Below are 1,153,433 nucleotides of genomic sequence, written 5' to 3'. Positions count from 1 at the left end.
TCCATGTAATACTTGTGTCTGCAAAAACAAGGTAATTAGAAACAAAGATTTTCACATACTAAAGCTGAAGTGGGAGCTAGAAATAATTTTCCTTTTATTTTCTTGCTGATAGAGAAAGTGACATAAAGGGTTGAACATATCACTGTGATGTGCTGCAATGGGTGGGGGAGGGAAATGCTGCTGTAATGCTGGCTGCCTGATAGGATCCTGTAGAAATTACTCAGACTTGTCATCCTTCCCACACCTCCTTCAGAAACTGCAGAAAGATTTAAGCAAGTTTCTGTCCTCAGTTTTGTGGGACCTAATTTTTTACTCGTTTGGCATAAATGTGCATGCTTGTTAAGGAGGGTATCACAATATGTTTTACACAGAAAACAGTATATTTACGGTTAAAAAGAAAAATATTTCCAGTTATTTCCAAAATTTTGTAAAAATGCTAATAGTTCCAAAGTTTTCCTGACAGTGTTAGGAATTAAATTCACCTTCCATGTATTCTTCAAAACCTGCTAGATTTAGTCAGGATCTTTTGTCAGAAGATACAACATTAACTTTTTTCCTGTCCTCATTATTCTTTTTTGCTTTTTTTCTGAATATTACTCAATCCTACAGATTGAGATATTTGTAAATCCATCCACTATAGAGAAAACATGTCTTCTCCAGTATCTTCTTTGCCTCCCTTCAATTTTCCAAAGTGAATTTTAATGAATTCCTATTGTTCATTTTCCTTCTAACTTTCCATATTGTTGTGGTTTAGACTTGCAGTGATGTAGTCCAGAATAATTATTTCTGAAAACTGATTATAGTCCTTTCTCATAATATTTAAATAAGGAATCCTTTAATTTCTTTTCTTTATATTTTCTAATTGGCTGGACATGTAAAGATAGCTGCTAATACCAGTAGTCTTTCATGCTTGACATGAACTTACTACCCTTTTTCTTTAAGAGGAGAGAGGATCACAACTATTCTTACTTTAAAGAATAGCTACAATTTGAAAGAATGAGGATATCTTCTGGTAACAAAACTGTTGCTATCTGCTTTGCATGAGTTGCACTGTGGTAACACCGCATCAGTAGTTAAAACCAGAATGATCCTTGGAAGTTGTTGCTGGTTTAATGTTTGGTATTGGACTTTCCTACTCCACTGTAGAAATAAATATCATGCTGATGAAACAACCTTGCTTTAAATTTAATTTGAAATAACAGTCTTATAAATGCAGCTTCACAGGATACTGCACAGTGTGTATTCCTAGAACATGGTATTGCCATAATGGGTCATAAGCTCTATCCTGATTTTGCCAGGCTTTGGGACCAAGGCTTAACTGTTATGCTCTGTTATGCTGCAATCTACTTACAGTCATGTTTTACTTGTTCCTGCTGGGAACCTCCTCCTGTGGGCTTTCCACAGGGAACATCTTCCTTCAGGACATGTCTACCTGCTGTGGTGTGGGGTCCTCTGCAGGCTGCAGTGTGGCTGTCTGCATTGATGTTGGTCCTTCTATCCTTTTCTCAGACACCACTCCTGCAGGCTCCCAGCTACCTAAAACTTGCCCCTTAAACCCAATACAAATTCACTGCATGATTTTAATAGGAGCAACCCTGCTCTGTCTTTTTGAGTGAATTTGGCATCTTTTGTTTTATCTTGTTTTGTTGTTTTAGGATTATTTTTTTCCTAATGACAGTTTTCCTAATTTCCATCACAGTGGCATGAATTACTCAGCTAAAGTTTTCATAAGCAAGCAGTGTTTTTTTACCTTTTCTTATATATTTTATCATGGAGTCACCACCAACATCACTTATGGGCTCAGCTTCAGCCATCAGTGGAAGCTGATTTTGGAGTCAGTTGAAACTGTCTCTGACACAGCGACAGCTCCTGATTTCTTCTCACACAAGTCGACCTTGAAGCCCCTGCTGCTACCAAAACTTTACAACATATATCCAATACACTGTAACATGTTTTTTCTCCATAAATAAAGGTTTGATCATAATAAATGCAAAATAAAGAATAATAGATATGTACCTTGAATTTCCCACAAACTATAAATTCAGTGTGACTGTGTTTGATTTAAGTGATATCTTTGCATGATTGATTTACAGATATCTGAGGAGAGGTTAATACAAAAGTATAAAACACAAGGGACTCTTCATCATATGGCATTATGATGTCAAAATTAAAAGCTAGAACTGTATAATATATAATTTCATATCTGCTTTATTTCAAATTCTTAGGATTTTTCTCAAAACCTAAAGAAATAAAATATTTCTGAGGGGTGAGTGGAATGAATATTGGATTATCTTCCAATTGTTTCTTTATTCATAATTACATCATTTTTTCATGTCTTTCCCTTTTCACAGTTCAGATTCATAACTGATGCTACATTATGGCCAAACACACTTATTTAGTTTCAGGATACTTGCTTAGTTTTAGGATTCATATTGTGGCTAATACAGAAAACCTACCTGATTTAGAGAATTCTGTTTTAATTTATATTTTCAATGAGATCTTGACTGCCTGGACTATAAAAAAAAAAAACAACAAAACCCCCACAAACCTAATGACAAAAACATTTAGAAGGTAAATACGAAAGTTTTAAGATTAGGTTTTTCATTAGACTTTGTAATTTAATGTGTCCTCTTCAGTTTGTTACAACAATTAGTTGGTGGTCATAGAATGATTTGATTTGGAAGGGACCTTTAAAGATCATGTAGTGCAATCCAGCCTGGCTTTAAACACTTACACGGGTGCAACACCCACAACTTCCCTTGTCAACCTGGTCCTATGCCTCACCTCCCTCTTCGTAATAAATTTCTTCCTTATAAACAGTCTAAATCCACATTCTTTCAGTTTAAACCTGTTACCCTTTGTTCTGTCACTAGAGGCCTTGGTAAAAGTCTCTCTCCATCTTCCTTCTAAGCCCTGCTGCCTTGTAAGGCTGTTATAAGGGCTTTTCAGAGCATTCTCTATGCTGAACAACCCCAGCTCTCTCATCCTTTTATCACAGGAGAGGTGTTTCCTGGACATACTCCAACAGGTCTTTCTTGTGCTGGGAACCCCAAACACGAATGAAGCACTTTGGGTGGGGTCTCACAAAAGCAGAATGGATGGGGAGAATCACCTCCCTTGACCTATTGGCCATGCTACTTTCAATGCAGCCCAGAATACAATCAGTTTTCTGGGCTCCAAGTGTACATTACCGGTCCACATCCGATTTTATGTCCAATGTCCATTGTTCAATGATGAAGGATGTTGATAGCATAATGCTTGTGCTAGTGTCTTTCTCTATCATAAAGTTATCTTGTTTTGACAGAAACAAATAAACAACCAACTTTATCTCTTATATTCTACAATTGGTGCTTTCCTGATGTTCTACAGTAATATATAATCAATTCACTGGTCCACTGGTAATGTATGAAAGCTAATGTGTAACCATGATTTTGATGATAACTTACTATAATGAATTACCAGGGCAATGCCAGCAGGTGCATACCGATGACTGACCATATCACTGCAGTGTGAATTGCTTTGCTGTTTTTATAAGCAAGGAACTTGCTGAGGGTGGTCTGACTGTTTACTTCTGGTAGAAGGGTAGCACCTTAGAAGGCAAAATGTAATCCTAAAACCCTACTGTTACTGCACTTGCACTTTCAAAATCTTGTTGTTTGAATAGTGAGCCACAAGCAATTCCACCTTACAGTTATAAAAAAATTGTATGCAACAAAAAAGGTTAATTCTTCTTTTATGTTTGCCCATTCAAGTGTTATGTGTGCATTTCAGAACTGAAATTCATTCTCAGTGCAGATTTTCATAAGAACTTGTGGTAGGTGATATAATAAGGGCAAGCAGCCGTAGACTGGGCCTTGGGAAGTTCAGACTCTATATTTAAAAAACAAAATCAAACAGAAAGAAAACTTGGAGAGTAATATAGCACTGGAACAGGCTGGCCAGAGATTATGCAGTTTCCATCACTAGAGGTTTTTTAGAAGATACATAGACAAAGCCAAGGCTGAATAACCTAGCACTTAGATCAGCTCCTCCAGTGTACAGTCAACTTTTCTATTATTCTGAACTATTATGAATAAATATATTGCAAAGCCCTTATTTCATGTTTGTATATTTTCTCCAATGGTGACAGAATTTCATCTTCTACAACCACTTAGCATTTACTATGAATACGCTGTAAAAATATCAGTAAGATTATTAGTTGCGTATTCACTCATGAGCTGTAATTCATTATTAAAGATAATTAGAGAATTAGATAAAATATTTCTTGTCTTGAAATGGAATATGAATTGTCTCTGCCTTCATTAAATCCTCATATAAATATTATTGTTTAACAAGTATAAAACTAAAATTGCTGAGGTGACATAAGGAACCGAATAAACCAGCAAGCCTCTGAAGCTAGTAAATAATTAAGTTGGAAAGAGCTTTTCAAATAATTTAAAAAAAAATAAACAACCCCCCCCCCCAAAAAACAGAACAAAACATCAAAAGATATTTCAAAACTGTACATTCCATAACAGGATATAAAGAGAATACTAAGAGACAGTAATTACAACTAAATGATAATGACAACTTCATACAATAGTAAGAGCTGGATTCTTAGATATGGGGAGCACAATCTTAAGAAATGCATTACTTAAAGAAATACAGATTTCTCTCCCAGGCCTTCTATACATACTAAGCCCAAGTATTTCTTGCAAATTAAGATAAGAATCTACCTTACTGAAGAACATTCTGTCAATAATAATTAGAACTCAGTAGTAGCAAAACGAGACCTCCCACTTTGTTGTAACCAGTAAGGAAGCTTACATAAGATGATTAACTGCAATAAATATGAGAAGAGTGATCACAAGCAATACCTCTGTCCAACCTGAAAACTAAAACCACACAGGAATATAAAGTAAGTCAAAATAATTTTTTGGTTCTGGTTTTATAAATTCATGATATTTTCTTAAACAAAAAAATATTTTTCAGTTGTTTGACTCCCAAGGACACTTACAAAGAGCCTTATGTGATCTGTAGATAATATGGAATTATAAAGCCCCTAAACCTATGGAATATTCTAGTTTGTTCCTGCATGGAAAGTGGTTTTGACTACAAATGAAGCAATCAGGTACTTGCTACAGACTTGGTAACAGCAAATATAAAAGTCTCTAATTGACACAAATAAGACAATTAGTCTTCCCACAAAAGAAGAGAGAAAACCTTCCATCAGTGGCGTTTTGCTTGGATAAATACAGGTACACCAGCACAGAAAGGCAAGAAAGTCAAATTTCTCTGTTTAGGCCACTCATTTCTGCATAAATCTGTTCTGGTTTTGTCTGGGGTAGGGTTAATTTTCTTCTTAGTAGCCAGTATAGGGCTACATTTTAGATTTGTGCTGAAGAGAGTGTTGATAACCACAGAACCATAGAATAGTTCGGGTTGGAAAGGACCTTAAAATTCCAGTTCCAACCCTTCTGCCACAGGCGGGGGGAACACCTACTAGATCAGGTTGCTTCTTCCAACCTAGCCTTTAACACTTCCAGGGATATTTTCATGGGTAGAACGTGATAGAACCCTGCTTTTCTGGAGATGGCATAACCTGTCTGCTGATGGGAAGCAGTGAATGAATTCTTTCATCTGTTTTGCTTGTGTGCACAGCTTTTGCTTTACCTATTAAACTGTGTTTACCTCAAACCACATGTTTTCTCACTTTTACTCTTCCAATATTCTCTCCCATCCCAACATAGGTGAAATGAGTGAGTGTGGTGCTTAGATGCTGCCTAGGGTTAAACCAGGAGGAAATCTTTAATTCAGTATTGAGGTTACTGGATACCAGTTTTTATCTATGACTTTACAGTTATTAGGGGCTAACTTAGTGCATAGAAAAATTTTGTACAGGCAGAGAAATAGACTTCATTTGCTTGTGAACAAAGAGAAAGGACTTTATTAGCTTAGGTATAAAGCTATACTCACTCTCTGGTCAGAACTGGTTCTCACCTAGTTTGCATGGAGTTTGGAGATGAAAACTTGCTTTTCTTTACAGTCATCCCCACAGATATATTATAAATCTTGGAGGGGGAAAAAAAAAAGAAAAAACCTCACAAACAAAACAACCCAAAAATCTTTATTTTTCATTCTCTTAGATAACCGATGATTCTGAATACCATTTCAGGTGCCAAGATATTCTCACAGAGAAAGTACTATAGGAAATACTATAATATAACTAGATTATGGATTCCACTATTCAAGTCACATCCTGGTTCCATTCTGTAAGTGTTCTTTTGAACACTGCCCTCTCCCCACCCCACCAACCTTTTGTGACTATTCTATCAGTTCTCTAACAAGTCAGTACTAACAGGAACTGAGCAAATTTAGCAAAGGGTAAATTATATTCCAGCTCTTGAATTGAAGTGAAATACAGAAAAACAACAATTAAGTTATTCATCTGCCATCACTAGTCCCTTAGATGGCCACCAAATCTTTATTTTGCATTAAAATCTTATATTCTATTTTCCTCAGTTTTGTCTTTTTTTTTAATTAAGACCTCACTCACATCTCAGAATCACATTTTATTTTATCATGAATTTTTTATGTAATGAAAAGCAGGATCTTTGATTCTTTTTTAAGAATTTTGCTTTTCCACTGTGCCTATAAATAGTAATTAAGGATAGCAGGTCATATAAGGAAAGCAGGTGTATAAGGCAAACAAATCTGGCATCTGAAGAAACATTCATTAGGGACAAGCGCTCCCTCTTAAGAAATTCTGCCTCATTAAGGGATAATCATGAATGCATCAATAAAGTGACATAACTGATTACTTGTGCATCTGTCTCAATAATTTTTGTGCTGCTTAGTTCTGCCAGCAGTGGCAAGCAGGAACAAATTGCTGCTGCATTACAGTGTTAGACTGATACTAGTGGAGTTACAGTTGATGATTTTATTTTCATTTAAATGGTAAGATCTTATAAAGTTGCCTTATGCAGATGTGTTTGAACTTGATACACAGACGATTGTTGCTGACACAAAAATGTCTGTAAAGGTCATTAATAGGATAAAATCTGATTTCTATTGAAGAACATAATTATAATTTGCATGATTAATATTAAAGAGGTGCTGTCGTATAAGCAGAAGTTTCTAAAAACAGCATCTGCTAAGCGTTGCTTAGCAATACCTATGTATATTTTAGATGCAAGAATAAGTGTTGGGACAAAACTAAAGCCTCTAGAGTTTTAAAAAATAAAAAAATTCACACTCGTGGAACTTGAATTTAAAATACATATGTTTGATGTAAATGTAAGACATTATGTCTGATGTAAAAAAAAAAGGTTTGGGTTGTTTGTTAGTGAGACAAGTGGTTTCAAGTGGCATGTAAGTGAGAGAGAAGGGAAGAAAAGGTAGAAAGAGCCTATTTTCTTCAAATTATATATGAGTGGAAGGAAGAACAGTGAAAATTCCTTCAAAAATATTAGTTTTACTCTTGCTTTCAATAGATCCAAGAAATACGAAAGTCTGTCTGAGACCTCTTAGGCATCCATAAGTCACCAGAATTTTATATGAAGAAAACTAGGTGCCAGGATGATCAGAATCCAGTCTCATTTCTCAGACAGGACTGATATTTTGAGTATGACTTTCCTAGTTATTTTTCTTATTGTCTTCCATTGCAGAATTGTTGGTCCAATTCCATCAGTGCAAATCTAGTGCCTGTGCATGCAAAAGCAGAAATCCACAAACTCACTTGATTTTTTTTTCTCAGCTTACATGTCAGAAGCAGCAAAAGACATATTAACTTCCTGTAATAGGTTTTTTTGTTTTTCTGCTTTGTACTCGAGGAGACAACTCCAAAAATTCTGTGCTACAGACTTTCTGCAAATCTTTGGGCAGAATAGATAGACTCAAAGCCTCAAAGAGAGGTAGGCATTTAAATCCAGCCAAATTTAAATCTTAGAAAGGATGTTATTCTTTGAAGAAACCATTGCAACTTACTTCATTGTATGCAAAATTCTCTTTTTTAAGCAGACAAAAACAACAACATTTGAAAAGAACAGATATAGGGCTGAGTTATTTGGTTTTGCCTCATTAATTTCTTATTATCATAAATATTATGAATAAGATTAAGCATAATTAGGGGTTAATACATATTTTTAAAAACAGAATCCAGATTTCACATGACCTCAAAGTGGGGCCTTTCTGTTTGGGGCCATTGCATTTCACTTTATTTGTGATAGTACTTTCAGAGATAACTGTCTTTATAGTATGAGAACAGACCTCTGTACAATAATCTTGGATTGCTAAAAGATTTGACAGAGGTTACAGATTGCATTCATTTTAGTAATCAGTGTTGTTTTATGTAACGATAAAAATATATATTAAAATACATTTCGTAATTCGAAGGACACCACAATCTGTGGTGGGAATTGATAGGAAAACTTGAAAAAACCTGAATAAGTCTTGAAGTTTTACCACAAAGGATCTGGGTTCCCTGATTTTTCCTAAACTCTTCTCTAATTTGAATACTGTATTCCCATGGTTTTACATAGATTATTAAATTTTTTTTAAGAAAACTTACTATTTCTTTTGCCTGAAATGAACTATCCTTCATAATTGTCACATTCTTTCATTGTATTATTGAACCACCTATCAAAAGGTTTGATCATAATCTAGATTCTATACTTATCAGAGATTCACCATAAAAGACTCCTTAGATCTGCCGTGTGGTACAGAGCATAAGCAAGTGAAAGGGGTTATTACACAATACAGACAGCTCAATGAAGGATTGGGAAATATCTAGCTGCTAATGTGTTTTAAATTATATACCCTTATACTATGTGCTTTCTAATATTAGGAAAATTGGTACCCTCACACTCATACTCAGACAAAAGGAATTCATTTAATCTCACATAGGGCATTTTAGCTGTTCAGAACATAATCAGGAATATCAATTTTCTAATCAAACAAAGAAAAAAAGAAAAAATAAAGGGTTTCATTTTGTAGTATAGCAAAAGCAGAAAATCCAGATATAGCTGGCTTAGACAATAAAGACAAAGACACTTCTGTGAAATTATACTGATTTCCTTCAGTGTCATAACTCCTGATGAGCTCCCCTCTTAAGTGTACCAACAGAGTACTGCCTCAAGTCCTATTTCCAGAAGCATTGATAGGCTGTAGCATAATTTTTTCTCCATGGATCTCTCTGGCACAACATTGAGCCCTTCTGTGTGCCTCTTCCCTTTCCATAGTTTCATATTACTAATATGGACTTTCATACTACTAAATTCTCCAAGACTCTAGCTTATGTATCCCATTCTAAGAAAAAAAATCAGCAGGATGAAAAGTCTAAGGTGTAAGAAGCCAAAAGCAGATGAGGTCTTTCATAAAATCATAGAATACAGAGTTGGAAGGGGAAAAAATTTTCCCTGATATCTAACCTAAACCTCTCTTGCCCCTTTTGCATGGAAGGCAAGTAAAGGGATAAGTAAGAGTGGTCTCATCTCATCTGCACATGGGGTTGAGGTGTTTGAGCATGCACCTGATCCCAGATGCTACGGCACATTCATTGGTGTCATGGGTAAATACATACCTACATAATTCCAGTGATATCTTTGTAATGAATTAGAACACAGAAGAGGAAACATGACGCTTTCACATGAAAATGAGTAAGTGGAAATTTAGCAAGAATTAGATGAAATAGTAAGGGACAAAAATAAGAAGGTAGGTGCTAAAGCATACTCTCCACTCCAGGTAGGCTGCAGCAGAGTCTCGAACTTTAAATCCAATAAGGTAATTTATTTGAGTGATACAGCAGTAGTAAAGCCTCAAGCTCAGTGCCTCCACAAATAGACTCTGAACAAAGAAATCCCTGCGCAGTTACACCTTTACAATCTGAGTTCCTCACCTCTCTGTTGACAGTTCCAACCAGTAGTAATATTTGTGCCTGGGGTCTTCCCATACCTCATGAGATCCCTTTATTGTCTCTAGGCAGGTCATTTCTTTTCTTACCTCTAAGGTTGTAGCTTCTGCTGATGAGTGAAGCAGCCTTCCTTGTTTCCTTATTTTCCAGTTTGAACCAGCTCAGGGGTCTTGTTTTACTTAACCAGATGAAAGTACAGCTTGCAGAGTAAGGCTTCAGCAGACCCACATACTAATGCCAAGTGAGTTATACTAAGTGATTAATACCCTTTATTTTGCTACAGTAGGACTGAGGCAAATAGGGAGATTGGAAGGTGGTTAGACTCCTACAAGTAGGACTCTAACCTTGCATGATACCTGTAAAAATAGCCACACAGTTACAGAACTGTTGCTACCTCTCACACCACCTACAAATCACTTAAAGTCACCACGGTGATATCTATACTTAGTGACATTATATACTATGTGCTGAGAATATAAGAATATGTAATTGTACAGGAAAGAAAAATGACAAAATACATAAGAAGACATAGGGGGTGTCTGTGTGCAAACATAATTTACAGCTTTAATTGGTTCTCCATCCTTGCACTTTTAAATACCTACGGATATTCTTTAATTATTGTCATGTGTATTACCAAATGGTACTTTTCATACTGTTAATATTTTGGATGTTATCTACTGACAAGCAGGTTACAAATTACTTGCTAAATATGGACATTACTTGACAAATACAAGATTTTGTATCGCGTTTTACAGATGGTTCAATTAGGCTCTGAGTAAACAAATCAAAGAAGTTCAACCTATTCAGTAAATCTAAGAGAAAGCTAAGGGGTAAAGTCATGATCATAACCCATCAGAGCCTACAGAAGGATTAAAAATAATAATAGAAAGCTCTTCATGCTGGACCACAAACATATAACATGATCCTACCTCTTCAAATTAAGCGAGATAAATTCAGATTTGTATATGCTGGTCTAAGTCTCCCATTGACATGTATATTCACATATGATGAAAAAAACCATCAAACCTGTTTTTCTCATGCCTGTTCCTGCTGTTCAGTACAAGAGATCTTCCACAGGTGATTTGACTTTCTATACTGACAGAAAAATTTTCACTAGTTAACATTTATTCAACATTAGTGCTTACCTATTAACATTTATTAATGCATTGTATTGGTTTTAAACAATAGGCTAGGTATAACACTTTTAATTGTATCTTTCCTATATTTACTTTAAATATAGGCAAAATATAAGGGAGAAATGTCTGTCTCTGCAGAATAATTATTCCTTGGTAATTCTTTAATTAATACTAATTCATAATTTACATAATTAAATAAATTTAATTTCCAACACAAAAGGATTGTGAGGATAATTTCATAAACTACACACTTGTAGATTAATCTTTTGACTGTAACTCTGCATCTGACCTGAGGAACCTCTATCTTACTTCTCAATTCAAAGGTCTTGAGATAGGAGATGTTCTGAACCATAGAAGTACAACTTTGTTTCCTATCTGAATGCCATATAATTAGATATTGCCAAGGAACCAAAGTGACTACTTCCAGCATGAAGATTAATCAGCTACAATAATCATATGAACTATTTCTTCTTCTTTCATTCGCAAGTAAATTACTGTGTGTCAAGAAGGCATTTATGGCATCAGTCCCAGTTCTGATATGTTGCTCTGCTCTGGAAGAAATCCAGGGGTAATTCAGGAAAATTAGTCAATATTCAATCTGTAGGAAAATAATGCCATCATTCAACAGAGGCTAACCTCACTTCTTAATTAAGTAAGAAGTTAGTGGTCTTCAAGAGAGTGGTAGCCCGTATTTTTCAAAACTAACATTAATTGTACAACAGCTCACTAATGGAAGAGCACAGAGCAGAAACATAGTTCCATATCCCCTCTCCTCTTGACTATGTTCTACCACCTTTTTATTTTGTATCCTCCTCCAGCAAAAGCTTTTTATGTCAAAATATTTAATAATATATCCTGTACATTCTATGATATGAAAAATTATCTCAGGTCAGTCTTTGAAACCTGAAGATTTTTTAGACTCAACATCATAATTTATTTTTGAACATGTGCTTATGCCTGCAAGAACCACATAATGTGTGACATAGGCATCATACTGAATATACACTACAGTCATCTTTAATTAAAGTGCATAAAAGGTATAATTTTGCTTAAAAGAATACTAAGAAGATTCTTTATTATCAATGTATTTCTTGTGATTTAAATGCTCAAAATATAATCTGTAAAAACTTGGACTATTTTTGATTTTTACAAATGTGACTGCACCATTAGATCTTTATTACAAAGCTGGGCTTCATGTTTCTTGAGTAAAATACAAACCACAACCAACAAAGAAATCCACAGTTTTCCACAGATTAAATTCAGTTTTTATAAGAAAGATTGTTTACTTGCATTCTCTGTGAATTGGACTTGCTGCAAGAACCAATGTAATGCAAAAGACTTCGTGGTTAGGAACTATATTCCTAGTTCCTAAAATTCTAACAGCAAGAACAGCTGAGCAATAGATTAGACTGCCTTTGTAATCTGTTTCAGGGGAGGTTATTGTTAATAACAGTACTTGGGCAGGGTTTTGGTTTTGTACTAGGTGGAATGAATTTAAGTTATAAATATATACATATATAAATAAAACAAATTTAAATTTAAAAAAATGTAACAAATCAGGTTTGCAATGAATGAGCTAATGCTGCACCCACATCAGCAAAAATCATATATTGTTAACAATTGATCCAATATTTAGGAACTGAAGCTCCACTGTAACTCAGAGGTAATACTGTGACCAATCCAAATTCTTTTTTGTTCTGTTTTCTCTTACACTGTTTGGTTTTTAACATTAACAAAGATTGTGACATAGTCAACAACTGTAAGAATTAAGAGAAAATTAATGTTGCATATTAAAATTCCATCATAGTCATCAAAACTGAATTTTCTATTGCTGTCTAGACAAAGTGTAAGAATTAGAACTTAAAAAGAGAAAGAACAGTTATTTACCACAATCTGAGAAAACAGCAAGGTGTTTTTTAAGTGCACTGATGGAAGAGGAAACTATAGTAGCTAGCTGAAATGCTTCACAACCATGACAATAAATCATTAAGAAGAAGAAATAAGTGAAGCAATTTCTGACGTCATTTTCAAATGGCAGCAACGAAGTGGAAAATTGTTATACTGTGGAGAAGAACATTTACTAGTACTATAATAAATCATTTACTGAATACTATCACAGTTTAAATTAAAATAATTTATAATTAAGTTTAAAGACTGTTTGAATATATTATTTTTTTATTTGACTCCTAGTAAATGTTATTCCACTTGCCTGTTAGCTTAAAAGAAAAAGCTAAATATCTCATTCAAAATGATCCTATATAGTAGGCTTCTGGAGTAGCTTTCAATAACTGCTTCCATTCCTTATCCTGAGAAGAGTTCAGATATGACACTTATTACAGAAATGGGTAATTGTGAAAATTATTTTCTTAACGTTTACTCAAACGAAGAATAGCTTAGATAAAAATACATACAAATTTAAATTAGGATGAAATAGCATTTGAAATATTATCACATTGGTCAACTCCAATATGCTAGTAACAGTACATAGACAGTGCAATAATGTGACAAAAATTGTGTTTTGTAGCAAAAGTAGAATCAATTGACATAACTTGCCCACTTGACCTTCAACCAGTAATTAGGGATTGATTGCATAGAGAATAAGGCAAAAGAATAAAACTTTAGTGCCAGCACTGAATAAGAAGCCCAATCTGGAATACAATTTGAAAATTCTTTATACATATTTAGAATTTTGTACAGTGTCTTTGACAGAAGTAATATTGTTGAGAGTATTTAAGAACTTTCCAATTCTGCTAAAATCAAAATAGGTAATTAATTGGTATTCTTCATGGATAAACAGAATAACCATCAGTGTAATTCTTCATAAAGATATTTCATAGTTTGAATCCACGCTAATGTGAAGCTATGATTTTGAGTGAAATTTGTTTTACTCAATGACAATTTAAAAAAAAATATTTTTGTCGTTTTTTTAAAATGTACCGTAACATTTTAATTCCATTAACATTGTTTATAACAGTTATAGTCAGAATATGTATATAATGGATAGAATGTAGAAAATGCTTCATTTCAAGAACGAACACTACATTTTTGCTTACACATAAAGATAATAAATACTAAAAAACAGTAACCATAGCTTTTCAGTACTGATTATTTTTCTTGAAGAGTAAGAAATTCCTGAACATTTATATTTTTATATTAGCTTTTCATATTTTAATTCGATGCATCTTCAACTAATGAAAATTGAACAATGTTTCTTAACAACTCTCAAAATAAAACAGAGCATATTTCTTATTTCTCATTCTAAAATACTTACAATAACCTTTTTGTATATTTTGATGTTGAGTTCAATGTCAGCATGTTTGGAAGTTTAGTAGTTGACATGTTTAGCATGTATGATAAATTAGCAATTTTGTAGATTTAAACACTGTTTCATTAGATAAAATAAAATCCAAGAAACAAACAACATTTTTTTTCTGTATGTCAATTTTCTTAGACTAAAACATTGTATATACTAATTATTTTGCTATCTCCCTTATCAAGGAATATATCAGACCTGCCTTAAACCACTGGCAGCCCATGGATTTGTAACTTAGTACATGCTGAATATTAAAATTCCCAGAGGGGAAAAAAAGTGTAATACTTAAAATTAGAAGCAATTAACCAGAATGAACTCAACTTTAGGACCACTCCTGTTTAATATTTTTATCAATGATCTAGATGAAGGGTTCAAGCACATCCTCAGTAAGTCTGCAGACAGCTGGGCATGAATGTTGATATACTTGCACCTAGGAAAGCTCTACAGAGGGATCTGGACAGGCTGGATCAGTGGGCTGAGGCCAACTGCATCAGGTTTAACAAAGGCCGAGTGCCAGGTCCTGCACTTGGGTCAAAATAGCCCCATGCAGTGCTACAGGCTGGGGGAAGGAATAGTGGCTGGAAACTGCCCACTGGAAAAAGACCTGGGTGTGACAGTCGACAGCAACCAAACATAGGCCAGCAGTGTGCCCTGATGGCCTACATCAGAAATAGTGTGGCCAGGTCTAACAGGGAGCAGCTGAGGGAGCTGGGATTGTTTAGTCTAGGGAAAAGGATGTTCAGGGAAGACATTATTACTTCCTACAACCACCTGAAAGGAGCGTGGTGGGAATTGATCTCTTCTCCCAAGTAGCAAGTGACAGGACAAGAGGAAATGGCCTCAAGTTGCACCAGGGCAGATTTAGATAGATATTAGGAGTAATTTCCTCACCAAAAATTTGTCAAGCATTGCAAGAGGCTGCCCAGGAAAGTGGTGATGTCACCATCCCTGGAGGTATTTAAAAGACACATGGACATGGCACTTAGGGACATGGTTCAGTGGTGGATGTGGCAGTGCTGGGTTAATGGTTGGACTTGATGATCTTAAAGGTCTCTTCAAACCTAAATGATGTTATGATTCGGACTTTTTATGACAACAAACAGTAACTAATTTCTGCTTATTTAAAAAAATATTTCAATTTTAATCTGTTTCTAAGGTCCATAACTCTGAAATATTTAGGCCATTTACATTGTGTGAAATCAGCCGTCTCTGTGCAGTTGGAATATAGGTTACTGTGATTTTGGATATTACGATAGCTTCTTTGGAAGCTCAAGGGAAGACAGGAATGTATGTGCAATGAAAAAAGAAGCTTGCCTTATCCGTGTTTCATAGCAGCTCAAATGTGAGCCACCTATAGTCTAGAAGCCACAGAGACATTTTGAGATGTATCTGCACAATCAGCTAACATAGTTACATGACTCCTGGGTAAATACTATTTTGTAGCTGGCTGTCTAGGTCAGAGCCCACTTCATCTGCTTTCACACCCACCTGTGAGGAATCAGCCAGTCTTTGGCCTCTTCTGTGTCCGTGTTTCTTACCTCCACCTGTCCTGACAGTTTAGACTGTCAGTTTAGGCAATCAAATACCATTTTGTACTATGTATATGTAAAACACTCAGCATAATGGATCTCAATTTAGTCTACAGTCTCTGGGCACTCCTGTAATGATGCTGCTGGTACTAACAGTATCTGGCAGGATGGCAGTTATTTTGCATCTACTCTGAATTCTGCTGCTAAAAGCTTTCATGGTATTATTAAAGTATGTATTGGATCAGAATAGTTCTCAAAAAGTCACATTCTACAGCCTTTTTTTTCTTGTCTGATCCAATTATCAAGCTCTATCAGAGTTAGACTTCAATCATTATGATTTCATTCAAATCTTATTTACTCTGTTTCTTGCCTCAGATAATGATTGGTATGTGAAGAATTGCAGCAAAGACACTGCCTACAAGTCATCCAATCATTCACTGGATGCTGGGTAGGCTTTTCATTGCCCAGATGAGCCAGAAATATTCCAATGTAAATTTTTTATTTTGGATAGTTCTGATCTGTAGTCATTGCATTTATTACAAACTGTTCTTCAGCTTTTCTTTACATTTAATCAAGTCTTGTCACTTTTAGTTTTGTTGACTAGGACATCAAGAGTAAATATAAATATTTTCCTTTTGTTTATTTCCCACAAAAAGAAAAATAAAACCAGAACCATTAAGGATAGTGATAATAATGGAAGCAAGCCCAAATACATCAATACCTTTCAAGCATGTGTTTTAATTCTGGAATAATTTTTATTTATTTTTTTAGGAAAAATAACTTCCAGCAATTGCTAATATTCTTTTGTAGGTGAATCTCATGCAAATCCTGATATATATGAATAGCTTTATGAAGTTTTGTTTATTGAATTCTTTCCAGTAACTAGGGAGCAGATTTGCCCCCTCCTACCTACAAGAATGAATTGAAGAAAATAGTTGCATATTTAAAGTAGCTTCCCGCTTCTAAGGCAAAATCTAGATGATTCAACTCTCTGCCAAGAAAACAGCAACAGTATTAAATATTTACAGAATATAGATACAGCAGTTACAAGGATGGGTTCCAAATCACAAAAAGGGCAGAAAAGATATCTCAGAAGATTCAATGTGAACTTAAAGAAAGACATAAACCCCCAGAACAAAATGTGAGCCACTGACTAGTGAATAGGCAAAGATAAATGAGGCAGTGAAGGAAACCCAGAGAACTTCAAACACTTCAATCTCTTTCCTTCTCTTGTGCTTTAGCTTTCTTTTTTATTATTATTTTTTTAATTACCTATTTGGATACATTTATAAATTAATACATCTATATTTGCATATATATTTGCATATATATGTCTGTGTGTTTATATACATAGACACAAACATATAAACATATGTATATAGAGATATATTTTCCATAAGGTTGCATACACTTACTTATTTACTTTGTTTCTCAGGCCTTTATATGTCCTCAAATACTTCTTTGCATGTTGTATTTGCTAGATTTATAATGTGGTTGCACATTAATTGAAACCAGCCTTTCCACTTGTTTTAAACATGAAATAAGAAATTATTATGAAAGAAATTAATGTACTTATAAAATTTAGAATTAATTTTAATAATTATCCATTTATTTTAAACACCAGCATAGAAAAGAGGTATTGAGAAACATCTGCCTGGAATGACACATAGATGATTGATTGCAAACTGGGGCTTCATACATGTGTGCAGACATTACCTCTATTTTTATTCTGTGATGCAACTGAGCTGAATGTTGCCTGGTGAAAATATTCTGGACATGTTCAGTCCTGCCCAGCTGTAGAATGGTGAGAAAATGGAAGTGGGGGCATGGTGCACATCTGTTGTGTTGTCTGCATTTTCTGTGCATCTTTTGTTCTTTTTACTGTAAATGGTCCTTTTTGGATAATGAGCTTCAAAGGTAATCCAGAATACTCAGAAGACTTATATTGCATGAAAGCTGTATTTTGTTGTCCTCAATATTTATAGAGATGCCATCACAGATGATCTAATGAAGATTTTCTATGACATTCCATTATTATGAAAGGAGGTAACAGAAAAAACATGAGATACATTAAGTGTATGACGCAGGACAAGGACTAGAAAAAGATGTTTTAACCTCTGATCTTGCAGTTTAGTACAGAAACTTGCTAAATGTCTAAGAAGAGGTAAAACAGCTCTTCACAAAGGGCAGTGGAAGTCTCAGAGATGTTTTTATGTGTGATGTGTTAAAGGCAGTGGTTTACATAGTCTTGTAAAATGACAAAGCATGAAAGATGAACTTGTTAATGTAATATTAATCAGAAGAAATTTTCTGCTTCCCATCTGTCATCCTACAACATTAAATGAAAGGCACTTTTCAGGAAAGATAACTATTTTTGTTGTCTGCAGCAGAAAACAAGCTATAAGCATATTTAATTAGTTATTGTTTACAAAGCACTTTAGATCCTTGGATGAAAGGTGCTAGATAAATGCTAAGCATGATCATAATTATGCTTTTTTGCTATAGTCTGACAATGTAATTATGATGTCTGCTCTGTGTTTTCAATGAGCAGACTGTAAAGTATTAAAGTTTGAGATTTTTTTTCTTACTAGTGTTAGATAACAATAAGGCTGAATTTTCATTTGAGGTTTATGCCATTGACAATTTCATTTATCAATATGTCCTTGACATTCATCTACTTGACTAACTTATGCTGAATTTTCATGCCGTATATATTTTCAGTAATTCAGATGCATTTTATTATTTCGACTTTTTCTACAAAAATGCATATTCGTATGCATTCGTATATGTTGTTCAGGACCCAAAACTTTCTCAGAGGAAAATTTGGTCTTGATTATAACTTAACTGTTGACTGAGGCTTCTTATAAAATAAAAAGAGGAAAACAAATGCATTATACTATGCATTACCTTTTTTTTTCCTTTTTTTTTTTCCTTTTCCTTTGGTGTCAATATGTAAACATTTTATTTCAGATATGTATCAAATTATCCCAATTATGAGCTGGATTCTGGGACACTTGGAACTCTACACAGCTCATTGCAAATGCATAATGACAAATATAGGATCTAATGCTGAAATTTAGGGTTCTCAAGGTCTGATCCTAGTAGGTTATCTGTATCTCTCCTACAGGTAATTGGAGTGTTTTTATAGGTATTTGATCCTACTCACCCTGGGTGCGCCCCGACTTTTTTCCACAAGACTTATCAAAGGAGGGTGATAATTCTTTGAAAGAACTTTTATTTTTAAAGTACACCAGAATAGCACATACATTTTTTTCATAAAGCATTATTTTAAAGTTCAGCCTCGGGAAAGCAGCTGAAGGAGTTTCCACCAGTACTCTTCCTCCTCTATAAGATGCCATCACCTTTATATATATGCTTGTCTGATTCATAAAGGAAGCACTATCCATCTCCTCAAAGAAAGCTTTGGCACTATGAAGAAAATAAATCATGTTCAATAAAGAAACTAAAGTCAGATTTGGAGAAAGGATGAAGGAAATATTGCATAGAGAACAAAATGGAGCATGCTGGCTAGAAAGTAGGACACAGTTGCAGGAAGGTTAAGGAAACTAGGGTTCAAGTTTCTACTCAAACTCTTTTTGTATTTTATCCAGTGACAGTTTAATGACAAAACTGGGACATGTGTGACGTGAACAGTAATAAATCTCTAGGCACCTGTAGACATGCAATGTGAAAAAGTTCAAAGAAGTTAGTCAGGACCTTTTAAGTTTCAGTAATACAGCTAGGAACATAGATCTAAATTAATAATGTAAGAAAAAAAATTTTAGAACATTTCAATAATATCATAGAGCTGGCATGTCAAAATGCAATTAATTTATTTCCAAGGGGAATTTCTAGTTTTGATTTTGTATTGAGTGCTACTAAATGAGATTGAAAAGCCACTCTTCCACAAAATAAAAAATCTGGTGAAACAAGAGAGAGGCCATCTATACAACATATTTTTGAAATGTTGAACTCTTTCATTTATATGTCAAGGTTCTTCATTCTCCCAGTCACTTCCTTTGAATTTTGTGACTGGGGCTGTGTGACTGCAGCACTTGCTGATGAAGATTGAGGCAAAAAAGTCATTGATTACCTCAGCCTTTTCCATATCTCAGGTAATCAGTTTTCTGAAAGGGGCCCGTTTTTTCCCTTGTCTTCCTTGTATCACCAACATACCTATAGAAGCTTTTCTTGTTGTCCTTGATATCTGCAGCAGGACAGCCCACCCTGAACAGACCTAAAATCCAATAATGCATACTATGCAAGTCATCATGCAGGCCTTCATGCGAGCTATCATGCAAGGTCAGCTGCTGGCACCAGGGTGCTGTCTTGGTGTTAAATTATGCTAAGACCCTCCTGGTTCCCCAGACTTCAAATACATATCCTGTTTTTTGAAACAGGGTGTGACAGATAAGCTAGTCTGAGAGCTTGTAAATCTGTGACTACCAGTCCATCACCTCATAACTAGAAAAACCCAGTCAAACTTCCATAGGGCAGATCTTCTACATAATTCCTTGAAGTGTGGATCTTCTCCCACGAAGAAGGGACGCCTCTTCATGATTGCTCCCCAGGGTTTGAGAGAAAGAGAGGAATCTGTCCACTATCCCATATGGTGAGTTATATCAATCTCTACTTAAAGATTGTTTCTTTTGCTAGCTTCTATACAATTGCTTTAATATAGTTGTTTTTTTACAGTCCACGATATTACTTTTTTATATAGTAAACTACTGGTAGATGTTTAGCTTTTACACTGTGTAGTAAATAATTCTGATTAAGATCTTTTCATTTGTTCACCTTTTTGTTAATTTGTCATAATAAATAAATAAATCATTTTATATAAATATATATCTCCATTTTGCCATCTTTAAAACCTGTGGGACAAAGTGGTTTAATCACATCTCTATAATTCCTTTGAATTTAAACCTTTCTCTGAGAAGGAGGTTAGAAAGCAAGGCAGTCCTTTCTGCACCTTGTGACTCACCGGCAAAGCTTTTTAATAACTTTGTCTAAGCCTTCCACTCACCCATGACAATGTCCCCTACAAGATTTAATTATTTAGTTTTCCCAACATGATCCCTGACCACTTGGACAATTTCTCTGTATTCTTCACAGGCTACCTTTCCTTGCTTTCACCTTCTGTAGGCTTCTTTTTTTGTGTGTGTGTTTGAACATGTCCAGGAGCTCTTTGATTAAAAGCATTTGGGTTGAGCACCTTTTGTTGCCCTTCAGATGTTTTCCTGCTGATATGCAACCCCTCCCCAGGATCTTGGCATCTTGTTCTGGAACTGACATCAAACTGGTAGGATTGGGATGGATTGAGGTTGCCATCCTCCAGGAATTTTAATTTAAAGCCCTCTTCACCAGCTCAGCAAGTCTATGACAAAAGATTTTCTTCCCCTTCTCCAACAGATGGACCCCACCTGCCGCCAGTAGAACAGGTTTCTCAAAGCAAGACTCATGGTTTAGGTAGCTGAACCTCTCACTGTGGCAACAGTCCTGTAACCATTTTTTTAACCAAATTTGACTGGTCCTTTCAAACACTTTTCCTTTGCCCTGGAAGATGATTAAAAACCTGTCTTTTCTCCAGTGTCCCTTACTGCCGCTCCCAGGGTTCTGTAATCCTTAATGGCTCTCCTCAGGCTGTTCCTGGCTGTATTACTTGTGCTCACATAAAACAACAGCAGCAGATCAGTGGGCTCGGTGAGGCTTGATAACCTCTGGGTAACCTCTCTGATATGAGCCCCTGGTAAGCAGTACACCCTTTTAGAGCATACATTGAGTAAGGCTGGACCTTCAGAGGTCCAGTTACTGCTTCATGAACTCATGGCCATGTGATGTGTTGAATGTTTCTGCAACATACCAGATGCCTTCAGTGGCAACACTTATCAGCAAGAATTAAAGCAGCTACATATCATATTGAGCTGAATCACAAAATCAAACGTGTACAACCCATCATTTACAGTATGAGAGTTTTCTCTGCATTCAGTGGTATTGGCTATTTATAATCTTTGTTATTATAATGACATACTTATTCCGTTCTCATTATTGCTATTTCAGTTTACCTTCCTATCTTTGTAGTAGAAGAATGTAGTTCCTTGACTTTCAATTCTGTCCTCCCCTTATCACTTTTCATTATAAAACTATTTCTCTATAATATATGCAGTTTATAGCTTTCAAAAATGCTGTTGAGTTCATTTGTTAAAATGTTTTTCTTTGTTTCTGAAAAAGAAAATTGGTAAATTGCTATGTTTTAGTGTGAAATACAATGGAAAGCAATTTTAAAGTTCATATCAGCCAAACATCTGCACAAAAGCAGAAAATGAAAAAGCAAATACTTTAGCTAGCATAAGATGAACTTTTAGCTATTATTCCAGTTAATTATTTCTGAATATATTCTAAATATTTCTCAATAGAATGTTTCTCTTCTGCTTGGTAAGAATTAACTCTGCTGTATTTGCTTTATATATCTGCTTTAAAGAGAAAACTAGTAAGCATATGCAAAATTCCATTTTGTAGCAGTATTTCAAATTGATACATGCTGATTAAAAATTAAAGATTCTATAGATACACATTTGGTATGTGTGAAAAGAAATCAGTATTTGTACTATTCCTACTTACTATACAATACTTTTAATCCTTTCTGAAAATCAATTAGGTAGCAAGACTTCATTTCCTATCATATTTTCTCAGACTTTAACTTCATGTCATTGTTATGAATAAGAAGATTAACTATATCCAATAAGATGCTAGCATATGATTATCAGAATATCAGACATAAATTGCTATATGGTCCAATTTAACACCTATGGCTTGGAAGAAATTTGAAAATTAAGGACAAAGGGATCTTGGGAGAACAGTTTTTTTCTTATTTTCCAGTTACTGTTGAAAAAGCCCTTATGATTCCTTAGAGTATTCTTCATTCACAGGAAGTTCTGATCAGCTCTTTTAAGATTCAAGGTTATACGTCTGTTGATTTCATACAGCAGCATTATTAAAACTGAGATGAAAGAAAAATAGGAGCTTGGTAGAGCAAGACTTGTGGGTCATGGTCAAATTCTTTTAAGTTAGTGTGTCCCACTAATACGTCCTAGTAATCCAAAGCAGGACAGAGAGTAAACTGAAGACTGAAATAGTTTATCATGATGGCTATAGTGAAGTGTCCTGAAAATAAGAGTAAAGATTCAATGTATTTAAGTGAAGAAATTTGAAGAAATTTGTTTTTAGCCTGAGCTAGTTTTCACACTCAGGTAATACTCAGAAAAGACAAATGAGTCATCTTCAGCTTTGGAATTCCCAAATGTTAAAACAATAAAAGAAATACTGAATTGTTGCTTTGGGGTAGAAACTCTAACTTCAAAACTGTCTGCCATTGTAGAACTGAACTTTAACATGAAGTATATGAAAAATAAAGTGAAATTCATATGTTGAGATAATAGACACTTAGAAGATTACTGAAAGTGCCCTATAAATGATTGTATTTTCTGTGTCTATGAATTATTTTAACAGTGAAGGAAGAAAAAGGTAGCAATTTCTCTGAAAAAAAGCAAAAATGCAGACACTTTGAAATTAAGTAAAAATACACAGAGGAAATAATAACTTTGTGACAATTATTTTTTAACCAGTGGAAAGGCATTCCTGAAGATTCAGATTCATAACCTGTACTTTTTAAAAAGTGTTGAGGGGTAGACACAACAAAACAGACCAAAAGATATATCACCAGATTCTTCAAGGAAGAAAACAACATTTCTATCAGCAGAAAAATAAGTAGTTTTTATTTGAAAGGGTGATTGGCTGAATGGAAAAATCACTATGTGGAATCTTTTGCCTTTGCTGAGAAAGGGTTAAATCCAGTTTTCCATGTTTTAACCCCAAGTGGCTACTGAACCCCACACAGCCACTTTCTCACTCACCTGCTGGTGAAATGGGGGAAAGAATTGGAAGAATAAAAGTGAGAAAACTCAACAGTCGAGATAAAGATGTTCTAATAAGTAGAGCAAGAGCTATGCACACAAGCAAAGAAAAATAAGGAATTCAAGCAAGACAAGGAATTCATTCACCACTTCCCATGGGCAGGCAGGTGTTCAGCCATCCCCAGGAAATCAGGGTTCCATCATGCACAGCAGCTACTTGGGAGTACAAACACCATCACTCCAAATGTCCCTCTCTTCTTTTTCCCCAGTTTTATATGCTGAGCATGATGCCATATGATATTAAATATCCCTTGGGTTTGAGTCAGCTGTCCTGGCTGTGTCCCCTCCTGACTGCTTGTGCACCCCAAGCTCCTCACTGATGGGGCAACGGGAGAGGCAGAGAAGACCTTGATGTTACATAGGCACTGCTCAGCAATAACAAAACATCAGTATGTTATCCAGACTATTTCAGCACAAATCCAAAACATAGCCTCCTGCTAGCTACTATGAAAATTAACTCTATACCAGCCAAATCCAGCATGCAGATGGACAAATAGCACATCTTTCTGGTTTTAAAAGCTATGAACTCAAAACAGCTTTGTGTTTCAGCTGCTATGCAGGCATGTCTCTCTTCATTTCCCTCAGCATAAACTTACATGCTTTATTTCTAGACCAAAACATCTCTAGTATTGAGTAAACTGCATTTACACTACAATTTCAGGGATAATGGAGTTCCTCTTTTAGCTCCTGACTTTGGGGATTTCTACAGAAGGGTGGGCAGATGTGAGAGGTCATAGGTTTCTGTGTTAGAGCTTCTGAACTGAACTTCAAGCTACATGAAACAGAAATATACAGAAGGTAAGTTAAAAATATAACTGTAAGAGCAAATAAGTGAGCTGAAAGTGGTGCCATGTATCCATTTTGGGAAGAAGTACTCCAGTTTCAATTCACCATGCAGTTAAGCAGTCTTAAAACTGCTGGTGGCCTTCTGATCTACTTAACCGTCTAGAGGCTGCTTCTCACCTCTTCACTTCTTGTTTAAAAATTGCTACTTATACATAATCATGAACTGAACAGAGTGGAGTACAGAGTAAGCAGGGCAGTGCATTCCTAGCAACAAGGCAATCTGGAAATAATTTGCCAGCGTTTCTACAATCTGTGCCTTCTTTTAGTTTGTCATCTTTGCTTAGTGCTACAAGAATATCCTTGAAACTACTCTCAGCCTCACAAGTCCACATAATTGCACCTAAGATAGGCTTTTAGTTATTCTCTTCATATGAACATGCTCACAGATTGTGTCAATACACTCAGTGCTTTCATCCACAGGGCTGAAATCTACCTTTTCTCCTCATTATATGAAAGTCTAAAATACAGATATGGGTATACCCTTGCACACACACAGTTTTGCATCGGAGAATATGGTTGCTTCAGTAAAGGCAGATAATTATTTGTTAAATTAGAAATGGCAATTACTTTGACAGAAGCAAAATAATTTTCAGTAAAACAACTGTTCAGATTAGCAGATGTCCCAATTCTTTTTTCCTTTCATTTAGGTAGTGATAATTTACTTCTGGAAATACCACTGCTAAACACTGGAATTGATTGGGGAGTAAAATACAATTTAGTATGAGTAAGCTACAGGTCTGAATTGCTTCTGGATAAGTAAGTACTGGATTGTGAGGATGTAGCAAGCTTTCTAAGTCAATATGAGACTTAGCTATTTTTTTCTGGTAAAGGCTATCACATGTAGCCTGAAGAGTCCTTCAACTTAATACAGAAGAAAATACCCAAGAAAAAGATAGCTACCTATTGAAAAATCTGCATTTTGAGAAAAAATGTGTATGTTTGATTTCCAGTTCCAGTTTAACTAGACACTGAAGAGGCCAAATGCCAACATTAACACTTCATTATTACTATTGTTATTTTCTGGTACCTAGGAGCCAGTCTCCATATATTATTTATAATGTATGAACCCAGAAATTACATTTACCAGAATAAATGGAACAGGGATCACACTGCTCTGTATTTGCAGTAAAAGAGAAACTTTCGAAACTTCCACCTTTCTGTATTAAAGATGTTAGTTGTCCATTCCTATTAGGTTTTGTGAACAATTAATGCTAACCAAATTGAGTCACTGGTATCAAGAATTAGAGGTCTCATCTGATGCTTATTTTCCAAAAATAAAAATGCAGTTTCTTTATATTTTATCCTCCTTCTGTTCATTCCCACCACAAAGTTCACCAGTTTCACAGAGGCTGTCATATAACTAAGAGTTTGTCCACAGTTTGCAGAGGAGACTAAACCACACTATAGTACGATGTGGAACCTGTGAATATTGTGATCAACTTCTCTGTCTTCCAGAATTTAAATAGTTCAGCAGGAACCCTTGAAGGCAACTTCTATCCTTATTAGGAGGGGTGCTAGGGAGGATCAGAAACAATTAAAAGATTGAGAAGCTGTGATCAATAGCTCTATGTCAAGGTGGAGGCCAGAGATGAGTGATGCCCTCCAGGGCTCTGTCTAGGAACTGATACTCTTCAATATCTTCAGTGATAGCAACATGTAATGACATAGACGGTGAGATTGAGTGCACCCTCAGCAGGTTTGCAGATGACACAAAGCTGAGAAGTACAGTTGACACAACAGAAGGGTGGGATGCCATCAAGGGCAACCTGGACAAACTTGAGAAGTGGGCCCACAAGAACCTCATGAAGTTCAACAATTCCAAGTACAAAGTGCTGCACCTAGGCAATCCCATTCATGAGTGCAGACTAGGAGAAGAACTCACTGTGAGCAGTCCTACAAAGAAGGACTTGGGGATACTGGTGGAGGAAAGGCTGGACATGAGCCGTCAGCATGTGCTCACAGTCAAGAAGGTCAAACACATCCTGAGCTGCATCAAAAGAGGGGTGGCTAGCAGGTTGAAGGAGGTGATTTTCCCCCTCTACTGTGCCCTTCAGAGGCCCCAGCTGGAGTAATGTGTCCAGCTCTGGAGTCCTCAGCACGAGAAAGATGTAGACCTGTTATAGTGGGTCCGGGGGGGGGGACACAAACATGATCAGAGGACCAGAGCACCTCTCCTGTGAGAACAGGCTGAGTGAGCTGGGGTTGTTCAGCTGGGGGAAGAAAGGTTATGAGGAGACCTTATAGCAACCTTCCACTACCTGAAGGGGCCTACAAGTGAGCTGGAGAGGGACTGTTTCCAAGGACATGTAGTGATAGGACGAGGGGGAATGGTTTTAAACTAAGAGAAGAGAGATTTAGATTAAACTTGAGGAATATATTCTTTCTTGTGAAAGAAGTCAGGTACTGAAACAGGTTTCCTAGAGAAGCTGTGGCTGCCTCAAGCCTGGAAGTGTTCGAGGCCGGTTTGGATGGGACCCTGAGCAACCTGATCTCATGGGTGGCATCCCTACCCATGACAGAAGGGTTGGAACTAGGTGATTTTGAAGGTCCCTTACAACCCAAGGCATTCCATAATTCTGTGATTCTTCAATTAGTAGCCCTTGTTGAACTTTAGAAGATTCCACAATGCCCAATTCCACAGCCTCTCAGTGTCTCTCTGAATGGCAGCACCATCACTAGTGAATTACTTTCCAGTTTTGTATCATTGCAGTATTTCTCAGAAGGCATTCTGTCACATCACACTGTCATACATGACTTGATATTTTTTGTAGCAAAATTCACTAGCTGGCAATGTGTTCTCTTTATTGACACATCAGCAGGAAACAAACTCAAAAAAATAAAAAAGTAAAAGGTGATCTGCCATATGGTTTGACAAGCCTGTCATTTTGATGACTAAATGCATCTTACGAAGAAAATAATAATTTCTGTAGTTATTGGCTTTCCTAGAGGGAAAATAAAACTGTCCACCTTACATCTTTTAATCAGATGTTACTTAGTGAACTTTGCTAAGCAAGCTACTCAGAGTCTGGCATTCTCTTTCTAATTAAAAATGGTATCCCCATGAGTTCAGTGGAAGTCTTGATAAGATTAAATTTTCAATGGTTGTCTGTTTCTGTTGCTGGCTGTATTTTAGAGAGTGTCAGAATGCTTACCATCCCGGAGAAGGTATTTGTAGACAGATTTACAGGGAACAGATGCAGGTAACAATCAATCATATTTGGTTCAGTGACAGAATTTAATTAGCTGACAACACAGTGAAATATGCTATAAAATAAATTAATTGTTATTCATGTACAAATACATTTCCTTTTCAGGTCTTAATATAACACATAAGAGACAAACAAAAGATCAGCATATAATGATGATCCATGACTGACTTCAAAATCAGAGATAGAAGTATTACTCCCCCCTCTGCCTGTTGCCAGGATGCTTGCCTTGCAATTAGTAATATGCAGCTTCTTTCATCAATAAAATTAGTTTTGTTTTTTTATGCTCAGTGCTTTGTCTGACGTATCTGCTTTTTCTATTGATTTTTAATGTAAGATGGGTCAACTACTTACAGATATATTAATTCTTGAGGAATGCAAGACTTGTCTCTGCATGAATGAAAAGTGAGGTCAGATACCCTCCCACAGCTGGAAAAGTGACTTATGAAAGTCAATGAAAATAATGAAGTATCCATTTCTAGGCATTTTACTATCTAGATGAGTTTACACCCCAGCTGAGTACTTCAAAGAAAAAATAGCTATGGTGGGAAAAATTTATATCCACTGTAGGAAAGAACAAAAAAAATGTAAAAATTGACTTTTACATTTTTCCCAGAAGACATCAAGTTGAATTAGACTTCTCTTGGAACGGTGGCATGGGACATAGAAAGAATCCCTTCTTATATCCGATAGTGCAGTACTGAATTGAATTTAGATATGGCAAAGTGTCTTTATGTTCTTCCTTTTCACATCTTATAACAGTATTTTAAACAGTTATTGAGTGTTTTGAAAGTGGACTTTCTAAATGACTCTTTACAAAGTTAGTACACTCCGTTGAACAAGAAATTAAATGTTACAGGAGGCATCACTTGATTCAAAAAACAAATGTTCAGACACTGGCCTAATGGACTATTATGCTGTGATTCCCACCAAAGCATATAAGAAAACACGCAGTGGTTCCGCATCATCACACTTTTGGTAAGTTGTTTTTTTTTTGTTAACTCGCTGACTAGAGGTAGCATATTTCTGTCTAGAATTCCCTTTACTGAAATACGTGCACTGTGCCATCCTTCCCTTGTGTACAAACCCATTTCCCAGATGTGTTAATCTTCCTTTTCACTTCTGTGATACAGTAAAATGCACAATAGCTCTGATCATATAGGGAAGGTCTAGATGTGACCAGAGTGCATATGCCCCAGGAACAATCCTTTCCCAAGTGTAGGAAATATCAATCGAAGATCCAACATGGATCTTAGAAAGTATATAAAGTTTCACTGGTTCAATGAGTACACATACATTTTTTATGGAAGGAGAGGATGTGTGGGAAGTCTTATATATATACGGACAATATTAAAAATATACTGGTTATTCTGTACTTTATTAAAATGTATGTTGCTTAACTGCCCAAAATTTTACGTATTTCATTTGATGTAGTAGCATGGAGATGACACATGGCTCATGTTTAATTCACTCTCTCAGCATTTCAGATGAAGAAAAAGGAGCATATTTTGCTTTAATTTACCCTATCCTGTTCCTGAACAATGTTTATACTCCTCAGCAGCCTCTGCATCCTAGCGTTAAGAGGAAGAGCCTCCAAGTTATTTAAAGACAGTAGGAAAGAGGACTTTTCAGAGGAGAAGGCTAAAAGTGAGCTAAAAGTCACATTTTCACATTCCTTCTGACTTGCCTCCAGTGATCTGATCAGCCACTAGCACACAGTAAAGAGCAAAGCATCTAAAGGAAATGTGCTTTTGTGGAGAAGCAGTATCAGACTGCATTACTCTTTCTTTCTGAAGAACATTTTTTTTTTAAAAAGGAAATGTTTATTAACCTGAGATGTCTTGGACAAACTCTTTTTCTACTGACAATACTCCTTTAGCTATTGGCAATACACTGAAAATGAAATTTTGCACTCTTTTTTTTAAATCAATGGTAGCAGTAATAAGAATAGTTTGCAAGTTTTTAACACATATATTTAAAACTTCTTTTGCTGTGAAGTAATATGTGAAGGTGAAAATGTAAATGTAGTACCTTTTTGTGTGAATTTTACCACCATAAACTTCAGCAATAAAGGTTGAAAAATTGGTTAAGCAAATAAGATAAAGCAGTTCAGTCAAAAGAAATTCCTGATTTTACTTGTGTTTTGCTATCAATCTTAGGGTAGGTCTGATTTCTTTTGTGGAGCTGAAGGGAAGAAATTTTAGCCTGTTCTTACAAGATTATGCAGAAAATGCAGCTCAGATATTCTATTTTTGTCAGCTCGTTACTTGAGAAAAGGGTCAGGATGCTTCCAACATCAAAAGATTATTGAGAATTAACTGATTTTTATTGACCTGCATTATAGATATATTAGACATGCAGTTGCAAGATCAGTTACCCTGATTGCACATGCCAATCAGGCAACTGTAGGCTTAAGTGCCTATTTATATGCAAGAGCAGTTTATCCAATCTACATAGATAATTACAGATAAAACATATGTAAATGAAGTTCACAGTTATTCCTGCAAAAAGCACATGAGTTTGTGTACTGACTGTGTTTAAAACATAAGGATTTTGTTGTAAACCCCTCCTGCTTTATTTTATATTTCTTTTTAGCTGTGGAATTATGGAAGTAGATAAAATAATCCAAAATGTAAAATATCACAGAACTTCACTGATGCTAAAAATGAAAAATAATATTGAAAATAGCTAAAGTGCTGAGGAATGCTCAAAATAAGATGTACTAATAACTTTATGAACTCTTTTTGGAAATAAGCATCACTGTATTTTCTTAACCAAACTATTATTTATTTCTGTATTCTTAAAACCACAGACAGATAGATATGAGAAAAATTACACTGGATAATAGTGCAAGAATAAGAACAGAAAGATTAACAACTTTATAACAAACACAAATTTAAGAACATCACTCATTTGTCATTGCTGCATGCATATTTCTGTGCATTAAGAATGTATTGTTTCTTAGAAGTTTTTGTTAGCTTCATTAAATCTGATCTATTTCTAGGATTAAATCTTTTTTGAAGAATGTATGAACACAAAAGTTTGCATACCAACTTAAAATGTCAGATAAGGAAAAAGTGAATTAGTATATTGATATATACTGAAAAGGGAGTGCACAACTTCGGCTGCAGCATCCACGAGGTTCAGACTTTCCTAATAATGGAAGCCATGATATTATGTCCTTTCAGCACTTAACCATATGTGGTTCAAGGCCAAAGATTCATGTTGTCATCTCTATTTGTCTCCAGTTGAAATAGAACTTCTGAAACAAAAATTGTCAATTGATATTCACCTATAGGGACAGTTGTCTAGATATTGAACATATTAATGTTAACAGGCTAATTCTAAGTCAATACAAAGAGAACAGTTATAAATGGAGTACACAGTAGCTACATAATCTTTTTTTTTTCATTAAAGAGCTGAAAAATGTTACAGGAGACAGCCAGAGATGGACCAATATGTGTCTTGGGAGCTGACATACATTATCGCTATGTCCAGAAGAAACTGAAAACAACTGGTAGAAAAGTGTACTTCTTCCCATATGTATCCAGGAATCAGTAACAAGTTTCTTCTAATATTCTCCACCTATTTAGACAGATTTAAAATGTCTCTTCCTTTTAATTATGTGTTTTCTTGGGTTTAGTCATCATATAGACAGCGAATTTTCTCTCTATTATTGAGATTAAATGTAATGTTCAAACTTTCCAGCTAGGGATGAAAGTACCTAGCTCCCCACTTAATCAGTGTGGAAATTCTCTTTTACTTCAGCAGCAGCTGGATCAAGCTCATGCACAAGTCTTTCTCTCTGTGCCCATTTTCATTAAGGGTCCTTGGTGTTTCTGTCCTTGAAAATTCAATAATTTCATACGACTGAAGAGTGCTGGAGCTGCTGGGTAGTTTGACAAAGTGTGATCAGCAAGGGTGAAAAGACCTGGCTACCACTGCGAGCAGTGAGCAGAGACAGAGAATTTTGACTACACTGCTTGGAGGACGCTGCCCAGCACAGGCAGGACTGGTAGTGTCTGGTGTGAGGGCAGCCACCCCTAACAACTCTTGACCTGGCAGCCCCCAGCTTCCATCAGGTCCCTGGCATGGCAGTCTGAAAAATAAAGAAGTCCAAGGACAGGCACAACTGTAAGATCTGACTGCCTGGTTAAGGAACCCCAGAGCTCCTGAGGACTCTATCCCAGCCTGCTCACTGCACAGGATCAGGGCGAGCAGGACTGTGTCTGTCTGTGTTCTCTCAATGAATTCTGCACTTTCTTCATTTCTGCTTTAGTAGGCTACTCTCACTGAAAATGAAGTGGAGAGCAACTTGTATCTGTTTATTCCTTGGGCAACAGTGGTAAAGGTATAGAATAAATAAAGTTAGGCATCTAAAAAATAAAAAAAGTTAGGCATCTCTAAAAAATGGAGGGCAGTCTTTTTGGGTTGCTAGAGTCAATGGAAATGGAAAAGCTGCTTACCTGGAGACTCAAGAAAGAATTAACCAATGCTTCCTGAATTAGTGCCCACACTGATCTTTATCTTTCCTTCTCTTTATTGCCCTCTAACCTTAGCATCTAGTAATATGATTATTCCAAAATTCCAATTGTCAATTTGAGTAACGTACCAGATTTTCTTTCCTCCATCATAACTGAGGGATGGTTTGGAAATATCACTTGAAGGCCAGCAAGGTCAGAAGGGGAACAGATAATTTTTCAACAGCTCATTGCTTTGCATTTCGAAACTCAGAAGATTCCCTAATGGCCTAGTTAAAAGAAACTGAAGAAACGAGTGGTTGAATTGGAGAATTAAACTGTAAGGCTGACATGATGTCTCTCTTGCAGTTCTCTGTTTGGATGAAATAATTAGTTCATTATTGCTTAACAGCTTGTTTTCTATAGGACTGAAAATTAATGAAATTTTAGAACTCTCCCTCAAACTGCTACAAAAAGCTCTTTTGTTTTACAAAAGTTCCCAGTATTTAATGGTTTGCAGTTTTAATCCTGCAGGAAACCCAGATAGAGAAAAGTGGTTAGAAAATGAGATATTAGAAAATGATCTTGTGTCTTACAGTAGGCTGAGTTAATTATATTCCAAATCATCACATTCTTTCATAAGCATGCATTTGATCCATTCTAGGGAAAAATATTTTTTGAAGGTTTTCAGGAAGAAGAAATCTATATTTGATTGATTTCAATGTAATTGTGTAACTCCCAAAGGAGCAAACTTAGAAATATGTATTGATATCTGTATATATGAAAGTGAGAAGACCTTTGATGCCAGAGACAATATGGATTTCGGAAGACTTCTGGTGCAGCCACAGATTTCCATGAAGACTTTTTTTTTTTTAAGTAGCCTTCAAGAATTGATATTATATATTTATTCAAGAAATATTTTCCTTTGGAATTTTATGAATGAATGTTTGTATTAATAAAACACATCAAAAGTAAACTTACTGTAAGATTGTCTGTGATATTTTTAGAGGTAGTATTAACAACAGTTGGCAAATTTAAACTTCATAGGAAATGATTGCTATTTATCTTGTATATCCATGACTGTACAATGGTCAAGTGTAAAATTCATCTTTTGAATGTTTTTTTGATATTAGTTGAACTGGCATTCACCTAGGAAAGAGTTTGGAGACTTTGAGATAAATTTCAATAACTTGACAGGTAATTTTAGTTAGTTTCGTATTATATTTGAAAAAAAAATCAGACATAAAGACATTTTAATTAATCATCCATTTTTATTGATTAGAAGAAAAAAGGAAGGGATAGAATGTGCTTGATTTTTAGCAAGTGAATCTTGAAAAGGAGGATCACATAAAAAAACCCCAAACAACCTCAACGAAATGACTGTCTATACTGAATAGATCAGGAGTAATTACCAATACTCTTTCTGTTCGCCTCTTTGTGAATAATAATACAAATAAAATTATGTAATAGTCTGTAATAACAGATAGATACTACCTCAAGTAGCACATGGGGCAACTCAATAGTTTACATGTCAGTTTGTAGGATGTCAGAGTTATGGATTAGGCATTTAATTATTTGGTATTCTAGGCATGCAGAGGATTGTAATGCAGTGTTTAATCTGTATATGAAATTATTCAGTAGCTGTTAATGTCACATGAAGCAGGAATGACTTTTGTCCCTGGTTGCATGAAAAGAGCAAAGTATGAGATTCTAGAGTTCAGAGAAAATTAAAACAGGTTCCACCCATTGTTAACAATCAAACACTTACAAAACACACTCTGTAAATAACAAGGCCATGGGCAATATTGCAGAATTGAGGCTGTTTGCTTACATTTCAGAAGCCACATGACTGATACAAGGAAAACAGTCTAGACACAAATCAGACAATTCTGGTAAACTCTCTAAGCCATATTTTCCGAGGTACTCAAAAAGAAGTCATAAATCCAGTTTTCAAAGATAATTTTGACCCTCCTTCTCATAAAAAAATGACCTCAAGTTGCACTAGGGGAGGTTTGCATTGGATTTAGGAAAACATTTTTCACTGAAAGAGTTGTTAAGCGTTGGAGCAGGCTGCCCAGGGCAGTGGCTGAGTCACACTCCCTGGAAGTAATTAAAAGACACGCAGCTCTGGCACTTAGGGACATGAGTTAGTGGTGGACTTCGCACTGCTACACTAATGTTTGGACTCAATGATTCTAAATGTCTTTTCCAAGCTAAATGATCCTATGATTCTATGTTTCTATATGACTATAAATATGGAATTACAGCAGCTCTATGGTAAACATACGCAGGTATTCTTCCCAAGAATGCCAAGGTAGTGGAAGGATTAAAAAAAAAGGTTTATTTCAGAAGAACCACTTTTTTACAATGTTGGACACATCGGGCCTCAGGGACAAAGGCAATGCCCCAGCTCCTCCAAGGTTTTTTGTATTTTCTCCCTCTCCTCCCCCACTCTCTGTGGCCCAGGGAGGCCTTGTACAAGTCTGCAGACATGTTATCTCTCTGTATACCACACAGAGAGATAGCTTGCTCACGGCTTCTCCTTGCAAGTTTCTCTGAAACGCAGAAGGAAAGAAAAGAAAAAAAAAAGAAATCTAACCCCTTTGAAAAGGCATTTTGCAGTTTTCCTAAGCTAAACAAGTTCTAGCTTTCTGTTACAAATTCTTGTGCAATTGCACCTATCCCTACAGCAGCTAAATAACATGGCCCCAAAATAACATTGAAGTGCCTATATATTTTGGAGGATCTTGATTTGGGATCTAGTAATTTTATTATCAGAATATTAAATGAATTCCTTAAGAAACAAAGCTTTTAGAGGACTTTTAAATGGTATGCCCTGCCACTCATAGTTTTAAGTGGTGATACTCAGCACAGAATCTAATTTTTGCATTATCTATATATCAAGAACAGGTTAAAAGAAGAACAATATGGCTGGAAGAGAATGTTCAGAGTTTGTGGCATCTCCATCCTTGGAGCTAGTCAAAAGCCATCTGTACACCATTCTGTAAAACCTGCTCTAGATGACTCTGCTCAATGTGGGAGCTGGAACAGATGACTTCCGCAGTTCTCTTCCAACCTCAGTCATTGTGCAATTCTGAGATTCTCTAAGCAAAAAGTTCAAAGAGCTGGGAATAGGAAACCCTGAAGGCAGGATTTTTGAGCATTACTAACACGTGGGAGATTTATATTTGTGTGCGCTTTCTTTGGATATCCAATTTCAAGACTGTGTTATGTGTGAGTAACTAGCATCTGCCTGGTGTGGTAGGTGTACTATGGGATCCAGTGCACTGAGAGAACTAGGGAAAAATGTCTTAACTTTTGTATCAGTCAGGATTAGTATAAGTTACTCTCAGTTTCTCCTGCCTGTCAAGCAAGGGACAGTCTAAGCACCTGTGACCAATAAGACCTACTTGCTATCTATCTGTTGTATATAGTTTTATATTATTTTTTTTTCAATCAAATAATAAGCTGAACAGTAGAGAAGGTGGAGGCCATTCTCTTGTGGATGAGGATGACATTACTTCCCTCCTGAGAGATTTATGTATACTTGCCTGGGAAAAACCTCTGGACTTGATATGGAACCAGCATCTCCTGGTGCTATAGAGAGACCAGAGGCATGAGGCACGTCAGGGTTGGGGAGCATTACTATGGGATCAGAAAGTTAAAAGAAAGACTTTAAAAGTGGTTCTGTGGTTGTGGTTTGACCCCAGTGAGCAATGCTACCCCACACAGCCATTAGTTCTCTCATCCCCAGTAGGGTGGGATTGAATATCAGAAGCGTAAAATTGAGAAAAGTCATGTGTTGAGACAAAGACAATACAATATGTAAAGCAATAGCTGTGTACAAAAGCAAGGCAAAACAAAGAATTAATTCACAACTATCTCTAGGAAAGCAGAACTCCTTCATGCAAAATGATGACTTGGGAAGATGAACTCTTCAACTCTGCTTTTCCTTCTTCCCCACAACTACGTACCCCCCCAGCTTCTAGTGGATCCACGGTCTACTCGTTGGTGGAGTAATGTGAGAAGCAGAAAAGGCCTTGATGCTCTTTTAGCACTGTTAATCAATAATTAAAATATAGGTGTGTTATCAACACTGTTTTCATCACATTTCAAAGAAATAACCACATACTAGCTATCATGAAGAAATTTAACTCTATAGCAGTGAAAACCCATACTTAACATAAACACAATTTATTTCTACCTAGAAAGTTGCTGAAATTCACTGGTTTGAGTAAAGTCTTGAAAGATGCAGTAGGAAAGGGAAGAGGAAAAATTTGGTTTTAAGGTTCTTTTTTCTTTTTAATTTTTTTATCTGAATGCTTTATCTGACTACTAGACACACCTTTCTTTCTGTATCTCTGTTTAAAACCCAGATTTTTCTAGCTCATGGTTTAATTAAGAACCTGTGCTAAAAGATGTCAAATAGTTTTTACTTTTTAAAATATATTCACTTCAGGAAAATTATATAGTTATTCTTCAGTCAGATCACTGACACACAGAGTCCTATCCCATTGTTCAGGGATACTCAACCATAAGAACCAGAGGATCATTAACTGAAAAGGGATTGCCTGAGTTAGACAAAGGTTAAAATATGTGGGAGTGTTACAGGGTAACTTTTTATGCTTTTAGTTGTAAATCCAGAACTCAAGGCAGACAAACAGGAAGCATTAAATATCATAAGCACCTTAGAAACAAGCAAGAAAACAAACAAACAAACAAAACAAAAAAAAATTCCCCAGAGATAAAAGGAAGCCTCCCTTTTTAAAACTGGGACTTGATGCTTTTGCTTCAGTTAAGCTTTTGCACACATTTTTTTTTTTTTCCCCACCAAAATACTACATCCTTCTATTTTAAAATAATTCTATTGTACCCTCAAGATTGAGGTTATTTTTTGATGGTTTCTTTTGGGTTTTTTTTTGAGGGGACATATTGCTCATTCTTCTGCATCTAACTTACAAGTTCCAGTAGGATGAAACCCAAGTATGTTTTGGAATATTTACTGAAGTTGAAATAGTATTATCATTAAAATAGTGATACTGCTTCTTTGTTGCTGCAAAACATTAGGGTAAGAGAACAGATCAGAATGTTACTTTAGATCTTAGTGTTTGCTCTAACAATTGACTTCTACTTTAAAAGAGAGTGGTGGCGTATGACTTCTCTGCTGCAAATAAAATCGATTTTGCCTGAGTTTGACATTACATTTAATTTGAAGTTCTGTTGTATATTTTGGCTTATTATTTCTGTTAAAAAAAATTGAGGAAGTAAAACATAAGAAAGGAACTCTAATTTTTTTTTGTCTTTTTCTTTCTTCTTAAGATATTGATAGTGAGAGTAGTAACTTATGTGAAAATAATAGAACTAATTAAAATCCATCATAAATTCCAGAAAAAAATTTAAAAACAAATAATGAAAATAAACCCTTTGGGAGAATTTTAATGTTTGGAACTCCTCGAAAAAAATTGAAAAATATACTTAAAATACTATTTAAAGTACTATTTAAAACTTTGACAGTTTGAGGTGTTCGTAAGTTCTCCATAAACAGCTACATATATTTCTTCTTATACAGTTTCAGTTATTTGTATGTATATTTCTTCTTTAATATAAGAGATAATTTCACTCTTTAATGTACTTTTTTTACATATTGGGTTTACTAATCACCTCTAATATGTGTACCTTGGCTTATATTTCTTGTTTGCTTTTCTTGTTTTTCTAACCAATGGACAAAGAGATTTCCTCTCTCTCCACTCAACCTTTATGCATTTGACTGATAGTTTTGGGCACATTTCAATCTGTTTGCTGATCTTAAAATCTAGGTAAGCTGTGATTTTCCTGCACCCAAAAGGTCAGAAACAAAAGCAAGTAAACTCTGAAGAGTATCTACATGTCACTTGCTTTCCTTCTCCTTTTGAGCATTGCAGCATATTTGGCTTCAATTCACTGGGCAAGGGGAGAGTTTATGAGTATTGAGCAACTAAAATACTGAAAATGCTTTTTGGTACTAACGTGGGGGTTTTTGTCTGTGTCACTCTTCTGCCTTTCTGATAAGCCTTAGAGCAAGATCATGTCTGTCTCCTGCTCCCTGGCTATCTCTAAAATTACTTGGCAGCTTGTGATCACCTGACTGTGAAGTAATATTGTACCAGTGTAGGCCTCTGTCAGATGCGTGTTCAACATATTGTTCTCATCTGGAAAAGCTTTAGGCAATCAGTATATGATAGTACATCATGGGTTGGTTAGAACATTTCCATTTAATGCCACTTTGAGCTATTGCTTCAACTGTTCCTTTAGGTTTATTTTGTGGCCTGTTCTCACAAATTTCTTATTGCAGCTATTCTGCCATGCTTCTTACTATAATCTTACATAGTATAAGTCTCTAAGCAAAAAAAAATACATTGGATAAAGCTCTTTGATAAATTTTAAGAGAAAAAAAGCTTGAAATAATTATTGTGTAAGCAGTTTCGTTTTTAAGTTAATGGTTAGGAATTTTAAAGCAGATCAATAAAAAATAGGCTAATGCTGGAGAATACTGCAGCAGAGTAGCTTATGCTGTAATATAAACAAAGAGTTGGTCTTACTGCTTAACAGAGATTATATACACAAGATAAATATTCAACTAAATTCTCTCATAATAGGTCTGTCCTGGAAATAATAAGTTGTCTGAAAAAGTAAACAGGGATTTTTAATTTTCTTTTTAATTTAATTGCTTTGAGGTTAATGCTTTCATATATTTCTTTTAAAAGAAAGGATTTGGAAGGGGTAGGGAAGAAAGTGTACAAGGATGAAGATAAACACAAAGGCAGAAACTAAAATTGCCATTAGACATCAGGAAATAGACTTAGTGTTGTCATGCTTTGCCATATGGTGGGAATTAATATATCAGTCTTTATTCTACTGTCTATATACATCAAATTAAGAAGGATCAATTTTATATATCCAACCAAAATTAAAAAGAGGTATTATTTTCTGTATTAAAATACATATTTTATATTTTATTATCAGAAAGAAAATAGTGAAGCAGAACATTAGAAAGGTCTTTTAGACAAATTATGTTTTTCATTTTTATGTACGGAATAAATTTTTATATTTTTTACTTATTTTTTAAGATATTTCTACTGTTTGCGAGTTATACATCCCATACTTGACCTTTCTTCACTGAAATTTAGAAAAATTTGCTTATAATTAATCCAGTTTATGGCATACAAGAAAATAGGTATGTTTTTTAGTTATTATTTACATACTTATTTTTATTTAGTTAATTGTTTAAATTTCAGCATTAAACTTGGATAGAAATCAAAGGCTTCATATTGAGCTGAGATTAGGTTCTTATTTTAATGAATATCTTCAAAAGACTGTCTGTGGCAGCAGCAAACCCAGAATAAGTCAAAGACAAAACCAATTAGCTAAAATAATCTAATTAGCTAAAATAACGTCAGGTCTTGTTTTGGTTATGTTACCAAAAGAGAAATTCTAACACACGTCCTAATGAGCATCACTGGAGCAAGCAAATATTTTATTCTAAGCTAATTGCAGGTTTTAAAGTTGGAATATGTTATAATGAGTGTCTAAGAAGACAGTACAACATCCATTTTCAAAGCATTTAATACATTTCCTTACAATTATATGTAGAGCTTTAAAATCCAAAGTAGAAAATTTGCTGTGGTGCAGGTTTTCCAGTGATCCACACTTAAAACAACAATTATCAGAAAACATCTGTAAATGAGCTGTTTAATTTAGGCTGTGTTCATTTATTGAGTCCTGAGCAACCTATGGAACTGCATTATTATAGCACTGTACAGAGCAATATACTTTCAAACTTGTGTTCCTGCAAAGACAAATTCTGCATTCTTTTCTTTGCCTCATATGCTAGATTTTAGGTCGATGGGTAAAAGATTCTTAGAATTCGAAAGACAGAGAAGTCCTTATCATCAGAGTGGCTGGAACTTCAACTCAGACATTGTATAAGTTTTCTGAAAATATTCAAATCAGTAGCCTTTACAGAAAACAGGCCTATGTTTACTAATAAAGGTTGTGTGTTTGTTATAGACATATCTGACTTCAGTTACTGCTGTTTTGGATCCAGTGAGTGCAGGTGCACTCTGTAAATGCTAAGATCAGCCTCTTTCAGAGTCATGTGTTGGTATTAGATCCAGTGCCTACACTTACAGTTAATTCTTAATCAGTTCTGTTTGTGGATAGATACCAGCTTTCAACTGAAATCAGCAGAGGAGAACTCAGCTCCAGACGGAATGAAATCCTAAGGATGGAATTGAATGCAAAGCACTGATATTCAGAACGCTCTTATCAAGTATTGGATAAAAGAAAGTCACCACTACCATCTTCTCTGAAAGACACTTTTCCTGTTCATCAAGAGCATAAAGTTACATAAGAAGTTGATTCCTGGAAGTGAGAAAAGCAGCTGAATGTCTGATACAAGAAGGAACCTTATCAGCAGAAAATGTGATGCTAGGGCCAAATAAGAAGGAGGAGTGAGAGCAGTTACACTGTATGCCTAATTGATTGAACTTTGTAGCTCTGATTCTGTTTGGAGACATCTAAAAAACCCAGTCACCTTCTGGTGAAATAATTAATACCCGAGACCACAGAATATGACTGAAATAAAGAAAATGACATCCAGCTCTGGAGTGAAGCTTTTCAGGTAGTTTCATATCCACATTTCTTGGAGGAGGATGTAAACCACCAAGTCACAGGATGTTCTGGACAGAGATGCTCTGGATATTCTGTGAAGTAGCTGCTCTTTTTTGCAATGATCTAATAATGGAGATGAGGAAAAAAATTATTGGGCAGCCTCATTTCAGAATTTTTTTGAACTATAGACTTGAATGATTATCTAATGTCAAACATATACAGAACAGAATAAAATTAAGAGCAATTTCTTTTAGACAAGTTGTTGTAGTTTAGGAATTATATTCTCCAATTTAATACTCCCACTAAAACCATGCACCACTCCCTTCTCCCTCCTCCAACCGCAGGCACAAAAAGCAAAGATCATGGGTTGAGATAAGAACAATTTACTTGAAACAGCAATGAGATAAGAAAATGAACAGTAACAACAACAATATTAATTATAAAAGTTATAAGACAAGAAATAATTCACATGGGAAAAAATATAATAGACAATATTAGATGGCTCCCTCTGCCATATTTTTTTTACCAGATGGAACCCATGTGAGACATTGGATTATTATATTAGTTATTGGATTGAAAGCAACTCAAGTGTGTGTGTGAATGGTGGGGGAATAGGTAAATTGAATCTCACAGAGGTGAGGTAATGCCTTATCCCATATGCCAGCCCCTACGAGACTCCTGGGGTGACCTTGGAGAAGCTGTCAGTCACTGGACAATAGAAGCACACTTATGACCCAGCTCTTTGGAGGCTGCTTGGGCAACCCCAGGGCAGCTGTGAGTCAAAGGCAGCCTTGGGAGTGCTTCAACATACCACCCCCCCTGGTGGCCCTAACCCAGCCTTATATTGACTGGCATAGAGAGAACAATACCCCTCACCCTGCCCCGGAGGCCCAGAGTAGCCAGTGGGCTGGAAGTCCTGCCTGGAAGGGGTGGCCATAGAGGGCCGAAACACATAAAACCAGCAACATTTGGCTCCATCTATGCTCAAGACCTACCACCTGGCCTGGTGGAAGCTGGACTTACACAGGACTCTCTGGTAGTAGCTATTTTTCTCTTATTCTTCTCTCTTTCTTTACTCCTTCTTCTTCTGACGCTCTTAATATCCTTTCTTAATATTTTGGGTAACATGGGACCAAATGGGTTGGATTTTGCCAAATATGGGTTAGCATGTGCTAAGTCATAGCTTTGTGGAATGCTTTGTTTTGGTTGCATATTGTCCTTTAAACTTTTGCCAAGTTCCCTTATTGTCTGCCTTATTTTCTAAAATTTACCAGTAAAAGTACCCTCTGAGAAAATGTGTGCAGCTTTTCTCCTATTCACAACCTCAAGATATCAAAAGAATCGACAACTTTTCTAAAGATTCAGTGGGTAAATTTTTAAAGTCTTCTATATTTTTAAAGTAAAACTCCTGGTTGAGCTTGTAGCTCTGGTCCTGGGGCCTTACCAGCCCTTTTTGCCGAGAAGAGTCCCTTATACCCACCTCCGGCAATGATGTGAGGTGGTATAGAATAATCTCTGGATCCTAGCTGTGCCCCCTCCCAGCTACTGCAAAAAATTAACTCTGTCCTGCTGAAACTAGGACATTAGTCAAAGTTTTAAGAATAGTCTTCTTGGGAAATCTAAATTGCTAATTATTATTAAGTAACTTTTATTAAAGTATCATAGTTTTGTTGAAAAATAAGATTAGATGCTGGTTTAAAATTCTGTGCAGTTATAAAAGCTGCATTGCCATATAGAAAAATATCATCGTCTCTGAAAAGTGTTTTCCCTTTAACATTTATTTCTGTGATAAACATTTTTTTTCATATTCTGAAAGAAAAATTTTTGTTATCCTGACATTTTAAAAGTATAAAGACTGAACACTGAAATCATCAGATTCTTAGTGCTGCAGAATCTGCCTATTTTCAAGTCAGAGCTACATCTATTTTCCTGCTAAACAGATTCATAAATCTGTTTCTGCTAACTGTAAGGATTATTTCACAGGTAACATTCTGCAACTGCTGTCTTGATACTCACTTTTATATTGCTGTAGCCCATCAACACCTAATATTACTATGCTACTTTTATGTTTTTTTCTGTAATAATTCAAAATGACATAATGGAAAAAGTAATTATAAGCATGAGAGCTATTTTACTCTACTTTTTCTAGTACAGACAACTTCCCCTGTGTGCACAACTGTAGTAATTAGTTCTGGTTTGTTTTCTCCCTCATCTGGGAGTCAGCAGGAATTTGGCCATAACTAATAAGTACATGATTAGTTTAGAATGTTTTAAACCGTACACTTCTTTCTACTGACAATCCTAATAATATTTCTAGAGGCTCCACTGGGATTCTGAGTGCTGTAATCATGTTAATATGATCACAAATTACATTCTAGTAATCTGGCATTTATTAAAGAGGATTCCCATTAGAAGAATAAATGCAGCTAGTCCCATACTTGGCAGATTTCAAGAAAAAGTAAGTGACTTTCTTGAAGTCTCCAACTCTTTCTAGTGCCTCATTAGTAGTTTCATACAAATATGAAATTAATTCAACATGTCAACACACACAGAACTCAAATGTAATTCCTATTTTCATGAGCATATCTAACACTTATTGGTAAAGATGTATTGATTTAGGGGAATAATTAAATAAAGATTGGATTTGATGAGGTCATTCTCAGATTCATTTCAAGTCAGAATGAAAGATTTCATGTATCATTGCTGCCATATGTCAGATTTCAGAATATGTAGCTAAGACCAGGAACCTCCACGCTCTTAGATGTAGAAAAGTACAATGAACTAATGTCCTTGCACTAAAAGGAGTGTAGAATGAAAAAGTGAATACTGGTCACTTTACGGACTGGACATGAAGAAAAGAGAGGCTCAGTGACTTATGTAATGTCAAGCAACAACGCTAGAGCAGGAGTAGAAGCCCTCTTAACCAAAAAATCATTTAATCAGTGTTTTCTGAGAACAATACCAATTTTAATGTAAGGTATATCGTTATATATTCCTTCTGTGCAAATATAATAATACCACTTCAGTATTATTATTAGCTTGATGACTAGTAACTTCTGTTATATAGCTCATACCAGGTAGAAAATTGATGATTTTGATTAATCGATAAATCAACAAAAAATATTTTGAATAAATATTAAAAAAAAAAAATCTAGGTTGGATTTAATGTAAAAAATGAGATGCAGTGACCAGGCTAACAGGTCCAGTCAGGATGGGTTTATGAAAGGAAGGTGAAAGGTCTGGAGCCCAAGAGGGAACTAGAATTGTTTTGCCTTAGAAAAGGAAACCTTATGGCTCTCTACAGCTACCTGAAAGGAGGTATAATGAGGTGCATGTCGGAGGTGTATGTTGGTCTTCTATTGCAAGTAACAAGTGATAAGACAAAAGGAAATGATCTCAAGTTGTACCAGGTGAGGTTTGGATTGGATATTAGGGAAAATCTATCCACCAAAATTTTTATCAAGCATTGCAACAGGCTGCTCAGGGAAGTGGTTGAATCACCATTTCTGGAGGTACTAAAAGACATGTAGACGTGGTAGTCTCAGATTTTTGGACTCAATGGTCTTAGAGGTCTCTTCCAAATTATATGAAAATTATTCTAAATTAAAATTAAATGAGGATTTTGTCAAGTAAAAAGTTGGATATTGTGAAAGTAAGAGTAATATTTTTACAGAAAATATTTTCAGTCTACATGTAGAAATATTTTGAAATTACATGGGCAAAGTAACACTGAATTCTTCTTGTACTACCATAGTTCATTGCTATTACACTGCACACTACGCTTAATGAGCTATTTGATCACTCTTATTGAAGAGAGGAATCTCATCATACTTGGTCTTTAATGTTACTATGTCTTATGTTACTATGTCTCTTTTGGCACATGATCTAAGAAAGATTGATTTTAATCCAGAATATATTGGTTTTTTGTTCTAGGAATCCTTTCAACCCTTTCTTCTTTTTCTTTTACTCCTCCAACCCTGTGGAAGGGCAAATAATCAAGAATATGACAGCCGAGGAAGTTGTATTCCATGAACTAGGCCTACTTGGCAGCTAGTGAAAAGGGGACGTGTTCTCCAGAGTTCAAGCAGAACCAAGACATTCCTGAGTCCTGCCCTGGCAGATGCTTTTACTGTGGGAGAGCACTGTGCCTTTAGATAATAGGGTACTGGGGAATAATTCTGATTAAAATGAAATTACCTTTTCCTTCTCTTTCCTCATAATTGATCCAATTACTGGGTTTAGAGTGTTGAAAAGAACTCTGAATATTTGAGGCAGACATGGACTCATTCTTCAGAAAATGTGCTTATCTGGAAGGAACTTGTATTGCCTCATCAGTTCAGAATGTCAGTATCATCACTTCAACTATTATGCCACAGAGGGAAAGAAAATCATATAAACATTCCTCCTTAAGCTGCTGAAATTCATCACCTTATTACCATATCTTCTAAGACAACAGAAGGATACTGACATAAAAGACATGAAAACAACTTTTTTCTTTTATTTTAGGAAACATAAGCTAAGTCAGTGCCACAAAACAGTGAATTAGTTATAGAATTACTCAAATATTCATATGAAGATAATTCCTCTAATGATTCCCGAGATGAAACTGTCACCAGAGCAAGAAAGGCAATCATGGTATTGCACAGAACAAACAACAGGTAAATACAATTCCTGTTCTTCACTCCCCATCATGTTTATTTATACACAGAGTATTCCTGCTGTCTCCAACTAGAGGAAAAAACCCCACAACACTTCCATCATTTTTGTAACTTTGGTAAGCAGTGACCTGGTGAGATTTTCCTGCTAGTTATTTCTCAGCTACTTGTGAAATTACTTCTTAGATGAGAGAATATAATGTACTGTTCCAGCACTGGAATGTGCCTATCTGATGTAATTAAATCCCATTTATCCATTTAGACTATGATTTAGCTTTAGGCTTTGCCACTTCTCTGAGAGTGAATTTTCATTTATCTTTTAAAAGACTTGCAGTTTAGCTGCAGGTGTGATTTCCATTCTTCACTAATATTTCTAGATTTCATAGATCTATTTGATACATATAAACTGTAACATTTCACTGAGTAATCTGCAAGACTGTTTCATACGCATTTCCTCCAGAAATTAGATTTCTCAATATTAGTATTATCCGTCCTTTATACACAAAGACCTCAGGAAATTAGAAACAAAATATAGATGAACAAAACCCAATGTTTCTGAATTGAAACTAGATTTTTTTAAGAGAAATTCTTGAACAACCTTGTTTGTTTTAAGTAATCACAGTAATGCTGCTACAAAACATTGATCACAAATATTAATTTCTTACCTTTTCCCCAGCAGGTATTTCTCACTTCTGAGTTTCCAGTCTTTTGTGATGCCTTTAGAATTACAGAGTAGATAGGTACCTACTCTGCACCAGCAATTTAAAATAGCGCTGCTATCATTAACTTCCTAAAAAATTAGAAATTTGTGGAAGGAGAAAATATTGATGAATATTGATGAAAATTTTTTTTCATGTAATACTTATATTCTAAAATACTCCAAATATGTGAGGAACTGAGTAACTATTTCCCTTGTTCACTACTGTGGACTCATTTCAGAGCATCTAGCCTCCAAATTCTCCTCAGAAACTTTTTTCCTGAATGTTTCTTCTTTGCCTCGTACATATTCCCCGTATTTTTACAAACTGTTTGAGAACAATGGGAAATATAACAACTTATACATGTATTTGTTTTGAACTAATTTGTATTGAAGCTAACAGCTGCTTTTAGACAGAGGAAAATCCTTCCTCTGAATGGCATGAAAAATTTTGGTTCATTGTAAATGAAAAAGGAAAACCTTCATTCTAGGAATCCTAGAAACACCTCAAAACTTGCCCATAGACAACCAAACAAACCGAAAAAACCCACAACCCATTGACAAACTCCTCTAAGGAACAATTATTACAGCTGAAAACCGAAGTAAAAGCTACATTGAAGTGCTATTTGCACCTTTATGTCAATCCATTAGATACAAGAGGATGGCATTAAAAAAATCTAATCCTGTACATCTGATTCCGAAATAAACATTTTTCTTAAAATAAAATAATTTTCTTCATGTCCACTAACTTCACTTGCTCATTTTGCTCCAATATATACCAGGTTTTCCAGTCCAGATGTATAGACAACAAATATGTACCAAACATTCTACAGAACCGTAGCAATGAGTGTGCTTTCTCATTGTTATACAGTGGTACACTAAAGAAACACTTAAAAAAAAAAAAAACAAAAAAAAACAACAAAAACAACTAAAAAATCTAAACCCCTAAACAATAAATGCTGGGATCTTTTTCTTTCACAGTAAATGATTTCTGGTCTGTATACATCACTTGTAGTTTCTCATGTTTTTGGTGTATATAGTGAAGCATTTATTTCTCAAGTGGCCGTGTAGCAAAGGCAGACAGAATGCACAAAGCTAATCCAGTAGCTACCAATAGCTTCAGCTGCATTTCCTTTGTTTACAATGTTTTGCTATGTGGAGTGTTTTTCTAATAAATGATAGTGCCAGCAAAAACCAGCAGAATGAGTTCCAGCATTCTGCCAATGTATGCCAAAGATGGTCTGTAAGATCTCTCCCTATATTTTAAATATGGGATACTTTGGGGTGAACTACATATTGTGATAGATGATGCTGTATGCTTATGACAGTGACAAATTTGCATCTCTTCTGAGAGGCTAAGATAATGCTACACACTAGAATAAGATAAAAAAAATTGTATTTCAAACATCTCATCTGATTGATGTTCAAGTCTGCATGAAGCAACGAAGACAGCACTAAATCTTGTATGCTAAGGTTTTAAAATGAATAGAATCATATCTGGTTTTTAGAAATATAGACATATTTGAGAAGGCAATAATTCAGTCTTCAGATTTGGCACTTTATTTAAAAAGAAAATATGTAAAAGAAAATATGCAAAATCACACTTCAATGTTTCACTTTTTTTTTTTCTCATGGAGTAGAATCAATCTCAAAACACAACTTTTTTTCTGGGTAATTGGAACTATCACTGGGCAGTGTCTGTAATTTGACATGTCTAAGTAGAATGCTGACAAACTTGTGAATGTTTAGAAGGAAGTCAAGCCATCCATATTCTAAAATAAATGGAATTATTTAAATGTTTAATAATATGCTCAGGAAGAGCTGAACATATTATTAAACTTAAGTAAACAAAATTTACTTAATTGGGATCTAATTCTTGTAATATTGTACGAATCTTAAAAATCTGATATAATGAAGTAAATATCTGATTCTCCCTTATGGCAATGAAAGTAAAGCTGACCAAATAGTCTCCTCTCTGTCCTGTAGTAATTGAAAATCTAGCAAGTACAGACATTAGTTGATGCCATTGCTCAGACACAGCAGACACAAACACAAAGACCCATTGCACTTTAATTAAATTGAAATCTTAGAATTAGTACCTCAAGAATGTGATGCAGAGTTACAATGTGAAAAAAGTTTCACAGATTACAGCTCTGATTCACCTCTGAATATAAATGATGATAATTAGTTCCTGTGGCAACCACTTCTGCAAGTATTGTTTTCTGTGATGATAAACACAAATGCTTGATGAATTATTCATCATAAAGACCTTATAGACTGTTCTGTGCCTGCTTCTGTGGGTGAAATTACAACACTAAAGGCCTTGTGATATATAAGCAAGGAAGGAACTTCTACTTGACTGAAGAAGTGATAGAGAAGTCTCTTAAATGAAGTCTGCTAGCTTCTCATGTGAGCATTCCCAACCTTGAAAAAGGTACAAAAAGATTTACTTAATCCATGCTTAAGTATGTCACCATCCCTGGAGGTTTTTAAAAAGAGATTGGACGTGGCCCTTAGTGCCATGATATAGTAATTGGAGTTGGATCAGGGGTTGGACTTGATGATCTTGGAGGTCTTTTCCAACCCAATCTATTCTATGATTCTATGATTCTATGTCTCTAGGTTGGAGAGATACAACAGAACTGTATTTTAATAGCCTTCAGTACAAGCCCATGAAGTTTCAATAACCCTAGTAGTTTGGATAATTTTAATATCAGGAAGTAGAGCAGATGCTCACGGTGATATAACTCTATATATTGTTTTACCAATAAACTAGCTATTCTGGATACCCTATTCTAGGTGTCATTTATCTCAGCATTTGAATTACACTGATCCACTGTGGAAGCCACATACATTTAAAATATTAATCTATTTCAAGGACAAACTGTCAAAGTTGAGCACGTTGCTACTGCTTTCAGATTTTTAATCATCTTTATACACATGCAAAATTTAGGTTTTGGAGCAGTATGAAAAAAGACAAAACATTAATAGATGAAGATAAAAGTTCTTCACAATACCTGATTTTTCCCAAGTTCCCCTCAAATGTCCTCTAGACAGCCAGCATGGCTTAACCAAGGGCAAATCTTGCCTCACCAACCTAGAGGCCTTCTGTGATAGCGACTAAATCAGTAGACAAGGTAAGAACTACAAGTGTCATCCATACAAACTTCTGAAAAGCCTTTGGCATGGTCCCCTACAACATTCTTTACCCTAAATTTGAGAGAGATGGATTCGTTGGAAGGATCAGTTCAATGTTCAGGTGGAGATCAGTGACAACAAGCGTTGGCAGACCAGAGGGGTCTGTACTGGGACCAATGCTGTTTAATATCTTCATCAATGACATAGACAGTGAGATCAAGGTCAGTTCTAGAGGAACACACCGTAATTCCTCTGAGGCATTTCACCAGGGTTTCCCTGTTGGATCCTAACACGTCAGCAATACCAATCTCTTCTCTGCTATACAAATCGTCACCCCACTCCCCTGACAAATTTATTTGAAAGCTCCCTATCCAAGTCTGCCTGGCTCCTTGGTGAAGACCCTTTTGCCCCACTGGGTCAGATGAATCTTACCTGCTCACAACAGACCCACATTCTCTCACATAGATCCATGAACATATGAGCTAAAAACTTGAGTATGGCAACCATCACACTGCCAGGCATTCTGCTGTTCAATTCGTCCCCTTCCTAAGTCTCTTCCTATGACTGGGAGGATAAAGGATAGAACATCACCAATGCTCCAGACACTTTTAACATTGTTCCAAGAGACATATAGTCTCTTTTGAAAGTTCTGAGTTGCCTCATCCCAGTATCATTGGACTGAACATGGAATAGTAGGAGTCGATGATAACCTGTAGGGTTCATCAACCTCAGTAGCCTATCAGTGGTGTCACAAATGTGAGATCCTGGGAGGCAGAAGTGTTCCCAAGAGAAATTGTCTGTATGGCAAATGGGTGCTTCAATGCCTCTCAGTAAGGAATCTCTTATTACTAATACTTTATGCGCTTCTCTGTTGGCACTGGTCCTAATGCAGATTGAAAGATGGACCAACTTTGCATAACTGGCTTCTCCTGGATCCTGTCTGTTACTCACATTCTCAACTATCATTATCCACATTCCCTTTTAGTGACTTTTCTCACCAATGGATCAGTATTGTGAAATCTTTCTGGAAGTTATTATAGGCAGCTTTAGATCTGAAAATGGAGTTGTCATTTATGTGTCTTCTAATTTAGTTTCTTTTTCTAGGACTATGAGATAGTTTCAAGTGGAAATTGTGGGTCTATAATTCTCCAGCAAACACCAGGAGATCTTTATGAAACCTCTTTTTTTTTTTTTTTTTTTTTGCCACATACTGTTCTTCTAATTTTGAAGCTAATTAAAAGGTATTTTGTACATCATAATTTGTAGTTTGATGGGTTCACATTCCCCTAGTATTTTTTCAGTGAATATATTCAAGTGGTGGCACGTTACTATTATTTGAGTTAGTAGCTTTGAATACCTTCTATTGACACTTCTATCTGAAGCAATTCTTCAGATTTCTTCTCTTTTCTTTGCTATAGAAACTCCTTAAATTTTCCTGCAGTAAACACTGAAATTATCTTCCTTGAGGATGGGTTTTCTTATTCATGCTACTTTTTCATCTTAACTATATACTGGGTTAGAGTTAGCTTGTAGAAAGCTGTTTGCTTATTATAAGTTGAAACATTTTATTATTAGTTTTAATGCCTTGAGCATTTGCCTCTCAAAAACTCTAAAAGGTTCTTTTCTATTCTACTCATTTTGATATGGTTTCTACTTTTGAAGGGTGCTTTCAATCCACTAATGGCCTCTTTTAGGTTGCTCTCTAATCATGGTGAGGAATTATTTCCTTCTTTCTGTGGTCTTTTCATAGTCCATTTTGAATGGCAATCTACGTTTAGCCTAAGCTTCTAATATTGCATCCTTCTGCAAGTATGCAATGAATAAGCATTTTATTCTTTCAGGTGAGCGATTTAATTTCTTTCTAATGCACCTCTTCATCTCCAAAGCTCAAAAGTAGAATTTTTTGCCTTCCAAGTGAGAGAAAGCCAGTTTTATGTACTTTTTTTTTTTCTAATGTGAAGTGGCTTTTATATTCTAACATCTTGAACTAGCACTTATCAGGATTAAATTAGGTATTTTTTCATATGTGAGTTTTCCAAATAATTACTCCTAGAAACAACGAACCATAGCTTTAAAATATTTAATCTTCATTGTGTCCTGATGTGTAATTTTTCTGACCTCTATAGTGCCAGTCTACAGTTATTACTTTGTTTTTAGCATTGGCAGATTATCTGATCTCCTGTAGTATTTCATGGTCCTTGTCCTAATCATTTTACCATGCCAGGGAAGCCATGCCAAGTCCCTCCATATATTGGAAATATGTCAGGCATATACAGAGTGAAACACTGGACCTACTGTCCTGCTCCAAACTGCTGTATTCAGATGCAGAGCTGCCTGAAATGGACCATCAAACAGCATAGATTGCCTGACCTCTCTTTATAGTCCCCATTTCCTCCCTTTCTTTTCCCTGGTTCTCCCCCCCTTACCACTCTCATCCCCTGTCGAATAAATTCTTTCAATTAGTTTTTATTTTTTCCATTGTTCCAGCTTTGCTACATGCGTACCAAAATTCGGTGTTTCTGGTAATGCTAAATCAGTGACCTTGGCAATGCACTGCAATATTGGCATGGTTATCCTGGTGCTGCTGACCTTGAGCAATAACTCTGAGATTAGCTTGGTTGGTTAGAGCCTGGCGCTAATAATGCCAAGGTTGTGGGCTGAATCCCTGGAGGGGCCATCGACTGAAGAGTTGGACTTGAAGATCTTTGTGGGTCCCTTCCAACTCAGAATAGTCTGTGAATCTGTGAATTGCACTCCCTGAGAGATTTCAGCAACCGCTGCAAGGGTTTCAGAGGCTTACCCCTTTCTCATGTAGCTCCTCTTGCTCACTTGTGAGATCCAGATGTCCTTCACAGAGTTGTTTGTATCTGTTGTCAGCTTTTCACAGTCGTCTGTTTTATCTAGTGGTTTTCTCATGTCATGTACAGTAGTTTCTCATGACCAGTTCAATTAGCTTAACCTCAGTCGAGGGCCAAATAAGCAGCACAGACATCTGTCTGCAGCCTTAATACTCCAGTAAAGCTCAGAGATATCGATGCTCTCCAAAGCTTAAAGGAAGGGCTTGAACTGCTCTCAGAAACAGATCTGTCACTACCTTGCATTGGTATATATTCATTACTAACAAGATTTTCGGGGATTGGAGAGCTTGTTTATTTGTATTTCTAGTTCCTTTATTTTCTCTGAAAGACTACAGAAAATATAGACAGCCACAACAAGGTGAAAGTCCTAACACTGTATGATTGTATCAGCTCATATCTAGTAGCACTTAAGGAAAAAAGATAAATAACAGAGAAAGAAATGAGGGAATCCTTGGCTGACACATAGAAACAATAATAAACTCAACCATCTGGACTTGAAGAAGAGACCAAACAAATATTGGATACTGGAATACAGGATTTCAAAGGGTGGATCAGATGGATCCTGAAAAGTAGCATGAGATATCATTGAAAACTGGAAATAGAGTTAATCAGATATGTCGAAAATGTAAGAACTCTCTTTGTCAAGAGCACTAATCAAGTGGAAAAACAAACAAGATAACTGGAACTAACTTGATCTTGTTCTCCATTTCAGACAAACAAAATATAGGAGTATTAATGCTTCACTGATACGTTCTAGAACCTTTCGGGGTTATTCCATATTAATATAGTTTTGACTTAATTTGATTTCTAGCAACTAAAAGGTATTTATACCCTCTCATACCACAAAAACCAGAAATATCACTGGAAGCCTGTTGTGCAAAGCCAAACCCACACATCCAGGAGTCATAAGCTTCCCATGGGCTTAAAATTAAATTTTGGAAATGATCAAGTAGACGCTGATCATTTCAGGATTCCCTCCGCTGGCAGGAGGGAATGCAAAAGATAGTTTGTATAAGATCACGGGTGTCATCAGACGGTTTTTTACAGCATTCTGTCTCAAGGACTAATGAGATATTTTGCTTATTATTTTTATTTTTCCTTCCAGTTTTCTAATTCAGCTAATCCCTCACCATCTCCTTTCAGAGAATTTTTAAAGAGGATAAACATAACTTCTTGGATGTGTTTGACATGTACATTTGGTTCACTTCTGTTATATATTTTGTTGTATTCCCTTTGATTGTTTAAGCAACGATGTGCAAAAAGATAAACATTTCACTTGTAAGTGAAGAAAGACAAAGAAATGATGACTCTTGATAACAGAAGAAGCCAAACTCCACACCGTATGGCCTTTTGGAATATTGTCACAAAGAAATTACAAAGAATCTCAGGGAAGAACTTATTATCCTACTTTACTACATACACCCCAGTCCATGATATAGCAGAGAACATAATGAAAAATTAGAGCACATTAGCCAAGAATTCAACATGAAATCTCTAATATAGCAAGAAGTAAACAACAATAAAAAGATCTAAAGGAAATAGTTTGTTATGAAGATTGAACAATGTTAATGACACACAATCAATCTATTCATCAGTGAGTTTTGAGCAGAATGAGCAGGTAAGTTTTGAGCAGGAGCTGTTTCATTTCATATGTGGCTTCTTAAACTTTCAGATGCCAGTTATTTCTCCTAAAAATAAAGTATTAAAAATACAAGCTTCAGAAAACATCATATACTGCAATCAATACTTCGATATATGTACTAGAATTCATTTCAGGTTTAAATTTGTCCTCTTCATAACTGCATAGTATTATCGATTTATGGTCATATTGTGATCAACCAATATGTTCACATATTTCTTCTCCTACTTACATTTTAGAACATGGAATTTCAGTTTGACTGAGAAATTCTTAGTAGTCTGTAACAGTGAGAGACAGGCATTTAATATATTTATTCTATTTCTTTTGTCTCTTCAAATGCAGCCCGTTTTTAAATACAATCTTTTTGTAAATTTTTTTTAAGATATTGATTATATGTCCTTTGTGTAAGGTCACCATTGGAAATATTAAACTAAATCAGTGTCAAAAAAATATTTGAGCGATACTATCTTCCTCTGTGTTCCATATCCAAGTTTTGTGATCAAACTGCAAAAGAGGCATATAATGTACACCTATCAGTAGATTATGCAATCAGTTCTTTGATTTTCCTTTGTCAGGCTACAGCATTTTAAATTCTTTCTTTATTCATTTTTAATTTCTGATTTTCTTTTCAGTAAACTACTATGTGTCATTGCTCTTACAGTATTTTGGAATGTTGGTTATACTTTCAGTGGCTACAGTAGCTCTGCAAACTAAGATTATAATCAAGGGAGAAACAGTCTCTCGTATCTAACATCAAGAAAAGCTAAAAAAAATATGAGCATCATGTGGTTTGTAAATCTGTCTTCAAGTGTGTTGTAAAACTGTGTTCCTGATATGTAAACACACTGAGCAAATAAATATCTGTCATGTTTGCCATCTGTGCTAAACCCATCAATACCCCTTTTTAAGAAAACAAAATCATCTTCTCTCCAAAGAAATTTTACCAGGGCAGAATGTTCATTCCCTGAAATATTTATCTGAAAAGAAAAAGACAATATTTCTACAAGGATTTGTTTTGTTGTTTTGTTGAGAGTTTTGTGGGGTTGGAGTTTTGAGGTTTTTTTCCTGTTTGTTTGTACTGGGGTTTGGGGTTTTTTTAGAACTGAATTTTTCATTCAGGTCATGAAGCAGAATATTTCAGTCGTGTGGGTAGGAAATCTACTTTTTTTTTTTTTATTGTATGACTTACTTTCATCAAGTCTGTCATGTGCTTTTTTAAATTCTACACATTAAAGCACATTGTTTTCAAAGTTGTGGTATATAGAAGTTTCTTGGCTGTCACCAAAATGCTGCCCAGCATCTTTCCTTGGTGCTCTTCATGGGCAATGTTGTAATATTTACTTGGTCTAGCATGCCCAATGAGTAAAAATGGATGTGACAGTGGAGAAATAGTTGGAAGAGTGATCTCATAGGATTGAAAAAATGGGTAAGGATTTAGAATAGAAAACCATGCCTCTAATGATCTGATGCACACTGATTTCATGAGGGAAAAGCAAGTGTATGTGGTAACAAGCCAGATAGTAGGTAATGGAGAGGAAAGAACTCCTGACAAAAGTGGAGGTGAAATATCTAGATTACATCAGGTAATAAATGGACTGAAAACAGAACTCTATCAATGGAGTGCACAAAATGTCTCCCATAAAAACAAATAGACTTTGAAATAATGAACTCTGAACACTTTTTAGCTTTATAGTGAAATCAAAACATAAAAATATCTGTAATATCCTTCTGATCTATTTATGAAAAACCTGTATTTTTTGTAACACAGTTGCCTACAAAGATCACTGTAGTAAACCTTGTAGTATTCCTTGAGGGTTTGGTTAGGTGGAGCTTTTGTTCATGTATTTGTTTTTTTCTTCTCTTTTGTGGTTGGAAGCAATAATAGAGTGGAACAACGTGAATATTTTCATAGAAGATGGATTGAAGAGATGAGGCACAATTGTGCTTCGATAGCCTTCCAAAAAAAATACAACCCTCTTTTGATATAGAAACCATTAGTTCCCTAGTTATAAGTCTTCCACAAAAGTCTAGCCATGACTCCAGCAAAAGAGCTGTCCTTCCAGATGAGCCCATCCATCAACTTTCTTAAGAAAGGCCATTTAATATATTCATCCTTTTCTCCACCTAACTGCACTCACGGATCTACTACCACAGCTCTTTGAAAACTGAACCATCAATCAATGCCTTAAATGATCTCTCTTTTCTTTACTCACTGCTTAACCCTATTTCTCCATTGTTTGCACTATTCCTGCAGATGGGATGCTGAACAGCTGAACAAGTCACTACAAAAAGATGAAATAGGGAAACAAACAAACAAAACTAAAAAAACCCTCTTCAGAGTAGTGCAACCATTGCATCCAAATTAGAACCAGGTCTCCGGAGTGCCAGACCAAAACACATGACACTTACGTGGGATAAAGAAACATATTTCACTTATCAATTCATAAATTTACTAATAGTCTTATTAGATTATTCATAGTATATTAAAAATTTATTACTATTCAAAGTACAATTATGAGTACAATATTCAGTACATTTTTTAATCTGAAGTTCTTGTAAATATTCTCTCTCCAAGAAAGGATATGTTGGTCATCATTCCTTCACCAGAACTCCTTTTCACAGATTATATAAAAAATCAGAATAGTATATTTGTCATTGTCACTTATTACAAGAGAATGTAGTTACTATAAAGCAATTATGTGTAAATTACATATGACTTGAAAATCAATAAAAGCAGTAATATTGAATGAAGTATTATGGGAACAAGCAGGGCTTCTTATATTTACCAAGAAATTATGATGGCAGCTGTAGTTATACATTCTTCTCAGCTTATGGTTAATACTTCATCCTGAAAATGTCAAGTTGGTTTTGAATCTTGCAGTGTTCTCATATAGTAGGATTGTGCCCAGTTTACTCTTTCACCATCTGTTAAAACATGAACAGGCTCCCCAGAGAAGTGGTCACAGCACCAAGAGTCCAAGTGTTTGGACGATACTCTCGGACACTTGATACGACTCTTGGGGTTGATTCTGTGCAGGGCCAGGAGTTGGACTCAATGATCCTTGTGGGTCCCTGCGAAGTTGACATATTCTTTGAGTCTGTGATTCTGTGGTTCTGTGATGAAATTTGCTTCAAACTTTGTGACAGCCACCATAAGTAGAAACACTTGTTAGACTAAACACTAATCTAATAGATTTGTTCATCAAGCCTATTATTAGCTTCCAGTATAACACCAACTCAGAGCCTTATCTTGATTTTAAGTCCAAATTCCTCTCTATTTGTTTATGACAAAACTCCAAATGGTGTTCTTTCCTACCCCTAATGGAATGGAATAAATCCAAAAATAATTATTTCCTTTTAGGATTTTGTACAGCTGCAAGAGCAATATCAAAAAGAAACCTAAGGCAAGAAAGCTGTTGAAAGCTGACCATAATGAGTCCTACTCATAGAATATTATCATGTATTTATCTTCAACAATATTCTCTTTGAGCAGGGTATAGGCTAGGAAAAACACTTACAGTGAGGGTCTCTTCCAGAGTCAGCAGCGTTTTTTATCGATATGCATATGTTCAGTTTACAATATTTTGAAGTTCTGATTTTCATAAAGTGTTTAAGGAAGACTTCAGAAAAGTAGACCTCTCACAGAAGTCTCTAATTGCTGAGAGTAATCACTTCTATAAGACTGAAGTGCTCCTTAATTGAGAGTCAAGGTGTCTGCATTGACTAAACAAGTCCCTATTAACCCAAGCCCTCCCTAGTCTTTGGGAACTTCAGTTTTGTTTTCTTCTCTTTACCTTACATTCTGACCAAGGAGAGAAAATTCCTTCTTGTTTCTGAAGAAAATACAAAAAATTTTCTATATGTATGTATGCTTCTTTAAAAGCATAGGACATAGTACTCTACATTTAGACTTTCAGTGTTTACAGACCTTTGTCTGGTACTTTACATCTTCAGGCAAGTGCACAGCTTGTTTTATGGACACTGTCAACTCCAGTTTGTTTCATAGCACTTTTTTCTGTCACAGTTTGCTTGCAAACAGACTGCCTTAGGAATGTATATTTGCGTCACTTTTGTTTAAATATCATAAGTGGTCTTTATATTAAATTTTGCTGAGGGGAAATCATAAGTGACCAACAAACTTATCTCCTTCCTTCGCTCATTTTCAAATATCTGTTGTTTATAATTAAGATAAAATGTCTGCTCACTACTTCTTTTAACCTGACATGCGATATATATTGCGACAGCAAACTTACAATGCTAATACTATTTATGTGTCACATTTATCATAGAAAAAAAATTATTTTTCCCCTCAACAAATATATTTAGAATAATTACAAGTTCTCTTTCAGATCTTCTTATACAAAAACAAAGTTGTCAAGACTATTTATTTGTTATATATTCTTCCCTTCATCACAAAGCATCCTCTTTCATATTTTGCAAAAGTTTTTCTAAGAATAAAAACAGTGCTCAATGGCTGGCTTGTGATGCTGTACTTAACATTTCCAGTAAAATTTAGCACTGTAAGCAGTATCTACTTGACTCAGTAGCATAGCACTCAGTAGACAATCCTTGGAAAAGAAGCTATGCAAGCAGGCTTAGGTTGTTTGTAGTGAAAAGAGACGTGAATAAACCAGATTGCACTTCATCACCTCAATGTGTGTATTTATTATTAAAGTCACAAGGTGCCATTCCTACTGTGAGAACTGTGATTACCTATATTACAAATAGTTTACATATGTCTCAGAAAATTTCTGTTTGAAGTTCATAATAAAATCAGTTCATTATAAACATGTTACAGTAAATACATGCTGAAAAAAATTGTTATCTAATGTAGCAATTTTTTTTGTAGGTTGTTGTTGACACTATACTCCATCGCAATGTGGTGTCTATAGTGATTTCTACAGTATTGGCTGTGTGCAGCTGACAACTGTTTTTATTCTAAGAAAAACAAGACTATCAAAGAAATAAAACTTGAATTTCTTCGTCAACTTCTCACAGCTTCAATACTAGGAATATATAGAGGAATGAAATGTAATCCACTGAGGCAAACACAATAAAAAACCAAAAGCAGACGTGGTAATGTGGCATGTATCTTAATGTGTATCACAACTTCTGTAACCTGCCAAAAGAACCAAAGGAACCTCAGAGTATCTTGGAATACAAAAGTCTGTGACCTTTCCATTTCTCATCCCACATCTTGCCTGAAGCCTTTGTGAATGGGAGAGATAAACAGAATATTCATCAGAAGTCATGAACTCTCTTTTAACCGTTTTAGTGTCAGATACCAGAAAATATGAACTCTATATGAATGTTCTTTTACTGATACTCAGAGAAAGAACAACAGTTTTCTGATGTTCAGAGGGAATTTCTGTTTCAGTTTTTGCCCATTGCTTCTGGTCTTGTCATTACCCACCACTGAAAACAGGCTTGCCTTGCCTTGCCTTCCCCTTCCCTTTCCTTTCCCCTTTCTCTTCCCCTTTCCTTTCCCCTTCCCCTTCCCCTTCCCCTTCACCTTCCCCTTCCCCTTCCCCTTTCCCTTTCTGTGACTGTACTTCAGTCATAAATCTGGAACCAGTTCTTCAATACCTGTCTCTCCTCTGACAACTATCTGAAGTATCTTCAGAGTCTCTGTTTTATTTCTTGGAATTTTAGTTGAGTAATTTACTTCTAGATTGAGGCTTTTAATCTGTAAATTTCCAGATTAAACTGTGCTTGCCTCAGTAAACGTAAAATTACTCAGTAGCTAGCCTGTTCTCTTCTTATGAAAATACAATTATTTAATGTGATCCTTGTTCAATGTAACTTTACAATTATAAACTGCTTCTATATCTGTCTTGCGTACCAATACTCATCTAATTGTGGTCGTTTTAGTTTCTTATGCAATCTTGAGTAGTTCTAAGGAATTTTTTATTAGTCCAGGATCAGATAGTGTTGGTCAGTGTTGGTCAGTACTGGCTGAACTGTAAATTCAGGATACTTGAATTAGATAACATTGAGTTTTGTTCCTTCTCTTAAAAAAGGGAAGGGAATGCAACTTTAAAAATGTGTTATTTAATAATATTGAAGTATTGGATTTTTTAATCGGATTGTCTCCAACTGATTTTAATCTGTTGAAGAAAGTTGGTTGTTCTGAGTCCAGTAATTAACAGGTTCTTAAAAGTGTTTATAAGATCAGTATGATAGTCTGCATATTCTGTGATGTCTTACTGTCTGTCAAACCATTCCTTTTAAGATTTCATTGTGATTTTAACCACAAACTAGAAAGTCTGACATATATGTGATGTAACTGAATTTTCAAAAGTTTTACATCAGGCCTCAAAATATAAAATGTGTATTTTCAAATCAGAATAAATATATTAATCCTATTTATAAAATGTCTGAAGATTTCCTCATGAAAAATGTTCTACATGAACTAAATTACTGTACTCATGAGGAATCTTGCACCCTATTTAATTAATCTCTCTGTTTCCTGATCTTTAAAACCTTTAAAATTACTACTAAAAATCTGATGATTCTAGGTCATGGTCTCTATGACATATTTCTTATGCAACATAGAATAAAAAATTGTCAAGGTTGGAAAAGACCTTTAAGATCATGAAATCCAACTATCAACCCAGCATTACCATTGTAACACCTAAACCACTAAACCATATCATCCAGGACCAGATCCAGATGCCTCTTAAACACCTCCCGGAATGGTGACTCCATCACCTCCCTTGGCAACTATTCCGATGCCTTACCACTCTAATACATGAGTTATCATCATGCCTGTAAATATTTCTTACAGAAAAAAAATTAAAAAAAAATCACCGCCCCCACCAAATACAGAACAAATCTAAGCCACAGCAATATCCTTCAGCTCAAGTCAAAATTAACGAGTCTTATACATACATGCACTCATTGAGTCTTGTTCTTCATTAACATTTAGCATTTCCCAGATGATCATACAGAAGTTTAGTAGGTAATCTTTTATCACCAGGTGACTTGCCAGCAGGGATCTGTGCAATCTCTCTGCTATCAGACTTTTTGATTTTTTTTGCAGAAAAAATAAAATATTTTGAAAATTTTTTTCATGGTTTAACTTATCTCAATTTCAATCTTTGCAATGGAGGTAGAATAAAAGTCAGGTCAATATGCAAGAACTATGTTTCTGTAAGGTCTGAAATGTGAGCTGTTAAAATTCATTGAGTGAGGACAGGACAAAGAAGGAAATTATCACTGTGGATACAAGAATGAAACTATTCCTCCTGCCTCTTCTCTACTCTGCTTTATTGGAACATGCGCTCTTTACTTAAAAGATTTCATTTTATGATGTACAAAAGTGAATTCTCTCCAGTAAATGATGAAAAGTTTGGTCTGAGAAATGTACTGAGTAATGCACATCAGCCAAGAGGAAGCAAAATAAAACAATTCAATAATGGAGATGGAATGGTCCCCTGAAAAGAAGGCATAAACTAGTTCACTTAGTTTTATGTGTCATGTTGGTGATATTCATCTGTACTCCAGAAATAAGTGTCTTAATCTTCCTTCTCAAAACTAAATAAAAAATTATTAGATTTATCAAATGAATTTAGGTAACTTGATTCTCAGCTCTGCAGTGCCTAAAGCTCAGCTGACATAAGACTTTGCATTAAAAGAACAGCAAAGAAAAAAATGTTTTGGTTGTGATTTCCAGCATCTATCAGCTACTAAAAAGCCTATAAGAAACAACAGATTCTCACTATTTTGCTGTGTGCCTCTTTGAAAAACTGGGTGAATCTCAAACATTGTGATTGACTTAGGCACATAGTTTGCTATTTTAATCTAAAAGAGTGTTTTGCATAATGGCCTAAATGGTCTGTTATTGCTGCTTGTCAGGCCTCTGGCGCTTTGTTGCTTTATGCAACTGACTGCCCTATGTGTGCTTTGAAGCTGACCTTGTAATCAGAGTGAAAAGTATTTTAAATCTTTCCCACTGAAGCTGTGTCATTACAAAACCAGGTGGCAAATTTCATGGATACCAAAAAGGTGAGTAGAAAATAGCACTACTTACCAAGGAGTGAGTTTAGTGTTATTTGTTTAATGTAAAATATATAAGGAGCAGGTTGCAACAGTGAATATTTTGGCTAGATATAAGGAAAATTAAATCACAGAGACAGCAATGCAACAGAGTATGTGGAATTTCTATTCTTGTAAATATTGACAATTCAGCTAGACAGCTGAGAAACCTTATCTAACTTCAAGCTAGCCTTAGTCTAAGAATACAGACTAGATAATTTCCAGCTGTCTCTTTCACCCTATATTATCCCATGAGTCAGAACAGGCTTTTCACAAAGAGGTTTCAAACCTTAAAATATTTGGGTTTTGGATCCCAAATGGCTTTGTTAGGATTTAGATGCATGGTCAGGAAGAGCTTTGACCTTAGGTGTCTAACACAGCTTTAAATCCTTAAGTTTTAGACAGGGCTTTTCTAACCTGTTCTACTGAACAGCAGAAGCCATACTATAACTAAATTGCAGCTCAGGTAGTCTAAGAGTCAATCTAAACTCTGGGCTTGTCTTTAAGGTCTATAGTCACTAAAATAAAACAAAAAAAAACCAACCAACCAACCAACCAAAAAAAACCCAAACCCAAAAACCAATACATACACATATACACACACCAAATCAAAATTTAAATGAAAACAGATCTCCACAAAATGCATTAGGAAAACTTAGTAGTGTTTGCTATAGCCATACAGTTGTATAGAAATACACCCAAGATAACCAACCAGAAACAGAAAAGAAATATGTCTGTCATCCTTCCTCAGATATATTCTCCAATTCTGGATTGGGAAAGGGTACCCATATCAGCTATTTCTTGTCACATAAAAGTAAGCTTAAAAAGAGAAGTGACTATCACTTTTAAAACACAGCAAAGGAGGACATGTTAGAGAAATTTTTAGGATGTGGAAAATTTAAAGCTGATGTTCTCTTTCCTTAGAGGATTGAAATACATTTTTCATTTCTTAGACTATTTCTCTTATCAATGGCTTTATGATTTATTATGCAGAGAGAAAATAAATATGACTGTGTAGCCATATGGATACTCTGTTTATGCCTGCTTATGCTTCTGGTTCCCCAGATGTGGTAGACATGTGGCCTGTGAGTTCTTCTAAGACAAGTATGTATATATACATATACATAAAATACAAACTTAAAGGAAGGTTACTTTGGAAAAGCAAATTATATTGTTACAGCATATTATTTACTCAACACTATTTTCCCCGGGCTTGAAAATTTGTGAATTACCGGTTTACTCACATCTTACTCTAACTAGATAAAACGAAAAGGAGAGTTCTTCATTAGGCAAGAAGTTATAGCAATGCTTTTATTCAATTATCAGAAAGAAATAGAAAATATCCTAAGAATTGTGTTAAAAAATCATTGTTTTTGAAAAGTCACATTATGACATGAAATTCTCTCTTGCATATGAAATGTTTTTCTAATACAGAAGGTTATTAGATGATGTCTGTTTGAATAAACATTTTGCAGTCAGAAAGACTGGATGTCTTGAATCTATGAGTCTTAAAAGTCGCATAGATTTTAGCAGATCTCTGGCATACATTATGTGGAGAATCACACAGCAAAACCCAACAAAACCAATAAAGATAACATTTGTAGGATATTTTTGTTATATCACCCTGCCAATTTTCAAATGTGTCCAGGAACTGTGGGTCACATCCCAAGCTTATTTTTCCACCCATTTCAATATTCTGTGTATCACAACGCAGTTACTCAAGAGGCTACTAAAGAAATTCAACAGATAAAAAATCTAGCAGCTGTTTATCAGTTTATGTCTGTCAGATCCATATTCCGATCTGATTGATATCAAGTACATACCAAAATCCAGCAGGAATCCACAAGCTAAAATTTATTTCACCTTCTTTAATTTCTGAATAATAAAACTCATGCAGTTTTAACTCTCAAAGGACATTTACAGTTTATTTTAAAAGGTTAGTATTAGAAAATGAGCCTTCATGTTAGATAATATTAGTTAGTACTTTTCAAAGTATACTAATCATCTGCAAAATTGAGTAAAAACACTATTCAATGTCATAATGATACTTTTTGTGTTTTTTTAACTTTTGTAGATTTTATAAGTATTTGTGTAGTGAATGTAGATTTTAATGCAGCTGTATTATATCCCTTACCCTTAACATAGTAGTTACACGTTTACCCAACCCCTTTCCCCATTTCATATCGAACTTTCTAAATTCCTTAGCTTGTTTAGACTTCCCTCAAGGTAGGCCTTCTTTCTATTTAAGAACATTTGCACATTGGCTTGAACAACAAGATACATCATAGTCAAAGCATCCTTCAAAACCCATAACTTTGGAGCAGCTTCAAGGACTGGATGTGCTGTGACAAAGAGGAAGATGGGGAAGAGGGGTCCCAGACCCCCCTGCCTCAATTTCCCGAAGAGGGAGAACTGGGGGTGGACAAATCTGGGATTGGATGGACCTTATTTTAAAATCATAGAACCGCTGTCTAGAGGCACATGTCGTGGATATTCCCTGGGCCTCAGGCCTGTGATTAAAGGACCTGCTCTCTTTATCTTATCTCCTACACTAACCTGGCCTGGAGTCTTTTTTCTCTGCGGTCTCTAAAGGCAACAATAATAACTATGAGTTTTCAGACAAAAATGCTAGTCTTAGCCTTTCATCTAGTTGTCTAGAGCTAGTATGATCTTCCATTATCAATAGATAATATCCAATATAAACAGATTCATTAGCTTGAAATGAACACTTTGTAGATCAGAACAAAGTATACTAACCGATTTAAACAATGTATACTATACTATCTGAACAACACCCACAAATATGTATTAAAATAAAACCCCCAAAATCGCCAAATCCCAAGGTATTTGAAGATTTAGAAATGCTAATTCTACAGGCTGGTTATGTCCCAAAGCTAAGCACATTAGTCTTCCACAGTTCTCTGTCAGACTAGTCAGGACAAAGAGGACAGGAGATGCTTATGTCTTAAAACACGACAAGTTCTGGAGTAAATTAATAGATGTTAGGAATTCACTGTCTATGTCTCCACACATCTTTTGCCTACTCAGTTTGCATACAGGAGACATAGTGACTTAGTGTCAAGTAGGTAGCAGGAGGTCTGTGTCTAGCTGTCATTGTCAATAAATCCTTAGTAAATGTAACATTGTTTTGTCTTGGGAACAGAGGAAGGAGAATTCTGTGTAGTGGCACCTCTGATCATAACTCCCAATGCTTTCTTTTGCAAGATAGGAGCATCACATGAACAAGAGGTTATTTTAATGATCATTTTATCATTATTATTGCCCAGCCTTAGTTTCATGTGTTTGTCACCTTGATATCTTGCATCATGATGCAATGGTGCATCAATACCAGTGCTTCACACTTTAAGACTTTTTTACGAGACTATTACTAAGGAAAAAGCTAGTATAAAAATAGAGTTACTTAGTGCAAAATACCAGTTGATTTAGAATTGTCATCTTTCTTATGAAGAGTGGTAAAAGCTCATTTATTTGCACCTGATGAAGGACTTGGGACAAATAAGGTCACCTGACACTTTGATTGCAAATATAATATACTATCCTATGCTGAGTTAATATATATTCACAGCAAAACATGTGTCTACAGTCATTTTTTTAATCTTCACTCAAATAGCCTGCAGCTGTTGAGCACCTTTTTCAAAGACATACTTTACAGCATCTCTTTAAATTTTAAAGAGTTCTTTACTTATCACATTTTTATTCCTGAAACTTGAAATTCAAGCAGTCCATTTTTCCTCATACTGAATTACTACCTACTCATACATGCTGTGCTGTTGATTTAGAAATTAATAGTATGCAGTAATTATCTTCTAGTTGAAACTATGAAATGGTAACACACCACATAAAATACATACAAAATGAATTAATTTTCCTTTGGAAAACTGTAACTCCCCTTGGAAAATTTCAATTGCTAGCAAATTAGTTTTGATAATTTTCCTTTTCACTGATCTTTTCTTATTATTCTTTGCTGCTTTACGCCCTAACACAATATTTTTCTTAATTTTTTGCCTGACATACAGGCATCTTATACCTATTCCTTGGAACTGCTTTGTTGCAATAACCTTTTGAAATATTGGGCCCATTTGTTTCTATAAAACTCAGACTATTTATCTGGAGTTGGAATTGGAAAAAATCGCCTCTTTAAATAAAAATTTTCATCTGCTACTCCAAAAACAATGGAAATGGTATTAGTGGGAAAGAGGTCTGATGGAAGAGAGTCGGGGACTGCTACATTGCCTCCTACTGCTATCTTTGTGTGCTAGTTTTATGTGGGGCTCCCAAAAGAAAATGCTCAGGCTGAAACTTCACAAGAAAGCATCAAGAAAAGCAAGACAGGAGTTTACATAATCACAGAGTCCTGTGACTCATTATGACAGCCATAATGAGGGAACTTCCTTCTTTACCTCTGCAAGAAGCTGTGGGAAGTCAGAGAATGTGGTTTACACTTGGATGGGGAACAACAACTACAATAATAATAACAATATTAATAACAATAAAAATCTATTAAAAATACGTATCTGACACTGTGAGAAACTTATGGACTTTGCCTTAACTGACAGGAAATTTTCTTATTGAATATGCTTGACTAAGTTTTTAAATTTAAACTTGATAAACTCCAACTTCCAGTTGGAGTAATCATGGCCATTTCAAAATGAAAGATACTTGTGGCAGTATAGATAGCACTCTATTGATTAACACAACCATCAGAAATGATGAAAACTGATCTTTCAGGCTGTTGCTAATGACAAACAAAGAAGAGTTTAAAACTGGCTTCCTTTATATGTGGTGAACCCCTTGGTATGATTTAGGTTGAGTCATTTTTTTCTTTTTCTTATGTCATCAAGCTATGAGCAAAAGAGCATATCGGCATGAGCTCAAGAGAAGTCAGCCTAACTCTGGTCACAAATTAATAGTTTCCTGACAGGATCTGAATATTTGGGGTAGGAAACTGTCTAAAGGCCTCAGTGAGGAACTGCTCGGTTATTTTAGTTCTCATTTCTACCTACCTCTTTCCCCTATTATTTCTGTTTTCATTTTATTTTTTTATCAAGTTACTCAGCGTATAATAAAACACTTTTTGTTTTTCTTCTGCTGCTGAATAATTTACCCCATACCATATACAAAACTGTTCTACAAGGAAGCAGTTGGAAAAAGAGAGAGACTGGCATGTATCGCTATATTTTCAGGACAATTAATTTGAACTTCATGATGTTCTAACTCTATATCTGTTACATTACCCTTATAAATCTATAGCAATTATATTACCCTTGGCTTCCAGAAAAGACAGCAGATGATCATGGGAATTTAGGCAAAGAAATATGTCAAGATCAGAACGTAGAACTATACCTCACTGTAACTACAGACAGTTGTGGAGCAACTGCAGGAAGTGTCCTTGCAAATTTAATATGTGCTGAATTTTTCTCATTCTAAATTGTGACTTCGAACGAGACTACTTTATGTTTTCATTAGAAAGTGTTTTACTTTACATTCCTGTAACTGATGTTCTTTTATTGTGCATTTTACTGCCTTTTCAATAACTATGGTCTTTAAAATATAGAATGTTGAACTAAATGCTCATAAATACATCTATGGAATATACTGGTAAATTCCATGTTGTCTTTAGTGACAGTATTAGAGTGTCAAGTTCCCTGCAAAAGTTGTTGTCAAAAATACAGTAAAATAGATTCATAAAACACTTGCATATTTTTCACATCATAATTATAGTTGAAAGACTGAACATTTTAAACTCTGTGAAGGGGGAATACATGTAGTTATTTGATACCTGGCCAAACTGAATATTCTTTTCTGAAACTAGATTTCCCTTTACTATCCTCAATATTAAAATATAATTTTAGAACTGCACAGATGCTAGAAAGTTAAGACAAATGGTTATAAATGACATGTGAATTCAAAATTTTTGACAGGTATTTAAATAAGGAATTTTAGATAATGAATTAATAGTGGTGGCATTTCTTGTTAATCATAAATGTGATGATAATGAGCATAAATCCTGTGAGAATTTTGAAAAGGTGGTTTTGTTATGCTTCTGAATAATTGCAGCATTAATTTTTTATTTAGAGCTATGTGAAGTTCACTCCTGTCATTGCTAGCAATTATTGAAGATTTTCACCTATATAATTGAAGTGAAATACTAACCCATCAGTAACTATACAGTCTCAGCATGAAAACAACCTGGCATTTTATGATTTACTTAATAATACCGTAATACCAGCATAGCATTGCAAACTATGTTCTCAAAGTTCTTGAATTATTAGCATTTGAAATAACTTCTATTGCTCATTGCTGATCTTGTCTGATACCTTCCTTTTTTTTTGAAACAACGCCATAAAGATATCACAATTTTTCTTTCCATATATCATAACCTTTTCTTTAAAAATCTGTTTGGATTTAATTCTTCACTGTATTTCTATGCTGGGGTAAATTATATTTATTTGTAAAAATTCAAAACCAATCTGTGAATATATAACATTATTTTAGGAGGATTATAGGGAGGTTGGGGTTTGTTGTATTGTTTAGTTTTGTGTTTGTTTGTTTTTTCTGTGAGTCTTTTTAATAAATTGTAACAATGCTGTATTTCAAAGTAGCAATTTGACATTTGAAAGAAGGGATTTCTCCCTGTTGACTCTCCTATAAAAATCTTCTTAACTGTAAATGGGTCATTGCAAGAACACCAAGTCCAATTCAAATGTATACCAGCAAAAATCCAAAACAGAGATAACTTCCATACAAAAAGTATTTGCTTTCAGTCCAACTCATGGTTGAATACGTGGCTACTTTCTTGGAGATATTGATATACAAAGATAGGATCCTTACTTTATTTCTGATCCAAATCCAGTGAACCAATGACAGAAACAAAATGGTGAGGACTTTATAACTTTTTCTTATCAAAAGAAATCTTTGAAAACACAGACTGCCATTTTTGAACCAATCATTTGAAAGTACTTGCTACACTCTCAAAAAAGGTTACAAGCATAGAGAATAACATCAGAATGAAAGTTGGTTTTCTCCTTTTTGTTTTCTGGTTTTGAGGAAATATGGCTCAGTGCATATGCTTTGCTGTAGTGCAGTATATTGTTACTAATTTTATGGTTTGAGGGATTTTATTGCATCAGAAATGTGTACTCATTACCCACAGAGATGCTATCCACTTCAGCATTCATGTTATAGCGAACAAGAAGAGCTAAATCTGTTTCCCATCCATCTAGGCTTCATTTATTGGAGGTTGGACTAGATGACTATTAGAGGTCCCTTTCAGCCCAAAACATCCTATGACTTAGTTTCATCACAATTTTTTACAGAAACTTTATTTTCTGGTAAGGATAGAAATATTTAAATAATGTGGTGCATTTTTTTAAAATAATCAACATTCCATGGGTCTATAGATGATTCTTTTCTAAAGGAAAGCAGAAACTTAGTAAGTTTGCATGTGAACATCTAACATACAGCACCTATTGGAGGGAGAAGCAGCACCTATTTTTACAAAATGTGTGTTATGTACAAAAACTCAGAGTCTGACTTATCCCCCAGAGTAAGGTGATACATGAGGAAAAATGGCTATTGGTGACTACACTGAGGAGGACAAAAAGGTCAGCCATGACAAATGTTGCATTTAATACAGAAAAAAACCATATTCTTTCCTTCTTCCTTCTTAAATGTGATCTGGTTTGCATTAATGAACATGGATTTAATGAATTTTCACACCATACTCTGTGACATTTAGACACTTGGAGTGAGAAATCCTGCATAAAAACTTTCTCCTGTGGAAGTTTTGATTTGTAAATATTAGGAAAATGATCACTTGCAATTATTGTAACAAAAGTTACAAATCTACTTTGCAAGAATCTTCAGTAGATGGTGTTCATAGTAAAGGAATATTTGTGGGAAACTGCATATTTTTCTGCAGATAGGTTTCATTCTGATAATACCTACAAGAAGACGTGATAATATATCTTACCCCATGCTTTAGAAGTTAGGTTGCACAGTTAATTAAATTTTTTTAATCAAATTTTGAGAAAGGAAATTTCAAAGCAGGCTATCCAGTAAAAAAAAAAAATATTCAGTGACAAATAAATGAAGACCAAGATACTTAGGAGTGATGAATAGAGAAAGTATGGAGCATATTCTCAGAATATTAGTCCCTTGTTAAGTTGTTTCAGGAATGATGCCTATAGATTGAGACACTCAAGAATCCTAGATATTTTGAATCATTATTAGTTATTCTAACATGTTCATCTAGGAATCTGAGCAGACACATGGGGAAAGACTGATGCATAAGATTCACTTAGTATGCATGATGTGGTCTCAAAGCTGATATATTATGGCTATTTGATGTGATAGGCTTAAGGGCTTTGTTGGAAGGATATGTTATACTTTAGTAAAAAAAAAATGCATCATAGAAATTCCTTACTATATTCAATACCTACCAACAGAATGAAGAATCAAGCAGGTAACTTTACCCAAGTGAATCTGTTTGCATATATCTTTATTTTTAGTTTGCCATTATGAAAACATCCTGTCCTATTCAGGCCAATTGTCACATTTTTAACTAAAGGCATTTAATAAAATAGACAACATTACCATGAAAAATAAGTCTCTTTGAGTTTCACTAACAATGTAAGTTTAATTAAGCATGAAAATATTTATGCGTAGCAATAATTAACAAAAATAAAATCATTAAACTACAATATTTATGCCTGAATTACTGCTAGTTGTTTTTACCAATGCATCAGTTTTATTTTATTGCCATCCACAGCATTCCTACTTTGCATGTGTCCCATTCCCAAATGCTAATAATATAATTTGTCAAGCTCAGAAAAAGCAATTTATGCCCTTTTTAAGACATGTTTAATTAAGTTATTGTAGTAGACAGTGGAGCAATAATAATAAGTATTTGTGTGCAATTGATTTCAGTAGAATAATTTTGTAAATACTGAAATTACCTTGATCTTTACACTCTCAAGGTTACTGCAACAGTTTCAAATATAAGATATATTTTAAAGAATTCACAGTTTCAGATACAGAAGCAAGATAAGCAACCACATCTAGGTAGTATCTGGAACTAATGAGCTTCACTTCTAACTCCTCTAACTCAGCTAATACTGCTGCACATAGTTCTTTGAGTTCTTAACTGTATAACCTTCATATTATGAAAGAAACTAATGGTCTTCAGTTTCCTTCCTTCCTTCCATTCTTCTTTCCTTCCTTCCTTCCTGCCTTCCTGTCTTTCTGCCTTCTGTCTTTTCTCTCTTTTCTCTCTTTCTCTTCTAGTAATGTGAGTGAGAAAACAAAAAAGGGTGAATATCTTACTTTAAGAATGAGGAGTAAAAAAACATCTAAATCCAGTAGCTACTACCTTGTTCACTTATCATGTTCCAAATAGTTAGAACTGGTGAATAAGTACTGACTTCTCTATCTGTTCTAGATTTTATGTAAAGCTAAATATCAAAATTCTCGACAAAAATTGTTCTCATTTTAGTTCCTTTTCCCCACAGTTTTAAAAACCTGGACAGAATTTTCCATTTTATGTTCTTATAACAATTATAAAGTGAATTTTCAATTTTTTGATCCAAAGGTATAGTGTAGGATTAAGCTTTCTAGATTCCCCTAAAATACTGGTATTGCACTTATTCAAATTTGATTAGAAAGAATAACGTTGTCTATTAAATGTTTTATTTCCCTATTACCACAGTTGCTTCTATTTACATATTAGACTCTAGTATAATAACAGCAGTGCTAAATTTAGCAGTTTATATCTTCTCATCACAGAAAAAATTAAACCCTAAACATTAAAAACTTAATTATTTCTATTTGAGACATAGTAAAACTAACTTTATTAGGGTTGGGATTTTTAGTGGGTAAATGACTAAAGGAATTGTGCTTAACCACAGAGAGCAGTTATGGAAATTCATTTCATGACTGAGACACCTTATTAATTATACTATTTATTTTTAAATGGAATAGCACACATGAATTAAACTTCATAATGCTTTTAGTCTGGACCTTTACCACCAAATGAGACACAGAATATTATAAACAAACAAACAAAAAAGAAAACTATTTGTGTACTGTTTGTAAAAGAATGTAAATATTAAAATTTATTATACTTACATCAGACTAACAGTTTAATAGAAATAACACCCCAATTCAAAATGCCTGAAGGCATCTGCTAACTTAATTGTAAAATTTCATTACATAAAACAAAAGAGCCGTACCTTGCCATGATACATTTTAAATGTTGGTATACTTTTTTTCCTTAGGTACCAGGATAATGATTTTCCAGTTATGGAGAATGTTTCTGTGTAAATAGACTTCCTTCAGGAAAATAAGAAATGGCTAATAAACAAGCTTGGCATTTTCAAAGGCAACTAGCACAGCTTGAAATTAGATATGCAAATTAGCAATGCTCCAATAAATTGGTGGTTGGTGCACAGATTTTTCTCTCTAGAAATACAAAAAGCCCAATCCAAACCACAAAAGGGATGAATTTATGCTTCATTTTGCTTTGAATCAGTCTAAAGATTTTAGCATTCTACTCATGGTAAGTGGCACAGTTGATTATGGTAATTTGAGGGTATTTTTTGTTTACGAGGCAATAACCATATTCTAGAGCAATAAATTATGAGGCCAAAGGTGCTTATTAGTCTCTATACAACTTTTACTGTACCAACTACTCCTCTCAAATTATCTTCACACTATAATGCTGGTGAATATATATACTGTTGTTATTGTTGTTATTATTGTTATTATAATTTTTATTACGGTTTTTATTGTTATTAACGTGTATATCACCTTTTATGTATGCTAATAATTGAATATAGAATGACATTTCTGAATAGGAGGAAAAGCTGAGGGACTCCTTCTCTTACATTTTACTTGAAAAAAGTTGGGTCAATCAGGCCTCATACCTGAATTAGGCATTTGTTAGTTGGTCAGAGAGCAAGAAGTTTTAAGCAAGATTATTACTGAAAATTAGGGCTAGAGAAAATGTCTTAAAATTATCTGTTTTCCTCCACCCCTATAACAGAAAATACCATTACAAAAAATAGATTTCTGAACCGAGTTATTAAAAAGTTAAGTGGGCAACTCTGACCCACATTATTTTAGTCTAAAATTTATACCTAAATTCTACAATAACTTATTCATTTTAGTAAGGAATTATTGGATACTCACAGATGGTCATGAAACTTTGGAGGAGAAAGAACTGATCAGGAATAACTGGATAGCTTTGGTGGAATAAAGGAACAACTGTTGCAGTGGAACATGGAGAGGAACAAGTAATTTTGTGGCAAGCTTATGTCTACAACATCTGGAGAATTTAAGTAACTGTAGAGTGGCACTGTTATATTTTTCCAAGAGTTCATCCAAGATACTTCAATGTTTTGTTGGCAATTTCCTTAAGTGTAATTTAAAACAATTAAAATGATGAAATTTACTTTGAAAAGTTCTATTATGATCATATAATCCAGTCATATAATCCATTTTTATATATAACATAGGTCAAAAATTCACATTGAGTAGTTTCTTCATCAAATACATTCAGAGAGGACATTCCACACCTGCATGATCATCTCTTAAAGGTCGTAGTGATCAGGAGAAGTGCCTGAGGACTGGAAGAAAACAAATATCACTTTGGTCTTCAAAAAGAGAAAGAAGGAGGACCCAGAAAACTACCCATCAGTCAGCCTCACCTCAACCCCTGGAAAAGTGATGAAGCACCTTATTTTGGAGGCCATGCCTATCTGCATGGATGACAACAAGGTGATCAGGAGTAGTCAGCTTGGATTCACTAAAGGTAAATCATGCTTGACAAACATGATTGCCTCCTGTGATGAAACAACTACCTGGGTGGGTGAGAGGAGAGCAGTGAATATTGTCTACCTCAACTTAAGCAAGGCTTTCAACACTGTCCCCCTCACGAAATCCTCATAGACAAACTTAGAAAGTATGGACTGGACAAGTGGTCAGTGAGGTGGGTTGAGAACTGGCTGAACAGCAGATCCCAGAGGGTCATAATCAGTGGCACAGAGTCTAGTTGGAGGCCTGTCACTAGTGGCGTCCCCCAAGGTTCAATACAGGGCCCAGTATTGTTTAACTTATTCATGACCTGGATGAAGGAACAGATGCCTCCTCATCAAGTTGCTGATGACACAAATCTGGGAGGAGTGACCAATACCCCAGAGGGCTATGCAGACCTTCAGAAGGACCTCAACAGATTGGAGAGATGGACACAGAAGAATAGTCTGAAACTTAACAAAGGCAAGTGCAGCGTCCTGCACCTAGGCGGGAATAACCCCATGCGGTACTGGCTGGGGGCTGACCTGCTGGAAAGCAGCTCTACAGAGAAGGATCTGGGGGCCTGATGGACAACAAACTGTCCATTATCCAGCAGTGTGCCCTTGTGGCCAAGAAGGCCAATGGTATCCTATAGGACATTACCAGCAGGCTGAGGGAGATAGCCCTGCCCCTCTGGTGAGGCCACATCTGGATTGTTGTGTCCAACTCTGGGCTTCTCACTACAAGAGGGACATGGAGCTCCTGGACTGGGTCCACCAGAATGCTACAAAGATGATTAAGGGACTGGAGCATCTCTCTTACGAGGTCAGGCTGGGAGAGCTGGGCCTGTTCAGCCTTGAGAAGAGATGACTGAGGGGAGTATCTGAAGGAAGGTGTCAAGAGGATGGAAACAGGCTCCTCTTCCTGTTGTAGAACAAGAAACAACAGACAGAAATAGGTGGACAGAAAGTTCCACCTGAACATGAGGAAGAACTTCTTTAATGTGTGGGTGGTTGAGCACCAGAGTCAGAGATGTTGTGGAGTCTCCCTCACTGGAGATACTCAAGAACGGCTTGAATGCAATTCTGTGCTGTGTGCTCTAGGATGACTCTGCTCGAGCAGGGAGGTTGGACCAAATGACCCATTGTGGTGCCTTCTAACCTTACACATTCTGTGGTTCTGTGATTCTGTAAAATGCTCCAAGTGACAGAAAACACACCAAATTTTTCAAGAAGTTGTCTTAATAGGTAATGGCTTACTATTAAGACTTGCAACGTGTCCAATCTTAATGCATAGATTGTTTACATAGGATATAAAAAAACTGATCTTTCCCATTTAGAATTATCAGAGAACTTGGGGACTGCTTTAATTTATGTTGATCTGCTTCATTTGCCACAACAAGAGTTTCCTTTAATATTAATATGAAACTGTGGTTATAATGTTAGAAGCATCTGGAGCAGAGTATAAGGTTTTTTTCCAGTCCTGGAATGTATTGATATTCTCTGGCTCTTTTTAATGTCTTTTCTTTATTTGATGTTTTGAATGCAATGTGGAGGTAGTATATTTATATGGCCAGTCTTCGCGAACGAAGATTTGGGAAGGTCATTACCCTTCAAGCCTGCACAGTGGATTTTTTAGGTGAGACACAGTGTGCGCTGAACTGAGCCCACCCTTTAATCCTAAGGTTCAACTGCCAGGGCCGAGCGAGCTTGGACAGTGGCAGCGAGGTCCTCAGGACGTAGGTTTGTTTAGAGTGACCTTCTCTTAGATGGATGGCATCCTAACCACTAGACCACCAGGGGGCCCCAATGTGGAGGTAGTGAAATTTAACAAAATATCATTCTTATCTTCAAGACATCCAATGGTGGGGGGCAGTGGGGACAGTCAGCAAACTACAGGTTGGTCAGCCTCACACCAGTGTCAGGTAAGGTGCTAGCAAATATTCCTGGAGACAATTTCTAAATACATTAAACACAAGAAGGAGATCAAAATTTACAAAGGTGAAATTGTGGTTAACCAACCATTTACCTCACTACAATGAGATGACTGTCTTGGTGGATGAGGGGAAAACAGTAGATGGTTTTTGGATGGCTCAAGTTAAATAACAGGAAATTTAGCTGTTGCATGCTAGATGAATGTGAATAACACATGAAAGGAATTCCTTAATAAAGCTTCCATTCTGCCAGAACAGAAGTAGCTTTATATTGATAATGAATCAGCAGAGCTGAGCCTATTGGTCTAGAAATATTTTAAAATAATGAACAGAAAAAATGAGTATTTTACCTGCAAATTACTTAAATCCAAATAACTGACTACCACTATGAAATATATGTATTGAGACTCGTTTAAAAACCAATTGCAATTTCTGTTACTTACACATTATCCATATGTGCTAAACAGAGAAAAAAATTATGTGCCCAGCTCTGCAATCTACCGTGTAGCCACTGCAGTTGATCCTTTATCTAATTGCCATACAGAATTTGGTGATCAAGTAGAGTACCAATATATATTTGAGTCAATTAAGAAAGATATAAACCAGATTCTTGTCATATTTCTTTGAGTAAGGTTTTGCCCAGCATTTGTTTAGAGATTCTAGCTTCATGTACCTTAGCTAACTGGACGTTACTGCTCCTCATGAGGCAGGTTCTCAGACACATCTTCTTAGCTGGAATTCTATTAGCAGGTTCCGTTTTCCATTTCATAATTGTATGTCTTTACTTCTTTTGCTTACATAAATATCACGGTATTAATATCACATCACTCTTTGCTTTCCTTGACTGATGCAAATAGTATCCACGTGTTCAGTAAAAAAACATTTTTAAGTCAATTACTCTTTTATATCAGAAATATAGTCAGGCTTAGTTAATTGAGTTAAAATCCCAGGATTAATTGGTCATATTTAATTTCCCAGTGCTCTTTTCTATTTTACTAACATGCAGTTTTAGCCATTCAATGACGTAGCTGAAAAGCCTTCCTTATCTTTAGGATTTCATAGTGAAATGTTGATACAAATACCGAGAAACTAACACTGTTAGAGGAAAAAACTGAAATGGAGGTTTGCTGGTGATAAAGGAAATAAGGGGAGGAAACAGTCATTTGTGCTCAAAATGACACAGACAAAATGCAGCTCTGTTGTAGGTGTAAACTTACATCCTTTAGGTACCAAAAAAAGAAAGGAAAGTAGCACTGAAAGAGGGTCTTTTTTTCCTTTTGAAAGAATCTGGTGAAGATCATTTTAGCATGGGACATATGAAAAGAGGTTTCATACATGGTCTGTAAGAGATGACTGCAAAATCAACAGCTTCAAGATTAAAAAATTGGTCAGAAGGGTTTCATCAGCTTCTACTATGACAGTATCAAAATACTGGAATTCGAATGACTGAATTCTCCTCATTATGGGCATACACACTACAAATTGCAGGCTTTGTTGTGCAGTTGATACAAAGGTATCCCTGTGTAAACTAAAATAAAAGATCAAGTCTGAGCAGAAATAATCACAAAAGGACTCTACCCCCCAGGCAAATTAACTGAGTGTAAAATATTTAAAGTATTTATACAATCATGAACTTGTGATAATTTGAAGTGCAGGTGGGTTTTTTGTGGTTTTGTGGTCTTTTTTTTTTAATAGGTGTAGATTGATGTATAATGGAATATTCTAAAGTGGTTTGTTGTTTGTTTTTTTTTTATTAGCACTTCTAGAATAAGCATAATAAGTGAGCTAGAAAAGATAGATTTTGAGACATGATCAGAATACGTGAGGATGAGTGTGACTTCTCTCTGCTTCTTCATGTGATTAGTTTCTCAACTGGTTGTTTGCTGGTGTTTTTGGGTGTTTGTTTGTTTGGGGTTTTTTATCTGTAGGCATCTGTGTCTGTATTCCTGTCTAGGTGAAAATGAATAATGCATTACTTCATTAACTGTCTACCAGGATTGAAGGCTGGACAGAGCCCAAGATGGGCTGGGACTCTGGGCAGATACAATTGGTACAGGCTTGTCAGGGTTTGGAACAGCAGCAAAAAGACTGAGAATGAGAGCTCCCCTTAGTCCCCTACTATTTGGCTGACATTAACAATATTAATAAATACTGGTATAGTACTCATTAAAAAAAAATCCTTTAATTTAAATGAAAACTGTAATCTAAGAATTGGCAAGAAAATAGTAAAATATTTGTGAAATAAGACTTTCCATTCCTGAAAACATAAACAAATTTAATCCCAGTTTTTAGAGTTAGCAAAAATTTTAAGTCAGTGCTATGCTACTAATTAGACGGTAATGTCTAGTGAAAAAATTGACTTGTAACAACTGGCTGCCGTTGGTTTGGACTGTGATATTCCTAACTCTGCCTACCATTAAAAAAGTATTATTTCATTGCATGTCTTTGAAACAAAGGACAATGAAACTTCAAAGCTTGAAAAAAAGCTTGTACCTAAATAGTTTTGATGTGTTGAAGCAGATAGAGGAAATGTAGCGCTTTTAATTAAGTTAAGGGTTTTTTTCATAATACTGGTCTTTGATCATCAGTTACAGCAAAACATAAATAATATCCTCGGGCTTAGATTCAGGCATTTTTACCTTTTCTTGTATTTTCTACACAGGATTGTAAAAAGGGCTTAAGAGACAGATAGTATCTAGACACAGTATATTTTAACAATATTGTTACCATGTACGACATTTTAACCTAATATATGGTATAGAAAAAAAAAGTAGATCCAAGTTCCTATGACAGGCAGATGACGTTTGAAAAGAGCATTTTATAAAGACCCCCCCTAAGGTTTCTAATGTAGTTTTTAAGTAATAAGATTTGTTACTACCTTACTAAAGTAATGAATAATTATATCTAGCATATATTCTGTGCCTTCTTAGACTTCTTTTTTTTTTGCTAGTGTCATCTTATAAGACAGATGTTTCATTTTCCTGCCTGTCTTTCCATTTGTTCCAGTTCAGTTCATCTTCATGACCACAGAGAACCAGAGCTGTACACAGAATTTCAAATGAGTTCTCAGCGGTCTCATTTATTAAAAACGTAGTACTTCTCAATTCCTGGTAAGTATCTCTCTTGGAGTATTCTGGCCATATGAACTGTTTTCATGCACACCCTCTATTAAACTATTTCCAGTTAATGAGCACAATGGCTTATAGCATTTTTAATAGAATTTAAGACTGTAATTTTTCATTTCTTATGCAAATATATTTTGTAATTTTCATCCTTTTTTCTGCAGTTGTTTCTCTTCTGTGATATCTTGTTTCTCTGTACTGATAGTGTCTCAGCTTAGTGCCTTCAGCAGATTTCATTACTATACTACCAACTTTTGTGCCATGGTGACTAATTGGGATACTAATAAAAAACTAGGTGAAAAGCCAACTTTTGGCCTGAAGGAAGGGATATGGAAGAATGGGCATGTTAATCTTACACTACTTTTCAGAGATATTGTCAGTGTCCCTGACTGTCAGTTCTCTTACATTCTAAGCAGTAAATGTACAAGTAGACTGTCCAAATCACCTTTAAAAGAAAAGGGCAGTAATTCTGTGACAGACAAAGCTATCATATGGTCAATTTGCACAGAAAAAAGCTTTTGTGGGTAAGAACATTGTGCATTTGTTTGCCTTGTTACCTAAATGTCTGAGTCTCTTATTCTTTTCCATACAAGAATCATAATGTCCTCATCTAAAAACATAAATGACTATTGTATTTCTAAATGTTATTTATATAACAATATTAGTATTTGGAATTAAACAAAGCATGGAATGGTGTCACATGTTATTTTTTCCTATAAGACTCATAGTAACTGTCAGATGGTTTTCTGGAATTAATATTTTTAATTAAATAAGTATCAATTTCAAGTAAATACATTTGAATTTTAAACTAGTAAGATTAAAATTGTTTAAAATTTAAATGTAAAAATGAGAGTGACCTATTTTCTTAACTTCATGCTTAGAGAAGTCTACAATGAACCTTAAAGTTAATAAATCTTCAGGATAATTCCATGGGAAGTCTGAGACTACAGGTATCTCCTTCAGTCTTTATATGTAGTGAAAGTTAACCAGCTCTGAACTGATGACTCTTTCACAGAAGTACACCAGTTTTGTTTGTTAGGCAAGAGAATTGTGCTGAAGATTATCCTAAAATCAGAAAACCCTGAAAACATATTTCAATTTTTAAAATAAAGCTGCTCAAAATTAAGTTAAGCAAGCTGGAATTATGTAAATATATAGCAAAATCTCAAAAAAAAAATTCAACAGAGCATAGAAAACCTGCTAACAGAAATGAGAATAAAAAATCAAATTTGGTAAGACTGTAATTTTTTATGAAAAAAATACAAGCTGCATGACTGATTAGAATTGAATGCCTGTTTTATTTTCACAATCTGCATTATTGTTTCAAAAATAATGCAACCATACATTTTATAAGTGATTACAATGCATATGCCACTCTTAGGAGGAATGCATATTAGGAAGCATAATAGTAATAAGAGTAAGCCACATCAATGCCATTTTAATTCTAAACTACATCATTGATGAAATCTTATTTTGCCCATGTTCAGGGTATTAATGCTTGTAAGTTGTCTTGATATCCAGTGCTGAAAAACAATGTGCTGAAAAACAATGTCCATATATAGAACCAGTATTTTACAAAATTATTTGACTGTACCTTCTTTCTTCCTCATGTGGCTTGATGTTATAGGCATACTCTATCGATACATAAGTTTAGGGGTTTTATAAGTTGATGGAGAAAAATCTGGAAAAATAGCTTTTCATTTCCATACTCACACGCTTGTTTCTGCTTACTCGCAACTATACCAAGAAGTGGCTATGCAAAATGAGGAGACTAAGGAGTGCAGGATAGACAGGGAGGAGTCAGTGATTAGGATAGCAACAAGATAGACGTGAAATCTTGGTTTCTTTCATCTGATGCACAGGGAATAGACTTTCCTGTTCCACAATTCAGTATCAATGGCTGGTATGCTTCCATAAGATGATTAGCAGCCATATGCAAATCTCCAGTGTGAAGCAGACTTATCACACTTCCCCCATAAATGTCTTCATCACTTATAGGTCATACTCAACTGGCTTCTGGACTATTTCTTAGTCTCTTTCTGACTTATTTTCTGGATGGAGAAAAATAAATCTCAAAAAACTTAAGGAGGATAGAAAAAAGTCTGGCTCAACTCACTTTGGTAGCAATGAAAATAAAACCTTATTATAAGGTTTCAAAATAGGCATAAGATGTTGTCATGGTTTGAAATTGGCCTCTCCCCTGAGAGGCTGGGGGGGCTCAGAGGTGATTGGTGCCAGGGCAGTGTTCCCTGGAGAACCAGTCACTGTCCATGTTGTTCGCTTCTGCTCAAAATCATATATCACAGCCCCGGAATCTGTTGGCAGTCTTGGTGTGGTGTTGCTGTTGGTGTCTGCTGTGTGTAGGTGGAGAAGGTCAGGGGGTGGCTGGGTTCCCCTCTTCCCCTCTGGGGGGGAGAGGGGAGCCCTGCAGCCCCCCTAACTCTGCCTACGCCAGAGTTAGAGACAGCACTGGAATGAGTGCATGTTTGTGAGGGATGCGACTCACAAACAACTGGTAAGTGGGAGAGACAGAGAGAGGCAGGCCCTGCAGCCAGGCCCTCTTCTTCTTTCCGGCCCACCTTTGCAGCCAAGCTGCAGAGGAGGGCTGGTTTTCCCTCTCACTATTTAGTGAGAGTAGATGCGAGGCTCAGCATTGGAGCAGAGCCAAGTAGACGGGCCGGAGGAGGCTCAGTTGCTAGGGAGAAAAATCCCAGGCAAGAATTGGAGACGGACCCCCAATAGAGAGGGGCCCGGAGGATGTCTCTGCCGTGATCTAAACGCAGGACAGACGAAAACCCAAAGGAGGAATCAACATTCCAGGACGCAGATACTTGACAGGCTAAACTACATTGCAGCAGCCTACGAACCGAGGTATGACACCGAGAGGGAGAAATCACACAGCAGCAGAAGAGCAAGGACTCAAAGCTATCTTCTTGGACTTCGTGAGGAGGAGAGACTGCAACAAACAACTGGAACTTGGTGAGGGGGGAGCGTTCAGGCCCAGAACACTCCCACTAGAGGGACTGGTTACTTTCCAGCCTTGAAAGGCTTCTTTCTGGACTAAAGTTAAAGGAAGGGGCTAAAAGGACTGACAGAAATGTATATATATATATATAGTTGCTTTTAGTTTGTACAGTATATTTATTTGTATAAATAAATGTATATACTTCCCCCCTTCCCCTATAAAAGCCTCTGGCCTGAAAGTTTCTCTCCGGTGTTAGGATAAATTGTTGGGAAGGGGATTGGAATATTGGATTTTTGGATTTCTAATGTGGCTCAAACTGCCAGAGATGTATGTGACAAAATATGAATAAGAATCTACAGTATAATCTGAACTAGAAAAACATTACTGCTTGCAAAACATGTGTCCTAGTTACAGGGACTGATAAAAAAAAGCAACATGACATCCCCTTCTTCATTTACCATTGATATATTTGCAAAAAGGGCATTGCTCAAGTTGTTTTACCCTATTCCAGGCAGAGCATCCTGCTACACCATATCAGTCTAATCTTCTTTGAGAAGCCAATCCAGCTTCATTGAAACTTCAAAATTAAAGACAATGAAGCATTTTAAATGAATACCAACATGTTCAGTATACTGAATCTTAGAAAATAATTACTTGTCTTGTTGAGAAGACAGCTGCAGGCAATGCAGTAATTCCGTGTTATAAGATACCGTCTTTCACAGAACATATAAAAATACAAATGCCAGTTTCTTTCTCTATAATAGATAATATCCAGTTTTACTTCATAACTTCTGTCTTCAAATTATAAACTAATATCTGTGGGAATAACATACACTACATCATCATACTGCTTGAAGACTATTCATTGTCCTATTCAGTAGTACTGGAAAAGTAAAATGATATAATGTGCATGCAAACAGATAGTTAGATGCCTATCTAACCTTATTACAAAACATGTATTGTGTTTGCATGAATGTAAATATTATAGAGTATTATAATAAAATAATATCATATCTGACCTTTTAGCACTAGAGATTTTTATTCAATTACTATTAAGGGAGTAACCTATGATTGTGATTTCTAGGTATACTAGCAAAACTTATTCTGCAATTTGTTAAACCACATAAATCCAAAGTTATTTGAGTACATATTGAAAACCACCAGAATAGTTAAAAAGATTGCAGGAAAAAAAATTGTAACAGACTTCATAATTTTTTGTTGAGTTAATCATTTATTGCCAAGAATCATAAATAAGTAATAACTTATTATTAATTTTTACAACTATTATAACAAAGTCACTAGTTCCAGAGATTTGTTCTCAGACAACTGCAAGAGAAGTGTAGGGAACAGAACAAAGGTCTCTATGTAACCTTTGTTGATCTCACCAAGGCTTTCGATACTGTGAGCAGAAAAGGTCTATGGCAGATTTTGGAACGTTTAGGATGTCCCCCCAAGTTCCTTAAAATGATCATCTCACTCCATGAGGATCAGCACGGCCAAGTCAGATATGGCAGTGCACTTTCTGAGCCCTTTCTAATAACTAATGGTGGGAAACAAGGCTGCTTTCTTGCACCAACCCTATTCACAGTCTTTTTCAGCATGATGCTCCAAAGGACCATGGCAGACCTCGAGGATCAGGACGGTATCTACATTCGATACCGTACTGATGGAAGCCTATTCAACCTAAGGTGACTGAAGGCCCACACCAAGACCTTAAACCATCTTGTCCGGGAGCTGCTTTATGCTGATGATGCTGCCCTTGTTGCACACACAGAAGCAGCTCTGCAGCGTTTAACATCCTGTTTTGCAGACACTGCTGAGCTCTTTGGGTTGGAAGTCAGCTTAAAGAAGACTGAAGTTCTCCATCAACCGGCACCTCAGGAAGTCTTCCATCATCCCCATATCACCATTGGCCAATCAGAGTTCAAATCAGTTCAGCAGTTTAATTACCTAGGTAGCCTCATCTCCTCGGATGTAAGGTCCGTTGTGTTTTTTAGCAAGTCAGTTTGATATCTTCTATTATCAGAGCTGAGTTCTTCCTTGGCTTTGCTACATGTTGCAAGATAGATACATCTACCCTTGAAACACAATGGTAGAGGTCATACATAGGGGTGAGAAAGATGATGATGGGAGGAAGATTATGTGGGCAGGGGTTGCTCGCCCCTTGCCCTACAAGTAGGGCATGCACAGACTGTTGCCATTAGGTAATGATTAGGTGGTGTTTGGCTGCCATTCAGGCATCACCTTATACTGCGTACTGGCCCTACGTAGTGTAATGTGGAACTGATAAAAATGGGGTGTCAGGACTGCTGAGTCGAGCGATACTCATCCTACCACCGAGGCTGTGTTGCTCCGCGGGGACGCCCGCTAAGCATGGGTACCGACCAGCTGCTGCAGATCCTGACAGCCCTGGCCTGTGTGGGTAAGCACAGTTTTTTGATAGGAAGCAACTGAGAGAACAAACTTTTTTATATCCTTTTGGTGTTCCTTTAATTTCCCTTTTATGTTTATAGTATTTTTCCTTTAGTTTCCCTTTTTACTAACCAATATCGTCTTATTCATAATATTGTGTTAAGATCCTTTTTTGGTATCCCTTTTCACTAGTTAATACTGTATTAAATGCTGTTCATAGTATTTGTTTTAATGCCACCCGATAAGGTAGTTATTTTGTATCCTTTTTTAGTTTTTAATTCCTCTTGCTAAATTTATTAATATTATTATTATTCTCACTGTAATAAAAGATATTTTGTGTGTTTGAATATTTCTGGCACTTGTCTTTATTCTGGACATGTATCCAAACGAACTGTTACAAGGAGAAGGAGAAGGAGAAGGAGAAGGAGGAGGAGGAGGAGGAGGAGGAGGAGGAGAAGAAGAAGAGTAATGTAAAGGAAGATAAAAAAACCCAAGAAAAACAAGTGATACACAATACAATTGGTCACCACTCACAGACCAATGTGAAGCTTGTCCCCAAGCAACAATTGAACCATCCTGACCAGCTTCCACAAATTTATATAGTTGTCATATGGTGTCATATGGTGAGCATAGTGTCAAATGGTATGGAATATCCCTTTGGCCAGTTTGGGTCAGCTGTCCTGACCATTGTAAGAACTTAGAGAACACAATTACCTGCCTCAAACACTGCCAAGACCACAGAAGGAACCTGTTGTAAGACAAGCCACCACAGTGGGAACTTAAGCACAGAAGGGAGGAATTTGAGACCGGAAGGTACTAATTCCAGGCATGGTGGAGGTGAGATCTACTTAGCATCTGGACAAAAATGCCCACTGTGGCAAACTTTGGGAAAGGAAACAACTGCTCATGCATTTATCACCCTAAGTTATGGTAATGGCATCTGCACCCTGTGGATACCTGGAACTTGTACTGTGTAAAGCTGGTACCCTCCGAAGAATGACTCTGGGATACCTCAAGAAGCCCAGGGTGAAGATGAACCAACAGGACGTCTCTTCATCCACAGATGGTGACTATATTCTGCTTGGTCTCTTGCTCTCTCTCTCTCTCCCCTCTTTTCTATTTCTTTCTGTCTCTCTACCTCATATTTATTCTTAAATAAAATCTGTATTATTGACTTTAGCATATGGTCTTGTTTGCACTTTAAGTCAGGTACTAATTGGACCTTAATAACTATGCTCCTTCCCAGCTTCTGGTGCAATTCCTCACTGGCAGAGCACGTGAAACCGAAAAGTCTTTGACTTAGTGCAAACACTGCTCAACAACAGCTGACGCATAAACGTGTTAGCAGCATCATTCTCTTACTAAATCTGAGAGAAAGCACTGCAGCACTGTCACTTGAAAAGGGGAGATTTGTCTGTCAGTGCCCCAGGAAAGCCGAGACCCTTGTGGCTGACCAGTCTATCAGTGTCCTGTTACAGGGCCCCTTCACTGATCTGTCCTAATGGATTAGAGGGTGATTCAACTAACCTTTTCAGGGAGCTATGCCAACAGCATAGGGGAGACCCCTCAGCGGGCATTCCCACTGTATTCAAGTGTGTTACCTGCTGCTGGTGACTGCCAGTGCCTGGGAAGGACTCACACTAACAGTTTACAGAATAACAGTCTTTATTAATAGAAAACTGTGACAGGTAAAGGTTCAAAGATTTCCAGTGACAGTATCTGACTGTAAAAATGTATTTAAAGCAACATATAGGCAAGCTGTATCCCCAATAAAAGTATTCAGTGTGCATAGAGTACAGTTTTTACCCAATAGACATCCCCACTGGGGAGAAGATAGGTTTAGCCCTTTGATTGATCCCAGTAGTCACAACGAAGTCTTCCCTAACTTTTTCCCCGTTCTTGACTTGATTTTATACTATTTCTTTATGTTTAGGTGGAGCTTGAGTGACTTTAGTCATAAATACCCTTCTTACTGATCGGTGTAAAATTCTCTTGTTTCAATTTTAAATATGCAGTCAAAAAATTCAGGGCAAATGCCTAGTGGGGGGATTGTACCTTGGAGGTGGATAACTTTGGGATGCAGGTGTGCATTACTATCATAATTATGCTTTAAGGAACCAAATTCATCTGAGGAGAGAGACTTTGCCACAGCTGTTGTCTCAGCAGCAGGACATCTTCTCCCATCTCCCTCGTTTGACAGGTGCTAGGCAGTTTTATCGGTTACAACGTACCACCAAGTTCCCCTCCCTGCAAGGATTTCTACAGAGCCTGGCCACAGTGTCTCCATTATGCTCCACCCTCCATTCCATCTCTCTTAGCAGGTACTGACTGTCATATGGGAAACAATTGTGGAGCTGCCAACTGCATTCCATCCAGGACTAACAGCTGCAATTCACCCTAAAATTTCTGTAGCGTTATAACTTCTGTTAGGATGTAAATGTAACTTCTTAGTTTCCTCTAATTTTTACCCCCAGCCATCTTCCCCCAGACATCTACTATGAAAAAAACTTTCACAGAAAAACCCAGGATATCAATCTACAAGTTTTTAACTTTTACTCTTCCAATTGTCTCTCCCATCCTACCCAGGGGAAATGAATGAGTAGCTGTTTTGTGTTTAGGTGCGACCTGGAATTAAACTCCTAAACCACCCTCAAATAGTAGTATATAATTAAAGCTATTGGACTAAACTTTTGTCTGTTATAAACTCATCATTAACTTTATTTAGGGAATTTTTAAACATTACTTTGTGTTGCTTAAACTAAAAAAAGTCAGGAATAAATACATTTCTTTTCCAAAATATTCGTCACTGCAGGCTGGTTTAAAATGTTACTTACATCTAGGAAAAGATAAGTACAACAAAACTTTTTCAAATATTGTGTTTTCGTGTGAACAATTGAGTTAGCATTGAGAAAGGAAAGAGTGGATGATTGTGGGTCACAGGAAAGAGATTAACATCTTGGACAATAAAATAATTTATTAAAACACAGTCGGGAAAATGAAATTAGTAGAGAGTCCAATGTTCTGAATTATAGTCTCCTAAGCAGAATGCCAGTAAACAGTCAAGTTCTATATTGTCACTGTATTTAAAATTTGAAAATGGTTTAAAATGTTTCAGTCATTTGTTCATTGAGTGAAGAGTGTGTAGAGTATAACCCTCTGAGCAATCCTGGCTCCTAACTCCAGGCAACCAGAAATTAATGTGTATAGTGTGATAGCGATTATGAGATAAGCTTATAATCAGATCCTTGAACATACAGCAACACTACAAAACACAAAAATACCCATTAATAACCCAAATAGTAAAAAAAATACTTGGGAAGTTCTTAGGTATGATGCTTTAGGCATTTTATATGGCTGCATTCCTGCATTAGATTTAATAATAGAGCAGACACTTGTCAGACTTTGTGTTTAAGGGGAATGGGGGAATCTTGAAAAAATCAGGAATTGAATATATTGCTGAGACACTTATCTTGCAGAATCCATGACCACAGTTTTCCTGTTTTGTCAACCACTGTGAAATATGTTACACAAGGTTCTTGTGACACCTCGAAGGCACATGTTCTGATCTTCTCCTAATAAAGTTGCATGTAAAATTTCAATTTTCCTAGTGAAGTTGACTTTGAATCCTATTCTTGCATGGTCAGTCACTTTTGCAGGCTATTTTTAACCTTAAAATAAGGCATTCAGCGTAATTTTCCTGAAACTATGATTTGAATGCTTCTAGGATAATCTACAAAAGGACACTGAAGTGGCACAACTTAGATTGCTAAAGTTTATAAAAGACCTTTCCAATGCAGAAAGGGACAAGATAAAGGTGGCACAGTTCATTCATATATGTTTAGCAGGCTCCAAAGTGTTCTAAGTTACTGCTCATGAGTCCTGGAGAAGGTGAATTAGATTTGTGAATCACTTAAGGGAGACAGTGATCTCTCTGATCACTTCTCAGGTAGGTGGATAGTAGTGGATGAAAAATTGAGTAAGACCTGGAAATGTGTGCTTACTACCCAGAAAGCCAACTGTATCCTGGGCTGCATCAAAAGCAACATGGCCAGTAGGTCAAGGATAGGGATTATTCCCCTCTGCTCCTCTCTAATTAGAGTTCACCAGGTGTAATGAGTCCAGAAAAGGGACCTATAAAAAAGGTCCCTTCCAATCCAAACTGTTTTATGCTATGATGCAATGATTCTATGTTCATGAGTGGACTTATCAGTGCATGTGTTTAAATGATGTGATCATTAATAACCAGAAGAGAAACCTTGGAGATATAATACCTATCTATTTTTACATTATTCATGTAAACATCAGTTTTCAGTGTCAATTAATAAAGCAAATAATAAGTTATTTGAAAAAAAGCAGGGTATATAATTATTATAAACACGCAATTTCCCTCCGAATGAATACATTCTGCAGCACTATTGAAAGTAAGGGGAAGGTCAACAAACATAATTGAAAGTATGGCATCAGATTTTCTAATGTCCATTCTAATTTAACTATCCTATTATCCTGTGAGTGTTATAGTTCTTTAGAAATTACCTGTAGGACAGGTGACAGTGAAAATATAACAGAAAATATAACCCAAGCATGGGAATCTATTACCTATTAACTGTTCAATTTCCTTTAGCTGAGCAAAGCATTGCTGAAGTCTTCAATTCAGCCTAATAACGAACAGTGTTCAATAACAGAGTTATCTACAGAAAAATAAGACAGGAGACAATGTAGGCAAGGAAATCAAAGTCTTGGATTTAAAGTCCTGGTAAGCAACAGTAGAAAACTAGACTTAAATAAGTTATTTCAAAAGCTGCAAGGAAGGGAGATATTATAAGTTAAGTAGATATTCACTGGCACCAGAGCTAGACTAAACCTATGTCATTTGGGGAACTCTGAATGAATCACCATTAATTGGAAACTGATAAGGCCACTCTGAATAGGGCCTTTAGGCAAATGCTTTATTTGTCAAGATATTTATGATCAGGTCTATTGTCTAGATTTTAGAGTCTGACTGTAGGGCAGAGGGACTGTGCCCTACAGATATAAATGTTCCATGCTGGATGACTGGGAAGTGAGTGTTATGTGTTTATACTTTCCATCTTGTGCAATAAGGTTTAGAGAGGAACAAAAACTGAAGGGAATAATAGAAACACTTAAATTACTGTCAGGGAAAAGAACAATGAAGTAATGATTTTTCAAGGAGCTTAGTCTTTGAGTTATAATATGGCTACAGAATAAAAGAGCAACATACAACTGCAGAGACCCACTGGCATCCACATATTCATCTTGTGAAAGGGCACTGGGGTTAAACCATCTAGAAGCTGTCTCTTCAATTGCTTAAAAAAGCTAAAAGAATAGTGATCTTTTTCTAAGGCCTTGTTACACTGGATAGTCCCTGCAGGTGAAAAAAGATAATCAGACTGACAAAATTCAGTGAATGGACAGTTAGTGCTTTGTACTGCACAAGCCAACAGCCTGGAGACAAGGGAGGAATGTCAAGTCCCAGCTTATTATTGCTTCACTGGGCTTTTTAACTGTTGCTTTTTCCAGCTACATAACATTGTTGATATTTTGGATGTCACTTGAATCTATTCCTGCATGCTTAGCTCCTTTTAAATGTTTGCTTTAAGCACTGGAGCAAACTGTAATCTCAGTTAGTGTAAAACAAGAGTAACTCCAGTCCACACACTGGAGTGACGTGGTATAAAGCTAAACTCAGTTCAGAAAGAAACTCACTGAATATATGCTGTGAACTTTATTAAAGAGTCTTTTCTGGCACAGAGGTACATGTGAAATTATCACTGAAAAACCTTTATATAGCTATCCAATATCTCTACAGCATGTGTGTTGGTTCATCCTTCTGCAAACAACAAAGCTATTCTTCCCTGTGTTCCTGATTCATCCAGACATTCTCCTGACTCCCACATTTTCTTCTATGTTTACGTGCCTTGTAAGGAACAGACATTCTAAAAAAGCTCTCTAAAAATATGCCCAAGAATTTCAATGCCAGAATGAGAAATTTGTAGGTTGTTACACTCAAAGTCTTGTTTATGGGCAAGGACAATGATCACTTTATATCCATATAAAGCAAATACCTTATTGTTATAATTGAAATCTAATAATTGTTAGCCAAATAATTATTACAGAAAAATAAAAAATACTAATACACTTAAAATTGTAAAACACACATTTCTCAGCTGTTACTGCTTCTTCTGGTGTTATGCTTACCCTTCCCCTGCTCCTCTACCCTAAGTTTTTTCCTGGTGTTGGTGTGTGGGATGGAGTGTTACTGGGAATTATTAGCCTCTGAGGTACTTTGTGAAGACAGAAAGATATGTTTATAGTTGCTTCATCCTCTCTCTATAGTCTCCTAGGAGTCATTTTCATGTTTGGTATGATCTTTCTTTAGTAGCCTGCAGCTCCAAGTTACTTTTAAATTAGCTATATATTCTGTTTTTTATATATGTTGATACGTGCTGTCTGTTCTCTTTGTTACCCTCAGAATCAGTTTTGTCCAGCTCCAAGGCTGCATTTCTTCAACTGCTCATGTATAAGTTTTTTACAGCCAAGGGGTGTCTAGTGAAAAGCCTATGTCTCATGCCTATACTCCTCTATGCTGCATCCTGGTTTTGCATTTTTCAAGGACTGTGCTTTCATACCAAGCCTGTGTTTCTCCACCCTACATCACTTCTACAATGGAGTGAACAGCATCAGTAGACAAGGGAAGAGTAACTGATGTCATTTAGTTTGATAACAGTTGTCCACAACATTCTTACCTCTATAATGGAGAGATATGGGTTTGAAGGATAAAATATTCTGTGGAGAAGGCATTGGCTGAATGGATGCATCCAAGTTACGGTCAATGGCTCAAATGGAATGTCCAAATGGAAATGCTCAAAATGGCACTGATCTTCCCTAAGGGTCCATATTGAGACCAATATCTTAATTCATTACACAAATGTGATTGAGTCCATTCTCAACAAGTTTGCAGATGACACTGAATGGTGCAGTCAGTATGCCCGAGGGAAGTGATACCATCCAGCTGGAACTGGACAAGCCTGAGGAATGGGCAAATGTGAACCTCATGAAGTTCAACAAGGCCAAGTGCAAGATCCTATACCTGGATCAGGGCAATCAATCCAAAGTATCAATCAGACTGAGCAATGAATGTGTTGAGAGCAGCCCTGTGAAGAAAGACTTTGGGAATATTTGTGGGTTCGCATAGAACAAACCTGACCAACCCCAGTCCTGAGCCTTGCAATCTTGTTCAAAGACTGCTACTAGCAATGACAATACTGTATGATTAGGCTATAAACTAAGAGATACAGCTTCCAGTTCCTGCTGTGGCTTATGCTTTGGGGTCTTTTGGAAGCAGCTGATATGTGTAATTAAATGTGTTTATATCACCTAACAGAACAAACTACTCATCTCTTTTTCCACTATTTACTTTTCACTAAGGGTTTCTGGGGGTTTTTTTGGGTTTTTTTTTGTTTTTTTTTTTTAACTGGGAAGGGATAATGTAGTGTCACTACTTTTCAAATAGACAGAGAAATATAGAATTCATCTGTCATTGTCTACAAATGTTCTCATGTAAATAGCACAAAAACATTAAAAAAAAAAAGAAAGATAAGATTATTGGCCCCAGCACAAAACATATAAGAAGAGCTACAACATGTTGAAAGAATTGTAGAATATCGGCTTCTAAAATATCTGTAGGCAGTGAAAATTCTTTATATAGGGCTAAGTCATGACATGTACTTTCCTACTGTACTCTTTTCTTGTAGTTGATGCCATTTCTCCTACTGTGCTCTTTGCTGTCTGGCTACTGCATCATGAGAAAATATTAGCTGAGACAAAGTAAGGTTAAAAACACTGTGAAAATCATCTAACAGATTTGGCTTCTTAAATTGGTCATAGTATAAATTGCAGCAATATTAATGAAACTTCACTCTTTTTGGTCCTGAAAAAAACTGCACTGTATCATGCTATGAAATGTGAGTATCAGCAAAAATTATAAATCAGCATTATCAACACTTGATCATATCATTACATATTTGTGCTGATTAATTGAACAGTTTTGCAAGTATGATAGTAAGTAACTAAAAGTTTCTGCCTCATGGAGAAAGAAATGAATTTTTAACTTGATATTTTCAACAGTTTGATAGCAGATAAATTCCTGTGGATCTTTTGGGTGTGCTATAGGAACACAGCAATACATACATAATGATTTTGATTTTTTCTAATAGTTTCTATAAAAAATTCTTAGGAAGATAATTTTAAAAAGTAAAAGAAAATAAAGCTAAAATTCTAAAAATTTCCCTAGAAACCAATGTCCTTAGTTGACTATAAAAGCATGAGTTAGATACCTAAACAATATGAAGAGGCGTTAAACACATCAGCATCCGTCCTAGTCATAAACCTCCATATTCATATTTCGGTCTTTCTCCTAATTACATACACCTGCACCACATTTTGAAATAATTATTAATCCTTTTTCTTTAAGGTGCTGCTAGACGGGTTTTACAGAACAGTTAGACCCTGAAAAAATATTTTGTTCTCTTCTGCCTCTGCAGGAACTCTGAACCAGTTTTTATATCTCCTCATAGGTTCTTTATTCATTATAATGTTATAAAGAATTCTTCTATCATCTCATTAGCATGGAAGCAGACACATGCCATAATTAAAGACACAGAGGCAGAGAATATCTGGTACTCCAGCAGGCTGTCCAGAGAGTCACATGGGAGTAAGAGGCAGAGGCTTCATCTTGCTTCAGGTATAGTTTATCGTCTCACATTCCTTTAAAATGACTCTACAGTGTTAAAATTTATAGGTTGACTTTCATGCACAGAAATACACCTTAAACAAGGGAAAAGGCCTGTGATGGGTTTCAAGCAATCCTAAAATGGGATTTTGCTTGCCCAGTTTTGAAAGTGTTTTGAACCAATTGTATCCACTGTAGGTACCTGTCAAAGGTGTAGAGCAACCACAGTCACATTTTCTGAAGCATCCAGAACCATCAAGATCCTCAAAAGGGTTGGGCAGAGGACCACCTAAGTTGTTCATACCAATACGCCTTATTTAATATCAAAGCATGATATTGCTTAAAATTGCATGGTGTTGCTTAAAACTGCCAATAAATAGATCTTTATGTCTCAACCTAATTTAAACAAATAATATTTTAGATGATATTGCATTCTAGTTGCTTCTTTAGTTTATATCTTTAGTTTAGATCTGAACCTTTCTTAAAGGCAACTTTCTTAAACATACAGATACAGCCAAGTAAACTGGTCCAACCTTATGTGCCTAGGTTTGTATTTGGTTCTCTTTCATAGTAGCTAACTTGATGAGAGGGTGTAAATATGAACAAATAACTGGCAAGTCCTTAACCATAGATTAGTTAATAATAAATTAAAAAGAAAATTACAAAACCTGAATGTATATAGGAAACCATGAAACTTTTATGTCTGTCTGTTTATGTTTTTATTATGAGAAATAGATAGATATTCTATTGTTTTTAGTATTCTCCTAGTCAAATACAATACTAGAGACAGAGGACCCCTGGAATGACTGCTAGCAGGTAGAAACTGAGTGAATAAATAGAGACTTACAATTTGAAAAGGTTAATATCCCTTCACATTTGGACTAACTTTTAAAATCTCTTTTGATATAGATATATACATATATACACATATATGTATAATTATAAATAAACCTCAACAGTATGTGTTCTACAGATATTTACCAGAAGACATAAATTGGAATATGCTTATTGTAGTGAACTAAACTGGGTCTGGCTAATTCTACAATGTGGTTGCAGTGTTGGTGTATAATGAAAGAACAACTGATGTCATCTACCTGGACTTGTGCAAAGCATTTGACCCTGTCCCACACAACACCCTTGTCTCTAAAATGGAGAGAGAGGTGTGGATTTGGCAGATGGACAACTTGGTGTATAAGGAATTGTCTGGATGGTAACACTCAAAGAATTGTGGCCAATGGCTTGATGTCCAAGTGGAGACCAATGATGATAGATGTTCCTGAGAGGACAGCATTGGGACTGGAGCTGCTTAAGGTCTTCGTTAGTGACACGGACAGTGAGATTGCATGCACCCACAGCCAATCTGATGGCAACACCAAGCTGTGTCGTGCAGCCAAGGCACTGAAGTGAAGGGAGTCTATGCAGAGGGACCTGGACAAGCCTGAGAGGTGGATCTGTGTGAAGCTCATGAATCACTGAATGTTAAGGGTTGGTCCCATTAGACCAGGTTGCTCAGAACCCCATCCAACCTGACCTTGAACATTTCAAGGGATGGGGCATCCACAACTTTGCCAGACAACCCATTTCAGTGCCTCACCACTCTCACAGTAAAGAATTTCTTACTAACATCTAATTTAAACCTACTGTCTTTCAGTTTATAGCCATAATCCCTTATCTTGTCACTACATGCCCCCGTAAAATGTCCTTTTCCAGTTCTATTGTAGGTCCTCTTTACACAATTATAAGTTGATCCTGGAGCCTTCTCTTCACCAGGCTGAATAATCTCAGCTCTCTCAGCCTGTCTTCATAGGAAAGGAGCTCCATCCCTCTAATCATCTTTGTTGCCCTCCTCTGTACTTGCTTGAGCAGGTCAATGCCTTTCTTGTGTCAGTGGCCCCAGAGCAGAATACAGTACTTCAGGTGAGGTCTCACAAAAGAAGTACAGATGGGGTCAATCACCTCCCTCAACCTGCTGGTCACAGTTCTGGTGTAAATAGTGTTGGCCAATGAAGCACGAATACAGATTCCAATCCTTCAGGTATGAATGGTCCCTGAACATGCTTTCCCAATATCCAGAGAGGTCTACAACCTGTGGTCCATAATTAGCACTACTAAAAGATGCAGTGATTAATTTTTCACTATTTACTATATGAAAAATATTCAATCATTTAAATTAAATGTTTAAATATCTGCTTTCAAAGACCTCTTAATTCTTCAACTCAGTTTTCAAATCTACTCAGATGCCTAAGATCAATACTTGTAAAATTTTACTTACTGTTCACTATCTTTTTAGGAATTTCACCATTGTGTTCCTTCCAAAATCCTGCTGAAGTACTTATAGAGAACTTAGGATGACCTTGTAGTCTACTAAAAAACCCAGGCTCAAGTCAGTGTCCTGGAAAATCTAAACAAATATGTTGAAAATGTTTCAACAATGAGGATAATCCCAGTAGACTCACTAAGCCAAGAAGGTAATTATAAAGGAAAGAAAATAGAAATGAATAGTCAAACCAATGTTTAAAATCTCTGTCACTAAGTTTTCTGATGGATTTGAAACAGACATCTGAAATAACATCCTTGGATAAACGTTCATCTCTACTGTTGATGCTGTTGGGTAGATAGATTTGACCCTCTGCTGCTGGAGGAACACTAGAGCATGAACCACTATAATGTGGAAAGTGGAGCAGATCTGAATTGAAAAGTAAAAACCTTATGATGAAGTTTATCATGGAGTGAAATTACCACATTATAAACAAATGAAGCTATATGATGTTCTCTTGTTGTCTGACTGTGGGTCAAATTCTAACAAAATAAAAATAAATATTTCTAGTAGAGAAAACTAATGTATATTCATCAGTCAACATCAGTGACTAGGCACAGAAAAACTGCTGAACACAATAGATTGGGACTGAACAGTGGAATTAAATCTCAGGAATATCATGAGGACTTGAGACTAATCTGCATAAAAAGTAGATATTTAATGAAATTTATGTAATCATAATTTCACAGTACTTAAAAAACATAAATTCTCATTGATTTAAACAGGATCTAAGAGTGTAAATATCTTTAACAACTGAATAATAGGCATATATGCTTATTTTTTGGTTGCCAAAGAGATTTAAAGATCCTCAGAAAACATTTCTAGAAGCAAAAATTAATTAGGTTTAGAGAAGTTTAATTTTTCAAGTCTGTAATTTTTCAGGACTCAGCAATGTGTTCCATTTCAACTTTAGGAATCAGCTGAGCTCACCACGTGCTGTCTCTTAGTCCCTTTTATAATTATTTAAAACTTTTTCGACGTGGCCCAAGATAAGAGGTTGTGGGATTTTCTTTTTCTTTTTTCTTTTTTTCCTTATGAATAAGAGACAGACAGTTTTGCATGAAAGGCAATGTATGATAGTTTAAATTTTAGTCACTGGATCATATATGTCTGAGCACTTACCTTCTTGTCTCCCACACACTACTATGTGATTTTTTCATCCTCATTGAAAATTATTAAGTTCTATCTCAAACTCCACAATTGCCAGAGTTCCTTATGCACTATGCATGGCACTGTGCATAATAAACGAGACAGAAAATTAATAGAATTCTGATTTTGATAAAAAGAGAAAACCAAAACAGGAATTATAATTTTTGTTTATGAAATCAAAAACCACACTGTGACCACATTACATTAAAATGCATCTGGTGAGAGAATGAATTAAAGTACTCAGATTTAGGAATGTAAAGTTAACTATTGTAAGAAACCTGAGGTTTCTGAAAGGGAAGGACGAGAAATATTTTATGCATATGAGAAAGGCCTTTAACAGAACCTGAAACATTAATCACTATGAATTTCTATTACTGTGCTATTGAGTACTCTGGAATGATGTGTATTCCTACATGTACAATATGCTTTCATAGATTCATGAGAAATATTCAAAAGCAGAAGCTTTTAGTGACAAGAGTTTAAAAAATGAACTCTTCTGTATGAACAATTAGAATATAATTTTACTAGATAGAATAATAATTTTATTAATCATTTTGATATACCTATCAACTTTAAAAAAAAATTCTGACATCCATTAAAGTATCCTGACAGTTTACAGAAAGGTACATTTCAGAAATAAGGAAATGGAAAGAATGATGTTTAAAATGATTGGTTGGAATAGAACGACCTACCTGTTGAATGATCAGATACCTCAATGACTAGTCTCATAAACCTTTATTAATTTAGAAGAAAATGAAAGTTTGAAAATAGAACAATGAAAGTTTGGAAATATTTGTGGAAATATTTGTAGGAATATAGTCAAACCAATATAAAAATTAAATAAAATTTCTAAGTGCAGAAAAATTTAACAGAAAAGGGGAAAGATATCTGGTACAAGAATGAGCATAATTGAAGTACAAAGGGCATTAATGGATGTTGGATTGCAAATGTAAAATAATATTTATGGGATAGTTTGATTTAAGTTCACATCCCCTTGAGCTGTTTTGTAGGATAACCCAATAGAAGGAAGAGGGAAACTGTTTGCTTACACATATTTTATGAATAATTTATCCATTCTACAAAAACATTATAAATATTATGCAAGGTTTGTTACTTCTTTCCTACAAGTTTTAGTCTTTCCCTTGCATGAATTCAGAAGCTAATGGCTGGACATCTGAATAAAGAGGACTTTTCTTTAGCCATAATATTTTGAAATTTTCTTATTCAGAGTTATGACAGTTCAATGTTATTTGCATTACCTGAATTATATAAAGAATATTGCTTTTGTCAAAAAAAAACTAAAAAAGGAAAAATCAAAGAAAATATATGTATGAAAACTGACAAATTTTCTTTAAAAATCTTTATCTGGGTCTTTACAGAGTCTTCTTTCATAAAGAAAAGTAATCAGTGTTGTATCTGGGAAGTGTGGCTTCTATCATTAATGGAAGTGAATATTCAACACTGAACATAACTAATGACACCAGCACTAACCCAGAGAACACTAGTTGGAGCTATGAAAAGCCAGTACAGACTTTGCAACTCTGGCTTTTTAAGGTATGCATATCACAGCCTCTTGACTTCTGAAGGTTTGAGTTGGTGACTTATAATATCCAGAGGTTTTAATATTAAATCCTGAGAGATGTAGCCATGAATCTTGCCTTTTGCCTAACTTGTGACCTATTTTTTTAAAGACTGTTTCTTGGTGTATGCTATGAATCGTATAGCAAAAGTAGCATCTACTCTCTTTTTGCTCTCCACAAAATACTCCACCTGTGCTGCATTATCTAGAAAGTGTTTGGCAGCCCTGACAGTACTGCTGTCCTAAGATAAGCATCCAAACTGCTTTTCTCCCTGCCTATCTTTCTGCGTCATTTTCTATCTCTTTATTCACATCAGAGTTGTAAGGACATTGCAAAGACTCATGTTCTGATTTCATGTTTATCATGGCTGGGCTTCGCAAACGAAGATTTGGGAAGGGCTCTATCCACACTTGTTACAAGCGCGCTGGTGGCTAAAAAGGCCAATATGAGACAGACAAGTCCGGTTGCAAAAGGCACAGCAGAAGGACTCGTCAGGTGGTATATTCATGTTTATACAGCACAGTAATTAACATGTGTTTGTGGGGAAGTCTCCAAGGTAATAAAAATGCAAACGTGAAATTATAGTTTATTGGTTCAATACAGCCTGAAACAAGTGCTCTAAGCAGTTTAGCTGGCAAAATTGTAGTGCAATACTATAAGTAACTTATGTTCTTGTTTTCTGTTCTTTAATGAACAGATTTAGTTTTCATTTTTGATTGCCAGTTCAGAAAAAATGTACAATTTCTTGTTCATTTTTTTAGATTAAATACTTCAAAACAAATGAAAAAGTATTATCTAACCAGTTCCCTTAATCAAAGGAGTGGGTATATCTATTTTTACTCAATTATTTATTTCAATGTGTATGTGCAATATTCATTATGTCAATATTTATGAGTGCACTTTTCACTATCAAATTATGTGTAGAATCCCACATGTTGAGTGTGGTGTTAGCGGCATCACATAACACTGAGGGACACACAAATTTTCTATTGAAAGATCTCATTTTCAGTTGGTTCCTACGTTTTCAGATGTTAACTTTTCAAATTGAGATGTTATGTGATGCATAATAATATCAAACCATTGGTTTTCAATTTTTTTGGGGGGGGGGCGTTGGTGTGTTGTTGTTTTGTTTTGATTTGATTTCTTTTCTTTAGAAGACAGCCTTTAAGGCTTTTCAACTGCATTCCATTCAAAAGCTAAATCAGAAGAAGACAGATGAATAGACTAAGTTTAAGGTTCTTTAAGACAGGGACTACCTTTCATGTAATCCTAAGTGTTCTCACAACCTTAAGGAAACTTAAGTAATCTTGGGGTTCAGCCCAGTAAATTTTAAAACAGTTCATTAACTGCAAAAATACTCCGTTGGTTTAGTTGTTTAAAATAACACAGATGCAGGTGCTATGGATGGATCCTGTCTCATATCCAACAACCTAGGAGTTATACATGATAAAATGTTTTTAAAACATTGGCTAGATGAGGTAAAGTTAATTAGGCAGTTACCAGGAGACACATTTTAAATATTAGCCCATTTTTGTTTGGGACCACCTGATTCTTTCTTCTGTATCTTTCTAAAGTTGTGCCATTACACAGGAACAAAATAAAATAATAAAAGAATAAAAGGAGTGGTTCACGGGGTGAAACGTTGAACAAGCAAAAGGCAACATGACTTTAATGTAGTAGTACTCATCAGACTATTCATGTGTTCAGACTATTCATATGTTCTTAGAGTTTCCAGTCCCTAGGTTGCCTTTGACTTTGGATTAAAAACCTTTACTTTTAGAAATACAAAAATAAAACAAAGCACTCTCAAGGAAGTGCTTTAAAAGATGTTTTAAGAGGCTGGACAGGTCTGAAGCCAGGAAGGGCACTGAATTTTCTGCTCTCCTACTTCTTGAATGAAAGAGCTAAACATATGGTCATTATGAAAAGGGTGCCTTTCCTCCTCTACAATGAGCTTCATTTACAAGCAAATACAGTACTGGATTCATTTTGGTAATGTTCTGAATCTTCTGGCACACTGTACATATCATCTAATCACATCTTAATAAACAGGGCATATGAGAGAATGTAATTTTACTCTGCTTAGCTGTTTATTATTTTTTCTGTAACTCAGGCAGGATGCAGATAGCCATCTGCTGAGATATATATGCTTTAAAGAAGATAAGATGGCTAGAAGTAGAGAACAGCTGTGTGCTCAGGTAATTTCAGGTCATGGACCTTCTGAGCAGAGGGACTGCTCAGCTTTTATTTTATTTAAGGCCTGAACAAGTCCTTTTCTAGATCTGTGTGCTTAGTGATTAAGACTAAAAGTATCCTTTATTTTATGATCTGAAGGCTTGACAAGCCAATTTTGCATTAGTAGGCAGCAATTATCTATGTTTGTATTGATAAATTCAATATAACTGGCACTATTTTCTGACTTTGAGGCTGACTACTACGGAGTGGTTTTCTTTTCCATTGTAGTGTTGTATTCTTACCTTTGCTATGAACAGCTAACCTCTTTATTCTTGGACATAAGGGAGATAAAAAGAGCCAGACAATATTGATATGGATAATGAACATCCTGTCAAGCTACTGGGCCAGACCAGGAAAACTGAATCTTTTTTACGAGGTCTTTCATTAGAGGATTATATTTTCTTCTTATCATATCCAGAAGAAAGTAAAGAAAGTAATGCCAGTCTAGATGAAAAAATTAGTATGCTGTGACTATTAGTATTCATTTTCTTTCATGGTCAAAAATGTCTGCCTTTCAGCTTGAAGTGTTCTTTGGATCCATTCTTAAATAACAGGAAATGGTAAATGTATCCTGTATCTACAACAGGAAAATTGTACACACCTTGGATTAGTCTTTGTCACTGAGAGCATCCATTGTCCAAACTACCTCATCCTATTTCTCTGAATAGCGTTTTATCACATCAAAACTACCTATTGAAAATTATTTCTAACCAATAGTAACCTCTGAGCCTCACTTGGGATTTGCCTGAGGAAGGTTTTGCAAATACAAATCAAAGATAAAGTGTGAGTTTTAAGTCCGTACTCTAACTGGTGAAATTCTCCCATCATATAGACATAAAGCTCCAGTGTCTGTAAATATTCCCTGTCTTTTATCACCTTTAGAAGGAAGGGCAGGCAACTCAGAAGGACTAGCATGAGTCAGAACTCAAACGGACATCATGAGGTTATGCAGGAAGAAAATTCATAGGGCCAAAACCCAACTAGAATTTAATCTGGCTAATGCTGTGAAAAGCAAGAAAAAATGTTTTTATAAATACATCAGCAACAAAATGAGTGCTAAGATGAATCCCCAACCTTTACATGATATGGAGATAATCATAGTAGCACAGGATGAGGAAAAGGCTAAGGTACTTAATCTTTCTTTCCCTCAGTCTTAATAGCACAACCAGTCATCCTCAGGGTACCTAGTCCCCTAAGCTGGAAGATAGGGAGCAGAATGAAATCCCTATAACACAGCAAGGAAACCTGCTATGCTACTTAGACGCACGGAACTCTATGGGGCAGGATGGGATTCACCCAAGGGTACTGAGACAGCTGGTGGAAGTGCTAACTGGGTCACTGTCAATCATTTATCAGCAGTCCTGGCTGATTGAGGAGGTCCCAGTTGACTGGAAATTAGCAAATGTGATACCCATCTACCAGGCAGTCTGGCAGGAGGATCTGGTGAACTACAGACCTGTCAGTCTGACTTCAGTGACAAGAAAGGTCATCTTGAGTGCCATCCCATGGCACATACAGGACAACCGGCGGATCAGGCCCAGACAGTATGGATTTATGAAAGGCAGGTCCTGCCTGATCTTCTTCTTTTACAAGGTGATCCACTTGATGGATGAGGGAAAGGCTGTGGATGTTGTCTACCTAGACTTTAGCAAAATCTTTGACGTTGTCTCCCATAGCATTCTCCTGGAGAGTCTGGCTGCTTATGGCTTGGAAAGGTGCACTGTTCACTGGGTAAGATCTGGCTTACCCAGGGCCTGGAGTGTGACAGTGAATGGAATTAAATCCAGTTGGTGGCTGGTCACAAGTGGTGCTCCCCAGGGCTCGGTATTGGAGCCTGTCTAGTATCTTTATTCCTGGATGAGGTATTGAGTGCACCTTTAGTAAGTTTGCAAATGACACCAAGTTGAGTGGGAGTGTTGATCTGCTGGAGAGTAAGAAGGCTCTGCAGAGGGATCTGGAGAGGCTGGCTGGATGGGCTGAGGCCAACTGCATGAGGTTCAACAAGGCAAATGCTGAGTCCTGCACTTGGGTCACAACAACCCCATGTAGTGCTACAGGCCGGGGGAAAAGTGGCTAGAAAGCTACCTGGTACAGAAGGTGCTGGTTAACAGCTGTCTGAGTATGAGCCAGCAGTCTGCCCAGGAACACCAATGGCATCCTGGCTTGTATCAGAAATACTGTGGCCAGCAGGACCAGGGCACTGATCACCTGCCTATACTGGGCACTTCTGAGGCCTCACCTTGAATCCTATGTCCAGTTCTGGGCCCCTCACTGCAAGAAAGCCATTGAGGTGGTGGAGCTTGTCCAGAGAAGGGCAATGAACATGGTGAAAGCTCTGGAGACAAATCTTATAAAGACCAGCTGAGGGAGCTGGGGTTGTTTAGCGAAGGTTGTTTAGAGAAGGAGGGCTGGGAGGACCTTATCTCTTTCTCTACAACTACCCGAAAGGTGGATAAAGACCAGTGGGTGTCAGTCTCTTCTCCCAAGTAAGAAGCAGTAGGATGAGAAACAACAGCCTCAAGTGATTTCAGGGGAAGTTTAGATTGGATATTAGGAAAAATTTCTTCACCAAAAGGGTAGTCAAGATGTCAGGGGATGTGGTGGAATCATCAGCACTGGAAGTGTTCAAAATATATCTAGATATGGCACTTGAGGACATGTTTTATTGGTAAGCAGTGACACTTAGCTGGTGGGACTTAATGATCTTCGAGGTCTTTTCCAACTTTAACAATAATATGATTCTATGCTTAATTTAGCATACTCTTGGAAGTGTGGGCTGTTCTCCAGCCAGCTCAAATTCACTTCAGAGGAAGCAGTGAATATAACATTTCAATAAATATCTTAGCTGTCTTTTTTTTAGTAGGTTTTAAAAAAAATTATTCACAAAATTCCAAACACAAATATCAAGTCTTCTATAGTTGTTTTTTCCAGCATCATGGGCAAACTCTGCAGCAAATTCAAGCTTAATATATAGTTCCAAAAATAATATTCAACTAACTATAAATGTTAATTTATAGTACTATAATGTCCCAGTTCTGACCACTCAATTTAAGGCTCAGTAACAAAGGGACTCTTTGTTCTTTCAGATAACAGGTACTATCAAGGTTCACGCACTGAACAATTCTATTTCTGCAGGTAAAAAGACAGAGATATTGTAGAAAATATGAAATTTATGATGTCAGTAAAATGGTATTGTAAAGAATATATGTAGGCAAATTAAGGAATTGAAAAATACATAAATGAAATTTGAGGGCTTAATTTTTAAAGGTAAAAACTTGAAAAATAGAATTTTGGTGTTTAAAGTCATCACAGGTATATGTGCATGCATCAGAGGTATATTGGCTGATGTTATGTTTTCAGATTAAAGTGTATAATAGATTTTGATCAAGGGAAAATTGTGTATATTCAGATGAACAATTCGCTTACATTATAAAACCCAAATATCGAGGTATACAGTAAAGAAATTCTGGTTTAGTATAGTATTCTCTGCTAAAAATTCTCAGCTTAAATGTCAGGAACTAACAAATGAGGTCAGAAAATGATAATTGAGGTGATTAATGTCCTGTGACCTGTTGGGGCAAATGAAGCACTTTGATGCTATATGGATGAAAGTGCTACCTCTTTTAATGCTGTTAACAGAGCATTTGTAGAACATGCTAATATGAAGCTTTTGTCGTGTGCATCATATACATTCTGAATGCAATGCATGAGAGAAGCAGCTCCTCTGAATTCTGTTTAATGTTTTCTTTTTCTATGTCAGTTTGTTCAGATGCCTGTGACAAGGAATTACTACATAGACTTAATTGACAGAATACATTTTTTCTTCAGGAAAAAGACGGCTACAGAAACCTATTAGCTGAAAAAGAATAGTAAAAACAATAGTTACCCTAAAATTTGGGAAAGTTCCTGTATTTCAGAAAAGTAGCATTCCATAATGACGTTAGTTTAGAAAATATTGTTATAGATGAATTAGTACTTGTAAACGACAACACTTAATTTTGTTTTCTTTTGTGAGTAATTTATGAAAATGTATTCAAAATGTCTAATTTTTTATTAGAAAATGAGATCTTCAGAGGATATCTAGTAAGCTTTTGTCAAAAACTTCTTGGGATCACAGCATTAAGTCAGGAATGATCTAAGATAGCACTAACAGCTTCAGTTTTACCTTGAAAATAAAAGAATTATATTTAAGGTAGGAAAAATTCTCATCTCCTTTACTTTTCCATTTAAATTAACACCTCTGATAACCTCTAAACAATGATATATATTAATGTCGTGAGTGGAATCACACCAAAGACCTTCAATTTTTAGCATGAGTTGAAGAATTACCCCAGGATGTAGGCTTGTTTCTGAATTGTGCTTTCATTGCCTGAAATCAGCCTATGTTTTCCTTCAAAGGTGCATGAAAATATTTAATTAATAAACTAGCTCTTCACTTAGAGTACTAACAGGTTTATGGAAAAAGGAATCTGAATCTCTAACTCATCCTTACTATTTTCAGTGTCTAAAAGGGGCATAAAATGGCTTGTTCATGAAATCCAAATTTTAAGATGTGAAAGACTGAATATGACATGAAATTTTTAAAAACAGGGAAAAAAGCTGGAAAAAGTAAAAGTAAGGCAAAACTCATCTGTGTATGTATGCATGGAAATATATATATACACATAGGAAAATTATAATATACCATGATATATACTATATGACAGGATAAAATACTTTAAGCTTTATATATTTATGCATATATATTAAGCACAAAATAAGAGATGTAGCCAGATACTGAAGCATTCGGGCATTAAATTTTTATACCTTTTACCTTTAGGACAGCTAAGCAAGCTAGAAGAAGAAATCTGTCATCATGAAAGTGAGATGAAAAGGAGTCTTGAATGAGGAAATATAATACAGTAGAAATGAAGTTATGGAGATGATGACAGACATGTTTGTAATCATTGATATGAGAGGAGAAGCAAGTGACAGACCAGCATTCATATGAAATACTGATTGAAGGACAGAGAACAATTATTTTTTTCCTTTTATATAGTTAGCAATATAAGATTAACAAAAACATAATGAAATATAAAGAAAAGTTCACCAAAAATAGTGGAGATGAAAGTCTATTACTGGGTCACTCAAGGACCTTGATGACTTCATAAATAACTAGTGTTTGCCTCATATGTCGAGGTCAAATACAAGTCCTCTTGAATCTAAAATAGAGAGTGATAGATATTTGAGAAGAAAATTAATAAATCACTGTATAACAAGAATTTCTGGCAATTTTAGATGGTCAGGAAAATACAGCTTTGCTTGAGAAACTGTCAGAATCATGTGAAGGGTTGGCATTACCAGTGTTGGGATAATTTAGCTACCTGGTATGGTACGTGAGAGATAGGAGAGCATGACATATAGGGTAGGACTTTGCCTCACCTACTTCTGGGTAGCTACATGACCTAAACTGGTTCTGGAGGAATAAAACACTAGCTTAGATCACATCACTCATGACATTAAAATTGTTATTTCTTTACAGGCTATAAGGAGAATCTAGGTGACCGACACTTTACATTATTTAATTTCAATATGCTTGAAATTCTCTTTATCTTGATTCCTTGGCTTCAGAAATCATAAACCCTCTTGAGGCATCTCAAATAGAATTTATCATTTTGCTAGAAATTTCATATAATCGACAAACAACTTTTATTACTTTGGTACAAGTTCAGAGAACAACTTTGCGTTAATTATACTAAAACGATGTCTCACTAACCACTTGTTTTTAGCACAGAGTTTTCACTCCATTTGTGCCTTTTCAATTTTTCACTAATATATTCCTATTGCTTAAGCAGAAAGGAGAAACAGCGAACAAGCAAGTCACAGACTCATTGAATTAAATACCAGAAAGAATCATTGGGTTGTGCGGCTGAACTACTTTTTTTTTCCCCAAGTTAATCTGCATGAAGCCCAATCAGTTGTAAAGTCTTAGAGTTTTTTTCTCTTTTGTTTTTTCCTGTGAGAAGTCATATAAGGAAACTTCAAATATGCTGGCTTTATCTGGTGAAAGTCAATCTCTCAGTCTCCTTGCATGAAAGGAAATCAAACTCTCAAAAGGTGCTCTGAGGGAGTACAGGGACATTAGATTTCCTGCATTAAAGATGACATTTGTCAATGCAATGAACAGTTTTCATTGAAGAAGGGAGGAGGACAAGGAGGACAATGAGACCTTGCTAGTTTCTTTCCTCAGTGACAACCATATATGTACAACACCCACTTGTGGGCTCATGGGTGTGAACTATATGAAACCTGAAAATGTTGGGCATTAGAGTTACAATGCAGCGGTGAGAGAACATTTATATTCTTGGCCTCACAGATAAGTCATAGAAATTGGAAACTATCCAGAAACTACTGGAAGAGAATGTAAAACTGTCACCGATGTACAGAACAAGGTTGGAATAGTTCAAGGAGACTATGTTTTAAAAAGTAAATAAAACTGGGAAGGAATTTAGAAAAAAAGATCTCCTTGTTTGCAGAGAAATAACCTAAGGAATTTTCCACTTTTCTTGCAAAGGAACAACACAAGAGGGAGGATATTGATGTAGAATAAACCAAGCACTCAAGTAATAAAAAGGCTACAGGCCTCCTATGAAGAAAGTTATTTTAAATTAGCTTAGTTTTGAAATGTCTTAAGGAGCTGATGATATTGCCTATCTATAGCTTTGTCTCCTAGTGACTGCTTCCTATCTCTTCCTCTATTAATACTTGGTCTTTGTATTATTTATTTTATTCTTCTAAGCTTTTGTACTATTTCTTATATTTTCATTTCTTCATTCTGTGTCACTCTGCATCAGATATCTAAAGGTATATTCCACTTCATGTCACTTTTATGTTGTGATCTTTCAATTTCGATGTGATCAGGATATTTCAAATTTATTTGATGTGATTTTACTTGATTATATTATCTGTAATTGATTTATTTTTCTTGTTCCTATTGTTACATGCATTTCTTAAAATATTGTGTAGTATAGATTTCTTAAAGTATGGATTAATCCTTTTTTTTTCTCCCATGTTTACATAGTACCTGTCATAATAACAGATTTCTGAGTCATGGCATACGTAGTATACTAGAAAAGAGTATTATAAATATGTTATTATTAAATAATATATTTAAATTCTAGAGAGTATATGATTACCTAATTAACAATAGATTTTTAATAAAATGCTTATGCACACCTGAATATATGGAAAGAGACAGAGAGATTTATAGCAGCATCTTCATTTTTCAGCTAATATAAGAGCAGATTGGGAAAGGCCTTTGAATATGCCTTTTTCCTTCTACCACAAGAAATATACAAAAAACAAATTGTGAAATCTATTATTTACACCTATGCACCAAAAATGAACAGGTCTAACTAATACAATTAAATTCCAGCATTTATAATGTTAGCATTTTATCCAAAAAATATGAGAGTGACATTAGTTCCAGTTCCACCAATTTATTTAATAATTCCAAAATCATATTAACAGAAAATTGCTGGCATGACTCTCATAGATCAGATCTCATTTGTGGAATTCTTCTTACATTACATCCACAAAGATCCCCTTTCCTAAATCTACTTATTTTCACAGGGTTTTAAGTAGCTTTATGGCACATCCCAAAACTAATCTTCACAACAGTCTTTTATTCTGTTACATGAGTTTTCAAGTTAGGTTTATATTATAGGTTTAGTGGACTGTTTCTTAAGGATGTGCACAGACACACAGAGTCCATTCTGAAGATCAGTTAATTTCCTAGAAAATATATTTCTTAAGAAGTAGAGAAGCTCACTCTTCACTCATAATATTGCAATCATTTGTGTTTTCCAGATGCACCAGAAAAGACAACTAGCCTCAATGAGGGACAGAATATTTCCCAGTCTTTGTATTTTGGCATGTTGGAACAGATCTGTGGATCTGATTCATATGGAATCAAGTCCACTGGGGGAAATTACAGCATTAACTACTTTTGCCTTGGACTTTTAACAAATTCACTGCTATCTAAAAAAAATGCAATTATTTGTAATCACACGTGTTATATATGCAAACACATATAGATATGTGTAAAGTATATCTGGTTTATATTGTGTGCATGTGATCATACATGTGTAATTTACAATAAATCGGTCTTAAAACTCATAAATCAAGTGCTCCCTGTGACTTTCTTTATAGTTAATTCAAATGCTGCCATGCTGAAGCCTAAGGAGAAGGTTCATCTATACTTTTCCTTTTGTCAGCTTTTAATAGATCTAATTGCCTAATTATCTGCTTCAGTGCAGTGGTGGAGTGCTGTAACATTTCTCCTCTCCCTCGGGGAATGTGCACAGTCTCTGGGAAGTTGCCATCTGCTTCCATTTAGAATACTGGTGAAACACTCATTTAAGCACTGAGGGTTGCTAACTTCCTCTGTCACTAAGCTTCGTTCAGAAAGGATTGACTGTTTTATTATTCTGATTCCTGTTAAAGTTGTAAAGAAGACTCTGGTGGGAAGAACAGTTTATCATCAGAAATTAAAAGATGTATTTCTAACTGAGAATGACCACAATACCAACAACTCACTACACACAGAAATCAGCTAAGTTAGACATTTCAATAGTATCATTTTCACTTTGCTGGTCCTGATTTGATCAGTTTATGAAACACATGTTCTGAAATGTTTGTGACCACGTACAGCAGAAGCTAAAACCAAACCAAAGGACCACCACCTGGAAAGTAAGCATCTCTGGTTTATTTCCAAAGCACATTGCAACTCCATTCACCTCAGTTACTGCCTGTAAAAAGTAGAGAAACTTGAGTGCTCTAAGAGATCATGCATTCTGATGGTTATTACATGCTGCAGCTGAAACCAGTGCTACTATAAGCTGCTTGTGCTTCTTTCAGATTTTACCATCTTCTTGGTCTTGGTAACTTGCAGACATGGAATATATAATGTATTTTCTAAAAGATTGACAATAGAAATAACGAAAAGTATTTTCTCTGAAGACCTGTCTGTCCATGTAGTCAGTTAATCTGAATAACTGTAGGTACTGGTTGAAATTTTTCCAGTGTTCTGCATAGTAGGGTTGGAAACTGGTCAGCTATCAGGTTTTACACCCTCTATCATTTTTGTAACAAAGAGACATAGCAGCTAGTAATATTTAGAGAAAAATCAATTCCAGTCTTTGACTGGGTAGGTAGTTCTAGTTAAGAAAAGTTTGACAGAATTGAGATCATGTTTATAAGCTAAAGATCTGTAAGGTCAGTCTTTGACTTTGTAGTCAAGATTTTGGGTTGTATAAGCAGCTTTTCCAAAATAAATTCTTACTGACAGTTTTCTGTGTCATTTTTAGTGAGCTGAAGAAGTTCTAATCCTGACCTTTGCATATCACTGTGACACTTCTCCATCCAATGTCAAGTCAGAATCCCAAACTTTGATTTTTTTTAGACATGCACTCTCTGGTACACATTCTGCATGGCAAAACCACCTACCCATGGCCTCTGTGGAAGAGCTGAAGCAAATTTAAGAAGTGCCGTACTACTTTGTTAAGCTAGGGCTGTGTTTTTTAAGCTGCAAAATGTTGGGGGAAATAATGTATTTTATGTATGTTAATTTTATGTATGTTAAGATAGGAAGGTAATGGATATAATAGAGCTTACATTTATGAAAGTTGACCATCCTACTGTATCATATGTTCTTTCACACAGCTTTGCTGAAGGTGAAAACAAAAACTGCTACAAGTAAACAAATTCAATGGCTAGAGGGCATTGTTTTATACTAGCTTACCTTATAAATTACATGACAGCAGATTAATTTTTTTTTCCAAAACATATGTGGAAGTGATTAATTGTATAACCATGTTACTGCAGCACCAAACTCCTCTAATATGAAGTAATTTTAAGTTGTTAATTTTTCACCAGAACACACACTAACATAATTGTTGAAACCATGTAGTCTATATCACACCACAGTGTGTCTCTCTTTGTTAGACTAAAAGCGTAAAATTATGGCTAATTTTAATCACTTTGGTGTTCTACTGCTATTATACAGTGCTCACATAATGGAAGTCAAATAGTGAGTTAAGATATCTGTTTTTAAACTTGTATTCAGAAAGCAATAAAGAATCTTCATTAAAGGTTGAGGAGCTTCCATCATGAAGCAGCAGTTGATGCTGTGATCACATTCTGATCTTTCTGCAAATCCCAATCATGACTTTTTGCATAATTAAAGACTGTTGGGATAGAAAGATGACTTGGGAAACCAAACCAATTAATTAAAGATAGTTATCAATTAAAAGAAACATTTTTTCCCTAAATGCTTTGAAACCAAACTCCATTGTGACATGATTACATCCTCTTCTCATCTTCCATTCCCAAAACAACTGAACCAAAACTAACAACATATAAAGCAAATCTAATTTAATTTTTCCTTTAAAAACAACATTTATACATTTTTCTAGGATCTTTTTCTTAGATGCTTGTCTTCCATAATTACAAATGAACACACCCAAAGAAAGAAGAGTATAGTAAATCTTTGTCCTACCCTGAAATAAAACTGTGATTATACTCATATAGTTCTGTAGACATCCCCATCCATGTGTCCTTTTTCATATCTTTATTTCACTGCAGAACAATTATTTATATTCTGCATTTTCTGCCTCAGTTCTGTCTTGTAGTTTGCACTCAGGGCTTTACCACAGCAACAATTGGTCTGTGTGACTCCATCCCTCACAGCTGCATCTACCTCAGCTCTATACATACTAACATACTTTATGAGATTAACTGCAATAATTTAACCTTTTCAATTTTTAGAAGATCATGCCTATTATTTACCATTAAATTATTGATTGGTTGTCATTGTTTCCTTGTAGCAAACTTCTGGTAAAAACACAGGTAATGTCCAGAATCTGCATATTTCATTCTATTCTCAGTGTTTTGATGGAGAATATTGCTACTTTATGTCACATCTCACTTCTTCTCTCTACATTGTGTACTTTTTGTAGAAGAACCATGGTTTCAAAAGCTGTATTAGTATGTCAATAAAGTTTAAACAAAAAAGTCTGCTGACACCTAGTCATAATATTTCAAAGCCTCAAAGGCATCTTTCAGTTTGACTTAGAAATCCTCAATGGTTGTACCTCTACATTATCAACCACTTCCACAGTCTGAGGAACTTGATACTTAACCTCTATCAAATTCACTTAGGCTCCAGAAAGTTGGCACAGAGGCACTTGAGAACCCTCAGGACCCAAATTCAGTAGTGTATCACTAAATTATTTACCATATCTAGAGAGAATCAGCTCTTTCCACAGTGAATCTTGACATCTTCATTTTGAATTCATGACTTTTTTCAGTAAGAGTGAATGGATAAAATTCAGAAATAGCTTTCAGGCTAGGGTCGAGCCACTCACCTTTCCAAACAAGTTTCTTTACCAAGAGTCAATAAAATCATTCTCTATCGCTTCCAGAATCCACGAATAACTATTTCTTCCTAAATAATGTCAGAACGTAAACAAGAGGGGTTTAGAGTTTCTTCTGTCTTCCTTTACTGTTTCCAGTCCAGTCTCTGCTATGACCTGATGTTTAAAGTAGCTCTCCTGGGAGAGAGGAAATATTGTTTGCATCCAAGTGTCCTATTTTCAGGGTAAGCGTGCTATCTGCTGAGAGTTTGGAGTTCCTCAAAGGGATTAGTGTCATCTTACAGTAGTATGGCTAAAGTGATAACTGCTGCAGCAGGGTGAGAATGGAGTAAATTTTAATGACTTCATAGCTGAATGCACGAGTCTATGTGTGGTTATCTTTAGTTACAAACTTGATGACACCACTCATTTAATGAAATACTCTGGTGTATTTCATCCTTCATCCTTCACCCTTCACTTTTTGTCTTTCTTTTACAAATACGTCATGTTTTTCCCTCAGTTTGAAATTCTGCTACTACCAATTTTTTTTTAAGAGCTTGAAAGAATTGGTCAGCTAACTGAAATTAAATAACTATTCTTGAAGTGCTTTCTTTAGTAACAGCACTTTTCTGTATTTAACTTTCTGATATGTTTTTCAGAATTGCCATATAATCAGTACTCATGAAGGATATTTGCTGGTCAGTATTTCATACCATCATATTTTTTGGCAGAGTACACACGTCTGAGGGTTTGCCTTTCTTTAGATGCTGGGTGTCCAAGATATATTCATTTAGCATCAAGCTTTTTGTGACAAATTTGCCTGTTTTTCATTTTATGGTGAGATTTGATGCCATGTAGAGTCTGTATCACATCAGGGTTACAGTTGCCATTTAGCTCACTCACTGAGTTCAAACAAGATAAACAGCAACCAAGTCAGATAAATCATTAAACAGTTCATCTCTTCCATGAGAGTGCTGTACTTGTCTGGTAACAGCAGTTCATAGCCATGACACACAAAATTGTTTTGCACTTTAATGGATCTCCTAATATTTGCATTTGGAGGGCATAACATTGTATAAGATTTATTTCAATTATTTGCAATGTGGAAAAAAATATTTTTTTCTTGGGTAGCTGTTATATAATACGTAAAAATGTCTTATTAAGAAACAGTTTCTGAAGGTGGTGTTAAGGATCCTGATTGACATTATATTTTCTAAAAGGTTGTAGTAATTTTAAAAAGCACCTAACATGACAAAAAAACCCCCCACACCAATATTTAGCAGTAAGCATGCATATTTCAGTTCAAATGTCTATTGAAATTTAACACTGAATCAAATTATTGCCTAATAACTTGTGCTGTCCTTCAGCATGCCTTGTGGGAAGGACTCTAGTTTTTTGCCACTTTTTTCAGGTTTTATGATGAAACCAGTCATCTACTCTGTAAAAACACAAGATTCTTTATTTGACTTTCTCTAGAATTCCAAAGTCTCATTTATCAATATGCCTTACTTTTGTAGCTACCTGGTTCTAGTGTTTTCACCCTGTGAAAGCAGTAACCTGCTCAGAGTGTAAAGAGGGAATTCAATTATTCTCTTATGCCTCTATTTTACTGTGCTTTTCCCTCTTCAAATCAACTAAATCATCTTTTCATGCTTTTGGATACTCCTGTAAACATCCAGTAAGTCCTGTGGGATTTCAAAATGTTCTTCCTCTGCATCCCAGATGTCCCACTGAAACCCCACCCTTAGTCTGAGAAGTAGAGCCAGGATTCTAAACCTCAGAAAGTCAAACTTTCAACTATTTAGGGGCCTAGTGTTTGGGATCCCTTGGGAACCTGCCCTCAGAGGCAAAGGAGCAAACCAGAGATGGGAGATATTTAAATATCTCTCTTAGCACACAATAGCTCTCAATCTTGATGTAGGGTTTCAGGAGGTGTTACAACCCACCTCTGATGAAGGGTTACTAAGGTTCTTGTAAACAGAGCCCTTGGGGTGGATTAGAGTGAAACAACACTGAGTGACCAATGTATATGTGAGGCAGGTTTATTTTAAAATAATTTGGTTTGTAGCAGAAAGGAATTACATAGCTGTTTTGGTTCTTTTCTATAAAAATATAAAAATATCATGAAGAAAATATATTAGCAAAAGAAAGAGAAGGAAAATACAAGAGAAGAGAGTGGAAAGATCACCCCCTGTGGATTCATCAACAAGACTTGATCATTGAAATTTTAACGTCTGTCGTCAGAGTGACGGTCGCAGCCTTGATCCATAGGTGCGGAGTCCAAAGCAACAAAGAGTTTGATGGGCTATATACATTCAGACCTACATAAGAATGCCCTGATACCTCCCCTCGGGAGGGGTTTTACATTGTCCAGTGCAACACTGTGGAAGATTAGCGGTATATGGCTCTGGAGTGCAAGGAGAGGAATCTGGAAAGCCAAGGCACAGCAGGAGCTCAACTTATCTAGGGGTGTGTAAAATAACAAGTGTTTCTTTAGGTGCAAAGGACAACAAAGAAAGATGAGAGAAACTGTACCCTACCTCATCAGGGAAACAGGAGACCTGGTTACAGCTGACATGGAGAAGGTTGAGGTACTCAAGGACTTTTTACCTCAGTCTTCACCAGCAAGTGTTCCAGCCATGCTGCCCAACTCACGGAATTAAAAGGCAGGGATTGGAAGAATAAAGTATTCCCCACTGTAGAAGACCAGATTTGAGAACATCTAAGGAACTGGAAGATGCACAAGTCCATGGGATCTGATAAGATGTATCCAAGGGTCCTGAGGGAACTGGCAGATGACTTTGCTAAGCCACTGTCCTTCATGTTTGAAAAGTTATGACAGACTGGTGAAGTTCCTACTGACTGGAAAAGGGGATGACACCAAGTTGTGTGCTGTGATTGATACTCTAGGGGGAAGGGATGTCATCCACAGGGACCTTGACAGGCTTGAGAGGTGGGCCTGTGTGAACCTCAGGAAGATCCAGAAGGCCAAGTCCTGTATCTGACTCAGGGCAATCCCAAACATGAATACAGGCTGGGCAAAGAGAGGATTGAAAGGAGCCTTGAGCAGAAGGACTTGGGAATATTGGTGAAGGAAAAACTCAATATGAGCCTCCAATGTACACCTGTAGTGCAGAAAGCCAAATGAATCCTGGACTGCATCAAAAGTAGCATGGTCAGCAGGTTGGGGAACGTGATTCTCCACCTCTACTCCTTTAGTGAGACCCCACCTGGATTTCTCCATCCAGTTCTGGAGCCTCCAGCATAAGAAACATATCGACCTGTTGGATTGTGTCCAGAGGAAGGCCGTGAAGATGACCAGAGGGCTGGAGAACCTTTCCTATGAAAGCAGGCTCAGGGAGTTGCAGCTGTTCAGCCTGGAGAAGAGAAGGTTCCAGAGAGACCTTAGAGCACCTTATAATATCTAAAAGGGGCTTAGAGGAAAGATGACAAGGGACTCTTTATCATGGACTGTGGTGATAGGACAAGGGGGAATGGCTTTAAATGGAAAGAAGATAAGTTTAGATTAGATATTGGGAAGAAATTCTTTACTGAGAAGGTGGTGAGACACCGGTTGCCCAGGAAAGCTGTGGATGCCCCATTCCTGGAGGTGTTCAAGGCCAGGTTGGATGGGTCTTATGGAAGGTGTCCCTTCTAACCATCCTATGATTCTACGATGATGCCTTTCCCTGGGAATTGACCTTATATAGCCATTACTGGAAACAAGATGCAAGGTTAGGTATAAAATTTAGATACAAAACTCAACACATATGTTATATTTTTTATCCTTCTCTAAATGTGAACTGTCTGTAGACAGTCTTACAAATGCACTGTTCATAAATGCCGTATTGGGAGACTATTGCAGAATGGGATTCCCTGTAATCAAGAAGTGTTTATACAGTATGTCCAAGAAATTTGAATTTCTCCTTTTATTTTTTTCCTTTTATATTTTTTTTATTCAGTTCCCTTTAATTATATTTTTATCAATTTTTTTTGGTTTTTTGTTGATTTAGTTTAAGGAATAACACATAGAGAAGCATCACATGAATCTCCCAAAATGTGTCCTTTTCATTCACTAAAATATTATTATGACTAATGAGAATGGCTTTATCAGATAAAGTATCTTGAAACTGATTCCAAACTTGAAATATTCAAGTCATTAGGCATGCTACAGGATTTTTTTTTCTCTTTTAGAAAAAAAATAAAAATCACACAAACTTTATCAGGTTCAATGAATTGAGTTTGAAACATGCAAATTATTTAGTCCTTCCCATTTATTTGAGCCAATTCTATGTTTTGCTGATCAATACACAGTGCTGGTAAAATGGTGTCACACAGCCTGCAGAGAGGTCTGGTTGTTTCACACCTCTGATAGAGCTACAGAGTCACCAATCTGTTCACACTCCATGGGGTCTACAGCCAGATCCACAGGAGACTCTCAGTCCTCTCATTTCAGATTGCAATCCAGTATTACTCCATGTCTAGAAATAAGCAATACTGCAGACACGAACCAAAACTGAATATTGCAGATAGCTAGTATGATCTGGGGGAAAATTTTAATTGATTCACATCCTGTAATTAGAAGCCCTGACACCTCTGAGTGTTTTTGGACTCTGATCTGCCTTAAAGAAAACTAAGCAGCATACTCTGGGCGTTTAAAAGTTTAAAGCAAAGATTTGCAGATGGCAGACCTACCCGTGTAAAGTCATAATTTGAGTGAAAGCATGAAGGACCTTAAAAATACATAAATAAAAAAAGAAGTTAAGTGACAATTATGATTTGATTGAGAAATCAGATTTCTGCATTTCAGGAAAAGCTATTTACTGTCTTGGTTATTAAACCACCACTCTAAAACAAAAACAGTCACCTACACATCTTTAGATTTTAGACCAATTCAATTTTAGTAAAGTTTTAAACTGAATTTTTTTTTTTACTCATAATACTGGGCAACAGTAACCTATTAATTCTATTTTTGCTGCAAAAATACAAGATAAATAAGTAGTTCAAAATGTCTTCTAAACATACAATTACAAAATTATAATAAAGCTCTCTACATATAATCCCCTCAACTGACAGATTTACTAGACAGAAAGCGTATATTTACACCAGATTCTGAGCTGTTTTTAATGAGTCCCACTGAAACAACTTAATATAAGACCTCAATTTTTTTAAAGACTGTTATGAAAAGCTTAGTATTTAGCCCTAAATTGATGTTTTTCCACTTTACTTTTCATAGAAAACTTTGCAACTTTTCCTACAGCACTGAACAATCTGTCTTCACTTGTGTCTCTATGGAAATCCTTCCAATAGTTATCTTCTCTACTTAATCTAAATTTTTCCAGTTTACCAGTGTCCTTCTTGTAATTTAATGCCAGACTTGCATGCCCCCAGGAGTGATCTAGTCATGGTCACACAGAAACGATTATCTTGTTTGATCCAGAGCATGATGCCCCCGGATATCCACTTGCATGCATCAATCAATATCAGTTTTTCCTCCTTTAAACATGTTTCAGCTTCACTTTGGGAATTGCAAAAAAAAAAAAAAAAAAACCAAACCAAAAAAGGACAGAGGATATTCTTATTATAAAGGATATAGTCATTAAGTCCTAGACACAAAATTCTGCCAGAAGATTCTAGATCCTAAAGTCAGCATAGTGTTTGGAAAACAGAGAAAAAAGATAGTTATCATCTTTGTGTTTATAAGAAAATATACCAGTTCGTAAGAGATTGAGTTATTCCCTTGGCATCACTGTAAGTTGAAGACATCTCTTTGCAGGACTTGGTTTATTATAAGCAACAGCAAATATAATTTTAAAATTAACTCTCACTCAGATCAGAAAATGTGACATGAAAGAAACATCAGCTAGGATGTCACATCCACAGTGTCTCATGAAGTTTTCATGATCTATTGTGAATCTTTTTGGATTGAGCATGGATATTTCCCTGACTTTCATTAGAATAAAAGACAAGTAAAAATTGTTCCAATATTATATGTCTTGCCCAATGCTTATGAGACACTGATATGAGACACTCACAGTTGAATTACCATTCATATACTAATGCTAAATGTGGATTTGCCTAAAATTGAAACAAATTTCATACCCTAATAATGCAAATAATTTGCAATGTTACAGAAGTCACTAGTGTGACTGCTTGTGTGGCATATTTTACAGATTCAAAGAACTGGACTGAGACTTAACCATTCTCATAAGACAATACAGAAGTATCTCCTGTCTGCATATTTTCAGAATGAGTTAATTTCCAGCAGATGCCCTTCTGATAGTAATGAGCTAGCAGATATTAATAGCAAAGCCTAAAAAAGAGATAATAGTACCTTATCTGTGTGCCTGTTTGTATGCATCTTTACTCCTCTGAATTTTGTTCTGTGTTTTTAAAGACCAATAAGAAGAAATGCTGCTTTGTCAAGAAATAAAAACCAAAGGAAAAAAGTCTCTTAAAAATGTAGTTTATAGCAAAGCATAGTTTTCTTTTTTTTCTCTTCTGGTAACCAGTTTACTGATACCACTACAGTATCAACTATTTTTTTTTTCATTCTTTTTTTAATAGTAGCATTTCTGACTGTAGTCCAAACATTCAAGGTTTTGATTTTAAAACTGAGTTTTGATAGAAAAAGGATGTATTTTTATGAAAGTTTTTTCACTGGAAAAGTGATGACTTATTTTGCTTTAAATGCTATGGTATTCCTATTGTTAAATCATTTCCTTTACATTTATCACAATGCAGGCTATTATAATCTGATTTATAGAACATTTCTCAAAAAATATTTTATTTCAGAAAAACCCCCAAAACTGCAAGAGATTGGCAGTAGTACACACATTCAGATGTGTCTCTTTCAGTGATAATTAAATAGAGAGAGCTATTTATTCTGTTCTTCAAAAACTCCTGGACTTCACCAAGCCAACAGAAGGTTGTAGTGAGTGGGGTCTGGCCTCTTCTGCTGTGCCTGCAGTGAGAGGACCAGAGGAAATGGCCTTAAGCTGAAACTAGGGAGATTCAGATCAGATTAGAAAAAAAAAATTCACTATTAGGGTGGCTAGGGATTGAAGTAGGTTGCCCAGGGAGGTGGTGGAGTCACCGTTCCTGGAGGTGTTTAAGAGGTGTCTGGATCTGGTGCTGAGTGGTATGGTTCAGTGGTTTAGAGGTTACAGTGATGTCGCTGGGTTGACATTTAGACTTGATCTTAAAGCTGTCTTCCAGCCTTGATAATTCTGTGATTCTATGTTAGTACACGTTGCCAGGCTAAAGGAGGCTTCACTTCATAAAAGCCGTGTTATGAAGTGCCCTTGTTTCTGACACTGGGCATATGCACCATGGGGAATGTTTCAGAGGGATTATTTATATTGTAGCTATTTCAAGAATAAATTGAGATTTCATTTATTATTATTTCTCTGACTTGAAGTTTGAGCACTAAGTTCACTGTAAAACAAGCATTAATAATCATGATAGTATAAAATTATGGTATAGATAAATATAATGTTTAGATACTTGTCTGAAAATCCTAATAGAAGCATGAGTTAATTAATAACAATAAAAAATATTAAAAGAAATAATGTAGTCACATCCATAATTACAGATATTGGAGGAAGATGAGAAGAGAGCAGGAGAGCCATTATGCAGGCTTTCATATTCTCCTACATTTCTAAGGGTGTTTTGATCTGGATTTATTTCCATTTTGTTTCTGAACCTGCTAAAAAAATGACTTGCTAAGACTAAGAAGTCAGCTTATGTTTGAGATAAGGGAACTGATGGACAGCTAATCTGAATACCTTGCTGTAAGAGAAAATCAGTCAGCTGAGGCCACAGAAAACAAATTTGTCTGATAATTAGCTGTGTACCTAGCAACTATAAAAGAAATTTAAGATCTTACAGAGAATAATGTTCTCTTCTGCTTATGAACACCCTTCAGGATGCATCTTCTTTTCAGTACTTTCATCAGTATGAAACTTATTTTGCATTTTTTGACTGTATGAAAATTGTGGAAAATGGTTCATTCAGTCTCCTGAAATGTTGCAATAACATATTCATAGTGCTCTACTTAGTGCTCTATAATCATGGATTTCCATTCTAACCTGTGAGCATCTGCAAACCAACAGGACCTCTTCTATGTAAGAACAAAGAGAAAATTTCTGTCTAGTTCTATAAAATACAATGAAATGGGCAGTTTTTTCTCACCCACTATCCCCAAAGCATGAATTCATGATGTAGAGGCCCAAAAAAGTTGACTTTAGTTGGTAGATGGATTGTGGTGGTGCATTCCTCTTCTGACAGGCCTCTGGGTCAAGCTCCTCTTAACAGAAACACTGTCTGTTCCCAGGAACTAGTGATGTCTAATGAGCACCTGTTTTTAATGAACAACCCAGGAAATTTTTTTTCTTACCTGAATATCAATCCAAGTGGAATAAAGTTTTTGTTATTTAACCAGCAAGGAATTGTGGTCAGGATGGAAAATTACTAAGACTAAATCCCACTCTCTTATGACCCTATAAACAGCAATCCAGAATGAGACTCTGAGCTCTCAATTCCCAGAAGACAAGGGGCTAATGTCTATATATCAAACACTGATAACCAGATGGCCTACTGAGGATTTTTGGTATTAACATTCCATGAGAAAGAACAAGATTTGGCTGGAGAAGGGAGGCCATGAAGAGATAGGGTAACATTCCTCGAAAGCAGTGGGTTTTAGTTTGGCGGTTCACATTGACTTATAAAAGGAAGTTCAGCTATACAGATATTCTGCCAACCTGTGCAAAATTTCTCTCACTTCTGCATCTGACAGAACACTGTCTTGGAAATTACCGAATTTCTAAAAAATGAGCATGCTGGGTTGCTGGACACATAGCAACCACTGCAGCAGTGAAAGGATTGTCTTCTCCCAGTCAACTGGCCACTGCTTCCTGAGGCTGTTAGGACCATTCACATGGTCCTATGCAATCAAAGATGCAGATCACATTTTCTAATAAATAAGTGCTGGTGTGGGTGTAGGATAACTAAGCACCCTTTTATTTAATTAATTGTAAAAACACATCAGATTTTTTTATATACCAGGCAACCTAAACCAGCACATAATATGTTGATAATAAAGTAGGTTATGTATGAAACAGCATGAGGGACTCTTCAAGCACAGTTTGACTCAATAAACGAAGTTAATTTATAAACCATACTTAGTAATGGATATTTTATTGACTATTTTTTGTTGAAATTTTCATATATGTAAAAGAATCAGCAGACTAAGTTGTAAAGGAAAAATAAGAAGCAAAGGCTGTAAAGACAAAAAATAAATAAGGGAAATGTAACTACAACAACTTGAGACATTTTTGGAGCTCTCTTTCTTGACTGGAACAGGAGCTGTGTACATAGACATTAACACTATCTCCTTCTGAAGTTCCAGAAAAAAATTCTAAATTCCTCTTTAAATAAAGGAAAATGGATTTTAAAATAACAAAAGTGATGGCATTATAAATTTATCTCTTACCTCAGTTGAATACAAATGTCTAATATTCTGGATCAGCTCAAAGTGGCAGGTCAAAGGGTAGTCCATGAACCTGATTTACGTCTTAAGTTCAATATAAAAAGGTGTGACATTCCCAGCCTCATGTGTAAATTATTTCCAAATTTCTACATCCTCATTTCAGCCAAAGGACTATGATTAATCCTCTATATAACTAAAAAGAAATATTTCTATTTAAATATTAAATTTAATAATAATTTTACTTACCTTCGTAGAATATAAGAATATATTACTGTAAAAATAAGGTAATAAATCCCAAATAATTATTTAATGAAAAATTAGATTAAGGATAAGCATTAGTCAAGCTGTTTGCTTAAAAAGTCTGTGGAGATCTTATTTAACATTTTCTTTCAGTAAAAGTACAAGCTAATTAACATATCAATATCCTATTGCAGACTGGGATTTTCTGTAATATTTAATACAAATCTCATACTTGAACTTTTTAATTATTTTAATTAGCTTTGCCTTTTGTCCTACTTCATCTGACAGAGAGTAGAGGATGTTAAAAAGAGCCTAACATCTGTACTTTGTACTATGAATGTAAATCACAGAGAAAAAGCTGATTTACTATCATGACTATTAGCAATAGCAGTTTTGAGACTGAAACGAAATAGGGGATGAATAATCGCAGAACTACGGAAAGGTTTTCTTCGGAACTTGCATTTGTGCTCAATAGTAATAGGAACAATTCAGGGACTGCAAGATTCAAGTTCTTCGGGATTCCAGACATGATTTAGAAATGTAGGAAGAGCTCTCACACTATTCCACCAAGTCATGGCCATTAAAGTATTGGACTTGTGGGCCAATTGTGATGGACTGTAATGTTGGTAATGTCTTAAACATTGTCAAAATCATAGAAAGACTTTTTGTCAAACTGCAAGGAAGCAACAGTCTGTCTGTAGCCACCAAAGTACCCTCCCCTCCCAATGCCTCCCAACTGAAATTTGGACTGTGACTGGGGACTTGAGATAAGACTATTGTGTAATCATCTCAAGTCTGAGGAGAAGTAAACAAGGCTCAGGAAAGAAGAATGCGTCTGTGTTAAGAATCAGCCCTAGCTGGGCTCAGGGGGTGGTGGGGGAGAAGGGTTTCCGGTGTGATGATGAAATCTATCCACACCAAACCAAAGCAGTAACCTACTTCCCCCCAGAGAAGACCACATACACATGGGACATTCATGTGAGAGGCAGTTGAGAAGGGGTCATAAACCACCAAAGACTCCCAAAGTGCCCCCTAAGTTCACTCCTGAGGACTTCCACCACCAGAAGACTGCATGAGGTCCAAGTGAGGTAACAAATCTGTTACAAGAGACTGAAAATTTCCCCCCCAAGGGGAGATTCCAGGTTTCTCCTGACCATATATTAATCCACTGGATTCTATGTTTTTTGGGAAACTGTCATCACCAAGAAGACCAGAAGAATTGAACCAATGGGATGCTGCTGGGTTACACTGAGTGGTGATACTTTTTCTATTTTAATCTCTCTCTGTCACTTTCTTCTAACTCCTCCCCCTGCTCCTTTTACCTATTTCTATGTCTCTTTCTCTCTCTCTCCTTTACCATTAAATAAAACCCATACTATTGACTTTGGCATTTGGTCTCCTTTGTACCTTAATTCAGGCAGAGGCATTTCTAATAGTTTAATAACCGGATCATAACACCAATATCCCAAGCAACGAAAACATTCCAGAAAGCAGTCAACAAATAAAAAGTCAATGAAATGGATAGTCTGTGGAAAGAAGGATGGAAGGGCAATGCAAATCAATTGTCCATTATGAAAATTAGAAAAAGTATAAAACCAAGCATTCTTACAAATATTCTTTTTGCACAGATGCTGAATCAGTGTGCTAGTTCAGATAAATAACTGAGGCTATATGAAACTACCAGCATGAAGTCTAAGCTGCCCTTTTCGTAAGGAGAGAATTTTCTTCCTTCCTTCAAAAGTCTCTCGATCTAGTTTAAGATGACCCTGTTCATTGCAGGGGGTTTGGACTAGACGATGTTGAAAGATGCCTTCCAACTCAAACTATTCTATGATTCTAAGAAGGTAAATAAACAAGAAAGGAATATTAAAGACAGACAAGAGACTGATGAAACTTTGTACATTTTGAGAATGCATCTGTTGGTCATCCTGTCTTCTGATACAATCTCAGATAAAATAAAATCAAGAAGGAGGCAGGAACTAAATTTTGCCCTGATCTTTTTAATTTAAATTTTATAAATGTTTATTAATTATAACAGTCCTTCTTCAATAGTATTTTGCATTTAGTCTGACTTTTTTGGCCCTTCACATATTGAGGGATGCAAGATGAGGACATCACCCTATCTATGTAGAGACGAAAGGTTATGACAACCCTGTTATCATCATAAATGGTTATTTTCCGTACTTCACACTTGAACTATAGTCTTCTCAGCCCTGCCCTGATACTATTTGTTCTACTGCAGAACAATTTTTTCTCCTGTATAATTTTCCATAGACATTAAGAAATCTACAGAGTAAAAATAACTGAAAACAGAGAAAAGGAGGGTATTCCAGGTCACCTTTTAGTACTTAAAGTAAGTGTTCAAAGGAATTTTAGTACACGGAAATGGTAAGTGGAATTTAGAATATTAAGCTATCTATAAGATAAAAAGTTTATTTTTGAGAATATGATTTCAACAAAAATATTAAAAAAGTTATTATGAAAAGAACTCAGTAAAAAACTATAAAAGAACGTAAGAATAAAGAAACAATCTAAATTCTAAAGAATGCAATATTTTTTCTTGAAAATCACTACCACATGTGGCAAAACTACCTGTCCTTCTTTATAATGAGAAGAATCAGTTCCGAAGATGGCTCTTCTGTTAGTCTTTAAATTGGTTAATCTCTTTCTAATTAACAGAGCGGGGCCCCCTGGTGGTCTAGTGGTTAGGATGCAGCACTCTCACCGCCACGGCCCGGGTTTGATTCCTGGTCAGGGAACTCCTCCGGGCAGATGGAGCTCATCAGCCCTGTAAGGCCATCCATCTAAGAGAAGGTCACTCTAAACAAACCTACGTCCTGAGGACCTCGCTGCCACTGTCCAAACTCGCTCGGCCCTGGCAGATGAACCTTAGGATTAAAGGGTGGGCTCGGTTCAGCGCACACTGTGTCTCACCTAAAAAATCCACTGCGCAGGCTCGAAGGTAATGACCTTTCCCAAATCTTCGTTCGTGAAGACTGGCCATGATAACAGAGCATTTCTAAGATGGAACTTTAACCTACTTATTCCTAAACTGATGAATACTATATCAAGTATATCTTTACATCAAATTTCTAACTGATTGTTCTTGCTGTATCTGAATTAAGGACTATTATGCATCTTATGAAGCTCATGTGAGAAAACTTTTGCTAAACAAGTGACAATATAGAATATTTTTGACTGAAAAACGAAAGACCAGTTTTATGCTCATCATGGTCATGTGCTATCATGTGCTATATTCAACATTTGAGTATATTACTCTCTCCCAGAAGGGTAGATATTCAGTGAAAATTCAGTTTAGTTTTGCACAATAGGAATTTTCTACACTCCTGACAAATGACTGCATCATGCTGCTCCCTGAAATGCATTTTTACAAAGATAAAATCACTAATTAAAATATACATACATTTGTATGTAAGTTTCTGTGTTCTTTTTTAAAGGAACAAAACATGTCCATAGTTGACAACAATCTTGGAAAACAAAGAGGAAAAAAGAGAAACATTTTGACATATGCTGAGATGAAAATTAAGATTTATTGACCCAAGATGTAAATATTGTTCAAGATTTACATCTTGGTGAATAGCCATTTCAGAAATGTGTTCTTCAGACTTGAGATTAATACTTTGTGTGTGCATATTTCTACATGCCTACAGCTGTTCAATCTGCTTTGGTTTTAATTTTTAAAAAATGAAAGATCAAAATATAGTTTTTTAATAAACAGAAAACAAAGTCTTTATTTTTTCCATCAGAATAAATTTTAACAGATAGCATCACAGAACCATAGAATATCCTGAGCTGGAAAGGATCCACAAGGATCATCAAAGGCCAGCTACTGGTCAGCACAGGACCATCCCCAAGAATCACACCATGTGCATGGGAGCATTATCCAAGTGCTTCTTGAAATTTGATAGGTTTGGTGCCGTGATCACTTCCTGCGAAGACAGTTCCAGCACCCAATCATCCTCTGGGTTAAGAACCTTTTCTCAATATCTAATCTAAATCTCCCCTGACATTGTCTTGCAATTCCCTTGTGTCCTATCACTAGTTATCAGACAGAAAAGACCAGTTCCTGGCCCTGCACTCTGTTGTGAGGAAACTGTAGGCTGCAATGAGATCTCTCTCCCCTCAGACTCTTCTTCTTCAGGTTGAACAAGCCAAGTGACCTCAGCAAATCCTCATATGGCTTCTCTTCATCCTATCACCATGGTTGGCTCAGAACAGAAAAGTGTGGAGGCAGTATTGTTGGTGTTCTGCAGTGTTCCACTTGGCGTGCCTTCTCTGGCCCCAGTGTCCCTGGAGCTTTGGACTTTCTGGATCCCTGAACCCTAATTATAAATGTAATAGAAGCTTGGCATTGGAGCTGAAGTTCCCTACATGATTGGGTGGCCCAGAAAAGAAAGATAGAAATGTTCATGCCCTGCTGTGGTCCCCTTGGCATGATTCTTCCAGCCTCAGTGTTCCTAAAGCTGTAGGCTTTCTGGGTCTCTGAATCCTAACCCTAACTGTAATGGTGGCTTGGTTTTGAGGCTGAGGTCCCCATAACCATGAGTAGCCCCAATGAGAAAGGTGTGAAGGTAGCAATGTTTTTGCTGTGCTGTGCTTCCCTTAGAATGACTTTTCCAGCCCTAGTGTCTCTGGAGCTGTAGTCTTTCTGACTCCTCAAACCCTAACCCTAGCCCTACTGGCAGCTTGGCATTGAGTTCCCTATCGCCATGAGTGGCTCAAAGTAGATAAGTGTGGAGGCAGCAATGTTGGTGCCCTTCCATGTTCCACTTGGCATGACTTTTCCACCTGCAGTGTCTGCTTTCCTGGAGGCTTATTGACCCTCTGAACCCTACCCCAAACTTATTGTTAGCTTGGTGTTGAGTCTGAGGTCCACTTTGCGAAGGAATCACAAAACTGTGGAGGCAGGAATATTGGGGCCCTACAGAGATCTCCTTGGTATGTCTATTCCATCTCCAAGGTCCCTAGAACTATTTAGCTCTGTGGCTTTCAGAACCCTAACCCTAATGGGAGCTTGGCACTATGGCTGAGGTCCAATCACTAGGGGTGGTCGAGATTAAAAAGGTGTGGAGCCAGCAATATTAGTGTCCTACCATGCTCTGCATAGGTGTTTTCTCCAGCCCTGTGGTCCCTGAAGCTGTAGGCTTTCTGGCTTTCTGAGCCTTAACCCTACTTCTAACAAATCTTGGAGTCCCCATCACTATGGGTAGCCCAGACTAGAAAGGTGTGAAGACAGCAATTTTCGGACCCTGCTGTGGTCCCTTTGGCATGCCTTTTTCAGCACTAGTGTCCCCTGAGTGTAGGCTCTGTGGTTCTTTGAATCCTAACCATAACCATAACCATGACCATACTGGAAGATGGCACTGAGGTCATAGAGTCATAGAATATTATAGTCACAAAATCATAGATTTTCCTGAGTTGGAAAGGCCCTGTAAGGTCCAGTCTCCATTTATCTTGACATAATAATTTTAATGATGTTTTCTTATAAATAAGTAATATATTGTTTTCCCTGGATATATTTTTATATTTGTCATTTTAATTATTTTTGTCAATACTGAAAAAAGGAAAGCACATAACCATGTACAGATCTCATCATAAGGATGGTCAGCTTTAACAGAATAAGAAACACAACATAATTGAATTAATGAAACTTCTTCTCCATAGACATTCTGAACCCATCTAGAACCTTAATCATATCTGGGGGCAGAGTAGAATCTGCCAAGCAGAGAACAAGGTGTGCAGTTACAGCAACTTCCAGAGCAGCAGGAGTTAACAGGCATCTCAGGCATGGACATCTCATTGCAAAACAGCTTAGAGAAAATGGGAACTAATTGAACTTTGCTCTTCTTTATGGTTGGTTGGTCAGGCTAATCAAAGCTCCTCACACTTGAGTAAAGTCTAGGAAACTGCTCAGGACCCACACTTCTCTGCTAAGCATCCAACCATGGAAGTAAAATAGCTCTGGTATAAGCTAAAGGGAAAGGACAGTAGGTCATAAATTTCTTCCCTCGTTCCTCCTAACAACACCCACATCAGTTTTCTAGCAATATTCAAATCATCAGTCCATTTTTTCTTCAGATGTTGACTTGTTTTAGCTACAAAGTGAGCTTTAAAAACAGGCTGAGAAATGCTCTGTAAATTCCTTTGAGTTCATCCTTGACTGGATTTACCCCAATTTATATCCTGTAAGATTTTGTTTGAAATAGCCAGAAATACAACTTTATCTGGTTTTGGTTTTTTTCTGTATCTGCTACCAGTTCTATATAACTGTTATGCACATAATGTATAGTGTCCCACAAAGGACTACCAGAACGTTCTGAGAAACTAAACATTGTAGATGTTTGTGCTTACGTCCTTCAGACTCACAGCTAAGTGCCACAGTCTGAGCTTCTGGAGACTTGAGGAGCAGAACAAGTAGACAGATAGAGAAAAATACGTAGTTCTGACAGGAAGCTACATGAAATGAAAGTAGAGCATGTTGGCAAAAATTTGTTTGATTTTAGTAAATCTGAACATTACAACAAAAGTAATACAAGCAAATGGTGGACAGCGATACATAATACTGCACATTTTCTACCTATGTCCAAGGAACATTTTTCTATCTCTCTCCTTCCTCTTCCCACTATTCAAAGTTTTTTTGAAGGTCTATGAGAAAATAAAATTGATTTCAGCTTCCAAAACTCGAAGTTCATTTAAGAGACAAAACATTCAAAGTTAATAGATATGCAAATATGCAACACTGCATCAAATTAACAAAGTTCAGAGCAATACCTTGCAACCACACTCCTGAGCAAAACTAGCTTGATGAAGAATGCAGTATCTTCCTACTCAAAAGCAAATAAGTATGTCAGTCCTTTAATTTTTATGAACATCTGATCTCTCCATTTTTTGTTTAAAGGGGAGAAGAAGGATAGGAAGCAAAATTTAAGGACCTTTTCTGGTATAAATCTGGGTAATGAAGTACTGTTACCTAATTTAAAAGAAAAAAACACCATAACAAGTCAATACAGGGAGACCTTTGAGTGCACAATTAGACTCTTTGACCTCTTGTACCTAGAAGAAAAAAAAATGCTGAGGTGTTTTCTGCATCAAAGTAAAATATACTGTGGTTATAAATATGTTTTTTCACATGATGTCTGATTTTTGCTTCACCATGTTCTCTGGAATATTATATTTTTAACTAAAGGGATACCAAATTACTAGACCCACAAGCTGCAAATATTAAACATGCCTGGGCCATCCTCTAGCACTGAAGTGGATGGCAAAGAATTACCTGTGTTCATACTGGATAATTCATTTACCCACCAATACTGCCTACTGGGAATCTTTTCGTCCCTGTACTAATTCTCAAAAATTTGCGTGGTCCAGACCTGTGCCATAGACCAGTCTGATCATTTTAATATAATAATTTAATACTATAGATGACTGAGTTCTTTAAAGAACTCAGATTTAAGAGTTGATAGTGAAGTTGTAATATGCATGGTATTGGTATTGTATTTTAAAAGCAGGTACTTAAAGGAGTAGATTTTTTTTAAGCAACATATTGAGACAAAGTCAAAGAATTTTTTTCCTGCTCAGTTTATACAGTAATGCCTGAACATAGACCAAAAAAAAAAAAACAAAAAAACAAGTCCACTTTATAGTTCACTAGGGGAAATAATGAATTTGTCCAGATATGAAATATAATAGAGTTATTTACTAAATGACAAACCTATTCAAAGGACAAAAAACTAACATAAGAACTTGTACTAATCTAAGGACCTATGCATTTTGTGTCCAAGCTACACAGAGTATTGGTTCTAGTTCCTGTGATCCACATAAATGGATTAAGCTAATGAGTGTAAGTGGAAACAAGAGTTGTTCAGACAAGATGTTCATTTAAGGGGAAACTTTTTTTACCATGAGGAGAGTCAAGCATTGAAAATCGGTTTTCTAGAGACAATGTTCAATCTCCATCCTTGGAGATGATTAAGACTCAAATGGCAACTGGTTTGACCTCATGCCTGATTCTACCTTTACTAGAGACCCTCTGAATTTGAATCATCATATGAGCCTATGATTTTAGTAGTGGAAAAGACTGTTTAAATTTTAGAAAAGAGCAGTGAAGTATTATAGTTTATTTATTTAAGTGATTTAACTTGTTTTCACTCTCTTATCTGCTCACTCATAAGCATCAAGAAACATACGCCTAAGTAGTTTGTTCAGTACTCAGACTCCAAGGTATGTATAACCAAGTGATCTGTCTGGCCTTCAGGCCCTGAGATATATGTATTCATGCTGTCTACACACATAGCCTTGTAATGAAATGAAAGGCAGATGATGGCATCGATCAAGTTCTGATCATATCTTCTTGGTTCTTCTTAAATTGATGATAATGCACTGGGTTTGGATGTATCTTTTTTGTAATCTTTGATACATGACAGTGCTGAGCCTTTCCATCCTGCATCAGCAACCACAGTCCTTTCTTTCCCAGGTTGTGTGTCCTAAGAAGCTGCACAAATACGTTTTGCAATCTTGTTGACCTATTAGTCTCTTTGGCATCAATATATATTATTGTAGGCTTCTGTAATTTCTTCTGGTGCTCCTACATCCAGATATTCACATTAATTTTCCATTCATAGGATTTTAATGACCCATTACAATTCTCTACAAAGTAATTAATGATAACATTATAAAACCAGTATTTCTTACTTTTGAAATTCATCAGGTATATCACTGTTTGATCAGATCTAACAATGAGAATTGCCAGACTGGAAAAGAGTGGAAGGATAGTTCAAGAGCAGTTTGTAATAAAAGGCTTAGAAAGGTATTCAGAAAAGAAAGAGAAGCAGAACTTAGAAAATAAAACTGAGTTTGAAAGAATCAGATGGAAGAACGATACATCTATAACCCAAGCCATTTTCACAGCAATGTAAGTTCACTTATTCATATACAACAAAATTTATTAAAATAATGGATGGAAGTGGGAATGTTCCTAATTTGGAACTAGAATTTGAAGGGAAAACAAGTTTTAGTTTGTTCTATGTTCTATCATATAATTCTTATCAGTAACAATCAAATATGGAAGTGTACATGAATATGAAAAGTTTTCTGAAAGCAAAATTAAACTGTGATTAATAAGAATGGAATTCCCCCGAAGAGTAGAAAGCCTGGTTAAATTATGCACTGAATAGAAGAATTCTGATATACTTACAACAAACATACAAACTATACAAATTTCTACTGGGAATAACAGAAGAAAATTGGGGGGGAAGCAGCAGGCCTGTTAAGCCCCTAGAAGTTGAACCCATAGAACGAGCATAATATATTGGATGGCGTAAGACCGTTCCCCTGAGAGTAGAGAAGCTAATTGACCATTCCCATGAACAGTGCAGCCTTGAGAAGTTGGGAGTTAATTGGAAAGTTGATAAGTAGGTTTAGGGAGGATAAAACATACAAGGACAAAAATGTTGGCTATGTTCATGGTGCAGGTGTATGGTGGTGGTGTTTTGTAGAAATTATATTATTTACAGAAAGTGTGTGAAAAAATGTGGGCTAGCTGTCCTAATAAAGGATGCTGCTGCGCTGAGGAGACAGACAGCACTTGTCTCAACTTCTTGTGCGGTGTGTGCTTTTCTATATCGGCCAAACCTAACTACTACGATAGCTACCCTGCGACAGAAAATCTTTTCAAAGCAATTATAACAGGTTTCCTGCCAATTTATTGCAAAGGATAGCAAGAGTTACTCATGTCTTTGACTAATGAACTCACTTGACATCAGTGAAGGACTCCAGCTATTTGGATTAGGTCAATTTTGCTGAAATGTTCTTTAGATTTAATAGCTAATAAAAGTCTGAAGGAGCGTCAATTCAGTAATGTACTTAATGTATAAAATTATATGAAATAAGATTATAAATTCTTATTTTAAAATAGAATGACTCTACAACTTAGAGACCTAGGTTAGGCTTCTTTAAAATCTGTTAAACTAAGAGTTCTATTTAAGCAACAAAATAAAATGAAAATATGAAATAGAAAAAGAAAAAAAATGCCATTATATCTACTAAGAAAAGACAGCTCTACAAACAAACTTCATCCAAAGTTCAGCCAAGTTCAGAGAGACTTACATTTAGAAAAACTGTAGATAATCTCCAATGACCTTTGAAATGTCAAAATTTTGCTGTCTTGGCTTTTTGTTTCCCGTGTGGTCAGTTTCTGAATTACGATGAATTAAATTTTACATCCCTATAGGCAAATTGTTCAGATAATAGGGATCTGGTTTTTGTTTGTTCGTTTGGTTTTGTGGGTTTGTTTCAGTTTGGTTTTTTACTCATAAGTATCCTATGAACATTCTTCGTGATGGAGCCCTGCTTTCCTGGAGATGGCCAAACACCTGCTGTTGCACTCAGGATTAAGATATAAGCTTAATTTAGTAAGAAAAACAGGATATTTTTGCAAAAGGTTTTTACAGGAGTAAAATACGACCAAGAAAAAAGCAATTCAGCGAAACATTCAGCACAAAGACCCATTCCACAGGAAACACCCACTAAAACAACCCAAGCTTTAGTAAAACACAGTTCATTGGTTTTAAGTTACCCACAAGAGAAGGAAAAGAAGTCGAAGAAAACAGATTAAAAGGGGTAAAGAAAGAGAGAAGAAAGGGAGAAGGAGAGAAAGGAGACCAGTCACTGACAAGATTCCATGACTCATATGGTACTGGCTGGAGAGGTAAAAAAGAGAGAGAGAGAGAGAGAGAGAGAGAGAGAGAGAGAGAGAGAGAGAGAGAGAGAGAGAGAGAGAGACTATATGGAGTCTTGAGTATTTGTAGAGTTCAGTTTTCACTCCCAGGCAGGATATCCCGTCAGTGCTTTGCTTGTGTCTTCAGCTTTTGCTTTATGTACCCAACTGCTTTTATTTCAATCCATAAATTTTCCACTTTTACTCTTGTGATTCTCTGACTCATGATTCTCTCCACTGTTCCATCTCATGAGTCTGCGGGAGGGTAGTAAGCAAGCAGTTGTGCGGGGCATAGTTGATAGCTGGGGTTAAACCATGACACTGTCCTAAATCACCTACACATATTTAGCACATTTTAACACCATTGTAGTACTTCGTTATATTCAGGAGGGAGGGGAGAATTGTCGCTTTTTGGTGTTTGTATGGGGTTTTTACAAAAAAAACATTAAAAAGCAAAGCCTAATAAAGCAAAACAGCAGATAACTCTGGGGTAAATTATTAATACCTATGTAACCATCATACCAAGGGGGAAAAAAATTCTTTCTTTTTTTTTTTCTGTCAAAGGAATATATTTTTGCTACCTCTTTATTTTGTACATGAAAGAAATATGGCAAAATGGTGAAGTTCAAATTTCAAAATTAGTACTTTATTCTGCACTTCAGTATATTATTCTTGAAGATCATTGTTTTAAATTATAAAAAATATAACATGGTACAGTTGTAGTGAAATCAACATTTTTAATGGATAAATTCTGTTTCACAAATACCTATATAAGCAGGGTATTTGTTCTTGGTGAAGTTAATAATATGAAGTAATGGTATGTAGAACTAGTATCTTTAACTTAATGATATGGATATGGCCTATATTTTCACACTGCCTCCTTGCCTTGCTCCCTGTTTCTTTGTAGTGTCCTGTTCCCTTAATTATCCTCATGTATACATACTCCCCCTAGGAGTGACCCAGATATTTTCTTGCAAAACAAAGTCATGTAAGAATTGGAAGAATAGCTTTTCCTTAGTCTGTCCCAAACACATAGTATGAATGTGTTTTGCATGAATTTTTCCCCTGGCATAGTCCTTTACCACTATCTGAACTGGGCTTGCACCTTACAGTATGTCAAAATGTCCTTACACTGTGCCCTGAGGCAACACATGATGCCCTCTGATTAAAGGCATCACTCTTTCATTATGTTAAATGCTTTGAACTGTAAAAAGTACATAAAAAGCACGTCTCAAGAAAACTCGTTTCAAATGCCACTGACTCTATATTAGCCATCAGTCCAGTTCTGACAGGGCTGGAAGGGTAATGCCTCTGTGGCTGGATGCATAGCCAGCTCCTTCACCCAGACTGTTTTCCCTGTGCTGGAAAACAGCCACAGGAATACAGTCATATGTTTAGGCTATTCATAACAAAAACTTTAGTACTGTCCCTTCCTTCAAAAAAGGAATTGTGACTTTATTATTCCTAAAAATTTCTAAAGAGAGAAAAGAGTCTTGTCAACCTAGTTGTGAAAGACTTTGTTTTGTACTAAATTCTCTCTTCTGTATGAGCTGGTGCTCTTGAATCTCTTCTAGCTTCCAGGAGAGGATCCTATCACCAAGATATATGTATAAAATTAGTCTAGGTGATGTCATCTTTTACTGCCCATACTTACTCTAGATTGCAGCCCAGAAAAAAGTGCCTGTTCTGAAAAATACTCACCTTATCTAATATCTCATAGCTGATGTCATTATGACATATATTGTAAAAGGGAAGATGGAACACTTACTTCAGATTTGGATGCTGATCAAAATCACTGTCATGCATATATAATTAAAATTAAAATTTAAAAATTATTTTGTCTACTTGTTTAAAAATCTGATTCTAACTGCTCATTTTCCCTGTCAAAGATTTCCAAGCAAATTATATGGAGTATTCTAGATGTAGGTAGAACAATCTCTCAAAAAATTAAATACTTTTAATAGTTCAGCATTTCTTTGTAGCAGAGATGTAAGCACAGTGTGGGTATGAGAGAGAAAAAAGAAGAAAAATGCCTGCTTAATTGTGAGAGGTTTTTTTTCCACAAGTTTTCTTAGTACACGAGACAGAAAAGGGGGGCTGTTTCTTCCAAGCCTCCTAGTAACTCTATGCCTCAAAAAGATAGGCATCAAAAGTACTGAAAGTTTTTTCACTAGAGATGCTGTTGCTGCAAGCTCTTCTGTATCACTTCTATGGCGTGACTGCTGTTTACATGTAGCAGCACACTATTAAGATATCTGATATCCAACAGGTTGTTCTGAGATGTAGGTGTAAGAGAACATTCACATACAAGAGTTAAACTACTCACTCTGTAACTAATACTGCTGTGGTTTCATATTTTCATGACTTGACTGCAGATGAATGTTATGGCAGGGTTATAATTGGGTGCAGTCTATCTTTTCCAGAAGATGAAAATATACAACCAACACTGTAACCACATCATCTTTTTCATGCTGAACAAACAATGTTTGAAAGCACCTGAAGGCTCACTACTGCTTTTCCTCTGTGACAGCACACAGCACTAATTTATGCAGAATACTGAGTCATTGTACACCTAGCACAAAGTGCATTTAATTCTGTAATACCTCATAATAAAACAGATGAATCATGTACAAAAACTTCCTCAACTGTATTATTTCATTTGATGAATGCTTTTAAAATACTGCCAGGTATCTTCACAGTTTATTAACTTAATACAAAGGATCTACCACTATAGGGTTTTCATGGTTGTAGTTGTGTGAAGATACTTTTTTTATACACCTGAAGGAAGTATGAATAAACTGCTGAGAGCAGTCTTCTCCTATTGCCAGAAAAATCATATATATATAAAAGCCACACCGCTTCACAAATATGAACTTTGGAAAAAAGATTTCTAAGTGTTCCAAATGAACAAAATGTTGTCCAGAAGGAATAAAAGAAAAAATGCAGTTTGTTAGTTAAGATCCAGTTATTAAAATGATTAGAGAGATGACTCTGCCCGAAATAAGGTGCAGGACCATGTGCCAAAGTCAATAGTATGGATTTTATTTAACAGTAAATGTGAGACAGACAGAGATAGAAAGAAATAAGAAAAAGGAGTGGGCAGGGAAGAAAGAGAGTGACAGAGAGAACTGTGGAACCTGGTGGCATCCCTTGAGTTCTGTTTTTCTAGTCTTCTCAGTGGTGAGGGTCCCGTAAAACACAGAAGGGGGGATAGGCTTCCATGGTTGCAGATGGATGTTGCTTCTTTGTAGTTTGACAAAAAGTCTTTCTGTGATTTTTACAATGTTTAAGACATTAACATTTCAGTCTCTTACACAGTTTTTATGCTTATAACAACTGATGCTCAATGGTATCTTAACAATTCTAACAAATATGAAGTTGGGCAAGAATAGTGTGTGGCTTGTGTGGCTGAACAAGGAGCTCCTCATCGACCTCAAACGGGAAGAGGGAATCCTACAGGGATGGGGAGTGACAATCTGTGAGGAATGCAGAAACATTGCCTGAGCATCCAGGGATGGAGTTAGGAACTCTAAATCCCAAATGGAACTGTATCTGGACAAGGATGTCAAAGAAAGGAAAAAGGGCTTCCATAAGCACAGAGGTAACTAAAGAAAGACTAGAGGAAATGTGAGCCCATTGCTCAACGTGACAGGGGACCTGGAAAAGGCTCAGGTACTGAAGGTCTTCTTTCCCTCAGTCTTTACTAGCAAGACTGTTGTTCAGAACACCAAGATCCCAGGGAGCAAGGAAAAAGGCTGGAGCAAGGAAGTTATACAGTGGGTGGAAGAGTATCAGATCAGGCAATACTTGTGCAAAATGGATATACATTAAGTTCATTGGCCCTGATGGGGTGCACCCATTAGCTGAGGGAGCTGATCATGGTGATTAGAAGAAGTGCTAGAAAACTGAAGGAAAGTAAGATTGAGGAGGACTCAGGGAACTACAGACCGGTAAGTCTCACCTCATTCCCTGGGAAGCTGACGAAGCAGCTAATCCTGAAAAGCATTTCCAAGCCAATTAAGGATAAGAAAATACTCAGGATGGATAAGCACAACTTCAGCAAGCAGAAATCTGTTTGATGATCTTGATAAAATTCTATGCTGAAGTGGTAGATGAGGGAAGATGGCCTGGTAAACGAGGGAAGAGAAGTATATGTTTAATACCTGGACTTCAGCAAGCCTTTTGACGCTGTCTTCCATAGTAGAGTCATATAGAAGCTGTTAAAGTATAGACTAGATGAGCAGACAGTAAAGTGAATTGAAAACTGACAGATTGGTCGAGGCCAGAGTGTGGTGATCAGTGATGCAAAGTCTAATTGGAAGCTTGTAGCTAGTGATGTAATCCAAGTGATGTAACAGCTGATTGGATACCTTTAAGGGCTGGCTTATTTGCAGTTTTTCTGCATGCTTTTGTTGGCACAAAAATTAAGCTTGAATCACAGGTAGTATTTGTGTCTGTTTAGAAACTGACAAAGGATAGCTGGATTGTTCACTGACCTTCCTGTCATTCAAGCTGTTAAACACGTACAAATGTATCAACAAAATAGATATAAAACCTGTCTGCTACATTAGTGATTAGAAGACACTACAGAAAACAGATTGCTAAGTCAGAAATGAGTTGTTCAGGTTGCTTGTCATTGTTCAATGCCAGTTGATAGAGCGATTGAGCCACATAGGTACGTGCCACATGCAGGCTGACTGGCTATGCAAGAAGAACGTTTTGAACCATAGCAGGCCTTAACCTAAAAACATTGCTTTTGAATCTTAAAAAAAACCCAAAACCAAAAAATAACAATGACAACAACAAAACAAACAAACAAAACCAAACTCCAAAATGGTGATATCTACTATCTGCTGCTTTAGAGATGTGACATGCAACCAAATGATGGTGTCAGCACAAGTGTGGACCTTATTTTCTTTTCTTATTTTTTCTCAGTATTATAGGGGGAATGCTAGCAAATGGATTCTCATGAGGTCAAAAGTACTAAAATTCCCTTTGTTGATCAGACTTTTTTTTTTTGACATGAGTACTGGAAGGGTGAAACCTTGGTATATTCCTCCTAAATCTAAACTTCCAGATTACTTCTTTTCCTGCTGATTTCTCTTGGTGTTTATGTGACATCCTGGAAATCTTGACATTGTCAGGGAAAAACCTGAAAAAAATACATTGGAGTAGCTGTCTCAATTCTGAAGTTAAAATATAATTTTTTGAATGTTTACAATATGCAACTATATAATAAAATCATTATCTAATTACAATACATTTTTAAATAGTAAATTCAATTTTGGGGAATTATTTTTATCTGAAATGTATCCATGTTCAAAAGATGAAATAACAATCCATGATCTTTATAGGTCAGATATTGAAAAGAACAAGACCTCTAGTTCTCATTAAAAATTTCACTGTGTACATTTCATTAGATAATACTTACTTTTTTTTTTTTTTAGATTCTTCTTCAGTGATCTCTTAAACTTATAACTTCAAACCTTAAATTTCCTTTTTCAGCTACCACTTAACCTGGAGGTGTCTAAACCAGCCAGAAAGCTTTTATTTTCCTAAGTTCTGCACTAGTCTGGTTTCATTCACGTATGGTTTAATTTTCTCAAATTATCAGAAAAGGAAAGAATTTTATTTTTTAGTCTCGTGGAATATACATGGACCAGAAATAGAAATCAAAATTGCTATTTTAGCTTAAAACTTCTGCATGTTATCCATTCTCTTTCTTAAAATGTCAATGATTAAAAAAATCCCTCCAAACCTGAAACTGGAGTTAAGGTCCTAACTTTTTTTACTCTTCCAAAGCCAATTACTCTCAGATAGTTTATAGCACATCTTATTAGGTGTGGCTGAGCATCATCCCCACATTCAGGACAACACATCCTGTGGGCAGGTTCTCAGGGCACACTGTAAAACAACAAAAAATATGGAGTTGAGTCCTTGGAGATAAAAAAGAAATTTAGTAGTTGTTTTCTATTTCTTGAAAAAATATTTTTAACCCTTCCTTATCCTGGAAAACAGACAAACAAACCCCTCAAAATTGCTGTAATTCCTGTGAAATTAAAGTACCTCCTATTTGCCATTGTTTAAAATAGGGTAGAAACTTTGAGTGCCAGAATTGTTGTTTCTGACTGCAGACATCACACAAATAGTCTCTCTTGTGCTTTCTCATTCACAGGGTAAAAAAGCAATTTCAGTCAAATCTTTGTCACAATCATTTCATATTTCTTGATGTCAGCACCTGACTGTTCAATGTAATGCCTCTTTTGTGGGCTACTCCAAGATTCTTATTTCTTATCACATGCCAGAAGTTAAACCGGGACATCTCATTTTAGGCTTCAAGGGTCTATCACCAAGGGTTAGTCACTGCAGCATCTGAATGAATAGTAATAGAAAAGGTGAATATATACAGGACCTGTCTGGATAGGAAGCAGTATCCCTAATATCTAAAATTCTAAGAACTTCCATGATGACCTTGGGATTTAACCCTATTCATTTTTTCAGAACTTTTGACAATTTAAACAGTGTTCTCAATGTTATTTTATTAACATCAGCAGCTATTCTCTTGTAGTCGGTTGTAGCCTCATAGCTCTCAAGTGCCATCACAGGTCTGTTTACTATTCTTGTGAATTTTCCCTGCTGACATGTCTTGTGCATTTCCCGACTCTCCTGCGTCTTCTTTTCTCTTTGTTTTGTGTTTGACTGTTCTTCACCTGTCAGGTGTCTCCTAGTGGATGATCTAGCATCCACCTTTTTAAATTCTGAAATCTAGTTCAAGTTCATTACTGGAATGTATTGCCCTGAGACATTTGTTTATTTAAACTAAACCTCATCTTTTGCTCTTTTGATATGTTTTTTTATCCCTTCTATTTTTTGTTTATTTTATTTCATGCCAGCCTGGCATTATGACTGTTGTACTGATTGCATGTCTACCGCTCTTCAAAATTTTTGTCTCATCTATTCAGCATAGTTACAGTTGGGTTTTCTATTTTCCTTCACAGTTCATAAATTGAGCACTTTCAAAATACGATGTAATTGAACTTATACTTCCCAATTAATTTAAAAGAAAAAAAACCTTAAATATGAAAAAAGCAACAAAAATTATGGTATTCGTTTTTGCAAAAATAAAGTGAAACTAACATTTGTGGCTAGAAGCTTTCTATTTAACAGTAAACAATGCTAATATAGTTATCTATATTTTTACTAACAAATATATATATAAATATATTTACAATTGAAACACTATCACCTTTAAAGAATTTATAAGAATTATTTAAAATTTTCTAAAACTTTTATTTAAAATTTTCTAGGAAAATAATATATTTTTTGTCTCTTTAGAATTATTGTTTTTAAATCTCAGAAATACATTGACTAGAAAATCTAATTCTACAGAATCTGTTTGGGAGTTCATTAATCTGAGTGAAAGTGCCCTTATTTTCTGAGTTGTCAGCATCTTGACATTGCCTTTGACTGTTCTGATGTTCATTGTCCTAGTTTTGACTAGTTCCACTGTCCTAGTTTTGACTAGTTCCACTGATTTTATAGTTGGATGGGTATTGAAACTTTCCTAAGTCTACAAGGAAAGCAAATACCTTCTTATCTTCACATGTGGCCCACCAAATACTCACTAATCAAATTTGTCTCCATGTTCTCACATTCTTACAGTGATTCTTAAGATTTTCACTTTTCAAATATTTTTTTGTGAAAAAATTGCTCTCTTGTCGTGAAAAATCAATAAACACTATAATGGAAATTAATTTACTTCCAAAAATACTTTTTTGCAAGTTTCATTATATAGCACCAGATGTCCCTGATAAATTTACCTTACCATTTCCTTCAGTAAGAATTTCAATGAGCACCACCAGATAAATCATAATTTACCAGTTTCCTACACCTGTATAACCTTTCATTACAGCTGAACCCAAATGAGTGGATCATGCATATATGTAACTATAGTCAGTGGAACCGTAACCATAGCTGCTCAAATAATTCATAAGTTATTTCTGGTACCTACTGAATTTATCGAAATTTTTTGCAAGACTTCCTGAAAGCTAGGACAGATTAGTTAAAAAATATTTTGTCACTGTATCATTTGTATATTCCTTATTGTTATATGTATGTGATTCCCTGGCATTGAAGCTATAATATGTTAAAAATTAAGCAAATGTGAAAGATGTGTCAGGTTTTGAGTGTATGAATATGTATTGCTTGTATTGTAAATGTAGCAATTTTTAAATGTACCATTGCACTTAAGACAATTTATATTGACTTAAAAGAAAGAAAAGAACGGAAACCACAGGTCAGAGGCTGGATCTACACATGTGTACTATATCTAATGCATAAACATAGACCTATTAGGATGACACATTAGAAAGGAATTTATTGAAATTCCCTTATTATCCTAAAAGAAGAAAAAGGTTAATTTAAAACTTATTCTGAGTGAAAGTAAGAGACATGAAAAGCATCAGCCTTCCTATAACTGCTAAAAACTCTAATATAGGCTATTACTTTCTGTTGTTAAAAAAAAAGATACTCAAGCCCACTAATCATTTCAACCAGAAAATGTTTTAAGCTTATCCTTATTAATAGTTTAGTTAACAGTCCTATGGCATAAACTAAAATAAAGCTCTTTTCTTCAAACACCTGGCAACATTACATTTGCTAAGAAATTTTTGGAAGCAACTTATTTTAGCCAGCTAAGTCATGAAAGTACATGAAAGTTCTCTAGCTACATGCTGCTTCTGCCATCTTTGAAGTTTTGACTTTTTATTCTGTTATAAATGAAAAAGGCAGCAACCTTGTGGAAAATCTGATTTTGAGCTGAAATGGAGCTTGTGTTTCACATGGGACCTGCTAGGAGCTTGGGAATTGAACTGCTAGCAGTATCTTGGGAGTTTCAATTAGAAAGAACCGAAAAGAAAAAACTTTTCCTAAACCCATCTTCTAGGTGGCTCATAGTCTGCAATGATATTGATGCTGAAACACATTAAATTTTCATTTATCTACTTTAGGGAGTGAAATTCCACAGGGGTCTAAGACTTGTGCTGAATCAGTTGGCTTTTCTCCAGATCAGAAGCATTTTGGAACTACTGAATTCAGAAATGAAAGATTTTTCTGGCTAGATTGACCCCCATGTGAGATACTGAAGTCAGCGAGAAAATGCTTACTCAATGATTTCTCTAATGAAAAGCTGTAGGTCTTATATTGCTGTATTAAACTTCCTTTGCAGTTGAGTTCTGTGAAAACCAAAGACTTATTTTTCTCTTTTCTTCTAGTTAATTTTTTTAATATATTAATGTATCTAAGTGATTAAATGTAGAAAAAATATGTATGAATCCTATCAGTTAAGAGGTATAGCAGACAAAGAAGGGTAAAAGATAATTTCATCTTCATGTTTACTCAGAATACCATGACTGCAGTTTCCTCTTTAACATGAAGCAGATTTTCTGAAAAAGAAAGTGCGTACAAGAGTTGTCAATTCCTTGGAAAAAAAATATCTTCATTAATATTTTTGAAGTAGATTTTTGTTAGTATGGGAAAGAAAGTTCATATTGTACCAACAGTTGACTGTCTTTGTTTTGCATCTACTCTTTTCTTTTTTTAAAAAATAACTATTTTTCCCACCTTTTTTAAAGTGAACTGTTATTTGTTTCAGTATGTTATAGCCACTTGAGACATTTACATGACTCCTGTAGAATAATATTCATGTTTGTGATTATTTCCTATAGTAGAAAGAGTCAGTGCAGACCTTTTGGAATTGGTAGAGTACAAGTAATCAAGACTGTTAATCTGCAAGACTGCAAAAGGTCATGGAACTAGAAAAAACTCTTTGATCGTAAGAGATTAGAGTGAGCTTCTGCACTTCCTCTCCATGTGATGGTAATGACAGTAAAGTCCTGTCTATAGGATTAAATTTATGCATAGTTTCATCTCCTACTGACACCTAAAACATGTCAGATAAGGGAAGAGTTGACCCCTAAAAAAAATCTTTTTTTTTTTTTTTTTTTTTTTTTTTTAATTTTAGCCAAGATATTTTGATCCCCTTTCAGAAGGTGATATAAATGCCAGTTTAACTGAGGTTAACTTTTAAGAAAAGGAAGCTTTGCCATAATATTTGTTCCTTCTTGGTATGCCTGTTTCAAGTTTACTGGTGAAGGTTTATATTCTAGTTATTTCTTCTGATCAGACCCTTCCAAAAATAATATCCCAATATATCTCTATTGAAACTTTACAGATGATATCACATTATTTTTTTCTCTGTACTTCCTTATAAATATCTTCATGTCCCTAAACTAATCTGCTTTCTTGACAGATTGCTTTGAATAGACACTAAATTCCAAGCCAAAATTGGTTATATTTCAGCAGGTGATCCCTGTACATCTGTACATTATGATGCAAACAAGGTAGTAAATAAATCATTGCGGTATATTTAGTTGACAACCGGTAAGCAGCTTAAACTGCAAATGAAAGCTGGATGTTAACATTATTAATAGGAAATTGATTATTTTTTCAATAATTGGAATTATTGAAACACAGAGAGAGTGAAACAGTATTTCCATTGTCTTGGAAATTACTGGCATTTCCATTATTTGAAGTAGGACGGCAGAGCACATTTTGTACTTCCAAGTGCTGGCACAGACAATCAATTCAAAAGGACAAAGTGTTGTGAAGGTGAGATACTTAATTTTGTGATTTAGTGTGAAACATGCTGCATTTCATGGCAAGCAATGCTTTTTTTTTTACTTTATTCATGAAAAAAACCAACAAGAAAAACTATAAAAAATTGTGTCTGTTTTTCTCTCCAAATGATTAGAAGAAACATAAAAAAAAATTTTTATGGGACAAAATCAAAGTGTGTCAAAATCAAATATGACTTGTACAATTGTGATCTTAAAGAAAAAAGGGTAATCTTCTAAAAGTTTCTGAGTTTCTCTTGTTCTCAAGAAATATCAGAATATATTCAGCCATTAAATAGGATAGTAAATTACTTTAAAAGAAAATTATGTTCATTTTGCTGAGAGCAGCATTCAGAATCTTAACAAGGATAAAAAGGCATACATTAGGAAGAGAAATATAAAACATTAGCACTTTTTTCTTGAGTATGTAGGACAGAAAAATCTCTGCTTTTCTTATTTTAATTATCTCAAGATGGCAGTGTTTCAGAATACTTCCAGTTTCTCTGTTCTACATATTCTTAAAACTTGTTTGATTAGTGTGTTCATCTTAATGACTGCATCTCAAGGTTTAAACTAGGCATGGGCAATATGTCAGGTTCTGGAGAGATCAACATCTTCTTATGAAGTTATAGAAAGTCTATTACAGGAAAGTTATGTAAAATGTGGAACTTGCTTTCAAAGGCCACTGGTATGCACTTCCTTACACCGAGTCTATACATTTTGGGGTGGAAACAATTTTTGCTGGCAACAACTGACTCATGATTACTTTTGTTGAGGAGTGCTCCCTGCTTGTGCCCAGGTGATCCACCGACTCACAGAGACAGTGGCTGAAGCAGAAGTTCAGAACTGAATCTGCAAGTGTTGAACAGTAATGTCAGTCCACTCATGCCTAAGGATGAGTTGGATGGGAGTTAGTGATAAAGAACAAATGAGTTTAATCAGTAATCAATTTCAAACGCTTCTGAATCAACAGGACACTCTCCTCTGCTAGTTCAAGGTGCTCAGTAGCTGTGATGGACACAGGATGGGAATGCATGATCAAGCAGTTTTCCGTTCAGGCATGATAATACAGTTTACTTACGTGGACAACTCCCAGTGCCTAGACAGAGCTAGGAAGAACTGTTAGCTCTTAAAGAGCTGCTGGCTTCTGGTAATCCTTATCTGGATGAGGCTTCCACAGGAGTGGTTCTGTGGAACCTCTTCTTTTCTGTTCCCGGGAAAAGAAACCACCTACCACTTCCTTGACTCAGCTCAGGATTATCACTAACTTTTAGTTCTCTCTTAATAACACCCAAAATAGAGCTTCTAAATTAAGAGTGCCTTTTGGTCAACATGTGTAAATATAAAGTTTTTCATATAAGTATGGTATTGGCACATAGAAAAGTGGGGGAGGGAAGAGAGTGAAAGAGAGAGGAAGAGAGAAAGAAGGGAACTTTTCAAATTCAACATAACACTGAAGGACTGATATAATTCTCCTCATTTTATGCAAATTAGAAAGTTAATTGTTCTTATCTTCTCTTTTCCTAATCCTTTCAGAGACTTTTATTCAATCACCTTTGCTGCAAATTTCTTAGAGTTGTAATTGGATAATCTTCCAGACTCTAACAGACCAATTTGTCAGTGAAATTTTGGGATTATAGTCTCTTTGATGAAATTAAGAGTTGCCAAATTTACAAACAACTAACAAAATAAATGGTTTCTTTTTTTATCAGTTGAAGCACCAGCTTATCAGCAAGTATATTCAAAGAACCCTGACCAAGGTGAGCCCAGACAAATCCCAGCAGACAGCGAAACACTTGTGATATTCTACTGGTGATGGCAAAATCATATTTAGTGAGATACATCTATAAGTTTGGTCAGCATGTCACAAGGGCCGTCTTGAAAGTCCAAAGTCCATTGCTTGTCTCAGAAGCTCCACTCTATATGACGTGCATTGAACAAGCAGACCATATACTCTGCAAATATAGAGTAAATGGAAAAACATAGGATCCAATGCAAATGTTGATGAACATGTGGGCTGATTTTGGCAGTCATTTTAGACTTGGGGCAAAGATGGGATGAGTCAATGACCATACTATTCACTTTATATCAAGTCCTCATATTTATATGGGGTAGAATTTCAACCTTCACATTTGCAGTGTTCTCAGAAAAGCAGTGGCAGCCACTGATATCTCCATTATTGAAAATCAGGTTATTAATCTACGTTCCAAACTTTCCTCTTAGGAACTTGATTTTACTACCCTTGGTTCGAAGATTCAGAGAGCTTTTCCCTGCTTAGAAAATGTTATTATCTTCTACCTTTGTTCTTGATTCTGAATTCTAAATGCAAGATGCAAAGATATGTTCTTTGACACTAACAGATTTTACAATATTTCTGTACTCACCACAGAATAGCTGAAAACATTAAATATTAAAGAAAATTTATAGCTTAATTTCATTAAACATTCCAGGGATAACCGCTTAAGTACTGGAATACTTTAAGAACATACAGAAGTAGCAGTTTCTCTGCATCTCAGCCCACCACAAAGTTGATTATTATTTTAGGTGATTTTTATTATATCTACAGAAAAGAGTGAAGCACAAGTTGTTTTTTTTTTAAAAAAAAGGAAAGTATTGCATATGCAGACAAGAAAAAAATTTAGCAGAATTCAATTACTGTGGTAGAGAATTTGAAAAAAAAATTGAAGCGTTTATTTTTTGAGAAAGAATGAAAAAGATGACTGACGTTGATCTAATTAAACTCTGTAGGTGGAAGAACTATGTTATTGTGGAAGTAATAAATATTAGAAAATCCTTTCTTCATACAGAAAATTGGGAGAAAAAGTTGGTGATTCTAAACTGTGGTGGATATGTTTGGTATTAATGCAGAGAAAATAAAAATACACATAACAGACAGAAATAAAGGAAGGATGCTTTTAGGATTATATTTCACAAGACATATTCCTTAATTTCTCCTTTCTGCAGACTTCTTGCATTTTTTTAAAGACAGTTTCCTGTCATGATATATATATATATCTTCTATTTTCCTATTTCCAGTTAAATTATATAATTTTTTCCCTTTGTATGTACACCATGTTCAGATAGTGTTGAGTGCTATAGTCTCTCTAGGATACAACTGCCATATTAAAAGTGTGTTGGGTCAGTTTTAAAAAACTTCTTGTTAACTTGCATTACAGCCAAAATGGTTTTGACTAAACTGGACAGGCATGACATAGAAAGTAGTGAAACAGTTACAGTGTGTGGTGTTTTGTTTTGTGCAGGTTTTTTTAATGTTTTAATTCCCTATTATTTGAACAAGATCAGACAAAATAGGTAAGAGAGAATTAAATTGTCCTGTATTGTATTCTGTTGCAAACCCCTCAGGTCAAAAAGGGTATTAATAAACCTTCATTTCTTTCAGCTGGCTGTACTGAGAAGTTAATTTTGCCAATGCATTTGGTGAAAAAAACATTAGTTTTGTGGTTGATGGGAAAAGAGAAAAATAAGAGATAACTGTAAAAGGTCAAGAATTGCAACAAGGGCTCGAGCCTGCATTCCCCCAGCCTGTAGTGCTGCATGGGGTTGTTGTGACCCAAGTGCAGGACCCGGCATTTGGCCTTGTTGAACCTCTTAAAATTGTCCTCAGCCCATAAATTCAACCTGTCCTTATTCCTCTGTAGAGCCTTCTTACCATCCAGCACATCAACACTTGCAGCCAACTTCTTGTGATCTGTGAACTTGGTGAGAGTGTACTTGATTCCCTCATCCAGGTCATTGATAAAGATATTAAACAGGACTGGCCATACTAAGTAGCCCCTGGGAACTCGTCATTCACGATCAGTCACCAGCTGGATTTAAGTCCGTTCTCCTCTCTGGGCTTGGTCATTCAGCCAGCTGTTTACCCAGCAAAAAATACACCTGTGTAAACAGGGGTAGCCAGTTTCTCCAGAAGAATGTTATGGGAAACTGTCAAAGGTTTTACTGAAGTCCTTAGCATTTTCCCTCTCCTCTGCACACATCATGATGCATGTAAAGGAGTACAAGACTGTGGTGAAAAGTGATCTTGAAGCTAATGGGCCAGATGATACTAGAGATGAAAAAAGGCCCCAGAATTACCAAGAGCTCATGCATGGTAAGTTAGTGATAACAATGTAATTTTAGGAGGTGGGAAAAACTGATTTTTAGGGACCAAAAAAAAAAAAAAAAAAAAGAGATAAGTGTGTAACATATTAAAAAGCCACACATTAGTAAAGTTGAAAATAACAGAGACCTGCAGACTAATGGAGAAAGAGCTATGTGTGTGAAGAGTGGTTAACAATGGACTTAAGTGAGCAAGGATGAAATAATCACTATTGACATCATGATCTCCTCACAAAGAATCAGAAGAAATTCTCACCATGACAGTGATTGCCTTCCTGGAAAAGACAGTGAAGAGGGCGTAGCGTGTTTCCTCTTTTGGTAGTTTATCGAATTATGGGGCTTCTTCAGCCCGTACCACCTGCTCTTCTGCTTCTTCATCTGCTAGACCAAAACTCTCACCTTTCAACCAGTTTGTGATGACTTCTAGGATCCCAGGGCGATTCAGATTTCCAATAGGCACGCTGTGTGAGCAGAGCGATCCACTTACTCCATGTAGCATCAGTGGCATGATGTGTAGAGGGTGCCTTTCCCTTAAACATCCAGTTCAGCACTGGTAGTCGAGGTGCCAGGAGGAGCTGTTCTTCTGTGCCAATCACCTTGAGGCAGCTTGTACTCCTTCATAAGCCGCTAGGATCTCCTTCTCTGTTGGGGTGTAGTTGACTTCAGATCCTCTGTAGCTTTGGCTCCAGAACCCAAGTGGGCGGCCTCGGGTCTCACCAGGCACCTTTTGCCAGAGGCTTCAGGAGAGACCTTTATTCCCAGCTGCAGAACAGAGTACATTTTTCACATCTGTCCCCGTCCTGACTGTCCCAAGGGCTACAGCTTGTGCAATCTCTCGTTTAATCTGTTCGAATGTTTGTTGCTGTTCAGGGCCCCACTGGAAAATATTCTTTTTGCGGGTTACCAGATAGAGAGGACTTACGATTTGACTGTACCCCGGGATATGCATCCTCCAGAAACCTATGGCACCCAGAAAAGCTTGCGTTTCCTTCTTGTTGGTCGGTGGAGCCATTGCTGTGATCTTATCGATGACTTCTGTCGGGATCTGACGACGCCCATCTTGCCATTTCACCCCCAGGAACTGGATCTCTCTGGCAGGTCCCTTAACCTTACTTTTCTTCATGGCAAACCCAGCTCCCAGGAGGATCTGCATGATTTTCTTTCCTTTCTCGGAAACCTCCTCTGCTGTGTCCCCCCATATGATGATGTCATCAATGTACTGCAGGTGTTCTGGAGCCTCACCCTTCTCTAGTGTGACCTGGATCAGTCCGTGGCAGATGGTGGGACTGTGTTTCCACCTCTGGGGCAGTCGGTTCCAGGTGTACTGTACGCCCCTCCAGGTGAAAGCGAACTGTGACCTATACTCTGCTGCTAAGGGAATGGAGAAGAATGCATTTGCCATGTCAATGGTGGCATACCACTTCACTGTCTTGGACTCCAGTTCATACTGGATCTCCAACATGTCTGGAACAGCAGCACTCAGCGGTGGGGTGGCTTCATTCAGGCCTCGATAGTCCACAGTCAGTCTCCATTCTCCGTTAGACTTATGCACAGGCCAGATGTGACTGTTAAAGGGTGAATGGGTCTTGCTGATCACCCCTTGGGTCTCCAGCTCACGGATCATCTTATGGATGGGGATCACAGAGTCTTGGTTCGTCCAGTACTGCCGGTGATGCACTATTGTGGTGGTGATTGGCACTTGCTGTTCCTCAACTTTCAGCAACCCCATGGCCAAAGGGCTCTCTGAGAGACCAGGAAATGAGTTCAACTGTTTAGCCGCCTCTATCTCCACAGCAGCTATTCCAAAAGCCCATCTATGTCCTTTGGGGTCCTTGAAGTACCAGTTCTTGAGATAGTCAATGCCCAGAATACATGGGGCATCTGGACCAGTCACAATGGGGTGTTTCTGCCAGTCTTTCCCAGTCAAGCTCACCTCAGCTTCCACCATGGTCAACTCTTGAGATCCTCCAGTCACCCCAGAAATGGAAATAGTCTCTGGTCCCGCATGTCCTGAGGGCATTAACGTACACTGAGCGCCAGTATCAACCAAAGCCTGATATTTTTGTGGGTCTGACGTGCCAGGCCATCTGATCCACACAGTCCAATAGACACGGTTGTCCCGTACCTCTACCTGGCAAGAGGCAGCGCCCCTCTAACATTGGTCTTCATCCTGCCAGTCACCGTTTTCCTCTTGTGAATGTCGACAGGAGGTGCCCTCTAGCGAGTCAGATCCCTGCCCGCAGGATACTGGTACGGCACTCACTTTCGCAGACTTCCCCTTTTCTTTCTCTTTCAACTCTTGTACTCGGGCTGCTAGGGCCCAGGTAGGTTTCCTGTCCCACTGTCTCATGTCTTCTCCATGGTCAGTTAGGAAGTACCACAACTCAATTCGTGAGGTCTGTCCACTCTCTCTAGCTGGGGGGCGTCTGGTTCTCACTGGGGCCATATGGAAATTGTTTCCCTCAATCCTCTCTTTCAACCCTGTAGTTAATTCCTTGAGCTCATTAATCATTGTCTCTACAGTGGAGATGCGGGCCTGTAGTGGTCCTTCGATCATACTGTTGTACAACGAAAGTTTATTTATTACAGACATCACTGGCTCCCGCTTCTCCCCAGCCTGCAATGATGTCAGGTAACCTTTATATGTGGATAGCCCCATAAGTGTGAAGCTCCACCACATCTGTGGTGTACACTTAACCTTGTCAGGATCATTGGTGGGTTGCCCATCCCCTCCAAACAATACTTCCAGCAATGCCATTTCCCTCAGCCATAGGATGCCTTCTTCTATGGTCTTCCAGCCTGTGGTATAATGATCTGCCTGCAAGGAATCTCTGTAAATGAACCTCTCCCTCACACCGTCCAAAAGCCATGCCCAGAGAGACAGGGACTTCGATTCCCTCACAAACGCCTCCTCAATACCCACATCCTGGGCAATAGACCTCAAGAACCTCGCTTCACTGCCATCAAAGTTTACGGCATCACCAGTAGAGTCCCAAACTTGGATCATCCAGACCAGAACGGGTTCATTCAGACGATGAACAACGTTTGTCCATAAGTTCCGGAGGTTATTATACGATAAAGACTCAGTGATGATTTCTGGCTCTGGAGCAGCCACCTGTGAGGATCCTGCCTCCCTGTCATCGTCAACTGGGCGAGCTGATTTGGCTTTATATTTCTTCCTTTGGATAGGGGCAACCTCCGTTGGCTTGGTCTGCCCCTTTGATTTGGCCTTATCCTGAGTCACCTTGGTATTAGGAATTTTGTTTTCATCTTTTCCTTTCCCCTGGAAGTGCTGCACCATACCGAGCAACTTCCTGTAGGCAATGGCCAAAGCCCCACATGCAGTTGCCAACTGCCTCTCCATGGATCCATCATGACCTCTCTCCCTCACAGCTTTCATTATTTTTGTAGGGTTCAAGAGTTGTTCAAGGGTGAGCTTCTCTGTTATGGGAGCTGAGCAACTTTCTAAGAATTTACCCATGTCCTCCCATAACCCATGCCACTCGAGGTTTTCCACCCCTGGGGCAGGCTCCTGGATGCCTTCTCGGTAATTCTTGGCCTTGGCTTCATATAGTCGGTATACTATAATGGCACAAACTAGGATGAAAAGCCCAACAATTGAAACGTCTCTGACATCTAAAGAGGATTTAAACTTCCCAGAGGCCATTGTATTGTGTCCAAAAGGAAACTGAATAAAGGATTGGGCGAATACATTCCCCTGTGTTTCTCCATAGGAATGGGTGCTATTATCCTTAAAACCCCAGAGGAAACAGCTTAGGTTAGAACAGTAGTGCATTCTTGAGGACATATTCTGGATGAAAATCACAGGGGCTGAGTTTGCCGTATCATAAACCCAATGCACAAACTCAAAGGTACTTATTGCAATGAGAGTATTAGTATCTGAACTGAAACACATTGACAGGTGGGACAGATATCTTGGCATGGTTATATGTCAGAGGAAAGTAACAACCCCTAACACCATGGTGCCTACAGGTGTCAAAAACACCTGTCAATCACACAAGGGGTTCAAAAGTGCGTAACTCACACAAAAGGGTAGTTATTCTTTTTCCACCTTTCCTCTTTTCAGGCCCCACATTGGGTGCCAAGAATGTCTCAGTCTGAGGAGACTGGAATGTTTGCTAAAGAGGATGAGTTGTAAGACAGATCAAACTCCTCTCTCTCAGTAATTCTAAATTCAAAATTACGGGGGCTTTAATCAAGGAAGTGTGGAAAAACCAGAAGAAATAGCAACCCTTTATTAAAATATATCTGTATGTTGGCAAAAACAGTAACAAAACACAAAAAACTAGACAGTAATCCTAGAAAAAAAAAAGGGTCTGAATGAATACTTCTCTGTCCTTTAGCGCAGTCCTAATCGTGGCCTGCAGGGGGCGCCGTTGGGCTCTGGAGGTCACCACGCGGGGAGAGGGGTCTGGGGGGTTGGTCTCGGGTTGTGGGAGGAGCCAAAAAGAAGGTGGGAGACCCTCCCCTCAATGGAAGGAAGGGGTAAGGAAAAAGCAGTTCACCCCCCAACAGGACTCACTGTTCCCAGATGATGGTGTTCCAAGGCTCTCCCCTCTTCTCCCAGCAAGCACAAACCTCTCTGATGAAAAGGAGAAAAAACAACCAGTAGGTCCTGGAGGGAGTCATGAGGCAGTGGTGGCGCAGGGCCGGTGGTCAGGCCTCACCAGGACGAAAGAACCAGAAAAAAAAAAACAAAACAAAAAAACTGGCTCCCAGGCTTTTCCTCCAGAAAATGCCTGGATACAGTCCCTGTCTCCGTCTCTGCGAGAGAACTCATCCGTCTGCCCCTCTCCCCTCTGAACTGAGCCAGAAACCCCCTCCCCCCAAAACTCCTCCCCTCTCCCCCCAGTCCCTGATGGGCCATTCACAAGGAATTTGGCCAGATCCTTTGTAAAGCTAATTGGCTCCCTTCCCCCTTTTCCACTCAAATTCTGTCTTTCCTACAGTGGGGGGGCAGGGGAAAGAAAAATTTTCCCGAATTTCTAACCTATAACAAGTGTTTTGATTAAACAGTTGAAATATTACATAGCTTAAGAATAAATTGTAAATATTTATTATGTAATAATAGGTTGTGTTGTGTTTTAAGAAAACAAAATAACATATTCAGTTTCTTATCTCAGAATTAATTTTCTTCTTGGCCTTCTGAAGCCTTTCAGTTACTGCCACTTAACACTGAAGAAATTACAGTAAAGACTGATGAATTACAGCATGTTCCAAATATAACCAAAGAAAAGAGGTAGAACAAGTAGTTTAATTTTTGAAAAGAACCCTAAATTTTTAAATCAATGGCTTTGGAATTTTATATTGCAAATAATTATTGTCAGGATAAAAGATAGTATTATTCAGAAGATAATCAGAATACAATTTTCCTTAAAATGTCAAGAACAACCCAGTAGTTGTTCTTGTGAATATGAAAGGACCTAACATGAATGATTCTTTTCAAATGTCTCTGATGTTTGAGAAAGATTACAGCTCGTACATTAAATGTTTAACAAGTTAGATTATTTAGATACAAATTAGTGTAGAATCACTAGAAATAAGTAGACACTGCATATTACAATTTTCGTAGAAACTCTTTCCATTTACATGCAGTATGAACAATGATAAAAACTACTTTAAAAAGAAAAAGAAATTTTTCACTGGAGGTAACACTATTTCTGAGCACCTGTATGACTATAGGAAACTTCTGGCTTTTAATATGTTGAGAGCTATGGAATTTTCTGGTAGTTAACTTGTAAAAATCTTTGAAGTTTTTCATCCCCCATGACACTAGCATTTATATTAATCATCTAGTAATTGAAAGCATATAATGAGGCAAGAATATACTGAACATTTTGCTCCCACATGTTTTAATTTTTTTTTAATTTTTTTTTTTAGTTGAAGAATGCAAAATCTATTAGCTCAAATTAAATGGTGTTGTGGTTTAACCCTGGCCAGCAAGCAGACACCACACAGCCACTTGCTCACTCCTTCCCCAGTGGAATGGGGGAGAAAATAAGAGAGGTAAAAGTGAGAAAACTTATGGACTGAGATAAAGCTGTGCAAAACAAAGCAAGGAATTAATTCACTTCTTCCCATGAGAAGGCAAGTGTTCAGCCATTTCCAGGAAAGCTCTGGAAAAGGTCTCCATCACACATAATGGTTCCTTGGGAAGATAAAGGCCTCTACTCCAAATGGCCCTACTATTCTGCCTTCTTTCCCTCGACTTTATATACTGAGCATGACACCATATGTTATAGAATATCCCTTGGGTCAGTTGACATCAGTGATCTGAGCTGTGTCCCCTCACAACTTCTTGTGTGCCCCCGGCTTCCTCGCTGGTGGAGGGTGGAGGTGAGAAATAGAAAATTCCTTGGTGCTGTGTAAGTGCTGCTCAGTGATACTTAAAACATCCCTGTGTTATCAACAATATTTTTAGCCCAAGTCCAAACCTGTAGCCCCATACTAGATACTATGATGGACATGAGACATCAACAGTTCTATTTTTACTGTCTCAGATTAATAGAAGATATTTCTTTTGCAACTCAAATTACAAACACACAGACATAAATAAACTGAACTACTAATAATCAAATTAGAATTCAGTAACTTTGTGTTTTGGCTTCTTAAAGAAGCATTTGATTTTAAACTTGTTGGCCTACTTGTTCTATGTGTGGCCTGAATAAAGAGTTGTTTGTCCCTATTGTTGATAGCTTTATTAAGCATAAAAATAGTATACATCAAATATTTACTCCTGTTCTAGTAAACAATTTAAGACTTGCTCAGGCTTAGCCCTAGAAATATATGTCTTAGGAAATACAGGGAAGAACAATCCTCTGTCTGCTTTGAGTAGATATTAATTTTTAAATTACGAGTTTACTTCTCTGTTTCAATTCCAATAACTTTTTGTTATTAGCAGACCTATTGTCACCTGTCTGTGCTGTAAAGACTGAATAACTTTGTTACATTCATAGGGCAGGGGAAGGATCTTGCTCATGTTTCACAGCACTTTTATTAGGAGCAGAAAAACAGCAATAAAAATACTGATGATAGTATCACAAAGTGAATGAGGTAGCTGTGGATCAACCTAGTCAACTACAGCAGGGTGCTCAGGGCTGTGTTCAGGGAGGTTTTCAATGTGTCTGAGGCTGAACACTCCACAGCCTCTCTGGGCAACTTTCTTCCAGGATTTGACCACCTACACAGTAAAAATCATCCAAACTTTATAAAGTTTTAGTGAAATTCCTTGCATTTCCATTTGAGCCCATTGCCTCTTGTCCTTGGAAATGGTGTCAACAAGGATTTGCTCCATCATCTTTTCAGTGACTGAGGTAAGGCTTACTAGTCTGAAGTTCCTTGGGTACTTCTCCTTACTCTTTTTGTAGATGGGAGTGTTGTTTGCTTTCTTCTGGTGTTAGTTCTATTCCATCCTATATTGTTACTCATTTAAGGGTCTCCTTTCCAGATTGGATGGCCTATTAGAAAAGATGCTTTTACCTAGGTTTATCAGGTGGATTCTGTCTCTTCCTAGCAGTTCCTCAAAGTTCAAAGCCTGTTCCACAGCTGTAAAAACTAAATCCCTCTGTTAGAGATGGTGTGGGAACCATTGAGTCCAGTGGACTCCAAGGACAGAAGAATGCTCCTTCCTGGCTTCTGAAGCCCAGGCAGCTGCAGGCTGTGTCCCCAGTGTTCTTTCCATCTCAGTCCCAAGGATGTGTCTGAAACTGTTCCTGCTTGCGCATCCAGTCAGCGCAAAGGCTGCACTGACATCTCAGAGAGGTACATACACACACATATGTATACACACAAGTGCATAGGTGACATTAACATAACTGGCCACACAGACTCATACAGGGCACTGCCTTTAGCAGCATCCATGTACAATAATACCAGAAATCATATAAAACTTAGGTACAGACAACAAAGTTCTGTTCCTCTCACTGATTGAAATGAGGTTTGCAAGTGAAAAGTCACGTATCCTCTCTTTCTTGATTCACTTATACAAACACCTTCACAGATCCCTCAAATATCATCACAGCCTCTAATTTCATCTAATACTCATGCCCAGAGGCTGGGCTGCCTTACTGACCATGCAGGTCTTCTCAGAAGCACTTCTGCAATCACATGTTAGTACAGTCTCTCAGTCTGCCTAATATCCATTCTCAGAGACAGAGTTCTCACCCAGTCACTGTTTCAGACATTGCATCTTTCTGGGTACAGGTCTTTTCTCACTCTTCAGTTAGTCCATTTTGAAGTTTGGTAGTGAATTAAACACACACTGACATGCATGCAGGATCAAATGCACTGGGGAAATATACATACTTTCAGGTAATCCTAGCTCTTGGCATTTAGACCTCTCATACTTGCACATACATCCTGGCCTGTCCAGTGTTGGGACACAAGCCTATGAGTTCTGTGGCCCATGGTGTCCTCAGTTGCCTGCACTTGTAGCTTTCAACATCTATATATTGACACCCCAGTCTCTCCATTTGTTATCACCCAGGCTGTTTTGCACTGGGGAAGGTCTGTTTCTTTTTGAATGTCAATAAGAAAGGCATAAAAACTTCCAGTGCAGATAACTATTTATCAATAACCCAGAAAAGGTGACAGGTAGCTGTAAAATCTTACATCACTTCTGATCCTGGGAACCCCAGGATGATAAAGCTTTGAGTGTAGACCCTGACACTGGGAACCCAAAGATGAAAAAGTCTTAACTTCTGACAATGGGAACTGCAAGATGCTAAAACATTGAGTGTACCTCTGAACAGAGCACAGCATGCTGCACAGGTTCCATCTGTGATGTGATTTGTTCATTAAATTCACTAGTATACTGATGGGTCCTTGCTCACAATACAGATCCATCAATCACAGACATCAGTCAATATGGATTATGGGCACAATTTTGAAGAGTCCCCCGGACTTTAACATTCCTATAAAAACGTTTGAGGTGACGAACAAGTTCTTACTTGTTCAAGAGGACAACACAATACACTATGTATATCATCACCATGGTTGGGCTTCACGAACGAAGATTTGGGAAGCGCTCTACCCACATTTGTTGCAGGCAAGTTGATGGCTAAAAAGGCCAATACGAGATAGACACGTCCAGTTGCAAAAGGCACAGTAGAAAGGCTCCTTAGGAGGTATATTCTGCAAGGCATGATTCTTTCTGCGTTGTCTTTTCTCCTCAAGAGTGAACACTATGCATATAATTATGATTAAATGTGCGTTGACTGTATGTACATTGACTGTGCATACAACAATTAATTATACTACTGAATAAATATACCTCGATTAGGTAGTGGTCAGATGCTATCATATAGAGATATGACCCTGGATTAGCCATTATGTGGATCACTAATTGCTGTCTTCTAAGCTGGATAGTATACAGATCAACAAGACATGTAATGTGAGGCCTCTCTTCCACTTCCTACCACTCACACACTTTGCAGCTCTCACTGAAGGGGTCGAATGAGATTACACAGAAAAAAAAGTTAAGAAATGGTTAATAATAGATCATAAGGTAGAATAGACTGTGGGCCGCAGGTGTAGAGCTCGTCAAACAGGTTTATTGACTGACCTAAATGCTTTAAAACCACTAACTCTTTTAGGTCCTTTGTCCTCCTTTTACCACACCTGTACTTCATCTGAATATCCAACAAATGCCCTCAAATATCCATCAGAAAGTTTGATACGGTTCCAGTATAAAACAGCAAATATCCCAAAATACCCATGTCACCCTTTTTATCAGTCACAAATCCAGACCAACCCTCTTCAAGGCAGTGCCTGAGCTTCTCCTCTATTGCCTATCCCTCAGTGAGATCTTTATGGACATATAGCTTCTTAATTGCAAGTTAAGAAGCATAACAGCATTGTAAAAGTCACAAAGCAGACTGCACTCTTGATCCCACTGGTAGGAAAGTGGAGTTGGTATAGATCTGTAGCAATATTGCTGTCTCTAGAAGGTTGAGCTTATACTTAACATTTTTACCACCTGGACAAGTTTTGTAGGAGATATGAAATTTTACTGAAGATACACAACACCACATTTTAATTCTTTAAATTGCTCTATTTGAAGTCTTATGAAATAGCAAACAATTAACTGCATGAAAAAGGGACAATGTTAATGACATGAGGTCAAAGTACTGAAATATTAGACAAGAAGGGTAAGAGAGAGAAATATCCTTGAGAATTTGTGATGAACAGTCATGAGAAGCAGATCCAATCCTACTCTTATTTATTAGAATGAAATAATATCTTAGGACTTGATGCCATATTTCATATATAACCATTGCAAAAGTATCCTTCTTGTACCACCACAACTAATTTTCTGCAGTACTTTGATCTCAATATACAGCAAATATATTGAGAAATATTTCACTCATTTCATACATTAAATTACTTGTTATGTTTCCTGACATTTCAGTAATTCCACTGCTTATGGTATCATTTGAAGACTTTGGGATTTTTTTTGAGAAAGAATGCCCAAACAGATCTTCGCATGTGGTTATGTCCTGAGGCCAAATTAACACTGCAGAAGTATGTGAACCTCTTTGCCCTTTTCAGTATGTTACACAACAAGATGAGATGCTCCTTGTGGCAGAAAGGGTTAACACTGTATAGGAAGGGTGTTGCAAGGAACTATGGGAGATGTAGTCTCCACATCAAGCCCCCTGGAGAGAGAACTCAATGGGGCACGCCCACTGAAAGGACTGACTAAGAACTGTGGGAAATATGTGATGTCACAGTAGGTATATAAGGACTTGTTAGCACGCGAATAGTTGCTTTAACAGCTGCACGTGCATCTGTTTAGTCCGTGCCCATACAAATTCTACAGCTCCTGGGGCAATCTTAATTAGGTTTGTGCTCTTTTCTGTCTTATTTTTCTCCTCTTAAGTTTCTGCCACTTTTTTACAGCACCTAGAAATTTCAATAGTTTAAATCCTTCCTTTCAATTTTTTAAGATGCTGATTTGTTTTCTCCAGGTGATTTCTTTAGTCACCATTTCTATCTTTTGAGAGTTTTCTTTACTTCTTTCTTTGTTTATTTATTTACTACAGGAAATGTTGGAATTTTAGAAATTGTGGAAATCTCCCACTGAAGTCCATAGACAATATTAACTGCTCTCCAAACAGCCTGACCGATTGCTTCCCTAGTAAGGTTTACTTCAAAAGTCTTGCAGGCTGATGGCAGAAGCTGCTTGTCCAGTGGTATCCACTGTCAGCAACATATGGGTGGAAGAAAGGAGGAATCATTATTATTTTCCATATTTCCCAGATGAGGCATCACGAATTGCAGTAAAGAGTACAGTGCTTCATGAAATAGATTAAATTGTCTATATTCACCAGAGTGGATTCAACCTATGACCTGTTTAAACATCACTGTTAATTTCATGTTCATTTGTTTGTTTTTCATAAAACAAGATACAGTATCATCTGATTCCCTGCTTTCTCACCACTGTTGAAAATTTCATCTTTGTGTCTCTTTCTTTGATATTTATTTCCATTTTTTCTTTTGTTATTTTTTTCATTGTCTTGTAGATTTAAATCACCTCTTCCTAGCCAGGATCAACCCACTAAACTTCAGATAAAGTACCAGAAATCCAGATATCAGCAACATTAATCATGACTAGTGAAAAAATGGAAGAAATTAAAGAAATGTTATTTATTCTAGGACATTGAAAATTTTAAGAATGTGTATTAACAAGAGTGTATCAAGTGAGAACACTTCTTCAGTTTCCAGTGAGAGTTTATGTTTCCTCTAATATCTGTAATTCCCCAAATGGTATCCAGAAAGTAAAATTTTCTATCATGATTAAATAAAGTAGAATTAAAACAAAATAGTGCACTCTGACTGCATAATGCCCATCTTGAACACTCAAATTGTCTTATCTCACATTATAGGTCTCTTGAGTTCATTACTTTGTCTCTGATAACAGATGGTGTTTTCATAGAGTCATTTCCATAAGGATTATGTAAGACAACAGAAATAATATCATGAAGGTAAAGTGACTAATATTGCAGTTCCAATAAAATGATGTGAAATTTCAGCTCTCACATTAAAGGCATCAAAAACACTTATTCAGCACTCAATTTGCTAAAATTTGTATAGGCTAAAGAGTTACTGGAAAACTGGTAAAGGTGATTAAGCAGATAATTAACAAAGCCTTTGCTTGTGCTTAACCAATGGCATAAAAGGCATGGATGCTATGAATAAACTATTAATTCTGAGTTTTCCCTTAAGTCTTAGTAAAGAGTTTGTAACTTGGCTAATAAAACATTAGACAATGTTTCAGTAAAAGACCTAGAGAGAAGTAGAATCATCTTTATTTGGTATATATTCTAGTCTAGTCCAAATAGAGGGTACTATCAAAGTGGCGATATTCTGTGAGATTATTTAAAAGACAAAAATGCTGTTTAGGATATGATGAGGTGAAGGAAAATTATTAGTTGTTATATATAGTTCATTATAAATAACTCTATTAATTTTATATTGCAGATCTATCACAGGAAAATGCTATTATCTACTTAATTATTTCAAGATCAGAGAAGTGACAGCACATCAAAATTTAAAATTGAGTGAAAGTAGGAAGGGCAATTTTGATCAGAAGCCCAAATCATGAATACTGCCTGGCAGAACTAAAGATGACTTCTTAGTGACTGACACAGCAGAAAGAAAATACCCAAATGAATATTGAAGGAACAGTGTTCAGGCAAATATATCTGGCCTTGATAATGAAAGAACATATAGGGCCAAATCCAGCTGTCTTTCTTATATGGTTAATTCTGCTGTAGTTAATTTGTCTTCCATGTAAGTTTTTTTTGTCAATATCCCTATTTAATTACTGGGTAAGAATATTTCTCGCAAAGGTCTGAAAAATCCTAGATCCCTTTGGACACTGAAACAACTATGCTCTCTATAAGTAGGGACAATAATATTGAGGTATGTCATTAATGGCTTATGACTAAGGTCGTAACTATTATCTCTTAATAGTAAAAATACCTAGTTTCTGTTCACCTGAATTCAGTATAAAGACTCTTGCTTTACTGCAATCATTTAAAGAAAGAAAAGGTTTTATGTCCTCATGAATAAAATAAGTAGTCTGGTAAATCAAACACTAGACAGTGAATCTTTTGATTATAATAAAGTATAAAAGAAACATATGGATACCCTGACCATCAAATGAAAAAGTATGAATTTCCAGAATTACGGATAAAGACCTACTTGAGGCCAAAGAATATAAACCCTTGGGCAGAAGTCAGACACTATCAGTCACTGTTTTAATGTTTGTGGTTCTTCCTTCTGTCCTGGCAGGGTTGCCATTTCTCATAACTAAGTCATAGGATTAAATCACAAGGAAAGCAAAGTAAGATGATCTGAACAGGTATTGATAAAAGTTGTTGAGCAGAGGTCATGAGGAGGTAAACTAAGTTGGTTATGTTGTTGGTGAAAATAATGATGAGCCTACAACACCCGGAGACTGTAAAATTTTAAGTGACATCCAAAAACCTTCAGCCGCAGTACTATTCCATTTTCAGACAGGAACTGTAAAATAAATAGGAAAAATTATCCTTTTGATATAGTTCCACTTAAAGAGGAAAATCTGGTCTCTACATTAAACAAATTGACCTGATGTCTGGTGTACCAAAATATTTCAAAAGTTCTCCTGGGAAGTTCATTGAAACACAAATATACTATAGCCAGTAGGAATTTCTACTTTTCAAATTGATTCAAAAACCCACCAGTTGTAGCCCAGTGTTTTTTGTTAGTAGAGGGCATGAGGTTGTTGTGGCCTGAATTGGTCTGAACTTGACTTATCTGTGTTAAAAAATTGTGTGGCAGTTAGGAAATTTCTGCCTTAATTGTTTTCAGTTTGGTTCAGTTTGTAAGAAGTTTATAGGAAGGGTAATTAATCTCTGTAGAATGAACTACCTGTTACCCTAGAACAAAACTGCAGAGAAATGAGATTTTACCGTAGCTCTTAGATGGTCCCACGTATTATTATGATCAATCTTGTTACTTTAGCAGTGCAATTTTGTGAATCAGGTAAAAACAGTTTTCTTGATAACAGACAGAACTCAGTATTTAGAAAGCAAAGAAAAGACAGACAACATAAACAGACTGCATTAAGCAAGCATGAAAATGGACCTAAGTGGCCCAAGACCAATGAGCAAGAAAGTCTCAACATGAACTCTTAATGATTCAGGACTCATGACTTTGATGACTTTGAACAGGTTACAGCTGTGTTTTGAAAAAAATTATTGTCTCTAGGACCTCTCTCTTTTTTTTTTTTTCATTGTGGAATAGTCAAGCATAAAAAACAACACATACATCAATAAGAAAGGACTTTTACTTCAAGTATTTGACAGGGTTTCAGAAAGTAGCAGCTGGAGTAAAGTAGCAGCTGGACTGCAAAGCAGTACTTCTGGGTAATTAGTAGTATAGAGGACATAGAAATTTCAGTAAGATGGACTTAAAAGTTACTATTTTCTTTACATATCTGATATCTATGAGTGTCATGGGTTTTAAGCATTTGAGACTGTTAAAAAACGATTCATAATATATTAAATTCTTCAAATTTCGACTACTATATAATCCGTAAGAACATAAAAAAAAAAAAATAGATAGTCCTGGGTTTTCCTTTTTTCCTGAGGAATTTAATTTTGGTCAATCATCTGTATTTATTTAACCTGCAGGAAGAAATTTTCTCATTTCAAGTTTAAATCACATACTTGATGTATTGGGTTCAGTTGTTTGTTTACATAGGTTGCTATTTAGTAACATTTTAGGTAAGTTAGATTTACTATTTTAGGTAAGTTACAGTTACTAACTTTTTAGGCAAGTAAATTAGGCCAATGACAGCCTAATTTATAAATCCTTATTCTGTTTGGCTCTGTGCTAAAAATCAAATGAACATCAGGGTTTTTTTCAGAGCAGTAAAAAAATACCTGTGTATAGTATTAAAATATTCTGATATATCTTGTGTCACTGCTTGTAGAATCATGCTGCTGGCTTATTTAAAATGAGCCATCAGTTACACATGGAGACAATAACAAGCACTTCACTGACAGCTTTCTGACCCAGATAACCTTAAAATGAAATATTGGAATACAGAATGGAAAAAGTTAGTATAGTCTGATTATTTTATGCATTACCTACTTTATTGACTAATGTTTAATAATAGCATATGTATGAGCTTTTTTTTATTCTTTATATAACTAATGACATTCTGGAGGTTTTGATTTTGTTGTGTGTTTGATCGTTTTCCAAAAAGATTTATTTCATTTTACTTACTTATAGATTTAGACTCATTTTTAAAATATATAGTCAGAGATGATCTAACTGATGGAGATTAAGAGTAGTGGTTACATAGTTAACCTCTTCTGTGAGTAGATAGCTCACAAACAGGGTGTATGCCACTGAAGAGGACAGGGCAGTTTTTGGTGGCCGTGGTTGCAGCATTGTTTCAACATCTTTATTAGGCAGTAATTGCATGGAATAAATATTTGGGAATCAATTGAAAGAGGTCTAACTTTTTTCAGATGTGTTTTGAATATGCCTGGTGAATTAGCCACATCTCAGAAATAAGAAAAAAAAAAGAGATTAGACATACAGAAAACTGAGTTCATGTCATAACTCAGCATATCAACAACTATGTATACATATTTTTAGGTATTTCTGCAGACTTACTTACTTTCAAGTGCTTAGAAAACTCTCAGATTAAATAAGAAAGCGATCAGTATGTATTTTACTCCTGAGGTAAGTAAAAACTTAACTTTCTGTTCTTTCTACTAAGCTTCTAAGAGAACACAATAAATCTAAATCTCAGACAATCAGATAAAAAAACCCCAAAACCAAAAAAAAAACCAATTACTTTGAAACCTAAGTACATGTTACATCAATTAATTTCTTTGGGTCACATTTTGGACCTGCCCCAAAGCAAAACCCTAAAGCAAAAAAATCCAAAAAGTTTTCAAATTCTGAGATGTGCTAAATTTATGATCCCTAAGTCAGGTCTGTAATAAAAAACTATATCCAACAGAGTTCAACATATCTGCTCTACCATCAAGGCTTTTATCAACTTTGGATCTTTAGCCAAGGAAAGGTCTATCTGCAGTCGGAATGTTCTTACATGCAATAATATGCTCTATTATCTTGTCAAAGGTAGTTTTTCAAATATAAAGGGCATCTTCCTCTGGCTCTTAATGCAATACATTCTTTTTTTCAGATTTCAAAAAGTTACAAGGAGTTTCTTAAACTTCTAGATCTCTGGCTACTTCTAAGCCTGAATATCTGTAACCTAAGCTGTTTCCCTTGATGTTTGGCATCTGAAAGTTCTGACAATTCATCTTCTATTTGGAGCTTGGTTCATCTCTAGGTCTCTGAGGAAAAGCTATCTGGAGCTACCACTGCCATAATTACTAAGCCTCTCACCTCAGATCAAACTCTGTAGCTTTCTTTAAATTAACAGAATTAGCCATAAATGTGGGAATGTTCTTTAAAGCTACATGAAAACAACATTCTCTTCAGATCCACTAATGCTTCTAGCAGCAACAACATTCTAGCAGCAACAATGAGATCAGTTTTACTAACCAGCTACTAGGAAATGTCTTGCCCACAGAACTGTTTTTAATGAATTTTATCTTATTTTGATCAAAGACATACTGTGAAAAATGAAATTTTACATAAATTTAATATTTTATGAGTCTCTACAATCCTAAATACTGAAGACCTCGTGATATGATCTTTAACTTTTGACATGAAAATTTCCCCCCATCCCTTACATGTCACATACAAATGCACATATATGCACACATTTGATGAAAAAAAGAAAGCTTAATAAAAAGTTTCCAATCATCTGTTTAGCATGATGTTTAATATAATGCCAAAGTAATAAAATGGAGCACAACAACTCATTAAACAGAGAAAACTACACACACTGAAACAGATGGATATGATGAATTTTATACAATCCTTTTGCTTCTTACTCAGAGATGTCTTTTCCTTCATTCTGTCTTCATCAGCTTTCAATGTCCTTTTAAATCTCATTGCAAATCCCAGGGAAACTCCTCTGTTCTTCCCAAGCTAGGCTGTGAGGATGCCTTTTACTGCACGATCTTCCTCTGTTTATACTGATATATTGTTATCGCAGACTACTTAACTATCCTTGATTAACTACACTTAGACAATAAGCTGTTTTGTGACAGGCATTGTCATTAGTGGACTTTTGCTTTTGCTTAGTGTTTTGAGTCCTCAAGGTGAATAAGGCAATCACAGATATAAAAAGTTCCTCAATTTTTTAAAGTTTTATAATAATTATTTTATAGTCTGCACTGTAATATATTTGAGAAGGAGTTGTTACTCCTCAGGGAACTCCATATATATATATATATATATATATATATATATACATATTAAGGTAAAGTCTGTGAAATGACAGCTTTACACCACAACATAAAACCATGACTCAAAAAACCCCACATCTTGACAGAGTCAGAAATACTGTATGTAATGCTGGCAGCAATTTTCATTTGGCAATAACAAGTACAGTGTATTCAGGAACTTGATTAGAGATAACATATTGTCATTCATAAAACCAATATCCTCAGGGTGAACAGTGAGGGTCTGGCAAGATTCTCCTACATTTAGTAAACCTACAGTACACTCATAGTTCATCTTTTGTCTATCTACACTCTTGTGTTTGTGCCTTATTCACCACCTCACTTGTCCATCATTCCAGTGGCATGGTGACTGTAACAGATTTTTTTTTTTATTTCAGTGCAAGATATCTGCCAAGACAATGTGCATTTAGATGTTTAGCGTGCAAATTGTTTGAAAACCTTCCCTCTGTTCTGCAGAAGCTCTCTCCTTTGAGACTTCATTGCCTCATTATTTCAAGTGCATCTCTTCTGGACAAAATTTGATTTGCATGAGCCAGAAAAAAATAAAATTACCTGAATAGATCAGAGTCAAAAAGATAGATTTTACATATGCATGCAGCTACCTGTGAGGCAGAATATATTCTACTGGGCACATGGAAAACCCATTAAGAATAGTTGTGAAGTCAAAATACACATGGTTCAAGACTGCAGCCGTCTGGGGTTTGCAACTGGCAAACAGTGGTATCAATGCAAATTTCCATATCAAGAACCAGAACACACATATGCATACACACACATTTACTTGACATGTATGATGTGGGGTTTAAATCAGGGATTATAGTTTACAAAAGCGTGAAAGATGCAGATCTTGAGACTTTAAGAGAAAATATGCATGAATTAAAGATTGGGGCTTAGGGTAAGGATGTGCATTTGACCAGTTCTGAATAAAATTGTGTGAGAAGATCAAATTAAACCTTCATCAAGACTAAGTTTATATTTAAATTTTAACTGAATCGTGAAAAAACTACTGGTATGCCACATCCCTACCCACAGACTATTACAATTCCCTGATCCTTCCTTGAATCTCACCTGAAGTGTCTCTTTATCATCAGTTTAGTTTGTTACTTGGGAAGAAAAGACTCCACAGATTTTTCCAGCATAGACAACTAATTGTGATTTTTTGTCCCATCCCTAAGAAAATGCCGCAGGCATTGTGCTAACCCAGCTATACTGGGTTACATGAACTTTCTTGATTTGTCTTGCCCTAAGATGTTATAACCTGGTTTTAACCTGGTTTTAACCCCTCCTCTTTCTCTTTAAAACATAATGTTAACATGAGGATTCAGAAGAACATTGGATATGCAAAAATAACACAAGAGAAAAGTGGGTTAAACTAAAAAGATTTTTTTTTCATTTGTTTTGGGTGTTTGTTTGATTTTTTTTTAATTTTTGTACAGTTTTAACTGTGTTATTGAAGATGTTTTTCCTGAACTCATTTGAATGGAGTGTTGCAACTGAAAATCACCTGCATTTTTAGTATTATTAGCTTTTTTGTTTTGATTAGACTCTTAACACTTTAAGTAGACCAATAATGTTTTATTTTCTCCACAGATAAGCTGTTATTCCTTTTATCCAGAACTTGTTTGACACTTTGAATATTCCTTATGATAGCTTGGTCAAATAACATACAGAAGGTTTCCCATCTTTGCCCTAATTAGACATGATAACCTGGATTTCCACAGTAAAAGGACTGTATCCCCATACATGAGTTGTGTGTAGGAAAATTCTCCAAAATTATATTAGGCATAAATGCAGTAGCATGTAGAAAACTCAGTATAACAGCAAAGCAAAATACTGAAGTAACTGAGTTCAATTACAGACTCATTGTATCTTCTTCTAGAAGTTGACCCAATTACTGCAACTCATAAAGGCCAGTATTTTAGATGCTGAATTTGTCTTCTTGCACAGCATTCTCCTCTGACAGAGAAACTATGCTTATTAATTCAGGTTTATCACATGGAATCATTAATATACACCCACCTTTCAAACATCCATTCATTTTAAGACAGGCTGATATGATACTTTATCCTAAAGCATCGTTGCATTTATGCTTTGGCTAGTTATCTCACTCTGGAAACAATAACCCAATATAGAATCATTTTCATATCCCATTTTGGTAATTCAGCACTACTGTAGACTGTTTACATCCCTAATTCTAAGCATATTTTCTTTTGCTGATTGTATAGTAGCTCTGCGACTCTGCCAGTTTATCCATGACAGATTAACCACAGGCCTCATTAGATCAGCTATTAGTTTCATTTTTCAGCTGTATATGACCTGCAGGTATAGTCAAAATTACTTGAGTCTATGCCAGATTCAAATAACTCGAAGAAACCAAGGTGATACAAAAACACTCAGAAATATATGTTTAATTATATTTTTAATAACAAAGCCTGTCCTCCTTTAGTCACTGAACTGGTCAGGCAGGAAAACCTCTGTTAAGTGCTAACTTCAATATCTAAGAATTAGGAGAAAAAGTAAATTTCCCATTCTATTATGCAAGTAGAAATTTCCAGCAGTCACTATTTAAAGTGAGAAGGTGCAAGGTGGAAAGATTATTTTGAATCACATTTCATCTTCCATTGAAAATTGCATAGTCTGCATAACCAAAGTCACAGAACTCACTTTTGCTGATTATGTGCTCAGTTATTCAGAAGACTCAGAGTTAGCTTTCTGTAATTTCTAGGGAATTCTAACCTAGGAAGGGTGGAGGTGAAAAAATAAAAAGTTATGCACATCTACATAATCTTAAAATATAATTAGCAGGAAAAAAACCCCAGTGCTATGTTGGCTTTTTAAGTGTGAAAAAATGTGTAAGTAGTGCAAACGTTTTGCAATGGGAGGGACAGAATGAGTTTACAATTAACTCCTAGAATATTAAAAAGTAATTACCGAATTTTGACCCAACCAAACTACCAGAATTTTAAGATTATCATTCCTTTTCATGGATCCACATTTCTTATAAAACTGTGCATCTGGTCATGAAGGCAAATTTTGTTTGCAGCCAGTACACTACAAATGCAAATCTTATTTCTCCCAGTATTCACTGTTCAGACCTCAGAAAAACAAGCGAAACAAGAACTTGACTCAAGGTGATTTACATCCTATGTCATAGAAGAGGACTCTTTGGTTTAATAGCATGAATATGCAAAGCCAAACAAAATTATGTCAAAATGGCATGTCATCAACTGTTGAGAACAACATTGTTAATTTGATTTTGTTGTAATTAAAAGCATATTTGCTTTATTTATTTAATTATAGTGCTTAATGCTATTAAATTCCTCATTTACATCTAAAGTCTCCTATTAAAATCTATCAGTAAATCAGATAAAGTGAAAATGTTGCCACCAGATAGAGGCATGAAGGCAATTAATCTTAAAAAGACTTTTGTATTTTTAAATTTCATAAAGTGAAGATCCTGAACTAAAGTGAGAAATTACTAAAGTCATATCTCAAATATCATCTTCCATTAAAAATACAAATAACTTAATGGAAAATTCTATACTGAGGTATGTTTACTCTTCTTGTTATTGTTGTCGTTATTGTTAACAGCAAAGAAAAGTAGTGATAATGTGTTTATTTTCACAGAATACCTCTCTTACAAAACATTTGGAGGCTTATATATTTTTGCTGTTTGACTAGAAAACTGTCAGGAAAATTTTGTTTAATCTAGTCCAAAAGTTTATTTCTTGTGTTTCAAAATTAAATGATAACTTATGATATCCTTCTACTCTGGAAAATGCATTTTTCAAGTTAGCATTTTAGAGCTTGCTAGTTTCTCTTCTGCATCAAACGTGACAATATCTTCAAAACAGTTTTTAGCTTCTATCTTGTAGGTTTCTATCTATAAAATACATGATGTTGACATTATTACATGCAGACTCTAATAACTGAACTGCTCTAGATGGTTTCATCAGCAACTGAGAGCAGTTAGTTGTTGACAAGAGAGCTGGAGTGCTGACAGTAATGGTTTCCAGAGTGGTCTTGCACAGGATGTGAAGACAAGTCAGTTACTATGAAGTTATTTTTAACATCTGAATATGCAAGCAATGTTTCTGGGAGGAGAAATAACAGATTGAGAAATCAGTCCTGGGGCAAAAAAACCCAAACAAATCAAACCATAAAAACTATATTTTATATGTTTTCAAATTTAAACTTTTTACTGAAATCATAGATTATGATATACATCAGAAGAAGGTTGGGTAGTGTATAAGAGGAATGTTGGCATGCTATCAAATAATTTTTATTTTAAGAGTTATCCACCTTATTCTCTATAATACAAAACATCTTTAAAAGTACTAAAAATATTTTCTATGTAGGTTATTTTTTTTTTTTTTTTGACAGGGAAAAATTATACTTTGAAAGGCAGCAGGGAACTATTGTTGCATGCTTATAATTGCCCTGAGGTTTGATTCCCTTTTAATACATTCTGAAAAGTCAGAATGTGGATCTGTGCTTCAGTAAACTGATCCCATCCAAGTGTATGTCTTGTCAAGGGAGCAGCGAAGGTTCTTTCGCTGCATTCAGTCTTCTGATCACCTTGGAGTCTGCAAACTTTAGGTTTCTTCATTTATAAAGACTTACTGAACAGAAGCCTTAAGCAGACTGCCTATTTGAAAATGACCATAAATAATAATCCAAAGAATAGCTAAAATTATGATAATTGATGAATGGAATTTGTCTTACCAGCTTAAATGTAAAAAACCAGGAACTCTTGTTCACAACAAAATGCCAGCCATTTCCGTACACTGAGAAACTAGAGTCAGAATAGACCTTTTTCTACCAATGTTAACATTAACTGCTCAGTACCATCACAAGCTGGTGCCACGCTACCGAATAGAGGAATGGCTCACACCATTCTTGTTTATGATTGAAGGTAACTGGATACTGCTTGCATGCATTGAGGAGTGCTAAGCAGAAGCACAATGTTTTGCAAGTGAATAGCAGATGGCAAATGCAGTCATTCAAAGGGCTCATATAGAATCACCCCATGCTGCTACAGCTAACTTGGTAAGAAGATAATTATGTGTCCTGATTTTGGCATCTGTTTTCCTCAGCTTTTTCTGTTAGGTCACTCTAATCACAGCATGACCAGGTGTGGGCAATGCCTCAGACATTAAAAAAACCATTTAGTACTTGTTTAGCAAAGCCTTTGAAAATGGAAGACACTTGTCACTAGCCTGGTTGCAGTAGGTGGAGGTCTTTGCTTTCTATAGTATATATCCTGCCAGGGTCCTGGACATGGTTCCCTTGAGATATGGCTCCTGCCGTGTTGCAGCCTGACCCTGCCCAGCCATGGGACTGTCTGATCCTGATCCTCACCTGCACTCTGACACCCTGGCCTGGTTTCAGCCCATCCCCACAGCTCTGCCCAGTGGTCCAAGGGCTCTGTTTGACCCTCATTCCTATCTTACTGGGCCTGATCAGGACGCCAGCACTGGCTTCAGCCTGCCCTATCCCTGATGCCTGGGCTGCAGCTGCCTCCAGCCTGTCCTGCTCCCTGTCTGGGGTGGTAGGACTGACTGTGATATCCCGTCTTGCTGGTATCCAAGGAGACCTCTGAGCAGTCATACCACTCAGTATACTCATTTTTATTTTCAATTCCGTGGTTCTACCTCTCTATTGGCTGACCAACAATCTTTGAAAGGTACGGACTCTATCAAAACACCCTTGCTGGTCACACAAATTAATGACTGTAGTTTTGCTTTCTGTCTTGATCAAGCCATAAAATATAATCCTGTTACCTCTGTACAGGATCCCACAATAAAACATTACTGAAAATGGTCTCATGATGAAAGAATGTTTAAGAATCCATTTGTCTGCTAATTTGTTCTAATGACTAATACCCTCTTGCATGGAAAATGTATTCTTTATTTCTCGCTTAAATTTGACTGGTTTAGTTCAGCTCTCCAATCTATGGCAGATACTTTTCTCATGTACTGCAATGCATTTGGCATCCATTTGATCTCTCTCATGATCAGTGACTGGATATCATTTAATAAAAGCAAAATTGCATGTAGCAAGTACATTTCTCACATGAGACAGTTCTAAACCATTTAACTACTTCACATTAACAAAGAACAAATATTTTTGTCACAAATCACTTTAGGTATGGTGAACGAAGAAGAAGAAGACAGCCATTTATAGATCAGGAAGCAAATAAAACACACAGCCAAGCTGAGTCCAGTCTGATGCAAAGCATAACAAAGGTGACAAAGACTCTTACTATGCCTACTGAGATTATGTTTCACCACACAGACTGGCAAAATCCATAGATGTTGATTTCTGAGCAAAAAGAAATCTGGTAAACAGAATAGTGGGAGCAGTGAATCTTATTCTCAGTTCTTTTTTAAGAAGTACGTCTCTCTCATGCTATAAACAATTCTGTCCCCATTAATCCTGCTTCCAACATAGCAATTTATGTATATCTGTTTTTTCAGAAATTAAGAACATTTCTTTTTCAAAATAAGGACATAAAAAATCCCCTGATCTGCTTTTGAAAATCTAATTTATTTTAATATGCTTGTTTTGTGGGAATAAATATGGTGTGAATGATCATGTGGAATTAAACAAGCAAAAAGTACCAGAAAATTCCAGGCAAAACTGTCTGAATATTCTGATTTTATTATTTATGCTTTAGAAAATCTAAAAATAAAATAAAAATTAAAATTTAATCTGTAGTATTTTCCTTTATTTTTCAGGACAGGCAAGAGACAAAATATAGCACTGTTTAAAAACAGATATTTAGAATTAAACAAAATGGTAGAAATAGAAAGGCATTTATTAATGAAGAGCAAGACTATCTGTGAGTACCAGGCTAATGAGTGCTAAGTCACAGCTGTATAAGAAAAAATACAGTTTTTAGAAAGCAGTAATTCTACAATTTCAGTCACTTTTTTTTTTTTTTTAACGTTCTGCAAGCTTCCAAAAACAACAGCCTGGAGGAACATGTTTCACATTTTTCTGATGACCTAGTAAAAGTTGGATTTGTTTGGGTTTTTTTCACTGTCGTATAGCCCATCCTGATATGTAGGAAATTTTAAATCTGAAAAGCAAGAGTAGAATTTTTCAAGAAGCAGTGAGAAGCTTGGAACTGAAACTCAGAACAAACTGTTTATTTCTTGTGCCCAGAGACAGTATTATGTTACAATTGTGGTTATATCTGGATTTTATAAGGAGTATGAGATAACAAACAAAACACCACATCATATAATGCTGAGACATAGGATGTACATTAATGCCTAGAAACACAGAAGTATCATACACATGAAGCTCTTGTACAACTCCTTATTTCACAGAAATGGTTTTTTTATGGGTTTTGTGGGGGCTCCAATCTCTTCAGACATAATTACATTTTATTTTCTGACTCTTCAACATAGGAAAAAGCCAATCACACAAACAAAAAACCCAACCCAAACCACAACATGTAATTAATTCTAAATGATGCAATGTGACAACGAAATTACATTGCTGATGCCTATAAATTCTATGGTTACATCTGAGCATCTTCTGGATGGTAATGTGTCTTTGTTCATCATATAATTTAAATAGCATGTGACATCTTTACACTTTGCCAAAGATGCCCATTCTCTCATTTCTCATTGAAACACACACACATCTTAGAGGTGCCTTACAGGCTTATTCCCTGTGTAGAAAGAAATCAGCAGTTCTTTTGGACATATTTTTATTCCTTATTTAATTCTGTGCTAAATATCTGTAGTTTCTAAGTCATACTGAAAGTACTGCACCAGACCCTCATAGAGAAAAGGCTTCTGCCTTGTACATTACAGCAGAGAAGCACGAACTGAAATTTTCAGGGTACATGACTAAGCCTTTTGTGCTGGTGGTCAAAGACAGAAGACATTCTAAGAAATTTTTAGATTCCTTTGGAAAGAAGCAAATGAAAATCATTTTGCATAAATGTGGCAAACCAACACTTCAGAAAATAATTTTAAGTACTATTATTTAAATAAGAATGTTAAAAATATTCTTAAGTTAAATATACCATATACAAAACTGTGGCAGGGTAGATAATTCATTAATGGTAAAAAAGGACAGCAACAGTGTTAGCAGGAACTCTTTTGATTTGAAAGTGCAGCCCAGGCAGTACCGAAAATAACTGCAAGTATCATCAGGATAAAGATTGTTTACACATTTGGAAAAAGGCATCTCAACTGTATTAGAACTGATTTACTGAGCTTTTGAAGATCCAAGAACCAGTCTGTGCTCAACTCTGTTCTGCCTCCTGAAATTTTAATTGTGCCAACTGTGTTATGGTTAAATATTCTGATGCTGATTATTGATTATGACATAAAGGACATTCCAAATTTGGGAATGAATTTATAAAGCAGTGCCATGGAAAGAGACCTGGGGGGTCATGGTTCCTGGCAAGTTGAATATGAGTCAGCAGTGCCCTGGCAGCCAGAAGGGCCAACCACATCCTGGGGGACATCAGGCAAAGACTTGCCAGCCAGTTGGGGGTAGTGATTGTCCTGCTGTGCTCTTCACTGGTTAGGCCTCACCTTGAATATTGTGATAGTTTTGGACACCACAGTATAAAAATATATTAAACTCTTTTAAAAAGTCTATTAAACTTTGTTGCCCCAAAGGAGAGCAACAAAGATGGTGAAGGGCCTTGAAGGGAAGCTGTATGAGGAGTGGCTTTTTTCTAACCAGTGACAGGATCCAAGGGAACAGCCTGAAGTTGTGTCAGGGGAGACTTAGGTTGGATATTAGAAAAAGGCTCTTCACCCAGAACGTGGTTGGATACTGGAACAGGCTCCCCAGGACAGTGGTCAGAACACCAAACCTGACAGAGTTTAAGAAACATTTGGACAATCCTCTCAGGCACATGGCTTGACTCTTGGGGATAATCCTCTGCAAGGTCAGGAGTTAGACCCGATGATCCTTGTGGGTCCCCGCCAACTTGGCAAATTCTGTGATTCTGTGAAACTATCTACAAGCTGTAATTCATTAGCTGAGTGAAAATGTCCATTGAAAATGTATACATTGGACTTCTTTCATAGTTTTTAAAAGCTATAGGGTTTTTTTAAAAAACAAGTACAAATTTAATCCAGGCTAATTTAATCCTTCAGGCTAACTGAAGGAGCCATGTCACAATTAGCTGTTGTTTCTGTGCTGTTGCTGTACGCTCTGAGTCACACTGACGTGACTGGATTTTGAGCTTTACTCTTTCAAAACTGTCTCAGTTTTATCCATTGCCTTTGTCTCTGTGTCTCAGTTTGAGACAATTTGGAGGGGCAGAGACCTTGAACAGAAGTCTCCTCCCTTGGATTCAATACCCCTGCTTTCTCCAATACAGAGAGAGAGAGACCAAATATGCCTGGATGTGAGTGAAAAAAATAACTCTTTACTAAGAAGAATGCTAATAACAATACTGATGAAACTGGGTTAAACCAGCCGATGAGGAGAAATTTCCCAAGCCCCGCCCACCAGACCAAATTCAGATGGCAGCTGGCCTCCCACACCTGGAAAAAACACGTGGCCACAGGACAGAGACAAAATGGCCTCCCTTCCACCCTAACCCTCCCCCACACCTGGAAAACCTGACAGGAATGGTTGGAGAGTTAGCACTGGCAGGAAAAGGCAGAAAGCTGGGGTTCAATACTGGCAGACACTTTTGTGGCACTGAAATGGGGCTGCAGCACTGGTACAGGCTGGTACAGAGGAGGGCTGTGGACCCCCCCAAGTGACCAGAAGGACCCGCAAGATACACCTTGGATCCAGCGACAAGACTTGGTAGTTGCAATTTCGGTGTTCGTTGGTTAAAGTGGTGCTTGTAGTCCTGTTGATGTTGTGGTCACAGTCTGGATCTGTAGAGTATTTTCTCTTGCTGCCATATTACTGCTGGGGAAATTGGCTTCAACTGATAAAAGTTTCTCCCTTTGTCTGCAACAAGCAGCTATCCCCAAACAACAGAAACCCTCTTGCTTCTCGAAAGTATCCCGCTACAACTACACCAGAAAATGTAAGAGCCCAGGTTTGAGCCACGAGCTCAGTGAAGGGTTTTTACTTTAAAAACATACAAGAATGTGAAAGTCCCCCACTGGATCTATTGAAAGGCCCTTAAGTTCTTTTATACCTAGAGGGAATGCGTGGGAGAACGCATGGGAGAAGACTCTGCACGTGTTTCTCAGGAGGTCAAATAAAACACTTTTACTGGTGAACTTTAGAAAATAAGGGAACTTGGAAAAAGTGTAAAGGGCAACATTCAACCAAAATAAAGCATTTCACAAAGCAATGACCTAGCACGTATTAACCCATACAACTTAGCAAGACCCAACCCATGCAAATTTAAGTTACCCAAATTTCAAGAAAGGGGATGAGGAAAAGAAGTAAAGGAAGAGAGATAAAAAGAGACAATTGTAGCTACCACCCTAGGTCCAGCATAGATCCAGCTACATAGAGTCCAGGAAATGGCAGTGACCACACAACGGCCACGTGGTGCTGCTTTTATCTACTCCGGCCCCCTGTGGCCAACCCCCCCAGGGGGGGCTTCCAGTGTGCCACCCATTCTGGGGCTGGGTTAGGGGCTCCAGGGGAGAGTGATCCTGGTGCGCCTGTGACTGACAGCTGCTCCAGGGCTGCCTAAGGAGCAGGGCCCGGGTATGAAACAGGGCACTAAACTATCTTTGTTGAATTCAACTTGTCTCTTCCCCACCATGCACACACTTGAGTTGGTTTCAGCCAATAATTAATATAATAATGGAGTGTCTCATCCATATTGAGTAAGTTTGTCTTCCAGAGACTGCAGCAAGAACCGAAGGATATTCATTCCAGAAATGTAGAAAAATCCTCAAAAAAATGAGTGGAGAATGAATTTTAATATTGAATTGTCCAGGAACATAAACTCAGAAATACTTCCTAGGGTAGTCTGTAATTAATCTGTAGTCCATAAAATCTGGTTAAGACAAAAAGGTTATATATCTTAAGATAATCAGACTTCATCCAGTGATTAACAAAATTTTCAGAAAAGATTAGTCTTCATCTTTTTTTATTATTATTTATTTATTTTAAGTTTCAGTTTTTAAATACCTTGGAAAAAACTTTTACTTGAACTTCAAGACCTTGTCTTCATTTTATGCTTATTGAAGTTATAACATTAGCAAGACTAATGTGCTGACTCCTGAGATCTTACATCATAAGATTTTAATGGCAGCTTGGTGTATAAATCCTACTGCCAAACATAGTAAATCATAGTTATATCCTAATCAGCCATGGTGAAGGACAGTTCTTGTCCATGCTTAATTCAGATTTCTTCTTTCAATATTTTCAGACTGAGACTCATTATGTTATAATTGAGTGTTATGCTTATACTGTTTCAGGGAAAAACACTTCAGCAAAGTATCTCAATTAACCAATGATTTTTGTCAGTTAAAAGAAAAATAAAACGAAATGGAACGGAAGGCAAGCAGAATCCACCATGGAATACACGGTATGTCACCTTTCCAGTATTTTAAAGGAAAGTGCTCAGGGAACAACCTTCCCTTATTACGATAAGGAAAGTTCTGTTCTTGATGATATGGAGTATTTGTCATATCATTTTTTGCAGAGAGTGAAAGCACATGGCACTGAGAGAAACAAAATTTTTGTCAGTCATCCAATGTTTTTAGTCTTACCCCATTGTTCAATGCAGTACTGTTATAGCAGTTTCAGATTAGTATCTGTGCTAGTGCTCCAAAATCTCTTAGACCTGTTTTAGCCAAACACTGATTTTTGTTTATTTGGTATTGCCAGATCCCCAACTGATGCTCACTTCCATTAGCTTAACCTCTTAGTATTGAATCTTCCCAAACCCAAGAGTCAAAGCATACCTTGTGATATGATTTCAAAAGAATTTACCAGGCATGAAAGAGCCCCACTATGTGTACAAGTTTTGGATCCCTCCATTGTTTTCTCTCTGGTACTCTATTTTCTACCTTCTCTCAAGTCTTGGAGTTCTAGCAAAACTTCCTCTTCCTGAGAGACTGGAGTTCATTAGAAAAGTTATTGATGGATTGGAAAATGGATTGGTGAGAGGAAGGGGACCTGTCAGCAAGTTTAGGGTCAGGAGAACATATATTTTCCAGCATAATTTGTTTCATTTGTCTACCTTAAGTGGAAACTGGAATTTCAATATTCCATTTTATACAATGGAAAACCAAAGCCAGTGAAATTATGAGAGAAATTGCTTAAATCTTATTTTCTTAATTTTTATCACCATTGTAGGAATCCAATTTCTGACTCCTTGGTGTCTCTGAGTATCTTATCTTACAGGGTGAAAGTGCTTCTTGGGATTTGAGAAGGTTGTTGATTTTTCTTGTGTTTAGTTAGTTTTAGTTTTTCTTTTTTTGTGTGTGTATGCCCCTGTACACCCCTATACACACACAGAGGGACATATTACTTTTTTCCTATCCAATTTTTAACCTTCTTGATGCTCTTTCTGTTGGCGTATTTTTGGGTTTTTTTCTCTGAGATAATCAGTGATTTTCAATTACAGACTGTTTACTCCCTCTTTCCAGATCATTATTCTGTGAAGCACAACAGTAGCTATTATTGATCACTACATTCTTGATTGTTATTTCCCTTCCCTTCGTTAGTGTCTGATTCTTCACCAGACCAAATAAACAATTGTTTGCAGTATTCAGAAGGGTTTTTTCTCACATATCTTCTAGTGTTATCGTAAATATTATTAAAATTTAAACATATTACCCATATGCAATCTCTTATGCTGCTTCTTTTAAAACCTGGGGGGAAAGAGTTGGATTTCTAAAAAAAACATTTGCTGTAAATTTACACAGCATGTCCCTGCTGTTTTAACACTCAAGCATTCTTTTCCCTCCTAATACTTTGTTTTACTAGAGTCAGAATGTATGCAACGATGGGCTGGAAACTGAGCTCTTCATGAGTTCCTGACACCTCAAGTTTCATTTTCTATTGTAGTGAAAGTTAAGTACCACGTTTCTTTATTTCATGCCAAGAGTTTTCTCAAGAGCTCCAGTGCTTTCTTATGAACATGGCTTGTTACTTGGTTTCCTCTTTGTAGCTAGGCACTTTATTCGTGTAAATACTTGTGAACTCTTTTTTGCAACTTTTATTCTAGTTCTTTATAGTACTTATAGATAAATTTTCATTCTTATTTATGTTTACTTTTTCATTTTCAATATTATTAAACGATATTAAAAGGAGTTTTTAGGAAAAAACAAGTAAGTGTGAATATAATAGTGAAATTATATAAAAGTATATAGAACAGAGGACCTCTCGAGTTGGAAGGGACCTTTAAGGATCATTTAGTCCAACATTTTTCAGAGTAAATTGTTACAAATATTTCCCCCCACCTTTGATATTGTTTCCTGTGTATCCCCCCGAACTATTTTCAATGATACTGTTTGTTAATTTCTTTTTGTCTTTTCCTTGTTTTCTGTTCATGACTTTAACAAGAAATGTGCAGCAAATGTGGCATTCTGCATAATAATATTTAATGAAGATTTGTGTCCCTTGTAAACCCATACTAATTACTTCTTTTCCTTTGTGTTTTCTTTTATGTTCTTTTTCTAATGTTAATTTTGTTCTGCTGCATCCTTTGTGCCTCTGGCACCCTAATTTAATTTTTCTTTTGACCTGTAGCCTTCCATTGATGAATGTTAACACTTTCTGTTATCATACATTCTTTAGTAAATGCCTGTGTTTCTGGCAGAATTCCCTGTGAAAGTTAGTGTCATGATTTTCAACTTGGATTCAAATATTTCTGAAATTGCTTATTTGCTTCCAGAATTATGACATGAACTGAATCCTCTTGTGAATCAGTCATAAGACAAGGCTTTGACTTCGTTAAGAAGAGCAATAAGGCGGGTGCTGCTGATCTCCTCTCTCTGGTGACCAGCAATAGGACATGAGGAAATGGGATGAAGCTGCATCAGGGCAAGTTCAGACTGAACATTACAAAAAGGTTCTTCACTGAGAGGGTAGTTAGTTACTAGAACAGGGTCCCCAGCAAAGTGGTCACAGCACTACACTTGACAGAGTTCCAGGAACATCTTGATGCACTTAGTCATATGGTTTAGTTTTAGGAAGTCCTGCCAGGAGCAGGTGATTGACCTTGATGGTCCTTATGGGTCCCTTCCAACTTGAGAATTTCTATGGTTCTATGATAACTGCTTCAAATCCTCCTTAGACCAGACAGAAGACTATAGGAGATGTGCATACATGCAACTGTGAACTACATTTGTTACGTAATGACTTAAAATTCAAATCCTGGGTATGTTAATTTCCTTAAATCTAATATCTAGTAATAAGCAAAAAAACAAAAATGTTTTGGTAAATATAAGATTATGCCTTTACTACTTCTTTTTTTCCCTAATTTTTTATTTTTCTTTTTTTTTTTCTCTTTCCTTCCTGTAACAGGGAAGGGACTAAACCAAGGGAAAAACACAGGTTTGAGAGATTCTGGAACGTGAATAAACCAAACACCGTTGCTAGTTGGCAAAAATAATAGCTATTTATTAGGAAAAGGTGGCAAACAAGGAAAAAGGGAGAAAACAAAACAGGCGCCTGGGGGAAAAGGATTGGGGCAGAGGAAAAAGTGCATAAAAGACCCTAGGAAGAAGGTTTTCCCCCCCCATACTCACCCAGGTGTCACCTGTAAACAAGTCTTACCCATCCTAACCAATAATGAAGTCTCTCTGCAGCAGCTGCAGGTTCATGGGGGGTGGCAGGCTCCCACTTCAAGCAGGCGTCCCCGCTGAAAGCAACTTGGTCCATCGTGAAGAGCCGGCAACCCCCCAAGAAGCATCTCTGCTTTTTATAAAGTTTTTTGAGAGCACCTGCCCCGGAGAGGTGTGGCCAGCACCGCCCTGTCAGGGCTCTGAATCCCACCCCCTTGGTTATGTAAGTGCACCCCTCCTGCGCGTGCGTGAGCACTTTGGAAAGTCCCCCACGCAGGCGCAGTGAATTAAGGGGGGTCTTTCCAATTGAGGCTGTGGGTTTACTTCCTCACCTTCCTCATCACTTTGTCCTCCAACTGCCCCTGACGAGCAATTGACCAATCACAACAGACCAATTAAAACAGTTTACACAGAAGCTCTCCCTCCAAGGCCAAGTTCACTGCTTTATCAGAAGACTTGGCAGGAGAAAACATAAACTAACTGCAGGTGGCTAGGGCCAAACACAGACCAAAAAATAACATCCCAACTTCATCCCGATACACTTCCTTAAATTTTAAATTTATCGACAGCTGTGTTAGCTGTGTCCCCACCCTGTAACTTTAGTTTTAGGCCAGCATAACTCCAAGAGTATATAGCAATGTAGTACTGGAATTGTGGTAGTCTGGCTAGCCAGAAGTTTGAATGCAGTGAAGGTGATCTGGATGTAGAAGTGAACTGCAAACAGCTAAGAAAATAGGAAGCATTTAATTTTTAAAAGGTTGTTGTGGTGGACTTGACCTTGTCTGGACACCAATTGTCCACAAGACTGCTCAATCACGTTCTCTCCTCATCTGGACAGGAGAATTAAAATGCAATGAAAGGCTCATGGGTCAAGATAAGGACAGGGAGAGATCATTCACCAATTACCATCATGGGCAAAACAGACTCGAGGCAATTAAATTAATATATTAACAATCAAATTGGAGTAGGGTAATGAAAAATAAAAAGAAATCATAAAACATCTTCCCCACATCTCTCCCTTCTTCCTGGGATCAACTTCACTCTCAATTTGCTCTATCTCCTCCCCCACAGCAGCTCACGAGGACAGGAAATGTAAGTGGTTGTCAGTTCCTCACATGTTGTTTCTGCTGCTCCTTCCGAGAAGGAGGGCTCCTCACATTCTCTCCCTGCTCCAGTGTGGGGTCCCTCCCATGGGAGACAGTTCTCCATGAATTTCTCCAGTGTGAGTCCTTCCTATGTACTGCAGTTCTTCATGAAGTGCTGATGTGCAGCTCTTCAGGAATAGACTGCTCTAACATGCATTCCTTCCACAGGGTCACAAATCCTGCCAGCAAACCTACTCTAGCATGGACTCCTCTCTCTATGGGTCCACAAGTCCTGCCAGTACTCTGCTCCAGCACAGGCTTCCCATGCATTCACAGCCATGTTTGGGTGCATCCACCAGCTTTGGCGAGGGCTCCTCCAGGGTGTACCTCTGCTCCACTGTGTACTTCCATGGGCTGGTGGGCACAGCTGCCTCCCCATCATCTTCACCACAGGCTGTAGGGGAGTCTCTGCTCCTGTACCTGTAGCACTTTCTACCCCTCCTTCCACATTGACCTTTGTGTCTGCGGAGCTGCTTCCCTCACATAATCCCACTCCTCTCTCCAGCTGCATTTGCTGTTGCACATGTTTTTTTCCCCTTCTTAAATAAGTCATCCCAGAGGCTCTACCACCATCGCTGATGGGCTCATCATTGGCAAGTGGAGAGCCCATCTCAGTCATCTGGCATTGGCCCTGTCAGACTCAGGGGAAGCTTCCAGAAGCTTCTCACAGAAGCCACTCCTACATCCGTCCCACTACCAAAAACTTACCATGAAAACCAGATACAGCCATATACACAGGCCTGTGCCTTTCATCATACCGAAAATTAAAGTCAGATTTTTCTCTATTCTTCCTGGGCTGAAATGACAGCTTACCATTGTGTTATTCTACTTACCTGAGGAATGAAAAGCAGAAGGATGAGAATCTCATGCAAAAAATAAAGAAAATATAAAGTAGGTTGAAACAGAGCATAAGGGTTTCAGAGAGGTGTAGCAAGGAATAACGACAGAAATACAAACAAAGAAATGTAGCTATGCCTGTAGCTATGCTTGAGAATATAAAACATCCAAAACATTCATTGGTGAGTGAAGGAGTAAATGGCCTACCAGAATCTGATATTTTTTTCCTCATCACTGATTTATACTCTTATTGAAGCTGTTAGCCTTGTCATTAAGGGAATGAATTTTGTAACTAAATATGTACGCTAGGTAAAGAAAACTATTTTAATTCACATTAAATAATTCAGATAACCCTAAACATAAATAAATCCATCCTAGGTTTTGTGTAATTTTCTGGATGAGAAAATTGTTAATTAAAAAAAGCAGAATTTAAATATTAAAGTACCTTTTAATATATTTCACTGTCAAAATATGATTACATTACTCACATTCAATGAAAGTCAAATGTGTAAAAAAGAGTTTCAAGGCATAATAAAATCTGCTCTATGTTTAAGAGGAATACAAATTATTCAACCTAAACTCTATATATGACTACTTTTTTTTTCCCCGTATGTGTGTAAAGGAAGGTTGTGCTTTTTTTTCTTCTGAGTTTCAGAGATATAAATACAGAACAAGATGAAATGCAGTACACCTGAGGACCTTTCTACCTATGGGGAAGGGAAAAAAGGAAAAACAATATTGGCTAGTTAGGCTAATCCAGCAAGGAAATAAAAGAGTTTAGCGTATCTGAGAAGGGAGTATTAAATATCCTTTCAATTTTCTCCCTTCGAAGAATATTCCCAGATTAAAGCTTGATTGCAAGACTTTAAAGCCTGGAAAAGGGCTTATTTCTATCAGAGACTTTTTTGGACTGATGATCTGAGTTATGCTATAGTATTTTTATTTCCTTTATAGAAATCCCATAAAATCAGACTTCCCTTTGAACTCAGCTGAGAAAAATTTTGTTCCTATTTCTCTGTTATTTGGCCAAAACACATGAGAGTAATGCTTAGAAAGAAATTTCAGAGGATCAGAAATCAAAGGACACTTTCCAAAATCCTTTATTCTCATTTCTCCTGACTTTTCAGCTACCATTTGGCACAAAACTGGAAAAGAAGTGATAAGTTGCTGTGTTACTACAGCAGAAGTTATAGGCTGAAAATTTTGGTGGGAAGAGGCATCATTGTATACTTGACTCTAGGACTGTATCTTTCTATACGAAAATGAGATTTTTAAAAAGTAAAAAAATTGGACAATATTAAGTGATGAAGGTAATATCTACCTACATGACATTGACAAGTACTTGAAAAGTGGATGCAGTTAGGCATTCAAAAACATAATGAACTACCAGGGTCACTGAGGCAAGATTTTTGCAATTCAATTTGCTGTGTAACTGAAATTTAGTCCTGAAGACAGAATATCAGTTTGCATATATTCACATAATATAAAAAATAAAATGTTCTCCAGCCCTTTATCAGAAAGTTAGGACCTTTTCTACTTGTGACACTGTTAAGCACAGGAGAGAGGAAGCAGGAGAGATCAAAAGCAATGTTACAAAAGGGTTAAGAAAACGTTTAATAAGTATCCGAAAACTGTCTCTAGAGTATTTTGTGGTCTGATTAGCTCACTTCTTAATGAGAATATAAGGAAATCACTGTGTAGTTTGTTGCAAAGAAGATTTAGAAGCAACTCCATCACAGTCCCATGGGATCCTATTCTATAATTGAGCTATTTAATTTGGTATACAAAAGCATAACAAAAACCAATTACTAGGAATTAGAAAATTCTAACTTGAAATAAGTTTCAGATTTTTAATGCTGTGTTAGTCATGAATAGCTAAATAAAAAGCTAAGTTCCCTCCCCCCAAAAACCCCAGAATCCTAATGTAATCCACATTTCTTCTTACTGAAATTCCAAATATAACTATACAACAGTGTTAATATAACATCTCAGTAAGAGGACCAGTATGATTCTGACCTTAAAAGCCTGAGGCGACCACAACCCCAGTGCACAATGACCTACTCACTTCTAATCACTAGTGGCTAATCTGTTCTCTCTGAATTTACCACTGTCCCTGCTGTACTTCCAATACATTTCATATACTGACTTACAAATGTAAATATCCCCATCTGAAGTCATAACTCTAACAGGTCTGCCCAATGCTGTGGTAATTCAATAGATTAAGTTAGGCAACCAGGGACCTTTATGCATTTAGACTGAATACTTTTCCTAAGTACGTATGCAAACATTTTCTTAACAAAAAATAAGCTATGAAATAATGAGAACAGAGGACATACAATATCTTTGGAGTGAAAAAAACAGTGATAATAGTTATTTTTTGGGAGGAAAAAAAAGAAAGCATTCACATCAGTTTAATATATGATAAGAAAATAATCATTTAAACTTCACTTCTTTCTTCCTTTTATCTGAATATAATTTAAGCCCTAAGGAAGATGCAGCACACATAACCCAAGGTATTTTCATATCAAAGCAAATGAGGGAGGATAATTTTAGGATGAAGCCATACAGATAATGCATTTCTATTGTCTGCCAGATTCCCGAAGATAGTGATATTTATTAATTTGCTAAATTTCTACATATGAAGGTAGCCATTTTAGAATGTTTTGAAAGCTTAACAGTAACTACTGAGATAAAAATGCACTTTCAATAAAAACATACAATTAACTAGCCCATAAACTGCCTGTCTGATAAGGCTGGTTCGTCCAAATCACTCATAGTCATAGCTATGTGGTCATGCACCACAGCTGAGCTCAGCCTGACTGAGTTCTAAGTTGGTAAAACATGAACTAGCTCTGATCCAAATGCCCAGTAGCCTTCTGAGCATGGTAGTGTGTCTAGGTAATATTCCCTCCTGGAAACTCCATTTCAGTTGTCCATAAACTGATGAAAATAACCAACCTGATAATAGGGACATGCTCTAAAAAGCACATCTGTCATGTCTATTTTATAACCATTCTTTTTGGTGTCTCTCTGTTCATCTCATTCTCTTCTTTTGCTTCAACCCCTATCAAGATAAAAACCCTGTTCAAGATAAAAATCTTACTTTTTTTAAAATGATTTTTACAGTGGCCATGTTGATGATGCTACCCTTTCTCAACCAAAGCATTCCCCATACCAGTTCTTTAATTGTTGAGGTTTCAGGACATGCTATTATGTGTAACTGTCGTGCAAACAAACAAACAAACAAATGTTTGCTTGGAGTTTCATTCTTTTTGAATTGTATCTTGAAAGATGAAGTACTTTAACTGTTATCAATGGAAAAAGAGCTACCTAAGGAGTATAGTGTGCAGAGCCCACTCAAAGTGTGCCAGATATTTTTGTGATGTTTTTCAAACAAATGTAGAACTTAGACCATGTAACTCAGATCAGTCTTTATATACACAATGTATTACAAACCTGTTGTCCTGATGACTTTTTTTAAATAAGAAAAACTTATGAGAACTGAAGACTTCCACAGGAAGTAAAAAAACCCAAACTAAACCAAAACCCCAAAGCAGGGACCTTTTGGAAGATAGATGTGGTTTTAATATGATCCAATATATGGTCCACCATAAAAGTATCTGGACATACACTTCAATGGCAGACTAGCAGAGAAATGTCAGCCTCATGCTGTAATCCCAGCTCACTACTGGACGACGGGTGGAACCTTATTCCATGCTGAGTCAAAGGGAAATGAACTGTGAACATGAGAGCGCAGCAGAGCAGTTCAAGATAAAAAGCAGAGATGACAGGGATAACAGGGGAATGAAATGAAATAATTTGGAGCAGAGAGATAGAACAGAATAGCGATTAAAATTGGAATGGAGACACACTGAGTCTTTTTTTGTGAATAGTGAGGGAGGAGAGTTGTTACCAGAGGGCAGAATAGGCAGTACTGGATAGCAGAATATCTTTTACAATGTATTCAGGAGAACAGCACTGTTAGCAGGGTAGAAGAATAACACAATGGATTCCCACTGAGTGTGGACAGTCACCTAACAGCCCAGATGAAGCTTGGCTAAAGAACAGTAGGAATGAGGATAGCCATCAACCCTCAAAGGATAATATTCAAGGAGAAAAAGACCTTAAGTTTCATGACAGTGGAGAGCTGTGTAAGACTTCAAAAGTTAATATCTTGAAGGAAGTTAAAACAAGGGGTTACAAAAAAAGACATATTCTGCTTTGTCAAATTGCAAATATTTCAGATGTGCTACTAAAATATATCAGCAGACTGTGGTTTGGTATTTCAGTGCTCACTGAAAGTTTTATGTCCCCACAAAACAAATTCCCAATTAAGTAATTTGTCCCAGAAGAAGAAATGTCATACCTTTCTCAGAACTTTTAATTTTTTTTCTTTTTTTTTTTTTCATTTGTCCTTTACCTCAAAAGAGCTAAATTTTTCTACCCTAGTTGGGAAATTGTTAATGAGGAAATATATATTAAATGAGTTTTAAAGTAATTTTACAATATGTTATTGATGTGCGTTGCTCATCTCCTTTTTTATTGTCCCTCTTCTACTTGGGTTCTAAATATTAAGAAAAAAGTAAGTTTTTAGCCATATATTTTTGTAGTTTTTAAAAAAAAAATAAGAATAGGTGGCATTCCTGGCCACTGCAGTCACTCTACAAGTGTTTATAAATGTCCTTTACAGGAATAACTAATTTACAACTATTTAAATATTTATAGCTCCTTATTTTCCTAGATACCGGAATATGCCTATAATTTGCCAGTAGAGTTTACATCAAATTTATTTGGGAGAGTAGAGTATTTTTTTCCACTCTTTCTAAACTACAATTTTCTATTGTTCCAGTTCTTGAAAAACTAAAAGGTACAGTATTATCAACTAATATTTAGTTCAACATTTAGGAATCTAAATACTTATATTAATTGACCAAATATTTAAATTGAAGTACAACCATTTTCAAAATTTATTCATCTTCTTAGTATTATTATATTTTTTAAAGCAAGAGATACATTCACTGAGTAAAAAGTAAAAATGAAATTTTAAATGAATTTTTAAAATCAGCATGAAACAAAAGTTTTGGAAGGACTATGATATAAATATCATGATTTTATACTACTCTTTGCAAGGCCTTTGTTCTTCCATAAGATAATGTTTGTTTTTTTCTGCAGAAGTAAATATATAATATTGTAGAAAAATAGAGAAAATATTCTGAACTGTGAACCTATGAACCAACATCCTTGCACTATTACCAAAAAATGCTGATTTATAGTTTGACTCCCTTACTTTTTTTTGTGAAGTCTCACTTTAAACAGATTATGTCTGTTTCATTACTCTATGTTACTGCAATATTATGTTTACAGATTGGCCTAAATATTTTTTTATAAAATACTTATTCAGCAAAAAAAGAAGTCTTTATGCAATGTCATACACAAACCAAGGAACAGACGTCATGAATTTCTGTCCTTCCCCCCTCCCCTCCAAAAAGAAGAAATAATTGTAATGCTATAATGGTTTATCTGCATCCTTTTAATAATTTAAAGTTTCTCCAGATAACTCACAACAGTAATTTAATCACTGTTTGCAAAATTCAGAAAGTTGTAGCACTGTCAACCTTCATTGCACTAAGCTATGGCTTAAGACATTAATGTAGTATCAAATTTCCTGGTTTATAAGGCTAACTTGAACTTTGATTTATTATTTCTCTAGTAATTACCCTGTATAGTAAGTTATACTAAACATTTATCTGCCTTTTTTTTTCCTTCTCCAAATAAATTTTGACAATTTATTCAGTTTAGTATTCTTCAAGTATGACAAAAAGTAAAGAAACATACACTAGTGTATATTTTACAACTTCTTGTACTCGATTTCTTTCACACAAGAGGAAAATTGCCAGTAGATTTTGACCTCCTGAATAAGTGCTATGGCACTTTGTCTTAGAAGAAACAAAGCCCATGGCCTTGTAGAATTGTGGGGCTTTACCTTCTCATTCCAGGAGGATGCTTCTTTTAAGTTCAGAGGCGTGCACTGTAATAACAGAGTCTGATTAGCCACAGTACCCTTTTCCTTAGTGTTTCCTCTTGGCTAGGAATGCTCAATTAAGCAGCGCTCAATTTACTGTCTGGCTTTTATGGTTCCATTCTCAGCATACGTTCTATAAAATATCTATTTCTATTTTAATAAAGCAGACAGGGATGAGCGTTTTAAACACCATTTCAAAATGCTTCCAGAAATGTTTTTGGCCTTTATCAACTAACACTCTTCCAGATGATGTTCAGGGACTTTGGGGGACTTTGCGCTCCAGTCCTTGTTCCTCTCAGGCAGCACGAATGACAGATCCCTGGCTGAAGCAGGGTGAGAGTTTAGTTAAATGACTACAAGGCTTCTGCCCTCAAGTTCAGTGAATGATCCAAAGCCCATTTTGTTTTCTAGCAGACAGCATTGTATCTGTCTAAGGATTTTGTATTCCAGCATGCTATGTACTTGCGTACCGTGTACTTTGCCTTTTTTCCCAATGTTATTCCTTGGTGACTTTCAAGATGTGAATATTTTTCAGGCCAAATACATGCCCTTTGAAGATTTCTGGGCTAGACTCCAGGAACAGTATAGAAAAGAAAGCAAAGCTTACTCTGATGTCCTCAGACTTCATATCAACATTTGAAATTTTAAAGTCATCAAAATCACCTGATGGCATAGTTCGCTATCTATATCTATATATCTATAATCAACAATGCACAATAAACAATTTCTTCCTGCCCAAATAGAGAAAATTGAAGTAAAGGAGTGTTGAAATAAGCAAGATTTTGAGCAGAGATGTTCCTCTTCGTGAGACCATTCAGAAAAACACTTAATAACATGCTTAACATGAACCACATATTTCAGTTTCATAGGAATCAATTGGACTTACGCATATGTCAAAATTAAATAAATAAATATGTGTCTATAGATTGATTCAGGCCGTGGTGTTCAAGTATTATCTTCCCAGGTGACATGAAATAGATGCATCATATCTATGAAATCCTGACAAAAACCCAAAGTTCTGTGTATTTAGTGAAAGTGTTAAATATTGTGTTCCAGAAAAATAAAACAAAAATATATTTCCTTGGGAAGCAAAATAAAGGAAAAAAGTAACCTAGCTAGTTAGTGTAGCTGATACTTAAACTGGATTTTAAAGAACAATATATATTTTTATACATACATATACTTAGTATTTCTAAAATGAACTCATTAGCTAATCCTTCACTATATTCATGCAATTTTTTTAAAATACAATGCCATTTTTGTCTCCTTTGTATTTTCTTGAGAGCACTCTTTTTAAAAGCCTGTTTACTTTTTTCCACTTTCAGTATACATTAGAAATATTTTAAAAATATTTACTAAATAAATTAGTTGTACCTTTTTTACTGTTTTGAAAATATGACGTTGTTTGTCTATCTTGACAGCTTAGAAACAGAAAGATAAAACACAAACAAGTAAATACCAAAAAACTCCATATTTTAAAAATAATGAAAAGTTATTTTGTGTTCCATTACCTTCAAAGCTCAAGATTTTGACAGGCAGAGTTTATTAATTCATTGTTAGCCCTTCGGAATGACAACTGCAATATTTGTCTCAAAATTACTCTCATTACTGTAAAATTACTTTTTGGTACATCAAATTAATACAGAAGATTTAGAAGAAGTTTTTACTATGACTGAGAGAAAAAATAACAATAAATAGAGATGGAAATTGCACATTTATAAAGCATGAGTTCTCTATTTTAATTGCAAAATTTTGTAATCTAGTAATTGATTCTACCCTTTCAACAATAGTTGCAGAAGCAGGATTAGAAATAAATTATTGTTTCCCTGTCCAGCATCTTTCTGAACCATAGGGCCATAAGGCTTTCCTTAAGGTCAGATACTGTTTCTGTTGTAATCTGTTCAATCACTCTTGAGTGATTCTGGTAGCTCTAGAAGGGGAGTTTGACTCTAAGATTTTAATAAAATTCTAATTCACTTTAGGTCAAGGAACATATATCTTTCATTCATTTAATACAAAAAAACAAACACCCACATTTGGAGCACTGGTGTGTGCATTATATTGTGTCAGATTACCCTGTGTTGGTTTGTTTATATCACTGAAGTATTCATTTTAATAGAAGGTTTACCTAGACGCTGCATTATTTTATCAATCAGAGTGGAGATTAACACCAAATGGTGTTTCGCTACTCCTGTCAAGCCGGGGAAAAGAAAAACAAAACAAAACAAAACAAATAAATAAATAAACACACAAAACCAAACCAGGACAACAACAAAAAAACCAACACAAAGCCATAATGCATTTTGTGGGTGTGAATATATGTGATTTCTTGTTTCAAAGGTAGAGGAGCATACAATGATACTGACATTATACACCAGCAATGCAAGAGTAGAGCTATGACTATCTGAAGATTGTGAGAGATATCTGAAACCTTTGGATGATGAGAGGAAATGTACTGCAGCTTCATTCATTCACTGCTATGACCTCCTCTTCCACGTACTTTACTCAGACATTAATCTCCTTTCATCAGGTTGAAACTGAAGATGACAAATCCTTGAGGACATTTCAAAGAGTAAAGTCCAAAATACCATAACACTGTATTTCAAATACTTTTGGCAAATGAAATCAGTCCATGTTACTAATAGGAAACATTTCTCTCTTACGATCTGTTTAAAAGATTATTACATATTTTATTACTTTATTTTGCCTTGAGGTAGATGACATATAGCTTAGTAAAGGTAGGATATCGTATTTAATTTCAATGTCATTGTCATAGATAGAAACAAATATGTCCTCACCGCTTGTTTCATTATTCTCTTTTTTCATAGAATTGTGTCATTATGTAGTAATTCATGTCAGTATAATTATACTTTTTGAAAATTGACATTTTAAAGATGTATTTCCAAAGCTTTGGGAGTTCAGTGGGACCCATTCACTAGCTTCAGAAATTGTGTATAATTCACATAATTGTTCTTCAGAACACTATCCATTAAAAAAAAAAAGCCTTCTGAGGAGGTGAGTATTGAGATGCTTGAAGACAGAAAAGCGGAACTTAAGCTCTCAAAGTATATAAAAACTAAATATAAGCAGAAGAAAGTTGGCATTGTCTCATAAGAAGCCCACAATATTTTTCAAAAATGTATCATTTTACCATTCAAATGACTTGATGTCAGAGATGTTGAGTTTCACATGCAAAAGGAATAGCATTTGCTTTTATTTTTCTTCATCTGATGTATACCTTGGTAGGCACTGTCTCCGACTGTCTGTATAATGAAAGTGTATTTTTGTCCTCTGTATCTTCATTTACCTCACGTACTTCACCTGAATTCACTAAACCTAAGTGTAGTTGCATGTTAGGTGTATAGAGTTATGTCAGATCAAAACCTTTGAAAAGTTCAGGCCCAGCCAATCAACCTATTAAGGCTATTTCTACATTATTAAATTAAATAGTACCAGAAAACACCCTGTGGAACTGCTCAATTTACATATATAGTATTTTCCTAAATTTTGCTATAGGCTTTAGGGTGCTCTCCTCAAATAACATTCACATTTGATTTTCTCAGAAATACTTGAATCTTCAAAACTTGTTATCATAAACATTATAGACAACCTATAATGACCTCCATTTTGCTCAGACATGTAAAAAGCTTCTGAATACATAACTGCATGCATACTTAAACTGCTGATAGTAGTGTTCTTACATTTCCCTGCCCTTGCTGTCATGGAGTGATCTTCATCCTAAAACTGAAAGAGAGTTATGTCTGACTCTAGCAAAATTTAGTGCTTTCAGGGGCTTCATCACATTATTAGAACTGAAATATTAGATGTAGTAAATTATAGACAAGTACCAAAAATTACATGCACAATGGAAAAAAAATTCACTTGTAGATAAAATAAACTCTTAGATTCCCAGTTAGTTGACCTAAGGAAGTATTTAATTTGTAAATGTGATTAATTCTAAACTACATGTAATGATTCCTTGACTAGTAGTTAAGGCAGAAACCTAAGGTTGATCAAAGAGACTTCAGGGCCTTGCAACAGCTGATTAAGGAATTGGAAGCACAAGTAGTGGGTTTTTTTCTATCAGTTGCAGAGAATGGATAGGCAAGAGACAAGAAGACACAGCTTATCTGGCTATTTGACTGTTCTCATTGGCAGAATTTGGGAAAGTTATCAGCCTCTGGGAATACTGGAATGTTTAATGTTAAATCAAATCCCTGATAATGGACCAGTTCCATAATTTGCAAAATGTAATACCTTTCCTAAAGACATGCTGATGCTGCTGTCAGTGGCTACATGGTACATGCTATAGGTTACATCAGAAAGTTAAAGTCCTGCCAAAGATGGTGTTTTTTCAATACAGAGCAGATACTGTGATGTGTTCAAAAAGGTGAAGAAAACATCAACACAGTTAAGTTTATGATGAAAAAGGTTATATCCCTCAGATACACATACCTTATTCCATCTGAAGAATAAACTTCATCTCACGTTTATTCTTGTCAACTGCAATGGGTTCAGATATTCACTACATAAAACTTGGCTATATGCAGGCACAAAACTGAAGTTGGGAGGATTTAGGTGACAGTCATCTTTTTAGGCTGCAGATAAGACATTTACCACCTATTCAATATTTGTTAACACACAGTATACAGCAATTCGACATTCATGAAGGAGTATCAGCTTCCTAAACATTCAAGTTATACAACATGATTAGAAATCCTCCTGCTTCCCAAGCACACTGTCCTGGTTTCAGCTGAGATAGAGTTAGTTTTCTTCTTAAGAGCTGGCAAAGTGCTGTGTTTTGGATTCAGTATGAGAATAATGTGTGTAATTTACTAATAAAACTCTGCAAGTTTTTGTGGACCCTCCAACCTGTTGTTCCTTCCAATCACAAGCATTTACGAATCTTGGGTGCTCCCTTCCCCTTAAGGATGAGACACTACATCATTCAGGGAACTGTTGTATTTAAAGCACCTTAATGGTTTTTAACAGGCAAAAATGTATTTAACTTGTAATTGAGTAACTACTCTTTTTTTTTATTTCAGTATCTTAATAAATTTTAATTTCAAATAGCTGATTACATTTTTAGAACTCTGGAACTAATTAAAATATTAAGTAGAATTTTTCAAGAGGTTTTCATTCTTTGAATTTCTAAAAAAGGATTAAACATCCATGTGCTATTGCAAACATAAAGAAGATATAGGTTACACTATATTTTCTGACCTCTCCACCGAATTATACTAAAATTGTATCTGTCTTTACCTCACGATACCAGAAGACCTACTGAACATGTTATTCCATCTCACATACTCTAAACAAACTAGGTTAAATGTTTAAATCTAGATTAACAACCATAGCAGAGAACATATGATAAGGATGAAACACAATGTGTCATTCCTTTGGTGTGGCTTTTAGCTCTACTTTTTATGTATTTTTAATGAAAATGGTGCAGAAAAAGTTAGAAGTCATGGTTTATTACTACATCCTTTTGTCTTTTACTTGACTGTTCATTGCAGCAGGCTTTCTCTCTGCACAGAAAGAGTAATTGTGTCATGGAAAAGATGACATTGACTTCATGCCAGTTAATACACATTAAAAAGGAAAAGTGCTGAGTACATAATTAACAACTGGAAGCTGATATTGGAATAAGCAGAAAAAACCTGACCAGTGTTTCAGAATATTGCTTTTAACTTACACAGCAGCTAAAGATAGCATATCTAGGATCATTTAGACTGGAAGGGAAATCAGGAAATCTTTTTTCCAGCAATGTTAGATGTGAGATCTGTCCCGGTTGCCCAGGGCTTTATCCAGTTGGCTTAACCAGATCTGGAAAAAACTCCAGGAATGGGATCTACACAGGTTCTCTGGGAAGCTCCTTCCAGTTGTTGACCATTGTTCATCTACCCACCATGAACTGTTCTTATCAGGTATGTCATAGGTTTACTTGTCCTAAAAATCCAAGCAGAAATTTTCCTTTCCCCTGTCCTACTGTAAAAGAAAGATGTTGAACGAGGGAGCGGGAAAGGGTAATTGACTATACAAAAGAACTAGCTGGCAGACCTGCATTCCAGGTTGATGGTCCTTCCAAAACAGTAGTGAGGGGAGAGGAGTTTTTCTCCTCCTCTCCTTGCAAACGGTGGACACTTCACTTTTTGCCTTAACAGGGGCAAGGTGTATGCTGGAAGAGCTCTGAGGCCATTTTGCTCTCGACCTGGTCATCTGGCTGTTCTCCGGCCTCAGCTTGCCTACACTCTGCTCTGTTGCCAGCCGGATGCGCTCAGATTTCATCGGAGAGTTCGTGCTCGGTGAGGAAAGGGGGGAGTCCTGACCACAGCCAGCTGCAGACATTGTGAGTTTCATGGGAAAGAAACTGCCTTCTTTTTATTTTTCCACTTCCCCTCCTCGGCTGGGGGGGAAATCTCCATTGTCGGCTTCTCTCGTGCACCTGGGGCCTCACGCAGCGACCACCAGAGCCCAACAGCACCCCCTCCTGACCATCACAGAGCACTGCAGACTCTGCACCTCTAGGGATCCAACAGCGCTCCTGCCAACCGTGATTAGAACCGCGCTAGAGGACAGAGAAGAATCAAACTGCTTCCTTTTTGAAGGGGACGTTTGGGTACAGGATTATTGTTTGGTTGTTTTTGTGTTCTTTTACTGGTTTTGCCAATATACATATATCCTTTAAGAAAGGGTTGTTATTTCTTCCTTTTTCTGTACTTCCTTGATTGGAGCCTCTTAATTTCTGATTAACAATTGCTGGGAGAGAGGAGTTTGGTCCACCTCATAACTCATCCTTCTTAGCAAAACACTTTAGCTTCTTCAAGCTGAGACAAAGTTCCATCCTTAATCAGTCCTCCACCTCCTCAGAGCTGTCCCTTCTGCAGACTGATCAAGTCCGTCAGCCTCTGCTCACAAGGCAGGTGCTGCAGTCTCAGCCAGCTTAGTGGCCCCACAATGAACCCACTCTAGTTTCTTAATGTCTTCTATATCGGGAGTCTAAAACTGAATGAGTATTCTAGATTTAGTCTAATAAGTGCTGAGTAATGAAGGATAATCACTTTTGTCAGTCTATGGGCTATACGTCAATCTTTATTTCTCTGTGAAACCTGGCTATGTGCCACGTTGCTTTGATGGGGTTTAATAGCTTTCAGGATTGTAATAGCTAATGTAAATGGAAGACATAAAATATAATATTAAAAAAAAAAATTGAATTTTCACACTGAAAATATCTAGAGTTCACTGTTGTTATTTCATTTATCCCTATAACAATGCATGAGGTTTTCCAATATATTACTGATTTGCTTTAATAATTTAAATTGCTCCGTACCTTCAACTATTATTTTCTTTTTCTATTTTTTTTTTCCTCCTGGGAATTTCCTGTTTCCTGTTTTTCACACCACATCTTTACTTTTATTTATCTCTAGATGGTGATTTTCTTGGAATGTGAGTATTCCACCTGTGAATATTTGGGGAGAAAAACTAGTATGCATATTGAAATGAATATTTAATGTAGCGTTTACCAGCATTTATTACTTTTCTTGTAATAGGAATGCAAAGAGATGCGGAAACAAATATTAATTAAAGCAACAAGCAAGAAAAAAAATCCTGCCAAAGCAGAAATAAATAGAAGTTTTATTTTGATTAAATGAGAGTGGTTACTTGCTGATTTTCAGATGCTAACCTCTGTTAACTGAGTTTTGTAATAAATGCTGGCTGGGGAAGCTCTTCTGTAAGCAGCTGTACAGGTGGAGCCTCTTCCAGACCTGACTTTCCCACCATCAGGGAACAGATGGATCTCTGAGGAAGAGGGCACTTCAAACATGTTACATTTTTTTAATCCTGACCCATCATAATTGCTTGCCCAGAGGGTGTTGCTTGGAATGTTGCCAGCTCCCAGTATACAACTGTCAATTTTTTTCAGATATTTTGAATTTTCTAGTGTTTTTTTCTCAAAATAGTCCAGTCTCTGGAAGCAAGCTATTACTAAAGAGAGAAAGCCTTCATCCTTATATTTACAAGGTTTAATTTTTTTTTTTTGTCGATAAATCTTTTGAAAAAAGCCCGTTTTTTCCCACAAGCATGTAAAATGTGTAGGTAGAAGAAAAGGATTGTGACTAATAGTCATGTTCTAACACAAATTTTGCTTATTAATTTTCAAAATTTCCACATGAGCTTTTAAAATATTTATTTGTGTGGGAAATGTATACTTTTAAATGAAGATGGGAAAAGTAATTTGTAAAATAATTAAGCCTTTAAATAGGAATTGAAAAAAACCCAACAAAACAAAACCCTGCAAGCATGGGAAAACATAGGAGGGAGGAGAAAAGTGTAGGTGTTTTTCTTGTCGATGTAAGAGTGCTCCATTTCTGTTTCATGAAAGGATGCAAGAGTCAGTAGATACCTGACATAGCCATTTTATATCATCCTTGTATCCTTATTCAGCTGGGCATTACACTCAACATTAGTGTTATTCGGCTTAAAATATGTAGTTATCATCCAAGTATCAGTACAGGTGCTCAAGTATTGACAATAAAGTTGAAACAAATTTCATCAGCTTGTGAACCAAAAGCAAGCAGATAACGTGATGTAAATACACAGTAAGCCATGATAAGAAACATAGATGGTCCTCCCAAAATGGCTATAATTTGGAATTTGAATAGCAGAAATGAAACTGAGTTGTATGATCTCATTGCACAGGTGGATAACGCTAAAAAGGTTGCACACTTTTTTGTTTATATCAAATCATATTCATATGAAACCAGATTGAAAATATGAGAAAAACTATTTTAGGAGGAACAAGGAGAGCAATGAAGTAACAATCAGCACAGGTAAAAGGCACTATATTTAGTAAATTTGAATGAGATATAGAAATACAGATCAACAAAAAAAGAGTGAAGGTGTAAAATTGTGTTAGGAAACAAACAGAAGAATTTTTTTAAGTGGATCCTAAAGTGAGGAAAAAGAAACCATCAACTTGCACACTATATTCCACTTGGTGCTGAAGGTCTCCAGGAGCTGACAACTTACTGTAACACCCCATCACCAACATGATCAAAATGAAACCACCAACCTTAGAACTCAAAGAAGGTCAAGGGTGAGAATAATAAAAGGAAAGGGATAGATACTAAGCGTCTTTGTAATAATTTGAACCATGTTATTCTTTCTTTTTCTATAACAATTTGGTATGAACTAGTTAACTGGTTAAACTCTTAAGATTTCAATTATAAGAATTATAGCAATCATTGCTTGGCTTTATCTAAACTACTGTGCATATACAGATTACATGTTCATGTGTCTGAGGATGCCTTTATGCACAAATGCTTCTGAGGTACCCACCATAAATTAATACAGCCAAGGGTAACAAACAGGGAAAAGTCTAATTTTTTTTTTTTTTTTTTAGAGTTAAAATGCCTTAACTTCACCTTGCTCACCTCCATCAGTCATCCAAACTGCATCTCCTGAGAAGTCTCTACTTCTTTCTGGGAAGAAAAACTCATATCCCCCAAGGTCAGGTCACAGGGATCTTCTTTTTTTGGGACAACATTTAGATAGGAGAGACATGTGCAAGTTTTTTAGTATCTAGTGAAAGAAGTGAGACAAAGAGCCATAACCAGGTCATGTTCCCTGCTATCACTTTCTCATTTTTGACTCTGGTAGGGTTACAGGAACTCCCACAGTTGCCTTTAGCTGAGTGTTCAGCTTCCATGTTTGTTCACTGTCCCTGCGTCTTTGCACATTCTTAGTGGACCTACGCTTTTGAAGGAGCTGTGTGATGCTGGAGTAGGGAATGACATTTATAGAGCTTTGGGGAACAGAAGAGTTCTGAGAATGCTTAGAAACTGCAGTGAAACCCTCAGCTATTCTGCTGAGGAAAAGTAATTGTGTTTCTAAGCTGCTTGTGAGTCCCATCAGACGATGGCAGATTCCAGGAAGACCTCAAAAGGCATATATCAGATAAAGGCCTTCTAAATTTGTATCTCAAATATGCAGCTATGCTGCAGCAATCCAAACATAAAAAGGGCAAAACTTTCTGAAACTAGAAGCAGTAACTGAATTACTTCACGTGAAAGTTTAATGATTTTTAAGGCATAGATCTAGGATGAAAAATGTTTAAGTACAGATAATAAAATCTTTAAAACAAGAAATCAGCTGTATGAAAAATATATCCATTTAATTAAAAGCAGAGGAAAAATATTTTAGGAGTATAAAATTGCAAATTACAAAACCATTTCAACTACATCTAAAATATCTAAATCAACACTGCGGTTAGTAGGTGGTTTGTGTTTCTCACTGAAGTGACAAAAATTACCATACAAAAGAATGTGTAGCAAAGTCAACTATAAAATGATCTTTTGAATTTCAAGTGTAATTTAAATTATAATCCGTCTTCCTATCTAACTATAAAGGCACAACTATTTCTAATACATATCTAGAAGAACTGGAATAATCTTATATAGTTTAGGCTGTCTGAATTCAATGGATAAGACTGACGCTTATAAAGAATTCCAGATGAGATTCAGCTGCCTTAACTATCTTCTCTCCAATGTCTGTATAAAGAATACAGAAATTTACTTGGGCTGACTATTTCACTAGCTTTTATAAAATTCAATCACAAGTTTAGTAGAAACCCACCATACTCGATTAAAAAATGCATATATATATCTCCAAAGATGACTAAATCCTTCTTCAATTTAGCATTGAAGAGTTTCCCAAACGGCTGTTACAATCATTCCTTCATTCTCCACAGAAAACTGACACTAGTTAACATTATATGACTAATGTTAAAAAGTTCATAGCATACTTTCAAGCAACAGGACAACTAGAAATTCAGTCCAGGTGCTCCTGATAATTTCTGGAATGTTCAGGGGTTTTTTTAACCTCCTATAGAATCGTAGAATGGTTTGCATACCACATTAATATTTGTATTATCCATTTGTATAACATATTTTTGCGATATATTGGATTATGCCATCATTTGTGAAAAAACGGTGTTAAGAATCTGGATCAAGTATTTCTATTGAGATTGTCTGAACCTCAGTTTATTAAAAAAAATAAGGGATCCAGGACCTCAGACAAATGTTTCCTATAATTTTTTACTAGATTGTAAAATTATCTGTTTGCTTACTTTGTCTTATTCAAATACTGAGTTATTTGAATTTCAGATTAGTGGACATACTAAAGCTAGTTATTCAGCTGGCAGATTGGCATATGAAAGTCTACTTTGCATATGAATAAATGTAATTACCAATTTTCGTCCAAATCTAAATTTATTATCTCAATTCTAACCAGCCTTTATAAATATGCATTACTTTTTAATTTCTGTTATCATTATAATTTAATTTTTCCTCCTCCCCATCTAAAAATAGTCTATAGTCATTCTAAGAGTTGGAAATAATGTAAGTCTTTCAGAGTTGAAATAAACGTGCACCAGTACAGACTGGAGGTTGACCTGCTGGGAAGCAATTCTGTGGAGAAGGACCTGGGAGTCCTGGTAGACAACAAGCTGTTTAGGACCCAGCAGTGCTCTTGGTATTCTGAGGTAGAATAAAAAGAGCATTTCCAGCAGGTCAAGGGAGGTGGTCCTGTTACTGTACTCAGCCCTAGTGAGGGCTGGAATGCTGTGTCCAGTTCTGGGCTCCTCAGTGAAAGAGAGACATGGAGATCCTGGAGTGGGTCCAGTGGAGGGTGACAAAGATGATGAAAGGACTGGAGAATCTCTCTTACAAAGACAGGCTGAGTGAGCTGAGCCTGTTCTGTCTCGAGAGGAGATGATTGGGAAGGGACTTCATCAATGTCTATCAGTATCTGAAGGGAGGGTGTCAAGAGGATGGTTCCAGGCTCTTCTCAGTGGAGTCAAGTAACAGGACAAGAGGCATCAGGCAGAAACGGATGCACAGGAAGTTCCATCTGAGCAAGAGGAATAACTTTGCTATGTGAGTGACTGTGCACTGGAACAGATGCCCAGACAGGTTGAGGAATCTCCCCCACTGGAGTTATTGAGGAATCATCAGGATGCTATTCTGTGCCAAGTGCTTCAGGATGACCATGTAGGAGCAGACAGGTTGAACCAGATGATCCACTGTGGTCCCTTCCAACCTTACGCATTCTATGATTCTGTGATTCTGTGATATGACCACATTACAATAGTCCCACAAAGTAAAAACCATCAGTTTGAGATATAATGCTAGTTTAGGTCTGACTGTCTCTGAGATACTTAACAGCTCAAAGCAGATAGAATGCTGTTGAATGGAATTGTGAAATTTTTTCCTTGTGAATGGGATATAGTCAGGTGTCTTCTGCCTTCAGGCTCTCGTACTGCCTGACTGATACAATATGTCCATGATGCAAATTGATCAAGGTTTTAGAAGATCAGAAAAGTTTATTGGCAAATGTGGGCCACAGTGCTAAATGCATCTTTGCTTCGTCCTTGCCTTTTTGTAATCCTAGACCAAGAATGATTTGGCTCCACCGGTAAAAATGACCAATTGCAATTTTGATAAAAATGAATTATTATTATTAATAAAACATATACACATCTAATGTATAGGGTTTTTTTCAAGATGTTGGTATAATCCCTTCCAGGAACTGGTTATCTGGAGGTTTTTTTTTTGTTTTGACTGTTTGTTTGTTCTTTTGTTTGTGGTTTTGTCAGTTTTTTGTTTTGTGTTTTTGTTTGTTTGTTTTTGAATAAATACGATTCTTCAATATTTTGACTGAAAAACCAAGGAAAGAGTAGTATATCTGTTTTTATTTGATTCTAAGTCCCTAAATAATACAACAAGTGATAAATGGGACAATATGCATTCATTGTGGGGAGCAGGCTGACATGTAGAATACATTATTATACCTAGGAGAGATGGTTTCTGTGTGCTAGAGATATTTCAGTTTCTTTGATATAAGATAGACTCAGTTTAAGTTGCACTCCTGAAACTGTACTTCCCTTGAGACTCATTTTAAATTACAAACTTCTTTGCCATCAATATGTGAAAAATGAGGACAGGATTCAAGATCTTATGGCACATTATTTTTGGACTTGTCCTACTCTCGAGCTGTCCCTGTCACAAATACTTGTATGTAACTTCTAAAAATATTTAGTGTTCATTGCTTTTGGAGACCTCATATTTCTGCTTGGAAGTATGATATAATTACATATTTTATACCTTACAGTCACAAGGTAATTTTGTTACCCTAATAAATATTTTACTATTGATGCATTCTTAGGAAAGGAACATGCAAACCCAAATACTCTCAATTTATTGCTATGCAAAAATATTACACTATTTCTAGTTCTACCCAGTTGGGTCCTACTCTAGCTACTGGTTCTCAAAAGCCTTGTACTGTATATTCTACCGCTTCAGAAGCTGTTCATAGTTACCTCTTTCCCTTCTTTTCAACTCTTTCATATTAAGTAATTTGAATATTGCTGTCCTTAAGATGTTGTTACAAGGTAATAAGAAGATACCAGACAACATAAAATAGTACAAGAATTGGACTTTTTCCCACTGCTATATGGGACATACAGAGGAACATAGAAAAGTCATATTACCTTTCCATGACATCAGTAATATCAACATGGTGGAGAACTTTTACTGTATTCCTTGAGGTGAGTTAAACATACATTTCTGCTTAAATAAATACAGATTTCAAGAAATAACAATGCATTGAACAGAGTCCTACCAGCATAGGCAGTAAAGATCCATCATGACCTGATTCCTTATATACACTTGCATCAGCACCGACTCTGTGAACATTGACGTGAGGCACCTCAGCCCAGCTCTCAGTCCAAATCCCAGCTCAGCTCTGCTGCCCAGAGGTAGGTCCTGAATGCTCACATTCCAGGATGGCTACAGGATATGTAAATGCTGGCTGTTCCTTGTCTCATCAACTGAATCTCTCTGTCTCTGGCAATCCTGCTTCTAGGCCCTTCTGCAGGTGGATCTTCTTGACCTCCAACCCAGATCACTTCTTGATCACAAATTACTGCTGCTGAGAAGCTAAGATTTGAATTTTCCCATCAATCACTAAGCAATCAGTCTAGTTTAGATAAATCATAAATCAGTAGATCTGTTGTCAGAGGGTGTCCTATTGCCAATTTTGTCTATAACTAGAGACAAAATTGTCAGCCCATTTAAAGAATAAACTTTGCCAAATTTAAAACATTTAACTGCTGTTTGCAACATCTAAATTCCAAGAAGATAGCTCTGTTATACCACCACACTGAGGCTTAGTTGACTACTGGAGATCAGAAAATTAACCACACACAGAGATTTTCTGATTCCACAATTTATGCATGGACCAGAAAGGGAGAAGTGACAAATTGCTTAACGCTAAGACACCACTGAACAAAAAGGAAGAAATTGTCATCCTAAGACTCCCAGAACTCCAGCTCTGACAGAGTTTTTGTTATATTCTGATCCTTTAAACATAATTTTAAAGTCCAGACCACACTGTTGTGGCTAATTAATATTATGACTAAAATAAAGGAAAAATATTATGAGATTCTAGTATGTCAACAAAATAGCTTGGATTTTTCCCTTAAGAGGCCAAGAGGTGTCTTTAGTCTTGACCTTGATTTGATATTTCCTTGACTGTTTAACAGTCATTCCTTATTCTTTCTGCCTATTCTATATTCAGACTGAAAACACTATGTCATTGCTAACTTTGCAACACTTCTTTCTGAGATCATCTTGATTCCCTGTGATATTATTCCTGTCCTCTAGCCCTGTTCTCATTCCCTGGCAGCTCACCCAAACTGCAGGTCTTCAAAATTAAAAAGGATTCTTGGTGAAATAGCAGAGGAACTGTGACATTAAGCACAATATCATCATGTCACTGTACATAGATAATAATACAATACATAAATTGTAGGCATATGAAATCTTGGTAATATTTTAGTATGTATTTCTGGTAAAAGAATACTAGTTCTGGAAATGAGTAATTTATTTTTTGATCCAGTGACAAGCACATATTTCTAAATGTTCAGGAATTTTTTCTTCCAGTCCTCTGGGAAGAAATTTTGGTATTCCACATTGTAATTTTTTATGTTAGTTTCCCATCATATTTGCCATCATATCACTCAGCAGAATGGTGGAATTTCTTCTAGAATACCAAACCCCCCAACAGACAAAAATACGTAAAAATATTATATTACAGGAATATTTTGTCAGATTACTTTAGTGAACTGAATCCAAAAAGTCAGTGCAATGTATAAAGTCCCAGAGTCTTAAGTTTTTCATCCTCTTCTAGCTAGACATTTTTGAGTTCCTCAATTGCCTGTAAAAAATGCCAAATAGATAAAAAATTGCAGTTTAAAAAAACTGAATTAATTTAAAAAAAAATTAAATTATGTAAAATATTCAAAAAGATTTATATATAATTCTGATGATGGTGAAAAAATTTGATGAAGTTAGCTTTCCTCTCCAGATATCAGGGAAGCTTTTTATATATCAGAGGTAATTGCTGTATAACACATAGAACTTATTGCCAATAGAGACCAGGTGTTGTAGCTGTAGGGGGAAAAAAACCCAAAACAGTCTCTCTGATGAAGGCTTATTGGATCATAAGTTAACCATAATAAAGACCTAACTGACATATTATACTCCTCCAAATGCCTGGAGTCTCAGATGTTCTGTGTAAGTTTATCATTATTCACTGATCAGAAAATTCGAAAGATGATTGTAACATTTAGTTCATGTCTGAAGTGGTACAGAAGCATAAGTGAAAAAATGTTATCCTACTCACTTAAGGAGGAGCTGATTCTAGAAGGGTCTATTGTGAGGCATGTCAAACAAGAATTACATAGAGTATGTGTAAAAAAACTCATAATTATGCTTGTATGTAAATGTCAGCATATTTCTACATGTATCTATTCAACTTGTGCTTGCAGGTTCAACGACTGACAAATTGTGGTATTTGAACATTTTATAACCTGATTTTAATAGGAAAGAACCCAAAGTACTTACTTTTCTCATCTTATCTTCATATTTTATTCTAGTATCTGGAAATATTGCAGAAGACAGAAGGTTAACTTGCAAACTGTAGGAAGTGACAGTACTTTCCGAGCTGCCTTCTGTTTAAAACTTCCAACATAATTGGACTTGAATGATTTCTTCTTTAGGTATTGATTTATTCTGAGGTGACTTCTATGTGCCTTAACTCCTCATTCCTCCATGCTTCAGTACTATTTTGAAATATGAATACAGTTAAAGCTGTATTAGTATTCATGGCTATCATATTTTCCACAAGAACTTGATCTTTAGATTGTTAAATATTACTGGAAATTCACTACTGCTAGCAAAAGGTCTGCAATATCTTGAAAGATTGCATCCTAAACATACACTAATGTGACAAATTCAGTTGTGATAACCATCATTCTCATAAGGCTAATTTTCTATGTCAATATATGTAGAAAAGCCAAGAGCAGAAGGAAAAAGCCTACAGTTTTGTTCTCCCTTGGCAGAGTTTTAAGAAGCATCAAACATCTTTCCCTGTATTGTAGAAAGTGCAAAGAATGATTTTTACTTCCTTTCTCTGTCTTTGATGAAGGAAACCCAATAAAATTAGCCATTTAGGTAAATGTACCCGAGGGATTCACAAGGGCATATCCCTCATTTGAAAGAAGCCTGTGTCTGGTCACAAGATTGTCGTAGAAGAACACCTTGTGGCCAACATATCACCACAAAATGTGCATGCCAGGTAATAACAAGGCCTGTCAGAAAGCAAAATTCCATGAATAAACACAATCTCAGCTGTAGCTCAGTACTTGTAGCGCATAATCCCACACTCCAATTACTGAAGCAGAATAAAAAGCCCTACAAATGCAGGCATCAGCAGGACACAGGAAATGAGTGCTGAGCAGGACCCATGCATAGCGATGAAGGTTGTTCAAGTCTATGAAGGGTTGCAATCCAGAGTGTACCAGAAATCAAACTCTAAAGCTTAGTGTTGTTTCCTCATGAAGTTTTGACAATTCTTTAAGCTTTCCTTAAGCTTAAAATTGCACACTTGTGGTCTCAAAATACATGCAATATGCTATTTAGTATGTTACCATACTTAAAGCTGTTAGCACAGATAGTAATTTAGATATTGAAAATGTTTTATTTCAGTGTCTGTCTGACCAATAATGAGGTCTAACATAATGTAAAATGATGCACACATAGTGAGATTATCAAATATCAATAGCTTTCCCAGGAATGTAGAAACAAAACAAAAAAAGCCTAGAAATCCTCCCATAAAGTCTGAGAACACACACAGCTCACTGTGAGCTTGGCTACTGTATCTGTCACTGTTGCAACTGGTGTTATTGCCTTGTATTATATAACACTTCTCTACCTTTCATGCTATGTAGTTTTTGGATTGAGTTCATGAAGATTATATGTGAGTGGTACATCATTTCCACTGTGTGCAACCTGTAAGCATTATAGATCACTAGAGCCAGACTACCGAGTGTTTGTCAACACCTTCAGGTTCTCTTGGCATCTTCTGGCTGCCAGCCTTGCCTCCACAGTGCTCCAACTCTGCCCATGTAATTATAAGATAACACAACTGATGACTAAGCTTGCACAAGGTCAAATTATTGAAACAAAGCCTGAGATGACAAAAAATGTCATCTCAAGCTTTAAAGGAAGCTAACAAACAGGAAAGTCACATAACTTTGTTCTTCAAAGCAACATTACTGAAGTAATGAATGAAATGCCTATCTCATCAGCACTTTGTAATTCCATGATGAATAAGCATTTCCAGGCTATGCATAGAAGGAGGAATACTCAGAAATGTAATGCAAGGGCAAGTGCAAGTCTGATAAGGATTTCTGGGTCAAGCTCCTAAGATTTTAACTGCAGCAAGAATAAATTTGTGTTTATATATAAAGCGTTTATTTTATTTTTTTTTTTGCATAACAAAAACTTTACTGTAAGAAAACTGCTTTTTGACAATGGATCCTGGCCAAACTGCATCCGGGAAATTGCTGCTGACAAGGCCAAAGATGATGATTATTCTCTATTTCAGAGATGTCATTACACAGCTTTTGGATTCCTATCTGTCTTGTCTTGGAAAGAACAGAGCCAACAGCCCACCTCTGAATACCCACTACCTTGAGATAGCATCTTCCCAAAGGGATATGAAATACCAAGATTCAAAACATTTTTACAAAATGTATGAACAATTTCTTCCATCTCAAAATTCCTTTAGTCTTTCAATTATAGAGCAGAACATATCTGCCAGAGGCGTACACTGAGATATTTCAGAACAGATAGCCTGATAGTTACCCTGGACATCTGTGTTAAGCTTCAGTTCACAGAAAAATGTATATTTTTAATATGTCCTCAAATAGCCAAACATGTGCTAGGTAGTTGCAGATGGAAGAATCTTTTCTGAGGCTAGCACCTGGGGAGCATTTGTCTTGAAATTTTCTCTCCAGAGAGGTCTCAGCTAAAATTTCTATCATCTTATTAACCTTAAGTAATTTGCTTCATATGCACAAAATAGCCAAGTACCTATTGAATTAGTGATAACTCACATATATCTTGAAAGATGTCACAGGTGCCAAAGGAGTGGATTTAGGCACCTAATGAAGCAGAAAGACTAATTATCTTGCATGATCTGGGATGAAGGGACAAGGTTAATGCTGCTGTCTTTCAACATCTGTCTTAAATATCAGCCATTTGACTACAGTACAGCACCGAATAACACAAATCACTTAGCGCTAAGTCACTTTCTTTACATTTACAAGCCCAGGGCGACAGGATTAAGTAAATACAATATATTTTCCATGACATTTTTCTCATATAAATGATCACATTATTGTAATTTTTATTCCTGCTCTGGGGCTATTCTCCTTGCTTGCCAGGGCCGTAAACATCTCCCTTTATTTATTTTTTTCCTGTGCTCTAGCAAACAGTCCCAGCTTAGACAGCTACTCAATCAGACTGTATTAACTCTATTGGACCACTATTGATCCCAGTTACATGTTTTTTTCCCACAAAGAAATGCTTGCTTAAGTAATTTTCCCTGTTTTTGCAAACAGCAGACACCATGAATTAGGAATCATAGACTCAGATAAAGAATTTTTTACTCATAATGAAGATGTTTTCCTTGTGATTTATATCTGGGTGATAAACACATGCTTTAAATGTGTGAAATTCAATATATATCTGAACAACGTGACTCATCATCTTTGCTTTGAAAATCCTTGAACTTCTGCCAAATCAAACCCCCCAAGGTTGAGCAAGAAAAAGTCATTAATAAATTTCAGTGTAATAAATATTATCTTCTGAGAAATAAGCTACAGAAGACTTTCTGATTGCACTTTTCTGATTCTCTCCCACATCCCATCAGGTAGTAGAGACAAAGTGTCTGCATGGTGCTTAGTTTCCTGTTTGCGTTAAACCACGAGTGTGATTGGTTTTGGTTTTAAATTTTTGTAACTCTAAGGCTTTTATTCAGAATAATTATAATTTGGTAGGCAATGAGTTTTAAAAAGAGATCTGTAGTTTTCATTCTGTTGTTTTCTTTTCAGAAAATCAGCTAAGTTCTACTTAAAGAAACCTGAACAGTTTCTTTAAAACTATCCATGGGTATAAATTAGTCATGGAAAATGGCCTGGCACACCTGTTGCAAAATGCTATTACACTGAATGAATGGACTTTTTTCTGTAAGAACCTAGTCCTGTAGGTTTTGTTTCCACTGTCTGAATTTGATAGTATATTTGGATTCTTGACTTGCAGGAAATTAATGAATCAAAGACCAAAGAGTTCCTGAAAACAGACTTCAAAGTAACCTTTCAGTTCTCCATCCCACCAACATAGCCAGTATTTACAAACGTGCTTTGAGAAATCTCTTGTCTTTGGGAACGTGAAGTACAGCTATGGAAGTGGAAAAATTACAACCTAGTGTAGCCACTAGCACAGAAATTCACATATTACAATTTCTACCTGCAACTCTAGTTACTGGACTGATAAAGATTTTCTTTTGCCGTTGCGTTACATTCTTGGCTAGAGAGAGCAGCAGTCCTGCTTCTACTTACTGTCATTGCCTGATGCAACATTTCTTCTTGCTTATGACGGAAAAGTGGCCAAACACCTCCATTCACATCACTGCTTCATTCATATTTCACTTATTTGTATAGTGCCTAGAACAGTGGAGCGCCATTCTTATTTGGACTTCAATCATAAATAAATAAATAAATAAATAAATAAATAAATACCCCCAGTCATATTCTTTCATATGTAAACTGTGTCAAGTACTCCTAGAAATTGAAGATAATTTTAAAATTATTATTTAGTGTTTGCATTATTGCAGCAGCAAATAGTATTCCCCATGCAGCATGAGATGATGAGCACTCACCAAATAACATGCAGTGCTGGACTTGATAAACTTTTTTGAGGATTCAAAATAAGTGGAGGAAACATACATAAACCGAAATGGTAATGAGGTTATACAGTGAGAAAATATTGCCATTGGTGACAAATTATGACTTGTTAGGTATAGCAACTATTATTAGAATGAGTGTTTGTGGGGATTTTAAACTCTTGTGCCCTGTATTTGCAGAAAGCAAATTTGGAATGTTGTATTTTGATTATGATAATCAAATTTCCCACTGAGTTCATTAGTTACAGAGTCAGCTCATCAGAGAACAGAAAAAGTACATAGAAACACACACAGCAGGAATTTCAAAGTTTGAATTACAGCTTTTTTTGTGAAGTAATCATGTATGTTTTGTAGAAATAAGCATGCCAAATTCTAGAAATTTTATGATCTTTATTAAAGAAAAACTGGTTACATTTGATCAATATTTTTCCAATTTTAATATATTTTCTTAAGTGTTTAATAAATAATGTCAAAAAGATAAGGCTAAATTGGGTTTTGACATACCAGATACTCTGTGAAGTTCATTTGTATACTTGTTTTTCCTTAAAAACAACACATCAACTTCTTACTTAGTTTAAATTTTTAATTATTCCCTATGGAACTGAAAGAGATGATTGTGCCTGTTGCAGAAGAGCCTTCATACGAATTATAATGTACTATTCATTCAACCATTTATTTATCTGCATCTGTTTGGCATCCCCACCATCTCCCAATTTTGTAAACTAATTAATTTGTCTGACTTTAATTTTCTCTGATTATGCATTTCCATTTAATGCAAACAAGGACATTTATCATTATTAATTTTAATGAATATGATTTAGATTTCATTTAGAATAATGTAAACATTGATCTAACTTTCTTAAAAAATCTCTAAGGAGAATTTTTAAAGCAGATCTTAGTGGCAAGTCAGTGGATTACTGATACAAACTGGCCAGAAGACACTTTATTATGCTTCTGGAAATAATGCATGAACAATTAGTTATTATTCTTAAATTATGTACAAGATAAATTATTTCTGTCCTCCCGTTACTCCAAGCAGTCTACTCTGGAAATCTGTGGTGTGTTTTTTGGTAATACACTAGAGCAATCAAACATTCTAATGGGACTGACCCACACACAGTTGTGGAATTTTTTTGTTACTTTGGTTTTTATTTTTTTTAAAAAGTAGAATCCTTGTCAGTTGAAAAATTAACAACGAACCTGTATTTTATCAGATTCTGAACATGATTGACTTCACAAAACATTACTCTAGGTGGAGCACTTGAAAAACACAAGTTTAATGAAATTGTTTTAACTTTATTTATTATACCAGATGGTTAAACTGAGATTGACCTGTTTTATCCTTGAAATCTCCTGATACCTGTGGTAACAGTTATGTTATATAGTAATTTAATTTACCAGAAAATGTTGTAACACAAGCACTGCCAACATTTGTGACTAATATAAAAAATATAATTCATTCTTTTCATATTACAGTATAGGCGGAAGGACAAATACTGTATGCAGACAAACAGAATTCTTGCTTTTGAAAAGTTGATGCTTTATAATAAAGGATAAATACAGTAAAAAAAACTAAAGGAATTTATTTTTTCATTTATAAACTTGAACAATGGACGGAACAGATAGACTTGAAAATGTTTTATCCCTGATGAATATAGAAATTCGTTCTCCAAATCACAATTATTGATTTTATCTTCTTCCTTTTTTTTTTTTTTCATTTCCCCTAGCTACTGTGATTTAGCTGTGGGATGACATGCAAATACAAGCCAAACAGCAAAACTCATAAATGAGTAAATGACAATATTATTTCCCTTAAAACATTCAATGGCTCCTATATTTTGCTTTTCCTTAAATTTCAACACAGAATCTCATGTTTACAAATAATTTTGAGATCCCCATAAGTACTATACATTATTTACAGCCCCAGAGCCTTAGAAGCACTAATTCTTCCATGGGTGCTTCCTTATCAACAGAGTGAACTCTACCAAATAATTTTAGAACACATCACAACACCAGCCTTTAAGTAGAAATCTTCACTGGAGTCATTGAATTCTCACTAATCCAAGAGGAATTTTCTAGGACTTTAAAGACCAGACTCAGATCCTGATGTAACTCTTGAATGGAGATTGGAGTGAGGTTAACTGGGCTACTGGAAACCTATATGCTGCCATTGCAATTACTTCAGTGGACTTGTTCTGCTCTGCTACAGCTGATCGTTATTTGGATAGGACATGCGGCATTGAGTGCAAGTTGCACTGCACAAAGTTTCATCTTGAGAAAAGAAATATATTTTTCAGAGTGAGAACAATTGATCATTGGAAGAACTTCCCCAGAGATGTGGTGAAGTCCCACTGTGGTGAACCCCTGTTAAAGAGGTGATTGAACAGGGTGTTGGATGCTCTCATCTACACTCCCCTTCCTTTGAGGTGTTGGACCAGATGATCATTCAAGGGCTATTCTATGATTCTGCAATCTAGTACAAAAGTAATTGTGCTTCTCATCTACTTCATGTAATTCCTGAAGGTAGAATTTTTATTACATTTAATATTAGCATGGTAAAGCATTGATCTAATTTGCTGAATCTCTCAGATGGTAACATTATTGTCTATATGTTTTGAAAATGGAAAGAAAATATCATAAGAAATTTATCCTAACAAATTTAGGTTTGGCCTTCGAGGTTAGTGGGCATGGTTTCATCCTGTAGTCACTTTTCAAGAGCAAAAAATCCCTAAAACCACTGGAAGATTGTCTAAATAGAGGGTAGTTCCAGTGAAGTTCAGTCTGCCGTGTCTTCTGCTTTTGTCTCTGTTTCTACATTTAATATAAAAGGTCTTGCAGTGACCAGTGCCCTTAGAACAAGGTATTGGTAATGTCTATTGATTAAATAGCTTTTTTCAATTCCAGACTCTCTGTTGTTAAACAGAATACTCTAGTTTTGTTAATACTCAAAAAAACCCTCAGTGTTGGGGAAATACAAAAGGTATCATTTTCACTAGAACAAATGTTCAAACATTCAGACACAGAAGTGGTGCAACCTGACTAAGGATGTGAGATATTTTTGCAAACAAACAAACCCGTGGTCAATTTTGCACTATGCAATGAATTTCTTTAAAAATCCCAGCCATATCAGAACACAAATATTTTTTAAAATTGACTATATACTGTATATTCAATTATTACAATTAATCCAGCAGGAAAAACAGCCATTTCCCTTTGTCTATTGCATTCTTGCTTGTAATTACTGAATCTCCTTACAGTGAAAGAACACAGAATGTCCCCTTAAATTTGTCTATGCTGATATTAAAAACGAATAATTCTTATAGAAATTTTATATATCACTAAGCTACACTTTTGCCCTTTTTATGTTCTTAATCCCTTGCCAAGATATGAAGATTCTGTTGAAGTCCAAAGAATTCCAGACCTGTCATACTGTCAGAAGTAAGTGCCACTTGGTCTTTGATAATTCTATTTTGAAGGTCTTTTAGCAGGAAAAAGTTTGAAAGGTGAAGTCTGATCATTTCACAAATAGAGTAAGATGGGATTTGGGATTTTCTGTGTTTTTATATAAATCAGTATACGTCTATATTTACCTATCTATACATGTATATATATAGATAGATATATACAGAGAGAGAGGAAAAAAACCCTGAAGTATCCTTTCTGAATTTTTCAACTAAGGAAAAAAAGTTCACTAAATCTCAATGTCATTAACACACATTTAACTTCACTTTTGTGTGGTCTTGAGAATATTATTTTTTGCTCTCAGTCTGAAAAAGCATGCATTGAAATGCAAAGAGTAAAGAAAGAGTGCAGTTCTTTCTATGAATAAAATAGAAAATGTATTTGGCTCTGCTATCGTTTATATATCAGACAATAAAATACTTTTCTTGTTATTACTTGGATGAGATACTTCTGTCACAAGTGAAATATGAAATGTAAAATCCACCTACAGAATGGATTTCCAAAGACACTTAATAAAGATCAGGGTATGATTGTTGAACAATGCTATTTGCCCTATCACATTATAACCATGAGTTGTTTTCACTTTCAGATGACAAACAGTGCCCAGATGCCATCTGAGAAAGATATTTTCTCTCCAGCAGCATCTGGTTCATTGGCAGACTCTTCAGGCAGTTGCATTGACATCTTCTGCACTGCCTGTACATCTCATATCATTATGTTTATCATTTGTCTAGGTTACCATGCCCTTCTGTTAAGGCCTTCTTTTTGTCTGTTTTGTTCTAAACAATTAGTTCTATATATTATTTTGTTAATTACTTAATTGTTGTACACAGGATATCATCTTTACAATATCTTTATAATCACTCATGGTAAAAATCAGTGATTACACATTTCTGCAGGATTTACAGTTTGATTCTTGTGTAAATCAGTATAAGAACTAGTTAAGTCTCAATAAATTGTCTAACCAGAGTGAATTTTAAGAGAAGATAAAACACCACGTTTTCTTGTGTGTGTGCTTTTTTTTTTTAATAATAGTTTTAGCAAGTTCATTACTATTAAAAAACAATGTTTTTTTTCATTTTTAAAAGATAATTCAAATGTAAGTACATGTCATAGGAAAGCTATCTCCTTAAATGGATTACACTTTAAGGATAAGATTACACCAAAATACAGTTATCATCAAAAGTAATTGGGATTAAAGCAATGAACTACTGTAGTACTGCCAGTAACAACAAATAAAACAAAACAAAGCAAAAGCGACTAGAAGGAAGCAGACAGAAGTAAGACTACCAGAGAAACCTTATAGAGTTAAATCAAATATCCACTCACCTTTTTGTGTTGTCTCTAGAAGAAGCAAAAAGTAGATGCCTGTGGAAGAGTATAAGAACAGCAGAGGTGCAAGCAATTCCCCCAGATGCTTCCTAAGTTGCTCAGAAATTTCTGAAGTTTAATGATAAATAGTCAACAATTCTCAAAAAAATTCTCTTTCCCAGGTAACTTGAACTCTCCTTTGTTCTTGAACATCAATGATTTGAGAACATGATCCGTTTCACAGCATTTATAGCAAAGACTGTGTAACACATTTTCTGATGTGATTCTATACTTTAGGTACACAAAGTGGAAAAAAAAAAGGATAAAGTGATAGCTGCTCAAATGTGTGGGCATTTGGGAAGTTAGAAATGAAATAAAAAAAACATGCTGTCTAATAGTAGCAATCTGTTAATACAGCAATCCACTACAAAGATCATCATAATCTAAGTAAAAAAGCATGTCACTACAAATATTTTAATACTTGTAATTTATTCCTATTTAAATAAAAATTAGTTAAAGATGAGTAAAATCATAGTTTGGAATACATGGTCAATCACCGAATTGTAGAATCATAGAATATTTTGAGTTGAAAGGCACCACAAGAATCACTGAAGTACAGCTTCTCTCCCTGTGCAAGGTAAACCAAAGAGTCACACCATGTGCCTGAGACTGTTGTCCAAACACTTCTTGAATCCTGTCAGGCTTGGTGCTGTGGCCACTTCCCCAGGGAGCCTCTTCCAGTGCCCAACCACCCTTTGGGTGAAGAATCTTTTCCTAATACATTAGTTAAATCCACCTGACACAGATTCCTGCTGTTCCCTTGTGTTGCAGGTCATCACAGAGAAGAGATCAGTGCCTGCTTCTCCGCTTCCCCTCACAAGGAACCTGCAGACTCCAGTGAGGTCTCCCCTCAATTTCCTCTTCTCCAGGCTGAACAAACCAAGTGACCTCAGTCATTCTTCATACAGCTCAAGGCTCTTCACCAGCCTTGCAGCCCCCCCACTTTGGATGCTGTCTAACAGGTTTATATCCTTCTTATACTGCAGTGCCCAAAACTGCACACAATACTCAAGGTGAGGCTGCACCAGCACAGAGTAGAGAGGCAAATATGAAAATATGAAATATGGAAATATTTAACTTTAAGAAATAATAGAAAGCAACCTAAACTGGAAGCTACCTATCTTCCAATTTTTTTTTTTTTTTTTTTGTAAAACACCTTAGTGTTTTATATAACACTGTTACATAATCAACTCTTGAAAAGAAACAAGTTTCTTTACTCTTTGCTTTTTATTTAATAAATAATACCAATAACATTTAAAAATACTTTTGATTATTACTTTGTGCCTGATCTCTATATTTGTTTTGAAATGGATAATTGTGCTTTGAGAGACACCTCTCTTTTGCCTGTAAATACACATAGTTTGGGGATAAACATCAAGGATTTATGACTTGATATTGTGTAATATGTAGTACTATAGAACACAGTATATAAATTAATTTTCCACGGTAGAGATTGGTGTAAATGTGCAAAAAGAAATAGATGAATAAACCTATTTCTTAAATATGCTGATTATACTACTATGAATTGAACTAATTGGACAAGCTAAATAAGTGAATTTTACAAAGTTCGTTCCCAGTAAAATCATAACAATTTCTTTTGTTCTCCTCTGTTGTCATTGTCCAATTGTTTTTTTCTTCACAAGTTTCCCTCATCCACCAGCTAATTCTTTGTCACTTTTTCTGTCTTTCTTATACCTTTAATTTTTAATGTTTCTTAAAAATTTATTCCAACCCCAGACTAAAGCTGAAGTTGTACATCATTTGTGTAAGTTATTACTTCTGCATGTTATAAACAGTAAACATTATTCACTACTAATTCCCTGAAATATGGGGATTTTTCTACTATTTCTGAGCATATTCTTTGTCCTTTTCATAAATTAGCAAGCAGCACATGAACTTGCAATCTCTAGCGATGCAAAACGCCCATAAAAGATAATAAGTGTTATGAACAACTAACATTTTCAAGATTAGGCCCACAATGTGCATGTAAGAACTGTTTAATACAATTTATATCACTTTTCCTCATTATTTTCACACACTGTCTGACATTGATTACCTATTAGAGATACTATATAAAACTCTTCCTTTATTTGCTCTCTCTTCCCTGTCTGGTGGCTAATATGGAGCACATTACGCAGAGATTAATGTTTGGATGGTAGTAGCAGTAGCATTGCACTGCTGAATTGGTGCATTTTAGAAACAAATACAGGAATATGAGCAATGGCAACATTTTCAGAAAATGGTGCAATATACACATGAATAGTCTGCATATGAATTTTAGGAAGAAGACTGCTTGCAATTTTAAAAATGAAACTAATATTACCTAATGTTAAAAGAATATAAATCGGAAGATTTCTATTTGAAGATAACCTTTTACTGGGTTTTCCTAGAACTTGTTTTATCCTCACTTTACTTGCTTGTGTCACTGTCTTCTGGCCTACTTTATACCATCTGCAAAGACTAAAATACAAAATTCCCCACTTGTTCAAACTTTATCCATATGCTGAATTCTTTATTCCAAACACTACCATTGTTACTATCTGTCCATGTCATAGAATCACAGAATGGTTTGGGTCGGAAGGGACCTTGAAGATCACCTAGTTCTAACCTCTCCACCTTGGGCAGGGATACCACCACTAGATCAGGTTACTCGGGGCCCCATCCAACTTGGACTTAAACAGTTCCAGGGATGGGGCGACCGCAACCTCTCTGGGCAACCTGTTCCAGTGTCAACAATGTTATTGTGATTATGATTATTTTTATTGCTGTTGTTGTTGTTGATGGTGATCATGATGATATCATCACCTTTTGGGAGAAGCCACTGCCTAATTTACAGGTATTTCCCTGCTGCTTCTTAAAGTGTTGGTGTTTCCTGGTTCTTCTCTGACACTCAGAAGTACATCCTCTTCCCCTGACATGTATAGGTCAGGTAATGCCCTTGGCCTGGGTATATGTCAGATAATTTAAACTCTTCTCACTGGCAATTGCGGGAGGGCTGCTTTAATAGGAAATTGCACAACAGAGAGATTAAGCAAAAACATGAAGGGGAAGAATATTTAAAGAATGAGATAAAATTACCAGCATGAGCTATTTTTTCAGAAGTGTTTTAAGTATACTCTGCAGCAGCAAGATGCACTTTTACTATAATTAGGTGTGGAGGTGTTGATAATGGAGTAAATAAACTACTTAAAGTAGGTTGTCTCTGCCTTTGTAGAATGATTATACAGAGGAAAAATGAATTAAGGCCATGGTGATACCATGTTTATAGTTTTGATGCATTGTTCTTGAAGTTACAAAGATCTAACATACGAAAATGTTCTATCCTTCTATGACCTCTTATTCAAGAATTTATATTAGATTGCACATTTATCCAGCTTTGAAGGAACACTGAAATCATAAGATTTTCTTATAAGGATTTTTTTGAAGCAAATGTTAGAAAACATAATTTTGTACCTCCTAAGACATTATAATACTGGAGCATTAAATGTACCTCAAATAGCATTGAATTCAATATTTTATACTAGCTATGGAAGTTTAGCTAACTATGTAATTTTTTTCCCAAGAAAAGAATAATGAAGAGAGACAATATTGCAAATATATTAATTTCATTTTTCTACTAGTAAAAAAAAACCGTGGAACTTTGCTATTCTAAGGTGTATGGCACCATAATCCTAACAGAAGAATTTACCTACAGCAGTTACTGAAAAATTTCCATTTACATTCACAGAATTGTTATAGAGCTGTGACTGAGGGTGACTTTCACCAAAATTTGTATCAATTCCTAGTAATTCATTCCTAACACTGAGATCTAGTTTGCTTCTCTATTAAAACAAAACAAAACAAAACCAAAAACAAAACAAGAAAACCAAACCAAACCAAACCAAACAAAAAAACCCCCCTGTTTCTTACTATCACAACAACAATACTGAAGAATATTTTGGTAGAATTGTAAAGAATTACCCATTGGTTTTTAATTTGCACAAACACAATGAAGGGTTACATATACTTTATTAAAAAATGAACCAAAGCTATTGAGTTACCATGGTTTAATGAATTTTCACACATCAGCTAAGACCTAATAGCTGCCTGCCTCAATTATACCACTTCAGTTCTGAACTAATTTTCTTCATCTTAAAGCATCATCATGTTGAGTCAGTGAGCAATAGTACTAGAATGTGTTAAAGAAATGACCTTTTGCCACATGACCAAATAGTTAATATATTGTAAATGGTGCAAGAAATCATTCTCAAATATTAATTTTCATAAGGCAGATATGAGAAATCTATGCTCCTAAACACTTAGCAAATCTGTAGAAAAAGTTTTGTAGTTGATTATATGTACCAAATAACAGGACGGAAAGTTGCTGAGAGAAAACTTTTCCTTGCATCCAGTCTTACACTTTCCATGCGAGTAAACATGCTTTAAAATTTAATAGAATTGAAAAAGTGAAATGTGATCACTGTAGAGATGGTCCCATTAAATCAAAATGTGCATTATATTTTTTTACCAACAGCAATAAAAATTGACAAGTTTCAACAGTGGAGTAACTTGGTCTAATCATTATGAAATAGGTCCATTACTTTCAGCATTCTTTCAAATGCACACTCTTCAACAATGGGTATGGTTTACGAACCTTGTTTCCCTCTTCCCTATGAATTAGGAACGACACTTATATGATGTGTACCTGTTGTCCTCTTTTTCACACAGAGAGAAAATCTTTCTGCTGAGCAATGATTTATTAAGCGTAGGCTTTCCAAAACCACAATGACATTTTACTTCAGGTATGATTTATGAGTGCCAACACTTTTGAAAAGCTTCATAAGTTTCATAGTTTGTATATTTTCAAAACATCTGCATAATGCCCCCACTTTTTAAAATTAGTATTCTAGTAGGTTATTACAGCAAACTCAAACTGCTTCCACTTCAAAATTATTAAAAGTAATATTTATTTTTTAAAATTTGTTTAAGCATTTAATACTGATATTTGCTGAAACCCCAGTTTTAAAGGAAGAATTTTCTGGACTGTATTGTAAGACCAGATTAAAATAATGGAGAGAGATAAGGGTGAAGCAGTGAATGTGTTCTTTGCCTCAACAAAGACATGTAAAGGAAAGCCTTACTCCTACAAGACGTCCCTGGCCCTTGTGCTAAAGGGCAGGATTCAAGGAAGAGCTCTGCCAGCAGTGAATGAGGGGTGAGTCAAGGATCACTCCAGAGAACTTTGGCCATGTAAGTCCATGGGATGGACACCTTACATCCAAGGGTGATAAGAGCTGGCCAGTGTCATTGCAAGGCAACTCTCGCATTTTGAAAATTTATCAGGAGAATCTCCAATGAGTGAAGGAACATAAAATGGGGCAGCTATCTTCTAAAAAGCTTGAAGAGATAATTTAGAAAACTACAGGCTGGTCAGCCTTACCACTGTCCCAGAGAAAATCAAGGAATGAGTCCTTTTGAAATTTCTGAGCGCTTAGAAAAGAAAAAGCTGACTAGGAATATTCATCATGAACTTGTCAAGAACAAATAATTCCTGAAAAAATCAATTTCTTTCTATGGTAGGCCTGAATTTCTAGATAAGAGGAGAGTACTGGATGCCATTTTCTTAGTCTTTAGGAAGCCTACTGGCACAGTCTCAACACCATTCTTGGATGCATGGACAACCAGATAGGAAAAGTAAAAAGGAAAAAAAAAATATTTGAACTTTTATACTCAGGGAAATGTTTAAAGGTTGATACTCTACCTAAATGCTGGCAACAATCAAAGTATTACAGAGATTTGTCATTGGACTGATCCTATTTGGCTTCTTTACAAAAGACTGAGAGGAGTGTCAGTGTGCCCTTATCAAGTTTGCAGATAACACCAAACTGGTAGGTGCACTAGCTGCTATGCTTGGGGAGAGGAGGATCTAGACAGGCTGGATTAGTGGATCAACAGGAGCCACAGGTTGACCTCAACAGGAGGTCCTGTACCTGGCAAGAAAGAATCCCATGCAGCGTTATAGGGTAGGGTGTGATGGCCGGGGAAGCAGCTCTTCTCAAAAGGCCCTGGGAGTCTTGCCAGACAGCAAGCTGATCATGACCCAGCAGTGTGCCCTGGCAGCACAGAGAGCCAGGAGCCTTCTGTGCTTTATTAACAGAAATGCAGCCAGTACATCAAGGGAAATTATTGTTTTTCTTCAGTCAGCTCTCATTAGACTGCATCTAGAATACTGTGTCTAGTTTTTGGTTGCAAACAGAAAGAAATCAGTAATGCAGGGAGAGTATAGTGGAAAGCCACTATGCTGGTCAGGGCACTTTCCTCATGAGGTGAGGCTGATTCAGTCTGGAGAAAGGATGACTATGGGGAAACCTGATAGAAACCATTAAAGATCTATAGGGAGGTCACCAAGATAGGAAAATGTGTTTTCATGGGTTCCTGATGGGACAGAGACAATAGGCATAAGTTAAAAGAAGAAAGGTTCAGACTGTATATAAAAACTTTTAAGTAGTGAGCACAGGGAAGTAACGAGTATAGTCATGCACTAGTAAAGCTTGTCTAGACAGTCTGCGCAGTCTCCAGCCCTGAGCATCCTTGTCTCACTTTATGGTTGACTCTGCTTTGAGCTTGAAGTGGAACTAACAGCCATTCATGGTCTATCTCATCCCAAATTATTGTATGACTTTCTAAATTTCCATAGAAAAAATTACAGAAAAATGTTGTAATACTCAGTTTACTGTCAGGAATGAAAACTGTCCTTCAACTCTAGTACTATATAAAAGTATTCTCAAAGCTGGGAGTGCACCAATAGGCCTTAACTGCCTGGAACAGCCTTACACAGGACTCCCTGTGTAAGCCCAGACCACGGCCTTCAGTCTCAACCTATGTTATTTTGTAGGTGAAATGTACAGTTTCCTTATATATTGCCTTTTAACATGATTTCCATGGGCTACAGAACAGCAGTAGCCAAATATAATTTCAAATTCTTTACAAGTGATTGCTACCTTCTTCAGTGGATATGAAGAACTCTCAATTCAAATTCAGAGCAGCTTCATAAGTGGTGCAGAACAGAGATAAGGTTTAGCTTAATTCAAATGGCTTATGTTATATGAATAGGTACCTTCACTTTTCTTCTCATAATTACCTCTGTTACACTGGCAATCAGGTATACAAAGAAAATGGCAGAATTAATGAGATTGCTCTTTTGCATATTTAAAAATCTTCCATCAAATGTAAATTATACTTGCCTAATGACCTAATAAAAAATTCAATGTGTAAACTCTACTATCTTTCTTTATTTATCATAATGAACTCCTAATGCTTTGATAGAAAAATGCTCAATGAATTTGAAGCATATTATGCTTTGAATATAGAGCTGCTTATATTTCAGTTAGAAGACAACCGAAGGATAATAACTGAAAAAATAACTCAAAATTCTGTGGCAGTAAAGAAACCAGCATACAGTATTCACATGGGGGTCCAAACAGTAAGTGGAATGTGAGAAAAAAAACAGTGTGTGCATAGGCTTATTTGTTCTGTGCCTGTGACTGCATGGTTCTGCTCTACATCTGCCACACTTGGATGTGTCAAAGATAGTAATTTGAGGTTGGCTTTGAAAAAATTAAACTTTCAGTGAAATACATGTGAAGATTTTAAAGGGGGTCCAATAGTATAGATGAGGATAGTAAATTTAGAATTCACTCATCCATTTACATACATATTTTTTAAAAAAATAAAGTTTTGTTCTTTAGCTGTTCATGAGGTTAGTAATGGCACTGAAGAGGACCACATATTTTCAGAAAAATGGGTCTTTAATTTACTAGTGTAAGAAAGGAGTCATTGAATGCTCTGATAGTCAGCCTGGCATATAGCTGAAGAGAAACAGAGAATGACATTTGCATTTATTATCTTAATCTGTCTTCACTGTAATTTTGCTCAGTTCAATAAAAGAACGTCTAAAGCAAAGGAGAAAAAACCCAGCAATTTTTATGCTTATATTCCAATATCCATAATGTTAAATAATTTGAAATCTTTTTAAATCTGAGCAACAGTGTCCTCACTATTACATTGGTCCAGAGACTCTCTATGCATAATGGAAAAAAAAAAGTCAATGAAATTAGTCTTCAGAACTAATTCAGAACAGAAGAGATGTTTCTTTCTCTCAATCAGTGATGTTACTACCCAGAAAAGTCTGAAATAAGAATATCCTCAAAGTTTCAGTAAAGAGGTAGGGATAGGTTGTGGACCCTTTTGGAAGCAGAGTAGAGAGGACTGTGGCTAGAGAAAAATATTTTTCTGAAAAGTCATATAAAGTCACAATAGACTCTCCTTCAGGTCTTCTATTAGGGGTATGGCTATTGAAAAGGCCTAAAAAATGTTAATGGTACATCAGTTGGTAGGAGGAAATTATAAAGCTGTATAGAACATATTTCAAAATTGTATTATGTGCATTCAAAACCAGCCAGTTAAAATTATTGGTTTTACCGTTCGCATTTGATTATAGACTGCCAAGTGCAATGCGTGTGATGTATGAAACAGTGACTTCTAGATGAAAGAGGCAAAGTCAATTTCCTACTGTGCCTAAAACCAGCAAAGCACTCTTTTTTAGCTGGCTTTGTAGTATTTCTGCCTGGGGAGGATTGGCATCTAGTTCAAGTATGGGCAGCATATTCACTCCTTGACATCAAGTGTAGGTATTATTTCAGCCTGGTCAACATCTGATATTATAATCAACCTGTTTCCAAGTTAGCATCAAAGATGCTTACTTTTAAAATCAGTGATTACATTTTTGTTTTTTCCTCTTTCCTTTTTCTCCTTCAGATGCAAGTCTTCTTTACATACACATTGTATGGTACTTTAAAGAAGAAAGGCTGATCCTGACCTTTAAGTACACTTTTTCTGATGTTTTGTCTGCTTATACCTTTTTCTCAATAAAATAAAGTTCAAAGTTTTTACAGAAAAGAAAATAAAATAATATATTATCTGTTTCCATTATTACAGTTTACTGTGTTTAAATTTCCAAAATTCTCCTACTTGCTGTATCTTACCCTATGTGAATACCTAGGCAAGGCTTGATAGTGAACTATAAAGAGAAAGAAGAAACTTTCTGATTTAACTGGTGCTGTAATGATAGCCTCCTTCTACTCCTTCAAAGTCTGGAAGCCTAAAAAGATATTTTAAGACAAAATGTCTACTTTGTTTGAAGTAGGTTAAATTCTTGTATGTTTTTTTCATAAGGCAGAGTCAAAAACTGGGGAGCTTCCAGTACAGAGCAGTAGCCAAGCAGCTAGAGAAGTTAAGCTTTACCTTTTATCACACCAAGTGGAACCAGAAGAGCCAAAGACTAAAATTTGTCACATAGGAAATAAATTGCTGTTAACATGAGGTAGAGATGCTATGTAATATTTTGGCTACACATCCATTTTCCAGGATGGACAAGACCTTTACCTGATGTCTTAATAAAAAACTATTAACCTGAATTCACAGAGTAGGAATATTATTATTAAAAACAAAAAAGATTTATTGCAAATGAATTGTACTGGCAACTACAAATCAACTCTAGGTAAAAAAAAAAAAGGCTTTACTATTAATAACAAGAAATGAACTAAGCTGTACAGAGCAATGAAATTGGTTAAATTAGAAATGATTGAATATGTATAATGTTAGTATTTTTGAAAAGATGCTTCTGTATGAAAGTCTTAAAAACATCTTTTGTACACTTCCCTTGTTATATTCAGTACATTTTATGATATTTTTACAATTTTTTTTCTGGATATCATTTACAATTATTAATGGTTACTGAATCCAGTAGCCCAATGGAGGTGAGGCTGCTGCAGTCACATGGGAAATTCCATAAGATCACCAAAATATATCTTTAGGATGTATTTCTAAGTGGGTGTCTTATAAGAAATTCCTGAGGTAACTTTCAGGAACATTTTAACATCTTTTAAAATACAGAGAATAAACTGAAATATTTCATCTCATAACTGCACCAGAATCCTTCATGGTAGAGTTTGAAAGTGCAAATACAGATTTGGTTTCATCGAAAGGTATATTTTGCCTTCCCTAAAGATTTTCATTCTTCCCTTACACCAAAAAAACATTTGGCATATAAATGTATAAATATGATCTATAGTTATTATCTACAGGGTTTTGGTATCCAATCTGCACATTGTACACTGGGTTACTACAAAGGAAATAACCTGCAACAAAGATAATTCAATATTTCTTGAAATAAATGAGAGTGTCACTATCTCAATAGATTTTAAATCTTATGAAGAAATGCAATAAAAGTATAGATTCTCAGAAGTGTTTAACTCTTTGTGTGTGTGAAAATGATTTTTACTATTTCCTTTAAAGTTTGGTATTTCTGAGATTAATAAAAAGCAGTAAATATCAATTTTAACATCCATGTAGAACTATGGATTTCAGTCTCATTCTTTTTTTTTTTTGCTTCAGTTGCTGATAACCCCTTAAAAAGAAGGATAAGATAGATTGTGCCTTTGAAAAAATAATTTAGTTTCTTGTCAGTACTATTATTCTTAATCAGAGTTATAACTTATCTGTATAAAGCTATTTTCAGGGAGTATTGGTCAGGAATATTTTTTTGTTGTGTTGGGTCAAGTGGTAAACTAATCTTCACTAAATTTTCCTAATTCTTAAACTGAGTAACTCATGGCACTTATTTCTCCTTTTAGCATCTTTGCATTTCAAATGTTCACTTTGGTTTTCTGATTTCCATGATCCAGTTTCTGCCCTAAGATTTATAATGTTTTCTATTGGATTCAATAAAGTTGGATTTTCATTTTCTGAAAATGTATTTAAATATTAGAAAACTATTTTATTTGAGAATACAGTAATATTCTAGTAATAAACTAAGTAATATAGAATATAATTGGGATTTTTTCACTTGTCTTTTTGTCTGCCTTGCTGCTCCCACTCCAGACTCTCTCAGTGCTTCAGGGATATTCACCTACTCTTTTAATATTTTTTTCAACTAGTATGTAATTTTTAGGGAAAAAAAGCCCTTTTATAAGAGTCCTTTTTAAAATTTTTCTCCTAACATTAATCTTTCAAAAAAAGTCCTGCCTTTTGTTCCACTTTATAGTTACGTACAATGTGATGACACAGACTGACTGTCTGTACCTTTTATAAGGCATTTGATCAGACTGAACCCTTGTCTTGGCCATCTGATGAATTGCGTGTAAAGTGCCAAAAAAAATTTAGTGTAAATCTAAGTTTTTAAAAATGAGAGGTAAGAGATTGCAATAACTTTCCTAGACAGGAAACCAACATAGTAAAAATAGCTGTGTAAATTCCACCCCTACATAAGCCTAGGCAATGTTTTACTTACATCCTGAAGACTGGCCAATCAAATCATCTCATACAATTTATTTCATCACATTGATTAGCCAGATGAAAGTTAAACAAAAAAAATTATTTTGCAGATTAATTTCAGATGATAAAGAGATGCAAGGCAGGGTCCAGCTTTGAAGATTATATTTAAATTAACATAGTTTGATGGCCATTATCTACCGCAGATTACAGAACGTCTCAAGAAATTCTAAACAAGAAATTATTTTTAGTCCTATTTGGAGTTTCCTTCATTTGAAAGGGTGCCAGGTGGAAGGAACAAGAGTGTTTGTCTTTCTAATTCTGTAAGGGAGAACATAATGGACTATTTTGTCAGAATGCAGCTTATTATGATTTGAAGACTTCCTAAGTAAAGTGATCTCAAGAAAATGCCAAACTTACAGCCAATTCTCTGAGTTTGTAAACCAAAATAAATTGGTACCTCATGCCAACCCACAAAGATATATGTAGGAGTCTTGGAAAATATAGCTTGTTCCTCATTAAGGTGAATGTTTGCCTCTGGCATGAAATTAGGGTTTTTTTTGTCAGGAGGTGGGCAGGGGAGCTATAATACCTCTTTTTCATAGAGTTAAAGAATGATTGAGGTTGGAAGGTATGTCAAGAAGGCATCTTGTTCAATCTCTCTGCTAAGGCAGGACCACCTAGAGCAGGCTGCCCAGGACCACATCCAAATGAGTTTTGAATATGTTCTACAACCTCCCTGGGCAACCTGTGCTGGTGTTTGGTCACTTTCAAAATTTCCTGGTGTTCAAAAGGAAGCTCTTGTGTTTCAATTTTTGCCTGTTGGCTCTTGCACTGTCACTGGACTGAGAAGACTCTTGCTCTGTCCTCTTTGCAGAATCCCTTTAAGAATTTACATACATGATTAGGTCCCCAGAGCCTTCTCTTCTCCAGGTTGAACAGTCCCAGCCAGCTCTCTCAGCTTTTCAATATATTAGAGACACTCTAGTCCCTTCATCATCTTAGAATAATGAAGTACTTAGGACTTCTGTTTGATTCTCCTTTTAATCCATGGGAAAGACATATACACAAAGTCATCCAAATAAGCAGAAATCTTAGTTTGCCTCTGACTCTCAAGAGCTACTGAAACCCCATTTTATTACACTGCATACAGCTTAGAATTTTCTAGAGCATTTAACACTGCTGATAAAGATTTGACTGTGAATATAAGGTAAAGTTCATGTGATTATGATAACTATGTACAAATGAGGTAGCAGACTGCAATTTTACACTTTTTCTAGGCTCTTTCATCTCTATGTTGGCAACACATTTACAGTACTTAGATGATAAAAACTGTGTAGCCTATAATTTTGTCACTAGAAAAGGTTCCACAGATGTGAAGTGTTATTTGTGCGCTTCCAGAGAGCATGATATCGTATTGAAATTCACATCAATAACATGTAAACAAACAAGCTCCAAAATACTGTTCATAATTGATTTACATAGTTTAAAGTAATTAAATCAATATTTATTTTTTCCTGTATGTGTAATTTTCTTCCACTGTCTGAGACAATGATAATGACAAGGATTCAAAGCTATGTTTCATGGAATCAAAAAGAAAATATACAATCAGGCTATTCTTTAATTGCTTAACCTCTGGTACAGTTTCATCCCAGGTCAGCCAGCACTTTCCTAAATTCCAGAACATGTTTAAGGGACAAACTGGTCAAGAATTTCCAAAATACATTCTGGAAAAGATTGTCTTGATTTGTGTGGGAACAGTTCAACTCAAGAAAGGGTCACGGCACCTCTCAATTTACTGACACAGGCATAGCCCTAAAAATGAACTGATCTCACCTATCCAAAATCATAAGATATAGAAGATAATAACTATATTATTTTCATTTGCTTTTTCATGTTTTGACTTTACACTTTCAATTATTTAATCATGAGCTTTAGAAACTATTTTTTTTTAATTGGAAATAGAAGATTAATTTCTTGCTTAATTACGTGCTTTGCTTAATGAGTGCTTACTATGATGTTTAACAAACTCACTAACTCTTCTCAGATTGATGAAACTAGGGGAGTTATAAACAATCAGATAGGTTCATCTCTAGTAACATGTACATAAACTAGCAAATTTTTTAACTACCACAGAAACTTAAAAAATCTGCAGTGTAAATATCTACACTGAGTTTTTGTCTTTCGTATTCCCTTTATAATTACTGTAAAGAGATAACTTTGAGGAGAAATTAATCTGACCTTTTATAGACTTGTACTTCACAATAAAATAAATCACTGTGTAAATGTGACACTTTCCCTCCTATGCATGAAGGAACTTAAACTGCCTAGCTATAGCATGAAGATGACAGAAGGGCTAGAACACGCCTTCTGTGAAAATATGCTGAAAGAGTTGGAATTGCTCATTCTAAAGAAAAGAAGGCTTCAGGAAGACCTTATAAGAGCTTTCTGGTACCTAAAAGGGGTCTACAAGGACAAACAGTGATAGGACAAAGGGGAATGGTTTTGAACTGAAGGTAGGTTTAGATTAGCTATTAGGAAAAAATTCTTTACTATGAGGGTGGTGAGGCACTAAAACAGGTGCCCAGAGAAGTTACAGATGCTCCATCACTGGAAATGTTGAGGTTAAGTTGGATGGGGCTGTGAGCAACCTGGTCTAGGGAAAGGTGTCCCTGCTCATGGAAGGGGGCTTAGAACTAGATGGTCTTTAAGGTCATTTGCAACCCAAAACATTCTATGATACTCCTGGAAAAGCTGGTAGCCCATGGCTTGGACAAGTATACCCTCTCCTGGATTAGGAGCTGGCTGGAGGGTCGGGCCCAGAGAGTGCTGGTGAATGGAGCTGCATCCAGCTGGCGGCCGGTCACCAGTGGTGTTCCCCAGGGATCAGTGTTGGGCCCAGTCCTGTTTAACATCTTTATTGATGATTTAGATGAGGGGATTGAGTGTATCATCAGCAAATTTGCTGATGACACTAAATTGGGAGGGAGTGTCGACCTGCTGGAAGGCAGGAGGGCTCTGCAGAGGGATCTGGATAGACTTGAAAGATGGGCTGATTCCAATGGGATGAAGTTCAATAAAGCCAAGTGCCGGGTCCTGCACTTTGGCCACAACAACCCCATGCAGCGCTACAGGCTGGGCACAGAGTGGCTGAAGAGCAGCCAGGCAGAAAGGGACCTGGGGGTACTAATTGACAGGAAGCTCAACATGAGCCAACAGTGTGCCCAGGTGGCCAAGAAGGCCAATGGGATCTTGTGCTGTATCAAAAATAGTGTGGCCAGCAGGAGCAGGGAAGTGATCCTTCCCCTGTACTCTGCGTTGGTGAGGCCACACCTTGAGTATTGTGTTCAGTTCTGGGCCCCTCAGTTCAGAAAGGATATTGAGGTGCTGGAGCGGGTCCAGAGAAGAGCAACAAGGCTGGTGAAGGGACTGGAGCATAAGTCCTATGGGGAGAGGCTGAGGGAGCTGGGGTTGTTTAGCCTGGAGAAGAGGAGGCTCAGAGGTGACCTCATCACCGTCTATAACTACCTGAAGGGAAGTTCTAGCCAGGTGGGGGTTGGTCTCTTCTCTCAGGCACTCAGCAATAGGACAAGGGGGCACGGGCTTAAGCTCCGCCAGGGGAAATTTAAGCTGGATATCAGGAGAAAATTCTTTACAGAGAGAGTGATCAGGCATTGGAATGGGCTGCCCAGAGAGGTGGTGGATTCACCATCCCTGGAGATTTTTAAACGCAGATTGGACATGGCACTGAGTGCCATGATCTAGTAAATGGACTGGATTTGGACCAAGGGTTGGACTCGATGATCTCGGAGGTCTTTTCCAACCCAATCGATTCTATGATTCTATGATTCTATGATTATCTATCCTCTTTGTCTTTATAGCATTTACTTCAATAAATGGTACATAAATGAGTACAAATCTCAATGACTTTCTTACTGAGGTCATAATGAACACTAACACTGGTACATTGCAATAGTTTTAAGCCTGATCTCTGGATTTGGTCAGCTGCATTCCTGATTGGTCTTACAACAATGTATGTCCATTGTAGTGTGCTAGTAAGATGCATGTGTATGAATGAAAAAAGTTAATGCATACGATACTATTTGGTGGCTCCACATCAAATATATATTTTTGGCTGTTCTCATATTTTTTCAAATTACATATTAAATGAAAGTACCCTTCACAGTAAATTCTTCATATTCTTTGGTCATTGTACTGCAGTTAAATTACTTAATTTGACCAACTCTAAGATGGTTATTTATGGATTTGAGTGGCTATTAAGGATTCATTTATAAGTTGTGAATAATAGCAGCCTTGTGAGAATTAGTCTACAATATTGCTCTATGAATATGTATGCTTTATTGTAATGTTCATCCTTCACAAGACTTGAGAGGGGGAATGGTACAAATAAAGTACATAGTAAGTGCTAAACTCATAAAAGGTTATTTTTGCAGTTTCTATGTAAATAGACTTATCTCTGTGGAGTAAATGTGTGGAATAAGGATGGAAGAAGGAATGTAACCTATCTGTTGATGACTGGAGTCCTGGGGTCAAAGGCTTTTTAAAGTAATTACCTTCACAGTTTCAGGGCAGCAATCAGCTCCTGGAGATGTTAGTGGAAATAGTCCCACAGACTGGGAATCTAAGTGGTGAGATTTGCTCAAAATTGAGGTGGATTTTACATTAATAAATCTATATTTCAATAAATTTCACAGATTCGATTTGGGTTTTTGTTTCTTGGGGCTTTTTTGAAGAATAAGATAGATGGTGTGTAACCAAGTTCAAATTTATCTATGAATAAGAGGGCCTGAATTTAATGTATGTGTGTGAATAAGTGGAGTGTAACTCTACAAGAGAAAAGTTGCCCTTGGGAGGACAGTTAATTCCTTTTGTATCAGCTATCACTAGTTGATGTGATCACCGGAAACTCTTATCACAAATAAAAATTGTTAAAACTGGTTAATGTAAATTATACTATTGCATTTAGGAACCAAATACTTCATTTTCTTCCCTGTCATTCAACACTGAAGCTTTAAGGATCCTGATATTTATCAACAATATTCATTTGCTATGTCCTGAATCTCTTGGAATTACAGCTTCTCAGGTTTTGACTCTTGACATTGTAGCTTGAATTAACTCTCCTCATTTTCCAAAGTAAAATTACAACTCTATGTTATTTGTGTTTAAATAATCCATCAGTAGTTTGCTTTTTAACCATTGCTCATTGGAAGTCTCGGTTCTTCCATAGGGCAGCCTCATTTAATTTTGTCTTCACAAAAAAACAATTTCTGGTTTACATTACTCAGCCAGTCCTTCCTGGATTTCCTCCCCATAGCAGTCTTTTTAAAATATTAATTTTTAAAGGGATGCACTAAGCTGTATCAATGCTGTGGGATAATCTATTTAAGCATATTTAATAACTGTGGCCCTATCACAGTACTATATAAGACTATTATGATAGATAAAGCTGAGGTTATGAATAAGCTACCAAATTCCAGTATATCTTATTCTAGCCAAGCATGATAGGGTTACTCAGATGTATTGCTGAAAGACAGAAATATCCATTAACTATTTCTATCCTATATTCAGAGTGAAGCAGGACTATATTTATGTGACTTTGAGACACTTTTCTAGTTTTAATGAGTAAAGAAAAAGTTTCATGAATACAGGAGAAATATTTAAAATCTGAAGGGTTGGAAAATCTGTATTCAGTATTTCAAGAACTTTCTGGAAATATCTTTTAATCACTGGAAATTATTTTTAAGAAAGCATGAAAATACCAGAAGACTGAAAAATGAAGATGATATTTAAAGCAGTTGAGGGAACGAACTTGGTAACTGCATGGTGAGTAGGTCATCACTGATCATAGGTTAGCAAATGAGAAAGCTATAAATTTGTCAAAAGAAGTCACATAAACATACAAGAACCCGACATAATCAAAATTATCGCTTTAACTGCACCACTGTGATATGTTTATAGCAGTGGGTCCTGAATAGAATTGATGTTAGGAATATTTGCACATAAAAAGAATTAGATAAATATGATAAGATGGTCAAGATCTTTGAAGAATTTAGTAAAACTTCTGCTATGGACAGTAGAATGGGAGATAAAATACCTTGTTGAAAATGGCAAGGTCACTCATAAACTGCTAGAATAAAACCTTGCAATAAGCAAAGCAGTGTCTGGACAAAATCTGTTGTATGTTCTTTTGGTTTGGTTTTTAATGAAGAAATTATTAAGAAATTACTCCAGGAAAAAAGTCCATTGCCCAGAAAGGGAATGGAGATGAAATTAAGACCACATTGAATTAGTGGGAATGTCAATGTTTTTCTTCCACCTTATTCTGAAAATAAATGGTGCTGGATACTGTCATGTAAAAGAGGCCTAACCAGACAAACCACTGGTTTGGATCACAGTGAACCTCCATTCTCATATTCCTATGGTAGTCTTTTCCCTACTGTGGACTAATGTTCATTATCTTCTGCTTGTTTCTTCATCATAAGTCTGGTATATTGAGAAAGGGAAAATAAACAATAAATACACTTAAAAAATAAGATTACACAATATGTTTTTTTAGTAGAGCTCTTGCTGTTCCCAATTATCGCAGTTTGCATATTAATTCAAGGGAATAAACCAAAACCAAATACAAGCACTTACCTCTACCAGTTATATAGAATAGTTACAGTATGCATCTGTGAGGCCATGTGGATTTTCTTTTTTCATTAGTTACATGCTATGAACTCAAAAACCTGTAAATATGTCTGAAAAAAAGTTTATATAATATAAACAGACAAAATAGCAGGTGTCACCCAAGGCATATCTAATAGCTGTAAAACTACACAGGATATTAAAATGGCATTCAGTATGGGTAAACAGGAATTATATTCAAAACAAAACTATAAAATATCATAGCAAAAAACAGAGGAATATATTCTGTTAATTTAAGTCCACTTAATAGTTTAGGTTACTTCCTAGGCAGAAACAGATTGCACTAATACAGTGAACAAAAGTACTATTGCTAACCTTGTCACAGTCATTTATCATTTTCAACCATCTGCAAACCATTTAGCCATCTGCCTCTCCAAGTCCATGAATTGAAAAAAATGGAAACACAGTAATATAAACATATAATGAAGTTAAATACTCTAGGAAAAAATATGCATTACATGTAGAATGTATGTTGGTTTTAGTTTGGGTTTTTCAAATTTTAAACTGAATTTCTAGAAGACATACAGTACAACTTCTGGAAAAATTCTATTAAACCTAACCCTGCAACAACAGAAACTTCGCCTCAAGGTCCTTCACCATCTTCATTGTCTTTTCTTTTCCAGGCTTAACAAACCCAATTCTCTCAGCCTTTCCTTGTATGAGTGGTGCTCTATCCCTGTAGTCACCTCGATGACCTCCTCTGGACTTGCTCCAACAGATCCACGCCCTTTCTATGCTGGGGACCCCAGAGCTGGATGCTGCACTGTAAGTGGGGTCTCACCAGAGCGGAGTAGAGAGGCAGAGTCCCCTCTCTCAACCTTCTGGCATGCTTTTGATGCAGCCTAGGATGTTTGCCTTTCTGGGCTGTAAGTGCTCGTTTCTGGCTCATGTTCAGCCTCTCATGCACCAGCGCTGAGTCCTTCTCAGCAGGGCTGCTCTCAATCTCTTCATCTCCCAGCCTGTACTGATACAGGGGATTGACCTGGCCCAAAAGCAGCACCTTACACTCAATCTTATTAAACTTCATGAGATTCCCATGGGCCCACTTCTTGAGTTTGTAGAGATCCATCTGAATGGCATCCCATCCTTCAGGTGTGTCAACCACACCACTCAGCTTGGTGTCATCTGCAAATTTGCTGAGGGTGCACTTGATGCCTCTGTCTATGTAATTAATAAAGATATTAAATATCACTCATGCAAATATAGACCCCCGAGGAACACCACCTATCACTGATGTCCATTGGGACTCTGAGCCATTGATCATTACCCTCTGGATGTGACTGTCCAACCACTTTCTTATCCATCTAACAGTCCACCTAACAGCCTCCAATTTAGAGAGAAGGATGTTGTGGGGGATCGTGTCAAAGGTTTTACAGAAGTCCGGATAAATGACATCTGTAGTCCTCCTCTTGCCCACTGATGTAGTCATCTCCATCATAGAAGGCCACTGGGCTGATCACATAGGACTTGCCCTTGGTGAATCCCTGCTGACTGTCTCAAATCACCTCCCCATTTCCATGTGCCTTAGCATATCTTCTAGCCACACAACATGAAGTCAGTATTAAATTACTACCTGATAGGGGATTTTTTTTTTGTAGTTAGAGAAATACCAATTTGCAATAGTCATGGCAAGTTATATTTTCCCACTGCCTTTTATCTTGTAAGATTGAATTTATAGTGTACTTTCTTAAAGACCTTGACAAATATGAGCATGACGTATTTGTGGTATTTCCCAATGATGTATCCTCACAGCAAAAAGGTCTTATTGCATTTATATACCGACCTTTGAAAAAAGTCCACTACTTGGAGAATACCAGCATAGTATACGGATATAAGTGTAAGGCTTTTATTGCTTATCTTCATGGGCAGCATGTCTTAGTTTTTCCTTCTGAAATTATAATCTTAAGAGAGTTCTCTAAAATGAAACAAAATAATAAATCAAAGACCATAATATTGTTCTCAATGGAAACTTATCTTGCTCTTTTCTGTCTATATCAACAATGACTCAAGTTGTTGGATTATTTTTAGGGACAAGGTCATGTCTTCCACACAGCAGTGTAGATCCCCACTGATATAACATAACTGAAGTCGAGACAATTACACCTTTTTTAATCAAGAGGTATTTGTAATCAGAATTAAGTTCTGCGTATGAAATAAAGATTAAGTAGCGGAAAGACTGTTTGGCAACACACAGAATAGAGACATCTTGAGAAATTTATCGCACTTTTATAAAAAACTTATCAGGACCTTTGTAACTTTGAATAAAAAAATGTAACACAGGGTGAAAAAACTTGATTCTAGAAATACTCTATGAAAAAGTTTTGTCAAAGGTAATTTGGGTTATGCAAATGAATAAAAGACAAGTTTAAATAAAGAATGTTCGGTTTTTTTGAATACAAGTTTTGAATTCAGCTGCATTAATATACCACAGGTCTTGTCATACATCATAATATAACCTATACAGTCTTTACATTAATTCCTCATTAACGCTCTCCAAAATTTGATGAGAATTTTTCACTTCAAAAAAGACATGTCATTTTACCTATCTAACAGTAAAAGTACTTTCCAGAATAACTGTATTTCTATTTCTTAGAAAAATAAGTGGGCATTAACTTTTAGCGTAATAATTGTATAAAATTTACCTAAATGTTTCTGTGATTGACATCCACTGGAATTTTTTCATTGTTATTTTTGTTTGTTATGTGGATCAACATTTTATAATCAATTTAATTAGCTATTTTGCTAAATGCTAAATTCTTTTAGAGTTAGTTTGGTGTATTTAGTTGCTAATAACTTGTTTATCTTACAAATGTATTGCAAGTGAAGTATTTAGTAAGTAATAGAGCTATAATTAGTTGATTTATTCATTCTGTGTGAGAAGAGTATAATAAGATTCCAAGACCATTGGACATTAGTACACAATGCAAGATGAGGTTAATTACAGGGCATGTTGCTGCAAGGTAAATTATTTTCCTTTTAATTTGTTTATTAAAACACTCACGGTATGTTTTACCATAAAACATGAACTAGACAATGCACCTAAAAGAAACATATTATTCTGCTTTCAAAAAATGCAGAATCTTTTTGTTATGTCAGAGAAACAGGGTCTCTCTCCTTCTGATTTCACCAGTAAAGAGTAAAAGTGACAGAAATTAACACGCAAAGCCATTTGTTTTAGAATGATCAGTGATTTCACAGCTTGTTTAAGGAAGGCCAGAAAAAAAAATGTAATAATAAGAAAAAATGGTAAAAATAATCATACAAATTTAAAAAAGTGCTATTCTTTTAAGAATTTTTCTTCCTGGAACTTGAAATTTCTGTATAGACAGCAGATAATCCAGTATTGTAGTGTTTTGAGAGCAACTGCATATGAATTCATGTACTTTGATCTACATATAAACTACTCACCTATCCTAAATATTCATTTACATAAAATGAATATTTACATAAAACTGGCTAATAACTTCCCTATCTGCTTAAGCAAATGCAGTGATAATAATAATAATAACAACAACAACAACAACAACAACAATGAGATAGATAACAACTCTCTAGACAAAATTACTCAAAACAGCCTATAATCCATTACTTTTATTTAGTACTCTAACCATACCTGACAACAGTCAGTTAGTTTGGTGTGAAAAATTGAGACGCAGGGTGGAGGCACAGGAAAGGAACACTGCTGCTCTCTCTGTATTTTTCCTGATCCTTTGTTCAAATTTTCAGGGAGTGAGAGAAGGAGGAAGGTAAATTTGCAAAGATTTACTTTTGGTGGAAAAATTTGTTTAAAGTGTCACCATTAACATTATAGTACATATGGAACATTGTAACAAACGTGGGTAGAGCCCTTCCCAAATCTTCGTTCGCGAAGCCTAGCCACGATGACATACGGAACAAAAAAACAATTAAAATTTCAAATTTCCCTGAAGAAACAAGTATTTGGGTTCTTTGCTACAGAAAGAATGCTTAGAACCATGTTACTTTCTGATCAACGCAACTGATAAAGAATTAATGAAGAAATTTTGCATAGGTATCTTAATGTAAATCTTTAATACTGTATTTCATGGACTCCTGCTTAATACATTCCCTGTTTTTACAAATGTTCAAAAATTTCACAGAAAAATCCTAATTATTTTTTCTCTTTCAATGTACTCAGTCTAAAGGATGCTGTTGATCAGCAATGATACTTTTCTTTTTCACAGTCACAGTAAGCAAAGATTTTCCTGATGTCTTAAATTTTGAAATTGTTTAGATACGTCTCTATAGGAGAGGGGCAAACCATTTGATCAAAAGAGATACCAGCTGCTTGTGAGTAATTCATTTTTCCCTGATATATCTTCATATCAATGAGAAACTGTCTGATTGAAATGTTCGTTATATACCAATTGGAAAAATATATTTCTTGATATATTGAGAACAAATAAATATTCTCTGTGTTATTTTATCCACTGGTTTATAAAGCAAATTTTTTGCTATGAGGACATGAATTAAAGTATGAAGTTTCATGTTCCAGAGATGGGAAAAATTTATATCAGTAACCTTGTCAACATACATATTTTTCTTATGGTAATTTTTACTATAATAATTAAATTAATCTTGCTCTTGGACAGAATTTAGTGGATGTACAATTTGTAATAATTTGAACTTACAGATACAATTCATTAATTATTCTTCTATTTTAAAAAAGAAACATTTGCAACAGCTTTTGTAATCGCATAAGCCCTTAATTTTTTTGCCTGAAGTACCTTCCCTGTCCAATTAATCACTTTCTTTGCTTTTGCCTCTGTTGTCTCCAGTTTGTTAGTTTTTCAGGTGTGATCCAGAAATGAATGCAGAATGTGCTGAATCAACACGAGGAATTACAGTTCTGTTAACCAGGGTGGGACCTTTGTTCATGCAACTAGAACTTTTTTCTGCATGACTTTCTACAGCGGACATTTTGTTTGCTTGATTAATCTTCTTTCTTTGTGCAGTTAAAAAAAAAAATGCATCTGTCTCTGCTCTCTGAACTTTTCAGTTTTTCCTCCCATCTCATAAAGCACTGTGGGTGGTCAGCATCACTCTTCAGTTGCCACTAAGGAAGAAGTCAAGAGGAGCAGAGATACTGTCATGAAAGTTCAGAGCTTGCACGATCACATCTCCATGAAGCAAAAGAAAAGATCTGTCTTCTCAGAAAAGGTTATTCTGTGAAGGAAGACTAAAACAAAACCAAAAAAAAACAAAACAAACAAAACAACAAAAAACCAAACCACAACAAAAAAAACCCTCACAAAAACTCCACAGTCTCATGAGCTAAAGCTGTGGTAATGGTTTACCATGAAACTTTTAATCTTTTCTATGCAAAAAAAAAGAGATTTGCTTTTGTCTCTTTGCCTCTTTTAAGGAATTTTTCTTTTACTATTTCTTCTCTTTCTCAGAGAGAAATTGACAGCTCATCTCAGCTCATTCACATGTGGTATCAATTTCTTTATTGACAGGAAAGCTCCGTACACCAGGCCAAATATATTATTTTGCCTTTTCAGTAATGACAAAATCCACCATGATCTTATTTTAAATTACAGACATGACCGATGTTGCACAACTAGTCTTTTTTAGATGTGGGTAATCTGTAAAACATTGACATGGTTTCAGCATCCAGAGAAGATAACAAAAACAGAGAAACACAGTCACTTTATTGGAAATATATTTTATTTAGTCCATTTTACATCTAATATAGGTCCTGGTTCACCTTTGGCAATCTTAGACTTAATTGTAGGCATTTTAAAAGCAGCAGTAGTAAGTGCAGTGACAGCTTTTCAGTCATTTTCTTTTGTCCATGACTTTAGGGATAAGTACTGCAGTCTACATAAAATTGACAGTAACACACCGTCATGACTTTATGTATGTAATTTAAGAACATATTTTACAAATAAAATAAGTATAAATTTGCAAGTGTCAAAATATTTTACACTGATTTTTTTAAGATAAAATATATTTATTAATTCTACCTTAAGAAAAATAAAGCCCAGAAATGTTATCAAAAAGCATGTAAATCATATTGTTAATAGGTCATTAAAACAAGGTCGACCCAGTTCACTACAATTTTCTAATTTCCTGTCCCTGTGAAGTGCTCTTCTAAACTTTTTTTGGATCAAACTGTTAAGAAATAACTCAACAGATAAGACATGGAAGAACAGAAACTTCTGCCAAGTAATGATCATGGGTGGAGTAAGCAGATTAGGTTGCTCTAAGGGCCTGAAAGGTAAGGTCACATCAGTCTGATATTGATCTTCTGGTTTCAGAATCACAGATCAAACAGACCAGTTTTTTAGGATCAACCTATTTCTGAATGTCCATGGGGAAAATAAAATAATAATCATAGGGACTCCACTCACATTACTGGTCCGCTCTTGGTGGGCTAACTATAGATGTGGTGATTCCCTATGGATTTGTAAATTCTTTAATTGATACATGGGAGCAGAATCCTTCTGTGTTATGCTTCTTTAGAGAGGAGTTTGCTCTTCACAGTTTGAAGAGGTTGCTTTTATTTCTTATTTCCCAATTTCTGAATTCGAGCACTTCAGTGACTAAACTCTTATCACTGCTGAATGTTACAAAATGAAAAATCAGAATGTCTCACAAGAATCACCACGGAAGACGTAGAGCGTTTAGATATAATATTCTGTCAGAAAGGACAGTCCTCCACAAACTTCTCTGATAAGGGTTATAGAACCACAGAATGTCTTGGGTTGGGTGGGACCTTAAAGAAGATCTAGTTTCAATCCCCTTCTCCACCAGAGTAGGTTACTTAGAGCCCCAATACAGCCTGGTCTTGAACACCTCCAGCCCACAACCTCTCTGGGCAACCTGCTCCAGTGCTTCACCACTCTCACAGTAAAGAATTTCTTCCTGATATCCAGTCTAAACCTACTCTATTTCAGTTTGAAGTCATTGCCCCCTTGTCCTATTGCTACATGCCCTTGTGAAAGGTCCCTCTCCAGACTCATTGTAAGTCCTCTTTAGGTGCTGGAAGGCTGCTATACGGTCTCCCCAAAACCTTCTCTTTTCCAGACTGAACAACCTGAACTCTCTCAGCCTGTCTTCACAGATGTGTTGCATCCCTGTGATCAGGTCATTCCCATAGGCTGCAGTTCTTCACAAACTGCTCCAGTGTGTTTCCCTTCCGTGGGGCGCAGCCTCTGGAGCCTGACAATTAACAGCTTAACAGCTGTAACAGCTGTAAATTGAACCTAGCACATTCTAATAAAATCTGTTGGTATCTCAAACCCTTTGAGCCCCATGTTGGGTGCCAGAAAGGAATGTCATGGCTTAACCCCAGCTGGCAACTAAGCACCATGCAGCCGCTTGCTCACTGCCTGGCCAACAGGGTCATGGAGAGAATTGGGAGAATAAAAGTGAAAACCCTTGTGGGTGGGGATAAAGGCAGTTTAATAGGTAACACAAAAGCCAAGCATGCAAGCAAAGCGAAATAAGGAATTAATTCACCACTTCTCATGAGTAAGCAGGTGTTCAGCCATATCCAAGAAAGCAGAGCTTCATCACTATCCAAGAATAGTTACTTGGGAAGACAAATGCCATCACTTTAAATATCCTCCCTTTCCTTCTTCTTACTCCAGTTTTATTTGCTTAGCATGATGCCATATAGTTTGGAATATCCCTTCAGTCAGTTTTGCAGAAATTTCACAGAATATTCTGAGTTGGAAGGGACCCACAAGGATCATTGAGTCCAACTCTTAAGCAAATGGCCCATAAGAGGACCAAACGCACAGCCTTGGTGTTATTAGCACCATGCTCTAACCAATTGAGCTAACTCAGGGTCGTTAGTTGGGGTCAGCTGTCCCAGCTCTGTCACCTCCCTACTTCTTGAGCACCCCCAAACTCCTTGTTGGTGGGGTGGTTGAGAAGCAGAAAAGACCTTGAAAGCAATAACAAAGACTTCTCAATATGATCACCGCTACTTTCAGCACCCATACAAACGCAGGCTTATGCCAGCTCCTGTGAAGGAAAAAAACCTACCCTAGCCAAAACCAGAACCAGAACATTATTGGAAAAGAAAACTATATAATTCTTTTGCCCCTACATAGAATCTTTTACCTTAGGAATATAAATTATGGTATTAGCACTCGATAACTGAGATCCAAGTTCATTTTCACAAACATTATGTGGACATGAAGCTGGAGCATAAAATTCTGGACACTTAATACGTTTTTTAACTTAAAAAGAATGTGCAGCTCCTTTGTTGGAAGTTGCCTTCTCTCCAGTCTGTTTTACCACTAGGGCACTTTCTAAAATATACTTTAGACAAAGTGTGATTTGACTTAATCAGCTTCATCTGGCTGATTTGACATGAATTGGTATACAGCACTGACAAATATTACCTGTATACTTATTATGATATATGTCTTCAACATTCATAACTTTTCATAAAATGATGGGATCTACATTTCAGAACTATTACTATACTTACTCCTGGTTCAGCAAGTCAGGATATTATGCTGCCTTAGTTTCAGAAACAAGAAGATAATAAATGGGAACACAGCTACTTCATTGAAATATTTTTTGTGTAATCAAATGTTCATTTAATTGGTCCTGTTTAATACATGACATTAAAAAATCTTATTCAAAAGTATCTGCCCATGCTCGTACTTATTACACTTATTTTACTACACAAGGAAACCAAATTATGAATCATTTTTCAATTGTCCTAGCTGTCACTTAGGACAGCAGTACATAGTAGATGATGGGCAAAAATGATCAGGCAGTGGGAGACTTAGTCTAGAAATAAAGATAAAACCAACTTAGTGCTTCATTTGTTTAAAAAAGGACAGCTGGAATCACACAAAGATTTTGGAAAATAAATATACCAAATAGGAATCTTAAAACCCAGTTGCATTCCTAAACACTGTATCCTGCGTGTCTCATGTGAACACTCCCTCATGCAAGAATTAATTTTTTCACAGAGAAAGATATAAAAGGAAGTAAAGAATAACATGTTTATTTGCTAACCAGTAATACAGATTACTAGAAAACAAACCTAGTGCATCTTTCTCCATCATGTTTGACTGAATTTTTGGTAACCAAATCAAAATTAAATCATAGAAACTCAAAGAAATGAAAGGAAATTTTGTGATTTTGGGAGATCATAAGAAGACTTTCTGATGTACCATGAAAGGCTAGTAAGACTATTATCAAAGTGTGTGAGACGAGCCTTGGAACTTGGTTGCTGAATGTACCATTGCTTGAATAGCCACCTAGATGCTTCAGGTACTTATATCAATTCCCACTGAAAATCTGAAATCATAAATTAATTTCCATAAATTAATCTCTCAAAAATTGTAGGGTTTTAATATGACAAATGATACAAGATATATTTTTCTCCAACTCAGATCATCCTATAAATAAGGATGTTTCAACACATATGGACTCTTCCATTGTGGAGCAGGTGATCTTTTACAGACAGATCATGGGCAGAAATCTGCACAATAACAATAATAAAAAAAGTATATTCCGTCACAAGACATCTATGCTTTACTGAAATAATGTAGTAGCTAAGTAGTAGATCTACACACTGAATCTACACATTGAATCTACACACTGGGATACAGATCTGCTGATATCTTTGTGCAGTGATATCCAAGATATTAAATTCCCCAAATTTCACTGATGTTGGAAAAAATGAGGAATACTTCATAACACTTCAGCCAACTGTACTAGTGGGTTGAGGTGCACGCTTTTAAGGCTTGGGAAAGAAAATCTGTCTTTCACCTAGATTAACAGCTTAATGACGTGGCTACATGCTCACTTCTCATTAGCTCTCTAAATGAAGCAATAAGATGCGTAGCCATTAAACCATTTCCTTGACAAGAACAGCTTGTTCTACTTTAGTCATGGAATTCGTCAAGGATGTCTACATATTAATACCAGCTCTGTTTCACAAAATAAAGTAAAATATGACATTTTTAGCTCAATTTTATGATGATTCTGAGGAGTTTTACCAGAACTGCTATTTTGGTGAGTTTAGTTGATTCTATATGGTTTCTGGATTCCAGTAATGAACCAGATTGTAGTATGATCTAATGACATGTAGTGGACTTGATGGATCTTGACACACAGATAATGTAGAATTAAAAGGGCTCAATCTTAAATGAAATTTTAAATCTCAGTCTGTAGTATTGCAGAAGCTGTGTTCATCTTGAAAGACTCACAGAGTTGCATGGCAATCTCAATTCTTTTTTCCAATTTCTTTATTCTGATTTTTTCTGATATACAGATTTTCTCTGTATACTGTGTTTGCTTGAATAATGTAGCCAAAGGGCTATCTTCCATTCTGCTACCTTCCCAAGAAAAATAAGAAACAGTGAGTAGACTTGGCTAACAAACTCCAATGAAACAACCAAAACTTTGAATTCCATCTGCCACAGTGAAAACTGACCACTCTGCTACTTGGAAATTGAACAGTTCACACACAGTTTATAAGTCAAAAAGCTCAAGAACTAAGCCAAAAAAACCCAAACAACCCCCCCAAAACCAAATCAAAATAAAAAAAGCCTTAAACAAATAAACTGATCCAATGTACAAAACTAGAACAAACTAATCAAACCCCAAATTCAATCTATTATGATGAATGCACTCTCTATTACAAGAAAGTCAGTATAATTCTTGAAAATCGCAAGCTGGATATATTAGCTTAAGCTAATTAACAGGATTGTGGAACTAATTCAATGCAAGTTTTATTTACTTTTGTATGCAAAAACATATAATGCATAAATAAAAAAAGGAAGAGCCTAACTTCAGATTCTAGGTTGTATATGAAAATTTGGCCACTGTGAAATTGGCTTTTTCTTGCTTTTCAGATTTAACCAATTTGCTCTAGAATCCCCCTCTCCCCCAAAACATTAGTGCATGATCTTCATGATATCACTTTACAGTGACTCCCTGCTTCTCTTTCCAATGTATTTAGCAACACAAATTTCAGTGATTTCAACATGGACCTGAATGGGCCTATATAGAGCACCAAATTCACAAATGAATTTTAGACTATTTTGTCCCCAAGTTGTCCTATGAATAGCATTTCAGATCAGGATTTGTCATCCACCTTGCATGCTTTTAAGTAAAAGGGATAGTTAAAAGATAGTTTCAATACTTTAGTAATATAACTAAGATCCCTCCTTCCAGTCGAACGTGATTAAAAGAAACACTGGGATTTTTTAATGTCAGAAAATACTGTATGTACTGGTACTACCTGTTAATATGTATGTCCTGTATATTTCTGCAAAAAGGTAGCAAAATGATGTAAAAAGTAGGCTGTCTATAACTTTGAGGAATACTAAAGTTTTCTAAATTATTTTTTTCTTTAAAGTAATTTTCTTCCTAGTGCTTTTCACTGGATTGACAACTGTAGGCCTCTTTTGTGTAAATCTGCTTCTTCAAGTAAAACAGAAAATTGACTTTAGTAAAAAAATAGTTTTACACGTTGTGCTTATCAGTTGTTTTTGAAAGTAATCTAAATCTTGCAGTTTCACTTAAAATTCACAGAAACATTCAGAAAAAATAACATGATTTTAGAAACCCAAAAGAATACCAAATTTGAATTCTTAGTTTGGTTATTTTCTCATCTTCACAACTGAAATAATTTTAAAGCTCATCTTCCAAAGAAGAAACACAGTTTAAAAAAGCAATTGTCCATTTTTATTTTGTTTACATTGCACTGAAAATTTACATCATACTTTTACAAATCCTTTTTCATAAAAATATACTTCTTTACAAAAGTGTATGCATTAATATAAGAGGAGTAGCCAGTTGCAGAAGAAACATTTTAAACGATCTCAAATGTATTAACCTTAACATTAATGAATGAATCATAGTTATTGCAGTCATTTGAATAAACGAGAATAAATAACAACCAATGGTATAAAATATAAAACAGCATCCTTTTAGTAGAATACAGTTTGACAGAGTTGTATGAATATTCAAAACAAAGTGTTGTAAAATGGTTTATAAGAAATTCATCAAACATTATAGAAATCCAAGCAGCAATCCTGGGTACAATGATTTTTGGTAGGCACTCTCTATTACGGTAATAAAAAGTTTAGATTTTCACAGAATCATTAATGTCTGAAAGGGACAATAACAGATAATTCACACTGGCTAACACACAGCATTTGTGAGTCATGCTATGAATGGAAGACAATGACCTACATCAAATAAATTACTGGGTTCCCACTGAATAATTCTGATATGAAATAACTGTAAAACTAAAAATTGCATTTCCTTAGAAGTGATTCTGGAATGTCTAAAACTTGTATCTGAGGGCTGTGGAATCTGAATTGTCCCTAAAATGAATGGATTGTCCCTAATAAAATCATGGCTTTATATATATATATATATATCTCAATTTTTTTTCATTGCACTATGGTAATATATTTAATTTTAAATGAGCTGTAAAGATTTTTTTCCCTAAAGTACGGAATATATAGACAAAATAGATGTGAAAACACAGTATTTTCAAATTATAACTTCCTTTTGCCCTGTAGATCTGATCCAAAGTTCATTGAAGTCTCTTAGAATCCATCAGCTTCAATGGGATTTCATCATGCTTTGTGCATGCATTTTGTTAAAATGCTGAAGGAATAAACTGGTGTGATATGGCCTAGTTTTAACTAACATGGATTGAAAGATGGTGTCTTAAATTTTTGATATATGGATTTCATTACTAATGTTACTGTAAACTGCATTTTTTAATAGGAAATATCATTAAATTATGTTTTCATTTTTGAAAAAATGTAAGATGGTCACTCTTGAATGTTCTTCAACGTTATCAAACATAGTCACATACAAAGCTCAACTCATATTAGCTTCTTCATTGTAAAATTTGTCCAGATGTATGATTGACAAAAGAAATATATAAACATTACCATTTGTGGATTTTGTTAATGGAAACACAGAAAATAGGTTTCACTTGGAACATGAAAATGAAGCAAGTTGTGAAGCAGGGAAGGAAATTCATGAAATAAGAATATGAATTCTATTTTTTTTTCTGTGGCATGAAAAGAGAAAGTTATAGTTGCTGATTTCTAAATACTACATCCTGGACTTAAAAACTTAACTGTACTGAGAAAAATAAAATACTAAACAGGCTGAAAAAGGAAAAAAGTTACCAACTCATGAGAAAGGTGTAGCATATGACTGTTAAAGAGAAATCAGTGACCTATTGTCTCCTGTAAGTATAGCTCTTATTTTCTACCTATATCTTTTTTTTTTTTAACCCAGTCCCTCTATTATAGTTTTTATAAAGCACAGAATACTGATAGTGGATGCTCCTCCAATATATGCAAATACGTTTTATGTTTTAGAATAACCTCCTTTTTTAAAAAAGCAAATAAACTGTGAGTAGCACTCATGGAGTGCAGCAAATTTTTTTAACACTCTCCATGGCATACATGAAGAATTCTGATCCAGTTTATGAAAAACAAAATGAAAACAAAATAACTACAACGCATACTTGCCTATCGTCCTCAGGAAAAGGTGACCCACTACATCCTGAAAAGTGTGCTTTAATTTTTTTAATTTCTTTTTTTTTTTCAATCAGTGAACTGTGTGTGCACTGTGTTGTGTGTCAATTCCCAGACTTTGAAGATAAATCATCACCACATTATACCATTGTGCAAACAGTGTTCAAGTTGGGGTCAAATCGTACCGCTTTCCCTTCCACTGACTTTGCATTTGTGTCATACATGGGGTTTTCAAAAGCAGCTTGTCCATTATTATTTTCATGTACAGAGCATCCTGTATACTGTGTTTTAGGTGCAGTCCTGTAGAAGAAAAACAGAGCATTTGTAACTGCAGTTTTCCTCACTGACTTAATGCGGTTTAAGAATCAGAACAGAATTTAGCTCCCAGTTCCAGTGATAGGAGCTAAATATAACATCTTGGGGCTATTTTTACAATATCTATGCTAAGAATTAGTACTGTCTTTATTAAATTTAAGGGATTTATGATTCATTGAAAATGGTGCTCACCTAGAAACTCAGTTAACAACCTTAGAAGAGGTTACCCATTGTTATTAGATCCATTATTCAAGCTGTTATCCATTACAATTGAATGATCAGATGATAAATAGCAAAGACTACAATAAAATCTTGTAAAGACACAATAATTCCCCCATCCAGATGATTGAGGTTTTCTTTTCCATTTGGAGACTTGACAAGTTTACCAAGAAATATAGCTGAAACATTTTCTTTTTCACTAAATAACTCAAAATATCAGAGTTCAAACTCTTAAAAACTTTTCATCCATATTGCTATACAAAATGCATACTATATTGTAAATGATCAATATAAAGTGCAAAGATCAGTGATTACAGCATACAGGTAATAACAAATACATAAAAAATTACATGGACAATTTTTCATATTCTGAAGCAGTTTAAAACGAGTAGTGGTGTTTAAAAATCATGGTATGTGTTTTAAATAATGTTATCCTGTAGAGTATATTACTAGTATTATTGTCAAACTATTAGATGTCATATTAACATTTTGGCAGTTAATATGCAATGAATTGTCATTAAAGTGGTTAAATTTTCTTCAGTTATCTAATGCTTTAAAGCTATGGGAAAAGGTTACTTGACACTGCATCCCAAGAATTAATACTGGTCTCGATAACATGACCAAAACTGTTGAACTCAGATTAATGAAACTGAAAAGACTGGTGGCTGTTTAACACAATTGCATATGAACTAATAATTTCAGATGTAGAAACAGTTCCACAATGAAACCTCTCAATGACATACTTGCATATACTTGTATGCCAATAAACAGAGCAAGTATTAAAACAAACTACTCAGAATATGATTCAGTTCTGTCACACGTAGAAAAAAATATAGGCAATTCATTGTAAGTACACATAAAGTCTACAAATTATATTATTCACCATATGCCAATAATTTATAACATCTATTTTATTATAATGAAGGAAGAAATTTATAAAATTTTAAATAGGTAGGAATGAAAGTATAGCACACTACAATAAACTTGTCTCTTAGTCATTAACCAGACCTTAATGGAGGTAGGGAGAAGGTTTCCATATTTTGCAAACACTTTGTGGTTTTAGAGAAAACCTTATTCAGTTGCAAAGATTGAAGGCAATAAAATCACCAACAGATAGAGTATTAGAGGAATTTTGTATATATAATTAGTACTTACCTTTGTTTATAAAGATAAAAGCCAAAACCAGCAAATATAAGGGCAAAGAAAGGCACAAGGATAGCAATGGCCACTGAACTACTGTTTGTACCGTGTGGTTGATTAGAAGAGCTTGAACCCTCAGACATGTTAAGACCTAAAAAAAAAAAATAATAAAAAACAAGTAATATCATATATGTGTCTGTGATCTCCAGCACATACTACTCCATAATCTTCAGAATTCAATAACGCCTTGTTATTGGGTCATCAAAATGTGTTCAGCTGCATAGATACAGCTGTATGCTGAGACCATCTGGAAAGTATATATATATATCATATTCTGATTAATAAGTAGATGCAATATGTTGGGAGAACAATATATGCGCTCTGGTATAGTAAATATCTTACAGCATAATTCTGCATGGGATTCAAGTTTTGGATGTTATTAACACACATTAATGTACTTGTTACAAAAAGTCATTCATTATTTCCTTAGGCATTGTATTGATATACAGAGTGAAAGAGGTAGCAATAATTGTGAAGAGCTAAACCAGACATTGATGAAAAAATAGGAATATGACCTTCTGCATGGTTGAGGAATACATTATCTACATTATATACACAGACAGGTTATACAATTTTAAATGTGAGGAAAGTAATAACAATGCATCTTCAAAGTTAATTTTTAAGCTTTTAACTGGACCTTTTAAGAATTGCATCCATCATAATATCTTCTTGCTTGCTTTATTTTACAAGGCAATATATAGAAATTAAAAAAAAAGCCCAAATAACAAAAAAAAACCCCAAACAAACAAAAAAACAAACCAACAACCATGAATGTTTTGAGGAAAATTGTGTGGGAACAGCATTCAAAACGTTTTGTTTCAGAGAAGCTATTTTTGTCTTTGTGTGCATGAAATAGTGAAGTGGTAAACATGCTAAACAAAATCTGTTCGAAGATTGTAAATCTCTCTATAGCTGTATTAACTACAGTGTCAATACTGATAAGACACAGAATACAAACCAATGAACTGGCAAAGAATTAGAATTTGTTGAATACCTAATCTTTGAAGTCCAAATTGTCCATAATCTTTACCCTGGATGAATCCTTGAAAAACATATGTTGCTCCATCAGGTTCAGCAGAAACCTGTAAACAAAAAGTACTCTGAATTAAATGTGGAAAAGTTTTTTGCAAGTTACAAGCATCTATTTGAAAGGGAGTTATTCTATTCTATATCCTAATATGCTTGACTGATAGCTGTTATTCCCCATTATAAACACCTCTTTTTCTAGAAAATCTCTATAAAAAGCTCAAATAAAAAGGCATACCTTAGATATGGTGGCTTATAGTTACATATGATACCTTATACGATACTTTATACCTCATACCCTTAACTGTATTTTTTTTAAAAACAGTAAAACAAAGTTTCCGGCAGTTCAAATGTCTAAATGTCTAAGATCTTATATACATCATAATTTTCTGTTTTGTTTAGGAAGTAGACGGAAAAATTTATATTGCATATAATCCTAAAGATGCAAGTATTGAGGTTTTAATAACTACTTTTAAACTAAATAAAAAAGACCTCACATTAATTGACAGTTTATTTGATCTTTTTCAGTGCTTATCCCAATAATTATTGAATTATGCAGCTGTGAACCAGAAGAATATTGAATAAGGCTTTGGTACAGGGGCAAAATAGTATAAACTAAAAGGCTTGTGGGAGGGAGGAGATGATTGTGATCCTATGATTATCTCTCTTAATTACAGTAAGTACAGTCTAAAGTAATGCACTGTATACAAATTGACAGATACTTGCTTCTAAGGATAGTTATTAGGTTTAAATTCAGTGGTTCCTAGGCAGGTCCCTTCAAGTTTTTCCCTTGTTTCCCTTTCTCAAGACACAGTATGTCTTCAGCAGTGACCTGAAGCTATGTTTTCACTGAAGAAAGAGTGCCTTTATCAAGTGAATTTCTTACTTTGCAGTAAAGCAGCCTTTTTAAGCTATTGTAAGATTAAAAAAAATTGTCTCCTTTTGTATATTCAGAAGTCTGAAAGCAATTTCCTTGCTTTTGCCATATTTTTGTCACCTCAGGAGCATGTTCATGAAGCCTAAAGTTTGTTCAAGCCAAGAAAGTTAAGTCTTTTTACCAGTACATTTATTTCTTAGTCAGTTTAGGGTTTGTTTGTGCTTTGGTTTTGATTTTGCACCTTTTTTAAAATGAATATTGAAGCAGAGTCATAATTTGCGAGTACACTTCAGTATACACCTCTTCTCTTTGTTTGGCATAGGTACCCATTATGGTGTCACTGTACTGCTTTACCAGGAAGTAAAACACAAGAAAAAAGACAAATTCCTTGAAAAATTAGATGGTGTAGTAAGAATGTATGAATGTTTATAATAATCCAGACTATGTTAGGCCCTTTCTTTTCTGAAAAATCTACTTTTTTCTTTATCTTTTCTTTGAAAACATTTCCTGTTCATGATTTAAACACATCCCAGCCACGTGGGCTGTTGCTATTTACCCCTTTCCTTCACCTCTCTTCCTCTCAGTTATATGCTCTCTTCTTCTCTCTTTTAAAGAATAAGCTTAGACCCAGAACCTCCAAGATGCCTAATGCTTAACTGGAGTAATCTATTTTTTTTCCCTGTATATGTAACCATTCGTGTTTTTCATGGTATTCCTGAAAATATCACCAAAAAGTAAAACATGATTGCTAGCATAATGATAAAAATTGTTATTTTATTAATATAACAATAAATTGATATTATAATTCTGATGAAACTTGTAGATATATTAGAATAAAATTAAAAGAAACCTACAAGAAATACTTCTGTATTAACACACTGTATAATTTTGTCTACACTGTATGATTGTTCCCATATTTTCCCTCAGACTGGTTTCCTATATCTCACAACAAAATTTTCCTTTAATTTAATGAATCAGCCTTGCTAACAAGATTCTATTTGATATGTCTCAGGATTTTTTGGGTGTAAAACACCATCACGATTTCAAACAAACAAAAAAAAAGTTATCTCTTTTACAGCCCAAATATACTCACAAAACCATCCATAGCCCATTTTTCCTCTTTCAACTTGCTTGCAGATGTATGGGAGGGTGCTTTAATGAGATATATGTGGAGCATAAGCCGAGCTTCCTGGCTTTTATACACTCCTGTAGAATACAGTTTTAAAAATTCATATTTGTGTTGAGTAGAAAAATAATTTCATCTTTAAGAATAAACATTTAATCTCTTTTCTTAAAAAGGGAAAACAGGAAGAATAGGTGTCAATCGTTACCATTGTTAGTTTAGCAAGATGCATTCTTTCTTGAAATTATTTGAATAATAATACGGTTTCAATAGAAACCATTTTTTAGCTTAGCCTGTAGAAAGGACAGAAGGGAAATCCTGTACACATAGCTGCTTCTTAACAGTTATGGTAACAAGTCTTAGACAGAACAAACATTGACAGTAATCTGATTTGAGATGGAAAAGACTGTTCTGAATCAGACAGAGTGTATTTAAACCTCACATCCCCACTTTCTGTATATATAATTTAATCATCACATAACAAATGTGATAATAGGAACATCCACACACAAATTCTCTTCCAGAAGCTGGAGCTAAATTTAAAAAATTCTAAACTTGAAAATATTTAAAAAAAATTAAATTTTCTTCATCAGTCAGTACTACACAGTTTCTTCCAGACAATGAGAAGACTTGTATGCAACCTCATTTACTTCATAGGCATAATTAACTGTCTCGTTGTTCCTGTAGAATAAATATTTAGAACATATTTCCTTATTTGGAAACGAAAATAAAATGCTACAATATGCTTAGTGATTTAATCTTACTTTACAAAGACAGTAGTGAATAGTGAAAATACAGTTATGATTTTTTCCCCCACATTTTTAAACATTGTTGTGAATTAATGGTTTAAAACTTCAGATTTTAAATAGATCTCTCCAGTATGATCATTTTCTTTCTAGACCACCAAAATTGCTGTTAGTTTCATACAAAGTCTCTTATTTGTAGAATCACACAAGGTTATGCTGCACTTTACACGAGAGAGAGCTAATGATTATTAAAATTATAACAGAAACAAAGCTAAAACCAAAACCAAACAAGAGAAAAAACATTAACAAAAACAAACCCCAAGAATTAATACTAATTATACGTAGAAAATTTCATCAAACCTAACTTAAAACTCACAGAACAGACTTCACCCTGTAAATTAATTTGATTTAAACACTGGCTTTTATGCATCATATTTTTGGGGTTTTAGTTTATACTGACTAACAGATTCTCAAATCTTCGTTCGCGAAGCCTAGCTATGATGATGACTAACAGATGTGGATGGCATTAGGCTGATGGGCTTGATCACCTAGTTTGTGTGGCAAGTTTTTGGTAGCAGTGGTCATACAGAGGCAGCTTCTGTGAGAACTTGCTAGAATCTTTCCCTTTGTCTGGCAGAGCCAATGCCAGCTGACTCCAGGACAGACCCATCTCTGGCCATGGCTGAGCCCATCAACAATGATGGTAGTCACTCTGGGATAACAGATTTAAGATGGGGGGAAATATACTGTGAAACTGCAGCTGGAAAGATGAGTGAGAATATATGAGAGAAACAGCCCTCCATACACCAAGGTTAGTGAGGAAGGAGGGGAGGAAGTGCTCCAGATGCCAGAGCAGAGAGCCTCCTGTATACCATGATGTGGCAGCTCTGCTCGAGCAGCCCATGGAGATCCAGAATAGAGTAGAGGTCCACCTGCAGTCTGTGGAGGATCCCACGCCGGAGCAGATGGATATGCCTTGAAGAAGGCTATGACCTCATGGGAAGCCTGTGCTGGAGCAAGTTCCTGATAGGACCTGTGGACCCATGTAGGAAGGAGCCCTTGCTGAAATAGGATCACTGGCAAAGCTTGTGACCCTGTGGGGAACCCACTGGAGCAGCCTTTTCCTGAAGAACCGCACCTCATGGAAAGCATATGTTGACAAGGATCCACACTGGAGCAGTTTGTGAAGAACTCCAGCCTGTGGAAATGCTCCATGTTGCAGAAGTTTGTGGAGGATTGTATGTATCCTGAGGGTGGGATCCCACACTGGAGCAGGGAAAAAGAGTGAGGAGGAAGGAGCAGCAGAGTCAACATGTGATGAACTGACCACAACTCACATTCCCCATTTTCCTGTGCTGCTGGGAGGGGAGAAGATAGAGAACTCAGGAGTAAAATTGAGCCTAGGAAGAAGAAAGGGGTGTGGGGAAGGTGTTTTAAGATTTTTTTTTATTTCTTATCATCCTACCTTTGTTTGATTGGCAATAAACTAAACTAATTGCCATGAATTGAGTCTGTTTTGTCCATGATGGCAATCACGATTGGTCTCTCGCTGTCCTTATCTCAACCCACTATCCTTTTGTTATACTTTCTCTCCCCTGTTCAGCTGAGGAGTGGGAGTGATAGAGCAGTTTATTAAGCACCTGGCACCCATCCAAGGTCAATCCACCACATTGTCCAGTGAAAAAAAAATATAACTAAGGCTGCACAACACCACTAGCTAACACTGTAGTGGAAGGAAGAAAATGTCCAGATACTTCATGTTCTTTGCATCTACAGGTAGAGAAGGAAGAAATGCTGCCAAAACCAAATAGCTTAATACTGGACTCCAGTGCTGCAAAGAGATGACACCGCAGACAGCAGAATTTTCAGACTAATAGAGTTTTGTATCCGTAGTCAGTAGAAAATGGTGAGTGACTGTAATGTGTGTATGTAGAGTGAAAAAGGGTATTTGTAATCACCTCTGTGTGCAGTTGAAGGAACCTTTTATTTGGAGAAGGAGGTTTTTGTGTGAGAACACAGCATTTTACTTTTCTAATTCTAAAAATACAAAATACTACATCTGCTGCTTTTAATTCCCTCACAGAAATTACATGGCTGAAACTAAAGAGACATCATACAACAGCAAAAAAATCACACACAGTAAAGGCAAACATTATTATCAATCAGAAAACATTCAGTCCATCTACAGCCTCTCAAGTATGACTCTTATAAGGACACCTACAAAATACCTTCAACAGACAAATCCAGGGATAAAAATTCACCATTCTACTTGATATTAGAAAATCAGACCTCAACAGAAACACAGATTCTTTGTCCCATTACATCCTTCCTGTAGATCACCCCTCTCAGAAACCTATGGGTTGAACTTTCCTCCCATTTTTTTTTCCAACAGGGTGATGTTTTGTCACTTCTGTCCTTGCTAACACCAAAGAGTGGCGAGAAACTACTTCAGATAAAGGAGTCCTAGAGCGATGAGGAAGATTAAAAACAGCAGTGTCCAGCCTATACTTAAATGAAATTTTTAGGCTTTTTCCAACCTTGCAAACAATGTGGTAGACAGAGGATGAAATTTCAAGAAACTAAGTTTTGAGTGATAATATTGACTTCAGGTGTTTCTTTTATGCCAGTTCACCCCCTTGTGTAATAGCCTGCCACTCCTGTGGTGTGACAGACCCACTTTCTGTGTGCTTGAGATGTTTCAATCAAGGGACTGACAGATTCGGAAAAAACAAACAAACAAACAAAAAACCCCCCACAACAACAACAAAAAAACCTCCCAAACTTTAAATCCAAACATTTCTAGTATCTTTTCAGCCATATCTGTAGTTTCTACTGATGGTTTACAGCACAGAGAACTGTGCCTACTGTGCCAACATAACCATGACAACAGTGCTGTGGTTGGCAGAGACTGTGGAATATCACAAAGCAATATTGCATTCAAGGACTTCTTCTGCAGCCACAGCATGAAGGGATCTATGTCTCTGGGTAGCCAGCCTGCTGAGCTGGAAGTCAGACATGGGGAGCAGACTGATGTCCCCAGGGAGACTTCGAGGAGAAACGGTCAGCAATCTGCTCCACCACTTAGACACACACAAGTCTTTGGGGCCAGATGGGATTCACCCAGGTGCTCCCTAAACCACTTTCAATCATTTACCAGCAGTTCTGGCTAACCTGGGATGTCCCAGATGTCTGGAGGTAGCAAATGTGATGTCTGTCTAAAAGTAGGGCCAGAAGGGGGATCCAGGGAAGTACAGTCCTGTCAGCCTGACCTTAGTGCCACAGAAAGTTACTGAGCAGGTCATCTTGAATGCCATCACATGGCATGTGCAGGACAACCAGCGTATCAGGCCTAGCCACATAGGCTTATGAAAGGCAGATCCTGCCTGACTAACCTGGTCTTCTATGTTAAGGTGCCTCAGTGGATGAAGGAGAGGCTGTGGATGCTGTCTAACTGGACTTTAGTAAAGCTTTTGACACCATTTCCCACAGCATTACTCTGGAGAAACTGACTGTTCATGGGTTGGACAGGTGGACTTGGAGTAAAAAACTTGCTGGACGGATGAGCCCAGAGAGATGTGTTGATTGAAGTTACATCCAGTTGGTGGTTGGTACAACTGGTGTTCCCCAGGACTCAATACTGGGGCAAGTCCTGTTTAACATCATCATAAATGATCTGGACGAGGAGATCGAGAGCACCCTCAGTCAGTTTCCAGATGACACTAATTTGGGCAGAGGTGTTGATCTACTGGAGGGTAGGAAGGCTCTGAAGAGGGATCTGGACAGTTTGTATCAATGGGCCTGCACTTGGGTCCCAGCAATCCCAGGCAACACTACAGGCTTGTAAGGACCTGGGGGTGCTGGTCAACAGCGGCTGAACATGAGCCAGCAGTGTGCCCAGGTGGCCAAGAAGGTCTGGCATCCTGGCTTATATAAAAAATAGTGGGGCCGGCAGAATCAGGGAAGTGATTGACCTCCTGTACTCAGCACTGGTGTGGCCGCACCTCGAATCCTGTGTTCGGTTTTGGGCTCCTACAAGACAAACATTGAAGTGCTGCAGCATGTCCAGAGAAAGGAGCTGGAGAGGGGTCTAGAGCACAAGTCTTATGAGGAGAATGAGGGAATGGTTGTTTAGTTTAGAAAAAATGGAGACTGAAGGGAGACAATATACTGTCTTCAACTACCTGAAAGGAGGTTGGAGCAAGGCGCATTTTGGTTGCTTTTCTCAAGTAGCAAGTGGTAGGATGGGAGAAAATGAAAGATAATCAAAAAAGTGTCATCTCTACTTTCTTTCCATGTTCAGTAGGTATCTCTGACTTTCTAGGTCAACAAATATCAATCTCATCATATTGACAGTTACTCATTAATAGGCTACAGTAGGGAAATTTTATAATTAATAATAATAAAATCTCAGGAACAGCAATTTCAGTTTATTTATAATATTTAAAGAATTAGCATGAGAATTAGGATTATTCTTTTACTCCTTATTGACTATTAACTCCAAATATAATAAAAACTTGGGAAACTAAAACAGAAAAAAAGGGAGAGAGAAAGAAAAGGTGGGAAAATCTCTGCCTTTGAAAAGGTACTGAAATAGAATAAAAATTTCTTTGATAAGCTAAGAAAGTTTCCAGAAGATGTTAAAAGTTTAAGTGTTATGCATAAAGTTACAGTGAACCAATGTATATAAAGCAGAAAAAAAAAAAGGAAATTCCTATTTCTTAGGCCATACCTGATAGCAGCAATTCCATATTGCTGTTTGTAAGTGTTGCATTTACTCTTCCTGAAGTTGCATTGAAACTGGTGACTGTCAAAGTCATGGGCTGTTTCTTGCTTTTGTAATTGTAAGATCCTTTCCATATATAATTTTGGGCAAATACATCATCAGGAACTATAAAGACATAAACATGTTTCAATACAAATTGCAATATTTAGTACTTTCAAAGTCAAATATCCAACAAAATGTGTGACAAATATTAGCATTTTCTTTCCTTTGCTCTTTCTGTTTTTAAGGCTAGGAGGTATAATTTTTGCATATAAAGCATAGAAACCTGTCATGAACTTTAATGAAAGAATGTGTTTGTACTGAAGAGCACAAGCACAACTATACCTTCATTTGTTTTTTTCCTCAAATATAGACCTGTCTTAAAACTAAACCAACTCCATAAAATCAAACAGCTTTAACCAGAAGTTCATATTTCTCTCCCTGTAGAATCTTTTCTATGCCAGCACAGACAGCTAGGAACATACAGCTAGCATTGAATTTTGTAGAAATTATTATCAGTTTAGATATCATCATTTTCATAAGCATATTTATATGACACTAGAATGTTATAAGCATTTTCTTTATTACCCAGTCACTTTTTCTAATGAAAAAATTATAGAAGAAATGTTGCCTTGTCTTCAAATGCTTAAAAACATTATGAACTTCACCAGGAGAAAAAAATAAATTCTCTAATTTAAAATTAAAACCAGATCATAGTCTGCAGGGCAGAGAATAAATATGCTAAATTTATACCTTTACATTTCACATTTATCATTATCAATCTGTAAAATTATTAATTTAAGTAATGCTATTCCAGCAACTGAAAACCCCACCGAAACAACAAAAAGCCATCCATCCAGCATGAGATTCCATTTAACCAATGAAATAGAAGGTGATTTAGGATGGGTTTATTACACTTTCTAAGGTAATGTAGCAAATTTAGCCCTATAACAACCACTATTTAAAATCAGCACTTTTGCATTATTTGGAGTAACTTACACTGAGCTTAAAGGTTTGTGTGTGCACTGGAATCTCATGTCAGATAAGCACAGAAGAATATTTACTCCTTTCTCTCTCAGAATGGTTCTAAATTCAAGACTGGGGCACAATTTTCCTTCATCACAAAGACAAGTTGTCTTCCCCATGGAGGGTAAAAGAGTTTTCCTAGGTTTTTTATCTGTGTATGCGTATATATATGAATATTTTTTTTGACAAAACATATAGATACTGGACCTGCAAACTGCAAGGAAAGAAATTGCATGATGCAAATGGTCTGATGCTGTTGATTTGTGACCTGCCTGAGATTTATTTCCCTACTTTTAGGAAAACTGATCTTGTAGTTAATTGGGACTGCACAAAATGAATGAATATTTTCTGAATGACAAAACTGATGACTACCATGCAGCTCTATGTCATTGAAAAACACAGTTTTGAAGTAGTGAAAAAAATTAAAACAAAAAAAAAAAAGCCCCCCAAGTCCCCATATTCTAAGGAACTACTTTTAAATCTTATTCATTATTGGGAGAAATTCAATAGGTTTATAATCAAAGGCTAATTTTAGTTAAGGAGACTGCTCTTTTCAAAAAATCTCTTCAGTGGACATAGAAAGGTTTCTCTAGTCAGGACATCCAAAGACAGTCTTCTTCAGCAAATCTGTTAAAACTGGAGACTTTAGGCATAATTTGAGAGATTACCTTGTGTCAACTAAAATTAACTTTTTTGAAGGGCAAGTTGAAAGCTAACACTAAGTATTTAGGTAAAGCAATTTAAATTAGCAATATGTAAAAGAAGTGCAAGACTGTGAAAAAAACTGTGAAACATTTTTTAAATTATTTCTGCATCAGTAGGATAATTTCTGAATGGGTAAATTGCATAGGATCTTACACAGAACAGCAACTGCAGTGAAACACAACAGAAATTGTATACAGATATGAATTATACCATATAAGCTAGATGAACTCAAACATTGGGGAACGATTTAACTAATTTTTTTTTTAATCTAGTGCCTAAAATAATACCCTTTATTCATCCTAAGCCACTCAGTCCATTCTCACTAAACTGCTCCTCATTTCTTTTCTATAAAAATTGTTTAAAATTATATATAGACCTTGAAGCACTTACCACTTAGTTTGGGACTTGGTGTTCCCAAAGCTGGTCTGGGATCCTTCACTAATATTTTGGAACCAGCTGTTAGAAAGAATAAATGACAAAGATAAATGAGTAGCAAAACATTACTCAGAAATGAAGACTAATTTCCATAATGGAATTTATTTGCTCAAAAACATATAAGATGATGTTTCAAACTCAAATATGAATGAGATTTCAGTCAGTATCAAGCCTTAGTATCAGAGGAACACTTTACCACAGATTTCTTCCGTTGCCACATTTTGTCCTAAGTCAGTCACCTGGATGCTGTCAAGTAACTTGCAGTAGTCAAATAGTGCAGGGTTTCAGTTCAGAATCCACGTTTCAGAATTTACAGTCTTGGACTCACGTAATATGTGAGATTCCTTCTAATATATCATCTAATGCCGCTTATGTCACTTAGATCAGGAACTGTGAACAGTGCTTTGACTGGAAGCAAGGTAACACCAAACAGTGAAGACACACATAACAAGGGTGCTTCAAATCATGTTTCTCTCCAGGACTTAATTATCTTCTAATAGTACTGAGTGAGACATCTTGTGTTCGAGACTGAAAACCCATAGATGCTGGCTTAATCTCTTAAGATTGAAAGAGAAGATTTCTTCAAAGAATAACAACAGAAAAAAAGAAACAAAAGAAGCTGTCCACAGTATCTCCAACTGCTCAGGTGATAGGAGAACTGCAAGCTGGAGAATTTAATATCTTCTCTGCTTAGAGCAGGAACTCTCCCACCACTGAAGATGATGAAATAAATGCCATAGGACAGTGTAATTTCCTGTAGATGAAGCTATTTTATTTTGCTGAAACTAATTTGGATTCACTGGAACATAAAGAAGACACATAGTTCTGTCTCCTAATGTAAAATATTCTCATGCAGCACTAGGCTCAATTCCTTGCTCTAACAGTGATTTCAATATTTTGTATTTTAGGTCTAGGGTCTGAAACCATGCCTTTTCTCTCTGATCCATGCTCTAAAAAGCCACACAAGAAAGTAAACTACTTTTCCCCTGAGCAGAGCATTTTTCTGCATAAAAAGGAAACTTTAGCAAGAAGGACTGAGAATATTTTTCTTGATAATAAATTTTAGTTTTTTCAAAAGGTCTTTTCTTATCATGTATGTTAAAGCCATAAATAAGCAAGGGCAGGGGTTGAAATTCAACCTAAAGTGCTCATGGACTTTTACTACTGATTGATTAATCTCTCTTTCTTCTCTGTTTTGAAAGAAATTTACTGAATTTCACTGTACGTGGTTGACCTTGAGGGCACGGTTCAATAGCATTTGCTTTCTGACTACATTAAGTTTAGGTTAGAAATATCTGGATCATACTTTCCAATTGGGTTTTAGCATAAAAAGGTGAGTCAATCAGCCTTGTCAAGTTGAATAAATTTCTAGTCAAGTTCAGAACTTAAATTTTTAAATACAAAATAAAATTTAAATGCAAATGTTACATAAAAATCCAAAACTAAAACCAGTTATCTATGAAGTTTAAGTTTCTAGGTCAAGATATTTTCTGAGTAGGACTTCAATTTTGCATTTAAGGTATCAAATTCCAGTTTAATTCCCCTAAATATCCTTTTAGAGCTCTCAGCTCCAAATACTTTATTCCTTTTCATCCATTTCCAAGTTTCTTTTGTGAAGTTCACAATAAGAGATGAACAATCTGAGCCAGTGCTCTTCTCTGTTCCATAGCAGAGAGATTTCACCTCTCTATATAGGCAAAACTGAGATTATTTAAGAAATGTTTTACTTTACCCAATTAGAGTTAACACTTAGCAATATGTTGCTCATTCTTAGCTTCATCCACTGCTAAGGAGCAAGAATAAAGACTTCTGATCCTAAAAATTTTTAATTTCTGTAACATTTTTTCAGGACATTGGGAAACTAAGGTATATGATAATGTAGATATACTCAGAGCAACTACTTAATATTTGAAAAAGTTTCCTTACTATCAGGTAGTACAACTAATGCTACTTCTTTCAATATCATCAGCAAAAAATTCTTGGATCAAAATACAACCCATGAGTCACATTTAGCCTGCCATAACACTTTCCAAGTACTCAACAAGTAATAAGCTTCCTGGCTGCTAGCTTTCTAATACTTTCCCAATGCTCTGCTCTATTTTCCCTCAGCACTTGCCTGGCATGCAATGCCAGGACACCTGTTTTTTAGTAATACAAAATATTCACTTCCTATTTTCCTTCCAAGTAGTAGTGTTTGTGTATAGAGGCTTTGAATGTCTCTGTAAGAGCCCTGGGGATAACTACATTTGAAACATTAGGTAACTGTAATCTGAAAAGGCCTTTAATTATTCAGAAAATCGATTCCCAAACAGTTCCTATACTCGAGGATGTTTCTTATTGCATATGAAAACCACCTTTCTCACCATGAATTGTCTATGATGTTTTTCATGTCCTGCTATGACAAAGTAGGTAATAAAAAATTAGAAAAAACCCAAAAGGTTGGAACATCAAGGACAAAGTAGTTACATTTTGTTTTCAAGTAGCATACAGTTCCTTACATAAAAATATAAAATGCTACTAAACCCTATGGTTTAGTTTCACACAGTGATTCAGATATCTTCTTGGACTTCAGGCATCCTTCTCAAATATTAGTATAGAAACACAGACTCATTTAAGTTGGAAAAGACCTCTAAGATCATCAAGTCCTATAGTTAACCTAACACTACCAAGCCCTCTTTGCTGAGAACACAGCTGCATTGGGCAGGACACGCCTCCACGATGAAGAACTACCACCTCCCTAAGATCGTGCTTTATGGTGAACTTGCCACTGGCTGCTGCAGGAGAGGAGCCCCGAAGAGAAGACACAAAGACTACCTGAAAGAACATCTCAGCCTTGGCCATATTGACCAACATAACTGGTCTACTCTGTCCTCCAATCGGGAGACCTGGAGACACACCATCTATAACGCTGCTGCTTCTTTTGAGAACACCCGCAGGATCACTCTCGAGGAGAAAAGACAATGCAGAAAGAATCGTGTCTTGCCAATACCACCTAAGGAGTCTTTCTGCTGTGCCTTTTGCAACTGGATTTGTCAGTCTCATATTGGCCTTTTTAGCCACCAGAGTGCTTGTAGCAAATGCGGGTACAGCCCTTCCCATACCTTCGTTTGCGAAGCCTAGCCATGATGATATCAAGCCCTCTACTACATCATGTCCCTAAATGCCACATCTACACATCTTTTGAATACCTCCAGGAATGATGACTCCATCTCTTCCCTGGGTAGCCTAAACCTCTCCTGGCACAACTTTAGGCCATTTTCTCTCATTGCTTCTTACTTTGGAAAAGAGATCAACCTTGCTACAATCTCTTTCCAGGTAGTTGTAGAGAGCAATAAGGTCTCCTCTGAACCTCCTTTTCCCCAGAATAAACACCCCCAGTTCCCTCAGCCTTTCCTCATAAGACTTGTGCTTCAGACCCTTCACCACCTTCATCTCTTGCAGTGAGGGGCCCAAAAGCACACACACTATTCAAGGTGTGGTCTCACTAGTGCCAAGTACTGAGTGACCACTAAGCAGGTCACTTTGTCATAGAAGGAGATTTGGTTAGTTGAGCAGGACCTACGTTTCATAAAAACATGCTGACTGGGCCCGATCAACTTCTTGGCCTGCATATGCCAACTGCAAGTAAAGAAAATCACCGAAATATGATAGATGACAGGTGCAGTGGGAAACAGAAGAGCTTACCTTCACAAACTGGAACTTTCCCAGTCCATGTGCCATCAGACCTACAGGCTCTGTGCTCAGAACCTCCTGCCAGGAAAAAGCCTGGCTGACAAGTGTAAATCAACGTATAACCAAGTGAGGGAAGATCCATTCCTGCAACATTAGCATGACTTGGCGTTTCTGGTTGTTTACAGCTGTGAGCTACAAAGAAAAGATAAAATATCCTTCAGTCAAAATGGGAAAAATATTTCTGAAAAAATAATCTATGTCCATTCTGACAGTTAATTAACAAAATAAAAAGAAATCAATAAAAAATTACATTAACATATTTTAATTCACATTATAAGTTACTATTAACGCAGAAAGAATCGTGCCTTGCAGAATATACCATCTAAGGAGTCCTTCCGCTGTGCCTTTTGCAACCGGACGTGCCTGTCTCGTATTGGCCTTTTTAGCCACCAACGCGCCTGCAACAAATGTGGGTAGAGCCCTTCCCAAATCTTCGTTCGCGAAGCCCAGCCACGATGATGATGATGATGATGAATAAGTTACTATATAAAGTATCACTATAAGCCTGTAATTACACTCTTAAACATGGACCTCTCAATTCCAAGGGACCAAGAACTGACTGAAATGCACTTGCATGAACAAAATTAATTGTCTGCATATGAGGACAGAAACAGCAAACATCATACCAGACTTAAAAGCAATCATGTCATGTGATTTATATCACTTACGATATCTGTTACATTGAATAACAGTAAATAAATGGGTCAGTTGAAAACCACTATGAAAGGTCAAGGAGAAATTGAAGGTGAGTCATAATATCAGGCAGAAAAAATAATTAGCATTTCTAATCTCATGTGAAGAACCTTATATATTTAACAACCACCAGAATCTGCCAGTTATGTGTCATCTCAAGGACAGAATATCTCCAAGAGCAGAGTTCACCTTTCAACACACTGAGCTACTGATTTGCTGTTTGCTCAAGATTAACATGAGCATCAACTGAAATAATACTAATGCTGTTTTCTTCTGTGGATATGTTCTCCATTCACTGAAGTGATTCTATAAGGTCAAACCATATAAGGTAAGATGATTTCCAAAAAAATACAGCTGACTAGCTGAACTGAAAAAATTAACCATGATGTTATATATTCAGTAAACTATCACTATTTACCAAAGTGTAAAAGATCTATGAAATGAAGGGCTACTTTCCATACCCAAGTAAGATTTCTCTCTATTTCAGATTCAAAAATTGCCATCTCATTTTCCCCCTTTTGAAATGCCATGACTCCTCAGTTGAGAAACAGTTCAAACTCTTTGGTAGAACTGATTTTAATTATATGCTTTCCTATATATTTTAGAATAGGGCTTTCCAATATGTCCTGTTCTCATTACCTCCTCTATGCATTGGAAGGGTTGCACCCTCTTAGATAGAAACTGACTGGGGATGAAAACCTGCTTATTTTCTCTCTTTTTTTTTTCATTTCTATAGTGTATTGTATAAAAATTCACTCACAAAATCATATTTCTAGCTGTTGTAAGCTAGTAATGCAAATTTCTATTAACTTTCAATTAATAAACCATATAGAATAAATTAACTTTATAACAATGTTACTGCAACTAAATAGTCTAGATTAAAAAAAAAAAAAGATAGGAAAAAATTCTACCATTTACTTACGTATGCATTCTGGCTGGATTCCACTCCATGTAAGATCAGGAAGGCATGTTCGTGTTGTTGAACCATGGAGGAGGTGTCCTTTTTTACACTGAAATTGAACAACATTTCCCACCTGTTGAAAAGCAGAAAACACAGTACTATTGTTATGAGGAACTATCAGTTGAGATTTTTTTTTCCAAATTTGATCACTCCTTCACATAACACATACTTGATAAGTTGTGATTCTCGTTCTGTAGAAAGTAAATTAATTTCAAAGAGCATTTTGATAGGAAATAAAAAAATGTGTCATTCTCGGTAAAATTACTCTCTCCTCAAACTGATAATCCCCTCTGGAAGAAAATCAAAACCTTGTCTTCTGTGGTCTCTCTGGTGTGTTGCTTTGGGCCTGGAACAGTTGAGGCCTTGTGACTTTGGAAACAAAGTTTATGGCAGCTTTCTAACTCTGGACCAAGGAGGAGCCAGTTAGGCAAAATTGCAGCAAACCGTGGAACTCCCAGAGCTGAAATGGGTATCAGATTCTACAGGACTTTTGCTGAACTAGACCCCTCCGTTGTGGAATGCTTGATATATTCACAACTTATAATGAGAAATATTTGATTAGAACAGATAGGGCTGGTCAACAACACTGTCTCCTGCTTCAGAAATTATAATGTTCCTATAATAGTTTAATTTTGTTTTTTGGTGACAGGAGATAAAAAATAACTGCTCTTTATACCACATAGATAATAGAAACTGGAACACAAGTACACTACAATTATAATAGCAATTCATCTGAAATAATTTTTAATTATTATTCTTATTATGGGTATGTGTTGCATAAAAAGGAAAATAGAATTCTTACAGTTTTGGAACAAATAATAAATATTCCAAATAAAATGGAATAACCTGTTCAGGATGTCCAGTCATGGTAAAATTGATGAAAATGCAAATACTACTTAGTTTTTATCAAAAGCAAGGAAATTAGATTACAAGGATATCATTCAGAGAGCAGTTTATTACATACTGTGAGTGGTTAACTCAAATATTACAGTGCACTGATCATATCTACTTTTCTGCAGTGACCTGTGTTAATATATTTATCAACTCATGTTTAAACAAGAAATTGAAACCTTTAAACTGTCTGTGACAGCCCATTTATGGTTCTGGTTTGGGTTTGTTTTTTTTCCTTATTTTGTTTAAATGCATAATACTTTATTCAGACTGATGCTCAAAGGTAAAATGTGGATTCTTTCATGATAGTTTAGTCCTGGAAAATGGCATTTCACTGATACAAGTATTCATTTGAAACTTTATAGTGCTATTCCATTTCAGCTCAAGCTGCTCATCAGAATGAAATTTAATAATAACCCATGAACTACAGATAGTAGCTCATCAACAGAGGATGTGATTTAAAATTCATTTCCCTTTTTTTGCTCTTTTCTCTGCTCACTGGACTATGTAATTACTTTTAAAAGATTTTGAAGAAAATATGCTAAATCACTTGCATGATTAAGCACAAAGTAGTAAAATGCTACAGGTTTTAGAAGTTGCACCAAATAGGTATAGGAGTATTTTTTTTTGTTTTGTTTTCTGGTAAAGAACTTAGTTAAAACAACCACCAACAATATATTATTTACAAAAAGTACTAGTCTTATGAAAGATGTGTTCATGTGACTACATCAGTGGAAAAGGGAAGGGTTAAAGATGTCGTTTATCTGGACTTCTGTAAGGCCTTTTCACAGTCCCCCACAACATCCTTCTCTCTAAATTGGAGAGAGATGGATTCGATGAGTGGACTTTTAGATGGATAAGAAAGTGATTGCACCGTTGCCTCCAGAGGGTAGTGGTCAATGACTCAGAGTCACAATGAACATCAGTGACAAGTGGTGTCCCTCAAGGGTCTGTACTGGGACCAATATTATTTAATATCTCCATTAATAACATAGATGAAGGGATTGAGTACACTCTCAGCAAATTTACAGATGACATTAAGCTGAGTGGTGTGATTGACACTCCTGAAGAATGGGATGTCACCCAGAGGGACCTGGACAAGCCTGAGAAGTGAGCCCAGAGGAATTTCTTGAGGTTTTATTAGACAAAATGAAAGGTGCTGCATCTGGGTCAGGGTACCTCCCAGTACCGATACAAGCTGAGGGATGAATAAGAAGGACTTGGGAGTGCTGACGGATGAGAGGTTGGACACGAGCTGGCAATGAGCACTTACAGCCCAGAAGCCAATTGCATCCTGGGCTACATCAAAAGCAGCATGGGCAGCAGGTCGAGGGAGGTGATTCTGTCCCTCTACTCTGCTCTGGTGAGACCCCACCTGGAGTGCTGCATTCAGCTCTGGAGCCCTTAGCAGAGAAAGATATGGAGCTGTTGGAATGAGTTCAGAGGAGAGCCACCAATATGATTATGTGTAGGAGCATCTCTCATACAAGGAAAGGCGGAGAGAATTGCATTTATTCAGTCTGGAAAACAGAAGGCTTCAGCATGACCTAATTGCAGCCTTCCAGTACCTGAAGGGAGCCTACAAGGTGAGAGTTTTTACAAGAGTATGAAGTCACAGGACAAGGGGGAGTGGCTTCAAACCGAAAGAGAGTGGGTTTATATTAGATATTAGGAGGAAATTCTTGGTTGTGAGGGTAGTGAGGCACTGGAAAGGTTTTCCAGAGAAGTTGCTGTTGCCCCATCCCTGGAAATGTTCAAGTCGAGGATGGAAGGGGCTCTGAGCAGCCTGGTCTAGTGAAAGGTGTCCCTGTCCAGAGCAGGTGGGTTGAAAGTAAATATCTTTAAGATCCCTTCAAACCCAAACTATTCCATCATTCTATGATTCTATGATTTTATTAATCTATGATTTCACAAGAAACACAACCGTTATATGTGTAAGCCTCAAAGTAGCACCAAAAAAGCAACAGTTGCCCAAGGGATGTTTTAAAGTTGCTGTCATTCAAGACAATGAATAAATGAGAAAAAAATTTCAAGCAATATGCAATAATTAATATATTATATTAATTATGTAGTTTATGTATAATAATTATTAAACAAATAAAAGTAATTTTAAAATACTTCATGAAGTCTGTTTTGCAATATTTTTGCATCGGAGACACCAGGTGGCACTACAACACAGGATTCTATGCTCTTAAAAGATTCCCAGTCTTGAGATTTTCTGATTTATTTTAATTTTTTGTTCTACAGCTTGAATAGAAGCATTAGTACTCTGGTGTTAGGGAAGAACTGCTCTACATGCAACGGTGTTTGCATCCAGTCACGAAAAAAAAATTTTCCTTGTATAGCACTTGATCCTATCTGTTCCACAGCTTTTTCTGTAGTGTCAGTTATGGCTTGGATATTCCCCAATCAACATTGCTAACTTTTTTTTCTGCTAAAACCCAAAGACCATATATTTGTTATTCTTGAACAGGAGAAATAGCAATCTGAGAAGAAAATGCATAAATATCAACCTGCATCTTGTTATAAAGTATCCCAGATATTTTTTTCACCAAAATAATATCATAATAATGTATAAGAATTACCAAAATAATAATAAGCTATTATCTTTATTATTTCTTACATGCCTTGTAGGAATAGAAGATACTTCTAACTGTTATGAGTTACTCTACAATCAAGGTTTTCCTTAGATTTCTGTTTACGAGAGATTCTGAAGATACTCTAACAAACTTCTTCAACTCCAGCAATTCATGTTAAAAGATTGAGAAGCTAAAGGAATGTCAGTTATTTCTATTCACTAACTTTTAGCATCACATTTTAAGTGAATGAAAACACACCTCATTAAGTCTTTGCTATGTCTGTAGTTTGGTAGCCCAGTAATAGATAATTGCCATTATTAGTTACAGGGTTTTGAGTTACCAAGACTTCTAAGCAGAGACTTGTCAGGCTTCCTTTGTCTGAAAGTGTCTTGAACTGCTTGAAATTTTGTATTTTGTTTTGGCTTGTTTTTTTTTTAAAACTCGATTTAGGTGTAAAACCCAATTTTACTGTGATCAGGTGGCTATGACTAGTTTTTATGCTTTTGATCTTTGTATGGTACAACCACAGTTTTACTGCTATTCACAGCAGTAAAAAAAGAATCTACCATGTACAGAATGAGGCATTTCCCACTAATGTGATGTGGTACAGAGAAATACAGGCCTGGTGCTGGAATGATAGCAAAGCCCTTGAGAAACGGAGACAAAAGGATGCTGTGAAGAAGACTACAGGTGTGACTATGATAAGAGATGCAACACAGGCTTGGCCCTGGAGAACTCATTGCTGTGACCAACTCACCCATGATCACTGGACAGAATGAGGTTTCAGGAGTAAAAAAGAAGTATCTAACACAGATTAAATGTATCTTATTGTGTAGATTGAAATATAGTGTGGGGTTGCAGTGTCAGTGGTGTGCAAAAAAAGGAAAAATCACATTCTTGCCAGTGAAGCACTCCAGACTATGACACTAACCTACCTCAGTGACACCAGAGACCTCAGGACCATGAGCAGCAGAAGAAATCAGGAAAATTACATGGTGTCTGATAAGGCTTAAATTACATTTTCATTGATGCAGTGATGGTGCCAACTCTGCTAATGGAGACAGTTATACTGTGGTAGTAGAGCATTTCTCTTGGAATTTTATCCTACAATTCAATCAACACTGAAGATTTTATAAGCATTACATTAACAGAAGCAGATTATTTGCAAGGTTGCTCAACATGTGCAGATCAAGTTTTATATGGTATTTCATAAAATGAGCTAGTACAGGGCTACCACTACTGTAATGTGTCTATTTTCCTTTCTAAATTCAGACAGCCCTTTTGCTCAATTTAGGCCTTAATGTAGGGGAAAATAGCAGAATTTCTACAAAAACATATATTGGAAAAATATGAGAAGAAATAAATCTTACATATTTGACTGACTGCACTGAGCAGTCCTAAACTGCTTCTTCAGTTCAGTAGTATCTTGTGTTACAACAGCTCATGGTGAAAGTGCTATAAGCAATTTTCTATGTTACTAGCAATATAGCCAAAGAAATATTTCAAAACCAACAGTTTCTTTCCAAGGAGCAATTTATTTTCCAGATTACAGTTGAAGTCAGTATTCACTGAGTTCTAAAGGTATTTTGTCTCCATTGTGACACACTGTTAAGGTAGATCTGTCAAATAAAAAATGCTAGATGGAAGTTAACATCCTAGAAGTATGTATTCATAAAAATTAAAGCAGGTGATGCTACTAATTTACATGCCATGCCCCATATCCAAGGAGCACTAAATTGGTATTTTGATGTCATTTGAACACACAGGAACGTGATCTGCTTCTGCCCAAAGAATTCGATACTGAACAATAAAATCCATTAAAAATTCTGTTGCCTCTTTTTCTACAAAATCCTCATTCAAAAGTTGAAACACCATTCAAATGTGACATGGTGATATTTGTGCTTTTGTTAGTGTAGGTTCCAGGAGGTCAGGTTTAGATACACCTTTAAGTTAAGCCAAGAATTGTGTTGTGTTTGCCTGAACTTTCAAAGCTTGATTTATTTTTATTTTTTAAATGGGACAGAGACATAAATTTAAACCTTGACAATTAAGTCAATTAAGTGACCCTATTAATATTAGTTGAAATATGAAGTATTTAAGAGAGTCAAAACAAACAAACAAAACAAAACAAAACAAACGACAACAAAAAAAAAAACCAAAAAACCCAAAACCAAACCAAACAAAAAACAAACAAAACAAACAAACCCAAAGAACAAAAAAAACCCAAAACAAACAAACCCCCACCAAAAACAAAAACAAAAAAAACCCCAAACAAACAAAACAAAAACCTTCTTACCCTGTGCTGGTCAGAAAACTATCATATATTCAGCAATAGCAACTCCTTATTATGAATTTGCCAATTGCAAATGCAACATTTTGCTTAATTTTATGTAAGTTCTTTTGGTCTGCTGTTTTAAATGGCAGATAATTGGATCTATCAGACAAATGAAAATCAAAGCCATCTCATCTTTAGTATTTTGGAACAATTTAGAATTATTCTTTACCTTTCTGCTATGGATAAAAGTAAAAGTCACTATTATCCCATTCATGCAGGAAGTTAATTATAGCATAATATAAAATCATTTATAATATTTTTGTGGTTTAAATGAATCGTAACATTATAGTATATATGATAATGCAATTTCTTTTTGGGATCTACGGACAATAACTTGTCTAGAAGCAATCATTTTCACTGTTGTTTCACAGCTTCATCTGTATGAATGATACTTTTACCCCATTCTGTATTAACTAAGCAATCATACTTAGATAACCAGAAATTGCACATTTAGTTACTACATGTGAGTGTGAGCAAAAGTTGCTGGCTAGGTAAGGAGACTATAGCTCATATAGCTTAAATATGCTAGGCACTAACCTTACAGCTGTTTACAATTTATTTTTTTTTAGAATTTACAAGGTTGTACATTCTGAGAAGAGGTACACCTCTTTTAGAAATGATTTGTCAATTGACATTTTGCCTGATATTTTCATGTTCTCTGTAAATGATGCTTTTACTCACAACTACAACTACACAATGAGAAAGACTGCATTAGCTTTGTCAAGGTGAGAAAGCTCATTAATATACAAGAGAAACTGTGACGATAAAATCATAGAAAATGGTCATTACAATGATTTATTTGTTATATAGTTGAATAAAGAGTTGCCCTCTAGCATAATATTGTATTATAACCAAAAGAAAGTTAACCTTAGACTATTCCTGAGTATTCTATCTTGGCATGAAACAGCAATCCAGTCCCTAGAGAAGACTGAGACAATTTTATTTTCACTTGCATATGATTGTGATCTAGTACAATCTGAAAACCTAAATATTGCTAAAATAATCACTAAACAGGAGTAGTACTGCATAATGGCCACCAAAAAGGATAAACCAATAAAATTTTTAGCCATGGAACTTTGAAAAGTCTTTAGCTACAATCCTTGCTTTTAAAAACTAACTACATTTTGTAAATTTGTTTAAATTTCACTCAACCCTTTCTTGCATTTCTAGCAATCTGCAGATTTTATTCTCCTCCTATTAGACAGGCACCTCATACATCTGTGGAGCTGCTACTGTACTCTTCTGTCCAGTCCCTCTCATAGGTCTGGAGCTTTCCACCCTGACATCAAACACAGATGTAGCAGGATAGAATAGGCTCTCTCTTTGTTTGCAAGATTCCTAGCAAATTATAGAGTGCATTTTTGCATCTGTAAACCATTCACTCATGAAAATGTCTCACTGACATGACTGTTTTGTGCAAATCGGAAAATAAGAAGTTCAAAATCATTTTCAATTTTACAATTCTTTTTCCAACAGAAACGTATGCAAACACCATTTGCCACAACACAGCCTTGTAAAAAATGTGGCCGACAGCCTCCTGGGATGCAGTAGGAAGAGCATTGACAACAGGTCAAGGGAAGTGCTTCTTCCTCTCTGCTCAGCCTTGGTGAGACACAAATGAGTGCTGGGTCCATTGCTGGGCTTGCCAGTGCCAGAAAGACATGGACAGTACTATACTGAGTAAAGTGATGGGCCACAAAGGTGATTAAGGGACTAGAGCATCTGGAACACAAGGAGTAGCTGAAAGAGCTGGGATTATTCAGTCTGTAAAAAAACCTGGGGGCAGGACAGGCAACAGTGATAGATTTTTCTTCAGTGGTGCCCAGTGACAGGAAATAAGGAAATAAGTAGAAATTCAAACATAGGCAATTCTCTTTAAGAAAAAAGTGTTCATTTTCACTCTAAGGGTGATCAACTTGGAATAGATTGCCCAGACGCACTGTCAAGTCTCCATCCTTCATTTGTGGTTCCAAAAACAGTGTATCAACACAATTGTTCTCAGGAAAATAAAAATTCTGCTTTTTAGAGTACATCTGCATTAGCAATTTGGCACACAGTATACACATTTTTAAGCAGAAAAAGCCTAATTGATAAATTTTAGGGAGTACTTATATATATGGCAGGAGATACTGAAGGAGATACTGAAAGCCTTCAAGGCTTCAAGCAGAACTTGATTACCAGTTTTTCATGTAGCACATTGCTAATATGGACACAAGGTCAGTGTAATCCAACAGCTAGAAATAAGGAAACAGCAACACTGCAGCAAAGAGCTCTTACACAAGAAGTTTCTGAACCTATAACCAGAAGCTTCTAGACTTTGAGGTAGTATAAAAGTATTTTAATGTGGAAGTTAATAAAAAATAGTATACTCTACCTGATAGCCAAATGTGTTATTTTGTGACCCATGTCTTGGGACTCCTGGATTTTCACATGATGTGCGAGTAGGTTCTTAAAAAAAATTACAATACATTAAAGACAAAACAAATTACAGCATTTTAATTAAATACATGAATGTATCACAACATTAACCTTGTTCAACAACATGCAATAAGTCAACACAGAGACAAAAATAAAGTTACTTGATTCTTACAGAGTACAGAATAACTCCAAGTTAATTCAAAATAACTGAAAACTAAGGAACTGATTGAGTTCCTTATCTGGAAAAGGAATAATAAGCATTTCAAAAAATTGCAATACATGAATTTAACCATACCTATACATCGAGGAGAAGACCCACTCCATGTGCCATCTGCTTGGCAAATCCTGGTGCTGGAGCCAACCAAAACAAAAGGAGGATTGCAGCTGAAAGAGACTTCTGACTGATAGATGAAGCTTTTGCCTTCTCTTTTCCCTTGAGCAGGTACTCCAGGGTCACCACAAAACTTTGCTGTGAAAAAAGATATGATAGAAATGGAATGTGTCATTTATTAAAAAACATAAAATTAATATTTAGCTGAACATAGTCAAGCAATTACTCCAAATTTTATATTTATTTTATTAAACACAGATCAAATATGGAAACACTTCATAGGAGTTCAGAGAGACTAGATAGCCAATCTTTAGTCTGCCTGATTGCAGTAGGTTTGCTAGTTGTTCAAAATGCCTTCATAGTGGGCTTGGTCAATACCTGAAACTTTATAAACAAGTTGACAACCTGTTTATTAATGTCCAAACATCCACGATTCACCTCTGCCCCAAACCACATCAATCTGGCAATCTACAGAAAGCAATCAGAGATTATACAAAACTTTCTCAATCTCCCCTCCCCTCCTCCTTTCTGACACCTATCCGGTGCTGAACATTTTTGTAGAATTAAAATATTTGTGAGATAAATTTTAGGAATAGTGAAGTCTTGCTTTCTCATCCTTCATTGAAAGGTAAGGTTTGGTATGTATGGAAGTACAACACTTGAGAGTTAGTACAGCTAACAATAATAAAATTTAAAAAACTAACAAACATATTAAAGAAACTTCTGCAACAATTTAAAAATCAAATACAAATAAACTGTTATTAGACAGGGTAAATTTCACTAATAAAAACCTATTTTAAAATTGATATTTTTACTTTATACCTATCACGTAAGGAGTCCCTATGCCTATATCATGTCATAACTCAGTAAATGCACTGCTGGCAAATTTACTGGCCTTCTCCGGTATAAAGTACTGATTATTGTCAGAAGTTGGATTTTGAATAATCGATCCAGGAAATTAAATCAGTTATGGTAAACCTTGGGTCATCAGACTATATTATTTCCTGACACACTACGGATTCCAATATTGTGGAGTCTAATTTCATATAAAACATAAAATACTGTAAGAATCATTAAAAAAACTAACTTGTATGTGTGCAATGACGTATTTCTAAAAAGGCATGCTGTACAGACAGTGGAATTTTGTGCTTCATCTTTCTCTTCTATGAACAAAATTTATATTACATCTCTCAAACAACAACCATCAAAATGTATTTCCAATATCTCTGTCACCTATGTTTTAAGCTTTCCAAATGATCCGCTCATATGAAATGCTCCTGCTCTCCTCTTACCACAGGCACTGACTGTATAGGAAATCCATATAGTTCACAAACAGTGGTGAAAAAAAAAAAATCTGTAGCATACCAGAACCTATCATTTGGAGATAGTGCCACACAATGTACCTCATTGTATGAATGACAGATCATGGTTGTAGTATGCTTTCACTAGAAAATTCTGTGTCTTAATTTGAAAATACATGAAACATTCATAAATTTTTAACACAGTGGCTTGAAATTGTCCCCTAAACAGTTCTTTGCATCAATGAAGTAGCAATTCTCAAGGGAAAAACCATTCTCGCATTCAAAAATAGGGGTTTCTTAAATTTATTCATTTTTTCTAAAACTAGGTAAAATCCACCACTTAGTTGTCAGTCAACTTTACCTAGTTATTGAATAACTACTGAATATCTGCCTTTTATATAGGTAACCATGGAAACCAGACATCATGGTAAAACACAGCTATTTTCCTCTGATATTGGAACAGAGGACTACAGAACAAAATAAAGTTGCAGCAAACTGGAAGTTCTATGAGTGCTTCCACTCCCAGTGGAACTATTTTCCCAAGGACTCTGAGAGCCTTTAACAAGGCAGGACGATGGAGCTCTGACACTGAGACTGTGAGGCTAATTTCATTCTTAAAAGAAATTTAACTGATTAACAGAATGTTTCCTGTCGTGTCTGATGGCAGCAGCGAGAGCACCTCTGGGAGATGTGCCCAGGTAGAAGAGCTGCTCAGCGTGGTAGCAGAGCTTCATGAGGAGGTTTTCAGGCTGATGAGCATCAGACAAGGAGACAGACTGGTGCCCTCATATCCCTGAGATGGACATACCAGCCAACCATGACAAAAGAAAGAAAGGATCCCCTCCCCTCTCATCACCAGGCAGAAGGAGGGGCCTAAGAGATGAGGGGAAATGGAAGTAGGTTAATTCCTACTTAGGGGGAGCATGCAAATCCCCTCCCAGCCTGCCTGACCTTCCCAGGTGCCCTTACACAACAGGTATGAGGCCCTGGAACTGGATGGACTGATAACTGAAGATGCAGATAAAGGTCTTTCTGGGATTGGAAGGGTCATCTAGGGCAAGATAGCCTACCCTCTGCATTATGATCACCTCTGTCAAATAAAAAAGAAAGGTAATTTTCACAGGTGACTCCCTTCTGAGGTAAAACCAAGGGCCCAATATGCCGACCAGACCTAACCCATAGGGAAGAATGCTGCATCTCTGGGGCCTGGGTCAGGGACTCTCTAGAAAGAAAACTCTCTAGTTTGGTACAGCGCTCTAATTAGTATCTGCTGTTCTTCATATCCACAGGGATGAGGTAGCAAAGAGAAGTCCAAGGGTGATCAAAAGAGATTTCAGGGCCTTAGAGCAATTGTTTGAAGGCTCAGGAGGACAGCTAGTGTTTTCTTCAATCCTTCTGGTTGCAGGGAAGAATATTGAAAGGAATAGGCAGACCCAACTGGTCAACAGATGGCTCTGAGGATGTGTCATTGGGGGAACTTTGGGTTTTTCAACCTGCTGGGATGCATCCTTTTCAGAAAGGGAAAAGGATCTTTGTGCAGGAGTTAGCAGGGCTGACCAATAGAGCTTTAAACTACACTGGAAGAGTGAAAGGGAAAAAAACCAGGCTCACCTGGGATGACACACTAGCAATGGGATGACATGCCAAAGTTTGAGGAAGTGCATGCTAGTAAGATCCTTCAGTCTGCTTCATGAGGCACTGGGTGCAATGAACAATATTTGTAATGTTCCTACATGCAACATATGCAGCATGAGGAACAAGCAAGAGGAGCTAGAACCCTTGACTCAGTCCCAGAAATATGACATCCTTGGCATAACCGAAACCTAGTGGGATGAGTGTTGTGACTAGTGTGCCAGGATGGAGGCTTACATACTCTTCAGGAGGGACAGGCAAGGTAGGTGAGGTGGGAGACTATGGGGGGTGGAGGGGTTGTGGAGCTTGCAGTTGATTATGTGTCATGGTTTAGGAATGGTACGCTCCAATTAAACGCCCTCACAAAGACTCTCCTAAACCATACTGCCACTCTCTTTTGCTCCCTGCCAACCCCCCAACCCTGTTTTCCCTTCCTGCTGTAGGGGGATAGAATTGGGAGTTGGAGGCATAAAAGGCAAAGATCATGGGTTGAGATAAGAACAATTTACTAGAAACAGCAAAGAGAAAAGAAAACAAACAGAAACAGCAATAATATTAATAACAAAAGTGTACAAAAGGGAGGGGTGATTTATATGCAAAATGTTCACCTTGGAGCCTGACCCAACCCACAGCAGTTTTCATGACCAGAAGCCCTGCCCTTCTCCTCTGAAGCAAGTCCCTTTCTCCTCAGGTGGTATAGAAAAACATCTGGGCCTTAGCCACACCTCCTCCCAGCTACTGCAAAAAATTAACCCTGTCCTGGCCAAAACCTGGAAATTATGGAATGTTAAGAGCCTTTGGATTAAGGAATACGCATAAAGCAGATGTTGTCATGGGAGTCTACACACAGCCAGGATGTCAACACTGACAAATTATTCTTTAATGAACTAAGGGAGACCTCTAAATCAACTGCTCTTGTCCTTATGTGGACTTCAACTTGCCAGATGTTAACTGTGAATACTACAGGACAACCCTGGATGTATATCCAGATTGGGGGACTGCTGCTGGAAAGCAGCAGCGCAGAAAGGGACCTGGGAGTCCTGGTTGACAGCAAGTTGAATAAGATTCAGCAGAGCCCTGGAGACAGGAGGGCCAATTGTGTCCTGGGGGGCATCAGCCGGTCAAAGGAGGTGATTGTCCAACTCTACTCTGCACTGGTGTGGCCTCACCTTGAGTACTGTGTGCAGTTTTGGGCTTCACAATATAAGAAGGATATTAATCTATTTGAGAGTGTTCAAAAGAGGGCCAGGAAGATGGTGAAGGGCCCTGAGGGGAAGCCATACAAAGAGTGGTCAAGGTCACTTGGTCTGTTCAACCTAAAGGAGAAGAGATTGTGGCAAGACCACATCATGGTCTAAAGCCTCTTCTGAGGAGAAGTGGAGGGGCAGGCACTGATGAGACAGTGACAGGATTCAAGGATGATGAGGGAATGGCATGAAGATGTGTTGGGGAGGTTTAGGTCATATATCAAGGTTCTTCACCCAGAGGGTTGTCGGGCACTGGAACTTCACAGACTTCACAGAATATTCTGAGTTGGAAGGGACCCACAAGGATCAGTGAGTCCAACTCTTAAATTAATTTAGTCCTGTACAGGGACTGAACCCATGACCTTGGGGTTATTACCACTATGCTCTAACCAACTGAGCTAATCTCAGGGTCAACAGGCTCCTCAGGGAAATGGTCATGGCACCAAAACTGACAGAATTCGAGAAACATTCAGACAACGCTCTCAGGTACATGGTGTGATTCAGGACTTGGACTTTGATGATCTTTGTGGGTCCCTTCCAATTCATTATATTATATGATTCCATGATAGTTCTATGATTCTAAGTTATATCTGTAGTTAGGACTTTTCTGGCATAGGCCTACATTTTTACCATCTATTGCTAAGCTTATAAAACCAGCAGTCCTTTACTGAAATTACTGCATGAGTAATTAAGCAAACAAATTTACAGGGTCACAGATGACAAATACTCAACCAGGGACATGACTATATTCCGCTCTAGATAATTAATCCATGTTATAACTAGACCTTGCATCTCTTCAGCTATAGGCTCTATGGAACCAAGCTGGGAACTAAATTTCTGATGTCAAGAACTGGTTAAAGATTGCTCATTGAGAATGACTTTCACCAGCTCCCTCTCATTTCTGCCAGATGGCAGCTAGCTTAAGCTCTTTGACAAGTACTGGCTGCCAATTGTTTTCTCTTGCAAGCCAATGGGTAACCATTGCACATCAACAACATTCAGTTAATGTAGTCTCTGCATGAACCAGTCTTTAAGCCCCAGGCAGCTGCATTCTGTGGCAAATATACCTATTAAAAAGTTTAAAGGTGGAGCCTACTTTTTCAGAGTATATTGCAGCATGGAGTATTCCAACTTCAAAAATGACAAACAGCTTGTGGTATCCAAAAATGAATAAAGAATACCATATTTCAATCAAGAGCCAATGATGAAAATGATTTTTCGTGGTCTTTGTTGTTCATAATACAGTGGACTCTAAAGGAGCTCCACATAGAGAACTCAAGCAACAAATGTTGGGGTTTTTTTCTTACAAAAAAAAAAGCCTTTCATCATGTTCCACCTCTGGCATATACAGTTTCAGCAGCACTAAGAAACTGTTGTCAATGATATAGGAATGTAATTGGGAAAAAAAGAAAAAGAAAAGATGATCTATATGATATGCTTTTACAGTAGTAGGATATAGCCAAAATAGAGAACATTTTTGAAAGGGAGAGATTAAAAATGCAAAAAATAGTAAAATAATAGAGAAGGGCATTTTGCAACATCTAGCAAGCTACCTGGCAAGCTCAGCTACTTGGCAAGTTTGAATTAAACTGCAGAAAATGTAAAGCCAAGAATATGATATGATCCTCTTCCAGTTAGACTCCTTTCTCAATACCATTACAGGGTAGTTTAGCTATTCTACAAATAACTACAGTATCTCCTTCTTCAGTGCAATCAACTGAATATTACACTTACTTTTAAAAGATTTCTTAAATAATGAGTGGAAGTTGCTTCTATAATGAAATTTGTAGCAATACGAAAATCCGTCAATGTTATAACTTTCAGATTAACAAAATTTACTGCATAAAATATGTAACTTAATTTAGTGTGGGGAAAAAATAGACAATTCCCACAGAATCACCCTGGGGCCTAGTCAACATTACAGGCAGAAAAATTTCTTTGTTATATCACAGAAAGTTTAGGATGAGTAATGAGGAAATAAAAGAAGTTATAATGAAAGTTATTCTATTCTATATGTATTGGATCCGAAAACAAGACAGCACCTCTTAATCTTGGTTTGCCTTAGATCATGTTGTAGGCATTGCCAATAACATTTTTTTATGTGTGTTTTTGTCTGAGGACTCCTACATGCACACACATATATTCCTACAACTTCCTCAATCTATTATTTACATTATAATTTTGGAAAACTGTAGGAATTTTAGGAATTTTTGGAAGGATTGTACTTGTCCCAGGTTTAAAATTAATTGAGCCACTGCAGGATGGAGGGGTGAGAAGTGACTGAGGAAAAAAAAAAAAAGTGAAAATTTAAAAAAACCCACTACAGTTGAATAGCAAAATACAGGACTATAAAGCAAATACTTACGTAAACACTGAGGTACTTCACCACTCCATGTTCCATTCCCAACACAAGTCAAAACAGCAGGAAAAGAGAGTTCATATCCTGGAGAGCAGACATAGCTAATGCTAAATCCCCAGTCCAAGTTTGTTCCTTCCAACCTTCCATTAGAGATCTGCGGAGGAGTTGGGCAGGTAACAGCTGCAATAATATTCAATATAATTAGGCCCAGCTGCTGTAAATATCCCTGGTGTACACAATTACTAGAAGAACCATATGGGCTAATTTCACCTTTTTTAGAGGACAATACAGTCAGGACATGTTATCTTCCTCACTGTATTCTTGCCACATTTCCTGAAGTTAGTACTTCTGGTTTCCTCCATTTAGGAGACAGTGGATGATTGATGAAGTGTCTTAAACAAACCAAGATGCTGCATCAAATCAAATAGGAAGACTACCTAAAAATCAGTATGGAAATTATGACGTGTACAACATTTAAGATATGTCTGGTAGTATACTACAAAATTATTTTGTTTGTCTTTTAAGACAACATAGATTACAATTATTTTTCATTAGTGTAGTAATAATTAAATATTATCTTCCTGTTAACCATTTTAGGCATTTAGGTATTAATGCTTAGGAATAAAACTCTAGGTCAACTTTTCCAAAATATTACTTGAAAGCCTGTTTCTAATTACCACAGTTTAGTTAGTAATTGCTTTGTGAGTAGCACCTCATCAAAAAGCATCTAGCTTCTAGTTTTCTAGGGAGAAAACGTAAGGATTTGTAATCCCTTGAAACTGTTAGTGTTGCTACCTCTAAGGTGGCCAACAAGAAGTATTTCAGTATAGATTCTAATTTCCAGGTTTCCCAGGAAAAAACAGATACATCTACTCAGTTGTAGGGAAGAGGACTGAAAAACAGCAGGACAGTAGAAATAAAGAGATATAACTGTTGTGATGAAGATAGAAGTGACATTCACTGGATAATGGTGTAATAAAAGAAAATAGTTAATAAAAGCTGAAAGAAAAAAAGTATTAATGAAACTAAATTAAAGAAACTCTGAAGCAAAAAGAGAAAAGGTAAAATTTAGACAGAGTTACTAGAATTAATCAGATAGACAATAGTGGTAAAACAGAGGAAGTTTGGAGAAACTGTGCTGGCAAAAGAGAAAGAAAGCAAATAAAACTAATATGATTTAATTTAGTGGAGTAAATGAGAAGATGTGATGATTAAAAATGGAGGGAGGAAGTTAAATGCTGCACCCATATTCTTTAAACTTATGTTTAGACAGCTGTCAGCTTGCGAGCTCAAAAGAAGTTAGAGGCACTAGTTTAGGAGCATTGTGTACATGAATGTGATCTGCAGACAGTTCACCATGCACCATTTTGCCATTCTTATCATACTCTTCAGTGAGAGAATCTCAACTATATGAACCATAAAGGTACTCTGCAGCACCAGTCATAGCTGTTTGAGAATGCCGGATGAAAGTAGTACTGTTACCAAATAACCCTTTGCCAACCAGTAAAACGAATCTAAATTTTGAGGCCTTGATTTTGTCCCAGAAAAGGACATGATAGCTTTTTCCTCATTTTTATGATGTTTTAATAAATGTACATCAAAATAAGTACTCCAAGAAGCAGAACTCTGTCCTCATTGTCCAAGAGCTTCATGAACTGTTCTTTTATAGGGGTCTTATATAGTTTTAACTTCTGAGGTGATTAATAAAGGAAGGAATACCAGTGAATAATTGGGAAAGGGGAGAGAAGAAGTAGCATGAAAATAGGTGCAACACCAGAATTTTGTGGTGAGAAAAACAAAACAAAACAACACCCAGCAACAAGCCAGAATGCCTCTCTATTTTGGTCAGAGTCAGGCATAAATATGTACCGCAATATTTCTCAGTTTAAGAACTACAAGTATATTACAAATGCAAGTCTGTAAAAAAGACAATGCTTGAATATTTGAATATTCAGTTGCAGATGAACATGCATCCTTTTCCAACTAGGCATAGCATAGAATTATTTATATCTTCTCTTTCAATGGCACAGAGACAATTATACATCCAATTTCTGCCCAGTTCATTTTCCAATTATTTTAACTAAATGGTACCAAAGGACCCTGGCACTTCATTCTGACAGTAAGAACTAACTGTTATACATTTCAAACACCCTACTGCATAGAATATATTACTTTTGATTATGCTATTAACTTATCTAGTGTACTCACACAAGTAGAACGAAATTCTTAGAACACTAGAGATTCTTTATATGGTTATTATTTAGTATTTATACAAGCCTTAAATATGTATGAGGCAAAACTAGAAAGACTCAAAAATTCAAAGTTAAAACTGGCAGTACAACTATTTCTTTGTATGGTTCTGTTTGAATCAAATCACAGTTAGATCTTCTGCTCCCACTTAGGTGCCCTGTAGACCTTAAGAATTTGAGGACGGGAGACTATATCTTAAATACTTTTTCTGTCATGATCTAGCTGTTCACTTACAGCCACTCTTAGAGACAGACAGATTCTTGGTCAATAGTACCACTATAGCTGTTCTTCTGTTCTTAAAATAAATATGAATTGAAACTGAGGCAGGCTAAGAGCACAGTGCGAATAGAAAAAAAAGTGTAATGTTAAGAGGATCTCAAAGTTTGATGTCCTCAAGAATGTGTCAGGAAAATAACTTTAAAAATTGATATTATCAAAGGTGAATTAGCATTAAACCGTACTTGGTAAGATATTGGGGGAATTGCACTCATCAGGAAAAAAGTAATTGCAAATGGGGTGAAGCCTTGAAATTAATTTATTTTGATGAATGAATTCAGGGGAGGAAAGTGAGAACTGCTGAACAGCTATGTTACTGTGCTTCCTGAAAATGAAACAGAAGGAAGATAGATAAGAACAAAACAGACACAAACTTAACTGACTAAGTTTTGAAAGAATAGAGATCAGACATGCTTAGTGTGAACCCAGAAAGAAAACACCAAAATGCTAATGCTGCTTCTCTACAGGTGTACTAACAGGAAGAGTGAGAAAAATTACTGTAGAGAGAAGTTACTTTAGGGTTTAGCAAGTGAGTTTCTCAGAGAAAGTATTTTTGATGAGACAGATAAGTTTGTCTTTCAGCAATATTCAGAATTTTTGCTGTTTAAATTTCAACAAGCATTAAACAAAACAGAACAAACAAACAAGCAAACAAATAAACAACAAAACAAAACAAAACAAAAATCAGGTATGCAATTAGAAGAGAGAAAAATATTATCTTGAAATTAATCCTTTCAGTTTTCACAGTAGAGAAACTAAGATGAAGCAGAAAAATCTTTATTGTGAAATTTGCTAGAAGAATTTAGTCTTTTTGTAGCATGATGAGTCTTAAAAGTGCCCATCTAATACAGGAGGGATCAAAGAAAAATCTTAGTATTACAGACAGGGTAACTCAGAACAATTTGCCTTTGACAAAGTTCTGTATATACGCAGACCTTTCCCAAAGGTTTCTTTCACATGTTTGAGTGTTTTTGTAAATGCAAGGATATATAAATGGTTATTTTTATATGACATGCTAACTTTATAAACCATCATTTCATATTGGATAATTAAGTTTAGCGACAAAATAATAAAGTGTTTTTCAGTAAGTTTCGATTTCTCTGGAAATATACAATAAATTAACAATTTACAATCAACAGTGTATGTAAATGTAATAGAAGAAATAGCTGACAAGCAAAATAAGTGTTGTACCTTTGCATGTTGGGATTACTCCACTCCACGTGCCATTGCTAGTACAAGTGCGAATTAAGGAGCTATTTGCTTCCATTGTATAACCAGGTTGGCACATATAAGTAACATTTTGTCCAACAACATAATCATCACCATATCTCATGCCATTGGCTGGGACTCCTGGATCTCCACAACTGATAACTGCAAGTAAATAGTTGAATAACATATTTGAAAATCTAAATGAGATTTATCTATATGTGAGGGGAAAAACGCAGGACAAAACTAGGCATTTATTGGCAAAAAGAAGGAGAAGAAAAAGGTATCAAAAATCTTATCTCCAACAAGAGAAGGTAAAGACTTATGTCATCTTAATTAGCTGCCAAATTTATGTAAAGCTGTATAACAATTATATTTGGAGAACATAAACACTTTTGTTTAACAGTAGAAGTAAAGGACTGTACAATTTTCATCGACAAAATTTCAAGATTATAAAATGAAAAAAAAAAGGCAAGAAATTATCCATATGACACTGCCACCCTTTGATAGCCTAAAATTTTCCTATCAGATCAGTTTCATTACAAAAAAAGCAGATATCTATTATTTAGCTTACTTTTCCATGGATACATTCTGAAAGAAAATACAACCTGGAAAAATTAAGATATATGTCTGCAAAAACTTCAGAAATGCTCACAGGGTTGCTATGTACATAAACAGATGAAAATATTCAGCCAACCCCCAAACGTTGGACTGTGGCTTATGTAAAAACTAGGTCTATGGTACTTTAATGAGTAGGAGTGGTTGTAAAACCTCTTGTGACTTCTAGTGTTAGGACATAATCTCCTAATGAAATAAAATATTCCTAAGGAGTTAATAAAGAGTTTTATACCGTTGTAATCTGAAAATAGGGTTAAAACAGATAAGGTTCTTTCAGATCCAGTCAACTGGATCTATCAACTTCTGTTTTCAGAGTAAGAAATCTTAAGAATACTAGTGACAATCACAAAATCACAGAATATGCTGAGTTGGAAGGGACCAATCAGGATCATCGAGTCCGACTCCTGGCCCTGCACAGGACCATCCCAAAGAATCACACCATGTACCTGAGAGTGTTGTCCAAATGCTGAACTCTAAAAAAAGGGGGGGGGGGGGGAAGAGGGGGAAATCTAGTTCATACAAAATATAGTATTCCATGTGTTTTTCGGTTTATTTTTTTATTTTAGAGTAAACTTGACAATGCCCCTATAGCTTTGCTATTGCTCCTGGAAAACCATGGGAGGCAGTTTCCTGGGCAGAAAGCATATCATGTCTACTTTTAAGTCAATGCCAAAGCATGATGAATGTGAATGGCACCCTCTCCGTATCCTGCTTTCCAAAATCACAAAAATCCATGACTACATATTCGTGATGCATTCTGGCCAGGTCCCTTGACCTAATAACTGAGGACTTGAGAATCCAAGGTACGTATATAGTATATATACCTTGCTCTACAGTTTATCACAGTTTGAGTGATCGATACTAATTATGTGGCGTATATCATAAATCTTAAGATGTCACATGTAATCACTGTCTGTGGATACAGAAGACACTAGAAAACATATTACAGGGTTATCTAGGTTAGTCTAGAGGTAGCTAGTGCACTGATAAAGGAAAATTGAGATCAGCCTAATTTAGTTTACCTAGGAACACAGTAATTTTAATTTTTTTAAAAACTAAAAAGTCATAAATTTTTCATGGTCACTTTTCAAATAATATAAATCTGGAAAAGACAGAATCATAAGCATATTCAAATATTCTGCATATTCTACCTTTCTCTATTTAACATATTCCATTTATTATCCTTAATGTTCAAATTTTGCTAAAATCATCCTCAATATTTTTCCAAGTATACTATTGTTTTGACTGAATTAAAACATAAAGCTTATGCATTTGTCCTTTTTTTCTCTAATCTTTGTTTCATTTCAGTTGGATCACTACCACTCAGGTCACTATGGTAGGCAAAAAGGAGCTTAAATTGTTGTAGTGATCCTGACCAGAAGACCACTGCACATTGACGAGTCAGTGAACCACTACATTTAAGCTGGGGAACCCCAGGCCTGTGCTGCCCTTTACTGCACATCCAGCGTGGCCTTCAGACCTGAGCCACACAGATCTCTGGGCCAGGGCACAACCTCAGACAGCTCACGGCAGCAGAGTTGCTGCAGGCAGCCCCCAATCCACGATTACACCTTGCTGACTGCTGTCCTTGCTTTTTACTTAGCAGTGCAATAAGAAGCTCTCATGAGAACATTGCTTCTGTTTGACTGCAGAAATGATATTGTTATTTCTTCCTAAGAAAATCCTATAACAAATTGCAGAGTTGAAAGGGGAGAATCTTTGCTATAGGTCTGCATGACATGTTGCACATGGGATAGTCTTATTCGATGGTACACTGCCCAGGGCTCCCAGCATCTAAAGGGTAAGGATGTTAGCTCTAAAACCTAGCATTTTGAATGATATGCAAGAAGTAGATGTAATAAGTATGGACTGGCTGTAAATTTTGATAACATCTGGACTAAACAAAATTGGCATATCCTGAATCTCCTTCCCCTTGTTTTATTAGGATACTTCTTCTATTAAGATATTTTTCTAGGTTTTAAGAAAAAATCTCATGTTTCTACCTGAGCAGTGTGTTTTGAGAAGACTGCTTTGGCATGCTATTCTAAAATAAACGAAAAAATATAGATGCAGTTGACATCACAAAACATCTTTATCCTCAGTACAATTAATCTGATTCTCATTATAATTTGGAAAATAATAAATAAATAAAAACAGGTTTGATGACTGCAAAAATAGCTGTTCACATGTTTACCAATAAAGACTGATTTAAAAATAACAAAAGAAGTTTTATCATCTAAATTTTGGGCTCTATTTGGGTTGCTGTAAGTATGTTCAAAATTTAAACAACAGTTTGCTATACCTCTGATGAGGGTAGTTTCCTCAAAATGATAGGCAGTCTCATGAGTCACATAAATGTAAAATTTTCAAAATTGTTACTAAAAGATGAACTAGGACATGTAATAAAGCAGGAACAGATGGGCTTAAAATAAAGTGTTGCAAAATGCTTATTATGAATGTGAGAGATGCTGAAATAGCTTCTGTTAGTTGAGTAGCCAAAGCAAGTTTAAGGTTAATGAAGAGGCCAAACAGAAGATGACATGTGAAAGCAGGACAACAGTTTTGACCTTGGAGTCACTACAAAATAATTCTCAGGTGTTTATGACAAGGTTTTTATTTTCTACCCTCTGAAAGACCAGAATATTATAAGTTTTCAAGATGAAGTAAAGCAATTAAAATAAAAATGTCTGAATATGACGTATCACAAAACATAAACAAGATTTAAAATATACGTACTAGGAAAGAATTCAAGTAGGTAGATCATGTAACCGTGAAATTGCTTGAACTGTGACAGCAGTTACAGTTTATATATTTTACTATATTGTGTCTGCCTTTAAAAAAACATAATCTTCACATTTTCATAGCATTTTATTTTTTAAAGTATTTCATGTACAAAATTATGCAGGAAATAGTGCAAGAAAAAGCTGAAAACTTAATTTATTGGTATGCAACTTCTATATTCTACTTTATTGTCTTTCAGAGGAGAGGAAAATCAGAGACTATTCATTAGAAATGTGTCTTACTTGTGCAGTTTGGCAAGGATCCAGACCATGTTCCATTGGCAGTGCACTGTCTTACAGATGATCCAGAAAGTATGTATCCTTCCACACATGAATAAATTACTGAATTAGAGAATGTAGTTCCATCGATACGAAGTACTTTTCCATTAGCAGTTGTTCCTGGATTACCACACTGCACAGCTATAAAGGAAAATGTTAAATATTTTTCAAAATGCGGTAAAGGTGATTTTTGAAATAGGAATATCTAAGAATAATCCTGCTGCCAGCAGTGTTATGGTGGAAATCCACATTGTTGTCCTGAAAAATGTATGTTTTACCACCTACTGATAAAGCACATTGTGCAGTAAATAGTTGTGTGCACGAATTAGTAGTTTTTACCCTTTTGTATGTAGGGAAACATAACGTAGAAATTTAACTTTATAATCTGCATCAGTGAAAAGCTAATTTAGCTGCAAAAACGAACTCCCAATTATAAGAAAATATCTGATCTGCGTCTCAAGGATGAAGGACCACTGCCTCCCTAAGATCTTGCTTTATGGTGAAATTTCCACCGGCTGCCACAAAAGAGGAGCCCCAAAGAGGAGACACAAGGACCCCCTGAAACAACATCTCAGCCTTGGCCATATTGATCACCATAACTGGTCTACTCTGGCCTCCAGCCAGAAGGTCTGGAGACACAACATCTATAACGCTGCTGACGCTTTTGAGGAAGCACGGCGGATCACTCTTGAGGAGAAAAGACAGCGCAGAAAGAATCGTGCCTTGCAGAATACACCATCTAAGGAGTCTTTCTCCTGTGCCTTTTGCAACTGGACATGTCTATCTTGTATTGGCCTTTTTAGCCACCAACGCGCTTGCAACAAGTGTGGGTAGTGCCTTCCCAAATCTTCGTTCGTGAAGCCTAGCCATGACAATGACAATTATCATTGTAGATTTAATTTTTATCTATAGTATGTATGCATTTCTAGCATCACCAAAATATTTTTCCTAATTCAAAGCACAGGATGTTATCAAATATTATTTCATAGGCAGGTGGAACCCTGATGTTTTCCAGTTCTTCAACGCTCGACTTGGGAATTTGAATGTGTCTTTCTTATGTGATTACATATACATACATCTAAACTATGTGATCTAAATTAGAACTATATACCTGTTCATGCATCACCCATATCTCTATATATCTGTGAACTATATTTCTCATTTCAAGAAAAAAAAAAATCACCAAAAGCATCTTGAAATGTAAAAGAGCTAGTTAATCTCTGTAATAGATGAGATCAAAGAAAAATAGCAGTTGATTCAGTTGGACTAAACATATTCCTTCAGATACCAACATAAATATATATATATATGAAATATATATATATTTATATTTATTTACTTATTTATTTATGCAGTGTCAGGACAGCAATTGTTCAGCAGAAAGGACATAACAAAATCAGCCTTTGAAATAAGCTTTTAAAATGTCATGACACTTTCATAGAGGTAACAAAGGCAACAGTGATAAAGTGGAAAATAAGAGCACAGGTTCTCAAATTGTTTTATGCTTTTCAGGAAGCTTTTATTTGCAAAATAATCTGCTGGGAATGATCTCCTACTTTGAAGCAAGAAAATTTAGGTAATAAATTATTCCCCATAAATATCTTGTTGGAGTTTTCTTTTATGGTAATTCTTCTTCCTTTAAATTTCCAAATTATTTTTTACAAATAAATTTGTTTCTGCATTTTGTTTTCTATTGAAAAATAATAATGTCAACAGTACCAGTAATTGAAATTTTAAGCCAATTATTTATACATAGGTGTATCTAACGAAATCCTGACACATTTTCCTAAAACTGAGCTCTTTTGTCTGAAATTCAGGTGTATAATGGTTGTGATTAAAGGTCAGGTTATGGTGAGATTTTTATGTGCAAAAATACTTCAGCAAAAAATTGAGTTCTAGAGGTTTATCCTATTTTTTTTTTCTCAAAACTAGAAAACATGAAATTTCATGGGTGCCAAGAACTGGTTTCAAATTTGTCACCTGATGCCAAGCCACTGCTACAGTTTAACAATTTATTTGAAAAAATTTAAGTCCAAAATCAACTGCATACCATTTGTAAGGTGATAGAAAGGCCACACAAAAGGAGGAAACAATCTCCTGATAGTTTATGGGAAAACCTGGGGAGACATTCCCAGAAACTGATAAAAGGATTAAAATGAAGAAAGGAGAAAGCACAGCCTTTTCCTGGTGAACATCCTGGATGCTGGGAACACAGGAGGTAGACCCTTGGGCCTATTTCATCCATCTATCACCCCAAAATTAATTTATTGACTATAGCCACTCAAACTGTCTCAAGAAAAAAGGTATAAAAAGAGATTGTACCCAAGTAAAAGTGGAGGAGAAGTTCCATCAACTCTGTAGAGGGAACTGATGAGATACCTTTTTCTTGCTCCACCTTCTTGAGATGCCTTGGGGTGAGTGATCATTTTATACATATTTACCAATTTTACCTTTGCTCCATAGTACTTTAAAATTTTTACTTATTACTTTGTTGTAAGTTGTTTTTGCTTTGTAATGCATATTTAAGTTTTTTACTTTAGTTATTCTTTGTAAGTTGTCTTATTTGTAAGTTGCTTTTGCTTTAGGGCATGTGCTTAAGTTTTCTGCTTTACTTATTCTTTGTAAGTTGTTTTACGTCTTTTTGCTTTAACGTGTGTGCCTATGCTTGGCTTTATTATTATTATTACATAGTTTAAGTGTGTTTTGCAGTTAGACCCTATTCGAGACACAAAGAACCCCATAAATTGTCACAAATTTGTATTATTAAATGTGTTATTTTGTGAACCGTTAGAGTGAGTACATTTTTAGGTGCTGACAATTTCGTCGATGGTAAAATAACTCTTAGGAGAAACCTGCTGAGGGGTTCTCAGTGAATCTCTTAAGTGAAGAGTCTCATTAGGTGAGATGCTAACAGACTGTTTCGGACATTAAAAGGCTTTGATCTCCTGGTGGGGGGAACATTGATAGACAAAAAATAAATTAACACAGATTGACAGAAAATTCTTTTTTTTTGCCTCTTTTAACATGACACCATTCACAACACAAAGCTGGCAATGTAAAATTGGTTTTCTGGTAAACACTAATAAAAATACAGTTTAAAAATAGAATGAATTTTCTTTAGAATGGATCTTCTTTGATTTACCTTTGCACTCCGGTTGTCTTCCTGTCCAACTTCCATTTGCCAGACACGTTCTTTCTTCTGAGCCATGGAGGATATATCCAATATCACAGCTGAAATGTATTGTGCTTTTAATTTTAAAATTGTTTTCTTCTCTAGACCCATGACCTGGGATACCTGGATCACCACAAGAACCAGCTGTATCACCTAGATTTGAGAGTACAAAGATTGAATAATATGAAATGTTGTTATGATACTGGATTTAAAATGTAGGTTTCTATGTATTTAGAAATAAATTTATGTTTATATTTTAGAAAAAACCTCCATATGTATCAGTGAGAAGGAGTCCCTGTAATCACAAAATTACTTGATTCTCCACTAATTTCTTTGTACTTATTTTATATAAGTACAGAAAAAGAATTATAATTATCTCAAATTCCCTTAATACTAAACTTCTGATAACATAATCAAATAAGAACAGGGAAAAAAAAAGACAACCACAAAACTTTGGTCATTTTTTATTTATAATAGGGAAAACCAAGGTCCTGATTGTAAACACAATTTTCTTATTTCCGTATAACTAGTGTTCAAAAAATACTTTTTATACTTTTTTAATACAGTTTTATGGTGGAATGATTAGAGTTGAAACAGTTTTACAATTGAATGAAAGTTCTAGTCAACAATCTTATGCATACTAAACATGAAGCATTTCCCTGATTTACAGAAATGTTGAAAAATCCCTTCAAAACTGCCTTAGATAGTCTCCCTTAGATAGAAAATTTTAAGCAAATTCCAAGATAGAGCATTAATGTTTTCAACTATCTGTTGTATATATAGATCTTAGCATAATCAACATGGTAATGAAGAAGGAGAAGGAGAAGGAGAAGCAGAAGCAGAAGCAGAAGCAGAAAGGGAAAGGGAAAGGGAAAGGGAAAGGAAGAGGAAGAGGAAGAGGAAGAGGAAAAGGAAAAGGAAAAGGAAAAGGAAAAGGAAAAGGAAAAGGAAAAGGAAAAGGAAAAGGAAAAGGAAAAGGAAAAGGAAAAGGAGGAGAAGAAGAAAAATATCAAAAAGATTGTATATCTAAATCTTTAGTTATGGTGATAATTTTTGGGAAGCTCTAGGTAACACACTATTTGAACAGTAGGTCAGTTGTTTGAATCCTTTAATATGTACTTCTGCTTTATCTTTTTAAAGATTCTTAAGACAGTTTTCTATGTCATAAGAGATGAAGGCATATTATACTGAGTTCCAATACTAAAGAGTTGAATTCTAGAATTCTAGGAGTTGCACTGTTCAGGTTTTTGCCCATAGATTACAGTTTTCTGTAACAACTTTGCAAATAAAATAAATGTTTTCCATACAAAAAAATAAGTAAAACATAATAATATTTTTGTGAGAATGTCTGCACTATTTTGTAATTAGCTACACTATTGTAAATAAAGGTGAAATATTTCAAGAATCAGCTAGAAATAATTATTCCAATTATGTAAAGGCCGTGTTATGTAGAATAGCCATACTTTTCTGGTGTTTATCTAAGTTTAAATAGCAGTAATAAGAAAAATTCTTACATAGAAATAGTACATAAAGTTGCCTACTCCAAGTATGCAGAAGACCAAAACTCACTATCTAGAGGTTCTGTGAGAAGTTAGGAGCCTGAAGTAGCACATGGAGGGAAAAACAGAGCTATTCTTGCCTTGGTTGGCACTGTGTGTGTGTAACCAATGCTGGTGAGAGTGAAGGGTTGGACACATCTCTTTGCTGACAAAAGTATGTACAGAACTGGATAGTAAAAAGAAGAGTAGAACTAGCTTACTTTCCTATGATAAGTGTGGCATATGACAAATACTTGTTTTAGTCCAATATATCCAAGGAGTACACAGTACTATATATTTTAATGCTTTCAGAAATAGCAAATTAACTCAAGTAAGTATAAGAACTGTCTGGTTCAAAATCACAGACTCAAAAGTTTAGGCTGTTCTCTGTTTATGCATTTCATTATGTGACACAGATCAGTAAAGTAGTCTGCCAAATCTGATTAAAAAGATTAAAAGTTCCAGATTATAGTAAGTAAAAACATTTTATAAACTTTCAAAATACTTTGTGTCCAACCAAACACCCCTCTTGTTTGAAAATAGTCTGCTTGCTGCATCTTTTTAAAATATCAAGGTTTTTTTGGGAATCCATATTTTACATTTGCCAGTATTATTTATTTAGACTATGACAAAATTTGAACAGGGCCTATTCATTATTCTATACTTGCAAAGTCTTCACAAAGCAGTTCAATTTGTGACAAGTTACTTGGCAGTATGCCTAAAATAATTTTATGATGAAAAAATTAAAATAGGCTATTTGCTAAGCCAAGTAGAAATCACATATTCCTCTTCCAAATGAAATCATGTGTTCTTTCCTAATGCCTAATTATTACTGTGAATTATTACACTTTTAATCTTAGGAACGCTAACCACCAGCTCTTTTGATTGAAGGTTACAGAAATAATCTTTCTAAATGACTAACCACATCAGGAAGTGACAGTGATATAAGCAATGATATCATAAGAGAACATATTTTTATTACCTCATGCAGACTCAACTAAGTGATTTTTACAGTAATTTATGAGCCATCCTTCACTCACGTGTATCAAATTCTTAGCTCACGTTTAATCTTAATGAAATGGAGGGTATTTAGACTACTTAAGTATGTATAAAACCCTGCTGCACTTACGAGGAATTCTATGTTGCAGAAAATTTCTGACTCCATCTGATGTGCACATGATGATTGAAAACTGTTTCTGAATGCCAGTATATATCAACGGGACATGACAATTCCTTCTAGCTCAGTGTCATGTGACAAAAAAGAAACTGTCATAGGGTTGATGTGAAATAATTTGATTATCTTATTTTCACTGACCTAGCATTTTCTATTTCAATTCTTTTTCATCTATGAAAAAGTCAAACATGCTGTACCTTTTTTCAGTTGAACATTCTATGCTATTTATTATCAATAATATAAAAATACGCAAATTTTAAGGCTTTAATATGCATTAGCTGATGATTTTACATATTTTTAGATACAAAATATGGAAGTTCTGCATAGTGAACTGCAAATTATTTATAATGAGAAAACATTTCAGATATACAATTTGAATACAAAATCTCAAAATTGTACTACGCCAGAATTATAGTTTGGTATGCTACAGCTAAGGAAAATAAGAGAGGAGTTTGTATTCTATACATTTTGATTCATTATAATTAACATTTAAATCTATGTCAAGGAAATGTTTCTTCATGTATTGAGAAAGATTAAATAGATTTGATTAGAGTTTCCTATCTGTGGGTAAAAAAGCCATCATTAGAAAAAAAATAATGCACCTCACTTTGAAATGCTTAACCCAAGATATTTCAACACTTATTTAACTCAATAGGAGAATTACTATAAGAATAGTCCCATTTTCAGTGAGGCTTCTTTGATATTTTCTTCCATATTTTCAGGCTTCCTATTTGTATTCCTTGATATTTTTGTCTACTTCTTTAATTATTTTTGTAATTCACAGTTTAGATTTTTAATTTTTTTTTCTTATGAAGATCATGGAAAACTAAAATAAGTAGCCTTAGATTTTATCTAAAGAGCAGGTTTTTTCCCCAAAACAAATATTGATGCATGTAAACTGCAAAGTCACTTTTTACTAACATAGTTCAAATTTGCAAATTACATTAATATATAATTATTTATTAAATAAGATTATTTTACATTAAGGTGTGATTTCTTGTGCAGAGTTCTAAACATCAAAGCTTATAAGAACTTGATCTTTGTTCTAATTATGTCAAATTTCCTTCTGCTTTATTTATAGAAAGTTCAGGCATTAAATTACGTGTTCCATTTTTCTAGGTTCTGTCACATTTTAGCTTCCTAAGAGTTTGCAGAGGAAGGTTCAGATACTGAAAAATTCTTTCAATGCTTTAGAATGTAATGTAAGATTTTAACCAAGAAGTTTTATTTTAATATTTTATATTCATTTTCAACTATTTCTGCCACGGGCTGTAAAATTGCATGCTCTGAAACTGTAGCTGACATAATCAGTTTATAAACAAATACATTGAAGAGATGAGGGCAGGGAAAAAAAATAGGATTAGAATATGTGAGAGCCCCATCTGGACTCCTGTATCCATTTCTGAAGTTCCCTATAAAACAGGAGCAAGGACCTGTTAGAGCAGGTCCAGAGGAAGTTTGTAAATATGATCAGAGGGCTGAAACACCTCTGTTATGCAAAAAAGCTGAGAGAATTTGGGCTGTTCAACCTGAAAAAGGGAAGGAAGGCATCCAGAAGACCTTATTGTAGCCTTTCAATGTATAAAATGCATAAGAAAGATGGAGAGTGACTTTTTATCAAGGTCTGTAGTGACAGGACAAGAGGCGACAGTTTTAACTAAGAGAGGTTAAGTTTAGGTTGGGCATAAAGAAGACATTTTTTTATGATGAGTTCCTGGAACTCATGATGAGACACTGGAACAGGTTGCCTAGAGAACTTGTGGATGCTCCATCCCTGGAAGTATTCAAGGTCAGGTTGTACGGGGCTTTGAGCAACCTGATCTAGTGGAATATGTCCCTTGTCATTGCGGTGAGGGTGGATGATCTAGATGATCTTTGGAGATCCCTTCCAACAAAAACTATTAGATGAAGCCAGTGGAAGATGTCCCTACTAGGTTGGACTAGATGATTTGTAAAGGTGCCTTCTGACCTAAACCATTCTATGATTCTATTATTTATTAATACTCTGAAGAACCTTGGATTTTTAGTGTGAAACTAGTATAGCAGTAGTCAGATTTGCATACCATTTATTTTTCACCTCTAGTTTTGGCATAGTTGTAATCTAAGAAAAAAGGTCACTTGTTTTCTACTTGTTTTCTGCCATTGAAGTTATCTAAGTGCTCTAAATTACGTAACTTAAAGAAACCCCACTGATTTCTTTAAGTTATATAATGAAACATGAGCACTACAAGAAAGAACCTCCCCCAGTATTTACCGAGAATTAAAACTAATAACAAGGTTAACATTTATCACAATATTTGTTTACATAGTCTACAAAAACAAATGGGATTTAGCCAAATCCCAAATTAGCATGTGACTTGGATTTATGTTTTTCATTTGATCGCTGCTGTTAAAGTGAATCAAACTGAAGTTGTGAAACACAATATTCCTAAGCAATAAGTGGTTCAGAAAACATATCTTGACTTTGGTGAGGGTTAATCTATTATGAGGATTAGATAGTGTTTCCTAAAAAAAAAAGCATCCTACCTTGAAATTATGTGGAGCCCCTTTGGCCTTATTATACAGAGGAATGTATTACACAATCAAGTTACACCTGAGGTGTCATCAAATCAGTAGACATTTTTCAAGTACCAGTTTCTTTCCACAGTCTGTGAATTTCATATTAAATGTCACCAAGAAAGCCTACTTCTTCAGATTATTTTCTTGTGGATACTTTATACTTATTTTGGGTTTACTTTTTCTACTTCTATTTAAATGGTACTTTAGTTCTATATGTGATTTTCCAGATTTTTAAATGACCTTCTGAAAAAATCAAAATAAATTTTAAACAACTTCAGGATATAATCATTAATTCAGAAATATTACCTGAGCAATGAGGGAGAGATCCACTCCAGTGTCCATTTAACTGACATGTCCGAGATGACTGCCCTAACAATGATCGTCTGCCTGTGCAGCTATAATGGACAGTAGACCCAAATGTGTATTTATCACCAGACAGGATCGCATTAGGAGGAACTCCAGGATGTCCACAGTCAATCACTACAATGCATAATTATTGGAGATGAAAAAAGGTTATTATCACTGATCAAACAGTTTGCAATTTTCATTTTCATAACTGCATACATAAAGTTTGTGAAGAGGTTGACATTTTTAGGGTATGTGGGAAAGGGGTAACATCATGGGATTAGAATGCAAAATATACTTCAGACCAAAAGCTGTGAAACAAATGTTTGGAGATGTCAAAAAAAAGGTATTTTAGATACAGATATCAATGTCCAAAATCACTCATTCACTAAGTTGATCTTTATGGCATGAACACATACACGCACACAAACATACATTCATGCTTGTACTCTTCAGAGAAAAATTACATGTAGACAGTATCTGCCCAAGTCACTGCTGTGGCAGAGAATGTGCAGACATTCATCTCTCTTAATTGAGAGTAAAGAGTTAATTTAAAAGCAAACTAAATATGTCAAGTTCAGGAAATGCACAGTTAAAATTCATAAACCAAATTCACTATGTTCACAGAATGAATCCAGGCCTGCATCTTTGATTTCTTGTTACCTTACACCTGTCCATGGCATGCGGCTTATCTCAGCCAAAGATATTTATATTTAAGTACCATGAAACCCACAAATTAGAGCTGCAAATATCGGGGTAGTAGAACAGGCCCTTAAATCATACAACTGTAGTTTTTACCAAAACTTCATTGTATTCAATACTATTTTTAGCAGGATTTTTTCATTTAAAAAAGAAAATCCAAATCAGAAGCCTGATCAGGGTTGAGGATGTATTCAATTCGATAGCATTTCAGATATAGGCAACAGTACAGGGATTGTACAACACAGCATATAACCAAAATCATGTGTGATTTGTCTTTCTCTAGTAGTTATTCTTGGTCTTAGAGCTTTAATTTATGTATATACTGCTCTGCACTTATGTTCTTCCAAGGGTCCAACTTCCAAGGTGCAGAACCCTCCCGACAGCCCCACAAATGATTTAGGAATGTGATATGTCAATGACTTTGCTTCTACCTGGTGTCACTGACCCCTGTGTACAACTTTTATGCTTGCGGGACTTTTAGTAAAATGGTCAGAATAGTCAGTTTCACATACTGAGCACTTGATGTCAGCATGTTATTTTTAATCAATTCCTTATAACTAAAATCTATTATTATTATGTATTATTGCAGAGATTGCAAACTTGGAACATTGTGAATAAAAAGACATGTTGATCATGCAGGATTCAACAAAATGAGACTTTTTATTCTTGTGAAAAACATTCACAGTTTTTCAGAATATTTTATTATCTGTATTGTTCTTGATTGATTCTTTTGCCCTATTCAGATGTCATAGAGGAAAAGTTAATATCACACTGGTACCTTACAGCTTACAGCTTTGGGCTTTTCAATACACACTTCCCTTTTTTGTTTACATTTATGCCTAAAAGTCTTGAATCCCTAACAACTGGTCTTAAAAAGTATAGTACCCTTAATGCTACCTTTAAATTGATTATGCATTCTACAAACTTTAATTTGTATTCATATTTTCAGGCTAGGATTTCATATGAAAAGTTGATTGTATTTCTTTTTTTTCTGCTAATGCTAATTCATTCTCCATTTTGTTTCCAAAAAGTTCTTCTTTTCTATTTTAACACCCTCACTGAAAAAAATATAAAATTCTTCCTTATATATAATCTAAATTGACCCTTTTTAGTTTAAAATCATTGCCCCTTGTGCTATCAATACATGCCCTCGCAAAAAGTCCCTCTCCAGCAATAATTTGCAAAATACTCCAGAGGCTGAAAGGTTCTTACAAAAAAATTGAGTAGCTGCAACAGAATAAGTTTTGGTAAGCTTGTGATTGCAAAATATCATGGACAGCACCCAGGTAGAATTCATTGACCTCTTTATATAAACAACACAAATAAAGGGGAGGATGCCCTTTCAAAAGTACAGATAGCACTCTTACTCCCAAAGCTCAGTTTAAAATAAAAGCTGTATCATTAAATTACTTGTGACAATTCAGAAAAAAATGACTGAGAGATAAAAATACAAATGTAGAAAGAAGAAATCTTTGCAACTTTACCTTAAAATTCTACTCTCTTTGTAGATATGTTACTATTAAGCAACATTTCTCTTTCTGAAATGGTAATGTTACCTTTAAATTTAATGTGAAACCAAGATACACTTCTTTTTTAGTTTAACTGTGACTTGCAATCAAACTATTTATCCCATTAAAGAAAGGGAAAAGTTCCATAAATGAAAGTTTTAGCTGTAATAAGAAAATAGTTTCATACTTTTTTTATTTTTAGAGAGAGAATAGCAGAACTGGAGAAGCCTCCTGAGAACAAATATCTACAATATTGCAAATATCAGTCCATAATTCTCAAATAAGAAACTCTTAACTTGTTTTCCCTTTAATCTCTAGAAAATAAAGCTTTCAGCCTTTCTCAGAGAAAAATTTTGACCGTAAACCAAACCCTTTTCATAGACTAATAGAGAACCAGGTAAATCAGCTGTCCCAGCCAATTAAAAACATAAGAAACATCTCTGGCTATATCTACGTCACAGTTAGAAAGTTGTTCATGACAAGCCAGAATATAAAGAACCTATTTGTGTTGATCCACTTGCCTTAGTGGATAGGTTGCATATGAGTATGATGTTCAGGTAGATCTGCTACTGTGGTAAACTGAGGACATTATCCAGAGAACACTTTAGGAGTTCTACAGTGCTTGGTATCTTCATAGATAGTCTGATCTAACTGTTGTCCCGAGAGAAGTCCAGAAATTACTGTATTGATATAAGTCAAAAATTGCATACTGTAGGTTTTAGGTTTCAGTGTGATAAGAACTCTATGGCCAATGAAGCCAGGTATTGGCAAATTCAATAGATATGTTTTGACCTTGTGTTCCTGCTATCAGGGATTATTACGCTGGAGCATTCAGAGGTGTTTGTTTTGACTATTGCTTACCCCATTTGCCACATGCAATAACAATCTAACTGCTGCTTCAGCTGCTATTGAGACCTTTCATCAGTACTGCACACGCACAAATGTATATTAAACATGATTATTGTAATTGCTGTCATGAGACTGACGGAAATGTTGTGTAAAATAGTACCCAGTCTAGCCCACATTCTTTGCAGAAGTAAACTCATTATCTACTTACTAATACATTCAGGGAGAGGTTTGTCCCAATGGCCATTTGGTTGACAAATTAAAACTGAAGAGCCAAATAAAAAATATCCAGGATTACAGTCATAAAATACCACTGTGCCATATGTGAAATTTCCATGTTCTATTTTACTTTCTCTTATAGAATTTGCAGGAATTCCAGGATCAGAACAATTGACCACTAAAAAGAAAAAGAGCAGAGACTTAAGAGTCATACAAATACAGTATCCTAAAATGGTCTTTAAATGGTCTCCTATCACTTATGTCAGTTGAACAACCATAGAATCATAGAATATCTTGCATTGGAAGGGACCCACAAGAATCACTGAAGTCCATCTGCTGGCCCTGCATAGGACAGCCCCAAGAATCATACCATGTGCCTGAGAGTGTTGTCTATGTTCATATTATTAAGTGTGTATTTAAAGTAATGAAAATAATCAATTAATCTGGAATAGTGAGCACTTGAAATAAAATAGAAGGAACTTTGACCATTTCAATAGTTTTCCACCATTATTATAGTTGGCTAGGAAACTAGTTATTTAGCATATTGCAAATAGTATAACAACAAGTGCGCTGTTGAATTTATATGACAATTGCAAATTCAGTCTTCGTAAAGGTGTGAGGCCTTTCCTATAATATTTCACTTCAGGCAGTTTACAAATATGCAGGGTAACTATTATTATTGTTATTAGTAGAAGTAGTAGTATTGTTATTGTTATTTAACCTCAAAGCAAATAAAATTATTTTCATTAGAATTGGTTTCACTGCACATGACAGACACAATTAATGATGCCCTACACAAAGTTAATTCTTTTTAATTTTAAAGTCTCTTCTAAAACCAGTATAAGATTTCAGGACTGTGTAAAATTTCAAAGCATAACCGATCAACTTATTTACTGATCAATAACTTATCAGATACATTGACATATTACTCTGCAATACCAGAATACCAAGGTGATTGAGAACAACTGGACTGAACACGAGATTAAGTAGGTACCCTAAACACACAGTGTTTAGTATTGTAAATTTTAAAAATAATATCTTCTCATCAACAAGAAGTCCCTTGGAAACTTAAGTTCTGTAAACTATTTGGCAACATCACTAAAGGCAAAGTGATCAAACGAAAGTGGAAAACACCTATTAGAAGGAAAATATAGTAAATAAAATTCCTATACAAACATAATATGACTTAGTTAATGTACAGATAAAAATCCATAGAAGCTGTAGAAAAGATGCTGAAAAGCAACACCATTTATGCATATGTTCAAGCAGGTTACAGCAAAAAATACATTTTTCAAAATAAAAACAATTAAAATATTTTAGAAAATCATAACAACAGATTTTAAAAAGACAATGTGGCAAAACATTTCTAAAAGTACTTATGAAAACTCAAATTCCACAATACTAATTCCACAATACTATTTTTTTTAGAATATTATCTAGAGCATTGAGAACCAACACAAATGAATTAAAAATTGGCTAACAAATTAGAAAAAAAAATTAAAAATAAAGATGCTCAATGGAACATCAATGGAAACATAAGAGAAGAAAAATACAGATTTTCTTATGCATCTACTAGAACTATGACGGCAAAAATGCAGAGAACATTATTTCGGGATTTAAGCTTTTAATTATCTCTGCATAATTTTGCTTAAGGAGCTTGTAGGAATGGTTTTAAAAAAATCAATACAAACTACAGGCACATAAGAAAGTTTCTCTGCAACAGTTATCCAGGCAAGCTGAATGTGAAAAATCATAGAATCACAAAATATCCTTAATAATATGATTAGTATGCTAGTTAGTCAGTCTCTCAGTAAGAGGGAGATCACTTTGTCATGACAGTGTCATTTTACCCTCTGTTTTCAACTTTAAATTTCCAACATTTAGTTGGAAACCTGTATATTCTGCATTCTTACCTTTGCATATTGGAGGTGGATGGCTCCACTGCCTGTTAGCTTGGCACTGTGCTTTGGTTGGTCCTTGCATAATGTACCCAGTATTACATGAGAATGTCACAACATCATTGAAGTTGAAACCATTTCCACTTGTTCTTCCATAAATAGGACTACCAGGGTGACCACAGCTAACAGCTGACAAAGCACAAAACAAAGAAACAAAAAAGAGTGTGCTGTTATCACTGTTCATTATTTATTATGTAATAGATAATAATTATATAATAGTATCATATAATAGTATTTTCAAGTTTTGATATTATCAGACACTGAGGACTTCCCATGATGGATTCAAATTCAAGAACTTATTTTAAATAAACTGAATAGAATTTGACATGCAGTAATGAAGGCAAATGAAGAAAACTCTTCTGAAGACGCAGGAGAAGAGCAAGCACTAGATTTTCATTACATATAGTCTGAAATTTAAGAAAAATATATTTCAGTTCCTCAAGTATTATTTCTTACAAATAGGTCTTAGTATCAACTCAATATTTTATCTTTGAGGCCTAAATATTAGTGAAGTTATAAATTTATGACTGGATATATGAAACATTATGGGTACAGTGAAATTTTTCTCATATTTATACAAAAACTGACTAGAGAAGGTAAAGTTTATTTTATGTGCCCATAAAAAAACAGATGAAAAAACCAGTAAGGAAAATCAGACACAAATTAATTTTCACAAAATTATTCAAAAAACTTTATACGCATTTTCTTCTATGCTGTAAAAAAATCCAGTTGTTGACAAAAAAAGTGTTCATTATTAATTTAAAATAAAAATTTAAAAAATCACAGAATAAATTAATTAGCATTGAATATGATTCATCATTGAGAGAGTTTGTGCCACAAAGATACAGTTGTAATTTACTTGAGAGTCCTTCAAGAAATCTCAAATTTTCCTAAATTAAATACAGAATTTTCTGTTATTACTTAAAGGTCTTTTATGTGATATGTTGGCACACGTATCACACAAAAGAAAACATACCAGCATCTCTGTGAGGAATAGTAAGGAAAAAAAATTACAATTTTTTTAAGAAAATATTTTAATCATCAGTATAATGATTATCAGTATAATCATCAGCTGACAGTATAATTCAAGAATATCTACTTATCTAACTATCAGTAGTGATAGTAAATGCACATAAAATATTTCCAAAAGCCACTGTGGGTCATAAAGCCATTTTCAAATTTGAGTACTGATGTTTCATACCCATGTATAAACACCAGGTATTTAGTAGCCAAAAGATGTAGTGGAAATTTTAAGTGATAACACTTAACTTCACCTGATACATGAGTTATAGGTTTTGTGTAGCCACACACTTTTGAGGATCTGCCTTAACTTTTTTTTTTTTTTAATGAACACTAAGTTGCAAATTCAATCCTTATCTTTCTGACATAGATATTCCTGCAACATAAATCCATATGTGTTGCCATTCTTACTTACGCACACAAGATGGAAGCTGACCAGACCAGTTGTGATCCTGTTGACATATTCTTACAGAAGAACCAATCAACCGAAAACCAGGACTGCACTGGTATACAACTGTGTCTCTATATCCATAATTTTCTCCTATTACTTGTCCATTGACTATAAGATCTGGAATACCACAGTGACCAGCTAGATTTTTTCACAGTAAAAAAAATAAAAATAACAATTAAATAAAAACAAAAAAAGAAAGAAAAAAGGAAAGAAGGAAAAAAAAATCAGTAAGTACGCCAGAGAAATTTTAAATAAACCCCCTTAACTAAAACAAAGAAATGCTGAATATTTTTCCTTTTTATTTAATTGACTTAATTAAAAGCTTTATTTTTATTAAATTGGGGGAATCTGTAGTATTGTATTTGTATAGGTAGAATTGTACACATATAAAGAAGTGCAAATAGACAACATAGCAAAGAGATTAAATGTCATATATGTTAATAATTTTTTTTTAAATATGAGTAATTCCTTTTTATTATAACCTGTAAAAAGTCTATATTATTTCCCTTAGTTTTATTTTGGTTATGATTAAACCTAATACAGGTAACATTTAACCATCATACATTTAAGTAAATATTAAAAAAATAATATAAATACAAATAAAATAATATAAATATTATAGATATCAAGCCATGTGGACAGTATAAATATAGCCTCCTTACAATGTAAAAAAATTAACTTGGACAATTTGTTGCTGGAATCTGACTCTCTGGATTGTTTTCTATTCTTTCTGTCCTATTGATCCCAGGGGAATCCCAAAGACATTAACGTGTTTTGGTTGAAGGCAGTCAGCACAACTGCTGCCAAATGTCCTGCAATCAAAAATCTTTCTGTCTAGGCCTAATCTTCTACCCTGTATTCTCAAAATATGAGAAATACTGTATTTATGCCATGAAAGCACTATGACAGTCACAAAGAGACATTTTATCTAAAGAGAAGCTGGGAAAATGAATGAACTATGTGTCATTCATTACTGTTTTTCTTAATGAATCCTGGAAAATAGGCACTGTGATACAGCAAAAAACGTGCTGATGGAAAAATCCTCTAAGAACAATTGACTTCATGAAGACTATGAAATACAGTAGACAATTCACTGCAAAAAAAGAGTAGACAAGCAAGAAAAACAGGCAGTACTTTTGTGAAAAAAAATATTACCACCCAAATTCCTCTGCTCTTCTTTTTTCCTCTACTTCTCCTCAAATAGCCCCTACAAACAAACACCCAAAGCATGGAATTGCAAATAAGAAAGGACATTTAGAAGTAATATGGTTTGGATTTTTTTTTCCTTTGAAATTTTAAGTGCTTATAATACTGTGATATAATTTTCAGCATTTTGCCTCATTCATTTGGGGCTAGAAATGTCTTTAAAAAAATTGAAAATCTTCCATTTTCTTATAAATTGAGCCTTGTATTGTATTTCATTGTATGATTCATGATAAAAACATCAGAATTTACAATATAGGTTGTATACGAACCTTCACACTTATTAAATTGGTGATTGCAATTTGACTTCTGTATAGTTAGCAGGAGTCCAAATCTGGTACTATTTAAGGTTGTATTCTGCCTTCATTGTCCCCTCCCCATTTCCCTCAGTGTTATGTAAGGACCAGGCATACTTGAAATTTGTTTTATGTTTTCTAGGATTAGATGGCATAATACATGTTTATAAAATTTTTGTCAGAGCAGTTTTTGATTCTCCTGGAAGTTCATAATTCATTCAGGAAGTAGCAGACTTTTTTGAACTTGCCCCAAAGGGACTAATTTCCCTAACCTACCACATTTTTGATGATAAACAGGACTAACCAGATGAGGAATAAAAACTGAGCTGGAAAAGACTGGTTTCTGCCAAAAGTGCAACCAGACAGTCTGCAGTGATTAAGGCCATGTTCAAGGAAATATTTTTCTAGTTGCATTTAATTACAATATATGGCTTGGTTCTTAATCAAGAATGGCTTTATGGCAGTTGCTTTATGGCAGAATGGAAGCAGAATACACCACCAGAAAGGTCAAGCTCTGTTTCATGTGCAGAGAAGCAATTCAATATGCGAAGCCTGCGACTAAGATCAGACAGCAGCTTCTGCAACTGTGCATAGATGTTACAAAAACACACACAGCTTCAGCAGGTGAAAAGTCTTTGTAAATCATCTGTACCTCTTGCATCAATGCCCCTGTTTCTCTCCAGAAAATTTAAAGTCATTTAACATTCTCATCCTCTTAAACTACTTCCTCTCATTGTCATAAATCTCAGAGTTCTTTTTAATTTCTTCTTTTCTTTTGACTTTCTTGAACACCTTCTGTTGACAAGGGGGGGATAGTGGATGTTGCTTACCTGGACTTCAGCAAAATGGTGTATTTAATACCATTCCCCACAGCCTTTTCCTGAACAAAATGGTAAGATACAGGTTGGGTGGGTGATCTGTAAGATGGGTAGAGAATTGACTAACAGGCTGCACTAAAAGGGTGATGATCAATGCTTTTTCACTCAGGCTGGCAGTGATCCCCAGGGATCAATACTGGGCCACATGACACTGAATATCTTCATAAATGATCTGATTAATGATCCGATTGAAATTAGCCTCACAATTCTGCTGATGACATCAGACTGATAGTGAGGTGGACATGTGAAAAGGAAAAGCCATCTTACAGAGAGACCTAGACAGGCTGGAAGATTGGGTGAGCCAGAATTCTATGAGTTTGTAATAAAGACTTTGTAATAACAAGTCTGTAAGGTTCTGCACCTGGGACAACATAACCAAAGAACCCAGAACAGGCCATGATCTGTGTGGCTGGGGAACATTATCACTGAAAGGGACCTGGGGGTCCTGGTGGACAACAAGCTGACCATAAGTCACAGTGTGCAGCTGCAGCAGTGAAGGCAAATTGGATTTTGGGCTACATCTGCAAAAACATTACTAGCAGCAGTAGAGATGTGATCATCCCACTTTACTCAGTGCTTGTCAGGCTGCACATGAAGTAATGTGTCTATTCTTGTCCCCACCACTTCAGAAAGGCTGCAGACAGATGGGAGAGGGTCCAAAGGAGAGCCTTGAAGATAATCAAAGGGCTGAAAAACCTGTCTGTGAGGAAAGGCTGAAGGTGTTAGTCCCTGAAGAAGAGAAGGCTTGGGGGGACCTTATCACAGTATTCCAGTAGTTAAAGGGTGTCTATAAAGAGAATAGAGGGTCTCTCTTCCCATGGAGTCACATGGAGAGGACGAGGGGTAATGAGTACAAGTTGCACTGGGAGAGGTTTCATCCTGACATATGAAAGAATTTTTTTGATAATAAGAACAAGCATTCACTGGAACAACCCACCCAGGGATGTGATGGGAGTCCGCATCACTGGAAATTTTCAAGATGTGACTGGATAGGTGTGGGAAACCAAACAGGTGTTGCAGATAGGGTGCTAGATAATCCCATTTCATCTCCCTATGCCAGGAAATGTTGGACCAGAGGATATTTAAAGCTCTCTTCCAACTTGAGCTCTTTATAATTCCATCACTTCAAATCCCTCTGTCTTGATTATTTCCTCCTACTCTGTATGAGTTACATCTTTGGAGCACTAACTATATTTCATGACTAACTATAAACTTCTCACTACTATTAAGGAAATTGATATTTTTAAAATATTAGAACCTACTTCTATCCCCATGTCAGATTTCTAAACTGTAAAATAAATAAATCTAAATGCATGAAGGATATTATAAAGCTGTAGTTCCATCATAACAGAATTCTAAGTAAACCTATTGTGACAGTGTTAAGAAAGTAAACATCATTTAAAACCAGGATATGCCAGACTTGTGACACATTTTTCATTGCAAATCTAAAAAGAAATAAGAAACATTTGGGATTTGCAGCATTTTCCTCCAGTTTTCACTTTACTTTCCAGGGGATGTTTTGTGTGACTGAGAGACATAAAAAAACATTTAAACCAAACCAAACAAACAAAACAGAAAAAAACCCCCAAAACAACAAAAACAAGCCAACACCCCAAACTGATGGGTTCAGCTTCACTTGTTTTATTTTCAAAATACCATCTGTCAGGTGCATGTAGTAAGCAGTTCACTGTGTTTGCTATGGAAGTGTATATAATGGTATACAAAGTTCCTGTTAAGAGAACATTTGAGAATATTATTGGAATTTCCACTAATTTATGCAGCTGAGTAAATTCCCTAAGATGCCATAAAGTCATGAACTCATTAATTAATTTTCATAACTTTTATTCTTTTCTTGTTTTATTTTCCCACTCTGTTTCACATATCCACAGAGATGTTCTCTGTCAGAGGAAAAAAAGACCTTCAGGTTATAATAGTTGCTATCGTTTCTTCTCTAATATCATGGAAAAAAAAAACATATCTTTTTTTTTATCGGAAGAAAAAATAAAACAACAAAAACTCCTATCACCATCCACACCTATATCTGGAAGAGTAATTATTACTCAATTTCTTTTCAATTCTATTCTGGTTTTGTTGCTTTTCTTCCAAAAGTAAGGTGTTTATTCATTTTTCTCATGAATATTAGTAGAATTCTTCCCTTTAACAATTTTCTATTAAGATACCTGTGACGAAAAGAATTCCAAAATTATCATTATACATTAAAGATTTGCTCATAGTCATTAATGCATATTCTGGTAGTTTTCATTGCCAATTCTGCTGTTAATTGCTTTTCAGGACTTCAATTTAAACTCTTATTTTAAGGGCTTTGTGGCAAATAAATTTATTTTCCCCTATTAAGATTCTGAAATGAATTTTTGAAGTGCCATTCAGTAGCTTTTTCTGCTTTCCATTGTGCATTATGTGTTTGCAACATATATGGGTGTTCACATATATACAAATAGTGAGTTTGGGGTTTGAAGGGGTTTTTTGATGTGAAAAGTTTTCAAAGCTTTCAGATTACTGCTGATTCTTTTTTAGCCTGAGGAAAATGAATACTGCGCATATATAGTTTTCTGAGAAACTGAATTTGTATCTGAACGAGACATACTTAGTGTTAAATGGCATCAAAGATCAACTCTATTCCTTCAATTTATCTCCTGTGTATCCCTAAAACATTTTGTCACTTGCTTGTATTATATATATCTCTCATCTTCCATGTAACTGATGTCAGTTTTGTCATACTGGTATAAATAAGGAGCAACACACAATTTTACCACAGCAAAAACATTGTGCAAACCCATAAAGGGACATAATTTTAAATCTGTTCTCATTTGAGACATATCATACTTATCCCAGTTGAATGGGATAGGATATGGAAGATGAAAATTTTAGTTATGGAACTCGATATAATGAAACTGAACAAAATGATAGCACTGATTGTTGTAATAGATAGCCTTGATTCATAATAACCATAAGATCTGGCTAACTGTCTTTTGCAATAAGACAGAAAATTATTCCTCCTAAATGCAATTCAGATACAAAACTTCACAGGAGCTAAGCTCTGAAGGTGTAGTGTTTTCAATGAGGACTGAATGCAAATAATGCAAAATGGATATCATATTGGCAGAACTCTCTGTGAGTATGATCAAAATATGCCAGAAAACTATGGCAAAAAGTGGAAAACAGATGCAAAAAGATAAGGAAGTAAAAAGAACAGGACTGCTGAGGAAAAAGAAACTAAGAGTACTGCAGGGAAATCAAAAGATCAAATACTGACCAGCAATGTTGTCTCCTTTTTTTTTCTTTTTTTAGTTTTCTCATTTGTCAGTAAATATATTTTGCAAATAGATGAGAAATTATTTAAGAAATACTTATTCTGTTATCAATTTACACTCCTGTTTGACATACCAATAAGTCATGGAATATTTAAGTATCATGGATAAAAGACTTTAATAGTAATGTTATTATTACCTAATGGAATACACTTTTTTTATGCCCAAAGTAATATTCAGATTCTAAGATCAGTTACAAGCCAAACCAAAACTGTTGGGGTCACCTTGGAAGGCTATTGAAAACAAATAATTAAAAACAATTATAAAAGAGTTGCAGGAAATATGGGACAGAAGGAGTGGTTCAAGCAGTAACATCAATACTGTACTTCTGACCTGCATTTATCAGAATGAAAGAGACAGAAAAAAATAAACCCTTGCATGATACATGGACAAATACAAACATATAAAAACAAGAACATTTATTCTACTGCATTAAGGACTGGGTAATGGATAGAAGAAAAGCTGAAAAAAAATGAACAAATATTAAGCAAAATCTCCATTCAACAATTTCCAATAATTGATTATCATAATTACTATTACTGAGGGAAAAAGTATATTCCAATACACAGTAGTAGTAAATAGCTGACTTCACACTAGGTTAGGATTCCACTACTTTAGATTAGGCTGTTCTAGACTGTTCTCACGATAGCTTTGTTCATTGTCAGTGTCTCTATTTTGATGCTGTACCATAAGACCGGATGTAGTTCCATTTTTATTATGATACAGATATAAAAGACCTATGCAGCAGTTCTGTGAATTCAGATGAGACCCCTAGGTCTTAATGTAACTTATAATTTATAATACTGAATCAACAGATGTCACTCTTGTAAAGACAACAAGTGAAACCTACATTAAAAAGAGACTAAAAGGTACTAAATGTGAAGGTTTTACTGAGTAGCAGATTTGAGAGGGGAAATAAGCAGTATTAACATTCTCCATTTCCAGTCCAGCAAAACAAATAAAGAATAACTACATGAAATATTATTAAGAAACAGAATTAGTCAAAAATTAGGAATGAAAGATATTAATAACCTGTGAGCACCAAATAAATTATCTAATTTGACATGCAACCCAGCTCTAGCAATGAAGAATGAGCCTAATAACTTCGTGTCAGAACCTTTGAAACCTTAGCTGTAAATGATGTTTCTTTTCTGCAGGTTGCTCTCTGAGATGAAAAGAGTAGGAATAAATGAATACAGAATCTTTACATTAAATGGCAAAAATGTGCCTGTGCTTATTTTCGTTGTCAAACATGAGCATAGTAGTGAAAGAAAACTACATACCAATGTATTATTGAAAAAAGAGATTTAGGTTATTACTCAACAAAGTTAATTAACCTGTCAAGATGACCTCAGCTGAGGAGGGAAGAATTATTTCCTGGCATTTTTTTTCTTCTTTACAGGGCTTTCATTTTTTATAAGGATATAAGAAGGTGCAGCACCAGACGAAGCAGGGTTTGGGGTATTTCTCCTGCTATTTTCAGAAGATCCTCATCTTGACAGCTGTTCAAGTTGAATTAAACTGTTCAAGATGACTGGTAAAGTTCTTTTAAATCTTTTTTAATCCATGGCACATAGAGGGAAGTTTTTGCTGAATTCCTTGAAACAACTGAATATTTTTTTTAAAGATGAAACATCATGTACCTAATTTGAAAATCTAGTTGTTATTATTATGCAGTAGTACTGAAGAATAAAGAGAAGCCTATGGCTAACTCTAGATATATTAATTCAGTATCACTGGAGATACAGATTCTCCTTTAATTGTAATGACAAGATAAAGAAAGATATTTAAAAACAGCGAAGACAAGCTAGTTGCTTATATATTTTTCTAGAAGTCTTAAGTATGAAAATAGTGGTAGGAAGGTTACACTTCAGAGGTTACATACCCACAAAAACCTTTCAGCGACTGAAAGCTGATTGGGAAAATATAAAAACTAGCACTGGTAAATTAATGCACTGAATATTTTTCACTGTCAGCTTACATGGTTTCTTTGCCCCAGACAGTAAGTCTGCTATTCTTTTGACCCTGTTGACAGCACTGCTCTGTACAGAGCTGTTTGATAACTATTCTTTCCTTTATGAGTAACAAGCTGCCACTAATGACTCATTAGCGTTTAAAACTGGTATTTTTGTATGAAAAAATGAAAAGTTGAGTAAAACTGGGGTAAATATTCCCCAGCTAACAAGTCAAAGGTTGTGTATACATTAGCATTTTGGTTCATCTCTTTCTTTTAACTCTTAAATGTGCTGAGTGGTTTTACTATGAACAAATTAGCTTCCTTTCAGAGGAAGTACATTGAGAAGTCTCTAGGAGCACAAAACAAGTGTTTCATCTCCTTTTGGAGACAAAGTGGCCAACATTATTGACAGGTCTTTTTGGCAAGTCAGAATCATATGAGTAATGATGACATTTAGCCCAGAGGACGAGACCAGATACAGTCCAAGGACAATTATCTGAAACATATGTAATACAGATATAGAAAATTCAGAGTCAATTACTTGTTTTGTGATCTATTCTTTCTGCTGGATTATGTGTTAATGCAGACAAAGGCACAGGTTTAATATTTCTCTTAGGAGAACAGATGAAAGGTTTTCCTGGTATTATTATATAGGAAGTACAAATGCTGACATTTAATGTACCCTCTAACCCAAATAGTTTTTTTCTGCTACCTATCTGTCTGTATGGAAAACTTCTCTAGTATTAGCCCAGTATTGGAACCACACTTCTTTATGCCTTATTCACCAAGTAAACACCATTCTTCATTTCTGCATTTTTATTCATATGGACACAGCATTTTATAAAGGCATCTTTACTTCTCCAAGTGAACTAAAATAACTACAATAACTAAAATAATGTAATTATATTTCATGGTTTATATTGATTTTAGATTTAATACTAAGTCGCAGAACTGAACAAAACTATTGTTCCAGCAGTTGTTGAGTCTTTCCCTGTAGGAAATAACAGCAATAACTTTTGGTAAATAAAGGAGACAATATAAAACAATCTGTTTTATCAATATGTCATGAGGAATGGAGAAGGAATTAGGTAAAAAGTTTTAAGTGCAGTATACCTGAGATGAAGAGGACAAAGTCACAACTTCAGGAAATGTGAGAACACGGAGTAAACTCACCAATCAACAAAAAAGAAAAGTGTGCATAAGATACCTTTCCTCTAATGAGTTAAACTATTGCTTAAAAATAATAATTTTCCCTGTTTTTTCACATGGCCTTCATTGATGAGATGTCTAAACATCTTTTAAAATTGCTATCAGTCACATAACTGAGAGAAACTCAATTAAATTACATGCCTCCAGAAGAGAAGTATGAAATCTGAATGCTTTGGAATAATCTAAGAAAACAGGTGCTCCATTATATATAAGAAGAATTGCATCCAACAGAAAGACTTTTCAAAGCATGCTATACTTTTCTTTGTAAGTTTTATTTTGTTGAGTATTTTGGACTAGGCTTTCCAAAATGTTAACTGAAATAATACAGGAAATATATTTAAATATTTTTCCAAGAGGAAATCGTATAACAAAATCACAGATTTTTCACTCTCTTTTTATAAGTAGTATATTCAGCAAAAATCTGTTCTATGTTTCTGAATGTTTCAGCAGGATTTACTACATAGACTATCCCCCAGAAACTGTTTCCGAAAAAGATCAAGCACAATAAATTGTGAGGGACAGTCTGTAACCTTGAAGACACAACAGCCCTGATTTTTATCTTTGCCTGTTATTTTATTCTAAAAGACCAAAATGATTTTTTTCTCGTATTTTTTCACGATAAAATATTTTGAAATATTTGTTTTGAAAATTTTGACAACGGAATTACTTCAGAAGCTCTCTTTTGTTTTGTTATTTTTTTTTTTCAATTTGAACATTGTTTCTTCTCACCAGCTATGGAGAACAAGATTCAGAACTCAATTTCCTACCACATTGTACTAAAACTGAGATTATTATCTGATGGTTTGTGGAGTACTACATTGTTATTTAGGTATTCTTTAAGGAAAAATAAAGTGATATTCAGAAAGGAGGGCACTTGTGTTAAATGTTCCAATTTTTGCAATAGATTCAATATCCATAAAGTATTATCCTTCATTTTTTTTAAAAAGAAGCCAAAACGAAAAAAAAAAAAAAAGATCAATGAAATAAAGCTTACCTCTGTTTTAGTTCTCATTTCTCTCTGATTAGGTTCAACACGAACTAGTTTTAAGTTCTGTTGCAGAATACTTAGACTCCCGTTTATTTTACCTTTCATAATTTTTCAAATTACACATAATTGGAATGAAAATCAAGTTGTCTAACGCAGCAACGCAATGAAATAATTTGAGTAACACTTTTGAAAAAAAATAACTGGTATTTTTAAACAAAGTAGTTGGAAAAGGGTATTATGTTATCCTATAGGATTTCATTAATGTCATCTAAGTGATTTTGCAGGGCATCTTCAAAACTTAAAACAGAAATACATTGGTAGTCGTCTCAGTCCAAGCATAAATACATTTCTCAGCAAGTACAAGTGATAATGGATAGAAAATATTTACAGCTGTGAGCACAAAAACTTTAGAAGTAGAAAGTGAAAATAAATTTTTTCTTACTATTTTTCAGTTATTGAAAACAAATACCAGAATTTACTGATAAGTTGCACAAAAATTAATTTCTTGAACCATTAAAATACCCACTCTGCAGATCTCCCTCCTGTATTTTATCTCCTTTTCTCTCACATTCTAATATTTCTTTAATGTCCACCATTTCCTCCACCTTCCAACAGCATTTTCTTTCTCTTCCTTCTTAAAAATATTTCTGACTTCTGATTTGTCATTAGCTCAACTCATCCTTCTATCCTAAGTCTTAAATTACTTGTGGAAGAAAGAAGAATTGAACTGAGTTAGTCTGAGTCTTTGCAAGAAGCTGATTTCTGCACAGGGATATAACATAGAAGGCAGTGTTGTTGCAAAAGCAATTAGGGCAGCCATTGCTCCCTTTTATTAATTTGCTCTGTCACTAGTTTTCTTTTTTTTTTTTTTTTGCCAAGGTATACATGCTTTTTTGCTTGCTATATATATGAAGTATACTACATTCTATTTCTCTCTGTAGAACATTCATGCTATCTTCAACAATTTGCCATCAATAAAGCTTTGAAGATATACATTTAAAGATTTGCTGTGCTCCTATGTCTGATACGAAAGGTGTCTTCTTAGATTAGTTTTCACCTCCAGTCATATAGTTGTTTTCTTAACTGTTTCTTGTTCCTGGACATTACAGCATATGAACTTAATAATAACTAATATTTTCTGAGAAGCAGGAGTCTTCTTTAAGTTGCAAGTAAAGACTATGCAACCTGTTAGTACTATTAAGATTGTATTACATTTTTATTTCTATAGGCAAATGTAAGAGAAATTCAATTCACTCTGTGATGATCTTCACTTGGCATGAAGTTATTTTGGCAAAATTCTTAAATGCAATTATTTTTTCAAGATGCTATTCACAAATAGAAGGCAATTTGGCTGGTTTTAGATTAATATTTCTCTGATTAATATTTTTACATTTCTCCAAACTCCAATAGCTGTAACTTTTGCAGACAAATCAGTAAAAATGAAAAAAAAAAAAAAACCAAACCAACAAACAACAACAAAAGCAGAACATCTTGATTACATACATTCTAAGGGGCCTTAAAACTTTTAGATTTAAAACAATCTGTTTTATAATTGCTGATAATTTAGAAGAAAAAAATTATCAAACATGAAGATCTTTTCTTTTTTCCCCCTCCTCTGCTGAATGGTTTCCACTGTAAAAGTGAAAAATAAACAAGGACTCTGCCCCTCTCAGCTGTATGTCAGGGAACATTCCAGCTTCAGACTTGTAGTTTGATAAGCAAAACCTTTGCTCATTCATGAGTCATTCACTTAAGTGCAGATTTGCACCAAATAAGGTGTATTGGAGAAGGAAAATTATTTTGGATGGAGAGTAGTTTAAAAAGGTGAATGGCAATCTGCACAAAGAGGTACTGCAACAAACCCCTATATTTAAAATATATACTAGTTCAGATTTTCTGAAAGTCTCTTTTTATGGATATTCTGTAATATACTCATGCCTCCCAAATGACAAAATACAATATGACTTACGTATTTCATTCTAAATCAGAATACTATCACAGCTTTGATTTCAACTGAAATTAAAATTTTGATTGCATATAGAGTTAAAATCAATGTCTCTATAATAAAGACAATAACCCAGCTCAAGGTACACGAGATGATGAATCAGAACGAAGCCTTGAAATTGTTCCATGTGTTCATCTCATTCATAAATAATTCAGGGACTGATGTCTGAGTATTTTAAATACCTAAACACGTACAAGTAAAGGGTGTCAAATTGCATAAATAGTGGCCGGACAGTGACTTTCTCTTAGAAACATGGCTGCAGTGGTCCTGTCAAAGTTTGCAAAAACTTTTTTTATCTCTTTCTGTATCTTTTCAAGAGTATAGTTTAATTCCATAACACTACCACTGAGTTCAGGCTACCATGCAGATATTTTACTGAAGATATGTATTAATGCTGACACATACGGAATCAGTCTGTCTTGCTTTTTATGTATAGCTCTACTTTGAAGACATACACATAAATACAGTAACACAGGTTTTGCATGTTGGAAAGATATTAAAATTTCTGAAAAGGTAATTATTTAATTTGATAATTTCTTATACTTTGGTAAGAAAAACAACCCACCCAGCCACACACATGCAGATCCCTCTTCAATGTCTCTGCTAACAGAAAGAGACAAGCTGTTTGTCTTTGCTTACTTTTGTCTGCTAGAGAGAAAGAAAATAGTCAAGTCATGACAGTATCTGTACCTAAACATCTCGTCTCAATTCCTCTCCAGAGTCCAGATGACAGACATTCCCTCACTGCAGAGCCAACTAACATGTATCCTGAGTCACAGGTAAATATAGCTGTAGATCCATAGGTGATTTGAGTTCCAATCTTATTTCCATTGGGAGGTGTAGGAAGTTCTCCACAAGAAATAACTTCACGACAAAACCAAAACAAAACAGAAATGTACAGTTAAGTATCACAAACACACATAAAATAATACTTATCTACCAGTAATACTTATCAACCAGTCAATCAGATTTCACACCTTGAAGCATTTTGTTCTGTAGAAAAAATAGATTAAAAACTGCAAATAAAAACTGTTACTTCCCAAGAAATAATACTTAAGAAAGAGAGGGGGAAAACCAATTAAAATTGTTTCTGTAAACCTAAAAAAGCCATTAGGAACATTATTAAATTCAGTTTAATTTTGGTTTTATCAAGTACTTGTCTTGCATATTGGAATACCACAATTGTCAGTTTTAAAATTTTGTTTCTCTGGGCAGATGTTGTTTCGATCTTCTAGTTCATAATGACATGCTTACCTCACCATTCACACATATCATTTTTAAAAGGAGTGAATTATATTCATGGAATTCCTTGCTATTTATTTACAATTCAAAGCATCTTTTCATTCAAAATAATATTTTTTTCTCTATCAATTTTCTTTTAATAATAAAAATAGCTTTACTATTACTAAATAAGAGGGTGAAAGCAGCTAGTGCGCTTTATGCTTGAAAAAAAGTGGTGATATTTCAAACAAAACTTCTCAAAACAGTGAAAAATAGTTTGTCTTTTAAAGAAAAAAGGGTTAAAAATACAAATTTTATATGTAAAATATCTATATACACAGAGAGATATAGATACAGCATATACACAGTATTTTTAATACTAGCAGAGGTGAAATATTGCAATTAACTTTTAAAAATACTCTAAATTATAAATTATATTTCCACTTATAAAGAAATCAAAATTAAGGTTAATTTCCAATGTAATAATACCTGGTTTTGAAACTGCATTTTTAAACTTCTTTTTCTTTTATTAGTTTTGTATTTACTGTCAATAAATTCTAAAGCCATCGTTATCTGACTCATCTGCAAACTTTTTCAGCATGTTTGGATTTTTACACGAATGTGCAGATACGTTTTCGATACATGCACCAAAAGCTCAATCATGTCCCACATCACAAGGTGTTCCATAAAGAGAAAGAGTTCTGGGGCTTCAAAGTGTAACTAAAACCCTACAGTTTTGAAAAAGAGGTGCCTAAATTCAAATGTATGAAGAAACTTGCTTTTCACAGGGGTGGGTGCGGGAAGCACATTTAATTGCTTTAAATATCTCAATATTCATTACTTATTTTTTGAAAATTAACTACTTCAGGTTATCAGCACACCAGCTAATGGTAGGAATGATCTGGATGTGTGTAAATGCACATTACATGACAACTAACTGAAAGGAGAGATTATTTTATTTATCAACCATGCAGACAATATACAAAGGTTTTGCATTTTTCTAGACCATACAGCATTCCTGACCGAAAAAAATATATAGGAAAAGGTTCTCTACTACTTCCTTTTACATTTATAAATATAGGGACCTTTAAAATCCAGAAGACTGCTTACAGATATGTCCTTGTCACTAAACCTAATGTATATTTGTCAATAATAGCCTTTTGGATACCCAGAAATTCCAATCAAGAAACACTTTTTCTAATTAACTGTTTTAAATATTTAATTAGCTATTTTCTAATTCACCCAGTAAAATATTTTCTTCTGATGTCTATACAGCAGATGAAGATGCAACATGTACTCACTTTGGCAGTAAGGCCTCTCATTTCTCCAACTCCAGGTGCCATTAGCAAGGCACTCGATAGATGCTGGTCCCAAACCATAATACCCTGGATCACAGCTGAAAACTACTTTTGTTTTATACTCATAATGTGAACCATTCACTATTCTCCATCTTCCATGTTCCAGTGTAAAAGAATTGATGCTTGGACATGTAACAACTGCCAAAATAAAAAAACCCACATAGTTATTTGTGGCTTAGTACAGGCAAATTGGGAAAATATGTACTGTTACTAATTCAAAAATATTTATTAAATACAGTGATATAATCTTTGAAGACTAATGCTGTATTTGAAATTGCCTTTTGTTAGCAGGTATGAGTTCTCTCATGTAATTAATAATGATCTAGCCAGAGTAGGGATTGTGTATTCAGAGTGATGCAATCAGTGTAGATAGAAGCTATAGCATGGTTGAATTCACTGTAGATGGACCTCCTGTGACACTTTATATCAGGCACCAGAATCTTTAGTAAAGTGTTAGCTACATTTAAACGCAGCAAGTATTTTTCTACCCAGGTAAACTCCATGAAATTTGAGAGGCTGCACATTGGTGATAGATAAAATAATATCCATGTTGAAGTTGTTTTTTCAGCAGCTATACATTTTTAATCTCATGTCTTAATTCTATGTGTTCTTCCTCCAGAAATGGAACAAAAATATTGTACAACTCCAAGATAAATAAAAAAAGTTTAACATGCATAACAATATTTCCTACTTTATTTCTCTCCATTTGGATTGGTCCTCTAGAAAGAGGAAAATGCATGATTGAATGCAATTTAAAAGAACAAGAAAATAAAAAAGGAGAAAGAGAACATCCTTGAAAATTACTTTAGGGTATGTTTTCTTTCATTTCCAAAATTCATTGGATGAGATAATTCAAATCCTAATGTGCATCAGATACTCTGACGTTTCTGTATCAGTCTTACAGTCACCTGGGTTTTCCTGTCCCATTTATAACTGCTGGTATCCATTTCTCTTTGGGAGTAAACATGCATTTTCTCTGCAGTGATGTTCCCCCAAGTTCAGATGGTTTAGGACTATAATGATGGGCTGAATATAAATAATAAGCAGCAGTTTCCAATAAGTATCCCAGAGGTTTTGCAATTCTGGATAGTAAATAGAGTTTGTTAGCAGTATATGAATTTTGCAACTCTCACTGAAGAGATGGCTTTTGCATAAACCTCTGCAACCATTAACTTTGATTTATCTATAAATTAATTATTAGTTTTATTGTATTCTATAAGCTCTAGTATATTTCTTCTGCTGTCACAGCATGTCTTAGTTACATACATTGCAAATATGCATTTCATAACAATTTAATACCATCAATAATTTATAGATTAAAGTAACCTGAAGATGAAAGTTTAAGTAATGTGAAGATTTATGGCCTGGATAAATAAACAAAATGTACACACAGGTTCTTACTAGGGACTTTTTACATGTTACTTACCTACACATCGAGGTGTTTTATTGTGATTGCTCCAGGTCCCATCCGGCTGGCAGACTGCAGTAGTAAGCTCTTTGGCTGATAGCCTATATCCATCATTGCAAAAATAAGTAACACGGGTGCCAACTAAGTAATCTGTAGTTAATATCCCACCATTTAATGGAGCTTTAGGAATTCCACAAGATATTGCTGAGTAAAGAGAAAGACATAGTTATTTTACATCTTCAATATAAGTTTCCACTTACCTCAAATGGTTTATGCATTGCAACATCAATGGTTTTAAAGTCATAAAAAATAATTTTAAACTGTTTAATACGTGTTTTAAGCATGAAAATAAATACTCTTAAAATTTTAAGGAATTCAATCAAATAAAGATTTTGTCTTTTGAAGGAGGATGAAAATAAGAAAAATGGTTCATAACTCTGCAGCTAACCATTCAAAATGCAGAAGATAGTAAAGAAAAGAGAATAGAGAATATCTGGAAAAAATACAACCAGCATGGCTGAATGAGTAAGACACCATCTGAGAAACTACAAATATGGTTGGTAGTTCAGATTTCTTCCATCAAATGTACAGTGTGACCTTTGGCAAAGTACTAAAACTAACTTTGAACATACTATTTTTTCCACCTGCAAAGCAGAAAATACTCTGTTGAAAATACTAAATCATCAAATCTTAGAACATCCTGTGTTGAAAGGGACCATAAAGATATTCCAGTTCCAACCGCTCTGCCATCAGCAAGGACACATTTCACTAGACCAGGTTGCTCAAAGCCCCATCCAACCTGGCCTTGACACTTCCAGGGATGAGGCATCCACAACTTTTCTGGGCAACTTTTTCCAGTGTCTCACCACCCTCATGGTGAAGAATTCCTTCCTGATGTGTCCTATCTTCTTTCATTTTAAAGTCATTCCCCCTTGTCCTACCACTGCATGCCCTCGTAAAAAGTCCCTCTCCAGGTTTCCTCTAGGCTTGCTCTAGGCTGGAAGGCTGTTCTGAGGTCTCCTTGGAACCTTTTCTTCTCCAGCCTGAACAACTGCAACTCTCTCAGCCTGTCTTCACAGGAGATGTTCCAGGCCTCTGATCATCTTTGTGGCCCTCCTCTGGACACACTCCAACACGTCCAGGTGCTTCTTATGTTAGGGGCACCAGAGCTGGATGCAGTACTCCAGATGGAGTCTCACAAGAGTGGAATAGAGAGGGAGAATCACCTCACTCACCCTGCAGGCTGTGCTTGTGTTTATGCAGCCCAGGGTATTTTTGGCTTTCTGGGTGATGTCGAGCTTCTCATCAAACAACACCAAGTCCTTCTCCTCAGGGCTGTTCTCAATCCATTCTCTGCTCAGCCTGGATTTTTTTTTGGCCCCAACCCACGTGCAGGACCTTGCACTTGACTCTGTTGAACTTCATGAGGTTTATGTAGGCCCACCTCTCAAGACTGTCCAGATCCCTCTGAATGGCATCCCTTCCCTTCAGTGTGTCGACCACACCACACAGTTTGGTGTTGCTGGCAAACCTGCTGAGGGTGCACTCAATCCCACTGCCCAAGTCACTGACAAATATGTTAAATGGGGACAGTCCCCATATCAAGCCCTGAGGGACGACACTCATCACTGCTCTTCACTTGGACATTGAACCACTGACCACAAATCTTTCAGTGCAGCCATCCATTCAGTTCCTTATCCACTGAGTGATCCATCGACAAATCCACGTCTCCCCATTTTAGAGACGAGGCTGTTGTGCAGGACAGTGTCAAATGCTTTGCCCGAGTCCAGGTAGATGACATAGTTGCTCTTCCCTTATCCACCAACACTGTAATCCCATCATGGAAATCCACCAAATTTGTCAGGCATGAGTCACCCTTAATGAAGCCATATTGGCTGTCATCAGCTACCTCTTTATTTTCCATGTGCCTTAGCACAGTCTCCAGAGGAGTCTGTTTCATAATCTTGCTGGGCACCAAGGTGAGATTGACTGGCCTGTAGTTCCCTTTTTAAGAGTGCAGGCTATGTTCTTCCTTTTCCAGTCAATTGGAACTTCATCAGAATACCACAACTTCTCAAATATGATGGATTGTGGCTTTGCCACTTTGTGCACCATGCCTCTCAGGACTGACAGGTGCATCTCATCAAGTTCCATGGATTTGTGCACCTTCAGGTTCCTTAGATGGTCTTGAACCTGATCTTCTCCTATGGTGGGAAGTTACTGATTCTCTCAGCCCTTGTCTTTGCCTCCCCTGCTTGGGAGGTGTGGATAAAGCACATGTCAGTGGAGACTGAGTCAAAAACATTGCTGAGTACCTCAACCGTCTCCATGTCCCACGTCTCCTGTTTCCTTCTGAAGAGGGTCCACCTTTTCCTTAGGTTTCTTTTAGGAGCTGTTCTGGTTGCCCTTGACAACCCTGGACGGATTTATTTCTATCAGGGCTCTAGCTTTCCCAGTGTGATCTGTAGCTGCTCGGACAACTTGTCCGTATTCCTCCCGGGTTGTCTGCCCTTGCTTTCACCCTCTGTAGGCCTCCTTTTTGTGTTTCAGATTGTCCAGGAGCTCCTTGATAATCCAGGCAAGTGTCCTGGAGCTTTGTTTGACTTCCTCTTTGTCAAAATGCAACATTTCTGAGGTTGGAGGAGGTGATCCTTGAATATTAACCAGCTATCTTGGTCCTCTCATGAATCTAGGGCTTTATTCCGTGGTACTCCACCAAGCAAATCCCTGAGGAGGCTGAAGTCTGCTCTCCTGAAGTCAAGTTAGCAAGCTTCTGCCCTTCTCACTGGTCTAAGAATCTTGCACTTCATCATTTCACAGTCACTGCACCCAAAGCTGCCCTTCAGCTTTACATTCCTCAACAGCATCTCAGCATCTCCTTGTTGCTGAGAAGGTCCAGCACCTCTCCTTGCTGGATCCTCTACCACTTAGAGAAGAAAATTGAAAAGTGCAAATAAAAATGTAAGCCATGCTATTTTTTTTTTCTTCTCTCTCTCTCTTTTTTTTTTTTTTTTTCCAGAAAGAAAATACCGAGAGAAGATCTGCTTCTAAATAATGCTCTGACTGTTTGGGAACAAAAAAAAAAAACTAAACCTTTTCCACCATCTAACACAATATATCTAATGTAGGTCAGAGAAAAAAAAAAAAAAAAAAGGAAAGAAAAAGGCTTAGGCACTTAATTCTGAAATACCTTACTTTGAAGTGGAATCTTGAGCCATAAGAAAGTACCTATCATGCCTACACAGGAAAGTTAATCCTCTCAGACTACGTATAAATACTTGGGAAAAAAAATTAATCTATTTTTGCCCCTACTAGGAGGTGATCTGACGTAAAACTGATCTGCTTCATAAGCAATATAATAATACCAAAGGCAATAATCACAGCTAAGACACAGGTAAAGCACCAATGCTATAACAACTTCCAGTTGTAGTAGTATCAGTGTTAGAATATGCTTGTATTGCCATAAAAAAACCCCTGCATATAAGATGTAAATTAAAAAAAAAAAAACAAACGATAGTAGAGGCGCACTGTGTTGAAAAGATCACAGAAAACTATTACTTATTTGCTATCACCTTGTCTGTGCAATAAATACAAAACTTATAATAAATATGACTTATTTATCTTATACATACCTCTAATAATTGTTCTCATGTGCATGAATATGACTATCTCAAACCTATAGCCATGTCTAAAAAATCTAAAAGTAGAAGGATTATGCTTTACCCATCAGATATTTGTTCCACACCATTAATTTTTTATAAAAGCATAACTCATCATGTACCATATCTAACCATATATTCTTGGAATTCTATTTAATTACTCATTTATTTATCTTTAATTTTTTAAAATACTTTAGTATAGCTTGCATAACAATCACCATTTATACAACAATATGTCTGCTCTTGTGGACAATTTAGATTACTGAGGTAGACAACTTTTCTGGATATAATGTTGAGTTTTAAACTTCACTTACTTAAAATCTCTACCTAAAATTCCTGTAAAAGCATTTGCCCACTATCCATATATGATATTACAAAGTACTAATAATGATTTCCAATGAGATCTGTGTGAGACAATATTTATTTGCAAAAGAAATATTTCATAATTAAAAACCAAGAATCATATAGTTCTGGGATAAAAATGCAAATGTAAAAAATAACTGAGAGAAAACCAAATGCTTTAAAACACTTTGAATCTTCTGAGATCTATGATCAGTTATAAATATTCAATCATTTATATGAATTCCTGTACTCAGATAGACTAGTGCAAATCTGTTAATTCTTTCAAAAGTTTATCATGATCAGACCTTATAATTTACCATGGGAAACTTTTATTGACTTAATATCTTTAATCTGAGATGGATACATAGGTAACAACAATTTCACATTATAGTTCATTTAATGTATGCCTATATAAGCAGAATAGTTAATATCTAAAAGTTAGAACATTAAAGTTGATAAATAATTTGTATTGTTTTTACTATTATATGATATAATGATTTTGAAGACCCTTTTCAGATCAAGGGTCCTTTTGTATTAACTTTGAAACAGGTTTCAGTTAATTGCTGAAGTCTGGTTTGAGGTATTTCTCTTTGATTCCTTACTACTGCATTTAGTCTCTTCCACTGAGATTTATTTATTTTTTATAAATAATGTAAAAAAGCTCTCATCCAAGGTTAAACATTGTCTGGATGTTTCAGGTTCTCCCAGTCCTGTAGTGCAAGTGATATGAAGAATGGCTGGTATTATATATTTAGAGGTTCAGAGATCAAGATTTCTAGTCATATAGGTATAAGAATGAGAACATAAAATTGCTCTAACGTCACTCATTAGCAGTTGTAGTGAAAAAGGCTATTGACGTTCATTAATTACAGAAGACAATCTCAACAATAGTAAAGATACAGAATGAAAAATGTGAAGAATTAGTTTAGAAAATCATGAAATATTCTGAAGGAAGTAGAAATGCTTGCCAGGTAATGCAATTAGTATTGCTATAAAAATCCAGCAAAGCACCAAAATCCACTAGCTGTGCAGATTGTAGAGGTATCACTAAAGAATAGATAATTTTGAGGCCTGAGATATTTTATTTCCTATAGGAAATAGTCGTAATTACTATTACTACTACTGTGATTTGACTGGCAATCTTAATTTTGGAAACAGAAAAAAAATAGATTAAAATGACGTTGCTTTGAAAGAAGTTGCAAAATTGCAAATATTTTTTTTTTTTTAACTTACAATACTATACAAAAAAAGAAGGCCTAATACTTTTTCTTATCTGTGTTAAATGGTCATTTGTGGCAATTCTACATTCAGATGTGTGAAAGGACTGATTAAAATGGCTTTGAAATTCATCCTATAAATGATAGAGAATGGGAAGTAGAAGTTGGGACTGTGACATTGTCATCTGATATCACCTGGAAAAATAGTTGGCAAATTCTGACTGACAATTATAATACTTGTTAAAACAAGTGGTTCATACTCAATATCATGAAGTTCTAAAACCTGCTAGCCCACACTTTGAAGAGTTAGAATTTGTGGTGAAGCTGTACTGTTCAGCAGTAGCAGGAATGGCAAAGCTCTTGTGCCTTGTAAGTGTCCTCTGTGAAAGAACATGAAGGATATCCACTGATGGTGTTCTGAATCCTTTGATACAAGAGAGTGAACCTTCTGTATCATCTGGACAGGTGAGTGTATGGGTCTGGCTCAGCTGGAGTTCATTTCCCCACAGTAGCCCTCACAGTGCTGTGCTTTGCATTGGCAGCTAGAAGGGTGTTGATAACACACCGGTGTTTTGGCTACTGCTGAGCACACCATCAGCACTGTAACATTCCTCCCTCAACTGAGGGCAAGATCCTGGGAGGGGACACAACCAGGACAGCTGACCCAAACTACCCAAAGGGATATTCCATGCCATATGACGTCAGCTCAGATATAAAAGCTAAGGTAAGGAGCAGGAAGGCAGGCATTCATTGTGTCCAGTGGCTGCCTGCTAGGGAACCATTACACGTGTTGAAGCCCTGCTTCCCAGCAGTGGCCGACCATCACTGCTGATGGGAAATAGAGAATAAACCGTGTTATCTTTCACTTCGCTTTTGTGCACACAAGCTGTCACCCGGCTTCTGCTTTAATAATCTGCCTTATTCGTACCCACGAGTTGTTTTCCATCTTACTGTCTCCCCTGTCCGGCTGGGAAGGGGAGTGATAGAATGGCTGGGTGGGCACCTAGCATCCAGCCAAGGTCAACCCATCACAGTGGAATAATTTTAACTTCAGCAAAACAATAGGAAGCTTAGATATATAACTGATGTATGGAAACAGTTTATTCCTGAAGCGTTTTGCAGTAATGTGTCTTTAGGTTGAATCCAAAGGGTTTGCTGTTGTGAGTTGCAGCTACATGTCATGGCCAGAAACCACTTTCCAGCACAAGGTCTTGCAGGAAGAATCAAATAAAGTTCATATCACGTATCAAATCTAGCCCCATAATTATAATTAACTGTTATTCAATTAATAAATACTTTAAATAAGTTACAGTATGCCAACAGTCTTTGTACTTGATCAGACATAATGAAATTACTAAGCACTTAACTTCACTTGTTCCTAAAGTGTTATCTGAGTATGCTGAGAATAATTATCTGGTATTTGAATTTGGTGAGTTGGGTTTGTTTGTTGGTTTGGTGTTTTGGGGTTTTTTTCCACATTATATTATACATCTAATTAAGAGTTTGACCAAGTTCTGCAGATAAGTGTAATGGCGGTCCTTTGGTGAAAAAGACAAAGAATTATATGTAGCAAATGCATGACTGTATTTTTCTTTTGAGGACTTTCAGCTTTTTAAAAACTATAGGCACATACAGTAAGAAGTTTATCAAACTTTTTTTTCTTTTGCTTTAGAAACACACAGTTCAAAGACTTTTTGTCAAAAAACAAACCTTGTGGGGAAATTAACATGGAGCATTTCAATAGCATTTATCTTGGAACAAAATGCATATATTTTGAACAAGCACATCTGCAAATTTTCATGAACAAAAATGTCATTCTAATAGTTCACTGAATAGAGACACAGACAAATTATCAGAACAACAGTGTTCTTTTCAGGAAAGGAAGAATTAGTATACAGTTGTTATGGGTAATAAATAATCATTTCCTTTTCCTTGTTAGATAGAATATGTTTGGTTTTTTATAAGACAGAAGAAATTAAATATATGGCTAACCTGATTAATTATCTTTTAAATTTCAATTTAAACCACAAAATATTAGAATGGCATCAGAGGCAAAATATGGCATCATAGGTAAAACTTGGTCCAGTTTCCTGTTCTTGGAAATGTAGCAAGTTTCAGGTCTTTCTTTTTTATTAATTTTAATGTAATTCTTGAATCACAATAAATGAACTTTAAATATATTCAGTTTTAAATTAACTTTTTGAATAATTTCATATTTTACATGTGTACAGGGGGGAAAGGTTCCCTCACAGTGAGATAGGTTACTTTTAGTATCTGCCAGTCTTAGCAAATTCTCTTGAAATCCTGGCTCTTAAAACACATTTGTTTTTATAAGTTTTATAAGGTAGAAAAATTTTGGCACAGAAGTATGACCATGAAATGTTTACCTGCTATTCATTTTAAGTCAGAAAACTTAGAAAAGGAAAAAGGAAGTTTCTTAGAGTATTTTTTTTTTTTAATTAAAGAATTTACCTTGACAAGCTGGGACTGGAACATCCCACGAGTAATAACCATATGGAGACTTCCTGCATACAGCAGTACTTTTCCCAATGAGCCGAAACCCTCGATCGCAAGCCCAGCGAACCATACTGTTGAGCTGTCCACCTGTCTGACTGACAATGAAACCATGTGGAGGGGACTCTGGAGTACTACAGTAGAGAGCTTTAAACATAAATATCAAATAAATAAGATATGCATTTCAAATTCAGATGATAATTCTTGAAAAATTCTGGCTGAATTCAGTGGACATCTGATAAGAAGCTGAGAAACCACCACTAAAAATTTTATTTTGTGTCCTGATCATGCATGCATCAAACAATATGACAAAATAGAAAGGTGAAAAAATAAACCGTTTTAAGCTCTTTATAAGCTTCAGGTTTCAGTAGCCTCAAAAGAAATAGAGTGATAGCTCACTTTTATAACTGGCTATTATTTTGGGTTTTTGTTCTGTTTTATTTTTTCACCATCTTCTTTTTAAATCAAGTAAGCTACAGAATTTTAGTTTATGATGAAATTTATTGAATTGTATACATTTCAGTAGTATACAAATTTTTGAAAGAAGGAAACATCTGCGCATAACTCTTTTCAAATTATCTTTTCTTTCTGGTCCTAAATAAGTTATTTCTTTCAAGTTCTGTGATAGAATGAACTGAAGGGAAGCAAAACATTTAATATAGATTTTAATCATACATATTAGGGCCACCATAAATCCACGGCAAAAATACCAAATCTGCTTCTAGTTGTTGTTGATTTATTTAGAACACATTAAGTCCTACAGAAGTATTATCTAGAGACTACGAAAAAAATCAGAAATCTTTGTGAGAGTAAAAGTTATCTCTAATAGATACAATTGCCATAATCTGAAATTATTTATGTACTTCAAGACTCTCTGACATTAAATACCACTTGCTTATTATATTTCCTTTCCCTCCCTTGTTCATTAAATCCACGAGTACCAAGTCACTTGTGTTAGCTACAGACCAGAAGGCTCTTGCAACCTGGTAACTAGTTTAAGATAAATGTTGTTTGTGTAAGAGTTTAACTTGGTTTTTAATTGGTTTAATTCAAGGCTGCTAGCCAAGATGGCCAATTTCCTTTTTTGTATAAAACAAAATTATGCTGGAAGTTCCAAGTGCTTCCTTTAGGCTTTGAAGAATGTTTACAACTATAGGCATTTGTTTTCTCAGGCAAATAGAGAAGTGCTGCTTCACTTGCTCTTTAAGCCTTTCCATGTTCCATGAGTTACTTCAGGTCAATGTTTTTCTCAGGTGAAAGCTTCCTCTACACAGAATAAAGTTTGTTTACAACAAAAATATGTTAAATATATTAAAGCAAAGACCAAAATGAGAAGTACTGCCATATCTTTCAGAGCACATACTATGAAAATATTTTCTTCCTTACACTAAATTTCTCCTGCCTTACACTCTTGGAAGAATCAGAGATACCTAGTGTATAAGAAAATACACTGGTATTTTCTGAGAGATACAGACCACAATTAAATATTTCCTGTCTACCTCTCAATAGTTCTCTCACTACTTGTAGGGAAAGAGATGAATTTCTTCTTCTTTCTCTTTTAACAGATCTAAGAGGTACTATAGGAAATGAAAATAGGTACTATGGTATATTCTCTAAATAATACTTTGTGTCTAATCAACAGTGAATGTTATCTAGTTCACAACAAACATTTTAAGTCTGAGAAAACTATCCTCTCCTAAAGGGAAAGATGACACTGATGTTGTTTCACTGAATATTATGAACCTAATCATTTTTAGGCTCATAATTGCAGTTGTGGAGGAGCCAAAAATTGAGTGAGGAAAAACAAAAAAACCAGCAGAAAGAATTTTATATTTATTCTCTATTTCTTTCTTCACTTTGTAAAGCGAAATTGCTTTATGCCAATAACTTCTCTAATATCTACAGATACTAACCCTAGTACTTTCCATTCTGTATATTTCATATCTTTAGTCATCATAAAAAAATCAAATATAGATTTTGTGCAATTGCTGCAAATTGCAACAGGTCTACTTTAGCTTGATTAACTAATATAATTTTCCAGTGAAATTCTTATTATATAATAATTCTGTAAAAGTAATTATACAAAATTCTACCATTAAGTACCATTTTCACACAAAATTCATCATTATGTCAGTTTGAATTAATAACACATAAAATACTGGCATTTTTTACATACTAATTGACCTCTTCTAATACTGTTTGCTGCTTCTGTTGAACCCTAAATTAAAGAGTTCAATCCCCCAGGGTTTCATATTTTTTTCTCTTTATAGCTCTTCACTCCTGCTTTGTTTCTATGTCTTTCTCTGTCCCACCAAAATTGTTAATAATGAACTGCATAAAGATCCAGTTTGGAAAACACCCCAGGAGGTACACAAGCAAAAATAAATGCTGGGAGAGAGAAGAGGAAAGCTTCTTTCATCTTTAGTGCTGGTTTATGCCATTTGAAAGCCCTGTGAAGCATTTTCTTAAATCTCTACAGAGCACATGTGTGAGGTATTTTTTCCTCACAAGATCAGTATCATCAGGTTCATAGATAGAACAGATTGGATTTCCTTTCAGTTTGGTTAATTAAAGATACAAAACATAGCTTATATTACCCTTTTTACATACATAAATGTTCAGTATTGAAATTTTATACACACTGTAGAGAGTCACAATTACATACCTATATATCTTATCCTGAAACCTTTTTTATTGGTGCCATGATCTGCTGACCAACGGAGAAATACTTCATGGCCATTACTGGTTATATTTAGAGAAGATGAATAGTCCCCACTGAGAGATATGAGCAATGGGCTATGACTATTTGGTCCTTGGTACAAAGGAAGGAAAAAAAAAAAGAAAAAAGGAGTTACAAAGTTTAAAATAACATACCATAAATTATGTGCACATAACTATATATATGTAAAAAGCCTCCTCCAAGCAAATGGCAAATTAACTTGAATTAAAAATAGAAGTTGACATTACATGTTATATGCTAGACAGTATATATTTGCTTAAAAGAAAATTTATTTCTAAACGTAATTTATGCAGTACAATTTCAAAAGACAGTAATCCAACAATTCCTTTTATCACAATGAATCAAAATAATTCTTTTTTTAAAGATTTTTTTATACTGAAAAGTTATGATGTACATAAACAGTAGTGATTACCCAGATGCAATATAAAAATACAATTATATAGCAAAAGTATAATCCAAAGTTATGCATCCTATAGTTACCATCAAACACCTCAAGTATATCAAATTCCTTTTCTGTCTGGAAGAATTCAAAGAACATGCTGATATTATAGCCTTTTTCCACGGTAATGGTCCATGCACACATCTGGAGATTGGGGTAGCTGTCAGGATATCCAGGGCTCAATATTACTCCTGTTGAATCCAGACGCATTTCATTGGCTGGGCAGAGCACTGTGAAACACAAAGATTGGCAAAAAAAACTAAAGCCCACTATTTCTGTTTCATGTGATTGTCAAGATTTTTCTGAGTTCAAAAGAACTTAATTACTCATTATTTTTATATAAATTGAGCAGAATGATGTTTAAAAATATGATGCAGGGGTTTAATTTTGAATTATCTGGATTCACTAGGTCTACATAAAATAAAAATCTCAGTAAATAGAAATAGTTGATATTACCATGTTATCAGAACTTTTTTCAAAAAACGGTTTTGCTTCATGATATAGGAACAAGTGCCTACAGTATATTCAGAACTGAATACTGCTAAACAGGAGCTTTGAAATCTGGTTTTATATTGACAACTAACTCTTACAAAAAAATTAGTTAGTCCTGAGTTATTAAAAGTTACGCAAGAAAAATAATAGGATCTTAGGTTTCTCAAGAACACTGAAAATAATATTGGCTTATTACATACAAAAATCAGGTTTTATGTTGAAAAGTTATTGGACTATGAAGAGAGATAAAGAACACAGAAAAGCAAAGATGAGTGAGAAAAAGAATAATAGTCTCCATAAAATATCGTAAGAATCATAGAATGTTTTGATTGAAAGGGACATTTGAAGGTCATTTAGTACAACCCCCTGCAAATCCATCCAACCCGCACTTGAAAAAGAGAAAGGAATCTGCCGATATATTTTAAAAATATTAATCTCTCACTTGCAAATTAGCTAAATTTAAGAAGTTGTTTCTCATGTCCTGTGTTTGTTTTCAAGAAGAGATTGAATAAAACACTTCCATGTCACCTGAGAAAACTCATATGGCTGGAATTGGTCAAACTACAGTGCTGTGCCAGTTGTGACACAAAGCTCAAGCAAACGAATGAACTGATCCACTCAGCTTTATAGTACATATATATACATATATATAAATTATATATAAACAAAAATGTGTGGCAGAAAGAGCATAATAGTAATCTGGCTGCACTTGTTTATTTGCAGCTAGTTTTGCCGCCTCCATATTATTCTGCTTTGCAAATTGTCCTTAATTAAGGGATCTTCAGCTAAACTTCCTCAGGAATTTTATTAATTGTTTAAAGACCTAATTCTGTAAAATAGATTCCCTTGGGAGTCAAGTAGCAAAGTATTTTATGAATCAGAGAAAACATATCTGAGATATAGTTAAGAGTCATCATTCAAGAATTTTCTCAGGGTCCCTTAATTATGATGCAAAATACGGTTTGGATCTTCTTACTGTGAAGTTTTTATTTATCCTGAAAGTAGAAAATAATTTAAACCAAAATTAAGGACAAGGTTACATGTTGCATATGGAAAATACTGTATTTTAAAAAATAAAATGATAGCCATGGCATAAGCTCGTGCAATTTAGTTATTATTTTCTCATCTAAAGAAGGAAATCTTCAAAAATTTTAAGAAATGATCATCCAACTTATCAAATTATTTTAAGTTAAAAATTAAAGAAAAATTCAACCTAAAGTCATTTTACACCAGCTAAAGGATACAACATATGTACAAAGTTCAGTCAACAGGAGTTAACAGAATGAAATCTAACAACAAACCTCTGCTCTACCTGGTGAAAAGAATTAGTAAATCATTTAAGAACCAACAGAAGAACTGAGAGTGATTGCTATAGCCTGCACAATTAAAGTATGGTGGCTTATCCATAGATCAGTGTGATATACTAAAATCACGAAAAACAGAAATGTTAGGCATGTAATTTTGCTGCCTCTAGATTCCAAAAAGTTATTTTTTTCCATTCATCATTGAAATTTTACTTATATATTGTGATTTTCAAACTTAGATATTATATAAATAAATACAAATTAAAATTATGCTGCTGCTTATTCTACCTGTCGAGTTTGGTAATTTTTAACACAATTTAACAAATTCCTTTGCATTTTTCATTTTGATTCTCTGGATCTAACCCTAAAAACTACGTTCAGTACACTCTGCTTTAAACAAAAATTATGAAAGAACTGATTTAATATTCAGTATTGGATCCAATGTTTAGCATTTATATCTGACAGTTAAAAGATTAACTGTGGTAACTGAAGTCATCATTCCTGAGGTTTTGTCTTTGGTCTTGCATTAAATACAAATATGCCTTCAGCAACACATGCTGACAGAATGCCTCAGGATTAGCACATATGTCTCTATTTGCCCTATCTAATATTACATCATTTTAACAGCTAAAGCAATGCCTGGAGGTTATTTAATGGTTTTCCACCTATTAAATTCTATGAGTCTGCCAAGTTAGGATTTTAATTTAAATTGGGGTGTTGGAGGCTATTTATAGAAGTAATTGTACCTAAAAAAATGTATGAATTTTCAGAAATCATCAGTTTTAAAGTTCTTATGAAGCTCACATTTCAGGATCACTTTGCATTTTTAAGAGCTAGACTCTTAAAAGAGCTAGACTGCGATGAATGAGTTTGACTTTAGCATAGTTTTGTGCATAAAATCAAAGGAAAATAGTTTATTCAGCTGTAATAGTAGACTCTTCTTTTTTCTTGGGAGTGCAGGAAAAGGATATATTTATAAGACAGTAATTTTTTAACTCTCATCTGAAAACCTAGGTGGAGATTATAGTAATAATTAAGTTCTAAAAATTAATATACTGATGTTTAATTTCCTAACATCTATACTGTGCACCAGTTTGAAACTTCATCAAATTCTAATAAACAGTTAGATATTAAAGCTTAACTTGTAAAAGTAGTAGATTTATTGCCAATTAATTTACTATCGCCAAATAAATCTTTCAACATCAGTGTTTTATAGATATGTTAATGAATTAAAATTACTGGGGAAGGAACACCAAAATATCGGATTGGTAGAAAAAACAGAAAGTAGTATTTTTCATATAATACAAATGTAAATCAAATGTATTTATTATGACTGATTTGAGAAAGTATTTAAATCCTGCAGTAGATGTTAGAATATTAAGCTCAACAGTAGAAGGATCACAAAGGAATATTACAGCAACCAGCAGAATCCAAAATGACTGTTGCTTACATCACTCATGCTTTTAGGAGGCTATAGTGTTTTGTTTTCGTCTTTTTTTCTAGAAAAGACTTTATAATACATGTTTATAACTGAAAGTCCTTATTCATCTTTCTGGAAATAAATGGAAAAATTAGTAAGAAAATATAAACACATACTCATCACTGGAACTTCAAAGAGATTCCAGTCTTTCAATAGAGCATGTGCAAGGCTTATCTTCATTAGCTTCTTCATCAGTTCAGTATGAAAGAAAACCCTCATATTTTCTTTAAAATTATGGAAAAATTATATTAGAGGGTAACATATCTACTTTCAGCTTAATGAAGACTGGTTTAAACTGTGATGTTAGTGGTTGGCAGGACTGTAATCTTGTTTTGACTTTAACAATGAGATGGTATTATATTTGTATTTGCAGTTTTCAATACTTCACAAAGTAGAGCAGCAGTCCTTTAAACTCGTGAAATTCACTAAAAGATTACTAATTATCTTGCATTAATATCTGACATATATGAAACACAACAACGATATACTGGGAATAGCATAAAAAATCTGAAATAGTTTCAGTATGCCATTTTATGTAAAGAGATAGAGGAGGGTATGTGAGGAATCACCATTCAGCTGGACTGGCAGCAGGAAAATAAAAACGAGAAAAAACCTTGACAAGAAGGTGGTGCTCCATCCATCTGAAGTCTTTCGCCCAGTCGGCATGTCAGAATCTCATTACCAACCAACGTAAAGCCTGGTTGACACTGGTATCTTATTATGTCTCCTGTTTGGAAAAACAAAATAAGACAAAACACAAACAAACAAAAGAAACATTAAACAGCAATTAACTGAGACTTTTAGCTTTGAAAACATTATTGATTAATGAAGTTTTTTGCCACCACATAAAATGGGCTAAATGACCTCTGGCATAAACAACTTTGATTAGTCTAAGAAACGTGGTAAATGAGCTTTGTGTTGCACACTGTGTTGCATCTATCACTGTTTTTCACCACATTATTTGTTGGATAGTTTGCTAATTTGTCTAGGTTTGACTGATGCTGTGTGAACATGTCCACAGAGCTTTAGGCAATATAATTTATAGGATAACCATTATGGAACTAAAGGTATTAGATCAAGTCAGTAACTCATACAATCCTGAGGGGTGAAAAAATTAAACAGGAACTAGATTTAGTTGATGATATCTAAATTTGGCATGGTGAGAATAAGAAATTTTCATTTTTTAATTAAGAAATAAATAATTCCTATGGTTTTATATACCAATAAAAGTGAAATTTTTATAACCCAGAAGTTATTTCTCTTTGGTCCAGATTACAGAGAAGAAAGGGGAAAAAATATTTTCTCTTTGTTACTTTTATAACTAATCAAATATTGATATGGACTAAAAACAAATTTATTTTTCTTTGTCATCATATGAGCAAAACTAGCCATTCAGACATCTGACATATGAAAGAAATTTATATGATCAGACATCTGATCATATAAATCAAATTTCTTTGAATTGTAGGTGGCTAAGAAATATTATTACACGTCTCAGAAGGTCAGAATGTCATCCCCTTCTTTGATCCTCATAATTTTCACAAATTTGATTTTACTCTTAAGGTCAAACGACCTTAATTCTGGTACAGAATATACTATTTTCTACATGTTTTCTTATGGGTTTTGTTTGTTTGTTTCAGTGTAATACAATGTTTTATATTAGAGAGTATGAAAAATGTATTTTAAAATGAAGTCAATTACAAAGAGTTACTGTATTACTTATATGTCATTTCTGAATGGGATTCAGGAGGTATAGGGAAGAGGAATGACTTCTTAAAAAACGTATTTTCAAATAAAAATCTAATGTATTATAGGCATGATTTTCATCCTGAAAAGCATCCCATGCACAGCAAGCTTATTTTTGAAACAAATGTTGCTTTCATTTTTCTTATATTACCTATTTCGAATTCATCATCCTCAGTTAGAATTTCTGCATTTGGTATATTTGCTGGAGGCTGGCAGACCCGGAGCTGATAGGCTATAAACAGGAACAAAGCACAGCTGACATTCTCAAACACAGTTAACAGAGCCATGCAAACTTAACTGATTTAATACCCATATTAACAGGATAAAAGTAAAAACTCTATTAATGTATTTTGAAACTTTCAGGAGAATCAAAAGAAAGGAAATCAAAACATCAGAAGTTGTGTCTGTGTTCTTGATTAGTTATTTATTTTAGTTGCAAAACCCTCATAAATAACCTAAGAAACCTAGAATTGGTTACCAATTTTCTCACTTAAGTGATCTCACACAAAAAATAAATATTTTTGTATTGTGAAACTATTGTTTTGCTTGTTTTGGGTTCTTTTTTTTTTTTTTTTTTTTTAAATACAATTTTGCTGTTGGACTTTTCTGTAATAAATACAAGTTTTGGAATCCCAAACACTTTACTCAGAGGCAGAATAACTAATGGGCAGAAGCATTTTGAATGTGAAATTTCCCAGTAAATGAATAGTTGTGGAGCACACCGCACCTGCAGATAGGGTCAGAGAATAATGCAGCTTTCAAAATTCTCATTTGAAGTCTCACATGAAATAATTTTCTGTGATTTAACACATGATGCAGCAGCCAGGCAAAATAATTAGGTGAAAAAAATAAAAAGATAAGTAGGAAGAGTATGCAGAAGCTATACAGATTTTTTTTTCAGAGATTGTATGAGGATAGGCCCATATCTGGACACAGACAAAATTCCATTTAATCTTAATGCAATTAGGACAGAAATCCTACCAAAGAAATCACATTGACATATTTATACCAACAGTATAGTCTTCCCTGTTTTAAAGTGTACAGTCAGGATGAAGTATGCTTGGTTTTCACTGATAGCACTTTCATATAGCATTGTTTTTTATAGCATTTCCCTTTAGCACTGAAACATCATCTACTCATGGTAGATGACAGTTCAGCTTCAGTAATACACATTTTTGGTTGCTTCCTGTGATTAGATCCTGTAGTAATCTAATTGGCCAAACTTTTGTCAGTCACGAAATTTATACCGTAACAGGTAAGACCTTTTGTTACTATTGAGTCACCCATATTTGATATCTTCCTATTATACTCCTTTTTGTTGATCATATAATGAAGATCTACTTAAATCAGTGAGTCAGAAAGCTAACATTAGGATAAAGCAATTTAAAGTAAAACATACCAAGTAAACATGAAACAACTCTGCTATTTGCATCCTAAGAAAACTAATAATAAGAATCACAATATCATTAAAAATTGATTCAATAAAAAAATTGTATCATTTATCTCAAATGTCTCTCATTTGAGGGTATCAGGAGCATCATTAATTTTAATCCCTGAATTATCTATTTTAAATAGATTTGACTCCTCTCATGTTTCCTTTACTGCTATAAATTTTGTATAGCTGATATGAAGGATCACAGCCTCCAAGATACTGAGAGATTTTTATTATCTTGACAACATCAATCCAAAGATTGTTTTAAGTTTCTTCATGAGTAATCCTTTTGCTGCTCAGTTTGCATCTTTACTATGCATTAGGGCCCACATCTGTGGAATGATAATTTGCACAGCAAAAGAAACAGGTGAAAGAAGATAAGATCCTTAGAGACACTTTACCACTAGCAAGTGATTAGACAGGAAGAAACAGCCTCGAGTTGCTCCACGTGAGGCTTATATTGGATATTATGAAAAATTTATTGATCAAAGGGGTTGTGAAGCATTGGAACAGGCTGCCCAGGGAAGTGGTGAAGTCACAGTCTCTGAAGGTAATTACAAGAAGTGTAGATTTGGCACTTGTGGACCTGGTTTAGTAGTGGACTTAGCAGTGTTGGGTCTACAGTTGGACTCAATGATCTTAAAGCTCTTTTCCAATCTGAACGATTCTATGGTTCCATGAGTGTTTTTACATATTTTTGGTCAAATACCGATATATTAGTAGATATCAATAAATATCAATTTATATATTAATGAATACGAAGTGTCATTTTTGTCCTTCACAAGCTGATACATGCAACTTAGATGCCAAGATTTGGAATAGAAATTTTTAGCCCTCTCTACCTAGCGCTGCTGGAGTCTATATCCTGCAATAAATTCAAGTGCTGTTGATGGTGGTTTTTTTTTCATTGTGAGCTTTAGGTAATTTTTGTTTTGCTTTGTTTTTTTTAGATTATGGTTCCTCTGCTCCTCAGTTCTGTCTATCTATATTAACCATGGTCTCTACTAAGCCAAAAAGAATGTCTTCTAGTCCCAACATCTGATCAGGATCCAGAAAAAAGATTGTCAATGTTTTCTAGAATAGTCATTCCAATAGGCATTCATGGAGCACCTAAAAGCACCCTTACTTATGGATCTGTTTCCTTGTAATTATAGGAATGCAAAACACACTTGGCCACAGAGGGTTTGAATGATTATGAAAAGAGGTAGAATTTGGTGCATTTATTTTTACCCATTTTCATTCAGTCAGTAGTTAATTCCAGGGTAGATTAATGTTAACTACACAGTATAGTTCACTATCATTGGCATCTCTACAAAAAAAGTACTTTCTTCAAAATATCCCAATATCTAAGAAAAATTTAACGTCCTCCAAAAACATTCAGATTTCAAAGGAAGTTTAGAAGCATCGTAAGCAGTAAGAAGACATGCACCTTGAGCTTTAGGGTCCTGATGCTACATTCTTTGCTCCTGTCTCATCACAGTGAATTCTTTTCTTTTGTTGTTTTGCTTGACTTCTAGTAAATTTAATATTTGGTCAAGAAAATAGCTTATTTTCATCATTCATATTATTCCTTCATATGTTTGCATTACCCTAGTGCAGGTCAGTCATACTAATAATAGCAACTCTTCTTAGGAAAAGTAATTAATTTTCTCATGAGTTGTCTGCCTGCAGTGACCAGTGCAGATAATGAAATAGAGAAATTTATCACACTTACCATGATAACTGAGTACAAAGAAGCCACTGGTAGTAAAGTCACTGTGAAACTTGATCAGAATCTGATTGGAAGTGCTATAGACTGATTCTAAGGCAGTGTTGCCACTAAACTGCCCAATTTGAGGAGAAGTTTGATCTGGTCCATCCCTAAGAAAAAACAAACACAGGAATATTTTTTTTTCCCAACCAAATAATATAATTTCTCTAATTTTTAAATGATTGCAGCAATTTTGCTCTAGATTACTCTAAAAGGCACAAGACAACTAAAATAAGATAAAATAGATGTGAAGGGTCGAAAGACTTTTCAAATCCTGTGTAGACTGGATCTTAGTTCAAGCACCTTTTGAAAGCAATTTCCTTATTTTCAAATAAAAATCGAAGCAAATTCAAAATTATTGAATTTGTAATTGTTCTTCATCTTCTTGCCACAACCTCTGATTACATTTGTGTATTTATACTTTCAAATGTGGCTATCAGAAAATAAATAAACCTAATACATTAAATCTTCTTCACATGCATTTACTGATATTATTTTGCATTATTTATTGAGATTTAGACAAAACATGTATTGCTGGTAAGATCATTGCTATGTCATGGGAAAATTAATTTCAGTAGAAATTTCTAATTTCAGTAGAAAAATTAAATCAAAGTTAGTACTAAACAACAGTGGAACTGTACAGAGGACAGAATCGGAGTACAAGGGCATTAAAAGTTCATATTTGCTTCCTTTCAGATCAGAATTGACAAACATTAAATAATAGAAGTTTACAGTTAATTTTTTCAACTGTTATTTTAACTGAAAATATATAATATTTAACTGAAAAAAATACAATATATAATAAAATATGGATATTTTTTATTTTGAAAATTTTGTAGTAGTATGTTTGTCCAAATCTGACAAATTGACTCTTCCCCCTCTGTTTTATCAGAGAAATTATATGCTTTGAAACATTTGAATTGGGAATAAAATGCATTTTTTTCCATTGGAAACTTCTGTAAAAAGTTTGATCAATTCTGTAAACAATTATAATCCCAGAAGTGGCATAAACTATATAATTCTGTAGCCATCATGTATATAATACAATTTTTGCACATGTATAGAAATGAGGCCTAAAGCCATGTCTTGAGATACGTGGTGGAGGGATTAATGTGATAGGCTGCTGATGAGGGTGATAGGTTATCATGCAGAGCCATGATAGACATGGATTCAGGTACATAGAGAATATAATTTGTTTATGGCTATTGTTGGCTCAACTCCTTTTGTCATGGCTAGATACAAATAGAGTCTCTCCTTTTAAGTACTCTTAAAAGTAAAAAGAGCCAACTTGGAAGAAATTAAGGAAGTGTTGCCATATTTTCTAGTACTACTACTCTAAACCACTAACACACATATCTGTAAACTCTTATTATCACTCCTTAAGCATTATTTCTCTTGGTTGTTGATGGGCTGTCATAGCACATCTCTGTATGCTCTTGTTGACAAACTGAGGAACACTATTATTGATTTTGAATTCTTGTCCAGTGCTATCTAGAGAGAATAGTCCATTGGAAAACATGAATTGGTACAACTCACTCATTTGGCCTACAGAGAATATCAGTTTCAAGGGTAAAACCACAAATATACTCTTTTAAATTCATGCTTTGTTGTATAGTGTCACATGAAGATTAAATAAATGCCAACACTGTTTCCTTACCAGACAGTTATGAAATCATATATTGGCTCAGTTTGAAGAACTGTGAAATTGATGTAGATTCCATTTCCAGGTGGTACTCTTACAAGCCAGAAGCAATCTTGAAAGTTTGGATACTCATCAGGGTATCCAGGAGAGTATATGGTGCCATTCATTGCAGTTATATTTCCTCCACAGAGAGCTATAAAAAAGACAATTTAAAAAAACCCCAAAACATTAAATTCTTTTTGGGTTATTAGACTATGTAAAAACCATACTGTTAAACACATTTGGTACACTATAACTACATTGCATATGACCATTGCTGTGTAAAGAAACAGATGTTATTGAGCTTTGTGCCAAGAGTCAGAAGTCCATTTTGACATTACTGGTCAAATAAAAAAGCGAAAAAAAAAAAATAATTCCGATGTTATAAATACTATCAGAACTGGAACTAAAGCCAAATTTAGATATTGGGTAAAATTTCCTGTGCAACTGAAAATGATTTTGTTAGGGCTTTGTATAAATGCTAGCTACAAATTAGTTGGGAATCCCATTAATTGCTTTCATTTATTGTCAGATAGACAACCAAAAGTAACACGTGAGAGAAGCGATATGCTTGGTTGATGGGTGGGTGAAAATTACAGGGGAATTTGAAAATAAAAACATTGTCCAGCAGTACGAATAGCAATTTTGCACTTATGGAAACGAATTCTGATAGATAAAGTAAGAGTTCTCTCTGTAATTCGCATTGAATTGTACTAATTTTAGATGCCATATAGTGCAAAAATCACCATACAGATTCTGGATTTTCACTTCTGGAAAACCCTTAGTCCAGTTACATGATTTTCTCCTCAGAGGTTTCAGATGATGTTGAGTATGACACCACCCTGTTATTACAGAAGAGAAATTATGTTATAGAAGCCTAGTTCCGGAAAAGTGAGCAAGGTTAAAACTGTATCATTTGCTTTATTTTGTATACATTTATTTTGCTCACTCTACCCCAAAATGCACATGGCATGGCAACCCAGATTCCATAAAATATGTTTAAAAATCTCTAACCAGAGAACAGGTTGTTGGAAATACAAGTTTTACATATAGGAATTATAGGCATTGTATTTAGCTAAAGCATGTGTTAGGGTTTATACATATATACACTTTGGTGCTGAATTGTAGGTTAAGGAGACTTTCATAGTCACACCTCATCTGTTCAGACTGAACAGCTGGCATACTGTATTTCTTCAGCTTTTAGCTTCAAAGTCTCAAAGGGGTTTGAGCAGTGCAGACAGAATTGATTTTGCAGCTGGGTCTTAGGGGAGTGAAGAAATGGTCTGATGACTGTCAGGCAAAGAGATTTCTTGGAAAAGGAAAGGAACAGAATCCAAACAGATGAAAGCAAGGGAGATGAGTTAAGAAGGGTCAGAGAATACTAGATGATGCTGAGTACAGGTTAAAGAAATATTAGGTGCATGAGGATGCAAAAAGAGAAGAAAATTGTTTAAACAGAAAGCAAGTTTAGTAACATTTGATTCAGATTGTTACAAACTCTTTACTAAAAACACCACAGTAAATAACTGCACAAACCCCCATGTAATGTAAGAAATTTTTCTAGGAGCTGAGTAATGTTGACAGTCTGTAATCATGCAGTATAACACACATTTTAGACCTCTATTATTAATTTGGTTGATTTTTTTTATCTTCATCTTTTCATATGACATTAGGTAGAAACCAAGAACATCCAGCCACTGTTCAGGAATTTCATCAAAATTGATACTCAGAACAGCAACGTGCTTTGGACATCTTCAAATTTACTAATTAAATTCCTGGGTCCACTAAGGTAGTTCAAAGAAGCAGAATCACTCTATTCAGTAAATTATTTGTTTTGATTCTGAGGCACAGAAAATACAGTTAGAACTAAGTAATAGGGAAAAGCTAAGTGTTTAGCAGTTAAGACATGAACTATTATTATTCCCACAGGATCCAGAAAACAGGTGTTAAAACTTAATTGAAATTAATTAACTTCTTTCCCTTTCAAAAACCAGACAGTGTAGGTGTCATCTCTCTTCTATATGATGAGGCTTCCCTTTCTGAATTCAGTATCGGTTAGGTCCTAATTTAGCTACCACTTCCCCCAGAATTTCCTGTGGCTCACTGACTCCAGAAGGAATTTGGAGTAATGAGGCTTTTCATTTAAGTACCTAAATTTGGGAAGACAGTTCAGAATACAATTCAAAAATCCAGAAAATAGGGGAGCTTTTTATTTTCTGCTAGAGTGGTTTGTTTTGTTTTTGTTTGGTTTGGTTTTTGGTGGCTTTTTTTTGGAAGGGGGGTATTTTGTTTTGGTTTTTTAGAGGGGAGGTTGTTGTTGTTGTGAGTTTTTGAGGCTTTTCTCTTCTACACGCTCAATCCCATTCTTAATGCTGAGCTTTTACCATTCAATATATAGAGAAATTAGGCCTTTAACTGGGATCTTGAATATCTCTCCTGAAACCGTGAAGGGTCTTATGGCATATGAAAGTGGGCACTCAACATCTTGTACAGATTTCATCTTTGCTTAGGCATACAGAGAACTTTACAGTCAATAACTTAATTGTTAAAGATATTTGGACCTTGCAGTCCCAGGAACGTAGGATTTTGGGATGACAATTTTAAATATGAAGTATCTTTGCTGTGTCTATGGGTTTTTTTTTCAGGAATCTAATGTTGGTGTCTAAATGTTGCCACAACTGTGACAAAGTTGGACCTTCCACAGGAAAGTAACTATTTTGTATGGAAGAAAATCCAGTCCTCAGTTCAACAAATAGCTTTTGTGGTGCACATCTATTTCTCAAAGACATTTCTGTATTACCAAAACACCCATCCTTTCTTTTCTTTTTCAGAGTCTGGCAACACAACATGACTGGCCTTCCTTGGCCTGCTGCTTAGGTACAGATTCCTTTCAGCATAGCTAGGATAAGATAAGCACTTCTACAGAATCATCATATACATTAACACTGTCTCCTTAAAACGTAAGCTATGTGCAAGTCATAGTCCATTGAATCTGCTTACCTGTTGCAAGCATAATAATGAAAAGAAAATCTGAAAGGTTAAAAAATATAATTTAAAATAAAATCCCATTCAGAAAAAAATATATTTACAAGGAATTCACACAGCATTGACTGGAGGACAATTGCACTTTATGCCACCTAACATTTCTTTCTAACTGATAAGAGAGAACATAAGTGGACAGAATTGGTAAATTCAATTTTTGAATTCTTTTTTTTCCTAATTCAGTCCAGACCTTTCACTGTGTTGCATCACCTAGATTAAAAGCAGTATGGGTCTCCACATTCCAGACTTTAAGCCTAACCTCCCAAATGTAAACTTATTACCTCAGATAAGTTTTCAGAGATTTCATATTTCCATGAAACATTTCAGCTTCTCCGCTAAAATTTTAATGTGCAAAACTGAATACTTCCTGTGCAAAGACCACAATGTAAAAATACAGGTCCCTATAAATTGAAAAGCTGAAAACTACTTCAGTTAACAGTCCTTAGGAAGACTTTCAAATAATGAAGAGTTCATAGGTAACCTGGAACATACCTTCACATCTGGGGAGAGGATGATTCCAATTGCGGCTGATTCCATGAAGACAAGTCAGAGCTGAAGTTCCAATTAAAGTGTAGCCAGGAAAACACTCAAATGAAATAGTCTGTCCCACAGTGAAGTCATTTCCAATAACAAAACCATTCCGAAATGGTCGAGGATCAGGACAGCTTTGCAGCTGATATGCTGAAATAAGTAATAAAAATGGGGGGAAAAATAAGTAAGACACAAATTCTAATTACTTCAAAAATAAAAGTTTTTAATTAGAATAAACTTAATAATCATGGGCATCCCATATGTCTAACGTTCTATGAAAGTGATGATCAAATCATTGATCCTACACCTGGAGTAGGTACAGTGAAACTAGCTAGGATTCTGTGCTACTAAATAACATTTCTTTTTGTCATTTGAAGATACCAAACTGAGCATTTGAAGCATTGGTGTCTTATTAGAGAACTGAGAAGAAATAAGCAGTGCACAGTCTGCAGTATCAGAATATCAGAGGTTGTATATGTTTGAAAGAAGCAGTTCTCTCTTATGTGATTAAAACACAGACAGGAACTTTTCATTCTGTGACAAATAACAGCATCTCCAAAATGATTACTATTAATAGCAGTAATAGTATAAGCTCTTAAGTCTGGCCTTCTTAGCAGTTTAAGTCATAAATTGACTTTATCTGTAAAAGCTAATACTTTTTACAGTGGCTCACTTCCAGAATGTTACAGAGTTCAAGTCAATTTGGACTTGTTACTATTAAAACAGTAATAGGAGACTGCTCTAACGTAAAAACTCTTTAAATCCTTCTTTGGTGTTATTCAAGTAATGAGAATAGGTCTAGTTTAAAATATACATTTGACCTTTTTCTGTGAACAGTGGTGATCTAATCCCCTTTACATGAATATGCAACTCTATAAATAGAATTATGATCTTGCAGTCTTCATGAGCTCAGCATGACCTACTTGGGTGCAACAGAACAAGAACTTTTCAGGGAAATTGCGAACTAGGAAATGGATTTGGAGATTTCTGGGTTGGTATTAATTTTCACTAGTCTACATCAATCCAGTACTCTAAAACAGTATTTAGATCATATCCTTCCAGAACACAATACACAAAATCCCCAAAAGCCCATAAAACCTTCAGCAGCCATATTGTTCTCACAAGAATATCCAAATCTCACCTTGATATACAATATGAAATCCTTGTTTATTCTGTGAGTAATCACTGTGAAAGTATAAGCTGGTTTCATGAGTTGTGCTGAACAGAGAGGCTGGGAGCTGAGGGCCACTTAGTCTCCCAATAACCGTGCTAGTTTCTGTAGATCCACTCCTAACTTCTAAGTAGTCATGTATGGTCTCCGTTGAGAAATTCAAAAACTGCAAATGGACACCTGAAAAATATTGTAAGTAAATAAAAGCCACTAGTATTGATACCAGGAAAGAAAATAAAGTATGTACATCTTACACTGATAATCACAGAAAATAATCAGTTGGAAATGCATGTGTTACACCACCGGATACAATCCATGGAATTCAGTTTGAAGCATTGTTTTTCCATACACATTACTAATTCTGAGAGGCTGACAAGGTAAAAAATGCTAATGTACTGAAATACTGACATAATCCAAGGCATCAAACTGTAGGTTACATATATATTACTTTTTGGAAAACATTGTTCTTTGTGTATTTAGAATCACAGAATCATAGAATTTAGATCAAATTTAAGTTCTGAATTCTGAATACATTCCATTAAGATAAATCTTTCCTGTTTTCAATTGCATAATCTCCTTTTCTATTAAATAAAAAAATGCTTTGTGTGTATACACCTGAAAAAAAAAGAGACAGACTTCTATCTCAGAGATAGCTCCACTGCAGTTGCACATAAACTGATCTCTCTCAGATTATATTTATTTTTTTTTAAAAATTTATATACATGAAATAATGAGGAACAGTAAAAAAAAAATTCATTTTATATGGATTATATGTATTGTAAAAGTATGTGGAAGCAAAGTATCTGCTCCTTCAAGGTTATCTGGTCACTGACCTTTTTCAATGGAGCAAGAAAAAATAAGAAAAGGAGGAAGCCATGAACAAGAGCATACCAAGACACGAACCCGAAGGACAAACAGTAAGTGAGGCAGTGATGAGAACAGAGAATAAAAGGAATGTGTTTCACGTAAAATGGGGCTGGTCAGTATGTTTGTTTGGTTGAGCACCTGGTCATATCTGTCCTATCATCTCATATCTTCTTATTAAATCTTTTCTTAGCTATCTATCTGTGTAATCTCACTCTTAATCCTGCGTTTATGTGTTTGCAAGGATTAAGTGCCAGCTACTGGTGAGACCTGAATCTGTGAGCAGAACTTGGTGCCTGTTACTGGAGTGGTGTGGGTGCCTCCAGCCAGTGGTGCCAACTACTTGAGGGAGTAAGAGGTCATAGCTCTCTGGATCTAGGTATAGTCCTACAGACCTTGTTCCTAGATTGTCAGCTAATAGAAGCACCAGTGTGAGTGGACTGGGTGCCAACTTCTGAAGTCAAAGCAGGGAGCCTCTGGCCTGAAGTGTTTACAAGAAACTTTCAGTCACTGGGGTGCAAACAGTGTGTTCTTGAAACCAACTACTGGGAGGGGTAGTGGGGTGATGAAGAGCTCAGTGTTGGTGGCTGTAATAGAGCCATGAGGCTGTGGGTCACAGCCTTGTGCCTGGTGCTGGCTGCTGAGGGGTGTCTATATCTTCCCCAGTCCCAGTGAGTGTAGGGATGGACAAGTGTCACCTGCTCACAAACTTTCAATTGGACTAGACAGTGAGCAGGAAGGCCTTGGGTCCAGCTCAGGAAGAGTCCATGCTGGTACACTCAGGACTTGAAGAAGTGGAGTACCTGAGTGTGAGTGCTGCACATTTGCAGTGAGCATCACACTGGACTGGCTGGCAAGTAGGGGACCCATGAAGCAGGTAAGGGAGCCTGAGATCCAGAGGGGGCTGCAAGCAGATGCTCAAGGCATCCACAATGTATGTGTGCTTGTCAACCTAGAGAACGTGTTGTGTGTGTCTTTAGTGACCTTCTGTCTCTGCCAGCCCATGAGGAGGAGGGGACTTGGCTGCCTGTGTTTGTGTTTTAAGTAAGCCCTGTAAGTAAGTGCTGTTGAAGGCAGTACCCTTCTCAGTGTCAGTGTGTGTTACCAGCCACATCAGTGTCCTCTGTGTTTGTGTGTCAGTGCTCAGCTTTGTTACTATTTGAATCTGCAAATGGTAAAGTGGCATATGGCTGCCACTCATCTTGAGCAGAGACTTTGTGTGTCTGGGCACCAGACTGAGATCCAGAGGCAGGAGGATCCTCAGCTGGAGCGGCTGCAGGAGGTGGCTGCACTTATAACACTTCTTTCTAAGTCACTAAAAAAATGTAAATCATGTTATCTAACCATCATTCATCAGTCCCTCTCCCATTAAACATGGAGTTCAATTATTTAATTCTCATACACACACTGTGGCATATGATGGTCTTAGTGACAGAAATTTCTGATTATTTGGTTTAGTAAGGAACAGGGAGGCAGCTTACTATCCATTAGCATGTTATCTCTCCTAACCAGGTGGAGTATTACAATGATTATGTGGCAGGAGGAGAAGAAAATGTTCAGCAGCTGAGTAGGTATAGGGCTTTTAAACATTTTCTTGTTTATAAAAATTTCTATATAATCACAACAAAGTAGAATTTGTATTTTGTCAGCAACTAGTGCAAATACCGAATGATAATGGAGTAGTTTCATTAGAAAGATGATTGAGCTCCACTGGTGTTTCTGGCAAAGACAAGCAACATGATTTCATATAAAATTGAAAGGAAAAGATATAATATCAGATAAATTATGAAAAAGTAATGAATAATTTTGTAACTCCTAGACTGTAATAGCTAAATAGTGTTTGTCACTGTCTTTTAGAGTTTTCTCCCTAGATACCATGTAAAGTTTGTGAATGGTTTTATGAAGCATGGAATATTTTATATGCTACCAGAAAAAAAAGATAGGTGCACTATTAAATTACTACTAATTTGATAATTTCTGTCTTTCTGTCTTTCAGAAGACAGCCTATATGTGATAAGAAAACTTTTGCTTATAAGTGTCATTCTTTGACCTTGCCAGCCTTCCAAATCAACTTATATCCAAGCTTTTCTCTTTTTCTGTGATATTTGTAGGCTTGGCCTTTCATTTGATCCTGTGAACCAAACACTTGTCCAGAGTTTAAGCTGCCATTAATAACTGCTGACTCTTGTGATCTTGCTGTCAGGTTTTTTTCCTCTTTCACCCACTTTCTTTGATACAAGACCATGTCTAATGTATTTTTGCCCATCATTCTGCTCTCTGTACTCTACTATCTTTCTCTACAAGTTCCTGAACCATAGCAGTATACCCAAGTATTCATCCTTTCCTCAGCCTGTAGCACCTGTCTCTATTTGTCCGAGACTTCTGCTTGTTGGACTGATTTTTTCTCTGACTTTTTTGCAGTTTGGGCACCCCTTTTGAAAGAGCATTTAAAATATTTGTATATACAAATATATTTGTATATGTACATCGACACAATTGGTTTAGATTACACTATTAGCTGACATACAGTGGAAAAAGCTTATGATCTGTAATTAATAACTGAGAAAAAATATTCTTAGAAACAGTTAAACAAGTGAAAGCCTATAGAAGCTTCCCATGATGGTGTTTTTGCATTTTTCTATTTACTACTCAGAAGAGTTGGATTTAAGTGCCTCCACTTGACTGGAATCACAGCATCACTAAAACCAGTTTTAGCCATCACTTCTTCAAATGTCATGTTTTTTCTTTTTAAAATGAAATTTTACTTTAATTTTCAATCCTGTTTTAATCACATCCCATTTAGAAAAGGTCAAAAATGTCAAGCACTTGTTCAATCTGTGCAGTTTTAATTTTCTCCTAGAAAAAGGAGCATTTTATTTTCCTATACATGAACTGGAAAACAGTTGATAAATCCAGTGAATAAACTTCAGTTAGGACAAAGCAGTTCAGAACTATTGATTTTGGTGAAGCTAAACTTATTTATCAAAGAAACTGTTTCCAAAACCTGAATAGTTGAATTTCCTGCCTAATGGAAGTCAAACTAAATAGTATGTTAATAAAAAAAAGTTTAAATAGAAGTCTGAAGAGTCAAATTAGAATTATTGGAAACATATGCCTGGGAGAATGTAAGCAAAAAAATGGATTGTAGTAAGGAGTCAGTATTGGAAAAGAGATAGGACAGCAGCAAAGTGAGCCAAGAGGCAGAAAACAACATAAAAAGATAAAAAGACAGCAGGTTATAAATGCAGTCAAACACACCATTTTATGAAATATGAAATTTAATCAATATTCCAGATTTTTATTATTTTTTTCTTTATTAGCAATTGTCTTTGGAACCATCTGACAAAGTATCCTGTTCCCTAATAGCTCTGAATATTCTTTTCTCCTGAAGATTTGACCCAGGGAGGATGTATCTACTAATGTTGGTTTTTTTGGTTTGGTTTGGTTTTGGTTTTGGTTTTGTTTTTTGTGATAACTCAATGAGCAGGAATCTGCTTGGAATCTGAAGATTCTAGACAGCATTGTGACTCATGATGAAACACTAGAAACTGTCCCACCAGGCTGTCTAGAAATTCAGGTAGTGGCAGAGTTAAAGTGTCGATGTTATTTCTATAAAATGATAATACAAAAAAAAATGAATTATTGACTGGTCTTTTGAACAAAATGCAAACATACAGATTGGGTTCTAATATTCTAATTCTAATAATTTTATGTTCTAATATAATTTATTTCCCACAGATAGATTCTGTGGGAACCCATGCAGAACAATTGGCTTTCATTTAAATAATAAGTGAACAAAGCTCATAGGATTTCTAATCAAAAATATCACAAAATTGATTTTAAAAAGAGGAGGGAAAAAATTTGAACACATGCAGAAGGAACACTGTTTGAGATGCCACACTCACTTACTCTGGAAGACCCAGAAAAGAGGGTAAGTACAAAATAGAAGACAGAGAGGCACGTCTAAAAACACTAGCATGCCATTCAACTAGCATATAAAGAAAAAAATCCAAGTGCACATACTCCTAAAAAAGTTCCACAAGTGTTAAAAAATTAGATAGGACAAATGTACTGGCTAGCTTTGAATAAAGATTTCACAATAAAATATAGACAAGATCCACCCAAAGTTGCTCAAGGGTTTAGGCAGTGTAATTAAAATGCTGATAATTCCCTTACAAAATCATAGTGAATAGGAGAAGTTCTGGTGACTCAAAAAAGCCTGAAAATATATCCACCTTTAAGACAAGAAGGAGGACCTAGGCAAGGGCAACTACAGGTTCACTGCAGTCCTTGGGAAGATTATGGAACTTGTTTAATTGGAGACAATTTCCAAACACATAAAAGACAAGAAAGGGACTCAGGAACAGTCAACATGGATTTGCTAAAAGAAAATAACAGTCAATCAACCATTATTTCCTTCTATTATTAAACTGATGAAGGCAGAGTGGTGGATATAATATACTTTCACTCTGCTATGGGTTTTGACTCAGTCTATAGCATTCTCATCTGGAAGCTCAACAAACATGAATTTGATGAATGGAAAGGAAGTATGTTAAATATTAACATAACTTTGAGGCTCCAAGGGTGACAATTAGCCATTCAGTAGCTGGCAACCAGTAACAAACACAATATTCCACAGATATCTATGGGAAATTACACTGTTCTATGTCTTCAGGAGAGACCTAGAAAATGAGAATGCATTCTCAACAAATATGTGGAGGATACTAAACTAGGGGGCATGGATGATGTACTAAATGGCACAATTTCTGTTCAATGAACACTGAAAAACTTCAGAATGGAGTAAACAAACCCTTCTTAAAGGCATGCACAAGGAAAGGTGCAAGGTTCTACATCTGGAGCACAACATTCTTACATGTAATTACAGGCTGGGAATTGAATAGGTGAGTAGCAGCCCCAATTAGAAGGTTCTGCCCGTTGTAGTGGCCTTGATTAAGTGTTACCAACAATTTTACTCTGAGTGGGAAGCTTGACAACCTTGAGTGGGAGGCTTCTGGAGTTCCTTTCAAGGAACATTTTTGTACTGCTGTGATATTCACCTAGGATATGCAAATGATAATTAATTCAAATGTAGCTTTAACTTCTAAAGTGATACTGACTTGCTTTGAAATATTCATGATAGCTATTTATTTTTGTTGGGTTTATGACTTCCCAAAAAGAAATCAATCCTGTTAAGTTAGAAAATTGTGCTTAATTCTAATAAACAATTTTGTCTTTATCAGAAAATTATGGCACATGTTAAATGAAAAAAAACAAGAACCTTGTAGCTTTTCTATTCTATATCTTTCTTTTAAGGTTTTGATAACTTCTTTAAATGAATTATAATTAATTTTGGTTTTCGATAAGATAAAGATTAATAATATTTTCAAATCTATGTTCAGTGTTTTGAACTCATTAAAAAGCCTGACCAATTTTAATCTATGAAGGAACACATACCAAACCCAATAGGCAGCTTTATTGTCCATGTGCAATCCAAACTACTAGGATAGTTGCCAGGAAACCCAGGGCTGAGGATCACTCCACTGAAGTCTGACATGCCACCACCACATTGTGCTGAAAAAAAAAGCAAAAACCTTTTTCAGAGGAGTGAAATGAGTTAAAAACTAATCCAGAGCATTGAAGATCCTCATCACATTAATAATATAATAATAGCTAGGTTTATATTTCAAAAAACGTACAAATATTCCTTTACCTCTAAATATCTATAAGAAAGTAATTTACAAGTAGGTACTTTAAAAACAGGTATCTGAATTGACTAGGTTTTAACTTAGGGAATATGTGCACCTGACAAGAGAATAGAATCATTTCGGCTGGAAAAGACCTCCAAGATCATTTAGTCCGACCTCTGACTGATCACTACATTGTCAACTAGACCATAGCACTAAGTGCCATGTCCAGTCACTTCTTGAACACCTACAGGGATGGTGACTCCAGCACCATCCTGGGCAGCCAGAAATTATCTGAAATGCCTCCTCCTGACCCTTCTCTTCTCCAGGGCTAAACAACCCCTGCTCCCTCAGCCCCTCCTTATGTGACTTGTGCTCCAGACCCTTCACAAGTTTCACAGTCCTAATGTTTACTCTTCACTCTGCGTGAACTGCCTTTGTGACAGGCAAGAGGTACAGATCAGCTCATAGCAGCACTGAGACATCAGTTAGTAAAGGAGCATCTGAATAATATAACAATGTAATTTAAAGACTCTGTACTCAAAGTGTTTGAAGAGGCCCTTTAAAAACTGCATCTGCATCCTACTGTTCTAAAAATGAGATAAAATGAACAGACTTAGAAAAGGTACACACACAGATACTTCCAAAAATCAAACTAAATCCATATTTTTTTTTACGTCATGACATCAGTGAATAAAGTAACTTAGATTTCCACATTACATTTAAAGGTGTTAATTATGATAAATAGAATTTTTGTTTAACAGCTTTGTCCATGTAAAAGTTGCTACACCATTTGAAACACAAGTAAAAATCATTACTTGCAAAAAAGAAGGAAAGTAAAGGGGAAGAAAACTTCCTAAAATTTCAGCACAGTGTCTTTGTCTTCAGAATTTACCAGGAGCAGTGCAATTATAATATCAGACTTCCTAACCATATGTTAATGCTTAATGACAGAAACTGAAGACTAACTCCTGAAAAAATTCTTACAAATATCTCAATCTTGTTGAATATTTATAAATTCTAAACTGAGGGAGCTCAGTACCTCATAGGAGGTTTTTAACACCCCACAGGATTAAGAACAGGATTATCGGAGGCTGCTCAAGAGGATATATAATCTGTCTTCAAGAAAAGCAGAGTAGAAAATCTTTAATGAGCAGGATCCTATTTTCCATACATTCAAGATTACAAATAGTGATAACTTTTAGTGTTAGGGAACCTAAACAAAAAGGCATTTCTGTGCAGTGAAAGAGAATACAACTAGAAGTTTTAAATTCTTCACATTTATTCCTCATACAAAGAGAGTATATTTAAACACACTTCAGATTTTTCATTTCCATTTATGACAGGTTTTCAGTGCTTTTTTCAGTAATATTAATATGGACATGTATATAATATAACGACAAATAATGTGTTTTCTGATATTGGGTAGACATGCCTATGTGAACCCATTAGAGATGAAAATGCAATGTCATTTCTATTTTAGTATCTACTACAATAGCCATCACTTTCCTGGGGAAATGAGTCCTAAATAAATTACCTATGTTTTTGAGGGTCTCTGGAGGTCTTAATTCTGATATCATCTGAATCTATCATCAATGAACTGATGAGAGATTCTGGCTAAACATACAGAATCATATCATAGAACAGTTTGGATTGAAAGGGACAACATACTTCTTTCTTTTCCTACATAGACATTTCAGAAAAGATTTGCCAATGTAAGTTTGAGACAACCTTTGAAAACCTTTAGTTTAATTTGACCATTTTCACATTTAATTAAGTTATTCCAGTTTTCCCTATTCTTTCCCCTACATGTATCTATTTTGTGTTCTCTGGCTTTCTCATTCTGGCATATTTAAGAAACATCATGTAAACTGAACATACCTAAACATATTGGAATTGGATAATTCCATCTTCTTACTGGTCCAGGCATACAAGTGATATGTGAATGTCCCTAAAATGACACAATATGTGCTAATTCATATAAAAGATATACAGCATACAGCACAACATTAATATCTCAACAAAAATAATGTATCATTTAATACATCATCAAAATATATAAACCCAAAAGTATAACAATAATTGTACACTGTGAATTGTATAACAGAGAAGACTGTGACTGTAAGTCCACTAGATAACTGAGTCTATGCCATTTATATTATTTCTAAAAGTATAGCAATATCCAGCTGGCCTCTGTACACACTTCAGTATAAACCAAGGATCTGGAAACTGAAGGTCTAACTGAAGCAATATTTACATAGTATTGATTTGCTTTATTTGTTGAACATGATAAAAGACACAAACTATATAAATTATACACCACCGACTTTACATCTTAAATTTGTAATAGGGACACTGTCTGCGTTGTTCATCAGACTCATATAATTGTAATTGTCTTCCAGGGACAGCAAAAAAAATAGAAAATCTTAAGAGAAAACTGTCCTTGGGATATCTTGCAACACCATATAGTCACACTGTACAAGTCAGAAAAACAATATGTAGGGAAGAAGCTTTACATGGGTGTTTGCACAGTCTATTTTCTTTATTTCACCCATTTACTGTGGCTTATCTGCTCACAAACTTGTATTTAAGTGTGGAATTAAAGCAGAGAATAAAAGAAAATCCATCAGGTTCTTCCCAAGAATGACCAGTTAAAATCAGGCAACATAAGAAATAAATTTCAATAGTCATTATCAGAGCTGCAATAACAGAACATTTATTTCAGTTATTCTTGGAATGCTAGAAATCTACAGGCATGACTAGGAATTCTATCTTGAAGTGGAAGCTGTGATACAGGTTCCAAATCCAAGTGGCAGCTGAAATCTGGAAGCAGACAAGTGTATTTAGCTTCTATCACTATACATAAACTGCAGGTTGGTTTGGTTTTTTTTTGTCAAAAAGTATAATTCAATTTCTATTTTTGATGCAGTACACATGAATTTAGTATTTAGGTCTTCAGAGAATTATGTAAAAGACATATTTGAAATGATTAGCATTTTTAAAACCTCATTTAGTTGTCTGACACTCATCAACACGTTACAGATGAGACTGATATTCATGAAGAAAGACAGGAAGTTAACTTTTCCTTTTGCTGTTCTGCTTCAAAGGCACCAATAACTCCATTAGTGGTTAATCATGTGCTGTTATATACAAATTATTTTCCCCCTGTTAAAAACTGTTCTTTTTGCTATGCATAGGTAATGTGATTATTTTCTCTCTTTTTGGCTCTCAAAGAGCTAGAGGAAGGGGAGACTGTAGAATCTGCAGAATCACACGAGTTTTTTTGGGGGGAGTATGTCAAGAGAAAACAATACTCAGTTTTGGATCTGATTCTACAGTGTAACTGTACAAATTTTAGAAAATATTTTCCATGTCTTTCCTATAGGCAGACATATTCCTATTGATGATTTACAATCACTACATTGCCCCAGTTATAACTTTTGCTAATGCAAGGACATAGCAAATTTGCTTGGCAAAAATACACCCCTATTTGATAAATTTTTTGGATAAAAATCCTCAAGATATTACTGAAAGAAAATAACTGACACTATCTGATTCACTAAGAAAAACATTTTTTTGCCTTTGTTCTTATTTCCACTCCTTACTTTCTTTCTTTTCTGTCCTGTGCATAGACAACTATTGTTAATTGTTCATAAAGTGATTCAACTTATTTTGCCAACACTTCATGGTATCAGCTATGAGTACCAAAGATGCCATCAACAGTAGATGATAACTTATAATCACTAATGCAGAGGAAGCACAAAGCCATACATTTCTGATGGAGCTTCTATGTGTATATTTGGATAGCTGCTAATATCTAGCAGAAAAGCCTACCAGTCCTGCAAACTCATCATGGGTTTAAAATTCGCAAAGGGTTCATTGTCTGTTTTACACTGACAGATGTAAACATAACCACGTTAAACAATTAAAAGAAATTTGAAATTGGAAACTTGTCTTACCTGAAGAGAATAACCCTGATCACACTGGAAAGACACCACATCTCCAACCATGTATCTGTCTCCAATTTTGATTCCATTGCTTGGGGTCTGTGGTTCAGGACAAGAATCCAAACCTATAGCTGAGAAAAGCAGAGAAGTTTAAACGTTCTAAGGAACATAAAATGTGGGGTTAGATTCACATAGAACTTCTCTGTACACTGTATATAAGCACACTGTATTGATAAGTTTTAGGGAGCTCTTGGGTCCTGGCAGTTGTCTGTGGACTAGCAAGTGGCATATTATTTTGGAAAAACTGGTATATAAGGAGAAAAAAAGGTGCTCCTGGAAAAGCTGGCAGCCCATGGCTTGGACAGGGGCACTCTCTGCTGGATTAAGAATTGGCTGGAGGGCGGGGCCCAAAGAGTGCTGGTGAATGGTGCTGCATCCAGTCGGCAGCCGGTCACTACCAGTGTCCCCCAGGGATCAGTGTTGGGCCTAATCCTGTTTAATATCTTTACTGATGATCTGAATGAGGGGATTGAGTCCACCATCAGCAAATTTGCAGATGATACCAAGTTTGCGGGGGAGTGTTGATCTGCTGGAAGGCAGGAGGGTTCTGCAGAGGGACCTGGACAGTCTGGATAGGTGGGCTGATTCCAATGGGATGAGGTTCAACAAGGTCAAGTGCTGGCTCCTGAACTTGGCCACAACAACCCCCTGCAGCGCTACAGGCTGGGGACAGAGTGGCTGGAGAGCAGCCAGGCAGAAAGGGATCTGGGAGTTTGGATTGACAGGAAGCTGAACAGGAGCCAGCAGTGTGCCCAGGTGGCCAAGAAGGCCAATGGCATCCTGGTCTGGATCAGGAACAGTGTGACTAGCAGGACCAGGGCAATGGACCAGCAGGACCTCTGTACTTGGCACTGGTGAGGCCACACCCCGAGTGCTGTGTCCAGTTCTGGGCCCCTCAATTTAGGAAGGACACTGAGGTGCTGGAGCAGGTTCAAAGAAGGCCAATGAGCCTGGTGAAGGGACTGGAGCACAGGTCCTACAAGGAGCAGCTGGGGGAGCTGGGGCTGTTTAGCCTGGAGAAGAGGAGGCTCAGGGGAAACCTCATCACTCTCTTCATCTACCTGAGGTAAGGTTGTAGCCAGGTGGGCATTGGTCTCTTCTCCCAGGTAACCAGCAGTAGGACAAGAGGGCACAGTCTTAAGCTGTGTCAGGGAGGTTTAGTCATTAGGAAGAATGTTTTACAGAGAGAGTCATTTGGCATTGGAATGGGCTGCCCATGGAGGTAGTGGATTCACCATCCCTGGAGGTTTTTAAGATGAGGCTGGATGTGGCACGTAGTGCCATGGTCTAGTAGACAATGTGGTGTTCGGTCAATGGTTGGTCGCAATGATCTCAGAGGTCTTTTCCAACCTGGTTGATTCAGTGATTCTGTGTGATTCTATGAAAAGTTACTTTTCATTTATCTTGTAGAATAGCATATTTCACTGAGCTACTGGTTAATTTGGCATCTACTGAGGGACATCAATATTATTTCCTGAATCAGAAATTTTCAACATATACTTTGGGTTTAAACATTCACACAGAAAACATTACTTTTGTACAGATTCATACACATACACCTCTGCATAAATCCACACATGCATGTTTGGCTATTGTTCTCAGCATGGACCAATACTATAAATAGTATACTGTGAATTTTTTCTGTTTTTAGAGGTGAAAATTGTACACAGATAGTACACTACACACATTATTTGGACATATAGGAATACAAAGGTGCATTTTCACTTTTACTAGATTTGGTCTTATTTTATTTCATTTTCATAACTTCCTGTTTTTTTCCCCCACCCGAAGTTGTAAGTAGCTGAGAGAGTACCTGCATTTCAAGGAAATGGCAGGATAATTCTACCTATAATTAATGTTTAGTTATAGACAAGTGATCAGGTAGCAATTTTGCAAGGCTGTGTTCTCCAGCTGGCTAATCAGACAACCAGAGCATGGGATTTGCATACAGTAAAACTGACAAGAAATAACCATGACACAATTATGCAGATCAGACAGCAGAACCAATATAAGCAGAGGGAACTGCACAGCTGGGAAGGAAAAAAAAACCCCAAACTCGCAAATCTGCAACAAACTATTAGTGATTGCCAGAATTCCTGTCAGTCAGCTGAGACAAAGTCATTCAGAAAGCAAGCTCATTTTGTGCAATAGTCCTAAATATTCCTATTTCATATAGTTTAGATACAACCAGCAAGCACTCTTTATTAATTGAATATTTCTGAATTACCTGTATACTCAAGGTGAAATCCAGCAGCTGAAACACTGATATCAGATTGAAAATTTAGGTACAGATTATTTGATGTACTGTTTAGAAGTGGAGGTATGGTTGTTCCTGAAAAGAGAATTCAAAACATTATTGAAATGCACAGAAACTGAAATAAATACATACATAAGTGTATGTATGTGTATAGAGTGAAGGAGAGGAAAAGAGGGGAAAAGAGGTGGGAGAAGATGGAAGGAAGAGAGATAGGTCACATAACCAATTCCACAACATTTTGTCATCATGGATGCTATCAAACACCTGTCCACATAAAACTTTTATTACATTTTCAGCGCACCACAATATCGGAGACATGAACTGTAGACAAGCAAAGTCTACTATAAATTTATATTACATGCTTTTATCCACGAAAGGAGAAATATTCACTAGGGTATTCTTAAAAGTAAGAGCAAATCCTGTAACAGGAATAATTTTAAACATAACAGTCACATATATCAAGCAGCTCTGAAAATATGTTGTAGGACTGTTCTTAGAAATGTGAATATTTATTTGTGTTTCAGCACAAGACAATATTATCATCTCTGATCTCACACCATATACCTGTATGAAGTACAATGAAGAAAAACAAAAGAAAACAAGAAAAAGTAAGGCAAACAGAACTGTCTCCTTTATCTAAAATAAGGATAAACAATGCATCCTTTTGTCATGTCAAATTTCAAGAGAAACCTATTTTTGAGGTTTGTGTTTCTGGACCCTACTATATGACTGGGAAAAAATAGGATTAATAAAGATCTAATGTGGGAGTCTCTGAATGTTATTTCCTTTCTAACATTTTCAAATATATAGCTTTATGAAAGTCTGCTAAGTGATGACTGATTAAAAGAGAAATATTACCTATAGTGAATTACAGGAGAAGCAAACACACACATTGTGGTTTTGCACACTTACACACACACACAAGAAACAGAAAGAGCTGTGTGTTTACAATAAAGAGTTGAATCTGTGAACCACTTATTGTAAAATCTTCTCAGTCACCTGAATAACTTCCAAGCCTTGGAGCATTGTTGTCAGCACCATCGTAGAAGTCTAAGGAATCCCAGTTGTGTTCTGTGGCAAAACTCACCACTTGCACCTATGAAGAAAAACGTGAGGTAAAGAACACAAACTTCCTCTCTGCATTCAAGCTCGAAGACTCTAAATTGTAGCCTCTGTTGCTCTCAGTCATGAAAAGTTGTCTTGCTCTCCTCATCAAGGAGAATGGAAAATCACCATTAAGTGAATAAAAAGACAGCTTTTTTAAAATTTGGTTGCCAATTCAAACTGTAAATCATGTGACAAGTGTCAGACAACTGTGAAAATCACATGGGTTTAGAATATGATTTCCTTGTTCGGAGGACATTGAGGAGAAGACAAAACATGATATCTTCAATTCCTGCACTTTTTGTTTCTCTGTAGTTTATCCACGACTAAACCAGTCCTATCCTGATGCATGCTTCTTCATCTGCTCCAGGTAAGAGCAACCTGCTGTGTTTGGTTACCTTCAATACTGACTCATCCCCTGAGGAGGAGCAGTCACTAGAATGCTACAAACAAAAGGCAGAATAGTCACTTCATTTCTTCCAGAGGTTTGTAAAGTGATAGACCAATTTAAGGCCACAATGACAGTCCTCAGTGCTTATTGGAAAGACCCCAGCACCTGGAAGGGATATTCTGAGAAACACACTGTAAGGTGATAAGGCTACACTAAAAAGGACAAAGAGACTCCTGATGGCCTCCCGAAAAACCCTAGCACCTGGGTGAGACTTCCTAACAACAGATTGATAGGATCAACAAAGGATGGAATGGTATGGAGATTGCATGGCCTTTCTTCACAAACATCCTATCTGGTAGGAACTCAGGAAGCCTATGTCATCTGTCTATCACCCCAAAAATTAGTTTATTGACTCTAGTCACTCAAACTGCCTAAAAAAACAAGTATAAAAAGAGATCAGACATGAGCAAAATTAGGGGAGAATTTCCATCATTTCTGAGGGGGTAACTGAGGAGCTACCTTTCTCAGGATGCTGCGGGGTGAGCAATCGTTTTTATATTTTACTTTGCTTTCACCTTTACTAATTGTACTTTGCTTCCTTGTAGACTAATTGTAATTTGCTTTTTTACTAATTGTACTTTATTTCCTTATACCTTGCCTTATATATATTTTATCTTTACCTTACAGACTAACTGTACTTTGCTTTTTTTGCTTTCCCCTTTACCTTTACTTCAATATTCGACCTTTACCTTATAGATACTAATTTTACCCTGCCTTACCAATTTTACTTTGCCCTATACCTTATAGACTACCATGCTTTATTGCCTTAGATCATGTATTCTGACTCATTGTACGTGGTTTGCCTTAAAGTGTGTATTTCTTGGTCTTAGTGAGTTAAAGTGTGTGCTAGTGAGAAGCAGCAATATTCTTTCCTTTTTGCTTTGTGTTAGTGAGTGTGTTTAGATTTTTTACTAGTCTTTGTAAATTGGTCTGTCATGGAGGTGGGTTGCTTGAGTTTTATATTGAGGTGTTATAGTGATCTACTGCTTCTTAGGGAGTTGTTTTGTTTTTGGAGAGCACGCTTCTGATTTGAGGTTTTATTAGTTAAGTGGAATTTTGCAGTTAAATGTTATCACTAATCATGTGAACCCTATAAGTTGTCACAGATTTGTATTAATAAAAGGTATTTCATGAGTTGCTAAGAGTTAGTCCATTTTTTGGGGTTTTTTTTTCAGTGCTGGCAGGCTCATCGACAGCAGCATAACTCATAGGAGAAACTTGCTGAGAAGGTTCTCCATTGCTATTAAGTGCAGTCCCCAGAAATAGGGTATCAAAAGTCCTGTCCATCTCAGTGAATCTGTCAAACAAAGGGTCTCCGCCTAAGGAGATGCTGACAGACTTTAAAGGCTTTGAACTCCCAGGAGGGGGACACTAATAGACAAAAAAATATATTAACACAGGTAGGACAGAAAATCCTTCATTTCTGCTCCTTTTCACGTGACAAGGTGTCAACATGCTTCCTCTCATAAGGACATGCAAAGTGGTAAGACTTCAAGAAGGAGGATATATTTGTTCTCATATAGTGAAATTACACCTCACAAAGTAGAGAAATACTAGGTTCCTCTTCTGGAGGGGAAAGAGTCTGATGGTTTTTTTATTTTTTTAGGGAAACTGTTAACTGAAAAGCTTTTAAAGAGTGACAAAAGCATGATGAAACCTCAGCCACTCTCAGAAATTAGTACCTTCATCATTAAGTTAGAAATTATATTTCTTCTGTCTCAATTATTCTTCCTTTTTTTTTTTTTCTCAAAATGGAATAGCTTCGGTGGAAGAAATAAGCAGCAGTTCCAGTAAAACTAAGTAATGAAGTTATTTTTTTATGTGAAATATATGACTTGAGCCTCTACATAAAAGGAATGTTTAATTTGGCTACCTATTTCTTGGATGGGGCCCTTAAATACTGTTCTTTTTTGTAGGAATTGGTCATGTACTACAGGCAAAGGATTTTTTTCTTTTTTTCTAGGGTGAAGTATTGGAGAGTATGAGAAATAAAATAATCTGGTTTTTATTATAAGTAAATTGATTAAAGTGGAAAGGAGGGGGTGTTGGGATTTTTTTCTTATCTCTCATTTAATTTCAGGAATTTTAGGCGCCTCGTGAAGATTGTAAGGTGAAAAAGGCCCCATCAGGGCTTGACACCGAGGGAATTTCGCGGTCGAGGTAGGATACAATATATAAAAATGGAAAATTTACTCTGGCCACATGGCAGGTCTTTGTGTGCAAAAGGACCCCCCTGTGCAGCACAGGGGGGTACGTCATCAATCAAACAGGTGGGAGAGCGACACCCTCTCCCAAGTTCGAAAAATTATCTTTTAAGGTAAAATACCTGTTACCTGTTGAATATTCAACATCTTAGGTGGCCAAGAGTACAAAGGGAGCACGTTTTTCGAACTGCGTGTGCTTTTTCCATGCATGTGGCTTGGGACTGCACCTAGCGCTGCAATAAAGGATTTCTTGCTGCAAGTTTCCTTGTCCTGCAAGTGTTTTCCTTTTTTTGCCATTTTATAAATTGAAAGAAGAGATTTTTCTCACGATAGGCCCTAACTGTTGGCATGTTTCAGATACATGCAGGATGCCCACTGGGTCTGGTCTCCCAGAAAATTTTGATACTTGTCTGTTTGGTTCACAAGGGATTTAGAATGAAACTTATAGGTGTTGTCTCTGTCAGAATATTTCTGAGGAGGTACAGATGGGGATCACAGGCACATAGGAAACCTTCAGAACAAATTTCAAATTATCTGGCATTTAGGGACATGTTTTCAGGGACAAATTGATGCTAACTATAGTTTTTATATTCATCATAAAACACCTAATTCAAAACATCTGTTTTAGTGAAACTGAAGCTAGTTGACCTAACTAGCAGTTGCCCTAACATGCAGTCAATAAATAGACAGACATCCCTTCAGGCAGTGATTGCAGTCTGTATTAGTTTTTTGAATTACCTACTCAAAGTGACTTTCTTTCCTAACCTTAGAAGGAACTATGGTTGAATTAATTTCCTGATATAAGGTATTTAAGTTATGTGCCCAAGGGGAAGCTTTTGGTGCACACTTTATATTTACCTAAATATGCTTTTAAATGTCTGCTTTTTTATTTGATATGGGACAGCTCAGCATTTACATCTGATCACAATATTTCAGTAAATTCAACAAAGTAATCATACGCACAGAGAGCTGTTCCACCTAAGTAGTCTAAAATTCCATATCCAAATTTCACAGAAGAATATGTGTTAGGGATATATTATTTTATCTCCTTTATAGATGAGAAAGTGCCCTTGTTACTTTGAGGAAATAATATCAGTCAGGAAAAATGTCCAGATATTTTACACATTTACATAACAAAAAAGCATTATCTATCACAGTATCTTGAATATATGCACTTGCATGCATTCTCAGGTTGGAAGAAATCAGTCACCCAAGTTTTCAAATGTGGTCACAAGTAACTGATTTTGACAGTAATAATTACATTTTTATATATCTATATCCATTTTTTTCTTTCCCATGCAGTAAAAAAAACCAAACCCAAAACAATTCTGTTGCCATTTTTTATGTTATTAGTAGATAGAAAGCAAAGCTCAGTTGTGAAAAATAACACAGCAAAAGTGGTATGATGGCTTCTGATGTATACTCAGTCTTACTGACCCTGTATCAGCTGTATTCAGTTTATTATATCAGGTTCATTATCTTTCTGACATTGTCTTTCTGACAGTCAGACACTATTGGAAGGATCAAGCACGAATATCACACTTCAGGACAGCCCTGCTTCAGTAACAATGTTAAACATTCCACAGATCTAATTACAATAATACCGGTACGGCCAAGAAACTGCCCTGCTGTCACTACTTTTACACAAGTATAAAAGAATTACTTCTTCTGTAACTGATAATCGAAATGAAGGAAGGTATTTGCTAACTCGTCAAAAAAACTCGGGAGAACTAGAACAAATGGAAACAATAAATATATATTTTTTAATTATGACTCTGGAGCAAAAGAATATCATGAAGATTAGACACCTTACTTAAAATAAAAGTTAGTAATTTAATCACCTAGTGCAGTCTGTGATAAGAGATAAGCACTTCTAAAAAACGACACTGATGGCCATAGGCACGATGCTGAATTAATGCCTAATTTAAATCCTCTAAGCTATCCTCCTAGTATAAGAAATGCACAGAACAAATTATCCTAACTGTCTGCTAATCTAGTCAACTGCTTAAATCAATTAGTATTCCTCAAAATCAATCTCAAAACTGATTTAGGTTATGATTGTTAATGGACATTGGTAGCTTGGAAACTTAAACTCTTAAATATTATCATGTATAGACTTAGGTTGTATTTGTGATGATTTCTGTTCTCTTCCATAGTTTTATATTTTTTAATGTTTTTTTAAAGCTTTTTTTAGTTATCTAAACCAAAAATATATAGATTTTTCTGAATGCTTATGAAGAAGCAAAGTATAAACTCATATTATTTTTGAAACTTTTCCTGGCACAGTAGAATACTTTAAAAGCTCTGTGATGTAATTTGTTAAAAATCTTTAATAAACTATCAACAGTGGTTTTCCTGATTTTCATTATTAAATATTTACCTCCAGCAACTGAGTTCTTTATTTGTTAGCTACAGGGTGTGGTTTAGGAATGATATTCCCCAATTTAATACTCCCACTAAAAGACCACAAGCTGCTCCACTCCACCCCCTCATAGAAGAGACAATATTAATAACAAAAGTATACAAAAGAGAGAGTGATTCACATGAAAAAATGCTCACTGGGGACCTCTGTGACAATGAACAAAGGCCAATGAGTTTCCTACTCCATTTTTTTCACCAGAAGCTCCACCCCTCTTCTCAGTGGCCAGAGAGTCCCTTCCCCTGCCCTCAGCAATGATGTGAGGTGATATCAAATAACCTCCTAGGCATGCCCACACAGATCAGGCTCTGCTCCCTCACAGCTGCTGCAAAAAATTACCTCTGTCTTGGCCAGAACCAGGACGCTACAATAGTTATACTTTGAGCTGAGGAGAGGCATCTTGCTATTAAGGTTTTTTGAATAGCATTTTGCTAGGAATTTGTTCAGATAATTCTTAAAAGTTCTAATTTATTAAACTCAGCTGCCTTTCCAATAAGCAGATTTCTGTCAGTTTCTTTAATGAACTCTTTAGAGCGAGATATGCATGACTTAGCTTAATGGATACTTTCCTACTATGTGTTCAATGAAGTTCTTAATCTACTCAAGTAAAGAGAATTTTGAAACTGTTTTAAAGGATCAATTCCCATCTCATGTTGAAAAACACTGAAACATCTTTAGATCACAATGAACTTCCATAAACATAGAGTAAATAGCAGAGTTTCTTGGAAAACATATAACTTGTGCACGGAAGCAGCTTACTTAATTTCACTCTGTTAAGGGAGATATATCTATTCTGGGAGAGCAAAAAAGAATTCATAGGAAGGCTCTTTATTTCCTTTGGCTTACAAGAAGTCACTGATCTATTGAAATAACACATTTTAAAATTATGGTTACTGTCTTCTAAGTAAAAAGTTACAAGTGCATCTTTTAAGATTTTTAAAAATCTTTTAACTTTTAATCATTGTGTAAATAAAAAGATGTGCAATAAATTCCATTTTAAGAATCGTTAAAGACATTGAAAAATTTGTGAATAAACAATCTTTTCATCCTCATGCATCAGGAAAAGCAGTTCTAATTATGATGATAACAAGGAAATAGCAAGTATACTCACTTGAATCCCAGCTCCCTCTGGTACTGTGATCTTCCACACACAATTCAGATTGTTGTCATAAGGCTCAGGGTAACCAGGAGACAAAATGGTCCCTTTGCGCTTTGTTAAAATACCACCACAGGGCACTGAAAGGAAATGCATAAGGCAAGAAAAGAAGTACAAAGCTTCAGAAGTGAGAAAAGTTATTATAAAAGATTATACAATGTTCAGCTACCACGGTTGAAAACTTTTTAAATTGATGCTACATTAAAAAAATTATATTTGACTCAGGAAAATAAAACTTTAAATCACAAAAACCTTCTTGACTAATAAAGAATAAGGAAAAATTAAAATTAAGTCAGTTTCCTACCGGACAGAATCACACTTATATCTCCCTTATTTATCTGACCTTTAACAAAGTGAAATTCATTCCATTATCTCCTGGTCATCTTACAAAAAATAAGGCATTTTTTAGGGGTTAACAATGAAGTTTGAACAGTTCTGTATTGTATTTGTATAAAAGATAGAAGTGTCACAAAAAAGGGTAATGTTCTTTCTTAGTCTTGCTACTTTGCTGTCTAAATAATTAATAACACCAGTCTCAACTTCTTGACTGTTCTCTGCTTGTATGAGTTGTTCTATTACAGACTGTGGATCTATTGCATCATTAAAGAATTTGCAAAATCCTTGCAAGACTGCATTCATCACATCCATGTCCATGGATTAATGGAAGTGTTATGCATGAAACAGGACAGACACATTAAGTACCATGAAGTTTCTCTTGTTCAGCTTGAATGCATCTTGTCTAGATCATTAGATGCTCTAACAGGGACAAAGGATATTAAAGCTTAATCTGCATACAGATATTCTGTTGGTATTTTAGAAGTTGAAGGAAAAGATTGATGAGATGGTTTATCAAATCCATTAGTAGCTAATGTATCACTTCTGTGCAACACTACTAAATTCTGAAGGGATTTCAGGAGCTGCAGATACAAGAATTTAGAAAATGGAAGAATACAACTTATCTTAATAATAAATATTGTAGCCACATTTTGTGTGGCATATTATTGATAGAATCTGTTTGGAACTATACAGATAAATTAAAGGGTAGTGTCATTTAAAGTGTTTAAAAAATTGAACGGACAGAACGATAGAGTCCTGTGTTTAGTTCTGTGCCACTCACTACAAGAAAGACATTGAGATGCTGGAGCAAGTCCAGAGAAGGGTAACAAAGCTGGTGAAGGCTCTAGAGAGCAGGTCCTATGGGGAGGAGCTGAGAGATCCGAGGTTGTTTAGTCTGAAGAAAAGGAGTCTTGGGGAGACTTATCCCTCTCTAAAACTATCAGGAAAGAGGTTGTACCAAGTTGGGGGTCTGCTTCTTTTCCCAGGCAACAAGTGACAGTACGAGAGGAAACGACCTCAAGCTGTGCCAGGGGAAGTTTAGGTTGAACATCAAGAAGAATTTTTTCATGGAAGGGGTGGCTAAGCATTGGAATGGACGGCCCAGCGAGGTGATGGAGTCACCATCTCAGGAAGGGTTCAAGAAATGAATAGACGTGGCACTTAGTGCTTTGATCTAGTTGACATGGTGGTGTTTGGCAAAGGTTAAACTCAACGATCTTGGAGGTCTTTTCTGAGTTTAATGATTCTATGATTCGATGATTTTATGTTTATTAGCTGTAAGGAAATATTGAAATATTCACTAGAATTAAGGCAATTTAATATGGTCATGTCTACCTCTTCAATTATTAAACTGATTTAGTTTAATGCAATTTTCACCTCATATGCATTCTATTACCTCTATTGGCATAGGGATTCACATATAGAAGGTGGTCTGTAACCCTTCCTAGTCCAACTTGCTTAGAGGCAGATAGCTTTCTCTTCCATAGACTAAATCATGTGTTAAAATATCAGTAATATATTGTGATCAATGTTCAAAACAATTACTTCAACACTTTGTCAAGTTGTTATATCTGAAAAAACAAATGGAATACATTTCAAGGGGAAAAATAGTACAGTTCTATTGATTAAACTGTAATCCCTGAGAAAAAATTAAATACAGCTATATACTTCATCTTCTTATTGATATAGAAATTACAGTTCTCTTCCTGTGGCTGAAACGGTCTAAATAAATAATATTTGTGTATAAAAGCTGTTTAGTCATATTTTATAAATATTACCCCACTGATACTTAACCTTGATCTTTATCAAGATTTTAGTATTTTGTAGGAAATCTTTTACTTTACTGAAAACCACTGACTCTACCATGCACCATCAGCTGAGTAGCACAGAAGATTAAAAATCAACTGAATGAAAATATGTTCTTTATTTTATTTTATTTTATTTTATTTTATTTTATTTTATTTTATTTTATTTTATTTTATTTTATTTTATTTTATTTTATTTTATTTTATTTTATTTTATTTTCATCTAATTACCTAAAACTCTGTTTATGTACTTCTTAATGCCGGAGTCAACATAATAATGCCTTTTTTGTAATGGGTTACAATAATTTTTATAAAAAAATTTGTTGTCTATCAAGAAAAGTAAAGTAACTATAACTCATACATATATTTACTGTTTTGGTTGAGAATAGAGTTCTTCAGATGTCTTCATCCTCAAAATTAATAGTTTTCAATGTATTCAATTTGCACAAAATTAATGTATCATGCAGTTAATTAGTGCAACACATAGTACAAGTGGAAAAGTTTTATGGCATTGCAAAAACGTTTGTGCAAATGATATCCAAATTTGATTAATTTTTTTTTAAACAACAGATTTTTTCCATATCAAAAACCAATCCAAACTCTAATAAAACTTAACATGTAAATATGCCATATTTGCCCTTGACATAAACCTCTGGAAATTATAATTTTATCTCTTTACTGTAGGGATTTTCATTACTATTACTAGATTTCCACTTGGTGTAAATCAGTTTATAAATGTCAATGGATGTTTATTAATTTAAGAATTTAATTTTGAGATTTTAATCTTGTATAACTAGAATCAGTTAAAGCATATTTCCTGAAATGTTACTGCTTCTTTCCTGACAAGTAATGTAATATCAGTGTTACTATTTCCAAATCTTTAGTGTAGTAGTTTCTTTCTAATAACTTGAAAAGTCTTGCTAGAGATCTGCAATGTGAGAGTATCTTAGTCTTGCAAGTCAGGGCACCAACTAATATTTCTGAGTCTTGATTAAAGGACAGCCAGGGACTGTCAGTGATGTTAATATAAGAAAGCTATCATATAATTTATAGCAGCAGAGTATGTTCATGAAACCTGTGAAATGTCACAGCAAGGTTAGAATTGAAAGGAGAATAAAACTTGTCCTTGAATGAAGAAGAAAGTGAATGAAAGTAAGCAAGAATACTGTACAGATGTCAACAAATAAATACATACAAAAATGGTCTACACTTTAGGCTGTAATTAGTTCTATTAAAAAGCCTTAAGAACTCACCAACACACGTAGGGAGTGAATCATTCCATTGTGCCAGTGCATTTGGTACCGTATCACATCTAATTGCTGTTGAGCCATGGAGGATATAGCCTGGATTGCACTCAAAAAGAACCAATGAACCAACTGCAAATTCATTTCCAATCCTTTTTCCAAATCTTGGTTCAGGCACAGAGCTACACTGTGTTGCACTTGTTCTTGGAACAGCTGCAAATATACAAACAATTGTGGATTCTTAATTTTAGATTTGGTGAAGGAATACAGATTTTGAACCACAAACATTCAAAACTACTAGAAGAAACATGCAATGATTTCCTAGTTAACAACGTTTTCATAATCCCCAAATGAATCTTCACAATAGAGATTGCATACTTTTGATGTCTGCTTTACTATTTAGAAGAGCATAGCACAGATATCCTTGCCAAGATTAGAAGTAATGCATAATATCCACACCAAAACCTTTCTAAAATGACACTGATAAGAAATATTACCAAGAAACACTCAGCTAATACAGGGTTTCAAAATAACATTTTGAGTCAGATAGATATTTATATTTATACATGTGAATTTCTAAACGTGTATTCTGAGTGTCAGATCAGGATTTAAATGTAATGAAAGAATGGAGTTGCAAGTATTGAGATATAACAATTTCTGTATTTGACCTATAAAAAGGCAAATAATATAAATCAGGAAAAGTATCTTAATAACAGTAAGATCACTTTTAACCCACAGGTAATAATATTTACAGCTATTCACATTTAAATTGAGAGGTAAACCAGTTTGAACACCCAGATGGATCTAAAATTTGTCAATCAGATCAGCAAACAGAAACAGCAGCTTTGCATGTGCCTTCTTAAATTTTGAACTACTCTTATGCTTATTAAGTAGAAAAAAACATGTAGAAATACATGTTTTGTAATATAAAAATACTTAGAACATATTAGAATATGATATATGTAGATTATACAATGATATATTGTTAATAGGCTATTGCTTTCCTCTGCATTCTCAGTCTGTTTCTCTCTGCTGATTTACAAATGAATGATGATGAACAGAATAAATGTACACATTTTTCTAGGTTGCCTCACCTTGATAAACAAAATGAAATCCTTTAGCTGTTATTGGTCCAACTGAAGTAAATCTAACTGTTATCTGGTTCCCTGAGCTCAGTGGAAGGGATTCACCTACTCAAACAAAGCAAATATAAAGTTATTATAACCACTTTTTACTAAAGATGAGTTCAAAATATCTGTCAACTTCTTTGTAGCTAGAAATAATACTCCTCAAACCCTGTTCTGCCTCAGTAAACTTTGCAAGATATACGCTTTTTCAACATTTTATGTTGACAGTATTATGTCATTCTAGAAAAGGAGGGGCTAAAACTCCTCTCAGTTGCTCGCAGTAGCTGATGTTTTTTTCTTTACCAAACCCAACCAAACATACAAAATCCCAACCTAATAAAAAAAAGCAAAAACCCCAAAATACAAAAAACAAACCCCCAGCTCTCTTAATTGTGTCAATATGCAATTATTTTATATGATTTTATTTTGCTATAAATAGCCACTACTTTCCCTTTAAAATATCTAATATCCATTTCAAACTACTCATTAGATAAAAGCCATAAAGGCACAGAGTAGCAAATCCCAAATATCCACAATGAAAGCTAAATAGCTAATCAGAGGAAAAAAAATCTAAAAAAAAAAAAATATAATTGTAATTCATTTTATTATAGTGTTTCATACACTGGATTTCATACATTTGCTTGAGTTGAATCTAAGCAAATACAACAAGCATATTTTTCTTTTTTTTTTAATACATATCTTTCTAGGTTAAAAAAAACAACAACAACAAGTAAACAAAAAACCAAACAACAAAAACCCACTTTAATGACAGTTCTATTAAAGGATACCTGAATGAGATCCTGAGAGAGAGGATAACAAAGATGACTGTAGAGTTGGGCCATCATATACTTCAACCACATCATGGAGTGACGTCTGGAAAAACACAAACTGGCCAAAAACAACTGACCAAATAGAAAGGAAAAGAAGCAAGAGGCATCAATAGCCAAGAAAAAAAACAAAACCAAAACCAAAGCCAAACACAGAGAACAGATTGAGAAAGGGAAAAAAAAACCAGACCAAAATATACATTAATATATTGTTTTAAAAATTATTAAATCAGCAGTACTTGTGCTGAATATTAATTATTTTCCATACCATTACAGCAGTAAAAGGATAAAACTATATATAAAAGAGACAATGGAGGTACACAAGCCATACATGTACATATAATTGTTAAAAGATTCTAATAATAAGGGAACAAAACGATTTTGCTCCTGTTGAATATATCTTCGCATTCTGTGCTCTCCCCCATCCAATACATCTAAATTCTCAGTGCAATGTTCTTTATAATCCAGGCATATTATTATATGTTGTGCATTTTTAATTACTTTGTTGCTAAGCCTATGTAATTTTTACTTACCCTAGAAAGTTTAATTTTTCTTAAGAATATTAACATTCAATGCATTTTTACCTTTGTGAAATAAACGAGTAACTGATTCAAGGTAACAAACACTTTTCAGAACATACCTATTGAATGACAAATAATACTATTTTTAAAGTGACAGTAATAAAACAACTTGATTCAAGACTTATTTTTGCACTTAAGTTCAAAGGTTTGTGCAGCACATTCACATCACAGGTGTTTTCATTTTCAGTATAAGTAAACAGTGAAAAGAAAAAGAATTGCTTGGGTTAGTTCTGACCCCAGTACTTCGAAAACATTTATATCTACATCACTGGCAATGGAGGGGAAAATTTTTTAAGGACTATACATGTCTAAAGGTGGAAGCAGTGAGATAGTTTAGGTACAGGAACACCTATAAAGAATCAGTTTTGGTTCATTATCCAGGTTAGACATTTTGGGATAAATATTTCAATGCCTTGCTACTAGATTATATTTGTTTGCCAAAACTTCTACAATGTCTTCATCTGGTATATTTAATTATAAAAGATGAAGCTATCAATTACAATTCTTTCAATTTATACACCCTTAAACCTTTAAAACCAGTATATTAAAACTGTATTGCCTTCAAATTGCTGACTTTTCATTTGGGGGGGGGGGGTTTCCACTAATTTTTTTAAAAAGGCAGTTCCAATTTCCTAACTCATCATCTTATTACATACTCTTTTCAATTTTTAAAAGAAAACCTAGAAAACCTCTTTTTGAAGAAAAAGACTGGACGTTACATTTGTAAAAGGTTTCAACAAAAGTGTTTCTGAGACACTTTGGAAGATTTTTGTGCATTTTTAACAGGAACCGAAAGTAAGATATCAAATTATATTCCTTATTTTTTCTCCAATCTCCAGAAAATTAATAATTGATGTTTTTAATAGCTCTGCTTGTTTTCAAAATAATATTTAGCTGGATTCAGGTCTTCTCCTTGGTGTTGCTAAAGACAACTAACAAAATTTTTAATCCAGCCAAGCATTTCTCTCAGATTTTTACTTGTTTCAAATCTTATTTTCATACTCAATGAATTCCATTTTGCCATTGAACCAAGTAAAGTTCCTTGAGACATCCATTGTTGTTTCCCATTTTGAATCAAGTTTCAAAATTACAGAAAATTCAGGCAAGTGCTGAGGTACACATAACGAGCACATGTAACTGTTATCAAGGGTTGTATCCTGGGAAAACTGTAAAAATAGAACTGATAAGCTACATTTGTATTTTAATGAATTATTATAAAATATTTACACAGCAATTATACCATATAGTGAGTCAAATTCAAAGGCTATGTTTGATAAGTATTTCAAGACTGTTTTTGCTTCCAGCTTTGCCTTGCAGCTTTTACTATCTAAAAGTATAACACTGAGGAAAGTGAATTAACACGTTACTTAAAACTGTGGTAACTGTTTTTTCAATATCAGTTGTGCATTTCTTGATAAAATACAGAAAAAAATATGAGAAAGTTTCAACTCTAGATGGGTTTCGGCTTTCCTAACCCCACCTTTTTAAGCATTTTTATTTCTCCCAGGACATGGGACCTTGCTTCAACCTCTTAAACACTTTTTCTTTTTTTGCTTACCTATGATTTTTTTTCTTTTTTTGCTACCTTTCCCACCTTTGCTTGATATCCTGATCATTGGGATAGACCATTCATGATCTTAAAGTGGTGATCCCTGAAAATTAACTGTATTTCCTGGACTTCTCATCTTTTCAGGGCCTTATATAGTCAGATTCTTCCAAAAGAGATCCCTGAATTCCTTTCATTTCTGACCCAGTAAGTAATTAAACTCAACTCAAAATTCAAATCTTTACAGATAGAATATAATCCTCATTAACACTGGTACTGATCAAGTAATATATACCTGGGTAAAATATATTTATTTTTATATATTAGGCCAGCTATTGTTTCTAAAGAAATACTCTGATTAATTTACATGGATATCAATAGAATTAGATCATAATATAATTCTTCACCTTGAGGTTCCTATTTTTAGGGATATTTTGTATGCCTAATCATTTATTGAATTCAGAAAGCTCTAGTGTAAAATCAAGTACAATTACTGATGTAATTCACTTGCCTTTAAGATAATACCAGAAGAACTAACACGGATTAAACATTGTTATTACATAAACTGAAATATGCATTTTGTACAAGCCCTCCTGGTGAAGCTCCTGATATTTGCTTCAAGGCTGAATCAGCATTTATAATGACATTTATATTAATAACTCTTTTCTACTATGTCTAAAATAGGTTTCTTCTAACTGTAAATAAAAATTAAAGGTGTTCAGGTGTCTAACAGTTGTGATATACACATAGGTCTAATTATAGAGCTAGAGGACTTCCTCAGAATTTGAAGTTACTCTGCAGAAGCTAACTTCTCACAGTTTCAAACATAATTTCTGTCATCAATATAAATAACCTTTACAAATGAGAGTTTTGTTCACAACAGCATGAAAACTTTATTTCACAGTAAAAAAAAACCCAACATCTGCCTCTACTGATAGCTCCATCAGCTCCACTGATGATACCCTCTCTTTGCTTATGACTTAGCTGTGATTTTTTTTTTCTATGAAGTCCTATAAAGGAATTAGAATACCATATTTAATTCTTTCTTTTGAGAAAAAAAAAGAGGAAAAAATCCACGTTTTTGAGAAGCTCTGCCCTTCTTTAAAAACCAGGGAAAGTGAAATCTCTCATTAGAGAAATGGTCTCTATGGTGATAACAAGTACACACTAAGAAAGAAGAAATGCACACTAAGAAAGAAGAAAATTTCCCACGCATCTTAACTCCCAAGCCCCGAGACCCCATTCACTGTTTTAAGTGGTGGATCATGGTCAGTCAGCTAAATGAAAAACAACAATGGAGAAAATCTATGCTTTAAATAAGCAGGATTCAGGCAAAACTACAGGAAGCAGGAAACTGCTGTGTGACGTTCTCTCTCAATGAGAAAGACTCAGCAAGTCTTTATGGCTGATCATATTGGTGTCATTAATCAAATGATCACCAGATAGGAGAAACTCTTGTGCCTATTCTCATAAGACAGACACGAATTCTTCATAAAATCAGACACCTGCATTAAGATTTGACTACACTAGTATGATGACAATCACTTTTAACCAGCTATCTTGCAGAGTATTTAAGTATTTAGCTTCATAACAAGCAGCAGATAAGAAAAAATGTATGAAGTTTTATTTTGTGTTTAGGATGAACTTCAATACACTGTGGTGTATTGAACTAGCAATTCAAATGATGGACTGACTCAATATTTTAAAATTAAATTATATTCACATAGACACCAAATAAACTGATATTCACCCCCTTCTGCCTGAGAAAAATGACCAGTTAGACTGCAAGATAATTTGAATATATGTTGGGCTTTTTGAAGAGAAATTGTTCAGTAATCCCTGAGAAGGTTTTTGAAGGAAAATACTGAAAGATGACGTCCTAAAGAGATGATTTTACAGAATCCATACATGGGAATATTGCTTTTGGTGAGGAAATGTCAATAAATTTTGACCATCTCACATAAAAGAATCAGAAGATCTGATCTGATTTTGTTCTGTTCAGTGGAACACTTCAGCTTGACATAACACCGAGTATGTCTGAGTTAGCAATGTTACTGTCATAATTGAGTTTCTAAATGAAAATAGTAGCAGAGGTGTCATTTTTTTGAATGTTTCTCCTGTTACACTTTCAAACATTTGGTTGTCTGCCAGTTACTGTTAATACATTCAGTTTACTCTGTGTCTGTAACAGTAATCTTTAGTGATATCTGTTAGATTTCTCTGTAATGGCTGACAGTTTTTAGCATATGCTGTAACAGGAAAAATATTAATTGCTGATGAATACAAAGTAGAGTCCCTGCTGATAGTATTCTGTTGGGTAAATCTCATTTCATTTCAAAGCAAATAACAGAATATAACAGTTGCCTAGTGCTCCTGAACTTGGAAAAAGTAAAAATTAATTCTAGCAGTATAACACTCTTGAGTGCACTGCAGACTAGATGTCAAAATAAGGTTAGTGCTGGGTTTATGTGTAAACCATTAGAATGGGTATTTTTACTGACAGGAGTAAGGATAGAGAAGTGCTGAGTGACTGAGCAATGAAAATTAATGGAATTGATATATTAATGTTACAAAAACTAATCAGATATAAAAATAAGGAGAAAAAAATTATAAAACTGAAAATGAAAGGATACTAAAGCTGTCAAAAGGTAAAAGGAACACACACACACACACATACATATAACACACATAAATACATATTTATATACATTTTCTATAGCTACTGAACTACAGACAGAATAATAATATGGCCAAAAGAGGGAAAAGAGAGCACTTGTGAAAGCCAGCAAAGAGTACAGAAGAAAAATAAATTAAAAACCAAGATATAAGCATATACACTAAAAAGAAAAAAATGTGACACTACTACCTATATGATGAAGATTATATTTTTTTCTAATAAATGTGGTGTGATGGCAAGCTTTTGAATTCTTTATGGTGTATCTTTTTTTTTCCATTTAGATCATAACACCATATTTAAAGAGAAAAAGGCCTCTGTTCCTGTGAAACTTGCTTAAGATTTACTTTTGTAATTTTTTTTTATTTTTGAAAGAATGTCAGTCTCAAAGTTATGTGTGAAATATGTACCTTTCCTCTCATATATTGCCATTGTATTTCTAAACCAGGGAAAGGGGGCTGAAGTGAAAGTACAGCTGAAGTAGGACAGTTTGACAAAAAATATAGATGGCTATAGGCAATAATTATCTTCTGTTTAATGGACTGAGAATTAGTTAAGGGACCCAGATCATTGACTAGAGTGAGAACTAGAAATTTAATCTGAATAACAGTTGCACAGAGAGGCCTACTGATAAGTTAGGCAACATATTGTTTGATGTAAAAGTACACTAGTTTCAAAATATCCTACAGAAACACTGTAATGAATAGATGTGCAGACATTTTCCTGTATTATTTCAGTCCAACGTGTAATCTTTCTTAACAGCAGTTTTTGATGACTAGTAGTGTTTTTATTAGGTATTTTTCTGGTATATAACACAACACAAATCTATGATAATGCCTCCCAGATCCATCAGTGATTAATGCTATAATCCTAGCTAAAAGAAGAATGAGAGAATTCCGTTTCATATCTACTTTGCACAGACTGTGTTTTCTGAGGTTGTTTTACCAAGCCAGTAGGCAAAGCTGCAGGGTTTAGCTGTCTGTGACATCGGATAAATTATTGCTACTCATACTAAGTGACCTTGCAAGATTACTGATCAGGTCCTTAACTAGCATGGGTTTACCTTTCTAAGTATATTGGCCAAAATCACTATGATTTGTTATCAGTTAGAAATCTTTTCTTTTCTATTTACATGGAGTTACATTACATGACATCATTTAGGACACAAGTTAGATTTTTTATATTAAGGAAATAATACATATGCTAACTATTAAAAGAATATAATTCCAAAATTTCTAAAAAGTGCTTTAGCAAATGATATTTAAAAGAAAATAAAAGTACGTGATTTAGGAAATCTAGGGGAAAAACAGTAGGCATTAATAGTTTTTTTCATGCAGAGACCTACTCATGGATATGTGTCAGAAATTGTGATTTTCAATTATTCTTAAATTATTTTTAAGAAATGCTAGTAACAGTTAAAAAATATTTTGATGGCATTAAGTTATCAAATAAGTAAAAGAAAGAACTGAAAAGTTACAGAAAGACAGTATGGTAATGAATGACTAGTGGTTAAATATTATATGAAATTTATTGTAAAGTACTGCAAATGAGGAAAAAATAAACCTACTTTATCTTCACAATGATGGGCTTTGAATTAGCTATTAACCACCTAGAACTGACATCTTGAGGTTATAACAGGTAATTCCTGTGAAACATCAGTTCAGTGCTCAGTAGCGACAGAAAGGGAATAAAATATTAGCAATTATCAAGAAAAGAAAAGAAAACAACAAGCAATTATAAGACAAACATAAATATCCAGGGTTCAGGGGACTAGACATTTTGGTCTGCCCTCTGTAAAAACATGAGTGAAATTAGAAAATACATAGAGAAATATGAGCAGGATAATAACAACTATGTAATTGTCTGTTTTGCATCATGACTAGATTTGAATTCTTCATTCTGAAAATAAGATTATGATAGGAATCTATGAAATCATGAGATGTATGGAGAAACTGAATAGGGTATTATTTTTACAGTCCTTTCAAGTATAAAAACTGAAGACCATCAAGTGAAAAAAGACAACAGCACATTTTAAACTGGGAACACTTCTTTATACAAAACATTATTGCAGAGTGACAGTGCTTGCTATAGGATGTCATAAATGCTAAACTTAAATGGACTGAAAAAGCAATTTTGTAAATTAAATGAAGAACACATGGAGTACTAAAACCAAAGGTATTACATACAGATCAAAAACTCCTTCAGTTACAGATCAGTGCAGACTGAGAAAGTACTTCTGAGAACCATCAGTAAGCATTGTCCTAAGATTGTATTTTACCTGGATTGACACATTTATTGCTGCTGGAAGGACACTGTTGGGCAGACACTTGTTTTCTGACTTGGTATTATGATGATTTTTATGGTCTGGGTCTATGGATTCAGAATTTGTATTTATGAAGACTGGAAAGTCTTGATTTAAATACCTTAAGTGATGGAACTGTAGTCTCTATTTAGGCAAATTATTCCATCGTTCAGTACCTTTACTGCCCTAATTCTTTCCCCTCTATAAATTCATCATTTGTTTAGGTCTAAATTTTAACCAGTATGCACCTGAATAAATCTTCATTCTTCATGACTTTAATATGAATACTGATTTATTCAGACTTCAGCTGTGATAATAATTTCAAACAGTAGTTTCTAATGTAGGTAACTATAAGCATTTTTTTTAAGAAATACTATTTTATAAAGGTATCGAGTTTCAAAATGTGAAATTATTTCAGTTTTATTATACATAGCATAGTACATTATTTTATTGAAGCAGAAAGGAGTATGCACTCAACCAAAAAGAATAGAATCAAAGATGTTTATGCTCCACTTGATATTAACTCATTATATATGCACATTACAATCACATATGTTGCAGATAGCATAACATCATTTCATATTTGACTATGCTGTTGATTTCTTGGTTGTTTTCGTCAAACCAGTCCTTGCTCTTCTTGAGGGAGAACCCTAAGTATTCTTCAGAGGATTGCAGGATGCTGTTTTTAATATGGTGCCAGATTGTTTCAGAAGAGGAATCTGCAGAAACTGTGGGAATGTTTTCAAGCCTAGTTTGAAGGTTTGCCTGGAAACTGTCTCTTACTGTGGCTGATTGGAGATTGTTAACCTGGAGTCTTCTCCTTGGGATGCTGCCCCTTTTTGGTTTGAATTTGAGCTTGAAATTGAGTTTACAGCGCACAAGTCGATGGTCTGTTTGGCATTCTGCGCTGGGCATAGGACTCCCTGAAACAACATCTCAGCCTCGGCCATATTGATCACCACAACTGGTCCACTCTGGCCTCAAATCGGGAGGCCTTGAGACACACCATCTATAACGCTGCTGTCTCCTTTGAGAACACACGCAGGATCACCCTCGAGGAAAAAAGGCAACGCAGAAAGAACCGTGTCTTGCAGAATACACCATCTAAGGAGTCCTTCTGCTGTGCCTTTTGCAATCGGATATGTCTGTCACGTATTGGCCTCATAAGCCACCAGCGTGCCTGTAGGAAATGTGGATAGAGCCTTCCCAAATCTTCGTTCGCGAAGCCCAGCCATGATGATGATGCTATTGATAGGCTTAATTTTCTCAAATAGTATTACAAAATGCAGAAGGCTTTGATCTTAGTAACTGGCAATTTACAAACATTAAAAATGGATACCTGATCGAAGACATTAAAGTATATTACCTCGGATACATATAATTACACTCTGAACTGTTTTCTCAGCCAGAAGGTTGAATCTCTTTCAATCACTTTTCTCTTAGCAAGAAATTATCTTTCATTGCAGGTAGATGAGATGATTTCATATGTTTCAGAACTATTAGCTAACAGTTTATTAGAACTGTGAAACTTTAAAATAAATAAAAATTGTCCCTAGCTGCTAATTTGGAATTAACTGTTTTGTAGAGCTTTCTATTTAAGCTCCTGTCTTCAAATCTGCTCTGAGGGGAATAGCAAGGGGGATAAAGTTATGTATTGACTTCTCTGAAAGTCCATTGATGAGCAGCACAGTAGGTGAGAAAATAAATTTTTGAAAGTATCATTAATTCCATTTTTTATTACTTAAATTAAAGATAAGATTTTAAAGAGCATAGCAATTTTTCTACCTTAGTAAATTGCATTAAATTTTACCAAATGATAGAAAAGTGTATCTACCATCTCCATTTAATTTTTATTAGCATGCAAACCCTGTATCACACTATGATACATCATGGGTAACAACTCAATGGTACATCAGTTGCAAGAAAATGGTAATACTTAAAAGGGGATGTGTGGGACTGTAAAGAGATTCTCAGTGCTTATTTCTGGGTTTCATGCATATTCCTGGTGTAACATAAAACATAGGATTTGCATTTTACTTCAGGTTTACAAAGTACCTTTTTGTACTTGACTGTTTAAGTGCTACTCCAATCAATTTTCATAGTGTTTCTTTGAGGTTAATGATATTATTCTGTCTTACAAATGAATAGACAGAGATACAGAGAAGTCATTTAATTTAAAGTCTCACATCCTCTGAACGTTAAAGCTCCTTTCCTTCCCAAACCATTTCATGACTCTATGATTCCTTGATAAGTAAGAGACTACATGATTATCTACAAATACAGATGTATGTACAGACTCAGAATCACTGATGGAAGTGGGGCAATCACATAGACAAAAATAGTGGAATGGATTTACCAACACTGCTGAAGAGTCTTCAGCCACCTTCATAAACAGTAACTGGTACATCAAGGGAGGCACTTCTTCATTTAGACTAGGACTTCTTCCACATGATATTTGGCCAAAGAAAGTCATTCTCCAATTTGTCTGTTAGCTAAACTGTTATCAACAATTAACATTAATGCCGTAAAGTTTTTTGTTAGCATTATTGTATTTTTCTGATATCTATTTATTTTTTTAATTGCTACGAGGAATTCATAATAATATGGTTGAGAAAAAGTGTAGTAGACTCAGTTTTATCACTGAGTATAGAATTTACCACTTTTAGTAGGGTACTAATAATATTAGTCTAATACTTAAGTGGCCTTATTTTGAAAACTAAAGTTAAAAATGGATGAAATGAGATTAGAACAAGTCCTCATGTTAAATATAAATCTTTTTAATTTATTGGTTTTTTTAATTTTAAATTTTAAAATTTATCATTTTAAAAAAAAAGTTAATACAATTATCTTTGGAGGTATAATGGCCACAAAATAACTATCAAATACATTATGAACATGACACACTGCTAAATTTAAAAATCAAATAAATAGTTCTATCTAGGGTTTTTTTTATATTAGAAGCAATATTTAAGCATGAGAAAATTTTTAATTATCTCACTCTTATTCAGGTTAATATCTAATTAGATGGATGAAACTATAAAGTACTATTCATAACTGCAGAAACCAAGAAAAATAAAATCTATTCTTCAAACCTCTTCATTATAGTTCTGGCAAAACTTGATTTTTTTAACTCAAGAAAATTATAACAAAAAAAAAATGTAGCAAGGGAACATGAAATGAGATAAAGAGGTATTTAAATAAGGTGCCTAAATTTGAAGGCTGGTCTTCTGTTAATAAATTTGTGGTTAAGTCTCTCTCTAATGCTTATATAGGGACCACAGGGACACTAACCTCTTAAGTAATACACATAATAGAAGGAATGAACAATTTAAAATTTGGAGTAATAGTAAGAAGGACAAGAACAATACAATAATAGAACAATATTAATCCACAAATAAGAAAAAAAAACCTTAATAAGAAACCAGGTTTAATTCAAGCCATTTTATTATTATGTATTAAGAGTTCTAGATTTAATGACAAAGTCACTTTGAAAAAGCTCTGTTTCTTCAATCACCTCTCAGCTAATTTAGAGCTACTAATTAAAAGTACAACAGCTTTCTGTGTATAATAATTATCTTTTATGATCCTACTAGTAAATGTTATTGTTTAGATCAGATGATTAACCTGTTCATTCATCTGAAACAAATTATCACTTCAGTTTATGGAATCGTGGATGAAATTAATATTTGAGCAATTATTTTTTTCTTTTCATTAGTAGACAAACTGAAAAGAACTCCCAGTGGAATATTAAAAACATGAAAAAAATCCTTCATTATCAAAATTATCCTGTGAAAGGAAAAAGTGAAAATATTCCAGTCATTTGATACCAGTAAACAGGAGAAACAGGACTTCATCAATATGATTCCTATGTAGCCACTTATCAGAGTTACCAGTCTGGCAACAAATGTGTTGTAAGTCTGCCTGAGTTTATAACTGAAATGTTAACTCTAAATATAGGGAATGTTTCAAGAGCATAATAAGAAACTTTTTTGTTTGTGGAGAAAATAAATCTTAAATAACAATCAGCTTATCACTTTATTTTAGCAGAGCAACAATGCAGAAGTGATGAAAAATGCATTCTAAATATGATGAGAATGTTATAGTGAGGTCTTTACTATTATTGTAATTATTATTATTACAATAATGTTATTATTGAGGAGTATATTATTGAAATTACATTATTTTCATTATTTTAATTAATACATTATAATAAATAATTTAACAAACAACACATAAATAATAAATAATAATAAAATAATAAATAAATAAAATTATAAGAAATAATTTTAATAATATTAGAAGCTGTAGAAATTCATTACTTTCTTTTGCTTCATCTTTATTACTCTGCATTTATCAAAGTGGTGTGAGTGATAATGGTTTACAATCCTGAGTGTCTAGTGGAAATGGTCTTCATCTACAGTCAACATATTCAAACACCTTGTCTTTCAGCTGAGGATTCTACCACAAATTTCAGTGCAAGAACATATACTGATTATTAAAATTCATAATACTGCTTTGGCTGTGAACCAAACTTAGGTGACTTACATCTTTGAGATTCACTACTACCACCCCACCAAGTGTTAAGTGCACTTCCTGTTTCAGTTCAGAGTCTTTTAAACTACCATTAAAATCAACAAATGATAAAAATTTAGATAACTCCTTCACCTGTGAGAATAAAGAAATTTTATTCTCCTTAGTTACAAGAGAAAGATGCTAAATCTTAGCATGAGCTGAGACTTCAGAGATGTGGCTTTGGACAGTCAGACAGGAAATGAAACTACCAGAGAAATGAAATCGAAAATCTCACTGACATTATGATGTAAAATTAGGTTGCACCTACACATTCCCCCCACACACACCCTCCCCTCCTCAAAAAAGAAACAAAACCAAACCAAAAGGAATATTTTGAGCTTGCAAAAGTCCAACTCCAAGAATACAAAACATCTGATAACCGTAGTAATGTATATCTGCAACATATTCAGGATGTAGTGACAGATGCAATGGAAAACTTAGGCACGAACATTGAAATTGCAAGAAAATTGATTTGTCACACTTTTTAAAGCACAGATTTGGACTTATTTGCAATGCTAACAATATTTTCATTTTATCAATAAGTAAATTAATAAATAAGACTGAACAGAAAAGTTAAGTACCTGTAAAATCAGAACTATAAGACTATCTTTGAGAAAGAGCTTTGCAAGTGAAAGACCATTACCACAAAAGAAAAAAGGAAAGAGAAACAAAGAAAAGAAAAGCCATACTACAGTAATACAAGACACTTGTGTTCCTCTTCCATACCCCAGGCAGCACTACAGGCTTGGGAAGAAGGGCTGGAAAGCTGCCCAGCAGAAAAGGACCTGGGAGTGATAGTCAACAGCCGACAGGACAAGAGGTAACGACCTCAAGTTGTGCCAGGGAAGGTTTAGATTGAACATTAGGAATAATTTCTTCACTGAAAGGGTTGTTAAGCATCAAAACAGGCCGTCCAGGGAAGTGGCAGAATGGCCATCTCTGGAGGTATTTAGAAGAGGTGCAGATGTGGCACTTAAGAACATAGTCTAGTGGTGGATTTGGCAGTGTTAGGTTAATGGTTGGACTCAGTGTCGTTAAGGGTATTTTCCAAACTAAATGATTCTGTGTTTCTATGAAAAAAAGAAGAGAAAAATGGACCAGTAGCATAAGATTGTAAATAAAAATATGCTAGCTTATGTTGGAGGTATATTAAACTTATTTAAGGCTTTAACTGTGAACTTTGATCTTATCTTAAAAATTAATTTTAAAATTAAAATTACTTGGACATGATATACAAAATGAAGACTTGACCTTTTTCTTAAAGAACTGTTTCCTGTACATTACCAGACATTGATCAACAGCAGTTATACAAAATAACCACCAATGTCATCTTACAAAATTTACTCTCTCTATAAAAAAGTATGAAACCTCAATACTTTTAATAACTCTTAACAGTGTATATTAATATGCTGAGGATTTTATTATTCTCTTGATGTTGCTGCTGAAAGTTTAGACAGTTTCTCCAATGGCTTGGAGAAATAAAAGTTTGACTTGGTGATTCAATCATGAGAAACCTCACAAACCCCAGATTTTTTAGATACTTATTTCTGATTGACAATGCAAGTGGGTGTTTACCATCACACATATATTAAAATGACAGGTCTGTGCAGACCTTGGGTATTAAAACAAAAAGCAGAGTAGTCCATTCAATGTTACATTTAATAAGTACACTGTTAGAATGGAATTTCAGGTGTGATAGTCACAACAAGAGAACCACATTACTCAATGACACAATCTTGAACATATTTACAAAATCTGGACAGATGTTGTACAGGTGCCTTATCACAGCAGTGCTCTTGAGTAGGTCTCACCCCATGTCAATAACAAAGTTTGTGTTTGACTTTTTCTTCTCAAGCAACACTCATATAATCAGAGTTAGGCAAGTCTCTTTAGCTGAGCATTGCTTTCAGAGAGGCTTTACCCTTTCACAACATATATGTATATGTACCCATATGTATGTATACAAACTAATTTTCCTGTTCTTCCCATTCCTTCTTTTGCTATTCATCCTTTGTGATCATCAAATGATATGGTCCCCTTCCAGTCTCCTGTCTGACTGACAAACCCTAAGTGCAACCTATGAGAAACAATAGTAAACCTTTCACTGGTTTCCACACAGGCCCCCAAAACAGAAATTCAACATCTTCTCTAAGTGGCAAATCAAAGCAAATTCCCCTCACCAAGTAGCCATATTTTGACAGACTTTTAATGACTTCACAAAATACCAAATTTGGTTTTTCCCCTTAGAGAATTTAATCCTATTTTCCTGAAATTTACTCATTTTATCAGAGTAGATGCAATTTAGCTCTATCCCAAGTTTAACTAGAAAATTTCTTTTTAAATTACTATAAATATAAATTCGATACTAACAGAAAATGGCTAAAAAAACCCAAACAACTCCTTTTTTCAGTGACACAGAGTGCTCAGAGATTCTGATTTAAGTGTGTGGAATAATCACCCAGTTCTGCAGTCAGGAGTGCAAATGGAAGAAACGCAAAGCAGAGTGAGGATTGCAAAGACCTTATTATTTGTTTTTTAAACAAAAATAACTAAAGATAAATCAGAGAGAAATCCTGACTCTTGGAAGATTATATCTGTGTACTCAGTAGCGAACACCAATATTTGAGTCAATACAGATAAGCTTACTTGAGAGAGAGCAATAGCTTATATCCAAAGGAATATAACAAAGAGGAAAAGTGAGAAGTATGGATTATAACAGTATGAGCAGGGCCTAATAATGAACCATTTTATAAGAAGATGTTTTTAAAAGGATTTTCTGGAGTTCCTTGATCCTAGTCTGATCCTTATGAGCTCCTTCCCTGAAATATATCAGAATACTTCAAGATGGAAACTTGGCAGTGGTCATAATGACTTCTCATGGATTCCCTGCCCAGGTTTCTCTGTCTCTTACTGTCAACCAGTGAAACTATGTATCAGGGACTTCAGTTGCTCTGTTAGGATGACTTTCCTATTGATTTTTGGAGCTACAAAATGGGAAAATGCAGGGGGGGGGAAACATGGCAAAAACCCCAAACCACCAAAACCAAAAAAACACAAACCCCAAGAGAAAAAAAGCCCTGGTCTCGCCAGCTGGCTGGGCTTGAAGAGTGAGAAAGTAGCTTTTTCACTCATATAGAGATTAAGGGTAAAAATGACACTTCATTATTAATATAACGTTATGTTAAAACAACCTAAAAAATGGTGATTCAAGCTTTTGGTACTGTCCTGTTAAAGTACTTTAATCTTGCCGTAAGAAGTGAACAAAAACCCAGAATTGTTCAGAAAATATGCTACCACTCAATCTCATCCTCGGGAGTACTGAAAGTCATGTAAGCAACAATTGTAATGTAGTCTTTTCTCTGTTATTTGGAATCAGGAACCCAGACTAATTTCAGCTATTATAATAACAGCCTTTTCTGTGAACAAGGTTTGACAATTTAATATTTGAAGCAGCTGGAGTCACACCTCTCAGAATAACAAAAGAAAAAAAATCTTTAGATATCTTTCATCAATTAAAACTCTTGGAGTAAAATTATTTTACTTATTTTAAAACTATGAATTTCTTTGAAGACTATAGATGTGGTATTATCATTCTACTTTGAAATTAGGTGATTAAAAAGACAGCTATACTGGTGTCATATGTTTATAGTAAAACTCAATAGCTTAAGCTATTTAGCAGTCTGTATTAAATTGGTCATTATTATATTTAAACACATCACTAATATTTGAGCCAAAACTAATCATTTTTATTGACAAAAATCTAAAAAGAGCACTGAAAAAGTGATTTCAAATCATATCAAGCAACTAAAATAGTAAATCTCTTTAAATTTTATTTCAAAAATACATTGAATAGTTTGATTTTCTTTAAATGTCACCCTACGGTGACTTTTTTATTGGCATCTGCTCGCTTGGCAGGCATGTTAAGCACTGAACCAATGAATGAAATACTACCCAGTGAGTTGGAGTATATAAAACCTGCTAGTCCTTCCTCTCAGAAACCTAGGAGATTCATAGTTAAATGGAAAGTGATGTGAAATGACCTTCTCGTCCTTCTGTAGATTATATAGTCAGCATCTATATGACACAAACTTGGCCTTGAACTAGAAAAACAAACCAGAAGTTAATAGTTATACAACTAACACTCACCTCTATTCTTAAAAAAAATCTGAGACTGCAAGCTTCAGCTATTTTTGGAAAGCCTGTAGCACAATAATTCATGTGTATTTAGCAGTATGATAAAAAATATATTCGCTATCCACTAGGTATGTTTGGTATACAATATTTTGCTACTAGCCTATTCATAACTGGATTAAGTAGTCAGTATTACTGCTCTGTGTTTGAAATACAATGACAAATAAAAATATTTGGCACAACCTTGTTAAAACTTGCAAAATATTCTTCTAAGGAAGAAATTCTTATATCAATGAGAAAATAATTTCATAGCTAGTATATATAACTTAAAACTATTGCATTATAACTAATTTTACACCAAATTCTGAAAATATTTATATTTTAAATAACATTTTCAGGTACATTTATTATATATTCTGGAGAATAGAATACTTAATACTCACTAAACTCCTCTGCAAAATCACAAAAAAAATTTTCTAGCATATAACTAATCCTGCCTTTCATTTTCCTTTTCCAGATGGCAACGCAAATCCATTAAGAATTCATTCTGTAGACAGTCTATAGGCCTTGGCTTCCTGTTCCTGTAGAATAACTAATCTAATACAGTTCATCATGTGAAATTCTTCTTAAGTAGGTGATCCAACAACACTTAAAGAAGCAGGGATTATTGTCTAATATACACTTAATAACATGACACAGATTTTGTTCATGTCCAGTGTTGGGTTTAAAACATTTAAGAGTGAGGAATCCTAAGTAAAGCTTGAATTTGAATCATCCAAGTTCAAGCCACTAAATGGCCACTCACTGAAACATATCTGAAATTGTCAGCTTTACCACATATTCACAAGATAAAATCATGAACTTATGTGTATACAACATAATTACATGATGGATGTAGACTACGTTTGCAGCAATGTTCTCTAATTCATTTAACTCATGGTAGCCGCCAGAATGAATATGATAAAATAAGACTGTGTTGTTTCTTTTACATTACAAAGAATTTATCTTCTTCCAAAAAATTGCAGCTAGATGTTTTAGATGGGATGAATCACATCATGGGAATATGTATTTCTCTTTGTTGATTAGAGCAAGGATCTGAATGGCATAGACTAGGTATCTAACTTCCATAGTTAGATGCCTTACTAAAACAAGAGGAAATGTATTCCAGCAAAGGATTCAGTGACATGCATGCACACCTATTTACTTTGCATGCAAGCCTAAAATTTATATGCACATAAATCAGCAGTGTTTAAGGGCAGCACTTCAAGACAACATTCATGTATTTAGATCATCTCCACTTGGATTATACAGATTAAAACACAAATCATGTCACTGCATCTGACTCTAAAGGTCCAGAATATACACTTAAGGTTGAAGATTTTTTTCATTTGGATTTTCATGTCCATTTAATATGCAGAAGATATGCTTCTAAGTTTTCTGTTTCTGGGTAACCACCTGTACATTCTTTTCTTGCTAAATTGCACACAATACAATGAACCAGATTCTACCCATTTTTATTGTATTTGTTATATAGCTATACAATCTTCTTACTTAAAGGGAGAAATGGACTGTACTTTTGTATGGTTAATTGCATGCATTGTAAATTTCAGAAAATAGTTTATTTTTCATACTTAATGAAAATAATAATGGGAAATAAATTCATATTCATATTCAATGCACATTGAGAATATTTAATTTCTATTGGGGTAGGAGGGTGCATTATTTGTTTCTAGCACAACGAATACAACCTACATATTTTTCTGGCTCAAAGCAACCTGACTCCGTCCTTATCCCTCTTCCGTGTTATTCAATAACTCTCAAATTTAAATTCAAAAAAGAGTCAAATGAAAAGACATGTACCTACCACAGTTAAGTCCACTCAGAAAATTTTCAAATCAAACCAATATTCTGGCAATGAGTTAAATTAACATAAAGCATTATTTACATGAATGTTGTGAATGTTTCCTTTCCATACTGATAATAGAAAATTTTAAAAAATTACTTCATCAATTGTAAATAAATATTACAATTAAATATTACCTTTCTTAGGTTTATTGTCTCTGGGATTAAAACTAGTTCTGTATCTGCCTGATATTCTATTCACAATGATGTCTTGGTTCTGGCCAGGATTTCTGAAGTCTATCTTAGATAAAACTCCAGTTTATGTACTTTTGAATGAAGCTTAGTTAGCTGACTGGAGAAAATTGCAGAAAAGCACTTTCATAAATTTTTTAATGTTGAGCTCTTAAAGTTCAGTTTTAAGAATTTACTAAGCATCATTCTGGTACAAGATCCTTTGAAAATCTTGCAGAACAGAATGGCGTTAAGAGAAATAACATGTCAATATAGTTGAAAGAATACAAAAAAAAGGAAAAGGGGTGTGAACTTAGCATCAACTACTGGGATTACTTATACAGTAGGTATTTCTTTCTATTGTTAATAATAAATATTTGTATGTGCATCCCTAGTATTGCATGATGTTGAATTTCATTAAATTTCTTCATTAATTCATGTTTTTTAAATATTTTCAGTTTTTATTAGAAGTGCCCTGTGATAGAGCCAGTTTTGCTGTCTTTATGCAAAATTTTGGTGAACAAATACACAAAATATAGATTTTGTCTTAAAAAACAGTTTTATGGTTACCTAAAATAAAATAAAAATGTGGAAATAAATAAATAGTCACTTTTCTTGGAAGTCATTTTGCTTTCAAGTCATTTGGAAAGGAAAGGTGGGCTGACTTACTTTTTAAAAAATACATGGTACAAGCTGGATCACTGTCATCTCTTTCTCCTAAAATTAGTGCCTTGAATCTTTATACAGTTGGACATACAAGTATTTGGAGCAGTCTTTGTGGTTTCACTCCATCTTGTTGACAAGTAATCATTGTTTGAACAATGTAGTCTCACTGAAGTGAACCACTTTGAAGTGGTTGCTTGTATAAAAAGAGGGTGTGAAGCAGAATCAGATTCCTCCCTACGGTAGCATTTTGATATTTTAGATCATACTCTATCATTTCTACCTCCCCTTCAGTAAATTATTACTTAATTCAATAATTGCTTAGTTTGTGTTTAAAAATATTGAAGCTAGATATTCAGCCAGGCATTTCCATCCATTTTAACTTAAGATGCAGAGTTAAATCCTCTACATTTAAAAAAAAATCAGTCCATACACGTCTGCCCCATTTCTTAAATGAAATTAAGATGTGCACAGCAGTGATGATGGATTCAAGTTATTAAAGCAAATGTTTTACTGTAATGCAGTGAAGTATTATCGTAAGTACCATTTGTTTCTAATTTCCTCTTGATGCGAAGTTGTTATTTGGCACATTCTGCTACTTGCAATCTGTCCTTGCCTATCTTTTTCTTTCCAAATGTAAACAGAGTTTGAAATCAAATCAAACAGTACTGAAATAACTCTACTGTGACACGACTGTTGTCTAACAATTCTAGATGCAGTGAGCTGTCTAACAGAAAACACATGTTGACATCATTGTTGGCTCTATGTGTGTCTTCACTGGCAGAATAAAATTAGTATGTTGACCTTCCAGTGTTGGCAAAAAATTACTCTTTCAAGGATATTATTATTAATAATAATCCGAAAGTTCTGTTGTTTGACTCTATTTATTTCTTCTCTCTGTTGTCTATGTACAGTTATCAGGGCTATCTCCAGGAATTCAAGAAAAGACACAAGCAAAAGCTGAAAATAGCATAAGTGTGTGATAGAAATGTGTCTGTGAATACAAGCTGGTTATTCAAGAATTGAAGAGAATAGTGGATTTTAATTTCCCTGTTTACAGTAAGCAAACTGGATCTACCTTCATTGCCAAATTTTAAGTAATCTTACCACAAAATGTCATGCAATAAAATTCTTGCAATTTTTTAATATTATATTTTGCTGTAAACATAAACCAAATGTTTCCACAGAAACTAGACATTTTCCCAATTGTATACAATTTTTCTAGCTTCTTGGTAGGAAAAGAGAGTTCTAATTTAAATTTTATGCATTTTGATGGCTGCTGAGAATTGATACCTAATTTTCTGATAGCATAGCTCGAGGCCACACTTACATACCTTACTGTGTATGTTCAATATATCTTTTTGCTCTAACAGAAAGAAGCAAGCTGGCATAAAATTTATTTTACTGTTAAAAATATTAACCTAAATAGAAGTACAGATGACACCATTATGCAAAGCAGAGAATACAAATTAGTTTATGTGCATCGGGGAAAAAAAAATCTCCAACCTCTGCATTTTAATTGTAACCAGTGCTGGATTTCAGTGTTGAACAATTAATGATCATTACACCACTTTAAAATATCAGTGGGAGAGTGTCAAAGAATATGAGTCTTCCATGTTTACAAAAGATTTTTCCTGTGGCACACTGTGTGCCTTTGTGAGTCATTTATCTTGTAGCTTAAACCTGTCATGCTATGAAATATTGCAACTGTGATTCTTCATGACAGAATAATGAAACACTGGAAAAAAGTCCACTCTGAAATGACTTTTCCACAGAATTTTTGACTTGAGAACCTGGGAAGCTGCAGATGAAATAGCTTTTCTTTTCACTCCATCAAAAACTAATCCAGGCCAATGAGTTCCCTTCTACACACTAAATATGCTATTCCATTGTTTGTGGTTTTTTTCTATATTGACCTGGTTTTAGCTTTTTCTTTTCCCCCCAAATTGTTCTTTGTTACTCATGTAACAAAGTATCTCATGTACTATATTGGATGTCAAAATAGTTCCTGAAGAGCTTCCATTCAGCAAATATTTGATTGCTATATTTCACACTGAAGGTTTGAGCAATAGAGAAGATTATGGAAGATTTTTTGCTGTTTCCTTTAGGAAAATTACTTTATCTTATGTCAGCAGTTTTGCTGGAGTACCCCTTCATTCTCAAAAAACGTGGTTTGACTTTTTGTTGTTGTGAATAATCTCTGACAAATCTACACGTTGTGATGTATACTAGTAGGTGAGTTGAAGATATTATGCGGTGTCTTTTTCCACAGCATTTTTTGGTGACCATCTTGTCAGTGAGGGATCCCTACATATCAAGAATTGCAAGTGAAAACTCTTTTCCTAATGCAATGTCTTCTATCAGGACCCGAAACAATAGAATTGTAGGTAATTATTTTAAAATTTCAGACTGAGACAAATAATTATATTGAATGCAAAAAAAATTTCATTTAAATCAATTGCCAAAATGACTTTGACTTTCTCAATGGTTGTTACTGGAATAATTCTAGTGATGATAGATTAGAGAAAGATCATAGATCGAAAGAAATATTAACCCCTACACCACTGTACAATTCAAAGAAAGATTTGTATTTTAAAATTTGAGCTTTTGGGTGCAAGGAATACTACTTCTGATTACTGTGGAAGTATACTGGAAAAACAGCATCTAAAATGGAAATATTTATTTTGGTACTTGTGTCAATGCATCATGTCATTCTCATTTTTGTCTGGCAGGTATTTTTTTACCTTTCTCCTTCAACACACAGGCATTTTTGTTTTCTGTATGCAGAAAAGTGGATGAAAAAAATTATATATTCTACACGTACCTGAACTAATTGTCAAAATACACTATTTAAATACAAGAAAAAGAGTAAAGGTCTATCCGGAGATAGGGCAGACAGTCTATCATAATCATATTTCAGAATATGTCATTGAATTCTTTTATATTTTGATGGAAGTGGGAGGACATAAACTTTCCAGTTTATCTAAAACAAATTAGTTATATCAAAAGCACATGTTTCTAACAGCTAGAAATAAATCAAGAATTGTACAAACGAGTTTAATTTTTCCTTAATATTCTGGAGGAATAAGGATAGATTGCCATGACTTAGAAGAGTGTACTTTTAAAAATTTATTTATTTTGTAGTAGCCTATGCACCTCTACGCTATCCATAAGAACAAAATGATGTTCAGTATGTGGCATACTGCTTACCAAGAAGCCAAAGTGAACAACCATCAACTGTTATCCTAAGCATTGTTTCATAATAAAGTGAGATAAAATAATTCATAAATCCAGAGAGATACAACAGTGCTGTATAAGTCCTGTCTTTGTGTGGGACAGAAGACATAGGCTAAAATTTAGTCTAGTCAGCAGAAGAAAATGTTACTATGGGAGTAAACTTTTGATGGAAGATCTGGTAATCTACAAAAACCAGGCAGACACATGCTGCTCTAATCTCATTTGTCAGTAAAGAGAAATTCAAAAGATAATGATAAATATAAGCATTTAGAGGAAATAGTGCACTATAAAAATGATAAAAGTGTTAACAGAAGTATCAGTTTAAAACAGCTTTTTCTCATTAATATTTTTTATGTAAAAGCAACCATACAAATCATCCAGAATGTATTCAAGCAACAAAAAGATAGGAATGAGACCAAACCTACTTACCAAATTCCTTAGGAACAGTGATAGAGTAAACACAGTTGTGACCAACACTATAATTCTTGGGGTAGTTTGGTGATAATACAGTCCCTTCAGAGCCTGTTGACCGGCTTCCACAGGGTGCTGGAAAGTGAAGGAAATCAGTTTTTAATAATGTAATATCATATATATTAAAAAATCAGTTTAAATTGATTTTTTGTGTGTTGGTATATGATGTTGCAGGAAATTTTATTACATTTCTGCACTGGATTAAATTTTTGCATCCTGTGACATACTGAGAATGTGCAACTTTCTCATATATCAAAAAAGAATTGATGGCACTCTGAAGTTTTCCAGATCAATTTTTTTTTCTTTACTATTTATCAACTATCTTAATAAATAAATTATGTGCTTTATACACAGTATGCTATTATTTACAGCATACAAAACTATTATTCATTCATATGATGCTTTATACTATAATAAAACATAGATTATGCAGCCTTTCTGCACACTGGTAAATTCTTACTCATGTCAATAGACTCATAATTCAAAATAATATCTACAACTACTGAAATAGGAAAGTCAGGATTTCTTGACTGACCATGATGTACCACTTATTTATATCTCAATTACTTATAACTATATATATAAGGTTATGAGCACACACTTTTCTTTATCACACAAACATCATGTTTATTCTACCATTAACAGCTATAATACTTGATAAAATGGCAGGTAAATAACGACGTTATTTACCACAATAATGTGTTTTTCTAAGGTTTACAACAAAACTTAATATTTGTCATTATTCAAAACTGTCAAAGTAGAAACAGTGTTATTTCTTCTTTTTCTTCATCAGATATCCGGGTGATTATTCAATGTTAGTGCTTTCCTATGTCTATGACCTGCTTCTCACATACACATAGTGATTTAGGAGTTTGTTGTCTAGACTGTGGCATATCTTTGGAATATTTTTCTAACTGTTTTGGAATATAAAACATTTTTTAGTTAGTTTAGTGTTAACTTATCTATTTAACAAATTTATTTCCTGTTGAGACATGAATGTATAAATAAAGTAGTACTCAATGTTTCATTTGCTAAACACATCTGGGATTTTTTACAGTATTCTCTCAAAACATTAATATGTTGTGCATTATATTAAATAAGAAAAAGGTGGTTTTCTTACTTTTATTGCATAAGATTTTATCTCATTACTTGTCATCCTAAATACAAGATATTTCTTAGTGTAGCTACATATCATGTGTTTTAAGACCACTTAATTCACACAAAATGTTTGGTGGAGTATACCATGAAAAGAGCACATCTTTAAAATGTAGCAACTTAAGGCCCCATCACTGTGAGAATGGATTTCTGCAATTTGCATTAACATGGATTCCTTTCAGTATGCTGTAGCTGCAGAGTTTGACAGACCGTACCTGAAACAGGAGCAGACAGCACCTATTGCTCCGGTCTGCACACACAGTTTGGAAATGATTTAATGGGCTAGTGTGAAAGTCATGATATTTGAAATATGTCAACAGAAGGGTCTCGACTTTTGCTTGCACAAGTGTGTATAGATGTGATAGATGTGGCACATATATTAGAGTTAAGCAAATCAGTCAGGGCCCAGAGCAGGACACAGTGCTCAGTACGGTGGATGGGCACACTCCGAGACATGAGTGAACACCAAGACTATCATATTCACACAGAATATAGTTCTGAGGCTAAAAGAATTATCTCAGCATCTTCCCTCAGTCCACCATCATGTAAAATATCAGAAATTCATGCTTTCCTTTGAACACATGTTTAGATAATGGAGCTATTGGATTTTTTGCTAAAAAGTAGTAAGAATCTTAGCTGACCCTCATATGCAGAGACTTATTTGCCTTGAGTTACTGGAAAAACACAAAGTAGAAAATCTTCATTACTTGAGTGTGGCAGGTAGTTCTGATGAAATCAGATCTGCTTACCATCTTCTAAGTACTCAAGATTTTCTATTCCAGATTTTGGATAAAACAGAAGAGAACATGAAAGAATGTAAGCAACAAAAGCATTAAAATAAGTGAAATAAGACTGTCAGAAAAGCTTATTACTTATCTCTAACTCCATTTCCTTACTGTTTATGAGTTGCATAAATAAGCCATTGCAACAAAGACCAATAACACTGTTCCATTCCAGCAGTCATATCACTATTATACTTTCCTAATCCACAGATATAAATAATGTGTAAATTTAAGGAAAAACTATGATTCTACTAAAGTCAAGGCCATGAAAACAAAAATGGACAGAATTTCACCTTTAATGAAACTTGAAGTCATGTCACACAAAAACAATACTTAAAGTTAATAGCTATGTATTTAGCTCTCAAAATATAGCAGACCTTCCTTTAAAGAAAAATAAAGATTTTTTTATACCCTGATTCTTTCTTATTCTTACAAGCTATGAAATTAATAAAGGTATCTTCTTAATTGTAAAAGAGGGTTTTTACAAAACTACTAGTATGCTTAAACCAGAGCAAAATATATTTACCTATCTATATATCTAGACAAAATATTTCATGATACTTGAAAGGTGATATTATCACAGCTGATATAGATCTCTAAAAGGGATTAAACCCAACCATTTTTAGAAATTAAAAAAAACCAAAAAACAACAAACCAAACAAACAAAAAACCCCCAAACAAACAAAAAAACACTTAAAAAAAAATGCAAAACCCAAGCCAAACAAAACCCAACAAAACCCCCCCAAAAAAAACCCCAACAACCCACAAAATAAAATCTAGCACCTTTAAAAATCTGAGAGTTCTCATTTATATTGAAGTTTGGTAAAAATAACTTAAGAATCTCTAAAAGGTGAAGATAATACCATTTCATTTTACAGTTGATAATAATTAAAATGTTTATATGACACATTCAAACATCTAAATGTTTTCCCCACACACTGAATTCCATGAAAGAAACATACATCTGCACTGGATTTATAGTGGGCACATATCCGTTCACACAAGTGAATCTGGCACAGAGCTGTTCACACAAGAGAAGAGATGAAGTGCAAGTCTGGAAGCAGGATTTCCAGCAGGGATCTTTCAGGTACAAAGACTCTCAACAAGAGGTGTCTGCAGCCTTTGCTACAATGTGCTCAGTACAGACTGGAGTAAGGCATGAACTATTTGTCACTCTGACATATGCAACATTTAGTTTGCAGCAAGAACAAAATACCTATATTGAGTATTTCATAGTCTTCTCTTTCTGGACTTTTTCCCTCTGGCCCTTCTGAGTTTACTTTTTCCCTTACTGTCTTATTTTCCAATTGCTTCAATAATGGCTCTTTACCTTCACAAGAATTCACATTCCTGGGTCTCAAAAACAACTAGTATAAAGGAAAGTTGCTTCAAGATGTAAGCACCCAGTTGACCTTTGCAAGCTGAGAAAATGTTTAATCTTAAATCATTAGGTAGTAAACCATTAAGTTCTCATAGCAGTCAGACTGGCCTGCAAGACATTTCTAAAAGTATTTGTGGGAAGGAAGAGGTTTGCTTGATATTTTAGTAAACTCATAGATTTCACTGACTATATTTCCTTTCTTACCTTTTGGGAAATGTTTACTTTAAAATCCAGAAGTTTCAAGAAGAGATGATTCTACTCTTACGATCACTAAACATTAATGCTCAGAAATCAAAGATGAACATGAAACCCTAGCTACAGTGAATTGAAAATCTTAACCTAATACAAAAATAAAATATACTTTTGCCTCTGAAAAACACCTAGCATCAGGTTGTAGTTGTTTGGATGGATGAAAAAGTTCCACTACCACCATGCTAGCCATTGACTTTCACTTACTCTTATTGGAGCTAAGTAGACCCCATTGCCTTCGCTTCAGTTTTACAGTGCAATGATTTATTTAGTTTCCTAAAAAATTAAAAAACTAGAAGTTCTGAAAATCAACTTGTCTAATTATTATGCTAGCATTGAAAAGTCTGCCTACAGTAAAAAGCCTAGCAAACCCATCACACCCACAAATATAAACTGTTACACAAAAACAAACTAATAGACAAACAAAAGCAAAAATTGTTGAGAACCATTTCTCTGGGAATGAAAAATATCCTGCAGAATAAAACAAACCAACCAACCAGCAAAAAAAAAAAAAGTTCAGGAGTCAAATTATATTTTCTAATGTAATTCTACAATAATACTTCAGTATTTTTTAATAATGTTTGCTTAGACACTGAAATACTGTATCACTTTATGTATTTATTTATGCTCTAGCTTATTCCAGTTTATTCACAAAAGTGTAACCCAGTATGTTGTCCGTATCCTGCCTTCCAGGGTCAGCAATGGAACAGTAGGGGAAAAAGGGACTTGGCTCTGGTAAGAAGTGATAAGAATCAGTGTGTTGATGCATTGCTCACTGTTTCCTTGAAACATTATTAGCATTAATGGCAAAAAGTTCCTCTGTCTGCTGAACTTTAATGGTACCTTGCCTTGTAAAATAGCATCCCCTGAAACCTTTGAAAAAGCCCTATCACAACAACAACGAAGTATCACCCATTCTGTATCTAAATTGGTGAGCTTTTTTATCTGGATGATTACCTACCTTGATCATTAGTATTCATGCACCTTTGTCAAAGAACTAACTCTACCCCTTCATGGCAATGCATTAGTAAATGGAGAATACAATATAAAATTCATTACCATCATCAGTCAAACCTTTTATCAAATTTCAGCATTCACTAGTTGTAAAAGAAATGTAGATGAAAACTACAGAGGCAAAATCGCCCAGCCGAACAACAGATCCTTAAAATCTATGCTTAACTAGTACTATAAAGTAAAATTTTCTGCACATCCAGTAAAACAATATTGGATTAAAAGCCCCTGTTATGTGCTTATTGCTCACGTTTTCCATTGTGCCTTTGCAGTTTAACCAAAAGAAAGAACACCAAAGGCAAAACTTCAGTAAAAGAAGTGTGAAGAATGGACTACATAAGTATGAGAATCAATCTCAAATATCTTCAACTTTTAAGGAAATTAATATTTTTGCTATGAAATTTTTTTCTGCAGCTTGAAGTTTTTAATTCTTACTGCTGCTTTCAGATCACCTACTTATGAGCTCCTACAGCTAAGATCTAATATAATTTAATTATATTTGCAGATTTAAGTGCCATATTGCACCATCCATTTTTAAGCAGCAGTCCTCAATGGAATCAACAGGGAATACTGCTTAAAAATGAATGGCACAATATGGCTTTATGTCATGCAGATAAATTTGATTACACAGCTACAAATGCAATAAAAAATTAAGAATAACAGTGTATACACTCTGCAAAAGGAGTAAAAACATGTCTTGAAGAATCGGTAATGGGATACTGATTTTTAATCTAATGGGCTACTTTATAAAAATCCAGACTAGGACACCTAGTATTTAATTGGTCTAAATGAGAAGATTAAAAAAAGTTTGTTAACGACATGATGTATGTGTATAGAATTTAATATATTGTTGTGTTTTAACCCCAGCCGGCAACTAAACAGCACAAAGTCCTGCTTGCTCCTTTCCCACTGTGAGGAAGGAGGAGAATTTGAAGGGTGAAAATGAGAATTATAATGAAAAGGAAAATCACAGAGTCATAGAATCAGCCAGGTTGGAAAGGACCTTCAAGATCATCGAGTCCAACCCTTGATCCGACACCGACACGGTTACTAGACCGCGGCACTAAGTGCCCCATCCAGTCTTATCTTAAAAACCCCAGGGACGGAGAATCCACCACTTTCCTGGGCAGCCCATTCCAATGCCTGTAACCCTCTCTGTAAAGAATTTATTCCTAATATCTAACCTAAACCTCCCTGGTACAGCTTAAGACCATGCCCTCTTGTCTTACTGATAGCTGCCTGGGAGAAGAGACCAATTCCCACCTGGCTACAACCTCCCTTAGGTAGTTGTAGAGAGTGATGAGCTCTCCCCTGAGCCTCATCTTCTCCATGCTGAACAGCCCCAGCTCCCTGAGCCTCTCCTCATAGAGCATGTGCTCCAGTCTCTTCACCAGCCTTTTTGCTGTTCTCTGGACCTGCTCCAGCACCTCAACATCCTTCCTGAACTGAGGGGCCCAGAACTGGACACAGTACTCAAGGTGTGGCCTCACCAGTGCTGAGTACAGGGCAGAATCACTTCCCTGGTCCTGTTGGCCACACTGCTCCTGATAACAGGCTAGGATGCCATTGGCCTTCTTGGCCACTTGTGTACACTGCTGATTCATGTTCAACTTCCTGTTGATTAGAACTCCCAGGTCTCTTTCTGCCTGGCTGCTCTCCAGCCACTCTGTCCCCAGCCTGTAGAACTGCATGGGGTTGTTGTGGCCAAAGTGCAGGACCTGGCACTTGGCCTTGTTGAACCTCATCCTGTTGGAATCAGCCCAACTCTCCAGCGTGTCCAGGTCCCTCTGCAGAGCCCTCCTGACTTCCAGCTGATCGACACTCCCTCCCAACTTAGTGTCATCTGCAGATTTGCTAATGGATAACAATGAGACAGAAATATAACCCAAGAAAGACAAGTGATGAAAATGAAAACACTTGCTCACCACCAAGCAACCAACACCTTTCCAGTTACTGATCAGCAGCCCTGGGCCAACTTTCCTCCTAGATTATTGATGAACATGATGCCACAAGGTATGGAATATCCCTTTGGTCATTTGAGATCAGCTATCCCAGCTGTGTCACTTCCCAACTTCTTGTGCACCTCCAAACTGTTTGCTAGTGGGAGGGTAGGAGGAGCAGCCCTGACCCTTTGTAAACCCTGCTCAACAGTAACAAAAATGTATTATCAACACAGCACAAATTCAAAACATAGACCATACTAGTTACTGTGAAGAAAATTCACCCTATACCAACCAAAACTAGCACATACATTAAATCATTGGTTTCTCTTTTTCTTAGTCTGATTTAATATACAATGTAATTCTATTTATCCTTTGCAGTCCAATTATGAGATTTTCAGTTGCAATGATTTCTTGGTAAGTGGTTAAGTGGTTAAGTCAACACTAATTTATAGGTAACAAGGAAATAGATATAGTGACTGATATATCACCTTCCAGATACAAAATAATTTAAAAAGTAATGCAAAGGAAATTATAACATATATAAAATGGTAGTGAAATTTATTATGAAGTTCCAAATTAAAGGTATATTTATTGTGGATATCAGTCTGGATATGTGAAAGTGATGGAGCACTTAAAACTGTTTTGACAATACAGTGAATATGTGAAAGACAATCTGATCTAGAAATACATATTTTAGTTACTACTTGAAAATACAGAAATACATTAGAAATAAAAAGACACTAACAAATACAGAGACAGACACAGTGCACCACTGTAAGACTGAAAAACAGTTACAAATAAAAAAGTATAATGGAGAATATGGAAGATGTCCATACTGTCATCTCTTCAGTCTTCACAACATAGTTTAATTACAAAATCAAAATTGATTAAAAAAATGAGGGAGTAATATTTCTGCTCCATTCAAGAGCAGTAAGGTCTCAGCAGGAATATCACAGTAAGTTTTTTGCATTAAAAAAAAGGAAGAAAAGAAAAAGAAGGTTCTATTATCATATAGCAAGACGTTTTGAAATAATAGGTTTTGTTTAATCTCCAAAATAGAAGAATCTGAACATGAGCAGACTGGTCACTTTTTGAAGATGTGGTAGATTGAGATAAAGATTAGAGAAAATAATTTTTCTCTTCATCTATAAATGCTAGAACAAGAAACAACTGCCAGAAATTTTAGTATAATAAATTAATTTTAGATATTCTCATAACTACTTTTGGGAAGTTATTAAGTGTTTGGGTGACTCCTGGAAGAACAAGAGATATAAATATCTGTCATAATAGGTTAAGGATATCCAAGCAGAGAAGAGACAGTATTTTTTATAATGGGTTATGTATCTATCCATACTAATTGACCGCACCATGAGAAAGAGGTTTATTGGGCTAGCAATGCTAAACCCACAAACTGAATCCCATAATGTGATGGGCTATTTTATATTTTCTAGAAAAGGAACACATAAAAAAAAAGATCATGAATAAAGAAGTACAAAATGGGAGAACACCTAAAAGTCAATTCTTCCAAAATAAAATTAATAAAAATAAAAAAAGATTCTATTATAAACTTGAATTATTAAAAAGTATAAGTTTTCTAAAATATGTATAATCAATAAAGTATGTCTTTTAAGGAGAAAATCAAGGAGCTCAAAAACTGTGTAGCCGAGAAACATAATTTGACACATTTTAAGAATTACATTTCAAGATGAAAGTACCTCGTCATTTTAAATAATTTTTGTTGTTATTTAATACATTTTATATAAATACATAAAATTCAATTAAACACAATATCAAATTATTTCTATGTAAGTTTATTGAACTGTTCATCACCTTTTTCCTTTAAAACTATGAAAACCAGATCCAAAAGATTTTGTGTATTCAGTTTCTGTTTCTTGAAATCTTTTCAACAAAACTAAATGTTTTTCCAAAGGTATGAAAAGTAGATTTTATAGGACTGAGTATGAGACACACTTTTAGATTCATGGGAAAATGCCTAACTTTAGAAAGAAAGTTTGCTCTCAATTTAATGATTAATGATTACTAAATTTCAATTATATTAATTTTTCCTTAAGGAACTGTGGTGCATACAGTTTCAAAAACTTCTATATAGTTTTCTTAAGTACTGAAGTCATGCATTGCTTAAAATTAGTTAACTAAATTTACTCATTTTAGCCAAGTGTAAGGAAAGTGTGAAATGAATTTTCTAACAGAAACTGAGATGTGAGAGAAGGTCAAAATCCTACATATTGTTCTGCTTTAGAATGGGTTCTTATCTGACAGCTTCTTCATAATATTGGTTGCTATTCAAATAACCAATATATCAATTTGCAAAAGTATTACTTCCTTATTTTTTTTTCTATATTTTTCCAAACAAATGCAATTAACTGGAAATTAGACATATTTCTCTTCCTGTCCAATCTCAGTTAATTCATACCCATTTTAGATGGGCAGTAAAGTTCAGAACCATTAAAGCAAAACCCTGTGCTCCTATTTAAATTATTGAAGCTTTAGAGACAATATTAAATAAATTTGAAGAGTTCAGATTTCCAATTTTATAACCCAAAATCTAATTCTATATAATGACTCCATTTTTAAATGTCAGGGTAGAGCTACACATCATGAATTATTTATTATCAAATCCTGTGGCATGGAGATGTCAAAATATTTCATAGTTAAGCATAATCAGATATCAAATAAATATGTTTAATATATTAATAACTTTTAAATAAAAATAAAAAATACTCAGATTCAAATTAGTCTTAAGTTATGTGACTTTTTGATACCTTGTTTAACAGATGCACTAGCAAATTTTGAATCTAAAATAGCTGAATTGTAGACAATTATTAATCTTAATTCCTCATTTTTCTACTAATAATTAAAAAAAAACTTTCTGTAAGAACAATAATTCAACAGATAGCAGTAGATTAAACTAATTTCCAGCGTGGTATAGTCTTCTAGACTCTTAAGTGATGTTTAATGCATTAATATTTTTCTTCTTAATTTTTGAAGGAATTGTGTGCAGCTCATGAGGACTTTTTTCCATGTTCCTTACCCCCAGAGCAAGGGATGGGATATGAGTCCTCTCTGCCTCAGTGTCTCAGGGCAAGCTGGAGGATGGTGAGGTGTCTCCACTCTTTCATGTTTCTCATTGCACCAGAGTTCTCTGGCTCAAGATGATAAAACCACTACACTGTGTGGCACATTTCCAGGACTCTGTCCCGCTTCTGAAGCACCCACTTAATAAGCTTGTGTACTTTCATTCATGTAATGTTTTATTTTGTCTTGGTCAATAAAATGGAGTTAAAGTAGCAGGCTCTGAGAATGGGGCCCATCAAATAAGAGAAAATGCTGTCTAACGTATTTCGTGCTAGAATAAATGTCTTTGCAGTGAAACAGTCTCTACTAGTAATAGATGGAGGTGGAATAGGTCTTTGCAGTCAGCCTGTGCCTCGGCACAGGTTCACTCCTTTGAAAGAGTACACCAGTGTTATAGCTTATACAGATGAAAAAAAAATAGCTAAATAAAAGTTTAAACATGCTTTTCAAGTCAACTGTCTGCAGTAAAGCCTTGACATGATATTTAAGGAACTTCTGAAAGAAAATGAACAATCATTTTAAAACAATTTACCTGTCAACATAACAAATGAATAAAAAAGAAAAGAAAATTGGCAGTCTTCTGAAGAAGACTGTTTCAGAGTCTTTCAAGTGTATTTAGATAGCAAGAGGAAAGAAGCATTATATGACAGACGTGTAGAAGTAAAAATAAATCAGGGATTAACAAACCTAACACGTTTTAGCTACAATACCAGAATTGAGACATTGATGCATCAGAAAGTATGAATCAAAAATGGAGGATCTGCAAGGATTTACAGATCTCCTTACAAGAAATAATCATCCCTTCCAATGAGACACTTCCTCTTTTTCTTTTTTTTTTTTTTGGAGGCCATATAGCCTGCATATTATTTATTTGTTCAGCTGTGCACTCTCCAAACCTAAATTAAATTTCATTACTTATTTGGTTTAAGAAAGAATCAGTCCTACCATATGATGAAGAGCATAATAACGGCTTCTAAGTCATTTGACAGACAATGAAGTTAAGTTCTCACTGAGAATCTTTTTTGTTTCATAACCTTAGTGGATGAGGACATACTAAAAGATATTTATCTTTTCATAAAGCAGGCAAAGAGCCTACAAAATCTGAGGATGAAAGTTAAAATCATGAGCTTTCTTAGAACTCACTGACTTCATAAATTCATTTAGAACTTCACAGAACAAGGAATCTACTTATTATTAGAGAGCTCATAAGTGATATCAGCTCCTGAATCCTGTTTTGATAACAAGACACTCACTGTTTTAGGGCTAGGGAAGTTGTAATGTGTGTATTACCCATTCAAAACTCCTTGTTGTTGTATGCTGCGTATCTGAATGTCTCAAGAATGTTCCCTCACCCCAATGAGTTTTTAAGCACTAGTACTGAATCACAGTTGGTACAAAGAATAAGATTTTTCTTCAATCATCTGAAAAAATTGTTACAATACTAGAATGAAATTTAAGGTTTTCAAGCGATGATCACTTTTGTTTCCAAATGATTTTCAATATTTTTAGTATGTATGCACATCAGCAGTTTGAAAGGAAACTGCAGTAACAGTTAATGAGTGCAATTTTAAATTTAAAATCTGAGAGTTAATGATAAATTAACTTATCTGTCATTATAATCTGCTCAGTCTCAGTCAGTTTTCTTTTCCGTCATTGCTGTTTAGGTTTGCAACACAGACTTTTAAATTAATTTTAAGATAGAAATTCCCACTTTTCAAACTTCGACTAAAGAAAGTGAGAAAGGAGGAAAAAAAAAAGACTAAAACAATACACTAGCCATAACTACAAACACAGTCAGATTAGAAGCAAACAAAAATAACTAATTAATCCCAGAAATTTAGGAACAGGTACCCATCTCCTAAACACAGGAAAGAATAATAGGGTAAGAAAGAACTGTTAATAGTAAAATAAATAATAGAATAACAGGTCAATGAACAATTATGAACACAAACACCAACTTAAAATATAAAATAAAATAATAACACAGAATTGGCATTTTAAATATTTAAGCATTCAAAAAAAAAAAGAATGGAAATACCCATAGAACTCACTAATCTTATCTAGACTGCTTTTGCTACAGCTGGTGAAAATGATCCTACATACAAAAGAAATACCATCTCTGTAAAAGCCAGTTACACTACTCTGACATTAGTAGTAATGTCTTTACTTGGGTTTGAATCTGGAATATCAGCATATATGAAGATGTTTCAAGCACAGTTTACAGTTTTATATAATAAGAAGAATGGCCATATTTATCAACATCCGTCAAGCACAGAATTTCAGAGGCATTAAAATCTTGAGCTCTTACTTCTTGGGTGAGGTAAAGCTTCTTTTATGTGTAACTACTTTTTGATTACACTGTATCTCTTGTTAATTCTTGAAAGATTGATTATATTTAAAGCAAGATTACAACAATGACATTTCTAATGGAATACATTCAGTGTGTTCCATGTGATAGATTTGCAATTAATTGTACTGGTTAGAAATTGTTTTAAAATAAGTAAGGAACTATTTCCCTTTGTGCCTTGAAAAATCCAATATTTTGTATTTTTGATTAGTTTAAGAAAAACAGTTATTAAAGATAATTTTATTTTTGTTCTGAATTTCAACAATACTTTTTAGTTGCATAACTGCAACAGCATTCTAAGTCCAGTTGCTTTCTAGATTGAAATGCAAGAAAATATATGTTACCCACATAATAGTTTGTGCACATTTTTAGTTAGCAACCTTTACTTCTGAACATACCTGGGACAAATCTATGGCAGTTAAAATGTCCACAATTAAATATTTAATTACATTATATTTGTTAATTGTCTTAAAACCAAGTATTTAACTGATACACAAAAAAACCCCCAATAGGAATCATAGCAGCTATTTTTTGATAAGATTTTTAATAGTCTCTGAATTATGTTAATTGAGGAATATCTCAATGCCTAGGGATGCCATAAGACAAAAAACAAAGCAAGGTTACTGGCTTTTGTGTCTGGAAGACCTTCACATGTATTGTTGGGATTCTCTAGTGATCAGCAACACAGAGAATCTTATTTACTACATTTCAAATCACCAAGCTGAAGACAGCATAATGTACAGATCTATTTCTCAGTATCAAAAAGATAAATTTAAGGAACTTTTATTCAGCTGTTTAAAAGTATTCTTAGTTGCATTTCTCAGGAATCTAATACTGTTTTATTTCCTTGTAATAAAGATTAAATTTAAAATTTTCAATTTTATTTCTCCTTGAACTTTAAGCACTGAGAAATAAACTCTCCTATATCTGAAGCCAAGAAGCAAATGCCTTTCATGTTATATTTATTTGTTCTTTTGTTAACACTGACTCATCAGAGTATATCTCATGGGCAAGGATGCTCTGTGAGAAAAAAAATCCTTAAATACAATCTTGATAGAATTTTACTGATCTGCAAAAGACTGGTCACAATGACTTCGAGGTGATTGACCTTGCACTAGAGCATCTCTCTTACAAGGTCAGGCTGAGGGAGCTGGGACTGTTCAGGCTCTAGAAGAGACGATTGAGAGGGGACCTCATCAATGTCTAGAGGTATCTGAAGGGAGAGTGTCAAGAGGATGGAGCCAGGCTCTTCTGAGTGGTGCCATGTAATAGGACAAGAGGCAACAGGCAGAAACTGATGCACAGGAAATTCCCCTGAATAGGATGAACTTCTGGACTGTGCTGGTGACCGTGCACCAGAACAGATTGCCCAGAGAGGTTGTGGAGTCGCCCTCACTGGAGATACTCCATAACCATCTGGACACAATCCTGTGCCATGTGCTCTGCTTGACCAGGGAGGTTAGACCAGATAACCCATTGTGGTTCCTTCCAACCTTACTCATACTCTGATACCTCACAACCAAAATCTAATTGTCTATCATCACATGCCTATACGTAGGGTTTATACTTATTTCTTCTTGAGCATTTAGTCTGCACTTAGCAAAAGTGAAATTTATGTATATTGTACTCTGTAAGTCACATAGTATTGAGGATGAACCTTTGCACATTTGACTCTAGATATGATTATACAATATAATTTTGTGATAGTGTGAACTCTATCTTCTAAATTTTATGTGAAGTTGTATTGGATAGCACAATTTCCAACAAAAGTATGTATGGGATCTTTGTGGTAACCTTCCTTTATTTTTTTTTCTAGGTAATATAAAAATGTCATCACAAGAACGACTTTCAATTCTTACCTTGTAACCATGTATTATCCTAACATATTGTGTTACTTTTCCTTCAAAAGTTGACTTTTATTCATGGAACACTGCCAAACATCTTAAAAATTCAATGGTACAGTATCAACTCTTTATAATGTTGATTTCCAAGACTTCCCAAAAAATTTCACATTCTTCTTCAAAAGTTACATTGATTTTTCTTCTACATGTTGAACAATGCATCTCTTAGCTCTCCTAGCTCTATTTCTTTTTTTTTTTTTTTTAAATCTCTACCAATTTTATAACTGGAAATTGGCCAATTGCTCATCGTGGAAGATTTTTGACAGGTTCATCACCTCACACTACTTCTATAGAAAGGCTAACTTAACCTTAAGGTCTACATTTGTACTTCAAACACTTCATATAAATCTCTTTCAGAACTACACAGAAAAGACTGTCTCATCCTAGCAATCTGCTATTTTTCTGTTTATTGATTTTCTTTACTTTGACTCAGTTCCTTCAAGTCAAAGGAAAGCTTCTAATGCACAACCTCTCTGGTTACCTCAATGAGGTAATATAACAAAGATAACATATGATTTACTTTCCCTCCCCTACCCTCAATAACATTTTCCTTGAATACATTTTTGCCTTTGATCTGCTATTGACACTTTAATAACTTTCCCACTTTTCTAATCTCTAGAAAAGTGTATTACTGGTTAGATCAGGTTTTGAAGCTAATTCTCAAAATCCTGATGGCCAAACTTTCTACTACCTTTTTTTGAACATGATTCCTTTTCCTGAAATACATATCTTAATTTCTATTAGATTCCCTAACTGTGTTGTTTCGTCACCTGATTTGGTGGTTCACTTGGGTTTTGATTCTGATTTGTAATTCTCTATAATGGTGATTTTGCGTGATTCCAGGTCACCAGTAAATACTTACCTTTTCGCTGTCGTCTTCAAATCTATTTCAATGAGCTTTCTTATTTTGATATCTTTTCCCACACAAAGTAAAAAAAAAAAAAAGTTGCTCTTCTCTTCCTCCCAGGGTGTCCAATTTTAATGCATTATAGACAATTCAGATACATTCTGAGCACATTATTGTCACATTTCCTCTCATTGAGAAAATCTGCTCTGCTTTAAGCCAGCTGCTTTGCTATTCATTAGATACTTTTATCTTATGCTGAAATAAAAGATGTTAACTGAATCACCAGTATTTGAACTGAAGATAATTAAAACACCACTGTAATTAATGTTCTCTGGCCTTCCATTACTTCGCTTAACGTCTGAAAACATGTTTTATTAAAAATTCACCCACAAATCATCCAGTGTATTTCCTGGAATGCTACCTAAGTAAAGCTTTGAACTACCAGCTTAATCAGTAAGTGATTAACAAAACAATAGAAACATATAAAATGTGCAGTTCAACAGGGAAGAAACTGGAATCTTTTAAATCCATAACAATGAAACAATTTCTGGAATACACAGATGTGTGTTGCATAGTGTTGTGATTTATTATTTTAACTTCCTAACACACAGCTACTCTTTAACGTTTAAAAGAGAAATACATTATGAAAAGGATCCAGTGAATATCTCAAAATGAAGAGTAAAATTTTGTTGCAGAAGACACTGTTCCTTCAAAAGACTGTAGCTTCAGAGATAAGCTGTAACACAAGCAGCTTCTGAGTCAAATGTCAAGAAATATGGGATCTAAAAGAGGCAGCTATCCTCTTTAAGCTTGTTTACCATTCCTATAGTATGTTGACTAAATGCTGTATCTCAGTCAAGAAGGAAAAGAAAATTTAACTAAAATTCAAAACAACGTAGTCTCTTAATTGCAGGTTTTCTTGTTCCTCAGAACCCTCCCCTAGTTCCCACTGTGATAGACAATGTGAAGATGACAAAACTTGTGCAAAGAATGAAATATGAGTCTTATACATGTAACCAGCAGCATATCTCACCTAATAAATCTGCTTCCAGTTGATTACTGAAATCTTACTAGACAAAAGTGAGGACCATCTGACTGCTGCCTGAGGTTAAGTTAGAAATATGCATATTTGTCAGCTATAGCCAGTGCAGCTGACTGGATCAGTTTCTTTAATTCCAGTTATTAATTAATTGATTTACCATGATTACTAACTGATGCTACATAATCCTAGCTGACTTCAGTGTCTTGCAGACTTTGGAAAATAAATATTTGCTTCTCTCTGTGAATAAATGGCAGTTATTTTTTTTTCTTTCTAAGAACAGAATACCCTGCAGTCAACTTGTCTGTTCTAAAGAAACTTCAAAGAAAAATATACACATATGTTGCTAACAGTATAATACAGAAACAAACATATATCTATGTAAACTTGTGCTAAAAAGTGGGTTTCTCTCCACCTCAAAATACATGATGAAAATTTTTTTTGAGGTAAAATAATGTTTTTTCAATCTTTTACTTGAAAATTTACCTATTCAAAGCAAAAAGAAATTGTCAGTTTTAAATATCCTAAATAAGAAAAAAAATCACATACATTATTCCGTATTTTCATATGTGTTTTCTATATACTTTTATTGCCAAATAAATTGGAAACTCTGTCAGTGAATTTACATATTTTGTCATTTACATGCTATTCACAAAAATATTAAAGTTGTCTATTACATTTTCCTTGCTTCTTCATAATGCTTATTCAAATTAACAGTTACATATAAGAAAACCTATTTAAAATTATGGCTTGGATAGACATGTTTGATTTCAAATCAATTTTTAATAGTTAAGAAAATTAAAAGATTAAAGATGAAAAAAATCAAATTTATATATCTTTAGCTACTTCTCCTTCTTTTTAACATTTCATTCATTAAGCTATGCTTTTAAAAATTGGCTGCAGATTTAGTTCAACAGAAGATGAAGTGACTGGTTTTATGATGCACTCTATTTAACTAATCCCTTAAATATGTTGGGAATTAGGATTCTCTGCCAGCTGATTTTAATGAGATCATTGTAATTAACAACTTTCTTCATTTCTTATACTTTATTTACCATTATATTACATTATTACTTCTTAAAAGAAAGCTTGAAATAATTACACACAACATTTATTATTCAATGGACATTGTATTCAATGCCATATTGTGAACTCCAAATGTATATGGAAAAGGTCAGACACTCAGAGTAATGCTTTTTGTGAGTGTTTGTGCCCATTTTTAATGGGTTTTTGAACTTTTCTAGAATTATTAATATTTATAGTTAATTCCAGTGTAATTTTTAAACTTTGTCTGATATGAAGAAAACATCTTCAATAAAAGCTGAGATTTTAACTCAATCACATTTTCAAAAAACTATGAGGTTTTCGCCAAACTACCAGCTACCTGCATATCCATCCAGAAAGACCTTATTTTTGTTTCCTATTCCCAAAACTATTTGCATACTTTATAATAACCGATCAGTCGCATGTCCTAGGAAAAATGAGATAATTATCTCCCAGAAATATATACTAGTAACTAAGTCTCAATTACTTCCAAATCTACTATGTGGAAGTTAGGTTTTCTCTCTCTGGCTTTTTGACTTGATAGTTCTCGGTGTACAATGGTTTCCTGTCCATGGAGGAGGAGTAATGAGTGTGGTCGTATTGAAAAGGGTCTGTAGGGCAAGGTTTATAGGTTAAGGTACACCCAGATGCCTACTCTTTTACTTTCTCAGAAATCTCAGTGCTAAATTTTAACACATACATCCCTCCAAAACGGAGTTTGTTGTATGTGGTATGTTCAGATATTTCACTAGATCTATTATTTCCTGTGTTGCTGTTCTAAGTCATACCCTGCTGAGCATGCAAGCAGGGTAAATACCGTTCACGGAGTCCAGATGCAAATGGAAAAATACACCTTCTTAACAAGCTCTTTGAATCCCCTCTGGTGATCTTTTAAGAAGCCTGTTTCTCTATACCAACTATATTGCGAGGAAAACTTAGAATGGTAAAGCAATGGACATAATATTTATGAAAAATGACAGTGGAAGCTTGGGAAAAATATTAAGCATTCAGGAGATATTCCAATCACAATAAAATAAAATCCTTTATAATTTCTTCAAAAGACCTTCAATTGCCTTTTCAAGTCTGGCTATTAATAACTAACTTTTCTGAGTATTTTGCATTTAAATAGCATTTTTCATATTCAAAATGCAATCCTAATTGATTTTAATTTTAATTCTAAGTACTCAAGTCATTGTCCACGTGATTCTATAAAGCCAATGTGTTATTTTGGGCAAAAAGAAAATCATAAATGCATTGTAAGTAGCCAACATATGACAATTTTAAGTAAAGCCTGTTGCTGAAGTGGTTAAACTGATCATACTTGGGAACCATAAAACAAAGAAAACCAGAGTGCCTCCTTCCCAGTAACACAGCTTTATTTGCTGTAGGAATTCTCTGTGGTTTCTGCAATTGCCCTAATTCAAACTTCGAAATTGATTTAAATAGCAGCCTTTCATGTGGTGACTACAAACATAAGCAACTCTTTATCATCAGTAGATCAAAAAACGAATTGATGTCCTCTCCTAACCACAGTAGTATGTAAGATCACTGTTGAAGATGTTCCAAACACATCCTCAAAGGGCTATGAATTTTTTTTTCCCCACTACTGATTTTAGAGATTTTATTTATAAATATTTAAGAGAATTATTGAGTAGTTTTAAAGTAAAAGCATCAATTTTGTGTTTTTCTTTTATGGTGCAAATGTCATGAATTCTTTACCTACTCAAAGATTTCCAAGTATTCAAGTACATGATAAAAGTGCATAATATGAGAAAAATAATTAGCTATACCTTATATGAGTGATCATTTAAGAAAGGTCTCTGAAATAGATAGTGTAGAAATCTAGTCAGAAGAGTGACTCACACTGAAAATCCAAGAGCAGGTGGCACAACTAGTTCACATGACCATGGTAATTAATGATTTTCAGTCTGCAATATCATTTAGCTAGTCATAATTCAAATATGAAATTAGTAAGGATTAATTTCTTTTAAACAAAAGTGTTATCAAGAGGAGGTAAATGGTTGACTACAGTCGCAGCATCACCTCTGCCACCTCTTAAGTGCGTCTTAATGGCTTCATATCTTTACTACCTTAATGGAATGCTAACTGAAGTTGGTCTTATCACGTCTCTCAATGTCCTTGTTCCCCTCTTTATACCATAACTACCAACCATTTAAACTCATGCAATCCTCAGAGTTTCCATCTGAGGGCCTTTCCTAACATGAGAAAGATAAACATTGGATTTCAGAGAATTACTTTCAGATTTTGCAAGAATTCTTTAGTGATTATAAGCCATCCTGGCTTTGTATCTTCACTATATCTCTGTTTCTTTTCTACTATCTCACTGAATCCTCTGCCACCTCCAAAGTATGAAGGCAATGTGTTTACTGCAGATTCAATTCTCTGCCACAGGTACATTATTTTAAAAAAATTAATATCATTGAGGAACAAGCCTCTTACAGAGAACTGCAAAGGCACATATAAGCCTGGCATGTTAAATTCATAAAATAATTAAAAGTAGTTAATATAAGTGGATTTTTTAGTAAAAACACCCCCCCCAATTAATAAGCAGCAACCCAAAATACAGTTACTACTATCCACCTACAGTATCCCTGTAATAATGTCTGATTCTGATCTCAGTTACACTTTAGATATTAATTCAATCTGTTCTGTCTCTTCAAAACAAGCAGTAATGTCCAGAAACATATTTTGTTTGGTTGCTTTTTTAAAAATTATGAAAATGTTGAATGCCATATATGGAAGTTAATGAATGCTGGGCTTCTAATAACTATTTTGTGCCCTTCAAAATTTTCTTTTTCATTGCTTATGTATGATAGTTGAGGATTTGGGAATATATTCAAAAATTCTATATTTTTACTCCAAAAATGCATAATGGGACAGAAAAATTTAATGAAGATTCCAAATACTTTGATTAAAATTTCTACATTCTAATGCAAAGTTTGACTTTAGTTTGAAGTTTGACTATGATTTATCATGTAAAAAACCTGGCCGAATAGAGTCATGGTTTCAAAAGACCATGCCAGTATGCAGTAACCACATTAGGATCACACCTTCGTTCTGTAAAAAATACATAAAAATGTGACCTCTGATTAAGTAATCAATATTGAATAATTGATGAAAAAATTGTCAACGTTTACTATATTACAAAATAATAAACACTAAGATTAAGCTTAGTTTAAGTTTTCATATATAAACCTGCTTTGAACTATGTCAAATAAGTGTAACAACTTAATATAGATGGAAACAACTGAATGAATATTCTGAATATTGGATATTGTTAGATATATCTTACAGATGGAGTTATTTTGAAACCTGGATTCAAATATTTCTAAGGATTAAACAACATGCTGTAATGAAGCGTAGTAATATTTTTTAGTGATCAATAAAGGATTTCTTCTGGTAGGAACAATGTTTTCACACTCAGTCATAAATATGATTTCCCATTAGACAGCTTTTTGCTACTTTGAAAATAATTGTTCTTTGCTACCAAAAATTTAAAATTACCTATAGTAGGTGTAGCTAAGAGAAATCATTAATCATTGTGCCTATGATACTAATATTTCATCTGCATATGTTAATTACATCCTGTTCTTGATATCCACCATGAAATACCAAATAGCTTAGCATATTAGCCTGGATAATCTTTGCATATGTTCATAAAAGAATGAAGCCAATGATTTGGTTCACTTCCCACACTTATTAGAGAGGTTCAAGGTCATTTAAAAAAAAATTATTTCAAACAAATGTAAGTCACGCCTAATGCACATAGGACTAGGTCATAAAAAATATTAGGGAATAAAGGTAGAACATAAAAAATTATTCAGCTTTTATCTAACTCCAAAATCATCAGTTTTTGTCTTTTAGGGTCTATAGACACTCATATGTTCTATATTTTGCACATTTCAGGAGAGCAAGTTTTGATGGACTAAGCCGTTCATCAGCCAGTTTATAATGAAGCCTGGCCAGACACAGAACATCAGTGTTCCTCAACAAAGATTTCGTATGGGGCTTGATGTACTAGCCATTTTCAGAGAATACTTAAAGTCATCCCAAATGGTTGTCCTCCCAAACTAATAGAGTCATGGCCTTATTTTATTTTTGATAGTCTGAATGAAGGATGTGTATTTGACTATATTTTATCTAAAAGACTAGACTTCTGAACTAGTAGGACCCTTAACTCCTTTCTCTATGTGGGCCAAACTCATCTCTTGGGAGCGTGTCAAGTAACACCAAGTTATTCAGAAGGTGTATGGAGATGGTACTCTATCCTCCTTTATTGAGATTCTACAACTCAGTGAAAATATCCACGTTATTGCAACAAGACTTTTTACTTGATAGAGTCTGACTATGGACCCTTATATCAATTTCACCCTCAGAGTATCTGCGTTATTTATCTAATATTTTTCTTCGTGGAAATTATCAAGTTCTCTTCTCTTAGATCAAGTTCTATTCCCATAGAATAGGAAAAGCTTTTATATGTGTTTTGATTTATACTCTTTTCAAGACCAATTGTATATGTTGTAAAGCATGTCCCTTGAGCTGAGTGAGCCACCTGGAATGTTGAAGGCTTTCCCTTCCTCTCCTCTGACCTACTTAGCTCCAACTATGAGCAAAATCAGAATACTCATTCATAATATTTCTCTTTTAAATATTCTCAGATGCCTCACTTTTCCGATAAATCTGTAAGTTTAAATACAGCTCAAAAGAATTTAAAAAAAGAACCCAGATTCTAAACTGATATTAAAAATGTAAAGATGTAGAGAACATGATAAGTAATTTAAGAAAAAAATTATTTTTGCTCCATACCTAAAACATCAGATCAAAATGTTACAGGTATAAAGGCCCCATTTTTTAAAATAAATAAATAAATACATAAACCCCCCATATATGCTGAGGTGATATTTTATACTATGTTTCTTTATAACACTATTAGTTTCAAAGGAGTTTAAAAAATACAATGGGCAGAATGGAGGAATCTGTTTTCTACTAGGCAAATTCTGTTGTATAAGTGAAAATTACAAAGCTAATGCCTGGGGTTTGGTGGGTTTTTTCGGGTTTGTTTGTTTGTCGCGGTTTTTTGGGGGTGGTTTTTTTTTGGGCAGGCCATCATATCTGTGACATCATATCTTAAAGTAGTATGGGGTTTGCCATCTTTTAAATAAGGTCTTTTTCACAGAGGAAAGAAAATGGTCCAGTTAGAATCGGTGACAGACATATCCACTACTTCTTTTATGATAAGATTTTTTTTCTCTTTTAATTGCAATGGCAGTCTTTCCAAGCAAAATATTTTCCTTTAGTGAATGTTAAAATAGATAACACTGGAAGATTGTTAAGTAGATTATAAGTGACAATAAGAGATACAATTATGGCATTGATAAAGAAATTCTTTATCTTTCATTACCTACGAAAAAGAACTTCCAAAAAAGGGAAGCTTTCCCCTCTTATACACAACCACCTTCTTCACCAACTCTTCTCTAGGAAACAACTTTCACATCTCATTTTAAATTGAGGAAAAAACTTTTGATTTCCATTGTCCACACTTCCAAACATTTACGAGGCCCAGTTTTCCAATTTGATGCCACTGAATTTTGGAATTCAGTACTACGGTGGTTTTGGTGGACAAGGAAAATATTAAACTTCTTCAAATGCTTATAATAATGGTTATTCTTTAGATTGGAGAATTTATAATTTTTCTGCTTTGCTTGTACTCCACCATACAATTTGCGATAGAAATTTAAAATACACAGTGCACTCTATTTAAAATATAAACTTATTCAAATTGGAAATGGATTCAATCGGGTTTTTTGTCTTCAAATTATGAAAAAAAATTGAAAATAACATGATAATTGAATTTTATTCTAACTTATGAAGCAAAAGTTAATTTTGTAATTTGGCATTTTTCTGATATTAAAATCTGCATACATGGGAGAGGTTTTGTGCTTAATCTTACAGAATACATGACTTCACAAAGTGAAAAGTCTAAAGTGGCTATCAATTTCTGTTAAGAAATCAGCAAAATAAAAATTTAATCTTTTCTTAGAGTTTAAATCTGAAAATACTGGTCCTTGAGATGGGTAATCTAACTGAAGTCAGATTTTTGGAAAGAGTGGAGTTCTTCATATCGATAAAAGTTTGAATAATTGGATCTTTCATGCATTTCAAGGCTTAATTTTTCTACAGCTCATACGTCCAACAACTTAATGACGTAATGTTGTATATATAAAATATTTCATCTACGTGGTTTCAAAACTAGTAATAACAAAAAAGAAACCAACATATATTATGACATCCAAAGTATATTTAATGCTGTATTTAAATACATATATATGGTATATATCTCTATACTCTGCTGTTAATTATTGCAAGAATATCTGTCAGCATATAGAATGACATTACTACTAACCTTCTATTCCCAATAATAACACATAGCACTACTTATCCAATGTTAATAGAAACTTGAGTCAATAGTTTTCTTATTATTACACATATATTTTATTACATATGTTGTTGAAAATGGCTTTTTCCTGAAAGAGAATATTATTAAAATGTTCTTCCAATTTTTCACCTGTTTTTTCCATATGACTAAAAAAACAGTAACAACAACAGCAACTAAAATAAATTAAAAACTGTTCTTACCATGACAACTGGGGAGGGCTCTGTTCCATCCAGGTCTTCCATCATCTCCCATGATACATGTTAGTGTAGAATATCCCTGAAGAACATAACCTGCATCGCAGTAATATGTGACAGTGGAACCCAGTTTATAATCCATTCCAAGTCTTGTTCCATTCATTATATTTCCAGGATCAAAGCAAGACTCACGAAGCTTTGCTATAGAGGAAACAAATGAAAATATAATTCTGAATATAATCTAAAATTTTACAAATATTTTCTGGAGTTTTCTCAAGGTCTTCTTTGAGCACCCTGTAGACCCTGCTGATTTTTTTAAGAAGTCTTTCTTTCTATATCAAATGTTCTCTCTCCTTCTTTTTAATGTCTTTACAAATTACTATCTAATGACCAAAACTAAGTCTTCTGTATTTTTTCCAGATAATTTCTATAGTGCTCCATTACAGAACTATGTTTTTATCAGAAAATTCATTGTGACCAATGACATAGGTATGTAGTTAGATGAAGGTAGATCCATGGACATTCTTCCAGTAGATAAGACACATCCTAGTTTTAAAATCTGTGGTGGGAAAACTTGTAAATGGAGGAAATTAATATGAGTAGTTTGTCATAAAATAGAAAGCAAGCAAACAAGAATTTCTTCAAAATTAATAAACTATAAATGAATATCTATTTACATATGATATAATGATATATTTTCATATAGCTTTTTTCCCTCACTGGAAGACAAAGTACAAAAATACTCCTTAAATTTTTCTAACTTTTTAATTTTTTATAGATATTTCTTTCAAAATATTGAAATAAATTCAAACATATGCACATACTTTTATATTTGTTTCCCTCTTATTTCTATAACATGAATGTGCAATAAAAAATTGCACACAAATAAACACTTGACACTTCTAATTAACAACATTATTATGCAGAAGATGAGAAAAGTAAAACATTTTGGAAAAAAAATGCAATTTCCATTAAGGAAAAAAACCAGGAAATATATTAGACAGAAGCTATAATGAAGCAGATGATTTTGTGCTATGCAGGATAGAGTCTGGAGTAATACATTTTATCAAGCAGAAGACAGATATTTCAGATTTTCTTTAAAATTTAAGTGTGTTGTGGAGAAGATCAATGGGGAACACTTCTTCATTTTCTGCAAGATCAGTGCCAACTTTCTAATACATCAAAAGAAGTGTTTATTTACCAGGCATATTTGCACCGCGTAACTTTCTGCTAAAGGTATCGTTAACAAATGATTATATGAGCCTGGAAATTCCTGAAAGGTTTTTTAAGAGCTTCAAATAAAGCCACTTTACCTGATTCTGGCAGTACTTAAACTGAAGTTTCTGAAAAATTATAGATAAATTATTATTTATTTGACTTTTATATAGTTTGGTCACATATAAGCTATTGGTCACTACTAGAGCCAAGCTAATGTACTAAGTAGATCCCTTAAGGCCATTTTTATATTCTACTGTTTCTGAGAGGAGAGAAATAATTACATTGCATTTACATTTGAAGATGGAAAAACTGAATAATTCTTTTGAAATTTCAGCTTAACACCTTCCAAAAGAACTTGAAGATCTCCTAATGTGGTTAACAATTTATCAAGATTTACATATATAATCTACAGAGCATGCTTTTGATATGAAAAACAATCCAATAAAAATTAATAGTTATATCACATGATTAATCATTAAGATCAGGTATTAGATATTCACATTGATTCATTTAGCTAGTTGTAGTGTGGTGTCTAAAACTTTTTTTACATTCATTCAAAATTTTGGATGGAGAATGAAAAGTTAAAAGAGGCAATCTACTAGAAAGTCTGTAAATATATCACACAGATATTAATAATTATTATGTAAGCCAACCACACCTTCACTTGCAGGTCTTAGGGTAAATTGAAAATTCTTTCAAGTCCAAATTAGCAAATTTAGGAAAAAAAAAAAAAGAAAGAAAAGAAAGGGAAAAAAAAGGATAACTTAATTTAATTTAGGATTATAACTAGTATTTTTACAATATCAATACAATATTATTTTTCCTTCTTGTTGAACTAATATTGATATATCTGTATTGATTCACAACTGATATTGTGAGATCATCATTCTTGAATTTATGATTCCAAAAAATAATTCCAAATATTTCATAATTCTAGAAAATTCTTGGAGAAAGTAGATACTAGTACTACATGAAAAGATATAGAGAGAAAAAAATAATTTATTATGCCTGGTGCATAAATCAAAATTTGAGGAAAGACATGATCTGTCACAGCACAAATTATCTCTAGGGAAAAGTTACAGCCCTGTAATTTTCTTTTCCCCAAAATTATAGTTGTGACAGACTCTTGAAGTTGCTGACTAAACAGTTACAATGTCACTATTGAAATACAGTTTCTTAATAACCATTCTGAAAAATAAAGCCTGAAATACTTAGCACCTTAAAATTACTTTTGCAAATCTGAAGCAGCTGCTAAATGAACTTGTAAAAAAAAGTCATTAGACTACGCTACAGTATGAGAAAAATTATGTCAAATGGTGGCAAAAGGATTCATCAGGTCTGGCTGAGAACCAGTGACGAAAAGAGAAAATAAGATTGTATTAGCAAATTTGTAAGTGCTGCCAGGAAACAGGAATACAAATCTTTCACCATCAACATCATGTTGACCTGCAGTCAACTCAACCTTTCAAACTCCATGATGAGCACCAAAAAGGTCTGTTGTGGTTTAACTCCAGCTGGCAACTAAGCACCACACTACTGCTTGGTCACTCCTGACGGTGGGATAGGGAAGAGAATCAGAAAGGTAAAACTGAAATAACTTGTGGATGAAATAAGAATAATGAAATAAGTTAAATAGTTGAAATAAATTCTAATAGTAATATTAGAAATAACAATAGAAATAATAATAATTTAAATTAAAATGAAAATGAAAAAAAAAAGAGAGAGGGAGAAATAAAACCCCAGAAAAACAAGTTATGTTAATGAAAAACAATTACTCACCACCAACCAACCTATGTCCAGCTGGTTCCTAAATAATGTCCCTTTTAGATTTCCCTTTAGTTTGCAAGCTGAGCATGAGACAACACCATATCATATGGAATATCCCTTTTAACTTTTAAGGACTAGCTTATACTGTGTAAACTTCCTTTACATCAGTAGAATTTTATGACTTTAGGAAAGTATAAGGAAACTTCATGGGTTTGCCAAGGCAGCAAATACATAAGTCTTTCCCTTCTTTACTAATTGCTATCAGAATAAATGGAGAAGAAAAGAAGACCAAGGAGGTCTATACCAGCAACATTCATATTTTCCCTCTCGTTGTCTTTACAGATTATTGAATATTTTCGTATTTAGTTAATAGCAAATATTTCTGTTCCTCGAGCCATGTAGAGGCAGTTATGAAAGTTACTATTGGTTATATATTTTCAAGTCTGTATTTTCCTTTTTACTGTGTTATGACCTTGAACAGATTTGTCTGAGACAGGTAGACAGCTCTACTATGGTCTATTATACAAAGATTCAGTCAAAATATTTTTTCATTTCCAATACTGGACACCTAGATTCTAGCACATCATTTCATCTTGCAGGACCCTAAATGCACATAGGTCAACATGGCCTACTATAGCAAATAAAAATAAATTTTAAATTCTGGATAAAACACATATATATGCTGTTAAGTTTTGCCACTGCATCATTATTTTTGAAACCTGTAAACTATTGTCTCATTTTTGTTCATAGAATCATAGACTCATAGAATGGTTTTGGTTGGAAAGGACCTTAAAGATCATCTAGTTCCATTACCCCATGCCATGGGCAGCGAACCTTCTGCTAGATCAGGTTACTTAGAGCCCCCATCCAGTCTAGTCTTGAACACCTTCAGGGATGGGGAGCCCACAGCCTCTCTGGGAAACCTGTTCCAGTGCCTCACTGCCCCCACAGTAAAGAATTTCTGCCTAATATCTAAACTAAACCTACCCTCCTTCAGGTTAAGGCCATTCTCCCTTGTCCTATCACTATAAGGGCCTTCCCAGCCTTTCTGTAAGCCCCCTTTACATACTGGAAGGAATCATGCAATCAACATTATCATGTGTCAGGTATATGAAATCATATTAGAAGCTTTATCTTAAGTTAGTATAACATTATACACATTATCATACTCCTAGGCAAAACAAAAACATTACCAGGTAGAAAACTACAAGAAATTCCAACAGATTAAAATTTGCACTCATGCATTGAACTTTTCAAATAGATAAGAAAAATAATTTTACTTACCTTTGTACTCTAGATGGAATCCAGTAAAACTAACAGATCCATCACTCCGAAAAGCCAGATGCATAGTATTTGAACTGCTTTCTATCCTCTCCGGCAGCTTGCTATCTTGAAAGCTCCCAATTAGTGGGCTATTACTGTCTGGCCCATCATAGATATAGAGAAAGTCATAATTTGGTTCTATACTGAAGCTGGAGAAGAAAAAAAAAAAAGAGAGAGAGAGAAATGTTAGATAGAATATGCTTTGCTTAAGATTTTCACTCTTATTAGCTTAAATTTGAAGTTTACTATCACTGTTTTCATAAAAGGAAAACAAAGTCTCCACTGTCAGAAAAAAAGGTTTGTAGAAGTGTTTTAGTAGAAAACAAAGAAATACCAAAGAAATACCATATTTTTCGTTTCTCTCTTTAGAATTGATTGTTTGCTGCTAACCAGAAAAAACACCCCACAATCCAAAACTTTTTAAATAGAAAAAAAATTAATAGCATATTTCTAAAGCTTTAGAAAAAAACCCAATGTAGACCCATTGGAACTCTTTGCAGAAATGCTTTATGATATAATGCAGTCAGCTGCAGAGTAGAGAATACACAGCTTCTAATCAGACTAAAACACTTTCACACAGCCAGGGGATGATCTTCCCTTAACTCTGAGAGCAGAAAGCATTTTGCCTATAATCGGTTTAAATAAAAAGATGTAGCATTAAAACTTCATCTTTTCTTTTGAAAGAAATTATGGTTAGTTAACTAACTTAATTAGTTAAGTTTGAATTTAATTTTAAGTTAAGGGTGAGAGTTAACCAATTTTACTTATAAGATTGTCCCTGTATAAAAAAAATGTTTTTAAAAAAAGATACTTAGTGAAAGAATGAAAATCCAAACTATGTTGTCTCTAGTTGAAAGCAGCCCCTGACTGAAATAAATGTAGGCATTGAAGACCTCATAGAGCTCCTTTTTCAATATTTGGGTTATTTAAAAAATATTTCCTTACAAAAGAAATGCAAAAGTTAACACTTTTGATTGTTAAAGTGCCATAGTTTGTCTTGAGTTTAAAAGGATTAGCTGGAGTAAGTTCCATTCAAAAGCCTATTTAACATCACTTAGTAGAGTGTTCAAAGTTTCTCAGCCTGAAATTGTCTGTGTGTCATAAATGAAGCAATTCTCAGTAAGGATGCACTCTTCTTTGACCAAGACTAAGCTTCTAAGCTTCTGTCAAAAACCATAGCAATTGACCAGATTTTAAGATATTTTAATGTAGTAATATTTGAGATTTATAAACTGTTCATATACTTAGTCACATTGTAAAATATTATTTTTATTCTAAAATGGGGGTTCTCTTATATCTAAATGTACAATATAAAAAGCAGAATATTCTTAAATATCTTAAGCTCACAATATTTAACCAAATAAAACAACATGTGCTACTGCACAATAGAAAGTTCCTTAGCAACTTATATTCTGAAATCACCAACAAAATTAAATAATAAATTATGTAAATATAATTGAACAGTTATTTCCCTAGAATGAATTCACTAAAACACATACTATATCACTGAGCACCAAGAACAGAAAACTATATGACCTACCTCACTAAAGTCATCACATTAGCACTGATCAGAACAATAAAGACACTATTATAGAACATCCAGTATAAAAAGAACTTAAATTTGATGGGACATCACAAGTACCATTTTTACCTTTTCTGTGACATATTCCCCAGCTGGAATGCATAGTTTTCATACATAATAGATATATTAATTTGCATCCTGTGTTACATACAATGCATATAACAAAAGTTCCTCTGTGGAACTATGAAGGTCAATTTAATCTTGCATTGTAATTAAAGAAAATTCTAGAAAAATTCCACCTAATAACCAGAACATCAGGAAGTATCTTGTTGAAGGATCCTGAAATGATATGGTCTAATAAAACTAAATTTAAAGACAGCTTTTGAAATTTTGCCTATATAGCTGGTGTCTCAAACAAAATATGGTGAATCAATAAGTTTCACCATTAAAGACCATCCCGGATTGCAGACAGTTCAGTGAGTTACTCCAGCCATTCTGTCTTCTCAGGAATTGAATCTTATAAATTGAGCACCATCCACCTCAACATTAGCTAGTGCAAACAGAGTACTTTTAAGTAAACAGGAGCAATGAGTTCCAACTCCATTGGTCTGTGTATTGAGTAATTTTATGTATTTGTTGTGACTGTTAACAAAGATAACAATTACTAATTAGTTTGATAGTCATATTAAGTATACATATACCCTGAACAACACCAATAATAAAGTTATAAACATGACTTTAAAAATTATGAGTAAGTAGCAGTTTACCTGATAAATGCTAATGATATAACATAATCATTATTTACAGTGATAGTCCAGTCACAATCTCTGCTGTGGGGATAAGGATGAGGGAAGTTTGGTGAAAGTATAAAACCTGATGAGCCAGTCAGGTTTCCTCCACAGGGAGCTGTGAATAAAAATAGATTGAATTTGAGAAAAGAAGGTAAGAAATAAAGAAGCAAGTAACAGCAATCTGTTCACTGACATTTAATGTCCTCCAAAAGTTAAACAAAAAACAACTGAAGGATTTACAAAGCTTTAACAGAAACAAAAAAAATCCCAGATATTCACATTTAGCTTTAGACCAATTGTAATACTACTAAGTGAAACACTTGTTTTTGAACTCTGTGTCACTTTATTTGCTTGTATAATATTATGTCAAGGCTTTTCTGAATATACTGTGAACTTGAAAAATGCTCTGGCTACAGACTTCAAAAACTTGACTGGATAAGCTTTCCACTTTCTACTTATTAAAGGCTATGAAATATGATCTACTTACATCGATAATGTAATTACCTGCCTTTTCACCAGACAACACTCACTATTAACTCAGATCCAGATGGATATAATATAAATTAAAAAAAAAATTAAAATAATTGCAGTTGTCAAACTCAGAGATAGATAAAATAGCTTTCAAGCACAATCAGACCACATTTGTCTATGTGATTTTGAGGTTCCTAAAAGTTGTGGGGTTTTGGTCCAGAAATATAAATAGTAAAAAGAATGAAAGTATAAATAAATCTTGTTCTTCGGCATTCCTTATGGAAGACTTCATGCCTCAACAAGAGAATGAGCATGTTTTCTAAAGATTTTTTTGAAAGAAATTCTTAAAATTTTATTCAAAAAATTCTAGATAAGATTTATAAAGACTTATCATTTTGCATGACACATCTATACATCTTTTAAATACTTCCAGGGATGAGGACTCAACCACTTCCCTTGTCAGCCTGTTCCAATGGTTGGTAACCCTTTTGGTGAAGAAATTTTTCCTACTACCCATCTAAACCTCCCCTGGTGCAACTTGAAGCCATTTCCTCTCATCCTGTCATTTGTTACTTGAGAGAAGAAATGAACACCCACCTCACTACAACCACCTTTCAGGTAGTTGTAGAGAGCAAGAAGGTTTTCCCTGAGCTGTCCTTTCTCTAGGCTACACAACCTCAACTTCCTCAGCTGATCTTCATCAGGCTTGACCCTTCACCAGCTTTGCTACCCTTCTCTGGACTCACTCCAGCACCTCAATGTCTTTCTTGTAGTGAGGGCTCCATAACTGAACACAGGATTCAAGATGCAACCTCACCAGTGCTGGGGCAGGCGGACAGTCACTGCCCTCACACTGCTGGCCACACCATTTCTGATATAAACCAGGATGCCATTGGCCTTCTTGGTCACTTGGGCACACTGCAGGCTCATGTTCAGTTGGCTGTTGACCAATGCCCCCAGGTCCTTTTCCACCTGGTAGCTTTCCAGCCTAGCTTCCCCCAGCCTGTAGCAATGCATGGGATTGTTGAGACCAGACTGCAGAATCCAGCACTTCATCTTATCGAGTCTCATACCACTGGCATGGCCCATTGATCCAGCCTGTCCAGACCCCTCTGCAGTGCCTTCCTACCCTCCAACAGATCAACACTCCTGCACAACTTAGTGTTGTCTGTGAACTAACTGAAGGTGTGCTTCCAGATCATCAATAAAGATGTTAAACAGGACTGGCCCCAGTACTGAGTCCCAAGAAACAACTCTAGTGACTATCAACCAACTGTATGTAAATCCATTCACCGTGACTCTGGGCCCAGCCATCCAGCCAGTAGTTTACCCAGTGAAGAGTTCACCTGTTCAACCCATGAACAGTCAGTTTCTCCATGAGAATGCTGTAGGAAATGGTATCAAAATCTTTACTATATTTCGGGTAGTCAACATTCCCTGAGCAAGGCCCTTGTCATACAAGGAGGTCATGTTAGTCATTCAGGACCTGCCTTTAATAAACCAATGCTGTCTGAGCCTGATCCCCTGGTTGTCCTGTATGTGCTGCGTGATGGCACTCAAGATGATGCGTACAGAACAAGATGATATGTACAGGTATCATTCAACCTAGTGGGAAATACACACAATATTTCCTTACGTCATGAGAAATACTGCCTTCAGCTCCGGGGCCCCCAGCACAAGAAAGACATTGACCTGTCAGAGCAAGTCCAGAGAAGGGATGATCAGAGGGCTGGAATACCTCACCTATGAAGACAGGCTGAGACAGATAGAATTGTTGTGCCTGGAGAAGAGAAGGCTCCAGGAGACTTTACAGCAGGCTTCCAGTGCCTAAAGGGGGCCTACAAGAGAGATGGACAGGGACTTTTGACAAGGTGATTCAGTGACAGGACAAGGGAGAAGGGTTTTAAATTGAAAGGTAAGTTTAGGAAGAGATTCTTTACTATGAGGGTGGTGAAATATTGGAACACATTGTCCGGAGAAGTTGTGGATGTCCCATTCCTGGAAGTGTTCAAGGTCAAGCTGGATGGGGCTTTGAGCAATCTGGTCTAATGGAAGGTGTCCCTGCCTATGGTAGGAGGGTGGGAACTAGATGGCCCATCCAAACCATGCTATGATTCTATAAATTAAATCACAAGTCATTTATGAATTCAAGTACTGCAAGTAGAACACTTCAGTAGATTAATGCATCTACAGTTGCAGTCCATATGAGTGTAATCTTTCTACATTTTACATATTTTTTAATATTAAAAGGGAGTAATGAATACTGAAACTAACTCAAAAGAAAAAAAATAGAATATTCATTTACATTTTTTTTATTAAAAGTCATATGAATTCCAAAATCATCATTTTGTGTAAAAACAGTTAGAAGCTGAAACAACTCCTTGCTCGAGGAACACAAAAATATCATGAATCAATAGTACCAATAAATGCATAAAATATATCTTCCAGGTCTAGTACAATTTGTTTTGTTTTTCTTAATAGCTGCCAAATACAATTTTTATCACAATAAATCAACAGATATTTTCAGTTGCCGGAGAAAATTTCATTAGCTACAAGGTAACAGACTGGAGAAGTTTCACTTAGTATGAAACATTTACTTAGTTTTACAAGAAGGATAATGATTGCAACTTCTCTGTCTTCAAAAAATTAACATTGGTATTGTTTAGGAACATCTGTCATTTAATATTCTTTTGTCACAATTCTGAAATAAGTAAAATGAAATTATTACAAAACAATATGCATCCTTTAACTGTAAAAGAGGTCTCTGCAACCTTCTCTCTCGTTGAAGTAAAAGTTCATGCAAAAGAGGAGTTGTGAGGTTGTATGGAACGTAAAAGCTGCTCATCAGCTGCAACTACTGTTCTTCAGTATAACCCTGTAGACTCCTTCCCTTCAAGTACTTTAATAGTTCTGGTTGCACTATCTGCATATCTCGGGAATGAAAATTTAAAGAGTACCAAGGAGGATATTTAGGTCATTCACTGTAATCAAGCTTCACTGAAATGACCACTAAACTGTATGAGTCTGATGATATTTTTGAGGTATCTTGAACGGACATATGATGATATAAAGAAGTTAAACTGCTATGTCATTGTTTCACACTATTTTCTGCCAATGACTGCATTCATGGTACTTTCCTGATGTCTTGATTTAGTTTAGTTATCTGTTAGTTCATTGATAGAATATTTTCATATTAGTAACTTCTTTTTTATGTACTTATTCTTTCTTTACACACATTAGCAGTTACATTTTCTGTTTACAGTGAGACTGATTCTTTCATCTAAACTGTCCCAAGGTCTAGCTGATAGTCAGAAAGTCTCTCCAGGGAGTAAACGAAGTTAGACAGCCAAAATGTATTTTATTTCAAGCTATGCCATTAACAGTAGTAAAAAAAATCCAACCAAACAAAAAAAAAAATCTTCAATTTTATAGAATATCTCTCAGATAGAATTTTCTTTAGATACATCAATTTCAAGTTATTTTAATTTTTAGTTCATTAGATACTAAGTTGAGAATGTTAACACCATCTAATGAAAAATATTATTACATGATGCTTCTTTTTCCACTTTACCATCTTCTCTAAAGTTCTTCATAGACATTCTCTTTCTCTGCGTGCTTTAATTAAATTTTCGTGTGCTTCCAAATCCATAATTTTCTGGATTTAATGTGTCGAAAGCTATTATTAAGTGCCTTAATCTTATTTTTAACTGAGGAGAGACCAGTTCTGAAAATACAGTTTAAAGAACACCTACCTTTCACAGGTATTGGACATCAGACATAAGACTGAACAAATATAACAACCCCTTTAGAAAGAGAGGTAAATGTCAATACACTATGAAAAATATAATTTTTATGTGTTATGCAGTGAAAACTAGACGTAGGTTATGTTAGCCTCTCTTTATAAACCTCTGTGTAGACAGAGTGGTAAACAAGCACTGTGTCTGTCTCTGCTGATCTTAGCATTCATTTTTTCTATGGGAGGAAGTACAAGTTGGGTTCCTTTTATTTAAAATCTATTTAATTTCTCTAGAAGGCAAGAAAATATTATTCAGCAGCTTTCTGTCCTTTATTTATTTATTTATTCTTTTAATTACTTCTTAACAAAACAAACAGAACATATGTTTTTTCTTTTTTTTTTTTCTAATAAGAGATATTAAATAAAGAATCATAGAAAGGTTTGAGTTGGAAAGAACTTTAAATGTCTTCTAGTCAAAACCCATTGATATGAGCAGGGACGTCTTCAAACAGATCAGGTTGCTGAGAGCTCTGTCCGATCTGACCTTGAATGTTTCCAGTGATGGAATACACAATTCCCTGGGCAACCTGTTTCAGTGCTTCAACTATCCTAACTGTAAAAATTTTCTTCTATATATCTAGTCTGAAGATAAATTTAAATAATCATAATGAAATATGAAATAACTGCTGAAATTTTACTTTATAATAAATGTGTCATATAGATCACATTTTTAGGAAAGCACCACAAGAATTAACTGTTTACAAGATCTTTTACTGAGAAAAACAACAGAAACAAGCAAAAACAAGCCACAATTTAAAAAAGAAATATATTTGCCAATGAATGTCTGAAGAATGTCTGAAGTTTCTGGGAGACAGTCTATACCTTCCCTAAATGTATAGTTAACCTGAATCCCAAAATGACTTTTTGCAAGCCACTATTTTTAATATTGTCACTGAGAAAACTAAGCAAACACAATCATTTAAGATTCTGCTATCTAGACAAGATTGATTCCAGAAAATCTTTGGAATGGAAAACATCTAGCTATTTTTTGCACCACAGGCATAAGCCAAAGGACTGTCTTTTGGCAAGACATGCTCTCAAATTTATAGTTTTTCAGAATATCTTCAGTATAGAAGAGTTTCTAATTATTATCTTTCATTCAAATGCATGAATAGCTCTTTGTAATTTTCCCACTGCGACTACCTTTAAAATGAAGATGTTCTTAAAATTTTGTTACAACCAAGACACTCGCACAGGTAGGAACAATTAACAAGTACATTTTAGTTTTGAGCATTAATAATAAGGAGTTTTGAAAAGACACTTTGAAGTGTAAAGAGCTAATAAAGTAAATCCAGAACATAGTGCAAGTGTACACCTCAGGAATTATCCTTACCTCTTATTCTTCCATTAAAATTATTTTTCTTTTTTCCTAAGGCTTTGATAAACCATGATGATATTGAAGTTATGTGTAGAGTAAGCATCGTACAGTTTTGATTTACAGGCATGGAAAGAACATTAACGAGTACATTACAAGTTTGGGAAAAAAAAATCAATGAACTTCAAGGTGTACTGAACTACAACACACAATTTTGAAATCTCTCGGCTCTAAGGTAAGATTTGCACACTCTACTTTAGTCTATTAGCAGTTCATATTCCCCAACAATGTATCATTATAGGAAATCAATAGAAGATAACTTCATGCTTGATATTTGGGCAAATAAATCATCATAATAACCATTCTTGCTACTCTGTACACAGTAGGTGTTTGTGCATAAAGTGTGGAAATTACCAGTATTAGGTAAATGGATGCATGCAGTTAAAAAACAAGTGTATGCATATTTACACATGTGGTAAAGACAGAATGTCAGGTGAGCACTTACATTTAACGTATTTAATGATATCATCAACTCAAGAGTGATAATGATTAAAACTGCAAGTACTGCTTTATAAAAGGGTAATTATTTTTCAGTTGAAAAATATATTTTAAACCCTGCAATATCAAATAAGGCCAGCATGATAGAATATATTAACTATAAGGCCTCTTCCTAGAGCCCTGGAATTCATTTTACTTTTTCACTTAGACACTTACAGATGTTCAGTTAGTATTATAAATACATATTTTCACATATAAGAATTATAAGAGATGAACAATAAAATATTTCTTTACTGAAGTCTTCAAGCAAATAGTCTAGACAGTTCTTGTCCTCAAGCCCATACACTCACACTGCATAGGAAAGCATAGTAAGAAGAGTAAGAATAGAGAAAATAACACTTTAACACATTAGGTAGAATAGCCAAGACACCAAGTCAGTACTTTAATATGTTTGCAAACACCTGTCTGCAGCCATGCCTGAACAGGGGAGGTGATGTGCATGCATGCATATGAAAATAGAATGCAGATTTTATTTGCAACAGCTCGGGGCAAATTAAATTTGTTAAAGGAAAGAGAGTGTTTGAAAGCTAACCAGTGCTCCTAGCAGTTGCAATCTCTGGCAAGTTCCTCCCTGCAATGTTTGTCCAAGACTAGCAGGAATAGTAGTCATTGACATAGACCTTCTTGTTTTCTCTGTCACAGATCATCAAAGTATAAATGATATGGTTCTGAGAGGAAAAGGATGAGAACTATTATACTAACAACTACAGAGGAAAGGTTTTGGTTATGTCCATCAGGGCTTTATGCAAAATAATTTCTCAGATGTGAAGTACTCGTATGTTCGTCAAAGCAAGTTCCTAGAGCAGTGTGATTCATTACATCAGGATTTCTATTTTTAGGAAAGCATTATTTGATTTTTTTTCTTCATACCTATACAGACTGGTGGGTTGGGCTGCCAGAAGTACCGATTTTCTACCTGAATGCAGGTTATTCTCTCATCTCCTTGAAGTTCATAGCCAGGGTCACACTGAAAAATGACAGTGTCTCCAGGTTCTCTTCCATCCCCATTTCTAGTTCCATTCATGGGGACTCCAGGATCACGGCAGGCAGTGGCTACAGAACCTAGCAGTAAAAGAAAAAATAAAAATAAATTTTTGAAAAAAGTAATCTTTTCAATGCATTTTTGCCCCATTACGTTTTTCTAATCAGGAGGCTCTGCAAATTCAAAATTTTCCTAATTGCTTCTAAAATTTTGATAAATCCTCCAAATTGAGAAATCTGCTGCTTTTATACTATTAATTTTTGCTGCCTCCTTTAGGTATTAAAAGTGCCTAATTTTTCTTTTAATTATTTTTGTTTAAATTCTGTGGAGCACTGCAATATGTAAAAAGGAAAGTAGAAGATTTCCTAGTATCCTGGACATGTTGCACTTTTAACTTAGAGTGATTTATAAAACGAATAATGGAAAAAAATAATTGAAAAAACAGATTAAGAATTTCAGATTTTTCAAAGAAGTACGCTTGTATACATCTTCAATTCTCCACATATATATATGTTATAAATATATGTATGGTGTAACATTTAGGAGTGATCTTGGAAGTAAATTTCATTTATCACTCATATCTATACCCCTGCACATGACTTATCTACAATGCTAGACCTTTATAATAATATCAAAGAAATCACACAAAAAATACACATGGATTTAGTCTGATAGAATAGACAGCTATATATAATGCATAAATACAGATTATTACTAAGACAACACACAATCACAATGACTACAAGGGAAATATGAGAAATTTATAGATATATATAGATACTTAATATATTCTGATCAACATATTATTTAAGACATTATGTACCAAAATATGTAAGCTTACGTAAAAGGTAAGAACTTCAATGTTTATATAAGTAAATTTTATTTCCTACTTATGTTATAGAACTGAAACGTATTATAAATAAACACCAAATGTCAGATTTGCCTGTGGAACTAGTCCCATTGAGCTCAGCAATCTGTGCAACATAAATACAAAGTGGCAGTACTGAGATTTAATTCAGATGCCCTCTTTCTGGGGAGGTAAAGCAGACAGTAATCTATTTTTCCAAAATGTGTGGGGGTTACATATTTACAATTTTTTTGAAGAGCAAATCTTGGTCTATATAGGTTATTTCTTTAAAAAAACAAAAACACAAGTACCTTTCTTTCCAAAACATGCTTAACACAATATAAAAGAATAAGATCTATAAAGTCATGGGGTTTTTTATGGAGCTGTTTTTCCACATAAGAAATACTGATTACAGGGGGAAAAAGTCCCCAGAAAAACATCCTCACGAAAAATCAAGTATGAACAGAAGTAAGGGAAATATTTTCTCCTTAGTCCCCAAACATTAAAGAAATATTTCTTTAAAATGTTAACTACTGGATAATAAATGAAAGATAATGATTTTTTTAAATGGTCATGTAATTTTTTAAAATTTCTTCTTTAGACACAATGGTCATGATTATTGTTTATATCTTTAAATATGCTGCTGAGTTTTAATTTTAAAAAAATATTACTGAAATATGAAATTACTAAATTCATTGCACTATACTAGCAGAATAAGATACTGGATCTAGATTACACTGGAATAAAATGTCATCAAATATGAAAAGGGTCAGATCAGAAGTAAAAGAAAAAAACCCTTGAAATAAACTTAGACTGAAGCAAGTAGTAAAACCAGTCATATATTTATCTGCATCCCTCCCTGCTGAGAACACAGGACAAACTGCATTTTTTGATTGGTGTTGGCCAGTCAGAGCAACCCACATTGGAAAGAAACTGTGTTGTGCCCACTTAAATACTACCTGCCTTGAATTTTGCCATAAACAAGAAAAACACTCCTCTGATTTATCTAAAACATGCTGGTATCAATTCCAGAAGAATGGGGGCTGATACTTACCCAGAATTTGTAATCAGTCTTGGAAGGACAAGGAGACAAAGCTGTTGTTATAAAATTTGTTATTGTCTGTAAATCACACTGCTCTTACTAGATTGCATTGTTCTGCAAAGAAATTGTGTATGGCTGAAAAAGATGCTAAGGGGGCACACAAACCTATTTAGAATTTCTGATACAATCTGCTTGGGTGTTATAATCACTTAGTAATATCTATGCAAATTAACTTTATAATATGAGATCTATATGCCAAGCTTATAACCTTTCCCTTATTTGCCATCTTGCATGCTTGCATTCTTGCTCAACCTACTTCTTGCTCTTTTGGCTCTGTAGCCAAATAGGTGAAACATGGATTGGATACGTGATGTATGAAAAGGATGGAAAACAGGCTGATCTGCCAGGTTCAAAGACTGTCCATAATCCAAACCCTAGGCAGGAGCTGATTAGCAGCAGTGTTCCTCAGGGGTGGATGTTGACTTCAGTATTCATTAAAGATGAGGACAATGAGACAGAGTAAACTCTTGGCAAGTTTACAGACACTGGAGGATCAGTTGATATGCTCTAGTGCAGGAATGTTGTTTAGGGAAGTCTCAATAGGCTGGAGAAAAAGCCTGATAGAAACTTCATAAAATTCAAAAAAGGAAATGCAGAATCCTGCATCTGGGGCAAATCATTCCCAAGAAACAATTTACTAGAAAGCAGCTTTACAGAAAAGGAATAGAGAAGACAAGAACTCTTCTAGGGAGTGTGTATACAGCAAAAGCACAAACACAGCGTTTAGAAGTTGCAACAAGCAAAAATCCAGCTGCATAAACGAAAACACTGGTTCACTGTGAGCGTGGTCAAACATCATGATTTTTGATTGTTGTTTTTTTTACAGAGGGGTTGTTTTATGTCCAGCCTTGGAGATATTCAAAGCCAAACACGGGCTGATCTGTTTGACTAGAGCATAAGTGGTAGAGTTCTTTGTTATTAAATCAATAAAAAGAATACATCACATTTTATTCTATCACAATAACTGGAAACTGAGAGTATGGAAAAGACTTATGGTCAAATTGCCTTGAATAACTAGTGAGGTACAATTTATAAATGTAATCAATTACATTGCCATTAAAATACATTTTTGATGGGAAATGGACAAACTCCAAAATGTGTCTATTACCTGGTATACGCAGCACAATCAGTGCAAGAGTAACTCTGTGTGTAGCATAAACCCCTGTGTGATCATATGAGAGCTTTTTTCCTCTAATGAAGGTAGAGAAATGCAGAAACCTGTTTTATTTTTTCTTTGGGCACTGCTAGTTTAGAATAATCACACTACAATAAGCCAAACCATTTGTGCTAGATTAGGAATTCAAAGAAACAATTCTTGATAAAAATTCCAGTATCATGACAGGGATGAGTGGGACTAATTTTCAAACAATTCAATGGGTGAGAGATTATTGAACATATTAGACACACAGAGCTTGTATGACTTTCTACATGATCAGAGTGACAGAAAGTGTTTCAGTGTAGTTATTACACACTTCTGAGCTGAATGTGTTCATGAAATATAACTTCAGATTGTGTCTGAGTTTACAATCGGGCATGATTTTGGAGCAATGAATTGTTTTCATTTGCATAAAACTAAATTGGAAGATCCATTTCTGAACTACAGTAGAACACTTTGAACTATCCATGAACAGTGTTGCCAGCAGCAGTTCAGTACCAGCTGTTTCAATCTATATTTCAGTTCCACTTGGTCTACGTTATTTGCTAACAGAGAAATAACCAAAGGCCCCGCAAGTGAGATTTAATATCTCAGATATTCATATAACACATTCTCTAATGCAGACTTTGAATATGAGACCACCAATCCTACAGAAAACATGTGCCAATGCTCATGCAGAAGTAATACTTACTCTGGAGAGTTACTTATCCCATTCCTGCTCTATGACTCAAAGGAAGTGGGGCAGAACCTTGTTTTGCAGTTTCATGGCAGCCAAGCCATGCAAAAAATTCAGCTCCCCTCTCCCCCCCCAACTTGTTTGGATTTGTCCTAAGAGCATTCATATGAACAGATGCATATGTTCTGAGCAGCTGAGAGAAGGGAGTATCTTAAGTCATCTCTTTACTTGCTGTACAATACTGTGCAAATGCTCCTACAGAGCCACTGAAGTTGTTAAACCCAGAAAAGGTGTAAACACAGATCTATCTACAAATGTCCTTTATGTGGGATACAAAAACATTTTGACACATCTTTTTAATAATAAGGCACAAAAATACATTTAAGCCCTAAATCAGATAATTAAATATTTTAAGTTGATAATTCCTGTCTCAAAAATAAGTTACTGTTAGAGTCAAAAGGTTTCTGATAGTTTATAAGCCCAGGCAATTTAAGATGTGACTGAAATGTCCTAAAAGGACATTTACATTTTCATGCAGGAAAGATACTTTGAAACATGGCATTAAAAGTGTGACAAGGTTGTAATAGACTACACCGATGCTGGGATCAATATAATAAATGTCTTGCAATTTCTTGCTGTTAACAGTGATTTCTAAATTTAATGTTCTAATGCATGCTAAGTCCAATATCAGTAAGGAGTCCTAATCCCCGCCCTGAAGAATTAGGGAAGATTCTTCTCAACACAGAATCAGACCAGAAGCTCTAAGCCTTCCAAATTTCAAGGTCTCCATAGCACACAGCATGTTAAAAAAAAATTATTATTAACTTCTTTAAACCAACATGTTCTTCCAAACTCCTATCACTGTAAATAAAGACTTTCCAGTATTGCTGTTCTTTCAAACTTGCACCAGCCTGAACCAATCCTGACAGATTGCACCTTCAAAATTCGAGCTGCCTCAGAATCCATGTAATACCTTTACCCGTATGGACACTGCAGTCTCCCTGCATCTCTAACTCTGTTTGAGAACCAGGTCAGCTTGGTATTTGCTACCTCAAATCCAACCTTCTATACAATTCTTCCTGAAAAAGAAATAATAAAATATCTACAGCGTTTTCACTGTCTTCTAACGACAGAAACATTTCTGATAATTTTTTTTATCTATTTTTAACTTTTATTTCTGCTCTAGATCTAACAGGGATTTAGGAGAATAGTTGATATAATTCTTAAGTAAATTCTAACCACAGACTCTGTTTGTTGATTTTTCATGACTTCATAGATTCTATCTAAGTTTGTCAGTCATTGTTTGAAGATTAAAATGGGAAAATATTAAGAATAAAGTACAGAATCTGAATTTCATTTGGGACAATGTACCCCTTTGAGAAACAAAGTTTAACATCTTGCACAACCAGGGTTTTCTATGTTATCTGGGCAGGTCTTTGTGTTAAGGAGCCACTCAGGTAGTCACACTTGCACCACCAGAGCTGGGACCAAGGCCCCTTTGCAGCTACACACCCCACACTCACACAGTCAGACCAGGTTTCCTTCCTGGCTCACCCCTGGGTTTCCTGTAGTAGAGTCTCAGATGTCAACTGAACTTGCTTTAAAAGTCTCATTTACACTGTAACCTGGTATAGCATTGTATCTTTTTTTGGGAGTGGGAAGAGTGGACATCAGTTCTTTCTTAAGGGACCAATTTCACTATCAGATAGGTTAGGTTTATAGATAGGTTACCAGATAGGATAGGTTATATATCTTACTACCAGATCCATTTTAGTTCTTAGATAACAAACACAGGTTTTATGAGATAACATAATTTAATTTTTTCTTATTATTTTTGTTTTTGTCAATTTATACTAGTTGTTAAAACCATCCAAAGTACTACACTTCTTTTACCATTTCTTCCTGGACAACCTCATGAACTATTTTATTCCCAGTTCATAAGTTATCATCTTTTTCCATAAACATGAACTCTTCAGTTCAGAACATTTATTATTTCTTAAGCATTTACTCATAGCTTTGGCACTGAGTATGAAATCCAGCCCCAAGTAAATTAATTGACATATGGTTTCAGATAATTTCTAGAACTCAGCAGAAAATGGATACAGTGACAATATGTAATCATGCAGGCAATGCATTCCAGATGGAAAGAAGTGTTTTGAAAATCTTAATTTCATTTAGATTGCATGTTTGGCGCTTGATTTTTTTTTGGAACTATAGGGTTTTTAAAGCTTTTTATACTAGATTCATCCCTATGTCAGATGGCATACTTCTTTATGTGTGCATATGAATACAGTGAGATAGAAATAGCTTCTCAAAAAGAAGAAATAATGAGGATCTTGGACCACACACAAGGGCTACTCATGCAGTGAAAAATCTTACCAATGGCCATTCAGTTCTTAATACCATTTCTACTGAAAAGATCATTAAGATGATTTGAACAAAAAAAATCTCTACAGAATTCTTTACAGAATAGTGTGCAACCTGCTTTGTTGCAACTTTTAAGGTTGTGGTTGCACAACAGAGGACACTGCTGTTTAGTCTTGTCCTTGAATAGAAGACCTCTGAAGAGAAGGGGAGATTGCTTCTATCTTAAAAGTTAAATTTTCTATTTTGTATTTCAACATCACAAATTGTATATATATTACATTATAGCTTTGCAGTTTCATAGCCCTATTAATATTTTGGTAGTTCTTAAAGACAGGGCCAAATTTGGAGCTCCTGACACTCGATAAAGTAAGAAGGTGTTTAATCTGTCTGAATTAGCCGGCTTTTGTTAACTTTTTACTTTAAACCTTTTTCTTTTTTTTTCTTTTTTTTTTTCTTGTTGGGTTTTTGTTTTTAATTGTGGACATTCATAGTTATTTCTGACAGGAAAATAGTCCTTCTGAAGTCTCTAAAGTCAAAGGACTCCTCTCAAAGTTGAAAGGAATCAGTAAACCAGAGTATGAAAACATTTCAGATTAAAAACTCATTCTGCTATGGAATAGACATCAGGAAGAATAAATCCTATCTTACTGACTTCAGAAAAGTGAAAAATTATGTTAGGAAGTGATCCCTATAGCAGCAGTGCTAGGAAACAGCATTCTAAGAAAACAGTTAAATATCCCAGATGCAAATCACCTTAAGCTTAAAAGTGCCAGAAGTAGAGATCTTAGTTACTCAAAAGCTGAAGAAAAAAAAAACAAACAAAAAAAGCCAAACAAAAAAAAACCCAAAATAACAACAACAGAACAAAAATAAAACAAAAAACAAAGCAAACTCAAAACTCCAAACAAACAAACAAAACCAAACCCCAAACAAACAAATGAAAAAAACAAAACAGGAGGGTGTTCAGTGTCAAAAGAATGTGGTTGTGGTGAATATGTCTGTCTTTAAACAAAAAAAACCAAACCAAACCAAAACAAAAAACAACAACAATAAAAAACCCCAGCAAAAACAACAAAACAATAAAAAAAAAACAACCAACCAACCAAAAAAATACACCAAAGAAAACATCAAAGCAAAATGGAAAAAAATTAAACACAAAACATTTAGAAGACACTGTGGTTATAAATCACCACTAACCATAAATATAGAAAGCTGACTTGTAAGCATTTAATCTTTACAGCAATCAAAGTAAGCAATATAATGCATTAAATTTTAGGCTGGAAATTAATATTGCCAAACTTAAGCCATCCATGTAGGTATCTGTCTCAAGTGTTCTAGGCTTTTTTCTGTAGTGTATAGCGACAAGTAATTCCAAAGGGCTATTCACCCACTCTTAAAATGAGAAGGGACAGCTGTAGTTTGACAGTAAATCCAAGCATTTTAAGGCATATCCTGTTATATAAGAAATTGCTGTCACATGATATAAAATACTGTTGGAGCATCTATTTACAAAAAACCTCTGAACACTCAAAGCATGTTTACAGGTTAGTTTTGCACTGGCTGCCTTATAATGCTCAAAAAATGCTCTATATTTTGTGCTGTTTAATTGGGCAGAAACATGACTACACTCCTAGACCTGAGCCGAATGTATTCTGTAATGATGAGGGACTCAGTAGTGCAGCTATTAGCACTGAAATAATGGCCTATGAAAGATGAATACAGATCCTTCATTTGTGAATAAAAGATAATTGACACCTGAAATGATGAAGTTAGCAGAGAGGAAACTTCCCTGTAATACCAGATTCAAAGGCCCTTACAATCTGTGGAAAGAATCTCACCAATTTCTTCTCATATTACACACTTCACACATATTAAATGGATTAAACAGATTTTTTAAACATATACAGAATTATTATCACTGAATGTTTTACACATTAGTGTTCTTACCCAACTATTTTCAGTTCTCCGTCTTATTTCTAAGCTGACTGACATGACACAATGTCAGCTAAAAAAAATGTTTCAATATGCCTAATATTTTTTCAACATGCCTAACCCTGTTTAGGCATGTTTCATTATGTCTAATATTTCGGCATATCCCAACAACTCATATCTCTGGCAAATACATCATTGTATCCTTCTCTTTCTCCTTCACTTTTCTTGATGGTCTAATTTTCTATTTTGTGCAGAATTTACTGATCAAAAGATTTTACTGCTGATTTCATTGGTGTTTTTCCAGTGTCCGTTGGGCTCCTCATGCTCTGTCTCTGACAGTTCAGAGAAAATATGCTGTAACAGGTACTTCCTGTTTGCATATTGCTTCTGGCCTGTTATCAGCCTTTCACTCTTCTCTCAATTTAAGGATAGACCTCTGGTACCTTTTCTCTATAGCTACATTATTCAATCTATACATGCCATTTAGACATGTTCCAAAATCCTCACATTGCAATCCCACTGTTGAATCATCAGAGGTTCTTATTTTCCTGTTATACATATATACAAAGTTTTTAAAATATTCTGCTTTATAACACATCTTTTGGTACTTTGTTTTTCAGGATTTGTGGGCTTTGTTTTCTAGCATGTTACCTTACTCTCATCTCAAAGGAGAGTGCAGTTTAAATTAAGAGATTTTGCAGTGATCATTTGCAGATGTCCAACAAGAAAATGAAAGACATAAAAGATAACATTAGACTACGAGGCTGCTCTGCCTAGTGATGAGATGCAAAGTCATTTATTTCTTTGTTTACATTGGATGTATAAACCAAGCTGTACTTCCACTAGTCCTGGATACTTGGTAGTGGTGGAAAGTATGGAAGCACAATCAGGCTGAGTTTCCTTATTTGATCTGAAATCTATCACTTTCCCTTCTTGCCCTCAGAGTAATGCACAATCATATTAAATAAGAAAACTTGTCCTTGTCAACCATGAAACAGTCTTCAGTATTTCTTAGAAGTTCAGCATAAAATAGTTTCTTGCCCCTCTATTCCACTCTTGCCCCTCTACTACACTCTTGTGAGACCCCACCTAGAGTATTGCATCCAGCTCTGGGGTCCCCAGCACAGGAAGGGCATTGGCCTGTTGGGCCGAATCCAGAGAAGAGCCACCAAGATGATTAGAGGATTGGAGCATCTCCCCTTTGAGGAAAGACTGAGAAAATTGGGATTGTTCAGCCTGGAGAAGAGAAGGTTCCCAGAAGGCCTAGTTGTGGCCTTCCTGTACCTGAAGGAAGCCCACAGAAAATATGAAGAAACACTTTTGACAAGGGTATGTAATGACAAAACAAGGGGGAATGGCTTGAAACTGAAAAAGAGTAGGTTTACATTAGGTATTAGGAAGAAATTCTTTACTGTGAGGGTGGTGAGGCACTGGAACAGGTTGCCCAGAGAAGTTGTGGCTGCCCCATCCCTGGAGGTATTCAAGGCTGGTGTTCAAGGTGTTCGACCTGGTCTAGCGGAAGCTGTCCCTGCCCATGGCAGGAGGGTTGGAACTAGATGATCTTTAATGTCCCTTCTAACCCAAACCATTCTAAAATTCTATGATTATTTTCTTACAGAGACTATGAATGTTTAAATCATCAAGATAGTTCTACTATTTCAGACAAAAGCAACAAAAATAACCTTTTGATTTTTTTTCTCCCCAAAAAGGCACCCTAACAAAAAGAAAGAAACAAAACACACTAATTGACGCAATTGGCAAGAAAAATCTCGTAGTGAAACCTTTTTCCTTCAGATGCTCTAAATTTTACAAAATTAATAGCAACTTCTATGCCTTTTAAAGGATTGTTTTGGGCAGCCCTAGATAGACAGAATTCTAATATTACCAGCTGTAATTTATAAAAATAATAATAATTTTCTTTCTACTATTTATACAAAGTTTCAGCTTCTCAGTTTCTCTTCCACTTTTTCCCCTTTAATTTGGTGAAGGATGCTATCTCTCCTCTGTGTTACCAGATACAAATAGTTTTTCTGCATGTATTGGATGGTTTATAAAATAGTCAAATATAAATTATACCATGCTATCAATGGTGAAAATTTTCGCTCTTTCAATAAATGACAGATGCAAAATTGTGTAAAAACAGTTGATAAAATGAAATATAAAATTGTAAGGAACTAATAAGGAGGCTAATCCATTTTTGAAACATTTTTTGTTTAAGAAAAAGAAAATAATAGAGAAAAAATAATGCAATCAAAGTCTTAAAAAGGTTTGAACATAAAATATCTGTTGTCATTGAATGACATTCCTCTAGAGGTAAAAGGGACGATAATCCTGTTAAATACTCTTATCCAATTTCACAAAATGGCAAGAGGAAAGTAAAAGCAGATACCTCCCCTGTGTGAGCTTTCTGTTTGTTAATTACACTGTAGCTAAAGTACAAGACACCATCTGTTTCACTCAGACAACATTACACACTCAAAGGAAGTATATGAATACTTGAAACAAAGTTGCAAAGAATTACATGTCTCTTTCCCCCATCTCCTCAGATATATTTTTTGCTCTTAGTGAAATAATATGTCCATAAAGCAACAGTGTTATTCAGGTTGTGTAGCTATTTGCACATTATTTTTAAAACCTTAACTTAGGGGAAAAAAAAAGAACCTCTGTTATTCTAAGAATATACACCCAAACCTGTGTATTTTGAGAAGGATCACAATGATTTTGAAAATCTGGACTGAAGAGTAAGAGAAATGCTGAGGCAGTAAAACTTCATGGATCCTTTAAACAGTCATCATTAGATCTCAACAGACTGTAACAGCACGGAGAATTTAATAAAAAGCCTCTCTGTTCAGATGAAGTTCCAACCCTCTTTTAAGATAAATCACTGCAAATGCATCAGTAGCTGTTTTATAGCATTGATCCCATGTACCATCCATTTTTCGTTGTAACTCCATTCTTATTCTTAATTCCATTTTTATTCTACATCAATTTATTTTTCCATTGAACCTTAATGACTGCCTGAATAAGTTCTGTGCATAATGGTGTTCCCACTCTCTCTCTGGCCTCAACATTAAACAGGAGCATGTCTGAGAATAGAAAGCAGATATGTGAGACTCTCCCAAACAGGCTCTGGAAGGGGTAAGGTGGTAAAATGGTAATAATACCTTGGAACTAAGGGAGTAAAAGCTCTATTCATGGCTTCAAAAACCAGGTGATGGAGCAGTAGCACTCTTTCACTTTTTACTCTCATTTACATAAGTCATTCTTTCTTCAAATTACTGTGTGCACACACATGTATTTGTCATACACATAGAAAGAATAAGGATAGAGTAAAACAAAGTCTAATACAACTACCAAGCACAGAAAGCACAACGAGGTAAATAGTGTTAACATTAAGAGTCTCTGTGTCAACCCATGTTAGAAAAATTGCTACTGCTACACAAAATGATAATATTGGAATAGAGCTCGCTATTCTTGAAAAAATATATATAAATTTCACTGACCAGAGGAAAAAGAAGGTCAAAATGGACCTTGCTCAATGATTTCTTCTGTTTCAGCAATAAAATGTCTAAAGGGATTTAATAACAGTTAAGTAACTGTTTAGATTTGTCATCCTGCTGCCTGTAATAAGATGATATAGCACCAGAAGGCAAAAGGGAGAAGGGTGCTGCTGTTCCTGTAGTGCTCTTTCCTATTTCGTCCTACACAAGCACAGCAGGAATGAAAACTCCCCACAGATGTCTCTGAAAGCAGAAACTCTTATTGATTAGAAAAGGATGGAGCTTTTAACATGCCTACATAACCTCCTTTGCGAAAAACACTAGTCATAATTATGAGCATTCTGGCACTGCCCCAGCTGCTCTTGAAACAAAGCCAAAACTAGCAAAGAACATGGTATTTTATTGGTTTAGGGTTTTTGTTTTTGTTTTTGTTTTTGTTTTTTTAAGATGAAAATATAGCTTTACAAGAAATCTATAAGCCTATGCCAATTCTTTCCCTAAAAAAGTCAGAAATGTTGTCACTGATTTCAAGTGTTTCCAGCACTACAATTATCTGTAAGTGAACTATCTTATAAAATAATTTTAAAATTAAATGAATCAACTTACTTGAAAACTGTATGGCGAATCCAGATTTACTGATATAAAAATCTGTGTCAAATTGGATAGTTACTATGTTGAGTGTACTGTGAATGCCTTCAGGAACAAGTGAGCCACTAATTTCTTTGAGTAACATCTCGTTCTCAGGTGGACCATCCCAAACTCGTAGGATGTCATGGGATGCTTCAGTATCAAAAGCAAGAAATTGGAGGCTGAAAGAACACCATGATTTCATTGTCAGCTTTCATATTACCCAACAATACAACTTTAACAACAAAACTAAACAAACAAAGAAAAAAAGCAATTAAAATTTAATTTCTAAGAGTGATTTTCTATAATGCTTCACACATTTATCTTTGAATGCATGAAAGGCCAATACTAAAAAGCATTTGAAAGAAAAAAACTAACAATATTTGAATTTATCCACTATGAAATAACGTATTACTTTAGCCATTCATATAATCTATAAGTAATCTACACGGTCTTTTCAAAAGAGAGTTTCAGTTTTCCTAAGACAGTATTATGTATCAAATTCCCATCAAAACAAATTAACTAGAACTGTAAAATCATGCAATTAGCAATGTAGTGTGAATAAATGTCCAACTAAAAAGAACTGCTAAAATGCAGGGTATTTTTTTTAATGTAGTCTTCCACTAAAGAGTTCTGTTGCCTCCAGCATTTCACAAAATTATAAGCATTTTTTAAACTTGATCTTCTTTAGTAAATTTTTTTTGAAAGATAGAAAGTTTCAACCCAAACCTAAAATGCCAAAAACACTGGCCTTGAGTTGCACCTTAAATTTTAAGTCCAAAATCCCTTTTTTCTCCACTCTAGAGCTAAGATTTGGTTATTATAGTTAAAAACATTTGTTATAATTGTAAGACTTGTTTTCAGTACCTGACAATATTTCCTGGGTCTACTTCAATCACCCACATGCAACGCAGGTTGTTGTCATAGGGAAAAGGATAGCCAGGAGATAAGATTCTTCCAGATGATTCTCCTTTAAAGCGGCCTCCACATTCAGCTAACAAAAAAACCCATTATGTAATGGTATTCCAGCTAATCATGTGAGCAATCAATTTATACATCTACTCTCCTGTTGAACAGCACAATTAATGACTGCATGCCCTAATATTGTAAGAGAGCGTATAAGAACTGCATTACACCTTTTGGTTCCCCTACTCACTCATATTCCTCTAAAAGACTATGAAAAAGAAAGAAAGCTACTGTAATATTTAAGACTTGTCTCTCTTCACTCTCCTATGGGAGTAATTGAGCCTGTAGGTACTTGCAAAACTTATAAAGTTATAATAGTAATATTGTAAAGAAACAGAAATTACAAACCCCACAAAACAACTCTATATCTCTTCATATATTAATGTATTTGGGTTTTACTTATTTTACAGTATTCTATGTAAATATATGAAAAGTTTTCTAGTTTAATGATATTTATATATAATTAGCAAAAAAAAATACTTATGAAACATACATGGTCCTGGCTTTCTGATTAAGCTGTCTTTTTATATTGGTTATTTGCTGAGTATAACTACATGCATTAGGATTTTCATGCATTAGATTTTCATGCATTAGGATTTTCAGTATGCAAAAATGTTTAATAATTACTATCTTTTTTAAACCTAAGAAAGGCAACACCACTCACATAGACTTAGATGAGAACTATATGCAGAGAGAACTATAAATGCCTGTGTAAACAGATCATAGATCTAACGATTCTTACAATTTTTTTGTTTCTTGCATTCAAAAAATAGCCTAAATAAATAAAGATATAATAATAAAAAAGAGTCTAATACCAATACATGATGGCAGAGGATAGTCCCATGCCCTTCTTTCCCCAGTCATACACTTTAGCAGGCTACTTCCGTGGAGTGTGTAACCTGGATTGCATCCATAAATTATAGTACTTCCAGCAAAATGGCCTTGGTCACTGATTTTATATCCAAACTGTGGCACACCAGGGTCCTCACAGTGTGAAAGCTCAAAACCTGTGGGAGAATAAATTTGTACTTACAAAATCAAACAGATAAATACTTAATGAAATTCAGATTTTCTGTATTCCAGTGGAAATCAATAATTTCCAAACTCCTTGTAACAACATATTTAGGTTAAAACCACTTCTATAGTTTTGAGCAGTCTAAGTAGGATAACTGTCTATACACCTTTCTTAGAACATGGAAGACAAAGTGTGTCAGAACTTCTCAGAACTTCATTTTTCCTGAGTTCAATTAAAGATTGAGAAGAAAATTCATTATCATTATCAATCAGTCCCAAAATGATATGATTACAAAGTGGCAGCTAAAGTGACTATCCATTTAGCTGTGAATAGACATTTAAAGGCTTATAAATAAAATTGAACAGTAGATTTGTTTGCCATTATTTTGCAGAGTAACAACAGCAGCACAATAGCACCTGTGGCACCAAAGAAATACTGTTATATTCATCAATCCCTACCCTAATTTTGTGCTCAGTAGATTGCAAATTTAAGAACTACATGCAGGAATCAATTATAATGATGATATTGAGAATTATTGATTTAAAAAAATGTTCTTTATTTTATTTTACAGAGAAAATGCTTCATGTTGGATGAGAATGTTTGCTTACATAAGGGCAAAAAAAAAGGTATGTCAAATTCTGTATCCTTACAGTTATTCCTTCAGCTCATTTAATGTGTGACTGAAAATGCCTCACTTATTGAAGAGTCTTCACAACCTTTGAGCTGAACTCTTCTCATTCCTAAATTATTGTTTCCTAGTACAGTGTGCTGCAGAAGCTCTGAAAAAGGCTTAAGTGAATTCCAGATGAAGAACCGTTTTTGATAATGTTCATCAGTTAGAATTTCCTGTCTTCTAAGAAAACTGCTGATCACACTGTGTGAAAAGAAGTTAAAATCTGCCTTGATCCCTGAGATTTCCTCATCTCTGGACAGCTTGCTTATAGACAGAACCAAAGTACACTTTTTAATAACTGATCAAGTTCCTCTTGAAGGTAAACATGTAACTGCATTTCCTAACTGTGGGTACTGGAAGCATTTTTCCTGCCCTAAGTGTGTATGATCAGAAGCACCATGACCAGTGCAGGTAAAGGGGGTGTGAGGCCTCAGCCAGGGCATGGCAGGGCAGTTTGTGCAGGAGGACACACAAGGAGAACAGTTCAAAGGGTGAACATTCCACTGGCTCAGTAGAGAGACTTGAAGCCCACACAACCCAGCAAACTGGCACCACTCTGTGACCATCTGCACAAGCCAAAAGCACTCATCCTACCTGACCCTCAAGGTAGAATGGTGGGCACTCATCTGAGAGCAGAGGCTGCAGCTCTGAATGGAGGGTTTGCACCATCCACCCTGGTTGATGCATCCACCCAGACAGAGCTCAGACTGAACTATTCCTTGTATCTAACTCTACCTTCTTTCAGTTTAATACCATTACCCTTTCTCCTATTACCACATGTTCTTGTAAAAAATCTCTCTCCAGCTTTCTTGTAGACTCCCTTTAGATACTGGAAGGTGCTATAAGATCTATCCAGAGCCTTCTCTTTTCCAGGCTGAACAACCCCATCTCTCCCAGCCTGTCTTCATAGGAGAGGTGTTCTAGCCCTCTGATCATCTTCATGGCCCTCATCTGGACTTTATCTCTTCCAATTCTACCAATACCAACAAAAAAAAGATTCAGCACTCTTCAGGCTAATAACTATTCAGGCTAGGAAAGTGTATTCCATAAGAATGTCTGTTTCAAAAGACAGAAAGTGTTAATGATAAGGTTCAAGTGCTGGGCTTGAATATACCTATATAAATAAGAAAAATCGAATACCTTGACACTTATATGGTAACACAGCACCAAAAGGCCTATCTTTAATCATAGGGTACAGTCCTATGCTATCACATGCTACTACAGGGTATAATTATGCAACTTTCACCTTGAAAATAATGACATACTCTCCAGTATCTTGAAACATTTTCCTTTCATTTTGCAAGACTTATGTTGTTTTTTATTAGAATTAGTTTCAAAAACATGATGTAGAGTTTTTGAAACAAAAGAACAGTTTTACAAGTGAAAAACTAATTATTTAAGCACAGGGAAAAAAAAGGATGTTGATAGCTGCAGAGTTACCTTATAATACTGTCCTGCTTGATAAAAATTCAGTTTATATAATAATTCAGTGATGATGAAATAGTTAGACACTAAAAAAAGTCATATACAATACATGTCAATAGTCACGTACAACAATCACATACATTTTCAGAAGCTGACACTTGATAAAACAGATGTGCTTCTATACACCCTCTAAGCCAGAGACCTGAAAAGGTTTTCCCTCTCCTCATGTTTAGAGTTTAATTTTGTCAGTCCACATATAGGTAAGAAGGTTTTATTAGGAACCTTTCTTTATTATTTTGGTTCCAAATTGGATGATTCTAAACAACAATGCAAGCTCAGAAACAAATGCAAAGTATCAAACATTAGTCTTAAGAGGGAGAATGTCCTTTAGTTATGAATTATCTTCACAAAACAAAGTGTTTTGGTTACAGTTTAAAAATACTCACATGCTTCAATATTTTTATGTGCTAACACAATTAACTGAAACTTACCCAATTTCTCTTAAGCTTTCCAACACTGAAAATGACTTCAAAAAAACAACCCTCTAGAAAAAGTACAGTGATTTAAGTATCAGACTATGCAAATGATTGTCAAAGCAAGGTTTCAGTATGCTACGTGTTTTGGGTCTTTTGAGGTATGATTATGAAAGTGTATTATGTTGATGAGTGATCTGCTCTTAATTTTTTCACTATTTGTCATTTAACTGCATTTTCATCTTATGATTTTCATTCCTTTAAAAGCATAAGTCTATTACTACTGTTTTCTCGAATACTTACTGGTATACACAAGCTGAAAACCTTCATCAGTGCCCTCCGTGTCTGAGTTAAATTCCAACCACAAGTGATTTGAAGTACTACTTAGTGTCAGGCCTCTTAATGATGCCCCAGTATATGCTCCCAGCAGGTGAGCAGTGTTGTCTTTACCATCATAGATCTGTAAAAAAATGTGAATTTTACAGTTATGAAGAAAAAAAAAAGCTCCATTTTATTTACAAAACAATTCTGTACATCTCCATTTAGAGGGAGGATAACTCTGCCAAGGGAGATCTATTGCCAGTCAACCCAAAGTACGATTTGGATATATTATTTGACTCTCTTAAGTTGACTTAATTCCGGTGATTTTTCAATTGCAGAGTTTAAAATATGTCAATTCCTTTTTTGCATAACAGTAGAAGTGGGCAGAGGTGCTATATCATCTCAGTCTTTTTAAATTTGTGTTTTCTCTTTCACTGTCAGTAATGTAATGTTGATCACAGCCTATCAACAAACACCTGTTTTGTGTAGCTGTATCTGCCTCAAGTCACTGAGATGGCATAACAGAAAAGCTCACATATCTCCAGTTTTGGCTTATCTAAACCTATGGTGGTTTTCTTCCATGTGAAGAGAGGTTCAAATATAACTATAAAGTAAAAGGAGAGTAGGAAATAAATTTAGCAACTGCTTCTGTAAGTTGAAAGAGTAATGTAATCTATATGTAAATTGGAATACAGCATTTTTTAATTTATTTTTCTTTGAGTGTTGTTCTTTTGCACATTTGAACCAGAAACTTTCATCAGATACTAAATATATAGAACAATCTTTTTAATAATTCTCAGCAAATTTCCCCACAAATTTGATTGCTTTAAAGCATCACAGGTTGTTGGATTCCTGTAACTCCTGTAAAAACTTATAACTTCACAATAATCACTAACCCATTCATTATGTCCTGTAGGATTTATTTAGTGACTTCTAAAACAACTAAAACTTTGATAAATGGGGTTTACAAAAAAATTTCACTTACAAATCAGTCAATCGACCTCCGAATAATTTTTAAATTGCAATATAGGAAAATTGTAAAACTGGTAAAAAATATGAAATTGTCTGCAGTTCTAATTGTACTAATTAGAAATTTAATTAAAGCTTGCATTTGTAAACAGGAAGCTTTATCAGAACTAAATCAAATACACCAGTAATAGTAGTAAGGCAACAAAGTGAATGTGAAGCATTATGATGCCTGTTCCCTATCTGAGAGAATGACTCACACACATAAATCCTATTTTCCAGAAATCCTCATGTCTTTAGTAATAACAAAGACTTTACATTTAATCATATGCTGAAATAAAACAAATAAGTGATTTCTAGCTATCTGAAGTGAGTAAATAATTGTACAGCAGTTTAAGATCAACAACAAAATTACTTGGTATTATTCCTTGTTTTTTATTGACACAAGCAAATAAATTGCAAAGTTCAATTTAAATGCCAGTGTCCTTAAATGGAGTAAACGTATGAAATTACAGAAAAGAAGAAAAGGTACAATTAATGCTTATCAAATAAAAAGTAATTTCAAAATACGTACAGCAGTATTAAAATAGATTTCTTATGTTTTTGAAAAACTTCTGTAAAACTATACTGAGATCAGTATAAAAAACCAGCTACAAAACAGGCAAAAAAACCTCCAAAACAAAACAACAAAAACAAACAACACCCTCCCCCTTAATCTGAAATGTACTTAGTTTTGTTTTAGTAACTGAAAGAAAAATGCCCATTTAAGGAGAATTACAGCTATCCAAAAGAGATAATTACATCATGACAGACTTAGAGAAAATCCAGCTTGAATTCGATGCTCTTTCTCATAATTTCTCCAAGGTACTTATAACTAATAATACCCAAGGATTCAGGATTTATTTTATTTTTAAACACTCTATAAGAGTAATCCATTTCATGCTATGTGTGTATCCCTAATAATTAACCAAAGGAAGCTGTTAATAAGTTATACCAACTATTCTCAATGTCTCACCAGAACTTCCAACAAGCTACATCATGATACAAATTTTCTTCATGTTAGAATTTCCCCACACATATTTCATTGCCAGTTTTGTTAGATGTCCTACCATATTAAAATTTTCGCATTAGTCCACTGTCATCTCTTGTTAACACTAATTCTACTTCGTGGGCTAGCCAGCTGTCCCACTGCATAATGCTGTTAACCCTATATAATTTCTATGAAGGAACAGAATTTAAAGTACCCTAACACTTCTGAAACTGATTCTTCTGAGTAGGAAAACTGCATCTGTCTGAGGCACGTTTGTGATATATTTGAACATGAAACTGAAATAATTTTTTTCTTTTGGTTACTGTCTTTCAGACATTCAGAGTAACATATACCTCTTTTCTTGAGACAGTGGATCTCCCTTAGGACAATAAATGAACGCATGTTTTGTAGTACAACTTTCAGTTTATGTTCCATCATCTTTTTGTGCATTTGATTTAATAGAAAAAGACAGAAATTTACAGAATAATTTGAATGATACAGTTTAGCTTGCAAAGAAAGTAGTAACAGACCCTTTTGAGATTTGCAGAAGTAGTACTTTCTAACCTTGTTAAATTAGGTGGAGGTTTTTTAAAACTAGGTGGGAGCTAAAGATTTTGAATGAGTTAGTAATCCAGCTTCATAATTTTTTCTGGGAGATAATGTGAATTATATTATATATAACTTAAGGTAGCACCATTAGCTTATTTTTAATATAGGAATATTCTTTCTTATAAGCCTTGCCAACAGACCTGGATTTAAGTCACTTGGGTGCTAAAGATAAGCCCAAGAATAATCATCATGAAAATATTATTTGGCTGGCTATATTTTCCTTAAAGTCATCCTGTAACACTAGTGCAAAGATAATTGATTCATGACTGTATAATGCCTGAATAAGCAGTAACAAGCTATTCAGAAAACAGAGGTCCATATTTATCAGCTATTTAAAGGCCTAATCTGTTAAATGATTAATTCATAAAGAGGAGTAAAGACACAAAATAATGTTAAACTTCTTCATATCACAATAATATTTTGAAATGTTATAGAGAAGGATGATAACAGTGAACACTCTACATAAATATGATTTGAAGTAATGGATGTTATGTTCAATTTGAGAAGGAGCAGTTATGTTTGCATTTACAGTTAGAGAACAAATAAACCTTGTTAATCTTTTGAGTGGCTGCATTATCAACAAATTTTAAATGGAAACTAATGCCTTTTTTCTGCTAACGTTTTTAACTATATAAAATTTTAGCAAGAGAGTAGCATGAAATGAATGTATTAAATTTGTGCATTTTAATCAAACTATTTTTGAGATTTTCCATTGAAACATAAAAGACATATGGATACGATGATCTGTGCCTTCATAAAGAGAAGAAATAACGTCAAATCAGCAGCTCAGAACTGAGGCTGTCAACGCCCTGTCAAATGTATATCACATGCAAATAGAAGCACTAATATAAAGACAGAAAAGGGCCCATATGTTTTGGGGGGTTTTTTTTGTTCCCTACATTTATTACCTATTTCTCACTCATGTTTTCCAAATGACATTGCTAGAAGTATTATGATAACAAACATGGAGATTCTTAAGAAACAAATTAGCAAAAGGCCCAAAAATCACCTTCCCTCAAAATCTTTGCCCAAACCCCCTCAAAAACTGAATCATGTGCACACATTTCAAATCTGGCCCACAGATGAGACAGCAAACAAATGCAGTAAAACTGAATTCTCCATATTTGGCAGGAGAGCAAACAATGCTGGGTCAAGCACAGGAAAAGGGAATCCTGATTGCCAGTTCTATTTTTCTTCACTGACACACTGTTACCTTTCTGTTGCTACCCTGAGTGCTCTAGTAAAAGAAGAAAGAAAGATTGCTTCATTACAGTATCAAAATAATTCTGGAATCTATTTTTTCCACAGAGATGCAATCTCACTTGGTATGTCAGCTCTCACTCTACACAAGGTCAAGCACGTAATCTACTACAAAAGATAAAAAAGATCTGCAGAAACATCTAATGTTCTTTTTCCATCTCAGTCCTTTTCATACTTTCTGTTCCTCTGTCTTTTATTTTATGTTTACTTAATGGAATCTGCCTGCTGAATTTTTAGGGTGGAGGTTTGGTTTCTTTTTTAAACATTATCAGTAAACTACCTATTAATTAGTACCCTGCATACGTACATTTTTATTTATATTGAAATTTACTGAAAAGAAATGAAACAGTCATATTAGCTTTGTTCAAGCTTCAATTTTAATAAAAGTATCTTTTCCCCCATAAAATAAAGAAGTATATTAAAATATCTTTGAATCAGAAGAATATTTTCTACATTCAACTGATTTGAACACAAATAAAGTGTTCACCACTAACAATGGACTATTCAGGCAAAAAGAAGAATAGCGACTGTGCTCCTTTCTGTGTAAATCTAAAGGATTTGCTTACAGCTATCACAGACTAGAGAGTTTACAAGAAAAACTGGCAGATGGAGATAAAAGCAGGGAAAAGAAAGCAGGTAGAAATATTCTCATACTTTGGAAACAACATTTTTTTTTTTTTTTAGTTTGCCTCCCACGTATGAAGTTTAAATTAAAAAATTCTGGATTCTGGAAACATAGTGCACAAACTCAGTTATCAGTAAAATTGTATAGAAAGAAGCAACTGTTACAGAGTTTATGAGATTAACATTAAAGGTATTGGCATATAATGACCATACAGATCTTAAATTCTTCATGTATCTTCTACACATGTCTTCATGTAACTTTCACAAATATTAAAACAAGATATGACACTATCAAGAGCAAGTTATTTCACTAATCAAAAAATGTAGTGGGAGTTATGTATTTCTTTTAGTTTGAAATAAAAACCAACAAGAACTACACCATTAATGTAAGTAGCCAGAGCAGTTACATTTGAAAGAGAACAAGAGAATTTTATGCCAAGTGAAGCAAATGACAAACAAATTATATGGTTTGAAACCTCTTTTCTATACCAGTTCAAAACTGATAAAAAGGAACTCCTCCTTCTCTGCCTGTGGAGTAACAGTAAGGGTGGTGACTTATTTGTGTTAAATATGCTGTTTCCCTCTAATGCTGCATTCCAGTACTGCTGTTTCATTGTTTCAGTCATAGTGCTTGTCAGATATAAATGTGATCCATGGTCAGTTAATTCATGTGGAAAGCAGCAGACCTCATGACTTCATTAAAGAACATATCAAAAGTTTATTACAACAGTCAGTCTATTCAGCCTTTGAATGGAATTTTAGCTGCATAGGTTTAGTAATGTAAAATCTTAGCTGCAAGAAAAAGTAACACAAAGTACATGATTAATTTGTCAGAATTTTCATATGTCAGTTCTGATGAGAAGAGATGCATTATTCACTTCTTAACCAAAATTGGTTACTAAAAACTGGATCTTTAACTATAAAATATTATGGGGTTGTCTTATTTGTGTTTGGGGGAAGGAAGACCTGTCTGGAAGTTGTTGTTTTAAGTATCTTGATTTTAAAACAGTGAATTCCTTACTCTCCCTTGTTCAAAGTTAAAGGGGAATTGTGTATTACCCTTTTCTGTTTTCTGTAAGACTGTTTTTTGTAAGATTGAATGATAATTTTTCCTTTTTTTTTTTTTTTTAACTTAAGTTCCTTCTATTTACAAAGTAGTGATACATATTAGATAGGTTTACAGCATTTGTTGACTATTATTGTTTCATTTAAAACTAAAGTATAACCCTAATTTCCTATTCCTGTAGTTAAGAGTTTATTCTCTACAGTCAGCAAAATAGGCAAATCAGGCAGTTCCTTTTTTTATATTTTTATTTCCAGTTCTACAAAAATAAAAGGAAGTTCCTGCAAACTTATCTTCAAAAACATTTCACTGGGATTAACACAAATCATTCTAAGGGAATGCAGGAAAAAAATATGTGGGTAAGCAAGACTGCTTTCCTGATCTTGAAGATATTAATGATAAATGTTAGGCATATTCCCAAGTCAGTCGCACACAAAATCTTCCAATGATTCTTTTCCAGCTTCTGGAGATGAGAAGTAATCAATAATAATAGGGATCAATAGAAACTTCAGAACTGGGTCTGTGAGAAAAGTTTTGGAATGTGTGACTGCTAATGTATTTCTGGAGAATTTTCCTCTATCAAATGAACACATGAAAAAAGAGTGTGACAGAATTAAGACAGTTTCATCTAAGAAAGGAGGTAGAAAGAGACACAGTGGGTTCCATAGATATCATTTCTTCCCACAATATCAAAAGTCAAATGCCTTTGTCTTGCTATGATGTCAGATAGGCTGAAAAAGGGTTTTTCATAAGAACTACTTCTTGTAGCTGTTTTTTATGGTGGGTTTGTTTTTCTTTTAATAGCTTGGGAGGAACTCCAGGTTCTTATTATGATTCAAGGCTGCTGACTCGAAAAACAAACACTTTAATTACACAATACTAGTTTCACTTAAAAAATGCACCTGCAAAACACAGCTAATACTTTTACCACTGACATTTATAGCTGAATAGTGGCCTTCCTCTATCTATAAGTAATATGTATTACTCTTAATTTCACATTAACTGGGTAGCAGTATTAAAGGAGGATTTTCTTTTAAAAGCCTCTGAATTAACATTTTCTAGTTTAACATCTGCAGTGTACATGGTACTAATGGCACTTGAAAAATCATAAGTCATAGATCTTTCAAAATTGTATGCGCATTAAATGATTACGAAAGAAAAACAAGAAAAAAGTTGAATTGCTTTACATTCATATTAACTTATATTTATCTAACTGTATATAACTGTAGCTAACATCCTTACAGTTCTATGACTTTTAAACCAATATAATAGAGTTGAATAGTTTCAACCTAAAAAGTCTTGAGAAAAATGCAGCCCTATACTTTTATTGGATGGGCATAAAACATGTGGACAGAAATATGATAGTGACTTGAATGGATAATGATTCAAGTTCAAATGTAAGAAAGATCTGACTTCAAATCTGATACTAATTATGGTTAATTTAAAGATCATACCAGTACTTCACTAATTTTTCTGCTTTATTAGGAAATTCCAAAATTTTTGAAATTACATACTTGCATACACAATTTGAATATTTTAACGGTAAATTGAACAACTTTTTTGGTTGGTTGGTTACTTGGTTGGTTGTTTTGGTTTTTTTTCCCATGCTATATAAATAAATACGAATAAATAATTTTATAGTATTAATATAACTATATATTAATAAATAGTAAGTAACTTTTGAATTAATTCTTTCTATATTGATTAATGTAACAATTAAAAGGTATCTACTTGCTTCTGAAGTAAGCAGTGAGTTCAAGATAAAATAAACATACCTGTGCATTCTGGGTACCTAGTAGCCTTAGGTTTATTTTTCTTTGCTTGTGTTTTAAGATGAATGTAATACTTCTTTTTTTTTAACCATTTGATTTATATCTGAACAATCAGACAATTATTTAATTGATTTATTGATATCTTATTGCATTGGTGTGCTATTGCAGATGGTATGTGCTAAAAAGGCACTCACCCTGATCAACATCATCTTTAAATGTGTAGTTGGTTAAGCAATATATGCATCTGGAAATATACTTTTTGGAGTGCAGTAATAAAATCTATGATCAAATCTACTGAAAAAGCTACTGAATTTATAAGGTGAAATCACTCTATAAAACTCTGGTAGGCTCTAGTACCATGTTTTTCCCACTATTGTTTCTTTTTTTAGTGCGAAAATTCTATTCACATGTAATTGCTGTGCTTAAAAATACTGGGTGTTATATTTATTATGTTTAGATCACAGCTGAAGTTATGAAGATACTGAGCAAGTAAACAAATCAAAAGATGTTACTGATTAATAATAAACACTAAAAATAGAATACAAATACACATTAAGGCAACATTAGGTTTATGATTTACATCTCTTTAATTATCTGTGGTCAGAAAATGATTTTTTAAGAAACAGATTATTGAGCCACCTCAGGTTGTCTAATTTTTAACTTTTTAAAAATAGAACCGGTTGAGAAACATATTTTCTAAGAGATGCTTAATATCAACTTTCCTGATACTGTACTATCACAGATAAATTTCAGTGATATGAGGAACTACAAGATAAGTTACATGATTACATACCTTAAGAACATCTCCTTGGGCTAAGTGAAATGTTCTGGCAGAAATATTGATTCCTTTCCCTGCTTGTACCTGAATGCTATAAATACATTCATGGTTGTTTTCATAGTTAAGAGGATAATTGGGAGACAATAAGATTCCTTCATTATTTGTTGTGGACGCTCCACATTCAGCTGCAATTAAAAGAAAATGTTAAGGCATATTTTAATAAAACACATAAATATCTTTAGTAATGTTGATAATAGTAATGTTAATGTGACCTGATTCAAAATTAATAACATTTATTAATGTCTAAAATCTAGTTCTAAGTATATGACCATGATAGTGATTGGAGGCTGCAAGAATATTTCTATTTCAACACTTTAATAAATGAATGTTAAAAAACATGAAGAGTTAAAACCATAACAGTGCACATTTCAGTAATTATAATGTTTTAAAGGATCTTTCTTGAATTTTATTATGGAGGAAATATATTTAAGTTCTCCAACACAGAAATTCATAAAGACTTGCAAATTAAATGAAAATAAAAGAATTCTAGAAATTTATATGCATATTTATTTATATATGCATGCACGTGCATAAATATACATACATGCAGATACATATATTTTCACATAGATTAATGAAAAAAAGATTTTTTTTTCTCTAATAGTAATTTATTAAAATAACTAACATAGTCAGTGGTACAGTTGAAAAATAGCTATGTTATTTCTACCAGACGAATATAGAAAAAAAATAATTCCAAGAATAAAGAAGTAGAAAAACATAACTTTGGGGGAAAAAACCCCAAACAAATCAAATAGATTTAAGATTTAAAAATAAAAATAAAAAAGTATTCCCAAGTAATACTGATATTATTCCAAAAAGTAAACCTTATAATTCAAGATTTTGGCAATTAAGTAGGAGGTATTTTGTATCAGATATTTTAATAAACACTGAGAAACAATTACAATTCTTTCCTTCACTTTTTATTTAGTCTTGATATGTGGCAGTAGATGACCCATGATTCTGAACCGTATAAGAGAGTAGACAACACTATGGCTTTGTAAACACTGATCTTGGTACTTTTCTTCAAGTGTTTATTACGCCATACTCATTTATAGAGTTTTCCAAAGGCACTATAGGCCTTTGCCAACCTGTTGTCTATCTCCCCATCAATCTTACCATCTGAGGAGATGAGGCTACCTAGGTAGGTAAACTGCTGGACTGATTTAAGCTCTGACTGGCCAATGGTGATATGGGGATGATGGAAGACTTCCTGAGGTGCAGGTTGGTAGAGGACTTCCATCTTCTTTAAGCTGACTTCCAGCCCAAAGAGCTCAGCAGCGTCTGCAAAGCAGGATGTTAAACACTGCAGAGCTGCTTCTGTGTGGGTGACAAGGGCAGCGTCATCAGCATAAAGCATAAAAGAGTATGGCGTAATAAACACTTGAAGAAAAGCACCAAGATCAGTGTTTACAGAGCCATAGTGCTGTCTACTCTCTTATATGGTTCCGAATCATGGGTCATCTACCGCCACCACCTGCGTCTCCTAGAACGCTTCCATCAACGCTGCCTCCATACAATCCTAAACATCCACTGGTCAGATTACGTGACCAATACATCTGTTTTAGAACAAGCAGCAGTCACTAGCATTGAGGCCATGTTGCTGAGAATTCAGCTGTGTTGGGCAGGGCACATCTCAAGGATGAAGGACCACCGCCTCCCTAAGATCTTGCTTTATGGTGAACTTGCCTCTGGATGCTGCAAGAGAGGAGCCCCGAAGAAAAGATACAAGGACTCCCTGAAACAACATCTCAGCCTCGGCCACATTGATCATCATAACTGGTCTACTCTGGCCTCAAATCGGGAGGCCTAGAGACACCATCTACAACGCTGCCGTTTCCTTTGAGAACGCATGCAGGATCACTCTTGAGGAGAAAAGACAACGCAGAAAGAATCGTATCCTGCTGAATACACCACCTAAGGAGTCTTTCTGCTGTGCCTTTTGCAATCGGATATGTCTATCTCATATTGGCCTCATTAGTCACCAGCGTGCCTGTAACAAACGTGGATAGAGCCTTCCTAAATCTTCGTTCGCGAAGCCTAGCCATGATGATGAAATGTGGTAATATAGTGCAAGGACAGGAGTATTTCCTCGCTTTTTAACAGACTGAAATTAATTTTAAATTTAACTGTAACACTAAATTTTTGGCGTTTATGTTTGTTTTCAGGATCATTTCAATATTCTTGCCATTTATTTTACCCAGTCTTATGAGAATGCACTTCAGCTATTTTAACCCAGGAATTTCATTAGTTTATAATAACACAAAATAAGACACTTTGTTGTGCAAAACTATGTGGTACTTCTAATGATTTGAAAAAATGCTTAAACAAATGATGGTGTGTATTCTAAAACTTTTTATTTTTTATTAATATTATTATAATTCCCATCCCAGACTTGTTTTAGCAACATTCAGGATATTGAAATATATATCTTTTTACATGAATTTTGTACCACAAATGACAAAAAAAAAATCCCAACCAACTTGATTAACTATGCTTTCTGTATTGCTAAAGTAAATGCTGTGCAGAAAGCCAAACCAGGTACAGATCAAAGCAGAACAAATGTTTGATGACTATGTTCAATTCAGCGATACAGAACAAGTACACAAATAATTCATTACTTTCTCTTAGAATAGTTGGATACACATACTCCAGGCAGAAGTGGAAAACCTCCTAGTCCACATGATCACATCTATCCTTTTATTTCATTCTCAAATAAATGGGTATTTGGTTACTCTGAAGATGCACAGGTCACTTTGAATTATAACATGAAGGAGTAAGATGATTGCAATTTCAAGTTTGTGAGATATCTTTTCCAATTACAAAGAGATATAAGAGCCAAAAGGCATAAGGTAATTATGGTATTAAGTTGATCCAACAACCCTAGGTTATATCAGAACTATAATTCAAAGCAGTTTTTTAAAATCTGATCCCAGTAGAGATCTAACTGTTAGGAGATTTTTAACTAATATTTCATAATCATGCTAGATTTTCTGTTACAAACAAGGAATATTTTCATGTCATAATATTTATCAATCTGATTTGAATTTTCTAAATTTAGAGAGAGAGTATTGTGTTTCGAGTTGTGGATACCCTGTCCCTGGAAGTGTTCAAAGTTAGGCTGGATGAGGCTTTGAACAACCTGATCTAGTGAAAAATATTCCTACCCATGACAAAGGGATGCACTACATGATATTCAAAGGTCCCTTCCAACCCAAACTATTCTGTGACTCTTTGTATGATTGCAACCCTTGTGTTAGCAGACAAGAAAGCTAGTTTAGCAACAGCAGTCTTGAAAACCACAGTGTAATAGAATTTCTCCCATAGCATTCAGTTCTATCACCACAGTTCCATGGAAGCACACAGTGCAGCCTACAACAGTGGCTCCTTCGTACACTTCTCAGAGGAATTCTGACAAAATCAACAGTTAGTTCCCAGTTTTTCTTCTTGCCTCCTGCCAGAGCAAATTATGACTTAAAAAACCACAACAAAACATCGAACTACATAGAATCAAAAACACACACACATACAAAAAAAACCCCCAGGAGTATATTTCTGAATAAGTGCTGAATCAAACTGGTAAGATACTCAATTAGTAGTATAAGACCTCCCAAACTATACCATTGATAGTTCTATCTGCCAATCTCCACTTCTATCTATAAACATGAACAGGCTGTCTAAAATTACATGGAACTTCATGTAACCTACAGTTTCCTCCTATTCTTTGATGTTAATACTAGAGCACAAATAGAAAGAGACCATAACTTTTCTACGTGCAATTATGTGCCGAGTAAAAAAGTGTTAGGAAAAAATAATGTTAACCAATTTCTTAAGTTTAAAATAAATTCAAATATTAAACATATGTGATTTAAAGTGTTTGGAAAAATAATTTTACCAGGCATTACAGATAAAAAGAGAGGTAAACCAGTAAAAAATTAAGGGAAAATGTGTAAAGAGGGAAACACAGAAGGGAGAAAATGAGTAACAAAACCTTATTTCAGAGTAAGGGAAAATTTACAGAGGAGCAGAGACTCTGTAACCATCCTTTAAAACATAATTAGAGCAATTACCAGAAATTACAAATATATTATTACTGCCTTAATATTTCATTTTAGTAGCATTCCCTGTTCAACAGAGATGAAATTTATGTTGTTTTAACTACAATATTTTGGTTTTTTTTAAAAATCCACTTGCTTCAGCTGAAACTTAGAACCTATGCTACACGCTCGTCTTATAGAAAAAAAAAAAAAGAAATATGGAAAAATATTTCACATCCAGCTATGTTTTCCCAAAGACTTTTAATCAGCCTTACATAAAGTACAAGGATGTAACAGTAAGATCGAATTAAACCACTGTTTCTGAACTTTGGTAGAAATATAGAATCATTTTAGTATTAGAAGGGAAAATAAAAACTCAAAGAAAAATAATGAAAGGTAAAAACTTATGTGGTGAGATATTTATAATAAATACATTTCTAGCTATGAATGTGTGTTTACTGCATATTTCCATAATAACACAGATGAGTAATAAACTGTTGTTTATTAGTGTATTTAAATTCTGTAATCATGTAAAATGTCACTGTTAGTGTAACCAAGGAAAGAAATGCATCTGACTGGGTAACTTAACCATTTGGACACAATGCTTCAATGAATTGAATGGCTTTAAAAAAAAATATTAGGAGAATATTGTAATTCTCTACATAAATAATTATCAATTAAAAAAAGATGATGTGCTGCTACAGATTGAAATCCAGCCAGAGTGAAATTTTCTTCAATACAATTCCTTGGAATCAAAAGATAAGAGCTTCATCTAGCAGCTCTGTGTTTTGAAAAGATGTTATCTCTTGGTTAGGAGACTTTGTATTGCAACAGCTTGACTGGACAAGTAAGTGGAAGCATTCTAAAAAGGATTTTATCTTTAAGAAACTTTGTATTAGACTGTAAATCAACAGTTCCTTCAGACACTGTATCTAAATTCAGTGCTCAACAAACTGTATCTTATAAAGCTGTTAGCCTTTAGAATTTCTACCTTTTCAAGTGACGCCTGGCACAAACTGGAAAATAGACTCTTGTCAAAACAAGACAGCAAAACAGAGGATAACAGGGAAATCCTGAAAGGCTTAGGTTGTTACTGAAGATTTCTTTCTGTGAATAGCATGAGTTATAAGGCCATCACAAGTTTTCCAGATGGTTTTTTATTAACAGCGTTAGGTACAAGGAACCATATGCTGATGAAGAAAATGAAAAGAACATTGTCTTCTTCAATCAGTGGGAATGGTGAGATTACTTTTATTTCATATTGTTCAAAAATACAAGACTTCCTTTCATAGAGACAAAAATTAATAACAGCGATTTCTTATTTATTTCTTATTATGTATCTGCAGCATATGTACTACATTAGAGTTCATCAAACGATTCATGTGGCTGTTTGTGTATTAAACTTACTTTCAATATGCTTTGCAAATACTTCTTTAGCTGCTTTATGACTACATTATTTATGTTTTAATGAAAAACACAGTATTTCCAGATCTGTGAAGATCCAGTACTTAAAACCTACACATATTTTTAAAGCAAGATGATGGTTCTACATCAATGGCCAAATGGCCAGTGGCCAAATACAAAATAAACCTTTCTTATGAAGAATTACATACATTAATAATATTGTTTTTCATAGCTAATAGCTCCAGCTGACAAGAAATGCGGAGGAGTCCCAAATACTTTAAACAATATGCTCCTGCACTGCATTTGACCAAAGGATGATAAAGAAATAGCATGACAAACAAGCTTCTGTGTTAGTATTAACAAGGTAAACTGTATTAACAAAACCATATTCTATATTAGGACAATTTAAAGTACCAATGTGCATGATTTTTCTTTAAAATAACCTAACATTCTTATAAAAAAAGACCAACACACAAAAAAAATTATCCCAAACCACAAAAAAAATGGAGAAAAAAATCCTCCACAAAATAACTCAACACCTGCTGGAAAATAGTGAAAATTTTAGTTAAAACTGGATGAAAAATATTAAAACAAATGATAAATATTAAGAAAGTGCTTATCACAATATAATGCTATTATACTAACATATGGTGAACCCTCAATTACTGTATTTTGCTTTTTTCAGGATATCCTATCCCTGAAGAAAATAACAGATATACAACATATTAGGATATGATAGGAGAAATATTTAAAGGAATAATTTTACTTCTTACAAACAGAAGAAAGATTAGGATTAGTTTGTTCTGAGATGAATCAATTACATTTACATTTTACAAGTGGATATCACAGCCCTTAAACTCAGACTTCATGCTGCTAAGACACTCCTCATATTAAAAGAAATCTCAAAACTAGCAAAAGGACATTTTTCCAAACAAAATATATTAAAAGCAACCTTTGCCTAAAATTTTTTGTATGCACAGAAATGGATAGAGCTATGCAGCAAGACTCTAATAGCATATGGAATAAGATGTGCAGAGGGTAGCTAAGAGCTGTCCTGCTAATTAAGGAGCTTACTACAGATGTATCTGATGTAGAACTTTCACTTCATTGGTTGCGTAAATGTGCTTTAGTCAACATTGTATTTATTTTTTCTCTCATACAACAGAACCTTTAAAATATTTTTTTTCCTCCACAGATATTCCCTGAAAAGTACCCTAACTTGAGCTTGGCAAAGAAACTACATCAGTGAACATGTTGGCAAAAATCTTTACCAGCAAAATATTATCTGAAAAGTATCCAACATTATAGAAATTAATTAATTTGCCTGTAGATTTTCTATGTTTGTTTGTCTGGTTTTTATATTTGCAAGGGTCGTAGTTCCTTGGAAATCTGTAAGTTCAGAACACCAGAGACTGTTTAGGACCTACTGAGAAAAATGGACAGAAAATGTGATAAGGAGAAATATAAGTGTAAGTAACATATGAGCAAAAGAAAAAAAAAAAAAGCCTTAAAGTCAATGTCTTCCAGTTACGGTTTATTAGACTGGAAAGAAATTGTACAGCTCAAAGACGGACAAAGAAAAAGGCCTGATACAGTTGGGCAGCTATGAAGACAGAAGAAATCTTGTCATAGTAGAGACCACTTTCTACATTTCACTGGAAAGAGAACTAATTCCAAGAAAACAGTGTGTGTGCTGAGTGTGAACACTGCCTTTGGTTATCATTTGAATATAGCATGAAAATAAACCAAGAAATAAAGGAGTGACAGTATTCCAACAGATCTTTAATCATATCCATTCCATTACTGATTATAAGAAAAGTTTAATTTTATCTATTTCATTATTTTTCCATTGAAAGCAACAACAATTTCTCTTGTTTTTTCTTGTCTATAACACAGTAACGGGAAAATTCAAACTAGTTTCTTGTAATCTAACTACGGCATAGAAAATTAAAAAGATAACTAGGCAAAGACACCTGAACTCTGAATGCATCAGAACCATTTCAGAGGCACTACAACTCTACAAAAACAATTCCATATTCACAAACTTAAGATGAGACCTCTGCTCTATGTTACAAGCTGGAGCCTAACCACCACCATATTGATGAATATCTTGATTCCTTAAGACTATAGATTTTGCTTCTATAAAAAGCCAAAAGTAAACAAGCATTCATACTTACTAGAAGTATTTTTTTAAAGAATCTATTATTTAGAGTCAAAAAGAGAAATTTTTTCACTGTCCATGGAGAAGTTCAAAGCAAGCAATTTAAAGATTATGGACTCTTTTCTTTAATCATTAGATGCATCCATTTATTAACAGTTTGTACTGTTGGCTGTGTTGGAGTTAATTTATCATGACTCATACAGTGGGTGTTTTAGATTTATGAATCAAAACATTATGGATAATACGCCAGTGTTTTCAGCTATCACCAAAAAGTGCTTGCTCACGAGTAACTACAGACATCTACCCCAGAATGTGCTGAATCATCATATGGTGGACAGAAATATGAAAGATCTTTATGCTTTTTTAGAAAAAAACTTGATATAAAAATCGTTTCAGTACAACATCAAGCCTGATGGAATAGAGATAATGTCATCATTTAAGCAAGTCAGCTTTAAAAATTCAGTAAAAAAAAAATTTGTCTGCTATTTGAACATTACTTTTTCATTTATTGAATCTTAATTTCAAAATTTCATTTCTTAAGTCAAAATATTTTGAAAAAAACTTCATAAAATGAATAATTATAACATTAATTAATAAATAAAAATATTTATCCAGCTTCTCAATAAGAAAAGGAAAGACAGTTTCTAATTCACTGGCAAAATATTTAGTTTAGAATTGATTATGATTGACTACTCTATTTCAAGACTCAGCACATTGGCCCTTGTATCCAGAAAGGGATGCCCGGCCTTCCACTAAACTTCTTCTCTTTTATCTGTCTTGCATTTTATTCTTGTCTTGACAAGCTGAACACAAATACTATGAGCAGTGGTTGGTTCCCAGTTGACGTTGTGTGCATGTGAAAATGTAGATGACATCAGAAGTATTCAAGTTCCTTAATCATTTTGACAGAAAATGCCAAGCTTGAGCAACAATAACAATACATAAACTTTAAATCCAATATAAGTGGTCAACAGGAATTTCTAATCTCTACTTATTTGGATTCCATTATTATCATTATTACAGCATATAAATTAAGCACAAAATTGACAAAGGCTTGATACTTATGGGGGGAAAATTGTTGATTAAGTCATTCTAGTCGAGACTATCTTTCAAAGGTAAGGAGAAAGCACATCAACTAGAAAATAATTTATTCCTTATATTATAGGTTTTCTCTTCTCCCCACCCAACATGCAAACATAAACACTATTTTCTATGTCATGAAACCTGAATAACATTTTTTTTTCATTTATGCTGCTGTGTAAGTTCCCCTTTACTAATAATTTACCAATTTGTTTGCAGTATACTAACACTTCCAGAAATGTATCACTGAAATTTAGCCTCTCTTCATGACTGTGCATGCATTCATTATTATTCTGTTGGTTCAAACTTATCAACCCCAACATAAAAATAACTTTTATTCATCCATTGCTCTGACTCAGCTTCTAAAACTTCTCTTCTGTAGGTGCATACATAAATGCTAAATTCATATTTTTTCTTATACCAAGGTAAGCATAGAAATAGTTTGGACACAAAAATTATGACACAGTAACTAAAAATTAATAAGAAGAAGCACAGAAACAATCCATAGATATTATACAATCAGCATCTGAAAGACACTTATATTTTACTATCATAAAATTTAGTATGAAAAAATAAAATATTTCAAATGCACAGTGATACAGATGTTTTCATGTGTAAAACTTTCCATACAGCACATACTCTTTAAGAAATTTCAAAAATATATACTCAAATAAATTAAAACTAATACAGATGCTTAAGTAACTATCCTACTTTTTAGAGATCTTGTTTTAACAGTTCTCAACAGAACTGAAAAGTAAATAATTTTGGAAGAATTCAGCTCAAACAATATTCTCTAGCTATTAAAAGCTAAGCTCCTAGTCAAAGCTACATTGATAGGCTACCCCTACAGTGAGTGGAGAGTGCTAGGAAACATTAGAAAGTGTTTCCTCTCAGTTATCTTAGCTATAATTTTAAAACCAGAACAACTGTTCTAAGGATATTCTGAGGATATGGTTCTTGTATAGGAAGGACATGTTGACTGTACTTCTATACATGGACTTACTTTTATGAAATAAATCTGGTCTAAGTGCTCTAACTGCATTTACATAATTTTGTAACCCAGGTATAACTTGGAAACTTGCATTGGTAAAAAAAAATAATCAATTATTAGACATTTGAACAGGTAAATGCTGATTTTAATTTTTACCCAGGTTTCCTAATCTATTAAACAAAATAAGAAGAGTAAGCATTGTGCCCACAATTTGAATTGCTTTCAAACATAGAGTATGAAGTCCACTGATAGTTATAATACTAAATATATTACAAAAAGGTTAAAAAAAAATTTACTAAGGAGATATGAGAGGATATGAGAGTACATTAAAAAGTAAGAGGTGCATTACCATGCTTTTCCATGCTGTAAATCTGCAAGTCCATGGACAATGACTACACATACAAGCAAATGAAAGCAGCTGACCACGTACCCACACACCTTGGAAGAGGTGCACTCCATACTCGTCGTCCACCACCAAGACAAATAACCTCTGAAGCTCCTTCTAAACGATATCCAGAAGAACAGGAGAATGTCAGAATATCTCCCACTCCAAAATTAAATCCTATTCTGTTACCAAATTGTGGGATCCCAGGATCTTCACAAGGTTCAAGATTATACTCTGAAAACAAGAGAGCAAGTCAGTTTGTACAAGTGAGAACATGTGTTCTACCAGTCATATTTGTAATCTTGCAGTCTAGTAATTTCTCTATATTTCCACCTATCAACACAGACTCCAGGTTTTAAAACAAAATGAATGTGTGAATGTTAAATGGACAATTATATTACATCAAAAAGTAAGACAAATTAATACATTCACAATGTTTTTAAGATACATAAAACAACATTATTTATCACTCTTGTAAGAGCCACAAATATCTCAGGTATATAAAACAAACTAAAACAATGGCACAGCACAACCCTAAATAACTGACACTTTGGATCATCTGGAACTTCACTAGCTGAAATTAGTTCTGTTTCCTCCCCTCACTTGAGAAAGTATCTTACAGTTAGTTTACTGCTATCTTATTTATCCTGTAGCAGAAATGCGTCCTCTGCCTCTACAGAGACAGAAAGGTTTGCTTGCTTTGAAATTATTGTGCTTAGGAAACAGCTTATATAATTTAATTATTCAGTATATGTATTCACTAAAATCACTTCATTTTTTAACCTTTTTTTTCGTTATATAAAATACAGAAAAAAACCAACCAAACAAACAAAAACAAACCAAACCAAACCATCAACTTTTTCAGGAGCCAGGTATTATAGGTATGTCCTTACCAGAGAAAGAAATATTAAATCCTTCATACGATATTGAAAAATCTGAAATAAAGCGCAATTGAGCCCTGAAATTTCCATAGAGACCAGCATTGATTGGTGAAGGAAGCTCTGAGCCAGTCAGACGTGCTAATGGTTGTGTGAAACTGCCATTCTCTGTTATTAGTAAGTAGTCGTGGTGATCCTCCAGGTGAAAGGTGTAGAAGGTGAACTGCACTCCTATTAGAAAAAGTAGAATTAGATTTACATATCACCCTATTAACATCAATGTAATTCAGCTAAGGTTAAAATTCATGCATTTCACTATTGTATTGTTCAGAAAATTAGGATAATCTAAATTTTCTAAAAATTAGTATCTCTCCAGATTTTAGAGTTAAAAAATCTTTACAAGAGGTCTTTTTGTTTTGACACCACTTTCACTTTTGCCTTTAGCTGCAAAATATGGATTTTTGATTTCTAGAATTCAAAGATGTATGCTTGAATTTTTGTGTAAAATCCAGTGATGCACTATGTATGCTCAAAACTACAAACTGTTTATGGTGGAATGGGAAAGATTAACCTTATTTCTTGCAGTCATCAGTATCCTTGCACAGCAGCAGTGAAAGGAAAGGTTATAAAATATATTACATTATATTCTAATGGCACTTACAGTAGCAGCAGCACTTTCACCTAAAAAAGGGAGGTCTCTTAATAAGATTGGCATATGTCAACAGTATGATTGTTTGCCAACTATCAGACATAAATTGCACATTTAGAAAGGAAGATATATCATAATAACACAATAGCAATAAAGAGACTTAAAGATCAAGACACACGATTAAATCACTTTTGCATTTTTAACTGAGAATCTAACCATGATCTCCGGGTAGTATGCACAGAAAAGCCAAGAAAAAGAAACAGGGGAATCCATTAGCTAGTTTAAGTGATTACTGAGACCTCAAGTATAATATCATTTTCAGTTTTATCATGACAGTTATAAAACAATGATTCAGGCTCTATCAAACATATCTGATGATGTCATACTTAGTAAGATCCATTCATGTGATTGCAGATTAACATGGTAGATGAAGATCTTTGACTCTCATGTACAACAGATTTTTAATATCAGACACAATTTAATTAAAAAACAAACAAATATTTCCCCTGCTTACAACCCTCAACACTCTCCCTCCTCCCACTACCACCAGCTCCCAGTTGCCCAAATGGGGTAGCAAAACCCAAGCTATATATACTGTGCTTGACTCAGTTGTCTAAGCACAGAAACCTCATGACTTCACATGCAGCTTCAGAAGCTCTCAGTAGACTTATAGTGGGAGTTTTTACAGTATTCTTGAAGTTGTCTGAATTGCATTAAATATTTACGTTAATGCAACTCAATCACACCTAAGAAATACAGCTTGTAAGGGTATCTGGAATGCAAGGACACTTGGTTTATGAACATAGCCAAGGACCTTTCAGTACAGGAAGCAAAGACAAGAAACGAGGGAAGTAATGAATGGTATACACACATGTGTAAGCTTTAATGAGCAGGATTTAGTGGAGATACTAACAAAGACCAGAACTCTTTAGTTTCTGACTGATGAGAAATTAAATGTATCACTGTAATCTTAAAGCTCTTCAATCAGAACTTTGTAAGTAATTACAATGGGGGAAAGAATATTGCCTTTGGTCTCATGAAAATTAGAATGCTGTGGACTATTACAGGGAATTTGTGAGATTACGTAAAAGTGAAGATGAGATTTTTTTTTAAATGGAAGTCGGAGACTGCAAAACTTTTTGTGGTATGTTGAGGGCCAAAGGAAGATAACGGTGTGGATCATGCTAGTTAGGAAAGAAAAAAGTGTGGGAATAGAGATAGGGTTAATCCTCTCTCACTAATCCCTGCACCTAACCACTGTAGCCTGTCCTCTATTACTTTAAAACTCTGTTCCTGACTAGTGTGCAAGTGTGTCTTCTGTCCAGAGTGTGAACACGTGTGTGACCACTAGTGAACATTAGTATGGATTGCCTGGTGAGCAGAATGAGATCAGGGCCAGCTGGAAAAAGGTCCATTGGTCACAGGGTGGGCAGCACCTGGTAGGAGTGGTATCTGGGGTCCAGCTCCTGGGTCAGGATATGGAAGGTTGTAGGAGCACATGCATGTGCATTCGTGAGTCTGTGTCACTTCTGGCAAACTCCTTTTCCCATCAACCCAAACACAAAAACAGGATTTGGTTGCCTGTGGTTTTCATGTCCATTTCAGGGCTGTTGGTGTTTCTGTGGGCGCCAATATGACTCTTGCTTCTATCCGTGTTAGTCTGTGTGACCAGCCATCCATACATATGTAGATATTGGCATCTTTGGAATACATGCTTAGTCTTGTGATCAGCTGGACATACAGCTGGGAGCAATGAGAGAAATCCCTTGGATCTTGGAGACCTCTACCTATCTACGGAGACCTTTTAAAGAGATTGAAGAACTATTCATCCTTTTCAAGTAGACATCTCCTTCTCTTCTTATAACTCCACACACATCACATACTCCACCAGACCCCGAAAAACACATCCTTACTTAGTAGAACTGATATAGAAATTACCAGATGGGATTGCATTTTCTGCTTAGGAAAAAATAAGTTATCAAAAAAACTTGTTCTGGATTTTAAAAAATCCTAATTTACTAATTACATGAGCAAAGCCATTCATCTGATTTGATCACCCTTTTTATTCTCCCAGATTGTGTGACAATAAATTGGCAAAAATCACACACAGAATTTTGGAATTGAGATTAGGTTGCATATCTTTTGAGCTAATGTATATAAATTTAGATTTGGAATTGATAAACTCTTAAATGTCTGGGGGTTTTTAACTTATTCTTATATAGGATCAGTGCTGATCCTACATGAAAAGAGAGCTCTTAAAAAACCCTGAGATATATACAGAATGAGAAGTCACATTTGTTGTGTGTATTGCACTCCAAGTTAATTTTGGCCTCCTTTATGCATGCAAGTATACTGCCACAACAAAATCAGAAATGCCAAAGAAAATTTCATGGTAGTAACCCAAAATAATGAAATTCCTGTGAATCACAGCTGAGCTTCACTGAGTATTGTTCAAACACCAAACTCAAGGTTTAACTCAAGGGAATGTTTCAATCAATTTTCCACATTGCCATGACATTTCTAAGCAAAACCCAAAGGTATATCCCAGCAGTAGCAGTACAATTTATTTTTCTTTAGAAAATATTCTAATCACATTAATATATGCTGTGTGACAGATTGTGTCTTCTCCTGGGAAGAATTTTAAAAGATTTGCTCAGGTAGATTCCTTCTTATTCTGCCTCACATGTCCCTTTCTTTATAAGGGGAATATTTAAAATCTGAAATGAAGACAGGAAGACATAACACTCTAAAATGTCACTTCTCAGTATTACAATCCAGACTGTTGGGGGATAGGTAAACTAACTGTTCTACTAATAAATGGTGTAAAACATACCACTGATACTCTACAGATTTCATTTCACCATATATTGAATTGCCTGCTAATTGCAGACAAAATGTAATAATTATTGCCATGATAGATGTTTCCTTTCCTCTTCATAAATAATAGCAATTAACAAAATATTAAGTGTATTTAAAACATGTTCCATTCTCTAGCTAACAAATTTAAAAAAAATAAAAGAAAATTATATCAAATTTTAATGGACACTCAAGAATCATCATGCCTGTCCATATGAACACAAATGAAAAATCATTTCAGAATTCTAAAACTTTAGATACATTTGTAAAAGAAAAATTAAACCCACATATACTTATATTGCATATTATGTTATTTAGAACAGCATATACAAACACAGAAACTTTTTCCTAGCAATACATCATATCCAGATGTCAAATACATATTTTAACTAAATCTATGCATTTAAATGCCTGCTATTATGTAATAGAAGCAAATAGTTGTAAGTTGTTGTAAGTTGCCTAAGTCAAATTGCAACATTGCATTCATACTTCATGTTTTTCCTAAACATTTTCCTTAACATTTCCATATGACAATGTAAAACTCACAGAATCATAGATCATCCAGGTTGGAAAAGACCTCTAAGATCATTGAGTCCAACTTCTAACCCAACACTGCCAAGTCCAACCCTAAACCATGTCCTTCATGTCCCACATTTACATGTCTTTCAAATACCTCCAGGGATGCCACTTCCCTAAGCAGCCTGTTCTAAGGCTTGATAACCCCTCCCGTGAAGAAATCCTTTCCCAATGTCCAATGTTTAGCACTTTAATATCTTTCTTGTAGTGAGGGGCCCAAAACTGAACGCAGGATTTGAGGTGTGTCCTCAATAGTGCTGAGTACAGGGGGACAAATACTGCCCTGGTCCTGCTGGGACACATCACTAATACAAGCCAGGATGTCATTGGCCTTCTTGGCCACCTGGGCACACTGCTGGATCATGTGCAGCCACTGCCAACCAGCACCCCCAGGTCCCTTTTCCACCGAGCAGCTTTCCAGCCACTCTGCCCCCAGTCTGGACATTGCATGAGACTGAATGAAACAAGAATGCAATTGTATCAATATTGGTGTGTATTCCCCTGTATATTTTATTTCTGTAATTTATATATGGTTGGTTTTTTTAACAGCTTCGCATAAAATGTTATAATGTTGAGAATTCCAGCTTTTATTAATCTCAACTTTTAAGTACTTCTCTAGCTGAGGTTTTTAAAAAAAAAAAAGATAAATCACAAAAAAGTTACTTCATTTAAAAAAAAACCAAAACACAAAATTCCCAAATTTTTTTCATAATCCCATTTTCAATTTAAGAAAAATCAAAATGTTAATAAAATGTCTTAAAAGAATCCTGAAAAATGTGGCTTAATCTGAGCTCACGTTTACTGTAGAATTCACAAAATTTTCTGGCATGAATTACTCCATGAAGCTAAACTCTTATCCTTCTGTGGTGCTTGTCTTCAATTCTCAGATTACAAAGTTTGTGCTGGTTAACCAATGGCTTTTCAGACAGGCTGCAGGCTAAATGACTACAGATTTAACAGTTTCTTTACACTTTCCATAAGTCTTTCTTGCTTATCCAGAAGAACAAGAGATCCACAGTACCTTATATTCCTGTAACTCTAAAAGCCACGTATCATACCATACAAGGGCAAATGTAGCATTTGATGCAGGATCAGTAATTTCAGGATATTTTTTCACTGTGGATATTTAGAATCCAACTGACACAATGGCATCACTTGGTAGTAAGAGAGACTATGGAACAGCTGGAGCAATAATTTTGAGAGATACACTTTGCCACTTTAACACTTTAAGGAGTTTTAAATGGGACAACCAGTCAGAGTGATTTAACATCTAGATGAAGAACTATCAGACTGTACAAAATGGAATAAGGGGATCACAGATCAGCACAATTCTCTGTATCAGTAGTCTTATTTTTATGCCATCAATAACTCTTACTTAGAGGAATACATCATCAGTATACTTTGCCACATTTTTCATGCCCCCCCAGAGAAAACTGATGAAATTCAGGATTGAACTTGTCTTTCTTCTTCTCCCTTTCATTCTTTTCCTTGTTTTCTTTCCAGCATTAAAATGTAATTCTCCTTTTTGTGTTCTTACTAGCTTGTTCCGTGCTCAATTTCTCTTGTGGTGCCTACCTTTATTTTTGTCCTTCTGTAACATTAAATCTTATACCTCCCTAGCTCTTTTCACGCATAGTACAAGAGTACTATGCAGTCACTCCCATATTTAAAATAAAATACCAACAAAAACCTAAAAGTATGACCCAACTCTTCTCATCTAGTACCAAACCCTTTCACCTGAAAGCAACTAGGACATATTGTTTCTAGGAAACTTTGCTTCCATTTGTGTCCTAAGTGTTTTTTAACCTCTCAGAGAAGAGTTAAAAACCAGTATTACATCTTTCTCCTGAAATCTGCCTTCAAATAACCACCTCTTTCTTAAAAGCCTCCCGGCCTTCAGTTTCTGTGATCAGTCATTATATAATTCTTTCTTATTGACTTTCCATTTTGTGGGAAGCATAAGGGCCTACTCCACTTATGGAATTCTAGGAGCTACTGCAAGAAAAATAAATGAAACTACAAATCAGCAATGCAATTCTAAGTGCTTTGCTGCTAACCTAAGTCTGCATCTATAATACAGAATACTGGACTTATATATTAAAAAAAAACACAAGGCGGAAGTAGAGAAAAGGATTTATTTACCTTTGCCATGGGTAACATCCACAGTCCATGTGCAATTCAGTGAATTTGGATATAGATCAGGATAACCCGGTGATAAAATTGTTCCACTAGGTCCTCTAACATCTCCACCACACAAAGCTAGAAAAAAACAAAGAAAATAATAATAATAATAATAATAATAATAATAATAATAATAATAATAATAATAATAATAATAATAATAATAATAATAATAATAAAAAAAAAAATAAATGATGACTAGAAAAGTTACATATGAGGGAAAATGGAAAAAACCAAATTTTTAAAAAATTCTGATTTTAAAATGACTTAAAAGTAGTTGCTCAAATGATTTAGCAATTTCAGATAGAACTACAGGTCATTTTTACACAATATAAAAAGAAATGTAATCAATTAATAAATAATATGTGTTTAATAGACACGAGAAAATGCAAATGAAGTTTCCTTGGCTGTTTTTTCATGTTTTCTGGAGACTATGAAAGTCTTAAGGTCAGTAGAGATGAAAGCAGAAAAGACAGAGCCAAACAATATCACTCGAGCCAGAAGCCAAGGTTGGAGATTTAAAATGGCATATAATGGATCTCACCACTGAAGATTTACTTAATTAAAATATTTTTGCAGGGAAGCATGACATGCTTTCTTGTATATAATTATTGGATATGCATTTATATCTATAATACAAGTGATAATGACAAGTGCCAATATAAGAACAAGCTTTTACATAGTTTCAATAGAAACTTCATAAAAATAATTGGTAATTGAGCAACACAAAAATTAAATTACAGCTTGAATTAATGCAAAATACAAAAACTAGTCATTACAACACTGGCAAAAATAACTTCACAATTCACCATTACAGTTTAACGGTTGGTGGGTAAATGATGGGAGCTATACCCATTTTTGCCTTTGCTATTAATGCTACATATTTGAGAATAAATATGTTGACGTCATCATTTTCTGCTTGTAGCTGTACATTCAAAACTGATTTGAGGGCAAGCCAGACAGTGAATCAAGAGAATGTCTAGAATGTACCTTCTGTCTACCCTCTACCTAAGCAGACATTTGTCTCAATGAGATACATGCCTTTTTCAGAAATTTTAGTAGCACTGTGGAATGTTTTCACAAAGATCAATAATTTTTCATAATGAGGTTATGGCACTGCATGCCATCACTCTCCCTAGGGCACTGATTGAAAAGAAGTATCCATATAATTACAGTTTTCTTATAAATCAGAAATGGAAATTCATCCTGCATTCTAGGATGAAGACTGCCTTATTTTGCCTTAAGTTTGTTTGGTTGTTCTAACTCACTATATTTCTACTATATTTTAAACACGTTTACTTGTCTGGATAGCCTCATGATTGTTTTCTATGTACTGTTTCTCTTGCCAGCATTCTAGAATTTTTGGCCTAGTTGTAAGCTGAAAATTTACAAATCCACTACCATAGGCTGAAATAGGACATTCTAGGACCACAATTGCCCAATCTCTTTATTGTTGCCACAGGCAAATAACTTACATCCATATTAATTTTCCTCCTCACTTCTGATGAAGAGACAGTGAAGGTAAACACTGCCCACTTATCACCTGATCTTGCTATATTTAGACATTAGCAAAACAGAATCATGGCTGTGACAGCATGTTACTGGAGCTTCTGATGGTAACTATCTATTTTGTCTATTAAATAAGAAAATCAGTTTTTATAAACATGGAAAATAGACCAAACAAAAAATATATTTTACAGTGGGTGTTTGGAAAACCTTTCAGGAATGCAAATGGTGATAAAACATCCATGGCATGTCATCAGACACTCAGTGTAACTTTGTGAAGGCTAGCAGATGGCAAAAAAAGGCATCAAGGACCCAGCATTTTAGAAAATAAAGCCAAGTTGACAAATCTGAAATAGAAAATGTGCACTGGCCCTGATAAGATGGCAAACAGCCCAAGCATATAATATCAGTACTAGTATCGGGTTGTTTCAGAGTGCAAAGGAAAACAGAAAGACATGAAAATAAACACAGAAACAGCAAATGATAAACATACATATTTCCATATTCTACAAGAAACCTTTCTTTCACTTTATCTGATTATACAGCAAAAGTAGAATGAATTCTTGAGCAAATAACTGAAGCACTATTTTGGAGTTCTTATGTGGAAAATGGAATATTGTGTTGTTAACACACTAACTAATAATTTCTTTTTTATGCAAGCAGAGAAGCTGAACTAAGATATGTCTAATTTTTTGCCTCCACTACAATGTTTTCTAAATAAGGAGAAAAAAGCCCTAAAATAATAATAATAATTAAAACAAACAAACAAACAAAACCAAAAAAAGCCAATAAGGAGAACAAAAACCAAAAACCAAAAAGCAATAAGGAGAACAAAATATAAAAGGGACTATGAAATACAGATAAGTACATAGAAATACATTAAAAAGTACTTCTACAGCACTGTAGTGATCAGAAATGATGTGGCAATTTAATAAGCAAGTCTTGGATAACTATGAATGAAGATTCTAATTTAATAGTGGAGTTCAGTGACTACATCAGTTGTTCACCTGAAATAAATTCTCACAATGTTGCATTGATTACTTACACTTTCTGTTGTTGTAAATTATTTTGCTCAGTAGCATGATCAATCACAAAAAAGAGTAACAGCAAGCAAGCCTAGCTTAGAAAATGGTCCTATATAGATGGAAAATAATTTTTGGCCCAAACAGGTTCAGAAACTTTAGTCTTACTATTTATAAATGTCTCATTGGGAGACACATAGGCCATGCTTCATCCCTCAAATACATGAAAAATTGTAGTGAAAACACTTGACTTGTGTCATTCATAAAATTGCAAAATTCCATTTCAGGCCATATTTTATGCTACTATAAAACTGCTATAGGAAATCAATCTTGCAATACTAGAAATAGTCTTACAATCTCTAGCCTAAATTTACTTATGATCTATTTTTACCCATTTGTTCTTCTGCTAAACTGTCATTATTCCCTCTTCAGGTCTCAATTTGGAAAGCTGGCAAACTGCACAAGAATCTATGATTTTGGATCTTTTAAGTGAGACAGGTCTTCTTAATCTACTTCTGTAACTTACATTTTCCATCTCTATGACCACTATTAACAATTGCAAGTTCTTACCAGTCTGTCTTGTCTTGGCAGTTATATTACAGAAACATATTGCTGGGACACCTCACATTAGATTATGACATTTTTGTTCATAGATGTTTGGGATTTTTTTTTCCCTTTTACTTTCACATATCCTCTCTTCCTTGGGTCATCCTGTATAGCTAGCTTAAAACTTATCCACAGAAAACCCTCTTAAATTTTGCTTTTTATACCATGAAATAAAATTCAACAATTATGTTCTCTGACACCTGAGATCTATGAATACAATTTACTATCTATTTAAAACTATTTTTTTTGAAAAAATACCAGTCAGTCTCAGAATTTGTAGAGTATAGCAATATGAGTAAAATATGTAGAGTATAGCAATATGAAATTTCAAGAAACCTAGATGTGAGAAGAAGGGGGTCATCATATCCAAAAAGGACAGAAAACTATCAAGAGAATGTATGAGTTATTTTAGTAAAACAGGTGAAAATAATAAAGATATATATAAAAATAGGTACAAACATATAGAAATGCATTTATCCATGTATTTCTACAAATGGTGTTAAAAAGTAATGGCGTAAAAAAAAAAAAAAAGCCATAATATTTTATCTTTTTAGTCTGATTGAAGATATCTTGGAAATTAACATTTTCCACATTTTCCGCATTTCCAATTTATATCAACTATCATTTTCTTATATAAAGATTTTTCAAGAGACTAGCCATGGATTACCAAACACAACTTAAACACTAACATACAATGAAGTATCTCAATTTTCTCAGAAAAAAGAAAATACTCATAAGAAGAGAAGCCTTCAAAGAAAACCCAACTTTTTTCAGTAAGTTCAGTTTGTTGTAAGTACAAATAACTGAAAACTATTTGTTTTTCAGAGGTGATGGGAAGAGAAAACACACAATTTTAATTGATTAGTAATAACTATTAGTTTTGGGTTTCAAGTATCATTGAAAAAGACTAATAACATATTCTAGTTCAGATAGAATCACAGAGAAACAAAAAGCAAAACCTATTTATACGTAAATGTGTTTGTGAATATATAACTCCAGATACAAATATATATGTGCACAAACACACAGAGGCCTCATTACATTCAATTGCTTAATTAACTCTCACTTCCAACTAAAAATGCAATTCTAGGGTGTTTTTCATTTATTGTGCAATTCGATAATAAAAGTGACATATAAAACATAGTTTAAAATTATTGAAACAGTGAATTAGATTTTGAATCTTATATACCGTACTTCCTAGACCAAGAAACTTCAGCATTTGTCTTCCCTAATTACAGAAGATGCAATCTTACAAGAGGATGCAGTTCAGTAGTGGTAAATTACCAATATGGACATCAAATTATCATAATCAGCTTCTAGAAAGAAATCTTGGACTTGAGTTATAATACACAAGAGATTATCTTAATAGGAACTAGTGTAGCCTAGATTACTCACAATATATACTTGTATTTTTACCCTCTTACTTAAATATAAAATAAACCAAGATATGTTATCCATTTCCAATTTTGGCCTCTACCATATTGAATATTTGCAGCAGGCTTTTTAACAGCTGTATTTTAATAGAAGTATTATTTTTATCTTAGACATATCAATAGAAATTACATAACATCTCTTCTCTGCCATATTTCCTGAATAAGTTCCTCATGGTACTGCATAAGTCATATTTCTTAATTTGTTTGGGCATCTAGGGGTTTCCAATATAAATATTAAATATTTTCTATCTTGCTTGAATATTTTTCATTCTATTTATTAATTTTCTTAGGTAAATGAAGATCAGGTGGAATGATAATATTTATTTTTAATTCAAATATTGAATAACTATTATTATCTATTAGAATTCAATTTCATGTTATGATGAAGGGAATAAAGAGCACTTTACACTCTTAATTAGTTATCTAACTTTTACATTATTTTACCTGTAATTTTTAATGAGATTAATACAATAATTCATATATTGAGTAAAATAGGTTTTCTCATATCTATTCAAAGCTTAAAAGCAAAATTCTCTTATAATATACATACAGAGAGGACATGATAAGACAAAATTTTTAGTGAAGAATCGGAAGGTGATTACAATCAAGAAATTCAGGGCTTTCCAGACACATGACTTGTCATGATCTGTCTGCATAATTATCAGGGTCTGTCTCCATATCTCTACGTGATGCAATTATAAAAAAGAGATGCAATTATCAAAAAGAACAATCAGAAAAGAATTCCGCTTCTCAGAAACCATCAGAGTAACATATTGAATGAGCGGTAGGAGCGACTGATGTCATGATGGCATTGATGGCATGATTAATACAAACTCATGCTCGCAGTTTATGCAAAGAACAGAACATTTAGCAAATGTCCTTTTTTTCCTGAGGGTGCAAGGACTCTGAATCCTATTAAAAAACATTCTACCAGAGAAGAAAATCAGCAATGAAGTTAAAATTATTTCAACCATTAATTGATTAAATTTGGTAGAATAAATGTACTTAGTCCTACCTTCAGAGCATATTTATTGAATGGACAATTGCCATTTAGCAATGTGCTCTGGAGAAAAAACCCACCTCATTTACTTAATGAATTGCATGCTAGTTCAGCATCTTTAAGAAAAAATTTATGACAATATGTACGTTTATTAACAACAGAGCACAGTATTCATAGCGTGTTAATACTGGTTTTTTTTCACCTTATTACCATCTAGTGCCTATCACCATGAGAAAACACATCCTAATTTTATGGCCTATTCAGTAAAGTATAGTCCCCTTCACTGCAAACTGCAGGAACCCTGTAATTCTTCATTTCAAAGCCTGAGTGAGATGCAGAATTTCTTAGGAAATGGGCTTGCATAGCTACAGAGTGTCATTTTCAGGAAAGTGATTATTCACATCCCTTTTTACCACCACAAATCTTAAGTATCATTATATACTGACACTTTCAACTTACTGAAATATAAAAAACCAACGAATTTCCTATTCAAGCAAACTGAAGACCAAGAAAATCCTTACCATTTTTTAAAGAAAGAAATATATTGAAAATGAATAGATTTCCATATGGCAAATCACACATGGATCAGTGAACTTCTTCATCAGTCTTCATTCAGATTCATCTTTTTCTTTCTAAATGAGTGTCCTGAGACACTAAGAACTGTTTTAGAAAAATATACTATCATGTGCCTTCTGTAGCTCATAAAAGTTCAGGAGACTTTTTTTGTTAAATACTACCCTAGAATTAAATGGTGATACTATTCCTGACAGAATTTTCATCATCAGAAAAACGTGCCATGCTCCAAGCAAGAAAATTATTTCAAGAAGTAAACATCTCAAACAACACAACTTAATGAACATTACAATCTACTTTCTTAATATTACATATAATTGATATCACCCTAAGTGGGAAAACATTAAAATGAACAATTCAGATTACAAGAGATGACTGAAAATATTAGATAATTTTTCAAGCAGAATTTTTAATGATATGTTGGAAACCTGTTACTCAATCCCATTTTTGCCTGGTTTAATAATCATATGCTTACTGATCAGGTATAATGTGGCCCTAATAAATTCCTATAGTGATTAAAAGGTGTCAAGTTCTGTTACCAACCTAGGAACACAGTGATCAGCATCAAACAGGAGGAAATGCTGGTCTTGAGTCATGTTTTGTATGTCAGCACACCTGTGTCCATAGATGGGTACTCAAACACAAATATTTGTAGTTTGTAATGAGTGATTTACAAGCAGATATACATTAACTCTGCAATCAGCTCACAGCAACATATTTTTAGATAGCCATATCTTCAGTAATCTGCAGAGCTAAATAACTATATATCATTCTCTGCTTTAATGGTTATATGTCTCATCACAGAGTTATATAACATTTATTTCCTCTAAGTATTGTTTTTGCCTTAAAACAGAGGTTTTCCAAGCTCCAACATTTAACTCATTGTAGTTACTAATAGTTTAGTAAAATCCGTATATTTTAAGGTACTATATATTTAATCCATTCATCCTTACCATCACAAGTTGGGAGGGGGTGACTCCACCAGTGATTTTTTTCACATAGCAAAGGCTCCTCATGACTCAGCCTATAACCTGGATCACAACTAAATGAGACAGTGGAACCTATAGAGAAGTCATGTCCATAACGACGCCCATGCACTGGTATGCCAGGATCCAAGCAAGAATAAGTGTTAACAGTTACACCTAAATTAAAAAAAAAAAAAGGAAAAAAAAATGAAAATGCAAAGAAAAAGTTAAATAAACAACCTATAGATTTTTTTAAAATTCATTTAAGTAATTGATTGTGCTGTGAGTGGGGGTGAAGGCATCATTATCATGCATTTGCAGTGAATTATCTTTGCACTGTTTCTCTCTGTTACCATTATAAGATGCTATGGATAACAACTTGCATTAGTAACATTAAGTGATTTTGTACCTCATGCTGATGTTGAAAAGCTTTGGTGATCACTCAAAATCCTGATTTCCAGCCTTTATTTTTTCTGGATCAAAATTTTTTATCATAGCTAAAGTGATTTTCATTTCTTTTGATATTGATCCTTGAAATATTTACATAGATAAATTATTTACATAAATAACTCTCATACCTAGTGCTATTTGATATATGAGACATTGAGAAGACAAAGAATGGCAGAAAATAAAGAGAAGTTGACTTGATAAAGAAAATTTCAATGTGTGCTAAAATATTAAACCTTTTAGATTATTTCCCAGTGAGAAATTCACATATAAAGTTCATACAAAGAAGTTAATTATAAAACAATCATGAGAAAAAAAAAACCCTCTAGGAATAATACTGAAGTATAAAAATTATAAGAAGTATCCAGTGTTAAATTTTTTATGGGTTTTATTCTTTTAATTCCTACAGAGAAGTCATAAAATATCCTTCCTTACAAAGAAATTGTGTGAAAAGAAATAATTAGCATAAAAGATAAGAACATATAAAAGACCTCAGCTTTCACTACAATATATGAAGGGAGAAATGATGAGGAGGGGACCATTAGTCATTATTATTCCCAAAAGGGAAATCAGAATTGTGTTGTACTGGATAATGGAAGATGAGAAATCAGTAAGAATTAAGAAAAAATAAAATTAATATTAGATGTCTGTGTATAAACAGGGGGTATTAAACAGAAAAGCAACCACTGAAAATTGTTTATTTTGTGTACAAATGGTAAGAATGCATATTTTGAATGTTCTTTGATATCATAACTTTAAATTTTATTCTCCACTAGTGTATAATGCTAAAAAAACTGAAAACTGTTTGGTGGTAGTTCCAACAAGTTGGTGTATGAAACAGAAATGGACAGACAACAATGTGCTTATGACCTTTACTAAGCAAATCACATAGTGATTACAGTAGAAATATTATTTCTCTTAAAAATTTTAATTATTTCAACAAAAATTATATTTAGAAATGCAAAAAGTAAATTGAATTAGGATATATAAACTTAAATGAATTTTAAGAATTCATATAGTATGAAATCTTACATATACTTTCTTCAGTGTCATTTGTATTACTCTAATAAGGGCAAAAGAATACTTCTATATCAGAAAAAATCACATAGGCAGGTTTTTACCCTTAAAATCCATAAGCAAGCAATTCCATAGCTTGATTTTCAGCTCATTAGTGTAAAGTGCATTTCGCCTTACCTTCAGTCAGAGCTGCAGATACATCAATCAGAACAGTAATTCAGTTATTTGCTTAGATTTCCATACTCTTCCTAATCTCATGCAGTTTTACACACACAAAAATGTATTGTACAAAATATAAGAATATCAAGCCTTAAAACAGCATCCAGAAGAAAGGCATTTGCTTCCCATTCTCGTCTTTTGATTCTTAAAGCACAGAGTAGTACATCAATGACATTAAATTTTAAGTAAAATTAGTGGTCATCACTTTTGCAGTTTAACATCACTAAATCTTTCTCAGACTGAGAAATAACAGGAATTTACCAAAGATGACATCTGTAAATCTTTATATATTTATGACAAGAATAAGCATTGAGAGGGAGATGAAATCAAATAATACAGTACAGAATTACTTACTTTCATAGTGAATCTTGAATCCATTGTTAGAACGACTGTTATCAGTTGTAAAGAGAAGATAAATAAAATTGCTACTGCTAAACAGAAACTGGGGGACCTGTGTACCATTGTAAGATCCCAGAAGTGGAGATAATAAGTTTGGTCCATCATGAACTTCCAAAACATCATAATTGAGTTCAGTCTGAAATCTGGAATTGAGGAAACACCCAGAGGTACAAATTTAAAGAGACAGTTACAACAAATTCAATAACACCATATTTGAAACTATGCTCCTTCCATGATAATATTTTTTCTCCACATATCTATTTTACAATATCAATACAATAATATTAATTATCCTATATAATTAATATAATAATAAAATTTCAGGTTAGTGGCTTAGCAAGATGAGAAATAAGTTTAAACTTCTTGAGCTGGTTTGTATTGCAGGAAAAAAGAACCAGAAACACAGTTTGTTAATAAAGTTTAATATCATTTACATATGATATTTTAAAACACAAAATTATGGGGTCTTTTTGAATAATTAAGTAAACTATATGGAGGATATGTTGATATATTCTTTTAGTTTACCTATTCTATGTGGCACAAATATCATCAAGGTACTTTATATTATCAAAGAATCATACTCTTGAGTTTCTACTCTTAAAATCCTCTATAAGTAGCGATAGAATTATTAGAGTCTGCACTGAGACTCCAGTGGTTTTATGCCAGCTGGGATTCAGTCCAAAGTGGTGACAGAAGTTATGGGGAAATAAAAAAACAAACCCACAACCAAAAATCCTATTTAGAAAGTAACAGAAAACAAGACGAGTGTTTAAAGACAGCATGTGTGCTGTCCTTGTCAAGGAAAAGCTGAGTGTGACAGTGCAGCTAGATATCACCTTGCTTGTCTTGTTTTAGATGCTATCGGCAGTCCCAAACTTGTGTTTGGTATTTTGACAGTGGTTTCTCTCTTTCTTGGTATGACAGACCTTAGATCAATCATACCGCTCTAAAAGGAACTCTGGTGGATTATTGAAAAAACCCTTCTAGAATTAAAAAGCAATGATTAACAGCAGGATCTTACAAGCACCCTTCAGATATTCTTAATTCTCTCTCTTATTTACTTAGATGGCTAATTCGGCTTTGTGAAATTCATTCAAAGAACTGCATGACTAATGCCAATGCACTGAGGAAGTCAAATTTCAATATTTATGTCCCAAGAGTCTGAGCTTTAAGGTGTAAAGGAGTCTGGCAAAAGACGAGAAGACAAATTAAACCTCCAAAACATGTGTTTTCTTCTATCAGTGTTCCATTCACATGAAATAACATTTAAAAGAGCACAGAAATAAAGTAATAGGGAGTTACAGAAATGAAATGGGATAATCCTAGAAGGAGGAGAACTGAATATTTTGTGTTTTGCTAGTTCCCACGTGAACTCAAAGTGATATATTGCTAAAAACCAATAACTTGCTTTTTCTAATATTTTTTCCCAGTAATCCATACAAAATAGAAGAAATCTTGGAAACAGATCATTTAGTCTTTTTCTGCTTTCTTAGTCCCTTTATCAAAAACATACTTGACACTGAAGGTGTAAAAAAGGCATGGACCTTACAAATGTAATGCAGCCATCAGGCTAGTCAAGTCATACTGAAATTAAGTTGAATCTCCAAAGACATAAAAGAAATCCTCTCGTAAATACTTTGTGTTCAAAGACTACATACACCACCACACACAGCAGAAAAATACAGTGATAAAAAAATGAATAAACGCCTGAGAAAAAAAAGTAAGAACCATTTTTAAGTGAGAAATTCGAAGGGGGAATTATGTACAATGCCTTTGCTTGGTCATTTGGCTCAAAATCTGATCAATTTAAATTTAATTTGTAAGTGTGATGCTTATATAATTTTTTCCTCTCAATGCTCAACTTATTTGATATATTTACATGTCACCTATTTTTTTCTCTGGTGTGAGAAAACAGTAGGGGTTTATAGAAACAGAGTAAGTTTCATGTAAGACTGCTCCAATGTCCTTTCATCATTGCTATGTGAGGTCTATTCTTATGGAGGACTCAGAAGCAGACAGGAGTGAAACAAGTTCTAACACGGGAGGTGACACGCAATTTTAAGAAGAGGTCTTATTTGAATAAATAAAGCTGCCTTAATATTTATAACATGCATCTTTGTTTCTAAGAGCCCCCCTACTAATTCAATGGGATGTCAGGACATCCTGCTGCACAGTGTATACTCATTAGACAAACGTGACTAGTACTCCAATCAGTAGTTTGCTATCAGCATCCATTGCATTTAAATACTCATAATTAGGCTACATGATAAACACTTCATTACAATGAAGAATGGCACTGCCATTTATCACTTCTGTCATTTCAATTGAGCCTAAAAGGATACTGATTTATAACAAAATACCAGAAGATTATCTATCTTATTTATGCCTGTAGAACGGGAATAAATTTTTAAAGTTTACATGCACAGTCATAAAACAAAATATGAAAAAAATATTTTTGCATACTGAAAGTACAAAAATTAATAGCTATTTTTATTCCCTATGTCTGTAGATCTCTTTGTTTTCCTGTATGTCTCTGGCTCCTTGGCACAGGAACACTGTGGCATACAGTCATGGAATACAGTACCTGGCACCTATCCACTGTCATAAGAGAGAAGGTATTGGAAGACAGGAAGATGTGAGATTAAAAGGAAATAAACTACTCTACAAGTGGGAAACTGATGCAACGTTAAGCTGTCACTCTGCAGAAAATGAGTATTAGTACAAACTGTTCCCTTCCTCTTAGAAAATCCAAAAAAGTATGTAAAGATTCTAGACATGTAATATAAATATTTTTCCCTGACTGAGAAACTAAAAATCTTTCAAATAACTACTCATATTGTGGAAGTTTTGATACTTGCAATGATAAAAACAAGAAAAAGTATGTGTGTTTTTTGGGACAAATGTGAAATGTAAAGAATTGGACAAAATATGAGGGTTTGTGGTTTTTTTAATCATATAGGTAAGCCATTTGGCTATAGTACTAAAAGTGTATATTTCAACAAAATTATCCTTTTTTCTTAAGAAAATGTAGTGTAAGATAAGCAAGCAGAAGGAGCAGAACAAAGATAGCCAAGACTAGAATGAGTTTTTAAAAAGCTAATTTATAAATGACTCAGAATGTAAATTTAAACGGTGTGGAAAATGTCTTAAGTAAAAAGCATAACCGTAGCTTACAAAATCTTTTCTTTCAGTACACTATAAAGATCTGTTTCATTATTTGATTTATGAAATAATTTCTTCTTTACATCCAAACATGCAACACTATATCTAAATGCATATGTGTAAACATACACAGATGTATCTTTACATGCACTTCTGCACAGAGACACATAAGAGTACACACATCTATATGTGAGTGGAGCCTCCCTGCGTTACTGCATCTGAGCAATAAGCATATCAGCCCAATTTATGGCAAGTGTCAAGAGTGTCAAAAATGGGCAGCAATGGAAGTATCTTAAAGAGGACAGAAGGTCTCTCTCTGATCTGAAGAGACCACATCTTGTTTTTATTGCTCTTACAAGAGGAATAGAGTTTGTGCAATTTTATGACAAAGCATTAATGCATTACAAACAAAAGAAAATGTACACAAGAAAACGTCATATTTATTAAAACTCATGTGTAAAGAAAGAAAATGCAGCTGGCTTAGCATTTTGCAAATATAAAGGCAAATGCTTTTCTCTTTGAAATGACTGTCCACATCAAATCTCTTGTTTAAATGAATTGCTGAATTAAAAATCAACTATTTGAAATTATAACTTTTTTCAAAAATTTAGGTTAATGAAAGTTCATTTTTTTTAGTTTTCATTTTGATTTACAAGACAAGAAAGAATAATTTTCTCTTAATTTTGAATTAATACGAGTTTTGATTAGTTTTCGCAAGAGGGAGCTATTCACCTTTTTATGTATTCTAATTGGTAAAAAGTTTGGTAAGTCTTTATTTTAAGTGAGATAAACAGCAATAGTGATTTTGGAAGACTAGCTTTCATTTTATGTTAAGGATAGGAAATACCTTTGAAATGTCTTTATTACTTGTCCTTTGATTGTATATAATGTTCCACGGTCACTTTATTATAGTGTAAGCAATAGTACTAGAAAAAAAGTTTTGAACAATCTTATCACAATGAGAAATTTTGCTAAGAGAATATGGAGTTCACATCCTGCTAAAAACAACTTTTGAATTGTATTAAAATCAAGAAATATCTTCTCTTTTAATCAAGTGTGCCCAGGAGTAGTCAAAATATGCTGCATAAAGATCAACTGAAAAGTACTTGCATGATATTTGTGCACTATAACTTTGATCATCAAAGGTGCTTTTTTCCTGGATTTTCATATAATTTTATTAATATTTACAATTAAAAATAATCTAAAACATCCTTGAAAATATGTAGAAAAGTATTCTTTGATTGCATTTTCTTGTTTTGCTTTCTAATAAAGAGCTTAAACTAAATGTCATGAGAAATGTAAGGTGCTAAGCACATTTCAATCTTTAGAATTGGGAATGGACCTTAGTAAGACATGGTAATGTAGGAAAAGTAGAATGCTGCAGTAATTTGGGGAAAGTGGAACTCCATCCTGAAAGTACACAGTCCTTTTACAAAAACAGATCAGCTGATTTGATAGTTAAATATTCAGAATAGATAAAAATATGAATGCATTCAATTCAGTTTTCACAGTTGATTCAGATTTTTAGAGTTGAAGTTTTCATGGTTTTGAGAGAAAAAAAGAACTTTGTAATTATCATAGCAATATGGTGACATGCAAATTAAAAAGTTAATCTTCAAAAATAGACGAAGTTTTTAATTGGGCCAGACAGGCTTAAATATGTGCAAGAGGGTTGAAATTTCAAAAGCTTTTCAGCACATCAAGTAGAAATTTCACTGAAGATAAAATTTATGCTCTGAAGGTGTTTTGGAAAGTCCTACCTAATAATACAATTGCTTGATTTGAGTGATAGTGAAAATAATGTTATGACAAAGCTAATAACTCCTGTTTCTGAGTAAAAACTGGAAAACATTAAATAAGAAAAATTAGCAAAGACCTTTCAAATGTAATTTTGATGGAGTGTCCTGGTTCAGCTTCTATCACCCACTCACAATTCAAGGAATCTTTATAATACCCTGGCCAGCCTGGAGAGAGAATTACTCCACTGGGAGATGAAAAATGCCCACCACATGGAGCTAAAAATGAAACAAAGAGAAAGGTAAACAACACAGATTAATTACATGTAATTCACAATTATAATTTTCAATCATGATTGTCACTTTCCATTAGTTTACCATGAAAAATGCCCACTACATGGAGCTAAAAATGAAACAAAGAGAAAGGTAAATAACATAGACTTCTTATATGTAATTCACAATTGCAATTTTCAATATAGGGCAACTATAATAAACAAATTTTAAAAATTCAGTTGCAAGAAGACGCAAAAAAGATTTCAAAGCTGATATATTCTATGGTGTTTAGAATTAGATGAAGATTAACTGAAATAAGACCCTAAAAACTTAAAATAAACTGTTCAATAATTCTCACAACAGGTTTCTTTTTTTCTACTGTATCCTTACAGTACAATCTATTTTCCTGCAATAAAGGAAATAATCCAAAGCATAGTTTCTACAATATGTTATTATTTTTGCTTTTAATTTTGAGCAGAGAGATTTGAAAAACTTGAAAAAGTTTTAGTTGAGTATAAAGCTGGAAAGCAGTGAAGTGTTATTTAGCTTTGACATAAATCTACTGTCATAGCACATGCATTTTGCTTGTCATGTTGGCAGTTCTTATTCCTCATTCATGAAAAAGACCTACTTACCATTCTTCCAAGATTAGTTGATGTTTTTTAAGCACTTGGAAAATATAGATCAATATATACAAATATATAAATATTCTGCAAGCAGAATTACTAGAAATAACATGTAATTTTTCTCTTAGAACAAGTGAGTAATTTTAAGTATTTCAGTGGTTTAATGGCACATTAATTACAGTAAGAATCTTCACAACTGTAAGAATTACAAGGATGAAGAGAATTTCTGAAAACAATTCTTAAATCAATACCAACCCCCCATGCCATGGGCAGGGACACCTTCCACTAGACCAGAATCACAGAATATTCTGAGTTGGAAGGGACCCACAAGGATCATTGAGTCCAGCTCTTAAGTGAATGGCCCATACAGAGATTGGACCCATGACCTTGGCATTACTAGCACCAAGCTCTAACCAATTGAGTTAACAAATAGGTGAAGAAAATATGGCACAGAATGAGGGAATTTTCCATTAGTTCTTCAGTGTTAAGACAGTTATAGGGCAGAATAGACATTCTCAGAAGTAACGATTAGGTTTGACTGAAGCTGATTTTGGCTATGGAGAGTGCTAGTCCATCCCAAAGATGCTATAATCTTATAGTCTTACAAAGCTCTGTGTGGGTTTTTAATTTCATGGTTGAATGCAAACCCGTTTCATCTGATGGATCTACATGCCTATGAAAGTCAAGTGCATGTGTCATCACACTTTTGTGAGATCAACACCACCTCTGTGTTATGGATAGGTGAGGGAAAGACAGTAGGAGTACTTGTCATGCTTTTATTTTTTTATTTTCAGTAGTAGATTGATATTCCCTAGAGAAATTAATTCACAGAACTATCTTGAGTTATCTAAGAAATGCAGTAATTGAATCACTAGAAGTATTACCATTTTTAAAAGAGGTAAAAAAATCATAATATTTTTCTAGCAATTTAAAATACCTAGATATCTAGAGAAAAAAGTCAGCTTCAGTGTATATATATATATATATGTATACATATGAACTTTATCATACATAATAATCAGGTAGGCCACATGGTAACTTACAAACACTAGGAAAACATTATTTCTTCATTTAAAAGGATGCTAGGGAGTGATGTCCCTCAGGCCTCTGTCTTGGGACTGGTACTCTTTAATATCTTTGTCAATGGCATAGACATGAGATCAAGTGCACCCTCAGCAAGTCTGCAGATGACATGAAGCTGAGTGGTGCACCAAAGGCAGGCTGAGAGATCTGGGGTTGTTTAGCTTGGAGAAAGGAAGGCTTTGGAAGACCTCACTGCAGCCTTCTAGTACCTTAAGGGTAAAAAGAAGGAAGAGGGACTTTTTATACAGTTAGAGACAGGACAATGGGTAATGATTTTAAAATGAAAGGAGGAAGGTTTAGATTAGATTTTAGGAATAAATTCTTTACTCAGAGGAGTAAAGAAAGCACTGGAACAGGTTACCCAGAGAAGTTGTGGATGCTCCATCCCTGGAATTGTTCAAGGCCAGATTGAATGGACACTTGAGCAGCATGATCTAGTGAATGGCACCCCTGCCCACTGCAGGGGGATTGGAACTATATGATCTTTAAGGTCCCTTTCAACACTAACCATTCTACGATTCTGTGCTTAAATACTTTGTTGGTTCTCATAAATATTGGAGTAAATACATTAGACTATAGAACTGTGAAGGCATGACCAGTTTATTGTTATCATGGGCTTATTGTTATTCTTTGCTTAATTGATAATCAAGAATTTGATACAGACCAAATTAGATTTGGTGAGCTCCTCAGGATCTTAAACCTCAGGGACTAAACCATTTTCTAAAGGCAAATCTTAGAGGTTTGTTTTGTTTGTTGGTTGGTTGGTTGGGGTTTTGTTTGTTTTTTAATGTATTTCCTTATTTTTAGTTTTATGACACTTTTCTGAAAAAAATTCACCAAATTACTTTGGATTTCACCAAGCCTCAAAGTTCATACACAGTTGACATAATCAAGCTGAAATTTTTCCCCCAATTTCATTCTGTGAAGGGAAAGATGAGCTTGCTTTGTCTTTGCCAGATTCACTCACTAGAAACATACATGTACTTATTTAGATCATAGACATCTATATGTAGGCCAAGATTTTCATTTTGCTAAGGTTTTCTTTTATTGTTCAACAAAGTATCTTAGAAAAGAACTAATAAACTGCTTTAATCCTTTAATTTTTAAACATAGGGAAAAAACTTTGGCCTCTTATCAAAACACTTCAATACTCACTTCCAAAGCAAATGAGATATGGCAGGAAACCTTTTGAAGATGATGGATTGAAAACAATCCTGCAGAGAAGGACTTGTGGATATTAGTAGATGACATGAGCCAACAGTATGCACTTGCAGGTCAGAAAGCCAAATGTGTCCTGGACTGTGCCAAAAGAAGTATGGTCAGCAGTAGGTGATTTTTCCTCTCTGCTCTGTCCTTGTGAGAGCCCCCCATACTGGTACTGGCATAGTACACACCATTTTCTATATTATTCTGTACTTTTCCACTAGAAAAATAGATTAATTTTGCTCTCTTTGACACAATTTCAAATTGAAGACCATGAATTATTATGCATTTGTCTGATCTTCATTTTTTCTCAGGAGATTACCAAGCTTCTATATTAAAATGATGAACTGTTATAAATAGGTTTTGTTTTTTTTTTTAAGGACATATTAGCCCATGTTTCCCATAATATGTAGGGGAAAAAAAAGGGTTTCTAAAAGTTATGTAGATTTCAGAATTCAATATATTACAAACATTTCTAAATATGCAGATTCAGACTTGTTTTCATCACTGATGTTTTTAAAATGGGCTTTCTCATCTTTTGTGTTAAAGCCTCTTTTTCATACTACCTCCGGCAAATAGTATCAGTCAAGCAATAAAGTATTTAAATTCCTATTCGCCTCAACAACTAGAAGGTTAATTCTCCAGCATTCATCATCCCTATATTTTATTGTATATACCCACATATTCATAATGTATAGGGAGCCTACAAACTACAAAGTATATCAACAAGAATAGGAATACCAGATGGCCTTATTCTGAGCCAGTATACTACCATAGTTAGAATACATTACTGCTAAACTTGTACAAAGTTCCATATTCTCACCACATTTTCATGACACATTAAAGATTATATTTAGAATACAGCAAAAACCTCTATTACAAAAATACACCTATGTATAGTACATTAAAAATAATTCATTCTATAAGATAGCCTAAATTTGGAATAATTTCTCTTTCTAATTGGGGTCTCACAATAACGAAGTGTTTTGCTGCTGTTTTAGGTCTTCATCTTTCTTACCCATCTCCTGATTATGATTATTCCTGATGCTTGCATTGCAAGATTCCATAGATTTTTTTCATTTGACTTTCACCATCACAACCTGATTTCCTAGACCCAGGAGTCCTTGCCTGCAGAATAGCTGGGCTATTTGGCTGATCTTAAAGAGCTTGTTTTTTTAGAAAATAAAACTCTCATCTTGACAAAGGATTGTTTCCCTGACCTTTTTTACATTGATTTTCATCTCCTATTCTTTTTTCTAGCCATATTTGATGGTTGCCCGACAGATTCATTCCCAATGTCTGCGTGTTCAAAACAAAACACTAGAAATATAACTTAACTAGAGGTTGTCATCAACCAGAATCTATTTGTCAAACACAGGGATATGCCAAATACTGAAAGCTAATCTTAGTCTGATCTAAGAATTCTTACAAAGTCATTTGTATTTATTTCTTTGTATAGTAAGGTACAGGTGTTGAGACAGGAAATTTCGGTATGTGAGTATGAAAAAAGCTTTGAGGATGACAGGCTAATCACTGAATGTCTTGTAGATTCATAGTTTTAGTCATGTTTTTTTCCAAGAGCTTATCACCAATGCTACAGAACCACAGGATATTAAGCATTACAGGAGTTATGCAGGAAGACCAAGGTTAGAGCTTCAGCACAGGTACAACAGCACAATATTAGAATAGATTATGGGAATATCCTCCATATAACCCTCACAGGAAGGATGAAAGGCACAAGGACAGGAATCCCAAATTCAAAATCATCAGAGAGCAGCAAAAGCAGGACCACTCCACTAGAGAAGAGAAGCCAGGAGCACACATACACAAGCATACACTGAGTTAGAGCCTTCACAGATCCAGCTCTTCCTGAGCAAGGTGAACAAGTCTGGACTGGTTACAGGAAAAGGGTCTGGTAACAACCAAGTAACCATCGGACGATGCAATTTGATGGGTTAGGTCTGAGGCCAAACCAGGAAGTCACATGGGCACATTGAGCCAAGAACAGCAGCATTGCTGAGGCTGGGATCACAGCCCCAGACTCAGCAGAAATAGGATCCTGGGCCATGGGCAGGGCTGGGAGGAAGTCCCAGCAGAGGCTGGTCAGGACTGCCCTGAAAAATGAATGTGCTGACCCTGTCCATCTGCACCACTTTTATTACCAAATAGCTCTCTGGTATAAATTGTAATTGCTGACATTTCTGCAGTGGAAGGAAAAGTGCACAGCAGTGACATTCAGTGTCTCCTAGTCAGAATGTGGAGGTTATGCCTTTGACTCAATATATATGACAATGAAATTACAAGGTGTGTGTAGAGCTTATACGAAATAACCGTGTAGTACAGGCAAATGTGCACACAATCACTAAAAATTCTGAACACCCTAACAGACCAAATTACATTATTAGTTTGAAAATATTTTAATTTGTCTTTCAATTTTATCTGAAATTTTAAAAGTATATCTAATTTTAAATATGATAAAAACATCTAATACAAATATACCCTTGTCTGAACCTTTAGGATTCCAATATATGCTCCATTCAGAGTATCCAGCCACCTATGGATCAGATTATCTTCTGCATGGACTGACACTAAAAAATATTCCCATTAATTTAAGCTTTTAATGTAACATTAAAAATGCAACTTTATATTTTATTAGCAGTGTTAGACAGCTCCATGAAGCCTATATGAAAGCAGAGGCATTATAGCCTATACTAATCTTGTCTAGTGAAACTGACCCACCTTATATCTATGAAACAATAATAATTTATCTCAGAAACTAAACGAATGTGAAAGATATTATAAGCAGTCAAATTAATGTATTGAAATTATGTAAATTTTTTCAGGAAGGCAGTTACATAGTGAAAACAAAAACTAAGTTTTCGTTTAAAATAAAAACTCACAAACCATAAATCAGAGATTATATTGTTATTGATTAAATATAATCATTACAAGCAACTGAATCAATTTTTCGCCTTTAGAAGAAGAGATCTTCAGCTATAGGCAATGAAGTAAAAATTATGTTTTGGTATCTATTAGTGTAAACAAGTCCAAGGAAAAATGCAAAACACTATGGTTTATATGTTGTGATGTATGAAGTATTTAATTTCTATAAAAAAAGAAGATCAGTTGCTAAGGGAATCTTTCCCAGCCTAGGAGTCACTGTTGATGGAAGAAACACAAGCACTGCAACAGAGGGCTAAAACATCTCAAAAAGTTTTAAATAGCATGGCCAAAGACCCAAAAGAGATCAGCATCTTCATTCTAATCTAATATTATATCAACAAATGTCACTGAGCATTCAAATGATTTTAAATTGTTCATCTGTTTGAATCAGGAAGTCAATATCTGTATATTGAAGAAAACTTATATGAAACCAGGTGAAAAAAAATTTTAAAAAATCAAAGCAACAAACCCCTACAAAACCCCCAGACTTCTGCTCAAAAACATTGAGTGACAAGTTGGCAGGAGATTTAAATATCATAGCTGAAGAAAAGGAGTCTTCAATATACTAAAATAAAGTTTGGGGAACAGAAGGATTTTCTTGTTTTCTTCTCCCCTGATATTTCTTTCTCCTAAGTATTAACTAGGCCAGTCATGATACTGATTGGACTGGAATTCCAAACTGCAGAGATTAATATTATGCTTTTTTAGCACTGAAACTCTTTACTTTAAACATTTTTTCACATGAGACAAATATATTCTTTAAAAAGAAGTGAAAAAAAAAAAAAGGCAGGAGAAATCCTTTCAAGCAAAAAATGTCTCTGGGAAATGATAGTTCCTCCAGCACCACATAGGAGCTATCTGAAAGTATGAAGAGTGTAAAATATTCCCATTCCAGTTCTATTAAGTTTCTTAGATTAGCCTTCATCATTACAGATGTTATATAGCAGTGTTTACATCACTGATGTATGTGCCATTTTTTTCCGTGTTTTTCTTCTATCCTTATCACCGTTATAAGAAAAAGTCACTCCTGCAGACAGGTTTATAATAAAAACTCAAGCCTTACTAGACTCCTTTATTAAGGGCTAGGTTTTACAGGAGCTTTGTGCTACACTTCTGCAAAAATCTGAACTTCATTTGGTGACAAAACACATTACATCAGGTTCTCCTGAACCAGAAAGAAATATTACACATACCTCCACACTTAGGAATAGGTCCACTCCACATTACTTTTCCATCCATTAGCATACAAGTAATTGTTTCAGTTCCTTGTGTTTTAATAAATCCTTCTTCGCATATAACAGAAATTGAGCTCCCCAGCTGAAAATTGTCTCCAAAACGCCGAGCATTGATTGGCACTCCGGGATCTGGGCACTCATTATGTCCAAATGCTTTTTAAGAGAAGAAAAGAAAAAGGGGGCAGGGGGAAGGGGAAATAGTGTGATAACTCTTGCAAGTAACAGGACATTTTTAGGATTTTGTTCTGCAAATAAGAACAAAAAATTTATATTAGGAAACAAAGGAAACAATAAGAAATAAAAAAATTGATCAACATCAAAAAACGTACACCGGTACAAAAAATTGCTTAAAATATAAAGTTATACCAGCATGAATCTCATCTTGGACAGCTAGGTGCTGGCAGATTTCAGTGATGGCTAAGTTCTCCTTTCCAACAGTCCATCCTATCTAATGTTACAATGGGCCAGAAGCATCCTTCAGAAAGGCAGGGCAAGCATCTATGATATAATAACTTTAGTCATCTTCTGCATATCCAATTCACTGTCACACCATTTGAGCCATGCTGACCTCAGTATGCCTAATACTACTATATTTTATTTTATTTCTTGTACTGAATGCTCATGAACAGTGACAAACGGGGTTTTGTTGGCAAAAGAAAGAAAATTTTAATCTTTAAACATAACATTTTGTTTAAGGTCAAAGAAATTCCTAGTATGTACAAAATTTCATGTTTATCTATGGACAAAGTGAAAAATTTTAATTTATGTGTATACATCTAGATACTATAACAAAGCTTGACCATGTCTTTTACTGCAGAACACACCTTAAACTTGGAGAAGAAAGATCATATTTAACACTATCATTAAAATATATGTATTGGTTAGCTATTGTATTTTGATGTTTTATTTATGAACACTGTGCATATATCCTACATTCTTCAGAATGATGATTTTTCAGTGAGAACAAATATTACAAGCATGATATCCACCTTCATCACATATGATGACTTCAAATTGTATCTTCAGAAATATTCTTACATTTGGAAGCATCAGAAAGGACTATGGCCTAAAAAGATGTTTTTCACTTTTTTTTTTCCCCTGTAGTTTTACTAATGTGTCTGCTAGACAAAACATACCCATGAAATTTTTAAAAAAGTAATATTTCATTAACTTAGCAGAAAGATTTCTCAGATGTTGCATTGCAAAGGTATTACAAATCATAGCAACAGACAAGAGAAAGCATTTATTTATTGACATTTTGACTTAGGAAACACCACAGATATTGGGAATGAAAATCATGCTTTCACTGAATAGTTGTCTACCATTCAAGGATGACATTAAAAATTATGCAATCCCATACTTTTTCATAGGGGTTACAAAAACTTTTCCAATACTTTTAGTCACCACTTTTAGGAAGGGAATTGATTGTCTGTTTCTCTTACTACCTTCAGACAACACAGAGATAGATTTTCAATATTGTTATCTGTAAATGTAGATAAATTTTAACTACGGGTTTAGCTTGCTTGTGTATGACACCAGTTTATTAAGCCTGCAAAATCAATTCATTGCTCTATATTTCAGCTCAGGAACTGCTGCTCCTATGGAATTAATTGTACTGTATAGAATGGCTTTGGGAGGCAAGATAGTGAAAGATAATCCTTCCCAACAACGGCAGTCACTTTCTTAGCCTGGCTGCAGTTACATTACTTGATGGGCAAAATACAGTCTGCTGATGCTTCTAAAAAGCTTCATGGTGGAGCCGTCCTATTATACAAGCCTTAGGCTGAAAAGAAAAAGAACACACGGGTACATCCTTAATTAAATTTATATATTACTCATCAACAATAAATCAAGAAACCATGGTTCCTTATCAACTAGTTTTCCTGACTTGTATACTCATCAACTACCATGACTGTACAGGTGTACTAAGTAATATCTGGAAAAATGCCAGGAAGCATAGTGATAGATCAGAGTGATGTTGATATTCTGATATTAACTCTAAAGGATGTTAAAGTATGCATTTTGTATTAAAAAAAAAAATAGTGCAGGGGAGAAACTTCAGAGATCTCATGAGACTGGAAGGCAGAAATGAAGTTAATCAGAACTCAACCAGTATAAAATCTGCTTTAAAACATCTTTGGAAAATAGCACCAGCAAGGAGTGGTCCAGTGGCATAATTAATTATTTTAGTGGATTGCCCTATGAAGAGTTTCAGCTGGTAAATCTAGGAATAGCTAGCAAAGGTAATCCTTTCAGAGGAAATATCAGAGAATAAACCAAAGTTAAGAGAATATCAAATAACAAAGAGATACTTCATACTCAAAATTATTGTGAAATATTATTTAAAGCTATGCAAACAACTGGTAGCTTATTCAGAATATACATGTAAACTCACACTTTTTTTAGTGCATTACAGTTTGAAGAATTCTATCTTGAGAAGTACTGAGACTGAAAAAGTCTAGCAGGAGAGAGTGCCAGGAAAAATAGGCTGTAATGAACATACCCTATCACAGCAATGAAACACACTAAAAGCCCTCTTTAAATATAAACCCATCATCTAGGATTGTCAATGTTTTGGTCTACAGAGCTGAAATCACTGAATTAAATAGGCTGATGTCAGAGGCCCATCGTTTGACCTTTAGCAGGCTGCTATGCAACTCCTAAGGTTGTAGCTTTTGCTAGATAAAGCACAATTAAATAGTTGTTATGAAAAGAACAAGAAATATCTGCATAACTGAGAGAAACAGCAGCTCTAAACTTATACAAAAATATTTGCTCAGCACCACCTATACCCCAATCAATGAGAAACAGCTCAAAGCAGTCCACCAGCTAGCCTGAATGAATCTAGAAGAAGCTCTCCATCTCAAAACATCCATCTACATCAGCCCAAAGGGAGGTTGGCATGTGGAATGCCTACTCATGGAGGACCTCACAACTTTCTAGCCTGCTTTGCATCAGCTCCTTTGTCATGGGAATGAAACATCCATTCCCCTCCACATCAATGAAGATATTTACAGCACTAGTCTACATTCTTTTTAAAGAAGTAATCAAGTGCTGTTTTTGTGCCTACTATTCCTACTCTTGAAGGGGGCAAAAAGAGACTGATAACTTTGAAATATACCAACTGGTGTGTTAGAAGAAAATGCATATTTTTAACTAACTTTGGGTTTATAAATGCTAAGACAGAGTGAAATTCTACCAGTTCCTTTTTTTTATCATCTCTCTTGCCCTTAAACTATTTATTATGGAAAGATTACTTCTGTAATTTATCAGACTGCAGCTGTCCTTACTGAAGAAAGAGTAGACACATTTTTTTGAGATTTTTTTGCTTTCGTAAGTAAATTTTAGCTACAGAGTTTAACAGACACATGAATACCTCTATTCAAGCTTAAATACAATCATGAAAAGAAGCAAAAACTCTTAAATATGTTAAAAGAACATGAAAGAGAAAAAAACATAGAGCAAATATTATGACTTCTGTAAAGAAATATGGATTCAATATCTCATTTTAATTAAAAGTGATTTTATATTTCAGTAGTTCTGAATAACCACTGACTTTCCAATAATTAGTTAAACTACTAAGATATTTAGCTACCACTCTAAGTTTAGTTTGCAAAGATAACTCATATGTATAGAAACCAATAAGAAGTCACCACATTTTCTTCATATTTACACTTGATATTTGTGAGAAATGACCTGAGGATGAAGCAGATAAGATAGAGGGCTGAGAGTTGAAATACAAGGCAAAATTGGAAAAAGAATGTTTGCAGAATAATCTGGTGTCAGCTCATCTCTAAGTCTTAATAAATACTTCTCTGAAAGACTGACAACCTAAAAAAAAACAAAACAAAAGAGAGAGAAAAATCAAAGATGGACAGTGAAAGATGATGTAAGAAAAGTAGAGATCCATAGGGGAATTTAGTCCTTGAAATATTATGAAAATAATTTTAATTCTTAGCATTCCTTGGAAAAAAAATGTGGATTCTGGGTCTCTCAATGACAAACCTCACTTAATCTCATTTCCTCTTTCGTTAAAGGGATCCTCTTTGAGGATTTTTTTGTGGTTTGGTTTTGTTTTGTTTTGAGTTTTTGGTTGTTTGTTTGTTTTTGTTTGGGGGGGGGTCGTTTGTTTGTTTGGGTTTTTTTGTTTTGGTTTTGGGGTTTTTTTTGGTTTTTGTTTTTTTTTAAGTAAAACATCTTAAACAATTAATTTTTTTTCCCACATAGACAAGCAGGTAACACATTATTCTGGGGAGGGGAGATGTAGGTACACAGGTCTCCTTCCAATTATGCATTTGAACATTCTCCTACATCTTAAGTAAGCCTCTGGAATTATATATAAACTCTTAGACAATAGGGAAAAACACAGGAATAGTACTGGTCGGTCATGACATCAGACTTTTTGGAATGTGAAAATATCCATCATATTTTGCTTATTTTGTCTATCTGTTGGCATGGAAAGACTCTACCATTGGAAAGAAAACAAACAAACAAACAAAAAATACAAATGTGTGAGGTGGATGAGGTGGAGAAACTCTGGAGGATATGGAGATCCCCCCAGCAGACACTCCCTTATCCCTACCATCCTCTACACAGAGCTGCAAGACTGGAACTTCAGGCATTTCTGGTCCTTCCAATTTCCTTCCAACTACCCAAAAGGAACAACTTGGCTGAACTCAATCCTCATTTCACTGCTGCATATGCTCCCAGGGAAGTTTCGCACTGTATTTTGCAGTTATTCATGCTGTGGCTTTACAAATTGCTTCACCACATCTGCACTGGGTTTTGGTGTGAGATAAATGCCAAATAACTTGATAGAAACACAACATAGGCAGCTCTTCATACGTCCTTCAGAAGAAATGTAACAGTTCTGCCAGGAAAAACTAAGGTGGATAAGTGCTAATAGTATTTAGTACTGGAGAAGATTTTTAATATAACCTTCAATTATTATTATGCTGTCAGTAAATGTATGTAAGGAAGGTAAAACAGAGAAAAAGAAAACAAATCTATTGTGGTTTTATTTAGATAAGAGCTCCTATGGCTGCTCACTTTAACTGCATTGACTAGGAGATGCCCCACACTGCGATCATTAGCTCCAGGATAATATATACCTTCACAGCTAAACTAACATATGAGTTCTCAAGAATAACTGTTTTGCACATGTAATGATGGTGATTAATATTATGTAGCACAAATTGCACTATCAGCAAGTTCAGTAAAGTCCTGTTACACAATTTGAAACTTGTCCGGTTTGACAGTCATCAAACAATGATCTCTAAAGCCATAAATGAGAAATATGCACATATTTATCTCTAAAGCCACAAATGAGAAATATACACATACTTTCAGTCCTAGCACAGAATTTATACAATAATCCAAATGCCTAATGTAGCATTTTTCTGAAGGTGTATTACCATAGTGTCATGTTTACATACTTATGGCTACCTCCTAAACTGTTTGTTGAAAAATATGCATACACAATAAAAAAATACTATTACTCACTGTTATAAGTGATGTTAAATCCACGTCCTGACATTGAATGGTCAGCTTGAAATTCCAGACGCAAAATATGGCCATTACTGGTAAGATGGGAAGGAACTTCAGCACCAGTAAATGTTCCTATTATGGGGGAATCTGGAGAGTCACCATCTTTAACTGCAAGGAAGTCAAACTGAGATTCCAAGTCAAAGTCATTAAAGGAGAGATGGATTCGGCTCCCAGGGTCTGAAATTATTGTCCAGATACAGTTTAAATTATTTCCATATCCCTCTGGATAATCAGGTGAAAGTACTGTTCCCATCGGTGCAGTAAAATTGGAAAGGCAAGGAACTGCCAAAAAGAGAGAGAGGTTAGATAACAGAATAACACATTTCAATAAGGATTTATTTTAGTGCTAAATTTTTGTAAGAGATCTTAAAACTTGCTGATTACCTCAACTGAATAATTCATTATTTGTAATGATCTGTGAATCTAGAAGAAAGGTTGTTCTTTTTTTTTAATCTTAGTATTCCCTTCCTCTCAATAAAACTACCTCTCAAGCAGAGCCCCCAAGAAATAAACAACATCCTTGTTGCATTGGAAATCCACGGCAGTCCTTACAATTTAGCCATGATAACAATCACTTGGCACCACTTATTTAGATGAGCAGACCTCCCACTGAGCACATTAAAGGGGCAGAAAGTCAATAGTGCTCTTATCATTTGTTGTTCACACAGTGGCACCAGAAATTAACAAGCCTCAAAGAGACAACAGAGATGTTTTGTTGTTATCAGGATAATGTTTTATATTAAACCAATTCAGTTAAGTCATACTAAATTGAGTTGCAGAGATGAAAGCATCTGATTGCACTCTGAATATATTTGATCCATACTATTTTAGTGGAAAATTTAAGACAGGTGCTGCCACAAACACGTATCACAACACTGGTTTTACTTATGCTGTATAATGCAACTGGAAGAATGTCTATGATAATGTAAGTGCTAAATGGTATTCATACATGGAAAAAATGTAAATAATTTAAAACCTTGATTTCAATTCAGCAACTTCTAACCTAAGGTAATATGTTAACATATAAGACTAGCTATAAAAAGTGTATCATACATATAAAATCTACAGAATCCTACCAAAAAAAGCCAATAATAAAACACTGTATCAAATCACATAAAGACAAATGCTTTAATAGTTGCTATAAGAGAAAAAAGTATTTTAGCAGTTCTAGAACCTGTCTTGGGCATAATCATTAAGCAAACCCATTACTGAACAAAAGTAAATTAATCCAGCCAGCAGAATTAATTGTATTGTGCTAACTCTGAAATCAATTACACAAATTATTACCTATAAGTAAAAACTTATCATAATGTTATGTCTTAAAAATAATAATAAGAAAATATTTGGTACATACAAATACAGATTGGTATGTTTGCAGACCACTGGTTGTTTTCTTGGCAAATGATAGATTTCTCTCCAATTAATTCAAATCCAAACTGACACTCAAATCTTAAAACATCACGATTAGAAAATCCATCCCCTTCTCTGATACCATACAATGGTGTTCCAGGATCCCCACAGCTTTCCTTTTCAATTTCTGTTGAAATAAATAAGAAATTTATTTATAGAATAAAACAAACTTCTTCCAGGTATATGCTGCATCTCGAAAATTTCAAGTAAATTAAAATCTTCTACATAAGAACAGTTGCCAAAATGCACCACCGCGTCTGATTCTATACTCAAGCTTCTTAAGGAGGAAATTTCGTGTAAGGAATCCCATCGGGGGAATGAGTGAGTGGTTGTGTAGTGCTTAGTTGTTGGCTAGTGTTAAACCATTACAAGACTAGGGCCTTAGAAAAATCAGAACTGTTTATGTTTATAGACTACTTGAAATTTAATTTTATTTTGTAAAATTTTAGACAATAACATTAAGTAAAATATCACCAGTAGTACATGAGCTCTTAAAAGTAGAAATAGAGACCTGCCCACATTTCAATACAGGTCAGATTGACGAACCAATGGCAAAGAAAGGGAGTAGTGACAGAAAAGAATTGCCCAGAGTCAAAAAGAGGCTAGATATAAATAGGTAGCTATATAAACAAACTTATACACACACACATTATGTAAACACATGCAAAAACCAGCTCTACTCAAATAACATTTTACCACAGTAGTCTTAACTGCAAGGAATCTGAATGATTCTGTCCTATTTCTACAACTGTTAGAGGTATTATATTCTCTCAAATCGCATCCTGTTCTGAACTTTCAGTGGTAGTTAGAGGCATGGAGGGATCTTCTAAAAGCATTTCCACTCATGCCTTTCAAAAGTTCACAGGGCAATTCAAGCCATAATTATAGGTATGAGTTGGAAGAGACCTTAAATATCCTCTAGTTCCAACTCTCCTGCCATAGCCAGAGACACTTCCATTAGATGAGGTTACTAAAAGCCCTATCCAATCTAACTTTGATTACTTTGAATTATGGGGCATCCACAACTTCTCTGGGACACCTGTTCATAATGAAAAATGTCTTACTTATATTCAATGAAAGTCTATCCTCTTTCAGTTTAAACACATTAGCTCTCATCCTAGCACTGCACTCAGTGATGAAGAGTCCCTCCCCATCTCCCCTGTAAGCCCTCTTTAGGTGCCAGAAGGCTGCTATAAGATCTCCACAAAGAGAGGTGCTCCAGCCCTTTGATCATCTTCATGGCTCTCCTCTGGACCCACTCTATGGAGCTCATGTTTTTCTTATCCAGGAGCCCCAGAGCTGGAAGCAGTACTTCAGGTGGGGTGTCCCAAAAGTGGAGTAGAGGGGGAGAATCACTTCCCTTGACCTGCTGGCCACGCTTCTTTTGATGCAGCCTAATGTGCAATTAAGTTCCTGCTCTGTAAGAGCACATGGGAAGGTCATATCAATTTTTCATCCACCAATATCCTCAAATCATTATCTGCATGTCTGCTCACAATGCACTCTTCACCCAGCCTATAGCCATATTTGGGACTGCTCTGATCCAGATGCAGGAACTTGCACTTGGTGTTGTTGAATCTCATGAAATTCACACAGGCCCACCTCTCAGGCCTGTCCAGGTCTATCTGGATGTCATCTTTCCCTTCAGTGTGTTGACCACATCACACAGCTTGGAGTCGTGAGAAAACCTGTAGAGTGTGTACTCAATCCCACTGTCCATGAAACGCATTACACTGGTGCCAGTATGGACCCCTGAGGGACACCACTCATCACTGCTCTTCACCCAGATATTGTACTGTTGACTGCAACTCTTTGAGGATCACCATCCAGCCAGTTCCTTATTCACTTGTAGCATATTTGTCAAATCCATGTCTCTCAATTTTAGAAATAAGGATGTTGTATGTGACAGTACCAAAGGCTTTGCACATGCCCAGGTAGGTCATGCCAGGTCATGCAATTCCTTTATTCACCAACACTGTAGTGCCAATGTAGGAGACTGAGTTTATCAGGCACAATTTGCCTGTACTGAAGCCATTCTGGCTGTCACCATCACCTCCTTATCTTCCTTGTTTCCAGAAGGACCTGCTTCATGATCCTGCCAGGCACAGAAATGCGACTGACTGGCCTGTAGTTGCCTAGGTCTTCCTTTTTAAGTTTTTAAAAATGGGGGTTCTGTTTTCCGTTTCCTCTCAGTGGGAACTTCAACAGTCACAACTTTTCAAAGACAATGGCTAGTGGCTTAATTTCATTTGGCAGTTCCCTCAGGACATTCAGATGCATCTCATCAGGCCCCGTCAACTTATATGCCTTCAGGTTTCTTAGATGGTCTTTAACCTGGGTGGTCTTCTGTGGTGGGAGACACTTCACTCTCCCAGTCCGTGTCTCCATTCTGTGAGGTGAGTGGTGTGGCTAGAGCACTTGCTAGTGAAGTACAAGGCAGAAAGATTTTTGAGTACCTCAGCCTCCTCCTTGTTTGTTGTAGCCAGGTCCCCTCTTTCACTCATTATTGCAGGTACAACTTCTTCCATCTTCCTTTGTTCTCCTATGTAGCTGAAGAAACTCTCTTTGTTATTTTTCATTCCCTAGTCAGGCTCAGCTCCAGCTGTGGCTTGGATTTCTTGATCCTCTCCCTGAGATGGGACCTCAGGAGGTGTCCAGGCTCCTGCTCAAGGCAGACCCAGCTTTGAGCTAAGACCAGGTACTCAGGGATTTATTCAGTTGGGTCCAGAAAACCTCCCAGGATGAAGAATGTTCTGGTAAACCTGTTATTGACTGTGTGTGTGGTAAAAAACAGTTTTTCCTTATATCTAGTCTTGTTCTAACCGTGTCCGTTGCACCACCAGCCTTCCATCATGCACCAATGTAGAGTCTGACTCTGTCTTCTCAATAGATATTGACAGGCTAATATTAGACCCTACTTCTACAACTCCCTCAGGCTCTCCTCACAGGGCAAGTGCTCTAGCCCCTGATCTCCTCAGCAGGTCTCTGTTGAAGTCACTGCAGTTAATCACTCTCTCAAAAGTGGATGTACTGGCCTCCATTAGAGTCTGACCTATTTACTACTACCCTCTATCCTATCATTGAACCTGTTGGGGTTTTTTGGTTTTGGTTTGGGGTTTTTGGGGAGGTTGGGAGTTGTTTGTTTGATTTTGGGGGGTTTTCTGGTTGGTTGGTTTTGTTTTGGTGTTTTGTTTTCATTTTGTCTTCCATCCAGTTATCTCTGAAAAAATTCTTGCATTCAAGTCAAGACATTATATTCATATATCCAACTCTGGATGAGTGGACAGAGAGAAAAGCTTTGGTAAGTTTAAGGTAGGCAACATCTACTGCTGTTCCCCTGTCCAGTGACCAAGTAACCTACAACAGAGCAATCAGCTTGCTAATTTAATTAATGAATTAGGCATTCACAATCACTTCCTTCACATGCCAGAAAAGGGCATCCAAGAAGACTTGATCCATGATTTCCCCAAGAACTGAATAAAGGTCAGCCTGCATTTGGATAGGTCAGGCTTTTGTTAAAGCTCATAAAACTTTTTTCCGGTCTTTATGTATCTCTCATAAGCTTGACAAACCAGCAAAGATTGGAAAATGGCCTTGGAAGGAGATTCACCTGTTCTTTTAGTTCTTGGGTGCAGTCTGTTATGTATTAGAAACTTGTAAAGAAAATATTGTGCTCAAGATAATAAACCTAGGAATGCACTCATCATCCACAAATAGAGAAAATATGGTATGTAAGTAACAGAAATTCAGAACAAAATGGTTTTTTCCTTGTCTAGTCCAACTATCACAAACTTCTTTCATGAGAGATGATAATTATAAAAAAGATAGAAATCTTAAAAATAAAATTAACTTATCATATGCAATAATAGCAACAAATATCCCAATACCATAGTTTGAAAATTTCTCTTTAAAGGTCTTGCTACTACTTTTTTTATATTTCCATATATTTTGACTATGAGAAAAAAACCAAATAAATAGCATTTTGATTTCAACTCAATTTTTCTGGAGTAATATTTTCAACAGCATGCACTTGATTTCTCAAAGCTTTCAGCTATTAAGGCTCTAAAACCAATTAAAATGTGACAAAAAGCAAATAAAGGACATTCCATTTTAAAAAGAAAATGAAAAAGTGTTGAAGATTATTTAAAAAAAGATTTCACAGAGTTTTGTAAGGCTTTATTTTTCTGTTTGGTTAAAGAAAAATCAAAAACAACAAAACAAAACCAGTCAATAATAAGCACAAAACCCATTAACTTTTCTTATTGCTTTATTTGTATTTTTTAAAACAGATCTAGGAGAAGACTAATATAATTCATAATTTTTAAAAAATAAAACCAGGTTCAAACTCTCCTGAGATCACAGACCTCCAACAAAAGTTACAGCTGTCCTGAAGAAACAATGTAAAATATCCCAAAGAACACATGAACTCACTCCTATCTTCAGTGTTGGTGAGACTGTTAATGTCAAACCTACAGAACTACTCAGTTTTTAACTGCCAAAGAAATACAAAGTTTTCCTAGGCTGTCCTTCTGGACTAATACTACTCTAAGTGTCTAAGTCACTTCATATTTCATTTAGGAAAACAAATGCATTCTATAAACTAGTTCTCCAACAAGTGATTACATTAAGTATCTTAATATAGTTTTCTCAAATAGTATATGCTAGACAGTAAATTTATTTATACCTACTTAAATTTAGTCTCCTTTGGGGCTACTAATATGATGTAGTTGGGCAAATGGTTCTCTTTAATTATTATTTCATCCCAAACGACAAAAGTTTCCATGTGTTTTGTCAAATTTGAAAATATATATATATGAGCAAAGCTATCCCTGTTAGGACTTAAAGGAACAGTTTCTGCATTCAAAAATTGTTAGGCAGACTATAGTTATTTACAGGAGCTACTTGGAAAAAAAATTCCCTTATCCTATGTGATTGCTGTATTTGAGGGATTACATCCATAGCCTTATATTGAATTTGCTTTCATAAATGAAATTAAGTTGGACGAAATGCTATATGAATAACAGGATTAAATAAAATAAAATGTCTCTAAACCTCATTTGTATCCATTTACGTTTATAGCAAATATTGCCTCAGTATTTTAAATTTGTCCTGCTTGCATTGCTTGCAACATTCTTATATACTTCTCTGTAAATTTTGTATTAGCATCAGTTCTATTCAGTTATTTCTATTAAATAGTCCCTTTTTATTTTGTAGCCTTATAAAAGGTAAAAAAGAACATCTAACCATAAATAAAATTTGGTAAATGTGTTAAAAATTAATCAGGCATGTTCTTTTGTGGTTTAAGGCTTTTGAGACAGAAAAAAAAATCCATTTTTGTTTTCAGATTTTTTTTTTTTTCATGAAGAAGGACACTAACAATAAAAGAAGGCATGATTTCTGGTAATGTGAGAGATCTATAATTTTTTAAAGACTAACTCCTGGTCATACTCACTGATGCTTTTAGATCCTCACTTCGGAAACTCAGTGTACAAATTTGTAGTTTGTGGCTGCACAACACTAAATTAAGTTAATAAATGCCAAAGTATTCTCTAACAAGAAATGTCTAGAAAACATATCAAATTGAGGGAGAAAATAAAATAATAATATAAAGAAAAATAAAGTAACCATCTCATTTTGTTTTAAATTATCCTTATGTTATTTTTGTATATCGCTCTGAAAGATTTTACATATTTCTAACCAGTGATGTACTGAAGGGAGAGCCCAAGGCTACAGTAGCCACCAGTATAGGGATAGCAAGATAGGAATGCTCTTTTTCTCTTACCCTCTGTCTTTGTGAAGGACAGGCCCATTTTGGAGGTGACTAAATGGGGCCTTGGGGAAAAGAAATGGTCATTTACTACACAAATGCATTTTGACAGAATCACACTGGAGTTACAGCTTGCAGAGGTAACTTGTCTATCTTTTCCCTTCTGTAACTCAAGCGAAAATAAAAGATCAGAATGTGATTCTTACAAGAAAAACAATTTCAAAAGAAAAGTGATCACTGGTGCACAGTGGAAAAGTACGATACTGAAGACTTGTTACCAGTTCAGCAGAGATTCAACATCTACAGTCCTTCAGAGAAACACCAGGCAAAGACCAATCACTGTTTACTTTAGCAACATTTTAATGCCCATTATTTGTTTTACTGAACATATCAATGGATATATGAAATACAACTAGATTTGTTTAGTCATTAGTAAAATTGAACTTGAATTCACTATATATTATTTTTTAAAACTAAGAATACTGGATTAACTAAATACTAGGATGTGAAAAGAAACAGTGTTTGAGTGTGTGATTCAAAAAGGATAAAGCTGGGTGTTTAATATTTTAAAGGTTATCAATACCTTTATTTCATTCTAATGATCAGATTTTTATCTCTAGGTTCCATGTCTTGGAAAGTCCAAATATATATTAAAAAAATGTTCACTTTTTCTACTATTTTTACCCAGAACAACTAGTGTGATTTTTTTTTAGCCTCAATTCTGACTACAATAGGTTTTATATTTGTTTTTGTTTCCTTTTTTTCCCCCCTTGTGTGCCTAAGAGACAGGAAAGGAAAATCTCCTCTAAGATACGGTGTGGCTATTTTTCTAGCAATTAGGAAGTGTGAGGATAGGGAATTAATCTTGCCCTGATTTTAAAGAGAAATACGATGGAACAATGCTTGTAGCAAAACTATGAAAACTTGCACTTCACATGACCTCCAGCTGCTCCTCACTGCTCCAGACGAGACACCCATTACAGTGTTTTGTAGCACCTTTCTATTACAGAAGAAACAGGTACATAAGAGGACAAAAGGAGAGGAGAAGGAGGATTTATAGATACAGTCTTATCCCTTTATGAATTCACTAGGTGTTTAGTCTATAATGTGTTATACAGAACAGCCATTCAAGGGTATAGTGAAACTCTATGTAGAGAAAAAAAACATCTATAAAAGATGTTCTTTCCCTACCATGTGGGTGGTGATAACCTTCTGTACCCTTGCTGAATTGTGCCAATTGTCAGGGTACTTCTTATTTCCTGATCATATAAATTGATGAGCCAGAATGTGAACATTTCACAAAGGAAAAAAAGGTAATTAATTGAGGGAGGATAATTGGTCTAAGGTTACTTATAGGAAAGTCAGATGAGGTTCCTCTGAGAATGACGTGGGAAAACAATAGCAGACACCATTAAAAGTAATATTTTATATATAGCACAGGCTCTCAACATTCCTAGTATAAAAAACCAGTTACACCATTCTCCATGATAATAGATTTTTCAGAGGGACAGCAATAATATCAGAATGATTTTTATTGCATTTTTCATCTAAAGTTTTCTACTATCAGCATAAAATATTTCCTAATTATGTTCTGTTATATATTTTTAGGTACTTACAGACTTTATGGGTATGCATACTTCCTTCTCTTTCTATTCAGGACCATGTTCTGTATCTTCAAGTTGAGTTATTTACTACTCAGCCAGCAATAAACTGGCCCAGCTAATGAATGAGCCCTCTGGGGCTTTACGTAATAACTGCACCTCCAATAAAATAAGTTACTCTCTTAATTTACGTTTAGAAAATAAACTGGTATGTAGAACTTTATCCACACAAACAATTTAAAAGCACCATGGGACTTCTCATTCATATAAAAGTTCGCAAACACTGCGGTATTTCCCAAATTTCTGTCAAAATATTGCTAAATCCCACTATCTTATTAATTCCAGATTTGCTTGCAAAAACAGCTGGTATTTTATCACTTGATGAAATTTCACTTAAAGTTGCCTCAAGAGATTTCTGTTCCCTGCATAATTTTATTGCCCCAAACCTTATCAGTATGGCTTTCCTCCTTCAGCCTTATTGCAGTAATACTTGCTTTGTCTCAGTATAATTTTGATGTGACGATGCATGTCAGGAGAGACGTTTTATGCTCCCATTATGTTCTTCTGAAACTGCAGTGTGTACATACATCTTTACATTCCTGTTTGCCTATTCTTTGCTTCCCAACCATTACAGCTTTTAATCTACAATGCCTTTCCTCTTTAGCTAATTTCCCTCTACCAATAATCTAGAGAAGAGGTTGGAAGGAGGCATGTTACATTTGCTTTTATTAACACAGCTGCTTCAGCCTGGAGGAACTGCATTTGGGTGTAGTTAACTAATTCGAGATGGCTTTTGCTTAATGTACCTGACTTAAGCTGACTAAAGGTGAATCACTGAATAATTTGAAGAAATTTTCAGGTAACTATTTTATTTTAAAGGTTAAAATATAATTTGACATTCTGGAGTCCTATATAACATAGTTAAACCTTGAAAATTAAAGTATTTTTGTTAAAGAGAGAAAATATCTATGAATTTTAGCAGCTCTCCCTTAATGTAACTTTTAATAGCAGACAACTACCTTGTTAGCTTTCTTTACGGAACTAGAGATACTAGACACTAGCAAGAAAGAATAAATGGAAAAAAAAAATACCAAGGAATCATATCTAAATTTTCATCCTTTACAGTTTCAATGCAAATACACAGAATACCCCTTAGACCAGCAGTTACTGCTTGACCTGTCAAAAGGAAATAACAATGTGAATGTGTAGTCACCACATGCAGAAATGTGTGTAATAATTTTCAAGGTAGCATTAAGACTAAAATCCATTTAACAGCAGTTACATAAATTCTATAATTACTGTGCCTGAATACTCTTTATTTAAGTGGATAGGGCTTTTCTCATTTTAAAATGAGAATGTTTTTCTTCAATACCTTAAATCATTTGATTTCAATGAGAAATGTATAAGCATGTTGTTAATCATCATAAAGAAATTGAAGCTCCAGAGAATGTGGTCCTTTGATGTTTACAATATATTTTACATTATGATAAAAACACGCAATATACTATTTTAATAATGTGAGCAGTAACAGGAACCCCATTTGTGTAACTGATGATTTAACTTTCACTCATCTTTAGACAATCTTCAGGAAAATAGAACGTTTCAATAGATTAAATAGTTTCATCTCCATCTGCCAGTATGCTTTTGAAGATCATATAAATAGAAATGAAGTAATTCAAGGGATTTTTTTCTGGCACTATGGGAGTCAGAGTTGTATAGAGGATTTTGACTCTTTTGTTATGCATAGTGCTTTCTTTTTCTTCTTTAATGGTAAATACATGCAGATAGAAGCCCAAAGCCAAGATTGTTGAAGCTATCATCAAGAATGTATCACTTGACACACACCGAGTTTTTCTGTGACAACTGTGAATCTATTTGCAGCTGGTACATTATCTATAGAACCTTTCAAATCTGTTATGTCTTACAATATCAAGGCACGTTTTCAACCTGCACCAGCTCTGCAACTCTTCTTTAATGACAATCAATAAACTCTATCCTCTGACGCCTTGAATGATTCCATAATGTTCTTTGCATCATATTCTGAATATACATTTGACTATAGAACAGCACCAACGTTTTCATATGGTAGCAACTTTATTGTCATTAAAACTTTTTCAGTTTTGCTGAGCTAAACATTTAGTCAATGTGTAAGACTATTAGTTTCACCTTGTGTTTGCCTTTGCAGAAGGTCACAGAACAGAGCAAAAGGAAGTCTGTAGAGAAACAGTTAGAAATTCCTATTAAAAAAAACCAAACAAAACATGCTAAAATTGTGTGTTTATCCACTCATACAGGAGTAATAAAGTGAATGATATTAACAAAATACCTAAACAGCACTGAAAGAAAGAGTATTTATGGGAAATGATGGAACACCCTGAGCACCTTCTCAACTAGAATTTGACAACATGAATTATGTGGCAAGAGACTGAAAATTATTATAGTGATATTTGTTGCTCAATATCAACCTTCAATTTATCTGCATATGTGTATTCTCTATAGACATTTTCTCAGAGAGTAAGCACACTACTGCAAAATACCCAAATATTGGGGCTCTATACCAGCAAAATCCTCCTGTCCATGACTTATGTTAATCACTCTAGCCTCTATTACACTATGTTATGACAAATAATATTACGGTATGAGGTATTACTGTCACTATCCATGCTAAAATTTTGTATTCATCACATATTCTTTATACAGGGTTTAATTCATGTATCTCACTTACCTAAGTGATAAAACTCTTTCATTCCATTGCAGTTTCAGAGCGGTCTCTATTTTTACACAGAACTCTGGCTTCAGAAGACTTTAGATTTATTTATGTGACTAGTTTTCTTGCCCAGGGTTTTGGTCCCATGATCCTTCATTCTGCTTCTTTCTAGTTAGATCAGTTATTCCCTTCTGACACAGGGCACTCATATCTTTCCAAAAGGAAGCTAGGACAGACTAACACCAAAACCAAAATCACAAAGAAAAAACCCCAAACCCCTGAACAAATACCATCCTCTGCAAAACACACAAACACACACAAGACAATTCCCAAATCAACTGTATAAAAACAAAGCAGGATTTGCTCCCATAAAAGTCATATAGTGCATTTGTATTGGGTTTGGGTAGCAAGATTTTGGTAGCCATGGGTCTGCAGCGGTGATCTCTGTGAGAAAAGGCTGTTCCCATGTCAGAGCCTACTCCAAGAAGGACCTGCTGCTGGCCAAACTTGAACCCACCAGAAATGCTGGTGGTGCCTTTGTGATAACACATTTAAAAGAAAAATCAATAAAATTATGAGAGAAACAGCCTTGCAGACATGAAGATCAGAGAAGGAGAAGTCCATGCATCAGAATAGAGATTCCCCTGCAGCCTGTGGTGAGGACCACAGGGAAGCAGGCTGTCTCCTTGCAGCACCTGGAGGTCTATGCTGGACCAGATTACCACTTGCATTACCACTTGCAGCCTCTGGAGGACCCCACACTTCAGCAAGTGGATATACCCTGAAAAAATCTGCGTGTGGAGAGCCCATGCAGGAGCAGGCTTCTGGCAGGTCCTGTGACTCCACGAAGAGGAGCCTGTTCAGGAGCAGGTTTTCTGGAAGGACCTGTGGCCCATAGGAGACGCACACTGGAGAAGTCCATTCCCAAAGGACCACGCCCCATGGAAAGGCCACATGTTAGAGCAGGTCTAAAAGAACAGCAGACAGTGGAAAGGACCCCACGCTGGAGTAGGGGAAGAGCATAAGGAGGAAGGAGTGGCAGAGACCAAGTGTTATGATATGACCACATTCCCTGTTCCCTATCCACCTGTACCACTTGGGTAAAGGAAAAGTTAGAAGAGCTTGGAATGAAGGAGTGAAGGTAAGTCTGGGACAAAGAGGAGGTGGAGGGATGTTTTTAGTTTTGTCTTCAATTTGCACTATCCTACTTCATTTTTATTTAGCAATAAATAAAATTAATCTTCCCTTAGTTGAGTCCGTTTGCCTGTGACAGTAACTGTTGTCTCCCACTCTCATCTCAACGCATGAGCTTTTTCATGTTATTTTCTTCCCCTGTCCTGCTGAGGAGGGGAGTGGGAGCAGCTTGGTGGACATATGGCAGTCAGCCAAGGTTATCCAGCACAGAGTTGCACATAAATTTCATCTAAAGTTTGTTGTTGAATGGACTTTTTCCAAGCTAGAAATGGAGTGCTCTCACATCCCCTACCCCCGCAAAAAAATAAGAAGATAGAGAAGCATTGCTAGGAGCTCTGATAAGACTACAACTCGGACAAAACTCTTGGGGATTTCAGTTTCTGTAAGCTAAATCCTCTTAAACAAGTGAGTAAGCCTATGCAAATTGGAATTTTACAAACGAAATCTGGTTAGATACCCCCTTGCCAAATTTCAGGTCATCAATTCAATGTGCAAGAAAGTTAGAAGTTACCAAAAAGGTTGCCTTTTTTTTCTTTTTTAGTGGTGACAATGAAGTGCATTTTCCTGAAATTATGTTCTTCAAAGCTGCTAAGTGTTTTGCTTGAATTTGCCCATAAGCACTTTAAATGAGACAGCCACTTAGTACAGATAATTTCAGCCTTTAAGAAATAGTCAAAGTTCAGAGTTTCTAAACGGTAAAGAATAATTAAACTAATTTTTATCTTACTTAGGAAATGATGATTCAACCTCAAAGTAATGAATCAGTTTCACCAATAATGTTTTATTGTATCACTCTCTGTTAAAATATACAAAATAGAGAGAGAAGAGTTTATTTGCATACGGGTGGGAAGAGTAAGTGAAATTAAGAAAGGAACTTTCCCACTATACCAGAAAGATCACTGTTGTGACTGTATGTCCAAGATCTAGTAGGTGGCATCCCTGCTCATGGTGGGGGTGTTGGCACTAGATGATCTTTAAGGTCCCTTCCCACCCAAACTGTTCTATGATACTATGAAATTCTTTCATTTAGAGGAATTACCTCAAAGTACTTGAAGTTCCAATAACTTTTATTTAAATCATGCAAACGTCACTTGTCAGCCAGGTTAAAAGAATTCATGCAAATTGCAATGTGAATAGCCTGCTGGCCATAAAGATTACTTTAAGCTGCCTATTACCATTTTCATTTACCTATGAAAGTATGCTATAGATGATGAAGTGAAAAAAGTGAAGCTGAATAGCACTTAGAAATCTGTTCTCTTTCTCAGAAGCTTTGATGATATCAAAGCAGTGATAAATATTACAAGCAGACTCAAGAGCAACTATAGCTTCTTGTCAAGAAGTCAAAAGAACAATGATAGTTTCTTGTTTACCCTTTCTGATTCAAAAGAAATAGCATGACTTCCTGACAAGGTATCCTAACAAACACCTTGGGCCACTTCTGCTATAATACTGACAGTACAGCATGAATTTTCTCAACAAAGTAGCTAGAGATAATTATAGATTTATTATTCCAAGTGATATGTCAGCTAATATAAGACACCTGGACCTTGATAGATCAACAAACTTAGAACAAAACAGCAATTATGCAACAATTATCCTCATTGTCAGAACTCGATGTTCAACTTGAAGCTGATAAAAATTGTTCTTTACTTTCCAATCTCATGCAAGACCTAGTGACTGTACTGCCTTTACAATCTGCTCCTTCATTATATTTAGGGAAAACTTTTAACTGGCATTGTAGGACAATTTGATTATGAAACATTTGATTATTGCCTCACCATAAATGGTTAGAAGTAGTATTTCTGTCACTACCTCATCTGCTACATTATTTACAAGCATTGTATTCAAAAGAGTCCACTGTTAGATAGCTAACAATGATTCAAAGGTCACCTCCTTGGAACTGGACAGTTTTCTGAAAATGAGAGTTGTTCCAGCAGCATGTCACTGTGCTACTCTCAAGCTAATGCAGAAATTGAAAACCTCACAAGAGATTTGAAAGAAAGCTTACAAAATAAAAACTCAGAGGGAACGGCTTGAAAGACGTTCACTGCAATTTGGCATTCTACATTGTCATAGGCTTCTTTTTAAATTACACCTAGGAATTTCTTCCTCCACTAGTAAAAATCAGTAATTCAAGAAATATTTTCAAGTTAGAGATTATTTTTAAAATGTACCAAATTATTAATAAAGATGAATAATATTTATTTCCAAACTTAAAACTTAGTTTCAATAGAGTTAGGCTGCTGAAGACCAGCATAGCAAACTTAGGTAAAGCAGTAAAAGAACACTAACACTAAGCTAAAATTAAAGCTGTGCATGTCAGGATAAAATATTTATGCAAGTGCCCACAGCACAAGGTAAAACAAAGACAGTGACATTTTATGCCAAAGGTCGTCAAGCAAGTTTTAGGATGGGACTTTCTAATGTTCACTCAGTGCTACAAAACTGCAAAGAACATTTTACACCCCTTTTTTCCAGAAAAAATATTTGAGTTACATGATTTCACCTGCAGTGATTAATAATCAGCAGCAGTATTCTTTTTTTTTATTCTGTAAGGCATGCATCAGAAAATTATTTGCTTCCCCCACAAGTTCACACTTTTCAGAACAATGAAATGTTTTCCTGTATCTCTCTCTTCTAGGAAGGAATTAAATCTTCCCTTAGCTATCACTTTAATGCACATTCTCCAAAGAGAATTGCCTAAGAATGTAACTTGGGGACAAGCTATTTTCTAGTGCAGCAGAATAAACTACTCCCAGTTTTGACATGGAAAAATCTCAGGAGGAAACAGTGCAAGACAGACATACTACACCAACAACAAGCAGTTAAAGTGCATCAGATCTGGCTAGAATGGAGTCACCTTTCCCATAGCAGGTCTCATAGGGCTTTGCTTTTATTAGTAGCTAGAACGTGCTGATGACACACCACTGTTTTGGCTACTGTTGAGCAGTTCTTATACAGAATCAAGGCCATCTGTCCAACCAAATTATAGCTGGGTGCTTCAACTTGCCACATGCTACCTGTGAATACCACACAGCTGGTAAAAATAGGTCCAGAAGATTCCTAAAACACCTGATTGATAACTTCTTGGTACAAGCACTAAGATGACTAGGAAAATTGCCCTCTTTGATTTTTTGCTTGTTAACAGAAAGGGGCTTGTGGTAGAACTGGTGATGGGTGGCTATCTTGGCCACAGTGACAATGAAGAAGTTGGGTTTAACATGCCTGGTGACAGAGGAAAACTACCAGCAAAACTGCAGCTCTGGACATGAGTAGAGCAGATGCTTTTGAAGGTGCTGGGATTCATCAGTGCCAGTCACTTTGTAAATGCCACCTCCTAAGGGCACAGGAGCAGGCAATTCCAAAATGTTGGAAGTCAAGCAGACAAAGCAGAAGGCTGGGCTTGGCTGAACAGGGATCTTCTAGATTTACAGTAGAAAAAGAAAGTGTATACCAGCAGAAGCAAGGTGGGTGACATGGGAGGAATGCAGAGATACTTCTCGCCATCGTAGAGGGGAAATTCATGTGGCCAAAGCTCATTTAGAATTGAAATTGGTCAGTACTATGGGGGATAGTAAAAAGAGCTTTTTAAAATGTGTTCATAGCAAAAGGCAGTGCAAAAATAACATCATCCCATTACAAAATGAGGATGGTCGCCTCACAGACAGTGACACAGACAAGACAGAAATGTTAAGTGATTCCTTTGCTTAGCCTTAAACACTGATTATAGTTTCCCACTGCCTCTGTGCTGGACGGACATGACTGTGAGGATGATAAACTCCCAGTAAAACCTCAGCTTGTCTGGGATCTGCTGCTCCAGTCGCATCCATATATGTCTGTGGGGCTTGATGTGATTCATCTGAAAATACTCAAAGAACTGACTAATGTCATAGTAAAACCTTTCTGAATGATTTTTGAATGATCTTGGGAATCTGGAGAGGTCTCAGTTGACCAGAAGCTGGCTAATGCATCCCGATTTTCAAGAAAGGCAAGAAGGATGATCCTGGTAACTACAGACCTGTCAGTCTCACTTCGGTGACTGGTAAAACTAAGGAGAAGACTGTTCTGGGAGTTATTAAAAAGCATCTGAAGGACAACTAAACTGGGAGGAGCTGTCAGGTTAGGACAATGTGTTACTCCTTGCAATTCCTTACGTATTCTGCAATTATAAGCTTAGGCTAAGAAAGAAGCATATAGGAAAACTAACAGATACCTGCAATACAAAGAGAGCAGAATTACTTTGTCCCTGAGGGATACTGCTAGCCAAGAAGACCAACATATTGTCAATTAGGTGTTAAACCTGTATAACAAAAAAGTCAGAAAGGATTATTGTAGGGAAAATGTTAATAGAGTAAATTTATTCATAGTAGTTGCTCAAATACTATTTTATTGGGTGAACACAGTTTTATTTATGTCCATTATTCTTGTTCAAAATTTGGACTGTTTATAAATCATCGTAAGATGTCCATTTTTGAGATATTATCAACAAAGAAGAGAAAGTAACTAGTAAAATGTCATCTGAGCTACCTGGAGACAAGAGCATGCTGTTGCAGTTAAAATTGTGATGAGAAGAATCTACAAAGGCTGTGATGTGATATAAATGCTCACACCATGAAACGGATTACAACAATTAATGTATATGCCTGGAGAGAATGAAAAACCACAATTTTAACATTTGGCCACCTCTTATGTGAATTTCATTTATGGAGTGTCTAGGCTGAGATCCTGGTACCTGAAAAGTAAAAAGTGAGAGCAATAAAAAGTATCAGGAAAGTAAATGAGAGATGCAATGCATCACCAGGTATTGCAGTCTGGTTAGCAGCAATAAACACTGAGTTGTGCATCATGCAATAAGAAATTATAACAGTACTTTTGCCACTAATTCTGATTTATTTTTATCTGATTTTCTCCACTTATAACACTAAAATAATAATGATTTTTTTTCTTGAAGTAGAGAAAAAAGTATTACAATCTTTGTTATGATTAGAATATAAGATCACATATTGTTGAAACTGATAGAGGATCATTGTGTACTTATCAAAGACTTTAAAGAGTGTGCTGTAAATAAGGCAAAGGCCAACACTGGGATGACGAAATTAAAAATTTTAAATGGCTGCTACGTATTCAAGGCAACGTTCACCCAATGCGATCAACGAGACAGGGAGCCTAAGGGAAATATTGTGTGGCTGTGTAATTAAAGAATATGTTAATGAACATGTGCACAGAGGCTGAAATTTTACTTTCACGAGTAACTTACGTTGTGACACTTCTTAATTTTTGAAAAATAGACTTTGCAAAAAGGCTACCTTCTAAAAAAAAACCCACCCCACAGTTCTTGAATTCAATCCACTCCATAGGTAGATTAAGCTAAAGGAAGAAACAACATATTGTTTAGATAAGCTTTTCACCTCCATCATACTATGTTGCTTTAGTAGGTTTTGAAAATTAACTATTGCAGCACAGATTAAACCACTGATCTAATGTTAAACAAGGTGTGGAGAAATCCTGATTCCAGCACATTGGAAAAGGACCACTGGGACCTGTGCAGGTGCATCTCTCAAACACCATCCATTCAGGTGCCAAAATAAAATAGAAGTCTTGAGAGACTAGACAGGTTTCTGGTTCATGCTTTCCTTTCTACATAAGTTACTCTGACTTATGAAATAGTACTGGGTATATGAATTAGCTCCTTACTAAAATGAAAAGGTTACTTCAAATACCTCAAAGACGTATTTATGGACTCAGTCAAAATTTAAAATATTAATTACACTTGAGCTTCATTTTCTAGACAGAAATACTTTTTAAAAAAAAACATGAAAGATACTTTTATATCAGAAGCTAATCTAAACACATCTAAATCTTAAGAGAAATCAGGTACCAAAGCTACTGCCAGAATATTTATTTTAATTTTAGCTTGTCTATTGGGATTTTTTAAATGAATGTTATAGTTTTTGATATGCATAATGTGGTATATGCAGTCTCTTCAGTCATGTATAAAAATTTTACTACAACAGGACAGAATCTCCCTTTGTGGGCTACCTTTTGAATGAAGATTGACTAAAAATAGAGTAACTGTTGCTTTTCAATCATAGGCAGAATCCAGTTATTCATTCTTCGTCAGAGCATCCCAATTTTGCCAAAAAGGTAGGCAGGCAAGACTATTACCATACTTAACACCTATCAAAGAGCCACCACAGTTTTTAACTTCTCCATGTTTCCATGGAAGCTAAGTAGATTAACTGATCACTTTTTAAGAAGGATATGTGAGGTACTTCAGAAATTGAGCAGCCTGAAAATCTTCATTTGCTAGCAGAACTGCATAATCATGGATCATACATTTTTCAAAAAAACAGCTAAATCAAAATTCTGTGCCTAATTTTCTGAGATACCACATAACAGAAAAATCAGTTGGGACTGCAGCAGGGATCAGGGAAAAAAAAAGTGTGACATAATTAGCTCTATATTATTCTTCCAACTTCATGGTCAGACCACTAGCATTTACTACAGTTATGGAGTCATGGCAAGGAAAGTGCAAGCAGAGAATGGCCTCAATGACAAAGTAGGGAAAAGCATATAAAGCAATGAATTCCAAAAAATAGCATGACTTCCACTTCACCTTCTAAACAAAACTACTTCCCTAACGACCACCAAGAAAGATATTTAAATTCAGATAAGTTAGAATCCCAAGGAATTCCTTGGAATTCCTTTAAATGCTTTTACTGTTTCCAGTGGTCAAAAACACATGCATAGCAAGTCTAAATCAAAATAACAGATTTAAAACCATCCAGAAAACATGCAAGTGCTAAGTAGAGTATTGCACTTAAGTAATGCTTTATAACAGTCTATTATAATGAGTTTTATTTAGAGACAGCTCCCTACAATTTCCAGATACAGAAGTTAAACTGGGATTCCTAAGTCTTATTGAATTAAATTCTCTGATTCAAGAGGCTGAATGAAAATTGAGCTCATTATGGGTTTAGAGACTATGAACATACCATGTATATGTTCACTGTCATCTAATGGAAGCCTGAACGTGAACTAAAGAAATATAAAAGGAAAGAGTGACAGAAGAAAATACATAATATGATCTTAAGTTGGTCTTCAATGTCATTTCCAAATTTTGCAAGACATAATTCCACTCCCTATGTCAAGACAGGAAGAGTATTTTATGAAGCTGGCAAAAGAATAAGAAATGTCGTTTGTTCAAGGGAACCTCTATGGACAGAGAGGAATCAAATTTGAGAGTCTTTGAGTTCTACAGCTTGAAACTTTTTTGCCTATTTGAAGATTGATAGGTATGAGAAAAAAAGTGCAAGTCAGATAAATTCTAGCAGATGCCAGTTACTCAAAAGCAGGTTTAGCAAGTCTTGCTGACATAAATATATTCCTATACATTTATTTAATTTCATAAATGCAAGTGTTAAATGCAAACTCATGATGGCAGTATTGAACAGGCCAAACTTTCACTTGAAATATCTGACTAATGCAAATGACAATGGAACCTCCAACAAGGTTTGGAACCACTTAGCAAGAAAAATAAATGTTCACTTCATCAATAATCAGGTCCCTGCCACTACTGAAAGTAGTGCTGTAAGTGGTGCTTAAAAGTAGGAAAGTAATAAAAATGAGATAATACTAGAAATCATGAAAAATGAGAAGCGTAAAGAGTGACATTCTTAAATCCTTTCAGAAGAGATCTCATGGGACGTTACCCACACTTAATTATTTCACTAAAACACCCAATAAATTTCAGTTCTGCAAGATGGTGGACATGGAGCACTTCTCTGCATAACACGCTTTGTGATCTGCCTTTGACTGATAATTCACCTTGTCTCTAACATTTTCCATTCCACATCCACAATATGATTTGGAGAGGCTGCGCTTTAGGATGGGGTGCCATCCCTGCTTCTGAAGATGACAATTCTATAAAACTGCTCATGATCTAAATTTGATTGTTCACACCAACTCCATTAATTTTGGAGGAGTTGACTTTCCTCTACACCGACCCTCACTTGCTACCAAGCATTTTAATTAAAGTAATTTGAAATTAGGTTTTAAGTCAAATGTTCATAATTTCTAGAAAACTTAATATCTGCCACTAAACATATAATTTCACAGAAAAATTCTCAAGATTTCTAAGTTGCCATAAAAAGCTGAAAAGAAGCTAAGAAAAACTCAACAAACCAGCTACCTCATTTTCTCTTTTAGTCAAGTGACTGAAGTTCTTATCCAATAGGGAAACTGTGTATTCATATTATTCATGTATTTCAGTGAAGAAAATAAACTTGGATATAAAGAAAATTCCTACTTGAAATACAATAAGCAATCTGATAATTAAAAGAGGTTTCTGTGGCAACAACGCATCATTATTGAACCACATTTATTTCTTAAGTATGTCAAGTATATTACTGGTGGTATATATATGTATATATGGTGGAAGAGGGACTAGAGTAATGTGAAACTGAAGCTGCACTTGGCCCAAATTACCCTATGTTTCTGTGATATATCTTCATTATCACCTTGGGTCACAACACACTACCAAAGTCTTTGTAATCTTGTTTACCTCCCTTCAGTGAATCAGTCTAGGGTTCAATTCTATCATACCCTATAATTATGACAATTTTATAAAAGAAATATTTATGTCTGGAAATGATCTCACTTGACACGTTCCAGAAAAATAATTTAATTCCAGAAAAATAAATTAATAAAACAGAACTACTAAGTGTGTCAGCAAATAACGGGAAACCTACAATAAACATGGTTTTTCAGAAGTGTCATAACTAATAAAAAAGATGATAGATCATAATATGTACATTCCTTAGCACAGAGGGAGCAGACTTAAATACATCTATTTTGGCTGCATTAGATTGAAAACTAGAGACAGCATTAGATTGAAAACTAGAGACAGCAATGTTGACTTTATGATCAAATCATCCATGGGCATGAATCCAAACAGAACCTAATTGATACAAAAGTGTCTTAGGTAACATGAAGTTGTGTCTCTCCAAAGGCCTTAGGGTTAAATAGCCCAATTTGTGCAAAAAACAACTTTTTTATTTTTATTTTTGTTACTAAGTCTGGGCTTCCCCCACACACACTTGCTGAATTAGAAATATATCTAAATCATCATATTTTGAAATAAAGATATCATTTTAAAACATTTTTCATAACATATTTTAATTGAGAAAACTCCAGATTTTTTGACTATCTCTTATGAGGAAAAGAATGGAAAATATTTATGAGGCAAAAAAGAAATAGAAAGAAGGACAAAATGCTTTCATGATATTTCTCTTGATTTCTACTTCTTTTGAAGAAAATACAAAGCAAGATGGTGCAGTGAGTTGTTAAGTTTCTTCAGAACTGTTGAGCTCACTGGTAATAGGAGGCTTATAGACACTGAAGACTACATAGTGATGATTCCTTTGTTCAGGTTAGCTGGATTGCTAACCACAAAAACAAAAGGAATTAGCTAGTTTTGTGTTGGCTACCTGCACTAAGCTTCACATTAATGCAATGTAATTCTTTGTACCTTTTCAGCTTTCTAGTTTTATTAGAATATTTAAATGAAAGTATTCACTCCAGAACTTACCTAACAGATTGTTCTACTTTAGCAGACATATCTATGAAAAAAGAGGTCATCTCCAGGAAGAGCTGTACTCAGTATTGGTGAGGCTGCACCTCAAGTACTGTATTTAGTTTTGAGCTCCTCACTTCAAAAAGGATATTGAGGTGCTGGAGCATGTCCAGCAAAAGGCAACAGGGTCCAGGAAGGGTGTGAAAAACATATCCTATGAGGAAAGGCTGAGGGAGCTGTGTTTGTTCAGTCTGGAGAAGAGGAGGTTCGGGGGGACTCATCGGTCTCTACAACTACCTGAAAGGAGGTTGTAGTGAGGTGGGGGCTGGTCTTTTTTGCCACGTCTGCAGTGAGAGGACCAGAGGAAATGGCCTTAATCTGAGACAGTGGAGATTCAGATTAAATATTAGGAAAAAAAAAAAAAAACACTGTTAGGGCACTCAGGCATTGGAGTAGGTTGCGCGGGGAAGTAGTGGAGTCACCATTCCTGGAGTTCTCAAGAGTTGCCTGAATTTGGCACTGGGTGATTTGGTTCAGTGGTTTAGGGGTTACAGTGGCAGCACTGAGTTGACAGAGGGATTGGATAATCTTGAAGGGCTCTTCCAAGAGATGTTTCTATTCCAAGAAAATGCTGTCCTGGAATGGAAGGTAATAACTAGGCACTACTTAGAGAATAGAGAGAACAAACCTCTTAAAAATTGACTACACATCAAAAATTTCATTATTTTAATGATCTTTCACATGTCTAGCCAGGTGTCCTAAATATAGCCATTGTTAGATTATTGCAAAAGACACTTAAAAGAACTAAATAAACTATAGAAATTATGGGGAAAAGATTTCCAGGCACCAGTCAGCTGAGTAATAAGGCCATATTAAAGCCAATTAATTTTATAATCCTTAATAACTGGTTGAACAGATCAAAACTGTCAAACTTCCAATCACTACTCTACATCTTTATATGATTATTTCTAACCTGTAGCTGCATTTTGGAAAAGGAAACAGAAAAAAAAAAAGTATTTGTAAAAAACCCACAAAACAAAATCACAATTTTAAATACTCCTAAAAACAAGAGGTGGGAGGAGGAAGGAAAAGCAAGCAGATTGAAAAAGGCATTGACAATCTTTTTTCAACTCCCTGCTGGGTAATATGAGCGTATCACCAATAGGTGTAGGCCTAAAACTGTTGAAAGTGAATAAAATTTGACCCACCATCTGTTTCTCTTAAAAACAGACAATTAGCAATTTAATTGACTTGGCACACTATATATTATAGTACATATGTCACACTAGATGAAGTGATTTGGTTTCTACAGAGTTGTAGAAAAGGTGCCTTGAAGCTTTTGGATTATTCTTCTTGATGGTATTTTAGAGACACTTTTTTATTTTGATAAAAAACTATGCCCAGGGCTTAAATTCTGTCATGTGCAGCTTTTAGCCTTTTTAAATGTAATGTTAAAGTAGAAAATAATGCACCATACTGCTATGCCAAATGTTATTTATTACACTGTGTCCGTGCTTTCATTTTATGAAGCCTGCGGCTGGACTGTCAGATTACAGGTGTCCTTTAGGTTGCTATAAAAAGTTAAAAGTAGTAATTGCCATGTTAACAAAATACATAGTATCTTCTTACTAACCAAGTATAAGATTTATTTTCCTATTTTATAGATACACTAACACTATGTACATTTTCAGGATTATTCTCCATTTAACTTATCTGTTTCTTACTACACATTTATCTGGTAACGGAATGTGGTGAAAAATAAGCAATTTGAGGAAAAATAATATTAGCAGAGTAAGTTTCAATAAACAAATTGCAACACAGTAACTTTAGACAGTCATAGTGTTCAATGGTTTCTATCATCATATATGAACATATTTTTAAACTTAAATGTCATCTACAATAATCATATAGGAAGCAACAGTTACACTCTTTTTTCATATTTTTTAGATTTAAGTCTTTTATAAGATTTTTTATTGCAGTTATGTGTATAACCTACATCTATTGCATTTATATCTGTTCTAAGTAATTGCAAGATAGCTGTATACAAGAAAATGCATGGTTGTATGTAATAAATAATAAAATGGTGACAGCCTCTAGGACTTACAAAAAAGGAAATGACTGTATTCAACAGTGAGAAATATTCACTTGATCTTTGTCACTGACAATGAAGGCCATCACTTTTTGCTTTCCCCTCAATTCAGCCAAAATTTTAAATGGAAAGCTAGCTTTTAATTTTTTTCCTTCATTATTACTGACAATGCTACTACCAAAAAATTTAAGTTTTTTCAGTTTAGTTTTTAATTCACTATTTTTCAGATAGTCAAGCATAATTTTGCCCCCTTTAAAACTCCTCATTCTTAATGCAATCATTTTCTATATTTACTGTAAACCTGGTCTATAAAAATAACAATTTCTTTCTTTAAATAGAGTGACCTTTACCATTTCTGTGGCCTTTCCCTTATCCCTAACTCATGACGTGAAATATTAATTTTTTATCCCCTCAGACTAAAGAAAGAATTAATTTAACATAATTTTTTTCCACATAACTAATTCAGACACTTATATGTTACAAAATCTTACAAAATAATATATACCTATTATATATAAAAATTATATTATATATATATATATATAAAAACTATATATAAAAAGATTTACACATTGCCTATTATTAACATCACATAAGCAATAGCCTAGAGAGAATTTTGCATTCTGGATCCCAAGTCTAGGAAAATATTTAAAGTCTTATTTTAGGCAAGTTCTGTAGTACAGTAAATATTATTTCTACTCCACTTAGCCACAAGCATTGCAGTGACCTGCCTTGGCAGGATTCAGTGTTTGGCTGGGTTTGCCTTGGCCAGAGCTGCTTTTAGCTGGTTTGAGCCAAAACAGCAGTTGTTTGGTAAAGGTATGATCTTTTACTTATCCTGTCTGTGATTAAGTTATGTGCCAATCACACGTCGTGAATCTCTCATGGGGGTAGACACTGTGTAGCATTCAATAGCCCTTGGTGTTAATGGAAAATAAGTGGGGATGTATTCTTCAAATTCAAAACAGTAACTGGGAATCAAAAAAGAAAAGAAAGGAAAACAAAACAAAGCCCCAAAAAAACAACCACACACAAACTGGCTGTTTGAAGAAGTATGTAAGGATAACTCCCTAAGAAGACCAAAAGAAGAAGGGAATCCCACTGGGATCACCATACTCCTCCAAGCACTGACCTCAGGATGCTGATAAATTGTAGTACATTCCTCCCCACCACCCTCTGTAAGAGGAAGGCAAATGTTAATGTTCAGGCCCAAAGAGTTGCTGGAAAGGTGAGCATCACTCCAGGGAAAAGGAGTAGATACAAGGAAGGTTATGTGCCATCTTATCTGTATTGTTAATAAGGTTCCTCTGTGTTAATTAGACAATCTGAATGCTAGATTTAAAATGTGAATTAGTCAAAGAAGAAATTCCTTTTTTCTTGTTATATTTATTCCCTTTTGCTCATACCTAGAATGAATGTACCAACAGATTCCACTGAATTGCAAATTGTTCTTGTATCCCTCCCTTTGGCTATGTCTGGATGACACAGTTCTCATCATCCTAGTTTCTTTAGATCATCTCTCCAAAATGCTTCCTCAAGGAGGAAGAATTTCAGGCCCCATTTTTTGGATTTGAAGATTTTAGGAATGAGGTGTTGAAAATTACAGCAAGCACATATTTTTGAAGTTCCTTCTTTAAATTTGGAATAAGCTTATTTTGTACCCCTATTCCCAAGAATTCAGTTGAGCTGTAAATAATATCACCAACAGATCTTCTAATTTCCATTATTATTAAATGCTTACTAAAATCACCTTCTAAGGTTGACTTGTGAACTCATTTGTTTAATGTGATGTTATTAATTTCATCAGGTTAACTTCTGTATTTGCTTAGTAATTTACATTAATAATCAGAGAAAGTTGTCATAATATCTCTTTAATTACCATGTAATTAAGATATTTGCTATGTATCTATTTAGTAAAGTTCATTTTCCTCTCAAATTGGTTCTGTAACAATCCAAACAGTTCAAATGAAAAGTCTTAAGTGACTAACAAACACAATAATCAAGATTTGTTAGGTTTCAGGTACATGCTTACATCTCTATATTTTACCAAGTACTTTAAAATGCAGATTTAATTTATATTCTACCCTGTGATCTTATAAGGCATTTTTCCAATTTTGTTAATCATTAAAAAAATCAAACCAAAACAAAAAAACCCCTATCATCTAGTGCCTTTGCAGTTCCATTTAAAAAGAAGAAAACTATAATTTGCAGAAATTAAAAAAAAAAACTTAACTACCTTTCTGTATCACTGAAGTTTCTTGAAGCAATTTAAATTTCCAAGACATGGTAATCTCATATGCTGCTTTCATAGGTCCCAGTTATAAATAGTTCAAAACGGTGTCCCCAGATTCAGCTTAGCTGAGAAGTCAGCTGTGGTCTTCTTTCATTAGCTGTCTCCATCACTCCTCACTCAGCACTGATAAAGCCTTCACCATAGAATTAACAACTTCATTCAGTTGTACCTTCATGATGCAGTTGTACCTTCATAATGCAGTTGTACTTTCATGATGCAGTTGTACCTTCATGTAGGTACAGTTCCAGGAACCAGCTCCTAGGTGCTCACTAGCTACAAGCTGGACAAAATGGCACTTTGGTCAATCTGACAAACAATTGAAATTTCATATACATGTGATTCTTCTAGACTATCCAGCTGGAAAAAATATGTCTGTATATGCATTTTTTTTAAAATATTGAAAGGTGTTCCCACTTCCATTGGTAAAGGGAAAATATAATACCCTGATTCTTATAAACCATAAAGGAACAGGTATTTTCCTGGTAGTTTTCAATGTGTCAAAACTAAACCACAGAAAACTGTATTCAAGGCACACTGAGCTTGATGTTAAAATGTTTTTATTACCAGACTTACGACAAGCAATTTAGAACCAGAAAAGATTACAGAGGAATGACATCAAAAAAGAATAAATATGTATCTTTACATTTCAAAATCCTCCTTTTTTTCTGCTTAAAACCCCAACATTTAGGGCAGCCTAAATGTCCTAACTCAGGAGGAATGAAAATCTCCAAGGAAGTCCCCCGAAGGCTTGGGCTCAAGGGACTGGAATTTTCACAAAGTAAGAACAGAAAACCCTGACTGCAATACTTAAATCTGCTGCCTTAAAAATGAAAGACACTAACTAATACCACAGAAACTGAAATGAAGGAACTGTGACCTGAGGAGTGACAGAAGGACTTTTCTTCTTGAACTCTTATTGAAGAAAAAGAGAAATTTAATCTGATGTAAATATATTATTTCATTGTAGAAGAGATAGTTAAGTTGTTGCCTATACATATACGTATGTAAATAAACCTTTGTAAGTATTTTCACCTTCCCCCAATGCTGAGTAGTTGTGTTTTGTCTGAAAACCCTCTCACACTGGGGCAAATTGTGAGAGGGGTGCTTGAACTTGGAAATTGGATTTCTGAGGGTCTCAAACCACCACACCATTCATTTCCCAGATTATTTTCAAAAGTATATAATTTATAAATTTTGACAATTCTATTGAAACTTTAGGTGTTTTGTAATACTTACAGTTAGAATCGGAATAACAGAATGAAACTATAATGGAGAGCATATGGAAAAAGCTTTTTACCCCCCATAATTTTTTTTTTCCCCACATACAAAAGCAAGAAATATGTCTCTTGCATTTTTTTTCATAATAGAATCACAGATTCACAGAAACTTTCAGTTTGCAAGGAGCCTCTAGAGATCGTCTAGTCCAATCCACCCGCACAACAGTGACCCTTAGAGCAATTTGCCCAGGACCATGTCTGGTCAAGTTTTGAATGATCTCCAAGGATGGAGATTCTGCAATCTCTCTGGGCAACCTGTTCCATTGATTGACCATCCTCACAATAAAAGTGTTTTCTTAGATTCGGATGAAATGTCATATATTTTAATGTGTGTCAATTGCTTCTTTGGTAACTGCTGAGAAGAGTCTGACTCTTATACATGTGAATAAGATGCTCCTCTGCATTCTCCTGTCCTGTCTTAAGAGCTCCAGTCATCTCATTCTCTTCTCATATGAAAGCTGTTCTAGCATTTTAATCATCTTTATGACCCTTTGACTTGCTTCACTGAGTCAATACATTTCCTGCACTGGGTAGCTTTGAGTGAGTAAGAGAAAGTTACAGAATTCCTCCCTATTGTAGATGTAAAAATTCAAAAACCGTATCATCCACAAGTTTTGGACAGGCAGAGGAAGCTTAAGCTGCTTTTGTATGTATAAGTAAACAGACATATATTATTCATTTGGGTATATTTAATTAATTGTTTTCATCAGAGGATAATAATTTAGAATTATTATTTTTATCATAATTATAAAAAGTGATAATTCACTAATTTGTTCTCTAATGCTCACTAGGGGCCTATTTAAAGGAAGTGCCATCATTAACATGAAAATACCTTTTAAAATTATCTGGCAATATCAAATTCTGATTTTGTCATAGTCTCAGTCTAGTAATGTCAGTTTCTAAATCCACAAGTCCAGAAGCTTGCACGGCAACTTAGAGACTCTAGAAAATAAAATATTTACTGTATTTTAAGAGTAAATGGGACCAAAGACTGCATCAGAAGCACTAAATTCCACAACATGTTTTCTGGAAGATCATTATGTTTGCCTAGCCATATCAACTTGGAAGTTCCTAGGGTTTCTTGGCCTCTCACTTTTTCAGGTATTCAATCAGACTTCATAAATGTTCCTGAATCTACAAGGAATTTTAGATCATCTACTCTCATCCTGTGTTACTTCAGCTTAGCAGAAGTTCATTTTTTACATGATTTGCAAGAGTTTTAATATGCAAAATATTTCAGCCTAGAGGGAGGGGGGAGGAAAAAGAAAAGGAGAGGAGAATAACAGGGAGATGGACAGACAGAGGGAGAGGGGGAGGGGGAGAGGGGAAGAGCAAAGAACAGAACTCCTCAGAAAACATATCTTTTTGTGTACATGGAAGGACTTTTCTACAATATCTGGACAATCTGGAGGGTTGAAAACAAGAGAATATATGACCAGATATTAAACATAATATGTAGTAATAATAATAATGAAAAACCCTGTGTATTTTGATCTGTTGTTTAGAGAAAACAAGGGAAAGACTCAGTGGTTAGACATCTTAACACCACTTTGGAACACTCACCAGTCCATGCAGTATTTTGTTTTCTGACAAAATTAAATCTTTTAGCATTTTGGACATGCTGTTAGTGGTTAAAGAACGCCCCCCCCCAAAAAAAAAAAAAAAAAAAAGAAAGCTAAAGCCAAGGACAGCTATCCAGCTGCCACCCTCTTCTTTTATTAAAAAAAAAGAGGCCAAGATTTAGAATTCAAGGAGAAAGATGATGGTCTATTTTTTGATGTGACAACACAGACAAAGGCATTCTCTCTCACGATATTAGACATTGGATTTTTCCCTTAGTTTTAAGGAATTCAAACTCACATTACATATCTCACTTTAATAACAGATTTGTGGCACCATGGGGATCTAAAGTGTGTTATTTTAGCATTTTTTTCATATGTCATGAAATTTTTTATGCACAGAAATACACCATGCAAGACTGAAAGAAAGGGAAAGCTAAAAAAAGAAAAGAATATGCAACTTTCTGGCAGTTGTTCTTAGAAAGAGTACAATGGCTATTCAAAAGTATAAGCTATAACATAACATGATTATGGATTTTTAATTGAAGGATGCAAGCTTTTATTTCTATCCCAAATGCATCCATAATAGGTGTACTAAAATGCCTGTACTCAGTGCTGTATTTCATATGTATAATTTCTATAAGAATATGACAGCAAGGTAAACAAAAATTTGTATTTTGAATATAATGACAAAAGGGGATGTTCAGTATATATTTCAGATAACTGAGTCATCAGTACATATAAATCTAGAGACATGTTTTAAGTTAAAAAAGTTCTTCGTATAGTCTTTAGCATAATTTTCCATAAGAACAAATTAAAATTAAAAGAAATCTACAAAAGTAAAAAAAAGAAGGCACATCAAGCAGAAGTTAATATAATGTCCTCTGTGCCACAGAAACTAGCCTTTAGTAAACTAAAGTTTGCTTCAGCACCAGAAAAATATGATGAGGATTCAATTATACCAAAAGGTTTGCATAACACTTACTAAAGTAAGTACAGACTCATCAGTGCATAAAAATAATTAATTAATTTAACGAAAGGTAATGATTAATGCAAAATCTGTGCACTATCTTTGGAAGTAAGCATCATCATACAGTAAGCTGATGTAACAGTTTTAGCTGGGATAGGGTTAATTTTCTTCAAAGAGGCTCATATGGTGCTATGTTTTGGATTTGCAATGAAAATAGTGTTGATAAGACACTGATGTTTTACCTATTGTTGATCAGTGCTTACACAGAGTCAAGGCCTTTACTGTCCCTCACAACCCCACCAGTGAGGAAGCTGGGCTGCAAAGGAAGTTGGGAGGGGACACAGCTGGGACAGCTGATCCCAAGTGACCCAAAAAATACCCCATTCAATTTGATGTCATGCTCAGCAATAAAAGCTGGGGGAAGGAGGGAGATGGGGACTTTCAGAGATATGGACTTTGCATTTCCAAGTAACCATGATAGAGCCCTGCTTTCCTGGAAACAGTTAAACAGCTGCCTGCCAATGGGAAATACTGAATGAGTGCCTTGCTTTGTTTTCCTTGCATGTGCAGCTTTTGACTTACTTACTAAATTCTATCTCAGTCCATGGGTTTTCTCACTTTTTCCCTTTTGATTCTGTCCCCCATCCTGCTGCAGGGGGTGTGAGCATGTGGCTGTGGGGGATTTAGCTACCTGCTGGGGTTAACCTCAACAGCCAGGCAAATCTACAGCATTACATCTTATAGGTATTTTCTCTAGAAATATGTTACAGAAAATGCTACCCAACAGCAAACTCAAACAAAAAGCCAGCAATAAATATAAGATACAGTCTACTCTAATATACAATATAGTTAATTAATAGAAGTTTCTCAGAACATGAAAATATATGATGAAAAGGTACTGCTGATGTAGTTGTTTTCTAGCATAATAGCACTTACAGAAATTAATTATTGACTTGGAGGAAAAAGAAGGGGAAAAAAAAAGAATATTCTCAGGGCATATGCTTGGCAATATGGAACACTGAGAAGTCCAAGCTAGAGAATTGAAAAATCTCAACAAGTTATGTTGATTCTTTGGAGTGTTTTAGCTGGAGTATTTTGAAAAACCTACCTACATACATACATTTTAAATTTAAGTTCTCACTGTATTTTAAATATAGTGCTGACCTGCTTGTAGCTATCCTACATACTGAAATATACAAATCAAACCAACAAGCTTCACTCTTAATGCAAGCAAGTAAAATAAATTTTTAACCCTCTGTTTCATGCAATGCCAACAGATGAAGAAATTAATCAACCACTATGCCGTGATGTGACATCAGCAGACAAACAGATGGAAATCTTGTGTCTGCCACACTTTTGCAGGCTGATGTAGCAGGAAATATATCTTATTGTTTTGAAAGCACACACCTCCAGAGACTGCCACACACAGATCTTCACCACTGCAAGAAAGTTGGTGCAATGCAGCCAGGAGGGGGGCCTCCATCAACTCAAATTCAAATGTGGTAAAAGGAGATTATCAGGCATCACAAATTCTCAGTGTTGTAAAATATGTGGAGTGAAGAGCCAGGTTTGAACTTGGGAATCATGGCCAGTTGGTGGAGAACACAAAAATTACATATTGTAAACAATGAGATAGATTCACTTAGAGATAAGAAAGATATTAAATATTGCGACAGAATTCCATACACATGGCACTTTTTAGAGCTCTTCAGGTTAAGATATCCTAACTGCTATTCTATCATATTGGGCTTTCTAATTCTACGCTTTGCCCAGGAGAATCTTCCCAAAGCATGAATTGCTTTATTATTTATATATATGTGTTCTTGCTTTCAGTTATAGAGATGAAGTTCAAAAATGCTCATACGAAAATTGTAACTTAACTGCCACAAATAAACAAGCAGGTCTGGGTAGATTTGTACGCCTAAATCAGAGGTAAATGTAACACATATATTTAATGCATTAGACAACAAAACTAATTGCAGTTAAATATACATTCAAGTGCTGAAGAGGACGAGTCAGAGTAACAGCTATTTAGCCCAGAGTCTTGCTTTAAGCAGTAGCTAATACTTAGGGACATAGCAAAAGATGACCTTTCCACGTGTAATGTATTCATATTGCCCAGCAGACTAAGGTCAGAGCAGAGAAAAGCCTTCCTCTCTTCTTTATGGATAACACGAGTACAAAAGGTTGGATTGCTAAATGCTTTTAATTAAATGTTATAAAGCAGAAGACCTATCGTTTTATTGAACAAAATTAAAGAGTCCTGGGAGTCACCTTCAAACAACAACTTGTCTGACCAGTTCTCCACTGATAAGAGGGGAGTTGTAGAAAATGGATCATAAGTTGTATGCCATGAAAATAATTACCTTCCTTTTAACCAAACAAAACCATTAAGTAGAAATATGAATATTAAATTAAGTCTTCTTGAATACAAATAACTTCATTTTTAAATCAACTTGGAGAATATTGAACAACACTAACATGCAGAGAATCACAGAATAGTTAGGGGTTTGAAGGGACCTCTGCAGATAATCCAGCCCAACCCCCAGTGGTTCCTTGAGGCTTGCCTGTGCTCCAATTTGGCTCCACTTGTCTGGAACTCCATGCAGCTCAGCTGGGCTCAGTTCCCCTGGGGTTTGGGCTCAGCTCCACACTGGTTCTGATGCAGGGGCTGTTCCCGAGCACACAGGTCGCAGAGGAGCGGCTGCAGTAGTCACACAGTTAGTTTCACTCTCTTCTTCTCTCACACTGTGCTGGGGGTGGCTCCCCGGGGGTGGCTCAGACCCCCTGGAACGTGGCAACAGTTACACGATTCAGTAACAGGTACAACTTCTCATAACTCCCAAGACACGGGATGGCGGTGGCCACTTTCTTGGTACCAGTCCAAGAGTTCTTGGTAGTGAGGCTTCCTGAATTGAGAGGCTGCAGCAGCCGGTGTGTCTCGCTCCTTTTGTCTCCATGCTACCAGCAAGAAAAATGTGGTTCCAGACAAGATGGAGGGAGTTCTGCTTCTGCCCAGCAGCATCTTCCTCTCCACGCAACCCACACCCCATCTTGGCCATGGCTTCAGGGAGGGGTCTGCTCATAAGGAAACAGTTCCTCCAAAACAGTGTCGGAAAAGGGAATAAAATACAAGAGCTACTTAAGACCTTTAAGACCTACTTAAACCATGTTTTAGAACTATTTGTAGTTCTAAAAGGGCATTTGAGGAAGTGCAAATGGAAAGTTCTTACAAATATTAGGATCTCTGTCATAAAATGACAGGGGTTTTATGCATGTTTGCTTAAAATATAGTTAGTTGATGGTAAAAGAAAATGGTCAGTTTTACCAGAGAAGAGAACTCACTAATAGACTTCTTCACTATCTAATCTGTTCCACAGAATTACAGAAAGGGCAAGGTTAGAAAGGACTACAGTGGGTCATCTGGTCCAACATCCCTGCTCAAGCAGGGTCATCCCAGAGCACATTGTACAGAACTGCACCCAGACAGTTTGCAAATATCCCCAGTGAGGAAGACTCCACAACCTCTCTGGGTTATCTGTTCCAGTGCATGGTCACTGCAGAGTAAGGAAGTTCTATCTCATGTTGAGGTGAGATAGTGTGCACCAGTTTCCGCCCACTGCCTCTTTTCCTACTGCTTGGCACCACCAAGAAGAGCCTTTTTCCATCCTCTTGACACTCTCCCTTCATATACTTATCGACATTCATGAGGTCCCCTCTCAGTTGTCTCTTCTCCAGGCTGAAGAAGCCCAGCTTGCTTGGCCTGTCCTCATAAGAGAGGTGCTCCAGTCCCTTAATCACCTTTGCAGCCCTATGTTGACCCACTCCAGGATCTCCATGTCTCTCTTTCATTGAGGAGCCTAGAACAGCATTCCAGATGTGCCTCTAGGGCTGATTAGAGGGGCAGAATCACTTCCCTTGATCTGCTGGCAGTGCTCTTCCTAATGCACCCCAGGATACCACTGGCCTTCTTGGCTACAAAGGCACACTCCTAGCTTATGAACAGTTTATTTTCCATCAGGACCACCAGGTCTATCACCACAGAGCTACTTTCCAGCAGGTCAGCCCCCAGCCTGTACCTCATGGGGTTATTCTACCCCAGGTGCAGGACCCTGCACTTGCCTTTGTTGAACTTCAGACAGTTCTTCTCTGTCCATCTCTCCAGCCTGTTGAGGTCCCTCTGAAGGGCTGCACAGTCCTCTGGGGTATCAGCCACTCCTCCCAGCTTTGTGTCATCACCAACTTGCTGAGGAGGCATCTGCTCTACCATCCAAGGCATTAATGAATAAGTTAAACAATATTAGGCCCAGTATTGAACCTTGGGGGACACCACCAGTGACAGGCCTCCAACTAGACCTGGATTAAAACCCTCTGGGATCTGTTGTTCAGACAGTTGTCAATCCACTTCACTGCCCACTCCTCCGGTCCACACTTCCTGAGTTTATCAATGAGGATTTTGTGAAAGACGGTGTTGAAAATCTTACTGAAGTTGAAGTAGATAATATCCACTGCTCTCTCCTCATTGATTCAGGTAGTTGTTTCATGATAAAAGGTTGGTCAAGCCTGATCTACTTTTAGTGAATCTATGCTGACTATTTCTGATCACCTTCTTGTCATCAATGTCTTCCAGAATGAGGCACTCCATCACCTTTCCAGGGATTGAGGTGAGGCTGACTGGTCAGTAGTTCCCTGGTCCTCCTTCTTTCCCTTTTTGAAGACCAGGGTGACATTTGCTTTCTTCCAGTCTTCAGGCACCTTCCTGATCACCAAAACCTTTCAAAGTTGGCTGTGAGTGGCCTTGTTATGGCATCTGCCAACTCTCTCAGGATTCCATCAGCACCCATGGACTTGTGCATGTCAAGTTTGCTCAGGTGTTCTCTAACCCCACCCTCCTTAATCAAGGGAAAGTTTTCCTTCCAAGATCCCTTTACCCTAGTCTCCTGGGTTAGAGATCCCTGAGGACTGGTCTTGTCAGCAAAGACCACTGGAAACAAGGCATTTGATTACTGCCTTTGTTGTGTCCTCTGTTACCAGGTTACCCCCTCCATTTACAAATGGGCTCATGTTATCCTTTGTTTTCCTCCTATTATTGGTATATGTGAAGAAGCCCTTCTTGTCCTTGATGTTGTTGGTCAGATTTAATGCCAGATGGGCCTTGGCCTGCCTTGTCTCATTTCTACTTACTCTGACAACTCTCTATATTCCCTCCAAGTGGCCTGACCCTCTTCTATCTCGTCTGTATTTCCTGCTTATGCTTGAGTAATGACAGGAGTTCTTTATTCATCCATGCAGATCTCTTGTCCCCTTTGCCCAGTTTCTTGCTTTTTGGAATTCAGCATTCTCAAGGATGGTTGGAGTGATCCTTGGATATCAACTAACTTTTTTGAACCCCTTTTCCCTGCAGTGCCTATTCCCCTGTGATTTTTCCAAGACCTTTGAAGAGGCTAACATCAGCTAACATCAGCTCTCCTGACTTTCCATGGTTAGAATCTTACTTGCTGCCCTGCTTCCTTCTCAACCAACACTGAACTCCACAATCTCATGGTCACTACAGCCAAGGCTGACCCCAACCTTCACACCTCCAACAAGACCTTCCCTATTTGTTAGTATGAGGTCAAGCACTACACCATTCTTTGAGGGATCCTCCAGTATCTATGTCAGAATATTGTCATCAGTACTTTCCAGGAACCTCCTGGACTGTTTATGATTTACTGTGTTGCTTTTCCAGTAGATGTCAGGGTAGTTATTGTTGGACAATATTTTGGTAGATATGATAAAATACAAGGCAAGCAGTGAAATGACAAAGCTTGCTGATCATACTAGATTAGATGAAACAACGATGACAATCACCTGTGAAGAAATAAAGGTCCTGCAAAACTGAGTAAGCAGTAAAACGGGAGATTAAATATATGGTATTTTCTAGGAAAACAATAAAAAGGCATCAGATGAAAGTAGTAGAACTATAGTGAACAAAAGGAGATACTTCATTGAAATGTCCATGACATAAAATATTCAAAATACTAAAAATATATGTGGACTTGAGAGGAAAAATAGACAAAGTCATGGATGAAAAAAGATCCATCAAGTTTTACTACTATAAATACACTGGATTTAGGAAGTCTCTATGCCACAAACTGTTAGGGAGTAAAAAAATATTTTGAAGAAATATCACTATATCATGGCTTGTTCTCTTTTCCTTATGTCATACCCAGTTAAATGAATCTTTATCATGACTCTGTACAGCTGTTCTCATATTATTATAATCTAGGGATTATAAAAAAGGAAATTTTGTGCTGAATATATTGGTTGAGAATTAGATAAAAGTATTATTAACATATTTGGATAATACTGACTGAGTAGGGTCAGAAAAAGGTAGCAGTGAATTCTGGGCAACAAAGCAGGAAAACACAAGAGTAAAATACAGCACCAATTATCATCTTAGCAGTAAGTTAACAATCTTGAATTACAAAACTTGTCAATAACACACTTTCAGCAGAAATTGAATCAGTACAAAGAAAGCTGTGCTGTATTAATAAACTCTTGCTTAGTGGGGTTGCACAAAAAGAAGTGTTTAAATCTTTTAAAATTTTTACTAATCATGAGGCTTACATGGGTTAAAATAATTTGCAGGGATTTTTGCCATTAATATGAATCTCTACTTGTCATTCTTTCTGCAAAATGAAGTTAGGATACACAAGAAATAGAATTGGGGGTATTAGAATCCAATTACATAAATCATTGATATGATCCTGTCTAGTTACTGTACCACAAAACACGCACAAAGAGAACAAACACACGATGAGAAACACAGAGGAGTGTGGGTACAAAAGCAACAGAAATCATCACAACAGTGAAAATACCACAAGAGAATATATACTGAAATTGATAAACTGAACAGAAATGAGAAATTTTTCATAGATTTAATTCCTGATTTTGATATGCAGAAAGGACAAAAGCTTCACTTCCCCCTTTCTCACAAAAGGAGGACTATGCAGTATTTAACTAAGAAAACCACATCAAATGTCCTGTGAAACCCAAAACCAAAAACTACATAATGAAACTGTCCCCAATCTCACTGAGAATTTTTTTTTAAAGTTAGCCTGTAATATTAACAGCAAGAATTAAAGCTATATTTTTCTTGGTAGAATGAACACGAAGACATATGTTTCATAGATAAGTTACTCTCACAACTTGTAAGACCTTTCTGAAGCCTGTGTTATGGCAAATGTATCTTATTTCACATATACGTCTGAAATTCATGTTTCCCAACATAGTTAGAGGACTAAAAATGGATTAAACTATCTGCATAATTCAGATCATTCAGTATTCTGTCACCAGTAAAAAAGCAAAGGCTGTTGAGCAGTTAGTCATGGAAAATATCTCTGTGCCATCTGGGACAAAAAAACCTCAGATGTGTCTGCAACTCAGTGCTTACTGCTAGGAAAATAGGATGAAAATGCGGATCACGAACTCCAGAAGGCTACCCCAGGCTGCCACAGTGGTTGAAGCAACATGAAAGTCATGCTTTAAGCAAAAAGAAATCTTTTGAAATACTGGGTGTCAGAGTGTAAATCCCATATCCTAAAATTAGATCATTGATGTAGAAAATTGAATAAGCAAGTCTACTTTGCTTTAAATTAATTTTTTACCTACACTCCTACCTAACTTGGCATATGAAACAATCCTCTTCTATAACTTATCATTACACTCCAGTCAACGTAACCTTCTTTAACTTTATTTTCTTAGGCAATTAGATTAGAGTATATCTGATGTATTATTGTACAGATTTTGTCCTGATAGGAGGTAGAACTATCAGAAGAACCTACTGATTTAAGAGGTCTTAAAGAGCATGTAGCCAATTGTTTAGGGAAAAATAAAACCAAGACACCACACAAAAAAAAAAAAAATCCCTCAGATTTGGCCACAGCTCAGAAACCGAGGGTTTGATATCAGGACCCAACAGAATTACACTGCCCTGAGGATAGTTTCTTCTGTTTCAGAGAACTCAAATCTGACCTAAACAGAAGTTCAGCTTTCCCACATGGTCCTAATACAGAATAGTTTTGCACTGTGTTTACATTACTGATCTCATTTCTTAAAATACCTTTTTTTCTATTAATTTACATCATGATTATTTACATTATTCTTTAATTCCACAAATTCTGTCATACAGGTTTTTTTGAGAAAGTGTATAAGGAATATTTTGAATCTAATCTTGCACATATGTCCAAAGTTACAAAAGGAAGCTTGTGTATATGAAAGCTATTGCATTTAAAATTCTCATGTATAGTTTACCAAGAACTGTAAGATTCTATCACTAGATTCTCAAGGGTTTTTGTTAATTTAAATATATTCACAATTCTCCAAAATCTTACTTCACGAAATTGGGTTTCTAGTGTTTGAAGGCTATGCCATGGTTTTATTTGTTTGTCTTGTATTTTTTGCAGCTCTTTTTTATTCAATTATAGATGAAGATCATTCAGTTCCAGTGTTTGAATATGTTGGAGATTGTCTCTCTTCTATTGTTTAGATAAGTACTTCTTTCCTCTTCACCATGGCTTTGGGAATAGAAGTGCTACTGTGACAATATGGCACCATTTCCTGAAATATTGAAGGATCCAAAGTATTCATGCAACTTGTGAACAGTAATTAAAAAAAAAAATCCCCAAAATTATGATTTGAAAATAATTAACTTAAAATTTCAGATTTCTAAATATTCCATGCTTTTACTTAATAAAACTACATATATATTTGAACCGTATAAACAAACAAACAAACAAACAAACAAACAAAGCCAGCTTATACAAGTGAGATAACAGGTAAAATACATCTCTAGTAAGGCAGTGCTTGTATTTCTGTCCTGCTCAATCCTGATATTCATTATTCTACCTTCTACCTTCCTAATTAGTTTTATTCTATGGGTTACTGTAAAAGGAATTTCAAAACAACAATGAAAACTTATTTACTTTAAAACACTTTCTCCAATACTTATATCTATTTTTATATTTAAATAATTACAATGGGATCTAGCTATTAAAACCATAAAAAAACTCCATACACAACATCTTAATGTACAAGTAGACACATAATAATGTACAAGTAGACACATAATTTTATTATTTCAGAGAAACTTACTAGATTATCTCAAATGGCAGATACATAAAAGTGAATAAAATATTAGTTCCTATAATAACATAAGTTTAAAGGAGTTACTCAGCTGAAAACTGATAAATGCGGAAGTATTCAAAAATTTATTTGTCTATTTCTATAATTAAAAATGGTATGGCATATTCAATTCTATTCCAGTCAGAAAGGAGGTGACCTTCTATCTTGCAGCTTGAGCAAGTATACCGTTTTGAGGGGCACTGGGTAATGACCTTTACTTCCTTCCATCATATTCCATGTAGGATTTGGAACAATATATATTTTAAAAATGTCTGCCAGACTCAGAACTAAATGTCAATTACATTGAAGAATGTCCTTATGAATTTTGATGGAATGAGGCCTGTACATCTCCACTACCTCCAGTTAGCTGAGTCTCAGAAGCACTAAAGCAGATATTTAGGCATCAAAACCATTTAGTGATAAATTATTTTAGCTGTTAGTAGGTACTGTTATCAAGTACAATATCAACTAATTAACTCCAACATAAGCAGGTCTGTAAATTGAAATAATAAAAGATACAGTATCCATACTATCTACAAGCATTTAATTATGTTTTAGTGGCTTTACTTTGGAAAAGCTTTATAAGGTCCTGATAAATGCCCATTAGGAGTTGGATGCTATTAAATTGCATATTATGAATTACCTCAAACAAGTGTAATTTGTGCCTTTCAAGATTGCTCCATGATGGAAACTAAAACAAGGACAGTGAGAATGATCAGAAGAAGATTCCATTCAAAAATCAAACTGCTGAATCTAATCTAAAATGCTAATTTAATTGTACCTTTGATGTAAGCAGAAACTTAGAAGACCTTATTATATAAGACATAAATAGATACAGAATCAGCCATAATTAGGTGTCTAATTGGATAGTGAAATTTGTTAGGTGGGACAAGTTAAAGGAATAGAATTTGATCTAGTCAAGAGATGTACAAGCAAGTTGGGCATAGTTGTACTTGTATGCCTAACTTAGTAATTGGGAGTAATTCACAAAACTAATAATTAATAATTAATGAAATCAATTAAACTAAAATGTCTTCTGACCCTGACTCCTAGAAATCATAATTCTTTCAAGTAATTCTTAAAAGTCTTTGAAAAGAGAAAATTCTTTGCCATTCTTTGATTCTATAAAGAATTCAGAGTTCTGTCATAGCCCTGAATGCATTGTTCTAACATAAATACTCAGTTTACCTCACTGGACTTTCTCTCAACTTCCAATTCATTAATTTCCAAAACTTAAATTTCAGAATAGCTGATCATCCAAAATACTATCCATTTACACATTTTCAGAGCTTACCATCTTTACAAGAAAGAACTTCAACACAAAGGAAAAACAACAGAAATAGCAACCACTTCAAACCTGACTTGCCCTTGCTACTCCTCCCATTTCATTTTATGAACATTGCCCAATATTTCTCTAATGAATACATCCTCTCAGGGATCTAAGTGAAGGCAATTTATATAAAAAAATTATCCCATATTCTGGATTGAGGTGGGGGGGAACCCACAAAATAAAACGAAACCAAAACAAAGGAAAAAAAACCCCAAAACAAGCCCCACCACACAGTATCTGTCCCACTGAATGCTTGATGCATTCAAGTGCTATTTAGTGAACTAGTGTAAACTACCATTGTAAGACAAGAAAGAAATACAGACTCAATATCTAGGCACGCAATCACAAAATTGATTATATGGAGATGCTGTTGTGAATGTTCACCCTTTCTGTATCCTTCTACCTATTCATATTTGATTAATTTTATTCTTGCAGAACTATAGCTTCTAAGAATAAATGTAACTCATGAATAAAACAAGACATAGTAGTACATTATAAGAATAGACAATAATCCTGTGCCTTCTGCAAACTAAAATTGTTGCAAGCAAAATTAATTTTACTAGAAAAGAATCCTGTAAATAATAGAATCAACAGCTTAACCTGTGCAGATTATTTGGAGTTCAGATCTAAAACACTTCCTTTTTCACTCAGCTATGTTTCAAGTTTTGCTATATTAACAAATTCTTAAACTTGTTTATACTATTTATTTTTCTTACCCCTTTCAACAGCTGGAATGTGGAAATCCTTGTTCTTAATGGCCACCATACAACAAAGTACTAAGATCTTTCTGTCTTAGTCTACGAGATATTAAGAGCGAAGTGCACTCATGCCATACCACTATGGGGCTTAATAGACATGGAAAGCCAAAGGAAAGTTATGGACAGAAAAAAAGCCAGCAAGTCACATTGTACAGGTTTACTCTCAGTACACTTATTCACTCCATTTTCCCATTCTCAGCAACATCAGCTCCATTTCTAATACACACAGTCACTGGTTTAACTTTTTGTCTTTCTTCTCTCCCTTTTTGTTGAATAATCACACTTTCTATAATCTGGTTTGGGTGGTAGGCAGAAACCATTCAATAAAAAAAATTCTTACAAGAATACATGCAGCTCTGTTAAATGTAGTATAAGAATAATACACGTAACTAATTCTGCAATAATATAGAACTGCATATATATGTATGTATATGTTGTACTTTAGTCTTTGGTTGACTTTGCTGTTCATAGTCTATAAAAACTGCCTATTCTCCCAGAAATGTCAAATAGCAACAGCTGTTTTATATTGTGCATTATGCACTTGAAGATCATAAAGAACATTATTAGGTAAGTTGTTCTTTGTCTTGGCTCAAGCTCAGCAGAAATTCGAGTTCTTCACTTGCAGTGTTTTTTTTTCTGTTGTGATAGGCATAATTAATTTTCAAAAAAATGTTGGAAGTATTCATTTGTTTTACACATTTAGCTTTAAATAATCAAAGAATTACTTCATTTTAATATTTTTCAATATTAAATACCATAAAATAAAGGTAAAACTATATGCCAAAACCGAACTGCAAATAAACCGAACACAGCAAATAAAAGCTGTGCAGTTTCATGTGACATAAGACCTTTAAGAGAATAAATTAACTTTTTTCTATGGTTTTTAAATTCAGCTTGCATTTTCCTGTTTTTAAAACTGAAAGAACTGGAAATAGAATTCATCTACTAATATGAAAGAAAAACATTTCATAATATTGTCTTAATTTTTGGTACACCATTACATGTGCTTCCAGTGTTGTATCATTACCTTTGTAGTTAACCTTGAAACCAATTGATCCCACACTTTCATCCGTTTGAAGGTGCAACCACATCTGATTGCTCATGCTCACAATTAAGTCTGGTACAAAGCTCCCAGTTAACCTATAGATAGAAAAAAAAATCCGTTAAGCCATTTAAGTAACTAGATTTTTTTTCTCTTTTTGTAAGGAATCTAAATAACTCTTTAGCATTTTTTATGTTTTATAAATTCATTGCATTCAGCTCACACTAATTTTGTTATCTCCCAGCTCGCTAGCCAAGACAGCTCTCAAGTTTCCAATGACTGCAAATTTGATTGCAGCCTATAAACACACGTAACTACTACTCACGTTGTGTTGAAATATTTCAGTTGCTGGTCCAGAAAGTCACGTAACTTCCCTAATCCTGAACCTTATCTGGCATCCCTGTGTGCATGACTTGGGTACATGCAAGCATATCAAAGGCACTAGAAGCCCATAATGAGGCATTACACTGATTCTTTGATTTCTCTGGTATACAACTACTCACTTTGGAATACATGCCTTGCATGTTGAAAAGGAAGCTGTTATTCTTAAATAGCAACACTATTATGATGGTCCATGTGTTGCCTGCACTCTCTCTCCTCCCCTCATCACCTCTACCACAACAATGGAAGAACAGTCTGACATCTGCTTCTTCATTAAGAAAAATAACAAATATCACAACTTTAAAACCTTCTAATGTTGGTTGCAGGATGGTGATTAATTAGAAAGAACTAAACTTGATTTTTATTTTTTATTTTTTTTCACTTTTCATATTGTTTGCAAAAATTTGCAAGTCAATGCAACCCTAAATATTCATTCTGTTTGCTGAATGAAATAATATGATAGCAAAAAGGAAATGTTTGGAAAGCTGCAGTTTTATGTCATATTACATTTTTTTCCCAAAACTTTGTCTCAAATTTGGTAAGTTTATCATCTGGAACAGAATGCTGAAAAGTTCGAAAATATTTTCCATTCTTGTAAAATGGATCATAAGCACAAGACTGTATAAGAGTGCAAACTGTTAGTTCATTTTTTTCACAGTTGTAACCATTTTTTAAAGATAGCTGAAACTTCAAATGGACTGTTTTAAATACATTTTGCAGTTAATTTTAGTTCTCCCCTCTGGTCTTTTTTAGCTTGTTTCTGTATGAAATGCTCTACTGTGGGAGAAATTCATGTCTGTTTCCCACATCTGTGTTCACAGATGGAGCTACTACAAAGCCTCTTGCCAGAACAGAACAAGTAAATGCCTGGCCAAAACGTATTAACTGCTCATTCCTGCACTAAGGGAAAGTGTCGTCAGTGAGTTCAGTCTTTGCCAAACTAGTAGATTAACAGGATGTTCCTCAGAAACAACACTGATGTAATGGCTAACAGTGTTTTTTAATTGTAACTGGTGATTGACAGTATATTTTTTGAATATTAAGGCCATTGAGAATATTTATCTCTCTGTCGTGTCAGACAGAATAATTCCTATGATAAACACTTAGCACAATAAATCACTTGTTGCTCTATTTTTAAGTCCTTCAGGATCCCTGTAAGAGAGTTGGGAAGGGGCCACAGAGTAATGAGATTCAGAAAAAATGGCATTTAAGAATTATTTAAGATAATAACACAATTCTTAAGTTGTGAATTATTCTTTCTTTCTTTCCATGGATTCATGTGGCTTCCTCTACCCTGGATTCACTACCTGGATTTCTCTCCTGGAAGCAAGTTCTTACACCTTCCTTTTCAAAAGATGAACAGTGAACACTGTCAGCAGTAGAAATGGAAGTATGTGATTATGAAGTCTCTCTTTTTATTAAAAAGCCTAACAGTTACAATACTCAGCAGGGTGTTTTCCACCTCTTCCTCTACGACTCCAGAACTACACCTCCCACATGCTAGTGACACACATTCTCCCCCTGAGAGAGTACACTGAAGGCTGGATTAGAGGATATTCAGAAGATTCCAACACTCTCCATTTGCAGAAGACAGTCTGTAATATGGGAGATTGGATGCATGCACACCCAACACAGCAAGCATACAAAAAGATTAAGAATGAGTTTCATGTCTTGTGCACTGGATTTTCCAAACGTGTGTTACAGGAATCCGTGCCCAGATGCATATTGCGTTTAAAAGTCACCTGCAGCAACTGTCGGACTACCTGCTGAAAGCAAACTTCCAAACATCCTGAAAAACTGCTGGGACTGATGTACGAAAGAGGATCCACCATTTGTTTTCCTTCTACCCCTCTATCCCTTGGTAATAATGCTTAACACATTCCTTCATATCAGTCATCTTATCAAAGAGACAAAAAAATGTATAGCTTTCGGTTCACCTGTGTGCCAGACTCACACTAGGGTGGAGCAAACTCACATTTTTGGGTCCACGTATACATAGGCTCAGAACTACAGGCACTCAGGGAAACTTAATGGCAAGTACTGAAAAGGCTTTGCAGTTTAGCTACTTCTGTGATTAACATCCACAGAGTAGGAATAATCAGGACTGCAATTATCAATTTAGGAAGCATAGTTCTATTGAAATGCCACTTAACTTCAGTTTTCAATTGTGAACCTTCCTATCAAGCAGTGCCCAGTAAAACTAGAGGATTAAGCACTTGGATAGGTTCCCTGATTAACTGATAAATTGGAAGATAAATGTTTTGACATTATCAACATGTAAACCAGACATATTCAAACTAATATTCTTCAGCAATTTTCTGGAGGAAAGATAATTATTTTAAAATTTAAAATCCAAAAATTAAATGATACAACAGCTGATATATTTGTTATGCATCATATCTCAGACAAAGTCTGCATGGCCCACAGGAGAAAAGATTTACATGCTTTTTACAGTACTCGATTATGTTCCATCTTCCATGTAATTTTTTTATGCATTTCAATCCTAATAACTTCACCATTGTTACTTCTGATCACAGAATAATCATTCCACTGGTAAACAAAAATAATATACTTGTGATTTATATACATTTTGATTATACAATGTTACGTAATATTAAAACCCCATTAATTAATGAGGTACCTCTTTTCTGCTTTTCCAGGATCACTATAGTAATAATTCTTTAAAATTATTTACCTAATTATTTACAGAACAGATTCTCTTATCATATGTTAACACTTGAAAATTCTAATTAACTTTTTTATTAAAGAAAATTTTTCAGAATTCCTTTACATTTGTGACAAGTTTAATACTGTATGTTCATCATTTCTCCCCAACTAAGTGTTGTCATCAGAAATACTTTTATAAAATACTAACATGTTCAATGAATTACAAGCTGGACAGACTGTTTTACCACATTACTCAAAATTTAAAATATTATTTTACTGTGCCTCAATGCATACTGTAATTCAGTAATAATACTTCAGTTAAATTTTAATGACACCTGGTGAATTGGTACTTAATAAAGGTTCTTTCTACATGAGAGAAGATTCTATATAGTTTAGGAATCTAAGAATAGCAGAAATTGAATTCCAGCATTATCAGAAATATATTTTTAATGATTGGTACTGCCTATAAAATAAAAATTACAGTGTTTCCCCACTTCTCACATTTATTATTAGAAGCAATTAACACATCTACAATCCACTGAAGAGACTTTGCATTACCCTAAAGCAATTGAACCTGAAATACTTGTGTAAATCCTGGTCTTCTCATTGCTAAGAGTCAGATATTTAGGCTGGAAAAGACCTTTAAGATCATCAATTACGACTGTTAACCAAACACTGCCAAGTCTACCACTAAACCATGTAATTAAACACCACATCTACACATCCCAGTGGTGGGATGGTGACTCCACCACTTCTCTGGGCAGCTTCTTCTATCGTTTGACATTGGAACAATGTCCAATGAATGCTTCTAATACTGGTTAGGAAAAAAAGGCCATGGAGAGTGTGACCACCTTGATAAATGAGAAGGGAGAACTGGTGACAATGGATATAGAGAAGGCTGAGGTACTCAATAAGTTCTTTGATTTAAGTCTTCACTGGCAGTCTGGCTTCCCATTTCTTTCCCCTACCCTCTAGGTGGGAGCTGGGGGAGAAGGTCACTCCCACTGTAAGCAAGGAGCAGGTTTGATATTATTTGACAAAACTGAAAAGCCAAAAGTCTATGGGGCCTGAAAACATGCATCCAAGATCCTGGGGAAACTGCTGGATGTTGTTGCCAGGCCACCCTCCATTATATCTGAAAAGTCATGGCAGTCAGCTGAAGTCCCTGGTTACTGGAATAAGGGAAACATCACTCCCATTTTTAAAAAGGAGAGAAAGGAAGATCCAGAGAACTACAGACCCGTGAGCTTCACCTCATTGTTTAACCTTCAGCAGATCAACACACCTGACCAACTTGGTGTTGTCTGCAAACTGACTGAGGGTGCACTCAAACCCTTGTCCTGACCATTGACAAAGATATTAAACAAAGTAGAACAGAACAGAAAAGATAGAATGACTACAAAACCAATTAAAAAACCAGAAGGTCAGATAATCTATCTTCTGAATGACAAATCTGAGGGGGAATTCATGATAAAAATCTGCAAATCCTGAAAAAGCTGTATGTTCTGTTCAAAGCTGTAATATTAATGAGGTGAAATTAGGACAGAGAAAGAGGCAAACCTTGGTTTCAGGGTACTCAAGCAAACTAATTCTTGATATCATTCTAATGGTGAACAATGGAAAACTGCAATACACAAAGTTGTTTTAATACATTTCCATTAAATATACCTTAGTGAATATAATTCTAAGGAATCCTATTTTTGCTATTCTTTTTTTTTTTATGATTAAACATATTTTGTACTAAACTTTTCTCACATTTCCTTCTGTTCTTATCTGTGTTTTAATTTCTAACTCATTTGAACTAATGATAACATGAGGTACTTCCTGGAGGTCAGTTTATTTAAAAATAACAAGTAAATAATATTTGGCCTCTAAAAAATTATTTTCTAAATATTAGACAATCCCTTACAAGCAAAATATGGTTTCTAAGCAATAAATCACACTTGCGGTTTGGATTTTTTTTTTTTTTTTCATAAAATTGATTTCCATTTGAAAAAAAATAAATACAATGTAATTTAAGAGGCATTCATTTCTCCTAGAAAATACTGAATTATTTATTCAGAACAGAACTGGAACTACATAAAATGACAGACAACAATACTAATTACAGTGTTCTGCATATTTTCAAGTGACTGTGGAATGAACAAAAATTAGTGCCACAAGTTAAGTATTTGAGAAATATGGATTCTGAAGTTAATCGATGATTGTTAAGTATATTATATGTCTATATATCTGGGCTCACATATTCTAAAAGAATGTCAATGGATGATAAGAATCTTATTCAATATTCAGTGCTTCTTTGAAATATGTGGTTTAGCTAATATCCTATTCAGCCTTTCTCTGTAGTAATTTTCATCACTATATTAACTTGCTTTTTGAGTTATCCATGATAGTCAATAAGCACTTAAAGGTCAACATTCTATAGCATATCTTTTGTCATGTTAACCTTGCTAGGAGATTGTAAAAGTTTGTGTATAAGTTGTCCATTTATCTATTTTCAGTTATGTTCTTACACACTTTCAATTTGAGAACACACTTATAAAGGTGGCACAGTAGCACCTAAAATTTACGTCTACACATGAATGTCCAGACTATGCATCTTAAAATCTTCTAATTTTAGCTTATCTTTTTCTTTTGTGATATCTAGCTCATCTCTTTCTGAATTTAGAGCAGTAATTATGCAACAATGTATTTAAACTGTCACCTTCAGTAATTTTAGAAGTTCGGTAAGATTAGTTTTTGTTATTTACCTGATCCTAATAATTATTTAGTCTCACCAAAACCACACTAATTACATTCTTCAATGCATACAAATTGTAAATGCAAAAGACTTACACTTGAAGCACAGTTTTAGGATCACCCACTTCTCCTCCGTCACCAATTGTCAGTGTGTCATAACCAATCTCCAGATCAAATTCTTCAAAATTTATCTGAATAACCTAGGAAATAAAATAAATAAATATATTTTAGAAATAAATAATTGTAGTTGAGAGATGAGTCTGTAAATAAGATTTTCATCAGTGTAAATAAAATATATCTTCTAATTAATAATTGCATGCAACTTTAGCATATTTTACAATAAATTATTGTAATTAACCCAAAGGGTTTGGTTCATAATAACTTACAGGTATCATCACTCTGCTGACTTCCTTAAAGCACCATAATTTTACTTATTTATGTAGTTGTTACATGTTTATTACAGTTCTGGATAATTGCATTAGATTTTGATTAATATATACTCAAAGGGCAATATAACTAATTGCACTTTGTGCAATACAACTGTCTTCAAATATCACCTAAATAATTGTACCTCACTGAGTAAATGCAGCGAAGGTGAAGAATATAATTTACTCCTGACATCTGTAATCTGGCTCAAGTAGGATAGAGAGGCATCAAAAGTAAAAGTAATTTTCTTAGTAAAATAAAAGTATCAGAAACATGGCCATTTTTAATATCCTGTAAGTTAAATCACTGTATGCATATTTATGCTGAAGGATAAAAAATTCAGCTGCATTTTAAGAAAACAATGAATTTTTCACTTAGAGTAAAATTCAGCCATATTATTAGAAAAGAAAATAAAGCACATTGTTGCTACCCAAGTACTAATCATGGTTACTCTGTCGCTATGTAAAATAATAGAAGTTTCTCAAACTTTCATATAGATAAAAATGACAGAATATTTATATGTAAGAATTTTTAATGCTTTAATAAATTGCCTTTAATGACAGTTATAATTGAGAACTGAGAGTGTTTGTGGTTAAAGACGTCTATGCCATTCTGATGGATTAATATCAAGTCCTTGAAAGCTCATATTACTTTGTTACACTGGGGTTTTGGTAATTAAAGAAGGACATGTTTCTATGAACAAAAGCCAGGATAGGAAAGTTGGAAAACTGATGTATGTTATGAGGATTGTAACTTGGTCCAAAGGGAAGAGAAACACTTTCCTTTAGAGGTGTAAATGGGAATATAAGTACACTGAGGAACAGCCAGTTTGGCATACTCACATATATAAATATGTTTGTCCATGTGTATGTGTGTATCATAGCCCAGGGACTGCAGTCAAGTACAGAGAGTCAAGAGGGCACAGATAGGCAGGGCATAGGAAATTGTGTAGGGAAGAAGCTGATTTGCTTTAATTGAGTAAAGCAGAGAAAAGCACTCATAAATCTTCTTAATCTTAGTTTAAAAAAAATATTTTTGATAGTTTGTGCTGTTCTAGTAACAAAAGTTGTAAGCCTAAACATAAGAATTTAAACAGAAATCCACATCTAGATTTAAGGTTGACACATATTCATTCACAATTTTTTAAAAAAAGTGTCTTACTTTTGGTCTACTTTAAAATTATGTGTAATTAGATGTGCAGTTACATCAGAACAGAACAAAGACTCCACAATAATACAGAGGCAAATAATGCTAGTAGTATTGAATTCAACTTGAAATTATATTGCACTTATTAACAGTAAAATACATTTTTGCAATAACACTGCAGCAAAAACATCAATACTTATGCATAATAGTAAGAAAACCAAGATGTTACAAAATTGCATAATTAATTCATCCTCTGAAATCTTAATCATGTTTTCCACTAAACACACAAAGAAATCTAATCTCATTATCAGATATTTCTTAGTAAGTGGAACAGTATTTTTTTTTAATTAATATCCTTTCAGATATTTTATTTTACTTGAGTACCATCAAATTGATACAAAGCATCTGTCTTTTTGTAGTTGAAGTACTTGTTTTTATAAGCTTTGTCAGAAAGCTAAAACAGATTTTGTTAGCACAATCAACAATAACCCATACTACATGTATTTCATCAGAAAGGAGAAGACAGAGGTTAAGGAAAATGTCAGTTTCAAGACACCTTTTTTTTTATTAGGATCGACAAAAAAAAATTTTTCATTTCACTGGAAAAATGTAAGACCTTTTTCATTCTTTTTTAGCAATGCTCAAAAATAAAAAAGTAACAGAACTCCATGAAAATATCTGACTCATTAGGGAGTACTGTGAAACATGAAAAAAATAACTAAATTCGATTTTTGTGTTTAAATCATAAGCTTCAGCTTCAATTTTTCCACTGCTCTCTAGTGAATTCTCAAATTATTGATGATTCTGCTGTGATCTGGCTGCTCTGATATAACCTTTCTTTTTTCTGCACTCTGAAATTATTTTCTGAGATAAGAAAGCTTTTTTATTTTTAATCAAAATAAATGTACATGAAAAAGAAAAAGTTTATTATTTGGTTTTTCTCGATTAATATTTTTCAGTAAAATGATGTTTTGTTACAAGGTTTCTGGCTCACTCTCTTTGTAACTCACCTAGAACTGTGATAATGGGATAGGTATGACATTGAAAAGTGTAGTTCCATAAAGCCACACATGCATAGATTAGTCTATATCTGTCTCATATCATATTCTGTGAAACAGTCACATTTTTGAGAAAGAAGTAGCAATGATGTTATTAATAACGGCAATGATTTAAGAATATATTAAAAACCAAAATATGCTATAGCAACTGACTATAAATCTGGAATATTAACATGTGATAATCTTATTCTTGTAGTTCTATTACCATGATTTCCTCTTAAAAGTTTCTAAGTCAACTGAAAATTAGAGAATGCTGCAACTTTGTGCAAAACTGACAGTGGTAAATCAGAACCAGAAACAGCAATCACCAAAAAGGACCATATTTTATGTATAGCAAAAAATAAAACATTATTCCTTGAGACAGTAAATAATTTTGTTTACCAGGCATACCCTTGACAGAAGAGGATTAAAACCAACTGCTAATAGCTACTTTATAGTAGCTACTATATAGTATCAATGCTAATAACTACTCTATAGTATCAATGAAGTACTTCATAATTCCAGGTAATTAAAAGGTAAGCAAGGTGTATGTAAGAGTTAATACATAACCCAATTCAACTGAGGTTTCACATACCAAACCTGAGATGATTTATAGCACAAACTTTGGAGTTGGTAAAGTAAACTTGCCATTTATTTAACAAATACGCTTGTCAACTGATATTGAAGACATTGAGTTTTAGGGGAATTTGCACAAATGGAGCGAGAGCAAAGCTGTCAATATACAACATGAAACAGTCAGAAAACCAATTTGCTACATAGCAAATATTTTCATATTGCAACTGTAAAAAAACTGTATATTTTTTGGAAATTCATCCTTTGCTGTTTACCTTTGACATGCAAATGCACACAATGTGCAATACAAAATGTACTTGAAATCCTTGCAAATATGCCAACAAGCAAGAAAATAAGTGTTATCTTAGTGATATGTTTTTACAGTCCTTGTTTTACAATGTCAAATTTAGTTTGATCACGTTCAAAGATGGCTGGATTTGCTGTGCTTATTATATTGACTATTCCCTTTAGAATACTGAAAAGGTGTTTGATGATACCAGCATTAAAAGCTGAGTGTACCGGAACCTTTAAAAATAAAACCTGAAATTTAGGTAAGATGAGTAAATAACTTAAAACATTTTAATAAAATTTCCAAAAATTCTGGTTTTACCAGTCATTTAACAGTCTGTATGCTCATTCTCTGAAAAAGTTAAAAATGGCAAACCAAAGGTAGGTGGCATCCTTGAATTAGTTTAACATTAGAGAAAAACCTTAAGGTAATTCTAGGTCTTAGTCTGTTGTTCATAAGAATAAACACTTCAGGGAAAACTGTGATGATTTATTACTATATACCACATACTTTAAATCAGACTAACATTACTAAATGCTGCTATTGATCTGGTTAGTAGATGCATAGTAATCAGAAGTACAGGGGCAAGTATTCTTTCTTGAGCTATAAATTCAAGTAAAATCTTTTTTTCCAGTTTCCCAGAGCAAGACTAAACCATCATTAATATAAATGAAATAAGACCCATTGTTTTTATTGATCCATATAAGCAGCAAGCGTGCTATAATATATTTATGCATTTATTGTATTTATTCACTACCCCAAAATCTCATTCAAAGCTGAAAAAAAATAAATTAAAAACGCGGAGGGACCACAAAATGTTTTTCAGTGGTCAGGAATAATGTCAGGGAACAATACCATGAACAAAAATATTTCACCAATGATACACCTGAGTTGCAGGATTCTTAATAAGAGGATGATACTATCAAAAGCGGGTTCTGGAAGACAGGCACCAGAAAAATTTCAAAGATGCAGAATTTCATCTCAGGCATTTTATCACCATAGTCTTTATCTATCTTTTTACACATTATGAGTCGAGTAATGATATCAGATATGTATCTGTACAGCTTCAGAACTGAGGAGAATATCTTTAAATTAGGCAATATAATATGTACTATCTTCTTCTTTTTTCAGAAAGAGACGTTCAGTAGTCCCCATAATTTTGTGCCTTTACAGTAGCATTTGTGATATATCCAGCAGATATCAGACTACTAAAACTAACCTGATACAGGCTAATAATATTTTGAACTTTGTTTCAGTGGATGAAAATAAATATGTCCCTAGACACTACTACGAGGATAAAGGAATCTTGTACTTTCTGTTCCTCCATATACACACATCTATATAAAACCCCAAATTATTAAAAATAAAATATATTGACCTATTTATTCCCTAAAAAATAAATGGATGTAGATAAATAGGAGGCAACATTCTCTCGACATCCCAGCCTGCTCTTGCTATTTATAAACCCAGAACAACAAACAACTTTGAATACCTGATTTAAATTTAAGTTATAAACCCAGAAATAAATAATAATAAAAAGGCATTAATACTAATAATATTATCCAATCTCAACAGAAAAAAAAAAGTCCTTTTCAGAAAATAACTTTTTGAAAATTATGATGATGCATTTTAGTCTCTAATAATTTTGTAAGGACTTTTTCAAAGGAATCAGTGGGAGCAGAGATCCATTTACTAACAAATTTCAGTAGATGTATCTTTTTTCTGAGCCTTGGAGTATACCCTTTAGAACCCAATCTTTGGGCAAAATTGAGTCCATTATCCAACTCAGAAGTAAAATGAGAAAAGGTTTTACTGAATTGTTAATGACTACCTCAAGAACTTCCTAGAGCTTTTCAAACAGAGCACGTGCTCAGGAAGATATGTTCCAGAAAATGGGCTTTCCAGACAATTGTTCAATATGTGTATCTAGTTCCTTATTATATAATTGCATATATTTCCATATATTCATCTCTTATCCTGAATCTTCCAATGCAAATGTAACTCTAAAAATATTTTCAGATGTATAATACAGTTTTCACTCCATAAAATATGACATTTTACCGGGAAAATAATGATGAAGTTTCTAAAGGTGTTATGAATCTTTTCTCCTTAGAAGAGTACTTAAAAATTAAGCCAAGATACAGCTTAAATGAGCTACATTCTACCTCTAAAAATTACTAGTGCCTTTCTATAAAATTAAGTTAATTTCACTTTTTATTAAGATATGAGAGAAGAAGATAAAATTTTTGATCTAGACACTGAAGGAAATTACTAGACAGTAACTGTATTAGGTCTGGCTGAGATGGGAGTTCATTTTGTCCACAGCAGCCCTAGAAGTGCCGTGCTTTGCATTGGTAGCTAGAAAAGTGTTGATAACACACCAGTGTTTTGGCTACTGCTGAGCAGTGCTGGCACAACATCCGCGTTGTCTCTCAACATTCCTCCCCCATTAAGGGGCTGGCGGTGGGCAAGATCATGGGAGAGGACACAAGTAAACCAGCTGCCCCAAATTAGCCAAAGGGATATTCTATACCATATGACATCAGCTCAGATATAAAAGGTAAGGAAAGGAGGAGGCAGGGGAGGTATTTGTTATTTACAATGTTTGCCTTCTGGAGCAACTGCTCTGTGTACTGAAGCCCTGCTTCCCGGGAAGTGGCTGAACAGTGCTTTCTGATGGGAAGTAGAGAATAAACGTATTTTTTTTCCTCTTCCTTTTTATTTTTTCTCTTTGATTTCTCTTTTCTTTTTCTCTCATAAACTGCCTTATCTCAACCTAGAACTTGTTTTACATCTCATTTTCCAGCTGGGAAGGGGAGAGATGGAGTGCCTTAGTGGGCACTTGGCATCCAGCCAGGGTCAACCCACCACAGTAACTAACTATAAAATGGTGTAGGAATGGCATTTGCACCTAAAAGATAGCAAGAGAAGAAATGCTTGAACTTGAAAATTCTGCGCACCTCTCTAGTGACAGAACACTGTTATTGATCTACCAAGAAATCTATTTTTCCAGACCTTATCTTGCAAAACCCCATGATATGAATGATCCAAACATCGTAGCAGCAGCAAGAAATCTACCTCACTGAAATATATCCATAAGATACCAAATTTCTTTAATTTTCACTGTTAACTCTAGGGGAAAAAAAAAGGCACCTAAAGACTGCTAATAATGTCTTGCCCACCCTTTGCTCATCAATCAAAAAGAATTTTCTGGTCACCTTCTTCACTGGTAGAAGAGAAACTCGCAAGGAGAAGAAAATACATCCTGTTTGTATCTGAGTGTCCTCATATGCCCTCAGGATGGTTAATTGCTTTTGTGATGAGGGTGTCTGAGTACTTCCCAGTAAGTAAATGATATGCATTTATATCTGATGGTATAAGCTAATGAAATGCTGCTGTCTGATTGATAGGCTTTCCCTCCCTAATTTTCCACAGAAGCACAGGTCCTTCCATCAAAATAATTGTGTTATTATATATTTGATTATAGAAGAGTAGTTTCAGAAGGGAAATATATTGAATCCATCATTTATTATACAACTGAGTTATAATTTTATTTAAATTATTTATACTAGGAATAATTTTATTTAACATTAATACTACCAATGGAGCAGCTAACTCTGGAAAATATTTTGGACAAGAAAATCACCAGGAGTAGTCAGCATGGCTTTACCAAGGGGAAGTTATGCTTGGCCAACTTTGAAATTCATCTATGATTAAATAACTCACCTGGTGGATGAGAGAAGAGCAGTGGATATTTTCTACCTGGGCTTCATGTAGGCCTTTGACATTGTCAAGATATTAATAGACAAGATGTTGATGTGTGGGTTGAAGAGACAATGAAGTGGATCGAAAACCTGCGGGAAGTCTGGCCTCAGAGCATATTTATCAGTGGCCCAAAATCTAGTTAGAGAGCAGTAACTGGTGGTGTATCACAGGGGTCAACAACGGGACAAGTCCTGTTTAACATCTTTATTGGTTGTCTGGATGATGGGGCAGAGTGTACTCTCAGCAAGTTTGCCACAACACCAGAACTGGAGTAGTGGTTAACATGCCAGAGGATCATGCTGCCATGAAGAGGAACGTCAACAGGTTGGAGAAATGGACCAGTTAGAATCTTATGAAGTTCAACAAATGGAAGTATAAAGTTGGGCCTCTGAGAAGGAACTACCTCATATACCAGTACACAGTGGGGGTCATCCAACTGGAAAGCAGCTTTGCAGAATTGTACCTGGGGGTTCTGGTTGACATCAGGTTGAACCCGAGCCAGCCCTTGTTGCAAAGAAAGCAAACAGTATCCTCAGCTGCATTAAATAAAGGATTATCATCAATATATTTTGCCACTTTCTAAGGAGATATGTTAGGAAAAAAACTGAAATATTTTTGTGGTCTTTTGCTCTAATAACTTTTTTGTTTTAATTTCCACACACAGGAAGACAAAGATGCTCTAGATAGCCTAAAAAAAAGTGTGATTGGCCAGGACCACTATAAACAGATAGTAAGAGGAATAAGCAGGAAAAGATTCAACTGATCTGTAAAACTACAATGAAAAACCTCATGATCATTCTTCCCTTATAAAACTAAGCTCAGTCAGAACTTAAAAAAGGAAAAAAAATGATTGTTCTTAAATAGCAAAGTGATTGCAATCATAGCAAGAGACTGAGGACTTCTAATTAACTTGCCCCTGCTTCTGTTCTTCCTTCCAGTAGTTACTCAGAAAGGATATCCTTGAATCCAGCATAGAAGTCTGCCCTTCTTAATCCCACACAGGATAAGCCATTTGTTCAAAAAAAAAAGCGGAGAGATCACTAACTGATGTCAGTCTAACTTAATGGGCAGCTACACATCCTGAAGGAAACACAGGAATCATACTGGTGACTTAAGTCTCAGCAGACATTCTTGCAAGTATCACCTTCAGTTTGCATCATAAATGTGTAATAGCTTTACATCATAAAGTTTTGGCAGTATGGAGGGACTGCAGGAGTCGCTTTGGTGGGAAGAGATTGGCAGCTGATAGGGGCAGTCGGACAGGGATAGTTCCAGGTGGCTCCAAGACAGACCCGGCACAGGTCAAAGCAGAGCAAATCAGGCAAGCTGGTTGCACCTCTGTGGTAACTTATTTAAGAAAGTGTAAAAAATGCTGCACAACAGCAGCTAAAGGAGACAAGTAAGAATATCTGAGAGAAACAAGACCACAGACACCAAGGTCAGAGCAGAAGGAGTGCAAGGAGGTGCTCCAGACACCAGAGCAGAGATTCCCCTGCAGCCTGTGGAGAGGACCATTGATGCAGGTTGTACCTACAGCTTATAGAGGTCCCTGGTGGAACAGAGATCCATCTGCAGCCTGTGCAGAACCCATGTCAAAGCAGGTGGATATGCCTAAAGGAATCTGTGACCCCATGGAGACCCCTTGGGGTAGCAGGTTTCTGGCAGGACCCATGACACCATGGGGGCCCATACTAGAAGAGTTCTTGAAGAACTGCAGCCTGTGGGAGGGACCCCATGCTGGAACAGAGGAAGGGCATCAGGAGGAAGGAGTGGCAGAGATGCAATGTTACTGACTGACTGCAACCCTCATTCCCTGTCATCCCTGTGCACCTCAGGGGGAGAGGTAGAGAAGCTTTGAGAGATTTGAGCTTGGGAAGAAGGGAGGGGTGAGAGGAAGGTGCTTCTTTTAGATTTGTTCTTATTGTTTGTTATTCTACTTTATTTTGATTGGCAATAAATTTAATTAATTTTCCCAAGTTGAGTCTGTTTTGCAAACAGGAGTATCTACTGAGTGATCTCCCTGTCCTTATCTTGACCCATGATCTTTTTCATTGTATTTTCTCCCCAGCCTGTTGAGGAGGGAGTATGATAGAGCAGCCTGGTGGGCATCAGGCAGCCAAGGTTTGCCCACCATAGAATGGTACTATGAACCTTTAAAGGAGTTCTGTCATAGAAAACAGAAAAGGTATATATTGAGCAGAACAATTTCCTATAAAGATCACTTGCAAGAGCAACCAAGTGAACTCAACCATGGAGGAAAGTGACAAGTCTCTGCCAAAAATTCATCAAACAAAAAAGACTGAAACATCTCAAATATTCACAGTGCAAGAGCACTGGAAATTTCCTATCAGAGTCTCTTAGTCATATGCATATGTCTTTTTAAAAGTTCTAGCTTGGGTATGCATATTCATAAGCACAAATTAGAAAAAATGTTTGCATTCAAAGTGGATGGGAGATATAATTTTAAGAACTTATAGAAAGTCAAACAGAACTAAAACTAAAATTCAACATTTAAAGGTGGAGTCAATACCTGAAATACAGGCAAGAGCTAGAATCTAAATTCATTGATGGCTGAAACAGAAATAATTACTTTTGTTGAACTTATTGCAATAGGCACAATCTCACCCCTTCCCTATGGGTAGATTCTATTTTCAGAGTGTGAAACATCACTCCTATAGTCACAGAAATGGCAGGAAAAAATTAGCCTAGCAAAATTTACAATATTTAAGAAAATGAACCTGTCCTCCTTTCATGATGAAAGTATACCTATAGCAAAATTTCAGGATGGAAGGAAAAGTCTTGTACCACTCTACAATTGCACGTACCTCCTGACTCCAAATGCTATCATTCACCAATTTATCCTTCACAGATGAACCTGCTAAATTCCCGTCATAGGAATAGCTGGATCCCCTCTGGGCTTTATTCTGCTGAGAAAATTGCACTTCTGTCCACATATATTTCTAAGAATTTTTTCTTTAACTGTAGTATATATGTGACTCAGATATTTTTAACTTGTACGTGAACAACATGGAAGAATAGTGTAGCTAACACTACAAAGAAATTTAATCAGAACTCAAATATTTTTATATTTTCTATTTTCATATTGGATAAAAATTTATTATCTCCTATTGATAAATACAGTACAAGCTTTTTTAATCTACATGGATCAAAAATAGGATTATGTTTAAAATACATAGTTTAGAGAGAGTTTAAGTATGCTCATACTTTCTTATCCTTTCACTGTCTGGATGACCCGTGGTACAGCTTCACACTAGGCTTAGGGAAAGCCAAGTTTGAGACATTTGCTTGTAAAAAGAGGTGCAGTACAATTTGTTCCAACAGGCCTGACCAAAACAAACTCAATGAAATGAGTGTTTGAGTTCATTTTGAAGCACCCAGCCTGCTTGAGATTTATACCGTTAACATGATTATATATGAATGGCAACTGGGTTTAGGCTTAACAGCAAGCTTAGGAAATGTTCCACTGACAGTTTTGACATGGTTAACAAAATAACACAGCTGTGATAAATTAAATGTAAATAGCATTTTGCTGAATTTGTTTTGCTGATTTTTGACTTGGCCTAAAAAAGTAAAAAACCTCCGAAATAAAAAGATTAATTTTTTTTTCGGGAAGAAAACAGCAACTTAATGACGTAAGGAAGGAGGAAGGGAAGAATAAAATGTAAAAACACATTAGAAAAGATTATTTTAATACAGAGTGATTAAATAAGAACCATATTTAATATTATTTCAGTAACAGTTGCAAGTTATTCCTTCAGTATAATTTTTCAGACTGGCAGAAAACAGCATGTGAGGAGTTTCTCAGATATTTTGAACTATTTCAAAAATTTCTCAGAAAGTAAGGAACTACAGCACTTGGAAATAGATGTCATAAATTTTCAGTAAGCCCTGCCATTACATCAAAATTCAGGTAACAGAATTCCTAACAGATAATTGAAATTAAAACAAACAAACAAACAAAATCCAGCCAACCAACCAAAGAAATCTCTAGCAAAAATAATAATAATTTAAAAATTCTTTAAAACCAATATCAAAACTGAACTGTCTCCCAGCTGTCAGGCATAAATCGTTATTGATTTCAAAATTATTTCAAAATGAAATAGATAAAAAGATAAGAATGTGAACACTGGCAAACTTTGGAAACTTATATTCTAAAGAAAGCATTTTAAAGAATATATTTATGCAAGTAGTAAGAATATGTTATGCCTAAAATACATGCAATGCAAAATTTAGAATATGATGGTGACAAACAAAAAATAACACATGATCACATAAAACTTCTTTTTTAAAAAATTCCTACCATATAAAATTAACAGAATCAGGCCTAGTTTTCAGATGCATCTAAATTTAGCAGTCAGCTTACATATTTAATTTCTCCTTACAATTTTGGAAAAACAGCTTTTTTTTTTTTTTTAAAGGAACCCTTTTGCTTGTTTTTCTCCTTGATGCACGGTGATGAACAATATGTGGTGTGAATGTGGCTGAGATCTGTCAGAAAGTCTGTCATTCTAGCACTGATATTTTCCACAGTGTTTCTGTCACTGGGGCTTAGAAAAAAATCAGCAAGTGTAATTTACAAGCCTTGAACTCTGGTTAACTTTAGCCCTAATTCAGATTTCACTGGTATTTTAGCTTGTAGTTAAATTTAAATTGATCATTTTGTAGCCTTTCCTTTAGAAGGGAAAAATCAAGAATCTGGGCTTTGTTAAGCCCACTGGAAATCATTATTTTCCTCTACCTATGGTTTTTCTACACAAATATCTAAAAGGAATAATTCTTCTACTCTAGGCTTCTCTGCTCCACTTCAGAGGATGCAAACTGCTATCTGCTTTTAAGAAGGGCTTTTAGTCCATGGATAAACCAACTGTATGTTAGAATGAAGAATAAGTCATAAGTCTTCAAGACAACTGGCTTCCTGGGCTCACAGACAGTGATGGGGAGCCAAATAGCCCCTCTGTTATCCAGAAGGAAGAAGTTAGTGATCTGCTGAGCCACTTGGATTCTCACAAGTCATGGGACCAGATGGGATCCATCCTAGCGTGATGAGGGGGCTGGCAGAAGATCTCCCCAAGCTGCTCTCCATCATTTACCAACAGTCCTGGCTCACTGGGGAGGTCCCAGATGATTGGAGGCTGGCTAATAGGACACCCATCCACAAGAAGGGATGGAAGGAAGACCCGGGAAACTACAGACCAGTCAGCCTGATCTCAGTGCCTGGCAAGGTTATGGAGCAGATCATCCTCAGTGCAATCACACAGCACCTACAGGATGGACAAGGGATCAGACCCAGCCAGCACAGGTTTAGGAAGAGCAGATCCCGCCTGACCAATCTGATCTCCTTTTATGTCCAGGTGACGCGTCTGGTGGATGAGGGGAAGGCTGTGGATGTGGTCTACCTGAATGTCAGCAAAGCCTTTGACACCGTCTCCCACAGCACACTCCTGAAAAAGCTGCAGCCCATGGTTTGGACAGGGGCACTCTCTGCTGGGTTAGGAACTGGCTGGATGGCCGGGCCCAGAGAGTGGTGGTGAACGGGGCTGCATCCAGTTGGGAGCCAGTCACTAGTGGTGTCCCCCAGGGATCAGCGTTGTGCTGTGTTCTGTTTAATATCTTTATTGATGATCTGAATGAGGGGATTGAGTGTACCATTAGTAGATTTGCAGATGACACCAAGTTGGGGAGGAGTGTCAATCTGCTGGAGGGTAGAAGGGCTCTGCAGAGGGACCTGAACAGGCTGGAGAGGTGGGCTGAATCCAATGGTATGATGTTTAACAAGGCCAAGTGCCGAATCCTGCACTTTGGCCTCAACAACCCCATGCAGTTCTACAGGCTGGGCACAGAGTGGCTGGAGAGCAGCCAGGCAGAAAGGGACCTGGGAGTTTGGATTGACAGGAAGCTGAACAGGAGCCAGCAGTGTGCCCAGGTGGCCAAGAAGGCCAATGGCATCCTGGCCTGGATCAGGAACAGTGTGGCCAACAGGTCCAGGGAAGTGATTTTGCCCCTGTACTCAGTGCTGGTGAGGCCACACCTGGAGTACTGTGTCCAGTTCTGGGCCCCTCAGTCCAGGAAGGATACTGAGGTGCTGGAGCAGGTCCAGAGAACAGCAACAAGGCTGGTGAAGGAACTGGAGCACAGGCCCTATGAGGTGTGGCTGAGGGAGCTGGGGCTGTTCAGCCTGGAGAAGAGGAGGCTCAGGGGAGACCTCATCACTCTCTACAACTCCCTGAAAGGAGGTTGTAGCCAGGTGGGAGTTGGTCTTTTCTCCCAGGCAACTATCAGTAGGACAAGATGGCACAGTCTTAAGCTGTGCCACGGGAGGTTTAGGTTAGATATTAGAAAGAAATTCTTTACAAAGAGAGTGATCAGACATTGGAATGGGCTGCCCAGAGAGGTGTTGGAGTCACCGTCCTTGAAGGTATTTAGGAACAGACTGGAAGAGGCACTTAGTGCCATGGTCTAGTTAACAGGTTTGTGTTGGGTCATGGGTTGGACTAAATGATCTCAGAGGTCTTTTCCAATCTGGTTGATTCTGTGTGATTCTGTGATAACAGGACCTGAGAAAAAGAGCGGTCTGGAGCAAGATGCACGTAACTTTAAAATTCAGCCTGCATTTTTCTTTTTGTGCATACAGTCCATACCTGAAATAAAATAAACCAAATGCAATACCAGAACAGTTATAAACAATATTTCCAGCTGTTTCTTACTAAGAAATACTGCTCAAGCACCTGATCTTATACAGAAACAATTAAAGGAAAACAAGTTTTAATTTTTTAGGAGAAAATCTGTAGAAAAATGCAATGGGCAGGGGATGTGAATTAAGTCACAAAAATACAAAGATTTACTACTGAAAATGTTAACATAAAATTATCCCATTTCCTAATGTCAGAATACACTACTGGGAATACATAGCATGGTCCAGATCCTAACTGATGAGTTTATACAATATCTTATGAGATGTTCAGGTATAACTTCCCTTATGAGGTGTGAGAAATGTAATGAAATTAAGTAAAAACTAAGAAATCCTTGTTCTCATTTCTGAGCAGCTGTTTACAAGAATTTTTTCAAGGGACCCAAGGACTTAATAATATGTACATCACAGTTCAGAACAAAGCAAAGAACTTTAAAAGTTGTTGCATCTTCAGAGTTCCACGTAAAGGAATGATTTTCCTGGATGTTCTTTCAGGTATATCCCTGGGACTACAGCTTTGTTATTTTTGACCAACACAGCTTTATTTGAGTCCAGAGTAGCCATGGATAAAACAGTGGCAACAATCACTTGATTGGTGTATATAAAAAAATAGATGGAAACCATGTTAAGACAAAAGAGAAATGGAAAAACTGTCCATGAATTTCCTCCATCATATACTGTTGGAGAAGCCTTACATGTGAGGGTACTGATCACAGGGAATTTCAACCACTCCAGTATCTCCTAAGCAAGGTACAAACCATCAAGGAGGTTTAAAGAATCTATTGGCTGTGATACCATACAGGCAATGATAGACATTTCACTGTTACAAAGTTATGTACAAAGTTACGATTGCCCATATTTCTTTTTCCACTGAATCACTATTCAGAGCTTTGGCGTATCATAGATTTATTTCTAATTATAATATTAATTATTGAAAAAGGGTTTTTTTCTCTTAAACAGATAAACTCCAGAGAACAGGATCCTGATACAAGAATAAGAATGCAAAAAAACATGCACAAGAACAATGAACATACGGTGAACTCACTGATATCATCAGTGCACCTTTTCTATTGACTCCCATCCATATGACCTTCCTTTCACAAGTAATTTTTATTCTATTTTTCAATAGTGAACTCACTATCACCTCTGGCCATGTTTGAGATATTTAATCATGGCTCTACTGTCAACAAGGCTCGGGCATGAACAGTATGTCTGATTAACTGTATTAGGCAAGAGATCAACTATAATGCAGTACAAAGCTAAAGAAGCAGACAAATTCCTGGGAAAATATTTCTTTCATCTATATTGTGCTGTTATCAAACTTATTTCTGAAATCAGTTAGGGAAGAAAATTAGCTAGAATTAGTCCTGGAACTAGGCCATTGACACCAGAGGTAAAGATCCTTTCACGATCTTTCATCTGTTGTTTTCTGCCTTAAAAGATTCTCAATTTCTGAGCTATTTTGTTGCAAATGATGCAACAAGGAAAAGCTCTGAAGTATCAGGATCAATAAGTTCTCATAGTTCTCACAGCTGTGGAACAAAATGTTATAAATATTGTCATGTTATAATGAATACAATCATATTATTTGTTGTTGCCATTATAAAAAATTCTTAATGGCAAATCCTCATTTATACATCAATGAGATTTTTGACTTCAAGGTAAAAATCAAAAATTATGCCTTTTAGCAGTCATGCGAAGCAGCAGTATTGTGCTCAGAACAGTAAGGCAATGTTAGCATGAATCAAAACTGAACACATTAAAGCACTGATATAAGCAAAGACTTTATACATGCAGGTTCCTCAATATATGATTAAAAAAAAATGTAACTTGTAAAAGATCTCATTTTCTTTTAACCTCAACAAGTTTATGTTCTTCTAATCAGTGTTAGACACCTTTTTCTGAAAACTATAAACATTTCTGAATGTTGTTCCAGATAACACTGTAAACGTTTTATCTATTCCATAGTTTAGAAACCCCATAATTACCTGTGTATCTGCATTTCATTGCAATATTAAAGAGTTATAATTATGTCGAACTAATACCATGCAAAGAACAGTATTTTCTGTGTAATGCTGAAGCAATTATGATACAATTCCTTGCACTATAATGCACTCATGATGAGTCCAGTAATTTCAGTGGTACATCATAGAAGTGTAGAAACAACGTCCAACACTCATGCTTTGAAATAAAACTACTTGCTTTTCCTAACATTATTCCTTTGCATTCTTATTACAGGCATAACTCTCTAATGTACCATCAACAAACAAGTATTCTTGATTATGGCCTTATCTAAAAGTTCACATTTAATTTTAAATAAGTGACTTTTTCTTAACTATTGTTTTCTCTCTTTTACTATATCTTCAACACTTTCACAATATTTAAATACATAGGAGACAGATAAATATGCAAGTTGTGGTCATTCAGCTTTGGCTATCTGTCAAGTGCTCACCAAGTCACTCCATTAATACCCCTCAGCAGGACAGGACAAGAAAATTGAACAAAAAAGCCCATGGGTCAAGATAAGGACAGGGAGACTGCTCACAAATTACTGTCATGGGCAAAACAAATTGATCTGGAGAAAATTAATTTAATTTGCTGACAATTAAAAATAGAGTAGGAAAGTGACCAACAAAACCAAAACTTAATCCACCATTTTTCCACTCCCCTTCTTCCCAGGCTTAAATTCTCTTCTTTGTTCCTGACTCTTCTGCCTCCTCCTCTCCCCCAGAGTGGCACAGGGGAACAGGGAATGGGGGTTGCAGTCAGTTTGTAACACTTTGTGCTGATCCTTCCACCTCATGCTTTTTCCCTGCTCCAGTTTCAGTCCTCCCACAGGAAATAGTTCTTCACACCCTTCTCCAATGTGAGGCTGAACAGGCTGCAGTTCTCCAAGAACTCTTCTAGTATGGGCCCCCATGGTGTCATGGGTCCTGCCAGAAACCTGCTACCCCAAGGGGTCTCCATGGGGTCACAGATTCTTTTAGGCATATCCACCTGCTTTGACATGGGTTCTGCACAGGCTGCAGTTGGATTTCTGTTCCACCAGGGACCTCTATGAGCTGTAGGTACAACCTGCATCAATGGTCCTCTCCACAGGCTGCAGGGGAATCTCTGCTCTGGTGTCTGGAGCACCTCCTTGCACTCCTTCTGCTCTGACCTTGGTGTCTGTGGTCTTGTTTCTCTCAGATATTCTTACTTGTCTCCTTTAGCTGCTGTTGTGCAGCATTTTTTACACTTTCTTAAACAAGTTACCACAGAGGTGCAACCAGCTTGCCTGATTTGCTCTGCTTTGACCTGTGGTGGGTCTGTTTTGGACCTGACTAGGACTATCTCTGTCTGATATGGGGACAACTTCTGATCTCTTCTGAGAGAAGTCACCCCTCCAGCTATCCCTGCTACCCAAACCTTACCTTGTAAATACAATCCAAACATAAGTACTAATTAAATAAAACTGAAGCACGAGTGCATTGAAATGTTTTACTGAACCAGTGCAGAGATTCAACCTATGAATTCTGGTTCATCCTCAAATATTAAAACTGGGTGTATACTTATATATTGTTATCAGTCAGGTTCTGGAACAGTTTTCATGCTGTGCTCATTTGCTATTTTGCAGGATTTACAGTTTCAGGGGAAAAAATCAATACAAAATAACTTAAATGCATTTTATTTGACCTATTACAGGTACAGTCTATGAACAGAGAGGGTTTATATTGTTTTCATTAGAATTGGAATTTTTAAACTTGATCTTGTGTTTTGAGAGAAAGGAAAACAACTGCACCTGCCAAGCACAAGTAGGTGGCCCTGCTTGAGCAGGGGAGTTCAACTACAGGATCTTCAGAGGTTCCTTCCAACCTTAATCATTCTGTAGCTCTGTGAATCACACCAACAATCAGAACTATTTGCTCAATTAATTTTCTGCACTCAGATTTAAATTCAAAGTTTCTTAAAAGCAGAAACTGTACATTTATAGGGAAAATAATACTGAGGAATAATGTTTTTGAATACTCCTGTAAAGAATATTTTTGATCAAAACAAAATTCAGAGGTTTTGAAGATAACATTGCATAAGCATGTTGTGAACTGGCAGGGACAGAGGAGGAAGGCAGCATTAAGACATGGATATCTTCATCTGAGTGTAATCCTTAATAATCTCCAAGTCACTAATATCTTAAACCTGCAATCACCTACGACTTGCCAGTAAATACATACCTGTTTTTCAGCTTAAAGTTTTGTCTCTACCATTGGTAGAATGTCTAAAATCTTATTTGGCTATTTTTTTGTTATGTAGATATGCCCTTGCTGCATTTAAGAAAGGAAACCATTTTATGCAAAATATGGCAAAAAGAGTCTTAATTTCATTCAACGGCTCAATAGAGGTTTTCAGGCCATTTAAAAAACTTGTTTAAAGTGTAATAGCTGTGTTTCATTTCCTCACAGAGTATGATATTAAATTCTATCTACTGTCACATTTGACAAAACTTTCAGAAATTCTAGATGTGCACAGATTTCATCTTACCAATAGTTTTTCATTAAAGAAATAAACATATGAATGAAATGGACATTAACTATTACTTTTGAACTTCTTGCCCATCTGTGGAACAGAGATTGCATCATTTTTCAAAGACTCTTGACACATTTTTAATGACTTATAAATTGAATAAATTGGATTAGCAGTTCTTGGAATAAGAATTAAACAAACAATCATAGCTCCTCACCCGTCCCCCACCAAAACATGACTATAATTTCCATTATAAATTATAATTAACTGTTTAAATATCCTTCTTTCTTCTACCAAAGTGAAACATAAGGATGGCTTCCACACAGGACTTTGTAAAATTAGAGAGAGAAATACACCAGTGTAGCTAAATGGTTTCTGAAATGTAATCAGGTTTTCACTGAGACCTCTGATGAACTCAGGTGCAAAGAGGTAGGCCTTCTAGGCCTGTCTGATCAGTTAATGGAGTGTGATGCAGATGGCAATATAAGGCAGAAATTAGAGGTAGAATATATCCCTGTACCAGCAAACACAGATGTTGATAGTCCTTTATAAAAAATTTCTGAGCTGCACAGCTAATTTATGTTTTATTACATCTAAACAAGTCCATTACACTCAGTACAGATAAAATGATACACCTGGAAATAGAATATAGCCATTGCTGCCAGGTGTCTAGTTCTTGAAATTAAAGACAACTTGTGTCATAACTTAGCTTTATTGCTCTGCTTTGACTCATCTGGCATTATCAAAACTCCTAGTACTTTTGGTTTAAAATCAGGCATAAAGTATATGGGATTTTAATACAGTGGTTCAGAGAATGAAATAAACAACTTCAGAACAGTCCCTCATGAAGGGAAAGTTTACTTCAGTGACTTCTTACATAGTCTAAGGCCAAACATGATATAAACAGTTTTATACACAAAACTGCTCTTCTGGTTGTAACAAAATATTAGTAGACCCACGACTTTGCTTCATACCATTGAGTAGTTGCTTCTGGGAATTCATTTAGAGAATCACATAAAAACATGATAGCATCTATTTGGCATACAAAAAGCAAAACAATCTTGAGGGAAACAAGAGGTTTTAACATCTGTCCATACTTATCTAAGAGCAGAAATTTCTTTAAAATGTTTGAAATGCACCTAGTACAGCAGCTGGACTGCAGAGATAAATCATATTAGTAAAAAATGTTATGGTCTGCATGTCTTTTGTTTGTCTTTTTTTTTTTTTTTTGTAAGCAAAGACAAAATTTTAAACTTACCTTATTGGTATTGATAGCCGTGATGACCCACACACATTGAGCATTGCTGTCATACTGAAATGGAAAATTAGGTGATGTGAAAGTGCCTCCAGGTCCCTGAAGATTGGATCCACAAGTTTTGACTGCAAAAAGAAAGTTTATCTTTTAATTCACATAGAAAATATATGTAGCAGATTCATAAACCAGTTTCTAACTTACTCTAATCAAGATGTGAAGAATTAAAATACCATTGACCAAAAATAGAACCACCACCACAAAAGAATCGAACATTCATGTTTACTTATTCTGACAGAATAAAATAGACTTTCTCTTGTGTATAAGCTTATAATCTTAAAAAAAATGTATTTGCAGTAAAACTAATAGTTACACTAAGAGAAACTGTCCTATTTTTAAAACTTCAAGAAGTAACTTATCCACCTTCACTAAGGTCTTGAAAGACTAGTTTAGATAGTAGAACAAAAAGATCACTTTTATCACTGTGCTTTTTTGTGCATATGTATTGGTGTATTGCATGTCAGCATTTTTTCTGCTGTGACCACTGCTCATTAAACCCATGGCTGAAGCACTGAAAACTTTAAAGGAAACTTGTAGAAGTTAGACTTACACAAAACAGTGTTAACTATTTCTAAAGACTACAAAGGACATTTATTTATAAATTAAAGTCTGTATAGTTATTTACAATAGCATATCTTAAATAAAAACAAACACATTCTTATTTACTGTAGGTTGCATCTTGCATCACAAATAATACAAAGGATATCCTTTCTGCTTGCAAATGAGACTTTTAAGGCACTAAATTCCTGGTCTGCTGAAGTCAGTAACACTTTTATTGATGGTTCCTTGATATTCAGGTCTTTGCTGAATGTTCTACTGGTTAACTTTTCCTGTATGAAGATGTAGAACTGACAAGCAACCTCACTTTATCCCAGTGATATGTCCAGTGATTATTACGATACCACAAAGAAATCGCACAGGTAAAGAATTATTGCTTCCACTGTATTCTGAAAGACCATCTTGCCTAACTGAGTAAAAAAAATTACACTTAGATATGTGAAATTACCCTTCAGTTGCATTGCACTTTCACAAGGCATGTTTATTTGATCAATACTGAACACAGGAAGATTCAGCTGCTGCTGGATGAAGGCTTGTTCCTTCCCTCACATTAGCCTCTAGAAAGAATGTCACTTTTGCCACCCAACCTGCACCACTTCTACCCCTCAAAGAAGTTATATTCTGGTGAAAACTCTGTTCAAAGACACACCAGAAGCCTGAAAACAAGGAGAGAATATGGAGGTGAGAGGAAGGCTCCTCAGGGATCCATTGAGAAAATGATGAAAAATGCTGGAGGTCTATATGTATACAACTCATGAAGAAGGACTGACCAAACTGCTGTTGGCTAGTTTGAAGTAGATCAGGTATTCTTGAAGTATGCAATAAGCCATTGAAGAGACAAATTAAAAACCTGCCCTTTATATAGAAGCACCTATTGAAAGAAGTTGTTTAAGTACAGCAACAAATGTTCACATTTGAATTAGAAAATCCTCTACTTGCAAGGCTAATGAAGCACTGGAGTGCTTGAGTAAGATCTAAGAGCACTTCCCTTGGAAATACATAATGTTAGACAAACACGTTCTGGGAATAAATACAGCTGGAGCAGTAAGGAAATAGAACTGACCAGCTAGGACCACTTTTGTCCCTATTTATCTATGATGCATTACCTGGGTCTATGTGTGTGTGTGCATATACACACATACATGCTTAGTCAGCAAGACATTTAAGAGGTCCAGATGCACATCTGCATTTCAGAGAGAAGTGAGGTAAAGGTGGATTTTTCAAAAATGCACTATAGGTAAGTAAATGTATTTGTAAAAGCAAGATCTAAAATTCATAATATACATTCTGCTTGCTTATACATTTTAATCAGACTGATGTTTACAACCTATTTGAAAATCACTTTAGTCAGTGAAATGAACTGACTAAAATAGCAATACAAAGCAAAAAACTTGTGTTCTAAATTTGCACAAACCTAATTCACATACATAGTATCATTTGATTATTTTTCTACTAAGATTCCAAATTACTTTGTAGTATGATTATTAATTGGATGATCATGATAAAGATCACAAATCGTATATCTCCTTTAGTTTTCTCAGTTATAAAGAATTATTTCGAAAACAATTTTTCCTTTTACAGATTAGATGAGCTTTTCCAAAATACTGTCTTTGTTTCTGACTTGCCAGAAGACTTCCAAAAGGCGGCATTCATGTTTCACAGGACAGTGACTAAAAAACAAGCAAGCAGAAAACAGAAGTGGCAGGCGTGAAAATAAGAAGGCTGATGAACTAAATGTGAATAGATCTATCTGATTCATTTCCTGAAACGTAAATGAGAGGAAGAGATTTATCAACTCACAAATAGTTTCATAAAGTAGATCATTGTCTGCTTAATCAAGCTGGCTTTGTAATAACAGCATTGCCCTGTAGGGGAATACTGAATCTCATGGCAGACAAATAAGTAGGGTTTCAATCTTGAACTGTTTAAACTTTCTCTCTTGAATCACAGAGAAGTTGATGTAAAGCAGACATGATATTACAGCTACATATATAAAGCATTTCTTGGGATACAAAATAACTAACAACAAGAAATTTTCATCTTTCAAATGACAGATTTCAATCATAACTCAATATGTAATGAATGCCTGGGCAAAGATTCTCATGTCATTCCCTTTAACATTTTTTTTTCTTTCTCAGGAAGGATGGGAAAACATTGTCTGTTCTGCTGTCCTCTAACAGTGGTATGTTACAAGATTTATATGAGGCCAGTTATATTGGAACAAATTTAAGTATCCCCTTCAGAATTTTAGGCTTATATGATGCATTGATCTTGAAAATGTCAAGCTAAAGAAACCACAAATGTCTGAGAAGATTAATCAAATTTAAAATTTCAATAAAATGGAGCAATTGAAGAGTTAATTTTCAGCTGCTGCTTATGTTAATCTATTTGTTTGCCTACAGCAAAGCTACTTCCTCATAGCCCTAAATTTTAACTTCATTTCAATATCACTTGTCTGTAAATCAAAATAGGGCAAATACCTTGATTTTTTGCCATATTTCTTTATCAGCCAAAACTCAAGAGAAGAATGTCTAAAAGATGTTGATCATCTACAAGGTTTGCTTGTGTTTTGGAAGTGATGTACCACTTTTCCTTCTCAAAGTCCTACTATATTTTTCCTGTAGAAATGCTTCAAACTTATACCAGGTTCATTTTCATGAATATGATCTTATGCCAGTTTCAGCTGGTATTGCATGATAACTCCTAAAGAGAGTTAATCTTTCATTTTTAGCGGGCTGTTATATTCAGTCACTCATATGCTGTATGAGGACAAGTCCTGAGAATTCATGATGTCAAATCAAATGCATCTAACAGAATTGAAAAGCTCCTGTTCCTGCCTGATTGCAGTATCTCAATGCAACTAATTATGGATATTCACAAGCCACTTTTGAAAAATGTATCATTACTATAGGATTTTTGGTGCGTCCTCAATATAATTTATACAAGTGAATGAAAACAATTGCAAGCACATGATAAAAAGCACGACTTGAAGTGACATTTTAGAGAATAACAGATAGATGTTATTCTAAAGATGTTGTATCTAAAGAGAGAAGTATCTAATATACCACCTGTGTCCTCGTTCTCTGCAAAGCTGCATCAATTTACAAGAAAACAATAATTTCTTGCATAAAATAACATTTGTGCATGATTGCCTAATTTGTTTTCCCAAATGGTTTCTACACAGACATGCAAGTTCAACTAAAAGACGTAAACATATTTTTTCAGACCCTTCATGTTACTATATGATATTTATGCTACTTATACAAAATTCTTTCAAAATGTTTATCATGTGTTCTGTGCATGAAATGTAAAGAAGACATCATTACTAGTCAGGAAGAAGTGCTTATATTCCAGCTGTAGTATATCTAAGAGTGTAATTGAAACACCTTGTTAATGAAAACAACCAAAATTATAGCACACCTAAGGTACTTAAATCAGTATTTTTAATGCAAGTAATGATACTCTAAAGCAGTTCATATTCGCTAAACTATAGAATATCTATACCGTCTGTCTGGCTTCACCATGTGGCATTGTATCAATTCCTAATAACTTTTTTAATATTGATCGTCTGCTTTCTAAGGTGAAATTAGTTCTACGAAGTTAGTGAGTGTAAAGAAGTGAAACACTGTGGTTTTGGGTTTGAATAACATGTTTCCACCACCTATGAATAATTAATGCTTACTTTATAATTAGACACATTTACTAATATGATTTATAAATTATGATTATAAATTATGATTTATAAAATGATTATTTCTTAATCATAAGAAAAAGTGGAAAAAATGAACTGAAGAATGTGGTTACTCTTTTATACTTAAGTACTTTAATACCTGCTGCTATTTAGAGTTAAAAACTTACACAGAAGTGAAAAGCAATGTATTTAATAACCACTTTTTCTTGAAGGCCCTATTCCCCAAAAGCTACCTTTCAAAACTTACAAGTAACTGTGCATACATCTCAGTCTTGACACAGTACTGCTGATAACACTTTATTGTCTGTTAGGAGAGATACTTTAAAAACCAGACAGTGTGTGTGCTATTGATAAATTAACTGCTAATTACAGTATGCTTTCCTCTTAAAGTGTCTTTTAAATGACAGATTGTTAAATTGTATTCTCAAATGCATAATATGCAGAGGATAGCAAGACTTGGGGGCGCTGTTTGACAGCCGGGTCAATATGAGCCAGTAGTGTACCCAGGTAGTCAAGAAGGCCAATGACATCTTGGCCTGTATCAAGAATAGTTTAGCCAACAGGACTAGGGAGGTGATCGTCACCCTGTACTCGGCATTGGTGAGGCTGCACCTCAAGTACTGTGTTCAGTTCTGCGCCCCTCACTTTATAAAGGACATTGAGGTGCTGGACCATGTCCAGGGAAGGGCAACAAGGTTCATGAAGGGTCTAGAAAACATGTCTTATGAGGAGATGCTGAGGGAGCTGGGTTTGTGTAGTCTCCAGAAGAGGAGGCTCAGGGCAGACCTCATTGGTCCCTACGACTATCTGAAAGGAGGTTGTAGTGAAGTGGGGACTGGTGTTGTCTGCTCTGCCTGTAGTGAGAGGACCAGAAGAAATGGCCTTAAGCTGAGACAGGGGAGATGCAGATCAGATATCAGAAAAATTTTTTTCACTATTAGGGTGGGCTGGCATTGGAATAGGTTGACCAGGGAGGTGGTGGAGACACCATCCCAGGAGGTGTTTAAGAGGCATCTGGATCTGGCACTGGGTGATATGGTTCAGTGTTTTAGGGGTTACAATGCTAGTTTTGGGTTGACGGTTGGACTGACTTGTTGATCTTAAAGATCTTTTCCAATCTCAATGATTCTATGATTCTAATTGTGGTACAATTACCATTTATATTACTGTTTATGTGGGATATAAAAGCCACGTATCTTTGGATTGTCATTTTGTCATGGTTATCATACAGTAAATATATAAATCCTATCATGCAGCCATACCTACATATGATCTTCATGATTTTTTTTTTTTTAAGTGAATCAGTTTCGAAATTTAAGTGTTCTCTCTCTTATAAAACACAGAGAATAGGGACTGGAAGAACTTTGAAGAGATATTTAGTCCATTACCACACCTCAATATGAGTCTGCATGTGTTTAAACTCTCCTGGATATATGTGTATCTCATATGCTATGGAATACTGTTGCTCACGTACCTAAATTTCTTTAGTTCAGAAAGTTTTGCTAGTGTCCAACTGTAAACCTGCTTTTGCACAATTGTAGCCCATTATATCTTATACTTTCCCTCTTTTTTCACTGGATTCTTTATTCTTCAGATCAAAACAACCCAGTTCTTTTACACTTGTTTATACTGTTATATTTTAGAGAATTTTGATATTTTAAAAATTTCTTCTGTCCCATTTTCACTGGTCTACACTTTTCTTGAGACCTAATTTCCACAGTGGAGAAACTCTGGGGTACTCATATGGCACAGCTTTAGACACCCAAGGTGGGAGACAGGATCCTTGCTTAATTAGCTGTGTCTGACAACCATCTCCAGTGAGCTATCCACAGACAAAACAGTATAGGTGTGTCCTTCTTTACTAAGACAGTGGGGACATTGGGATTAAAACTTCAGGTACTTACAAAATACTAATTTAATAGGATTGGCTTTCAAACAATAGATAGATGTGAAATAGAAAAATCACTGTAAGGGTAAGAATTCCTCTTTACCTTTACACACGGGTCTATGATCACTCCATGCAGCAAAAACTTCAGCTATCCTCTGACAGGTGATACTTTTGGAACCTTGAAGCACATAATCTTCATCGCAGGAGAACTGCACTGTTGCTCCCAAGCTAAAATCAAACAATGACATAAAAAGAAGTATTTTTTTACAAAGGGATACCAGTCAATTTTTTCCATTCTTTTAGATATGACAGCCCTGACAAACAATACAAACACATAATCCAGTAATTTCTGCTCTCAGTAGTAAAAGGCTGAAGGCTATGCATCAGCCTGACTGTACAGCATTCAGCCCTCTCTGGGCTCACTTTGGCATGAGCTGGTTTACCTCTTTTTAACAGTGATTTGGAGGTCAAGTGAAAGAATGGGATAAAGAAGAACTGCAGAGTCCACAAAAAACAGAGGAAGATATAAAAGTGAAAAACTTAAGAAAATAAGAAAGTGAACATAATGTAAAGGCCCTTGCAATGTAAGGTTGAAAAGCTTCTATATGAGACTGAGGAAAAAGAGTCACAAGGCAGATCACAGAGTTGGAGGCAATTTCAAAACTGTGAAACACAAAGACTATCTGTCACTAATGTCAAAAGTTATGCACAGCTACTACAGGGACTATACTGTTAGAAAAGTTCAAAAGGTAGCAATTGTAAAGACACAAATATCTAGATTTTCACAATAATCTATCTGCTTTAGAAAGTCATGTTGAGAAAATCTGAACCTCTTTGATTATTAGAAAAAAAAAAGGAACACATGAAGAAAAATAACATGAAAAATATATTTCCTTTAACTAACCACAGACTGATTTAAAGAGGAAATACTGAGCAGAAAGTACACCATTTACGAATTACATTGAACTCACAGCAACCAAATTGTAACTGGTAAAAATTCCAGAGGTCTGAATGATTATAAAGGCTGTACAACTATGATAATTATTTTTATCACCTCCAAAAGTATAAATAATGCTTACAATATGAAGTCCACTTTACTTGTCCAAATCAGTTTTGACATTAAACTGTTATTTGATAGTATATGATGTAAGCATACTTGACTCATAAACACAGTGTGATTGGGTAATTTACAAAATCTGTGACATATGTGCCATGTGTTTGAGACCTAATAAGGGCAGTTAGATAAGCAGATGATAAAACACAAGTCTAAGAAAGAAAATAGAAGAGCCAGAGATCAATTTCCATGGCAGATCAACTAAAAAAGACAATAATAAGAGAGCTTGGTAAGGAAATATTAAAATCTGTCTCTCAGTAACTTAAAAGCCTAGTCTAGATTACCATTTTTTAATACTTTTCTGTCATTATCTATCTATACACTTTTATAAAAATGGAAAAAACAGTAATTCTTTCAAAATTGTCTAGTAGGAGAGATCCTTCTTCTTTCTGATGACAATATTTTTTCTCCACTGACTTTAATCTGTGACATAAAAGAATTCAGTTCAAAATCCATCTTTCTCTTAAAAGAGTTTCATAACTTGAGTACAAGAGGATAGTGTCACCTCCCTATCTAGGAGGGTGCATGAGATACCTGAGGCGAACATCATGAAGATTCAAAAAGGACATGCAAATTAGTTTTCTGTAGAGCACTTGGCCATGAGTTTGATGAGGGTTTGATGAGGCAGCAACTTCATTAAAGTTTGGGGTTTTGTTTCATTTTCTTTTTCTTTGACAGAATCCCAAGTAATTTGAGGATGGTTTTATAGGACAAAGAGAGGTTCTTGATAGGATAAAATTGATGATATCTATTGCATATCCAGAGGTATTGCAGGAGGACATGTGAGAGTCCTAATCACAGCCTGCTTGTATGTTAGAGAACTAAAAACTTGAGAATGAGAAAATCAGATCATGGAAGCCTGGAGTAGTCCGCCTCTGAACTGTGGGCAGGTATTATTTTAGAGAAAACTGGCAGACTATTCCAAAAACAGTGTGTGGGAACAAGTGACCAAAAACAGTGTGGAAAAATAAGGGCAGTTTGATTTTCTGACTTATATTTGACCCAAACTCTTTACCAGATGAACCCTCCTAAACGTGTGACTGTATCTGCTGTGTAAATCTCAAGAGAACTGAAGCACGATATAGCTATGAAGTTGTTAATTTTTGTATATTATATAGACATACATAAACTAAAAAAAAGAAGAAAAATCTAAAGAACAGCATGAAAATCTCTTACAAATTTCAAAAGCAAAACATATTCAGCAAAAGACCAGTTGTCTGTGGATGCAGCCAAAGGCCAGACTGGGTTCACTTAGTCCAGTATGCTAACACTAAAAGTGATGAAAAGTGAATGCTTCGAGAAAATCTTTAGAATACAGCAAACATTTATAGTTCACCTTCTGATCATTACCATATTTCAATCATTTATGATTAATGAACTTTCTGAACCAGAGCTACTAATTTAGTAGTCCCTGGGTGACTAAATTAGACTCTTTGGACGAGCCCCTTGCTAGAGCTAAGACTGGCAAGGCACATTAGTATGGAAACGAGCTTCTGTGGGTATATCAGTCACAAAAGAAAGTTCATATACAATGTGGGTTCATTAATAAATGGATGAGGCAACTTTGTGGTGCTGAAATTCAATATGGAAAAGCCAGAAATACTAAATGTCTCTTCTGCATCAATTTCTACAGCACATGTGCTCCCAGGCATCTATATGTACCAACATGATTTGTGAAGAAGAGGGACAGCCAATACTAAGGAGCAACAGGTAAAAGAAGATGGCTGTATTCAAAGGTAGGGAGCCAGAGAACTTTCACCAAAGAGTGCTGAAAAATCTGACTGAGCCTGTGCAAGGTTGGTATCATCTATGAAAAATTATGGTGATGAGAAGTTCCTAGTGACTATGGAAAGGCTATCATTATATGAACTTTTAAGAAAGGCAAGGAGAAGCTAGGAACCTTACATCAATCTTTAGAAAGAACACATACTTTAGGAAAGCATGAACAGGAAATTAAGAACACTTACACAGATTTACCAAAAGATGAACTGTATTTGATCAACTTGCTTGTCTTCTATGCCAAAATGACAGGCTACACGGAGCACTGGTAGAGCTATTAGCGCTCTACCAGCGCTCAACATCAGCAAGGTTTTTGACAGCACCTCTTACAGCAGTGTCTTATGAGAGATGACAAAATATGCACTGAATAAATATATATTCAAAATTGGCCTGGCAGCTGTGATCAAAGGGTAGGAATCAATGGTTTCATATTCAGCTGGTGGCCAGTAATAAGCTGAGCATTAGGAAATCAATATGGAGTCTTATCCTGTTTAATATTTACATCCTCAGCTTTGACAGTGAGACAGAATTTATGGGTCCATGGATTTATGGATCATACAAAAGTAGGAAAAGTAGCTGACACACTGAATAGCAGAGCTTCAATCCAGACACCTGACAAAGTTCAGCACTGGGCCAACAGAAATCTCATGAAACTCAACAAGTAGAGGTACAAAGTTTTGCAGTATTGATCAGTAATGTGTTCTCATCCTGAATAAAATAAACTATATACTTAACTACATTAGAAGCGGTGGCAGCAGATCAAGTGGTGGCAGCAGATCAAGTGAAATTATTACTCAGCTGGTGAGGCCGTGTCTGGAATATTAAACCCAATGTTTGGCCTCCCACTTCAAGACAGAGATTGCTAAGAACTCTAGCTGAGGCAGTCAGGCTTAATTAGTCTAACAAAGGGAAAGCTAAGGTACTGTCTAATAGCAAACCTTAACCACTTCAAGAACCATTACAAAGCCAAACTTTTCTAAATGTGGCAAATAATATACGAGAGACAGCTTAGAAGATTCAGATTTTACTTTGGAAGGAACTTCTTTCAATAAAGCAGAGCAGAGCTGCAACAGCATATTCAGACTCCTGTGGACTCTTCAGTCTTAGGAATTTTCAGGGTTGGCTAAACAAAGCCACAGATGATCTGATTAGTCCTGCTTTGGGCAGGATGCTTTGGAGTGGATGCCCTGTGAAGGACCCTTCTAATCATTTTTCTGTGACTCACTTAAATTGTTCAATTTATTTTGAATTCATTCAAAGCTTTTGCATATATAATATAATGTGCTAAAGCATTTCAGAGCTCCACAGTTGAATGCTTGACTCTCAGTAACTTTATCTGCAAATTTCTCTTTCTAATAGGACAAAAGAAGATTGCCATTAGGTTTGAATTTCATGAAAACCTCCAAATTTTGGATTTATTTTTGTTAGAAAAAAAAGTATGAGTAAATATTAATAAGGAAGTTATACAAATTTGTAAAAACTTTAATCTCGTATCTCTTTTAAAGTCTCCATCATCTGCCTCAACCCTTCTTTAAACAACACAAACTGAGAGCAGTAAGAAGGAGTCTAAAATGAAGCTATAGAATCTCTGAATGAGAAAGAGTAAGCCTAAAATTTTGAACTTCATATGAAGTTTATTCTGAATAGTATTCTTTTAACAGCTGGCATTCATGTAACAAACTACCTCATTTTAAGTTTTTTTCCTCCATTATTTGATATATTCTTTAAATTATTATTGAACAAGAATCAATTATTCAAGGAATAAAAACCTCAAACTCAGCTATAGTGATAAATTGTATTATTCTGCACTTTGAACTTACATTTCTTGTGTAAATTTTGTGATGAGTAGGTGAGACAGACTAGAAAAAGAAGATGATTCAGTTTGGATTTTTGCACTCATATGCAGGGAATACATCTGAATTTGTACATTGAAGTCCCATATTTTTTCTGTGGAATCAACTGAAAAGTCACATATAAATTCAAGTATAGAAAAACATTCTCCAAGATTCACATGTTTCTGCTGTATTAACCTATTCTGCTCATAGCTGCAACTGAACAAATTTGAGAGACATCATTTTTAACCATTAAAAAAAAAAAAAGTACAACCAGAAATAACTAAACATTATCTCTCAAAGTCAGTCTCTATCAAATAACTAATTTAATATTATGATACATTTCAATGCTAGCGTAAAGAAACAATCAGTATGTCAGCACATCTCATGCTGTAAATAGAGTTTTGTTAAATTTTCAGGATGTTTGGCTTGAAGTTTCAGAGTCTAGAAGCTCACCTTGCATATCTGCAGAGAAGAGTGTGTGATTCAGAGAAGATTTAAGGAAAATTACGTGTGAAACTTCTAGCCAATCTAACCAACCAATATTTCACTTCAAGGTCATTCTTCTAAAGAATAACTACAAATTAATTTATAATATAAAATGAAAGAAGATATTATCATTATTTATACTGTAAGTCAAGCCATTGATAAAATAAATTGTCTTTAATATAAACTTCATATTCTTCCTTCTCTCAATAGAATATGTATTTTAAACACTACACTAGCATTTTTGTGGCTGTCCAAGAGCATTCACTGTTTTGTTGTGATCCAAGTTTGATCAGAATCTCAACTTTAAATACCAGTTGTATCACACTACAGAGGTAGAGGGATAGAGATGGGCTCATTCATTCATTTCATGAAGACAGAACTTTGGGATGGCAGTGGAGGAACATGTTTGCCTCATAATAAAACACCTGTGCAAGTATAATTCAATCTGGATATGTTTATTCCACTAGAAGCAAAGAAAAAACCCTTCAAAACTCAAAAACTAAAAAAAGCAACAATATCACATGAAAACCTTTTCTCTTTATCTATTATATCTTTCTTATATTTTCCATAGTGGCATTGGTTCTAAAATTGGACACGTGTGAAAAAGATGTGTATTTTATTGTATGATAGGTAAAGTAAAAAAGGAAACTCTAGCATAATACTCACTAGTACATCTAAAATTTTAACAAACTTATGGGGAAGTTTTCTTTCTGAGGTAAAATATTTTTCTTGTACAGGAAAAGATGGCAGCCTTTTTGACTTTATTTCAACCTGCAAAATCTGTTATACTCAAATGGGCATCTAGCATCAGAAACAAAGTCTTTACAAATTCAAAATGTAGCGATGGGGAATTTTCACATTAGATATTTTCATTTGAATTTTCATATTAGAAAAAATTATCCAAATGGTAGTTCCAGGTCCCAAAGAATGTCATGAAATGCTGATATTTGTCTTAGAGCTTGCATTACAGATTTTCTAAGTCTGTATAAGAACCATGTAAGAACAAATGAATGTGCTGAGAGTAGGTAGTGTTTATAATCAGAACAGGAGTGAAATTGCAATAAAATGCTTCCAAACCTACACCTTCAATTTGAAGAAAGTTAAAGAGAAGTGAAAAGAGCATGATCTTCTCTAAAATAGATTAAATTGTACCAAAATTAGATTTTGATTGATCTTAATAAAGATAGAACTAAACCCTTCTTCAAAATACTGTGTTTTAAAATGAAGGTATTGTAATGGGAATTTTCTCTTTTCAGAAAGAAGAAGAAGAAAGACAAGCTAAAGTAAAGCTATTTCCTTTATTAGAGAGAGGGACTTCAAGAAGGGAAAGGTGAAAGCATGCTATTTTTCCCTCTGTCAGATATAAGACAGCATGGAAAAGATTTTCTATAGTACTGGATGTTTTTAAACAAATGTAAATGTATTCTTTATTTATTTTAAAGAATTTGTAACATTTTTACTTTGGAAGCTTATGAAGCTATTGAGCAACCACTATGATAGTGGCAAGAATTGAAACCATGTTAACTTAAAAGGAATTTTAATGAGTCTGCTGAAAATTTTTAGTCTGCTCTTGTTCCCCGTAAGATCTTTTTTCAATGCATGAAGTGTTCAACATGAAATAAATGTGCATATTTTATTAACATCCACCAACGCTGTTCTTTACAAGTACGAATCTCAACATTCACATTCATAAGATATTTAACAAGCCTTAGACAGAAAACCACTTTATTTATCCCTAACATATTAGGAGGAATACAACCCAAAGAGTAATTGTTACCTTTTTCAAAGCCTGTCAACAAAGTGGCTAGAAATTGTGCATATATATGTATATCTCTTCTCACTATTTCCAAATACAATGTTTTTGTGTTATAAAGAGAGGCTACCACAAAATAGTGGAAAAAAATCTTTTCAAAGGAAACTAGTCTTTTTTGGGTTGTTTCTAAGAGCTACACTCAGAATACATCTTCCTGAACTCTGGCAGGCTTGGTGCTGTGACCATTTCCCTGGGAGCCTCTTCCAGTGCACAAACACTCTCTGAGTGAAAAACCTTTTTCTAATATCCAACCTAAACCTCCCCTGACAAAAAACTTAGGCCATTCCCTCTGGTCCTGTCACTGGTCATCACAGAGAACAGAGCAGTGCCTGCCCCTCCTCTTCCCCTCATGAGGAAGTTGCAACTGCAGTGAGGTCTCCCCTCAGTCTCCTCTTCTCCAGGTTGAACAGACCAAGTGACCTCAGCCACTCCTCATATGGCTTCCCCTCAAGGCCCTTCCCCATCCTTGTGGCCCTCCTTTGGATGCTCTCTGATAGCTTAATGCCTTTTATATACTGAGGTGCCCAAAACTGCACACAGTACTCAAGATGAGGCCACAATGCAGAGCAGAGCGGGACAATAATCATCATATCTTCTTCAAGGTACTGCCCCTCACATAGAATAATCTTGGCAAGTAGGTCTTTCAGTGACCACATGCAGAGATAACACTAGAAAAGGGTGGGAATCTTCTCTGTCAAAGGCGTTCATTCTCAAGGAGTATTTTTGAAGTTAAAATATAAAACACTGACCTATGTAATGATTCTAGAGAGCATGGTAGTTAAACACAGTGAATTTATTTTTATTTATCTGAAAATATTGACAATTTTTTGCCAGCTGACATCACAAATGACATTTTTATAAAATTAGTTATAAAGCTTTCTTTGATGCACATTAAACTTTTTCTTTTCTCAAAACTAGAGAAATAGGAAGACTATAATAACTGAAATTATAGCGACTGACTGCTAGCTAGCACATTTATTTAGGATGTCATTTCAATTTAATGTTTTGCTTGATTATGAGGAGAAAAAACAAAAAACACACAGAAGAAGGTACAAGAAATTATGTAAAAGAATGAAGTATCCTAGTTTCTTATATCTTTGTACATCTCCCAGATTACTCTAACAGTTATCATCTTCAAATGCTTAGAAGTGTGCTATGTGATATGTAAAATACAAAATATGTAATAACAAACCTGAATGTAATAAAACCAATTAATTTAAAAATTATCAATCTCCCTTTTAATAATTTTTTCCTTTTATTTTTCCTCAATTAGGTGTTTCAAAGAGATTTGTAAACATAATGATAATGTGAAATTAGCATATGATGTGAAACTAGAACACAGATTTATTCTATATATACAGTCTAAAGTGTCTATATATAAAATATAAAATAATATGAATGTTAACACTTTTAAAATAAATGTTCAACAATTGAAAAGGAAGCAGTGAGAAACTCAGAAAAGAGATTAAAATGAATTCAAAACATTTTCAAAAAGTGATTATGTATGTGTCTCTCTACTCAACCACTGCTGCTACTGAAATTAGGAGTCATATGTGTTCATTGAGAAAAAGACAGTAGAATGTTTTGAAAGAGTATTAAAAATCTTTTTTCCTCCAAGATAAGGAATTTGAAAGATAGCTGAGAATAGAGGAGAATATTTAAAAATTAATGAAAAAAATCTGCATTAAAGATGCTAAGCCGCTACTAGGGAAATACATCTGCATGTATCAAACCTCTGGATTCCTCAAAAACATACTGTAGAAAATGCAGTACTCTCTATTATAGTCCAATGAATAGTTCTATAATATCTGAAATTTCTTTTCTGAGGTTTTATTGTTCTTCTTGTATTGCATTCAGTTTTGCTTTGTCCTTCACAAAAACCTCCAGTACCACATGTATGCTCAATATTTGTAAATCTAATACAGTATTTACAGAGAAAATTACTTCAACTTACCTTCAATCCAATTTTTGCCAGATTATCAGAGATATATGCTCTCTTCCAAGTAGGAATTATATTTCTTTGCATACTAAGTAGAGGCTATATTGAATGACATAATTTTACACAGAACTTCAGATTACTTTTTACTGAGAAGGTCAGTTTTGAAAGAGTACTCAACAACAGTAATACATTTTTAGCAGATACATTTTCCAAGTTCAGTATTAGAGAAATGATACAATGGTAGGATTTATATTTTACCTAAAATCTGAGCCTATCCGTTTTCCATTTTCTGGTTCTCCAGGATCTGGACACAAATTGGACGCCTGTTTAATACCTCCCTCATTTACTGGAAAAAAACAAAAACAAAAACAAAATAAAATAAACAAAAAAAGAGATAAAATAATATAGTTTTTACAAAATACAGAGTTAAGCTATTAAAATTGACAAATATGAAAAAGTATATTCTTTCCATTTTAGATCTTTTAAAACAGATTTTCTACAGAATACGATCACCAGTATAAACTCTAGTTTCAATACATAAGTTTGTCCTCCCTATAAGAAGCAAAGCATGTATTTACTGATTTTTTTTCAAAAAAACCCCACACTTTTTAATAAGATGTATTAATCAGCTATTTTTTTTGTTCGTAATGTTATTGAATCCATATAGAAACTTATTGCTATTTCCTTAGAAACATTAACATTTAAAGGAGTGTTCATCAGGTTTAGGGATCTAAGGTTTTATTCTGAATATACGCTAATAAATGTCATCTCCACTAAGAGCTGACCTTTTCTCCTTGAATTATAATAAAACTTGAATGTATAAGCTCCTGCTGAGAGAATTGTCCTTAATCAGTATGGAAAATGTATATATTCCCAAAATATGGTGAACTGAAAGTAAACTCAAAATGCCAGTTTGATTTGCATACATTTATCTTACGATAAACTAAAACAGATCTTCAGAGATAAACTTCCTGTGAACCATTCTGTGTGTTTTTCTGAAAATTTCTATGTAGCAACCTAAGCCTCAGCATATTCCTCAACATATTCAACTACCTCTTCACTTACTTTTTTTCTTTGAATTATATACTTTCTTGTAATTTTTACAGCTTGCAAAAGTATATCTTATAAAAATAATTTCTGGTCAAAATAATTCTACTAACTTTTGCACTTAATTTTTCAAGTTCATTGAACCCAGAAGTAGCAGAGTTCAAAAAAGCCAAAAAGTTAGCAAAGGAGGTTAGTCTGCTATTACTTGGTAAACTCATAGCCTTATAGAAGAATATTAAAAAAAAAAATAATACAAATTTACATGAAGCCAAGAGATTTATATTAGACAGAAGGATTTTAACATTTATTCATTTTTATTACTGAACTAGATCAATGGATTTGCAGTATTAGATTTTTACTTTTCTTTAAGGAAAAAGTTTGCATATAATTAGGGCAACCACATTACATTGTAAATAATACACATGAATAGAAAAATATATATTCTAACTATGTTTCTAAAGGGTGTTCATTAAATTTCAGCTTTTAATGAAGAAGAAAATAATTCAGAATACTTGGGTGTTTTCCCTTCCTTGAGATTTGTCTTACACACACAGAGAAAGGGAAAAATTGGTTTAGTAACCCTGAGAAAGCCAAAGGCCAAATGCAAATGTTGCAGAGGCTTAAAAAGAAAACATCTCACATTAGCATACTGCTCAAAAAACCTATCAAGCTCAGCCCTTGTCAGCTGGATCCATAGTATTTACCTTCCTCTGTCCCAAAATACCTCTAAGCTGTTCAAGGTTGCTCTAGTAGCAAACCAAGACAATCTCTGTTCATCTGCATCTCTATGTTCAGGGGACTTTGGGGACAGGACAACTTTTCCTCCTGGTTCGGGGTTTCAGGTTTCAGTCTTTTCTTCCCCCAATACTTGTACATGTGATGAAAGTATATTAGCTACAGAAACCCAAGTTCATGCTAATGTTGGAATATATATATATATATATATATATATATATATATATGTATATATATGAGAACTACAATTGAAAAAAATGCATTTCACAAGGCCATCTTGTTGGATAAGCATTTAGAATTAACTGAAATATCTTTGGAAATATCTGGGTGGTCCATTATGAGACATGAGAAATCCAGAATCATCATAAGTAATCTGAATATACAGAGAAGACATTTCTGACATTAAATATATATTAAAACTATAGTTAGGAAATTATTCATGATGCCTGATAATAATATTATAGAAATTATAATGGTGCCATTTGGCCATGCATCATATAACAATGCACACAGAAGAAATTCTTTACTATAAAAAATAAAGTAAAACTATTATTTAACCATTTATTTCTATTTATTATAACTCATGTTTTCATATTTCAAATAAATATTTTATATTTTGACATTATGCTTCCCCATACACAGGTGCTAGAGGAAATATTAATATAAAAAAGAATATTCTACTGGATTTCAAAGTATTATTATACACTATCATACACTATTATACACTTCAATTTCTATAGAAAATGGAAGCTTGAAAATCCTATTGCTTTTTTATATCTTCTGTAAAAAGTTTCATTCTAGAAATAATCTACAAAATAGATTTTTAAATTATAAGATATGGATTTGTTAATATTCATAAATAAAAATATAAAGGCTTATGTTAAAGAAAATTAATAAAATCATTAAATTCTAAAAATAAGACATATAGAACAGTAAAAATACAGAAGAAAATGAATAGGTAGAAGTCATTAAACAAATTTCTGATTTGATCCCAATTCTAAAATGCATTTACACAATTTTAAAACCAATCTGATTTCTGTTAAGTACTTAGTAAAAAATAACTGCACATTTTAGGATTTTTGTATTGATGTTACTTTTACAGACATAATGCTTGATTTTTCAGTCTACAGCTCCATGTAATTCCACAGATATCCGTTTTACACCCCAGATGCTCATATGACAATAAGCAAAGAAAGGGTTTCCTGTAGTAAATTAAAGGCATCTTGGGAAAGCACTCATTGATGGTGTGGTCAAGAAACTGGGAGCAAGAAATTCCAGAGTACTAATCCTGGTTGAATTAGTTCCCCGATGAATTCATTTGGTAATGTCAACACTTCTAAAATTAGGTTGATGCATACTTGTTTCAAAGTGTATCATCATACCAAATATCACCATTCTGGCTTTCCTCTGTGCAAATCATCTATGCATTAGTATTGAATGTTATATAACATTGAAAAAAAAGATGTAAAATAATGAAAGGACATACAGATGAGAATGCTAGATGAAAATTTCTAAAGACATTGCTAATATAAGGCATAATGTAAAATAGGTCACTTATCTTATTACACTAACAGTTGAATGATGCACGTTGTTTTTTTTAAAGGACCTTATATGTTATTGTAATGCAAGTACAGACTCAGTTGAGACCACACTGCAAAAATTGTCTAGTCAACAGCCAATGTCTGTCTTATGAAATACTGTTCTTCCATTCCCCAACTACCAAAGTGACTAGCTAACTAAAGGCTAATTGCTATATAAAATCTTAGTTATCTATTTATGACAAGGTTATGATGACTAAAGGTACCAATTACCAAGATTTTCACCTTCACTTATTATTGATTCATATAAATAATCTATTCTGCATAATCACTAAAAAAGATAAAGAAGTTTTCAGCTTTACATAGAATATCATAACTATGAAATTATATAAAGACCTTCAAAAATATATTGACAAATTTCATCACTAATTTCATAACAATCAACTTTGGATATCAAAAGTTTCTCATAATTCATTATAAATATGGAATTTCTATTAAAGTTTATATAGAAGAAAATGTAAGGATTAGTGCAAAATACATGTATAGAGAAACAGTCTCTTTTATCATCCATTGTATAATTATCATTTTTAACTATAAAAACACAGGGGCCACCAGACAGAGACCTCAGTGATGTACTTTATAAACACTACTGTAATTATCTTACTGTTATTTCATATTGTAAGATCACTCTACTTTCCATTCACCCAGTACTCATAAAAAGAATATTTTTTTTAAAATATCTCCATACAATTTTTTTAAATAAACCAGAAATGCCTTACAGAACTATTTAGGTGATGCAGTTTACAGAGAAGTTGAATATGGCAATACATTACATTACAAAACTGAGTGGAAGTGTGTTTTGCTTTGTTTTTCTGACTTGGTAAATGTTAAAGGGTCTTGCTGCTTGAAGACATCTTTCTATAAAAAAAGAAATCGTATCTAATACATTGACAGTTTAAAATCTAACACCGAAAATTAAAACCTATGCTAATGTGGCCTGCTAAATTCTGGAAACTGAATCCATCACTGACAGTGTTTAACAAAAAAATTAGTGCAAACATGTCCAACCTAAGGTGCTTCAGAAACAAGTTCTTTCGTTCCTGTGAAGAATAATGAAATAATGACATAGGCTAAACATTGTCCATTTTATTTACTTCTAATATTTAAAATGTGGTTCTATTCCAAAAAGAAACTCTATAAAAATGGCACATTCTTTTACAAAAGTATCCTTTTAATGTATTTAATGATGTATGTGTGGCCAGTCTTCGCGAGCGAAGATTTGGGAAAGGTCATTACCCTTCGAGCCTGCGCAGTGGATTTTTTAGGTGAGACACAGTGTGCGCTGAACTGAGCCCACCCTTTAATCCTAGGGTTCATCTGCCGGGGCCGAGCGAGCTTGGACGGTGGCAGTGAGGTCCTCAGGACGTAGGTTTGTTTAGAGTGACCTTCTCTTAGATGGATGGCCTTACAGGGCTGATGAGCTCCATCTGCTCGGGGGAGTTTCCCTGACCGGGAATCGAACCCCGGCCACAGTGATTTAGTGATACACCTATTTAATTTGTGCTAGAAAGTCACCTGATTCAGTTTTTAATTTCTCTAATTAAAATTGAAGGTACTAAGCATCTCCAGAATTTTTTAAATTTTGGTTAGTTAATCTGTTAAAAATGTCAAACTTAATGACTTTTTTTAAAAAAATAATTCAAAGAGTGACCTCAGACATGTCTCTTGAAAAAATATGTGGTTGTGCATTTGTAAATGAGGATAGGCTTTGGTTTGCACAGCCTTCTGATGCTAATGTTTAATTAAAATAACAGAGCTGTTCATAGGAGCTAAGTTTACAGCTGACACCTAGTAGGCTGAATATTTGTTTCCTTAAAAATATTGTAAATTTAGTTTGAAATTACTGACAAAATAACATGTCCTTCTACAATGCCAAATTTATAGAAAGACTGCCTTTAGAGTAGAACCATATTTAAAAATTCACCATGCAGACTGGAGAAACCAGTTCTATTAGAAATACATAAATAATTTTGAAAACACACAAACAACACAGCACAAACTTCACTCTTGCACTAGAAAAAAGTAACAAAAAAGGAGTACACTCACAGATAGAAAACTTGTTGCTGTTGTCTTTCCCTGGAAACAATTTAAATCCTCTAGATTTAAAATCTATGGCCTTTTTCACTAGTTAAAAAAACAAACAAAAAACAAAAACATGTATCAGGTAATACAGTCTAAAATATTTCATTTCATTTGACAAATTTTATCATGGAAGTATACGCAAATTAGAGTACTGGCTACCTAACAAGTTCAGATTGTGTACTTTTGGTGGGAAACAATTTACAAAAATAAATATTGAGACCAATTTGTATACTTGACAAAGGAAAGAAATGAGATTCGTAACTTATTTTTCTCCTCCATAATAAGAAAAAAAAAAAGTATGGCCAAAAGTGTTTATTTCCATGGACCATATAATTGTGTAAAACATTGCCACACATTTATGGAACCTGGAAAATTAAAAGAATTATAATATGTTTGCTCTAAACCAGTGGTTCCTTCTGTGTTGAGAAAATGTAGTTACTTATGCCCTGCTTTCTCCATTAAAAAAAAAAAGAAAAAAGATATTTGAATACAAAAAATAAAATACAGTCTATTGTTGATTCTGCAGCTGATCTTCTTTCTACCTTAAGAATTGTTATTTTCAAAGTGTGATATAGAAGGTAGCTGGCTCCCTCCTCTCCCCCAAGCCCACAGCTCATCTGTTTCTGTAAAAGTCGTTATTTTTGTCTGGCTTTATGATAAAGATAGTTAATCCAGGCAAACCTTGTGGCCTCAATATACCTTTGAAAGAAAACAACCAATAAAAAGAGAATAAACCCAAAACTTATTATATATCAGCAATGTAAGTAAGAATAAAGCAAAAGCACCACAAGAAACTTTCATTTTCAGTCATTAAACTAAGGGCCTCTTATCTCTAATACACTTGGCCTATGAGCAATGAACCATACACTAAAATGGACCTCCTGAAGTATTTTAAATTTTTAAGTATAGGTTAATTTAGGTAGAGTGTACTTGACTGGCTTTATAGAATATATATATTTTAAAACTGTACGGAAGAAGATGTTTTCTATTAAATACAAGCGAGTACTGCAGATGAAGACACCATAGATTAAAGGAACTAGGTCTAGCAGAAGTTAACACAAGAAGATAGACTGTACATCATCAAAGAATGATACCCATTTCATACCCATTAACTTCTTACAGAAAATTGATGGATATTCAAAGAACCCTGATGTGAGGCATAAATACCAAAGTAGAAAAATATTATTGATATCTTTTTATAAGTAAATTAATCATTACCATACACAAGAGCAGAACAGGATTTGGGAGAAACAGCATACTACTAAGGAAGACAATTTATAGGATAGATACAGGATGTGCTGATAAATATTTTTACACTTCTGATGGAAGAGACCGTATTTTCTTATAAATACAGAGATGTTACTATCTCAAGAGGCAAAATGTAAATTTCCTTGTGTATTATTACAATGTAACTTATAAACATTGATAAAGGTTCTGGGAAATACATTATTTGCAGAAGCAGAACTTGTCTGTTGCACAAAATACTAGATTATTTTTAATCCTTAGTAGCAGAAGTCGTCCTTCCCCTCCAAGTCCAGTGGAAGTCATGGGCCCTACCTTCCCACAGCAGAGCCATACTGGAATAACAGCAGTGCTCTCTAGCCATTGTCTTAGCTTTCTAAAATGCTATTTCTATGTAAATAGGAATGTTGGAGTATAACTGTAACCTTCTTTTGGCTTTGAGGATCAATATAAAATAACTCCTCATGAATCAGAAGATAGACTGAATTATTCTTCCAGTACCTAAGTAAAATGGGAGTGGGCTTGAATGAATGACCTCAGGTGCTGGGACAGGTTTAAATACTCTCTCCTCTATTTTCAGAAATCATCATAAGAACAAATGGAAAAAGGAAGACTACTTTGTATTTTTTTGTTTGTTTCTACTCATTCTCAAACACCTGAATGGCATATCCACAGTTTATGTACACAAGAATAGTTCATAAGATATAAGGTGGAACTCAAAATAGTTACAGGAATGTGTTGGTGAAGACATTTAAACACATCAGAGATTTTAATAATAATTTGCATCACTTTGCCAAGGCTATTAAATACCACTAGGAAAGCAAGCAATTCCAGTTCTCTGAAGAATCTTTACACCACAAGAGTAAGAGATTTAACTGGATGTTAAATCAACGGTATGTTGATTTATTGACCAGTAGTTTCTGAATACACTGAAGGAGTAGTTATAGAAATTTATTTGGTCCAAACATGCCATCACTAAACTCGGTGTTAGGCTGCATATGCATGTACATACATAAAAACAACCCCACCATTGCAAAAAAAAAAATTCTCTACCCAATAAATATTCTATACTCGGCAAAATAAGCATTATTTTGCACGTCATACACGTGGCAGTAAATACTGAATGTGGATTTCACTTCTCAGAAGTCTCAGAGGAGGGGCTCGAGAAGGAAAACAGAGCAGTTCTACATTCTAAGTAGTCCACAAAGGGAAACAGACACTTTAAGAATGCAATTCACCTGGCCTTAAGATACCTACTTTTTCTTCTGAACAGAAGAAAATAGATTACACCAAAAAGTAGGATACTCCTGTGGAGGCATACTAATGTAATAGGAAGATAGGGATAACATTCTCCAACACTTTGGGGAATAATATTTCATAACTTAAACTAATTGTGCACCTAAAGCTTCCTTTATGTCCTGTCCTTCAGTTCCTTTCAGAATCAACCAAAATATAAAACTGAAAATTTAGATCAAGAAAATAAAAATGCTCAGAGATCAAACTGAGCTAAATTCTATTTGCAGTAGAATAAATCTTCAGTATCACTTTCACGTCATTAACCATGTGACTGTAAAGACCAGAAAAGTATATTTCAAAAATAATATAAATTTATAAAAACCTATCTGACATAATCATCTATCCAGTGTATAATGCAAGGAGAGGCTTAAAATTTTTTTTAAGACTACTTCAAATACATATGGCTTTTAGGTTGTTTGGGTTATTTGATTTAAATTTATAGATAAAGACAGCAAGTTTGTTTCTTTTTATTGTTTATTTTTGGAGGAGAAAGAACACTGGTACACATCTCCTATCCAAATACATCTCTGACAATCCTGAATGTATTTTTGACTATGTGACCTGATGAAACATAAACAGTACCATCAGAACTGTGTAACACCAAATCAGAGATTACGTCAAAAAACCCTGAAAACCTAAAAATAATTTAGCCATCCACCTTGGGCCTTCTGCTCAACACTGTTCATGTTGGTTTTTTTCCCCAGTGTAAGTCACTTTAATACAAATAGAAAATTAGAATGATAGAATCATATGATGGTTTGGGTTGGAAGGGACCTTAAAGACCAGCTCATCGCAACCCTTCCTGCCATGAGCAGGGACACCTTCCACTAAAACAGTTTGCTGAAAGACTTATCCAGCCTGGCCTTAAACACTTCCAGCAATGGGGCATCCACAGCTTCTCTGGGAAATCTGTTCAAGTACCTCAACACGCTCACAGTAAAGAACTTCTTCCTAATATCCAATCTAAAAATACCCTCCTTCAACTTAAAGCCATTCCCCCTTGTCCTGTCACTGCATGCCCTTATAAAAAGTCCCTCTCTCTTGTAGGCCCCCTTCAGGTACTGGAAGGTTCTCCAAGGTCTGTCCGAAGCCTTCACTTCTTCATACTGAACAGCCCCAATTCACTCTCTGTCTGTAAAGAAGGCCTAATCTTTTCTGTAAATAAGAAAAATGGAACTGAATGCTTTATTGAGGGGGGAAGGATATGAACAATCCCGGTAACAAAAAAAGTCCAGGTAAGAAGTTTTGCATGACAGATGTGTGTGTCAATATTCAGTAAATAGTCAAGTCAGAGTCATGTACATTTTTCAAGTAGCTAATTTATATGTAAAGTGAAATGTATTCAGAATTATTTTGTTGAGGTTTCTGACCAAAATGGTCTCTCATGTAAGATAAGGGAGATTCAAACACTTACAGGCAAAGTTTTAGACACATATAAGAAATAAAATATTTTCTTATTTTTTTCATAAAAGGGCTGTGTAATTATGTATATTTATGCATATTCATAAACATAAATACTACATACAAACACTTGTGAGAGACGACTAATCCAGACAAGTACCATATTTTCATATCCTCTTCAGGATAGATGTTGCACTAAAAAAGGACCTCAGGTAAATGAGTTTAAAGCATATATATCATAAAAAAAAAGATAGGTGTATAATTTGACTAACAACCTTGAGTGCAGTAAACTCTCATACACTAGAAAAAAAAAATAATTTTGAATAAAGAAAAGATTGTTCAGTTGACACAGTTCCGGTTTCATTGTATCATGAGGGCTACATTGGACATAAATTTCAGGAAGGAAAATTTTCTTCTACAATACAGAAGCATCGGGGTATAGAGCCATGTGAAGGATATTCATTCAAAACGCCGTCAACTTACAAATTCTTGCTTTTATTTTGTAAAGGAATTTTCCGTCTTGTCATGTCTACATTCCGTAAATTTTCAAATCAAGTAAAAACTATATTTAAAATGCTGAGGGCTACAACAGCATTGTTCTATGCAAAATCAGCACTTGGCTTGCATTACTATAAGTAACTCTACAGAGTATTAACCAGGGAAACTTGGGCCTCATCTGACCTTATATATTTATTTCCTTTCGTGTAGCTCAATGTAGTTCAAGAACTGAAACAGCCTTTCCCTTCTCCAGAACGGTTCTCACTTTATATTCTCTACCACTCAGCTAGTGGAGACAGAGAACGATATCATAATATCAAAGCCACTATTTCAAGCCCTATTTAATTGACATCTGCAAAAATACAATACCATGTGACGAAAAGGCAGTAGATGGTTTATTTGACTGTGCCTAAACTTTTTTTGCATATACATCTTTTTGCCCCCTCATAATCTTTGTACTGCTCTGTTTCTCATCTTTGACATTTTTTTAAAATCAACTGCAAAGGATTCTCTTCAACCATATCTGAAACAAAAAAAACCAAAAGTAGTCTTAACCTACTTTTTTTCTTTTTTCTCACAAGGCTGAGAGAGAAAAGTTAATCTTTCCTATAAATTTGACCTCTCAAAATTATTCCCACCACACTGCTATTACTTACAAAACAGAAATCAATACCTTTTGTTTACTTTGCATTGGATCCAGATGCTAGGGATACAAGCTGACAATAAAAGCAGTTGTAGATTCAGAATTACATGACCTTCACCTTAACTTATCTGAGAAATAAAGAGTAGTTAACTCTTTTACTGCTTTCTGAAGTGACACAAAACATTTGTTTGGAATACTGTGTAGAACGGATTTTAACTTGTGCAGAACCAGTAATTCACTAATTATTTAAAAACTTAAATATGTCATGATGGCAGATTTTACTTGCAGCAACTCCTATTTCTAATGATGGAAACAAGTGCGTGATATACTCTGGACTTCCAACATTTGCTGCTCATGTGCAGATATGCCAAATAAATTATGCATGATACTTCCAGTTCATCTTTGGCATGTGTCTAATTCATTGTATTTCCACTAGAAGTTGATCTACATGCACAGCACATCCACAGCCTGAATGTGTTGAACTTACTACTCACATAAAGGTCAGTTCTATTTTTTTTGTGTATGCATGTCATGTTCGTTATGCATGTGATGCAACTGATCATCCAGAATTTTCAAACTCTAACAGTACAAGTGTTAGAGATCCAGATACCTTCGGGATCACCATCTCAAGGGATTGCACAAATAGGGTGGGAACGGGAGAGAAGAGATAGCAACCTATTTAGTTTTTATGTGGTGGCACTTAAGGCTTCAGAAATTTACATTAAAAATCTCTAAACCTAGTGATCACTATAACCCAACACACTCATTAATGTAGCACTGTCTTCCAGAACCTTTCTGCACTTTGAAAGGACATTAGAGGACATAAATTTTCATCAATTTTTGTAGTACATAATGAACTGCATAGGTTAATGAAGAGCCATTCAGAAGATTAACAATCAGACTACAAAGTGGTGAACCATCCACTTTTCATACTATTCCATTTTTCACTTTTTACATGAGCTGATCCTAGTTCCTCTTTTATTATCCAACCCCTCCACACAACCTCCCCACACCCTTCTGCCCCTTTCAACTGATCTGCCCCTGATCAAAGTAGATTGTATAGAATATTTATATTTCAAATTACTGCAACTACTGCATTACTACACTGAATTAATATTTTAAAATGATTACTAGTTTAAAACTATCAAAGTTTCAATTTTGCTACTATATTCTGCATTATATGTGATATGAGAGATATATCTATCTCTCAAAGTTCTCTAATATGGAAAAATAATTATTTAAAAGGAATCAAGTATGTTAATATTTATATTTTAATATTTATATGTATATTTTAATATTAATTTACAATTGGACTAATAAGAAAATTTTTTTATATTCTAACTACAATGAATCTTATATATACCAACAAATTTTGGTCAAAAGAAGAAAAACTGAAATACTGAGGGAAAGTGATGACACAGAATGTGAGAAGCCAAATAGCAATTATAGAATTAAACATGGATAACATAACAAAGAACACTGAAGAACTGCAGGAATTTCTAGAAAAAATAAATAGAAGAAACAAGTTCGGAAAATAAAATTGACAGGCAAGTATAAAAGGCAATAATTCAATTAAAATATTAACCAACTCATTTATTGAAATCACTATGACGGATTTGTTTTTTCACTTCCTTCTAATCACTCCAGACTTGACTATTGGACATTATCATCAGGTTTTATCTGATAAAAATCTTGAAATTAACAAAGCATAGAGTTCATCCACCAAATAGAACATATATATGTGATCTGTTGTACATATTAAATAGGTATTTACAAATGTACTATGAAATTTTAAACAAATATAGTTCATTAAATGTTTGAGTGCTAGATTGCATCTTAGTTACGCTTATTTCTTTAAATTTTTAAAATTTTTGCAAAAAAAAAAAACCCTATTATAAATACACAATCTTCTTATATACAAATATACTTAGAAATATAGAACATAATAATCCTACTGCAAAACACATTTACTTTCTTCAGACTCCCATCTCTGTAGTTCTGTGTTTACTGACAAAAGAAGCCCGCAAAAAAACCCAAAGCCAAACCCAAAAACAAACAAAAAACCCTAAAACAATCAAACAAAAAAACCACAAAACCCCCCTACCAAAACCTAAACAAAACCCACCTGAGGATGTATGCATAGTCATTACCCACTTGACTTAAAAATATTTAATAGCTCTTCAGAAAACCTCTCCTTCCCTACTCCTCCTTTTTTCTTTCTGCTTCTAAGTAATCCTCAAAAAAATAGGATACACGTATCAATATTCTAACAAATCTTTAAAAGTCTTATACTGAATAATCCCAAAGTAGTGATCTGTCATACAGGGAATCTTTCAAAAAAAGAAAAAAACCCAAGATAATTAATTACAGTCTCTTAATATTCTTTTGTTTTCAAAAGTTTCATTAGCATCTGTTTCAATTTCTTGTAACAAATCTTAAAATCTTCTTGCCTGCTACCATCATAAATTCTCCTGTAAGACACAAGCAGGAACAATTTTTTTCTCTCTATTTCATTTTTTCCTGCCTATTACTAAGATCATACATAAAGCCAGATATCAAAAAGCACAATATATGTTGGGATAAACAAGTGTTCTTAAAGAATAAAGGGGAAAGGATAGAAAAATTATAAAGGTTTTATAAGAAAGTAATAAAAAATAAAGCTGAAAACGTAAAGAAAGAGAGAATGGAGATATCGGTAAAATTAATAATATTCAATCCAGAAACTGAGGTTAAAAATTTGCAAATGCTTAGTGACATTTCTGCTCTTTAGAAGAGAAGTTTGGAGTTGTGAAATTTGTTGGAATCCAAAGTTCTCTTGAAAATAACTGGGATTTAAGATCCTAAGGAAAACATTGAGTCACTTTTGAACAACTAGACAATGACCAGAGTCATCCACTAGGACTTCCTGGAACTATTTGAGCTTGAGTTCGACAAGCAACATTTTTCCTCCAACCATTGTATCTCTTTTTCAGACTCTTTATTTTTTAAATTTAATTTATGAATTATGAACTGTATTAGAAGTCTTTTTACATTGGTTGCTCCTGGTACTCACTTGTTTCTTTATTTTAGAAACTCTTTTACAAGAGATATTGTCTTAGAATGTAAGACTTCATAATTTTATACTAAAATCAATTAAGTCACAAAAATAATTTCAATCATTTCCACTTTGTGACTTTCTTGGTGTATTTAGTTACATATCTGCTGCTGGTATAAATATTCTTTGCAAATATTCAGTTCATTAGGAAAAAAAAAGCACAGTACTTTAAATCATCATTTTTCAATATAAGAAATTAAACCATTGTTCAATTGCCTCTGCTGAACATGACTGCTGCATAAAAAGATTTTAACTCAACATTATGGCTCTTCCTAGAAAAAGTAAAAAAAGGATGGCTACTATATAGTGTTTATACTTAGTTGGCCTTATGTGATAGGAGTTGTTATTTATTTCTCGGGCACTACAATCAAGAACAGAACTCCAGTGACTTGACTGGATGTATTTAATTTTCAATCCACTTGATGCTCCTTCAGTAGAGTTATCAAGTTTCTTAAAAAAAAAATTACACTCACTTTTTAAAAATTATTTAAACTCACTTTATGGTCTTTTAAAACACCTAGAAGTGTAATAACATAAACAAAAGTGAGTGTCAGGCTTGGTTATGTTTTAAACTGGTGTATCAAAGATTCTTCTCAATTATATGAGAGAATAGAAAGCTCTGCTGTATCAACATCACCAGCTTTCACATTTGTTTTTGTTGTTTCTTTGTTTCTTCGTTTCTATCTTGAGATTTCTTTAGAAATCCTTGTGTTCCTTGTTCTTTATTACCACTGAAACCAGAAGTAAGATACTCATTATTCTCAGGGGTATATAATTATGATGTATGTGTACTTCCATATTAAAATGAACATGGAAAGAATAGGGTAGGGTAGGGTAGACTAGAATAGAATAGTTGGAGGGGCCTATGCTGATCAATAGTTCAACTGCCTGACCACTTCAGGGCTGACCAAAATTTAAGGCATATTATTCAGGGCACTGAACAAAGACCTCTTAGCATCTGGACATATGCCTCTTGGCATATCTTTAGACAGTAAAAGTATCCTTTAAAAGCACTCACAAGAAAAAGTGCTAAAATATCTCTCATGATGTTTGCATATACTTAAAAAATCTAGAGCCTTAAGAAGTAAAAGATGTAGTTGATATAAGTTATAGAACAAGTCAATAGCACTAACAGCATTGTTAAACTCTCAATTCTCACTGCATGAAACACAAATAGTAAAAAAGGCCAAAAATATCAGATTATCCTCCACTACTTTAGTTATGATGAAACTAACAGTACTTAAATGCTTAAACAGAAAAACAAACAAACAAACAAACAAAAACCAAACAAAAAAACTCCAAACCTCAAACAAACAGGAAAAAAAAATTTAAAAAAAAAAAAAAAAGAGAGAGAAAATACCATGTTTACATCATGCTTAATTTCCTTCCTGGACATCTGAAAAACACAGATCATACTAGAAACTCTGATTGCAGTATTGATTGAATGAAAGTGGTTAGGATTCTCTTTTTTTTCCCCTACTTTGGAATAGGGGAGAGGATAAACTTTCCTGATCTTGACCATTTGGTTTCTTTAGAACTAAGGACCCAAGAGGTGCTGTGTTTTTCTTCCAGCTATCCTATCTCATTATATTTTTCATTAGACTATCAAGGTGCATCTTGAAAGTAAGCTTCTTGTCCTTCATCTACTCCCTCCTTCCACAGGAAGACTTCATTGTTCCAATAACAAGAACTCTTCTTGCTCATCTCCTTACTATATCTTCATTTAAAAGTATATCTTAGTATATAATACAGTTGTATATATTATATACTAACTTGTCCTTATTTAGGTTCTCCATATACTGGCATTCACTTCTTGAAAATTTATCCTTTCATCCTGTCTTACATTTTATTTTCTAAGTTGAGACGATGAGAAAAATGTAACATCATTATAGTACTTTTATTCATCTAATGCAGTCTGAATTATTCTTGATGAGGACACTATAATCATGTATAGTATTCCTCATGTGATCTCACTACTGCCTTATAAAATGATACTTATACTTCCCTACCTCTAATGAAAATATTTCACCAAATGCACCTAGGATTTATTTTACCTCTCAAATAATCAAAACTCAAAGTCATGTCCTCTTCTGTGATTTCCAGCTAATAAGCTTAGAGAAGAAATTCTTCAGACAGCTTTTGACACAAATTAAAATTATTGTTGAGGATGACATAGTAAGTTTGGTACAATAATTCACATGTAGTAGCAGAATTTTGGATACCTGTTAACCTCTAGTTCTCTCTCCACATCTCATTCATGCATACACTTCAAAAAATATGTTTACAAAACAAAACAATATTGTTATCATCTACTCATTCTGAAAAACCTTATTGCCAGAACAATCCCATGGAAGGCAACAGTATTACTCTTTTTCTGTAGTTATTTTGCATCAGTGCTAATAAAACTCCACTATTCTGATCCTACTAGCAATATTCTCAAAAAAGCCTACAATTAAAATTATATGTACAGTACATTTTTACAATTTTAAATATCTGCACATATTTATAGCAATTTTTAGTAAATTATATTTAATATATTAAATTTTATCTTCTCAAGCATTAATTTGCACAATTTGCGTGTGCAATTCTTAAATTACAATCAAGAGCACAGCAAAAAATGCATTTCTAAAGTAAAATCTAATTTTAATATCTATTAAATAGAGAAATAATTTAAAAAGCAATTTATATAAAATTCTTAAGTAGCTCATATATGGTTCCATAGTAATTGAATATGCAGAGCAAGACAAGTAGTTTTTAGACTTTTGTGTACATTTCATTGTCAAAGAGAAAGTTAAATACTTCAATAGTAACCTACAGGAAACTGCAGAAACACCTGTGGAATATCTCTCCATAATGGAAATTCTTTCAAGCCAAATGACAATGATCTCACATTCACAAAAATTCCTTCAAAATATGTCTTTGTCTTTGCAATAAAGAATATTTTATGGAAGACAATTGCTGGTTATTTATTGAGGGTCATTTGATATGTTTTAATGACTATTATATTATCAAATATTGGTGTTTGCCAAGCAAAAATGGTAAATTTTTCCTCAGTATATGCATACCACTTTAATAGCAGGCACACATATAGTGTTCTGTGAGTATGACACAATAAAAAAGAAATTAAAGATTTTCTATAAACAATGTTAGCAAAATCAATACTTTAAATGTCATGAGGGAATAAAATGCACACAGAAGTAGGTGTGGGCTTTATTCTCCAATAAGGTCTATACAATTCTGAGTTACTTGTATGTGGGTTGTCGTACCTTTTCATATCTGTGGTACTACTTTATCATGTGACAAATAAACACTATAACATTAATTTAGCAGCATCTTGTCTCTAAATTATTCTTTCTTTTCATCATTTAATGTTTAGCACTTTAAAATGACAACTTTGAAGCATGTGCCTTACCTATATCTTGTATTAAAGAATAGGTCACAGAAGAGAGGAACACAGAAAAAAGTGGAAAGGACACTGCAGTCTAATGATTACAAACAGAAAATAGAAAAAACTGCCTGCATATCACATTTAACTGCCAAATTAGTACACTTATACATCTTTAAAATACAAAATATTATTACGGGCCCTCAGATACTCCCTCTTAACTGAAAATAAGCCTGCTTTTTTTAACTGGATCAAAGATGTTCTTAAATGAATGCATATCTATACAACCAGTACAAACCAAATTGTTGATTAATTTATACCAGTCAATAACCCGAAAGTACTTCAGATTTGTATTGAAATTAATATGAATTAAATATGAACATCTGTTTAGTGATTTATATTCCATATGCAAACCAAATACTGTTTGCATTTTAGTTGTTCTACTTAAATTACATATTTTAAAATTCTGTTGTTTCAAAAGATGTTAGTAAATGACGCTACAAAACTTATACTAGATGACTATCCAGTAAGACAATAGATTCCAATCTAAAGAAGTCATTACAAAATATCAGTCATATAATGAAATTTCTGCATATTGCTTTAGCTATAAAAGATGTTTCTCCTCCATGTATTTCATATTTGTGTTTATAAATTCTTAATGTACAATTGATTAACATGAAAAATCCAAAATATATAATAAATGATATTCAACAAATACCCTGCAAAATTAAGCTGATCCTTCTCTGAACTTGTGTATGTATAAAAAAATACCACATTAATTTTTTTCTGAATGTCTGCTGATTAAATTAAGACATTCCAGCATTACTTTTTCTCATCCTCATGTTTCAGATGTCTACCTTTACCTTTTTACACAGCAAATCATCATGGCTGGGCTTCGCGAATGAAGATTTGGGAAGGGCACTACCCACGTTTGTTGCAGGCGCATTGGTGGCTAAAAAGGCCAATATGAGATAGACACGTCCGGTTGCAAAAGGCATAGCAGAAAGACTCCTTAGGAGGTATATTCTGCAAGGCACAATTCTTTCTGCGTTGTCTTTGGTCATTGATTTCATATTTGATGAAATGAAAATGTACAGATGTTTTAAAAAGCCAAAATTTTGCTGAAAATTTAAGCAGAAGGGAGACGAGTACAACTGCATCACCTATTAGTTTAGAACAGCAGCTATTTATAAAGTACATTTTATTATGCTATAGTTAATTATGTCTAAACACATATGCAGAATAGATTAATATCCTAATCTCAATTCTCTAAACTTTCATCAGATGTTACTTACACTAAGCTGCATTATGAAATATAATGATATAAGCTATAAAGTGGCATCAAAAGAAAATTCCATATCTTTCCCTTTTGTCTTTTCATAAATCAAATCAATTTAAATTACCAAGACAATATTATTACTAATTTCATTTTTCCATTTGGCTGCCCCATTAGAATGCAAATTTAGGCAGATTTAATCCCTTTCCCATTTGGTTCAACTACATTTCCTCAAAGGATACCTGAACTTTCACTTTTAACTTACACAAAATATTTTTGCATAACTACATGGGCACAAGTAAAATAATATCCAATACCTCTATGAGTAACAACTGCAAGTTCTTTAGTTCTTTCTATCTGCTCAGCATTTCTTGGTCGTCTTCTTGTGCTTTGTAAATTTGCTTGATGAAGAGAGAGTGCTTCCTTGTAACTGGCCGACTCCAGAATTGATTTTCTTATATTCATAGCTTGCACTTGTTGTTCTTCAGAAGGTTGTCTATGGGTGGTCACTGCACTGGATACAGCAACATCAGCAGATGTGCTAGCAACAGTAATGGCACCAGTAGTGGCCGCAATATGCTCCTCTAACTCACCAGTGGAGGCAGTTTTGATGAAAGAAGAACCTGTGGGACACACAGTAGCACTGGATGCTAACTCTTTCTTTTGAATTGTGTTTTCCTGATCAATCTAAAAGATTAAATTTCCTTCTGTTTAGCATAGTAAAGACAACTGACATAAAAAGAGGAAGGTCAATATGCTTTATTTAAAAATTTGAAGCAATCAGAACATTGTTTAATGCTAGTGAACATTTTGTAATTATACTGATATTGCATTTTAAGTTTTAAATGTTCTCAAAACTTATACTATAAACTTTTATACCAGGCATAATGACAGCACGTAATTTTCACCTCTGCAAATGCAGTCCTGAAATCAGCATGGCTAGAGCAAAATATACAGCTATATCATTAAAAGGACCCCCATATGTAGAAAAGCGACAACCATTCTATTGAGGAGTGAAACAGCAGCATTATATAGTAACCTAGGCAGCAGGCAAAGCCACTGTACTCCAACTGCTAATAAGGCTGCCAAATACGTTCATTCTTTTCATCAAAGCTTGACAGGGCTCTAAAAGCCCATTTAGACTTGACACAAGGCCAAGGGTAGATGGATAATAAAAAGTACGCATTTAAACAAATCATCTCAGCATAATTATTTATACTTAAGATTGTACAGAGGCTTCATGTGTAATTCTCTTTTTGCTCTCTGATAACTGTAATAGGCCAGATTATTTTACTCAAAAACCTCACTCACAAAATGTTGGACAAGCTAAAAAATTGTCTATGAAAACATTAACTTAGCACTTCTAACTTTTTTGTACTTGAAATATATAACCCATGTAGGATTTTTCAATATTTTATTAACATTTTCATCCTTCCCCATTCCCCACATTTGGCTGCAGATGCTTGGAAGCCAAGTCTCTCACCTGTGAGCATTTAGAACATCTAACACAGTAGAAACTCCATCTTGACTGGAACGAATAAATGACTGGGCAATGCATAACAAAATTCACCATAAAAATTTGCATAAACAAACTTGATGTAGCATGAACTGTACTATGTCATACTAGTATCTTTAAAATATGGCTTTTTTATTCCATAATAATGATTAGGAGTTCTTGAACAGTCATTCAAACAATAATGTTCCACACTTCTCTTTTTACTTTTGAGTCATTCTATCATGCAGCCTTTGAGACTTGTCCTTAACGTGTAGTGGGTGATATCAGGATGAAAAGAAGTTTTCCCACTGTTAGAAACGCCTATACACTAGAAAATGGGAATAAGACTCCCAGAGGAACTAAGCAATATATATCATTTTTCATGCACAAGGCATATCAGATCTCTGATCAGAATTCTCCAATGTTCTGTATAAATAAATGGAACAGATCCTCATGCCGAAAATACTCAGTCTTGCTAATAAAGTCTCTATTGTTTACTGCAGAAATTTTAGGCTAAAAATGTTTTATTTCATTACACTATTAAAAAATACTACCATAATAGAAAACTTTAGTGTTTTATAGACAAGTAATAAAGCTGCTGTAGGTACATTATTTCTGCGGTCTTACATTTATTTTCTTAAGATCTGTTGTGCAGTACAGCACTTCTAAATCATACAGTGGCGGTTTCCTCTGCAAAACTAAAAAAATCTTAAAAGCACAATGTAAGACTACAGATTTATGTGTCAGGGACCAAATCAAAAACTGTTTACTGTCCTGTGATGACAGGGGTACAAGTAACTAAAATAGACCTAGACACGTTTTATTCTTTATTTCAGAATAAAAGAAGAAAACTGTCATAACAATGCATAATATCAAAGGACTAGACTATTTATGATTCAGTATACAATAAATTTTGACAGACTGGTACCAAGCGTAAAACACAGAAAATACAAATGCACGGCCAAGAGATATTTTGTAACAGAAAAGTGTTGATTAAAAGAAAGAAAACTTAATGTATGTTACATAACCACTATTATTAAAGCAAAATTTATGTGGACACATCTTTATCGTGCAAGAAAATGTACAAGAACAAGCAGTCACCTGCTTCCAATACCAAGCTCAAAGCAAAATTAGATTCAGAATCTCAGTCAAATGACCTGTTCTATGCAATTGATTTACAGAGGTACAGCACTTCAAATGAAAACAACTTAAAAGAAAATTCATCTCAAAAGAAAAAAGCAAGAAAAATTAAACTTAACTAAAGTTGCAGAGCTTATACATTGAAAAGTACTACTTTGATACAGAGGCAACTTTCAAGCAGAACACCTAACTCACTAGGCTTCCACATCCACTTACACTGCAGAAAAGAACCGATGAAGAAGATCAGTAAAGTCAAACAGCATGGTTTAATTTACATGGAGGATTTTTGAGAGAAAATTAATGTATGTTACAATCTTGTAAATATCAGCTACTGTGTAGAAGAGATCCATTGATCTTTCTCTAAATATAATTTATAATCTGTAAAAGCATGAACTTTGATGTCTTAGTATTTTATGGAAAGTTTTAGACCAATTGAAACACCCATGTTGTATGGGCATTGTAACATACTCTCCACTTCAGTCATCTGCAGTCACATCCGACATTTCAGTTTGTCAAAGAGATTACTTTAAAAATTATATTTTCCTATATAATCCAAAATATACTCACATATTATTTTACTTTAATATTCTGGTTAAAAAAAAATAAAGAAAAAAAGAAAAATAAAATCTAGCAATAATAAATGGCAGAAGACAGAAGAAAGGAAGACTGAACTCTGCTTTTGGGGAAAAGTTTAAATCAACAATTTGCAGTCAACTGAAGTCATCTCAGAGGTAGGTCATAGCTTTGAATTCACAATCAGCAACTGAGAAAATTTGAGGCTTGAGGAACTGTCTGGCTGCACCATACAAAGAAGCAATAAGGACAAGGGGTTGAGAAAGAGTAATTGTTGCTCAGGGCATGTGTGCACAAAGAAAGAGAACCTGACCAACCCAGATGAGACCTACTAGACTGGACACTAGACAAGCACTTAGCTCTAAGTAAGTCGCTGTGGAAGGAGAACAGATTAAAATCAGTAAAACTGAGGAGCTTTCATGTATTAAATTTGCCTGCCTACACAAGGAAAGATTTGAAGCAACAGTTACACATAAAAATCTGTAACTATGTAGAAGTGGAAAGAGATCAAGCTGATGATCTACAGAGCAATTCAGTTTAGAAAACTAGTCTGAACAAAACACTACTCAAAAGTGTTGTAACTGCTAAAACTTAGGATAATGCAAACATATGGGAGACCCATAAGTCTTTCTATTTATATATGAGTGGAAGTTCTTGATTACAGGTTCATTTTTAGTAAAGAAAGGAGGCAATAGCCTTTGACATTTGCCTGAAACAAAGTTTCAAAAATAGATTATGAATCTGTGCTAGAAACACACACTTTGCATATGCAATATACTACAAGTATACACAGGGCTCCTGTTGTAAACATGATAGCAAAGGAAATTTACCCCAGATAAACTCATAGTGGAAGTTCTCATTTAAATCAATTTAATGGACTAACTATTACAATTTCTGAGGGAATAAACTAGGAAGATAATAAATACCTTTGCCCACTCTGCAGAAGCACTCACCAGAAAAAAAATTAAGGCAAAAAATGATATCTAATAGAGTGAAAATGCTTGTTGAAAATTATCTGTTTATTTTCCCTTTTAGAAGACTATAACTTGGGGAAGTTTACTTATTCCATTTCCCCTCTTCTCCAGGTTGAAAAAGCTCAGCTTCCTCATCCTCTTCTCACAGGGCAAGTATTCCAGTCCCCAATCATCTTGGTGGCCCTCCACTGAACTTGCTTCAGTGAAAAACCCTCTTCCCTGTCATGGGGCCCACAACTTGATGCATTATTCCAGCTATGGTCACAGGAATGTTGAGTAAAGGACAATAATCCTTCCTTTTAGTCTACTGGCCACAATCTTATTAATGTAACTCAGGATGCTGTTGGCCTTCCTTGCTGCCAGGGCACACTGCAGGGCCATGCTCAGTTTGCTGTCTGCTGTAACACACAGGGTCTATTAAGCAGAGCTCCTTTCTATCAGACAATCCTGTTGCCAGGTGTTCTTCCTACCCAAGTGCAGGACTCTACACTAGCCCTTGTTGAGTTTCGGAGGATTCCTTTTGGCTCATTCCTCCAGATTGTCTATGTCCCTACGGCAACTCTGTCCTCAACTATACTGACTGCTGGTCCTCAGCTATAATGACGGGCATTTTGGTGTCATCTGCAAATCTAATAAGAATGCACTCTGTCCTTCATTCAAGCTCATGGATAAATACATTGAACAGAATTTGAACCAGAACAGACTCCTGTAGTACTACACTTGTTACTGGACTCTAGGTAGAGAGTCTGGCCCATTTATAACTATTCTCTAAATTTAATTTTTTTAACTGCAGTGGTGAAGGAACAGATGAAAATAAGTAAATTGTTTATAAGACCAAATAAATGGGATCTAAAGCTATGGTCCAACAGCTATTCTAATTAATTAGAATTAATTTTGCTGATTAATTCCTACAAACCAGCTTGAGTTCAAAATGTGAAAGCGAACAGGGATATTCACTACCTTATTTATTCAGGATGAATTCAAAATCCAGGACTTTATCAGTCCTTGTGACACATATGACCCAGCCACAGACTTCTCAAGCAAAGTTAAAGGTCCTTAATGCAGATGACCCTAAATGGAACTCAGACGATAGTAAAGTGCTAATGAGGTGTCTGATGTGAAGTCAGCCTGGGACTTTTCCTGTGTATCTTATTAGCAAGTAAGCCAGTCTATCGTTTTGCAATGGGTAATTGAGAAAGAAATTTAGATTGTCTTCAGCAAAAATTAAAAAGCATATCTCATTAAAGAGAAAAAGAGCTGCTTAAAATTATATATAGAATTTAAAAATTAGTAATAACTATCTTCTTTCTTCTTTCAGATGTTGAAGGACTTTTAGTCAAGACTTATTTAGCTTCCTTATAAACTTACTATACTTAACTAACTTTGGAGTGACCAGTGCATCCTATTAAGAAGACTTTTTTTTTTTCCTATCTTAATTAACTGTTCTCTTTGATGTTCTCTGTCACTAAATATCTGAATGCTAGCAAGAAATTTCCAATAAAGTTACAAAACTAATTAGAAGAATATATTCTGGATCTGTTAAAGGGCTGTTCAAGTTAGTGTAGATATAACAGCTTATTTGACTCTTTTAACATATTTTAAATATGTCATTCCAGCCTTATTATTTTAAAAAATCACTTTTTTTACTCTTCAGAAATTTCTAGTATCTTTACCTGTTCTTAAGTTCAAATTACAGTTCTGCTTCTGTTGATTTACAAGAAAGTAATAGAAAAGAAAGGAATCAGATACATAAACATACATTTGAGAACATAAAATCAGTGTTAATGGCTGACATAAAGCATTCTTCTGACCAAATCAATTTTCAGTTCCTAGCTATTTAGAAAAGAAATAAAATTGTGGATTTAAAGAAATACATGACTGAAAAAAAAATGTGGTTCAAAACAAATTGCTAGACTTTAGTTAAAAGAGACAATGATCCCTGGATTTATACAAATAGCAAAGACTTCAAAAGCTGTCTAGCCAGACGTTTAATAAAATACTTTGTGTTCCTTTTGTTTTCATGTTGTCCACAACTGTGTGAATTGATTCAGAATTTAATTTTTGTTTTCTTTTGGTACCAGAAGTTACTTCTTTGCATTACTGCATTCTTCTCTGATTTTTTTTTATCCTTCCTTTTCCCCTCTCTCTTTTTATCAACCTCTCTATTGTTATTTCTTTCTTCTTTTTTTATCTATTTTATATCAATTTCAAATGTAAATCAATTGCTGCAGTAAGACGTATACCAGAAAAGTCTGAAAGTAACAATTAAGCATCAACCAGAAATTTTCGGTGATGCAGGAGATATGTCATCCTTCAGTACACACATGTGTCTATGATCTTCCAAATGCTTCTCTCAGTGAACTTAAGATCACTTTACATTTTTAAGTAGATACTGAAAATATAGTAAATTTATGCATCTTAAAGTTATCAAACTGATTACTTTTGAAAATCTGAAAATCCAGACAAAGTCGACCTTCTAGTTTTTGATAACACAAACATGCCAAACATCTCTAACATGATTTATCTCCTCTCCACTAAACTAAGGACATAAACAGAGAACTACTACTTTTTTTTCTTTTACGTATATCTACCCAAATAATAGCTTTTATTGCAGAAATATATGCTTGTTTAATAGAAAAAAAAATCCAATATAGGCCCACATATGGATACTGTTTTCAGTTGGTTTAACTTAGAAAGTACTTTTTGAAAGATCTATTATTTTTAAGACAAAACAAAAACCAAAACCAAAGTTTAACACAAATGAATGTTAGTAAATGAGAAATCAGTGATTTGAAATACAAAATAATTATATTCATATAGTTATACTGTGCTTTCTTTTCAAAAGACATGTGCATCAATGATAAATCTGTGTAATCCAATATAACCTACCAAAAAACCCCAAACAACCCAGTTTATAAATTTTTCAACAATACTATAGGAATATATTAAATGAATTGTATAATGCTGGCAATGGAAAATATTCATGTCTACTGGCCTTATTACCTGTAGCCATCTTAAAAAGGGTACCTTTATTGTATTTGTTAACTAAAAAGCCTTGCCAATATTGTCTTATATATATATTTTCTTTCTAATTTGGTATTGTGAATCGCAGTGCAACAGAAAGTGTTATTTCCTGGTTTAAGGGATAGGATAAAATCAAATAGACAACTCTTAAAGAATAATTACTATACAGATTATGTACACAACAATGTATATAGAAACCATTTAACAAAAAGATAAGTTTAAAATTTAAAGGTTCTGATTTCTAATTCTGTTTCCTGTGTCACCATGGACATGCCATCACATTGTAGTTCTCTCATTTCTTTTCAGCAAAATTAAATCCACACTTTCCTTTTATTGCCAGAAAGATATTAATATTAGTTGCTTAATATCTGTTCAGTGTTATTAGCAAGTAAAATGGCATCCATAAATCAAATATACAGTTCAAGATAGAACAATACTTGCCAAAGCTTGAACTATATAATGATATGGGTTTGACACTCCTTTATTTCACATTTTCAATGAAGTTCAGATACACGGAAAACTAATGAATCTGAAAACCAGTAATAATCATCTTTCATTTATTCTTAATAGCAAAAAATCTTTGTACCATTGCTCTTGAGTATCTACATCAGGTATCTAACATTTGCCCTAAGCAGGCTAAATGCCCAAATTTTCTATTCTAAATCCAGTGTTAGGCATCAAGAAGCTATTTGACACAAACTTAGCACTAAAGATTACTAAAGACTCCAGAAATTTATCCAATGCAGTCATCTTCACTACAGGGAAGATTATTTTAAGAGCTTTTTTAACACTTAAGCACATATTTTGCATTGTTTACCCTACCTATGTCTAGAAAAATTAACAGAGACTGGCGTCTAATAACTATAATTTTACCATTAGTAATACAAGGCCATGGAATTTATATTGACCCCATGCAGGCTGGCCTTGGCCTGAGGACGTTTTCATTATTTTTGGTAGCTCATAGTTGTCAAGTGAATATTTCCTGACCTGATTTTATTTCAGAAATGTTGTGCTCTGATAATACTGCATACAACAATGGTCTGATAAAGCTACATAATCCCTGCATAGCAAGCAACAGCCCTTTATACTTAGTGAGGCTGAGGGACGCTAATGTGCAACTTTCAGATTTTAATAAACAACAATGAGGAAGAGGCAGACTGTGTTAAGAAAACATACAAAAAAGAAATAATCGAACTCCAAGACTGAAGAGGAAGCTTACTCTGCCACCTCCAGGAGCATCAAACTCCTTCTAACAGAAACCCTTGGATGATCTCAATTAATTGTAATCTCCACCCAAGGGCACACTAAAAAAGATGAAAATACAGTGGAGAAATACAGTGGAGAGTAGGAAGGCAGTTCTTAGCTTTTATAAGTGTATTATTATTATTATTGATGCTATTCTGTATTACATAATTTAGACTACCAGACCATTAAAATTTTATTTGAATAACAATAAATTATCAATTCCATATAAATTGTGTTCCCTTCAGCCACAACAAGGTTCTGTGGCTAATATTATATTATGTAAGTGCATTACAACCCAACTAACTTTAGGTCTGCAATTTTGTATACCAAACATACATTATCTTTCAATGTATTTTACACCACTGAAGTACTCCTCAATAACTGTCAGGACTCTGAGAGTTCTAAGAGGCCTAAACACCACTGCCCATCCTTCCCTGGGTCTCCCCCCACACACGTCCATGGGTCCAGGACCACACATGAAGCCATCAGTCTCTGCCCCAGTGATGTCACATCAGCACCGGTCCTCTGCTCCCCACTTCCCTACCCTGCCCAGCCATGGGGCTAATGTCCCTGCCTGTCCTTGGCCTGTCCTCCTTCCCATGGAGGTGCCTGATGCCCTGGCCTGGGTCTGCCTCCAGGTGCCCCCCACAGTCTGCTCTGCTCCCTGGCTGGGGGCAATGGGACCAGCACTGGCTGCAAAGTCCAGCACTGATGGCCTCAACCCCAATTCTCTGTGGTCCCCAGCTCATCAGCCTTCAGGGAGCCAATGGCCCTTGTTTGTCTCTTATTCACTGTGAAAAATAAAATGCCTATGAACAAAGCAAAGCATTACATTTAAAAAGAATTATTTTTCCCTTTCTTCCCTCACTTGGAATAATTAAAAAAATAAAGTTAATCTCTAAGCAGTATAAATGTTAATTATAAATAAAAGCAAAGTTGAATGATTTATAAATGAAACTGTACCATATTTGATTTTTTGATTTTATCTAAAAGGTCAGGACAGTTTAAAAAATAATACTTTTAGAGAAAGGTCAGGTCCTAAGTCAGATGAAAACAATTCTCTGGGAAGAAAAAAGTTCCTTCAGTATAAAAACTGATTCAAAAACCACTTAGACTTTACAGAGATAAAGCTATTCCTGCAGAACATTACGTGCTGTCAGCACCAAGTGGGCAGTAAGTGAACTTTTAAGCTATGAAGTGGCATCCAGTGCAAAACAAGAGCTTTGCCTCAGGAAAAGCTTCCCTGTGAGATGCCCCCAGTAATCCATTAGCCAACAATTTCAAGATGCCCTAAAGTAAATGCTTACACAATAAAATAAATTTCAAAATCATTTTGAAAAGAGTTACATATGCATTGCCTTAATGAGCATTTCAAGCAATTTTGCACCACAGCACAATGATAGCCAAAATGACTAATATCCAAAATAGTTGTCTCCATTGCTGCAAGTATCTACCCTTATCTTTTTGTTGTACAGAGAAATGTTCACAAAGAGAAATTTTCTACAGGAAAAAATTTATTGGCATGTCTGAAAACATGGCAGTTTGACACTGTCTCCCATAATATCCTTGTAGGAAATGTGGATTAGATGAATGGACAGTGAGGTGGATCAAAAACTGGCTGAATGGCAGAGCTCTGAGGGTCATGATCAGCAGTTAGAGGCCTGTGGTCAGTGGCATTCCCCACAGATCAATACTAAGTCCAGCCTTATTCAACTGGTTTGTCAATAACCTGGATGAAGGGAGAGAATGTACCCTCACCAAGTTTGCTGATGACATAAAAACGGAGGTGGCTGATACAGCTAAAGGCTATGCTGCCATTCCGCAGGACAAGTGCGGCCAGCAGGTAGAGGGAAGTGATTGTACCCCTCTACTCAGCCCTAGTTGGGCCACATCTGGAGTGCTGTGTCCAGTTCTGATCTCCTCAGTACAAAAAAGACAAGGAGCTACTGGAGAGAGACCAGTGGAGGCCACAAAGATGATTTGGGGTCTGGAGCATCTCTCTTATGAGGAGAAACCATGGGAGCTGGGCCTATTTAATCTAGAAAGGAGAAGACTGAGAGGGGATTTCATTAATGCATATAAACATCTCAAAGGTGGCTGCCAAGAGGATGGTACCAGACTCTTTGAAATGGTGCCCAGCAACTGGAAGAGGAGCAATGGCCATAAACTAAACCACAAGAAGTTTCACCTCAACATGAGGAAGAACTTTAGGTTGAGGGTGGCAGAGCAGTAGAACAGGTTGTTCTGGCAGGTCATGGAGTCTCCCTCTCTGGAGACGTTCAAAACCCAGCTGGACGTGCTCCTTTGAAACCTGCTCCAGGTGACCCTGCCTTGGCAGGGGGGATTGGACTAGATAAATCCCTTCCAACCCTAACAATTCCATGATTCTGTGATTTTTCAGAAATGGCAGCTGGATTTGGATACTTCTTACACTTCTTGGGTCATAGAACTTAATAATGTCAAATTTTGAGATGGCTGGTTGCTCACCAGATATGAACATTTCAGACTTTCACAGAATGGCTGAGGTTGAAAGGCACCTTAGAATTTGGCTTTTGTCAAAACTCTCAGCAGTTTTACAGTCATTGCTAGATACTTAACCTAAATTAAATGGTACTATGCCCATGTTTGTAGAGGCAAGAGCTTCCAAAAGATTCTACAGAGTTTCAAAGCAACTTCTTTCAAATGTAAGAAAAAGTTATTGGATAGCAGTGACTGAGAGTTTTCAGCAGTAAATTTGTTCCCTCAGGAAATAAAAAATTAAAAAAAAAAACAAAAACAAAAACAAACCAAACCAAAAAAAAAAACCACATTACACTAATTCTAAGAAAATGTGAGTACAAAGTTGAGTAAAAAAAGAGATATTTTGCCTCTGTACAAAGACAAATATCAAAATTGCACTCAAAAATGATATTGTGATAGCCTCCACAAGAGGTATAAGGATGAATATATGATATTCAAGAACCATCTGGTCACGATCCTGTGCAATGTGCTCTAGGAAGACCCTGCTTGAGCAAGGAGGTTGGGCCTGATGGCCCACTGGAGTCCTTTTCAACCTTACCCTTATCAAGACCAAGCTGGATGGGGCTCTGAGCAATCTGGTCTAGTAAAAAGTGTCCCTGACCATGGCAAGGGGTTGGAATTCGATAATCTTTAATGTCCCTTTGAACCCAAACCATTCTATGATACCCATTTTGTGATTCTATCAATTTTTTCCACATTGGTTAACATTCAAAAACTCCCATTAGTGTCATTGGGAACTTGAATGATTCTTAGCTTAAGTACTATTGACCAGTTTGCTCTAAGTGTCAAAAGAGTGTGCTCAAATGGCTTCAACAAACAGAATAAGGTCAATTTATTTTAACTGAAATTTCTTTCAAAACCATAATTATATTTCCATCATTAATTTACTTAAATTATATAGGTTTGAGAAATATATATGGAAGAATATTATTTAAACATGAACCTTTCATGAAAAGACAAACTACCCAACACCATGCTGTCTACAAATGAAATATATATCTTCTTATATTTCCAATTATAAACCTGCTTATGCTATTTACCTGTTGCACTTATACACTAGACATATATTTTAGGAATTAAAAAGTATTGCTTTTAATCCCAATTAAATGAGAAGAGCAGTTTGTTTTACTTTCACAAAGTCAATATTCCCTTTTGAATTTGAGTCAGCCTTATTGAATTTGAATATATGTCCTTTGAGTCAAGGATTCTCTTCACAATTATTTCTATATATCAAAGCGTATCAGAGTAGTACTATAAACTAAACTATAAACATTACCAAAGCAATTCTGCCAAATTTGTGAAAAGTGGAAGGGTTAGCATTACATAGTTTCCAGCTGCCCCAGATTAGGGCTCAAAAGCCTTGGTGTCCTACTCCACTGGTAACTTTCTGGGTGACTTTGGGTGAGTCACTATGAAGTATGTGCCTGAATTTTGGAATCCAAAACAGACCTAATAAATATTTCAAATACTATCCCTGTGATTCATGACTTTCTAATCTGTGTATCTCCCCTCCTCCCACAGCTCTATTTATTTTCCAAGCTGAAGGGTCCTACACAGGTCAATCACTTTTCAGTCAGAAACTTATCCATGTGTTTGCTGATCTTTGCTTCCTCCGAACTTTCTTCAACTTTGCTAAATTCTTCTGAAATGCAGAGAAGCCAGAGCACCAACCGGAGTCAAGGTGCAGGTTGATTTATACAGCAGCGGGTTTTATGTTCTGTCCTCTACTCTTTCCGCAATATTTAGTTTAAAAAGCACTAAGGAGTGCTTTTTTTAAGCATTCTAAGTATGGACCTGAGGACTACGAAGTACTCCTAGTATATTGACTATGTTAGAACATAAGAGATTGCTGATATTACTTAAAAGAGTAATGATCAATAGATCTCATAATTTTATTTGCAAACTCTTCTGATTCAGTCTTCACTGGCAACATCTCTTCCCACACCTCTTGAGTGGACAGACTGCAAGACAGTGACTGGAAGAGCAAACTCCTTTACACTGTAAGAAAAAATCAGGTTCATCCCCTGAGGAACCTGCACATACATAAGTCTAGGGGTCCTGATGAACTGCATCCCAGAGTCCTGAGGAAATTAGCTGATGTAGTTGCCAAGCCACTCTCCATGATATTGAAAAAGTCATGGCAGTCAGGCGAAATCCCAGGGGAATTCAGGGAAAGGAAAAACATTTTACCTATTTTAAAAAGGGTAGAAAGTCAGACCCTGGGAACTAATGACCTGTCAGCCTCACCTCTGTGCCTAGAAGCTATGCTAAGGCACACGGAGAACAGGGAGGTAATTTGGGACAGTCAGCACAGCTTCACCAAGGTCAAGTACTGTCTAAGCAACCTAGTGGCCTTCTACAATGGACCAACTGCAACAATGGACAAAGGAATGTAATCTCTCTGGATTTCTGTAAAGCCTTTGACAAGGTCACCCACAACATCCATTTCTCTAAACTGGAAAGAGATGGATTTGATGGGTGAACTGTTCAATGGATGAGGAATTGTTTGGACAGTTGCATCCAGAAGGAAGTGGTTAACAGTTTAGCGTCCTGATGGACATTGTGGTCAAGTGGTGTCCCTCAGGGTTCCATGTTGGGACCAGTGTTATTCAGCGTCTTCATCAATGATATAGACAGAGAGATCAAGTGCACTCGCAGCAAGTTTGAAGACTACATCAAGCTGAGTGGTGTAGTTGACATCCCTGAAGGATGGGATGCCATCCAGAGGGATCTGGACAAGATTGACAAGTGGGCCCATGGGAATCTCAGGAGGTTCAACAAGATCAAGTGCTAGGTGCTGTACCTGGGTCGGTGCAACCCCTGCAATCAATACAGGATGGGAGTTGAATAGAACAAGAGCAGCCCTGCTGAGAATGACTTGGGGGTGCTGGTGGATGAGAGGCTGGATGTGACCCAGCAATGTGCACTTGTAGCCCAGAAGGCCAATCATACTCTGGGCTGCATCAAAAGCAGCGTGGCCAACAGGTCAAGAGAGGTGATTCTGTCCCTCTACTCTGCCCTTATGAGATCCCATCTGGAACACTTCATCCAGCTCCGAGGTCCCCAGCACGGGAAGGGCATTGACCTAATAGAGAAGGTCCAGAGGAGGGCCACAAAGATAATTAGAGGGATGGAGCACCTCTCACATCAGGAAAGGCTGACAGAATTGAGATTGTTCAGCCTGGAGAAGAGAAGGCTCTGGGGAGGCCTTATTATGGCATTTCAGTACTCGTAGGGGGCCTATAAGAAAGATCGGGACAAACTTTTTAGCAAGGCATGAAATGATAGGACAAAGGCTAATGGTTTTAAACTGAAGCAGGGTCAATTTTTACTAGATACAAGGAAAACTTTTTACAATGACAGTTGTAAAACACTGGAACAGCTCACCCTGAGAGGTGGCAGATACCCCATTCCTGGAAATATACAAGGCCAGGCTAGATGGGGCTCTGATTAACCTGATTTAGTTGAAGATGTCCCTGCTCACTGAAGATGGGATGGAGTAGATGACCTTTAAAAGGTCCCTTCCAACTCAAGCTATTTTATGATCCTATGAAATTAAGATAATTTTGCAGTTCTTGTTATGCAAAGAGAGAGACAAAAAAGCCACACAAGCTAAGGTCTGTAAACCATGATAACTCTGCATGACACTATTTTTAACTGCTCATGATGGAATCCACTCTATACAGTCCAAAAAGTACCTTGTTAACCCAAACTTTTATGCTAGGTTTCAGCTATTTCATGTTGGAAAGGTGAATTTTCACAGTTCGAATTTGAGGATACTGGCAAACTCATTTTTTAACATTTCTCCTTGCGCACACCATCTTGTACCTTCTAAGATTTGTCCTCTCTAACTGTTAAATCCAACTAGCACATACCAGATTCCAGCCAGGGTATATATCATGCAAGGAGTTTTCTTATCCAGTTAGTCATAATTATTCAACAGATTCCCTACAGGTTCCATCTCCTTATTACTGTCCATCCTGTCAGCTAAATCTTTCCTCACAATGCCTCACTCTCCACTCTAACCACTTTACTTGGCTCTCTATCTTTCTCCTGCATACTCAGAAAAGTTCATTTTCTGAAAAGGTAAACCAATGTTCATTGCTACAGGATTCAGACAAAAAAAAAAATACATACATCTATAAAACCAAACAATTAAGTAAATTAAAAACAAACAAACAAAACAACAAACACCAATGCTACAAATACTTTAGTATTCACACTGCTATTCTACATTTGTTCTTGCAGTTTTCAAACAGAAACAGAGAAGGTTTGACCACCATGGTTCTCAGGAGACTTCTACTAAGTTTTCTTTCAGATATGAACAGTACTGAAATTTCACACAATGAAGATCTAAAGAAATTGCATAACTGAGAATCTCTTTGGTAGTAGTTATTGATTTTGCAGATTAACAAACTCCATAAAATAATATGCACTGGTATGTAAGGTTTATTGCCTCAGCTGCATTTAAGCAAAAATACTTTGCTGAACGAAGATGTATATTTTAATAATTTCCAGGTGCCTGTGAATGGAGAAGAAAAGTCAAATTCTTTCAGCTTTCTCATACTGCTACTGATACATTACATGAATAAAGGGGTCAATGTTTTAAAGTATAAAAGTATTCATTGGTAGGAACTAAGGTGGGGAAAGTGTAACTGGAAATTGAAAAATTAGTTCAGAAAATTTCCTTCCTTACTTGAAGAAGCATTCATTAAAAGATTAATTTTTCATTAAATAGATTTTCTTTCTTATTTACTGGGGGATACTTTGCAAAAGGTACTTTTACTTCTGAAATTAGATAATCTTAGACAATTCTGAAGAGCAATACCAAATGTCCTCAACCTTACTTATACTGGGAATGAGTAAAAACTGAAGTCTCTTATTTAAGACTAAGAAATAACTTCTGACTTAACATGTTGCATGGGTCACTTCCATATTCATATTCAAAAGCAGAATTTTGGATCTATTTTATCTGTTGGAAAAAGAATAACTTTCCTATCTTTAGGCAGAAGGTTATTCAGCATATTATTGTCTACACATATACGGTGTGGTTAGAGTTTTCACAAATAAAAGAGGAGGAAGAAACATTTAAAAGAGCATAAAAGCTATATTTGACATACTTTATGCCTCAACACACATCTAGCCAGTTTATATGATTAAAATTAAAACTAAATAACTACTCCACCTTTATATCCTCAAAGACATGAAAACATGCTTTCTGTCATAAGTGCAAGTGTTCTCTGTAACTACATAACAAATGTCTTTAGGCTGAAGAGATGGATAATTCAGCATAATAATTTATACAGTCTGTTTAGAAAGTACATGGGAAAAAATCCCATATTCAGTTACTTCATTATCTCTTCATCTGACTGTTGTTTTCTCATCAAAACGATTTCTTTCATTGTGTCTGTGTCCCCCAACGATAGAAGACAGCCCCCTCCAAAATGAAAAATTACCTCCTAGAGCTTAAAAATCTTGAAAATAATTCCAATACATCTGATGTCAGTGAGTATTAATTCAACATTTAAAATCTGTTTTCTAAAGTTCGACCACTTCAGGTTTGCTTCCTTTAGTGTCCAGTAAACTTTATAAACTTTATAATGTTCAAAACTGTTAAAAAACTAACTTGAATGGCTTGTCACGTTCGACCATGGTAAAATGATTTTCAGTACAGAAAAATATAAATCACTTAAAAAAAAGCCCAAGCATATTAGGAGAACATTTGCATGTCAACAATTTTCAAAGGGGAAACAAGATGTTCCGACAGTTAATTTCAATAGCACTAAATATTTTGAATGTAAACAAGTGTTTCATTCCATGTTCTTCCCTCAGTTGTTTTATCATCTTGACACGAACAGATCATCAGTGCAATATATTACAGTGTTTGGAGTCTATGAAGCATACAGATGTATAGGTTAATGGATCAACGTTTTGACCTTATCAAAATTAAGTATTTTGAAGGTCCTATACACTGTATAGTTTATGTACTATCAATAGAAGTGTTCAATTGCTAGAGAATAGTTAATTTTTCTTGAATTTTAGTGGATTTCCTTGGATGAAATATTTTTAATATATGTATAAAATATGTATATGTATACATATACACATATGTATTACTATATGTAAACATGTATATATAATTATAAATAGTATATGTAGTTCTATATAAAATATATATTATATATTATATAAAAATGGTTTTATATATCACTGTATATAATATTTATATATGTATTAACAGGATCACTAAAACCACACTGAGCTTTAAATACTTTTTCCCCTTCCATAAACCAGGATTATTCATATTACCTACAGATTTTATAGTTTCAGTATATCCTTTCCTTGGTTTTTATTGTTGCTTGAAATTATGTTTTTCATTTAAATTTATAAATTACTGAACTTTCAACAAACCTGACCTAACCAAAGAAAATGCTTTCTAAGCATTACCTAAATTGAAATAAATAGTATCTCAGTACATTTTTCTTGTCTTCTACAAAGGAGATGGAATTATTTACAGTCAGTAGTACCTAGAATATTATCATTTGCTCTTTTGTAAACAAAACTAGAAGTGCGTAGAACAGTAAATGAAACAGAAAGCTATTAAAATGTTTGAATGCACCTAAAATATTAGAGGTTTTTCTTTATGGCAAGTATGAAATTAAGAAGATGCATCTGTTAAATCATTAAAATTGGAAAGGACTCTTTACTGCACCACTTAATGCTTATTTCAGAAGTAAATTACAATCCAACAATTTAAACATTAGCACAGACTGCCAAGTTTTAATATTTAACATTAGTACTATCAACTTTTTTAAATGAAGCATTATCTTATTTGAAGTAGAAAAAGGTGAGTTAAAATTTTAAAAACAGATCTTTCTGGATGGGCACACAGAGCTAACTGTCAACAATGACGTTTTTAAAACCTATCATTGGCAGAATTCTAAAAATAAGTTCTTTAAAATGGGGGAGGATCAAGTAAATGCAGCACTTTTTCTCCTCTATGACTTGACTAGAGCAAAATCAACGTAATTCTTTGCACCATTATTGTGTGGGTGTATAGTTGTGAATAAAAGACATCTCAAGGGTGCAAAGGTGAAAAATAATCTGTTTACAAAATATAGCTCAGTATAAGATGAAGTGCAGCTAAAAGACCCACGAGTATGAAAATCCACTCCAAAAATTGACTTAAGTGACAACGTATGCAATTTAAGTTTTTGTTATGTCTGGAGGAAAAAAAAGAAATCTTCTGAGAAGCTCTAGTAATTTCCTTTCAGTCTATGAAGAGAGGATTCCTTTTGCTTCCATCCATTGAAAAATCAGGTAGACATCTGGGCTGTTTTGACAATAGAAGTTCAGTGTCTTAAAAATCACAGATTTACAATTCTGATAACTAAGTATCTGTCTAAAAAAAGGAAGGAAAAATCTATCTTCTGTCAAATAAATTATCAATGCAAGCAGCAACCTATTTGCACTGGCCTGAGCAGAAGTAGGCCCTGTTCAAGTAGCAGACTTCTACAAATGTGACTCAAGTGATGCAGCACCTTTATTTCTCTCAGGGAATCTCAAGACCTTGAGTCTTCTGGTAGTAAAAAAACATTTCAGTAAGTGCGTAGTAGGTGCAAGTTGAGATTAAGATACCTACATCAGTGTGTCTGTAGTTGCACTAGACATACAAGCTATTATAAGAAATGGAAATTTAGTCATTGTAGTGCTTTAATTGGTTTTAAAGCATGTACTTAAGGACACAACAGTTGTCTATAAGTGTTTATTCTCCCATCTTCTAGTTTCTGTGCCAGAATGGCATGCCGTCCTGATTTTTGCTGGGATAGAGTGAATTTTCTTCCTAGTAGCTGTTACAGCACTATGTTTTGGATTTAGGATGAGAACAACACGCTGATGTTTTAATTGCTGTTGAGCAGTGCTTACACTGAGTCAAAGAGTTTTCAGCTTCTCATGCTGCTCTGCCAATGAGAAGGCTGGGGGTGCACAAGAATCTGAAAGGGAACACAGCGGGACAGCTGACCCCAACTGGCCAAAGAAGTATTCCGTATCATGTGACATCATACTGAACAATAACACTGAGGGGACTTGGCTGAGTGGTTGCAGTCACTGCTTGGAGATTGGCAGGGCATTGATCAGCTGGTGGTGAGTTGCTTTGTGCATCACTAGTTTTGTATATTCTTTTATCATTATTATTATTTTCCCATCCTTTTTCTGCTGTTAAATTGGTTTTATCTCAATCCATGAGTTTTACCTTTTTTCCAGCTCTCTCCCCTGCCTCACTGGGAGCAAACAGCTGCATAGTGTTTAGGTATACACTAAACCACACCGTATGTTCTGTAAATTCAAATTTGCCAACACTATGCAGATGTATCTTTCACTCTAGAGCACCTCTACCCGATGCCAGCTGGGTCAGCGGTATCACTCTGCAACCCTCACAAGCATGATTAGCAAAGTATGGGGAAGGTTCAGTTACCAATACCTAATTTGACTTGGTGCAATTTTGTAACTTCATTACATATCTCTTTGCAGCTCCCTGGTTTGCCTGCCCAAAGAGCCTCTGCACTTCTGTCACTGCTATAAAAACATCTTGGGTACCCTAGGCGATTTCAGTGATATATCAGTGCACATATATTCATGCACAGTGCTTCACAGCTCTCCAACTTTAATGGATATCTTGATACCCATAGGTGTCTAAACATAAAAATCTCACCTATGTTACAACGGCTAAGTTTTATGGCAGTAGTACTGTGTACTGTTTGTTGCAATAGCTTTTGAGATGAGGAATGAATGACAAAATATGTTTAAATTGCTAAATGTTCTGAAAAAAGTTTTCTCCTTCTGGCAACTCCAGCCATGATGTTCTGAGGCAACTTAGCTATTGTTCTTTACCTGATTGCCAATTGTTTCAAATTCTTTCTTAAAGCAAAACCAACAAAAAAAATTAAGAGAAGTCTAACTTCATAAATAATTTCTGAATGAAAATATATTTCTATTCATATACAAAATAACTAAAAGAGAAAGAAAATAACAACAGAAAATCAAGCAGAGCAAGAGGAAACTTTTCAACATTTTTTCTCCATATTGCAGCATCCCACATTCAAAGCTCTTGCATTTATCCAACCTCAGCTCTATATAGCTGGCTGTCAAGTATTAAGAAGAGTAACCATTTGCACACTTTTAAACATGAGCATGACAATTAAATTTTATTTTATTCTGAAAAGCTGATGGATATATTTCAGCTCTTCATCTGCATTTTCCTGTAAGCAAAAATTCCTAATGGCAGGCAAATGTAGTTTTTTTTTACATATTTTATACTATTTTCTTCATAGTGGAGGCATTAGTTTTCATAGGGATTAAAAAGAAGCAAATGAACAGGAGAAGGAAGCAAAATCAGTTTAGAAATGGATTTCACAAGTGAAATAAATAGCAACGGTAGGGCTGTTAATGAAACCTTCCAGAGCTTTAAAGGAGGAGGAAGGTAGAGAGTGAGAGGAAAAGGATGTGGGATCTAAAAAGATAGCAAAGTTATAGATGTTTAAAGTCATGTTTAAAGTAATATTTAACTATCAGATGCTGAAGTTGCTTTGGTTTTGGTTTTTTTCTGAAAGCCCTTTCAGAGTCTGTGTATGCTTGATATAAAGAAGGTTGAAGTTTGTGTATGCCAGTCTGTAAGAGCAGATGCTGTGAGGCTAACTTAATCCCTTCTGTCCACTTAGATAATATTATGGATTCATACAGAGTGCAAAAAGTAGCCAACAGAAAGCAGTGACCAAAAGAAACTGCAAATGGATGGAGTAAAATAGCTCAACTAATTTTAGAAACAACAAAAGAGGATTACCATTGCCAAGAAACACTGAAGCAGCTGCTTCAGGAGGATCCAAAGAAGCTTTTGTTCTACTTCAGCCAACAGTTTCTGATTCAAAGGGAGTTTTAACAAAGGAACGAGAAGAGAAAACATCAAGACAAAGAACCCTCAGTGAATAGAAAGATGTGCTGAAACACAGATGACCAGACAAGCAAGAATAAGTATGTCTTGGGTAGGGAAACATTTTGATTCTCTTCTAATTGACACATATCACTTTGATTATTGTTTACCAATGCCTTTTAAATATTGTATAAATCATTATCTTTCATGAATATAAAATTTCTATTAAAAGAAAGTAATACGCATAACTTTCATTGCTATATTCTTATATGAAGCTGAGAGTTTCCCACATTTTCATGTATCTCAGTAGATTTCATTTGTTCTGTATAAATCAATTTAAAAATTTTCAAAGGCCTGAACAGGTCTTTGCCTGTTTGCAAGGTCTTAAACAGAAAATTAGGAAAATATGGTAATTAATTAAACTAAAAGGGTGTTTACAAAAAATTACAAAAATTTACTAGGTTTTCTGTTGTGGATTTGTTTTTTTTTTCCATAGGCAACTATATTTTGACTTTGCATTACATCACTTTTAGTCTCCTTTTCAAACATCTAGGCTACAGTAGCTTCATATACTACACTGATATTTGGCCATGTGAGGCTGCCTTATGAAAAAGAATCTTAAAAAACCAGCTTTCATAAACTTAAGAGAATAGAAGGGAATAAGACTGTAATTAGTATAAATGCCAGGGGTTTGGAAGCAGGGGGGTGAAGGGGCTGCACATGTGCCTTCTGCACTCAGGCAGCATGGAACTGTCCCATGCTTATCACATCTGGATCCACAATGGACCCACCACAGGACACAACTGAGCCGACCAGTAGAATTTGTGGCATCTCTGTGAAGATGTATTTAAGATAAGGCAACAAACACTGAAGAAAAGAAACAAGGTCAGAGCATGAGTGCTCCATTCCAGAGTTAGTAAAACCCTCTAGGGACTGGAGCCCATGGATAACCCACACTGGAGCAGGTTCTTTCCCTAAGAGATTGTGGTCCAGGGTCAGTGCACATCAAAGCAGAAGAAATGAGTAAGAAATAAATGAAAAAAGAAAGGAGTAAGAAATGAGGAGTAGCAGAAATTAACTCCTACACCTCGACCTGAACCTCCTGCACTACCCACCATCAGAGACAAAGTGTAATCTGTGGTGGAGTAGATAGAAGAAGGGGAAGAAGTGCCTGGAATGAAGTTAAGCCTACAAAAGAGGAGAGGCAGGGTGTTTTTTGTATTTGTTTTCCTATTTGATTTTGTTTTCCAAAACCCCAGTCAGTCATTAAATGTTTTATAATATGACTGTTTTACCCAGGAGAGTAACTGATGATTGATCTTCCACATCTTCCTTTCAAACGTACTTTTTTTTACTCTTGTTCTTCCTATTTTCTGTCCTCTTCTACTGTGGGGGTGGAGTGAGTGAGTGGCAGTGGGAGGGCTTCACTGTTACTCAGGATTAAACCATGACCCAAATACGCTAGCACAAAATGTCTACTTGTGAAAATAAAATCAGCAAGCTAAGGGAGTAATTAGGTGAAAAGGGTATGAAATGCCATGGAGCTACAGAATAAAATTATGCACTGTTCTGAAGTTCAGAATTTGGCATCTGGCCCCTTCAAAATGTTTTAGGTTAAAGAAAATTAAAGTAGAGGAAACAGTAAGAAATTAGTAATTCTGGTTACAATGGTACTATGTAGGAAATATTAAGTTTCAAGGAGGGAACTCAGAAAGAAGTTACAGTTATTACTGTGTAATACAGTGACAATACAGGCTATTGAAAGGATTAACAGACGCCCTCCCAAAAGTAATGCAGAAAGAAAAGGAGGCACCTGTACTATGTGGCTTTTTGCAAATCTCTTTTGGATTTTTATCAGGTATTCGGTTTTTTGAAAACTCATGCCAGCGTATCAGTGAGGAAAATGGTCTTTATAAGAAGGCTAAAGTTGTCTCTAAATGAAAAAAGGTAAGGTTTCATTTCTTAACAAACTGAAATACTTTGTGCTATATATTTTTGTTTGTTTCCTAAATGTATTAAAGATTTTTAATATATCCCATCCTTAGAAGTGTTCATGGCAGGATTTGAGCAACCTGGTCTAGTGAGAGGTTCCCTGCCCGTGGCAGGGTCTCTTCCAACCCAAACCATTTTATGATTCTATGATATTTATTTAATTTCATCACAGTCTCTCCTTTAGTCTACCATTGACCCAGAAACTACTCATCCCTATTACCTGACCATGCATTTTTACATTTCTACTATGAAGGCTATTTTTTATTGATCATACAGATTTAAGTACGCACACTTAATGCCTTAACATGCTGAATATTTTTCCTGCCTATTTTTTTTTAGAGAGTTGCAAAAGACATTCCTTTAATTTTACATATGGTGGGTTACTGAATCATTTGACAACTTAGTAATATACATTCAGCAATATAGCATTAAAAATTAAATGAGCAAACCAAAACAATAGTAAAAACCCCATTATGTGATCACTACACTCGTAGGTAGTAAAGAGAAATAGAAGAAACACAGCATATTCAAATCTCCTACACCTACCAACTCACAGGTTTTATGTGTCTTGCATAAAACACATTTTTGAAAGTCTGTTCTCTTTCATTACGTATTACCTCACACTTTCAGCAGGAATGCATGTATGTGTGCCATCTGAGACATAGTTTGTTCTTTTTTTTCTCACTAGTTCAAAATGAACAGCTCGACAATCCAAACTACTTCACTCAAACCACCAAAATAGTTATCATGCGATTTCTCAATTGCAGGGTAGATTTAATAGAGAAAGTTCCTACTGTCTATTTTTTATCAGTCCTGTAAAATAGAAATTTCCTAGTAAAGAGTGTGATTTCTCATATTTGATATGAAAGATATCATGCAAAAAACAAGTCAGTGCTTTTCATAAACAGTTATAGCAGCCCTGGAGCTACAGTAAGAAAGCTTCTTTCATGTAAACTCACAGAGAATGCACATTCCAGAAGATCTATGAATCAGGAAGTCCAAATAGAGATATACAATATTTGTTGAAAATAGTAATCAAATATTTTCTATTCTTGTATAAAATAGGCTATTTGAGACAATGACAGAGTTGTAAAATTTACTATTATCAAAGATCAATTTCATGAAAAAAACAGCCATAGGCTTATGTTAAGTGCAATTTTTACATTAGTTGACTAATTTTAACAGATTCTGCACTGCACTTTATGTAGCTAATCTCTTCCTATGCTAAATTTTCTATAAGAAATAAATGAAATTCTTGAACTAAATCCTGATAAGAATGTCATGATTTTTTTTTTCATCAGATAAATGGAAAAAACGCAAAAAGGGTTGCTGTCCCCTGAATATCCACTGTGGATATTGAAAAATATTATTTACAGTATTCCCATACACTAATCAAGTTCAGTTTTCATTAGCACTTCATCAATAGAATGACCTTGTTCCAAATGGTGATATCCTCAAATTAATGCTTCAGATGATTTCACTCTTATTCAAAATACTGCTTGTTCATAAAAACAGTGGGTAGAATCTTACAAGTTAATTAAACCTTTAACAGCGCAAAGCATTCAGAAATAGGTAGTAAGAGATAATAGTGACTAAATACTACATTAGTAAATAGAAACTTACTGTTTTACAAGCGTAATTTATACAACTATACAGTCAATTACATAATTTAATTATAAAACCATGATTTCTGTATCTGTTACACAGTATTTTTCAGAATATTAGGACTTTTTTTAAAAGCTAAGTACTGTCACAGGCTAAAGTAAAGCAGATATCTCCTGATAATAAAATACCAATACTCTAACATACTGTAATTTGATATAGCAGGTTGTACAACAAAGTATACTTTTATGAGGATTTTTTATAAGGGACACTTCCCATTTCCTCTAAAACTTCAGGCACTATTTATCCTAACAAAAACAGCCACAACAAAAAATGTATTTCTTTAAATGTACCTTGGTAGTGAGCACTAAATCCACGGTATCGGTGATTGCTGTCTGTCACAAAATGTAGTCTGAGCCAGTTTTTGTTGCTGATAACTGGAGGAGGTATATTCATTCCAGACAGCCTGAATCAAAACAAACAAATAAAGATTATTATTAAAAGATTTAAAAATTATCAGGAAAACCTTTACATTCAAAATAGTATTCACAGACATGCCCGCTACGGAACTTTTTATTTATCAGTTAGTAGAGTTTTAACAAGCATGAATAGTCAAAGTTGTCCACTATGCATGACCAAATGATGGGATACAAATGAGTGCTAACCCAGAAACCACACAATCATGTTATTGGTCAGACACAGCACTGTCAAGATGCAACTACAATGGCACTCAGGCTAGAAAGAATTTGTGTCTATCCACGTCGGATAACGGGTATAGTGGGTTTCTGTGGCTGGGTTTTGGTAGTGGAGGGGGCTACAGGGGTGACTTTTGTTAGAAGCTGCTAGAAGCTTCCCCAGTTCCGTGCAGCCAATGCCAGTTAGCTCCAGAATGGGCTTCCTGACGCTGGCCAAGGCCAAGCCAATTAGGAGTAACAGTGATGCCTCTGAGATAACATATTTAAGAACAGAAGGTTGTTGCACAGAAAGAATTCCAGCCAGGGAAGAGCAGAGTGAGAACATGGGAACTACAATGTAGACACCGAAGTCAGTGCAGAAGGAGGTGGAAGAGGATCTCCTGGAACCGGAGCTGCAGCCCTGCAGCCCGTGGTGCAGACCACGGTGGAGCAGCTGTGCCCCTGCAGCCCCTGGAGGACCATCGGGGTGCAGAGACACACCTGCAGCCCATGGAGGAGCCCATGCTGGAGCAGGTGGATATTCGAAGGAGGCTGTGACCCCGTGGGAGGCCCAAGATGGAGCAGGGTCCTGCAGCCCATGGAGAGAGAAGCCCATACTGGAGCAGCTTTTTCCCAGGTAGGATTTGTGGCCTCTGTGGGGGACCCATGCCTGTACAGCTCATTGGTGAAGGACTGCACCCCACGGAGGAGTGACCCACAGGCCAGGAGCTTGGGAAGAACTGTTGCCTGTGGGACAGACTCACACTGGAGAGGTCCATCAAGGACTGTCTCCTGTGAGAGGGACCCCACGGGAGCAGGGAAAGGACTCCTCTCTCTAAGCAGTGGCAGAAACAACTGCCATAATCCTCATGCCCTGTCTCCTTGCACCATGGCGGGGGAGGAGGTAGAACTTTGAAGGAAGGAGGGGTGGGGTTTTAAGATTATTTTACTTCTCTGATCCTGTTTGTAATAAATTCAACTAATATCCCCACTTTGAGTCTGTTTTGTCCGTGATGGTGATCACTAAATCTCTCCCAGCTCTTAACTCATGAATCCTTCACTGTTTTCTTTTTCTCTTCTCTGTCCAGTTGTACAGGGGAGTGAGAGTGCAGCGTTAGTGGGTACCTGGCATCCAGTCAGGGTCAATCCATTACATGGCTAGGCAGAACCTTCCTCTGGGCACCAGGGAAAGGACTGTGCCCTGTGACTTTCACATTCAAGATATGGAATAAGACAGTTTAGGTTATGCAGATCACTCTCTGAAATTACAATACTGACACCTATTTTTCAAGAGTAAGTAATTCTCTACATTCAGGGTATAAAGAAAAAAGAAATATTCCATCACTTGAGTGACTTTGAAATCAGTTATTAAAAGTACATGTGAAAAATAAATTTTAAGTAAGTGTATTGTCCAAGGCATGAGAAAATGTTGCACAAGGCATTTTAATATGATCATGGTAAAAGATTAATTTTGTTTCTAAAATAGCTAATATCTAGTTAAATGTACCTAACAAATCAAATATTTACTAATACATCTATCATCGACAGCTCTAAGTTATATTTGAGGTGATTCTAAGTAAGCACATGCTGAGTTCTAAGTAAATTCACAGTTCCTAAAATTGGATTTTTACAGTTCATGATTTCTGTCAGATTGTTCCCAGAAAGTAGATTTGCATACTGACAAAATTTATTCTGTTTATACAACCGCCCCTTTTCTCATGTCAATTTATCTTCTCAGCAAATTATAAAGCTGTTCACTATTACCATAATGCATTGGCACCCCAACCTACTTCTGCGCCAGCTACTATTCCACGCATAGCTATGCTGCATTTACAGTATTTTCCTAAAATTCAAAGTAAAACACCATATCTTCCATAAAGGAAATGCAGCTGTTTCATCTTCTTTTATAATTCAAAAGCTCCCTCTCAAGCTGCACTGAATCCTGCATAGCAAATTTCAGTCAACAGAGAGTAAGATTCCCTTCTGCAGCTGTCTTTCACAAACTCTTAAATATGTTAATGGAGAACCTCATTTTAAACCAGAGATTTAAAGTATCTCACCACTGTGTATAGTCAACAGCATTTACTGTTATTTACTTTAAAAGTATTGGAAAAAAGAAGTGCTTACTGAAATAACGCACCTTTGTTGCTAATCAAGGGATTAGTAGAAGTGTAAGACTGTGCATGTAGATGTGTCAGTAAAGTTCCCATCTATGCATTTTATTTGCTTGTGGGTAAATCACAGTTTACAGGAGAAATAAGACACTAACACTTCTGAGAATCAAAATGTCATTCTTCTTGCACTTCATTACAAGAGCATGGCTCCATCCCACTCCTTCATGCACTAATTAGCTAATAATTAAAAAAAAAAAATCACTCTGCTTTAGGCTAACCATCCAGTGAAGTCAATTAGTATTTTATTTGCCCTCAAAATTCTAACAAATAACTCCCACCTTATGTTGCAAAGTGCTTTTTTGGTTTTTTTAATAGCATAGTGCAGATCCTCCATTTTTCCAGAGGAGGAATACTATACAGTTACTTGGACATTTGAAATGTACACTGTCTTCTAGCTATAATCATCAGAAGAGGTTCAAAAATTCCTGTCTTGTTCATGTACCAAGGTAGCTTTAATTACTAAAAATCATCCAAAACTGCAGTTCTTACAAACAAATTGTAACTGATTGTCACAATTGTCAATACACTGATTATTATCAAGTAACAAGCACACAAGCCCTGCTAATAAAAGCTTTAATTTAGGCATTCAATGTGTCCAAAAATATTCCTAACAGAAAAAAAACTTTTTTTGTTTGTTTTAAAATATACAGCAAAGTTTTTCACACAAAACTTTTTATTAAGCATATGATTCCTACATTTCCTCATGTGCCAGGGGATTCACAGAAATGGAATTAATCAAAAAAAGAATTTGAGGTTGATACCACATCTAAAACCAGTGCTGAAACACATTCTAATACTACCAAAGCTTTAGACTAACACAGACTTTCATCTTAGCATGACTGGGTGCACACATAGATCTCATCACTCATGTATATGCACTAGAAAAACCTAAGTGCTTGTTTTGATTCAAAGGAGCTGTGCGGATTCTTTTTAATTGGAATTATTATTGAAATAAAACTACTATATAAAAAGCTTTGATTAAAAAAGGGCAAAGCATCACATATTTTGATAAGGGCTATTGAGCGTTGTCCATGTCCATGTCCATGCTAGTGGGGCTTAATACTTATACAGTATAATACACTAGAAAAGACAGCAGCCACCTGCCCCTTGAAAGGAAAGATGTACCCAATAGAACAGCATCTGATCAATGACCTGTCTGGTTTGGTTAAATTTTGCTTAAATTAGTCAGTACTTGTATTAAACAGAAATTTGAAGTATCAGCCACTCACAGCTTATTATGTTTCCTATACTTGTATACACTGTAAGAAACATGGATAGAGCCTTCCTAAATCTTCCTTCGTGAAGCCTAGTCATGACATGTATACAACATATACTCATTAGAAAAGATTTCTAGCATCTTTTTCTTTGTTCTCTATGACTGTCTTGATCCCATGAAATAACTCTTGCAGCAAGCTTCATAATAAATATCTTTTGGAAAAGGATCACCCCACAATGTGGGGCACAAGATTAAAACTCAGATCTCTTATTTAAAAATACAAATCTATTTAGAAACATCCAGTTGCACACTAGAGAAGTAAAGCTGAAAACAACTGAATATTTAACACATTGTTTGATTTGAAAGATCCTGAAGGATTCAATGATTAAGTCAACACACCTCTCCTGTTCCATCAACCCACTTTGTATGATATTTACATTGAATTTCAGACACTAACCTAAACATCGATACTTTGGTAAAGCACTAAAAACATAAGGATTTTTTTTTTTTATGACTAGGTCTATCAATATATTTTATGTTTCCAGTTCCAGTGATTATATTAATGGGTCTTAATGGCAGTCATTATAGACGTGACTGTCTGTTGCACGACAACTTTGGGTACTGGCCTTTTTTTTTCCTGGAAATGTTCTATCAAAATTCTATTAAATCATTTCAGAGCAAGGACACTGTGACATATATTGTCAAAAAGCAAAAAAAAACCCCAATCTCTTCTATCTTTTACAAAATCTATTGCTGTCTAAACTGAGAACTCAAGATTTTAATTCTGTTGAAGATATGAAATAAGAGTTAAATCCTAATAGGCATTTTCAGTTATCTTTGGGTAACAGCATAGGTCAACAAGATGGATTATTGCCTGTAAATTTTGCTTCTGTAAAAGTATTTCTAATATAGATATTCAAGTAATATAAAAGTATTTTAAGAGCTGTGAATTTCCTAGAATTTTAATTGCAGCTTACACTTATGCAGTATTAACATATCTAACATTGGTATATCTGTATTACAGAAAAAGACTTAATGAGACATCTCTGTGACAGAAGCTATAGAACTTTTATTTAAGTTGAAGTTTTCATTTAATTGTATGTGTGACACCAAAGCTGCAGATGGTTATCAGGGCTGCTCTTGTGTGTGCATCCAGTACACTCGAACAATTAATTCTCTAGATGATTAAGGAATTGACCATCTAGTGAAATAACAGACTGGCTTCAGAAAAGAGACTAAAAGGAATTACAGTATCAAAATAAGTAAAGTTTCCCAGTTGAGTCTTCAAATGACGAAAACAAAAAATGACACAGTAAGATTAACTTGAAAACACAAAAAGCATAAGAATAAAGAAAACAAAACAGGAAGGGAATTGAGTTAATCTTCTGCAATGACATAGTTCAGTGTCCAGTCATAAGGAATGACAGAACACATCCTTCCAGGGAGAAAGTAAACAGTACCAATTCAGTCTTGAAAGAGGAAAGAAGGTAAAGTTTTCTCTCCCTAAAACTAGCTCTTTCTCAAAGGTAAATATGGAGTAGAAAAGTAAAGGAAAAATGTTCAAAAGAAAAGAATCTAAAATATAATGCTCTACTAGCAGTTTAAGGGTAATATATAGCCTAAGTTTTAAGCGGTTACAAAGGCAGAAGTTAGTAAAAGACCTAATTCCTATTGTTAGTTCCTGTAATATTGTCTATAGTGGGACTAAGCATTCTGTGTTTCTGAGAATCAGGACATTCACAAGGTTGAAGACAGATGTAGCCTTGATTGTTTTTTCCACAACTCAGAACCACAGCCCAATGAATGACAAAAAGCTGTTTTTTTTTATTTTTAGAACAGTGAATTGCCATTATTCAAATTTAGCCTCATGAGCTATTTAGAACTAAACTAGAGGTTTAGGTAGAAACTCCACTGCAATCACTTATTTCTGATTTGTAAAACAAACAATTGAAAACTTAAATAAGCCAATGTTTGGGAAGTAGAGGAAAAAAAGTTCTGCGTTATGTAACCTTAAAAAAACCACTGTTCTGTAAATTATTTTAACAATCTGTTGATTAATTTTAGAGTTATTCATCTAGAGTGATAAAAATAATTCACCCTATGACTTTTTGTTAAGTACATTACAATGTCTGAAAGATCAAAAAAAAAGTCTTTGTTTTAAAAATGTCAGTGTTGAAATATATGAAAGCCTTGTCATGCCTTTGCAATGTTGGAAATAGTTCAATTTTGGAGTAAAGTTACTGTCATATAAAGCAAGTCTATGAGAAACCTCTGTATGATTATTAAGGACAGAATAAGGGTCCAGTTGATGATTAATGAAAGTTTGTAGTACCATGGATATGAAATTTTGAAAAGTGCCAAGATTAAGAAATACTTTCTAACTTCAAAAGTAGATTGCAGCTTATAAAGTCAGTTGTTCATATGTCAAAGATTTTCCAGTTAAGCTCTTGACTTGGTAGAATAATTAAGTATGATGAAAGGTAAAAGGAACCTTCCAAATACACATACTGTGAATTTTTAGCCTATGATATAAGTAATCTGGTCTTTGTGACAAAAGTAAATAACACTGATAGAGAGTGTTGCTGTCCTGATTGCCTGCAGGACCAGCATAAGCTGCTGATTTTCATATAGATGTCAGAGTCTTATGAAAGGAGTCATTATTCATAAATATGATGCAAATATTTCATATGCAAAGTGACCTTGCACTTATCACTCAAACTCCCTGAGCAGATCATAGAAACAATATAAATACATATCAACTTCAGCTGGGCTGCCCATGATGGTTAATGCATGAGTCTTTCTACCACACAAGGAACCTGAGCAGTTCCTTGGTGTAACTGATGAGATCAATCTGGTCAGGGCAATCAGCAAGGAGCAGGGGTGGCTGAGTTTGAATGCACCACTGAGAAGATACAGGCCCAGCTACTGCAGGCTGTGCAGGTGAGGTATCCCCCAAAGGCACTCATCCTGGTGGCCCAGAGGCTAGGAAATTGTGGACACCAAGAGCTGTCCCACAATTTTTTTTTCCTACACATGCTAAAACAAATCTGTCTCTTTCAAGAATCCCAAGGCTGAGAACCCTGGACAGGTATAAAGACGAATGTGATTATCTGAATGTTTTCCCTCGAATTTTGCACATTTCTTCCCTCTACTTTTACTGTTACTCTAAATAAAACTAAATTGAATACAACTTGTATGTGACCAATTTCTTCTTTGGGCAATAGTCAAATTGAATAACTGGGACCATTATCTGTGAGAGGCTTATATAGTTTACCTCTCTTAAAATGTTGCCATAATCCTACTATTTCAGAACCAGCTGTTCTCTTTTCAATTTTATATAACAAATTGTTATACTTACAAATACTGCCTGAAAGGGGGAAGGAAACTTGTTCTTGAGCCTTTCTGGTAAGTGTTAATAAATGAACCAAACAAAAAACCACAAAAAGATCGACTGTACTCCAATGTGATGGTCAATAGATCATACATGCAATACTAATATATAGCTTGTTACACACAAAATCTTGTTGGTATAGAAGAGAATAGTCCTATATGTGGTGTCAAAACTTATTATTACTCCAACTGATGCTATAACAGATGAACAGTCTAAATATTGAAAGTCTCATTAATACTACCTGTAACTTCTTTAATTAAAGAAATGTTTCTAACATGTATCCCTTTTCTCCAGTGTTATGCTTAAATGTTCATAGTTCTTCTGTGTTCTGAGATCTTTGTTCTTTTCCAAATAAAAAAAGTTTATTGTGAGTCATTCTGCCCTTACTATGCTCTTCTGAGATCCCACCTGGAGTACTGCAACCAGCTCTGGCATGCCCAACACAGGAAGGACATAGACCTGTTGGAGCAAGCACAGAGGAGGGCCTCTAGGATGATTAGAGGGATGAAGCACCTGTCCTATGAGCAAAGGCTGAGAGAATTGGGATTGTTCAGCACGGAGAAGGGAAGACTGCAGAGTGACTTAATTGTGGCCTTGCAGTTCCTGAAGGGAGCCTACAAAAAAGGTTGAAAAGGACTTTTACAGGGGCATGAAGTGACAGGACAAGAAGAGTGGCTTTAAACTAAAAGAGAATGGATATAGATTGGATATTAGAAAGACATTATTTACTGTGAGGATGGTGAGGGACAGCACCACGTTGCCCAGAGAAATTGTAGATGCCCCATCCCTGGGGGCCCCATCCCATCAAGGCCAGGCTGGATGAGGTGCTGAGTAATCTGGTCTAGTGGAAGGTACCTCTGCTCATAGCAGAGGGCTTGGAACTAGATCATCTTTAAGGTCCCTTTTAACCCAAACCATTCTAAGATTCTATGATCAGTATCCTGAAATCATCATGACACAACTCTCCTTCCTCAATCTTGAATAATCTTTGGGTAATTTTATTGTTTCCTAAACAGAACCTTTTGTTTCTCTCAGTGGTTCCCAGCCTTCTCCAGCCCCATTTAATACAGAGGGCCACTATGTGTTACACAGCAACTGCCTGGGGTCATCAAACCTTGTGTATACATGATAGTCACATAGTCTTGACCTATTTGACCAGTAGACAACTGTTAGAGCTCAAAGACAAGCCAAAAACAGCTCAGGCCACAACACCTCAGAAGAGTCAATCCAGCTGTCAGATTAATAAAAGGCCTGCGGCCACTTCCCAATATTAAGGCAAAACTCATATTTACTGAGTTGCCAGTTGCTCTCAGTATGATCAGATTCACACTAAAGAAACTTGGAGGCATTGGAAACAGGAAGCAAAGACTACTTCTTCATGAAGATAACTCTCATTTAACTTCTCTCCCTAATCCTTAGTACTTCATGTAACTACAGTAGTTAAAATGAAAATCTCATACAGATGTGCAGTATTCAAACCAGTAAAAGACTCTAATTATATTTTCTGCAGAGCATGAAGGGAAACTGGCATGCAACTCTGGATGGAGATAAAGTTTAAAATATAAGTTAAATTACTCCCACTCTGCAGCAAAATCAAGAACCCCATGGGTCTTATTAGAAAGAGCACTTTATAGAATCCAGTTTTTCTGAGTATCTGCCACTCTAGTCACTCATAGTTAGATATTACATCGAAATGCTAATATATCTTAAAAGAGTTGTTCCTTAACGTTAGAATAAAAATTCAAAATGCTGTCATGTTAGGTCTGAGTCAGTTATATTATTTTGTCTTTTTAGGTGTGATAATAAGACAAAGGACCTGAAATGCCTTTAAAGAACAACTCATCAATACGAAGTAAGAGGATAAACATTAAAAAGCTTGAATCAAACTACAGGTGATCTTTTTCTAAATCTTCATCTCTTCCTATTTCCTATTTTCTCCCTTCAAAAACGTATCAAGATAGATTCTAAAATCTGTCAAGGAATCCATGCAGATTGCTCACAGAACCATTCACCTTAGTTTCCACCTTACAGTTCTTGTAAATTAATCTTTTGCTCAGCTACACATTGTGCAAGAACTTTCTTTCGTATCTTAAACATCTGGGCTCCTTCTAATTCTACTGAATTTATCACATAAGACATTTACATTTTAAAATTGATTACATTTATCTGTAGTGACTTTTCCTCCTTCTGCAATATATCTGTAAGCAAATATATTTCTTACTCAATTCCATAGAACTTCTATTTCAAAGTGCTTGACAAATATCGAGAAGCCGTACCATTCTTTATCTAATAATAACAATAATTCAAAAAATCCAACTCGTAAAGAGACAATATATTGTTCTCCACCACAAAAACCTAAGACAAAATCAGAAACTGCCTGGGCTGTAAGGGCACCCTCTTGACCCTGACTAGTCCTGCCTGGGGACTCTGTTAAGCTTCTGCCCTTGGGCCCAGGAACCCCATTCCAGCTCAACTTAAGACTGCTCTAGCTCTGCCCTTCATCGTCTCTGTGTGACTGGAGGGACCCTGGAGCTGGTTTATCACTTGCCACATTGGTGGCTGTCAACTGACTTTGTTATCTAAGTCCCTGGCTATGACCCCTGTGTTCAGCCCCTGCAGGACTGCATATCATTGGCGAGTGCATAACAAGTGTGGCCTGTGTGGAGTCATCCTTGGCTCCCCATTGCTACCTCCTTGCTCCTGCTATTCCTGGACAGAAATAGAGTTCAAATCTCCCAAGTTAAACTGCTGTAATCACTAGAACTGCACTAATTTTCTATGATAATTTATCTCATTTAAACATTATGAATTTGCTTTTCTGTGTACTTGATCATACTTCTCTTACTGCATTTGTAACATTCATATTCTCTAACACATTCATGTTCTCTGACTGCAGTTAGGGAAATCTTTCTTATACATTTTTGCATGAAGTATTTTTAAGATGTTATGATAAAATTGAGATGTGGCTATCGTATACCTCCATCACTTTTACTTCATAGACATATAACCAACAGAATGTCTTTAAAACTAAGGATGAAAGCTTTGAAAAATCTGAGTAATAAGGGACAGGACAGCTCACATTTAGCCTTATTAGAAGAGTTAAAAAGGGAGAAGGGGATTGGACAAGTAGTATCAGCACTCCGGACAAGTAGTATCAGCACTCATGTAAAACACCTCACTTTGAAAGAAATTACTTTTACACTTTACAAAGAGATTTTAGACTCTAATTCCCAGTTTGATGGGTCATAAAAACCTACAAAGTGAGAAGTTAAGAACACATGATGTTTCTGTTTATATGAAGTTCAGTAAACTATATTCTGTTTTCTTCTGGGGATGCAGTTTGTTTGCTTTTCTTTTCTTGTTTTTGTAGATTAACACCTCCTAAAAAAAATCTCAGAACATTTTATTTCTTTATCACAAAGAGCTGCAGGAGTGGCCTCTGCAGGAGACCAGGGCTTGCCCTGTGCCAGGCACAGTTAGCTCCAGTCAGCTCCACAATGAACTCACTGCAGGATACAGCTGAGCCCATCATCCGAGCTGCTGTCACTTCTGTGAAAATGTATTTAAGAAAGGGTAAAAACTACACAGTCCATCATAATGAGGAAAAAAGTATGTAAGGAACCAATCCTGTGAGCTTCAAGGTCATAAAAGGAGGAGGGTCAAGAAGTGTTCCAGCTATTACCATAGAGAGCACCACACTGAAGGAGACTGTCCTAACAGAAACCATGGCACTTGGTGGATTCTACTGGGTTTGAGTGCCAAGGTTTTGGTAGGAGGTGTGGCGACAGGACTGGCTGCTGTGAGGAGATGCTGGAAGCTTGCCCTATGTCCAACAAAGCACATGCGAGCTGGTTCCAAGATGGATCCACTGCTGGCCAAGGATGAGCCCATCAGTGACAGCGGTAGCACCTCTAGGAAAATCTATTTAGAAAGTGGAAAACCTGCTGCATAACTGCAGCCAAAAGACAGGAGTCAGAATATGTGAGAGAAACAGCTGTGCAGACACGGGGGCTCTGAAGGAGGGAGAGGAAGTGTTCCAGGGGCTTCAAGAGATGCCTCACCCCAAAATTGATGTACCAGCCTAATGTATAAAATTTAAAAGAAAAGGAATGTAAAAAACACAGATCTCTTTCTCTAAAAAACAGCAGCTGAAGTCAATGTTAAACACACACTAAGTGTATTTTTCACCCTATTTTTGCAAACTATGGTGAGTATGAGAACAGATTAAAAAAAATAAAATGAGATAGTTGGGTTTTTTTATTACTTGGCACTTTTAAGAGAAGACTGGAGAAGACTGGTTTTTGGTTTTGGGTTTTTTTTTTAAATTAGCACAGAAAAACAAATGAAATGCACGAGGCTGACATTTATGGTAGGAGGCACTAGACTATCCACTAGTGGTTGCTGGCACTAAACCCTGTATCTATGAAACACATACTGAATCTTAAAATATTAGAAGAGTTACTTTTCTCATGCAAAATAATGCCTTTATTACTGACTCCAGAGATTAGTGACTGAAATGATCTCTTCTGTTCTTTACTGAGAAACAATGTCCTCTTCAGTTCTGGGTATATTCTGTAGATTACTGGCATATCTAGGCCTTTTGTGCCACATAACTGGCAGGAGTTAACACACTCCTGTATTTCAAAGTAAGACAATATGCAGAGATATTCATGAACACAGAAGCACGAATAATTGCTCTGAGCAAGGATTCCTATTGTTGCAGCTGTATTGCTTCCAATTCTAGACCTAGGCTGGTATGACACTGAACTGAGCTACTCATAGATATACATGAACACAATGTGTGTGTAAAGAAAGTCTGAGCCAAACTCCTCTTCTTACAAGAGATCATGTTGAAAAGGATGCACCAACACGTAGTATTGATATATTATTGATTACTGAGCTTACATATGCTAAGATATCCAGAAAACCAGACACATACCATTTTTCAGTGTGTTTACCATTTTTTCAGGAAAATAGATATTATAAAAAGAATTTTAAAAAGCAACATTTGTGGCAAATCTTATGGGAAATGAGACAAGGAATTTTTGCTTCTTAATTTGAAGTATAAGCATGTATACATGTAAAAATTCTTTTATTGATTTCAAGTCTTCATACACAGGTATGTGTAAAGTCACAATTTATGTCATTATTTTCTTTCTAAAACTAAGTGCTGCTCTCAGAGATGAGCATACGCTTTGGGGCACCACTGCATGGGTCTGACTGCTAGCTACCTGCTGTTTCCAGTAAATCAGACTGTGAAGTAGTGATCCATGTCACAGCAGTTTAACCTACCCATGATTTGGAAACACGTCTCTAAACCGAAAAGTTGTAGGTTAATTTGTCCAACAGAAGACATCACTGTCCCTGTTAACACATGCCATACTGAAGATTTAAAGAGCAGTAAATGTCAAAAAAACCAATAAACAATAAATTATGAACTAAGACAAAGGTATCCGATTCTCCTGAATACTATAACATCCATTAGCCTATTTTTAATTGCAGATAATTAACATTATTTAAAATAACAAAAGGTAATAATTGGAAATATTTAAAATTTATTTTACTAGATCAGTCTGTGTTACTTGTAAAACTCCTTGGATTCAAAAGTCTTCAATTTACAGCTGTTAAAAATATAAAAAACATTTTAAATAAATATTTGTGTATTGGAATGTAAAAGTAATATTTTTATTGTGATATAAGTAAATAAAGTTTGTTCTTAATTCTCACCTATTTTCCTGCAACTTATGAAGGTTGTGTGCCTGCAAAAATTAAGGGCGAATACTATAATAGCAACTTGTTTTTGCACAAACACAAACAAGGACATACTGTTTAACAATTTTTCTTATAGCTATTTACTGTTTTGTGCTTTCTTGATGTATTTGGGGGAGACTAGTCCTCTGTCTGGGTACTAACTCATTATTTGATACACCTTTGTCTTTTTCACTAAGTCTACAGCATTTCGTACTTGTCTGAAATAAATTTCACATTGTTCAAATTCACATTGATTTATCAGTGTCATTCTGAAGCATATTTCTTTATTGTTCTTTAGAGAGCCTGCAACCCTCCACAGTTCAGCGTCACTAATGATATTTATGTATAATTCTTCTTCCACTATCCAAGATACTGCAAAAATATTTAACATTACCAGGCGTAGAACTAAGACATCTAAGATGCAACACATGACTTACAGAGACTAGCCAGTAACTATTCTTTTGTGCCTTTTCCAAATTAAGTATACCATATATTTAGAGACAACACTGAGTCTTTTTTCCACTGGTTTTAATAAAAAAATGGTTAGTAAGAAACATTAGATTTTGCAGTAAGTAATTTTTCATCACTTACCCCATTATTTTTTCCAGGGTTCAGAGCTAACTGTCTGTGTTATAGTTTCTCACGTGTTCCTATCCTTTGTCCTCTTTTATTTCCTTTGCATTTTTTCTTGTTTTCTTTTTACTTGTAATGTATTTACAAACTCTCTCTATAACTGTCTTTTATATCCTTTGGTAGTTGTAATTCAGCAACTGTAATAGCCTTTCATACTATATTCTTACAGCTTCTTATTATTCTAGGCCTTTATTTATTAGTTGTGTGGTTCTTTTCTCATCCTTTGCAAAATTCCTTTCTGCTCTGTATGTCTTTATGACTGCACTAGGAGCTCTAAAGGTCTCTTATTATGATTTATATATTGCTCTTGAATTAGGATAGTCTGTTATTATGCACTTGATATATTCACTTCCACTTACTGCCAGATCTCCTGCAGATTATATTAACCCTACTCTTTTTTAAATTTGTTTTGGTGAGTTTATTAATGTCTATTGCCTTTTTTCTTAGTACTGATATCTATTTACCCTTAAATAATAATATATTTCCATTCAAAGTACCTTAATCCTTCATAATTTTAGAAAAAATCTTTTTGTTTTGCACAAAAGAAAGAACGAAAGAGCTTATTTCTAAAAACTTAGTAGGTCATTCTGCTCTTTCAATTTATTTCCAGATAAATTAAGACCTTTTCATCAAATACTCCTATACATGTATGTGATAATTTTTCAAAATACAAATAATGCCTCCCTCTACTAATTTAACATTTAATAATGGCAGCACTAGTCTTTTCTTTCTTTTTTTTTTTTATGCAGATATATATTAAAATACAATACCAAAGCATATATTGCAAGAAATCCATCATTTTTATTTTTGCTTAGCTCAATGCAAATAAATATATATATATACCTAGTATTTTATATAGTACGTCTACCTTCCTTTTTTGCCTATTTGATGTAGTACCATAAAAAATACCAATTATTTAGCTGGCTGAATATTATTCTCCCCAATGGCATCCTACTCTGAACTCTGATTTCTTTCAGGGTTAGTTGCAGACTTAACAGTGTTTGTTTCCAGATCTTTTTTGAATGGAAAATACATATACATATTCTCTTGAATGACCCACTTGGTTGTATCAACTTGTTTTCAATATGACCACCATGACAGATACTCCTGCCATGAATTCTGGGCACTAAAGTTTAAGTCTATGTGCCATGTTTCAGGGTGAAGCCAAAGGAAAACCAGAGACCAGGAATACAGGATATGTTGCAAAGTAATCTGGACCCCTCTGTGTAAACCGAACTAGGCAATTGAAACCACTGGGTTCATTTTTACCCTTTTCCTGTATCAGTAACAAGCTTTGCAAAAGCTAAGGGGAGCAGTCATACTAAATAAATCAAGCTTTAATTTAATCCAAGATGTCACTGTCATGGCTGGGTTTCTCAAACGAAGATTTGGGAAGGGCTCTACCCACATTTGTTACAAGCACGCTGGTGCCAATACGAGACAGGCACGTCCGGCTGCAAAAGGCACAACAGAAAGACTCCTTAGGTGGTATATTCTGCAAGACATGATTCTTTCTGCATTGTCTTTTCTCCTCAAGAGTGATCCTGCGTGCTTTCTCAAAAGCATCAGCAGCGTTATAGATGGTGTGTCTCCAGACCTCCCGATTGGAGGCCAGAGTAGACCAGTTATGATGATCAATATGGCCAAGGCTGAGATGTTGTTTCAGGGAGTCCTCGTATCTCCTCTGCGGGGCTCCTCTCATGCGACAGCTAGTGGCAAGTTCATCATAAAGCAAGACCTTAGGGAGGCGATGGTCCTTCATCCTTGAGACATGCTCTGCCCAGCGCAGCTGTGTTCTCAGCAAGATGGCCTCAATACCTGTGATTGCTGCTAGTTCTAGAAAAGACATATTAGTCATGTAATCTGACCAGTGAATGTTTAGGATTGTACAGAGGCAGCATTGATGGAAGCGTTCTACGAGTCGCAGGTGGTGGCGGTAGATGACCATGTAAGAGAGTAGACAGCACTATGGCTCTGTAAACACTGATCTTGGTACTTTTCTTCAAGTGTTTATTTTGCCAAACTCTTTTATGAAGCTTTCTGAAGGCACTATATGCCTTTGCCAACCTGTTGTCTATCTCTCTGTCAATCTTACTATTGGAGGAGATGAGGCTACCTAGGTAATTAAACTGCTGGACTGATTTGAGCACTGATTGGCCAATGGTGATATGGGGATGATGGAAGACTTCCTGAGGTGCAGGTTGATAGAGAACTTCTGTCTTCTTTAAGCTGACTTCCAGTCCAAAGAGCTCAGCAGCGTCTGCAAAGCAGGATGTTAAACGCTGCAGAGCTGCTTCTGTGTGGGCAACAAGGGCAGCATCATGAGCATAAAGCAGCTCCTGGACAAGATGGTTTAAGGTCTTAGTGTGGGCCTTCAGTTGCCTTAGGTTGAATAGGCTTCCATCAGTACGGTATCGAATGTAGATACCGTCCTGATCATCAAGGTCTGCCATGGTCCTTTGGAGCATCATGCTGAAAAAGATTGTGAATAGGGCTGGAGCAAGAACGCAGCCTTGTTTCACACCATTCTTTATTAGAAAGGGCTCAGAAAGTGCATTGCCATATCTGACTTGGACGTGTTGATCCTCATGGAGTAAAATGATCATTTTAAGGAACTTGGGGGGACAACGTAAGCGTTCCAAAATCTGCCATAGACCTTTTCTGCTCACAGTAATTCAAGTTGCATTACCTTTTAAACAGCAACACATACTTGAAATAGCAAGTTTGGGGATCTCAGCTTTATTTCTGTATATTGAATCTTTCCAGAACAGAGTAGTACAGCATGCTGCTCTACTTCACAGTTTCGAGGATCTTGTGTCCAAAGTCCCCAAAACCAAATGGAATGGCAATATTTCAATAACATTTCAACGTATGTCTATAAATGCCCAATGTATAGAATACAGTAATAAAAATAGTTTCCAGCACATTTAGTAAAGCTATAGCATCATGTTTAGTGAAGTTTTCAGTATAAACTTAACTTTCAGATAGATAGTTTAAATTCGTTAACAGGTTAGTGGAAAGTCTTGCTAGCAGATTCATTTTTAATTCAAAACTAAATGAAAAAAATAATACTCTAAGGACTGTTAGCCTTTGCTGCTGTCATAATCATCTCTCATTTCTCTCCCACAGGAGTTGAACTCTGCTTTCAATTGCATTCAACACTGTAGCACTTCCCTAATTCCATCTTACTAAGGAATTCCCCTTTTATAATTACCTCCCTGGAAAACACACGCCTCAAAAATAACCAAAACACAAACAAGTAAAGATGTGCGAATTTCGGGATTGTCTCTCAGACTGTATAAGTTATATAGATTTGGTAAGTTTTGTTAGAAAGTTGAAAGCTTCAGTTCAGGGTTGTTTGGGTTTTTTTTCTTTAAAGACATGGTGTCAGCTACTAAACAGAAAATAAACCTTATTCAAACAGTCCTTCACCTTCACTTCACTTAGAACATTCAGGACAGTATATTCATGCTCAGCAAATAGAGATGATGGTAAAAGTTTGCCATCTGACATAAAAAATAATGGGGAAAAGAAGTTTTGAGCAGAGCAATATATCCATATGAAAGATGTCAGAGCCTGTGTTATATGCTTCAAGGATGAGAGAGTATGTACTATGCAGTAGGTACTTTTTCTGCTGATTCCAAGACACTAGTCCAATTCTACAAGTTTGGACACAGAAAAGGCTGATTGAGAGATGTGAAGATGCCAACAACTTACTGGGTCTTATAGAAAGATCCAAAAAGTCTATTTAGCAAAGAAAGAAGAATAGGAGTTAACTTAATCAAGATATATCTTCATGAACAAGCTTTTCAGTAGAAGGAAGAGAAGTACATGAGAATTCCTAAATGGCTAGAAAAAAACTTCACAAAGCAACCACATCAAAGTGACATTAAAAGTATGGTTCACATCTTAACATTCATTATGATTAAACATTACACAGTACCAGGTGAAACGACATAGTCTTCAAGGTTGGAAAAGACCTTTAAGATCATCAAGTTTAACTGTCAACCCACCACTACCACTGCAACCACTAAACCACTAAGCCATATCACCAAGTGCCAGATCCAGATGACTCTTAAGCAGCTCCAGGAATGGTGCCTCTACCACCACCATGGGCAACCTATTCCAATGCCTGACCACCCTGCTTGATTTGGTTTTGTTGTTTTTTTTTTTTTTCCTAATATCTAATATGAACTCCCTGTTTCAGTTTAAGGCCATTTCCTCTGGTCCACAGCAGGCACGGCAGAAGAGACTGACCCCCACCTCACGACAACCTCCTTCCAGGTAGTTGTAGAGAGGGATGATGTCAGCCCTGAGCCTCCTCTTCTGGAGACTAAACAAACCCAGCTGCCTCAGCATCTCCTCATAAGACATGTTTTCTAGACCTTATGTGAGCCTTGTTGCCCTTCGCTGGAAAGGCTCCAGCACCTCAATGTCCTTTTTAAAGTGACAGGCCCAGAACTGAACACAGTACTTGAGGTGCAGCCTCACCAATGCCAAGTACAGAGGGATGATCACTTTGTTAGTCCTGCTGGCTAGACTATTCTTGATACAGGCCAGGATGCCACCTTCTTGGCCACCTGGGCACACTGCTGGCTCACACTGACCTAGCTGTCAAATAGCACTCCCAGGTCCCTTTCCGCTGAACAGCTTTCAAGCCAGTCCTCCCCAGCCTCTAGCACTGCATAAGATTGTTGTAACCCAAGTGTAGGACCTGGTATTTCACCTTATTGAACCTCATGCAGTTGTCCTTAGCTCACTGTCCAGGTCTCTTTGTAGAGCCTTCCTACCCTCAAGCAGTTCAACATTCCCACCCAAATTAGTGTCATCTGCAAAATTACTGAAGGTGCACTTGATCCCCAGGTCCAGATCACCAATAAAGACATTAAACACGACTATACATTAAACAGGTCCCAATACTGAGCCCTGGGGAACTAGAGACCGGCCACCAACTAGATTTATCTCCATTCACCACAACTCTCTGGGCCCGGCCATCCAGCCAGTTTTTTACCCACTGAAGAGTCCACCGATCCAAACCACAAGAACCAGTTTTTCTAGGAGGATTTTGTGGGAGATAATGTCAAATGTTTTACTGAAGTCTAGATAGGCTATATCCACAGCCTTTCCCTCATCTCCTCAGTGGATCACTTTGTCATAGAAGGAAACCAGGCTTGTCAAGCACGACCTGCCTTTCATAAATCCATGTTGGCTGGGCTTGATCCCCTGTTTGTCCTGCATGTGTCGTGCAATCTCACTGAGGATGATCTCTTCCATAACTTTGCCTAGAACCAAGGTTATGCTGACAGGCCTGTAATTCCTGGAACTGTCCTTCTGACCCTCCTTGTAAATGAGCATGACATTTGCTCATTTCCAGTCAGCTGGAGCTTTTCCAGTTAACCAGGACTGCTGGTAGATGATTTAGAGTGGTTTGACAAGTTCTTTCACCAGTTCTCTCATTACTCTGGGTTGGATCCCATCAAGGCCAATAGGCCTGTGGGTGTCTCATTGTCCTAGCAGGTCACTAACCATCTCCTCCTGAAATATGGGGGCTTCGTTCACCTCCCCATCACCACCTTCCAGCTGAGGGAACTGGGTGTCCTGAGGACAACTGGTCTCAATATTGAAGACTGAGGCAAAGAAAGCATTAAGCACCTCTGCCTTTTCCTCATCTTCTATGCTACCCTCTGCACTCAACAAATTATGGAGATGCTCCTTGACCCTCCTGTTGCTGCCAATGTATTAGTAGAAACTTTTTCTGTTTTTCTTCAGTGTAGCAGTCAAATAAAGTCCTAGTTGAACTTTGGCCTTTCTAATCTTTTTCCTACATCCTTTTAGTCCTTCAAAGTTACCTGACTCTCTTTCCAGAGGCAATAGATTCTCTTTTTTTCCCTAAGTTCCAGCCTAAGTTCCCTGTTTAACCAGGTTGGTTTTTCTACACATTCAGCCTGCTCCTGAATATTTAACAACTTCCTTCTGAACCACATCCACCGTTCCTGGACTCCTTTGACCTTCAGGACTGACTCCCAAAAGATTCTGTCAATCAAAGTCCTAAACAGGCCAACGCCTGCCTGCCAGAAGTCCAAGGTGGGAATATTAGATTCCATATTTGCTGATGCCTTAAATAATGACTTGGTAGCTTTCAGTTTTCTTATCACAAGCTTTAAATGAAGGTAGAACTTTCTTATAACCTAAACAATAAAATTGTGAACTTCAGCACTCAAAATGTTTTACAGACACAAAACTCTTGATACATCTCAGATATGATAATTTCTATGGTTTATATAAATCATGCAAAAATTTCTTATTGGCTTGATTGGAATTATAACACCTATATAATACCTATCATATCCTTGATGGTATCTAATAATGTATGTGCTGATGTGCTAAATAAGACTAATATTTTATTTCTGACAATGAGAAGTAACAGGTAATTCACTAGGAGTGTCAGAAACTGTGATTCTACATAATGAGATTTATCACTTCATACACCATTACAATTTCCAGAAGTTTTATGGACTTCAGGCTTTTTGAATAGGCTCCTTCAAGCAGGTCTTCATAGAAATGTAAAACATCCTGTAGGGGCGGGCCAAAGGTGGCACAGAGGATGTGCCAGGTACAGAGCCCAAGGAGCATGCCCCAGAGTTAGTAAACTGGTTGGTTAAGAAAGTCACATGATCTGTAAGGATAAAAGGGCGCGCGAGTTCGAATAAAACCTCTTTGTCTCACCACCGCACGAGGAGCATCACTTATTCCTTGTTATACAAGGGTCACATGCTACATATGGCGCTCGAACGGGACAAATTTAGCTTATATTAAGTGAGATAAATATCCTGAATCAGGAGATTAGCCGGTGACTCCGGGATCGTCTCGATTTTTCGGAGATGGGAGTCTTTACCGCAAAAAACCTTGACGTCAGTAAACCCCGTGGTCTTAGTGGCATCTAAGAGACGGATAGTTAGTTAGCGAGCTCAAAAAAGATTAGGTAGTGCACAGAAGAAGAGAAGAAAGAGTTAAGGAAGAAGCCGAGAGGTCAGAGCAGGCAGCCGGAGAGAGCGAAGTGGGTCAACGCAACATCAAAGCCGGTGAGTCTGTCTGGAGCGAACCCGCACGTCTAAGACTGATCCCTGGGCGAGACGTGGCTGCAGCTCGGAGCCCCGAGCTGCGGAGCACCTTAAGATCGTCAGGGAAAAGCCTGTTGATTCCCTAAGTGTCGGTCGTTTGGTAAAAGCGGTATTCCGCTACCGACTGCTGCTGGATCACGTGCGAGAAGCCTTCGCTGCCGCCCATACCATCCCAGCCCCACCGCGCGACCCCCGCATTGCCTTTCTGCCCAGCGGAAAGCGCAGAGCTCCGTGCCGCTGCACCGCCGGCCGGCACCTAGTGCCTGTTGCCTAGCAACTACTAAACCCGTAGTTAGAAAGTACCCGAGAAGCGGCCGAGCCAAGCACGTGTGCTGGCCGCCCCCTGCGCGTCTTGCGCACCGGAGGAGACTTGGCCAAACTCCTGCCGGCCCCTGCCTGTTAGTGACGATAGTGTAGACCCTTCAAGTTGAGGAAAAACCTTTCAGAAACCGCGGAAACCCCAAAAGAACTTTCTGCCGCTTTTCGCCGCCAACCCGGCGCCTCGCGGCGCCCGCCGAGCCGCGCGCGCCGGGGACGCCCCGCGTCTGCGGACGCTGCCCCGCGCGGCCCCGGCCCGGGCGCTAGGACCGCGCGGCCCCGAGCACGCCGCCGGAGCCGCCCCCGCGGGTCCTAGCCCCCCCGCCGCCGCCGCCGCCGCCGCCGCTGTCCCGAGCTTGCAGTCTGCGCCGGGACACCAGCCGCCAGCGCCGGAGCCCCACAACCTGCCATCGCCGAACCAGCATCTGCCGAGCCTGCCCCCGCGCCGGGACCTGCCCCGAGCTGCAGCTGCCCCCAGCCGTGCGCAGAACCGCCCACGCCGCCGGAGCAGCACCCCCCTCGCCGCAGCCGACACAGCCCAGACCTCCCAAAGCCGCAGAAAAAAGACTGCAGATAGCCCAAACTGCTACAAAGGAACTCAAAACGTGTGCTCCCAGCCGCTCGAAATAAGGTAACATAAGACACCTGTTTCCATAGAAACCTCTGATACATTGAAACAAAACTCAGACTCTAGGGTTTTGCTAAACTTTGCAACATAAAGCAGTTTTACTCTGATAAACTCTGCCTGCACGAGGCACACAGAGAAAGACAAAACAACCCACACCACACCCCCCCGCACACACTGCTGAAAGCAAGCACAGCACAACATGATAACACAAACTCAGGGATCATACCGGGAGACACGTGAGCCACACAAAACGAGTCGCTGGGAAGAGACAGACACTGCCATGCGAACTTCTGACCCCCGGGTCCACACAAGGCAGTCCTGTTACAGTGATAGGGAGAGTAATTTAAAGTATTCATCCCCTTTCGCTGCAAATGATCAGCGACCGCGTGGACAGCCATGGCCGCAGCCATTTTCCTCCCCCACACAAACTGTACTCCAACCTTTCTTTTCCGGCCGAGAGCCCAGCCCCGCCCCCCACTCGCCACCTGCACTGACCACCATCCCCCCACAGGGAACCGGGTTTGCCGAAAACAAAAGGGGGGAGGGACGGGAGGGATGGGAGGAATGGAGGGAGGGAGAGAAGGAAGGGGAGAAGGAGGGGGAGAAAGAGCTAAACATAGTTCCAACGGGAGGGATCAATAGGGCACAGGAGAAAATTTCAGCTAACATGTGGGAACAATGTCTGGACGAGGCAATACGAAAGGAAAACCTGAATATTATTCAGGCTTGCCCAGGCGATATGAGCCTAAGCCAGCCCCCTCAGAGTCAGGCCTTGTATGAGGCCGCAGAAGTCCTGAGGCAATTGATAAGTGGTTCTGGTCTGTCCTTAACCAATATATTTAAATATTTGGAGGCATTGAGTTACACCTACCCACTCACTACATCTGACTGGAAAGAACTGGTAAAACTAGTTCTCAGTGACACCCAATATACAGTCTGGTTAGCTGATTTCCAGAAAAATTGTTCTATTCATAGGAAATACCTACAGGCAGACACCACGGCACACCAGTCAAGCGGGAAAGCAAATTATAATTTAGATTCACAATCAAAATACCATAAAGAGATAGCCAGGCAAGCCCTAAAAGCTATGGAAAACATTATCACTGCAGATCAAAATGATTATCTGTCCAACAGTGGAGAGTTACAAAGTTATACTGAGTTGAATTTAAGATGTTTGGACCAGCTACAGTCGACTTTAAACAAGCAAATTGAATACAATGAAGCCAGAGAGATGCTGTACAAGCAATTGGCTTTTGAAAGAGAAAATGCAAGAGCCTTGCAGAGCTCTCCTGCAAGGGAGAACTGTGACTTTACTGAGCTAGTGCAACCCTATCAAAAGGCTAGCTCTGAGAAGCAGCTACCTGCCTCTCTAGCTGCAGCTTTAGATGCCCAGGTGAGAACACACAAAGAGGTCAGACACACAACTAGTTGTTTTAGTTGTGGAGAAATGAATCACTATCAGGAGAGTTGTCCCTGGAAACCCCTAATTGCAACATTCCATAAACACCCTAGCAGCAGAGAAATGACTCAGTTGTACCAAGGGTGCCATACGCAAAACAAAAGATGTGCTACAAGTATTGTATTGCTTGTAATAGCATTGCTAGCTGTACTCTTTTTTAACACTACTGTTCATGTGCAAAAGAGAAAACTACTTAAGGCAAGCCACACACCAATAACCAGCCCCCAAAATAACCATGTACCCTGTACCCCAAAGAAGGGTGACAGGTGGAAAACGTTACAGATGCTAACAGCGGAACACGCAGTCAAAACACATGCAGAAGCCTTGCAGATTGGACTGCCTCTATTTAAAGGGTTTCTAGCAAATTTGTCACAAGTGGTAACTGATTCAAAAAACAATTCCTTTACCATTCTCTGTCACCCTGAGGATACCCAGAAACCCCTCTTTCCCATCATGGTTTTAAGCAGTGCACAAACTATTCAAACTCACTGCTAGGCTGTACCTCCTCAGGAGATGCAAAATACCTCGATGAAGTATCAGACAACCATAATACATCATTATGCAAAAGACACATTAATAACCAGTGCCACAAGAAATGAACTACTAATTGTTCCTGCTGTTTTAACCAAAACTGCCCAAGGTGCAGATCTTCAGTTTGTTTCAGGAAGGATCCAACGACCACAATTCTGGACTTGCCATGGAAAAGACAACACAGCAAAAAAGCTCTACACAGGTGACACAGCTCGAGGTAAAAAACATTTGTATTTACAGGAGTTGCAGAAACCTCAAAGAGCTACCAGTTGCTTAAAACCGGTTTTAGCCATAAACAGAGGGGACCTACAACCTCTCTTTGTGTTGCTAGGGGAGAACTCCAACTTAAAGTCTGACAAATTGTTGATTACAGAGGCAAACCAAAAATTAGAGAATTATACCAAGGTAACAAAGAGCAAACAAAACAGGAGAGATCCTGAAAAGCAAATCTGCCTAGTTTTTGTTTCCAGCAGGTATGAAGCATTGCAGCTTTGTTTCAGTGGGATCAAACTGAGAGAAGCCGCTGTTAGTTCTAAAACAGCTCTTTCAGTCATACCCCACCACCTAAATCTGAGTAAGTTGCTATTGAGTTTGTAAGCTTGTCATTTAGGGCAGAGCACGACTGAGGATCTGGACGGAAGAAATCCTGCCTTTACCATCATTCCAGCTTTGAAAGGACAATTTGGATAGGATGACAGCTGAGGACGCTGGATTTCAAGATGCCCTGGCAAATTTTGGTGGTAATATTTTAATCCATCTCCTTAAGCACAGATTGTGGCAGAAATCAACAGTTTACCTTTAAAGGCCACACCAGATGCAATACTGAACCAATGAAAGGCCTCAGGGCCTTCACATATGCATCTAGGAAAACACAATATGCTGCAATAGACTTAAATAAATCCTGCCACGGAACAGTGAGAAAACTACAAGCCATGAACTAAACTTCTGTATAGTTCTGGACTGATTGTCATTACCTTGGGAAAATTTTAAAACAATCCTTTGATGTTATAATTGTGCTTATTATGCTATGAAGTTGATAATCTGTTTTGAAAGTTAATTTCCTTGAGATATTGTTAACCCTTACCTGTTTTTTAAAATGCGTTCTGGTTGATTCCTGTGAGTTACAAAAGGTATGATTGGTACACAAATGCACGCAAAATCACATCCTGACCTGCCACAGCCAATGACTGACAGAAACTGGAAAGCTGCTAAAGCAGCAATGTTTAACACTATACCCAGAGTTTTAAAGCAAGCAATTGCTTCATTCATTCTCCATCAGAATACAGGTTCTCTAAGAGACCATTCAAATAACAATCAATAAAGCTACATCATCATAGTATGCCACACTGTCAGGAAACCACCCTAGAGAGTTAATAGCAAATGAGGCTTGGCGATCAGAGATATACATTTTGAATTGGACATATTGAAATTGTACATGCAAATAGATATACATTCACAAAACATAACTGCCACTACATTCACTAGACAAAACACAAAGGTGTAAAACACATGAGTTAGTTGCTTAACAAACCTTGGTACTCTAAAATGGATTAACATTATAATAAGCTGTTAACTTCCTATGAAATAGGAAAATTCTCATGTCAAGCATTTCACACTGATCCATAAAACAGTAAAAACACATATTGAAAAACGTGCTAAGTTTAAACAAAAAGGGGGAGAACTGGTGTAACCTGTAAGAACATCTGTATAAAACCATGTATGTTATCAAATTTTGAGTTATGACAGTGCTGAAAGAAGCAGGTCTGAAAAGCAGCACGCACCTCAGGCGTTTGTTTCTCCAAAGTTGCTAATCATAGTAAGATTTGATTTCAGGACGATGGATGAGATACCTAGGTTTGTGACATGGAGAGAAAGCTATGCCTAAAAGTTATAGAAAAGAACTCAAGCAAGTTTCTTCCAGGTGTGTAAAACCCTATTCAAATATGTGACCACAGCAACAGGAACCAGAGCAACGCAGAAGTTTGGAAAAGAGTTATGTTATGTTTTCAAGTTTACATTAGGAAATGACCAACGTGGTGAAAAGCAGTCTCTGGAATGTGTGTGTGTGTGTGTTCATGTGTGTGTTCAGTACGGTGGCCACCGATGTATGATATGAGTGTGTGAATGAAAATGGTTGTGTGATTGGTCAAATAATAAAAACCAAACACCTCACAAATAACATTACCTCAGCCACAGGTCGCTTTTGAGAAATTGTAGTTTGCTAAGATTACCCTGTTCTTAAATAAAGTTTGAAATCCCCAGTTATAAAAACCCTCAGATTAAAAAAGTTATAAGTTTATAGACAGTTAAGATAAGCCCCAAGTTAATAAAGTAATTATCCAAGTTGCACTACCCTATAGGAATATAAGAAGGTTTTAAAAAGGTTTACATTAGAATTAAGAAACTGAGCAAGCAATGTGCCGGATCACTGCGAAGCTTAGTAGTTTTATAATGTTTTGATTGTTAAAATTGTTGTTTGCATTGTTGTTTGCATTTTTGTTCATACTGTTTTTGTGACTTCTTAATATAATTAAAAGAGGGGATGTGTAGGGGCGGGCCAAAGGTGGCACAGAGGATGTGCCAGGTACAGAGCCCAAGGAGCATGCCCCAGAGTTAGTAAACTGGTTGGTTAAGAAAGTCACATGATCTGTAAGGATAAAAGGGCGCGCGAGTTCGAATAAAACCTCTTTGTCTCACCACCGCACGAGGAGCATCACTTATTCCTTGTTATACAAGGGTCACATGCTACAACATCCAGAGTTGGAAGGGACCCACAAGGATCATCAAGTTCTGCTCCTGGCCCTGCACAGGAAATCCCAAGAATCACACAATGTGCCTGAGAGTGTTGTCCAAATGCTTCTTGAACTCTGGCAGGTTTGGTGCTGTGACCATTTCCTTGGGGAACATGTTCCAGTGCCCAACCACTCTCTGCATGAAAAACCTTTTCCTAATATCTAACTTAAACCTCCCCTGTCAGACCTTCATGCCATTATTCTGGGTTCTGTCACTGATCAGAGAGAAGATATCATCCACTCCCTCTCTTGAAGAAGGTGCAGAATGCTATGAGATCTCCCCTCAGTCTCCTCTTCTCCAGGCTGAACAAGCCAAGTGACCTCATCTGCTTCTTGTATGGCTTCATTTCAAGGCCCTTCACCATTTTCCTAGCCTTCCTTTTGACACTCTTTATAGCTTTACTTCCTTCTTATATTGCGCCATCCAAAACTGCACACAGTACTCAAGGTGAGGCCACACCAGAGAAGAATACAGTGGGACAGTCACCTCCTTTGACCAGTTGGTGACACTTTGCCTGCTGCACCCCAGGATATGGTTGGCCCTCCTGGCTGCCAGGGCACATTGTTGACCCATATTTGACTTGCCATCAACCAGGATCTCCAGGTACGTTTTCCCAGTGCTGTTCTACAGACTCTCATTTCGCAGTCTGTACATACATCAAGGGTTGCCCCATCCCAGGTGCAGAATCCAGCACTTTCCTTTGTTGAACTTCATACGGTTGGTGATTGCCTAGTCCTCTAATTTGTCAAGGTCTCTCTGCAGGGACTCCCTGCCTTCAAAGGAGTCAACAGCTTCTCCCAATTTAGTGTCATCAGCAAACTTAGTACATCTTCAAGTCCTGCCTGTAAGTAATTTATGAAGACATTGAAGAGCACTGGCCTAAAATAGAGCACTTTGGAACCCCACTAGTGACTCATCACCAGCCTGATGTTACCCCAATTACTATAACCCTTTGTCCCTGACCCATGAGCTGGTTTCTCACCCATCTCATGTGTTTATTCAGCTGTGTGCTGCACATTTTGGCAAGAAGGATCCTGTGAGAGACAGTATTGAAAGTTTTACTGAAATACAAAAAGATTACATCAACTCACTTCCCTTGATCAAGTAGATGGGTTACCTTGCCATAAAAGGAAACTAAGTTTGACAAACAGAATTTTCCCTTCATGAATCCATGCTGGCTATAACCAGCATGGTTATATGGTGACTGCATTATCTTTCAGGTGTTTTTCAATAACTCCCAGAATAATCTTCCCATGATTTAACAGGCACTGAAGTGAGACTGACAGGCCTATAAGTTACCAGGGTCACACCTCTGGCTCTTATTGAAAACTGGGACAACATTTGCAAGCTTCCATTTGACTGGGAACTCTCTAGATTCCCAAATCATTGACAGAGGTCTCATGATGACATCAGCCATTTATTTGAATACACTTGTATGAGTCCTATCAGGTCCAATAGATGTATTAGGATCTAGCTGGAGGAGCAGATCCCACACAAGTTCTGATCTCACTGGAAGTTGATCATTATCACAGTCATGGTCCTCCAGGTCAGGGCACTGGGACTCCCTGAGCCCATAATCAGTGTTGAAAACAAACACTAAGAAAGCATTAAACATCTTTGCCTTGTCTGTGTCCCTATTTTTGAGGTGACCATCCTCATCAAGTAATGAGTCAATGTTATTTCCACGCTGCCTTTTGCTATTCACGCCTTTTTTAAAAGTCCTTTTTCTTGTCCTCCACAGTACTGACCAGCTTCAACTCTAACTGAGCTTTGGCCAAACAAATATTCTCCTTGAAGTGGCGAGCAACATCTCCGTATTCCTTCCATCTCACTCGACCTTGTTTCCACTGGCCATACACTTTATTTTTTTGCTTTAGCTCCTAAAGAAGATCCCTCCTCAGTTAAAACGGCTTTCTGCCTCACCTGCTTGACTTCCAACCTTTTGGAATCGCCTGCTCCTGAGCTCTTAGTAGGTGACAGTTAAAAAGTGACCAGCATCAATGAATCTCAACACCTTCAAAAGCATTTTCCCAGGGGACTTTATCAATTAGTTTCCTGAGCAGCCTGAAGTCTGCTCTCCTCATGTACAGAGTTGAAGTTTTGATGGAGGTTTTCCTCCTGTCATCAGAGATTTTAAACTTGATTTCTTCATGGTTGCTGTGCCCAAGACAGTCATCAATTGCCACTTCACCATGAGCCCCTCTGTTAACAAACAGATCAAAGAGAGCATGTCCCCTAGTACCTGTACCAACCAGGTATTTTAGGAATCTTCTGGGCCTGTTTCTACCAGCTGTGTGGTACTCACAGTTAACATCTAGCAAATGAAGTCCTACAAGGACAAGACTGCTTGATTTAGAGGTATGCCTTAGTTCCTTATAGAATAAATCACTGGTATTATCATCCTGGCTAGGTTCCTTATAGAAGACTCTCACAACATCATCCACTTTATTTGTTTGTCCCTTAATCCTTACCCAGAGACTCTCAACTGTGCCTTTGCCAACTGCAAGGTACATACGTTAAAGCCCCTCCATTACATCACATGCCAGTAACTTACTTCCACAGCTGAATTAAGTATACAACAGAAATGTTCTACCTTTTGTTTTAAATCTTCTGTTCTGATAAATCATTGATCATCCTTATTTATTTTAGCATAAGAAATGAAGAATGAATGTTCTTTATTTAACTGACATGTGTTATTGATAATGTTAGGAATCTTTCATATCCATTCACACTTATTTCTTTTCAAGATTATAAAGTTTTAGCCTATTTTATTCCTCTCCATGGATTCTTTTCCACATCTTTTTCCATACTTTTTCTCCTTTTCTGTACTGTTTATCATGTTTCTTATACCTATCTTAAAATAGGGTACCAAAATATTAACATGACTCATTAATTAGATCAGAGGAAAATTGCATTTAAATTTTAAATATTGATTTTTTTCCAAATATACTTAGATTACTTTACTCTCAGGGCTTCAAAATAATGAAAAGGCCTTGTATTTCAATTGGAAACACATAAAACTGTTAACCTTAGAAACAGTTTAAAAGTTTATGGGATAAAAATATTTTTGCAATTAACACAATGACTTGAGTAGCCTTTTCAACTTCTGGGGTGGGGTGAGAATAATTCATTTGTTTAAGGTTCATATTGAAGCTCTAGATTGCTTCATTTGGTGAGGTTTTGTCACTTTCATGACCTACTGTATGCAAAAGAAATAAACATACAGTAAGTCTACATGAATGGCTTATTTTCTCTTTGTACTGACTCTTATGTCATGACCAGGAACCTGTGGGTTGTGACTGGGCACCTGCATATCAGATGGCATGCAATTATAAAAAATTGCTCTGACACTGGTTTGACATTGTGTTGATCCTTAATATAACAGAATTTCATTAGCAGTTTCAAAAGATGCATAATGATTTGTTTTAGTCACTGGTTCATTTTACAAGGGAATTTGCACTCTAAATCACCTAAACTGATTTCCACAAGAAAAACAGATGGACGATCACAAAAAGAAGCATCAGCATCTGAAGTTCTAATTAGTCTGTAGGGCCAATATAAGCAATGCTTTATCATGTCAGGATTTATTCATGAATGCAAAGGATTTCATTCATGTATTCAAAATATTGTACTTTTGGCTCTTGTGCCTGAGACATAAAAGTTGGAAATATGAATGCATATAGTTTACCCAATGTACAAAACACACGAAAGTTTTAAATTCAGAATCTAGAAACAAGAGTGATTTGGGATTATCTCTTCAGGGATTACTGTTCTCCCACAACACGCCACTTTACTTTGCTGAATAAAGTAAACATGGCAGGGACTCAGACCATACGACAAGAAAGTGTGGAGTTTTAATTACTCTGGAATGGCAAATGAAACACTATATGTTTTGAGGTTTAGTTGTTCTTTGTTTTTTTAGTTGGCTGCAGTTTTTTCTTTTCCCTGTCTTGTTTTGAGATTTATGTTGTCCTAATACACTTTCCCCCACCATACGACTCATGCAGGATAAAATGTGGCTGTTTCAAGCCTTACTTTGAAGTTCAGTCACTGGTGTTTCAGTCAAGATAAGAGCAATCAATCTCCCTCACTACTCCAACAATTGCCATCCTGAGACTACAGCGAATGACTACATGAAAACAAGTGCACTATTCTGCTGGAGTAAGCACAGTGAAAGTGCTCCATTAAATCCTCAAACCATCTTCCTATCTCTATTTTTTTTTCCCCACAAACTGCTGTGAAGAGACTCCAGATTTTTTGGTTTTGTTCATTCTTATTACTGATCATGCTTTTTAAGTATTCATTAGTAAAATCCACAAGGTTTAGACTTTTATTTACTGGGTTTCTACAAAATAGAGTTACAAATAACCCACATTGGAAGCACTCTGGGCTGCTCCATCCAAAGAGGGTTAAAGTGAGCCACAGAAGCACAAAAACAGCATCCAGTAAACCTTTGTTCAAGAGGGATGGTGGAAAAACCTGAGTACTCTTCTTGCATATAAAGGGTCATGAGAACTATTTTTCAATTTGTTTCTGAACAATTTGATAAGACTTTGATGATAATAATAATGTTGATAAGACTTTGTGAAGTAATATAATATAATCCTATCTCTGTTGAGAAGAATGTATGTAAAAAGCCCATCCAATGTATAACTGCTCATTTGATAACTGCTGGTGGATATCTGTTTGACTCCAGGTGAGTATAACTTCATACATATTAAAAAGTACCATCAGAACAATGAAAATATGCAACTTCAGATAAGGCTTTCAAATGTTCACTTTTGCAGTACTCATGAACATAGGAAAGGTAAGAAATTAGGAGCAGCTTCAGAAGTGGTTCCTCAGAACAAGTGCATTTAACCACCAGCATACACTATCTTCTGCAACAGCAACAATGAAGTACTGTCTTCCTGACACTGTGTACATTAAACAAAATGAAATATTTTACACCACCACAGGAATACATGAAACTAAGGATACAGTAAAAAAAAAAAAACATAAAGGAAATCAACTAACTCTGTGAAGTGTGCGCATAATGTAAAAAAAAAAAAAAAAAAAAAAAAAAAAAAAAAAGTAAATCCTTGCATAGATACTGTCATTCAATCTACAAAATACCTGAGAAGAAAACAGTTCAGGCTTTATTTTGACAATAAAGTGTTCCTACTCCTTCAAGAAACACTTTTCACTCCCGATGTGCCTCACTGTTCTCTTCAACTCTTGGGCTACCTGCTGACTAACACAAGATGAAAAAAACCTTGGGTTTTTTCTGTATCACTTCCTGGTGCAGTTCTTTGTGACTGGGTAAACGTCTGAGCCAACACAAGGTAGGGGATGAGCTGGAAATAAAAGTGGGAAGCAGCATCACAGTGGCCATGTAAAGTATTCATTTTCAGCATAATGAGCCAAGGTGATTCTCTGACTGCATCTGACTCCCTGCCTGATGTAAGAACACAGTAATTTAACTGATAGTTGTCTCACCGAGGCTTGACTCTATTATATAGTAATAAATCACATGTGCCAGATAAGCTTTAGCTTTTAGAAGTCTGGAGGAAGATAGGATGATTCATGTCTGTGGTCATGTACATATCCTTATAAGATGAGTGGGACAACATCAGCCTCAGGAAGGAAGGACTCCAACATGATCCCATGTGTCTACAACTCATGAGCTAGGATTGGCAAGATCAGTCAACCTGCTCAGAGGAAAGGTCACACCACTGCCTATCCACAAGGAAGAAAGAGACCATAGGAGATTTCTGAACCTCAAACAGATGTTTGGAGATAATGAATTCTTGTGTGCTTATTACGACTGAAAACAATGATTTCTAAATAAAGAAAAAAAAGGAAAAGCTTTTTCCCCCCTGAGGACAGTCAGGCATTGAAGAAGATTGCCCACATAGGTTGTTCAGTCTCCGTCTTTGGAGATTTACAACAGCAGTCTGGATAAAGCACTGAACAACCTTGTCTCACCTCAGAGCTACCTTCAGCAGCAGATCGGACTGGACAGCTCCTGAGTTCCCTTCAATGCTGATCTGGCTTATAAGGTTTTATCACTCCGTCTTGTGTTTCCTTACAACCTAGTTATACGGATGCACAGATAACAATTTGAGTACCAGGATTAAATTTTGGATTTACACCTTTGGTTGATTGGCATTTCCATGGATATGGCAATTTCCTAAAGTCAGAATCTCCCTTTACTAAGCACTGAGTCTATTTAATGTAAATGCCACAAAGTAACTACATTTCTCGTATGTGTCTATTCTGCTTGAAAAGTTTGAGACATGTTTGTGCACTACACTTTGAACTACAGCCTGAAAAATTAATGCAGAAAACCCCACAAGAACAGGATACTATGGAAGGGCCTTCTATTTCTTGTTTAGTCTGGAGAAGACAAGGCTCAGGGGAGACCTCATCACTCTCTACAACTCCTTGAAAGGAGGTTGTAGCCAGATGAGGGTTGGTCTCTTCTCCCAGGCAGCTATCAGTAAGACAAGAGGGCATGGTCTTAAGCTGTGCCAGGGAGGTTTATGTTAGATATCATGAAGAAATTCTTTACAGAGAGGGTAATCAGGCACTGGAATGGGCTGCCCAGGGAAGTGGTGGATTCTCCGTCCCTGGAGGTTTTTAAGATGAGACTGGATGTGGCCTTAGTGCCATGGTCTAGTAACCATGGTGGTGTTGGATCAAGGGTTGGACTTGATGATCTCAGAGGTCCTTTCCAACCTGGCTGATTCTATGCTTCTATGATTCTTCAGAAATAGAACAAATAGTGCAAAATGAAACCAAGAAGCCTCCACTTCTACTGTTAAACATATGATTTCATATTTTTCCTCTCTTAGATTCAAATCTTTTTCATGTTTCAGTAAGAATTTTGAAAGTAATAGATGTAAAGTCAGTTTCAAAGTCCTTTTCAGATGATGATTTCCAAATGGAATCACACAACAGAACAACAAAAAATGTTCCATTAACCTCCACAATCACTGTAACAAATTCCCCTCCTGACATTACCATTGTGCCTGACCCTACACATTACAGAATGCACTCTGCTTCTTGGATGGCTCCAAACGACCTCATGGAAATGACACAGGTGAAATGCTGATCCACCAAGCAAAAAATTAAACCACAGAAGCAAACACTAAAGGGCAGAAATACTTGGTTTCTGTGGAAAGAAAGCAAACACTTCATTTTTATTCTCAGTCCTTCAGAAAAAGATGAAAATGATAACACACAATGGATGGATTATCAAGGGCTCAAACCAGACAATATTTTTAGCATTAGTATTCTTCCTATTCCTGATTTTCTGCTCACCCTGTTCCACAGTTAAGCATTATCTCTGTTACCTTCTGTTCCCTGCTTTAGAAGGGGAGAAGGACTTAGGCACTCCAAAACTTGGCAGCTGCAGTTACTTTTTTTTTTCCCTGCAATTAAATCTAGTAAAAATTCATTCTATCCACTATCAGTAAGCAAATACTCTGCTAATTACAGCAGGGTTTTATGACTGAAGTTTGTTTACTATATTAATTGAATAAATCTTTCCACCAATTTGGCTACAATTCTTCTGAAGGCATTTCCTGTGTTAAGCAATATAAGTTTTATTACTATTCTTTAAATTTTAATTGAACTCCTATCAGATTACAATCTGTCGATCATCTAGGTCTTTTAACATCCTTATTAGTATCATAATACTCATAAACATTGCTTTCCTGAGTCCTCCCTCTGAGCATTAAACACAGATTTTGAAAGTTTGTATTAGTGAGAAAACAGTTTTAATATCTAAAGCCATGTCACCAGTCTTCATTTATAAAAAGGAAACAATTATACTTTTCACTTTCTCATTTGAAGTGATTTTTCAAGAAAATAATTGCTGGGCCTGAGGAGGGTTTTTTTCCTTCCATTTTAATCTGTTCTTATGAGCACCTCTGCTTCTTGTCTTGTCTGTTTTGGGTTTTTTTCTTCAACATATTATTATTTTCATTGGTACTTGCACTACTGAGATGTGATTGTCTATCCCTGTGCAGCCACATTTATGTCAGGCAGAGGTTTTCCTGTAGCCTTAGATATAAGCATTATTTAATGAAGTACATTGACTGAAAATAAATCTAGCCTATTCAGACACTGGATGGCTGCACAAATCAAATAAACACTTTGTTAAAAAGATCTGATTGAGAACCTGTTTTATTAATGCATGTGTCTGATGTAGGTTAATTGTCAACAACAGTATACTTAATTTTTAATGCCTCCTGAAGGCTAATTTCTATTGTAACTGAACTGTCAATAAAAATTACCATGTAGATGTCTAGCATGGATAACTGCATTTTCCTCTCAAAAAAACCCCAACCCCAAATAATACCTTTTTCCATAATAACTATTATCTGGCTGATTATCCTCACTTTGCTTTTAATCAGCACTAGTTGATATATTCTTCAATACTATGTCTTAAAGGTTCTATTTATCATCTTTGTCTTTCATAGCACTAGTAACATGGGCTTAAGAGTCAGGAAATGCTAATTAATGACAAATAACCAAATAACCTTTGTTCGGTCAAAGACCGGACTTGATGATCTTGGATGTCTTTTCTAACCTTAATTATTCTATGAGTCTATGATTTTCTCCATAATTAAATTGCAAATGACAGCAAAAGCATAGAAAATTACATGTAAGATGCTACATGTATTTTAGACACAGCATCATGAGGAACACAAGAGTGAGAGATTTCATATTCTAGATATTACAGGAGCTCTATAGCGCTAAAACCACTTGTCCCAAGCAATGATAAGGTATCAGACCATGAATGCTATGACACTAAGGCTCCTCTAGAGTGAATGGGCAACAACCAGGTTGAGTAGTACTTGGACAAAATTTCCTATGACCCTTCTCCATTTTTCTAAGATATATTTTGCCTGTTCTTAGTGCTCAAAATGTTTGATGTAACATGCTGATGTCATGTGTATTGCATACCTGCAGGGTGATGGATTTACAACATGGTATAAAGGCTACAAACGTGAAAATGTGGAATGCTTTCAAAATGCATAGTGCCATCCTGGAATAAGGATCAAATGACTACTCTACAAATAATGAGGGTGAACCCAACACATTCTTGTTCATACCATCAACTAAGGTGGAATCTAGGACATATTGATCCCACAACTAATTCAGTCTCAGGGAGAGAGAAATCTTGAGAAAAACAGATCCTTGCACAACACATATGACCAGGTTTCCAGGATTTATAAGGAAGCATTGATTAAGTTGATTAAGAAAATTTGTATATACAGGGATGAATGAAAGGAAAGGGATGATATATCCTCTGTAGTGGAACGATATGACCGACTCATCAATTAAGGTTATTTTCAGGAATACGTGATTGTGTGGGTAACAGGGTACCCATTAATACAAGCTGCTTGGATTTTATTTTTTTTAAACTCATTTGGTACTCTACAGAGAGTCTTGAATAATGAACCTTGAAAAATGACTAATTAACAAAAGAAAGATTTATTTACAGCTATTTAACACATGATTTTAAGGAAAACGTTGTTTCAAGAAGTTCCTAAATCACTAACTGCAGAAGCTATGTCTACAAAAGGGGGAAGGGCAATGTGAGTCGTGCATGGGGTCACAGTTCCTGCCAGAAGCCTTTGGGCTTCCCAGCCTCCTTTGAGCATCAACATCTGCTCCAGCATGGGGTCTTCCTCAAGCAGCAGGTGGATATCTGCTCCACCATGAACCTTCAGAGGCTGCAGGGAGACAGCCTGCTTCACTATGATCTATATCATGTGCTGCAGGGAAGTCCCTGCTGTGGTGTCTGCAGCAGATTTATATATGAAAAAATTATAATTTGGCTAAAATCAGAAATAGATAGTCTAGACAATACTTCAATTTATTATTGAAGATTCTATGTTTCCCTTACATTTTAGGAAAATATAACAGGAAATACTTTTAAATACCCAAGAATACAGTATCAGTAAGAAAGAAGTGAGGTGAGTTATTTTGCTTTAAAAAAAGTAATCATATCATATTTCAAATTCACATGTGATAACAGAGTACTTTAGATGCCCTATTACTTTGTATGAACTTGACAGTGGTAAGTCTATTATTGGAACACTACACAAAGATTTTTTTAGAAGTCCACTCTTACCCAGTAAGAACAGAGCTGAAATCTTTGGACTTTTTGTTTTATCACGCTACAAGTTAAGTACATTTGCCCAACAACATTTGAGACACTGTTACACTCTCAAAACACCCTTGCATTAAGGCACATGTAAACAATAAAAATTTTGCATAATGTGTTCCTTGTAAAGAAAATTTGATCTTTGTTCAGACTTGTCATAGGTTGAGATTGTCAAACTGCCACAAGGCTACATCCGTAGTTCTCTGAGTAAAGGCTCTAAGTACATATTTTATGACAACCATTATTTTCTGTCACTTTCCAATCTATCCACCAAAAATACATTAGTTAATTCAAAACTTATTAACATTTCAAATTCAATTAATCTAATACCTTTGCTGGTTTTTTTGTTTTGTTTTAGGCTTGTTTGTTTGTTTGTTTGTGGTTTTTTCTATCATAACCAAGCTTTCCAAATATATAGGAAGGAAAATCGTCAACTTGTTTTCCAGCAAGAGCTAATTTAAGCTGGTAACGGGGAACAGAAGATATAGAGGTAATGTCTTCATTTAGGAAAGTGTGATATATATATATACCATCCATCCTCACCAGCTCTTATCTGGAGAGTGCTCTAAGCACCTCTTTCAGAGACTGTTCTGGGAAGGAGGTTCTAACACTTCTTCTATACTATTTAACTAGTGTTTTAACAATTGTCTTAATATTTCAGACTGGAGTACATACTCGAATCCAGGTTACCTATGTCAAAGCAGCCTAGAGAATCAATCTAGTTTTCTGCTCAGTGATTAGTAAATATTCCACTAAAAGTGACCAACAGCAAAATATGTGAAACATTCCAACCAGAGCATCCTAGAGGCATTGGAAACTCTTACATGTTCAGATATTCTCAGAAGATTTAACTCTGAACTTCTGTATGCTGGATATCCCATAATGACATTGCTATTTCTTTCACCAATTAATGTCTCAAACCCCAACTTTTCACTTAGGCAAAAAGGAACATTTCACTAGATCTTATTTAATTTTTGTTGTTGTTGAGAAAAAATGGTGAAAATATTTTCCTCAAACTAATAATTTTCTTTCTGTTTCACTTCCAAAGTACAAAAAATGCCTTAGTTCAGCTCAAGTTACCAAACATCAGAATAAGCAACAAGACAACAAGAACCCTGAAGGGCATCTACAGAATTTTTTTCCACTACTTAAATGAAAATGGCCTACCAAGATCTTCTTACAGAAAAGACTTGGTATATCTGAAATATTGTAACAACTGACTGGAAGACTATGGAAAATTAACATTTCATAAAGAATTTCAAGTCTTGTCTCATGGATAACTCCAACCTATCTACTTGATGTATATTCTGGCTCATTGTTTTGCTTTGAATCAAAAAGTAGGGATATTTTGTTACACAGCAGATGGGCAGAAGAAAAAAATTTGAGGGTTTTTTTAAATCAGTAGGTGTTATAGTCATGTAAAGAACCAAAGTTTCTAAGAAATTATTTTATAATAATACTTATTATCCAGATCAACCAATAAGTTTTTAGTAATTTTTATAAATTATGTACTTTTTTTTTTCCAAAATTAAAGAGCCTGGTTTTAGATTAGAGAAAGTCTAAGGGGATATAAAGTTTACCGTTCTAAATCTAATTAACAAATTGTTGTTAATTAAGCTTTCCAAATCTGTTTTTCCTAACATATGGGGGGGATACTTTCCCATAATTGAACATATCAATCTAATTTAGGGAATATAAATGACAGACTAAAAAAAGAATATGCTTCCAGTCTGCTTCTCTACATGAGCAATTATTAAATTAGCTTTGTAAATTTTTATGTTTTGTAAACAGATAATGGGAATTTCCATATATAAAGTAATCTCATTATATCATTTGAATATAGCCAAAGCCTTTTGCAAAACAAGAAATGAAATCATTGTATGAAGCTCATGACTGAATACATAAAACACATTCAAGAAAAATCAAATGCCTATTTAGCTATTCAAGTGATTAATAATGTCTTTATGTCGTTGGTATCCATGGGCAGGATGAGCTCATTAGCCTTCTGGCAGTCATCCTAGGAGAAGGACAACTCTAATTCCAAACCTGGGCAGATGAAGCTCGCTTAGCCCTGTAAGGCCATCCATCTAAGACAAGGATACTCTAATTAAACCTACATCCTGAGGACCTCGCTGCCACTGGCAGATGAACCTTTAGGATTAAAGGGTGGGTCAGTTCCGCACATACTGTGTCTCACCTAAAAAACCCATTGTTCAGGCTCGAAGGCCTTACCCGCATTTGCAAAGCCCTGTAGCGACGGGACCAACGCGCTTGTAACAAACGTGGGTAGAGCCCTCCCCAAATCTTCGTTCGAGAAGCCCAGACATGAATAAATGTCATTGGTGATATCTCACTAATTATTACAAATTATTTTTTAAAAATTATTTTAGCTGACAACTAGTTCAAAAGATTTCAGTTTAAGAGCTAGAAAAACTCACTGGCAATTAAGTAATATTCTAATAGAGGTAATTAACTATGTAGGTAGCAGTATGAATTAAATCAAATTGTAAAACACTGTTTGCTAAAGCTTAGAATTAGTCTATAGACTTCCACTACACCCTAAAGTAATAAAAAATATTTTACTTATAAGCATCAGTTATAGAAACCAAGACTGACTGCTTTCAAAACAATGTAATTATCTAATTTGGGATATTTTCTTGTGATAAAATCAAAAATAATTTTGTTTATTTGGTCTATGCTATGTTTGAAGCAGGGTTAATATTGATATTAAAAAACCAAGACTCTACTGAATTTAATGTGTCTAGACAACCACCTGTTGTATCACCTGTTGTTCACACACCTGTCTGTTGTGCAGAACCCCCATAATGCTTTATGAGTTAAGAGCTTAAGATTTTACTGGAGATCACAACTGCTATTTATGGGTTTGTATACATCCTCTTTTTTGTGAATCAATAGCATATTTAAACCAATAAAACAAACACAAGGATTTGTCATATTGACATGTCTCTTGAGTAGCGTGGTTCTGTGTTACCACAAAACTACCACACCAGAAAACCAAAGAATGTATGATTTATTTTTTCTACTTAAGTGAATTTGGTCTTGAAACTGGATATCTACTATTTTATTTGTTGGACTTGTTTTACATTATCTACATAATGCATCTACACTAAGATCAAGAACTGGAGTAGTCAGAATAACAAAAATTTTATTATTACTGTTAAGTCAACAAACAGTTATAAATACTCCTTAAAGGTAGTATATTTGCAGTAAAACGAAACCCAAAGAGTACTGTGACTACTCAGCCACAGTTCAGGATGGAAATTTCTAGGTAAGTGTATCACCAACCACACTCAAGGCAAATTATTTAGTGCTATGTACAGTTCTCTGCACAGAAACTCCTCCAGAAAGAATCTGTGATCAAGAGGTGTGGCCAGTTCTAAATCCCCCCAGCTCTGTGCTGAAAAGGCCACCATGCCATTCACTTTCTGATATTATGAAATTCTCTGTAGGCTTCACCAATCCTTACCAGGGATACAGTCCATTCCATTCTATTTCTAAATATGTACATTTTAAATACAATAATGGTAAGAACAGTTAGATCTACAATGAGGTGAATGAGTCTACAGTGCCTTTCATCTTGATGCTAAATGGTTGGACTATATTTGGAAATAATTTTACAGCTGAAATTGGAATATCAACAATTATGCCATGGTAACAATCATTAACGTGGGTTTTTTTGTTGTTTTGTTTCTTTTTTTTTTTAATCAGCAAGACTACCTATTGACAAAAGGAAAAGTAACAAAAAGTTGTACTTCCACATTTCACCATATTTTTTTTACCACATTAAAATTGCAACATTTGACTTACCCTATTGTAGGTGGTTCAGAACCTTCTACTTCCAAATAATCATATTTTTCTTCCATTTGGAAATCTGTAAATATGAGTGAGATAGTATCACCAGGCTCTGCAACAATTGTCCATGTGCAATCTGCATTATTATGATATTCATTAGGAAAGTTGGGGCTTGAGATGATTCCACTGGATCCTCTCATAGTTCCTCCACAAGCATCCTCAGCTGTTAAAAAAAATCAAATAATTATAAATATCATTAAAATCACTCCTTAAAAATTGATACTTTCTTGCTGAGGATAGAATTTTATTGCCTTTTAGGTGAACAATTGCTTAAGATTTTTAACATGTTTGACTTGGAATGTAGCTGCAAGTTTAAGGTGTTAAAGAAGTAATTGCTTCATATTTCAATTATTTAAGAATTATAATACTTTTGCCAGCACATCTTTTTATAATCTAGTACTTAGTAGTAGATTATAAACCTTGATTAGTATTGTTTCACTCACTTTACAATAGCATGCAAAAATTTCATTATTTCCTCTTTAACCAAAAATGTTTTCATAAAGCAAGTTGCGTTTAATCCCTATCATATGCAGTCTGACATGTAACGTGCAGCAGTCACATTATACTGAGAAAAGAATCATGAGAATCTTATCCATTTTATGCTAATTATATTGTTATATTTTATTTTAGTGAGCATTCTCCAATAATCTTTTTCCACTTTTCAAGCAGCTGATCAGTTTTCAAAACAAAGCCATTCATGAGTGATTTCTTATTGTCAGATGCAAGACACTTTCGCAAATAAAATGTTTACATCAGAGTTTTAATAAATCAAATATTTCAAATTTGACCATAGCAATACATTCCTCACAGCTTGTGAATAATCATGAAATTATTTTACCAATTATCACAACCAATTATTTTTTTGTGCGGGTGACTCTTGACACAAGAATGCTCTATTTTTTAGCATACATGATGTGACTTTTGGGAATGGTCCTGGGCAGGGCCAGGAATTGGACTCAATGACACTTTTGGGTCCTTTTCAATTCAGCATATTTTGTGATACAATCTTATACACAATAAACTAGGCAAACATTGGATTTATAAAATTTATAAAATCAGTTCTAATAGAACTAATTCTATGATAAAACAATTCTCAAGTGACTGATGTTATGTATCTTCTTTATTAATTGTGTGTATGCCTAATAACTCAAAAACTGGTTTTGAGGATCTTATGGTAAATTTTTTTCTGTGAGCTAATAAAATTGTTCAGCACTGTAGTGCTACTACTTTCAAAATGGAAATACCTTTCAAATAACTTACATGGAAATATTGCATTGCTTATTCAGTTTATTTGCCAAATGTTTAAAGCATACTTGAAAAGTAGTTCTTTTTCTGCTTAATTAGAGTGCTAACATGAATAAAACTTGCCCTAGAGTCTGAAAACCCAGTCAATACTGATGAAAAATTAATGATAAAGATAGAAAAAACCCTTTAAGAAGTATAGCATCACAGAAAAAAAACTTTAAAGAATTCTGACACATATAATGGTTCACTTCTAACAGAAAGAAAAAAAATCCCGACTGTAAGAAATCTCTTAATTGCAGCAGTTTAGGAGTTTAAAATACTAGGTTTTGTCTCTAAAAAATTCTGCTAAATTATGGCATGGACAGATAGAAAAGCAAAGTAAAAACATATCTTAGATTTAATCTTACTAATTAGCCAGTGCACTTTGAATCCACTAAATACAACACAACTGAGAAACATCATCACATTACAGGTTCTGGTCCTTTACTGTGAAAGGAATAAAAAAAATAAAAATAATAATAGTAATAACAGTACTGTTTTCGTGCATTAAGGACATTCAGAAAAATAATTTTAAATTGTCGTTTAACAGCAGTAAAATGTCCATTAAAAGAATGGGTAACATACTTGTTCAATGATTTTGAAGGAGCTGTATATTGATTTTTAAATATTGATTGGAATATTTTATCAAGTACTGATTTTAAAAAGTTCTTACAGGTAAAATTTCATAGCTAAATTCTTGAAGCTTGTGCAAACTGGAAAGACAAATAGTTGCATGTGAATAGCTTTTCAGCTCATGTAATAAGTTAAAAGCAGAACATCAGGAGTGTCATGAAAGACTAAACACTTTGGAACAGCTTTCTCAGACTCAAAAATAGAAGTTCTTTCGAAAAATACTGTACTACAGAACTCATCTTTTGTTTTTCAAAACTCAGTTACAGGGTAACCTATCTTAGTTCCTAGCAATATAAAAAATTGCTTACTAACAATGTTGCTATATTCTACCGCTTAAAATATTAGTGTGGCAGCACTAACTTAACCACAAGCAGTGTCAATGACCATGTCAATCTGCTATTTTGAGCCAAATCTGAGATTTTTGCCACATCTGAGATTTTTGCTACTAGAAGCAAAATGGCCCAAACAAATCATCATGTATTTTGTTCTGATTCATGCAGAAAATCTGCTACAAATACAATATTAACTACATTTATATAGCACACTATAGTCAAGCGCACACTAGATATCATCTTAGCCTCTGTAATGCAAGGACTAGACCAATAAATAACAGAATTACTGTGCTGTGGTCCTATTTTCCTCCACTTAGAATATAATTTGCTTGTGATTTAATTGGTTCCAGATCAGATTCCCATAGGTAAAAACTCCCATCTGGGAGAAGGCTTACAAACATTAATCCCCATGCAAATATTTGGTATCTTAAATTGTGAAGACATTGTAAAAAAAGATTTGCTCTTCAGCTAAATTGTCACACTGTCAACAGCAATTCTACCACTGACTTAATGCATAGTGCACAAGATACTGACAAATAAAAGAAAATGTAGAAATTGTTTCTGTGTAATCCGCACAGAAAGAGCACCTGTATTTCTATCACGTTGAAATAGCATATATGCTTAGATGCCAGCTATGAAATTTTACAAACAAAAAACAAACTGGTGAGGGAACATTTAGGAAGAGTAACAGTGGCTGATCTCCATCAATGTGCAACAAGCCCAATAAGGATAGGTAAACAAGGAAGAAAGAGAGGAAAGATAATCTTTGCAGTGATTTTGGTACAGAGCCCTGAGAATCGCTTTCCTTGCCTTTCCATAACTTTCTGAATTAACTCTGTCAAACCACCAAGGTAGGAATCCCAAAAGATATTTAAGTGTCTAACCCCCTTTTTCCCAAAGGGACAGGCAAACCCATTTGTAGGACTGTCTTTGCCCAAGGACCTGGGTGTACTTGATGGGTAATGCAGGAGGATGGGGAGACCCGGTGTGTGCCTCAAGAAGATTTAACCTTGGGGGAAAAATCTTGGGGTATTAATATTGGGGGGAAAATAAGTCATGGTGTAAATTGTATGTTGCAGGAAGTGAAGTAGTAGAACTGATGGAGAGCGAATTTTGTGATGAGCAAGGAGAGTGCAAGTGACCTGGGCTGGGCTGGTGTTGGTGCCCAATGATTGAATGTGCTGCTTCTCTTGTCCTGACCACCCATCCTGACAAAATGGAGCCCAAATCATGGCCTGTTTTTGAACATCTGGAGGGGTGGAAGAAGTCCATGAAATGGGAAAATAATACCTACATGTGAAAGGACAGGGGACACTAGTTAATGGAAACTTATTAATCTGTATGTTGGGTATAAGGATCCTTTAAGGTTGTAGTACACATTGTATGTACATGTGTTTTATGTTCTCAGATCTAATACACACTAAAATCACTGCAATAAAATGTAGTATGCAAACAGCAGTTAAGCACATAAATGCTTTGAAAGAACTGTGTGTGTCCCTGTCCTTTTAATTTCCAGTTATCAAATATGAAGTAAAACATTCACAGGAATGGTGAGAAGACAACACGTCAGTTAAGGCTTGATAGAATCTGACATTTTTTGTTCAACTACAAATACATAGCTAATACTGATGATATTTTTTTAAAAATCTACTTTTAAAATTCATACTCTGTATTTTCAAATAAATGTATAGTGGGAAATTTCATCCAACAACAGTCTTGCAAATGTGAAATGAAGGCATAAATGCAAAAAATACACATACTGCCAAGATGTCACTTTTCCCAACATACTTCTCTGATTTTAACCATATGCTGAAAGGGGAAGATTTTTCAGAGTGATATGCAAGTGGGGACTTGGCATAGAAAAGCTTTGCAAGATATTATGAATTCAAATGAAGATCTATGTTTGAATATGCATAAGGGCTTTTATGCAGAGGGAGTATCACTGGTATAATGAGTGGTGATTACGAGAGTAATGTTTTGGTGTTGATTTTTATTTTTTCTTTCTGTGGGCATAGATTGTTTTTATTTATGTACATAGATGCCTACAGCTTTTCTCTCTCTCTTTTTTTTTTTGCACAATGTTATGGCCAAATGCCAATTAAAAGAAATAATGTGAAATGTTTAGATGTTCAAATAATTTCTGGTGAAAATGAATTTAATAACATTTTATATTTTATTTTCTTCCTGATTTGCTGTTCACTGATCATTTTTCACAACAATTTTTGAAAATACATTTCTCTAGTTAAGTCTTATTTAATTTTCTGCTTTTTCTTGTAGCTTTCAGTGATATTCACAATAATGTTACATAAATATTGAATTGTAAATTTCAATAAGATAGATGATCAAAGACAGGCAATGTTATCAGGGATTTGTAGGCCATGCAAATTCATGGCTTCCATTAAGAATTCAATGAGATTGCATGGTAGATCAAGCTTCAATTTGGCACACAATATATGGCATCATCTTATCTATCTAGATATTTATAGTGAACAGAACAGTTAAACTTAAGTGCTTAACTCATCACAGAGTAACAGACATCTGATATCTATTCTTGAAAATACTGCAAGAAAAAAGAGTTCAGCAACTTTCCAAGTTTAAACAATGATCTTTAATATAGCCAACAGAAGTTCTGAGCAAGCTGAGCCACTTTTTAGGAAACCCATCATGGAAAGCTGAGACGAATTGCAGTAATTCTCTACACCTTGATCTCAGCCACACAAGCTCTGTGAAATTCTTGGCACACTCTTCACATTGTAGTTCAGGTACAATCCCAGACATACTGTTGTCTGCTCTTTCAAATTTTAGACATTTTTATTTCAGAAAACTTATCTGAGCAATTTAAAGTAATCAGCAACCTAACACCCCTTTTTAAGCATTTTACAGTCCTCTTAATTATTACTCTTAAATATACACATTAATAACTACCTTTCATACATGGATCATGAAAACAATCCATTCTTTGAGAAACTCGAGTGCTCTTACAAAGAATGTAATATAGGCAAACACATAACACAATTTACTGATTCCATTAGTATGGAGAAAAACAACTTTACCTGTTTCTACATAACAAACACGTGTGTGTATCTGCACAAACTCTACGTCTAGATTTTTATTTGTGGCTCATCTGCTGCCTTAAATATTAGTATCTAAATTTTAGGATTTCTGATGGACAACTGAAGAAAACAGAGACCCTAGAAACGTCATTCTCTACTCCATCATCCGGTTTTTATAATACCCTAAAAATAAATTAACCACTTAAATGCATAAAATAATTATGTGGAAAGTGAAATCTAATGCTAAGTATTTTTAGATGTTTCTAAATTGAAGGTATTGCTTTTTATATCTTACTGAAAAAGCTCATGATTATTTGATGCAATAAAGAAGGGAAACTGAAATTAGTTTTGAGATAAAAAACCTTGATGTTTTTTCCAAAACCACAATCCTGTAGTCTCAATTCTGACAGAAAAAAAAAATGCAATAAAATTCTACCAGTGTTTTCTAAATAAGATTTTTTAAAAATTACCTTCATTCTCGAAATAAAGGGTAAAGAAAATGAGTTTATCTTCTCCAAGCAGTAGCTTAGCATAATAAAGCAAACATTGTCAGTTAAAAAGGCAGCACACTATCTTATCCATAATGCAACTTATAAAAACATTTATAAACCAGAAGGTTTCTTTTCCAAGAACATTGTCTCTTTTTGCTACTTCAGAAAGTTTGCCAGAGGTTAGGTGTAAACAACAAATAATAAATCTCATCCAAATAGTAACCCCACTGAAGACTGTTTAGGGAAGGGCATTTATGTTTTCAATATGCGCTCCTTATGAATGTTTTCAAATATGCTTATAACAATTATATAGAAATAATTACTGGGTTGGTTTATTGTTTTTTGGGTTTTTTTTATTTTTTTTGGATGAAGCTCAGAATTATCTTAACTTAAATATTATTAGTACAGAAGCATTTTATGCTTAATATTTCTGTCTGTATGTTTATACACTCAGATTTTTTTTACAGAGCACAGCATTGAGAAGCAGCTTCATAACACTTTTTCAGCTTAATTTTCCACAAGTCTGAATTTGCTGCTTTATCCATCAGCAACTTTCACAAATTTCCAATGTCACACTTGGTCAGTGTTTAATCCAATACGCTCCAGCTATGCAATTTTCTGCACATCCTATACTGCTTTCATAAAAAACAGCTTAGATTTTGTTTCTTATTAAGTTTCTTCATTGGCTATGCTACAGACAAGCAGCAGAATGGAAACCATACAGCCTGAAGTGGAAAGCCCCTTTAAAAGTTCAATTTAATTTTAAAATCTGTAGTATAATAGTCTGATTATGAAAATTGCAAATGAACACAGTTCTAGATTGCATAGTCACAAAAATATCTTTCAGAAGCTCCAGAGGCGATGTCAGTTCCCTCAACTCTCACCTTTGCACAAACACTTACTCCTTTTTTTTCCTGCCCATCTCTCTTGGACAGTCTGTATATGTCTACTGCAGGACTCCAGCAGTGCCAACTGCTTTGCTGTGGCTCTGTGATATTAAAAATATCATTGATCTGCAACTGAATATGAATTTACAATTCATGTGCGTCCCATGCTACACGTGTTTGTGTACAGGCACTGAAAAGCTGCCTCTGGTCACCTCACTTCCTCAAAAAGAGTCCAAGAAAATCGCTCATCACTCTGTCCTGTGCATAATCTGCCTGATCCTGTTCCTTGATTAACCTGCAAGCTTTGGTCACCAATCACAAAACCCCCAGTCTAAAGACTTCTCACTGGGTTAGCAAGATCTTTTCCTACTAAATAAAAACTAGCTCTCCAACTTAGTCTCAATAATGTTCAGAGTCAACAAATAAAAGAATGGGTCTGTACAGTATAGAGAACAGCATATGTAGTATAATGCATATTATATTTTTTTTCATTTAATATTCTGATACATTCTAAGAAGTCCAAATATTACGAAAGATATAGATATAGATAGTATCTGAGAAACATTTTAAATATTGACTTTTTCTACAAACCTGCAGTAATAACAAATGTCAGCCTCTCCTCATAATTTATTCATAAGAATAACCTTACGGCTTCCAGAAATTGAAATATAAAGATTGTAAAACATCCATCAACTGAAAATCTTTAAGGACAGCTTTGCAGAAGATTTGTCATCAATGACTTACAGGAAGTTCATCCAGCTTTTGAGGAGAGGGACATAAAACACTTCTTGAGGACAAATGGAAGTCTTATTTTCAATGGCGATTTGTAAAACTCATGGATTTTAAATTTCAAATAAACCCAGTGATGATTATAAATTGACACAGTTCACATCCTCAAATCTTTCACTTTGCACTTGTGTGCTGAACATACCTGTAAAATTTATACAGATTTGACAGCTAGAAAAAAAATAAATCAAAGAAAGGCACAAAGGGGAGCATGGGAGGACACGTGCAGATGAGGATGCACAGAAGGATGAGGGTCAAAGGGAAGTCAAAGGGAAGCAGCAGGCTCTGTCCCCTCGCAGACCCTCCATAGGCTGCTGGTGGGCTGAAGGTGAGGTGCGGCATGAATGAGAGAGTGGAGAGCACGAGTCAGGCTGTGGCAGGAGAAGGTTGAGCAAAAAGGGCTGTTCTCCAAGTGTTTTAAACTTTTGTCTTCTTTTGTTCTGCAAATCCTGAATCAGTAACTAAATGTTTGTGTTACCTGTCCATAAATTAAGTTTCAGTGAGTTCCTCAGAATTGCGGTTTTTTTGCCCTAAGGAAACGTCATGTTGTGGGTGTGATTTAGGTGACTTGGGCTCTCCTGAAGGGTTACTGATAGGAAAAGTAAATGTTTTCTAGTAAACAGTGCACAGAGGTCTCATTTATTATTTTATCTATAAAGAAGGAAGGTAACATTTAAACACTGTTAAAATCTTGGCACATAAATCCAATAGTTGGGGTTTTTTACTAAAAGAAAAAAAATGGTGTACAGCCTGCTGAACTCTTACCTATATATTTAGAAAGCATCAGAAGCTGTTTGATTAAAAAATGTACATAGGTGATTTTTTTTTTAATTTTTTTTTTACTAGAGTAAGACCTGAGCAAGAGAATGTAATACATATTTTTCTCACATAAAAATGAACTTTGGGGAGAGATTGATGCTTTTATTGCTTACAAACTGAGGTAATTTAAATGAAAATATTTGAACAGGGCTTCCATGAGCATAACAGAAGAAATTATAGAGACTTCTTGCTGCTCAAACTGTTTTCTATTGCTTTGTGAAACAATAAAGCTTAGTGGCTCTGCAAAGTTAAGATATTAATTCAGATTTCATAGTTCTCAAGCCTGATACTTGCTATTTGAGTTGCTGAAGGGCAGAGGGCATAAGAGTAAATTTATTAAAAATGGAATACAAAAGAGAGCAGAAATTACTTTAGTTAATTGTTTTGACAAAGAAAAGGAAAAAATATACCCAGCAGTAAATACTGCAATTCATCAATTTGAAATTTAACTATCTTTCTTTCTACTTATTTTTAATACTGCAAGAACAAAATTTTTCTACTATGGATTGAAAATGTAATTTTGTCTTTAAAATTTGTCTTGTCTTTATATCAAGCATGACAAATATGAGAAATGATAAATAACATATCTGAGATTTTAGAAATTATTAGGGATCTTGTGGTTTGGGTCTTTTTTTCATTTCTCTGTAAAAAAACTACATCAAAGCATAAATTTAGCAACGGTCAATTTTTACACCCGTTTTTGCAGTTTTGCCTGTGAACCACAAAGTTATTAATGCACCTGTAATTGACAAAAGAAAAAGGATTATGCTAATGTATAAAATAAGAATGTGAAGACGTGTTTTAAAACTGCTGGCAACTAAATACCACGCAGCCGCTAGCTCCAAATTAGTACCTAAGTATTCAGAGTGGCACTTGTTTTATTTATCTGTTAATATTTTACTGTATAAAAGACATTTGTTTCTGTTCTATGAAAATCAGGTGGTGCGGCAGGAGGAAGGCTGAATACCAGCCATGGCACCCAGTGTCATCCAACACTGCCTGCAGGGACGACCAGTGGGCACTTCCTTTGGGATCAGTTTACAGCTCTCAGCTGGAAGGACCTTCTCAGGTGAAGAGTGCAGCAGGCAGGATGTTGAAGAGCCATCAAGGAAAAAGCTTGCACAAATGAATATAGTACTGGGTTTATGTGGTGAGGTTTTGGTATTAGGGGGCTGCAGGAGTGGCCTCTATGAGAAGAGATCAGGGGCTGCCCCTATGTTTGATGAAACCTGTTCCAGACTACTCTGCGATAGAGCCCCACCACTGACCAAAACGGAGGCAATCAGCAATACTGGTGGTGCCTCTGTGGTAACATATTTAAGAAGTGGAAAAAATGCTGTGCAGCAGCTGAGAGACAGAATGGAGTCAGGAAAATGAGAATGCAAACCTGCAGACAGCAACATCAGTGAAGAGCGAGAGCAAGAAGGTGCTATAGGCTACAGGAGCAAAAGTTCCCCTATAGTCAGTGGAGAAGACTATGGCGATGAAGGATGTTTCCCAGGAGCTCATGTTTGCCTGGAGAGGCTGTGTAACTTCTAGCCTTGGAGGTTTTCAAAAGTGAGCTGCACAAGACCGTAAGAAAGCATATCTGCCTTTAAAGTCAGATCAAGAGCAAGATCAGGGTAAAAAAGAATACTTCCCTTTATTCAAAGTTGCATTTTTTACCTCAGAACACATGCATTGATTTTAAGTTTTATACCATCCAATGGATGCAGTCATTCTTCAGTCATTTTTACCCTAGCTTTAAAAATGTTGAAATGAGACTACTGGGGTGTCTTTTTATGTAAACCACCATGCAAGCAACTCACAGTAATTTTCTAAATTACATTTAGTATTGGACCTTAGAGGCACAAGAGTCTGTCATAACTTTCATTGTCTAGTCCTTTGAACCTTCTGGCCTAATGACAACTGGATTACAAGGAATGTGCAGTTTAAAATAATTTACTTTTATGTAATGAAGAAAAATGCAAATGTTCATCAAAATTTCTTTCTAAAATGTACAATTCCATATGCTCATGTTTATAAAACAACTAAACAAGTGGCTGTATTACTAAGCATCATGCAAAACGGAAAGCACAGTTTCTGTGGCACATTTGTGATCTCTTTACTCCTGTAATGCTATGTTTCTACAAGAATTTTTCTTTTATTGAAGCACAAAATGCCTAAGGATGACAAAATTTTTTCAAGATTTCAGAGTCAAGATTTCTGTAGTTGCTTAATTATGCAGAGACCTTAAAATTCAGCACTCTGGAATGGGAACTGTGACTACTGCTTCACCAGAAGAGAGAAGTAGGACTTAACCTCTTCTGAAGACATTTTCTCAGCCAATTTACAACTGCTTTGGCAGCTCCATTATCTTGTTTGCCAAAATTTATCAAACTTAAATTAAGTCTGCCTGCATTTGAGAAGTTCACAGACATGTTCAAATTTGGAAAACTAAAATCAGAAAGAAAAGATTTTTACACCGCAGAAGCATGTAGAAATAAGAGTTTCAGTCTTCTGCTTGAGTGATGTATGAAGTTTTTCAAGTAGAAGTTGAATATATCTCCTGCACTTTAGCAAAGTTTTTAAGGATGTCTCCTGTAAAAATCTCATAGACAAATGGATAAAATACAGGGTAGATGAAGAGTATTGAAAATTGACTGAAACAGCTGGGCTCAAAGGGTGGTGAAATGCATGAAGCAGCATGAAGTTGAGATAGAGGCTAATCACCTCACATCTAGAGCACTCTGTCCAGTGCTGGCTCCCTGGTATTAGAGATATGGACAGAGAGAGTCCAGCAAAGAGCCACAAATGATTCAAGGACTGGGGTTCCAGACATTATTGGGAGAGTCTGAGAGAGTTAGGACTGTTCAACCTGTGGTAGAGAAGGTTCAGGGGGAATCTTATCAATACTTGTAAATACTTGATGGAGGAATAAACAAGTTGGAGTCAGGCTCTTCTCAGTGGTATCAAGTGAAATAACAAGAGAAAAATTTGCACAAACTGAAATAGAAGAAGTAGAGTTTAAGCATATTTTTTCCCACCGTAAGGTTGATTAAAACCTCAAACAGGTTTTCCAGGGAGGTTGTCGGGTCTCTATTCTTGCAGATTATCAAAACTCAACTGGACATGGCCCTGATTACCCCACTCCAGGTAGTCTCGTTTTTATCAGGGGGACTTGGACTAGATTATATTCAGAGGTGCCTTCCAGCCTCAGCTACTGTCTGTTTCTGTGATTCTGTGACATGGGAATATTAAGCCCTCACCTAGGTCAATAGCTGAGTGCATTGCAGACTGTGGAGAGCCATGGAAACCAGGATACTGTAAACAAGAATTAAGTGTAACAAGCTTTGGCACTGGCCACAGATCAATAGTTGTCTGGACAACAATACTAGAAAATGGTGGAAAGGTGGAGAGTCTAGGTCATTGTGGGCTGGTCTGATTCTCTACAAATATGCTTATCTGTGGAGATCTGATGGAAGTATTTTAATACGGCCATACAAAATCACATAGAAGCAAAGTGCTCACAGTGGAACTGTTGTGTGTTGAAGCCAAGCCACTGCATGTGCACCAGCACTGAGAACGGCTGTGATGAGCATTGCCTTCCCTGGACACAACTGATATCCACTGTGGAGTGGTGATCACAGTGTGTCTCAGCGAGAGTAAGGTAAAAGCTTTAACCTGACACATCTATCCCTCTGATTTTATACTTAAAAGACTGAGCTCTGGCAAGTACATTTTTCAGTATTCCTTTCCCTACCCTGACAAATTGTGAAGTGAATACACACACATGCACACACCTGTTCTTTCTATCTTTACATCTGTGCATTTTGTCCCTTCAACATAATGAAAAAAGTTTTACATAATGGTTCTTTATAAGAGGCTTGTCTTTAGAGCCATGGAGGCCTACAACACATATCCTTCTTATTTCCCACATAATTCACTCATCAGGTAGTAATGGCATCTTCAGAGCCATTCTGGTTCATGATAGAGATCCAAAGCATTAAAGATATGTGCCAAAAATCAGACATTTTTTTCCTGGAAAATTACAATGTGTAGCAGTCAACCTAAAATCCCAGTTTGGTGCCCATTTCATTACTTCAAACTTAGAAAGTGAATAGATCTTGGCCCAAATGTTTACCTTTTATTTTCAGTTATCAGTTACTGAAAATTTCAAAAATTCAATTGCCAGGACTTAAATACATGCCAAAACATGGAATAATGACCTTTTGAAAAAAGCAATAATAGCAGAACCGAGCTAATCATAAAACAAAACAAAACAAAACAAAACAAACAAACAAACAAACAAAAAACCAAACATCTTTCCAGTGCTATTTTCAAATAAGGGTGTTGCAATACATTTATTGATGTTAAGAGTCACAGCACTCTCTATGACGGACTATAGTTATTAGAGGCACTTCGCAGACTGAAATAGAGCTGAGTTGAAGAGCAAGTATCTAGAGAGGCATCAATTTCAGAATTAAAGCTCTGAGGTTCCTGATGACAGACCTCATAGTAGACCACCTTCCTGAAAGAACACAGAAAGGAATTCTGAATTCTGAAAAAGCTTATCTTTATTATCATATTCACCCTTTTACCCCCTATTCATCCTCCAGCAGGATATAGAATGAAAGAATGGTTTGGGTTGGAAGGGACCTTAAAAATCATCTAGTTGCAACCCCCTGCCACAGGCAAGGATACCTTCAGAATAGAAGACACTGAACTGTTTTCTTTTATAAATCCTTATTAATTATTAATTATTAATAATAATTTATAAATCTTATTAAATTTAAAACCTTTTCAGGGTATCAAAAAAGCCGAATACATATTGTTGCTGTCAAAAGTGCTCTCCTGATAGAGGTAATTAAAATTAGGATTTACAGTATCCTGCTAACGTGTGTGATAACTCATCACTATTTATTTGTATCATGTTGAAAATGAAATATCAGATTACAATGCTATTGAAGTGCCTGGATGAAATAAATATCAAAAGGGAATGAATATGGACATCTTAGCTCAATATACCCAATCACACTCTGACTCCTGTAGCCAGAGCAGAGATCTATTATTCAAAAATTAAAATGTGTGAATCAGGATATAATTAATATTTGTTTACCTTGAATCCCAATATAAGCATGCTGAAACAGTGTAACCAATGTAACAGCATAACCAGTAGTACACAAGCATTTTTGTGATCTTGTGATGCCATAGTGAGACACAATACACAAGCTTTTTTGAGAAATATGTGAGCCATGTGATCATCAAAAGAACAAAGATGTTTTCAGATGTGCATAGGAGGCATCCACATAAAAAAGTTGCAATGTAAGATAAGCACAAGTAACTACAAAGTACTGTCCTGACCATTACGTGAGACTGACTGTCAAGGATATGCTTTCAAGACTCCAACACCCTGATATATACATGTGGACATATTTACATATTCAGTTGTAACATTTCTCATCCAAGACTTGATACATCACACTGTTTATGAAGATGACGGGATGGGATGGGATGTGTACTGATGGATGGGTTTGCAATTCCATCTGGCATTACATAGGATTTACTAAAGCAATATTTTTACTCAGTAAAAGTACTTAGAGGTAAGTGACGAGAAAACCCAAGGTCAGCAGGCTAAATTGATATCAAAAGAATTTTAAAAGATTAATTCTAAAATGAACTGACACAATGTGAATTCCATTTACGTGTCTAGGCACCTTCAGCAAAGGTGCAAGGAACAGCAAAGAAAATCAACAAGAAAAAACAAATTGGCTGAGGAAAGTCATACAATTAATTGGCTGCCGAAGTATTTACATTAAGTGACAATTCTCAACACACAATGTAATAATGTGGTAATAAAATCCATAACATGCTATTTTCATCATGATGTCAGTGTAAAAGTTAGAATCAAAGAAAACCACATTTCTTACATTACAACACAGACTCCTGAAAGTTAAATAATTCAACAACAGCATAAATTATTGTCATATAAATTAAACATTGTACTTAGGAGAACATAGTGCATATGATTCCTTGTATAGCGAAATGCAAGAGAAGTCCCAGACTGCATTGTTGAAACTTGATACTGAATTAACCATACGATCGCTAAGAATTACAGTTTGGCTTCTTCCCTCTACAGCACGTCTTTAATCTATAGCTGAGCTTTTAGCAAATTTTGCAGTAGTGACACGTTTTTAAAAACACTGCTAAAATTTTCATGAAAATAAGCAACTGGATAAATTACTTCTTCCATTGCAGAATTCACACACCAGAGAGTGAATTCAATCATACTATTAGGCAATGAAAATTCAGAGATGGGATAGCACCAGAAAGCCAATATTTGCATTACATCCAACCAGCACCACAGAAGAAAAAGATTTTCACCTTGTCTTTTTAATTTGCTTGTTTTTGAAGGACTAGATCAGAGGCTGAATATAACTCAGCAAATTTCTTACTTTATATTTCAAATGTTGAGAAAAACATTGATACTTATGACTGCATTAATTGCTTTTTTCACGTATTATAAACTGAAATTGTTTCTGTAAGTGAATATATTTCTCTCTCTCTACAATAACTTCAGCTAAATAAAGTTCTTTGAGAATTCCAGAATCGTAGAATGGTTGGAGTTTGAAGGGACTTTATAGATAATCTAGTTCCAACCCCCCTGCCATGGACAGGGAGACCTTTCACTAGAGCAGGTTATCCAGACTGGCCTTGAACACCTCCAGGGATGGGGTACCCCCAACCTCTCTGGGCAAACTGTTCCAGTGCCTCACCACCCTCACAGGAAAGAATTTCTTCCTAATATCTAATTGAAACCTACCCTCCTTCAGCGTCATGCTGACTCCCTTGTCCTATCACTATACACCCTTGTGCAAACTCTCTACTGTAGGCTCCCTTTAGGTACTGAGGGCCTACAACTATTGCTACTATTTTTGAAACCATATTCTACTTTCTTCCTACCCTATTCTCTAATGCTGAAATTCCCTACACTTTTGCAGAAATTATTAAAAATTAAGATCAAAGAGTTATGCTTTTAAAATATTAGAACTTGCGAAAAATTAAAAGTATAGTTATCAGCCTGTGGTATACAATCTCAAAAATATGAGTGAAGTAAATTACCTGAAAAATAATATCACAAAATTATAAATAGTAGGTCACTTCATTATAGCATTTATATAAACATATGTTTATGTACTTTCATCATCATGGCTAGGCTTCACAAACGAAGATTTGGGGAGAGCTCTACCCACGTTTGTTGCAAGCGCGTTGCTGGCTAAAAAGGCCAATACGAGATAGACACATCCGGTTCCAAAAGGCACAGCAGAAGGACTCCTTAGGTGGTATGTTCTGCAAGACACGATTCTTTCTGCTCTGTCTTTTCTCCTTGAGAGTGATCCTGCATGCTTTTTCAAAAGCATCAGCAGCATTATAGAAAGTGTGTCTCCAGACCTCCCGATTGGAGGCCAGAGTAGACCAGTGATGAAGATCAACATGGCCAAGGCTGAGATGTTGTTTCAGGAAGTCCTTGTATCTTCTCTTTGGGGCTCCTCCCATGCGACAGCCGGTGGTAAGTTCACCATAAAGCAAGATCTTAGGGAGGCGGTGGTCCTTCATCCTTGAGACATGTCCTGCCCAGTGCAGTTGTGTTCTCAGCAACATGGCCTCAATACTTGTGACTGCTGCTTGTTCTAGAACAGATGTATTGGTCACATAATCTGACCAGTGGATGTTTAGGATTGTACGGAGGCAGCATTGATGGAAGCGTTCTAGGAGACGCAGGTGGTGGCGGTAGATGACCCATGATTCGGAACCATATAAGAGATTAGACAGCACTATGGCTCTGTAAACACTGATCTTGGTACTTTTCTTCAAGTGTTTATTTTGCCAAACTCTTTTATAAAGCTTTCTGAAGGCACTATATGCCTTTGCCAACCTGTTGTCTGTCTCTCCATCAATCTTACTATTGGAGATGAGGCTGCCTAGGTAATTAAACTGCTGGACTGATTTGAGCTCTGATTGGCCAATGGTGATATGGGGATGATGGGGGACTTCCTGAGGTGCAGGTTGATAGAGAACTTCAGTCTTCTTTAAGCTGACTTCCAGCCCAAAGAGCTCAGCAGCGTCTGCGAAGCAGGATGTTAAACGCTGCAGAGCTGCTTCTGTGTGGGCCACAAGGGCGGCATCATCAGCATAAAGCAGCTCCCAGACAAGATGGTTTAAGGTCTTAGTGTGGGCCTTCAGTCACCTTAGGTTGAAAAGGCTTCCATCAGTACGGAATCGAATGTAGATAATAATTACATATATTTATATAATATGTATAAATAATATACTCAGTATTCATATTATTATATGAAGTACACAGATTAAAAATGTATAAGACTATTGTTAGATTTTTGTTAGCAAATATATAATATTGAAAATCCAGCAGATTTATTAAGTTTATCTTCTCAGATATTTTTGCTTTTTTTTGAGAAAATGCTATGCTACAATGAACAAATCTTTTCATGCCCCTGATGCAATTAGATTACTTGCCTTTTGTTCTGTTAATTTGTAAACAAGGAAATTTTCATGTTTCTCCTCTTGACAGAGTGAAAAACTCTTTATTTGAATTCAGCAAAGGGAAATGTACCATTTTTGGTAGAACACACTACAATGGTTATCAGTAAATGAAATGCAGTAACCTCTAAATATGTTGTTTGACAAGGAAAGAAAAAAGAAAATAAAGACTATACAGTGTTGATATTCAAAAGTTGTTTGGGTTTGTTGTTTTTTTTTAAAACAGATTCATATACATGCAAGGAAACATATAACTAGCTGTTGCCCTGGAAAAATTTGTTTCCAGTTGTATATATTTATATCCTTACATGCACCTTCTCCATTTCCCCAGCTTTGACCTTCTTATTTGGTCTTTTAACAACACTCTATAACCACTGTATTTTTCTTACATATTATTTTATTTTCTGTCCCATTCTTGCGTTTTGAGGATTTTTTCCATTAACAGTGTCAAAATTGCCTGTTCCATTTCTCAGAATCTTCTTGCCTGCTATATCTTGTCTTCTCTCGTGTTTCTTCTTACTCATAGTCTGGTACTTTGAGATAGGTTTTTTCCAGCAATTTCTTCCACTTTGCATTTGCAGGATCCGCTTAACATATGGAACTGGAAATCTCACCTAACTTTTCATATACACAGTAGACTTCTATATTTGAGCTAGTCACCTTAGGCTCTTTTCATAATAATTTATGAGAAATAGACACTTTCATGGTACACCATATTAGAAGTCTAGTATGGGTATGAAGTGGCATGGTTTTGGGGTGCGTGTGGGGGGGCAGATACAAGGATGGCTTCTGTGAGAAGTTTCTGGAAGCTTCCCTCACGTTCAACAGAGCCAATGCCAACTGGCTCCAGGATGGACCCACTGCCGGCCAAGGATAAGCCCATCAGTGATGGTGGTAGTGCCATTGGGATAACATATATAAGAAAGGGATAAAAACTGCAATTTTAACCAGAGAGAGGAGTGAGAACACAAGAAAAACAGCTCTGCAGACACCAAGATCAGTGAAGAAGGAGGGGGAAAACGTGTTCCACATGCCATAGCAGAGATTTCCCTCTAATCTGTGGTGAAGACTATGGTGAGGCAGGCTGTCTTCCTGCAGCTGATGGAAATCCATGATGGAGCAGACAACCACCTGCAGCCCCTGGAAGACCTCATGCTGGAGCAAGTGGATGCATCTGAAGGAGACTCTGATTCCTGGCAGGACCTGTGGCTCTTTGGAGAGAGGAGCCCACGCTGGAGCAGGTTTGCTGGTAGGACTTGTAACCTTGTGAGGGACCCACACTGCAGCAGCCTATTCCTGAAGGACTAACCCCCATGGAAGAGACCCATGGTGGAGCAGTTTGTGAAGAACTGTAGCTCATGTGAATGACTCAGTTTGCAGAAGCTTGTGGAGGACTGTCTCCCATGGGAGGGACCTCATGCTGGAGCAGAAGAGTATGAGGAGTCCTCCTTATGAGGAGGAGTGGCAAAGACAACATGTGATGAACTGACCTCAACTCCCACTCCCTGTCACCCTTGCACTATTTCAGTGGAGGAGGTAGAGAAAATCATGAGTAAACTTAAGACCAGGAAGAAAGGATGGGTGATGGGAAGGTGTCTAAATATTTGATTTTATTTCTTATTATCCTACTCAGATTTGATTGGTAATAAACTAATTTCCCCAAGTCGAGTTTGTTTTGCCAGTGACAGTAATTCTAAATTCCTGTCCTTACCTGGACTTCTATACTGAAGATGGTTGGAGGAATACTTCACATTCTACCTGTTCCAAATCCGGTGAAATATGCCTCTGATTTGTAAGTTCACTTAAGTTGATCTTAAAGGAAATTTTCTAACTCTTTTGTTCATCTATCAGCATTCCTAACTTCTAAAAATTTTGAGAACTGCCATCAAATGAATTAAAACTGTTATATGGTGTTAATGTGAATTAGTCACATAATATGAAAATGAATTATCATGAGAAGAAAGGGACATATGAGAAATGGGAAAAAAAACCCAGTTTCACTTAAACTCTTCATTTTTCATAAATCCCAGAAGAGAATATGAGGCTTCTATTACTAAGATAACACAGTTTCATTTCCATTACAAAGACAGATTTAACAATGTATTTACTGATGTCCTGTTGAACAAATCTTTCATTAAAATGTTTTCTCAGCTATATGATGTTTTTTTGCAAGTATGATTTCTCTGCAGTTGTCATCAAACATCTCAAATGCATACACATAGTTCAGAGCCTAGCAGAAATGTTTAAATGCAAATATTTCAGTCCAAGAAAAAAACCCACATTCTGAGTGTTAGTATTCTTTAAGAACTACAGAAATTCAGATATGGAATAAACAAGTTAGTAAGCTGATGTAAGTCACATGTCACATCCTTCTTACAATTTTTTTTCTTTTTTCTTAAAGCTACTAGAAAAAGTAAGCATGACAGAAAAATAGGAGTCTTGATCACATGTCCTCCTTTACTCTCAGTAAGCAAATAATCACATCCCCTTAATGTAAAACTGCCTAAAATTAGGACAGCAGCACAAGGTTCACAGAATTTCAGAACTTATTATGGAAAGGAATACATTCCATTTAATGAGGGGATTAAATCCTCCCATTTATTGCACCATTTGAAATGAAATGCTTATGCACAACACAAACTAGCTAAAAAAGAGGCAGGGGGAGAAACTGGAGAGAGACAGGACTTTTTGGCTTTAATAGGGTTCTTGTTTCCATGGAAACCCTGCCAGTGTGCTGGATGGAATCCTCTAGGGAACTGGTGATCACATAATGCTTCCTAATTGTTTAGCAACAACTTGTTTTATGTTTCAAGTACAGCTCTTCACTTAATACCACATTTATATTCCCAAAGAAGGATACTGGATAAATTTCATAACAAAAAGAAAAACAGTATAACATGCAATTACCCTACACAAAAGGACAAGACAATGTTTTTGGTTGATTTACACCAATCCTTCTGTTCCATGTGTTAAAGATACAAAAATATACATAAATATATGAAAAATAAATTAAATAATATAGGTAAAAAGTAATCCAAGTTTTTAGAAGCAGTAGAATACACAATGTTCCAAGCAACCCTGTAATACACCTCCTAAATCTACTCAAGTTGAATCGAACCCAGCCATCTGACACATTTGGTGTCAAGACAATATATGCAAACAGTGCACCATTTCTTTTTTATAGAAGCTCAGTGAGAATACACTCATTTTTATGCATTTATATGAATATTTAGTAGAAGAGATAATTTGCATATTTGCATATGCACATACAAAATGTTAGATTTGCTTCCTGTACAAAAAACACCCCATCATACATACTGAACCTAGAATCGCTGTCAGTGGATTTGAGTCCTCAAACACAGCACATGCCAGGTCTTCAGGCACTTTCAAATAGATGTCTGATGCCTATGCCTTAAGACAGGACTGTCCTGAGTTCCTTTCTTTCTTTGGCACTGACTATGCTTCAGTCTTATTCTTAGATGGACTTTCATACTTGGCCTTATTAGCCAGCTCTGAAAACAGTTTTTACGTGCTCCTCATTTTCAGATTCTACATAAGGCTTCAGATTACACAGGCCTACTTTGCTTGTCAAATATTTGTTCACATTAAATACTGTTGACTGTTTTCTGAGTTTTTAATCTAATGTGTTACAAAATAAATTTCACCAAGGTTTGCAGCCTCTTGGGCCAGGCTGTTACAAGACCTTGAAAATTATGTATTGACTGTTTACCTATGTACTAGAAGAGTCTGTGACTTAATCAGTCCATTTATCTTCATCTGCTATTTGGGTTTGCTTAGGTTTTGATATGAAGATGAAATGGTAGTTTAACAACATGAAATCTTTGGAGGTAGCTATGAAAAATGATATACTTAGACATGAACAGTTTATCTTCAGAACTTCCTAAATAAATAGGTGATGGGGAGGGGGACAAATGTATTTTTGTTCCAGAATTCCATATTCATCCCTCAATTTACAAGTAATATGTCAGACAGCATTAACTTCACAAAAATTTTTTTATTTGTCTATAAGATTGTAATGCTTATATTTATATCTTCACTTTTTACATATTTTTCTATAAACGTGTGTAATATTAAACCTCTAACTGAAAGCTCTTATCTAACAGAGATATCTGAATAGTGTCCATAAATAAGTATGTTCTCTTAACATTCTAGGAGTTGCTGATAAATTTCAAGCTATTGTTGAAGTGTATCTAAATATTGATGGCAAAGCTCTTTGCTAGCAAATTCTTGATGTGGACCACAGATCTTTCAGACTGTTATGCAGCTGATTGCACAACAATGAAGAAAAAAGTCTGATCTTTAGACATATTGAAAGAGTGAAATATTGGGGATGATGGAAAAGGGAGCTTTTAGTGTAAATATTTGTGCACATTTAGAAAATCTAATTGGACCTTCTATGTGCTACCCTAGTCAGGAAACGGCTGAAGTGCAGCAGAATCTACTGAGCCCACCAACTCCTGTTCTGACATTGTGCAGATTATACATTAATTTATTCTGGGACAAGAGGGCTACAATATCGCTATTGTCTGTAAACCACTTCCATAGTCCTGGCACAAAGCAAATAATATGCAGTGTTGGAATTTATGCCTGAGAGAAAATTATTTGGCTAATAGCAAGATCATTATAGCATCCTTGTTCAAAATAGCAGGTAGTCTTGCAAACAGCAGAGTAGACAGAAAACACAAACAGATATAATCCAAAGATAATTTCAGTTGGGATGGTTGTAAATTCATATGCAATAGCACAAAACAAACAGAATTAACATTCAGTGTCAGGCTTAGCACTTCAGGATACATGACACACTTTTCTGGCTCTTCTCTGCACATGTGAACCTTAGGTCAAGCAATTTATCTAAGGCTCTAGTTGGTGAGCAGAGGTAGCATAGATAATGGAGGAACAAGGCATGTAAACACCAATGTGTTATCACAGACTGAAGAAGATACTGCAAGACCAGAATAACCTGTAGCTTTTCCAGTAAACAGAGCTCGGAAAAACTGTAAAATAATTGCCCTCACTCACAAAACTTAGAAATTATATCTGGAATCTTAAGAATTAGATTAATGCTGTTGAGGAAATACTGTTTGTAATGCAACATTTTCTTATGATACTTAAAAAAATGTTTTTGCATTTCTTGTGGATACCTCCAGAGTTAAGAGAGGTAGAAATCTGATAGAATGAATGCCTGAAAACTACAGTTCTGAAAGACAGATTTATGTGCAGATGCATATCATCCTGGATTTGCACATGCTTTTCCAGAATCATCTTCATAACTGGTCTACTCTGTCCACCAATCGAGAGGGCTGGAGACACACTTTCTATAACGCTGCTGATACTTTGGGAAAGCACGCAGGATCACTCTCGAGGAGAAAAGACAACACAGAAAGAATCATGCCTTGCAGAATATACCACCTAGGGAGTCTTTCTGCTGTGCCTTTTGCAACATGGACATGCCTGTCTCGTTTTGGCCTTTTTAGCCACCAACGCGCTTACAACAAACGTGGGTAGAGCCCTTCCCAAATCTTCATTTGCGAAGCCTAGTCGTGACGATCCAACAATGTTATTATAGTTTCATACTAAAAGGGAAGTCAAGTAGTGGGCTTCCTAGATAGTCTTGCCTTACAAAAATAGCATATATATTACCCTTTCCCAGTAGTATAGTATTTCTTGTCCACTTCCTCTGTTATTTTGTTTTTTGCCTGTTACCATCACTATTCAGTTGCATGGGAAGAGTGGCTGGAAAGGTGCTTGGTGGAAAATGACATGGGGTGTTGGTCAACAGTGGCTGAACCTGAACCAGCAGTGTGCTCAGGTGGCCAAGAAGGCCAATGGCATCCTGGCCTGGATCAGCAATAGTGTGGCCAGCAGGACCAGGGCAGTGACCATCCCCCTGTAGTCAGCACTGGTGAGGCTGCATCTTGAATCCTGTGTCCAGTTCTGGGCCTCTCACTACAAGAAAGACATTGAGGTGCTGGAGCAAGTCCAGAGAAGAGCAACAAAGCTGGTGAAGGGTCTAGAGCACGACTCCTATGAGGAACAGCTGAGGTAGCTGGGATTATTTAGTCTGGAGAAAAGGAGGCTCAGGGGAGACCTCATCACTCTCTGCAACTACCTGAAAAGAGGTTGTAGTGAGGTGGGTGTTGGCCTCTTCTCTCCTGTTAACAAGTGCTAGGACAAGAGAAAATGGCTTCAATTTGCACCAGGTGAGGTTTAGATTGGCTATTAAGAAAAATTTCTTCATGGGAGGGGTTGTCAAGCATTGCGATACGCTTCCCAGGGAGATGGTAGAGTGCCACAGACAGCAAAGCTTTACAATACCTACATATTAATAGAAGTTTCTTGCAGGATAAATCAGAAGGATAAATCTCTGCTACAAATACTGTGTCACTGCACTGAGGCAAAGAAAAAGATGTTCTCCTGAGTAATCTCTCCTTACCATCTCAACGTATCTATGTTATAGGGGCATTTCATCCTAAGCTGGTTTTTACTGCTATGTATTCTGCAGGTTTTTACATTTAGATAATGTCCTGGTAGCTTATGTACTATTTAAAATATGTTTGATAAATAACGATACAGGAAGTGTTAGCAGTCAAAACTAAAGGCAATCAACAGGAAGCTTGGCACATGAATATTCCTTCATATAGTTATACATGAATGTTTTAGGGAGAGTCACAATTCAGAGGAAAAATTAAATATCATGTCAGGCAAAACGCTAATGCTGCTTTTAACAGTAACAGAATACTGAAAGAACCAGTTAAGCTTAACATGCTAAGCAATGTAATCATTGGATAGCTTGACTCTTATGGAAAACTCCAACCCCCAAGAAACAATGTCAGGTACTTCAACAAATTATCCAAAATATGAAAATTATATTCTAAAAATCCATTAATATATTTTTACATTTTAAATTCATTAAACATTACTAATCTAATGAGTTCAAATTCTATTTTATCCTGTTTTAGGAATGGGAAAACATATTAATTTACTATTCATGGTTTTTAATATCACCTTCCTCAAAAAAAAAAAAAAAAAAGAAGCACAAAAATGTAGAAAAGGTTTGGCTAAAAAATACATTCCTGCTATGGTTCTTAGACTCTGAGATATGTGAAACCCATTTCCTTAGTTTCTTTTTAGCTTTTAATGCTGTTAGAATAGATATTCAAATCAAGTTCTCTCCAAGGAAACTACTTGCTTAGTTAAACTTTGCAGGAATCTAAATTCATACACTTACTATATTGCTTAAATGCAATATGGTAGTTTCATCTCCAAATACAAGTGACTAGGTATGTAGGGGAATAGAAGAAAAGAAATAACTTGATTCCAAAGTCTTGAGCACCTGTACTTCTATGAATTTTTGAATGGATATGTTCACCGCAGAAAAGCCATTGAAAACTATCCTAAATTTTTCAAAGTCTAGAAAATCTCAGTCCTAGTTGCAGTTTCTTTATTCTCACATAAAATGAATGAGTCAATTTGTCATCCTGAAATATCTGAAATTCAATCCAAGAAGGATGGAGCGCACTCTGGACTCTTTGGTAACTATAATTCTTTAAGTAACAGTGGGAAATGATTACATGTGTGGAAAGAAACATGTGGTTTATCAAGCCTTTTTGGACAAAGAGAAAATTGTATCACTATTGGAAATGAATTGGAGACAAATAATATCAAAATCATTAAGATGGCTGGTGTTTTTTCTCTATTTTGCTAATGAACAGAGTATAATATTGTACGCAAGCAGCTGCATCAGTAAGGGAATTTTGGAGGGACTCCTTTTTGGTTTTAACATAAGAGAATTATCCTTAGCACAGAGAACTAAATGTCTTTTAATTAGCACCTACAGAAGTAAAAAGAACAGAATGATAGTAATGAGACAGTGTCCCACATATTTCACAAAAATATCTAACTTACAATATCTTTCATCTGATAATTGTAAGACCATTTGAAAGTGAAATAAAACACAGCTTACTGTGTCAATTATACAAGACTGAAATATCAAGTCATTCTTCCAGACAGCTCCAGATGAAACAGGATCAAAAGTGGAGGATCTAGCTCTACCGATATATGATTGTCAGAAGGAAAGAAACCATGAACGTCTGCATTATGCTGAATTTATATTTTGAATTATATTTTGATTATAGTTGAGTACATTTCTATTTACAAAAAAACCCCTAAAAACCTAAAAAAAACCCCAAAATAATCTAAGACTGCAATAAAGAATATGTTATACCTGTAGCAACATGAAAAAGAGTACCCCAAAGCGCCATCAAATTACACCAGAGTGTGAGGGATGTGAGGCTGCCTTTCATTTCAGACAAGAGTTTACAGACTCAGAAAGCAAGACATAAATTTGCAAAGTGGGGGAACAAAGTCCCTTTTAAGAGGCCTCTTTAAATAGCAGAAATTTTTACCTGTTATATGTACTTGTTTTTCTTACACAATTCACGTTTGCTGAGCTGCTACAGTGACCAGCAAAGGAGGATAATGGAATCACCACGCACTTAGAGATATCAGAATAACTAGAGCTAGCACGGCTGCCCGAAAATTTAGAAAGAGAAATGGTTGGCAAGTCACTTTGCTGACTTAGCTGCATTCTAAATGCAGCTTTGCAATTAAACAAGGAAGATGGCAACACCCTGGAGTTATTAATCTTGTACTATGAGCAATGCATTACTGCACGTACTATAAAAAGAACCGACTACCTTGTCAAGATACATCATCAGGGAATTAGAAAAGAGAAAAACTGTCATTATTGTACTTTGAGAATATAGACAGACAACTACTGGTTATTCTTCTGTTCATTCTTTTGCTTTCTGCCCTCCGTGGACTACTCTTCTTCCATTTGCTGTACCATTTATAGGTGATAACCCCCAGCTCAGTGAGTATCAGTCACCTCAGTTGGATTTACCAGGTGATGGGGTGCTAGCATTTGTTAATGATTATAAAATTTGATTTCAGTCTTAGTGGTGATAGAAACTGAACACTTTATAAATCCTTGGTGTATGGATAATGTCCACATGACTTGAATAAATGACACAAACCCTTTGAGTTTTCATCCCCAATTACAGGAAAATTCTCAAATGTTTGTTTATGAAATTGCAATCATTATTGTTATCCATAAACCTCTGCTTCTTCTAATTATGTTCAGATGAACAAATGCATAGAAAGTAATTTTCATCATTCTTTCAGTTTGACATGAAGTAAACAGTGCCTCAGCATTTTCACTTGATACCCAAAGATGCAGGAGGACTGAGTCTTCAAATACTGCTTTTTCAGTATTTGTGTGAAATGAAATAGGAGAAAAGGAAGAGTTAAACTACAGCATTATTCCTATAAATGCATGCACTTTGCTTTTTACTTCATAGAGTTAGAAAATTGGAATCTGACACCATATTTTTGGCCAGCCTGGAGATTTATAGATTGCAGTAAAGACCACATTATTCTGGGACTTTGGACAGATTTGTCTACAGCTACTGGAACTCTTTTATTTGTGCCTTACCACAAGTGCTTCGTTACATGGACAATACAGAAAGATAAAGGCCTTGCCCATCTACCTGGAATTCAAAATTAATCTGTTCTAAAAAAAAACCCCAAAGTAAACCCAAACAACCAATTAACCAAAAAACCAAAACCAAAGTATTTTTCATTAAAAATGTTATTTAAAACCCAGAACAATATTTAAATCATGGAACAAGAATTAAAATAACCCTCATAGACTAACTAGGTGAATAACTGGACAGAGATCAGAAAGAGCATGCGATAACTATGAGCTGTGATCAATGAAACACAAAAATTCTTTGCTAATTGGGGCTAAATACTTCAAAAGAAAGCATGGATAAATTAAAAACAATCAAGAGGAAATAAACAAAAATTACCAGTGGTCTTCTGAGCATGACTTGTGCAGTAAGAGTGCATTAGTTTTAATGTAGTTAAAGAAGACCAAAAACTAAATACGTAAAACGAAGTTTAAAAGAGGAAGAAAGTAATTGGGTTTTAATGTGCATAGGACAAAATTATATATGAGGGAGGGGCGGGGAAAGATAGTATACTTAAATTTTAGCAAGAAAAATTTATTTGGAGTAAATTATAAAAGTCTTTTCTAATCATATTAAATGGAAATGACACAAACCCTTTGAGTTTTCATCCCCAGTTGCAGGAAAATTCTCAAATGTTTGTTTGTGTCATTTATGCAAGTCATGTGGACATTATCCATACACCAAGGATTTATAAAGTTATTTTATTTTCAACTTGATTATATAAGTATTGATACTGAACAAGCTCTCTATTTTCCTAATGGTTCACTGAAGAATAGAAAACTGGGAACTAGCAGGCCGTAAAAAAAACCCACAAAAAACTACATTTTTTTTTCTTTCATTATTGGTTACAGAATTTTTAGAAGTTCTAAGACATATATAAAAATTTTAATTATAGATACTTACAATGATAGGGGGAAAAGGTTATAGAAAGTATATGAAATATGAGGGTTGGTCTCTTCTGTCATGCCTCAAGAGGAAATGGCCTCAAGTTGTGCCAGGGGAGGCTGAGATTAGATACTAGAAAAAAAAAGTCGCTGAAAGAGTAGTTAGGCTTTGGAATAAATTGCGCCCAGGGAGGTGATGGAATTGCCATCTCTGGAAGTGTTCAAGAGGCATCTTGATGTGGCATCTGAGGATATGGTTTAAAGGTGATTACGGTGGTGTTGTGTTGATGGTTGGATTAGATGATCTTAAAGATCTCTTCCAACCTTGATGATTCTGTTGATTCTGTGAAATATATAATGTTGGGATATAACATCAAACATTCAAAATGAAAGACAAGAGGGAATTGTGACATGGAAAGAATTAATGCCTAACTGCACACTAGGAGGTTTCTTTCTCTGAACTGTAAAATACCATCCAGCGTGAAGAGTATTTGTATTAGAAAGGTTAAACTGATGAAACAACTAGTGATCTTAAATTCTCACAGTTAAAGTTTTTGACCCCCTCTCAGTCTGTTTTAGAAGAACCCAGAATCAACTTTATGATATAGTGCAGCAAAGAGAACTCTGCCCATAAATTGCTTTGTTCTGGTGAAACAAGTTCAGCTCCTGATTGACAGAACTGTGAAAGAAATTTTATGTGCTACATTCATACAGATCTACAATCAAAGGTTTCATCCTGAACAAAACTCAAGAGGCCATTATACCAGATGAATGAATTAACAAAACAGACCTCTTACCTATATGTTCATTACAGTCAGTTTTGTGAGAAATTAAATCTGTGCTGATGGACTCTTCCATACATATGTAGCAAAACTTTAAAAAGAGGCTACAGTTCTGAAAACCATCTCATAAGACACCCACAACAATCTCTTGATACTTGAATAAACCAGCAACACTCCAGTCAATGATGAGAACAAGATTAATTAATGCTGAAGATCAAGATTCATGTTCTATAGGTGAATCAATAATTATTCTTTAGCCTAAGAAAGATGCAGTCTTAGACATATGTAGTCTTGAAAAATGGTAAAATGTGCTATAATTTTAGCAACAAAATATTTTGCCTGAAAAAACCACTACTGGCGATCAGTTATTCTTTTGGAGAAATATTTGAAGGACTTTTAAGGCTCCCCAGAAAAATAATTTGTTATGACTTCTGTCTTCCAGATGTAATTACAACTGAGTTATAAATCAGGCTTTGCAAAGTGATACCTAAATACTGAACAATATTTTCACAATTCTATTTATACTCAGGTAAATTCTCATTTTAGGCAGAAATTGAGAGACACTGAAAGGTTTCTCAAGATGTAATTTCAATAATGTGAGGAAAATATACTAGTCTATTTAAAAACCCATGGCAAAGCTTTTTGGATTAAGCAGCTTAGTAAATTGAGTTAATGAATCTGACTAATTACTTTCAAAGTATCTCAAATTATTTTATAAATATTATTTCTGCTAATTGATAACTATGAAGGATTTATCCAGGAATACCATATAGAAAATGAACCAAAGAAGAATATAAGATGCTAAAGGGAGAATTTATTAGCCCAAACTGGAATTGAGCTAGTTATACACTTAACACCCACACTTTTAAATTAGTCTCTAGAGGTTTCTAAAAAATAAACTTTATTAGAAATTAATTTTAAATAATATGCTGTACTTAAAACCTCTATTATTGTGCTTTGATGACAAACATTATCCTAAACTATTATTTTACTTTTCCAGGTTCCTCCTTCCCATTTATTCATCTTGATCCTTCACCTCTTTCAGTTGCAGGCATAATTCTCATTGTTATGTTGTCCTCAGTCAAAATTTTGCATCATAATTTCAGCTGCATATGTTAATATGGTCTATACATCATTAACTTCCATGTCCTTTGTCCTTGCTTAAGAAAATTTTTAAGAAAACAGGAGATAAAAGCAGTGTTTCAAGCCTTTCACTATCCATCCCGACTAACTTTCACCTGCTTGTGTAAGAAGTCCTAATTCCCAGATTGAACACAGGACAGGACTGGACAAATTGGTATTTAAGTTTTATTTTGTTTGGTTCTGGGTTAGATTTCTTGAATTTAAACTCTGATCTTTCTTTTTTCCTCTTCATCACCTTTATCAATTGTTATAACAATCTTTTGTAATTCTTAGACTGGTATAAACTACAACTGCCTGCAAACATTCCCTTTCTGGAATAATTATATATACTATCTTTCTTCTTCTAAACAGAATTTAATTTATTTAGAGACAGTTAATTTCTGCTCCTTTCCCCAGTCCTCTATATTCTGTTTGGAGATGTAATTTAAGAGACCTGTTTTCAAAATTAACATGGTTACTGCACTGATGAATGTTAATTACTTTGATCCAAATACCTTTTTATTCTGGACTATATCACACCAATTGAGGGTTAGCCCACTGTTACTGTAAGTTTCTAATTAGCACAACTCCCTTCACTACTGATAGGAATTCCTGAATCACATAAAGATATGCAAAGCCAAACTATGTAAACCAAATGGAAGTATGATTCTAATGTTCTGATGAATATTCTGAGGAAGATATATACATTTTTTAAAAAAAGACAAGTGAGAAAAACATTTTAAAATATTTGATATTTTGAAAATTTAATCTTGATTAAAAAGTGAAGATAATAAAGTTTAATTCTTTTTTGTTAAAAAGGTTTCCATACTGTTTGCTTTCTGAAAATTAGTAATTTTTTCAAGTATCATCACTACTACATTAGCACATCATTGCACACTGTAAGTTTTCACATGTGAGTAGTTCTCGACTCATCATAAGAACTTAGTTATTTAACCATCATTATCAAAATAAAGCAGCGCATGTTTTAGATATTAATCTAATGTATTAAAACCTATTGGAACTCACATGAATAATGTTGTTTCATTAAGGAATGCATACAATGTTAGATCATTATTGCTGCTGGTATATTTTCAGTGAGTTCTCTTTAACAGACAGTATATATATTAGTAATGTTAATATTGTTATTATTAGTACAGTAAAACTAGTGTATTTTAGCATTAGTGTTAGGAATATATGATCATTCTATAATGAAAAAACATTTATATTTCTGTACCAATTTCCTGATTTATAACACATCAACAGTGACTTAGATTAGCTTCACATAATTCAGTAAAGTTTTACCACTACTTAGAACAATAAGAAATCCATGGATCTGTTCACACGTTCACGTGGGGATTTGCTATTCTTCAAGATCAGGTATATTCGTTCACATAAGCACACTGTGCATTTATGTGAAATGTCCCCAGTAATGAGTACCAGATACCATCCTGAGAACAACACTAATGTAATAAGAAAAGACAAGTATGGTAGGGTACACTAGAGAGCAATTTCAATGCTTCTCATAAAGGCAGAAGTTTGATTCTATTGGTCTGAAAAATTACACATTTTAAAGATGGCTAAAATAAAGAGCTCACAAAGTCTCTTTATTGCAAAAAATTCAAAGCAACAAAAGGTAATGTAACTTTCTTCATTCAAAAAGACATTCCAGGGATTATTTTGCAGATCTTCTGAGCCCTGCTTGAAAGGACACAGTATGATACTTGAAACCACCCAACATTCATATAATACTACTATTTCAATAAAATGATACACCTTTTTCATAATTTCCTCCTTGTTCCTCCCAGTCTTAATTAACATTTCTAATTTTAGAGAGCATCATTTCCATATGTAGACCATTTACATTTTTGAATGTACCACGTATAAGAATTTGGCCATTCTAGGCCACTGATGTATAATGTCCCAAAAAGGATCTGTGGAACAAAAAGGATCTGTGGAACAATCTCTGAAAAATTGCTCATATATATAATTGCTCATATATAAATACCTCATTCTACAATATTCTTTTTGTTTTCTTTTCTTTTTGACTTCTTTTAACTAATCCAACATGTTTCTTATCCAGACTTACACAGTTTGACTGGGGTTTTTCCCAAGAATAAGCAGTAACAACTGTTTGTATGTAAGAACTGGCTTCAGGCAAAAAGCTGCTCGTTCCCTGTGAGATGTAATTTATTCCTGCTTTTAAGTTAGTGCACTCTATATTCCTCTGTGTATATTGTCAGTTCCAGTAGTTAAAGCACTACATGGAATCAAGTGCATACTTTGACTTTATCTCCTGCTTTGTTCTCTCCACAGCCTACAAAGACCATCTTACAACAAAGATACAAAGGCAGTCATCTTATTTACTGCTTATATTACTAGGTTCTATTTGCCATGATGTCTTAAAACCAAAAATCTATCTGCAGACAAATTTATCTGTCTGTGAAAGCTTACACGGCTATATGATTACCTCTTGGTAGTTATCTGAAGTTTATTAATTTTTTTTCTTTTCAAAATTCTGTACTACTACAGACCATATATAAACAGATACAACTACTCAAGAAAAATTGACTGGAAGGTCTACAAGACACTTTAATTTCATTTGAAGTTACTTTCTCTTTTATTTGACCTAAAATTTACCTTCTGTAGTTGAAATATGTATAGTCATGTATCTATGTAGTTACACAATTAAACCAGTGACTTGCAATTAACAAATTTTCCAATTCAGTGGGTTCTTCATAGAGGTAATGGCAAAATAATTCAATAGTGAGCTGAATATTCTAATTCAAGTTTGACACCTGTTAGATCACATTTTAAAATATGAGCTTATAAATATCTCAGTTCAGTTCATTTGCAGTAAATCCACTGAGGAAGAAGAAATTAAATATGCAGATAGGTAGAAATAAACAATAAACATATCTTTATACGTACATAGGTGTATATATATATATCAATGAGAAATTACAGAATTCCCATACTTGGAATTTAGTAACAACCTCTCTAATATTTTTCCTGTCATGACAAAATATGGAAAAAAACCCTCAATGTCCTCCCAGATAAATAGTAAAAAAAAGTAGAAATGCATTTTGTCCATGGAAAAAAGGAACTTATAGTCAGAGGATTGTGCATTTCTCTGATCAAAATGCATGTCAGTTTAGACTAGTAGAAAAGCAAGGCCTCAAGTTAAAAATACAAGCAGAAGTTTTATAGTGAAAAATATCTTGTAGCTATATGTAGAGGTAATAGTGAAAATATTTTAACAGAACTTCTAAGAACACAAATACAACCATATTCTGCTCCTGAAATTTCTGAATTCCAAAAAAAATCCAGTAAATTTTGGAATGGAGATTCTTATGACAGCCATTTTACTGTGTAATAGGAAAATCTTTAAAAATGTAAAAGTCAGAATTCTTCCCTGATTATGAAAGTGTTGAATTGTTTTAATCTTTATAGAGTGAAAATATTACATATAAATGAAACCTTATTTATTACCCTCAGTAAATTATTCCTAGCGTGTTGCATTACGGAGGAACTGCAAGCTGCAACATTAGCTCAGGAATAGATGATATAATAAAGCTGCTGGCATATTTCACTATTGAAAACAACCTTATCAAAAATGATTTGTCAGGGAAGAAGGCTTTATTTAAAAACTAGTCATGGGTTATGCACAGTATAATTCACAGAATCACAAAAGAGTTAAGGATGGAAGGGAACAGAGCGCATCATCTGGTCCAACCTCCCTGCTCAAGCAGGAAGAATTGTGTCCACCAGGACCCCAGGTCCTTCTCTGCAGAGCTGCTTCCCAGCAGGTCAGCCTCCAGCCTGTACTGGTGTGTGGGGTTATTCTACCCCAGGTGCAGGACCCTGCACTTGCCTTTGTTGAATTTCAGACAGTTTCAGAGTGCCCACCTCTCCAACCTGTTGAGGTCCCTCTGAAGGGGTGCACAGCCCTCTGGGGTATCAGCCACTCCTCCCAGCTTTGTGTCATCAGGAAGCTTGCTGAGGAGGCTTCTGCCTCTTCATCCAAGTCATGGGTGAGTAAGTTAAGGAATACTGGCCCAGTACTGAACCTTGGGGGACACTACTAGTGACAGGTCTCCTGCTAGACCCTGTGCCATGGATTACAACCCTCTGGGATCTGCCATTAAGCCAGTTCTTAATTCACCTCACTGACCACTCATCCAGCCCACACTTCTTTAGTTTGTCTACGAGGATTTTGTGAGAGACAGTGTTGAGAGCCTTGTTGAATTCAAGATAGGCAATATCCACTGCTCTCTCCTCATTGATCCAAGTAGTTGTTTTGGCATAGAAGGTCATCAGGTTGGTCAAGCTTGATTTATTTTTAGTGAATCTATGCTGATTATTTCTGATCACCTTCTTATCATCCATATGGATAGACAGGGCCTCCAGAATGAGGCACTCCATCACCTTTCCAGGGATTAAGGTGAGGCTGACTGGCCAGTAGTTCCCTGGGTCCTCCTTCTTGCCCTTTCTTGAAGATCAGGGTGACATTTGATTTCTTCCAGTCCTCAGGCACCTTCCTGATCACCACAATCTTTCAAAGATGATCGTGAGTGGCCCCATTATGAAATTTGCCAACTCCCTCTTGCCATCTACTACTTGTAGATGCATCCCATGAAGGCCCATGGACTTGTAGGTGTCACGTTTGCTTAGGTGTTGTTTAAACCAACCCTCCTTAACCAAGGGAAAGTCTTCCCAAAGATCTTGCTTTATGGTGAACTTGCCACTGGCTGTCGCAAGAGAGGAGCCCTGAAGAGAAGATGCAAGGACTCCCTGAAACAACATCTCAACCTTGGCCGTATTGATCACCATAACTGGTCTACTCTGGCCTGCAATCGGGAGGTCTGGAGACACACTATCTTCAACACTGCTGATGCTTTTGAGAAAGCATGCAGGATCACTCTCGAGGAGAAAAGGCAATGCAGAATATACCTCCTAAAGAGTCTTTCTGCTGTGCCTTTTGCAACCGGATATGCCTGTCTTGTATTGGCCTTTTTAGCCACCAATGCGCTTGCAACAAATGTGCGTAGTGCCCTTCCCAAATCTTTGTTCGCGAAGCCCAGCCATGGTGACATGAAGAAGTCCTTCTTGTCCTTGACATTGTTGGCCAGATTTAAGTCCGGATGGGCCTTGCCTGCTTTGTCTCATTTCTACTTACTCTGACAACTCTCTATATTCATATCAAGTGGCCTGACCATGCATCCAATTTACTGTGTGTTTCCTGCTTATGCTGGAGTAATGAGAGGAGTTCTTTATTCATCCATGCAGATCTCTCTCTTTGTCCAATTTCTTGCTCATTGGCATGCATCATTATTATTGAGTCTGGAGAAAATGATCCTTGGATAGCACCCAACTCTCTTGGACCCCTCTTCCCTTCAGGACCTGTTCCCATGGGATTCTTCCAAGAAGATCCCTGAAGAGGCTAAAGTCAGCTCTCCTGAAGACCGTAGTTGTTATCTTACTTGCTGCCCTGCTCCCTCCTCAGCCGATACTGAACTGCACACTTTTGTGGTCACCACAGCTGAGGCTGCCTCCAGCATTCACATCTCCAAAAAGGAGATGTTATTACTAACGACATAACAACAACATTTGAAAAGCATTTAGCAGTATGTATGATTGTGGAAATACAAAACACTGTTGTTTCCGATAAAATTCCCCATTTTGCGACATTAATCTGTAAGAATTACATTGCTAAGGCACAAGCATGACCCCCTCAAAGGGAAGGCAAGGTAAAAGGAATGATCTATTAAAAAAAAAATAAGGAAAAAAAATACTCTCCAAATGTACTTGTTCTGAATTACAAGAGGCAGATGACAATGATATTTATATACAGATGATTTACAGGCATCTATGAGCTTAAGTCTGCTGACTTCTAAGCATGCTGTAAATTCAGAACTTTACAATTTTGATTTCTAAAGGTAAAAACAAACAAACAAACCCCAACTTAATGTTGAATAAAATACACTTTTGTTCTTTTCTTGGGGTATTTCCTAGGTCATGGCAGTGAAAAACTCTCTATTTGACCAATCCAATGAATTATATTAAAATGGACAACTAGTATATGCACGTCTGGAGAGACCTGCCCATCTACAAAACAAAAAAAAAACAAACAAAAAATCCACAAAACCCAAAACAAACAAACAAACCAACAAAAAAGCAAACCAACCCAAAAAACAGTAATCAAGTTCTTTAGTGTTGAAAAACATAATTCTTACACATATCCCCTCAAAATCTGAAAACTATACACCATTTGTTCGTGTCAGGATTCTCTTTTTTAGATTTAATGACCATTGGTAGGGCACAATAAGACATCAGAGGAAATCTTTAAGGATGAGTGTTTAATCAAAGAGAGTCTCCATGCCAAACAGTGACAAAGAGATCAAAAGCTCATTAGTGGGTAATCACCTTTAGCAACCTTCTGCAGAATTCTGTGTTGGATAATTGCATTAGGCAAAATTAGGAGAGATTCATTAGAATGGAATCACAAGGGTCTGTGTTAAATGTAAAGTTGGATGCTTCTGATATCAAACATAGACTCATAGAAGGAACTATTGAAAATAATTAGGTGTTTTTCTTTTTTTTTTTTTTTTGTTAATTGAACATAGACCAAAAATACCTTAACAGCAATTTGGTGCATTAAGCCTTTAAGCCATTATGTTAAGACTGAAATCAAGAATCTGTCACATTCTTAGGTTCCATTTCAGTAATTCATGTTCACCACTGCTAAAGTGTGTACCTTGGGGGTTTTTATTCTTTATTCATCAAGCTTTTACCCCTTAAACTCTTCACTGCTATTGATTAGAGAATTGTCTTCTCAAAAATATGTTTGCCTTCTGTAGGAGTTTCCGCAGTAAATCAAGCCATCTCTTCATTTTCTTTCACATACACTGAAAAGTTAGAGTTCCTTCAGTCTATAGACAAAATGACAATTTTTAAATCTATCAGAATTTTTTTCCTCTTTTTCTGAATAATTTCCAATTTGTTAACTCTATTTTGCCTGAAAAAGTGATACTGTTCAGATAATGACCTCTCTAATTATGAGTAAATAAGAATATGTTTTTCATATTCTTATGTGGTAGTCATTTGCTTATCCCTGTTTAACCACAGGGCTACTTTGGGAGTTTATTATTCCACTTAAAATATACACTGTGTATTTTCATGTTCCCTTGGAAAAAAAAAAACAACACAAAACAAAATATATCAAAAGATCTACTAAAAATTATTGTATCAGAAGAAAACTGTAACATTGTGACTATGATGACTGACTGGTGAGAGGAAGCATCAGGTTCCAGTCTCTCATATTCTTCATTTATGACTGCAACTTTTTATGTCAATTCGTTTCAAAATTGGCAGATCTAGAATTTGGAAAATGGTCTGCAGAGAAGCCTGTTAGATTTCTACTTTGTTACAAATGTAAGTTTTTTGCAAGTTAACATATTCTCATAAAATCTTTTGTATTATCATCTCCAGAAACAAAATTTAGCTTTATGCCTCGATTGTCTATCTCATTCATTATCAGCTAGCATTTTTCTGGGAAGTAGGAGGGGAAGATTCAGAAGTTATAATTTTAATGGAAAATAGTATAATTAAAAATAAGTTTGTAATTTCTTCAAGACCATGGATAAACATATTAAATAACTCTAAGCCAAAAATAGGAAATGATAGCAGGGTATTTCCAATGATACACATTTCTCATACTCCTCTTTTGTGGTAGTGGGTATTTAACCAAACTGAATTTTTCAGAATGGTAATTTCAGTTGGAATGTTTTTATAGCCTCTGCAAGATTGTATCAATGTTTTTAAACAAATATAAATGTTGCATTCTGTAAAATTAACCTGAGAATCTAGAAACTGATCTTAAGCTTGCTTGACATAAATGTTTCATCAAAATACTATCTTTATTGTATTTGGTTGGGTATAGTAGTGATAATGTCTCCATTTTATCAGCATGGCTGCTTTTGTTACTCTGTAAACATTATTTCTACCTAATAGTCTCAGAAAATAAGATTTACCTGTAAAACAGGATTCCCTGCTACTGCTATATTTCTAATATGAGCAATGAAAAAGGATTTGACCTATATTTGTTAGAATACAAGGGATATCCTGTATAGAAATCTTAAGATAATCAAACCTGACTGACAATGAGGCAAGACCCTGTAGTTCAATTGTTCTGGCAGGTTCAAATTTCTATTTGTTCAATATCCAACTTACTGCTAGACAAAACATCAGTCCCTAGGAAGTACTAGTAAATGCCTAATTGACATTCTCATAGTTGTAAATATGTTGTACACATTTATATTCTACTTATTACTACGTTTCTAGTTCTTATTACATAACATATCTTTAAATAGATGATAAATATAATTTTCACAGAATATTGACCTAAAATTTAGTAGGTATATATGATGAGATACATCATATGTGTGAGCAAGAGATCAAAATATTCAAGAGGGCTTTTCTTTAATCATAGCTTAAAAGTTAAAATACAGAGATTAAAATTTTTTCATACTAATGTATATTTTCAAGAACTTTGCTGTAGGATTTCTCTTACCTCTACAGATAGGAACAGGGAAGTCCCACGATGCTGTATTCACAGAGTTAGCTATGCAAGTAAGCTGGGGGTGTCCATCCAAAATATATCCAGTTACACAGCTGTATCGGATTTTGTCACCAACATCAAATCTTGTACCGTACAAGATGCCCTTTGGTGGAACTCCTGGATTGCCACAGGAACTACTCTGTAATTCTGGAGCAGATATATATTTATTACTTACAATGTTTTTGTAAATCAATGCTTCATTTTGTTTGAGAATATAGAACACATAAAAGAAGACAGTTTTGGACAGACAGTGTTTTCATGGATATTATACAATTCTTAACACTGAAAATTCATTACTGACTTAGTCTATTTATGAACCCACATATGTAAAAGTAGATGAAAATAAGCATGAGGTTTTCCTTAATCTCCATCTATAGATATATTCATAAGTTTCTTTGTTAAATTGACAGCAAGGAACTCATTACATAGGAACAGGAAGCAAAGGAACTTGATGTATACAAATGCAAAACAATAAACAAAAGTGTACTACAGTCATGAAAGAACATCAGATTCAAATTGAACAAAACTTGCAAGAAAAAAAATAGTCAAGACAACAGAAAATCTTAATAAGCATAAGCCTGAGCATGATCAAGAATCTGTTTAATGATTTAATAGTTTTTAGATAATGAGGCAAAAGTGATGAGATACTGTGGGTAACTGATTTCTGAGCAAAAGATTAGTTCATTCAACCATGTAAAATACCACAGATCTGGTGACTTCTACTCTAATGCAGAGCTTTAAACCACCGAGAATCCAAAATGACTCACAGCTGCTGTTAGTCTTATCTCTGAGGGCATTAATTAGAGTTCAGTTTTACTAGTTAGTACTCATAGTAACTGTGTACTCTTTTGACTGATGTTTCAGCATCATAAATAGTGTGATTACATTTTCAATCATTTACTTCTGAAGTCATTTGATTAATGGACATTAAAAGATAGATTTTGTGCAAGTGTGAGCAAAAGATATTTCACACTCTCATCCTGAGCTCTTCAAAGCTCTTACTAGCCTAGTGCTAATATGGAAGAGACAAATCATGTAAACCTGTATTTGAATTCATATCAAATTTCCCTAATCTACAAAGTAAGGAAAATGACAGAAAGGTATGTATGTATTGTTTCAATTTCTTTTCCTGAGTTCCATGTGACTAAATTATTCTTCAGCACCCCTGATGTGCTCATGAGTGTGTGCACAACATCTTTAAATACCCAAACTGTCAGAGTAGGTTTCAATTAAAGAAAAAAGGTATAAACGCTTATCAAAACAAGCAGTATGGCTCATGAGATTCATTACGTTCTCAAACTCCTATGCCAACAACTCGGATATACTACTAGATTTCTGACACCAGCCATGAAATGAAACTATGTAACAATTATCAAAAGGCATAATCCAACATAGTCATAAATATATTTCTCTGTGCATTCATATATACATACACTATGAATAAAATATATGATCCCAATGAGTTCATCTGCAAGATTTGAGGTACCAATCAGGTTTTGATGTGAATGTGTTAAATATGGATATTATCTGCTGATGTCATTGCTGCTATTTCTTGCCTTCTCTTACATAATGAACTCTGTGGTTGTGGCCTCTCTCATTTTGGTCACTTTAAAGCTCACCTAAAGAGCTGATATTCTCACCACTGCTTTATCAAAGTGTTCTGTGCTGAAGCAACACTCTCCTGGCCTCAAATGTCCTTGCAAGCTCTACAAAAAAGGCAATGCTGCAGCTATTCCCACATACTTGTGCAAACGGATTTCTTTTAAATCCTTTAACTATTTTCAAGGCCATTCGATTTATTATTTATTATCATAGCATGTCAAAATAGAGGTAAGAATATCATCCTATAGATTTTGGTTATCATACGAATCATATTATATTAACTTGAAAACTCTGCCTGTACATAGTGTTTTCATTTTCCACTTCTCCAAGAAGATGAAGTTTTTCAGAATCCTGTATCTCTTAGGGCTTTGTAAAAAGGTCATGGAAAGACGTCCTGTCTTTTGAAATAAAACATATAAAGATTACCAATGTCTTTAACTGTTACTGCCTAAAATTGCTTCCTTTACTCTTACTGCTGTCTCACCAAGAATTACCCTCAGAAGGTAATTTATTCTTATGAAATTATATTATATTTTAGAGCACTAATTAAAAATCACCCTCCTTCTAAAATAAAACTAATTTTCCAGTTGCAATACTTTATGACTCATCTAAAAGGAATACTTGGCATTTTTCATTAACTTTTTAACATTATGAAACCGGGTAGGGAGTAAGTTACTACTTCTAACCCTTCAAGCCATTTTGTTCCTGATTCTAGATAATAAAGTAGAAAATAAGTTTTACACTTTTAAGTGCATTAGTTTATTCTGTGAGTATTTTCATTTTGAACATATACAAGTGCACTACTTGGGGGGGGGAGGGAGGGAGGAGATAATTCACTAACTGCATTTGTCTTCTCTGATAGGCAGTATCTATTTTCAAACTGCATGTGACACTGTACTACCAACTCTGTTCCATTTAAAGCTACAAATTCTTACTCTGAGATAGTCATCTGTCAGGCAACACAGCAATTGCCAAACTAGACTGTAATTTTTATTCAGCTCTGCACAGATTCTTGACTTCAGTGAAATTTTCATAATCACTAATGATAAGAAGGCTGGAAAAGTACTTCCTTTCAAATTTGCCACATTGTAATTTGGTTGAACTTTTCCTGGTTCGTGTACTCTGAAAATAAGCGTAATTGAATTTTTTACACTATCCTACTTTTTTGCATTTTTATTCTGTATTATTTCTCATGTCTTTTTTTAAAGCAAGTTGTCCCAGTTGTTTCAATCGCTTTCCAAGTAGGAATTTTCTTTGTCCTAGATTTAATTTTGTAAACAAGATATGTATGAACCTATTTGTCCTCTTTTTTCCATTATCATAAACCACCAAGATTAGAATATGATTCAATGCTGTTCAATAAGTTTCTATTACATTAATGCTTATTATTGAAAATAGAAATCCTGTTAAAAAACTGTGGGTAAATATATTTCAGAGAGTTCTGCTTAGTAGGAATGGACTAAGACTTTAGAGTCTTTAAAGACTTTAAGTCTTTAAAGATTTTAATTGGCAGAATTTCTGCCACTTATAAATACTAACTAATAACTTATTCAAAATAAATCACATTGAATATAATTTCTGCAAATTCTTCCAAAAACAAGGCTGACAGAAGTCTAGACTCTCTTTGTCAGTATTCACTCAAGGAGAAACAAATAAGGACCAAATATATAAATTTCAAATTTACTTTATTTTTACTCAGATTTTAAGTCAGGAATAGTATTTTTTTTTCTATTATGATATTTATTATATCAAGAGTAGCACTTGTCCTCCCTAAACTGTCTAAACATAAAATTTGTCATTTCATGTCTAAATATCCAAAACAATTATTTTCTAATATTCCAGTAAAAAAAGCATTTGTCGTATCATTGCATTCCATTCAGCTTAATGCTGAAGACTAATGTTCTTCACACACTAAATATGACATTAGAAATTTAGGAACATAAATAATTAATTTTGTCTTTTTTAAAGGGTTGATCCATATATTTTCAGATTTTTTTCACAGCTATTGCAGGTCACTATGATCCCATTTCTTCCAACACAAAGTGAAAAATACTGTCAATCTTCATGAGTACTCACTCATTGAAAGACCTCTGTAATATCCCAATAGAGGCTAACATTTGCTTCCTTTAGTAGCTTTGTAATTAAATATTTCTGGTATCCCTACACTCTCAGTTTGGATATCTCTCTCTATTACTGCATGGTACCAGTCCCAGACTGCTTGTCTGTACACAGATATCCCTTTGAAAAATGACGCCTATGTACTTTGTCTTATTGCCAAGTAAGAATGCTCTGGTATTGAAGACTCAAGACTGATTTCAGAAGTGCTGCATGTAGCACGTGTGTGGCAATAGGGAGGGCTATACATTCCAAGGGCCCCAAATATTAGGACAGATGATGTATTTGTAACAATATGAAGTTGCCTGAAACTCCATTGTCCAAAATTCATCTATATTGAATCTTATAATGGCTTATTTTAGTTGCACATAGTTTTCCAAAGGTTTTATAAACTAAAACAGTAACTTAGATACATAGCTTCTACCTCATAATACTTTGCTTATTTTTCTTAAAATGTATATTTTTCCTACTTTCTATTCACACTGCTCTGAATATATGAGTAAGCATAGTCTAGATGTAGATCTAATAGTGGCTAGAAGAAATAACTAGTGAGTATACTTTTGTCTTCCTACATACATATTGACATATAGATATACACACCTGTTCCACTTCAGATTACAGAGTGAAGGAAACTACAGGAAAAAAACTGGACTAGGCAATATCAGTGCAGTGAAGGAAAAAAAATGAAAAACCTAGTATCTAAGTGTCAATTTGACTGCACAAATATGTAGCATTCAGAGAGCAAAGAAAGACATCAGGTATTGAATTAAATAAATTTCCCTTCCCCAAAACACAGGTCTCTCCTTTGTAGAAGTTCAGCAACAAAAGTGGTTATCCCTTGATTCCAACAAATCTGGCACCTCAAGATACAAGTGCAAGTCCCTATGCTGAAATTCACATTTGTTTACAACAATGGCAGAAACGATTTGTCTAACAATCAAAACTTATCAGAAGTATTTATTTTAATTTCTGCATTTTTTGTGGATCAGTCTGAAAAGACTGGCATGTTAAACTATAAACAGGCAAAGAAGAGGAAGTGTGGGAAGTTTGGGGTTGTTTTCCCCTAAAGGAAAACAAGGTAAAGCATGTTTTTTCTTTTCCTGTTCTTAATTGCTCTCTCTTGACAAATAGCTTTGCAATAGTTACCTCACTGAGGGTCTCTACTGTTCACTAAAGATAATACAGCTAATTACATTGCAGTTTCTTACCTATTTTTTAATGAATGACATAATTTTGCTTTTTTCTCCCTTTTGAAATTATTTGCATGTCAAAAAAGGACAGAGGAACTTGATTATCTAAAGTAAAACCACTGATTAGTTTAAGACTGTCCTAAGGGAACTTTAAATGTAGATTTTTATACTGAATTTGATTTTTGTTCTAAGTGCATTTAAACTCACTGGTTGTATCTTCTTTGCTAGTAACACCACAATGTTTCTATTTAGAGCTTTAAAGTCATATGCTATTTTAACAGGAGCAAACTTTTTTCAACATAAGTAAGTTCGAATTTCCTGAATATAATTCTTCTACAAGCAAGGAATCAACAAGAAGGAGGACAGCAAAAAACCCTCGAGGGTATGTGAAGGAAAAAAAGTCGTAATTGTAACAGTGTAATAACATCAATACAATGTAATACAGTGTAAACGGTCCAGGGTTTGCAACACATTCCCTTCACATGCAATATGCTGTTCAGAATATCTGCTTAAATCAGCTGCAGACACAGAACAGCACTGGAGAGCTGGAGGACCATGTGAAAAGACAATGGTAGTCACTAATCTTACCATGGGACAGCACAACCTGGAACCAAGTGAAATCAACTGGTTGATGACTATATGCTTCAATAAATATGGTTAAATCTGACATTCCGCCACCAGACACACTTCTAAAGTGTTACCTGAAGCGAATGAAAAACAGGTAAAGACCAGATAATTAGGAAAGCTCTACAGTTAATAGCACCAGCCATGTTTATTCGCCTTTATCAAATTCCACTTGACTTTGATTAGAGCTTTATCTGCAGTAAATTGCTGTACAGCTCTTGAGGGCACCAATTAAACCTCAGGTGTGGCTGGCAGGTAAATACACATAGTGCATGGACTGAGAAAGACCACTGGAGACTACATAAAGTTTTATCATGTGCATAGAGTTGCAAGTGTTGCAGAGATCCCTCCGCCCACACTGTTCTGAAACTATTCAACCAAATCAGCATAGTTTGAAGCCTGAGGTACTGTATCTGCCATATGGGATGGTTGTTCAGCTTCTCAGGCGGCTGAAACCCAGACAGATGCACCTTGCTTGCCATGCAAAGGCTGTGTAGATATGCCTATGTATGTGTTACAATGGAATTGTTCATTTAGACTGCAGTGATTCTGAGCACTTTTTTAACATGGCTGTATTGTGTAGGCAGCTGAGGAGAGGCTGTTGTAATTCCCAAGTGAAGAATATTTCAGAGCCTAGGACAATCTAAAATAATAAAAAAAATAATCCTAAAACTTTTACCATATTGATATTCATTCTGTAATTTGTATTTCTTACTATGCCTTTTAGAGTTATATAAAAGAATTTAATCTTCAATTTCTGAATTATTATGGCAACAACTATCTCACAGTTCTTTTCATTTCACTTTTGCCTCAGTGCCTCACCTTGTTTTACCTTATGCTAGGTAGTTTATAAATGTTGCATTGTTGCTCTCTGGCTGTCTTTGCCTGGGCAATTTACAGTAACCAAATATGTAAAAACCTAATTGAGTTTAGGAAGAGTAAGTTTAGGCACTGAAGGAGGATGTCATAGCACAAGCAAGTTGTATGGTATCATACAGACAGCATCTCCACACAAATTACACAGACAAGAATAGATACATATGTCTAATAAATGACAATAATTTTATATATTTGATGTAATATATCTACTGAAATTAGGGTTCAATTTTTAAGATGTATTCAAAATATTGGTAAGATGCACAGTTTTTATATTCAAGATGATAGAAATACCGAAAGCAGAGTACAGGACAAAATAAAACACATTTCATGGAAAAGTACTGGGACTTCTAAAGGAGAGGAAAAGAAATGTAATAGAAATGTCAGAGAGCACTGATAGGCATTAATAATTAGTGAATTGACTCAAACTGTTATAAAGGCTAATCTGAATTATTTATGATTTAAATTATTATAAAATAGAGACTTGCTAGTCTTAAAAAGAATATAACATCCCTTCCAGCTTCCTGTTGGCAAAGATCATCTGAACTGACCAGTGTGTAGTTTGAGGATACATACACAGGGTTAATCAATCATGCTTCATGTCTGACTTATTAGCCTAGGTTTCCCTACTACAAGTTGTGTCTTGTGAAGGAAGAAAACTTTGTTGTCTTCTTGTGAGGGCAGACAACTTTTGGTATGTTGAACCTTTCAACTTGTTTTAAAAAAGACAAGAAAAAAGAAGGTTATTTCTGCTAGTGCAAATCACTCAGGGTAAAAAATTGGAATTTAAAGCATAAGATGGGGATATGGGATGTGTCGTGGATGTATCATTAGACAGTGGCATAAAAGGGCACAAAGAAAACCAGTTTTCTCATGAAGGGGACTTCGACACATGAGAACTGGGCACTAGGTGGCACCTGAAACATTCAGAGAGCCATTGTATGACCTGACAGAGTAACAAACATTTCCTTCTGTATATCTCTCAGAGGTAACAACATTTCAATTTTATATATATGTTGCATATGCTTAGTATATGTATGTGTTGGTGCACAAATGCTTATGTATAGAAAATGAGCAAAATAAAGGAGGTTTAATACTATTAGTTTTAGACTTTTAATAATAATTTTTTTCTTGCTTTTAATGGTACTTATTCTGATAATTCCACAGTGCTGAAATGCATTATGACCTATTGACTCCATTTCACAAGGTGAAATAATAGAACAATAATGATCTTGTCCAAATTACTTACATGATGATTCATTAACCAGGAAATACAGTATGATTAAATTAATGGATAGTGATATGAATATACATCTGCCACAGGCCACTCAACATTACCAAGCATAAACCTTTGAATAACTTGTATTCCGTCAAAATTTTGGTTTATATATCAGTGATGAGTTATGCACCCACAATACTATACCTTCCAAAACAGTCATCTTTCCCTGTGGGAGAAAAGGTTCATTCTACTTCTAACACAAGAAATTTAAGTCTGCTTTTCCCATGTACTCCAACTTCCCTTTTAACTTTTAGTAAAGAATTTTCAGATATCTTTCACTTGAGAAAGTTATCTGTAGTTCTTATTTTATTTCAGTATAATGCTATAATTTTCCTACTGCAAGAATTAACATTAGAATCATAGAATCATAGAATGGTTTGGTTGGAAGGGACTTAAAGATCATCTAGTTCCAATCACCATGACTGGGCAGGGACACCTTCCATTTGACCAGGTTACTTAAAGCCCCATCCAAACTGGCCCTGAACGCTGTCAGGGTTGGGTCATCCACAACTTCTCTGGGCAATCTGTTCTGGTGCCTCACCATTCTCACAGTAAAGAATTTCTTCCTAGTGTTGGTGTTCAGCATTCTATTATCACCTTCATTGCATGGGCTTGCACAGTTCTTAGAGAACATCTCTCGAGTCTCAAAATTTGTGTGCTTTGCCTTATGCTAGAGGCAAGTTCCCTGGCACATTTGGAAAAACATTTTCAGAACTCCGAAGCATGGAAGAATGAAAGTAGGGTATTATCTGACGAAACATGATTTCAGTATGCGGAAATAAAAAGATAAAAGAGCTTTCAAGCTGATTTATGTACCAACATTCTTCTATAAGCAAGTATCACTTAGCACAGGGGGCACTGCTTTATATAAGCTGTCCTTTGTGGAGCTTGGGGAAAAGTCATTAATTACCATTTTTTTTCTTTTTAATAGTGAAGAAGTAAATAACATACCAATGTGCATGATTCAGTGCACTATTGACTTTGGGCTGTGGACTATTATGGGTATCTTTTTTTTCTCCCCAGTCATTCTAATATCACAAAGTGCTGTTTGCACTTTCTGGTCTGAGTCTTGTAGGAGCAGAGAGCAAACAATTTGCTTTGTTATTCCTGCTTTAAGATAACTGTTTTGAGACGTAAGTAGTAAGGCATTTAATCTTATTTTATAGAAATAATGATAGAGAGCATCTGCCGAGTAATTCATGTGATGTAGACATATTAACTTTCTTTCTCCGAAGCCTTGTTTTTTAACTAATATAAGCTTGAAATAAGTATAGCCACCCTTCTTGCTGCCAGCCAGAATAATGGCTGCTTTTATTCCTATCCCTTCATGTTACCTGCCTTGGGTCATTCCTCTCTTGATTAATTTCTTATTGGAATGAGTAGAAAAGGTCAAAATTTGAGGGAAGAGAAAGGTTTTTTATTTATTAAAATAATTCAAGATTTGAATTAACTTCTCATTGAACGTCTTTGTAGGCCACCTTTTCTCTGGCTATCTCTACATGACAGGTTAATACTGAAAGAGCTCATGGTAGTCATGTCTCTGAACTTACTGGTATTTCTATACTGAGAAATGACTTGAACAACACCCTGTCAGCTTCTACTTTTAAATACTTTCGATATTCTCTGCTTTTATTGAGAAAAAGAAAAATGTTCTAGGAAAAGCCTGCTGCAGTACTGCACAAATCACTGTTTGACAGAGCTTATGAAGTGTTCGTTCCGGTGCTAACTCAATGAAAGATCATATATCTTATAGAGATCTTTGCAAAACTTCTTTAAAGAGTGACAGATTGGTATGTTAGAAGAGCTAAACAGCGTCAAAGAAATATATGTTATACAAGCAGGCTGTTAACACAGTGTGAAATGGTAAGGAATATGCAGAAATCTATCCTCTGGTCTATATCTGACATGTTCAATCATGGGATATAGAATTCTACTTTAATGTATGAGGAGGGAAAAAAGTTATGTGTCAATTGACAGACAAAAAACCCAGATACTAATCAATTGATGAACATTTCTGGGTTTTCCTCCTTTTTCTCCTGCAAAATAAAGGCGAACGAAAAAATGAGCAGAAAAATCCATTTTTTACTTTGTTACTCAACAAGTTTAGAAAGGCCTGTTTTCATTCAGGAAAAAAGTCTTTTTTCATCAGACATATTTGTAACAATTGGAACACTTTTGCAATTAGTGTTGACTTGGTTATCAGACGTTTTCTGCATTAATATATTTGTCAAAAGTAAATAGAAGGCTATAAGAAAAAAAAAAAAGATTGAGTCAGGAGCAAGGAAATTTACAGTTATCCAGACTTCTTGGTTTGCATTTCAGCCGTCTGAATGTTCGAGCCAACATTCTGCTATGATTGGTTTGGCAGTGAACTTTATGGATGTCAGTGGTGGCTTGAGATAACATCTGGAAATTCTGAAAACATTTTATTCTTAATCATTTGCTAACAGACATGAGATACTACATAGACAGGACTACAGTGTTGATATGATTTCTGTAGTGTCTACTTTAATTCAAGGAAAATCAAACAAGTCTTCATCATGACCTATTTTCTTCCCTCTAGGTATATATTACATTAAGAAAATTGAGTTAGTATTAACTCTTATTATAATAGTGTGTTTATATAAGCTGAAACTTTTGACTATACTTTTGTGTCTCTCTTTTTTTTCCAGTAGTTTACTCCATTTTAAATCTCTCAATTAAGTCATGTAATGCTCTGCCTTCTCCTACATCAGCAAATTTTGCACAAAGTTACTAGGATTATGCTGGGACATAAGCAAAAATGTATAATCTCTTAACTGCAATGAGTATGTGTATTTTGGCTTTCCTATGTTATATTTACAAGAGAATTTGAGTACAAAGTCTACAGTTACGGTAGAGTTGACTACTGTTGTAGTTAACAGCACCGTTACAAAAAGGTAACAAAACCTTAAGTAATTAAATCTACAAACTGGAGATAAATTGTAAATTAGCATGTCAAATTTATAGTGTGATCTCCCCTCATTCACAGTTTTAAAAATTCAGGAATTACAAACTCTCCTTAGAATCTGTTTCATGGTATTACTGCATTGCTGATAAAAGTAACAGCTTCCCTGAAACTACAATTTATGGGATTACTTACTTATTAAAACTTTTAAGTTATTTAGTTGTGTTTGAAAAAGTGCTTAACTATGTGAATAGATATCAAGCTCCACATAAAAAAGGACTTACTGTTCCTGACGATGAAGATCATTATGACTGAAGAAAGAAAGAAATATTTTTTTATTATTATTTTCTATATTTCTATGTATACATTTGAAGGGATTGTATTTAGATACTTATCTAAAACTTAAAGATAAGACAAAATGTCTCAGACATAGTTTTTTTTCTGAACATAGACAGGTCAAGTGTACTTTTGGTTATGCAAAACCAAATTGGTATAATAATTTTTTTCAGCATTGCAGTCCTCTGGCCAAAAGCTGAAACTCAAATTCCAAGTATCAGCAGTGTCCAGAAATGCCAGTTATTGTTTATAAATATTTTCAATTTGAACATGTCAGAGTATCAAATTACACTGAAGTGGCCTTCTTCACGACAGCATTGGACTAAAGGGTGATTTTTCCACAAAGGCTTAGAAACGGATGTCAAGGCAACCTCAAATACATGTCAATCCACAAATTGAATTCAAGAAATCAAACTACATCAATTCCTAGTGAAATAATTTCCTAAATGCCATTCATTTCTAATTAATAATGAATCCAATCTATAAATTTTAGTCGTGACTAATGTTGTATCCATTTGAATGACCTTTTGATAATTATATAATTTTCACTTGACAATATAATTAATATCTTATATTTCTACACCTTAAAATTCCTTAATTCATGGGATCCTGATTGCTTCTAGTTTAAGAAATAAAGTTTTTATTTAAACACCTCCCTACCCTTAACAAGTGAAATATGCCTACATAGTATGTGGAATATATAACAGACATGCTTCACAACACAGGCTTTCCTTTTGAACATTAACCAGATAGAAATTCTTCTGACAAGATATCATCTTCCAAAAGAACAGTAAAAAAAATCTAATTTATGAAGCAAATCCGTACATCCACATGTTCATATCAGCTCTTTCTCATATTATTCTTTTTGGTTATCTATTTTCTGCTGTGAAAACCACACTAGCTTCAGGTCATTTTAGATTATTTTAAATTATCTGAGTCAACAGTTTCCAAGATATACAGCAGACAATGGTGACACAATTACTGCAATGTCTAGAGGGCTCACATAGTGGATTTTTTCTACAAGACCTTTCATATTTTAATTTCTCAAGGATGATGCTGCTTATTTAATGACTGGTTAAGATCTGTAGTGCTAATCATACTATAAGTAGATGATAGACATAACTCACATGCCTTTGAAACTGTACTATAAAATCTAGTGATTTTATAGCTGGAGAGCAAAATTACTGGAAGAAATGTAAAAATTTTATTCAGTTATAAATTTTACACATTAGGCATGAATTTCAAGAAAACAAAAACATAGAATTATGAAAGAAGAAATTATTTTTAAGTTGCATGAAGTACAAAGAGGTTGTGATTGGCAGGGAAAAATATAATTTACAAAATAAAAAATCTATCAAAAGAAGGTTATTATTCCATTTCTTCTAATTTACTAATCTTCCTCTTTTCTATAAGAGACAAGAAGGAGCTTCTGCAACTGCATCCTCTACTCCAGAAGTAGTACTTTCTAACAATTAGAACAAGTATAGGCCTTGTATTGTATCGTGTCCTTCACTTGGTGTCAGCAGTAGAACCTTTGGGACCAGAGAAAAGTAAGGACCCTCATCTCAATTCCAATGTTTGGTCTAACAAACACTGGGGAAGCACTGAGAAGCCTTTATCATAAAGTATAGAAGTTTCATTCCAATTGTTTCAAAAGATACAGTCTTTTCTGGTAGCTGACCTTTTCATAACCACAGCCTCTGACAGGTTAAAGCACTTTCCTGTTGCCTAGATAGTCTCACTAAGCTTGGGCTCTCTACAGTTTTTCTGTATGATAGCCATAATTAGACAAGGTAATAAAAGGCACAAAATTTACCTTGTCAAATTTGCAAGATCCTCTCTGAGAGTATATAAAATATGAGAAACTTTATTAAATACATTTAAATAATGATAAGGAATCCACTCTGCAATATTTCAAAGGAAATAGTCCTCGATTAAATATTAAATACTACAAATAACCTGAACAATTTTTTTTTAAAAAATCACCTGCAAAGGTAGTGCTGAAGAAGCATTTCATGAAGTTATGATGTAACATGGCACACCATGGGAAGTTGATTCAATTAATCATTAAATATATCATGTATATGTATATAGCTGACATGTATTAAGATAAGAGTCTGTACTGTTAATTAACTTTATCAATGCATGCTTCATGTAGTGATATATGATTATGTCAAACCTTTTCATTAAATAAAATATTTCTTAGCTGACCTTGCCCATTTCTTTAAAAGATTACTATTTTGATTCAAATCAAACTATTTTGACATGATTTTAATTTGAAGAATGTTTACCTAGTGAAATTAATTAGCTTTTAGTTTGTTAAAGGTGTTTTGTTATTTGCATTGATAATTACATCTTCTTAGAATTCAGAGTTACTTTTCACTCAATTCCGAGTTTACTTGCAGTTTTGTCCACCTCTGCGTTTTGCCTTTCAATAATTTTGCTTTCAGAAACCTTTCTTGGTCAAAACCTACTGCTTTCTCATTCTGTCAGTTGCTCTTTTGAAAACATTTTATACTGTATGGTGCTCTACTTATATACTGTTTTGAATTAAGTAATTAACTAAATAGTTTTTCATGAAGCTTATATATCTCATTTTTTCCTGACTTGTCTGTTTCCAAAATGTTTTAACTCAGAATAATATCTTGAAATCACTGATAAAATATAGTACTTAAAATGAAGTACATTATCAAGGCACTGTATCTTTCATTTCATTAATATTTTTCATTTCAAAATAGGTTGGTAGAATGAATCAGTCATACTGTAATTGGCCAAGATATTGGATTTAATATTGGTAGTGGCATGAAGGTATCATGACATTTTTAATGGTTTCCTTGGAATCTGTTTTTTACTTCTATTTTTCTGATTATAACAATAATTTAGCAATCCCATAATTTAGTGCTATCTCCAAGGAAAAATTACAGCTAAGGAGAACTATTGCAAATGGGTCTTTGAGCAGCAATCTCGGAGAATATAGAGATTTTGCATATAAATTGAGACACACAAAGGCTTGCTGTTAGCTCTCACATTATCATCAGGCCACGTTATTCATTGCAACTTGCTATCCATCCTGCTGCCACAGACACGAAGGCTTCTGCAGGAAACAGCAAGAGATTTTGAGTGCACAGAGTATTTTTTTTAATGTAGGGACTATTTCTAATATCAAATGCACATACTTTTATGTACTAAGTATGTTAAATAGGATGTAAAAACACAGCAGAAGAGGGTCTATTGCAGAAGCAGCAGAACTGAATCTCTGCACAATATTACTACAGATTCTCTGGCTGTCTTCCTGTATTCTTCATTGGTGTCAATTAGCATTACTCCTAGTTTTCAGTTAGCAGAGGCACGAAAGTGGCAGTCAGGATCTACTTTCTCTAAATGCAGGAATGAAAGAAGTGACAATGTCCTCTTTCCTGCAAGAAGCAGAGGACTTATTGCTTATATTTATTGGCATTTTGTGATGTTTTCATGACGAAAAGTAACTTTGGTTATGAGAGAAATAATGGAGCCATGGTGCCCTAACATGCAAACCTTCTTTTGCTTTTTTTTTTCCTTTCATTTTCTTCAGTGTCAGAGATTTGCAATATTAGTGATCATGCAGATCTTTATATATTTCAAGACACTTATTGCAATATGCTCCATAATATAATGCTAAACAGCAAAGTAAAGATCTCATCAATGCTGCAGTAAATTTGAAATAATGTAGATGTATTGATTTCAAACTGCGGCAATCGCCCTAGGGAATAGGTTAAATTAATATCAACAGCATCACTAACTAGTAGAGTATTTTGCATTTATATCAACTTCATATTAAGCCAGATTTTGCCTGATATATTTATAGACTAAAAGAAGCTAGTATCTTAATATAATATTCAGTTATTTCTCTGCAGTTTGTATATAATTTGCCCTTATCCCATTCATTTACCTCTTCATGTTTTTTAATTTGCTTCTTTTTATATGTCTTCCAGAACAGTCATCTCTTGAGTGACTTGAGAAATCAGAGGCTAAGGTTAGAAGTGACATGTCACGAACATTCTAAAACTTCATTTTTTTAAACCTCAGATCAACAGAGTTGATGTATTTTAAGATGCCATCTGGTAGCTTTAAATATAACAACACAAATTTTGAAATTAAAAGGTTTATTTATTAAACAATTATGGTTATTTTAACACATTATTTATTCACCAGTAGTGGTGATTTGCATGAAATTAAGATTATTAAGTGGCATTCAATTGATTTGTGACACTACACCAGTAATTGTTCTTTCATATTTAATGTATATCATGTGAAACTTTACAGACAAAGCGAAGTTTCCTAATGACCTAGAAACATATTAATTAACTTAAACTAAGAATCAGAAAGCCAAACTACCGTATGCCTAACAATCTTTCCTTTTTCTTTTTTCTTAAAGGGCTCTTTTTCTCAGCTGGACATGTACTTTCTCCCTTTTTCCAGGATAAAGATGCACCTTTCCTAATGGCTTGAGGACTGTTACTGAATAATGAAAAACCCTTCGTCTTAATATAAAATATATTTTATCTCATCTCCAAGACTGTGTGCCTTGAAATGACTAGAAGTTGGCGAATGTCACACCAATCCACAAAAAGGGCTGCAAGGAGGACCTGGGAAACTACAGGCCCGTCAGCTTGACGTCAGTGCCTGGCAAGGTTATGGAGCAGATCATCCTAAGTGCAATCACACAGCACCTACAGGATGGACAAGGGATCAGACCCAGCCAGCACAGGTATAGGAAGGGCAGCTCCTGCCTGACCAACCTGATCTCCTTTTATGATCAGGTGACCCGCCTGGTGGATGAGAGGAAGGCTATGGATGTGGTCTACCTGGACTTCAGCAAAGCCTTTGACACCATCTCCCACAGCACACTCCTGAAAAAGCTGCAGCCCACGGCTTGGACAGGGACACTCTCTGCTGGGTTAGGAACTGGCTGGAGGGCCAGGCCTAGAGAGTGGTGGTGAACGGGGCTGCATCCAGTTGGCAGACGGTCACTAGTGGTGTCCCCCAGGGATCAGCGTTGGGCCCAGTTCTGTTTAATATCCTTATTGATGATCTGGATGAGGGGATTGAGTATACTATTAGTAAATTTGCAGATGACACCAAGGTGGGGGGGAGTGTTGATGTGCTGGAAGGCAGGAGGGCTCTGCAGAGGGACCTGGACAGGCTGGATAGTTGGGCTGATTCCAACAGGATGGGATTCAACAAGGCCAAGTGCTGAGTCCTCCACTTTGGCTACAACAACCCCCTGCAGCGCTACAGGCTGGAGAGCGGCTGGAGAGCAGCCAGGCAGAAAGGGTCCTGGGAGTTTGGACTGACAGGAAGCTGAACATGAGCCAGCAGTTTGCTCAGGTGGCCAAGAAGGCCAGTGGCATCCTGTGTCAGGAACAGTGTGGCCAACAGGACCACGGAAGTGATTCTTCCCCTGTACTCAGCACTGGTGAGGCCACACCTGGAGTACTGTGTCCAGTTCTGGGCCCCTCAGTTCAGGAAGGACATTGAGATGCTGGAGCAGCTTCAGAGAATAGCAACAAGGCTGGTGAAGGGGCTCGAGCACAAGTCCTATGAGGAGAGGCTGAGGGAGCTTGGGTTGTTCAGCCTGGAGAAGAGGTGGCTTAGGGGAGACCTCATCACACTCTACAACTCCCTGAAAGGAGGTTGTAGGCAGGCATGTGTCAGTCTCTTCTCCCAGGCTACCAGCAGGGCACGGTCTCAAGCTCTGCCATGGCAGGTTTAGGTTAGACATTAGGAAGAAATTTTTTACAAAAAGAGTAATCAGAGATTGGAATGGGCTGCCCAGGGACATGGTGGATTCACCGTCCGTGGAGGTTTTTAAGATGAGACTGGATATGGCACTTAGTGCCATGGTCTAGTAACCACGGCAGTGTTGGATCAAGGGTTGGACTTGATGATCTCAGAGGTCTTTTCCAACCCGCCTGATTCTGTGATTCTATGATTGTTTTTTTCCAAATTGTTTTTTAATATGATTTTTACCAAATCATATTAAAAGTGACTTTTCCTTTTGCTTGCCATAAGTTTGAAATTGTTAACTAGTTATGTTTTAAATGCCTTTGATCCAATGATGATCTAAGAGTCAAAAAGTTGCCAAAACCTGTGTTGCCTTACCTAGATTTTAAACGCCCATCTTCCAAGGTAAAATCTGAAAAGCTGCTTTCCATGTCTTAGCTCCATGTTTATACAATGGAAAAGTGAAGCACCAAGGAAAAGTAGTTCCTAGATTTGGCTACTGAGCATGGGAATATACAGAACTAGGTAGGTGATAAAAATATGCACAGCATGTGCTTTTTTTACAGGGAGGCTGAGGCTACATATATGCTAGTAAAGAAATAGCAGCAACCGCTCTCTACCCCTGAAAGCCAGTGGAAAGCCATGGCAAAAATCCTTATGTCCTAATATTTTCCCCAAACCATGACAGCCTCATTCATGCATGCAATCCCCCACATCATGCCTATGAATTGTATCAGGGTGCTAATTAATACAAACAGGGAAAATGCTAGGGAATAAATACTTTTACAGTTAAATGGCAGAGATTATCACCTGCTATAGTTGGTCTAGACCCATCCCATAGACATTTGGTTTACTAGTATATATACGACTGCAGTGATTCAGTTGGTGCTGCATAAATGCCTTTCCATCTGCTCTAATCAGGATCCTTGTTAATTAAACCCGTGGAACTGTTCTTTCAAAGCTCAAGCTGGGATTACTGTCTTATCTTTAATTTTGATGCAGTTCAAGAGGCAGATGTGGATGGAGGAAATGCATCTTCTGATAGAGGGCTCTATGTAGGAGGCTCTAGGAATCACTGTTAATAGCAGTATAAGCAGAAGGCAGGCCTCTATAGAAAAAAATTGAAATTAAATTTCCAGAATAATGGGATTTTTTTTAAGAAGCACTCCATGTGAAAGCAAGATATACTTCTATTTGTATTGACACCATTTGGATAGGAAATCAAATCAGTGATAGCAAGATTGCTGTTAGGGCTGATGAAAGATTCTGGGGTAGGACTTCACCTTCCTAATGTAAATGACTACAGAGACCAGATAAATTGCATATACCTGAAGCATACATCTTTTTCCTCCAACTAAAAAAAAAAAGGAAGTTTACAGTGTCTAGGTCATATATGTACTGTAGATGCCTGAAGTTGGCTGACATTTGCAGAAGAAGCTTAAACCATGTATAATTTTACCAACTATGCTGGTAACGCAAATAGATCTTCCCTAGTTTAAATGTTCGAGAACTCTTAGGTGACTCCCAGCTGACAATTTTTATTTCTTTCATTGTGAAAATTTTGGTTTAGTTATACTTCCTGACCTTGACTGTGCCAGCATGACCTGAGTTACAGAGATGACAAACAAGTCATTTGAGGAACATTACTAGCCCCAAAGAACCCTTTAGAAAGGTGGGCAAATATTATCCTTTTATTATAGCCAAAGGTGAACATGCCACAATAGTTCTCTTTAATTAAAGTTGGTTCCCAGATCATGAGTAATAAAGCTGATAGTAGTGCTGCTCAACAGACAGACACAGCACAACAGCTGAAAATACTACTCCTACTCCACAGTCCTATACATCGGTCATGTTATGTGAGACCAAGTGCTTAAATATTGCCTTTGTGTGAAAGCAAAATAAAGCAAATAAAATACAGTACCGTGAAGCAAAAAACAGACTTTCCAGAACAACAGATGATTATAATAAATGCAGACAACTATAGTGTAGTTATCTATGAACTGTTCATTTGTATTCCATTTATAATTAGTTGAAAGCAGCATCGTTAAAGAACAGTTAATCAGCTTAATGAATTACATCAGTGTTATACCAAGGTGGATGGCTCATGCTTTATTTCCCTTCACTTACAGTAAAAAAACAGTAATTAGCTCACCTTCAGACATCAATATTGCTAACAACTGTAACTAAACAAGATTAACCCAACCCACATGCATTTCTGTAATAACAGTCCTTAACACACCGTTTACCTAAACTAGAATATAAAAAGTGAGTCTTTCCCATGTTATTTTGTCCTTTATTTCCACGAGTAAAACTTTTAATTACACATTAAGTTTTTCTGCATATAATGCAGGTTTTAAATTGCTCAAAAGTGAAGTCAAATAAACTGCTTTAGCTACACACACAGTAGAACAGATTAGAAATTTTCCACTTCCAATTATTCCATCCATGAGAATAACTACTACAGATACTGCAGATAGGATTTTCTATTTAACCTGTATTAAATTAAAAGTGGCTGTTCTGTGTCCTGTATAACTAGATATGGATCTCTGTCTTCATCAGATAACGTTGGAAGTTGATTTTATTACTTTGCCATGTATAAAAATTCATTTTGACCTCTATAATTTTTGAGAGAGAGGTCAAAGCTGGATATCTAGAAAGAAGAATGAATCCATATTTAATGGATTCATAAACACCACAAGACACCAACATGACATGAATAGGGACTTCAGAGGCCAAAAAAATTCCATTCCTTGGGATAACTGTCTTTTAATAAAGCTGGAAAAAACCTTTCCGTTTCAATGCACGAGCACTGAATTTTTAACATATACAAAAATAAGAAATAATTGATTCACTATGGGAAAAATATAAAATAAAAAATAATGAAAAATAATAAAACTAATAATGAGAATATTCATGAAAACATACAAAATGCAATATTTCTCCCTTTCCCTTATATTTAAAAACAAATAAAACTGAAGCTGAAATCAGGAATAAGCAAGAAATGTGAGCTAGATTGTCTTTAGTCCCTTTTGCTGTAAAGAGATGAATTACTTGAAAAAATTCTTCCCACTTTATGTATGCATTTAATTTTTTTAACATACATTTAACTTACTGTATTGGTATGGCTTCTTTGCAGCAGAAGTTATACACAGTGCAAGTGTCAGGATAATTAGGCTGTAATCATACCTTTAATTCACCCACACAATTCATACTAATGTAATCAGGAGGTGTACAAATGAAGCAAGGGCAAGGATTACTGTGGCTCTCTGGAGCACTGTGAAACTGCAAGTTTGCATTAGGGGATATTTCCTTGCTTTGGGTATTCTCTGAAAGGACTGAAAATTTGACTTATAGAAGCAAAGTTTTGTTTCCATGATACTGACTGCTGAATATTCTGACATTTTCTGTCCAAACAAGAAGTATAATTTGGTCATCCTAACTTGTGGTTGGTCACTCCAAATTAGATAATAGATTTTATCCTTGCCCTCAGGTGCACTTTGCAGGAAACTATGCCAGAACCTGCAGGCAAAATGTGATTGGTGTCTAGATAAACCAACCCAAAAATCCTGTAATCAAAAAGCAGGGCAAAGAGAAAACAGAATGCAAGTAGCATATCAGTTTACTTACTCTTCTTCTTTTTCTACTTTCTTTCAGCTTTACCTGGCATATTCTTCTATTGAAATATCAAATACCACTTCCCCAGCTTGCTTAAGGTTCCTGGTACTAATACTGTCCTATCAAAGGGCCCATCTTTGCCATTGAGTGATATAAGTAGAATTCCTTCCTAGTCACCTTCACAAAGAGGCTACCCCAGCTATGCATATCCTAAATAAACAACTTATCCTGAAAAGGGGATTGCTTTGCACACAGACTGTATTTACATTTCTACCTTGCTACTGTATTAGAAAGCTTTAGTTGATGCATCTCAATTACTACCCCAAGTCCTCCATGCACACTAAAACATCTAAAGCTCATTCTGATAGTGGCAATGATAGGAAGGGCTTATGCCAGCTCAAAGCCTGCTTTTCACAGAAATAGAGGTTGAGCAAAGAACAAAGTGGTAAGAGGTGTGAGTGCTGTCATTAACTTTGTATGTCAGTATTGTATTCTCATTTTTGTACATATGTCCAAATACAAGCTGGAGATAAAATGGCAATTAAAAAAGAAGTTGGTAAAATGAAGATTTTAAAGACTCTTAGCTCGCTTTCCTGTCTCTCTTACAAGGCCACTTCTACTGGTGTTTGTCAGCTTGAGCAAATGCTCCCAGATATCACAGATCCTCTACCATCCAACTAGATTACAGAAATTAAAAATACAAGGTTCCAGTCTGCCCTGGAGCTGAATGGCTGGGACTCTTGGCACTTGAACTGAAAGGGCCTGAATGCTTTCTCCTTCCCAATGTAAAAAGTATTTCATAAGTTTTGCTGCTGTTATTATGTTGCAGGCAGTAGAAATGCTGACAAGAAACATTTTTAATTCAAAGCTTCTGTTCAACAGTTCACAGCAGAGAAGTGACCTAGAAACCTCTAGATTTTCTACGGAAGACATGCTGCAGTTACAGACCCATAAAGATTATTTTTAAAAAAATCACTGTATTGGAAATGAAATACTACAATGTCCTGGATCCCTCCTGGTCTATTTCAGACTTTGGGTAGGGGTGGGGATGTCTTTATAGACATTAAGTCCTTTTTTTTCCTAATCTTGCCAATTTTTTAGCCTCAATATTGAGTTTCTTATGCAGACTTTAGTGAGTACTTAATTTTTTCAGTTATACCTTTTCATCAGTCAGTATAGCTAAATGCTACCTGTTCACTTCTGTTTTTCCTATTTATTCACTAAATTCCAGGACAGGAAAGTTCAATTAAAATAGATAAATACATTAAAGAGAATATATGAAGAGTTAATACAATTCAGCAAGAATTTAATGAATGTAACAAACATTTCCTTTGAAAAAAAGGTACTTTAATAAAGTTTACTTTCATTAGCTGATAAAAAACCAGCTTCCAAATTCAAGGCTTAATTGAATATCTATAAGGACAGTAAAAGAGCAAATTCTGTCACCACAGTGAAATTCTCTATATTTTTTTTACTGCACCACAAAAAAAAAGCTTTTGTGTAAAAAGGTATGATATATTTTCTTATTAAGATTATCTAAATATTTGAAATATACAAAGGATTTAATTCTTCTGTTGTAATGTTACTCAATCGTATGAATAAATGCTTTTTTGTCACAGACTTTTAACTACATATTTTTAAAATGCTTAGAGTTCATCACAACAAACTGAGAAAAACAAACTGAAAAAAAACATTTTGCTGCAAAAAGTAATATTTTTAATACCAAATTTTTGTATAAGAGAAAAGCTTTCTGCCTTTTAAAGTAAAGTTGAAAAAGAAGATATAAAGGCCAGTATTTAACTGGGTTATACAAATTTGCTGAGAAAGAAAGTGAACTTCTTTGAATAATCACCTGCAACAGAAGAGATTGAAATCCCTGATGAAATAAATACCTAATTGTCCATACAAGTGGAACAGCTGCAACAATCTAGACTGAGAGACACCACTACAGATGATCTGTTAATTAGCAGGTTCACATAGTCTAGACCTTGAATAAGTGCCCAGTTTGAATTTAGCTACATTTGCAAGCAGGGTGGCAATTTAAATTTAGATCTTTTCTTTAAGAAGGAGTTTTCTAATCAATACAAGGAATTCCCAACCTGCTGACAGGTATCTTTTGCAGATTGCAAAGCTATTCATCTACTGCATCTGGTTCTAAGAAATTATTTTGACATTTCCATATGTTACGGTAAGATTGAGCCTCATTAAAAAAATGAGTTACTCATCTAAGACTTAAATTCCAGTTTTCATTTTAAAATTTAAACAAATCAACTGAAGAGTTCTCCCCCCCACACAATCTGTAGACTTCTTCCATTCCTATTATCTTTTTCAACACTCTTTCAAGTTCACAATAATCCAATTATCTTCCTTGAACTGCTCAGTGTTTCCACGAAGTCTCAGTTCAGTGACAATTCTCTCACTAGCTGAGGCACTTTGATAAGCCAAGATACTGTTTCCTTCTGTCACATTTCAATCTTTCTGACAACCTCCTTACTTTCCTGGCTCAGGCTGTGAAGCCGTGGTCTTGCAAATTAGATCTCTGAAATATTACAGTAGATTTTCTAATGCTAGTACTATGAGTTACAAAGATTTTCTAATTTGAAACATGTCAATGACAATATAACTCCTGGTAAATCACAGAATGGTTGACCATTACTAAATGAATGAAAAGAAAATAAAAAGGAAGGAAAGGAAAAGGAAAAAAAAAAGTTAATATTAAAAAAACCCTTTAAATTTAGGACTACTTTATAGTATATGCTAGAATTGCCTTTTTTTTTTTTACTTTTTAAAATGATTTTGTTTACAAAACAAGTCACAGACAAATAAGTTCTGCTAATGAGCTCTCAGTGATTCATTGAAGCAGATGAACGCTTCCAGAAAAGTTAAAAGAAAGAGCCATCTATTTAAGGAGCTAATGTGCCACAGGGTAAAGATAATAGTGTCTAAACAGAACAAGGCACAAGTCTTCATTGATAGTAATAACCACTTAAACACATTTATGTTTTTTAGAACTGGTAGTCGGCTAGAAAAATTAGCAGAAAATATGCAAATAGCTTGCTGCATTGAGCTTATGCATCTTTAATTAATTGAATTTAATTAAGTTACTTTCTAATGCTGGTCCAAGAGGAATGAACATTCAAACAGGTATTCTGTATTGGCAATGTAATTTAGACATTTAATCTGGGTTTATAAACTTGAAGTAGAAATACACTCTCTTAGCACTTTGTCTTGTGTATGGTCTGCAACACATTCAACTTGCAAACCTTTCAGGGGTAGGAAATGTGTTTTACACAACTTTAAAAAGTGACATGTAATTTGATGATACTTTTAAAATATCCAAAATATAATTAAGTTCATTTAATCAGATGATAAAGTGGTTTTGTGTTTTTAAAAGCAAGGAAAGTCACTATCAATATCAATGATGAGTTTTGTTTGTACTCAGTATCTACTGCATCAAATTTAGAAGAGGCATTAATAACCAGAGATTTACCATAGTGCAATAACATTCTCATTGGCCAAAATGCTACACTGCACATATATATATATATACACATTTCTTCACTTAAGCTTATGCCATGGAATCAAGAGGCAAACTAGACAGTTGTATCAGTTCATAAGTCTTAGAGGTGAGCATGTGCATATAAAGAGCTTTTTTGATTAGTTTCATATAATCATGGAATCACAGAATTGTTTATGTTGGAAAAGGCCTTTAAGATCATCGAGTCAACCGTTAACCCAGCACTGCCAACTTCACTGCTAAACCATGTCCCCAGGTGTCATGTCTCCATGCCTTTTAAATACCTCAAGGGATGGTGACTCTACCACTTCCCTGAGCAGCCTGTTCCAGTGCTTTACAACCCTTCTATTGAAGAAATGTTTGCTAATATCCAATCTAAACCTCTCCTGGTGCAAATTGAGGCCATTTCCTCTTCTCCTACTGCTTGTTACTTGGAAGAAGAGACAGACCCCTGCCTTACTACAACCTCCTTTCAGGTAATTGTAGAGAGTGATTAGATCTTCCCCAAGATCTAATCTTTCTCCAGGCTAAAGACCCCAAGCTCCCTCAGCCTCTTTTCAAAGGACATGTGCTCCATGCCCTTCATCAGCTTTGCCCTTCTCTGGACTTGCTCCAGCACCTCAATGTCTTTCTTGTAGTGAAGGGCCCAAAACTGAACACAGGATTCAAGGTGCAGCCTCCCCAGGGTCAAGAACAGGGGGACATTGATTGACCTGGTCCTGCTGTGCACACTGTTTCTGACAAAAGCTAGGATGCCACTGGACCTCTTGGCACACTGGTGGATCACGTTCAGCCGCTGTTGACCAGCACCCCCAGGTCTTTTTCCACCAGGCAGCTTTCCAGACACTCTTTCTAAAGCCTATAGCAGTATATGAGGTTGTTGTGACCCAATTGCAGGACCCCAGTGTGGAACCTCACACCAACTGGTGCTGGGCCATCAATCCAGCCTGCCCATATTCCTCTGTAGGGGGGTTCTACTCTCAAGACACTCATGGTGTCCAGAATCAGGTTCTTATTTTGGTTCTCAAAATTAAGAGACGATGTCTTCCATAAAATCAATAGGAAAAAATAGTTCCTTTTCACAATTTTGAATCCAACTAAAATGCTCTGAGATAAACTAATGTTAAAAATCTAGTTCTGTGGAACTTCACATGATGTTATTTTAATTCAGAAATATAAAGAAGAAATTATAAAGATTAACAGAGCATGTCTGCTTACTTAGAGATTTCATGAACAAGATACGTAGTGAAACTGAAGTGTCTGCACACTTGCAGCTATCACAGTTTAAAAAAGGACTTAACATATATGCACAAAGCACAGATTTCTTCAATAACCTGAGACGGACTAAATGTCAAGGCACTGAAAGCAGCAACAGAACTAGATGTCACCTAGGACCCTCATTTCTACACATGGCCCAGGAGTCCCACTTCAATCCAACCAGGAGCTGTCAGTGCCCTCCACCCATTCTTCAGACATCTCTCAGATGAGTGCCTTGGCCCTATGATGCAGTAGGCCTAGCTCTGTAAGGACTTTCAGCCCTATGTTGGTAGCCCATCTCCATTCTGGCCCTCATCTCATTTCTTTTTTAATCCCTGCATGCAGTCTGGCCCTGGTTCATTGTTTGCCATGTCACCATGGCTACTTATGGACCCTGTTACCAGCCACTGGCTCTGGCCCCCATATTCAGCCCCTGTGGGACTGTGCCCCATTGAGGAGGGCACAGTCTGTGTGAAAGTGACCCCCAGTTTCAAGTTCCTTGTCTTCCAGCCCTTGCTGTTCCCTGATAATTAAATTTCATTTAATTGGATATATTTCAAGACAACTTCAAAATCTGTCTGTATTTATAGGGAAATAAATCCTTCAGGAATGCACATTTGATTTTCATATTAAACTAGGACATTAAAATTATTACTCTTGATTACTTTCTGTGGGTTACTTGGTATAGATTCATAAAATAATTCAGGTTGGAGGAACCTCAGGAGGGCTGTAGTCTAACCTCCTGCTCAAAGCAGGGTCAATTAAATCAGATCTCAGAGGGGAGATTCCACAACCCCTCTGGGCAGTTTTGGTTAGTATGTCTGGCTTTCTATTCACTTCAATGAAGACCAATCTCACTAGGCTCCATATAAGTATTTGAAGAATGCTCTGACCCTTCCCTATCCCCAGCCAACTCTTCTCCAGACTGAAGTAGTCCTTCTCTCTTAGCCTCTCCTTGGAGGGTAAGTGCTCCATGGTGACCCTTCCCTGAACTTGCTGCAATTTATCAGCTTCTTTCTTGCACTGAGGATCCAACATTGAATGCCATATTCCAGATTTAAGAGCTATGGAAAGGGAACTATAAGCTTCCCACAATTTACTGCCGACACTTGCTTAGTAGCCCAGTATGTCATTAGCTACCATTGCTTCCAGAGTGCACTGTTGACTCATGTAACAAGTAGTTGAAACTTACCTTTATTCTGCTACATGAGCAGAACATTTTATTAGTGTTTTCCCAAGAAGATCCACTAACAGAAAAGATGATTTCAGGCCCAAAGTAATGACATGAAATGAACAGGAGTTCCTGATACACTAATTTTCTTTTAAAAGGTAGTACAGAATATCTATGAGTGTTTAAAGAAAGAAAAATATTTATAGGAGTCTGAAAGGAATCATAGAAAAGTTATTGGTTTATTTTTCCCTTAAGGTGACCTTCTCTGTGATGTGAAAATCAACACTAGATGTATCTTGTGATATTTAGTGGAAAGACAAGAAAGGTCTGTAGCTCAGGCCTTGAAATAAAGCCTCTGATTTGCTTCAAAACTCTAACAGTATTGCCCTTCAACAAACCTACTGTTTGATCATCTGGATATATAAGCATATATAAGTTTGGGCTGTATACCAAACAAACAGATTGAATTGTTACCAGAGAATAAAAACCAAGTGACTTTGAATAGATGCCCAGTCTGTTGCTACTAATTAGTTCCCTTAGATTGTTCCTAAATATAAAATTTCTTCTGCGTTGATAACTATCCTTAGAATTCTGTGTAATTTCTGTAGGAAATGCAAAGTAATGTTTATGTTCTCCTATGCTACACTTACAGAGATTAAAACTAGAAGATGATACTTGTTAATCTTATATTTTTATTCTTAAAAATATAGAGCATAATTACCAATATTCCTTACAAAATAAAGTAAGTAAGCTGGAAAGTCATTTTGGCTTTGCACTTCTTAAATAGTATAGGGAAAATTTAAATACTATGTATTGAATTCTTCAGTTTTTCCTGCTTGTGAAAGATCTATGAACAAAATTAATTTATATAACTATTATTTATTTAGTTACACTCCAAGACAAAAGAGTCAATGGATCAGACGAATTGTCATGAAGTCCTAATTTCTGATCAGGAATGGAGACACACATATTTAGGCCGATCTGCAGACCATATCATTAAATCTAGAGCAACACCAAGTAAATTCTGTGCATAAGTTTCCTAGCTTCAGATTTCCAAAGAAGTGGACAAATTCAGAAATAGGCTCAAAGCTACTCTTGTCTTTGTTGCAAACAGACTAAAACCACAGGAAAAATCCACCAGGAAATAACAGGGGCAAAGATCAGACAAAGTGGTTGTGGGTAGCAGTATGGAAGGGTTTTTGACTCATTCTAGTGCTCCGATGAGGAAAAGGTGAATACAGTTGAAATACTGCTGTGGCCTTTCAGCAGTCCCACCAGTTGAAAGCTCCGGGTGTCCTAGGAGTCAATGCAATGTTCATCTGCATGTAAGACAACAGATGTGACCCAAGGGTAGGAACAGTAATAATGACACAAGTACTTACGTTTTTCACCATGTCACACACACTTATATAACAATGGTTTAAAACTGTGTAACAATTCTGGGGAACAGGATGAAAAATGCTAGTACTGTAATATTTGTGATCTTGCCATGCATTCTGTCAAAGAAGAAAAAACCACACACACCTGTGTGTTGCAGTGTGCCTGGGTATGGCTTGCATATACATGTACATGTCCTAGTCATTTATGCCTACTTTATAGCCATAGCGAGAAAAGAAATGGGACGACACTCTGGAATTGTTTACCTCTGCCCTCTGCTATCCAGGGAGTCTGCAATGACAGTACGGGACACTGACATCAGCACTGTGTATTGGAAGTCTTGTGAAGTGAATCCTGAGCACCTAATCCCTCACATGTGATAGGATTTATAAACTGATGTAGCAGTCTTTAAAAATGTCACCTACAAGGTAGTGCTGGGATTAAAGGAAAGAGCTAAGGAAAGAATTCAATAGGCATTAAAATGAAAGCTAAAAACAACTCCCAAGAAAGGAAACCAATTCCAAAAACAGGACAGTATCCTTTTCCTTTCTCTTGCATTTTTGCCACAGGTAGCACTGGCAGTGAAGACACGATCTTCATGGACAGTTCAGAACACTCTGTCAATCAAATAAATGAACTTGATAGAACTTCTAAAACACAGTGACAGATAAGGAGAACAGAACTCCATCCCTTAAAAGGGAGCAGTGAAAGTATACTCACACGGGAAAGCCAACCTTAAACCCAAAGGGTTTACAGCTCAGAGATTGGAAAAAAGAGACCTAAATCTCAGGGGAAATTGAAGTAGTCCAGGAGAAAAATCTTGTTAAGATTTCAAGTTCTTAAATTAATTTTCTCTTTTAGAGCTATTACCAGTCTGTAATACAAATTTAATCTTTGGGATTTTATTTTTCTCATTTTTAATCTACCGTTTCAAGTCTGTATAGTGATCAAACTGGATTCACATGAATATAACAGGCACACTATATAATCCTTTTTATGAAAGACCCAAGTCCAAACACGACAAACTTGCTCCTTGGAGCCTTTGCAACCCAAAACAATCTTAGGAATCTAAGATATCATGATGCTTTTTCTTCTAAGCGAAAGTCAGTTTTGTGTACCCAGTAAATTTGTCAGCAGGCACTAAGCACTGAAATGCAGATAAGTGGTGAGTCAATTTACAGCTGGAAGACTTATAATCTCCTATTGTCATTCTGCATTACACATGCTGCATCAACATGCAGATATGATAAATGTTTTAAATTAAGGTAAATGGGCTGTTTTCAATGGAGCAATGTTTTCTCACACCAACAGTCGTATGTATCTCATTCATGATCTTGGTTTCTCGGGTTGCTCAGCATTTTTGAGCCACACAGCAGACTGGACAAGAGAAAAGGATGAGGGAACAATACAGATGCAACAAAATTTTTTTTCATCCATATTAATTCTCTGATCTGGCTCCCTACCTAGCCTTGTGAGTGCTACAGTGAGCAGAGAGGGAGCAAGAAACATGACAACAGGAACCAGACCAAGTCTGTAGCATCTCAAAAGCAATACAGACATTAAATGATCAAATTCAAGTAATTTTCTTTCCAATCCTTTTTCAATGCCTTTTACTGCTCTCTAGTTCTGGCTTAATCTCACTAAGTTTATGGTAATCCCCCCAACAACTTCTCTAATACTGAAATTTTTTGTTTTGGTCCATTGGTCAAAATTAAAACGTGTTGCCTATCAAAACTAATGTAATGAACTCCTGTGTTATACAAGTCTTCATATAATTTAGCAGTTGTAACCAAATCTGTTTCATCAATGCTTAGCTTCTGTCTCCTTTTCCATTTTGATCTTTCAATAATTTCTTCTTTGGATTTCTTTTGTCCAATTAACTCCTTGCTTTTGAGCAGCTTTCCCTGGGTTTATTGAATATTATTTTATCCTGAACTTTAAGAGGTATCCTATGAATAACAAATAAATAAATACATTTAAATTACAAAGAAGGCTATAGAAAAAGACCCTATACAGTGACTCAAACTGAAAAAAGTAGGTTTAGAGTAGATATTACGAAAAGGAGCATGGCGCTAATAATGCCAAGGTTGCAGGTTCAATCCCCATACAGTCCATTCACTTCAGAGCTGGACTCGATGATTCCTGTGGGTCCCTTCCAACCCAGAACAGTCCATGATTCTGTAAATAATTCTTTGCTGTGAGGGTGGTGAGTCACTGGAACAGGTTGACCAGAGAAGTTGTGTATGCACCATCCCAGAGAGTGTTTAAGGTCAGGTTGGATGGAGCTCTGAGCAACCTGGTCCAGCGGAAGGTGTCCCTGCCCACAGCAGGGGGATTCGAACTAGACCAGGAGTCTGTATTTCATTGCATCTCACCAATATGTGAAGTTGGAATCTATTTTAGGTGTGACAGTAACAGAATTGTGGGTGTTAAGCAGAAAGTTTTTCCAAATCAAGGTGCTTCATGCCCAGAATAACACATTCTTATTGTTTGCAACAAGAGCTCATGACAAGTACAGAATTGAGCAATGCTATACTGTAATTAAAGATGACATAGCATGTTGATATTTAACAGCAATACTTGTCTATAAACATCTTATTCTTGTCATCTCTCTACTTACTATTAACTAGTAATCTAGAGAGACAGGGTGCTGAGAGGAATAAGCATTTAGTACTGACTTTCATTTCTGCATCGCCAGTTCAGACCCTGACTCACATGTTCATGTTGAGATGCCATAGTTTAGTAGCATTTTCTTATCCTGTGATTTCAAATCACTTCCCATAGGGTGCATATCTTCATCACAAAATCAGCTATACAACTGTCACTAAGTGCATCGGCGTTGATTATACCTTTAGAGAGACTGGGAATTGAATGCTACAAGTGACAATGATATCTGGTCCTAAAAGAACTAAGAACATTTATTGCTTAAAAGCATACTGACAGAACAGTAGGGGAAGGACAATGTAAATGCTAAATTCAATTAGAAAACCCCAACTTTTGTGATCCTAATGTTTTATTTCTTCTTTAATAACATAATAAATATATATCAGGAAGACTCCTGATCTTCTATATTTTATATGAAAACAGCAGGATTGCTTTCTGATATCAAGCTTGTCCATTTTCTCAATATACACTTCAGATGCTTTTTTATAGCAGGGAGACTACAGAATGTAAAATGAAAACCAAATGAAAAAAGGTACAAGAATTCTGCACCAAAACCTGAGCTGATAATCATATGTTTTTAATTACTTCATTGCTAATATTTTCAGAAAGTTCTTTAAAAAATGTCCTACATACTGAACTGATGTTTTTAAAGCATGTAATTTTCTAGTGTTTTACATAAAAAAAATGTATCAAGAATTCATCAAGAATTAATAAATTCATCAAAAATCAAGAATTCATTATGATTTTTTCTTAGAATGAGTCTCTGTTTAAAGGAAATAGCTTAGCTTTTGAGTTTTAAAGGATGTCTAATGTAGAGCTGCATTTAAAAAAGAAGTTTTAAACTTGTGCCAACATTTTGCGACAACTTTTCCAACTACATCTATAGTATGTATCTTAGATAAGTAGCTTAGATAAATAATTTTGAGTTGTAATGTGCTACTTATGGTCCATGAGATTTCAGTGGCCTGCTGCCAACCACCTGAAAAAGGAATGGCTTTTTCTTTATGTTATTCAGATAGGGATTCAAGGGAGAAGAGACAGAAAATTAATCTTAACTTTTATTTAATTATTTTATTTACATATATATATATTAACTTTTATTTAATAATAAATTGCTTCCAATTATTTTAACTTTTTGTTTTTAAATTTTAAGGCACTTGACTGACCGTTTAGTTCACAGCATTATTATCCATCCATTCTCAAAGCTGTCTAAATTTACAAAGTTTTTCCTGTATGACCTCATAGGCTAATGAGAATTTCTCTGCTAAGAGCTGATCAAAAAAGCAAATATCTTCCAAAATACAATTTTAACAAATTTTATTTTATTTTAATAGGAAGAGATTTTCAGTGCTGAGTAAGCAATTGTTCTTCTCTTCCTGTTAAAATAAAATAACCATCATAATCACCCCTAAATGGTTATAGCAGTATTGTTCTGGATAACATGAGTATCCAGATAAGTATGACTATCTTGTTACTGATTAAAGTGTCCAAATATGAATTTAACGTACATGTGAAAAACTGGCAAACTTTGAAAATCTGTTTATGACAAATTGAGTCTCTTCTTAGGTTATAGTACATTCTTGTCTAAATGCATGTTCTCTTCATGAATAAATCTCTCCATCTGTAGAGTTCTTACTGACTTACTTTTGGAGAATTTTTAAGTAGCATGCTGAGCATTCTGAACCTGTTCTTGCAGATCTGTGTATTTTGATATTATTGATAAAAAAGTTTTATCAAAGCTAACGTAAATCAAAGCAAAAATGCCATCAAATATCAAATGCAGATTGAAGGATTCAGCCATGTAGTTCTAGAGGTGTAAGTGCCACTTTTCAGCAACTCCATTTTTATAAACTGTATAGACATTTCAAAGTCTGCTATTGTGTATTACTATTTGAAAATTTCATTGAACTCTAACTTAGAAAAAGCATGAAGGAAGTAACTGCTTATAAACATGGAGCTGCATTTAATTTGATACTTTAATGAGCAGTATATACTAGTTCCTGCAGAGTACTGTTTCAGCTATATTAGATTACAGTTATCACTACTTGTCTAGACATGGGATCAAAATGTGAATCTTAAATTAGATTTTGTCAGGGTATTGTACTTATCTTAATAATATGACAGTCCAGTAGCTGAAGAATATAAGTTCACCAAGAAAACCTCGGAATCTCTTGGGAAATTTCTTTCAAGACTTGTAGTGTGTATTCAATTAGTTTTTAAATGAAAAATGACATTGAAAATACAAGAAAAAAACTGAAGTCTGTCATATAATTAAGATTTCAAATTAATCACTATCTTAGTTAAACTTCAATATGAGGCATGTATCAAAATGACAAATTACAGTACAATAAGCTGACAAGTATGGCTTATTTAACAACATTATTCTGAAAGAAAGAAATTAAACAGAAAACATTGAAATAGTAAGCAGATTTTTACCAACTAAGGGAGAGACATCTCATTTTTCTAATAATTAAGCATTTCTCAAGGCAGAAGAAATGATAGTTTTGTAATTGGTTTTCAACTTTCAAAGAATGACTTTGTTGAAGATGCTAAAACAAATAAATATATTTCCATTCATTTCAGCTGGCACGAAATTATGCATATTCTGTGGCCCTCTAATCAATCAACCTTTTTATTTATTTATTTTTTAAGATTTATCAAAGAAAATTTAGCACTGAACAGATAACCACTAAAGTCTAACTGCTAATTATGATAGAATAAAACACTAAGTCTATAATCAAGCACATGTCTATGAGGTTTTCTTCCTAAAAATTATATGTTATTTTTTAAATGAAAGGACTGGGAAGGGAAGGAGAAGTCTATCTAGATGATTTTATCATGTATTCTCTCAAAAATAGGATGACAAATTTGGCAGCAAAAGCAATCTTTAACTTACTTTGCATACTGATAATAATGAGACTCATCCACATGACCTTTGAGAGGTACTAGTGGTTAGATGCTCCCTCCTGCATGACACAGTTCCCTGCCTGCAACCAGGCTTCTAATCTTGGACCAGGTACTTCTTTCCTGGAGCCCAGACACATAATTTCACAGAGCAATTGCTGTTTGTTCAGCTTCACGACTGATACTCCATGCTATTCACCCATGTGAGGGATAATAACATGGCCAAAGGAAACCTTAAGCAGATCAAAAATTGGTATGGGATTCTGAGGAGAAGAATGAGGGGCATGTGATCCCTGATGGTGTTGTATCCCTTTCAATCCTTCTGGTGCATTCAGCAGACCAATGCCTAGTTGCAGAGTTGCCTTCAAGGGTTTGGTCTTCTTAATCATAGTACCTCATCCGAAGATGAAGTAGGGCTGCTGGGAAGAAATTAAACTACCTGACCAAGGCAAAAAAGAACATAACTGCAACTGGACTGTTTTAACTCAAAGGAGAGCCTTTAAAAATAGTCCTATCAAGGGACAGGGACCTAACAATAAAGCAGAAGAGAAGAAAATTGAGCTCAGGTTTAGAAGGAAGGCTGAGAAGTAAGTACTAAAATTAGGACACTAGACTTTAAGACATCATATTTGGATTTATTTGGGGAATTTTTAAGCAGAGTCTCCTGGGAAGCAATTATGAGGAAGAAGGGCAGGCAGAGAGATGGCTGATTTTTTTAAATGACATCCCAACTATTTTAAGGGGAAGTGAACTTTGGCAAATGACTCATGAGGTTAACATGGGAGATTCTTAATGAACTAGAAAGCAAAGAAGAATGGACCAAAAAAATTGGAAAAAAAAAAAGGATAGACAACAAGAAAGGCGTATAGAAGTGGGGCTTTAGTACTTAGGGACAAAATGAAGAAGGTCAAAGTACAAGAGGCATTCATACAAGTGAGGGGTGTTGTGGGTTATACAAAGCGATTCTACAAGTATGCTAGCAGCAAAAAATAGGCAGGGAAAAGTGAGTGGAACAGACAACAATATACAACATGGAAAAGACCAAAGAACTCTATGCCTTAAGCGCATCATTCCTCACAAGGAATGTATCAGTCCAGTTGGCAAGGAGAGACGTAGTCAGTTCTGGGTTTACATTGAGAAGTTGAATATATTGACATTCATAGATTCACCCAAGGGTACCAGAAGAGCTGTCCCACCACGACTGAAAAGCTGCTGCCAGTAACCCATGGAAAGTTATAGCAATCAGTGGTAGTCCTTCATGATTAGACAGACTAGTGATACACTTGTCCTAACGAAAGCAAGAGGGATCACCACAGGCACTATAAACTAGTAACCCTTCCCTCAGTTCCATAAGTAGCCTAAAGTAGCCTAAAGAGCACAATTTTGTAATCCATTTTCCATCACCTGAAAGATTAAGCTAATTGGGAATAGTCAGCACAGACTTACCTAGGGCCAATTTGTTTGATGAACTCAAATGACATTAAAGGATCCGAAGGGATGTTATAAGTGGCCACTGAATCCAGCAGCTCTGGGGCCTGGATATTTATCTTGCCTGGTCACAGGACCCCACTCTGGGGCATCTTGAGACCTGGTGATGTCTGACTCAAGCCAATGGACCTCCTTGCTGCTTTTTCATTTGTAGATTTAACCAGTTACACAGCTGAGCAAGCATCACAGAGAAACACATAGACACATACAAGACACTGACACAACAGGCTACAGACTGGCACAGGCCAGGCTCTGCCTTCAACAGCATCCACCTCAACTTGAACACTGGAAGCCAAGTCCCCTCTTTGTCTGGCAGACACAGTAGGCCACTCATGAAGGTGCACATGCAGCTTGTGAACCTGAGTTCACAAGCATATGTACATTCTGTCTGCCTGGCACCCCTGCCCAAACAGGGCAGGCCCTTTTACTGGACCCATGGGTCCCCTGTTCACTGACTGGTCCAGCTTGATGCCCACTAGCAAACATGAAGTACTGACACACTTGTCCATCATAGACTCTCAGCCCACCTGATACCTCATCCCATATCCAGAACCTCCTGCCCACTGGTGAGTCCACCTGGAAGTATGCTGGTGAGTGACACATGCAATTACCCTGACACTGCCTCAGTATCTGTCACAGGATCTCAGTACCTGTCACATGATCTGTTCCAAGGGCTGGTGCTGAGCCCCTCACTTGCTTCACTCATGCTGTATCCTCCCAACAGCTGTTCTTTGGGATTCATATCATTCCCACCCCATTGGTGGCAGATGAGACCCCCACCCACTCCAGTAGATGGCACTGAGACCCCACTCTTTCCAGCAGCTGATACCACAGGCCAGGGTCACCTACACCCCCAGGCTGGCTCCAGTAGCCTTCACTCCAGTGGCACTCAGCCTTTTAAACCCCCCCACCCCCAGGAAAGAGAGCAAGACTGCTCTGAGAGTTAAAAAAAAACATTTAACAAGAAGATAGGACTAGTAGTGATCATGTGCAGGGCTCAGCCAGATGAGTGTACTGACCAGAGCCCTTTTTCACACAACACTCACAAAATTATGAAAATGCAGAAGAATGGCACAAAATAATTCAGTATTTGGAACAAATTGCTTTATGTTAAGACTTAAAAAGCCCATATTAAAGAGAGAGAGTACTCTGAAGCGTGTGATTTTATTGCAGTACTTAAGAACCTGCATAAGAACTCAGAGATGCTAATACTAAGGGCTCTGTAATTTAGTAGATAAAAGCAGAACAAAAGCCAGTGGCTGGAAGTTCCAAAATCAGAATTAAAAAGTCTTACTTCTAAGTGAGGCAGGGTGATCTGTGTAATCAAAGAAAGTTTTCCTAAAGCTTGATATTGTCAAGAGCTAAATTTGTTTCCAGGAGTTATTCTTTAGTCAAATCCAAATTAGTGTTTTGAGTATCAAGAAAATGGTGTGAAATGCTATAAGAATTTAACAGATTAAATCCACAGGGTTACTTTTCTTTACTCCTTCTGGATCTATACAGGAATGGTGGTACCAATATAATATATAGGTAATATAGGTAGAAGTGCCAAGGCCACCTAGTATTGATTTCATAAAGGGTGATTGTCTTCTGTGCTACAGTTTTACAGGTACATCTGGCACTAGGATTAGCATGATAGTCCTGAGGGAATAACATATTGTGACTCTCAGGTGACACTGGGTGAACTGAAAGAAAAAAACATATTTTCCCAGCTAGTATCTATTTCATTTAGTGACACTATTAAGTGACAGAGTGTATTTTGGAAAAGTTACTCATGATTTTAAGAAAACACTGTCTAGGAAGATATCATGTGGCTATTCATCTCTGTATAATACATGGGAAAGAATATTGATGTATAGTTTTTCCACATAAAATACCTGAGATATTTCAAAAAATTTAATAGACTTCTTGTTTTGCTTGTTCTTGTCTGGATTGATGCTGAAGTACTAATAATAGGATCAAACTCAGGGCAATATCCTGCTATTGTTTATCATAACACAAAATTTGTACAACTTTATGTCTCTTATCTGAGTTACACTGCAAACACATCATTATAAAAAATCACTTTAAAACATGACCTAGCATCATGTCTTATAGCTTAAATATTTATTTAATCTTTCTGTAAACTTTGTTATGCTTTTATAACTTCCCTTCATTTGCTAAATTAATTTTTAAATATTGCAAAATGTTAACTTTACCTTCCTTATAAAAAGGGAGTTCAGAACTATCTACCACATTAATGACTATCTTGAAGAATGGTACAATGAAGTCAAAGTCTGATAAGTACCTTTCATGTTTTCCGTTTCCCTGAATATACAGTAATTTTATCACTGTATCATGTGCTGTGGAGAGTAGATACAAGTCCATGAGCAGGCATAGTGGAATGTTTTCCATCCAAGCTAGTATTCCAAGATCAGAAGGATATGTTAGATAATTCTATGGGACTTTGTAGACAGTGTGGTAGATATTCATACATTCAGACAAAAGATAGAAACTCCAGCAGCTTTATTTTCTTCTTGTTATCCAACAGGTTGAATGGAAGTAAAAATAGAGAATATAGATTGCCTTATATTTAGCATGTTTTCTTGTTAGATTTAATAAGTTTGGTTGTCAAAACAGGAGTTTCCATTAGAAATGTATCTGTTTATGTAATTTAATCATTCTCTGTTTAAATTTTCCTACCTTTCCCTTCCCTTTCCAAAATTTTAGGCAAATTCAATTTGATTCCATTTTTATTAAGGGGTTGCTGAAACAATGTAATGACAGAGGGCAGCCATACCCACAACAGTTATGGCAAAACCTAAACAGCAGCAACAAAAAGAGCCTATAATATTGTCAGGTAGTAAGCCTGATGACAACTTTACAGCTTAAAGTCTGTGGCTTTTACAACTCCAAACTGGCAAACAATTCTTCAGTGGACTCTTGTAGAGAGCACTCCAACGCTAAACAATAATTCATTAGTATTCTTTTAAATTTTATACTAAGTTAGAAGTGATATTATTAGCTTAATACATCTAGTACTTCATGAACCTTACCTAAATCCAAGCTTTAGATTATGTGTAGCCACATTTCTGAATTCTGATATGGAGGAGAGCTAAAAATAGGTTATTCTGTTTGTTCATTCTCTAGCTCTATACCAACTGCCAAAATTATTTTTAGCATCCACATCCTGGCACATTTAAGTCCTACTAGTATTTCTGATCTACACGCTTCAATAATCCTGTACATCAGCTACCAATTTTTCTTTATATTGCTGAAAGAAATGCATGATAGGTCCTTAGAAGTCACTAGATGGAAATCCTGTTCTGTTAATAAACACCATCTGCTACCTTCTTTCCTTCCCCCATCTCCCATTATCCATAAAGACATGATCTTTCTTGAAATTTTTAAAATTGTTCTCAAAACCCTCTTAAAAACATTTCAGCAGAATTGCTAAATTCCATAGCAACAGTCCAGTACAAACATGAAGACCATTTCATTATTCATACAGTGTCTAATAATTCAGTTTTACAATTCAGCTTTAAAATGATGTGCAGCAGTACAAACCAGAAAAAGTTACATTTCATACAACTATTATCAATAATTTCAATTCACCTCCAGGACATTCAGAGTTTTCACTATAAGGATAACCTATATATTAAATTCTTCTTTTCTTTACCATGACCACTAGGATAGCACAAACATGTCTATCATATTTACCTTGAATAAAGATTATCATAAATTCTAGCAGTAAATTTCTTAATGGAATCAATGATTTTAGTAATGTCAGCTACCTGTTTAGTAGCTGTAAAATAACACAGTAAGAACAAAAGAAGCACTGTTCAAAGCAGGGCTAGGTCCACTGAAGCCTCTTGCTGTATGGGCCAAGCTGCTATGCTGCTTTCTTTCTCAGCAGCTGTATTTCCCCTCCTGTACTCTCAATGAATAAAGCTGCTTATGTATCTTAGGACAACAGGAAATGGAAAAGTGCATCAAATTCTTCTATTTTGAAACCAAATAATCTCATCAGAAATAAAATAAAAAGGACACAGCTGCACTGTGACTTAGCCTAAATTATCAAATAGATGATTAAGTATAGCATTTCTCCTCCATACATTAATATCTACACATGTTGCACAGAGCCTGAGAGATACTAAAAAAAAAAAAAAAAAGTGCCAGAAACCTCTCCCGAAAAAATCAGGCACAGGATCAGAAACTTAGAACTTCCCCATTTCTCACCCCAACCACCAATGCTGTGTCACTAGACAGAAATAAAATTATAAATTACTGCTGGTAATTATTGTAGCTCCAGTTTTTCCTTTTCTGTTCTCACTGTAAGTGAAGTCTATTTCTTTTGGGTAATTTGTTCCAGTTTTCTCTCATGAAATCATTTTTCTCCAAGGGTATTGTGCTAGATAGAGAGGTATATTTATCAGATGTGTTCTTTTCCAAATAATAAAGAAATTGAACATAAAGAAGTATGTGCATAGTGTACCAAAAATAACTCAAATATGCCACTTGATATTGAGGAAAGAATGAGGGTGAGGAGAAAAGGAAGGAGAGGAGACATGGATGGTGGGACACAAAGTAAAGACTAAGGCTTATGATACTGATGTTAGTAAGCTAGAGTGGGCATTTCTGCGGTCTCCTGTGCACTTGGTTTGACTAAATGCAGTTGCAATGGCTCCCATATGGTGCATCAGCATAGTCTTTCTATTAATGATATAATTTTATATCTTTTCATACACATTTTTATTCTCAGGAGATTAGAAAATGACTATGTTCCACTGTGTTATGATCAAGAAAATTCATCACATATTCATATTTCCTACAGATTCTGTCAGGTACTCTGGAGTTTCTTGTCAACTTTCAGCTCAACTGCAAATTTGTCAAGAGCATAAGAAGTTAGAGAAAGAGATGTTTGCAGGCTTTGTTTTTAGGGTTTTTTTTTAATAGTGAACAGTAATGCATCCCATATAACCATCTACCTATGTTTTCTATTTCCAAGCATTTCAAAGCAAAGTGTTTTAAATTATCTCTGATTATGAAATGTATGTTCCCTCTCTTTCAAATCATAACTAGGTCTAATCCCTTCAGAGATATGTCTCTACTGCTCACTCTATCCTCTCATTCCACCTCTATCATTTTGCTTTATTGCAATGACAGGTTGCTAATTATTTCTGTCTTAAATTTCAAATTACAAATCCATAATGAAGCATGAAATTATGTGGTCTGATATTTAGGGGTACTAAGTATGCAGATGTTTCATCAGGAAGCTAAGAAGGAGCTACTGGGCAATCAAAATTTTTGAAAATTGGATACTAGGAAGAACCAGAACTTAAAATGTTGATTGCAGGGTTATACACATTCAGAAAGAGTACAAGATAAGAAATGGAAATTGCCCTGATGTGATTCTCATTTAAATACATCTTTTCTCTCACGTCAAGGAAGGATACATGAAATGAATGTAATGTAATGAGCTTTCATTTCTTTGCTGTCTGGGTATAAAGACAGGTAGCTTCACAGGAAGTCAGAAAAATGGGTATTTACAGAAAAATTCTCTAGTTGAATGAAGTTGCCTTGATGCAGGTCTTAAAACAGTAGATCTGGCTGTGGAAGGATCATTGAATTAAAACTCTGGGATCTAGCCTAACTTCTTCAAATTCTTAATTTCACAAAATAAAACCTCCGTTTCAAAAAAGATTAATATCAAGTTCAAGAAAACAAGTTTATATTTTGTTCTAAAATGCTGATTTCTGTGATTGAAGGTAAAATTTCCCTAGACTTGACATTGATTTAGGAGCTTGAGTTCTATTACTCAGCATGTTATTTTAACCTAGAAAAGAACTATGTGAGGAGACAGTCATATGCACGAACTGGTCTATTGTTGATCTTCCATTTTAGATTTAATTATTTTGTCATAACTGAGATGCATACTATGTTGTCTGTTAGCATTAGTAGTGCAAAATCTTTTGGCAAACAGTTTATAAGAACAACAGCTGATACCATATATAGTGAACTCAAGAAGCATGAGAGATACATTTTGCATAGTTGAAAAACCATAGGAATTGCATACATACGTTTTAATAGAACATTTTTTAATAACGTTACTGCTGAACAAAGTTACCAAATACTTGAAAAATTAATAGACTGCTGAGTAGCTACAAACTAGCCAAAACCAGTTACACATAGCCTGAATTTCTCTTTTGTAGATTACCTCTTGTTTTTGTGCAAGCCAGAAAAAAAAGATAGTGCGTAACCATTTCAGCTATTTTCTATAACTCAAGGGACAAGAAAAGCATGAATATTATGTTTTGCATTTCATATCTTGATATGTAGGAGGGAATTTCTATGTTAAATAGTATTCCAATGCATCGTACCTAAGGTAGACTATATCGATGGCTGAAGACATTTTACTACAGAGTGACTCTGGGCTGTATTTCTGTGGCCACCCTCCATTGTATTACTAATTTTTGGATATTTTCCTAGCTATCAAAGTGTTACTCAGCTAGGTACATTCTCAGAGATTAGTTTCTGTTGCAGATGGGACCAAGCAGGGAACAACAACAGCCTCAAAACTTCTCCAGGCAGTTTATTATAGCTACTGTCTGGATGATGGAGACACTTACCAGAAGCAGAAAGAGCAAGTGTCTTTACATCAAGTGTCTTAAAAAAAAAAGATGGGGAAAAAAAATGCAAAATCAAAAAAACCAAAACACAAAGAACAATAGCAAAGAAAAAGAGAAAAACAACAATTTCTTTGTATATCCTATAAACACAAGTTAGAGTTCATCGTCGCAGTACCAAGAAATAGATAGAAAAAAGAGAATGCATGATATAAACAACTCTTGAAACACCACTCAAGTGAGTTTGATTACAAACAAGATCCTTCCTGCAACATACATACAATACAATGAACTTCTGGACTTCAGGAATATATATTCCAGCTCATTTACTTAATGTTTGTGTGAAAACTGCAGACAATTGTGAAAATTCCAATAGGGAAGTAGCTTTGCGTCAGTTCAGAGAACTGAGTCAGCATTTCCCCTGTGTCAACATATGAGAAGGAATTCGTCCATGAAACTTGCAGATATAAATTCCACTATCTAGAGAAATTCGAGCGTAACTAGCAATGTGTTGATGTCAATTTGAATAAGCTTTTGTTAGAAGGACCAGATAGATTATGGTTAAGTTTTTCAGAACTTAAATAATTTGCCATTTTTGAAGGTAAAGTCATAAAATATTTTGTGTCTGTATGGCACTATATATGGTAGAGTTTTAAATGTTTTAGTTTCAGATGTGAATCTATGCATCTGAATGATTGCATGAAAAGCAAATATTGCAACTTGGATAAGGTTATAAATGTGTATTTGTATAAATTTTTGTGGGATGTTTTGTTTTGTTATGTATAGAGCTCAGAAAGAAAAAAAAAACAGAATATTTTGTTAAAAATGTCTTACCTTCATAGTAAACTTTAAACCCATGAGCACTAACTGCAAAGTCACTTGTCAAGCGAAGTGAAAATACAGATTTTGTACTTGTCACAGGTGGAGGAAGATGAAATCCTGTTAACCTAAGAAACAAAAAAGCGCAACTCATGGTTAATTGCCTGAAAAAAAAAATGTGTGTGACAGGTTGCTTTCAAACAATATTTAATCATCAAAAGCACAACTGGCTTAAAAGTATATATTTTATATTACTTGAAAAAATTATTTTTATATGATAATTGAGGCATTCATGTTAAATTTGACCGTCTTTCATGGACACTGAACCAGGTAAGGTACATCAGTTTGAGAAAAATATATTTAATACAGATGATAGTAAGATATAGAAACTGAACTTTAAAAATGGTTCAGATTATCAGTAGACGAAAGAAATAAAACAACCAAGCAAATCACAAACCACCAGACAATTTACACTCCTTAGAGTTATGTTCAAAATTGTATTGCAGTGCATATTTTACACAGGTCTCTGTTAAAATTTGTAGGAGCTGAACTTTTACACAGTAATATGATGAAAGAAAGGGGATCATGATTCACTTTAATGAGGGAATTTAATATTATTTAAACTATGCACTTTAGTCTCAGAGAAGAAATTTATGATTTCAAGAGGAAATGCAAGGAACATCATCATGAAATCACATATTCATACAGAAAGCTCCCTTGCAAGGAATTACAGTGTTGTTAGAGTTTGTGGTTTTGGTGTTGTTTGTATGTTTGGTTTTGTTTTGTTCTATTAAAGCCACTATGCTTGAGACACAGATGCAAGGAAAGTCTTTGTGTACTCAGCACTGCTGATACGCTCTGCTGATACTCACTTCTACACATTCTTTTCATTTGATGTTCACGTGCTAACACTTAATTTCCTCAATTCTAGGAGAATAACCTCATCAGGGTTCATACTAGACTAACAAAGCCCATTTACCTGTCGAAATTGCCTAAAGAACAAGCTGAAGAATTTAGCTGTATATACTCACCAGCGAAATTCAGACATATCTTTAGAGACCAGTTAGCCATGTGTGAAAAATTGTGTAGCAGATTAGGATGACTTATTTTATTAATGATTGACATAAAATTATTTTCATGTGTTTGAAAATGATCCCTTATTGTACTTTTTACTTTGAATTTAGAATTACAGAAAAATTTAGATCGGAAGGGACCTGTGGAGCTCAAGTAGTTCAACTCACTGTTCAAAGTGGGCTTAAAGTCAGTTAGTCCAGGTTGCTCAAGATTTACATTTTCTCTTTCCATTCTTATAACAAATTCTCTGTGGTCTTTTGTTTGTTTAGGATTTGGGAGGATTGGTTTAGTTTGTTTTGTTGGGTTTTTTTTTAGGTTGGTGTTGGTCTGTTTTTTTTTTAAATACAACTATATAAATAGCTACATAGCTTGGTCTTGAGGACTCTCATAAAAACTGTAAACTCTAATATTTTTATTGGAATAAATGGCATATATATTTAATTTTGCTTGATAGAAGTATTACAAACATCAATGCTGTTTACTGGTGCTTTAATACATTTGCTGCTGCTTGTACTGAAATTCAGTCTCAGTCTTGTTCTGAAATTGCAAATTAACTGATGAGTTATGTCCTACCATTATCAGTATTTCTAATCTCATCAGTGTGAAGGACATAGAGTGATGAGAAGCCCAAAATTCAAAAGGTCAGGAAATTATTAGCTAAAAAAAATTGTAATTGCAATATTAACATTTACTTAATGTTTTATTTATTTTTAGATTTAAGATACCTTTAGATGAGTTCTATGTAGTGTACCGGTAATTTACCATGAGACTTATTTGCTGTGGGGATCCTAAAAAGTTTTTTATTGTTCTTTGATGCCTATCTACCTGGTGTCCTTGATATTCTAAATTAATGATACTCTATAGATGTTTTTTCTTAAGCAATCTTTTGAAAAAAAAACAAACCAAAACATAATAACTCCACTACAATACAATAGCCAATGTATGTCATTGGTTACAGTCATGACAGGTATGAAAGCCAAATTATAATAGTACTCACATCACATAACCAGAAAATTTAAAACAATGAACAAAAGAAGCAATGGCCCCTAAAGAAGTATATATACATATTTTATATGTAGCAAGTCATCAGTGTGTGTATCTAGAAACCTACTCCTTGTTTTATCATTGGCAGTCTTATGAATAATGTCACTAAACCAAGACTAGATTAAAGAATTTATGTTGATACGAAAAGATGCAGAATTATTTACAGAATATTTAGGATTATGGAAATGTATTTTTTATTTGGTTATGAGATTTTTTTTCCTAACAGTAAAACAAAGTAATCAAATGATCATGTCTCCCAAACAGGCATATACATAATTCTTTGATAAGTCAGTATCAATGCAATTTTCCCAACAGCTTGGTCATTAACCAAAAAATACATTAATCCATTGGTAAGTATCAACACTTCAAAACAAGTTGATCTAATGTAAACCAAAACCAATAATTTGAATAAAACTTTAACTTGCATCACACAGTAGATCTTCCTGGTATCTATTTAGCTACTCAATACTTTTAAAGACTTGTGGATATAAACACATATCCAGCAGAAAATAAATACATAGTTACCCCAAGTATTTAATTTTATGAGTGGTACGTATGCACAGCTTAGATGGGTAGGGGATTTTTAAACTGAACACATATATTACTAACATAGCAAACATTACAGCTCCTCATGAAAAACAGACCATTATAAGAGCCATTTGATACCATTTAGCTTTCATGGGTGGGCCTTTTATAACGATCATTATGCTGCACTTAGGATCAGCTTGTTTCCTTAATTTGGTTGCTACACTTAAACTGATAGGAAGAAATGCAGAGGTTTTACTCCCGGCTTAGTAGATGCAAAATTCATCAAAATTTTTAATTAAGAAAAAAATCACATGCAAATATCACTCAGTAAAACACCAAAGATTTTCAGAAAGGAATGTAATGTAATTCACTCAGACAACTGAAATAATACTTGAGTAATAATCATTGGGTACAAGGCATTGACCTCAGAGCTTAAGTCCCATTTGTATGTTAAATTCTACAATGTTAGCTAGAATAGTTTCCACTGCCCTTTAAAATGAAACATAGCAAGCACATCATAACTGCAGCACAGATATGTCAGATAAGCAGCAAAATACCAGTAAGATAATGTACGTGCATAGGCCTGATTGCCACTTCTTCAAGGCAGTCATAACTAAATGTCTGAGTACCCCATACAAGTAAAAAAAAGGTGGAACACATGCAAAACAAGAAGTCATCTCCTTAAACTGGTATCATCTGCATATCAGACATGTTTAAAATTTACATTTCCCATCGAAGCTGAGGGTTTCTTTATCTACAGCAATTTTCCATCTTACTTTCTCTTTGTATATTTCATTCCATTTGTATCAACTTTTTCAAAATTTAAAATATCTAATGGATTTATTCAGGGGACTGTCTATTGCAGTTTTAGACACTCTGAGGTACTTAAAACGTCAGCACAGAGTTGGTAGATATGACATTAGACCAACATGAGATCCATGTACTTTTGGAAAGATGGAGGCCAGGCAGGATCCCTTAGGGATTCTAGATGTGCCTACATCTTATGTTACGCACTTCAATCATTCCTTTATAGCCTACCACTTTGGCAGAAGAAATTTATACTAGGACAGATGGACTTTCTTCTTCTATTTTTGGGTGGGATTTTCATTCACCTGGTCCTAATCTTCTTTCCCTTTTTGATTTGGGAATTGGCTCATTTAGTGTTCCCTGACCTCATAAAGAGATCCTATAAGTAATTGATACTGGCTCATGTAGGTAGAAACCATGGGAGCTAAAAGACAATGTCAACAGAAGTCTGAGAAGAAAACACAATTCCTTCTGTCTCAATTCTTTAAAAAAATAATTTTGAATTGTGACATTCTACTTGAGTATTTGATTGAGGTGATGCAGTTCAGCTACAAAGTATCATGAAACACAGAATAGAGATAAAAATTTGTAAATGAATACACTGCATACTAATAACTATGTTTGCTTTGTTCTTGCTAGTGTCTTACAAGCTTGTCAGGCACTTAACACCCACAACAAATGGACACATTATGTGTGTCCAAGACTACAGACAGTTCTGGGAGTACAGGAAAAGGTTGAGAGATATTTTTATTTATTAGCTTTTCTATGGTAGAAAGATCAGATGTTCATCTTGAAAAACTTGTCTATAGAAATTCTAAAACTCCAGTATTTAAATATGGTGAAAATAAAGATGACATGCCATTTGGAAACGCAACATACATTCAGAATTTAGATATTATTTGCATGTTACATTATGATGCTTTGTAAAGTAGTCTCAGTAACATGAATCTGGCAACGTTTTTCTAATCACCTTGAAGTGTAAGAACGGAGAACAGAAATCGGGATTACCTTGGAGTCAGAGAAAAGGTCGTATGAGATATGTCATTAAATTACTCCAAGTAGACCCAAGACTGCAGAGAAGAAAATCTCCATCATCACCATCATACTTTTCGGCAAAGAATTACTCCTACGGGTTGTTTGCCATAACTACCCTGTGGTGTCACTTTATCCTCCCGAGGAAAACCAAAGCAGTTGAGGATCCAAAAGGACATCAGAAGCATGAGAATATCACCAGAGAAAGTAGATTCTTGGAAGATTCTGTACAATTTTAACTGTATTTTCAATGTTTGTTTTTTTTTTAAATAATTACTTTGAGCGTGAGTGTTAGCAATATTGGAAGCAGATTAGTAATAATAACTCTTATATTCACTGTTATATTTTTATTTGTTAAGAATTCTTGGGAAAATAAGACAGATTTTATTTGATTCCTCAGATGTCTCTAACTACTCAGGATGCAAGCGCAGAAAATTTCCTGATGTACAAATAAAGTGACTAAAGGATGTCTGTTTTCAGGTGAGAGACTAGTTTTGAAGGATGCTCTGTCATATGTATTCTCTGACTCCATCCTTATTTATTTTTTTCAGTAATGGAAGAAGTCAAATGGAGTCTGAAACAAAACTGTCTTATGGATGCAAGAATTTATTAATATTCTGTCCCCATTAATTCAAATATTGATATGTTTGCATCTATATGAAAATCTGTAGCAATATTTTTTGTTTTGTAAATTATTGAAAATGACATAATTATTTTCTTTCAAACATGTAATTTACAGTGTGCCACTCTGTCTCTTCCTCCTGTGAGTTGCTATACTCTGTCACGTGCTGTAGATTCACAAAAAAAAGGCACCTATAGCTGATCTGTTTTCCTTTTTTATTTTAAAAGATTATGACTCCAAGAGTAATTACAATATTTCCATTATAATTTCTTTCACTCTCTTTTTTTAACCATTTTAAAATGACAAATCATCTTAGATTTGTGGTTTTCAAGTTTTTAGAGTCCTGACTGGAAATTTCTGAAGTTTGATCTATCATTTGTTTTCTGCTTTTACCTTGATTCTTGAGATAAATCTTAAACCATATATCAAGTGAAAGTTACCTGCATGCTGGACTTTAAACTCATCAGGCCTTAAGGAAAGACCAGTGCCCAGCTGTGGGATCAAAATAGAGCAATCTTTTCATAAAAAGTTAAAATTATGGAAAGCAATCTCAATTAGTAATACCAAGGTGCTCCTAGATTAATAGTTTACTTGAGATTGTGATGTGGTAAATAAGATGACTGCATTTCCTCACTATCTGTGGATCTGAGATATTTGCTGCTTGACAAAGCATTGATCACTCCTTTAAATATGTAGCTTTTAAAAATATATTTTAACAGCTCTTTGTTTTGCTGTTAGTTTCTTTTTTTTTCAGGTCCACAAAATTCTGGCTTTTCTGAAGTGTGTTAGTGATTTCCAAAGAAAATACAGTTCCTCTAGAAGATTTTAGCTTGGATTGGATAGTATACAAAGAGATTTTAAGTGAATAGTAGTCTTTCACTTCATCACAATAAACTTTTTATTAGCTAGTAGAAATTTTACAGCAGGAAGAGTTGTAGTCTAATTTGAAAAGTGTAAGAAATGTTTGTCGGTAATTTATATAAAATAATGCGGAAATGTAAAATGCAAAACATGACATGTCAACCAATCATAACTTTGACTGCAAAATAAAAGTGTCAAAGCCCATCCATTCTCACTTTTAGTCTGATCTACAAAGAACTGTTTATTCTTAATGTCATAAGGAGAAGATGGATTCTGAAAAAGAATATGCATAATAAGAAAAATGCCAAATATAAAATAAAAGTATGTAAAATGAACTTTTTTATACATTCAATGAGAATCTTCCCCACAGATAAAGCCAAACTTTCTGAAGACAACAGAAATGTTATTCCATAGTTAGCTGTTTACAGGAAGTATTTCTAATTATATTTTCTGTTTTTCTAATATCAATGTAATTTTTCTTTTCCTACCATGATGAAATTTTGGGTTCAGAAACACATATGCAAGTTGATAAACCTCAGAGAATAGAATTCTTGAAATCCACAGTACATAAACAAATGAAGCTGCATCACCAGGGGATTTCTCCCATTAAGGTAATTATAATCCTTCTACCAATTGTTTCATTTGTAATGTCCATTAACTTTGTATCTGCTATTTATGCTGTTATTATTTATCTGGTTTTTAATACTTGGCAAATAAAAACATCCTAAACTTAGTAAGGTGCTCCTGGGGCTTGGTTTTGTTGGATCACATGCTGATGAATTAATTAAAAAAACCCCACAAAAACCAAACAAATAAACAAAAAACCCAAACAAATCCTCAGCAGAAGGCATTGGTTATTTGAATTTTCTAAGATAAAATCATGATCTTCTCACTTAATTTGCTACTGTATTTGTTATGATCAGCATCTAATTGACCAAAATAACAGGGTTCTGCAGTATTTTTTTCTAGACACAATTTTGCCTTTGTCTAATATTCATCAAATATTTGGTTCTGAGGACCCTATTCCCATACTTCTACAATTCACGGCATTTTCTTATTTTGAATACTGAGATATTAAAAAGAAGATGTGATTACTTAACAAAGTATGAATTTTGAATTCTCAGTGTATCCAATCTGACACCCCATATTTTGATTGTCATATATTTAGCTGCCCTCTTACATGGCAATGTAAAATCTAGCATCTGTTTCTCTTCAGTCTGTGCTGTGGTCTTTTTTGCCTATGTCTCTTCCATAATAATTCATCAGACATGTAAGCATCTGTGTTGGTTTTGACTGAGGTGGAGTTAATTCTCTTCACAGTGACTAATATGTTTCATGTTTGTGCTGAAAACAGCACTGATAATACAGGGATGTTTTTGTTACTGCTGAGCAGTGTTTACCCTGAGCCAAGGCCTTCGCTGCCTCCTGTGCTGTCACACTGTGAGGGGAATGGGGGTGAATGTGAAGTTTGGAGGAGACACAGCTGGGATAGCTGACCCCGAATGACCAAAAGGAGGTCCTGTACCATATGGCATCACGCTCATTATACAAAGCTGGGGAAGATGAAGGAAGGGGAGATGTTTGGAGTGATGATGTTTGTCTTCCCGAGTTACTGTTACGTGTGATGGGGCCCTGCTCTCCTGGAGGTGGCTGAACATCCGCCTGCCCATGGGAAGCCGTAAATTCCTTGTTTTGTTTTGCTTGCATGTGCAGCTTTTGCTTTCTCTGTTAATCTGTCTTCGTCTCAACCTATGAGTTTTCATACTTTTACCCTTTTATTTCTCCTCCCCTTCTCCCTGATGGGGGAGTGAGGGAATCGATGTGTGGTGCTTACTTTAGCCAGCTGAGGTTAAACCACAACAGCTTCTCTGATCTCTGAAGACCAAACTGAGCATCTACCAGCAGAAAGTTTCAAAAGCTCTGCAAACTATTAAAGTAGCAGTAGCAGTCAGCCATAAATGGTAGTCAACAGAAAGGCTAGGAAAGTCAAGGAAATATGCTTTCAAAAATTAAATTATATATTTCACTACCAAGATCTTTGATGAAACAAAATGTCTTCTATGTCATTAAATACATTATTTAAATTCACCAGTGCTTTTAAGTATATGAAAGAGTAACGAAATAATTTATTTTAAAACATAAAGTTATGTACCACTGCTAACTATGTATATTTTGCTTTTGAATAACACCATGCACCTTTAAAGTGATCCAGAACATATTAAGCAATGCTTCTGCTCCTTCTTGGAAACTGGATAGTTCATATTTCACACACAAAGGCATACAGGTCATTCAGTTTGAAGCATATCTCATGCTGTTTGATTTCTATATCAAATTCCACAGCCTAATGCTTGAGATGCAGCTCTAACAGTTTTAGCATCTTTTACTCTATCAGTATCCAGTGTAAAGTAGCATGAATGCCACAAGTGAAAGATTTTTTTCACTCCTGTTATTGTTTTCCCATGCAGTTTACCAAAATTGCATTAATCTTCCCAAAAAAATAAATAGGAAATATTTTGTATTGAAAATATGAAAAATACATGTGAAAGTTACTGTAAAAAGATTGTTTGTATATCCAAAAATATTCATTCCACAGCACAAGATAACAGAATAAATCAAGTTGGAAGGGACCTTGGGAGGTGTCTATTCCAACCTCTTGCTCAAACAAAGGAGGGGAAGGTGTGAGGCCAGTCCAGGTTGTTCAGGGATTTATACAATTAAATCTACAAGAAGAGAGATGGCCTAGCCTCTCTGGGCAGTCAGGGCCAATCCTTAACTGTCCATGAGACATACTCTGTCAGCCTCCATCACCTGATCTAAGTAACAGACCTAAGCGACCACAAATACCACAGGAGAGAGGACCGTGCAATTCTAACATGCTTACTCTGATGACACACACCAAAGTCAGAAAGCACTGTTCTCCCAGCAAAGGAACAGGTCCAAAGAATATGATACCAGTATTCAGGTTTGTTTTAAAAGACCTAACCTCTGTAGAGAGACAGTTCTTTTTCACAGCCCTTAATTTAAATATAATCATGGAACATAGAAAGTTTTGGGTTGTGAGGCACCTTTAAGTCCAAGTCCCCTGCAATAAGCAGAGACATGTTCAACCAGATGCAGCTGCTCAGAGTCCCATCCAACCTGACCTTGAATAACTCCAAGGATGGGGCATCTACCACCTCCCTGGGAAACCTGGTCCACTGTTTCACAACCCTCACTGTAAAATATTTCTTCATTATATCTAGCCTGAATCTACCATCTTTTAGTTTAAAACCATTAACCTTTGTCCTATCACTATAGGCCCTACTAAAAAGTCTGTCTATTTTTCCTATAAGCCTCCCTTAAGTACTGAAAGGCCGCAATAAGGTGTCTCTAGAACCGCTAGCAGAAAGGATGGGAAAAAAATCAAATCTCAGAGGACAAAACTAAGGAAATACAGAGGTTGCCAAAGCTGAGAAGCATGATGTTTAATATGTCAATCTGCTAAACTGATGGTGAAAGATAAATTTCACTGTAGAACTCAATGAGTTTTACTCTTTATCATCACAGCAGTGAAAGTAAACTTATTCCCACATTAAAAAAATGCTATAAACCTTTGTTAGTACTATCATTATTTATTTTTTATGCAGATCTTACAAGATCATTTCTACATCAAGCAGATGTACAAAGTGCATCAAGCACTGAATTGGTAGCCAGTTGAAGGAGGTGATTGTCCCACTCTGCACTGGTGTGGCCTCACCTCAAGTACTACGTGCAGTTTGGGTGCCACAATATAACAAAAATATAAAGCTGAGAGTGTCCAAAGGTGGCCTTGAGGGGAAGCCGCCTGAGGAGCAGCTGAGGTCGCTTGGTCTGTTCAGCCTGGAGAAGAGGAGACTGAGGGGAGACCTCATTGCAGTTACAAATTCCTACTGAGGGGAAGAGGAGAGGCAGGCACTGATCTCTTCTCTGTGGTGAGCAGCAATAGGACCCGAGGGAACACAATGATTCTATGATTCCACATTCACACAAAGGCACACTACTTTCCTTATTTTATAGTATACATTTAGGGTGGGGTTTCTGAGTTACTTCTTAAACTTTTATTTCTTGGCTAGATCGAAGAATGGAAAAAAAAAAACAAACTCTCACATTTAAAAAAAAAAAATTAGTACACCTGAATGTTTCTTAGAGTAAAAGAACACTATTTACATCCTAAATATGAATTTAAGTTTCTGAAGATGTGAGAGTCTTATATCTAACCTGATGGATAACATCAACAATATTTCCATGATTATATATTTCTGACTGCTTTATTAACTGCCAGAGTAAAACTAATTTCTTATCAGATTTTCAATGCTCTGGCCTTTTCTCACATCCTTATTCTATGCACCTACCCATGCAACCATGCCTTTCTGAGCTTTGAGCAGAACAGACAATGTCCTAACAGCAAGTTCCAAGAATGTCCAAGGCTAAAAAGTCCAGAAACAATAGTAGCTAACTCAAATGAGGATCAAATAAGCTCCAAAAGAATTCTGGTGGATTTCATCACACAATCACTCATGATGGCAACCAAGTCATTCACTTGATACACACTCACAACGATTAATCAAATTGAAAAGTGTCAAATTAAAACTGGCAAGGTGAAGTTCAATTACCTCGCTGAACTAGTTCTTTAATTAATCCAAAAATTTAAAAGTATTCAGAAATGTAACATGTAACTGACAAGTACATTCAGAGTTAAGCAATATATCACTCATGGAATAGCTAGAGATTTAGGAAGGATATGAAAATCTCGTGATTCAAGAAATCAATTAATATGTAGGCAGTGAGTTAAACTGAAGCTCTGTAATATGCAGATTTCATGCATGCATTGGGTGCAGGTGCCAAGGTTTCAGTAGTGGTGAAGGCTCCGTAAGGAGAGGCCAGAAGTTGCCCTGTGCTGGACAGAGACAGTTCCAGCCAACTCCAGTGGACCCACTGCAGAATGCACCTGAGTCCATCAACAAAATTGGTGGCGTCACTATGAAAACATATTTAAGAAGGGGTAAAATGCTGCACAAGCACTGAGGAAAAAAGTGTGAAAAACAGACCTGTGAACACCAACACCAGAGAAGGACAAGGTGCTCCAGGCAACATAGCAGAGATTCCCCTGCATCCCATGGAGAACTACGCTAGAGCATCTATGCCCTCTCTAGCCACACAAGATCAGATGGATATTGCCTGAAGTTACTGAAGCCCATGGAGGACAGGCTGGACTAGGGAAAAGTGTAAGCAAAAAGAAGCAGCAGAGAGCTAGGCACTAACCACAACTCCACGTTCCCCATCTACTCTGTGCTGCTCAGGGAAGGGGAAGGTAGAGAGATAAATGAAGTTGAGCCTGAGAAGAAAATGGTAGGGATGGAGAGAAGATGTTTTAGTTCATGTCTTTATTTCTCACCATCCTGCTCTCTTTTTAATTGACAATTAATTAAAATAATTTTCCCGAAATTGAGTAATTTTTGCCTGTGATTATGTCCTGGTTTAGGCTAGAACAGAGCTAATTAATTCTATCCCAGTTGAAACCAAGAAAGTTATTCGGTAAGTGATCTCCTGGACTTATCCTGACCCAGGAATTTTTCCATCTTATTTTCTCTTGTTGTCCTGTTCTTGAAGGGGAGTGATGGAGTGGCTGGTGGGCATCTGGCAGACAGCCAAGGTCAACTCAGTACAACCTTTAATGGTCTTTCTTACATGCCAATTCAGAACAAACATTTTTTAAATCCCAGAAGTGTATTGGAAAGAGATAACACTTCTCTACTGAATAATAGACAATTAAGCTTGAATCTCTTTAGGGTTTAAGTTTTTGTGTGTCCTTGTGTGCATTCATGTGTACATGTTGACAAGTAATTAAAGATGTTGAATTGCAGCTGAGAGTATTGCAAGATTGAACTGCAACATCCTAGTAATTTTCCTTCTGTCATGGTTTGAGAGCTCCAAAATCCAATTCCCTAGTCCAAACCCCCTCCCACATCTCAACCCAGTGTGAGATGGGTTTTCCAGACACCACACGAGACTCAAATGGGGGAAAGGGAATATATTACAATGACTTTACAAATAAATACTTCAATACATTATATACAATCTTAGCTATCTCTACCATGACATAAGTATTTACAATGGATCAAATCTCTTCTCCCCTCCAAATAAAAGTCCAGGAGGGAAGAAGGAAAAGATCCCTTTTCACTCTCAGAGCAGCAGTGTCTCTAGGGCAGCAGGTTCTCTTCTTCTCATGCGGCAGCTGTAGCTGGATCTCTGCCAGTACACACGAGGGGGTATCCAAGCCCCTCGGCCACTTGTCTTCAAGCGAGGGTCTTATCTTCCGTGGGCTGTGTTCTCTCAGACAATGTCCGCGTCACCACATCATACCATGAAGCACGGGGGTCTTCGTGACTGTCTGTATCTTCAGGGGGTTCAAGTCCCCTTTGTGCTCTGTCTCAAGCAGCCGGGGCGGCCAAGGTTACCCTCTCTGCATTCCTTCTCTGAGCTTTTTAGCTCCTCTCTGCAGTGCTGCTGCAGTTTTAGGACTTCCATTCAGTAGGAGTCCATCCTTTCCACTTAGGAAAGGTCACAAAAGGAGTTTGGGGTTTTTGGTTCAGTTTCTTACCCCAACTCTGTCTCTGTTTGAGCTTAGTTTTCTCTCTCTGCTTCTGGCTCTCTCTCGGCTCTCTCAGACAACTCCGTGTCTTTCTTGGCTGCATGTTTGTTGCTGCTTCTTCAGTTATCTCTTGGCTCTTAGCGACAATCTCTGGATGCTGCTTCTGCTGCTGCTCTGTCTCTGCTCACTCACGGTGGAGAAAACTTCTTTAGCTTCTCAGTCACAGACCTCAGTCCAGTTTAACACTGTTTCTGAGTTTCTATGACCCCAGCCAGGGGCTGGGGGGCCGTGGCCCCCCAGAGGGGCTTTTGCCCCTTCAGCTCGTGGCTTCAGAACATGGTTACTTCTTCTACCACAACTACAACTATCTTCTCTTCCATTCTACTTGTAATATGTTTATATTTTGCAGATGCGCTCATTGGGTAAAACCTCAAAACTTCAAGGGTCACCACCCCCTGGGGTTTTACCATTTTATAACTTCAGGGGGAAAACTGTTTCCCCCCACCACAACTCTCAAGGAAGCAGCCACTTACCCACTGAATCAGGAAGAAAGTAAGAAATGTAAAGGTTTCCTTAAAAGCATGCCAATTAAAATATGAATAGGAGTAACTCCTACAATTTTTACATGTATATTCAATCAGTTTAAAATAAGTAAACAGATTTTGTCTTTATAGTCTATAAAACAAAAGAAACTAGATTGAGCAGAAGTGACTGACTGGGTTCAAGTTTTACTCTCACTGAAAATTGTAATAAAAATATGTTATACTTTATTCAACAATTCATTAACAAATTGACATATGATTTATGAACTAATTTATTTTTGTCAAATGACAATTTTTCCCTGTCAAAATGCAAAACTGCTCATGCAATCTATTATTTTATAAAATAATGATCATAGGTCAAGGCTGAACATTTTAAATTGAACAACTGCTTTGAACTAAAAAATAAAGTACTCATCGGGTTCTGGTATCATCATTATATTCTTTATAAAACAAGTTTCTAAAAACTGCCATCATCCATTATTAGCGTGAAACTTTTCTTATACAACTGTTCACTTTTTTTTTAGCATCAGAAATTAAATAGACTTTATAAATTATTATCTTTCCTATAGCAGTCAATTTATTTTAATATATAAAAATATCAAGAAGAACTTCAAATGATAAGAAGAACTAGACATCCCACTACCATACAAATAGTCTTTAAAAATCTCTAGGGTGTGGATTTGCTTCCTTCTTGTGGAGAAAAACTGGTCAGAACAAAACATATCAAAATAATAACTTGGAGAGTACTTGAAAGCATTCTAGGTCCTTAAAGTAACTAGAATGAAAAAAAAAATGAAACAAATAGAACATATTTTTAGCCTCTAGCAGCTGGAACATTGTGACAATATAGTTTATTGTCCTCATCTTCTTAAATCTGGGTAAAAATGTACAGTACATTTTAGCAGATCTTGGAGCTTTCAAAACATCAAAGGAGAGGAACCTGCTCCTTCCAGTTTTCCCAGAGTTCTGACACTGACTTCACACCAGTTCTAGTGATTTGCACACTTCTCTTGATGTGAATTCATTTAACCACTCCGATGAAGAGCTAATGCTTCAAAATAAACCCACATCAATTCAGTCATCAAAGGAAAGCATATCCACAAAATGATATGCCTGAGGAGTGCCAGAGCCAATGGTAAAAAAGTGAAGGATAACACTGCCAAATTCAGAGGAACATGGGAGACGGATTTGCTTCTGTGAGTGACAACAAGCTTTTAGATGAGTTGGACTATCTTTTGTAACTTTGCCTTAATGTGTGAAAATAGCGCAATATGGAAAGGAGAGATACCATATTTTGCTTATCACTGTTGTAAGTGCCAGGAACTTCCAGAACAGCCTCAACTTATACTAAATATTCTGTAGAGTTTTGGAATTCATCCACGAGCAAAAGGTTTATGACATTATCACCACACATGTTATTTCTGTTCTGGTACAGAGATAAAGTTGTAGTAGAAAGACACGTGAAGGAGGAAAAACTATCTGCATACATTTCAGAATCTATGCATGTAATATGAAAAAGTCAGTATTATAATATTGAGTAACTGCAACATATAGAATAAAACCTACCTAGCTGGAAAACTGACTGCAATAGCTAAAAAAAAAAAAAAACCAAACCAAAACCAACCAACAAATAACACAAAACAAACAAACAAACAAAAAAACCAAAATCAAATGAAAAGGCCACCATGGACTTTATTTCATCCCTTTTCTTTCAGAAAACTTTTACTCTGAGTCAAAAAGAACCTACTTTTCTCACAGGTCCCTTGTTGACTTTAAAGGAGAAAATAAGAAAATATAGGCAGAGTATGCAGAAAAGAGTAAGAGAGGAAGTCCAGAGGATGCTAGAGTAAGATGTCTCTCCTCCAACATGGGGTATGACTATGTTTCTACTTAAGAGGCTGGAGCACATGGTGCTTCAAGGCAGAGTCTGAATCCCCTGCAGTAGAGAAAGAAGTATGAATAAAGATATTATTTTTGACCACTGGAGGGAGAAATTAAGCTCTCAATTTCCCATATCCATTCTGAAATGCCCTTGGGGGTGGGAAGGGTAAAGAAGCAACAAAACCGACAACCAAATTAAACACAAAGTGGAGGAGAAGAAAGATAGGTTATAAAGGAAAACATTTTACATTTACAGATCTGAAATTCTGAAAAAGGCAGATCTGGGAAAAGAAGTTGTGACACTTGAGGTGCTATTTATCCCACCATAAATGAGACCCTATAACAATCTTTACAAATCCAGAAAAGCAAAGGGTTCTAAATTAATGTATCTGTTAAATAAGCTCAAAACATACACTATGTAAGCATAAATTACATAAACATATGATTTTCAGTCTCATAGCAGGTAAGTAATTAATTAAATACTGTTTATAACATGTAAGATACCATAGCAAAACATCTAGCAGGAAAATGAAAAGCATTTTTTAAGGGAATCATACCTGAGTTTAAAATAGAAGATAAGGTCACATATCCAAGGGAGAGAAATCTGAATTAGAAATTTGGACTTGGAAAATGTAGATTATATTCCTTTTCAGTTTTTCTCCTTTTCCTACAGAATGCATGTGTAGCCTTTCCTATTTCTATCCCCACAAAACCAGAAGGAGAAGACTTTCAAGGAATGAAAAAACTCTCCAGAGTATAATTAAGTTTCTGATTTCCTAAAAAATATTTCAATAATTAAGTGTAATTTTTCACATTAATTGACTGCTCTCTTCAAACATCTCCTATGATATGAAATGAAAATTAAAAAATACCAATTATAAGAGTAATTTTTATTACATGAAACATTTTTAATCCAGTATAATATAACAGAAGAGTATCAGGTGCCTTATTCTAACCTCCACTTTTTATAATCTTCCAGTAACTGGTCCAACCAAGAGGAAATACTGTCAAAATTAACAAAGATGTACCACAATCATTTCATGAAAGAAATTTTCAAAAATTCCGTTACTTCTGCTGAAATCAGGTAAGAAAATGCAGCTAGTGTTTGTCTCTGTATTTAGGTTTGGATAATAGCTATGTGCTTATAAAATGCTTATCTGTAAATAATGTGCAACTAGTATGTACCTTGTAATAAATGGGGGTATGTTTAAATAAAAATAAATTTATAATAGAAATATGAGTCCACTTAGCTGATCTATTTTGCAATCATCAAAGAATAGGTTAGTCTGTGTTATATGGATTCCATATCAGAGCCATTTTGACTGACATTAACAGAATCAGACAGAGGAGTAAACAAGACTTTTAAGGGAAATAATCATTCATGCAAACAGGATATCTCACAGAAAAAATAGAATGAGTGAGCCACCCACATTTCATACCAACATAAAGAGTTACAGTTCTTACTTTTTACTACTGTAACTGATAAAAACAGTAAAACAAAAAGCCTATGGAGGAAGTTTCAGACATTTTCATTGTCCTTGTATTATTGGGATTTGTGTTTTATAAAAATTTTAAATATAACTTTTTCAAACCATTGAGTCATATAATCCAAAATGTGAAATCAATTCAAAACTATTTTTGTACACAATCCATTTATAATAGCATACAGAGAATAGGATTTTTTAGGACATTCAAAATTGGTCCTCTGTACCTTTCTTGAAATTTTACCTTTGAACTCAATAGCAAGAATAACTGACCACTACTCTAAACATCAATCTGGAAAAAACCACTTTGTTTAAGCAAACATATTTTTATTAAAAACAAACAAACACAATAAATAAATTTGTTTGTGTGATGAAGGTTATAATTATTATTTAAAAAAAAAGAAAAAAGTAACTCCTGTTTTTTATATGACTTCTTCATGGCTTACTATCAGTTAAAAAATTTCCAACAGCTGCATCACATAAATCACTATTAAGAACCACTGCCATGTAAATCTGGATCACATTAGCATAATAATGAAACCTGGTGTTACAGCATTGTTGATCAATAACCTTGTGTGGTTCTAAAAAGCAAACAATGCCCAATAATACTCTGGGGGAAAAAAAGAAAAAAGCCCAGGCTTAATTTCCCTAGACAATCATCAAGAAAATGGTAGGTACAGAAAGATTAAACATAGGTCATATTGCTAATTATATGTGCTAGGCCAGAAATAGAAACTTGTCTAGAGTATTGTTAAGGAATTTTTGTGATTTTGTAAATTTGGTAATTTAGTGAAATCCTAAAAAAAAATTAATCTTCAAAAGAGATAGAACTGCAAATAGGAAATGCTTAAGTCAAAAAAAGAAAATTATGAGATTATGATTAACCATGGTGGTCTTAGAAAAGTAGAACAGAGATGGATAAAACAATTTCACTGAGGAGTGTGGAATGGAATGGAATAAGAGATAAATTGTAGAAAACAGATAAATAGTGAAAGCAATATTATGAAAAGAGGAAGGTACAAATACATCCAGTACTTATTTTTCAGGTGAAACACTAGTCAAATCCATTGTTTTTCACTTTAACTTCCGAAAAGAGAGACATCTTCATTCTAATTTTTTTGCCCTAACTGTAAGCTTATAATATCTTTTTGGAATTTATTATACAGACACTGAGAATGAGACTTGTCCATATTATTCTATAGTCTTTAATTTGGAAAAAAAAAGCAACTTTAACTCATTTACAGAGTGAATAATATTTTTTTCCTATCTCTGAGTTTTGTATTTTGGCCAGCCAAGACGTTTACCTGATTTTTATTTTTTTTTTTTAATGTATGGAGGATTTTGCGATGTTTTTATATTTTAAGTATTTTTTTCAATTCTATATTTAAATATATTTTCACTTCCTGTATTCACTTGAAATCACAGAGGAAAAGAAAATAATTAATAGAGATTATTACTGCCATGATTAATTTTCCCATGGTCTGGGTTAACAAGTTTACAATGGCACTTGGACTAGGCAAAGAATATTTTTGCAATTTTCAATATCAGATTGCTATGAAAGGTGATTAACCTGATTTGCATGTCACTGTGACTTTTTCATCCAGGTTACATTTATAGACTTGGATTATCAAGCACCACAGTACACAATGAAGGCAGGAACCCAAGAATTTACTTAGCTTCAAATTAGAAAAATAAACCCCAAACAATACTTTGACTTAATTCCAGATTTTACCATGGTAGATAATTTTGTCAGTTTGAAAATAGTGTCCTTTAATATTTACTGTTTCCTTCAAATAGTAGAAATCTTTTTGCAACTTATCAACAGCTACTTTATAAATGACAACTGAAACACTTCAGTATATGAAAACTGACACTACAAAAGTAGCCTAAAAGTACTAAAAGTTCAGCTGTTATCAGCACTCAGATTTTGCCATTTTTGTGTATGTACAGTTTCATTTGGGAGTTTACATGGGTTTACTATGCCCTTTACAGCATCCATCTCTTATCATTTCTCTTATATCTCACTTTTTAGTTACTAAAATTACTCTTTTTTTTTAAACTGGTGTAATAAAGATTCTATATATATATATATATATACTCTCTCTCTACAACCTTCCTCAGTTTTGTATTTAGTATTTATTAGTTAGATCATTACACTAGGCCCTGTTCATTTCAGCAGCACGGCAACATTCCACCCAAAAATATGAGCTCCATTCACTGTAGATAGGTGCTGGTTACTCTAGAGAAGCTTTCTCATCAACAATTTAAATAACCTTGTAAAAGAGTGTTAGAGAAATGTTGATCTGCAGGCTTTAGCACTAGAAGTCTTTATTGGTTTCTTTCAGACCACAGTTAAGAATAAACAGCATTTGTCCAAAATGAGATTCCTTTTTCATAGTATTAGAAAATCTCAGTTAAAACTTAGTCTACTTATATAGTTTTAGTATGGGGGATATATAGAAAGTGACTTTAAACTGTCAGCAAGAAAAGTGAATCTATTTCATCTTAAAGGAAGTTCTAATATTGTTTAAAACTGGACAAAATACACATTTGTCTCTTCACACGATTTCTTTCATACTATAGGGCAGCAGCATTTAATTTGCAAAACTACTTCAGCCTTTTGAACAGATGTTATAGATGTATAGAAGCTAAGTTTCCCATACACCTTGAAGAGTAGATGTCTAGTATATGTGTTTCACAGTGCAAAAATCAAAGCATATTGGACCATACAAGAAACCTGTATAAATTCGTGACTGAATTTGTAAATCCTAATAAAAAAGACACTTTTGCATAAATATCTGTGTTACTATATTTAGATCCCAAAGACTTTCACTGACTGCAGACAAACCAATGGCAAATTTGGAGATTTTTTTGATGCTACCAACACTTAGAAAGAAACTCTGGAAGGGTTTTTTGCCTTTTTTTTTTTTTTTTTTTTTTTTTTGGGTGGGGGGGGTGGTTGGCAGGATAAGTCACTCATCCATATCAATATATTCAGGGAATTCCAATATATTTTTTACATTAACTTGTTCTTAGGTAAATAATTTGGATGATAAAATATTCACTTCCAGCTGTGCAATGAATCTATAGGAGTCAGTAACAAGTGATCACAGTTACAATTTAAGACAAATATTAGAGAGAAAGAGAGAAAAGTTCTTTAGCTCAAGCCTTATGCCTGATCATTCTAACTAGTGTATATGTAAATACCCACACAGACATATAAATATTCTCACAAAAACTCATATCTTTTTCTGGCTTTCTGCAGACATACCAAGTTAAAATAGAAGGACGATGCCTTTCTTCAAAAACAACAGAAATAGTCTATAGGAACTACATGTTCAGGGTTCAGTTTAGCAATAGTATATGGTTGTTCCAGATACATTCTGATTCAGTTATCAACTTTATGAGGTATGTTTATTGATACTCTCAACTGCAACAATACAAGGTGAATTTAACAACTGGTTTAAGAGTTACTTTTCTATCATGTAAACAGGTCTAGAAGTTAGACAACCCTGTAACAGCACAAGCCTTTCCCATAGACTATAACTTTCTGGGACAAGACTATTATTGTGAACTATCATTCTTTTCCTTTTTATAACTGAAACACAGGTGGAAGACTAATGGCCACAAACTGTGCTAGCATGCTGTGTTACAATGTCATATAAGTTTGTCATATATAAGTGGCCTCCACAACAAAAATCTTTCCTTCCTAGGCTGTTTCAAATCCCATAAAGCAATTTAGCAACACACAAAAAAAATGAATAAGTAACATTTTTGGTTCTCAGAGACCACCACTCTATAAAACTGGTATGTGCACTCTTCATATGGAATCAGTTACCAGTTAAAGCTAGTTATCCACTTTTCCAAAGGAGATAGATAATAAATCTCAGAGACTGTAATAGAGTTTTTTCTTGCATTAGTAAGAAAATTAGTTAGTAAACAACCTAGTCCTATATCCATCAGCTAATTCAAAGTAGCCAAACTGGCCATCCAATTCAAAGAAAGATATGCTATGGAAGGCTGATAATGGGAAAGTCTCTTCCTAAGATCACTTAGTAGAAAGGTACCTCCACCTTCAAATAATTGCCAAAATTTTAGTTGGTTGGCTGGGTTTGATTCAGTTTGGCTTGGTTTGGTTCAATTTTGGGTTTGGTTTTAAAACCTTACAGTTTAACTTTGGATTTCCTTGCTAGCTAACCATTTCTTCCCAGCCTGTAAAAATCTTGGATCTTTTGCAGTAATATAAGCAGAAATTCAAGAGACCAGTTGCACCCTGTCTGGGCAAGCACATTCCTTTATCAGTTTTAATTATCTACCTTTCTCTCTCAATGAGTATTTAGACATTTAACACCATATCAAAATATTCCCAAGAGTATATGTTCTTTCAGCTTTGCATTTATAAGCACAATGACAAGTATTTTATTGCTTCAATATATTTTTTGATAAAAAATAAAAATTTCAAATTGAAAAAAAAGAAATTCCATTTAAACGTCTTGTCTACTCAGAATCTGTCTCAGAGCTGAATATCTACCATTACATTCTGTTACATTTCTTTCAGTTGTCTGTTTCTCTTATCTACAAATTTTGCCTTTTTATTGCTGTGTATCCCTACCAATTTTCAGTTCAACATTCTATATACCTCCAATTTACACTTTTACAGAATTTATTTCTTTATTCATGCAATGAAAAACTTCTTTTTAAGATTCATTCAGTTCTGTTATTGTTCTCATAATTTTCTGCTTTGATTGCCGGTTCACCGTGCACTCCTTTTCTTAATTGCCATTGTTCCCTCCTTCATCTGTCTTCCTCTTCACTGTTGTTGCTTTCTGTATCCTTATCTCCTCATTGGTCTTTGTCTAGCACTTATACCTTTTTTTATTTTTTTTCTCCTTCTTTGTAAGGGAGAGTGTAATTCTGTTTAATTTTGTTCACTGGTCTCTAAATTCTCAAGTGAAATTCCCTCCTTTCTTCTCTTTCTACATAAATAGTGGAGAAGTCTAGAGAACTGTGGAGCAGTTGAAATAAAAATCAGTGGCTCAGTGATAAGAGGTTTGAAGGTGTTTCCAAAGTGGTGAATCCTTAATTTGTTCCTAATCAGCTCCCAGTATCTTCTCTGCTTGACAATTTGGGCAGGAAGTGAACAGTGGTGGGGGAAGGAAAATGTGTATACTTAGGACATAATAAGCAGTCAGAGCTCAAAAAGGGCTACCATTGACAAAGGAAACGTTTTGAAGTTCAGTAAATGGTCCATTGTTGCCCTGTCAACAACTCCTGTTCTACATAAATAAGCAAAAAGACTTAAACAAGCAAGGGAAAAAAGATTTTTAAGTTCCAGTTGTCAAGGTTAGTTGTGAAAGAAGACCTAAATTACTGCGAATACTGCACTTTGACATGTCTTAAAGCCTTAACAGCCAAATAGTCAAGGAGATCTTATCTCTGTCAGATTCACTCTAGGACCTCACAGAGTTGACATTTTTTTCTTTATTAGTGCTGTCTGCTAACTCAAGCAACTGTTCTATTAGTAAATTAAAGGCATAGAACTAATTTGGAGTTAGATACTCCAAATTCCATTTGAAATGGCAATAATCTAAATGAAGTGATAACATACTCAGAAAGAGTCTTTTATGTAGTTTAAGTAAAGAAGGAATTGTTCATATGAGAAATAAATTACAAAGAACCAAAGCATACACATGTATGAAGTAAAATGGAGCTGCATACAAAACAACTTGGATTCAGAAAGGAGAATCAACAAACCCTCGTGGCATTTTCCTCAGACAAAACATTGGCATGAGCTCAGGGCACCCTGCACTCTATGCACTACACATGGTTCAGTGCGAGGGAACAGTCGCCATCCTATCTTTGTCTGGGGAAGCCACGGGGACACGATCCAGTGGGAGCATCCATCGTTTTGCTTTTGTTCCCAGTGGTGAACACCTGTTTGTGGGCAAAACACCTTCTCTTTTTATACAATTTTGTTATTAATATTGTTATTGCTATTGTGCGCTTCTTACTCCATTGCTTTGTGCTTTCAGGAAATTATCTCAACCCAGTCTCTGCTTTTGTCCCTCCCTTACCAGAAGGAGTGCGGGAAAGGGAGTGGCTTATTTGGAGTTTAATTTCTGACTGGTGGTAAAACCGCCACACACTGACATAGCAGAAGTGGGGGAAGAGGGAGGAAAAAGCAAGGAAAAAATGTGGGGCTTTTTTTGCCCTCTGGTTTTGATGAGAACTAATACGAGAAAGACTGGAGCACTTGCTCCAAGGATAATATATAGCAAATATATAAAAAGAAATAATAGCATAATAGTTTCCCAAAAAACTTAAGCTAAGGCATTTTTTCTGGGAAATAGTAAAGGACGTAACAGACATATAATGTTCACAAAGACATATGGATAAAGCTCAAAGGACCAGGAGATAGAAGGCATATAAGCCAAAAAAAAAAAAAAGATTACTGTAGCTACCAGGGTGGCATTAGTTGACATAACAAGCTGAAGGTTGCACTAATAACCTAGTAGAATAACCTAATAGCTGCCTGTTTGACACAGACTCATATCTGTTAAAAGGATAAACACATATGCAGCATGGTTAGAATAAGAAATGCAAAAGCAAGCAGAGGTATTAAAAATGAGGGCACTGGAAGTTTCTGCTAGTGCCAATACTCATTCTTTTACTAGTCTTCTTTCATTGTAACATTTCTGTAAGATAATTATGACAATTTAGCAATGAGAGATGTAAATTACAATTCTTTCACTTTAAAAATAGGAAGTTTTAGAGGCAAAATCTAGTCTCCCTGAAATATGTTTTTCCCCTTTTAAAATTGAGAATTGCTAGTATTTTACTTCATGCTGTTTCTTTTTAAAGGTAGAACATAAAATTAGTAAAATGGTAGTTTTACTTTGGATTTTGTTGTTGATTTGGGGTTTTTTGTTTTAAATTATTAAATGACCTGAATGTTTTTCAAAAAAATTTTAGATGTAGAGAAAAGGATGGATAATTCTATGATTTCAACACTCTCAAATCAACAAATGAAAATTATTCTGAGAAAATGTACCTTACATTTGTGACTGGTTTTGAGCCAAAACACAATGTTTGATTATGTTTCAGTAATACCTGGCACATTTATGATGGAGAGACAGGTACCTGACAATATTATCAGGCCAGGAGCAAGCACTAATGGGGTGACAGCAGGGTGCTCAACCCATCTACATGAGTGTTCCCTTATCAGCCAGGGAAAGCAATCATTCTGCTCCTTCTGTGGTCCTCTGGACCACTGAAGAAGGTCCAGCTCTTACAGAATGGTCAGAGAAGCCAGGCTGGCTTCTTCTTCTGGCATGTCTGATGTTTTTCCATGCCCTTTGCAGTTAGTGGAGCCTCACCCCAGAACCAACTCACCTACCTGCAACTGTAACAATATTTAATATTAATTGATACTAAGGATTTGCTTTTAATTTTAGGTATTTAACACTCCTTTTTTCCCTCCCTTCCCCTTCCCTCCCCTCCCCTCTCCTCTCCTCCCCTCCCCTCCCCTCCCCTCCCTTCCCTCCCTCTCTCCTTTAGTTGGATCAAATAAATTAATTTTATAGTCAGTCTGAGTCTGTTCATTTAGTACCAAATTCAAACCTTTGGAAGTACTGGAGTGAGGATACAATACAATGTAACACTAGGAGCATCTTGAAATTTTAAAGATCTGCTTATTAATCTATTGAAAATGTTTTTTCACTTCAAGAAGAGTAAAGGTTAAAAATGTAGGCATAATTAGGGAGTCAGATATTTCAGGAGAGCAATTCATCAACAGAGAGAAGGCAGTGGATGTCTCCCGTAATTTCAGTTAATTTCTCCTGTGCAGCTCAGCAGCACCGATCAGGTAACCTGTGTGTTTGATTCTTGGTGGCCTCAGTGGGGAGCATAGATGAAAGGATGATTTATCTTGCTTAAATACAAGAGATTAGAAACTATGATTATTAACTCCCCTTTTAAACATTGAGGATGGTTAAAGCTTTCTTCCATTCAAAGTTCCTAAGAGAAAATTAACCATGTGTAGCTAAAGAAAAGTGAGAGCACAGCCTGAGTGGGGTCTCCTCAACTCCTGACCTGTGCCCTCCATGGAGCAGTTCTTTCCATGCCACTCCCTAAGAAAAGGCAGTGGCTATCACAGTAAATTTTTTACAAATTACACTAAAAATTTACTAAAGTGGAAGAGGTATCATCAGATGACTCCAACTGGCTTTTGCAAAGCAGTTGATTTATGTGATGTTTTATCAGTTCAAACATATCTTCTGCTAATTTCATTAAAGCATGGGATTACTTATCACTAGTGCAAACAAAACTCTTGTTTCTCAAGCTGGGTACCCAGAAAATTGAAAACATATTATCTTCTTGACTGAAATGGTTCATCTAGTACCACACAAAAATAATGTGAAAGACAAAAATTTTGAAAAAATGGAACAGGATTTTATCTGCAAATGCAACACTTTCACTCAGAATAGTAGTTCGAAGTATTAGCTACTTGCCAAAATAAGGTCTATCCAAAGTTGCAATTTAAAAGTAATTACAGAAAATCAAACCCAAGGTCTTTTTTGTTTGGTTGGTTGGGGGTTTTTGTTTTGTTTTGTTTGGCTGGGTGGGAGGTTTTTTGGTTTTGTTTTTTTGTTTGGGTTTTTTTGTTTGGTTGGTTTGGGTTTTTTGGTGGGGGTTTTTTGTTTGCTTTGAGTTTTTTGTTTGTTTTGAGGGGTGCTAGTTGTATAAATGTGAAAGAAAGGGTACATAAAAATCACAAATATGCATAAGGAAGGCAACAAGAAAACCCTAAAAATAGTGTCTATGACATGACCCAGAAAGACTTCCAAGTATGAAATTTTTCTGAAAGCTTGGTTCAAATGCATGAATTAACACTGTCTTTCTGCAAAGATATTTTTTGTAGGTACTTTCAAATATAATTTATGGAAAGACAATTTTTTTCATATCATTCACAGCCTTAAATTATTTTATAGTTTATTTATAGTTTGAGGCAAAGATTATCATATGAAATACACTAAATCAAGCATATACAGTAACACAAAGATACAAGTATAATATTGACTGTACACTTTCCGTAATGGCCATATCTGACATGCTTCTCTTCCATTTGTTATTGTTTAGCTGCCATTTAAGTGCCATCTAAATCAGTTCAGGCTGTTAAGCATTCACTGAAAACAGTCAATGACTGCAATTTCAACAAGATTCAATTCTGAGGAGACCAATTAAACAAAGAAGTACAAAACTGGACAAGGATGGAATCAGAGGACATGAGCTTCACAAATAGTCAAACTGCAAAATCATTTTAATTTAGACAGAAATTTATTGAAGAAAAAAAAAAAGAAATAGTGTCTTTGTCTACCTGACACAATTTTTTTAGGTAGTCCCCTGAAAATATTTTTGCCTGTTACAAAATTAAAGGGAAGGCAACAAGTGCATTCTGATTACACCTTCATCAATGTCACTAAGTAAAATGACAAAATCCACTGTCATGCTAGAACAATAGCTTTCACAAGCAACTGTACCTCAGTTCAAGTTTCACTTGTTTAAATAAAAACCTTTTGCAAAAGAAAACTCTAGGAAACCACCACACTACTTGCTACAGCAATCTGAGAAAATAAATGTTTTTAAATCATGAAAGATTTGGTAAAGCTTGCATAATTTCACTATCATGCTTTCTTAATTTAAAACCCAATTCTCCACTCATACAAATGTGTACTATTCTTCTACTGTACTCACACTCTGGTAAGATCTTGTAAATCTTGCAAAAGGAGTCTATTTCAAGACCTATATTGAGGCTCAATTGTCTTTTCCTTCTAAAGTGCTGACTTATTCTACTCTTCCACAGAACTGCTTATACTTCTTCACCAGAATGTAATGGCATCCTAGATACACCACACCAAAACTTTTAAGCATGACAGGTTTCCTTGACTTTCTCCTCAAGACACTGACCTTTAAAAAAAAATAAAAATCCCCAAAGCTCCAGCATTGAAGGATTAGTTTAACTTAAAAAGAATCCTGCACACATATATCTATAAATGCATATAGGTATCTATGTATCTATATGTCCAGATACATATACATGTATATGTATGAATTAACATGTGCATACAAATACATATAAACCTTTGGAGCAGCTTGAACAAGACATAAAGAAAAACAATTCTTCTTTTCCAAGATATTATATTCCTCTTCCTTCCATCCTCCTAACTTCCTTACCCCCCTTTTCCTGATGCTCATTAAAATTTTAACTCAGTAAAGACCATTGGTTCCTAACTGTAGCAATTGTTTAATTCTTTTGCATTTGTCCAGAACATTGTTTACATACTCCTTGAGATTACAATTTAGAGTGGATTCACCAATAGAAGCCTTGACAGCCAGTGAGGGCCTTTTTGGTCTCCTACATTTGAGAAAATCTCAATTTTATCTTTTGAGGAGTGGGTAGAAAGGAGGAAAACTACATGATCTTGTTTTTTCTTGTTGTTGTAAAAGACAACTCTAAAATCTTTTATCTATGGGTTCCCTCTTTCCTGCAGCTGATATCAGAATTGCACACAAACATTCATGAAACAGGAAATAAAAATGGAAGCACAGAAGTACAAAGAGAAACAATTCATTAGAGATGCATTTCTCTATATCTGCTGGCTGTTAACCATTTAACAAACAGAATTCACATCCTGCACAGATTTGAGATGAAGAATTTTACTGTTCTAGTTTCCTTCTAGTACCAAGTTACATTTTCCTTCTAGTGAACAGATGCTGGATTGTTATGCAGGAGTTAAAAAAAAAAAAATCATTACCAGTGAATCAACATTTACCATACAACCTTATGAACACAAATCCCTTTATTTGAGCAGCATTATGCAAAGCAAAACGAAACTGGATGTTCCCTGATTAGAAACAGATATTACATTCTTCCTCACAGGATCACAGAATAATAAAATCATGGAATGTTTTGGTTCGGAAGATGATCTAGTTCCAACTCCCACTGTCGTGGGCAGGGACATCTTTCAGGTTACTCAAAGCCAAGGATTTCTTGGGAACTTGTTCCAGTATCTTACTACCCTCTTTGTAAAGAATTTCTTCCTCATATCTAATCTTAATGATAAAATCATAGAATGTGAAGGGGTTGGAAGGGACCTTAAAGACCATCTAGTCCCAAATCTCCTGCCATGGGCAGGAGCACCTCCCAGTAAACCAGGTTGCTCAAGGCCTTATCCAACCTAGCTTTGAACACTGCCAGGGTTGGGGCATCCACAAGCTCCTTGGAAAACCTGTTCCAGTATCTCACCACCCTCAGAGTAAAACTTTCCTTCCTAATATCTAACCTAAATTTCCCCTCTTTCAGTTTGTACCCATTACTCCTTGTCCTACCACTACAGTTCTTGATGAAGAGTCCTTCTCTGGCCTTCCTGTAGGCCCTTTTCAAATACTGGAAGATTGCTGTGAGGTCTCTACACAACCTTCTCCAGGCTGAACAGTCCCAACTTTCTCAGCCTGTCTTTGTCAGGGAGGTGCTCAAGTCCTCATCTACCCTCTTTTAAGTTTAAAACCATTGCCCTTTGTCCTGTCACTAGAGGCCCTGGTAAAAAGTCTCTATCCATCTTTCTCGTAAGTCCCCTTTAAGTATTGAAAGGTCACAATATGGTCTCCCTGGAGCCTTTTGTTCTCAAGGCTGAACAACCCCAGCTCTCTCAGCCTTTCTTCATAGGAGAGGTGCTCCAGTCCTCTGATCATTTTGGTGGACTTATTTGGATCTGTTCCAATAGGTCGATGCTTTTCTTGTGCTGGGAGCCTTGGAGTTGGACACAGTTCTCCAGGTGGGGTCTCACAAAAGCAAACCAGAGAGGAAGAATCAGCTCCCTCAGCTTACTGCTCATGCTTCTTTTGATGCAGCCTGGGATATAGCTGGCTTTGAGCTGTAACTGCACATTGCTGGTTCGTGTCCAATTTTTCGTCCATTCATCTATCTATCTATTTATCTATCTCCCCAAGTCCTTCTCTTCAAGACTGCTCTCAATCCATTCATCTCCCAGTCTGTATTGACACTGAGAATTGACCAGACCCAGGTGCAGGATGTTACACTTGGCCTCGTTGAACTTCATGAGGTTCTCCTGGGCCCAGTCCTCCAGTCTGTCAATGTCCTGGATGGCATCCCCTCCCTCAAGCAAATCAACTGCACCACTCAACTTGATGTCATCTGCAAACTTGCTGAGGGTGCACTCAATCTCACTGTCTACATCATTAACAAAGATACTGAATAGTCTTGGTCCCAATACAGACTCCCTGAAGGACACCATTTGTTGCTGATCTCTGTACTTTAAGCTCTTGACTGCAACTCTTTGGATGTGGCCATGCAGCCACTGCACTATCCATCAAATAGTCCATCCATCAAATACATATCTCTCCTATTTAACAACAAGGCTGTTGTGTGGGGCCATGCCAAAGGCCTTACAGAAGTCTAGGCAGATGACGACTTACAGAAGATAGATAATAATAAAAATAACTAGCAAGTGTGTGACTAATATATCTGTTGCAATTGCTGAAATGTTATGTATTCCTCAAGCTGCAGCCTTCCAGAACTGAAAATCTGGGCCATGACTCTGAAATAGACTCAGATAAATGTTCTGTGACCCATCACACTCTTGATATTTCAAACTGATTTTTTCACTGTTGTAAACCCTTTTTGTTAGAAGATGCTCATATACAAGAAAATAATTATCTAGTCCATCTTAAATATGTTATATTTTCTTGACCTTGATCAAAAGCCTCCTGTTGAAAAGAATACAAAAGTTCCACTGCTACTAGATCACGCAAACTGAGACCTCTACAATCCCATACTCACTTTACATCCATTTATCCATGCTCATATGCTTCTTAATTAATTACATTTTGTTGAGACAACTTTTATGAGGGCTAGATTAATTTCAGCACTTACTTTAACTAAAATTAAAGCACATGATCTAGATTTTGGCACTTACAATTAATTAAAGTTCACCCTAAAGACTAAATATGAAAGAAATAATTTAAAAACATTAGCTTTAACTATATTCTCATATATTTTAAGATATTAGTACAAATTAGATTTTATTAATATTTATTCATTACCTTGTCCTAAAGTTTGCAGGATGAGGATGCCCATCATATAATGACAAATAATCATATTCTTCTTCTAGAGCAAAAGACTGAAAGACGATTTGTATTCTGTTTCTTTCTTCTGCTATTATAACCCATGTACAGTTTGCACCATTTGGATATCCATATGGGAAGCCAGGGCTTTCTATAGTGCCATTAAGTCCTTTTAAAGTTCCACCACAGGTATAAATAAATCCTAAAAAAGATACCAAGGAAACAAAAGTCAGCAATCCATTTTTATATCAATCTTCAACAGAATACATCACTAGAATTCATGATTTCTGAAAAAATATCAAAATATTTCTTAGCAAATATGGCATTTAGAAAGAAAAAGCCAATGTTTTAATACAAATGCTGGCCACTTAATGCAAAACAACCCCACCCACCTAACAAATGTGTTTTCCATACTGTTTATGTAAAGGCATATGGTAGCATCTTTGCAAATAAATATATATAACAACATCTATGACTAAATTTGTCTGTGAGGCAAAGTATCCACATCAATTCCCTTTTTTGACAAAAGGAAGAGAAGCAGTCAGAGCAAAGCAAACAAATTTCTTTTGGTACAGGTCTGATACAGATTAAACCTATTAATCTCGTGCTCCTCCTCCACATATTTTGGGACTGTAAGAGGCTAAAAGGCTGCTTATTATGAACAAGCTTTTCCCAGTCAATAATTCTGGGTCATGAAAGCTGTCTACTTAAAGACTTAATCTGAAATACCACCATCATGATACTATGTCATGTAAATATTAAGATGAACGTGTTTTGACTGACCCTAAGTGGGTGTTGTTCAACTCCCGTGGGCAGGGAAGACCCCCAGAGCCACTCCCTCACCCACCACACCCCACACCCCCCCATCCGCTCCCTCGCAGTGGGATGGGAGAGAGAATGGAAAGAGTAACATGAGAAAACTCATGGGTCGAGACAAGGATAGTTTAACAGGTACAGCAAAAGCTGCACATGTAAACAAAGAATATGAAGGAATTCATTGGCTACTCTGCCAGGCAGATGTTCAGCCATCTCCAGGAAAGCAGGGCTACATCATGCCTAATGGTTACATGGGAAGACAAACATCATAACCCTGAACATGGTCCCTTCCTCCTCCTTTCCATCAGCATTTTTCACTGAGCATGGCACCACTTGGTATAGAATATCCCTTTCATATGTTATAGAATATCCCTGTCATTGTTTGGATTCATCTGTGTCCCAGCTGTGTCCCCTCCCAACTTCTTGCCCATCCCCAGCTGATTTGCTGTGACAGGCAGCATGATAAGCAGAGAAGGCCTTGATGCTGTGTAAGCACTGCTCAGGAATAACTAAAATGTCCTTGTGTTATCAACACTGCTTTGGTCACAAATCTAAAACATAATACCATAGGATATACTATGAAGAAAATTAAGTCTATCCTAGCCAAATTCAGTACAGTGGGTCAAAGGTGAAAGGTTGCTCTGCCAATAGATTCTTTTTAAAATGAACATTATCAAATTTCAGAAATGGCCCCTACATTCAAACACTGATTTTTCTTGGATTATAACAAATTTTCTTCGTATATAGAAAATCCATTTTCTGAGAAAAATAAGAAAACAAGAATAATTATAAAAAGATCTCCTTCAAGTCACTGTGTCCTGGCAGGACAGGTCCTTTTCTAAACTTTTGTTCCAAGTTCTAATGCTCAGTTACAGCAGTTCCTAACTCACTGGGGGCTTTAGGATATTTTTTCTTTCCACCAGCTTTGCAGTCTGACTGTAGGTCTGCGTCCTCTCTCCAGGCCTTCTGCTCTCTTGCCCCTTAAATATTAGATCAGCTTTCCTGCTTTGCCTTTTTTACCCCCAAAACTTCTCTTTCCCAAGCACGCTCAGAGTAAGCCCCCTCTGCTGGGGGGGATTTCATCAACTGAGAGACAGCACAAAACACTGAGCTTCTCTTTCACAGAAACACGATATACATTTCACAACAAACTACAAACAAACAAACCAGATGCCGACTCTTTAATTATACACACATGTATATATTTGAGCTCATTAAATCATCTTCTTCATGGCATATTCACAAGCTTGTCTTCACACTGAGCCTTTATATGTGCAGAGACCCCCTTCTCTGAAGTACTAAGCAGAAATCTCTTAAGATTTTACACTTTGTGTTGCTACACTGTAAAGTCACTTTTCTTGACAACAGAAGAGGGAGACATAAAATGTTTTTATCTCGGTTTTTTCATGTTTATCTCCAATGCTAAGAAAAGATGCCTCTTATGAAGTATGACTACTGTTTCAATACAAATATCACTGTATCAGATATACAGGACAAAAAGGGAATGGAAGATCCTCTTAGAAAGTAATTAGGCCTTTGCCTCATCTGACATGTATAGCAAATTTTACCTTCTACTGTGAATTAGCTTAGAGAATTCATTCTCATATCAGTGCTGCACAATTTTCATTGTTAGGAGTTTGTTTTATTTATCTCTTTCTGTATCTCCCTCATATACTTGAACTATTTTTAAATCTCTTTTATGTGTTATTATTTATTATTTAAGCTCAGCTGTTTTATTTAGCACTTTAAAAGTCTTTTGGAATAGAGTTTGTGCACAAGTCATTTTACAAAATTAAACTACATCATAAGCTCTTCATCCTAGAACTCTAACACTTCCCACAAAATACAGTCACTGAAATAAGACTTCAAATAGCTGTGTGCACATATTTATCAGTTTAGTTTTTCCTAGAAATCTCTTGCTGAGGCATATTCAATTGAATTAGAGAAAAAACTTACAGAGACAGAGACTTGAAAACTAAATAGCATATGCTGTAAATTTTTATGCATCTCCCCAGACCAAGTGTGGAAAGCACAGTGTAAACTTTGTCTCAGCATCATAGTATAGCTCCATAATTTAGAACCTTAGTTGCTGTACTTATGTCATGAAAGCTTTCAATTACATTTGGACTGTTCTGTTAATTCAATACAAACTACAAAGAAAAAAATCAAATATAATAGGTCTTCTGTTTCCAAAATTAAATTAGATTTTAAAAAAACCAAAGCCAAAACTAGAGCCACAACTATGAGTGAGCAGAACCTTGTGAGATAACACACTATTTATTAAGGAATCTAATGCTTCATATTGGATCCAATAATTGGTCCTATCCATAAATATATATGAAATATAAAGTTTCACAACTTATAAAAGTTCCACTTCTTTTATTCCATACCCAAACCATAACAAAAGAGAATTATTCATATTCTGCATGATGATAGAACTTGGATGTTTTTCTGAGATGACTAGTAGAATGTAACACAGCTATGCACGTGTCAGAAGATACATTTTTAATTCCAAGAATGGAAAAAACACCAACAAACCAACAGTGAAGTTTGATTTTGATAGGCCTACTTTTTTAGTCTATAAAATAAAAAAAATCATGCCAACAGACTCCATACAACACGTACTTTAATCTCTGCTTTCATATGTTAATACATTCTGTGATGTTCTTCACCTTGGCAGTCCAACTTGGTTATGATCAAAATAGACAGCGTGCATTAACTGACTGGTCTGATCAAATGTGGAAAACATGACATTTATTTTCAAGAGGTAAAATTCATGCTGAAATAACTAGTAACATATACTGTGATCTTTTTCATCTAGATTTCAGAACTAGCATTCCAAAAAGAATTTACTTGCAAACTGCTTTTCATTAAGGGGAAGGTTTTATTCAAAGCACACAATGAAGAATTTTGAATAGCTTGAAGTTAGACTAGAAAAGAAAAATTCTTGTTGAAGCAAGTATGAAGATGAACAACACCACTCATGATATTCTTTTAATAGTGAATATGATTCAAAGTTTCCATTGCATTGTTTTTTACCAGATTTTAAAATTCAGATGTTTAATTCTCATCAATTTTACATGGATAAATATTTCTTTAAATCAAAAAACACAGCCGCTCTTTCTGATTTCAGTCATCCTCTGATTCATTGTGGGATTACAGTAAGCATCAGTAACATCAGTTCTTAATCTACTTATTCAACTTTCATTGCCTTCTAGCAAAGCAAGTAATACTTACACCATATCCACACCCCTTGCCCTTGGATTTCCCATAATTATGCTCACTCAGTACACAACAAGATTGTCTTTGGCTTTTTCTCTTCCTTCTGACCATTCAATTGTACTGTTTAATAACATATGTCCACACCTCTCACCTCCCTAGTACTCCACACCTTTTGTTTAATCTTCTTTGTTTAATGTGTTCTTTAATAGCAGTCATTATCATAAGATAATTACACTGAGTCTGCATTGATTAACACACTCTCACATTTCTAAGTTGCTTGTGTATTTCCTTTTAAAGAGGTATTTAATACTTGCTGTCATTTGTTTTAAAAGCAAACTGAGAAAATGGAAGACGATTTGTTCATATGCTGGTTTTTTTCTTCAGTATCCTTTCTGATAAGCCAATCTCCTTTCATTTCTTTGACTTGCACCTATCTTAAAGCACAGTCAATAGTATCTTACAGTATTCCTTAGCCATGTCATCCTTGTTCACCTCCCCTTTTTTGTGCAATAAACCTATTTGCAACATTATTCTTTTCCCCCTAGTTGGTGGCTCTATTCCATTCAGAGTCCATCAACTTTGTTCATTTATCTCTCCTGCTCTTTACGTGTTTCTGCAAGACCTTTACTGTTTACGATCTTTGATCACCTGACTGTATTGAACAGCAAGGAGTAGCTACTTTTTATGCTGATCATAAATCAGGAAGGACTGTTCTCCTAATTCTCTTCTGTTTTGCTGCATTCTCTTTCTGTTCACTTACGTTATCATCACCTTAGATTTTATGGTTCTCTATGTTCATCCTTTTTGTTAGCACGTCTAAGAACCTACTGCAGTGCAACAGGGATAGATTTCATAGCGATGTGAACCCACCCCTATTTTGTGAACCCTTTCCTTCCTGCAATCAATCCTTCTCATTCTTGGAAAATATATACACAATATTTCTTTCTAAACTGTCTTACCATTTCTATAATTTTACTTGTCCTGTCATGCCTCACACCAAGATCTTTGAGCCCAATTATGAAAATGAGAATAGGACGCTCTCCAGATGTAATGATTGCATTTTACTTTGGACTGTGTTTGAAATTTATCTTTTTATCTCTTCTCATCATGTCTTAATTCTCTTTAATTTATGCTTTTCCATTTCACGTTATGCCTCTTTTCTGCATTAAACAAATCTCCTTTCTCTAACCTTAACTTCCAACACTAAGTTTTATTGAATTTTTTTCACTTGAGTACAAACCTGGAAGGCAATCATCTCTAATGCACTAAACTTATTAGTTCCTACTTACTCTCCACCTTTTTCTCTGCATCCCTCAAATGCCCAGCAGCTTGCATGCTTCTTTCTTACTCTACCGTGTTTCCATATGAACAGACTGCTGACTTTTACACTAAGGACACTCACTGGTGTCCATTCCGACCAGAACGTTATAACTCCCTCTTTCTTCATGAGTCTCACATTTCACCTGTGATAGGCATGGAAGGTGTACATACCAGCAGCAACCCTGCAGCACAGAACACCAGAACAGAAGTAGACTGCACCTGGGTAGCAGTTTGCAGTGGGATAGGTATCCATGCCAGCTACAAGGCATTAGAACTGCTGCTGTTTTAGAAAAGTCTATCTTGTATTCATATAGATCTCTGTGCCTGTTTAACTCAACTCTACTTCAAAGAATCCTCACTTCCACCTCAGCTCCAATAGGAGTTTTTACAATGAGCATTCTACCAGGTGAGCAAACCCTGGTAGACTGACATTTGATAGGCTGACCAGAGCCTATTTTCTTATGTTTAGTTTCCCAAAGTAATAAAAATTTAGAATCATAGAATCATAAAATGGTTTGGGTTGGAAGGGACCTTAAAGATCATCTAGTTCCAAACCCCTGCTGTGGACAGGGGCACCTTCCACTAGATCAAGTTGCTCAAAGCCTCAATCCAACCTGGTCTTGAACACTATAGGGATGGGACATCCACAACATCTCTGGGAACACTGTTCCAGTATCTCGCCACCCTCACAGCAAAGAATTTCTTCCTAATATGTGATTTAAGCCTACCCTCTGTCAGTTTAAAATAATTTTCCTTTTTCCTATCACTACACGTCTTTCTAAAAAGTCCCTCTCCAGCCTTCTTGCTGGCCCCATGTAGGTATCAGAAGGTACCTGCTGTAAGGTATCCCTGGAGCCTGAACAACTCCAACTCAGTTCCAACTCTTCTGTCATGGTTATGTCTCTCTTTGCGGGTGGCTTTTTACTTTCTATTTTTGTCAATCATTGTTTTTTACATATAATGCTTATTTCCTTCATTTTTAGACTGTTTCCTTTAGTCTCAGAGATGCTTAATAAAGCCTTATAAAAGAACCAAAAAACGCAACAAAAATCTTGCGTTTGTGAAGGGCATAAAGTAAGAAAAACACTGAAACACCTTGGTGAAAATCAGCTCTTAGGAGTTCCAGGAAATTGAGGACTTCTTAACTAAATTGACATTTCATTTCATTTTGTTCTTAAAAGCATTTTCTTTCACAAATAAGATATTTGGATTCCTAATCTTTGCACAACTTACTGGAAATTGGGCCACTATGAAGTTTAGACATTATGACATTTTCAAAAGAAGTCCATTTTAAACTTTTTAATCTATGATTTGTATCATTTTAATGCTATGAGAAAATATAGTGATACTTTTTGGCAAATAACTGAGTAAAATAGATTGCCTTGCCCTTGTATAAGCTATAATAAGGTATTTAAATGACTTTTCTAATCTTTTGGTAGGATTGACTGGAAACTCTATAACAAAATCAATGGAACTGGTATGGAATACCAGCCAAACAGAAGCTACCACTGTAAATCATCACCACATTTGAAACACTTTATGGAGGGACTGCTTTTCCTTCAGAGAGAAATTTCTTATCTCTGTTTCAGACACCTTTTCTGAAAGAGGTTTAGAAATATTTTAGTGTTGTCTTCCACTTGTCTCAGCTGTGAAAACTAGAAGGACGAAAGATTCTGTTCCCTCATGTCAACACTGAGTGTGTTACTTGTTTAAAGAAACATAAGGTCTAAAATACCACAGGACTGCTCTTGTTCACATGGAATATATCCTGAGGAGCAGAAGACTTAAAATGGAAAGATGGCAAAAGAAGCAACTGGTTTTCGTGTAACAAAAGTACATAAGGAAATACTCTCTATAAAATAAAGATTGAAACAAAAGTAACCTCTGGAAAAAATCAAGATATATTTAGTACTACACATTTAAAGCTGAAATGTCCCATAACATTAATTAGTTTTCAAATTAACTGTAGTGTAACAGGAGAACAGTCAATATAATGCTGACTTGAATTCCCAAAATTTAAAGCCCATCGGCATACACAGTAAACCTCTGTCATTATGTAGCTGATTCATTAAAATTGGGAAGGGAAAGGAAGGTTTGGGAAGGGAACAGAAGGGAAGAGAAGAAAAACAAAAGAAAAAAAAAGAAAAAAAAAGAAAAATAAGAAAGCACAATTACAGTATATTTCATCTGGTAGTTTGAAATCCTCCAGCAGTTTCAGACAAGTGATAGAGAGCAGATTATTGTAAATCTATGTAACCACCTTGAAATTCAAATACAGCTTTAGAGAAAGAAAGAAAAGAAAAGAAAGAAAGAAAGAAAGAAAGAAAGAAAGAACGAAAGAAAGAAAGAAAGAAAGAAAGAAAGAGAAAGAAAGAAAGAAAGAAAGAAAGAAAGAAAGAAAGAAAGAAAGAAAGAAAGAAAGAAAGAAAGAAAGAAAGAAAAATAAATAAATAAAGAAAAAGAAAGAAAGAAAGAAAGAAAGAAAGAAAGAAAGAAAGAAAGAAAGAAAGAAAGAAAGAAAGAAAGAAAGAAAGAAAGAAAGAAAGAAAGAAAGAAAGAAAGAAAGAAAGAAAGAAAGAAAGAAAGAAAGAAAGAAAGAAAGAAAAAGAAAGAAAGAAAGAAAGAAAGAAAGAAAGAAAGAAAGAAAGAAAGAAAGAAAGAAAGAAAGAAAGAAAGAAAGAAAGAAAGAAAGAAAGAAAGAAAGAAAGAAAGAAAGAAAGAAAAAGAAAGAAAGAAAGAAAGAAAGAAAGAAAGAAGAAAGAAAGAAAGAAAGAAAGAAAGAAGAAAGAAAGAAAGAAAGAAAGAAGGAAAGAAAGAAAGAAAGTTCCCATAAACCTTCTAAAATATCGTAGATTTTGTTAAATTCTAAAAGGGAGTGGGTGGAAGGGTTAAGAAAAGTCAGAATGAGGATAAAAGTTCCAGTAAGCATTCAGATAGGAAATAAGCATTATCAATAAATATGATGCTGATTTGAAGCAACTTCAACAAGATTAGAAAAGATTTTGAAGACTCAGTGCTTGGAAAATCCAGACAAAATTAAGGCTCTGTTTTAAGCTTCTGCCAATAGTTATTAAACATAGAATGGCTCAGTATTTACTGTACACTACCACAGACCATCTTCCTATTCTGTTTTCTTTTTAAAAAAGTAAGACACCCTTCTATGGCAGCTCAGATCACTTCAGATGTAAACAGCCTATAAAATCTTCTCATTCCTTCAGAGGGATGACCTTCAGAAGAAATGTAATTTTAAAAAAATGAAACAAACATTCCTGCTTTAGATAACATGGAAGTTCAGACCTTTGAAACTCTGCTATAAGCCTGAGAAGAAAAAAATGCATAACTAGTGTTGCATGCTTCTGAAATACTATGTTTCCCAGTGAAACATATATAAAACTTGATGTTAATAGTTACTTTGTGATGCCATAACTGTAGGGTTGAGAATTAAAGGAAGCAGCAGCTGGAAAAGCCAACTGTAGTCTTTGATACAATCCAAACTCCAGTGAGTTTTCTGTTTTTCATTTTCTAGATCATATAATAGTAAAAAAACCCCAAAGTCACTTCAAAGAGACACAGACTATATAAGGGTCAAGTGAATCCAAGGAGATCAGGAGCACTTCTCATGAAAGATTTCACACTATGGGACAGTTTCTGACAGTTCTTAAAAATGAAGGGAGCACAATTTAAACATTTTGGAAAAATGTAAACATCTTTTACTAATAGAAATTAATTCTGTCTTCATTTACTAAAAAAAAATTCTAAAAAAGGTAATTTTTAATCAAAGCAGTTTTTTAATATAGTAAAAAATAATTCTTCTCATCTAAAAATCTACAGACCTCTACTATTTTTTCAATGTTTTTGTGTGGCTGAATACAAAGATCATTTTCCAAATATTGTCAGTTCTGCTTAATTTTTAATTTTCAATTAATTCGCATTGTACATTTCTGCATTTGCAGTAGGCCAAAGTATTAACATCTTTACCATGTCCTTCCATGTGTCATAAATATTTGTTTTGTATCATAAGCCAGAATCTATGTTTCAGTAGTCCATTGAGGCAGTTCAGACTGAGGAAGGGTAAAAAATAAGTTAAAGAGTGTTGTTAGTTACTGAGATATCCGAGTTTGTAAGCCTTTCAATGATCCCTCATTTACTGATAGCATAAAACCAGTAATTAAGTTTTATCAATATTTTTTATATCATATTTATTCCTGGTAATTATTTCAATTTAAAATTAAATATCACCACTAGAGAGTCTGACCCTAAAATTTTTAGTATTTAACAAATAAAATAGTTGTCCAAAAAGAAAATCAGAGATTTCCTTCTCCGTACACTAGAAAACACTTTAAAGTCATGAAAAACTTTCTGGACAAGGTATTAAAAGTGCTAATAAGCTGTTCTACAAAAATAGATGAACAAATGTGTCCAACTCTCTGGCATTGATAGCTTTTTGATTTGATCTCACATTTTAGACTATTTAATAGAGATAACAATGCTAAAATGTCATAGAGCCAAGCAATACAATCAAGTGCTGTTTCAGACTTTAGTTTGGTCCCGATGGTCACAGGACCATTGAAGGTGTTGCTATTACTCTATATATTTATTCTGGTCTTTCCAGAGAAAATTTGCTTCTGTAGAGGTAGACAGGTGAACCCCAAGTTGTTATATTACTGTAAACTTTTTGGAGCTTATGTGAATAATTATGTTTTAAACATAGCTGATGAGCAGCATCCCTGAGCAGCTGTCTTCATTATGGCAGAGAGTTACAGAGGGACAAGAAAGACAATATTTACTGATTCATCCACGCCAGCTGATTTTGCCATCCTATCATGTGAGATAAACACCAACACACAGTCATCATCATCAGGAAAAGATGAATTATCTCTCTGCCTGGCTTGATAAAGCTTGATGCTACTCTGTCACCATTTGTAGAAAGGAGAAGGAGGAATAAATATTTAATGATGTCACTGGTATCTTCTTTTCCCTCCTCCATTGAAAATAGCAAACAAATAAACAAATAAAAACACAACCACACCAGCCCAGCATCAAAGAAAACCCATTTCTGCTCCAGAACTGACCAGTAAACCTTTTCCATAGTCCTGCCAACATCTTCTAAACAAAAATGCTGTATCACTGAACTGGGGATATAGAATGCATTTAGAGAAAAAGGTTATATGAAAAGCTGGACTGAAGAACTGTGAAAGGAGTCTACACAAAATGTATGGAAGAAAAACAAACAAACAAACAAACAAACCAAAACAGTAAAGGCAAACAGTGCAGCACAGAAGTCACAGAAACTGTGACTATCTGACTTGGATAGCATAGTTTAACTTGACACGTAAAACTGTTTTAGAGAACAGTTATACCATTCTATTTTATTAAGTTATTCTGGTAAATATTGAGATATTATTGTTGATTAGATGTCTTCATGTTCATTTTTATGGGACAAAGGAATTTGGCATCTTATTGATTGGAATTTGGACAGACTTTACTAATATGCCAGGTATTACGTATTCACCAATGCATCTTACATACTATTATGCTATTAGTATTCCCATGCAAACAATTTATGCATGGGAAAAATGCAGATGTCTAGACTGAGTCTTTCTTCTCGGGTTTCAGCTTATATCAGCACAAAAAAAAAAAAAAAAAGGATAAAGTGCTAATTATTTCTTGAGACTTAATGACAATTTGTTATATAATAGCCCCAGGCACAGTCTTGGACATTCAGTTCCTTTCTCCCAGTCATTAATACTCGGCAGGGGCCAGTGTCTTTTCTGATCAAGTAAGCAAAACACGTCATTTTCTATTAAATTGTGTGACTTTACAACTTTAATTGATGTGCTCCCTGGTTTTAGCTTATTTCACCTTTTGGCAACTGTTACTCCAAGTGTCTCATCCATTCTGCAGTACTGATGTCTGCTTTCAGTAGCTAATATCTCTGAAATTAATCAGTACCCTACATTTTTAAAAAATTGCTGGTAATATCGCCAGTGGCTTATCATGAATAATCATCCCCTCTGACATGACAAACTAGCTCTAACAGGAAAGCTATTACTTTGAAACAAATTGTACTGCATTGAAATATTCTCAGTAGTAAAGAATCTCAGTACAGTATTAAAGCTTGCTCAATTCGAAACAAAGAGAAGAGAGACCTTGCTGTCTTCCTCATGTCGTATTCTCTTTATCAAATATTAGATATTAGCAGTGTCTTACCTAATAAAATTTTCAGAAGGGAAGCATTTTTTTTTTACTTTTATTTTTATTTTAGCATTAAAAAAAACCAGCACTGCATCCTCTTGGCACCTTAGTAAAAATATTACGGAGCTCACCTCTTTTTTTTATGCTGTTTTTCATTCCTAAACCAAAGACATTGTTGGTTACTGATTCATTACTTCTTTGTGGTACATGAAAATGTCTGCTTATAACAGAGCAAATATGAATACACAGGCAGCCTATTACATAGGAAACATTTTGAAAATATTTGATTTCTGAATATACGCATGTATCAGAATGCAGATAGACAGATAGATAGATACATAGGCAGGAAACACACGTACCTATAATACTTCTTTAGGAAACTAAAATGTTCTTTTTATTACGCCACACTGATCCCCGTGATAAGGAAATGCTCCGTCTCATTTTGTGCAAGGTGTAGGAGTGGAATTTTGATTGAATTTTGGTAAAAAAGTACTGGGGCATGGTAGAAGATTTCATCAGAGTCAAAAAGCTTTCACTGTTATCAAAGTACCTGTCTCAGAGGAGATGTGAGCACCTTGTGTGGCCCTGTCTCTTCAGTGATGGTTGGCGCACTTGGAAGCAGAATTGATTTGAATGTTTGGATACAACGTTTTGTCTTTTTTTTTCTTTTCTTTCCTTTTTTTCCATATAATATGAGTTTGTTAAATCAAATAATCTCTGAATGTATATCCAAATACATTTTGGTCAGAGTTTCTTAGTGCCAAAGTGAACTTCTGGCCTAACTAAAAGTGACATCCCATGTAATAGCTAGCTGTTCACAGTAATTACTGGGGTATACTAAACTCAATTTCAAGTCCTCGATCTCTGTGTTCTCCCAATTTGTGTGTCCCACTGAGTATTGAACATAGGTTAATTGCAAGTCAGCTTCATGCTGTATCTTCTAGAGTGTCTTAGTTCTCATTAAAGTTGTTACTGAAGATCGAAGCCAAATTTGCAAACTGTTTCTGTAAAAGCAGATTTATTTTCCAGCCTTAATTGTATGTCCAGTGACTTCTGTGCCAGTGTATCCACAGTCCTCTAACTACTGAATCCAGTCCAGGGGTTTAAGTCATCTTTATGTTCCAGTACTGACATTTATTCTTCTCTCATCTTCTTACAAATGAGACACAAAGAGTAGAATTTGATTAAATGTGGGCGTTTACAATGTTCTAACAGCAAGGCTTCTGTTATTATCAGTGGAGTCCTGGACAACAGATTCAGCAACACTTAGTCATATACATCAGACTGCAATCAAATAAAATGACTCCATACAGTTTCTGTTGGCTACAACACAGATTTAAGTATCTAGATCAACTTAGATGTCTGCAGGTGCCTAATGTCAAGTGAAAGAATCCTGCCTAAGATACAAATCCTGCCTAAGATACATCAGCAGTTTAGTCCTTTCCAACCATTATATTAATATCTTTTTGCATTGCTTGAGAAGCAAGACAAAGACAGTAGTAAATTCAGGGAAAATTGGGAAATTACTTAGTGTTGGGCAATCCTCAGTATTTACTTCTAATTTTACCTGTAAGGTTCAAAAGTGTTTTCTTTGCTTTTCCTGAAAGAGATGAGGGCCAGGTACCTGAGCAGTGCATACTCAACATCTGGTCTCCATTTCCTACTTGCACATTACAAAATGGATTTGGCATGATTGCTGCCATCACTGTACCATGTACAGAAGAATGTAACATGGCCAGCATAGCAAGGAGAAATCTGTCAGCACTTTCCAACAGTACTAACTGAAGTCATCACATCTCCTTGGTAGTGGCAGGAGCATCAAGCTGGTTTGTTTCAACTCTCTGTAACAGGTTCCTCCCAGGTCCAAGAGGTGCAGAAGGTAAATAGGCTGTTTGACTGATCCCTGCCTCTGGAGGAGAGGCAGATGCAGGGAATCCCAGAGAGTCTCAAATCCTAAAATCAGATATTTCTGTGCACGGGGTGGAGTTAACGGAGAGATGGCAGTGAAGAGGAAAAGAACAGTGTGTAATCGCAATACTGCTTAACCAGCTCATCAAGAGAAACGTGACGAAAATTGTATTAGCTCTGCAGCTGGTGCAAATGAATGCTCCACACTGGGTTTCTTTCGAGAGCGCCTCAGCTCACATCACACCACTGAGCAACAGCAACAGCTTTATGGGAACAACCGTAAGCATTCGAACAAGAGCTAGAGAGCAAGAACAGTCCTTACTGAAAAACACCCCAACAGTAACCCTCTGTCTGCCTCCTTCCCACACAAAATCTTTTCCTTGGTTACAAAACTTCTGTATCAGTGCAAAATGTGATGCAATCATGAATTTTAATTAGTGCTTAGTGTGCCAGTAGAAGTCTCTACAGAAGTAAGGTGTGGTATATTCTTTTCTGTCTTATTTACTATCTCTATAATTAGGACTGTGTGATTATGCTATCAGTGCAGTGAAGCAAGAATGGAATCCACACCCAGTATGCATAATTTACCCAGTCTGCATGGAAATTACAGAATTTTCAAACAAAACATAATTATATTTTTATGTTTCTGTTAATTACTTTGTTGTAATTTGAGGGATGTGACTAGGATAATAATGCACTGTAATAAGCTGAAATCAATGCAAAGTGAATCCAAAAACTTTTGAAAAATAGCACTTACTTCTTGGATGTAAAGGATGTATTGACTTCTTTGAATTTTTGTGGCAAACAGCATATGATTCATGCTGCGGGGGGGAATACAACTGCATTCAAAAATCCAGATTGCTAGGCTATAATTGCATCCTACTAAGACAGTGTAATTGTTAACACTGGAAAGGCTCTTTGAATAAGTAATATGAAGTGGTATATCAAGGCAAAACGTCGTTATGATTTGAGCTGATTAACAGAGTAACTCTTAGAACTCACTAGAAAACTCAAAGAGAGCAGATCTCCATTTAAAGAATCTGGATATATCTATACGCAGATCCTGAGACTTCTTTCAAAGCTTAGAAGTTCATTAAAGCTCTCTGAAAGTTCATCATATCTGCAAAAAGAAAATTCAGAGAGGACTTCTCAGTATTTCAAAATCAAAATAAATCATGGGGACCGCTCCAAGAGGATACCTTCAAAAACAATAATGCTAGAGTACATTGCATCTTTATTTGTCTGATAAATGTTTTAGGAACTAAAGGGGGAATCAGAATTAACTCTAATTGTGATTTAATTTTTTTAAGTGCCACTGGACTTAATGCATTAACCACCAAATGAAACCAACCCACTAGCTTTGATTTGAAATAGAAGTTTAGATACCCAGAAATATGTCCTAATACTCAGAAATGCTGAGAATATTTATTTACATTAATTATCAATATATTTTTAGATTTAATTTAGAAAATATGGGACATGTTCTCCAGATCTTGTTTCCTTTTTTCACTTTGTGATTCTGTTCAAAAACATCACAAAAACTCTTCACTTGCACACCAAAAACCCTGTGATAGTCCAGCAGAAATTGTAAAACAATGAAAAAACACCAACCCTGTGCATCCAATGAAATATGTATTTTAACAACATTGAGGTATATTTCAAAATTAAATTCAGAATGGAGAAAATCTGAAGATTTAACTTACTTCCTTTCTTTGTACTTTATTCTTTGTCAACACTACAAAAAAATCTGCATTTATTCTCGTTTACAATGCTTTGTCAAAGACAATCTCATTCATTGTGGGTAATGCCTTCCTAGATGGTCCTATTTGGCAAAACAATTATGCACATTCTCAACATGAGACATTCTGTCCTGCTTTGCCTGTAGATTTGATTAATATTTTCCCTGTGTAAATCTGTAATCATAAATGTTCATAGGGTTAATGACCCCATGCAGAGTAATAAACAGCACGAATAATTGAAATAATCTATTTAAAGTTGTTCATGGCTCTATGAAATTCTGAATTGATTTTTTTCCTGTGAGCAGGAGTAAATCAAAACAACTTGTTTCTTGCAATTCACAACAAAATAAAGCTTCTGTTTTTATAAAGATATAAGATATAGATTTTATTTTAATTTAAAATCCATAAATATTGAAGGTTCTAATATTATATCAAACCTATGCCTTGGAAAAAATATTAGGTAATTCCAACCAGCTTAACAGATTTCCTTCTGAGTGTTAAGCACCGTACTAAATACATCTCAGTTTTTGAAATAACACAGCACCTCATTTCTTTGATGAGCATTTTAGTTCAAATATTCTTTCAGTTACCTTAATATACTATTTAACAATACAAGAAAAAATAAATAAAATTATATTACTTATTGAAAGTTTCTATATATCTTTATCTTTTATAATTAATTTTACTTACGACACCAAATACTGAAATTCCTATGTAAGGGGAAAATTGCAAACATTGCTATACTTGCATCAGTGTACGATGGACAATATTTTAACATCTTGTTAAGAATATGTTTTCATTTTTGCTACTTTATTTTGTTTCATTAAATATTTGCTACAATAAGTTTGCTACAATCTCAATATTTTCTGTTTTTCAGTATTTGTTTCTAGCTTCTGCATGCATTCTTTTCTTAAACAAGTCTTCATTGCAATAAATTGTATGCTGCATATTTTGACAATTTGTTTAAATACTATTTCTCTAATCTTTACATTACTGCGTAAAATGAAGAAAAAAATTGGAGATAAGTCGTTTTAGGAATAGGATAAAACATTAATTGATTGTCACTAGCAATTGATTTTAAAACATATAATCAGAGAAAACATCTCTTGATCTGCCTTTTCAACTTCGTGTTACGCAAATTTATTGCCTACTTAAGCTAGTAACCTTTCTGTGGCTTGCATTACCTGCTACAGGGGAAGATGACATTGAGATATTGTCGAGAAACATGCTGGAATATTCCATCTGGCTGAGTTACAAGATTTGCAAAATGCCTAAGGAATAATGCAGAAACATTAGGTACAGTTACCCTTCTCATCAGTCCCTGGATGTAAAAAAAAATTAAGTCTTAACAACAGGTAAATATAGTCATATCCCTGTGAGTTTTACACTTCAATGACTGACCCAGAATCAGGAAGATTATTACAGCTAATGAGCTCAAGAAAGATGAAAGAATAATTAGAGATTCACACTGACCTGTTACTGGCTTCACAAATTCTGACATTCCTGGTCACTTTTCTCTTTAATTTTCTCTAACTTAATGTTTCTTTGGATTTTTTATGGCAAAACATAAAGTTAGAGAAAGGGGTTCATATATTACTATCATTAATTCATGAGAATAAGACCTCACTGATTACAGAATGACACAGTGACATTGACTTTGAGCTAAGATAACCATTACCACCTGAAAATCTAGCCAAAGGAAAAAACATACTACAGCTTAGTGGTATCTATAAAGTGCACTGCCCTTCAAACAGCTGTAAATGACTCATTAAAAGAAAAAATCCTCCAAGAAAAAGGAAAGGAGATTCCTACCTGCAAAATCACAAAGCACTTCCGAATGAAATGTGTTTTCCGTTTCTGCCACTACTATTTTTATTCCTTTATTGTAGCACAAAATGCATGATATTTGTTTCATTATTGAAACTAAATTATATTTAGAATAAGACATAACTGCATGTGTTGCAATCTTACAGAGTCTGGATGTAAGGACTTGATTAGTAATTAGAACGTTTAGATTTGGAAGACCTCTTTAATTCCATTCATCACCACCCTCTTGGCCCAGCCATACAGCCAGTTGTTTAGAGTGCACCCATCCAAACAATGAACAACCAGTTACTGCAGGAGAACAACGTGGGAAATGTGTCAAATGCTTTACTAAAGTTCAGGTAGACAACATCTACAGCCTTTCCCTCATTCACTAAGCAGGTCACCCTGTCACAGAAGGAGATCATGTTTGTCAAGCAGGACCTGCCTTTCACAAACCCACACTGACTGGGCCTCATCCCCTGGTTGTCCTGTACATGCTGGGTCTGCTGTACAGGCCTGCTGTACAGGCCTTTACTTCCCTGGATCCTCCCTCTGACCCATCTTGTAGATGGATGTCACATTTGCTGTGGTGTAAGTCATTGAACATTTCTTCTTGGATCATGGGGGCTTCATTCTGCTCCCCATCCTTGTCTTACAGCTCAGAGGTCTGAGTACCAAAGAACAACCGGTCCTACTGTTAAGGACTGAGGCAAAGAAGTAATCAGTTACCTCAGCTTTTTCCTCAACCTTTGTCACTAGGTTTCTCCCTACATCCAGCAAAAGATGAAGATTCTCCTTTGCCCTCCTTTTGTTGCTAATGTGTTTTTAGAAATATTTTTATTGTCTTTTACATCAGTATCCAGGTTAAGCTTTCTTTGGGTTTTGGCCACTCTAATTTTCTCCCTGCATAAACTCACAAAATCCTTGTAGTCCTCCTGAGTTGTCTGCCCCTCCTTCCAAAGGTCATAAACTCTCCTTTGATTCCTAGGTTCCAAACAAAGCTCTCTATTCAGCCAGGATTGTCTTCCCCTCCAGCTGTTCTTTCAGAGCATGGGGCCAGACTGCTTCTGCATCTTTGGGATTTCCTTGAAGAATGTCCAGCCTTCCTGGATTCCTTTGCCTTTCAGGACTACCTCCAAGGGACTCTGTCAACCAGTCTCCCCAGCAGGCCAGAGTCTGCCCTCTGGAAGTCCAAGGTGGTTTTTCTACTGACCCTGCTCCTTACTTCTCTGAGAATCAAAAACTATAATTTCATGATCACTGTGTCCAAGATGGTCTCCAACCACCACATCCCTCACAAATTCTACATTCTCAAACACCAAATCCTGCAGGGCACCTTCCCTAACTGGCTCTCTCACTGGCTGTGTTAGGAAGTTATCTTAAACAGACACCAGTAATCTCCTAGCCTGCTTCCTCTCTGCTGTATTTTATTTCCAGCAAGTGGAAGTCCCCCAAAAGAACAAGGGCTAGTCATTGTGACACTTCTCCCAGATGATCATAGAATATTTCATCCACCCCTTCATCCTGGTTGGGTGGTCTATAACAGCTTCCCACCATGACATCTGCCTTGTTGGCCTTCCCCCTGATTCTTACCTAGAAACACTCAACCCAACTGTCACCAGCATTAAACTCTAGAAAATCAAAACACTTCTTGACATATAGGGCTACCCCACTGCCTCTCCTCCCTTGATTATCCCTTCTAAGGAGTTTATAGCCTTCTATGAACACAGCAAACACTGAATTTCATTGTTCTACATTTCTATGAATACAAAATACCTTCGAAAGCTGTTACACAAAAAACCTACCTGTATTAGGCTGTTAAGTTGTGTGGAGTGCTAAGAGTGGAGAGAAAGAACATTGTACTGCAGCTCTTTTTCCTTTAAATGGTTAATGATATTTGAAAAGGGCAAAGGAAGAGGTATCAGAATTTTACAGTGTTGAAATCATTTGAGAGATCTAAGGATGGAAAAAAATCAGGAAGATGTTTATAAGGACCATAAAAAAAAATGGAGAAAATGACAGTGGGTGAAAAAGAACACAGCTTGATTTAATACCCTTCTAAATGAAAAATAAATAGTTTAACTGGACATAATTTTCTTTAACTGAATAAAATCTTAATTACAGTGAAGCAATTATCTAAAATTATTTTTTTTTAAAAATTTAAAATTTGGGTGATCACACAAAATTCACATCATCTTTTTGTTTTGAATCAATGCATTTGAAGATTCCTCCCCTGAAGTAGTACATCACATCCTCTTCTGATACATATTGGAATAAATTCAATGAAGCTCAGCAAGTTACACTGATATAAGACAGCTGAAAACTATTCAACTACATTCATAAAGAAAAATAATACAGAAACTATGAGAAAAAATGTGCAGAGACACTGAGAGTGAAGGAACAGAAGCAATTTAAAAGAGATAAATAAGAACGGGATATATAAAATGATGGAGTGATTAAATGATAGGTCAGACAGTTCAGATAAGATGCTCTGGAATTATTATTTTGTGCAATTCTTGAGTATTAAAAGAAGATAATTATACATTGTAAAGCTCTATTTAACCAGTGTTCTGTAGAAGTTGTTCACACAAGAAAAGACTTAGCACATGAATTTACTAAAAATGTAAGATGAAAAGAAAATGGAAAGAAAATTGTTCCCACAATTACATTTCACAGACATATAAGCAGTTATGTTCCAGATGCTAATACCTATAACTACATTATGTGATTTTAAAATTATACTGAATTTTCTGATATAATTTCTCCAGTTCTATAATTTCTAAGATTAAAAGAGATACCAAAGAGCTTCTTTCAGACATCTCTTCCTTTCTTAAACCTATAGCACCCTACAAAAACTTTTTGGATGAACTACTAATTGTAACTAAAGTCAAACTGGCAGAAGGTAGTTTCCATCACAAAGTGTTTGTGATGGAAAGATAACCTTTCCATGATTTATTCTTTCCTTTCCCAACTACACAATGATAATGAGTATGAAATTATACATGTTTCATATATACGTACGAAACATGCCTATTGTGACTAATCAAAGTCTCTCAATCTCTGCATATTGCTAATCAACTTAGAGAAAAATAATGGAATAAAATACCATCGTAAATATGTTCATCCTATATTTCTTCTCTAGATTAATGTGACACCACTTTACCAGATTACAGACTCACTTTGATGGTTGTCGCTGTTCTTTTAAGATTAGCACACCTATTACTTCCAGATTTACTTTTTTCTTAGTAAATATTGTGTTAGATTTTTTGGGTCATGATTCCCTTTTGTTAACAAAATACAGTGATCTATATTTTTCTAGATGACTGTCTTGTACATACACAGAGATGCTTGTCTCTTTTTCTTACTATTGCATACAATGCCTCTCAACCAAACAGTATAGGTTCTCACTGATGGCCTCAAACAGGAAAGGAAATAAAGAGTAGAGTGAAAAACTTCTGGTTTGGCTGAAATAATAACAAAACTTGTATCTCTAATTTCATCCAGATTCTCATAAACATATGTGAGAAAATAAAATGTTATACCAACTTCTTATCTCTCTATAAAATCTTGATGAGTTCTAATATGCTATTTTTTTTTCAAGAACATGTATTTTAAAAAATGGATAAGATTTGACCTTTTCTGTATGAATAATTTTGAACTGGTTTGTGAACCTGCTGTCGGCATTATCTTTCTACAACTCCTTCTCTGGTTTGAAATGGAGAAAAAAACAATTGTATAGCAACTCCTGCAGAATAGGAATATTTTTGTTTTGCTTCTTCTCCAAGTAATAATTTCATCAATGAACGATGATAAAGACATCAACTCATATCTTCCTACACAAAAACTATAGATATCAACATTGCTATTCATCTTTTTTTTATACTATTCCTGTTTTATTTTTATTTTTAGAGACCTGAATGGTGTTAAGCTTGATGCAACATTGTTTTGTTATCATTGTTACTTCTAAAAATATTTTTGAGATAAAACAGTTTTCTTTTATGAATTAAAATTGTGAATGAATATAGTAAATTATACGAAAAATGGCAGTAGAAAATTATTTACTTGAGAAACAAAAATATCTGACATGATAGAAATTGTATTGTGAAAATATTTCTGCTCAACATTGCATACAAGATTTATTCACAGAAATATTCCTCCAGATAAAGTTACTGTTAGTCAGATAAGGAAAATGAGACATGAACATAATTCTTTCTATCATTACAAGGGCCTTTGCCTTTTAGACTGACTTCTTTAAAAAGTTCCAGTCTTTATTTGTTTGGAAGGGGTTTTTTTTGTGGGGTTAATGCCACCAAGCACTTGCATGTTTTCTGATAAGTCTGTAAGTCATAACAGGCACAGTAGCTAAAAAATAATAAAAAAAGATAGGGGTAAACAAGAGTTTGCTGCATCCTCAATGTCTGAGTTTGTTAGACTAGCTACTAGAGGGATTCATAGTGTGATTCATTTTTTTAATGTATTAATTATTTTTTAAAATTCTAGGTGGGACCAATAGAAGGATGAAGATTAAATTTTGCTCATTGTTCTGTTTTACTGTAGTTCTATCTTAAAGGTAAAGCCTATTTTAGTCTCTATAAATGAAACAAATCATAATTTCTGCTGGATGGCACATGAAAGATATCTCCTAAAATAATCAAGAGTACAAAAGGCTACAAATAGAGCACACTCAATATGATATAAATAGAAAAAAACCCAAACAACCACAACCACAACCAATATATTCCTTTACATAAAGGATGCAGTAGGATTGAAAGACATATTTTTTCAAGGGACTAGATTGTTTGCATCACATTTCCATAAACGGGCTAAAATTTTGTGAACGTATAGTGAATATACTTCATTCACATAACTGTGAACTGCATTCACAGTTAGCAATAATAATATAGAAATACTATTTGGAAATGTTAGATGTTTTGCATCACAGTCGCTTCGCATCTGAATGCTTTTAAGCGTTTGTTGCTTAAAAGGCAAAGTGTTAAGTGCTGCGGTGAAGGGTTCGGTATCAGCTGTGCCGATGGAACTGGGAAGTGCCGCATCCACCAGCGCAACCGACACGCTCCATCTGGTGGCTCCCGGGCGCACGGCAGAGATGCAGAGCCCCGCTGGTTCTCAGCGAAGGGCGCTCACACTTTCCTCTGCGAACATACACTGAGCAGTAGCAGCAGTAATATTTTTCACAGCCACACTCTCCGAGATGACATCTATAACTTCTACCATCCATGTGATCACATATTAGTCAAATAGTTTGTATTTAGCCATTCATAATTGGCTAATCTCTCTAAATGTTCCAGAAGTGAAAATATTATGGACTTCTGGATTACAGAAATATGGAAATGCCACAAATGTTAATCAGTCGTGAAAAAGTTAACAGGGTCTAAAATACCAGAATTATTTTTAGTGCTCCTTCTGTCCAGCTTCTATGGCAGTATCTTTCCTGATTAGTATGTAATAAATTGTTATGGCTGTAAAACTGCAGCAAACCCCACTGTGTAATACAAAATGTTTGGGAACAGATGTGTTCTGTGTAGTCTTCTACCAATGAAAGCCTTCACTTCATTCTTTCTCTTTTATATCTGCTAAGAAAAATAAATGTTATTGAATGACCTCGTACGGAGCTCTGGAAAAAATAGTTTTGGTAGCAATAAAGAGCTGCATTGGTCAGCCAAGCAATAATCTGCATCGTAACATCAAAGGTCAGCATATCTCCAGACAGAAGTTTCTCTGTGTAGATTCTACTTTTGAGGTCCAGGCAAGTGCAGAGGACAAATTTTCATGTTGTGTAGCAAGGGACAGGATGTAAAGAGCACTTCAGAGGCAGGAAGCAGCTAAATACCAGAGAAGGATGCTGTTGCTGCACTCTTAAGTATCATTTTCTATCTACATTGGACTCTTGACTTAATTTTACAGAAAGATTCTGACAAGGATGCCTGTGCAATTTCAACTACAATCCTATAAGTTGTTTGAATTTTAGTAGTTCATAATAGCAAATATACTAGAGTTTTTCTTCTGATTTTCCTTTGAAGACAGATCATCACCAACTTAATTCAAATATTTATTGAAAAACAGTATATAAAAATCCTGTGCTACATATTATTTTACCTAGTATATTTTTAAAACTGAAACCAAACTTTATCTGGAAATGCATATAGATGCTTAGAAACTATTCTGATACTATAGGTTTTCTAACTTGCAAACCTAGATATGGTGAAATGATATATACTAAGCTGTCATACTTATTTATCTATATGCAGCAAATGCTAGAAAACAATAAACAAGGATTGTATGAAAAGGGGTTTTAGTATGGACCTCCAATTCTCCTCTTCATAACCATATTGAGTTGTTCCACTGAAATCATTGTAGGTTTGACTTTACATGAACAAACTGCAAATACTTCAAGGCTTTTAAGAACAATTCATATTTCTTACATATATTTGAGAACTAACTTTAAGACAAAAAATCAAAAGGAAAGAAAAAGCTGTATTTTTCTCCTTCATTCTACCTGAAATACTAATGACGGATGGCACAAAAATCCCATAGAATTTTCACAATTATTCTAGTCATTAAATGCTAGGAAATGTGAGTAGTTAGTTATGCAATACTACATATATACTTACTGCATGCCAAGTGCTTACTTCTCTCTGTGTGTATGTGCAATTATAAAATTGTCAGCAATTGCAGAAGTGCACAGAAAGCATAACAAATATGAAAACAAGTTTAGAAACGTAAGAATAAAGTAAGTGCTATGAGTAGAAGCAAGGATTAGAAAAGGAGAGCACAGAGTATAGGAGAAAATATTGATGACTAAGAGAACTTAGTAATGTTGAAATCGCAGATTCTTTAAAGTTTATTCTCAGTTCTTATTCATCACTTTTTATACAGTGTTGTGATCTTAAATAAACTTTTGTGACTCTGCATCCCATTTAAAGAAATAGATTATTAAAAATAAATCTTTCCTTCAGGCTTACATATTTAAATTGTTAGTTCCACAAAGCACAAGCTAAGTATTTTTTCATGTCTTTCATTTCCTCTGCTACTGTTTGAAAAAAAAGGTAACACTGCCAAATATTAAAGGTCACTACTGCTAAATTATCTGATGCTAGGAAAGTAATATTGGAAACTCAAGAAAATCCAAGTCCATAAACATGTATGTGATTTAATTCTTATGAAAAAAATTTTGTGAACTCAACTTTCATATTAAAAATTCAATAAGCTTCAAGACTGACATTAAAATTTTAAAAAGTCTTAACTTCTATTTAATGAGAACCAGATACATATTGTAAGTTTTTGGTTTTGTTTTTTTTTTCCTGAAGAGGTTCCTGTCATTAGATGGTAGAAAAGTGAATATACAGTAGGTCTTTTGGGACAATCTAATGTCGCATATGGGAAGCTCCAAGTTATAGATCTGAATTTTTTTTTTATTTTTTTTTTGATGTGGTAGAACATGTTGGCAATAAAAATGTTTCAACAAAGACCAATTGTTCAGGTTTACCAAATATTTTTATATTTAAGAGATTATAGGTAGTTTTATGTTCAATGCCATAGATGAATATTAACAGTACTTTAAAATTTTAAAAAGTGAAATTATTTAATAAATTTTGTTTAGTTTATTCAATGGATTTTATGAAAATGAGATTCCAAATTTGTGTTCCTTTCCAAAATGGAAGCAGGTTCTGAAATCACAGTATTTACTTCAAAATCATTTTTTAATGGCAATGCTAACGTATTTGGTAGAATGACCTTCTCTTAAATAGCTTTTTATATATGTTATTTATAACATATTTAAAAATATATAACATCGTTATGTGGGCAAGAATGTTATTCTCTTTATTTAGAAGACTATTTTCATGTAATTAATGTAATGCATCCCAGGCTTTGTTTATCTGTGTAAGAATGCCTTGGAGTCTCTGCACCTTGGGGTACTTTTAATACTTGGCACTACTTTTGCTTTCAGGCACAGAAATTAATTTTCTCATCTTGGAATATGGGGATGGGAATTGTGCCTGCTCAGCAGCCGTTCAAAACCTGTCATTTTCAACCACTGAGACACCATTCCCAGTTGGGTCAGTCTTGGGTTTACAGGGATCATAACAAATTGCCACCTCTTGAATTGCATGCCAGTCTTCTTTACCAAAGATCAGGCATGAACATTAAGAATAGGTATTTTTTTTAATCCTATGGTTAAACAATATGAAAAGATTAGAAATAAAGCCTGCATGTGAAATGGCAGAGACAATTTCACTACTGAAATACAGTGCATATGCCTCAGATAGAGCACTCTCTCTACAAGTATCCAGTCACTAAAAATGTAAACATGTAAACCAATGTAAACCAAAAAATATCCATGCTAGATTAGTTAACACAGTTTACAGAAGAGGAATTGAATCATATAGTCTTCAAATCCAAAATTCATTACCAAGTTTGTACTTAGTCATCTCTTTTTTCACACTACTTCTATAGTTCATACAAGTTCAAGAGCACATTACTGCTGGCCTCCATTGGGAACTGTAAGCCTTGGTGCTCCTGAAAACTCTGGGTCCTTAGATTGGTTTCGGACAAACATACAACTATTGACTACCTAAAAGGTTTGGTTTAAATCACTTATCATTAAGGACCCTTGATCAGAAAAAATATATGTGGATTTTCAGCACCTAAATCCAGACTTCTGATCCTGAAAATCCTCACTCAGCTTAACACAGGAGGTGTCTACATTTCATTGACAAATTAATTTATCACTTCAAGCTCTTCAGAGGCTTAAAAAGGCAATCTTATCCTATGATGATTTCCAATCTAAATAGTGTGCCAGTTTGTCCTAATTATTTCTCTGTGGAGCCATACTTGTTTTTTGTTTATATCTGGGAGTAATTTCACACAAAGCTTTGTTGCTTAGTGTTGTTAAAGGACTTTATAATCTTCTAAAGGAACAGTTATAGATGTGTGAAATGTTATTGGGATTCACATGTTTTCTTTGTAAAGAAATGAAAATACTTTTTAAAGTCCCACTTCTACTGTGTAAAGTATGAAAATCCTGAAACTAAAATATCAGAAATGTTAACAGTGCCTACTTAGTGACCAGTGTTATCTATCCCAACTGCAACCATTTCACTGTCACCCCTAACTACCAATCCTTCTTTCCAACCCTTTCTTTATTCTCTGTGTATCATGCATCTCTTACTGCTCTGACTACACAACAAAGGAATCACTGATGCAGAAAAATACAGCAATTAGTGGTTTTCTATCACTGACAAAAATTAATTGTAGCACCATGCTGTCAATGGACAGTAGAGTATGTTATTTTCCTTTCACATTTTTCTCCCATACACAGCTTTATTTCCTGGAAGTACAAAAAGCCTTTAAAAAAAGTATTATTAATATACCAGTTCAACTTTCCTTGTCTCAGTGGAACCTGAAAAGCTATGTATGCTTATTCAATGTTGTTTAAAAATAGTTTTTTCTTTTAAACACGAAAGGTTAAAGAGTATAAAAGATCTAGAGTTGCAATCCCTGAAATACTTCCTCTGCTGTCCTGGGAGTCTGACAGTCAGCAGAGATGAGCTGCTTCTCGCATCCGTTGCTATGCAACCCCTGTGGAATCCCAGGAGCTCAAATGTCTCTGTCCTGTACTTCATGCACAAAATGGGGAAAAGAGCTGTCAGCTTTGGGGGTTCTATCAGTATTTTCCACTTACTACTCACTTGAGGGAATTTGTCTAGAAAGATCCAGAAAAACTGAAAATAAAGACCAAAAGAAAATTTAACAATGGGCAACATGATCTTAAAAACAATCTGTATGAACAGCTGATATGAACAGCCAAATAGTACTTTGTTCAGAGTACTCCTGAATCCTTGCTGGGTAAGGAGAGCAAGCCTGAGCTGAAAATAGGAACATAAGAGCAGGAGTAAGATAGGAAAATAAGGAAAACAGGAGCTTTTATTTGGGTCTCCTGCCACCCAGTCTCCATTTCATTGACTGTTACATTCCTAATTAAAGTAGAAATGAAACATACTTTTTCCATTTAAAAAAAAAAAGTGCTGAATTATGAACTGAAAGCTTTTTTCTTTCTGTTATGCCTGGGGTAGTCTACTTGCGGGGCTAATCTGTGCTTCTGCTTCTTTTGGTGTTTTTACACACAATTTTACAAGCAGCTTAACTTTATAGTAATGTATGCAGTTTTTAAGTTCCTTCAGTTCACCTACATTCATAATGACAATATAACCTACTTGGCAACAAACTATTTTATAGGAAATTATATGATACCATCTAATGTTATCAAGAACTGGCACCAAAGTTAGTAACTCCACACGTAGTTAAACCTGAGTGGTTTATGGCATCATAACCCAGATGATAGTAGAGAAATCTGGCTTTATAATGTCCTAATTAAATGCATAAAACTTACTGAAAAAAATCAAAAATTAACTTCAGAAGCATAACATTGGTATCCAAGGAAAAAAAGAAAAGCCACTTAGCTTTGTGTTACCCTACTTACGAGAGCATAGCAGATTAAAGCTCAAACCTAGAGTCTATATAATCACTAATTGTGTGATATCTGCCAGCACACCTTGCTTCAGTTTTCTCCTCCATTAAAAAAGCTTTCATAATGAAATGTTCCACTGGAAGACTATGCACTGAGTCCAGTCAGTCAGAAGCAGGTTTTGGTTCATAAAAGTTTATGAGGTTCTTAAAACAAGGACTGCATTAACAACAGCTCTGCTGATAGAGGAGTAAAACCCAGATACAGATTTTATGTGGTAAATTCCAAAGGAATTTTTTTTAAAAAGTAGAGTAAAAAAATTGGATATTTTTAGAAGTTTATCTGCAAATTCAGTGTGAAATTCTGAGTGTTCCCATCTTGAAAATGTAATTCATATATTCAGATCATTAGCTACGTATTTGGAAGACAGTTTTATTTAGGTCTTATTCACATTTCCAGAACTTGATAATTTGAAATAAAGTTATAGAAAGATATTTCTCCTACATTGTTACTAAATGAAATAAAACAGAGAATGACCTATGAGTTGTAGCTGTACTGTGCTAATCTTTTTGTAGATTCTGTATTTTTCTGAATACTCATTTTGCTGTACTTTATAATAGATTAATGAATTAACCTGACATTCAGGTTAATTCACTCTATTCTTCCCCATATATCCTTTCTAAGTCATTACAGATTTTAAAAGATGTTTTACTAAGTATTAATTTTTACATTAATTTTCCTCCCGCTTTGGTGTCTCTCAGAAACTTGATGAAAGTGCATTCCACACCTGCCTTCCAGTCACAGACAAAGGTGTCAAATAAGACAGGCCCTGACAGTATCTGACCTATTAACTACTGGTCTCTGAGTCCAATCAGTAAAACAGTTTTTACCTATCTGCTTTTTCACCCATCCAGATCATAAAGTTTAATGTGGGCGACTGTATCACAGGTTTTGCTAAAGTCAGTGTAAATTACATCCACTGCTCTATCCCTGTCTTCAGATCCAGTCATTTTATTATAGAAGACAATCCGATCAGTAATGTATGATTTACCCCTGGTTGTCTCAGAGGAGGTTTAGGTTGGATATTTTTAGGTTGGATATTAGAAAGAGGTTCTTTACCCAGAGGGTGGTTGGGCACTGGAACAGGCTCCCCAGGGAAGTGGTCACAGCACCAAGCCTGACAGAGTTCAAGAAGCATTTGGATGATGCTCTCAGGCACATGGTGTGACTCTTGGGGGATGGTCCTGTGCAGAGCTAAGAGTTGGGCTCGATGATCCTTGTGGGTCCCTTCCAACTCAGCACATTCTGTGATTCTGTAATCATGGTCCAGATTCTCTGCTGAGCTGCACATCCTGTTTTGCCTCTTTGAAATTGGCTTCTGGCAGTCCTGAACACCTCCTTTTTTCATCTTCCCCTCAAAAGTTTCCCAGACCATTTGAACCCAGAATTGGGTGTATAGTTGCTGAATTTACTTTAATCTCACAGAAAATATTTGTTATTTGATGTTGCATCCCTTGCTGTCCAAACTATATCTGCACTTCAGGCTATGGCTATATCCTCACATAAACATATGTTTACAGAGAGAGAATTTTCCACAGCAGGGAAAGACACCTTACTGCAGACTTTGATGCAATCAAAATTTAAAATATAAATTAGAAACCAACAAATTGCAATTCCTCTAATATAGTGTAAATCCTGTATAACAATGCTCAATGCACTTAATTAAGGTAGATTTGCAATGAGTTTTTTTCTTACAACCTTCAGAGAAAAATAAAAGGAATACTTTTTATTAGCATCATTATTTAGGAACTGATATGAAAAAAAGTAAATAAATAGAGTTTTAAGGACAAAGTCAGCATTTGGGAGGAACTTTGTCCTATACAATTAGATGTAAAATATCTGCTGGCTTGATTTTGAGGTGTGCTGTACAGGTTTACAAGTGTACAAGTTTAAATTATTGTCTACCATATATTTAGACATACTATTCACCACAGATTTGGATTTCTATTTCTATCATTACACTTTGTTTTTCTTCTAGTGCTTTAACATTATGTCCTGTTTTGACAGTGCTTCTCTATATGGGAATAGAGAAAACGCTTATGTGAAATTTTGTTATCTGTCAGATGACCAGGTTGCAGAGGATGCTTCCTTCCTTTTCCCTCATATGACTATTTTAAGGGTAAACCAGTCACTTTTAAGTAAGGAAAATAAGCAGTTGACTAGATCCATTTTCTTGTATTGTTGAAGACTTGTGCATTAAGGAAAAAGGCTAAAGAACAACAACAACAAAAAAAAAGGTTTAGAAAATGTATTCTGATAGCTATTACAACTCTGGCTCCTACACCCTCAGGACCAGAAAGACAGTGTACAGATAATAGATATGTCAGAATTACAAACTGATGTATTCAAAAGCAAATGAGGGAACTCATAACTTATTTGACTGTATAGGTAAACTATTCATAAACAATATTATTATAATTTTAACTTATTTGAAAGGAATTCCAGCAGTTCTGGTCAAAACCCTTGTGAAAGGTATAGTCAAGTCAGGGACAAGACATTAAAGGACTCTGACAAGCTTACTTTTCCACTTTGATTCTACTGAAAAAAAGCCTTGCTATGAAGTAACTCATAACCACATAAAAGTGTTTTGGTTCCTCCAGAAAGACTAAGATACAGGTTATTTAACCAAAACATTTCCTCATCCTAAAACTACCAAGTGAGTCATACCTGTGTCACAAGTGGACACAGCTGAAAATATATTTTTCACAACCATAATTTTCATATCCCTATCTTTATTTTGTTTACATTTAGTTCCAGAAATTTTTGAGAATCAAGACTGGAGTTTCAGAGCAGCTAATGTAAAAAATATTTAATTGTGTGTGCAGTTCAAATGCTTACAACTAGCAATCACAAAAGAGTAGTACAAGTGCTCAATGCATATAAAAGATGTGAATTCTCATCCTTATGCTTAATGGAACATTCAAGACGACAATTAACACCACACTCACAATCAGATTTTTCTAGAGGACCATTTCCAAATTTCCTTTTAAATATACATACTGCACACCTTCACTTCCTTCAAAACCATTATTTAGAGGTTTTTGCAGAGCAGAATTTATGTTTCACAAGCTTAGAATGTCAGTGTTTGAGAGGTCATTGTTCAAAGGAATAAATTAAATTATACACGTCAAGAATGTCAAGTATTATTTATAACTCTATGTTTGTACATACTTGATATTATTCTAGGCAGTTAGAAGGTCTGAAAATTTTCTAAAGAATCAATATAATTATTAATAAATAAAATTAATTATTATAAAAATTATTTGTGGAACTAAAGAAATGCAAATTTTAAGAATGTATGAGGAAAAAAATGAAACTTTTAAACAGACCACAATAATGTATATATTAAAGAATATATTGAAATGTATATGCCTCCATCCTAAAAGTGCATATTTGTGCATCTACATATTCTTGTAACCTGCTTCCCCAAACCACTCAGTTTTGTTCTCTGCTGTCAAATTCAATTGTCAAGTGTTACATAAATGTACTCTTCTTCTTTATTAAGATTATACTTGATGAATGAAAAATCTTCATGTTGAGGTGGATCAAATTCAACTTTCACACAGTTCCCCACATTTTTGAATATATAAAATGGGATATGTGCACAGACACATGCATTCCTTACTCAAACTTTGAGGTTTAGTCATCCCTGAATTGCTACTATAGCTCTCATTCAGAACACTCAGAATACAGAGTTGCTTGCATGAGGATACTTTCTCTTGTCATTTATTCTTATGATACTATCTACCTTCAGAGATGGAAGAAAAAAATCTAAATTCAGTAATAGCCACAAGATTTTGAAACATGAGTCATAAAATGGACAGGAGTTTTGAGACATAGGCCATGACAGTAGTACTCTGCTTCTGTTTCACATTTAGTTTGCCTGTTCCTTCAGAATCCATTAAAAAGCCTGTAAAAATGTAGTGTCCAAACCCCCATTTTTCCCATCTTTCGTCTGGAGACTGAGCTTCAGGAATTTATTCAGAGAAATAATTCTTAAGAATGGCCATCTGAGAAACTGCCTGCTATTTCCTTCCTGCACATCGTCCAGCCGCAGCTTGCTCTCTGTCCTGATCTGGTTTAGACAAGCTTCTAAGGAAGCTCTCACAGTCATGCACTTTTTTAAAGAATTCAGAAGATCTAGACTGTAATTTGTTCTTTTCAGATAGATTCACACAGGTTGTACACATAGCCTTTAACACGTTGCATCTAATCACTTTGCAAAAACCAGTAACCTCATGCAGAAGGCCAACAGTGCGTTCTTCATTTTCTTGAAGATTGTGGGAATAAAAAATTTTGAATAATTTGGATTTTCTGAACATCAAATAAGTTCTCAGAATAATTTAAAACTAGTACATGACTATCTGGGAATACATGAAAGCACAGTATAATTATAAATATTTACCTAGGTATGTAGAACACTACTACCGTATTGTCCTTGAATGGGAATATTACCAAACATATTATTAAAATAACCACCTGAACATGGAGCCACATGCAGGTACAAAAGATATCTGATATGTGGCATCTGATATCACTTACTAATATGAGATAACAGCAGTTCTGATTCTCTCCTACTACTCTTCTTTTAATCACTTATATTAATTCAATTTCTGAAACTGAATTATGATCAAGAATCTAGACAAGAAAACAAATAATAACAATAAATGAAACAGTAAAAATGAAGGAAAATTAAAACAATCGGGATAGAACTGAACTGAAGGAAATAAAAGAGAGGAAAGTTCTAAGTGGATCCTTAGTAAGCTAATTAAACAAACCATCAGTGACTGCAGGACTCCAATCTTTTGTTGTCTCTAAGTAGGAATGAATATCTATCTGGGAGATATGTTTCAGACAAACACCACCTTGTCCTTACATGCAAAAAATAATGAAATCATCTTATTCTAATCCTGTTATACAAGAATAAAGACTACATAATTTAACTGTAACTTTGGCCTTCAAAGCAGCCTAATTCTGACAGTGTTAAATTATAATTCCTAAATCAAATTGTATTACAAACACTGAAAATAGTAAGACAATATTTTTTCTTCTATAGTATTTTTAAAAATAATTTTTTCACATTGAGATCTCAAATAAGTAATCTGAGTCAGATTTGTAACTATCACAAATCTTAAAAGTGCTGCAAATTTAAGAACATTTTATTAGGACTCTGAAAAAATTAAAAAGAAAAACAGAGAAAACTCACGTCCTCACTGCCAAATTCTGAAACAGGCTGTGATATTTAAAGCTTCTGGCTCTTCAGAGAAAAAGAGACAAGAGTTCAGTAAACATATTTTACCATCTGCTTGGGATTCCATAAATTAAAGATGTCTGGGTATTTTTAACTGCATTCATACATACTTGGAAATCTTTTCTCTGTTTTGCATCTGTCATATTTAGCTTCTTGGTATAAAACTGGCAGAGTCCAAAAGATACAGAACATGCTCGCTCTTCTGGATTGTGATAGAGTGCAAAAAGATACTCACCCACAACTCTGTCGAAGATGTTAATATTTACTACAAGGTGTTTACTATCTTTCTATTAAAGTCTAAAATTCCTTGTCTATTATCTACTTGTTGACAAATTCCAGAAACCACAGCAGGAAATAAAAATGTACAAAGAAAGAACAAGCAATCTGAAAAACATTTCCCTCAGGAAACAAGATGCCATTCACTGGCATCGAGGTTACTGGTTGTGGACAAATATCCTATTATTTAAAAATATATTTAGATTTTAATTTTAATTTAGTAATTTATAAATTTCAATTCTAAAAATTTAAATCTAATTTAGAAGGTTTTGGTGATTTTGCTACATTGAATATTAAATTTTGATTTTCTTAATGCTTTCCTGAAAGACCATGGAACTTGGGTAATTTTTATTACAGTTAGCAATTATTTTCAAAAAGAAACTAGTAAAAATCCCTCTGCATCTGGAAATTACCGGAATGTGGAAAGTTCCCATTATAGTTCTTAAACAGACCTCCAGTAAAGATAAGGGAGAGTTTCTTTTTTCTTCTATTTTATAGTTAATGGGTGGGAGCAGCCATTACTCTTCATTTTCTAGCTCATGCAATTTAGAAAGCATTACAATATAGTGACTGCATTTTCTGCAGTACAGTCTTCTCATTGTAAGGTATTCCTGAAATACTTCTCTTTCCCATACAGTCCTCAGAGAAGATGATGAAGTATGGGCTAGATGAGTAGAAAGTGAGGTGAATTAAAGGGCTGGACCCAGAGGGTGGTTATCAGTGGCATGAAGTCTACTTGGAGTCCAGTAACTAGTGATGCACCTCAGGGCTCAATTCTGAGTCCAATTCTGTTTAACATCTTCATTAACGATCTGGATGATGGTGTAAGTATACCCTCAGCATATTTGCAGATGGAATACCACCAGCATTACTACTTGTTATCTTTCTTCCTATATATTGTCTTTCTTCCTTCACCAAAACTGTGAGAGGAAATCATAGGAAGAAATCGGAACATTATGAATAGAATAAAGAATATAATGGAAATAATACTATGCATAGACTACTTTTATAGGCATCATAATGCAAAACAAGAGCAGGAAAAGGCAGAAAAACTCCAACACATGCAGAGCTGTTCAATGAAACTATTTCTTCATTAGCTTTGGCAGGTTGTAGTACCAAGGAACACAAACAAAATATCAGCACATCAGTTCACACATATTCGCTTCTTTCCACAAAGAAACATAAGAAAGCACAGAGTTTTATTTTTTCAGGGTGCTTGTACATCACAATCTTTCCTGAAGAACCAGAGGAAATAACCTAAGAAGGACTAACAGCCGTAATATTAGGTTTTCACCAGTTTCAGCACAAAAGATAAAATGGCTAACAACTACCCTTCCTACATTTATGAATACTCTGCCACTACTGTCTTAATAACAACACATTGTTCAAAAGCAAAAATTTTGCGTAACAAGTTCACATAAATGTACTCATCCTCTCAAGTGTACATTGGGAAAAAAAGTTATTTCCTTTAATGGGCCTTGCATGGATTCCTTTACAACAGCTTAAGTTTTTACAGTAATTATTTCTTAGGAAGTGTTAATTTATGTTCCCATCTCAGCTCTATTTTTATTATGGGAAGATAATGCAAGTTTTCTTACCACCATGGATATAGCCTGGGGCATGAGTCATATTACACCTATGTTTTTTGCTGTTTGGAAATCATACATTTGTTAAAATCTGTAATTTTCCTCACACTACAATTACAGCCCTAAAAATGAAGCACAGTAAAAGTCACGCTGGCCTACCTGCATGCTACATTAGTCAGTAAAACTCTCAACACAAAGAAACTGTATGTTGGTTGGGAAAATAATACCAACTCAAAACACAATAGTTAAAGGAAGTATAGGAACAAAATGTATTATCTATACTAGTAAACTTACTGTATGTGTAAACCAGTTGTTTCAGTTCTTTTCATGGATCACCATCATCACTTTCCCTAACAAGTGTATTGGATTGGCATGCCAAGGTTTGTGGCAGGGTGGAGGGAGGGGTTACAGGGCTGACTCCTGTGAGAACCTTCTGGAAGCTTCCTGTATGTCCAACACAGCCAATGCCAGACAAGTCCAAGAATGACCCATCGCTGGCCAAGGCTGGGCCCATCACAGATGGGTAGTGATGTGTCTGTGGTAACATAATTAAGGAGGGGAAAAAAAAAAGTTATTGTGTAGAAGTAATTGCGGCGAAAGCGGGAGAGCATGTGAGGGAAACAGGGTCAGTGAGGAAGGAGGGGAGAAGGTGCTCCAGGCACAGGAGCAGAGATTCCCCTGCAGCTGTAGTGCAGACCATGGTGAGGCAGCTGTGCACTTGCTGTCCATGGAGGTCCATGGTGGAGCAGAGACCCACGTGCATCCTTTGGAGCAGCCCCACACTGGAGCAGGTGGATGTACCCAAAGAAGGCTGTGACCCCACAGGAAGCCCGTGCTGGAGCAGGTTCTTGGCAGGGATCTGCAGACTCATGGAGAGAGGAGCCCACACTGGAACAGGTTGGCTGGCAAGACTTGTGACCCCCTGGGGGATCCACGCAGGAGCAGCCTGCTCCTGAAAGATTGCACCCTGTGGAAATGGACCCATACTGGAGCAGTTTGTGAAGAACTGCAGCCTGTGGGAAGAAGTCATGTTGGAGAAGTTTGTGGTGGACTGTCTCCAGTGGGAGGGACCCCATGCTGGAGCGGGGAAAGGACTCCTCTCTCTGAGGAGGAAACATCAGGAGAAACAATATGTAATGAGCTGACTGTAACCCCCATTCCTTGTCTTCCAGTGCCACTGAGGGGGAGGTGGTTGAGCCCGGGAAGGAGGGAGGTTGTTGGGAAAGTGTTTTTAAGATTTGCTTTACTTCTCATTATTCTTCTCTGATTTTGATTAGTAATAAATTCAACTAATTTGCCTAAGTCAAGTCTATTTTGCCAGTGATGGTACTTGGTGAGTGATCTCTTCCTGTCCTTAACTCCACCAGCCTTTTGTTATATTTTCTCTCCCCTGTCCAGCTGTAAAGGGGAGTGATAGAGTGGCTTTCGTGGGCACCTGGCATCCAGCCAGATTCAAACCACCACAGCAAGTAATTCTGTTGCTAGCTACTGCTGAATTGATAAGATTTCCTTTAATTGTTCCGAAACTATTTAGAAGTTCAAATTTGCTCTTATTTTGCTATCTTTGTTCTGGTTTTCTCACTATAAAAGTCCGAGTTATTTTGGATGAGAGCATTGCTTTGCATTGAAAACATCTATTTCATTGAAATCAATCAAGAAGAAATAAAAAAAAAAAAAAGTAATGGATTCCAGGTCAAGGAAGAAACGCTAAAAGACCAAGAGGGCTCATGGATACATGAACTACACGAACATTTTCCCCTCCATTTCCTTAATTAACGATCACATATTATTGTATTTTTCTTATCTAATTTTGCTTTTAAAAGACTCATATGGTTTCCAATTAAAGCTGGTGACAGTAAGTATATGGTAAATTTCTTAATTCTTTCTCTAATTAAGATTAGTTTTCCTTGCTTACACCCACCACATGCTGTTAGGACACTAGTATAAGCAGCAGAACATCTGTATCCCACAGGCCCTGACTACATACATTAGGGATGCACTATTTTCCATAGTTTATTTACCAGTTCATTCTTCCATGTGATGACAGTAAATGCTTGAATAGGGTGGGCATTAAAATTAGTGAGGGAAATACCCCAGCAGTGGAGTGTTGTTCAGAGTTCTTATCACACTGAGGTATAAATTGCCATAGCAGATGAAAAACAGATTCTATGGTTAGGAAATGAAAGTAGAAGTCTCTTGCAGTGTAGCTTTTTTGAACAATGTATTCCTTCTCTGCTCATATCCTTCTGTTTTAACTCTCTAGTAATGAAATGCCTAAGTTGCAGATTTCTTCAAGACTTCATGTGCAATAGATCCATCTCTCATATAGTTCATAGATACTCATGGGAAAATTCTTTGTAATGTTATTTGCAGCTTGAGCAGTAGTTTGAAGGCTACTTATCCCTAATCATAGGCCTTGTGGATGAATAATGAAAACATTGCTTAGCTCATAACCTTGCTGTGCAACTCTGAAAACTTTTCCACTGTATCCACACATGCGTTCAGTGTTGTTTCTCAATTTTCCTCTCAGCGTTTTGTTACTTTCCAGGTTCAGCAGTTGGACAAAAATCTACTCCTTTCTAATATGCTCATTTTCATGTCCTATTAAAATTCAGATAGTTTTGAGGACTAGTGAGCACATCCAGAATTATTTTTCTTGGTGATTTGCATTGGAAGGGACTGCTGACATTAGATTTCTTATATTGCATTACTCCCCTTAGAGGATGAAATCAGTACTTTACAAGACAGTCCCATATTTCAGCCCCAAGTTTAGCCAGTAAAATTTACAAAGTAAATTATTATGAAGTTAGTACATATATGTATATGGTACCAGACAGCTGTTATCTACGTATCACCTATAAACTAGAAGTGTAATTAAGTGTATCTTTTACCTTCATTCAGCCCTGAAAATGGTATCCTACTAGTAGGATTATCCACATGAGAAAGCAATCTAGCATCCTCTGAAGTCCTGTACCAATTTTCTGTTCTGAGTTTTCAGCCTCTCCTCATTCAAGGAGCCTTGCAAAATTTTAGAAATTCTGTTCACCGTGCTCACCCCAGGCATACAGAGATGGTAAAATCTGCGGCAGGTAGAAGGGATTATCCTAAACTTCTAAGGGACCGAGTAAATATAAAAGCACAAATTTAATTAATCTTAATTTGACATGGGTTTATAACGTCAAATGTATAACATCAGATATACAGAACATATTTCTTCAAGATTAAATACCTGTCTCTAAAAGTGGAAGCACTTCTGTATCCATATAACAGGGACTGCAATGTTAATACCAGTGAAAATGCTTATCAGTACCCCATAAAAATCAGAGAAAGAGCTCAGTGATTTTGATTGTGATGCCTGAATTACCTGTGAATTGAGGGTTAGGCATCTGCTGATGCAGATAGATCCATAAATGAATTATTTATGCTCCATTGATATTATTACTAGATGCACATCTGTATCTTCTGACACCTCTCTATCTTTAAAAACTTACAGTTTTTACTTTAAAGAAGATTATTCCAGAACAAAATACATTAGTTATTACAAAATAATAAATCAGTGGAGAGGTTATTTCTATGTGCATGAGGGAGAAGCAAAAAAAAAACCACACGACCCAGCTGAGCAGTGCAAGTTTGTATTTCCCAATCAGAAGAGTGTCTGTGAATGCAAGTATAGTCTCAATGTCAGAGAAACAAATTCTTTCTATGACAACTACAATACTCGCTTTTGCAAAATGTATTTACTGTACAAAAATATTTTTATTCTGGGACAGTCTCAGCACAGTGTCTGGTTTTAAAGATTAAAGATGCCCAACCTTAGGAAACCCTGGAGGAACAAGTCTCTGCAGAGGAAAGGAACCAATTTTCTTTAAAGTTTTCTTTTATCTATTTCTATACAATTTAATTGTGATGACCCAGATAGGTACTTCATGCTATCATCTTTTGTTATTTTCTTGACAGGGAATACAGTTTAATGACAGCTACAGAAAATGGGAAAATATTTACCACTTATAGGAAAATTTAGCAAACATCATTATATCCAAATCATAAGGAATTGTTATTTATGGAACAGGGAATAAATAAAATTTTGAAAGCAGGAGACATAAAAACAATTTCTATGGAGAATACTGAGGACTTTAAAATAAACTTTCAGTCAAAGTTGAGGCACAAAGAACATCCAATATCATAACTTATAAAACACTGTGAACTACATGCAGGCATAAGGCAAGATATGAATTCTTTTCCTGGAAAAAAGTTTAATATTTTAAAGGACTAGTTATTATAGCTTCATTAGATATAAAAACCTTATAAAGATTTATTTTCAGACATAACTGGGAAAAAGATAGCATCAGTTGTGTTTCCAACACTATACATAATGTATAAACCTGAAGCTGCATTTTAATCATCTTCCTAATCTCGGTTTTTCTATATGTTATTTAAGGCTTAGATTAACCACTGTTCTCCACAAATAATAAAACCCCATGTTAAGAATAACTCCCTTCTGGCTTAGATGAACTTTCAATCTCTCCTAAGAGACTAGAGGTTTAACTCTTCTGTTTTCATGGAGTTAAGCAGCAGAAAGTGAACACAAAAGCACATCATCTAGAATAGTTCTTAATTAAGACAAAATTAAGAGTAATCCATACTGCATGACAGTCAGGTAAAAGGGTGACTCTAATACAGCTACACCTGGTCACAGATTAGGAAAGCTAAAAGCAGAAGATTTTTTTGCAGGCAAAGGGAAGATGAAATTGTGATTTCTCTAATTTTTCATGTCTGTTCAGCTATTTTCTCTAACTTTTACCCATTCAGGATATCACTGTTCTCCACTTACCAGTATGATCTTTGAACTTCCTAACTGCTTCATTCAAGTGTGCATGTTTGTGCCAAGGTTAAATTTAGATGTATAGGGCAAATTATGTTCTCAGTTTCATTTGACTGTAAATACTGAGTAATTGAAATCAGGACCTACTCCTGATTTATACAAGTGTTATTAAAGGCAGAATTTGATGCCTCTCAGGTCAATACCAAGGGTCTTGCACACAAACAATTACATTACCCTATATGAGCTCTTCAGCTATGTCAAGGATACGGCTATGTGTAAAGTTGCAGCATTTTATGCAGGCTGAAGATTAACTGAATCCAGAACAAAACAGTCTTAATGGCATTAATAAATTTCCATAATGGAGGTGAAATAAGTTGCAGCAAAAGTAACAACCTTCTGAAATATATAACATGATTACTTTAATGCCAATACAGTATACATTGGCAATCAGAAACATAAACACTACCTGCATGAGTATGAAGTCATTCTAACACTCAAAGGAACCTTTGTTTCCCTTTATGACTTGAAAATACTAGAAAGTTTCAGGGAAATAAATCATAGTGAATAGGTAACCAAAAAGACTGCAAAGATTAGACACAAGTGGATATTTCTAGTTTATATTTAAAATCTTACTGTCAAGTAAATATAACTGAAAATTATTATAAATGAAAGTAAATTTTATAGATGTAGTAATTTGCCATCCATTTTGCAAATTTAATTTTAGTGTTTTAATATGTTACTCAGTTAAACCATTGAAAATATTAAAATTAGACATAGGCAATATTTTCAAATGGAACAGCTAAAATAAAGTCCTTAAATCTATGACTAAGTTTCAGAAATACTTAGATTGTAACTGATTTTTAATTGTAAATGAGGTGGGTTCTGGAAACAATTCTACAATTCTATTCTGCAAATCAGAATATATCAATAGTGGAATCCAACCTGCATTAAATTAAGCTGGTCACTGATGGATTCCCACAGTAAGAAGAAATTAGCAATGTCATTGACCTTAGCAAGTGATATGTGTGCTGCTTGCAGCACCATTACATACATGACAAAATAATAGGACAAATCTGGCTAATAAAGCAGAGCTGGTGGATTGGTGAATTGTGAAGAACGTTTTTATTTCCAAGACAGAAAGATTAATAACCAGTTCCATCAGGGGAAAGATTAAATTCAATGCAGGACCCACTATATTTGGTTTCCTTCTTCTGCCTCAGCTTTCCTTGTTATCACACATAACTGACCTGGATTTTACTTGTTTTTTGATTTTGATTTCTATCTAGTAAAAATTTTACCAATTATTTTGAAAGAGTCAGTGAATTATTTTAAAAATTCCTAGCTTTTAATGTTTATCTAGACTTCCAAGTTGATATTGATAACCAGAATATTTTATATATTGTTCTATCCAAATGACAGTTGCGAGTATATTCTCTTCTCATTTATTCAATTTCCAAATAAGAATAAACACATAAATTAAAAACAAACAAACAAACAACAAAAACAAAAAACCAACCAACCAACCAAAACAACAACAAAAAACAAAACAAACAAACAAACAACACCACCACCAACAACAAAAAAACCAACCAACCAACCAAAAAAACAAACAAACCAAACCAAAAACAAAACAAAAAAAACCCCCAACAAAACAGAGATAAACTAGAAGAGGTAAGGTATTTGTCAAGTAGAGTAAATATGAAACTCCATTTTAGACAATGCCAAGGCTTCTCTTCCCATTTCCTGCAGCTTTCTCTTTCTTCCCTTGACAGTTTGCCCTGGCACACACACAAGGAACTCTGCCTGCAGTTGCTCCACAGCAGTCTTTTGGCAGGGTCACTTCTACAACATAGATTTAAGACAAAGCCAAGTATCTTCACCTTTGGAAAACTGTATGAACACTCTGAAATAAATTAATCTGCTTTTATTAGGAAAACGGGGATAAGGAGAAGCACAAACATAAAGCAGCACAGAAACAGAGAATTAAACAAAAACAGGAATAATTTAAAAGTGAGTGCTACAGCTCAAAAGACACTGACTCTTCTGCAAGCTACATGCTTCTGTTTTTCTACACAAAAGAAGCAATTCAAACTTCTCAATCCTATCCTCATTAGTATGACCTGGAGTGGCAACCCCACAAGCCCATTCTTCCTTATGTTGGACCTGTCAAAAATAGCAATATTGGCTGTGTTAATGAAGTTAGTGGAGTTGATGGTCTCAATGTTTAATTAGATTATCCAAAATATGACACAAATGGAAAAAAAAGCTGAAACAAGGTAAGTACTTACTACCAAGAAGCACAAGAACAGCAAAAAAATGGAATTAATTCTGAAAGGGTCTTTTCCATTAATAATCCTGTTTACAATTTTCAGAATAACTGCAAATGTACCAGAACCACACACAGGCAGCTCACCATTGTTACTCCCTCCCTGTGCTTGCTGTCATGCTCAGTATTCCCTAAACACTTCAACTCCCAAGAATTACTTTCAGGCTCTCTGTTTGGTGTTTATGATTTTGAAATGTTTCAAAATGTTGAAAATTATAACAAACATTTATCTAGAGCTCCCCTATGCACAAATTTCTGTAATAATACAAATGTTCTTTCTTATGAAAGACCAAGTTACTTGTCATTAATGTTGTTTCAAGTACTTTCACTGAAAGAAGGAAGAGAAGAAGTAAATATAACTGACAGGCCAGTGGACAGTCGAATTAAATTTAAATTAGAGAGATAAATCCAAACAATCTCTAACAGGCACAGCAGCTGTATTTTTATCCACTTAAGCAGTTTTCCAATTCAATATGCATAACATATTTTTTTAATGAACTCATTCAAAATGCAGATCTTAGGACAAAACGTAAGAATTCATGAGGGAAATGCAGTGCCTATGTCCGATTAAGAGATTTAGAAGTTCTGTAGTTTTACTTGAAATTTATTTACTCACTGAAATTACAGTGTAAAAGGTCAATTAAAAATTAAATTAAAAATGTAAAAATTAAATTAAAAATTGTATCTGCAAAAGTTACTGTTATAAAATCAGTGATCAGAATAAGCCTATATTTGTGGCAACCAATCATCAAGTGACTTTTCTGTTTGTCCCTCTCAAAGCCATATTAATTTATTCCTCCTCAATCAGTACAGGCAATTTTAAGAGAAATGCATATGTGGCACTTTCAGTACTGTTAAGGTTCGTCTGAAGATGTTTGGCTTAAATCTTGTCACTCACTGTTGGCACTAATGAAATGAATAATATTCTCACTCCTAAGTCACGGATTTTTCCATTAAGTTTTTTATATGAGACTTTGTATTCATAAAACAACACAAAGGGATAAGTGCAACTAAAAAGGATGGGCAGGGTTTTGAACAGCCTGACAGAAATCCCTTCTTTTGCAGTCACTAGAAGTATCTTAAATGAGAACAAGATTAGGTCAATACTAAGGACTTTCAAAATCTCATCCTCTATATTATGCCAAGCAAAAAAGGATGCATCTTTTTTATAAAGGTAGCACACTATCTACATGCTCATATTTGTATCCACAAAGCCAATAATGTTTACTTTTAAAAGAAAAAAAAAAACTTCTGTAGTCTATAAACTAGTTTGTTCACATAAGCAAGTAGCCTGCATTTTTCAATCATTCTTTTTGGCTGTTTTCAGTGAAATGAAATAATAGGATTTGCTCTAATTAATCAGTTTGATTTTCAGCAATGGGGATTGCCAGGGGAAAGGGAACCTCAGTCCATCCCATTCCTGACAGTTTGATGCCAGTGCCAGCAACAGATACCCAGAGCCTGGAGAGGGGCTTCAGGTCAGCAGGACAACATCTGATGAGCAGGACAAAGCAAGTCCAGCCACTCCAGCCAGTACGGCAGCCTCACTGGGGCTCCAACTCAAATGCCTCTATTGAAACACAAGCAGCATGGGGAATAAACAAGAGGAGCTGGAGATGTGCACACACCTGCAGGACTGTGATCATTTACATCAAGGAGACATGATAGGATGGCTCCTGTGACTCAGGTGTTGGAATGGAAGGATACAGGTTCTTTAGGGAGGACAGACAGGGGAGACAAGGATGGGGTGTTGCTCTCTTTGTCAGTGACAAGCTGGAGTGAATGGATCTCTGCCCGGGGATGGGTGAGGAGCAAACCAAAAGCCTATTGATCAGGATTAAAGGCAGTGCAGGGATAAGTGATATAATCGTGGGGATCTGCTACAAGCCACACAACCAGAAAGACCCAGTGGATGAGGCCCTCTATAGATAGATAGGAGAAGCCTTATATTCACAAGTCCTAGTCCTCAAGGAGGACTTCAACCACTAATATCAGTTGGAGAGACAACATGGCAGGGTATAAGGAATCCAGGAGGTTCCTAGAATGCATTGATGATAACTTCCTTCTCCAAGGGATAGAGGAGCCAGCAAGGAGAGGTGCTACGCTGGACCTCGTTCTCACCAACAAGGAGGGATTGGTGAGGAATCTGAAACTCAAAGTCAGCCTTGGTTGCACTGACCATGAAATGGTGGAGTTTGAGATCCTTATGGCAGTGAAGACGATGTACAGCAAGACTACAAGCCTGTATTTCAGGAGAGCAGACTTTGGCCTCTTCAAGGATCTGCTTGGAAGAGTGTATGGGAGAAAGCCCTGGAGGCAAGAAGGGCCCAAGAAAATTGGTTAATGCTCAAGGATATTGAGACAAAGATGACCAGAGAGCTGGAGTGCCTCTCCTGTGAAGAGAGGCTGAGAGAATTGGGGTTGTTCAGCCTGCAGAAGGCTCAGGGGAACACTTTAGAGCAGTCTTCCAGTACCTTAGGGGGCCTACAAGAAACCTGGACAGGGCCTTTTTACAAGGACATGTTGTGATAGGACAAGGGCTTATGGCTTTAAACAGGAAGAGGGTAGGTTTAGATATTAGGAAGAATTTCTTCACTAATGGGAATTGTGAGACACTGGAACAGGTTTCCCAGAGAAACTGTGGATGCCCCATCTCTGGTAGTGTTCAAGGCCAGGCTGGATGGGACTTTGAGCAACCTGGTCTAGTGGAAGGTGTCCCTGTTCACAGCACGGGGGGTTTGGAAGGAGATGGTCTTTTAGGTCCCTTCCAATTCAAACCATTCCATGATTCTATGCTGTCCCCCTGCAGCCCATGAAGGGCCATGGTGGAGCAGATAACCATGGAAGACGCAGCGTCAGAGTAGGTGGATGTGCCTGAAGGAGGCTGTGACCCTGTGGGTCACTGGAGCAGGCTTCTGGCAGGACCAGTGGTCCCATGGAGAGAGGAGCCCACACTGAAGCAGGTTTGATAGCAGGACTTGTGACCCTGTGGGGGACCCACACTGGAGCAGTTCGTGAAGGACACACACTGGAGGAATTTTTGAGATCTGTCTCCCGTGGGAGGAACTCCACTCTGGAGCAGGGAAAGAGTGTGAGGAGTCCTTTTGAGGATGAAGGAGCCACAGAGATAACGTGTGATGAACTGACCACAGTCCCCACTCCCCACCCCCCTTCACCACTGAGGGGAAGCAGGGAGAGAATCTGGGAGTGAAACTGAGCCCAGGAAGAAGGAAGGGGTGGGCGGAAGGTATTTTACGATTTGGTTTTATTTCTCATTATGCTACTCGGATTTGATTGGTAATAAACTATAATAATTTCCTCAAGTTAAATCTGTTTTGCCCATGATGGTAACTGGTGAGTGAACTCTCCCTGCCCTTATCTCAATTCATGAGCCTTTTATTATATTTTCTCTCTGCTGCCCACTAAAGAGGGCAATGATAGAGCAGCTTTGGTGAATGCCTGGTGTCTAGCCAGGGCGAACCCACCACAGGCTTTATTTTAATACCATGTGAAAACAAAAAGTTGTCTGTTGCCTAGGGGATGTTTCATATAATAATAACTGAGAAACACCTGGAAAAAGAAGAAAAAAATCCCTGTAATTCAAGGAAGTACTTAAATTTAATTGCCTAATTTTAAATACGTGCTGAACTGTCATTTATTTTAATGAAACTTCAGCTTTATGCATAAGGCTATTGAAGACATTTTCTGCTGCCAAATGAAAGGTTATTCCTATGAAGAGTTAATATTTGTTTACTCTGAATATCCTTGCTTTCCTTTGCTTTTCTTCTCTTTGTTAATTTGTTTGTATTTTCAAGTGGTTTTTATATCCTCAATTTACCTAATAAGCTTTGAAAATCGTCTTCTAAAAAATAAGAAGAAAAGAAATTGGATTTTTTTTTTTCAGATAGAATTGTTTTTGCTTTAAAATATTCTGGTAAATAGTCTCTGGGAAATATGCTATTGCATGCAATGCTGAAGTGTTCTATGGTATAATAATTAAAACATCAGATGCAATATATAATTGTATAATTGATATATACATGAAAAATATTCTTACTCAATGCTTTTTTTTTTTCCTCAATGCTTTTGCCTATTATGTTGGTTAATTTCCGAAAGAAAAACCAGTCCTTCCAAACATATGCACTTATTGCATACACATTTTCCTGCTCTTTATAAGTGCTTGGGAGAAGTGGATGTGCCGACTGCAAGGTGATTTCTGTGAAATCTACAAAATCTGGATGAAAGGACTTCAGAATTGTTGAAAAAAAAAATAAATATGCTGGAGGCAGTCTAAGCTTTTACCTAAGCTAAACACAAGTCACACACAGACAGGAGTAGAACAGCTCTGTTCTAGCTTACAACATGCTTTTTTTAGATGGCCCCTGGAAAGAAGGGAGGGAAGGCAACAATACTAAGGGAGCAAGTGAATGCTGTTTGTTCTATGATACCCATGTAATTGAATCCAGCCACACAATTAATTTTACATATTAAGAAATTTGTCTGATTCTTCAAGTCCTGTGGGAATTTTGCCACTCACTTCAACAGGAAAAGAACAGGAAAGAGTTAACAGGATTATTTCCCTGTAAATTAAATTAAACTTGTGTGTGCAGGATCAGACATACAAGTAAAAACACACAGATAGGTATTATCTGCATAATGTACAGATATTTCATCATTTTCCCTAATATTCTGGCTCATAATCACAGAATCCTTTGCAAATATTATTTGGTCCCTATGATATTCCTTTAGGGAATGAAAAGGAGTTTTCTCTGCTTACAAAACATTTTTTTTTTGGTAAAAGCGAAGCTGTACCAATGAATGATTGAATTTTACATAAAGGTTTGAACATTTATTTTATTATATACTATGCATTAGAAGTTTTAAACATGAAGAAAATCTACACGTGGCTAGTAAAAAGAATGTTTTATATATGATGAAACTGATGAAATTCAGAATTCACATGCTGAACTAATCTCATGCAGTTTAGACCCACACACAAAGATTTTTAGAGATGTCAGCTTTATGAGAATGAATTATAAAATGCAGGATAAATAATGTCAGAAGCCTGCCAAGAGCAGCAGACTAAAGAGATGAGAGACTGACTTCCCATTATCAAAATGCACTGACAACAGAGCAGTAACTGTATCCACTATTTCTTGAATACTAAAATATTATTTTAGCATTATTGTTGTGAGTATTTCTTCTTAAAAGCAAGCAAATAAACAAACAAAAAAAAACCACCAAAAAACAAACACACCAAAACCAAGGTCTAGCTGGTTTAGTTTCAGCAGTCATGTACAGTAAATGAAAGCAGCTCTCTCTCCCAGCAATATAGATGACAAACAAGGTCCATGTGCATGCCAAGTTTTTCTGCAGACGTTGTAGCACAAAATAGAGAACGTTTAATCCCTTATAGCACAAAGAGTTGCATTGGCTTGAACTCAGCTATGAGAAACAGAGCAGTTACTGTGTTTTCGCACATAGCCGTTTCATGCATGGCCAGTGAATTACTTCTGAGGCATTCATATTTTGGGAATTTACAAAACTAGAGGGAAGGAAGGGATAGATACCCACAGCAAAACAAGATCCACACACTTTTTTAAATACCTACTGGCACACCGAGAAAAGTCAGAAGTAAGTGCAATTCCTTGAACAAACCATGTACCATTTGACAATAGTTTTTTTAATCCTGGTTATTAAAGAAAAATTCCCAGTGTAAGAAACTTAGGCCAAGGTATTTCAATTCAAATATGTTTTCATAATTATTAAGATGTATCTTTACTACCTGCTATTTTGACCCTTAAGAAAACGTTTTCCAGTCCTTCCACTACAGATCTCCCAAACATACAGTGATGCGTCCATACATAGCAAATCACATGTCCATGATTTGTTCTGTCTACTGCATAAGTGTTGATGTAGGTGAAATATTCCTTTCACCTATGTAGGTGAAATATTCCTTTCACCTACAGGTTTTTTTATAAAGTACTGGGCACACAGAAGTGTTATACTAAGTTGGGGATTAAATAAGTTACTTGGAAAACCACTGAAGCAACTGGAATTCGAATCAAAGTACCTCTGAAGATTTGAGCATGTTAAGTGTGAAACCTTCAAAGTCTGCTTCGCCACCATAAAAAAAATTGTACAAAATAAACTTAAAAGCCTGGGTTCCTTTAATCAAGAACAATGAAGACTAGATACTCAGAAAAAGAAAGTCCAAAAGAGTGTAACACAGACCAGTAACACCTGATCTGAATCAGCATCAGTCATAACACTGCTGAATGTGGTTTTATTATTTCTATTTAATACTTTTGAAATTGCCAAATGAAATCATTTATGTAGATCAGAAAATGTCATATAAGTAACACTGCATAATAGGACAAGGTTAGGAAGCGATGGATTGGGCATCTCAGCTACCCATTGAACTACCTTGTGTGTACTTATGTGGTAAGATCACAGAATCACAAAATTACAGAATCTGCTGAGTTGGAAGGGACTCACAATGATCATCAAAGTCCAGCTCCCAGCCCTGCACAGGAGCCTCCTCAAGAGTCACACCATGTGCCTGAGAGTATCATCCAAATGCTTCTTGAACTCTGTCAGCCTTGGTGCTGTGACCACTTCTCTGGGGATCCTGTTTCAGTGCCCAACCACCCTCTGGGTGAAGAACCTCTTTCTAACATCCAACCTAAACCACCCCTGACACAGCCTCAGGCCATTCCCCCGGGTTCTGTCACTGGTCACCACAGAGGAGAGATCAGTGCCTGCCTCTCCTCTTGCCCTCACAACGAAGTTGCAGACTGCAGTGAGGTCTCCCCTTGGTCTCTGCCTTGTGCTTCAGTGTGTTCCTCACTGTTGGATAAAGAGGGGTTTGGATACATAAATTTTATCTCTATGAAAATTATGATCCAGAAATCTCCTTTTTCACTGATATCTTATTTGGGGAAGAAAACAACTCAGTATTACTAAATATCTTACTTAAAAGTTCCATGGATGCCTAAAAACCCACTCTGAACATGTCTTTTGTTTCAGTATGATGGTGTTGAGACACTGAGAAGGTATCTGACAGTTAGCCTGGACTTGACCTAAACAAGATCAAGGACATCTTTTTTCTCATGCCTTCAGAACATCTAGTAGGCATTCTCAAAATACTCTAGAAGACTAGGTCTCTGCTCTGTCTTAATCTTTTGCGTTCAAAGAAGGGCAATGAAGAAGGTGAAGGGTCTAGAAAATATTTATTTCAAGGAGTGGCAGAGGGAAGTGGGATTGTTTTACCTGGAGAAGAGGATGCTCAGGGGAGACCTCATCGCTCTGTACAACTACCTGAAAGGAGGTTGTAGTGAGGTGAGGTGAGGGTTTGTTCTCTTCTGCCATGTCTCAAATGAAAGGGTGAGAGGAAAGGGCTTAAGCTGAACCAGGAGAGGGTCAGATGAGTTATTAGAAAGAAAAAAAATCACTTAATGAGTGGTTAGACACTGGACTAAGTTGCCTAGGGATGTCGTGTAGTCACCATCTCTGGAAGCGTTCAAAAAGGGGTCTGGATGTGACACTTGCGGATATGGTTTAGGGGTGATTATGGTGGTACTGGTTTGATGGACTAAATAATATTAAAGGTCTCTTCCAATCTAGATGATTCTGTGATTTTTATAAAATGCTATGAGGGTCACAACTTTACTCAAAATACATCAATTTAATGTGATGCTCTGTTCCTCTTTCTGTTCTCAAAAACCTCCCAGAGGAAAAAAAAAAAAAAACAGAAATACTACAATGAAGATTGTAATTATAGTATTCTTCCTTGTTCAGAAATTGTCACTTCTTCTTCAGGGAATTCAGTTGTCTTCTAGATTTACCTAAACAGACTGTGATTCTTGGACATTTTCCAGTCCCCCATTTGTAGTCATTCTATTGTTATCTGGCAAATGGTAAGAGGAGGAAAAAAAAATAAGAAAATAAATATACATTCAGATGGGAGGGAAGATCAAGAATACAAGCACGATCAAGAATAAAATATTCTTGGTTCATGCAGTAATAACCACTGAAATAATTTTTCTTTCTGAGTTATACATCAAACCAAATGATGGATATAAAGTTTTAAGTAGAATTCCCTGCCTTGAGTCTTATAATAGCTGTTGGCCAATACAACTATAGTAAATATGGACAACTGCCTGCAAGCCTCAGAGAAAAAAAAAACAAAGAGAGGTAAATTTAAAGTTTATATTGATTTGAACTTGTAATGAACATAGCAAATACATTCCAGGACATAATATTTACATACAACTGAGACACTGAAATGTGAAACTGCAAGACAAATACCAGAGCCTATATCTCCATTACTTTGCATCTGGTCTGATTTTCTACAACCTTTCAAGCCCTTTTATCACTGCAAAATTATTACAAGAACAATTAGAGGATAGAGCTAAAAATTCATTAGTATCTTACAGATTTATTCATGTCTAAATAATAGCAATGTAGTGGAGAAACATATTAACAATAAATACTTCAGTATGTTATTTATTACAGCACTGATCATTACATATTAGAATGGATACCAAGGGGGTAAAGAAAGTTTGGCCCATTTATTTTTCTGGATTTCTAAATTTTGCAGCATATTGTGAAGCTAATGCTATTTTTCTGCAATCCAGAGGAGAGAATTTAGTGAGTAGATGTCAAAATTACCAAATCTGATGTTTGGCAGAGACATGCATTCCACTTCTATTGAATGGAATGTGGACAAGAATATAGACCTTTACAATGCATATTTGAGAAAGATCAGGCTATTTACAGACTGGTAGGCATATTTTTACTGAATATCTAACCTATAATGTGAGAACTCGTTCATTAGTTCATGCTAGAAAAAAAAATCCTTCAAGAAACCACAAAATTTTTCTTTATTGCAGATTGATAATTGATTAAATATGAAAAAGTTCCAGTAAAAGTATGAAGTCGTTTGTGACATTTAAGCAAAGTATTTTCCATTTTGGACTTCAATATTAAAAAAAAAAACAACAAAAAACAAACAAACTTTGAAGATAATTAGGTTATTGTTGCATGCATTTTGATTAATCATTAGCCAGTTTATTGAAACATGCTTAGGAGATTAAAAACTTTTGAAGTCCAGTTTATTTACAGGCCAAGAACTCCACAGAGATGAGGTCTGATTCTTCATCTCTGTGAATGCTTTTTTGCCATTAATGTCCTTGAAAATAGACATAAATTACTATTGCCATTGGAAATGCAAAATTATGACTTGGTTTTATTTATAGAAACTGTGCTTTTCAAAAGCAACAAGCAGTTGACAATTAGACCCACTGAATCAACTACATATGTAGTTTCCACCATTATTATGTGACAATATTTCTGAAATACTGACATATATAAGGTGCATTTTGTGCTACACGCTGCACAGACAGGAAAGACACTGATTTCAATTTGAGAAGGTTGCAGTCTAAACAGAATGCAGGACACTGCAAGTGCATGCAGACTAGGGAGCACAAGAGTGTGGAGACTAGGGAGCACAAGGAAACAATGAGATGGTGCTAATCACCATAAACTGTGGTGCTCTCAGCTCATCACCTGTCTGACAGGTACCAGGTTTGGAGAAATTGCAGCAAAGGAGTCTCTTAAAAAGGAATCATTCATAGAGCATGTCAAAACCCTTATATAGCTTCCTTCTTTACCAGTCTCATTTACCAGACCTCCCACATATGCTGCGGAAGTACAGTTATTTGTATATTTTACTCAACAGTAATGAGTCTCATATGCATTTATTGTATGTGTGTCCTTTTCCGATGGCTTTGACTCTATGTACATGTATGTTCCTAGTAACAAGCTCCTAGTAACTAATGTTTCACATAGTAAAGGCAAAGTTTCTCAAGTCCGTCAGAAAAAGTAAAACCTAAAAATTAAAGGCTTGTGTCACTTTCATTTTATATATTATTGCACTAGTCTGATTATTTTATATGGAAGGTAGATCAGTACTGAAAAGTGGCATAAAACCTAACATCTTATTAGAAAAAAAATAGCAGCTTACAATAATACAAAACACCTCTTGGAGATTATTCCCTTATACCTAGTAAGATATGTAAGACAACATGGTTAGTATTTTACATTTACTCACAGAAAAGAAGAGGATTTATCATGAATCAGTGTTAACAGAGCCATCCTGGAATCAGGAGACATGGCTTCAGCTTGCTGCTTGACCAAAGACTTCTGTAACTTTGGGAAGTCACTTGGGACATTCTAAAAATTCTTTAAGATTTTTAAAAGGTATTTTCCAGATAGGCCACAGCACGACTTTGAAAAATGTAGTACCTAATACCTATTGAAATAATGGGTCTTAGACATTTAGGCTTCTGTCAGTTCCGCTAGGAACCTTCCTGGATCATTAGGTACCTAAATACCCTGAAAAAATCTGGCCCATAACTGACTTGCAGAAAGATTTTCTATCTGCAAGCAAGGTAATAGGTAATAGCGTTCCCTCATGACATTGGTATAAGGAAACATGCATTAAAGATTATAGCACTGCTAGATATTAAAGCATGGGATGGTATATCAATAGGTAAGACAGATCATTAAGAGATGTCATTGCAGAATATTAATGGTGCAGTCACATCTGGAAAACTGCATACCTCGTGCCCAGCCTGTCCCAGAGATGACACTGCAGAATTAAAGGTGGTTTAAAGACTGCGACAAAAAGGATTAACTGCATTGAAAAAAAGATTTGAATGGAACTTGAAAAGACTTGAGAGAATCTCAGTGACTGAAAAACCAAAAAAGCAACCAAACTTGCAACCAAGATCTTATGTTAAATGATCTGGTCTGCTCACTGTTCTAGATCCCCGTGCTTTCTATCAATTTACTTGAATTCACACATTAGTCTAACATGTTTTAGCTCTATTTGTTTTGCTTTTCTCCTTTTTTTCTGATGCATTATCTGTCAGATACTTTGTAGTAATAAAGGTATTTTATAATAAAAGTCAATATCTGTATGTGTTTAATTTCAGAATATATATTTTTCTCTGTTTCTTTTTTTTTTTTTTTTTTTAGTTAGTCCTGAGTTGGCTAGCCTCTTTTCTCTATAGCTACTGAATAGATCAAAGGAACACTTCAAATGTCCATTGAAATACATGTGAATTTAATGTATGGTACTGCTAATGACTGAAGATTTTGCATGGACTTAATGTACTGATGAAGTACCAACCGTCAATAAATTCTGTGATAGAAGATAATCCAAAGTTCTGCAACGCATGATAGAGTTAAAAAAGTCATAAATACTCTCACAACATGACAGACTATGTCTAATTTATCTGTTCTGGATCAGCTGTCTTTAGAATTTGTTCTGGAAACATTTTTCCTCTCCTTTTTCCTCCCTAACAGTTCTGCTTCACATATACTGCATTTCTATTTTACTATCACTTCGTATTATCTTAGTGGACTTATGGACCAGGATTTTCCACAACAGCATCTTTGTTGCACTGTTGTATTTGAAAGTAAGCCTGTTATCCCAAAATAGAGAAGCCCACTCTTGGCATGTGAGTAAAGCAATTCAATTAGAAATGGGTAAGTTAAGGCAACTATTATTAGGAAGGGGAGTGAGTCTAACAAATAATCCCTATTTCTAATAAATCACTATGAAAGAGGTAATACTATGAAGAGAGACCACTGAGAAAACTGAACCCAAGTCTTAATTACCACAAAACATTTTACATCCCACTAATAGAATATGTATGTGACAGTCAATGTATTGACTGCAAAAACAAGACCAATTAAAATCCTCATAGTCAGCTTGGAAGTTTTTGAAACATACTTCAACATCCGCTAACTAGAGAGGACTATCACATTTTTTATGTCTAAGCAGCATTATCAAAATCCTTTAAGAAAAAGTTAACTGTCAGAGACTATTAGAAAACTAGTATTCTGTGAAGGATAATTTTTCTTTACTAACATCTCAAAACAGTGACAGTATTTACTAGGTGACACCACATGAAGTGCAGCTTTTAAATATGCTGCTCCTTATCAGTGGTAGAGAGAACTGAGAATTGAATTTTGGAATAAAAGTAAACAAATCACTGGGCAGATCATCTGCCTGGGTGTCACCTTCTCCCCTACACTCCTATTTTCCTTTCCATGACTTCAAACATAGAACATTTGAGGCTTATTTTGAATGTCAGACCATGATTATATTACCATATATTGTAATTTCTTTTTAGCAATGAAAAAGAAATATTTCTGTGTGTTACAGTTTTAAGCAATTAGTGCTGGATTTACATATGTCACTACTCACATCTGTGATGTCTGTTTTGCTATGGACCTGAAAGCCTGTGAACTCAGTAATGGGCCCAATGAACTGTGCAATGCTGAAGTATAGTGATGTTTGGTTCAGTATTTGTGAAAAGAACTACACGTAATCCAGAAAAAAAGTGGTAGGTATGGCACTCTTTGAGACACTACGTTTTAGACAATTGTCAGGGAACTTTTATTTAATTATTTTAAATAGCTAAATTTTATTTATTTAATTATTTTTTAATTACTTAATTAATTTATTTTTTTAATAATTTATTTTATTTTATTATATTTTCCCCTTATTGAAATAGCAAATGATAATTTAAACTGATTGATATGCTAATTTCTTTAATGACTCACTAAAGTTTTTACCTAGTGTATAATATGTGAGGCAAATAACAGCTTCATTAGATAACTCTTTCCTTTTGTTCTATACGTATTTTAAGTATAGATATGAAACAATGGATAGAATTCTGCTTCAAAGAGCATTTTAACTTTTTCTCACTGCTAACATAGTAAGGTTCTGGCACTTCCCTTCATAAAGACTAATAACACCAGTTGCCTGAGATACTAAGAAATGTCATAATGACATATGTCCCTATTTTCAAAAGCTGCAATGAAAATGTCCTTTTAGGATGAACATTTTCTCTATGAGATGTATAATATTATGTACTGCATGAAAACCAGATCACCATCTAAAGGAGGTTGCTCAAGATAAGGCAGAACTAAGGTAGAACTGAAATCTGGTAATTCTGCTGTAAACTTCCTTAGAAAGTCTATTGCCAGCTGGAGAGAAAAAATAAAAATAATTTTTAAAATTTACAATAAATCTACTTTTAACGACTTTGCATTGAGATCTACAGATGGCTCCCTGAAGCTGCAACTCCCCATTACATCTCAATACACTTGCAGTTCAGACATTTTCACTAACCAAGGCACCTGTAACTGTACATAGATTAACTTCCTTTCATTATGTTCCTCTTAGAAAAATCACCTCCCACTCCCTTATCATTCACATGTCCCTCAACGTACAAATATTTTCATACAATACAATAACTGGCATTAGCCACAGATATCCGTGAACACACTAGGGTAAGGAAGCTGGCTGCTAAAGAAACTGGCCTTCATTATGACTGCATTTTCTTGTTCTTGTCTATTGGAGGAGAAAGTATAGGGGCTATTGCCAAAAGCGTTATTAGTCTGAGAAATTTTCTGTAAGTTTTAGGCAAAGTAACAATGATAGGACTACTAAAGCCATCCTCAAACATTTCCTATGCAGTGAGAAAGCAAAGAGTTTATTTTTTACTGAAATTTTGTATCACTCTTGGCTTTTCTGACTAGCTTGGTATAAACTGGTGAAACTTAATTGTGAATTACTGCTGATGTTCTTACCACGGTGTAATTTAGCTCTTATATCCAGGGAGGGAATAAAGGTAGAAAAAAAAAAATCTGTTATGTTATGCAACAAAACACTAATAGGAGAATACAGATAGAATGGGCAAACTTCATACAGGCAGAAGAAAACATCCTAGGAAAACGAGAAGCATAAAGAAGATAATTTGAAAATAATATGATGCTTGTATGCAAATAAGATACTGATGATCTTCCTTTTCTTACACTATATTCAGCTAATTTGCCATGAGGCAATGTAGAAAGTGATAACAGTGAGCTAGTATAGTAGAAAACCTCTGAATTTTCAAAGGAGACATTCAATCATTTAAGGCTCACAATATAATGTAGTGTGAAATTGTTATAATATGGTGGGAAGCGGCCTACTTAGCACAGAGGATGCTCCACTCTGCATGGCTGCTTTCTGCTCTGCGCAGGCGCACCCAAGCTCCCCGCAGGTCCACGTGCTCTGTACAGGTGAGCAACTAGGCTAGTTCCTGACAGACAAACCTCCCTGCTGAAGAGACAAAACAAGAGGAAGATACCTAAAAGAATTGTATGGCTTGCTATTTATTATGGAAGTAATAACTTTTAATCCAAAGGACCACAAAGGGTATAACAAACTGAAATTCATGCTGTCTCTATGGAGCCGCATCTCTGGAGTCGGGCCAGAACATGTTACTCCAAATGCTCACACAAGGATTATTTGGCTCTTTTTTCCTTTTTTCTCACTCCCAACAGGGAAAGTCATCCATTGTTTGCAAAAGCTCATAATTATGCTGAGGCAAAAAGAACCCTTAGATCTCTTCTCAAATATGAAGAGACCAACCAACCAACCAACCAAAAACCTACCATAAAGTTTATAATGCAAACAGTAAAAAAAATTGATTTTAGTGATGTTGCCTAAGCAGTTTCGATACACAGGTGTTCGAATTGCCTTGGGGAGAAGAATATTTCAAAGGCAAAACTAAGATTCTTAATTTAGTTCCGCAACCTACAGTGCATTTTTCTCAAAGTGCAGAAACAAGCAACAATTACTTTTTCCTACTATTTTTGCGAGTAGAGAACTTATTTTCTCAAATTTGTATGTCTTTGAAATCTGTAGAATAAGAGGCACTTGGGGAATCCTCCCTTTTTTCTTTCATTTTCTGAAACTCAACCTTTTTTTTTTCTTTTTTAGGAACTGATAGAAATAAATAAGTTTTTAAAAATATGCTATTACAGTAGATTGAGTTCACAACCATGAGTAAGTGCAAGAGGAAACAGACATGCTCGTATGTCTATTCTTTAATTGTGTAACAGCAATTCAAGAACCTGCTGCCCCTCAGCTGAAATGTGCTGATTGAGCAAGTAAATTATTTCAGCACTTATAACTGTGTAAGTTTCTCTGTACTGTGGTATTCCCTGAATTGCAAGAATGCACATGGAGAAAAGTTGCAGAAGTTGACACAGATAGTCAGCAAGCACAGAAGGATGAGACACTGAGCAGACCTATGGATCTAAATGGCCATGTTGATACAGTTGCTTGGCTGTGATTTTAATTTTTTGTATATTTAAGCATTTTAAATAAGATTATTTGCTCCACTAGGCAGCAGGAAAATGTTTGATTTCAGATGCAAAACATAACATATTAATGAGCTCAAACTCAGAAATAAGCCATAAATAAATGCAAAATGAAATGTAATGCAGTTATGAAAGTGGGATAACTCTCAGAGAAAAAAAAGTATCTCTTTAATGTATGAAAGAACTCCTATTCTGGCAATTTTGAAAATATTGCACTGTCTCATTCCCAACTTGTACAGTAACAGACTCATAGCCCCAATACTGAAACATCAGTAAAATGTGTGCTTAAATCTCGTTGAAGCTGGCAGAAATGATGCATTATCTGAGAGTCTATTTGAAGAGCGTTGTGTTTTTTTCGTCCTAGTGAAAAATCTAATTCCCAGAAACTTAGTTTCACAGAATCACAGAATCAACCAGGTTGGAAAAGACCTCTGAAATCATCAAGTCCCACCCGTGACCCAACACCAACCTGTCAACAAGACTATGGCACTAAGTGCCACATCCAGTCTCTTCTGAAATACCTCCAGGGACACTGAATCCACCACCTCCCTGGGCAGCCCATTTCAACGCCTAATTACTCTCTCTGTAAAGAATTTCTTTCTAATGTTTAACCTAAACCTCCCCTGGCACAGCTTAAGACTGTGCTGTCTTCTACTGCTGGTTGCCTGGGAGAAGAGACCAACCCCCATCTCGTTCCAACCTCCCCTCAGATAGTTGTAGAGAGCAATAAGTCTCCCCTGAGCCTCCTCTTCTCCAGGATAAACAGCTCCAGTCCCTCAACTGCTCCTCATAGGACTTGTGCTCTAGTCCCTTCACCAGCCTTCAATACAGTTTGATCTTGAAGATTAGTTATTTTGTGCTGTCTGCATGGATCTGGACTCATTCAGCTTCTCAGAACAGTTATAAAACAAACCATTTATTACTGTTTCTTAATGTGCAGATATGAGAAGATATTACTTGCTCTTTTTCACTTTGCTATTTATGTAACTGAAAAAAATATTGCAATACTAACCCTTGAAAGAGCATATAAATAGATTTTTATGAATAATTATTCATTATCTCCATCTGTTTAAAGTAATTAAAGCAGATGATATTCGACCCACTAACTTCAAGATTTTATTTTTTGTTTTTCTCTAGCAAAGGACAGTAGCAATTCCCTTGAAGCCAATTTCTTACAGAACTGTAAAGAACTGAAGACTTCAAAGTGCATTTTGAACTGCAATATATATACTGACTTTTTTTGGCAATGCAGTGGTAAACTGCATACCAAAGTACCTGAGGTTTTACTAACCCACAGATAACAAAGCTGTTTAACAGAGAAATTATCTTATTCTGTTTTTCTCCTGATCATTATCTTCAAGAATGCTGTTATTTGGTTTGGAACTGTGCATATCGTATTTCACTCATATTTATTAATTTTGTATTCACACCATAAACTAAGCTCATGAAAATTCTATACTGAGGAGACTCCAAAGCAGCAGTTAATGCAGTTTTTGGCAACAGTAAGCCATAGTGATAAGCAGGCCAAAAAGTTTCTGTAACACCAGAGAAATACATGTCCTCAATCTTCAAGATCGCAATCAAGTCAAACATCTGCACTGTAATATCTGTTTTCTTAGAATCAGATTTAAATGGTTTCTCAAAGGGCTATAAACAACCTCTGCTTCCATTCAGTCCAGATATGTATCAACCCTGTGAATACCTAATTTTCACATAATATTATGTAAAATGATCTTGCTTTTTTAAGCAGATTGGACTGAGCTTAGATGTAGCTTAAGTAGATATGAGTGCGTATGATGTTTTTGTTTTGAACTAAAATAATGCCAAACAATACCCGGATTGTCATAGAATTATGATTTTGCGTAACTATGTTGTACTGTTCTCTGTAAAACACACAAAAATAAAAGTTTTCCTGTGAGCATGTACAGAGTTTGCAAAATACAAGGTAGAACAATCATGAGCAAAACTGTCAACACTGCTGTCTTTTTTCATGGAGAGCAAATATCTTCTGGATTGATAGAGGATATTCTGTAGGAGGTAAATAAGACTGGAAGAAGCAGTACAGGAGAGGGTTTCTTCTAGTTTAACATAGCTGTGGCAACAGGCTCAGAGAAAAGATGGAGATAGTGAATGTTAGAGCATTTTTTGAGGAGTCTCTGTGCTTCCTATCTTCTTTTATTTTGCTGAACATTGCCACTTGCCATGGGGCAGACAGGGAGAAGCAAACACCACTTGTGATGGATTGACGCACTGAAGATCGACAAATTATCCTTAAACCAGTCTAACAATTACAAGTGTTCAAAACATGTTGAGCAATTGTGATTAATATTAAATTTCCTTCTCTCCTCTCCTCTTCTCTGCTCCCCTCTCCTTTCTCTTCCCTTCCCACATTGAAACAAACAACTGAACTAGTACGTACTTACAAGAAATGTCTTATTCAACTATATCTGAACTGTTTCGTTTTCATCCATTTATTGCAAAACAGGGACTTGACTTCATGACTGGTCCAACTGACCTATTTTTTCCCTTTGATTTTTTTCGTATCTGAAGAAGTTCAAAGCTTTGCACAGCTTTGCACTTTTCTATATTCTCCTGTGTACTACAGTTGTGTGTATTTATCCTTCATCTTGAATAAGAAGTCTTTATTTTAATCTTCAGCATCTTGTAACTTTTCCAAAACTTTCTATGTAGATTTCTCCAGGCTCATATTCCTCATCTTGGAAGAAAATACTGTATTGTTTATCTAAATTTTTTCTATGAACTCTTAATTAAATTGCAGCAGTCTTATAAAGGGGGTAGTTTCCTCCTGGTTTTCTAGAGTGCTAAGGAGCTCTTCCTACACAGCAAGCACCACCAATGCCGCTGTGTAATTTATCACTGAGCATTGGGTAGTCAACACACCTTCTAAAACAGTCACTTTCCACTAGCATTTAGAAGCAGCTGCCTTTTAGATTAAACAGATCTATTATTTAATAATTCTCAGAAATGCCCCTCGGAAGATTAGAAAAGGAAGTCTAGGAGGTTATTTAACACACTCTGCTTAGAGAATTCAGACAGCAGACTGTAATTATTCAAATTGGAATTCAGCCAGAAGATGAAGGCTAATAACAATCTTCTGTGAAAAATACCATGCAATCTTCCAGGACAAGATATGCCAGAAACATTTTCTCTGAAACACGGCAACTACAAGAGCTCAGTGTCTTTAACATTTTGCTTGGAATAGTAGTTTAGTTCAAATTCTAGAAAGTGCTTCCAACAGAAACAGGACCATTTCCTGCAACTCCAGAAATACATTTTTTAAGTGTGCTGCAAAAGTAGTACCTCAAAAGTAATATGAAAAGCGTTCTGATTTAGAAAATATTCATGGTTCTTCTGCGTAACAAAGACGGCAAATATATGGGCTGCCCTCTCCTCCAGTGGTTTTGGGTCTTTAGTTAAAACTGCCATACAGAAAAAGGGAATTCTGGGTACAGATCCATTAATCAGAAAAACTAATCTTTTTAAGTTTAGTCACTGTCAACATACAAAAATCTTTTGTACAAGACTCCCCACCAAAGGCTATTAAAAACAATTTACCACAGGACAGATGAAAGTTCCTTTTATGAGCTTAAAGATGGTCAAAATACAAGACACAGAGTAGGGCTTAATGATCACTTGCTTAGATGATGAATCAAGAGTGAGGTTGCCCCAGGATTAGGGATGGGATCAGTCTTCCTTCCCATCTGGAAGGAAATTCTCAACAGAGGATCCTCAACAAAGTAAAGAGTATGCAGTGAAATTTCCAAGACTGGAGATGTTGTTAAAGATCCTTGATGATGCATCAATGTTGAGGAACTCCAGAATGTCCTCACAAACTGGATGAGTGTGCAAATGCATAAGCAGATGAGTTTTAGAGATTAATATGCATATAGGAAATTATAACTAAATGATACCTCCATGATGCTGAAGTTGGAACTCAGAATTTTGACCTCAGACACATCACTGAAATTTCTCTGAAATTACTGACTTTGTGTTCCATGGCACTTCCACAATCAGAAAGAGTAAGACAAAAAGAGTAAGACGAAGTGAAACTCATCCCCTACAGAAAACACTGGTGTACCTGTATCTTCAGCACTGCCTGGAATTCTAATCGCCATGTGTCAAGAAAGGCAGAGTGATATTAAAGAAGATACAGAGATGGGCAAATAACTGATCTTGGAACTAAAGTAGTTTTTTTACAAGCAAAAATTAAAATTCCAGGTCTCTTTCTGGAGAAGGTGGCAGTTTGGAAAGAAGGTATCAGGGCGGTATATTTCTCATTTTCAGTCCGGATATTTCTTTGAGCTTTGTCACTCCTTGCTGTGGGAACCTTGGAGAAATAGATTGCATTCTCACAGCAAACCACAAAGGCAAAAAATGCTAGAGGCTATTCTGTTTCCTTGAAGGGTTACTGTCATGTGTGAAAGCTGTTCTATAGGCACAGCTGTGTGCCCTGGCTAGTGCACAGAGATTATGTGGAGATGGAGTAAGGCTGGTATGTCTGAATCATCCATCCTAAGCAATCTCTGCAGAACAAATACTCTCTAGCTTTTCAGGTGGTTATAGCCTGGACACACTGGGGAAGATTTTCAGAGTCGGGGGAGGGGGAATTAAAAAGACATTGAGAAAAAGCTCTTCCAGACAATCTTAAAGACTGTGATCAAAAGTTGGCAGATAATGGAGTTTCTATATTAAGGATTTTGTAAATTAGAGTCCAGAGAATTACTTTTTATTATTACTCCCCTTAATTTTCTGGAGAAGTTTTCTAAACATATCATCCTGTATTTCCTCCTCCCTTCAGTGCAGAAGATTTTAGCACAGGGGGACAGTATTAAGGCAGTGAAATGACAATGTCTGTATTTTTTGTTGGTTGGGATTTTTTTGCCGTGCCAAGTCAATGACAAATTTCTTCTATGATAATGCCTCATTGCCATATTAGAAATGGTTGATTGTATCTGTTTAGTCATACTTTAAAAGAAAGGTGACTCAAAAAGATTGAAAAATGGAAGTTAAGTTAAACTTTTAAGCATCACTGGCTGCTTTTACAGTTCCACAGAGGATACTACATCTTTCTTCAAATAATTTTTTTTGTCACTGCTGCCTCCATAAGTGGATGTCTGGAAGAAAATATAGCATTGCTACAGTTTAGCATTTTCAACATAAAGTTCCTTTTTTCTTCCTTTCCAGAATTTATATATTTAACTCCATTGTGAAAGATTAGACAGATAAAGAAGCTTTCAGCAGAATTACAATACAGGTAATTACGGGTCTGTCAGCATTTCCATTATGAACTCCATTTAGTATTAAGGGCTTAGCATTTTTCCATCATTTCAGAAAATGTCAAGCTGAAAGCTGGCATGCAGATTAGCAGCCTGGATGCAAATTTGTTTACACAAAATATTTAAATCTGCTCAGCTGTTTTTGATTTAGAGATCAGCCAGAAACTTTAAACTCTCAGGGTTTCTCATGTGTTTGTGCCAAATTTTAGACCAAATAACAGTTAGAAAAATGTGATTGGTTACCTGTTGACGCATTTTCTTCTAAAATTTTGATATTATTTAAGCTTTAAAATGGATTTTAGATTTTCGGTTCATCTTGCAACTCTAGTCTTTATCCTTGCCATCTTTGTAAATGAATGATGATTTAGAATAGGATTTGAAACTATAATAAAACATGATAGCAATCCTAAAGTCTGAAACACTCACCTTCATAATACAGTGAACAGAAAAGGACCAAAGCCTGTAAGGTTTTTGAGAGTGTCAGTAACTTAGCCACCTAGATCTAATACTATTTTAGGGTACTGGCAAAAAGATGGAGTTCAACTGTTACAGTTCTTCAATTCCATCAATTTAGTCCTATGAATGGTTTAAACAGTTTTGGATATTTTGCTTTTTTTATCAATCTGCTCTGTTCTGCTAAAAGTCAATGACAAATCTTCTTTTCAGTTCAGTGGGGACAAGCTCTAAAATAATCTACTGGTAAATATTTCAATAAGGTTATAATTGAACGGATGATCACTCTTATTCAAAAATACACTTCTCACTTGAGAAGTAAGAAGCTTTGAGTGGGAAGACTTACAGCCACCAAGCAGCATGAAATAGAAACACTGTTAGAAACATTAATTGAGCCATCAATAGAAATGAGATTGAAAAATAGTATTGTCAGGTAGGGGAAAAAAACACACTGAGACATTAAAGTAGTTAATAGGCATATTTAAAATAGTGATAAAGAGATGGGAAAACAAACAAAAAAAAAAGCTACAACTTCTAAAAAAATGCACAATCATCCAAGTGGCCCAAAGAATATGAACCTTGCCCAAAGCAATCTGTGAAATGAAAGCACCAAAAAAAGAAGTATGGCACAAAAGACATGGTGCAAGTAACTTTGTGCACATGAAGCATGAAGGAAGAAGATGAAACAATTGATCAACTAAGTTTGGCCAGAGGATGATTACCTACAGAACACTCTGTACTGGCTTAATAACGCAAAAAAATAAAACTTGTAAGAATGAAGAAAACATTCTTCAGAAAATACCGCAGCATTAAAGTACACTCATGTATTCAGAAGTGATGATTCAATGCTCATTGTATTGATTTCAAAATAAATGATCCATTTTCCTTACAGTTACCTCAAATTTACCCTAAATTCTAGCAGGTAATTCATGTTTTCTTAATAATTACAAAAGTTCTGCTGAGCAGATTCTCTCCTTAGCTGGTATCTGTGACACACACTGATTCTTAGATTAGACGTTTGTGTTAACTCAGCTGTCAATGGATTTCAAAGAGATGACGAGTACAGGAGGCCCCAAAGGGAGCAATTTGGAACAGAACCTTTCACAAGTCAGATACACAGCAAACTCCCCTAATTTCACTGAAATGCTCAAAGTCAATTGGAACAAGCGAGTAACAGTATCCCTACAAATCTAGGCCTGTTTTACCATATGTGATTTTTATTTCCTTTTTCTATTTATTTTTTTTTATTAATCTACAATATCATGTAGAATCCAGAGCCCTAACTAGTCTGTTATGGTCATACCATGATGATGATATTGGTGAAGGATACAGGAGTTACATTAGATCTGTAAAATTTCCCTTACTATGTCACATGGACAGTTTAACTGTATACTCTGGAGCTTGAAAAACCAAGAAGATATATTGTGCATTTCCAAAATATACCAAGTATCCAAATTTTAAATATCTGAGTCTATAGTGTTTATTTATACACAAATAAGGATGTTATCTTTCCATTGCTATTAGGTTTTGAACTTTTTTAATCACCTGTTTTGAAGTTTTTTTGTTTGGGGTGAATGGGCATTATTTTGGTTATGAAAAAATAATCACGTAGAAAGGCACAGTATACTGAAGAATGAAAAGGAATATAACTGAAATACCACTCTTCCAATCTTGATTTGGTGCAGATGATATAAAATCCAAAGAACTCTCTGAAAAGTTAGTAAGTAATCTATGACTGTAAAGCTGGGAGGATATTTCATTTCCTAGCATATTACACTCAAATACTTTGGGCCAAAAAAAAGGACTTTACAAATGACATGGAAACTGAAGAGAACTTTCTATATTTTACTGCAGGCTTTATGTTTTTGGGACTTCTCCAGCCGTACTTGTGGAGTGGGAAGAGAATTTGGGAAGGGAGCCCAGAAGTGCAGAGGAGGCTGGATAAATTGGGAAAAATTACAGGAGCTAGATGATGAGCTAGAATTTGAGTGTAGTAAAAATATATAGATAGAGCTTAGAAGAATGGTGTTTTTTCATGGGTAGCTTAATTTAAAACTAGCTGAAAATAGTGTAGAAACTCATACAAATTTCAATGGCCTGCAACTGTAGTACTAGAGATTTAGTTATTTTGAAAGCATATCCTTAGGAAAATTGTGGAGGTAGGCATGCAGGAGTCAGCAACACCACTGAACTTGTATATTAAACACTGATTCTGTTGCACATTGCTATTTCAGATAAACAGCTTTGAAAAGCATATGTTTGCCAGGATGTTTTCAAAAATGACTGTGTCTTATATGGTTAATTGGTGCAACTTTCCACTGCTGACAATGAAATATATCCAATAAAATATATCCCAACTATTTTTCAGGTGAAAATTATTATCCTTTTGTGAGAAGACATTGGAGGTTCTGCTCACACCATATCCTCTATAAAAAACACAGAAATGCTATTGCTTGTCTAGTGTCTCGACTATTTTTCTTTCCACTGAAATGGGTTGAAAATTAGACTTTCACAAGGATGCTTAAGTAATTGGGAAGAAAATTAGGCCACTGAAGAACTATAGTAACATTCAGATTCTTAAAATATATCTGTAATTGCTATAAGGAGAATATGTTTGCATTTAGGATATATGAAACAAAATGTATGAAAACCTCTAAAGAAATATTCTCCCAAATGTCAGAGGTATTTTATTTTCCTGGGAAGGAGTTGACAAGACTGAAATAAAGGGTAAAGAGGTGATATTACCAAAGTCTCTAAAGCTAATAAATATGACAATCATGTGAGGGATATTCCAAAAGAGCTTGAAGAAAGGGGCAGCTATTGAGAAGAATTATGAAATAAAGTGGCAGATATGCTGAATAGTAATGTGGAAACGAATAGGTAATGATGTTCTCATTTGTTTTTAAGTTGAAGGTGACACCAAGAAACTGAGGGCTGAATAGTCAGTTCTCTTTCTGTTGTGAGGACATCTTTTAAGCCCTTCAAATGTAAAGTGTTGATTTTTTTTTTCTCAGTTCCAGGACCCTTTACTGAAGGGTAGAATTGAAGAGGAAATCTTTTAGCAGTTTCATGTGAAATTATTTAGTAAATAACGGGAACGCTCTAAAGGTTTTAGCCATTTTGTAACAGTTTGAAGAGGGCAGGATTGTTGCCTTAAGCAATGCTAAAACATTCACCTGATAACATACAAATTGTATCATGTTACTTCAGTATATTACACTGATAAAAATTCTCTAATTAGGTGACCACTTTTGTGAGCACTATATTGATGCAAAGATTTTTGAGAAAATATCTTGCCCTTTTATTAAGAATTATGAATTATATGTATTTCTTCTCTTGTGGTCATTAAAACTAGCATGCCATGCATGGCAGTCATCTCATCCCTTGGCAGTGATGAGTTAACACCTGGACTTGATGATCTTAGAGGTCTTTTCCAACATAACCAGTTCTGTGATTCTACGTAACAAGCACTGCTAAAGTCAGTAGAAGTCATATGACTGAAGCACCAGTTACCACCGATGTATTCAAGGGAAATCACACAAGGTGGGCCTAATCATGAATTAAACATAGTTTCCTCTTGATATAACACACAGTTACAGATGCCTGCTACCAGAAGTGCTGGAGCATCTGTTTTCCTGCATGCACCTGGAGATGCAAGAAAAAAACATCTATTACCACAAGCTGATTGACTTGATCATATGAGGTGGCCAAACACCTATTCTTTTTCTCCCTCCACTTTTGTTTAACCAGGTAGGCTTTCCAAAAGTCAGGATCTGAACCCTTGTTTTATACTATATTTTAGTTCCTATGATTTTGATTCAGCATGTTAGATGTATTTAAACTAAGACAATGGCAAAACCAAAGAATGTGCTAGAAAATAAATGCAATAAAATTAATGTGGAAACTTCCCTATTTTGTGCTTTGGTTTTGGTAGCTAATTCAGCATTTTCAAATGTAACTACATATGGGAATATATGATAACCCAACACAAGTAAAACCAACTTGCATTATTATTTAAATTTGAAGCATTCTAAACTGAAATCTCTTTTATCAGTTCCTCCTAGTTCTTCTGCAGCCATTAGCAGACTTCTGCAGATTCCAGAATGTTTTACAAGAAGATGAAAAATTAATACGGAATCTTGAAATCAGGTTATAAAATTGCTGTAATTCAGCCTATGTCCTGACATGAGTATTCTGTGCTAAACTACAGCTGACATTGCATCAACACACTACTATTACACTGAACCCACTGAACTGATCCTCAGAGGTGCTGATGTGACCACCAATAAAACGTGGAAAGAGCATTTTCTGACTGTTTCGAAATACAGAATTTATTTTCCCTTAATCATAAGCAATTTACTTTTGTAATCTTTAAGTTTATAATGTGAGTTTTCCAAATACCACTTCTAATGAAAATTTCTAGTGTACTGTGAAATACATGGCCTCTGTTATAATTAATATTTCTGAGTCAAACAAAATATTTGTACAGAAAACTCTAATTCAAAACTCAGTATGAAAAGAAACAGAGGCAAATCTACTCTCAAAGGTCCTATTCTGGACTCTCCTCTTGCTTTCAATGGGCTCAAACAACAAGCACTTTAGAAGCTCTTTTTTTATCCTGTTTTATAACTTTGATTTAACTTAGGACCAAAGCTGATATACAGAAGCAAAAATGCAACTTTTAGTATAGGCTTTTAGAAGAATAGTTTTAATTAGACTAAGCTTCGGTTCCCAAATAAAACTGCACAGCAATCAAGAAAATAACTATAGTAGACTGTGAAATTTTCATTCAGGGTCAGATTAAATAGTGGAAGAAATGTTTGGTAATTCAATAAGTTCCATCTCAACACTATGTTGAACCAAGAAGAATATCTGTACTTTGTATTTATGTGGCTCAATTTTGCTAAGGACTTCAAACTACACTTGCCAGTATCTGCTCACTGGATTTGAAAATAGTTCTATAAGGAGATAACGACTGCAGAGGGCTCATTTTAACTGCCACTGAAATACAGCTATCTCTGAGATATATGTCAGCCTTTTTAAATGATAAAACCAGTATTAAAATAAACTACAAAATAGCACAGAAATGCTCTTTTTTTTTCTGTATTCAAAAGGTGATTAGAGGTTTTCAACCTATAAATAACAGTTTTACAGAAAATACATTTGGTAAAAAATCCTTAAATCAGTAGAAATAAATATGTCAGTTAATTCTTAATGTGCTAGGATCAGGTTTTAATTGCTGGTTTTAGTTAACTGGTGGGTTTTTGTTTTCATCCAGCTTTCCTCCCTACATTTCCTCCTAGTTATCATTACTATCACTCTTCTTCTATTAATGAAATCAGTTACGTATTATAGTAGAACTTCATTCTGAGATTGAGAATACACAATAAATTAAGAGGTAATGACAATAAATTAAGAGATAATGGATAACTTAGGAAGCCCATAAGTTTCAAGTTGTTACCTGCACCTTTGTAAGCTAACAATGCAGTCTGCTGAATTTCTTCATAACATAACCAAATATACAGACATAATTTCTACATGTGCATATTATATATGCTCGTGTACAGATATATATACATGCAATTCCATGAGAATGAAATCAAACAACTTACATGCATAAAGATATAAAGCTAATAAGGTATGTAAATATGGGAAACAGACAAAATAGAATGCAAGGTCAGAAATAGTGATTCAACATCTGTATAATCAGTAATCACTCAGACATTTCCGCCTCAAGCCTCCAGATTCCTTCAGTTCTATTGCAAAGATAATCTGTGTTATTTACAGGCCTCGGGAGGAGAGAATTCATCATGCCATGAATGCTTCTGTGGCTAAGTTACTTACAGTTATTTTCCTTATGTCTATGACACAATGAAAATATGATACATGACACTAAGATGCATTTTGTGGAATCTAAGGGAAAATGAGAAGTCTGTCCTTCTATGTCTGTCCTGTCTGCATCCCATCTTGTTGTTTAGTGACACAGACCTATGAGAGGACCAGCCCTGGTGGAATTCCTTGTATGCTATTTTCCAATACTTTGGTGCTCACTCTCTTTGAGTAACACTGTTCCTAAATCTATAAACTTGCCCAACTAAGATTTCAGACCCCAAGAAGGACACAATCAACTTCCACCACTTCCTTCTTTGACATTTATAACAGCACTCAGCATTCGTAATGCTGGAATTATGAAGCCATACACAATCTGTGAGAGTAAAACAGTGCAACCATGAATGCAAATCTGCCCAGGAAAGGTAAACAATTGAATGTAAATATGTACAAATGTAAATGGTGTGTCTGTGTGTGTATGTTTATTTTACATAATCTTACTTACAGTCCAATATGATTGTCCATTCCATTTCCCAGAAGAAAAGCTGGATATTGGCAAGGAGATCTTCAACATTTACTACTACTACTACGACTACTACTACTACTACTACTACTACTACTACTACCTTTTTTTTCTTGAAAGAGGCAGGTGAAAACCTGTACATTACATATCATGCACCCTTCTATTTAGGTCCAAGATAATTGCCAAATATTATCTCTTGAATTTTAGATAAAGGCAAGTATTTAATTGAGAAGGAAACATTCATCTGTGAAGTTGTTTTAAAGGCACCTGTCTAAAGCTCGTAAGAGTTCTGGAATTTTGCAGTAAGCCTTAGCACGGAAATTATATAAACAAAATAATGAGGTAAAGCATACGGCCTTGCAATAATTACTTTTATCAGATACCTCTCTGATTTGTTACTTAAATATTGCTTCTTCAAGTATCTCATGCCTTAAGAGCTGTCTTAAAATCGCAGAGGTCTAAGGAAAAAACAACTTAGACCAAAATTTCTGTTCTCTGACTGCTCTTTCCTGGGAAGTTGCTTTGGAGTAACTGCTAAGCTAATTTCCCACAAAGGCTTTGTTCTGTCCTTTCAACCTTAACCATTATGATCAGAAATACAAGCTGACTGATTACGCATCAGCAGGAAGTTGAACCTGAGATGTCACAATCCTACTGAATTAGAATTGAAGTTTCTTATTAGTAGAAAAGGAAAAAAAAACAAACAAATTTTACAGCAGATCATAAAGCCTTTCTTATTCCTACCATTTCAACTTATCAGATTCTGTAGAATTAACATTGTATATATAATTCTGTTTTATAGATGTTTTCCTTTATTTATACTGTCTCTCTCTGTCTCAACATCATAATGATGGAATCACTTGGCCGTGCTTCAGAGGTGCTTATTTGTTCCCCAGGCTCTTACTGGAGCCAGCTGAAATTGTAAATGCTCAATACCTCTGAAAATCAGTGTGTCCAAGACACTTGCTTTTAAAAAGGAAGGGATACAAGGCTATATTATTCTTCATAACATTTTCTCTGAAAAGATGTTACAATCATGCAAATTGACCCATCCCCACAGGATATTTCAAAACCTTTTCCAATTTCTTTGAACAAGTATGTGCTTTGCTTTCTCGTTACTAAATACATGTGCATTCAATGGTTTCAAATCTCCATTTTTTGGGGTTGACCTTCGCAGTACATCAACAACACTGGATATAATAAAACCGATTTTATTACAAGTGTTCACATTATTCAGTGCTTTCAGCCAAATGCAGACTATAAAGAATGAAGGATATATAAGAATGCAACGGTATGGAAGAGAAGGGCATAGGGAAGAGGAAGGCAAAGGGGGAGGGGAAGGGGAAGGGAAAAGGTAAGGAAAAAGGGAAGGAAAAAGGGAAGGGAAATGGAAAGGGCAGCAGAATGAGAGAGAACAGGCAAATAAGTGGAGTATGGGCCAGTTCATGCTTTTTAAAATGTGATGTTTCAAAAACAGCGTCTAGCTTGGGAGACCCAAAGCTGCTGGCTGCTGAGATCCAGGATGTACTAGTCACTCTACTTGCTGTGTTCCTCAAATCTTTTACTAGACTGCTGCTACCAGTCACAGTTGAAAATAAAGGGCACTAAGCTAGACAGGCAATTGATCCTGCTTGACTTGTTGCTCAAAAACACCCACCCCCCACACACAAGCAAGTAAAAAACCGTAGGTACACTACAAGTTCCTGCTATGTTTATTGCACAAGAGTCTTAAAAAAGGAGGGATTTAAAAGCACATCCACAGAATTCTGTAAGTCTCCTGACCTCGTGCTTGCAAATCGAGATGTTGATAACAGAGATGAAGCTACAACCTGTCCCTCTTCAGCCTGCGTGGCTGCCTAGAGCACCCCGCTCCACGTCGAGGAGCGGGCTGGTAGTGCTCAGCGAGCGAGGGGCTATTTCTGTGTGTCAGCAAAGCAAACCAACCAACCTACACCCCCCTAATGCTGCCTCAGACTTGCCAACAGGAGTCACCGAGATGAAGGAAAGCCAAAAGACCGAAGACTGCATTAAGAAGGACTGCTCGGGCGGCTGCGGAGGCCGGTGCCGGGCGCAGGTGGAGGCGCCCGGCGGAGGCTCCTGGCGGGGCGGCCGCCGCTCGGTGCCGGCTCCGCCTTGCCACTGCTGCCTCTCGCAATGAAAATGCGGAGACCGAAGGTGAGGTTCCCCTATGCGGGTCCCTAATGGCATCGGGCAGGGGAGGCAAAAGCGGACCCTGCCGATGCTGCTGGGAGGGGTCTTGTGCCTCTTCACTGCCGCCCTGCAGAAGAGGAGGAGGAGCCGAGCGCCAATCGGGGGCACAGCGGAGCCTTGTCTGAGCCCTGAGAAAGGCGGAGGGAGAGAGGTAACTTTGCCCGCAACCCTGAAGAACTGCGTAGCTTGAAAAAACGGTGAGTTGCGATGCCCGCTCAACACAGCAAGCCCTGTATCATCTGCGGGGCCTTATGGCAAAGAGGCATCGTGGAGGAGGTGAGCGTGTGTGGAAGAGCTGAAAAGGAAGGACGGCGTTGTCCCTTCTCCAGTCAGTGTGTCCCTGCCCCCCTGCATAGGTACATACACACAAACACATGAACAAACATACACAACACACACGCACACACACAAAGATGCAGCAGCAGCATCGACCATCTGGAAATAAGGAAATCTAAACCTGCTGTTACTCCCCGACCGTTCCCGCTTCGGGGACAGAGCCAGCACCTCGCTGCGCCCATCCGTGCCCCACTGAGGAAAGCCATCCGCCAGTAACCTCATACCCATCACCAGTAACACTAAGTCAAATCACTGGGAAGGAAGCGGTGGGGAGGGGCCGGCGGAGCATGAAGGGAGCGGGACTGAGGTGGGAATAGGGGAGAAGGGATACTGCAAAGGTGGCTGAAAGAAACAGGGCACGCTTTGTCCCTGCTAAATATTCCCACATGCCAGGTACCCATCACTGGAAATGGAAATGCTTTCCTTTTTCTCATCACTTCTTCTGTCAATGAGCCATTTAAAATCTCAGTGCTTCATGTCCCTTTCATTTTGAAAGCTGCCCTTGTTCCGCTTGTCACAACTGCAAGAGGGGAACGGAGGAACAACAGCAACGGCAAAGCTTCATTTTAGCCAGGCAGACAAAAGAGCCGACCTTGGTGCTCTCTGTCTTGGAGTGAAAGCTAAACAGAAGAGAGGGAGAAATCTTGCGGTCATTTTGCCTGATTTCCTTTCTGATTTCCTTCCACTAACAGATCGCAAGCATTCTTTTTTTTGGTGGAGGGAGGTGCCAAACCGAAGGGGTGCAGCTATCAGTGATTCCTCTACTAAATCTCAGAAGGCAAAGCTCACTGATGCTGCCTAATTTCCCCCCCCTCACTTATGCACTCCCCTTTCCGTAAGGGAGTTGACAGTGGAGGTTTCCTATCCTTAGTCCTCTAAACTTGTTTTTTTATCTCCCGTGTCTCAGTGGTGCTTCTCATTTCTCCCATGGTGGGGGAGGGAGAAGGGGAAGGAGCTTTGCTGGGTGTCTCACACATCTAAAAGGAGGAGCACAGGATTCATGACCCACTGTAGCTGGCCAGAAATCACTCTGCTTGGCCATTTCTAAGGTCGAGTTGTGGATTCGTTTGTTTGTTTTAATGCCTTCTGTGCCTTCTCTCAATTTTCAATGGTGCCATTCCTTTGCTTTTTTTACTCCATGGATATTCAAGGAAGATTTTACAGCAGATTGTTCCAGGGCATGATGGAATATTGTGTAAGCAGGATTTTCACTGAAGAAAGTACAATTCCTTTTTACTTTAGCTCTTCATATCACCCCTTCCTCAGAGGTTCTGACAATTTCCTTCCCTCCGTCTTCTCTTACTTTCTTCTCCCTTTTCTAATCCCTTCCAAGTATTGTTGCAAGGTTCCAAAGAGGCACGAATTTATAGATAAATGTGAAGGGGATTTTTTTGTTTCTATTAATACATCCCAGGAGTGCTTAATTAATCAGATATGAGCATGGTTTCGTAAGCATCCTAAGATAGTTTGACACTTGTAACACTGGGAGAGCTGTGGATTGAGACTGGAGAAATGGTGACAGGACAATGACAAAAGTAGGAAGGGCCTGAAGGACAGATATCAAGCAAAGCCGTGGAAGTGATCTCGATGACAGGAATGTCAGCAAGAGTTTGGTGTTATGATGTGGTGCTGTAGACCAGTAGAAGTGTTTAAGCAAGAAAGGGTATGGGCTAGAGGTTGTGGAGGTGGGGTGTGGTAAAAAGGCCTTGCTAGTCAATGGTAAAGCAGATGTAGAATCTGGGGAGTCATCTTGCTCCCAACATCGGGAAAATGGGCAGGTATTCATTCATTCTTTGCCTCTGCTTTCTGGGGGCACAAGTGTGTGCTGAGACAAAGGGAATGTGAATCGAAGTAAAATGCTTTCATTCATGGGAGTGGGGAAGAGAACTAAATATAAATGCCCAGAATAGATGCTGTGCTGCAGTGAGTCTAAGCCAGCTCTATGGAGCTTGGCTGCCTAAAGGAACCCACATCCAGTATGTAAAATCTGACCTACTGGCTCTGCAGTTTCTGGGAGTAGCGCCCCGCTCCGAGGGAAGTCTATGGAAACTGCCCTCGTCAGCACCTGGAAAGCTTAGGCCCTGACAATGGGGAGGAAGAAAAAGGGACAGTTTTGCAAAGCCCGTTTTTTTCCTCTTTTTCTTGGGCTCTTTCTGGTGCTTCATCCCAGCTTTTGCCCTCAGTGCCCAGCTTTTTTCCTTTCCCCACCCCCAAGGGCAAGCGAGGCGGCTCTCAACAGGTGCTGGGGAAGCCGCTCTGCTCCCGCGGCCGCGCCAGCCCGTCCCTCGGTCGGATGCTGCCGCCCCGCGACTCTCGCTCACAAAGCAGCCGCCTCGGAGCGGCGCCGGAGCCCCCGCTCGCCCCCGCACCGCGCCCGCGGGGCGCCGCGGAACGCACGGCGCGCCGGGCCGGCCGCCAGCCCCGGGACTGACGAACCCTGGCACCGAGAAGGCGCTAATGGCAGGGGGCCGAACCAGGGAAAAGAAATGCCCCCAAAGCGCCCGGTCTGCGCTCATAGCAAAGCATCTCCAGACCGGGGCAAAGCGCTAGGAGCGGCTCCCTTCAACAGATGCAAACAGAGAGAATGTGCCTGTAATTAAAATGTGCATAAACGTCGCAGGTAAGCCCCCTTCCCCTTGGATACCCCGCGTCAGGATAACGTGGGATGAGGTAAAAAGCCCTCGACACCCCCCTTCCCGTGAAACGCGAAATGTCTTTTCCACGCGATGCAAATTGGGGGACAAGCAGCTGCAAAGCTCTACAATAAACTGTTTCATCCAAGCCAGAGCCAGCTCGAGAAGGCACGCCTTTGAATGCCACCCCCCCTCAAAACATCTTCTTCCCACTCGTGCAGGCAACCTCTGTAGGCGATAACCAAGTCTAAAAACTCGGAGAGGATCGATAACGTCTACTAAATATTCTGGGAGTGTATGAGTGTGGCAGGGAGGAGGGGGATAAAAGGGTGATTAATCGGATATTAATCACTGGCCACAAACAAGGGGAGATTATTTCGGGTAGGCAGCCGACTGTTCGGAGTTGCAGAATAGATCCTTTTACTGAAGGCACGCGTGATGGGATCGGCACTCCACTGTTTAGCGATGCCTGTGTAATTCTGCAGGTGCACATTATTCAAGCCACATATTTCTTCTTTTCTCTGTGTGTAGCATTTCCCTTAACTGTCTGCAAGCACAGACTTAGTGGAGATATTTATGCCGCTAACTAGACATTTCCTTTTTGCTCTCCTTTCATGAACACAGAAGCAAGAAGAAAGCAAATAGCCCTTGCCCCAGAAAAAAAAAAAAAAAAAGAGAGAGAGAGAGAGAGACAAAAAGCCCAAGCCAGAACCCCTCACATACATCAGGGAAAAGGGACCGAAGGAGGAGAGAGAAAAGGTGTCGATGTTTGCACCCAGCGACAGACCATGCCTTCAAGGCTGAACTGCCAACGCACCTTTCCGACAGCCTGGGAGCCCTGCATGCGTACAGACAGCCGAGCGTGAAGCGCATTTCGGGCTGTGAGACGGCTACGCATACGCTGGGCTCCCCCGTAACTTTCCCCACGCAACGGGTTAAACTAATAAGTGCATCGATACAGGCATTCCCGCAAAGAGCCCGCTGCTCGACCAAAAACCAGAATTGTAGGTAATCCCCCCTCCACCCTGCACGATCATCATCGTCACCTTAAAAAAGTCATCCCGTGGGATCTGTTTGAATATACACTAGTTAGACGCTATATGAACCAACTCACGTCTCCGTTTGAGCATACTGCAAGAATATTTATTGAGCCTCAGCTCAGTCACTGCATTGAACGCCAGCCCTGGCAAGCAAATACATTTTCTATCTCCGAGGAGAGCTCTGAATCAACTCCTTCTTTCCTCCCCGCTTTAGCGATCGTTTATATATTTCCATTGCAAAGTACCCAGGATAAAAATATAAAATAAGAGATAAATATATTTTGAAATACCCCTTGGTGTAAGGCGAGAGCTTGCAACGCCCTGACCGAAAGCAAATGGACCCCTAAAAATATACCCCTCAAATACTACCCTACCTTTCACACACGAAACCATCAATAAAAAGACGAGGTTCCAAAATGTAAATCCACTTTTAATCTCCATTTTCTTCACCAGGATGAAGTCCAGCCGGCCACATTTAGTACATCCCCTTTCCCAAAAGTCTGCTAATTTCGATTCCTTTGCACGAATTTCCCCTCTGCAGATCCCTTTCATATTATTCTTGAGAGCTCTTAATTCCTATTCCTCGGCCAGGCGCAGCAGAGTTGTTGCTGTTGATGGTGCGCGGTCACAGCTCGGAGTGAATGGTGTTTCTGGGATACCACAGCAACCTTGACGAGGACTCAACCATCTCTCCAACGGGGGCACAAAGTCTCAGCTACTCTCGATCGTGTCTTTTCCTTCCCCCACCCCCCCGCTACCCCAACTCCCTGCACAGCCGAAACCCACCACAATCCTGGCTCCTTACAGCATCCACCGGGAGCCACGGGAGAGCACCTCAACGCTCAGACGCCCTCATCAATAAACTCCAAACAGTATTCGCAGTTGAGACTCTCCCCCCACCCCCTCGTTCTCTCAAGAGGATCAGTTCTGCCTGGGAGAGCGGCTCGGGAGATAACGGAGTGGCGGGTGTCCCCCCCCCTCGCCCGGAGGAGCCTGGGGCGGCCGGGCTCGCCCATCCCGATCGCTGCTGCCTCGTTATTAACCACGCACGTGCGGTGCCCGGGGCTGCCACCGCCGCTCAGCCCCCACCGTCCGGCCCGCCCGCGCCCTCGGGCACACACCCGGGGGGGCGCGGGCTGATGGCTCTGCGCGGGGACGTTAATTACAGGCCGAGCGCCGCGGGCGCGGTGGGGGAGCGGGCACAGCCCCGCTGCCCGTGCACGCAGCCGAGGAGGCTGTTTGCCCCGGCGGGCGGGGTAAGGGGGTCCGGCACTGGGGCTCCGGCACTGGGGCTCCGCGGGCGGGGCGGCGGCTCCCGGCGGGCCGGGCCGGGCCGGGCCGGGCGGGGAGCGGGGGCGGTGCGGCCGCGGCTCCACCAGAAGAGCGATGGCGCCACCTACCGGCCGCGCCGCCGGGCCGCGCCGCTCCGCGGGGGCGGGGGCGCCGCTCGGGGGGGGCCCGGCGGGGGGCGCTGAGGGGATCCGGATCGGCGCCCGCGCCGGGGCTGCCCTGCCCTCCCGGGCTGCCTTGCCCTCCCGGGCTGCCCTGCCCTCCCAAACACCGCGCCAGGGCCGCGGGCGGCGGCTTCCTGCAAGGAGGAGGGGGCGGGCAAGCACCGGCTGCGGTGCGGGGGCGTGCGGGGGTGCGCACGTGGGCGGCGGTGCGGGGGTGTTGTCCCGCGTGTGCGAGGGCGGTGCTGGTGCGTTTCTGTGCCTGAGGGGATGTGCGCCGTGCCGGGCCCTGTGGTGCGGGTGCATCCGCCAGGGCATCGTCTGTCGGTGCATGCGGGGGAGGTTTCCTGGGGGCGGCAGTGTGTGTTTGGGTGCGCGTGTGCCTGTGAGGGGTTTGTGCTGGCACGTGTGTCTGTGTGAGCGTACGTGTGTCTGTGTGTCTGTGTCTGTGTGTCTGTGTCTGTGTGTCTGTGTCTGTGTGCTCGCGTGTGCTGCCGTGCTGAGCGTGGGTGCACGTGTGCACACGTGTGTGTGATGTGCGTGTGCCTCTGTGTGTGTGCATGTCGTTGTGTGATGCTGTGCGTGTGAGGGCAGGTGTGTGCACACACGTGTTTTGTGTGTGTGTGTGTGTGTGTGAGAGAGAGAGAGAGAGAGAGAGAGTGTGTGCATGGATCCTTTCCAGTGCATCTGTATATACGTATATTTTGTGTGTGTATATATGTGTTCTTACATGTGTCTGTGCCTCTGTGACATGCTTTTGTCTTGCGTGTGTGTGCAGGGCGGGCATTCACACAGGCGTTCATGGAGGTTTCTGTGTGCATGTGTTTGCATGGATGTGCATATGATCCATGCGTGCACATGTGCCTGTGTGCCAACGCATAAGTATAGTCTGTAGAGCTCATGGACACAAGTGTATGAGCTGGGAAATTTTGGCAGCCAGTCACAAAGCATGGATCTTTCCAGATGTGTCCACACAGAGGTTTGCATTTTCCTATGTTGAACAATGTGTGTGTGGGAATTGTATGTGCGTGAAGTGCAGTTGTGGAAAGATGTGTCCTGGTTGGAAACTGTTTTCAATTGTGTGGATGTGATGTGAGGCTTTTTGTGTAGATGTAGGGGCATATATGAATTTGTACGAACCCATACTTTTATGGTTTATATATACGTGCAGTAGTATCACAACAGCATAAGTAATAATATTGAGGAAACATGAAAAAGTAATGATTCATCCTTTACTCCCGAAGCACAGTGCAAAAGAGGAAGTTTGTATAGCTGTAAGTCTGCTCCCATGTGGGTATCAGAGTGAGCAGTGTGTGCCCTCCTTCCACCTGTACTTAGAACCATACCCTCTTTTAGTGAGGCCAACAGCAATTCACAGAGTGTGGCTCTGCATATGGCTGGCTGAACTTGTCTCTGTAACTGTAAGACTGCATGTAGCTGGTGTGAGAAAAGAATAACTGCAAGTGCTGACACTAACCAGCCCCATCGGATCCATACAGGTTTGTTTACTGGGGAGAAGCAGAGATATATTTTTCACAGCCTTGTGTACTGTCTGCGGCCTTCTCTTGCAGACACATAAGTTTTGGAGTGTGACTGTTGTAATTGAAACTTGGCGGGCCTGTTCCCTTCCTCTGCAGCGGCACAAGAATGTGTTCACACAAGTGATGCGAACCTTGTGCTGGTGTTAAAGGCAGTGCCATGTTAGGATCAGCTTTCTGACAAAATTTTGGTGGTTCCTGGTTTAGGTAAAGTGGAATGGGTGGAAATCACTCTGTTCTAAACCTGCCTACTGTATTCATTGATTCTGGTATCTATCTTGTTACTGTATGCATGTATTTACATTTATGCATGTATGAGTGCATGTAACTGGAATCTCTTTTTCAAGAGAAATTCAAAACTGGAAACCTGTGCTTTCAGAACATCATAGATGGCCTCTAGTATTCATCTTGTTTTGTATGTGACTGGAATAAAATTCTGCCTCTATTCCCTCGAGAACACTTTCCAGTTCTGAAACTCAAAATCCCTTTTGGGTAAATACAGTTGTAGAGGATAAGAAATAGATATTGAAGACAGATTTATTATTTCTAATTCATGCATTGTACTGTTCAAGACTTCAATACCTGACTTATTTAGAGGGCTTATTTTAATGGCATTAGAAGTCATGTCTGTTTGACATCCAGCAAGATTTATGCTGTGTGTTATCTGTATTATTTCTGAAAATGAAATTTTGTCTCATCAGTTAGATGTTAAATGTGAATGAAGAAATGCTTACAGTTAAAAATGGGATGCCCAAGGATTTTTCGTGGTGAAATTCCTGCTAATTTTCAAAGACCGTTAGGTTTCCAAGTAATTTAGATGCATTTTAAAAATAGCACTTCAGCTACTAAAGGAAATGTTAGACACATTTTATTAGTATTAATACTAGGGACTCATTTGAATTCCTTTATAGAACACTCCCCACTCCAATCCTCCACTGCTGTAATGTTGCATTTTTCTTGTGATTGATTTGTTGGTAAATAATAGCATCCCATAACCTTCTGAGTGATTCTGGGTTCAAGCTGTAGATTATGCTGTATGCTTCATATTGTGTCCTCTTTCTCCTCCCTCTTACTTTTCCTTTCTGCTTTCCTTCTCTGTCTTCCCTCGTCCTGTCCTTCCTCCCCTTCACTTCTTTCGTTCCTCCCCGTCTCTTCTTTCCCTCTTTCCTTCTTGTTCTCCCTTATGCTGTTTTTCTTCCTCTCTTTATGTTTTATTTTGTCTCCCTCATTCTTTTTATTTCTCACCCTCCTCTTTTTCCACTTTGTCCTCTATCCTTTGTCTCTTTCCCCTCTTTTGGCATGGTCAAGCTTATTGATCATTTGGGTATCAGTCAAGGATGAAAGTGACTTGGCAAGGACCATTAAGTCAATCACTATGATTAAATACTCCCAAGAATTTTAAAATGTGCTGAAATCAGAACTAGGCAGATACTTAACTGTCTGACCTGTCAGGCACAGGAACATCAGCACTGCTAGTGGAAGACGTGTATCACAGACCTGACAACGATGGTGCTCCTTCATGCTATTATTGTTGGATACTTCATAAGCTGTGGTGCTGTGGTTATACTATCTGTAAGCTGGCACTCTTGCCTCAGAATCCCCAAGAAATAAACACAACAGAATAGTGCTCTGGAATAATGTGTTACTATTGGTATTCACATTTTCCCCCTTCACAGTTCCCTGTTCACTTTGTGAAGGCAGATCAAATTTAAGTTTGATAATTACATTCCAAATTCCTCCTACATTTTCAGGTGCATTTGTTATTCTTCATTCACTGTCATATACTTTTGCGTAAGGTAGCTGTATTTTGTTAAACAGCTCCTCCATTTAGCTCCCAGGTAACTTCACACTCTAATTGCAGATAGACTGATTTCTTTGCTTAAAGAAATGCAGTGGGGTCTTCTGTGCAAATAATACTGTCAATAATATGGTACACAATGCTTGCAAGCACAGACAGCTTCTGTAGGCATGTGTAGGCATGTGTAAAGCATATAGGCAGTGATATTTAAAAATGAGTATTTGACTTAGGATAGAAACCTCATTCACTCATATCACATAATTCTTTTGAATGTCCTGAGCTAATGCAGAATATAGAATATTCGAAATTTCCATAACTTAGTTCGTCTGGTTATAAACCCCAGTATGATTATTAGTCCTGATTCTGACCCTGAACTGACTGCTTGTCTATCAGTCAGAACATTCTTATGTTGAAAACAGTTGGAGAGTGTTACAGATATACTGCAAACTTCCATTTCCTCACACTTTTCAACAGGTGTTGGAGCCCCTCAAGGGAGGTTACAAAGAGGAGGACATGATTGTACCGCCCCCACTTCAGTCTCTTTACTCAGAGTAGAATAGTTTTCCTGCATGAAACAGATAATGAAATTCAGATGGAAAAGAGTGAGGTGGAAATTATTTGACAAGTATTGGGGTACTAACATGCTATTGTTACTGCGACATATTCACAGTACAGGATACAACCATGCTATGAATATTAAGTATAATAGAACCCAAACAATGGAAAAATGCATTAAAGCAAATACAGGGATGGAAATAGCTGGAGGGGAAAGTGCCATAATACAGACCTCCTCCTGACTAGTTAAGTTTTCATAAGTAAGGTTCTATGTTGCCTCTAACACAAAATATCTCTGTTCAAGGAAACTGAATAGCAGCAATATCCAAGAGTACCCACTTCAGAATTAAAAATAATAATGAAAAAAGAATGTTTCTTTCAGATACACTGTTCACAGAGAGACAGAGATCATATGTTTCAGTATCACAATTAGCTGTGATTTTGTTAATTCCCTGTTAAATGTTCCTTGTATTCTGCTAGAGGCCACAGCTGAAATCTGTTTGGAGAAGAGAGAGAGAATGCAATTTTATTTTATGCAACATTTCTTGATTTAGATATTGTACCATATAACACTTAGTTTTCAAGTGGAATTCAAGGAATTAGTTTTGGTCTACTGCTACCAGATTTTGCTTATCTTAGTGACTGCATTTATTGTGTTGTAACAGTCATGATCAGTCAAGTTGATCTTGGTGTGTAGTTCTGTGTTTGTCTGAGATTTAGACAACTGGCATTCTCAGCAAAAGCTGTCACCACTGTATTGTTCTTCCATTTCTTGTCAGCAGAGTTTGATGATTTGGTCATCCTATAGGTATGTGAAAAGCAGAAGTGTCTGAGTTCTTTACACAGGTAGGATGACTTTTTACGGTGCAATGACATGCAGTGCAATGTTGGGCAGAATTCATAGCTCGATTCCTGCCCCTAGGAATGGAGTGGTGTGTGTTCAGATACCTATTTGAACACTGGCTGTATTTCCCTGTAGGTCGGGCAGTTTAGGACCTTCAGTCCGTGACCAAAGATGTCATTGTCTATTCTGCTTAGTGTGCTGTTTTGTTGAGATACATAAGTAGCTCCCAACAATGTGGTAGCTCCCACTGACACTACCCAGCATTGGGTAGTGGGAGCTTGCCAAGGGACGCCCGAGTGGCCAAAATTTAGAAAATATATTTAACGTGATCATTGCATTGAATACAATTGTTTAGTGTGTACTTAAAGGCAGATTATCACCTGGCATTCTGTATGCCATAGACATAAAAAAGGGAATTTCCACAAGAGGGAATGACTGCACACAGTGTCAGTAAGCAAAAGAGAAGAAAAGGTAAGTATTGTAGGGAAAAAAGTATGTTAAGAAATTGCTGTACTTTGTCACTGAAGTAACAAGCACAAGGGAATTGTCCAGAATTACAACAAATATTATCCTTCTGTCATAGTAGTACTACTGCAATATGTAAAAGAAAAGAAGTCAGGAAGGGGTGGTGCAGTGCTGAAATAGGAAGAAAAAAAATTGTTTATTTAGTGGATTGAGTAGAGAATAAAGTGGGTGAGCTGGCGGGAAGACATTAAAAAATCCTTCCAAATTTTGCTTTTCTGTTTGCGTTGGATTGAGATAAAGGTATATTAAACATGTCAGTTATTTTACTGTAATTCATTGATAATCAGATGCCATGTATGTACTATCATTCTTCATTGATCAAATCTGAAATGCATTCCATGGATGAGTGTATATTTTCTCAGTAAAATTCTATTTGTTAGCTGGTGGGGTGAAAAGAATTCTTCATACAAAAAATGTTTCTCGCATCTCAGGTTTTAATTATTTCTGTGACTGTTTTTTATCTGTATTATGTGTTGTAATGTTTTTAATGTCTTTGGTTCTTGAAGTGTGAGGGAAGATAAGCACTCTAGATATCAAATTAATCATTATTCTTAATGATACTTGCAGGAGTTACATGAATAAATATTCCAGCATATGCAGGAGAACAAATCTAGCAGACCTCTGTTTTTCTGTTATTCTTCATGAAGGATTCTCCTTGGCTTGAACAGGAATTCTGTGCGTGGAGCTGTAGAAAGTAACCTTGACTCTAATTTCAGACTGAAAATTATGTAATGAAAATTATAAGTAATTTGGAGCTAGAAAGAAGACTGGCATTCTGTGTGCCTGCCATATATACTTTTATAAACACTTAAGATTATAGAGACTGTTGACATTGCAGACAAAATTGATAACCTGGTTTAGAGACATTTTTCTAGACACACAACTAATATATTGATGAATTTTTGATGCCATATACTGCGATTATAAAGTTATAGATAGGTCAGGAAATTTTTGGTAGCAAGTGTTTACAATTACTAATTGTGAAGAAAAGACAGGCAGAAATGGAACGTAGGTGTATCTGATGAACAGCTGAGACATTTGATTCATGACTGCATTATTAATTTGTTGCAATGTTCAAGGTAGCCTAGTAAAATATTTTAGACTTTTTTTTGTATTATTTAATGTTAGACATTGATCTGAAGCTGGGGGAGGGTTAAAGAAAGTGGGTGGAAAGAATATTGGACGAGTTTCATGCTATTTTGTTTCAGCTAGATATTTGGTATGCATGAACATAGCTAGACCCTTTTGCTATCTATTTCTCTCTGTACTCCACTCTCAAATGATTTATAATGTTTGAATCCCGTCCCCTGTTTAGCCAAGTGCAGAATTACAGCAAAGAGTATATTGGTGCTGATTTTGAAGAGTGTTTCACAACCGGCTTTGTCACTTGCTTCTTTTTCTGTATGGGCATCATGTAACACTTGGAGAATGATGAGCTAAAAGTAATGAGTGTTGATGTGGTGATGCTATAATTTTTTGTGCAGTTTAAAGGCAATTCTGAGCTCACCTATGTTAAGGAATGTGATAAAGAGCTCACCTTCCCCCACACAGAGGAGCACAGAGTTAGGAATCCCTGCCCTGACCTCCACAAGGCAGTCCTGGAAGAGCATCAGCCCCACAGGCCAGGTGAGACACAGCACCCTGAGTCCCTGGGGTTCATTCTCCAGGACAAAACACAGGCCAGGGGAGCCTGCCCTTGGGGAAGAGTGCTCATTATGGCATGCAGGGAGCATGCTGGAATGGTGTGAGAGGACTTACAGGATGTTTAGAGGAGAAACCAAAGGTGGGGAAATGATGGGATCAAGGTGATTTGGGGAGGAATAAATGTGCAAAAATGGAGAGAGAAGAAGATAGAGGGGACCAGTCACCTCTTGACAGTTAGCTCATGAGCACCCTAGTCTGTATTTCAGGTGGTGGGCCACATTTTTCAGCCCTAGACATCTATAATTTATGTAGTTTGATGCACTTGAACATGCTGCTTTTTTTGGTTTAATAGGTAGCAAAATTTGTTGATATGTTGATATCTAGTGTTGATTCTAGAACTGTTCTGTAATTACTGTTTTTTACATTAAAATATAGGATGTATAACATTGCTCATTCTCATGAGTGGACTATGTGTTTTAAGTCCTCCAAATTCAGTTATTAAAAATAAAACATGTAAATAAATAGAAAGTATAGTATTAATATATAGAAGCACTAATTTTTTTATTTTCTGTACTGTGCCAATTTATCACATATAAACAATTTCTATCAACAAGTTCCTCTGATTTTGTATCTTCTGATGTATTTTTACTACTTTAGGATTTCCAGTTTCCCATGAAAGTGTTAGCTACAGTTCTGAAACAGTAATCAGATACATTTTTATTTCAGGCATATTGTCTATCCATATATGTATTTTTCATTATTAGAAACAAAGAAGAATGGACTGTGGGATATCGTCTTACTGAATGTATGACTGTATGCATCTCAGTATATTTACCTTTTTAAGGAAAATTGTTTCATTTATAAGCCGTTTCTTGTCTGAAATTGTAATAGCCTCTGGCAAAAGTATTTTAGAGATACAATAAATGGCATTCAAATATTTTATACTAAATGAGAAATAAGATTTGCACTTGAAACATTGAAGGGTTACAAGTAAAAATAATGAGATCCTTGAATATTGAATATGTTGAAAAATTGACAATGAACTCAGGTGAGTGCAAAAGAATCTTTAGTAGCTCTACAATCATTAAACGGAGAAAGTTCAATTTATTTGTAGATGTTTCAGAGTTATTTCAAGAAAATACATTGGACATAATGTTGAATATTTGAAAGGCTACTCAAAATAATTAATTTTGTTTCATCACAGTAAAATGTTGAAATATTCCCAAAATAAGATGGAAAATAAATAACAGGATGCAATATATACCATATGAACTCTATATAATTTTTTGATATCATTAATTCATAGTATAATAAAGCAAACAGGTGGTGTAGGAGACCAACTTGCCTGAACAGGGAACTCTTCCTGGTGATCAAGTGGAAAAAGAAATTGTATGATCTCTGGAAGCGAGGTCAGGCTTTGCAGGAAGATTATGGAGATACAATTCACAGATGCAGGGAGAAAACATAAAATGCTGAAGCTCAGAGTTGAAACTGGACGGTGTTGTGTCAGAAAACAGATAAGGCTTTTTAAAGTACGCTAATAGCAAGAGAGGTCTTAGGAAAATGTTTGATCAATACTTGATGGTTGCCTGACAAATAGGGATGAAGAAAAGTTGGAGGCATTCAGTGTTGGTTTGCTTGGGGTTTTTTGCCTCAGCCTTTAATAATACTGATAAACCTTGGGCTGTTTGGTCCTCTGGATTGGAGGACCTGTGAAATAGTGACTTTTGTTATTGATGGACACTGACAGTGTAAGGGAGCAGTTGTATCTGTTAAATGTGCATAAGTCCCTGACCCTGATAGGATTCCTCACAGAGTACTGAAAGAGCTAGTGCGTGTTATGGAAGGACCCCTCTTGATCATCTGCCAAAAGTTTTGGAAGTCTGAGAAGTCCCTGCTGACTGGAAGTTAGCCAGCGTTATTCCAGTCTACAAAAAGTATGTGAGGGAAGACCTGGGGAACTACAGACCTGTTAGTGTAACCTCAGGTTCTGGAAAAATTATGGAGAAGATTATACTGGATGCTATTGAAAGGCATTTAAAGAACAATGCAATCATCAAGCACGTTCAGCTTGGGTTCACAAAGGGAAAGTCCTACCTGATTTATTTCTATGATAAAGTAACCCACATACTGGATGAAGAGAACACAGTGGATGTCGTTTTTCTGGATTTTAGTGAGGCTTTTGATACTTTCCCTAACAACATCTTTCTTGACAAGTTGTCCAATTGTAGGATAAGCAAGTTGACAGTGAACTTGGTGAAGAACTGTCTGAACAACAGGGTTGTACTGAGTGGGGCTGCATTTGGCTGTCACCAGCGGTGGTCCTCAGGCTTCAATTCTAGGGCCAGTTTTGTTCAATATTTTTATCAGTGATCTAGATGCAGGAGTTGAATACATCCCTAGTAAGTTTGATGATATGAAACTGGGAGCGATTTGATTTACATGAGAGATTTCAGTGGGATCTTCATAGATTGGAGCATTGGACAATCACCAGTGGCACTAAGTTTAATAAGACCAAATGCTGGGTTCTGCCCCTAGGACAGAGTTATACGGGACACAGGTATTAATTGGGAGAGGAGTGGTGGAGAGCAGCCCTGCAGAAAGATCCGTGGTTGCTGACTCAAAAGGAAACAGCAGTGTGCCCTGGAAGCCAAGAGAGCAAACTGCGTCCTGTGCATCGCACACAGTGTGACCAGCTGGGCTGTGTGCACACGTTGCTGGCTCATGTCCAGTCTCTCATCAGCCAGCATCCCCAAGTTCTTCTCAGCAGGGCTTCTCTCAATATTGCCCTGACCTGGATGCATGACCTTGCACTTGGCCTTGTTGAACATCATGAGGTTCATGTGGGCCCATTTCTCAAGCTTGTCCAGGTGCCTCTGGGTAGACAACATCCTTCATGAGTGCCAGCCACACCACTCAGCTTGGTGTCATCTGCAAACTTCTTGAGGATGTACTCGATCTCTTTGTTTATGTCATTGATGAAGATGTTAAATAGCACGAGTCCCAATATGGACCACTGAGGGACACCACTTATCACTGATATCCATCAGGACACTGAGCCATTAACCACTGCACTCTGGATATGACCCTGCAATGAATTCCTTATCTACCAAACAGTCCACCCATGAAAAATATGTATCTCTAATTTAGAGAGAAGGATGTTGTGGAAGACCATGTCAAAGACCTTACAGAGAATGCAGATAGATGACATCTGTAGCCCTTCCCTTGTCCGCTGATGTAGTATTTCATCATACAATGCCTTGGTGAATCCCTGCTGGTTGGCTCTAATCACCTCCCTGTTCTCCATGTACTTTAGTGTAGCTTCTAGGAGGATCTCTTCCATGGTATCATTTAACTGACATAAGTAAAATTATGCCATGTCACATTAAAAGATTATAATGGCCCTTATATCCATCTCTTCTCACATCATTACATAGGGAATTAAGGGGAAACAGTGAATACAGAATGGAAAAAGTACAAGAGATGAGGAAATATTTCTGAATACAACAAAGAAGTTAGAACTTACTAAATTCTACTTTCTTTAATGGCTATTTAGTAAGATTTTTATATCATAGTTGTTAGGACTAGACACATGTTTCTGTTCTCTTAAGAGAATGTATTAGTCATTGAATATTTATTCAAGAGCATTTCTCAAGGGGATGACGCATATTTTTCTCCTTTGATCAGTGCCCATACTTTCCAGGTGGTCTGTCTCCTATATTGAACATCCAGTCTGACTCCCAAATCCTGGCAAGCTGTCTGCTCCCAAGATTTTTACTAAACAGAATTCCTTCCAGGCTTCCTTTAGAACAAATGGCTCTGTTTCTTAAAGAAATTATTTAAGAACCACAGTCCAGGAGAGAATTCTAGGCTGATAATCCTCATAATAAAATAGTTTCCCTTTGGCCAAGAATCAGGTATATAAACTCTTGACACATTTTTTTCATCATTGTTTATTTGCCAATTCAGGAAAGTCTGTACTCAGAGGACTGACTGTTGTGCATCAGCTTACTGAATGCCTAGATCTCGGTGCACATTTTGCCTGGAGCTAAGACTTAGAGTTTAAATAACTTCTCTTGGTGCCAGATACCTTGTAGCCAATGCAGAGGCCTATGTCAACTAGAAACTGTAAGTGCCCTAATCAGTATGAACTTATTTTGAACTCAAATATAAGGGTACTAAAATAAGGTACAGGGCTGACGAGCTCCATCTGCCCGGGCAGATGGAGCTCATCAGCCCTGTAAGGCCATCCATCTAAAAGAAGGTCACTCTAAACAAACCTATGTCCTGAGGACCTCGCTGCCACTGTCCAAGCTCATTTGGCCCCGGCAGATGAACCTTAGGATTAAAGGGTGGGCTCAGTTCAGCGCACACTGTGTCTCACCTAAAAAATCCACTGCACAGGCTCAAAGGGTGAAGACCTTTCCCAAATCTTCGTTCGCGAAGACTGGCCATGATGAAAATAAGGTAACCAGCATTAATATTATGTATTGGTTAATGCTGTGATGGCAGAAGTAGACACAATGCATAAGCGCTTCACAAAGTATTTGAGGACTGTGATCATCAAAGGGACAAAGATATGCGTAGTTGCTTACAGGCTGATTTAGGGAAAAGAACCATGACTTGCAAGATGAGAAAAAAACCAATATAAACAGTATTAGAAGCAGATGAGACCCCTGCTTTCCCCTGGGAGGACCACATAGCATAGAAACATTAAACATAGTGGAAATATAAAGAAGAAAGAAAATTAACCCCTTTCAGTTCTAAATTGTCTCATCAAAGTCTCTTGGGTTTAATCATCTTAATCTCAACAACTGAGAACTAGCAAGGCCCATAGCCAGTGATGAGATCTGGGATGGTGTAAGTGTTGCTGAGTGACAGTTTTGTATCTATAGTAGTCATGATCAGTAACAATGAAAAACTAATTATTAGCATAAAGTATGTTGATAATGAATAAATATAGTAAAGTTTTTTTTAAAGCTTAAAACTGGCCTGAGTTTTCAGTCTTCTAAACACTATATGGTAATCTCTTAATTAACTGAAACATACATACATGTATATATATAGACACATATATATTCAGTCGCAGTGGCCTAAAAATTGAATGTTGAAGCTCTGACCATTGGAGAAGGAGCACTGTTTTGTCCTTTCAGCCAATTAATCTTCTGCAGACATTGCTTCCGTCTCTCAAACCCCCAGTTCTGAGGGTGTTCTCTTCACTTGCTTTTTCATCTTCATTGCTTCTTCGCCATGCTGTCAGTAGAAACCTGAAAATTCTTTTTTTTTGTTGGCAACATTCATTGAAGCAGCAGCTGTTCGACTTGTGGATAGTTGCTTACTCAGAAGGACACTCGTCCCATGCTTAGTGCTGAATTTTCTATTCTCAGCAGTCCTCCGAGGATCCTAGATCTATAATTTGAAATTTCTAAAATGAGGGTTTTGTTAACAGAACCATTCAACACGACAGCTTTCATAGCATCTCACTGCACAAAGTGTTTGAAAATTAGATTAAATGGACCTCTGATCTTCTACATCAAGTGCTGTGTTCCTGTGAAAAAGATATGAGTCAAACAGCTGAAAATAATGTTGTTTTGTATTTTTAATGGATCTATGTAAAAGCTGTTCAAAGCAAATCAAATCAAAACTAACGTATCTAACTCAAAGGTAGTAAAAGTGAGAATATTGAGCAAGTTATGAGTTGTTGAAGTGTGAGGATTCCAGGACCAGGGGTTCTTCTTTGCAGTTGCTGAAGCCCAGTCAAGTGCAGCCTGGAAACCCAGGTGTTCCTCCATCCCACTCCCATGGATGTTGCTGCTGTTCCTGCTTGCAGGTTTGGCAGCCGGTGAGGCTGAGCCTGTGTCCCAGAGAGTCCATGTGTGAGTGCACAGTCATACACACACACACACACACACACACACACACACACACACACACACACACACACACACACACACACACAGAGGACTCTGATGTTTGCTAAGGATTGATGTGTGCACATGCACGTTCAGGATTAAATTCACTGGGGAAAGATAAACACATCCAAGCCTCTAGTTGCTGGAACACATACCTGTGGACATTGTGACCTACAGCGCCTTCTCTAGTTGCTACCACTCCTATGGTGTGCAGCACTGACACACAGGATAGAGAATGAAAGAACACAGACAAACTAGGTAAGAAAAGGATTAATAAATTCATGTGATGAAAATAAGAGATCTGAATAGCAGAAAAACTGAAATAAGTTATTACAGTCCTTGTTGAAGAGTACATAGTCTTCTGACTACATATATTATTTCCAGGAAAGACTGAGATTTAATTCCAGAGAAGGGGTTTGGCTTGTTAATGATTTCATCATTTGATTTGACTCCTTTTTGCCTTTGAGCGAGAAAGTAGTTAACTTTTGACATGATTATGGGGACAGTATGGAAGAGGTTATGTTAGGGATGCAGTGTAGGATATATCTATCCTTTGTTTCAACTTTAGGTCAACATACAGTGATCATGGACTGACTCTGTATCACTTCATAGAATGAAGAATGATTATTTCAGTCCTCTGTTGTATCTTTCCACAATAATTTCTTGCCTTCCGGTTTGGAACTGGAACAGCTTTTAGTACCTTAATGAATCCATACAAAGCCTTTTGTGTCTGATTGGATGCTCAGTGAAAAGTAGACCACAAGAAGAATGCAGAATTTGCCTTTCTGGGTTAGGGTGGGAAAGAGGAACCAAAGACATAGATTTTCATTTAGTTTTGGGTTGGTTGCAAATATTATCAGCATTTATGAAGGTTCTACTGGTGTAAATCAAGCAAAGGTTGATGGTTGGTTTAGGAGAAAATTAAAAGGAAATGTCAAATTCAAAGGGACCATAAATCCCTCAGTGGATTTGAGGTAGATGTTTTTAGATGCATAAATGCTAGGAATTGTGGAGTCTAATTAACAAGGGATCTTTTTAATTCCATATTTAGGAAAAAAGTAAGAAGAAACAGGAAACTTTAAATGGGCATGATTTAAGTCATTAAACACTGACATATGAAATTACTTCATTCAGTAAATTATTTGCTTTAAATTTTACATTATTTTTAGTGTCTTTGTATACTTGCCCTAAGCATTGAAGAAACCCATTTTCCATTACTATCACAATGCATCTTTTCATCCATACTAAATTCTCTTCAAATGGTTTAAAGAAAAAGAGGGAAAAAAAAAAAGGGCTTCCACAAGCGATTTAAAAAAAAAAATCTTCTGCTTTAAATGCCTGAAGCCAACATTGTAAACCTTAGAGTTATGCATCCCTTTTCCCCAAGTGTGAGAATGATGCTCTTTAGGGAGAGCTTTCTAAACCAACAAAATAATAAAAACATTTATATATAATAAAAAATCAAATTATCCAGTACTCGCAATTCCTAAGTGTAGATTTTAATAAGAGATTGCCATTATTGAATACTTTTCAATAAGAGCATATGTGTAAAAAATAAAACCACAGAAACAATTATTATCAGGGCAAGTAGTGTTCAGTCAAATATATTATAGACACAGATTCAGAATTCAGCTCAGTTTTCTGGAGCAGGTTGTTGTATGTTGTGGTGTGATGTTCAAGAGTCTTAAAGCAGGTGAAAATTTCATACATTTTTGTGTACTGTACCTTGGTTATGGCTAAACATGAAGGGAAAATTACTTTTTATGTGAAAAAATGTCAGAAAAGATAAACAGGGCAAAACATCTACAGAAAATTAAAAATAGACTAGCTCAAACTTTTTACGAAATTTCTACACTGTGTTGCATAGATTAGTATATTTTATATAAAGGATTCTATTACTATATGTAACTATGATTTCCCTCTTGTTCAATACAAAGTTAGTTTTCAGTAACTAATACAAAGTGCTAGTATTCTGGGTTTTTTATTTTCTTTCATAATTTACAGACTTTGCAGTGTGAGCTGATACTCATTTTACCATAGGTACATATGTTCATCCTGTAGCATCCACATATTGAGTATATAAAAACCTTGATTCTCCATATTAAGCTGTCAGGTACTACTTACTGCAAGGTTTGAAACCGTACAAAGAAATGTACATTCTTAAATTAAGATAGTATCATACTAATTTAGTTAAGATAGTTTATTAGATAACTTGTATACAAGTCAATATGCTCCCAACAGAGTCAAAGAAGATAGACCCTAATTAGATGGTCTTTTTTGTAATGTACTTAATTATGGTGTTTTGTGGTTTTGTTTTTTTTTTTTAAGTTGAAAAAAAGGTATTCCCTAGTAAGCATTTTAAAGGATAATCAAAATAAATCATACTCTATCATAAGTAAGTTTGCTGATGATACTAATTTGGGAAAAGCTGTTGACTCCCTCGAAGGCAGGGAGACCCTGCAGGAAGACCTGGACAAATTAGAGGGCTGGGAAATCAGCAACCATATGGAGTTCAACAAAGACAAGTGCTGGATTCTGCACCTGAGATGGGGCAACCCCAGCTGTTTGTACAGACTGGGGAATGGGATGCTGGAAAGCAGTGCCACAAAAAGGGACCTGGGGGTCCTGGTTGACAGCAAGTTGAATATGAGTCAGCAGTGCCCTGACAACCTGGAGGGACAACCGTGTCCTCGGGGGCATCAGAGATAGCATCACCAGCCAGTCGAGGGAGGGGATTGTCCCACTCTGCTCTGCACTGGGATGGCCTCACCTTGAATGTTGTGGCAGTTTTGGGCACTGCAATGTAAGAAAGGAATAAAGCTATTAGAAACCATCCAAAGAAGGGCAACAAAGATGTTTTTTTGTTCAGCCTGCCTCATAGGATTCTGCAGCTTCCTCGTGGGGGGAAGAGAGGAGCAGGCACCAATCTCTTCTCTCTTGTGAGCAATGATAATACCCAAGGGAATGGCAGGAAGCTGTGTCAGGGGAGATTTAGTTTAGATGTTAGGAAAAGGTTCTTCACCCAGAGGGTGTTTGGCCACTGGAACAGGCTCACCAAGGAAGTGGTCACAGTATGACAGTTCAAGAAGTGTTTGGACAATGCTCTCAGGAACATGGTGTGATTCCTGGTGTTGTCTTGTGCAGGGCTGGGAGCTGGATTTCAGTGATACTTTTGGGTCCCATCCAACTCCTGATTTCCTATGATTCTATGGTTAATGTAATAAATTATAAACTAATAAATTGAAAATATATAGTATGTGCTAAATTAATTGATCTCAAAGTGCAAGCACAAAATTAATTTTGCTGTTATACAAATTCTTGCATAAAGCAACAGGCAAGCATGCATTGCTATCTTTTAACACTAACATAAAATGCTAGTTAGAGGTGTAACTGCTGCATTTAATTGAGTGGAATGGATATTGTTATGGCTAAATAGACATCTAATGAAAAATGTAGAAAGACTGAGCCAACATTACTGCTGAGATACTACTGTGTCTCAGCCTGAAAACTGTTTATAAACTCATTGAACCTTTTAATGCATTATTCTGTTTACCAAATATAAGATCAATCATAAACTCATTTTGCCAGAGAGGGTACAATAATTTGAAGTTCTTGATGATGCTATATCTAATACATCAGTAAGATGAACATTTCATTGAAACTCTTCTGTTTGTAATGTTACACTGATGCGACTTGATCACGACAATCTTTTTTTTTTTTCTAATTGTTTTCTGCAACAATTTTGTGGGCATATATACTGAAAAAATAGTTGTACACCCATATTAGATAGCAAACTGACCTATATGTAATGAAAGGTCATTCAATTCTCATTTTAAATTGTAGAAGAATGAATGAGATTTTTAACAGAAAATTATTGTAAACTAAAGTTTTATATATAGTGCTCAGCTTTCAATAAAAATTTATTTGGGAAAGAATTTTTAGAAAGTTTTAGTGACAATCATCGGAAAAAAATAATCCAGTGGTGGATAATTATGTTTGTTAACATTCTCAGAAAAGACATGAGGTTTGGGTCTTTTCTGTCTTTCACACTGGACTGACTTTTGAACCTGTGTATCTCACCAGCTTCTTAACCTCTGAACTACTGGATGCCATGGAGTTCATGTCATACTATAGTTTCTTATGGCCATGGACATTTTTGAACTATGAAAGTTTTATTTCACTGTGGGATGTGATTTTTTAAAAATCTGCTATCAAACACCTCTACTCAATACAAAGACAGCATGTGCCAAAAAAAGAGCAACTGTTGCTGAATATTTAGCTTTTCTGTATATTGAGCTCTAGAGGGGACACTGACTGTGCATTTTTCCTTCCACAGCAACAAAAAGACAGAACTAGAACTCAAATAAAATGGTCAAAAGTGTGTTTCACATGTTTCTCTTGCTTGAGAGACTATTTCCCACTATTTTTCTCCTCAGAGACTGACACAGAAAAGAGAATTCCAACGTGATTTATAGTGGCTTGACAAAACACTGAACACTGATTAAAGAAGATGCAAGTACAAATACAATTTGATGATAATTCAGGGATGTCTTTGTTATTGCTGAGCAGTTTCTTACACATCACTGAGACCTTTTCTGCTTCTTACTCCACCCCACTAGCAAGGGGACTGGGGGTGCACAAAAAGTAGGGAGGAGACACAGGCAGGACAGCTGACTCCAGCTGACCCAAGGGATATTCCATACTGTATGGCATCAGACTCAGCATATAAAGCTGGGGGAAGAAGACAGAAATATAAGACATTCAGAGTGATGGTGTTTGTCTTCCCAAGTCACTGTTCTGTGTGATGGAGCCCTGCTTTCCTGGAAGTGGCTGAACACCCACCTGCCCGTGGGAAGTGGTCAGTTAATTCCTTGCTTTCCTTTTTTTGTGTGCATGGCTTTTGCTTTACCCTTTCCCCTGTCTTAGTCCATGTGTTTTCTCACTTTTACCCTTCCAATTCTCTTCCCCATCCCACCATGGGAGGAAGGAGCGAGTGTCTGTGTGGGGCTGAGTTGCCGTCGGCGGTTAAGGCACAACACATCAAAGTTTTCAGTAAGATGTATTTAAAATTCTTAAATTGCTCCTGAATTTTCACATAACAGTGTTAGCTATAGAGCTTTGTGTTTCAGTATGTGCCCAAAAATATTGGAGGTTTCCTCCAATCAATATTTTTTGGAACAATTTACCTACTGTAACACAACCTGATTGAGTTTACATGCGAAGCTAAATTCGGTAGTTCAGGATTCAGATGATATCTTTTGTAGGAATGGTAGCTCTGGGTAACATTGCTAATTGAGCACAAACAAATGTGTTTCATACCTTTGTGGTAGAAAGCAATGTGAGTTCAGCAGTTTTCTTTAGGTGTATATTTAATGATACGTCTTTGCTCTGTTCTTTGACAGAAATGGTTTGATATGTTCCTTTTACAGAAGTAATGACTGAGAATTCAGACAAATATACTAGTTTCCAGAATGCAGAGTAGTTTGTGGTTCCATTGATCTTTAGTTAAAAATAAACATAATATTTTATCAGGTAATGAATGCCAGCTGAGTGTGAGCTTTTGCAGAGTTTAAGAAACAATATCTAAGATACTGAAGAGGCTTGAATCCACTTGTCATTGGAATTGTGTAATTGTCTTTATAAAGTTAAACCAGAAAACAGTGTAACAGAATAAAGACATATTAGTTGCTGAGACCTAACTGTGGAGCAATTAAGAAACATTACAGGGGTTACAAGTAAAATATTACTGAGCTAAAGATGAAATATTTGTCCTTTGCAATAACTGAACTCTTTAGAGTTACATTGCAGTTATAGCAATAATTTAACGAAATGTGTGAATTTTTTAAGGAAATGAAGCAATGTTGAAAAACTCTCCCAGAGTATCTCAGAGAACCACATAATCAAATTAATAGTTTTTCTTCTTTTATCTATGAGGGATGGATTCAGAAGTTGCTGATGCTAAACTGATAATAATAACTAGGCATTTTAGAGCTCTGAGGGAAGAATCATCCTCACTCCTTTCCTAAAAATATCACTTACTAACAGACACGTGTCATTAGTAGAATGGAACCAGAATTCCATTCTGAAGCCTTCAGAATACCAATGTGTGTTTTTTAATGATATTAAACAGCTATTTATATGAATTCATTGAAATATGCCTGCAAAACTTTATGGTCTGGTATAGCAAAAAGACTGCTACCACAAGCAGGGGCATAGGTCAACCTGTTCTGTGTGTACTTACATAAATACGTAGCTGTAGATATATGTATCCTTGAGAGAAGACATTTATTCAAGATCCATTCAATCATTCATGATAAACTACTATTTAATTCCAAGTATTTTATTTATTTTATTTATTTGTACCTGCTTCAGTTTAGCACACTGCAAAAAGAATGCAAGACATACCATTTTAAAAAAAAATACATGGTAATCCACAGTGTATCATGCCAAATAAAATGCAGAGCAATAGCTCCTTTCTCATCATCTATTCTTAGGACTCAAGTAGTTTACGTTGCCATCATCTTTCTTATGCAAGTAAATAAATTACCTTTGTCTTGCAGAATACAGAGTAAAATTTGCTTGACACAGTATGCGAAGCTCATAAACTGAATGCAGAGAAAAACACAAATATTATTTAAGGTCATATGCTTAATATCTTTGTGCTATTGTGAATTGTATTGTTTATCTTATTATTGTACCTCAAGGCCTCATCAAAATCATACAAATGTTCTTTGTCTTAAAACAGAGTGGGGAAAAAAACCACCTGTTTCTTTTCAGAAATTGACTGTGCAATTGGAGAAGATAAATCAAAGAAATGGGTGCAGGAAACTAAAAAAAAATCAATATGTAGGCTGATAAAGACTTATTTTAACTTTTTAAAGTTCAATAAAGAGGTAGAGATGTCATAGAACCTTTCAGGGTTAGTTAATAAGATAAAAAAAAATTGAGCTAAAGAAAATTAAATTGGAAAATAAAAACTTAGAAAAGACCATGAAAAAAGCAGAAAATTGAAATATAAGAAACATTGCATAGTAAGAAACAATCTTCACACTCCCTTTCCTTTTTAGAATGGATTTAGCCCACTTTATACACGTGAAATGAATTAATGTCAGGTCCATAGCTGATAAGTACATTTTCAGTTCTGCATTAATATGTTTAATTGTGCTTACAATTTTTCAGATTTTATTGAAGATGCAAGTATTGTATTCCTCTTGTAAAACATCATCCGTATCTTCAGTAACACCCTGTGACTTTCCAAATGCAGGAGATTCAGAAGATTTTTTTGTTGGGCAGCCACCATAATTGCTTTGATTTGATATTGGAAATTTTTTCCACATAAGTAGGTGCTACAAAGGCCATACTTTCATCTTTGGAAACTGTTTAAAAAGAAGTAACATCTAAGTTCTAAAGCCTTTAAGTGCAAAGTATTTCTTCAATGAGAAATTTCATCTAGGAGCTCAAAGTCTTCTTATTGCAAAGATGATGAATTTTTGTTACTTAAAAATACGAATCACTCATCAAAAATCTGGAATAAAAAGTGATCCTTTAAAATAGTTTGAAGATGTCCTTTGAATACTTTTGACATCCACTTGATTTATTTTTCTGGCTTAGATAAAATGCTGACTTTTTTTCTTTCTCTGGAGAGTATAAACAGAGAGATTCACAAAGTTAGAAGAAAGAAAATATTAATTAGCATACCAAATATGGGCAGCCCAGCCAAGTGTGTACTTTCCAGGAGTACATCTTTGATGGATCAATATGTTTTATCTGGAAATAATTCTAGATGGGTACCTAAGTTATCCTCTGGGCTCATAGTACTGTTAGCTGATGCATAACAGAATAATTGTAAGGAGGGCATAGATTATGTTCCTAAATGTTACCAGACACAAATCATAGAACCTCTAATATGACTTTCTATCAAATGGATGTTTATTTTTATTGAGGTTTATTTAGCTGAAGAAGTTTACCTTATAAGACCTTGCTTTTTTTTCAGAAGTTACTGAATATGATACAAATTTCAGTGAAATAAACATTTTCAGTCTTTAGATGATATTAAGACACATCTGATTTCCTTGCACGCATTAAACATGTGAAACTAATCAACTGATTGCTTACTTTTCTTCTTGCATCTGTAATTCATATAGGTCAAGTGTTGTTTCATATCAGATACACTAAATTGTACACAAGCATATGCATACATACATTCTAGTAAAAAAAGACCTCCACTTCGTAAAAACTCAAGAGGAACATTAACTTTTCTGTCTGGAGAACCAAGAAACTCCCTGAATGGGGACCTCTGCAACCATTATATTATCTATTTCTTTACTACTGTAACACGTTTAATTTAAAAGCTCTCTTAAATGTGGAAATATACCTCTTTTCTCTTTTCTTCAAGGCTTGCTTAGCCAGATCTTAAAGAGTACTTTATGAAATCAGTAGACCAACCTGCATAAAAAAAGAGTATCATAAATTATTATTTGTTTGAAGGGCTTTAAAGCTTGCCTATAACTTTTAAATAAAACAAGCTCTGCTATTCCATGAGGTTATGATCCATACAGCTAATAATCTGATAAAAGGCAGTATAATTGTAGGGACAACCTTTAAATAAGTAACTGCTTTTTAGAAATCCAGGCAACAGTGTTGTAATTAGAGGTCCAGTAGCTCTAAGGATATTAAAAATGTAAGCGTGGAACCAGCTACCTTTGGAGTGTCTGTTTGCTAACAACATGTTCTGTGAATTGAATCAATATACAGTCTCTGTATAAGGACTATTCAGTGTGTCTATAGTTTTCTTTTTATTAAGGTTAATTGTTCTGTTAAAAAAAAACTTGTTAAGTAAAAGAGAATAAGTTGTTATGTGCAGAGAAAAAACCCAAAGCCTCCTGTAATCTGTGTTTGAGGATTATTTGCTTAAATAGCCTGAGGTCACTGAGTATCTTTTTTTCTTCCCTCTGCTGAACAGTTCAGATGAACAAATTGATACTTCACATACTATTGATTAATTTTTCCCTGCTCATTGCTTTTACTTCATCTCTGGGTAGTTTTGCTAATCAATTTGTTATGTGTATAAGGACTATTTAAGTGGCTGACTTAAACTTTTAAGAAAGGTTACTAATTTGTGTAAATAATATGGGTTACAAAAGTGCAAAAGAATCAAATGTTCCTATGGCCATTAATATTAGGAAATTGGTTTTTTCTTTACTAGGACCCTCTCAACTGATAAATTTTTGAAACACTAAAAAATTACAGGACCTTTAAATACATGGAAAATTATAAAATATTTGAGATGGCGTTTTTATTGTTGTTTAGAAAATATATTTTTGATGTTTCATTTTAATTTATTTCTGATTCATTTCTTCAAAACATAAAACTTGATATTGTTGCAGAGATTATTGTACTATTGATTCTACTTTCACCTAATGATGTTTTGTTATTTTTTTTTTCTGAGGCACGTGTGTTTTGAAGAAACCTAAAGTAAAATCTCTTATGTAACTTTCATAACCTATTCTTTGGAGTACCTGTAAATTGTTTTCGGTTAACATGACTGACAATGCTCAAATATTATAGTTATTCTCTGTTTTACAAAATGATAAATTCTGTGATATGCTGAGTATCATTTGTGTTGTACTGAGTAGCCTTGTTTAACTCATAAGGACACATAAGGATATGCTTAGCTTTCTGCTGAAACTAGTATATATCATGAATGCCAACGACATGGTTTGATTTGAATGGCATTAAGAATAGACTATTCACTACTTTCCAATTAATCAGAAGTAATTTCAACCCATAACTCTCAATTCCTCAAAAAAAATATCCCTATAATATCACATATTCATGCCTTACTTGTAGGTCATCACTATCCCTGTAGAATCTTTAGAGGTCTGTTATCTTAGTGTTTAATACAAAGACATGTGATGACAATATTTAGGTGTCCAGGTGTTTTATATAACCACACAATTATGTATTTTCTCACAGTTCTTGAGAATACGCCAGGATTTTGTAAGGGGGAGAGCTAACATTGAGTTATTTGGTTGATTTACTCAGTATGATGCCTGAAAGAAAAAAAAAATTAAGAACCCTAATGATTTACAAGATTCTTTCTCTAGAGACACTTGTCTTTACGTAAGTCTCTTGACACTGGAAGGCAAGGCAATTTTCCAAAATGGCAATTAGTTTTCAAAACTCTAGATACTCTTCTAAATAATTTACTTTTTTTATTATAAAGCAAATCACGGACACATCCAGTATCTAAAGTGTAAGATAATCTAAATTTTAAATATTCAGTAGATCTCTGAAAGCTCTCGAGTCTTTAGTGGTCATTGTCCAGAGCAATAAAGAAATACAACTCATATTTAGTGAAGTACTGAACTCATGAAGCGATATATGTTAGACTTCGTAGTATCTCAGCGGAGCAAGAAAAAAATGTTATCTACATATTGTACATTTGTTCTTTTGTTGTAGGAACATAGGTTTCATGTTTCATAACATACTTCCTTCAGTATATGCCAGAGTACACTTTCATTAAGTATATGAACACTTATTGAGCTGGATGTTAAGTGTTCGTTGTAACATGGAAAGAAAGTAACATGGCATTAATGCATTCTCAGTTCCTTGCTCTCATCATGAGAAGAGACACAGTCATAATACACAGAGGAGATTAAGGACAGATTAACAAAACCTTTAACTGCCTGGAATAACTGGATTTAGAAGAGGACAACAGTTATTCTTTGATTACAGTCCTCAGACAAACAGTTCTCTGAACTCATACCTGGTTTAGTTATGATTAGAACCATATTTGTACGTGCTATTTGCATTCTTAGCATCTTCAAGGAGTAGAAACTCCTTTTGTAGGCTATGGAATATCAAAAAGAAATGAAGCTGTTCTTATTCAAATTGAAGGAATTTCACGTTACCTCATTCAGGAATAATGTAATATTGCTCGCAAGTTCATATTCTTATTCCTTTGCTTGTATAAGGGCTTTAGGAATAAAAATCTGATTATTCTGATGATTGTAATCAGTCCTGGAGTGAAAATAAGAGTAAACTAGAAAATTGCATTGTTTTAAGAGAAATCTGGCAAAGTGGCAAATTGCAAGTTAATTGGTGTGCCTAGACTAATTAGTATCTGCTATTATTTGTATTATTATGGAATCTGAAAGTTTATGTTGGATATACCAGAAGTAACAGGTAAAAGTAATGGAAGATATAGTAACTGCATTCATAATCTGCTTTGAAACAGGATATAACAAGACCCTGTTAATTCCAAAAGTAGGAAAACAGAAAAAAATGAGGACAGGAAGAAGTGAGAATTTTTTGGTCATGTTCCTGTATTTGTTGAAAATTTTGCATTTTACAAATATATTGGATAAACTATTCACAGGTGCCTCTTTGCTGTTGTACTGCAAAGCTGTGTTTGGAATGATAATGTAGCAGACTGATGTTTGTAGCTAGTATTTAGTAAAATGTAAAAAATGTGCATTGATGATGAAGAGAGATGAAGATGTATATCACAAATACAGATTTGAAAGATTAATTACTAAGCATTTCTGAAAGTGGTTTCCCTCACTGAGGCTGATGCTTTTGTAGAAATTACATGTATCACAAGGCAGTCTTCAAAGAAACTGCAAATCATGTATAAATATCTTAATGTACAGAAAGTTCCAGTGATTTTTTTTGTTGTTTTTTTTTTTTTTTAATCTGGTGGAGATAGGTATAAGAGGAATTGTAGTATGAAATTATAAAATCTAGTGAAATTAGAAATAAAAGGTACATTTTTGGTGAAGGTAGGATGCAATTAAATCCATGAAATTAGAAGCTTCCTCTTTCCAACTCTTTGAAAAAAGACTGGATTTTCTTTGAAAGAGGTGATTTATCGTTATGCAATCACTGAGATCAATAAAAATTACCTTTTACAAAAGTCAAGCTGGTAGTCTAAGAGCTTTATCTGGATCAATCCAGACTGAGTTACAGCCTTCCAACAAGTCAGCAGACAGATGCTATATCACTGCAATGGACTACGTGGCGTCTTAACCTTGCCAAAAGATAAGGTAAAATTTATACTCCTATGAAATTACTTTAAACTAATGCATTTTACCTCAGAAGATAGGGTGAGCTAAGTGTGCACATATGGTCTGTTGTAACTCGCTGATGAACAGCGAGTTATAAAGCTGCCATAAATTGTTAGCTTTTGATTCTGTGCCCCTATGCTTCTATGAACGGGAAATATTCCATACTTAAAAGCTTTTACAGTTTGGCCCTCCATGGGTAATAGCACTTCTGTGAAACATGGTGGATCTGTAATTCTGGTGGGAATAAGTACTTTTTAAAATAAGAATACAAATCAATTTTGAGCCCTTCCCTACAAGAAAGACATTAAGATGCTGGAGTGTGTCCAGAGAAGGGCAACAAAGCTGGTGAAGGATCTAGAGCACAAATCTGATGAGGAGAGGCTGAGGTACCTTGGGGTGTTTGGTGTGGAGAAAAAGAGTCTCAGGGGAGACATTATGACTCTCTACAACTACCTGAAAGAAAGTTGTAGTCAAGTGGAGGTCAGTCTCTTCTCTGAAATAAGAAGCAATAGCACAAGAAGAAATGTCCTCAAGTTGCACCAGGGGAGGTTTAGATTGGATATTAGGAAAAATTTCTTCACTGAAAGGGTTGTCAAGCGTTGGAACGGGCAGCCCAGGAAAGTGGCTGAGTCACCACTTTTGAAGGTATTAAAGGATGTATAGATGTGGTGTTTAAAGACATGGTTTAGTGGTGCACTTGGCAGTCCTTGGCTAGATAAATGGTTAGACTCAATCTTAGAGGTCTTTTCCAACCTAAACAATTCTATGATTTTATAATTCTAAGTGCAAATCAGTGTAGGTCCTTATTTAATTAGTTACAGGATGAGTTTTTGTGAAAGTCATTATATGATTCATAGATGGTAATGATGCTGTGCATTTGATACAATATGATATACTTTAAGACCTTTGCTAAAATAATTTTTTTTTAATTCCACTGTCTACTCCTTGTGAGCTTCTAGAAACATCTTTCTCTTAAAAGATGACCTAAGTGGTACACGATATTAATTAAAAGGTTTGATCAGAAAGGGCTCAAAATTCCAGAATACAGGCACTACAATGAAAATATTTTTCAATAGTGCAAATGTATAAGATAGTTCAAAACTACAAGCTATAGCAAATACTTACGTTGCCACAGGCAGAGGATTTCAAATTCAGGTTGAACAGATGAGTTGTTAAAAAATAAAGATCCCATTTACATTTAAGGTGGTTCATAATGCTGCATGAAGCAACATGTTTTTAAAAAAGAAATGAAATAAAATGTTTATATTTTTTATAAACAAAGCATTGTCTAAAGAGTGCTAAGATGCACCTGTACTGATGTAAATTAGAATTTCTAAATTATTATATTATCTTTACTTCTCTTAAGCTATGCAATGGTTCATCAAATGTTTTTCAGAAGCTGTCATTCTCATACAATAACTGGCCTCTGTGTCACCCTTTCTTGCTGAACAAAGTAAGTCAACAACCTTCTTGCTCTTTCTCAGATTTGCTTCTTCCAAAACAAGGCTGGAACACCTACCAGTATGTCTGTGTGAGAATCTAAAAGTAGAAACATCTGCTCTGCAGATAAACATCAGTCTTCAGAACTCTCAATGCAGTATCTGCTGATGCTGTGCAGTTTGATGTAACCCATTTTCTTATTTTCCATATGACCAAGAACCTTGAATGAAAACAGGATCTTAGCTGCTTATTGTCTCTACTTGAATTAATAATCTTCTGTTTGTGATATCTCAAATTATTCCTATGAAAATGATTATGATTTCACAGAAGGCTGTGGTAAAAAATAAGATGTAAATGCTTCTAATCAAAGATACTCTTCATGCAAATGAAACTCTAATTAGAAGAGGAAACAATCTGTTTTAACAGACCACCGTGAAAAGAGCTACTCAGCATTAAATATAGTTTGATAAAGACATTAGCCTGAAAAAAGATACTGGAGTAAGTAAAAGATACTGAATATTTAATCTGGCTTTTAGGATATAATCCTAAAATATTCAGTCCGTGGGTTGAATTTAGGAAGTGGATTTAGGATTGAATATTGCTGAAACTAGAATAACTTTTGCTGTTGGAACCTTTGCAAAAGTAAATCTCTCATTTTCTTACAAGTGTTTAAAGCTGTTTCATTGGAACAGGGAATTCATATTAGATAGATTATCAGAGTTTAGTCTATTTGCATACAGAATTCTATCATACAGTCTCATAAGAATGTCTTGAAGTTCTGAAGAAGAGAGTTCCAAGAATAAATGTCATACTGTATATAAAACAGCCATTTAGATTAACTTTTAATTTGCATATTTTTTATTTTCCTCTAAAAGTCTCTTCTGTTGTCTGAACAATTAATATTTTACAGTAGGGATTCTTTATTTATAAAGGTGGTTATTTTTTCAGCTCTGTTCTTTCAGGACCCTGTTCCCTGATCAAAAACATCATCCTGAGTTCACTTATTAAAGTTGGTAGGCATAATATTATAAGCAGACATTAGTATTATAACAGAATGTGCTTTATTAAAAAATACAAGTTTGTAAAGACAAAAGATCTTCAGAGAAGCAGACTGACTTTATATGAAATGTAATTAAGATAAACTTTTAATTTGAGAACAAAAAATTTCAATGTCATGAAACAGTGAAGCTGTAGAAAACCTTGGAATAACTGAAAATTTTAGATCAATTCTTCCCATTATTTTGTCTTCTCACATTAATGAAATCTTGAAGGTCGGTTCATGAAATATCTTTTGGTTGCTTTGACCATTTGCATATTGGTTAATTTTGCTTTTCTCAGTCTTTTTTCCTGTTCAGTAGAACATAATCACTAGATGAAGGAGAGAAACCCATAGATCACTGGTTATAACATATGGTTGGGTTATGAAATTTTGGTATATCCTATTGAACTGAATGGGACAAAGCAAGTATTTGAAATTATGCCTCTTATTTCCTACACTGGTTTGAGAGGTTCCTTATTCTAACCAGGCAAACCAGAGAAGTGACTGTATTCATAGTTACAAACTGATTGCTTATACCTTTTTATAATAGTGCAGATTCAGAAGTTCTAAGAGGAACAGAACTAAATGACTGTGATATCACCAAGAAACCACCTCAAAAATGCAAAATACAAAAAATGAAAAACCCTCCACCCAAACTGTGCTATAAGTTTGCATTATTCGATTAATTTTCATATCTGGAATACAAGAGCATTAAATTAATGGCTTTAAGCACAAAAGAAGTTCAAGGAATAAAAAAATGATATAATGTATTGTTCACGTTCCAATTATGTGAAAAAAAGATATATGTTCAATATATATAGTATATTATTCACTGAGTGCATGATATAGTATGAAGAAGTTTGTTTAAAATGTTGTATTGAGAGAAGACTATTGGAATCTAAGGATGTTACCCATTGAAATAATTTGCATACTACAGCTTCTTTAATTGAAAGTTATAATGAAAAAACATCAATTTTCCCTTTCCATATTGTTGCCTAATTTTTAATATAATATTTCTCTATACAAAGGATATGACATTTTATAAATGTACTCACATATGCCAAAATAAGTTCTTAAATTTATGGGGAATGCTGCTAAAAAAAAAAAGCCCAACCACCCAACCAAACCCACAAGCCTCTGCAACCCCTGCCCCCAAAGCTAAAATCCAAATAAAATACATAATATCCATGTATGTTATTATTATAATTTTTGTTTCTAATCAGATTACATTACAGTCAAGAAAAATGGCTTAAACAATGTGCTTGATATTAAAAACATGGCTTAAGCAGTGAAATTTGTGAATTTGGGACAAATCAAATAAACGGTGTCACCTGCAAAAAAAAATTCTGGAATGGGAAACTTAATTTGCTCTTGATTGTGCTATTCAGTTTGATTTTACACTTCCCAACATGGTTTTCATACTGAGCTGCAGTGTCACTCAACTAGGTGGGTGAGGAGGTGGGAGGGACCGAGAGTCTGAACTCTATGTCAAAGACTGTTGATGAATTTTACATTTTAAATTAGTTGGATAAAATGCATTATTACCTTGGGAATGTTGATCAGAAAGAAAGAAAAATCTTAAATCTTAGAAGAGACCTTGTCATATAGTTATCAGGCTTCTTTTTCCTTATTCTCTGTATGACTTTCCTAATAATGCGTTTGGTTACTAAGAGTATCCCCTTTTCTTCAGGAAGGCTAACTACTCAGCCCCAGGCTCTGCAGTTTGTAAGTTCAGACACTTTCTCAGAAAGCAGAGCTGTAGGTTCAAGGGCAGGCAAGGCTTAATGTCTCAATTCTGTTACTTTAAGTACTTAAGGTACTGTTACCACTAGACTGCTATGTGAAAGAATTGTATGTTTGTTGCACTGGTCCTGTTTGATCAGAAAAGTACTTGACATCTATTCTTGAAGAAGTATTTTGATGTGACTCACATTTTCTCTTGCCTTGTTCTCTTAGTTGATACATGATTTGGAAATGCACATGGAGAAATGTGTCATTGGAGAAAAGTAACTTTTCCAGAAGATCTTCTTGTGGAAGCTGTGGAAGGAGTACGGGTGCCTTATTAGGAGATTCTGGTGGAGCTAGGAAACCACTTTTATGAGGTAGCTAGACTGCAGCTGGCCCCGTGTTACTTTATAGTTCGTGGTCAGACTCAAAGCTGATGAAAAGCTGATGTAAGTCTGAATGATGTCAGGCCTGAGCCTTTAATATTCATTGATAACACCTTGAATCCTTTTAGTGGTATCTTGTCTTCATTAACTTTCTCTTCTGGTGACACATCAATTTTGGTATTTGGACCTACATTTGGCTTTTTATATTGATTTTTTAAATTTAGAGAAGATCGTGAAGTTCTTCCGAGTAGATATGAAATGATTTATCACTACCAAGAACTATCTATGTTTCTCTTCAGTGGAATCGAAAAGAAGGGCTCAGCTCCCACTGCTAGCTAGGAGGTCTTTTGTATATTGAGCTACATTTAAAAAGTGCAGGAATTTATATAGGTATCTTTTATCCTTTCAATATATAGATTGGAATAAATCTAAACATTTTCTATAGCCTTTGGTGAATCAATGTGCTTTGTATGACTAAGGAATATCCAGTCACCTTGCCATTAATTATTTCAGTTCACTTATCTTGAATTCCAACTCCTTTGGAGAGAAGCAAAGATTACACTTTAACCCAGACACTGGTCTAAGATACCTTACATAATGTGGGGATAAAATAATTTAATTTCCAGTCTTATTTTATTTGTGACCAGCTAAGATTCTGACAAGTAGATCTTTTATATAAAACAATGATAATTTGTCAAGTTAATGGTAAGATTTCCTAAAGTGGCAAAGGTGACAATTACGAAGATACCACTTGGTGACACCCCCATATGAAGATAGCAAATTCAGAATGAAAAAAGATGCCCTCTTCTTCACTGACTTTTTTAGTAATATTTGACATAGGGATGGGGTGTAGGGCACTAACACCGGTCTCCTTCCAGTATCAGAGCTACTTACAGGACTCTTCACTGTTTCTTCAGCTCACCCTCACATTACTCCTATCCCTCACACCCTTCACCCTTTCTCTCCTATTTCTCCTTATGAATGACTTTTACTTATCCATCTCTTCTGTGGTTTTTTTTTTCCACTTTATCCAATCGTCTTCTTTAAATAAAGTTATTGTCATTACAAGTAGAGGGTCCCAGGTTTTGGGGACTCAGAATTTGTTTGTACTTGTCTTTATCTTCTTTTAGATACATTAGCAATTGTCTAATGATCAGGTAACTTTTAAAAATTTTGCTTTAGCAAAATGAGAGATCGAGTCTGTGCAGATTGTCTCTGAATAAAAAGTGATATGCTTGAGTGGACACAGAATGATACCAGAGACTGTTTCTAGCACTGAAATTTCATTATGGACAGACACTTCATATATGCAGCCAAAAATTTACTGTTCATACAGTTGAAATCTTAGCAGTCTCTTCAAAGATTTTTTTATTAGCCCAGATTCAGTTATTGCAGAAAAAAGAAAGTAAAGAGTACTACCATTATAAAAAAAAAAAAAAGAATAATCTCTTATAATACAATTAAAGCTGTTATGCACACATACCTAGCCCTTTTTTCCGGAGTTATGCTCATGTTTTCACTGTTTTACTGTATCCTTGGGTAAATGGCTTCAGTTTGAAGTGGGGTATTGCAATCCATCAGTATCCTAAGTCCTTTCATATGGAGGAGTATGGTGTTAATTATGATGCTTTCTTCCTCCTCTCTCCAGGATTTACTTAGGGGTATTTTTATGCCTTTGTTAAACCCACTTTGCAGTTTGAGCTTTCTTCTGTGGTCTGTAATCATTTCATACGTATAGTGCATTTTATGTATATATAGTTTAGTTTTTCTTTGTTCTCTTTATGAACAATCCCCCAAAACAGTTCCCATGTCTGTATTTTTTGAGTTGTTTATAGCCCGAGGACTGGAGCCTGTGTTCTGTCTCTTTACCATCCCATGCTTGTACTTCTGTCTATGAAAAATTGCAGCTACACTGTGCAAATATAAGTGAAAGTAAACCCAGTCATTTGAAAAGTTGCTGTTACAGGCAAATCAAATAAACGCAAAGTTCCCAGTGTGTTGAAGCAAATTCAGACAAAGTAAACTTTACAGACGTCAGTCCATAGGCCCCAACTAAGTCACTACACAACCTGTTGCTGAAAACGTCAACTGTGTATTTACTGGACTACAGAGCTAAAAAGTCCTAGTTCACAAGGACTAGAAATCACAAATCACACATGGTATTGTTAAAGGTATAATCAGTTTTAAAGTTAACAGAGGATAGAAAGCCTGAACAATCAGGAATCACTGAACAAAAGACACCTAGAGGACAACCTAGAGGACCCCTGACTGACACAGTCAAGGTGCTGGTAGACAGCTTTGGACTCTGATGGCTTGCTGTGATGCTCTGCTGTATTTTTATAACTGCCATGTTTTGATTAGACTTATTGTTAGAATTATTTTAATTGACTAGGTTCTTGGATTCTCAAATAAAATGTGTTCTTTTCATGCTGATGACAAGATTATGAATGCAATACTAATTTTTTTCAAACAAGGAAAATAAAATATTTATTATTTGACTAGAACTTTTAAGTGATTATTCTTTTTTTTTAGTGTGTAATATTTCAAGAAGATTTATCAGTGTCTTTACAAAATTTACAGAAATAAGGAAGATTTAGTATTAATTTACTACTTCACAATGAAGAAATTAGTATTCATTAGCTGTTCGGATCTAGTACTTTGAATTCAAACATCTAGAGAACTGAACTAATCTCCAAATTCCACTCTGTATTCTAAACTAAAGCTGAATTGTCTTATTTATACTGCACTGTAAGTTGTGCAAGTCATAAATGACACCTTTTGAAAGATGTCATTTTTAAATGACAACTTATCAGTTGTCTTTGTCGTATTTACCTTTGTAAGCAGAAACATAATCAGAAAATTAGTTGGGAAAAGTCAGAACCAATGCTACAAAAGTCCTAAAAGTATCCTCCCAAAACCTGGGGGAGAAAAACTGGCTTCTCTGCTGAGAGCTGGTGAGTGGATAATATGGAGAAAACAAACAACACAGATGAAAAATTTTCATAGCAGCACAAAAGTGAAAATCTGGACTCATTTAATGCCTTTTTTTTCCCTGTGTTTTTGGGCCTCTCTTTTAACCTGTTCTTGATATATGAATTCACTCTGTGAGATTTTTGAAACCTGTTGATATTTGTATATCTCCTAGTTTGGCTGTCTACTCTGTAAGGATTATTATGAGCAATGTGGTTAATGTAATGCAGAGTATTTAGTGCATTTTAAATGACTAGTAAGTATTTAATTGCATGTCCAGTTAAGGCATTTACGTAAAGTGTAAATTCAAGCTTTTTAAGAGTCTATTTCTTTTATGGATGAAGAAAGAAATAATTACTCCACAAAGAAAATCAAAGAACCCTAAGGAGTCGGACTAAAATATGGCAGCTGTGAAGATTCCAAAAGGTCAGGCATACTAAAATCAGCAAAGAATTTCAACATCATGCTAAGACAAAGCTATAAAAAATTTATGTAACCAGGGAGCTTTACTAGAAGCAGGATAAATAATGGTGTTATGTCTGCCCAGGATTTTATTTTCTGAATTATTTATTGGGAGGGAGGGGGAGTTGTTTCTTGTTGTATGTTCTTTTTTAGTGACTTTTTTCTCTGTTCAACTTTCATGCTGAGTACCAGATAGACGGCACTTATATACCATGTTTACTTATCTACACAGAGATTGCAAAATGTACAACAGTCTCAATGCTGATTAAAGTAGGTGTGTCTGCATATCTGAGTTTATCTATGACCTGTCTATAATGGCCTAGCATTCAAAAATTGGATTTTCAATAATTATTATCTTTATATGGAAAAAAAAAAAAGAGAAAAGAAAAAAGGAATTGAGATTCAAAACTTGAACTGGACTAAGTCTAGCCAACATAACTATCTATAGCTATTGTTGATGGATTTTATAATCCATGTTGTAGTGTAACACATACAAACTTCTCCTCTTTCATTTTGGAAATCCTCCTTTCTTTCTGTGAACTTTGATCCTGAATGATGTACTGGCTTTGTATGTTCTGCAGTGTTTATATGTTCTGTTATCAAAATCTCCAGACTATCTTATTTCTTATTTCTGTCTTGACATCTTTATGTTTCTTTTCTTTTTATCTGCAGGGATATTACACTTTTCAATGTACTATGGCAGGCTGTGTGATATTTAGCACATAACGTGTTTTTCGGATTGTATTTTCTCATCTGCTTTCAATGGTTATTCAATGATAAAGGAAACCAAATAAAACTCATTTTGTATTTTATAATGATTTTCATGACAGCAAATTCCACCAAGTGAAATTCTTTTAAAACATCCACATTCTCATCTCCATTTTCATTGAAATGGTTTCTTCTTTTTGATGGGTGTTTTGTAACTTAAGCTGTTTATCTTTTCTTCATTTTGCTTTACTCTATACAACAATATTTTTTTCCTTTCTTTTTTTTTTAGTGTAGTTTGAATTCTTATTCACCAGTTTCAAGTGAACAGGTTTTTTTATACCTTTCACAAAGCATGAAATATTGAGGAATCTTTACAGGGAAATTCTTCAAGCAGCCTGTAAAAACTATACAATCAGTAACAAACAAAATACTACAAATATTATTATTGAAAAGAATAAGAGATAAATAGTTCTTCCTTTAATTTTAAAATACCTGTTTTGATGAATTTATTGCATAGGTCAATAAGCAAATTAAGCTCTGGTATAATTTTTATTTTGCTGGCATACTTTTTCCTATGGTGCTTTAGAGAGAGAAAGGCCTCTTCTCTTCATTCTTTGTATTGATCTTCATTGTTTTTTGAATTCATGTGTCTTTTCATTTCAGCTATGAGTTAATTTCTGAAGAGCTAAAAGTGAACTAAATCCTAACTTTCTTTCTGAATACAATGGGTTTTGCTCCTGCAAATATTTCACTACTTTTACTAGTGTTCATCCAGATTAAGACTAAGACCTGTAAGTAGAAAGGACCTGCACTGCATTTGGAGTGATTTCCCTCCTTGGCACTGTAACAAGCTCCCTGAGAAGTGGGGAGACTGCTGGTGATAAAAGGGAAATAAGTGAATTGTAGATGACTGTGCTTTGCTTCCAGTGATGAAGAACTGATAGAGATCTCATATGAGTGAAGAATTAAGTAGGAGCATTGCTGAGGCCTTCATGATACACAGTGCACAATACAGCACATACTACAAGACTAGAGATCATCAAACCCACCTCCCTTCTGCCTGTCCAGAAGGATTCCTGTTCTTGCTTGCTCTGCCTCACAAGTGGAATCCTAGAACTTCTTTAATTAACTAATGCCTCTGTATCTAGGAAGATATCATTTTTCTGCCTCCTTCATACCTGTTTTTCATCTCTGTGGTCTAGCTTCCCTCCCACTGTATTCTGTAACAGTGCACTTTTCCATAAGAGGAACTGCATCATAGTCAGGTTAGAGGGTCAGCCTGATTGTTGTGTTCCAGGACAAACAGAAACTGTGAGTGGCCTCTTCTAAATTCGACTATTCCTGGCATGTAGTGCTTAGAAAAAGACCATAAAATTGTATTAGTTTCTTAATAGATTTAATGCAGCAGTTTAGTTTATTCTGTTGGTCATACTTCTGTGAGAAAGATATAACTTATATGTATATCAGAAGCAGACTCTTTTCTTACTACCCTCAAATAATAATAATAATAATAATAATAATAATAATAATAATAATAATAATAATAATAATTTTAAAAATTCCTTTTAATTTTCTAAGTAGTTCTAAATTGAAATGAATGAAAAGAAAATGTGCAACAGGGTTTGCTGAAAAATATATCTACGTGTTATATCCTTGTCCCCAAAAGCATGAACTGAGGCTTTAAATGGCAAGTACATTTGATCAAGCCCCACATTTGTGGGCTTTGCAAGTGATCTAAAAATCCATGCTATTTAATAATATTACCTGAGTATTACACATCCTGCAATGGTAGAAAAATAAAATTATGAAGCTTATGCCAAATGTGCCAGAAAAACTAACATTTTTCAAAATCTTATTAAAAAGCTTATAAAATTCAGTGTAATTTTTCCTCCTAATATTTTGGAACAGTGTTGTAATTCCCATAATTATTTTCAACCTATTCAAGGCATATATTCTCCTCAGTTACAACTTGAACTGTAATGTAGCTTTTTCCCTGTCATTTCAGTTGCATCATAGTAAGAAAAGAAATGAAAATGTTCTCTCTCATCTAATCTAATAATTTTCATGTTTATGCAGATACCAAAGGTCTGGTACAATGAAACTGCTTGCCTAATAAGACACATGAACATGTTTCAAAGCAGTTCAGAAGACCTTTGTGTTTCTGATCATGTCCTTTTTCTTCTGTATTCATCAGATCAGAGCATTTAACTGGGAAGGACCTTCTGTTTCTAGAGTCATCTGCTATGATAGATAACCAAGTCATTAAAGTTATTTAGTTAACAAATTGAAGTTTATTATTAAACTGAATTAAAGTTTGTCATTAAAGTAATTTTTGCATCTCCTTCATCACTGTCGCTGAGATACTGCTAATATATTTTCACTATTCTTTAATTTCTCAGGTAAGTAGTTATATTAATAATAGATTTATTTAAAAACATTAATTTATTCGATACCTAATTTGTAATAATATTTTCCTTCTATCAAAATTTCCCATTTGTTCCCAGTGTTTATTTCTCACATGATTACAGTCCTTCATCTTCTTTTTTTGTTGCCCTTTTTTGCTTGCCAAAATGTCTTTCCTGTCCTTCTCATCTTTCTCTCTCTCTTGCATATGAGATTAATTTTCCAAGATTACATGAATCTGATTAATAATTGATCAGGGCTTCAGGAAGCACAATTCAGATTAAACTAACAGGAAACTACCTCTAGGGATGGTTCATTCACCATAAATTGTCAGCAATATCCAGCACAGGTAAGTCTGCATGGATCAGCCCTAAGGATGTGGCCAGTATTTTTCTTTTTTAGCTTGTGAGAGTCACAAAGAACCACTGAAAAAATTATGTTCTCCTTATTATCCTTGTGTGGTAAAATTATATAAAGTGAAACAGTGAATCAATTCTATGAGGCAGCAAAGTAAGGCTAAGCTATTGTTTATGGAAAATGCTTTGAAATCCCCAACCACGCCCTTATTAAATTACCAGTAACTGCAAGAGGTAAGCATTCAGTATTTACTTACACTGTTAGGTCAATAATTTAGTCATCTGTTTAAATTCATCTATTCTCTGTCCATGGAGACAAAATAATCCAAAGCAGTAGGAAAATTTGAAATGTTTCATTTTTCTATGGTGAAATCCTTTGAATTTGCTAAGATTCTACCTTCCATATCTTAACAATTCTCATTCTTAAAAAGTCTTATTCAGAGTAAAACTTCCATTGTCTCCTTTCTCTTGTGATTCTGGAGGCACCCTCTTCAAGCATTCCCCTTCATTTGAGTGGAGCACTCTGAAGATAATGCATTATTTAAAAAAAGTAGATAGATGTCTTATACTACTTGAGAACTCCTACTGGTATTGCCTTTTAATACTAATGCTTACTATTTCCAGGGCTGCTGAGTGGGTAAGGTGAATGACTCACTAACTGTTTCACATTCTCCTTTAATTTTGTTTGTCTTAGATGTATCTACTTGAATGCATTCAGTAAATGAAAACCAAACAAAACCCTGAGATTCAGAGTAATTTATATGTCAGAAATGTCAACTGACTGAACAGTTTCTGAACAAATGGAAGAGAGGCCAGTGCCATAATCCTTAATACACCCACGTGGCATTTACTGGCACCAACTTAGAATGGCACTTCAGTACGAAAGCTTGAATTGATAGTTATTACTTAGCCCAAGTAAAGCTTATAGTATAGAGTCTTCTGTTAGAAGATTGAAATATCAGGGGAAGTAAGCAATAAACTGGTTGCAATGAAGGGCTGAACCTTTTACAGTCAGGATATGGTTTGACATGGATTCTGCAACCAGTTCCATTGCTGCCATTTAGAGCTGCCCTGCCCCAGTTATTTCCACTGATGCAGCTATTTGTGGGGAATGATTATGGAATTGACTCAATTTAAAAATACTTTTTGGTTTCACTTTTTTCTTCTGCTCCAAATTATTTTTATGAAGACCAGTTCCTTCAGCTGGCATTTCTGGAGTCCCCCCAGAATTCCTACCAATACAGCTGGTGCTACAAAGAGAAGGCAACATGGAGGGTTTGGTGGCTCTTTGCCACTTGAACTATGGCCAAGAGAAGTCCACGTCAACTCACAGCTATATCTATAACCAAGGTAGGAAGAACAGCTATAATTAATAAATAAAATAAAATAAATAAAAAAACCCCAAAGTAATAAACTTCTCAGTTACTTAAATTAATCTACTAGCTTTGGAAAATGAAACAGCTTGCACATATGATGTAGAGGGGACAAAAATCAGTATGTACTCATTTTATGCAGTTACTTTTTTTTTTTTTCCTGTTTACCTGTTTACTTGACAAGGATTCCTGAAAATAAAACTCTTAGAAATTCCTGGGATTTAATGGCCTTAAACATAAATTTAGGAACTTGAGTCATCCCTTTTTGAAAATTATGACATCTGTCTTAGAAATCAGGGTTATAATTTGTTGATTTAGTCCTCTTTTCTGACGTTTCGATGTTGTTGTACTTTTACAGTATAAGCCCAGGATGGAAAGGTACAGTACCCTGTGGGTACTCTTTGAAAACTAGAATCCCAGAATTTCATGTTTATTGTGTACCTTTTTCAAGAAAGTTTGTTGAACAAAATAAAAGTTGTTAAACTACAATTTAACCTGGGAAAAAAAGTGGTCAAGCTAATAAAGTAGCTGCTCTGTTATATAAATCAGATCCATATCTTTGTTGTACGTGACATGATTCTGAACTTGCATTGTGCTAAAAGTTGTTAAAGTTATATTGCAAATGTTAAAATAGCCAAAAATATAATTTGAGAAAAATCAAGCAGTGTTTTATGCAATAAAACATAATCAGTCCTTCTTTTGAGTGCCAGTGTATTAACTGTCAAGAGGCAGCTTACTTCAGACTTGTAATCATTTGGAAAAAAAATACTCCCATCACCCGGTTGTCTCTTATTATTGCATTGTTCAGTTAGAAGGTATTCTCAAAACACATCTGGAAGATGTGTACATGGATTACAAAGTGCCTAATAAGAAGACAGTGACATCTTAAACTTTTATAAGGAACCATACACAGATTCTAGAATCTGATATTATGTAAATAGATTTTGACTCAACATAAATTTTGTTACTCAAATCTTTTTATGGACCCAACAGAATACAGTAGCACCACCAGCATTATATGTTGAAGCCTTTTAATGCTGATGTCCATTTGCTACTTTTATGTTCAACATTGCCCAGGACTTCCAGTAACTTTCACCCTTAAATTGAAAATCAAATTACTGTGAGAGAGAGGCTTTTCTCCTTCCACCTCTTTAGTAATAAAAGTACCAGTAACCCTATTCCACAGCCAGCTGTTACTTGTTAGAGTCACATTGCTGAGCTGGTACGCAATATTCTTTTGTATTACAGATATGGAAAGATTTTAGAGAAAAGCTTAGTTTGACCCATGAATAAATAAAGGCAATGTTTTTTCCTATCTCCTTTTTTTTTTTTTTTTCCTTTGCTAGATCATTTGCTTTGACTTTCAGGTAAGAAGTATGTGCATAGAAAGTAGGAGTATATTTTTTTTCTAGATGAAGAATAGGGCAAATCTTTTGTAATGGAATTACACAACCATGTTAATGAAATATGTTTTGTGGGCTCTGTTTCCAGTTTTTCCTTCTCTTCTAATTAATACTTAGAAGAATAAAACTTTCCAAGTTCAAAACAAGAAAGTGAGTATGAAGAAACTATTGCAAACATCTAGTCAGAACATGACTCAGTTTCAGTCAAATGGATAGAATTTATTTTCTTCAATACAAAGCAGACATCAGAAAGAGTTCAGATAAAAAGGTTTGAATAGTGCAAAATCCATGATTTGACAGTACAGTAAATGTAGCCCAAAGTCTTACTAAAAAATCAGAAATGGGAAAATGAAGAACATATTGTAAATCCTCATAGGAGGCATTAATCTGCAGGTTTACATCTGATAACCTGACTTTGTTACATATATCTCAGAGGTGAGATACATGTCTAGTCTCATTTATGTTAAAGAAAAGTCTAATCAGGACAGTCAATAGATCTCAGAGAACAATTTGGTTGAGCAAATATAGGTGTCTAATCTAAGGTGAGTATTTCTGCAGTTTCTGCTGGTAGAAATATATAATGTTGACTATAGCACATATATTATATGTATATATAATATTGACTGTCATGTGGGTTTGGATGTACAAAGTAATTGACATTTAGAGAGGAAAAAAGTAAATATTTTAATTTGGAAGTGGATTTCACTTGATCTGACACAGAATAATGATATCCATAAAACACTCCTGGGAGAAGTATATCATCATATACATGTATGACATTAAAATGTACAGTGAAATACATTTTTCTAAAGAGAAATATTGCTATATAAAAATATATATAAATATATATAAATATATATAAATATATATAAATATATATAAATATATATAAATATATATAAATATATATAAATATTGCCAGTCCTGTTTAATATCTTTAATGATGATCTGGATGAGAGGATTGAGTGTACCATTAGCAAATTTGCAGATGACACTAAGTTGGGGGGAGTGTTGATGTGCTAGAAGGCAGGAGGGCTCTGCAGAGGGACCTGGACAAGCTGGAGAGATGGTCTGATTCCAAGGAGATGAGATTCAACAAGGCCAAGTGCCGGGTCCTCCACTTTGGCCACAACAACCCCATGCAGTGCTACAGGCTGGGGACAGAGTGGCTGGAGAGCAGCCAGGTAGAAAGGGACCTCGGAGTTTGGATTGACAGGAAGCTGAACAGGAGCCAGCAGTGTGCCCAGGTGGCCAAGAAGGCCAATGGCATCCTGGCCTGGATTAGGAACAGTGTGGCCAGCAGCACCAGGGAAAGTGATTCTTCCCCTGTACTCAGTGCTGGTGAGGCCACACCTGGAGTACTGTGTCCAGTTCTGGGCCCCTCAGTTCAGGAAGGATATTGAGGTGCTGGAGAAGGTCCAGAGAAGAGCAACAAGGCTGGTGAAGGGACTGGAGCACAAGTCCTATGAGGAGAGGCTGAGGGAGCTGGGGCTGTTCAGCCTGGAGAAGAGGAGGCTCAGGGGAGACCTCATCACTCTCTACAACTACCTGAGGGGAGGTTGTAGCCAAGTAGGGGTTGGTCTCTTCTCCCAAGCAACCAGCAGTAGGACAAACTCTGCCATGGGAGGTTTAGGTTGGATATTAGGAAGAAATTTTTTACAGAGAGAGTAATCAGGCATTGGAATGGGCTGCCCAGGGAGGTGGTGGATTCACCATTCCTGGAGGTTTTTAAGATGAGACTGGATGTGGCCCTTAGTGCCATGGTCTAGTAACCATGGCAGTGCTGGATCAAGGGTTGGACTTGATGATCTCAGAGTTTTTTTCCAAACTGGTTGATTCTATGATTCTATTTTGAAAAAAGAAAGAAATTGGTATAACCTCATGAACCTTTTATCTACATAATTACAACCTCAAGGAAGATATTAGTCTTTTCAACCTGGGAGCCAACTTTTCATATTTTATACTAATTTTGGCCTAGTCTGCATAAAATTTTGACTTGTTAGTTATCAAACCACTTTTTTTTTCTCCAGTTTTATGGAATGACATGTTGGCCACAGATTTATATTTCACCAGTATTTTCGTTGGGTTGACCCAGCACTGGGCATTTACAGCCCAGAAGCCAATTATATCCTGAGCTACATCAAAAGCAGCGTGGGCAGCGGGTCAAGGGAGGTGATTCTACCCTTCTGCTCTGCTCTGGTAAGACCTCACCTGAAGTGCTGCATCTGGTTCTGGAGCCCTCAGTTAAGGGAAGTCATTGACTTGTTGTCCAGACAAGGGGCACAAAACTGGCCAGAGGGCTGGAACACCTCTCCTGTGAGGACAAACTGAGAGAGTTGGGGTTATTCATCCTGGAGAAGAGAAGGCTTCAGGGAGACCTTATTTCAGCTTTTCGGTGCTTAAAGGGGGCTTATTGGAAAGATGGGGACAGAGTTTTTAGTTTTTATCCCTGTTGCCATAGGACAAGGGATAATGGCTTTAAATTGAAAGAGGGTAGATTTAGATTAGATAGAAGGAAGATGGTTTTTACAATGAGCAGAAGAGTTTTCCCAGAGAGGTGGTAGATGACCATCCTTGGAAACATTCAAGATCAGGTTGGATGAGGCTCTGAGCTACATGATCTAGTGGAAGATATCACTGCTTGCTGCAGGAGGGTTGGACTAGATGACCTTCAAGAGGTCCCTTTCAACTCAAACTAATCTATGATTCTATGTTTCAAAGATGTAAAGTGCTTAGGGGACCCCTAGAGTCCTCTGCCACAGAGAAGACCTACAAAATGGAGCATGTGGGATCTGAACTAATTTAAGGGAGGTATGCTCACACAGGGTGAAAATATTTCAGCTGTTTCTTCAAGGAAATTACCGAAGGACTGTATTCTCTTGTTGAACAGGGTTTGATAATTTTTTAGATGTTACAAGCTTGAAGGCTCAGGTAGTGCTCTCACATTCAAAGCCTCTGCTAACATCTTACACTTGTCGTTTTCTGCATTTCATTTTTATTCTAGAGTTATAAAAAACCCTACTTGCTGTGAAGATCCATTTGTTACAGAAATTTAGCAAAATTTTTATAACAAGAGGTGTAGTAATTGCAGAAAATTCAGCTAGAGCAAGATTGAGTTAGGTAATATTCACCTGATGGTTAGACAGTTGTTGCAGAGAAACAAGCTAAACCAAAGCTCCTGGCAGGCCAAGATCAATCTGGGCAATTTTTACTCCTGAGGCCCTGAGGAGTTTGCACAGACTCTGTGGCCAGTAATACTATACAGGGCTACATTAGTTCTATGTGAAATGCTTTACAATCCATCTACTTGTGTAAATAATACGTATTTTTTGTGGGAGAAACTAAGATAGTCTGGGAAAAATAAAGATTTCCTGACAATTAGTCAGGATTACTGTGTGTGTTTGGAGCCTAGTCAAATTCCAGTGATCAGTTCTACTCAAAGGCCTTGTAAATTATCTGGGTTACAGGACTGAATGCCTCCTCAAGAAGCCTGCAGACAGCATCAGACCGGGAGGAGAGGTAGATACACTGGAAAGAAGAGCCAGTATATGGAGACACCTCAGTGGGGTGGAAGATTGGGCTAGAAATAATTTCATGAGGTTTAACAAAGGTAAGGGGAAAGTACTGCTCAGGGGATGAAATAATCTCCAGTGCCAATGCAGGCTGAGGTATAGTTTTGCTGAAGTGCCTCTGTGGACGGGAAGATAAACATCAGTTAGCAGTGTAGTAGGGCAGCAAGGAAGGCAAATCATGTCCTGGGCTGCATCTGTAAGAGAAAATTCAGCAGATAAAGCTGTGTGATTAGTTGGAATTTTATAGACAACATGTGGAAAATTTGGTCCAGCTGTGTTTCCCCCAGTTCAAATAAGGAGAAAAACTGTAATATTGAAAAAGGCCCGGTGGAGGCCCATCACTGATTATTAGAGGACTGGAGAATTTGATGCGTAAAAATATTGAAGAAATTGTGTTCATCCATTATGGAGAGTAGATTGCTGAGGAACACGTGCGAGTCTAATCACAGTCTTCCAGAACCTAGAATGTAATTACTGCAAAGATGGAGATATTTCCTTTGCAAGAATATATAGCGGCAGAACAACATGCACAAGTTTCTTCAGGGGGAAGTTCCATCTAGATTTAAGAAACATAATCATTCCTATGAGAATAACGAAATCTTGCTATAAGTTGTCCAGAGGAGTGATAGGATCTCCTTCACTGAAAATATTCAAGACAGTTTTGACACAGCCGTGACTAACCTAATTTAATGCCTTCTTTCAACAGAAAGGCGATCCCAGAGCTCCCGTCTAACCTGGACTTTTCTATGATTCTGTCATTTTTCTTGTTTATATATTTCAATTGAAGGTGATTTGAAATATATGGTCTGATGGAACATTGGTATTAGAGCTGTATGACTGCAAAAAGCTTTGAGGTTTCACAGAAAGAAGTCTGACAGGAGGGATAAAAAAAAGACACTCCCTCAAAGAAGCCGTCTACAATCACTACATCCAAAGTCTACAGAGGTTAATAAGAGTCTTTCTGTTACCACAATGGGCTTTAGTTGTTCCTTTAAGTGTTCTGGCCTATTCTGGTATTTTTTTCGTCTTCTTTTTCTTTTTCATTCACATATCTGTTTTCTTGTGCATATCTTGTCTAAGAATGCCTAGCATTGTCCGTATTCTGTCTGCACAATGGACTCAGATTTTTTCATTTCATACATCATTTACAACTTGCTACCATTATTCCAGGAAAAAAAGAGCATTAATCTTTATGACTCTGGGAGAAAAAAAAATTATGTACATATATGTATGGAATTGAGGTACATTATCTATGTGCTTTAATACCAGAAAACGTTGTATAAAAGAAGATTTCTATCCTAATTTTAATAAATAAATAGAAGATAATATCTAAAACAGAAGATATTTTAATGAATAAATGTAGATATTTTAACATGGTTTTGAAATTATATCCGTAAAACCAGAGAACATGCCAATATAACTATTCATTATAATATATTAGCAAGTGTTATTAGTTCTAATGTAATAGGCACTAATAAAAATGCCACAAGCCAAAGGATTTGAATTTGTAAGGAGTTCTATGTTAAGAGAAATGGAAAGAGGGAAGGCAAATTTTTTTAAAACATTCTGCTTTAAAGAAGACCAACAAAAGACTCTTCCTATTCAGTGGAGCTGGCTGTGAATGTAAGGATCGCTCAAGTCTCTGTCTAGCATGCTAATCAAAAGGCCATCCTTGGGAATAATAAGACACTTTTTTTAGCATGTACAGCAGATTACTCATTCAATAGTTCAGTGCTATTATCAGTGTACAGTTTACAAAGGAGATCCAAAATTTGGGATGTATGTTTAGGGAATCCGAATACGTAATGTCTAGATACGCAGAAGACCCTAAAATCAACAGATTTGGATTCATTTTAGTAACTTTTTTATTTATCACAAATCAAACAACATGTACCTATCTAGGTTTCAGAGGGTTTAGGGGATTGCCCTAGGTTTTTAGGGGCAAGAGATAAGAACCTCTGATCATTCTGTGATATATCTCCCAGACAGGTGTCTTAATTGACTACAGAGTGTCATGGTTTGAGATAGTCTCAAAATCCAATTCTCTAGCTCCATCCCCCCTCCCACATCTCAACTTAATGTGAGATGGGTTTTTTCCAGACAAAACACACCAGACTCAAAGTGGGGGAAAGGGAATATATTACAATGACTGTACAAATAAATACCATATCACATTATACACACGATCACAACTATCTCTACTATGACATATGTATTTACAATGATCAGATCTCTTCTCCCCTCCAAATAAAAGTCCAGGAGGGAAAGAAGGACAGATCCCTTCCAGTCCTTAAGCAGCAGCTCCTCTTCTGTCCTCCATGCAGCAGTAACTGGGTTGTTGTAGCTGGATCTCTGTTCAACATACACAAGGGGGTCTCCAAGCCCCTCGGCTCTCCTTCGGTCCAAGCGAAGGCCTCACCTGTGGACTGCCAGCAGGGACAAGACTCGCATCACCACAGGCATATCACGAAATGCAGGGGCATCTTCGTGAAAGTCCCTTCCTCAGGGGATTCAAATTCCCGTTTGCAGAGCTCCGTGCTCTGTCTCCAGGCAGCGGGGGGGGGGGGCAAAGCCCTCCTCCACATTCCTTTGGCTGTCCTGGTCCAGCTTCAGGACGCCTTTGAGCTTCTCAGCTCCTCTCTGTAAGTGCTGTAGCACTCCAAGGCTCTTCCCAAACAGGAGTCCATCTACTCCTCCTTTCTCGGAGGTCTCAAAGGAGTTTGAGGGGCTGGTACAGTCTCTTACCCCAAACTCTGTCTCTCAGCTGCTGGCTCTCTTTCTCCTGGCTCTGTCTTCCAGGAGTCTTCTCTGCGGTGCTGCATGTTTCTGTTGCTTCTTGGTCTTATCTCTGACTCTCTGCCACCGTTTCTCTGGTCAGTGTCAGCTGCTGTTCTGTGCCCATGGAGAAAACATCTCCCAGCATAACTACAGGCACCTAGCCCAGCTTTATGCTGTTCCAGGTCCCTGCAGCCCCCAGCCGGGGGCTGGGAGGCCCCAGAGGGCCCAAGGGGCTTAGAGCCCCTTCCTCGTGGCTCTACAACATGGCCACCTCTCCTACAACAACTAAAACTACAACTCATCTCTTCCGGTCTGGTTGTGATATGTTTACATTTCTGCAGGAGCGCCCATTGGGCAGAATTTCAAAACTTCCAAGGGTTTCCACCCCTTGGGGTCTACCACTTTTCTCAGCCTCTGGGGGAAAACAAGATTCAAACCACGACAAGAGGCATCCTAAGTACCTAACACTTTAAGAGGCTAATGTTATCTGCAATCGATCATGTTCTGAAGTTAAACTGGAAATGTAAAATGTATGAAAAAATGAAATGGTGAAAATGCATAGGTTTAAGCCTTAAACAAAGTCACTAAAGAAAATGAGAATACTTTCATTGACTTCAAATTATTTAAATGTATCTATTAAATATACCCAGTTATAGAAAGGTGACTAGAGTGTAGAATATTTTATTTTAAAATATACCTCCAGTAAAAGAAGACAGTAAGGTGTAAGGTTCCTATTGCCTTCACATTCTGCAGATTTTTGTAGGAATAAAAATCAATCTTTTGTTATGAAAGCTATTGTATTTTTTAATTCTTCAAAATAAAAAATAAAATAAACATAATGTTATTGAGATTGGATAGTTTTCCATAAGACTAATTTCCTTAGTAAATGAGTTCCTGAGTTTTTGTAGTTAACATTGAATCCGCCTGTAGTGCAGAAGATAGAAAATTATTAAATAAAGATACAAAAATGTATCAGTGTTAATCACACCCATAGGAAATCAAGTAAAATATGCAGATTTTTTGGTTTCCTTTTAGACATGACAAAAATACTGGATTTATCATATATTGCAATTCAACACAACAATCTGTAATACATTTGAATGAAAGCTGTTAAAAGGCCTAAAAATCCCCATTGTTCATAAGATATAAATTTAAAAACACATTTAAGATCAATTCAGTTTTCTGTTTGAGAATAATAATAATCATTTGTAATGAGGTAACACTAAGGAATCTATTTCTATTCTGGAGGATACTACACTGAACAAGAATAACTCTATTCTTCTATTGTTTCCTTCTGCAATACAGAGAAGAGATTGAGAATAACAACAGTAAAATCAGATGAAATGAATAAGTCTAGCATATTTCCTATTACATTTATGTCTGATGCCTATTATGTAACCACAAGACTTCTGTGAAATAGAAAGGAAAAGAGTTAAAAAAATGTTAGGGTTTTTTTTGTTGTTTTTTGTTTTACAGGATACACCAGAGTGTAAAAACAAAGGAAAAATGTTCGTGATTAATATTACAGTGACAGCTGGGTCCATCCATAGTTCCCCATCCTGTTATGTGAATTCCAGAAGACTTCATTTCACTACTTGATTGTACTGCTCATAGTGTATTACTGCATGGAAACTCATTGGGCCAGCTCCCAGGAATGGGTCATTTCAACCAGAAATAGATTGCAATAGACAAATGAACAATTGTGCTGAACTTAAAATATTTGTCAATAGAATATTTGCTTTTATTTTATTGCAGCCATTTTATGTTGAATATGACATTTGCCATTTTTTACTTCAACTGGATGAGTTAATTTTTCATCTGAATAATTTTTATTTGTACATGGTCCTTTACACATTTCCAAGTTCATTGCGACAATATTTTGATTCTGCTGAGCTGTCTTTAAACTTTCTTTATTTTTTCTCTCCCTCAATTTCAAAGGACTTTTTTTCTGTGCATTAGAAACTTCCTGCTAATATCACAGAATCATGGAATTGGTAAGGTTGGAAGGGACCACGATGGGTCACCTGGTCCAACCTCCCTGCTCAAGCAGGCTCATCCTAGAGCACATTGCACAGGATTGCATCCAGACGGTTCTCGAATATCTTCAGTGCCGGAGACTTCACAACCTCTATGGGCAAATATGATTTCTTTTTTAAAGATTAGATTACCTTTCAATCAGTTTTTAGTTCTTCTTGAAGTATTCATATCAAAACCCCAATGCATAACACGTATCTTACTTTCTCTAACAATTACTGTTTTTCAGCTCTTGTCTTTGGAAAGGAAATTTTTTGTAATCCCAAAGGAAGATTGACAGTCTTCCAGCTGAGCTATAGCTCAGCTACTTGCAGCATTGTTCCTTTTCTTAGTTTTCTTTGCAATGGTGGAACCTTTCTGGGGAACTATTCGACCTCTAAATTTGTCAGAGTTCCAGATGTAAGGAGCTGTTAGTGCTACATCTATGTAAAAAAATATATAATACACTTTGTAAAAAAATATATATGAAGATAATTACAAGTCTGTAATAATCTTTATGAATTTATAGATGAAGCAGTTGTGCAGTCTTCTCAAGGTTGAGTTGCACTGGTGCATGAAAGTATTTGATGTTAAAGAAAAAAAGGTAAATGAAAATGTAAAGTGGGCAGCAATACCTTCTAACCAAATAAGCTCGTCATTAAACCTCTAGAGATTGCAGATGCAAATGATTTCCATTTCAGCTTTTCTGAATTCAGAAAACATTTCTTTAGTCATGCCTTAAAGATCTGCACCAGTAGCCTTCTCAGATTAGCATAGCTCACATTGAAGATCACATCCTAAAGGGAATAGTTAATTTTTCTGGCTTGAAGCAGGGATAATTAAACAAAATGCAAAAGAGAATCTTTATGTTTTCTTCCATCCGATCTTTCAGATTTTATTCTGAAGGGATTTTTTAATATAAAATATTCCTTTAAGGAATAAGCAACTCAGATAGATACTGTGTTTCTATAGAGACATTATAGCTATTTCTTGATTTGACTATTTATGGTATGGATATTTGAGTGTACAATATTGTGAAGTAACCATATCTCTGTTCTCAAGTTTTAAAGAATGAGAATGACTATTCCCATTGGTGAGTCCACTGGAATAATGGCCCAGAGGGTTTTGTTTGCCTATTTAATTTAGCAAAGAACACAGATGTACAGAGCTTCAGAAAGAAACAAACCCCTGTCTTCTTTTTATGTGAGGGGAACATAAAATAGGGCTATCAAAAGAGCTTCATTTGTGCAGGTTTTTGACCAGGAATTCTTCTCATTTTTAAAAGCACTTATACTTTTTGAAAACTCAAATTTTTCTGTGTAGGCAGCCTGATGTGGGAAAAAAAAAAGAATAAAAAAAAGAAGTGGTGTGGAAAGAGCTGTTAGAGATAACCTTGATAGCAATTAAACAGCTAATGTATCACAGAAATTTGGGATCTGGGTGCTCAGATAGGTCAGTGAAATAAAGCAAACTCTCATTATGTCATTTTTTTCAAGCATTACCTGAAATTGAAATTATAGCACATTGAAGACAATGAATGATGATAGCACTCAGTAACATTTCTCAAGAGAGCTGAGATAGGTTGGCTGAATATATTTCTCATCTGGGAACTGAACACCAAACTTTGATATGAGAACAATTTTCTGGATGGGAGAGAGGTAAATGGTCTGGTACTGGACTGTTTATCTGCTAGATAAAGCTGCTGGGGAACCAAGGTAACAGTTTCCTGATCATCTCCTGCCCCAAGATACTAGAACTGTTTTATTTATTATGGATCCACATGCAATAATAATGTGCTTCATTTTCTAATAATAAATTTTTCTTTGCTGCATATACAAAACCAGACTTCACCTGACTCTAATGACAAAGTTAAGGATCTGAGGTAGCTGTAGCCCAGTGATTTCAATCTCCTTCCGATTCCTCTGTAATTGATGAAGACAACTAGGTGTTTATCCCAAGGGAAAGAGGTGGGGACAGTCAGTTATAAGGGCACCAGGAGAATATAGTTAGTGATTTGAAAAATTTTATCTGGGTATCACGTCAGCAATATTAGTTTGAAGATGAAAAACTTACTTTTTTATTTCATAGACCATTTGACCAAAGCTGTGAAGTAGGTAGGTAGGTATGGCCATTCTTCACGAACGAAGATTTTGGGAAAGGTCATTACCCTTCGAGCCTGCGCAGTGGATTTTTTAGGTGAGACACAGTGTGCACTGAACTGAGCCCACCCTTTAATCCTAAGGTTCATCTGCCGGGGCCGAGCGAAGCTCGGATGGTGGCAGCGAGGTCCTCAGGACGTAGGTTTGTTTAGATTGACCTTCTCTTAGATGGATGGCCTTACAGGGCTGACGAGCTCCATCTGCCTGGAGGAGTTCCCTGACGGGAATCGAACCCGGGCCCCGGCGGTGAGAGCGCTGCATCCTAACCGTGTTACTAATAGAAGTGTTTAGTTTTGTTTCCCCCATTATTCAAAATTTAGGATATTTTTTAGAATGAAAAGAATTAATAAACTGTCAGTTTTCACTGAACAATTGACTGGATCATCCAAGGAACTGGAGAACTTCATAAAGTCTATTTATTGTATTACTCTCTCATTTTATCATGATTTCTGTAGTCAAATTTATATGTCTTTAATAGATTGGGTTTTTTTGTATTTTGCTCTCTCTCTTCCTCTATACTAAAGGAAATGGAATATAGGAAAACATGGCTTTGGAGCACATTTTTTGGAGGCAATTTGACTGATTTATCATGTGTAGTTAATTAACACTCTTAGTTTCATTGCTTCACAGCAACATTTCACTTTTCATTTTAAGATTTACTTCCAGAATTAATCACTTGTAATTTATTTATTTAAAAAAAACCCCACTAAAAACCAAGAAACCAAAACAACCTGGAGTAGTCTTTTAGCATAGGAACTACTAAATAAAAATTACTTCTGTGTTCATTGTAATATCAATGTTATTTGTTACAATAAGACACGTAATGGGTGATATTTTATCAGATTGTAAAAAAGGTAATGTTGGATTATTGACATTATTGAACCTATTCCAGCATTCTGTTTCCATAAGCAGCTGCCTCTACTTGATGTTTCAAGTAACAACAAAAGCCACCATAAAGCACTTGTCCATTGTTTAATGTCATAATGAGAGAAGAAAAGTTCTTTCCTGATTCCCACAGATTATCAATTTGTGCCCTGAAGCATACGATTTTATTTTAATTATGTTAGCTTGCATAGTTGCAACTGTTATTAATGATCATGAAGTTGTAGCATTGCCATGTAAATGTATTGGAGAAAGAAATAGGACAACGTAAAAGGTAACCTTGACAGCAGTAGGAGCTGTGGAGCCCAGCAACCTGGCCATTTACTGAAGTGTTGAAAATACAGTTTTAGTACTAGGTAGTACATATCTAATGCAAGAAGGAGGAGAAAGGAGTCCACATTCTTTAGAGTCATTATGGTTTTATGGATCGCAAGTAGGTCATCTGAAGGTTTCAGCAGAAAATGTGCAATGGCTGGCATACATTCAAATTGCCAGAAGGTTTAGGTGATGGCAGTCTAAATAAAAAGGGATGAACTGATATGTTATTCTATCTGAGGAAAAAATCTTTTCAAGTTGTGGGGGTTTCGTTTAGGTTTTGCCTTTTTTTTTTTTTTTTTTTTTTTTTTTTTTTTTTGCTTTTGTTTGTTTTCTTATTTCTAGCATCATGTTTGCTTTAGTTATAGTTTTGGATCAAGAGTAGAGAAACAGTACTCTGCTGCCTCTAAAGATCATTTTGGAGGAAAACTGGGCAGGGGTATGCAGAAAAATTTAGAAATTAAAAACTAGAAATTTTTTCATAGGCTATGCGGAAATGAACCTTGAAACAGTTGGAAAAGAGCTAAATGAAAATCCCTCTCCAAAAGTGACAAAAAAGTGTAATCACAGGATGAATGAAGGCTTTGCATTCTAATGGAAAATTTTTAGAGTCTAATATGGACATGTCTAAATGTCTACTAAAACCTATGTCATTAAATAGATTGTCACCAAAAAAAACCCCATTTTATACAGAAGCTACATCCTGAAAGGATTAGAAGAATAAAGGAATTTAAACATTCCCTTAGTCTTTATATTCAGATTTCCCAACATGGTTTATTATTCTTATTTTCCATCCATTTCAATATGCATATGTGCCATGTTGCAAAGACTAAGCATATTATACAATTTAGGAATTAAAGATTCTTCATTTAGCACTGTGGAAAGAACCAACAACTGTTGATTATTAACAGGTGAAAATGTGTGATACTCTGTGTCTTTCCATTCTAAGTTAAGTTAGCACAGTTACAGTCTTCCTCCAGTGTAATTGTGACTAAGTGAATAAAATGTCAGTTGGGATGATGAAATAAGTGTAGCAAGATGGTGCCAAAAATTAACTGCCGAACTAGCAGCTGCATTAGCATTTTTATGTTTGCTTCAGTCTTTGACTTTAACAGTTTTGAAAAATAGCAAAGAAAAGCACTCTGTACTCTTTGTTCCTGGGTAGACCCTTCAGAAGGAGTCTAGCAGTGCCTCTTTGGAGTAGACACTATGACTGAGGTAGCAAATTTCTGAATATATGTTATTTCAAGAATGTTTGACATTTTGCCTGGGAAGCTGTCTTCTAATCCTGAAAGAAGAACAAGCATGTTTTTGTACCAACGAAGCAGAACCATTTTGTTTTGTCTCTGAGGATGCTTACCTCACTGCTCAAGACTATCAGTAAAGAAGTAATGAAAAATTCTTTTCCACAGCATCTCCAATAAAAGAATGTATGACACTGTAGCCATGTGTGATCTGTTCTTCTTTTAAAATCAGTGTGTGTTACTAATGCTAAGTCTTAGTGGAATAAGAAATTATTTGGCAAGATACATCCAGCACCGCTACATCCAAAAAACAACAAATTTGTAATTCATATCAATACATGGTTATAAACTAAATAGATACCAATATCAAAGTTACAAAATTGCTATAAACATTATTGTATATTGTATTGTATTATACTATATGTGTTTCATATATATGTTATATATGTATATGTTATATATATACAGATGTTTCTGAAATCTATTGTTGTCAATTATTAATATATATGGAATAAGAGTACATGCAACCAAATTATATAAAGACTGTAGCAGACACATCTGCTCTTGCTTGGACTTCTCCCACCCCAAAACCAGAGATATTGAAAGTTCAGGAGGCTCTAAAAGTGTTCTCGCAAATGACTTTTTACCAACATAAAATTGTGTCACACCCTAATGAAGGAACCTATACATGAGACTACGGGCAGAGCTGTCTGTAAATTCTGTAGAAGACTACAAGAAACTTCAACAGAAAATAGATGGATGATTAGTAATGTGCTTGAGAAACTCATATGCAGATTGATCACTCCTGTCTCATACTGCACTGCCGCCTGTGTGAGCATTGCCATTAAAGGGAACTGTAGGGCATTTGCCCTACAGTTTTGTTGTTGGGTTTCTGACAAGGCTGCCTGTCTTTAAAGACTGGCTGTTTCACGTGAATGCAAAGGCTTATGCCAATCTTATAGCATGTTTATATTGGCCCATTCCTTTGCAGAATATGGCAAAGATAAGTCAAATGAGGAAGACAAGAAAGAAGCATTTATGTCATCTTCCATTGTTATCACTCTGTCCATATTCAATCTACGCAGCACCTTGGTTTTTTTTCTTTCCAAGAAGAGAAATGTTACCTTTTCATTTGGTTCAGTTTTTCCTACTCTTCCCCTGGAAATGTATTAACATCATATACCATATTTTCCTAAGGAAGATCAAAAAGTGAGGGAGTCTTTTTTGGTAATCTCTGTCCATCATTCTTTCCTTCATTCTCAGTTACCAGGGTGAATTAAAAATTTTAAGTATTGGAAAATTTGAAAGCCTATTTAATTTTGCAATATAATTTAAATACTTTTATATTATTTGGTTTCTGTATATAGAGACCTGTTCTACATATCAAAGAATAATAGATTTTTCAAAAGAAATTCATGAGCAGTGACATTTGCAGTGCATCAAGATCCTTAGCTACTTTGGCTCACGTGACAGATTCCTACTGAGATATTGAAATAATACAAAAATGTTATAAAATGCAGTGAGAAATCTCAGCTCTCATCAGAAAAATTAATCTGCTGCAAAAGTTGAAACATTTTAGTGTAAGGTCTTTGTGTAAAGGTTCTTGCATCAGTTTCTTGTATAAACATAATAAATGTGTGCCTAATAACCATCTTTGTTTGAAATATAAGAGAATTTTCAGCAGTAGTCCTTTGAGTCCTGTTAGGTTTATATTACTAGCAGATGTTTCAAACTGTTTGTTAAAAGATATTTGGAAGCAAGTCATGAACATTTATCTCCCTATAGAAATCCAACACAGTATACCAAACACAATACACAAAGAGAGAAATTCATATATTCATGTGTCTGACATTGATTGAAGCAATGTATACAATGAAGATTTTCATTGGGAGTTGTTAGCAAGAGTGTTTCAAAAGGGAAAGTTGTGCTTGCAAATGGTTTTTGAAGTTACGTTATAAAGGGGGTTCAAGATAAAACAAACAAACAAAAAGTTTTCTCTTATTTCATAGAATTTTGAACTCTATGTCCAACTACTTCTCAGATCTGTCATCACAGATATTTCATGTAACTAGTAAAATAGTAACGGGAAGAAACTCTGAGGAAATTGAGGTTGCCTGGAAAAGAATAAGATCTATGGTTAGTATTCATTTGTGCTAGTGAAAAGATTATCTATGCTAGTTATAATTCATAGGTTTTAGGTACGGAACACATAAAATTATCTGTGTAATTTGAATAAAGGGAAATGTGGTACTTAATGTACCATGGATAATGAATTCATTATTGCCAAAACTCCAGTCATACATTCTTTGCTACTTTAATTCATATGAAAGCAACTATACCGACTACTGGGAGGAATTTAGAACTCTTACTTTCCTGGGACATCAGGCTAATTTTTACTAAGACTTTTCTCAGGGACTCCATTTGGTTTTGTTTGTGGTTTGTTTTTTTTTCAGTGGAGCAAAGGAATTAATATTTTGCATCCATTACTTGAATAAGGTGTTATAGAAGCTTTTCGCCAAAGTCAAAAGTAACAGAAATAGATTTTAATAAATTTTAAAAAATCAGTTTTTCTAAGCAGCTTTAGGAAGAAAATTAGTAAGATTTAGTGCAGACACTGAAAAATCATTAACAATATTTGGTTTGTAAAAAGTAACAATAAAAGCTTCCCCCATCCCCTTCTGGCTTCAGTTTTCTGCAGAGACTGGGGATAAACCTGCATAAATGTATTTCTCATTTCTATGGCAACTACCAACAACTATTTTATGACACTAAACATTCAGTAACAATTCATTAATCATGAATGAGAAGTATCAGAGGCTAAATAAGTATCAGAGGGAAAAGAGTATCAGAGGGAGAATAAGGTGTGGAAGGGATGCTTGTTTAGAAAACATTTATAGTATCAGTGGAGAATTCAATGTAAAAATCTCATAAAGATACTGTAGAGCATTTATTTACTATTCCTATCAATATACAGTCGAGTTAAAGTTGTTACTGTGTAGCACTAAGTCTGATGAGAAACTTGTTTGAACATGTCTTAGGATGGCTCTTTGTGTGGTCTCTTTGTAAACACGTGTTTCTTCTTCCCAACACCCCCCACAGCAACTGTTATCTCCCATGCAGGAATGTCCTGAGAAAGGTGTCCTGAGGTGTCCCATTGGTCCTTGTTAACCCTTTCCTGTGATTGGGTGTTCCTGTAAGCCCCTTGAGACTTCTAATTGGTTAACCTGTGATTCTCCCTAACCCTATAAATGTGACATCCCCAACAATAAACACTCTCTTGCCTCCTCCCCACGCCCGGTGTGCTGTCTCTGTGCCTGCCATGGGACCACGTGGGTGCTGGGGGGAGGGGGGAGCACCTCTCCCCTCCAGGCTCGGGGCCTGAAAAACCCTGTCGCTGGAGTCCCCTTTCCCCGTCCTTTCAAGACGTCGGAATGGTTCTTCAGATGGAGAAGGAACCACAACTGGGCTCCCCCACGTCGAGGGTGGGGAAAGGGATCCAGATTACTGGGTTTGGAGTTTTTTAATTAATTTTATATTCTTATTTTTTCTTCCTTTCTTTGGGCCATGGGCCCTTGGGTCCATGGGCTCTGACAAGATACATCCACGAGTGCTGTGAGAGATGGAGGACAGTATAGCCTGGCCACTCATGATCATCTCTGAAAGGCTGTGGCAGTATGGAGGGGTGCCTGGGAACTAGAAGGAAACAAATGTTCCTGTCTTCAAAAAGGGAAAGAAGGACGACACAGGGAACTACCAGCCAGTCAGTCTCTCCTCAATTCCTGGAAGGGTAATGGAGCAGCTCATTCTGGAAGCCATGCCAATTCACATGAATGAGAAGAAGGTGATCAGGAGTAGTCAGCATGGATTCACTAAAGGTAAATCATGCTTAACCAACCTGATTACCTCCTAAAATAAACCAACTACCTGGATGGATGAGGGGAGAACAGTGGATATTGTCCACCTCAGCTTCAGAAAGGCTTTCAACAGTCCCTCACAAAATCCTCATAGACGAAATCAGGAAGTGTGGACTGGAGGAGTGGGCAGTGAGGTGGGTTGAGAAGTGGCTGAACAGCAGATCCCAGAGCGTCATAATCAGTGGCTCAGGGCCTGGTTGGAGGCCTGCCACTAGTGGTGTCCCCCAAGGTTCAGTACTGGGCACAGTGTTGTTTAACTGATTCACCCTTGACTTGGATGAAGGGGCAGATGCCTCCTCAGCGAGTTTGCTGATGGAACAAATCTGGGAGGAGTGACCAATACCCCAGAGGGCTGTGCAGCCCTTCAGAGGGACCTTGACAAAGAAACACTGTCTGAATTTCAACAAAGGCAAGTGCAGGGTCTTGTACCTGGGGAGGAATAATACCATGCCTCAGTACAGGCTGGGGACTCCTCAGGGTTGCTGGAAAGGGCTGGGGATGCTGATGGACAACAGGCTGTCCATGAGCCAGAAGTGTGTCCTTGTGGTCGACAAGGAGGTATATTTTGCTAGGAAAGAAGGCAGTAGAAGAGGGACTAGCCAAGCATTTTAACATAAAGGACAAATTCTGACACTGAAACTTAAAAGGAGCTTTCTGAAAGGTTCTGGGTAATAATTCAGGGCAAAAGCAATAGGAACGTTAACATTATAGGATTCCCCATAAACCATACAAAATATGCTTTTTGTGAGCTACCTCACATCACTACAGATATTCACAATAGAGACCATTGCATGGGAGCTGATAATTCTAAGCACTCTCCCTGGTAGTAGAAGAAAACTGGTTCTTACTATCTGCTGCAACTTAGCATGAGCTGAATTGCATTCTAGGAGTATCTGTTTCACTACATCAACTACGCAGAAAAGTGTTATCATAGTAGATATTTGCATGTGGTCAAAATAATTACTTCTTCCCAAAATATAGTAAGAGATTGCTGGGCTGACTTTTAACTGACTGCAAAAACAAGAAGGCATACAGAGAATGAAAAAGTTTGTTAATAGTGGGTCCACTATTATGAGAGTATGAAACCATTGGTAGATGATGACAAGAAGGTCCACATGCTAAGTAATTTTTTTATAATTTTTGACTAAAATACCAGCTGCAACCTAGAAGTAAATATAGATAAAACCAACAGTGAAAGATTTCCGCCTTGAATAAATCAAGAATAGGCTAGACGCTGCTTATATAATTGGTTTCTTGTATTGTAAGAGTGATGGTTTTTATTCTATGCAGTTAAAGAATTCACTGATGAAATCAGACCACAAATAGTAGTTATTTTGAGAATTTATGGATCAAAGATGACAAAGGCAATTGTTGTGGCACATTTGAAAAAAAGATATGGAAGAGACGGGGCCACAGAATTATGCATCTTTCAACTTTAATTTTTAAATAGTGACTGGAACAATAGCACCTATAAATAAGAAAAAGATTTATCAAAAATAATATCAATAACAAACCACCTTAAAACAATCTAATTTAATTCTGCCATAGGATAATAGGTCTTGTAGACAGAATAGAAGTAGTAGAGTCATGTAACTTAGCTTTTAAAGACTTTTAACATTGTGCCTCATGATAGTACTAAGAAAGCTGGGAAAAAATGTTTGAATGAAAAGCTTGAGGGTGGAATTCCAGCAAATCTGGCAAGGAAATTTTGTCTATGTTGTAGCCTTGAGTTCACTGCCAAAAGAATGTGAGGTATCAGTAAGTACAACAAAGAACTAAAAATTCTGCTTGGGAATGAGTTGTATTCTTCTCAATGGATCTTCAGCTGTGGAGTAAAAAGTGTCTCTCAATTTTAAATCTATATAGTCTATACGTAATAGGACAGAATGTCCTACCAGAGACAGCCGGAAAGATTGGATAGTCTCTTGAGATTCCTGCCATGTATTTGTTCCTTTGCACATCTAAATGTATGTGAGAATAGGCAATAATTTTTTGACTTACAGGTTTTATTTCTCTATTCATTTATGTAGTAAACAGTTTTGGTATAAATAGGATTATTTGCAGTTAAGTGCATTCATTACTGGGTTTTTTGTAAATACATCTAATTGTTGGTTAAAGACAATGCGTGATTTAGTACTTGCAGGCAATTCTTAGGTCAAAGGCAGAAGCAGATATTTAGTTGTATGAATGGTTAATTACTCAGACGTAAATTAAGAAACATCAATCTCCTGTTTTTATGAACATGCTATTTATAGAGATCAGAAAGAGATGGACTTTTTTACAGAGAATTTGAAGCTTTGATGGTGGATTGCTTTGTGAGGAGCTTTTTGGATTATATCTATGCTGTATAGTATTTACTAAATTAAAAAGTTAAGTTTTAATGCTAACACTACAAAGAGTTTGAAGTCTAATTCTAAGGAAGGTTCAAATGATGCTTTGTGCCTCTAACTACACCATATGGTCTAAATGCTGAGTATTTTATAAACATGCCTGACACAGCTCTAAATTAGGTCATGGCTACAATAGCAAAATCAAAGTAAAATTTGGGTCAAAAGGACCTGCTTGTCCTTTCTGTGTAACACAGAAATCATTCAATGCATAAATCATGTACATCTGCATAGATGTCTAATTTGTGAATCACGTTTTTGTCATTAAAATTTCACATGTTGAGTAAAGGCACAGTCTTCCATCAGTATCAAGTTATACTTTACACAGAGAAAAAATGTCCTACTTAGAAAGAAAAACATGTAGGCATAAGTATTAAATCCATAGTTAATAGGTCCTTACGTTTTTTTTAGATCTTTCCACTGAAGCTGGATTTAAATTCCCATGTTCTGCAGTTCAGTGACTAAATTCATTCTCTGCATCTGCTGTTATTACTTCTTTCTGGGTAGTCTAATTTTCTGCAATACTGTATATTAATCCAGAATAGTCATATATTACATAATACATATGCAATAGCTGTTAACATTGAAAAATGTGGTAATTTCTTTCCTCAGAGTCTCTTAATCTTTTGATGAATATCACTGGTATGATACAATATTGATGGGTCTTGGCAGACCCAGAAACTTTGGACAACCAACTGCAGAGGATACCTAACATCTCAAGAATGTATCTGCATAAAGCTCAATTTCTTAAGCAAGCTTGTCTTGAAATGCTTTGGAGTGGCTTAGCTTAAAGTGGTATTCAGCTCACCTAAAAATTAGATTATCTAAAAGTTACGTATCTAATAAAACGTAACTTTTGGGCTTTGACTAATGAAATGAGAGAACTCCCACTGGGAAGATAACCATGTTTTCCTAAAATGGATATCTAAAGTTGAGTCAATATAGTCCAGGGCACTGTCCAATGTGCCTGTCTGTGTTGGTTCCCTAACAGTCCCCTTTGGGTATATACTGGCTCCTTCACTGTCCACATACTCAGATACATATTTTTACATTTTCAGGGGAAGGACAACCCAGACTGACCCTGGCATGGCTACAGAGCAGTGAGGATCTAAGTAAACAATATTCAATAAAACTGAAATATACTTGGATGACTATGGTAAGCTGGTCTCTATAGGTTCCCAGCTCTTTCTGGTGCCTGTAGATTTAGACTTAAACTAGGCAGCTAATCATTTAAGAAATACTTTTAGTTATTGAATATATTTCCCAATCTGTTAATTTCCTAACAATCCACTGAGCTAAAGCACTGAGGAAAATAAGTGTATCATGATATCCAGCACTCAGTTCCATTTCAGTTTTAATTTCACTGAAAGTTCTTTATAGAACAGAGAAAACATTTTATTTGTCATTTGCCTCAATTTTTATTAGCAACAAATGAAGTCTTTAATGTCTTGGAAAGATGATCTGGAAGATTCCCATGTTTTTGCAATACCTTAATGTTAAGTAGCTTTTTTGATTTCTCAGAAAGTACTTTTATAAAGCAATGACTCATGAATCTTGAGTGCACTTAGTGATTTCAGCAAGTCAGTGTGGTATTTATTTCACATTCATACCAATATATAGTACCATTCAAACTGCTTAGAGGAGTCTAACTTGTAAGCAACTCTTTTCGTCAGAAAAGTACAATAATTTTATTACATAGCATTTTTTTTCTGCTATAAGTAAATAAAACTAAGAATGATAAAAAGATTAATATTTAATTTAGTATGATGTGATATGTGCTAATGAAAAAGCATAATCAAAATTCAAATATTATAAAAAATAGCATAAAATAAATATATAATACAAATAATTATTTTTCAGGGTATCTTTCCACAGATATGTGAGTTTACAAGTGTTCTCTGTTACTCACACTTTTAAGTACTGCTTTTCAGGATATTCATAGTGAAATTTTTGAGATCATTATATGAAATTTCCTCAGCCTAGATGAGATTATATAGCATCCTGTCCAATCATGTCTTGAAAAACTCCAGTGATGAGAACTCTACCATGTCCCTAGGGAGGTTGTTCCAGTCACTGACTGTTCTCACTGCAAAAATTTCTTATTAATCTTTTTTAAGATCATTAATTATGATTGCCTTACAAGTCTATCTCTGGTATTGAGCCATTTGTTGTAATGCAAAATAAACCCTTTGGACCTTCACTAGTCTGTCCACATCTTTTTTGAATGTTGGGTACCAGAAATAGACACAGTACTTCAGGTGTGGCCTTACAAGTTCTGGGTAAAGTGGGATGATCACATCTCTACCGCTGCTAATAATGTTTCTGCAGATGCAGCCCAAGAGCCAATTTGCCTTCGCTGCTGCAGCCGCACACTGCTGACTCATGGTCAGCTTGTTGTCCATCAGGATCCCCAGGTCCCTTTCAGTGATGTTGCTCCCCAGACACACAGATTTTGGTCTGTTCTGGGCTCTTTGGTTCTCTCATCCCAGGTGCAGAACCTTACACTTGTCTGTGTTAAACTCATAGAGTTCTTGCTCACCTGCTCCTCCAGTCTGTCCAGGTCTCTCTGTAAGACGGCTCTCGCTTCTGACAAATCCACCTCACCACCAGTCTGGTTTTGTCAGCAAACTTGGTGAGGCTGCTTTCAATCCCATCATCCAGTTCCTTTATGAAGATGTTCAACACCATGGGGCCCAGTATTGATCCCTAGGGGGACCCCACTTGTGTCAGGTTGCCAGTCCGAGTGAAGAGCACTGATCACCAACCACCCTCTGAGTGCAGCCTGTTAGGCAGTTCCCTACCCATCCCTCTAACCACCCACCCAAGATGTACCTTGCCAGCTCGTCCAGGAGAAGGCTGTGGGAAATGATGTTGAATGTTTTGCTGAAGTCCAAGTAAGCAACATCCACAGCTCTCCTCATGTTGACAGAATGTGTTATTTTGTTGTAGAAGGCTATCAGGTGAGTCTTACATTGGTAATTCCCAATTAACTACTACATTGGGTTCGTAATAGTTTCTAGGAAGAGTTTTTCTGCTACTTTCCCAGGAACTGAAGTAACTCTAATGGGCTTGTAGTCTCCTGGGTCTTCTTTTGGACTTTCCTGTGGGTGAGTATGACATTTGATGTCTTTCAGTCATCAAGGACATCCACCGATCTCCACAACTTTGCAAATATTAAAGACAGTGGCTTTGCAACAGGGTCAGCCACTTCTCTTAACACCCTGGGACAGATTCTGTCCAGGTCAACAGATTTGTATGGATTGAGCCCCTGAAGAGGCACAGACTAGCCCTTCCTCAACTACTGGTGGGTCAACAAATATGTTGTCATTGCTATGGGATCCTGTGATCTGAGTTCCCTTTCCATTCATTGTAGTCTTCTAGTTATGTAATTTTTTCCCACCAAGTTTCTGTTCCTTCTGCAGTATCATAACTCTCAGACTGAGCATAGAGCTCCACTTCCTCCTGTTTGTTGCCCAGATTACATGCTTGGCATGTATGTTGTATGTTGGAGTTGTATGTTGGGGACCATTCCTTACTGCTCTGGAAGGTGCATATGCAGAGATGGACATTTCGAAATGTTAGTTAGGAGAAGACATTGTTAGAAATGAACCATAAATGCCTATAGAAGGATCCAATTTGACTTGGATATCAGAAAAAGGCTCAGGTGATGCATACAAAGTGGATCAGAGACCAATTCTCTCATCAAGACCAGAAGTCCCAGCTATAATGAGGATCAATAGTGTTTATACACATACATCCTACCTGCAGACTTTCCCAAACCCTGTTCTGTGGAGGAAAAGGACCAAGCCATCTGTGTTGGTCATATTTGTGTGAAAGCTGTACATTTTCATAGGTGCTGGTAAGGCACTGCTTTCTCTGTGTTATCTGTGCAGGCAGCTGTGTGCATGCAGGATGTGTGTATGTGTGGCAGGCTGTGCATGCAGCAGAGTGTGAGTGTGGTGTGAGCATGTGTGTTCCTGTTGGGGATTGTGTGCTGAGCCTTGCTGCTGGGACTCTGGGAACAAGGAGCACAGCAGCCTCATCTCCATCAGGCTACAAAATGCAGCAACCTCTAACATGGGATATATGGATCTTCAAGTCGATCTCATGTGTAATACTGGTAAGAAAAATAGTTTTTCTATTGATGTGAACCTGACATGATTCAGGGGCGGATGTGCCCTTGAGGAACGAAGTAGTGGTCTGGTTGAGCTTTCTGGTTTTTTTCTTCCTGTTTGCTTTTTTGCCTAGTTGTTATTTTAATTCACTTAGAGGTAAAATAGTTTATTTATAGCAGCTTGGACTGGCTTATCTTACAATGGAGATAAAACTACTTAAAATAATGTGGAGATCAAAGCTTGTTTACTTTATGCAGACAATTCAGTAGAATAAACCTTTCAATGTAAGAAGTTTTAGTTTTCACTGTGATATCTTAACAGCAATATAGATTTTTGGCAATCAATATTTTCCCTAAAATACTCAGAATAATTAAACAGTAAAGATTACTGTTGGGAAAAGTACAGCACATCTTTACATTTTTCACAGAAAGAAATTCTTGGTGACCAGACTATGACAATAAAATTGCTCTGATATGACCGACATGACTATATATTATACATAGCAATTACCAAGTCTAAACAAACAGACAAGAAAACTGTTTGCTTTTAAAAGAGCTAAATAGATTGAGAAGGCTGTTGTCTTTGTTATTGTTGTTATTAAGAAAAGAGATTATTTTGGGGTTGGCCTAAACTCTTTTCTTCAGAGGGAGACTCCTTTTAAGAGTCAGGGGTTTAGTAAACAAAACAAAGAAATCAGATAGAGAAAAACCATTTAGCAAGAAGTTTCTGAGAAGAATTTGTACCAGTCATCACCTACTCTAGGGAAGAAAAGAATATTCAGATGGAACATGGAGCATATAAACTCAAATCCTTTATTTGTCTGAGGAAACATGGGTTCATGTTGCACATAAAAATTCTCTAATGCCCTTATTATATGGTATTTTGGGATTTCTCAGGCTTTATAGCATGGAACTAACTATAAATTGCACAAACTAAAAAGCTGGAGAAATTCTGTGGAGGCTAATTGTATTTTGTTGTGTTATTTTTCAAGTCAACTCCCTGTTCCAATCATTTTGTGAAACTTGTTCACACACTCATGTGGGTGTAGCACAAAGGTACCACGGAGGAAATATGAAGAAATGGCTAAGGGTGATGAAATGGGTGTGTTAAGAAGTTCTGAGGAATGAGGTGTTTAACTACATTATTATATATCTAAGTATTGAAGTGGTGTCAGTTGCTTCTTTTTTAGCATTCTGATTTTTATTAATCTTATTCTTGTTTGGTTTTGTTTTGCGTTTTGGTTTTTTTAGTTGTTGTTGGGGTTTTTTTGCTAGTCCTAGAAACAAAATAACAAGGATAGTGGGAAATAAAATAAGTTTTCAGGTGACTAATGGTCATTACAAGACCGTGTGACTTTAACCCTTCAAGGATTTTAGTTGTATCTAGTGAAAGACCATAATGTTATACTCATCTAATAATCAGGATATCCAGAATGTTTTCAGAATTACTTTATGTCTTGTCTGTAAGACGAGCCAGTCAGTGAACTGTATTATGCAAATAAACATTTCGGAAAGCCTCACACCTAACTGTGCAGAATGGACTCTATTCAGAAATGAATGAACAATATTTGCAAGAAAGGTGATAGAGAATTCTTCTTACATTGGATTTAAGATTTATCTAAACATAGGAAGTCATGGTGTATATCTATTTGTACAGAACTGGGACTTGTCTATTCTGTAAATTACCAGTGTATTTGAGAATGTTTAAATAACAATAAAGTTGCCAGTCCTGGAAATAAACATATAAACAGGTTGGATAAAAATGTATATATGAATCCCCACAAATTTTGTTTTATTTGAAAACAAGGTTTTACTGCATTTTAATACCCATTCTAATTTTGACTTTTATACATTTTTGGTTAGTGTGTCTGATTTCATCATACTGTGAGTCAGTTTTCAGTTTCTCTGTTTCCTGTCTTTAAAATTGTAAAGATAAAATACTGACCTATATATAATGTCTAATGTAAGCTTCATGTCAGAATTATGATAAGAAGCACTATTATTTCGGTCAAAATAGGATTTCAGTTACCATGAACATTTCCCTGACAACTCAGGCAAGGAAACTTCTGTTATTATTTTTTACAATAGCTTTCAGGAAAGGATAAAAGAAATGCTTTGTGGAGGATACTGAGTCACTGAGTGATATTTTACTTGAGGACTCATGAAAATCAGTCAAAAATAATTAGTTGTAAAGATTCTATCTGAAGTTATCAACAGACAGCTAAAGAAAAATTGCATAAATTAATGTAAAAATAATTAATATTGGGCTGCTCAAATCCAAAAGAGAATCTCATTTTTATTAGTTTTTCTAGGTTTTCATGTTCCATTTTATGTGATATATCGTCTAACCACTTACAATAAGTTAAAATTTGTGTATAAGTTTTGTTCCATTTTAACAAACCATTTTTTGTATGATTTTGCCTTTTGTAAGACAATAATTACTTAAGTATGAAAGAATCTCTTTTCCCATAAATTTTAATTGTTCTGGAGTCAACAAATTTATAGTGTTTATTTCTCCTCTGTATTACAAAATATATAAAGCTGTGCCTTCAAATACATACTAGCTCCATTATGGTGACCTATATTAATAGAGACTATTTTTGCAGGAAAGGTCTTCCTAATCCAAATTTATTTAGGATGTAAACTAAATGGAAGTGCTATTGTCCCATAGCTGAAGAAGTTTCTCCTACATGTAAGACACATTGTCAATAACATGGAAAGGAAAGGCAAAAATAGCTGCAAATGTAGTCTCAAATTCTGTCTTAAAATAAACATAATCAGATTCTCTTCCTGGTGGTTTTATCCAGGAGATGAGTCTTTTCAGACCTGCCAGAGACCTGGTCATACCATGCTTTTACACTAACTTTCAAATTACTGCCTGTTTGATATTACTTTCTCAATTTTTTTTCCTTTGTCTCAATAATTTTTCATCTTTGTATACTTTACCAAAAGATTTTAATCGGAATATAGCAGTATTTGCTCTTCTGAGAATAAATAAATTATCATGTCCTCTTTCCTGTGACTGTTTCCAGGTTGTACTTGTACTTATGACATCCATCACTTTGTCCTAAATTTTTATCATTTTATTTAATCTTTCCTTCTTGTTGCACATTTTTTATCTCTTTGTTATCTTGCCTATTCCACCTATAATTTCTTGCCAGATACTTGCTTTTGGACTCCTAGCCTCTCTTCTGAGGTCATGACTCCCAAACCATGGTAAAAATCTGGTCAGAATCCTTACAGAGTAAATCAGTGAATTCTCATTCTGTTCAGTCATACAATCTTTTCCTATTATCTATAGCCTTAATTTTTGGTTATGAAACAGAGGAGTGAAATTACTTCTTGTTAGAGGAAAATAAAGTATTTCTACTGTGGTGCTTTCTTTTTTAAGAAGTAATCAACTTCATTATGATAATTTATGTTTGAGAGAATGAGGAAATTTTTAGGATTCCATTGTTGTCTTTAGTGCCATCATGTTATTCAGTGTACAAATGAGTAGAAAAAAACGTCCCTGTCCAAAGTAGTCTGGAGTCTTACTCGCTACCCAGGAAAAATGTTACACAGAATACAGGTAAAGATTTTTATTTCACAGTCAGGTATAATGGTATATATTCTTTCTATATTGAACACCAGTCTGTTTCCAAGCTGTCATGGTTGGGGCCTGGGTTAAGACTCCCAAGGGGCTACTGCATGAACTCTTTTCTGCTTGATTTGTTAAAAGGCTTGTCGTTGCTTTGGGCCCCATTTCAAATTATTCTTCTTCTGAGTCACTTGATAGAGAGGGTTAACAATATGACTGTAATTTGGAGTGTGCATTCTCCAAAATCCCACAGCACCTAAAAAAGCTTGGGTTTCTTTCTTGTTAGTTGGTGGAGACATTTCTGTTATCTGATTAATACCATCCATTAAGATCTGCCATTTCATTCAAAAAAAAACGGATTTCCTGTGCAGGACTCTTTACTTTGTTTTATGGCAAAATTGGCTTTCAGACGGATTTGGACTATTTTATTTCCTTTCTCAAAAGCTTCTGCTGCTGTATTACTCCACACAATCACATCCTCAGTGTGTTCCAAGTGTTCCAGAGCTTCATCCTGTGCTAGTGCAGTCTGAATCATTCCACAGCAGTTGGTAGGGTTGTGTTTCCATCCCTGGGGCAGTAAATTCCAGGTGTACTGAACTCCCCTCCAAGTGAAAGCAAATTGTGGTCTGCACTCTGCTGCCTAAGGGATTGAGAAAAATGCATTAGAAATATCAACTGTGGCACCACTTGGCTGCCTTTGACTCCAGCTCACATTGAAGTTCCAGCATGTCTGGTACAGCAGTGCTCAGGGGCACTGTGACTTCATTCAGGCCATGATAGTCTATTGTTATCCTCCATTCTCTGTTAGACCTTTGCACCGGTCATATGGGGCTGTTAAAGGATGAATGGATACTGCTGATCACTCCTTGGTTCTTCAGTCAACAAATTAGTTTATGGTAGGAATTATGGAGTCTTGGTTGGTATGATATTGCTTCTAGTGCACCACTGTAGTAGTGATTGTCATCTGCTGTCCTTCAGCCTTTACCAATAACACAACAGAAGAGTCGTCTAAGAGACCAGGCAAGAGAGACACTTTAATCTCCTCTGTCTCCAAGGCAGCTATAACAAAAGCTCCCTGATACCCTTTTGGGTCCTTGAAGTACCCTCTCCTGAGATAATCTATGACAAGAATGCATGGAGGCTCTGGGCCAGTCACAAATTTTTTCATATCTCCCAGAGCACACTCAAGGGAAGGATCGAGTGGTGCTTGTCTCTTCTGTCTCTTCTTTCTGTTCCTGTGATGGCTCTTGTAATGGCCTTGGTAATGGCACTGAAAATGGCCCCTGTGATGGCCCTCCTTCTTCTCTGACCTCTTTGTTCTCATTTACCATCCTTGCTAAAGCTTTTTTACAGGGTGACTTTGGTGTGCATTCTTCTTCTGCTGTACAGGGGAAAATGACACTGGCATATGTTGGTTCTCGGGTTCAGTGGCAGTGTCTGTCGCTGACGTTAGAGCAGCCACAGTGTTTGTCACAACAGTTGGAGCAGCTGCAGTGTCTGTTGTCTTATGGTCAGTTCCAGAGACCTTCTTCTCCCCCGAGGATATGGAACATTGTTGAACAGTGGCTCAATAGGCCTGGGCCAGGCCCCAGCATGTTGCAATGATTTGTACTCCCTGGGGGTGCCAGGGTGCCAGCACAGCTTTTTAAAATATTTTACTAGTGTTTCTGGATTATGCATTTATTTAGGAATAAGGTGCAAACACGTTGGAGGTGCCCACTTCCCTAGGTACTTGCCCATACCATCCCACACACCCCATCACTCAGAACTATCCAGCTTTTGGGCAGATCTCTGGGTGGTGTTCTTAATGGTGTTCTTAATGTCTGACCTTAAACAAGACCTGAACCATATGCAGCCACATACTGGTTCCTAGCAAAAAGACCAGATTAGTTTCAAGGGTATTCAAAGGATATTCAAAATGTCGAAAATTCTCAAATGCTACTGTAATCAGCCTGGAGGAGAAGGAAGGAAAGAAGAAAGGAAGAGGTAGGAATGTATCTCCCCTATAGGTTGTCTTTCTGAGGAGAAAAGGCCACAGCTGTGATTATTAATCATTCCCAGAAGATGACTCCCAAAGTACTGTACTGAATACGTACACCAGATTGGTTTACTGATCAGTGACGCTATCATATCATAAGCCAGTGCTACAAAATACCCCACAATGATAGTCTTAGCCCAGGCCCCAAGGACAATAAACATTAAAGCAGGGAACACTGCAGAATACTGCAAGTAAGATTTTACTGATATTACAGTACCCAACCATGAGATAAAACACAACTGTGAGAGCAAATAAATCAACATTGTAACCAGCAACTATTAAACCAATACAATGAATGTTTATAACAATTATCTTTTAACACACTCTTGTAGATATTCCATTATCTCAGCCTGTTGTGCCTCTCATTGAGCACCAAAAAGAACTGTTGTGGTTTAAGCCCAGCTGGCAACTGAGCACCACACTACTGCTTGCTCACACTTGGGCGACCCCTCCACCTTTCCCCCCAGGTGGAATGGGGAGGAGAATCAAAGATAAAACTTGTAGGTTGAGACAAGGACATTTTAATAATGGAAAAAAAGTAAAATATAAATAAAAATAGTAAATTATAATAATGAAAAAAAAAAAACCAAAAAAAAAAAAAAAAAAAAAAAAACAAAACAAGGAAGACCAAGTGATGCACAATAAAATTACTCACTACCCACTAACTGATGCCAGACCCTGTCCCAAATCCTGATCAGGTCCCCTTATGGATGGGGACCCGTTTATATACCAGTTTGCATACTGGGTATGATATTCTATGGTATGGAAATCCCATTGACCAATTTAGATCACCTGTCCTGGCTGTGATCCCTCACAGGGTTTTTTGTGTGCCTTATCACTGGCAGAGCATGAGAAACAAAAAAAGTCCTTAATTTAGGATTAACATGATTTAGAACAACCAAAACATCAATGTGTTATCAACATTATTCTCATACTGAATCCAGAGCACAGTGCTGTACTAGCTACCAAGAAGAAATTAACTCTATCCCAGCCAAAATCAGGACACAAGACTATCCACATGTGCAACCACTCACTTTTTGTTAATAGAATTTCACCATATAACTTTAAATATTTATATTTGTACATGAGTATTGATCTATTTCCCTATATTTATTAAATAATTTATACCTGTGATCTTAGAAGAGGGTTCATGATAGCACATTTAATAATTGAAGATAAAAGTTCATAGCTCAGTAAGAAAGTATTCCTAATCAAGCAATTACTAGACATTGGCAAGGTAAAAAGTAATGTAGCTTGATGCTGGAAGGGCAGCCTCTGAAAATGAAAAAGACTTTCGGTGCTTGGTATTAAAAACGCTGTATAAACGAGTAAAATTTAATGTAATGTAATGTAATTAGGGCAAAGATGAGGTCAAGTATCCTTTAAACTGGGATTAAGCATATTATTCATGACAGTGTAGACATCATCAGACATGTATAATGTCTATGAAGAGCAAGCTGTGTGGAGGACATTAGTAATTGAGCTTGACATCACCAGTCAGCCAATTCAGACTTCTCTTGTGATGCATAAGTGATATAAATCTTCAGGAACATTATTTTGTGCTAGAACTGGAAACATAAACCTGTGCAACTGCAAGTCAGGGACACAAATCTCTATACTAACACAATAATTCATTTGTTATTATTTTGCAATTGATAAATGACACAGACAACATGAAAAGTGGGAGGCAAAGTTGGAAGGTAAAGAAATAAAGGTAAGAAAGAAAAGGGTGGGAGGGAAGAAAATAAAGATAAATGCCTTTCCTTGATACCATAAAACCCGTCAACAATTTCAGGATGAAATATGAGAGAAGGAAGCATAATGAGAATAAAGGCAAAAAAATATTATGAAATTCAATACAGTTAACTGATGTAAATTATGCAGTCTGGTTCTGCTAAAGTATTATCACCAGGTGCTATGAAAGTTTAACATCTTATGTAAACTTTTGTATACTTTTGAGAATAAATGCTGTCTAAGAGTTTTGACCAAGAGAAACTAGACTCAACCTTTTTTTATTATGATAGTAACAAGGTACCTTGCTCATAGGGACGTTTTGTCATGGATTTCTTGTGAATTTGTGACAGGGTGCTTACAAAGGGGCAAAGCAGCATATGTATGTTGATAAATATATTTAAAAGAAATAATAATGGAAGGCATTGGAACCATATGGGAGTTAGTTAAATTTAAAATGACAGAAACAACACCAAAATATTTCTTTGATTTTCAGCATGCATTTCATGCTGCGCAGGGCAGGTTCTGTACAAGAAGAACCTCAGGGAAGCTGAGAGAGTTGCCAGGTTGCACAGCCTGCAGAGCAGTGGCTGATGGGACCAGATAAGGGCCAGGAGCAATGGCTGTGAAGCCCCCATCCCACACAGAAGCAGCTTCTGGGAAATGCTAATGACTGGGAGTGCTGCCAAGAGGGCTGGAAAACAGGCTGTGGCATATCAGCAGTTGGTGCAGAAGGGGCTCAGGGCAGGTGTTGAAAGCCTGCCAACCTGACCAGGGAACAATGGTATCCATCCAGCTGAAAGCCATGGCCTCTCTGGGATCTTCATCCACCATGACTGATGAACCTGCTCAGAGAGAGCTCCAGTGGGAATACAGACACCTCAGTGTCAGCTGCAGGGTGTGTCCAGCTCTGATGGCAGCATAGGATAGCAGGAGTGAGCACAGCTGTGGGAATTGCACCTGGAGAGAGGAGCTCCACTCAGTGACCGAGCTCTGGGGAGAGGTGAGTAAGTTGAGGAGAACCAGGGACAGTAAGGGAGAGATGCATATAAATGTCTCAAAGGCAGGTGCCAAGAGGATGGTGCCAGGCTCTTTTTCGTGGTGCCCAGTGACAGGACAAAGAGCAATAGCCATAAACTAAAACACAAGAAGCTTCACCTCAACATGAGAAAGAACTTCTTTATGTTGAGAGTGACAGAGCACTGGAACAGACTCCTCAGGGAGGCCATGGAGTTTCTGTCTCTGGAGTCATTCAAAATGCAGCTGGATGTGTTCCTGTGTAACCTGCTCTAGGTGACCCTGCCTTGGGAGGAGAGTTGGACTAGATGATCTCCAGAGGTCCCCTCCAACCCTAACAATTCTGTGATTCTGTGAGATAGGCTACTGGAATGGCACTGTACCTTGCCTGGTACAAGCCCCACAGGCAGACAGGGCACAGGATATGGAGGATTCGCTCTCCTTTCTTTGCCTGCCTGAACACAGCAACTTTAGGGATAGGGGCCAATGGCAACAAGGGCCTGCCCAGCTTAGTGGGCACATCTTTTCTGTGATTGCCTCACTTCCTCAGGTTCCCTGTCATTATAGTATGAGGCTCTGCAAGCAAAACTGAACAATTATGAGGATGATAGTTCATCTATCATGGAGACATCACTGAGGTCAAGTCACCATATATCCTGTGTGAAAAGTGCTCCCACTAAGAAAAAAACAAATCAGTCATTGTGAAAGCAGATTCCCTTCTGAAGGGAAGGACAAATATGCAGACCAGATCCATTTCTTAGGGAAATCTGCTGCCTCCCTGTGGCCCAGGTGAAGATGTCAAGAGAAAGCTTCCTGTCTTGGAGTGGCCTGAAGTCAGGTTATCAGCCATTATTGATTTTTCAGGTAGGCAGTGATGAAGTTACATCAAGAAGTCCAAGGGCAACAAGGAGAGACTTCAGGGCCTTGTTGGACCAAGAGCCCAAGTAGTGTTCTCCTCTATCCTTCCAGTTGCAGGGAATGATGTAGAAGGAAACAGAGCCAGCAGATCAATGCCTGGTGTCACCAGCAGAATTTTGAGGTTCTTGGGTCAGATGAGACAAGACATCAAACCTGTTGGCAACAGACAGAGTACACCTCTTTGATTCTGTGACCATTAGTTGTGCCTATTTTTCATTTCACATGTTGTAAGTAACTCTGCTTTCACAAGCTGAGTATAATGCAGATAGCATGTGGAAGGAATTCCTGCCAATTTTCTTTTATTTGTCTTGGTTTTCTTCCCCTTGCCCCCCTCAGATTACTATACTTTTGCTGAACAGTTAACAATTGCAAAATATATATATACATAAAATATAGTGCTCCGCATACTAGGCAGAATACAGACAAATATTTGTTACCATTTACAGACTGTCTGTGACCATGGACATAATTTTATGAAATGTTTTAGTGAAGTATTTTTTTCTATGGTCATGGAGATAATTTCTAATATGTAAACTGTTTGTTATCATATAAGTATATCTATTATATATGTCTATCATCCTGGATGTTGAATTGGGTATTAATCAAACACATTTTTGAGCGGTGAAAGAGATAGCACAATGTCTCATCCAATACCAAAAAGAGAATCACTATACATTAAAAAACAAAAAAAACCAAACAACCACAACAAAAAAAACCCCCAAACCGAAGCAAAAAAACCAAAAAAACCCCAAACAAAACAAAGCAAAAAAAAACAAAAAAAAAAAAACAAACAAAAAACCCCACAAAACCACAAACAGAACAATGAGAACAAAATCTGTAAAAATGGCATTTAAATCCATTAATTCAACCTAGCTGGTAAGCATAGAGGTAATGAACCATACAAGACAGCATTTTATGGGTAAACAAAAGAAATAAAAATAACATCTGCCTTGTTGCGTGATTTGTGCAAGCCAGATTAGATTGGGAGTCTTTTTTACCAGATATCATAAGAACAATGTACTTTGTTCTTATTTCTATACAGTCATACTTGCATTACACAGTAGCATAGAACACTTAAGAAAATCCATGTTAAATTAGAAGAATATGGTGATATAGACATGTCTTCTGAGCTCAGTCAATAAATACACAAACAAACATAGTCAATCACACATATATGATAAATATACATCAGATTTCCTCATTATTATTTGTAAGCTCACAGAAGCAGATTCTATTTAGGAGTAAACTGCCCTCTGTTATGTATTAGCTGAACAGACAGACATTGATATGAAGTAGAGGACAGGACATCTCTAGCTTTCCTCATAAAACTTGTTTATAGATCTGTATCGTTATTTGGATGCATGTGATAAACAGGAGAGTCATTAATCATTGCACTGAGAGGTATGATGTAACAGTGGGATTTAGCCAGTGTAAAAAGATGGATTAGCTCTATTCTGTAGACTCTAGTTTTGATATTCAACTGTTGAACACAATGTTTACCCTGCATCTGTAAAATACTTATCGCTATTATGTAACACTTGTCAGCCTACTCCATCTCTAAAAAAAAAATTAAGTACAATAATATTTAGCTAGAAGTTTTAAATTGTAATGAATCATGGAGGGACATGGACACTGAAGATGCTAACAGCATTATGTCCTGAGAAATAAGACAGATATTATTTCTGATTAATTTATTCCAGCCATACCATTAATGCTTTTATAGTTGCAAATCTTCTTGAATATCCATTATAGGCTATTTCTTTGGATTTTGATATCTTGGCTATTAATTGTTGCTTCTGGATGAATTAAAAAGCAAGTAACTATGTACAAGATTTAACTTTTCTGAGCTTCTTATAAAACTATTTCAAATTGCTGTTTATAAGGACTAACCAGTTATATTTGAACACTTTCCATTTAGTTTTCAATATTCGTCCGTCATTTCTTTGTTAAGAAAATGGCAGTAGGTGGACCATACCTTCAAAATGCAAGAAGTCATGTAATTTCTTCTTGTATTAAAAAAATAAAGCTGTTGAAAAGTATTATGTATAGTGAAGAGGAATTACAAGTAGCAAGTAGGGCATAATTTTTCTGCAGGATCTCTAGCTGTTTTCTGACAATTTTGGCATATGCAAAGTCCTTTTCAAGATCTTCTGCAGGACTAAGCATGACTGGTATATTTTATATCTGTCTTGTGTTGGTGGCATGTTTTCTTAAATATTTGAAAAAAACTGTGAGAATCTTCCTCTCAAAGAGACCAAGCATAAGGGTTTAATTGAACTCAGTAGATTCTTAAACTACTTACCAGAAACTAATATCACAAAGATAACATAGAAGAAAAAATCCACAAATTTGTAAAACAAAAGGCATTTTCTATTAGCAGTGTTCAAATAATAATTCATACGGTGTTTTAAATGAGAAATATTGAAGGTTATTGATTTTTTCCTCTGATATTCAATTTTTCAGTAGTTAGCTCCTACCCATTGACTTAATTTGTGTCTTCCAAAACAGAGTATAAATTGTAAGTGCATTTTAAAAAGAAAAAAAATGAAACAGCCCTGATTCTTTATTATTATGTTTTAAATTGTTCAGTGAGAAACATTATTCTAAGACTTGTTCCTTCAAAATTTATACATATAATTCTGGTTAGCATGAACAGAAACAGATAAAACTGCTAAACTGAGAACAACAAATAAGTGCAGATAGACCTCCCACCCAACAAAAAAAAAAAAAGACAACATTTCAAGTCTCAAATACAGACAATTTCAAGAACCATGTCCTTAGGTCTAGTGTATCTTACACTGCTTTTTCTAACTCCACAAAATTAAAAAAAAATTCCTAATAAGAAGTCCATCAGAGGCAATTCACAGTTTTAAGTTTCTGTAATTGTATGGCAAGACATTAAGACTGATCAATAGTATTAATAAATATGAAGAAGAGCACTACCACTACTTGTGTTGCTCACTTAAACAATCAAAACCAGCACAAAGTTATTTTTGCTGCAGTAGCTGAGTAAGGAATTAGTGCCTGTAAGAACACTTCTGAAGGTCAGAATCTTGGAAATCATAAATGCACTACCTGCAATTTAGAGAGTTTATAAGGAATTTAACCTTATTTTTCTGATTTATTAGACTTGATAAAATTTTTTCAAACTATTTCAATTTTAGCTGAGTGAATTAGACAAATAGCTTCCTAGAAACAATGCCAAATTAGAAAATCTGATACTAACATATATTCTATATAATATGATATTAAATATATAGGTATAAATAATAAACACAAATTATAAATAATATAAATATAAAGAAAATAATATAAACATGAAGTTCTTTTGTTAATGCATCCCACTTGGTATGTTTATTAATAAGTTCTTTTCTAGTAATGCTTTTCTAGTAATTACTGTTCTATATCATCTAGCATTACTTTTCTAGTAATACACAAAGTTTCAAAGTTAGTATGACGTAAAAAAATTGAAGTTCTAAATTGATAGATTCCTTGATATTATGAATGAGATTACCCTATTAGAGTAAAACAAATAAGGCCAATGGACGTCTTGAGATTCACCTTGTAGAGTAATTCTATAAACATTGTCCTTGGGAGTCAAGCTAATCATTCATAAATTCTATCAGCTTAAAACAAAGTGTGAATATGAAGACATTCTGTGCTCTGTGTGTAACACAGGTAGCTGATTTGTCTTGCAGCCTAAGGATATTTTTCTGTTACAGTCTGATTCTTTTTGTTCTTTCTCTCTCATCTTTTCTCCTTACAAAAAAAAAAAAAAAAAATCTCTGTTTTGTCTTTTGTTTAATTGGATTTTTCAGCTACCTACCTTCTGTCCATTATGGAAAACTCTGAACCAACATTACTTGATAGAAAACTTAAGGACCAACTTTCCTATATGTATCTGACATTTTCTCTCTTATGGCAATGATTTACCCATTCATTTCTGATGTGTAAAACTTCTGTACTTTATGTGGAAGTGGAGGACAATGGAGGATAATAAGAATCAAAACCATAAGCCTGGAATCAGGTCTCTGCAAAACTGTGATGTGGAATTATTAACTGTGAACTGGACTAAGTATTAGATTAAAAATCAAAATATGGTTTGCATTTATGTTTACATTGCTGCTGTCTGTATAAAGGGGACTACAATATACAAAAAGAGGGTATAAGAAAGACAGAGAAAGACTTTTTACCAAGAGCTCTAGAACAGGATAAGGGGCAATGGGTTTAAACAGAAAGGGTAGATTTAAACTGGACATAAGAAGGCACTTTTCATGGTGAGGATGATGAGACACTGGACTGGATTGCCCAGAGAAATTGTGAATGCACTAGCCCTGGAAACATTCAAGGTCAGGTTGGAGAGGGCCCTAACAGGGAATGGGGGCTGCAGTCATCATTTGTTTTCTCTGCCATTCCTTCCTCCTCAGAGGGAGACCTCCTCACACTCTTCCCCTGCTCTGGTGTGGTGTCCCTCTCACGGGAGACAGTTCACAAACTGCTCCAGCGGGAGCCCCTTCAACTGAGTGCAGTCCTTCAGGAAAAGGCTGCTCCAGTGTGAGGCCTTCATGGGATCACAGCTCCTGCCACCAAATCTGCTCCAGAGTGGGATCCTCCTCCCATGGGACCACAGGTCTTGCCAGTAGCCTTCTCCAGCACAGGCTTGCCATGGAGTCACAGCCTCCTTTGGGCACATCTACCTGCTCTAGTGTGGAGTCTTCCACGGGCTGTAGGTGGATCTCTGCTCCACTGTGGCCCTTCATGGGCTGCAGAGGCACAGCTGCCTCACCATGGTCTGCACCACAGGCTGCAGAGGAAGCTCTGCTGTGGTGATTGGAACACCTCCTCCTACTCCTGCCTCACTGACATTGGTGTGTCCAGGCTTGCTTCCCTCACATATCCTCACTCCTCTCATTCAGCTCCTGTTGTTCCACATCTTTTAGCCCCCGTTCTGAAATGCATTATCCCAAAGCTGCTACCACTGTCACTTCTCAGGTTTGGCCAGCAGAATATCCATCTTGGAGCTGGCATTGACTCTGTCAGATCCGGGAGAAGCCTCCAGCAGCTTCTCATAGAAGCCAAACCTATAGCCCCACCACTAACAAAACCTTGCCATGCAAACCCAATGCAATGGTACTTGTAGCAGTGGCCATATTCAATTCAAGTCCTATTTTGTTGTCAAAATCCGTGTAAAGATGGACTGGTAAAAAAGGCAATAAATGATTGGCATGTGCTCTTAGTTTCAGTTATGGATCAGTTCTTGTCATAATTCAGTGAAGATGTGCTGAATGTCACTGGATGTCAGAAATGTCAAGACTGTTAAAACCAAAGCCAAATCCCAACGTGTAAATTGTGACATCAAACTTCATAGCATTGGCCACTAAGGGCAATAAGATAAACCTTGGCTTCAATTTTCATTGAAGTAGGTGTTGTTTTTATGGTTTTTACACTCTTAAAAAAACCCCAACGTATATAAGGAGTGAAGGAAAATAAATTCTTCAATAAAAACTGTAACTGAAAGTAGAACAGCACCATGAGGATTCAGATAAAGGATTTATTTTTCATATTAAAATATGTACCAGACCTCTCTACCATAATCTAATAAATTTTACATAAGTGTTCTCCAAGGACAAACATTTTTATGTGTGAAGACTCATCCTCAAAAAAGTACTTTATGATACAACTTCGCAGAATGATATTAGCTGAAAACGTATTGTTTCTCTTAAATAAAGCAATTAATTTCTTCTGCTGAAGTCCATGCAGTGCTGAGGGCACTAAGGGAGGATAGTCCTCCTATCTAAGTAACTTCGAATTTTATATTTAAAATCAAATTGTTTGTAAGTGTTTAATGGAAAATTCCACAATGTTAGTGTGAAAATCCTGTGAACAGTTTTTGGCTAAATAAAATTTTTTAATTATTTATATTGTCCTTTCCAATACCTGAGGTTTGCTACATTATTTCAGTCTTATTAATTTCATCTCTCTAAATCTTTATTTAAATATCCCTATTTATTTACACTGCTAACTTTGGTTCTTTTTCTCTTCTACAGACAAATTATGACATAAAAGAAAAAAAAAGTGAAACCATATTAATAGGTCTAATTAGTTCTCACTTATCGTTACACTATTTACAAGAAATGTATAACATCCACAATATCTACAGCATATCAACAATTCTTGCATTATTTTTCCAGAAATAATATAAGGAACATATTGGAGAATGAATTTCTGACGTGTTTTAATACAACTTTGTGATTATCTTTTGCTCACTTTAAATATTTTCTTTCTCCATGGAAATAAGCAATAAAGTGAAATCATACTAAAGTTCAAAAATTTTAGAATTCTATTTCTTTAATTAAAAGGGACACACTGTGAATGCAGGCAAAAAATATGCAATTATTTGATCAGCAGCGTAGTACCAATGGTCACTGACAACTACACTCTGTGCTTTTTCACTTGATCTTCAAAAGGTAGTCATGTAACCAATGGTCTGATTTTAAATTCTGCTCTTGTAAAAGCCATGAATTTCTGTGGATAAAAGTGAGACAGGGTTTGTAGAAGAAGATAATAACTTTTATATAAATAATATGTCTTGCAGGGTGGAAGAGGGAAAAAAAATATAGGTTGAACAAACAACCCTTTCCACTTCTCTAAAGTCAAGAAGAAGAAATTTTAAGTCAAAAATATTGTAAGTTAACTTCATTATGTTAATGGATTAAATAATGTAAAGAAAAAGTTGACTGGGACTTACAACATAAAGGGGGATATTAAAAAGGGAAGAAGGGCGTAAATTTTCTGTATCTTCACCAGGTCATGAAGAACTTTATGTCAACTAACATCAACTTTTAGTTGAAATATGACTTATGTTTTGGAAAAATATACCAAGGAGGGCCTTCCTGACAACTTCTAAGAAACTAAGCTAGATGATTTAGGGGAAATAACGCCAAATAACATCACACGTGAGTCTTTGTCTCATACGAAACAGATGCTGACAGTTCATAGCTTTTGTCCAATTCTTATTAAAATTAATGACACCCTTTCGATTGACTTTACAGAACTATGAACATGACCAGTATCTCTGGTTAAAATGAATAGAGTAATTTCTATTACTGCTATGAGTAGTTGCAAATACAGAAGGGCTCTGTCCTTACTGGCACAGTAAAATTTAAATGAATTTTAGAAATTATTTCATAACAGGATTTCCCCAAATTCTTTTAAATTAAACTTGCAATGCAATATAAACTATCAGAAAGGTTGATGACCCATTTTATTTGTTAGCATGCTGTTACAATATCTTTTTGCTATCAGTTTACCATTCCCTTTCTCTCGCCTCTTTCTCCATAATGACCATTGTGACATTGACAATTATACATAGCAGAAACCTAGGTTACAGACAACTACAGTGATTTTTCCTTCTTTAATTTGTTTAATTTCATGTGAAACTATTATTTCTCATTAGCTTTTGTCTTTTTTCTGTCACCACTTCTGTGCTGTCTGAGCCTGCAGACAGGACTCCAGCATAGCTTTTCCTAATATGCCCTTTCTCCCCTCTTAAATTTGCCACCTACAGTACAACAAATGGATCCATCTCAGACTTCACCCTTACTGTGAGAACTCAAGGACTACTTCTGCCAGGTATAGTGCCTTGCCTGCTGGACGCTGCCAAGACCTCTGTGCTTTGTTCTGCAGTGTCTCCCCACAGTCCCTCATGTGTTCAGTGGAAGAGAGTAATTTCTACAGAAAAGATTTATAATGTACATAATTTGATTAAATAAAGGACCCACATAAGTACTCAGGGTCTCATTTGAGTGAGGAACGTGCTTGTACTGTTGCAGTGCAGAGAAAATACTTAGTGAGAATGCACAGCAGAACTTTCACCTGCATTGCTCAATTATGAGAAGTTCCTTACCTCTCAATTGAACACATATGTTTTATTTTGGGTTATACAAAGGGCTCAATACCAGAGAGAGACTTGTAAGGCAATCTTAATTAATGTTCTTAAATAAGATTAGAATTTCGGTTAATAAAGATGTCGCCTAAATGCTCCAGGATTCCAGAAACCTAGCAAAAAGAAGAAAATGGATTTTTCTAATATAAGAAGTTAAAATATTTTTCAAAAGTGTTTTTTTTAAATGTTCCTCATATCTGCACAAATCTGAGACTTTTACAATCATAGGTTCAAGGTTTTATGCCTCATGCAAAATATGATGTTTTTAGCAAGTCTGTGCCCTCTAGCATCATAATTTGGTTGCTAGCTTAGTACAGATTCAAAAGTGTTAGTAACATTTAATGCATCACCAACTCCCTGTGTCTGTAGAAGTAGCAGAAGCAAGTGTTTCTCATCCTTACAATGTCATTGGAAAATAATTGCTTTCAGAAGTGTTTTTGTAGGAAAGTCCTCCAAAAATCCTGCTCAGACATCTATAGCCATAAGCAAAATTCAATTCTTAGAAACATTCTTAACATTTTGTATCAGGTTGTACTGCAAAATCTGTAGCATGGAAGGTTTATCAATAAAAACAAACCCACAAGGGGAAAAAAAATCTATTTTTATTTATCTACCTCTGCTTTATTACTTAAGAGAAAGAGTAAAAACATACACTGGAGCAGGTTGCCCAGAGTGGTTGGTGGAATGTCCATCCTTGGAGATATTAAAAACCCACTAACACAGACCTGAACGACCCACCATAGTCAATCTTACCTACTCTGAGCATAGAAATGAGCTAAACAATCTCCAGAGGTGTCTTTCCATCTTGAAAAATTTGTTAAGAGTGTATAACTGGTATTTCTTTTCTTTTAAGCAACCAGGGAAGTGGTATGAACTATATTTTTGCCAGATTATCAGTGCAATGTTTGAGATATGACCTTTGTGTACCTTTTTCCACCTTCGTGTTTGCTATTGGTACCTCTATGCAAAATAAGCATCATAGCTTGCATCCTACCACATTTGTCTTAATTATGTTTTTATTTCTTCACTTCTTTCTCTGCTTTAGGTTACCAACCCTGAAGACCGTGTCTATTATTTTTATAAGCACCATACTTAAATGTGTTAATGTTTTACAAGTGGAAAAGAGAGACAGAGAATTAACTGTTTTTTGGTTCAGATTATCAGTGGCAGGTAAAGAACACAAGGTCCTAACTGGAGGAGGCCTCACCTACAAGAGAAGTGACGTGTTTGTGAAATTTGCTGGATGAAAGAGTGCTGTGGAAAGGAGATGGGGGAACCCCCATGTACAGCTCATGGTGCTTAAAGTGCCTGTCTGTCAGGAGTACAAAGGCCTTAACCCATATTTCTGAAAAATGCTTATGTCTCTTTAACCTGCACGTAAGGCTTGTTCAGACTTTAAACAGTCTGGGATTGTAAACATTAAGTTTAAAGAGTAACTTGATTATGATCTATAGTTGGCTATAACAGAAATGAAGACAGATGACTACAGCACTGCAAAAACTGCTATCAAAAATCTGAAACTAGAGGAATTCAGACTACATATAGGTAAAGAGTTTTTAAGAGTGGAATGCCAGGGAGCAGTGAGGGCCAGCTACTCCTGAAGGAATGGGAATCTAGGAGCCAAGGCTGACCCTGTGCAGGTTATTCCCCTGCTGACAGGGTAGAACAGTCCTACAAGAACTGAACAGAGAGGCAGAGCTGAGTGAAAGCAACAGGGTCCATCCACAAGTGAAGCAATGAACCAGGTCCAGTTTCCCTCCAAGACCTCACCTGAGAGCAAAAGGAGAAGGAATCAGGGACAGATGAAGGCAAGCCAAATCATAGGGCTGTGGGATCTATCCAAGGGAACAGGAGAGGGCTGCAGACCAGCACTTCTACAGTATTGCTCAGGCAGGGACTGACAGCCCTGGAGCTGAGATGAAATGCTGTCCTAAGCCTGTGTGCAGGGGTCAGTGAGGGTCCCAGGAGAAGCTGTTAATGCGCTTGGGCTGTGACAAGATACTATGAATCGTCCCCCGCTTCAAGATCTTTTAAGTGATATTGGTATTGTAACTTAGCCAGATGTGTCACGTACTGTTTTTTCAAACACATTGAGCATGATTCCCTTGCTGACACAGCTTTCTAGGTGCTTACAATTCTGCTTCATTGGCATTAATATATATAATTAGAGTAACATTTATAAAATTAAATATGCTGTAAATTGATAACTTTGCACCACTTTAAGATGAGAATGAGACTAATACTTAATGCAATAGTACACAATCGATTCAGTTTAGAAATGGTAGTGTCTTTTGTTTCCTGTCTTATTGATCATGTGCTAGATAAATTCAAAAACTTTTGCTGAGATGCAAAGATGAAACCTTTGCACTGGAAAAACAATCTTCTCAGCCAACTGAACTTTCTCAGAGATGACACAATTAAGATGTTTCATTTGAGAAAAATAAAAATGATGCAGAAAACCATTCTGATAATATCAAAAGGCATAAGATTATTGCAGTCATCCTTGGTTCTGCCCTAGGGTTCTTTTTTGTAGAACTTTATTGTGATATTTTGTCCTTTTAATGATTTTTTTTACAAATATTTGTTGCATAGGACACTGTTAATGTCTACAATTTATAGTGATCCTTCATCTTCATCTTCTTTCCTTATTTTCTTTTTTTTTAATTGAGCTTAGAATAATTAGAAGGAATAAGGATGAGTGCTTCCACTGACACCTTCTAATCCAAGCTCCAGATAGCTGTATTTTATTTTAAGTGAAATTTAATCAAAATTCAGATCATACTTGGTTCACATTGTATTTGAGATTAAATGCAGGCAATTTTTTAGGTATCCAAATATATGTTATAGCTAGTCAGTGCTAATTTATGAGCAAAACATACGGTTGATGCCTAAATATACAGTTACGAAATTATATTTAGAAATTTCTGTTTAAAAACCGAGCCTGGAAATTCCTTCATACTGCGTGTATGGACATTTTTTCTATTTGATGTTACACTTACACTTCACAGGGGTTAATGAGCACATGATATAGTGTGTATGCGTATGCACGTGTATGCATGTGAACATTTCTCCACCTGGTTTTAAATGTATTTTCTTCACATTATGTTATGATATCTCTTAATTATTTTTTGCAATCTTCTCCAACTCTGTTTTCTTCTTGTTCTAGTCATTGTGTTAGGAACAGTTTAGGAACTTCTTCTAAATGCTAACTAATCAGAATTCATGTCTAAGTACAGGTCTTTTGAAGATGCCTGTCACTGCTTTATCTGACATGTTCGGTTTAGCCTTCAAACATCAATTCTGATTTTGATACTGTCTTGACCTTTGATACTGTCTGCATTTTCTTGAAATATTATACTCAGCTCTATTCATACAATCTCATTTATATATTTGATCGTGACTATGTTTCTGAAATTAATCTATTACTGTCAATGCAATTGTTCCATAAAGAACACCAATTTGGACATTACCAAAATGCACATTTTTACGTATGACTGAGTGATTCAGAGTGTTTGCTGTTTAGATTATTAAAGCAGCTGAAGGATGGAGAGAGGTACTTTGGAAAGGTGATTCAATGTTCTAGTACTCTGATTAGTGCGACTGCAACAGTTACTCATCAGAAATGTTAGCTGTGAACATCATTTACCATCTACCCGAAATTCTTGCCAAAAAAAAGCTTTTTCTACCAGGTTGTGACAAAGAAAATAATAAGAAGGACAAAAAGCTGTTGGATTTTACCTGGGACAGTTAATACTTAAAGATGTGATGGTTGGAGGCAATAGTCAAATAGAATAGCAAAGAAGTACCAACCCAGGGGTATATAATAATATTTATGACACTTTTCCAGCAGTGTATATTTACATTCTGGTTCTGAACCCAGAACTAAGCATCCATTTGAGTCAGTGAAGTGTTAGAACCTAAATATAGTAAGCTACACTAAAAGGAACTAAGGGGTAGTCATAGAACTAAAGAGCTAGTCTTTCTTTTGCTTATTTCTTCATTGTTCCTTGCCTAGGAGAAGGAACAGGAAGGAGTATATGGTTAGAAGACTCATGTAAGAAGTGAAAACTATGGGCTTGAGACATCCTAAGAAAGGGAAACACTTTAAAAAGGAATGACAGCTGAAGTCTGGCCTCCAAAATTTTTACAGTGCTTTATAGGCTTTATGTAGGCAGTAGTATTTCTCTAACCTGTAATGACAGTGAAAGAAACCATAACTAATGTGCTTTTTTTGTTTAATTCAATATCTTTTAGGTAGGTTCAGATAATATCAAAACTCTCTTGGGAATTGAAAATCTCTCTAAGTTCTGTCTGAAGGTGACAGCAAAACTGAAACACATAAAGGCTTAGGGACTCAATTAAATAAAAAAAAAAGTAAAAATAAAAGTAACCCATATGCTTATAGCTCTTGATGGTCATAAATGCTAATGCTGACTGAATTGCAGACTCCCCTGGCTAACACATTAATGTTGGAATTCTCTTTTTCAGGGACTTAACTGCCTACATTCCATGGACTTGTTTCAGAGGCCCTAATCAGGTTCTCAGAACATCAACCTCCAGACAAGGAACAAAATGTGATGTCATATTTGATATCAAATAGGTGTAATTAATTTAGATCTCTGCTTATTTCCTGGTTTGTGAGACAGGCTGCAAGAATGTTCAACTTGTCATAACTTGTACTGTGTAAGATACTGAACTACATGATGTTTTCTATTAATTTCCAACACTACATACTGCTTGTATGCATTTCCTTATTATACAAAATTAAGGATTCTTTTTCAATTGTTTAAAAGACATCTGTTTAAACTAGTAATATGCTTAAAAGAAACAGTATTGCCTTCCAGTTTAACAGAGCTGCTGCTTTACTGTCTAAAGAGTTCATCTTGCTAATGTCGTAGATTGCCTTCAGTTGCCTCCCTGATCTCCTGCCTTCCTGTTGGGTCAGAAAAGTGTGACTTAACTCTTCTGTACTTCATTGTCAGAGAAACAAAAAGATAGAGAAAGACACACTGTTATACATGCCATAAGTATTAAACCTTGCATGGAACTTCATAACAATTCTATGCTTTCTTTGCAATTAGATATTATTTTGTAATCTAATGAAGCACGAGAAAGAAAAAATTAGTACCTCTAATATCTTATTTGTCTTCTAGCCATTTGCTAACTGTTTTTGTCAACTAGATCAGCTTTAGAGATTTGATTTGCAATTTACTTAACCCACTGAGGAAGATATAATGCTGAGAGAATTGTAAATAAAAGTGAACTGGAAATGAGGATAACTAGCCAGAAAAGAGGCTGATTTGATTAGGTCTCCTCTACTTCTGGTGTGGATACATTTGAATATACTTTACGTTTGTTCTTCATGCAATAGTAGATATGATATTTCTGTGAAGAGTGAAGTTTAATTCTATGCAAAAACCACTAGACAAATGCTTGTGTAGAAATTCCAATGAGCATTTCTGGGAAACAATGGATTTACTGTGATGCCAGGCAATGACTGTTTGGTTTAAAGACTAAACAAACAATTTTTTTCAGTTCTCTGGATTTATGTCAATACCTTTTAAGAACTTTGGTTGTCACGACATTATATATGCATAAAATATATTCAACTGGATTTCCAAGTTTTACTGCAGTCATCACCAGAATTTCTGATATATGAAGCTTTACTGGGGGCAGCTGAACTCTCCTGGTCATCCGACTAAGAAAATCTCATTGCAAGGCAGCTCTATATATAGCAGAGTGATGAATGTAGCAAGGAACATTTAAAGAATTTAAATTTAGGAAAAGCATTTATCCAGTAGGACAAGAGCTTATTGCATTTTTCAGTTTGCTCTTCTCTGATATCATTCTTTTCTCTGCATTCTTCAGGATGGACCTACACATGGAAAAAGGCCAATCAGAAATGTTTTGGGTGCCAAAGTATTTAATATTTATGTCAGAATAAATATTAGTAGTGACAGGTAAGAAAAAAATAGGAGAGTGATCATTACACTCTCATGTCAGGGAAAAACCAAGAAAGATGATTGAGTTAATACTGCAAGGTAGGACTAAGAAGTTCCTGCATGACAAGTCCACAATCACAGCAATGACACAAATTTATCTGGGATCTCTTCGGAACAAAAAGGACTGCATTCTGCTGTCATTGCTGGCTATAATCATGTACATTGCTGGCTATAAATGAAAACTGATTTGATTTATTTCAGGAATATTGTAGCATAAACCAACCTTAAACTAAATATCAGAATATATTGAGGACAAATGAATTAACAACAAAAAAACCAAAACAAAAAACAAACAAACAAAAAACCCCAAACAAAAACCCCCCAAACAAACAAAAGAACCAAACCAAAAAAACAAAACAAAACAAAACAAAAACCAACTAATTTGTTTGCTGGTTTTTTCTCTCTTCATTTTTTTTCTTTTTTTTTTTTTTTAAACTCTTGTAAATCCTGAAATTAAAAAAAAAAAGGGTGGATGAAGTACGCAGTCATTAGAGGTGTTCATTTAAAAGTTGACTTAATTAGCTAATTAAGATTTGAAACCTTAAAGTTTTTTTCTATACAGTAAATGTGCAGTATCTATAGTTTTGGAGAAGACAATTTAAATGTTTTTAGCTGTAACCGGTTGGCACTGTGCAATATCAACCCTGTACCTAACACAATGTACAGTTTCAGCTGACTCCTGTGAAGACTCATAGGTTATGCTTCTTCCACTAAGTAAAAGGGGAAAGGCCCTGTTGCTTGTTAGAGAACAAGTGATCCAGTCTACTGCATCTCCATATGGTTATATTCTCTTTCACAGTAAAAAAAACGTAACTTCATTCATTCTGCCTACCTTTTGGCACGTTATTCTCCTGAGCCGTGCTCAGGCACTGTCTGGGAGATTGAGGTTGGGCGTGGGATGTCATGCAAGTGAAGCCCTAACGATGAAACCATATGAGCAGTTGTTCAGCTTTCTGTGAGATAGTACAGCACCTCGCTCTATTTCATTAGAATCATTAGAATCATTAGAATATTCTGGGTTGGAAGGGACCCACAAGGATCATCAAGTCCAACCCTTAAGTGAGTGGCCTGTACAGGGACTGAACCTGAGACCTTGGCATTATTAGCACCATGCTTTAACCAGCTGAGCTAATTAGTTAACGTTCCTTTGAATAAAGTAGTTTTAAAATATCTTTGAATAAAGGAAGAAATTAGTGATGAAATATGTTTGGCACAGTTCTTGTCATATACATAAAAGTACAAAATTCAGTTCTTCAGAACATGTAGCCTAAAGGAAGCCAAAACCCTCTTCCTGGATTGCAAGCAAATTTTTTTCCCCCAGAACACTGTGGATTTTCTCATCGTAGTTTTTTTCTCTACTTGCCTCTGTACTTCTCTTGGTGCTTTTAGCATTGCTCCCCCATTCAGACATATCCATATCCATTATTTTTAATATCACATTTGACTGAAACCTTTTTTATCCCATATACTTAGTTTTTGACCAGCTTCACAGTCTGTTCACTTTTTTTATGGTGCCAGACATTGTTTCAACTACCCATTAATACAAAGAAGCCTAATCACTTCTTAAATATATCTCCAGCAAAGGACAGATTGCATATTCTCCAGTTTCAAAGAGCATTGTGATTTCTTATAGCTCAGAGATATTCCTGCTGGTAGAAACCAAATTCTTTGTCATAACACATAGTTGAATGTAGGCATATCCTATGGTTGATGTCTTTGAAAATTGCATTTCCTGCTGAGACAAGTCACTCTTTTTACTACAAATGTCTTTTATGTGATGAATTTTGCTTAAAAGCATCCAAGCATTTCCCAGAAGCAAGTGTTTAAAGGCAGAATGCAATAAAAAATGAGAATTTCAGCTGGCAACTTTCACTACTGGGAAAAAAAAAAATCTAAGCTGTGGGGCCACACATTCTAGAATATTAAAAAGACTTAATCAATGCAAACCAGCTGTAAATCAAGGTTGCAATTCTGCAGGAACATATAAGGAGGCAGAAAAAGAAAAACAAATGAAAGCAATATACAAATCATTAAAAAAAATTGTCCTTTCTTTAAAATCTTGGCTCAGAGTAGGTAGGTATAAAACAAGATTATACAAGGACATTCACTGAAGCAATTTTTCTAAATCTATGAGTTTTGTTTTTAATAAAAAGAAGAAAATAAAGTGTTATAATTGTTTCTAAGATAGTATAACATTTTATCAAACAGCTAATCTATTTTAGATAATTCCTATAGCAACAGTTGTATAAAGAACAAAGGAGTAACACTAAGAAGAATTTCTTAACATTTCAGAAAATGCAAACAGTCCTGTTGAGAAGAAGCATTAACACAGTCACTGTGATGCAGCGCAGTGATCAAATGGCCGGGGGGAAGGTTATTGTGATCTAAAGAACCTTGATCCATAATAATCCAGAGAGCAACACAGGACAAATGTTTGTAGGATATTTGGCTGTATAATAGTTCTTTTAAGAAAACTCAGGTTGCCTGGGAAGATTATGTGATAACTTGTAGCTACCACAGCTGCCACAATAACATATTTCTCCCCTTGTGGATCCTACCATGTGTCAGAAGGTGCACAACATATGAACTGCTTATCAAACATATGGGTCAGAAACTTGTGACCCAGCCCAAAATTAGACATCTTCAACTAAAATTCAGGAAAATAATGTGTTCTAAAAGGGTAATTTTAAACTTTTTCCAGGGTCAAAACTTAACACATTATTAGTCAAGTCTCTAAATTTACGAAAAGTCTTAAAAATCATGAATAAATGAAAGAATGAATTGATAAGATTTTTTTTTTTCAGTGACTTCTAGGATTGAACCTTTGAGCTTCATTTAAGACTTTTTCTGAATCTAGGAGAACTGCAAATTTATTTAAAAAAAGATAGAATAAAATAGTTTCAGTTGGAAGGGACTTACAATGATTTTCTAATCCTTCTGCTTGACCACTTCAGTACTGACCAAAAGTTGAAGCATGTTATTGAGGACATTATACAAATTCATTTTAAACACTGACAGGCATTGGTCAATTCTCTGCGATGCCATTTTCAGTATCTGATAATCATCTTAGTGAAGAAATGTTTCCTCACATCAAATCTGAACCTCCTGTGTTGCAGCTTTGAACCATTCCCACACATCTGCTTCTGGATATCAGAGAGAAGAGCTCAGCATCTCCCTCTCCATTTCCCCTCCTCAGGAAGCTGTAACGAATTATGTCGTCACCCTTCAGGTTCCTTTTCTCCAAACTAGACAAGCCCAAAATCCTCATCAACTCCTCACAGACAGCCTTCTAGCCCTTTCACCAGCTTGGTCTCAAGGCATCCAAGGACCTTCACATCCTTTTAAAATAACATTCAAACAATAGAAATATAAGTTATTAAAAGATAACACTGTTGTCTAAGGTAATTGTTGGCCCAAATGAAACACCCTTGCATAGTAAATCTAGTACAAAAATGTGTTTTCAGTGTTATTGATATTCACTGTATAATCAACAAAAGTTGGTAAACTCCTTTGGAGTCTAAAAATATTTTTTAGACAAAAATATGGACATGAGACTGTTTCTTCCATAGGATATCTCTCTTCATTAATTAAGAAAATCATTAATTTTCTGATTTGTCTAGAGTACCAGTATGTTTAGAATTCTACCAAGACTTGCAGAAAATTAAGTCTTAAGACTCAACAAGCAAGAGATCTTAAGTAGGAAATGAGTGGATTTCCACTATGTTTTTTCCCTGTACAAGTTTCTTTCACTCCCCTGAAATTTTTCTGTTAAAAATGTGTTGGTAGTGTTGTCTGGCTTGTTCCTATGTGCAGTGTGAGAGCAATACACTCAAAAGTTGGATATTTATCCATAGAATAAGAATTACATTTTGGTTTATGGGATTGACCGCAATTTATCACCCACAATATCTCAGCCATATTCTGACTGGAAGTTACTCTTAGGAGACCATGTAGCTGGCCTTGTATGACAACACTTTCTCAACTATAATTAAAAGAATATGTGGATTTTCATTGATGTATGGTATTGGCATAGATGGATGACAGATTTATTTATTTTTTTATTTGCACTAAAAAATAGAAAATGTAGAAATAAGACATATTGGTTAGGAACAAAGAATTACGACAAAATGTTGTTTGACAGACATGGTTGACAACATCTCTTTTCTAGGACAACAGCATGCCCATAATGAAGCAGCAGCAGCTGGTGGAAATTGGACAGGTTTGTTATAATTTGGCATTTCCCTCCAAGAGGTATCCAGGTGACTTTTTGCAAGTTCTTGATCTCCCATTTTTTACTTGTGTAGACATTATGGAGAAAGTATTAAATGGACATGAGTTTAAAACTAAAAATTGAGTTCTGTATGTTCACATTTTAAAAATGTACTCCACACATGCAAAATCTAATCCATTTTGTTTTAAAACAGTAGTGATGTTTATTCAAACTTACTTTATGTAGATATTTCTATTTAGTATTATTATACCTCAAAATAAAGCCCAAGTTTAAAATAGTAATTGATGTTTCACCCAGCACTTATTAGCTATCTTTTTTCACTGAACGAACTGTTTAAATTGATGATATTTTAACTCACTAAGGGTTAGCAAATGTATAATAGCTATCAGAAAGTAAGATAGGAAATACAGAGAGATGTATTAACAATGCATTTTTAATGCAAATTCGTTGTTTGTTGCATCAACAGTAAAATATAATTTAAATTAATATTTAAAATTATTCAATATTTAAGAATATAAAGAAAGATGTAAAAAACCTACATTTTTTAGGGTGATCTACTCACACTCCATGTCTATATGACAAAAATAAATTGTCACTTTAAAGATATATGAAGAGCATTTTTTTTAACCTAATAAATTCTAATTAAAGTTTTGGATCTTAAGTTTTGTCAATGTATTTCATTATCCACATATAGCATCTTTAGTTGGATGGCGGTCTTATTCAGGGTGTTTTCAAGTGTATAACTAGGGACAGTATTTGGATCTGGCATCAAATTATCTGTAAATTAGAATTCATGAGTCAGTTCTTAATGTTTCTACTTAGGTAAAAGATGACATCTCATTATATTTTTGGCCCAACAAGGGGATTTCATAAGATAATAAATTTTATTGTAATTTATCATCCTCTGACTAAAAGTATGGCCCATACTTGAAAGGATCAGACTTCCATTCTGGGAAAGTGATTTATGTCTTGCTTAGGGTGAAGAGTAGTATTTTCAGATATGTAACCATCCATTAGGTGCCAGTTGAAAAGGCATTTAGGAAAACAGTAATTGAAAAGTGCGTTTCATTTTTCTTTTAAGACACAATTTCAGTTCCATGTTTTGATACCGTTCTTATTTTCCTTCATGAGTCTTCCATCTGTCTAGGACGTGATGGTATTTATTACTTTCCTATAATATGAATATTATTGTTATATATACTAAATGAATTAATTAAACTGCCCTGAATCTGTCTTTCTCAGCTTTTTCTTCATATTTTGTGAAATAACTTCTTAAGATGGAAGTCTTCACAGAATGAAATACAACGATGGAAAAGCTGTCAGACGTGAAGATAATGGGAGAGAAGTGAGAGAGGTAATTGAGACAGGCCAGGGCATAGCATGTGATGATGAGCAAGTTATCACCTGCCCAGAGATGGACTTGCACAAACAAGAGATCCAGTTTGAGAACCAGAATCTTACAGAATGATGTAAGAAACACCAGAACTAGTTAACCAGTTTACAGTAAGCTTGTTAGAACAACATGGAGTCCAGGATAGAGTATTTTACTTCTGTTGCCCAAACCATCTCAATTAAAGGTAACTCAATTATCTGCATACTATGCCAATTAGTAAATTTATTTCTAGGTATTTTTGCATTTGTTTCACTGTGGACAATTTTTTTTCAGGTATTTTTGCCTCTGCTTCACTGTTTCTGTTTTGAGGCATTTATAGAGTTACTAGTCAAATTGATGAACCTTTCACTTTTTTTTAAAATATCTTTGTCTGCCACTATGGATAGAACATCTGCAGAGTTTCTCCATAAGTGGAAGAGCAAGGATTACATCAAGCTGGCCCAGACATTCAAGAGTCAAAGATAAAACCTGGAAAAACTCAAGTATGAACTCTCTGTAGCATGAATTTTTAATATAAATGAAATAGGAGCCTAACAGGAGCCTAATAGGAGCCTATTCTTATTCTCACACAAATTTATTAAGCTTATTTGGTGTCTCAACTAAAATTTTTACAAAATCATAGCTATCATGAAGAAATTTTGTATATGTTATAACAATATTAAAATGTTAATGAAGCTGTTCTTATATTGTTTGTTAACATATATGAACCTTAGGACATTCATTCATATTCCATTTTTTAGATGGATTTTTTTTTACATTTGTTCTAAAGTATTTATATCAAGTAACGATTTAGAAAATCCCTTTTTAGATTTGTTTTCTTCTCTTGGATTTACTGTAAAAGTACATATGCTTTGAAGAAGAAAAAACAATAATTTTCTTTAAATAACCTTTACATTTCCTTCTCAATGCTATATTCTTTCATAAAGAAAACATGGAGCCCCAAAGATGTATATGTGTAAATCATGTTAATCTTTTCAAAGCAATTGCAGGATTTGGGTTCTAATCTAATATTTGAGCCCGAGATTTCTCTTCTCACAACAGTCTCACCTTCCTTACACCTTAGGGGACAAAGAGCAAGATAGTTGAGTTATAAAGACTGCCTGGATATTGGAAATGGTAAGTTATCCTAAAATCTCTTTATGATTCTCTCCCATGAGACTTTTCTGAGCTCCGAGGGACATAACAGAGAGAAGATCTAGAGGATCTAGGTTACAAGGAAAAGCCCCAACAAAATTTCAAGTCTCTTAGAAACAGGCACTCACTGTTGACAGACAGTTGGAGTGGTTTATCATACTGTTTCGAGAATTACTTTGGCTTAGATATGAGCAGGATGATATGGCATTTCAAATTGAAATGAGTTTTTAACTGTGCTGAGAGCTGAGCCTTCAATAATGATGACTCTTGGCCTTAGATACCTAGCCATAATGTATGTCCTTTGTGGTCCTTTTTTAATTTTCATTTCTCTTCTTGACAAAGTGAAGTTCTCACAGAAGCCATGCCTATCTTTTCACTCAATCTTATGTACGGGAATGGCGTGGGAGGGAAGGCTTTCATGGTACCGAATCCCACAGTGAATGACAGATCCTCCATGGTATGAATGTCAACATTTTCCTGGAAGTCACAAAAATAAAAAAATTAAAAGGGAAAAAGGTGTTTGAAACTCCGTAAGATTGCAGAATACACTGAAAATGAAACAAAAAAACCCATGATGATTGCATGTCATACAAAACAATAACCAAAACAGTAACCAAAACAGTAGGGAAAAGATAGCCACATTCTAAAGGTGCAGAACAATGAAGAACAATTAAGCATATTTGAGTGACGTTCCTCAGGGGTTGGTATTGGACCAGCACTGTTTAATATCTTTGTCGATGACATAGACACTGGAACTGAGTGCGTCCTCAGCAAGTTTACCAATACCAGGCTGCGTGGTGCAGTTGACGCACTGGAGGGAAGGGATGCCATCCAGAGGGACCTGAGAAACAGACCTGTGCAAATGTCATGTAGTTCAACAAGGCCAAGAGCAAGGTCCTGCACTTGGGCTGTGACAATCCCAAGCACAAATACAGGCTGGATGGAGAATGGATTGAGAGCAGCCCTGAGGAGAACCTGTGGGTCCTTAAGAAGATGTAAAAATGTCCTCACCCTTTTGAAGCATGTATCTGTCTTCTATATCTGATTCCTATATCTCATATAATGTATTAAGTAACAAAGACACTTTTATTAATAGTTTATAACTGAAAGAAAAAGAAAGATTTTTACAATGTAAAAGGACGTAAGATCTTGTAAGACTTATTATTTTCTAGAGCAAAAGAAAAAAAGAATGAAAAACATGATTGAGTTAGAATAGGACCTCAATGGTAATGCTATATAATTGCTTTCCATCCCTTCTGTCAGCAGTGAAGCTTTAAAACATTGATCAAAGCTGATGACTAACATATAACACTTGGGCTGCAGCACATTGTTACAATTTCTCGCCCTCAATAATTGTAGTGTGAGCCAGCATAAAGATGAATACTTTTTCTTAAATGTTTTCTTCAATCCAGGCAGATAGGATTAAAAGAGTATGGCAGGAGTGAGCTGTATTAGAACACCAGTGTCAATAAATATATCATGGGCAGTTGTCTGAAATGGATACAAATGCTCTGAACATTTTTCATTACTACACAATACAAAAGCATAACTCAATGTCAAACTCCTGCTCCACAGAGAAGTCATGTAAAGCCTTGATTGACAAATAGTAAAAGCTATTTTAAATTAAACACATTAGCTGATGACATAATATGCTTATTGCCTTACCTACTGTGATTTAATATGGTTTGACATGAGTAAATTTGTATGGTGTTATTGACTTGAAGTTGGTTAAGAATTTTGAAAAGTTTTGTAAAGATGATGATCCATCAGAACCTAAACTGCCACAAGAATGTATGATTCAATTAATGAATTATACAAATGGAAGGAAATAAGAGTTGGTATTTTTGCATTTGTAATATGAGTTTTTACCTAAAATCATTGACACTCAAAAAAAAAAAAAAAGATTGAAATAAAACTGGAGATAAAATTTTGGACAACAGGAATGAATTCTTTGAAGGGTGATGCCATTTGAATTTTTAAACTGTCTATTCACATAACTGATGAAAAAACAACTGGTTATGGCTATCTAAACTTTTCAATGATTTCTTACTCGTTTACAGATCAGATTAATTTCATTTAAACGTGTGAAATTAATTTTTTTTCCCTTAAGGTTCAATTATAAATAGCTAATTATAATGTAGTATGCTATTAAGAGATTCTCATTATAGTTCTGGGGAATGTTATTAATTTAGTTTGTAAATATAATATGGATATATGACTTACAAGAATTTCAAACCTTGAGTCAATAAATCATAAAATACATCACAGAAACTATTTTCTAAAGCATATAGAATATAACGTCCAGTATAAGAACTCTAAATTTTTTTTTAAAGGCGTTCAGTGCAGGGGAAAAAAATTGAGTAAGCCATAAAGACTGTCTTTTATCATAAACATTCTAATTGCTTTTCAGAATTCAGGAAAAAATTGGGAAGGTTTTAAGAAAGTAAATTTAAAGTAGTTTAAGTAGAACTTAACAAATTTAATGAAGAAAATAAGGCACACTGAACTTTAGAAGAACTAGTCAGAAAAGACCATCCTCTGCCTAATACTTCCAGATATTCTGACATCTTACTAGTTCTATTTGCATGTACAAATATTCATCAAGAGAGAAAATTTGCTGGATACTCTTTTCTTAAATAGTTTACAGGAGTTTAATTACTTGAGTTTAAATATAAACTTTTAATTTCTTTGAGGTATGATTTTCTGGCAATATTTCCTTTTTTGTTAAAAATGCTAAGAGAATTCAGTGTTTGATTCAGTGTTATACTGTGTGAGAGTGTTTTACTCTATTTTTGTTTGGTTTTTTTCTTTCTCTAAATCAATTTACTCAAAGTCAATTTTGGTCAGAAAATGATGATTAATAAAAAATAGAATTCTTAGTCGCACTGTGTTTAAGATTTTTCTCAATTGACTGACTGGCATCTACTATTCCTAATCTTCAACTAGGACTTCAGGAGACAAAATGTATTGTAAATTTCCTAAGTTTTAAAATAACTATGATTTTGTATGCAATGCTGTTGGAAAATTACATTTTCATGCTTCAGCTTTCAGTAATAGAAAATTTTTGAAATAATTAAGTTAATAAATTTTCAGGATATGCAGATTATTTCATTTTCCTTTTTTTTTCAATCTGTTTCTAGACTTTTTCCAGGGTGATGGGAATGACTAAGTATCCACTTACTGCTTTTTCTATCCCAAAATTTGTGTTTGGTCAGTTCGTAAGGAGTTTACATTTCTATACAGGATTTTGTTGAAAGTAGTATGTCAATCTTCCCTGACCCAGCTGCCCCATATCTGAAAATGCAGACACTGAACATGTTTTGATCAAATCTAGCTCTTCCAGATACAAAAAAATGTGTTTATGTTGAATATGCATGGCTGCTTTGTTCTCTAACTACATTCACTATGTCTGTACACTGGAAGACCTTAGAAATCTCTCTCAAGAGCCTAGTCTCAGACAAGGGCTCTGACATTTATATTCTCTTTTTCCTTCTCCTTTGGCCATGCAATAGCACAGAATACAGCCAAGGATACAAGATACATAAATAGGAAGTCTCCTTATGGGAGATTTTCTTGGGAACAAGTACTTTTTTATATGACAACAATGATAAAGTCCAAAGATATATCTGAAAATCGTGTGTGATGTAAGGGAAATCCACCCATACACAGGATAAAAGTAGCAATAGAAAAAGAGATTCAGTGTGCCAAAAAAGTGTATTGTTATATTCATGACACACACTTTAGCTTTCTTTCATTTGCCTGTGCTCCTAAACAAATAAAGCTAACGTTTCACTTGGGCCTCCAGGCTGAATCACATTGACAAAAGGCAGAAGGCAGCTGCCCTTTCTTTGCCATCCAGAAATATCTGTCTCAAAATATTACTGCCATTCAGAGTAGTTAGTTAGGGGCACTTGTCAAGTGCAATTGTATCTCAAGGTACAGCAAAGATGGATGGCATGTTGTGCTGCTTGTAAAGGGAGCTGACTTGAATCGTTGTCTGGAATGCCGTATCAACGGAAGTCTTTTGCTTTAATTGGTAGTTTATAGAGTCTTAAGAAAATTGCTTGAGTTTATGAAAATGTGGCTTACCTGACCAAAGGAAAATGAAAAAGTATGTGAAACTATTTTAAAGTTAATTATAGACATTGTACTTGCTACCTGTGGATGGATTTCTTGTTTTGAAGAGATTAATGGAGTTAGAAGTTTGTATCCTCTATGTCACTGTACTAGCTGAGCTGGGCACACACTACCTACAAGATTTTCTTAATCCTAGTCATTCTTCCTAGTAGGAGTGAAATTCACTGACTGGAATAGATATAAAACCCCATAAAATTTGAAAATTTACAATCAATAGCACGACTGTATTGAGCAATATTAGACAAATGTATGCGAATTGCCCACCTTTCTGCAGAATGAATGGATTGGATTTGGTATGTTGATTACAAAGTGATTTAGTAGTAAGTTGGTTTCTCAAAATATTCGGATAGTGAAAAAAAAAAAACCACTGACAATACTTTTAGTTACAGATGGATGGAGCTGTCTGTTATTTGAAAATCATGGTCACAGAATCACAGATTCACAGAATTGTTTATGTTGGAAGGTCATCTAGTCCAACCTCACTGCTCAAGCAGCCTTACAAAACCCAAGCATATCAATAACATAAAGAGTAATCTAGAAGACATTTTTGATTATATGGAATTAAAATCAATTCAGTGAAACAAAGTCAGTGAGGCAGACAATAGCAGCAGCAGTAAATTCTATGGCTGACTGTTGGGGTGCATTAGGAAGAGTGTGACCAGAAGGTTGAGGGAGGTTATCCTTCCCTTCTACTCTGTCCTGTTGTGACTGCATCTGCTGTTCTGTATCCAGTTCTGGGCTGTCCAGTTCAAGAAAGAAAAGGAATTTTTGGGAAGAGGGTACAGCAGACCTCTTCATCATGGCTAGGCTTCACGAATGGAGATTTGGGAAGGGCTCTACCCACATTTGTTACAAGCACACTGGTGGCTAAAGAGGCCAATGAGAGATACACAAGGCCAGTTGCAAAAGGCACAGCAGAAAGACAACTCAGATGGTATTGGCAATACACAGTTCTTTCTCCATTGTCTTTTCTCTTTGAGAATGATCCTGCGTGCGTTCTCAAAAGAAGCAGCAGCGTTATAGATGGTGTGTCTCCAGACCTCCCGATTGGAGGCCAGAGTAGACCAGTGATGAAGATCAATATGGCTGAGGCTGGGATGTTGTTTCAGGCAGTTCTTGTATCTCCTCTTCGGGGCTCCTCTCTTGCGGCAGCCAGTGGCAAGTTCACGATAAGGCAAGATCTTAGGGAGGCGGTGGTCCTTCATCCTGGAGACGTGCCCTGCCCAACACAGCTGTGTTCTCAGCAACATGGCCTCAATACTTGTGACTGCTGCCTGTTCTAGAACAGGTCACATAACCTGACCAGTGGATGTTTGGGATAGTAGGGAGACAGCGTTGATGGAAGCATTCTATGAGTTGCAGGTGGTGGCGGTAAATGACCCATGATTTAGACCCAAATAAAAGCACTATGGCTCTGTAAACACTGATCTTTGTACTTTTCTTCAAGTGTTTATGTCACCAAACTCTTTTATGGAGTTTTCCAAAAGCACTATATGCCTTTGCTAACCTGTTGTCTATCTCCCCATCAATCTTGCCATCTGAGAAGATGAGGCTGCCTAGGTAATTAAACTGCTGGACTGATTTGAGCTCTGATTGGCCAATGGTGATATGTGGATGATGGAAGACTTCCTGAGGTGCAGGTTGATAGAAGACTTCTGTCTCCTTTAAGCTGACTTCCAGCCCAAAGAGCTCAGCAGCATCTGCAAAGCAGGATGCTAAATGCTGCAGAGCTACTTCTGTGTGGGCTATGAGGGCGTTGTCATCAGCATAAAGTAGCTCCTGGACAAGAAGATTTAAGGTCTTGGTGTGGGCCTTCAGTCGCCTTAGGTAGAATAGGCTTCCATCGGTAAGATATCGAATGTAGATACCATCTTTCTCATCGAGGAGCAGACCTCTTAGTACCTCTGTAACTGGCTTCCAAGTCAGTCAACTTTTTAAGCCAAAGTTTCTGTCACCTTTTCTTTACATTATCTCCTAAAAGAACGGAAGAATTCCACACTTTTTAAGCCTTTTATTTGAACATAAAGTAAAAGTGGTTTTTTGTTTAGTTGTGTTGGGTTTTTTTCTTAGTTCAGAGAAACTCAGTGGGAATAAAAGATTTTGTAAATGTCTCTCCCCTTCCTTCTTCACAAGGTATGTGCCTCAGATCTCACTGTCAGACCAGCATCTTCTGGTGAATTCCTAGACAGAAACACAGTCCTTGCAATTCTCAATCACAGAGATATCTCTCTATGACTGTCTCTGGGATGAAAAGGAATTACCAGAATCAATACCCTGTCAAACATGTGTGTACTAGTCAGCAGAACTGAAAGCACAGCTCGTGACAATGTTCCTCTGGAATACCAAATTAAGGCATCTTTGAAGGAAAAAAATTCTCAGAAAGTTGCCTATTGAGAGTATAATTATTGCTTTGGTTTCAGATTTTTTTCTTCCACATTAACTATACCAATTTGCATTTTTCTAAGGTGAATTTCTTTTATCTGTCCATGTTTTTATTGTAACTATTTTACATTTCATTTTTAAGGTAATATTTGCTAACATGCAATGTATAGACAGATTTCTTCATACATAAAATGTAAAACTGGTAGCAATGCTGCAATGAAATCATCTCAGTGATAACCACTGCCAATATGATTGATTATTGATATTTGTTGTTACTGTATGTCCATCTTTATTCTGCCTTTTCATAATCTGGGATTAAAATTTAAAATCAGTCATGAAATTCATATACACTTTGCTTACTCTTGTCACAGAAAATTCATAAAAATGCTATCAGAATGTCTGTTGCCAACTGTTATCAATAGTTTGATATCACTCTCAGATAATTCTCGATCTTCATGACCATTTATAATGATGTTGAATCTTCTGAGAAGCAGCATTCCACACTTCAAATAAAGTCATCACACTGTTTTTACTTTTGGCATTGACATTATAATATTTTAATGAAATTTCGGTAATTTTTTATCTAGTATTTTTTACCAAATCTCTTAATTTAGTATAATACTCTTCACTATGAACATTTTTCAGATTGTAATTAATTCTATTCCATCTGGAGGAAGGTTACCCTACCCATCAAACAGACAGCAGTCTTAGTTGCCTTGTGGTCAGTCCTCCTATGGGGTCAGATGGATTTTCTGGTAATAAAGTGCATCAACAAGAGCTACAACTTATTTTTTATATTTCCTATTCTTTTTACCCAGGATGTAAGCTAAAATTTCAATCACCTGTGTTCAATCAATTTTCTTATCTGTATTTTTAACTGAAAATAAATATTCTTAGTTCACTTATATTCAGTACATGGGTTTCAAAGACATATATGAAAAGGATCACATGAAGACAGTGCCACTGCTGACAATAATAAATTTTATCTCTTCTCTTAGAATAATACTGCTGTCATGTAACTGGATTGTGAAGTTGGATTTTGTTGGCTTTTTTTATCTTTCCAGAAATGTGTTGGTGATAGCAAGGGTAGTTCTGCTTTGCTAGGAGTTTTAGCATCAGCCAAAAAGAACTATGCTTTCTTAACACTTCTGAGAAACATGCTACTAATTTTTTCTGGGCAAAGGTTGATTAGAATGCCATGCAGACACATTCGATGTTGTGAAACTAGGAGCATGATCATGATGAAACAGTATTTTTCTAAATGAACGCTGTAAGTGCTATGCACATCTGTGATGTTATATTAATGTTATGAACAACGATGACTCATCTGAGAGCTGGTGACTCATTTTTTTAAGAGAGACAATGATTTCATTTATCTAGATTTTTATGTTTGTTTGACTCATCAGATATGACTAAAACAAACAATGCTTCCTTTCTCTCTCCATTGCACTGGCCATTCTACTCACCTGGAGAGGTGAGGAATGTCTGTCATAGCTAAGTTAAAAATTAAAATAAAGTGGTGATCCATAGTTCATCTGCAGTGATTTGGATAACATAACTGTTGAAATAGGACAGTTGTATTTCTTTTGCTGTTTCTATAAAGATTCATTAGTAAATTTTATTGTGTAAATCGAGATGAGAAAGAACTCATATTTGAATGGTGGCAATCGCTACTCTACCAACGTACACCATTTCTTTCCCAAATTTACCCAATCTCCTTCTCATTAATTATCACAGAATGCATAATAAATGCCTAAAAGATAACTTCCAGCTATTAATATCAACACTTCATAATGCTAAACACCTGCACTTCTGTTGTTTCAGGGAGTCCATGTATCTCCTCTTCAGGGCTCCTCTCTTGCAACACAATGGCTCTGTAAACACTGATCTTTGTACTTTTCTTCAAGTGTTTATTTCGCCAAACTCTTTTATGAAGCCTTCCAAAAGCACTATATGCCTTTGCTAACCTGTTGTCTATGTCCCCATCAATCTTACCATCTGAGAAGATGAGGCTGCCTAGGTAATTAAACTGCTGGACTGATTTGAGCTCTGATTGGCCAATGGTGATGTGGGGATGATGGGGGACTTCCTGAGGTGCAGGTTGATGGAGAACTTCTGTCTCCTTTAAGCTGACTTCCATCCCAAAGAGCTCAGCAGAGTCTGCAAAGCAGGATGTTAAACGCTGCAGAGCTGCTTCTGTGTGAGCCACAAGGGTGGCGTCATCAGCATAAAGCAACTCCCAGACAAGATGGTTTAAGGTCTTAGTGTGGGCCTTCAGTCACCTTAGGTTGAAAAGGCTTCCATCAGTATGGTATCGAATGTAGATACCGTCCTGATCATCGAGGTCTGCCGTGGCCCTTTGAAGCATCATGCTAAAAACGACTGAAAAATATGGAATGCTTCACAAATTTGCATGTCATCCTTGCACAGGGGCCATGCTAATCTTCTCTGTATCGTTCCAATTTTAGTATATGTGCTGCCGAACCAGCTGCTGCAAGAGAGGAGCCCCGAAGAAAAGATACAAGGACTCCCTGAAACAACATCTCAACCTTGGTCATATTGATCACCATAACTGGTCTACTCTGGCCTCCAATCAGGAGACCTGGAGACACATCATCTGTAACGCTGCTGATGCTTTTGAGAAAGCACGCAGGATCACTCCTGAGGAGAAAAGACAACGCAGAAAGAATCATGTCCTGCCGAATATACCATCTAAGGAGTCTTTCTGCTGTGCCTTTTGCAACCGGACGTGCCTGTCTCGTATTGGCCTTTTTAGCCACCAATGTGCTTGCAACAAACGTGGGTAGAGCCCTTCCCAAATCTTCATTCGCGAAGCCCAGCCATGATGATGATGATGATGATGTGAAGATGGCTTGCAGTTGTCCTACTAAAAATCTCTGAAATTACTTCAATTTTATATAAGTGAGTGCTGAATTTAATGCTTTTCACTAGAAATACAATAATTGCCTATGAAACATGTAGAAAATAGAGTTTCTATAGTAGTCATGCTGCTTTGATGAATTGTAATAAGCATAGTGTCCAGTAAAGGCATCATGCAAATATTCTAGAATTGTGTTTAAAACCTTTTATTATTTCCTGTCTAAAGTGAGATACGACATATAATTTTTTTTCCTATTGCTCCTTTTTATATCGGTAAACATACCTCCTGTATGCGTGGGATTTTACAGACGAACATTAAAACACAGGAAATCACCCTTTAAGGTGATCATCGCTAAGAAGTGAATGAAAAAAAAAATGTGTTGGGCACATTCATGTACTTCTTTTGACACTGGCCATAGCTAGAGTAGAAAATTGGTAAGTATGTGCAACAGACTGTGATAATCTCAATTATGTTGAATTTAGGTTTCCAAACAATGATGTGAAGCAGAGGCAGACAACCTTAATGATAAATCTGGAAACCTAAAAGTGCAAAATGGATTGTGGAATAATCAAGTAGCAGCGTATTTTCTTTATTTAGAAAGCATTAATTATTCTAGTTTTTATTTTCAAACTTTCTTTTGATCTTGAAAATATCTTTGGTCTTTATTAAGGTATGGGTGCAGGGAGCTAGTCCTGCCCCACAGCCAAACCAACAGGGCTTCAAGATCAGAAATTTCTGGATCTTGTAGAAAACATAGGGGGAAAAGTAGCTGGCCAAGGCTGACCAGGGCCTAACCTACTAAGACAGGAAAGGCAGAAATTACAGAAGTTGTGGTAGTATCAGGAGCTGAAACTAAACAAAAAAAAGAAAAAAATTATGAAACAGTACATCTGGTTCATGAAGGGTCTGATGTCTATGGCCAAAATTAAAAAGCAAATATGTAAAATCAGTAAAACTGGAGCAAATGGCAAAAAAAAAAAAAAAAAGGATGAAAATTATTTATCCAGTAGGGGGAAACAGGGGGAAAAACCTAACCATAAAGTGAATTAAAGCACAGGAATTGCATTGTTTGGAGGTCCTTGGTAAGCATCTCTGACCTGACCAGCAAAGCCTGGAGCAGATCAACAAACATAGGTGTCTTGATTTTGCAGTCAGGAAACCTGGAGTTTTCTCCATAATATTGATGAGGCATTACCACACTCCACACTCATTTAATGAATTCAGGGACAAACATTTACATCTCCAGGTGAAACACTCACCTGTTGATAGCTAAAAAAAAGGCCATCCTCCATTCCTCTTTATTTTGAGATAAAGTTAGCTTCTTTGGGTTATTCCTTGAGCTTTCTGGGCACATCACCCTCGCCCATCTCCACTGAGCCTGCTTCCATTGTAATGTCCCATTACATCTCTAGGAGTTTAGTCAGTCACAACCTGTGGCATTAAACAAAGGACTACCTGACAAGTATGCCTGGACAGCACCAATGGCATGAGTTACGTATATTTTTATAAACTTTTCTGGTTCTTGACCCTTTTTTTTACCACCCTTGCACCCTCATATAAAGAACCTGCCCTTATTAATTTTTATCTCTTTCAGTCTCAACATCACTACATCCATATTTGGTTATTTGGTATTTTTGTTATCACTACATGGGTGACAGTGGTGCATACCATTACTAGCACAGTTATCCAGGCAGTGTTGGCATTGGGCAAACACACTCCCAGTGGGACTCAGTGCTCATCAGAGGGATCTGTGAGCCCTTTCCTTTTTATGTCTTTACACAGTTGAGAGCTGCATCTCTGCTTCACAGCACTGTCTTTAACACATGGCAACTTCTCAGACTGCTGTTTGTCATGTCTAGTTTCTCCCATCCTGTACAGTTAACCTCAGCCAAAGGCCAGGTCAGCAGTCCACTCTCCTGCCTGCAACCCTGACTAACATTTGAAGAGTTACAGTGGGCTGACTGGGCAGCAGCTAAGCACTCACTCAGCCACTACTCACTTCTACCCACTACTGGACTCAGCAGCAAATAAGACGGCTAAAACCAAGAAAACTCATGGGTTAAGATAAAGACAGTTTAGGAAACAAAGGAAGGAGAGACACTCCCCCCACCCAAAAAAACCCCAAACCACAACAAACTAAATCAAACCCAAATACAACTGAAACACACAAGAAGTGATGCAAAGGCAATAGCTATCTCCCATTAGCAAACTGATGTGCAGTCAGTCTCTGAACAGCAACTACATTGAATGATCCTTGCTCCCATTTTTTTTCTTGATGAGCATGATATCACATATCCTGGAATATCCCTTTGACCGTTTCGGGTCAGATGTCCCTGCTGTGTCCTCTCCCAGTGTCTTGCCCACTCCTGGTCTATTCTCTTGGTATAGAGGCAGAGTGAGAAAAAGAGAAAATCTAGACATTATAGTGCTCAGTAACAGTGAAAAAATAGATGTGTTATCAACCCTGTTTTAGTCACAAATCCAGAACGCTGCACCATACGGGCTGCTATGAGGAAAATTAGCTCCATCCCAGCCAGATTCAGATTAAGAGTGTCATTTAAGCATAATATAAGTTACAGAAGTCATATGAGAACAGATGATAAATAATAAAATTAAGTTTTGCTTCATTTTTCAGGCCTTTCTAAAATTGTTGTAGAAAAGTTAGACTTGTGAGAAAATTGAGCCTTTAATAAAAGGTTGTTATAAGACCAATGTACCATGACGTTCAGCAATATTATGGGGGTTTTGTAAGACTAACCTATTCAAAGGCTGTTGTCAGTATGAAGCTACAATTTATGTTTTTTCCTACAACTATAGAAGTGGGACTGAATACTCTGACTCACATCAGAGAATTTAAAAAAAAAACATTATTAATATTTGTAATTCTTTATTTTAAAAGAATTCTCTTTTGAAGCTGATGGGTTTGCATATACTAATATGAGTATAGGAATGTCTCTAAATCTTCTTTAATTATTGGTATTATGTTATTTCATAGCACCTGGAAATTTGTTAAGCTGACAGCTCTTTGACATTACAACTGCAATGAAAAATGAAACTGAATTCCTCTGAAGTCTGCTACTACAGCTGCTTGTCTGTGAAAGTTCTGTGCAGTGTACCCTGATGTATAGACCTATGTTTAGTATGGCTCAAAGGAACATCTTTCAGAAGCAGCATTCAGTTCTCCTGTTTGTATAAAAGACTTGTAAGAGCTCCTGTCCCCTGTAACTCACAGCAATTTTTCAGTTGCAGCTTAAACCTTTTAATATATTACAGTAATGATAGTTCTCTGAATGCACACAACTGAATTGGGCATCTTACAGCACACACTTCACTGCATTAATCATAAAAAATAATATGTTTCCATGCAATGTTGTTTCTGGAGAAGGGTATTTTGTCATGGCTAAATCACTTGTCACTAAAACCTGTACTGAATATTGACAGTGCAGTTCCAGTGAAATATTTCTAAGGTCTAGAGCACAACCCTGTTCTTATATGTTCTGCTTAGAACAGTCTAATGATTTGACACATTTTGTAAAAATGGAAGATTGAACTTAAAATGTGAGATGCTTTTTGAAACACTTAGTGTGGCAACTATTTGATTCTGTTCCTACATAGCACATTTAAGAAGAAAGCGGATTAACTAGGCTGATTGGAAAAATATAAATGGCAAAGCTTCCACTATGGTCTGATCCTCTTGTGTGTTCAGTTTCATATCCACCAGTTTAGTGATCGACATCAAATCAGCATCCTTCTTACTGTGTCAGAACGGTGGTATCAATATATGTGTAGAAAAATGAATTGTATTCTATTCCGCTTATATAGACAACAGGACTATTGACTAAATATTTACTGGTGTTTTTACTGTTGGTAGATTCATTGAACAAAATTAATCTTGACTCCAGTTTACACTCATCACTCAGATTTTTAAAAGGCATTAGACAGACCTATTGCTTTGCACAGGCCAAGCCTGAGCCTTTGCGTGTGATTTGTACTTCATTTTATTGTAGAAACATAGAGTATTCTGAGTTAGAAGGGTCCCACAGGGATCATTGAAGGCCAACTCCTGGCTCTCCACAGGCCCACATCAAGAATCACATGTGAGAATATTGTCCAAACACTTTTTGAACTCTGTCAGGATTGGTGCTGTGACCACTTCCCTGAGGAGCCTGTTCCAGTGCCCAACCACCCTGTGGGTGAAGAACCTTTTCTGAATATCTAATCTAAATCTCCTCTCACATGGCTTCATGCCATTCCCTCATGTCCCATTTTTGGTCACCAGACAAAAGAGATCAGTGCCTCCTCTTCCCCTTACAAGGAAGTTGTAACTCCAATGAGGTCTCCCCTCAGTTTCCTCTTCTCCAGGGTGAACGGACCAAGTGACCTCAGCTGCTCCTCATATGGTGCACCAGGGTTGACTAGAGGTGCAGGATCACCTCCCTTGCCTTGCTGGCAACGCTCTTTCTAATGCACTTCAGGATACCACTGGCCTTCTTGGCCAGAAGGGCACACTGCCTCCCATTGACAGCTTGTTGTCCACCAGGACCCTAAGGTCCTTTCTTGCAGAGATGGTCACCAGAAAGTCAGTCTGCAGCTTATACTGGTGCATGGGTTATTGTCCCCTCGTGCAGGATCCTGCGCTGGCCTTTGTTGAACTTCAAAATGTTCCACTCTGCCCATCTCTCCAGCCTGTCCAGATCCTTCTGAAGGGCAGCACAGCACTCTGGAGAATCAACCACTCCTCCCATTTTTATTATTGAGCCAGTATTATAGATATGAACACTTTGGTTTTTTCTAAAGGAATTCAATAAACTGTTACCTCATAACAAGTTTTCTGCATTTAAGACTACTTTAATTGAAATTCTAGGTCTTTCTTTCCTGTCTATCATTATAAAAATAAATAAATAACTGTAAAATGTAACCATAAAGTTTAAATTATAGTTATACAGCACATCTAACAGTTTTTTGAAATGTTACCTCAAAAAATGACCAAGTGACACATCTATTATAGGAGAAAACAAAATTAAAAAAAAAACTAAACAAAAAACTAAAAAAACAAAAGCAAGAGAAAGGAAAAGAAAGAGGAAAGGGAAGAGGAAAGGGAAGGGGAAGGAGAAGGAAAGGAGCAGTTATACTCCTCAAACAACTGACTATAAGTAAAAATTTTTCTGAATTAGAGAAATTTCAATAAAGATAGAAGTAGCATGAAACAAAGTGCAAAGATTCTGTGGCATTAGCTTGATGTCAAATGTGTACAGAATTACCAATTCAGTATCTACAGACTGATAATACTTCTGGGTCTCAGGCTATTATCCATATTTATGTTCAGACATAAAATTTCAAAGTCTCTTCCCAACCTCTTAGCTGCAACAGCTAATCTGGGCAGAGCAAGGGCAGAGTTAGAACTTGCTTAGTCTCTAAGGGAACTGGACAAAAGGAAAACTGGAACTACAATTTTCCCTCTTCCCTCTCTCCAAGTCCCATGTGGTGTTCAGTGTTGCTGAAACAGCATTTGACATTGTTCAGAGTTAGTAACAAATTGTCAACCTCTGGGAGTAATGAGAGAACAGGGAGGAAATCTCGCCTTTCTGATAGAATAATATCTTTTCTTGGTGCTTCCTGAGGCAATACAGCTATATGCTTCTTTTTAAATAGGACTACAGAGAAAGAGACAAGCTACCTCAGAAGAAAGAAAATGCTGGTTTTGTTCCGGCTCTGCCATTCTTTTTTCTTCAAAGAAAGTAAATTTGTTAAAGCCTTCCTTAATATTTGAATAGAATTGCACAATGCACTGATGAGTGTGCTGTAAACTTCTAATCGATTAGAATGGCATTGATGTTAATAACATTGTCACTACCACTACTATAGTACTAAACCCTTATATGATGGAAATCTGGAAGGATAATTTTGGTTATAAAGTAGATTAATCGGACTTTGCTTTTGCATATGAATCGCATGTACTCCCAGTTCGTAGTTATGTCCTATTGGCATCCCAGGGAACATCCTTGTGAGTGCGTGTTTGGGTAATGAAGTCCTAAGAAACAAAGTGATCAGCAAGCATTGCTTGTTAAGGTCATCAGCTTTAAATGGTTGCAGGACATGACATAACATGACCTAACCTTTTCCCTCCTATAACTAGAAGAACCTCAGTTATTTATGTCCTTGAACCGCCCTTCTTACTTATCACTGTCTGAAAGATTTCTCCAGTGGCCTTGTTTACTCAGCACTGATTGCCAGCGTATGTGACCAGTTTGACCTGTCTGCCTCAGTCATGTCTTATGATACAACAGCAAGCTCAATACAAATGTTAACACTCAACAAATTTTTCTTGCTACTTTTCACATTCCTGGCTTGGAAACACTGCCCATTACAGCTGCTAGGGTCACATAATATCATCATGGCCAATCTTCGCAAATGAAGATTTTGGGAAAGGTCATTACCCTTCGAGCCTGCACAGTGGATTTTTTAGGTTAGACACAGTGTGCGCTGAACTGAGCCCACCCTTTAATCCTAAGGTTCATCTGCCGGGGCCGAGCGAAGCTCGAATGGTGGCAGCGAGGTCCTCGGGACGTAGGTTTGTTTAGAGTGACCTTCTCTTAGATGGATGGCCTTACAGGGCTGATGAGCTCCATCTGCCTGGAGGAGTTCCCTGACCAGGAATCGAACCCAGGCCACAGTGGTGAGAGCACCACATCCCAACCACTAGACCACCAGGGGTCCTCAGGTCACATAATAACCCATTACCTTATTGCATATGGGATGAGGAAAGGAGGCCCACAATGCCCTGAACTATTTTGGGATCTCTGCAGAGAGCCAGACCACATGTATGACATCCTAATCTTCTACATGTATTTGATAATCAGGAGCCATAGTGTCACGACATACAACCACAGGAAATGCAACTGTCTGACCTAACTTCAGCCATGGACCAGGAAGCACTGTAGATTCCAAGACATTTCTTTGGAACCTGCAATGCTATGATGCTCTTTGCTGTAACAGTGACAGAGGATGCAGTGCATCAGCTTTGTATAGGACAAACTACCCTTCATAATTCCTCCTCTGAGAGAACAGAGCAGGGAACAGAAGAGTGCAGTGCTTCTGGCAGATACCTCCTGTCTTTAAGGGAATGGAGAATTAGGTTCTATTCACATCCTATCAATGTCAATTTCCTGGTGTTGGTTGTCATATATCTTTTACATTGACCCCATTCCCAGATTGGCTGCATACATAAAATATATAATTATTTTCATGGTATATGCCTGAATTCAGCTCAGGTGGTTGCCCCGAGCATATTTTGAGATCATGTGATCTTACTGAATTCACCTGGATGGACTCAATGTAGTACGAAGACTCTAATTTTCTTCTGGTTAGAATAAGCAGAAATCTGTAGCCAACATACTTCAGTGTTACCAAGTATGGTTCAAAAAGTGCAAGTAATGGCAAAAGGTTTGAATCAGCTTTTAATTTAACCAGAACAGTTCACTCTACCCTAACAGAAATCCTTTCAAGTACTGATTAATACAAAAGCCTAGGAGAGATATAATTTTAAGAAGAAAAGTACTGTAGATTCACATAGTCAAAGAATTTTTTCCCCTCCTTTAGTGTGCTTGTGACTTCAATTAATTCTAAGAACTCAAACCAAGTACCTTACATTTAGACTTCTCCTACATTATAGCAGCTGTTGAACTTTTCTTTCTAATGTATAACAGAGCAATGCTTTTAGTATGTAGTTATAGTAGATTGAGATGTGCATTTAGCATTTTAAGCCTCTAGCAGGTCTTTCTTTCTACACAGCAGCTCACCAATTGAATATTAATATCATGCTTGGTAATTCAGAAACACATGGTGAATTTCCTTTGTCTGTAAACGTCTGTTTAACAAGTATTTAATATTCAGGCAAAGAGCTTGAATTCTGTACCTACAGTTACCCTTAGAGTCTGAATGACTTATTAGCAAGGTGCAGTGGCACTTGATACCTTTACATCCATTTTTGAAGAATGTTGCAAGCTACTGGTATGAGATTTTCCATTATTTATAATCAGAGTTATATTTCAAAATGGTAAAAGAGCCTGTAGCTCATACATTTATATGATCCTCCTATGGAAACCTGAAACATATTGCAGAAAAAGAAAATAATTCCAGTTCTTCTTTTGCACCAGAATTACTGATGGTTTTTCAGTATTTCTTCATGCAGTTATAGGGACAACATAGTTTTTACATCTATGTTTCCTTAAATCAAAACTTTTATCCTGTAAATATATTAAATTCAGAGATAGACTATATCAACATTTAAATAGGTCTTAAAGCTAGGTCAGACTCACAAACCTGTGTTTTTATATTCTTCTCTCTTCCCCATTCTTGTATTTTTCTTTTTTTAAATTCCAAATGAAATTAGAGGATGATATTTTCACTGGTTCAAATTAGAACAGTCACAGAGTTATTTAGAATTATGTTTTTTACAAAAAAGTCTCCTTTATTTAAAAAATTATTGCAAAAGGATTTTACTAGATTTGTATTTTAGCCACAGGCAATGGCTTTTCAATGTAATGAATGTAATGAATACAGTTCCTGATCACCACCCTTAATACAGTGTCTTCATGTCAGCCTGATCCTTCTGAAGTTGCACATCTTCTTTCTTCTTCTTGCTGTTCTCCTTGGCTTTTATTACACCATGATTCTTTCTTACCTCATGCATCTAGGATGTAGGTGAATCACATACTCATCTTCGTTAAAAGAAATAACAAGCAAGACAAACATCATAGCAGTTCCCTTGCTGTCAATTCTTTCTGTCGTATAAATCACCTTCTGCTTTACATTTCTGGCCCATCAAGGTCAAAAACGCTGCTGAAGTAATTAAATATTTTCCATGCTGTGTGTGTATGCCCTTTCATACAGTTACTTTCCATTTTTGAATGCCTCTAGGCAGTTTGGTAAAGAAGTTCAGGAGGGGAGTACCACATCAAATTTGCTGAGCTAGATCTGTTTGTATTAGAGCTTGCTATACCATAAACCATCATTAAATGGCTAATCAATCAGACAATGATACCTTTAGGTATAAATAGGGAAGAATAAAGGCAAATCTAATAATTTATGCTATATTTTAACTCTGAACATTATCTTGCCTATGCCACTTCCAGTTAACTTTAAAATACATGTGAGATGTTGGTAAAACTGTTGAAGTATGATAAGAGACTTCATTACATTAAATATTTGTGATATTTACTGCTATTTTATTTTTTTTTCCTCTTGTAAACTGACTTTGAATGCCTTTTTGGCAATATTCGAGATTGCTTTTTGATGCAAAATATTGTAATGAAATAAAAAGATTTACTTTTTGAAAGGGAAATACCATACTGTCTGTCATATTTTATGTTTATTGCAAATATTCAAAATTTGAGTACATTTCTAAAAAAGAAAACTTTTCTGAAATGTGTATTACATTTTGATAAAGTTTTCAATAAGCTTCTAAGGAAGCTTCCAATGAAGCTTCCATTTAGATGAATGCCATTTAGAATAAGGAAAAGAGAAAAAAGAGATAGAACTGAATGTACAATTATACAACTGTAGTTACACATTACAACAAAAGAAATGCATTGAATATGATTTTAGCATCCTAAAAATCTCCCTCATGACAAAGATTGAACTGAAACCCACTTTCTTTTTCACCTATTTCAGTTCAAAGTAAAATTCCAAGGGGCAAGTTGTTTTTTTTCTGTCAGGTTACTGTGCAAAGACAAGCCTAGTTTTCTCTCAGAAATAACCATGACACAAGCAACCTTAAAACAATTCAAAAAGTAGCAGACAGAAGCTACCTGGTACCCTGTAAGGGAACCGGATAATTTATCATTTCTACTACTGACATCCAACTCAGGAAAAATAGACAGACTAAGGAATCTTTCCTCAACTACTTCTTCAAGTAGCTAAGAATTATTACAGAGAAAACAATGCTTATGTGTGAATACACTAGAACAGTCTGGTTGTGATGCCCATATTTGGCCCGATTTTTGATATTGTTGTAGACACAGAGAACTGCAACATTAAGTATTTGGGCTGCCAAAACAAAATTTCTAATGCAAACATTAGAAAGCAATCCATTTATTTTATTGAACAAAGATCTATTCAGTAACCTGAGCAGCTAATACATAAGTAGCAAGGAGATACTTTATTGTAAATTGTCAGTTTAATCTAGCAAAAGAACCTAAGGTTAAAAGTGAAAAAATCAAACCCAAAAATATACAAATATTTTTAGCCCTGGTAATAGTTAACATCTGGAATGGAAAGGTAGTGCAGAAGAGTGAATGAGTCTACATGAAATAGCCAACCTGTCCCAATACACTGTGCATCTTTGACTCTCTTTAGTGTATTGGATGGATGGGCTGAGGTCAGTAGTATGAGGTTCAATAAGGCCAAGCAATGGGTCCTGCACTTGGGTCACAAGAATCCCCTGCAGTGCTACAGGCTAGGAGAAGAGTGACGGAAAAGGATCTGAGGCTGCTGGTTGACAGCAGCTGAATATGGGCCAGCAGTGTGCCCAGGTGGCCAAGAAGGCCAATGGCATTCTGGCTTATACAAAGAATAGTATGGCCAGAAGGACCAGTGAATTGATTGTCCCTCTGAATTCAGCACTGGTGACACTGCATCTCAAGCATCGTGTCTAGTTTTGGGGACCTCACTTCAAAAAAAGGCATTGAGGTGCTGAGCAAGTCCAGAGAAGGGCAATGAAACTGGTGAAGGGTCTAGAGGGTAAGTGGAGGACCAGGCCTAAGCATGTTTTGTCTCAAACATTCTCACTGTTACAACAGGAAAGATGTGATATAGGTTGGGCTCAATGATCTCAGAGATCTTTTCCAGCCTAGTTGATTCTGTCATTCTGTGGAGGAGAGGATCCCGTGGAGGCAGGGCAGCGCTATTCTGAGCCAACTTCCTGCTCTGCTTTGAGACTCGTGCTCAGTCATGCATGTGTGTGTGTGTGTTTGCCCCCTCACTTCCTGGAAGAGGGCTGAAAGGGCTGGCTGTGCATGCATGAACAACAAGCACGAAAAATCTAATTTGCATAAGTGTCACCAAAAGCTGTGAAATAAACTCTCTAACCAGTTTATTAGGTTAGAATGTCGACATGACTTTAATTAATATGTAAGGTACATGGGGATAAGTCCATGAAACATATACATCAGTTGTCAAAACTTTTGACTATACATTCTAACAAACAATGAGTTTAGTGTTTATTGGTTACAAGTTACATACTTCTCTTATTAATTAGTACTCTACCTTCTATTGGTAAATGATTCACTTCTCATGCTAATTAGTCTGCATGCTCTTTTGGGTTGGAGGGTTTCTTGGGTCAGTGGTCTGTGGGTCAGTGGTTGGGGATACCCCTACCAGAATTACCTTTCACCCACTTGGAGCTGATTTCAGCATAATTACTGAGTGGGTTTTATTAGTTTCTTCCTTATCTTGACAGTCCTGCCAGATGTCCTGCTTGCCCATAAATTCTGCATTCTTTTTTGTTCATTATCAGTGGTGCATTCCTCCAACTTCCTCCCCCAGGTCTGAAAGCCCAACACTCTAATTTGTTTTTCTAACAAATGGACATCGCTTAGAGCTTGCTTGTTAGCTGCTATCTATTTCACAGATTAAATCTCCTCTCTTGTTGATTAGTCTTAGTATTTTCTCTTGCTGCTGCATAGGTTCCTCTTTAAAAAATATAACTTGTTTGGTAACAAGAGATGTGCACCAGGTTAACCATAAAATGAAATAGATCAGGTCCCCTTGCTCACTTTTTCGCTTTCTTTGTCTTGCAACCCCACCTCCAGACCATGCACATGGCAGGACCAACATTGCATCTAAGGATTGGTGATACTCTTTATTCTCTCTCCCTATTCTGTCTTTATTTCTCTCCTCCCTTGCTTTTCCTGGGTGAAGCACAGCTACTGTATTCTACTCTATACACCAAACAGAACTTTGTTGTGGAAGTGGGGAGCTTGTAGAAGTGTGTTGTGGCTTCTTGGCAAGCATATTTGATGGTGTGTTGTGGCTCATGAGCCAGCACCTTTGAGAAGTGGTGTTGTGGGAGTTGAGAACATACTGAAGTGTACTGCACAAAATCTAAGGGCTTGTTAGCCTCCACTTTTGACACAGTGATTGTAGAATTTAGGGACTTGTTAGCCAACACAGCTAAATAGTAAGCTAGTTGCCCAAGTTAAGGCGACTGTACAATAAAAGCACAAGAGTTCCCTGACACGTGGTCTGGTGCCTTTGTTCAGCCTGAGGAGAATATATAACAAACAGTACACTCCCTACTGATGGGTCCTGACAGTAAGTTCCTGTGAAGAGCGGTGGAAGGAGGTGGGATTGTTTAGACTGGAGAAAAGGAGGCTCAAGGGTGATGTTATCACTCTCTGCAATTACTTGAAAGGCAGTTGTAGTGAGGTGAGGATCGATCTCTTCTCCCAAATAACAAGCAATAGGACAAGAGGAAATGGCCTAAAGCTATGCCAGGGAAGGTTTGAATTAGATATTAGGAAGAATTTCTTCATGGAAAGCATTGGAACAGTCTGCCCAAGAGGTGGTGGAGTCACCATACCCAGAGGTGTTCAAGAAACGACTGGATGTGGCACTTAATGACATGGTCTAGTTGGCAAGAGGTGGTATGTCAAAGGTTGGACTCAATGATCTTGGAGGTCTTTTCCAACTTAAGTGATCCTGTGATTCTGTATTATGTTAAATGAGATTTGACAGAGTTAAATTTTGAGCTAATGTTCTTAATTCCTTGATTTACAATCGTGTCTCATGCTTTTAAATTCTGGTTCTCAATGAACTAGCAATGCTATTGGTATGCTGAAAGACAAAAATGAGGACTTGGATGATACCTTGACCTCTACATGCAAGCTTCTACACGGTGCTTTCCTGTAGGCAGGTATTATTAGACCTTCAACTACTCCTGGACAGTGGCAGTTTCAGCTCAGATTGCTTTTTATTCTATTTTCCATCTTTCCCTGGTATGCATAATGTAGAATTGTATTCCACGTACAAACCTTGATACATCTCACCGTGGTTTTTTTTCACCTGAAATTGCATTTCTGCAATCTCTGTAAGACCACAGGGGAGCCAAAACTAATCAGAATTTAGCTGCCCCTTGTCAAAATCTCTCAGACAGTGGCACCACGTAACCTTTGAGATCCTACATTTTGGTGGGTAGTATGCAGAGTGGTTCCGTTCCCTAGCATAATTCTGTAAGTTTAGAAGGAGGTTATTCAAGAGTCTGTGTCCACAGAAGTTAAAGTACAAGGGCAAAATACTGATTCTTAAAAAGGTAAGGAAGGGCCACCAAATGTATTACTGAATCTTATATATAATATTAGGGTCTCATCCTTCATTCTTCAGATTGCAATTGCGAAAATGTTCAGCTTCTCCTCGTTAAGCTTATGCACATTTTCAAGATATGCTGTAAAATGCTTTAGCCTCCAATATTCTTTATCTGAATCTATCAGAAGAATATAAGCTCTTTGCATTATATGATACCATAAATCAACAGAAGTGTTCATGAATAAACAGTATTAGTCTCTATAATGGGAAATATTTAGATACTGAATATGTCCATTTCAGTTTTTCTTGGAAATACTAAGTGAAAAACTAAAGCTTCTCAGAATTCACTGTAACCTACAAAGATATTTTAGTTATTGTGCCAATACTGTTATGCCAATCTAAGTGTCAGCAATTCCACTGTAACTCTTTGTCTTTCTAGTGACCTAGAACATGACTGTAAAATTATGTCTGTTTCAGAACTTGGCACATATCTTTTGAAAGGAATAAACTTAAATGCTCACACTATGGAAAGAAAACCCTTTTTTTTTTTTTTTGTATACGTAACTGCTTTTTTAGGAGTTCATATCATTTTAAGTACTTCAGATGAAATGGAAAAGAGCCATGCAGAAGGAATCTCACTTTTGAAAGGAAGAACTTAGGAGGTAGACTTTGCATATTACTCAATTGCACTTTTTTTCATTGTTGCCATGGCACAATGACTGGCAAAATGACATATTATTGCCCTACAGTGCATATGTACAGACCTAATCAATATTCAGATGTTAGACCTGAAATTAATTGCTGGGTTTTATATTATCACAGAAGTACCACCAGTGTCACTGATGGGCTCAGCTATGCCCTGCTGTGGGTTCACTGGAGCTGACTGGCACCTATGACCATCATGGGACAGCCACTAGCCTCTCCTCACAGAGACCTCCCTTGCAGTCCTCTCTACCAGCACCTGGGAAAGAGCACCCAACACACCATCTTTAGAACAGCAGGAATCATGTAAATACTCTGAAATATTGCAATATTAGAGAAGGACAAAATTCCTCTTGAAAATGTGTACTGTGGTCTTCATCTGTAAAACCATTATTTCAGTAAAAATCAGATGCCCAAAGGGACATGCCATGAATTATCCCTCTATAGCCTTTAAAAGACTTAATATCTTCTTCTAGAAATCACCGGGAGTCATGATTTAGACTGTAGGTCATCAGGACTGCATATGAGAACTGTGCTGGATTCAAGTTGTCTGGACAGGACAAAATATCATCAGGAATACAGAAACCATGAGAGACAGTCAAAGAAACAATAAAACCTCATCACATATAGGAGAAAATATGTGTAAAACATGTATCATCTTGACCCTTCAACCATAGAGCATTCTGTGCACCTCAGCATTGCAGGACTTAGTAAGTCAGCACTGTGGCTGTAGTTTGCTGAGCCCTACAGGAGAAAGCAGATGCTGAAGGTTGTTTCATCAGTGCCAGAAGGAGCTGCTCTGCTCCCCCTTGCAGCTGTGGGCAGGCTGGCAGCAACGTGGTAACAGGAATATGGTAGATAGCATATGACGAACTGAGCAATTTGCAGTGCAGAATATTTCATTTGAAGCACACATGGATGATCAACTTCAGATTTCTCTAACCAAGAAGAAGACTGCAGAAGATGTTTCACTGCAATACATTCCCGTAACAAAAAGAGAAATAAAACACTAATTTCAACATCTACAGCAGTCCTGAGGTTGAAAAAGACTACTGTCTGGTCTGGGGGGTCTAAGGCAAATCTGGACTTCACAGCTGAGGTGTGTCTAAAACGATCCAGGATTGGATCATATTCTGGACAATATTTAGGAATACTCTGGTACGTATTTTATTAAGATACAATGAGTACTTTACTAAGATAGCAATGCTAAAGTTAATAATGGGAAAGATTCAAGAAGAATGTATTTCTTTTACTGGAAAATGATGTTCCGAATAATGACCTGAAAGAAAACCTACAATTATCTGTTAAAACCAAACTGGGAAAATGTGGCCACCGTAGGAAAACCTATAGAAAATAGCAGGAGTGGGCAATGTGCATTGAAAAAGTGGCAGACTGGATGGTCCTTCCTGTCTTTAATATCTCTACTTCTAGCACTCCCTGGTAGTGTTTTTGCTTTGTTTTCACCATTGCTGTAAACATAAAATCTGCTCCTCATGCAGTGAGTACTACCTATAACACACAGACATACTACTCTCAGTATACAAACAGAAGCAAGTCCATAGATTTTTCTAAAGAATTGGTCTCTATCCTGAAGCATGAACTGAGCTTGATTCTTATATGATGTAGAAAAGAAATTGGAGAGAATTTGAACAAGGGCAAGGGAATGTCTGCATAAGAAAAAATATTTGGAAAATTAGAATAGTTACTGGAAATCATACAACTGGTTTAATACATGTCATATTTTTATAGGTTTCTCAGTATGGAGTGTCTATAAAACTACAAATTCACAGGAAGTTGTTGTCACATCTAATTGGTTACTGGATTAATTTATTTCAAGAATGTTTCTTGTGTATTTTTGTCTTTTAAAATTACTCCCTGCTAATAAAACAAATGCAATTCTGTCAGTCTTGAAATAATTCCCATAGCACACCATTATGATTACTTTCACTTTCACACCAAGTCTGCCAATTTTTAAAACAGTCTTTTCCTTAATAATGCTGCCTAGTATGAGCTGCCAAAAACTATTTAACCTGTGATATGAAAAATCTGGCATTATGTAGGTACTTAGTGAGAGCCAGTTGTGGAAGATTTTCGTATTTCCTCCAATAGTTTTGTCTGAAATGAACCCTGTGTGTTCTCAGTGTATTTCTGTTAAAATAAAATTGCTGTGTTTCACTATTTAATTTGCACATTTATGAAGTCAGAACGATACAGTCAGCATTCCCTTAATCCTATTTTTATGCTTGATGTTCACATACAAAGAGTAATTTTCTTGATTTCAGTGCCACCACATGAAAATATATTATTTTTTTTAATTCTTATTGAGTCTTAGCCAGTATACCTTTTCATCATAAAGAGATTCATATTGTCATTTTCCTAGCCTACATGTGCATCCCTGGTTTTTATCCCTTTCACCTCTTCCTGTTGGCTCTGCCAGATTTTCTGTCTTATTCTGTGTTCCTCCCTCTGATGTCAGCTCTGCTTCACACCAGCTTACCTCTTTTGCTGGGAACCTTTTCTGATGACTCAATTCAGCAGTATGACTTATTTGGTTACTTGTGCTCTCTCTTCTTTAAAATTAGATGGTGAGATTTCCATTTCATGGATCATGTCTTTTTATCTGTTCCATAAAGCTTACATGGCATTTATGGGATCAATGTGAATTAATAATAATAACACTAATAAATATTTTATACTCTACTGATAGATATTTAGGTATTTGAACTGTGAAATACTGCCTCAAATCCAGGCAGATGTCAATGTACAGTTGTGTCAGGCACAGCATAGGGTCAGGTCTCCCTAGGACCTGGGGATTGAGGGGATTCCCCTGGGGGCAGAGGGGAATTTGAAGTTTTTACTTTGCATTTAGACATCCTTTACAGTGAGATAACTACCCTTTTTTTTATTTGCCTTAAAATAAATCAGGATTTTGTTCTGTCACCTGCGTGTTTCTTACCTTTAATTTAAGACTCACTTTCATCTGCAACACTAAATATTCATCATTTTCTTAGGTAATACATAGACATAAGAAATCAGGTGTCAGAGTCTGGTGTAGTTTCTCTTCAGAAGAATTCCAGAGCTCTCTCTCATAGGCAGCACATACACAGGAAAGTAGAAAGATTCTTTTTATTACATATGTGTATATCAGTATCAGTTTCAGTAATCTTAAGATTTAGTCCCTAGTGATGTGTCAGTGGTTGGCTGAGTTTTAAGGCTTGAAGGATAGTTTAGACTGGTTTTATGAACACATTCAGACCATTTTTGGCAAAAGACAACGTATAAGAGCTTCTACCACCGAAAGAAACCTTGTTGGTATGAGAATATCTATTTAGTTAAACTTTTTTCTGAAGTCTTACTCATCACATTTTGCCATGCAGAGCTAACAGTACTTGAGAAATGGTGAAACTATTTACAAAGTCTCCCAGATAATTTCATTTTCTTTTTATTACATTTTAAATCATAGAATATGAAAAAATAAAAAGGATGAGGTTTTGTCGCCTGCACAGAGACATGCAGATATTTTAACTCTAGATGTATAACGTACACTGTCTGACCTCAAGCAGCCTGACCCCAAGGTCCTCAAGGATGTCTTCTGTGATGTCTTCCAGGCTCACAAAGAAGCTTTGAATGCCTCAAATGCCACCTGTTACCTCCATTTTGGAGAAATTAATCTCACTCTAAATTTTCAATTTTGTCACACGATATTTGCAATGCAGGCACAAACAGATAAGAAGGTCACTAGGCTACATTTATAGTCAAAGGAGGAATCCTTACGTAAGGATTAAAAGAACTTATTTTACATGGGCATTTTAGGATAATATGAAATATATGAAAAATAAATATTTTTTAATTTACAACTATTCTTCCTCCTTGGATATAAAATGGTACTACGATAATTGCTAGGTGGAGAAGGTAACACTTGATTTCCACAAGGAGAGGAACTCCTTCAAAGTGCTATTGCAGTGGGTCTCTGCATGTCTCAGCCACATAATAATTCATCCTCGATACCTTTTTCCCCATTTTCATAGTTGAACACTGCCTGTCTTTCATTGTATTGGTAAATCAACAGCTTTACGCTCCTAAAATCTGTCATTCAATTGGACTTGTTAGATGGAAAAATGATTTTTGTAATATAGTCAATGCTGAGAGAATTTATGCCTCATCACCCTCACAGTAAAAAATTTCTTCCTCATCTAAACCTACTCTCTTTCAGTCTGAAACCATTCCTTCCTTGTTCTGTCCCTAGCTGCTCTTGTAGAAAGTCCCTCTCCATTGTTCTTGTAGGCTCCCTTCAGGTACTGGAAGGCAGCAATTAGGTCACCCCTAAGCCTTTTCTTTTCTAGACTGAGCAAACTCAAGACTGGTTTGTGTTGGAAGGGATCTTAAAGATCATGCCATGGGAGTTTATAGTTCCAATCCCCCTGCTGTGGTCAGAGACACCTTCCGCTAGACCAAGATGCACAAAACTCCCTCCCACCTGGCCTTGGAAGAATTACAGGGATTGGGCACTCACAGCTTCTGTGGACACCCTGTGTCAGTGTCTCTCCACCCTCACAGCACCACCTTTGTTAGCTCTGATCGTGTTATGACCTTCAGTATCCAAGAAAATTGGTGAGTGAAGCACTGGCTCCGTGCACAATAGTTAGTCCTCTACTTCCAACTATGACAGTAGGTAGACATGATGGGCAATATATTACCTTGAAAAGAGATTTCATTTTTCTGCACAGTGTGATAGGAACATAACTATGTTTCAACATTACCTTGAATGCCCAAGCTGGATTCCAGCTACAGTGAAAAATTCAAGTATCTAGTGATTTATAACTCAGGTGTACTTGCATAAGGAAATCTCTTGTTTCTCAAGACACTCAATTTTATGCAGTCCACTTCTACAGTAATGTTTAATTTTTTATATTAAGCTTCTCAGTTCATTGTCATTGGTAATTACCTCTAGACAATGAAGAAGACTAACATTATCTTCATAAACTTAAGTGACCACCAGCAACTACATGCCTTTTTCAAAACTGTATTCTCTGATAAATACTTTCGCCATAATATTGACCTGTCACCTATTTCATCGGTCCATAAATTTACAACTCATATCTTTTACATTCTTTTGGAAGAGGAAAACAAGGATCAACAAAATTCAGTGATAGAACTCTTATTAAAACCTAGTATTGCCCCAGAATTCCTTCCTTGAATGTGTTTTAATATATTTCCAAGTTGCACTGGATTCTGACATCTCAAAATGTTACATCGATTAAAGATTGATAATCATTCAGCCTGCCTACTTCAGAATGAGTGATAGATTCATAGATGTGCATCAGACATTTTCTATAAACATTTTGGCAGTTGAACAATAACAGGATCCTTTGCTATTTTACAGTAGAAGATGATTCACATCATATATATTATTTTTTTCCAATTAGTATAGCAGAACATTGTTTGTATCATCCAGAGGAAAACAAACAACACTCCCACAGTGAATAAGACTGAAAGGCTTTTAATATATTTAATGAATATTTGAAAACAACAGACACAAACATTGTTAATCTCTCAATTGGCTTGTGATTTTGGACAACTTAAGATGTTCTAACTATTTAAAGGAGAAATCATTTGCCAGGTGAGCTTGCTAAGCTTTCACAGTTGCAAACTAGTCTACCATGCTTCTGAGAGGTTAAATGCCAACTTGATGTTAATGTACTCATTGGTTTTATTTTACACTTGGGACTGAATGATTGAAAAAGTTCACTTTCTAGAAAACTTTCAGAGAATGAATGTAAAAATAATGAAGGGGAAGATGCTTTATGGTATTGTGGTTGTTGCATTTTTTTTAAATTTACTTTTATTGATCCAGAAATTTTAAAACATAAACATTAACCAGTGCAGATCTGCATAAAGAGCTGACCATATGCTACAATTGCTCAGTAAGCTAAGTGATAACATGTAATAATCACAATTAAAAAAGTTAGAAAACTGAAGTAATAGAAAATTACAGCAGCTTCTCACAGAAGTCGTCCCTTTAGTCTCCCTGCTACCTAAACCTTGCCATGCATACCCAACACATATGTTAACTTTTTCTAAGTTAGTCATTGTCATAATATGATTAGCTTTTGATATCATCCTTCCATGAAATTGTGAAATGGTTCAGGTGAAAAGGGCCAGAAATGAGTTCAGGACTGACTTTTTTCTCCCAGTGGAATAAATACTCTAGCAGGACCAAGAATCAACTGTCATACAGTTTATACACAGTTGTACACGATTTGCAAGCAAGACATTCAGTACAGAATGTGAGGAAGCAAGAGATCAATGCTTATCAGTCAGTCATTTGCAGTGAACGGGAATCTACACCCAAAATATCTGTTTTCTGATTGTTTCTTTGTGTGTTTCTTCATGTATCAATTTTGATTACCTTTTGGAGCCCAGGAATGAAGTATTATAAAAGTGCATTGGGCTTATATTATTTAATAATGTATTAATAAAATGTAGGAAGGGAGTAAGGCATGCATTACTTTAGGAACCTATTCCAAGAATGTAAAGTACCATGGAAAAATGACAAAAAGAGTAAAAATAAATTTTACACACTAAGTCAGTCCATTTGTCACCAAACTCCTCTGTACTTATATGTATTTCCCCAGTATTGCAAGTAAATGCATGTATACATACATACGAATTTGTCTATATGGCAGTTAAGAAGTCATTTGAATGGGAATGACTGAAAAATCAGTCCAGTTTATAACTAAATGTTATTGAATTAATTCCTTAGCAGCACACTTTGTCAGTTCATAGTTTTTAGTTCTATTGAACATCATCACTATAGGTACAAAAGTATTATTCTTTTGGAATCATATCCTATTTTAGCTGTGATAGCAAAACATCCCACAGCTGATGCCATTCATTGAGAACTGATGAGCCTTGGTGGCTCTTAGTCACCAGTCAAGGTGATCATATGTGGTAGCTCTCTGATGGGAAAAATCAGAATTGAACCAGCATTGTATTCTCTGTCTTTCTTCCTAACAGTTGGTGGATTTATGCCATTTTCCCCTTTCCCAATGATTCCCTTGATCTGCTCTTTTTGTTTGTTTTGAGATTTGTTTTTATTGTTGTTGTTTTTTGGGTTGATTTTTGTTTGTGTGTTTATTTTTGGTTTTGTCTGGACAGTCATTCTTTTTATGCACTAGATAGAACATCTATCTGATTCTATGAATCTATGATAAACACACTTTAAAAGAAAAAAAATCCTGAAATAAAAATTTGATAAATTTCATTTTATTAACTTTAAGTAGATAATAAAAATTTTTTAATTATAAACATGATTGTGTATATGTATATACATATATTTATCTATGTGTATTCCATTATGTACATTATCTTTGTCTACAGAGTGTTCCAACTGCCATGACTTGACCTTTACCAGTAAAGTTCTACTGGAGACTTTCCCTTTTATTCCAGTATAAATCATTGCTCAAAAAGAAATAGTTTTAGATGTACTTTCGGAAGTATTTCTTTTGTCTGCATTAGCTGGAAATGGAAACACTCTTCCAGATACTGTCTTTGACTGTAGTTTTTCTTTCTACTTTGAAGCCTAGTGAGAGAGAAAGACTGAATACTTCTAAGCTTATAAAGGCAACTAGGACCAAAAAGTAGAAGCGGAGACCAAAGAACTTCATTATATTTTTCTGATCAATACAGTTGATACTAGAAATAATACTTCTTCCACAGGTTTCAAAAGAACAGTGAAAAAGAAGTTTATAAATTTTATTTTAGAGAAACATCTGCTTTATATGTAGGTCTGAGACAATTAAAAAATTGTCCAAATATTTATTCTGCAACTTTATGAATGATGTTTCTTTCATCGAAAAAGCAACAATGATGATGTGTAAATGTGTGAATAAACTTTGAAATTTTTTCACAAGTAAATGAAAAGCATTATCAAGTGTGAATGGAGAGTTTCCACACCGGTTTTACAGAATTGGTGGAGATGCTTAAAAGCACTGCATCTCAATCTCAGAGCATCAATCCTAGGAAGAGTTTTAAAACTAAGCTTATTTTGAATTTATGACAGGAAGTCTGATTTAAAATATTTTTCTATCTTACTTCCATTTTCCACTTATAAGAGAAGTCCATCAGATATTTTGATTTGCAGATACAAGTGCTCCACAGATAAGATGATGACCTGTGTTCACTGTGCTCTAATGCACACGTTGTTACCTGTCACACACCATGATCTACCCTTTACCTGAGCCAAAGTCATGTATTATAATGAGCTGAATTCCCAGTGTTATCTGTGGAGAAGTACATGGACAAAAGATGTATTGATTTCAGTAATCTTTCTTTAAAGAGAAAGGCAACTTTTGTATTTGCAGTGAATTACTTTCATCTATCCATTCACATGTATTTCTAAGACTTTACTGTAATAGTAGGTAAAACTTCAGAAAATAGCTATGTCACTCACAGAGTAGCATTTGGACAGTCCATGAATCAGAATAGATTTTGGAATACTAGGTACACCATGTAAAAACATTCCAGCCTTTAGGCTGGACAGGTAAGAAAGAGAGGTTTTTTCAGTCTGATCTGTGTTAGCATGGAAGCTACTATAATAATAATCAATCTAAATCATGTTCTTTGGAGGTCTGGTACTGTAACTCACTCAGAAAATGCAAAAGTATGACAAAGATTTTCATGAATATTTAATTATTTGACTTTTGTGTGTTTTTGAGATATCTCAAGAATTTTTTTTTTTTTTTTTGGCTTGAGGGGGAATCAATAGATGATACATGAATACTCAGAGAATCAAACTCTATTCAAATGTTCAAATTTGTCCTTTCTGAAAATTTCAATTGATATTATCACAAGAATTATTACAATTAATTTGGAAGGTTCATTTTGTCTTGAGTGAACTTTTGAAACAGTTGTCTACAACCTTCCTGTTCATTTGACTTAGTTTTTTTTGAACTTCTCTACACTTTTTTTTTCCCAGGAGGCCATTCTTTTCCACTCACTTATTTTTTCCTGTTGACAGTCAAGCTTGAGTTGTATCCCCGATTCCTGACAGTAGTTTCTTTCTGAAATTCTATAAAATTCAGGTTAAACAAATGGGATTTGTGCTCCTGAATTAGTTAGGCATCAGTTTTCTAGGTATCAAAGAATTTGGACATAAGACTAAAATCTGCTTCATTGCTACATTTCTGTAATTTTATTTGCTGGAAAGTAGATCTTGTCTAAAAGAGTTATATGTGCTACCTCTGCTCAGACCTTAGAAAAACACAAATGCATCTGCATGTATATATATACGTGTGTGCATGTATGTGTGCGTAAATAAATACATATGCTAGGAAGTGGATAACATAAGGGAAGTTATTTGGCTTCCAACTATCATGAACATCACAAACCATGTAAAGCTTTACTAATATCCATGTTTCAAGAGATTTCTCTTCTTGTAACATGTACTGAGAAGTCTAGTCAAACTTTTTGACATAAAACATGATTCTTACTGTCTACAGCTCTACTTTACTTAGTGTCTACCTTAATGAATCAAGATCTAATTATTCCGAACAAGATTCTCTGTGAGCACTCAGCCTTTCTGTAGCATGGCTTGATACCCTACATCTGGCTGACATCTTTAAATATCGAAGATTGAAAGATTTCACTTAATCATGTCAGGGACAGCTGCTTCTATGTGGCATATAATAAAATTACATCAGTGCACATGGTAAACTGTGAATGTTACAGGCTGTTTTCTCTCATGTAGCCTATTTTCTATTATCATTTAGGTTTTCTGTTGATCAGTTAGAACAAAACCTATTTCAAACATTTCTATAGAAAAAAAATTATTTTGATTTCTGTTCAGCACAGAAAATGTTAATCCAACTACGTTACAACCCAATTACCTATTCTAAGTTTGGACCTGTTAGATTGGAGAACGATGGAGAGGTAGATAAAGATGAAAGTAGCTGCCTCTGTGGCATTTTTCAGAGATAGATTCATAAACGTTTCTCCTTGTGCTGGCAATCTGACATTGTTTTTTTACTTTTTATTTTCAGGTAACAAACTATTGATTTCAGGAAGTGATGAGTAAATGGCTGTTCTATGCCTTCAAGAGCTGCTGAGGTAGACACCATACTGCAGACAGAATTAGAATTTAAGATCTATCCCCGGCTGCAGAGCTTCCTTAAATAGATGATAGGGTATGAATCTATTGATACAGTCATAAAAATCCAGGAAGTTTTAGAAAGAGAGTTTATACATTGACTATGTTACTGGAAATGTAGTGTAGAGAGTGTCATAAATTACATATACATTGTTTTATTGTGGAAGTAAACAATACTTTCATCTCATGGGAATGATTACTTGGAGATAGATAAATGTGAGTAGGATTTTGGCATAGCAAAGACTGGTTGGCTTCTTTGAGGAGAGTACACACAAAGACGTCAGGAAATTGTCTTACGTGGAGTCATTCTGTGAAGGATAAAAGGAATAGAAAGTGAGGCTCCTATAAATTGAGGGTTTATATACATACTTTTGAGACTTCAGCCAAAGTTATTAATCAACCCTTTTTATGAAAATGATTTTTGCCATGTGAATAGTTTTTCCACTGACACATCATAAATACGTATAGTCCAAAAAATATTTACAACTTCAAATTTTAAAGCCAAAGCAAAATCTTTGCTAATAGGAAGAGCTGATACTGTAAGGAAAGGTATCTAGTATATTCTTCTGGAATCAGCACTGAATTATCATTACAGGAAAAAATATGTTCATATATCTCTTCTTTATTCTCTGATCCTGAAAGACTTGCTTCTGCATTTAAAAAAATAGCTTCTGCCTATACAGAACATATTGACCCTTTGAAGATGAAGACTTGGACATGAGGAAAAGCTTCCATGAGGAATTACCATCTAATTTGAAATGTGCCCTTTGAACACAGCAGATAGGAAGGAAAGAAAGCAGATGACAGTGACTGTAGTACTAGTATTTAGTTACACTGATTAGCTATGTGCAAAAATTAATTGTTTTGAATAATTTGAAAACATTTTTCACATTTAGAAATAATTAAAATTATAAGCCCAATTCAGCTGTTTTTATTATTAAAAGTTGATTGCTTTTATGTGAGTATTGCAGTGAAAGGAGCACAGGTAGAGACGTGAGAATTCTTGGCATAGGCAAACGTAGTCCTGGCAGGTCATTCCATGTATCAGAGTCTGCTTGGGAAAATGAAAAAAGCCATCAGAGATGGGTGATAACAAAGAGCATTGACTGAAATACAATTTCTGGCTAAAGCTTGCACTTGTAAATTGTTGACTTACCTGCTGTAAGTGTTTGCCACTTTCTGCAACTGGGGAAGACAGAACAGAACAAAAGGTTGGCACACGTCTCCTGCTTTATCTATGTCCTTTCAGATGGGCATGCCATCTCCGAGTCATCATAGCTTTAGTAATTTTCCTGAGTAGCAGCAAACTCTGTTAAGGCCCCATGGGTTGGCAAGATCTTCCATCATTTCAGACATGGGTTTCAGCACTGTGCTAGGACTCTTCTTCACCCAACCACATTCTGCAGTCTCCAGAACTTTCTCAGTTCTTGACAGCGTTCCATGAGAAGGACATGCTTTCCCACAATTTTCATGTACCTTTTCAAGAAGTATGAACGTGTATGAACACAGACTTACACAGTGATAAACTAGAGATCCAAAACAATTATGCAACATTTAAGAATAAATTTAATTTTTAATATATTTGAAGTTCTACTGTTGCAGGACTTCATCCCGAGCATGCAGGTTTATGAAGAGAAGACCTGGCTGTTTAGACATGTTCATGGCACGGATTTATAGACTTTACTCCTATCATAAAAATTGTCATTATTTCCCTCAGTGTTCTTTGATATACCTTTACATTTTATTTGCTTCAATGAATAGTGAACTTAAAATAAATACATCATGAAAAAAACATGAAATTTGGCACTGTGAAAGTTCTGGTTATAAAAACAATAGTGATGATACTAGTATAGGAAAGGTCAAAACTATTAGGTAAGTATTACAAGGTTATGTTCTGAATCAGAAAATAATTAATATTTTAGTATTCTGGACATTTCTTATTTGCTTGGTTTGTGATATATATAATGATTTCTTTTTTCTCCTTACATTTAAAAGTGTTGTTAAATATTGACAATGGCCTAAATCCCAAGGCAAAAAAGTAAAGAGCTGCATCTGATAAATTCGAACTCCAGGTGAAATCCACAGAGACTAATTCGACATTCTCCTCTGAGTAATGCTCCAAGAAAGTCAGAGTTAGACCTCTGTGCTCCTCACACAATCATTTAGAAACATCCATTGCTTCCAAAGTGCAACCCAAAAAGATGAATATACTGTGGAAGGGCTGACCTAGCATTAATCAATAGGAAAGGCCAAATGCAGGGCTATCTATATCAGTACTGTTGAATTCAATTTTGGAACTTAAAGGTTGGCTTCCTTGAAAGTTTATGGTGTTTTCAAGATGAATATGCTCATCCCCTTGGAACATACTGCTGAAGTAATTCTCTGCAAGTGCATATATTGAGTAGGATTTAAGTATGGTTTCCAGGAGGTATCACTTCTGTAGTACTCAAATGTCATTTAATGAAGACTAGTTATAGGCCTGTCTCGTTTTAAAAGGAGCCAAACCATTTTTCTAGAGTGTTTCCTAAATAATAGCTTATCAAGTAACCATTGAGAGTTCATTTATCATGGAAAGAGAAGAGAAATATCTAGTTAGAGGCTGAAATCTGTTAAAAAAAAAAAAATCAAAAAAGGACAGACCTCAGCTCTGCTGCTAAGTTTCTTTCTTGATTTGTATTTTTTTTATTTGGTCAAGGTTTTATTGGAAAACATGAGACTGTCTGAGGAAGGAGAAATGCTGGTATAAATCATTTTGGGATGAAAAGGTCAAGAGACCAGACCTCTCCATTTTCTGGGTGATTACTGTAATTTCCAGACTAATACAAAAGTCAGCTCTTTTTTTTGGCAGGCTTGTTCTTGCCCCCCACAGTGTCTTGGAACACAGCTGAAGCTCTGCTTTATGCTAGGCTCAATAATCTTGATTTAGGTTAGGGAAGAGTTCAGAGCTTCTGCATACAGACAGGGACATTGAATAAAATTAAAACAATACAACTTTAACAATTGTAACATAGATTACTACCTTGGATTAGGAGTCCAAAAACTTGACTGTCTTCCAAGTTAGGTAAATAGTAATGTCTCAGAGAGGTATCCCTTAAATCCCAGAGATTTAAAAAGTGAGATAAGCTGTATGTATGATGACACCAGAGGGTTGTGTTGCCATTCACATAGATTTAGACAGGCTGGAGAAATGGATCAACAGAAATCTTATGAAGTTCAACAAAGGGAAAAGTAAAATCCTGCACCTGGGAAGAAATAACCCCGTGCACTAATACACACTTTACGCTACCTGTAAAGCAGATTTGCAGAGATGAAACTTGGGGTCCTGGTGGACAACAGGGTGACCTTGAGTCAGCAATGTTTCTGTGAAGAAAAAAAAATCCAACAACCTGCCTGCTGGGCTGTTGCCAGCAGCTGAGGAGGGTCGTCCCTTTCCTCTGCTCAGCCCTGATGAAACATGTCTGGAGAGCAGTGCCACTTCTGCACTTCCCAGTACAAGAAAGATGTGGACTTTTATGGAGCACACCCAATGAAGGGCCACAGAAATTATTAGGATACTGGAATGGACAGGTTAAGTGAGGTGGGACTCTTTGTCCTGGTTATCACCCATGCATATAATCACCTGATGGGACAATTGAAGATATAGTAGGCAGACTCCTCTCACTTCTACGCAGTGGCAGGAGAGACAATGGCCACAAATTAAAAAATAGGCAGTTTAATCTGAATCCAAGAAAACCAACTGTGAAGTTGGTACAACACTGGCACATGTTGACCAGAATGGTTGTGAGGTGTCCATCTGTGGAGATATTCAAAACCTGAACACAATCTGAGGCAATCTGCTATAACTGACCCTGCTCGAGCAGGCTGGTTGGTCTGGGTAAGCTCAGCAGGATGCTTTCAACACAACACTGTAATTTCAAAGTTATTTTGTAATTCTCTTCCATTAACTGAATATTTCACAACTATCAGTAATTTAGTAAATCAGCACTTATTTCTGCAGATGTAAAATCTGAGGCATTTTAAAGAGCTCTCTGAAGAACATGCACCCACATATACCACAGCAGTGATTAAATTCCCATGCTAATTCACAGTTCAGTGGCATTGCCTAGTCTTAGCTTCAAAAGGCCCATTCAGTAGGCACAGGTTTACAAAACCTTGATGTATTGTCTTAATAAAAATCAGAATAAAATACTTTGCATCTGCTTTCTGCACAGTACAGTTATCTTTGTCTACATAAAAAATTTTTTATTTTTCTTTCCAAATCCCAAACTAGCAATTCCTTTTGATTTAAACAGACATTAATTAAATAGGAAGGAGTTCACATTATGGGAATACTTTGTAGAGTTTATATAGGGAAAATGACAAATGTAATTCTTCAAAAATGAACTTTATTACTGTTTTGGGATTCCAAGAATTGATGTTAAAAAATCCAGCATGTAATTCTTTAAGAAATTCAAAGCAAAAAAACGTGATTTATGAACAACTGTTTTTATACTCTCTGATTCATTTCCTATAAGACTTATTCTTAATTAAAATCTTGAATAATTTCCTATGGTGGGTAATACTGTGGATAGTATTTCTTGTTAATTTAAATCAGTGATTCTTTTAAATTGATGTCTGTTCCCTGATCATGTTTCTCAGTGTTTTGTCATACATGACTAAGAAACACAAGGTGGTATATGTCCTTTGACAACTTCTATTTAGAATTCCTTAAGTTTGTTTTCGTCTCTTTTTAAAAATTAAGTAATTTCTGTGGCAGTGTTTCCAATGTACTTAATACAGAAAGAAGCTAGACGTGCTGACATGGTTCCAGGACAGCAAGTAAACACCTTGGTAAATTTAAATGTGTGAATATTCCCAGAAGAAGGTGATTCCATTGTCTGTTAAAAAGGTCAGCATGTTTTTTTCCTATTTCTTTTACAAGAAAATGTAAGCTATTTGTTAGCAACTGTAAGATTGCTACATCTGTGATAAGAATAAGTGTTTGCTGGCTGCTGCTTGATTTCACTTTATGTCAGATTAACATACGAGGTACTCTGCAGCTTGATATTTTCAGACTGCTGCACGTGCACTGCTTTACCTGTATACATTGCTGCTTACAGAACTGAGAAACAGCTTTGCAATTTATATGTTGGATATCTTGTATTTTGACTGGAAAGAAGGTTTATTCTTTTATTTCATTATAAAACAGAAAGCAAAATAGTTTCTTCAAATATAACCTTCCATACGTAAACAATATATATAAAATTGTATTCTTAATTTTATTTTACAGAAGTAAATCTGCAGTATGTAGGAAGACAAAAAATGGGAACTAAGAAAAAAAAAGCAGCTCTTTGAAAATTTTTTGAAAACCTACTGAAAATGTATTTAGAAACTGGAAGATTTTTAGAAATTGGAAGATTCTGGAATCGGAGAGCACAATGAGACAAAAGATGAATCTAGAACGACTGATGTAATGAATGGGGCCCTCCAATCTCTGAGCAGCATCAAAGTACTAGAAGTTGCTAGATGATGCTGTTCCAGACTCTGTAAAAAAAGCAGTGACTGCTGGTGATTTTCTTTAAACAACAGCTCTAGACTGGCTTAATCTTGTAATGTCTTAGTGGATGTTTTTGCACAGTAAGGGATATACACTGCAGCAAAAAAATCTCCATCATTACAGCTGTGTTTGGAATTCCAGCAATCTATATCAGTTTCATCAATAAACCTGTTGTCAAGTAAAATAATGTCTGAATTAATTTACAGAATGTTTTCACCAGCTCAAATTTAAAAACACTCTGACATGAATTATTACTCTTACGGAAACTGTTCTTTTGTGCTTAGATAGCAAGCAAAAGGATCAGGCCAGGTATACTGAATGCTGGAAAAATTATAGGATTAGACAATGACCCAAATATATTTGCAACCTGTGTTTGTATTCTCAAATATAGAGAGGATTTAGCAAATAATCTCTATTGAAAACTGGATTTCCATTAGCCAGGATATTCAACCAGATTAATCAACATTTGAAACTGAACAATTTGCTGAACAATTGTGGAAATTCTTAGAACTGAGATTTCACCAGATTGTCCAGCTGCCTGATAAGCATGTTCAAATGGCTTTGAATATTTATTTTAGTGGAGGCTGTTGTACAGAAAAAAACTGCAAACAGATAACACTATGTTTTGCTTTTTCAAAGATATGCATTTAAATAATTTTTAGATCTTCCTGGAAATATGAGATGTGGATGCTATTGACACAAGAATCTATTACTTTATTTGTCCAATATAAGGGTTTGCAGTCTGAATTTACTATATTTCAAATGTCCTGGGATTCCTGTTCTGGAAGGAGGACTGTAACTGGGTGGAAATGGGCATGTGTAAGAGACATTGTGTACTCTGACAAAGCAACTCATCTTGAGTGTAAAGGAAGCCCTGGGCACAGGAGAAACACTGAAATGTAATAGTTATCCTAGTACTCCACTTCTCATCTGTGCTATATTAAAACAGGATGCAGCTGAATGTTTGCAAGTGCTTTTGAAGAGTTCACACAAAGAAAACAATAGCTTCCAGAGGGACAGAGATTTCTGCTGAATTGTTTGTGTATCATTGTGACAGAAACAAAAGGAAAGTAAGATACACAGAGCAAATTTTAGTTCTACCATACTGCTGAACAAAAGATGGTTTGTTCTTTTAGAAGAGGTTCCCCCTCTGGCTTCACTCTCACTAAAAAGAACAAAGCTTTCATTCAAAGAATTTGATTAAAAATATAATTTGAAAAAAAACAGGTCTAGAAATGAGAATGTTACTATGAATAACACCCAATAAAAGATCATGGCTAATCTTCTTTACATTATTTTCATTTCACTGCTAAATTATTAAACAGCAATTTTTCAACTGCTTTGAACTCTGAAATAGCATTTTCTGCAATACTTATGCTCTCTGGTACACTGCATCAATCAAATCCGGCTGCCACAGATTTCAAATAGCTTGTTGGAAAAATGTGGTGATTTAACATGCTGCCTGTACTGCGCCTTGACAAAACTGAGAAGTAGTGAGAACATTTCCATTTAAATTAATTGTCCACTATTAACTTCCTAATGGAGTTTTGGTTAATTAACAATTATTTACATGTGAAACATTAAGACATTTTAAACCAGTCCTTAACCCTCTCTCATTCTTCATTTGCCATAAAGCCAAATGAAAACCTGTAAATGAAGCTGTTGCTGAATCAAGGATTTTAGCACTGCCTCTGGTCGATAATAAGAGCTAGTTGTAGCAGTGATCAGCACACTGGCATGAGATCACATACAGAAGAATGCTTCAAGGTACCATCAATCAGACTCAGATTTATCAAGTTGCAGAGGGAGTTCCCATCCTTCAGCCAGAGTAATATGTGCCCTTCTGCATCATATGACACAGCTGCAGGCATGTGGCTGGTGTCCGTGTCTCTATAATCAATCTCTTCCTTCACAGGAATAGAAAAGCTTTCATTTCTAGGTAGGTTACTTGGTATTTTTTTCAATGGGAAGAAGGTTTCTTTCTTAATTCTGTATTATCATGGAAAAGTGATTGCCACTAGTTTAAACATAGTACCCACTGTCATAAAATAAATGGAAAGAATGATTTCTCCTGCTATTAAATGTGAAGTAGTTTGGATTGGAATTTATCTGAGAATCCCAATTAAAATAAGAACAAGAAAAGAAATTGTGGTTGGACATCTAGAAACCAGAAATCAAGTAAATGCAAAAACTTTATGTTCAAAAGCATTGCAATCCAAATGAAAAATAACAGACTGACAAATTACTGTTGACAACCCACTAGGAACTGAAGCTGTTGTATGGCTGTTTTCAGAGAATGAAACTTGTGACTGATATGAACCTGACAACAGGGCTGAGCAACTTGTGCACACAGTGCTATTTCAGCAGGCACACTCTGTATCAGGTGAACTGGAAGCTGTGGGTAAAACAGAGCCCTGGTAAGACAAAAAAGGGGTTGACAGGGCTGCTGCGAGGCTGGCTAACTAGTATATAACCTGCTGCCTGGGAAGAAGGCTGCACCAACGGAATCAGAATCTTGGACAGCCTTAAACCCACTCTGAGGCTCTGTGGGGTTTGCTGGAGGGGATTGGGGATAGTGGGAAAGGAGGTCAGATGGCTGCAGGCTGAGCAGGTGCCATCGAGGCCCTTGGCAATCAATGGCTGCAATTGCTGTTCTGCCAGCGGGACATGCGATACCTCGGCTGGGCAGAAGGATGCACGGCAGAGCTGCCAGATGAACGAGACTTGGCAAGCCTGAAGGTGGGGATGGAAATCTGGAGCCTCTGGCCAAAAGCAGAGAATTAGTCGGGTTCAGTCGAGATACAGAATACTGCAAGCAGAATTGCAATTCACTCAATGTTCCTACCTACTCTTGTCTTTATAGCCATTTCATATGTATGCATTGTTTTATTTTTTCTTTCATGTGCTTTATAATTTTTAGTTAGATAAAACACAGTAATGTTAACGTAGCTGTGAAGACAATTTAAGCTCATGTTAAAAATGTGTAGAAGAGAACAAAACCGCAAATCTCCAAAGTATTCTTATTTGGCACAGGAAACAAACTTTCAATTTTTTTTATAGGAAAAGCATATATTTTTCCTATATTAGCATCCACACAAAGAAGCAAAAATGAGACACTCAAGCTTTTAAAAACAGCATGCATAAATTGATTTTCTGATTACTTATTGGTATTAATGTGAGTTGAGTTAAACAGCACCTGAAAACAAATATCTAAGCAAAACTTTAGGCAGCTAGCTTTGGAAATCTTGGCTTTAAGAAAAGTATAACATATGCATTCATCCACCATTAGTGATTCTGGCTTATTGAATTGGCTGGACATAGTGATGGATTCCTGCCTTGTCAGCACTTGTATCTGGAGGAGGCATTGCCAGAGATGTGGTTATACATAATCTGGAAACAAAAGACCCTTGAACAGGACTTCATATCTTGTTTGTACTGTTTCAATCATATAAATTTTCAAACTTTTACTTGATTAATGCTAATCAGTGTGCTGGATTACTTTATCTGACTGTACTTTGCTCTGACAACAGTTTTGCAGACCAGTCAAGAGTTTTGGATTTGATTCTCTAAGTTTGAATTTCATGTCCAGTGACTCATCAGTATTTTCATGAAAGTATGAGCTATTTTATTCAAACAGTATAATAATAATAATAATAATAATGTAGAAAGTTAGCTATAGAGATACTTTTGATACTTTGACCTCTCCTCAACTTATAAATTTATATATATAGATAGATTTTCAAAAGTATATAAAAAATGTAGTCATTATTGTACTGTAAATTCATGGATAGAGCTGTTCAGTGAATATCTTCTGTCCACATTTTGTACAGAATCCAGCCCAGTGATCTAATAAATGCTTCTGGATGGTGTTGAAATAAAAAGTTCTGAAAAGAAATCCTGAATCTGTACAGGTTTCAGGAGCTGTTTTTCTTATTATATGTCCATTCCTGTAGTGAAATGCATAGTCCATCTGTCTGCAAGCAACATAAACAGTAGCATACGTGCATAGATGAGTGGCAAAGAAAACTGGAATTATATTTAAACAGAGGTTACAAACCCAGAAATCCTACACTGTATCTAGGCCTAATTGGTTTACTTTTAAAATTTCATTGTCTCATCTTCCTTTACCTTTCATTGAAAAGTTTTACACAAAGTTTGCATATTGATGTGGTCTAGTAATCATTTGCTAGTGTTTGAAGATTCATTTTTCAAAAATTAACTTTGTCTACTTGTCATATGAATAGGAGAAAAATACAGAGACAAAAGCAGAGAGAATGGAAAGTATCACACTATTTCTTGTTTCCATCAAGATCACAGTTTGGAGAAGACTGGTATACAATTTTCTTGCAAATGAGAAACTTAACTTTCTTTGTTTTGCTAATACAATGTATTCTCTTGAATACTCACCTGAAAGCTCACTCTTTCTCCTTCTCTTTATTGGGAAGTCTAATCTACAACCTAATCTATTTTCTATATGAGGAAGGATGAAAAATCACAGATTCTATTTACATTTTGCTCTGAAGTGGGTGATAAGTGCAGTCAAGGAGTTATTAATTGTTCATCAATAGCGATTAGTGTGGTCAGCAGGATTAGGGCAGTGATCATCCCCCTGTCAGCACTAGTGAGGCTGTACCTTGAATCCTGTGTTCAGTTCTGGGCCTGTACTACAAGAAGGACATTGAGGGGTTCGAATCAGTCTAGAAAAGAGCTATGAAGCTTGTGAAGATTCTGAAGCCTGGGTCTAATGAGGAGCAGCTGAGGGAGCTGGAGTTGTTTAACCTGGAGAAAAGAAGGCTCAGGAGTGACCTTAGAGCTCTCTACAACTACTTCAAAGGAGGCTGTAGCAAGGTGAGGGTTGGTACCTTCTCCCAAATAACAAGTGATAGGACAAGAAGAAATGCCCTCAAGTTGTGCCAGGGGAGGTTTACATTTGATATTAGGAAAAATTTCTTCCTTTAAGGGGTTGTCAAGCATTTGAACAGGCCCAGGGAGGTGTTGGAGTCACCATCTCTGGAGGTATTTAAAAGTTGTGTAGATGTGTCACTTAAGGACATGGTTTAGAGGTCGACTTGGCAGTGCTGAGTTAACAGTTGGAGTCAATGGTCTTAAAGGTCTTTTCCAACCTAAATGATTCTGTGATTCTATGACTTTTTTTCCACAAATAAAAACAAACTTTGAAGACCCCCTGCAGCACTCCAGCTCATGACATTTACCTCTGCCCATGGCAGGAGGGGGGAGAATCAGATGATCTTTAAGGTCCTTCCAAGCCATGATTCTATAGTTCCATAGTGCAATCTTTTCAAGTAGATATTACATTTGCTGTAAGCAGCAATCCTCATGGATTTTGCCTTGATGACAGATCCTTCTGAAGTACCCCACTTCTCTTTTTTGCCTTCATCACTGCAGCTTCTTATCAAAAACCATATCAGGAAACAAAAATATTGAAAAGAAGGAGACATAACTTTTTAGTTAATTACTAAGCAGACAAAATTTTTTTTGCTTCCTTTGCAGTTATTCTTCTTTGAAAATAATCTTTTCTGTGTCTCTGATAACTTCTAAAATGAAAGTAAAAAATGACTAAGATTCACCTTTTTAAAATAGGGAAGTTCCTTTACTAGTGACTTTAAAGTGAGAGCGGGAAAACCTGCTGTATGACTCTATTGATCAAACAGCCATTCTTCCCTCTAGAAACTGCAATTCTGAAGTGTTCAGTTCTCTTTTCTCTGATGTCCATTAGGTTAAGTCTGCTCTTGCTTTGAGATCGAGGCTTATGATCTCTCAGATTCTTTCTCCAGATTCTTACTTGGCTTCTGCCTTTTCTTCTTCCTTTTGGAAAAGACTTCATCCTTTAGAATTCCCACATGTTGTAAGTCAGTCCTACGTAGATAAAGCTTAATACATTTGAGCATGCCTAACTAATTAAACTGTTAAAGTGACAATCTGAGTATAAATTAGACATAAAAATCTTGTTAAGTGTTATATCCCATGTGTCATATCCACATATTAGACAATGCCCTCTATTGCGTTGGTACCCATTTTCTTTTTCTTTTCTGCAATTTTATGTAAAAGTCCCACACTTTTATTTTTCATCCCTCTCTCTTTCCATCTGTCCTTCTTGCTTTTTTCCCCCCCTTCTAACCATCCCTTTTTTTCTTTCTCCTTCTTTTCTCTCCCACTCTTCCTCACCACCTCTTCCCCCTTACATTTGTTTCCTGATGGGCAAATATACACAGGTTCCACCTTGGTACCTAGTCCTCTCAAGAGGCCTTCAATGGGAATTCGCCCCAGTTCTGTGTGGTGTAGGTCACAGCAAACCCCCATTCAGCTGACTGGTTTACTATAGCTCTTGGGATGAGTTTGTTCAAGAGGAATACGTGAACTCAATGTTTATCTGGAGAACTGAAGAGCACAGCAGTAGGAGCAGGAAGTTCAGTCACAGCTGTTTATTCAATTTCCAACACATGCTTTACTGGCAGTAACCTGCTCTGGTTACATCGTTCTTGGTAATCCAACTCCTAGTTTAAGGACAGGGTAGGTATGTTGACAAAAGCCAACTCAGATAACTCCTTTCTGTCTTAGTCCTCGAATTGGATGGTTGTACTGTTTTTCACAGATGGTAGTGTAGAACATGTGCAGGTGTTATCCATCTAGACTTTCTGAGCTCTTCTGTTTTGTATTGGTAGTATCTATTTAGTGATTTCTATGTGAAATAATAACGTGGTAAGTAGAAACGTGGTTAATATTACCATTTTCTAAATTGTATTTTTTTCAAATTACCTAAAACTTAGAGCTAGAAGCTATTTTTTTTAAATTATTGTTATTAAATATGATTTATAATACACTAAATCTCTTTTCTTTCACTTCCCAACTCCCTTTTAAGTGGAAGAATACCCTAGAGCTCACACATACACACACACATACCTTCCCCATTCTAAAAGTTGTATCTGTATCCATTGTATTTATTTCCGTATTTATCTCCATTCTCACCACCTCTTTTAGTGGGAACACTGCATTGTCCGCTGGATGGAAATAAAAGATAAGAAAATAACAAAATCTCTCGCTCAGGAAATAAAAACAGTTATTTAGGACTCAATATTTCAAGGGGATTGCTTGTGGCTCCACAGGAGCTTCTGTTTGACAAGTTTGAATTTTGCATGACAAAACATTTGCTACAGAAAGAATGTTTTTCAACTCTGTGCTAGAGGAGAGAGAAGTGCAAAGGATCTTGCAAACTCTGCCATAGCTCATTTTCATACTCATGTGGGTGCACCATAAATTTAATTTCATTCAGTTCTCTCCCTAGTCCTTCATCTGCAGGCATACAGGTTTTTTTCAGAGGTTGTTTTTTTTGAATCAGTTCATGAATTTGGCTGACTGAGTTTCATATCTGTGTAGTGTAATGACTGAGTTAGATAAGAGATTCTAAGAGAATTGCTGAGGCATCAACAATGTTAAAACTCAAATGTTAAGAATTAATAACATGCATATGATAGCTGTAGGAAAGACTTCTATCCTTCTGGAGTAGGCTCTGGACATCATTTTCCTCCATCCTCCACCTGTGGATTCACTGATTCAATGTCTTCTACAGGCTGCTTGCCCTGCTAAGGATGCACCAACACATTTAAGGCAAATTGAGATAACAGATGTGGTGTTAGTGAGCAAAGCTAAATGGGAGCTATGGTACAGCATGTAGAGGTATGTGGGGAAAGAGAGATGAGTTATTTTCTATACAGGTGGAATAAGGATACATGTGCAGGGTCCCAGTATACAGATGGCTGACAAAGTCAGGAACTATGTTGGACTTCAGTCTATCATCACAGATGAGGAGGCAGTGAATATTTTCTGCTTCCTCCATGTATGTAGGAGAGTTACTGCTGGGGCTGGCACCTATGGCTATCAAGTATTGTACCATTTTTCATACCTGAAGGGGCAGAGTAGAATAACTATTCCTCTGAGTGTCTTCGGGGGGATGTGATAGTTTAAATATTAATTAGCACCAGCTTTCAGTGCTTCCACATGCTTGGATCAATTATATCATCGTGGTTATACAGTATCCATATGGTTATTGTAACTGCACCCGGCCTTGCCTTGATTATGCAACAAGAGTCGTGAATCATACCACAGTCTCTCAGCTGGTTTATAGCCATAATTACGCTCCATGTGTTTATTTTAATTTACATACTTGTCAGCTGGGAAGAGGAACACTTTATAGAATCATTGTAGTTTTATCAGTTGTAACAAATGACCTTATCTCTACTGCCTTCCATTATCTGTGAAATTGATTCTCTCTTTATACTTCTTATTTTCCTTTTTATAAATTCAAACTAACTAAAGAGTCCATCTTTATATTCTTAGTAAGGAAATAAGAATTGCATGATAACTCAAAATGTGGAGCAGGGTTCTAACTCCTTTAACCATTGTAAAATGAACCTTTTATTACTTTGCAAATCAATCACCTGATAGAGATTAAGATAACTTTTAAAAAGCTCATGACTGTTTTCATCAGCAGTTGAAGTCTTTAAAATGTAGTTGTTTTAGTTGCGCGATCATTGCCTTGGTTTATATTTGTACAGCCAAACTTTTAAGTTTCTCCAAAGCAAATAATGAAGTTATACATGTGCAAATTAATTTATGTATTATGTTTATTGACACAACCAAAGGGGTGAGTGGTTTTGGGACCTCTTACAAATACCTTCTCTTGGAGTCTAAAATCAAATACAACCTTACATGTTCAGAGGAAAACGTATAGAGAACAACTATGCCATGAACTTCAATCGATAGAAATAAGATGCAGGATGCGGTGAACTTTTGTGGCTAATTTTTTATCCTCAGTGCACAGGAGCTAAAAGTTCACTTTAGGTCATTCCCAGTTCTGGAGATACCTTTTTGTGGCCACACTCCCAGGATGGACGACACAGCCTGTCTGTGCCTTACCACCGCCAATTCCTAAAGTACAGCAAAAGGGACCAGGATAAAAAGTTTGATACAGCTGTCAATGATATTGAAAAGGAAATTTTTATTTAAGTATTTTGTTGTAATTGGACTTAGGATTTTACCAAAATGTCTGTGAGTCTGTAAGGACAGTTTCCAAATTATAATGTCATCTTCTCTCTAAAAAATCTCCCCTTAAAGGTTAAAATCTTTTCTGAAGTTTCTAGTAATTATGATTCAAAAACATGCTGCAATGTGCAAAATAACCAGAAAACATTAAAATCACAGCTCAGGAAATAATATAGTAAAAACCTGATGACATGTAAGCATTCAATGAATTTAGAGACTTGGCTTATGATTTTCAAAGCCTTTTATTTGGTGTGACAATAACTGTAAGTTCCCCCAAACTTTCTGCTACAGAACATATGCTGCAACCAGAACTGACTTGAGAATCAATGCCATTCTGAAGCAAGTTTTTGGGTTTTGAAATGTATTGATTTTTTTTTTCCTCACAGTAGAACAATGAGAATACCATCCTGGAAACAGTGTTCTCAGAAAAATGGAATTTTGTGAAAAATTTTGACTGAACTCTGAGCTGTTGCCTCTGGAAAATGTAAGTGGCCTGTGTTCAGCTTCAGGCTGGGGGACACTTTTACTGATCCAGAATTGTATCCTCCGATTTCAATATCTTTCCTGACTTATCTAGGGCAGACCTTCTCATCCGTGATCAGGCTGAATTGGGCAAATAAAAGTCTTTGACATAGTGCTTTGCCCTAGTGGCATTCCATGTATGGCGATAGCTTATTTTTATGTTCTCTCTAAAAACCTTCCTAAAGAAAGCATCTTGATACCTTTTGCATTTTATGGAAGTTTTTTAAACTTAAAAAAACAAAAAGAAAAAGGCAAGAAAAGGGGAAAAAAAAGGAAACTTAAGTAGCTATATCTACATGGAAGTGCAGATTGTGAGGTTTTTTTAGGCTATGATGTCAAATTAAACTCTTCTCACCAATATAAGTGACTTTTTCACGTGAACAAATATCTGTGTTTTGGGATCAATCATGGTACTAAAGCAAGCTTAAAACTATTACAGGGTCAACTGTCAGTAAGCTTCAGACCATAAGTAACAAAACCAGCAGAAACATCTCGGCAAAATAATGGCATAAATTTAAATAAATGCAACTATGCAAGAATTAAGAATATTATGCAACTGCTGCTGAAATGGGAAGGAATTCTATTTTATTGTGGGCTTTCTTTCTAGTAAGTTATGTCCTCAGCAGTTTTCCGCTGGTCATTTCAGCCACATATAAAAAATATCTTCTTAACTGTTACAGTCAATAAAACAATTAAATGTTAAGACAAAGAAAAATGAAAATCCTTGTCTATTCTGAGTACAAAATTTCACTGGAGGATAGATAAATGTTTTAACTGTTTGAAGTATTTTCACTTCTTGTGATTATTAATACAAAGGTAGCCAAAGAATATTTTTGAGATAGGAGAGACAAACTATATATGTAAACTCATCTCTACTTATTGCTTATTCTCTTTGTTGTTCATAAGTTTATAGTGAAGAATATGCCAACATGAGAGATGTCCAAAATAGAAAGTTACTTGCAGAATGCGTCTAACCTGTTGTATTGGGGCAATTAGATAAAAGACAGTCTATCTTCAGATTCTCATTTATTTGGCAGAGTAGTAGGAAGACTACTAAGACATTACTCAGAAAAAATATGGAAAATAAGTAAGTTAATGACTAAAATATCTTTCAAAGAAAAGTTCAACTCCCAGAACTAGTGTAGAAGAATCAAAGGAGAAAGTGGGAAAAAGAAGAGGGTGGCAAGTCTACCAACATGTACATCAACATGGCTATGGTAACTGACACTTTTCTCAGTAGCAAAACTCGGGTTTGCTTTATGTTTGAAACTCTTACCCGTAGATCGTTTTCTATGTCCCACTGCAATACAGAAAACTTCATGGGTTTCCATCAGTTGCACAGCAAAAAGCTTTCATCTTCAGAACCTTGCCCTTAATGTTATTCTCTATTAGGTGACCAAATATATGCAGGAATAAGGAGGCAGAAGAGGTAAAATTAAAATGTAGTAGAAAAAAACCCCACATTACAAAATAAGGTTTATTTGTCTGGGAAACAAAGAAAACATGAGTCTAAATTACACATGAGGGCTTACACAAATATGCAGATATAGAATCACAGAATTGTCAAGGTTGGAATAGACCTACAAGATCATCCAGTCCAACCACAAATCCAGCACTACCACTGCAACCCCTAAACCACTAAACCACATCACCCAGCACCAGATCCAGACACCTTCAGGGATGGTGACTCCACCACCTCCCTGAACTACCTATTCCAATACCTGGCCACCATAACAATGAAAGGTTTTTTCTAATATCTAGTCTGAACCTCTCCTGTCTCAGTTTAAGACCATTTTGTCTGGTCCCCTCACTGCAAGCCTGGTAGAAGAGACTGATCCCCACCTCACTGCAACCTCCTTTCAGGTAGTGATAGAAAGTGATGAGGTCCTTCCTGAGCCTCCTCTTCTCTAGACTAAACAAACACAGCTCCATCAACCATTCCTCATAAGAAGGTTTTCTAGACCCTTCACGAGTGGTCCTTTTCACCCTTCTCTGAACACACTCCAGCACCTCAATGTTCTTTTTAAAGTGAGGAGTGCAGAACTGAGCACAGTACTTGAGGTGCAGTCTCACTGCACCTCACTGCACTCTACTTGAGGTGCAGGGGGGTGATCACTTCCTTAGTCCTGCTCTTAAGCTATTCTTGGTACAGACTAAGATGCCATTGGCCTTCTTGGCCACCTGGGCACACTGCTGGCTTATATTGACCTGGCTGTCAACCAGCACACTGAAGTCCCCTTCTACCGAGCAGCTTTCAAGCCAGTCCACCCTGCACTGTAGCACTGCATGGGGTTGTTGTAACCCATGTGCACCAAGGCACTTTGCCTTATTGTACCACATGCAGTTGTCCTTAGTCCAGTGATTGAATATGTCCAGGTCTCTCTGTAGAGCAGATTCAACCCTCTCACCCAACTTAGTGTCATCTGCAAATTTAGTGAGGGTGTAGTCAATCCCCAGGTCCAGATCACCAACAAAGACGCTAAACATGACTGGCCCCAATACTGAGCCCTGGGGAACAACACCAGAGACCGGCCGCCAACTGGACTTAGCCCTTTTAACCACAACTTGCTGGGCCTAGTCATCCAGTCAGTTTTTTACCCATTGAAGAGTCCATCAATCCAAATCACAAGCAGTTTTTCTAGGAAGATGCTGTGAAAGATAGTGTCAAATGCTTTACTGAAGTCTAGATCAGGTTGGTCAAGCAGAACCTGCCTCTCATAAATCCATATTGGCTGGGCTTGATCTCCTGGTTGTCCTGCATGTACCATATAATCTCACTAATTGTAATCTTTTCCATAACCTTGTCCAGAACTGAAGTTAGGCTGACAGGCCTGTAGTTCCCCGGATCATCCTTCCGACCCTTCTTGTAGATGGGTTTTACTTTCACTCATTTCCAGTCAGCTGGTACTTCTTCAGTTAACCAGGACTGCTGGTAGATGATTGGGAGTGGTTTGGCAAGTTCTTTTGCCAGTTCTGTAATTACTCTGGGGTGGATCTCACCAGGACCCATAGACTTGTGGGTGCCTAATTGGCATAGCAGGTCACTAACCATCTCCTCCTGGATGGTGGGGGCTTCGCTTATCTCCCTGTTCCTAACTTCTAGCTCTGGGGGCTGAATATCCTGAGGACAACTGGTTTTGATACTAAAGACTGAATCAAAGGAAATGAAATATCACATAGGTTTATTTAGTCTAGTTTAAGAAATATTTTTCCAGGAAGATAAATGGACAGTATCTCCAATTATGTGTGCTCTAGTTGCAGTACAAGTTTGTCATTTTAGTAGTACAATTGTCTGGAATGTAGAAAATCTGAATTAATATCCTTGTTTTCCGTTGTCTTGCTGCAAAATCCTGTGAAATTTCCTGCCCTCTTCTGTCACTCAACTGGTAATAAAAAACATTTCTATAGCAAGGTTTTTCTTAAATCCAATAGAGGAAAATGTGCAGTACAGATACTATTGTATTAAATCCTACTCTTTACCATATTCAAAACAATTTGTAACAGTTTTGTCTGATTAGTGCTTGGGAAGAACAAAGGGTTTATGATGACCATACTTACCTCAATCATAAAAATTACATCTTTGAAATGTTCTACTGGACTTCACAAGACTTTCCTTTACTGATCTTTGTTCATCAGTAACTATTTTCTAAATTCAAACATTGAAGTCAAAACAGCTAAGCCAATTTACACCAGTTTCTTTTCTTAATATTTTAGCTGTGAGATTTCACTTGCCCCACAGCAGTTTTGATGACTAATACATCATCCATGGGTTGAACAAATAATTTTTGTGGCATATCTTTCCGGTTTATATTTTTACATTCTATACTTATTAAAACTTCTACTTCAATTTATAAATACTAATACAGTGAAGCATATGTATATGTACTTTTACATATACAAATATTTTTTTAATATTAGAGTACTCAGTCATGCATTAAATATTTTTAAAGTGTTCTTTCAGTGGTTAAGAAATGCTTTTTGCATTTGTCTTTTGCAACCTTGTCCCTCTGAAGTCTCAAATAAAACATTTCTATTAACATCTCTACTATACCTTGAGGGTAAAATTTCTAAATATTACATTAGAAATGAAAGATTATTTTTGATGGCTTTAAATATTTTCTTCAGTATTATATTATAAACATCTGTACAGTAGAATTCTTTTTCTAAAAATATCACGTAACAGAACATGTATGTTATTTTGATATGAATATTCTTTGTAACATGATACTATTTCTGTAACAAAAAGGACAAAAAAAGGGCATAATTTCTGTTGTAGGATCTTATTTCTGTTTTAACTCCCATTATCCCACAGCATCGAAGAATCTGAGTACGTCTTGAACACAGAAAGAACTGACTCAGCCCCTGTGCTGAGAACATATCATCTTTTAAGCTGATTTAAGAGATGACCAATACGAGAGATGCCCAAAGTAGAAAGTTACCTATAGAATGTGCCTAATCTGTTTTATTAAGGCAATTAGATGATAAAAGATAGTCTTTCTTCAGGTGCTCATTTATTTGGCAGAGAAGTAGGAAAATTACTAAGACATTACTCAGAAAAATATTGCAAATAAATTAATGACTAAATTAGCTTTCAAAGCAATGATCATTGACTACCCAAAAATCATGTTCCTTTAAAAAAACAAATATTATCAGTGTCCTACAAAAAGGCTAATGACAACATAGGAGAAATTCAATATCACAAGCTCCATCATGTAGGTAGGCTTTATTCTACCTACCCTCAGATCTCAACAGTGACTAAGCTGTTCTTCCTAGAGTCCCTCGAAATCAGTAGAGAGAAATATACAAACTTTCAGAGTACACATATCTGACATATTTTAGGTATCATTTTTAAAAGGAAAAGAATTCTTTGTGTCCTCCATGGGCTATGAAGATATTTTAGGCTGATTAACCTACTGTGATACCAGCAGATACATGTATTATAAAAAACATGAAAGATGCGATTTTATTTCTGAAAGCCAGTGGGATAAAAGCATTCATATGACAAACTGTAAGTATAAAATATATATTTAACATTAAACACCAGCTGCAACAGCAACACTTCACATTACAACACTTGAGAATTATTCAATAAAATTGGCATGAAATTTGCAAACTTGGCTCTAAATATCTGATAACCTTGGTGTAAGGAATTAAACAGCTGATGGTGAGAGATAGAAACAATAAAGCAATAGCAGCCACTTAGGCTGACTCCTAGTGTATCAGAAGTTATAATGCTGTGCAATTTTGTAAAAATCACAGATGTTCACACATTTACCATATCTTAGATCATCCCAGAATTAATTTTTTAACTAACAAGGAGTAGGTTACCAACAACACTCACTTTAAACTTCCTGAGCAAAGGCAGAATCTCATGAAGAAAGAAAGCAAGTTTCTGTACTGCCTAAATTTAGGTTGTCTTTTGGTAGCTCTGTATATCTGGTGAGTGAGGAACAGTTGTTGTCTTTCCCAGGACAGTGGATTCTGGTGCTGTCTTCTTACTTATCCAAACTGTCCCTGTCCTGTCGACGTCTGCTAGTTTTGAGAGGGGGGTAAGAGAGGAAGACTGTGCTTTCTCCCTTTCCAAATCCTTCAAGCAGACATACCATTATGCAATGAACCAACTCATCAAGATATCCTTTGAAGCCACAGGTGCTCTGTGTCTCTTTTCTCTAGGCTGACAAAATTTAACCTTTCTTACTCTGTGGAAAGTACCTCTTGTACATCAAAGTTTCACATCTCCTTTTCTAAATCAAAATGGACTGTACCCAGCAGTTGATAGGTTGAGCGGTTTCTGTAAAATACTCTCTGTTGTCAGCTTGATGAGTTATCTGCAACTGTTGCCTAACTCCAAAATAAAAAGTCCAGGATTCAGGACAAGAGCAGAAATTATGTAGAGAGTCAGAAGTATTTCTTTACTCTTTGCCACTTTGGCTGCTTATATAGTTCATATGCCAAGATAATTGCCTCATAATTTTCAGCATACTATATATATATGTATATATATATATATATATATATCTATCCATATACACTATTTTGCTTCTCATATACAGGCTAATTCCCTTTAAATGGAGTTTCAGGACTGCTACTCAGAAAGTCTTCATCTTCACATAACCTAGAGTTCCCTGTGATTTGTGAGAGACAAAAAAAAAGAAGTCCACGTGTGTGGAGACATACAATGACATCCTTTTGTTTGAAATTCAGTCAATAGGAATTTACTACTAAAATATTTTTGTGATTATTATGAGACTTAACCTAATCATATTTAATCACCTGTTTTTCCAAATCAATGATTTGGGAGCCAACCATTTGACCATACCAGATCACAGTTCCAGAGACAGAATAGGTAACATTCTATAAAACAGAAAAATATTTCAGATTTTCTGAAGTTACTGCATTTTGTTTTGGGTTTTCACTTGTTTGGGTATTTGCTTTGTTTGTTTTGGGTTTTTGACTGTTTTTCTTTGGTGGGCTTTTTGGTTTTGGTTTGTTTTTCTTTCACTTATTTGCTCCTGCTGTTAAGGTGTTTATCTGTCTCCAAGAAACCCTCAATCTTGTCTTAATTTTGGTGTGATTTCTACTAAAATATAAAAATAGTAAATCATAATTCTGTATTTTGTTTCATCAGTTCTAATATGAAAGACCAGTACCCCAAAGTCATAAATACACATGAGAGCACACTTTCTCTATGATCTTATTCATGCAAAACTGTCTTTAATCAAATCTAAATAAAGAGAATAAGAGAAACAATATATGCCAATGCAGATCTGTTTGAAAAGCCAAGAACACAATGTGATTTATCATTTGGAAGGTAATGAGAACTTTAAAATTCAAATGAATAATGTGTGAAGAGAATCGTAGTAGCAAATATACAACACTGCAAGAAGGTTATTTGGTTTAGGACACAAACAACTTTACTAGTTCAGAACAAATATCTACATAAATTCTGAAGAGATATTTGAACCCTGTTAGCTGTATACTGAAAATAAATAATTGGAAACTGAAGATTAAACTATAAAAAATTTCCTTGGCACACTTGCACTTAAATGAAAGCTTATAATTTACACAAAGCATAACTACATTTTTAATATGTAAAAGGCACATTAATCATTCAAGTGCTAGAGAATCCTTAGAAGAGTCACACTGTTATGTGTTAATGTTAGAACTATTTATAGGCACACTGATTGTTTTAATTTCACAGTAAACATAAACTGTCCCAATTTAACCAAGTATTTAATAATTTAGAAAGTCAAACACCAATGAAAAGTAATGTTTTTATTTCCCTGGTAAACAGGCTGACCTTTAAAATGAGAAGCAATCTCTCTCTTTTACTGCCGCTGAATGAGGAGATTTTAGCATCTGATTGTGTCTCAAGCATCTTCATTTAATTCTTTTTCCTGTGTTCTTGAAGACTCCTGCTGTGTTCCTGCTACCCTGCATTTGACACAGACAATAAATTCTAATTCAACTCATAAATTTCTTAAAAGTATCTAGATAGAAATGCTAAGCTAATTATTATATGTTTAAAGTAATATATGAGCTTGTAACTGTTATCACAGACTTGAACTGGGCAGCAAGGGGGGCAGTTTCATTAATGAAAGCTATGTGCATTCTCTTGTGCCATCCAGGGATACCAAAATGTGTGCATGTAGAAACACCCTTCCAAGACTGCTTTCAGAAAGTTCGCTCTGTTTCTTTGAGTGAATAGTGCAAATAACTCATAGGTTTATGTTTCCCCTGGGGCAGTTTAGGAGTGAGGAAACCTCAAAAACAGGAGCACAGCAGTCATTAACAAAAAAATTCTCAAAATTTGCTTTCCGAATGGGAGATATACTAGCTGAGTTTTCACTTCTGTTCTACAAAACACATGCATGTGTGTCACAGAGATACATACACACAGTCACACTCACCGCACAGAGCAAACTCACGTGTGTCAAGGTCCAACTGTGAGCAGTACTGTCAATTCAAGGGAATAACACGCTGCAGCTGGCGAGGTACTCAATAGTACATGGAATAAAAAAATGATCTGGGTTGGAAGACACTTTAAAGATCATGTAGTTTCAAATCTACTGTCATGTGCTCAGATACCTTCCACTAGATCAGGTTGCTCGGGGCCCCATTTAATCTGACCTTGAACACTTCCAGGCGTGGGGCATCCACAACTTCCACAACTGAAGTAAAGCAGATGTACACTACAGAACTTTGGATGAAACTTTCCCATTACTATTCTCTGTACTTCATTTTTCCAGCAAATACCTAAACATATGAATGAGTTAGGACTGGGTAGATAGAGCAAAAATCTTACCACTCTGAGCATTGATTTTGTGTATCCTTCACCAGTGATAAAAGTTTTAAGCTTGGAACTATTCAAAACATGAGACTGGCCAACAGGAACTGATTAAAAGATGGTTCACATGTTCTTTTAGGTTGTCTATTTTAACAAAACTCCAAAGATATTCTGCATTTCAAAGACAAAAATCAACACGAAAAGGTAAAATGTCATCCAGCTCACAGAATCACAGGATCAGAGAATAGTTGAGATTGGAGGGGAAGTGCTTCCTTCTCCTTAAGAGTGGGTCATCACAGGGACCTCTGGACATCATCTAGTCCAACACCCCTGCCAAGGCAGGGCTACCTAGAGCAGGTTACACAGGAACAGGTTCAGGTCTATAATCCTTAAGTGTCTTTAGGCTAGCATACTATGTTTAAATATCTGAAAAAGGCAGGGAAGTTTGTCTCAGTTATGACTTCAATGCAATAAATCTTCGCACTCCAAATTCCACCTCTGTGTGTAAAATCTGAAGATAGCTTCTTTTGCTGTAGGACTGAAGAAAATGTTAGTGAAGAGAACATAAACTAAAGTCTTCTTCCATTCCCCACCAGAATATTTACTTCTTTTTATTGCTCTGGTTATCATAATTTTGAGAGGGGATGTTTGAAACTTATAGTTCTTTGAGGATGAGTTTTCTAGCTCCAATAATTTTAACTTAATTTGAGCTTAGCTATGTGTGAGACTTCTATGTAGAACAAAACTGTCATGTGCCAGTCTAGAATTTAATTTTTATGGAGTCATTTAAATATACTATTTTTAATCATGATTTAAACATCTTATTTTAATTATCATTAAGATCATTAATTTTAATTGTAAGTTTCCTTTATTTTCTTCCCAAAGATAGTTTCAGTCTCATTATTTTCATAAATATTAAACCAAGTGTATCTTTTGCAGTAAACCTAGATTTTTTTTTAATAACCTAAGGAATAGAACACAATATTTTCCTGAAAAAGGAAGAAAAGAAGAAATACACTAAAGATACGTATTTTGGGACAGATTCCTACTATATATTTTAGAAATAACTTTTCTGTAATGGTATTCAGTCTACCCCCTTTGAAAATCATCTGTTTTCTCACCTGAAACTGTGAACGAATGAGGTGTTTACTATTTGCAGTTTAGACATTAGCAGGAAGTAAGATGTGGAAAGAAGATGCAATTTTACAACAGAATCCAGAATAGGTGTGTTATACTGTATACTTCCTTTCCACTATAGAGAGGTAGAGGGGAAACCTTCCAGAGTTGTAGACAGTGGTGTGCAAGGGAAAGGGTTTGTGTGCTGTTAATAATCATACTCTAGGGAAAGGATCTAAACTCAATTAAAGTACTGAATTTTTGAGAGCTTCTGTGAAAACTCCCAATGTGCAGTTAATATACGGAAAGACTTTATTTTGTAGTAGGTAATAATTACATCTTTAGTCATTGTTTATGTCAAGCCTCATTACCATGAAAATTGAAATTCATTTAAGATAGGTGAAACTTGTGGTTTTAAATTGTTTTTATTAGTCGAATAAAACTACAAGTTCTGTGGTGTTTTCAGTTGTTGAGGCTTCCATTTATTACTTTAGAAATGTATGCTTCAGAGAGTCACTGTTACAAATGCTGTGTGATTGATGAGTAAATTGCACAATAAGAATTAAGTATCTCATCTAAATGAGATACTTAATATCATAATTTCCTATAAAATGAAGATACTTTATAAAAATTAAATTTCCTTTTTTCTTTTTTTTTTTTGTTTTTCCTTTTAAACAGTTCAAACCCAGCAGAAATACTGCTGAATAAAATGTCTGATTTTTTTCCTATTTCTGTTCTGGGAATGATAGCAAAGGTTTTACTTTTAAAATCAGGCTTTTGTTTAAAAAGCAAGAAACTGCACACATTTGATTACTGGTTTTTTGATATGAATTGGATAGGCTACATGATATTTGGTCTAATCTCAGACTGAGATGGAGTCAAATTTATTTTGAAGTTCTTATTTTTAGACATTTCAAAGAAAAAAAGATAAAAAAATCTTTTAAAAAAAAAAGAAAAATCATTTTCTGGACATATGTTATTGACCCTCTCTATTGTTTGCTGGAAGCATCTGTCTGGTGGTGCCAATATATGGTTCATCCCTAACTACCGTTGTTCATTCTGCGCGGGCAGTAAAAAAATTCCTTTATTTCTCCGTGCAGCAAGTTCCAATTGATATATCCAGCAAACAGGCCCATATAGGCCATGTTTTCTTCTTACCTTCTTCCTTTTTAGTGTAAATAAATGACTCTTCTAAATAACAACCTCCAAACTGGAGAGACATCAATTTGACAGACTATTCAGTGGGTAAGGAATTGGCTGGCTGGATGCGGTGAGAGAGCTGTGGTCAATGGTTCTACATCCAGATAGAGGCTGGTGATGAGTGGTGTCCCATGGAGCTTTATCTTGGGACTGGCACTCTTCAATCAGTGACATAGACAGAGGGATCAAGTGCACCCTCAGCAAGTTTACGGATGACACAAAGCTGAGCAGTGCAGCTGACACAACAGAAGGGTGGGATGCCATCCGGTGGGACCTGGACAAACTTGAGAAGTTGGCAAATGAGAACCTCATGAAGATCAACAAGTCCAAGTGCAAGATGCTGTACCCGGGTTGGGGCAATCCCAGGCATTAGTACAGTCTGGGAGAAGCCACTGAGAACAGTCCTGAAGAGAAGGACTTGGAGGTTCTGTGGATGAAGTGCTGGACATGAGACAAGAGTGTGAGCTTGCAGCTCAGAAAGCCAACCACATCCTGGGCTGCATCCAAAGAAGAGTGGCCAGCAGGTCAAGGGAGATGATTCTGACCCTTTCCTCTGCCACTGTGAGACTCCACCTGGAGTCCTGCATCCTGGGGTCCTCAGCACAGGAAAGATGTCAATCTGTGAGAGTGACATAGATGAGGGCCACAAGGATGATCAGAGGGCTGGAACACCTCTCCTATGAAGACAAGCTGAGAGAGATGGAAGTTTTCAGCCAGAAGAAGAGAAGGCTTTGGGAAGATCATGCTGCGGCCTTCCAGTACCTAAAAAACAGCTTATATAAATAAGGGAGAGGGATTTTTTTATGGGCAGAAAGTGACAGAAGAAGGAGAAATAGTTTTAAACTGAAAAAAGGTAGGTTTAGATTGGATGTTGGAAGAAATACTTTACTGTATTGGTGATGAAGCACTAGAATAGGTTATCCAGAGAAGTTGTGGATGTCCCATCCCTGGAAGTGTTCAAGGTCAGATTGGATGTGGCCCTGAGCAACCTGATCTAATGAAAGGCATCCCTGACTGTGGCAGGGGGATTGAAACTACATGATATCTAAGGTGTCTTCCAACGATAATAATTCTATAATTCCATGATTCTTCTCTTGGAAAGAGTGGGAAGAGACTTGAAGGGATAGAAAGCAGTAATCCTACTAATGCTACCAATAAGAAGCAAATTTGTTGCAGCTTTTTTAAATGATATGTTATTGTTAACAAGCTTGAGAATTAAATGATCCCATATGCAATGGGACATCAAATTAAAATATCAATAAAATACATATTAATATAATTTGAAAGGATATTAAAAGAAAAAAAAAAAAAGAAAAATGTTCTGTGACAGAGGGGAATACCTCTTCTGATCCACAAGACTCTTCTGAGTATGGTGGTTGTCTCCCAAAGTTTTCTCAGTATCTGTTGGAGACATGTTTTTCTGTAGGAGGGCTAGCTATTTTCAGGTGGTTTCTAAGCAATCATTACTTTACTATTAAGAGAAGTTCAGGTTTTGTCATAAGATTAGCCTTAAGAGGAAGAATTATTACCATCTTTTGCCTTTTTTAAAAAAATAAAAACTATAAAAGTAATTCCAGATTTCCAATCCACAGTTTTAGCTTATGAACTGAGGGGAATCCACTGACCTTTTTATGTAGTGGTCATATGATACATTCTGATATACTCATAAAGACACAAGGGGAAAAGTTTTGTTATCATAACCATATACTATTTCAACAAACTACAAAAAAAGGATGAGTGAAGAAATAATTTTGTCTTCTTATATTTTAACTTTGTGATTGTTAGGACAAGAAAATATTATTCTTTGTATTCAAAATTGGTTTACTAGTTCTTAATTAAAACTGTGCAAGCTATCTTGGATGCTGTAACCAACAGATGTTCTCAGCCTCATATTTAAGATGATTCCATCAAATGTAGTCATGAATACATACATTTAATACAAACAAAACATAAAAATGGTGCAGAACATAAACTGAATATTAATGTGCTTTTGAATATGTACAACAACATAAAAGGGTGAATGAGTAGAAATGGAAGAGAAACTAATTCAATTGAGAAATACAGTGTATACTTTAACAAAGAATATAATTAACCTTTGGGTAGTGTACCTGGAGAGCTAGAGGACGTTTAATTAAGTGAAATTTTAAAACTGAAATTGGTTGAAGATTAGTTGTGTTCTTAAGTACCATACTATAACTGTACCAGAAATTAGGGTCATGGTGCAAGAATTAATGAATGTAATTATTTTGTCTGTTTTATGCCATAGATCAGAATTCAGAGTATACTTCTACCTGATTCTGACTAAACACTAAGGTAACTGATGATTATTTCATAAGTATCTGCAATTCCATTTTTCTGAACTGTCTTTGCAAGCTTTTTTACTTGAATTTGAGACATTCAGGATCTATAGAAAGGTGTCAGTACCCTGTAGCATCAAATATGCCATGGTTTGACTTTGGCTTTTTAAAATAACATTCTTTTAATTAAGTAGATCTACACTTTGATGTGAATTCAGTCTAAGAAAGCTATCAATCTTTCAATGTTCAGCATTGTTGTCAAGGAGTTGTATTTTATTGGTAAAAGGGTCCCTGTTTCAAAGCTGAAATTTTCCTCTGTTCCTTTTTTAAGCCTTAGGAACTTTTCAGGGCTTTGACTATGATGTTGACAGCACTGCAATATACAAGAAAAGAACAACTAGGATACCATCATCTTCTGCTCAGTATTTTGAAAACCAAACCCTGGAGTAGATAGTGTTTTATGATTGTCTAAGATACTTTTCCAGAACATCATCTTTGACTTACTAGTTTTATCTAAAATAAAAGATAAATTCCAGATGCCAACTTTAATTTTACTTTTCAAAATGCTGATCAGACCACAAACTACTAAGATGTATTTGACTGCCAAATGAATGCTTTGTTTAATAGCTGGTGATATAAAACTAAATATCATTAATTAAGAAGGCAAGAATACTACTGGAGAATGCTAATTGAAAGAATGATTTATTACAGGGATCAATAGTAACAAGGTACAAGAAAAATGTTAATGGAAAATATCAATACAGAAATATTAGATCCTTTTCTAAAGTCTGTGAGGGGAGATAATTGTATTTGATGTTAGACAAGTACTTTTGCCAGTCCTTCTTTTTTTTTTTTAATGGGGAAGGAAGGGATGAGGAATGAAAACTAGAGTGCCTTAAACATCATCTGCATTGAAAAGAATGCACCTAGCTTTTGCTAGTCTGCCAATTTATTTGTTTCTTTAGTATTGTAAATAATTTGTCCCAGTGCACATATAAAGACATCACATTTCAGATATTAAGGAGATTATACTCATCAGCAAACAAAAATAATTTGTTATAAGATGTGTGATGTTATTAGCTGAAAATGACAAGGAAATATTTTACTTATTATTTATTTATGCCTAGAATAGGAAATCATAATTAGTACTGGATTCTTAAAACTAGTTTAGTAACTTGTACATAGATGCTGCTGATATTGTTCTGGTCAGGAATTTTACGAGTCAGTAGTTGCAGTGTTATCAGGTAAACCAGTTTCATCTCAATGTAGCTGGAGTGTACTAAGCATTGTAGTTGGATCCTTAGAATAGCATCTGTTGACAAAAGTAAAAATGAAAAACTATTATACAACAACACACAATAAATTCTTCCCAAGTATTTTTTAAGAATGGAAGGAAATACATTTAAATCTCTGTGACAACATACAATGACAACTGTGCTAAATGGAAAAAAGAAGTAATATTGCTGATGTGTTCCTTACAAGATCAGTAATGCCAACTTTTCAGCTATTCTCTTAGTTATCTCAGGTTAATATGGGCCATACTCACACTTAACCAAAAGAAATAATGAAAGTAGACAATATTATTTACTAGTAATTCCTAAGCATTAATATAAAAGGCTTCATTTTTCAAATGGGGAAAAAAATTCATCACATTTTGTTTAGAATGTGCTTTGAATATATATTTATTTCCTTCAGGTCCAGGCTAAAGATAGGGATTTCAAAAAATGAACAAAATACTTTTATTTTCATTGAATTCCATATACATCATTTGGTGCAGAAGTACCTAAAAGAAACTTTGTTTTACTACCATTCTAGTTAGCACTTTAGAAATCTTGACTTTCCAATGTATTCTAATAAATAAATAAATAAATAAATATTGTTTGATAGTTCCTATGGTATTTCAGGTGTTTAGTGCTTTTTATGTGGCCCAAAGACTGACCACCTTTCAAAATTTATAAAATAATAGAAAACAAACAAAGTTCAATCTGCTGCTTAATGCTTTTCCACAACCAATTGAAAGGCCAGAATCATAACTGTGGTAACTTCCTAATTTCTACATCACAAGACATAATTTGGTTTTACTTTTTTTTGTGTGTGTTTTGATATTCTTGGGTTTTTTTCAAATTTCCTCCAAGTGTTTCCTGACAGCTCTATATATTCAAATGAGAACATTGATATTCTATACTGTTTATGAAGGGAGCTGGTAATTGTTACCAATGTCTATGGTCTTCAAAAACTTTCTACAACTACACACTGAAATGTGACTGAATAGCTGACCAGACCTCAGTGGCTCTTCAAAATCAGGGCTTAGCTTTCGCAAGAAGCTATATCATAACTCAACAATTCCACATTTATCAAGTTCTTCTCAAAAACTGTTAGATATTTTTCCCCACTCCATTGCTCTTAATAATCTGTTTTAAAACCCAGACCATTCATATAACTGCTTGTATCTTTGCCAATCTGTAACCATTTTGCTGATGTTTTACATGGTATATGTCTCCAGGTTAACTATTTTTGGAGATGTTTCAGATAAAATAGTTCAGCTGTTTCCAAAAAGGGCTAGCAAAAAATATGTTGCTTTGCCCATACACATTCAAAAGAGGCAATTCTGATTACTTCCCTTCCCTTCCCTTCCCAAACCTTCCCAAACCTTCCCTTCCCAAACCTTCCCAAACCTTCCCTTCCCAAACCTTCCCTTCCCAAACCTTCCCTTCCCAACTTTCCCTTCCCAAACCTTCCCAAACCTTCCCAAACCTTCCCTTCCCAAGCCTTCCCAATCTTTTCCAAGCCTTCCCTTCCCAAACCTTCCCAAACCTTCCCTTCCCAAACCTTCCCTTCCCTTCTTTCTCCCATTTGTTCCAGGATAAAACACATACCTGCATATCCATATTTGCAGATAGAATCTATTTTCCAGGTATCTTTAATGGCAGTTAAACACAAAAACCACAACAAATATTTGAGGACCAATATTTCTGGTTATATATTTGTCCTGTGTGGCACATCTATGCAAAATATTTATATTTACTGTGGTCTCCCGTTGCCACAAGGGCTTACCGCCTACTCACTCTCAACATATTTTGTACCAGGACCTTCAGGCCTTCTTTATGCAAAACTCCTTCCTAACCAGTTGTTCCCCAGCAGGTACTGTCACATGAGATTGTTTTGTCCCAGATCATAACATTTGTCTTTGAAGAAATTAATTAATATTTTGCCAGAAACTTTTCCAGCCTGTTAAGATCACAGCCTTGCCCTCCAGCATATCAAATGTTACCCACTTTGGTATCAGCTATGAGCTTTCAAAGGGTGCCTTCTGTCACATCACGTTGGTCGCTATTGAAGAAGTTTAACAGCATCAACACTCTAAGCAATACCAAAGATAACTGGACATCAGCTGATCTTCCTCCTGCTGATCACAGTCAGCAGGAGGAAGTTAAGATGTTCTCAGTTAACATGTACAGTCAGTTTTCCACACACTATTCCTAGTTTTACTATCAAAATCATGTTTCTATAGATCAATTGCAAGGATACTCCAAGATACTAAGTGGAAACCCTTTCTATTATCAAGATGAATAACATACTCAGTACTTCCCTCTTCCATTGTGGCAGTTGCCTCATCAGAGAAGCCAAAATGCTTGATCAGTCCTCGGGATGTAATTTGCTAGAAGAGCAACAAAATTGATGTACATTACATATATCAAATCTAATTATACATTATGGCTTCAATGTTTCCCTTGAATAGCCAGAAAAGGAAAATACTCCTGTAATATTCTTTTGTGATGGCTATTATAGTCTGTAATCTGGTACAGGAAAATTAATTTGGCTACCAGAAGTGAGTTCCCGACAGTGTAAGGAACCTGCTCCAAAATAAAGGAATCCATACAACTAAGTTTAAAAGCGCTTTATCAAAAACATTTAGATAGATCTCATCAGATTAATTTAAAAAACATAGCTATTACCTGAAAGGAATATATAACTAACATCTTATACATTTCATAGAAATAAAATATTCTTAATCCTCATGCTCTTCTAAATTTTAGAATGTTAGTAAGAGGTAATTTTTCTTAGTTCATATTCCAAATTTAAATATCAGCTAAAAGGTAAATTAATTCTAGTCACAACCACACTAGAGAATGGACTGTAAAATTAAACATCATGGGTCCAACACCAAATGAATTCTCTAGATCACATTGTTTATGTTTATTTATATTACTTTTGACTATTGGTTATCATAAATATTATGCTGTTATATATAATGAGTATTATTATTGTATTATTTTATTAATATTATGTTGATTAATATTAATATTACAACACAAGTGTTTCTGTTGATGAATATCAATATTACTATAAACTGTTGTTGATAATGATAGATATTTACAGGTATTTTAAAAAGCCTGTATAATTTAGAGATATTATGTCTTGTAAGTTTTTTACTCAAAGTTTGGCAAAAAAAAAGAGAGACATCAAAAGAAGAAGAAACATAAGAAATTTTCATCAACAAGAGTCTGCAGAAAAAATAAATTCCTGGGACTGATAAGTTCTTCACCCAGGAGGTTAATCAACACATCAAATGTACACACAATGCCTGTTACCTGCAAGAATAGTCAAATGCTTTGCTGAGAGGGTAGCTGGGAGTTCAGGTAATTACCTTGTCCTGGGTGAGTCCCTTTCGCCAAATAAGTTCATTGTCTCATCTATTCATAGACAAGATGAGGAGTTCATAGACCACTTTTGGAATGAAATGCGCTCTGCACACAGTCTGATATCCATGATGCCCTCATACTGAATGACAGTGTAATTACAGGAAAAATTTCAATCTTATCCTTATATCTCACTCATTACTAGCATTCTAAAATTCACAAAAACATGAGGATTTAAGTGATGGTGCCAATGCAGTGTTTGGGGCATCTGATCACACACTGTTTCCATGATGTTATGGGGACAGGTCTGGGCTTAGTTTGGCTATTCAGTGTCAAATGCTATCCTAATGAGCCTTGTACCCTTTATAAATACTCAATTGTTTGTCTTCGGATCATGCAACAGCATTATTTCTGTTCTGTGAAAACCAGAACGTTCAGATTTTTTGAACCAAGAGGATTTTGCCTTCGGGTTACAATTGTGTCACTCATGACACAGTGGTGGCCCAGGGCAAAACAGTGTAGATTTTGCCACAACACTGGATGCCATTCAGCCTCCGGGACAGATAGCTGCCCCAACCCCTGTTTTATTTTGTAACATGGGCATAAATAGTAGTTGCAACCCTTTCAGTTCTAGCAGACAAGATTTTCGGTCACTGATAGGATGGCTCAGAAAATCCTTAAGTTTTTCAGTGGATTGCAGTAAAAGGCACTGTTAAGAAACTATTACCCTTCAAATTATGTTATGCATTTACTGTGCAAATAGAGCTTTGTGTCCTGTACGATGAAATTGTGTATGTTGCTGATTTCTTCTTTATCCAGTAATTGCTGTTACCATGAGTTAGATGTTTTGAGCTTTCAACATGCATTCAGTCAAGAATATAAATTTTTAGCTATTTTCTGAAAACACTGGATAAAAGCTTCAGGAATCTTTTGAATGAAAAGTGTTATGTAAATGTGAGGTCATTCTTACGGTTTTATGAGAATATTTGAAACTGTAAGAAATGGTATCTTCCTCTCTGCATTTCATTATTAATTTATTTAAGTGACTATACCCTTGTAAAAATTAAGACCTGACCGTTAATGTAAAACTAGTATTACAATCCAGGGTGCTTTGTCACAGGATGTTCTTCTGATCTTCCTTAGTCTCTTGTTGAATTTTGTGAAAATTCACAAGTATTTTTCAGATTTAAAAGTATTTTTGTGCAAAATAATAATTTCCTACTAAAATTCCAGATGAAATTTTTCATATTTCACGAAAGGGTCTATGGGTTTTTTTGCCTTGTTTACTCAAGGATCAAACTGAAGTGTTCTTGATGACAGCTTGAATTAACTGAAGTGGAACTGTTGCTCACAACAATTGACCTCAACACTTCTCAGAGGATTTTTTTGTTTTATTTCTGACTGTGTTGATAAGTTGGTAGAAGACAGAGAAGTTTCTATATCAAATACTGGATAATTCTAAATGGCTTCTGAAAGCCAGTGACTGGAACAAAGTGATTTGCACACTACAGTTAACAAATAGTACTATGATCAAAAAATTTTGAACTGTTGTCTTTTCAAGGACAAGTCCTCTGAAGACAAGCATTTGAAGTTGAAATAACTTGTAATGCATCTGGGTTTTCACCTAAATGACAGCTGTAGCAAATTAAAAAAAAAAAATTGCTGTGTTGATCAATTATTTAATGAACATAGAATTTTTATATCTATGGTCATTGCCTGACAGCTGAATTGTGACTGCTGGTGATTCTGTTGATAGTCAAGGTACTTAGAATGGAAGATGTTTATCTTGCTTAACATCTCTCACATAGTAGTAGACTCAGTCATCTGGATAACTCAGATAAGATTCCTATATCAAGATTTTAAAAAGTGACTAATTATTTTGGATGAACCTGTGGTAAATCCACACACCACCACCTTTTTTTTTTATAGTTTGTTTTTGCTAGCTTATTTTTCAGGAACTGCTGAGCAAATCTCTTTCTCTGAAGGTCAAAAGAGAGATTCAAAGCTTCAGATCAAAACCTGTAAATTTGCTTGTAAATTCTCAGGATGCCAGTTAAAAAGAATTACCACTAATTTTAGTGTTAAAAGAACAAGTGAAAGAAAGGAATCTTAAGATCCTGTGAGGAAATCAACAGTTTAACACACAGAATAAAAATTAAAAGGAAGTAAATTTAGAAAGTACATTAAAAGGAGGTAGTTTGGACATACAGGCTAACTAGTGCAGGCAGAGTGGGATTAAATTACATTGGGAAAATCTTCAAAAAATGAGTGATTTTGATTATCTTGAGTTTCAGTATTTAGGTAGGAATTTACCATGATGTACATAAATGCTGAAGGAATGGCTGGATCCCAATACTGTTCCTGCTCTGAGTGAACCTCTGAATAAAGAAACCAGCACTGAGACATTTTTAGTATAGGAAGAGGAGACATCTCTGTTATCAAGTAAAAATATAAATTAGTATTCCTCATATTTTGAGGAACTTTATAGGAAAAATGAAGGAAAAGTAGTAATAAAAAATGTTGAAGGATTAGTAATTTTTTTAACTGAATAAACTACAATATTTTAAATATTGCTGAAAAAAAATTCTGCAGTTCAGTTTTGTGTGAATGGTGATTTCTTACAAAGTTCCTTGTTTTCAAAAGGTTCCTCATACGTGGCTCAATCCCAGTGCTCAAAAAATTCTAGGTAATAAAATGTCCTATCTCTACCTGTATTCTCATTGAGTCTTTTCTCCACTTTGAGAGGAGAGAAACTAAACAAGCAAGAAAAAACTTGTCACACTCCATAAAGAGTTTTACCACTGTCATTTCTGTTTAGCAATATTTTAATGCATTGAAAAGTATTTACATAATGCAGTCCAGACTCTTAAGGTCCAAACTTAAACCATTGGACATGGAAAGAAACAAAGATCTTAAAGGACAAATCAGGAAGTGCCTGACACTGGTCCAATCTTTTTCTCCTCAGCACTTTGGGTAGTTGTAGATGAAAAGGGAAAAGAAATTATTTTACTACAATCGATCTAACATCTTGTAAAAATTAAACAGGAAAAAAAAAATATGCAAAATTATTTCAACAGTTGCAATATTCAGTAATTTTCTTCTACAGCTGGCATCACGGTGTACACAGAAACTATTTTTAGCCTAAAAGAGTTGAACTGCTAGACAATACAGACAGAAAGAATCTGTTATTTGAGAGAGTGATTCAAAATGCAAAACTGATGTGGGGGCTTCGAGTTTTTCTCTGAGGGAATGTCTCTCTAAGGAGTATAGAAAGCCTTGGAAGACTTATCGTCTTAAGCCAAATTTAGTTTTTGATTTCTTTCAGTTGGGAATGTTCTTAATATCAACAAAAGTATGAATTATTGACCAAACTTCCATCATTATCAGTATATTCCAATAACAGTCCTCCAACCTTTGACACTCTGAGAAATAATTTACTGAGAACATTATCTTTTGAGGTATTAGGGGTTTAGTTCAGTGCAACAAATCACATAAATATAAACCTTATTTTAAGTCTTTCAGTCAGCATTACCTATGTGTTAGGATTAGCACAATATTGAATTGTGCATCACATATTTCTTTGGATTAAAAGGGAAAGTATTTGGAACCTCCTAGAAAGAAGTCTTATAAAATGATAACAAAGGCATATACATATTTAAATGTTCACTTGCGAAAGATATTTTCATTGCAGCAAGAAACTCAGTTTTGTACTGAATTATCATATTGTTCAATAAAGCTTTGAAATCTTGCATGAATGTAAGAAGCAAGTACGATTTCACGTGTTATACTACTTAGTATTCAATTGACATACAAGAAAACTCAGATATGAGGCACAAGTGTTTGAAATAATGTGCATGTTTGGGATTATCACTTTTAATCCAGCTCCATAAAGCCAAGTCTGGATATTACATATTTGAGATGGATAATAATTTTTAAATTGGGGGAAAGCTTATCTTAACTGTATTACTTTATTAACAAATTGTTCACATTATCCTTTGTAAATATCTGAAGGCAGACAGCAGTGACAGTAGCTTCAGACTGCAACAGGAATTTAATCACAAACAGATAGAGAACAACTTAATGAGATTTTACTGATGGAATTTTATTGCTCACTTTGCATAAAATCCACATTTACTGCAGCTACAACTGCAGCAAACCATTGTCCTGGTTTCAGTCAAAACAGGTTAATTTTTTTTACAACAGCCAGGAGGGGGCATGGCAAGAACCCTAATGTTATTTGATACCACCTCATGTCATTGCCAGGGGCGGGGGAAAGGTGGTCTCTCTCATTCCAGGGAGAATGGTGTTCCTTTTGGTGGAGAAAGATGGCAGGCAGAACACTCCAGTATTTATTTTTATTGAATCACAGAATATTCTAAGGTGGAAGGGACCCACAAGGATCATCAAGCCCAGCTCCTAAATGAATGGTCCATACGGGGATCGAACCCACATCCTTGGCACAATGCTCTGACTCCTTTAGCACCTTGTTTGAACCAGCTGACCTAATCTCAGGCTACCTTCTCAGTTTTTTTTCTGTGTAAATAGTTTCTTTGTTGTTATTACTATTGTTGGTATTACTGTTCATTTTCTTATCTCGTTGCTGTTTCCAGTGCATTTTTCTTAACCCAAGATCTCCACCTTTTGCACCTCTCATTGGAGGGGAGAGGGGAGCAGTGTGTGTGGTCTTTTTAGTGGGGGATACTATTCCTATACCATGACACTGATAAAATCAATTTTAAAAGGTATCACATAGGGAAATTCAAGGATTTTCCACCTTTCCTGAGATTCTACTGAGAAGAGACAGAACTGTTTGTCCAAAAACTAATATGTGTGTGGGTTTGGGTTTTGGATGTGTTTTGGTTTTGTTTGTTTGTTTTCTTTTAATAACAGTGTTTCAGGTAGGAAAGGGAAGGTAAAATTTGGAGTTTGGGTAGTGGAAAGAGCAGAACTGGTAGAAAGCATTGGAAAGCAGTACCAAAAAGATAAAACACACAACTAAAACACACAGAAAAATCCCAACCATTCAACTCATCTAATAAAGTACAGTATTTCTGAATAGTTCAGATTTCAAATGACTCAGTACTGAAAGAAATGTTCAGAAGTATTTTTCTTCCACACTTTGGAGGGGGTGTTGTTTAGTTAGAGCTTTGAGAGAAGTTTAGCACAGAACTTTAAACTTCGTGTGTTGCTCTATGTTTTGATATGTGATGAGAATTTCAAATCAGAGTTTTACTAATATGCGGGAGTTATTGCCCCAATATGCTCCTAGAGATAGATATTAGAGTTAATATGTGTCACTCTTATCTTCATTCCTACAATTACGATTGGTGATTTTCAGGGAATGTAGTTTGTTTTTGGGGGGGTCAGGAAAGAGAAAAATAAAAAGAAGAAAATAAGAGTACCCCTTAGAACAAAGAGAAATACTAAGGCACTCAGATGAGGGAATATTCCCCAAATGACCCAGTTTCATACCTAAGTCCTTTCTAATTCATCTTTGTTATTTCTCCTTTCTGAGATAAGGATCATGGTCTTTCCAAAATGACTGGCTATTTTGCTGATATGTAGATTTCCTTTACTCTTTTTAAATCTGTTGAACAATGCATAAGCAACTGGATTTTCTCTGGAGCACGGAGTTATATCAAAATTCCTGAATACTATGTCACCTAATAAATTTCCTTTACTCTTTCTATCTTTACATATTTAGGAACAGCAGCAGGACATTCATACTAGTATAACATGTGACCACAACTTCCACCAGCTCTGTGAAAACTAAATGCAATATACTCAAAGGAATTAAAGAAGGAACTTTGTCACTTCCAAATTAACAGTTCAGTCTTACACTACAGTTTCACGTTAGTACTTTTCAGTCCCTATAAAGATCTATCAAGACAGCGACGAAGTACATGCAGTGTAGCAAAGAACATCATCCTTTGAAGCTATCACAATTTTACATTAGTGAGTAGTTCTTTTCCAATTTCATAAGCATGCATAGGTGTACTTAGACTGAAGGATTTGGATGACTTTTTGAGTTTCAGTGTCATTCAAGACATCAGAAAAGGCTTTGCCTCCAACACAAAAAAGGATCAAACATGTTTGCTGTTTCTAACTGATGTTTGTTTAATGTGTTCTTAGAGATCTCCCATAATGAGGACTCTACAGCCTCCCAGGCAATCCCTTTCTAAGTCTCACCAGCATTTCCACTAAAAAGTTTTATTCCCTAAAGTTTAGTTTATAGGGATTTTTTCTGTAATTTAAATCTCTATTTTTTTCTTTTCCACTGTAAACATGAAAAAATAAACCATTCAGAGGCACTTTTTACATGATTTGGAATAGTTATCATATCCCTCCTTGTTCTTCTTTAGGATAACAATTTTCAGACAGTATGTTTTGATCATTTTTTTCAATCTCTTGTGCAATTTGATTAGTAAGTCCACATCTTTCTAAACTACTTTATTTGAGTCTTACTAATGTTGAGCAAAGTAGAAATATTACTTTATGTTCATGCATGCTGTAGTGTTGTTTACAAAGCCCAGCACATCTTCCTTCTCAGCAACATCATTTCATTTGTCAGCTTGGTTACAGATATGATCTGCTCTAACCATTGGATTTTTCACCATCTTGTGTTTGCTCAGAGTCTTCCCTCCTGCGTGTAATATCTTGAATTTTTCTTTCTATTAAATAACATAATCTAGTACATGAATCATTGTGTTTGGTCTTGGTTTTGGTTTTTATCTCCCCCCCCTGCACTCCTCCTCCTGTGTAATGCTGTTACTCTCTTCTGTAAAGCAATCAGGATTTGACCAACCTTATTCTTAATAAATATCTATTTTCTTTTTCTTACTTCCTTGTCCCATATGAAATATTTAAAGATGAGTGGCTTTTTGTTTTGTTTATTTGTTTGTTTGCTAACTTGTTTCTAATTAAAAAATGCTATCTAGTGTTTCTTTCAAAATTTAAATTAATATCAGTGGTCTGTTCATGCTTTTTTTTTAAAGACACTAATTTATGAGTTTTTTCCAAGTTCTCTGGAAATTCACCTGTCCTTCATAATTTTGTAAAGAAAATCACTGGTAAATTGAGATTCATAAGACCACAGAATCAAAGTATCATAACATTGTAGAACAGACCAGGTTGGAGGTAACCTGGTATTATCTGATCAAGTTTTCATGGGAAATGAAGGCTAGATGAGATAATCTAGCACCCTGTTCAATCACATTTTGAAAACTCCAGTAATAGGGACTCTATGCCATTTCACCAAACGATTGTTCTTATCATAAAAAATAACTTTTATGTAGGGATGAAATCTTTCCCTATGCAACTTTTGCATGTTGCCCCCACTCCTCTCCGTGTGACTCCCGGGGAAGAGGGAGCCTCTATCCTCTTTGTAGTTGCTCTTTAAGAAATGGAATGTTGTAATTAGGTCTGTTCCAAACCTTCTCTTCTCTAGAAAGAAAAGACTTAACCCTTCCAGTTATTTCTCATTGGTCATGTTTTCCAGATTTTGAACCATCTCTGTAGTCCTCTTCTGGACTTTCTTTAGTCTGGCCATGCCTTCCTCAATTTCATCAGCCAGACTCTTAAACGTCCCACAATGAAATGGTTAGTCCACTGGAATACATTGAATTTATCTAACTAACATCTCTAACCTGTTCTGATTTTATTTTTTTTTCTAGTCTTCTTCTTCAACTGAGAATAATTGTCATAACTGAGTTCAGTTAGCCTTTAAATAAAAAATAATGGGAAAATTAGTTCATATCTTTGGCATCAACTATCAATAGCTTTTCTTCTCCACTGAGTGGCACATTAGCCTATTTTAGTTTTCCTCCACTGCTACTAATTGGCTTCTGGGTATTGTTATATCTTTAAGCCTCATTTGATTTTTTCTCTCAGAGCTTGTAGTAAACATTTGCAATCGTATTTTTAGTCTTTGTGACTGTATAGTATACTGAACTCATCTTTTGGCTGAATGTTCTTTTATTATACTTTTAAAATTTATTCCAGATTTGTTTTGGATGGATCCATTATAACAATTTTCAAATAAATGCAATAAGTTTATTATGTATATAATCAGACTTTTAAAAATTATTATTATTTTGATAAAATTCTACTTTCTGTATTAAATTCCATGAAAGCTCTCATTTTATTTTCACCATCATCCAAGTAACCACTCTGAAATTCTCAACTATGTCCTCCCAATTGGCACATTTGCTTTGTAGAAGCAGTTTACACCTAATTGTAACCATAGTGAAGACGAAAAGTCTTTCAAAAATACATTCCCAGACCTTGCTGGACAGTCCATTTTCTTCCCAGTACATACTTAGGTAAACTTTTTACTCTCTTCATCACCCTCTGCCTTCAATGACTTCTGCCTTCAAGTTTAGAACTCACAAAGCTGGACATTGTACAGTAGTTTGGCTGACTGCCTTTTTTAGGGAAATTTGATATATGACATACTAGATATTTGGAATAAGATGTATTTTATATTTCCATCAAAGTTGTCAGAACTCATCCTCAAGATGTATGGATCTGTAATATACATGGCATGCCAACTAAAGATTGAAATGCCTAGACAGCCAGGCAGGAGAATTGGAAAGTTTTGTATTTCGGATAGCTTATCCTTGGTCTAATTCCAGTATAATCACTGTCATAAGTGCTAACAACACTTACAATTCTACAAATGTATTACAAATAAAAGGTCTTTTCAGCTTTCAATTTTATATATTTTAACTAAGTCAACTGGTCTAAGAAATTATATTAATTTATATATGTATATCATCTGTTGAGGTGGGAGGGTTAAAATTACTATTTTTGATAATATTATTATTAGCCACTAATTATTAATTAAGTGATATTTATAGGTGAAAAACCTGTTGCACATAAATATGCATTTAATATTAACATCATTTTGGTTAGCTCAGACTTTTGTATTACACATTTTTCTGGATCAGCAATGAACACAGTCATAGTAGCAGCAGACCATAAGAAGTGGATAAGGTAAAGAATATGAGAGAACAATCACTTAACTGTAGCGATATCCTAAAAGATTGTGAGACTTCAGGCTGTTATTCACCATAGCTGCTAGATATTATCTGTCATAGCATGTTAACCAACAACAACAACAATCATGTGTTCCTGATTAAGATCTGAATAAAATTGTGAACAGAAAGTTGGTACCATGGGAATAGAAAAAAATGCCAGCAAAACTGGGACAAATGTATTTCCTATGGAGAGAAAAGCTAGTTTCTCAGGGCCAGCTAATCTATGTGCCAGACAAACAGTTCACAAAAACAGGTTTATTTTTTTCATGCCTCTGAATTGCATGGCTTAGAGATGGGTACTGGGTTCCTGGCGTATTATCCTATATGTTCCCAAACCAGCTGGCTATTCTGGCAGTAGGGTGTGACCTCATTTGGCAGTGTGCTAGCCATGCGTATATATCCTTTTTCATGCATCCTATGCCTTGGCAGAAGGAACTGTTAAAGCAGTTAATCCTAAAGCAGACCCAGTGATTCTTTTTATAGCTGAAGGAGACAAATCATATGTATTGCAAAAGTGAACCTAGCATAGGGATTGTGGTTTAATTCTCCTTCTGCAGGGAGAGACATAGGTAACTTATGGCAGTGCTTTCATTGCTCGGTATTCTTTCTCACAAAAGGCCAATAAAAAGCACTTCACTGAGAGGTAAGAGATCCAAATTTCAATTTCTATCACAGTTTAATTCATACATCAAAATGTAGTTGCAGAAACAACTAGTCTTCTTGGTATACCAGCTTGAGGTCTGCTGTTCTGGTGTGTACTCTTTGCTCCTTAATTTTTCTTTGTTTTTCCCTGGTGAAAAAGGATAAATGTCTCTGCTTTATTTCAAGTGACATAAAACCAAATTGCAATACCTCAGAATTTTTATGAAATAAGACTCTTGTCCTCTGATCAGCTGGCAGGTTCCTAAGCTGATTGTTGTGTTTGGTCTTGCCTTTCTCATCATACTTTTGGAAAAGTTTATTTTCTTCATTGTTCTCCCAGGATGAAAATAGTAGGAAACTTAAACAAAGAAAATCAAGAAAAGGGCATGAGCTGCTCCCTGGCAAATTCTTCTGGCACTAAATTTTTTCAAGAAGTCTTGACAAGAGGCATTCTTTACTACGGTAGCCAGGGCCAAGTCCTATCTGTTCTCAGGTCTGTGGCTGCAGCCAGAGGTAAGTCTTGGCAAGCTGACAAATAAAAATTAAAGTAGTAGAAGAACAAATTCATTTCTTAGACCCTTATCACTTCCAGCTGGCAAGGACGTGTAGTCCTAATGAGAAAACAGGATTTAAAAGTAATGAAGCTCCCTGGTTTCACTTGTTTACTTTAAAAGATCTCATTCTGCAGAGTGCTTGTTTTCAGTTCCAAGTTTTAACAAGAACTGCATGTGTCACTGTAGGGTCATTATTATTATTTTAAATTATAAACTTTATAGAAGAAGATTATCTCAGTTCCTAAATTACCTCTGTTCATAAATCTTTATAATAAGATAGATACCAGTAAGAAGGGAAGTAAGCATGCTTCACACCCACCCTTTTCTGTATTTAAAGGAAAATAAGTGTTTACTTCTGTGGAAATTTTAATATATTGGTACTAATAGAAGCTATCATATAACTAATATATCACACTAAAACTAGTAAAAAAATATTTATTTAAACACTCAGAATTATTTGTTTTGATTTGAACAGCTAAATTTAAAGATTGTTGACATTTTTCCTTCCTTACTAAATAAATGAGCTAAAATTTCAAAATCAAAAGTTGCCATTCTTTTTTTTCTCATTTCCTTCTGTCTTCAACCAATCTTTTGAAAATCTCAAAGTTTCAGTATACTGAAAACCAAACACAAACAGGATTGTGATCAGTAGCATAAAGTCTAGCTGGAATATACCAGAGAAAAATATTGGGGCCAGTACTTCTTAACATCTTCATTAATGACAGCAATGGTATGACCAAGCAGATCCTCAGTAAATTTGCGGATTAGACAAACCTGGGAGGAGTGGCTGGTACGTTTAGGGTTGTGCTACCATTCAGAGGGACCTGGGCAGGATGGAACAATAAGCCAATAAGAACCTCATGAAATTGGGAAGAATAACCCCATGCTATCATACACATTGTGTCTAATCATCTAGAAAGCAACTTAGTAGAGAACAACATTGGGGTACTGATGGACAAAAAGCTGACCTTGAGCCAGAAATATGTCCTTGAAGCAAAGAAGGCCAGTGGTCTCCTGTGCTGCATTAGGCAGAACTTTGCCAGCAGGTTGACTGTGGAGATCCCTCCCCTCTGCTCAGCCCTGTTACACGCATTTGGGTGCTGTGTTCAGTGTTGTGTGGACACAGCACCCAAATGTGTGTAAACAGGCCTGAGCTCCCCAACAGGAAATACACGGATGTAAAAGTGTGCATCGAGTGAAGGGCTACTTAAATGATTGAGGAACTGGAGCTTCTGCCCTATAAGGAGAGGGTGAGAGCACTGGGATTCTTCAGCCTAGGACAGAGAAGGGTGAAGAGGGATCTTATCCCATAGGAAAACAATTGTGTTATGTATGTTTCTTCTCCCCTCCCCTCCCCTCTCCCCCCTTCCCCTCCCTTCCCCTCCCCTCCTCTCCTCTTTTCTTTTTGTACACCAACTATTCCAGTCACCAAATATTCATTAAAAAAGCAGAGACTTCTTTCATTGGTTCTGCCATGAGCCAATAAATACTAAGAAAGGCATGTTTCAGTAAAAAACTCCAAGGATTTTTGTCTATTCATCTTATCTAACATTGTGAGTAAATATATAACATATGTGATTGTAGAGCTAATCATGACATAACTGTAAGTGAGATTTCAGAGTTTATATCAAATAACTGGATCAAATAACTATATATCAGAACAGACCCTTCCTGATACATAAACTCTTATAGAACAATGCCTCCTGGTTGCTCAGATGTCTGCGCATGAGTTCGAAGTGGCTGAAGAGAACTGTGTAGAAATTCTTGCTGTATCTATGTGTTTGAAACTGGGATTGCAATTGGGTGGGGATTTCTGGAGTGACAGCTGATAAAAACGGTTACAATGGCTCTGTTTAGATATTGCTTGGTACTACTTTTTGTTGCAGAGGATGTGAACATACATGAATGATTATTGCATTCTTTGTGTTTGTTTTTTCATATTTCCCTAGTATCTCGTGGTTTTCGTTTCCTAAAGCTTCTCAAATGCAAGACCCAAGCAAATTAGGTGCAACCTGGGATAAATTTCATTTTTATGAAGAAAATAAAACATTCTTGACTGTCATGCTCCTATTTTTAGCTCTAGAGTGCAACTCTTACTGCTGTCATTTGCAGCTAGTTGCATGTGTACAAAATTGGTAGATGAAAACTCATTGTTTTCTGTATGTTTAATACATAGTGGAAAAGAGAAGGAAGAAAGATTAACAGCAAACTTACTTTTATTTCCCAAGCGTTGTGCCTGTGATAGAATCTTATTTTGGTCTTATCCCTTTGAGTTAGATATATACACAAGTAAAAGAAAAAATATTTTTGTTTTTTTCCTCTTTTCTTTTAATTTAAGTGTTGCAGAGGCTTGCTAATTAATGTGGTAATTGTCTGTCACTAAAATAAGTTAGTTACAGAAACTTGTTTATGGAGACTGATGAGTAAGCTAAAAAAAATCACTTTCCAGAAACTAAATACTGAAAACATTCTCTTGGTAGATTGAAAGCGACTAAGGATAGAAAGTTCACCAAAAAAAGCTAGTCTCTGACTTTCTTTGGTAAAAATCCAAACTACATCATATATAATTCCTAAGCCAAAGAACAAAAATATAATAATTTTTAATGCTATCTTTTAAAATGTACTTACAGGTATATCTTAAGGTTTTTAATTGTGCATATTAATAGATTAACATCCGACATCTTTAAAAATACTCTCCCTCCAACTGAAATCAATAGAATTAGGTATCGTGCTAGTAGCCAGTATATAAAACTGTGAGCAACAGGGTAAGAAATTTATGTACGTATCCACCCTGCTACCTAAATATCTTGCCAATACACCAGCAGGGATTTTTTTTCCTTTTATTTTCAATAATTTCTTTCTTATATTAAACGGGTGTACATACTCTTCAATTCTTAATTAAGACAACAGTTCAGTTGATTAGAAAGTCATTGTAAGCGTTAAGAAGCAAAGGAACGTTTTATTTATTTAGGTGATTTTATTTATTTAGTGGATTTCTTAGGGGATGAAAATTTTAAATTTAAAGCAAATAAATGCTGAAAAGCTCGGAGTATCTGAGCTCCTGGAGCAGTTCCAATGCAGAGACATAAAGATGATTAAGGGACTGGAGCATCTCTTTTATGAGGACAGGCTGAGGCAGTTTTGAGAAGAATTGAGTGAGAGGGGACCTCATCAATGTACACAAGCATGTGAAGGGAGGCTGTCAGGAGGATGCAGTCAGGCTCGTCTCAGTGGTGCCAAGCAACAGGACAAGAGGCTGAAACTAATGTGCAGGAAGCTCCACCCGAACATCAGGAAGAACTCCTTTATTGTGTGGGTGACCGTGCACTTAAGCAGATTGTCCAGAGATGTTGTGGCGTCTCTCTCGCCATAGATATTCAAGAACCATCTGGGCACAATCCTGTGCAGGAAGGTGGATCAGATGACCCACTGTGGTCCCTTCCAACCTTACCCATTCTGTGATTCTGTGATCTGAGTGCAATTGTATACTGCTAGGATTAACCACACATGTGAAATCAAGTTTAATGTTCATATTTGGTTCACTGAATTTAGACAGCAGCAGATTTAGACAGTCAGACCACTGAATATCCTTTGTTGAACAAATATCTATTTATTTTAACTGAATGATGAATTTTCTTTTTGCTCATATCAGCAATGCTGTGAAATACACAATAAGTTAACAGATTTAATAAGCAAATAGTTTCTTGCTGTTTTTCCTAGAAACACAAACTTATCTTTAACAATGTCTTAGAATAAATAAAGAAAATCATAGATATGATTATATCTATAATGTTTATGAATGAGATTTCAGAATTCTATGTCAATGTAAAAGTTCAGTTTCTGAGTCAATGCTTCCGTACTTGTTTTGATTATATGCAGTCCCCAGGAAGATGTTTCTATTGGAAAAAGGAAAAAAGCTTTGGGGATTTCCTTTTGCCTGTCTTGGGAACGTGAGAGATTTTGCTGAACTATTTTGATTCCTAATTAATTCCTAATAGAAAACTGAGTTGAAAATATATTACATTTCTTTTCAAGGCCATATATCTTTCATGTTCCATAGCTGCAGGTAAGAAATGAAGTAGAAAACCCTGTCACGTACAATGAACACTGTTGAGAAATCATTTCTATGCCTAACTGACTGTTGTTCACATGCTCTAATTTGGAATAAGAATATAAAACTTGGTTCCCAGAAGATTTCATTTTTTTGGTAAGTTTATTCTTTTTTTCCATAAAATCTTTCTTCCATGCCTTTTGGTCTTCTTAACTGAGACACGCTCTGCTACTGCAAGGACACTGGGATTGTGAATATGTGCTCTGGACTCCCCCTGTAGCATTTTGTAGTTCTTGAGATTTTTGGTCTAGGCTTACAATCTGTAACAGTTTCTGGGAATCAGTATCACAATGTGACTATGAAGAATAAAAATAATTGACTACTTCCAGATGTAATATGTACTGAATGATGAGATTTATGTGAAACTTAACAGCTTGAGTCATCTCTTCTTCTCTTATATTCTACAGAAAAAAAAATAAAATCACAGAATTACAGAAAATATCAAGTTGGAAGGGACCCACGAGAATCACTGAGTTCAACTCCTGGCCCTGCACAGGACCATGCCCAGGAGTCACATCATGTGCCCAGAGTATTGTCCAAAAGGTTCTTGAACTCTGTCAGGCTTGATGCTGAGACCACTTCCCTGGGGAGCCTGTTCCAGTGCCCAACCACCCTCTGAGTGAAGAACCTCTTTCTAATAGCCAACCTAAACCTCCCCTGACACAACATCAGGCCATTTCCTTGAGTCCTGTCACTAGTCACCAGACAGAACAGATCAGTGCTACTCCTCTTCTTCAAAGCTTAAAATGTTTAGTCCTATAGGAAGTAAATTCAGTTTTTAACTTTTTTAAAAAATTTTTTTAAATTTTTTTTTTCAGTAGAAATGTGGAGATCCGTTTCAGGAATGTGAAAGTGCTTATAGCATTATGAGTTTATTCTAAGTGTTACTGTTCTATTGCATGGACACATATGTGCATAAAACTGTATCTACATGCGTTTAGAGCATGTATATAGAATCTTTAATTACTGTCTGTGTGAAAAATAAGAATTTCTGTGCAAGGTTCAAACATATTATTAAGATGGGATTATGTCAATGAGACCACCATAGAACATAGCAGATTTCAATTATCTGATAGATAAGCGAACAGGTTTTACTATCATTCTGGTAGATACTAAATGGGAAAAGTTCTTTGTAGGATGCTACAACAAAACCAACAAAGGTAGAAACAAATGACTAACCTCTTACACAGCATAAAAATTGTAGGATGAAGTATGTATCCATCTTCATCTGCACATAAAATTATGGTTACTGCTATTTCAGGTCTGGGTTCCCCTTCTGCAGAGGGAGCAAAGAATAAGCTTCACTTTAGTATGCAGAGACCTGTCCTGTAACAGTGTGTTTGTATATATGTGGTGAATAACAATTCATTGCAATTTCATATAAAGTTTAGCTACTCTAAATACTTTAAACATCTATGCTCTTGGCCTCTCCAATGAAATATATGACAGACCTTAGGCATTATAGAAAATAAATTTGTAAAAAATTGTAACAGTTGAATATTTTTAATCATCATATTGATACTTGAATGAGGATCAGTGTGAGAGAGAATGTGGCAATAGTGACTTACATATGTATCCCAGACTGAGCTATTAGAAATGTTCTGGGAAGGGAAGGGTAAAGGGTCATGGTGACACCTTGCTTCTTCTTGCCCCAGAATTTTTGGACATCCTTGTACTCCAGGACTGCAAACACCTCAATCAGGCTATATAAAATCCCTCACACTTTTTCAGGGCCTGAATGTCCTTAAGATTCCTGGACTCTAGAGATCTGCACTGCTTAGTGCAGCTCTTGTTGTCTTCTCTGCTTCTTTCATACTGGCAGCTGTCAGCCTCCCACTGTCTGCTTTCCAGCTTTGCCATATCCGTTTCCACACCTAAACCTTTCATATGTTCCATACAAACCACATAAGTCTTTTCTGTAAGAGGGATAAAATAAAATATTAAAAAATAAAAAAAATAAAGTCAGCACAGATCACAATCATTGAAATAAAAATTTATGACTGGGTAAGTCTCTGGGACAGAAGAATGTGACTGAGTTTCTAAAGAGACACACAAATAGAGACCTCCTTAATTTACTACATACCCTAAGAGACAACCTCATAGAGCATCTTCATAGTAACAGGAGAGCTCTTCTGAAGCAAGATTTTTCAGAAAACCACTTCCACCCACTCAGATGTCCCTTTGGAGTAATCAAGCAAATTAGTTGGCTATATTATTACTGAAAATTGTGCTTTAGGAGTTTTACAGAGCATTTTTGTTACCTGATCAAATTGCCTCTTTTCAACTTCCAGTGTGCCTTTTTGTAGGTATGTTTTCAGGGCAAAAGTACAATGTAAGTTAGTGCTTAGAAAAGTTACCAAGCAATTTTAACTATAAATGAAAAAAAATCACACCATAAAAATTATAATAATCTAAATGTGTCATCACACAATCACTATGAAAGTTTTACCCAAAATATATCAACAACAAGCTTTTCAGAGGCACTTCACAGATTTTATCAGACTGTCTAAAGAAATAAGGAACTGCAGAATGAAACTAGAAAGGAAAGCTAGGGGAAGAGAGGTCCAGGAATTCACATATGAGCTTAGCCATCCAAGAAAATATACAACTGTGCCCTAAAGCTGTAAAAACCTGCTTTGTACCGAGGGATTAATGGTGATCTTAAAATCAGTTACCACAACAGAGTTGTAGGTGTGAGAATGAAGTTACGTCTTAAGCCAATATCCTGCTTTTCAAAGTGATCACATAAATTCACCTAAACACTTGGGGGGGGAAAGAATACCGTACACGGTAATAAGAGGTTTCAAAAGCATTTGTAAGCTGTAGAAATCCTTTTAAGAAAATCAGTTCTGCTAAAGAAAGAGACCAATACTGACATGTACGTATTCCAAAACACTTAGATGCAGAGGTCTAGTGTTGTTTCTTGTATTTGCTGGCAGATATAGATCATTGCAGACATATTATAAAGACAAACTTGTGACCAATTCACTGAAACCTGAAAGTCTTTGACTGACAGCTTATCTCAGTAGTGGGTAGAGGAAACTGGGAAGATGGGAGGGGACATCATGGAGGACTTTCTATTCTTCTGCTACACTTATGACTGCCTGCTCATAAATTTATTCATTGCTCAGTCTCCTAAGAAATATGTATTTTCCTTGTATTTTCAATTTATGGACAAACCATAATTATTTCAATATATTTGTATCCTATAAAATTATTTTAGAGTTTCCAAGGGAGACATACTCATTAGTGAATGGGATGTGGGAGAGCCAGATTTTCTTCTCTGCTGATTAAAAATCTGATCCAAAGTCTATTTTGCATAGGATGTTGGATCGTTGACTTCAGTGTCTTTTAGATCTGACCTTTTCTTTTTTGTGTTCTTCCACTCCTCATCTATTAATTTTGCATTTGACTCCTCTTAAATATTATCTGCCTAATTCACTTAGACATCAGGATCTTCAGAGATATTGTTATTTAGGCATATAGTCTTGTTACGTGTCTGTATAGTGCCTAAACAACAAATTGAGAACTCTAACAACAGTTGCAACAGAAAATTTTAAACAGTTCTTTTATTTGGCTGAAGAGTTCAGGTAATGCAGTGACATAAATCAAAAGCTCTTTTCACAGGACAATTTCATTGTGCTACATTTACTTGATAAACTGAATTTGTGCAAGTGCTTGAAAAATATCTGAGATTGTAACATTACTATTGTTTGCTAATTTTCATTACAGCATTTTTTAGATGTTCTAACCACAGAAGCTCTATTATACTAGGAACAAAACAAACAAGAGTGTGGTGTCTTTATTCAGTGTATAGTTGTCTAAGATGAACAAAAGGTGAAAAATCAAGTGTGTAGAGAAAAATCTAAGCAAGAAAATTTACAAGTCAGGATGATGTGACAGACAGAAATAAAGCTGTATCCACCAGAACATACTCCATCTCATTTTCTACTTTTGTTAACAGGCCAAAAACTGTTGATATTAAGTATACTACCATAAAATTTTATTAAGTTCAAACTAACAATGATAAAAATGGATTCTCTTTTTGAAAATTTTCAGCAAAACAGCAATAATTTTTAAGTTACTCTGACATCAAAAATGCTTTTCTTTTACTTTAGAAAGTTGCATTCAGAAAACTGAAATATTGTTGCAGGAAGAAACTTGAACTTGGCTCACTTTGTAAATATCCTTAAGAAAATAGTCTTCAGGTTCAAAAGAGTAACCCAGACATTTTCAAGTCATCATGAGAAATACTTAATGTGGCCAATTTCCCACATGTGCAGTAAAATCTTTAATCATGCTGTCTAGTTTGAGGAGCAGTTTTGGATTTTAGAGCTTAGCATTGTAAAACTTTGGGCTCTACCAACTTTCTTCTTGGTTTTGGACGGTCATTAAACAAGGAAATATTCTTGTAGAAGAAGCTGACCACTTCTTTTGACACACCCTTTTCTCAGTTCCATTCAGTCATAGAAAAAGACAGGTCGAAAGGGCTGTCTGAAAATCATCTAGTCCAAATCTCAGCTCAGAGCAGGGTCAAATCAGAGGAGATTCCACTTGGCCTTGGACAGTCAATTTTGAATATCTTCAAAGAAGGGGATTCCACAGCCTCACTCGACAACCTCACAGTGAATAATTTTTCCTGAGTATCTGTTTTGATAACTTTTGTTATTGGGTTTTGTCCTTTCGTAGAAAACATCCATGAAGGGACTGATTAGAATGGGGCCAGAGGAGGGTCACAAAAATGATCAGAGGATCACCTATGCTATAAGAAAAGTCTGAGGAAGGTGGGGTCGTGCAGACTGGAAAGGAGAAGGCTCCAGGGAGACCCTGTTGTGGCCTTTCAATACTTAAAAGTATTATAAGTAATTTGGTGGAAGACATCTATCAGGGCTGGTAGTGACAAAACAAGGAGCAATGGATTTAAACTAAAAAAGGGTGGATTTTAGTTGAACATGAGGAAGAAATTTTTTGTGATAAGGGTGGTGAGACACTGGAACAGACTGCCCAGAGAACTTAGGGATACCCCTTAATCATTGAAGTGCTGGATGGGGTCTTGAGCAACATAATCTAGTGGAACTTGTACCTGTCCACAGCAGGGGAAGTTGGACTAAATGATATTTAAAGATCCCTTCTACCCAAAACATTCCATGATTCTATAGCACATACAGTACACCCGGCATTAGACAGCTGTCTGCAGCAAGATCCCAACTTAGCTGCCTTCTTAAAGTTAAAAATAAAGCCTGCTTTCTCCAGTCTTCTTGAAGATTTTAAGTTTCCAGTGTATGTCCCTTTCTGTGGCTTCCCTATCTCTCTCTCATCCTTTTGAAAATAAATGACCAGATCCTCTCAAGGTATGCTTTATCACTTCATCCTGACCACCATTTGAATGCTGTATTTTCTGTAATTTGCATTCAGTGTAGGATCTGTATTATTTTTATTTATTATTTGAAACATTTTGAGTTTTTCCACCTGGGATCACTTTGTTCTGTTGAGTTTTGTGAAACACCTGCTTATTAAATTGTGCCCTTTCTCTTTGTCAGTTCCTAGAGTATATTTTATTTTCTGGATATTGAATTCGAAGAACCATTTTTTTATTTCCTTGCTTAGTTAATATTTCATTGTCTTTTATAATATTGGTCATTCTCACTTTGAGGCATATTTACTTTATATTCCCTCTTTCAGTTAATTTTTCTTGACCAGTATCCTGTTTTCTTCCATGCTGATGAGAAAATAAAGGTCTGCATTACCAAAAATGCAATGATTCTAGATTTGCATAGTGTGAGAAAGCAGAATCTGTCACCCTTTACCATAATAATCATGGCCGTATACTAATTATGATCTGATCTTAAAGCACACTTTCAGAGTCTGATTCATCTTGACTTTTTCCTAATTAGTAACATCTGATCCTATAGTGGTGCCCATTACAAATTCAACTAATATAATCAGTCACCTTTGAAAATGCCAATAATAGCTGAAAATTTTGCACACCATGTGAGACATTTGAAACTTTGCAACCTTCCTAGTGTTTATGTAATTTTACGATCCTTGAATTTTAACTTGTGTGCTATCTTAACTTACAGACTAATAGAATGAACCAAATGAAATAAAATACCCTTTTACATTTTGAATAATGCATTATCTTTATATGCACATTTGAAAAACACTAACTGATATTTCAAGGATTGTTTAGAGAGTGATAATTATAATATCTCAAGGTGACTGTTCCTAAATATATTTATGTAGATAATGTGACAATAGTTAATGTTGTACATTTTAAAAATCAACCCCATAGCTGTCCATGATAGCATCAGATTTCATTTAGACTTTGACTGACTTGGTGACTGAGACAGATTTAAGCTGCTTATGTTTCTCTCACTGATAATCTAGAAATTAAACTACTTTCTCCATTGCTAATTATTCATTTTAGGGTTTTTTTCAGGACTAACAATAGAAAAGCAATATTTTCTTCCATAGGCATGAAGTCTGAGATAGGAAATGCTTCTGTTCAATGAGACATATGATGATAAACATGAATAGATCTCAAGAGAATTTTCAAAGAAAATTTCAATTTTTGTTTCACTGTTTTGGCTGCATTTCAATCTCTGCTCATTTTATTTGCATTCATCATCAGTACTGTGAATTTGCTCTTGTCTGTAGACTTCTTTATTGCATTAGACTTTCAGTATGTCTGCTATTTTAAAACATCTTTTAACAAAGAAAGAGGGCACATGTCAGGCTTAGTAAGTCTAGTGTTGTTTTACTATCAAGTATTAAACGAATTCGTAAGAATAAGACAACACAGAAGTCTACTGCAATAAACATGGTCCCACAACCCTGATTGAGTTTGAAAAACCTGGGAGATATTTTCAATCAATCCAAACAATAAAAACCCTATTAACCTCTAGTGTTTGTCCTTCCTGTAGCTGGATTTTGTTAATCAGAAATATTTCTGTTGAGCCATTGCTTCTTATTATTTTGGTAGAGATTTAATCAAAAGAAATATGTACAGTTAAAACTGGGCAAATACTTACAAGTAATGTGAATCACGGTCAGTAATAAGTGACTCATGCATTTCCAATATTAATTAGAAATTTTGTTAGGACAAAGTAGATGTGCATGACAGTACACAAGCAGAAACTAATACTGGAAAACACACACACACACATATATATATATAAGTGCATTTGAATTTGGAAGAAGAGCTATCTTTACTTCAAACACAGAGCAGTAAATTAATCTTCCCTTCTCTCATCCTTCTCACATTCTTGTGCACATCAAAAGAAGATTGAATAAATTGTCTGACAGGACATTAACTGCTTGTAAGGATTAGAAAGAAAAGAAGGGAAACCAGACTGGACACTTGTGGCAGATCTGAGGGCAATAACCTGTTAACACGGACAGGCAGTAACTGCTCACTCTGCATTTTCAGTGGAAAGACATGCTCAAGTTGGTCTAGATGCATATTTAAGACTTCAGAAGGATGAAGTCTTGGACAACACAAATGATAATTAGTTGCTGGTGCCATAGTTAGCAAAGGTGACATAGCTAATGGATCAAAAACAGGATGTGGGACCTTAACTTTCAGCAGTGGTGAAAGAAGGCAGCTGTAGCATTCTCTCATTTGTCTTCATGGACTGAGATAGTACCGAGTTGATGGGCATAAATCTAACTGAAACTGGGTGTTTCTCAAGTGCACTTTGCAAACTGAATCATCATCAACATTGACAACATCACAGAAAAGAAAATGCAGACTAATAACATGGCAAATCATGTTATTTTTTCATCCACACCTTTCTTCCAATAGAATATCGTGTTGCAGCAATTCACTAGAAATCCCTTTCTGGCACAGAGCTCTTGCGTTTGTTAAGGAAACTGAGAGAGTTCGAACACATATGTGCTTGCTCTTACTGCTCTTACTGCAGGACTTTTGTTATACCAAAACAGAAAGTGTCAGGAAAGGATAAAATCAATGGTGACAAGTCATTACCAGGAAAAAAGAAAGGTATTAAAATTCTGTAATATTTTAAACCAGATTAAAAAAAATTAAATAATTTTCATAGGGCCATCAGTATACGTTCCTTTTGACTTGTGCCCTCCAGATTCTAGTTTTCTTCTACAACATAGGTTGCATTCTTCAGAAAACCTCTGCAAATTCACACAACCCTTTCCAGGTGTCATAGGAATTTCAGTGCAGATTCAAAAATACAATATACATGTTGCAAAAAGATTGTTTCATCCCAGCTATACTCTTGGCGGGGCCTTGAGATCAGCAGAGAGCTATTCAGTAAGTTCCACCTGAATTTGCAATTCCGTGATTTTTTCCTGGGAGGTATGATGAGTCAGAGGGTATTCAAGGCTACAAAAAAAGAACTGAACTTCAACATGAGGGAGATGGAATGCGCACATAACTTCAGCTGGTTCTTGCTCATGTTTCCCACCACAAATGCATGAGGAAAATTTTCCTTGTGAGATGGTGATCATTTCTACTTTGGACTAATTACATAATAAACCTTGGCCTGGAATACTGATTATCTCTCTATTGTATTCCTTACACATTGTAATTTCATTTTATCTGTAAAAGAACATTTTTTTTCCCCCAAATTCTGTTACTCTTACTATATATACAAGCATATAATGGTGCTACTATCTCTTTAGGGCTTACAAAATGGTACATATAGGAATATGCAAGTACAATGATAGCTAGAAAATATTCATCCGGAAGAATAGAAATCAGAGGAAAAAAAAGATACTATTTCATAACCTTATTTATAATTGAATTTTCACCCTTTTTTTTTTTACTTTGACATTACTACTATTGTCGTTGCCAGATAATAGAAAAATATATACTCAGAGTAGCAAAAAATAAGCCATATTATTGTTTTTTGTTCTTCATTCATTGGAAAAACTGTTGTAGGGATTGTATACTCCTGTCATGTTGTAAAAGCGAAGCTTTGGGTGTTGACAGTGATATGTATTTCTTTCAACTTACTTCTGGCTTGATGAAAGAAAAACTGTTTGGGGAATATTTCTCATTCAATATTCAGAAACCACCTTCTCAAAACAGCAATATTGTACCTACCTGTGAAAAGCAAAGTGAAAATTGTAATCTGTGATGACTGTAATCGCTTACAGCAAATGCATCCTCAGAAGTGGCAGAGCAACTTGAAATCTCCAGTGTAATTGCTGCCCTACTCAATTACTGACCTACTTCAGAGATGAAGAAGACAGAAAGTCCTCCTTGGCTAAAACTCTGCATTTCAGGAACTCTCCAGTCCCTGCATAAACAAGGTTGGAGAATGTTACACACATGAAATAAATAACCTCCAAAGGAAATTTAATGTGGCATCCACCACCCAGCTTTAACTTGGAAGTTACAGTAGAGTACCATAGTTCTGTTAGTTACTAGCAATTGGCTAAACACAGAACTGAAATACTAATTTAAGGGATTTTTTTTCGGATAACTGTAAAAAACTGAATATTTTGTACAAAAACAATGGAAAAGTGACATTTCTTCTGAGTACTATAATATCATGGGTCACCTTTTACATCTTTTTGTACTTTATCTCTTTGAAATTTCAGGAAGAATGCATGTTTGTAGAAATTACATTATTAAAAATAACTTTCTTCTATTCGGTAACAGATTCTTACAGAGTACAATAGAATTCTATTCATTAACTGTTGAGAATACACTGACGTCTGATTTTTAAGAATATATTGAATAAAAACCTGAAAACTGTAGAACAAGGAGGACTTTAGATGATATTTTAGTATTTCTTTATACAGACTGGTAAATCGATATCTTAAAAGTAGTCAGGTTTTGGGTTTTTGTTTGTTTGTTTGTGTTTGTTTGTTTTTGTTTGCTTGTTTTTGTTTGGTTTTTTATCCTATTATTTTAAAAGACTGTTTCAGAATGCCATTGATTAGAAATCTTTTTCCCATATTTTCTCCCTAAAGAATTTACATTGGTAGTTTTCATGTATTTTTGGCTGTGCAGCACAGTCCTTATTACTTGCCTAGGTATCAGTTAATTACTGGCTAGCTAAATAAATGAAATTGAGTCATTTATTAAATTATTTATTTCATAGCAAGTAGATTGCTCACATGACCCAACTGTTCAGATGACCCAACTGACCCTACTAGCGTAGCACTAATAATTCAGTGATTTCTACAGAAATAGTGGAACATTATGAAATATAAGACATAAATTCCATTTTCTCACCAATCTTCTTGACTTCTCTTATGGTGTTGCTGAACAGAGTTCAGCAGATCTGTCTCTTACAAAATGAATGGTTTTGATGTTATTTTATTTAGAAACTGCTTCTGGGCAAAAAACTCTTCATTTGACTTTTTTTTTGTTCCCCAGAGAATGAGGCTATAGTTTTCCTTTTCTCCTTTTTGTTTTGAAGTTATTTTCAACAAATATTTACTAATCTAGAGACCACTGAAGGTAATAGATCCAGTCCTTTTATCAAGGCTAGCATTTCAGAGCCCTCTGCAATTAATTTAATCAAAGTTCAATCAAATTTCATTAGACTCAGGCAGTCTTGTGCCTTCATCAAGGACGGAACAACAGATATATTTGAAAAAAGTTTGATAAAGAGGTCTAAGTATAAATATACTAGTACAGAACATGTAATTTCATGAAATTTGATATGTTAAAAGGGGTTTTCTTAGGAAACTGGATTTTTATGGTCTATTATCAGTAAGTTTGAATATTCAATTTCTTTTAGAGATGTACATCCACAAAATTTTCTTTGCCCTATACAGCTGTAAAACATTCACAGAGAATTCAGAGAAGTAAAATATGATACATGTAATCAAAATTTTTGAATTTTTTTTTATATGCAAAATTAAAATATTGATTTTTTTGAAAAGGACTAAGTGAACTACTCCCATCAAAATCTGTCCATCAGACTTTCTAGTTCCTTGAGAATCAGGTGATAGCTTCTAGGTCTGATTAGTTTTACCACTGATCTCCTAAAAATGCTTTCTGTATGAGAGTAAAACAGATATAGGAAATTATCTATCAGCCCTGAAGGTTTCCTTCATACTTAAAAACCTTCCATCCTTATGGGGGCTGGGTGAAGGACACAATTCTGAATGATTTTGACCTACTTGATCTGAGTTAGCTTCTCCATACCAGGGAAATGACTGAAATCACACAGATTGGAAGAGTTCAAGCTGTACATCTGAAGTTCAGTCCTTCTTGCAAAAATCTGTGGATAAAAGTGAAGGCACATACACAAAAGTTTTTATAAAATATATTTCATGGATAGCATTGTACAGAACTGTTCTCATGGTGATTTGGAAATACACATTTTGAACCTTAAATATAAAATCATAGAATTGGGCAATGGAATTGAAGAAGTTGCACTCAAATGTATGTTCTCTGACTCCATAATTCATAGTTCTGATAAACTAATAATTGTTATTACTAAAACATGGGGTCACAGAATCACAGAATGGGTAAGTTTGAAGGTACCACAGTGCTTCCCCCTACTCAAGCAGGGTCATCTCAGATCACATTGCACAGAATTGCAACCAGACCGTTCTTGAATATCTCCAGTAAGGGAGACTCCACACTCTCTCTGGGCAACCTGTTCCAGTGCACGGTCACCCACGCAGTAGAGAAGTTCTTCCTCATGTTCAGGTGAAACATCCTGCGCATCACTTTCTGCATCTTGCTTCTTGTCCTGTTGCCTGGTACAACTGAAAAGAGCCTGGATCCATCCTGTTGACACCCTCCCTTCAGGAACCTACAGACATTGATGAGGTCCCTTCTCAGTCCTGACGCTGAACAGCCTGACCTCGGAAGAGAAATGCTCCAGTCCCCCGGTCATCTATGTTGCCCTCCACTGAACCTGATCCCAGAGCTCCATGTCTCTCTTGTTCTGAGGAGCCCAGAACTGGACACAGCACAACATGGGTGTTAAAATATCGCATGTAAACTAGGTGAAGTTGGACTGCTTTTATCAGAAAAGCTGAATGCCTCTCATAATTACATATTTTATTTCAGAGAAACTCTTGCATTGTAATATAAATTGAGGTAATTGCTAATTGCATTAGCAAATGGTATAAAACTAAAGAAGACACTGAATTTCGGGTTTGATTCTGGTTTAGCTTATGCTTTCTGTTACACATTTCTTAATTCTATTAAGCATGTTACTACCAGTAGCTACTGAATTACAACTTTATGCTGATTTAAGTGAGATCTGGGTCTGCATAGGAAAATATGATGTGCTTTGGTATTGAACGCCTAAAATCTTTCCCCAGGTGTTTTAATTGCATTTTCTCATTTCTGTCTAGATGTTTATTAGTCACAATTTTTTCATATGACATTGCAATAATTTCTGGCAAATATTTTCGTACTAAGTTCTTCAGACTAAGTTTTTTTCCAATAAAAATGCTTAATATATTGAAAATGAAGAATATTTGTGGCTTTATGAGAATATCCACAACAGTATTGTTTCTTCTTGTGGTAGAGTATGTGTAAGTAACCTTAGTGACCCCTCAAACAGAAAGACTTTACTTGATGATGTTAAAAGATTTAACAAGATTTTTTTTCCAGATAAGACAGTCTAAATAAATTTTTGGTGAAAATTCAGCAGAGCTATACCAAGAAGTAATACTCACTGTTCAGTTCAGATTATATACCTAAAATTTAGTCTTAACATGGCTACTTATGCAGCTTATTTTTTTTTACTATCAATTCTATCAGAGTTACAAGCTTATTTTTTTAATAAATATAATTTACGGTTGTTTACTTATAATATCTAAATTATAAAGCCTTTTTTATTTTCATTAGAATATTTAAAGAAAAAGAACCTGATCTCCATTTCCATTCTTTCTCTGATTTATGGTACTATGGAGGTACTTAGACAATTAGGTGGCACGCTGTGGGAAAAAGGCTCATCCAATAACTACCACACCAAGTCAGAAAATCTGCAACTAGGTGCTTCTTTAGCACAGACTTCCACTGTAACCTAGTAAGCACTTTCTCAAACATCTGAATAGAAAAGAATTCAAATCCTTCTTCATTTGACCTTCCTGTACAATAATGTTCAAATATAAACCAACATCTTGCCAAAAATTCAATAACTGAAGCAAATATAGGGTTCTTGCTTGATGTCTTCTCATTTATCATATTTATCAGCACTTCATATGCCTCCCATTTTCCTGTTTATGCAACATTTCTATTAAAATCAACACTGATAAAACTGACCTATACATTATTATTATTATTATTATTATGGACTATTCTGGCTGCTTAAAGTCCACTTTGTGGTTATTGAGAGTTCTGGATTCTAAAAAATGGCCAACTGTACAAGTAATAACATTAATATCCCTGTTTTAACACAAGAAAGCAATCTATAATACTTCTATCTTCAAAGAATACCAGTTGGCTTATAATAGATGTTTCATGAGTTTTATGTCATCCTGCCCAACGTGCTTCTCATCATTCCATCATCATAATTAGCTTTTCAATTAGTAGGTTTGTGTTTGTACAAGATTAGCAGCAGCTGAATCAAATTCACTTTGCTCATGACAGCAACCTTTGCAATGACTATTGCTATTAAATAACGCAAATATAAACAACAGAGAAAGAGGCTTTTGGATGTAAAATTTCTGCTTTCTACATTCCCAGTCAAGTTCAAGGCAATGCAATTATCTGTTGTTTACACTAAATCCATATATGTTGAACATAAATGACCTTGAAAAAAGTCTTATGCATTCCTACCAAATTAATTTTCTATGCTAATTAGTTAGCACAAAATAGAAATTACCTACATTTAAAAAAATAGAATATAAAATAGCCTGAGTAAAAATAAATTAATTATTTAAAATGTAGGCTTCTAGTATTATTAAGAATATAGGTATTGTATCCTAAATGAAAACTTTGCCAAATAGTACGAAAGAAATTATTAACTATATAAAATAGTAAACTTATTGATAAAAATAATCCTAATTAACCTTTACTTTGCTTCATTCATGAATTTTAATTTTATTAGTTATCTGCTACATAGGACAAGACATGTTATATCAGTCTTAGATGTAGCTGTCTAGCAAACATAGATGAGAAGCAGGTAATGCCCCTCCTCTTCCCCTCAGGAGGGTGTTGAAGACTTCAGTGAGGTGTCCCCACAGTCTCCTCTTCTCCAGGCTGAATAGACCAACTGACCTCAGCCACTTCTCATACGGCTTCCCCTCCAGACCCTTCACCATTCTTGTTGCCCTCCTTTGGATACTCTCTAATATAGTAATGTCTCTTTTATATTGTGGAGCCCAAAACTGCACACAATATTCAAGGCAAGGCCGCCCCAGTGCAGAACAGAGCAATGCTGTGCCTGATGCCCCCCTGGACATGGTTGGCCCTCCTGGCTGCCAGGGCACTGCTGACTCATATTCAACTTGCCATCGACCAGGACTCCCACATCCCTCTCCACTGCTCTCCAACCTCTCATTCCCTAGTCTATACACACAACCAGGATTGCCCCATCCCGGGTATAACTCCAGCATATCTCCTTCTGGAGATACCTTCTGGATTGCTAATTTTCCAACTATCATCTCATACACAAAAGTCAAAACAATTCTTGAGTATCTGTTAATGTTTATTCAAGATACTTTGAATATTGAATGAAAATTGATTTGTAACACCATGTGTGAAAAGGGAAGCTGTCATAACTGTGTGAGTATTGTACTGTTCATGAAATTTTTTTGAATGAAATAAAGTATTTCACTGAGTATTAGCACCACTTATCTTTGTGTGGCTACCTAAAAATTATTACTTATTATTATTTCACTAGAATTTTAAGTTCCTTTAAAATCGAAATTGAGACACATATCATCTTGTCTGCAATATGTATGTATATTGCTAATTTTATATAACCAGTACTTAAAGTGTGTACTACTAGATTCTACCAGATTTATTTCAATAATTAAGTCCTGCCTGTGAGTGATCTTGGACATCCTTGTAAGGAAAAAAGGTCTGTGCCTCTGGGTCCAACACCTCAGCGCTGTGTTTATATGGAACATGCCATGTACTATAGAGATGCTAGTATTAAAGATAAATTATTAAGATAAAAAAAAAGAAAAAAGTCCTATTTGGTTGTGCACAAATAGTTCACACCTACTGCACTGATACATCCAGAGTAATTCTTATACAGTTACTTTGTTTGCAGTTATTTCAAGTATATTTAAATTAAAGTGCATAGTTTTTCTCATACTTATCTCATTAAATTAACACCCTTAATGAGAATTTTCAGATGGGGAGAATGAGTAGAGAGTATTTAGAGCTGGTGCTGGAGACTAAATCTGAGAGAGAAATTTAGGAACTCACATCTGTTTGACAAAGTTAGAAGGAAGGGATATATGAGGTATGGCTTACAAAGATCTTCATGTCTTCATCTTCATTCATCTGCAACCTCAACATCTTATACTCTTGTTTTACTTTTTTTCTACGGATCCTTTGTAGTCTATGTTCTACCTGATTCACTCTCCTGAAAATGTTATTAGCTGTATGTGTTTCTCTTGGTAAAAATGTAGAGTATGTTCTGATGTGGTAGAAGAGCAGATCAGTGTGGTTACATAAGAAGAGTTATCTTACTTTTTTGAATATAGCATTCTGCACTGCAAGTAGCTTTAAGCTGATGTCTGTGTCACATTTTGCTTATATATGTCTCTGGTACCGTATTTCTTAAATGAAAATACCGAATATAAACATTTTCAGGCAAGAAATCAAATACTGTCCTTGACTTGTTCACTTTCCCCCCCATTCTTTTAGATTATTTTCTTTCTCTTCCTCATTTTGACGAGTTTCTGAGAAGAATTTCTCATTTGGTTATTTTTTTTATCTTTGTAAGGAGAAGACTTTCCTAAGCACTGGAGGGGATGAATTGATTAGAATTCTTTAATATGATATTTTGAAAACATATTTATCAATTAAACTTCCAAGACCAGTTTAATACCAAAGAATGGATAAATACAGAAAACATCAGATTGTAATTTTGTCAACTTCTGTCCTTTTCTGATTTTTTTTCTGTTTGTTTGAGAAAATATAATTTTCCAGCAAGGAGCTATTCCAATTCTCAATATATTTCATTTGTTAAGGCTCAAATCTTAGGCAATGTTTTGGGGACTTTGTTAACTTTGTGCAACTCAATCTGACATTTTAATTCCAAAAGACACAGTGTAATTAACAGAGTAAGAATACATTTAAGTATGATCTATCTGCTTCTATCTTCTCATTTTGCACATAGAGAAGTCACTTAGCTTCTCTGTATATATTCCTGCACTATTAATGTGGGGATAATAGTTTTTTATACAGTAAAATGCTCATGGGAGTATATTCTGTATTGGTGATGATCTTATTAATGTAAAAAGATTTTTTGAACATTAAAAAATATCACATTGCTTATTTTTAAATCTCTTTGTTAACCAGCTTTAAGAAGTTTCCAGTAATGCCTAATAAAAGTTTCTGAAGCTGCATACTCTTGTGTTGTTAAACGGAAAATCTTTTTCACTGCAAATACTTGAGAAGCACTCACTGTTCATCTTCAAAATCTCTAAAGTTGTTTATGAATCCTGTGCTTGTGAACTTAAAGATCCTCTTGGAGCTTTCTATCGCTCCTCTTGCAAAATATTCCAAGGAGTTACAGTCTCACAACAAAGCACTGGCCTCTGACACTCATGTCAGGGCCAATTCAGTGAAAGTTTCAAGTGTTGACATAGATTTATTTTCTTCAATAAGATAAAATAAAATCATATTTCTGCCATTATAAAATATGATTGGTAACCAATTCTCACCATATTCACTTGCTTAGTTCTGAACTATTACAGTATTTCAAGAAATTTAGGGTTGAACACTCTTCAGATCATTTCAGATAACTTCAACAAGCTGATCACATATTGTGAATTTCAGACCTAGTTAGCAAAACTTAGTCTATGTGGGAGGGAATGTCCACACTGAAAAAATACAGTGAACTAAGAGGATATGAACACATTCTTCACATTTCTCCATGTATCACAAGGAAACAAATGTTAATGATGCTAAATGAACATTTTGGTTGCTCTTTCACAACCTGGATCTTTGAAGCAAGAAGTAGAGAGTTATCATCTACCAGTTTTTTAGTCATAGGATGAAAAATTAGTTACTAAGTTAATTCTTAATGAATTTACTTTGAATTAAAATATTTCCATTAGTCCTACTGATACCCTAAATACTCATTGACAGTCAATGTACTATTTATACATGGTCTACAAGTACTGGCTAAAAGACAGAGAAAGGAATAAGGAATAAGTAATTTCTAATGCCTAGAAGTGTGGTTACAATTCTTTTAGGTTAAGAGTGAAAACTAACTCTGCTTATTGTTCCCAACCATTGGATTTTGGACTGCATCACAGTGCAGGCTTGGAGCTCACAAACCAGATTCCTCTTAGATGAAACTAAACACGATAATGTACCCCAGGAGCACAACTAATACATTCTTGGCATTAATGAACATTCATCTCTTAGGATCAGAAAACAGCTAATCTGAAGAAGCCCCCTGAAAAGCAGATGTTTAATATTGGATCTTGAGCACCATTTGTTTTGTTGTATAGATCTTTTGCTCAAGGGCCAAACTAAATTCTAATATAGACATATCCTAAGGTTTTGTTTTCTTCTCCCTCTGTTCTTTTCACCCAGTCCCTTAACATCTGTTTCCGTCATTCTGGTTATTAGATAGAGGAATAGTCTCTGTGTTGCATAACTCTGTGCATGGATACAGTTTACTAGTTATTTCTGGGTCCACTGATAACTAGGAGATCATATGTGCTGTTGAGACTGTTTAGCAGGTTGGACACAGCTCAGACCTCTAAGCTGGCTGGTCCATCCCCCCATGTATTCTTTCTGGTCATTCAACCAGGATTTGCATAAGTCTCTGACTAACCAAACATAATCAATATTCCTTCCAGCTGGCTGGATAATCAACATATTGTAACTACTTTGAGAGGAGATAGCAGCGAGAGAAAGCAGTATCTGTACTTTTTTCCAGTTATAAACTCATGTCACTGTTACTGTTTCTACAACTTTTTCCTGTTTGTGGCAATGTAGGAAAAAGAAATGGAGAAGATGTATTGTAGGAGTTAGATGGAATGCTTCTTACGTGATAAGTAACATCAGTACTATCCCAGCTGCTTGTTTGTAGGTGTATTAATTCCTTAGTCTTTTTGTCATTTTGGACTCCTTTTGCATTTCTCTCACTTTTTGTTTCATAGAGGTTTGTTTGCTTGGTTGGATCTTTTTATTTTTAGTGGGAATTTTGTTGTTTTTGTTGGTTTTGTTTGTATATGGGATTTTTTGATTGGTTTGTTTTGTCCTGATGTTAAATGAAAATTTGTTCCAAACCTTGATATTTTTTATGGAATAAAATTCTTGTTTTTGAGGGAGTCTAGTCATAGGTACAATAGAAATACAGTTTATTATATAAAAATCCCAATGGCTATGTAATAATGATGGTGATTATGCCACCTGCCTAAGAAAAATTGTTAAACAGTAAACGTCTATCAAGCCTTGACAATTGGCATATAGTTTCATTGAAGATTTTTAAAAAGATAATGAAATATATTTACCTTAACAAGTGCTGACAACTCACTGCTATATTCACTGGTTATAAAAGTACACAGTAAAAAGCTACAGTATTTGAATTCCTGTGCAATTTAAGTGTAAAGATTTGTGACAACACCAGGTAGTTTGTCAGTTTGCAGTTTACTCCATATAATTAGACATAATAAAATGTTGCCCTTTCTTTTAAGATACTAAAGGGGATTGTTTAGCATGTTAATTGTTTCCTCTAATATGTGCATCAACACGGGGAAAAAAAAATAATCAAAATGTTTGAACTAAAAACAGGAGAACAAAAACATATTTTTAAACTTTTTTTTTAAGCATCAGTCAGTAGTTAGAAGTGCATATGTTGCAAGCTACTGTGCTGTGCATTGTAAACTGTAGACAAACTCCACTGAAACTGAAAACAAAGACAGGGTGCCATCTGGTTCCTATTGGTCATTTTAAGCTCTGCTTAGTCTAAGTAAGCTAATATCTCTGCATTTTCATTTATGCAATGTAATAAAAGCTTCTAATTTACCCTTGTACAAGGGTTTTGTGAGTTTTGTAGAAAAGCATTCCTGATATGTTTGCTGCTCTACTCAGTGAGCTGTTGGAGGTGATGCAGAAGGGCTAAAGGCATTAGAAGACTTTTTGATACTTCCATTCCAGGTCTTTCTGCATAGCCATATTGGTCTATTGTGAGAGAAAGAAAAAGGATAAGGGAAAGATATGAACATAAAGACACAATAGTGTTATTTGTTCAGCAAACACAGATGGATATTCAGTTGTATGAGGTGCATGAAAGAGGTAGGCACTAGGTAAAAGACTTTTGGAGTATTTCACAGTTAAGTACAATTTGTCTGACACATTAGGATAACTTCTTTTTTTTACGCTCCATGAAAGTCAGTTGCTTTCTGTTATATTTTCATGTAAGACTGTGGTGCATCTGTCTTCCTACTGCTCTCTTTCTTTGACAATCTTCTGTAGCAGACATTGAGCTCGTAGTGTTCTAGCATTATAATAGAATAGTTTGAGTTGGAAAGGATATTAAAGATCATCTAGTTCCAAGCTTCCTGCCATGTTTCTCCATCATGTCGAGCAATATCCCCTCCTCATCCCCCCTGCCTGTCCTTCCTGTATCCTTCCATTCCTTCATTCCAGTCACAGGAGTTGTTCCACCACATCTCCATGATGCCAATAAGATGGTAGACCTGCGGGTGTGTGTAAGGGCAAGAAAAGAAGAGGTCCTCACAAAAGACATCAAAAGGATTATTGCAAAGGAAGAAGAATAAAAGATTCTCTGAGAAGATATATCTTACTAGGTTATAACCAAAATGCAGAAAACAATTCTGTGAGGTGAATGAAAATTCTCCAATTTTAAAAGCTTTTCCCTTGAAATACTTTTGTAGTTTAATTTATCTACTACCTAACTTTTTAAATACAGACTTGAAAAGTGAATAACAACACTATCAGAGCTCAGCTGGATTACCTGGGAATGACTAAAGACTTGAGTCTAGTATATAGTGCCCTAGTGGAGGCAGAATTATGAAATTGCCCCCTATATAGAGAATTGAATGGAACATAATTTGTGAAGATTTCCCATGGAAGGAAAGGCAGTTTCACACCTATGTCTGAATATCAAGTAAGACCAACATTCATGGAGAATGGGACTTCTCGTGGCAATGTACTAGTGGGTGAGAAGGAGAAGAAATTAACATTTACCAAAAGTGGGGATAGAAAGAAGGTATAAAATACAGGGCTCAATAGATCTTCCTTTAATATTAGATGGGTTTTGTTATATGTCATGTTGTGAGTGGATACTAATACTAAATACATGCTATTAATGGATACTAATACATGTTAATTTTTTCCTTATCTTATGTTACAGAGACAGTGTCACTTCTCATCATCAGCTGTGTAAAATTTCCTAAGGAACTCCTCTGCACACAGAAATTCACGTGGCATAAATTATTTGACAAATTGACCCTAAAAATTTGGACAGCTTCCAAAATGTGATTTCCTAGTAACTTAGCTTCACATGGCTGAAGCAGAAGAAGACTACTGAGAATGTTTTGCTCCCCAAATGCATATTGGAGGACATTCCCAGGCCCTTAACTTTCATTTGCTCTTCTTCACAATATAGAGCAAAGCACATTAGCTAGTGTTCACAATAAAAAGTCTAATTTGGAATTCACAGCACTTGCTTGAAATATGCTTGATGCTTTATTTGGGATAGAGGTGTCTAGAGATTAAATCTACAGCTGTTGGAACATTTTGGAATAGTGGGTGAAAATAAGTTATTCAGTACAGCTTGAAAATAAAATTGAACCTCTGAAGTCTAAGTTTTTCTAACTGTGGCAATCTAAATTTGCATAGGAAACAAGCCAGGTAATAATTTATTTATTAAGGCCTTCATCCAACTCTGCATCGGTGTACTTTTGCAACTGTATGGGGTTCCACAGGTTTTACGGTTGCTTCAGTTCAACTCAGGGAAATTTTGGAGTTAAAGGCCATTTTTAAAAATATTTATTTTGTGTATCATCACTTAAACATTCTATTGGGTTTGTTTCCACTGGATTTTAGGATGTTTGTAGAGGTAGACATAGACAAAATAATAGATTGGTCTAGAAGTTCTAGGAGCAGTATTTTCCCCTCATGTAATTGACTGCTTTGAGTTTCAGAAATTTTTCTTGCTTCTTTTTCACATAGAAACTTTCTCTGTCAATAAAAAAAAAAAAAAAAACCAAACATCTTGGAATGTCCTTCAAAAGCATGTTTTTATTGCACTCTAATACTTATACATACAAAGAAAGGAAAGCCAAGCTTGATATTAGTAAAAATTTTTCAGGCTTGCACTTTCCAATGAAATGTGTATGAGATAATCACACATAACTAAAAGGTAACTTGCTTTTTCAAATACTGTGAAGCATTCATATTGTGAGACACTTGCCTTACATTATTAGATATTGACGTTCTTTCCTTTGCCTTTAATATCTCCTATAGAAAGATGAAAATAATACAAAAAGGGAACAAATTAGATATCTTCTTTATAGAAAACATTCACTAACTTTGAACTAAAAAAAAAAAGTACAAAATATTGATTTCAAACGTAGTATCTAAACAATTCTTTGACATTTGTTATAGAGTGTTAAAAGTGTAATGAATAGAAAATATATTTTCATTTTATGAGACTTTTGCTATTTTTTCTTTTACTATCTTTGATTAAATACATGAGCCTTACAAAGTAATTTTTCCACTTTACCCAGAGTGCCATCTAATGGTACTGTTGTCTCAGACGAAAAAAAAACCCAACAGTGTGGGTCATACTGAAGATTTCAAGATACAAACGAATTACATCACTATGTTGGAATACAGCCATCAATTATTTCAGCTAGTAGAGCAGGGTAGAGATGAAGCGATCCAGTCTTCATATTGTTTTCTCATTGGATTAATTAATCATCTGCTACTTTAGTGAAACAATAAGACTACAATATGAAAATGAAATAAGAATAGTGTTAGGATAATCTCACTCTCTTTTCCTTCATCATCCTTTTCTCTTCTCATTTAAATTGCCATCCTTTTCTACATTTCTGAATGTTACTTCAGTCTAATGCATAACATAAATTTCAACTCCAAGGATCTGTATAATTGAAGCCAAAGACTTCATAAAATTTAAACTTTCCTGACTTAATTTGTTCTGTGAAACCTTTAAAACCTACTGTTAATGATGACACATACCTGCAGCTGGTGACTATAGTAGAAATCTAATGAATTATTTCAGGTTTGCACAATTCTTTTGTTTTGGCATTCTATCTCTTATTGGAGTTTGCATTGACTATAAATCTTACAAATACTAATGCCTGTAGTAACATATCAGGCTCACTTAACAGTGAGATAAAATTTAGCTTGAAAAAGCTTATACTGCATAACACCTTGACCCATTATATTCCATTTATTTTTACTGCAGTCAGGGAGACCTAAATTCATCTAACAATAGATTCTGATTTCGAAGAAAAAATACACTGCTCATAATGCACTTTATGTTGGTCCCCAGATAGTGGTTTAAAAATTGAATTGATTTTTTTTTATAATATGCAATTTTATTCTTCTCAGTAGAAGAAGTACATTGTTGAGATTGAAAAGGTACAACATAGGGCAAACAAAATGATTCAGGTCTACAAGTCTGAATTACAAATAAAGGTTTGCCTGTATACTTTAGAAAAATAGAAGTCTAAGCAAAGACCCTGTAGACAAGGAAATGAGATTTTGAAAGAAAGAGGTACACTAACAGTAGCATAAATGGAATGTTTAATAAAAAACCCAAGTAGAGAGTAACAGGTAACAAATGACAGAAGATGGCAAAGAAATTATGAAATCCACAAATTGTACCAAATGATTACACCCAGTCAGTAAACTAAATCTTTTTATTGATGAATTGATAGACATAGAGAAAGAGCAAAAATTTAAAGATACCTTGTTGATGAAGTAATAGAGAAATACACCAGGGTGTTGCATATCAAGCTGTTACAGATATGACCCCCCAGGTGCCAACAGCAGCTGGACAAGAAACGGTGTACATGTGGAACCAAGAGCTCCTTTGGTTAGTGTATTGTACCGTTCATAGGTGCTTAGAAAGCAAAATAGAGGATGGAGATTTCAGGTGTGAATAATAAATTTAAGTCCAAAAGTGACTGTAAGTTCCACTTGTAACCTGTCTGTATGTTCAAGAATATTTAATTCCTGAAGCATTCACATTCGTTTTATGACCAGGATATTGAACTGGAACACCCCCACTTCCTCCTTCTCATTTTTTTAGATCAGTAATTCAATTTGAGTCTTAATAATTTTCATTCTCTTTCTCTCTCTCTCCTCTTGATATAAAGATAACAACAATAAAAATTACAAGAGTTTGGGGTCCTCTTTGCCCACACTTGCACTCACAAAATGAAAAATACTTTTCAAATTCAATGTAGAAATTTTAGGAGAAAAGGCTTGACAGCTGTAAGCTTTTTCCCTAGGATGTACTGCACCACAACCAAAAAATTCCAGCCATCCTGCAAAAGCAAAATAATCTAAGCTTTATTTTGGATTGTTCTTCAGATCGAAAATTTTCCACAAGAAAAGAGAAATTTTGCAGCTCTTGGACTGCATATCTATAACTGCAACCTATGATATATAAGGCTATGTTATAAAATTACAGGATCCATTAAAATCCCTGATTTTACTGGGATTTTCTCAGTGGGAAAAAATATAATCTAATGTACTATATTAAATAAAAATGAAGGAGTCTGAAAGGAGTTTTCATTTATTTTTATATACTATGAACACCTTAAAAAAGGACAAACAGAAAAAATATAGATGCAATGAATTTACCAGTGGATAATTTTGTGACATGGTGATTTTATCAGTCTATTTCTTATAGTCTGATAGATAATCTTGCTGCATAAGACTGTGGTATGATTTTTCAACTTCACACTGAAGTGTGACTAGTTCTTGAGTAACGTTCATAACTTATTCCAAAAATGTATGGACCTATTTTCTGGAATACTGGTTGTTATTTTATTGAACTTTAGTTTGAAATAGAATCACATAATTATAGAATCAACTGGGTTGGAAAAAACCTCTGAGATCATCAAGTCCTACCCTTGATCCAACACCGCCGTGGTTACTAGATCAAGGCACTAAGTGCCACACCCAGTCTCATCTTAAAAACCTCCAGGGATGGAGAATCCACCACTTCCCTGTGCAGCCCATTCCAGTGCCTGATTACCCTCTCTGTAAAGAATTTCTTCCTAATATCTAACCTAACCCTCCCCTGGCACAGCTTAAGACCATGCCCTCTTGTCTTACTGATAGCTGCCTGGGAGAAGAGACCAACTCCCACCTGGCTACAACCTCCTTTCAAGTAGTTGTAGAGAGTGATGAGGTCTCCCCTGAGCCTCCTCTTCTCCAGGCTGAACAGCCCCAGCTCCCTCAGCCCCTCCTCATAGGACTTGTGCTCCAGTCCCTTCACCAGTCTTGTTGCTCTTCTCTGGACCTGCTCCAGCACCTCAATGTCATTCCTAAACTGATGGGCCCAGAACTGGACACAGTACTCCAGGTGTGGCCTCACCAGCGCTGAGTACAGGGGTAGAATCACTTCCCTGGTCCTGCTGACCACACTGTTCCTGATCCAGGCCAGGATGCCATTGGCCTTCTTGGCCACCTGGGCACACTGCTGGCTCCTGTTCAGCTTCCTGTCAATCCAGACTCCCAGGTCCCTTTCTGCCTGGCTCCTCTCCAGCAACTCTGTGCCCAGCCTGTAGAACTGCATGGGGTTGTTATGGCCAAAGTGGAGGACCCAGTACTTGGCCTTGTTGAACCTCATTCTGTTGGAATAGCTCCTAGAGAAGATTCTGCCAATCATCTCACCTTCCTATGTGCTGAATTTTTCATCTGTATTCTTTCTAAAGGAGTCATCATAAAGACCTGTGACAGCACTAGCTATTTACGTAAAATTTGCTGCAAAAAATCTGCTAATTTGAATGCACAAATAATCACTACTTTTTTCCTCATAAAAGAAAAAAAAAAGAGAAGTACAGCTCTTTTAAAAAATGATGTTAAACTGTAAGAGTCAATAAACTAACATGATCCCAGTTGGAGGCAAAATCTGGAATGGTTTATTGAACGTACAGGCTGATATTTTAAGGGTCTAGGGTCTACATATTCATAGGGGGCCGACCTATTACAAACAGAGCATTTTATAAGGATGAGGTAAGGGAAAAACCCAAGTTGCACCTTTTGGGTTTAGCACTTACATCATGGAGAAAAAACACTTATTTTAGGATTATATTTTTGGGGATTTACATGGAGGAGAGATATCCAATGTTTACAGAATACACAGGATACACGGGGAGGGGGAATACAACAATGGATTTTATGCAGAACCTTGATAACACCACAACACTGTGTCTCTGTATCTTGGCAGGACATTCCAAAAAGGTGACATCCTGTCTGGTCCTTAAATGCAGGTTTTTTCCCCAGCTAAGACTTTCTGCTGAGGTCCAGCAGTTTCTTTTTCTGGTATCCAAATTTTAGATTGCTACAGTTAAATGTTACACTTTAGGAATGGTTGTTCCTAATTTCATACTTTTTTTTTTTACCTGCTGTCCATTGTTTTCCATTTACTTTAACAATCTGAGCACAAGTAGGAAGTGAAGTGGAAAATGTGTTGGCATAAAAAAAGGTTGTACAGGAATTTACATGTCTATGAGTGCGTATTGCATAAGTGTTCTGCTTTTTACATTTTTCAGAGACTTGAATTGAACGTTGTTGCACTCATGGTCAAAATGCCTATTTAAAAAAAAAAAACACAAAACCAGAACCAACCAACAACCAAAAGCTAATTTATTGCAATCTTTTGAATACTGTAATGGGAATTGAATTTCTATGACAGGAGGGCTGATCACAGCCCAGAGGGTGATGGGAGTCTTTGTTGCAAGAGTCCTTGAGATTACATCCAGTTGGATTGAATGGGGCTCCTTGAACTGCTGATCTGCTCAGTTCTTATGTCCAGCTGGGCCATGGTCCCACATGACCTCCTCAGAATATGCATGATTCACTTCTGTTATTTGTATTAACTGTGTACAAAACATCTTTAAAACATCTCATCTTTTCACAAAGGATTGTGAAATTTTGCATCTGCAAGAACAGTTTCCACTGGCTATTTACAAGAATTTTTTTAGGTACATTTTTTATCAGTTTTATATCAGGAATGGCCCGGGGCTACCTCTGGCCACATTCTCCATCCAGAGGGTTAATCAACACAGCAACCACGAAAATAGCACCTGTCGGTGGGTGCAGGTGCAGCAGAAACTGCCTGGTGAATCTTCATGGCTGCCTGAATCTCAGGTTGTTGCAAGTGAGTCTTTGTCTCAAGTCAGTTTGTTGGCTCTTCTATGCAGAAAAAATTGGAAGCTCCTAGATCATACAGGAAATTAATGACTAAGTGCAGTGAGAGCATACACAGGCACAACCCAGATAACCTGCTACTTCCATGGCTGTAGCTTAAATTCTCTAGGTTTTGTCAGAAGACTATCCTAAGAGACGGTTGTCTTTTTCGGTGTAAATTGTTTGAAACTTGATTCAATGTCTGTCTTGGTTACCATTCAAAAAAAAAAATCCCCTATCTGTATAATATAGATAGAACTATTTATAATTTTATAAGAGCAAAGATTAATAATGATGAGATGCATCTCTTCCACTAATAGCATCTGCATACAAGTAAAAAGAAGGATTTATATGTGTGTCTTCTCCTTGGAACATATATATTTTGATCAATCTACTCTTTAACAGCAAGCTTCTCTACAAATCCCATTAATAATAAGCTTCAAAAAGCTTTGAATAAGCTTCAGGGATAGTAGTATGCCCATGTATTTATTCATACGAGGTTACAAAAATAGGTGTGCACAGAAATGAATAAATCACTAACTTGAAAAAAGATTCAAAGGCTATCAGTTCCAATACGTTTCATGCTTGCAGGCTGACTTACACTGCTGTCATAAGCAGCTTTATTTCGTATTTTGTAGCTCCTCTAAATCATGGTATTCTGTAAATGCATACTTAAGGGACTCAGAACTAAAATCTTAAAAGAATTCACCTTAAGTATGTTGAAATAAAAGCTGGAAATATACCTGGTTCCTAAATTCCATTTGATTTCAGAAAGACAACCACATGAAGTGCTCACAGCTTTGAGCTGTGGAGGCAGGGTCAGAGGTGAAAATTATGATCTCTGTGCAACTGTGAACTCTGTTGTGGTGTTTACCTCAGAAAAAGCATATCTAGTTGTTCATGAGCACCAGCATAATGCTTATTTCTACATGCTCCATTTGAAAGTTGGTAACATTTTTTTGTCAATCATCTCCATTCTACGAATTCTCTATACTTTCACAATTTACAGTGTTAAATAAGCAAAACAAAAATATGTTCTGGCTGAATGAGCAACAGAAAGTTTCATCCTTAATTATTTGGGTTACTGAATGAAATGGATCTAATGTTTCCATGGTGTAATAATTTTGGTGTGATACACTAATATCACGCCAACCATATGCTTTGTCATATGTGTTTATCTAGTCCATCAGTTCAATATTATTTCATTTGTGTCTTATTGTATATGTCCCACTGAAGACAAACCCAAGTGGTCAGAGATTACGAAAGTTATAGTGGACTAAAAACCAAAATATGAACATCATTCTCCTCTATAAAGTATTAGAGCTTCAAGGGACTGGGAGATAATATTTCCACCAAAGCAATATAAACCTCACACATGTCTAACATCCAAAGACCACTTTCATCCGTTTCAGTCTTTAATTTCAAATGTATTAGACTTCTCTCTATTGTTTGTTTTTCCTGTCCTCCTGATGATTTCTTTATTCTAATGTCTTTATTTCTAATGTAATTTTTTAACTTGTCATTTTGACAAACATGCACATTGATATAAAAGATAAGAAACTCCCCTGTGTGTTTTAACAAACTTATTTATTTTTGATCACTATACGGGTGTCTGTCACACTATGATTACAACATATATGACAGTATCTGAAGCACTGAATAAGACTAAAAAAAGTTATTGTGGGATGTAAGATGATGATTCTTTGGACATAATGTATGGAATCCCAGATGCACTCATAGTTCTCTTATATACTCAATTTAGAGATCTTTCTAGTTTTTGGATTTAGAAATATTAAGTAGGTAAGAGTTAGCATTTTTCTTGCATATGCTTACACATATAAACTGTTCACTGAATTTTGTTTTTTTCCATCTCATATGAATATCCTGGGTAATAGAGCGGTACAGCAGTTAAGACCTTTGCTACATACTTTACCTGACCTTTTGGTGCAAGTATTTTCTTATTGACAATCTTTTTCCATGTATTTTTCTCCATAGGACTCTCCCATATTGATTCAATTATCAGATCTTTCAAGTTTTCAAAATGTTCTTTGTACATTTTTATTTAATTTTCCCACTTACACAGAAGTCTTTGTGATTCTTTCCATATCTCTGAAAACAAAAAATATTCACATGCAACTACTACCAAAACCTTTTAGTCTATTCATCTGTCCAGTTCAGATCAGTTCAGATTTACTGTCCATGTTACAACATTGCTTCTACTTATCTCTCTGATAGTATGTTAATCATTTACAGGTTGAATCAAAAGGCAGGTATTGTTTATTCATTAGTCCAGGCCTAATATTCCTATCCTTTGTAGGTGGATGGTGTTTTTTTCCTTACCTTAGATTCTTAGTTCTCTTTGCCTACTAATCCCCTGACTTCTTTCAGAATAATGCTCTGCATCTGACATAAATAAAAGTGTAAAATGTGAGTCCCATGATTATTTATCATCTCTCTGAAAATGTTTTCTGCTAAACCGTGACCAAATGTCAAATTACCTGAGCATTTGGAGACATGTTCTGGCAACTTGTTCATTTCATTGAATAGTGTCTTACTCCTCAAGATGTCCAGCTCAATGCAAATCAAATATGCAAAGAAAATATATCCAGCAACTGTGAATAAGTGAAACAGAACATGGTAGCAGTAAAACATGCTGCCAATATCAAAGAAAATATTTGATAAATATTTGAGTAGCTAAAAACTGAAAATAATGAACATGAGCATTAAGATAATTTACACTTGCAGATGGATCTAAAGAAAAACTTTAAGACTTCTTTTTTCATAGAGTAGATCTGTGTTTAATGCCAAGAACATTTATCTTGTTGCAGTTGTCTCTGTAAAACTGATTTGCATTTTATTATTATTAATGAATGAATGGGTGAAATCTTTCACTGATCATTCATATAACTATCCTATCAAAATTTGTGTTCTCCTACCTGTTTTACATTAACATAGCACAAGTGATTTAAATGCTAAATTAGCAAGTTATGTCTAAGGAGACTGCTATCACCAATAAAGTGAGACACACGTGACACAATGCTGCAATACTAACTAAAAACCTATGAAAAGGTGATGATTACAATAATATGAGAGGTAAGCATAATGTTGCCTGAAAGACTCAGGGAGAAAAAAAACTCCAGGGCAAATTGAGTAGGAGGTAAGACAAGGGAAGGTTTTAATGAAGCCTCTCAGGCACTGGGAGTACAAACCACACGCGCGCCCCCTGACCCAGGTGTTACAATTTTTATAATGGTGTCCAACCAACCCCCTGGCCTTTGCCCCGTTCACCCCCCCTCGGGAGTTGAGTCTGGGGGAGTTTTTAAAACGCCCTTTTCCTCATCTTCGTCTTCCTTGGAGCATGTACAGTCCTTGGAGGCTTTCCAAAGTTCTGGGTTTGAAGGTTGCTTTGCCTGGGTGATATCTTGTTGTCCAGGCCAGGGTGCAGATGTTCTTAAACAGAATGAAGGTGTACCTTGAAAAAGAGACTAAATATACTACTGGAACTTAGGGGGAATTGGTATGGAATGGGGTAGTAGGGTCGGGTATATGTAACTACTGTGCTGAAGGGTGAGGGATATAATAAATGCAGTTACTTCTAAAATCTACAAAAATTAAAAAATGAAAAAAACTCCAAGGCAACAATAATTTCTAAGCAAATTCTGCAAGTTTTGAGTTGAGATTAAAAAAAAGCAAACATCATCTAAATTGGACGTAAGCCTTCTAAACAACATACATGATAGATTTTATTTCTGCATAAAATTTGTGTTGGCTTCCTTCAGAGAGAGGTGTATGTCACCCTCTGCCTTACAAATGCAAGATTACCATTGAGTTCATTGGGAATTGGTGCTGATGAAGGGCTTTAGATTTCTGTCTTTTGAATATTGATGTTTATGATAGTAGTTTAAATTGTAAGAAAATGGCAGAGCATATTTTTATTTCTGTCACAGTAATTTTGGGGATGTTTTCTAAAGCTGTAATGAATGAATCAATTTCCTTTCCTCATGTTCTTCGTTTCCTTGCTCCTCCTCCCAAACAAGGGAAAAAACACCCTATCCCAAACCACCCAGCTCAGTCTTTATCCTCTCCAGAAGAACTCAAATAAAAAGTTTATTATAACTTCTGGATTTGACTGATTTATGTCCTCTTTTGTAAAATGTACTGCTGACAGTCTTAATTTTCAACTCATTATCAGTTTTACACAGCCCAACATGTTGAAAAACACTAAGTATTTTGTAAAAAAATTCTCTTTCTTCTTAAGGAGGAATCATAATTATACATTCTTACAATGAAAATGGTTCTGTAACCACTCCATTCCTGGTAAAACTGATAGAGTACCTTTAATAAATCAGGTTTCTAGCTCATTCAGAAATGACAATACTTGGGCTGTGTTATATTTTCAGCTGTACCTGTGTGATGTGCAGAGTTCTGTTCTGTACCTGGGTGTATAAGACATAAATAAGGGTTAGATAACAATGGCACTTAAACCATGTGCTTTAAAATTTGTTGGCATCAGAGCATTTAAATCACCAGTCTCTGGCAAGATGCCTCACTGCAATATGTTGTCTTCTGATGTCTTAAGTGTGTAAGACTAATAATTCTGCAATAAACTTCAGAATTACGTTTAGTGCTGTGAAGTAGCTTGAGATAAAGGGCAAGTGTGTTACTTACCTTTGGTTACTCCAAAAACTATTTTGTAAACAAACATTTTGTGTTTGGGCACAATCCCAGAATTAAACTGCTGGTACTCAAAAAAAAAAAAAAAAAAAAAAAAAAAGGAAAAGAGGATTGATCTAGGGACCAAGCTGAAGTACAGATGCCCTTACGGTTGTGACCTGTCATTTGTGACTAACCTAAAGACTAAGAGGAGCGTGAAATCTGTGAACATTTGCAGGGCACACTATGAGAAAGACTGCCTACTACCCTTTATTCATGGGGACCTTATGGTTGTCCTCTTCACTGAACAGACTCCTCATGGACTGGGAAATAAACTGTACCAAGTAAAACACAAAAAAATTGATTTCTTGCTTTTTGAAACAGATTTAGGGGTTTTGCCTTGTCTTGGAGCAGCACAGCATCACACTGTGTAGTCACTTATCAACTAGTAATTCAGATGCCTAATTTTAGGCATGTAACTCCATTTGTTTGCTTGGAGTTATATGTATATACAAAATTTCCAACAGCAGGCTACACTTCCTCCTCATTCTGCACAAAACCCAAAATAGGTGTTATTAATTCCATTGCCAAACACACAAGCTGTCACTGTTCATGAGGCCAATCTGATGATATGTTATCGAAGTTGAAATGGTGTCTGCTGTAAAAGGGAGATCAGCACTAGCGTGTTTTCCACACTGCTGTGCCAGTATGTCTCAATCCTGACATTGTTCAGTGATGGAGCACTGAAACTGCTCTCACTCCCAGTATTTTAATCAATTCTGTTTAGAGAGACGGTGTGAACTTCAGCAAGATTTTACATTGTTACAAACTTTTACTGTTCACAGTTTATTGACTGCACATAAGGCTGACAAGCACTTGCAAAGTTTAATGTTGCCCTGATACAATTTTAAATAAAACATGTTTATTATCATAAGCAGAAAACAGGGTGAAGAGAAGGTAGAATGCAAGTGCCAGGTATTAAACAGTGCTTTGTCACCTCACAATAAAATGTCAGCAACAGTTTTTTTCATGAGACTAAAAACCTCTTCAATAAGAATCATGGTGATGCTCACTATGGACTTTCAGAATGTGCACATTATTTAGACACTTCTTTGCTACCTGCAATTATCTGTTTTGAAATGGTGGGTGGTTTAGCGTATTCTCTTCCCTCCCTATTCCTTTTCAATTTATTTCCCCAGAGAGTATGGGCTAAGCACAGCAGCTGACTGTCACTGTGACTTGCTTTTTACTCAGCTGTGCAGCTGAAATGAATAAGGAACAAGGAGAAAAAGTCAGCAAAGTTGTCCAAAGTCAATCACTGCCATAGCTGAAACTGGAACATGGAATCATCTTGACTCCCAGCCTAAATATTGAAGGACTTGCCTGCTTTCAATTAATTACTGTACATTTTGGAACCTTTCTTGCTATTCTGTTACATTTTATTTATACAATTCCTTGGGGGAAAGTGGTAGTAGTTATGAGGAAACAAAAAACAGAGACCCCATACTGTGAGCTAGATTTTTTGAGTTACTTCATACAGAAATTTCTATTTTTTTGTATACATGGCTCTCCTTATTATTTCAATTCAAGATTTATGAATTCACTGGAAAACAGTAAAATGGGTTTAACACAGGAATGAAGGCATAGAATAGGAAACAGAATGGAGTATATTTTTAAATGCTCCTCTCATCAAGTAGTGATATATTTTATTATTTTTAAAAATTTGAACCATACATCTTTACAATAAGTGATGAAAGTGTATGGTTATTTCACTTCTTGGTTTACTTTTCTAAAACTATCTATATTATCTACTGTGATTTGGATGCTATTTACATGATTTGAACTCTCCTTAAGACTGTTTGTTTGATCTGGTTTTATGTAAAACCTGTAAACCAGTTTAGTTTTAGAAATGTTGGTAAGATTTGCTCCAAGTAGCATAGCAACTATTCAGATACGTTAAGTTAGTTGTATATGAGATAGTTGCATAACTATATATGCTACAGCTGAGTTAGTACAGAGCTTTACATCAATTGAGTAATCAGTAATCTTGCTGAGAAACCAGGCTTGAGATAAGTGATAATCTGAAATAGTTCTTCCACAGCTGTTATGTTATTTCATGTAGGTATAAGTGAATATTTGTAGCTAACTTATGTCTTGTGGATGTATCCATGGAATCTCTTGTGATTCGTTAGAAGTAGTGATAGCACTGAGACTATCAGGATCCACAGAAAGACAAAGAATAACTTTAGAAGGTAGAGAGAAAATAAAGGACCATACAGGTACAGCTAAACTACAGTTCACTACAGTGAACAAAACCTAAAGGTGTGATTGAAGTTGAACAGAGTCTCTAAAGAAAGATGAAATGAAGGGGTCACACAGAAAATCATTCAAGTTGTAAAGACTTTTTTATATAATAAAATAATAATAAGAATTATTTATATTTTTATAATTGTATTTTAAAAATATATATTTGTATAAAAAGAACTTAAATTATTTTAATTTGCTTAAAATAGTTTTTTTAACCCAAACAATTATTCCTACTGCAGCACTAAATGGAGGTTTAGGCAAAAGAAAACCAGAGAAAGGACAAAGACTGTGAGCTTTCTTGTCCAGTGTCTACAGTGTAAGAGTACATATAGCAGAGTAAGAAAAAACAATTGTCCAATCACTGGGTAAGCTGAAACTAAACTGTTTGATATCTCAATATGGCAGCTACCCCATGAGTTTCATAAGATCAAGGGAAAATTCTGGTTCGATGAGACCTCAAAAGACTGACTGTTTTCTTGATGACCTCCTAAGTAATATGGGAAGGTTCCTCTGAAGCCAAGTCCTCTCCAGGCTGAACAAGCTCCAGTCCTTCAGTCTTTCCCCACAGAGCAAGACCTGTACCTCCCTGCCACCTCCTTCCTTCTCTGCTGCATTTATCGCAGTCTTTACCATACAGTGGGGCCAGAACTGGATAAAGTATTAGAAATTTTTCTTAATGTTGAGTGAGTGCCATAATCTCCAGAAATTCCTCTGCCAATACAGCCCAAAATGCACTGGTAGCCTTTGCTTTCAAGGCACACTTCTGACTTATGCTGCTCCTGCTGCCAGCCAAGGCCCCCGGGTCACTTCAGCAGAGCTGCTTTCCAGCCAATCAGTGCCCAAATTTTTTTTCAAGGGTTTGTTTCATTTTTTGTCTGATTTCTTTGTTGTTGTTGTTGTTGTTTTTTCCTGAGGTGCAGGATTTTGCATTTGTCTTTGACAAGTTTAATGAGACTTCTGTTGGTTTACTCCTCCGGGATAACATCTCTCTGAACGACATTTTTGCTTTGAGTAGTATTAAATGTTCACCTCAGTTTAGTGTCCTATGCAAAACTGATGAAAGTGCCTCCTCCTGGTCATTGATAATGATGTCAAACAAGAAATGATCCAGGATAGACTCTTGTGTTATTCTACATTACCTGCCTTGAGGAAGAGTATGACCAGTAGTCATTAACTTCTGAGCCTGAACATCCAATCAGTTATTTACTCATCTGGTTATCCACTCATCTAGACCATAAAGTTTCAAGAATAGTATGGGAAACATTGTTGAAAGCTCTACTGATCGAACTAGATGAGATTCAATGCTCTCTTTATCACAAGAGGTGATCAGGCTGGTCGAGTGCGATTTAGCATTTAGAAATCCATTCTGACTACTCCCAATCACCTTTTTTTGTATGGCCATAAATTTGTTCCAACATGACTTGCTTCATGATTTCCACGAGGAGCAAACCGTGACTGGCTTGTAATTCCCTATATTACTCTTCTTGACTTCTTGGAAGATGAGTGCAATATTTGCATTTCTCCAGTTACTGGGAATATTGCCACTATCTCCATGACCTGTTAAAGATGAGACCAGTCAGATCTCCCAGAACTAGTGCATGCAGATTTTTATTTCTGAACACTTGTATGGGTTCAATCCTTTCAAGTAATCCCTGACTCAGCTATCCACTGCTGGTAGTTCCCAGCCTTGAATCCTTCCACTGATCACAGGGGCCTTAGAGTTCCCACTGGTGAAGACTTAGACAAAGAGAAGGTATTTAGTGATCTCAGTCTCATCTGTGTCTACTGTCACTTAGTCATCTGCAGTCCAGGTGTTGCCTGAATAGTTTCAGAGCTCTGGTGGAGAAGAGATTATATAGGCCTACTAAGAGTCTATCCAGAGATTCTTGGAACACATATTGCAAAGACCACTAAAATGCTGTATCTGTAGCTAGGCTATCATATTGGTGGCTTATTCAGGAATATCTCTAATCCAAGCAGTGCTGAAACCTGGCAACATTAATTTGAACAAAAAGGAGGAAAAAAGGTTTGTGATGTCTCATAATGACTTTAATAGTGAAGAAAAATCTTGCAAATATAAAATGTCCAGTATGAAGCAAACACAAGAATGTTGTACTGTGAGATATAGTTGCTGGGCAACTAAGTGGTGCCATATATAGATACGATCAGAGAATAATTTGAAGATATCCTCAGAATGAGAAAGGAAGGAAAACACTCATTAGGGATTGTAGATACAATTATGGCAAAATAGAAAGTATCAAGACACAAAATATCATATGCAAAATGAAGATTTTTGTCATGCAAAAGATCTGAAAAACCTCTAAAAATAAACAAACAAATAATACTAAACCAAGAAACCTCCAATATCCCAACCCAAACTAGCATAGATAAAAATATAAATTGTGTACCGTGAGAAAATGTTGAGATTAATTCATGCAAGGCCACCCAACAATGCAATGAAAAAGAATTACTAATTTTTGCCAGCTATTGAGGACACTCTAGATGATTTACCAGATTAAACTGCTGACTGTGTGTATTTTTACATGCAAAGTATCAGTGTCATTGGAACAGCTTGGCAATATTTCACATGCCTCTTGACAAGTATTGTTGCGTACAAAGGGCTTTGGGTATGAAAGGGCCTGCAAGTCAATAGACTTTGAAGGGAAGTACAAGGATCTTGATTCTAGCAGATGATATTTTTACCAAAGAAGTTAAAGAAGAGGCAAACCTTAACAATGGTGTGGAAATGCAACTGCATTAAGCAACTTTTCAGAAAGCATTTTAGGTCAAGATGAACCTGAAAAGACCTTCTTATGCCTTCTTCAGGTATCTTTTGATTCTGAAAAACTCCTTTAAGGTACTGAGGGCCATTAGAAATATACCCAGGCCAGAGGAGAGATCAGCAATTTACTTTACAAAAATCAATTAAAGCCTGATAATATTCAAGTAACACAAAAAGAGTGAGGTGCAGGAATAACCGGAAATCAGGAACCAATATTTAATGAAGTAATTAAATGTATATGTGGGTCATTGATCCTTAAATACTATTATCCGGTGCAGTAGCCCACAATGCAAACAAATTAGACTGGTTTTTAAGAACTTTGAGAAGCAGCATTTAGGAAAATAAAGATGATAGCATTTTCTAGATACAAACAAGTATAGATAAGATTCAGAAAAGTAGCTCCTGGTTGCATTCTTCAATATGGAATAATTCTATTTTCCTCGCCTTTGGCCACAGGATATTTGTGCAGGCAGATCTCAGGTCATTAAAAAACATCTTGAAGAATCCACAGCCAAATGCACCTAAGTGTCTATAGCAGATGTTATGGGGACTTGAGTATTAGGATGTGAGAATAAGCTACTACTCTGGGAAGCTATTCTGTATATTATGCATGTTTTCCTGCATGTAGCAGAAATTATATGGCTCTGTCAAAAAGGGAGTAAAGTCTGTCAATATGTGAAAAAAACCAAAATGACAAGCTAAGAAATACTAGGGATGGAAATGAAAATAAACCAGAAAATGTGATTAGTCCAATATATAAAGCCATAGTGTTGCTTAAACATTGTTCATAGTTTACATCAAACTGTATCAAGAAGATGAAGCAATAGTGGAACTGGAAAATGTTCTAGTGTAGACTGCAAGAGATCAGAAGCATACAAGACCAAACAAGATTTAAAATTGGAAAAATGTGCTCCATTTAAAATCATGAATGGAAAAAAAAGAATGAATTTAATTAAAAAAATATTAGTTTTAAAGCAAGTAGATTTTTTTTTCACATGATGCAATGTAATTTTGTAGAACTTATTCCTGCATGTTTTAGTAAGCAAATAGATCAAGAAATAGAATAGAATAAGAAAAATAACCTTTTATTGAAAGTGAATTCCAAGACACTTCATTCTGGAAACTTTTAGTCCAGGATGGACTCGTTTTCATACTCTTAACATCTCTGACATCTTGCCATTCAGCTGTTGCCACTGGTCGCATTCATCCACTGTGGATGCCACTGGCTCTCCTTACCATACATACACTGACTGCAAGATCTAAGTACTTCGTAATAGCCTGAATTTGGTAGAACAGAGAGTGCATTTATTTAGATTTTAGGGCTGACTAAACTGAAAGAAACAAATGCCATAGGCATGTATTATAATAGAAACACACCCTCATCCATGTGTAAGTGGGACTTCAACTCAACAGAAACTTGACCTGAAACCGCCCCTAAATAAGTAGGGGCTTATTACAAAATAAGCAAAATATATAGTTTTCTATAATAAAAATATATAGTTTTCTAATCTTTAATGTTGTAACAAAATATAAAAATATAAACTGCTATGATGGCAATATTAAAAATACAGACAATTCCAATGTGCAGAGTGACACAAACTCTTTTTTTTTGTGTACACATTATAAGAAAACACAGTATTGTGTAATTTTTTTTTTCTCTTTTGTATCTTTACAGATACCAATTGACTCAAAAATTACTATGACTGTAGCATTTGAATGTTTCTAAACCAGGAATAGCTACATGAACAAGAAGAGGATTCAGAAACTCATTTTATATGACTATTGTTGCTAGGGAGAGTGCTCCACTGGGATCCCTTACTAAGCTTGTTTGTCTAAGTCTGCCTGGGATTTTCAAAGAGACAGTTCAGTGACATAGTGGAAACTCAGAGTGATTCAGGTTTTTCTGTTTGTTTTTCCATCATCTTTAATTCTGTAACTGTGGAATTTCTAAACAATAGGTCAAATCCTCAGAGGATAGTAAGTAGTTTTACAGTTTTTTGAAACATGTGGAGTTACAGTAATTTTATAGCCCAAGGTTGGCAGCCTGTTAGTGCCTACAGAGAACTAAAAAAATCCCAGTGAACTCAGAACCAGTCACTTACCTTACTTAGGGTCTGACTTGATTCCTGCTATATTCATTCTCAGGTTTATGACTGACTTGAGGTAAATTATAATCAGTCTCAGAAAGTATTAATCGTTGTTCTTCTTTCTGATTTTCTTACCTTTAAAGTTTTAGATCGCCTTTTGATCCTTTTCCCCCTTTATTTTTTGTTATATTTTGTTGTTTGTTTTTTAGTATAAAACCACATATTTTACAACTGTGTATGTTAGCCTGATAATTGTAAAGTGCTAGAGTATGTGACTACATACTATTATGACTTAATTCTGTTTGACAGAACCTCTGAGTCCAACAGAGTTTCTATGGAATATGAAAAACACACAGAGGATACATCATGTCTCATGCTTAGTCTTGCTTGATGCCTTACTTATTTTTTAATTAAACTGTTTTCTCTGCATGTTTGAGTTGTAACTTGTATTGCAAAATGACAAAGCAGAAATGTTGTGGAGAAAGAAAAGCAAGGGAAAGAGAGAATAGAACTCCTTGAAAAAGCATGAAATAACTCAGGTCTCTAAAAGGTTTTGATCCAACAGCCTGTGCTATGCTGAGCTCTTTCCTTACAGGTAAAAACCTGATTTCCTGAAACATTTTCTGCATTTGTCAGAGTATCTTAAGAAGAGGCTCTCCCTCACAGATGCAAATGGTTTAAAATGTGCTCTGCTTGGCTTGTTTTTAAATTCTCTGTGACTTTTTTTTCAGGTTTCCTCGGTTAAATGTAGCTTGGTTGGCCAACCTTCATATTGGCATTAAATTTCAGTACTAATATTATATGCTGTAACACCCTTGATAAGACACATAAAAATATAACTTTTATGGGCTTTCTTATTCCTAAATGGACCCTTGAGACCTATAAATTTAAAATACTCAGAGATAAGATGCATGATATAAATTTTCCAAAATACTGTAACTAATCTGGATATATGAAAATATCCAGAAGCATTTGGAATCTTTTTTTTTTTCAAATCAACTGCTGATTAAAATCTGTTGATATCTATTAGGAATTTGCAAATATCAAGGGGTTTTTCAGCCTACAAAATGCCTTCCGATTTGACTCAGACCTTAAAAGGTTATTTGAACCTCTTAGAAGAAGGTTATAGCTGGACTACAGATATTTTCCTAAACCTTTATATTTTTACTAATGACTCTTTCTCTTAAAAAAAAATTATATTTGCTGACCAATTATAACTATAGAAAATCAAAGAAGATAGGTCATTTTACTTTAGACCTTAGACCAGTGACATGATTTTTTTTTTTTAAAAGAAAAAAAAAAGGTTTTGTTTGTGATTCTCTCCTAGAGCCTGAATAGCCTTAATGTGTCAAATACAATTTTTTCAAGGATCAAAGAACCAGTTCAAATGGCTTCAGTGGGTAAGGGGCTCTCAGCTAATGGAAAGATCTTTGTGTCTAAGTGAAGATGTTTTGACATGATATGTGTGATGACTCCATTCATACCACTACACCTCCATTATGAAAGATTTTTTCAGGTTCTTGTATTGCATTCTACAGCAGTGTAATCTTTCGGGCATGTCCTTCTAGAAACTGATAAAAAACATGGTTTCTTGCTCTCAGTATTGAAACATGTAGATAGAACAAAAGAAATATAGCATATTTTACATAAATGTAATTATACCATTTGGGGCCCCCTGGCGGTCTAGTGGTTAGGATGCGGCGCTTTCACCACCGCGGCCCAGGTTCGATTCCCGGTCAGAGGAGTTTCCCGGGCAGATGGAGCTCGTCAGCCCTGTAAGGCCATCCATCTAAGAGAAGGTCAATCTAAACAAACCTACATCCTGAGGACCTTGCTGCCACCGTCTGAGCTTCTCTCGGCCCTGGCAGTTGAACCTTAGGATTAAAGGGTGGGCTCAGTTCAGCGCACGCTGTGTCTCACCTAAAAAATCCACTGCGCAGGCTCGAAGGGTAATGACCTTCCCAAATCTTCGTTTGTGAAGACTGGCCATTATTATTATATTATTATTATTATAATTATACCATTCGTCGAGTAAAAGTTAGCAAGTTTGTTTAAATGGTAACCTAATAAACATGTTCTGTGTAACTGGGACAGAAGCCAAGAAGAGAAAATAGTCTGAAATATTTAATTACATAACAACAGATAAATGCAAGGTGTTATCTAACAGCTACCAGACACCTCATATAACATGACATTTCCCATGCTTCACTCTCAAACACCTTGTCCCTTACTAAGGAGGAAAAAAGGAGAATTTTTTTTCCCTCTAATTTTCTGACTCACAGAAACAGAATGGGTAAGATTAGAAGGAACTACGTCATCTAGTCTAACCTCCCTCATCAAGCAGGATTCTCCTACAGCACACTACTCAATATTGCGTCCAGATTGCTATTGAATATCTTCAGAGAAGGAGACTCCATACACTCTCTGGGCAATCTGTTCCAGTGTGCAGTCATTCACACAATAAAGTTCTTCCTCATGTTCAGATGGAACTTCCTGTGCATCAGTTTCTGCCCATTGCATCTTGTCCTATTACTTTGCTCCACTGAAAAGGGCCTGGATCCATCCTCTTGACATCATCCCTTCAGTTACTCACAGACATTGATGAGGTCCCTTCTCAGTCGTCTCTTCTGAAGGCTGAACAGGTTCAGCTCCATCAGCCTCTCCTCATAAGAGAGATGCTCCAGTCCCCTAATCACCTTTGTCACCCTCCACTAGACCTGGTCCAGGGCCTCCATGTCTCCCTTGTATTGAATAGCCTAGAACTGGACGTGGTACTCCAGATATGGCCTCACTAGGGCTGAGCGTAGGGGCAGTATCACCTCCCTCAACCTGCTGGTAATGCTTCCCAGGATACCATTGCCATTCTGGGCCACAAGGACACACTGCTGGCTCATGGGCAGCTTGTAGTCCAACAGGACCCCACAGGTCCTGTAGTCCAACAGGACCCCACAGGTCCTGTAGTCCAACAGGACCCCCAGGTCTATCTCTACAGGCTGGCCCCTCAGCCTGTACTGGTGCATGGGGTTATTCTTCCTGCACTTTCCTTTGTTGAATTTCAGACAATTCTTCTCTGCCCATCTCTTCAACCTATTGAGCCCTTCTGGAGGGCTGCACAGCACTCTGGGGTATCAGCCACTCCTCCCAGCTTTGTGTCATTAGTGAACTTGATGAGGGGGCATCTCCCCCTTCATCCAAATCATTAAACCCTCTACCAACTCTTGGTATCACACCTTGTTGCAGGTCTTCAACTAGACCCTGTGCCACTGATCACAGCCCATTGAGTTCTTCCATTCAGCCATTTCTTTGATACTGGCAGCTTTTGATAGTGTTTCCCACAGCATTCTGCAAAAAATTGTGGCAACCCATGGCTCGGACAAGTACACTGTTCTCTGGGTTAAGAACTGACTGATGGTCAGGCACCAAGGGTGGTGGTGAAATGAGCCTTGTCCAGTTGGCAGCCGGTCACTCCTGGTGTCCCTCAGGGATCAGTGTTGGGTCCAGTCCTGTTTAACATCTCTATTGGTGGTCTGGATGAGTGGATCAAGTGTACCCCTAGTAAGTTAGTGGATTATACCAAGTTGGATAGGAGTGTTGATCTGCTGGAGGGTAGAAAGGCTTTGCAGGGGAATCTGGACAGGCTGGATTGATGGGCTGAAACTGATGGTATGAGGTTCAACACGGCCAAGTGCCAGGTCCTGCTTTTGGGTCACAACAATCCCACGCAGCACTACAGGCTCAGGGAATAGTGGCTGAAAAACTGCCCAGTGTAAAAGGACCTGGGGATGCTGTTTGACAGGTGGCTAAACACAAGCCAGCAGCGTGTCCAGGTGGCCAAGAAGTCCAATGGCATCCTGGCTTTTATCAAGAATAGTGTGGCCAGCAGGACTAGGGAAGTGATTCTTCCCCTGTACTCCGCACTGATGAGGCAGCACCTTGAATACTGTGTCCAGTTCTGGGCCCCTCAGTTCAGGAAAGACACTGAGGCGCTGGAGTGAATCTGGAGAAGGGGAACGAAGATGATGAAGTATCTAGAGGGAAAGTCCTATGAGGAGCAACTGAGGGAGCTGAGTTTGGAGAAAAAGCGCCTGGAGGAAAGGAGGCTCAGTGGTGACCCTATTGCTCTCTACAGTTACCTGAAAGGAGGTTGTAGCAAGATGAGGGTTGGTCTCTTCTCCCAGGCAATTAGACAGAACAGGAAATAGACTCAAGCTCCACCAGGAGAGGCTCAGAATCATCAGGAGGAACTTCTTCACATAAAGAGTTGTTAAACTTTGGAATGGACTGTCCAGGGAGGTGGTGGAGTCACCATCCCTGAAGATGTTCAGGAAAAAACTAGACATGACACTTAGTGCTGTGGTCTAGTTGACAAAGTGGTGTTTGGTCAAAGGTTGGACTTGATGATCTCAGAGATCCAACCTAAGTGATTCTGTGATTCTCAATCCACCTCACCATCCACTTATGTAGTCCACAATTCCTGAGATTTCCTACGAGGATATCATGGGACATGCTGTCAAAGCCTTGCTGAAGTCCAAGTAGATGATAGCTACTCCTCTCCCCTCATCTGTCCAGACAGTTGTCCCGTCATAGAAGGTAGTCAAGTCAGTTAAACGTGATTTCTCCTTGGTGAATCCATGCCGAGTCTAAGCCCATAAGAGTGATAACAGAAAAGAAAATATAAGGCAAAGGAAGAAAAGAAACTTCTCCAATGCTTTTGAGGTGCGTTGACTCTGGCTGGATGCCAAAGCCACTCTATCATTCCCCTTTGCAACTGGATAGGGGAGAGAAAACATAATGCAAGGTTCATAAGTCAAGGACAGGGAGAGATCAGTCACTGGCTACCCTCATGGGAAAAACAGATTCAACTTGGGGACATTAATAGAATTTATTACTAACAAAGTCAGAGCAGGATAATGAGAAGTAAAAACAAAACTTAAAAACACCCTCCACCAACCTCTCCTTCCTTCCCTACTCTACCTCCTCCCCCACAGTGGCACAGGGAGATGGGGAGTGGGGATTAAAGTCAGGTCATCACACCCAGGGAGAAGAATCCTTCCCCTGCTCCAGCATGGGGGTCTTCCCACGGAACACAGTCTTCATGAACTTCTCTAATGTGAGTCCATCCCATGGGCAACAGTTCTCCATGAACTGCTCCAATGTGGGTAACGTCTCCACACAGTGCAGTTCTTCAGGAACAAACTGCTCCAGAGTGGGTCCCCCACAGGGTCACTAGTCCTACCAGTAAATCTGCTCCACTGTGGGCTTCTCTCTCCACAGATCATCATGTCCCTGCCAGGAGCCTGCTCCAGCATGGGCTTCCCCTGGGATCACAGACTCCTTTCAGGCATCCACCTGCTCTGGCATGGGTCCCCTCCATGGGCTGCAGGTGGATCTCTGCACCCCAATAGACCTCCATGGGCTACAAGGGCACATCTACTTCACCATGGTCTTCATCACGGGCTGCAGGGGAATCCTAGCTCTGGTGCCTGGAGAACCTCTTCCCCATCCTTCTCCACTGACCTTGGTATCATAGAATCACGGAATCAACCAGGTTGGAAAAGACCTCTGAGATCATCGAGTGCAACCTATGAACACCGTCTTGTCAACCAGACCATGACACTAAGTGCCACATCCAGTCTCTTTTTAAACACCTCCAGACACAGTGACTCCACCTCCTCCCTGGGGAACACATTTCACTCCTTCTGTGTAGAATTTCTTCCTAACATCTAACCTAAAACTCCCATGGCACAGCATAAGACTGTGTCATCTGCATAGTTGTTGCTCCCACATATTCTCACTCAGTTCTTCTCTGGCCACAATTACATCTGAGCAGTAACTTTTTTTTTCCTTCCTAAACATGCTATCACAGAGGCATTACTATCATTCCTGATTAGCTTGGCCTTGGCCAGTGGTGAGTCCATCCTGGAGATGGTTGGCATTGGCTCTACTGAACATGGGGGAAGCTTCCAGCAGCTTCTCAAAGAAGCCACCCCTGTAGCCAAACCTGGCTCTGCAAGTCCAACACAGCTTTTAACAGGAGTCATCATATTTTGAAAAAAGAACTGGAAATAAAATGGAAAAAAGAAAAATGTTAGATCCCAGATTCTGGGACAGACTTTTAAATCTGTCTTCTGTTAAACAAGTTCAGATTTTCTATTGACTGTTTCCTTTCCTATTGCTTTAAATCTACTCTGATTGAATACTTTTAATCTAGGAAATAGCAAGCCGGTATTATCCAGATTGTTAATTCCTGATTAAATAATCATAAGATTTGGTGTTTGCTGACATTTACCTCACTTTGAGAGAGCCTTTGGGCACAAACACACTGTCATTTTCCCGGTGTATTCTGTAGTTTCACTGGCATGGAAGTTTCAGGAGCAATGAGTAAGAATTATCATGTGATATATAGAAAGTTATGTGGGTCAAGAATTTGTAAGCATCAATGTTGAGGAGATTCTTTATATGGTCATTACATACTAGATATGAAAACTAAACGCAGCAGGATAAAGTAAAACAAAAAATGGTCAAAAGGAAAAGCCCACAGCTACAATTTCTAGATTGGTTAATTTTGCATTTCAATGTTTTTTTCCTGATGTGTTATTTCCCTGATTACTTGTAATTTTCAGTTTGAATGTTATAAAGGAAACACATTTATAGCACTGTAGTCTTTCATCCAACTCCCATTATGCACAATTTAACAATATTTTATAAATCCAAGAGATGAAGAAGATCTCTATTGTATGAGGAATACAACTGGTATGCTGTTGTTATGACTCGGAGGTTTTTGCAGATTTTCTATCAATCCTCAATGCTTCAGAAATATTTGTGATTTTTTTGTAGTATGCTGGAAAAAACAAGAAAGTGTTTTCTAGCTGACTGAAATGTTGAAACAAATTTAAAAAAATGAAGATTATGTCAGTCTCATTAAAATGTTAATTTCAAAGTCAGATTAATTATAATATTTAAGATTTTTGAGATATTTTTGTATAGAAACAGCCTCTCCCCCTACCAGACTATCACCAAGGCAAATTTTCCTTGAAGATATGTTTGAGATATTTTTTTTCCTAGCTTATAGCAGACAGCTTCGGGGAAAGGAGGGGAGAACTGGGAATATATAGCAGTGACTGCAGCAGTAAGAAATTCTTATCATTGGAGAAAGCAGCATTTAGAGGAAAGTATGTAGCTTCTTTTTACAACACATACTCAAAATAATTTTGGGGAGGGGTATAGCATATTATTCCTTTTTTTTTTTTTTTAATAAGCTAAATAAACTTGTGGGGTTTTGGTTTATTTGGTTTGGGGGTGTGTGCAATTTATATTTTTTTCCTTGAGCAGGTAGCCAATAGTCTGGGACTTGCAGGTTGCTTCCATTGGTAAGAAAAACTACTGATGGAGCTTAGTTATTTTGGGTTCAGTTCTGTTGATTTTCATAAGCAAGTCAAATGGCCTTATCTAATCAGAGGAATCAATTTGCACATTCTCAGTTTTCTAACCAGTCTTTTCAGCTAATGCAAGCACTAGTCCACAGTTGTTTGGGTCCTCATCAATCTTTCATTTCTTCTGATTCCCTGTTGCCTTTGGCATCCTTTCGCTTACAAACATGCACTATTACACGGCAAGAATACAAGTGATACAGCTCCTACATATTTTATACAGCTCCAGGAAACTTATTCTGAACTTCTTCCCAGATGTTTTATTGAACTCTGGTTTGGGAGAGTGACTTCAATTTTTTCAGCCACTTTCCACCTGTATGTTGTTCTAAATGCTTCCTCCATTTAACCAGGCTGACAAGTAGATGTACTGATACCAGTGAGATAAGTCATTGCTCATTTAATAAAGGCAAGAGGACAGGCAGTTTTCAGTTTTCTCTGCTATTACCACTGTCAGTTTCTACTACTATAAAAAGTAACATGCAGGCACTAGGGCTGTGCTGATTAATACTGTTCGGGGAGGTACAGCATGTGTGCTTGTCAGGACAAAAGGACAGAGCCTTGGGCTGCTTCCTTGTCACTGCCATTTGGAGTGGGTGTCTTGTAGTTGTATACAGGGAACTATCCAGCAATGAAACATGATACAAACATAATTGAAATGGGGGAAGAGGAGAAGGAGAAAGGGAATGTTTTGTGTCCTCTAACATGAACAAAATGTCCTTATTCATGAGCAAAGCAAATCTGCCTTCCCTCTTCTTGTATCTAAGAAGTACAGAAGGATCTTTGTCTTTACTGTAGGTATAACTATTTGCATAAAAGATTAATGTGATTCTTTCACAGCTGAAAGACACAATTAATAGTGATAAACCACATTTATATCACTTATGCCGTCAGATTTTCATATCTTATTTGAAAAGCAATATTTAAATTTGATAATGTATCGTAGTATGTCCATGGTCTGAAGTTACCCTGCAGATGAGTGGACAACCCACAGCTTATGCTTTAAACTACAGATATGGATACAAATTTCGTTTCCAGAACTCAGGGTTGTTTCTTTCTGGAGTCTGAGGTAGTGTATCTATGCTAGTTTTCATTGGGTGTCCATGCTAATATTTTGGCAGTGGGGGACTTCAAGGGTGGCCTCTGTGAGAAGGAACCATGGGCTGACCATGCTGGATGCAGCCAGTTCCAGCCATCTCTGCAACAGATCCACCCCAGGACAAAGCTGAGCACAACAGCAAAAAAACCCCCAACAAAACCACAGGTCAAAACACTGCACAGCAGTGTGAGAGACAGAGGAATAAAGGGAGAAAGGATGAGAAACAGCCCTGCAGACACTAAGATCAGAGTAGAAGGGGAGGTAGGGGTGCTCCAGGTTCTCCCCTGCAGCTTGTGGAGGAGACCACAGCAGAGCAGGTATCTCCCTGCAGACAATGGAGAGAACCACAACAGAGTAGGTGGATATTTCCTGAAGAAATCTGCAGCTTGTGAAGAGCCCATGCTGGAGCAGCTTCTCCTAACAGGAACTGCAACTGGTGGAAAGCTCACTCTGGATCACGTTTATCCTAAAGGAGTATAGCCTGTGGAGAGGTTGCTGGCAGGGGCACTTCTTGAAGGCAGCCCATGGGAAGGAATCACATTGGAGCTGGAGAAAAGTTTGAGGAAAAAGTTTTATAGACTGACTGCAATCTCCTACTTCCCATCTGCAATGCACTGCTCAGTGTCCAGGGACATGGACAAATCAGGAATGAAGGAATGGCATTGAGACTGGGAAAAAAAGTCTAGTGGGAGGTATTTTGATTTTTATCTTTATTTCTCAAGATCCGAATCTATTTTAATTGACAATTAATTAAATTAATTTGCACCAAGTAAGTCTGTTTTTCCCATGACAGTAATTGGTAAGTGATCTCCTTGTCTTTATCTAGACCTACAAGCTCTTTTCTTTTACTTTTTTTGCCCTGTGCTGTTGAGAAAAGAAGTTGAGTGGACATCTGGCATCCAGACAAGGTCAACACACCTTGCTGAAAGCCAAATACCTAATCTCTTTCTTGTCTCACTGGGCTTCACTTTGTAAACAGTGGATGGAAGTAGGCACCTTTAGAAGGAAATGCATCTGACCTGTCTACAGTGAGTTGAAGTGAGTGTTACCTTGATTAGACGGAGACCTGGGAGTGACCAGCTCAGTCTTAGATGCCAAGATTTTAAACATCTTCTTTTCTATCTGTTTCTGTCTTTTAAGTTCCAGATAACAACTTTGATTCGCTGCCAGAGAATATGAAGTCTTTGGATTTTAGACTTTAGTATCTTTGTTTCCTGTTATAATCATTAGCAAGGGAATAGTTGCTCTTCTTTCTTTTGCAATTAACTTTCACACCATTTTTTTATTTTTTTTTATTTTTTTCCCCTTTACTTTCCTTTAATGCCAGAACAAAGAAGGATCAAAATGGCAGTAAAAGACCTTTGGAAAAGTATTTATAAAATGATAAGGATTATATTGTGTTATATATCTTTTTTGTCCATATGGGTTTTTTCATCAGCATTAAAAGGAAAAAAGCATTTTTTACTCCTTTTTTTAAAAATGTGAATTGTTTTACGCTTTTGGCTGTTTATCAACATTATTATCATACAATAATTGACTGGTGACAAGAATTTAATTTCTCAGTGGTGTCTAATGTAATCTGTAAATTACATTACTGAGCCTCATTGCATCTGACGCACTTTGCATTTTGACTGGTTGTCCACACAGCCTCTCTTTTGAGATTTAGGTTGCCAGAAATGTAACAGAAAACAAAAAAGGCTTCCTGCCAATCAAATTATAGAACACTGAAAAGGTCACAGTTACACAGTATATTACTGTCTTCAGAGATTGTACTGGGTATTAAAATTCTCTGATGTTTCATTTCGCTGACAAAGATTGTAATAAGAACAGGAAACAGCACAGGATAGATCAGGCTTTGTGACCACAGTGTTTATGAAGGTGATAAATGAAAAACAAACAAACAACAAACCACTAAAAGGCAAACTCCTTCTCGTTATATCTAGATTTCTAAAGCATGGGGTTCTTCAGTTTAGAAAATCCAAATAAAATTCCTTAGGTCAGAATGACCCAGGAAGCTCTGAGTTAGAAACAGAATATAATAATTCTGTACACAGGAATAGAATGTGAAATGAAATGTGAAAGAAAATGAACAGATCAAAATGGTAGGTAATTTGCACCAGGCAGTTTCCTCCTGTAATTTACTGTATGCTCTGAAAAATTCAAAGTAGATGTTCTGGCTACCACTTCAGGGTAAAGTGAAATCAAAGCTCAAAACCCTTTCCACACTGGATGAGTGGCAAAGTATCATGTCAGAAAAGTTGTTATTTGTGGTCTCAGGGACCCATACTGAAATAATTTTTTATGTTTATTACTATTTTACTGTTTGGGGTTTTTCCTAAACATCCTGTAGTCTATGCCTTAGTCATCACACACAAATAGTACAACAGCTTGACATTCTGACTCCAGAGCGTTTTATTACCTTATTCCCTACCTGAAAATGGTTGCATAAAGGAATGTATAAATTGCTTTTAATTTCTTTTGGGTCATATGTGTGTGTCTGTGTTATGGGACAGATTGTCTCCACCATCCCTTTCTCATTTCAGATAAGTGGAAGTAACAGAAAAAATAATAGAGGTTTAGGTTGAGTTTCCATGCATCCAGCTTCTTCTGTAGTAAAAAATTACTTAGCAGGAGCAGATATTCTAGGCTTAAGATATGACTATAATAGTAAAAAAGAAACCAAGCAATAAATAAGGAAAAGATGGAGAGAAAAAAATAAAGAGCGGTAACATAAAAAAATTAGGGTAAATGTTTATCAGAAAGAATAAGCAGAGAGTATGAATCCTGAAGAGATAAATATAACAAATTTCCTTTCAAAAGTAGTTCTTCAGAGTACATGCCCTGTATCAGAAAATACGTTTCTGAAAAGAAGTAACAATTATATTGAGACTTTTATGAAATTTATTTATTTGTTTACTCTCATTATCGTAATCTAAATCCTGCAGAAATACTGCTCCACAATATCATCCTTCATCTGGTGCCTCATTGCATTGTGACTTTATTTTAGAAGTATCTTCATGCAAGCAAAAATGTACCAAATATAGGAACCAGAATAGAATTTTCCCGGGTCCACCAAAGTGCAGTGAACGCTGTCATAGAGCATAGGAAAACGCATATATCTCTAAAGCTCTATGGCAAAGATTAGGAGACATAGGTCAAATTTATATTTTATTATTTTCTTGAAATTTCACATATTTGTGCAATAATCAGTTTCTAAGTGTAGAATGCAATGGTTTTGATAGTTTTTACTGGTTACTGCAGTGGCAAGTGTATTCATGTTTTTTAGTTCCCCAGGTGTTACTGTGATGGTAGTCACGGACTTGCCTGTATTTGAAGCTGTTGTTAACTGCCATGAAAATCTGTTTTGCTTCTTGTAGTATGCACATTAATTGTAGAATCTGAGCTTTCTTTACAGTCCCTAATAATTTGATAGGAAATACCACATCTTAAAATAGTAATAAAACCCACATTTCTCGGTTCTGACACCCCCACCCCCAGATTTATGCCCTTCAAACCATTGGTAACATTGAAGTAGAACTGATGATTTCAGATAGATATAAAAAAAAATTAACCGTTTTGTGGAGAGAATAAGCATTTGGAACAAATTTCATTAAATTCATACAAAGTTTTTACAATAGATTTGAGAATTCAGACCAAGTCCTATAAGTTCAGTACTACAATAAATAATGTGATAACATTTAAACTGAACTGACAAGTTCTAACATGCTGCAAATTTTACCATCTATTTTCACTGTGCTAGCATTCATTGCCATTAAAACTGACATTAGTCCCACCCCTAAGAGTAATTTTAAAATTAATTTTATTTCATTACAGATAAACTTTTCGATGTTTAGTACAGAAAGATTAATGGCAGTACATAGCCAAAGCATTGGCCACACAGAGAATTTTCTACTAAAATATAATATTTCTTATGCTTTTCTATCTCATTAATTCCCTTCCTCCCTGCCTCTCTGTTTTTGGAAAATTATTGAACATAACCAAATTAGAGAATCACCCATACATTTAATTTTTAGGATACCTTGAGAAGGGAAAGTATCTTTTTCATTAAATATGTAACCAGTAGTCAGTGTTAGACAATATTTTCCTCCAAGAGTTTTCAGGTATGAAAAGGAGATACAGAGCAAACTATATTTTCTCATATGTGACTCTCCCTAAACCATGAACAAAGCCTAGAAATCTATGTTCATAAAGCATGAATTCTGAGTTTGTAGGGAAGATGTTGTACAAAACTATTGTTTAAGCACAGCAGGCAACTAAGCCCCACAGAACCACTCACTCACTCACTCTCCCCCAGTAGGATGGAGGAAAGAATCAGAAGGGTAAAAAGGAGAAAGCTCATGGACTAAGGCAAAGACAGTGTAAGAAGGAAAGCAAAAGCTGTGCATGCAACCAAAGCAAAGCAATGAATTAATTCCCCACTTCCCATGGACAGGTAGGTGTTCAGCCATCCCAGGGAAAGCAGGGATCCATCACACATAATAGTGACTTGAGAAGATCAAATGCCATCACTCTTAATATCACCCCTTCCTTCTTCCTCTCCTGGCTTTATGTGCTGAACATGATGCTGTAAGTGAAAAATATCTCTTGAGTCAATTGGGATCAGGTGTCTCAGATGCATCCCCTACCAGCTTCTTGTGTACTCCCAGCTTCCTTGCTGGTGGGGTGGAGTGAGAGGTAGAAAAAGTCTTGACCCTGTGTGACCAGTGCTCAGCAACACCAAAAACATCCTTGTATTATCAACACTATTTTCAGCACAAATCCAAAACACAGCCCCATACAAGCTACTGTGAAGAAAATTAATTCTACCCCAGCCACACCTTGCAAAAACATTCATCATCGTTAAAATGGGACCAACTTCCATCTACCAGGTAGGGGACAGCGTGCAGTGAAAAACATAGTCTACTGTATGCATGTGAGTCAAACTATTAACATATTTTATAATGCTCCATGTTTGGATTCTTTTAGTTTTCAGCCAGGGAACAAAATGTTCGGATATTAAAATTGGTAGTTATCCATTGTCCATAGCTGACCTGATGGCTCCTAGTAAGCTTTTCATAGGAGTTACTTCTGTAGAACACTGCAGAATATGACAATATATGCTGGTGTCTGACAGAATCACTCTTTGGCATATTAAAAGGAAAGGATGGGAGAACAAGGTTTCAGTGATAACATAACGGGCTGAACTTCCCCAAAATGGTTTGTTTCCTCATTTGGATGTAGCTAGGTGGTATGAAGCCTTTCTTGTCCTCTCTTTGAAGTTGTAGGTGGAAGATGTTGAAAGACTGGAGTCTGTTCAGTGGAGGACCAAAGTATTTTGGCATCTGGAACCCATGCCACAAAAGAAAGTGTAAGAGAACTGATGTTTTTTCAAGAAGGGAACACTAGTGGAGACTTACCATGATCTCCAACTATGTTAATGAGAGGTTGTAGAGAACTGACAGACTTTTAAAAGATACAAAGTAAAATTCTAGCAAGCAACAGTAACAACTTGCAACAAGGAAAATTCTGATTAGGAACAAATTTAGGGTAAAAAATTTACATGAGGATCATAAAACATCAGAATGTGTCATCCAGAGAGGATGCAGAACCTCAGTCTTTCAAGGTAAATAAAACCAAATGGTACAAGGCTCTGAGCAACCTGATGTAAGGTGATCTTGCTCTACCTGGTGGCTTGAAGCAAATGAGATCCAGCAGTCCTTTCCAATCTACATTCTTCTATGATTGTCACTTAATTTGCAGGCAATGTTGCAACATTTATCTGCCAGTGGAAAAATACAAATTATTTCTCAGAACAATGTCAGAGTCAAGAATATGACCATTCCTGCTTCTCAAAGTCAGAGAAAAACAGTGATCTTTAGTGATCATTATTAGCATAAGAATATAGAAAAAAAGATTGATGTGAAAAGTGAAAAAACATAGAATCATACAAAGTTTGGGAAAAAAATCTATAGTTATTGGATGGGATTCATGAAAACTGTTACACAGGTATGTTTTACTTTCCTTACCATAGTCTGTGCTATTTAGGTTGAGCTATTTATTTCTCTTGACACAGTCATTAGAAAAAGAAGAGAGAGCCCAGTTATAATGTTCCATATAATCTGGAAGTGATTGGTACAAACTAAGCAACTCTGACCTTTCTAATGTTCTGACAGTCAGTCTGATAGCCTTTCTCAGTTCTCCTTCTTCAGAGCATCAATCACCTCTGAAAAGCAGAAGGGGAAAAAAAAAAGCAGGCTACTACCCAGCTGAACAAAAAATATAGGGAAAGAGTTGGGTTTGACTGCTCAGATTTATTCATATAATAGTTCCCTTCATGACTGCTAGAAGCTCGTACAATTAATTGATCATTTAATGACATTAAGTCTTGACTCAGAACTACACTAACAACTCTGATCTATGCTTAAATTTGCAGTCCTGTTGTCAGAAATGCTGTGAGTGAGCACCTGGTGGATTGCTTGAAATAGACATCTGTAGTTTGCATGGGTTGTTCTTTCTAAGGCAATAAGTCTGTATTTTAAACCTTAAAGTGTAAATTGAATCTATTTTAAAAATAAAACCAAACCAAAACAAGCAACACCCTTTTGCAAACTGGGTTATGATTGGGCATTAAGAACCAGTGCTGGTCTTTAAATTCTGCTGAGGCAAATCTGTGAGTCCTGTGATAAATCAAATATCATAGATTATAATGCCAGAAGGGATACCAAATGTGACCTGCAGTAAAATCTAGGATTAGTATTCTCAAGTGCTAATGTGAACTAGAGAAACAATCTCTCTAATTTTTATTATTGTGTTTGATGCAAAATTAAAACTCTTTATAAGCCACTCTGGTAGATAATTATCTCATAATTTAAATTTAAAAGTGCTATTATTGGGCTGAATTTGCTTAGCTTCCCTTTCTAGACACTGTAAATTCTTAAATTTCTGTGGGCAGAGCATATTACTGAGTTTTGTGTTTATACAGACAGATTTAGAGTGGGATTCATCTCAAAAAAATTAACAGTGAGACTCACTTGAAGGTGAAGAACCTTAAATTTATGTGGGTCAGATTTCCAAAAATCCTGGTTTTAGACAATGGAGTCAACAGTACTTGGAGGTCTAAGTCTCTGGATGGATAATTGGTTGAGCAATATTGCTCTCCAGGCTCTTTTGGCTGCACTGTCCATATCTCTATTGACAAGAGCTAAGTTTTAAACATTCACTGCAGAAGTACTCACCTGTTTTCAGTATCTTAACTTGTGCTTGAATAATAATTTTGCTAAATGTCTTTCTTTACACTGAATGCTGGCAACTCAAATAATTTGCCAAATCTGAAAAAAAATGGTATATCTATCCTCTGTCATAAAATGTAACCAGGAAGGACATGTAGAGATCTAAGAGAGAGCAATAAAAAAGGAAAATATTTTCATGGTCAGTAAGTGTCAGTCAATAAAGTCCTCTGGCTGAACACAATATACCACAAAACTGTAATTTTTTTTTTAGTGGGTAATAATGTATGTCAAACCCCATTTTTAAGGGAAAATCAGTTCAATACGCAACAACACAGACACTATGAGATCTTAAAAGCACCAGAGAACTCATCAACAAAGTACTCAAACTTCTCTTTAACTTAAAGCACTTCTGTATTTCCTTTAAAATCAAAGAGTGCTGAAAGTATAGCAGATGGCTAAGTTCTCTACTGGACTGGGGTCATTGTTTGTACTTCAAAGCATATGTGGACTCACGATAAAATGGACTGAAAATTAAATGAATGCAACTAAACTGCTGTGGGTATGTTGTCTCCCACTTTTGTTTAATCTACCTTTGTACTTTTCAGATCTCAAGGGTTGCCCATAGCATCTGCTTCACCGTCTGTGTCTTGTATAAAAATCTGAAATATGCTTGCTAATAAGCTTCAACACATTAATTGATTTACACACAGAAGTTCAGGAACCTATTAAAAGAGGCACAATATCGCTGTGAAGTTCAAAACTAGCACTGATGAATGACATTAAGCTCTAATTATGTTGCTTTCTGTCTCCTAAATAGTTTTATGAGAGTACTTTTTACTTCCCTGATTGAGGAAAAGAAGTGAGAGTTGGAGGAACCATAAGGTCAGGAAGGAAAAGGAGAAAGATTTGTTTATTTGATGGTTTAATTAAGAAATGGATTTTTTTTTTTCCTGAATTTAGTGATGCAGCCAAACTTCATTTATGAGAGGAAGAACTGGTGCCAAGGTCCTGCTTTATTGCAACCTATATTATAAACATGAGTGATTTCTTCTCCCTATTTATTCTTAAGGTAGAGAAAACAAGTGCTTAATATTTCTTTCAGTAATTGTCATAAAAGCAGACAAGAAACTGCTCATTTTGCTCTGACTAAGCAATAGTTTGTCCAGATTTAAATTGAAGTCACATTTTAACAGTGATGCAGTAATGGGATTATGTCATGAGTATAAGATCCAGTAGAACATCTTTCCTGTAGCAGGTGCACCCAGCCCAGCAGGTTTTCCAGACAGTGACCTGCGACTGACCTCAGTCATGTCTTGGCTGGCTTCAGGTGTGTGGCACTAATTGGCCCCGTGCAGATCAACCTCCACCACATTTGCATAGCGACTGTTGTGGGGGCAGGTAAGAACCTGGCCAGTGAGGGCCAAAGTGACAGTATTTGACCACAGATCTCATTTAAATGAACTATAAATGGAGTCCTGCAGGAGGATCAGTTGAGTAGTCCTCCTTGGAGCAGTGTGCCTGCAGCTGAGGACTCTCCCCTTGGCTCAGGTCACCAGATCAGGTAATTCCTTTAAGTTGAGAGGCCTTGCCTTATTGGGTGAGTGATTGTGCATTCTGATTAGTAGCAATTTCATCTGAGATTAGAAATCTGTATTCAAATGTTGATGGAGTTTTAACTGATCTATTTGATTTATTTGGTTCAACGGTTTTGTAAAATAAATCTTACTTTGATATATTATTTTTCTCAGTTTTATAAGATGGGGACCAGAGCCTTTGAATAGAAGACTACTTCTAACCATCTGTAGCAGTCTACCAGAAACAGAAAGTGATGGGGATTTTCAAATGTCCTAATTCTCAGGTACTTGTATACTTTTGACTTTCTAATTCTGCCTTGAATTAATTTAAATATATCTACAATGAATTCTAGCTTAATTAAGTGTTTCTGACCAAGATGGGAAAAAAATAAAAAAGCTATCACTAGTTTGAAAATTATGGATGTCAATAAAGACAAATTTTTAGTCTTCATATTTAACATTGCACTGAGCCTGATTATTTCTACCTGAGTTTATTCATCTCATTTACATCAATGACTGCAGATGCATATTTGAATGAGTTTAATAAAAGTCTTGTTTCTTTACTGCATTACTTTTCAGTTACACTCTTGTGCTGAGAAATGTCATCAAGTAATTGGAGCATGTACTGGGAAATGTATACCAGGAATGTATTTTGGGCCCATAGCATGAAATCTGGTTTCTTCTGCATACCAGAGGTACTCACAAAGCAAGAACAAGAAATGTATAACGCTGTGTCAGAGCTTCAAAACAAAGTATTTCTATTCACATACTTTGTTTTCCAGTATGTTAATTTTTCCCAAGGTTTTACCACTACTGGATTCCAATCATACCTGCCTTCAGCACTAGAAATAAAATCTCTTCTTTTACCTTCTTTTCTTACAGTCACCTGAATTTATTAACCATTAAGATGATCCTAAGTCTTCTTTAAGAAATGCTGTGCTTGATACTCATCAAGGAAAAGGTCTTGGGGATAAGTGCTTGTGTACTTCAACCACTCTTGCTTTTTAATTTTTTGTGAACTAGTAGAGAATGTAAATTTTATGCTGAACTGGGATTAACAGGCAACATTCTTATATGAAATTATCTTCTTATAATGAAATTATCATAGTCAATAATTGTTGGAAATATATCTCGGGCAGAGAGGACTTTCAATCAATTATTGTATTTTTTTAAGTGTCGAAAGTGATATAATGCCTTTTAATGATTCAAAACAAGCAAAGAAAAGAGGAAACTGGCAACTGACTGACTTCTGTGTCTTCCTATATTAGAAGTCCAAGTCCATACTCAGAAGCAGCTTGTTGCCTTTTTGTTGTTTTTGGTTTTGTTTTTTTTTTTTTTTGTTATGTATCTATCCTAGTTTTTTTTCTTGAAAAAAAAAAAAAGAAAAGAACTGAATCTTCTATTTCACTAAAAATTAAGTCTGTTTCACTGAGTTGGCCATTATCCTGGCTGTAGAAAACAGACTTTTCCATCATCAGTTTTAGGTTTCAAATTGAAGTTCCCCTTGGAGCAAACGACTGCCCCAAAGTAACTACAGGCTTTGGTTTCTTTATTTTGCTCGCTACATGGATATTTAAAAATCAGAGACTAAATTAAACTCTTTATCAGGAGGAATTGAGAGAATCACTTCTCGAAAGACAATAGGCAGATGCACAACAGTCTTCCAAGAAGTGGTGTGAATTCCTTCAAATCCCTTCAGACATAAGAGAAAAGCAACAGTTTTCCACAACTTAAATATGGATACAAACCATTATGCTGATGAATTAGGAGGAAACCATGGTGTTCTCACTATGTTTTTTCCTACGTTAATGAAACTACTTTTCTGCTTACCACCATTTTCATTGAATCAACTATTTCCTAGAAAGAAAAAAAATCTTTACCTGAACATAAGATAATTATTTCTTTGAAATTGGCAGATTTTTTGTATTAATTTTTTAATTTTAAAATCATTAATATTTTAATACTGTGATTCTAAATCTAAATAAAACTATTCAGAATTGGCTCAAGCAGGAAAGAAGATGGGAACACAAAAAAAGAAATCATCTGGTGTTGAGAATTCTGGTTTTTGATTTTTTTTCAGCCAGACATGATCAACTGAAGAGCAAAAGAATGAAACAACTTCAACTGTTGTTGTTCTCTTTTGAATCTTTGGAGATGAAAGTTGACCCATGTGTGCTCAAGACTTTCATGAATTTGAAAACAACTAAACCAGAGCAATTTATTAATTGTTACTGTAGGGTCACGGTTAAAGTGTTAAATTGAGTTACAGTTACTATATGCAACTTAATGTGCTCAGAATAAGCAAATACCTCTTCATGGGCAAAGCATGAATTTTGAAATGTTCTTCCTTAGTCTGTAGAGAGTCATATGTCAATTATATAAAACCTCCTAATGCAAGCCAAGTGTTTGGCTATAAAATATTTAAATCACATGCCATATATTTTAGGTTCCATGGAGTCCTTAGAGTTAATATAGGTAACATTATCCCCATTAATTGTTTCTTAATAAGATTACATTTATAAAATGTGATTTTGAATTTTTTTATCCTAGTCTAAACCATCAACAATAGCTATCTGAAGAGCACATTTATGATTTCTGTTGCAATTAATGAGAAGATTTTTTTTCTGGTGGAAAGGAGGATCAAATCCTTTGTTATTTTCTTTTTACAAGCATTTTTTTTCCCCTAGTGCTTCCTAAAAGAATACTGTAGGGAATTTCACCCTATAGTTGAGGCAGCAGCTGTCATCAGCTCTTGGTTTCCATCACTGCAAATGAAGTAGTGTTGGCAGTACTTGCTTATGAGCTCTTATTTGATTCATAAATTATTATGTCAGTAATGCCCAATCTGCCCATTCTGTTATTGTAATTTGGGACAATGACAACTTTCCTTGTCAAATCAAATAGTTATAGAGACAGTAACAGGCAAGATCTGAGTGAAAAGTAACAACAAAAATTAATATTATTTTATAATTTTTGCAAGGTCACAAAAAACTTTCTTCATTCCTCCCAATACCTTTTTCTGTTTTGCCACATAGCTGCGTTTGCATAGGCAGTTGTATTTCTCTTTGTGGAAGTACTCCAGGTATCTCCTGATATGTGAATGTCTTAACAACGCCCAGGGCAGTTTAATGCCTTGTAAAATTTATTAGCCATCATGTAATGCTGTTCATTCAGTATAATACTAGAACCAAGACCATTAGTCTCACAGCATAAGAATTTATCTCTTCTGCTAATGGCAAAATCCATATGTAGGTTTTATCTTGAGCTACTGTTATGCTGCAGTATTCGGGTTTGTAAACTGAATTATTTTTCTTCCTGACTCTAACACCATGAATTAAGTATATATGCTAATAGATGAATCCACAATGAATACATCATAATCTGGTATAGTTACACTAAATAATTTAAGGCAAATAACAACAGAGTCTCAGAAATACTCATTCAATAGCATGTTACACCTCATCTCTTAATAATGCAAAAAAGGTTAACACTTACTTTATTTTACTCCTCAGGCTTCTGTAGGTGGTCTTAAGATAAAAAGACTACAGAGTTGTTCTATTTTTGAGGATCCATCAGGGTAGTGGTGGCTGGAGTGGGAGGTTATGAATGAGTCTGAGAGGTCTTTTTCATTTGGAGATGTGAATTTTCTCATGAAGGGGGTTTAAAATGTGAAACTTTCAAGGGGTTTCCCCACCATATTTTGTATTTCATTATGTTACACAAAAAATATGAAAACATGGATGCACTCCATGCTGAATTAAATTTCATCACTATTTTTACTTTATTGCTATATATATTAGAAAGACAAAAAAAATCACATTATAAAGGGGTTCTGCTTAGTTATCTTTACAAATACAGAGTAAAGTAGTAGGTCGCCAGGCTATCACACATAGTAGAACTACATACAACTATTACATTTAACACAATGCCAGCTCCCATCAGGAAGGGAGATTGCTTGTTTCAATAGTTGCTTGTATGATAAGTTAACTGCATAATTTTGAGTTAACATTATACTTAGGGCTGTTTGAAATGACTTTAACAACATAATCCTTCTTTATTTGTTTTATTTTCAGAATTGCACCATGATCATTTAAAAAAATGATGTTATGAATATTACACTGAGGCATTTTGCTATTTTGTTGGTGAAGAGCTTACGGTGGAAGGTAAGATTGTTTGCAGTGGGAAAACAGCACAAGCAGCAGTGAGCATACGAACCTCGTGTCATTTTTTCAGGAGGGATTATTTTTGTTTGGTTTAAGGTCATGATTAATCAATATAGTTTAATCAGCTTTAGGAAAGGTATATTGTTACACTGCACTAAGATGAGTTTAAACTGTTAAAAAGACAAATGCACAATGAACAACAAAAATGAGTCTTCTGTGCTGCTACCAAAATCAATTTCAGTAGCAATCACTTATGTTATAATGTTATGCTTGTGATACAGTGAAAAGGTCAGTACAATTTCTTGCCTAGTTAGCATTGTAACTTTCAAGCTTCCCTGGGCAGGAGTTGTGATCACAGTGTCTGGCAAAGTCATTTTTCCACAGACCTTGTGTTTGTCACGTTATTCTCCAGAGCTGAACAGTTTGTCTCTAGCACTCTTAACTTCACAGCCTGCTTTCTCTTCTTCCTTGATTTCTTTTAGCAAAATTGACAATAACTTCTTGTCATTAAGAACTGACATTGTAGGGCACTAATAAAAAATGGCTGATTTTCACTTTGCTATTCTCAAACTTTTCACCCTTAAACTCTCTGCAGCTTTGTCACTTCAAGCAGAAAATATTGCTCTGTGGTTGCACCACTCCCCAAAAAAACAGAATGTGCTTTGAGCAGGCGGAAAAAAAGAAATCTGGAATGTAATTAGGTAGCATGTTCATTGCTTATGAGCTGATATCACTGTCATGCTATAGGAATCTGGGTAAAAGTGGAATAAATAACTCCTAAATAATCGCTTCCTCTACAAATGGAAAGGATCATCAGTATGATGAAGAACACTTGCTAATGGAAGTATATTCTTTCTTCTAGCCCTGAGGTAAATGAGTAAGAGCAGCTGCTACCTACAATACAAAAGATTTGATTTTTTTGTATTCATTTAGGGTAACGTGAATTTTCTTCTGATTTAATTTTTGTTGTCACTGACAGATGTTTACACAATAAACAAAGTTTTCAGTCAAGCACTGGAGTAGTATCTGAATTCTGAGAAGTATTCTGTTGCCCATTAAAATCAGCTTTCCACTGATTCCAAAGAAAACAGATCAGGTCTCTAAGTTGTTAATGTAATATCTAGAACCAGCGTGAATGAAACTGGAAATTTATTTTGAAAATATCGCTTTTTATGGTCAAATTTCACAATTTTTATGATGATGTTTCAGAAATAAGGATTGCAGGGAATATTGACCCATTTTGGCTAAGTTTACTGCTCATTCTTACTTTAGTTTGTTTTCATCTACATTATTTTTTTAAAAAAATTATGTGCCACATGTTACTCATAAAAACTGTATTCTTTCCAAAAGGTGTAGCCTACATTTATTACCTATTAGCCATAGTAGTCAATGCTTATGTAAAAAACTGGCACACAAAATGCCCAAATCAGCATTATACATATAAAGAGAAAACATTTTAAAAGAACTCCCAAAAGAAATGTTCTTTCTTCTTTTGCTGAATACAGTCAACAAAAGTGTATGAAGAAAAAAAATAATGAAAACATTCAAGAGAAGACTGATAGAAGAAAAAAAGGAATTAAAAAGAGTGAAGGAAAACAAGATATGAAGGGAAAGTAACAGTATGTAATAAATATCCCACACACTTGAGTATTAAAAGTAGTTGAATGTCCAACTTTTTTAATTTTGAGAGTATATATCACAGTAATTTTCAGCAGAAACTATGGTCCCGAATGAGTTATAAACTTCAAAAATGTCACTCCATTTAATTTTTTTTTCATGTTCTACCTATTTAAAAGAGTGTTGGAAAATGACAAAATATTTGGGAAAGAAAAAACAGTTTTGCCCCTTGGTTTCTGGAAAATTGGTCCTTGATTTTGTCCTACTGGTCTATAATTTGCAACTACAAGTTATATCACTGGATCCATGACCTTTTATTACACTTGTATTTCACTTCCCTTTCTTCCTTTTCTGTAGTCTTTTACCATCTCCTGCTGTTTTGGAGAGAAAACTATCAGTTCTCCTGCCTATTTGCCTTTATATTACATCTATTCAATTGTGTTATATTCCCTTCAATTGCTTTTGCCACTTGGGGTCTTAAGACAGGAAAACTGCCTCCAAGATGATATTTCAAAAACAATTTAGCCAGACTTCATGCATTGTTTTCTGAAGTAGCAGCACAATCAGTAGATGATACAATAACACCAATGGGTTCTCAGATGTGAGGTGTTCCATGCCAACAATATTTCTTAAAACACTGCTGTCTCCCCTAAATATATCACTCTATTAGAATTTTCTGACACTTTGTAACCCAAAGAAAAAAGAAAATTGTTTTCCAAAGTATATTCATTCTATGCAGTGACCAGTTCCTGCTTATACTTACAGTAAGTTCACAATCTGAACAAGTATGTCTACAGCAATTACAATATTCATGACAGAGAATACAATGTTGACTATAGACAAACTAAGTGGCCCTCAGCTTCATCAGTTTTTAGGTACAGTTTTCCTGGGAATTTACTCTAGATATTATTCTCTATTTTCCCATAAATGTTAATTCTGTGTCATTTATGTAAGTAAATGAGGTGGGGTTTTCTACTCCTTCAAAATGAACAGAAAAAAAAATCATTAAACTTTCTGACCAGATCCTAGACCTCTGAAAAAATTCTAGGCTGGATGTGTTGTGTACTCAGGCAGCATAGCTGGGTTAGCCAAGAAGCCGCCTTGCTGTCCTTGAGGTGGTTCCAAAGAAAAAACCTCCTGCACATCTGTAATGAGCAGGAGCAGAGAGAGCCCCACGCCCCTGCGACATAAGGGCTAGTTTTTTAGCTCCACCTAGTGGAGTCTTGAAAGGTCTTCTCTCAAAGTTTGGGTCATCTCAGTATATTTGCATGTAAACCATGAGGATATTTGTCTAGTACTGGTCATCCTTCAGCCATTTCAACCATCTCAGTCTTGCTAGATTTGTGTTGGTGATCTTTCTCTCTCTCTCTGTGACAGTGGCTTATCAGTCTCCCACAGTGAGGGCTGAGTACTTTCACTGTCAAGGTTGTCTTATGCTCAAAATCCCATACATTTATTTGGGTTGTTTTGAAAGTTAAGAGTTCACAGATTCAATACACTAAGTATAGACAAAAGGTTCCTGAAATACAGGAATTTAGGCAGAGAAAAATAAGTAGCTTTTTAGAGGTCAATAGATTCTTCCTCAGACTTTAGGCTAATACTGTTTGAGATCAGATCCCCAGTGGCTTTTGCATAGTACCACTATTTTTCTGAGAAAGTGGAATTTAAAATTATAGCCTTGGAAAAGCAAAGCACAGCTCTCTCGCTGTGTGCACGTATGGTCTTACACATCAGATGGATTACACTGTGCAAGGAGGGACTGATTTGCAGAAATAATTTTTAACTACCAAAACTCCTAGCAACTGAAAATATTAGGTACATTAAGGACAAAACCTGGCCCTTTTCAAGAATTCAAGGGATGCATTTTTTCCTGCAATTTCTTCAGTCTTCTTCCAGAATAGGCTGCTTCCTACAGGTGAGAGTGGAGAATGCAGCAGGACAAGAGAAACTGGAAGGTATATATGCCCTCTGGAAGAGTTTGTAGTTGTCTTTTTTTTTTTTTCAATACTTTTTCAATGTTAGGGGTTTGATCTTCCCTCTCTATCTACCTTGTAAGTCCAGTACCTCTGTGTGATAAGTGAATGTATGTTCTCAGAGAATGTAGGGAGCACACAAAATAGTACAGATGATGTCACATATTTCAGACCTGTATTTCAGAGCACCTCTCTGGAATGATTTTCTTGAGCTGAAGATCTTACTGAGTTCTCTATTGTAGTAATAGAGATTTTATTTGGAGTCGACTGTAATTTGATGTATTTCATGAATAAGATAAAATTAAGTATCCAAACTGGATTATTTGACACATGACTCTGGATATGTGGTGCTTCTGAAGGTCAGCAGTGATTGATGATGTTAATTCAGTCCGTGTCACTGACTGGACTACCCACAAATACTTGCCACAAGACAGTTATCTTGGTGTGTTCTGGTCATTATTTTTTCCATTGGCAAAATTTTTAACACGTCACCACAGAAAAGATTCAGGCTGTTTAGGCAAGCACCAGCCTAAATATAGGGGTTTGTGGGAGAAAAAGGGATTCCCTGACTGTAGCCAAACAGCTTTTCCTTCATGTTGCACAACCTGGATTTCCTTATGGACTCCAAGAATGCGGGCCTTTTCTTCTTTTCCTAAACTTTGTAAGTCAAACAAGGGGCTTGTAGAGGGCTACCATTTGGAGTGGGTCTGAGAAATTCTTTGTCTCTGAAAAGGCAATGACTAGGTCGTGACTGATTGGAATTCTGAAAGGTCTAAAAATTCAAATGTAAAGCGGAGACGTGTGATTCATACAGAGTGGGGGAACTGGTTGTGGGTAGGGGACCAGCACAGAGACTGAGAGAATGAGACCTAAGCCTAGCTGTGAAGGTCCAGCTGCAGTAAAGTTAGGAAGTCCAGCTAGATTAAGCTCATAAAACAAAGTCTTGAGGAGTACTGCAGCATCTAAGACCTACACTAACACGTAACATGTTCCTGTTTCTAACAAGATTATAGAGCAGAAAGGGTGTCATGCAGCAAAGAGCAACTCTCTTCTTCATACACTTGTGTTATTTTAAATATATTGACTTGCTGAGTCATCAGAATAAATAAAATAAGAAAGAATTGGACAAGTTGATGAATATGGTTTGATTTTCAGGAAGGGACAAATGGAAAAAAAATAAACAGATCTGTCTTAACTCACATTCATAATTGATTGTAACCGCTTCCACCCAGATTAAGCTCCCTGGGTACTCCACATTGACAAATTAGTGGAACAGGTCCCTTTTGGCATGAACTTGCCTTTTGTCTATGTTTGGCTGTCCTGTGGTACACATTCAGGAACACTTGCAAGGCATTCAGTGTCCTGGTCAAAAGTCACTCAATGATGCACATTCAGAGCACCTCCTGGCAAAGCAGACCCAAGGACTTCCAGCAGTTGACTCTCTGCATAAATTGTGAATGACTAGAAGCAGCACCTGGTGGAAGACTCATTCCATCTAAACATACAATGTGGAAATAAAGCCTTGGAGACATAATGGATCATAGCAAACATAATAATGATAATTTCCTCTTTGCATTCTATCAGCAAGTAATAGAAATAGAACCAGAGATTTCACATTATCACAGAATGGTTGAGATTGGGCAGAACCTCTAAAGGTTATTGGCTCAAGTAGGGCTACATAGAGCCAGTTGTTCAAGACCAGGTCCAAACAACTTTGGATATCTCCAAGGAGGGAGATTTCACAATCTCCCTGGGTAACCTATGTCAGTGCTCCCTCACCCTTACAGTGAAGAATTGTTTCTTCTTTTTCAGATGTAACATCCGGTGTTGCAGTTTGTGTCTGTTGCCTCTTGTCCTGTCACTGGGCACCACGGAAAAGAGACTGGCTCTCTCCTCTTTGCATCCTCCCATCAGGTACTTATACACGTTAGTAAGATTTTCCCTCTCAGCCTTCTCTCTTCCAGGCTCAACACTCTCCACTCTTTCAGCCTTTCCTCATAGGAGAGATGCTCCAGACTCTTAATAATAGGATCATAGAATCATAGAATATTCTGACTTGGAAGGGACTCACGAGGATAGTCCAAGTCCCATTCCTGGCTCTCCACAGGACCACTCCAAGAACCACAACATGTGCCTGAGAGCATTGTCCAAACACTTCTCAAACTCTTTCAGGCTTGGTGATGCGATCAATTCCCTGAGGAGCCTGTTCCAGTGCCCAACCACTGTTGGGAGAATAGAGATCGTATGCGAACAATTTCCTTTGCATTTCTGTAGGCCTTGCCTTGGCATGGCTGGGTGCAGACAGTAAAAGAATTGCTTAGCTAATATGGCTACAGGTGCTGAAGTTAGAACAAAGGAGGCTCCCTGCCAAGTTTAAGGTGGAGTTTCAAGAGGGTGAACGTGTGCCCTCAGCTCATATGGACACCTGTTGTGGTCCAATTAGCAGTGGACAACAAAGTATGTTTTCCTTATGTATCCAAAGCTGTGTGAAGAAGAATCACACATCTGGGTGTAATAAGCAGTATATAAAGTGTGTTCTTCTTGTAATAAACCGACATATTGCTGACCAAATTGGCCTATGAGCAGTCTGTCCGTGCCCCTCCACCGATACAACCACCTTCTGGGTGAACCTCTTTCCAATATACCACCTAAACCTCCCCTGACACAACTTCATGCCATTCCTTTGAATCCTATCACTGGTCACCACAGAGAAGAGATCAGCATCTGCCCCTCCACTTCTCCTAATGAGGAAGCTACAAACTGGGAATGAGGTCTCTGCTTAAACTCCTCTTCTCTAGGTTGAACAAGCTAAGCGACCTCAGTCACTTCCCCTCTAGACTCTTCCTCATTTTCATTGCCCTTCTTCAGATGCTTTCTAATAGCTTTATTTCTTTCTTAATTGTGGTGCCCAAAACTGCACACAACATTCAAGGCGAGGCTGCCCCAGTGCAGAGCAAAGAGGGACAATCCCCTCCCTCGACCAGCTGGTGATGCTTTGCTTGATGCCCCTCAGGACACTGTTGGCCCTCCTGGCTGCCAGGGCACTGCTGACTCATATTCAACTTGCCATCAACCAGGACTCCCACGTCCCTTTCTGTGGCACTGCTTTCCAGCACATCATTCCCCAGTCTGAACGTACATCCAGGGTTGTCCCTGTTCAGGTGCAGAATCCATCACTTGTTTTTGTTAAACTATGCACACTTAGTGATCACCCAGGCCATTATCATGTCCTTTTGCTGGACTGTCTCCAATATGTACCTGTCTCGCTTTTACTGAAGATCACAGAACTGGACAAAGTACATTTAGTGTGGCCTCACCAGTGCTGAGTAGAGTGGAAGGACCACCTCCCTCAATCTGCTGACAGTGTTGGGTCTGATGTAAACATCAGCCATCTTTGAAGCAAGGGCCCATTTCTAGCTCATTTCTACCATAAATAACAAAGTCTTTTATACCTATGTGTTCAAGTTAGGAGAAAGTATTTAGGAGTCTAAGAATCTAGCTATGGCTATATCTCAACCTCAGCCTAGCTAGTAACATTAATCATGTAAACAGCTATCATAGAATCATAGAATCATAGAACCAGCTGGGTTGGAAGGGACCTCCGAGATCATCAAGTCCAACCCTTGATCCACTACCACTGCGGTTACTAGGCCATGGCACTAAGTGCCACATCCAGTCTCTTTTTAAAAATCTCCAGGGATGGAGAATCCACTAATTCCCTGGGCATCCCATTCCAATGCCTGGTCACCCTCTCTGTAAAGAAATTCTTTCTAACATCTAACCTAAACCTCCCCTGGCACAACTTGAGACCATGCCCTCTTGTCTTGCTGATAGTTGTTTGGGAAAAGAGACCAACCCCCACCTGGCTACGACCTCCTTTCAGGTAGTTGTAGAGAGTGATGAGGTCTCCCCTGAGCCTCCTCTTCTCCAGGCTGAACAGCCCCAGTTCCCTCAGCCTCTCCTCATAGGACTTGTGCTCCAGTCCCTTCACCAGCCTTGTTGCTCTTCTCTGGACCTGCTCCAGGACCTCAATATCCTCCTACGACAAAAATGTCTCAGTTAAATAAAAGATAAATCAAACAAAAATCCTTGAAGAAATTAACTGGAAATGAAAAATACTGGTGCTTCATTAATGCTGAATTGCAGCTCAACAAAGGTGATGTCTTGTGTGCCACTAAAGTTTGGTTCATTACAATGCAGGTTTTTGCATTCAAAGAATGTATTGCTCAGTCAAAGAAAGTATTGCTGCCTAATTTTTTCATTTTTAGTAAATGCCCCTGACACAATAAGCAATATATACATACCTTCTGTCTTTGAAATGTATTGAAAATGATGGTACTTACAATCGCCCTGCAGTCAAATGTTTAGGGTAAATTTAGACCATATAGTGGAACACAATGTAGTTTCCAAGCCTTGCAGAGATGAGAGCCAGTATAGCTCCATAACCACTGCAGTCTGGAGAGAAAAGATTTATTGTTTTGGTGCAGGGTTACGTGAATGAAGCTATATTTCTTCCAGACTGAATCTGACTTGTACCCAGATATTTCAAGCCCACTGTACCCTCCAGAACTTTGTAGGATCACATTAGCGAGAATAAAAGCCCCACAGACATCCCCTTAGTTTAGTCCACACAGATATAGAAAATTTTTCCTGTCCAAATTACTTCTATTTCTTAAATCTGCTTATCCTCATACTCTCCAACCTTTCTTGTGGCTGAAAAGCTTGACATACCATCTACTAAACTGAACTAAAGATATAGTCTTCGAATTACAGTGAATGCACCATGCAAAAATACCCCAATATTTATTATGTTAGTTTTTTAACTACTGCTAAAAATGGATATATAAATATTTTTTCAAAACAAAAGTACTTATGATTATATGTATATAACATTTGTTTATATAATTAATTTATAACAAAGAAGAGGTTTGAATCTTTCTGTCAGGAAATACAGTAAAAGAAAGAAAAAATCTCATTCAAATTCAAAATTCAATTACAAAGTTCATCACATGCTGAATAGGTAAGGTACTAACACAGGGGAGTGACTGCACAAACCACAGGCATAACTGGGAAGATCTAGTTGAAGCAGAAACATCTGGAGACTGATTACATCCTTCTTACTTTATTTGGTAGATAAGTTGCTTCTTGCTGCAGGGGAAAAAAAAATATCTTGTGCTACATTCCCTAAGGCCAGTGACAGCATTTTCAGAGCCTTTGATTTATTAAATCCAAAGGTTGCCTGAGACACTCTCCTTCCTTCAGCTGGGAGTACTCTGCAGAGGGACTGTCAGAGGGGCTCCTACCTCTGGCCAAATCTTTACAGAGCACAGTGCACATGTTCAGGGGAACAATGATGTCCTCGTTCCCTCCACAGACTGCAGCTGACTGATGGATCATTATCTGTCTCTGCATGTTCTGCATATCTCCACCTAACATATCCTATTTACTTTCACAAATAAATTACAAATGGCAGCTCAACCCTGTCACATCCATGCTTCAGAGTAAGTGCTCTGAAGGAGTCTGGAGAGCACAGTCACTGGAAAAGACATTATTAGAAATGAATCCCCAAATGTGGTCCCAGGTTTCTCTCTTAAAGGCTAAGGAACAAAGGTCAATATAATCTGTGACTGCCCTTACCTATTTGTTAGCTTTCTGTGATTCATAGAGTTTTGTTATCTAATAAATTTAATTTTGATTAGACAATTGGTATTTCTTCCTGTCATGCATATTCCCAGCTCTAAGCTAGATAGAATTATTCTTTGAGTCTTGACTATCTAAAATGCTCGCATATTTTTCTATATATAACAGCTGAAAAGTTCTTCACTGAATGTATTCACTTAAAAAACTCCAAAAATATGTGGAAATAAAAATAATTTCTTTTTTATTATTTTTTTTTAACGCTCAGAATTGTTTTTGGTTTGGTATGCTTATTTTCCTGATGATTTTAAGTAGTAAGAAATTACAATATAAATAGAGTTCTGAGGACTGTATTCCTAGAATTGAAATCCTTTAGGTTCCATTATCCAGCATCTATGAGACATCCACATTTCAAAAATTACCATTTAGTTGCAGCCTAACCTCATGGGCTCCAACAATCTCTCAGATAGCTAATATCCTCACTGCTGTCTTTCATAAAGCACAAAAATTGAGATGTTTCCTGTAGTAAAAAGAGTACTATTAGCTCATGGCAAAGACCTGAATGCTCATACAGTTATCAAGACTAAATACTAACAAGTCCCAGCTGAAGTGGGATAATCAGAGTTTGATTAACCTGTCTAAACTAACAATTTCAGTAACAAGAGGGCTGAAGAAAGGTTATCAAATAGTAGAAAAGCAACATATAAATAAAAATGATGGGTATGTTTTCTGTCTGTTTTGATTTTGGTGGTGTGTCTATATTCTATTTTTGAGGGGTGGTGCAATTTTTAGTTGTGGGGAGGTGGGGAATAAACAAGACACAAAGGGCAAAAAACAAATAAGTAATGTACCAGCTATAAGAGATGGAATCAAATTTTGTCTTACAAGGTTGTCTTGCACGTTCAAGGGGTAGGCCTGTGCAAACCTCATGAAGTTCAACAAGGCCAAGCGAAAGGTCCTGCACCTGGGTCAGGGTAACGCCAAGCACAGATACAGTCTGGAAGAGGAATGGATTGAGAGCAGACCTGAAGAGAAGGATGTGAGCGTGTTGGTGGATGAGAAACTCAACGTCACTCAACAATGTCCACTTGTAGCCTAGAAGCTAATTCTATCTTAGGCTGAATCTAAAGAAGTGTGGCCAGCAAGTCCAAAGATGTGATTGCACTCTACAGCACTCTCCTGAGACCCTATCTTCATCCAGCTCTGCGGACATGGACCTGTTGGTGTGAGTCCAGAGGAGGGCCACAAAGATGATGAGAGGGCTGGAGCACCTCTCCTATGAAGACAGGCTGAAAAAGTTGGGGTTGTTCAGGATAGAGAAGAGAAGGCTCTGGAGAGACCTTATAGCAGGCCTCCAGTACCTACATGGGGCCTGCAGAAAAGCTGAAGAGGTACTTTTTACAGGACAAGGCATTATGGCTTTAAATTGAAAGAGAGTAGGTTTAGACTAGATATTAGGAAGAAATTCCCTATTGTGAGGGTGGTGAGGCCCTGAAACAGAGTTCCCAGAAAAGCTATGGATTCGCCATCCCTAAAAGTTTTTGAAGTCAGGTTGAATGGGGCCCTAAGCAATTTGTTCTAGTGGAAGACGTCCCTGCCTATAGCAGGGGCCTTGGAACTATATGATCTTTCAGATTCCTTCCAATCCAAACCACTCTTTAATTCTATGATTGGGCGGTTGTCCGATTTAGGTTCTTCAATTGTAAAGCAGGTTCATAGGTGAAGAACTGAAAGTTTAACAAATCAAGGAAAGAGAACATGAATAGAGGAAAGTAATAATGATCTGAAAAAAGTGTTTCCTTTAATTTCACCTCATAAAATTATTTTCTGCTTTGTCTTTTGCTTACACTAACGACAAAGCAAAAAACCTCTCTATTTCAGAAGAGATCGCAATATATTCTAATGTTGTTTCAAAATCTGAAGTGTCTTTATTTTGTTAAATATAATGTAGTATAAGTCAGTGGAATTGGAAAATAAATTGCAGTGAAAAGTTCTAACAACATTGGAGCAAAATATTTTGATTTTGTTCATATAATCTATGAGCTATATATCATGTAATTATTTTCCTGTAAATCATGTTGTCAAAATTTGACATATTTTCTCAAAAAAGTAAGTTTTAGATAAAACAGATTTACTTGATGGGCAGCTTCTTCATCAAAAAAAAAAATTCAATTTGTTTTTCCTGTAGGAGTTGTACACCCAGATTATCTCAGAACTAGGAATAAGGACATGCTGTATTAGCTTGAATATTGATGGGGCCAGAGCAGAAACCTGTTCAAAAATCAGAAGTCATCATAGGAAAATATCAAACAGTTAATGTAGCTTGTAATTTAGGTTGTATGTCAAACATAATTGCTTTCCTAATGTCTCTGTTTCTTTAAATCTGATGTTTAGTTATTAGAGGTTGTTGCTGTGTGCATGTTCTATGATCAATGGAATCAAGAATTTTATCATATGGATTATCAACAGCTCTGATTTACCTGGATATTTTGAGCTAAACCCAGTTGAGTTTTATGGGTTTTTTACCCTGTGTAGTTCTCAAGAAGAGAAAAATAATCTTTTTATAGGCTTCTTTGGGTTGGATTATTACATTTATAAAGAATAAGAAGCCTGATAACATGTAATTCATATTCATATGAAGGCAGAATAGGCAGAATATATTTTTTAGGCACCGTTCTTATGTTACTTTCCACACCCAGCATGTCCTAGCTCAGTAAAGATTGTAAAGAAAAGTAGTTTGTGTTTTTATTTTCTTAATTGAAAAATTAATTGTTCCTGTAATATCTTTCCAAGAAGCTAGAATACTTTTAATGGAAGGACACAGATTTTACTGAAACCTGAAATGTACCTCAAATGTTTACTTGCATTCTTCTGGATTTATAAGCTTTTATTTATTTACCTCCTGATTGATACATGTTCAAAACTCAAAAAAATTATTTCAGTTTTAAAATTTTATTTTTAAAAGGAAAATATTATCATTTTGTTATTAAATATATGTTTTAAGTGGTCTGCAAATCCTGCATGTCTACTAGGTTTTCATATTGCATGATATTGGGATATTCAGCATCTGTTTTGATAATTGTAGGTAGAAAGATGTATTAACAATTTGGATAAAATAAAATCTGTTCTGAAGTTTCACCCACTACTGAATATGACCCACATGTATTAGCTAAAGGAAACCATACAACAAAATGTAGTGACAAATGAACTGCTCAGTGGAAAATCAATAGCTCCTTGAAAATTGTAGCTGCTTAATATGTTTTGTTCTCCAGCCTGTTTTTCAGTATTGTAGCATATTAGTACCTCACTACTTGACCCTTCAAACACAGGAAATTATATCTTGGAAACCTCAGAGATTTCAAGACCTGAATGTGGAAGCAGAGAAGCACTGAGCAATCTGTGCTGATTGCCAGAGAAGTACCGTTCTAAATTACAGGTCACGAACCAGCCTTCACAGAGAAATCTTGCCAGGAGTGAATCATGTTCTTAAAGGTCTTTTCCAACCTAAATGATTCTATGATTCTATGATTTTGCTAGAAGGCTAAATATTGACAGCGGAGAAGAGAATAAGATGACTTCAAAGAGGAGGTACTGGTTTCTTTGTGAAGTTTTAGGGAAGCTTGTCAAGATTTGTAGCTTAAGGGAAAAGCAAATAAAAATTTAGAAAATAATTATTAATCTAATCTTTTTTCATTAACTGAGAACTATGTTTAGCTAAATCAAATAAATGACATATTCATTCAAAGTATGGGTCTATGGATAAATGTGGCTATAATAAATGTATTGTATCTAATTTGCATAGTTTAAAAAGCAGGCACTTATTCTCCCAGTAGGAATGCAGATAAAGCTGGTTAAATTATATGTTTGACGAGGCCAGCAGAATCTGCTTCATGTCATGTCCCTAGGCGTTAAGTTTACTGTATCAACTTACGATACAAACTCATTCCTCCCTGACATTCCACATTAGTCTTCCCCTGCTCCCTCTTTTTCCCTTTGTTCATCTGTTGGTTTTTAGGGTCTTTTTATTTGTTTATTTTGGTGGGGTTTTTTGGTACTTTGTTTTTGTTTTGGTTCAGTTCGTTTTTTTGCTGCTGTATTTCTTCTTATCTACTTATACTCAATTTTCATTAAATATGGGAAAATGAACTTTTGGCTTTCCTGTCTCCAAAATGTTGTGTTCTTGCCAATTCACATTCATATCTTAGCATTTCAAAACCTTCTTTAGCTAGGAATGTCATTGGCAAAAGATAAAGAAACACCTACCAACACACTAGCTTGAGCAGTTATTATTATTGTTAACTTTATAGAATTCCTCCTTTGCAGACCAACTTCAGAGCAGAAGTCAGCACAGCTAGAGGAAAAAAGTTGAGCCACACAGTTATCTTTGACAGAATAAAATAATTATATTTTATAAAATTATGAAAATGTTTGGTTTGAGAGTATATTTTTTATAACTTCTAGAATTTTGTTTAGTTCATAAGTGAGCAGGAGGGAAGTGTTTAAACTTCCTATTCACTCTCCAGCAATTATGGTAATGCCATTGTTTAAACATCAATATTTTACCAGTCCAGGTATTCTACATGATTTCTCAGGTCAAGGCATAAAACTATGTTATTTATAAAATTTTCATAGAAGGAATCCTGACAGTGGGGTAGGCGAGCTGAAAGATGAAGGAAAGCCTGAATCAGCTTCTTTCCTTGTGCTTGTACAAGCACAAGAAGAATATTACATGTGAATTTACCTTTTGCTGACATCAATAAGAAACAAATTTGCTGAAATTGAAAATATTTCAATAGTATAACTGAAGAAAATTAATTCAAAAGATGGTGGACCATGCCAAGCTCATTTCTCTGCTATGGCAGCAAATATTTACATATCATCTCTTTTGCAGATCAAACCTGATCCTGCAGTATTTTCATTCCTTCTGTTCCTTGTAGAATGCTGTCCTAGAGTGTCACCTTGCTGGTGAAATATCTTCTGGATTCCATCTTAAATTTCAACCTCATTGTTTTTTATATATTTATCTCTTGAGATTTTTTGTTCTTTCTGATTTTACTCCTGGAGAACTCCTAAGGAACAATTCAACTGTACCTACTCTTGATCTTCTTTTCCTAAGCTAATCAATTTCTTTTAATGTTCTTCAAAAAAATAAATTGTCTATTTAACTGACCATGCTAGTAACCATAGTTTCACTTTACTCCAGCTTGATTGGTACAAAAGAGTGAGGACATATCAGTCTCTCCTACCTACTTCAGTTACAGTGACCAAAACCACTGGAAAGTCGAAGAGTGAAAAAACACACAAGAGGTAATACTAAATTCAGAGGTAAATATCTGCTCTGAGCTCACAGGAGCTGACAAAAAGCATCTACTTTTACTGTTAGGTAAATGTGGAGTGTGGGTGCCAAGGACATCCACAAGCCAGCCCTCAAAAACTTTAAATTTCACCAGTAACTAGTAGCTAGGGGTCATAAGCATTAGAAACTCTTTGGAATAATTACCAAATCCTTCAATAAATATTCCAGCAACACTCTACCCAATCATTTCTGAAAAAAATGTCATACATATAAAAAAGTTTAAATATTTATTTGCTTTTATATATAAAGCTCTGTGTGTATTTTAATTCTGACATAAAACTTCCTAATAAGGTGCTAGTGATAAATGTTTATATGTTAAACCAAATTTTTTTAAATTCCTCTGAGCAACATCAGCTCTACTTAGTAATATCATTGCAGTAATTGACAATAATACAATAAAGTAATATAACAATATAGTAGTAAGATAACTGGCATGGATGTTCTGAATTGCTAAATTGATGCTCCTATCAGTAATGATTATTAAGATTAATTTTCCTTATACTCAAGGAATTTGAAATATCAGTTAGCTTATAAAGAACTGAAATTTGGACTAGTTTGATTGTAGATAGTTCAAATATTTATATAGATATATATCTATAAATGTACTTGGAAATGTAAATATAGAATGTTTACATACTATTTAAATACTATTGGCATAGCATTTCAATATAGGTATATGCAGACGCACACATAAAACAGCACTTTAAAGCACAAAAACAACACTCAGACAGTGGGGTAGACAGTAGTGGCAGAGGTAAATTCTGTGGCTGAGCACTAGATGCAGGTGGACAGGGGGGTTTTCAGAGCCAGGGAAACCCGAACAAGAGCTGAGAACACTGCCAGTAGCCAGTGGCTCTCGTGGGAGGCTGACACAGCCTGGTCATTGCCAGGAACGATGACATCGCATTGAATCCCACCTCAGAGTTATCAATGTTTCTTCAGGGAAAGCCCTGGGATGTCTCATACTTCCACACAGGTGGAACTGCTAAAGAAGAACCTCAGTCCAGGCAGTAAATTGCAGTGAGTGGATAGACCCTTTTTCTGGAGAAAAGGTGAGCACCTGCATAAGATGTGCACAGATTGATGACCCGTTATGTCAGGGGGCTGAGTTGTATGAAACAGTTAAAAGGCTGTGAAGTACTAGGGGACCCAAGGTGGAGATAGATGGGTGGTTTTTGAACAACACTTCTGTGGGGGACACCACAGAAAATGAGGCACCTTGGTGACCCTCAGGAGCAGGAGGGTCACCTTCTGGCACCACAGCCAAAAAGGGTGAGCAAGGAGAACAGCAGCATACAGCAGATACTGTTAAAGGGAAGGATGAATGCTGGTATTGGGTGACTCTCTGTTAAGGGGCACTGAGGTGCCCATCTGTCAGCCTGACAGTGAATCATGAGAGAAGAAGCTGTCTAAACACCTATTTAAAGGTCTAGGTACCTATTACTAGCAGACACATGCATCTGAGTAGAATTTACCCATTTACTAAAGATTGAGAAAATTAATATTGGAAAAAAATCTCCTTCTGAAGATTTTTATTTATCTTTATTAACTATTTAGCCTATTAACTTAAACTACTCTTACAGCTGTAAGTAAATAGCTAAATTCCACCCTAGCTCTAAAAGCTCAGGGATATGAATTTTCTCTGTAGAAAATGAAAAAAAAAGAGTGAAAGAATCAAATAGAAGAAAAAGATGACGGGAGGTTGAGAAAAGGAAGTGGTCCAAGGAACCCTCCATTATTTACTGGAATGAGAATGCAGATAAAAAAATCAGGTACACTCAAAATTGGAGTGAATGCAGTATGATCTAGAGGAAGGGTCCTCTTTTAAAAAGAAAAAAAATAATTGAGAAAGGATTATAGTAAAAAGTGACTGAAAGGAAAATTCTCGTAAAACAGAATGAGTAGGAGATAAGAGATTGATAGAAATTACCCATACAGAAATGGGTTTTCTGGAGATGAAGTATGAAAGAAATTTATATCATCCTGTTTAACTAATCTAGGATTATTTTTTTTTTAACATTTATACTACTAATTCTCAGTCTGACATAGAGTACAATAAGATGAGATTAATCTCATCCAATCTGATCCATTTGAAATGTAGACATCTAGTTTAAGCAAGTACTATCTACATGATGGTGTGGGGAACTCCGGAGAGTCATCTATCCTGGTTTTGTTCAGATAATCTTTGATAAGATTATTCCTATTCTCTATGTAGATATTTCAGACACACTTCATAATTCTTAGTGTTTATGTGATGAACAAAAAGTAATTATTTCCTATTCTTAGACAATATGTAAATTTGTGATGTCATACCTGTAATGCTGAGGTAAAGTAATTAATTTGTAAAGAATACAAAAACCTCCTGGGAAAAAAAGAAAAAGAAATTCTTTATTTGGGTACACATTCAATACCAAATCTTCAAAGCAAAATTATACCAGAGCTATTTCAATCTAGAAAACTCTTGCTATCTTTTTTCCCAGCTGGACATTTTATATCCACATCTGTCTTCATATCTTTTCTAGTATACATTGTCACACTCACAGTAGACCAGCTACACTGCAGATTAGATCCAAAGCTTTATGTATAATAAAAATCAATTTGTAGAAATTACAGTTCAATCAATTTACAATTAGTATAAAAAGGACAGAAAGAGAGAAGAATAAGAAAGTCAGTGTGTTCCCACTGTTACAGTTAAGGAACAGAGTGACTATTTCTGTCCACATCTCGCATCACAGTCCCCTGTTAGTGATGGGTTAGTTAAAAGTTAGTAGTAAATTAGCTAATGAGAAAGGATTCCATTTAAACTTAAATGAGGAGTAGAGGAAAAAGTGTCTAGTGGTGTGGCTGCTGCTCTAAGAGTGGTGCAGGAGCACATGTATAGAGAATGGCCTTAGTCATAGTAAATTCATAGCTGGATGAATTCACACAACAAACAGTATTTCTGTGCAGAGATGTTAGCTAATGTAGCCGTACACTGCAACACTTGTTACAGCTAATTACTAACATGACCCTTACAGCTATGTCAATTTTACTGTTCAAGCAAATGAAATATGAAATATGACTTGGTACTGCTTAATGCACAGGTACCTTGAGTGACTCATTCAAGATCATAAAGACTGTGGCAGAGATTACAGATAATCCCATTTCTGCACCTCTGTGTGATCCCTCAATCATAAGACCTTTGTGAACTCTCAAAGGTGCTGGCATATTACGATGCTAGTCAATCTCATGAATGCCTTTCCCTTTTTAATGACTGTACAAAAAGTATAGTCTACCTTCAGCACAGAACTGTTTCTAAGATCTTGTTTGCACTAAGGAAAAGCACTATTTTCAGCTATTCATGCAAACAAAAATTCAATAATATCTATCTAGATGAAACCTTTTCCAAATTAATGACAAAAAAAAAATTAAAACTACTGAAAGGATTCTGATTTTATTGTTGATATCATCCACTTCTATTTACCAGAAGCCTTCCTCATCAATGTGAAATAAGTTAAGTTCACATTTGATAGTTTTTTTTGCTTTTAAGGAACCCACAAAGCATAAATTGTCATTTTTTCAATTTTCTTCTTTCTTCCTATTGTTTTTAAACTGCTTAATACTGGAAAGCCTCAGGTACATTTTTTGTATCGTGGAGTTTGAATTTTTTCCACATAATTAAAGTCATAACTATTGTTAATTTAGTTGCATAAGCCATTTTCGACAATGACATGCAGGTATGATTATTAATATTAATTTTTGAAAAGACTCTTCAGTTTCTATGGTAAATAGCAGACTGATAAGTCCCCATTTTCTCTTTTCTCTCTTATCTGTTCCTTCTCTCTCAAACGCCATTCTCAAAAAAATAAAACCTGAACATGGAAATGTAAATCAGCTATATTGAATTTCTTAATCTTATTAAAGCCATGATATGGTAAATAATTTTATGAAAGATAACATTGGTTAAGTCAAGTCTTTATTTGGCAGACTCTCAAATTGCTCATCAGAGGGCCGTCTATCAACCCTGGAACAACTTAGGCAGGAAACAACAGAAATCAATTTGAGAACAGTCAGAATAGATATTAAAGACTGAGTAATACACTGCAAACATTGAATTCTAATAGAAAAGATTTTGAGTAGCTATTTTTCTGTTCACAAGTACTGATAAAATTTTAACTTTTATGATCCAATTAGTAAATTGATTTTAAAATGTCTTTCATTTTCTTGTTTTGATTTTTCTGCTATTAATTTGCAGACATTCTTCAATTGTATGATGTAGAAAGCCTAAAAATAGCAGTGAACATGGGTCCTGTAATGATACTCTCTCTATATATATTTATGTGTATATATATATTTATATATATATAAATTCACACATGGAGTCACATAAAAGACAATATGCTCATTTAAAGAGCAACCTTCAGGTAGAACATGTGCAAATACAAGCATAATTTATTAAATTTAATATTCATAAGTTATATTTAAGTAAGTTACAGAGCAACTTCAGTGTGAAGTTAGAGCAGCATGCGTGTTGGGGTTTTTTTCTTTCTCTACCAACAAACCAATATCTGGCTCAGATGGAGTTAATTTTCTTCACAGTAGCCCATATGGGGCTGTGTGGTTTAGATTTTTAACCTGTTTCTCTCTCTACCCCCAGAGCAAGAGGGGACACTGACCCAAACTAACCAGAGATATTCCATGATATATAACACAATGATAAACAATAAATCTGTGTCAAATTTAGGTTAATGTATTTTTTTTCCAAAGTAGCTGTTGCTTGGGGACTGACTGGACATTAGTTTGCCAATTACAGATGATGAGTGATTGCCTTTGCATTATTTGTGAGGTTTTTTTATTTCTTTTCTTTCCCTTTTGTTATTGATGTATTCCTATCTCAATCTCAACTGCAGTGAAGTGAATAAGAGACCAGATGGGGGCTTAGCTACTAGCTGGAGTCAATACACTACAGATGACATGGAAAAATTCTCTAATATTCTGATGAAACAAAAAAAGATTTAAAAATTAGCTGGAAGGTGAAGTTAAGGTGAAAAAAAAAAGAAAGAAAAAAAAAAGGAAAATCCCAAAAGGATTTCATGAGAAGTGGTGCAGTGAGATTTAGGTTTTCCACATCAGTGCTGTTAACTAATGAAACAGTTTTGCTGGGGATATACTGCATTTTTCATAATATTCATTTACTGTTTTAGTGTCTCTGTATTTTTCTACCAGAGTCATGGAACTGTTGTTAGAATCACTTGTCAAAATTATAGAGCCTGTAATAAGTAGAAAATTAAAATAAATTCTTTCTCATATTAGTAATCACTGATCCTAGGCTTTCTCAAATGTATCTCAGCACTAGGTATGGAATGGTATTGAGACAATTCAGGTTGTTCAGTTATCCTCTTAACGACTATCACATATGTTGAATATTTCTGCAGCTGCTTACAAAACATTACTTATCTTTTGACAGAATTTCATTACAGTAGGCTGAAGTATGATAACTTACATTTCTCCTCCTTTGATTATAGAGGGTTCTGACAATGCTTTGTTAGTTTTAGTATAGAGTCATCATTCGGTGTGAACCACAGTATTTATGAATCATACAAATTTTATGTATCAAGCAAATTTGTTTCCTCAGCAGATAAAGAGAAGTGTGTTCGATGCAACACAGGTTTCAAAGAATAATAGCTTACCTCAAAATATCATTATTAACTATTCAACATCAAGACAATATTAACAATAAAAGAATATTTAGTAGTTATACATTAGAAAACAGAAGAAAAAAAAAGGTAAAAAATTCCAAAAGACTTTTTAGCTTGCTCCTGTGTGAATCTTTTTACCCTCAATACGAGATGTCACAGCTTATCCATGCAAGCCTGAGGATAGCTTGCAAAATCTTCACTGAAGGTTACTGACAGATACATGAATGCATAGGAACTCTGTAATATATTTCCTGAACCTACTTTGCAACTAAAAAAGCCTACTTCAGTAACATCATGGTGGAATACAGAACACAATTACACCATCAAATAACAAAAATCATACAATACAACAGATCATCATACAACAAAATCATAGGACAAGTAGGGTGCCAGAGCCTTCCAACTGCCTCTAACCACAATTTTCATTCCTCAGACCTCCCCAGTGCCATTCAGAGTGGGAGTCAGAATGAAGGGGTGAAGTTGAGCCTGACAAAAGAGGAGAGTGGAGGAAAGATGTTTTAGTTTTTCTTCTTGTTTCTCACCAAACTACTCTACTTTGCAATAAACTATTTTGCCCTAAATTGAGTCTGTTTTGCCCACAACAGTAATTGTTAAGTGATCTCCCTGTCTTTATCTTGACCCATGAGTTTTTTAATTTTATTTTCTCCTCCTATCCTGTTAGGAAGAGGAGTCAGAGAGAAGCTAGGTGGGCATGTAGCAGCCAGCTGATGTCAACCCACCACAATGAATGAGAAACTGATAAGCCAAACTCAAACTCAAATGCTAGAATTACAAAAAGAAATAACAGTAACCTGAGTAAATATTTAGTAGTATCTTCTCCCTCAAAAGCATCACCATTTCATTCACAGAGCATTTTCATATCGATTGCAAACATGAGACCATAAGATGGTACGAAATTCAGCAGAAGAAATAAAATTAAAACTATATTTGTTATTTTTTATCACTCAAAAAAAATAGATTCTGCTTTACTTTAAGAAATTCGATTTGTCTCCTTCTCAGAGCAGGGATACAAAATGAATATAAGGACAATGTAGGTCATTACTTTAAAAAAAATTAGTAATCTCTTTGGCTTTACCCTCTTGTCATTCTCATTATCTTTCTGGATTACACCACAGGTTGCCAATGAGTTAATGTTATCAAAATTTTATCCCTTAATCTTTCTTAAATATCAAGTGATTCTACAAAACCTCTCAATATTATAACTGCTCTTTTTACACCTCTACCAGTTTGATTCAGCTAACTTTTGAGAAAGACATCATTTTCTTCTTTTCCACAGTTTCTCAATCAAAAACAATTAGTGAGAAACTTATGCTGATTTCCTGTCCTAATGATATATAACAGCATAATATCTGGCATAAGTCACTAAGCTTCCTTTATGAGAACCATCTCTGAGGCATCAAGCACATTTTCATTCAATATAAATGACAGAACAGTGTTTTCTTTGCTAATGTCATATTAGTCATTTTAATCTGCTGCAAGTTAATCACTTAATGCTAATGTAGTACTTCCCTCTCCCTACCAGCTGTGATCTTATGGTCTTTTTACTGTGTGTCAGTCCTCCTACACATTCTTTCTAGGGTTCATTTTTCTCACAAAGTTTTTTGTAATTGTCAGGAAACTTAGAATTAGATGATGGTATATTCAGAATTCATTTACTGACCTAGAGGAATCATCCAGTATGTCATTCAAAGTGCAGAAAGCAAGTGTACTGTGAAAAAGTACTGCAGTGGAACTGAAGTTCCCTAAAAAAAAAAACAAAACAGCAAAAAAAAAAAAAAATAAAAAAAATTCCTTTTCCCTTAAGAAAATAAATGTTAAATATAAGTGATTTATATTAAATGCATGAGTAAGAGAAGAATAAGGCATATGACTATATATGTATAAGGTATTTATAAGATTTATAAGAAAATAACAGCTACATTCAAGAAATCATAAGAATATATCTACATTGTGCTTTGTGGCCTTTGCACTATGTGGGTAGGAATATTTTTAACATGTGCAAGAAATCTCTAAGACCCTGTGTTCATTCTGACAGTAGGAAGAAGTGTAATTATGTTTAATAGCTGTTTCTTCTTATGAATAAATACAGTTATTTTGTATTTGGCCAATCAGTTACACATTCTGAATTTTCCTAGAAACTCAATTATTCTAAGGGCCAAAAAGTTTTGTCCTATTCAGTCTGGATCTTCCAAGGTGGAAGCTCTCTTCTCAACTGAGCTAGTTTCTCACTTCTAAGAAAGTGATATTTTCACTTCTAAGAGAATTCTGGCCTAGTTTGATTTAGTTTTCCTACCACAACATTGAATATATTTTTCAATATATTCAATTAAATACTGAATATTCATATACATCAATATATGTATATAACATTCATATATTAATATAATATACTCAGTGTCAGCATCTGAGAGAATTATTTGTTGTCTTTCTTCCTTTTTTCTTCCCTTTCTCTTCCATTATTCTCCACTAAAAGGTTAGTGATTAACATAGAAACAATGATCTGGTTTGTGTAAGAATGGAACAAAAGCGCTCTGTAAAGTACAATGCTTTTTTAATTGTACTATCAAAAAAAGACATCTTCAAAATGTGATTAGTGTAAATCAACAAATGGTTCATCAGTTACTTCTCATCTTAAGGGAAGAAAGAAACTGCTAAAACTTTCAGTGAAGGCCAAGTTCCCCAGAGCTTTTTCCTATTGCATGCAATATTATTGTTCCAGAAAATATACAAAGAAACCTTATTAACAAGCAGAATGAAAGTGATATTTTATTTGGTTCTGTTTCCAAGACACAGAATCTCTAAATCACAATTAACGCTAATGTTCACCATATCCTTAATATGGTAGACTCTTCCATGACTACTTTCACTGTTGTCAATCTGAAGCCTGGTTTAAGTTCCTAACATGTCCTCGTAAGTACCTTTATAAAAATATTAGGAGATTACGCCTGGCAAAATACAAGCTACCACTTTGTACAGTGGATGTGCTATATCAGGGAAAGTAACACTAAATTTACAATATGTTTTGTCATATGATGAGATGTCTTCAAACCCATGTGTTTTCAAAGCTATAATCACATTTCAGAGATAGTAAAATATCTGATGCCTAGTGTTAAGCCATATAAGTTACTCTAAGAAAGTACAGAAATATAAAGATACATTGTACACGTGAAACTTTTATTTCTTGGGAAGCTTGAGAAAGAAGGACTAACTATTATTTTTCTCCTTTTTCCCCATGTACTATATATTTGCTATACATAAAACAATTTAGCCAAATACAACAATTGACACAAACAGAACAGAGGCAAGTAAAGAAGAAACCAAACTATGAAACAAACCCTTGTGAAATGAAGTCAGGTATATGCTTATGGTTCCACAATTTTTTTCACAAAGATCCAAAATATATTTCCTATTACTGCATTACAGATAACATAAAAAGATAATTATTTTAGAACCACAGAATCTCTTGTCTTCAGTAGATTTAATTCAATAAAATTTTAGAAATTGTTCAGAGGTGAGAAAGATGAACCCATTGGAATGAATCAGTGAAAAAGGATGCTTCAAACTGAGGAAAGATTTTATAAAATTAACTCTTCTGATTTGAAAAGGAAATAAGAGAAATTTTAAGGATCCATTATTTTGGATAAATTGTTTGTTTGTTTATTTATTTTACTTTTGTTTGGTTTTGTTTGGGTTTGATCTGGTTTGGTTGGATTTTTTGTTTTGCTTTTGGTTTTTGTTTGGTTTTGTTTTGTACAGAGTTGGGAATAAGATGCTGGAGAACAGCAACATAGAAAGGGACCTGGGAGTCCTGATCAATGACAAGTTGAATACGAGTCAGCAGTGCCCTGGCAGCCAGGAGGGCCAACTGTGTCCTGGGAGGCATCAGGCAAAGCATTGGTAGCTGATGAAGGCAAGAGATTGACCCCCTCTGCTCTGCACTGCTGTGGCCTCCCCTCTAGCACTATGTGCAGTTCTGAATGTCACAACATGAGAAAGATATTAAGCTACCAGACAGCATCCAAAGAAGGGCTGTGAAGATGGTGAAGGGCCTTGAGGTGAAGCCATACTTGGAATGTTCAGCCTACAGAAGAGGACACTGAGGGGAGGCCTCATAGCGGTCCACATCTTCCTGATGAGGGGAAGTGCAGGGGCAGACGTTGTTCTCTTCTCTCTGGGGACCAGCGATAGGACCCAAGAGAATGGCATGAAGCTGTATCAGAGAAGGTTTAGGTTGGATATTAGGTAAAGTTTCTACTTCTAGAGTGTTGTTGGATGCTGGAACAGGTTCCCCAGGGATGTATTCATGACACCAAGCTGCCAGAGTTCAAGTGTTTGGACAACACTTTCAGGCACATAGTGTGATTCTGGGGGTGGTCTTGTGCAGGACCAGCAGTTCTACATAGATGATCTTTGTGAGTCCCTTTCAATGCAGGTTATTTTATGATTCTATGATTTCTCATGACAAGAATGGGTTACATTTTACCCCTTCTGGCCTGTAAACAAGGCACTTTCAGGGGACCTACAGAACAAGTGTACAGTTACTCCAAATCTTGATGATCTGAGGGAATGTGTTAAGTGCTTTGTCTTCATGTTTTGAGCTACCTTCAGAAATATTTTAAAATATCAGTGAGCTTTATCAGCATTTACAGCAAATGGAGAATTTAATTCTGTTATCTACACAGAATTTTCACTGGGGTCATGAAAATCAATACTGCCTAGGTTGATTAGATTTGGACTTCAATTAACCTTTTGACTTAAAAGTTACCAAATTTGGAATTAAACTTCATTACACTTTATATATATTTCTAGAATTAATATTTTAATTGCTGTTTATTTGTAATGTAGGAATGCCTAAAATTGCAGTATACTTCCCTTAGAATATTGGGCAGTGCCCTAAAAACAAAATTAAAAATCCCAAACAAGAAAAACTCACAATCAAACAAAAAGAAAACACCTTTATCTCAAAGAGCTTGCAAATTTAATGAGGAAATGTACTTCCAGGAGATGCTAGGGTAAAATAAAAGCTAACAGTTAAACTAGGACACAATTAAGTGTCACCATGTATCTTGGTTTTCTTTTGTTTAAGGCATTTACTCCTTTTGCGAATCAAATGTAAAGCAAAGAGGGGACTGTTGCATAACTTTTGATCCTTCCATAAAGGATCATCCATAAAACTGATGGACTATATTATATATATAAAAATACCTATACATTTTCTTAATGAGTACATGAAGTTATTGAACCATTGATGAAAGCAGCATAACAAAAATTTTCATAAGGAAAAAGAGTTCATCTGTTTTAAAACAAATCAATGTCAAAATGATTTATTGATTTATGAATGATGTGTAGTTAGCAGTCAATCAGTGATTCATTCAGGATCAATATCAGCAATACAATATATAAATCTCCATATTAGAAACTTACAAAATGCTAAGAAACACTCCTTATAACCAATTCCAAAATGTAACCTCATGCCCATGCACGTGTGTGCATAGAATTGCATATACATTGTCTCACAGGCAGTGTAGGTGTCAGAGTTTGGACCTGGCTCCCCGCCAAGTCCCTGAATCCACACTGAAAGCCCCCTCCCCTTATATAAAGGAAAGGGAAGAGGGAGAAAAAAAACAACAACAGACCTGAAATAAACTAAACTAAAACAGTATATATATCTATTTAAACTTATATACAATTGCAAAAAAAACCTATTTACATATAACAAAGAGAAAAAACCCCAACACCCCAAACCCAAAACAGTGAAAAAAACCCCAACAACAATATACACAGATATACACAGCTAATAGAGAGCTTGCAAATAAAATAATCTTAATTCTTTCCTTGAGAAAGCAGAACAGTGCCACCCCTGCTACCACCACTCCCAAGGCCTACACTCTGATACCAGGAGCTCAGCGAGGCTGCCTCTCCTCTCCAACCCCAACAGAAGAGGTCTGACTTCTAACTTCCTTCCTCCTTGTATTAATACTTTTGCTTATGTAAAGAAATAGAATGGAATACTGGGATATGGTCAATTCCCTAGTTTCAACCTAGTTTCCAGGAAGGCAACTAGACTAAACCACTACAGTAGGCTAAGGCACACGCCCTTTTTCCTGGCTGTATGGGTTCTCCCACTTGCATACACCTTCTGTGGGTGATGGGGCTGTTCCACCCTTATATGTACCTGGGCTGCCCCCCCAGTGAGGCCATATCCACCCACGGATATGTCATGGCACCGACGGCTCTGGATGGCCAAGTCAGAGGTCCTGATGTCATCGAGAGATTTCTAGCAGTGCGTAAACAGATTTTGATAACTGCTGTTTGCACTTCTAGATCGCTCCCTCACAAATTTTACCACTTGAAATTTTGCAAATTCTCATGCTTCTTTTATATTTTTTTTCCAGCTCAATCACTCTTCATTTCTAAAGTCTCACTGTAATAGCCAGACTAAGATGTCTGATAGTCATCTTCATCTTTAGATTGATCAGTTTGGGCAAAAGTGCTCTCAGGAAGTTTAGGATGTCCCTTTCACAGCCCTATTCATATACCTGTTTTAACAACTCCTATCAGCCAGGCAGTGGAAGTATCCCACAGTAGTGACTGGGATTACATGTAAGAAATTGCTTCAATCTACCTCGCAGGGAAAAAAGACAAACTATAAAGATTGAGTTATGTTTCAAGTCAACTAGAGATTTATTTTAACATATAGTATTGAACCAACTAGTCCAAGAAACATGAAAAATTGCCACTAGTATTCTCTTCTTATTATTGAAGATCAAATCCTGAAAATCTCTCTCAGTAAGATTTTGTTTAAGCACTGATCTGAGTTGAAGGGAAAGGAATGAGAAAGAGATCCACATAGCTTCTTCCCATGCCAATCTTTCAGACACAGTCCATGTACCTATCACCATTTTCAAATTTTCTGAGCACTTCTTTAGCTTTGATGTTAGTCTTCAGTCACACTGTAGTAACAGCCAACTTGAAGAAACTTCACATGCTTTATCCTACATCTAAATTTTCTCAGAAGTTCAGATACTCAATTTAGTCATCCATACACAGAGAAACAACATTTTGGTTCTTTTAATCAGACAAAAATATTGTATTAAATAAACCCTAAATCCCTTCATAATTCAAATATTCATATTGCTTGAGACTAAATAAAGGAAAGAATGATAAAAAGTTTTTGTTTATTCATTGATTTTTCTGAAAATAATAAAAGCATTTCAACTCTGTAGAAAATTATTGGTGTAAAAATGTTCAAGACAAATCCTCAGATGCGCACATAAAACATTTATTCTGTCTGACATGCACTGCTACCAACAATAATTTAGGACAGCCCAGAGGTCACTCTCAGAGAATCTCTACATAGCTGAATAAGAACTATTAATCACATAGGATTCTACTTCTTTACTTTTTCTCCTAATATTTGTTTCCAAGTTGTAAGAATATACTAACAAATCATATGGCACATAGAACTGCAGTATGACTATAACAATAGCCAGCTATCTTTATAAAAGGGGATGGTACAGGGAGTAGAATGTGGACTAGTAATCAGATACAGAACCTTTATTATTGCATACATACACTAGTAGCTAGACCTATGTTACAGAGAAATAACAGTCAGAATGGAAAAAAGTCTCATTTACAGAGTTTATAATCTAAGAGTTAGATACCAAATTAAATAACTTAATGAATAGGCATTGGTAGGCACAGAGATCAGAAAATATTAAAAACATATATAAAGCAACTTCATGTCTCACTTCAGGTCCTGGATGTGGCAGAGACATCTGAAATAAATCAGAAGACAAATACATAGAAAACATTTTATTCCAAATGTTTGTGAAAACATCTCTTAAAACATGATGGTGACAGAATGCATTTAGTAGAAGAAAAGCATATATTTAAATATTTTTATGTAACTTAGGTTTCTAGATGTAGAATTTTGGAGTGATCTCTTCAAAATCATATCTAGTACACCTTTTAGATAAAGAGAAAACTTTTTGGTCTTCCAGAATTCAGGTCAATAAAGGTTAAGGCAACAGTAAATTAAAGTTCTCTAAACTGTGACCTTATGTTGAGATTTCTGTGAAAAGTTCTATAATTGCATCACTGTCCATTTACAACTCTACAAATCTCATTACAACTATCAGTTTTATATAATGAAAGTTCTTTCATATATTAAAGACTGCTTGCAGTGATTAGGGAAATATTGGAACATAAGTTTATTTCTTTTCTATCTGTCCTAGTGTAATTTTTAGCTTGTGGTGACTAGATAGATAGTTGTACTGATAAAAAGAGCATGAAATGCTTCTTTTCTTCAAGGAAGCTTGAGCAGGCTAAAGCAGCTGATGTGGCTATATCACATATATGCACAGATTTGACAGCAACTACCAAATTCTGAACAAATTTTCATGATACAAACTAGTAAATTCTAGTCACCTCCTTCAGGATATTTTCTGATGTCAAATTGGTCAGGAAATACAGAAGCATATTCTTAGTGCTGTTGCTTATAAATGTTATCGTTCTGGGTGCAGCCAATAAAGGATGATCCAATATACTGCAACTGATACGAAGAGCTTTCTGGCTGACTGCTAGTCCAAATGTTAGTTGAAATGATGCACTTCTTGTATTGCAAACTGTAGAACAGTTTCAGTTTCACACACACAATGTGTGTTAGGTTTGTGGCTTTTTAATGTTTGAAAAATATGCTTACAATGGTATAGTGTGATGTATTGTGGTTTCAGATGCTGCATAACCTTAGTTAACCCTACACGTTCTTCTGTCATGTATGGCAATAAATCAAAAGACAGCAACCCTGTAAGCTTCTTCTCTTTTCCCAAATAACCTTATTTTTGCTATTATATCCTACCTGCCCTCTCATCCTAATCCACTTTTCTTTCTTATTTTCCTTCTTCTCCTTCTCTTCTCTTCCACCTGACACTACACACAGTTACTTCATACTTTTTTATCTTTCGTTTTTCTGAAACACGAGTCAGATAATTAATTTTGTTAGGTGTATGACAGATAGGGGTTATTGAACACACTAATGTAAATTAGTCCTATCAAGCTCTCTGTTTCACACAAAAGACTTAACTTTTTATCCTATCAAATTTTACACAACTTAAAGTGTAGAATTGAACCTCATAAAAACATACTTTGAGTATCTGAGCACTTTCTACCACTCATCCCCAAGAAATGAAACTTACATTTTAATTACTTGTTTTATGACTGTATGTTTGTTACGTCTTAAGATGTTTGCACTTTATCATCTGATATGCTCTTTCTGATGGAGTAATTACAGTGGATAAGGATTAGTGGGTTTCCAAGACTTAGGCAAGTTTGGAATAAGAGTACCTTGCAGATGAGAATACAGATGTAAATTTCACAAATCAGTCCAGTGTTTTTCTGATCAGTGACAAGATTAATGTATTGCTCTCTTAGTTACCTAAAAATGTATGCATTTTTACATTTTTTAAAGAGAAAATCACTTTTTGATCTTCATCCTTTGAGGAATAGCCAGTATTTATTCACTGAGCTGTACCAAGGCTATTACTGGACTCCCTTCATATGCTGATAATTCTACCTCCTAAAGTTTCTTGTTGTCCGTGAAGCCTTCATAATGAGAAAGTGGAGGAGTTAGATTTCCCAGGTCAAGTTGTACTTTTGCTCCTACACTCTAAGCTGGTGAGAATATGATGTAAAAGTAGACTAGCTCATAGCTGAGTGGGTATAAAGGAAATAAATCATAAACAGTTTAAACTTCATACTGGAACAGACTCAGTGTCATTAATCATTCAGTCAAGAAGCATTAATAAACATTCAGGAGTTGAACAAATAATTAATGCTAAGCACTGCATGTGTGCCAGACTCTCTGGTATCTATCCTGCAGCAGAAAAATTCTGGAACAGAACTACTGGTAGAATGCAATGTTTATACAATAGCTGAAAAGTCTAATTTAGGGTGCCCATACTTATATATTTGTTTTGCTTGTTTGCTTTTTTGAAGAACAAAATGAAGATTAGGTGCACACAAGCACAGGTTAGAGAAGGGAACTCTTTGAAAAAGGGAATGCAATCACTCTGGACTTGCACACCATTCCAGCACAATACAAGGAGAACCACACGCGGCATGCATACTACAAGGAAAAAAGGACATAAAGAAAAAAAATTTGAAATAGAAGCCTCCTTGTAGTCTGTAAAGCTGCTAAAACACAGAGATATATTAATTCTGAAGAAATTCTTGCAAAGATAATTATGGAGGATCTGCTAAACACAAAAGCATTGAAGGAAAAATTGAAAAGAAATCATAGTTTAGCTCTCCATTACCTATGATCAGAAATATTTCTTTCCTGCAAGTTGAGAATTCCCCTTTTTTTTTGTATCTACCATGTGTGTTGTCATACTGAACCACGCATCATAATAATTCTGCCTGTGATTAATGTAGAGTTAACTGTGTCACAGTAGAGGCATACTACAAAATTGGAGTGACAAGTAGCTCTCCGCATCTGTAGTAGATTTGCATGTCAAGGTCTTGGTAGAGGGCTGTCTACAGGGTTGTCTGCCACAAGAAGCTATCAGAAACTTTCCCTGTGTCTAACAGAGCCAATGCCAGCTGGCTACAGGACAGACCTGCTACTGCCCAAGGAAGAACCCATCAGTGACGGTGGTAGCACCTCTAGGGTAATACACTAGAGAGGTAAAAAAGTGCTGCACAATGGCAGCTGGGAGATAGGAGTGAGAATATGTGATAGAAACAGCCCTGCAGACAACTAACGCCAGTGAGGAAGGAGGGGGATGAGCTGGTTCAGGCACTGGAGCCGAGATTCCCCTGCAGCCCATTGTGAAGACCAAGGTGAGGCAGCTGTGCCCCTGCAGCTCATGGATGTTCATGGTGGAGCAGAGATCCACTGAAGGACTACACATCAGAACAGGTGGATTTGTCCAAAGGAGGCTGTGGCCCCCTGGGAAGCCCATGGTGGATCAGACTCTTGGCAAGGACCTGTGGACCCACGGAGAGAGGCACTCACACAGGAGCTGGTTTGCTGTCAGGACTTCTGACTCGGTAGGGTGCCCGTCCTGGAGTAGCCTGGTCCTGAAGGACTGACCCTCATGGAAGGAACTTGCACTGGAGCAGTTTGTGAAGAACTGCAGCCCATGGGAGAGGCTCACATTGGAGAAATTCATGGGGGACTGTCTCCTGTGAGAGGGAACCCCACACTGGAGGAGAAGAAGAGAGTGAGGAGGGACAGTAAAGACATCCAGTGAACTCATCACAACCCCCATTCTGTGCACCACTCAGGTGGGAGGAGGTGGAGAAGTCAGGAATGAAGTTGAGCTCAAGAAGGGAGGGGTGGGGAGAAAGTGGTTTTGAGATTTAACTATGCAGGTGTGGAAAGTCTAAACCACGTAGAGCACAAGTTGTACAAAGGTCATGTCATGTACAAAAGGTATTACTAAATCAATGTCACAAGGAGACTAGAGAGGCAGATGAATGAAATCGTAGGCAAAATCTGGCCTTGGAAAGGGTGTCAGCAGACTTGCTTGACTTTCTTGACTTCTTAAAGAAATGTTGGCAGGAAGTGTTGGCAGGCACTGGACTAACCTTTCATTGGGTTGCCAAAAATTGCTACTGGTCATGTGAAGCATCATTGTTCCCCTCCTGCAGTCTAACATCAAATTTTAATCACAGGTACTTTTAGTTAATCTATTTATATTTTAATTAGAAGAGACACAGATATGTGTTTGCACAAGTGGGGCTAATGAGAAGCATGAAGAATTTGTCTTAGACCAGGGCCTGTCTCAGGTCGCTTTCCATCTCAGTCTTTCTGCTGAGAATACAGGAAGAACAGCGTCAAGCTGAACCATTCTGTCTGCACCTTCCTTAACTGAAAGTGACAAATAACATCACTATAACTGCCTGGAATTCCCACGTGCTCAGCCTAACACAAATAAAGATGTAGTAGCTATAGTATCAGATCTAATGTCCACCAGACCAATTATCTTGACTCTGCCATTGATCAGAAAAAATGTGTAGTAGGTAAAACTGAGCTGCCACAAGCACTTGAGTCCTGATTCCAGTTCTATTTTAAAACCTTTAGAGTGAATGGATGATAAAACAGTGCATATGAGATTAAGGCTTTTAGGTATGATGTGATAGAATGTATGCAAAATAAAACCTATAGCACTAATGGATGTTTAGAGAAAGTAAATATCCTTACTTGTACTGTCACTTGTATGGCTTTTTGCTGAGATATAAACTGTTAAAAACAACTTTTCTCCTGCTATGCCTCAGGAAAATGGTAATTGCTTTTTAAAAGCATTAACATGTGAATCTTGGACACATGAACATCAAAGAAAGAACAAGTACACCATCCAGGAAAGTCCACAGAAACAGTAAACCATGACAAGAGATCTACTTTTAAGAAAGCCCAATTCTCCCAGTGATTCACCAGTAGTTAGTGGTTATTTTTCCTCTGTGTGCTCTAGAAAAGCAAGCTCAAGACATCAGTAACCCATTAAAAATTGTTGGTTTGCTTGTTTATTTTCCCTCAGTTTCCTTTCATTTTCCTAAATATCATTGACTTTTTAAATATGTGGATACTTATAATACTACAGAATAACATGCATGCATAAAACAAAAAAATTAATTTCGGGCTTATACAGGTTCAGTCTGATCTTTTGTTTAAGCTCCCATATTCAAAAAAATGCTTACAGACCTTTTCAAGCCTTCTAATTACATCATCATTGATCAACACTTTTACAGTTAATGAAAATAATCTGCGATGGCTGTGTATAAGAATTTGAAAGGATGGAACCACCAAGTCGGGCCAAAGATTTAACCTTGTTTCCTTTCTCCAAGAGCACCAATAGATGTATTTCTTAAAAAGTGTAAGAGGGCAAATATAAAGGGATACATACCCCACTGTATCCTTTAACCACTTGCAATAAGCACTCACCATGCTTAATAATCTTGATGCACCTCTTTCCCATTAATTATCTTCCAATTTCATTTACATTTTTTGGACTTAGGACACTACAAGGATATGAAACACATGAAATGTGCCTTTGTATTTCTTCTATAAATTTCATTGTGTGTATGCTGATTCTTGCATTTGATGAAATACTGATTGTTGTTGATTCAAATTATTTATAACCTTCTTGATTTTGAGACCAGCTTCACATCTTACTTTTTACTCATTTATTTTATTTCCAGGTTGCCCCATTTAATCATAACTTAATTTTTACTTATCCTATACTTCCAGCTAACTACCTTACCCTCTTTGCATTGTCTCTCTGTCCTTGGGTGATCCTGGAAGATGAAATAATCAGAATTACATTTTCTATTCAACATGTTGACACATTATGGGCTTATATAAGGAAAGAAAAATTATTTTATTTTCAGCATACATAATGTGCTGCCCAGTGGACTCGATTTTCACAAGATTATCTCTTTATGTCAGAATAAAAGAGAGGATATTAAATACATGATAACTATAAGAGTAAGATCTTACCTAGCTTTTATAAAATCTTGGGAGTTTTAGAATTTCTTGTGAAATAGAGCTGAGGGCAGGAAGTTAATGGGAAATATAAAAAACAACTTGGTCTTTTTACTCACAAGCAGAATCTATATAATAAACAAAATAACAGTCACTGACCTGAATGCACATAATAAAAACCACAGGAACTGACTGAAGAATTTTCTCCATGGGATCCATGGTAAAAGAGAATAGTAACATACAGAAAAAAATAAATCCTTAGCTAAGGATATATAAATTAAAGAGACTAAACTGAATCAGTTGAATAGACTGATCTAGAGTTGATGCAAATCCAACCCATTCCAACCTCTGGCAAATTCTCACCAAGCTCATATCTTTCAAAAGATGTTTCTATTTTCTCTAGAAGTGCATGTAAGAATACATAATATTCACAAAAATAATAAATATAAATGTAGAACATGTTTATAATGTATATTTTTATAAAGTATATTGCTATATGATAAATTGCATATGCAGTAAATTGCATATGTAATTATTATATTATCTTTCGACAATATTTATTCTATATTTGCATAACATGTTCATGTGTATCCACACAACACATTTTTGGCCTTTCTTTTTTGTACATTCTCATGTAATGTTTTGCTTATAATTTATTTGAGACATAGCAGTAAAATTACTCTAATGATCAATAAACTTGTTTAACTCTCCAGTACTGATTGCGCTGTGGCAGCTCCACTGCTTTCCAGCTGGTGGAAATCTCAGCTGGCAATATCCTTCCTGGTTCAGAATGTACTTTCTCTTTGTGTATGTGTTGCCAAGATTGGGGCTGGCATTTGAGTTTCCTCTGCTTAGTGCAGGACGGAAATCAGATTAAGAAAGATTTCACTGAGGGTTATAATGTCATGCTAGGGATGGATTTCACTTTCCCAAGGAAAAAGTAACCAGGCAATCAGAAATGAATCAAAATAAACCAGCTGTACTGGAAGGTTCCAAGACTAATTTTGTAAGACATTAATTCCATGTTTTCATTATTTTTTGTCCATGTTTATTTGGGGTTTATATAGAAATTGTTCTTGATTGATGTGAGAAACTTGGGATACATTTTTTAGGATTTCCATCCAAAACTTGTAAAAGAAGGAAGGAGGAAAGAAATTAAGAAAAAAAATAAATCATGGAAATGGAATGGAAGGATAGAAAGAATGGTGCTGCTTTTTATGAGTACATCTATGACATTAACTGTGAACACAATTGTATGTTACATGTTATAAAACCATGCTAAACACTATGTTCTACTGTAGGTTTCATTTCTGAAACACTTTATCTTATCTGGCATTGTCAGAAGGCTGGCACTTTGGTTTCAAATCATGGTCTGAGGTTTTCAAGTTGATGCTGGAACACAAAACACAAAATATTTCAATTTCTTCTGAAGCTATTTATTGTGTATTTGCTTGTTTTCTTGAAAACAAACAAGTAAAAAACCACACACCCCCAACATATTAGCATAATGATTTCCTTTTTAAAAATGTTTAATTTTTTTCATATTTTTCTCTTCATCTTAGTCAGTCATATTCAGAAACTCCCCAAACCCTCCTAATCAAATCTCTGTGAAAAGTTACACTAAGAAAATTACTTAGAAATTAATAGAATGTACCAGAAGGCAATGGAATATACCTAACAACTTTAACCTTTAATTTCTTTTAAATATGTACTAGTTTTCTCTTTACCCTCCTGTTTCCCCTCTGATAAGGAATTGCTGCCACTCTATCTACAAGCTCAGGAGAGCAGTAGCAATAGACCAGTGACAGGCCGAAGCTTCAAACTCATAATAATTAGCAATGACCTTTATGTTCTGGAAAAACAGGAGTTTTACCCTTGCAGTGGGACCCAATACTGTGATTGTGAATGCTGTTCTCTATGAGTCTTTTCACAGTACAGAGAGAAGAAATAATTTGGTACAGGTTAGGGTAGTGAATTATTTTATTTTATTTTATTTTATTTTACTTTATTTCATGAAGCACTTGAAATTTAGCCTAAGGTTTCAGGGAAACAGATTTGCCAGGAAGGATATACGAAAACCTATAAGCAAGTAATAATCAAACCCACTGCTTAATTAGCTTCTCCCATGCACACAACCCCTTGTGAAATATGTGGTATTTGTAGACACATGAGAGCAACATTTTAGAAGTGATTGGCAGATGTTTTTAAACTACCTGAGAAACTTATTTATTTTTTTGTTCCTAATAAGCAACAGCCATTCTTTCTTGAGCCTGCAGAGATCATTAGGTAACATTGCTAAAACACAACAGGGTCTGAAGCCAAGGTCACAGAAGGGAACAGTATTCACACTTGGCAACTTTGGGGTCTGTTTCCTTACCCCAACAGTTCAACAGTCACAGGCTGGGTGTAGTCTTTGCAATAAACACAGCAGGAGGCTCTGGCTCACCGCTGTGGTTTGATATTCTGCCATCACAGCCTCTTAAATAACATGCCTTTAACAAACTCAGATGCCTTTAGTTTTACTGCCAACTATTCAGTTTGAGATATTACTGAAGCCATTCAAGTGCCAGTACAAAATTATAGTGGAAGTTTAAAGACTTTTTAGCAAACATTTTGTTTATGTACATTGTATGTTCATGTCCAGGTTTGGGTAGCAGGAATGCTGCAGTGGTCTCTCTGAGACAAGCTCCGCTGCCAGACACAGCTGACTGCAGCCAGCTCCAACAGGCCCAATGCAGGATAGAGGTGAGCCCATAGACCAGACTAGTGGTCCCTCTAATGATAACACATTTAAGAAAGGGCCAAAACACCAGAGAGCAGAGAGGAAAGGAAGTGCTAGGAAGAACAGTGAAAACACCAAGGTCAGTGAAAGTGGGAGGAGGTGCTCCAGGCACAGGAGCAGAGATGGCCATGGAGCCTGAAGGAGAAACCATAGTGGAACACGTGTTTCCCTGCAGACCACGGACAAGTCCATGACTGACTAGGTATCCACTCTGTGAAGGACCTCATGCAGAAGCAGGTGGATATTGCAAGAACTGCATCTGGTGGAAAGTCCACTCTGCAGCAGATTTATCCTGAAGGACATGGGAAGGACAGTGGAACAGGAAAAAGTGTGAAGAAGAAGGAGCAGCAGAGAGGAACAGTTGCAAACTGACTGTATCCCCATCCCCTTTGTGTTGCTTGAGCTGTGGGAAGGGTAAAGATGAGTTGGGAGTGAAGGAGTGATGTGAAGCTTAATAGAAATGTGTGTGCAGAGGTAAGGTGTTGTTTTAATTTGCCTTTATTTTTCATCATGCATCTGTATTTTAGTTGACAATGAATTACATTAATTCCCCTAAACCAAGTCTGTTTTGCCAGGGATAGTAATTGGTCACTAATCTCCCTAACTTTATCTTGAAACCAATGACATTTTAATCTTATTTTCTCTCCTTGTCCTCTTGAGGAGGATGAGTGAGAGAGCAATTAGGTAGGCATTTGGTAGCTGGTGCATCTTGTAATCAAGGCTTAAAAAAGTTCTGACACGTATGACTTCTATATATCATGGAAAGCTAAGTACTCATTGCAAAACTTTCAGCCTTCAAATAAAATGTTCCACATTGGCAAAACTCCAGGGAGGAGTGGAAACACATCTTTACCAGAAATGGTCAATAGTCTGTTGAAGTTCAAAGTGATTAATTTGCAGATGGTCAAGAAGAGGCATTATGATCCTTTATTTCAATTTATTATTGAAATAATAAATTTATTTATTGTCTCTGATTGTCATTTTGACTTCTTTTCAGATTAGTGATCTAGTATCTCAAAGATTTTTGTCCTTATTTTTGTGATGAACTCTTTGACAGGTATGGTACATGTCGCATTACTGAAGGCCAAGAAACATACAATATCTTTAAAAGTGGCTTTTCATTGCAAAATTCATATCCCTTTGCACTAGTAAGAACTAGTAGTACAAGTATCTAAACAGAGAGAAGTCAAAACTTAACAACAGAAATTGCTTTCACTGCCATTTGAGTTTATTCAACCCTTCCCATAATGCCTTTCTCTGTTTTACCATAAAGTAGGGAAATTTAGAGCTTCAGCAATATCCCTGAGCTTCTACCAATATGCTCTTTGTAAGTAATGACTCCCATTTTCAGTTCCCACCATGTTTTTCCTATGCTATGACTCTAAAACCAGAAAATGAAAAATAGTTGATCGTGTAAAGCTACAACTGACTTTGTACACAAGAAGAACATTTGCTGTAGAACATCATTTTGGTTCTTCATGATACATACGAATCCTATATTCTCTAAATATTCTCAAAATCCGGCTTCCTCCCCCTTGATTTCCCCATTGTTGTAAATGGGGTTTTGTCATTGTCTTCAAATTTGGCTAAATATATCTAGCACAGTGGAAGTTTACAAAATGTTCAAGTGATGGAAAAAGTGTCGGGTTACAATATCCTGGTTTTAATTAACTATTCTAGTAAGAGAAATGTTGATGCATGTGTGCATTCTTATACTAAATTTATACAAATTTGTAAAAAGAAAAATTTCCAGGTGAATCAGGGTTCTCTCTACTAGATCTTTCAATATGAACTGTTCTGTTCTTCAAGGAATACACTGCTCCTATTAGTAGTTTTGATAAAGATTAATTTCATATGTAACTATTTTTTTCTAAATTCTTTTCTTTGTGGGAATATCTAAATAGAAAGTATTTCAGTTTTGCTTTCTATTATTATTACTCTATTTGCAGCTTAAATTTTCTAGTATTGCAAAACACATAGCAGCCTATATTGATCAGGAATAGATTTTTTGTATTACAGTATTTTGTATTTTGTTTATATATGAATATATTACACAGCCACTCAAAGTATCTCTTTCACTGTCCCTAACTGTCAAACTAAGATGTTCATCACAATAATATGTTGCTATAAAAACCATGTTATCAAAAACTGAGTCCCTTTTCATTACAGTTCTCCTCTATAGCAAAATCTGTCTGAAATAGAAGAGAAATATTAGATTTAAAAAAGGAAAAAAGAGTTGTCTTATACCTACAGAAAATAATTTTGTAAATGTCATGTATCACTTTCAGAAGTGATTGGATTAGCCTCAGTTTAGTCTTTTATCTCTGTAGCTGAAATATCCTCTAAGTAAACTTTGATTGGCAAAAGCTAACTTGATTTATGCTTAGCAATACTGGAGTAAGACAGTACTGCTGATAAAAAGAAGAAAGTGGGAAGCAGTTCAGCTCTTCTAAGTAATTTTCAAAAGATAGGACACAAGCATCTGTACGGTCTGCAAAGTGCACATTTTATTAGTTAATTTGGTTCAAATAACTGAAAAGTCTGGTATTTCCCATGTGCTTATCCCTCTGCATAAATTAAATATAGCAAATCCTTTAGTTAAGTAATATACTTCAGAGCCTGGCTTGCACAGCACTGGTATTTTGAAAAAAGAGGGCTAAAAGCTTATTCAACATGCAGTCAAAATTCTATACGTCTACACAATTCTATACACCTCTACTAAGTCTTATACAATTCTATTACAAGGCTATCAAATTTAATCAGCTAGTCAGTTTTGAGCGAAAGTCTTGCACTCCCTACATCTTAAACCTGTCATACTAATACAAAACAGGTACTAGCTGTTTCCATTTTTGAAATCTTATTTTGATCATATAAATAAGTAAAGCAGAAGATTGCCTTAAGCCAGGTTGGTTTTTTTTTCTTGTCGTTAAAGCAACCATTTCCCTCCAATCTTCCTCTTCTTTACAGCTCTGTTATTATAATACATGGACACTACACGAACATGTGGAAAGGTGCACATGGGTTGGTGCTTCAATGGAGGGATACAGGCTTTTTAGGAGGAAAGGCTGGGAAGATGAGAAGCAGGAGTTGCCCTTAATGTGGAACAGCTGGAATGCATAAAGGTCTGCCTCCATGATGTATCCAGGAATCAGTCAAGAACTTATGGATAAAAACTAGTGGGCAGACTAACATGTGTGCTATTGTAGTCACTATCCAATATAGATCTCCTGAGCAAGAAGAACTAGATATGGCCTCATATTCATAGGCCCTGTTTCTTATGGGGGACTTCAACCACTCTAAATGAACAATACAGCAGGACTCAGGTAATTTGGAAGATTTTTGATGTGTTGAAGGCAACTTTCTAGTCCAGGTAACTGAAGAACCTGCAAAGAAAGTAGCACTGCTGGATTTGGTATTTATGAACAAGAAAGAAATATTTAAGGACGTGAAAGTCAGGGTAGCCTTGGCTACAGTAACCAGGAGATGGTGTTCTGGATCCTAAGAGGTGATAGCTTAATCTCATTCCTTGGGAATGTGAGAGAAAATCCACCTAGGATCTAATTCCAAACACTTGAATGACAAGAGGGTGGTCAAGAGTAGTCAGTATGGATTTATGAAGGATAAATCATACTTCACCTACCTCAGTGAGGTGACTGATCAATAGTAGTCAGCATGGATTTATGAAGGAAAAATCATACTTTAACAATCTCAGTGAGACGACTGGTTTGATAGACATGGGGAGAGCAGTTCATGCTATTTACCTCAACTTAGCAAAACTTTTGTCATGGTTTCTAATAAAATCCTCATAGAGAAGTTGACAAAGACAAGGAGACAGGGAAAGCTCACTGAACAACCAGGTCCAGCAGTGAAGGTTCAGCTGGAGGCCAGTCACTGGTGGTGTACCCCAGGGGTCGATACTGGGACCAGTACAACCGAAACTTAAGACCTGAAGGAGGACATGGACTGCACCTTCAGCAGTTTCAAAAATAATACAGAACTGAGGGAACTGGCTGGTACACCAGCTTGTTCCTGGCTGGTACGCTGCCATACAGAGCAGTAACCTGCTCAATAGGTTTGACAAACAGATAGAGGTGAATCACATAAAGTTCAGCAAGGGGAAATACAAAGTTCTGCACCTGGGGAGAATTAACCACAGCCATGACTATACACTGAATAGATTACCAGCCACTTGTTAACAGTCACATTTGGGACAGTCCCCTTCAGATGAAAATAGTAAAACATTCACCTCTGCGGGTATTAACTGCCTCACTCAGTTGTCCTCCTTGGCTCTAAGGCAGCAAAGGTCTTTCAGGCATTGTGTGCAGTCATGCAGTTTAAGTCCTAAAATAATATGATAAAAATGTTGCCATGTCCAAAATTGTTCATGCCAAACTTAATAGATACCTTAGGCAAGGATGTCAGATCATCCGAATATCACTCCAAACTACATAAGATTTGAAACTGACTCCATTCTGTTTAGATCAGTTTTACTCACTGCTGTCTAATTGCAGTGTATATTTTTAACATGCCAGAAGCAAGATTTGACTTGATAATAGATTTCTACATATTTAGTCAGAAGGAGAAAAGAAGGAACCAGCTACAGATTTCCTAGAGGCAAAGGAACTCATGGAATTGTTTTTTTCCTCTTTTCCTTGTCTTATAAGGCTGTTACTTGGACATCTTTCCTACATGCTGTATTAGCAAAAAGTTGGAGGAAACTCGTGACAGTGAGAGATGACAACCAAGTGTATTAGGCTTGGAGGCAGGGAGCAGAGCTGAGCTCAGAAGCATAGCAAGCATTTTTGGAAGCCATTATCATTCTAATGAATTATTTGACACATCCAATGTGCCTATTGCACTGCTGTATTGTATGCAATCTTTAGCTAGTTATTCAAGGAAGTCCATACCAAAGCAGTCAGGCCACCAAAAGGAGAAAGCCTGGGCTGCAAAAGACAATCAGTTCCAGCAGCTGTGAAAGACAAGCAGCCACCCCTTTTTCTTTCAGACATTTTAAGTGATGAACTGCTCGAGGATGCAGAGAGGGAACAAACAAACAAAGAAGAAAAGAAGGAAGAAAGAAAAAAAATCGGTATACTAGTATAGTGAAATTAGAAAGTATGTATTGTTGCCTGCTAGGCAATGAAACCTAGGAAACCTAGCAAATAAACTTATACAACAGCTGTGCCTAATCTTAGCATTTCTGCTGCTATTCAGATTAAATTTAAACCTACATGTTATCACATATTAAAGGATTCCCACCCATATTTTAAAATATGTAAATCTGAAGGTGATGTCTCATATCATGCAATAATGTGTGGTCTGGAGGCAGAGAAGATGAAATTGAAACTCTTTTTGTTCTCAAAATGAATCTTAAATCAAACCTGAACATTATGTGAGTCAACCACGAAGAGGATTTATTCTTATGTCTGTCAGTTACTTTGGCTCTATTTTTCAGCCAAGCATAAATATTCCCCGAGTACCTATTTTAAAACAAGTATCAATTTTTTTACTTAAAAGGAATGCTTAATGACTGTTTTGGATGTAAGCTCCTTTAGAGTCATACAGCACTAGTTACCACAGCTCTAGGGAACAAACAATTATTAGCTGATAACATCTCTTGGGCCAGTAGTGGCTTGGGAAAAGGAATTTTCATACCCAAGCAAGCTATGGCAATCACAAATTTATGCTACTATTATTTGATGTTCCTAGCCTTATTTCTGCTTCCATGAGATACTTCTTAGAAATATATTTGACTGAGATAATACTTCATTATTCAATGTTGATTTTTATCTACTGCAGTCTGTTCACTTCTTAACCAGATGCAGTAAGAAGACTTTTCTTCTCCTGAGAGAAAGAAATAGTCTCAAGGAAATAGTGCAAAACCTCCAGCATCATGCTGTCACTCAAGATTCACATAGGAAAAAAACCTGAATGTGACATGAAAATTCTTTGGGAGGTGTTAAAGGTTTCAAAGACAATTCTAATACCTAAAACCAGAATATGGCCTGGTCTAATCCAGTTCCTACTTTACTTTCTTGTCTCTGACAGAGCAATGGTCCAAAATCTTTCTACACTCACTTTTACACAAGTTTTGGTCAGTATCCTGGTTCAACGAAAGTAGATAATAACTCAAAAATTAGGACATTCCCAGAAGTGGAAGAATGTCATGATTTAAAACCATTTTCTCTTCAACTTGAAACAGGGTTTTGGAATAAGTTCTTCCCACATTTCATATTGGGTCCTAACACCCTGCATGTGGATTGGTTCTCATTCATGCCTGTTGGGTGACCATTTAATACATTTCAGAACTTAAAATGACCCAGTCAGTAATATATTCTGCCAGAAAGATATTCCTCAGCATTCCTCAGGCAGTGATTATTCAGTGTGCCTTATAGGGAGATACTGGGTAAGAGAATTCAAGCATTTAAAGATTTTTTTTCCCCCTCTATAGTTCAAATTTTCCCCATCTAATAGCATGTCTTGGGTTTTTGTTTTTTTGTGTTTTTTTTTTTTTCAATAGAAGATTGAGACTGTCAGACCAATATAGGTGGAAACTTTATTGTGTTTCTTTTCTTAAATTGCTTTCCAGTAAGGAATGAGTGGGGAATGGGGGCTAAATTCTGGCTGTTCTTCCATAGCTTAGATGGTCAAGTAAAAGCTTGTAAATGCTTATAATGATTCAAATTTATGTTTGATTATCCTATCTTTCCATCTTGTGGAGATAGCAATGACAGCATAAATTAAAAATTTTTCTTGGCTCAAGATAGACAGACTAAAATATCAGACTGTGATGAATTTGACACGTAATTGGTATGGAAAGCACTGGATGGTTATCCTCTGAAATGCTCCTGGGTAATTTCTGATTTCTTCACAGGGAATTGTATGTCCATAATAAAAGAGACTGATGCAAGTGCAAATGGTGCAAATGTCCTCTCCAGATATTCAGAACCTATGATGAAAATGTGAACCTGAGTTTTGCTCTGGAGGAAATGTAGGACTCATTTGTCACCTGCATGTTCAAGATGTACACAATGCGTCTAACTCTCTCTGACATTTTGTTGCACCCTGAAAACTCTTAGATAGTTTTTCCCATCTTTACTCCCCTGTTAATTCCTCAGACATATTTCTGAGACACGACTAATTTGCTGTTGTCCCCATTATGAGTGATCCAGTTATATGCCAGGATATCAAATCTCTCTACTAAAAACAAAGAATGTCAGTGTCATGGCTGGGCTTCGCGAACGAAGATTTGGGAAGGGCTCTACCCACGTTTGTTGCAGGCTCGTTGGTCGCTAAAAAGGCCAATACGAGATAGGCATGTCCAGTTGCAAAAGACACAGCAGAAAGACTCCTTAGATGGTATATTCTACAAGGGACGATTCTTTCTGCAAAAACAAAGAATAATATGTGGTAATATTTGTCGAAGTTCAATTAGCAGTAATTTCTACAGAATTAGTACAACAATAACGTATCTGTAGGATGACCTCTCTCTTGTTTATATTAAGTCTGTTCTTGTTCCTTAAGCTGAAATAAACAGCTGATCTTGTTATCCAAGGGACCATAATGTTCTGTATAATAATTTATTTTAAATAGTCATTTATTTTGCATTAGCTATTTTTCTTTTGTGTCTGCAATAGTATTTTCTCTTTTTTTCCCCTTAAAAACAAATTCAAATCTGGTGAGGATTCTAAATTTTTCTAGAAATATTTGCTTAAAGCTAAGATAGATAAAAATATTTATTTTCTCATGATGCAGTTCCAGATATTTGGACAGCAGATCAGATTACCAATAAGTGAATTAAATGGAAGTAATTATATGTAAAATAGGAAAGCTGCTCTTTAATACAATAAGAAATAGATAAAATTCAATATATGACAAAGCAATTTCAGTGGCAATTGCTGAACTATGAAAAAAAAGCTCTACTTAGATATATATAACTATGTATTCAATTTCTATGAGATAGTTAAAGAAATATCTGCAAAAATTTCTTTTTTCCTCACAGTCCACTCTGCAAGAACACTTAGTAAGATTTTTCTATTTATTAATTTCTCTATGAAAATTTGATATATGCCAAACATTCAGAAAAAAGGTCTAGAACTTAAATATAATCTTCAATACTTCTGTGTATAATGATTTTTTGTGATACATAAACACATTGCAGTATTGTCTGCTCTAAACATTTCTTTTTGACTGCTTCCTACATCATCAGTGAGGAAAGAGAAAGAGTGATTTGTGATTTTCCTAGAATTCCACTTTGTCTTTTCAAAAGTGATCTGTCCTCTAGGGTGTATTTTATAAAAAAAAAAATAGATAATGTAGAAGAGCTAATTTCCAAAGAGAATTTCACCTTTTTCTTGCCTTTTTGATATTGCAATTAATTATGCTTTTAAATAAATGTGATTGTTCTCAAGTATCTAGCTGTCTAAATACCAGATTGGACCCACAAAAAAAGTAATTAGACTCAAATCTACAATAAAATTAGCCCTCAAGTAATTATAGATTTGGAAATACAAACACAAAAGTGGAAATTTAGCTATAATACTGTTGAAAAGGAAAGAGAAAAAAAGAAATCCTTATACTACAAATATCACGTTCCATTATTTCTGTCTAACCACTGTACTTTTATTTAGACATTCCACTTAACAGCAAACAACCACAAAGCCCTATCCCAAGATTCTTCCAGGAAAATAATAATCCTACATCTTATACTAATAAAGCTTAAAACATAAATAGTCTTGGCTCTCCCTTAGGACCATGCAAGATTCTAGCCAGAAACAATTACAATTTTCCCACAGAAGTCAGACTCAGAAGTTGCATGTGAGGTTTTGCTTGCCTTGTACCTGTGAAATTACTGGCATTTCTGCAGAGTGGTAGTGGAAAAGTTTCCATTCCAACTCAAGGATATTTTATTGTTGATTCATATGGTTACTGGACAAAGGGTAAGAGAAAGAGAAGTGTCAAACAACCATGCAGTTGTTTTCTATCTGTAAAGGGACACTAAATCAGATTTTTAAGGAAGTACAGTACCTGAATTAGAATCTTTACACCTATAACACGGATTACTTCCACAGGTTTTTTCTTTGTTCTCCAAAAGTTTCTGCTGTATACCATCCTCTTCATTCTCAGAATCACCTACTATGCAAGCCAGCACATTAATGTGCATGCCAATGTCTCAGATGTTTCTTCTTCTGTACTCACTTTGCAAGAAAATATTGCAGTTTCTCATTTCAGGAGAGAAATTTCTCAGGCTTTTCCATTACCAAATGATCACAGACTTGCCATGTGAGCATACAATATTAACTATGTGAATATCCTGCTTTAAGAAAATTATTATAAACTCCTAGTTGTTTTAGAGCATCCTGGTTACCACGTTTACTTCCTAGCAACAGAATAATATTTCCTAGTGAAGTGAAACCATCATCAATAGTGTAAACATTCAGATGACAGAAAGCTGATCAGCAAAAAGATTTAAGATGGCAGTATCAAGCAGACTAAAATATTTAGGAGCAGAAGTTACACTGACTTCCTATTGTTTATTTTTGAAAAACCTCCCTTACTTGCTCATGAGTTTTCTTGGGGTCACAGCTAATTTCACTGATTTTCCTCTGAGCATTTGCTGAGATTGCTGTCCCTCTACACCCACCACTTCCTCTAACAGTTAAAAACTGCGATGTGAAAGCAGAATGGAATTTAAAAAGAAAAAAGGATTCCATTAAATAGCAATGATACGTCAACTGGAGCTTTTAGTGGCAACATGTCTGTTTTCACAAAAATTTCACTAGAATACTTCCCAAGTCTGGAGTCAGAAAGAGAGGATGTGAGATTCATTACTCTGGAAGAAGCACCCTAATGATCACAACTTACATGAGTGCATTTGTATGGGTGTGGGCATGAGACTTCTGCCCTGTTTATCACTGACAGCTCACAGCAGCCCTGCTTTTCCCCTGGTGCACTGTCCTCGAAGCAGGAAAGAAGCTGCAGCACTGCATTCCCACCCACCTCACATTACACAGATGGAGATAAAGAGGCAATTTATTCCTCACGTCTCAGTACTGACTGTGGAGCATACAGCTACGTAACCCTCCACACTGCAGATGTGGGCACCTCTGGTAGATGCAGTCCTTTTGGAGGGGCTTTAAATTTGGTCTGTAATATGCCAGAAAAATGGCTTAACCACACAGCCACCTTCTTCTGAGAAGAAAAGAAGAAAGAGGTGTGGAGGAGGCAGTCTCATTGGCTTGATTGTTTTTGGGAATGTCATTAAAAAAAAAATCCTAAATAATTTTCTGTGACACCTGAAGTTTGGTTTGGGGTTTATTTTATTTTATTATTTTTCTATTATGAAGAATTCCTATTATCTAGACAGCTGTAATTAATATGGAAGACACACAGACAGACAGCACTTCCCAAAATTTCAAATCCAAATAATAACACCTCATGCAATAAAAACAACTAAAAGCATGTTGCTGAATTAATGAAACATTTACACATTGCTATATTCTCACACTGAATAGAGAATTGCTGTACCAGATTTGGATTATAGGTACCATATGTATAGATCTCTCTCAGCCATCTTAACTTTTTAAAACTGTACTGTTTTACCTGCTTGCTCTTTATAGTGAGATGCAGTTGGTGGATTCAACTGGCAAATGGTTTCTGTTCACCAGCTGATGGCTATGCTCAATTAGAAGATTGCCCTACTGACTGCAAGAGTGATTTGTAAGGTTTATGGGACTTGATTCCAATATAGAAGTCAGAAGTACACTTTCCACTGAACTCAGCCGGCTTTAGATAGAGCATTCATTGCTGAAAGAGTATCTGGTACAATAAATTCAAATGGAAATGGGAATGGTTAGAGATATATGAATAACCTATGGAAATTACAAAATTCTCCAATTAAATATGCCAATAATCCAGATGACAAACCTGGAATAAATTTCATTATTACTAACCAAAAGAAAAAAGGAAGAGAAAGTAATGCATTCAACACAATTTTCTATTCATGTGTTTTTTTCCAAGATATTTTTATAAATAATCATTATTATTATTTATGTACTGTGAAAATTATTCCCCTTTCTGCACTTTTCACCTGACAAAATACTTTAAGATTGTGTCAATGTAAGACCAAATCTTCTCACTTGGAAAACTGAGCTGAAACACTAAGGCTTTATACTTCAAGGGCACATTGATGCAGAAGCCTAGTGCAATACTGATGCTGAGATAAAGGCATTTGCTGAGGTCATCCACCTTGGTACAATGGTATCCCATAAATAGGGAACATGAATAATTTACTTATGTAAGAAGTAGCTGATAACCCGTTACTATAGACATGAATGGAAATATGTCTCTGATGTTATCTGTTGCTGAACATTGACTGCAATAATTATAAGATGGTGGTACTAAAAACAATGATTGTTATATTTTTTTAACTATAAAACCAAACACTTCGACAAAATGTCTTTCTTTTCCACAATTATTTGGTGAAATCAGCCCTCCTAAGATACGGGATGTTTATATTTTGTGTGTAGAGTTTCCACATTACACCATCACTGAAACTTTCATCTTGCTATAAACCTAGAAACAACTATTTTTCCAGGGGCATAATTTTAAAATCCCGATAACAGGCAAGAAAAAAGGTAGAATAAGGTCTTTACTTGGACCAGTGGACACAAAGTATTTTTCACAGTTCTTTATGTTTATATATATATAAGTGTTCATATGTATCTGTGTAGATACATATATGTGCATATATGTGTAGAATTATGCACATATTAATTATTTAATTATAGTTTAATCCTAATGGATAGTATAAAGCTGATCTGATACAATTTAAGATAGTACAGAGTTACAATCCCTAGTTATCCAGGATGATGACTTTGTAATTCACAAAAATTTTAGTGTTCTGTATTTTTGGTTTTTTCACATCAACTGAAGGTCCCAGCACCACCCTGTATAAAAAGCCTTAGGTATTGGTCCTCCAAGCCAGGGCTATGGATTTGTTCACTGTCCAACTACTTTGGTATGGTACCTCAAAGAAAGTCCTATGCTATAGGGGTGAAGAGAATATAGATTTTGGAGGGAGAGCAAGGACCAAATGGGGGAAAGAGAGGAATGAATAGCAGGAGGAGCAGCAAGAGCAAGAACTATCCAAGAATAACTTTTTTTTCCCCTTCTGATCTTTGCTATGGCAGGATTTCATTTGCCAGTCTTTCTGAGAACTCTGTGGCTAAGCCTGTGGGAACCAATGGAAGTAAAATAAATTGTTTCAAATATATTCTTGTCTTTATGTATGGAGCTTTTTGATTAAAATGAGTTGTTATTGTCACTGACATACTGGTTATCATTAGGAATGGAACAGTAATATAAGTCTGACTGTGCACAATCCGGTTGTACCAGAAAATATGATGCTTTTTTTTGTACAAGACATTACTTAAAACTGTAAGGAAAATATCTCTTGCAAAGAACAACTAATTCCCTACTCTTTAGACAGTAAGCAATGAATAGCTAAGACAGATGATCAGTATCATACAATCACATCTTCAAAATAAGTTTTCTGCTCAATTTTACTGAATCCATAGCAATGGACAGTTGTTTTGTGGCTATATCACAAGTCTATTGCAAAGAGATTTAAAGGGGAACAGCCTAACAGTTCTTTGGATATTTGCTTACATGAACTGTGAATTCTCCTAAGAAGACATGGAAAAATTCACAGTGCTACTTCTCAAGAAATGGAAAATCAAGGACAGCTTCTGTCAGAGAAGGGAAAGAGTCTATAGTTATATATATTATTAATGAGAATTCACACTCATCATGTTACTCAAAGTCTTAAGATTGAAACCAGAAAAATTATGTGCTTCTTAGCCCAACATACAGAATTTTTTTCCTATTTTGTCCTGTTTTCTTGATTCAAAAAATGAGCTTTAACTAGATAAGCCAATTTTCTGTACAATAGTGAAACACATATGTGAGTATAGATTTGTCCTGGGAAAGCCTGCTGCAGTATTAACATCTGTATTTTTAGGGACTGAAATACCCCAAAGAATTCTTATACAGCACTAAAATCCAGTCATATGCCCTTTGGTATGCTAACATCAAAAATGCATTTCTAGTCTACAGTAGTGCTGAGCCTGATTCCTGGGCTCAGTCCAAATGTTTTAGGTGTTTTAGCTCAATGTGTTTATTCAGATTGTTGCTTATTTTCTTCAACATCTTGTATAACAAGTGAAAAATGCATACATACATTTGCCTAGTTAAAAGTGAGTAAAACTACAAAGAGAAATAAATTCAAGTTAGAAATAACTAAGGGAAAAACAAATCACTTGTCATGGGCTCTATAGGTATTTTTCAATATTGTTCCTTATTTACAAAGGCAAGCTTGCCAAGCAGACAGAGTTAAAAGGAAGAGAAGTAGGTATCCTTGGAGAACTGAGGAATGCCTCCATAGCATGCTTTCCACCATGCAAAATTTACGTGTAACAAGCAAGAATATATCATAATATGAATAGCTTTTAAAACAGCCTTTGCTGCCAGCACGTTCTGGGATGATGAAAGTGTCATGCACCACAGTTGTGATCCAAGAGGTTGGTGTCCTCAATGTTTCTCAGGCTTTCATGGCTAGGAAAGTGATAGCAGTATGAGGACAGAAAGACACTTGCAACTGTTCTTGGATGCCGTGTTACGCCACGGTTTCCTGCAGGCATTACCCTCTTGTCTCTTTGCTGTGCTTCTGCCAGCTCTTACATTCCCATTACAATGCTGCAGTTTTTTCTAGCCTTTTAGCATGTAGTGTGAGATGCAAGAGATCAATCATCTGATCAGCTACACAGGCATCGAAATTTTCAGAGCAGGAGAGATATCGCACTGTGCCACAGACAGAAAGTATTTGTTTCTCTCCAGTTGAAGTCCCACAATGCATTTTCCCTATATTTATGTGCCCAGGAGGAAAATATGGCCACCAGTACATGAAACAGTACAATTGCAAAGATTCCCCTTCCTTACTCCCTCTGGGACACTTCCCATATTAACTTCCTTTTAGAGTGAATCATACTCCCAGCAAAACCAGAGCACAATAGACTTTGTCTAACTCTGCTTAAATTTAGGGAGTTCTGTGCAACATTTTGGATTTCTGTTGTAGTCAGTGTTTATTCCTGTCTCATTTTTCTTAGAAACAGATGTGGTTTCTTCTTTATGTAACAATTTTTCATTATACTACACCCTGGACAAATTTGCAGAAGCTTCATTAATTTCAGCCAGAGTAGGATAAAATATGCAACCCTAGGCTTAAAATTTGTTTCCTGTTGTATTCAATGTCATCATAAATTATGCAGAATTTTAGCTGAATATAAAAGTGAGTTGTCAGGTTCTTAAGACAGGAACTGTGTTTTCTGTCTTATCCATAAAATACTTAACACAATGGAAATCAGTGATTCTAACTGCTCCCTTAGGCACTACCTGGATACAAGAACTAAATAATAATATGGGCATCTTAAAAATACTTCTATAGTCAATAAAACCACTCATACTAACTTCTAGAATTCTTGCTCAGAAACTTAGTTTTCAATAGAGATGGAGAATTTTTAAGCTAACTTATGTTCACTTAAAAATACTGTGTATATTGCTTCTGTCTGTTTTACATTTTTTCTTTTTACTGCTCCTGTATTTGTCTGTAAATCACACTGTATATTAATAAATAGTGTTGAAATTTTAATAAATACCCGAAATGTTAAGTACAACTTACTGCCCTTTGCTATCTCTTTTGTCAGTTCTTTGATTTGATGCAATTATACAGTTTTAAAAGCAAGGTAAGGCAAAGTAACCAATCATTATGATAATTCTTCAACAATTGTCAAAATTTAACTAGGACTGGCTTTCCTATGGCTGTTTTGAATTGTATATTGTGCAAATTGGCTCCAAACTTCCATCAAATGGCTTGTTGCAGAAGATGTTCATGTTATAAATTGTGCTTAATTTGCTTTTAATGGGTGCAGTTTGTTTTGTGTACTGTTAAATCAGGCCATGAATAAAGGTTTAACTTTCTGACAGAGAACATCCTTTAAAAAAAATAAATTCATACAGTCCAAAATAAAAACAGATGAGTTCCCAGCTCTGAATCTAGTTTGTCAAGAGGAGAGTTCACTGTTCACCAAATTTTTCAGTATTCCACCAAAGCACCATGTATTAAAAGTTTGGAATCCAAAGATCTGAAGTAAGAAAACTGGTGAAAGTTCTCTTGTTTACACCAGTAGAAATCCAAACACTTTAAATGTTATGCTGATCCTGATTTAAAAACTCAAGAAAGTACAACGTCTGGTGGACTTTCATCTTATATAAAGACTAAATAATTGGAGCACTCTTGTCTAGATAGGGAGGAACTACAAAAAGAAAATATAGTTTCCTAAATCCTCTGCCCTTCTACTCTTAATTTGTTGCTCATACACAGAATAAGCTTTTCAATTTTTGCTCACTGTTAATATACAGAGAGTGCATGACCTGGTAATGTTCCGAGAACACGAGAAAGGAAGAAAAAAAAGAAAGGAGGAAGGAAGAAGGAAGGAAAGAAGGAAGGGAGGAAGGAAGGGAGGAAGGAAGGAAGATAGGAAGGGAGCACACCTAGCAGGTCTTGAACTGAAACAAAAGAACCCATGGATTAAAATTGTGATGTGTTGTCAGAGGAAGGAATTAATTTAGTCCTATGGTTCACGGAGGAGAACTGAGCAGAATTCTGCTCTGGTTCTCAACAGCTTCTCATAAACCTCTGAGTAATTTACTCTCTCCCAGGTTGAGCCCAGAATATACTCTTTGTAAACAAAATCCAAGAGACATCTTTAGGCCAGTTACTGTTGTAGACAAATTAGGAAAGATTAAGATTTTATCCAAACTTAAATGTAGTCCTGCTCTTAAAAGGCTTGCAGCCTCCTATCCTTAGGAAATAGTAGCTCATTAATCTTCACTGCACCTGCAGTACATCTAAGAGATTATGTAGCTTAAATAATGCTATATGAAAAGTCTACATCAGAGATAAAATGGGAAATCAAGTTTCCATTGCCCCTGGTATCCAGTGGGAAAATGGGAACTTCATTTCCTGATTCTAAATATACTTATATCTTTATTTGTATCATAATAATACCTTTGATTATAATTATTTCATTATAAATGTACCATTTTTATATAACTTTTTCATAGAAATAGCTTTAACAATATCTGAATATAATAAAAAGGGGAAAATAAAATTAATTAAACATTCAAAATTTTATTGAATGTTACAAGAACTAATTTAATTTTACAATTGATAAGAAAATTAGAAAACAACAACATAACCAAAGTGTTATGTCCTATCCCCAATGAAATATGTTTTTTTCTTTCTTCTTTTACTTATGAAAGAGATTTTTTGGTTTACTTTGTGTTCAGTTTAAAAATGTGACTAAATGAAAAGTCTCAAATTTTGCCATGTAAAAGGAGAATAATTTTCTGTCAAGCTTAATAAATATCCATTAGACTCAGAATGGTCTCAATTTTTTCACGTTTCAACATGAAAAGATCTACTATTTTGGGTCTATAACAGAAATTCATGGACTGGTAGTTTATGAAATCAGAATATATGACATGGTAATTCATGTGATAATTATAGATATCTATAGAGACACAAAAAGTATATGGAGCAGATCATTGTTATTGAAATGGTGGTGGATGGGAATAATTAAAGAAAGAATTTACCCTTCTCAAATATGATTCTTGCAACGCAAAATAACCCCTGTCAATAAATAAATATTTAGCAAGGATATTTTGATTTTGACATTTGGTTAATTTGCACCAATATCTACCACATCGGTAGATATTCTAGCACTGATTGCAGAAAAGTGAGTAAGTAGCTCATCAAAAGGCTCTCGACTTTAAAACTTCCAGAGAGTATTGCAATGCTATTTTAAAGCAATAATTCTTTTTCATTTTTCTCACATTTTCATCATTAGAGTCTAGAATCTGCAACAGCATGATTTTTAAGACTCTACCTTTATTGGCAAATTGGTACTAATGTTAAAAATACATAGATAACTTTTATAAGTTGCCATCTTGCTTTTTTTCTATGTCTTGATCAATCATTGTCCATTGCCAAATTGTCCAGATATTGTAGGAAAAGACATCCCGCTCAAAACTTTTATGAGAGCTTCTCCGCCCATGAATTTATTTCAAACTCCAAGTTTCTCTGTTGTGGGAAAAATTGATGCATGTAGGTCTGCACAAATTTGATGCCCATGATACAATTTAATGTATTCTTTGTCTGACATCTGCAAAGAGAAAATTCTCTTGCAACATCTCAGTTCACTTACTTTTTTGTATTGGAATGATGTGCCTTATTTGGGAAATCTTGTGCTAATGGAAAAAATTACTCACATTTGAGTACATAAATTTAAAAACAGTACCTGTTCCTAAAAAATCTAACTATTAATCCTTTTAAACTTTTTTTTCCTTTACCATGAAAGCGTTCTAGCATCAAATAATTTCCTTTCAGGAGAGGCAGTTCAGTCAAGATAAGTTCTGTTAATCATCAGCACAAAACAACAGTGGATATGAATCACTGAATTAAATCTTATTAAATTCTAAGAGCTTTTCTTCCAATAGAACACTGCAATTCTTAATGCATAATCCAAAAGAAATAGAATAATTCAGTTGGTTTAAAGTGTCAGATACTTTGAAACTATCTAAACATCACTAGCACTGTCAAGATTTTGAAATTCAAGAAGGTGTCTGATTTCCCTTGGGATAAAAACTTTAAAAATATGTTTGCCTGCTGATTTTTTTTAATTGTTTTTGTCTTTGTGAACAGTCTCCAGCGCAGAGCTTATAACCTGGTTTTGAAAATAGCAGATGTACATATTGGTCACATGCATAATTTTATACATTAAAAAAAAAGGATCAAACATTTTAATTTTATAATAATATTTAATACATTTTCAAATAAAATTATGTGAAGCAGATGTCTGCAATAGTCAGAGAATTCAATCCCCCCCAGAGTGTTTTTTCCAGTTCTAAACCACTGACAAACAAAAATGAGAAACTATTACATACAAAATTTACTGTTCTCCCTTTTTTTTCTTTGCAGTAAGTTACTTTATTGAATGATTACACCAAAAAAAATTTCTTATCTTCTGAAGAGCTCAGGGAGAGATCAAATAAACCCATTTATATGACAAAAAGTAAAGTAATTGTTGTCTATATGTTAAAGTCCAAAAAGCTGATAAACAATTCCCGCCTAATTACTTTGGTTGCATGAAAGCTTTTGGGCACCTAAGTTGTGTCAGAAAAAATGCTGATGCCCAAAGTTTAGCAACGTACTTATTTGGAGGATCTGCCACCCTGACTGAACCAAGCAGATCAGGACTCCATCCAGCCTTCAGGTGTTCACGGTTCACAGAACCGCTGTCACTGGCTTCAGACCCCAAAGGAGCAAAGCTGATATGCACATTCTTTTCATATGTATTACTCTCTGGTAGCATTAACAATAGTCAAAATTATTTTTATTAAAAACAGGAAGGCATGCTCCCTACCCCCTTAACAGTAGCTTAGAGGGTAGCATAGATGGTCACAAGGAGCATGGGCCAGTTCTTGGCCACCTGCAGCCACAGAGCTAAAGCGTTTAAATCAGAGAAGGTCTGCTGCAACCATCGTGGTTTACAAAACTGGAATAGAGACACTTCCCATGTTCCCTTCAAACCTGTGCCAGACTTCAGTTAAAAATGCAAGCAAATTCAGTGCATAACTTTGAAGCCTAGAGGGTACTGTAATTCTTTGTAACTTTCTATCAACACAAAGAGCAGTCACTGGGCCGTCTCTTGTGGGCTTTGGACTTCAGTTCCACACATCCAGATTCATCTAGGTTATTATTGCTGAAAATTCTCAGCTTTTAGGCAGTGAACTAGAAAATGAGGAACTAAAATAATAATTTATAGTAACTAACCACCAGTAAGAATGGGGTTTTTAAAAAGTTTATCTCTTTAATAGGAAAGTTCTTGGTCAAAAGTAAGAAAGAAAATGATGAAAGAGTAAAAACTCTGATGAACTATTTCTTAATGCATTCTTAATTGGGAAAATCTGGTTTACATAGCATAAACATGAATGGAGTACCATTTACACAGGTTAATCACACAAATATTGTGACAATGAAACCTGAATCTCTGCTTCAAATATCTTTTTGCTTATATTTCTACTTTTTTATTATTATTGCATTCAAAATATTAACTAGCAAACAAAATGGTCATGAAATGAGCTAGTGAAATAGTCACACATGGATATCTGAGGGAAATAGAACTGTGGTACATGATGTCAGATAATGTTTGGCCTGGTCTACCCGCTGCTAGGAAATATTTTATGATCCATCCCTACATTGTAGATATCTAGAGCTGAGCCAGTTTTCAAGACTCCTTTCTTAGTACATGAAGAGAAATTGGCCCATTTACAGTCACATTCTTTTCATTTTGCTGCTGATGCCTAAGTTGAGGCAGAAGTATTGCACTGCAAAGACCACCTGTTTCAAAAGTGTAACTCTAATAGGAATCATCCTCAAATGATAAGATCATTGCAGATGAGTATGAACACAGTCATCTGGTCTGTCTCTCAGATGTGGACAAAGGTGTAGTGTGTAGTGTATAGTGTAGTGTCCTATAGTTCTTATGCAATTCAATCACCTTACTGCAAATAAGGTATCTTCTTCAGACAGCTTGTAGCCAAACAATGAGGTTGAATTTTTTACAGTTTTTACACCTACAGATCTAAGGAGCGTTTTTAATATGTCATCTTGGATTTGTCCTTATCTAAAATTAAAATACTATATGAGCACTCACTGTTTACTTTTGTGCTGAGATTTTAAGGTCTTAAAAACTACCCTCTGGTGTTGGCAGATAATGTTGTTCAGTGTGTTTCTCAGTGTTTAGCAACTTATGACATGGGATGGGATGCCTTGTCTAACAACCAAGTATTCCATGATTGTCATAAGCAGGCTGCAAACCTCAATGTGAGAAAACATATCCTTCCAGCACCTCTGTTGTTAATGTAGGACATCATAAAAATTTTTCCAGATTTTGAAAGACCTGGATTTGCTAACAAGGCTCCTTACAGTGCCTTTATTCTGTATTTTGCTTTCAGAAAGTTCCTTGAACACTAGTGAATAAAACATGTTTCTTGAAGCAGCAAATCTTAATCACTGGTATTTGTCCTGTTGGAACACTGCCACTGTATCCAGCAGAAAGGGAAGCTCTGAGCTTATCGTGGTTTCTAGGGACTGCAAATATGTCTCTACTCCATGTCTTGTGATTGAAAAACAATAAATTGTATGCAGTGTATCAGCATGACAATATGCACAGCCCAACCAGTAGAAAAAACTGATAATCCTCAAATGAAAACTGGACCATAGAAAACCATTAATGTGCACAAGATGAAGTTATTTTACCTGTAAACTAATGCCAGATGGCATAAATTCTCTCCAGAGCTCACATGTTCTTCTCTCTGCAAATCAAATGCCAAGGCAAAAATGACTGCAAGCTTTTTTATCCTCATAGATATCATTCATCACTGCCCTAGATCACACCATTTTACCATTATATTATTGGATACAGGACAAATAAATGCAATTTTCAAACCTGAATCTAGTAGTTAATTCCTGGCATGGCGAGGTCCAACATTCAAACAATTGTGCAGTGATGAATAAAAAATGATCTCTGTCTAGTATGCTGACTACATCACAAAGCTGTTAAAAATCAGAAAAAACATCTGAACAAATTAATATTGATTTTTTTTCATGTTCCTCTTAAAATCAAATATGCTCAGCACTTGTTGAGAATACACTTGGGTAAAAAAATGAAAAAGTGAAATTCATAAGTTGATTTCTTTTAGGACTTCATTTCAAAAAGCTGTTATAAAATAAAGAGGAAAAGATCCAGTATTACATTATATATGTACAAAGAACTATAATTTCTTTTCTCATCCATTGTCACTGAGCAATAACTTCTTTAAGCTATAAGTATTATGCTTTGACTGGTTTAATCTGGTTAAATGATGGTGACTGCAGTGTTAAAATCACCTGCGGTCCCTCACTGTTGGCAAAGAGCTGATCAGTGTGAAAGCTAAGGTATAATTCACCTCTTTCTAAATTAAACCTCTACAACCAGGCAATGGACTTTAGACTAAACTCCAGTGAATATGTTGATTAGACCTCTGTTACCTATAATGGGAAACTAGGCAACTAAATCCAAAGGGAGGAGCCTGCGTTACGATACATGGGCTTGAGTGAAATGAATCCCACCCACAGATGAATCTGAATTCATATACGCTTACATGTCATGAGAAAATAACTAAAATGTTGTGTTATAGCAACCTCATATTACTTCCCTATTTCAGCATTTGTATCTTTTCTACTACTGTTTTCAAAAAATACCTGAGGTAAGATAATATTAGGAGCCAAATGCAGGCAGCACAACAAAATTTTTCATTTTCTGAAGGTCTAATCCTGCAAAGTGCATGCATATCTGAACCCTTCCAGGGACATTCACTGGGGTTTTTTCCAGCTTTGAAGATCAATCCACTTCTGCTTGAGTAACTGCCTCTTAACTAGGGATTTATTTACCATTCCTAATTTTAGGCAGTCTAGTATAAATATTTTGGACATATATCCTTATTTAGTCACCTAAATATCATTTTAAGCACTAATTTGGGGATTTGCTTACTTGCATCTTATTCAGTCAAGCCTGAAAACCAGACTTTTAATGCCAATAGAGCAGGAAGCTGAAGCCAGTCTTTTATGTCTATGGAACAATAAGGCAACAGAAAGAAGCTCTGTATCTTCGGAGTAATAACAGGCAAGCCACTGCTCTAAGCAATTATCTTTATTAATTCTTTTAACAACCAAATGGTCTTAAGTACCTGAGATTTTTATTACAATATTTTTAAAGAGTACATTGAAAACTGAAATACTGTGGTGCTCTTTGGCTTTCCCTCCCCATCCATTGTATTAATTGAATTTGTATTAATTGAATACAAATCCATTAGCTAGCAAGGGAATTGAGGCCACAAAATATAGTCCATGTGCCCTGACTTTAAACGGGGATTGTTTTATAGTGTTCCAATGAAAAACCCTGTGGGTTTGGGGAATAGATACCTTCGATATTAATACCATCTTTACTGTATTTATATCTGAAAGGCTGATAGGGCTGATCCTGCAATGTGACAATGATAGGTGCACACAAATTTCTCAGGGTCCTGAGGATGCTAACAAAGCTCCCTGGCCCTGTCCAGCCTCGCCTGGGGACTCCCCCTACTCTGCCCCATCAACACTATGAGTGTGACTGCTCCTGTCCCCAGGAAGGACCTCTTGAACCTACACTGTAGGCTCCTCTCCAGGCCACTTCTCCCTTCAGCTTGGCTGCTGGAGGGATCACAGACCTGGTTCATCACTTGCCTTGTCAGCAGCTGCCAATGGACTCTGTTACCAGGGGTCACCTTCAGCACCTGGCTTGATGCCCTCATGGGGCAGCTTCTCCCTCAATTCTTCATCACACTCATTATTGAGACATGTCTGAGATATGGGGACACACTCCTCCACATCAGGCATGAATACTCCTTTGGATCTTTCAAACAATGCCATGTTTGATTAATTCTGGCACAAAAATCATGTTTTTAATTAAAAACATTTACTAGTAATGATTCTGACACTTTCTGAAAAGAAAAGTGGGCAAAACAGCACTAGTTCCATTTAATTATGTTATGTTATTATGGTAAAATCCAATTACAGCTCAGGTTTCAGTTTTTATTCATCATTCACATCAACAGAATTCACATTGGTAAACCTTGTTTGTCATAGAAATAACACCTTTTCCAGCTAAAATAGCTCAATTTTTAATTAATTTTTGCACAAAGCTAATTGCTTTTTGTCTGTTCATAAATATGTCCATCTTTTATTAAAAAAAAAATCTGTCAACATTATTTATCAGGAAATTGAATTGAGTTACTGAGTTTCCTCTTAGTAAAATTCCACATATCCATAGTTTTAGCACCAACGGACATAAAAAGATTGTTGTTGTGTATGTGATAAATATTTTCTGGTGTTTCTGATGCACCTGGAAAAGAGATAGAAAAGAAAAAGTCATTAGATAGTTGAAGATTCATTTGATTAAATGCAACCCTATTATTTAATTGAATCTCCCAAGATTGTATGCAGGTATTCAAGCTATCAAAATTCAGGCGGTCCAGTTCCATAGAATATCCACTACTGTAAACAATGTAGCTTCCCTGGGTCAAAAATACAATGAGTTGCAAAAAGAATGACAAAAAAGAAAGGGTAATTTGGTGCTAAGAAAGATGTTGTTGGGTGGAGATATATCCCAGTCTCTCAATCAGTCAAAGCTAAGACCTTGTGTTATGGCAGCCCATTAATTTGCAATTGATTTTTCCTATTCCAAGAAATAAAACACTATCAGTAAAACAGGGGAGGTTTATGTTGAGTATTAGAAAAAGGCTCGTCACCCAGAGGGTTGTTGGGCACTGGAAGAGGCTCCCCAGGGCAGTGATCACAGCACCAAGCCTGACAGAGTTCACGTTTTCGGACAATTCTCTCAGGCGTATGGTGTGACTCTCACGTATATTCCTGTGCAGGGCCGGGAGTTGGACTCAATGACCCTTGTGGATCCCTTCCAACTCAGCAGATTCTGTGATTCTGGGAAAAGAATCACAGAATGAATAACCATAATTTCAGGATGATCATTCAGTGATATTATTTATCCTGCTGTAGAATTCTTTCATGCCTGACAATCTGTCACAAAACATAACCTTGATATTTTAATCTGTATTTTCTCCACACAATTCACAATTAAAATACTATGTGCTTGCTGTCTTGTTTCTTTATGGACTCTCAAAATATGTCTTCATCCTTATATCGCTATCATATCTCAGGAATTGGAAATATCTAACAATTTAACATCTTCTCTGAAATATTATGAAATCCTGATTTAAACATCAAACGTAACATAAAATTAATGGATTTCTGAAGCTATGTAAATTTAAAAAAAAAAGACTTCATACCTTTACAATAAAAAATTAATTTCAAATTTGATTACTTTTTGTTGTTTCTTATTGCTATTGGTTTTTTCCTCAAATAAAAGGCTTAGGAATTTCATCTCATTAAAATATTGAATGACTTGACTTCATTCTATACTACTTCCAGGAATAAAATGTCTTTGAGTTTTTCCATTGTGTAAGAATCATAGGGCAGGAGTCACCCCAGAAATTTAAGTCTCAGAAAAGAACACAAGGAAATTAGCCTTTACAGAACTGTTGTTAAACAAACAAACAAACAAAAACAAACAGAAAAATACTTCTCCCCATAGTTTTTATTTCATAAAACTGAAAACCTTTTTTCTGATTCTACTTAATCATAGCATTCAGGCTGATTGAAGTAAAATTGTTTTTAAGTCACCAAAACTGCATTAGTGTGAATCTATATCCTTACACCTCTTGATTTAATGTGTTGCTATCTATAACATCTGCTAATCTAAAAGCATATTATTTCAGAAAGTATTTAAATAATATTTTCTTGTTGAAAAGAAACTGTCTTTTAAAATATATACATGTACACATTTTACAGTTGTTAGTGGTGTTTTAAACTGTCTCTTGTACTTATTCATAAAAATTCAATATCTTTATTTCTCTTTGAATACTATTTCTAAAGACAACTTAACAGTGGTAACATCCACAGGATGCTTGTTGTCACACACAAATAAATCTTGGGTACTTTTTTTTCACTAAATATAGTTTGCAAATCTTAATGATAATTTAGTAGCTAGCTTGGGTTATATTCTTTGTTAGCTGCTTGCTTTGAGACTTCTTTTCTTTCTCTCACCTTTTTATTCCAGTCATCTTTACCACAGCAGAAAAATCTACTGTCCAAAAGTACATAATGAACTCAAATACAATTCCCCAAGGAAAACTTATCACACAGACCTAAGGGAAAAAGCCTCTATTCTTGCAACTAACATTATTTTCTTTCTGTTTTTAAATCTATATTTGCATTTGTGTTATAAAAAATATAACAGATCTAGAAAATAACAAGAGGCATGAAATTTTATTGTTGTCAATAGCATCAGTCTATATTTTCCCTTCTGTTTGCTTTGAGACATTGATCTCCACCTGTACTATCTTCTATTTCTTTGTTCAAGCTCTGGTGATTTTGTTAGCTTTTTTTGTTATTCCCTTGCCACCGATTTTTCCTTTAGCTCTGTTTTGCTCTTTGCTAAACTTGATGGTTTCTTCTCCCACCAAAAAAATTTCAGTCGTCTCCTCAAGCCCCGGTATCCTAATTAAAACGGTGTATTGATGTACTACTTAGTTTCGTTTAGCAGTACATCAATAAAGGAGACAGCAGGTAGGAAGGCAAAGTCTCCCTGAGAATTCTGAGGTATTTTGCATATCGATTTAAATTACTTTCCACAGAGTAACTCTGTACTTCATCTGGTGCAGGTGATATTGTACTTTCTCTAGAGCCATTAGTATGATGTTGATTTCAAATATTAGGGTCAAAATTCTGGTCAATTTGCAATGGGAGGTTTTAGGGATGAGAAGCACACAAGCTAATTCTGGCTCTCTTTTCTATTTTTTGAGGCCAATAAATCTTGTATACAGGGAAAATGTCCTTTTATAACATGGAAAATACTTACAGCCCCCCCACCTTTTACACATTGCTAAGAGTACAGTATCAAGACTAGTGATGAATTTATCTACATTATTATAGTGGTCAATGCTGAGTTCATTCCTCTGAGTGAAGAGATGGAAACACCTCTGAAAAGGCAATGACATATTCCAGACATTCAAACTCTAAGCAGAATCAGCGGATGCTAATGGTCAGAGTTTTGTTTTTGATTGCCTCCTCTACTCTCTCAAGACTTTGCTCCAGGAGAAGGTTACCTGATCCTAAAGCCTCAAGATCCAGCTTTCTTGTGATGATTACTCACTCCCCTTTTCTCAGTCCCTTATTCCAGAAGAAGGAGAGAATGAGACCTGCTTTGAACTGTTTAACAGCTTGCACAGAAGAGAAGATGTACTTGACTTGAGGCTTAGAATTCAGATGAAACAGTGTTACACAAGCTGGGCTTGGAGAAGCTCCATGTCATAATTTTTTTTCTGAATGAGATCAGGAGAAGCTGTTGGGTCTAGACACTACCACCAGCAGTTCAGGAATCCAGACCCCTGCAACAGTGTCAGGTCTCTGTATGGGCCAGTGTATTTCTGAATCCTCTCTTGTTTTTTCCTTCTCATCTCCACTGCAGCTGGTGCTCTATAGCAGATACAAACAGAAATATTAGTCCAAATTTAATGGAAGAGAGAGATTTCTGGTGGGTAGCAAGAGAATTTGAAACAGAAGTGAAAAGAAGTGACAAGACCTGGGATTAGAGAAGTTTGAGTATGGGAAGGTCTATTATTTTGCTCAGTGACTATAGCCCTCCTTACATTAAGAAAAGGGTTTTAATACAGGGAAAAAAAGATGGTAACGCTCTTGCAAGGTCCACCCTGTTATGTATCCAGACTAATTTTACCTGCAAGCAGAACCGGCATAATTGCTGCACAACTGAAATTTGCCAATCTCATTTACTTACTTTGAATATTTATTTCTGTTTATTCTACCCATCAATCTACTCATCCATCCTGCCACCCATCTGCTTGCTCACCTTTTAACTTTTCTTGAGAAGTCCTCATTACCTATCACACCATAAACTAGTTAAAATTTATTTAGAGTGAACTTTACATCAGACTCAGATCGTTCTGGCAGTTTAGGTAAAGTTAGGTTGGGAATTCTGTGACAGGAATTTTTGCTTTTCCTTCTGGTTTATATGGGTTGTTTTGAGATAGAGGAGAAGTAAATATATTGGGATAGCATGGGCTAAATATAGTCTTTGACCAGTCTGTGCTTCATATCTCAGAACAGAATGACCAAAATAGAAGATGCTTATAACGATACTATTGTGATGGTTCTTTTAGTCTAAAGCAAGGGAAGGGAGGACGTTGCATTCAGTCTCTCAGCTTGGTCTGGAAATACATAGATGAAGCAGTTCTAGAGCTCAGTTTGGAAGAGGGTAGCCATTTCAGAGGGGTAATTCCTATTTCATTGGAAAGTCCTTTCCCTACATCATCTCCCCAGTAGAAGAAACTCCAGCAGTATATTCTCTCTCCCAGCTCTTTACCTGTGCTTGACTCTTGACTTTAATCTATTCTCTTTTGCTCCATTCTTGATACCCGGGGCAGAAAAATTCAGTTCTTCCTATATCATTGAGGGGCATTAAACTGGCCCTGAGATGTGTATCAAGCATTTTCAGCTATTCCTCAAGTGGCTGCATTTTATTCTGGACAGTACTTTGTGGTTTTCATTTTTGGTTCTTGAACAAAGGAAGGAGAAGAGGCCTGAGGCACAGAGGAGTTACACCAACATTGCTGTATCTCCACAGTCAGCAATGTCCAGCAAAATAACTATGCTTCTTCAGATAAAGGAGCTGGAACCTCATTTTCCTTCTAAGAAAGTGTTCCACCAAGCACTTTAACGTTGTCTGAGTTAATAAAGTTGCCTATAGAGCCATATGCAGTAAAATGGATTCAGATCTATTTTACAATGAAAGATTCTATCCCTATGGGTCATTTGTAAGTATCTTGCCTAGCAGAGCCTGAAGAATGAATTATTTGTGGATGATTATATGCAGTGGCATAATTTACCAGTGATTTGGTTGTGTTATATCGAAGGCAAAGGGGGAGATAAGGATTTGGAGTACATAAGATAATACTGAAGATAATCACTCTTTTTTTAATCTTTCTCATTTAGCAAGATCAATTCTAAATCTACATAGTCATAAGGTCACACTCAGCAAGATGATTTTTATATTCTGAGGTCTAGAAACAGCTCAATGACCCTTTTCCATCCCTACAGCCATCCTTTCTCAGGATAGTACTGACCTATTGTGTAAGCAACTTAAGTCCTTGTCAAGACCAGGACTTTCAAGCTAAGCACATATCACAAAGTTGCTGTGTAAGTAGAAGTCTCACCAGACTTTTCACTAGAATTTGGAGAATGAACTACTTTCCTAACTTTCTTTGTTCTCTTAAAGTGCAGATGAAATAAGCTGTGCTTATTTTTAAGCTGTTACTAGAACAAGACCTTTCCATGAACTTTAGGTCCATTACTAAAACAGTGAAGAAGCCTTTATAAATACCACTTGATTCTACATAGAAAGATTACACTTCAGGGCATGTCTTCTGCCAGTATTTTTTTCCACATTGAGAGTGCATTTATGGAAATGCAGTTTAGTGGAATACATGAAATACAGATTTGACTAGGAGACTAATTGAATTAGGATCTCAGCTGGATACTTTATACAGCATATTTATGGTTATGGTGAAGCTAAACAGAGGGTCTAGCTAGGAACTGAGTGATTCCAAATTTTATTCTGTAGTTTAAGGTTCCCAGTCGTGAGTGACTTATCCTCTATAAGGTCAATTTACTCAATAGTGAGGATACTCAAGGGAAAACTGTAACATAGTGGGGCTATTTATAGTGTTGAGACAGTCATTTGTAAAAGACTCCTTATATAGTAATAACAAAGATACTGAGGATTCTACAGAATAAATGCTCCAAAAATTTAGTTAGAAGAATACGGTCTAAAATCAAAGATCAGTGACACTGTGCATAAAGCCACTCTAATTTTTCACAGAATTGAGGATATACAAACAATCCAATCAGTGGGTTTGCTGCATATTTTTTCTATATAATTTTTAATAATTAAAGATTTATGTGGTATTAAAAAAAAAGAAGTCTAAATCTTTTGGATAAGAGTCGTCACGTTTGGTTGAATTTATTTTTCCTCTCTAAAATGTTTCTTTCTTAGACTGTATTTCGAGTTGACAATGGATACCATTATTTAATCACAGTGATACCATCTGTAAGAAGAACCCAAGATTATTAATTAATTGAACCTGTTTGAGACATTAGTCTCTTCTCACTTTTACAATTACTTCCATGGAAAGCTCTCATTTATAAAACAGATACTATGATTTATCCATCAAAGTGGTTGTAGCAAATGATGTTAAATTTTCTGGATGGTCTTGAGAGAAAAATAGTCTTTAATGCCTATTGGAAAAATAGTCTATTGGAACTTCTAAACACAAACTCTCATTCATATCTAAGCTTACCTCTATGGTCTGTGCTGTATTTATTGTTACGTTATTGTTGTTGTTATTGTTTACTCAAAGAAGGACATAAAAAAAATTTGACCAAAAGTTTGAATCCAAAATTTCTGTTTCGAAAAAGGTGTTAGAAGGATTATCACAAGTGAGAGCATAAGCAAAACTTTGTGGTCACTAGAAATCATAAATGAAGTTAAACCTTCTGTGGGAACATCTGAGCCATGGTGGTTTCTTCAGAAATGCTATTACCTGTTGCCAAGGAACTTGTTTTGTAGTTTCTCCAGAAATATTTCTCAATAACCCCATTTCTCCTGCTTAAAGGATTTAGCTATATTATTTTTTCTTTATTCCCATTCAAAGAGAATAATGCAAGAATGGCCACTTTTTCCTGGACAGGATTTTTTCCAGGATGGATACTTCACATTAAAATGATGAGCCAACAAAATCCCAATTTAATTGCACAGACATTGTATCAGCTCCCTAGCAGCTGTTATGCTGCCATCAATTTATAGTATGGATGTAATTACAACACAGGTTAATGCTGTTATCAGCCTGATAACTCCTTCAGTGCATATGTAATTTATCTGAAGCACCAGATTTGTCATAGATTCTAAACTCCTTAGCATAAAGAAAGGCCCATTACTCACATCTGATTTACACAGTGGGCAACATGGTGGTAGGCCTAAGGCTGCCCTAACCACCATGAAGCTGGAAACTTCAGGCCAGACTTTCATTATGTCATCACTTAATCATGATAATCAGGCCTGCAGTGTATGTCTGCCATTGTCATGCCATTTTTTTGAACTATGACTAAAACTTGCTTTGATATTGCCTGTTGGATATTAAACTTTAGACAATTTAGAAGACTAGAAAACAGTGTTGATTCTCATAGACCTTGTATTGTTTTTTGCTTTCGAACTGATAACCAGATATTTACTGAAAAGAGAGTAGATTATTTTTAGATCCTTGTTAGAATTTTCTCGTGCTCATGCCATGTGCACGTTTTTTGTTTCTTTCTCAAATAAACTAACAATCAAAAAGCAAAAAAAGCATAATCATTTAGCAATCAGAACGGACTGAGAAAGTACTCATATGTAGTTTAAGTTTGCTTCTAGTTGCAAAAGGACATAATTTAGAGAAAGGTAAGGAGTTGTACCAGAGACAACTTAATGATCATTACTTTTTGGAGCAGTGAGAGCTCAACGTCATACTGCAAGACCACATGAGCTGGTTCCCCAAGACTTTTCTTGTATTCTTAGTTAATGATCATGTGAAGAGGAAGAAAGAGAACTTCTGTACCTTGATGCTACAGTCATTTGACATGAATGGTCTCAAAGGATAGATGGTTGATGGTGAATTTAATGCTGAGCCCAAAGATTGAATGTGAAGTGCTAACACTGAAACTGAGGGGAAAACACTACCTTATAGGATCTCAGAAAGTGTACCAACCTTTGGTTCAATCACAAAGTCTTCCCCTAAAAAATCAATTTCTTATACAAATTTCTGAGAATGTATTTCCTAAACCGCAGGGAATATAGAATACTTCCATCCAGCCACAAGGGTGCAGAGGAAAACAGTAATGTTAGGCTCTCTTTCATGCCCTTTTGTACTGGTCTGTCCCATTGAAACTGAAAAAAGAAAACTAAGGTGGTTTTTTTGTTCAGTTGTTTGTTGTGGGTTTTTTTTAAACAGCTTCAAGACATCAGTTGACATGCTGACTTCAGTGAATTTATTGCATAACTCTTATTGGCTTCATCAGGATCATACCTAATTTGTTGCGTGAACTGACACCCAAGGCATGCACATGCTGAACTGAAAAACAGGAAAAGTCTAAGATGCATTATCTGGAAAGCATGAGAAGGGATTCGTGAGAGAAGAGATGAGAAGTAAGGGAAAAAGCTAACAGACTGAATATCCAATCTACTCATAAAGGCCAATCTGTACTTTAGAAATCTAAATATGTATGTATTGAGAGGCAAAAGAATGGTTGCCCAAACATAAACTATTCCATTTAGCCACTACAAATTTCATGGAAAAAGGAATAAAAAAACCCAAACATACCTAAACCTGTGATACTGCTGAGCACTTTACTAAAGAAGCCAAAATACTTAAGAAAAAGAAACAAGTCCAGATTCAGGACCAGGAAGTAGACTCTCGCTTAGATGTGTTTTCCTAAGGCTCCACACCACTTCAGCTCTCTTGCCAGCAAATGTCTGTATGAACACCAGGGATAGGAGAGGAAACATGCCTTTAGTTGTGTTCATCTAACAATGAACAACTTCAATGAAAGTACATTGAGGCTTCATATTTGTAAATATTTGTAAAATACAATTATTTTGGAAATTCATATTGCTGTAATTCTTATAAATACTTTTGTAATAATGTGTTCCTTTATAAAGGCTGAAAAAAAGTTACTCTATTGGTCATAGGAAATTTCTAATGTCTGGTATCACAGCTGGTCTGTAGCAATTGCATTTGAAGTAGGATGTGCTTCAGCAGTTCTAAAAATTAGACATATAATACACTCTAATTATACACAAATTCTTAACAAATTTCTCAGTATAACTTCACTTAGGAACCTAATGTTATTACTTTAAAATAAATAATTGTTTTGTCTCTCTTTGTAGGCTTCTGATTTTTGTAAGACGCTGCTACTGCTCAGAAAACATGATTTTCTTGTCCTCACGGGAGATACAAATAAGCAGACTCTGTCTGAGATTTTTATGATCCTGATGCTTTGTGCACATTTCCTGTGACAGACAAGTTATGCTAAAGCGACAGAGCAGGCTGTCTGTATGACCTTGATGTTTTATACAGGCTATCAGTGAGAGCTACCATGAGACAGCCTTGGATATGACTTGGAAATTGTTGCAGTGAATTACTTAAGGCATTAGACTACATGTGCAGCATGGTACTAAATAATGTAAGGGAATGTTTCTTCACGTAAGCATTTGGCACTTGGATTTTGCAACAAATTAATCATTACATTTTAGATAACTGGAAGGTAATTTACCTTCTTACATTTTTATTCTTAGGACTTGAACTTCTCTAGTACCCCTAATGAGCTGTACCTAACAAAAGTGAGGCTGACCTTGACAGGATCACAGGAGATGTGTTTAAATGGAAAGTCTGCACCCTGATTTATTTAAGGAATATGTGAGTGATAGCAAAAATATATTGAACACAGAAGTGAAAGCAAAGAGAAATCTGATTGCATTTGGTAGATATTTTTGGCTGCAGACTGAAACAGTATCATAATATGTGTTGTTGCCCAAAGGGTGTTGATAGTAAATGTATGTCAAAAGGTTAGTCTGTTCCCTGTGGACATACAAATAGACTCATGATCAAAAAGGAATGTATGCCTATTTTATATCACTTAGAAATGATTGGTGACAGCCAATATGGCTTCACTAAGGGCAAATTGTGCCTGAAAAATTTGGTGGCCTTCTATGATGGGGTTACAGGTCTTATTGGTAAGGGAAGAGCAACTGTCATAATCTACCTGGACTTGTGCAAATCAGACACTGTCCCGCATAACATCCCTGTCTCTAAACTGGAAACACACTGATTTAACAGATGGATCACTTGGTGGATGAAGAATTGGCTGAATGACTGCATTCAGTTGCAGTCAACAGCTCTACATCCAAGTGGAGAGCAGTGATGTGTGGCATTCCTCAGGGATCAGAGTTGGGACTGGCACTGTTTAAATTTTTGTCAGTGACAATGAACAATAGGATCAAGTGCTCCCTTAGAAAGTCTGTCAATGACATCAAGCTGTGTAGGGCAGTTGACACGCTGGAAGGAAGAAATGCCATCCAGAGGGACCTTAACAGACTTGAGAGATGGGCCTTTGCAAACTTCCTGAAGTTCAACAAGGCCGAGTGCTTGGTCCTGCACCTGCATTGGGGCAATCCCAAGGACAAACAGAGGCTGGGTGCAGAATGGATTGAGAGCATCCCTGAATAGAAGGCTGTGGTGGACTGTTGGATGGGAAGCTCAATGTGACCTGGTAATGTGCACTTGTGACACAGAAAGTCAACTATCCTGGGCCTCATCAAAAGAAATATGACTAGCAGGTTAAGGGAAGTGATTCTCACCTACTCTGCCCTTCTGAGACAGCCTGGAGTACTGCATCCAGCTCTGGGGTCCCCAGTATAAGAAAGATCACTAAGATGACTTAGAGGGATGGAAAACCTCTCCTATTAAGACAGACTGAGAGAGTCAGGGTTCCCTAGTCTGGAGAAGAGATGGCTCTGGGGAGATCTTATAACAACCTTTCACTACCTAAAGGGAGCCTACAAGAAAGATGGGGACAGACTTTTTAAAAGAGCATGTAGTGATAGGACAAAGGATAATGGCTTTAAATGGAAAGAGGATAGGGTTAAATTAGATAATAGGAAGAAATTCTTCACTGTAAGGGTGTTTTCAGTCTAAATAGTCATAGTTTTCTTAATCTATCCTTGTATGAGAGATGCTCTGGTCTCTTAATCTCTGTGGCCCTTCAAGCCTGAACTCTTCCATGTCTCTCTTATACTGGGTAGCCCAGGTGTAGCATCACCACTGTTGAATAGAGGGTAAAGATCCCCTCTCTCATCCTCATCCCATGTTATCTTTAGCTGTCTTTGTTGCAAGGGCACACTGCTGGCTAACATGGTTAATCTGATGTCCACCAGGACACTGAGGTTCTTTTCTGCAAAGCTGCTTTCCAGCTGAGTGGCCCCCAGCGTATTCTGGTGAATAGGATTGTTCTTCCCTAGATGCACGACTTTGTACCTCCCCTTATTGAATCTAATGAGGTTGCTGTGGACCCATTTCTCCAGCCTAATGGTGTCCCTCTGGAACTGCATCATGACCCTCTGGTGTATCAGTTTTGTGCCATGATCAAACTTGCTGAGGATACACTCTTCCCCGTTATCCAGATAAACAATGAAGATAATAAAGAGGATCACAGACAGCACTGACCGTCAGTGTGCGCTGGCAACAGACCTCCAACCAGATTTCATGCTGTAGATCATCCCACCCTGGGCTCAGCCATTCAGCCAATTTTCAATCCACCTCACTGCCTGCCTATCCAACTTCTCTGGAGCAGCTCATCAGCTTCTCTGAGGATCTTATGGGAGACAGTGTAGAAAACTTTACCGAAGTCTAGGTAGAAATCTTGACCGCTGTCCACTCATCCAGCAAGACAGTCATTTCTTTGTAGGTTTATCAGGCTGTTCTCCACACCAAGGTGACCAAAATGAGAACTAATAAACAGTGAGGGAGAAAATGTACATAATGCAAAGTACAGTGCTATTACAAGAAATACATTTAAACTGGGCATTGAAAGAGGTTTCTCTGTTAACAGAGACTCCACTGGAGCAGCCCATTACATACAGAAAAAAACCCAACAGCAACCAAACCCAATTTTTTTTTTCTTTTAATATTATAACTTGAATGCGTAACTCCAGTGAGGGAGTAAAATTCCCAGCTGTATCTCAAAATAACAGTCAGGTACTGCATTTCCATGTTTATAATCTGCAGAATACATTTTGTTAAGCATGAAAACGTGGCTACAGTTCACAGTGATTTGTGCCAACTACCTGAATATTCAGCTAGTGTGATGGAAAATAAGCCACCTCCTCCACACTCCTCTCTGTTGCCTCACTGTCCTTTATCCCCCACAACCTTCTGTTCAGTCTATTTCAATAGCTACTCTCAACATAATTCTGGTTCCAATTCTTATTTGGGTTATCTTTGGCTTTATTTTCAAATAAACCTCTAGCATTAGGAGTAGAGGTGCAGTGAAGCATAAATCTGCTGCAGAACATATGACTCAAGGCCAGTGAAAGATGCAACATTTTCTTTTTGTTTCACTTTTTCCACCCTATTTCATGGTGGTGTAATTTATCTGAGGGCTATATGCTTACAAATGGAACAGGTAAACTTTTTTTTTTAATACGTCATTATTTAATATTATTTTAGAAAATTGTTCTTAACTGACTGTAGTGTGTCATCTATTGAGTTATAATCTAATAAAAATAGCTCCTACTGTGTATAGTTTATAAGAACACAAACTGGTATGGTGGCAGGAAAAAGTATCTTGGCTCTGCTTTTTGAAGTTATGAGCAATGATGTTCTAATGCTAGCCCAGAACTGTCTATGCAGCTCATCATTATTGTGTTGAAAAGCTGAGG

The 1,153,433-nt window shown here is 35.7% G+C and overlaps 1 protein-coding gene, 3 long non-coding RNA genes and 1 other non-coding gene across 9 annotated transcripts; 3 read left to right on the top strand and 2 right to left on the bottom strand.

Annotated features, from left to right (window-relative positions):
- The first annotated feature begins 158,785 nt into the window (after positions 1 to 158,785).
- Positions 158,786 to 164,954, top strand: LOC135416197 (uncharacterized). The gene is made up of 4 exons (XR_010431488.1): positions 158,786 to 158,950; positions 160,263 to 160,332; positions 162,621 to 162,707; positions 164,728 to 164,954. It is a non-coding gene; the product is annotated as an uncharacterized LOC135416197 (long non-coding RNA).
- A 4,314-nt stretch (positions 164,955 to 169,268) lies between these two features.
- On the top strand, positions 169,269 to 171,220 carry LOC135416156 (uncharacterized). Its single transcript, XR_010431472.1, has 3 exons — positions 169,269 to 169,399; positions 170,499 to 170,598; positions 171,091 to 171,220. It is a non-coding gene; the product is annotated as an uncharacterized LOC135416156 (long non-coding RNA).
- Positions 171,221 to 241,942: 70,722 nt separating this feature from the next.
- Positions 241,943 to 847,845, bottom strand: CSMD3 (CUB and Sushi multiple domains 3). Of its 4 annotated transcripts, XM_064646451.1 has the most exons (71): positions 847,523 to 847,845; positions 771,762 to 771,984; positions 742,170 to 742,282; positions 699,979 to 700,173; positions 662,203 to 662,410; positions 621,877 to 621,989; positions 597,348 to 597,653; positions 584,160 to 584,237; positions 578,992 to 579,079; positions 569,871 to 569,995; positions 563,577 to 563,698; positions 543,970 to 544,073; positions 538,072 to 538,184; positions 496,705 to 496,887; positions 495,306 to 495,632; positions 489,762 to 489,956; positions 482,581 to 482,719; positions 477,498 to 477,685; positions 475,449 to 475,637; positions 468,317 to 468,433; positions 462,109 to 462,324; positions 461,261 to 461,449; positions 451,116 to 451,285; positions 442,981 to 443,137; positions 439,907 to 440,098; positions 438,993 to 439,119; positions 438,105 to 438,307; positions 425,807 to 425,998; positions 418,773 to 418,911; positions 416,445 to 416,632; positions 412,182 to 412,376; positions 388,688 to 388,804; positions 366,441 to 366,554; positions 365,620 to 365,715; positions 364,535 to 364,738; positions 361,096 to 361,220; positions 354,806 to 354,902; positions 353,777 to 353,881; positions 351,502 to 351,620; positions 349,424 to 349,493; positions 347,313 to 347,429; positions 340,965 to 341,174; positions 339,785 to 339,973; positions 336,227 to 336,404; positions 334,534 to 334,679; positions 331,539 to 331,619; positions 330,255 to 330,368; positions 326,407 to 326,595; positions 325,852 to 325,998; positions 323,145 to 323,333; positions 315,473 to 315,658; positions 313,990 to 314,184; positions 312,158 to 312,331; positions 299,567 to 299,740; positions 298,087 to 298,260; positions 296,166 to 296,351; positions 292,860 to 293,033; positions 287,253 to 287,435; positions 284,075 to 284,251; positions 280,419 to 280,598; positions 276,708 to 276,881; positions 270,127 to 270,300; positions 269,788 to 269,861; positions 261,570 to 261,681; positions 259,907 to 260,086; positions 256,178 to 256,243; positions 254,024 to 254,182; positions 248,519 to 248,631; positions 246,517 to 246,604; positions 245,478 to 245,613; positions 241,943 to 244,088 (listed from the first exon to the last, which is right to left on the bottom strand). In XM_064646451.1, exons 1-71 carry the CDS (start codon positions 847,698 to 847,700, stop codon positions 243,929 to 243,931), a joined length of 11,118 nt encoding a protein of 3,705 aa, XP_064502521.1. In that variant the 5' UTR covers positions 847,701 to 847,845; the 3' UTR covers positions 241,943 to 243,928. The 4 variants fall into 4 exon arrangements, with proteins under 4 accessions (XP_064502521.1, XP_064502528.1, XP_064502536.1 ...); XM_064646458.1 differs by lacking the exon at positions 584,160 to 584,237; XM_064646466.1 differs by lacking the exon at positions 597,348 to 597,653 and having other exon boundaries at positions 847,523 to 847,844.
- Positions 847,846 to 950,019: 102,174 nt separating this feature from the next.
- Positions 950,020 to 950,124, bottom strand: LOC135406044 (U6 spliceosomal RNA). The gene has a single exon (XR_010426121.1). It is a non-coding gene; the product is annotated as a U6 spliceosomal RNA (small nuclear RNA).
- A 28,315-nt stretch (positions 950,125 to 978,439) lies between these two features.
- On the top strand, positions 978,440 to 980,383 carry LOC135410101 (uncharacterized). 2 transcript variants are annotated; one of them, XR_010428516.1, is made up of 3 exons: positions 978,440 to 978,540; positions 979,446 to 979,554; positions 979,936 to 980,383. It is a non-coding gene; the product is annotated as an uncharacterized LOC135410101 (long non-coding RNA). The 2 variants fall into 2 exon arrangements; XR_010428519.1 differs by having other exon boundaries at positions 978,452 to 978,540; positions 979,423 to 979,554.
- Positions 980,384 to 1,153,433: the final 173,050 nt, after the last annotated feature.

This window comes from Pseudopipra pipra, chromosome 1 (genome assembly GCF_036250125.1).
Source record: "Pseudopipra pipra isolate bDixPip1 chromosome 1, bDixPip1.hap1, whole genome shotgun sequence".
NCBI classification, from domain to species: domain Eukaryota; kingdom Metazoa; phylum Chordata; class Aves; order Passeriformes; family Pipridae; genus Pseudopipra; species Pseudopipra pipra.
This window is presented reverse-complemented; position numbering and strand designations above follow the sequence as displayed.

Bases quoted from the DNA above. Each gene is read 5' to 3' on its own strand.
- CSMD3 (XM_064646451.1), bottom strand. From the start codon at position 847,700: ATGAAAGGGATCTGCAGAGGGGAAATTCGTGCAAAGGAATCGAAATTA. The intron at 353,882-354,805 runs GTGACTGAGAAG...TTCTCTTTTCAG, and splicing joins AAGGCTTGGAAGTTATTCAG to GAACAACCATACCTCCACTT. The intron at 334,680-336,226 runs GTAAGGAAACAG...GTTTTTTCTTAG, and splicing joins TATGATTTCATAACTGTCTG to GGATGGACCAGATCAAACTT.